The sequence below is a fragment of the Emydura macquarii genome, unplaced genomic scaffold (genome assembly GCF_026122565.2).
Source record: "Emydura macquarii macquarii isolate MOO-44397 ecotype Brisbane River unplaced genomic scaffold, CSIRO-AGI_Emac_v2 contig_1039, whole genome shotgun sequence".
Taxonomy (NCBI): domain Eukaryota; kingdom Metazoa; phylum Chordata; order Testudines; family Chelidae; genus Emydura; species Emydura macquarii.
In genome coordinates, this window is record NW_027131176.1 from 945047 (window position 1) to 2065431 (window position 1120385).

At 41.9% G+C, this 1120385-nt stretch overlaps 3 protein-coding genes, 1 long non-coding RNA gene and 1 pseudogene across 9 annotated transcripts; 2 read left to right on the top strand and 3 right to left on the bottom strand.

Moving 5' to 3' along the window:
• Window positions 1-149186: 149186 nt before the first annotated feature.
• Window positions 149187-339559, bottom strand: RUNX2 (RUNX family transcription factor 2). Of its 3 annotated transcripts, XM_067544938.1 has the most exons (11): window positions 339487-339559; window positions 255514-255791; window positions 247975-248131; window positions 242254-242358; window positions 196513-196686; window positions 186731-186892; window positions 179856-179876; window positions 175541-175552; window positions 170069-170074; window positions 163920-163946; window positions 149187-150373 (listed from the first exon to the last, which is right to left on the bottom strand). In XM_067544938.1, the coding sequence occupies exons 1-11, from the start codon at window positions 339542-339544 to the stop codon at window positions 149895-149897; spliced, it is 1479 nt and encodes a 492-aa protein (XP_067401039.1). In that variant the 5' UTR covers window positions 339545-339559; the 3' UTR covers window positions 149187-149894. The 3 variants fall into 3 exon arrangements, with proteins under 3 accessions (XP_067401039.1, XP_067401041.1, XP_067401042.1); XM_067544940.1 differs by lacking the exons at window positions 163920-163946; window positions 170069-170074; window positions 175541-175552; window positions 179856-179876 and having other exon boundaries at window positions 339487-339544; XM_067544941.1 differs by lacking the exons at window positions 163920-163946; window positions 170069-170074; window positions 175541-175552; window positions 179856-179876; window positions 339487-339559 and having other exon boundaries at window positions 255514-255807.
• SUPT3H (SPT3 homolog, SAGA and STAGA complex component) lies at window positions 281439-756744 on the top strand. 4 transcript variants are annotated; one of them, XM_067544944.1, is made up of 13 exons: window positions 281439-281813; window positions 282583-282622; window positions 299482-299585; window positions 545937-546021; window positions 618445-618531; window positions 623655-623745; window positions 626289-626425; window positions 663550-663625; window positions 666508-666620; window positions 671369-671476; window positions 671876-672064; window positions 674098-674208; window positions 754937-756744. In XM_067544944.1, exons 3-13 carry the CDS (start codon window positions 299482-299484, stop codon window positions 754976-754978), a joined length of 1143 nt encoding a protein of 380 aa, XP_067401045.1. In that variant the 5' UTR covers window positions 281439-281813; window positions 282583-282622; the 3' UTR covers window positions 754979-756744. The 4 variants fall into 4 exon arrangements, with proteins under 4 accessions (XP_067401045.1, XP_067401043.1, XP_067401044.1 ...); XM_067544942.1 differs by lacking the exon at window positions 754937-756744 and having other exon boundaries at window positions 281453-281813; window positions 674098-674889; XM_067544943.1 differs by lacking the exons at window positions 281439-281813; window positions 754937-756744 and adding an exon at window positions 281867-281902 and having other exon boundaries at window positions 674098-674889.
• A 168291-nt stretch (window positions 756745-925035) lies between these two features.
• On the top strand, window positions 925036-938474 carry LOC137150904 (uncharacterized). The gene is made up of 3 exons (XR_010919113.1): window positions 925036-925149; window positions 931979-932074; window positions 938215-938474. It is a non-coding gene; the product is annotated as an uncharacterized lncRNA (long non-coding RNA).
• Window positions 938475-1009225: 70751 nt separating this feature from the next.
• CDC5L (cell division cycle 5 like) lies at window positions 1009226-1053063 on the bottom strand. Its single transcript, XM_067544946.1, has 16 exons — window positions 1052811-1053063; window positions 1049850-1049953; window positions 1048733-1048894; window positions 1047907-1048034; window positions 1046908-1047007; window positions 1045715-1045933; window positions 1044156-1044300; window positions 1043495-1043683; window positions 1041703-1041851; window positions 1039818-1039980; window positions 1037678-1037842; window positions 1035536-1035616; window positions 1034866-1035111; window positions 1030955-1031152; window positions 1013408-1013620; window positions 1009226-1009792 (listed from the first exon to the last, which is right to left on the bottom strand). Exons 1-16 carry the CDS (start codon window positions 1052853-1052855, stop codon window positions 1009688-1009690), a joined length of 2412 nt encoding a protein of 803 aa, XP_067401047.1. The 5' UTR covers window positions 1052856-1053063; the 3' UTR covers window positions 1009226-1009687.
• Window positions 1053064-1057411: 4348 nt separating this feature from the next.
• Window positions 1057412-1073566, bottom strand: LOC137150895 (zinc finger protein 107-like; annotated as a pseudogene).
• Between the last annotated feature and the right edge of the window lie 46819 nt (window positions 1073567-1120385).

Consider the following 1120385-nt stretch of genomic DNA (forward strand, 5'->3'; position numbering starts at 1 on the left):
CCCTAAAAGTAGAGCAACTGAGACAAACACAGGGCCAAACTGGAGACACTCTGGAGTTGCACTAGTGTAATCAAGAGCAAAATCTGGCCCATAAGGGAAGATTTTTCAAAGCCAAAAATATCAATAAGATGGCTAATTCTCTTAGGAGCTAAGCACCTTACTGCCATTTATGCCTTTGAAAATCTACTCCAGAATCTTAGCTCATTGAGGTCCTGAGACAATGACCATAGAAGACAATGGAATCACTCTCACCAGTTTCAGTGTATGTTAGATCAGGCCATTGAATTGGATAACAGGAATATGCAAGGCAGTATTGTGGCAAATATTGTACTGAGATTAGAAACATGACATGTATGAAGAGGAATAGGATTTGCTGTTAAATTAGCTGGGCAAAAAATATGAGGGGTCATTTGAGGATATTCACTGAATAATATATAAAGCAGAAATTGACTCCTAAAGAGCTACTTAGAAGAAAGATCTATTTAAACTGGAGAGAGCGCAGCCTAGGATAATAAAGATGATAAATGCAACAGAATGACTCACATGTAGAAGGGGGTGACCAAAATAGGGATTATTTAGTCTTTAGAGAATATAATTAAAAAGTGGCATGGAACAAGAATTGAAACTAAATAAAGATTGATTTATATGCATTTAAATGAATGTCCTTTAGCTCATGTCTTACCATTTAAATTAAGAAGCAATATATTACATATGTGAGAGAAAGACTGTTTCTGTGGTTAGAACACAGGACTGGGAGCCAGGAAATTATGGTTCTGGGCACACATAAGTCTAAGATTTTACGGGAGACTTTGAGTACATCAGTTAAATGCTCTGTGCCTCAGTTTCCCACTCTATAAAATGGGGGAAATAATACTTCTGTATTTCCAAGGGCCATTGTGAAGCTTACTTAATTCATTTTTGGAAATGCATCCAGAGACATTTGGATGCTACATAATTGCAAAGTAGCTGTAAGAATTTGAGAAGGTAGTACTTTACAGAGAAAATAAATAGGCAGAATGAATGTCCATTCAAGGGAGTAGAGACATATAGCATGCATATATTTAGGCAAAAGTTGATGACTGGACTGGATGATTAGGGAGCATGAATCAGTTTTGCCCTTGAGAGCAGGCAACACCCCCCATTTTGGAGGATATGCAGGACCTTTTCAATCATCATGCTTTGTTCTCCCATATTAAGATGGGAAGTTGTTTCTCCATGTTTTGCAATAGAAAGTGTAGGTCCTTCTATGGAACAAAATGTTTTAAAGTATGTATTGTAGATATCACATTTGGCATCATCATAACCCAGACCCAAAGGGCTGGTAGCTCGCTTCTAGTCCTACATGACTACGTAGCTATCTTACATACACACTCGCAACACAGTATACAATGGGCAATATCCTTCAAATTCTTCTTACACTTCTTTCAGCTAATTGAGAATTTAATTTGCAGTGGCGCTTTTGTTAAAGCAGGGACCCCAGGGGGAGTAAAGTGCTTTCTATTAAAGGTAAACAGTTAATGCACAATAGTTCTGAGGTGGTATCCAAGAGTTATATCTTATTCTAAATATAGTAGAAATTGTGTTCTCATATACTTTGGACAAATATTGTCTTTTAATGGACGTTGCTATCCACTAATCTATCTAAACATAATCTACTTGCATCTGTTAAAATGTTAAACTGATTAAATTTTGAAATATTAATAAATTGGAAAATCCATCATGCCTTATGATAATTCAGAATCGGGAAGAAATTTTGCACCATGGTAAAATATCGCACAATTGGCCTAGTGAATTACAGAGAAGTTTCATCTTCCTCAGAAGCATTTGGTTTAACCCACTGTTGGAGATATGATAATGCTGGATGAGTCTCTGGTGCCACTTTGACATGGCAGTTTCTATGTTGCTGCATGGGGCGTTCGCAGCACTGGTATTAGCTAGCACTCCACACCCTGGATTGATTTTTATACAAAATGTCCAAGCCTACTGGATTAAGAGCAATTTTATAAACCTACAATATCTATCTATTCCTATGTGGCCTGATCCAATGCCTATGGAGGTAAACAGGAATATTTTTAACCAACCTAAATGGGCACTGGAACAAGGCCATTGTGCCTGCCACTAATTTCTAGGCACTAAGACCATCAAAGTGTGAACTTCAGAATGGATTGTGCTGTCCACTTCCTCCAGGTTCTACGAAGGTATTCTAGAGGCTTTCGGAGGTAGGTTACATTATGGGAGTTCTGGGGGAATTTTTCTTGGCATGTTCTTTGTCTTCTTTTATGTCACGAAGGCTATTGCAAATAAGTGGGTCTTGCCATGTGTTATGAACACAGCCAAACAAGGCTTTGCTTACTCCATTCTCTCCTGGTAACTCATTCTAAAGATGAGAGTCCTTGACCCACTTATGTAGAGTAGAAAGCAATCATACCAATATGGAAAGAATTGATTTTCTTCGTTATTCCGGAAGTGAGTTGTCATAACCTTTCTAGTTAAACTGTTCTCAAAGATCTGATAAAGGAAATATGCAATCTGAAGAATAAAAAAAAGAAGAAATTAGACATTTGCCTTTTAAGATGCATAATGAATAGTCAGAGCTAATTAGTTTCAAAATATATTCCATGTAAAACTCACCAGCTTTTCATCCAAACTGAAAAGAAACCAAGCAAAAAGGTCTGCAGAACAATGTGCTTGGCATTCACTCTGTTTCCTGGAGTCATTCTTCATAAATGTTCAGGGTAGGATTTCCTATGACATCCTTTTTGTTTGCACAGTAACCAGTTCCTCAAAAATTCAATCAGTCCTCATGAAAATAGGAATTGCAGTTATGCTGCTAACTCCAGATCACATGCAAGGGACCAAATTCATGAAGGAATGTGACTTGATACCATGACCAAGCTGGAGCATATACATTCAGCAAAACCAGCACTGATATCAGGTCTTGTTTCATACCACCACTACACACAGCACCTTTACACATTCTATTGATACCAAGCAGATCTTTGAAATGTTCAGGATACTATGTATAAGGACCATGTCTGTGCAGTTACAGATTCATACAGACTACAACCCTTATCAATGGTACTTAGATGGGGCCTGTTATCATAGTATCTCAGCACCTAATGACACATCTACACTGCATCTGGGACCGAACCTCCCAGTCCAGATTCATAGACTCATACTAATGCTCTAAAAGTAGCTGTGTAGACATGGTGACTTGGCCTGGAGCTTGGGCTCTGAAGCCTCGGGGGCTGGGCCTGACAACTTGAGCTGCAATACCAGCACAGCAGTTTTTAGAGCACTAGTGTGTCTAGGTAGAGAAGTTCACTCCCAGATGCAGTGTAGACATGCCCCATTAATCTTTGAACATATTTGTTAGGTCTTCACAGGAGTGTTATGTAATTAGTCCCATCTTTACAAATGGGAAATTGAGGCGTAGCTCTAGAAACTAAGCAACCTGTTCAAATTCACACAGGAAGTGTATGGTGGAGCAGGGAATTGTGCCTCAGTTTCCCAAGCTGGACTTCTCACTCTTGGACCATTCTTCTCCTGATCACTTAAATGAGTTTTTTAATTCACGGAAATATGTTTATTCAGGCTGAGCCAAATCCAAGAGTGCTTACTACTCAGGCAAAGCACTTACTGAAAGTAACTTTAATGCCCTTGTGGATAAGATGGAGTCTGTTTTGCAGGGAGCTCTGACCAAGAAAAGGCATGTATGAGAACACAGCAGGGAAAGTCCCTTCCATCCCAGGGGCATCTGTTCCAACCCCCCGGTGTGAACATGCACACACTGGAAGAGTGCAATGAATATAGGAAGGGGAAATATTTATTTACAGAGGGATAGCGGGACAGGTAAAACAGGGTTACATTCAGCACGAGCCCCCACAGGGCCAGTGGCACCACAGACTGAGAGTGGACTCTGAGCAATGCGTCTGCACTCAGAGTTCAGGAGTCCTGGGCATAGTTCCAGGCCAGTGGTGAGTCTTGGATGCTCCTGGTTATCTTCATTACTAATAAACTTTTCCCAACAAACCCCTGTGGTGCCCTCTTCTGCCGCTTTCTGCAAACCCACACAGAGCGAAAAGCTCCCCACTTAACTAGCTACAGCCTCCCTCCTTAGTCCTAGTGCAAAGTCACAGGCCCCAGTACTCACGGCCCCATACAGCTCTGGGCAGCAGTGATACTGGATCCAGCTCCAGTTTGTCCTTCTCGGGTGATTCCCACCTGGCACAGTGCTGCTCCTGGCTCCTGTCCTGGGATGTCCCCGGTTGGCTACTCTGTTCCTCCCGGGCTTTGACCAGGTTCTCGGCTGCTTCACTCTGTGACAAGGGCCTACTTGCTGTAGCCCTTCTGTCTGGAGCTCCAGACACACACACCCTGTTGCTCTCCCTCTCCCCAAAACAGCCCTTCCTCTTCCTGGAACAATCTGCACTTCCCCCCTCAGGGCAAAGATTTAAAGAGGCCGTGCTCGCTAAACCCCAAAGGGGTTAAAGACACCATAATGAGGCTCAATTTAAATCTATACCCCAAATTAAAAAACATAGTAAGAGGACCAAAAAAGTGCCATTGTGGCTAAACAACAATGTAAAAGAAGCAACAAAAAGCAAAAAGACATCCTTTAAAAAGTAGAAGTTAAATCCTATTGAGAAAAATAGAAAGGAGCATAAACTCTGGCAAGTGACATGTAAAAATATAATTAGGAAGGCCAAAAAAGAATTTGTGGAACAACTAGCCAAAGACTCAAAAATAAACATAAAAAAAATGTTTAAGTACGTCAGAAGCAGGAAGCCTGCTAAACAGGTAGTGGGGCCACTGGATGATGAAGATGCTAAAGGAGCAATCAAGGAAGATAAGGTTATTGTGGAGAAATTAAACAAATTCTTTGCATTGGTCCTCATGGCTGAGGATGTGAGGGAGATTCCCAAACCTGAGCCATTCTTTTTAGATGACAAATCTGAGGAACTGTCCAAGATTGAGGTGTCATGGAAAAAATTGATAAATGAAACAGTAACAAGTCACTAGGACCAGATTGTATTCTCCCAAGAGTTCTGAAGGAACTCAAATTTGAAATTGCAGAACTACTAACTGTGGTATGTAACCTATCACTTAAATCAGCTTCTGTACTAGATGACTGGAGGATAGCTAATGTGATGCCAATTTTTTTTAAAAAGGCTCTAGAGGCAATCCTGGAACTTACAGGCTGGTAAGCCTAACTTCCATATCAGGCAACTTGGTTGAAATTATAGTAAAGAACAGACTTATCAGACACATAGATGAATATGATTTGTTGGGGAAGGGACAACATGGCTTTTGTAAAGGGAAATCATGCCTCATCAATCTACTAGAATTCTTTGAGGGGGTCAACAAGCATGAGGACAAGGGTGATCTAGTGGATATGGTGTTGTAAAGGGTTCCCTGTTATGGGCGGTGCCGGTGGCTCTCCCTCGCCAACTATCTCTGAGGGAGGCCACACCTCCCGGCACCTGCGCCCTGTGGGGAGTCCCAAACAAAGGGGCTGTCTCCTGCCCTTAGCAGGGTAAGTCCCAGTTTCCAGCCCCGGCCCTTAGGAGGGCGGGCCAAACAAAGGGGGAAGTAGTTTCTGGCCCTTTAGTAGGGTGCGTACGCCATCCAAGGCTCAACTCTTAGGCAGGGAGGGCTGGCAAACGGGATCGGTCTGGAGCCCTTCAGAGGGCGAATAAGCGGCTCTGGGCCCCTATCCTTAGGCAGGGCAGGCGTAGCAACGGGTACAGTCTCTAACCCTTCGTAGGGCGAGTAAGTAGTTTGAGGCCTGACCCTTAGGCAGGGCGGGCCTGCCAATGGGAACCGTCTCTAGCCCTCACTGGGCGAGGAACTAGTCTAAGGCCTGGTCCTCAGCAGGGTGGGCAGGCAGTGAGGAAAGCAATCTCTAGCCCTTGGCAGGGCGAGGCAATGGTCCAAGGCCCAGCCCTCAAGCAGGATGGGCATGCAATGAGGAAAACTGCTTCCTCGACCTGCCAAGGGCTCGAGTCTGTCTATGGCCCAGCCCTCAGGCAGGGTGGGCAGGCAGCAGGGAACTGGCTCTCAGCAGGTGATCACCCCTAGGTCAGTGTTGGAAGGGGGCAGGAGGACGCAGGCCCACCCGTCTCCACTGTGTCCCAGCCCGGGGCCCTATCCCTGATGGGGTGTCCCATCACTGGGTCAGCGGGGCTCCAGGTGAAACATGCTGCCTTAGTGCAAGTGCAGGCTCAGCCGGACTGTAGTCAGCTACCACTGGGCTACTTCCTCCCACCCTCTCCCTGTAGCGCCTGGTCCCTTCCGTTGCACTCCGGTCCCTTGGGGTACTCTGCCTGAGGGGCATTCCAGAAGCCCTCAGCCTCATCATTCGACAGCAGGTCCGGGAACTCATTGGAATCGTCCGCGGAGGGCAGCTCCTCCAGGTCACAGGATCCAGGGGCCTCCTTTGGTCTGTAGGGGGATAGGAAGCTCAGATAGTTCCTTCAAGCCGCAGAGTCCCAGGGTCTCCTCTGGCTCACTGGGCTCAGGAAGCTCCTCCAGGGCCTCCGGTCCCAGGCATTGGGCAGCTCTAGCAGCTTTTCCTCCAGGTAACGGTCGGGCTCAGGTTCAGGCGCCGGCACAAGGGGAGAGATGTCCTTCTCCCTTGGTCACCTTCTCTGACTGAGCGGGAAGGCCTGCCTCTTATACTTCCTGCCCCACCCACCTGCTTCCAGTTAGGTGTCACTGCAGTGGGCTCCGCCCCCCAGAGGGGGTTTGGCTGTCCCTCCCCGTCTATCTCCGAGGGAGGCCACACCTCCCAGCTACAAGTGTACTTACATTTTCAGAAAGCCTTTGACAAGGCCTCTCAGCGAAGGCTTTTAAGCAAAGTAAGTGGTCATGGGTTAAGAGGGAAGGTCCTTTCCTAGATAAGTAACTGGTTAAAAGATAGGAAATAAAAGTTGGAATAAATGGTCAGTTTTCAGAATGGAAAGAGGTAAATAGTGGTGTCTCCCAGGAGTCTGTACTGGGACCAGTACTGTTCAACATATTCATAATGATCTGGAAAAAGGGGTAAATAGTGAGGTGGCAAAATTTGCAGATGACACAAAACTACTCAAGATAGTTAAGTCCAGCGCAGACAGCAGACTGACAAAGGGATCTTACAAAACTGAGTAACTGGACAACAAAATGGCAGATGAAATTAATTGTTGATAAATGAAAAGTAATGCACATCAGAAAACAAAATCCCAACTGCAGATATAAAATGATGGGGTCCAAATTTAGCTGTTACCACTCAAGAAAGAGATCTTGGAATCATTGTGAACAGTTCTCTGAAAACATCCACTCAATGTGCAGTGGCAGTCAAAAAAGCTAACAGAATGTTGGGAATCATTAGAAAAGGGATATATAATAAGACAGAAAATATCATATTGCCTCTTTATAAATCCGTAGTACACCCACATCTTGAATAGTGCATGCAGATCCGGTCGCCCCATCTCAAAAAAGATATATTAGAATTGGAAAAGGTACAGAAAGGGGCAACTAAAATGATTAGAGGTACGGAAAAGCTTCCATATGAGGAGAGATTAATAAGACTCGGACTTTTCAGACTGGAAAAAAGATGACTAAGAGGAGATATGACAGAGGTCTATAAAATCATGACGTGTGGAGAAAGTTAATAAGGAAGTGTTATTTACTCCTTCTCATAACACAAGAAATTGGTGTCACCAAATGAAATTAATAGGCAGCAGGTTCAAAATGAACAAAAGGAAGTATTTCTTCACACAGTGCATAATGAACCTGTAGAAATCCTTGCCAGAAGACGTTGTGAAGGCCAAGACTATAATGGGGTTAAAAAAAAACTAGATAAGTTCATGGAGGATAGGTCCATCAATGGCTATTAGCCAGGATAGGCAGGGAGGATAGGCAGGATATTGCTGTTTGCCAGAGGCTGGGAATGGCCAATGGGATGGATCACTTGATGATCACCTGTTCTATTTATTCCCCCTGAGGCACCTGGCATTAGCCATTGACAGAAGACAGGATACTGGACTAGATGGACCATTGGTCTGATCCACTATGGACGTTCTTACGTTTTTATGTACATGAAGACAGTCCGAGAAAAAACAAATAAGGACCAGATTCTGTTGCCTTTCTTTGTGTTTCATAGTACCATATTCCATGAGCAGTCCCATTACAGCAGTTATTCAGAATTTACCCCATTAAATGATGTAAAAAAATGTTTAACAAGTAGCCCTTAAACTTCTTGACAGCATTCTTTTAAATTTGCTATCTATTTCAGTTGTGATAGAAGATTAGAGATGTGCAGGTAATTAAATATTTGGTATCCAGATCTACCTGCCCATGCTTAAATAATTACTTACCAACCCTCTTTTTATGTGGTGTATGAAAATTCTGTGTCACTTCTGGGAGGCAATTCTGCTAAAGATGACATTAAGAAACATGGTGGTTTTATTACTAATAAGAAATGGCCTAAGTATAAGAATGCTGTACCTACCTACAGTACAGTATCTGCTCACAGAGTTAAAAATAAAGCTTGTCTGTGCAGGAGATAGAACTTTCTCCGAGGGCAGTGCTGAAACTGGGGTCCAGGGACACGCTATGGATCAGAACCATGGTTAGAGTCCGTAGGTTAGCCAAGTCAGCTGAAGTCCAGATGAAGGTCAAAGCTGGTTGGGAGTCAATCTGAGGATCTGGGAGTCAGGAGCAGATGCAGGGTTGGAGTGGGTCAGTAACAGGGATAAAGCAAGGTTGGAGGAGGGCACCAACAGGGCTGGGACAGTACTTTGACCAAAACAGGAACCAGATCAAGAGCAGGCTGGCAGCCTAGAGAATTCGTAGCCCTGTGAGAAAGCAGGAAGGTTCCTAGCTGGGTAGTGCTGTTGCACAGGCTATCTTGCCGCTCTGGTGGGGTTGGTGAAGTACCTGAGCCAGGGGGACATCTGAGCTGGGCTGTGCTCAGGGATAGGCTGCTGCAGTATGCCTGAGGGCTGAGTCACTACAGGCTCTATTGTAGGGGTGAGTCAGGGTACCTGACTGAGCACCCCTGGCCTGGCTGCAAGTTTGCCCCACAGATATGCCCTAAGAATTATTTTGGGGAAGTTCCATGACCTGTGTGATATGCAGGGTGGTCAGACTAGATGATTACAATGGTCCCTTCTGGCCTTGGAATCTATCAGTATATGTGTGTGGTCACATTGCTTAGTGAGCTTATGGATACTGCAAGGAGGAGAGTGGTATGAGAATTTACATGGACTGGAATAGAATTACTCACTTCTTCACAGAGAGTCCCACACTATTGTGTTTATCTCCTATCGTGGTTACAATAAAAGGGATGGACTCTAGCTCAAGATCAGTCAAAACATGGAGCACCAAAACCTCTCTGGCAGTGTGATCTAGTGGCAGGCAGCACAGTCCAGTGGGTAGGGCAATAAACTAGGTCTCAGGAGACTTGGTTTCTATTCCTCTCTGCCTTTTTCCTGCTTTGTATGCTTGGGCAAGTTACTATACCTCTGCGTGCCTGTTTCCCCTCCCCACCTTTTGTTTATCTTGTCTAGCTACACTGTAGGTTCTTCAGGACAGATACTGTCTCTTGCTATGTGTTTGTATAGCACCTAGCACAATGGGGCCTTGATCTCAGTGTGGGACCCCGGGGTGCTATTGTAGGGCAAATAATAATAATAACTGAAACCAGCGTTGCAACTGGCCAGAAATTGGTTCAGGAAGTAAGAGAAGGATGGAAAAAATCTGAATGAGGTGAGAAAATTTCTATGTTTGGTGGTGGTAGGACATGGGGGATGCAGTTCATAACCTACATGTTGGGAGGCTTGGATGACAGTGACAGCCGGGGGCCGGGGAGGAAATATCGGGAACACGTGCAGGAGGAAACCCACGAGTGAAGGGTACTAGCAAAAACAATCCAAGAAAAATAGAACAGACCTAGAATAGAACCTAATCCTGCATTAAAAATGTAGGCATGATATAATGGGAAATGAAGTAACTTAGAGGTGAAGTGCCTTGTTCAAAGTCACACAAGTCAGTGGCAGAGCTGAGTATATCCTTAACTCTCCTTTCGTTGCCTGTCTCTGTGCTCTAACCACTAAACAATAATTGGAATCATTAATCAGAAATTCACTTGATTTTGGGGTTCTGGTCAAAGTGAACATAGATCTGAACCACCTGATTTTGGTTTCACAAAAAACCAACAAACCCTGAAGTGCTGAAATTCTTGAAAACCAAAACCACCCTCCGTTTTGTCCATATTCAGTTGCAACAATGCAGGCAAAGAGGAGGCCCTGCTGCAGAATTCCACATCTGCCCAGCCATTATAATAATTAGCACTATTTGTATTCAAAGCACCAGACAAACGTTATTTTCTCATTCATTTCCCCCATAGTCCTGTGAGGTGAGTAGGTAAGTGTCATTCTTCCTGTTTTACAGATATGGAAATTGAGGCAGAGCATGTAAATGGTTTACCCAAGGTTACAAGAGTTAAATCTGTGATTGCTAGGCCTGTACTCAGGTCAGTAGGCCATGCCTCTCTCTACCTAAAGAGCACATCCAAAAATGGAATAAAAGAGACCCCAGATATTTTTTTCCCTGGCATAGAGGAATAACCCATGAGTGTGGGACAAAGAAAACTGCTTTGTGATTGTCCAATCATCATCTCTGAACTTACCTCAGAGTCTCTGCATTTCTAACGCTTGTGCTATAATTTGCTACTTCTGCTGTCACCAAAGCTCAGTAATATTTGCACAGGATAGCATACCCACCGACCCAAGCAGCTTGAGTACTACAGTCTGAAAAGTAATAGCTCAAGGAAAGGGCCTGCTTGGAACTCCCTTTTATTAACTATGAGACACCTTCTGTTTAATTATCCTAACATAAAGAACTGGGGAGATTTCTTTCTTGATGGTACACTTGCAAAAAGCTCAAGTTATACAAATAAGTGCCATGCGGCAAATGCAAGTAAGGGCAGATTCCAGAAAGAGGAAAAAATACCCTGATGCGTGTCAGCCTGTGGTTTTGTGTTAGATTAATGAAAGCACTACACAGCATAATTATATTTATAGTAAAGCTACAGGAGTTTTCCCACAAGGTAGAGCAGAGCCATAGAGAGATTATTTAACGTTCCCAGAGCTAAACCTGCAAGTGTTTCAGGGAGAGGAGATTTGTTAGACATGTAGGGCTATAGTTTTAAATAGTGGCAGATGCAATTTAGATGCCCATGAAGCAGAGTCTTGGGTGTCTAAATGACCTAGATTGTGCGTAATTAGCATAAGTTTACTTTTAATTGTGTTTAGTCCATTTTAAATGAACCTAGCCCACAAATTGCCAGAGATGCTCACAGATGAGAGGGCATGGTGACCATAGATTCATGGATTTTAAGACCAGAAGGACCCACTAGATCCTCTTGCCTGACCTGGAAGTGTTGTACTCACTAAAATCAATGCTTCCTTCTCTGGGACTCTGATCCTTCCAGGCCCTCACAGATGTTGTTTGAAACAAGGAGATGGAAGTAGAAAGTCATGATCTGAACACAGTGGAACACCTTTTCTCAGCACTTTCATTGTTAGCTTGCCATTGTTCTCCTTGCAAAAAACCCACGTTTCTTGACTCTCAAAATTCATTGAAGTCATGCTTTCTCTGATTTGAACCTTAGCACCAGGTTTTTTTCAGTTCCTATGGGCAAAAACCAAATGTGTTTGGCTAATCCAATAATTGGTCTACCTGCCTTTTTCCATAGAGTGTGACAAGGTATTTTAGGTAGAGCTGAGGGAAAGGTATGTATTTCATCCTTTGGGAAGAATTCTATTGGCCTGTATTATCAGACTAAATGATCAGAATGGTTCCTTCTAGCCTTAAAGTCTATGAACCCGTATTTTGATTAATGAATTGATTTTCCTCATTGCTGTCTAATCTGGGCAATGTAGCAAACAGCAGAACACTCATCTAAGGTCAACGCCTCCTCCCACTGAGTTATATAGGATCAGGCCCCAGAATAGGCTCTTAATCACAGACAATGAGCTTTAAAATGATTAAACTGGAAGGTGTGGTGTGATCTTTAATTAAAGGCCTCAGCAAGTAAATATTCCCTGCATTGACTATGGGAGCTTGTTGCTGCCAGCTTTCAGATCACTTAATGGGAGATGAGAATACTCAGATCAGAACCTTATGAGAACAGGACATAAAGCAGGTTAAACACAGGGTCAAGAGTTTCAGAAGATGGGAGATTTGGAGTGCTTCCATTTTTTATCCCCCTTGGGGAGGCTGATTTTGAGAAAGTGGGTGCTCAGGTCACTTTCTGACATTAAGATCTCTTTAATATTCCTCTGCTAAGCAGCAAAAAATCAATATAACCAAAATCACTCTACTACAACAATGAGGTAGAATCATAGAATCATAGAATCATAGAATATTAGAGTTGGAAGGGACCTCAGGAGGTCATCTAGTCCAACCCCCTGCTCAAAGCAGGACTAACCTCAGCTATATCATCCCAACCAGGGCTTTGTCAAGCCTCAGCTTAAAAACCTGTAAGGATGGAGATTCCACCACCTCCCTAGGTAACCCATTCCAATGCTTCACCACCCTCCTAGTAAAAAACTTTTTCCTAATGTCCAACCTAGACCTCCCCCCTGCAACTTGAGACCGTTGCTCCTTGTTCTGTCATCTGCCACCACCGAGAACAGCCTAGCCCCATCCTCCCTAGAACCCCCTTTCAGGTAGTTAAAAGCCGCTATCAAATCCCCCTCACTCTTCTCTTTTGCAGACTAAACAAGCCCAGTTCCCTCAGCCTCTCCTCATAAGTCCTGTGCTCCAGCCCCCTAATCATTTTGGTTGCCCTCCGCTGCACTCTCTCCAAATTGTCCACATCTTTTTTGTAGTGGGGGGCCCAAAACTGGACACAGTATTCTAAATGCGGCCTCACCAATGCCGAATAGAGGGGAATAATCACTTCCCGTGACCTGCTGGCAATGCCCCTCCTAATGCAGCCCAATATTCCATTAGCCTTCTTGACAACCAGGGCACACTGCTGACTCATATCCAGCTTTTTATCCACCGTTACCCCCAGGTCCTTTTCTGCAGAGCTGCTGCCCAGCTCGTCGGTCCCCAGTCTATAGCTGTACAGAGGTGTACAGAGAGAGGCAATCTTTCAGGCAGCTGGGTCTTAGACAATTCATTACTTTAAAAATTACAGCCAATTTTGCCTTGGTTTGCACCCAAAATATGAGTAGCTAATACATCTGTATGATGTACCCAGCGTGACCCGGATTTGGTCTCAACCATGATCTTAAACTCAGGGGTAAAGGTCGCTACAAGTTCTTGAAAGCCATGGCCTGAGTGGTGAGTGCCAAATCATCAGCGTATGCAAACTTCTGCACTATCGTTTCAGGTGTATCACTCATGCATACATTGAAGAGAAAGCACAGAGCCTGGTGGTAGCCCACAGTGTTCAGCAGTCTGAGAATCCATACACAGGCGATTACTTTGGCCAGTTTCAGTAGCATCCTTCCAGACTGTGTCATATGCTGCTGACAGATAAATGAAAGCAGTACCGGTCTTGAGTTTTCATTGGACTCCATCCTTGATGTTCATAGTGAGGTCTGAGATCTGGTTGCAGCAACTTCTGTGCAGTTAAAAAACAATTTGCTCTTTGGTAGGTTGGCATTCACAGTGGGCCCAATTCGGTTCATATGCTCCATCACCTTATAGGCAGTGCTCAAGACGGAGATTGGCACATAACTAGTAGAGTCATCTGCAGAGAAATTAAAAAGTATCCCGTGGGACATTGGGACAGCTGGTAAACTAATGTGTAGTAAAGAAAGGGAGCATTATCAAAGCCTGGCCCTAATGAGACTTTTCATGTCATGTTACTTCCAAGATCATCTACTGGTATCAAATGGGAGGAGAAAACAGATAAGAACACAAGAATGGTCATATTGGGTCAGACCAATGGTTCATCTAGTCAGTATCCTGTCTTCCAACAGTGACCAATGTCAGGTGTTTTAGAAGGAATGAAAAGAACGGGTAATCATCAAAAGATCCATCCCATTGGCCATTCTTAGCCTCTGGCAAACAGCAATTCCTGCCTATCCTAGCTAATAGCCACTGATGAACCTATCCTCCATGAACTTATCTAGTTTTTTTTTTAACCCCATTATAGTCTTGGCCTTCACAACATCCTCTGACAAGGAGTTCCACAGGTTGACTGCGTTGAGTGAAGAAATACTTCCTTTTGTTCATTTTAAACCTGCTGTCACTCATTTGGTGAGCCCTAGTTTTTGTGTTATGAGAAAGCGTAAATAACACTTTCCTATTTACTTTCTCCACACCAGTCATGATTACATATATCTCTATCATATCCCCTCCTACTCGTCTCTTTTCCAAGCTGAAAAGTCCCAGTCTTATTAATCTCATCTCATATGGAAGCTTTTCCATATCCTTAATCATTTTAGTTGCCCTTTTCTGTACCTTTTCCAATTCCAATATATCTTTTTTGAGATGGGGCAACCAGATCTGCATGCAGTATTCAAGATGTGGGTGTACCGTGGATTTATAATGAGGCAACACAATATCTTCTATCCCTTTTCTAATGATTCCCAACATTCTGTTACCTTTTTTAACTGCGGCTGCACGTTGAGTAGATGTTTTCAGAGAACTATTCACAATGATAAAATGATAAAAATTTCCCCTCTGTTATAGGCTGGCCTGTTAACACCACTATTATTAAGGTTCCCCAGCATCTCCCGTTATAAGACCCTGTTATCAGTAGTTTTTAACTTTGAGAAACTTTCACTATTTGTGCTGAAGTTTTCCATGCTGGGTGTCTGCCTCAGGATCTTTTTTAAAATTTCAGTCAAAATGGTCCAGCCATTTCCAAGAACTAGTCTAGGAAAAAATAAATTGTTTTGCCCATGTTAACAAATTCTGGTGACCTTTTTGTTGAACTGCTCTAGTGCTCCCATGGTATGGAGCAGAGACTTGACATTTGGCAGAGGGCTGGCCTTTGTGTCAGGGACATGTCTTTTGACATCGCTGTGAAAATCTGCCCAGATATGGCCAAGTTATAAACTTTGCAAATTTGCAGTTAACACATGCTGGGCCTAGAGGTTGGCAGGGGGTGGAGAGTGAAAGGAAGACTGGGAGTAGCAGGCAAAGAGACTGAAAAAGGAATCCAAGGAGGGCAAGAGGGATGGGGACAAGGAGCCAGTAGGTGGTTGATGAGGCTGAGATCAGATGAGAAGTGAGGGGAAGACCGGGACTGGCTGGGCAAGTAGACTGGGGCTGAAAACCAGTGAAGCAGAGGGAAGGGAGTTGAGGGCGAGAAGACATATCTGATGAGGAGCTGGAGTGTGGGGGGAAAACTCAGACTGACTGGACAAAGAGCCAGTGGGGGACCCTGAGAGTGGATGAGTAGCCTGGGAAGGGAGATTAGGGCTGGGAGGCAGTGGGGACAGGGATATAGGCTGGGGGGAATGCTTGAAGGTCAGGGTGAGGGAAAGAGACAGATTAGATAAAATGCCGATCCTGGAACTGAACCCCAAGATTCCTAAGTCTCACCATTCCTCTGCTGTCAGCAAATATCTGTGAAATCCACGGGCAACGTGTCTCATCCTTCCCTCATGTTGGTCATGGATGACAAGCTTCTTCTTCTTCGGCTGTCCATCGCAAACAATGATGACTGTAGAGAGGAACTAGCACTTTCCTGCACACTGATGAGATGCAAGTCTAGCTCTTGAACAGAAATATTGGCCACATCACGGGCAGGAGATGTTTCTCTGTTAGTTTCGAGCCATGTTGTGTCTTAGCTGATGTTGATGCTGATAAGTTGCTAATAGTTTTTCTTCGACCTTTTCAACAGCCTCAGATACAGCATTTCTCCACTGTACGCAGTTTTCTGCCAATGTCTCCCATGTGTCCACGTCGATGTCCACTGTCTTGAGAAATCTCTTAAGGACGTCTTTGTAGCGTAGCTTCTGACCAAGCCTAGCTCGATTACCTTCCTTCAGTTCACCATAAAAGAGGGTTTTCGGAAGCCGGTGTTCTGGCATATGGGTGACGTGTCCTGACCTCCTCAGCTGTGAGGAAGTAACTATTTTGCTTCTATTTTGCTTCTACGCAGGTCATTTCAGCTCTTGTTAGGAATTCAGTCTTGTCACATGAAGTTCATGATTTGCTGCAAATGTCTCAGTTGGAAGCTCATCAGCTTTTTCAGATGTCTTTAATACAGTGTCAGTGTCTCCACAGAGTAGAGCATAGACAGAATCACCATGACAAGCTACTACTGGTATCATTCACTGGAGCCCATGTCTGTGCAACCTTAATTTGACCCCTTTGTGTATATACATTATGATACAGTCTTTAATTACATGATCGCATACTATTTTCCCCACAGGATCTCTGCCTCATTCAGTGCAAAGGATGGCTCTACGCTGGGGATAAATCAGGGTTCTGTAGTGAAAGGGGTTGTTGTCTGTAGGATCCCTGTCAGTTTCATATATTGCAGATGCTGGAAGCTGTGTAATGAATGAGTCTGAGGATTGCAGAAAGAACAGATGCTCTCATGGTTAAGGCAGCTGAATGCTGCCCAGAGAAGTGGATACTGTCCCTGCCTCTGCAACGTAATTCCTGTGTGATGCTACTCAAGTCAGCTAAATCAAATGTTTCAGGGGTGTCACTAGTTTTGCATTTCTCATTTTCATGGTGCCTGATTTGGGACCCTGGAATCTGTTTTATAGAAGTGCTGAGTGCACACAGGTGAAACTGAAGTCAATGGGAGCTGTGCTCTGAGCATATAAAGTGCTATATAATGCTAAGTACTATGAAAAATTAGGTCCTAGTCATCTCATATTGGACACCCAAAATTAGTGGATGCTTAATGTCTCTGGGCTTCCGTTCCCCACTTATAAAATGGAGATAATCATACCCCCTCATCTCACAGGGGTTTTGTAAAGATAAACTAATTAATATTTTTGAAGCACTCAGATACTATAGCAGTGAGCCCATAGAAAAGCCCATTAGGAAATTAATAGTTCTGTCCCCAGAGCAGGATTTGTGCAGTTAATAAGGCATACGTTGAACAACAAGGAGAAAACAAAATATTGAATAGCTGCTCATTAAATGTCCACTGTCCAATTTCTGCCTCAAATGAGGCAGGGGTCCTATAGACAACATCTTGGTTAAGTGACATGACCAATATCACACAGGAACTCTGTGGCAGAAGCAGGGATGGAATCCAGTGCTCCAGGGCAACATTCGATTGCTTTAACCATGACACCATCCTCTCTTTTCCCACAATGCCCTGCCTCATCCACTACACACTCTCCAACTTCTGCAACAAATGAGGCTGGGGGGGGGGGTCTTACAGCCTCCTTGGCTACACAACCCTGATTCATCCGCAGAGCAGATCAATCCTAAGTAACGAAGGAGGCAGGGATCCTGTGGAAAAAATATCATGTGATCATTAAATTACAGACTGTATCATAATGCATAGGCACAAAGTAGGCGAGTGAAGGCTGCTCAGGCTACCTCAATTCTGGCATTGCCTGACTTTTGAGTGCTTGGCTTTTCAACCATAATAATGTTCTTTTAACATAGTTTTTGTGTGTGTGTGTTTGTGTGTGTGTGCACGTGCATGCATGTGTGCATGTGTGCACTATATATATATAATAACTAGCCAGCCAGATAATTCAGGGAAAGAAGGGAGCTTTGAGCAATTAACCCTATGTCGTTTCTTATAGATAATTCACTACCTGCACATCCTTCCAGGAAGCTGCTGCATACATGTTACTTCTGGTTTATTAAAAAAATATAGAAAGATGTAATGAAATGTTTATTTAAAATCCCTGTTTTGGGAAATCATTGAATCATGTCTGTCTTGAGGCATTGTGGTTCAGTTTCTAAATACTTCTTCCTGAAGATATTTCACTGTAAAACCACGATATCTCAAATGCCCTTTCCACAGCCTGGGAAGAAGGGTTTGCATACAACTAGTGGCCTAAAAATCAGAGATCCTTTTTTAAAAAAATATCCCCCTATCGTCTTCAAGGTTTAAGTGTAAAACGGCATTGAGAAAATTGAGATATAATGTCAGGGATTTTCAAGAACATACCTTGCATGCAGCAGCCTTTTCTTTTTTTTTTTCCAGGGAGGGATCTGGTGGGGTGACCTTGGGCACATGGAGTCTGTCAGGGCCTTTCTGCTGAATTAAATGCAATTCAAGGCTCATGAGCAAAAGCTCACTGATCCCACTTACAGTCTCAGATATAGGCAGACGCCGTGGAAACAGAAATTTCGTTGCTGCGCTGTGAAGCTGGCACACAATGAAAAGCTCCTCGCTGGAAATGGCAGGATACCAATAAGAGGAACCTTGTAGGGGGCTTGGAACCGTGATGCTGAGCAGAAGGCTGATAATTAAACCTGGGGGCCCTTTGGAAACAAAGCTGCGGCAAGTGGGGGAGGAAATATTGATTGAAGTGTTAACACTTCTCACATGCGCGTCAGCTACAGAGAAGGAAAAGTCGAGTTAGATAAGCACGTCTGGCAGAATACATAGTCAGAAATGGGGCCACTTAAAGTGAACAGATTGCCCAAGAGGTAGGAAGAGGAAGGGAAGTACTTTGAAAATACATTGACTTCAATGGGGTTTGGATCGTACCTCTGAGTCAGAAACTGACTTCCTCTTTGGGCATGCTTAGCCATTATAGTGGTACAGCGAGATGGGCAGCTGTGGTCTGGGGGTTGGAGCATGGTGCTGGAAGTGAGGAAAGTTGGGTTCTTGTTCCTCACCCTAATTACTAACATTCTGTGTAACCTTGGGCAAATCGTTTAGGAAATGGGCCAGATTCTCTGCTGATGTAATGGGGCCAAGTCAGTGGAAATGGGCCTATTTTCGCTACCAGAGAATTTGAACCAACATTTTTCAAACATTTGGTGCCTAACGTTAGGCATCTAGATCCCCATTTGAGTCCTGTGAGTAAAAGTTGCCTGATTGTGAAGGGTGCAGTGGAAATCAAGTCTGAAAATACTGACCTCTGATCCTAACATATCTGTGCCTCAGCTGCATAGTTTGAAAAGTGGGACTTACGCCCACCCCCAGGTAATCTACTTTGAGAACTCTGGCTGAAGAAATGCTCCATGATTATCAAGTATTATTATAAGTAGTTTGGAAAGACACTTTAACTGATATAATGGGCCAGATCCTCAGCTGGCGTAAAGCAGCAGCGTTCACTACCTGGGAATCCGAGCCCTATGTTTGTCTTACAAAGAAGGGGAGAAAAGCTCTTCATTTCTGTCTCTCTGTCTCTCTTTTCTGTAATTTCTCATTCCCCCTCTGTAAATAAAAAAACAAAGTGGCTTTTCTTGGCCTCCCAAGAGAGTTTTAAATAATCCTAAAAGCGTCAACAAAGGCATTGTAAACATATCTATCACTGGGGGTTAATTAGCAGAAAATGCTGCACAAGTTCCAAAACAGTACATAACGCAGACTGGTCTAGCACATCTAAACCCAGTGTGACTGTCTGTGCCATGGTGAAGTCAAACGTGTCAGTTCAGGGCTCAGGAAGGGTCTGGACAGCACCTTAGCTGTCAAATTAGATACCACCGAGGTCATCAAATAATGTTTCCTTCTGGTGCCAATTCATCAGTTCTTAATTAGCCAGCCAATGCATGGAACGCCAACAAAACTTTAATGCAAAAATGTATTACACTTCCACAGCCCACCACACTCCCTCTCTCTCTGGGATTGGATTATTTAAAAACTACATTTCTGCCGAGGCTTTCAAAAATGCAGAGAGCCTCAAGCAAACTGGTAGAATAAGCATGTTTCTCTACTGTTTCTTGGCAGGCTCTGCAGCCCGAGCCCTGCTTTAAATTAAAGCACATGTGGCTTGAGTTTAGCATTATCATGAAAATGAAATTACCACTTTAGAAAAGTCAAGTTATTTTGGAAGTGAAAACTGCAGGTCAGAGCCCACCAAAATTCCAAAAATCTTGCCCGAGAAACATCTTGTGGATGGTTCAGAGCTGCTGCAGCGCACAATGCATCCCTTCAGGTTCTGATTTATGGCGAGCTCTCCTGCACAGTTTCCTACATTTGTTACATCCTTTAAGGAAAACCTTAGAAACCTCAGCTCATTGTCACTTTGACTTTCTTTACAATTCCCCCACGGAAAGACAGAAATCCCTCAGACATCAGTTAAATTGACTGAGGCTCATCCTGTTGTTTTGGAGCCTTTTTGAAAATTGCCCTGGTGGCAGTAACTGAAAACCATGCAAGTGCTGGTGGTTTGCTCAGCTGAATACCCTTGCTACTATTACAAACAAGTTAATTGTCTTGCCAATAGACTAACATTGCCATTGTCTTTGGGTTTTGGAACCAGTTCTCGTGTGCTTTAGTTCATGCCCAGAGATTTAAGTGGGTGGGAAAACTCGTGTGTTGCAGGGACATGGTGGTTAGAACAGGATTTTTTTGTTTGTTTGTTCAGTTAATTCCTCCATAAACTGCTTTTTTTCCTCTAGATTTGTACAGTTTAAAACTGGAATCTACAGGTAAAAGTGAATCTGAATGGAAGCTGAGTCATATTGGTGTTGGCTAGAATGTGACAGCAGTTGATTTCCATTCATCACATAGTAGTAATAATAATAAATATACATATTAAGCCACTTGCTAATAGCTTAACGGACAATTGTTTGTCTGTATGGGAATTGTATCATCTGGGTCTGATTCATTGCTCCATTTACACCATCTTTATGCTGGTGACACTCCATTGACATCAACAGGGTTATACTTGTGTAATAGCGTGGGCAATTGGGCCCAGCATTCCCAGGAGTGCTACGGATGGGAACTGCCTGCTGAATTATATCGCCATTTCAAAGCCTGTAAAATTATTGTGCAGGTGGACTTAGCTCCCTCCTCTCTCTCACTGTTTTACATACACAGAGAGAGGGCAGAACACCTTGTAGAAAACAATTTTTCCTCTAGCAACCTCAGGGACTTTTGTGAGAACAGGGGAACAGTGGGTGCCAAGAAAATTTCCCCTAATCTAAGAATCACTGTTACTAATAACAATACTCTTCCCTTTTATAGAATCCGTTCCGGCTCCTCAGTAGAAAGACTGTAATTGATTTCAAATAGGAGACAGATCAAGCCCATATTGCCTTTCATTGGAGGATCTCAGAACTCTTTACTGGGTATATAATATTATTCTCTAACCCTAAGTTGCAGACAGCCAAACTGAGGCATAGAGACATCAGGATATAGTCAAAGTCCCACAACAAGTTGGGTGGCAGAATCAAAAGTAGAACCCATATCCCTAGTTCTTTCACTGTAGGATGTGGGTAACTCCCACTGAAGTTACACATCTGCAGAGGGAGAACTGGACTCCCAGTCTCCTGCTTCACAGTCTTCTGAGATAGCCACTACCATCCTACTACATCAGACAGTCCCAGCATTGTAATGTAACCTTGATACATCTCCTTGTGGAGGTCTAGCCACCAGCTCAACTGAAACATGGTGAAAACAGAGCTCCTAATCTCTCTCCCCTCCAAACCCTTGCTACCTCCTACCTCAATCACTGTGGACAACACCACCACCCTGCCTGTCCCTCAGGCCCATAACCTTGGCTTCATCTTCAACTTGGAGCTCTCTCTAGGTCCCCACATCCAAACTATGTCTAAACCTTGCCAATTCTTTCTGCATAACATCTCTACTACAGCCTTATCCTCTCCATCCACTCAGCTAAAACTCTCATCTAAGCTCCCTTCATCTCACGTCTTGACTACTGCAATGTCCTTCTCTCTAGCCTTCACAAATGCAGTTTTCCCTCTGTCCTATCCATTCAGGATGCTACTGCTAAGATCATGTTCTTAGCCCGTGACTTTGACCATGTTCACCCCTCTCTTTGAATCTCCCCTGTTCTCTAGCATATCAAGCATAAGCCACTTGCATTTGCTTCCAAGGCCCTTCACAGTCAATTCCCAGTTTACTTGTTTGCTATCAGGCTGTCAGTGCTTGCCTCCGATCAGCCCACGATGCCAGCCTCCAGCACCCCCACCTTAAATTTTCAAACAAACACCTTTGAGCTTTCTCCAACTCTGCCTCACATGCCTGGGAGGCACTCCAGGTAAACGTGCACGTGACGGAGTGTGCAAACCTCACACTGGGCCCGAAGCAGATAAAGCACAATACAGGGCCCAGGTGGCCTTACCCCTCCAAACTGAGCAGGCTCCAACTGGAGAGGAAGCTTAAAAGGGAGCAACTCTGCACAGAAGGGGGAGGCTGGGGAGGAAGTCAGACCCACCCTGAAGGCTTGTAGACAAGGGTGCTGAAGAAGCCTCCCTGCGAGGTGTAGGGCTGCCTGGCTTGAGTCCAGTGAGGGCTGAAGGTTTAGTTGGCTTCTCTTTTTATTTTGTTACCTTCTATTGGACTTGGATCCATGGGGGGAGATGAATAGCAGGAAGTAACCCAGGGAGGGTAACTCCGAGGGCATGCCAAGGTGCCGGACACTGTTGACTCTCATAGGGCCCTGGGTCAGAGCCCGGTGGAATGGGAAGGCCTGGGTTCCCCTACTAACTGCCTCTGCTGCAGGAAGGGCCTATGTCACATTCCAGTCTCACTCCCCTTTTAGTAAGAAACAGGCAAGGATATTGCAACCTGAGGTGAAGCTAAATCCCTTCTCAGGTGAGGAACTAGACTGCAAGGCCTTCCTGCTGAGAAGCGAACCTGGGTGTGCTACTCACTAGAGACTATGTGGCCCTCCGAGGGCTCTGGTACAATCCACAAAGCTACCTCATCACTCACCTTTTTCATCTCTCCTCAAAACTCTCCTTTGCCATGAGGCCTACAAAAAACTTGACAACGGTTAAGCTGCTGGTGTGCTAAGACCACAGCCTGCCATGCTGACCAATATTGTCTCATTGTTTACTTGTACTCCCCCATGTCTATGTCCATCTGTTGTCTCTTGTGGTATACTTAGATGATAAGGCAGGGATTGTCTTTTTGTTCTATGTTTGTACAGCACCTAGCACAATTGGGTCCTGGTCTAGGAGTAGGGCCCCTAAAAGCTATAATAATAATTAATATATATGCCTTTATAGAATAGTATTATGTGACCCCTTTTACGTCCTTGAACAGTGTTTTTCCCCAGAAAATATTGCAGACTCATAGCCCAGTCCAGGATATCAAAGGGGATCCAGTTAGATCAAAGATTTGCACCATTTTTAACAGTTTTGAGGAGTCACTTTTTTTAAAAAAAAGAATGTTTTGCAGAATTACTGCAGCCATTCCACCTTGCAAAATCATCCTCCCATAAGCTCAGTGGAGTCAGGGTAGGTCAGAATTTGGAGGGAAGTCTATCTAACAGCTGGCATAGCAGTGGTGCTAGTGAGTCAGCTGAAAGCACTCTTCCCTCTACGGATACGTCTACACTGATTCCGCTGCTTCAGGCTCCACGGATGAACGCGGAGGGATCGATTGAGCGGCCAGTGGAGACTGGCTCAATTGATCCCGGAAGTGCGCTCCGTTCGACGCAGTAAGTCCACCCCCCAGAAACGAGTAACGCTGCGTCGACCGGAGGGCATTTCCCATCAGTGCAGCGCTGTGAAGACGCCACATTAAGGGAGCGTAAGTAAGTCAATGGGAGATACGCGTTCTACTGTACGTAGCTTGCGTATCTCCTGTCGACCCAACGCGGCAGTGTGGACCAGGCCTAAGTTAGCGCTGAACCAATAGTATGATGTTAGGGGAGGCTGTGCTGCTGGAAGTTGGGTCTTTTAAATGAGTAAAAACAACCAAAGTTCCACACCAGATGACACTAGAAGTCCCATTGTAATTAGGGGACTTAATCTTGGTATCCTGCCCAAATTCCTCCCCTAGTTTCTATTTGATGCAATATTCTTCAATTTCTGTCCTTAGCTTGCATATAATATTCCTGTTATTTACCAGTTGCCACTTTTCGCCCCAGAGTGGAGGCTTTTAGGTGATGGATGAAGAGATTAGTATGTCAAGTGGCTTAGGTTCCTTCCAGGGTGAAAGATAATGTATCAATGTATGTCATTATAGTAATCTATTTATTTATAGAACACCATTGCCCAGACTAAAAATTGTCCTGTAGAAAATGGTCCTACCGTGGGGGGAGTCTTTTTTTTTTAAATGGCATAGTCCTGGTTTTAACCTTCCCATGTGCTCTTTAAACTCGGTTATCTCCTGTTTAAGCAGGAGCCAATTTGACCTGTGTTTAAAGATACTTTTCAAACACAAGTTCCCTTGCCAACAATGAAGGCAGCTAAGGCTAGATATTGCAAACCTTTAGTTTATCATTCATATTACAGTAGCACATAGAGGCACCAACCGAGATCAGGGCCACACTGTACTGGCTACTGTACAAACACAGAATGAGAGTCCCTGCTGTGGAGAGCTTGCAATCCATGCATGTGTTTAACTTTCAGTATGGGAGCGGGTCCATTGAAACCAGTGTGAATAAATGTTTGCAGGAGCAGGGCCTAATCATATAGATGGGGAACTGAAGTTCAAAGAGGTTGAGGGACTTGTCCCAGGTCACAAAGGAAATCTGTAGCAGACGTGGAAATTGAACCTAGATGGCCCGAGTTCCAGTCCAGCATCTCAAGCCCATCTTCCCTCTCATAACCTGCGGTTTGGAACCACTGAATTCTCAGGCACATTTTATGATGTAGAAAAGTTATTTAAAGATGTTTTGGACAATGTTTTCTGCTTTCACTGCTTTCTTTTCCCTTTAAACAAGTCACTCTACGGGGATGATCAGTTTGCAAGGCCTACATTTTTAGCTGCATGGGATGAAACTGTGCACGCAAAAAATTCCATGCATCCGTTTATTCATCCAGGCAGGGTTTTAGGTGCTGAAATCAGGTAACTGCTTGTCTGGCTACCCAGTTACCTTTTTCTAGGGGTGCTTACACATACAGCTGTAGCTTTTGGTCTCTCAGACGGACATGTGTGCAATTCCCTGAGCCACTTTTGAAGCTGAATATTTGTCCCTTAGTGTTCAGTTCCTTGGAGCTAGGCTGTGCTTGTGCCGCCATGTGAGAAGGCAGTAGGAGCCAAGGTCCAGAGTTGGAAAGCTGCTCCACTCAACATTGGAACTGGCAGCATGTTCTCTGGAGGGAGGGAGATACAAAAAGTGACAACAGCATCACTCTGTAATAGACACTTGCAACTACCTGAGCACCATCACAGTCAGCATCTCTGTAAATGGCCTATCCCATGCTCTCAGACAAACAGTAAGTCAGGGAAATGGGGAGGCATCCTGGGGTGGAAAATAAAACAATTACTTCAGACTGTTGGCAGATATTTACCATATATATGAATTACTAATACAAGACGAAGTAATTGTAATTAGTGACTACAAGCGCACTCATGCTACTGGGTGTCATTCAGTAGCCAACAGTGCAGCAGACATCAAGTCAAATACCAAAGGCCACTGCCATCTTTCCATTGTCTTTAATGGGCATTGGGTCAGGCTCGGACTTAGAAACTTTTTAGCACATCCCACATGCTGAGCTGTGGAACCCTAATGCACAGAAATAAGGAGCCTGATAGGATGCGGCTTTCTCAAGCTCCGTAATATGTGGTAACACCATCTCCTTATGGCGAGCAGGAGATGGAAAGGCAGCCACAGAAAGCAGAGTTTACTGTAGAGGTGTACGTGAGGGGTCTTGTATCAGGATATTGTCAACTGCCTTGAAGAACATGCTTTCTTCGCATCTTGCCCCTTCCCACTGAAGATTGGTCCCAAGTTGATTTTTTTTTCCAGATTCCAGTCAGTTTGATTTCAGTTCAGTGCAAACACAGAATGCTGGGAACAGCTTCTGTGGTCAAAGTGCTACAGTGGAACCAGCATGAGACAACCGTCTGTAGCTGAGAGCTCTCCCACTGCCTTGCCACCTAGTCTGCCTCTTCCAGGTCTATCTTTCTGCTCTCTCCTGCTGCTGGAAGACATCCACAATTGTGTGCAGCCTACTGGCCAATCTACAGCCTCTCTGGGTCTCCTAACTCCCATAATTCCTCTGCTCCTTCACCCACTGAGAATTCCAGTAGAGGCCATTAAAATCTTCCAGCTGGTCTGTGTTGGTTTCTCCTGCAGAAGCAGTCACGTTGGGAGCCAGTAGCTTTGTACAGAGCTGTAGAGAAGTGCCTAGTTAGGGCACTTGCCTTGGAACAGGGAGACCTACGTTCATTTCCCTGCAGACTTTCTATGTGACCTTGGGCAAATCACTTCGCCTCTCTGTGCCTCAGTTCCCCATCTGTAAAATGGGAATGATAGCACTTCCCTACATCACAGAAGTGGTGTGAGAATAAATACATTGTGAGGCTCTCACATGCTATGATCATGGGAGGTATATGTGCAGCTTAGTTAGAGAGTAAGCGAGAGAACCAGTCAGAGCCAGCTGAAAATTTTCAGCTGGAGTTTCCACTTACAGCACCAGCCTGCTTAATGGCTCTGGTTCTGACTAATCGGGTGAGCTTGGGTAAGTCACTTCATTTCATTTTCTTCACCTGTCAAAGGGTTAATCACCCACTTTTGCTTTGTCAATGGAGATTGCGGCCTGCTAATACGTCCAAGCCAATAAAATGTGATTAACCAACCTGAAGAAGAGTGGAATTTTCCACGTAGCTGCTCTCTGTCGCCATCACATCATCTTCAGGGGAAGTTCTAAAATTACAGCCAGTGAGCACTGATAGGATGAAATGAAAGAAAAAGTGTACACTGGTTTCCAGGATCAAGATTCATAACCATGAGAGCTGGCAAATTATAATCGCTGTTTCTGATTGGCTAACAATTACATACATTCTATTATTTTTTATTACCCTGCCTCCCCAACCTCCCACCCCAGCACAGTTATTCAGCTCATCCAGCTGCTATGTCTTGTCTTTTAGACTTGGGGCAGGGAATGTCATTTACTAGGTTTGTACAGAGGTTCACACAATAGAACATGACTGTTCTTTAACTGCTACCACAATACAAATGTTTATAAATTATTATTATTATTATTATTATTATTATTTTAATGATAATAATGAATAAATAATGCTGATCATGCGTGGAAATGTCTCCCAAGTGAAGAGGTAGAATCCCCATTGCACTATTCATGCAAAGATTCACAGGACAAAGCACTAAAACAAACTCTTGCACTGACAAGAGGAAGGACTGCATAACTTAATATTGGCTCTTTCCCATCTCTGTGGGGCTAGAAACAGAGAAAACAAGCAATTTTTATAATGTCTGTGGGCCTAATGCAAAGGTTCCCATTAAGTACAGTGGGCTGTTTATCAGACCCTATGCCTACAACTCCTGCCACTAATAAAAAATTATTTTTATGTGTAAATTCCCAACTTGTGTCTGTGTGTGGTTTAAATTGAGGGGTCCTGCTTTATCCTGTAAATAATCCTCCATTCATATCATCCTTTGTTTTTTACAGTAACAATAATATTCTTCTCCTTTTCATGATTGCTATTCCTTGTAATGCATATTGGCCGTAACTGCAACTACTTAGGTGAGAATATACATCAGACATGGCTATTCCTGTGCAGAGAGGTGGCCATTCCTAGCATGTTGTCGAAGGATGCCCAAACATGTTTTTGTGTGTTTTCTCTAGAGTCCAGATAGTTTACAAAGGACAATGGTGAGTGACCAGAGGGACTTATTTGGTTCCTTTTGAATAACCAATCCATCTGTCCACACTACCACTGCTGCCACCTCATAGGATGAAAACTGACTCCAGTTTGCTGTGGACCAAGGGTCCCCAAACTACGGCCCGCAGGCGGCATCCGGCCCACTGACACATTTTGACCGGCCCACTGAGTCCAGTGGCATTACAATTACATGCAGCCCTTCTTAACACAACGCAGGGGTCGGAAACCTTTCACAAGGAGCATGCAAAGTCTTCATTCCCCCCTTCTAGCCCTGCCCCTTCCCTCCAGCCCCACCCCTCTCCCATGTGACATGGGCCCAGCGCCCTGAGCAGGAGCCGTTCCCAGCCCCAAACAGTGCCACGGGTTGGCTGCTTCCCCCCATCCCACTCCCACGTGATGTGGGCCCAGTGCCCTGGCCAGGAGGAGCCACTCCGGCCCACCATAAGAGCAACAGTGAGTGATGTGGCCCTGGAAACTGACAGTTTGGGGACCCCTGCTGTGGACTAACAACGACTATTGGCCAAGAGGGCATGGAGATGCAGTCCAGCAGTTACCTTACTTTTTTATTTTAGAAGCAAAGAAACATAAAATGAAAAGATGGGGAGGACAAGCCCTGTAGTCCTTGGACATTACTTGTATGGGATACGCCCACCTATTCCTAACAGATTAATAACATCCAGTGTTCCAGAGGAAGGTGAACTTCTCAGCATCCGTGCCCTTGAAGTTCCCTGCCAATATGCCATGGCAGAAGAGTTCTTCCTGACCACATTTAGCCTATTGTGTTGGGATGTAGAATTTTCTGTTCACAGCCTGCCTGAGGCAAAGTTCATTGAAGACAGTGGGAGTCTTTCCATTGACTTTTGGCGAGTCTAAATCAGGCACTAAAAAAAAGTAATCCTAATGTCCACCTGAAAAGAAGCAAATCAAGGAAACGGAAAAAGTTGGTTTCATGCATCCATAAGGTTGGTCAGTAATAGCACATGCTTGAATGTCCTAGGGCCCTATCAAAATATCTTTTGGTACACAGTGAAACATGTTTTGCAGTTACTCAAGAGGCCAATGAAGAGACTTAGTGGAGATGGTCTTCTGTCGAAGGTGCAGCAGATTGAACTCAGCACATCTGGGGATGCTCTGGGTTGATTTATAAGACAGGAAGTTGCCTAAACAGTGTGGTCTTTTTCATTTGTCTTGCTGCATAGAACAGTAAGAAAAATAACTTATTGTGTGATTACTTTTTTTTTATTTATTTATACTTCAGACATCCACTGCCCTACATTCTCACTCTCTATAGCTAAAGAAAGAGAGAGAGACATGTATAGACTCTCTGGTAACTATTATTTGGCTAACGTCCTGTAAGTATTTAAATGAGCCATTTGGTGGCTCTCCACATCATGATTGGTTAAGCTATTTAACATACTTTATTACCTCCTTGATTTATTGCCTGATGAGGACACTCAAGCAGGGCTGAGAACCTCTCTGGGATTTACTGAGCTGGTACATATTTTATGCTGATTTCAAATAAATCAAAGTCTGTTACAGCCTGAAAAATAGGAGCATTGGAAAGAACATTGAAGAGAACTATTTCCGGAGCTTTGTGTTCTGCTTCATGCATACAGCATGAGGGCTTCATTAACATGGAAGTATGTGCATGTGAACCTTTAAGTCCTTATTAATCATCTTTGTGACTAATACATGGAGCCCAATGATTCCCATAAGCTTCCCTAAAATGAACCATAATGTACACACTGTGTGTGTGACGTTTCCTAAAGCAGTGTGAAAAAATAATGTACGGAACCCAGTGTGTGTGCAAGCGCGCAAAAAGTACTCTCTAGACACACAGATAGATAGATAGATACTCATTGTTTAACGTATCATTCCCCACCCCATTCTCCACATGCCAACCAACCCCAACAATGAATGAGGCAGGAATATCCCAGGCTGCAGCGCATTCACCACACAATCTTGCCTCATCCGCCACCTGTCCTGCTCACTCTGGGCCTAATCCTGCACTACTGAAGTTAGTGGGATCTTGGCTATTGACTTCTGCCGGGGCAGGATTGAGCCCAGGTGGACGCAGGAGTCCCGCAGAAGTGTAAGATGTGCTCAGACGATTAAAGGCTGGATTGTGGTGTGTGCACATGGAGGGTCAGAGTTAAGGTTGGGAGACTTTTGAGTGCTTCACTTCCCAACATTTGATCAATATTGTCACTTACCTTAGCCAGCCCTTACTAGAGGGGTAAGGGAGCATGAGCCCATCTCCATACTCACTTGCGTGGCCTGTCCAGATCACCACTCTGGGAATAGAAGGAAAGCAGGCGCCTTGAAGCTGCTAGTCCAACCACAACCAAGTGTTCAGGGAGTGAGTGGAGAGGGGTGACTCACTGCTTTACCAAGTCAGAGACAGTCCCTGCCCTGGAAAGATGACAGTCTCAATAGATAAAACAAACACAGGATGTCAGTATCAAGTGTCATTTTTCCCCAATTTACAGATGCGGAACTGAGGCACACGAGGAAGTCCAAGGTCACACAGGAAGTCGGTAACAGAACTGGGAATTCAATCCAGATCTCCCCACTCCTGATCTATTGCTGCATCCTTCCTCTCTTGACTGGGTCTGATTTCAATTATAAGTACCTTGGATCAGGGTTCATGTTTGTTCCTACAGCTCTGCAACACGCCAACCACACTTGGCACTCAGTGAGCAATAAATAACACGGCATGCATTCCAAGAGAGGAGAAGGCCGGAGCTATGCTCGCTTCCAAACACAGAAGATGCTCTCTTGTAGAGTGCACCATATGTATGTGTCAAAAAATGGAAGCATTTTTACAGCATAACTCACTGAACTACACACTCCACATGACTATAAAATGCCTGTGTAGCAGAAGTGCCATGGTGATGCAGCAGCTCTGCCTCAGGTTCCCCACGTGGTCTTCAGCCCACTTCCGCTGCAGATGTGGCTTAGTCCTCTGGCCAAGTCATTTCAGAGAGTTCAACCCCTTCCAGAGTAATGGAGTCCTTTAGTCAAAATCCAGCAGAGACACCAAACAAAAGAATCTCCTGCCGAGCCAGGCTCGGCTTTCAGCCCCCTTCCTGGCAGGCAGGCCCTCAGCTGCAATTCCTTGGTCTGGTGCCTAACAACAGGTTCTTGGGCTCCAATCAAACCAACAATTGGGTCCAGGCCCACTCTCCTACAAAGGGGCTCCGGCAGGCTGCAGGCTTCAGACACCATCCACCCCTCAGCCAGACTTCTTGGCCCACACAGGAACAGGCTTCCACATCAGCCACCAAGTACTGAGCCTCCCTCCTTTTAAGTCCCTCTCTCAGGCCTACCCCACAACACAGGGGTAGCTGGGTAGGGGTAATTTAGCCCTTTAACCTCTTCCTTTCTGGTATGGGGTTTAGACACCCCATCACAGTCTAATATACGTTTGCAGTGTTTGGTTGATACTTTAGTGCCACAGTAGGCAAATGAGATTAAATATCATGATGGCTTCCTACGGGATGCTGTGGCAATAATTTATTATAGTCTTTCTGTAATATTATTCCCAGGAGAGAATAATTCTCTGTTTCTGAGAATAATAATAATTCTGTTTCGCTGGAATTGCCGCTGTCCTGTGTAAAAAAGGAAATAGATCACTTGCCTGTACCAAAATCTGAACCCTTGATTACCCAGATCTTCAGGATCACTTGGAGAGAAATTAGAATGGCCAGTGAAGCAGAAGGTTCTGTTTCAAGAACAATATATTGTAGTAAATCAGGATGGACACGGATGAAATTTAGCAATTGATCTGGCCTGAGATTACAACTTCTACCTCTGACTCTACTGACTGGCGCATTACCACATGGAGTCATGGTATGTCTAGTATTCTACACCCCTGCTACCACCTGGGGTATCTCTAAAATGTGATGTAAAAGGAGTGTTGTGGGGTTTGGTTTTTTGTTTTTTTTCCACAAAAGTTGCTCTAAGGACACAAAGTTCTCATCCAGAATCAGGAGTCATGTCTTGAGTTATGACAGCACAGAAGAACTGGCAAGACACAAGGAGCCCATGTGAATAAACTAACAACACAATAGATTTGCAATATTTAATCAAATTCTCAGTGATCACAAATCTTGCAACACATTCCAAGACTACTAAAAAATGCTCTACAGAAACCAGCTGAGCCAATATTTAAAGCCTTTTTAATTTAACAGAACCCATTTTTTATAGTATCCAGGATATGTTTCTGGCTTTCCTACTTGTCACATGATCTCCTGTCCAGATGTGCTGGTGTATATCTAATAGTGGACCAGCCAAACCACAGCACTTTCCTCCTGCTTGTAGCTTGTTACTGTAATTCAACCATACTTCTCTCGGCTACAGAAGCATTACATTAATATGTGGTATAACAACAATAACGCAGGAGGGGATAAAGTTAACCATAACATTAATAAGTATCTAAAATAATAATAACAACAATGCTATGACCCCATTCAGACAGTTTTATTTTTCACTCCAGTGAAAAAAACACTGAATATAAAAACCCATGTATATGGTTGCTTAAAAACATCCCCTTTTTCTCACCTGCAACAGAAAAATTGTACCCAAGGAGAAGATTTCCTGTAGCTTTCTCCAGGAAATTAGCCAGCTCCTTTGATTAGATCTGCAGGTTGCACTGTGCATTCGTAAATAGTTTCACGGGCCAGGCAGCCTGTTCAACTCTAGAACATTTAAGTAGCAGCTATGTTACTCTTCATTTACACTAGTAGAAGAATGGAGGAGTATCAAATCTGCAATTGCTGTTTTGTGAATTGACTGGCCGGATCCTGTAAGGTGCTGAAACCTCACTGATGTCAATAGAAGTGGAGGGTACTGAGCACTTTGGAGGAATAAGCCTTAAAAGAGTTGGCGGGGGAGGGGGGGGTAGTATAGCCAGGACTTAGACGGTCTAGGTTTATGTCCTCATCTAACACCCAGGGGCATGTGCAGGAATAAAAATATGACTGCTTTTGGAGGGGCACGTTCTGTGTCCTTGCCATGGCTCCGGGGCCAGAGGAGCTTGCTACCCCCCACCCCACGGCCCCGTGGCCTTGGAGCTGGAGAAGCTCGCTCTCTCCGTCCCCATCCCGTGTCCAGAAGAACTGGCTCTTCCCCTGCAGCCCTGGGGCTGCAGAAACTGTCAGCTCCTGCCCCGAGCCCTGGGGCTGGAGGAGTTCTTTGCCCCTGCTGATTTGGGGGGGGGCGTGCTCCTGCTTGCCACCCCTTGTGCACGCCCCTCGCCCTAATCAAAGAGTCATCCTACTATATGTTGCGATGGTACAAACCATAAAGACCAGTGGACATTCAAGGCCCAGTCCTGCATTTTACGTATGCTGAGTGGGAACTTACTCTGTGAATCGTCCTCAGGACTACTACTCACTGTAGTATGGGAGGAATGTACCCAAAGTTCTTTGCTGCTTGGCATAAAGCTTCCCTGGTTTTGTTTTTGTCCTGGGCCGCCTCTTTTAGAGCTAGATGCTGTCTTAGATTACAATCCCCATGCAAGGGAGGAAGGAGGAATAAAAATATCTCCTTCCATGCCTGCACAGACTCCCCACGTCTTGGGTATGGACTCACAGGAGTAAGAGAGCTGTGTGTTTCTTTATTCCTTCCAATCCCATCAAGTAGGCTGGGAGGAGATATGGTTCTGCCTTCCCAATGCACCAGACAGCACAGCTGAGTTGGCATAAATTACTATTCAGCTCTGCCTAGCGAAGAAGTGTGCGGCAAGAAGAGAACCATCTCTCAGGGGGCTCTCTGAGGCGCAATGCCTCCCAGCGCTTCTTCTGGGATGCCAGACAGTCATTCCTCATTCGAGCATTAATATTATTTGAAATGGGCTGTGTCATTTCCCCGCTGAGAATACATGTACCCCAGAACAGCAAAACTACGGGCATTGAAGCCTATGCCCCAGAAACATTTCCCCAGGAATACGCACAACACTCTCCATGGCACTGAGCTATTTAATTTCATCAGATTTTTTTCTTTCTCCCCCCTCTTGCTCTTCATTTTTCATGATTTATTTCCTTTGAGCACCAATCCTCTGTACTCAAGTCCTGTTCAACTTCAGCTTGATCAGCGATAGTGAAAGATTTATTTCTCAAATTTTCTGCAGAGAGTGCTTCACAAAAAACGTATTGTTGCTAGCCGGGACTTACACCAAAGTGAAAAAAACCTGTGATATAAATCCCCATAGAAACAATACTGTGTTTCTTCTTTGAAATCAATGACTGAAAAGAATCCTCTTTATTCCTTTAATAAAAAAAATATCTTGAACTCACTGTACAGCGTTAACCTTCAGTCAGGGACTCTGCCTTTATTATTTTAAGTTTCAGCATTGATATATGACTATTTTGAAAGTCCTGTTTAGTTTTCCAAGGCTATTAGTGCTAATGGGATGTGTGTGTATGTATAAATATATATACATAACTTGTTTAATCAGTAAACTAAATGGATATGATTTGTAGGGACACAGGGTCAAGTTCTCCTCTGTTACATAGGTGCAACAGCAAAGTTGTAGATATGTTGACTATGAAAATGTCTGGTATGCACTAAAGTCAGCATCAACAGGTCTGTTGACTTCAGTAGTACAAGATCAGCGCTGCAATCATTTTTCTGATTACAAACATACTTTAGCCTGTTCTTGTTCTGTGTGGTAGTGATTTGCAACACGATTATGATACATATACATGTGATTATGATGCATATATACATATGTGTGGCATCAGAATCGTGTTGCAAATCACTACCATACAGAACAAGTGCAGGCTAAAGTATGTTTGTAATCAGAAGTGATAACAATGCTCATCGTGCAATACTGAAGTCAATGGGAGTGTTGATGCTAGTGCATAACAGGCATCTTCATAGTCAACATTGCTGCTGCTGTTGCAGTGCTGTAACAGAGAAGAACTTGACCTTAGATCTCTGCAAATCATACCCATTTAGTTTACTGACTGAGTGAGTTTCATTCCTGCAAGCATTACAGAATCAACACAGCTATGGGAGAGTAAGCCAGAGTCTATTCTGGCTTGTGCATCACCAGTGAAATAGTCAGATAAGTTATTGACTCAAAATCATCATTACTGTGAATGATGCAGCAGGAAAATATAAAAGAATCACATTATGAAAACCTTGTGGTGCATTTTCAAGGACAGGATTTTAAAGACATTTCAAGAAATTAGGTGAAAACCTATTCTTCCTATTTTTCTGTTCTTCACAACAGTTTCAGAATACTTACTCAGAGAAGAGAAGAGAGGCAGAGGGGGGAGGAGAGAAGAGGCTAGCTGGTTCCTGATGGTATAGCATTTCTGAAACTTAGGCACTGATGTCAACCATCTGAAGGGGCAATTGCAAACCCTTATCATTGAGCAAGAGAAGTCATGCAACCTAGAATATATCTGTGTCAGTTGGAGAAGCATGTAGGGCTGGGAAGGGAAGACTAAATGGAAGAGAAGCTTGAAAGAACAACAGATGTGAGGACTGAATGGCTGTCTATGAGCAAGGCAGGATAATCTCCAAACACATGAGGTGGGATTTTCAAAAGCACTTTAGTGATTTAGGAGCATAAGTCCCTTTGAAGATTAATGGGATTTGTGCTCTCCAAAATTCAGGAACTTTTGAAAATCTCTCCCACAGTGTTTATCAATTTTTATGCTGAGCAACGTATATGATGCCTGAGCCACTGGATCCAGTTAATGGAAATCGCAGTAGGATCAGAATGAGTGATTTGTAGCTGATGATATGGGATTGAAAGGAATTCCTCAGCTTTATGAAGTCCAGAACTTATACTCCTTAATCAATAGCCTGGCAGACATAGACTTGGACAGATTTCAGGAAAAATGTGGTAGTGGTGACCTGTCAGTGACTGGCAGTATATTAAGCACTGGTATTGGAATCGTGGCCTGATCTAAAGGCACTGGAATAAATAGGAGTCTTCCATTGATTGCAGGGGGCTTTGAATCTGGCCCTAACAGCACAGTCCTTTCAGAAAATGAGTCACAGAAAGGACTTAACCTATGTATCTCTCTGGAAAAGATAACTAATAGAATTAGAGGATCACCAAGAACACCCTTCAGGGTGTGAGATGCCAGCTCAGTCATCAGCTGGCATTGAATGATTTCTAACTACTGACTTATTCACAATATTCTGTAACAGCATGTGTATTAAATGGTATTTTTGTAGACTTTTATATTCAGAAGACCACACAATTCTTTTTAAAGGAGCAGAAAGTACAGAGGCCCAAATCATCCTTTTACCCTCTGTTGGAGGAAGGGATGAAAATTATCTTGCATTCCTGTGAAAGCCTCTGTGGCATCATTTCTCCCCATCCCTTGGACACCAGAGAAGATCTTTTGAGAATTGAGGAGCCACTCACAGGGATAGGATTGCCATGGGATACTGGGATATGATATAGAATCGATACTACATCCGTTGTCCCCTCTCTTTGGGCAGTTGATACTAATCCCTATCACCAGAGGGAAGTTCTGGAGCAAGGTACTGGTAGGAGAGCCAATGGGAGTATAGCTTCAATGTAACCATGTTACCATGGAGCCAAGAGAAAGCCAGATGCCCTGGCTAGAGTACATAACCTCAAACCCTCCAGTCTTTGAGGCTAGACTAAAGCCCTGGCTAGTTCCAGGAGAAAGCAAATCCCACCTTCATCCACCACAGTCCTTCCAGAAGCAACCCAGAATAAATGCTGCAAGAGGAGCCTTGTGAAGTTGATGGTGCCCTATATGGGTTTTTCCCATGCATGAGATGATCTAGGCCCTAGTTTAAGACACAGTCCTGCTCCTGATGCCGAATTTTACTGCAGCTTTTAATGGGAGTAGGATGTTGAATGTGCTGCTCTGAGAGTTAGAAAATGCATCTCTTTTTCTGTAACCTGAGCACTTCTGATATGGAACCACTGAGAGAGAGAACAAATATGGGACCCGCAGTATCATCTTCATCGTCTCTTTGCTGATATAGACACACTGGAAGATGAGACTAGAGCCATGCGTGAACCTAACTGCATTACACTATCTAGCCACTCTCATAGAATCATGACCTCAGGAGGTCATCTAGTCCAACCCCCTGCTCAAAGCACGATCAACCCAACTAAATTATCCCAGCCAGGGCTGTGTCAAGCACATCTTAAAAACCAAGGATGGAGATTCATAAGGTGCTTCAACTTTATAGCAGGTTCTGGCCACATGAGGAAACACAAGATGCTCATCAGTTATCACTGTTAAATCACTGCTCCTCACACAGGGAGAAACCTTGTAATCCACTGTACCATCCCTGCCATTTGCTAAATTTCACTCACCAAGGCATGGGGGGGAAATGCTCTTCAACGTCTATTCATGCATCCATTCATCCACCTCTGGCATTTCTACATCCTCTATCAGCTTAGTATCTAGGCATCATACAACAGTCCTGAAGAAAGCATACAAAGTATAAAAAGGCATTTTCCTTCCCATCTTTGGATGTTTCTCTAGGAGTCATTGGATGAAGAAAGACTTTAGCAAAAAGGCATGTTTTATATTTTGATCTGAGCAAAGGATCTGGGGTCACTCTGATTTCCTTCAGCAAAGGGATTCAGCAGCTCCCACTGCTAACAGCAGCTTTGTCTCTGCACCTAGAAACCTTATTCTGGGTCTCCCCAGTTGCAGCCTTGATACAAACCCCTGTAACATGATTAGAACAATAGCACTGAAGACCACTCCTCTGCTTAATGAAACTATAGCTGAACTGTAGTTTAGTACTTCTGAACCCACTACATTTTAAGTTACTTTGCAGTCTCATTACTTTATTATACAGTAACTAACACACATCAAGGTTCAGAGGGTGAGTGTTCCTGTGTGGATGTCTGTTGTTATTGGTATGATTAATAATAATTGTCCCAAAGTGTGCTGGGTACTTCATGGAAACAGGTACAAACACAATCCCTGCTCCAAAGAGTTGACTGTCTGAGTTCTCAGTCCTGAAAGGGTCTAAGTTTTGGTCCTGTGCGGACTGGCAACCAGAGAGTGATGGAGATTGTGGCTTCCTGGCCATGTCCCCCTTTCCCTGGCCATACCCTGAATTCTGGGATCTGGGAGAGGGTGGGGTAGAGCCATCTGGGAACTCCCAGGAAGCCTGTCAAGCTGGATTTAAAGCTGTTTTGCATGGCTGGAGTGACTGACAGCAGCCTTTGTAGGGATCAGAATCTGATTCTATGTTTCCAGGAAAGATCGGAATGAGGAGAGAGAGGTGGCTTGGCACAGAGCCTTCAGGAGAGCATTCCATACATGGGGGCAGCGTGGAAAATGGTGTAGAAGTAGGACTCGAAGTTGCTGCCGTCTGTTGTTGTTTTGTTCATATGAGGAGCAGAACAAGGGAAATTTTCTGAGTTTAATTCACAAAACTGCCCTTTAAAGCTCACAGATGATATCTTCAACTGTGATTTTATTTGGATACCAAACACCCATAAATCTAGATGAAGTATAAGAAATGTATAGAACTGAAACTGCAAAGCCACATCTCTCAAATGTAAACATAAAAATCAGCATTTTATTACCAGCCCCAGCTTTGTCCCCTCCTCCAGCACTCCAGTGACTGGTTTTACTCCTGCCAGCAGTTCTAGTATGTGAAATATTCAATTTATTTAAAAGAGATTCTATCTGGAGTATTGATCCCATGTGCTCACAGATACTGGCATCTTCTGCTGGCAAAAAGAACACATACCAACAATGCTCTTTCTGTTAAAAGCTTCTTTTGTTTCCTATGGCCTCATAGTCTAGAAAGGTATGGTGGGCCCTAAAGCTATTTGGAATACACCCACACTTTATTGATATTTACTTACACAGACTCACAGAGAGACTCAGTGAGGGTGTGAATATGTTTCTAAGGAACTGAAGCAAGGACTATGTAGTGAAAGAAAACAGATATTCAACGGGATCTCCAGTTATTCTTCAAAATAGCCATATGCTATGACCAAAGGAGGACATCCCACTAATAGTTTGCTTAACAGTTACAAAATCTGACTTTCCATTTTTGCACCCACAATTTAGATCATTTACACATCAGAGTGCCTGACTGTACCAGCAAACCAGCTATACGGGTGTGTCTAAATGACCTGCAAAATAGGCAGGTCTCAAAATCAGGCCCTTATTCATTAGTATGTTGACTACATGTGACTTGGTATTCACCCAAGAGTGCTGAAGGAACTCAAATGTGAAATTGCAGTATGTAACCTATCATTTAAATCAGCTTCTGTACCAGATGATTGGAGGATAGCTAATGTGACACCAATTTTTAAAAAAGACTCCAGAGGCAATCCCGGCAATTATAGGCCAGTAAACCTAATTTCAGTACCTGTCAAATTGGTTTAAATTATAGTAAAGAACAGAATTATTAGACACAATTTGTTGGGGAAGAGTCAACATGGATTTTGTAAAGGGAAATCATGCCTCACCAATCTATTAGAATTCTTTGAGGGGGTCAACAAACATGTGTGCAGGGATGATACAGTGGATATGGAGTACTTAAACTATCAGAAAGTCTTTGACAAGGTCCCTCACCAAAGGCTCTTAAGCAAAGTAAGCAGTCATGTGATAAGAGGGCAGGTCCTCTCCTGGATCAGAAACTGGTTAAAAGATAGGAAACGAAGGATAGGAATAAATGGTCAGTTCTCAGAATGAAGAGAGGTAAATAGTGGTGTCCCCCAGGGGTGTGTACTAGTACTGTTCAACATATTCATAAATGATCTGGAAAAAGGGGTAAACAGTGAGGTGGCAAATTTATAGATGATACAAAATTACTGAACATAATTAAGTCCAAAGCAGACTGCAAAGAGTTACAAAGGGATCTCACAAAATGGGATGACTGGGCAACAAAATGACATGAAATTCAATGCTAATAAATGCACATTGGAAAACATAATCCCAACTATGCACACAAAATGATGGGGTCTAGTTAGCTGTTATCACTCACGAAAGAGATCTCATAGTCATTGTGGATAGTTCTCTGAAAACATCCACTCAGTGTGCAGCTGCAGTCAAAAAACTAACAGAATGTTAGTCACCATTAGGAAGGAGATAGATAACAAGACAAAAAATATCATAATCTCACTATATAAATCCATAGTACACCCACATCTTGAATACTGAATGCAGATTTGGTCGCCCCATCTCAAAAAAGATATATTAGAACTGGAAAAGGTACAGAGAAGGGGAACAAAAATTATTAGGGGTATGGAACAGCTTCTGTAGGAGGAGAGGTTAAAAAAACTGGGACTTTTCAGCTTGGAAAAGAGACAACTAAAGGGGGATATGATAGAGGTCCATAAAATCATGACTGATATGGAGAAAGTGAATAAGTAAATGTTATTTACTACTTCACATAACACAAGAACTAGGGGTCACCCAATGAAATTAATAGGGAGCAGATTTAAAACAAACAAAAGGAAGTATTTCTTCTCACATCACACATTCAATATGTGGAACTCTTTGTCATGGGATGTTGTAAAGGCCACAACTATAATTGGATTAAAAAAAACTAGATAATTTCATGAAGGATAGCTCCATCTTTTAGCCAAGATGGACAGGAATGCAACGTCATACTCTGAGTGTTCCTACCCTCTGTTTGCCAGACACTGGGAATGGACGACAGGGGATGGATCACTTGATGATTGCCTGTTCTTTTCATTCTCTCTGAAGCACCTGGCATTGGCCACTGTTGGAAGACAAAATACTGGGTTAGATGGACCGTCGGTCTGAAACAGTACAGTCATTCTTATGCTCTTATAATGCAGGCCCACCTCAAGGAACATGAACTGACAGGGAGAACAAGATCAGGATCTTTGTCAACAATCTGAGCTTCCACAGCCCTTTACAATTCAAGCTGCAAGATACTGAATAATTTTATATACAGGAAACATGCTCCCTGTTACATATTCCAACACAGCAATTGATAGTGTTTACGGGGCTGCGGGGGCATTAAGTCTAACCATCTGAGCTTTGCAAAGTGTTTTCAGATTATTTTGACAAATGGCTCTTGGGTGGAGAACATTTTACATTTAACGAGCATCATCAGCCCAGTCACAGTTTATGCATGAGATCAAATATTTTTTCGGTTGTAAAATGTAACCATTATTCTAATTAATCCCTTTCACAGAATGACATCCCTTCTCTTCCTCCTCACCCCTTCTCACGACATTGCAAAGTCTGTTCTGGATAGTTTGCCTCCACTGCAAAGTGCCGTTGCCTTGTGATCTGTTGTCCTAACTAATTCGTTTGTCTGGTTCAAGTCTATTTGATAGTTCTAACAAAACCAACTTACATCTCTACATTTTTAAAGAACAGTTCTACTCTGAAAGGCAACTTTGTAAAAATAGCTCCATTTTACTCCACAGATCTGCTGCTGCTCACTTTGGTGACAACAATAAGTTTCTCACTCCTGCTAGTCTTGACACAGTTGACACAGTTAAGAGAGAGTGGGCTGAATTCTGCTCCCTCTTGTACATCAGCAATTGTTTAATATGTCCCAGTCCTACTGAAGGTGCTGGGACAGCCCAGCTGTGGTTGACAGTGAAACTTGGGCCAGCTCTAAGTGCTTGATCCTGCAAGTCAATGGGAGTTCTTGGGGAAAATGGGATATGGCTTTCATTTCCAATGAGGTCTGAGAAAAGGTGGAGTAGGGAGAAAGTGCAGAAAGTTCTAATTAAAAAATACAAGCAGTAGTTCTGTAGGAGTGCCCAGAGTCTCCATCAGGGATCAGGGCCTTATGATGCTAGGCACTTTACACACACACACAGTGAATTCAGGAACAGTAGCAGCTCCATAATTAAGGCTGCATGAGGCTTTTCCCTTTAACAGGATCTTTACCCATTTGCATGCAGAAAATGGTTGATTTTATGCAATTATATACTGTGAATAGGGCACCCACTTATTGCGATTGTATAGTCTCTCCTGTGTGTATATCACAGATTTCTCAGGAGCCAGAAACACATGTTAAAGAAACTGAATTCAAAATGGGAATAGGTTTAAATTACCAGGAGAAAACGGAGTCTACAAACTCAGATCTGTTCTGTAAAACTAGCAAGCCCCCAAAAAACAGTTAAAAAAGTTTCACTAGTCCAAGGCTCCACAAGGCTCACCCCTTCCTAGTCCCAACTGTTAAACACAGACTCCAGTTCTGTATATTGACAGTTTTCTGTAGACAGCTATCACAGACCCTTTGGTCATTATTTAGCCAAGCTACATAGTCTTCAGTCTTTTAATCCTTGGAAGATCAATGGAAACCAGCTAGCTTTTTTTGAATGTGCATAGAAACACATCTATTTCCAGTGCTGTCAGAAACCCACAGCCTTCTATTAATTGTCTTATCTATGCACTCAAATCCAGTAGAGGGAGGCATTACACAGACATGGCTCTGGAGCGGAGGAACTATCTTCAGATATTTAGAGTCAATGCTGTGAGGTAAGATCATAAACAACCATGTCTCTCCCTAATCCAATGGCCAGGTCGGGGGGGGGGAAGAAAGTTTTTAAAGGAAGGGAAAACTAGCTTCCGACAACAGAAAAATGAATCTCCCATTGCTAAAGGCATTTGTGAGGGAGAGTAAATTGTCATAAGTGAGAGCACTCAGGGGGAAAAAAACCCCTTAGATTTAGACATTTCAGAAAATGTGAGGAACAAAAGTTTTCCAGGAAATCCAGCTATGAAGCCCATGTTCTCTCATGTTGATTTAGCAGATGTGTCCCCACAATATTGTTTTCATATCCACTTAGTGGTTAGTTTTTTTAAGAAGCTTCTATTTACTGTGCCTGTTCATATTTCTGCTCTTACCAGTTTATTCCATATGGCATAGCTTTGGCAGCAGAGAAAGATTTTATAGTTAAGGCCCTGATCCTGCAACATATAGCACGTCCGCAGGCTGCTGCTCCTATGAGCAACCCAGGCTATCAGGGTCCGCTTAAAAGCCCTATTTTCAATGCCCCGCACCGTGAGCTTTGGAAGGGAAAAGGTCTTCTTGGCTTGCAAGTGTGCATGGTTTTTGTTGGGGAGAATAGAATATTTTTAATATTGTTGCAAGGCGATGAAGTAAATCCTTTTATTAGCAGGATTTATTATTATTATTATTGATTGGTATAAAATACCCAGACACCCCAACCCAGATCAGGCCACCGCTGTGCCAGCCGCTGTAGACACACACTGTGAGAATGCTTACAATCTGAGCAGACAAGATAGACAAAGGGTGGTCAAGGGGAATTATTCTTGCCCCCACTCTACAGATGGGAGCCGAAACACAGAGAAATTCAAGTGACTTGTCAAATTTCACACCGCCAGGAATAGCACCTTTGTCTGCTGAATCCCACCCCAAAGCCTTAATCACAAAACCAGCCTCCCTCTCATTTTAGTTAAGTATGACTATCTATTATGTACATGGCTGACTTGCAATTATATACCAACTCCTGAAGTCCAGTTTGCTAGCTTGCAATTTTTTTATTTTTTCCCAGGACCCTTCTTAAATATGAAGCCAAACTCTGCTCTCAGTTACACCCATTCAACATTGTTGCCTAAAAGGGATTTGCAATGGCCTAATGGTACTGAATTTAGCCCTGAAGAGTTATTGGGCCAAATTCTGCACTGGTTTGTGTTAATTTCAGCATGATTACCTGTGGTGTGTGTTAGTGCAGAAGCTGGCCCTACCTATACTGAGTCCCAGGTGCCTCCCTGTTTCCTAAAGGATTTTAAATGTCAAAGCTAAAAGTTTCTCCTTTCTCTTTAGCCATTTATTTCTGAGGTTGAGGATAGATTTTGCTTGGCCTGGCACTTTTTCAGCTAACAAGTTTTTAATTCTGTGCCTGTGCCTGTTCTGACACAATCCTAATTTCTTTCCAGATCCCTTTCTTCCTTATGAATCTTTATTGCTTGCCGTCTGGCCTTTCACCCACCCCTGTGGATACCAAGGGACAGAATTTTGTCAGGATGGAGGTTTTTTCCATCTACTTTCTTTTCGTTACAAGCAAAATTTAACTCTGAGATCTTCATACACGGACAGATTCAAAACCATTTGCAATTGATGGGAGTCTTGTCACTGATTTTAATGGGCTTTGAATCATGCCGAATGTCCTTCACTGTTTCTTCGCTAATCAAAAAATGCCTAACAATTTAATCTTAACTTCTGTCTTCCATTTTTCATTTATGCTTTATTGCTTTAATTGTCCCTTCCATGTGCTGAAGTCTCTTCTGTCATCTCTCCCACTGATTGGGAGTTTTCCAGAGTAATGAAGGCAGAATTCGACTCTAATTTTATCCAGATTCATCTCCTCTCCTACTTTATATTTGCTACCTTTCATCAGAAGATCAGATCTGGTGTACTCAGTCAGACCATTTGACCCCCAAGACTTGTGTCTAGGTCTAGCAACACAAAACAACCATCAACTCATTGTGCAATGTTCTTGAGAGGAAAAATTAGTTCTTGGTTCCCTGACACATGAGATTTGATCACCTTTATCCTTTACCATGTTGCTGATCATTAAATAAAACTGCCCTTTTTAACTCCAGCAAGAGTATTTGATTCCCTGACTTCCTACAGTGTGAATTCATGTCTCTCTCTTATCCCTTGATCACTTTTTGCACTTCATTGTGCCTCTGTCAGCCCCTGTTTAACCTTAGCCCATGCATTGCTGAGCAGCGTACATGGCACTCAGGCATACATTGATTGTTCTTTGGACATATTCTCTTTCCCCCATCTGCTCCATTGTTTTATTCCACCCAGTGCTTCCTGCATTGAATTTTTCCACAATTTCCTCTGCTGAAGCTCAGCATCCTTAGTTTTCTACTTTTGGGTCTCTCCATAGTTCTAATTACAAACCTGAAGGATTTAGCTGGAATTTTAATGGTAATATAATATGATGCCTAGAGCCAAAAAAAGTACTTGTTATTTTAAAATACTGTGAACTGAGCAACAGATTGGGGGGCTTAAAACTCAAATGTGCAAAAAGCATTTGTGGAGACCTTTATCCATAACTTAAATTAATTTTCTTTTCCCCACCAACTGATTTTATTAGGGAACATTTAATTTAAGAAACTGAAAGTTTCAGGCTTTCTAAAGAGAAGAGACTCCAAAAATTTAGAGCGTATCTCATGCCAAAATGTTATTCCAGAGCTTGCCACCCATTTGTGTTTCAGTAGAAATACTTGCCTCCCACTTCTTGGAACTGAACCAAAACCCTCTTTCTCAAAGGAGGTGCTGAAAAAGCATCTGAGTATTAATTTGTCTTTTGTGGGAGGTTTTAGTGCTGTTATAAATCACTCTAAATCACAAATCAGCCTTTAAACAGGAGGCTTCTTAAGCTGCTCTCACTGTGTAAGGCCGTGAAAATGAAAATCGTAAAGCAAATGTTATCTGGATGTGGTGTATTTTAATTGACTATAGCAGACTTAGTGGCCCGGATTCTCACTCAGCTGACCTTTTCATCCAGACAGTGAAGGGAAGTGTGTTGGGCATCTCTTGACATGGCGATGAATGTGATTTAAAGCTCCGTTTTTCAAAAGGGACCCAATGCAAATCTTGATTCCTAGTTTGCTAGGCTGACATTCTTGTGTGGATGCGTCTAATGAGAATTGGAGGCAATCATTATCTGTAGCTCATCCCATGCGTGATATGAGTTTAAAATTCTAAGCATTATAAGAATGTTGCTTATCGTAATATCAATTACATAGGTGTGATTTAATGGAAAGAATCCTACCTGCAGTTCTTAGAAACCCAAGTAGAGACCATATATATATATATATATAGAATTTTTCATCCCAAAACTTTTTTCTGAGCCTCAAATACAAGCTACACAGAGGCTTCACTTCCTCACTAATTATTATCATTACATTATCCACTTTGGTGATGTCTGAAATGAAATGCAACAGCAGTTTGACAGGGATCATCAAAATTACACACCATTTTAGGATAAGAATTGAAGGATACATTCATAAATAGAAACTGTATGGGGAGTTTAGCTAGACAAAGTGTTCCAAGTTGGAATTCGGCCAGGACACCAAAGCCATTGCAAAAAGTCATGGGATCTTTAATGACCACAAGCGTTCAGGACCTCCTCTGAGTTTTATGAGTTTAATATCTCATCCGAAGAACAACTCCACCAGCAGCACAGGGCCCCATTGTATCATGCTGGAGCACTGGATCAGTACTAATTCAGGGAGAAGACTACCACCCCTGCATCACTCATGCCGCTCCACCCAGCAGTCCAGATATTCCTTGTGTTTCTTCTATCCAAGTACCGTGCCTCTCCTTAGTTTGTGAGATATGGCAAAATCCCAAAGATAGATGGTATGGCTGCAGGCCCTCTGAGATAAAACCTTTTGGTCCAGATGGGATTTACTGAATTTGGGATATTGAGGTATAGTTTACATCTCCATGTTCCAACCTGAATCCTTGCATCCCAGTGGAAATTCAATCCAGCTAGTGCACGTGGCTCTTCCTTTGGGTTTCCACTGGGTGGGAGCAGCTTTCAAATCTTCCAGGAGCCCCACCACACAGTCTGCTGAGAGGCTGTACTGAATCAGCACATTGTTTGCCTTGGCCAAACCTCTCCATAGCAATATTTCAGGTGACAGTATCCTCCTAATCCTCTGCCCAACTCAGAAAAAGTTGAGGCTGTTGCAACTTCATTGCCACCCCAGCAGAAATGATATGGCTAGGAGTGTCTGCCAGGGTCTATAATCTAGCATGAATGTAGCCAATGAATACTGAATTGGCAAGTTTTATTTCACAGGACAAATATTGTGTGCAAACAAATGCCCACTGTAACACACTTACACTTACTTTTCACTTACTTCTGCTATATCAAACCAGCCTTAGTGTCCTCATGCATCTTTCTGCTGCTTTTGAACTGTTTCTTGCTAGCAGCTAAGTGGTGTTGCAGCTGCTCTCTGCAGAGAAGAGGAACTCAATGTGATTCACGACAAATATTTAGAATCAGCTGAGGATCTCATAGCCACCATGATGACCATGTGACTATTCCAGGGCTACCGTCTTAACTCACATAGCTGGCATATTCTCAAACTATTGGTGGGGCTGGGTTTGGAGTTTAAACATCTGAAAATTAGGCCACTGTTAAGGATCGACCATTATCTCCTATGTTTTGAAGTTGGAGCAAATCTACCCTGTTGGGGCAAAGGACGTGTTGGGATGGAACTCCCGTGAAGGTTGATGGAATCAGAATACTCATCAGATTGCTTCTGTCCTGTGGCTTCTTGACACCAGTAATCTATCTAACCATTTTCCAGTGTCTAATCTTCCATCTGTGTTCAGGATTATAGAGTATGTTCTCAGAGTACCTTGATTCCTGATGTCTCCCTGACCATTGTCAGCCCTGGGTATGCAGCAGACAGTGCACTGGTGATATTGGTAGATGATCTTCTCCTGGTGATGGGTGAATATTAGCTGCCCAGGCTGACACTGCTAGATCTACCTCATGCGGTTCAATTCCCTTCTGATTGTGTTTTCCCAGAATATGGCACTGGGCAATTGTTCTTTATTTCTAAAGGTGGTGTCGTGCAGAGTTCAAAAGGTTCCTTCTTGTCTCGCCCTGTATATGGAGCCATTGGGGCTGTGGTGCTTTCAGCGTGCCGATATAACCCACTCTGTATCTCTATTTTACCCTGCTCAGCCTGATCTACTCTTTGAGTGAGACTGGCACACTGATGAGAACCAGCAGGCTGAACCACAGTCTGGGTAAGACTGAGGTGATATTGATGGGTTTGGCAAAAGAAGGAGCGGATTAGACCTGTTCCTTTGATTGAGGGTGTGTGCATTCCATTTGTTACAAGATTCTGGGCGTGCTGTTGGAGCCTCATCTGCTATAAGACGACCATTTTGCCTCCGTGCAGGACTGCTTTCACTCCAGCTTTGTCTGGCTAGGAGGATGTAAGCTTTCAGCTGGGTTACAGAATTTGCCACTGCGACCCATGCCTTCGCAATAGACTGCTGCGGTGTGCTCTACCTGGGAGCTGCGCCTTAAACTTCCCAGAAACTGAAGTTGGTTCAGAACAAAGCAGAGAGTTTAAAAAGTGATGTATATCGGGAGGGGATAGGGAGCCCGGGACACCAGTGCTCTGGTTTCTGCACTGGCTGCCTATTGGCTTCCAGATGAAATTATTAGCATTGATCTTAACCTATAAAGTGGCAAATGGCCTGGGATCTACCCGCTGGAGACATCCCTGCTCCCCATTGGCACATTGCCTCAGCTGCAATTAACAGAAATGCTCAAGATAGACTCCCTCTCAGTATAAGGGAGAGGGGCTTGCCAGCAGTGCATTATCTATGAAGGGCCCTCAACCTAGTCTGAAATATCCTAAAGGTATTGATCTTCAGGCCACGCTATAAAGCCTCTCTATTTACTGGCCAACTGGTTGGAGGGGCTAATGTTCGGAAGAGGAGCGCTGTTGAGCTTGATTTTTACTGTGGTTGGCTAATTTTGGCATGTGGGTGGTGGAATAGTTCCTGGCTTTTCTTTTAGTGTAATTGCATGTTTAATGTTGGCAGAGGCAGCTGGGGCTGACAATAGGCCCTTTTCAATGGTGTACTGTGATGAATCTAAAAATAAAATAATGAAGCAAAACACAAAATTGGGCATGTGGTTATTTTAAGATGACACCCTGGGGCCGTATTGTTATGCTTTGAAACAGCAAGCACCTATCATCCTAGTGATATAGATGGAGGTATGACGAGCATAAACAGATAGAATCTGTTCTCTTTGATGAGGAAATGCTTCTTACAGAGGCAAGCAAACATATAGGACCAATTCCTTACTCAGATAAAAGTTCCATTGACTCTCATACAAGTTTTATCTGAGTAAAAAGTGAGGAACAGCTGCATAAAGGCTTCAGGATTTGGACAACAAAGAACAGTCCTGATTTTGCTCTTCCTTCAACCAGTGTAAATCAGAAGTAACTCCTGAATTAATTCTGAGATCAATGGAGTTACACTGATGTAAAATGGATGCAAGATAAGAAGGAGTTTGTGATAAGCAGTACTACTTGGTGAAATTGTAAGCTAATATTTTAACAGGATACACATTAGCAATATTTCAAATACACTATTTGCATGGAGATGTCAGTTGGCTTTAATTCCATAGAGGTGTAGTGATCCTGTGATAACCTCACCGCTTGCAGTTTCTTTAAATGTGGACACGCACAGGCCCATACACACAGAGAAAATGTTATTTCTCTGACATTAAAATGTTTTTGCTGAAGAATTTTCAGAGATGCATCTACTCCTGCCATTTAAGCCATCTATAGACTTTAATCTGATCGCAAATATTATGCAGGTTTATGTATTGATATGTTAAACCTATTGGCTCTCAGTTGGTTATTTCCTGGTAGTAACTCACATCATAAGACACAACAGAAGGCAGGGAATAGCACATGCTCTCTGATTTGGAGAACATCCTGTACTTAATGAATGTGAAAAATGAAAAGTTCTCTTTTGCCTGCTCTCACGTTATTACTTTCTGTAAGAGACAAATGATCCACTCTGCCATCCCAGTCCAGCCAGGGGTAGCTCAAAGATCTCTGTGCACACAGCAGCTTAATAGATCTGCTCTGCATAGCCTGTGGCAATGTGGAAGGATCCTCCATCTAATACTCTGCTTCCTGAATCTTCCTGAATTTTTAAAGCTACCTGTAATAAAGGTGAAAACATGCTACACAGTATTCTTGCCAACCTCTTTTCCCGCTACCTAGGCTACATGAATAGCATGGTTTCAATCATCATTTCAAGAAGTTCTTTGTGGTATGAACAAAGGGGTGGTCATTTCTTCTTTATGTCTAGCAGGGCAGTTAGAACAATATGAAAGCTGGAAGAGCTGTACCTGGAAGAAGAAATCAGTCATCCTGCAGAAAATACTGATAGTAGGGCATGCTTCCTTGCAGTCATCAGTTATTAAGAGGTGGCATTTGCCTTAAGACCTGTGGGGAGCGATTTAGCAGGTTTTTTCCTTGGAACAAGATAGGAGTGAGATTCTGTAGCAGTGCAAAGGGAAGGAACATGGCAGGCACCAATGGAAGCAGAGCCAGTGATTCCGTGGGTGGCATTCTTCCCAGCTGGAGTCAGTACTGATTCTGAAAACTATGCCCCAGCATGGTGGTAGGGGCACAGTGGTGCTCGTGGTGCCACCGGTGCCATCTTTCAGATGAGATGCACAGCTGATCTACCTACCTATTACAGGCAATTCTCTTAGGAGAAAGGGTTGTGCTGCCAAGTGCCCTAGTTAAAGTCTAGTTGGGCAATTAAATCTTACCCGCACCATAATAGTCTTCACTAACTGCATCAAAACCCCTCACACAGTGCTGCTGGTGCCATTAAATAGTCCTATTGGGAATACCAGAGGCAAATTTTCAACGGCATCTATTTGGCAACTGTGTCAGGGTTCCCATGTGAGCTAACATAAATCATTTAATTTCCCTATGCTTTAGTTCCTAGTCTTCTGCTTGTTTGTTGTATCCCTTTGTATGTCCTGTCTATACAGAGCATAACATTTTTAGAGCAGGGACTGTAACTTACTATGTGTAGGCCGAGCACACCTCACACAATGGGGCCCCTTATCTTGCTTTGAGCCTCTAGACACGAATGTAATAAAATAATAAATAATAATGTAACATAATGACCGCTAGTGTAGAAAGGGACATCTTTCTAGTGAACTCCATTAGAATTCTTTTGCTAATCTCTGTCTGTAGAGCAGTAATCCCACAAACCAGAGCACTAATAGACTCATTGCTCTTTTCTAAATGGGAGACATGAAACTAACCCAGAACTCCTGCTTCCCACTCTCTAAATAATAATTATCTGGCTCTTATGTAGCATTTTCCTCTGTAGATCTCCACCTCTTTTGCAAATGGACAAGGAGGTCAACATCATTATCTCTGTTTTACAGATGAAGCAATGAGAAGTGAAGTGATTTCCCTAAAGTCACCTGGTAGACTTGCTGGGAATAGAACCCAGGTCTTCTAGAAATCCCGTTGAAAGCCCTGTCCCTTGGGACACATTTCCTCAGTATGCTTCCCTTTTTTAGTGGTGGGTGGTGGATAGAGTGTTATGAAACCCTTTAGGCTGTAATGTGCTATGTGAATGTAAGCGTTATTATGACTACCAGCAGGAACACAATAGTCTGTCTTGTTCTAGGTGTGTACATTCAGGAGTATATTCTTCTCTCATTAATGTCAATGACAGTAATGTGCATGACCTAAACTGGAGAAATAATAACAAACCCCTCAGTGGCTCATGAAAAACTTCTTTCTAAGAGGGTGAGAAAGAAATTTGAATTTGACTTTTCTCCTGTTCTCTCATCCAAATGGTCTCTGTTAGTGATAGAAAATTAATCATTAATGGTGTGGGAAAAGTGAATAGAGAAGTATTATTTACCCTTACCCACAACACAAAGATCAGGTATCATTTGATGAAATTAATAGGTAGCGGGTTTAATACAAACAAGAGAAAATATTTTTTTACACAACACAAAATTAAACTGTGAAACTCTTTTGCCATAGGATGTTGTGATGGCCAAAAGTATAACTGGGTTCATAAAAGAACTAGATAAGTTCATGGAGGATAGGGCCATCAATGGCTATTAGCCAAGATAGTCAGAGATTCAACCCCATGCTCAGGGCAACCCTAACTTTTGACTCCCAGAAGGGGAAGACAGGGATAGAGCTCTCCAACATTGCCCTGCTGAAGCTCTGGTACAGGCCACTGCTGGAGACAGGTACAGAGCGAAATAAACCAGAGGTCTGATCCAGGGCTGTTCTTATGTTCTTAATTGCTGCTATCCTCTCTGTACATTGAGCTTCTCCATTCATGGTTGTGAGAAAGGAGAAAGGAACTATACAAAAAAGAAAGCAGAGCGGGGCGGGGAAGGATTTATCTTGTGGCTCCTAAGAAGACCAGAGAAAATATATCGTCTTCTCCAGAATCAAGGGGGAGGATCCACAGCTGGTCATTGTCATTGCTCCAAAGCAACCAATGAAGCCATGGTAATTTACACCCATCTGAGGATCTGTGCAAATAAACTTAGGTCCAGATCCTTATCTAGTGAAACCAGCGCAGGTACATTAACTTAAATGGTGCTAAGATGATTTACAACACCTGAGAATCTGGCCCCAAATTTTGATTGTTCCCTTGGCCTTTTAAGACACACTAGAAAGGGCCTTCTTCTAAAAATAGACATCTTTCCTCCAAGGGAACAGGAAGAATAAGAGATGCCCCGTGAGCGTGCTGGCCAAATGGCTTGAACTTTACATGATCATAATAAAAAAAAAAAAAAGAATTATCACGTGTAAGCTTTTTTTTTTTTTTTGCATTACCAGAATGACGATCTGGGCTATTTTAGGTCACAAATTCACATCTTGGTAGTTTTTTATTGGACAATAATTTATAGGCCATCTGATATCGGGCCAATCAGAGTTTAGAATGATTTTTTTCTCACTTATCGACTTGTTAAGCTCCATTTCAATAAGATGCCCCTGGAGCCAACGGAAAACAGCTTTTAAAGACTTCAGCAAGTGGCATTTCACTGTGCATGTTGTACTCCCCAGTTATATCCCTATAACGCAAAAGGGCTTATATTGTCATATTCTATTTAATATCCAATCTTTGTTCATAATAGTCCTTAGCAACAGGGATTTTTTTTAAACATTCCTGGCTCTCTCATTCCCCTGCCCTTTGGAAATGACAAGTTCAGGGACAAAGCCTGAGAGATTGATGTATATTAGACATTGCACAGCTACGGAGACACTGGAGAAGTCTTTGCAGAGTTCAGCAGGTTATCATTATTCCTGTGCCTGATATGTGGTGGTTCAATAACTGTAAAGAAATTAGCTCCTGATTAGACAGGAACTGGTAAGAAGACGTTGGTGATGACAGAAGTGTTGGTGACACTGAATTTTCTCTTCTTATAAGGGAAATTTGTCCTGTCTTTTCCTAATGTATTCGCCAGTCAGTCATTACTTACTAACTGCTGGCTAATTTCTTTCTGAACATTCACAGGTAATTTCTATTTTTGGAAGCTTTTTTCACTAATTTGCCCATTGAAAATGAGTATTTATTTTTTATGCTCTGCAGTCAGCCTCCATTGAATACAGAGCTGATAAACTGTGAATTCTACATTTACTTACCTCTCTGACCAAACTGATCTTTTGATTGCTATTTGTGAGTGTGTATGTATGTGTGTGTGCGATGTACACAAGAAATGGGTCTGAATCAAGCCCTCAGATTCAAGCTCCGCTCAACCTGGCTGAAAACCAAACATGAATCCCAAGTTTACAGGTAGCCCAAGTTCATACTCAGTGTAAAGTAATGCAGCTCCATTAACTTCAATGAAATTATACCCACTTAGCATAGACAAGCTCTGAATTTGTTCCCCTGCCTATATAATAGGCCAGTTATGTTTTCCAAAACATGCACTTTCAGGACCAGATCCTGTGCTGGTGTAAAACAGCTTGACTTCAATAGAGCCACAACAATTTACATCGTCTGCTAAGGATTTGGCCCTTTTTCTTGAAAGAAAAAAAGAGTATAGTATCTCCACCTGGGGAAAGGAGGGAAGGTCTTTCATTCTCTAGCTGCCATCCTGAATTGTCTCAGACTGGAAATAAGGTATAAAATGTCCACGGTGAGTGTAATTAACCAGTGGAACAATTTACCAATGGATTCTACATCACTGACAATTTTTCAATCAAGATTGGATGTTTTCTAAAAGATATTCTGTAGAAATCATTTGGGGGAAATTCTATGGCCTGGAGGAGGTCAGACTAGATAATCACAATCATCTAGCCTCGCCTTGGAATCTATCATTCTATCCTGTAGACAAGCAGAGAGTAGAGCTGAATGGGAAATGGTTCATCCATCCCATGAAAGGTTTTGAGATTTCAAAATTTTCTTGTCCCAAATTGGGACAAAAAGCTGAAATGTCAAACATTTTTGTGAACTGAACATTTGAAAAAAAAAATCAAATGTTTTGGGTGAATCAAAATGTTTTGTTTCGATTTTGACAATTTTTTTTTAAAAGGTAACTTCAGTTAGCTACAATTTTGAAACGAAAAATCATTTTGAACAGGAAAACCAGAACTTTTCATTCTGAAAATGTCAAAAGGGCATTTCAACAATTTCAAAACTTTTTTCAAAAAAATTTCCGGTTAAGAAGTTCATCAGAACTGATCCCTTCTCATGCAACACGCTGGTTTCAATGCATCAGCAATGTTTTTAACAAAAAAAGTTTTGTCAAAAAATTTCCAACCAGCTCTAGCTGATGGGCTTCTCATATTTAAAAGAGAGATACTCAGGAAATAGAAAGATAACCTCTCCTCATGATTAGTTAGCCACTAACATTATGGCTGAACTAAAACCACACATATAATGGGCTGCATTATTAGGAACATTGCCAGCAGGTCACGGGAAGTGATTATTCCCCTCTATTCAGCACTGGTGAGGCCACATTTGGAGCACTGTGTCCAGTTTTGGGCCTTGCATTGCAGGAGAGATGTGGACAAATTGGAGATAGTCCAGCAGAGGGCAACAAAAATGATTAAGGGGCTGTAGCAAATGACTTATGAGGAGAGATTGCGGGAAATGGGCTTGTTTAGTCTGCAGAGGAACAGAGAGGGGGGATTTGATAGCAGCCTTCAGTTACCTGAAGCGGGGGCGGGTTCCAGGGAGGATGGAGCTAGGCTGTTCTCAGTGGTGGCAGATGACAGAACAAGGAGCAATGGTCTCAAGTTGCAGTGGGGAGATCTAGGTTGGATATTAGGAAAAACTTTTTCACTAGGAAGGTGGTGAAGCACTGGAGTTGGGTGACCTAGGGAGGTGGTAAAATCTCCATCCTTAGAGGTTTTTCAAGGCCCACCTTGACAAAGCCTTGGCTGGGATGATTTAGTCAGGGTTGGTCCTGCTTTGAGCAGGGGGTTGGACTAGATGACCTCCTGAGGTCCCTTCCAACCCTAATCTTCTCTGATTCTATATGAATATAGCCCACTGATCAGTGAGTCACATGTCTCCAAGCCCCAGAGTATGTGGGTCTGTGACAGCAGTGAAACAGAATGGTTTGGCTCGTTAGTGCAAGCTGTAGCAGATCATGCTTTTATTTCTGGAGAGCTCTGGCTGACTCCCTGGCATCTGCCAAGATGGCAGCTATCACATGAACACTGCCAAACTCGGAGCCACTAGAAAGTCTGCAGCAGGCTCTGAATCTTGCAGCTTGCGCCTGTCTCTAATCTGTTGCCTGACAAACTCTCACAAATTCCCCCTGGAAAAATTGTAATCGAAACCAAGAGTTTCTAAGTGTGAAAAACTCTGTAAACAAATGCACAGAAAACCCAGGAAGGAAACACAAGAAAAGAATAGCACAAGGATGAAAAAGGTCACATTTGAAAGGTACGGAGTTATAGTACAATATGATGCACAGTCAAGACTGATGCAGAGTTACAGGCCCACCAAAAGCAGCCCACACATGGTAGAAATCTTTGAAGGTGTCTAGATGTTAGAGTACTGGGGCCTTTCCCATCCTGACAGCTGGCTTTGTGGAGCTCTGCCCAAAGCAGTAGTTGATGTGGCAGAGTACAGTAGTCATATACTGCACTCGTCTACTGGCTGAATCATAGAAATTAGAACTGGAAAATACCATTAGGTCATCTTGCCATTGCAGCCGTGCTCCCTCCAATATGTTCCTCATTGCTTTGTCTAGTCAGCTTCCCCCGTTTCCCTGGGGAGACCATTCCACAGACTAATAGACCTCATTGTTAGGAACATTTTTCTGATGTGCAGCCAAAAGTTTCCTTGGCTCATTTTCATCACACAATTTTTCGTAAAGCCTCCTGGACAGCCCCAAACAACTAATTCCACTCCACAGCCCCTGATCTCCAGCCACAGGATACCAGTAATTCACACTGACTCGAGCCCCTTGTGCTTAGTAAATAATAATAATATCTAGCTCCTCTGTCGCTGTAGTGATTGCGAATATAACATTTAGAGTAAAACACACACATTCTGCTCGTTCAGATGTAACTTAGAAAGTAAAGGTGCGGGTGGCATGGTATGGGCGGGGGGTTGTCACTTTTAGGGGTGGGGGCAGAGTTGGCAGCATGGGTGATGCGATGGTCAGAGGGGCACTGTGGTCACACACACACACACACCCCGCCACACACACACACAGCCAGCCCAAGGCCCCTTTAACTCTGAGAGCTGAGCCCAGAGCCAGGGAGGGGCAGGGCTGGGGGTGCCCTGACCAGGGACACCTACCACATACCAGGCTGCAACTGCTAGTCCGGCTGGGCTGATGAGGGATGAGACTGCTTCTTCCCCAGCAGCTCCCAAGGCCGGGTCGGACCCTCCTCAGGGAACCTCTCCTGGATGCAGGAACCTCTGTGGCTGATGGCTGGGAAGCTCTGAAGACAGTTTGGCCACTAGCAGCTGAAGAAGAAAGGGTGGCAATACCACTATCCCCCTACGATAGTCTTGTGACACCCTCCCCACAACCCCCTTTTGGGTTGGGAGCCCCATGGTTACAACACCGTAAAATTTCAGATTTAAATATCTGAAATCATGAAATTTACCTTTTTAAAAATCCTATGACCATAAAATTTACCAAAATGGACCATGAATTTGGTAGGGCCCCTAATGATTTGGCTGTGTGACAGGTTGTACCAGGCATTTAGTGTCCCCTACTGGAGGGCCTACTGTCTTGGCTCACCCCGTCCAATGCAGGTGTCCTTTTGTTGTTTAACAAAAAAGAAAGAAAAAAGCAGCAAGTTTAGACCTCCAGGAGCTGCCTAGAGAGGCTACCCGGAATCAACTGCTGATGTGACCAATAAGTATTGATCCTCCCATGGCTAGAAGGACCAGGAGAGGGCAGAAGCCAATCAGGGCCCAAAAGGCAAGGTAAAAAAACAGCTGGCTGCCACCTCCAACAGGGCATTTCTGGATGAAGGTGGACAGAGGGGAAAGGGTCTTTCTGTCTTAACCCCAAAGCCCCAGCTGGTGGGGGGCCTAATTCTGACTACACTGTTTTGATGAAGTCAGTGAAAGACTGCTTTGTTTTATTTTATGTAAAGCCCATGGGGCATCTCAAGTTGAATATTATTTAACTACTGTATAAATTAAAGGGAGCTTGCTTCGAGAGATGCTCCTCTGGTCCAGATCTACCTGCGTCAGGCAGGTAATGTACATCATTTCTATAGGACAGGAGACCTATCTTTACCAACAATATCAGGAAGTTTGCTTACTGATCCAGCAGAAGCTGGGAGAAGTTATGAGAACCAGGACCCCGGTTCAGAGGTACCCAACCTACAGTGATATTGCTGATGGCAGTAACTTAGTCCAAGTGATACTAGTTTAAGTTATCTTTCCAGGGCTATTTCAATGAGACCTATGTCAGAATAAGAAAAAAAGCAAGCCCAATGGAGCCTCACCAATTTATACCAGCTAAGGATCTGGCCAAGAGTGTCTTGCTCACCTTTGTTCTCCTTAGCCTAAGCACTGATTGCAATGTCTCAGGCCCTTTCCTCTTGTAGGGGGGATGGTGAAGTCATTGGTTTAAGTACAACACTGCCTAATCTTTCCTGGCCAAGTGAGGAGGAGAGTTGCATTATCAGGTGAACTGCATACATCATGAAGAGAGAGAATTACCCATAACAATTAGCCACCAAAGCCTGGACTCTGTATGGAACTCAATTCATTTCGAGAGCCTGAGGTGCACTGGAAGGACCTCAATGCCAGCAAAATATCCCTTTTTGCTCTTCACTGGAACTCACGCTCAGGGTGAGTCCACTCAGTCTAAGCCACAGAGCAGGAGACCTCCAACCTTTCGGATCATTTAGACTGTAGGTCTTTTGGAGTAGGGACTATAAGTTTATAAGGCCCTTAGCACAACAGGACCCTGAGCCTGACTGGGAAAACCTGTCACTTCTGTCACATAACTAGGACATTTTCTGTGGGATGTAATACAATGGAAGATTTCACAGGCAGTAGGATTGGCATGAGATGAGGAGACTCAGTCACTGGCAGGCTCAGTCGGGGGCAGTCCTCCACCCTGTTGGGCCCACAGCGCCTCCATAGTGACTTTCAGCTCTCTGGGGCAGAGGTTGGGGGCAGATTTACCCAGGGGATCAACACCACCAACCTGAAGCTGTGGTAGTGTGACCCTACTGGGGTTCTGCAGCAGGATCTTCTGTCCCCAGTTGCCCGCAGAGAAGTCCTTTGCAAAGTCTGTTGGCTGGGCTTGGGCTAGGAGTCAGGATTTGTCCCTGCGGATGTGGAGGCAGCCAATAGTCTGTCATGGGTGGCCTGGCCAACTGCTCACAGTCTGAACTAAATTAAACAGAAGCTCAAATAAATGTGAAAGACGCTGTGGTAAAAGCTCTAATGGGAGGCTGGAGGCATGCAGGCCATGTTACTTTGTGGGCTGAGACAGGGCTCCTGCAGACTGTACCTGCATTATGCTTCACATTATGCTATACATAGAGCTTCTGCAGACTGTACCTGCATTATACGTCACAGACAAAAACACACTGAATAACCATCTTATCCCTAGGAGTGAGCCCTCTTCCAGGCAGAGTGTGCTGCCAGCTTTTAGATGGGCTAATGCTAGAGGCATTCATAGCCAGCACTGGTTCTTGGTTTAATTATTTTTACTGGAGGATTTGAATGTAGCTACAGTGAAAATGTATACAAACATTAATAGAACAATATACACTGCCTAGAACAAAGTAAAAAACCATGCCTCCTCCAGTTCCTATTGAGTGAACCTGTGATTTCTCCCACCTTCTCGGGTTGCAGTCTAATATACTATGTACAGCCCTCTACCTGCTTGCAAGAACTCCCACGGGATTACTAGGAGCTGAGGGCATGAATCAGGAACAGCATAAAGTTGCTAAGCTTCCAGTTTTAGGAGATTAACCTCAGAAATAAGAGAAAGGAAAGGAAAGTTCCAGAGTCGCAGAATCATGAAAGGGACTGGATATTTGTTTTAGCATGAGTTTTTGGTTCTGCTTTTGATTCCATTCTTATGAGTTTTCAGTTCCACTACCCAAGCTACTGATAAATCAAGCAGTGGGCATAAGTGAATCTCACATTTAGATGTTGCACCAATCTAGAGTCAGCCCTGACACCAAATATCTCTGTGCAGTGTATGCGTGGAACATCTGATCTGAAGAGCCATTCTCAACAGAAATGTTCACACAGTATATTCATAGATTTTAAGATCATTATGCTCACCTAGTTTGACCTTCTGCATAACACAGGCCACAGAATTTCACCAAGTGATTCCTGCATCAAGTCTGTAATTTCTGGTTGAGCTAGGGTTTGTCTTTCAGAATGAGACAATCAGTCTTGTACACAGTGCAAAGAATATTAATAAATTGTAGAAGGTTCAGAGATGAGCCACAAGAATGATTAAAGGATTAGGAAACCTGCGTTATAGTGATATATTGAGCTCCTTGAGTCTATTTAGCATAACAAAGAGAAGGCTAAGGGGTGAGTTGACCACAGTTTATAAGTATCAACCTGGGGCAAAGGTATAACATGGTCCAATGGCTGGAAGCTGAAGCTAGACAAATTCAGACTAGAAACAAGGAGTATGTTTTTAACAGTGAGTGTAATTAACCACCAGAACAATTCACTGGAGTTTGCTGTGGATTCTCCATCACTGACAATTTTAAATCAAGATTGGATGTTTTCTAAAAGATATGTTCTAAGAATTATGTTGGGGAAGTTCAGTGACCTTTATTGTACAGGAGGTCAGGTTAGATGATCAGAGTGGCCCTTTCAGACCTTGGAATCTGTGAATCTTCAGGAAGTTCGCAAAAAGCCTCTGACTTTTTTAGTAGAAGTCCAAAGCAGCCTCATTAATTTCATTATAGATCGCTGCAACTATATGTACTGTTGGTTTTGTGCTTCACAACATGACAACTTGGAATGAAATTAGGCTGTGGGCTTTGTAGGAACTTCACTGGGGAAAGTCCACAAAAGATTTATAAGTAGTTTAGCAGGAATGGACTGAGACCTCAGTTCATTTTGCATATGCTGCTGACCACTCATCAAAGAGTAAAACTCTTTAGTCATTTGCAACTTGAGCTGGATTTAACTGGGTGACCTAGAAATGAAGGGACCTGTGTTTTATTGCCAATCCCTAAACTAGGGGTTATGATGCTTTATAGCAGTGGAATAGCAGTTATATTCCATACACTGGAAAAAGGCACATAGTCTTCACAGGTGCTGGGCCATTATACTATCTGCAGCCACATTGGGGTTTCTTTTCAGTCAGCAGCTCTGAGATGAGCTGCAGTCCACAGCTGCTTTAGTGTAGACCACTTTTATGTTCAGCTGATCTAGTGAAAGTACAGTAGATTCCACTAATAAGCAACCTCTTGGTTCCCAACAAAAAATTGCTATGATCTGGAAATTGACAAAAAGTGGAAGACCCTGTTTTCAGGGGGATACCTAGAAATGGGAGCAGGGAACAATGATACATTGTAAAGTGAATTTTTTTTAACTTTCAGGACAATACAATGAGCTAAAGAACTAGTCAAAATACTTATTTTCAGAGAGAAAAACAGAATCAACAGCCATCCATGCAGAAGTTTCATGAAACAGTTCACTTAGCATCTGCACCAGGTACCATCAACTGCATACACCTTCCTATAAGACCCCTGTTCAGGCAAACTACTCCAACTGTAAAGTAACCTATTGCATGGACACACAAACTAGGATGATACCAAATATAGGCTCTTAGAAGTGGTAACTAAATATCTGGGATTATATCATGACAAGAGCTGAGCAAAATCAGCTAGAACCCTGTACCTACTGGAAATTATGGTGCTTTTACATTCCAGGGAGATCTGCAAGCATCAGCAATGGCTCAACAGGCTTTCTGAATTAGTGGTGACAGAAAAGGGACCCTGAATCCTCCCAAATCAAGCAGGTTTTCATGGGTGGGGGCAGAAATAGACCTGCGTACCTCAATAGAGCAGCAGCAGGGGGAGCTTACACCTGTTCTTACTAACACAGCTTTTATAAATGATAGGGACATTAGTGGTTCTTAAATTGTAGTGTGGTAACTAGATTATTCCCTGGTTCTTCAGAAGGGAATTGTAATGAAACCCAAAGACTCACTAGATCATTCATTGTGAGAAAAATGTGGACTCTTAAGAATGTGCTTGAGACTCTGAGAAAACTGGAAGCACATTACTTGAACGTTTGCAAAATATCCCTTGTGTACTGTTATATCACAGCACTCGCATCAGACACAAATTCACTCTGAAGCAGAGATTCACATGGTAAAATGAACCAGTGCCACTTGGAACATGTTTATGTGCATGTGTCATTTGTCAGGTAATGAAAGAACTAGGGATGGTAGAAAAAAGATAAGTATTTCCCATGAAATCATTTTGAAATAAACTATAACATTTCATTTTGCTCTAATTTTTATGGATTTTTCCAGATTTTCATTGTGAATCAAACATTTTCATTTCATTTTGACTTTTCAAAAACTGAAATTTTTTCAGTTTCTAATTTTCAGAGTGTTTTTCCCTTGCTCCTTCCTGGCAGGATCACCAGGGCAGCTTGGAAGGGAAATTCTAACCCATTTACTTGCCACATAGTTGGAGACTCCCAAGAAGTAGCATGACCATATACACTATATTCAACAGAGTAATTACATTAAATAGGAGATAAATATAACGTAACAGGGTAAAACACTATTCTCAGCATCCCCCGGGCCCATGCTGATAAATATCCAGGCATTTCCCCAGTCATGTGTTCTGATATAGCAAAAGTACGTGGCATGTTGGTATGTTGGTACGTGTATTCCATAGCGGTCCTTGATACCCTGTAATGATGATCTCTTCTGTAGCAGCAATAAGCAACTTGGCTGACTTGGTTCAGTACAGCCTAAAAAGGTCACACATGGGATAAGATGGTAAGTCCCTCGACAGCTTTAATAGGAAGTAGGTAATATAATACCTAAACCCTAGGGTTGAGAATAGGGGCCTCCCAAAACACCTAACTAGTCTCCCCAACTATCTAACTAAAAGACAGTTGCATTCACGATGCCATGAATGACCCTCAGGTTCAGAGATGAATCTGGACTCCACAGCTTCTGCAGAGGGGCTGGCAATCCCCACTGGCAGGCATCCTCTTCATACAGGAATCACACTGCTTCTCTTCCCATAAGGGGATACGGGGATCAGGTGCAGATTACAATAGCTATACTCAGATTCTAACTTCTGATTTCCTACCCTCATGCTCAGACACACTCCCACTCACAGCGGGTGAGCAGCCCTGATCTAGCAATCAGAACAGAGCTCGCTACTTGGTGGCTGATTTTTATCTAGGGAGCTGAAGGATGAACTCACCCTGAGTGGGTAGGGAGTTTTCCCAACAAAATCCTATAGACTGGGACTCACCTTGCACAGTGGAAGGACCAAGCTGAGGGATATTGCTATGACGTCCCCAGAGGCCAGTGTTCAGGGGGAACCCTGCATGCAGGCCTGCAACTCACGAGCTCACGTTACAGCCAGCCCTTCCCGTTCAGTGGCTGGCTCCAGAATCCTCCAAAATGGCTTCTCCCCACTCACGGTGCTCCTGAGTGCAGGCATCTCACTGCGGACCACCCCTACAGGTCAGGCTCGGTCTTCTTCCCAGACTTTTCCTTGTCAATCATTTGACTGTAACTCCCTCCTTTCCCTCTGCTTTTCCTTTGGGCAGGTGCGCTGGCAGCTGTCCAAGCCCCCTGCTATCCTTCCCTGAGCCAACAGGGGCCCCTATTGCTCGAAATAGTATTTTTCCCTCTTGGTTGCCCTGCAGACTCTGAGTCTGCCCATAGCTTGCCTGCCTCCAAGGACAGTGTGCCTCTCCCTGAGTTACTAGCACACAGAGACCCAGAAACCAAGGTAAGCCCCCTGCAGGTTACACAGGGTACCGCCCTTAGATTCAGGAGATGTGGTGCTATTTCTGGTTCTGCCACTGGCTTGTTGGGTGATCTTAGGCAAGTCACTTGACCTCCCCGTGCCTCAATTTCCCCATCTGTGAAAAGGGGATCATTGTACTTGCCTCCTTTGTAAAGCATGTGGATATCTTTAGATGAAAATCACTGCATAGGAGCTAGGTATTATTATTATTTCCTGTGCACTTTGGTGGGACACGGGTGATAGATTGTAATATTGGGAGGAGAAACAAGAATGTTCATGGATGGGTTGTCAAAAAGGGTGAAAAGAGGGGAGTGATGACACTTGACAGGCATATAGAAAATATAAATAATTTTATTAACAATGTTCTATATGTAGCAATTTACAAGAAGGGGGGAAAAACCAACCAACAACCATGGAGACATGGTAGGTCTTGGGGCCTGGCAAACCATCACAGAACACCTGGGTATGTACAAGATATATTTACCATTCATCGTCTACATCACTGCGCTCCCTAGCCAACACATAGCTGAGAAACTGTTGTCAGTACAACGAACTGACCTATGGTTTGTCACTAACTGCACAGTTAACTCAGGTGATTGGTAAGCATTCCCCTAGCAAATCTCTATGCAAATTACTGTGTCCTCATTCTTTCTGCCCCCACCTGTGTGTGTCTGGATACATGCTCCATGGCTCTTTGTGCTGAAACACTCTAGGATTCTCTCCTGTGTCAGTTGTGGGAGAACTTGTCTGCCCTTCAAGGGGGGGTTGTCAGAAGACCATTGGAGGACTAGCAGGATCCAAGTGATTTTGCCTCCAAGTGATCCAAGTGGTTCCAGCCCGAGTTCAAGCAGAGATTGAACTATAACCCACCCCCCTGCCAGCCAGGTAAGCTAGCCCTGGCTGGAAGCACCTCCAAAGCCACTCAGAGGTTTTTCTATGTAGATGGTAATAGGGCTAGGCTAAAACCCAGGTAAGAGCTCGGATTAACTGTGCAGTGAAGATGCACCCTAAGGGGCTGGGGCATCTGTCGAATTCTGCTGGGGTGCAAAGGACGATGCTAACTGGGTGAGGGCTTGAGCTATGATGGAAAGGTGACTGTTCATTGTCCGCAACTCTGCCAGTATGTCCCCTACATTCATGGATGCCTGCTCGGAAGTGGAGGGTTTGCTGTGGGCAGCTTGAGGTGAGCAAACCCCCTCAGGAGGCAGCTCCTCCGTACATCCCGCCTGGTCATTTCCTGCCCCATAACCACACAGAGGCACGCTTCCACTCCTTTTCAGGGTCTCGGTGGGGCCCCTCCCTGTGTGTGGCTGTTCTTCCTCCTTCCCCCGGACTGTGGTGGATGCTCCTGAGGGAAAGTAGGGCAACCAGTCGATGAGGTGAGTGGCGCTGCCATGTGAGACAGCTGTTGGTGAGTAAATTCCAGGATGTAGAGATGATATAGAAGCAGATGGTGGTGGGACATGGTGCAGGGTGGCAGGGGAGGGAGATGCTGGCGGTGGTGGTGGAATAGGAGGCAGTTCGGGATGGAAGGTTGAGATGCGGGCTGATAATGGTGGTGAAAAAGATGAGGCCCCAGGCTCATAGGAGGAGGATGGTGACGATGGAGCTGTGAAAGGCCCATGTTCTTCACAGGATGACGGTGAGGCAGTGGCAGATGGGGTGTCAGGGGTGCAAGGCTCCGAGTCTGCAAGGGAGATAAGTCCTGAGTCACCAACTCTACAGTATGTGAAGCTAAAGATTACATTTACAAGCATGTGTGACTGCGTACATGGTGTATGTGAATTGCCAGAGTGTGTTCAACATGGGCAAATCCTTGCTGAGGAGGAACTGCCATTGATTTCAGTGGGACCAGAATCCTTGGCTCCAAAATCTTAGCTCTGAGATGAATGAGCTAAATGAGCTAAAGGAGAAAGTTCACTAGCTGTCAGGAGGAGGGCTTTTATTCTATTTAGGCCAGCCACTGGGGGGCAGTGTTATATAGACACACTAGTCAATGCATCATTGGCCCAGTTCGAACAGCTGCTGTATGTAGTTCAAGTATGTACAATGTAGTCTGATTTTGGGTGTTTTAGTAATTTGAATGGGGTTATAGGCTCGCCAATTGATCTGACCAGAAGATAATGAGGTTCCTGTCCCGGAACCAGGCTCCAGAAGAGTTTTATAGGGACCCCAGGGTGCATGGCAGGAAGGTTCACAGTGATAGCCAAATTTGTATAGTTTTATAAGCCTTTATTAAGATAATATAAAATGATAGACAAATGACTGATTAAAAGAAAATGAATAATCAAATGGATAATGGATAGGATTACAGTCTTATTTTAGAGACTCATGTGATATATATGTTTCTACGGTATGCTTTGGATTAATATACTCACACCCTTCCCTGATGACCTGGTTGAGAGAGATGTTCGGTACCTCAACTCTTGAGTAGTGGGATGGAGAGCTAGGTAATACTAGAGAGAGCTAAGAAGTATAAGGCAAAGACTAACACTACAAATAATACTACGTATAAACGAAGAACAAAATCTTAACACTAACTAAAAGACGTTTCAAGAAGGAGTAGCTGACGATCGCCCCAATTAACATGATTTGCCCCTTCTTATACCCTGGGCAATATGGGTCCTTCTAAGTCCAAACTTGGATTCTTCACCCCCAAATTACTAGGGTACACTTATTCTATAGGCTGGCAGGTTCGTGCGTATTAATGACATATCCACATCCTTTCCAGAAGGTTACAGACAGTTTGTTTATTTCACCTTTGTTATTTCTGGCCCTTTGTGGGTTCTGTGGTGTACCTGTGAAGTTTCCTCGGGGTATAACCTGTGACAGATCCCCCTGTTTTGATGCCTCCTGACTTATCTAGGGTAACGATTATAACCATATATGACTTATCCTTTAACTCATCATTACTTATCTGGGCCAAAGGTCCTGAACCTATGTATGCTAACTGCCTTAGCTTTCATACAGGATATGGCCTGTAAGGTACCTTGTATTACAGCTATAATACTTTAATATAAATCTATGACTCTAATCAAACAACCATACTGGAATCTATAAAGAAAGATATACGCAAGCAAGCAGGCTAGCCCTACAGGCTACAACAACACAGCCTAACATACAGAGAGTGACCACCCTTTATCAGCCTTTCTGAAGTCCACATTCTGGCCCTAATATTTCCTGGTAAACATCACCAAGGTATGTATTACCTGGCTTGAAATAATTAACACAATTGCCTGACGCACCATGAATCTCTAGCCAGGCTTGGAACAAATCCTAATGTCCTTCCTCATGCAAAGCTCCCATGGAAACTCAAGTGGTAAAGGGCTGTGTTTTTGGAGCTGCTATATTTAAACTTTTTTCCAGATTTTGGAGCCCTGGCTTGAATGCAGGAGCAGCAAAAAGTGGTTTCTGAATTAGCTGTTCAGTGACTTTCCTTTTTGCCTTGAGGCATGACAGATTGAAGGGTTTACTCTCTTGAAACTGGATGTAGACTCCCGCCTGCAGATAGTGGTTTCAGACATAAAATCAACAAAGAGGAGACTGAACAGGCAAGTATGCTGCTGTGCATCCTGGCTTGACACCTACCTCTGACCTGAAAGCAATAGACAAACCATGGGCCTGATCCAAAGCCCACTGAAATCATTAGAAAGACTATTGTATACAGTGTACTTTGATGCAGCAGCCTCTGGGGAAAATGCAAGAACCTGGAGAGCCAGGTTGTGGTTCCTGGCTCTGTATGCAGCGCTGTCCTCATCACTGAATATGGATGTTTGCTGCAGGATGGCCCTTTTTTTTAATACAAATTCTGAAACAAACTTACAAAAACCATCACCCTTTCAGCTGCCTCAGAGATTTGGAGAACTGGAATTAATCTGTCCCTTCTTCTAGCTCTTTATTTTAGCCTTGGGAACATATTACATGGTCGGTGCTGAGAAACTATAGTGAGAGGCAGCAATATATGAAACCCTAAGGTAGATCTGAAAACTACTTTAGCTGCAACTAAGTGCAAATTTTAAGGTATTGCCATGGATACAAAGTCCCAATTGAATAACAATTTGAGGAAAATCCAAATAATGAAGGAACACCATGCTGTTGTTATTTTTACCATAGTTGTTTGCAGTGCTGTTGTAGTCACGTTGGTCTCAAGATATTAGTGAGACCGGGAAGGGGAGGTAATATCTTGTATAGCACCAATTTTGGTTGGTAAAAGGTACAAGCTTTCGAGCTACACGGAGCTCTTCTTCAGATCTGAGGAGCTGTACCTCCACCAATTTGTACTGTTCCCCAACGGAAGCTGGTGCAATAAAAGGTATTTCCTCACCTACCTTGTCTCTTTCATTATTTCTGGCATCTGAAACATCTGATGTTGTGAAAAAACAGTTTCATTCTGGGCAGGTTTTGTATTCCAGATAGTTCAAATTCACACTGCAAGTCAAATGAAAGTCAAGGTTTTCAATATCATTTCTGTGGCACATTAACACCCAGTCGCTCAGCTCTTCACAAGTGCATTGTCATCCCACATGAAAATGCTTTTCTTTCCCTAAAGAAATGACGTGTGTGGATTGAAGATGGATATGACACTTCAACATGCCTTTAAGTCCCTTTGATTTGTATGGAAAGTTACTGCAATTTTCTTGAAAACTTTTCCTTCCTTTGCGTGTTGGCTTCGTTTATTACAGAAAGGCTCTGTCTATACTAGAGTTCAAACCATGTTAACTAGAGATGGGATAAGGAAGCTGGGTTTTGGTTTTACAAAATGAAAACAAAGATGAGAGGCATTTCAGATGCAATTTCCATTGCTTTCCAAACCACCAAAGTTTGTGGAGGTTCGGATAAAAAGCAGATTTTGGCTCCACTCTAGTGTCAACCAGAACAGTGTTGAAGGCCCGTATATAGCATAGCTAATCCCTGTCTACACTGGCCAAGGAAACCATGCTAAGTGTTATGTTTTTCTGTACACTGGGGAGCAGTGATTCAACAAACCGTGAGGAAATCTGGTTTAGACCTATGACAAGTAAGCATTAGCAAACGATCCTTAAAAGCTAACAGCTAAACTTTAACACACAGTAGCACAGACAAAAATCTGGTCACCCACTGTGCTTTTCATCACCATTAATCTTTTAAAAGTATCTACTCTTCCCCCAACGAAAGCCACAACCTTGTCTTCCTTCAAATACTTCTTTACGATTTATTTCTGCCGTGATGCCTGAAAAACCCTGCTACCTGACCATGACTAAGCAGGTGGCAAGCTGAGACTGGGTTTTTTATGCATAAAGGGGTCATCTCATCTTTCCCTCACTGATCTTTTGTCTGTGTTTTCCATCTTGTCATGACTCTAGATTGTGAGTTCCTTGGAGGGGGGAGGAGGGAGAGAGCCTGTCTTTTCCACCTGTTTGTACAGCACCAGTCACAGCTGGTCCATGATTCCTAATGGGACGCTCTGAGTGTCATTGTGATAAAAATAATAGTAATAACCTAGAGACATGCTCTTAGGGGATGCCGTAGCAGGGATAGGAGTTGGGTGGGATTTCCTTTTAGCAAGAAGGAAGACATCAGTGAAAAGATGCTCAGAATGAGTACATTGGCCTTCAATAATGATGCAACACGCTGGTCAGTGTGTGTTATGCGTCCTCCTCTGTGCCCAATCTACAGAGGATATGACTCGGTTAAGACTCTCAGCCACGGAGAGTGTCTCTTCAGCTATAGGTTTTGCCTCTGGAGGAAGGATAGTGCAGTGGTTAGGGCACTAGTTCTGGAAGTCTGAGTTCAATTCCCTGCTCTGCTACCGACTTCCTTGGGCATGTCACTTAACCTCTCTGAGCGTCTGTACCCCACCCATAAAATGGGAATTATAGCAGTGCCCTATCTCAAAAGGGTGTTGTGAGGATAAAGGCACAAAATACTGTGAGCTGCTTCTATGCTATGTAATGGGAGGGTGGGGCATACCTCCCAACATCTCAAGTGGCTAAAGACGGATGCAGTGGAGCCACCAAGAACAGAGTGGTTCCTGAGCGTAATGGCCACGAAATCCTGTGCATATGAGCTGGGCAGATCTCAGGTATTGCTGCCAAATCCTGTGGCGCCAGATCTGCTGCAGCCTCTGGCCCCTACACCTCACTCACGGAGCCTGCACCCACTCCGGACTCCCATTCTCTGAGCCGCTCTACAGCCACTGAGCACACCCAGGAGCAGCTGATGTTGCTGCCATCCCTAGCTCCGCTACTGGTGCGTAAGGTGTGTATGGCTGTGGGTGTAACCCAGGCCTGCTTGGGGTGGCTCTCTGTCCCCCACTAGTGGCAGCTGGAGACTGATGAGTCTGCTACAGCCGGGGCTAAGCAAGAGGTGTCTTTTAACTCATGTGGTAGCAGCTCATGCATGACGCTCCAAAGATCCCAGGTTTGATCCTGGGCAATGACAATTGGGGTCTATTGGTCTTACATGGGCACCACTGAATGCAGAAATGTTCTACATCAGCTAGGACAGTGGGATTTGAGGTCACAGCAGGACAGGCCTGTGAAACCCAGGACTGTTGGAAGGTCAGAGGCTAGATAGATAATTCCCTGGTACCGCAGACAAGATGGTAACTAAAAGTTAATAAGGTCGGGTGTGAGGAATGGTGAAAATATGGATGAGTTCTTCTGTCTGAACTAACTCATCCATCTTTAATCTAAGGGATGTTGTATAAGAGGAGAATACCACCTGCATTTAACCTTTCAAGAAGTCTTAGCTCATTTGGGTTTTTGATTTGTTTGTTTGCTTTGCTTGTTCACTGATTTTATCTAGCTTGCAGCCAAACTGAGTCAAGCTGTGATCTCTTTGCCTCTCAAAAACTAAACAGGGCTAGATCTGGGGAAGGGGAAACCTCTTGGGGAAAAAGCTAGGGCCTAATTTTTCCACTGACATGCACTTGTGGAGTCAGTTATAAATGTGCATAGTGGGTAAATGGCTTCCACATCAGAAGAGTAGCCTTTTACTCCTTTCTCACTCTCTTTGCATAGGAATTAATGATGGCAGAAGGCTTAAAGCAGTGGAAAATCAGACTCAAGGTACAGAGAGTGGAGAATCAGCCCCCTAGAGTGCTGTAAGAAGTGTGTTGGAGGTTCAGTAGGTGGTGTTCTTCCTGGTGAGTCAATACAGAACCAATGCCCCATTACAATGGCAAGGGGTGCTTTCCTGCTGGATGTGTCTCTGCAAGGTATTAGAATGAGTAATACAGCTCCCACAAATGCTATAGCAAGTTGCAGGATGTTCTTGTATGCTATGTTTTCTGTTTGTGTTTATAAAGTTTGTTTAAGACTGTGTGCGTATGTCTCACTCTGCAGCTGCTCCTTGAGAAAGCCTCATCTCTCTGAGGAGCAGTGAAACCAAAGTACTAACTTTATGGTAATTGAGAATCCCATTACAAGGATTCCAGTTCTGCTGTCATGGCCGCACCACAACATGGGAATCTACATGCTGCCTCTCCAAACCCATCCATTCCCATCCCCTGGCAGTTTCAGTTGAAATCCAATGTTCTGAAGTTGTGAGAAGTGTTGTCCCACTGTTCACCCGCTGCAGTGCTTCACCTTAGAAGTGGCTGTATCTTAGCCATGTGCAACATGATTCCTGTACATTAAAATATGTTTGAATTAAAACATGGATGTAAACATCTCTGGACTTATGTATGTGATTTCAAAACTTGGATCTAATTCCACACTTTGAATCTGGCTCCTTCCTCTACATTGGATCAAACTAAAACCCTGCATCTGAATATTCTCAAACGTTTGAGTGTGGGGGTTGGAAATGGGTATAAGCAATGCAATATCATTAGCATTAAGTAGCCTTGTATTAACGTTTGTTTTGATCAAGGCAGGCCCCCATTTATCCACATGGGGATCCATGTTCCTTTAAATAAGTGTTTCTATATTCCAATATACTGAGACATTTAATATAATAATTAATTGTATATATTCAGTGGCGTACCAGGCAGGGACGACAGGCCTGTTGGGTGGAAGGGGGGGGGGGTGTTCCAGGCCAGCCCTTCACCACACACAGGAGGCAGGGGATGCAGGAGGCTCTGAGGGGTGCCCCTTAGCACCTCCCACCCCCACATGTTGTGAAGAGACATCCTGACGCCCCCCACCCTCCAGGCCAGGAGGTGAGGCTGCTCCGTCCAGGCTGCGGGGCTGGAACGGCGACGTGCTGGGCCAGCCCTTCATGACAGGCAGGGGCCGGGGGGTGCAGGAGGCTCAGAAGGGTTAGCCCAGCCCCCTGCCCCATGCTGCCCCCATCCGAGCCATTGCCAGGCTGTGGGGCTGCAGCAGGATAGGTGGGCGCCATGCAGCAGATAAGGGCGGGGGGGACGGGGGGGGCGTCAGAGCCACGCCTGTATTTGCACCACCCCCAAGCCTCACATCTTCCCCCCCACAGGTACAGACACTGCCTCCCCGTGGCAGCTAGGGGGGCAGTGCTGGGACACCTGCTGCCCTGCCTGAGGCCTGGGGGAGGAGGGCGCAAATGTAGGCTTGGCCTCCGGGCGCCGGAGACCCTCAGTATGCCACTGTATATATTTAAAATGCACCCATTCAAAACCACAGGTGCACGTACAAAATATTAATTAGAAAATCTATACCAGATGGACAAATGTCAAAAACTAACACACACACACAGCCCATTTCTAAACTCAAACTCTCCCTTTTCCTCCACAAGAAAAAAATCTGAGAAAACAGATGACCTTTGTTGGGTTACACGAAGATCACCAGATCCATGCTATGGTGGACCAAGTGGTGAAGTGTGCTTCAGAGTCCAAGACCGCACACCAGACTTGCTCTGCCTCCATCTCTCTACTGTTTAAACTAGATTCGCTGAAGTACCTCAGCCAGGATCACTCTTCTTTGCTCTCACTTTTTCAAGCAGCCTTTTAACAATCTGGTCTGTTTTCAAACACAACCCATTGCTTGTTCATTTCTCCATGACAGCGTGGATTGTTTGAATTCCTGACGTACAAATTGTGGTCCACTGTCTGTTTTTCTCTCCTCAGGTACAGTACACCAGGCCTAACTGGGATGTATTTTATGTGACTAATCACATTATGACTGCCACAGAGTTGTGCTCTTTCAAAATCTCCTGAGTAATAGCCTGTTATGAGTAAATACTTATTCCCATTTCATGTGAACAAATTTGTTCTCACAGTTCGTCATAGGTAATCCACTGTTTCATCTTTGTGCCTGACTTAATTTCAATCAGATTTTATTCATTCGCTGACATATGTGAGCCTTTATCCATTTTGGGGCACATTTTCAAAAATACCTCAGCTCCCAATTCAGCAGCTTCAGGAAATGGCTAGATTCTGTAAAGTGCTCATCTCCTCCTGTTATTCGTAAGAAGAGAATTGTCCTGTAGGCAGATGGATGCCTTGGCCAGGCAATACTTACTCCCCTTTACACAATAAAACTTAACTGCATCCAAACTCCTGTGGCATCCTTCCATCTCTATACCCTCCCATCTCTATTACAGGCAGACCTTGGAGGGAGGGAAGGTGAAACCTTTCCTATAGTTCCTCCAGACAGTCCAAATATCAGGGCAGAGCACACACTCACTCTACACTTAGGGAAGACAAAGGCCTAGCTGTATGCTCAGAGCAGTGCAGGCCCTACACGTGCTGTTAATCTGTGTCTGGTCCTTTTTCTCCATATATTGCCAACATGGGTATGTTAGTGGCTGAAGACATTTTTCAGTTAACTCCAGACTAAGTTTGCTTATTATTTCCAGACAGCTATCAGCAGCAATAAAGAGTAAATCAACACCGACAGGAAATGTCAGACTGGATTAAACCAGTGGTCCATCGAGTCCAGTATCTTGTTTCTAACAATGGCTGGCGTGACACTAGCAGGCCATGGGCCAGCTCATTTCAAGGTCCTTAGGCCTCACTGAACACTGACAAACGCAGAGCTGGAAACCAGTCTGCCTCACCTGTGTGTTAGCATTGCTAAACTAGGTATTAGATTTATAGAGTTATGTTTAGTGTTTGGACTTTAGGAAATGTTTGTAAGATGCTGCCTGCATTCATCTCACTTATAATATCCGTATCCCATATTATAAGGTAATATTTAAGTGTGTGCTCTGTAACTATAAAAGTATTTACTCTGCGACTGGAAACCCGCTCCCCAATCAGGAGAGAAGCATTGCCAAGTGTCAAAATACTAGTTTATCACAAGATGTATCAACTCCTGGCCCAACAAAAGAAGACCCATAGACATCAGACAAACCACAGTGGAACATCAGTGGACAGAGGACTTTGTTGATTGTTTTCCTCACGCCCATGAAGAAGGGATGTGCACAAACACTCATCCCATCACAGCTTGAATTCTGGGGGAAGGGAATATAAATCCCTATCACGAAGAAATTGTCATCGCTATGCTGCTTGGAATTTGGAGAGGGCAATATTTCTAGGCATAAGCAAGGGATTCTGACGCTGCTTAGCGTGGGTTGTTCCCAAAAGTTTATTACAGGACTGGCTACAAGAGTTGTCTTTGGTGTGTGATCTGAGGTGCAATTGACCTGGGGTAAGTGACTGGTTCTTTGGGACTGGGAATAACCTGTGAGGCTATTATATCCTTTAGCCTGACCTCCTGTATAACGCAGAATTTTATCTAGTTACTCCAGTATTAAGTCCAATAGGTTGAGTTAGGCTCTGAAGTATGGAGTTTATATCCCTTCAAAAATTCTTGGGTTAGGGAGATTTTATGTTACTGTTTGTTTCAGAGGAACTTTGAAAGTTCTCATTATGCCTATTAATGTCCACTCCTTTTCTGAATCCCTCTAAGCTCTGGGGCCTCAATTAGATCTTGTGGAAATGACTTCCTCAAGATAACATTGCGTTGTGTGAAAAAGTATTTCCTTTTCAACACAGACTTTTAACCCCAATTAACCGGGTAGCAGCAGTTTCCCCATAACCAAAGTAAAGCCTCTATAAAATAGTCCTATTCTGCAGGGATAAACTGGCTTCAAGACAAACATGAATATAACCACAGAGTATAACTTTCACTTAAAGAATTCTCCTCTGTAGCTACAGAAAGGTCTGCTGAGAAAAATGGAGTTACTCAGCCTACCTCATTTGGTTGGAAACCAAACCAGGTTTCTTTTCCCCTCTGCTTTGGCTGAAGGCAAAATATTGTGATCATTGTGAGAATTTGCTGAGGGGAAAAATATCAAAAACAGCTCTTTCACTAGACATTTCAGGGCCCACTGGAAACAGAATGCAAGTGGAATATCCATTCCTCATGGGACAGGCTGAGCTACATCTTATTGTACATGTTCCTTTTTGCAGATGGTCTAGTTAGGCGAGGTTGCCATAATTACGACATCTACTACACCAGGATTCACGTGCAAAGTTGAAAAAGGACTGACTATTACCAAATGACAAAATTCTGCACGCCAGCATTCAGAAAATATTAACGTTTAAAGTGTGCCTATCAATAAGTAATCCCGAGAACAGACAAACCGTAGGTCATTCATGATTATTGTTATGTTTGCCATGGACAATGTGAAAGCATGTAATTTCAGCCTGGATGGTTTTTGGTTTGGATTAGTGAAAACAGGAAAGAAAGAAAGAACGAATATAAAGTCCCCATGAGAGATCACAGTATGTCTCAGGGAGTCACTCATTGGGATTAGATTATAAAGAGGCTAAAGGGCCTGAACTCAGAACACAGAAAACAATCTTACCTACACTGCACTTGAGGAGAAAAATATGGCTGATATTTCAACCAGATGTCCTCCTTAAAGCACATTGTTTCAAGCTTTTGACTGACACTAAAATAAAATACATAAGCCTCCAGTTACAATGCCCAACTTCAGTGTAATGGGTACTTTATTTGTAAGACAACTGATTGAACATGTATGTATTTAACATATAATCTTTAAATAATTTAAAGATCCAAGTTAAAGCCAGCTGTCATTAAATTTAAATGGGGCCCTGTAACTTAAGACCATCCCAGTGTCAGAGGGCAAGGAGCTCCCTGATATCTGATAGAGTGTTTCAGCTGGCCTGACTGGTTTGGAGTACTCCAATTCATTAATATCATGAACTGTATATAGTATGTGTCATGAAAGGAATCATTGGAAAACTAATAACACACTGATCATTAATACTCTTGCATGGTGTATGTGGGGTAAAAACCCAAGGGCCCATACAATCGTGAAGGAAATGTGGGACTAAAATGTGTTTACCATACAAGTCCGGGGAGCAGGTAAACAGATTTCTCCCAGGTAAGCCAATGCCTCCAGCCTGGTGTCATGAAAGTCGATTGGCAATCACAGGCCAAGTGGCCATTCATTTGCATCAAGGGCAGGGGGCAGGAACAGATCGGTTTGCATACAACGAACACCAGTGGGTGAAGAAAGCAATGTGGAACTTCCTCCACCACCAGACTCCATGTCTCCTTCCCCAGAGCTTGAATGAACTTTATTTTGGGGGGTAACTTTCAGAAGAATCAAGTTCAAAGATTTCCTGGACTATAAAAGAGAGGGGCAAAGAACCCGCAGTGATCCTTCACCTAAGAAGACAAAGGCACTGATCTCTTTGGACTTTGTAGGAGATGCTGACCAACGGGGTGGTCAGCCGTCTTGCTGGAAGGAAGTATGGTAAGAATCGTATCTTGACCCAAGTCAGTCGATTTGTTAAGCTGGAGCCACTAGGAAGCATATCTTTTACTTTTGTTTGTTTGTGACCATTTGTAACTTTATTCCTTCTGCTTGGTATCACTTCAAATCCTATCTCCTTTTGTTAATGCTTTCGTTAAAAGGCATTTTAACTCCATTAGGGTACCTAACCATAGTCTGTCCCTCCACTGTTCTTTCTGTAGTGGGCCACCCCAAGTTTGACCCCCTCCTACAACATTCATGCCTTGATTACGACACAGATGACATAACCAGCTGGAAGTTTTTTGGCTACTTTCTGACCAGGCACAGAGGGCTCTCATTGGGCTTCTGGACTGAGGGAATAATTTGGCCAAGTGTGTTAGGGTGTTCTATACGATGCCACAGCTCAGTGTCAGCTGAGGATAATCCTGTAGCTCTACCATCTGAGACCACAGGGAATCTTCCCTTACATGGGCCACTGTGCCAAGTTTACCTTCGGCAGGGGCCATTCCTTGTATCTGCTACAATAGTGTCAGAGATCCTCCTGAAGCACACCCCTGTTACCTGCCTACTGCCTCAGAATAATTCAGTGATCAACATGAATACAGCAGACACAAGAGACACGAAAAGCTGCACTGCCCTTTTCTACAGCACCTTAGACTGAGGCGGTAGGTTATAACATCTCTTCAATGTTTAGATAGGATTCTTTTGTTATTTGTTTGAGGTTCGTTTTCTTTCTTTACTTGTTCTCTTTGGAACTTTCAACAAAACAAGGAATATTAAGATTTTGATTAACTAAACCTAATAATATTCATATGCAATTTTTCCCCCAGGAAAACATGAGACACATGGTGCAGTCTTATGGTTTTAATAACCAGTGAGTCAAGTCTGGAAATACAGTACCTATGAGTCAATAAAATTCCAGGTTCTTACAAAGTGTCAAACAGGGACATTGCTCAATATATTGTATGCTTGCTTCTCCCTACCAACTCTTGCATTGATTATTGAAGCAAACTGCTATCTGGGCTCTGACGCCTTGAACCCAAGTTCTGTTATGACACTAAACCTCTCAATGGGCCTGTTGGTCCTCTGATCCCAGCTGGAATGCACTGGAGTTGAACCTTGTTTCCATTTATTTGAACCTTCCAAGTGCATGAGTGTAAGGTGTTCTTTGGTCCATATAGAAAGTACATCACAATTTTGCCACTACAGCAGACTAACAGTGCAGTGGTCCATCTTGCCCAGTAATGTGTCTCAAAATGCGGACACCAAAGCGTCAAAGAAAGATTCATAGATACCAAGGGCAGAGGAAACTATTGTGATCATCTAGCCAGCCCTCCTTTTGGGGGGTCATAGAACTGCCCCCAAATCTATTCCTTATTTGAGCTAGAGCATATCTTGTAAAATACATTCAGTCGTGATTTCAAAATTGCCAGTGATTTAATAAGTGCCACCACAACCTTTGGTCAATTGTGCCAATGGTCCATTATCCTCGCTGTTAAATGTAAGCTTTATTTCCAATCTGAATTTGTCTAGCTTCAGCTTCCAATCATTGGATCTTGTTTAATCTTTCTCTGCTGGAAATTCTTGGGTCCCAAGAGTCTGTTAGTGCTTTGCTTACGGGACCCAAGAAATTTGCATAATTTTCCCTGCATACTTCATTTCCAGAGGCACATTGCTGCTGTTATAAGAAAGGTTCTCCAAAATTGCACACCTGGGGAACGTCTTCCGATATTTATATAGTTTACAGTAACGATGAAGAACCAGTTAGAGTTTGCATCTTAACCTCCAGAATATGCCCATGCAACAACACAAGAGCCATGGGAATGCTCACAGCCCAGAGGCATGTGCACCCACTGACATTTTCGTTTCGCACCATGGCCTAGTCGGAGGTGAGTTCTTTTTTTAAATGATGATTCAGTTGCATTGAAACAATATGTTCTTATCCTGTAAGCTGGGTGAGCTACTGTTTTCTCTCACTCCCCAGAGGAACACACTCGGCCCACCACTAAGCTTTGATTTAAGAGCTTATGCACAATCGCAATGAGGCAGAATGAACCCTGGAGTTATTTCATCCCTGGAAAAATCCTGGTTATTTTCATGGCTGTGTTTGGGATGCATTTGTATTTGTACTGTGAAATTAAGAGGCAAAAAAAAAAAAAGACCAATTTTATAACAGATAAATATCGCATCCAATATAAAGGACACATACATAATAATACCATCTCACTCTTTTATAGCACTTTCCCTTTGAGGACCTCAAAGCAATTTTCAGACCTACATGAATTTAGTTTTACAGCATCCTGGTGAAATAGCTTGGGAACATAAAGGCAGAGAGACTCACCCAGGGAATTCTGCATCAGACAGGAAGATAGAAGCCGGGTCTCCTAATACCCAGACTTGTGCCTGAACCTTAAGACCATCATTTCTCTTTTCACAGTTAAGACTATAGTGGCCTATATCCACCAAGACTTTAGGCCATCCACCCGTAGATACAGCCATCAGCCATGGCTCCCAGCTGTTCCCCCTCCCCTCAGGATTGCATTACTGTCTGACCTGAGTAGATTAGGGTACATCACCTCATACCAGAGTCCTGAACTGGCAACAGACGGACAGCTGACCTCTACCACTTGTGTGCTGTGACTTCTGGTGCTCACTAATTCCCTGTCCTGTTGATGTACTTTGGGGCCCAGATCCCACTGATCCAAAGATCCTGCTTTGGTATAAACTAGGTCTTTCACAAGACACTTAACAAATACATGCCACTGGCAACTGAACTGAGGCGTGTATAGGGGGAAGGTCTGGAAAAGGGGCCATGCCAAAAGCCAATAATGTTGAGGGAGTAAGACATTTGGGACAAAAGGACTGTAGTCTCCCTAATTATATTTGTCCCCTACACCCTTGCTCTGCCAACTAACTGAGCAGGGGAAAGTGTTAACCTTCTTTTTTAAATGAACAGTAATGACAGAAGTACTGTCTGTCCATTAGACCCTGAGTAATTTTGTCATTACAACATCATGTGCTGTGACCCTAATTCCCCTCTGATTTTATGGCATAAGCTTGGTCACTCTGTGGGTAAGGGAAACATCCAAGTGCTAGGAAGTGGTGATTCATCAAGAGGCAGCACTTTCCTCTCTATGTCAATATTGAACCAGTGTCTCGTCATGGTTTGATGGAGGGCAGCTGGATGGAACTGCTGTTCAGGTGAGACATAAAAAAAAAAATCATCTTCCTGACAGTGGTGTATATAGCGTCGTAACTGAAATTATGTCGTTCAGTTTTCTGGGTACTCCACCTTTAAATATAAGGAGTGCAGCAGAGGCAGCAGCCATTTTGAGCTGCAGAACGTTACCGAGTGTCTCACTGTGTTCTCTCGCTCAATTGGGGCTAGACAGTTGCTCTTTTTGTTTGTTTCTAGTTTTCCTTAATCGGAAATAAAAGTTATCAAGGCTGAAAACACACCTTCTTCTCTTTGTTTATGGTAAAACACAACGCTGACCATATGTGGCTCTATTCCAGGCCATGTCATTTCATTCCACGCAACTAAAATTCTCACGCTCCACCTGTTTGACAGCTACCTCACAGGTGGGCTGTAAGTTCTCTGGCACAGAGAGTGCCCTCTTTGTTACTAGCCTAGCACATGGGCACCTCCTGATCCTTGACTGAGGTTCCTAGGCGCTGCCATAATACAAATAATAATAATTTCAATTGGACACTGTAGTCTTCACCTATGTAGTGTAGCTGTGCCTTGTTAACTATTTGCCATGTTTTTACCTCTGAGTTGGCTGCATATCATTGGATGGTTGAAGTGAATCAATTGTACAGCATTTTTGGATCTTTTGCTTTGAAAGATGGAAGGTACAAATCTGGACCTATTGTGCCCTGGTTTTGTAAAGGGGTACAACGTATCCCATCCCATGGCTAAGAGACAGGACCAAATTCTCTCTTACACTGTGGTAAACCAGGAGTAACTCCACTGAGGTCAATGAAGTAACAGTTGGGGTAATAATGGCATGAGGAGGAGGAGAAAGAGGCCTGCAGTCTTTTGGGGACGCAGACTATAAAACCACAGTAATATAATTTTTAAAGGAAAAAAATCCCTTTAAGTCCCTTTAAAGGAGACAAATGGAATGTTGGAACTCGCGAAGTTCTATGGTATATGAGACCTTGACAGTTTTCTCAGGCCGAAGGGGTGAAATTGCAAAAACTAGGGTTGTGAAGAGAGACTGCAGAGAGGAAAGACCTAGCAAAATGAAGCAGGTTCTGAACTATGCTATCAAAATCTGCCATAGCACATGAGGTGAGATTGTACAGACAGGTATAGGGTCGGTGAGTGCCTGAAGATCTCGCTCTCACTAGCATGAGAAAATTTAAACCTCAGAGAGAACCATGACTAAACCTGAGAAAAGAGAATGACTGCATGGAAATGTTTAAGGGATAATTTTTGTTGATTAATGAAACAAAAGGCCACAGTCTATCGTGTGGGACACTGGAGAGAGGCATTGAGATGAAGTCAGAAGGAAGGGAATTTTTTTAAAAATAAGCAGGATTTTAGAGAAGTTTGTGTGGAGTCTCATTTGAAATTGATGTTTTCTTTAATAAACTATAATAATTATTGGACAGAGAAAGTGTGCTCTGTGTAACATGGGTTGAAACCATAATTACGCATAGCTCCAGGTTCCAGTTTGCCTTTAGATTTGTGTGATTTATAGTGCAAGACTTTACCATTTGGATTCTTAGTCATGTCAGCAGCTTTTGTGACTGGAGCGCAATGCTGTTTGTGTGTTGAACCATGCAAATAAGCAACGAGCTTCAGCCAAAAAGGAGGTCTCCAGATCTCAATCTGGATTCTGAACAGCCCCAAAGTTTGTGTGTATTTAGATTCAGGGTCTTGGTTTGGACCCATCTCTAATACCAGAAATATATACATATGTCCAATAATGTTTTTAATGAAACGAGGATGCTTTATAAGGATGCAATGCATGCACCCCATTGGGGTTGACTCCTACACAAGTCAAGCAGCTTCTCTCCTGCCTTTGGGAGCTGCTCATTTTACTTACTAGACTGCCTTAAGAAGAGGGGGGTGATTCTGGCAGCAGGAGGAATCTTCAGCATGCCAAGAGGAAGACAGACCAAAGGGTCAGCTCCCTTGTAAAAAGAAGGCTGCATGATTAACTTTATGGAAAGAAACTGAGCCGTAAAAAGACGGCATTTTGTCTTTAACAAGGCCTGAGAGTCAGGAACTCAGCCAGCTGGGTAGTCTGTGCTAACCCAAGAATATTAGAACACCAAGGTCAGAAAAAGCCAGGACGCCACCAGGAATGTGAGGAGAGACAGTCTGACAATGTGGCTGTGTGGAAGAACTGAGGTGCAGCTGCTGAGGTCCATAAATGAGTCAACAGGCAAACTGACTCCAGATCCAATCTTAGAAGAGAGAGAATTAAGTCTTCTAAGACTAAAAAGAAAAGCCCTTGCTCTGGTTATACATCTGTACTACATACATTACCTCAACACAGAGACAACAAGACAGAGAGACAAGGAACATATAAAGACAACATTACCATTTATGTTGTCAACAAGAATTGTGGAAGAAGATACACATTAGCAAATGACTCAAAGACTCCAGAGAGTCCCTATACCTAATATTGCCAATATATGCTGAGGTTTGCAATAAAATGCTTACTCCGACACAGTGTATATCATCATACGCAAGCATTGCAGTGGGCCCGTCCTTTGACATTATAATTAGAGATGGGCCTGAATGAAAAATCCAGATGTGGACAAGCCCTCTGACTCAGTTCAGATCCAGACAGGAACTTTGTCATTAGTCCTCATATTTTTGTAATGAAATTGAAACACCTCATTCTTTGGGACACTTGAGCTCTGGATTGACAGCCAACTCCAAATCGGGTATTGACCCCAATTCTCTATGGTCCAAATTCAATAAAGAATTTAGACACATGCTTATGTCCCATCAAAGTCAAGTGAAGTGTGGGCTCAAGTGGGTTTCTGAATATGGATTGATTGCAGAATCAGGGCCTATAAGTGGCTGAACAAAAATCCTAGATCCAAACAGCCTCAACTTGAAGTTTGGGAAACTTTGAATCCAGGGCTAAACTTTATTTCTCAAATCCGTCTCTAATTACAATGGTTCTGATGAGGAAAGGAAGAGGGAATCTGTTGTCATTAAAACAAAAAATCTTGAACGAAACAGAAGAAAACGTTTAAAAGATCCATCTGTGACTTGAGCCAAGGAAATCCATAAGAACGGCCATACTGGATCAGACCAATGGTATCAATATCCTGTCTTCCAGCAGTGGGCAATGAACAGAACAGGGCAATTATCAAGTGATCCATCCCCAGTCGTCCAATCCCGGGTTCTAGCAGTCAGAAGTTTAGGGACACTGGTTTGCATCCCTGACCATCTTGGCTAACAGCCATTGATGGATCTATCCTCCATGAATTTATATAATTCTTTTTTTAAACCAATTCTATTTTGATCTTCACAACATCCCCTGGCAATGAATTCCTCTGGTTAACTCTGTTGTATGAAGAACTACTTCCTTTTGTTTGTTTTAAGCCTGCTGCCTATTAATTTCATTGGGTGCCCCCTGGCGCTTGTGTTATGTGAAGGGGTAAATAACACTTCCCTATTTGCTTTCTCTACACCATTCGTGATTTTATAGACCTCTATCATATCCCACCTTAGTTGTCCCTTTTCTAACCTGAACAGACCCAGCGCTTTTTGGGTTCAAGCAAATACTAATTTTCCATCAAATCTTGTTATGTGCAACACACACCATATTTGTCAGACCCCTGCAGTGCTGATGTACAGCAGGGTGAGTTAATAGAAGGGGGGGCGGAATAGAAACATTAATTTGGAATTTCCTGGCTCGTGCTGATTTGTCATTCCATATACATGTAATTTAGCATTCTGAGTGGGAAAGGTGAGTTAGGAACAGAAAACTGCGGGGAAGAGCCAAAAAGTATATTCACTTGGTCTATCAAGAGAGCCATAGCATGAACCAGGTTAGACTGCCAGGAGCTGAGGGTATGAAATAGGGAAATACTGGATCCCCTCTGGCTGGCAAAGAAAACTATAATGAGAAGCACTCTTTCAAGCATCAGCGCAAAGCCAGGGCTGCCTTGGAAAACCAAAATCTCCATGGAGTGCCAAGAACCAATCCAGAGCCAAACAATTCCATTGTTAAAGGACAGCACTTTCTCTATGTCATTTCTTTTCATTCCTAGGATTCTGGTGAACTGTACCAAGCATGCTGGGGAGAGTCACTGCTGAAATCCCCTCAGCAAAATGGGAAACCTTTACTCAGGATTTGTCAACGAATCGTTCCATTAAGGCCAGATTATCTTGAATAGATGAGGGAGATTTGTATTTGGTCTCAATCCACAGCTTTAGATCTTCTCCTATGTGCATGCTGCAGAAATACGGTATGAAAGGTGCCATTCTAGGAAGTTGTGGCCTGAATAAACATGTTCTAAATGGACCCCAAAACCAGTGTCTCATTTCCCCTCTTCCTTCCTTTCTCAGTAGGGACACGTTCAGGGGAAAAAGAGGAACAGATTTCTCACTTGCTCACTTCAAAATATCCGGGGTCAAATTCTTCATCTGGGGTAAATTTGGCCTGTCGCAGTTTTTATTCTTCTCTGGAGTCTCCTTCCCTCCTCCACTGCATGGTAACTCATGTCCAAATACTTTGCAATATAATTTGCTGGCATGGTTTAACTAAGCTTTACTGATGTAGCTTCTTCTGAACCAGAAATGAGGAATGTATGTATTCTTTCTTTAAATATTGGCCACTGTGTGACTCAGAGCCTCTTAGCAGACTTGGAGCTTAACCCAACTCTTTTTAAAGTCAGTGGAAAGATTTCAGTGGGAGTTGGATCGGACCCTACATTTCCAAATTTGAAGAAATGTGCATGTGATGTTTTGATCAGTCTTGTTCTTATGTTCTAAGAAGTTGCCTTTTTTCAACATGCATATAAATATTTATTATTTTTTTACAGTATTGTCCAGGGGCTGCAGTCAGGATCAGGGCTTTATTGTATTGCCCATTTGTACAGCACATGTCCTCCGGTAGCCCGCCTTTTCCTATCGTCCAGAGAATCCTGCCGTAATTCTCTAGAGCATTGTTTAAGCAACTATGCATTGGGCTTTAACGCCATTGAGCTAGTTTCTTCTTTTGTTATTAATGTTAATAGGCCTTGGAACACTGCCACGAGCTGCTGACAGAAATGTAGACTCTAGGCAAAATGTTGCTGTCAGTTATACACATGCAAGACCATAAATGAGTCAACAAATGTGATAGGTCAGCTCCAGTTAACAGTTAGTAGGGCTTCATGTATGCAATTGAGAACAAAATTTGGCTCTATAGCTTTAAAGAAAAAAGTTTCACTAATACAGATAGACCAGTGTGCCTCCTGGGAATCCTTCTTTTTTTGGAATTAATCTAGTGTTTTCCTTGACATAAGGACAAATGCTTATGGTGCTTACTTACAATGTAGAAATATACCCACTCTTGGTAAAAGCTGAGATGCTTGTGCGAAGTTCAAAGTTCTCCTGTGGTTCAGATAGTATGAAATCCTGCTTCTTATGTATTTTACAGAGATTACTCTGATTCAAATATGTTATAGGGCTTGATCTGAGCTGCAGAATTAATCTAATACCAGCTCTATTCTTTCCCAACTTAAATGGCATTCAGATCTGGTGTCCAGTTCAGGAAAAGTCACTCTAATTTACTTACTGTGTTTTCTATACAGTGAGAAAATCCATTTCCCATAAACATACTTACTTCATCTAGACATGCTTAGACATGAAATACCAGTGCCATGCATTTCACTGACTACATCACAAAATACCTAAGAGGAGTCAAAGTTATAGGGCCACTGATGCCACACGGATAGCAGCAGAAAACATTCTGTGTATAGCTCATATTTTCTGTACCCCTCTTCCTCTGTGTCTTTATTAAATGGACATTAGCATAAAGATGGAGCCTTTGTTGGTGGATTGGCTACTGTGCACTATTTCTCACTAGAAGTCAAAATAGTCTAGCTAAGACATTTGTTACTCTGGAGATGGTTCTTAAGATTACGGTTTAAAGTAAAGAATAAACATCAGCGGCAGGTGACTGTTCCTAAGTCTCAAAGTTCCTATTTCTATTTCATGCAGGGTGCCAACTAAGAAAGTGGGAAAGAATATATTATTATTAGTGTTTTATTATTATTAACCTCCACCTTATATTTATGTTATTATAGATTAAGACCCCACTGTGCTAGGTGCTGTACAAACATAGAACAAAAAGACAGTCCTGCCTCAAATAGTTTACAATCTAAAACATTCAGAAGTATTGCAGGGTCTTGCAACTAAAACATAGGGCTGATTGTCAGGAAATCTGGGTTCTAGTCTCAGCTGTTTTCCTAATTTGTGCTAGGAATTGAGCATGTTGCTTTACTTACTTAGAGCTGAATTCTTGAACTCCTTGGGAGTTTTGTGTAAATCAGGACTTGATGTATAACCCCTCTGTTACCCAGTTTTCCCCTCTGTAAAATGGTGATGATAATTTTTACCTCACTGGGGAGTGTGGTGCTTAATTCATTGTTTGTAAAACACATTGAAATGTTTGGATGGAAAATATTGTAGAACTGCAAAATACTATTGCCACCCTTATTATATAGAAAGCTTTTTGAATTTTACCACTCTACTTAGAATCTGTTCCACCTTGTACCAGAGAAGTTAAAGGTTGGTTGTGCAGGGTCCAGACTTAATACTCCCAAAACAAACTTCCCATTGAAATTATTTGTGACATCCATTTTAATGGGAAATGACAGACACAGAAGAGGAGTAGCATTAGCTCATAGGTCAAAAGGAGTTGTCGCCATAAGTAAGGAAGGGAGCACACTAGGAGTTTTATTAATTATAGCCTGAGGGGCTTTGGCAATACAAGATGTCTCTGAATCGACAACTCTGGAAACTGAAGTCCTTTTTTATTCCACTCCAGAGTGGACTGCCCCACACCATCCTTAATTCTAACCTAGAGAGACCAGCTCTAGAAGTGGGAGGGCTACTTCACTCCCCATAGCCCATTCAGTCCTTGACCTCTCTTCTGAGACCTCACCAGTGCCAGTTATGATGGTGGTTTTGTGGTGTAGACACCTGTCCACATGAAACTGGGCTGAGACCCATTTCCAGAACCATTTCCCGCAGGCCACTCAAAAGCCTTCATAAGGTAATGACTTGCAGCTGTTACCAACCTGGGGCTCGATTCATACTGGTGGAAGATGCTTTGATCTTGTTGTCATGCTAAGCTATGCACTATATGGATGGAAGAATATTAAGTAGTTGGTATAATTGCATTTCATCGCTGGGGTATATGTGTATGGGAAATGAATTCCGCTGGTCCCAAAGTACCTCCACACCCATTCCATGTGAAAAATCTAATTCTGACATTCTCATGTACTCTACCAGCCAACTGCATGCCACCTCAGAGGTGGCCGCTGGTCAGTGGTTGCACATCAGCCCAACTGATCAGTGTTTGCAAAGGGCTTTGATATCCCAGGATGAAAGGGCACTATATAAATGCCCCCATTCATTTAGGTTACATACTGTAGCAGCAAACAGAAAAATCATTTCCCACAGGTTTAGAAAGGAGTGTTCCTGTTTATTAATTGAAGACCACATAAAGAATGCTTGGTTAAAATGTTCCTTTCTGAGCCGGCATTTCAATGCAGGCCCAATGAATGAAAATAATTCTGAGAGTTTGCATGAGCAAAAGGTGCAAATGTAAATTTTGCACAGCTCTTGGGAACAAAATTTCCTTTAAAATTACAATGGAACCCTTTTATATGGGTCTATTCCTGTTCCATAGAAGGCCCTGGGAGTTAAGGGCACTCAGGCCTTTACAAGGACAGGTCCATGTTGAAATCAGTTCCCTAGAAGGAAAGGTTCCTTAAAAACAGAAATGTACAAGGATATACATTTTAAAGAGAGAGACAAATTAATGCCTTTTTTATCGTTAGCAGCTAGACTTTCTACTGCACATTGTTGGAAAATGTGCTGACTCCTCCTATGGAATTGTGGTATAGTAAAATATAGACTGCTCTTGTAACGGAAGTCCTTTCACACTAAGTACTTACACAAGAGACGCACCAAAAAGAGGCTAGGTCTTTAGAAATTTGGTCACCCTTTTTAGCATACTGAGAAGAGGAGGGCTCCCCAGACAGCAAGCCAGAATCTTTAGCCAGATTTTTTTTAATTTAACTTGATCCTGAATAAGTAAAAAGTAATGTAAAATGTAATATGCTCACGTTTTATTGTAACTCTGTCTTCATAAAGTTTCCAGACGAACGAACAAACAAACAACTAACCCAAAAAATTGTAATTTGTACATTACAGTGCTTTGAAAAAAACTGAGACTTTCAATATATTTCACAATAAACCATATGTCCAGGGTCACTGTACATAGGTTACCCTATTACATATGCACAATACATGACTACACTCGGAACTGAGTGTTATGGATCTGGTTTTGTAAACTGGGCCTATATAAAATTTCTTCCGATCTGCTCATGTACTTTTGAGCCATTTAGCTATCTAGCTCTCTTGGTTCATTTAAAGAGTTGTGTTAAAACCCTTCTGTCTGTTATCTAATGCAAGAATATTCAAGTGCTTGGGAGATGCCCAGGCAGCATGTGATGTTTTTCATATATCATAACCATAAAAAAAATTACAAAGCAAAATGGAGATAAGGAACAGGCTTAGGCTGCCTTTTGAAGATTTATTAAAACAAACTGATATTTCTTAAAATGTGCATGTAACCAGAATGCATAACTGACAATGATAATCATTAACAGGTACTAATGTTATTTCAGCACAGAGAATGAGCGAGACAGACTAAAGCTCCGTGCATACAGTAGAGGAAATCCAAACTGCGATAATTAAATGCAAATAAACCCTGGGGTGAAAATTCCTGCTCTCCCTAAGATAAGAGAAATGTATTTCTACCGTCTATACTTCATTTATTTCTCTTGAAGACTCTAATTTGTTTTTAAGCTAATAGATCAAACATTCTTGTAACAGTTCATACAACTGTCTCAAATATGTGCAAAGTACCCGCCAGGCTAGGACCACCAGCAATTTTTATGATTTCTTTACACTACAAATATTTGGCAGAACTGAAATCACCCAATAAAATAAACCTGTGGATTCATCTGCAGTTTTAGACTCCCTCCAAGTATTCTTTGGACTCTTTCCCAAAATAACTGATGCTCATCATATTCCAATATCAAATGAAAATATGTCCTAATTTTCATGTCTCACTACCACCATCTGTTATTAAAGAGAAAGTCTTCTTTTTCATAGCCAGCCAGGTGGCTTGGCGGCAGCCATGCGGCCATGAGCGAGGCTCCGGTCCGGCAGCACCTTCGGTTCTTCTCACCGCCAGACTGGCGGAGTTCAGACATGTTGCAAAAGCAGAACACCGAGGCTGCGGCGGTGGAAGAGCAATGCTTCCGGTATCCGCACCTTCTGCCAGCTGGTACCCAAAGAAATGCTAGCCTCAACACATAGATGCTGGAAGATTTGCATGTTGTTCATGTGCATCCACAGAAGAGGAAGTGTAGAGTTTAGTTTGGGATAATCGTGGCAATCTCTCTGCTTGAAGAAAAGATTTGGGGGTGCTCTCTGGAAATGCTTTTGGTCAGTTAGGCAAGACGAGAGAAGCTCCCATATGGGTGGAAATTAACACAGAAAAGAAGTCTGCTCTTCTGTAAATAAACTCTCTTAGTCAACCAGTAGAATTCATTTGGGACCCGATCCAAAGCCCATTGAACCCAATGAAAGTCTTTGCGCTGACTTCAGTGGATCAGGCCATTGATGGTTTAGAGTCCCCGTACTTTAGCTTCACAGTCTTTCAGCTCTTCCCAGAGTTATATCCACGAGAATGTGAACATAAAAGTTTCTCTCCCCACACCAGGTGTATTTATTTATAAACTTACTAATACCTGTGTCCTCCTGGCCATTGCCTTTGGCAACTCAGAACTGGCTTTGCTTTCCATGGAGCCCCAGGCAAAACATCCAATATTGCCGCCTTGCTGCCTTTGAAAAGAAGTAGGCTGCATTCAGGACAGGTGTGCCAGAGTTCATGAAAGCCTTTCCCATTGCCAAACATTCAGGCTGCGCATTTATACCAAGTGTTCCTTAAAGTGGGCCCTGCAAATCCCATAAAACACTGGAACACCTGCTAACTGGTGTCAATTTTACGCGTTTTCCAGCAGAAAGAAGCATGACTTTTCTTTCCATTGGCCACCCATGGGCCAATCACTTGTTTGTATTGCTTATTAGGTTTGACATCCATCCTGACTGTTGTAAGGGGCGCTCCTGATTTTACAAGGTTGTCTCACCCCCTGTTAGACTAGTTGGCAGGTTGGCTAATTCAGACTAGTTAGCAGAAGAAAATCCTCTGCTTGGTGGCTTTGTGACACTGAGTTAAAATATCATATCACGTGGGTCGCAATCTATGATGTTTTGACGCAGCAACACAACTTAATGACATCTCATAATATCAGGAAAGACAGCAACTAGTGCTGGTCAGGAACTTGCCATCCAAGGGTGTCTGACAAAAAATGCAGTTTCTGCAAAATTCGTATTTTCCATAGGAAAATGTCCATTTTGCTGCAACTTTTCAATGTTCCATTGGGAAAATTAAAGCAAAACATTTAGTTTTGAGCCAATCCAAACTGAAAACAGTTCAGGTTGAGTCTTCCCAAATTGAAAATGTTTCATTTTCTGTGAGTTCAACGTTAATTTGCGTCCTCCTAGACTATCACAATGCATCAGAGAAGTCCCATAACTGTTGTGCATCATGGGAGATGTTGTCTGGCCAGGGAGCCTGTCCATTGGGGTGAAATGGGGGCATACTGCATCCAAAATACAATTCCCACAAGCTGGGGCACCACATGCGTCTGCAGTTAAACGTTGAAGCAACTGGAAAATAAACATTTTGATTCAAGAATGTTGAAATATGTTGAGATTTCAAAAATCAGGTTTTTTTAGAACTTTTTATTCCATATAAAGTTTTCATATTTTGACTTTGGAGCCTAATTTAGGATGAAAACAAATGTCAAAATATCAGAATTTCCTGCAGGACAGAAATTCCAATTTTCAGTCAGCTCTAGTGACAAGTCTATTCTTATGCCTGAAACTAACTGTGTTGACTAGTAGGGAGTATTGGGCCATGCAGGGATTTCTTAAACTATACAATGTGAATGTTAGCTTAGATATTATTAAATATTATCAGCTTCATTTCCTAGATGGGCCTGACCTGACTTAGACCACATTTACATGATATCCTCCACATTAGGAGACTAGCTTAAAACATAGGAATGCAATAACTTTTTGGTTTTTGCAAAGAAAGGTTAAAGTGATTTTGGAAAAAAACAGGTTTGATACAGTTTTCTGCCATCCACACTAGCCTGCCTAACACTTTTTTAACTTGTATTTGTGGAAACAGGTTTTAAAAATAATTTCCTAACAAGGGTTGATTTTGGGCTGCATGTGTAAATGAAAGCTGTGGCTGCACTTCCATGGGTAATTACGGTGTAACTGACTAAGCAAACCATCCAAATCACCCAGTATTTTTTACCCTAGGAAAGTATAAACCCAGACTGGAGCTCTTTTGGGTGTGACCCTGTAGCCAAACATCCCTTCCCCTCTGCTCATCCCATTGTCTCCTCAGCAGCAGCAGCCGCAACAGTTCAAAAGGGTAGTGGGATCTCTGAGCTGATGCCTCTATCACTGAGGCTTGGGGAATTTGGAGAATAGTGCAAGAGGAAAGAAGATCTCTGTTGGTTGTACCTGAAAATAGGCACAAACTGTTTCTAAGGCAAATCCTGAATACATCTCTAGAGGAAAATGCCCCCTAGATAAGCTCTTATTGTCATGACACAAATAATGTAAAGTTCCCCCAAGGTCTGGCCAAGTACAGTGTTTATAGAATAGGCTACAAAAAGGCCTTCCTGCCTCTGACAGGCCCCAGCTGGATGTTGAGGGGCCCTCCTCACCAGCTGCTATTCTTCCCAGATGATTTGCCACCCTTTTATTCCCTCCCACACCTTCTACCTATACCAGCTGGCTTTCACGCAGTGTGCCCAGGCAAACGCGTCTCACGAGGGTGACCCAAAAGTGTTACACAGAGGCAAATAGGCTACATAGCAGGCAAAAATCTTGTGTGAAAAGGAAATACAGAGAAGGAAGCACGTAAAGGGACATAAGTCTCATGAGGTGATATCAGCTTTGGGAGAGACACAGAGGTTGGCATCGTTAGATGTTGCTACTGAGAGGGCTTTTTGTACAGCAGCTGTGCACATTAGATTAGAGCAGCCTCACAGCTCTTCTGCTTTTACACTGGAAGATTCTAAGGCCAGAAGGGACTTAGATCATCTAGTCTGATCATTGGGTCACTGTGATCACCTGGTCTGACCTCTGTATATTAGTCCCTCATGCCAACTTTTTTCCAGCCAGCCAGCCGGAGAATCAACACACTACAGAATTTTGCACTTCATGTTCCTTCTTAGCTAAGCCACTCCCATTTTAGAGGGGGAAGGACCACCTCAGAAGTGTACAGTGGGTGCACCTGTGACAGCCACCATCTTGACCAACACACTTGGGCTCTCCAGAGCTAGCTGGGGTTGTAACAGACCCTGATCCTCTGCGGATCGGCACAGAAGGGAACCTGTAACACGCATTCACGATGGCTCACACACTCACTGTACACAGCCCTAGCGGCTTACACATTGTGCAACACACTGGTAAACTGAGTCTATGACATAAATGTGGACAGGAGAGTTAAATGGTTTGCCAAGGCCACACCCAGTGAGGCAGTGGCTGGAATCTCATAATTCAGGAGTCCCCAGCTCCTCCTCACTTATTCAATCTATGCTGCCTTCTCTAAGGCAGAGCATATCGGGGTCATTGTATACAAATCAGATCCATTTTAAAGCAGAGTGTGTGGCAGAACCAGTCAAAATCATGATGATCATAAGGGTCTCTTCTGACCTTCACGTCTATGAGTCTATAATCAACTGTTGCTTTAGATTTTCTTTTTTGTTCAAAAAGTAACTGAATGGGTTTCACAAAGATACATTGCAAATTAATTTTGCACAATTTCATTAGAAAAACTCCCTCCCGGATTAAAAATCTAAATGCCAAGTTTCAGCCCATAAGGGTGTTTTTGTTCCCCTTTTTCTGGCAACACGGTTAACCCCTGAAAATAGAGGTTTATTATGGAAATGCGGACAGCTCCTTAAGCAGAGCATCGCATTTGCAACTCTGTAATTATGCCTCCTTCAAAATGCTCCAAAGAAAACATGATTTTCTTGTTCAAACAAATCTTGAATGGTTTTAGACCCAGATTTAAATCATTCAGACCAAGAAAGGACTGCCTTATATATTCTAAACCAGGGCTATACCGGGGAGATGTGCAAGGAGATAAATGCAGACTGACTTTACAACATTGCTCTAATTAGATCCACATCTCTGCAATTCGCTCTTGAACGAGTAAAGACCAGATTAACCTTATTATTAAATGTATTTGATTGATTTAGAAATTCAATCTAGATTAAAGAGAGTCTAGATGTCTTCCTCTATTCACACCCAATATGGAGTCAGTCAACGTCTCTGTAACGAACAAATTTTTGTATGTCATCTCTCAATGAGATACTGTAGTATTAGATATGTTTAGTTGAATCACTGAATGCCCCTTAAAGAAAATGGAACTTAGTAATTTCCATATTGCATTTTTATCTCCCCACAGAATACTACTTGTCAGATTTTCCATGGTCTTAAAGATGGTTACAAGTAAATGTGTGGTGCCTAAAGTGTGTGGCATATTTAAATTATAGAGCAACCAGCATTTCATTGCCACTTTCCTGGTAAAGGCAGACATGTGCCTATGCTGAAAGTTTTCCAGGATCTCATTTCTATAGCATGTAACCAGGGCATAGCAAGTTATGTGTGCACATACACACAGTACATACAAAGATCTTCAAGCTGCACGCAAAGGAGTAAAATAAAGGATAGAGGGACATTTCCCCTCCCCTCTCCCCAATCTGCAACTTGTGATTTTTGTTATTGCTGTTGTTTCTAATTCATGATTCTTTGCAGTTACTTTCATTATACACCAGCTTTACTGCAGATCGTTATAAGCCTCAAACTAAGGAGGAACTTAGTTTTGATGTGGTCCCGCTTGTTAAAAAAAATTATGTGGGGGGGGGGGGGATTACAAGTGACTCTTCATCCTCCTACTACCTTGTGGATCTAGCCAGAGCCCAATCCAGCTATTCAAACTGGGCGCTGGCATGAGGCTTTAGTTCATAAGGAACCAAGAGTCTTCACTGATTACACAACACTCGTAAATTTGCAAAATGTAGGTTGGAATTCTTGTACATCTTTCTTGCGAGGGGTTCATGGTACTTCCGCTTGGGCAGGACACCTATCATGAAGCGGCAACGTTTGGAGCTCTATTTTGGATGGCTTCATCTCTCCACCTCCTGTCCCTTTCCCCTTTGTGGGGCTTGCGGCTCTTGTGCCTCCACATTACAAACTCCTGAGAGGCTAGAGGAAACCCTACAAAAACATGAGTGGCAGGCCAAAGCCTGCGAGTCAGCAGGTAGATCCCTGCTACACCCTTTCAAACCACCTAGCCTGCACTAACCTAGCTGAGAGATTCAGAATATGGGGCAACCACAGGTCTTGAATTCAGGGTGTTCAAAGACTGAAATTATGTCTAGCCCCTACACAGGATTGCAACGGGAGACGTAGACTTGTGTCCTTGTACCTCCATTAGTCCTATGTGCAATAATCCAGTCTGGTATTGGTCTCTGTGTATGTGGTACAGGAAGCTATGCAATTAGTATGATTTTATTTGCTCTCTACCACACCCTTTAATTTCAAAGATAGCTACATGTCTTCAGGAGCAGCTGCCATTTGGGGATGCAGCAGGCCACAAAGGCGTCAAACCCCCAATGCTCTTTTCTTTTGTTTTTCCTGTTTCCTGTTGTGATTCCTTTAACCTATCATAAAAGTCATTCAGACTGAAAGTATGTGGTCTCTGTGCATGGAAAAACAAGACAATTTAGTTTTTGTATCAGTCAAATAAGTACAGGAAGGTGCTGCACCCGTACCAGCAGAGAAGCATAACAACAGTGAGGGCAGATGGTCCAGTGTTATGTGTGCTAACCTGGGGGTAGGGAAACCAGAGTTCAGGTCCTTGCCCTGCCACAGGCTGCCTATGTGACCCTGGATCAGTAGTTCAAGCTGAGACCTTTGAAAGGTATTCAGGCAGCGCTACTCTCAGCCCTGTAATGTCTAAGTCTCATTTTCAAAAGTTATTTGGGCACTTAGGAGCCTAAATCCCCTTGATTGCCAATGGGATTTTGGCTCCTAAGTGCCCAAATCCCTTTTGAAAATGATACAGGCTCTTAACTCCGTTAGACACTCATGACACTGCGCACAGCAACGCCTAAATACCTTTAAAAATCTGGTTCTTATCCTCTCTGTGCCTCAGTTCCCCATCTGTAAAATGGGATAATAGCACTTCCCTACCTCACAGGATTTAGTAAAGATAAGTACACCAAAGATTCTGAGGCACTCAGCTAATGGGGCACATATAAATAAGCACCTTATAAAGAATCTAGTGTCAAAAAAGACCTTTTTGTATGCACTAATTCAGCTAGTTTAGCATCCTTCCAAGTCTCCCTTCATGTTTTGTTCAGAGCTTTGTGTCATCCTAAAAGTAGCCCTGACTGAAATTTTCAATCCAACCTTTTTGCCAATGGAAAATTGGGCTTTTGACTAAACAAAACATTTTGTGGAAAGTGTTGCCTGAAAACAATCCCCCCAAAAATCAGTTGAAAATGGTCCCAAACCAACATTTTCTATGGATTCTTCCTCCTCCCAGCGCTTTCTAACCAGCTCTATTTAAAAGCCATGCCCATCACTTCCCTTGGCAGACTATGCCATAGGTTAATAGAACTCACTGTCAGGAGACTTTCCAGGACAGTCAACTGAATGTTCCAGAGAGGAAGGATAATTTTGTGTTTAATACATGGGCTGGAACTCAGGTGATTTGGGTTTAATGCCCATCTGTGCCATGGACTTCCTGTGTGACTCTGGGCAAGTGACTTAATCTATCTGTTCTTCAGTTCCCCATCTCTTACTTGAGGGTAAATATACTCCCTTTTTCCCATCCTTTATCTATCTTGTCTATTCAAAATGTAAGCGGTCTGGATAAGCACTGTCTCTTAGTGTGTGTATGTACATCCCCTAATACAACCAGGCCTCACATTCAGTTCAGTCCTCTGAGTGCTACTGTAATGTAGTATAAATAATAAACAAATTCAGGTAGGGATTCTAAAAACCCCAAACTTTCTTGAGCTGAAGATATGGGTTCATTCAACCCACTGGAAGGGGAGAGGCCAATTTGGATTCTGATCTGGGTTTAGCTCAGCAAATTTTGGAGCTGGTGATCCTTTGGACCCATTTCCAACCTGTCCTTAATTTCTTGTCTTTTATACCTAACTGTATTATTCCATTTCTTAGGCTCAATAACTACATTTTTAGAAAGGAGAAAGTTTGATCTAGGAAGGCACAGTGAGCAAAAAAGTTCTTGCTGGGCTCTTGGCTGCAGGAATAAAATGGGATGATGGGGCAGGGCCAAGTAGTGAAAGCAGTAAATAAATAAACTCCAAGTAAGAGGAAAATGTAGCAGTTACATCATCCATTTTTTGCAAAGAGTCACTCAGGTTTCATAGAATCATAGAATCATAGAATATTAGAGTTGGAAGGGACCTCAGGAGGTCATCTAGTCCAACCCCCTGCTCAAAGCAGGACTAACCTCAGCTATATCATCCCAACCAGGGCTTTGTCAAGCCTCAGCTTAAAAACCTGTAAGGATGGAGATTCCACCACCTCCCTAGGTAACCCATTCCAATGCTTCACCACCCTCCTAGTAAAAAACTTTTTTCTAATGTCCAACCTAGACCTCCCCCTGCAACTTGAGACCGTTGCTCCTTGTTCTGTCATCTGCCACCACCGAGAACAGCCTAGCCCCATCCTCCCTAGAACCCCCTTTCAGGTAGTTAAAAGCCGCTATCAAATCCCCCCTCACTCTTCTCTTTTGCAGACTAAACAAGCCCAGTTCCCTCAGCCTCTCCTCATAAGTCCTGTGCTCCAGCCCCCTAATCATTTTGGTTGCCCTCCGCTGCACTCTCTCCAAATTGTCCACATCTTTTTTGTAGTGGGGGGCCCAAAACTGGACACAGTATTCTAAATGCGGCCTCACCAATGCCGAATAGAGGGGAATAATCACTTCCCGTGACCTGCTGGCAATGCCCCTCCTAATGCAGCCCAATATGCCATTAGCCTTCTTGACAACCAGGGCACACTGCTGACTCATATCCAGCTTTTTATCCACCGTTACCCCCAGGTCCTTTTCTGCAGAGCTGCTGCCCAGCTCGTCGGTCCCCAGTCTATAGCTGTGCATGGGATTCTTCCTTCCTAAGTGGAGGACTCTGCACTTGTCCTTGTTGAACCTCATTAGATTTCTTTTGGCCCAATCCTCCAGTTTGTTTAGGTCACTCTGTATCCTATCCCTACCTTGCAGGGTATCTACCACTCCCCCCAGCTTAGTGTCATCCGCAAACTTGCTGAGGGTGCAATCTACCCCATCCTCCAGATCATTAATAAAGATGTTGAACAAAACCGGCCCCAGGACCGACCCCTGGGGAACTCCGCTTGTGACCGGTTGCCAGCTAGACATGGAGCCATTGATCACTACTCGTTGAGCCCTATGCTCTAGCCAGTTCACTATCCATTTTATAGTCCATTCATCCAACCCATACTTCTTTAACTTGCTGATAAGAATACTGTGAGAAACCGTATCAAAAGCTTTGCTAAAGTCAAGGTATATCACATCCACCGCCTTCCCCACATCCACAGAGCCAGTCACCTCATCATAGAAAGCAATCAGGTTGGTCAGGCATGACTTTCCCTTGGTGAATCCGTGTTGACTGTTCCTGATCACCTTCCTCTCTTCCAAGTGCCTTAAAATGGATTCCTTAAGGACCTGCTCCATGATCTTTCCAGGGATTGAGGTGAGGCTGACCGGTCTGTAGTTCCCCGGATCCTCTTTCCTCCCTTTTTTGAAGATGGGCACTATATTTGCTTTTTTCCAGTCGTCAGGGACCTCCCCCTGTTGCCACGAGCTTTCAAAGATAATAGCCAATGGCTCTGAAATCACCTCAGCCAACTCCCTCAGCACCCTCGGGTGCATTGCATCCGGCCCCATGGACTTGTGAATGTCCAATCCTTCTAAATAGTCTTGAACCTGTTCCTTCAGCACTGCGGGATGTTTGCCTCCTTCCCATTCTGTGCCACCCAGTACAGCAGTCTGGGAGCTGATCTTGTCTGTGAAGACAGAGGCAAAAAAGGCATTGAGTACCTCAGCTTTCTCCACATCCTCCGTCACTAGGTCGCCTCCCTCTTTCTTTAAGGGGCCTACACTTTCCCGAATCTTCCTCTTGTTGGCAACATGCCTGTAGAAACCCTTTTTGTTCCCCTTCACGTCCCTTGCTAGCTGCAACTCCAATTGTGCTTTGGCCTTCCTCATTTCATTCCTGCACGTTCGAGCAGTGTTTATATAATCCTCCCTAGTCATCTGACCAAGCTTCCACTGCTTGTAAGCTTCTTTTTTGCGTTTAAGTTCGCCAAAGACTTCTTTGTTAAGCCAAGCTGGACGCCTACCATATTTGCTATTCTTTCTGCACATCGGGATGGTTTGCTCTTGTGCCCTCAATAAGGTCTCCTTAAAATACAGCCAGCTCTCTTGGGTTCCTTTCCCCTCATATTAGCCTCCCAGGGAATCCTGCCCATCAGTTCCCTGAGGGAATCAAAGTCCGCTTTTCTGAAGTCCATGGTCCGTATCCTGCTGTTCCCCTTTCTTCCTTTCATCAGGATCCTGAACTCGACCATCTCATGGTCACTGCTGCCTAGGTTGCCACCCACTTCTACTTCCCCTACCAAATCTTCCCTGTTTGTGAGCAGCAGGTCAAGAGAAGCACGGCCCCTAGTTGGTTGCTCCAGCACTTGCACCAGGAAATTGTCAGCGACACTCTCCAAAAACTTCCTGGATTGTTTGTGCTCTGCTGTATTGCTCTTCCAGCAGATGTCAGGGTGATTGAAGTCTCCCATGAGAATCAGGCCCTGTGAACTGGAAACTTTCCCCAAAGTTTGTTTACTTTAAAAGCTAGTCACGGGAGCAAGAGCTTCCAGGATCAAGGTAACACCTGAGAGGGAATTTTGCTATTGACACAAGCTCTGCAGGACAAGTTTTAGGGATGGTCTACACTACAGAGTTTTGGTGACCAAAGTCAGCTTTTTGTGCTAGAACAGTGGTACAATCCTCCACCCTCCACCCCGCTGACCCAATTCTCCGGACTTTGCGACAGAATAAAACCACCTTTATGAGAGGCATAGCGCTTTTTGTGCCAAACTTTTAGCGACAAAGTGTCAGTGTGGACACTGCACTTGGTTATGTGGTGGTAAATGGCCTCCAGGAGGTGTCCCACAATGCCCATCCTGACTGCTCCACCCATCAGTTTGAACTCCGCTGCCCTTCAGCCATCCACCCTTCCCTCTTTAAAGTCCTGGGAATTTTTGAAATTCCACTTCCTGCTTGATTAGTGTGGAGAACTCATATCGCATCTTCCCAGCTGACCATGGCAGCTCCATGCACCAAACGCTCTCCTGCTTTGAACATACTGGAGCTTCTGATCTGATCAGCATTTGGGGAGAGGAGGCTGTGCAGTCCCAGCTCTGCTCCAGGTGAAGGAACTTCGATATCTACAGTCAGATTTTTCATGGCATGGCAGATAGAGGCTATGAACAGGACATGCTGCAGTGCTATGCGAAAATCAAGGAACTGTAGCAGGGGTACCAAAAGGCTAGGGAGTCAAACCATCGCTCTGGTGCAGAGCTAAAGACCTGTTGCTTCTATAAAGAGCTGGAAACTGTGCTCAGTGGCTGCCATGGGTCCGGAGACAGCAGACACCAGACTCAACCCCGACAAAGAAGTCGTGGACAAGGGGTCAATGTGGAGCAGAGGACTGGGTCGTTTGCTGACATGGGGAACCAGGACCTCTTCTTGACCCCGGAGGCTTCGAGACAGTCCCAGTCCTCCAGCTCTGGCGTGCAGGATGCAAGAGAGGGAAGCTCTGGTACATGATTTTTTCAGAGGATGCTGCTCGGTTATATGGAGTACAGCTATCCTTTGCTTTGTTGCATTATACAGCTGGTTGAAGGGATAAAAATGCACAAAAATGCTTCTCATTCCCTTATGTAGCTAGGCAGTATGGCAGAAAAGCATGTTAATGCACACCAAGATTTCATGAGAATCCTCCAGAGAGATCTCTAGGAAACTTCCCTGGAGATACTCGCCAAACCTCTGCCAGACATTCCTCGGCAGAGCTGCTTTGTTTCTTCTCCCATTGTAGGAAACTTTCCTATGCCAATCAGCAATCACTTGTGCATGGACCAAAGTGGCACACAGTTGAGCAGCATAGGGACCCAGTCTGAAGCTGTTCGCACAGAGGAGCTGTGCCCTAGCATCAGCTTCCTCTTAGCAGTGAGATATCGGCTTCTATGGCCTCTGCCTGTGGAAATGATGGCGCAATTTGATATTTTGTCCCTATCTGCTTGCATCATACCCTAAATAACCACCCAGAACCTTTTCCCCAGCTTGAGTGCTCCCTCCCCTCAGGACAACTCACCATGCCCTGGGCGATCGTTGAGCTGTGTGCGTGCCAGGGGACAGTGAGAAAGAGGTGTATTTTATAGTGATGCATCAGTGCTGTTATTGCATGCACAGTTATGCTTCTGTTCATTGTTTATTGTGTTCTACAGATGTGATCTTAAAGAGAAAGCCCTCCACATCTGCCAAGTGTCTGTGGCTGATAAGAAAACAACCATGGAGAAGCAAAGAGGAGATGTTCCAAAAACTCTTCCAGTCCTCTGAGGTGGAAAAAAAAGAAAAAAGTGCATGGAGACACAGTGTGACCGAAAATCAAAAAATTGGTAGGCAGGAGAAGAGGGAAGACCAGGAGCGAGTGGTGGCAGGTCACTTGTAGGAGAGTAAAGAGTTAAAAGCTGGACAAGTAGTTAGGCCTAAATTACAGGGAACGGGGTCATGGCAAGAGCAAACCTTGTTTCTGTTAATTGGTGTGAATTTTAGTTAGAGTCTGTTATCTCTCTTCTTCTCCTCCCTTTCTAGCCATCTGTGCTGGGAATGAGGCACTATCACCACTTCTAAGTAAGGCCTTGGTGGGAAAGAAGCATTATCTTCCTTGTCCCCCGGCATGCCTTTACTTCAAAGAATGTTAGTGTAAAATTTATAGGTGATGTGCCTGCCCTCTGTATGGTAATCCTGTAAACAACAGACAAGGGCGGGTATAGTTATATTCATTATGTAGTTGTTAATATTCATTTCATAGGTGTCAATGTAACCAAATAAGGGTCTATGGGGAGTTGCTGGAAATGTATACATTCACATACTGTTATAGATAAAAGAATTGTAAAGTAACCCCCTCGTTGCTCACTCCCGGCGTGGAGGTGGAACGAGCAGGCAATAAAGGGTTACGTCACCCCAAACTACCCCCTGGACAAGCTGTTTGATTATCTCTAATAGTCACAAGCGCATGATAAAAGCCATGGAGGAGCAAACGGAGCCGCTAAAGTAACTCAGAACACTGCAGACTGAATTCATGCATGCTCATTCCCCCTCTTGCAGCCAATACAGAACTGCTTTTCTTGCCTTCCCCAAACTCCATTCACATATTCCTACCAAACTCCCGGCCTGTCTCAGTACCCCGTTCACTCCATTCCTTCAGAGAGAATAACAGCTGGACTTACACCCAGCTGTCATAGCTCACACTGCCCCTCACTGCTTTCTCCCCTCCAGCCCAGCTTTTTGTGTATGTTGTGAATAATTGTTACTTAATAAAGACATACTCTGTGAAGGATAAGCACATCATGTTTGCACCTCACATTGATACGCAGTGCAAGCTGGCTAGCAGGCATAGCATGGCACAGTGCTGTTTACAAAGACACCTTATTGGTGCTCATTGTCAAAACGGTTCCTCAAGGCCTCCCTGATTCAAATGGCCCCCCATTGTGCCCCTCTAATAGCCCTGATATCTGGTTGTTCATAGTCAGCCACAAAGTGATCTGCCTCTGTGTTTCACACAGGAGGAAACGTTTCACCCTTAGCTTCACAAATATTATGGAGCACACAGCAGGTGGCTATAACCAGGGGAATATTTTCCTCATTTAGAGCTAACCTGCCATAAAGGCATCACCAGTGCATATTTACTCTGCCAAACGCTACTTGCTGCTGTCCAGGTTGCCTGTATAAGATTTCATGAGCCATGGCAGTAAAGGGTAGGCTGGGTCTCCCAGGATCACAACGGGCATATCAGTATCCCCCATTGGAATCTTTTGGTCTGGAAAGAAAATCCCTGCTTGCAGCTTTCTGTACAGGCTAATGTTCCTGAAGATGGTGCGTCATGCACCTTCCCTAACCACCCCACGTTGATATCAGTGAAACGCCCATGGTGATCCACAAGTACCTGTAGTACCATAGAGAAGTACCCCTTTCTATTGATGTACTCTGTTGCAAGATGATCTGGGACCAAAATTGGGATATGCGTGCCATCTATCGCCCCGCCACAGTCAGGGAATCCCATTGCTGCAAAGCCATCCACTATTTCAAGCACATTTCCAAGACTCACAGGCCTTCAGAGCTGAATGTAATTAGTGGCCCTGCACACACGCAATAACTCTGCACCAACAGTGGACTTCCCAACTTCAAACTAATTAGTGACCGACTGGTAGCAGTCTGGCGTTGCCCGCTTCCACACGGCAATCACCACACACTTCTACACTGAGAGGGCAGCTCTCATTCTGGTGTCCTTGCGCTGCAAGCTAGGGACGAGCACCACACAGAGGTCCATGAAGATGGCTTTGCGTATTCAAAAGTCCTGCATCCACTGCTCATCATCCCAGACCTGTATAACGATGCAATCCCACCACTCAGTGTTTGTTTCACACCTCCAAAAGCAGCGGTTCACTGTGTGCAGATGCTCCGTGAATGCAAACAGTAATCCAGCGTTGTTTGTTTTCATGGCACACAGCAGGTCAGGCACCTCGGATTCTTGTTCTTCTGGTAAGTATTCTTAACTCCTGTGATGTTTTCCCGTTCTTATTTTTGAACATGTGACACATTCTTAGAGGAATGCAGGATCTGGCCACTAGACTGCAGATTTAAAATTGTGTGTGTGTGTGAAACAACTTGAAGATATTGAGCTACTTTATGTGAGATTCTACCACTATCTGTTTCGTAGGCTCTTTTTAGTTTACTACACAGACTTTTTTTTATCTTAATCTAGTGTCTCATTCATCACAGGCTCCAATTTATCCACTTGGCTTTTCTCTTGGAGAGACATTCTGCAACTTTTGTATTTATGTAGCAAATCTGGCCTCCCACATCCCCCCAAAAAAGCCCAAAGTGAAACAAAAGCCCAGATACTCACAAAGCACAAACAGCATAGAAATTTGTAAACCCATAATAGTGTGCTTGGATTGCAGCTCTCCTTCAGGAAAACAACAAAACAAAAAAGCTCTCAATAAAATGGCTGGCTTAAGAGGCGATAACAGTTCCGCAATGATTCAGGCTCCATATGGAATTTATATGGAATGCAACATGCAATAAACAATAGCGCACACAGATGAGTCTGTGGATGTTCTCCAGCTGTCTGCCCATGTCTTTGATGGCAAGCTACAAAGTTCTTTCCCGACATAGTCATCTCTGCAGGAAGTATGAGGTGACTCCTGTATGCTCTTGTATTGAATTTAGCAGTGGAATAATAATAATAATAATAAGGGATCCTGAAAGTTTATGAAGCTCAATAATGCTGTACTGAGCTTTATTTTACATCTGTTCAAGACAGTATGCTTTTTATTATTTAAGTCCTATTAAAATGAGCAATGCAGTGAATGACAACAGTGAAATTCTATGTGAAGCATAGCCACGTTTTCCCAGTGGTATATGCTTTGAAGCAAGTACTGGTGCAGATGCTATTCTTGGCTGTCCTTGTTGGGGATAGCAGACAATCAGACCTGGGTTTCTACAACCTACCTGACCTGGGTGTGAATCATATTTGGGCTAGACATGTATCTTGATGCTTCTTGTGCCAGACAGTCTTGCAAAGACTCTAGTGAGGAGACTGACTAGGCTCTATTGAAAATGCTAATCCCTGTAGCAAGCAGCATCCACTTCATTCTTCCCCAGTTTACAGATAACCACAGTCCTGACTAGGTGCCAAATTCTCCTGTCCTAAATGGAAGTTTTGTTGAACTAAGGTCCACAGAATTTAGCCCAGAATTTTTCCCCTGCTTGGGAGGCAACCACAGACAGGCTTTTTAGGGTAAGGCCACTACTTTCATCAGGGCCACTGGATTTGTATTGTAGGATGCATGGGGAAAAAAGGACTTGCATTGGATTTAAGGCATTCAGGGGATTGCAGACCCTTAAAGACCGGGAAGACAGACTCTAGAAGTTCTACAGAAAAGGCTACTCTATCCTTCAGGATAGCCAGCTATATATGTGTTGCACCTATATATATTTAATGTTTCAAGTCATTTAATTGCCTGAGACACTGATCTCCTTGACTTAAGTGGTTTTACTCTGAATTTACAACCAGCAGAGATTCCGAATTGGAAGCCAGCTTTCTGCATCTCTTTCGAATCTGCATCTGCAATCTGGTGATAATAAGGCTAATTTGCTTATTCTTTACTGGAGTATCGAGAGGACAGATTAGTCTTTGTTTCTACAACAAGTTGAAGATGAAAGTATTCTGCCCAGAACTTTCAAAAGTGCGCAGCTCCCGGACTCAGGACCAGTGGCATACCATGGGTGTCCAGCACCCGGGGCCAATACTTCCATTTGTGCCCTCCACCCGCCCCACCTCACACACCCCCGCACAGAGCAGGAGAGGTCTCCGGCTCCCACCAGACAGCACCGCCCCCCCCAGCTGCCCTGGAAGAGGCGGGTCTGTACTTACAAGGTGGAGGAGGGACACACGCCACTTTCCTCCTCCTGTGCCCTGGGGACTCTCTGGCGCTCATGGAGGCAGCTCTCCCAGCTCTGGCTGGGTTCTGCTGCCGCCCCCCCACTTGCATTTACCTGCCACGCGACGCCCACCTCTCCATCCAGCTGCCCCTCAGAGCCTCCTGCGCCCCGCCACTCCCTGCATGTCATGAAGGGCCCTATTGAATGCTGCAGCCTTTAAAAATCTGTATCCCAGTAAGAGCAGCTGGGTGACGTGCACTTCTGAAAAATCTAGCCTTTGTTTAGAGGCTTAAATGGGAGCTGAGCTCTTTTGAAAATCTAGACCCCCCGTCGTTGGTGCTGAACGCCAGCAGGCCGACCCTGAGCTCTTCTGAAAATACGTGGTTCCTGCTCGTCTGGAGCTCCAAAACTTGAAGTCCTTATTCTCAGTCCCTCCTCAGACTGGGCTCGCATTGACTTCAGTAGAACTCTCCCCTCGGTATGGACTGAACGAGGACCTCAGAATTTGGCCCATTATTATAATTATTATGATTTTGGGACACTGGATGACGGAAGTGGAGGGTAATTGCGTACAAGGACTTTGACCTCAATGTCTCTTGTCTGAATCGAGCCCAGGTCGGTAGTGGGTGAAAGAGAGAAGTAGTTACTGTCTGGAATGATGCCTGTTCCTGAAAACCGAGGTGAACTGAGTTAACGTTCTCAGGCCACTTCTTAGCAGACCGATGTCCACATAATAATAAACACAGACTTGCTGGAAACCTCTAACTACCCCTGAAGCTAGTCCCATAGGGCATGCTGTTTGTAGGAATGCTTCCATTATTGCTACCCAGCCTTACAGCTGTTCTTTGGGGCTTTAGATTATAGGGCTGTGAAGCCACAATCCTCCAGGAACACACAAAATCAATACAGATGCTTGTTGTAAAGTCACAGCAACAGGTCCCTATAACCTGGTCCATGCCATGGCATCTGCTTGTCTTTCACTGCAAAGTGATTCTACACACACACACACAAAGCAGAATGTTTAATGGACGGGCATTAATTGATTTGTCTGGCGGGACTGTGGTCCAGGGGATAGAGCACTGCACGTAGATTGTTTCTGTCTCTGGACTGCCTTTGGACAAATTACCTCTCCCTCTGTGCCTCTCTGCCGTCCCATGCTTTGTCTGTCTTCTCTATTTAGATGGCAAGCTCTTCAGGGCAGGGACTGTCTCTTATTATGTGTTTGTACAATCCCGAGCATAACGGGGCTGCTAGATGCTATTTTAATGCCAATTATTATTAATAATAATTAGGAAATATGCCCAGTAGCTACAAAATTAGGCCCTGAATTTGCAACTGCTCACTCATTTTATGCATGTGAACATTCTCAATAGGACTCCCCCTGGGCTTCATCCGGCAAGGTGCTGAGGACTCATGAGAGCTGCTGATCACCCTCCCACTAGCTTCATGCTTAGCACTATGCATGATTGACCTGAATGTGCATAAATTTATTCACGTGCATAAGTGTTGGCAGGAATGGGCCCTCAGTCTTCTCAGGTAGCCATATTTTATATGGCTTCCTTTCCAGTAGTAAAAATGGACTTCTGGGGGAAAGGCATCCTGAAAATAGTATTTTATTAATTAATAGGATATGGCTCAAGATTTTCTTACACTGCAGCTTCCTGGTTACTGTATTTCCAGTCCGATGCTATTGACTTGTGTGATGTTGTGATGATTGGCTTCTTCTCAGGAGATTTAACAAGGATTAGTAGTTTCCATGTTACAAATATAAACATACCCCAGCCAATCACTTCATCTCCTGTTCTGATGCCAGCAGAATATTATGATATCCCGTTCACTTTCCTTACACTTTTCACTTTCTCGTACAGATTTTTTTCCTTTATAAAAGAACATACAGTGAAACCAGTGTAGGTGATCGTTTTAACTGGTGAGTTAAAGTACTTGTTTGCTTCTGACCAATCTTGTTTTCAGCAGATTGAAATGGTTCGATAAAAAGTGATTAAAGGTTAATATTATAAATCCAGTTGCTGAGTAGTATTGCTTACCCAGGTAGAGAAAAGTGAGAAATGATAACCTAATTCCAAATGGCATTAAAATGGTTAAATTTAGGAATGCAGTTTTACTAAAGGAAAATGTTCTAACAAAGGCTTTCCTGTACAGGCAATTGCATTCTCTTATTCCTACAGCTCCATATAGCTTAAGTGAGTTTTTTTAACAGTAGGTTAGTGAATTGATGTTATGAAAAGTTCTGACCTTGAGAGAATATTATGTAAGATTTCTGGCACAGGATGGCTGCTGTGTTCTATCCTAGAGGTAGCTACACTTCCACTGTGTTGCTACATGAGTGATTGCTATATATTTTGGGCCAGATTCTGATCTGCCTTGTATAAGTGTCATTCTGGAGTAATTCCACTTATTTCAAAGGAGTTATTCTGCGTTTGCATTAATATAATTGGCCCACAGCCTGTAAGGACTTTCAAGTTGACTGGAGGAACACAGTGTAGAAATATAGGACATTTATTTGTTATTATGGCATGGCCTTTTTTTTTTTTTAATTGGCTAAAATGCATTTGTATTCTATTTAACAACTGTGAGACGCTAGGACAAAGTTGGTTTTAAGCCAGCTTTTGCCTTTTCTTCTAGAGTCATTTTGCAGCATGCTTGGCTAGCAGTGTAAATTAGAGCAGCCTCAGAACTGTTCTAACCTCCTCTTGATTCCAACGGTCTCCTAGGGGCATTTGCGGAAGCTGAAAATAGCTGGAGTGCAGTGAGCTCTGGCCATGACCCTCCCGCTCTTGATAAGCCCCTACATCAGGAGGGGCTAAGAAGCTGTTTTGGAAGTTCTATACTACCTGAGGAACCATCTTAAACTGAGAATATTTCCTGTGGCCAGGAAGAAGACCTCTTTGTGCTACCTGATAGACAGGGTTACTGGCTTAGTAGATAGTGGGGAAGATGTATACATGATATATCTTTGTTTTAGTAAGGCTTTTGACACAGTCTCACATAAGCAAACTAGGGAACTGTGGTCTAGATAAATTACTATAAGGTATGTGTACAACTGGTTGAAAGACCAGAATCAAAGAGGAATTATCAACGGTTTGCTGCCAAATTGGGAGGGTGTATCTAATGGAGTCCCACCAGGTCAGTCCTGGGACCTGTACTATTCAATATTTTCATTGGTGACTCGGATAATGGAGTGGAGAGTATGCTTATAACATTTGCAGATGACACCAAGCTGGCAGGGCTTGAAAGCACTTTGGAGGGCAGAGTTAGAATTCCAAATGACTTTGATAAAGTGGGGCATTGTTCTGAATTCGTATGCAAAGTACTTCACTTAGTAAGGAAAAGTCAACTCCACAGCTACAAAGCTGGGGATAACTGGTAGGTGGTAGTACTACTGAAAAAGATCTGGGGGTGGTAGTGGACCCCAAATTGAATATGAGTCAACAATGTTCTAGAGTTGCAAAAAAGGCTAATACCATTCTGAGGTGTTGCAACAAGGAGTGCCTTCGCTCCTGGCTTCCTGCCCTGCGCAAATGGCACTGACTCCACTGGGTGTGAATTCCTAGTGCCATCTATTTGAGTTCCCTTCATCAACATCACTACAGTCCTCCATACAACAGTTTATACAATATCCTCTGTGCTTCCGGCCCTCTTCTCCATTTAGACGTTCAGGCTCAGGCCCTGGCTCTGGGACCCTCCCATCTTGCACTCCAGCCTGAGCCCAAATGTCTGCACCACAACTAAACAGCTCCTTGGCCTGAACGCCGCTAACCCGAGTCAGCTGGCATGGGCCAGCCACAGGTTTGTAATTGCAGTGGAGACATACCCTATGAGACTGGGCTCAGCTAACCCTGCTCCTACCCCCTGCAGTTCCTTCCTGTGTCTCTTTGTCCTTCTAGGCTGATGTTTTTTATCTCCCATAGCCTGCCAACCTGATTCTCTAATTACCTCAGGCAGCTTTCTGCAGGGAAACGAATTGGTGTCTGAGGAATCAGAGTGCAGGCTCACCTAGTCACTCCCTGCACTGGTGTATTACCAGGAGTGCTGCCTGTAAAACATGGGAGGTAATGTCTCTCTCGGCACTGGTGAGGTCTCAGCTGGCGTTCTGCGTCCAGTTCTGGGCACCACACTTCAGGAAAGTTGTGGACAAAGTGGAGAGAGTCCAGAGGAGGGCCACAAAAATGATGAAAGGTTTACAAAACCAGACCTATGAGGAATAGGTACAAAAAACTGGGCATGTTTAATTTTGAGGAAAGAAGGCTGCTGGGGAACCTGATAACAGTTCTCAAATATATTAAGGGCTGCTATAAAGAGGACTGTGATCAATTGTTCTCCATGTGCACTGAAGGGGACAAGAAGAAATGGGATTAATCTGCAGCAAGGGCGATTTAGGTTACATATTATGAAAAACTTTCTAACTATAAGGGTAGTTAAGCACTAGAATAGGTTTTCCAAGGGAAGTTGCAGAATCCCATCACTAGAGGCTAAGGACAGGTTGGACAAACACCTGTTAGAGAAGGTCTAGGTATGCTGGGTTGTGCCTCAGTGCAGGTGGCTGGACCTGACCTCTCAAGGTCCCTTCCAGCCCCACATTTCTATGACTCTATGATTCTCTAAAGACTCCAGAGCAGAACACAGGATCTGGCCGTGTGTTTTCCAGAAAATAAGACTTCGGAACTTCTAATACGTTACCAACCTCTGAAATTTTAAATTGATATAAAATTCCTGTGCTGTGTGGTATTAGCCCCATTTTATAGCTGGATAAACTGCCCGGTGTTGCACAGGCAGTCCCTCACATAGGTGAGGCTAGAACCCAGGAATCCTGATGCTCAGTCCTGTGTTTTAAGCAGATTACCCACCCTCCTCTAGAATAACAATCATTCCATCTTATTTTATTGGCCATGATGCCTTGTGACCTCTTGACACCTCAGCAATAAGATAATTGAAGGCAATATTTACTGAAGAGGTTAAGACGCAACAGATAAACAACAGAGCAGATCAAAGCAGAGAACCCAACATCTCTTCCCATGTACAATATATAACCTCCCAACAGATGTCCCTCTTAAAATTGATATGAACATTGTTGCCGTTTTTGAAGGCTTAAATCCCCATTTTCAGGGCAGTCTCTTGAGCTGTGAAGCATTAGTGCATGTAACTGTCTGTTACACCAGTGTGGAGAATATGCTACCCTTTGAGGTTAATGCTTTTTTCTGGAGCCATACCAAACTGGGCTGCAATTTTATCAGCTCTCACAAGCCCAACCAAGGTAGGTCTTGGGTGAGTACATGGAAGAGAGACTTCCCAGGATCAATTAGTTACTGCAGCAGGAATATAACACTGTAGTGAGATTTCATCACATATTTAAAGTTAACCACATGGCTCAGATTGCTGCTGAAGTGTTAGGACTTCCATCATCGGAAACTTTTCCTAATGTTCAGCACACATTTTCCTTCGCTTTGCTTCATCCCAACATTCCTAGCAATATTTTCATGGACCTTCTTAGGCAAATTTTCTCCTTTCTTGGTATTTACACTCTTTAAACGGTTATCGTTTCCCCTCCTAGTCATTATTTTTATTATAGAAATAAAAAAATTATTATATATATAAAAATAATTAAATCAGAATCTGGAGATATATATATATATGGCCAGAGTCTGGTTTCAGTTTAAGCAATGTAGTGGATTTACACTAGTATAAATGAGATGAGAATCCAGCCTATTAAATGTAATCTTGGTCCCAATTAAATCAGTGGCAAAACCCTATTGACTTGATTGGGACTAAGATTTGGTCCCTATGGTCTTTGAATCTTGCTCTATAAGTCACAGCATCAATTCATTTTATTCATCTTTTGTTGATCTTAACCGAGCTATCTTCTGCTTGTCAACCTATTTCTGCTCTCGACTTTGAAGTGTCAGAAGTAGATGCTGTATTCTAGCTGTGGTTTCAACAGATAAGGCCTTCAATGGGAAATGAGGGGTCTGAATACCTTGCAGGATCAGACCCACAGAGAAAATAAAATCACTCTGTACCATGACAAGATGCCATTGCCTGCACTATAGAACCAAAATTGCCTTTGCTGTTTTCTTCAGCCATGTCATGGTGTATGGACATCAGCTATTTACTCTCATCCACCATTCCTAGGTCTTTTTAAACATTACTGTTTTCCAAATCTCTCCCAGATTGGATTGTTGGTCCCAGATTTATTAGTTTGTATTTTTCCAAGCAGAATCTCATTCTGTTTCCTACTCATATTTCTAACTTCTGGTTTCTGTAATTTCTCTGCCTTCACAATACTTTCCAGTTTAGTATCATCTACATATTTAGTTACATACTTTTTACACCTCCTTTTAGGTCATTAATAAAAGAATAAAATAACGCTACCCTTAGCAACGATCCCTGTTCACCCCCACTGTTCACCTTTCCCCCATTCCAAAGTCCATGTACATTGCTGTGTATCACCAAGGAATAAATTTTACCTACTAAAGTTAAGTTGAAAACTCAGGGCAAGTTACAGAAGATGGAGCAATGTAAGAAGCTAGCAGAAGAAATGGGCGGGGCAAGGAAAGGACAATGAGGCCACCCCACACCTGCTTCATATCAATCATAGAATCATAGAATATTAGAGTTGGAAGGGACCTCAGGACCATCTAGTCCAACCCCCTGCTCAAAGCAGGACTGACCTCAGCTATATCATCCCAGCCAGGGCTTTGTCAAGCCTCAGCTTAAAAATATCTAATATCTAAATATCTAAAGATATCAATAGGAATGAGTTGCTATGATGAAGGGCAATCACATGGTGCATCCTGTCAAATGATATAGCTGGGACTCCTCTGGTGCATGCTGATCAGGAACTCCCAGAGATGGCATGCTTGAGTGAGGTATCATATATTATTCTATGAGTTCTTGAGTGAGGCAGTGTACAATGGGAACAGCAGGCACTGGCTGCAAAGAGACGATTTGTTCCAGTAGGATTATTTTCACTATGGAATATCACCACTCTTAGGTGTGAGCTAATATTGAAGAAGGAGAAGCTCAGTGCTATATATGGGCAAAGCTTTTCTACTCTGATTGCTACTGGGATATGTAATTGAGGCTATAAGTACTAAAGAATTCCAGGCTGGAATGGTTGATTATCTGGGGACTCATAGGATTTCCAAGCATATCTACTGAAAGGAAGGTTGGCAGTAAGACAGGAATAATTCTTTCCATTGAAAATTCCTCTCTAGGAAAACAATATACTCCTCATATATTTGTTTGGATATGTGGCACATGCAGCCTGATTTTTAGGAACATAAGACTCCTCAGACTGGATCAGGCTTGAGATCCATCTAGTCTAGTGTCCTGTTTCTGACAGAGGCTGGCAACAGATGCTTCAGAGGAAGTTATAAGAACCCCACAGTAGCCAGATTGAGATAAATTGCCCTGCCCCAACTCAGATCTCGTCCTGGTCTCTAACAGTTAAAGATGGCTTAATTCCTTAAACATTAGATTTAATATCCCCTCTAAAATTTTTGTTGTAATTAATTATGATAACTCTGCAAACTCTTTATCCATATAAATGTTCAACCCATTTTCAGAAGTGCTGAGCTACAAAAAGTCCAGTTGAATTAAATGGGAGCGGTGGGTGCTCTGCACTTCAAAAATCAGGCCCCAGGACTGTATGTGAAAAATAACATTTCCTCTTTGGCCCAAGCACTCAGTCAATTTTCAGTGCCTTGCAGGGTTATTTCCATTGGAAGGAGAAATTTGTTATATGAGTCAATATGTTCTTTGTTGCAATCATATTTATGTACAAAGAATATACACAGAGTCCTGTTTCCCTTCACACAGTAGAAACAAATAGCAGCAGGCAGCTTCCTTGCTCAGAAACCCCTAGGCCTGCCTCTCCAGAATGTTCTGTGCCTAGGAAGGTCTGCCTCTGCTTTTGCTCAAGCATGTGCTCACCATAGCATCTCTTGCTTTCTGCTGGCATTCCCTCTCTACACACACGGAGGCACCCCAACGCAAATCTCAGTCCCTGCCTTTGTTAAACCTGTGTTAGTCTAGCTGGTTAGATTTTGCTTAGGCCTCACCATTGTTCCAATTGCCATGGGTGGTAGCTTCTATTGTTTCCAGCTGTCTTGCTACTGGAAGGTGCTTCATTGCTTCTTCCATTTAGCCTAAAACAAGAGTACTTAGCACAACCATCAACTTCAACCCAGTTTATGATTGTATTTGGATCAAAAGACTCATTTGGTGGCAGCCATTAACAACCTCCTGCATAACAGTAGGGCAGTTCAAGTTTGGTCCAGTTTCATATCGCAAAGAATGAAGCATTGGACCAAAGTATTTGTATTAAGTATTTGAAATAATTTTATGTAAGTCACAGACTGATGTGTTTATGGGGAGACTTTCAGACACAAATGGCAATAAGTCCCCAAATCCCGCTGAAAGTCATCAAGGAATATCTTTTGTTTAGAAAGAGATGGGTCGCTCTTCAGCAAAGGCACAGTCTTCACCTCAGGTGCCTTGGATATAGGTATATTCTCATTTTCCTTGGGGGTGGAAGGACAGGGTTTGGTGTTTTCTCTTGAAAAATTTACATAGAGGATTGCTGATTTGTGGAAATTTGCCCTGTGTAAGTAAAGGGAAGGGGAGGCTGCTATATTAAAGAGCTGTGTCAGTCCCATTCATGCTGGCTCAGTATCTATCTTAGGTACTGAAGTGGCCACCAAAACCATGGTATATAAGCATCTCACAGTCTTTAATGTATTTTTCCTCAAAACAATCTTGTGAGGTAGGGCAGTGCTATTCTCTTCATTCTACTGACGAGGCATGGAAGCTCAGAGAAGCTAAGTGTCACTCAGGAAGTTTTCATCAGGGCGGGAGACTGAACCCAGGTCTCTCTACCCAGTGGACGCTTTTCCTCTTGCTGGCACAAGAACTTGTAAATTGCACCTCTCTGCACCAGCAAGATCCTCTGTCCTCAGTAGGAATTCTTCCACAGGGAAGCAAATGATCTTTCTACTTATGCCCACCATTGGGGATTTGTGTGGAGAGGACAGGTTTATTTTCCACTGGCAGCTCCGTAAAAGACCCACTAGTAAAAGTCACAGGAAGGATTTGCTTTAACACGTCTTTATCAGAATATTTAAGCTGTGGCATGGCGCGTATGCATTTCATGTTGGGCTGTGATATTCTCAGATTCCATAAACTGACAACTCTTGGGAGTGCAGATTTTCTTGGAGATTTTTATCCCTGTGTACTGGAAGTGGCACTCTTTCTTCTGAGCCGGAACTGATCCAATATGTCCTAGCATGGTGCAATTTGGGGCACTGTGCTTCCGGAATGACTAATTTTCAATTGAGATGTATTTAAGACGCTGAGAAAAATATTCCTGGGTAATTTCAAACAGCTATGGCCACAATGGTCACTTTCCATCCTGCGCTTGTGTTGTGCTGCTGATGTCCATTAATCAGGTGCTAATGTGCACCACACAGAAGCTAGTGAAGTGATCCTGCTGTTCCAGGGGGTCTCCAGCTTCTCCACGATGCAAGTCACCTTTTAAAACAGTACTTATGCCATGGACCCGCCTCCTGTCCCATAACATGCATATGGCAATGAAAGCAATTGCTTCCATGAAAAAGTCACATCAGGAACGCAGTTTTTCGTTGTCTTGTAATGCAGTGTTACAGCTAGAAAAGAGAAGAGGAAGCCAATACCACGTGAGTAGCCTACTCTCCTCGGATTGCTAGGTTAGAAGCTTGGAAGCTCTACAGATATAGGGCTTGATTCTGCCTTCAGGTACACTAGTTCCTGCTGTCATATCCCAGCACACAGGACCCTTAGTGGTGGAACACCCACTTCAAGAAGGTTTTGGTGCGGTAAAGTATCCATAAGACTACCTGCATCCAGCCTGAAACACGTGTGTTGCTGCCTTGGGAAAAAGTATGTTTGACGTTTCTGGAGGATTTGCTGGTTGAGTCCATCTCTTGGGACAGCCTCTCTACCTGCCTTTCTCTGGGATGAACACCCCTCTTGGTGTAGCGGTACCCGCTGGTGCAGAGGGGCAGGGTTTGCATCTCTCTGGCCCAACAGGAGTGAACTGAGTCCATTGTTTGTACAGCACGTCTTGATGAAAGATGCTTTATACATCGCAGTTAATATTACTGCATTATCCATAGAGTTGGTAGCCACATTTGCTTTGATGCCATCCAGTGATTCACTTCAAACCTGCACAATGGTATGAATGCAGTCTGTGCTGTGTTTTACTAACAGTCTTATGAATACTGGGATTTTTTTTCTCATAAACATGGAGGTGAGCTGCATATGCTTTGTGGACCTGATTCTCCTCACTAAAGCTAGCATAAACTAGAAGTAAATTCACCTTAACCAGTGGAGTAAAACCAGTATGAAAGTAGAATTTCTTGAGTCTTTCTTATACAGTTGTGAATACCATGTCGCCTTTCCATAAATGTCTAGGATTTAAGAAAGGTAATCTTAGATCAATTCATGTCTAAGGTCATGGTGATTAATGCCACAATATGATCTTACTGATTATCAATGACTTCCATTGTCTTCAGTGCTGTAACTCAGTGGCCCTCAACCTTTTCAGACTACAGTACCCCGTTCAGAAGTGCGATTTGTCTTGCAAACCCCCAAGTTTCACTTCACTTAAAAACTACTTGTTTACAAAACCAGATATAAAAATACAAAAATGTCCCAGCACACTATTACTGAAAAATTGCTGACGTTCTCATTTTTACCATATAATTATAAAATAAATCAACTGCAATATAAATATTGTACTTACATTTCAGTGTATAAAACAGGTAATTGTGTGAAATTTTAGTTTGTACTGACTTTGATAGTGCTTTTTATGTAGCCTGTTGTAAAACTAGGCAAATATCTAGATGAGTTGATGTATCTCCTGGAAGACCTCTGTGTATCCCTAGGGGTACGTGTAGCCCTAGTTGAGAACCACTTCTGTAACTGATATCAGAATCTGATCCCCTATATGCACAATTGGTGAATAATTGGTTACAATTTTCAAAGCTGACTAGGGGATTTAACCACACAGCTTCCACTGAAATAAATGAGAGTTGGGAGATGAAATCCACTAGTCAGCTCTGAAAATCACAGCTTGCTGCTAAGGTTTCTGTGGCTATTGCTGAAATACATGATGCTGTATTATTCAATAAATAATTCTCCAAATTTCAGGAGAGGAATCAACTCGAGCACCACTTTTCAAAAGATGGTTTTGTTTTGACAGATTGGTAGCATTGTACCTGCAAGTACTTCAGGTAAGTGAATAAATATTCCTGAACTCTTCACTTCCCTTATGCAAGCAAAATGTTTGCACAGAGTAGCAAATTATGAGAATTCTATGAAAGACTTAGCACAGGAGAGCCCAAACTTCGCAGTCACCCTCATCTTCAATACAGAATCACTGCTATTACAGTTATGAGGGCCGCGTAAGAAGATAGATAGACATGCATCCCATGGAGACATCAGATACCAGCTTGCAAGTCAGGGGCCGATCCTGCAAGGTGCTAAGGAACTCCTGGATGTGCTGATCGTCCTTCACTCCAAATGAAGTTAGGAGCTGCTCAGCACTTAGCAGAATCAAGATCTTTGCATGCAAGCCACATTTTGGCCACCCCATTTTAATACAATTATTGAAACCAGTGGCATTTATAGAGTAGCAGCAGGCTTGCAGAGTAACTGAAAATGCTGTATTTTCACTAGGGTGTTTTTATTATATTCTTTTCAACTGCAAAGACTATGCTGAGTGGGAACTGAAATTGCCCTGTGGTTCTCTCACCTCCCAATTGGTTGAAGTCAAAACAACATGTGACAGAGACCCAAAACAGGATAAAAAAATAGTACAAGAGCGTAAACTGATGGCGTTAGTACGATTAGTGTTAAATTGCCTCAGAAAGATAATTTACTGTGACTGGGTCGCTAAGATGAAATGACTAAGCATTTCCTGTGTCTCAAGTTGTTTTTCTCATTTCAAACAGTCCCAGGCTAAAGTGTAACAAACAACATCAGTTTTGCCACCAACAAAAAGGAAGTGTTTCCTGATACCAACCTCCCAGGGGTCTTGTGATGTTTCATGAATGAATATTTGTAAAGTGTTTTGGGAAGCTCTGTTGAAAGGAGCAAAACTAGTGCAAGTGATAATTTTATTATGATTTCTAGGAAATGTGTGAAATAAGCCCTTTATTTAAATTAAATCATGTGAAGCAGATTTAATGAAGAGGAAGGGACAGCTGCGTGAACAGAATAGAATGCACTCTAATACCAGGTGTTTCATAACAGATGGAACAATTTCCAGTAGTGAGTAATACAGCTCAGACCTTACAACTTAGGAACAAGATTTGCAAATATTCTCCATTCGATATAGATCTAGTCATAAACTTCCTGATAGGACAAACACACTACACAGACTGACAATTGTTGTCTTTGTTGAGAGTGGCGAAAACGGGCACGCCCTCATCCATCAAAAATGAAAAGAGTTCTAAGCCGAGCCAATTACATCCTGTTCCACCTGCAGAACAACAATGGGAAATTGGATCGTTTCTGCAGAAAGCTGTCTGCATCTTCTTTCACTATCAGGAAATACAAGGAAGGGTGTGAATCCGCAAACATCACAAGCCTGATTCACGGAAGCTGGCACAAGAAAGTGCACATTCCCTCCCACATCCAGCAACTGAGCCCCCGCTGTCCTGGGGGTGAGGATTCACCTAACCATCTTACTGCCACCACCTCTTACTCAGACTTACTGCCAGAAGACAGCAAGTTTAGTTCATGGCCAGAACTCCATTGGTCAATGTAAGGAATGTCTGAATCAGCCAGAAATCCGTCACAGCCAGCGCCACCTGCTTTTTGCTCTGGGTTGCCTCTTTGCCAGAGGAGAGACTGTGGCTGCTTCCCACTGCCATAGCCAAATCCTCTGCTGGACTTTCTGCTGCCAGTGTCATATGCCAGGGTTTCCAGTGGCACTGAAACCATGGTGAATCTGTCTTGAGGACTTAACTAACAAGCCTTGAGTAACAAAGCTGAAGATGTTGTAGTGATCCCCTTCATTGGATCCTCCTGGTGGAGAAGGAAGAGCATCATATGGCTTTCAGAGACCTAGGCCTCAAAGGACATGACTTCCATTCAATCTTAAGGAAGTGAGAGGCCTTGTGAGAGAGAGAGATGCGGGCAGCATATGTTAGCCAGCTGCACTTGGAAAATCTTCATCTTAAATGAAGGGCTGCACGAAAGGTAGATGAAGGGCTCAGTGAAAAAAAGTAACAGCTAGAAATAGAAATGGTGGGATCATTTACAGTGACATTCCTGATGACTCAGGAGACGAATCAACATTCTGTGAGGACTCTGAAATTTTGGAATGCCATCTTACGGACTGGAGAGGTGGTGCAAACCTTACCCATGAGTCCATCCCTTTAACTTGCAATTCCCTTTCATCCTTTTGGTAGTTAAGCTCCAGATTAATAGATGTTAAGGCCAGTAGGGGTCATCTAGTCTGACATTCTGAAAGATTATCCACTGCTTTGTCAAACTGATGAGTCCCACAATCACGCCCTGCCTGTTCTGCACCAACATCCTAACACTCTGAATTTCCAGTTCTTCCCTTGAGCCCAACACCTTCTGCCTAGAGACAAGAGCACTACACAGTGAGATGTCGCAGAACCCTACACCAGTGAGGGCAATACTCAACTTCAGTTGGCTGCCCACATTATGGGCATGAAGCTACAAACCCTTACTTACCTTCAGAGTCCCATTGTCTTAACTGTGACTGCGCGTGTGAGCAAGGCCCCATCCAGTGTGTAAGGACTGCAGGATCAGGCTAGGCATCTGTATCATGTGCGTGGCCAAGAAGCCATCACACAAACTCCTGTAGTTCCGAACCTACATTACAAACCTCAAACTGCAATGTACATGAACTTTAAACTGCACTTTTGGAAGTCACGACAACATTCATTCCACAATAATGAAGCGTCTGATCTTGCCGTCCTTAAGCAATCCCTCCTCTCAAGTAGTCCCACTGGCTTCTGTAGAAGCATGTAAGTGAGGAGGATTACTTTTGTGAGTAAGGGCTGCGGGACCTGCTAGTCCTTGGTACTCCAAAGGGTGATTAATGAAACAAACAAAATCAGTGGCGTAAGCCAAATATGCAATAGCCTGGGGTTCTATGAAGCTTCTGTTGCCATTAGTCTGGGAAGACTGTGTTGCTGATGCAGTTGTCCCAAATCAGTGGCGTTAAGATCTTTGTAACACCCACATGATCCCATATTCTACACACACTGTAGGTTTTTAATAGAGTTTCAACTTACAATGCACACAAAGCAAATAAACACACATATAATATTTTATTATCAGCCAGCAATTTATCTTCTTTACTAAAACAATACAGTTACAGTTACATTGGCCAAAACTATTTCCCAGAATGGTAGGATAGCATGTTGTTGAAACTAGCACTATCCATTTCTAGGTATTTCTTCACTAGACACCAGTATTCCTCCCTGGAATATTTGCTGATCTTTGAAAATAAGCGAACACATTAAGTAAACGAAACTAGCAAAGTTGAGCAGTTACAGAGGAAGATTTATTCCAGTCTCATGAATCAGTGATTGTTCAATAATTTCAGCCATAAATTAAGGTGCAGTGCAAAGGGGCAAGAAATTGTATGAGCAGAACAGGAAGGAGTTAAAGGCAATAAAAATATAGCAATTGTGTTTCCAAGTGCCTGGTTTATTTCTGGGTTTACTCTGGATTAGTTTAGCTTGAGGAACTACCATTGGAGGGAAATAAGAGCTTTGAATGGAAAGGGACTGCAGGATAATAATAATACTTACAATAAAAAGCACTTTTCATCTCCAGAGCAATCTATGGATATTGGCTAATACATAGATTTTTAGGGTTTTAATTAATCTTGGTAGCATGTCTGTAAGGGAGGTAAAAACTTATTTGCTTTACAGATGAAGAAATAGAGGCTGAGAGATTATTTGTCTGAGGCCACAGAAAGAACTGAGATTAGAACTCCTGGATAGATCAGAATGAAACTAGTGGAATTTTTTACACATAAAATTTTCACCATTTGAGGATATTTGACATCTCTCATATCTAACTTTTTTCTATGAAACTTCACAAAATGTCTATGTCTGGATGAAAAGCACGCAAGTGCATGAAATCTGATCATTGAATTCTGAGCCCCAAAGCTGTGTTTGGTTTGGGAAGGGATGGTCTCCACATAGGAAAATGGGTTCATGCTCAATGGAAAAGAGTCCCATCTTCATACAAAAACAAAATGGGGGGAAACTGAGGCAAAATAAGCCCTTTTTCTGGTTCACAACTAAGAGCAAATAAAACAAATCTCAAGTATCTATCTATCTACTGTACTTATATGGGCCCCATTACTACTGTAGTGCTGTAACAGCTGCCATTCTTTAATCTATTTATCCTCAAAACATCCCTGTGAGTTAGGGAAATGTGATTATCCCCATTTTACAGGTGGGAAACTGAGGCACTGAGTGATTTAGAGCTTGTGTTCACACAGTTTTTACATTGCTTTAAGTATTATCAATAATGTCCAAGTGTAGAGACAGCTACACTGGTAAAAAGGTGGTTGGGCCAGTATAGATTGCTTTGGTACAAACTATAAACATTTTTATGCCAGTATAGTTGTATCCGCAATAGAGGGAGCCAATTTAATTAAATCACCATTCTGTGGGAAGCATGGATTTGAACCCAAGTTTTTTAACTCCTAGTCAAATAGCGGAACCACTAGACCAGTTCTTCCTTTTGCCTGTTATTGCTATTATTTATCCTCCTGTGGTGCCTCTGATCAGCATCCCATTGTGTTAGCTACTTTGCAGATGCATAATAAGAGACAGTCCCTGTCCAAAGATCTTACAGTCTAAATAGATGAGACAGGTGAAGGGTAGGCGAGAGAAACAGACAGAGAGAGGTGAAGTGACTTCCCACACTTCCAGAGCAGGTCAGTGCTTAGAACCAGGAATAAAACTCAGATCTCACGAGTCTCAGGCTTTGTCTTCAGAGAAAGCAGCTCTTTAGGACTTGCACGGGGAAGTTCTGTGGCCTGTTTTATACAGGAGGTCAAACTAGATGATCACAATGGTCCCTTCTGGCCCGAGAATCTATGAAATCTAGGGTTTAATTTAACTACATAGTAAACCAGTGCAAACCTCAGCAATCACCTTTATTTTGGTTTGAGAATAGCTTGTTTCGGTTGAGCTTAAGTTGATTCTTAATCAACTTAAACTAAACTGAAATAAGTCTAGTTTAAACCAAATGTCTGCACATCCTTTACATGGGTTTAACGAAATCAATGTAAAAATCAGACCCTCAGTGAAAGCTGTGGGGTGAGGTGTATACCCGACACTGGCACCAAAAGAGTTAAGTAGAGCTGGAGAACACCATTAGGGCACATGGGTTGCACCTGAAGAGTGGGCCGGCCCAACTGAAGACAGGGGAGGAGCTGTGGTTAGTGTAGAGAGGAAGCCCAGAGTAAAAAGGGACTGCAGGGATGGTGTTGGCCTAGGGAGCCTTCCTGAGTAGAAAATTCTGGCAAGAGGCCGGGAGAGACATAGAGAAGCCCCTACAGTTGACAGGCAGCATCAGGCCTCCAGGGGAGGAAGCCCAGGGAGGTGTTCAACTGAGGAATGGTGTATGGGGGAAATTTAAGAGAGCAAAAGTGGTTTCATTTGTTATTTGTTGGGGGACATACAAGGCTACAAGAGGGGACGAGCCACCTGAGCCCCTGCCTTGAAAGAAGGGCAAATTGGAGAGGTCATGGAGCCTGTGAAGAGTATGGGTACCCTGTGTGCCCAAGGGGATGTGGGAAAGGCCTGCAGACAGGCTGAGGTAGGAAGAAGTCCAGGGATGAAGTGGGCTGGGGAGTCTGAATGGACAGACCTTGCCTGCTTATTACAGTATCACAGGGCTGGAACTCAGAGGGGAGGTGGTGCGAACGCCCTGGAGTCCAGGGGTGGAAGGACTGGTGAGTCTAGACTCGGATCAAAGACTTGGCATGAGGCCGTTTGACTGTTTGTTGGACTCTGTTACCGTGGAAGAAGGGAACTAGTGTGACCTGGCCAGAGGGCTAAGACATGAGAAGAAGCAGTTCACTGTAGAGCCAGAGTAGCTGTCAGCAGAGGGCCTCAGATAAAGAGACCACGCTATACTGTGTTCTGTCATGAGGGGCAACCAACTGGTGAGTCCACTCCTCCAGAGGCTGGTGCAACCTTGTTGTGTAGACAAGGCTTCATCCACGAGGCAACACTCATTTCAGTGCCTTATCCATGAGGCAACACTGCCGCTCCACTTTCATTCATTTTCTCTTTCAATGTGATTTTTTTCACACCTCTCTCTTTAGATGCAGACTCGTGCCCAGCCCTCTCCTTACAACAGACATTAAGACAGTCGGATGCAAACTATCACTTTTAACACAGGTTCACTGAGAAGAGAATGAATTGTCATTCCAGTTACAGGTTAACAGAGAATTCTTCCTATATCTTGCAAGTTCACTTGCCCCTGCTACAAAAACAATGAATCAGAAGCGAAGCCCAAGAGCAACAGCCTACTCTTGTTTACACAGGTGTAAACTTGGAGTAACTCTTCTGAAGTCTATGGAGTTATTTCAGACAGATGCTGGCATAGGTTAGCAGAATTTGGCCTTGGAGAAATGTTTTCTCTCTTTAAACACCTGTGAAAGCCAACATGATGCAATGGACTCCCAGAGATTCATCTTGGGTAAATGTAAGCATATGTTTCTACATGTTTTCTACATATTTCTTCATATTAATGGTATTTTATTGTAGATTTCATTTAAAATATTCAGAGGAATTTAGCTAACTGATAGTATCCTTTAAAATACTCCCAGGTGAATTGATTCTGGAGATGGTGAGATTATTTATTCATTTGCCTTTCTGGAAATAGAAGACAAACTATATTAAATCAATAGCTATGCGGTTTATTCATTCAAAATAATAATGACAAACAGATTAAACAAATCATGTTTTGTAATCCTGAAGTCTATTTTATGGGCTAGCCCAGGATATTAATCAAATGATGAGTCAAAGTGGACCATGAATTAAATTCTTTAAAAATATAGAACTATGGCATCAGATCCTCTGCTGATGTAAAGTGGAGAAGCCAATGGAGCTACCTTGATTTACGTCAGCTGAGTATCTGGCTTTAGAGAAACAGCAATTTGGCTGGATACGTATCCTGGTCAATGAAAAATTAAACTCTCCAATTTACATTATGGTAAAGTATTTAGAGAGTAAGGACTTCGGGGCAGACACCTTTGCACTTGTCAGGAATGGGCCTTTTTGTGCTAAATGAATAAGCTCAGTATCTAGAATAAATAATAGGCTTGCCAGTCCCAGGAATAATGATCTCTGTTGCTGAGTGTACAGTTTATTGAACCTATGTCCCAACTCTTAGTTGGAGATGGCATTCTGCTACTATTAGTGCTGCCTTTTCAATGAAATGTAAAACTAAGGTTCCGACCCCTTGTTGCTGTTAAAGGTCTGATGGCAATTTTCTCAAGATCTGGGATACTAATCCTGATGGCCCAGCGAAAGTTCCATTTGGGTAATGGCTACGTTCTGTCACCTATAGCCAACCTGCCCTTTCATTTAAAGACAGCATTGTTACATGATGGTGCTGTGCCCTGTTAAATAGCTAACACAGACCATTTCAAAGGTGGTGTCATTTCACTGATATGTGAATCAATTCCAGTATTTATCTTTCTGTAATCAGCTCCTCACCAAGGTAGCTCTCTATCTACCATACTTTGTGGTCTGTCAAATTGTAATCCTAAAGACAGCTTTGATGTGTCCGGAATATCAATCAATATTAGAGCTGAGTGAAATGTTACCACTGAAATTTCTTTTCAGTGAAAAATGCAGATTTAGCTGAACCAAAACATTTCACCAAATTGTTTGTCAATGAAACAAAAAACAAACAACAACAAAATCTGAAAACATCATCATGGTTTCTTTTGGCATTTTTGAAACAAAATGTTTCAACTTTTCATTTGAAATGGCTTTTGTGTTTTGGAATGTCATTTAATTTTATTTTTAAATAAACATGATAAAAAGAATAATTAAACATAATTATTCATTTCAGGTTCAACCAAATGTTTTTGTATGACCTGAAACAATTTTTTTCAACTTAATTTGCCAAAAAATATAATTTTGGTTTGACAGAAAACATTTTTTTTTCTGGAATTGCCAGTGAACCAAAAAACCCATTACTCAACCAGCACTAATCAATATATTAAACAAGAACAGGAGAAGGAAGATTTTGTGACTAATGAACAGCAGTGATAGTAACCAAGTGATAGTGACTTTGCCTAAATCACTTATCCTCTCTGTGCCTCAGTTTAAGAATGCACAAAATAGGAATAATTCCTTCTCACGGAGGTTTTGCCAGGATTAACCAATTAATGGCCCCAATTCAGAAGCACATGTCTAGCATAAAGCACATGACTAGTCCCACTGATTTCAACATGACTAGCACATGCCAAGTACCTGGCTGAATCAGAGCCAGTATCAGTAATGCCTTTTATAATACTTTCTATCTGAGGATTTCAACCTAAGGGTCGAGGACTAGCAGATTGATCGTGGGCTCGATATCAGGAGCCTGGGATTATATTCCTGAATCTTTCATGCTAACGCACTGTGTAACTTTGGCCAAGTCACTTCAGCTCTGTGTGTCTCTGTTAACTCATGTAAATAAAGGCTATATTAATGCTTACCCATCAACATTAAGTGCAATTTAAATACAAAGTAGGAGTGGTTGGTATTATATGTAAGTGAAGAACATTATTATTTCTATAGTCCTGTACTATAAAAACAAAGACTAGCATTTCATGTTAGCATGGTTCTGGATGTGTTTAGTGATATGCACACGGTGAATTCAATTACCAGCTCAAAGGTGTCCTGAATATAGTTTTGCATAAACCACTGCTTACTCATCTAGTATCTTGGTACAATAGAATATATTCAGCACAATAATTAGGAAGACAGAATCCCCTTATAAACATTTTGGGCTCTTGTGAATACTTTTTCCATTTTCTAGCCCTGTGGGATTGTTAGCAACAGCATAGTAAATCTTCAGGATCTATTCCCCATATGAGCGTGATTCTCTGTAGCTTGCCATGTTACAAGAAGTATAATTAAGACCCGTTCATCTGACAGATTAATGAGTGGAAGAGTAAAGGCCAGATAGCAATAAATTAAACACCTGCACCTAATATCATGATGAAATAGCACATCTTCTGTAACAGTTATGGTCATTTCAACATATATATTCTTTAATGTGTATCAGTTTTATGGTACTTTCTGTACTGTGCTTTGGTATAATATTTATACTTGTGGCCCGGCTCACCAGTAAATATTTAGCATTTTTGTTCTATATAGTGATAGCCTCAGATTAATACACCCCAAATCCTGCATAGAATTGTCATGTGAACCACTGAGAATGTGCATTTGGCAATAATCACCCCTTGGAAGGACTTAACAAATAGTCTTCAATCTGCTTCTTAAAATTACTGTGCATCAGAGAGACTCAAAGGATAGAGTTCCCTAGTGGTGATAACATACACAGCAATTTTAAGGGAGTATGTTAGATTAGGCTGTGTTAATATACACTTATGAGGGGAAAAAAGGTCTTTAATAATATCTTTAATCCCATTTAAAAAAGCGAATTGCTTGAAGTGCTGAATTATGCAATTTGAGGGTATTTTTCAATACTGGTCATATAATTCCATGTGTTCACAATGGGCCCAATACTGCTCCTATTGATGTGATTGCAAAACTCTTGTAGACTTTATCTGGGGTTAAGGATCGGCCCTTAATAAAATTCAGGACGGATAGGATTATTATTTATTTGTACAGTAGTAGCATTTAAAAACCCTAAACAGGGATCTAGACCTAACTACTGTAGGTACTTTAAACCACCCAAAGAGCTTACAGTCTGAAGTGAGAGTCAGACAAGCAGCTAGTTTTTATGAGGACAGTAACCAAACGTGTGTTCAGAACCATGCCATTTTTAGGAGATAATCTTATAAAAATATCACCCGCAAAACAGACTGGGATGGAAAAGCCCACAGAAAACACAAGTGATTCAGTAGGCAGCACTCTTCCCTTTGAGTCAGAACTGACCTTCTCCCCTGGGTAGGGGCCTTGTGCTGCACAACAGGAAGTACTAGCTTTGGGATACAACGTAAAACTGAAGTCTTGCTTGGAGATGGGGGGAAAAATGTTAAAAATTATTTGCAGAGAAAAATGCCTTTTCAACTAAACAGATGTTTGGCTTGAAAAATTCCATTTTAAATGAAGTTTTCAGACGTTTGTTGAAAAAAACTTGGTTTTGAAAACCAAAAAGTATTTCCAATTTTGTTTTTTGATGAAATCCTGAAAAATTGAAAAATCTTTGTTTTCGTCAACATTTTCACAGGTAATGATATATTTCCCTACCAACTATAGTCCTGATCAGCTGTAATCCTAACCTGCACTGTGTCTCTTTTTGCTATGATAAGGGTGTCAGCTGAGGTATCTGGCTTTGATGCATTTTAAGAAATTAAATTTTGTTTGTCTACATTTACATTGTTTTATAAGTATTGTGGTAGAACCTACAATTAATTCCCAGTCATAGATCACATGGTGCTAGATGTGTGGTACAAACACAAAACAGAAAGATTGTTCCTGCCCCAGTGCTATTTATATAATTGATTTCAGCTTAAAAAATCTGCAAATCAAAGATGCAGGAATATTGAACAAAATTATTCATGCATATTATTAGTTAACATAATATCTCTGCAACAAAATCTAATTTCAAAATAACCACAGTAAAACAAACAAAATAGAACCACCCCACACACAAACCCAATACATTTTTTAAAAATCCAACACACCAACGCACAAATACATTGCTGTCCAAAGCACTCAGTAATCTCCCTATCTGAATTATTCATTCAGTTTCAATTGTACATGGTATTCTTCACTTCCTCTCTGGAGCACCTGGTGTGGTGTCCTTGTGTACTCTTAAACTTTTGCTGTGTTCCACCCCAGAGATGGCTATATTTCAGTGTTTGGTGAACTTATTGCACCTGAACTGGCAAAGTTTATAAGGCACTTTGGGAGCTTACTGGATGAAAGTGGCAATTTAGAAGTTTGCATGCATATAGACTCATTCAGTTTTGGACAGGAACTTTCAAAACTCTAGATCAATATAGAGAAATTATCATTACAATTTTTTTGTATATCAGATCATCACAAACATACTTTATAGAAAGGGATAAGGTTAGAAAATGAATGCTTCAGAGTTTAATTTTCTTTTGATGGTACTTATTTGGCCCCTAGCACTGTAATATCTGCACATGTCACAATTTTTAATCTATTTAGTCTCCCAACACCTCTGTGAGGTAAGGTAGTGCTTTTATTTCCATTTTACAGATGGGGAACTCAGACGCACGGATGCTAAGAGGAAGATTGTAAAAGGTATTTTGGTGCCTAAAGAAGAAGTGGGATTTTCCAAAGTGCCTAACAGCCTTAGAAATCATCTGCATTTTTAAGTGTTTAAATACCTTTAAAATTTGACCTTAAGATGACAGAGGATGTCTATGACAAAGCAGGAACCGAACCCCTTTCTTCTACGGCCGAGGCTAGCAGTCTAATCACCGGGACCATCCTTCGTCTGCAGCTATCACATGCACAAAGAAAAGACCCTGCAACTCAAAAACAGTAAACTAGAGACCAGGATTCTTCCAGGCTATATACAGAGAGGTGAGACAGGAGGGTGTGACAGTAATGGAAGAATAAAAAGTGTGTGTGGAGTCAGAGGTTAAAGCAAACAAGATTATAAGGTAAGGTTTGAAAAAAAACAGCAACTCTGTGGGCTGGAGAGAGGGTTCCGGGTAGATGGGGCCGCCCAACTGTAAGAGTTCCATTCTGTGGCATCACTGGGAACTGGATAGAAGAGGGGAAGCCCAGGCTGAAGCAGCAAAGTGGATGAGTGGGTGAAATACGGGTAGGTGGATAGAAGGTCAGAGACGAAGGCTGCAGCGAGAACCACGAAGGCAATTTTGAATCAGATGGGCAAACAGCAGCCTTGGTTGCTCTATGTTACAGCAGCTGGCAGCAGATTCCAGTGAACTGTCTGCCAACTGGGGATAGCCAGAGTGCATTGTTCGCCAGTCACACCTCTTTATTAACTCTCCTTGCCCTGACATGCCTCGTACCTGGGCTGAGAGGCAGAAGGTGAAGGGCTGGCTGCACTGACTCCCTACATCCACGGGGACTCACCCACACTAGGGGTGTTCCCAGCTGGGCTATTACAGTCTCTGCCTGGAAGGCAGCTGGCCTGTGTTGTGTAACAAACAGAGAAGTGGAGTGGCCATTGTTTTACTTTTAAATAAAGGCAGTTCTCCTTAAAGTAAGTTTAGGGCTTGTGAAAAATTACATTAACAGCATAGGAAGATGAAGTCCCCTTTGTGTAGAACAGGCTCAGCAGGGGTAACATCTAAGTGAAAATGAGGTAGGATGAAAGGCTAAAATAGGAAGGAACAAGTTAAAAATTACTTAGACAAGTTAGATGTCTTGAAGTTACCAGGGCCTGATGAAATACATCATCCTAGAATATGCAAGATGCTGACTGAAGAGATATCTGAGCTATTAGCAATTATCTTCAAAAAGTCATGGAAGATGAGAGAGACTCCAGAGGACTGGAAAAGGGCAAATATAGTGCCCAGCTATAAAAAGGGGAATAAAGATAACCAGGGGAATTACAGACCAGTCAGCATAACTTCCGTACCCGGAAAGATAATGGAGCAAATAATCAAGCAATCAATTTGCAAACACCTAGAAGATAATAAGTCAGCATGGATTTGTCAAGAACAAATCATGTCAAACCAACCTAATAACTTTCTTTAACAGGTAACAAGCCTTGTGGATGGGGGGAAGTGGTAGATTTGGTATATCTTGACTTTAATAAGGCTTTTAATACTGTGTTGCATGACCTTCTCATTAACAAGCTAGGGAAATAAAACCTAGATGGAGCTACTATAAGATGGGTGCATAACTGGTTGGAAAACAGTTCCTGAGCGTAGTTATCAGTGGTTCAAAGTCAAGATGGAAGGGCATATCAAGAGGGGTCTCATAGGAATCAGTTCTGGGTCTGGGTCTGTTCAATATCTTCATCAGTGATTTAGGTAATGGCATAGAGAGTACACTTATGAAGTTTGTGGATGACACCAAGCTGGGAGGGGTTGCAAGTGCTTTGGAAGATAGGATCAAAATTCAAAATGAGGTGGACAAACTGGAGGAATGGTCTGAAGTAAATAGGATGAAATTCAATAAGGACAAATGCAAAGTACTCCACAAGGAAGGAACAATCAGATGCACAAATACAAAATGGGAAATGACTGCCTAGAAAGGAGTCCTGCAGAAAGAGATCTGAGGGCTGTAATGGATCACAAGCTAAATATGAGTCAGCAATGTAACATTGTTGCAAAAAAAGCAAACATCAGTCTGGGATCTATTAGCAGGAGTGTTGTAAGCAAGATAGGAGAAGTAATTCCTCTGTTCTACTCTGTGTGGATTAGACCTCAACTGGAGTATTGTGTCCAGTTCTGGGAGCTACATATCAGGAAATATGTGGACAAATTGGAGAAAGTCCAGAGGACAGCAACAAAAATGATTAAAGGTCTAGAAAACATGACCTCTGAGGGAAGATTGAAAAACTTGGGTTTGTTTAGTCTGGAGAAGAGAAGACTGAGGGGAGGAGATTATAACAGTTTTCAAGTACTTAAAAAGTTGTTAAAAAAGGAGGGAGAAAAATTGTTCTCTTTAACCTCTGAGGATAAGACAAGAAGCAGTGGGCTTAAATTGCAGCAAAGGAGGTTTAGGTTGGACATGGGGAAAAACTTCCTAACTGTCAGGGTAGTTAATATATTGCGTAGGGAGGTTGTGGAATCTCTGTCATTGGAGGTTTTTAAGAGCAGATTAGACAAACACCTGTCAGGGAGGGTCTAGATAATACTTAGTTCTGCTTTGGGAACTGGACTAGAAGATCTCTTGAGGTCCCTTCCAGTCCTATGATTCTATTGCAGCTTCACCCCACTGCCCTGCACAAGTGCCTCCACCCTGTCCCACAAGGTCATTTCTGTGTTTGATAGGGTGTCTTAGCCCGCCCACTTGCCTCACTCCTTGCCCTTCTGTGAAGAGTACTCACAATGCTGCCCATTGTGATGCAGACACCTGTTCACTAGGAACCGAGAACCTATCTCATTTCACAGAAACCACTGAACAGTAATAATCAGATTGTAACGACTTCTGGTAACCACCAACCTGAGTCACATTTGAGCTGGTGACGTAAGGATTAAAAAGAGCTCTGTATCCCACTGTCAACCCTGAGACCAGCAATATGTACAATACCAATGACTAGAAGATATTTTCTTTGGTGGGTAAGGATCTAGCTAATGCTTTATTGGTCTCTCCCAAAACTGAGCCAATGGACCCAATAATGCCCTGGTGTTAAGCAGCTGCTGCTCCCATGTATTTGACCCATTGTCTCTCCAGCAACCATAGATCTGAAAGTGGTTCAACTTATTTTTCATAATTGTGATGCAGGGATGCTGGCAGAACAGTAACTAAAAGGGGGTCTGGTTGTGGGTCTGTGTGTTTGTGTGGGTGTAGAGTACAGAATGTGGGTTTCAGTTTGCGTGAGCATTTACCTTGTTTATGAGCATGGGTGGCATAGCGCGTTGTGTGACAGACAATGTGGTTTGAGGCTGTGTGATTGTGAGATGTGTGAGTTTGTGCAAGAGCATGTCCAGTAAATGCTTCTACTGTTAAAGTGGATTCTTAAGCTGTTTCGTAACAAAAAAGATTCATATGTTCCAGTTACAAGACTCCATGCTGCTGTTCAGACAGTGCCCCAACTCGGCTTGTACTGTTCTCCTTCAAAACTTTAAATAGAATCGGAACATGCTCCTCCAAAACCAAAAGCTTGTGTTTAAAACAAAACAAAAGCTTTGTTGCATCATTTCAGCTTCTGACCTTTGACAGCTTTAAACACTGAATCAAAACCAAAACTTTTAGTGTATTTTTTGCTTTTTAAAAAAAACCAAAAACCTCATTGCTTCTATATATGTTGGGACAAATTCTTCTTTCCCCTACTGGTGTAAACCTCAAGTAACTCCATTGAAATCAATAGCATTATTGGATTTATACTGGTGCAACTAAATGGTGAAATCCATTTTGTCTTCCATGGGCCCTGTGCCAGCAGAACCACTGCTGTTCTGCTGTGCATGGGGGGAGGATTTGGGGAGGCTGCCCTAGGCTAGCTCCTTGGGACCTACATTTGCAGCAGCATTCTGCGGCAAGGTTGGGACAGAGAAGAGAACAGACTCTGTGGCTGAAAAGTGCTACTTGTTCTTAACTAGGATAGCCTGATTCAAACATAGGGCTGGTATATTGGACATCCTGCTTCCATTCCCAGTTCTGCCCCTGACATTGGGCTAGTTGTTCAACCTCTCTGTGCTTCCACCTGTACTGGGGATGAGGTAGATCATGGAGGCTGTAAGGCTCCTTGGAGCAGCTCCATATTGTTCTCTCTGCCTCATGGGAAAGATTATTCCCTACCTCCCATTTCCAACCCATTGACCTCCCCAGTGTCCCTCCACATTAGTGAGGTTGAGTGCTAGGCAATAGCTTTGTGCAAAGAAGCAGCATATGGTCCTTTATTTCTGGATTTTGAAATATATCTGGCTAATTTATCGACCCTTCTTTCTCTCTCTAATAGACAAACATGCATAATCTACTGAGAACCATTATGTCAGCCAGCGTGACCATGCCTAATAGCATCAAACCAGGCATTGTAGAGTGAAGTTCCAAGATCTGGTTTCATCCTGCGAATCCACAAATATCTGGGTTGGCCCCACAGGCAACGCAGGTAGGATCAAGGCATGCAACCCTTTGTGCATCGATAGAGAGATTGAGAGCACAATGTACGTTTTTGTCCATCTTGGTGACATGGCCAAAGAGCATGCAATGCTGTTTTTGAATTTAGTGAGTAACTGGAGGAAGTCAGATCTTAGCGAGATTATGGCATTTCGCACAAAGTCGAGCCACTTTATGCTATATATAATATAGATGAATATTAATTTTCTTCAAAGAAAATTGAAGCAGCCACATGTTTTACCTGGCAAATATATTCAGGGTGATTCATTCCAAGAACACTCTGAAAAATCCCCATCTCACTTTTACCTCTAGGAAATTCCCTTTTCATGGGAATGAAAATCACAGCTCCCACGCCCACAGATTTCAGGGCCTTGGCACTTCGAAAGGCTATAGAGACTAATCAGCTTTACAGCAAACGCAACACTTTCCCCTAACTGGGTCGTATTTTTCAATCTGAGCGTTTTTATGGTGGGTTTAAGCAACTTCCTGTGTTCCTGTTGTTGCTTTTAATTTTTTCCTACTTTGGGTGAAACCCCTGCAGGGGGAACTGCACCGGGAGAAAAAGAGAGAAAGAATAAATAAATAATGAAGAAAATGTTTCTCTTTCCCCTCCCAATGTAATGAATGTATGGAAAGCTTTAAGCTGCAGCAGTATTTTGACACTGTGCGCAGTACTGCTCTCCCCCCCACCCACTATTCCTTTGAGGTTCATCTTTCAGACCACAGCTCTGTTCCGCTGCCAACTTGTTGGAAGTGTTTAGTGACTGGAGAACTGTTGCCTGCTCTCTTCAGAACTTCACACTTCATTTTTCCAGATCCCTGCGAGCAGCAGCAAATATTTCACCAGCCTGGTTTGCTGGCTACTACCATAAATCAGACTTAGAACGCAAAAAAATATCCAGGCCTGTCAAGGCATTAAGCTTTTATTTTCAGGCTGAAGCCAGTGGTAAATGAGGGCTTGTATTTTCCTTTAAAACTGTAAAGGGATTTTAAGGATTGTCGTTGGACAATGGCCAGATCCAAAAGATACAATGCAGAATGTAACCGGTTAGAGGAGATTTGAAAAAGTCTTAAGTATGAAAAATGGCTTTTCTTAAAGATTTTTCAATGAAATGTGAAACTGGGCTTGAATTTCATAAAGGCTTTGGGCATAGACTGCTTATGAGGAAAGCAAGAGGAGAAGCACAAGAGGAAGATCTTTCTGGAAGTATGAGCGGCTATTTGTTCAGGCACATGGGCCACTTCATTAGCCTGCTATAATTATTGTAGCTGTGAACGTGAGGAAAAACTGAATAGACAGATTTATTTTCTTGACAGTAATTGCTTTAAGATTTAGATGTACAATAGGACACTTAGTGCAGAGCAACTGTGGAAATACACTTACGCAAGCTCGTAAGGTGCAATGATTCAGGTATTTTGTTTTCAATGTGGTTGCTGTAGAGAGACTAGGAGTAGACAGGCGGCTGGCATGTTTTTTCTTTTTTTTTAAATAAAAGCCTCTTGCGGCAAACAAGGAGAAACCCCCCACCTCTGCTATTCAGGACTGCAAACAAACAGCAGGTTGGCTTAGTGAATAGACACTAGCTGAGTAGTCTGGAAAACTGGGTTGCATTCCTCTGCCACTGGCTTGCTGCGTGACCTTGGTTGTTTAAGTTTTAGAAATCAAGTGGTTTTACGCAAAAGTCCCAATGCCCTAATTTGCATCTTTGATCAATTTACACAGTTTGGCTTATTTACATATATGATAACAAATGTGCTGATTACCAGAAGTGAAGCCTAGCGAGATTTCCTCCAGCATGGACTGAACTGTAGGAACACAAGAACTGCTGGGTTCCTGACAGGCTTCCTGGGTTAGTGTCCAGGTAACTCTGGGGGCTCCATAGGTTCTGCCCTGGATTATTCCTTGTCCCAGGCAGTGGATGGGGGGCTGTGGTTCGGTTGGTGGCCCATGGTACTGGCTGCTGCTTGCCCTGGGCTGGAAGCGGGATCCGGCTGGGTTCTTGGCCCTAGGTGGGCGACTAGCTCTGTCTGCTCCCTTGCTCACTGGTTGAGGTAGAAGAGCAGGCTCTGGCTGCCTTCAGGCCACTGCCTTCCAGCATCCTTGCACAACGACAGCTTCTTCACACATGGATCTTTATTCTCAGGACAAGGCCCCAGGCATCAGTTTTCCCATCTCTAAAATGGGGAGGAGAATATCTACCCTCCTTTGTGATGTGCTTTGAAAGCTAGGTATGAAAATGCTACAAACTGCTAATTCTACTTAATATTAACATCAAGGATGGCCTCGTGGTTCAGACATTGGTCTGGGAACCACAACTTCCAGTGTGAGACTTTGGACAAATCACCTCACTACTCTCTGCCTCAATTTCCCATCTGTGACATGGGAAGAATGATATCGACCATGCACAGGTGTAGTGAGGATAAATTGATTGATGTTTCGAGGTGCTCAGACATCATGGCTATAGAAAAGTGGCCAAATAAATAAAACCTTGCAAATATCCTGGAATCAATATTTCTTTAGTGGGGCAAATAGGCCTTTTCTAGTTTGCATGCTAGACAATTGTACCCCTACGAGCCATGTCAGTTTTGTAGCAGTCAGGCTATCTTCTTCAACAAGGCTGAAAGCAAAAATGACTACAGTTCAGATTAAACCAAGATGATGGGATATTGTTTATTCTCGCTTTGCTGCATGCTGCTTTTTCCTGACGCCCATAGCACTTTTAGAATGCTTCACAAACACTAACTGATCATCACACACACACACCTTGAGCAGCAGGGTTGTGTTAGCTTCTTTAGCCCCAATTTACAGATGTGGAGAAGCTGAGTGACTTGCTGGATGCCACACACACTCAGGCAAGTACAGGGACTGTCTTCCGATGTTTGTAAAGGATCGCATGCACTTAGGGTGTTCTGTCCATAGCAAATAATAACAGAAAATAAGGGAGCTGATTTTATTTGGAGAGACTGATTAGTGGTAAATAAAATTACTGAAGCCACAGGAGAAAAATGGTGATGACAGATACCTAACTGTTGTTCATTTTTATTACCAAAATGATTGCCAAGGGGCTTATTCCCAAACAGACGGCATGTCTGTGAACAAGCTACATAATTTAAGATTTTTTTACGTGGCAAGGATGCTGTGGATTTGCTCACTGGATTCACAGAGATAATCCTTGGTGTGTTCTTTGCATGCCCAGAGAGAGAAAAGGGGTATCTCCAGGCACACGTGTCCCCTAGTGAGCCAGAGGCATTCCTAGTTAAAGACATAATCAGCCTGCCTCCTCTTCTCCTAAAGAACACGAAATTCTCCTGAGGTCTCTGACTCGCCTTCCCTTGCTGTGTCTGATCTGAATGCTTTCCTTTTTATGTTTCCTCACTGCTGCCCATATTCCGCTCTGCTTATTGCTCGCTACATTGGTTGCAAAATTTCCCACCTCCTCTGACCTTGCTGCTGCTGCTGCTGCTGCGTCTTGGGTGTTCTGTACTTGAGGCTGCTTCAGCAGCAGGCTCTGAGTCAATTAATTTTCCAAATTATAGCTAACTCAGCAAGCCGTTCCAGAGCAGCAAAGTGGGTAGGCTAGCGTTGCTGGAGAAAAAGGAGTTTAATTTCTTGATTTTTAGCTTGGAGTGTGGTGAGGACCGGCAGGAATTGATAGGTGCTGCTAAGCATAACAACTTTCCAGATACATTTAGGGGTAACACCCCAGATTTGCAATCAGAAAAGGGACCGATTTTCCTCTGACAAGGAGAATCAGGCCCTGTGCAAAAAAATAAAATTCCTCTACCTTTAGAGCTGCTGCAAGGTTTTTTATTTGTGGGCAAACAGGCAGTTCTTGACTTCAGTGGATTTTGCTCTTGACTGACACGGTGCAGGGCAGAATTAGGGCTTATCTCTTCCTATATTTTTAACAGCACTGAGCACACTGATGGTGCTTAACAGATACATTAGTTAATAATCATACTAACTAGCTTGAGAAGGAAGGTCTGGTGGACAGGGTGCTAGCCTTGGATATGGGAGATCTCTACTCAGTACCCTGCTCCACCGCAAACTTCCTGCATGACCTGGGCAAGTCACTTAGGGTCAGATCTTTAGAAGTATTTCAACGGGAGTTGGATCCTAAAATCTGGCCCTTAGTCTTGCTGTGCCTCAGGTCCTCATCAGTAAAATGGAGATAAAAACAGTGCTTTTCCTTGCAGGGGTGTTGAAGGAATACATACATTAAAGATAATAAGGTGCTCGGATACTATAGCAATAAATATTTATTATGATATATAAATGATAAATAATAACAAAGTAAATACTCTTTCTAGTTGTCACTGTAAATTACGTTTATTTTTTTTAATGATCTTATTTGTTTATCGTTGCTGTGTAACAAGGAGACTTTCAAGAACAATGCATGTGTGTGTGTGTGTGTGTGTGTGTGTGATGAACAGCTTTGCATGTTCTCTCGATAAAACATATGGCCCATACTTATTCCCCCTCCTTCAATTTCACAAAAACAGTGGTTGCCAGAGAAGAATTTGCAAGCATATATGTCACCTTTGGGCCAGATTCATCAGTGCTCCATGTAGACATTTGTTCCAGGGCAAATTGGAGCCCCACGGTATGGGCTAACTTCTCTTGTGATGTGAAATGACAAAACTCCTCTGACGTCAATGCCACCACGCCCTCGTACTGCAGCAGAGTTTACCCCTCACATTCTGATTTGATAGCATTTTGCACTGCTTTGGACTGGCCAGCACACGGTACAGAGCCATAGTGAGTCTCTCCCCACCAAATGACATATATCACTGTAACAAAGGCTGGATGTGTAGCGTCTTTCTGGACCAAATCCCGACCTGACTTACATTGACTTCAGTGGAGTTCTATGGAGTGTGAATCATGGTTGAACTCTCTCTATATTTTTTCTTGATTTTATCATAATTTGGCTTATTTATTACAAACTGTTTCATTTCAATGCACGGATTTTCTTTGAAGAACACCATGCTAGTGTCTTCTTCACTTCAGTAAAATCTTCCTTGGTGCCATCTGTCTCTTTCTTCTCTAGCAGTTATCTTGGCTTTTTAGAAGTTGCCTCTGGGTTTGTCATCTGGTTAGACTGTGAAGTTGCGAGCCTGGGTAGTGAAATCCCTTAAGGCTGCGGCATCCTTATATTTCACCTTGGCTTCCTTCTGGACCATTGACACAATTGTATCCCTTTGGAAACATGATCTGGCACAAACCCCTTAAGAGATCTGGGAATGAAGTGTGCACTGCACTGTATGTAATATGCAAGTACTGTTGGTATGTCCATGCATCTTTTGCAGGAAACTCAGTGTCTGTCTCTCAAGATAATTTTATTTAGGGGGGTGCCATGCGTAAAACAGCACCTCCATCTAGGAAAAGAAAATATTCTTTTTAACCAGCGCATGTATTTCAATCTTATAATCTAGCCTCCACCTCCAAATGTGTCCGCAAAGGTTTGACGCATATAAGAGCTGGGGGTGGCATTTTCAGAAGTGTTTAGCATGGGCCTAGTTCTTCTCCCACTGATGTTAACAGTAAAATTCCCATCGACTTAATGGGGAGTAGAGTTGAAGCAAAACTGAGCACTTTCGGAAATGCCGCACTACCACCTTAGGCTAGATCCATGGCTGGTGTGAACGGGCACAGTTCCATTGATGTTGAGGCTGCTCATAACAGAGCCTACAGAATAAGAGTGATCTTCCCAAATACAGCGTACCTTCGAGTAGAATGTACAAGCCCCAGTCAGGGATCAAGACCTCCTTGTGCGAGGCAGCGTATGTATGTACACCCACTAAAAGAGTGGTCCCTGTCATGCTGAAGTGTAATCATTCGGGGGCGGGGGCTGCATGGGAAGGCATAATTAATTTCCTATTCTATTGAAAGAAAGAAAGAAAGAAAATAGTAGATTTTGTCTTTTCATCACTGAGTTCCTTTTTGCCTTTAGTGCCTCGGCTATTAATAGGAGGGCCTTTGTTCTGTACCCTTTGGATCATAGCTACAAACATGAACCGTGGAAGACTCTCTCAAGTCTTTCCATGTTCTATAGTTGTTCTCCTGTGAGGAGTCCATTACACAAACAAACAGGCTGCTTTGTTTGTTCTTTCTCTACAGTCACAATTTCTTCCACTAACTGTTTATGCATTCCAGAGTCAAGTAACTTGACTTGCTTCTTGGGAACCCGAAGGCTGGTGACACACACTACTTTCTTATGAGTCTGAAGATGTATACTTAACGGGTTTGGTTAATGATGTAATAAGCCTGTTTTTAGTTGAGGCTTAACCTTCTGCTGAAATCAAAACACAACTAGCATTTATTTTGGGGCTAATAGGGAAGTATTTTCTTAAATAGTAAATTCAGTGCTGTGGAAGGATCCAGACTTGGCAGCCTTTCAGGCTGACAGCCGGATCCAACGTCTCATTGAAGTTAATGGGAGTCATTCCATTCATTTCAAGGTACTTTCACTCAGGCTCTGTGCCATAGAACAGGTAAGGCAATGCAGGCTTCCCACATAACATTCCACCAGTGTCCTCAACCCTGACCTGGAGAAAATGCAAGAACTTAATCTTAATGGCCCAATAAGCCTCTGGGCTCTTTCTGGAACTTTCAACAAGGGATTCTAATTATAGTGCTGGTTTTTGTGTGGGTTAGGGACCAGATGAGAGCACCAAACAGCTTAGTCACTACTGACTTGGGCTAGATTTGATCCAGTAATCTAGAGGCATGGAATCCACTCCTGATGCACATTCAGTCACTGCTTGTCAGCCTTCTCAGTTACTCATTCATCTGTGAAGCTGTTTCTTTAGCCTTCTTTTTATCTCCCCTATTCAGTTCATGCTGATTTCCCCTCTGATTTTGTTTTGATACAAAATAACTAAATTCTATAAACTCCTCAGTATTGCTATCAGGCCTTTTTATTTTTAAACTTGGCATCATTTATGAAGTTTCCCTTTGTATACTTTCCTGTTCCTGTATTTCAGTCATTCAAATATCACATGCAATAACCATACTGTGGTTGTAATGCTTTTCCCATGGAAAGAATTGTATTTTATTGATGGCAAATGTTGTAATGCATTTTCATATCAGGATGAAATCTGAAAAAAAAAAAACTTTATAGTGTGCGGTCTGCGAAAATCTCTGTGCTACACCAGCTGGAACAGAGTGTATCTTTGTATATGTTGTAGACAGCAATCTTGTGTTGGACTGGGGAATGGACAAAGTGATCGAATAGTCTTTTGTCACCTGCAGTTTTGATGATCAATTATTACAATATAAGTGAGCACAGGACTGTAACTTCAGCAGTGATTTTGTGTGTGTGTGTGGTGTGTGTAGTTTAGTTCTGGAACAACTGAGCTCAAGGTTCAATACAGAATGCTATTTCCATCCCCAGTTCAGTGGCCCACTTGTTTCCACAAGGTTGGCCTTAGACACAAGTATGTACTTGTTGGCTGCAATCGTGCTCAGACTGCAGTCAGATCTGCCTTTTCTGCCGCGGAGAGCAGTGTATGGAAGTTAAGCTCCCCATCCTATCTTAGCTTCTGGCTACAGAACTTCTATTATTTGTAGAGAAGTAGGGCTTAGTGGCCTCAGTCAAGAACCAGGACAACATCGCGCTAGGCACTGTAGAAGACAAGTAAAACAAAGACAATCTACACTAAACAACCCATGACCCACCTTTCACCCTCTTTTGGTAGCAGATCAGAAGGAAAGGCAATTTGTGGACCAGTACCTTCTCCAACAGCTAGGGATGGTTAGTTCTCACAAATCTATGAGGCTGGCCCCTCTTTTCCTGCCTTTGTTTCAGCACTTGTCACCTCAGCTTAAGCATCTGAGTCAGCAGCGCCTCACATAATTGAGTACTGCCTGTGGAAATCTCTGTATGGAATGTGCATGCTCCGTCTTTGATTGTGGGAATCAGGGTATGCAACATGGCCTACTAATGCAGAATGCCATCTGGCACCAAGTGGTCTGCTACAAAGAATGGACTCAGTTTAACAACTGAGCCTGTAGTTTGTCATTTACTCCAAATCTGATGTGATTCTTTGGTTGGTTGGTTGATTTCTTCACCCCCTTCTGCTTCTGAAAATATGCAGTATGGAAATTGGCCTTTGTTTTAGGTGCCACCTGCTCCCATTATACGTCATCCTCTTTTGTCATTTCAGCGTCCACTTCTCATGTCTCAGGGACAGGGGATCAGAAGACTTCTAAGTTATCTTACAAGCTCTAAAAAAGACTTCTTGTGTGACCTTGGGTGAGTCACTTATCATCTTTGTGTCTCAGTTTTCTTAACTATATGTGTATAATATTTGTCTAACCCAACACAGCGGTGTCGTGAAGATTAACTGTCTAAAAGCTGTAAAGCACATGGAGATCTTATGTTGAGATGCTACAAAGAAGTGTTTTTCTCAGACAGTCTGTTTCCTAGGAGTTTGCTTTAGTTGTAGGCCCACATTTTCTAATATGTGTTTGCCTTTTGCCCAAAGATCAGGGTTGCTTGCGACCCAGACTTTGGTTCAAGCTTATCTCCAGTTCATAGAATCATAGAATCATAGAGTTGGAAGGGACCTCAGGAGGTCATCTAGTCCAACCCCCTGCTCAGAGCAGAACTAACCTCAGCTAAATAATCCCAGCGAGGGTTTTGTCAAGCCGCAGCTTAAAAACCTCTAAAGATGGAGATTCCACCACCTCCCTAGGTAACCCATTCCAGTGCTTCACCACCCTCTTAGTGAAAAACTTTTCCCTAATGTCCAACCTAGACCTCCCCCCCTGTAACTTGAGACCGTTGCTCCTTGTTCTGTCATCTGCCACCACTGAGAACCTCCCTGGAACCCCCTTTCAGGTAGTTAAAGGCTGGCAGCAACTCCCACCTCATTCTTCTCTTCTGTAGACTGAACAAGCCAATTCCTTGAGCCTCTCCTCATAAGTCTTGTGCTCCAGCCCCCTAATCATTTTTGTTGCCCTCCGCTGGACTCTCCCTAACTTCTCCACATCCTTGTTGTAGTGGGGGGCCCAAAACTGGACACAATACTCCAAATGCAGCCTCACCAATGCCGAATAGAGGGGAATGATCACTTCCCGTGATCTGCTGGCAATGCTCCTACTAATGCAGCCCAATATGCTATTAGCCTTCTTGGCAACCAGGGCACACTGCTGACTCATATCCAGCTTCTTATCCACTGTTACCCCCAGGTCCTTTTCTGCAGAACTGCTGCCTAGCTCGTCGGTCCCCAGTCTGTAGCTGTGCATGGGATTCTTCCATCCTAAGTGCAGGACTCTGCACTTGTCCTTGTTGAACCTCATCAGATTTCTTTTGGCCCAATCCTCCAGTTTGTTTAGGTCCTTCTGTATCCTATCACTATCTTCCAGGGTATCTACCACTCCCCCCAGCTTAGTGTCATCTGCAAACTTGCTGAGGGTGCAATCTACCCCATCCTCCAGATCATTGATGTTGAACAAAACCGGCCCCAGGACCGACCCCTGGGGCACTCCACTTGTGACCAGCTTCCAGCTAGACCTGGAGCCATTGATCACTACTCGTTGAGCCCTATGCTCTAGCCAGTTTTCTATCCATTTTATAGTCCATTCATCCAACCCATACTTCCTTAACTTCCTGATAAGAATAGTGTGAGATTTCAAGGACTAAACTAATAATTTGGCAGAGGTCATGATCAATGTGACAGTGTGCTTAGAACAAAATGATACATGGTTCATTCAATGGGTCCAAGTACTCGGCATTCCAGAGCATTTGAAAAGTTAGCTCTCTACTGTCTAAGCTTCCTTGAGAAGCTCAGGGTAGAATGAGCACATGCTTTTAAACCCATTTTTAAAAGACATAAAACTCACACACCAAGGCTTTGAAGATAAGTCAACGTTTGAAAGCTACATAGAGGACACCTTTTATTATCGCTAGCCATTTGAAAATAATTGGACTTATGAATGATTTATATTGAGAAAGACAGTGTGTGCTTTGGATCTTGCGGTGAGGTTACTATCTAAATGTAGCTAATCCTAAACTGTGCCCTTTTCCCAGTCCCGTAATTCAGTCTAGTGGCAATGTTGAGCACTAGTGCAAGTTGAAGCAATAAGATGCTTTCAAGAGAGACAGTGGGACAGAAATGCTAGCAGTGAATCACACAAGGTCCTTGTCACCTTAGTTTAGGCCCAGAATTTAGGTTTTGTAAAATATGGATGAGTAGCAATGTTCAATTAATTAAAAACAAAAGCCTTAAACATTCCCTTGCTCTGAACTCAAACCAAACAGCATTGGTTTTCTTTGTAAACCAAGCCACTTTATCTACATTTTGTGTTTGTGATGCACTAGTCTTACCTATGGCACTCTATAAATGAGTACCAATAACAGTAATTTTAGGAACCCATTCTAAACCAACATGAAACAAGGAGCGCAGAGCCACTGCCCAAGATGAGGAAATGCTAACAGGGAACGTAAAAGCAAATAAGGAGGCTGGACTCGCATGGCTCAGTCCTCTTTTCCCAGGCTATTTGACATCTACGTGAAGCTGTTTAGACAGCTGTGATATGGCAGGGGCTGCAATGCCAGCAGTAGGTAGATGGCATTCAGCAATACATCTCCTTTACATCCGAGGTAACGGCACAATCTCCTTAGACAAAATCAGCGGGCAAGTGACAAAAACTGAACCCTGACAAGACAGGAAATGTGCTACCTCTGTCACATTCCGAGTACTGATGACATCTGCTCTCTGATTCATAAGCTGGTTCACCACCTTGGGATCCTTCAGGACTCTGAGATGTTCAATTAGCTCCAGTGGCAAAAAAAAAAAAAAAAAGTCTGTATCCATCTGCACAGGGCAGAAGGTTATGCCCCCATACACATACACACACCTGGCCACAGTGATCCATGCATTTGTGATCTCTAGGTTTGCTTATTTCAAGTCATTTTATCTAGGATTGAAGCCGCACAGCTGCAGAAGCTCCCTCTTGTACAAAGTGCGGCAGCCAATGCATGAGGCAACAGCAGTTGTCGTGACCACATCCCCAGGTGCTCCACTCTGTGCACAGGTGAATCCAAAGTCTAGTTCAAGGCCTCTATCCTGATATTCAAAGCTCTCCATAGGATCAGCCCTAGCTACCAGTGAGATCGCCTCTCTCTCTCTGCCACTATGAGCTCCCACAGCAATGTTGCACTGGAACAATGGAACTGCTGAGCAATAGGGGGAAGTCTTATGCGCCTCCATCTCTTGAAGTCTCCAAACCAAGACTGGATGCCTTTCTTGGAAGATCTGCTTTAGCCAAACACAAGTTATTAAGCTCAATACAGGGGTAACTGGGTGAAATTCTATGGCCCACATTATACAGGAGGTCAGACTAAATGATCTAATGGGCTATTCTGGTCTATAACCTATTAATCTGAGTGCAAAATTGTTAGGAGATCTGTTCCTAGAGTAAGAAACTTACTCCTGCAAGAGAAAAGAATGGCATCTCTACATTCAGACCTAAATGCAAACCTCATTTCTTTACCATAGCTCTCCCACAAGTTTTTCACACTCTCACACAGCCCTACAACACACAGTTTCATATTCACACAGAAACATGAAGACCAAAAAAAAAAAAAACTAATCAACCTATGTCTTCTACAGGCTGGGAAGGAAACAAGAGTGAGAGAATATTTCTATTCTTAAATACTTGAGTGGCACTTGGATAATTCAGTAATGGGTGCTATATGAGTATCTACATACATATTTTTAAGATATGAGCCCTGATCCTTGGGTATGGCTGAATGGGGAGGCAAAGGTGACCTTACATCACCTGCATGTTCCCCTGATCCTGAGATGACTGAGAGAGTTTTAGAGCTGCCTTAGAACTGCACATGCAAAAAGTGTATGCTTATGGAGTCGATTTAAATGGGTGCACAAATTCTGCATGCACATTTGAATAGGTGCTGTTAAGAATCTGCGGTTCTAAAAATCAGATGCAATCTTTCCATCATGTCATTAATCTACCAGAGCTATCATCTGTGAATATCACTCAGTATTAGAGGTGAAACGTAACTCTGAGGCACAGAAATCTGGTCAGCTTTTTCTTCTGGTTAGGATGTCAAATCATAGTAGTACAAGATATGATGTAACCCTGCCACAGAAAAAAGTATGACTTTCCATTTGTGGAACAATACTCTGCACTTCTCTAGTATCTTCCATCCAAGCATCTGAAAGCACATTGCAAACATAAATGGTCCCACGTCATCTCCCCACACTGCTGCCAGGTAGATATTGTGGAATCAGTGATGCAGATGAAGGAACTGAGGCACAGCAAAGTTTAATGACATATAAGATCTTACAGAGAGTCTGTCGAAGAGCTGGGAATTGAACATGTCCCCTGACTTCCAATCCTCTTTCTTAACCACAAGACCATCTTTCCTCCATCTATTACAATTACTCTATCATGATAAAATAAGCAAATAAATAGAATAGCCTACGAAAAAGAAAGGGAGTGGTAGAGGGGAAATAAAAAGAATGGGTCAAAGATGCTGTTTTAAATCACTGGCTCCAGTTCAGGGTTTTACTATTTTCTATGGCAAGAAATAAGTCAAGTAAATTCCTTTTTAACTGGTATTTTCTACAGTCCCATAAAAGCCAAAGGGGCCATGGGTTTTTAAGACCTTTAAACTATAGGGGAAAATTCAAGCCAGTGACTCAATGTTATGAAAAAATCCTGAAAGGCATGGAGAGTTATGTCATGCACACAGCAACCAGTTTGAACAGGGATTGAAGCTGAAGTCCGATCTGGATTTTCAATCCTGATTCTGTGATCTTGCTGCCAAACAGGGGTTTATAAAGCAAAGACTCTGAAGATTTCTCATACTTCTTGGCTTATTCTCCTGTTGTTCATCTTAACAGAAATAAGCTGTTCTCCTTCTCACTTAGCCAGTATGTTGCAGGATAAAATTTAGCATCTCGTCTGGCTAGTGTTAAAAAATGAGAACATCCTGCTCTGTTAGGAGAATGCTACCACTGGCAATAAAAGGACAAAGCTCATTCAAGATTCCACAGACTCGCTTGAATTATTCTTTCTCTCTCTGCCCTTCTCTCTCGATGGATGGAACCCACTGCTTGCCTTTCATATTCCCTGACATTTCCTTAGCTTATGGTGCTGTGAAGGGCTCAGATACTACAGTAAATGGTGGCCATATAAGTACACAGATAGATAGTGGTGTTTTGGAGATAAATCCTGTTCAGATACTACAGCAATGGAGAGAGGTTTATAATGACAGTGTGCCAATGAGAGTGCATCTTGCATTCTATATATTTCTTTTGATACAGTTTTTCACTCTAAGCTCATAAGGTGCTAAGGGCTATTTCCTTCAAGGTGCTGAATAGAGCTGCTCAAACTATTCATGCAAACCCTTTATCTCCTGGATTCAGCCTCTATCCACAAATCATCAGTTAACAGCTTGTTTGCTATTTGAAATTGTCCAACATGCTTTTTTACAAACAAATTTCAGCCTCTGGGTTGTTCTCAAACTGTTCCCTACAAGAATTAGTTTAAGTATTTGCTCTGTGAGCAGTACGATTGGTTACTTGAGTGACATGGCATTGTTTCTATTTCCTGGTTGTATCAGTTCAGTCTTATGGTTTAAGCAGTGCCAACCCTCTGCCCGGGGGGTGAACTCCACCCAAAAACATTTGGATAATTTCCTCACTAATTGCTTAGGTCTAGTGCCCAGAGGCTTGCAGAATTTGACCAACCTCTAAATATCAATTGCTTGAATATAGGACTCTATTTTCTCTCCTCTTGTAAAAACATTTTATTATTTACTTTTTGTTTGGTGCTATCAATGAGTTCAGTGCTGAACAATAAAGACAGACCCTGTCCCAAAGACCTTGTTTTAGAGCACTGAGAAAGTAGATCTAGAGCTTCTGTTTTCCCTCTCACAACGAAAGAACAATGGGATAGATAGTCAATGAAATTGAAAGTTAGCAAATTCAAAAGTGATAAAAGGAAATACTTTTTCATTCAGTGCACAGACAGACTGTGGAACTTGCTGCCACAGGATGCTGTTGAGACCAAGTTGTTTATATGGATAACAAAAATATCCAGAGATCTAACAATTAATACAAAGAGTTTTGGCAGGGATAAAAACATCATGCTTCAGCATTTAAAATGGTCTCTAACTACTAGGGATTAGGATGAGATTTTCATTGAGCAGATTTTCTCACATCTGCCTCTTGTGGGGTTCTTGCAACTTTGGCCACTGTCAGAGACAGGATACTGGTCTACATGGATCACTGGTCTGATCCAGTCTGGTGATTCCTATGTTTTCTTCTAGTAAAGCACATGAGCTTTCAGTTCATCTATGAAGCCCACCTTCATTCTCACCACACAATTAGAAAGAAACCATTTCTGATGCAAAACAAACTGCTAACATGCTGCAGATCAGCTTGGCTGCAGATTCAGGAAAACAGCCTTATTTGGAGGGGATCACATCTGAAAGGTTTTCTTTGCAACCATATAGGCTGGAAATTTATCTTCATGTTTAAATGAAAGCTTAAATTCTTGGAAACTGAAGGAACACCCAATTAATTTTTAGTATAGTATCCCATGGCATATTAGCTAAATCCAGTCCTTGATTGTTCACGAGTGTGACTTTGGATAATTAAAGAGACAGCCGAGGATAAGAAGCAATGAAGAACATTAACAAAAAAGCCATTTTATTGAAAATGAAATTCAAACTTCAAATTAATATTACAATCATGAGAAAATGCCAAACAATTCAATTTACAGTTGCAACATACAATACAAATAGTCCCTTTGAACTTAAAGTAAACTCATCCACAATCGCTGTCTGTGGCACAAAGCAGAATGTGTTTGTACAATATGTGCATGAAAAGCAAATCTTGGGCAACGGCATTTGAAAAAATAAAAAATTAAAGCTTGTATTTACAAGAAATGCTACAAAAGTTTTGTTCCAGCAGAAATTCCAGACTGGTAAAACATATTTAACAACAACAACAAAAAGGAATGTCACTCATATTACCTAAAACAAAGTTACTGTAAAAGTATGGTTTTGGCTGATATACTTAAGTACTGCATTTTTTAAAAAAGCAAAGAGTTATCTGTAAACGTGGAAGTAAACAAACATCTAAAAAAGTTCTCAGAAAAATGTTTAAATGAAATGCATTATATTAAAAAACAGTAAGAAATTCGGGGATTCAGAGAATCTGGCTTCTTTGATCTTGTACTCATGGCTGATACAGGTTATAATTATTGCTTTAATTCATGGCTTGTTGTCTTTCTGAATCCCGGCACATCGTATCACCTGGATTCCATGGCAGGCTCCAGTAATCAAGGCAGAGCCATATTCCAATAAGTATGACAGTGCAAAAGTTTTCCCACTCAAAATGTTGAGACTGATAAATCTTTGCTTGGGGGACTGCTGGCAGGAAGTTCAACTAAGAAGTACACAGCAGCTGGTCTGGTAAAAGAATCTATAAATGCCACTCTAATGACGTGTTAAGTCAAAACCTATTTGCTTCATACATGTGGTCCCACTGATTTCAATAGGCCTACCTACATGAGTATGGAGAGCTGGATTTATCCTTCTATTTTGTATAAAGGACATCACACCTGTTCTGATGTGAATAAATCTTTGGTAGAATCTGAGAAACCTGGAGATTAACAAAGGCAATTCTTTTTAAATCTATGAACTGTGCCAACATTTCCACTCCCTAAAGGAAAAGGGCTCTTGTCCCTCTGAGGAAATACTCCTCCAAAGCATATCTCATAATGTAAATGACACTATAAAATTAACTCCATAACATACATTTTCCTGAAATCCTGAATCAAGGACATTTCCAAATGCATTTGTTTGTGCAGTTACCCCAATGGCCAGCACAAATATAGGGAGAGAGATTTCAAAAGCACCAAAGGGATTTAGGAGCACAAGTTCCATTAAAAGCTAATGGGACTTGTGCTCCAAAATCCTTAGGTGCTTTGAAAATCTCCTTCCTAGTATTGCTCACATGAGCAGAATTAGCCATTTGCGTGTATGATCTTGGTAGCTGAGGGCATATCTACCCAAACCATGGCCGCTAGCCTCCCAGATCTGGTCAACAGACTCAGGATCCCGGGAGCTCATGCTAATGTGCTTAAAATAGCTGTGTAGACAGTGCTTTGAAGTTGCAGCTTAGGCTGGCGCTCAGGATCAGAAGCCTAGAGAGAGGGAGATGCTTTAGAGTTCAACTGCAATAGCTATACATCTATTTTTAGCACAGAGGCATGAGCCCCACATGGGTGAATCTATCCACCTGCTGGGAGATGCACTGCAGCAAGTTGTATAGACACAGCCTAAATGCACAAATTAGGTATGCAATCTGCATTGCATAATTGTGTGCTTAAACTATTTGCAAGTCTGTCCCTAATGGTCCAGTTTAACAATGTGGTGACAAAAACAGTTATGTAGATACTGAGCAAAACAGAAATCAGATCTATGGTGGATTTATCCAGAAATAAAATGAAGTGCTTGAATTTTACAACAAAAATTTGTAAGGGAAAAACAATTTCTGGGTTGCTGCCTGCAGCCACTCTAACAAAATTTCAACACAAAAGCATCCCTAAAAATTATTTAATATGCATACAGTAAATCTTAAAAAAGCCCTTCTCAGCAATAACAAATAATGTACAAATATAGTACCTTTTATTAAATAGGAAACAGCTTGCACTGGCAGTACATTTTTTTTCTTTTGCTTACTAAACAAAACACAAAACTGAAATGTGTAACCAGACACTGGCTTTTTAAGTGCTGCTGAAACTAGCAAACGTATTTTACAGTTACAAATAAATGGACAGCGGTATGCTTCAAGCTACCACAAACAAACAATAAATAGAATCAATTACAGCTTCCATCTTGGAAGGAAAACTAAGTATCAGAAAAGTGTCTTACTTATTTAAGCATACTTAGTATACAACCTTTAGAAGGCAAAGACTTTTTTTGGGTTTTTTTTAAGAGCAAGTAATCACACCAAATTGTGAGGAATGTATCATGGTAATGTTAAATCTCTGTAGCCAACTGGCTGATGATGATAATGTCTATATTGTCCAGTAAATCATTATACTGGATGACTGTTCACCATTTATTTAGTGTGAGGGTTACAGCCCATGACCATCCTCATTTTAAAACAAAGAGTTGCAGCCCAAGAAGAATGTTGGTTACTGCATACAATTAAGGCTAGCTGGATCAACAGAGAGCACTGCATGCTGGGAGCATGAAGCCAAAGGAGGCTGCACCTCTTCTTAAAGGCCAGGACAACTGCAATCTGCTCTATTCTATGGCCTTGATTCAGCAAAACACTTAAGTATGGTCTCAAGTCCCATTGAAGACAATGGGAATTAAGTATGTATCCAAAGTTAAGCACATACTTAAGTGTTTAGCTGAATATGGATGGACTGCTGAATCAAAGTTTAAAATGTGTACAGTAGGAGCCTCCTCCAAAAGCCCACTGAAATCCATGGAATGTGTCCCACTGACTTTAGTGGCTTTTGGATCAGACTCAAACTCCTGAGAACTTGCCAATACAGCCCTTGGCTGGGCAAAATTTGGGCACTTCTGTTTACAGTTTGGTAGCAGACAGGTTGATTAAGGGTATAGGGTGTAATTTCATATCCCTGTATTAATGTACCATGCTTAATAGCCAGGAGTATGGCTTTAAGGTGACTTTCATCTTAAGTTTGAAGATCTGAGTATTGCTGAACACTGAACTGACAGAGTATTGGTCTACAGAACAGTGTTCTCTTGTGCTTGTCTCTTCAATATGAAAACTGCCGTATCTATTTAAAAGTAAACAAAAAAGAATTCTCATCACTCTAGCATTTGATGCTAATGAATGGTGAATCATGTCATAAGACTAGATACTTTTGGTTTTTTTCATAAACTTTATTATTATATAGAGCTGGTTGAAATTTCAATGAAAGAAACTTCAGTGGAATTATCACAAATTTCTCCCCTCCTCCCATTTCTGAGCAAATGCTGGTTGAAATTATTTTGAATTTTGAGACACTGACAAAATTTTGTCAACATTCCAAAATTGGAAATGCTTTGTCAAAATTGACATCTTTTGAATTTTGACATTTTTCTAATGTTGATGAAAAAACCAGGAAGGAAAAGCTAAAAAAAAATCACTCATTTTTCCTATCTGTTTTTCAACCAGCTCAGTTATTACTGATTAAAAGGCAAGACTGTGTAGAAGGCAACCAAATAGCTAATGAAACACAATATTTCCTTCATAGGTTATTTAAAAAAAAAAAAACTGCATCCAAAATCATTTGCTATGGATGCATTTTGGGTTAGGGAGGAGGGGGAGGGGTTAATCACACTGTAACCAGTTCACACTGGAACTGTTTTTCAGAGTTCAGGTACAGGTCTGAGGTTCACACCATTGAAGAAGTTTAATTAATTTTTGTAAAAACAACCCACTTTTAGAGACCGAAGTCAACATAGCATTACATTAAAAAACGTTTAAAGGGTCCAAATGTCATTAAATAATTATAAATATTTCTTTAAAGTTATATGAAGATTTATGTTAGCAAATAACCTCAAATTTCACACATTTATAATTTAAAAAGAAAAACAAAAAACAAACACAGCCAAACACAAGTGCTACCTATACCATTTTGGTTCTAGTAAAAATACATTGCCATTTTCATTTCTTTTTTTTTTTTTTTTTTTTGCATAAGTAATAAGATTTTGCTTTAATTTTGGAGGGTTGGAGGGTGTTTTTGGTTAATTGGACAAAGGCAAAAATAATTATAGAAAAACAAAAAAAGAAACCCCAAGATTTTCTGTTCAGATTGGTACCTTGAAGACTCATTCTTTTTAAGTACAAAAAAAACCCCAACAGTGAACCGAAAAGTTCAAACTTTTATGTGCAACAAGGCTTGGATAGAAATTTTAAACAGCTACCATGATCTGAATGTATTATAGCAAAATGGAAGCAACTTGATCTATGTTTCCTTTTCATGTGCACCAATACAAGCCAGTTGAATTGCACTATGTGAGTGAACAGAGTCCCATACATTGTATGATTGCAACTGTATCTGGAGTTCAAGGTTTTTAAAAAATAAAATGGAGCGCAGCCTTTGCCTTGCTTCGCCATGTTTCTCCTGATAACTGAGGAGTCTGTTTTCTCTTTATTGGCAAATGAACTCACTATTTATGACAACAGTCTAGACAAAAAAAAACTGGGTTATTTTTGTGTGTAAAAAGTACATTTTAAATATAAAACAAGGTAAAATGTTTCCAAGAAAAACATGTGCTTTGATCCACATAATCTGAAACGTGGATTGTGCTTGGTTGGTCACTCTTGTGTTATTTATGGGCATTGCCATCCCATCTAAACAGTTGCACATATCAGTAAAATCTAGTTAAAAATCAGGCACTTTGTAGTTTGTCGACCATTTGTTTTTGGCTCACGGAGATTGGGCTGCGCAGAGGAAATTTCAGTATGGCCTCCAAACGGACTCATCCATTCTGCCACTAGAATTCAAAACAGTAGGGGAGCTGCTGTGGCTTCCATCAGCCTCCACACCGTCATTCTGGTTAGGCAAGTTAGGATTTAATAGTGTGCTGCCGTTTGATGTGGTGGTGCAGGGAGGAAGCATTCTGGAAGGGGAGCGGTCTCCTCCCGGCACCATAGGGAATTGGTATGATCCTGATGAAGTGCCATAGTAGAGATATGGCGTGCTGCTGGTCTGGAATGGTCCACTTTGGTTTTGGGAAGAGCCTGGATAGGGCGGTGGTAAGTAGGTGTGGTAGTGAGTGGTTGCTGACATACCCAGTGACATGCCTGAGGTGACTGGCGGTGTATAGGTAAAGGTAGCTGGATAGTGCATTCGTGGGTTGGAGAAGCGGCTCTCAGTGAGGGATGAAATGCTTGTGAACTGCCTGGGATCTGAAAATGGGCCCAGCTCTGAAGCACCTAAAAATTATAACAAAAGATGGGGGGAAAATTCTGTAAATATAATTTTTTTTTTAAATGAAGTGATATTTTTTAAAGAAATATCAAATAATACATTGCAAGGAACCATAGACCTGTCTTATACAAATGCTGGACCAAAAGTATCCCTGGTGTAACTCCACTGATGGCAATGGAGTTAGCAGTATTGTCAATGCCAAGCATTGAAAAATCACTTGTCAACTCCCTGCTCCTCCCCCCCAAATCATCAGACTTTAAAAATAATAAATGCTGAATTATATTTTCTTTTGCCTTCTGGTTTTTAAGCATAGAGGGTGCACTTGGGTCACCTTTTCAGGCTTTCCTCTGCAACCATAAGGGCTAGAAATCTTTTATTTCAAATGAAAGCTGAGTCTCATGTGATCACTTGCCTTCAGGAGCTAGGGCTCTAAGAAAAATCAAAATTATCATGAGACTTACAATAAAATCACAAGTGCTGGCAATGCTGAGTTAGTTGTGTCAATGACATCAATAGAGTTAAACCAGGGATGATTATGCCCCCACTGCCTCTATTACTCAATATATCTCAGATCATGATCCAATGGACAAGTTTTTCATCTATGAAAAAGGTTATTGGCTGCATCTCAAGAGTTTTGCAACTGGGTGAGCCATCAAGCTGCTAGGAAGTCTGAGGATTTTAATTTTCAGCGCATGGCAAGTTGCAAGCTGAATACTCATTCTTGATGGAAGCTGCCTGCCTACAGTGTCTCCTCAATCTGATTGTCTACACACTCTATATCACATGTTTACTCTAATGCTCTTGGTGGTACCGCTCTACAATAAGCTGGTCTCGGACGCGAAGCAGGGACGGGTGAACTCATTTAGCCTCATTTCCAATCCCCTTCAAACATCCTAGGTTTGAATGTACCAGTGGAACTCCAACATTTGTTCTGCTTAGGAGACGGGGGGCGGGGAAGGAGCAGAAACAGGAATAGTGGAAGTTAGATTAGGGAGCTGGCAGAATGACAGTGGAGGGGAGGAAGGGGCAGAGAAAAAGCCTAATGAAAAAATACAATGCAGTCTAGGGGAACTCACTTGTGCCAGCCTACCTTTAGAGGTAGGAAGGATATCTTTCCCTAGCACACAACTCTTTTAGAGTGTGTACTCACTTTCTCCCTCTCGTATGAAATGTGCATATATATATATGGAGGGAGCAATGGTTTAAATTGAAGGGTAAGTGTTCATGAGCTAAAACTGGTTTGATCCTGTGCTCCTTTGTTTGAAAACTTAGCAGCTGTGCAAAACTTCATGATCCATGGGGTTCACCCATCTCTTCTCCCAACACCACCAAATCTGTTTTATTTAAAAGGGAATTTAGGGCTCCTGTCAGGTGCCAGATGAAGGCACTGAACACTAAATTTCTTTGCTTATCCACAGCACTAGTTGCATACAGATAGCAACAGGGCTTTCCCACACCATGGCAGCAACACACCTCAAACCTGACCTGCAAACATTCCCATCTAATGAGGGGGTAGGTTGGTCTCCCTGTCCATTCTGTCCTTGGCCTTGATGGTTAGAGACAACAGTGATGAATGAAAACCCAAAGGCCGAAGGATTCTGTTGAGAGTGCCATCAGCTGGCATAGTGGTTTTTATGATTTTGACACCTGACCGTTAGAAACTGGACCATGACCATTAACTCATTTGACATAAGCCAGTGAAATGCTGCCAGCTGGTGATCAGAAATGTGCCAAATGGCAATGTTCAGAACCAGATCAGGTGTAGGGCAAAATCACAAGGTCTGATTGAGAGTGAAGGATTCTAATCCAAACACTTCAGAAACTCAGAGAGCTGGGTTTAAAGTTTCAGTGTGGGGCTGTTTCTAGGAGTGATCATTATATGATTACTACTACCCTGATCTGGAGTTGAATCAGTGACCTAGAGGTGAATGGCTCCATATCCATCCTCAACCCACTAAACCTTTACACCATTGAATGTAGCATAGCTTATATCTTTATAGCAAACACTCCATCACTGCATGCAAATTCTTTGGTTCCTAACTACAAACAGCAGCCAGAGGCCACACCACCCAGAAACAAAGCTGTTATTTTGGAACACTATCATGTGGCTCCTTTTATACTGTGAAAAGAACTGATACTTATCTAGAAAAATAAGGTTACTGTACGGTGTTTCCAGCTGCTCCGGATACCGAGTCTGAATCTGTTAGCGCTTACGTTGCTCTTACATTAGTGTAACTCCACTGACTTGAATGGAATTGCTCCTAATTTACACTAGTGCAAGTTAAATTCAAAAGTAGATCAGGAATTTGTATAGTTTTAAGTATTTGTATTTTGTTTCTTTGCAATAAGTACCTTTTTTTTTAAAAAGCCCAAGACATGTTTGATATTTATTATTTTGTTTTCATGATTGCTTATAAAGCACAGAATCCTGTTTACCTAAACACTGAATAAATATAACTCCTTATCATAATGAGGGTTATGTCTGCACTGCTCCTACTTGCAATTCAGTCACTTGCCTAATTCGCTAAATTCCCTTTTAGCCACATATTTAACCTTTTGGATTAAATTGCAATGTGTTTCCTAACCAACATTTCTGTACTGCCCTTGTGCGAGCATATTATTCGCAGGGTTGATCAGAAAATTGCTGGATTGCAGGGAGTTTTTTGGGAAAACAAATGTCTGCTGTGCCTCGTTTTTCTTCTTAAAACCTACTTTTTCAAGCCTGGAAACTCTAACTCTCTTTGCATCAAATCACTGATATCATATCTTTTTTAAAATGTAACCCTGGAGACTCATGCTCTGGCTTCCCACGTACCCAGGTCATTTTATTGACCTCACTTTGTCCTAGGCCTTCTCCATTCCCTCCCTGTCTTATCTCCTTCTGCTACTTTAATTTTTAACTTAGGCCCTGATCCTGCAACCACTTTATGCATGTAAATTAAGCATGTGCATAATTGTTTTCATAACTGGGATCTTAGATGGTAAGTTCTTCTGGGCATGGCATCAATCTTTACTTGTACTTGTGCTGTGAAGTGCCATGCACATAGGTAATGATGATGATTGATAGTATAATAATCTGAAAGTGCAGTAAAGTATGTGTGTTGAAATACCCCCTGTCCCACTCCATAATTAAAGATTTACATTGATTTTTCTGATGTAACAGTGGTAAAAGTAGGCCTCTCAGTTTCAAGAAGTGTCACTTTTTATATGAGTGCAACATGCAACCTGCAGCTTATTTCAGGGCTGAATGCTTTGCCTAAGCAACACTTGTTTAGTGAAAACAGTGTTTCCTCCACTGCTGTTGCAAAGGCAGAAACGGAAATAGGCATCTAATGCGATTTATTTGTCTTCCATGATATGATCATTTTATGGTGTTTAATTAACAACACAAAAGAAAAATTAAGCCAGAGTTTACCTCTTTAACCACAGCATTTACCTCTGGAGAGTTTAGGTGAACTGTACTTAAATTTACTAGGTAAATTCTGCACAAATGTAGTTTAGCATACAAATCATCTGTGAGATATAAATTTAGAACAGAAATGAAGTAATGTTAAAACCTCAATCTCTATTCTAAAGCAGTAGGTTAGTACATACTTTCTTTCCTGCAGACCATACTGCTCTTGTGTGTGTTGTATTTAAAATAAGAACAATTAAAATTCCATGTGGTTTCATTTATTTTGAATCAGAAGCCTCATTAAAAACCCTAGACTTGGGAGCTTGCCAATAACAGTCTAGGATTGGTTTTGCTTTTTTTTTTTTTTTTACCTGTTGCAGCTTCACTGATATATTGTTTACAGCACAGTATGCTGTGGTCATTTCTCCATTTCAGTTTACAGATGCCAGCTAATGCCAGTTGACATTCATTTTTCAATTAATGAGCTCTGCTTGTGGTTTACAGAGAATAATGCAACAAATTTCCGTCTGGTTTCAGCACTTTGGCCAATCACTTTCAATTATTATAGACAGTAATGTACTGTGGGTAGATAAACTCCTTCTGGGTACAGCAAGCTGATGTGGACTTTAAAGGGATTATGGGATAATTTTATAATTTACAAACATTGCAATTTGCTGGAATGTGCTTAGTCATTTTTTGTTATTGGGACATTACTAAAGAAACATTCTTTAAACTTATTGCATACGTCTGCTGCGGAAGGGATTTTTAACAATCCACTTATAATCATTAAAAAGAATGTCTGAGAAAATACAATGGTGTTTGTATATTCTGTGCTATATTAGAAAACAATTGAACAGACAGATGCAAGGAAACTCAGCTTGGCATACTTATAATTATCACTAGAGTCTCTTTTAATTAATTATATTTTACCTCAATGTTGCACCGCTACTTTTAGACTGTGTTATGCCTTGCACTGTTTAAAGATTGCAATAGTTATTGTATGTTGGGTTCTGTATTCAGTAATTATTCTATCCTGAATAGGCAGGGGCTTGGGACTAATTGATCTATTAAGGCTTTTTTCTTCTTTAATGTCTATGATTTACTTGCACAGTTTAGCTTATTATAGGTGGGAATGGTAGCACCACCTATTATTAACGTAGCCTGACTCTTCCCATTATAAGATCCAGTTTTCAGTTGTTTATAACTCTGCCAAATTTTCAACCATTTGAGCTGAAATTTTCCATGTCAGGTGTCTGCCTCAGGCTCTCTCTCTCTCTCTCTTTTTTTAATTTCAGCCAAACCAGTTCTGTTGTTTCTGAGAACGAGGCTAGTGGAAAATAATTGTTTAGCCCTGTAGGGAATAGGGCTGAGTCCAGGACACCCTGGAAGGAACAGAGAAGATGTCATGCTTGGGGCACAACAGTCTGTGCCCAATGGAGCATACTCTCTCCAGAGCAGAGAATGGAACCCAAGATTCCTGAGTCTCCGCTGTCAGCAAATATCTGTGTTACCCACTGGCAAAATGTCCCATATCCCTTTATGCTGGTCCACAAAGAGGATGACAACCTACTATTCCTCCATTAGGTCAAGTGGCAGAGGTCTGTGTGGTATATCTAAAGGTTCCAACCTTGCTGAGGACCCATGTGGCTGTCAATAAGATGTAATTTTTATTTTTTTTTTCCAGTTTACTTTCTTAAAAACCTAGGAACTTGGACACAAAAACTATGCTAAAATAACATTAAGTCAAGAGTTCAAAAAGTCAGGATATCCCAGAATTAAGGTTGCCTGTACAATCTTAATTTGGACCCCTTGTGCATATGCATTATGATACAGTATTTCATTACATGATGACATACTATTTTTCCCCCACAGGATCTTGCCTCTTTCAATGCCCAAAATGCTCTGCATATGAATCAGGGCTGCATAGTGAAGGAGGGTGTCTGTAGGACCCTTATCTCATTTGTTGCAGACATTGGAAGGTATGTGGCGAATGAGGCAGAGGACTGCAGGAAGAGAAAGGATGATCTTGTGGTTAAGGCAGCTGAATGCTGCTCTGGAGAACTGAATTCTATCCCTTCTTCTGCCGCAGAGTTCCATTGTAATGCTGGGCATGTCACTTCAACTAGACTTCTCAGATAAGATCACTACTTATGTGTTTCTCATTTTCTGGGTACCTAACTTGATACTCTGGGGTCTGCTTTTCAAAAGTGCTGAGCAGTGTCAGGTGCAACTGAAGTCAATGGGAGCTTTGCTTTGAACATAAAAAGTGCTATATAATGTTAAGTACTCTGAAAAATCGGATCCCTAGGTATCTCAGATTTGGCACTCAAAATGAGTGGATACTTCTGACTTTTTTGTGCTTCAATTCCCCAATTGTAAAATTGGGATAATACCATCCCCTGCAACTCATTAGTGTTTGTGAAGCCCTCAGAGACTGTAGTGACGACCATCACAGAAATGCCCATGAGGGAATTAATAATTGTGTCTTCTGAGCAAAGTTTAAATAGTGTGCAGTAAATAAGGCCTGTGGCCACACATTGAACAGTGAGGGGAAGACAAAATATTGAATAAGCTGCCCATTCAGTGAGCATCGTCCATCCGGGGCACTCAGTGAGGCAGAGGTCCAGTGGGAAAAATAGTTATGTGATCACGTAATTAAATAATATATCATAATGCATACACACCAGGGGGTTGAATGAAGGTTGCACAGGAACCCATAAGTCTGGCATTTCCTAACTTCTGAATGCTTGATTTTACCACCTTAGTTTTTTTTAATACAGGCAGTTTTTGTGTGCAATTTATATCTGACTTTTTCCACAAACACACTTTTGCATTACTGTGTCATTTTATTTTATTGTCATCACTCTTCATTTTAATTTTTTAAATCCTTCTTCTCCTGCATCTGGTAGTGTTTACAGTACTAGACCCTGACGCTGCAGTTGTATTCCTACAGGTAGCTCCTTGGCTTCAAGGAGGCTGCATACAGGCACAAGGGGCTGATGATGTGTGGTCCCACTGCAGGATTGGGGCCTGAGATTATATTTTCCATGGAGCCCAGGCTGCCTCCTTTTATGTCTGTTAATTGGCATGCACACTTAGGCTCTGATCCTACATACATTTTTACACATAACCTTAACTTTCTGTATGAGCTCAGTGTGATTAGCATGCGTACAGTGGAGCATGTGTGTAAATGTTTGCAAGATTGGGGACTTTTGGTGCAATGGAAATAGTGATCATCATTTTGTTTTTTCTCAGTGCCTCAGATTCTCCATTTTGAAAGGAAAATAATAAAAATTTCCTACCTCTTGTGCTAATTCAAATGAAACCCCAGATCTACTTTTGTAAAGCACTCCATAGTTAACTAATGCTAGAGAAATGCAAATTATTAGTATTTATTATTAATGTCATTACTCAGACAAATAATCCTCATCATTTTTATTTAATGAAAGTAACATATTGTGAGGTTTAGGATTTTGTTTCTTAAAATAATGTAAAGCCTGTATAGCTATTACTTTCTATCACCAATCAAGTTCATCTTTAGTTAAGGACTTCTCATCAAGTTATGCTGTCACAAAACTATATATTCTGAGCAAGGCCAAAAGAAAATCAGGAACATCATTTTAAAAAGTGAATTGGGGAAAGATGCTCTCCACCATTTTTTTTTATGGCTGTGTTGCAACTTTTTCTATACTGCGATGCCCAACTTACAAAACTGTAAAGTTTTGGGATCCCACTTTCCATCTAGTCATAGAGAAAGGGAAGGTGGTTATGATCCCCTGAATCTGTCTGAAACCCTCATATTGAGAATCCATCCTTTATGGAACCAGAGATTTTTTAATTATATTTTTAGCCTTCTCCAATGTGGAGACAGTGTACACTGATGCATGCCTTGTTATAGGTGAGCTGAAAATATTTTAATAACAATACTAATGGGAACATTTATTTTTATTAGAGCTATACACACCTTTCACTACTGCAACTCACTTGGGGTTTGATCCAAATCCCGTTAAAGTCAATGGGAATGGGATCAAGACCTGGGTTTGGGGTTACCATCATTCTGTCTTCTGTGCTGCTCCCTATGTATGGAATGTGTTCATCAAAATAAAACCTAGGATTACCACCCTGTCCTCCTTAAGACACATGGTAAACTGATTACTGATAATGGTTAGGAAGGTGTCTGGCATGGAATACTGATTTCATTAAATATATTGTTTTATTTATATCCTAACAAAACCAAACCAACATATTAGTCTCAAATTATGCAAAACCAAGTGTATGTAACTCTTTGTTCTTGTCATTGCTAGCTTTTTCCTCCTTTCTGCAAGCCCTCTGTTTGTCACTCACTTGTTGTATCTTGTTTAAAAGAGGCCCCAATCCTGAAATCAGATCCCCACAAGTGAAATGGAATGGAGTGCCACTGAAGTGCAAAAGGTTCCATCCACATAGATTGGGATTACAAAACTGGGGCTTTAGGGTTAACCTCCTTAGGGTTTCACTGTCGTTATCCTGTGTGCATGAAAAGCTTAGTCTAATCAAACCGTGCTGAATGCCATTTTGCTCCTGTTGTTTGAGGCACTCGAAAAATAAATATATATTTTACTTAATTTTTGTTACATATTTTCAGGTTGCCTTTAAATCAGATGAGTACATCAACATGCTGTCTTCAGAAAAACAACAGCAGCAGCAGTGGTGTGAACTGCTCCACCATTCACCTCAATGAGGTGTTAACTTCAAAGCCTAGGTGAGACCATTTAAACTGTAACATTATTAAGCACAGCAGTCCAACAAAACTCAACTGAACATTTTAATTCCTTCACAGCTTTACCTCGACATACCATCTTCCTGGTCTTGCACTTCCTCTTTGTATGTGCATTTAGATGGTGATATTTCACTTTTTTTTTTAACACTGACTTGTGTGTTTTTGGTGCTTAGGCATGGTGCTTAGGCACATTAAAATACCATTTATTCATTAGTTATATAGACAGATTAGACAGAACTTTTCCTTGAATTTATTGTGTAGCCCCCAACCACTTTGGTTCATCTGCTTCATAAATAAAATAATTAATATCAGCTATTGAAGAACCAAGCATACAGCAAAGGAAAGTGATTTCCAGGCATATCTGTCAGGTTTAGGGTGACCAGATAGCAAGTGTGAAAAACCGGGACAGGGAGTGGGAGGTAATGGTGCCTATATAAGAAAAAGCCTCAAATATCAAGACTTCTGTATAAAATTGGAACATCTGGTCACCCTAGTTGCTTAGCAGGTAAAGTGGTGTCTCTTTTCACTTTCCCATTTAATCCAGCATGGGCTCTATCATTACCCACCCCACTCCCTTAACAAGACTTTTCTGCTACAATGGCTGCACAGGAAAAAGAAAGAGGGATCCCTGTCTCTTTCTTTATGTATTGTAACTATTTTTTTGGCCAATACTGCATATCTGTGCACTAGTTTTCACTGAGCTGTTCACAATGAGAGCAAGGTCTTTTTCCAGGGTGGTTAGTTAATTTAGAACCCAGCAACAGGAATGAGTAGAAATTCCTTCTAATGTGAAATTCCTTTGTAGCACAACACTCCTGGACAGACTGCTGACAGCAGGGATTGAACGAGGGATGTCTGGTTCTAAAAGTATAAGTGTCTACTGCCTGAGCTAATAAACTCAAGAATACCTTGGGGCAAAGACTCTAGAAGACTCCTAAGACTTTCTATATATATGACCCAGCCCCTAGAGGGGGACATGGTTTACACTTGCATTTGTCAAGAGTGAATTTCATCTGCCATCAAATGCTGCCCATTCAACTCTCTTGATTAGGCTCTTTGCTGTCTCCTCTAGTTTTCACTATCTCATCTTGGTAATCTTACCCACAATCCACATGCTGGCTCCTTGTGGTCATGGTGGAGAGGAGGACCTGGTTTTATTTTGGGGATGAGAGGAACTGGTTCTCAGCCAGCTCAACTTGTTAGAAATTTCAACCTTCTCTAATGGTGGGACAGAGCCGGTTGCTGAGACAATTCAATTTTAAAGCTTGACACTTTTATGCATAACAAAGCTCTTTGTTAGTCTTTTGTATATAATATAACCCCACAGATAACTATTCCCCACTATTTTTGCATACGATGATGTGATCTTATATACCTATAACATGGAGTCTGTCATATAAAGCACTTCTCCCACCATTGTAATAACATAGTACTTCACCATCTGCTGTGAAATGTGCCAACTCTTTAATAGTTAACTATGCACAACAACACTTAGCAGCTGAAGGCAGGAAGTGCAGAAGAACATCATACCCTGTTGAAACTAAAAAAGTAAGTATTTATATTAGGGCTTATCACTACCTGTACCTATCTAGTAAGGTAAGCAATCGGTGCAGTATGTTGGAAGCAGAACTTTTATAATATTTCTTGGAAATATAACAAAAAGTCTGGCAAATTTGCAATACTGTGTAAAAAAAAAAAAAAAAAAAAAAGGTTAATGCTTTGTGATGTAACTCACATATGAAACACACACACTCTGTTCAATTTCCCAAAATTTTCACCACTTGAATGTTAGTTATTGCAGTTTTTCACCAGCCCCAACTACAATGCACTACAGGGAACTTTTGAGGCTTTTCTTGGACAGCAATCTAAACTGAGCTGTATACAGTAGGAGAGTGAAACCACAGGGCTGAGATCTTTAATGTACAGTAATAGAGAGTCTCTGTACCAGAATTCTGTGGAACACCCATGAATGGGAAGATAATATACAATGGGGCTAGGAGTCTACTTTATTAATTATTATTATTATTATGGCAGACAAATGCGCATTAACTATCCAATATAAATATTTGTTTCCAATGTTGTCATTAATTCTACTTTTTCACTGCATGCTAGCAACTCTTAAATTCCATTTGATTCTCAAGCACAGGCAAAGAAACTCTGCTATGCCAGGGGGGAAATAAACCTTGGCATTTCACTGTAACTTCAGCCTTTAAAACCCTCTTTTTTTCTCTCTTGCCAAATTTTCTATTAGAATCCTGTTCAAATAATACACTTCCTTTTTGTGGAAAGAAAGACAGAAGATTCCTTGCTGGTTCCTGATTAAGAACTTTTAAGAAACCGGGAAGGAAGAGACTCTTTGAAACTGGATCTACTGTAGGACGGAAGCCAACACACGAGACACCGTGTCTTTTAGAAAAGGCCACACACAGTGCCACTGCAGTCATATGACTTTTCTGTCACATCCTGAAGCCATTTCCAGCTCGTGCGCAAGTTTGTACTCCCATTTAGAAGAGGATGGGATATATTGGGAACACACACATGGAAACACTTTCAGGGAATCAGTTTCCATGAAATCCATAATGAGCCAAGTGGCTTCAGATGTGGCAGCATGCCTCCAATTAGCCAAAAAAAAAAAAAAAGAACAAATCCACCCTTTCAGCCCTGATTTCAGTTTCAGAAAAAAAATTAAAACCCACTAATGACTTATGGCTACCAAAACATGAAGCCATCCAAAAAAAAAAGGACAACCTTCACCTCCTAAATATAGCCTTGTACTGATATTCTTATCAATCAGAAGGAACTGTTTCTGTCATGGCATTGGTTTGCAGTAGCTTAATTACCTCTTTCCAAAGTGCTGCTAAAAACACAGTGGAGGTGAGGGGTAGAGAAACAGTATATATGGGGTGGAGAGGCAGCCTCTGATTTGATAATGTGATCAATTAAGAGTTTTCAAAATTGTAGTTAAATGATAAATCGTTGGTTAAGTAAATCTCTCCAGAAAAGCTGTATTCAGATGAGACATCCTTACATTTTCTTTTGGCCCATATTGGGTTGTAACTGGGTCATATGAAAAGCAAGATTTATGAACTTATTCATATGTTGTATATTACACACTAGTGTCAGGCCAGAGTGCATATCATCAGAATAATGTGCTCCAGTGGCAGGAGACTTAAAGTTCAGGAGCAGACCTGAGCCTGCGTTTTTGAAGGCTACATGGGAAGGGGGATGGATAAACAGTGCTGGATCTAGCTTAGGAATGGACAACTTATTATGGACCCCAACACTGAGATGGAGGCTGCACTGCCGTTCAACCAACTGCACAGTAAGGACTAAAAGGCAGAATTATTGATGGAAGAACAGAGCAGCAACCCACATCCCAATCTGAATATTAAGTCAAATAATTGTCGAGATGGTCGAGGATGTAGGGAGCATGGGGGAATCAGCGGTGAACAAATAGGGAAATTTAAAATAGGAACAGAAGAGATGTTGAGGGCATTTTTTATTAAAGCTATTTTACACTTTTATCGCTAGACAATAAGCTTGGAATTTGGTAGTAGCTCTTAATTTGGGTCAGATCATGCCACCTTTACTCTCTCTGAGTAACAATCCCTCAGCTTTCAATAAGACTACTTGTGAAACAAGAGATCACCCCATGTAAGAGTGAGAGAATTAAGTCTCAAGTAGTCAAGCTGGAGCTTGCTTAGGTCTCCAAAAGTGAAACTGGAAAATAAAATCCCAATGAATTTTAAAGCTTGCTGCTGCTGCTACGGCTGCTAAGACTTAGCTTAGAAACTCTGAAAGGGTCTCGTATTCCATTAATACAATGCTCTTCTCAACTTCCGCCTCCAAAAGTAGATCTGAGATTTGTTTTTCAGACTGTTCTTTCCACTAGAGCTCAGCACAGTAAACTAACTCAAAACTTCTGCATCAAGGAAAAGGTCTCAAAGTTTTGTTTGGCTTTGCTATCAAAGAGTTGTCTGTATATTTTAGAATATGTAGAATTTTCCTTTGATTTAAACCTCCCTTTTAACAATGGACAAGAGATGATTTCTCTGCTGAGTGATTTAAACAAAAACAAACATATTTTAGTTACTCAGGGCCTTGTTCTTAAAGTGGTTTTTTTTTCCAGGGAAAAATCAATTTCGACAAATTGTTAAGCTTTTGGCAAAAGATTAAATTCACAACTCAGTACAAGTTTCTCTTTCTTATCCTAGCTGAACAATATTGTACAAAAGGGCAGAAAAAACACCTCCCTGTCCCACACATATATAAAAGAACTTCATGTCTAAAGTAAACAAATAAAAACATACTGTTCCAGTACTGAAATAATCTTTGTCTCTTAAACGTACATTTTCAACCTTCATCTCCGTCCATTTCCAATGCCTTCATGTTTTTTTCTTTCCCTCTGGTATGAAGTTCTCTGTCTCCTTAATATAAACAGACACACCCAATTCTGTACTAAGGTGTCTGAAAGCAATTCCTTGTTTTCAGAGAAAGAACTATGCGGAAGACAACAAGACTGAAGTTATAGAAGGGGTGGCAGCTCCTGTGCTGACTGGAGAGTTTAATATGTGGACTGTTTCTCAATTTAATGGAAAAATGTATGACTATCTTTGATCAAGCCATCTAGTGCAGGGCAAGATACATAGCTGTAGCTCAAACAATGGAAAGAAAACTCTTCTGGCAAAACAGAGGGAGCCGAGTGATTTTTCCCCCCCTTACTTAATGATGGTGAGCATACACTGCTTTCCTCTGATGCCCAAACCATCTCGTTATTGGCAGCAATGTCAGGCTTTGGGTAAAATTTTCAAAAGTGCCTAAGTGACTTGGGAGTCTAGATTCCATTTTCAAAATGGCTTAAATACTTAGGCCCAGATCTGCAAAGGCAGTCAGGCACCTAACTCCCAACGGGAGCTTAAATTACCTTTGAGGATCTGGCCCTCTGATATTCAATGAGACATGTCCTATCTACACACAAGTTGTATCACTTTAACTATATCAGTACAGTTAATTGTATCTATATCAATATAGTTAAAAGTAGTTCAACCTATCCATGTGTAGATGCAGTTATATCAGTATAAATGGGGTTATAATGGTATAGCTTATTCCAATATGGGAAGGGAAAGAACCTATACCAGCATAAAGTACCTTTAAATCAGTATAATCATGTCTACACTAGGGATTGTACCCTTATAACTATACTGGTAAAAAGTCACACCCCAAATCAACATACAAAAGTGTATGTAGACCAAGGCTGTAGTCTAAGTCACTTTTGAAAATGTTACCTCATATCTGTATTCAGAGTTGCACCAGTTTAATAAAAGCTGTGATTGTTCAACCAATTTACTTAAAAAAGCGATGCAAATCCCTGAATGGACACTCTTCATTTGATACAAACCTAAACTCTCTTCCTTGCAGAGTGAAGCTAAACCACTACTAGCCACATTTAAATTGATTGAAGAGTGTCCATGCATGGTTTTGCACCAGTTTCAAGAGATCAGTTTTTAAACTGATTTGAAGTTTAAACCAGTTTCAACTTTGAATATAGACAAAGCCTCAAAATAGTTTTTTCTGCTCCACAGTGACTATCAGCACCATGTGGCCCCTTTCTCCATCTCCTCAAACATAAGCTACATGTCTTCTTCCAGGCCCTTCATGGCCCATCCCCACCCTATCTATTGTCTCTTATTCACTACTGAAATGTTGACTCTCAACTCCAATAGATCAGTATATATCACCAGTTTCCATTGTCTACTGTTACATTTTCAAACAAGCACTTTTTTCCCCCTCTTATGCTGCCCGTCACTCTTGGGAAGATATAAACATTCACAGAGCTATGTCACTATCCTCCTTCAAATCCCTCCTTAAAGAGCTCCTTTGCCATAACACTTGCAAAAACTTGACAGTGGTCAGGCTTCTGGTGTGCTGCCTATCATACTGACTGATATTGCCTCATAATTTCCTTGTGTTCCCCCATCTATCTGTCTGTATCCATCTTTGGATGCAGTCGTGTTGTAGCCATGTCGGTCCCGGAACATTAGAGAGAAAAGGTGAGTGAGGTAATATCTTTTATTGGATCAACTTCTGTTGGTGAGAGTAACAAGCTTTCAAGCTTATACAGAGCTCTTCTTCAGCTCTGGGAAACGTACTCAGAGTGTTATAGCTAACCAATCAGTTCCACCTTGTATTTAGCTGTGACACTGAATAAATTTTGCAGAGCTGAAGAAGAGTACTGTGTAAACTCAAAAGCCTGTCTCGCTCACAACAGAAGTTGGTCAAATAAAAAATATTACCTCACCTACCTTGTATCCATCTTGTCTTGTATTTAGATTGTAAGTTCTCTGGGGCAGAGCATTCACTCATAGGAGGCCTCCCATGCACCAAGCACAATGGGATGCTGCTCTATGATGTGGATCCTAGGTGTTATCAATATACAAATAATAAGTGGATACAATACTGCAATGGCAAAAAGTTAGATGACAATTCCAAAGATGGCTTAGCAGCAACTCTCAACTGTAATCATTGTTTTGATCGTGAAGCCCCATGTCTAAAGTAAAGCTAACCAATGTACCCCCTCAGCTGGTCAAGGCAGTAGGCACTGCTCTGGAAAAGCCTTTTTCAAGAAAAACAAAACTGCAACTTGCAACTGCAAAGTTGTAACCATCATCAGCTCTCTGCTTCCACAACTGGAAAGGGCAACGTGTGCCAGAATTTCATCAGGCATAGAATTAAAATAGCCCTGGGCGGGGTCATGTGTTTTCTCAGTGCATCACGCTATCTTCTCCCAAGAGTCTCCTGGGTCCCATAACACACTTTTTCCTGGGGACTTTGCTGGAGCTGATGTTGATCTGTTTTCAGAACAACACAGGCATTTGGCCTCACAACCTGAATTCACACAAGGTGGGTTTCCCTCCACCCACACCATTCACAACATTCTGTCACCCAGGTCCAACTGTTAATAGGTGTTTGTTGTATTAAATGTGATGCTTGTACTGAGGGTGACATCAGAAAGCTGAGGTGCCCAGACATTTGAGAATGATATCCCAGTGAACCCACCAGTGACATACAGTCCAAATTGTTCAGGTGGTGTCATTAACAACTTCACACACAGTGACCCCTTTCTTTAGTCCCTGCCAGCTGAGAGACCTACTGTTGGTGCAGATGCTGATATTGACATTCCATGTTGCACCTCCTTCAATAACAAGCATGTGATGCCAACTGGCAAAGACAAGCAGGAGAGGGACCTTCCACACCACTCCCTCTTAATTACTGTGCACTATTTAAACATGGGCATTATTCCACTGACTTCACTGTAGATACTCCTGAGAGGAGAATTGGCTTCTGGCAGTCTCTCTGTTGCCAGTGGCAATATGCTGTACAGAAAGCAGGACTATTTCATGTATACCACAGTGCAATTAGGACAGTAAAGGAGGAGCTCCACATTTATAGCCACCCCAGTGCAAAGAATCAGGCTGTTCTTCCTCTTCCTAGTCTCAAAGATTTTGCTGACCCTGTGCATCAGTTTGGAGACCCCCCTCCAGTTCATCCCTCTCACCCACCCATCTCATCACTGTGATATCTAAGCATGGCATTCCCCCTCCCCAGCACCCTCAGTCATGGTTGCCATTTCAGCACCATCAATCTCCGTACCTGACAAAGCATCTTATGCTCTGCAATTGGCAACAGTGTCCACATTTTCTGCAGGGATGTGGACTTCAGCCTTCGGCTCTGACTAAAGAAAAGTTTTGAGCAAAAATACCAAAAGGTTTGCCGGTTGACGTGCCTGCCTGGAAGCAGGACAGTGTTGACGAAGTAATGCACACCCTGCTGTTGCTTCCTCTGTGTGCGGCTACAGCCACTTGATAACGCTGCAGAAATGGACTTTGGTGCAAAAGATGTCTCTGTTTGTGAAACCGAATTTCTTTGTGTGATCGGGACACTACCTTCTTCCCAGTGAGCAAGGCGTTAATTTCAGCTCAGCTACCCCTCTCCCCGGCCCCCAATGGCTAAAAGTATTGGCAGTATTTGAGAGACAGAGGAGGATGCTTTGGAGTGGCTTGGCTCTACACTCGAAGGCAGTAGGAGTGGATTGAACCCCAGCAACAATCTGCTTAGACAGCAAGGGTCCATAGTGCTGAATGTCCATGACCACATTGTGTCTGGCTTTATTCCACGTGTTTGAAAGCTCCATGGAGTTATTACTGATCTGATGCAGCCAGGTTAATCATGGATGATCCCATGGCTGCTGCTAGTCCATGGCCACGCAATGTCCACTCCTGACCTCAAGTCTAACCTTCAGGGTTTGATGTGCAGGGACTTTATTTCCAAGGTGGGCTATATGACCAAAAAGGGCCAGTCGGCGGTGACCAATGATTACATCAGTCCCCTCAAAGCCAATTCTCAATAATACATGCCTATTTATGATAAAAATCAAACCACCTTATGACCAGTAGTCACTGCTGGCAATGCATCTGAATTGCCTCCAGCCTTCTGATGTCTTGTTTAAGTAATGCCCATGTTTCAGATCTGTATAAGAGTGTTGGAAGTACACAGGTTTGATAAATCTGTATTTTGGATATAATTTCACCTTCTTTTCACTCTGGACCCAAAGCAGGTCCTTTATGGCTGAGGCTTCTAAACCAATTCTCCTTAGGATGTCTGGTTGGCTGCACCCATCTGATGACAATTTACTGCCTAAATAGATGAAATCATCCACTATTTCCACAGTTTGTCTGGCAGCACAGATGTCTTGTATCACAACTTTTGCGCTGACACTGAATTTTTGTTTTTGCCCAAGAAATTCCAGGCTAGAGAGTTTTCTTTTTGCTTTATGATGATGTCCCCTTACCCTACACTTTGAAGAAAAGACTTTGCTGACTGTGACTGTTTTTCAAAGGGAATGACCAAACACAGTGCAAAAAGCGCAGGAAAATGTGCACCTCTGTCCAGGAATAATATTCCTCCACCTCTGTCTGATGCAACAAGAGAGGTCTAATATCAGTGAAAAAAAATAAGTTTCTCTTTGTAAAAGTGAGTGATACTTAGATCAGGACAAGTATAAAAACATGATGGTTCCCAAAGTAATTTCAGAAGGTTATTACTGTATTAGCCTTACCACCTGCAAGACATAGGGCTTGGACCGGGTGAAAATGTTTTCTCAATGGAGTTTTACAGATGGACAAGAAATATAGCCTCTAACTGATAAATCAGATGTAAATAATTCCTGTTGAGCTAACCTTCTGAATGTCATCAGGCAGGCCTAGCCAATCAGGGACAGAGAAATGGCATGTGACCTTCACCATGTGATGCATACAAATGGAAGGCAGCTCAAACTGGAATGACATTTTGAACAGCAGCCTGAAAAAAAAACTGTGAGCAGCCAAGTAGAGAAAAATGAATACCCAAAAAGCTCCAGTGGGCACTTTGCATATACCCAGGAGCATGTGCAGAAATTTAACTTTGACCCCTTTTAGAGGGGCACATTCTGTATCCACCCATCCCCCAGCACTGGGAGGAGCTTTCTCTTCCCTCTGGCCCTGGAAGGAACTCACAGGGCCAGAAGGAACTCACTCTCTCCCACCCTGCCAACACAGCCCCAGTGCCAAAGGAGTTCTGTGCCCCAATGATTACTGGGGGGGAAGGGGGTCGTCCCTCTGCTTGCTCCCTCCCCCCTATGCACACCCTGAATATACCTCCAAGATAGTTCTGATGAAACACTGGGAGGGTGTGAGATGGAGTGGGGCTGAATCCAGGTACTGAGGTCTAAGTAGAATAGTTTTGCACAGCATTGCTCCAGCCTTATGGCAAGTTAAATTGTTGCACTCATCTCTCTCTAACCTGCACACTTTTTAAGCCTAATCTTTATTTTCTCTGTGGCTTCTGTTATATCCCTTCATCTTTACCCTCATTCTATCTTCCTCTCTGAGTAGATTCTGTCCTTTTTACTGCCAGAGGAAGTGTGAATCATTGTCTCTGCTCTTATCTTCCATTTCTATCACAAATATCAGTCATTCTTTTTAATCTCTCAGTGAACAGCCAACACCTTGCCAGTTTTACTCTTCAGCTGACAAGTTCTCCTCTGAATCAGGGGGTGGGGGAGTTTCTAGTCTCTCTAGTTCTCAGGCCTGCAGACAGCATTTGCAGGCCTAAGGGCAGGACAGTTCGTCCCACCTATTCCATTCATGGCCCCTCCCCCAGATCATCCCCATTCTGCCCAGGCCCCAATCCTCCCCGCCTGGCTACTCCCTGCTGTGTCCCTCCCTCTGCTCACGGGGGTGGGCACAGCAGGGAGGGGGAAGAAGCGAGGCAGCAAGCAGTGAGCAGCAGGGCTGGGCGGGGCCTGGGGTGGAGGGAGGATGGAGCATGGGTGGGGCCATGGGCAGAAGAGGCTCCGGCCCTTTTAAATTGCCCTTGCCCCTGAGCAATTTGCCCCTCTTATCCCCCCTGTCGGCAGCCCTGCTAGTTCTTCACTTGTCCCAATCTGTAAAAGGGGATAAAAATACTAACCCACCCACCCAAGAAAGGTGTTGGGATGATTTGTTAGACTCCAACTCTGCAACACTCACAATCTGCCCAATTTCGCATTGGTGTCAATGGGTGAAATTGCAAGGAAAGTCAATGGAGTTGCACCTGTTTACAACAGCAGATTTGGCCCATTGAGTTTGCATTACTGCATGTGAGTCAGGTTTGTAGAGTTGTTCCCTTTAGCGTGTAAAGCATTTGGAGGTAAGAGCACTGTCTTCAGTGTATTCCACACAGCACCAAGCATACTCATACATTCACAAAGGATTGATCCGCCACTGCCCTGCACCTTGCAGAACCATTTACACCAGTGCAAGGTGATGTAAAAGATTAAACAAGGTGCAGGCCCCATAGATTGTGTGGCCAACAAGAGACCATTATGATCATCTAGTCTGACTTTCTGCATAACAAAGCCAAGGGGATTTCATCTAGTGATTCCTGCACAGGAGGGAATAACTCTTCTTTACTAGAGATGTGTGTGCCCTCAAGCCCAGTAACTGTCAGTGCACAAATAATAGCAGCCTTTGTCAGTCTCTTGTGCGGTGCTGAGCTCTCTCCATGTCCCATTGATTTAAATGGAAGGAAGTGTCACTTAGTGTTGCTCAGTTCTGCACAAGATCAGGCCTGAAGTGTGTCAACCACTCCACAGATAAAAAGTGCATTATAAAAGCTTTTCACTCCTATTCATGTAAAATTCCTGTCGATGTTAATGGGACTGACATGGACACAAGCAGGGAAGGGATCCCTATGTAGCTCTGTATTTAATCACTCTTTGTCAGTTTCTATATGCTTTACCAGTGCTGGATGTGGTAGGAGCAAATAATTACTACAGATCATATAGGTGTGTGAACCAATCTAAAAAGTGAGCCATCTGCCTGACTAGAAAAGTCATAGAGGTCCAGCCAGAAGGACACACAAATGGACAAGAACCAAATACAAAAGATAAGAGGGCCCAATTCTAGAGCCCTCTCATGAGTACTTCATTGACTTTAGTGGTATTACTCTCATAACTAAGGGTTGCAGGACAGGGCCCTTTAAGTTTCTGGACTCTGCCTGCTCTATTTTCACTAAAAGCAGTTAGCATTCTGTTTACAAAAGCCAGTAGAGGCTGGTAAGACTAATTACTACAAAAATGTTCAAAATATGAGGCCTTATTCCGGTTTAAGTTCATATAATTTTAATTAGCTCTTCAGAAAAGGCCTGGCACTTATGGAAAATATCCTTAATTAATATCAGATGCTAAATTAGTAATAAAAAATTGAATATCATTTGGTCTCAAGCTGGAATTAAAGTATGTTTTGGCATCATTACTAACTGTTAGCTGCAAGTTCTGGAAACAGATGCAAATCTAGATATGCTTCCTAAATATAAAACACATTGCAAAGAAAACTCAGATAGAAATATATCTATACATACCCATATATCTGAGTGTGCTATTTCCTGTCTGTATCAGCAACAAATTCATTCCACTTAATGTTCCACTTGTTTCTTTCTTTTCTGTTGTTTTCAAATTCCATACTTCTGGAATAAAAACTCTTTCCCTCTGCCCCAATTTCTCATTTATTTCCTTTCTTAACAGTAATTTTAAATAAATGAAAGGGGGGTAATAGTAAAGACCAGGATTGTAATATTCAATTGGGTTCTGAAAATCAGACCATTTATTTCAAAGCCAAAATATGGATGTAGGTGCCTAATTTTCGGCCACCCACATTTGAAAAATTTGGCCTATATCCTAGAGGCAGGGATCATGCAACCCAGCTTCTGAACAATAGTTCCAATAAGAGATTCCAATCTAGAAAAAAGCTGATATTGATGTTCTACATGTCAGTGCCAAGGGGCTATGATGCCTAGGTGGGATTAAAAGGACAGGAGGCTAAAAATGGACAAACTCCGGTTTGCAAAATAAATAGTGCCATTTTTTAAAAAATATGATGAGTCACAGGTTTGGGTACAAACTGCAAATGACAGAGTTGTTTCTGAACAGCACTAAGACTTTTGAGACTGTCCCACATGATATTCTCGTAAGCAAACTAGGGAAATGTGGTCTGGAAAAATTACCATAAAGTGGGTGCACAATTGGTTGAAAGATCATACCCAAAGAGTAGTTATCAATGGTTTGCTTTCAAACTCGGAGGCATATCTAGTGGGGTCCTGCAGGGGTCAGACATGGGTCTGGTACTATTCAATATTTTCATTAATGTCTGGGATAATGGAGTGCAGAGTATGCTTATAAAATTTGCAGATAACACCAAGCTGGAGGGAGAGAGGGCTTGCAAGCACTTTGGAGGACAGGATTAGAATACAAAAATGACATTGACAAATTGGAGAATTGTTTTGAACTCAGTAAGATGAAATTCAGTAAAGACAAGTGCAAAGAACTTCACTTAGGAAGGAAAAGTCAAATGCACAACTACAAAATGGGGAATAATTGGCTAGATGGAAAGTACTGCTGAAAAGGATCTCGGAGTTATAGTGGATCACAAATTTTATTTGAGTAAACAAAGTGATTCAGCTGCAAAAAAGGCTATTATCATTCTGGGGTGTATTAACAGGAATATCATATGTAAGACATGGGAGGTAACTGTCCCGCTCTACTCATCACTGGTGAGACCTCAGCTAGAGTACTGTGTCCAACTCCGGACACCACACTTTAGGAAGGATGTTGACAAACTGGAGAGTCCAGAGGAGAGCAAACAAAACTGATAAAGGGTCTAGAAAACCTGACCTATGAGGAAAGATTTTCAAAACTGGGCATTTTTGGCTTGAGAAAAGATGACTATGGGGGAAACTAATAATAGTCTTCAAATATATTAAGGGCTGCTAAAAAGAGGACTGTGATCATTTGTTTTCCATGTCCACTAAAGGTAGGAGAAGAAGGAATGGGCTTAATCTGCAGCACAGATTTAGATTAGACATTAGAAAAAACTTTCTAACTACAAGGCAGTTAAGCTCTGGAATAAGTTTCCAAGTTAGGCTGTGGAATCCCTGGCACTGGAGGTTTTAAGAACAGGTTGGACAAACATCTTTCCAGGATGGTCTAGGTCAGTGGTTCTCAACCAGGGGTATCCATACCAAAGGAGGTAAGCAGAGATCTTTCAGGGGGTATGTCAACTCATCTAGATCAGTGTTTCTTAATTTAGGAATCATGGGACAGATTTAGAGGGTTTGCAAGTGCAGGGCCGACGTTACGGGGTGGCAAGCAGAGCAACTGCCCAGGGCCCCATGCCACAGGGGGCCCCACAAAGCTAAGTTACATGCTTCAGCCCCGGGCAGTGGGGCTCAGGCTTCAGGGGTACATTAAGGTTGAGAACCACTGGTCTAGGCTTGCTGGGTCCTGCCACATCACATGGGGCTGCGGCACTTCTCAAGATCCCAGACCTACTTTTCTACGATTCTATGATTCTAATGACAGAATCCCTTGAGCTTTCACAAGTTCCTTTCATCTGTTTAGCTCAGTGTTTCCCAAAGTGAGGTGTGCAAAAGAAGAGCCAGGAAAAATGTGGGAACAGACAAACCTCTCAGTCACTCTTGAGCCTCAGCTTTCATTTAAAAAAAAAGAGTAAAGCTTGGTCTACAGAAAAAAGTTAAGTTGCCCCAGTGACGTTGCTCAGGTGTGTGAAAAATCCACACCCCAGAGTGACATTATTAAGCCATCCTAACCCCTGGTGTAGACAGCACTATGTCGATGGAAGAATTCTTCTGTTGACCTAGCTACTGCCTCTTGGGGAGGTGGATTAACTATAGCGATAGGAGAACACCCAGTGTAACACTCAGTGGTACAGCTGCAGTCCTACATTGTGCCGATGTAATGGTTTAAGTTTAGACATAGCCTAAGGGCAGTTGCTGCAGCTGTGCCTCTGTAGCGCTTCAGTGAAGACATTAACTACACCAATGGGAGAGGTTCTCCCATCAGTGTAGGTACTCCACCTCCCCAATTCTCCCATCAACCTAGCATTGTCTACACTGTGGGTTAGGTTGGCTTAACAATGTCACTTTGGGGTGTGGATTTTTCACATTCCTAAGTGATATAGTTATACCAACCTAATTTCCTAATATGGACCAGGCCTAAGTCTCTAGCAGTTATGGCTACCCAGAAAAACTTCAAACAGCAGATGTAATAGATACAGCCATTTTGCCTGATTTTGCTGACAGCCAACGACAATAATTCTATAGTGTGAACTGCCCCATTTATTTCAATGGGTATTAACTCAGATGTGAATGATGGTACTACAAATGTTAATGTTACTTACTATTTCACTGCTCAAAACATGCAAGGAGAGGAAGAATCATATTATGATCAACACCAGTGTTTTCTCTTATCTCTGAATCCAATTTGAAAGGCGTTGAGCACTTGTAACCCCTAATGAAGTTAATGGTAATTAAGAGGTATGATAATAGCTACCTTACAGGACCACTGTGAGGCTTAATCAAGTAATGGTTGTAAAGTGCCCTGGGGTCACTTGTGAAAGGGGATACAGAAGTGCAGTTTTTCCTTCTTAAGCCTTATACTTTGCGAACAGCAAAACAAAAATGGGTAGAAAAGAAAAGAAAATTAGCTTAAAATAAACAAAAATCATGTCTGAGGAACATTCTGTCCAAAATATTCAAGGATATTCATATTTAATATTAAAATGCTAGGATGACACTCTTAGCTTTACAGTACATAATATATAACCTTGCAGCATCGTGAAACAATTTCTTGCCCAAACATATATCTTAAGACCAGAGCTTCACCTTGAGTTGTTGGCCTTCAGTATGATTTTTACTTTTGTTGTCTTAGGCTAGACAGGAATTAAAAATACAGTCCAATTTTGTAGGAGGATGGATTGTTCCATTACTGGCTATTGAGTCATCATCGATGGAGTTCAATACTTTGGTTTTATATTTTACAGCTGTACATTAATTGGATCACCAATAACATGTCTTAACTCCTGTTTCTCTGAAACGCCCAAAATGATGGGGCTGTGGAAAGGAGGGAAAGTTTAAGAACCTTTTTATCTCAGAAGGATGGTACTGCATGTTTATTTCATTTATGGCTTCAGCACAATGCGGCCCAGATCTTGTTTGGTCCCTAAGCACTACCGTAATAAAAATGATTAATAATAATTATAATGATTGTAATTGTTTTAACCTTATATTATAGACGCACTGGGCACAATTCCATAGTTAAGACTGTGTTCTGAAATGGGGCAACAGGCTGTGTTCCATCTAGATAGATACTCAGTCTTCAACAGATCATCAAAAAAGGTTCTGTTTGGCAAAAACCTAGCTAAATCAACTCGATCAACTATAAGAAAGTGTTTGATAGTGTCCACAGAGAGATACTGTGAAATATTGCTCTAAGTCAGTGGTACTAAACCTATTTACCATTGTGGGCCGCACATGCAGCTCTCTGTACGTTATGTGGGCCACATCCACATGATATATATATTGGGAATATTGACATGATATCACAGGATGTCACAAGGACTGCAGCTGTGTTCTGACTGGGCCATGAAGTCGCCTGTGGGTTGAGAACCACTGAAATAAGCTGATCAACAAATAAGGAGTTTATATGATGGAAGTAGACACGTAAAAGGTCAGATATAGGGCTAGGTGAGTAGTTTGTTATTTTTACTAGAGTTAGCCCTGGTCCACACTGACCTGCCGATTCGGCGGCAGTCGACGGGAGTTACACAAACCACGCAGAGTAGCCTGCGTAACTCACGTCAACTGCTATGCTTCCCTTCTGCGTACTGTCTACACTGTGCTGCGCTACTTGCGGGGGTGGTTTTACTCAGTCGATTTCCTGATTGATTGAGTGAGTTTACACTGACTGCTCAATTGATCCAGAAAGATGGATCTGGTGGCGGTGAATTTGCCGCCATCAATATAGACATAGCCTTAGACAAGGGTGTGTGTTATCACCAATTCTCTTTGTGTTGGTGGGCAACAAAGAGCACTGCGGATGGTGTAAATGCGTTGGTGGATATGTGGTAGACAACCTTGATTTTGCCGACCACATTGATTTACTAAGTATGATGTGGAATGGAAAGACTACCCTTACATCAGAGGAAGAACTGGAAGTGACAAAAATTGAATTGAAAGTAAATACAGAGAAAATCACAATTAGGAAGGTAGGAAACTGGACAACAGATGCAACGGTGTACAGGCATGGAAAAGAAATTGAACAGGCAGAAGACTTCTGCTATCTGGGGAGTGTGATGACATTTGAAGGTGGCTTCAATAAAATTATTCATATGAGATTAGTAAAAGTAAACACCACTTTTGGAAAAATGAACAACATTTGATCAAAATAAACAACTTTTGGTCTCCATACCACACGAAAGGTCAGATTATCCCATCTGATTGTACTGAGCACACCACTGTACAGAGCAGACCTGGCTGAGGTCAGTGGCTAACAAAAAGAAATCAGAGGCTGCCCATCAGATGGCTGAGGAAGACGCTACACATTTCATGGAAAGACAAAATAACAAATGTGAGAGTAAGTGATCTTACAGAGCAGGAAATCTTAGAAAATATCAAGGAAAGAAGGCTCAGGTGGTTGAGACGTGTACACCATATGGAAGATGAGAGACATGTTAAGCAAGCATTGAATTGGGTATCCAAGGGAGGAAAAAGAAAGTAAAGACGGCCAAGGAAGAACTGGCAGAAGACAGTGACAGAGCATATTAAATGCACTGGCATCACCTGGGAAGAAGTACCACAACTAGCAAATAAGTATCACTAGGGGAGGAACTGGACCGTCCAATGTGACAGTGGCACAGGAGGAACTAAGTTCTAAGTTCTGAAATGGGCTTAAAATGGGGCATGCATTTTCCCCCCTACATGCAGGTGACCCGTCAATGCAAAATTGCAGTGAGAGTTTTTGTGCACTTTCTAAGTAGTTTTTGTCTGACTTCTTTTCATATTTTTTAAATAGGGACTGTATGAAATTGGGCTCTAACTAAAATTTGTCCCTATTTTTAGTCGTCTGATATATTTTAAGAAAATCAGTGTGAACCTATCCAAAAACTGGCAGATGGAAGAATCTTGTGTAGATTTTGTATGATAGGTAGAATTTGAAAAGAAATATATAGGTTTTAAGAGTCTTTTTGCTACTCTTTTAAAAAAATGAAAGTTTATCTGTAAACTGTCAGCAGAGGCTGGCACGTAAAATCTTCTCATTCAGAGAAATTCAAAATGGATACCATCTTCCATCATTCTCTAGGTTGGGAAACTGAGGCCATACATCAAACTGCTACAAATCAGAATGCTAAGAGGGGTAGTGTGGTGAAAAAGGAAAGGTTGAGGCGTAGTCTGGTGTGTTGTAGGGGACACTTTGGTAAAAAGGGGTGCTGGAAGGCTGGCATTCTCTGACGGACAGAGTTAAGTTAATGCTCTATGATGTATGGTAGCTGAGGTAGTGGCAAAGTGTGGTGGAGGGAGGAGGGTGGAGAGGGAGATGGGTGTGCCTGTGGTTTGGTACTGTTAGGTGGCTTACCACTTTAATTCCTTGCCTTTGTGTCATGTACCATAAGTGTTTCATGCCTAAATTCTTGGTATTAATGTTACTACTCTTAACATTTATAGGCCAAAGCCTGCAGTTGTTGAAGGCCTTGATTCTGCAAGTTCTCGTGTGGTGTGCAGGATTGTACTCAGGCAGTTAGCCTGAGCCACGAACTGTGCCACTGTGGTCACACTGCTACTTTTAGGCATTAGCTCGAGCAGAGTGAGCAGAGTATGTCTACTTGTGCAGGGAATTACACTAACTGTTCCATAGACGTGCCCTTAAAATGTGTTCAGCTGGCATGTGGTACCTAACACTTTCTCACCAAGCATAAATATCTGTCTAGACAAAGCCATGGAGGGCAACAGCAGGGACTAGGGTGATATAACGTTGATATATACATGACATAACTGTGGGTGTGGCAATTGAGCAATTTTGGTACAGTGGGTGTGGCAAGTGAGGCCTGAATCTGAAGTATCACCATTTGTCTTCCCAGTTGTTGATACGCCATAGGCAATGAATGCTGCATTCATTAAAATGCCCTTGTATATTTTTAGCAAACATGACAGATAATCAGTTCTCTGCCACTGTACTGGGCAACAATTATTTTTCCCTTCAAAGCCTTGTAATGCTTTGGTTATAAATAAAGTAATTTCTCCCTCAAGCAGGAAGGTGCCTAGAGTTTTTTAATGCTCCCAAGAAATTCTTCCTCTCCAAAAAAAAAGGTTACTCACTTTCTGCAGTAACTGAGGTTCTTTGAGATGTGTGTCCCCATGGGTGCTCCACTGTGGTTGCTCCACTGGAGATGTGCTGGAGTTGGAGATCTTCAATAGCAGTTCCCGTCAGACTGCACATGCACTGCGCCCCTCCCCTGCCTCGCGCAGTGCGCAGGCAGTATTTATAGCGCTGTGTGGTGTGGTCCAGCTGCCCTCAGTTCCTTCTCTGCTGCAGAGCCCATATGTTGAGCGATGAAGCAGATGGGAGGAGGGTGCGTAGTGGAACATCCATGGGGCACACATCTCAAAGAACCTCAGTTACTGTACAAAGTGAGTAACCCTCTCTTCTTTTTCGAGTGATGTCCCAATGGGTACTCCACTGTAGGTGATTACAAAGTAGTGCCCCTTGTGGGATGGTTGGGGCTTCAGAGTGGCTTGTATAGCCGAGGAAAGGACTGTGCGTCTAAGGATAGTGTCTGCAGAGGAGTCTTACATAATGGCATAGTGCTGGGCAAAAGTATCTGAGGACGCCCATGTGGCCGCCTTACATATGTCAGTAACTGGAACATTGTTCAGGAATGTAATGTAGGTAGACAGTGCTCATGTGGAGTGTGTCCTTATTGAGGTAGGAACTTGTTCATTATGGAGTTCATATGAGAGACACGTGCACTGTGAAATCTTTTTAGAAAGACATTGTTTCAATATAGTGTCGTCCTTGGACCTCTCAGTGATGGAGATGAACAGACGTGATTTCCTGAATGGTCTTGTTCTATTAAGGTAGAAAGATAATGCACACCTTACGTCAAGTGTATGGAGAACTGCGTCTTGTTGACTACTATGCAGTTTGGGAAAAAAGTTGGGGAGGTGTATGGGTGGGTTCAAATGAAAAGATGTTATGACTTTGGATAGAAATTTGGGATGTGGACAAAGTGTGACTTTTCCTTATGAAACACAGTATCTGGTGGGTGAGCCATGAGGGCTGAGATTTCTCCCACCTGTTGGGCCAAGGTGATGGCAATGAGAAAGGCAGTTATCATAGCTAAATATAAATGTGAGCATATTACCATTGGTTAAAAAGGGGGTCTCATTAAAGATCGTAGCACTCATCAAAGATCGTGGGTCCCAGATAAGGGGTGGAAGCTCATATCTGTGGGTAGAAGTTTTGAATGCCCTTTATGAAACACTTAACAAGGGTGTGTGTGAATACGGAGCACTCTTCAATAGGATGGTGAAAAGTGGTAATAGCGGCCAAGTGTACTCTAATTTAGTTGTAAGCTAGTCCATTCTGTTTCAGTTAGAGAAAGTAATCCAGAATAAGTGGTAATGGGGCATGAACTGCCTCTATACACTTTGGGGTGCACCAGTGTTGGAATCTATTCCATTTATGAGTGTGCATGCATCTAATGGTGTCACATCTGCTATGTAGTAAGATGTGTTTTATTTGGTCACAGCAGTCTACTTCCAGACCCCTGAACCAAGAAGAAGCCATGTTTTCAGATGGAGTGTTTGTGGACTGGAATGACGAACACGGCCAGTATTCTGTGAAAGGAGTCAGAATGCTGGAGGGAGGTTGATAAGTCAACATAGTGACATCCGAAACAAGTAAGTGTAGCATACTTGTCAAAGCCAAGATGGGGCTATTAATATGATGTCAGATTGGTCCTCCTGTATTTTGCGTAAGACTCTGAACACGAAAAGGGGGAATGTATACAGTAGTGGACGATTCCAAGTCATGAAAAAGGCATCTCCCATTGATCCCCATCCCAGTCCTGCTCTGGAGCAAAACTGGGGGCAATGGGTGTTCCGTTGGGTGGCAAAAAGGTCTATGGTAGGATGGCCCCACTGGCAGAATATGGGTCATAATGTTCTCATGTCTAGTTCCCATTTGTGTTCTCAAGAAAAGGTCCTGCTCAATGTGTCTGCCGTAATGTTTTGATGTCCAGGGAGATGTTGTTTCAGATACAAAAGTTCCATAGCTTGATTGCTTCCAAACACAGAGAATGAGATCTTGCTCTTTCCTGCCTGTTGATATAATACATGCAGGCGAGATTGTCTGTCATCACTCTGACAGTCTGATATTTCAGAAGTGGTAAGAAGTGTCAGCAAGGTATTGCAAACCACTTTTAGTTCTAAAAGGTTGATGTGAAGAGTGGAACCAGTTGGTGTCCATCTCCCCTGTATCTTGTGTTCCAGCAGATACACTCCCCAGCTGATGAGGGAGGCAATTAGTGGTTAAAATCATGGTTGGTGAGGGTTGGAGGAAGGGGACCCAGGCACAAACACTGTTGGGATGCATTCACCAGAGCAGAGAGTCCTTGACTTGTCTTGGCATGGACAATAGTTTTTGGATGCTGTGTTTCATAGAATCATAGAAGATTAGGGTTGGAAGGGACCTCAGGAGATCATCTAGTCCAACCCCCTGCTCAAAGCAGGACCAACCCCAACTAAAGCATCCCAGCCAGGGCTTTGTCAAGCCGGGCCTTAAAAACCCCTATGGACAGAGATTCCACCACCTCCCTAGGGAACCCATTCCAGTGCCTCACCACCCTCCTAGTGATAATGTTTTTCCCAATGTCCAACCTAGACGTCTCCCACTGCAACTTGAGACCATTGCTCCTTGTTCTGTCATCTGCCACCACTGAGAACAGCCTAGCTCCATCCTCTTTGGAACATCCCTTCAGGTAGTTGAAGGCTGCTATCAAATCCCTCCTCACTCATCTGTAGACTAAATAAGCCCAGTTCCTTAGCCTCTCCTCATACGTCATGTTCCCCAGCTCCCTAATCATTTTTGTTGCCCTCCGCTGGACTCTCTCCAATTTGTCCACATCCTTTCTCTAGTGGGGGGGCCCAAAACTGGACACAATGCTCCAGATGTGGCCTCACCAGTGCCAAATAGAGGGGAATAATCACTTCCCTTGATCTGTTGGCAATGCTCCTACTAATGCATTATGTTTGTGTGGATGGTGCACAGTGCGGAAACAGCCCTGGAGACATTGCATATGTAATCTTGCATGTCTAACAATGAAAGTGGCTGCTGCCATATGTCTCTGGAGCTGGAGGCATGTGTGTTGAAATCCGGGGGTACACTCATGCATTTGAGATTAGATTTGTTATGGCTGTTAACCTGTGGAGTGGCAGAAATGCTCTTGCTTGTATGGCGTCAAGTTGAGCGTCGATGAATTCCAATGTTTGCACCCATCTCAAGGTGGATTTCTCTAGGTTGATAAGGAGCCCTAAGTTGTTGAAAACATTCCTGGTTGTGTGGACTGCTTGGAGCTCCTTGTGCTCAGTTGGAGCTTTGAGGAGGTAGTCGTCCAAGTACGGGAAGATCGTGATTCCTCTCTTTCTTAAGTAGGCCACAACCACTGCGAGTACCTTGGAAAAAACTTACAGCACTGTTGATAGGCCAAAAGGGAGTACTTTGAATTGGAGGTTGTTGTTGCTCACAGTGAATCATAGGAAGCTTCTGTAAGCGGTATGCATGGTGATGTGCAAGTATGCATCCTGTAGATTGAGGGCTGAGAACCAGTCCCCCCTGTTCCAGTGCTGGTATGATGGTGGATAGGGTGACCATCTTGAATCATTGCAGTTTGACAAACTTGTTTAGGTTGCAAAGGTATAGAATGGGCTGCCAACCGTCAAATTTCTTCTGAACCAGAAAGTAGTGGGAATAGAATCCTCATCCTCTGTGTTGTATGGGGACTGGTTCTTTGACTCCCAGTTGCAGAAGATGGTTTACTTCCTCTCTAAGGATGGTCCCGTGAGAGGGATCCTTGAAGAGGGACAGGGAGAGAGGTGGCGGGATGACATAGTTAGGAAGGGGATGGAATATCCTTCCTTGATTATTTCCAGGATCCATTTGTCTGAAGTGATAAGCATTGAAGATGGTAGAAATGGAGCTAATCGGTTGCCAAACTAGTGGTCAGTTTGTGAGGTCATAGATGGTGGGGAATAGAAGGATGGAATAGACAGGGTGATGGAACAGAGGGGGTATTCTTGGGCGATTGGCCACACCTTCAAAATTGTTATTTGTTGGAAGGTGCGCAAGACATTGCCTCTTGTACAGCGGGCTGTCTGCAATTACTGTGTTTATTGGGAGGGCATTGACAGCTGCGTTGGTTGTTGAAGTGCCACTATGGATATAATGTTGAAGCCAGAATTGTGGAGGAAGCTGACATTTCCCTGATCTCCTCTTTGGCTGTGGGTTGTATATACCCAGTGATCTCAGTGTAGCTCTGGATTCTGTTAGGGAGTGTAGTAAATTGTCAGTACACTCTGAGAAAAGTTTTTGTCTGTCAAATGGTAGGTCTTCAACCTCCTTGGGGAATCACAAATGGTGTAACCAAGATGCCCACCACATGACTATTAAGGTAGCAATAGATTGGGCTGCAATATCGGATGAGGTCAGTGAGACTTGGAGAGCTGTGTGGGCTATGAGATGGCCTTCTGCTATTTAGGGTAAGAATTGTTCTTTTTTACTCTCTGGGAGATCCTGGCATACCTCCTGTAATTTGGAGTAGTTAACGTAATTGTATTTCACCATGAGTACCTCATAGTTAGAAATTCTAAAATGGAGGGTGGCTGGCTTGAGTAGTGCACTATTCATTGGTAGTGCAATTTTTGTCACTGAGGAAGTATAGAGAATGTCAGTCAGCTCCTCTTATTGTTCTTTAACCTCCTCCAGTTGTGTATGTAGCTCGTCTGATACTCTGTGGAACAAGTTCTGAAAATGTCAAAAGTGATCAGCCACAGTAGGAGGCGGTGGCATGATGGCCTCATCAGGTGAGGATGATGAGAAGTGCAGGACCAGCGGTGCCTCTTTCTCCTGGTCATCCTCACATTCACCTTCATATTCATGCACTGGTTCTTCCTGCTGTGCTTGCAGAGGGTGTTCATCTACAGGTTGTGAGATTGTTGAGGATGGGATAGAGGGAGGGTGTTGTATTTGTCATTTCTGTTGGTTACTAAATTTAGCCCTGTACATGGCCCAAGGGTCCCAATATGGCCATTTAGGTGGAAGGAGAATGTGTGGTTGCATCCAAGGAGGACCTTGCCAGGATTGGATACCCTGGGATATTGAAGGGTACATTTGTAATGTAGGTGCTATTTGTCCTGATGTTGATGGGGCAATAGAGTCAGCATGTTCCTCCTCCTCTTCCTCTGCATTACTGGGGAAGGCGTGCGCTGTTCCTGTGGGAGAGAGTGAAGCATGTCTTTACACAGGTGACCATGAGACATGCAGTAAGTCTCCTTTGAGGAGTGGAGATTCTGGTGTATCAGATACTCTTTGTTCTGATATGTATCTGAACTCCTGTGGTGCATATGGCATCAATGCGCGCTACAGCACACAGTGCCGCCATTTGTTTTTCAGCATAGCCAGCAGGTGGCACCAGAGCACCAGTTGAGGGCAGTGCCGTGGTCTTAGTCAATGCCAAGGTCTTGGTTGGTGCTGAAGTCTTGGTCGGAGTCAACAGTTTTCTCAGTGTTGATATCAGTGCCATCGGCTGTTTCGAAGCCACAAAGGGTCTTGGAGCTATGGATAAAGCAGAGGGCTCTCTTCAATAATCACAAACAGAAGGTGGTGTGCCTGCGGAACTCAGTCTCTTTGAGGAGCTGTGACCATTGTAAGAAGGAGTTGACGCCATGGATCTGGTTGGGGATGGCTTTCTTGGGATTTGTGCCTCAGTGGTTGATGAGAGGGCTGCTCTTTTCTTACCCTTAGCCTGGTCAGAAAATGTTTTTTCTTTTACTTGGGTATAGAGAATGAGGGACGGTGGTCGATCTTGATGATTGTGAGGGTCTCTCCAGAGAGGAGGGAGAGCTGGGATTGGAAGCTGGGCGAAGGGACTTCTCCATCAGGAGCAATTTAAGTCTGATGTCCCTGTCCTTCCTTGCTCTCGACTTCAGATCCTGGCAATAAGAGCACTTCTGAGGAACATGTTCCTCTCCCAGACAGCGAATGAACTCTGCGTGACCATCCATTATGGGGAAGGTGGCCTCGCAGGAGATGCACCTCTTAAATCCAGGAGAACTGGCCATAAGGCCACTTCCCAGCCGGGAAGGGGAGGAAGCAGGGGAAAACAGAACACTATACTAAAGACTGTAGGGTCATAGAGGTTAAAATAAAGTGGTAGGAAAATAAACACAAATGACAGTAATGAAATATGTTTTGGGGGTTTTTTAGGGGAAAAAGAAATGGAGTTAACTAACTAGATATCTAAGGGAGAGTTTACTACAGAACTATCTGAGGAGAAGGTGGAAAAGAAATGGGCTCTGCTGAGGGTTCCATTCCAAAGTGCAGGTGACAGAGTTGAAACTGAGGGTGGCAGGACCACACCGTGCTATACATACTTCCCACACACTGCGTGAGGCAGGGGAGGTGTGCATGTGCGGTCTGACAGGCACTGCTACTGAAGATTTCCGACTCCAGACGCAAAGGCTCTGCCACACCTCCAGTGGAGCAGCCACAGTGAAGTACCCATAGGGACATCACACGAAAAGAAGCCTGGTTCTACTCTGAAAAATGACTCTGCAAAAATGGATGAGGATCAAGTTTTCTCAGTTTACAAGTGATGAATTGGCTGTTGTAAGTGCCAGCCCTATAAATTCTAGCTAGGTTCTTTCCTTCTGACATCCTATTGCCAGTAATGACGTGCAGCCCAGTTTTTGCACTCAGTTACACCTGTGCATCCCCATTGCATTCAGTGGTGTTGCATAAGTGTTTCTGTCTATCGGTACTTGTGCTGAGGGGAAAACCATAATATCTGAGTACCTTGCAATCATTAATGATTTTTACACCCCTATCTGATAGGGAAGCATTAGCCCCATTTTACAAATGGCAAAATGAGACACAGAGTAGATTAATTGACCTGCCCAAGGTCATATAGGTAATTTGTGGCTATGGCAGGAATTGAGGCCAATTCTCTTGAATCCCAGTCCAGTGCCCTAGCCACAAAACTATCCTTCCTTAGCTCACCCTTCAATGTGGTTGGACTAGTGTGATTCAGGCCCCAAGATTGGGACTTAGGGCTGGTCTACACTGGTGGCAGCGGTCGAAGGAAAATAAGCAAGCTATGTAATGTTGCTTGCGTATCTCCCATCGATGTATTTACATTCACATACTGCAACATCTTCATGGCACTACATTGATGGGGCACCCTCCCGTCAATGCAGCCTTACTCCTTTTTGGGAAGGTGGATTAATTCAGTCGACTGGAGAACGTGCTTCGATCGACTGAGTGCTAAATCGATGCTGCTGCATCGATACCTGCCACCGCGGCAATGAAGACATACCCTAACGATGGGGTTGACAATGTGTGAGGAGGACTAGAATCAAACTCCCTTCCCAGAGCTGTGTTGGTTCCGCTGGGCTAAGAGGAGTAAAAAACAATACATCTTTTTTTGTTCACTGAAGCCAAAGAGAAGAGCTGGAATACACACAAGGAAAGCACATCTGTTGGGTAAATAGGTGGCATTTTTACAGTCAAAGAACTCCACTTTAACTTTCCACTCCACACTTGATAAACAATATGGGCCAGATCCAGCCCTCGCTCATTTGCCTCAGTGCAGTGGAATTCGTTGCGTTGAAAGGCCATGCAAGCAGGGTGCCAGTGTTTTCAAAAATGTGCTAAGTGTCTCCTTGCTGTCTGAGAATCAGATCTTGACCTCAACCTAAGAACGCCATTGGCCATCACTCTAAATGGTAGTGAGTTCACATGCAGTACTATAGACGGTCTCAGATATTTGTGGCAGATCAAAATCCTCTTTGGTAGATTCCAAACTAAGTTACAAAGCCAGCTTCCTATGTTTGGAAAAGACAACAACAGAGAAGTGGGGATAGTTTGCTGTGGAGTAAAACAGAAAAGCACTGCATATGGCCCTATGATGTACATGGTGAGGTCTTTTAGCCATTATGCTTGCGCCCACAAGCGAGGCACTCATATTTGAATACACACTAACAAGCAAAGGCTGCAGGGCAAGTAACTTGTACAGATGCTATAGTCCCAGCCTGGGCCTTTCCCTGCAGGTATTGCTGGGGGCATAATTGCAAAAATAAGTGCTTTGACCATACAGGGCTATGCAGATCATCAGGAGACTCGAACTAAAGATAAATCAATCTAAAGCTGAACACATCACTTCCTCCAAATCAAGTTGATTTCATTTTAAACTAAATGAGCATCACAAGGAGAGGCCAAAAGAACCTGTCTGGCTTTGCCAGAACTGTTGACCCAGATGGATATGCTGCATTCTCTGAAAACCCAGAGAGCGCTAGGGCCAGAGAGATCTTTGCTGCTATTTGTTTGAGAAACAAAGCTTCCCTCCTCCAAGATTAAAGAAATAAAGGAGTCTAAACTAATCAAATCCTACACGCCTGTTGGCTGACGTTCAGCTTGTCCATGATGCAGCTCAGTGAAGTGAGTAACATTTACAGTGCTATGAGCTTTGTGGAAGAAAGAAAACAAGACAAAAAGAAATGCACCTGGCTGCGAGTCAAACAGGTGTATGGGGCTAGAATCTGAGACTATAATAATGTCTTACAAACATAGAAAAAATAGAATAAGACCAATTCTTCGTGCTTTATTAATGAATTGTAAAGGATTTCTTTATATTACACATGCTTTTGCCAGATACCTCACCAATATTTCCACACCTGTCTGTTTAGCGTTTTAATGCTCCAGCTAAAACACCTTCCTCTACAGTTCCCCAGACTGACAAAATACACAAAGCGATTGTCTGCCGTTGCATGCTTATGTTACAGTGGAGCAATCAGCTTACTTTACACAGCTGAATTTACCATTGTGACCTCTAGAACTGGATGGCTGCATGTGTATTTGTTTGATATAAAAAAGTGTCAGTGCTGTCTAGTGTGGGTGCCTAAAAAGATTTCCTCTCTCCTTTATCATTCCCAGGCACAATTTGTCCAGACTTCCCAGGACTGCTCTGTACCCTGAAGTGACTCAACCAGTTTCTGATAGGGATCTTAATTACACATTAAAGAAGGGAATTGGCCTTCTTGAGCTACTGGATTGAAAAAAGCAGAAGTGAGCCTTAGATGTAAATATTAAAGAAACAGAGGCCCTTGACAGTAAATTTAATCTAATTGATAGAAATAAAAAAAAATTAGAATATCAAAAGAATGGAGAAATTATCACAACTGATTTACAACAGATACACAAATGGTCCCCTGTTGAAAACAGTGTGATTCAGTAGTTGAATCAGCCAGACCACTAAAGACAACCTGATCTAAAATAGACCTTCAGACACTCAAACTACACGCTCAGAATAACACAGCAGCACTTTAACTTTTAAATCAAAGCCTTAAAAGAAAGGGATTTTGACCCCCTCACAGTTCAGAAACTCTGGTACCACAGACTGATCTTCATTTTTACTGCTAAACTGCATTTGACTGCATATAACTTCCACATAAGCAGCCTCAGCCTTTCCTGTTCCTGTCTGCGTATTTTATCTGAAGCATGGTCTTTACCTGAGAGGCGCCTGGGCACATCGGTGATGGCAGGAAGGCCTGTGCCTCGTGTAGAGGACAGGGGAGTTGTGGAATGAATGGATGGTGAAGTCATCTGGCTCAAGTAGGATGGGTAAGACTGGTCATATGACCATGGAGGGGATGATTGTGCCTGTCTGGGGTCTAAAAAACAAAACAAAAGAGAAAATTTAAAAAGAAATGAAAAGATTTAGGGACGCCAGCAGCTTTATCAATGATGGTGGCATTACAGAATCTAAGCACATTGATGTCATGAAGAATGAGAATGCATGACAAACAAAAACTCACAGCATCCCTCCCTTCTCCATGGCCCTGAGTTTTTCATCTTGGAAAATAATATGGTGCAGAACAAAGCACTTCCTCTGAATTTTTAAAGTAGTAGCAAGCAGAGTTTCAAATGATGTGGCCAATTGGTTTAATAAATTCCCCATCTCTCTTGTCCAGTCCTTATAAAGCATTCCACCAGCAGCTCAGAGCTCTGTTAACATACTCAGCCTTACTGGTCTCAGGCTTTTCTGTGTTTTTTTTTTGTTTTTTTTTTAAGACTGGAGCCGAACTTAAAACTGGTTTTCTGAGGAGGAAAGGAGAACTCAAAAGTTGATGGCTATGTCTGTCAAGTTATTATCCAGTTTCAACATTAAACAAAAGTGTTCTCAGCACTGAGAAAGTGATCCAAGAAGGAAAATGTTATTAATCCTATTAGCATCTGTCCAAAAAATGTCATGTTTGGATTCTAGCCCTATTACCTACAGTCACTATCAGTATAATATGAAACTGAATGGTTTGGGGTAACCACTGAAAGTTATTTATACCTTTTGATGCAATTTTACAGCTTGCCTTGGAGAGAGAATGATTCAAGGACATGCAGATTTTCTTTTGCACTGAAGTTCTGTTGGACTGCATTGGGCAAGAAAAGAGGTTGGGCAGTTTTATTTCCCTACCACAAGGTTTTGTAAACAATTTTGCTTTTAGTCAATATCCAGTGATTCACCACTGACAGGAGGAATTATTCATAAAGTCTTTTTTTCTTGTATGTTGGTGAAAAACCAACAGCATTTCTTAGCTAAGAGAGTTTGTTTAGTGAGCTAGGTGACACAAGAGAACTATATGCACTGATGCCTCTGGATTGCTTTATATATACTGCAACGCATCTTTTCAGATTCTCTCTACTGTTTCAAAAGTAGCAAATCAATCCCAGTTTGCCTCAAGAAGTTGCTGCATTTGAGAAGCATCTCAAGGCTCCATTTTGTTGACAGAAACACAAAATCTGAATAAACAATCTCCCCCAACCCATCTTTTTTCTTCTTCTTTAGGAAATTCATCTTTTTTTAAAAAAAAAAAAACAACCCACTCTCTCTGCTATTCCACATGGCAAAACCTTGTCACTTCAGCTATTTCTTGTTTGTTTTTTTCTGTTCAGACATGATTTGTCTGAAGAGATGTCTGGAAAGGAGATACTTCCTTCAAGCAAAATAACTACATAGATACTACCTAAAAAAAAAATTCCAATTTAATTTTAAAAGGATTTTCCTTCAGTTTGCAGTTTATATTAGGAGTGAGTAATCTAAATGGTTAACAGAAATGCTCCTCAGACATCTGAAGGATACCTGATCATTAAATGTAATGAACTTTGTTTTAACAATTTCAAGGCTAGGGCTGTATAAATTGGTTTGGAACAACTTCAAATGTATCTTACTGTTGTTCTATCTGATACTGACACTTTTCTCTGCCTTATACCAGTACTGTAATTCACTATTCAGTGACTGGTAATGATCTTCAACTGGGGGGGTAGGGTGGAAGGTGGGAATAAAAAGCTTACGCGCACTGGCAAAACAGTATTAAAATTAATGATGGGTTGGGACCAGAACCTCAAATCCAAATGCCTTCAAATTCCAGGAGGTTTTCAATCCCAGTCTTTGGATCTAAACTACCCTCCCTTATGGTTTTGATTCTAGGTCACATCTAATACTGGAAGCGGCCTAATTTCCATTTCAAATGTGGAAGAAATATCCTAAGAATGGATGTTCTCACAGGATTTGGGTTCAAGACAGTGAGAATCTCATGCACACAGTTGCTCTTGTGGGCTTTCTGGCACTCAGAATGGTGGCAGCCTCATGGGAACAGAAGTCCTTGTGACATTTATACACCAACATATCTTGAACTCATATCCTAGTCCTCATTTGGCTTTGGACCCTGAAATCTAGCTTAACCCTAGATCTAAATACTGCCTCCTTGGCTCATCCCACCTTAAAATACAAATAAAGGCTTTAGGGTCATGTAAACAGATTCTAATTTTTGATACTTGATTTCATCTATTCATGACTGTAATAGTAAGTGTTTTAAAAGCAAAAATTATTTCATAAGAAGAGAGGAGGGACTCTCTTTTGGTTAAGGCACTGGACTGGAACTCAGGAGATCTGGGTTCAATCACTGGCTCTGCCACAGTCTCCTGTTGGAATCTTAAGCAAGTCACTTAACCTTTCTGTGCCTCAGTTCCCCAGGATATTCTCTTTCTCTCACTCTTTGTCTTGTCTACTTAGTTGGTAAGCTCTTTGGAGCACAGACTGTTTCTTACTATATAGCTAGCACAATTGGACCCTGATCCTGGTTGGGGCCTCTCAGTCCTGATAGCTCAGTGGATACATATTCCAACCTGACCACTTCTGAAAGGAGAGTGAAAGTAAGTTCAGCGTGAGCTCTATAGAGAAATGAGGCCCCAGTTCATCACTGATCAGAAAAGGAAGCAATTGAAAAGAAAACACTGAAACCAAACCAAATCCAGGATAAGCTGTTAGAAAAGTCACTACTGCAGCTGAGAGTCACTGCTTGGGAGGAAATCAGCGCTGTGCCAAAATGAAGAGTAATAAGACTTCCTTGCCCTAAGTCAGGGCTGAGGTCACCATTGGGGCAGGGTGGAGAATCTTGCCCTGTGGCTGGCTGGCTTCGTGCACTGTGCTTGGCCTGTTAACAAACAGGAAACTGAAGTTTCTAGCGTATCTGAGCAGAAGCCTTCAAACCAACCCTACCTTATTAAGAACAGCAGGTGTTTGTATGTGCATGTGCGGAGGGCTGGGTGGGGGGAGCTGCAACTGTGCTGCCTGTCAGAGATTACTTTCAAAGCCAAATGGTGAATTGCACTCATCTCCCCAATCTGGGCTGAACGCCCTCACTAAGCAGGCTAAGCGGGAAATCCCTCACTAAGCAGGCTAAGTGGGAAATTCAGTGCACAAACTTCAAAAACAACTGTTAGTCCTGCAGACTGCTGGCCAGCTGGGGTCGCACAATACAACATTCTGGGACACTAACACACTGGCGCGGGAACTTAGGCCAGAGGAGATCAAGCTATCCTTTTAGTTTGGTTGTTTTTTGTTTTCACATATGCCACAGTCTGTATTGAAAACAGAGCCCCTCCAAAATGCACTGAGCCTGCTCATACCACAGATGAATTTGCTCCCAGATCAATGTTTTCTGGGACATGTGGGAAAGCTGGGAATTAGGACATAAGAGGGAATTGCCAGGAAGATTTTGAGAGTTTCTTTTTTGTTGCTTGTGTGCTGAGTTACCACTTAGCCTGGATACATGTGTATTTAGTATGTACTGGTGAAATACATACAATGGCCTGTGAGCATATTAGTGGGAAGGTTTTTCTGCCTTCTGTACAAGAAGCATATTCCCTTGTTAGCTCGAACCTGGGGACTTGTGAGATTTGCCAGCTGATCAGGCAGCTTCTGGGTGTCTGGAGGACCAGAAGCTTTGCATTATTGCATGAAAGATCATGGGTGCTGACAGGCACAGCATGTCTTTCCGATTGTTAAAAGCCTAGAACATATGAATAGTCCCAGAGCTGTTAGTCAGAGGGAGCATGACTCCGCCTAAAGGAATCCCCAGCATACAAGAAAATAAAAAAGCATATTGAACAGATTGGGGGGGGGGAGGAGGAGGAAACAACCCACCCACCTTTCTTGATGGCAATATGCAAACATTGAAGAAAGGCAAAAGAGCACAGTGAGAAGACCAAAGCCAGGAGTTCAGGGCTATCACATTTCTGCACTTCAAAATTTGGAGTGATTACTAATAGCAGTCCTCCTTCTGTAAACATTTTTGTTATGCCTGTGTGGGTGTGAAGAAAAGTTCTCTTTTTTAAGTCATTCACAACAAGGCATATCAGGCAAATGCTCCTAAACTTCATGCACAGATCGGCTGAAACAAGTCAGCAGGGGTGAGGTCTAAACTAATACACACACAGCTCCTTCCTGTTTGCACTGCCAGGTAAGCTTCTGTGAAACAGGAAATGTCAAATATTGCGTATTATTTCATTCCTAGGCTTTATTACCACGTTCATAGTTACAGTTGGTAGATTTACATACTATTTGACTCTTGCTTCTATGATCTACTGTATACATCTTAGTGGATTCTTGGGAAAACAAGGGTGTTTAGAAATTAGTCAAGTGTTGGATGGACTGTACAAAATTAAAAATCAGTGTCCCAATTCTCCTGTCAATTACACTGGCTTTACACTAGTGCAACTCCATTGACTTAATGGAAATATTATCATATAAGAGCAGTGCAAACGAGAGAGGAAATAGATCCTAAATATCTCAGTTAAGTAGCCTTTTGCAATGATTGGCACTAGGTTATGAGACATACAGTGATCTAGACTGGAGAGAAATCAATTTTCCATTCCCCAAACTGAAAGAGTACTGAAGAACATGATCACCAGATACGAAGGTTGACCATTTCTCACTATAGAGTCTAAAATCTAAACAAACACACACATGCACACCTTACACAATCATTCTCATTTAAGTCCCTATCATCCATTCAAATCTGATACCACATCTTTTTGTTGCTGACTATATTAGTGCTACGGCTCATGCTGAAAAATAAGTAGTCTGGAGCTATCTGTTGTAAATATTTAAAGTAAGATATCCTCAATTATGGTCCGAACAAAGCCAAGACTACTCTCTGCACGAGTAAATGGGCTACTGTAGAAAACTTGCTTCTCTGAGATTTTCAAGGACTCCTTTAAAAACTCTGAACCAGGTCCCGATCTCCATGGTCAATCAGGAGTAACTCCACTGAAGTCAAGTCTAATGATGTTACTCCTTGACTGCCACTGGTATAAGTGAGACCAGATTTTGGCTTTCCATCTCTAAAATCAATCCTCACAAACCTCTCAAGAGTCACATTTCTAAAGAAAAAAACCAAAAACAATTCTTGCTAACAGAGCAACTAGACAATAAAATGGAAAAAAATGATACTTTAAGGGTGCACAAACTTTACCCGAGAGAGGGTCACCATAACAACTTGCCAGGAGCTTGAAGGATGCAATGAAATAGCATAAAATGCAACAGACTGCTGTAACCCTTGTCCTCAATGCAGAGCTGCAGCCTACTGAATCCACAGCTCCCAATACTCTCCGTTGATACATACAGACAAGCAGGCTGGGTCCTGTAGTTTCTAGGGGCCACATCTCTGTATTAAAGTAGAATGCAGCTTGCTTCTTTGGATGAAGTTTTGGGGAAATTTTCTTTAAGGATAAAATTCAACCCCGTGCAGAGGGTCAGGCACTTAAATCCTCAACACTGGGTTTAAGTGATACACAGGGCCTTGTGCTAGGTGTAATCTCCCCTTTTGATAAGCCAGAACTGTTGCTGAGGGGCTAATGGAAGCAGTGCTCTCAACAAGCTAGTCCAAAAACCTTTACCCAGATTTTGTAGTAAATGCAACTCACTTTGCTCCAACAAATTCCTAACAACCTACAGCAAATTCCTATAAAACAATTATGCCGGGTCTAGAAAAGCATACTGCCCAGAAAAGAAGGCCCTCTTTCTTTCTCTGGGTGGAACTCATCCTTGTGCAGATGGTCAGTACAAGCCCTATCAACATTTAATACCTCAACACAGAGACTAAGGGGGACTTCACTGGTGGAGAAGCTTTGTGCTGCCCCTATGCATAAGGACGGATTTCTCTCTCTGCCCATAATCATGTTACTCTATTTGCCTTCTAACAACATTCCAACAAAGAACCTTCTTGGCCTGATAGAGCTGATGAGTTCTCCCACTGACCTCAATATAAGTAAGGCCTGTAGGATCCAGCCCTAATTGCATTAACTCTGCCTTCTGACACCCTAAATTGTCATGAGTTTCCCCAGTCTGAAAAATGAAGTTAAATGCTGCTGGGCATGGGGAAGTGGAGGGGGGGAGCATGTTTCACACAACCTGCCTTTGAGTGCTGTTATTTCAGTTACTGAAGTCACAGATTGCCTATAGATCAGATGGTGCCATAGTGGTGATGGAGCATGAAACCTCACTTAACTCCCACTTTACAGTTTCTTCTTGCAGCTGAGATTCCACTACTCACACTGACCGCATTCTTGCCATTATGCCTGTGGCTTTTCCCATCTGATAGAAGCTAATCCTCACTGGTTATATTTTAGAAAAACAACAGTTTTTCTTGTTTCATGTTTAAGAATTGATGCAACAGTTCGCTGTCTGAATGGGAGGGTAATTTGATATCCAAGCAAGTCATTTGAGTTCCACTTAAAAAAACCCCAAAAATAGCAAATATACCAAAATCTAAATGTGAGTGGACAGGAATCTTGATTTATGAGCAATATGCGGGGTTTAAATTGGATCTGCACTACCTCAGCAAAGGTATCTACTTATTGGATGATTTGTTTTTAAATGACCATTCGATGTTGCTTTTGCAGAATAATAGTTAAAATGCCATGTTGAATAAGGGCAACTCTGTGCTAAGCTGTGCTTGCACTGCAACAGTCTGGTCCTTTAGCAAGTTTAGGAAGGTGGCATATTTAAAAAAAACCCACAGTATTTAAACACTATAGGAAAACAAACACAACCCAGAAAAAAAAATAACTGTAAACCAGCAGAGTGTTAGAGCATATGCTTAATTCTTTACTACTTAGATGAAGATGGCTAGGTTCTAAATACTATTTATATTTAATCATGCAATAATTATGCAAAACCTAAATTGGAATTAAACAAAAGAAGTTAAACTATGTGTTTCCTATTAGCATACTGACTTTTATTGTAAGGAAACAATTGTGTACTGCTGCAGTTACTAGGAACTAATGGTTTTCTTTTATATTAATTACAGGTTAAAAAATTACCAAACTAAGGCATTTACAAAGCAACAGCTAGTTAATTTTATCAAATGTAATAAAAAGCCTTTCTTTCGGTACAAAGGTCACATCACTTTTTATCACACTCCCAAATACTATTAGCTCAAAGGACCATACCAAGGGAGCAAAGAATAGAAAAAGCCAAGTTGTTATTGATTCATTTTTGTGGACGTGCACCTATTGCATAGTATCAATGTTACATGGAGAAAATGCAGCACCCTAGTAATTTAATCGGGTGCTGTGGACAACACAAAGAGTTCTTTTCCCAGGTTGTACTACCTCAAATAAACACAAATTCTGCAATCTCCCATCGTCAAACTATTGATTGATCAAAGAGGGGTGCCTCACTCAGCGCTCTGAGCTTTAAACCTCGTCTTTCTCTGGTGTATGTACCACAGCAAAGGACTCCACTAAAAGTGCACTACTTGCAATCCTCAAAAGTGCACTGAGAGACTGTCAGCAAAAGCACCACCACATCATGCTAGAACATAGGGAGAGAAGTATCTTGAATAGCACCCAAAACAGAATGGAAAGACAGTGCAATTCACGGAGCACAGGTGTACCAGGCTCTCACTGCTGTTCTATTAAGCAGGTGGGCTACCATAATGCTAGCAAGTGGTCTTCAATGGCTGAGTGGATTGCATTTATACAACCAGAAGCAGATAAAGCGTGGAGGATTGTGGAAAGAGCTGTGTCAGCAAGAAAAGTCTACAGCCCCTTAATGAGCTGCAAACTTTTAAAAGCGGTAGGAGTCATTGCTTCTACCTGGGGAAATGACAGCAGTCAGGGATTCAAAAATACCCAACCACTGGGCATCTCTTTGGCAAGGAAAGGACAGACTCCACTGCTAGAAAGAGAAGTCACCCCTTCCCGATTCAAGTCGTTTCCCTCTGCCTTAGCAGCACCACCTCTGAGTTGTATAGACTGAGTCTCAGTCAGCATAATCTTCATAGTTTTTAACTAACTCTTTAACTGTGCCGTGAGTAGTAAAGACCAAGGCTTTGTCTACAGTCAGACTTATTTAAACATCTGAAGTTTTCACCTCCAGGATTTGTAAGTGCCGCTACTGATTCATAATGAGGCAAAAAAGTATATTATTAATCAAACCCAGAAGCACAATTTCTACAGGAGGCTTTTATGTGAAAGAGAACAGCATATAAAGTTACACTTAGCTAGGATTATAGTTACAAGAGGCTCTAGTCCTCCTGCTTCAGGCCATAAACTGATCACCAGATGCGGGTCAGGAAGAATTCCACCCCCTTTCATTAGTTCAGTATTGCACAATAGGTAAACTAGAGAGGCAGAAGAAAGAGGAAGATTTTGGTTATGCCTTTAAGGACCAGCCACTCTGAAGTGGGAAGTCTATTCATTGTCTTTTCTAGAGTTGAGTTGGGTCCTCATTTGCTGTCAGAGACAAGATATTAGACTGAAGACTCCACTGGTCTTTTGGTTTGGCAATTCTTAACTACTGCACTATATGCAGCAAAATCCAGATTTCGGATGCCTAATTAATCAAAGGGAAGCCTGGCAAATGAACCTGTTATGAGATATCAGTAGATGGCAGGTCCCATGATATTTATATATATTATATACATATTTCACAGGAGTTAGAGTTAAAGCTAGAGCTCTAGAGCTGTGGGAAACTTGGCAGTTTCCATTTGCCAAGGTTCATGAGAACAATTTTTTTTCAGTTTCGATTCTCATGGGATTTCACATTGAGTTTTGGGTTCAAACAAAAACCCACTTATTCTTTACTGCAAATTAATTAACTGGTTGAACTTTTTTAAAAAAAAAACCAAAGCCACAACATTTAGTCTAAACCACTGAGTTTCAGCTGGTATCATGTCAAAACCACTTGAAACATGAAACCATAAATCTTCCCAGGTTGACTCAAAATCAGGCACAGGTTGTCTGGAAAAAGTTTGCAAAACTTACTAAGTCTTCATGTTTTTAACAAAATACTGACCCCAATGAATTTTGTATACTTTAGGATTTTGTTGCAAGCCTTTGGCACAATTATAGTTAAAATCCCATTTCAGTTTTACAATTTGTTACACACAGTAATTTTTTAACTCTCTTTCAGCATAGTGAAATACCATCCCTCAGCGTGCAGTCAGAATTGCTGCCTACAATCCTCACTGGCAGCCCTGGGAGATTTTCACATACTCGTTTGTTTATTGCGACAGTTATAGAAACTGGCATTAGAGGGAAGCCACAGTGTGAGAAGGTTGCATAGGTATCCTGATAACAACAGTACAATGTTGGCCACTTTTCTCACCAGCAAAATAAAGAGCGCTGCTGAATAAATATATTCAGATATTCCATGCATTGAATCACTGCACATATGTTGGTTATTTCAGAGCATATGGTGCTTGAAATTTCACCAGATTCCTCACCTATTTGCTGGATTTTGATATTTTGATCTTTTAAAAATTAATTTAAGAAAAGAAAGACGTTTCCAGCTTTAAATGCTACAGAATAATCTGCTCCTCAACTAGCTTTGATTGGTGCACATCTCTCACTCTGTAACAGCCTCACTTCTTTACAGTTGACACAAATATATCCACAACCAATTACTACCATTGCCTGTGCAAGTCAAACCTATGGTTCTGTCTCTTACCTGTAATCTGACTCTGTCCTTGTGGATTAAAAGGACTTGGTGCAGAGTTCAGAGAGGGCCGTGGGCTCTGAGTCGGGACCCCTACTCTCATACTGGGATGAGGAATGCGCCCTAAATCACTGAGCCGTTCAGAGAACAAACTAGGTTTAGAGTCATCAAGCTTCTGTCTGTGCCCTGGAAACAGCAAATCATAAAATAAAAGCATTATTAGCACGACTGAACAATTTACCATACAAGCCCCCTCCCCAATTTATCTGTAAGGACCTATTAACTGCACTTCTTGAGGTGTAAGTAGATGTCGAAAAATTGTGTTTTTACGGGGCTTTCTCTTTACAGATACATGTACAGTACTGTTTCAAGCAGCTTTGTTAAAGAGTACGAAGGAACTAAGTGTGCAACAGCAAAGGTCTACACAGACCAGTTAATGTGCAACACATTAGTGCCTTGTAGTCCAGATTACTACTCCATGTAGACAAGCCCTTAGATACAAACCAGGGAGCAGGGACCTCACCTATATAAAAAAATCTGCACTGGAAAAAGAGTGAAGTCAATATGAATTGAGGAACCATTACTGGTATTTTTCCAGCGTTTATTGGATAAACACTGATTTCAGGTTTCATTTATTTTTATTTGTTTTTGTATTTGGGATGTTGTACTGGTATTTGTTGGTTAAAATCCTAAAATCAGAAGCTGTGTGTATGCCACATCCACCTCCCAAACCAGAATGAGATATACTGGTATAACTGTTCATACCAGGGTTTTTTTATTGCTTTAATGTCAGTGAGATAATTAAAGTAGCACAAGCTTCTAATATAGATAAACCTCATGTGTGAGTGAGAGATTATTCCAGGATCGGTATAGACATTTTCAGACACATAAGAAAATCAGACTTTTTTTAATGACTCCATTACAATTAATCCTTATGGTTCCCTCAGTATTCTGTAACTTTAGAACTTATTCAGAAATTAGAACTAAATAGCCAGTCTCCTTTAAGAAGACAAAAAAGTGGTGTAATAAGGAAAAAATGGCAAAGCTACATCTGATGAAACTAATACAGGTAGGTCCCATACTTCCCTTCACTTAATGGGCTATCCCTCATCGTTGCTCCCTCCCCAGCTTCTGCTAGCAGATGAGCTGCATGAATGCCACTTGGATTAACTGGGAATGCTCTTTACTGTTGTGCAGTTGTTAAAAGTTAAAAGGGAAAATGACATTAATAAAAAATATGCTGATACTATAGGTACTTTTACTTAAGATCTGCCAGTTGTGTTCTATTATAGAAATTATGCATCATCCATCACCGAATTTATATTCAGAGACTTAATTCATTTTAAGGTGTTTCCATGATGCTCATCACAAGAGTATCTGAGCACCTCACCAAGTTTAATGAATGGATTCTTAGAACAGCAGGCAGATAGGATTTATTTCCCCCATTTTACAGATGGGGAAGCTGAATCAGAGAGAGATTAAATGACTTGGTTAAGTTTATAGAGAGAGAATCCAGAAGCTAGAACCCAGATTCTATCACTACCACTCTTGTGCTGCAACCATCCTTCATTTATAGAAACAGCCATCATCCTAGTATCTGAGTGCCTGGCATATAACACACATTATCTAACTGGATCTCTGAGAACAAGTGATGGAAGCAGGCAAGCAATTTTGGTACTGGTACTAGTACAAGACTCAGAGAAAACCTATTTCTATACAGAAAACTGCGAGGCTGGAATGGGAGTATGCAGAGAAATGGATCTAATTTGAGATTAAAGAAGAGTCTCAAACAATTTTTAAGGTTCTTGAAACTAATTTGTTGACCCATTTTCCTGTAATTTTAAAGCATGTTTTTCCCCCAATCTACAGTATGGTTTTTCCCAAAAGTTAAAGGGAAACAGATGCTACATATTAGAATGACCCACCCAAAATTAGGCTGGCACAAGTGGGTCCCCTATATATATAGGAGTGATGTTGATAAGTATAGATATAGAATGATTTCTTGGCTGGTTCATGATAATGTAATCACAGGTTAATTAATATGATAATACCTTAACTGACTGTGTTTAGCATTGTCCCTGGAATCTACAAAAAGCATCTATGGTACAAATTAGGTGTTGTTAAATCTAAAGAAGTAATTTTCACACACACAATATTTTTTCCACAGAAGTTCTCCTTCCCAACCTCTCTCCTTTTTTCCACAAACTCTGTGTTTGTTTTTCCCTCTGCCTGTGCCATTTTCCACCCTGTTTTTTCCAATGGATTTTTTCCCCTTTCTCCTTTGTTCGCATTTGTTCCTAATCAGAATATAATCTCATTTCACTGAGTTCAAAATAAAATAAACTGAGTTAGTTTATCCCTAATCTCTCACACCAGGGCCGAGTTTATCTGAAAATGAATTTACCCCAAAATGGGCTTTTGCTTTGAATTTTCAGATAAAAATTCTATTGTATATTTATGTAATGTCCTTCCTTCTCAGAATCCCAAAGCACTTTATTAACAAAATGATACACAAACCTGAACTATATAATGTGTTAATTATATCAGTGATTATTTGTAAGTTATCACTGCTGCTCAGGTCTGTAAAAGTATGTATGTGATGCCCTTCAACTTGCTTTTGACCACGCTTTATTCTGCAGTGCATAGCTATATAAAAACAAAGGTTATATTTAACTACATACATGATTTACTCCAAACCTAATCCATCACTGAAATGCAGCCACTTCTGAGCAGATCCCAGCAACTGTCTGCTAGTGGAAAATAACTGCACACAGCAGTTTAGGCTAGGATGTGAAGAAGAAAGAACTCTGTATCTGGTTGAAACTGTAGGAATTTAGAGTAAATTTTTTTTTAAAAAAAAGGCGCAGGTGGGGTGGGGTTATCCAGGTCTGGAAGACCCAAAGCATCAAGGAAACTAAGGATACATTTACACTGCAATTAAAAATCCACGGCTGGCCCACGCTGGCTGATTCAGGCTAAGGGGCCATTTAATTGCAGTGCAGATGTTCCGGTTTGGACTGGAGTCTGGGTTCTAGGATCCTGCAAGGTGGGAGGGCCCTAGAACTCAGGCTACAGCCCAAGCCCAAATATCTACACTGCAATGAAACAGACTCTTAACCCGAGTCCCGAAAGCCTAAGTCAGCTAGCACGGACCAGCTACAAGTGTCTAATTGCAGTGTAGACATATCCTATGAGGCTCTAGAAACCAAAGAGGAGTCATAGGCACTCTTGGCTTGCCCCTCCTCTTGTAGACATTTTAAATTTAGGGCCAAGACACAAAGGAACATTGGAACAAAAGGGTCTCTTGATGCCAGATAGGACTCAGCTTACACACAGTAAGATCCCCTAAAGAGGTTTTGTTAAATTTTGTCTTCTCAAGTTTGTGTGATTGTTGAAGTATAATAAAAGCCATGGCTGAATAAGTCCCTGACCTATCTTTAATGACAAATAAAATAATTCTAACCAAACCTCCATTGTAATGAAACCTGTGTGCTGAGCTGTGACTCCTGAGATGTTTTTAAATCAAAGGCCTCCAGGCAGTCCTTGGAGAATAAAGCCTGAAAATAATACATTCAGAAGGTGCTTAAAATCATAGGAGTTAGGGTGTGATTCACAAAATTAGGCACCTAAATATCTGTGTGAATTCCCCCTAAGTGCCTTACATACCTATGGACCTGAGAACCCCTAATGATTGTAGAAGAGCTACACCATACAGTGAAACACCATAGAAAAATACTTTCCAAACAGCATCTAAGCAGGAATAATGACATACATGCTATACATTTGAAGTTCATGCACAAAGGCTGCTTTTCATCTTAGTAGTGACATATGCATCCGTTGACAGAGAAATTCCTGATCCCCAGGGAGCACGCTAAGAAAAGACGTTTTTCTCTGTCTTGAGTGTGAAGCATAATTTATTTCAGAAAATAAATCTGGGTATCATTGTGGACAGCTCAATGAAAACCTCTGATCTATATGTAACAGTGATTTAAAACATAAAAAAGCAATGTTATATATAGAACAGGATAAAATAATATTGGAAATATTCTAATAGCATTGTACAGCAGCTCAATAAGACTGACTCACCCAGAATACGGTGTTCCTTTCTGGTCACCCTCTCTCAAAGAAGTTATAGCAGAAACAAAGCAGGTTCAAAAGTAGGTTACAAAGATGGTTAGAGACAAGGTAAGTCTCTGATATGAAGTCAGAATGAAAAAATTGGGCATGTTTAGTGAGGCACTGAATCAGGGTGTAATCCAAAGCACTCTGAAAGACTGAGGTCAAAAAGACAGGACACACTGTAAGAAGAAGTTCAATAAAGTACTCCAGTGTATCTATTCTCAGAGTACAAGAACACAGAGTCAGAGCCTAGATTAGCATCCAGGAATTCTTATCCTCAAATCCCAACAACTTCTTCTGCCCACACAAGGCTAGATTTACAAAGGTACATAGGCACTGTAAAAATCACAGAACACACTGTGATTCACAAGCCTGAGTTAGGCACTAGGCTCCTATTCAATGAATGTGGAGAGACAGTCACTTGAGCCTGATTCACAAAAGTCAGCATGGTAGCCCGGGAGCCACTTAAGCTAGTCAATGGGAGATACCAATGAGAAGGGTATGTCCTAAGCCCCTCCCCTCTTTCAGACATAGGTGCCTAAATCCAAGCTGTGGGGAAGTGCCTATCTCTGCAGGCCATTCTCAGCTGTGAACCCTCTTTGGTGTTAGGAGTCAAAGACATTTTTTGCAAGCTGGGTGGGTGGTGGAGGAAGGAGAAGCTCCTTCATAATTTTTAGCCTAGTGATTAAGGTATTCATGTGGGAGATCCCAAGTTCAATTCTCCCTTTCCTCTCTCCGAGGAGGAAGGATCTGCCATGACTCAGGAGAGTGCCATTGGTCTATGGGATATTCTGATGTGAGAAGTTCCTTCAGTCTCCCCTGTTGAAGTTGTTCCACTGTGGCTAAATACTTAGTCATTTGAGCCAGAGAGTGTGTGAGAGAGAGACAGAGCACAAACATGAGAATGACTCAATAGCCTAGGTGTAGAGCACTTCCCTAGGATGTGGGAGACCCAGGGTCCTTCCCCCTGGTCCAATGACTACGTAAGTATTTATCCACAGTGGAGCAGCTTCAACAGGAGAGATGGCGGGACCCCCATATCAGTATGTCCCATAGCCCAGTGGTTTGGGCACTTATCTGCAAAGTGGCAGATCCCTGGTCAAATATCATCTCATCATAAAGAGGGGAGATTGAATGGGGGGGTCTCCCACATTTTTGGTGAGTATCCTAATCACTGGGTTAAAAGGTATGAGGGAGGTCCTCCTCCTTTCCCTCTCCTGGCTGCTTTGTGTGAAGTCACATGTAGGGCCCGAGCAGGCCTTTGGTATCAGGCCTCGCAAATGACTTAGGTAGCCAAACACCTATCCTTCCCCGGTTTGTGTATTGCTCTGGGATTGAGGTGGGGGATGAGTTCTCAGATGTTTATAGTGAGGCAGCAGTACACATGCTCAGAGGTAGAAACACAGGCACCTGGTGACCTTATTGCAAAAACTTAGGCAACCAGCGAGTTAAGGCACTTACAGGATTCCGAGGGAGTTTTGTGAATCACAGTGGCACTTAAAACTGAGACATAGGAGCCTAAACCCAGACTTAGGCCCCTAACTACTTTTGTGAATCTAGCCCATCATTGCAGTGAGCAATATCCTAGTCAATCAGCCCTACCCAGCTCTTTTAACCAAACCTATGTACCAAAGATTCTGGAAAGAGACTGCACTGTGGTTAACCTGCTGTAGGAGTTGTGGTACCAATTCGGAGTGAAAATAGATCTGACACAATTAACGCAGTAAAGCAAACCAAAATCCTGGCTAGACACATATGCCATAACTATGCATGGTACAATCATACCTGCCAATCAAAGCAGGAAAGCTTCAGTCAGGAAAATGTTAAAGGTGGTACATAAGAGCTATCACTATATTACCCATTCCATCCAGGGTAGACAACATGCTAAAGCTTTGACCCTAGATGGATCTGACTGTTTCCTGGTTTCCTGTTATCCCGGAAATGCTGTCCATGTCTGCTGGCGGGTTTCAGCTGGAAAGGCAGGTCACCTTTTCTCTGATCACCAGGCTCTTACCATTAGTTTAGTTGACACCCTCTAGCCACTTCAAATGGACATTTGAGAGGTCAATCTGGAGAACCCAAAGTAAATCTGATGCCCCAACATTTTTACCTCTTTATATTTTTTTATTCTGCAGCTTTGGGGTGTGGGGCTGAAAACTAATCAGACTATATTTAGTCTAGCCACATGCAGTGACATTGAAGAACTCTCTTTCTAGCACTAAGCAAACCACACATGAATTTTTTGTGGTACCAGGAAGCTCTGGTTATCAGATTGTCAACAGATGTTTTTATGAATGCTGAGTGGGCTGGGTATTTTCAATCTTCACCCATTTGCACCTCTTTCACTTTGATATACTTTTGTCACAACAACAACGGCAAATGATGGGGGAATCAAATATCTCTGCATAAAAGCCAAGCATAGGAAATTCATAAATGCAGCTGAAATTCAGATCCTACACACCCACCTATTGTGCATAGATTGTGTGGGTGATCCCAAATAAAACGGAGGCTCTGTCTGACATGCAATATTTGCCTCAAGATCTAGGCACAACTGTTATGTGTACTTATTACAGGGCTCGGCACTGTATAAACACAGAGGAAGTCATGGTCACTGTCCCATGCCAGTTATGGGCACTTGAAAGGGTAGACAAAGCAACACACCCAGATTGTTCTTTGTGGCCAAAGGGGTGTTCAGGCTTTCTGTACAATGTTTCCAAGTTATGTGAAATCAGAGTGGGGATTGTCAGAAGACGTGTTTAAAGGAGAGCTGTGAACCAAAAAGAGGTGGCCGCCTTGAGTAACATACATGGGAGCTCCAGGCTGGGGACAGCATAAAGAATAGTGGGAGAAGAATTAGATTGTGGACCACTGAAGTTTTTTCCATTGACTTCATGGGAGCAGGTTTAGGGCCTAAGGGTAGAATTTTTTATTATCTCCTCTCCCCAATAAAGGTAGGAAACTTGAAAAGGTAAGAGTTAGGTTAGATAATAGGGAAAGAAAATCCTATACTGGAATGGATTGGCCAGTGTAATGATCTGCAACAAGATGAGTATACTAATACACTTCAAGATCAATGAACTAGTAACCAATACTTTGGGATGCATTTTAGACAACATTGCTCAACTAGTAAAGGGGTTGAATTACATGTCTCAGCAGTTTCTTTCGAGCACCATTATCTCTGGACATCTTACTGCTCTTGATCCAATCAATATCAACAAGAATTGCACATGTGGATTTACAGCTGGCTATGTCTCTATGGGCCTGATTCTGATCTCAGTTACATTCTGGAGTCAGAGGAACTACTCTACATTTATGCTGGTGAAACAGCTCAAAATTGGGCCAAAGGACTTCTTGATAGCTGGTTGTGCTGGCAGTGAATGATGTCGTTGATTCAGGCAGTGATATTCATCTTTCTTATAATGTTCAGACAATACATCATGTTAGCAAGGTACAACTCCAAAACAACTATCTATCTGAGCTCTGGAGGTAACACAAGAGCGACAGAAATCAACCCCTATCCAGAAGGATCATGTTAGCTCTTTCAGGGTCCCTGAAAGGAGCAAAAAGGGATCTTGTTTACTAAATCCATATTCCTGTAAATATTTATTTGCAACAAACTGTTGTCCTCTCTGTTGATTTCCCTATGCAGTTCCCCTCACCATACGTGAGCCATACATACTGTATACAATTCAAAATTCATCAACAAGAATGAAAAAGAGAGCCAAACAATTTCTACCCATGAAAGCGGAAAGCTTGGAGCCCTTCCAGTCTCTTGGGTAAAGACATAATTATGAGAAGAAAAATATAATCTACCCAAGAGACATAATTAAATAATTAGGCCATAGGCTCTACATAGGAAAAGTTCTTATAATTCATAAAACAAGGCGCTACATAGGCGCAATAAACTGACTTTAATTCACTCAGCGGAGGGAAAAAGATGTTTGTTTTTTAAATAGCTAAAGGCACCAGTTTACATTAAAGACTAAAGGGCTTATTCTCCCAACCATGCACACAGGACTCCCATTAGCATTAATGAGGGTTACACACGCACATGGACAGAAATCAAGACCCCCAAAGGTTTTTGTTTTTAAAGGGGAGACATTTTTATACAGAGCAGGTCAAAAATACACCTGAAACTGACCGATAAATACATAAATTACATGAAATCTAACACTGCAAACAGGCTCAGCTGACTTGATTTATTATTCTTGGGGCCGAATTCACTCCACTGGTGGAATCCCAGCTGATCTCCTCTTCCCAACTCCTTCACTCCAGTGGTACAAGGATCTTGGATAGGTTAAAAGCAGGCCGGCACTGCCAACAAAGAGCTGATCGATCCCATGGAAATCAGTCATTTCATTGACTTCAATGGGCTTCAGATCACGACCAAAGTGGGTAGGGTCAGCCAGGGATGGAATTTGAGCCTTGGCACTTAACTGGTGCAAGATCAGACCCACAGTGTATCCTCCAATTCAGTGGGAATTTTCCCACTGTGGAGCAATATCAAGCCTAGTGCAGCTCGTCTCCCAGGTAGCCTGCTTAGATGGGACTCCTGTGAAGCCCAAAATGAAGTTTAAAAATTTCCTTAGATTGAGGGGTAATTTCACTTAGGGGCAAACTGCATCCCTCTGTGCCCATGGGAGTGAATCAAGCCCAGGATTTGTAAAACCGTTGAAAATATAAAATGGTAAGACTTCAATTATTTTAAAAATTAAGTCGTGGCCTAGGAAAAGCAAACACATATACACACACCACTGGGAAAACGTTCTAAGGCTTAGGTTTTTCAGTAAATCACAACAGCTGAGATATAACCTTCCTCCCTAAGAATATTATCTGTGGATGAGAAAATTGGCTGCTGCATCTCACCAACTCCAGTGGGGGCAGTGTTCCAAAAGCCCCCAACCTGCGCCCACTGAGGTCAGTGGGGCAGTGGTGGTGATTATGGGGGAGCTGTTATTTCCTCCTCTGGGCCCTATGTGTGCAGGAGCTTAGTGCTGCCACTACATTTGTGAGTGTTTCGCTTCTAGAACAAACCTTGAGCTATGAAAGAGAAAATGAAAAGGAGTCCCAAGAAAAGAGCAAGCACAGAAGCGAAGGAAGGGTTTCCCTTGTGCTCACCTTTACTCTGCCCTTCTGCCCTGCTCCTCAGCCCAACTTAGGGTTGCCACACTTCAGGAATTCCCCGCTTTCTCCTAGTGTCCCCTGTTCTCTGCCCCCAGCTTAGACATCTGCAGCACTGTTTCAGTGAACCACTGCTTTCCTATCTGCCCTGGTGCTCTGCTCAAAATTGCACTGCAGCATATCATAATAAGTGTATTCTCCTTCCCTGCCGCCCCCTCCCCCACAAAGAGATTCACACCTAGTTCACCACTGCAGGTGCTCAGTGCTTTGGCATCTACCCCACACCTCAAACCAATCCTCCTCTGCTCTGCAGCTCAGAATTGTGCATTAAAGGAGTTCCTATCTCCCGCTGGGAGATTCTCCTCAGCTCAGCCATGTGATTCATCATTTCCTCCAAGCTTTTTAATTCTCACTATGAGATGGCTATTTTAAAAAAACAAACCCACCACCACAAACACACAGGGAAGACAAAGGGCGTGTAGGAGCCCCCTGCATCTCAATGCTACTCTCATTCACTTTTAAACCTCATTAAAGAACATCATGCATCAGTATATGTGCCAGCAACCCAGCTAACTAAGGCTGGCATCTTTGTTCAAGGATTCTAAAGACAAATCATACAAACAGAGACTGTCACGCAATTCCCAGTCCCTGGCTTCATTCCCTCAGCATGCTAGTATCTGCTGCACTCTTTTTCCTTTTATTTATTTTTGTTTGTTTTTGTTTGGCTTTTTTGTTTTTTGTTTTTTGCTTTTTTTTTGAGCAAAGGACAATTTTAACAATTTTTTAAAAAGACAGCAGCATTTCAAAAGTGCAAGAGCTTCTCATCCTGACTCTATCATCCTCATTGTTATCAGATAATCTCTTTAAAGAATGGAAAGAAACGTGTTTTTTAAAAAAAGGTAACTACTTTATAAAGAGCCCGTCAAGTTCTTTAGCCTGGTCTTGCTACACTGAAGAGCAGTAAAGATCATACAAAGAAGGAGGGTGAGGGAGGAGTGAAAAAATCTCTTGCTTGAACTGGCCTCTCTCCAACAGGCAGGAGGGATTGGTTTTCTTAACGCTTGCAAAACCTGATTACTTTAAAGGAACCAAAAGGGATGTAACAGAGATGTAAATACAATCATTAAAACAGATTTAAGGTACTTAATTTTAATCTAGTCGAAGACCTCTCCAATTGTGTGCTGTTTTGCAATCCTCTGCTCTCTAGACATCAATAAGGTACACTTTAGAGTTTTTTTTCTCTTCAAAACTAAGGGCATATTACAGGCTGAATGCTGTGGTTAGAATGGGAGTTCAGGCATGGAAGATACAACAGTCAAGCAATAATGGATGGATATGTGCACGTGTATGCACTTGTGTCTTTCACAAAACTGTTTTGCTGTTTTAAAAGACTATTGTGTTTATATCCGTGCAACAGATTTTAAGAAGATTGTTTAAACTTGATTAAAGAAGGGATGTTTCTAAAATAATCCCGCTAATAAAATTCAGATGGCTAAAGGGAGCTGAGAATGTGATTGAAAATAAAAAGATGCAGTTTCAGTCTATGCTTGCAAGGGAAATATGATATAAACTCCAAAAGAAAACAGTCTTTACAAGTTAGACTTGAAGGATTATCTTGTGTATCAGCACCCGCTGTGGCAGAATAGCATTTATCCAAATATCCACCCATATTAATGCTGTTGCACAATTCACTACAGCCTTGATAGACAGATAATTGCTTTATCCACCCATGTGTAATAAATGGAGTCTAGTATGTTAATCCTCAAGTTCTTATTGTCTGTGAATGCCAAGTAAGGGAGAGACATTCACTGAATGCCCTACCCTTTCATTCCAGCACTAGTGGAGTTTACTCACACTCAGACCTGCTAAAGTGTTCTTATTACATTCCACTCTAGCGCTTAGGATGCCAAGTATTGTGAGCAGTATCAAATTATTGTTATATAAATGGCACCTAAAATCAGGCTAAAAGTAGACAGAAGTCAGGATACAGCAGTCTTTCTTTAAAATCAAACACAGCTTTTCAAACTTGCCTTAATAAGACAGACAGACAGTATTATTGGTTCTCAGTCATAATACAGAAACTAATTAACCTGAATTGTAAGACTGGACTTCTACCCAGCTCACGTGAAGTCTGTCAAAGCTTAGAGAAATGTGAAATATCCCTTGGCCCATTAATGTTTTCCATGAAAATCTATAAAGATTTTTTTTAAATGTCAAAAACAGGCGTAGCCTTTAAAAGGTTTACAGATTCCTGGCTGCTCCATGGGCTTAGGTTTGTGGCATCTAATCTGCAATGACAGTTTGATGGATGTCTCTCTTTCTTCCTTTCGAAAGGTATAAAGAATTGGTGGTTTCCCCCGTAAACATTATGCTTAACACCCTTCTTCTCTGCTCTTGGTTTTACAATCTAAAGCCTGGTTAAAAGGCCAGACTATGATGAAAGTCTTGTGCTGCTGGTAATATACGGGTTTAATGGGGCAGCAGACATGTGATAGAATCCATTCAGCTCTCTTGGTGAAATTCACCTCTGGGCAGAATGCCAGCACAAGCCTATGCAACACTTAAGTCTTACAGATGCCTAGCCTTAAGTGATGCATAACTAATGCTAGTTGGGATGGTGTCCTGGAGATTCCCCCAATCCTCATTCTGGTCAGTCACCATTTTGATCTCTTCTCTTTGTTATGTTCTATTCCCTTTCTGTTGATCTCACTAGTGGCACTCTTGTCCCACCTGGCAGATGGGGTGGACTGACTTCTTGTGTCAAGGCCTTCAGAGAGAAAGCACTGCCTGGTGGTTAGAGCATAGAGTTGTAGGGGGTAGAGAGGGGTTGAAAATTCTAGAATTTCCCGCTGTCTCACTGTGTAATCTAGAGCAAGTTGCTCAAGCAACCATTTTTAAATTTAAGCGCCATGAGTCAGGCTCTTAAACTAGCTTAGAGTCTGGTGTTCTTAACCATGCTGAGCAGCCGCAACTGCCACTGAAGTCAGTAGCTAAAATAAAGCTGCTTCTACTTAGGAGCCTAAATATGGACTTAAGTGCCTAAAACTTGAGGAAGCCACAGTTTTCTTCATCTATAAAAATATTTATCTGCCTCCCTCACTCCCAGGGGGCATTACTAGGCTAGATGAATTAGTGGTCCTGATTCACCACTATTACTCCATTGGTTTTAGCAGGTCTGAGTGTGTGACAACTCCAGTAGATTTCAGTGGAGTCATACTGGGGTAAAACTAGAATACCACTGTAATAAGTCAGACTCAATGTTTATGAGCTCCAAGATCCTTGGATGAAGCATACTCTGAAAGTGCAAAGGATTATTAATACTATTAAATAAATATTATTTTGTTGTATTTATTATTCTTGTGCCACACTGGCAATATCCTGCAATATCATGGACAAACTCTATGGAATTACAATAAACTTTACAGAATTAAGCTAAACTTTCTTGAATTAGGTTTAATACTTTGGGGTCCATTGTATTAAGAACATAAGAATGGCCATACTGGGTCAGACCAATGGTCCATCTAGCTGAGCATCCTGCCTTCCGACAGTGGCCAATGCTAGGTGCTTCAGAGGGAATGAATAGAACAGGTAATCATCAAGTGATCCATCCCGTTGGTCATTCCCAGCCTCTAGCAAACAGCAATCCCTTCCTATCCTGGATAATAGCCATTGATGGACCTATCCTCCATGAATTTATCTAGTTCTTTTTTGAACATTGTTATACTCTTGGCCTTCACAACATCCTCTGGCAAAGAGTTCCACAGGCTGTGTGTTATGTGAAGAAATACTTCTTTTTGTTCATTTTAAACCTGCAGCCTATGAATTTCATTTGGTGATCTCTAGTTCTTGTATTATGAGAAGGAGTAAATAACTCTTCCTTATTTACTTTCTCCACATCTGTCATGATTTTATAGACTTCTTTCATATCCCCTCTTAGTCGTCTCTTTTTCAAGCTGAAAAGTCCCAGCCTTAGTAATCTCTCCTCATATGGAAGCTGTTCCATAACCCTTTTCATTTTTGTTGCCCTTTTCTGTACCTTTTTCAATTGCAATATATCTTTTTTGAGATGGGGCAACCAGATCTGCACTCACTGTTCGACATGTGGACCATGGATTTATAAAGAGGCAATACGATATTTTCTGTCTTTTCGGCTATCCCTTTCCTAATGATTCCCAACATTCTGTTAGCTTTTTTTACTGCTGCTGCACATTGATTGGATGTTTTCAGAGAACTATCCACAATGACTCCAAGATCTCTTTCATGAGTGGTAACTGCTAATTTAGACTCCATCATTTTATATGTATAATTGGGATTCTGTTTTCCAATGTGCATTACTTTGCATTTATCAACACTGAATTTAATCTGCCCTTTTTTTGCCCAGTCTCCCAGTTTTGTGAGATCCCTTTGTAAATATTCACAGTCTGCTTTGAACTTAAATACCTTGAGTAGTTTTGTATCATCTGCAAATTTTGCCACTTCACTGTTTACCCCTTTTTCCAGATCGTTTATGAATATGTTGAACAGTACTGGTCCCAGTTCAGATCCCTGGGGCACACACAATTTACCTCTCTCCATTCTGAAAACTGACCTTTTATTCCTTCCCTTTGTTTCCTATCTTTTAACCAGTTTCTGATTCAAGAGAATTAGTGAGAATTAGAATTAGAGAATTCCCTCTTAACCCATGACAGCTTACTTTGCTTAAGAGCCTTTGGTGAGGGACCTTATCAAAGGCTTTCTGAAAATCCAAGTACACTATATCCACTAGATCACCCTTGTCCACATGCTTGTTGACCCCTTCAAAGAATTTTAGTAGATTGGTGATACATGATTTTCCTTTACAAAAGCCATATTGACTCGTCCCCAACAAAGTGTATTCATTTATGTGACTGACAATTCTGTTCTTTACTATAATTTCAACCAATTTGCCTGGAACTGAAGTTAGGCTTACTGGCTTGTAATTGCCAGGATCGCCCCTAAAGTCTTTTTTAAAAATTGGCATCACATTAGCTATCCTCCAGTCATCTGGTAGAGAAACTGATTCAAATGATATGTTACACACCGCAGTTAGTAGGTCTGCGATTTCACATTTGAGTTCTGTCAGAACTCTTGAATAGATATCATCTGGTCTTGGTGACTTGTTACTGTTTAATTTATCAATTTGTTCCAAAACCTCTTCTAATGACACCTTAATCTGGGACAGTTCCTCAGATTTGTCATCTAAAAAGAATGGCTCAGGTTAGGGAATCTCTCTCACATCCTTAGCTGTGAAGACCGATGCAAGGAATTAATTTAGTTTCTCTGCAATAGCCTTATCTTCCCTGAGTGCTCCCTTAGCATCTCAATTGTCCAGTGGCCCCACTGGTTGTTAGCAGGCTTCCTGCTGCTGATGTACTTAAAAAAAATTTTACTGTTACTTTCTGAGTCTTTGGCTAACTGTTCTTCAAATTCTTCCTAATTATATTTTTACACTTTACTTGCCATAGTTTATGATCCTTTTTATTTTCCTCAATAGGATTTAACTTCCACTTTTTAAAGGATGCCTTCTTGCTTCTAACTACTTCTTTTACTTACCTATTTAGCCTTGGTGCATATTTTAGTCCTCTTACTATGTTTTTTAATTTGGGGTATACATTTTAACTGAGCCTCTATTGTGGTGTCTTTAAAAATTTTCCATGCAGCTTGCAGGGATTTTACTTTTGGCACTATACCTTTTATTTTCTGTTTAACTAACTTCCTCATTTTTGTGTAGTTCCCCTTTCTGAAATTAAATGCTACCATGGTGGTCTGCTTGGTGTCCCATTCCCTCCCCCTCCCAGGGATGTTAAATTTTATTATGTTATGGTCACTATTATTAAGCGGTTCAGCTATATTCACCTCTTGGACCAGGTCCTGTGCTCCACTTAGGACTAAATCAAGAATTGCCTCTCTTCTTGCAGGATCCAGGACTAGCTGCTCCAAAAAGCAATCATTTAAGGGGTCAAGAAACTTTATCGCTGCATCCCAACTTGAGGTGACATGTACCCAGTCAATATGGGGATAGTTGAAATCCCCCATTTTTATTGGGTTTTTATTTTTATAGCCTCTCTATTCTCCCTGAGCATTTCAGAGTCACTATTACCATCCTGGTCAGGTGGTCAGTAGTATATCCCTATGATTATATTATTATTCAAGCATGGAATTACTATCCTCAGAGATTCTATGGTACAGTTTGGTTAATTTAAGATTTTTAATTCATTTGACTCTATTCTTTCTTTCACATATAGTGCCACTCCCCCACCAGTGTGACCCATTCTGTCCTTCCAATTTATTTTGTACCCTGGTATTACTGTGTCCCATTGATTATCCTCATTCCAACAAGTTTCTGTGATGCGTATTATATCAAAATCCTCATTTAATATGAGGCAATGAAGTTCACCCATCTAAATATTTAAACTTCTAGCATTTGTATATAAGCACTTTAAAAAATTGTCACTTTTTGGCTGGCTGTCATTATGTGATGTAATTGAATGAGACTCTTTTTCATTTGACTGTTTCTCATCAGATCCTATCCATATTTAATTCTCTTTCATCCTCTCCTTCTTGCTAGGATATAGAGAATTTCCATTAATAGATCCTCCTCAAGGGATGCCTCTGTCTGAACCATGTGTTCCTCTGCACCTATCAGCTTTCCACGAACCCTTAGTTTAAAAACTGCTCTACTACCTTTTTAATTTTATGTGCTAGCAATCCAGTTCCATTTTGGTTTAGGTGGAGCCAATCCTTCCTATGTAGGATTCCCTTTCCCAAAAGGTTCCCCAGTTCCTAATAAATCTAAATCCCTCCTCCCTACACCATCATCTCATCCACGCATTGAGACCCTGTAGTTCAGTCTGGCTAACTGGCCCTGCACATGGAACTGGAGGCATTTCAGAGAATGCTACCATGGAGGTCCTGGACTTCAATCTCTTACTTAGCAGTCTAAATTTGGCCTCCAGCACCTTTCTCCTATCCTTCCTTCTGTTACTGATACATACTTGTGCCACATCCAGCGGCTCCTCCCCAGCACTAAACATAAGTCTGTCTAGATGTCTTGAGAGATCTGCAACCTTCACATCCGGCAGGCAAGTCACCATGCGGTTCTCCCAGTCATCACAAACCCAGCTATCTGTTTCTACCTGTCTTTTCCTAATAACTGAAGTTCCCTTCCCTGGAGAGGTATCCTCAGTGTGAGAGGATACTATGACATCATCTGGAAGGAGGGTCCACACCATGGGTTCATTTCCCTCTGCTCCAGTTTGTTCTCTTTCCCTGAAACTTTTATCCTCCTCAACAGCACAGAGGCTGTCAGACCGTGGGTGGGTCCATTCTACTATGTCCCAGAAAGTCTCATCTATGTTCCTCTCTGTCTCCCTTAGCTCCTCCAGTTCAGCCACTCTAGTCTCCAAAGCCCATATGCAGTCCCTGAGGGCCAGGAGCACCTTGCATCAAATGCACACATACGCCACCTGTCCATAGGGCAGGTAATCATACATGTTGCATTCAGTGCAGTAAACCGGACAGTCCCCACTCTTTTGCTGGACTTCTGCCTGCATTCTCTTTTTAATTTTAAAAAAGCAGTTGTGTATGTGGTGTTGTGGCATTGTATGTACCTTCTCTAGGAGGAGGGGGATGCTAATGTATTTCTTCTGTTATCAGTCATTGGAAGCCACCCCCTGAGAGAGGTGTGTGTAGAATAGTTCAAACTGGATTCTCCAGGGACCAACAGACAAAGAGGATTTTTGGATAAAAAGCCTAGTTTTAAACTTGCTCAGGGGCCTCTTCCTGATGCAGCAAATGGGCAGTACCCCAGTCCACAGGGGACCCCAATCCTTAGGGTAGGGCTGGAAGGACTGGGTCTATTGAGGTCCTGTAAGGCTATGTGCTTGTTCTGAGGGGAGGCTGTGATAAACTTTTGATCAGACAAGAAATCCCTGGGGTGGGGTTTGGAAAGACTGATCCAGCCACAGCCCATGTTAGGGTTGGAGTGATCTCTGGTAGGTTTACTACTAGGCATGTGGGTTCTTTTATTGTTTTTAATATGTTTTCTCTGTGGTGCTTTTACCTTAAGAGTCAAATAGACTTTCACAGAAAGAACTATGTGGTAACTTATAACTGTTGATAATCACTGATGTCTCTGAGAGAGGTGTGTTTGGGCAGCTTGCCTCTGCTGGGAATAACACAGTGAAGAAAGGGAACTGTGCAGAAGGGAAGGGAGAGAGACATGGGTCTCCACCCAAGAAAGGCAGCAGCTGGGGAGCTGGAAGCCTGAGAGTTGGTGCCCTCACTGGATGATTGTGGGAAAATACAGGTGCAGTCGCCCTGACAATTCTATCCTATTAATTGCTCAGCAGGAGATGATTATGCATTGAGCAGCTATTACTATCCTCTAGAGATGGAACCTGTCCATCCCTTATACATGCCAATCTGGAGAATGAGAGATAATGGATCATTTCTCTGGCCACAAACCACCAGCTTAGTTAAGGCACAAGATTTCATTTGAAAACAATGTAGCAAATTGTAAAACTCTAATGCCCCCTGGAAGGGAAATATTTTTAAAAATACAAGACCATGAATACAATTTTTTTTTTTTTTTGGCTAATAGCAGTCTGTAGGGATAGTGTAGGGAAATCTCCCCAGTGCAGAGAAAGGCTTTAAAATTCTAGGATAGAACAACAAAACAGCATCATTATTTTATACATGATGAAGATAATGGCTGCTGCTCCTGAGAACACATCACTCAGAACAATCTCAGAACGGATAATTCACTTCTTTTCAGCCTTAGAAGGAAAACACAGAAGGCCAGATTCTGCTCTGAGCTACATGAATGTAAATCCATTGACTTTTGTAGAGTGATTCCAGATTTATATATGTGTAGCTGGGGGCACAATCTGGCCCCAAGCTTGGAGGGCTGACCTCATCTGCCACAGGTCAGCTGTATTAATAATTGCATTGTGGCCCCAGTTCAGCAAAGCATTTAAGCATATGACTTAATGAGAAATAAGTACATAGCTAAAGTTAAACGCATGCTTAAGGGCTTTGTTGAACAAACAATAATAGAATGGATCCTTGCTAAATCAGGGCCTAAGCCAATGCTAAAATATTTAACCTGCTAGTTAGATTGAAAGGTTAGGTGTAATGTCAATATCAAACAGGAGTTTGGGAGGGAGGGCAGAGGGATAGCTAGGCAATTAATGAGCTATGTTTGGCCACAATGAAATATCTTTAGAAAGGCTTTGTGGGAGGCTGATCCCCTTTGCCTTCAGTTGTAAAGTTTGTTTACTAACAGGGAGCCTCCCATGAACTTAAAAACAATAGGAAAACAGATTCATGCAGAATAAATATTTTCCCCCTCTCAGTTCTCTGTATGCTTGGCTACCAGTAGGCAACAAATCCCAAAGAATGTGGGCAGGGAGAAGGGGTGTAAGAAGAGGATCAGTCTGTGGAAAAAAGCTGGAGTGAGTCCAACACAAGCAGTATGTGATGTCATTTACAGCATTGCTAACTGAACTGATAAACACACGGTGAAGGCTTTTGAAGAGGGTCTGGGCTACCACAGAGGAAGATTCTTCATAGAATTTCCCTTTCACCTCTTCACTGAAGAAAGTCCTTGTAGTACAGCAACACTACAGTTCTGCTTGGAGTTTTCCAACTTAGATAACGATTGTAATAATAATAATAATAATAATAAATATTAAAGTACCTTTTACCACAACACCTACAAGAAATCAGTCAACTAATAATGCCAACAAACAGGGGCCATGGAAGACAATTCAATTACTTATTTAAAGTATGCACTGTATAAATTGGATCTATTTCACCTGCATGAATTGTCCTTCTCCTCCACACTTTATATATTGTTAATCTTCTAAGACTCCAGTCCTGCAAGGGGCTCTGCCTGTGTGTACCCCTCTCAAAGAACAGGGCCTTAGACTATAAGCTCCAGTGGGCAAGGGCTGTCTAAATGGAAAATGCCTACCATATACCAAGCACTACCAAAATATTCATAATACAGACTCTTTGGTGAATTTTGTGCTTGTGGAGTGACAATCCGAGAGACACAGTTTCTCTGTAGATACAGCATGGGCAGCAAGGTTCTTCATTATGCCCCAACCATGATTTGTGAGACCAACTTTAAAGTGGGATGGGGTAGTTGTCTCTATGCCCATTTCAATCTCAGACTGTTAACAAGGGTGCCAGTTACAATGGCAGTGTTGTGAAACTAGACACTTATAGTCTCAGACCTGGACTGAGATAACCAACTCATTTTACATAAACTATCATAAGCTATGATGGTATTAACTTTTGGTCACTACCAAGCTGGGTTGTAATAGATCCGGAAACCTAGAAATGAAAGTCGCTGTCTTGTTACCAATTCACTGAACCCTGCAATCCTTCATAAACCCCTTCCCTTTTTTTATTATAGTCTCTATAATACACACTTTGCTTTGACCATGCTATGGCTAGTGCCGTAATTCCATGGCTAAAAAGAAAACCACGTGCACATTACATCGTAGGTGTGATCCTCCAGAAAACGAAGATCAAAGAAATGGAAGCTGTAAATGTCCACTTATAAAAATCACAAGCTTTTCAAAAGTGCAGCTGTGAAATTAATGGCGTTCAAAGATGTATGCACATACAAATATGCCCCTCCTACCTATATATGTCGAAAATTTACACAGGCCTTAGAATGCAATGAATCATTACTGGCAGGTGTTTTGGATAGTCTTAACTTTTTTCTTTCTTTCTAATGAGTCATTAGGTTTGGTTGCCCACTAAAGTGCACCAATGGAAAACATTTCTCCAATACTGCAGTGGCAGGGATATTTTATGTGTCTCTCCTGAAGCTGGCAGGAATAGTATTAATGTACTTAAATGCTGGAAATACTAGTCATCCCCATCATTCTAATATAAATAATTAATATCATTCTAAATAGCTCATTCTGCTTAAAGCAAGTTTTTCTCCCAGGGTTTTGGTTTTTTGGTAGCAAGTCCTATTCTCATTGACAAAACAAAAGGTGTGATCCCAGAACAAGAAAAAGAGAATTTATATAGGATCTGATCCACCTACTCTTGAAATGAATAGGGGTTTTGCCACTGACTTCATTGGGCCTGAAGTCTTTCTGTCTAGAGTTAACAGAAAATGGACCCTGAAGTTTTGTTCCTCTTTTGCATCAGAAACTAAGGCTACATTTACACTGACGGTGGCAAAATTGCCACCGCCAGATCGATCTTTCAGGATCGATTGAGCAGTCAGTGAGACCCGCTCAATCGATCAGGAAGTCGACTGAGTAAGTCCACCCCCTCGAGTAGCATAGCGCTGAGCTGACGGGAATGCTGAGTCGATGGGCTCAACGCTGTGTAAATAGCGCGCAGAAGCAGTCGACAGGAGTTACGCAAACTACACAGAGTAGTTAGTGTAACTCCCGTCGACTGCCGCCGAATTTCCAGGTAAGTGTAAACCAGCCCTAAGCTGAAAAGCATTAACCAGAGAGTTATGCTAACACTATTGATGTATCATGAAATATATCTGAAATGGAGCAATGGACATGGATTAATTTTTTAAGGTATGAACTTCAGTGTGGTATAATCACCACAACCCAGATATAGTTCTTATGAAGAATTCATAAACAATGAAACTGTGGGGCCAACTCTGCATTCTGAATTCCTAGGTAAGGGGAGGTGCACTTGTGTATTGAAGGGTAAAGATTTGTATTGGAGGTAAGATGGTCATCAGAGTCTATGCAGGTTCTGATAATGTGCTCATTAGTGAGGGCTCTATCAGGGTCCAACTCAAGAGAAAATACCAAGCAAATAAGATGCAAGAGAATCTACTCTTGTGTGCAGTGTGGATATAATCATTTTATGCTCCTACAATAAATATAGATAAATCACTATGTGCATTTTTAAAAAATAGTTATAGCTATATGTACAAATCTCACTGGTTTAAAAACCCAGGTAGATAAGACTAAAGGGATACTGGTTTTAAAAACTGAATTCCAATAAAATAATATCTTCCTTATCTTTGTCATTGCCAACACCTTGGGTTACTAGAACTGAATAAATGTTAATGGGACATTTGCTTTTCACCCTTTATGCAGATTATTTACATTCTGCATGTCACTAAGTTTTGACAATGAAAACAATTTTACTTAATTTTGCTTTTGTTTGAGGCACTTTTACTTTCTGGGTCTTGTTTGCCAACTAGTACTGTGCTACTAGTGCACAAGAAGCCTGATTATCTTCTCACTTATTCTGGTGTAAATCTCCATTGAATTTAATGGAAATATACTTGTGTAAAACTGATGTGAGTGGAGAATTGAGCCCATTGAACTTAAAGAGGCAATCAAGTCATATTCAAATAATGGATAGGGCAGTTACGCCTGCTCTACCGAGTTTTGTGGTTGTCACACTTTTCTATCTCATTTTGGATGTTTCTCACATTAACAACATGGGAAACTGACTAGCTACGGGCCTGATACTGCAAATACTTATGCACATGGGTAACTTTACTTACGTGAGTACTCCAATTGGTATCAATAGGGCTACTCACATATGTACAATTTTATGAGGAAAGGTTTGCAGGATCGATCCCTCGAGCTTTGATTCCAGAAGCAGCTTTGTGCCGGACTCAAGTGTGTCAGAGTGGGAGCAGGGATCTGCCTGCCTGGATCCAGGTGCAAAAGTGGGACCTGGCTACTTACAGAAAATAGTGAAATTGACTATATACAAAGCGCTGTCAAATCTTTATTCTCTTAAAGATACAGTAATCTTGGGGTCACTTGTATGATATGTAAAGTTTTTACCTACTATTTTTACTTCTACCTGAACATTTAAATACCCCTTCCAAAAAAGGGAGTGGAAAGGGGGAGGGGGTTTAAATGCTTTTACAGAACCTAAACTTGGGTCCTAACTCAATCAGACAGACTTTTTTACTATATATTTTTGCTATGTATACATAACAATACATGCTCTCTGAGTTTCAGACATTTCACAGTTGCTATATCATTCATTCATTGCAATACATAAATTAAGTAAGTCACGGGAAGTGATTATTCCCCTCTATTCGGCATTGGTGAGGCCGCATTTAGAATATTGTGTCCAGTTTTGGGCCCCCCACTACAAAAAGGATGTGGACAAGTTGGAGAGAGTACAGCGGAGGGCAACCAAAATGATTAGGGGGCTGGAGCACAGGACTTATGAGGAGAGGCTAAGGGAACTGGGCTTGTTTAGTCTGCAAAAGAGAAGAATGAGGGGGGATTTGACAGCGGCCTTTAACTACCTGAAAGGGAGTTCCAGGGAGAATGGGGCTAGGCTGTTCTCGGTGGTGGCAGATGACAGAACAAGGAGCAACGGTCTCAAGTTACAGGGGGGGAGGTCTAGGTTGGACATTAGGAAAACGTTTTTCACTAGGAGGGTGGTGAAGCACTGGAATGGGTTACCTAGGGAGGTGGTGAAATCTCCATCCTTAGAGGTTTTTAAGCTGAGGCTTGACAAAGCCCTGGCTGGGATGATATAGCTGAGGTTAGTCCTGCTTTGAGCAGGGTGTTGGACTAGATGACCTCCTGAGGTCCCTTCCAACTCTAATATTCTATGATTCTATGATATCCACATGCACACACACATGCCAAAATGACACTTTCGTATTGTCCATAAAGAGAAAACAATTGCATTTATTGTGGTCCTCACATGCTTGCTGACACCTTTACGGAGACATTAAGCCATTTTTATACAAAATCCCCTTAACGGGTGGGATGTAGGATGAATTTCCTGAAAGATTGCATTGCATAAGGTATGTCGCATTGCACAAGGCATGCCTTCGATTGCTGCATTAACTCTCTAAGCTAGTAGACAGCAAAATGTAAGATTGAGGCCTTCAGAACTGGAAATAGTTAAGCTTCAACTAAGGTTAACAGGATTTCTATTTATAGAAGGTGAAGTTTATCTGAATGCTGATTCATGCAAAGTCACTTTACCCCACTTAGGCCCCAGTCAAGCAAAGCACTTAAGCACAAGCTTGTGCTGTAAGTCAATGGGACTTAAGTACAGTCTTCACTTTAAGCATGTGCTTCAGCACATTGCTGAATGAGGGCCCTATATGTTATGTTATGGGGTCAACACTAAGACTTGTGGAATACCTATCATCTCGTGCAGAACTGCACTGGGATGAATTTTGCCCTTAAGTTGCTGCTGTTCTCTCTAAACTAGACTCACATTCTGACTGTGAAACTTTGGCTCATTCTATCCACAATGGGTAAAAATCCAAGACAACACAACTTCTGACCTTGAATCAAAAGAAAGAAAATCATCTCTCCATCTAAACATTAGGAATACTGTAAAAACAGGAATTTAAACCAAGAAACACAATGATTAAAGAATACTTTACAGAAAGACCACCCTTTAAGCATGAAACTATCCCTTTTAGAATAAAATGCAATCTGGCACTTTTCCCCCCCTGCTACTGTCTGATTTAGTTAAGGTATCTAGTTTATGAAATTAGAAAACATACTACATTTCAGACTAATTAAGTAAGAAGAAAGCATACAAATATTTATTTATTGTGCCAATTTGCCTATGCTATTGTAAAGGTACCCTGCCCCACTTTCAGAAGGAAAAAAAAAAAGGCTGTCAAAGGTTCAGAGGATTTTCACAGGACTTTGCTGAATTCAAATTAAAACACAAATTGCTCCAGATCAAAAAGGAAAATTAAATAAAAACAGTATCCTGGAGCATGAGGTCAGATCAGAAACCAGATATGTACTAGCAGCAAGGGCATAACCACATGACAGACCAGAAGGATGCTCTAGGGCTGTCTTCACAACAGCTTGTGAATCTTGCCAAGGCACCAACTGATGCTACTGAATGAATATCTTCCATAGCTGGACATCTGAGTTCTGTGATTGTTAACTGTGCCCCTGTGTGTGTAGACTGAGGAGCAAAGACACCTAGAAGAATAGTGCTTCTAATATTTTCCAGTGGCAATTTCAAAACTATGCAACAAACAGATTATAGCAATGCAGACAGCAAAATCCACCCCTTAAATTCCTTAGATCTGCTACTAATAATTCTCTAGGTTTTTGAGGCAGGCTAATCTAGTGGCTAGAGCAGTGGATGGGGAGTCAGAAGACTTGGGTACTCTTCCTGGTTCTGCCAGACCTTGGGTAAGCAACTTTCCCTCTCTCTGTTTCTCCTCCCATGCTTGTCTATTTAGACTATAACCTCTCTGATCAGTGTTTGTACAATGCTTAGCACAATGGGAGCTCAATCTCAACTGTGACTTCTAGGTGCTACTGTAATACAAATAATTAATACAACTGAAATAAACTGTGGAAAGCTAATTTACTTTCCATCACTGATGTGCTTGTTTACTATTTACATTGCCCTTCCTCTATAGCTAGTCTGGTCAATACCATTTATAACCAGTTGCATTTTCTGGTTCTCATGCACTAACAAAATGTTGTTTTGGGCTTTCACTGCTGCACAGGAATATTTAATCCCCAAATACTCCATTTCTATGACACGCTAAAAAAGCTCTGAAAATATTTTTGTAGATAGGGGTTTAACAACCTTCTCCCCCCAAACCCACCCCCCCTTTTTTTTTAACAAAACCTAAATGTTGGGCCAACACTTCCAGTGGTGATAGCCATGGTAAGGAGCGTGTATATATTGTTCCTGTCTGATAAAGATCTCTCATGTAAGTTCCCTAAGAACTGAGGTGTGGTGAGATGATTGTGTAGGTTAAAGGGATGTTACACATATCATACATGACTACTTTTGTTACCTTTGAAGTCAATGGCAAAGTTCCCATTTATTTCAGTGGAATCAGGACCAGTGCCAATATTTCTATTTCCAGTTAGTGTTTCGCTTTGTGGGGAAGAGGGCAGTGGCTTGTCTTACTTTATTCCGTGAAACAGGAAGAAAATGCTCCAAATGGTAAGAATATCTGGTTTTGGCCAGCTTGCACTTACTTTTTGATGCTGCATGCCACAAATGTCTAAAGTGGATCTTGGGGAAATTACCCATAGTGGTTTTGAGGTTTTGAATAAGAAGGGAAAAAAAGACAAGGAAATTGCATATGAACACTGATTCACTCTATAAATTGATTTAACTTCTTGACTGGTGAACTGAAAGGCCAAAAAGGCAACTGTAGCATCTTTTTATTAAGTGTTTGAAATGCAAGACAAAAACTAGAGCAGTTACAAGCTGACAACACATTGTCAAAATGGCACCTTCTTGCTCAACAGATCTGCTCCCTTCCTGTGTGAATGCAGTCCTGTCTGCTAATTCTAGTGACAAAAATAAACTTCTATTACTACTTAGTCCTGTTCAGAGGGCAGAAGCAGTGCAGCTGCTATGCAAGTCTAAACTTTGCCCTCAGTTATGTGTGCAAACCCACTGAAGATAACTGGGTTTCATGGGTGTAACTGTGGTCAAAATTTGGCCTGAAGAGTCTTTATTATGGGTGACACAATGAGAAGGAAATAACCCAGCTTTCAGATTCCAAACTGAGTTCTTCTGATTGGTAATTATTAAAAAATATACATATTTTTTACTTGTAAAAGGACCAAATCACTGTGACGCACTAAGCATGGAACCTTCCAACACCATTTTCTGAAACCTTCCCCTAGAACAGACTGTGCTTTAAGCAACAAACTGCATGTACAACTCATACTATTATTAACCAGGTTTATGTGCCTGATTTCCTATGCATTTCTCTAAACATTTCCTCATCGAAATGGTTCTTATTTACAAGATATATAGCAGCAAAACGAAAGTCATGCTAGATGTGTGGCATTTTTTAAAAGCATGCTATTTATAAGCAATGCTAACACTCATTTATTTTGAAGGAAATGAAATGTGGTGAAAATTTAAAACGTGCCGGTACCCATGAGAAATTAATGAATTATTGGAATTGTGTCATTCCTTCTCCTTCCTACGCAGTTGTCCTATAAACAGGCTGTTACTGGGTGGCAGCATTTTGAACCCTGAAGTAGGTCTGACTCACCTCTTCAACCTTTTCCTCCTCCTTCATTCATTTGCATAATGCATCCCATTGGTTATAATATGATCCTCATTTCATTTGCATTCTGTAATTCACTTGATTGAAATGAATAATGGAGGATGAGCAGCATCTGGAGAGAATTTATGTCTATCTATGGCCTCTCATCCAGAAGAACCCCCAAGTGCTTTACAAATGATGAATAGGAATTGTTTTATTCACTAAGTGAATGACAGCGGCTTTGAAGACAATGCACACAGGAATTTAGGACAAGATGTTATGAAAAATGCAGTAGCCATCTGAAACTTCAGGGGAAATGGAGGTGGACAGGATGGGCTTGCCAACATTGCAATTGGCAAGCACTCGGGGGCCAACATTACTACCCTTGTGAAAAATGATAGGGGATCTTTGACCATAAATGGTTAACGTCCCAATTTTCCATCAGACCTGAGAGGCAACGCTTCTGGCACTGCAGCAGCCCCATAGTTCTCCCCCTCGCAGCATTTGCCTTATTCTTTGATATGGTGCTGGGGAAGAAAACAGTTAACTAAATGATTAATGGGAATCATCAAACTTAACAAGCTCATCTGACAATGCGTATGTGGTGCCATCAACCTCCACTTCTCCAGAGATGGAGCCCAGTTGCTTTGTGCTGGGGTCCACATGCAGTTGCCAACACTCACAAAAGCTTTTCAACGGTCACTTCCCAAAATAAGCTGAAAGCTATTGGGTTGATAGACATGCCGCTCGTCCCTCCTGCAATGGTCACTGTTAACTGTGTGCATTCTAACACACTGTAGGTTATCTTCTCTGTTCCTCCATGTATTTAACTACTGAATCTGAACTAGTCAGTAATATTAATATAATTGCTCAAAAATATTGACTCTTAGGGCTTACAGTAGGACAACTACCAAGGAAAGAAATAAAATCAAGCAGCACAAATAAATTACAATCACACACCTAACTTTCTTGTTTTTATCTCCCTTATTCCATTTTTGACTCCTCTTATGTTCTGTCTTTCTCTTTTCTTATCTCTCCCCTATTTCTGAAAAGAATTTCCTTTCCATTTTCATATTCTCCCCATTTTCTATTATCCCTCCCCTTGCTTACCTTCAAGATTCCCATAATTCCTTGAACACTCATCTTTGTCACCCTAGTACCTCCCTCTGTTCACTCACTTTCTATGATTCCACCTATAATAATTAAAACTAAATAGCACTTTATGAATATACTAATACTTATATTAGTATTACTCCTTACTTATATTACTTATATTAGTATATTACTTATATTAGTATTAGTATTGTCCCATACTCCTGTAAAGTGCATAAGTAAATACTGTCCCCAATTTACAGATGGGTATACTAAGGGAGAAAGGTTTTACATGACATCTTCTGGGGTGAGTTGAGACAACAGCAGGATTAATAGACAGGAAGAAGTCCCTTGTTTCCAATTATATGCTTAGCCTATTCATGTTGCCCCTCCACTCTCTGGCTGCTCATCATTAGAAAGCTGGCCATCCACGTACTGCTTCTGTTTAGCTATGGAGGTGTGACTGTCGTATCTCCAGGCTGAGACAGCATGGTTGCAATTAACCTAGCACCAGCAGAAGAGAATATACTGCTTCCAAAACCACACACAACTTTTCACTTTGTTATCCAAGCTCTGATTGGTGCTCTGACACCTGCTCTAGCATGAAATGGAAAACTCATTATGGGTATTAATATGCAAAAGAGCTCATCAAGCAGCCCACTTGGCTGCAAAATGCCCTGACCTGCAAGAAACAGTTTTGGAAGTAAGAACAGGTTTACAAGTCCCAGAAGATACAACATGTGGGCATATGACACAGGCTTTTCAGAAATATTTGAGGGACAATGTGAAGAAGAAACAGAGAAGCAAATTATTAACTATAAATGACCAAAACATGATAGTTTTGAAGTAATTATGGTGAGCAGAAGTAAGTGGTGAGGAAGAATAGTCCAGTGGGTAAGTGCTAGCCTAGGGACTTGGGAGACCTTGCTTCAAATTCCTGCTTGGTCATTGCCTTCAGGTGTTACCATAGGCAAGTCATATACCCCTCTGGGTAGGTCTACATATCCTGCTGCAGCAAGCCTCCCAGCCTGGGTTGACAGACTGGGGCTTGCACTAGCACTCTAAAAATCGCTGTGTAAAACAGCACTTTGAATTTGAGGTTTGGGCTGGAGCTACGGCTCTGAAACCCACCCTCCTCACTAGGCTTTGGAGCACTGCCTACAAAGTTATTTAACACATTATAGAACACTAGCACGAGCCCTGCAAACCCAAGTCTGTTAACCTGGGCTGGGAGGCTCGCTGCCACCAGCTATATAGACAGATCCTCTGTGTGACAGTTCCCCACCTCACAAGGGTGTTGTGAGAATCAATACACTGAAGATTGCTCAGATACTGTGGTGATGGGAGCCATATAAATACCTTAGATAGATAATCAGGAAGATAGATAGATGCTGTTTTAACCTTTAGATTGGCATCCTACACTCATGAACATGTCAAAGCACAACACTTCACAAAACACTAGCAATTACTACTGACTTATAGCAGTGGTTCTCAACCAGGACTATGCGTACCCTTGGAGGTACACAGAGGTCTTCCAGGGGGTACATCAATTCATTTAGATATTTGCCTAGTTTTACAACAGGCTATATAAAATATCACTAGTGAAGTCAGTACAAAGTAAAATTTCATACAGACAATGACTTGTTTATACTGCTCTACATACTATACACTGAAATGTAAGTACAATATTTATATTCCAATTGATTTATTTTATAATTATATGGTAAAAATGAGAAAGGAATCAATTTTTCAATAATAGTGTGCTGTGACACTTTCATATTTTTACGTCTGATTTTGTAAGCAAGTGGTTTTTAAGTGAGGTGAAACTTGGGATACGCAAGACAAATCAGACTCCTGAAAGGAGTACAGTAGTCTGGAAAGCTTGAGACTCTGACTTACAGTGTACAAATTAATGGAACTGGGGCAGATATATTGGCAAAAATCTCCTTTTGTCACTAACATCAGGCTGCAGAATTCCACGTAAAAAAAGAGTCATCTGTTTGTTTCTTTTTTCCTCTGCTCTGAATATCAAACTCCTCAGGTTTTTGGTTTGTTTATTTTTATCATTTTGGGGAGGAGCAGGAGACTAACCCAACCAGGTCTTATTGCAGTAGAGCTGCTTGCACTGATCTGGCTAACATTCTGTCATCATTTCCACTATCAGTCTCATTTTCAGAGCTTTATAATTCAGCAGTAAAAGCTCACTCAGGCTGGAACCTTCTTTGTTTAACAGACTCTTTACACTGCTATAAATTTTTAAAAGCTTCTTTTAAAAAAATATCTTTCCCAGGCTCTCAGTCATTAACGGGAACTGACTTTTTTGGTGCTTTCTTACTGTTCCAATAATAAAAAAAAACTCACTACAACATTTAACTTTGAAGCCTGGTTACTGCTCATTCTGCAGTAACTACGCTTCATCAAGAGCTTTGGAAGGATGATCAGTGTGCGGAGTAAACAAGCATAATACCACAGCTAGGTTCTCAAGGGCATATTGTGCCCTCCTGATTATTAACTTGATTGGCATAGACTGGGGGTGGGATTGGTGCTGAGAACCCAAAGAGCTCCCTAGTTCCACAGAGATATGCAGGAGGTCAAAGGCACTTGTGTGAAAAGCCCTCTGCCTCCAAGACTTTCTGCTCTCCAACTGGAATTGAAATGAATCCTGTTAGCCAGCTCCTCCACCTGACACTGCCCTTGGAATTCCTTTAAAGGGAATTTCACAGCACTGGGTAGGGTATACATCTTACTGCAGTGTCAGGATGTACTGACTTTTCCTTAGCTCCCCACTAGGTTTGTGTGAAGACAATGTACACATGGCACCTTCTTCACAGCCTACTTTTCCCCAAACCCCAGTCAACTACCTCCCATCGTGTACCCTGGCTCTCCATTGGCTCTGTGGACCAATGGGATAGTGTGACAGACGGGGCTGTCCACCCTCCTCTTTTTCCCATGCTCTTCTCTGTTGGTAGGGGGACCTGGGAAGTCCCCTCCTTGCATGAAACCCAAGGGAAATGATGGAGAGTCTTCCTTAAGGACACACTGATGTGGCACTACTAGAATTCACTGTGTCTCTCTGCAGAATGAAAACTTCCCATGCACACAAAGGATATGAATTCAACAATATTATGAAAGACATACAGAAAGCCACTTTGAGCTAGACTGGCACAGGGACGTAGACCATTGATGCCACTCCAAAAGTATCCCAGAGAAGGAATTGTGACTCAAGGAGCCACAATTCCCTCCTGTTCCTGAGGAGTAGTAATCACACTTCTCCCCCTCCCAGGCTCAGAGACTGTCTCAGCTCTGATAGTTGGTGAGTAGCTCCACCCGTTTCCTGCACACTCACTCCTGGGTACCTGGACTCAAATTCCAAGTAGCCTGTGTAAAGGGAGTTCTTACTTCCCAGTGTAGGCATGTAGTCCATGTGGACTTTAAACAGTGCATAGGTCTTGTGCTGGCTCTCTGCACAGGGGTGAATTCCACACATACATATCAATGTTTTAATGATTTCTGTAAGTTAAAATGCAAACAGCTTTGTTTGTGTTTGAAGATTTAAACATCTGTTTGAAATGTTTTGAGCCCAAATAACAGAATTGTGCTGCCATACAAGAATCAGAACATGAGAATGACTAAAAAACCAATCATGTGATTGGCTGAGTTCTGTTGTCTAATGGGAACAAAATGCAAAAACTAAATAAAGGCAGATAAAGAAAAGCAAGGTTTTTAAAGTTATTTCCACTGAATAAATGAAGGTGTGGTTGGTAACTGATAAAGACACTGTTGACACTGTCAACATTTCAACTTTCTTTGCAACATAAAAACAACAAATCAATCCTCTCCTAATGGAAAAGGGCAAAATCACAAGGGAAAGAATCCCCCGCCCATATATTAATTATTAATTTTATTTTAATACTAAAATGTATGGAGAATCCAAAATGCTATAAAAATCACTTCAACATGGACTGTATCCCCTTAATTCTGCATTTCTTTGCTTTTGTTGTTTCTTCCAACCGTTGGGGCATCATTTTTGAAGACCTTCCTTTATTTTTAAGTGCAGAAGGTATGTGTACCAACTAGGTAACTGTCTGTCTAGCAACTACTCTGCAAGAGCACAAAAAAGAGGCTGGTTAAAGGAAGTCCTAGGGACACATTTTTATTATATACTAAAGTTTATGGAATTTAGGCTTGAGCCAGAATTCCTTCCACCTCTGAATCTTGCACTGATTCAGTGGAGGTTTTGAATGTGCAAGAAGTGTCAGATTGGGCCTTCAATATAAATGCTTCCTTACTGGGCTCATATCTTTCCATTTCACTGTTATATCTGTTGGAAAACAATTATTTTAAATTTTGGTTTGAGTGTTTTTTTCAAATTAATTGTAAATCCAGATTGGTAAAAGGGATTTGCTCTGTCTTCTATCTCCTTCAGTTCAGATACAGAAGCTGTTTTGCCTCTGAAAAGCTACACTTGCCAAAGACCATATCCTTAATCAAGTTCCAGATGGTTATGACTTCAGTCTTACATTCTAGCCAGTCGTCTCAAGTCTCGGGTTAGACAAGCAGTTTGTTCCTTTCTTACATAAGCACCGAAAGACAATACTACACTCGAGTGCATACAAATATTTTAATTGGTGATGACTTCCAGACAACTATGTCAAAATTAACTTGCAGTTGATGCCCACTTGCTTAAATTTCATTCATCTGGGTTCAAATTATTTGCTTAAAAGGAGAAACATTTCCTTTTATACACACTTTGGTTTCAACCTCCAAAACCATTGCTAGAAATTAGTCTTAACCACCCAGTCGGCTGCCTCAGAGACCAAGCTCAAATCCATCACTTTAATGACATCAATAACAAATACACAGTTTTAAACCCTATTGTGAACAGTGGCATACCAAGGAGTATGTGTAGTTGTCATTTCATTAGCCACTGGAAAAACACCATTGAAACCAAAAGTGCCTAACCATGACAAATTATTCAAGAGTTAACCCGAGACATTAATGAGTGCTAAATAGCTTGTTTTCATGCTTGCGTAAGGAGATTTGTTTAAAATCCCACCAACCTCCAGTGAAAGTCACTTGGCTATGTGGCTTATTCTTGTCAAGCTGGTTTTCCTATTCCAGCTAAAATGGAGGGTTGTGAATGTTTGTTTAAGAATGACCTCTCTTCTCTCACACAGAGGCAAGACACACGTTTTGTTTTCTTGCATTGTTGCTGATTCAAACAATGTGCTGACATACCAATGAGGTGATTATACAGCTTCTTCTCCTTTCCCCCAACTAAAAGCTTTCTGGATCAGAGATGGATGAGGCCATTTCTCCCTCCCTCCTTGCCCCCCACTCCAAACATCAGACAATTGAGAATTGATTTCAGATGGAAACATATATGTGCCTGATTCTACTCACGCTTACACAGTAAGTAAATCAGGAGTAACTTCTCCAAACTCAGAGGAGTTACACCAGTATAAAATAATGTAGGAAGAAAATCAAGCTTTACATGTTAATTCCACCTCCCCCAATCCTTTTGTCTATTTTGTAGTTGAAAAACAGTTGCTGAAAAACAACAACCTTTTCTACTACTGCCTACAATAGATGGTGAAAAATATATTTTAAAACATGGCTTAACTGACTTGGCAGGTTTCTGTTTCCTTGAAAGTTGGACTCCTTGCTGACTGTTTGCTAAGCAAGACCCGATCTGACAAGATGTTCACCTCCTGCAAGTCACCTGTATTTTCTCTCCAAACTTCAGTGGGAGTTGAGGGTGTTCAGTCCACCCCCTTAGGCTTGGGCCTAAGCAAATAATATGATTGTGCAAACTGGCAGTAGGCCCCAGCTCTGGCCTCTTTCTTCTGAGGAAACTCAAACTCCGGAGCAAGAAAAAGGTAGCTAATTTCTTCTCTCCTGAAGGGTGAAGAGGGATGCTGGTCTCTCATATTCTTTAATCACCAAGGCTGTCTTAGTGTGCTGCTCATTTTAACTTATCTACGCGTTTTAACTTCTACCATTGTCAATCTTGGGTATCTATAAGGCTAAATAATTATTGTAGTATCTGAGCACCTCACAATCTTCAGTGCAGTTTCCCTCACAACCACCCATTTTACAGGTGGGGAACTGAGGCACAGAGAGACTAACAATGGGATTTACAGAAGCACTTGAGCACATTAGTGCCTAACTCCTACTGATTTCAGCTGGATTTAGGCACCTAAACTGCTTAGGTGCTTTTGAAAATCTCACTATAAAAGACCTGTCCAAGGTCACACAGGAAGCCTATGGCAGAGTACAGACTTGAAAGACCCACATTTAAATCCCAGATTAGTAGTATTATGGACTTTTGGGCAGGACATCCTGCAGCTTAAATTCTTGAAATGTGAATTATTTAAAAAAATACAAAAACTCAACAATAACAACAAAACTTGAAGTATTTTGTTCCCTTTAAGAAGAAACACTTAACTAGACAGCCCTACTATTATACTCCAACTGTGCTAACATTGCTTTTTGCTACACAAAGGGAAAAATGTCATTCAAACACGGCATGAGTAGAATTCCAAAACAGGAGCAGCCTCAGAAACATGCTCCAAAGAACTCCACTGAGTTCCAATAGAAAACTATTTTTCAATCCATATGGGCGATCTCAAACATTTGCTGGGCTTCACTTGAAGGGTCTGGCTTTTCTTTTAATGAAATTTATATAGGAAAAATCATCTTATTTTGACCTGATGGGTTCTTATGCCAAAGCTTGTCTTTTATCAAAACCTAAATTTTGGGCCAAATTTCACTCGACAGTATCCCTTTTAAAGAGAAAAACAGTAACTGTAAAATTGTTCCAAAATTGTACACTAAAATCCAATCACTCCCCATGCTCAAGTACTTATAAAAATGTGAAGCCCTCTAATATTTTTAAATTATTCTGCACAGTGAGCTTAAATTTTGTGAGTGTTTTGCAATTTTTAAAAAATAAATCGTACAGTTGGAAGTTTTTCAATTTGGATTCCAGGATGATGGTTCAGGACACAATGAACTAATTTTAAAATGTAAATGTAAAAAATATTACCAGTGAGTGACTAGTTAGAGAGAATAGAAATGATTTCAGAATACATTGCCTTCCACTGTTTATACAGTGAGCTTCTATGGGCCAGCCCTTTCTGGCAATGAAAGACAATAAAAATACATACTCTCAGCTCTCTTGGTAAAGCTACTGTATCTGACATAACATTAGGTCAGAGACACAGAGAGATTATTGAACCTTGGCTCCCAGCTATATTAATCCTTATTATAATCACTCTCATGACAACACTTTTTTAACCACTCAAACTCCCTGGCTCCCAAGAATGGTGACACAATGAGGGGAGAGAAGAGGAACAGGGAAGGGCTTCTTTTAAAACTGTAGGAGTGAGAAGAATAAAACCATCTCCAGAGGTGGCTTTAGACCAGCTCTTACCTGGTTCTCTCTTTCAAATAGTTTGTTAAACATAGAAAAGGCCTGAATTATAAATGACCAATATTTTTGTGAATGATAAAGCTTGCACTCTGCAATGTTGCACCATGAACTGATTTAATCCAACTCCTGTGGAGGATTCCTCATCTCCTTCTCTAACTAATATATGGGGACCCATGAAGGAGCATAAGAGGTATAAGACACACACACCTCCGTGCACATGTTTGGGCTACCTGCTCCGGGGTTTGAGCATGCATGGTTAGGTAATGGGTGCTGTGTGCCTGTTTACACATCTCACCCCCAAGCAGGTGGGAAGGGAATAGATGGAGCCTTGGCACCAGCCATCAGTGCTGAGATGTGGAAGGGGTAGTAATCTGTTGCTTGGCTTAGGCCAGCAATGAATTACTGCCCCACTGAAGCAAGAAGACAGCAGGGAGGGTCCTGTCCCTGAGACACAAAACTTGAATACCAAGTTTTTCCACCCCAAAGTCTGGAGCTCTTTGGATCTGGGATGTTGGCTCAATGTCATCCGAGATCAAGCTGTCCACGTCTGTCAGTTCACATCCAATGCTGAATGTTACTCAGCACAGGTTTTTTCTTCAGTGTTAATTTCCTGTGTTTGTTGTTTCTAAACCTAAGGGTTTTTTTTAAAAAAAATCCCTATTCAGAAGCGCACAAAAACCGACACCACTGCTCGCATGGGCCTTTTCAGAGATGCAACGGTGAACCATGACTCCAGGTCTGCTAGGAGTGTGAGTGGCTGACCCCACACTCCACATAATGGGGAGCTTTGGAACTGCTATGGTCTATGGAACAACTCTCTCTTGGCTTGAGCACTGCATACATTGTGGCCTGCAATTTCTGCATGGATTGTGCCAATGCAACTGAGGCGCGCACACACCAAATTATACCTCTGAAGAGACTGAAGAAAGGAAGGTGGAGCCCTGCTAAATGATGGTGCATACTTGCTCAATTATAATGCCTCCAGAGGCCCTGTTGGGTGCAACGGCCCTTGTTTAATCTCTTACAAAGGTTGTAGCCATGTCCTCTGTCCACCCTTGTGTGCCACAGTACGGCAACACTCCCTCCAGTCAGAGGTGCTAAAACTAAGGTACTGCCGCACCCCCTGGCTTGATGTAGTTTCCATCATACACAGGGTTTACAGTTTGGTTCAATGGCTCTCAGCACCCCCACTATACACATTGGTCTGGCACCTCTGTCTCTGGTGTGTGGGTGCACTGGGGAAAGAGGTCTCCCAGAGTCCCATTCAGTTGCAAACCAGAGGCCTGATCCGATCCCCAGTGAAGTCAGTGGCAGAAATCCTATAGACTACATGTAGAGCAAGCCTGAATCCATTTCCTATGTAGAATTCCCATTGAGGTCAATGGAGTATTTTAAGTGCAAATCAATAATAAGGCGAGTAGAATATTTTACCAGCGGGGTGGTAGCACAGGCTATTATTAAGGTTGCCAGACACTTTCCATTAGAAGACCTTGTTTTCAGTTGCTTACAACTTTGCCAAACCTCAACCATTTGGGTTTAAATTTTCCATGGTGAGCCTCTGCCTCAGGCTGAATTATTTATTTATGTGTTTGTTTTAATTTCAGCCAAAATGGTTCAGCCATTTCTGAGAACCAGGGTAGGGAAAAATGTTGTTTTGCCCATGTTAAATATTCGGTGATATTTTTGTTGAATGGCTGTAAGGTCCCCATGATTTGGAGCAGGGATTTGAAATTTGGCAGGGGGTGGCCTTAGTATCAGATATGTTCCTTTTACCATCCCCATGTAAATCCACACAAATCTGGCAAATTACAATTTGCACATGCTCAATGGAGACTCTTTAGATTTTAGCAGCTAACATCCCTGAAGATTCCATCCTCACTGAGTATGCTGCAGCCTGGACTGAGCCGGACTCTCCCAGCAATTCCCAATCTGAGCTTCTGCAGGCTGGGCTGGGTGCCAGCTCCAGACACCTGAACTGAGAGCAAGATGACTGTCGCTCCTGTGCTCTCAATGACATTCCTCTCTCCCTCCCCACACTCCACCCTCACCCCCTGCTGGTCCCGGACCACAAAGAGGAAGTTGCCTGATTTGAATTAAGAGAGGAGAAGAGCTAGATCTGCAGGAGTGTGGGGGGAGTAGATTGGGACAAGGAGCGCGAGAGGGAGGGGCTTGTACTTGGGAGCTGGGCAAGGAGACCAGGACAGGGATGAGATGCCTGAGCAGTGGAGACTGGGACTGGGATGAGAAGCCAGAGATGGGGAACACACAGAATTGGAGGGGACACGGCAGAATTTGGTCATGCTTGGGAGGAGTGGAGGAATTGGCAGAAGTCTGTTTCCACCAGAGCATACTCTCCTCTAAAGCTAGGGTTCCCAAGTCTCTCCATTCCTCTGCTACCAGCAAATAACTGAAACCAACTGGCTAGATGTCCCTTTTCCCTCTGGTGCTGGACCATAGAAAGGATGACAACCTACTACTCCTTTCAGTTACTCCATTAGCTCCACGGGCAGAGTTCTGTGTGATGGAACTAAAGGTCCCAACCCTGCTGATGGCCTATATGGATGTCAATATGATGCCACATGTTTGCTTTTTTAAAAAACCTAGGCAATTGCACACCAACATAAGGAAATACCATAATTAAGGTTGCCTGTGCAACCTAAATTTGCCCTGTATGTGTATATGCATTATGACACAATCTTTAGTGATATGATCACATACTATTTTTCCACAGGACCTTTGCCTCATTCAGTGAACAGGATGGATCTGCTCTGGAGATTGGGTAGAATTAGGATTGTACAGTAAAGGAGACAATTGTAAGATCCATGCTTTATTTGTTGCAGAAGTTGGAAGGTGTACAGTGAATGAGGCAGGGGATTGCAAGATGAGAAAGAATGGTCTCATTGTTAAAGCAGTTGAATGTTGCCCTGGAGAACTGGATTCTATCTCTACTTCTGGCACAAAGTTTCTCTCAGATGTTAGTCAAACTGCTTAAACCAAACTTTTCACAGGTGGACACTAACTGTGTTTCTCATTTTCTGGGTGTGTAACTTGAGATCCTGGGCTCTGATTTGCAGAAGTGCTGAGCAATCACAGCTGCAGCTGAAGTCAATGGCAGCTGTGCTTTGAACATATAAATGTTACATAATGTTAAGTACCCTCAAAAATCAAATCCTCAAGAACTCAAATTAGGCACCCAAAATTATGGATGTTTCGAACTGTAGTCTCTGTGCCTCAAATTCTCCATCTGTAAAATGATCATAATAATGTCCCCTCATCTCAGAAGGGTTTTATGAAAATTAATGTATTAATATTTGTGAAGCACTCAGATGTTATAGTGATGAGTGCCATAGAAAGCCCAGAGGGAAAGAAATAATTCTGTCTTCAAAGGAGGGTTTAAATAATATGCAGTAAATAAGGCATGGGGCCACAAATTGTTCAATGAAGATAAAACAAAATACTGAACTGCTTATCATTAAATAAGCATTATCCATTCTGTGTATTTAATGGGGGAAGGGGTCCTATAGAAAAAATAGCATGTGATCATGTAATTAAAGACTGTATCATCATGCGTATACACAATCAAGCATTATTGAAGCTGCTCAGGCAACCTTAATTCTGGCATTTCCTCACTTTTGAGTGTTTGACTTTGCAATCTGAATAATATTCTTTTAACATAGCTTTTTGTGTATAATATATATTTAAAGTATACATTCAAGCTAAATAAATCTGTCCACTTGCTCTGCAATATCTGTCACTTAGATATCCCAGACTTCCAAAAGGAGAGTATAACAGTTTTAAGCAAATACTCATGGAAAGGTAGAACACATGAGTGAGCTATTTGGAAGAAATTATACTCTTAATCAGGTGCAATGAAAAACCTCAGTGCATAATCATTAAGGGTAAAATTTTCAGTAAATGATTTAGGAACATAAGTCTCATTTTCATTTTGGTGCTTTTGAAAATGTTATCCTTGTCTTTTTAAGTGACTTTCGTTTTGATCGACAAGCTCAGGAGTTGAAACGTAGGATAACTTTACATTCATGAGTCTGCCTTTCAGCCCTCCTGTGTGTCCAACACATCCACTTGCAAAGGTGCCAATTTCATTACAGTGCTGGTTTTACAAGCAAGTGTTTGATAACACACACAAACAAACACACACACACAAATCCAAAAGGAAGCTGTCTCCTGAACACTACCCACAGAGCAAACACATGAGAGTCTGTCTAAAGCAATTAATATGAAAGCAGAAAGTACATTCCATATAGTCACTTTTACACCAATAAGAGATCCAAGGAGTGAAAATTATTTTAATTGATAAAGGAGGGTTTATTCAATATTCTAGGCATTATAAGAATTTCAATATTGAAGCAACGATATCCTTCTGGATTTCAAATGCCTAAAATATATTTTTTCCTTTATATAAACTTTTTTTTTTTAAATGCTATTGCCGCCAAGCCCCATTCAGGATCTAGGCCTCACTATTGCCAGATGCTGCACAAACACAAAGGTAGATAGTCTTTGCCAAGAGAAGCACTTCTCTTTCCCTCTACATCCCTCATTAATTGTACATACTAATAAGAGGGAGGTGTATTTTATCTCTTGTGCTCCATTTCTCAGTGACTTTTGCATCACTTAAAAATATAGGGCTAAATTTTCAAAAGTGACTATTTTGAATACTTTTTTTTTCTTTTTGTGCAATTTAAGACTTATTCAAGCGCTTTGATTTTAGAGGGGTCATCACTTTCTGAAAAATCAGCCTGCTTTTGAAAATTTAGGCCATAAATAGTACTATATTGGACCAGACAATTTGCCCATCAAGTTTGGTATCGTACACTTTACACTATCTCTGGCAGTGGCCTATTCAATGCATGATGCTTCCCAGGAAGACCCCCATTGGCTATATAATGTACATAAAGAAATAATTTTTTCCTGACCCTGGGGTTAATCAAGTGATATCCTGCTGCATGGGACTGGATTATCCCTGTATTTTAGCACCTTAAGTTACAAATGTTACTATGAAATTTATCCAGTCTTTTCTTAAATCCAACTATGCTATTTTATTTCAGGTTATTGTTCTGTGTAACTCAGAAGGACAATGTTACTAGCCTCTGAAGTAACTCACACTGGTGGTGGTATTCATAGGATCATTTCCACTACATTGGGGATACAAGGAGTTGGATAGGACACCAAGATAAAAAGAAGTAGCAAACTAATTAGTACTTGTTTACTGTGGCTGAGATACTGACAGTCCTACTCATACTGAATAAGACCTGAATAGAAATGTTCTTCAGTCCATCCGTTACATTATGTTTCATGGAAAGTGTATGCTTGCAGAAGGGAAACCAGATGCAGTGTGTGCTGAATGAAACAGATGTCCTCCAGTTTACATCACAGATGTATCTGAGAGAAACAAGGCCTGGCCTTGCACCACTGAAGTCAATGGGAGTTTCACCATCCCCTTCAGAGGGTGGAAGATTGAGGCTATGTTGCTTAAGAAACTCCAAGGCTGACCAGGGGAGGTTCTGAGCACCTGCAAATTGCAGAGCAATTAATGAGTGGTGTGGGTGCTTTAAATTTTCAGGATCAGGCCCTAAGGGGATTATGTTTTATGGCAGATAGTCATGGTGTACGAACTTGAACAGCGTAGCACAACAGTGCCGAACATTTCTAAGGCCATATAACAGGGGTGGCCAAACTGTGGCTCGTTAGCTGCATATGGCTCTTTTACAGATAAAGTGTGGCTCGCAGAGCACCCTATGCCCCCCCATTCTCTGCATACCAGACTGGGGTGGGGAGCTTGGAGCTTCTATCCTGCAGCAGAATGGTGGGGCTAGAGGATTCTGCCCAGCAGGGAGGGAAGCCTCAGGGGGTCAGTAAGTTTGGCCACCCCTGCCATATAATCACATTCCAGCTCACATCTTCTGGAATGGTGTTGCTCATAACACAAACATGTAGACCTACCAATGGCCATAGCAGCAGCTTTCAAACCATGTCCCTGCTGGTCTTTATCTTGTACTTATTTATAGTAGTAGAAATCCAAAGTGACCTATCTGATTTCAAGAGTGACAGAGATCAGAATCAGGCCCAATTTTTTTAACCTCCATTTGGATGGGAATCCAGCACTCTTTTTATAATATCGCAAGGACCTCAGGGTTGATTTTAATGAAAATTTCCTGACAGCCAAAACATTACCAAATTCATATGTAACCTGTGTTAAGCTTCTTGAATACATAATGCTTAAAACATTTTTAAACAATGTTTAATATAAAATACATATATAAAGTGGAATCTGTATGTGTGTATGTAAAATGTGCTCTTGTTCTGAAAACAGCACATCTCCCAGCCCTACACAAACTTACCACAGTGGAAAAACATATTTAAATCAGTACATACTGGGGTAAGAAAGGGGCTGCTGTAGCAGTTTTTGAAAGCAAACCAGGGAATATTCTAAATAGGGGACACACTGTATGTTTTAATAGCTGTGATAATTCTGCATAAAGAGATGTTAAGGATTCAGCTCCTTTCTGTAGCATGCCATGTAGCACTGAATAAAATTACTGCCATGCAGTCTGTTAGTGAAGGAATGCATAAACAGGCAATGTAGCCTTGCATCAGTTCCACAAAATGTTGCACAACACAAATGCCTCTCAATGTGTCATTTCCTGCTTGGCCAACAGCCCAGCTCCTGACAGTCCGTCAAAAAAACAAAACAAAACAAAAAACAAAACAAAACAAAACAAAAAAACCCCCAAAAACTCAAAAGAGATTTAAAGCTGTTCTACTCTAAAGCACATTCCACCAACCCCAGACTTACCCCTCCACCCCCACTCCTTGGAAGAAAAGAGAGAGAACTTCCTAAAAACTGTTATGGTTCTAAGTCTAAGAATCTCAAAAATCTCAATCACTGCTCTGCATTTTATAAGCCAGTTGGCCAAACAGTTATTACAAAGACTGACCAGCTCTTCTTACTAGGTTTTGCTTGTCATTTGTAGAGCACACAGACAAAAGGACAATGTTTGCTCATACCTTTCATCACATGTGTACCTCACAGTCTTTGGGCTGCAGATAAATATTCTGCAAGGAAGTGTAATGAAAGCAGAGTTTTTCTTCTACCAATTAATATATGCTGAAAGCAGGATCAGCATTAGGGGTTAGCAAGCAGGGCAACTGTCCGCGTCCCACACCCTTGGGGACTTGCGCAGCAGGATTCAGGCTTCAGCTTCAGAAATATTGCAGAAATCCAATGTGTGAACAGGTAAGGGTGGGGTGGGGTGGGGTGGGGTGGGGCCCCACTCCTTAGTTTCTGCCCTGGACCCCAGCAAGTCTAACGCTCTCCCTGGCTGAAAGCTCAAAACTTCACTTCCATGTGAATAGATCACAAAATGTAGTCAACCAGTTTCAAGACTACATTTTATAAAGCCAGTACATTCAAGATGGGGGAGATTACATAACAGGATATATAAGGTGTTTGAGAAAGCACAAATTTGTCCCCAAGTTCCCTACCACATCCACTCTCCAGATTGTATTACACTGCGTGCCATGCTTCTTCCCAATCCAACACAAAGATTGAGCAACAGTATAGCATTCCCTGAGCTACACTCTTGGTAACTCTGAGTTAACTAGTCAAAAAACATCTCTTTCCTATGAAAGGCACAGGAAAAGATCCACCTTTTCCCCCCATGTATAAATGTGCTGCTTTTGCCAGTTGACTTTCTAGACTCAATCTAACATGGCAACTTGACACCATTGTTTTAAAATATTTTAAAATAATAACGAAGCAGAGCAAGATGAAAGCAGCAAGCTTCTACAAGCAGATGTTTAATATAACTAAACAGAGTTAATATTAAGAGCTTGACTTTCCAAATTGCTGAGCCTCCAAAACTCCAACTGAAGTCACCGGGTGTCATAAGTGTTCAGCACCTCTCCGAGTCAGGCTTTAAATTATTGCAATATCTGTCATGGTATTGCTGCTGCTCCTACTGCTGCTGGAAAACATACAGTGTTTGTTCTCTCAAATCAACTTGCCAACATAAGGTCAAAGTGTCTTGCCTATAAACACGCCTTACAAATTCAGGATCTAAAGCATGAAGTCATGTCTTAAAATGATAAGCTGGCAACCAAAGTAAATGACATTCTGTAAAGATGTGCATAATTTTATGTTTACGCTACTTAGGATGAAGGTTCTAATAAGTCATCGGTTGTGTTCCTTTAAAGGGAAGTTTTATAACTGAGATGAATCACAACTGCAAAAGATCAAAGTTAAAAAACATCAATGATGCCATGGGGTACTTTTTAATCTTGTAATGAATGATGATCATGTGCTCTTATGAAGTTGGTCCAACTGCCAATGCCAGATGTGTATATTAAGAAAAGAAGTTGTTTGTGATGTGACAGCCCTGGTTTAGCCGCCAGAGAGAAGAAAAATAGGATAACATGCTTCAGACGTTTGAGTGAAATGCAGGTTCTGGCAAAGAGGGGCACTGTTTGCTGATGCATAACTCATTAAGAAAAATACATTTACCATCAGAGCCATTTGTTGAATAGAAGTCATTATTGCCCCCAACCACCTACCCTTTCCTCATGCATTGCAGATGCCAGCTGTATTAATGTATTACAATGATCAATAATGATTACTAAGGAGCAGAAATTAGTGCAGGGATTCTCAAAGGAAAAACACTTCAGTGAAGCTTCTGCAGAAGGGTCCATTTTCAGAGCTGCTCTCTCCCTAAAATTCATCAGTGACTCCCATTTGAAACAGCTAGTTAGTCTTTAGCTATTATGATCCCATATCTTACACCTCAGTCCAAAACAAAGAGCTTGCACAAATCAAACGACTCTGAAGATGAGTATCACAAATCAGCCATACAACCTTCTAAACTTAAAGGGGACCTTCTTGGCCACATCTGACTGACTGGAAACTACATACAAGTGGACTCCGTCAAAACTACAGGAACTGATTTTCAGAGATATTGAACATCCACACTTAAGAATAATAGATGCCCAGCACCTCTGAAGATCTGGCCCAAAGGTCTAGAGTAGAAAATTCAAGTTGGTCTTAATAGGATTTTTAAGATCTATTAACATAGCCTGAGGGTTTTTTTTCAATTGCTTATTGTGATGGTGCAGTCCCAGTCTAATTAGATTACTCCTTTCACAGTCTGTGCCATTCTAGTCTATTCAGATGCTATTCTCTATACACTCTTCTCACAGTTTCATGGATGCATCAACAGCAGCCCCCAAATGAGATTGGCCAAATTCATTCCTGATTTAACTAACTCCTTTGGCATTACCCCAGGACATACTTAGTTCAAAGTTTCCAAACAGGTTAGACAGAGCCAGCAGTCACAGGTGAACACAGCATCTTTTGCAAGAATAGCAAATTTACTAGAGGAGAGTGGACAAGACACAACACCCTCTGTGATAAAACCTGAAACCAGAAAACCTCCAACAAGAGCTGGCAGCACCAGAGGCATGTTTGGAATGAAATGCATCCATAAGAACAGAGCTGCTTGACTGTTCTCATTTGCTGATCAGGGAGAAACTACGCAGATGGGGCAAGTCTTATGTAAGGAGGAAGACATTTTAAGCCTTTTTTCCCAGTTTGAAGGGAAAGACCTACAGATTCATCTGTGTTGGCCTTGGAACCACTTCACTTGTGTACAACTCCACCTACCTGTACCTTTGTGGTATTTTAACTAAAACGTCTTAAAAGTTCCCAAAAGGCCTAGTCTGAATTTTCTGATCAAAGACAAAACAATGAACTGAAATGCTTCCATTAGAAGATTTTTAATGTGGTTATTCATCAAATAATCCTTAATCTCTAAATATAATTTAAATACAGATAGACCTTGTTAATCCCAACCAATTTGGAAACCCTGTTTCTAGCTAAATTAACAAAAAAACTAGGACTGGCTCATCAGTGGTACCTGCATGATGCAAGATTGATTACCGGTTAAATCTGCCAGCCAGCCAGATAAATCAAGATGGATTAACCAGGTCTGACTGTATCTATTAATTGGAACTATCTATAACAATTACTGGAACATGACCAAAAGCAACTGTCATAATCAGAACACCAGCAATCATTTCAAATAGATTTTTAATAATTAAGGAGTGTGCATGTTATAAAAGGAATGGGAGTGAGTGAAAGTCTGGTTTTTTAATTAAACATATTCGCTGTGCTTGGGAATTACACAAAGACAGTGCTGTCGACGTGCTAGGGCTTTTATGGTTAGTCATTTAGCTCCTTGGCTCCCAGGAGTCTGTGGTAAGTATATTGTTGAAAATGGACGTTGTGCTAGGAAAATCCAATTTCAGGTGTGATATGATTAACCAGCTGTCATTGGGCCAGATGCATTAATTGTCTGGTGGCAAAAGAACTCCTGAGCAAAGAAAGAGGCATTATTTTGCATTTTCCCGCCATCCACTAGGACTGATCCTGCAAGGTGTTGAGAGTCTATAAAGTTTTCAGTGTTCTCAGTTTGAAGCCAATTTAATTTGAGGGCACTCAGCACCTTGCTGGATTGGGTCCACTGTCCCTAAATCAAATGATATTTAGAAACAGTGGGCCTGATTCTCATTTACACCAAGACCCCTTTACACCATTCTGGCAGTACAAAGGGCACTAGTGTAAATAAGAATCAGCCCACTGTTTCTAAAGGCCCCTTATAATGCCAGAGTGGTGTAAAGGGGCCTGAGTGTACTTGACAATCAGGCACAATATTGCCCTAATTCAGCAAAGAATTTAAGTACATGCTTAACTTTAGCCATCTGAGTAGTCCCAGTGACTTCAATGGAACTACTTATATACTTTAGAGTTAAGCATGTGCTTAAGTATTTGGCTGAACTGGAATCTATGTGTGACAAAGATACATATTTCATCTATAAGACTATTAAACAAAATTAACCTGTTTTGCTTTTACAGACTCCCATCAGCAGATATCAGAGCATAAAGAGGGAATACAGTACTTACTCCTTGGCTCCCTTGGTCCATCCACTGTAACCTTTATCGCTCTGTGGTATGTAGCAACTTGTGGGGGGTTTGTAAGGACAGTTATTGTCAAGGTAAAACTCTTTCCTACAAAGAGGAAAAAAAAACAAATGAGGAATAACTATAATATGAAAACAGTCACATGCTCAGTAAAGAATAATAGGCATTTACAATTCTTCCCAGTCATTTCCACAATCATGAAAATTAAAAACACAAACTGATCATAGGAGTTTTCTTTCCCTTCAGTTATACTCTAATACCAGTAATACCATCCAAGTGTTGACAATTTAACATTTCTTATTTAATATTAGGTCATAATACAATGATAGAACAAGAGTAATTCACTACTGAAGATAAGCCAAATTCTGCTCTCATTTACATCAGTATAAATCCAAAGTAACTCAATTAACTTAAATAGAATTACTTCAGTTTTACTGTGAGGTGAGAGAGAGCAGAATTTGTTCCTAATGTTATTTATTTCACATAATGTCATCATTTTATTTGTTTGACTTCACTACAATAAAATGAGGAAAAAATGTATATTCTCCATGAGAGGCCTTTTAACATTTAATGTGTCCATCCTTAATATGACTATTGTGGTATGATGATATCTTCATTACTGGATCAGACTTTTTTTTCCTTACATATAATCCATTTATTAAATCTTTAAATAACTATCCACTGACAGTGAGAAATTGTTTTTGTATGTATAAAATATTTTCAATCACAAATCTACATTTTAACTTTTCAGTGTTACATTTCATATAGACATTGAACATGATGATCTGCAGCCTCCGGCACAATGAAGAACTTAATAAATAAATAAACCAAAGAGACTGGATCTCAGCAAACATTCTCCCAAGACACTGGCCTCTGTTCTGCAGACTCACTGACAGTTGTAATCAGTCAGATATGCAACCGTTAGTCATGTCAGATAGTCAAAACTGCAAACTGTTTCAAGACAGGAAAAGGTGGGCGTACAACAGTGACTCAATAAAACAGTCAGCAATCTCAGGCCTTATTGCTCATTTAAACTGCTATTTTACCAGAATCTTAAAACCCTTTTTTTTGGCCAGTGACTTTTTCCCCCCTTGTTGAACTCTGGAGGCATTCAATCAAAACACAAATCTTAAACAATATGTAAGAGTGCAAAACTTAATGCAGTCAATTCAAAGCCTAATATAGAACAGGTTATATATAAGGCCTAATACAGAACAGATCTTTGGCTGTCAAATCTAGTAATTGGTCTTTCTTTTCAAGCCAAGTCATACACTTTCAAAACCTGCCTGAGACACACACCATTTATTATCAAGCATAGGACTTCAGACCGTCTTGGTTTTCTTTTTCTAAGAGCAAGTAACAGATAATGTTTTAAGAGAATAGAACTGTCATTTAGAGTAAAATGACTTTCCAGGTGTAATTATGCTCCAGTGGTGCCCCTTTCTCAAAAAGACACAAGTGAGAGTGAAGTCTGGGCGTTCAAGACTCTGGCAGGGAGATGGAAAACCAAAAAGGTTAAATTCTGATAGCAAGCAGCAATAGGAGCACATGGAAGAAGTTGTCTGCCCTCACCCTCACTCCTCTAGAAAAAGGTAGAGAGAGACCCTTCTGCAGATCTCTCAAAACAGACATTGCAGAGAAGAGTGACTACAGAGTAATGGGTATTGTCCCCAAAAAAAGACATACCATTGCTCAATCCCCAGCATAAACCATTCCTTCTCTCTGCAGGAACAGAAGCTGAATATCATGGGTGTTCAGACAGATAATAATGTCCCTAACGCAGCATACTCTGTATGTGTGCCCGCACTAACAGAATTTATGCCCTTTTTTTTCCACCATAGCAGGAATTTAACTTATTTCTTACATAAAAATTCTCCCGTGACATTTCACTCATTTGTACAGTGGTGGCTGCTGCTGATATCCAGGGGAGTTTCCAAGTGTATCTGCTGACAGAATTTGGTCCTACCATATTATAGTTTTATTAATATGTCAAATGGCCACAAAAGCCTGTCCAGATTAAAAAACAACACAATAAAATATACTGCTTGTGGCAGTTTGAAAATTCATTCTACAACCAGAAAAGTACTGCAAGATTTTCTAACCCAAAAATATCTCCGCATTATACATTGGCCAAAAAATACACGCTTCATATAAAGGGCTTTATTTTGCCCTCTGCCAAAGCCTGTGCGCATGTCTAAATTATCATCCTGCCAAAGCCTAACGACGAGCTGTTGAGCACGTCCAACATCTAATTTGAAAGGGGGAGAGTTTTCTTTTCCCTACTTGACATTCTTAGCTAAACAGATGCAATAATATAGCAGCATTTAAGAAGTCCCAGCCCTCCAAGTAATCAATAAACTGCTTTTTGTAGTACAAGGGCCCAGTCCTCAAGGTACTGAATGCCCTCGACTTCCAGAGAAGTCAAAAGGGACTGAAGGCATTCAGCACTTTTTCAAGAGGTGCTCTACACATTATCAGATTGGGCCCAAAGTACATTTCATAAGATTAGGTATTTGTGTGGTCACTTACGCTTTCCACAGTTAGATTTAATTGATTTCCTGGATATCTTTCATCAGCTGCAAAGTCTTCCTATATACTTTTTTTTTAAAATAGCTTTCTCTGTGCCCTTAAAAATTTAAACTATTTACTTCTGGTAGCTAATGAATAATTTTAGTACTCTTTTATGGGTCTCACTGGGTAAGAAGTTATTTGGCACTGTTGCTTGACAGTGTCCCCAAACTGTGCATTCTTTGTCATTAACACATGTGAGTGCAGCTGACATAATAATACATAAGACTGACATATGCTGAAGCATAAGGCTAACAAGAGAAATTAGCTTGGAAGCAGATTTGGCAACCCTCTTGTGTTGCCTATTTTTTCATCCAGATGCTAATGTAATTAATTCTAAATATCAAGAGACAAAAAAATTAAGGTCCTGATCCAAAGCCTATTGAAGATGGGAGTCTTTCCATTGTCTTCAATGAGCTTTGGATCAGGCCCCCAAGGGCTATTTAATGCACTGAAACCTCACATAAACAACTCCCATTGAGACTAATGGGACTTCTGCATATACATTTGGGGCCTCATGTTGGGGTACTTATTTTTCTGGATCCCAAAATGTGTTTGTGTTGCCATGAGACAGAAAATAAATAAACAAAACTGTGAAGTTGAAGGCAATCACTTTTGTTGGATAACAACATTAAAAATGCAAACATCAGAGCATCCCCATCGGGTCATGGAAAAGAAGGGAAACGTGGGAGAGAAGGTAAAGAGGTAGGTTGATGAGTCAGACTTGATGATTAAATTTAGAGATACAAAGATCAAAGAGGGAGCTATTTAGAAAGATGTAAATTTAAAGTCAGAAACAGGTGTGGATTAGTTTCTCGTCAATGAAAAATTATTTCTTTACTATTTTATTTTTCCTATCCAACTCCATGCATCTACCAATATTCTTCTCTGCTCTATGTGTAGCTTTCTCACTTCTGTTTGCCACTACTGTTTGCTTTCCTGCTATTTTAAGTGGTGTTATAAAAATCTATTATTAATGATAACTCTCTCTCTCTCTCTCTGTTCTGTCTAAGTCTGGAAGACAAGTCTGGACCAATTTCTCCATCCTGCCTCTGGCAGCAGAATGTAGCATTTCAGATCTTCCACCAAGTCCCGGCTGCTTCAAAGGAAAATCCCTACTTTCTTCCGTTAAGATCATAAGAAATATGGGGGGGGGGGGTCAGCTCTGTTTGGACATAATTACACTTCATCAAAAGAAGCTTTCTTCATCTTCCATGCGTGAAAAGTCTGCAAGCAGTTAAGTCTGTCTTTTTTCTTTCTTTTTTTTTTAAATATAAAAATTGCTATTTGGGAAACCAGCCAAAACTCAGAAAGCCAATATAGTAAAACAGTGCACACCCTTTGTTTTTCTTTGAAGTTTCTTAAATAAATATGTTGAGGGTTTGTAAAGTACACTATCACTTTTCCATAGATTTTACCCAGATTGATCCGAGAAATCTTCTTAACCAAAAACTGAAGAACACAAAAGATAAATGAAACTATTTTAAGAAAATTTGAAAAGTTCATATATGTGTGTGTATGTGTGCGTGCATATGTATATAATGCCTGATCCTTTAGATACTCTACTTCATTTCCTATGTTTTAATAAAAAAGTATTTCATAGGTTTCAAATGAGATTCAGAGTGCACAGGTAGTACATCATATGTCAGTTCTTTTTCAACACTTGTTATGGGATATAACTACTGTAACTTTTATTGTAAGGCTGCACTGATGGTGGAGCCAGAGAACCTTCAAATTTAATCCGTCAATGGAAAGACAAAGCAGAGAATTTTTTTTTTAAAAGGAAGTAAGATAAATGGAATAGAAGAACTAGAGGGTAGTGAAGTCCATTTTTATATCGTATTACTTTTGCAGTAGAGTGGCCCTTCATTATACGTAAGTTTAAAAAAGTTAAAAGCTAAAAAGTACACATTATTGGCCACATTCCTAAAATACAGCCTACTCACTGGAAACAGTCCTTATTTAATCTCTTTTATCAAACACTTATAATTCTATCAATGTGCCATCTGATTTAAACTATAGAGGCAGTTGTCAGAAATTTGACTTTCTCTGATAATCGTTGCTCTGTCAAAACTGGACTGCAATTATTTTACATAGTGTATCATTATAAAATTAGCTTTTTTGTTAATTTTGCAATACAGTGTATGGCCTTTATTTCCAGAATGATTTTTAAACTAAATTTTATATTAAATAAATAAACAAAAATATTTAGGCTGAATCAGTGGCCTGATATAGCAAATCTCTCTGAGGATTCCTTCAGTAAAAACTGACGTCAGTTTCCATCAAGGCATCCTTTCAGTAATTAACTCAAATTTTAAAGCATCTGCAAGAATTTTAAAAGGAAATTCTTTTCAATTGTGCCTTAGTTATAAAAGCTTCTTATAACTTGAGTATAGATTTCAGATTAGAAGAAGTTCTTAAGCAGCAAAGAGACAACTTCAGGGCTCTAAATTTTTAGGAAACTAGAAAGTTATATTCTCTGCCATTCTGGTGTAAGCCATGTATTAGAGGTTAAATTTCATTCAAACCAAAAGCCTACAGCAAAGGTATATAAAGTTAAGCAAGCTACTCACAGAGAACATAAGATTGCATTTTGCAGCACATCTGGAGCCTGATCCAAAGCAAGCTGAAGTCAATGGAAGGCTTTCCACTGACTTCAGTGGGCTTCGGATTAGGTCCATAAAATGTATGGCTGATAGTACATGTGAGATGCAAAAACATAACTCTTCCTGCTACCAATTAAGAGGCAGTTTTGCGACTAAAGGAGCATATGAATTTTTCTTCTTTCATTACCATGGCCTGAAATCTGTTGTCTGACTTCATGTAACTCAGAACGTGAACCTCCTCACCTCATTCTGCCCCCCAATACGGGTAGAATAAAGAGCAAGGTCTGTAAAAAAATGTTCAAAATTCAGATGTCATAAAAACAACCAAAAAATGTCAGGAGTCAGAAAAACCTGGCAAGGCCCAAAGATAACAAACTTGGTTTGGACAAATGCTGAAGTCTGTGAATAAAACCTGCATTTATCCTTGTAAATGAAAGGCTGATGGGGATTTATTTACAGACTCAGAATCAGTTTGACTTCTTGACTTCATTTGTACTTCATTATAAAAATATAAAATGTAATAACCTACCTCTTCCACTCCTGCCCACAAATCTCAGGTCATTAAACCTGGCCACTTGGTTCTTCATCACAGCAGAGGCGTTCCTCAGCTCTGCAGAATAGTTTTCATCATTTCCAGCCATGACGGTGACCACGGTCCCATCAGGTACTTCTCCTAAAGCCACCACCTGTTACAATGGGGAGACAGCAACAATTCTTGAAATTAGGTTTGAAAATGTTTGTCTTTGTCACAAATTTACACATCTGCACCCTCAACATTAAACTCTGTGATGGTTATTGCTGCCAACTGTGGTGAACAGCTATAAGCTAGCTGAGTAAGGAACAAAGCGTGACATCAAACAGAGAAACATCTCATAACGTCTCCCTTTCTCATAGTCTAATAGAGAGTCCTACTTTGTTTTTACTCTTCTGAAACTTTCAACATCTTTATGGGGAATATATGATTTAATAAATCCTCAACTTCATTCTATGCAGCCCGTGTGCAGTGTGAAAACATGAATTATGGTGCATCTCCATAAATCACACACAAAAATGCATCTGAAATGGAAAGTTGGCTATTATTATCAGCAGCCATTTCACTTTGTGATTCTGTTCTATTTAAACTCTTACCCCACTCCCATCACTGTAGTATCTGAGCACCTGATCATGTCAGATTTCACAAGATAAGGTTGGTCAGGCCTAAAGAGTTGGATGGGAGACCTCCAAATAACATCTAGTTGCACTGGGCTTCAATAAATGGCACTCCTCCTTTGGAAGAGTTCCCCAGCATTCTCTTATGGAGCTTTGTAGTGCTGGAACTGCCATCTTTCAGATACAACATAAAACCACAGGCCTATCCACTTGTAGTGATTAAAGATCTCATAGTACTTTTCTCAAGAGTAGGGTGTGGTTAACCCTGGTATATTACTCTAATTCTAATTTGGGCGACAACATTATACCAACATAATTTGGCCTTGTATTTCAGATATATATGGCATTCTCACTTCTTGTCCTAAAAGTTGTGCACTGCTGGAGAGGGCTATTAAACAGATGCTGCATTCCAGTACAGCCAGAGATAAGAACAGATTATTATATTCTGTTTTGAAAATGCTTTGGGATGTAAAATAGTATAATTATATTTAAAATTAGAACAGGAACACTGATTCACTATGAGAGTTTATTTCAACACTATTTCATATAGGATGCAATGATTCTCCGTAACAATACCAACAAAATAATTTTCCTATGCCCATTTACTGTAACATCAATAACACTGAATATAAATATGTAACAGAGTCACAAATGTTGCGAGTTTTAAAACTTTTTATAAAAATACTTGCCCTGAGAAATTCTAACATGATTCTGCTGAACCCTGGCCCTTTACAGTTACTACCATTTGATGGTCAGATGTTACTTTTTCATATTATTCAGACTACTAAACCAGGTGACGAGTAACTCCTTTTTCCCCTGAAATATATGTTATTATATTTTGTCATAAATTCAACTTTTAATGTCTTTTCCAAAAATGATCATGTTTGAAACTAATAAATTCAGGTCAAATCATACCATTAATTAAGTAGAAATAATGAACAGCTCTGAATAAATATGGATGGCATGTTATAGCCCTGTGTGCTGAACAGCAACAAAAAATAGTGTCAAATGTATACCAAATTTGAAATATATATTAATTGATAGATTCCATTACTAAAAATTATTGTTCTGGTGATCTGATTAGTAGCAAGCATGGAGAAATGCTGATGCACTGTATATGATGGATTAAATTGATGCTTGTATAATTTTCCGAAGACCATTAGGTAACACAACCTAAAACACAGAGGGAATGTTGCCATTGACTTCAGTGAAGTCAGGATTTCACCCCCAAATATTACTGTAAAGTGATTTTATTGTCACTGTCTAGTCCACTATCCTATCTCTGATAGCAGCCAGCACCAGATGCTTCACAGCAAGGTGCAAGAAATCCCAAAACAGGCAGATGTGGGATAATCTGCCCACCTAACCTCTACTAGCCAGAGATTGGCTTAAACCCTGAAGCATGGGGTTTTATATCACTTTAAAAAAAAAAAGTTTTGAGTTTTTACTGTTACAGCTGTGGACATTCTTGTTATCCATATAGATATTCAATGTGAGTTACAATATATTTTTAAATATCTTAAAACAGACAACAAACAACAACAACAACAAAAAAACACATTACATCCCGAAAAGCAAAAGAAACTCAGAGGACAGGAGGAAGTACAAGTCTGTCAGGGGGCCTCAAGAAGAGGGAGTGAAATTACTCTATCCTCAACTCACCTCCTTGTGTCTATGTATACAGCAGATCAAATGTTACGTACGATTGATCACATCCTGTCTTGAACCCATTCTGATAACAAATAGCATAGCTTGCTATCTGGACAAAATGGAGTGAACATGAGTAAGACTAAAACTCTTCAAACTCTATCTTGAACTCTCAATATCTTTGTTTTCGGTGGGTTTCACTCTGACCTTTACAAGTGGTGATTTAAAAAAAATGTTGTCTATTTAAGTTCAATTTGTCATTTTAAACAGCAGTACAATTTGTGTATGACACTTCTCGGGTCATAGTGCAGGAGTGCTGCTCATACGTAATATGCAACTACATTATTTTTAATATTCAGCATTCTTTAACACAGTGTTATTTAATGCCACTGAATACTATTCTTACTAGGAAAAGACACTTGGAGTTCTGGGGGGCAAACATGAGACTTTTTCTAATAAAATAAAGTTCAATCATACTGCACAAAATGTTTCTCTACTATTGAGTATGAATAATACATTTACCACTGCCCTTTTACATTTTTTGTAATGAAATATTAATAGGCTATGACACATATGTAATGACACTGTTCTGGCCCAAAACTTTACAAAAAAGTCTGAAAGTTAGAAAAATGCATATTATTTATCGACTTTTTAACTTAAAAATAACTTTATGTATGGAAAGACTTTTTGTGTAAAGAAGAAAACTCGAGTTGGCAGTTTTTATGCCATGTATCAACCTTAATGATTTAAAATATCTTAGAAAATCAAGGATTATAATGCATTTTTTTAAAAATCAGGCAGTAGTACTAATCATTAAACATAAATAATTGAAAGTAGCTACTGTATAGACTGTTTAGCTATTTTTCAAAGATAAATATCTCAGCCATTTAAAAATATTTATTTTCCAAAAGACCCCAGTCCATACTAAAATATCTATAAATTCTGATGACTAAAAATTAAGCATTTGGGGTTTTTTTAGGTAGGTCTCAGCAAAAAGGCACATGAAGCCACAAAACACAAATCTTCTTACAACTTGAAAATGACTTTATCAATGCACATACTTTTTCAAATAACAATTCACATCTGGTCTGGCAACCTGTTTGCCCAGTTTTAGCCCGGTGGGATTTGAAATGGCCAGGGTATGTACTCTGAAGACTGAAGTTATAAATGTGAAGCAAAAATACCACATAATATTATTGTGAATAAAGACTCATTGCATAACAAAAAGATTGTGTCCAGAAAGAGCTAGTGTACATGATAGTAGCTGTTTTCAAAGACTACTATCTCTATCATTTAAATACTTTTGCTTGCAAAAATATTAAAAGGCATTATTTGCATAAATATATATAAGAATATAAAAGAATATAAAACCTCCTGTATTACAAATAATGTCTTTTCTTGCATAGATTTTGCCAAAAGAGCATCTGAAGCTATTAAAAATATTTTAATGGTCTATAACTTAAAACAGAATAACTGATTTGCACTACTTTTTGTTTAAAAAAATACATCTGGACTGACAATTTATACACCAACTTTCAGCTTGAAGCTATTTAAAACAGCTGAGTTATAAACTCTGGAAACTGGGGGTTAGAGTGAAAACGCTGACAGACCCTTAACTACTGGTGCTACTGGATATAGCTTGAATACTGTACATTGATTCTTTATCTTTGTTGTTATTATCTTATGTCAGCTAAGGCTTTTTGCTAGTATCAGCATCTTGCAGGACAACAAAGAACATACAAGCCTGGTATAATAACTCTGTCCTTGTGCATCTCACTAAAATACTCCCACAAGAACTGTTAACTAAGGGACAAATCCTGTTAGCCCTACTCAAGTAAGTAGTCCCATTGACTACTATGGAACTACTTGTGAATAAGGTGAACATGATTTGGTCCCAGTCCTATAGTCCCAATTTCCTTTACATCTTACCCACTTGAACATTATTAAGCAACTACAAAGCTATGTTAATAAGTGCATTGTTAACATTCTTCACTATAAAAATAGTTTGCACTAACTTAGTCTTACTACTCAGTACAGTAAACAAGAACTCCCTCCTCAGCCCATGTAAATATTAATACTCCAATTCAATTTAGCCAACATGATTTTAAAAAATTATAATCAAAATGAGCACTGTTTATAACATACTTCCTTTCCTACAATTGATTTTTTTTGTTAAAGGTAACTGCTACTGTGTTACATTAGTATATAGTGAAATGTTTTTATGTTATATATACACTTGGATTATTTCATCTTGAAATTCTGCAGTTACATGTAATTTCAATTTATACAGGGAAAAGAAAACTGATAAAATATGTGTTCCATGATAATTGTTAAGTAAATGGAAATAGGATTTACAGTACAATTTTTTCAGTAGTAAATAAAGTTTATATACAAAATGTATACAAAATACATACACATATAATCTGTGTGTAAAAATACAGATGCATGTAAATGTACACATGCTTTATAGCTGAGTGGTGATGTAAGTGGTCAAGGAACTGCTAGTAACCAACTCAATTATCCCTGACACCTCAATAAACTGGATAAATCAGTGTGGGTCTCTTAATAGGCACCTATATAACCCTTATTACTGTAGAATCTGAATATTGTGCAAACTGAATAATTCATCCAATTTAGCTAGTGTGGGCATAAATATATATAGATAGAGAGGGAGTCAGAAATGCTGTAAAGACATCTGCCTTTTATTGGGTTTAAATATGCTTTTCGTAAACATATTTTGTGTCATATTTGGTTCCTATTTTTCCAGTAAACTTTTTATTCCAGAAGATGTGATAGTATTCTTTACAGGTAAGTAAATAAGAAAGTAGAAGGAGATGACACCGGACATATCAAAAGAAGACAGACAGATATAACTCAAATGTGTAATGTTTACTTCTGTGGAATACAACTTTAATACTAATCTAATCTAACAATCTAAAACCACAATCAAAGTTACCTGAAGTCTCCTCCTCCTTCCCCTTAACCACCAGGGCCCTCTGAATCAGACATACTAAGGAGAAATGATCCACACCTATTATTTGCCATGGCCCTCTAAGGCTTGGCAAAATTACAGAAAGTTTCTAATGGCTCAGTTTAGCCTGTTATCTGCAATCTCTAACAAGTAGAGCCCACAAAGATTACTAATCATTTAACTCTAAGGCACAGAGGGTTCCTACACATCCTTTCTACCTCATATAAGTGAGCTTCAGACAAATGTAGTTTGTTTCTCTGATTGATATTAAAGCAAGCGATTCAGTCTCCATGTCAGCTTTATATACGGTTATTTTAACGTCAGTTTCCTTTACTGCTGCTATTAATTTTTCAATTACAAATATATTTCCCTTAGTAATGATTACATTTCTATCAGTCAGGAATTACAGCACTCGTAGATAGTTATACTTTGTTCTAGAAAATACTGATTTCACATTGTTCAGCCTTTCAATGATTTCCAGGCAGTATAACTATATTTTGCCATGGAGCTGGCAAGGAGGTTAGAGGGATTTCGATTTTACACAGGCAGTAAAATCCAAATTTGTGATTTTAGAATGCTAATTGCGGTGCTAGGTTTTGGACTGACGCGTGCTGATGGACAGGCACAGGTGCTTTGGGACAGCGGAGTTACAACTCATTTCACCACTGAATGAATTGAGAAAGAAATCTGCAGGGGAAAGTTGGTGGGAAGGGTAAGGGCTTGCTTAAAAGCCAGCACACAACCAACACAAAATAATCCTTTCCTAACATTAGCAGAGTATGCAGATATCGACTGAAAATGAAAAACAAAATTCCCGATTTAGATCTGGGTGGTATTTATTATTAAAACAGCGTGTGATGCTTCTGATAACTTATGCACTGTCCCCTGCCAAAATGAGTGTCTTCTGGACGTACACTTCCCAACTTGTCCAGCAGGAGAAGTGAAGGGGCGCCATCTCCCATTGGGAGGGCACGAGCTCTGTCCTCTCTCCTTATCCCCTTTGCAGATCCCAGCTTTAAAATCTGGATTTTTTTCTACCCCTAGTTTAGGAGGATCTGTACTCCAGAAGCAGCTGTAAAACGTTGAGTGTAACTCCGGGAGGCAGCAGCACCTCCTCCTACTTCCCCACACAATGAAATACAAATATCCTGACACTTCGCAAAAAGTATATTCAACCTGACCACTATAGAGAGCCACACACAAGTGAAAAAAGGAAAAAGTTCCATCAGGAACTTGGGTTCTTCCTCTGGTATCCTTCCTAAATCCACAGTAGAGCACGCACACACACACAACACCATCAAATCTTGCTTCGTACCATTAATACATACGTCTATGAAAAACGCCTTTAGAAATTGTGAGAGAGGAAGGGGGCAGACGAGATCTTTGGTGCTGAAACAGAGGAGAGGAAATATTGGGGAAAGCTAAAACCCAACCTTTCTCCTCTCCCTCTTCTTAAGACCCTGTAAATTGCTTCTGGGATGGGTAAATCCTCTCTCCTACTTGAACAATATTCTGCATCCAATCCCCCTGTTAATTAGAGGTTGAACTGCTCCGGTGTTAGGGGGTGCACGGAGTTAGAAGGTGCATTGTTCTTCTGGATAGCAGCACATTTGGGGGTAAACCCTGGGTGGTAAATGGAGAAGTGGCCACAGAGGGTACCAAGGAGCGTATGGTTGTTGGGCGGGAAGGGGGGGGCGTTAATGTTTATTGTCCTTATGTAAGGGGGGCACTGTTGCTAACAAGGAAGGATGGTTAGGAGTTGTGGATGTTAACTGGGGGTTAGATGATGCATCGCTGAGAGGATATTATGCTCGTTAAACGGACACATCAGTTTGTGCATTGACCGGTGGCTGGGGGTGCCTGGTTGTTATACGGGGTGGGTAGTGAGTTGCTACACAGCCTTTTGGGGAGGGCGTGGATGGTGGTTAGCGGCCACACGAAAATAACAAGAGTTCATTTCCCCTGTGGTTAGGGTGTACTGCTAGTAAGGGGGGCAGTTAGAAGGGTAAGGGGTCTATCTTGTCGCTAAGGGAAGGACAGGATACAGCGTCCACTGCCCTGGTGGCTAAGGAGCACAGTTATCTGCGAGGGATTACTCGGGGGAGGCACAGTTAAGGGGGTACAGTTGGAATGCACGGGTGTTAAAGGAGGGAAGAAAGAAGACATGCTGCCCTGGCTACAGGGGGTGTATAACTGTTAACGGGGATGAGCTGCCTGGCCCTAGGGCCAGTGGGTAGCGAGCAGAGAAGCAGCGGGAGGCTGCAGGGGACACTGGGCGTAGCGGGGCGGGGGGTGTCTTACCTTGAATGCCACCGGGAGGGTCTTGTTGCAGCGCCAGTGCGAGGGCAGCACGGAGCACAGGAAGTTGGGGCTGTCGGTTCGGACCAGCTCGGCTGGGTGATCGGCGATGATCTCCACCATGGTGCGGTTATCGTGGGGGCGCAGCCTGGGCACAGCCGCCGCCGCCGCCTCTTGCTGCTGTTGCTGCTGCTGGGCTGCGACTACCGGGCTCACTTCGCTCATCTTGCCGGGCTGCAGGCTGCTGGAGGGGGGGCTGAACCTCCGGCTGGTGCTGGGATCTACGGGAATACGCATCACAACAGCCACAAGTTAGCTCACTGAGGGGGCGGTGGGGGGGTCACTCGAGGAGGCGTGTAGTGAGGGGTTAAAAAAAGGGGTGAATGGAGAAGTGGAGGGGAGAGGACAAGGGGGGGGGGAGCAGGAGCAGGTTAAGTTCAGGAGAAAAAAATCAGCTAAAAAACGGGGGGTGATGCTGATTTGGGTCGAGTCTGCAGCACGGAGGAGTGGGGGAGACAGTGTCTGGCTGTGGGATCCTAGAGCTGCCCCGCTCTTAGCAAAGCCCGGCTGGAAACTGCATGGTCCCGGCTGCTGCACAGAGCTTCTCCTCCTCCTTTCTTCCTTCTTGGTCAGTCTTTCTGCTCTTTTCCTTTCCCTCCTTCCAGCCACCGCGTCTTCCCTCAGTACTCAGAATTTCCTTCTTTTCTGTCTTTCCTTTTGTCTGTCCTCTTCTCCTTGGATTTTTAAAGGTTGCCTGGGAGAGGTAAAGAGCAGCTGCTGATTTCAGCTTCCTGGGTTGCTGCTGTTTGCAAGGAGAAGCAGCAGCGAGGAGGGTAGGTTTCAAGTACTGAGTGGGGGTGCTAAAGGGAATGTCCCGTTTTCCTCCAAGGAAGTCTCCCCCCTCAAAAAAAAAAAAAAAAAATCTTGATCGGAGAAAGTTTAGATGCCAAGTGACTTCTCAGCTTTTCCGATTATTAGTTTTTGCTTCAGGAAGAAGAGAGGGCTGAGGGGGTCAGGAAGAGTTTTGAAAAGTATCTCTGCAAAGCTGTTTCCCTTCCCCCAAAACTACTTCAGCACAAAAAAGAAAGTTCTTCGGGTTTTAGCCAGAAAACAAATATAGTCAAAATATTAATAATTTAAAAGAGAAACATTAGCAGGCTGCCTAAGGAGGAGCAGAGCTTTTTTAAAAGAAAAAGTTCAGACTTCTGACTCCCAGAAAAATCAGAGGGGAGAATAGACAGAAACAATTGTCAGGCTGCTTCTAAAATATGCCCAAGTTAACTTGTTGCAAAAGGGAGCTTTGGTGCACGCCGGTTTCTTTTAATTAAGTCGCTGCGGGGTCCAAGTCCGTTGAGTTGAATAGCCTAACAAAAATCTTTTTTTCTTCCCTTGATTAACAACAACAGAAAAAAAAAATTAAATGGCTTTTTTTCCTCCTGAAAAACAGGTTTTAAAAAACTTCTTTTGGGTCCCAAAAAGTTGAGGTCGGGGAGGATGAAGGAGCCGAAAAAAAATGCCTGGGGTTTTTTGTTGGCTTTTTTTTTTTTTTTTTTGGTCCTAAATGTGGTTTTTTGGAGGCTGGGATTTCTAATGATTAGGCTTTTGTGGTTTATATATACAGGACTCTCTGGCTAAGGCGATCACTATGCTGATGAGAGTCAGCAGCACGTGGTGTCTCAACCCAGTCCTCATACTTCTGCAGCCTTCAAAATAAATAAAACAATGTGCATTTCCGACAGAAGAAAGAGCTTTGCTTGACGATCTCACCCACGGGGACAGGAATGGGGGGGTGGCAAGATTGACTCTGAGCTGAGCTTCTCTCCGGCTTTTTCCATTAACACATTTGTGTTTGTTTTTAAAAGCATGAAATATCTTGTTTGAAAATAATAATCTGGTGCAAAAGGGTTTCTCTAAATCTCTGGTATTCTGAAGCCTAAAACATTCCTTAAATGAATGAAAGCTAGAACCCTCCTCCCCCCCCCCCAAACTATTAAGGTAAAGAGAGTGAGGTTTGTTTTCTCCCTTAAAAAAAAGGCAGATCTTATTAAAAACAATTTACATATCCAATAGTAAAAAAGTGTAAACGCCTCCCAGAGTAGATAACAACCTATCAAAACTCTCCTTCCCTCTAATTTACTTAGACGTGCTACTTCCACCTTCTTGTAAAAAAGTAAGCGCCGTGGGTGGGGGTGTTAGCTGTGCAAAGTGTAAAGGGGGGCGCCCTGCTTGTGTTTATACGGCGTTTTCAAAGACAATCCTGGGAGTATTTTAAGCACCATACAAATAACGTTGTCCTTCCCCCGTACTTTACCCCCCTTCCATGAAAAAACAAACTGCAAGTACCCAGGTAAATCATCCGCAAACATATGTGCCTTGACTGAGATCTTAGGGATCCCAGACCACACTATAGCAAACACTCCTCTCTCTGCGCTTTATTCCAACCGTAGGTTCTGCTGCCGGCTCGTTTCCACAGTAGGGAAACCAACCAGCATTGCGACACAGAGCGCACACGTACAATTGTCCTCTGTCAATTAACACGGGACTGACTTATTCCCCCACCCCCACACTACAAAACCGCCATCATATGTGATCTGACATACATTAAAAAAGGGTAAAACTTCCGGAGCTTTGGTCGTTTATTTATTTATTTATTTATTTACTTGAAAAGGAAATGTTTCAAAATGATCTTTTTTTCGGTCACATGGGAGAGCTCTCGCTCTTTATACCGCTGACTGTGGTTTGCAGCTCGACGCTTTTGTCTGCAATAGCACACGTCCTTGAAGGAAATGCAGCGGATGACATGTATTTGTTTATTTTCATTCTACCCCCTTTTTTTCCCCATAGTCAATATGTTAAATAGTAATCCCTGCACACCACCTACCTGGCAGCGATGTCATTTTTTTTCTGTATACTTGTCAAATATGGAGTGGTGGTGGTGGGGAGTTTACTATCCCTATGTGGAAACATAAGTATTATGGCTAACTTCTCCAATACTTACCAATAAAATGGGCAAGATCGTGTCCAAAAGGAGAAGTGCGCACAGTTCCCTGAAAAGGGGAATTTAAAATAATCTGCAAGGAGCTGACTAATGTAAAGGTTTTCAGAGCTCTCCTTAAATAGAGTTGGAGTACAGTAAAATATTTTGAAATAATTATTTTTGGTACAATATTTATTATTGTGCATTTTAATGCCTTTTCTTTAGATGGAGGAATAACATTTTCCATTAGGCAGAGGGTACAGGTGTTGGGGCAGAGAGAGAAGGTTAACAGGAACCTTATGTTTCAAAGTACAGAATTAACTTGACAGTAGTGATTTCAGTATATTTTTTGAATAAGAAGATTCATTTCCTCTTTAATTAGTCACATCAGGATTTTTAGAGTTGCCTCTCTCCAGACTAAAATTTAAAATGTTAATTAGGATTAACCAAAAGAAGTTACAGGAAGCAACCAGTGTAAGGTCTCTTAAAATGGTCTACAGTTATAATTTTTCTACTGAAGACCCTAACAAAGTTTCAGGTATCTGGCACAGCTGATCTTTAGTCTCCTTGCAAAAATGTCTTATTGCTTAACATTTACAGGTTTAACAGGAACTTGCTAAACCTGGATAGATCACAACTTGGAGCACTAGACTTTTATTTAAATGGTTATGGACACCTTAATAAAACTACCAATAATGTTTATGGACCAGCATAAAGGCTGACTGGGATTCTTTTTATGTATTGTTTATGCTATGTTCTGAATTATCTGAAACTTTGGCTTGGATTTGGCTGAAAGACACTTGTGGTAACCCTCCCCTTCAGCTTTTTTCAGCTTCCTCTTCAGAAACGTACATAATTTTAGCATGAGTTGAAAAGTGGATCACATTTTAAGATGTCAGAGAGTCATAGGAGTTTAGAGAAAAAAGTGATTTTTTTAAAAATTATGTATTAAAAAAATCCTCCAGATCCACTTTATAAAATAAGATTTTAATGAGTGCGGTTGTGATTGCTGAAAAAGCAACTTTGATGGTCTTTTTGTTTTTTCCCTTTTAACTGTGTTAAAAATACAGCAGTACTATATGGAAGGATTTTGCTAGAAAACAACACATTTTAAATGGCTCAGTATCTATTTACTTTTAAATTGGTAAAATATGGACCCAGTAATCTCTGGACCCATCAATCTCTTGGTCTAAACATTATCTGATTAAGGCAGAAAATCATTGATAACTGTTGAAAGTTTCTGTACTGAATGGTTTCATAAAAAATATTTGTTTTGATGCTAGTTTGCTTGACTGGAATGTGCTGTAATCATGATACATACTGAACCTGTTATAACCTTCTTTGTGTGAGTGCATAGCCTTGATGTAAAATAGAATAAATTAATGTGTTTAACTGGTTTGTTATTGTATCAGATATTTTGTGAAAGTCATTATGGCAATGTCAGCAATTACTACTATAGTTAAGGACTTGCCAGTGTTTTCTTTCCAAATTCCACCTTCCAGGAGTTTCTAACTCACTCATGAAAAATATATATCAGGTTGAAATGTGGTGTGAAATTAGGGTAGTCCTGATCCCACTGAAGTAAATGCCCAAACTTGTATTGACTTCAGTGGGAGTATGATGAGGCCCAGTGTCTCATGGCAACACTTTGCTTTCATTTTGGTTACAAATTGACTACTTGTCCAGCTATTCTTTGCAATTAAAAGTTTCAGGTAGAGTGCCTCAGAAGTTACAGACTTCTGTTTGATAATTTGGTTGATTCACTGTTTACTGTGCTAATGAGCACAAAATTCAGAAGTACAAACAGTACTACAAGAATATGTAGACTCCTTCAGTCTCTTTATTTTAGCTACCATGTCCCTGACCCATTGATTTATGACTGAAATACATGAAGATTCTATGCTATCCGGAAATGAACTGTAAGCATTTAATATCTCAGCACCATACACTGTTATTATAGTGTTTACAGTTTCTGGCAGAACCATAGGCAGTCAAGTCTGAAAAACAGGATAGAAAATGACTATATAAAACAATAATTGATTGACATTTATAACATTATTGTTTCACATATTATTTTCTAATGGTAGGAAATGACGACTATTAGTTGGGATTCTTGGGTTCTATTCAGGGATTGCCACTTACTCACTGTGTGATCTTGGCAAGTCACTTAACACCTCTGTACTTCAGTTTATCCATGTGTAGAATGAGAATAACAATAGTAACTCATCTGGGTGTTGTGAGACTTAAAATAATGATTGTAAAGTGATTTGAAATCCAAAGATGAAAGGGTCTGCGTTAGTGCAAAGTATTGTTAATAAGTTTTCTTAGTTGTTAATAATAAACCAGCTGCAGCAACAATGAAAAATATTGTGATAATTTCTCCTATTGGCTTATTTCAATCAGTAGCTCACTGAAAGGTTGAACAGAATAGATGCTGGCTTCTCAACAGCATGCTCTAAAATGCACATAAACTGAACAACAAATGTAGATAACTGTCAAAGATTGGATTCCCCCCCCCCATGGTTTGTTTTTTGCTTGTCCAGAAAAGGCTTGTTGCAAACCTAGATCTCAATCCGCCTTCAGGATCCACTAGGTGCCCTTCTGGAGTTCCCTTTTTTTCAAAGAAGATAAAAGGTGAGACAGCCACATTAATGGATCTAGTGGATGACTGTGGCCCTAAATATTAACTGATAATATCATATCAAAGAAAAAGTGTGGACTGTGTTTTCTGTCTGAAGGACAAAATCTGAGCTCTGTATTTTGAATAGAGAAATTTTTATTTTGGTCTGTGTTAGGTAAATCATACTGTTGTTTTGTTTGGTCCAAAATAAACAAACAAACAAAAAAACCCAATATAATTACAGAGAGCTGGATTATCACAAGAGAGACAATTTTACTACTCCTTCTCCACATTGATGCTTCTTACAACTTCTCTGTGAATAAATAAATCCATCTGAAATTTTATATCCTGATCTTATTGCCAAGGTAGAACTTTTCTGGAAAACTTCAGACAAATTAGACAAATTATTTTAGTGATATTAAGATAAACAAAATTTGGGTTCACATTTTTATAACTTTTTTTGTTAATCATGTATTTAAAAACAAAAAACAAGAGCTTGAGCTAGATACTTCACAATCTGACCACAGTGAGAGGACTGGTGACTCAAATTAATTGTGGGAAGAGCTGGAGGTGTAATTGTTCGTAATTAAAAGAGGCTTATGTGTAACATTTGGAATCTTGCAGAGTTCCTAAATATTGCATGCTGATTTTTAAGAGTTTAATGAAGTACATTCCACTTAGATACAAGCTCCATAAAGCTCACAGAGGAGATACTGAGAGACTAAAGTCAATCAGACTGGAGGGGGTGGGATTGTTTTCAATATCACAACCACAAGCAATAAAAAATCATGAGATTTCCTAAAAAACATGAGATTTCAAAATAATAAACTTTGGATTCTTTTTATTTATCCTGTTATGTTGGAGCATTTTACTGTTTCAAAAATGTAGGATTACTGTTTTAAAACTACGAGAGTCCTGTAGCACTTTAAAGACTAACAAATTTCTGCGGGCATAAGCTTTCATGGGCTGCAACCCACTTCGTCAGATGTTTTAAAACTTTTCTCCAACACCAAGAGAACTGGAAATGTACTTGTTTTTGGAGAGGGAGGGAGGAGAGGGGGGAGAATTAAAACTGAGATTCTCAGTTAATAACATGATTCCAGCAGTTGCGGCTTTAGAAAAAACACCAAATAATGTGAGACTTGTGATAAAATCATGAGACTTGGAATTTTCCCAACCATTATGGTGATGAGCTTTAACACATCCATATGTTGGATAAGGAACTTGAAATTTTGCAGGGGTGCATCCTGCAGTCAGTGAAGTGCCTTTTGCTATCCCTATGAGAATTCGCTCAAGCTTGGCTCAATTACAAACTTCTGAAAATCAATTTTTGCACATACCCAGTAAGACTCAGTGACTGTCAACTAAATTATCCAAAAATTCCATAGGAATTGTTAGGCTATATCAAACCTGTGGTCCGTCTAGTCCAATATCCTGTCTCCAACACTGGTCAGCACCAGATGCTTCAGAATAAGGTACAAGAAACCCTTCAGTAGGCAGATGTAGGATAATTTATCCCCCTATGAAGGTCTCATCCTAATCCCTAATAGTTTGAAAAATATGATCAGAATGACTGTTTGTTAGCAGTTCAGTTTTCAACCTTGCTTTTAGAAGTTTATAATTCAACCATAAAAATTCCTTTCAGACTGAAATCTGATGTTTCAGTCCAGAAGCCAAATTTTTATACAGGTTTTTTTAAGTGGGCTGTTTTTAAATTAAAGAACTAGAAGAAAAATAGAAGTTTATTAATTTGGGACACTTTACTTCTTTAGCATTTTCGTAACTAGTAATAGATGTGTTTTTCAAAAAGATAATTTGCAAGCTATCTGCTTCAAATGTGGATCAGGTTCTTTAATTAAACTCAAGTACTTTATCCTCATGAATAGGATACAATATGGGTAGGATCTAATGAGAAACAGTCAAATGAAAAATAATCCTATTCAATTACATCAGAATATGGCAGACAGCTAAAAAGTGACAATTTTTAAATGCTTATATACAAATGCTAGAACTCTAAATACTAATATGGGTGAACTTGAGTATCCCATATTAAATGAGGATATTGATGTAATAGGCATCACAGAAACTTGGTGGAATGAGGGTAATCAATGGAATATAGTAATACCAGGGTACAAAATATATTGGAAAGACAGAATAGGTGATACTGGTGGAGGAGTGGAACTATATGTGAAAGCATAGAGTCAAATGAAATAAAAATCTTAAATGAACCAAACTGTACCATAAAACCTTTATGGATAGTAATTCCATGCTCAAATAATAATATAGCAGTAGGGATACACTATTGCCCACCTCACCAGGATGGTGATAGTGACTGTGAAATGCTCAGGGAGATTAGAGAGGCTATAAAAATTAAAAAAATCAATAATAATGGGGGATTTCAACTATCCCCATATTGACTGGGTAACATGTCACCTCAGGAAGGGATGCAAAGATAAAGTTTCTTGACACCTTAAATTACTACTTCTTGGAGCAGCTAGTTCTTGAACCCACAAGAGGATAGGCAGTTCTTGACTTAGTCTTAAGTGGAGCACAGGACCTGGTCCAAGAGGTGTATATAGCTAAACCACTTGGTAATAGTGACCATAACATAATAAAATTATGAAACATTAAAGCAGCCTGTCACGCTGGCTGGATTGCGGGAGAGGGGCATTTATTATATTATGTGACATCAGTATGTCAAAATCATAATAATCATGTAAGATATGCCATGTCAGGTACTGTTAGAAAGGCTATAATATGTTAAGTAAGATGATAATACTTATGTTCATGTGTTATATGTGTAATGGAAGTTATGGATATATTTGATATAGCTGTATTTCAAATTGTGCAGTCTGAGACACCCTAGATAGCAGAGTGGCAGAACAATAGCCAGCTTAATGGCCCACTGAGACATCCACAGATGCAAGAGGCCCAGGGGGAAAAGCCAGAGGTATACCTGATGAGTCACCAGGACTTGCTCATGTGATTCTGAACTCCATTTTGTTCCTGTAAAATTCCACAAACAGCATGGGAAGGGCCAGAGGGTATATAAGGCAGAAGCCTGGGACTCCATTTTGTTCTTCAGTTGGGATTCAGCTTCAGCTATCAACCTACCTCTGGATCAGCTCATCTACAACTGAACTGAAGCTGTGTAACAAAGGACTGAAACCCATCCAAGTAATGGATGTATATCAGAGGGACTATATAAGCCTGCAAACTCCACAATTCTTCTAGAAACCTGATGTATATGGACTTTCAAATCATTTGTATGTATCTGATTGCTTTAATCCTTTAACATTTCTCTTATGGTTTGTTTCTTTCTTTTTATAATAAACCTTTAGTTTTAGTTACTAAAGGATTGGCTGACAGCATGGTATTTTGGGTAAGATCCAAACTTATATTGATCTGGTACTGTGGTTCCCTCTGACCCCAAAGAGTCAACCTTTTTAGTAAAGAGCATAGAGTTTAAATAACTGGTCTCTTTACTGGACCTAGTGGCTGATTGGGAGCCGGAGACTGGAATGCAGTAAAGGGGGCTGTGTGTATTTTGTATACTAGCTTCTTGATAACCAGTGTGGGGAATCAAAAGCACAGTTTGTGGCTAGTTGGGAAGTCTGACTTCAGTGCCATCCACCAGTGCTGGGAGAATCTACTCTCCATTTACAGCCTGCCCGACCTTGGCATTCTCAGATGGCTGCCCTAGGCATGGAAGGGTCACACAGCCCACCATCGAAGCATTTAACTTCAGAAAGGGGAACCACATAAAAATGAGGAAGTTAGTTAAACAGAAATTAGAAAGTACAGTGCCAAAAGTGAAATCCCTGCAATCTGCATGGAATCTTTTTAAAGACACCATAATAGAGGCTCAGTTTAAATGTATACCTCAAATTAAAAAACATAGTAAGAGGACCAAAAAAGAGCCACCGTGGCTAAACAAAGAGTGTGTGTGTGTGTGTGTGTGTGTGTGTGTGTGTGTGTGTGTGTGTGTGTGTGTGTGTGTGTGTGTGTATATATATTAAAAAAAAAAAAAAAAAAAAAAGGCAGTTAGAGGCAAAAAGGCATCCTTTACAAAGTGGAAGTTAAATCCTAATGAGGAAAAAAGAAAGGAGCATAAACTCTGGCAATGAAGTGTAAAAATATAATTAGGAAGGCCAAAAAAGAATTTGAACAGCTAGCCAAAGACTCAAAAAGTAACATCAATTTTTTTTTTCAGAACATCAGAAGCAGGAAGCCTGCTGAACAACCAATGAGGCCACTGGACAATTGAGATGCTAAGGGAGCACTCAAAGAAGATAAGGCTATTGTGGAGAAACCAAACGAATTCTTGCATCAGTCTTCACGGCTAAGGATGTGAGGGAGATTCCCAAACCTGAGCAAGTCTTTTTAGATGACAAATCTGAGGAACTGTCCCAGATTGAGGTGTCATTAGAGGAGGTTTTGCAAAAAATTGACAAATTAAACAGTAATAAGTCACCAGGACCAGATGGTATTCATCACATGTGAAATTGGAGACTACTAACTGTGGAATGTAACCTATCATTTAAATCAGCTTCTGTACTGGATGACTGGAGGATAGCTAATGTGACACAGTTTTTAAAAAAAAGACTCCAGAGGCGATCCCGGCAATTACAGGCCAGTAAGCCAAACCAGGCAAATTGGTTGAAACTATAGTAAAGAACCGAATTATCAGACACATAGATGAATACGATTTATTGGGAAAGAGTCAACATGGTTTTTGTAAAGGGAAATCATGCCTCACCAATCTACTAGAATTCTTTGAGGGGTCAACAAGCATGGGGACAAGGGTGATGCAGTAGATATAGAATACTTAGATTTTCAGAAAGCCTTTGACATGGTCCCTTAAGAAAGGCTCTTAAGCAAAGTAAGCAGTCATGGGGTAAGAGGGAAAGTCCTCTTCTGGATCAGTAACTCTTTAAAAGATAGGAAACAAAGGGTAGGAATTAATGGTCAATTTTCAGAATGGAGAGATGTAAATAGTGGTGTCCCTCAGGGGTCTGCACTGGGACCAGTACTGTTCAACGTATTCACATATAATGGTCTGGAAAAAGGGGTAAACAGTGAGGTGGCAAAATTTGCAGCTGATACAAAACTATTCAGGATAGTTAAGTCCAAAGCAGACTGCAAAGAGTTACAAAGAAATCTCACAAAACGGGCTGACTGGGTGACAAAATGCCAGATGAAATTCAGTGTTGATAAATGCAAAGTAATGCACATTAGAAAACAATCCCAATTGTACATATAAAATGATGGTTTCTAAATTAACTGTTACCACTCATGAAATAGATCTTGGAGTCTTTGTGAATAGTTCTTTGAAAACATCCACTCAATGTGCAGCGGCAGTCAAAAAAGCTAGCAGAATGTTGGGAGTCATTAGGAAAGGGATAGATAATAAAACTGAAAATATCGTATTGCCTCTTTATAAATCCATGATACACGCACATCTTGCATATTGTGTGCAGATCTAGTAGCCCCATCTCAAAAAAAGATATATTGAAATTGAAAAAGGTACAGAAAAGGGCAACAAAAATGACTAAGGGTATGGAAAAGCTTCCATATGAGGACAGATTAATAAGACTGGGACTTTTCAACTTGGAAAAGAGACGACTAAGGGGCGACATGATAGAGATCTGTAAAATCATGACTGGTGTGGAGAAAGTAAAAAGGAAGTGTTATTTACTCCTCATAACACAAAAAGTAGAGGTCAGAAGCAGATTTAAAACACATTCACATTTAATATATTATCTAAATGTATGTATTTTTTAAAAGACCATGGACTAAATCCTTCAGTCATTATTTGGCAAAACTCACACTGTAGTCAAGGGGCCAAATATTGGTTCTACCATAGAGTATGAGTAAAAGAGTTACACACTGGAGATATCTATGAAAATAAGTGACTCTTAGGTTGTGGAGCAGAAGCAAACCCACCTTCAGCTGCCCTTGTAGGACCATGATAGCCCCCATTGCTACTATTTGAGTAGTACCTTACTCTGTGAGTAGTCCCATTGATTTAAATAGGAGTCTTGACAGAATTACATACCACTCGCTGTAAGAATGACAGTCAAGCCTTTAAGCATTTGGCACTTGTGGTTATTCTGTGTTATATACTCATACTTCTGTACCTAGACTGTTGCAGAGCATTTGTGTATTTTTGTTGCTGTACATATTTGCTTCAATTTAAAAAGCTGTAATTCCTGGGTCATTTTACTTGTGAGTAAACTGTGTTCCAACTCTTCTTTGACAATTGAAGAAGATGACAATAAAAAACTCTACTTGTTAAACACCACATGCATATCACCATTTATATTTTAGCTAAGGAAATTTGTGTGAGCTGCAGGAAGTAAACAAACTCCCTTCCTGGTAAGAAATCCATATGGTCTTTGAGTCATGCTTGTTTGGTCATTAGCTGAAGTCCACTAGAGTCTTTACTATTGCTATTGATTTTATATAGAAGGCATTTAGATATTGCAATGATGGATGGTAGTATAAAATCCTGCTACATGACAGACAGTTGAGAGATCTGAAAAACCAAAGCCATTTTTGACATCTGCTTATCACGAGCTTCTTGATGGGTTAAGACACATCCATATTGATTCAGAAAGGGAAAAAAAGATGTTCAATGGCTAACAAGACAGATGATAATTGCAATAATAATCCTTTTCAGTAATATGTTGTCTTCATACAAAAACCTGAGTGCTAGTCACAGCTAAATGCTACAGTGATTAAGGCCTTTCATATACCTGAGTTAGATACATTGATATTTCTCATAATGAACATTAATTAAGCCTCCAAACACCCTTGTTAGGTAGGTAAATATAATCAATACCAATTACATATGGGGAAACTGATGGATACAGAAGTTAAGTTTCTCGCTTATGGTCACAATGAGCTAGTTAGATCTGGGGACAATTTTCTGTTCTCCTAGTTTCTAGACTTGTGTTCTGATCATTAAGTATTCTCCTTCCTGAATTTTATTATAAGGATGCAATGAAATGTAATTGCTCAATGAAATCACGTGATTAAATATTTCTCATATTAGTTATTTTAATATGTATTTGCCTCACACTTTTCAGATAAAAGATAGCATCTCCTCTTACTTCCATCCATTTTACACCAGGATAACTTTGTTGAATTCAGTGACGTTATTTGTAATATACAGTAGTGTGAGAGAAGAATCAGGCCCTTAGCATCTATCTATCAATTCTTGCATAAAACATGTAGGTAAGCTTAAAACTAGCATAATGAAATACTACTTCAAATAATGCACAGTCAGCCTGTGGAACTTGCCAGGAGATGCTGTAAAGACCAAAAGTATAAGTGGATTAAAAAAAGAATTAGAGATGTTCATGGAGGATAGCTCCATCAATAGCTATTAGCCAAGATGGTCAGGGATGCAACCCCATGCTCTGCGTGTCCCTAAACCTCTGAGTGCTGGAAGCTGGGACTGGACAACAGGCGATGGATCACTTGAGAAACTGCCCTGTTCTGTTCACTCCCTCTGAAGCATCAGGCTCCAGCCACTGTTGGAAGACATGATACTGGGTTAGATGGACCATTGGTCTGACCCAGCATGGATGTTCTGATGTTCATTTTCTTCATACTGTCATTAGAATATGTGAAATTGCCAATGCAGTTAACCAGAAAAATCTACTTGACAATCAGGGCTTTTGAGTGCCAAACAAGAAAATTCAGATTTAAGGCTAGAATTTTGGATGATGATCCTCTATCCTTAATTCACCCTATTGTATTTCAGCACATATGCTATATAATGTCACTGAGGCTTTGTCTAATCTTGGAAAATGAGCCATGTTTGATAAAGAAGTGTCAAAAAGTTTCCCACCGCAGGCCCACTTCAAGTAGTATTGAAAATGGTTGCCTTGCTAGTGTCGACAATGTCAACTGAGTCATCCCTTTGCTGTAGCAAATCATGCTTGATGATAGCTTTTGGGACCACTTGCTGGAAATAAGGCAAGTAAGATTTGGCTTAAGGTGTACAGAACAGCTTGTTACAATGGGTGTCGAAGTCAGATGATCTTGTCCATATCAGCAGCACAATTGCTTTCAACACCCTTTGAATAAGAGTGGAAAGAGCGCAGGTTTTAACATCAGTTGTGAAAAACAGCTTATTTTCCCAGGATAGAAACAGCCTTGCAATTCCAGAATATGAGCAATACCAAAGGCACAATGGAGTGAAACTGCAACAGTAATAAGTCTGCAATGTTAGCATTGACTGTGAATTGCTATACTTTTGTATATTTAGAGTATATGAGACGCTTAACAATTATTAGGGGTTTTTAGTATATTATGATCTAGTTAGTATATATATAAATATTGTATGCAAGGAAACAAGTTAAGTAGAAGACTGCAACACTTGAATCTTTAAATCAAGACTCGATGTTTTTCTAAATGATATCATCTAGTTCAGCGGTTTTCAACCTGTGGTCTGCAATTTTACAATTTACAATTTTCAAAGGGGTCCACAGCCCCATTCGAAAATTTTTAGGGGTCTGCAAATCAAAAAGGTCAAAAACCACTGACCTAGTTTAACCAAATGTTATCAGGCTCAATGCAGGGATTACTGGATCAAATCCTATTACCTATGTTATACTGGAGATCAGATAAAATGATCATCAATGTAATTTACTATTTAGCATATAAAGGTAACATTCATAATTTATATTTAATCCTGAAGTCCTTTCATGTGTTAACTTCTCCTGAAAGCACTGCGAGTTCTTGGTATGAAAACTCTGAAGAAGCAGATGATTTGCCATATCATATTAGACCACTGATCTCTTCCACTGATCCATTTATCTCCTCCTTGATCCCTTAATCACCATATTATTCACCTAGGTCGGGAATTCTCAAACTTTTTTAGCTGGGACCCCCTTTGAAAATATTTCAGGCTGTGACGACCCTCCCCCCAGCATGTGCAGGGGTTGATAGCTCACAAGCCCCAGATAATAACCTCGCGACCCTTTGAGGAGCCACAACCCCCAGTTTGAGAACCTCTGAGCTAGGTTTTTGTACTTGCACTCATCATTGTAGTCTCTTGAGCTCTTTCCACTAAGAACCAAAGCACACTAAGTGCCCATTTCAAAGTCTAGCATGATTTTCTTCCACCGTTCCAACAGGTCATCAGATTTTCCCCCCTTAATCTTCCCACTAGCGTTTCTTTCTTTTCTTTCTACTTCTCTATCCTACTCTTTTTATATCCTGCCCCTTCACCCACACCTGGTTTTGTATATTATTTATTGTTTGCAATCTAGTAGTGGCCACAATGTGCTAGGCTATGTTCACACATACACTGGAGGACAATCCCGGCCTCCAAGAGCTTATGATTTAAGGCAGGCAATATACAAAGTGTGGGGGAGTGGGTTACAATCTCAGTATGTACAGTTTTGATACTTATCATATACATTTTTGTATATACATTGGGATTTGTTTTTGTTTTTATTCACTAAATAAATACATATCAACCAGACCGCACTGCCTCTCAGCCTGTTCATTATTAGTTGGCTAGTTTCTTGAAAGCCTCCTGGAAGCAGTGGATCATGATAAGAGTTTTCCTTTTTGTATTTGGTGTTGCTAGTGTGGCAAAGCTAAACTAACACAAGGACAAGGGGATAGTCAATGAAACTGAAAGACAACATTTTAAAAACTAATACAAAATAATTTTTTCTATTAGATGTAACACATAATCAACCTGTGGAACTCATTGATACCAAATATCCTAGAAGCCAGGAGCTGAGTAATATTTTAAAAATGATTAGACATTTGTATTTTATTCATGTATTTATTTAGGCTGGGACTTTTAAAGGAAACTAAGGGAATTAGGATCCCCAACTTCCACTAAAAATTCCATCTGTAGAAGTCTAAACATATACAAAGTATCTATTTAGCAGTCTAGATGGTTTTGCCACAAATTACTACCATGAAGAAATAAAGAAAGATCTAGAACAAGCAGCTAACCTCATGAACAATCCCCCCAAATCTTTCCACCAACTTTAGTCACCATCAAGACCCTCATACTTCCAAATCTCTAACCTGCAGTATGCCATGAAAGTCAATGTTTAAGATAATGAGACAAGATTAAAACATTTTGAAGCCTATGTAAACCCTTATGCTTCACAGCATAAGTCAACCAGCAACTGATGAATATAAGGAAGAAATTTTCAGTGCAGTAGTTTATTGCAGAATTATCCTCTATGGGATTTTTTCCACCTTCCTCTGTAGCATCTGGTACCTGCTCCTGTCAGAGACAGGACAGCCCACTAGATGGACTACGGTTCTTACACCTGTCACACTGGATGGATGGGGGGTGAGAGGCGGGGGTGGGGTGGAGCATTTATGATATTGTTTGACATCAGTATGTCAAAATCATAATAATTCATGTGAGATATGCCATGTCAGGTACTGTTAGAAGGCTATAATGTGCTAAGTAAGATGATAATGTTTATGTTCATGTGTTATATGTGTAATGGAAGTTATGGATATGTTTGAGATATCTGTATTTCAAATTGTGCTGTCTGGGACACAGCACTGACAGGATGGCTGCAGAACAACAGCCTGCTTAATGGCCCATTAAGACATTCACAGGTGCAAGGGGCCCAGGGGGAGAAGCCAGGGATATACCTGATGAGTCACCAGGACTTGCTCAGGTGACTCTGAACTCCATTTTGGTTCCTGTAAAATTCCACAAGCAGCATGGCAGGGGCCAGAGGATATATAAGGCAGAAGCCTTGGAATCCATTTTGTCTTCAATCCTGTTCAGCTTCAGCCACCTATCTACTTTTGGATCAACTCATCTGCAACTGAAGCTGTGAAACAAAGGACTGAGGCCCATTCAGTTATTGGATGTATACCAGAGGGACTATACAAGCCTGCAAACTCCACAATTCTTCTAGAAACCTGATGTATATGGACTTTCAAATCATTTGTATGTATCTGATTGCTTTAATCCTTTAACATTTCTCTTATGGTTTGTTTCTTTCTTTTATAATAAGCATTTAGTTTTAGTTACTAAAGGATTGGCTGGCAGCGTGATATTTTGGATAAGATCCAAACTTATATTGATCTGGTACTGTGGTTGACCCTTTGGGGTCAGGAGGAAACTTTTTAATAAAGAGCATAGAGTTTAAATAACTGGTCTCTTTACTGGACCTAGTGGCTGATTGGGAGCCAGAGACTGAAATGCAGTAAAGGGGACTGCGTGTATTTGTATACTGGCTTCTTGATGACTAGTTTGGGGAATCAGAAGCACACTTTGTGGCTGGTTGGGAAGTCTGACTTTAGTGTCACCCACCAGTGTTGAGAGAATCTGCTCTCCTTTTGCAGCCTGCCCTGATCTTGGCATTTTCAGGTGGCTATCCTAGGTACGGACGGGTAACACCACCAACATAGCCTCATAAGCTCCTTGCATTCATTCTTCACTTTCTCAGCCCCAAATGCCTAGGCAAATAGGCGAGCCTTACACCATGCCCTGAAGACCAGAAGAATTGGTCTCTGAGGAACCACAGGCCCATAACTAGTCAATGATGAGTATGATGTAAATACCTTGATAATTTAGAGCTGATGGAGGGACACGGGAGAAAATATTCCAGAATCTATTGTTCTCAACTAGCTATCATAGAATCATAGAATATTAGAGTTGGAAGGGACCTCAGGAGGTCATCTAGTCCAACCCCCTGCTCAAAGCAGGACTAACCTCAGCTATATCATCCCAACCAGGGCTTTGTCAAGCCTCAGCTTAAAAACCTCTAAGGATGGAGATTCCACCACCTCCCTAGGTAACCCATTCCAGTGCTTCACCACCCTCCTAGTAAAAAACTTTTTCCTAATGTCCAACCTAGACCTCCCGCCCTGCAACTTGAGACCGTTACTCCTTGTTCTGTCATCTGCCACCACTGAGAACAGCCTAGCCCCATCCTCCCTGGAACCCCCTTTCAGGTAGTTAAAGGCCGCTATCAAATCCCCCCTCACTCTTCTCTTTTGTAGACTAAACAAGCCCAGTTCCCTCAGCCTCTCCTCATAAGTCCTGTGCTCCAGCCCCCTAATCATTTTGGTTGCCCTCCGCTGCACTCTCTCTAACTTGTCCACATCCTTTTTGTAGTGGGGGGCCCAAAACTGGACACAATATTCTAAATGCGGCCTCACCAATGCTGAATAGAGGGGAATAATCACTTCCCGTGACCTGCTGGCAATGCCCCTCCTAATGCAGCCCAATATGCCATTAGCCTTCTTGACAACCAGGGCACACTGCTGACTCATATCCAGCTTCTTATCCACTGTTACCCCCAGGTCCTTTTCTGCAGAGCTGCTGCCCAGTTCGTCGGTCCCCAGTCTATAGCTGTGCATGGGATTCTTCCTTCCTAAGTGGAGGACTCTGCACTTGTCCTTGTTGAACCTCATTAGATTTCTTTTGTCCCAATCCTCCAGTTTGTTTAGGTCACTCTGTATCCTATCCCTACCCTCCAGGGTATCTACCACTCCCCCCAGCTTAGTGTCGTCCAGAAACTTGCTGAGGGTGCAATCTACCCCATCCTCCAGATCATTAATAAAGATGTATGCCCTGCCTCAAGTCCCAGACACTTAAATCTAGAGACTAGCAGTAAAAATGCCTCAACTGATCTCAGCTACTACACTGGTTCATGAGAGAGGAGATGGGGGCGTCTGATATAGTCAATCCCAAACAATATAGGGTTTGATAGATTAAAATCAACACTTTGACCTGTTCATAATTTTAAAATGATACTTTATCTAATCTGTCCATCTAATCTGTCCAACAGCATTTCTAAAGTGCCTGTTACCATTGTGCCATGGTGCTGAATTGAAACTGGCAGAATGGAAATGGAGGATGAGCAGCACAGAAATAAAAAACATATCCTACTCTTTCCCAGTCACATTAATGATCAAAGTTCTATATGTGCGGCGCACCTTGTAAACAAAAGGAAGACTGTTTAGAAGAGAGAATTCTTAGGAGCTTTGTTAAAGACAATGTTTTATACCCAAAAGAAAGGCAGAAATGTATAATTGTTCCCCTTATATTATAGTCCACAGGTTACTTTACACTGGAAGCTTAGTGCTGAAATTTAAAACATAAGGGACAAGTTATGCCCTTAGATACACATGCACAACTCTCAGTGAAGTCAAAGACTTCTGTGTTCATATATTTAATGGTGGAATTTGGCCCTAAATATTTAAACATTTATCAAGGAAAAAATTGCTTCTCACCATCAAAGATAATCAATGCATTTTTATCTGAAATGTAATGGGCACTGAACACCATCTGACACCAGAATTAAAGAAATAAATTGTTTTGGGAAGATGAGACTGTAGACTCAGCGTTCTGTCTGCACTGCATGGTCAAGTAACATTAATTTGTTTCAGGACGCTGAGGAAATTTAAACCTTAGCAACTTGTGGCTGATGTTATTTACTCTGCAGCCCAGGAGTAATTTGATGCAACTTCTCGGCACTGTTCCTGTAGTTCCAAAAATTACTGTTTTGAATGTGCTTAATTCTAAAAATGTTAATTATACTAACTACAGGCCAGAAAGAAGTAATAGGGCTTTATGTGCCTCTGCTTCTGTGAGCAGAGGAGAGCAGAGTCCTCTGGCTTATTCTCCATACCCGTTACAAGGCCAGGGCCAGGGTCTATAGCATGCCAGATGCATTGGGAATGGAAATGGCTCAGAGTCCAGCTGCTCTCTGGGGCAAAGTCCGTCCCCAATCCCATATTTATTAAGGGTGAAAGTTCTGAAATCTGGAAGTTTTGTTCAATCTTATGTTATGTTCTAATTTGTAGATTCAATTAATATATTTTACTTCACTTATGTAAATGACAGAAAATGTCCTGATTACCAGAACTTAAATTGTTATTATAGTAATTGCTATGCTTCTGGCTGACTTTGGCACATCTCCTAGTAAGGCGCCTATCTTGGGCTGCTCTGTGTTTTGTGGCTGGAAGGAACTCTGGCTGGCTATGCTTACTCCTCCCTAGCTAGGGAGCCTGGGGTGCTGCTGCCTGATTGCACATTTTAGCTACAGCACTGCACTTTTGCTTTAGTCATAACTCCAACTGTATGGGCAAGTACGGGGACTATGCAGCAGGTTTTATTCCTCAAAGTTTGGGTCCTCGTGGTGGGGCTCTTTAATCAAAGAGATCCTTCTAGAGTAGCTCTAGCCCCAGAGATACAATCTAGAGCAGTGGTTCTTAACCTTTCCAAACTACTGTACCCCTGAAGCCTGAGTCCCACCCCCACGGGGCTGAGGCATGTAATTTAGTTTCATGGCGCCCCTGTGGCTCCAGGCAATTGCCTTTCTTGCCACCCCCAATACCAGCTCTGCACTTGCGACCCCTCTAAACCCCCAGGTTGAGAAACACTGATCTAGAGTGTCTTCTTGGCTCTCCAAGTCAGGAAATTGCTGCACTTTGGTAAGACTAATTCAGGAAGCAGTTAGAATCAGGAGTTGAGCAGGTTTGTAAATCTTTGGGGCAAATCAGAGCAAGTTAGGCTTTGTTTGTATTTAGGGTTCAGCTGCTGGTACAGCTGCACCAGTGCAGACAAAGAAAGCAACAATTTGCTTGAAACCACTGTATGCTCAGGTTGTGCAAATCCTGATTTTTGTTTGCAGTGCTGCACTATATTGGTTGTTGGCCACTGTTAACTGAATTGTGGCTAACCCCAAGTTGTAGAAGAGGCCTTACTTCAAACTAAATATGCACTAATGTGTACAAGTTCCCCACTTTGAACTGTCTGTGGAGACCATTGCACTACATCTTGTGCAATCAGTTGGTCTGAGCTGAGGAGTGGCAGGGAGCTAGGTGAGGGAAAGGGGCAGGTAGCAGTGCATAAGCAAGAGGTCTGGATATGCATAGCCCTTGCCTTCAGTGGATTCCCTGAGGTCTACACAGTCAGTCTGGACTACAACTGCAACTGGAGTTTTTGTTATTTGTTTCTATTGCAGTAGTATGTTGCTTGTGTATGTATTTGGCATGTGGGCCGATAGAAGGGAGGGTGTTGGCATGTTTGTAACTTAATTATTACAATTTGAGGCTCTAGGCCATAACTAGATCACACAACATAACCAATCTGTCATAAAAACACGTTATGCTACCTAATGCTGTGCCTCCAAATCTTTAGTTTCCTCCAAATTGCTCCAGATCTTTAGTTTCCATCCTTTATTCCCTTTTGGCACAAAATACACCATTATTTTCACATCACTCTGGTCTGCTCTCGTGATTTTATCCATATGAACCAGGAGCAAATAAGAGTTGGCAACTACATGCCTATTATAGAGTACACTTTAATCAGCACCCTGATAAACAGCAGGCCCAGTTAATTGGGACAATTGCCAGGGAACAGATTTAGCTCATTGCACTTCAGTGACTGTAAATGATGGATAAGCAGCATGCTTGCTGTTGTCTGCAAACCTATTTGCAGTAGTTAGCAGGTGTGAATTGGTGTTTGCTGGCATATGTTTCTCTTTTGCAGCTCTGTTCAGTTTATCTAAGTTCTCTGCTCTACTGTGTCTGTTAAAGACAATTTTCTTTTACTGCAGCTGTTTAAAAATGGTTTGTCTGTCATTCTTTTCAAAACAATTAGTGAAACAGAAGTGGCTTCCACTGAAACAAATTCCTATCAGGTTTTGATAATCAGGACGATGTCTTAGTTAGCATGTTTCCCTTTCCACCAGACTGTCAATTAAGAGGACCTTACTGTGGAACTGCTCACCTATAAAGGGACACATACATGTACATTTCTGCTGCAGCTTCCAGCGGTACCTTTGGTATTATACACTGAATGTTGGCCATTCTTATTTTAAAGTAGTGTTCCTATGATGAGAAAAATCTGTATTTAAAAGTAAAACCTAGCACCTGAAACTGATATATGCTACAATTGACTGCAAACACATGACATTTTTCTGTAATTTGGACACCCTTTGCCAGAAAATTAAATAAAATTGAATACAGCAAACCTCTCTAATCCCCACATTCCTCCCAGATTGTTTCTACGGAGACTGTAAAGCATTAGTGAAAGCAAAGTAAGTTACAAAAAAGGAGGGGAAAAAGAACCACTCAACAAGGCAAATCTAAAATGAGGACAGTCATGGTTCAGCAAAGGGTAGAAACAGTGGTATAATCAAAGGAGGACATCATTTATGGGTCATCTGAAAAGAATTGTCCATCTTGGCTTTTGGTTTGACTTGTTGGCAGGAGGAAAAGAGATCGCTCTGTCCTACTGTAGATAGTTCCTTATGAGTTCTGACTTCTGCAGAGACTCCAGCTCCTCTTTGGAGCATGGAGGATTTCTTTTATTACATATTCTAGACACTAACTTTTTAAAAAAAATTATTTTAAAAAAAGATTTTTTTCTCCAATGTGTGCAAATTTTCCTTGCACCATTGCTTCTGCACTGAAGTTAGTGTGCCAAAGGAATGCAAACGTCTAGAGTAACAATGGTTCATTTTCCTTTAATGACTTTGTCGACAGGATGGAGACATTTTTGTGGTGTGATGAATTCACTCCGTCTCCCGTTGTGTTTTCCCCACATGCTTTGGAAACTCACTCCTTCTCTAAGAAGTTATGTCCATCCACTCCAGCAACAGCTTCATTACTTTATATTCATTGTACTGAAATGACACCCCAGTGATACTGACCTTCTGGGATGACTGATGTAAATTATATGCTATGTAGGGGAAAATAAAATCTTTTTCTTAGATTTTGTGTTCTGCAGAACAAGAAAAGTGAAAACAAATGAGGGAGAAAATCTGGTCTATTCAAAAGTAAAACTGTGTGTGCTTTATAGTTTCAGCAGACTCCAGTTTGTGAAAGTAATGAGACATTTCATAATGACCTATGTATCTTAAAGGTGACCTGCCAATGGAAAAGATGTTTGTGCCCTTTTTTGGTTCTTCATGATGCATAAAGAAAGCCTGAACTTATATTAAGTCCCTATGAAGTTTAGTAAGAACCCAGGAGACTTGTCAGTCAGCAGGCATAATACTTTTAAATGCACAAGCACTCAAGTGACACTGAGACTGCTGAGGCTTCTGGAAACATGTAGTTCACATTGGGCATGCGCATTCATTCCAATATATTTTGCTTGATTTATATATTAGAATAATTAGGAATATTAATTCTTGCCTTCCCTGTATATTTCCCAAAGGATTCAACTGAGGACTACAGAACTGAACCTTCTAATGGAAGGCCAGAATCAGGGAAGACTGCTAAATCTTTTTCAACTTGAAAGAGTTTTTTTTCTTTCTCAGGAGAATACTTGACAAAAATGCCAATAATCCTGATTTGGCAGGGGTTGTCCAGATACTTGTAAACCTATCATGGGTGGAAACAGTCCCAGTCAATGATTTAGCTTTGCTGTAACTCTGTTGCTCTAAAACCAACCACCACCAACACTGGCCTTTTGCTACTGGGGTACTGTCAGTGCCTGGACTGTTCTCAACTCTTCCTCTACAAGTGTAGGTCCTAGCAGGAGGGAAAAGATATTGAGATCATTCAGCTGGTTAGCTATGAGTGGTAACATCTTGCAGTCTCCCCAAGATGTGGGTGAAGGAGGTGGAAATGGGACAGAAAGAAGGAAAGACATAGGAAGGAGGCAAACAGAAGATAGGGGCAGATAGGGCATTGATAGGAGGGGACAGGAAGAGAGGAAGACTTTGGGACATGCCATTGGTAGCAGATGGGAACAAGGAGAGGGAAATAGAGACCTATGGAAAAAAGATGAAACATTTCTTCAAGATGAATTTCAAATAAATCAGGATTCGGGGAGGAGCCCTGAAGGATTAACGTGGTGACTGTTAGCCCTGGCCCCCTTCAAAGAAAATAACCTAAAATCTACTGTAATGCGCACACAGTTGTGCAGCCTCCAGACAGCTGGATTCTGAGACTTGTTCCTGGTAACATTTTTAGATGACTGCCAACTGTGCAGGAGTTTGAGTTAAATAGGTGTTGACAAAAGCAAATTTACACACACACACAGTTTGAGTAACAATCTTGTGAAGTCTCAATCCCAAACAAGCCTTTAAACAAAATTTCATGACTTTTTTTTTTACACATCCTAACAAAAAAGCATAAACATAATTACTTTCTTATTTCACAATTGCTGGTCATCTTTGTTAATTTAATTTTATAAACTCTGCATAGGATTGTGGAATGACAGAATTAACTCTGTGCACTTAGCCATGTCAGTAGCAGTGTCACAAATCACATTATTTGGGATAGTAGGTAGGCAGCTTCCAAATAAATCAGGTTCTAGTAATCTGTAAAAAGATCAGCTTCTCTTTTAGGAACCTGTACCCTATACCAAAAAGTTGTTGAGACACTGAAGGGAGCTCACAGAAGAGCAACAAAAATTATTTGGAGGTGAAGAGAACAGAAAGATGGAATTATGAGGAAAGATTAAAAGAGCTAATTATGTACATCTTGCTAATTTACTTCTGGGAAAGACAATAGTCATGATGCAATATGCAAGTATTTGAAAAGGGCAGATGTCAAGGATGGAGTGGAATTGTTTAGGATGTAACAAGAGGGTACAATTAGGAATCATGGGATGAAATTGGAGGGAAAATTTATGCCTTGGCTATACACACAAGTTGTACTGCTTCAACTGTACTAGGATAAAGTGGTATAATTCCATATTGTGGCTGTATACCACTACAGCTTATCCTGTACAGGAAGGAATAAGGTATACTGGTATAAGGCACCTTTATGCCATAATAACTGTGTCCAAACTAGGGGTTTTACATTTTACTGGTATAACTAACTATACCAATAAATCATTCCCCAATCAAAATAGTTGTACTGATACAAAATCCAAGTCTAAACCAGACCTTAGGCTGAATATCCCCCAAAACCTTCCTGACAGGGACAGCTATTAAGCTGTGGAACAGTTTTCCTGTGAGAATCATCAGAAGACCCACTTTTGAGGATATTTAAACTTGCCCAGAAGGGAAGACCTTGCATCAAATCCTAATGAGGTGAAGTATCACTTCAAGAGGGAGCTGTGGCTTTGGCAATCCTTTGCAGGCCCCTGGGTGCTTGTTATTTCTGGATTCATTTTTGTTTCATGGTCATTGGGACCCTTCCTTAAAGCCTCACATCACATACACTACCTCCAGTACAGCCTTGTTGCTCTAGGCAGTGGTTCTCAACCTGTGGCCCAATGAGCACACAGCTGTGGCCTGTCTGACATCCTCAAGGCCATACAGGTAGTATTGGAGGTGGCCCACAATGATAAATCGGTTGAGAACTACTGCTATAGGGTCTAATCCTCAAATACATCACCTACAGTAGTGCCTTGGTATAGGGCAGTGTTTTTTTTTCATTTCTGGACTCCTAAATAATTGGTGTGTGGACCCTTTGGGAAATCTTAGGCATAGTCTGCAGACACTCAGGGATCCACAGGCTGAAAACCACTGCTATAGGGTCTAAGCCTCAGAAACCTCAACTGCAGTAGTGCCTGGTTGCTATCTCGGGGCCCTCCTGGCTCCTGTATTTAGGGCAAGAGGTCTAGCGTGTTGGATCAGTGCCCCTTTTAATCGCTAATGTCAAAACAACATATGGGACTTCCTAACTAGGTGCTGCTAGGGGATCGTATGGATGTCTTGAGCAATGGTTCTCAACCTTCCCAGCCTGCTGTACCCCTTCCAGGCATCTGATTTGTCTTGCATATGTATCCCCCCAGATTTAATCTTACTTCAAAACCACTTGCTTATAAAATCAGACCTAAAAATACAAGCATCACAGCAGGCTATTACTGAAAAATTACTCCCTTTCTCATTTTTACCGTATAATTATAAAATAAACCCATTGGAACATAAATATGGTACTTACATTTCAGTGTATAGTACACAGAGCAGTATGAACACGTCATTGTCTGCATGAAATTTTAGTTTCTACTCACTTCACTAGTGCTTTTTAATGTAGCCCGTTGTAAAAGTAGGCAACTCTCTGAACGAGTTGATGTGCCCCCTGGGAGACCCGTGCGTACCCCCAGGGGTACCTGTACCCCTGGTGGAGAACCCCTGCTCTAGAGGGCATCTCATGATGGCTCCAGGGTCTCCTCAGAAGACTATTGGGGGGACATCTGAGCACCTACAGCGTGCCTCCCACAAACAGGGGCAGCCTCGGGGGGATTCCCTAGCGCTCCTCTCCCATACGGGCTGCTCCTACGCGCCCCGCCCCCACGCGGGGGACATGCCCTTTCTGAGGGAAACGACGGCGGCGGCAGTTGCCGAGCCAGGGGTGTGCACGGCGCACGCGGCGAGCCTCTGCTTCCCCGAGCTCCCTTCTAACCGCCGCCGGCGCGCGCTCGCCCGCCCGCCCGCCGGCTCAGGAAAAGGCGCGAGCCGCCACACAGATGATGGAGGCTGGGGTGGGCTGTAGCCGGTGTGTGGCGGAACCAAGCTGGCTCCTCCCCTGGCGGGCGGCGCCATTTTCCCCCACTCGGCCCGGGGGTCGGGCTAGCGTTATTATTACCTCAGAGCCTAGCAGCGGCTGAGAGGCCTCACCTCGGTTCTTCCCTCCGTGTCTGGTGGTGGGGGAAGAAGGAGGAGGAGGGTGCAGCTCCCCGCCCAACCATCCCCCTGCCTGTGGCCGCCACCAGGCCAGGCTGCGCCCGTTCCTTCCTTGCACACCTCTGCATCCAGCCCGGTGTGCCTGAGCCTTTGAGTGAGTCACCAGCAAGGGCGGGCGAGCGAGCGAACAGCGTGTTGCTATTGCCTAACTAACTTAGCAGGGGAGTTCACGGGGCCGTGGAGGTATTAACCCAGGGAATGTATTGCCTGCCTAGGAATCATTTTTGGGGGGAGAGACGGGGGTGGGCAAAGGGAAGGGTTATGTGAGTTTCTGAGTCTTGCACCCTGTTGCAGGAATGTCTGTTAATGTACCTCGGCCAGCCTCGGATATCATTGTTGTAAGACATCTCCCACTGGGCCTGGGCTAGATTCCAGTCAGCGCTGTGCCAATTGCACCCCCTTGTTGGGTGAAAGCCCTGTGAAACCCGCCTCTGTAGCACGCAGCTCCCTTCCTTTGCAAGGTTACCTGTTCCCTGGTTGCAGACACTAAAACCAAGAGGTTTTTTTTCCCCAGAAGTGGCCACCTGTTGCAGGTGCCTGGGTGTTTGGGGTGCCCAACTGGAGACACTAGGATCATCTACATTTCAGAGGTGCTGAGTATCCACAATTTCACTTGACCTTGGTGGCAACAAGTCTGAAATTCAGGCCCAAAGTACCCTAATAACTGAGGCACCCAAAATAGGTGACTATTTTTGCAAGTATGGTTCCAAGTAACTCCTCAACCTGGTGATCTGTGCCCTGTTTTTTCTCCTCTTACAAATTTTCCTGGGTGTTCCACTATACTAGCCTACTAAATATTTTGCTATGCACTGTTTATGTTAATATTTGTAAACAACTTTGAATTTTTTTTATAATTTACATAGAAGCAGTTGCAGACATCCAGTTACACCAAAAGTGTGCCAGGTACGGTTGAGTGTTGTTTTGTGGTGGTATATTTCTGCAGTTTTGAGGGGTTGGTGGTTTCTCTCCCACACCTTTCTTGCGGGATGATGGATTTGATTTATATAGCAGCACAAACATGCGTGATGCTTTACAGATGAAGGGCCCAGACTTTGCAATGAATAAAAAACTATTTGTTCCTAGGTTCTAAGCATTTAATGAATACTCAAGTCCAAGAGAATGTATTTTTTCTGCTGAACTCTTATACATTTGCAGTGGTTGTCATTATCATTTACTAAATGTATTAAAATATGCTTTATATATTGGTCAGCATCTTCAGCTCTAGAAATTACACAAATAAATCACTGAAACACTTTGTGACCTATGAATGAAAAGAACTATATACATGCAGAGTATTTATTAGGTATGCATTCCAGGAGAAAATGATGTTTTGGGCAATATATTTAGCTTCAGTTTATATCTATACTTAAAATGCTACTGCAGAATAGGTGCAGTGCTTCAATGTAGCTGCTACCTACACGACAGGAGGGTTCTTCCATCAGTGTAGGTAATCCAGGTCGCTGAGAGACTGTAGCTAGGTCAAAGGAAGAATTCTATTGACCTAGCGCTGTCTACAATGGAGGTTAAGTCGGTATAGTTACATCTCTCAGGGCTGTGGATTTTTTGCATCCCTGAGAGATTTAATTATACCAATGTGTAAATTCCTAGTGTAGAGCAAGCTGTATTGTTGCAACATTAAGGGTGTGTTGTGAGGAACTTCAAGTACGATCAGTTCTATGAAATCTTCTGAAGGTTTATAATTTGAACCAAATGGAAATTGGAAACAAATTTTGTTGATGAGGTATTTAGAGAATGTCTTCCTTTTGAAACATTCAGCTGAACTCCTATGTTTTTCTACCTGCTATGAGTCTTCTGCTTTTAAGCTTTCTCCCCACAGAAGATGTTTTTGAAAACTACATCTTCTCCCTTCCCCTTCCTTTATTGTTTTAAGCTTATTATTCTTTACCATGGGCCAGATCCCAAAGCCCGTTGAAGCCAGTGGAAAGATTCCCATTAGCGTCAATGGGCTTTGGCTCAGACCTCATGTTTGTAGGTTGGTAACATACAAATCAGAACAGAGTCTCATATAAATTACTTTTCATCCTGTTTGTCGCTGCTGCTTTAACAGCGAGGATGGTGGTTTAAGTAGTTTTGCCAACTTTATATTTGGTAGTTTTCTTAAAGCCCCAGCTCCTGGGGTCATGTGAATACATAAGAATCTCAGCTTTCATTTAAAAAAAAAAAAAAAGTAATTTCTAAATCTTGACCAGATGACCAGAATACACTTGAAAGCTTGAAAACTAGAAGGTGAATAAAAAGAACCTCTCAAATTTTTTTATTTTGAGGGTCTGACTCATGGTTTTTGATAGAACATAGGGTTGACGATAACACTCAAGGTTTAATAGGATTCATCAAGCTCTTCAATTCACACACTTATTTGTTGAGCCTGACAGTGTCACAACCAACTACATTGCTCTTATGGACTTAATTTTGAATAACATAAAATATGACTGTCTGAAATTTGATTAGGCAGTTAGTAACTTGTTAGCATAAGCAAACTATAATTTAAGAAACTGCATGTGTTTTAGAAATTACATATGCATAATAATCATTTTAGGTAATGTTGAACACCCCTCTCGGTTGTTAATACCATCCCTGCATGATACCTGTAAATAATAAGACATACTAGACTGCATTTCTGGGTGATGATAGCATGCATCAAGGGGTGTTGATGACACCAGGCCAAATCCAAGAAGTGTGATAATCCCAGAGAAATTGTGTGGACTGTTTTGTTGCTATCATACAGTGTACAAAAGAAAATAGGGAAGCCAGTTAGACCTGTGCTTTTTCTGTTCTAGGCATTATTTAGCTGATTATGAGATCCTTGGTAGCTAGTTAGAAATCTGTGTTCCCAAAGTATTGGAACTTAAATTGATGCCTTTGTGGATAAGTATATTTGGCTAGACCAATTTACATTTTGTATTTCATAAAATGATCTACAGCAGTAATGCTAAAAATCATGATCAGTTTCTATGTTACTGTTAAACATACAGAATAATACAATAAAAATGTTCTCAACGCTAAAAAAATATTTGTAATCAAAACAGCGCCTTAAAACTTTCTCCAGGAAAATAAAGAAGGAATAATGGGAGGTAGTAAACAAGAGGTTAATCAGTGGTGGTGGAAAACACTTGGGGCAAGGAAAACAATCAAGGTGGATATTTTCAAAAGCACCCAGTGTTTGCTTAACTTAATGGTGGTAAAACTTCCATTGGCTTGGATGGGAGCTATTAGCCCAACAGAGAGCTTTTGAAAATCGCACTCTAAATGTTTAAAAGTGAGGAAAAGGATGTTTGCTTCCATTGTCAAACACTGAGACAGATGTCAAAGCAGAACAAATTTCATGTGTTAGGATCTGCTGCTACAAAGACCTAATAGCTCACAGGCCTTATGTCAGGTGTGTCAAACTCATTTGCTATGGTGGGCCAGATTTGAATTAAATGTACGTCAAGTGGGCCATACATACCATAAATTGAAATACGAGGCACTTTTGGAGCGCTTGTCTCGTGTATACAGATCTTGTGGCAGCACGCACCGCCGCGAGATTTCATGGCGTCATACCCTCTTGCGGCAGTGTGTGACGTTGCCACCAGAGAGTACAATGCCGCAAGATGTTGCAGCAGCGCGCGCTGCTGCCGGGGGCCGGACCAGAAAGGTTGGCGGGCCGTATATGGCCCGCGGTGGATGTTTGACACCCCTGCCTTATGTGTTAAGTGGGATCCCTAAAAGGAGAGGGTGTATTGACTACCAATAAAGTATGACTAAATTACATTTTTTAGTTACTCTTATTTATTATTATAGAATCATAGAAATGATTGAGAGGTCATCTAGTCCAGCCCTCTATACTGAGGCAGAACCAAGGATACCTAGGTCATCCCTGAGAGGTGTTTGTCTAACCTGTTATTAAAACCTCCAATGATGATAATTCCACCACCTCCTTAATTATCTGTATAGTTAGAAAGTTTTTTCTGGTATCTAACCAGAATCTCTTTCAGTGACTGAAATATAGTTGCAGCAAAATGCCTCCTTATTTAAAAAGAAAAAAAAAAAAAAAGAGCATAACATAATACTCGAGTGTTTATATTGTTCCAGCAAATTTTTCTTAAACAAATAGGTCTTCTCTGGCTTTTCCAAATTATTGCAATTTTTTTCAATTTTTTCTTTTCTGCAGTTTTTCTATGTCTTGTCTGCAACTCAACTGAAATTATTTGACAATCATCCCGCAATTCAAGGAGGGCTTTGTAAATAGTATCAGATCCAAGACAGACCTGTATAGGTTCCCACTTGGTGTGTCCTCCCAATTTGACAGTAAACCATTAACAACTAGTCTTTGAGTACTATCTTCCAAACAGTTATGCACAATGATTTTTCATCAATTTTATTTTATATTCACCAATCCAAACTGAGGCTTTAGACCTCTGTTAGACAGAAGCAGCAAATTACTTACAGGAATTTTGCAGCCTTGGATTTCGGACTTGAGTTCTTTACTAAATATTTAGTCTTTAGTTAGTTAAAATCATCAATGGGAAGCATTAAATGGTTGTTGGTGCTCAGATTCCACTGCCAGTGGCAGCTTGGTATGGCAGGTTTGTCTGCAAAAAGCACAGTATATTCTGTGAAGAGAGATGGGCAGGAGTCTGAGATTAATTTCTGACTCCACTCAGCACGAGCACCTCCAGGAAAAGAAAGACCTCCAACCATAGAGATTCTAATTTAATTCAAAATAAAAAATGCCTGTGACTCAATATCTCCTATACAGAATCCTGCATCCTTAGCATGATTTTTCAGCTGGAGGTCTCTATATCCCATTAATCAATCAAATTAATCAACATTTTGTCTTTCAGTGGCTGTGCCCAAAATATTTCCAAAATTCCTGGCAAAGTGGTTTAAAGAACTCTCATTACATTCATGTTTGGACAAACTGTAGCTATCAAAATATGTTGCATTTGGAGTAAGAAGATAGAGACCTAAGTCTGGTCTACACTGAAAAGTTAGGTTGACCATCACTCAGGTGTGAAAAATCCACACCCCTGAGTAGTGGAGTTAAGCCAACTTAACTCCTGTTTTAGACAGGGTTAGGTTGACAGAAGAATTTTTCCATCGAGCTAACTAACGCCTTTTGGGGAGGTGGATTGCCGATAGCAATGGGAGAATTCCTCCTGTTGGTAGGTAGTGTCTCTGCAGAAGCACTAAAATGGTGCAGCAGTAGCATATCAAGTGTAGACAAGCCCCTTGTATTATATGGTATGTAACAGAACCAGTGGTTTACTGTATAAACTCGGTCAGGTCAAGCAGAATTATTTTTATCTAGTAAAACTGGTTTAAAAAAACTGATTAAGAAAGAAAACTTTGCTTATTTATAGATTTGAGATAATCTCTTTTAAGGAAAATAAATTAATATGTGCAAAGGGGCATTCCTGTCAGGTACAGATGTGAACTTTTGGGACTGATTATCTGTCCTGAGATGGAGAGGAGTTTTGAAGAAAGTCAGTGGGCTTAAGTTTATTTTTGCATGTACATGCATTGCTCCCACTGAAATTTATGAGAACCACATCTGAGGACAGAATTTTTCCGGTGTTTATACATAGTAGATGTTCTAGAGTTGAAAACAGTTTGTTGTGCTCGCCTGGTTTTCAGACCGGAATTATAGAGGCAATGTGCATTAGTCAGAACAGATGATTGGGTTGTCAAGGTTTATCTCATCAAGTGGAAAGAAGGAAAATAACTGTTATAGAATCAATGTTTCTCATGTCTAGCTAGCGAACATGAGCAGCAAACGGGAGTTCTGTGAGGGAGTTCGCTAGGTGAAAGAGAAGTGCCTACGTGACCCCTGAGGTGAGTTTGTTGTCTATTTATTTTGTGGGTGCTTGCTGTATGTCTGCTTCATTGAAGTTTATAGTGTGGTCTATTTGGTGGACAGTATGCTGAGCCTAGTAGCATGCTAGGCAAATCTGAGAGCTTCCTAACGAAGCTGTAATCTGCCATCCTTTGAGCCTTAGTTCTTTTAGGATCCCTTGACGAGGTGTGAGGGCTAAATCAGGGAGAACACAGGTTTAAAAAGCCAGTTGGTAAGTGACCAGAGAAACTAGCAAACAGGAATTTTGCAAAGAAGTTTAGAGAGGGAGCATGAGAACCACATACACCTAATAAATATTCAATAAAGTGAGGCCAATAACCCTGCCCACTTGCCCTCCCCCCTCCAAAACACACAAACAAAGAACAAACAACCAAAAAGCCCCCAGCTAGAGTAAAAAATAATGCAGGCTGAAGTCCAGCAGCAGCATGGGGGCTATTCAGTTTATTGCACTGAATGTACCATGTATGATTACCTGCCTTGTGGGCAGGTGGCATGTGTGCGCATTTGGTGCAAGCGTCTCATGGCCTTCAAAAACAGAGTGTGGTTCTTGAGATCAGAGTGGCTGAACTGGAAAAGCTAAGGGAGACAGATACATAGACAAGACTTTTTGGAACACAATGGAGCATTCCCACCTCTGCTCTGACAACCTCTGTGCTGAGCCCCGTCCCCTTTCTGATGGTCTCTGTGTTTAGGTGGATGAAGGTCTTGGGGAAAGAGAACGTCAAGCGGGAGCGGAGGGAAACAATCCCATGGTTGGGACTCTCCTTCCAGAAGATGTAATGGTATCCTTTCGTGCTGAGGATACCTCTTAAGCAGAGGGGACGCCTGTTACTAGGAAGAGGCAGGTAATAGTAATGGGGGATCTGATAATTAGAAATATAGATGGTTGGGTTTGTGATGATCAGGAGAACTGCATGGTGAATTGCCTGCCAGGTGCAAAGTTTGTGTATCTATCGAGACATCTAGACAGACTGGGGAGGAGCTGGTGGTCGTGTTACATGTAGGTACCGGTGATATAGGGGAAGGCATCACAGAAACTTGGTGGAACAATGATAATCAATGGGACACAGTAATACCAGGTTATAAAATATGTAGGAAAGACAGATTATGTTGTGCTGGTGAGGGAGTGTCACTGTATGTGAAAGAAAGCATAAAGTCAAATATAATGAAAATCTTAAATGAATCAAACTGTACCATGCATCTTTATGGATAGACATTCTAGATTTGAATAATAAGAATATAGCAATTGGAATGTGCTACCAATCATCTGACCAGGATGATGACAGTGATTGTGAAATACTTGGGGAGATTAGAGAGGCAACAAAAAACAATAATAATGGTGGGATTTCAACTATCCCCATATTGACTGGGAACATATCCTCCCCAGATGGAATGCAGAAATAACATTTCTAGACACCGTTAATGATTGCTTCTTGGAGCAGCCAGTCCTGGAATCCACAAGGGAGAGGCAATTCTTGATTTAGTCCTAAATGGCGCATAGGATCTGGTCCAAGAGGTGAATATAGCTGAACCGCTCGGTAATAGCAACCATATTGTAATTAAATTTAACATCCTTGTAGGGAGGAAAATATCAAAGAAATCCCCTGCAGCATCATTTAACTTCAAAACCGAGAATTGCACAAAAATGAGGAGGCTAGTTAGATGAAAATTAAAAGGAACAGTAACAAGTGAAATGCCTGCAAGCTGCATGGAAACTTTAAAAAAACACCATAATAGAGACTCAAATTAAATGTATACCTCACGTAAAAATAAAAACATTGCAAGAGGACCAAAAAAGCCACAGTGGCTAAACAGAGTAAAAGAGGTGGCTAGAGACAAAAAGACATCTTTTAAAAATTGGAAGTCCAATCCTACTGAAGAAAATAAAAAGGAACATAAACTTTTGCAAGTCAAGTGTAAAAGTATAATTAGGCAGGCCAAAAAAGAATTTGCAGAACAACTAGCAAAATACACAGAAACTACCGTCTTTCCCCATGTATAAGATGCTCCCATGTATAAGACGCACCTTAATTTTGGGGCCTGAAATTTGAAAATAAATGTATTACGGTACATCACCGGTAAGTACCACTGTATAAGACGCACCCAGTTTTTAGACCCCAAATTTTTCTAAAAAAGGTGCATCTTATACATGGGGAAATACGGTAATAGCAGTTTTTTAAAGTACATCAGAAGCAGAAATTCTGCCAAACAATCAGTGGGGCCACTGGATGATTGAGGTACTAAAAGTCAAGAAAGACAAGGCCATTGCAGAGAAGCAAAATGAATTATTTGCATCAGTCTTCACTGCAGGGAGTGAGAGAGAGATTCCTACACCTGAGCCATTCTTTTTAAGTGACAGATCTGAGGAGCTGTCCCCAGATTGAGGTGTCAACAAGGGGGTTTTGGAAAAAATTGATAAATTGAGCAATAAAAACTTCCTAGGACCAGATGGTATTCACTGAAGTCCTGAAGGCACTTAAATCTGAAATTGCCAAACTACTAATTGTGTTATGTAACCTGTCACTTAAATCAACTTCTGTACCAGATGACTGGAGGATAGCTAATGTGCTGATTTTTAAACAAGGCAACAGGCAATCCTGGCAATTACAGACTAGTAAGCCTAACTTCAATATCTGGCAAATTGGTTGAAATTGTAGAAAAGAACAGAATTATAAGACACACAGATGAACATAGTATTTTGGGGTAGAGTTAACACAGTTATTGTAAAGGGAACTCATGCCTCACCCATCTATTAGAATTCTTTGAGGGTGTCAACAAACATGTGGACAAGGGTGATCCAGTGGATATAGTGTACTTGGACTTTTCTGAAAGTCTTTGACAAGGTCTCTCACCAAAGGTTCTTAAGCAAAGTATGGCATGACAGAGAAGGTCCTCTCATGGATCAGTAACTGGTTAAAGGACAGGAAACCAAGGGTAGAAATAAATGGTCAGTTTTCAGAGTGGGGGGGGATGAATAGAGGACTCTCCCCCAGGATTTGTATTGGGACCAGTGCTGTTGAACATTCATAAATTATCTTGAAAAAGGAGTCAAGTGAGGTAACAAAGTTTGCAGATAGTTAAGTCCAAAGCTGACTGCAATAAGTTATAAAGGGATCTCACAAACCGGGGTGACTGGGCAACAAAATCGCAAATGAAATTCAATATTGATAAATGTAAGGTAGTGCACATTGAAAAACATAATTTCAACTGTACATACAAAATGATGGGGTCTAAATTAGCTGTTACCACTGAAGAAGGAGATCTTGGAATCCTTGTGGATAGTTGTCTGAAAACATCTGTGTGCAGCAACAGTTAAAAAAAATAAAATAAAATAAAAAAAAAGGCTAACAGAATGTTAGAAACCATTAGGAAAGGGATAGATAGTTTCTGTATTACCATCATGCCTAGAAATCTGTTTGGCATGGAAAAACACAAAATATGAGTTTTTACAGAAAATCTTTAGTTTTTACATTTTGTGGGAAAATAAAAAAACCCCCCAAAAACCATATACAGTGGAACTCTGATTATCTGATCTAACTGGGACTGGCAAGGCTTTGGCTGTCAGCCCTGGGTGGTGGGGCTTGGGTTGTCAGCTTAAAAATTGGATATAAATCACTAAAACGTGCTCAACTGATACCTTTATATGTTGTGGCTAGGGAAACTAAAGTTCAACGATTCATTTTAATCATGGAAAAACAAGGATTATTTTTATCAGAGAATTTTGGTTTTTTATCAGGGGAAACTAGGATCCTTGAAATGCCACTATATAAATGTGTGGTATGCCCATGTCTTGAATACTCTATGCAATACTCTATGCAGGTCACTTCATCTCAGAAAAGATGTTAGAATTGGAAAAAGTACAGAGAAGAGTAACAAAAATGATTATGGGTATAGAACAGCTTCCATATGAAAAGAGATTAAAAAGACTGGGACTATTCATTTTAGAAAATGGATGACTAAGGGGAGGGATATGATCGAGGTCTATAAAACCATGAATGGTGTGGAGAAAGAGAATAAAGAAGTGTTGTTTACCCCTTCACATAACACAAGAACCAGGGGTCACACAAGGAAATTAATAGGCAACAAGTATAAAACAAAAAAAAAGGAAGGACTTCTTTACACAATGTACTGCAAACCTGTGGAACTTGTCAGGGGGTGCTGTAAAGGCCAGAAGTATAAATGGGTTGAAAAAAGGATTAGATATGATCATGGAAACTTGGTCCATTAATGGCTACTAACCAAAATGGTCAGGGAGGCAACCCGGTTGTCCCTAAACCTCTTGTCTGCCAGAAGCTAGACCTGGACAATGGGGTGGATCACTCTATAAATTGCCCTGTTCTGTTCATTTCCTTTGCAGCATCTTGCACTGTTGAAAACAAGATACTGTGCTAGATTGACCACTGGTCTGAACCAACCATTGGTCTGTTTTTATGTCACAAAGCTGAATAGAAGTTGGGCTATGCAAATACTTCCTATCCCAAGACAAAATGTCATGGCTGAAGATTGGCTATACAGGACATTGATAAATCCAGGGTTGTGGGTGTGAAGTTGGAAGGTGGTGGTGAACTGCTAATAGTAAGGTGAATTTTATTTTTTCCGCTTTAAATAGAATGGTAAAGTAAGAATTTAGTGCAGCAAGTAATCAGAGAAAACGGCAAGAGCAGCAGACATAATAATTTACTAGCAAGAATTTTGCCACCAGCATATGCATTTAACTTAATGTTGCTTCATAAATTTTTCAAAAAGAAGACGACTAAGATTACTTTGATACCATCCCCTGATTTGAACAACATGATTGTATAAAGATCTGATGCAACCTGCTTCTAATCCCAAATCCTCTGTGTCAAGGACTAGTCCATCTTGAATACTTATCCTCTTGCGTTGTCTGCCTGGCTCTTACCAGGCCAGGTGTAGAGAAGTTAGGTGTGTTGCTACAACTCCTACATGCTATGACATTTTTCATGTATTATAGAAATAGTTCAGTAATCTCCATATGTGTGACTGGGGTAATTTAAACCTAAATACTGGTGAAGGAGTGTTACATTCATAGTGTAGATGGTCAAACTATGCATCAAAACTTGTAACTCTATAATTTGGGGAATACTTTCATTGTGCATAGCTAGGCCAGTTCACTCTAAATGCTGCTTAGTTCAAACCTGCTAGAGTAGCTCCAGGACAATATCAGTGAAGTTGTCAGTATCTAGAGTTTCAGGTTTCAGACCGTTACTGGAAGAAGTAGTAGGTTAATGAAACACTACATGGTCCAGTGTACAATTCTTTTCATTGTCCATTCTCTAATATTTTTTAGAAGCTAGATAATATACTTCTGAAACTAGTTTTTCTCATGTTTGTTTTTATTATTTGTATTATCATGCAAAAGCCCTAATCATGCACAAGGACTCCATTGTGGAGCTGACTTAACATTTTTTTTGTATAAAGTAAACCAAAGACCTGAATACATGTGGTTTATTCAACCCTTACTTCCTAAACTCCAAAGAAGCAGGGACTGTTTCTTTTACAACACCTTGCACAGTGCTGAGCATTTGCACATAATACAATACTTGATAGTGACATTTCTGGTTTTGTTGCAAGTATAAGTTTAAGTATAAGTTGCAATAAAGACTGGAATGTTTAAAACAAAAACACTGATTTTAATGCAGTATTTGCTCAGAAGCATCTTAGCATTCAGTGGTTTCCTTCCTTCCTGTTTTGTATGAGTTTTATTTAAGTAAAAATGTATCCCAGTTTGCATTATTTCAGATCATATGCAAAATGTAGTATGGAAGAAGTGAAATGAGGGCCTGATGCAGAACCAAAAACTAGATGCAAGTCTGCAGAAAGAATTATTGTATCAATAATTTATTTTTGCATCTTTAAAGTAGGAAAGGTAGTAAATACATATTCCTTATCTCATGCTGAATGGGAACATCTAATTTTCTCGGAACTTTGTAAAGTTTTATGTGATTTGACTCTTTACTTTTCACAGAAGTATATAACCTGGTTCTCCTATCGCTTTACGTAAATCATAGTTAATGGCACTGACTTCAGAGGTGTTGTGTAGATGTAAATCAAGTGTAAATGGGAGGGGAGTCGGGACTCCTAGAACAAAAACAACCCAGTTGAAGACTTTCTGTTAGAAAACACAGCTGAATTTTTGCATAGTCCAGTGGCAGATTTTTTTTAAACCCTTCGTTGTATGTTATATATGAGCCTTTTCTGATTCAGGTTCCTCCCATTCTGAAGCGACTTTTTAGATAAAGCAGACTGGATTCAGACCTCACTGTGGTTGCAGAAATTCTTTGGATTCCGGAGTAGACAAATGTTAAGTTTTCTGTGGTGGTGTTTGTCAGTAACTTTTAATTGAGTTAATGGAAGTTTTTGTGGGCCTTTTGTTCTGTAACCTATCCTTTGTTTCTTGAGAAGCCCTTGTGATGCTGCTGGAACAGTGGTTGATGAAAGCACTTGAGTACCTATCTGTAAAATATAGGGAGATGCTGATCATGTTTTCTGTGAGAATCCCCTGATTTTAGAACATAATCCCTTCCCATGCTTGATCCAAAATAGCCCAAATTTGTTGATAGTCAGGGCACCATGCATAGCTCATCTATTTATACAAACTTATGAGGAAATGCAAAATACCAGCCCTTATGTGCCTTTACCAAAAGCTTGAGTAAATATCACATGGGAATTACACAGGAAGGACATAGGCTCAACAGACAAGTTACGAAACAGCAGGCACTCAACCTTAGTGAAAATCGCTGGTCTAAACTCAACCATATGAGATTTAGCGTTTGTCCACTCCAGGTTGTTTGGGATATGAGGGAGTTACTTGCCTTGTTTCTTATGTGATTGTATATTTAATTTATGTCAAAGGTGTTGAGAAGTCAGGATTGGGATTTTTGCGTGTGTTTTCATTGATAAAATTATTTATATACATTTATTTTATTTACTTTTTAATTTTAAAATTGAATGCCAGATTTTCTTTAGAGGAAAATAATTTGCTAGTATAGCATAGATTTAGATAGGGCCTCATAATTACTAGTTTTAAATAGTGTTAATCAAAAGTAATCTTTTCTTTGCTATAGTTCATGATAAAACTATGGCATGTTGAAATAATCTCTGACCCGATCTGAACATCTGAATTCACTTTGTGGAATATGGCAAACAGCTGTATTTCAATTCAAAGCTAAAACAACTGTAGTACACTGACCCGTTGACGATTACAGTAGGTTTTCAGTTCCATGTTAGCTATATTTATTGGAGAAAATTGATTTGAGAGTGCTTCTGCCTTTGACTTATTTTAATGTCCGGAAGAAGGAAATAGAACATGCAGATGATGGGACTTTGATGTGTAAAGAAGTTAATTATCTAAACCATCAAACAAAATGTGGGCTGGGGAAGTAATTATTTTAAAGGCTATGACAGGGCCTCATGAGCTGTTGGTTCATCATGTCAAGAAAGTGCTGTACACCTGCTTGATTTGAAAGTTAAATATTTTGGTTTTGGTAGGAAGACAGTGGTTTAATGAATGGGTAGAGCTGGTATGATCCTGGTACCCGATCCTGCGAACACTTATGCAGGTAAGTAATCCCATTGGGTATAATGGAACTGCTCATGTGTAAGTGTTTGCAGGACTGGAGCCTTAGCAAGTAATTGTGCTGACATTAAACACATGAGCATAAATGGCACTCTAAAAGTTACACTTCTGGGTCGAACCCTTTGCAGGATTGTGGCCTGGGTGCACAATTATTTTTCAAAAAGTCCCATTAAAGTCAGTAGGATTACTTATATGTAGTGCAGCACAAAAAATCATGGGGTGTAATTTTTTTCCGAGTCTTTATTTGCTTTTTAATTTCTGAGCTTTAGGGTGCATGAGTCATACTTTCAAGCTTTTCACTGCAGCCCCAAGGGCAAGAAACTTTATTTAAAAAAAAAAAAAAAAAGCTGAGATTATCATATAATCACTTGTCTGCAATGTGTGGAGCTTTAACTAAAGCACCAAGTATCTTGAGAGGTGGCAACACTGGGATACCCATGTCTGTAACAATTATTAATGTGAATAAGGGTTGTATGATTGGTCCTTACTTGGTGAGTGGGAAGGAGGGAAGACGAGGGAAATAAAACTGCATGCCATGTACTTAATTTTTTTTTGACAAGCCCAAATAATGTTACAATCTAAGATCCCAGTCCTGCGGACACTTACATACATGTGTAACTTTACTCAGGCAAGTGGTTCCAATGAAGTTAATGGGATTCATGTTTAAAGTTAAGCATGTGTGTTTTCAGGATTGGGGCCTTAGTTTATCTTATTAATTATTAACTTTAATCATAGTTTCTTTAAAAATTTGTAAGGGCAAGAAAATTCTAGCCAAAAACTAGTGTTAATGCCTTGCACAGCTTTACTGAAATGTATTTCTACTTCTCTATAACCTTTTGATTTAAGAATATTGACATTACCAAGACTGGATATACATATTTTGAGTTATTAAAAATTAGACATTAACTGTTATATAAATTATAAATAAAATAAATAGAGTAGTAAGTGTAAAACAAAAGTAAGGCTAAATATATTATTGATTTAAATTTCCAAGTCTGTGTTTCGGTGCATAATCCAATTGCACCTTCAGTGTTTAGAAGCACTGAGCTAGAAGTAGCACATAATCTTTCTTTATAGTTATAGACATCTTTACTGAATTTTTTTAAACTCACTGATTTCACTGTTTAGGTTTATGAGACTATATGGTAACTCCTGACCAAGGCTCTGATCCTGTGATCACTTAAAATTGCGTGTGTACCTAGTCGTATGACTAAAGTCAAACTTCAGTGGGACTAAACGTGTGAGTAAAGTTCCCATGGGCTTGTGTTTGTAGGGTGGTGGCTTAAATTACAATTTCTGGAGAATAAGCGAAAGTCTCTTATACTATAACATGAAAGCATTAATATAAAACAACTTACTCCATCTAGGTATTTTAGATACAAGTGTATATTACTAGTTTTTTTCTCTCTTTGATGCATGTCTGTGCTATTTATCCTTAACCTTTTAAAAGTAACCATAATTAAAAAAACCCATTGAAAATATCTTACATTTTGTATCTTTCTTAAAAAACCCAAAAACTAAAACATTACATAATTAACCATATCTCGTGTGTGTGTGTTAATGTCGGAAAGATGTCTTGGTATACACTTTGTATTGTTATGTTTAAAAAAAAAAAGCAGCTTAGGTTAAAGGTAAAATTATAACTGGGATCTATATGACTGAAAACAAATAATAATATCTGCTTTTTATTATCACAACTACTAGTAATAACAACAACATAAGAAATGAACAGATCTTGGATAAGTGAGGGTTTACCATTTCTTAGAAAACCAGACGGGAGGAAAAAATATACTGTGCCTGCAATGTTTTAGTGTTGCTAAATGTTTACTGTTTTTTGGAGGTAAAAACAAGACAGCCAAGAGTATTTGACTATATTTTTGCATATAGAAATATACTTGGATAAGATTTGACTCTTTATATTGCTTCTAATGAGTGATATTTAAAACATAAATATGTGTGTTTATTTTTAATTATATTGACTGTTCATTAAGTTAATTTTATTATTTGGTGGTCTTCAAGAAATATTCGTGTTACACATTGTCTGATAGTTCTTTTGTTAGTTTTCAGAAAATTAAGATTATAGATGACATGATTTAAAGATATTTTGACTTGCATTTTATTAGAGAGAGAAAATACCTGAGCTAAATTCAGAATATGTGATCTGGTTAGAGTAAAACTGTGTGTTCAGGTTTCAGGTTGGAATAAACTGTTTTAATTTTACAGGAATTCTCCCAGGAAAATCATTAAATATTATTTTAAAATTTTCTTGTTCATTTTGTGTTCCTGCCTTTTATAGATAGTGCCATTTTCATCTAAAAGTCCTAAGTGGGTAAATCAGATTTAAAGTTGAATATCTCACTGTTGAAGTCATACACATTTATTACCCAGCTTTTTATTTTTTTTAAAAGCAGTGTTTTTCAACCTTTTCAGTAGCAGGTACCCCCTAACTTCTGACAATTTTAATAAGTACCCAAACACTCAATTTTCCACGGGATTTTATATTTACAGACTAATGTGAGCCATATGTTGGAAGAAGAGCTGAGTATATAAGGCCATGATATGATAGATGTCAGATCTAGTGTGGGTAGGGTTACTACCTTTACACCAGGGGTGCACAACTCAAGTATGTACCTGGGCTAGAGGTGATGTTGGCCAAAGCTAGGAGGCTTTGAGGGGCATGCCAATGCTGGGGAATATAAAGCACAGTGCCAAATTTTTTGCCGTAGATTTGAGAGGCGGAAGGGGTGAGAGAGAGACAGGGGGACGGAGGGGTGAGAGAGAGAGAGAGAGAGAGAGAGAGAGACAGGAAAAGAGGTTAATTGGTGAAATCTGGGGCTGTCATAGTTGTGAATTTCACTGCTCAGCTAGAGCAGTGAAATTGACAAGTTTTTTGGGCACTGGGCTTTGAGCCAGAGAGGGGGGGTTGCCACCTGGGCAAGTTGCAAGCGGCTGCTACCTGTCTGCCAGCTCAGGCGGTGGGCGACTGCCACTCAATCTGAGCTGGGGCAGAGGAAGCTTCTGTGCTGGCTGGGACCTGGGGATGTGGGCAAGCAGCTGCTGCCCATCTTCAAGCCGGGATGCTGGAGGCTGTCCCTTGGCTTGGAGCTGGGGCGCGGGTGGCTGCCAGCCATTTGCGAGCCCAGCTCACAAGACGCAGAAGGCTGCCACCAGGCTCCCACCTGGGAGCTGGGACCCGGGACCCAACAGGAAGCGGGGGGCTGCTCTCTGCCTCCCCCAGAAGCTAGTGGCTGCCGCCTGCCTTCCAGTTGGGAGCTGTGACCGGGTGGGAAGTGGGCTGCTGCCGCCCGCCTCCCTTTCACTCTGTTTTTCCCCGGGTACCCTCTGCCTGTGTCTCGCATACCCGCAGGGGTACATGTACCACAGGTTGAGAAACTATGTTTTAAATAATTCAGTATTTGGTTGCAGTATTTTAAGGGCCTTAGTCACTCGTAGGAGGATTAAACTATAGTGAACTAAGGCCACTCTCCTTCTGAATGAAAACTTGGTTTAATGCACTTCAGCTTGTTATGCACATTAACTGCTCATCTCTGTTTAATTCATCGTCTCCCTGTGTAGACAAACCCTATATGAATAAGGTCCCTATGGGATTTGGTTGCTGCGTGAGCCTAAGATTATGTGTTCTGTTGCAAGACTGGACCTATGAAAGCCACACGTACGGCCCATAATAATGTGAGCTCCTGAACAGAGATTGAGATAATCTTGCATTGATGCTTCCTGGATTATTTGAGAACCCAATGGTTCCCTGAGATAATTAAAAAAAATAAAAAATAAAGCCAGTGGAGAAGTGTGAACACAAATACAAACCCAGCACACATTTTGAATGACTGCTAGTTGCAGTGGTTGCTGACCGCATTTTCTGTTTTGTGGATAATACAGGTGACAACTCAAATAGGCTTCTATTCTATATTGAAAGGCTTTTATAAGTATTGTATTTTTCACTCAGGTCTTTCCTGAATTGCTTTTTTCCTTCTGAATCCCTAATGTAAAGCAAGCATACATAGCAGTCACTGAGGTGGAACTATTACAGCTCTTACTGATTCCTCTTTATATCTATTTACTAAAATGAACGGTGTGGTTTTCTCAATTTGTCCTGTAATAGAGAAGAAAATAATTTTCTTGCAGTGCTGGGTAAAAGACATCAACTTCAACATGAAACATAGTATAGGAAGCTGGATATTTTAAACCACATACACTTTGTGAAGTGGTTTATAATGGCTGCCATTTCCCATATCCTCGGTTTATTAAATTAAATACATTTGCAAGCTCTGTTTCTTTTTGTTTACTCAGATGAGCAATATTGCAGCTAGCCCGATGTCAAATATTGCCTCTTCAAGCAGCGGAAGAGGGACAGGGAAATCAACAAGCTTTACTCCTGAACTGCAAAGTATGATGTAAGTAAGCTATCCAAATATCTTGGACTGTTTATATTGTGAATGTTTTTTGTCATTCTCTAAGAAAATAGGGTGATAGAAGAACAGATACATATGATGGCTATCCCACTGTTTACATTTTTAAGACACTCTAGGTAAATAAAATATTACCCACTTCTGTTACACTAAAACAGATATAAAAATCTTGCAAAGTAAAGAATATATTTCATGTTCTGTATGTGAAAATAAATTGAGACCTACTTTTCTTAATTCATCATCAAATAAGATAAGATATTGTTGACATAAACTTATTTTAAGAGTAACTTTTCATTATAGCTTTACAATAACTTTTGGTGCTAATACAGAAAGATATGTTATCTGGTGAGATAATGCTATTTATTATGGAATTAACATGTGTGGATCAGTTGGAACTGATTACATTTTAGTCTTGGTGGTGAGCAAAATAGTTATAAAGAGAAATGATTTATTACTTTAAAATGCCACTGGAATCTTAGAAACTTGATTAACCAGAGTTCTAAGATGTGATATTAGAAGGTTTTGTAGCTGAGAATTTCTAAAATCTCACAAGACATTTAGATAGACGTTCACTCAATTTTTAAGACACTGCATAATCAGGAAGATTCCTTACCTAAGGCTCTGTTCTACCTGATTAGTGGCCTATTACACTGGGCCAGGCTGCAAATCTTGATTTGGTGGAAGGCAACCTATCCATCAGAGAGCTTCACCTGCCAGCACATACCATTTTTTTTCTTTTATATGGGTCCATGACACATTGATCTGTAGAGAGGAGGCGAACTCAGGCTAATGAGCTCTTCTTTCCCTATGGATCATTATTCCTGATTTTTATCAGGCTGTTTAAATAAAATTTCAGCCCAAGGCTGGAGTATATCTCCTTTAAATCTGCAGATGGAGAACTGGGCTGGTGGCCCAGATCCAAATTATGTGCAATTCTTTTATATATTATTATGACTATATCTTATTGTGTGTGTGTGGGAGGATTGGGGGTGGAAATTAGGGTATACATGTATGAGTTGCTGAGTTCAGCTATACTTAAAGGAAGATGTGCTGTATGAAATCTTGTTGGAGTATCTAGAAGGATTTTTTTTCTCCACTGATTTCTAAGATAAAATGTAGCAGAGAAAGCCAGTGCCAGAGTGCCAATAAGTGAACCTGTTCTGTTAAAAGATAATATCGGCCATTTTTGGCTCCCTTCACTAGTTAAAATTGCTGAAATTAAAGTCACAGCTCTGGAAAATAGTCAGTGTAACACTTCAATAGAAAATAAGATGAGGCAAGGTGAGTTGGATTTAACAGGGAATACATTTTGGGCTATTAATCTTTGTTGGCAGGATCCTTGAAAACTCTGAAGTAGGGGAGACTTGAAAACTTCTTTTTACTATGTGGTTTCATATACATCTACAGATTTTGTACGTCTAATTTCAGTCAAAAAGGATAATAGCTGAAAAGTCAACCTTATGGCTGGTGTATTGTTTACAGTGTAGCTCTCAGAGTAATATTTTTAAAATAATATCCTGGAAGTATATTGGGTGTCAGCTCTGATCCTGATACTCTCTCTTTGAGCCTTTTGCTTTAAATTGGAATCAAGGATGATTAAGTCTCTCTCTCTCTCTCTCTGTATATGTGTGTGTACATATATAGGTTTTAATAAACTATATTGCAGAGAATTACAAAGTTTTGGATATTGGTAAATTAGACCTTTTGTATCTTGTCCTTCTCTATCATACAGTAGGTACTGAGGATCAGCTTCATAAAAACTGTTGAAACTTTAACTTGTATTATTTCTGTAGTGTCCTCTGTAGAACATATTGTGTATCTGAAAGCCTCCAAAGCTGAATGTTGCTCATCTGGGTAAACATTGCACTTGGCTTCTTAATGTTACTGAAATTGATCAGTTCTTAGTAGTAATATACTATATTAGAAGAAAATCACCCCATTTTTTGCTCTTAGTTTTCCCCTTCCTCCTGTTTCTTCTATTCATTGAGGGGCTCTATCAGAGTTTAAAAAACTTATTTTGTGATGTGTTTAACTTTAAATGTTAGCTTGACTGACTATTTAGCTATGTTTGCATTTTACTGTAGAAGAGCAGGTTCCCAGATAAGGGCGTGACAGGACTCCCCAACAATAGTTAGTTTTATGCCATTCCCTGAAGTCTCTTTTCCATACTTGGTAATTTAGATGGGAAGAGTTACTCCCCTTTTTAGAGTATATTTAGTGGTAACTGACAAAAAGTGGAAGGTCTAAATCTGTTTTCAGTTAGAGTCAATAGGGATGGAAGTATTAGCATCTTCTAGGTAGATGGACCATATCATGTATTTCAGTATATAATTGAAATGGAATGTTCTATTTTCTACATGCTGCCCCTTTTGAGCTAGAGGAATCCTGACTGCCAGCTAGCACAATTGTGAGGCATCTCCTGTTTTGTGTATCTTTAGTGATGTAGAATGTTGGTGACTCTGTGTGTTCTCTTTGATGGAGACTTTTTTTTATATATATAATTTTTTTTTGTTTAACCTATGATAGCAGTTATCTGCAAAGAAAATGCAAGTTTTCTCCCCACAGAAAGAACAAACGTAATTGATCACCTTTTGGGTTCTAGAATCAAGGACAGATCATGAGTCTAGGGAGTTGAAGAAGTCTGTGCAGCTTCTTTGGGTCAGTGTCTGAGGAGCTTATGTTTTATTTAATTGGTCACTTCCTGATTAAGTGCTTTTGAAATTTCCCTCCCCGCCAGCATACACACGATTTCTGTCAGAATGTAGAAGTTATTGTTGGCCATATAAGTGGATGAAACAGACGTTTTCCTTCTGTTTCAGACTTTGTTCAGTTGCTACTTTAAAAACTGTATAAACAAATCTTCTGTGTTCTGAGATATTTTTCATAAACAGTTTCACTGACATGGTAGAAACCATTCCAACATAATCAGTTTATTCAAATTAAATTTTATTGTTTTCATATTAATCTTTTTTTCTGCTAAAATTTTGCCAGGGATGGACCATACATAGACAGAAAAATTACAGCTGTTTCTCTTGGCTTGTGTATTATGATGAAGTTACCACTTTAAAAGAACCTTTCTGGGCTCTGACAAAATTTGACATTTTTCATAAACTACGTAATTTAGGAGGTTACAGATTCTCCCCATTAAGCAATTTATAACAGTCACACTGATATCTTAAGATCTTGGGAACTGTAGGATGTGAGAGAAATACAGTGTGAAAGACAAGGAACTTTTAAAAAATGGCACTTGATTAAAAAAAAAAATCAAAACCGAAAAACCCCATCCAATAAGATAGTTGTAAGAGTATCCACACAGGACGTTACAGAGCGGCAAGCTGGTGCATTATAAATTCATACCCTGGCTTCTGGGCAGTAGTTTGTTGTGTAGACAAGCCCAGAATAGTGTATGTTAACTGCAGGATCACCACCTCTGTTGGGCAATCCATAGGGTATCCCTTCAGCTAGAAAGGGAACTATCTCTGAAGAGTGGAACAATCTCTGGCCTTTGTGGGGTTTGACATTATTGTTAACTCTCAAAGAACACAAAAAATATCCATAAGGCCATAGAAGTACTGCTTCTCTGGATATGAATCAAACATTCATAGAGCACAAGAGAGTTAACCTGGTCAAATGTTTTCCAGTTTTTTGTTGATTTAAAATGTTAAAACATTTGCTTATATGAGACAAAATTGTAATATCAGTCACAACTAATTTTGTACAGTATGTGAATTGTTATATCTGTGTAAATGTTTTTTTGGGGTGTAATTAGTTACACTGATTGACTTGTGGCGGCATATGGAGGTAAATAAAAATAGTGCAGTGAGCTCTCTAGGCCACACACAAACGTATACATAAAAATATTGAACTGTAACTTGACATTGATAAGTTAGCTTTTAATGTGAGGCTTTTGTAATTATTGGATATTTTATCTTGTAAACATTTAAAAGATCTTAATGCTATATAGATCTTGCTTTGACCCAAACATCCTTTATTCACATCTGATATGTGACTAATAACTTTAGAGCTTTTAGTATAGTAGTAGGTGTTAAAAATAATATAAAAGTTACAGCAGATCCAGTGATCAGTGCTTGTTTGTCTTACTGTATATAATGTCATTTGTTTGATCTACATCCTATTTCCAAACTGTTAAAGCTCTGAGTTCTGTTTCAGTTAAATTATAGCTGCAGCCCAGGAAGAGACGATGATGATGTTTTTATAATTGCAGTTTAAAATTCCAATTTACACTTGTAATTTGTCTAAGTCATCTATGATTTAAAATAAGTTGCATATAGTTTGACTTTCAGGCACCTGTAATATTATTCTAAATATAGAACAACTACAGAACATTAAAGTGTTTTTTTTTTTTCTGTGAAAGGTCTTGATGAATTACATTTTGTTTGTAAGTAAGCCCAAATCGATTTAAAAGATTAATCATTTGGGCACAATCATTGAAATTAATTGTGATTTTAAACCACAAAAGCTATGAAGAATCTGATCCTGTGTTCCTTGCACACACCCAACTCTCCAGTGAGACTTTTGGTGCATCAGGAATGTTGGCTTGAAGGGCTCCAGATTAGTTTAACTGTCAACAAACTAACTTTTCAAAATTTACTTGTCTATAAATGTATTCCAGTGGCAAAAATTATATATTTAAAATTGGTATTTATATACTGTAATATTAATGGTGCACAAATTAATGAGCTGATCCTACAAGGCCTTATTTGTTCACATGCTTAAGAGAACATGTGAATAGTCCCATTGATGTTTGTTGGAGAGGCATTTAGTTGATGATAGTTTTGTTGAATTAATCTGTATAAAATGCAAATACTTTGGGGTTGTGTGCATGTGTGTGTGCGCGCGTGGTGTATTTTGAGTACCACAACCTGGAGGTTGATAGGCAATGGTAAGATGTTTGATGACAGTGACTAGAACTGGTTGGGGAATATTTTATTTTGATGAACATTTTTGACAAAAACCAAAAAGGTTTTCATTTTCTTCAATTTTTTTTCCAAAAAAGTTTTTTTTTTTTTTTTTTTTTTTTTAAATCACAAAGGTGAAAACCCAATTTTCCCCTCTGTTTGCTGCAGCCAAATATGTTAGCCTGCAAACCAATTTTTAAAAAAATTTGATCACCAAAAACCAAAACACCTTTGTTTTTATAACAAAAACTAAGAAATGTAGTTGAAAATGGACAAACCCCATGGAAAATTATTTGGAAAAGAAAAAGACAGGTTTTTATTTTATTTTATTTTTTTTTAAAAGTTTCAAATGAAAAAAATTGACCAACTGTACTAGTGACATCTACATGTGGATTAACTTGTGAAGACTCGCTGCTTCCAGTATATGTTGAGTAACTTTGAACTGCCCTCAATGTATGTTTAAGCAAAGACCGTTTGATTTAAAACTGTCTTTCTTGTTTTGTATTGTTTGACTCTGTTGCTCCTCATCGTCCTTCTGGGAAAGTTCTGAATGCAGTTTTCTATTAAACCACAACTCTTCTGCTCCTTTTTGCTTGTGTAGTCATTTAGCTTTATTTCGAAGGAACTACATGAGCAATTGATGCACTTCTTGCTTGTCTCTTATTTTAGCTCCCATCTTGCAAAGACTCCTTATGGAGTAAACCTGTATTCATGCAGAGCTGCTCTGGAGTCAGAGCAGCTCTGCAGGTACAGAGATCTCTCTGCATGAATCTCTCTGCAGGATCAAGGCCTTAAATATTACTTCTTACTCATATATTTCTGATTTCAAAAGATGTAGTAAGACTGCAAAGTACACACTGAGACTAAAACTTTCCTAAAATATATATAATAGAAGTTGGAAAAGGAGAAGAAAATTTGTAAGAAAAAGTTTTAAACACATCTAGAAGGTTTCAGTGGCACCGCAGTATTGTAGCAACTTTAGAGCTACTGCGGATTGTAGGAAGTTTATAGTTTTTCTAACTAAACACTAGGAAATCTGCTGTAGAGAACAATCCCTTGTTGACAAGAAGATGGCCAGGATGATTTAATTTTCCATTTTTTATGATTCCATTAATCACAGTGAAAAAAATTAAAAATGTGGCCAGATTTTTACATTTGCATGGAGAGTGAGCACTTAGAATATTTTCTCTGTCCACTAATTACAATTTTAACTAACTCCCAAAATGTACATAAATTAAGGTGGTAATTCCATTTTAGGTTTCTGGTGACGTGAACAAACAACTTGGGTTATACTGTTGTGGTCTATGATATCAGAAACGCTTCATGAAATTACTGCTTAATTACATGCAGTTGGCTGTATATTAGTCCTTACACTAGTTATTTCATAGTTTTCATTATGTATTGGCCCTAAATCAGTACATTAGAGGTTCCTTTATTTTCACATATTGATTTAAATTCAAGAAATATAACAATCTGCAACTAATATAATCTAAGAACAGCTTCATACTCTTGTTAATGGTAAATTTTGTATCACAATGGAATTGGTTTAATATAATCATATTAGAAACATAACATTCTGATGATATATCTAACATGCTTTTATTTATTTTACTTCTGTAGTTGCTGACAAAATATTCATTGACTTAATATTGAATTTAGAACTATTGCCCAGTAGAAACTGTTCTTCCTCAAAGTGTGTGAAAGTGTAGCAGTTCCATAATTCTTATTTTCAACTATTCCCACGTTTCTGTTCATAAAAACCTATATTCATCTCTAATTTAGTTTAAGATTATGCCAGTGGGAAACATTACAGATTTACTATTTAAATGCTCACATTTCTTTTACTTTTGGAGAACATATTGAAATCATTTGATAGTTTAGCTTCTACTTGTTCCTCACTTCCTGAAAATTTTCTGGGGGAGCTCTTAGTCTGAAATGGGATTATTTGTGAACCCATATTTCATTGTAAATGGGACTCAGAGAACAGATAGCTCTGTTCTAAAGGTACTTACTTCAGAAATAGGAGCCTGTATATCAGAGCACCTCTCCAGTATTTAAAAATAGAAATAACATTTTTATCTTTCCTTCAAAGCCTGTAGGAGAAATAGATTAGTTTACAGGTTGTCATATATGTCAGTCTTTCCCATCCCCACCTCCAAACACACTTTATGGTGTATGAGAATTTATGTAGGAAAAGGTTAAAAAAAAAAAAAAAAAAAGAAATGAGTTTTGCTGAACATAGTCACTGTTTCAATCTGTAGAATTCTCAGATTAATTGTGAATAAAGCAAAAGTTACAGTGAAACTACTGCCTAGATGTCAAGAGTTTAGTTTGTTCTACCCCATCTCTCCAGCAAGTAATGATGGAGACTGGAGACTGATTGGAACAAACAATCAATAGTCAGGATGGTCACATTCAGGGTATAGTAGAAGAGAAGTTTGATAAATAAGGAATGAAAAACCAAAGCCTGGAATTCCTAACCTTGGAACAAAGTCCTATACCATGCTTTAAAAACACACACAAACAGAGAAAAAGTGTTTATGTATCTATAGTTATATGAATCTAAAACAGATTAAGAGTTCATGAATCTGTGATATTTTTAGTCTATATTTGTGCATGCACGTTAAACTACTATGGCAATGGGGACTATCGAAATGTCTAAAGTTGACAGGTATATTAAATTGCATGGGTAGGCAACACATGCAATAGTTAAGATTTAGTTTAAATTTCCTGCCTAACAAACTCTTTTTTTCAGTTGCTTGTAACTGTCTTTGAAAAACGTCTTTTGGGCAAAAATTATTTCTTAGTAGTTCTGGCTCAAACTTTTTTTTCCCCAAGTTTTATTTGTGCAAAATTGTTTCAGCTATTTTTGAGTTATCTGAGCATGAAAAACATGTTCTTACATGTTGTGTTTTAGAAAAATGTGCTGAAATAATTTAGAAGTGGTTAAAGGTAGAAATCTCAAACTTGTTTTGACTTATTTTGTAGATCGTATTGTGATATAAAGCTTTGGATTAGGTATGGATTTTTTTTTTTAATTTTGTCATCTTCCTCTGAATGATCAGAGTTGGCCACAGCTGGAGATGGGACACTGGACTGGCTGGGCCAGTGCTCTGAGGTGGTACTGTGCATACTCTGTCTCAGATAGTTGGCTGGCTGGTTCTTGCTCACATGCTCAGTGTCTAACTGATTGCCATATGTGGGTCAGAAAGGAATTTTCCTCAGGTCAGATTGGCAATGACCTTGAGGTATTTTTACCTTCCTCTGTAGTGTGTGAGTGTAGGTCACTTGCCAGGATTATCTGGATATATCTCACTAAATCATTTCGCTGCCATTGCAGGAACCTTGGGCATTGGTGCATCTCGGTCCCTCCTATTCCCTCCCTGTGGCACATAATTGTCTAGTCTCCTGTAGTGTTGTAATACTTTGGTCTAATTTTGGTTGTTGGGTTTAGTGTGTGAGTGCTGGGTAGTGTTGGTGGAGGTCAAACTAGATGTGGTCTCTTGTTGCCTTAGACTCTAAGACTCTGAAAAGTTGCCCTGGTATAACTAAATAGAAATTGATCTAGTAAATTAAATCTAGCAATTTTTCTAGAAATTGATCTAGCAATTAAAATTGATCTAGTTACACTGGTGCAAACCTCTAATCTAATGTAGCAGCACTTAAAACCCATTTAAGGGCATGTTTATGAGGGATTTTTTTAAACTGGAGTTAATAGGTTGATCTTTAGTCACATCAATGCAGCTTCCCTAATCTATATCCTATATCATTCCGTTAGATTCAAGTTAAATTTGAGAAAATTGGTGCTGTACATTTTAAAGATAAGATTGTTTGAAGTTTTAAGCACAGTTACAAAGCAGGCTGACTATGCTAATTAGCAGTTCAGATTAAAAGCACTCATGGATAATAATAGACAATTGATCATTACTATAAATTAGATAGCAATTATCTTTAGGAAAAACAATGTATGCAAGTATATTCTACCATAAATTAACATGAGTAATTCCATTTAAGATAGCAAGCCTAAATGTTGAAGGGTCAGAGTAAAGAGTATGTTTAGATACCATGGAAGCTATTCCAGTGGATGCGTTCTGAAAACAGGCCTTAATCAAAGCCTCCAAATCGGAGGCCTGCTACTTTACATGGAATTGCTCATGTTAATTTATGATACAGCAGAGCTGTGCACATTGAATTTTACAAGTTCTAGAAGGCCCTGTGGATAGGTATTCTCAGGCACAAAAGCTGTACAGCCAAGTTTTTTTTCCCCTTTTCTTGCATCCATGCCCTCCCCCACACTCTTTAAAACCAATTCTATGGAAAAAAACCTAGCAGTTGTGCAATGTTAAAGCTGAGAAATCAATCATTTAAGAGTCAGGAAATTTCCGAAGTTAATATCTAGAATTTGTCATACCCCTTCTCTTAGGGAAGCCGAGTGTCTCCTTGCACCCAAAGGGAAATACAGAGGTAGTGAGGTCAGTGGGCCTGTGTTTGTTTGCCCCATCGCTAGCCAGTAGGGCTATTACATGAACGCACATCACACACTCTAAATTTTATTTATTTGGCATATGCAATTCGATCAAGCCAAGCCACAGCATTCTTATCAACAATGTTGAAGGCACAAAGATCTCTGGGAAATTAAGTCATTTTGCCACAACATGTGTCAAGGTTTGTGGCTGCCCACATTGACATAGTGGACTGTCTCTAAAATGCCACCAAAATTCCACTGCAGCACAAATTCCATGTCCGGTACGAAACCGGTTCAGAAGATGGTGCATATGTTATAGTCCCTTGGATCTCCAGGAGTCTGTGTCTACCTGAGGCCTCATATGTCTGGGAGCTCTCATTGGGCCAGTTTCCTTCCACATTGCTCCCAAATCAGGGTAGTAGCTAAAAGGCACAATAAAGTTCTAAGGTTGAGCCTTCTACTCTAACAATGCCAATATCATGTTATTTGTTAGGTAATATAGCACAAACAGGATTTTTAAAAGTCCATTTGTAGTGTATTGCATTGTGAGAAGAACTATGCAAACACAGTTTCTGTTCCATTGTCCCCAATGAAATTCTGCCAGTTTACTCTGTTTATGTTCCTAAATAATATTCCTATGTTAGAAGTACATTCCCCAAGATTTTAGTATACTGGAAAAAGTTCTAAACATCAATAATTGTCTGTCATCTATTTTTAATCCATTATAAGATTTTTGTCAAAGGAGAAAAAATGAACCTAGCCAAGTTAGCTTAATTTCATACTGTGAAGGTTAATTGTTGATTATGAGTGGATGAACCTGATGCTTTCAGGAGTTGTGCATCATAAAAATATCTTCAAGTAAGGAGATGGAAAAAATATCAGTAGTATCCAAGCACAGCATACGACAATGTTTTAATTGAACTAAATACAATTTTTCATTTTTAAGAAAAGTAGATAACTCCCTTGAGTGGATTGCATATAATGACCAAGCTGGATAGAGTTTGGGTAGTTTATAGCATGGCTTAAATTTAAAGAATTATCCCAAAGAAATAACTAATTGGAGCCTGCAAACTTTGATACTAGAGAAGTTCAACCTGGAGGCCTGTTTGAGCTGAAGGTTTAGTAATTGACCAAAAAAAAGTTCTTTATTAGAATATATATAATTTTTGACTTTTTTTTAAACTTCTGCATCAAAATACTGCAGGAAATATGAACTAGAAACATCTCAAAGAATAATTCCCATATTGCAAATCTCCAAGGTTTTAAACTGAATAAATTGAAAATATTCTCATGCCTTTTTGTGGTTTCATCAGCAAACACCTGTCATGATCAGTCCCACTTTAGTGTGCCCAGTAGTGTTTGCGGGATCAGAACTTTGGTCAATAGATAACTATTTACTGAATGACTAGACATAAAACTGTTACGTTATCAATGGTTTTACTTGAGAATAATAGACACTGTATACTATAAATAATGATTTTATTTGTGGTTTGTATTATTGTAAAAGACTGAAGTTCCAGATGTAAGGTATTGCATTTTATTGTCATTATAAAACTATGAAGTAAGTACTGTAAATCAAAAGTAATTAAAGAGCTGGACATGGCAGAGACTTAAGTTTTACAACCTGTATAGAATTAATATTTCTAAAGTATTTGGATCTGTAGCCTCTTTTCAGATGATTTAAAAAAAATCCTCATGTAAAATATTTACATATGTAGAGATTGCTAGCCAAAGAAGTTCCTTGTTCTGTCAAAAAACCACAGATGGGACTTCCAAAATGAGTTTCTTCAGTTTCAGTAGCCTTTGCTGGTTGAGTAATTGAAAAGGGGTAATAGAATCCTAAAAGAGGAAATACTATCAACTGTTAGAACAGTTTTGAATGCCAAAGTATGCAAAAACATGGGAGTGAGTATTGTATTATCAAATCCATGACTCCAGATAAACTGAAAAAAGTAAGTTGGGTTGCAAGCTAAATAACAATGAAGGCTCATTTTAAAGACTAGGAATTTGTCTGTTCTACTAATAGCTATTTTACTTTTGAGTGGTGGTAGAAAATTCCTCTGTTTTCTGTTAACTACTTTGTTTGCAGCTCCCTGCTGCCTACAGTGGCTTTTTAGTGCTTTAACTCTTGCTGTCTTTTTAAGTTCCTATTTAGTGTATTCTGCTATTTTGAGAGCGTGATGAAAAGTTTAAAGCATTCTGATCTCCTCTCTTTTTGGAATGAGAGTTTGTGGTGGTGTTGGCTATTTATTTTTCCTTTTTCCATATAATTCAATTGCGTAAAAATCTATTTTTTTTTCTTTTTAAGCTTTATTATGACAAACCTGCAAGTGGAAAGGAATCTGTTTTAAAAAAGGGAGGTCCTGAGAGCCCACAATGGCGTTATGGGTACTCATTTCTTTTCAGGGAACACTCAGTATCTTAAAGGACTGAGCCCTAAATTACTAATTTATGACTTTTCAACTCCCATTTACTTCAGTGTTAGCAGCGTTAGATCAACCCTGAATGCTTGTGAACATCCCACACTTACCATCTTTGGAATCTGATTTTCATTGCTGCTGAGCACCTGCTACTCCCATTAAAATCATGAACACTGTGGACCTTAGCACCTTTTGAAAATCAGGCCTTGAGTGATTTTATATAAAAATCTGTTTTCTCTTGTTTTTCAGCTTATTTAACAATATTAAAGTAGTAATATTGGAATCAGAGTTAGGAAGTTCAGTTAACCTGGAGCTCACACTGTTTAAGAAATGTAAGCCAAATATATTAAATGTGCAGTTCCTGCGACATGGACAATAATACAATACCAGGTTGGGTTATTTTTGTGTGTTAATTTAATTATATGATAGACTATTTTGATGCTCACTTAAAGATGGCTAATTAATTATTCAATCTCTGAATCACATTTTATATCACATGTTAATTATAAAAATATCCAGTACACATTCCGTTCTGCCTGCAAAAATAATTTAATGGTAAAAAGTTTACGTTTTTAGAACACAAACAATACTGTTTAATAAGACGTGTTTTTATATTTTCTTTAGCTGATTTGTAATTGCATATTATTAATGTTGCTCTGGGACACTGCTATATCCCAATCTCTTTTCCAGGTACTTGGTTTCTATGAAACATTTGTAATCCTTGCTATTTAGAACACACAGACTGTTTTTAGTAGCTCTGTTATGTTATCAGCTCTGCTATGGGATTTGCCTTTTCCATGATATGGACCATGTTGTTGATATTGTGTTTATTCTTTGTTGTGACTTGGCGGCCTTGAGAGTCCATTCCAGTGGTTGTTAGTGTATTTCCTTGTTATACCAAGATCCATTAAGAGGGTTGCGTGTGATCATGTGAATCAAGCTAGGCAGGTTTTAAGCATGGATTTAAGACCTTGTTTTTCCCTTACACTCTCATGCACAGTCTCAATTCTTCAGCTAATAAAAGGACCATTTTGAGACTATTGGCGTTGGGGAATGCAGAGTCCAGAGCTTTTTGAGGCCTCCATTCCACTGAAACAAGTGAACAGATGCAGGAACTGAGAAATTCTGCTGGATAGGCAGACAGATTGAAGGATGGATTTAAGAGTGGTGCAGGATTTAGATAATTCTTACATATAACAAATAAGAAATGGCAGCACTTCAGTTTGCTGAATATTAATAGTTCTGTGTTTGCTCTTATAGTTATGTTCCTAAAATTTCAGTCATTTTCAGGAGACTTGCTTATTTTTTGTTTTTGAAGCCCATCAGTAAAATCATCTTTGACTTTGGAGAGGTTATTTGGGATGATATTGGAAGGAAACAGCAGTAATGATCTGGCCTAGAAGTGTGCTGGTTAACCAAACTGTAATTTGGGGTTGTAAAGAATTTCTGTATTCCATTCTATACTTGTTTACCATATTTGAACCCAGAATTTTGCTGAGACTGCATTGTACAAAAATAACCAGTTTAACTAATTGAGCTGAAATCTTGCTTTCATGCAGGATGCTTTTAAAAGCATAAAGGGACAGTTAAGGAAGCTGACAAAAAGATTTGATGCTAATTTAAACTTTGTTTTATAAGTGGCTAATTTGCCTTATAAATCTTTAAAAGGATAGGTGTAGGAGAGATTTAAGAAACAGCACTGCATACAAAAGGCCATATGAATTTCCCTTCGGTGCGTAGCATCCCTAACAGATAGGACACTGTTGGGGAGGAACAAGGAGCAGAGAGAAATTATCTTAACTCTCCATGATGTTTGTTTCTGGATCAAGCACAATATTGTGGGGAAATTGTCCACAAATTTAATAGATTTTAGTCCAAGGTAATTTTATAACTATTTAATTGCTTCATTTTGGTTAATTCAGATCTGCCATTTTTAATATTGTTGAGAGATCTTATTTTGAGTCGGCAGTGATCTTCCCCAGTAAGAATATATGAGAGTGTGGGCTTTTATTGGACAGAAAATGTATCTTCCCTTTTATGTCAGACACAGGGCAATTTCCTTCTGCCTCTCTGGTGATATATGTTGTTAAACCTTCTGTATCTGATTCAATGCTCTGTTCCTGGTAGGGAGAAGTGAAGAAAGGAGGTGGAATATTGTAATTAGATAGAGGCTATACTTGAACACACGTCCAGACAGAACAAAAACTAAATTGCTGAGTGTAACCAAATTGATCTGGGAACTTTTCCTGTATAGTTCACTTTGAAATCATACTTTTATGTCTTGAGCTCTTTCAGAGTACATGCAGAAAGATGATTTTGTCTTGGGAGTTGTGAGGGTTAATATGGGAAAACATTCATTAGCGTTGTAAAGGCGCGTGCACGCGCGCACATGGGAATGTCTCCCTGGGGGAAAGGTATTGAGGTGAGAAGGAAAACTAATAGTGAGGTTCCATATATTTAGTCTTTGTAATACTGTTGTACCATATCCTCTTCTCAAGTCTTTTTAGTGTTGATATGAGCTTTACCATTTTGGATAGTTGCTGGAATTGTCAATTTCTCTGTCAACCATTAACATTTAATTTAAAAATATATAGATGTTCTAGTATGTCTTTTGATGTACTCACAATGTAGTATGCTGGATATTGTAATGGATGTAGGAATTGTTGCTTATTCTGCTTGCTTTCAGTGCTCAAATTAGGTGGGGAGGAAGTCGACTGAAATTTCCCAGACCCTAAATTCCAGACATGTAATTGTTTTGTGGGGTAAAATTAAGACCAATGCAGATTATGGAATTAACAGCCCACAACTATGAAAGGATAGGTAGTTGATACCAGTGAATTCAAAGGAACTCCTTAGTGCAGTGGTTCCCAACCTTTTTGGCTCGAGAGCCACAGATATCATTTTTACAACCCTGAAGGGCCGCCAGTCTCTGCCAGCAGCCCGCAACCCCCACTGCAGCCAGACGGAAGGAGTTTAGCCTCATTGCTGATCTCCCATCCTCCTGGCTGCAGCAGGGGAACGGTACACATCCTGTAGCCCCATATGCTACACCTGGGTCCCTAGGCAGTGGCTCCCTTCTGCAGCCAAGGGGATAGAAGATCAGTGCTCCCCTTCCCTGTGGCTCCAGCAGGGACCCCAGTGCATAGGAACCTAGGTGGAGCGCTTTGCCGTGCTCCCTGCTACAGTCAGAGGGAGGGAAGTGCTGATCTCCCATCTCCTTGGCTGCAGCAAAGAGCCTGCACTTGTCTTGTAGCCCTGCGGCAACACACTCTGCTGGGGTCCTTAGGTAGTAGCTTCTTTCCGCAGCCAGTGGGAGGGCCACTTTGAAAGACCACATGGGCCACAATGCCTATCCTGGCAGCTGTTGTGTGCTGTGGGTCTTATAACAGTATAACCCTCTATTGTTTCAGGCTGGCTGAGTCAAAATCTCATCAGTAAACATTGCCTTTATAGGGTCAGGCTGTTAGATTGTGCAAGTAACTTGATTGATTTAGAGTAACTTCTGATGTAGTTTCTATGATTGTAAAAACACACAGTTTAAATATTAATACAAACTTCTGTGCTTGATAATAGCTTTTTAATTTAGGCTCTTTTAGAACAAACTGTTTAATGTATTGTGCAAAAGTGTGGCAGTCAAAATATTCTAAATAATATTTAGAATGAATGAATATTCCCAATAACTTTTCTGTTTAAGTGAAAATGTGTACACATTGTTAATTGAAACAGGTCTTTCTACAGATTAAACCACAGACTAATAGATTAATTATATGTCTGTAAAATATGCAACTTTTTTCCACTGTAATACTTTGCAATAAATTAGTACCAGCAGACTGAATCTGAAAATCCAACTTAATTAGACCTATGACCGTGACTGGTGGATTTACCTACTCTCATATTGCTTAAATCTTCAAGCTGCGTCTCCTTGCCATCACTGTTATGGCAATCTGATAATTTTGGTAACGTCTGACTTGACAGTACAGATCATACTGTTAATATTTGATATTGTTGTAGAACATTATTCGTATGGAGTAGTAAGGACAAAGATTGTAATTAGCCAGTGCTTGCTTTTATGCACTCCTGATGCATTATAAAATTTAATTATTTACAATTAAATTTGATCACAACTTTAGAAATTTAGGGCCAGATTATGACCTGCCCCTGTGTAGGAGAGCAAGTTGGGGGAATTACAAGGAATATTCTCTCTTGATCACATTTGGGCCTGTAGATAGAGAAAAGACAGAATTGGACTATTTGTAGTCCCCTGAATGGAAGTACTGCTCAGTCCAACTAGGTACTCTGAAGTGTTCAGGGAGGTGTTTGCACACACTCTAGTCAACTGTGCTGAACAGCCCCAGGGGAGAAGAGGCTGTACTCTATGGTGTTTCCCTGAGGATTTACTCAGGTGATGCACAAGTGTGCTTATCAGTCAGAAAAATGTTCTGCTCTATCATTTTACACTCAGTATAGTAATTTAGATTGTAACGTCCTCCTTGAATCAGTCCATAATTTTGCTGTCCTCTCCTCAATACCCCCAGCTGCTGAGACACCTACAAGAACTCAGCCATCTGATGACGGCTAGGTTAAACATCTGTCTTAAATAATAATACCAGCTGCTTACCCAACCCTTCCTCCCACCCCCAAATATTCTAAAATTACTAGGAACTATCAAGTTTTTCACATGGTTAACTATGTAAGTGTGTGATCCTAAAGTAACTTCATTAGTACTCTACTCTCTTCTCTCCTCCCCCCCCCCCTCCCCCCCCCCCATTTCCCTTGTACTGTATGTTAGGCTTTGTTGTTTGCAGCTGGGAGATCTGATTCCCAGCTCAGGTAGTCATAAATGCACTAGCTCTACTTGAGCTCAAGTGCTAAAAATAGCCGTGTGGCTGTGGTGGTACAGGTGGTGACCCTTGCTAGCTGCAAGAGCCCAACTCTGTCTGAGATCTTAGGGATGTGCTTGGGTGGCCTGAGCTACTGCCTGCCTGTACCACTGCAGCCACACTATTTTTTAATGCACTAGTTCAAGCATAACTAGCAGGTGTATGTCTGTCCAAGCTGGGAATCACACCTCCCAGCTGCAATGTAGACATACCCTCATACTCACTTGAGTCTTGTATCAGGTTAGATTATAATTTCTTTAGTGACCTTGTCTTCCTGTATATTCATACAGTACCTAACACAATGGGACCCTGGTCTGGGCACTACCACAGTACAAATTAACATACAACAGGGAGGACAGTGATATTCCCGTTACCTTGCTGCTAAAGTGGTTAATAATCAGCTAGCAGTTGGGCTGCTGCTGAATGTCAGAAAGCTCACGGAAGCCTATTCTGCCCAAGAGCAGGAAACATCAATTTTAGGTTTCCCACACCTTTGCTGGCTCTTGGAGACCAACTTCAGAATTTGACCCCGGCTTTGCTGCTTGAATCAACATCTCATTTGCCGTGATGTCACTAAGCCTTTCATTTATTTAATCATTTCCCCCTCTACCCTGATTTCCCCCCCAAAAGGAACATGAATTAGCATGTCTAATGACATATTGTCTGTTTATTCTACAAAGTAATACTGGCAGCATTTCTTATTTTATATTTAACACGTTAGCAGTCATGTGCTTTTGTAGCTAAAAACCAACAACTCTCAAAATATATACTCTGTGTTTAAAGGTATATTTTTCTTTCAAAACATGCTGAACAAACAACTTGTTTGCGCTACTGATTTAGTGGTGGTGGTTGTAACTTTTTTCTTGGTTTGGTTTTCAAACAGAAGTTTATGGTGTTAAGCTGCAGTAGCTCCTGACCTAATGTTCCCTTCTCTGTTTCTTTGTAATTTATTTTTAGTTTAGATTGTTTTTTCTCTCCCACCAAGTAACATGATTTGTACAACCTTTAGAAATGGAGGATGATTCAAAACCACAACTACTCAGTTTTCTAGTTTGAATGAGTATTTCTGAAGAATCACTGGCTCACTTATTTTTTTTAAAAAATAGACAGTCCCAATAAGAGAAAACATTGAAGACCCTTAACAGATTATGTGGTGTCTGTGGAGGGGACGGTATGTTAAATAATCATTCATTCTGTTGAGCCATTCTTGTATTGTTAACAGATGTCCCGTTGTTTCCTCTGACTATGATTCAGAGTCATTTTTGGATAAAATATTTTGAAGTGCTGTACTTTTTAGTACTGAAACAATTCTTGAGTGTTAAATGTGAAACTATGGTAATACGTAGCTATGAATCAGTCTGTATTTGTCATCTTGTTTTGCATATCAAGCCTGAAACTTGTCTAATGCGATCCTGAATATTTGTAGACAGCAAGATGACTTAGGCATCATGGTCTCATGCAATGACAATTTTAAAAAAGTGCAGTATAGCACTGAATTATTATTCTACAAAATTCTAAAGTAAAACTTTACATTCCTATTGGCCATTATAATAAATATGTGGGTACACATGAAACACCATAATAGGTTTAATGGCAAATAATTTATTCAATATTTCTATTAAAAATAAAATCATTCTGTATAAAATATGGTCCTTATTTGTAACTGCTCAAAAAACTAGCCAATAATTGTAACTGTCAAGCTAATTCTCTAATCTATTCATCAAATTAGCTAATTAATCCATATCAAGTATTTTCTAAGCGGGCAATAATCTGAGGGCAAATCTACACTAAACTTCCTCCACTATAGCGAGGTAAGGAGTGTGCTGTGCATATAAATATATATATATATATAAAATATATATTTCTGAATCAGCATAAGCCCTAGTGTAGACAGTTACATCAGCATAAAAGCACTTTTTGTTTTTGTTCACTGTACCAGAATAAGTTATATTGGCAAAAGTATGGTTTTGCTGATAGAAACTGCATCTATACTAGGAGGCTTTTGGCAGTGGCTATACTAGTATAGCTACACTGGCAAAACTGTTAAGTTTAGACTGGTCTTAGTAACTAGTTTCCATCTAAAATTACTAAAGAATATTTAATTTTCTTCTATGGAAATTCCTTCTCACTAGCCAAGCTAAGAGAGGAGGAAATATGTAGTCCCTGTGGAAGGTATGCCTCAGTGTGGTTGATTATGTGGCCCCCTAACCTATGACTTCTTTTTCTGCTAGACCACAAAGCTAATGCAGATCTATATTTTAAACTGTAGACGTCAAAGTAGTTCTGTGTATTACCATAAAAGAACATTGCAGAGTAAAAAATGCATTTTTCATTATCTGATTAAAATGTATGCGGAGTTTACATGTTAAAATTATCACAGGTAATATTTGATTGGCCTCATTCTCATACACTGAGAACACTTGATGCCACAGTTTAGGCTGCAGACCAGTTTTCTGGTAACTCTTTGTTTTCATGAATTTCTAACTCTCAGAAACATTCACCATTTAGAACTGAAATATGCCATGCCTGTATATGACTAAAAGCAAATTTTTGTGGTGGAAAATTTGTGCAAAATTTCTTTAGCCAACTGAGTTACGAAAGGGGTTATGAAAAATGTTTTCCCCTTTTTAAAATTATAGTTATAGAGAACAAGTTTTTAATGGGGAAAATTCAGAAGTTCCAGGAGCTTTTCAACTTGATATTTTGCACTTATATGACCTTTAATTTAATCATACTTGCTTTGGGAAGTTTGAATATATTTGTTTGCACATATGCAGTTTTATACATCATTTAAAAATTAATGTTCCTCTTAAATGCAGCGTCTATGCATGTTTAATTGTCTATTGAAAAGGCTAGTCATCTGATCTGGACATTCAAAGATCCTTAAGTAGCATTCCTTGCCTGCCTTTCTCCTCCTCCTCCTCCTTTTGTTGTATGCCTCTTGAGTGTTTGAGATTAGGTGGCATTGAGGAATGAGTACAGGTTTTACTCTCATGTCTGCCATTAACTCGCTGGTCTAGATAATACTCTAAACTTATAAAGCACTTCACAAACATTAAGTTCTCCCTTGAGAAGTAAGTACTATAGTTATACCCATTGTACACATGTGGAAACTAGGTTTTTGGAGCAGTTGAGAGATTTGCCTTAAAGTAACCGTGAAAGTTGATGTCAGAACCACCTAGATCTCCTGTCTGTCAGGATCATGCCTAATTCATTAGACCATATTGTCCTACAAACAAATTACTTCATTCTTTGTTTTTTTTGTCATCTGTAAAGTGGCAATAATGTTCACCTATTTCACAAAGGCATCCCCCTCTTGCTTAATGCTAAACTGTTATTTCATCTATTGACATTTACTTCATCTTAAAAAAGCATTGATCCAGTGGCAGTGGAAATTATCCTCTTGAGAGCCCCAGTAAATTAACTCCTCTCTTTATCTGCAGGGCAACACTGGGGCAGGCTTCCTCTACAGACTGTCCTGCCAGCTTGTTCTTCCTCTGGTCAAAGGGTGATTTCATCTAGGGGTTACAGAGTTGGTTCAATGTCCATGCCCCAGGCATTTCTAGGCCTCTCTGCTGAATCTGCCAATTAGTGAGTTTGTGATGTAGAAATTGAAACACAGTTAACTCACCCCATGTAGGGACCACCAATCTTATCTATTAGATAAGGCAGGCTTTTAATCCCTGATTAACTGGGATATATTCAAACTGGTGACCTACAGGTAAAAGGCTCTGTGGCTTATTATCAGTGTTCTCAGGTATCCAATCCCTTAGTAAATGCTAATGTTACACCTTGAGAATGAGGATTGCTTTCTGGAAAGATACATTTATTCAATCAAGCTCTGACCTTTTTGGAGCTTACACAGGCAACATCTCTAACACACTACTGTGTCTTTTAAGAAAAGTCTGCAATTAAGAGTCCACACCATCTCAAAGTGACAGCTGCTATTAACTAGAATCAAACACTAAAAATAAACATTAAAAATATTAACACAACATGCATTGTCACTTCTAAGAACAATGTTTTACAATATAAAATAACTTTTACTTTATTCTAGGGAGCTCACACTAACTTGAAGGGTTATATATTGTCTCACCACATGGGTTCAAACTCACAACCTTAAAGATCCCCCATACAGAGCTTTTCCACATGAACTATAGGAGTAACTAGTGATGGAAAGGAAAGAGGCTATGATCTACGTAGATCAGCCTGTTGAGGGAGACATGACACACCCTTTGCCAGTGGTTTACCCAACTGTGTTTGACACAGCACTTGACTGTTGAGCATCTGGATTCCTGTGTTATCTTCCTGACTCTGGAAACAGAAAGGCTATGTCTCATCTATGGGTTCTTAACATAACACTGTGTCCCTTTCCTCTCTCTTCCTTTTCAAGCAAATCCAACCCAAAATAAAAAATCCCATCATTTATATTGTCAGAACTCCAAAAATACAGGCCAGTTTTTTCAAAATCGAGTTCCTAAACTTTTTAGGCACCTCATTTTGAAAGTCTTGTCTCTACATGTCACCATAGTGTCTGAATATCTGACAAATGGTGATGTATTTATCCTCCCGATTTTCCTGTGGGTTAGGGAAGTAGTAACACCATTTTTATGATGGAGAATTCAGCCCTTGCTCAGGCAGATTTCAATGGAAATTTTGACTGAGTTAACACAGAATTTATCCGTATTTCCTTTGGTGGTCTTCTACAACTTTTCAGCACTTTACACACAGTTTGCTGTACTCTAGATCATATGAGTTGTCTCAACCAACTGGGTTGTGGTTGGCAATCCATAGGTGTGTTTATATCTCACTATAGGAAAAAATATTTCCTCAGTTCATCACATAGCCCAACTAAAAAGCCAATTATGTTAGTGGATGTAAATGAGGGCACAATTTAATTCCATATGTTTCTGTGAACTGTGTGTATGTGTACATTTGCACATGCACTCCACATATACACATTTATGGTACTACAGACAAGTATTCATTGTTAATACTAATAGCAGCAGTTTGTAAGTAATGTGGTACATGTAATATAGAGTACTTAAACAACTTTGGCAGCCTTATGCCAATAAATCTGTAATAAACACCAATATCGTATATAGTACACACATGCATGTTTGGGTTTCTAGAAAACCAAACACACACTGACCACCCTGCCAGTGTCTTGCATCTTGTGCAGTACTCACAAATGAATCCTTCTGTATCACTGTTTCCCACATCTCAGGAAAAAGTTGCATGTTTTTTGAGAGAGAGACAAAGCTTTCTTAATGTAGTATTTTGTAGTCTAAGGGAACATGCATTGAGCTGCAAGCCAGGAAACCATGAGATCTAGTCCTAAGTGTCTGTGTGTGTTCTTCTCAGACCTTATTATCGAAGCCGTCATACCTCTACCTTAGGGGAGGCAACTACTACAGATAAAATACCTGAGAGGTTGTACAGAGTCACTTCATGGAGATCTAGGGAATAGAATCCCAGTGTCTGATAGAGAGACATATTTTATCTACTTGGCCACACTGTCTTTCAGAAGCAATATACCAATGTGTGTGATTTTTTTTTTCTATGTTGACTTTAAAGAGTCTTAAAATGTAAAGTTTAGGCTTATTTATTCTTGGGACATCAGCAGAAAACAAAGACCTCAGCTGAAAACCTAAACTCTTTTCCTCAGCAATGTGCATCACTAGATAAAAGCGACACGAAACACGCATTCAGTTTTCTCACCCCTGCTGTACATTGTATATGTAGTATAATCATGAACATTTATATAAATATATACACATGTACTGCACTCCTCCCAAGATAGTTTATGTACCAAATGCAGACAGTTCAGTTCCTTCTTGCTTCTGGGTTTCATTTAAAATACTGAAGAGCATGTTAGATTTTGGACTAGTACATGCATGTATTTTGAAACACTTAATTACTCCCTTCCTTAGAGACTTGCACATAATTTCTCTGTATTTGCTACAGCCCACATAAAGCAATTGCAACCAAATAATGCTTTCACATGCTACCAATCTAGGTTCATTTATACTTTATTTCAGACTCTTGTCTTATACGTATATAACTGTAGGTAGGTGTCAGAGATTTCAAGGACAGAAGGGACAATTGTGATCATCTATTCTGACCTCCTGTATTATAACATAGGCCATAGAACTTTCCCAAAATAATTCCTAGAGTATATCTTTTAGAAGAACATCCACATCTTGATTTAAAAGTTGTCAGGGATAAAGAATCCACTACAACTCTTGATGAATTGTTCCAATGGTTAATTACTCTCACCAGTTAAAATATATGCCTTATTTCCAGTCTGAATTGGTCTAGCTTCAACTTCTAGCCACTAGAACACGTTACAGATTTCTCTACTAAATTGAAGAACCCATTATTAAATATTTGTTCCCCATGTAGATACATATAGACTTCAATCAAGTCACTCCTAAGCTAAAATACATTGAGCTCTTTGAGTCTGTCTTAAGGCATGTCTTCTAAACCTTTAATCATTCTTGTGACTCTTTTCTGAGCCTTCTCCAATTTATCAACATTTTTCTTGAGTTGTGGACACCAGAACTGGACACAGTATTTGAGCAGTGGTCGCACCAGTGCCAAATGCAGAAGTAAAATAACCTCTGTATTCCTACTTGAGATTCCCGTGTTTAGGCATCAAAGGCCTGCATTGACCCCTTTGGCTACAGTGTCATACTGGGAGCTCGTGTTCGGCTGATTATCCACTTCTACACCAAATCTTTTTCAGAGTTACTGATTCCCAGGATAGAGTCCCCCACCCTACAAGTATAGTCTACATTTTTTCTTCCTAGATATATACATTTATATTTAGCTGTCTCAAAACCTATATTGTTTGCTTGTGCCCAGCTTACCAAGCGATCCAGATCACTCAGTGTCAGTGACCTCTATCTTCATTATTTTCCCCTCCCTCAGTTTTTGATAGCTTTCAGTGATGATTTTGTCCTCTTCCAGATCATTAATAAAACATGAGCCTTGTGGGACTAAGACATGAGCCTTGTGGGACCCCACTAGGAATGCATCTGCTCAGTGATAATTCACTGTTTACAGTTATATTTTGAGACCTCTCGGCTTTTAATCAACTTGATGTGTCATGTTAATTTTTTATCTTTCTAGTTTTTTTAATCAAAATATCCTGCGGTACAAAGTCAAATATCTTACAGAAGTCCAAGTATATTACATCAACTCTGTTACCTTTTTTCAACCAAATTTGTAATCTCATTAAAAAATCAAGTTAGTTTGACTAATTCTCAATAAATCCATGTTGATTGGCATTAATTATATTGTTCTCTTTAATTTTTTATTAATCCAGTCTTGTTTCAGCTGCTCCATTTTCTTGTCTGGGAATGATGCCTGAGTGACAGGCCTATAATAACCTGGTCATCCCATTTACCTTTTTTAAATATTGGCACAACATTAGCTTTCTTTCAGTCATCTGAAACATCCTTTGTGTTCCAAAACTTATTTAAAATCTCCATGAATGATCCAGCAAGCTCCTCAGTCAGTTCTTTAAAAACTCTTGAATGCAAGTTACCCAGACCTGCTGATTTTAAAATGTCCAACTTTAGTAGCTGCTCTTTAATATTCTCCTGAGGTACTAGTGAAATGGAAAGATATGGCTATAGCATCTGTGATATTTCCCCAAATACACAACAAAAATATTTATCAAACATTTATGCCTTTTCTGTATTATTGATAATTCTACCATTTCCATTTCAGTAATGGCACTGATATATCAAGATGAGATTCCAGGAGGAGACACTGCATGTAGGCAAGACATATAGTATTAGGGGCTTTAAAACAGCAATGGCAGATTAAAATCAATTTCTCATTTTATAGGCAGCTGAACATGATCATGGTTATGCAAAATGGTGATCAAACGTTATATTCTGAATAAGCAGCAAAACTTTGAGATTGCTGTCTTTTCTTATCAGGGTTTCAATCAGCACACCAAGTCTTGTGGTCACAATGTCATATATTGCTGTTGGGGACAGAATAAGTCCATGTGGTAACATTTTCAAAAGCACTTAAGTGATTTAAGCGCTTTAGGAAATTTTACTCAGTCTACATAAATTGTAGACTGGAAAAAACATTTAATACTGCATTCAAAATAAGGAAAAGGTGTGGTAGAAAGTGACATCAAGATTCTTAACCTTGCTATTTTCAGATACATCCCCTCAAGAAACAGACCTGAAGGAGGATAAAACATTGCCCTTGTCCCATTATGAACACTTTTGTTTTGTTTGGGTTAAGCATATATCCTCTAGGCATTTTTCCAGAGCAGAGACAAATTGCAAAGTCCTTGAGTTGTGTATCATCAGCCTAATGATATTTTTACCCTGTGTTTAGACATCTTTTCATGTATGCCTAAAACAGAATGGGAAATAAGAGCCTGGAGAAGTGCTGCATATTAAACCCCTAAATGAAGGTACCTAGAGGTGTTGTGAGGCTTAGAGCACTTTGTAACCATTGATCAACTAAGTATCTCTAATTTAAGATGCTATGGAAGTGAAAAGTATTATTACAGTTGCCAGGACCACCAGTTGACTATCTTCTAGGTAGGAATGAAACCACTTGAAGGGCACATCAAGCAACAATGATTTCCTGTCACCGCAACAACATGAGAACATAAGAATGGCCATACTGTGTCAGACTAATGGTTCATCTATCCCAGTATCTTGTCTTTTGCCAGTGGCCAATGCCAGATGTTTCAAAGGGAATGAACAGAACAGGGCATTTGAGTGATCTATCCCCTGTCGTCCAGTCCCGGCAGCTGGCAGTCAGAGGCTTAGGGACACTCAGAGCATGGGGATGCATCCTTCACCATCTTGACTAATAGCCATTGATGGACCTATCCTCCATGAAGTTATCTAATTCTTTTTTTAAGTCCTGTTATATTTTTGTCCTTGACCACATCCCTTGGCAATAAGTGCCACAGTTTGATTATGTATTGTGTGAATTACTTCTTCCTTTTGTTTGTTTAACCCTGCTGCCTGTTGGTTTCATTGGGTGACCCCTGGTTCTTGTGTTATGTGACGGCATAAATAACACTTCCTTATTCACTTTCTTCACACCATTCATAATTTTATAGACCGCTATCACATCCCTCCTCCACCACCCCTCCTTCCTTAGTCATATCTTTTCCAAGATGAACAATCCCAGTCTTTTTAATCTCGCCTTGTATGGAAGCTGTTTCATACCCTAATCATTTTTGTTGCCTTTCTCTGTACCTTTTTCAATTCTAATATACCCTTTTGGAGATGGGTCAACCAGAAGTGCATGCAGTATTCAGGTTGTGGGTGTACCCTGGCTTTGTATAGTGTTGTTATGATAGATTCTGTCTTCCTACTAACCCTTTCCTAACGGTTCCTAACGTTGTTAGCTTTTTTTAACTGCTGCTGCACATTGAGCAGATGTTTTCAGAGAACTATCCACAATGACTCCAAGATCTCTGAGTGGTGACAGCTAATTAGATCCCATCATTTTGTATGCATAGTTGGTATTATGTTTTCTAGTATGCATTTCTTTGCATTGATCAATACTGAATTTTATCTGCCATTTTGTTGCCAGTTTTGTGAGCTCTCTTTGTAACACTTTGCAGTCTGCTTTGGACTTACTTAACTTGAGTCATTTTATATCATCTGCAGACTTTGCCACCTTAATGTTGACCTGTTTTTTAGATCATTTATGAGTATGTTGAACAGCACTGGTCCCAGGGCAGATCCCTGGGGGGGGGGGAGGACCCCACTGTTTATCTTTCTCTACTGTGAAAACAGACCATTTATTCCTGCCATTTGTCTCATGTCTTTTAACCAGTTACTGGTCCATGAGAAGACCTTCCCTTTTATTCCATGATTGCTAATTTTGCTTAAGAGCCTTTGGTGAGGGACCTTGTCAAAGGCTTTCTGAAAGTCTAAGTATGCTACTGTATATCTACTGGATCACCCTTTTCCGCATGTTTGTTGGTCTCCTCAAAAGGCATGATGTCCCTTTACAAAAGTAAGCAAGCAAATTCAGTTAATCTGTGTGTGGCAAGATCAGAATGGCCAACTGTGTCTAGTTTAAAATTAGCAGGAGATAATTCGTGACCTCAACTTCAAATGAAAGCTGGAGCCCACATGGGATGACAGTGGTTTCCAAGTTCACTTGAAATTGATTGAATGCCATTTTTTTAAATACTTTACCAAAAGAGAGAAGAAACTAGATGGTAACTAACAATTATTACAGGATTTGGAAATATTTTTGGAGGAGACCCAAACTGAAGATTGATTGGCATCTACCCCTCCATGCAGTGAGGCATTATAAATGAAACCATAGCCACGTCACTTATATAAAGGAACCAAGATGGAAAAGGGGCAGCACTGGGAGACTGTTTTGCTGGTAGCCGTATCTAATCCAGTAAGGAGCAAGCAGCCCTGGAGACTGTAGCTTTTGCAGTTAAAAGATTAGCGACAGCATCATTAAACTAATCAGTTTAAACTTGTAAGGAAACTCTGGAAGCCTGTCAGAGTGATCAGGAACTATAAACCAGGGAAGGCAATCTGGATTATTCATAATGTACACTATCATCATAGTAAATATTTCATTAGGAACTTCTAGCAAATACTCAGATTCTTTTGCAAAAGCAAATTAGTAAATTGTCTCAGGATCCTCTGATATAGACAAGTATTATCCCTATTTTATTGCTGGGGAAACTGAGATATAGACAGTTTGTCGCTTGGTTTAAGTCATTGGCAGAGCAATGAATAGAACACAGTTTTCTTGTCTTTCAGTCACATGCTTTAACCGTCTGGCCATCTTTCTTTTCTCCTGCCTTGGATTCAGGGCCCTGAAAGGAAGTCATAATTCATGGGTGGTTATGAATCCCTCTTAATGGTAAAAGTTCTCCTTTTTAATTTTAAATAACTGAAAGTCCTGTGCAGGGTTTACAGATAGTCTTGCCCATATTGCTGGAATAGTTTTACTCAGAATTCCTTAAATTTTCCTAGTTCATCTGGAACCATGGTTGCACTTGACCAAGATATGGATCATTTCAATTACTATTGTAACATCTCAAGCATACAAGCTGAATTTGCTGTTTGAAGATTCCCCAAAGGAAGAAAAAATAAGTTTGTCTTCTTTCTTTTTTGGCTACTTGTACTGTAGGCAAGTAGTTTCCAAATGCCCTAGTAAAACACACATTTCTAGAGGTTTGTATCACCTCACCTTTTATTCTCTGTCAGTGAAATTTAAGTTAAAAGTTTCAGGGGTTTCCAACATATCTCCCATAAACGTTTTCTAATAGGGTGAACTCTGCATAGTCAAGTATATTAACACTTTCATTTCTGGGGTAATTTACAGAACTCCTCCCTGGCATGAAAACAGGGAGGCAACCGTTTCAGTGGCAGATCCCTAGTAGACACACCCTTTGACCAGTTCTAATGGAGGCGTAGCTCTTTTGGGATTGGGAATGTAAATTGTTCACTGTAAGATCACTTCAAAATGCTGTAGACTTAAGCCCGGTCTACACTAAGAGGGTTTTGCTGGCATAGTTATTTTGTCAAAATAATTTAGTGTGGATACAGTTATGTTCATATATAAAAGAGCTTATACTTTTGTAGCTGTCTGTAAAAAAATATTACACCCCCAACTGACTTAGATGTGCTGGTAACATTTTTAAGCATAGAGGAGACCCAAATTTACAATGCACCACACACATGGAGAGAGATGATAGGTATTTTATACTATAATGGTAGCCTTGGAGGAGAAGGGGCTGAAAATAAAACTTAATTTAGATCAAGTCACTGAGATGTAAGTGAGGTACTGTCTCACAAGGAATATGGTACCTCCTTTTCTAAACCATGGTTGGCACAGTGGGATGCTTTGTCTATTAGTCTGGCAAGGTGAGCTCAAAACAGGTTGCTCTATTGTATATTACAGTGCCCATCTAAAATGTTTTCAGTGTACCCTTCTCTGCAGTATGGAAGAATATACTATGTAGTTCTGCTGTTCTCTTTGTTGGTAATTACTTGAAACAAGCATCACTTCAGTGTCCACATTTCTCCATTCATTTGAATGGTATTACTATTTTGCTTAACTTTCTTTGACAATAATTGTACTAGGCACTATTTTCACACTTGTTTTATTATATTAAACTTTAAAAACAATACAAAATTCCAGCAAGTGAGAGTAGTTTACTTTATTTTCTGAAAAACAAGTCACACCTGGGAATGCTGAAGTATGGTTCATAATATTGAAGAGGAGAATAAATACAAAAGTATATAACCTCTTCAAAGCTGAATTCCAAAATATTAATGATGAACCATTATATCATGAAGTTATTGTTTGGAAATGTAGGTAAAAATGAAACTTTGCTATTGAAGGAATTTCAGAATTGCTACTCTTGGAATTCTTGAGAGAGATACAAACCTCTCTCTGTAAGCCCTCTGAATATGACTAGCATGCAGCTTAGTTTGTTTAATAAGGGCTGTAAATTCTGAAAGATTTAACTTGATATGTTTGCAGGTAACATGATTGATGTGTAATTTTAGTATGAAAGGAGTATTTAGAATCTTGGCTAACTTGTATGAGTTCACAAGTTTTTATTTCTTAAACAAAGATAGGCTAGATATTCTTAATTTTGTGAATATACTTTAACTCTTAATTTATCCCACCAATTCAGACAAATGCAAATTGACAAAATAATTTAACTTGTGAATGCTTGCTGATCAATAGATTGGAAGAAAAAATAATGGGGAGAGGGTTAGTCTATCTGTCTTAATTTTTTTCATAACTTCTCAGAGGTGTATCATATTATAAATGCATTAGAAATGTTTTGCTCTGAGGATATGTGGCATTCCTATAAAGGTTAAATCAATAAAAATGATTTGGCCACATTCCTAAGCATGGCTAGAACAGGTAGCCCGTTGTTTAAGGTACCCTTGAATTTCTGGATCAGATCATTATGGTGCAGCAAAAAGGGCTTACTCAAAAGGCTTCTTACTGTATGCAGACTTCTGTGTTTCTTCTAGAAGATATCATCAGCCTAAAAAAAAGTCTGGTTTTCTGAGCTACTGAAAAATAAGAGTATTTTCAAAGTCTTTATTTATATATGTCTCAAATATTATACTGTGTATGCTGTAAGTTTTAAAGGACTCTTTTGCAACAAGAAGGGTGAAGATACTTCAGTAATTGATAAGAACCAGGTATGTAAGGACAAAATGCAGCACAAAATGCTAGAGAAGTCTTTTAAATCAATTTTGAGACAAATGAGTATCTTAAGCTGTCCAACAATTATAAGTTAATTTAAATTCTTCTCATTTTATAATAAAATTATAAAATGAAGCAGCCATTAAATAATGTTTATTCTATACATCTGGGCAGTTCAGTAGGCAATCTTGCATTTTGACAGTAGTGTATTTTGTTAGATTAATCACATTTTAAAAGCCTTCACATTGACAAGCTACTGTATTTTACTATTGCAAAATAGAGCGATGTCTTATTCTGGGTATCTGTTATGCTGCTAGACTAGTGACATGTCTAATATAGATGTATATCAAATGATTTCAAGATTGTCACCAGGATTAGTTCTCAGATTTTATGCATATTTTAAATTTGCTGTCCTCATCCTTTAAGAATATTTTAGATGCAAACTCATTTCTTTTTTAAGAGTGTGAGATGAGGGTCTGTTTAGATTTTTAGAAACATCTTAAAATAACTGTGGGGGAAAATCACTGATTGTAGGGTAAAAAGCCCACACTCTAGTAACTGGATTTTTTTATCTTTCAAGATGTTTTTCAGTAGTGGAAAATATGGTCAGTGAATTAACTCGTATCTGGCTATGCACATTTTCAATCAGAATTGGAACATTCCATTTCATGTGTATGTATATGTAAGTTAGTTGCATCAAGTAGGTTTTATACATGTGCCTTAACATTCATTTACTAAATAATTTTATCCCTCAGAGTGCATAACAAAATAAAAACAAAAAATACTTTCAGTCCTGGATATTGTACCTACATAATATCATTTATATAGCGATATAATGTATTATGTAGTACTAAACATACAGAAAAGATTTGTCTCTATCTAGACAAGTTATGTGAATGCTATGAATTTTTTAAGACTTGCAAAACATTTTTATCCATATTAAAACATATTCCTGATGGGATTGCAGTTATGTCTCTGATTTTTACTTTAAAAGATGCTGTATTTTAAAAAGTGCATGCGTTCGTGTGTATTGATAGATGAAAATTCCAGTTCATAACAGGGATGGCCTGATGAGTTAATCAGCATATAGAATAACATCAGACTATGAACTTAAATCCTCCTCCTAATGTAGTGTAAAATTAAAAAATCACTCTAGACCTTACATATGCATTATGTGGTCACATTGTTGTATTGGAATTGTATTTATTCTTGCTACAGTCTGAAATTGTCTAAGTGAAAAAATTACACAGGCTCCTTCCTGTTTGGTGCTAAATTAAATTTTTTGATACTAACTAGACTGTGTGAATTATTTCATTATCAACATGTGCTTGGATTTCTTTTTTGAATGCTGTTGGTTTCCTGTAATAAAATGTCAGTAAAAATATCAGCTTGTGTCTTTGAATTTTTTAATGTTTCTGCAGACTTTCAACTTATGCCTCATAAGCAGATGGAGGGGGTACTGAATAACAACAAAAAATACAGTACATAGTCTTGAATGTAGAAAGTTGGGATGAGATTGTGATGGAAAGGAAGTGAAGTGAATGCCCTTTATGCACAAAATCCTTTTGGGAAAAGAGAACATTTTTACTGGTGTATACTAAGGTACACTGCCTATGTAAATAGTCGCTGCTTTCTGCTCCTGTCAATTTTTAAATAAACCGTTCATTGTTATAGCTTAGTTACTTCACATTTTAAAAGAATATTTGAGTTAAACTTTGATACTCCTGATCGGAAAGCTAAGAAGACAAACTCTGTTGTAAATTTGTTGGTGGCCATTACCTATGGGAAGCAAGATGCAGAGATTATATTAGAACACACATACAGTGCAGATTTATTAGAAGTGTTCCCATTACAAAGCTGCTTCTGTACTTGGGCATTGTACTTCAATTAATAACTTTTAGCCCACATAAACTCTCATTAATAATGCTTGCCATGGTGTATTGTACAAATACTTTGATATCTTAGTGACCGTGACTTTTGTTATCTAATGTTTTCTATTTAAGAATTAATTATGTGGAATGTGATATTTACAGAGAATAATTACAATTAATATATAAATGTGCAATCAGCACTATATAGTATGTTTCACTGTTGTCTCAGAATAAACAGTTTGTTGGTCGTGTCTGAGCAGTTTACATGTAAACTTTAGTTTAGCTAGAGCTATTTTCTTCTCTGCTTAAGCTGACTTTTGCTTTTTCTGCAATAAAGCTGATATTGACATTAATAAAAATACTGATTTAGGGAAATCATGTTTTCATGGTTGAAGAGAGCCTTATGTGTCATAATAGAATATTTAAAAACTAAATACAGTATGATTAAATAAATTCATCACTTACAGAAATAATGCATTGCGTGTTGTCATAGAGAGCAGCTATATAGCAAAGAAGACTACCTTGGTTAAAAAAATGTGGTGTCACTTTATTTTTAACTCTTGATTGAGTTCAACTTGGCCAACTGTGATATCCACAAATGCATTTTCTTGGGTATCTATTAGAAAAGGTTAAGGTATCATGATAGACCTGTTCCCTTACTTACACATTTTCCCAGAGGTATTGCCAAAAAATTTTTAAATGTAGTAGTTGAACCATCACTTACTATGGTACTATAAAAGTTATTTATATAGTGCTATCAGTAGACATTACACTTTACAGATAAAAAGACAAGATCTCTGCCAAAAAAAGCATATATTGAGATATATCCTAATAGGTTAGCAGAATAAGCTGAGCATTGTGAAGATTTGTAAACAGTTTTTTGAAACTGACTGTTAACAAACTTGAATGCGGTAGTACATCCCATCCCTGTATAGTTACAGTCGTAAGCTACTGGATGCTAATTTAGATATTTTGCTTAGAGAAAAACAGGTATTTAGAAGTAGAAATGGGAAAACAGAGTTAAAATAAGCAATCAGAGTATTTTAATTTCTGTGTGGTACTAGACCGAGTAATCTTTCTGTTTAAAAGTGTAAATTTAACAACTGTATATATGCCTTCACATTTGTGCATGTGTGTTTACACATACACAGGTGATAAATTAACATTTTTCAAAGGAAATATTACCATTTGTTGTACCACACATAAACTAAAATACTGTTTCCTTTAACTCTGTAATTTCTGATCCTTATTTAAGCGATATACAGATATTGAAAAAAATATGGCTTCCAGAAGTAAATAGGCATGTATATATACATATATATATAAATACAAACAGGTATCTGTATATTGTTTCTCATAAAAAGCCTCTGTCTTGTTAAATTGTTTTGTGGCAATCATGTTAATTGAGTTCATTTGGCAAAAAAATGTTAATTCACCCTCTATAATAACTGGTGGTGTTAACTGTAAAATTTAACATTTTATACAATAACTCCAGTTTCAGAAAGAACCGTGTTTGTGTTCATGCACATACACATTGCTAATGTTATCATTGATTTTCATTGTGATATAGGTTAGGTGTTTTGTTCTGAACAATAAAATATTATGAAACTGGCAGCCTCTGTCTTTCTCTCTCACTAAACCACAAAGTGGATTTAGATGTAAGATATCTGACCAAAAGGGATAAGTAAACAGTGGTTTGGCACACTTATGGTTCAGATAAATTCAGGGGGGGGGGGTGTAAATGTATGTCAGGTCCCTGAGTTTTAACTTTCTATTGTAAGAAAATGAATATTAAATTATAATTTAGTCGCAGAAACTAACAATTCTAATGAAATATAGTATGTGAATAAAAAAAATCACTGTCTATCAGGGAAATACTGTAACAAACCCTGTTGGATTGACTTCCTGCCAAAAGTTCTTTGCCACAGGGTTTTTAGCTAGAACATGTTACAAGTTAAAACTATTGTTAATTCCGGGACTGCCTGACTTTAATGAATGTAACATTTCTCGAAAACCAGACAGCAGAGGAAATAATGGTTTTAACCTTCACTGTTATAGTAAAGGTTCTTTTATTAAAAAAGATGAGAAAATACTCCTGCAATAAACCGCTGAGAATATAGTAAATGTTGTGTGAAAATGTCTGAATTTCTAAAGTACCATTCTTATTTAAAGAAAAGAGACCAGCGTACTTAGACTTGCTGTTTTACTGTAATAAAATTAAACAAATATTTTTGGTAAATTAGAATAGTTTAAAGAAATACTGAATAATTCACTCAGAGTGACTTAATTGGACCAATGTAAAATGATTTTAGCAGTCAATGAATAAAAATAAAACCTTCTCCTCCTCCTCTTCCCCCCCCCCCCCAAAAAAAAAAACAAGTTTATACATTAAATAGGAAACTTATAGCTATATGAGGAAGGCTAGATCAGTATACTATGTGCTAACAAGCAGAATAAAAAAATATACAGGAAACAGATGCATGAATAATGGATTTTTTTTAATTGGAAGTGTTGGATTGTTTTATGATACATTAACTCAAGTTTAAAGGGATATTTTGTCCCTGTGCTCATCTTTAAAATATTCTCTTGGGGGGAGGGGAGTGTTTTTTCCCCAACATTTTAAGTGACAAATCTTCATTTATTTGTAGAAGAGAGCATGTTTATGAAAGGAAACATGCTCTTAGATTTAAACTTTATTAACTTAAAAACAGACACCTGAGAGCAAAGATGCACATCCCCTCCCCAACTCTGTTCCTCTTTAGAGAGGATTTTGAAGGAGAGAGAGACCATAAAAACTGAAGCTATTGTGAATAATATAAGCAAAATGCAATTGGCTTGTTGATAACAGTAGTTTCTTGTTGGGGTCCTCTGGTGGCAAGGGTGGACGTTTGGTGCACTTTGTGGATCTCTGCTGTCCATGGACAAAAACCTGTGGTCAACCCTTAAGCATGGCAAAATTTACAAGGAAACCCCTTTGAAGAGAGTGTAAGATTTCTTAATTTATTTTTTGAGATTGAAATACATATATTAACATAATTTAAATCTGCTTGGTGTTTATTTCTCTTGGGTAATCTAAATTAATCTTTTTTTTTTTTTAAATTACAATTAAATACTTTTACACTGCAGTTGAACTATGAAAATTTGATTCTTTTAGTACTTCAAGTTTAAATTTAAATGCTTCCAAGTTTTTGTTATATTTTGTTTTTAAAATACTTCAGGTTAAGTGTGCTGCTTATTTTGAGGCCCCCTTTAATTAAAATATTTTATACTCCAGGGAATATTAAATGTGGGAGTTAATTGTAACTCTTATTAATGGAATTGATTTAATGAGTTTTCAGAGACTACTCCATCACACAGTGTTGAATTTTATTAGGGACATAGAGTAAAACCTACATATGAACTAGTTTTCAGAAGTGCTGAGCATCCACAGCTCCTGTTGACGTCCATGGTAGCTGAAGGAGAGAACTGTGGGTGCTCAGTACTGCTGGAAGCCGACTAGTGTGGCCTACTTCTGGCCTGCCTTGTATTCTTTAACTTCCACTGAAGTCCGTTGGACATAGGTGTGTTACATAACATATTACAGGTCATTAAACACAATTATATTGTAGCTTTCACTTGAATGTAGGAACCAGCTGCAGTGTATAGTTTCAGCCCTCTTTGCAAGAGTAATTTGCATATTGATTTCTTTTCCATGTACACCTGAAAGCATAAATGTTTGTCTCCATTACTGATTTAGACTGTTTTGAACATATATTAGCCATAAAAAGTACTAAACTGGATGATGTTCTAAAAGCTAAATAAAAATAAAAGCTAGAAAAATAAATAAAAAATAAGGAATGGTATTTTTATACTATTAAACACATTTTAAGATTAGTATTAGTCGGACCACCACCAAGAAGTCGCACAGTTTGGGAGAACTTTCAGTATTATTGTTATACTATTAATGTGGGGTGGTAAAGTCTTTAAATATTTCTGGTAGAGTAGTTAATACAGCATGGAAGTTTGATATTTGTACAGTTTGTAAAAGAATTTGAGGTGTTACCCTATTTTGACTTGAGTTTTCAAGTATGCACTGGTGCATCATTAATCATAGGAAATGCAAAAATAAATAATATAGTCCCTTTGGATTTTTCATGTGAATACTTACCTTTTCCTTTTTTTGTATATACAGTTGAGGTATTTAGGTAACCCCTAACCTTCTGCTTCAACAAGGAGGTACAGTATAAAAATATTACCACAGTCTTCATATGAGCAGTTCTCTCTAAGAAAACCTCTAGATGAATATTTATTGAAAAAAGCAAAGTTGCAATACAGAATGACTTAGCTCGGCCTCAGTACTATATTTTAGACCACCAGTGTATAAAATTAAAAGCACATGGATTTTGAATTACTAGAAAAGGTTTGTAATTGATTAGCGCTCTATGAAAGTATTGAAGTAGAGTAAGGTTTGATTTGTGAATGGTTCTATTGAATAAAGATTAATCCTGTATGCTTGATAAAATCTTAGTGCTTCTAATGAGTTAGGGTGTTTTTTCCTCCTTAGTTTATTTAACCATCAGATAATTCAGTGTTCTTTTAACAAACTGGAACATTTTTATCTTAGTGAATTTTACATCAGCATGGCTGATTAACAGTCCAGACTGTCAATGGGTAGTTCAAAGTAAGTAATTAAATGAATAAATATATTTTGTTCCTTACAAACCATTAAAAATATAGTTAGTCATGTATATTTCTTGTGTGTAATATGCTTACAAGCTGTAGTGATGGGAATCCATTCTTATTAATCTAAATGAGAATAGTCCTATTCATGGTATTTCATGTTATACTTTCTGTTCTGATCACTTTGCATTATATTTTAATACAAACAAAAGTGGTGATTAAAATTGGTTGTTAATATTTTTGATTGGTATCTAGAGGTGGAATTTATAGATGCTTTCTTCTTTTAGTCCACAGAAATATATACCTTTCTGAATTTCTGTATTTTGGATCCTGTTCTAAATTGTCTATTTTTTTTATATAAATGCTAAGTTTAAATGTGTTACAAAGTGTTAGAGCAGCTCATAATCAGTTCTCAAAGTTTTTAAATAGTATACATGTCATTGAGTAGTATCATGATATAAATGGTACAACTTTTTGTTATAGGCTTGTTAAATTTCATTTTCACTTCCTCTATCTATCATGGTCAATTACAAAAGGTTAGATTAGAGTATTGGCCAAATTCTTGTCTGATTTACACTCTGGGCAATGTCTCTGAAGCCAGTGAGGATGCACTTAACATACATCAGTGCAGAATGTGGTTCCTTTTATATATAACTGATATGGTATGTATTTCAGAAGTACTACATGAGCTGGAAGATCCCATGTAAATCATGTCTACCGGATATTTTTCAACAATGTGGTGTTTGTTAGCTGTGTAGGATTTATTCTGAGCAGTTTATTGTTGTTCTTTTAACTATAGGTACAAAAATATAACTGTCTTGGCAAACTCAAAATTAATAGGCTTAAATGTAAAAGATTCAACACATAAGTATACACAAGCAGAACACAGAACTTGGATTTAGCTCTGAGTGTACCTGTGCTATAGAAAAGTAATTTGAATCTATAACACAGTTTCTGGATAATTCAGAATTTATTAGATTAAGTAGGAACATAGGTTTTTGAAATTACAAAAGATCCCCTACATCAGGTGAAATAATAATTTGTAGAGATTCAGCTAAACTTATTGATGAACTGATCAGAAGTGTGATGCACTCCACTTTCATGGCACTATCATTAGTTTCACAGATCAGTTCTTAAGAAAAACCTTATCAAATTTAACAGGTCCAATAGGAATATATTAGAGAACAGAACTGGAGGAGACTAAATGCAGATATGACTATAATGAAAATGTTAGTTGGATTATGCATTCTGATACACAGCCACACCATTTTGTTAGTTTGGAAACAATGGATGAGTAACATGGATCTTGTAGCTTCTATTCTTATATTATAATTTAGCAAAGACATAGCAATCAGTATTTTTCTCAGATTAAATATTAAGGTAGAGACATTCCGCTTTTACTTTAGAAATTCATTGTAGTTTGTCAAAGGACACATTTATTTGTCCAACCTTACACACACACACACACACACACACACAGAATTTGGAAGCATGTTGCAACAGTGTTCAGTAGCTTAAAGGATGACCAAAAGTAGATGAATTAAGCAGTCAGCACTGCATGTTATGATAATTTTAGCCAACTAAATTTCTCTTAATCTCTTTTGGAAGTAAAAGCAAAAGAAAGTCCCTATACATGTAAACTGTATTTCCTGTTGTAAACACTGGGATAATGTGGTCTGGCTACACTTCGGCTGTGCTTCATTAAGACAGCAGTTTTAGTAGAAATGCTGTCTACCATTTAAAACTTTTTTTTTGTGTGTGTCCACATTTTATCTCAATACTATGCGTAGCATACCTCAGCGTGACCACTTTTGGACAGCTAGTACTGAGAAATAGCACTATGTAGTAGTATCAATGCCTTTGTATATCTTAAATGAAACTGTCTCTCTCTTCCTTAAATATGAACTTTCTTCTTGTCTGAATGTACTCATAGACTTACAGTACATTCACGTGTTTAACTACTAGCTAGTTAAAATGTGTGAAGTAGGAGGGGTAAAGAGAACTCAAACTATCAGCTAGTTACAATATAAGTTTAATCTATGAGTATGTGCTGAAAACATTTCTAGCATCGTTTTTATTTTTTAAAGTGGGGGTGGGGTAAAGGAGGTAAAGGTTCAGCTGCAATCCCAACATAGTTTCAGCATGATGGACAGCATTAAGAAAATCTTGTAAGTTTTCATATGCTTTTCTTGTGATGTTCTTTCAAATAATTCAGATAGTTTTACTGACTAGTCTCAATAAATGTTTCAGTGAAAAAATCTTCCACATATATATGACCACTGATCATATATTAACATGGTTTGGCTTTTTGCAGTCTGTTCTTTCAACTAAAGCTCAGTTGCATTGTGAATTTTATAGAAATCAGAAAAAGTTATTCAGTTTCATTCAGTTTTATTTAATGATCATTTATTTCACAGAGGATTAAAATGAATTAATTTATATTGATTTTAAAAATAGGTTTGGGGGGAAGGTTTAAAATTAAAGTGATAGTGTAGTTTTACAGTGTATGTGTACTCTATATGGACATGAATGTAAATATAAATAATACATACATATATAATTATATGATTTCATCAAGACGTTTTAAGACCTATTTACAGTTCGGAATATCTAAGCTGATATTTGGCAACATAGTGTTAAACAGAGCCGCTATAAAAATGCTACTACAAATCAAGTTGAATTTCATGCATATTTTTAAATTCCATTTTACTTTATTTTCACAGATGCATAATTTTTATGGAAAAATGATCTCTGCTTATTCATGACTCAAATGTAGGTAGAAAAACTGTTTCTAAAGAGCTGATGCATTTTAAAGCATGCTTGCTGTGAAAGAGGAAACGAACAGATTTTTGGGGGTGGCTGTGGATTAACACTGAATACTTTGGTGTATACATTAAATGAAGATTCTTAGTTTATAAAACATCTATTACATTGGTAAGGCAATCGTGTAGGAGAGATTGCTACTTCCTGTAGTTTACTAATTTTCTTCAGATACAGAGAACTAACAGGGTTAAGTTAGTAATTCATTTGTCTGTTGAAAAGATTTGAATATCCGGTGATGCTGGAGCTCTGTAAAATGTCACATTTTCCTCCCAGGTTCTTCACCTGGTGGTCTTCTGTGATATTGTTGATTGTACTCATTTAATACTTTAACTTTAGTAAGCTTTTTACCTAGTGGAGAGCAGCATCTGACTCTTCTAAATATACATAACTGGAAACATTGAATTACATAAGTGACAGCACACCTGCTGTCAAACCCTAGAATACAGTGTAGCAACTTCACTTTACCTAGCTTGTCAGTTAACAAAATTAGTTCTTAAATCTGCATACGTTATTTATGGTAACCTCTTTTTTCAGGAGTATACCCAAGTATTGTATTTTAAACACAAAAAACTATTTAACAGGTTTTTGTTTTGATGACTATCAAAGATCATTCATAGAATTAAATAAACATTGTAACACTTACCCCAAAAGAAGTTTTGCTGACATGGTGTCACTGAGCTGAACAGACTGTTTGATGCCATAGTCCCTCTCTGTTTTCACACGCAACTTGTATCTTCTGGTGTAAATACTGCTTGAAGCCTTAAACTGAAAATACAAACCATACCCAAACCTAGTTTTAGTATTAGTGTGTCCTGAGTGCATAAACTCTATTTCTTTTTTTCTGTCAAAAAATTGTGTATGTAGCACTGGTAACATGTGAAAAACAAGGAAACAAAACAAAAAGAGAGCAAATATTTGAAGGACCTACTATTACTGCATAGACTGTGGTTAGAGAGTACTTACTGACTTTGTTGGTCTCAGTGGCTGGTAGTGACCTGCGGAGATTAACCATTTAAAAACCAGAGGCTTCTTGCTGTCCTCCTGGAGAAAGTTTGCACCGCACTTGTGGTTCTGTGGTTGTTTGTGAGGCGAATGAAGCATTCACATAATCCAAAAAAGCAAAAGCTTTAAAACTCCTTTTTTTGCAAGCACTGTTACTGGAGAGACAGAATCATGTGGTTTGTGACCTCACAGTCCTCAAAGTAAAGTGGGACTGCCTACCACTGTGGCTTTTTCTTTCTCTCTCTCTCTTTTTTTTTTTTTTTTTTTTTTTTTTTAATTTTATTTTTACAAAAGACTATGGCAAGGCCCTTCCTGGCATCCAGAAGGATATAGCCTTTTAATTTTTGTGACTCATGAGGATTTGGAGAGAGTACAAAATGCTGAAAGAGTCCAAACTCCTGTACAGCTAAAGCATATGGACAGCAGAACTTTATTTGTACTCTCAGTGCAGGCTCCCCCTCTTTTTTTTCTCCTCCTGCCTCCCCCCCATTCTTTCTCTTGTTCATTATTGTGTCTGTGGAGAAGTAAGCAAAATTGGCGCAAGTGGCTGTGCGAAATTCTAAACAACAGTGATGATTTAAAATAATTTACATCTTTGGATTGTATCACGATCTTGGGTCTGCTTCATATTTGCTGGGTGGCTGGATTCCTTCTGTTTTTCTTTTTCTTGTCTTCCTATACTTGTGAATCTGTAACTCATTGTAAGAAACTTTACCTTTCCTAAGGTCTGGTAGCAGACTGCTTGTTGGGCTGTTTTGTATTGTAATTGGCTGTCATAGAAGCGTTAGTCTAGGGGTTCCTTTACAAATCTTAAATCATGTCTGTCTTGCTTACGTACCTTCAAGATTAGCTGGCAGCCTTATATAATGAAAATTAAGTTCAATTATATATCAGTCTTAGCTTTTTTACTGAATCTATCATTTGTATATTGTAACTACTTTCAGTACTGTATTATAAATTATGCTTTCTTAATAAAAAAAAACTTTCAAGAATTTAATATGAATGTTACCAAACAGTATGGCTTATACTGCTTGTAGAATTTTGATTGCTTACATCAATTGCTTATTATAATTCTGTTTCAGAGAAGCAGTACCGTATGAGTCTTTGAGTGATACTGTTAAGTTTTATTCAGCACTTAAATGCAAAACTTACTTTGAAAATGAAACATAATTTTGATGTATATGTAAAGATTAAACAATATCATAGGTAATATCTACTTTTTATATACTTAACATACTATAACTTTGACATTGATTGTGTAATATAAGCTTTTACTATATCAGGACAGTGTGTTAACAAAAGCAGTATTTTTCTTTATAATAGAAACTTTGAAATAAATTGCAAAATGCTGTGTGTAATAGGGAATAATGTGTACAGACAGTGTGTATTAGTAGCCTTGATTTGCTCACTCAGATTCACAACAAAATTGGAAACATCTTTAAACTATCTTATATTTGCTCTTTTTGGACATGTAATTGTGTAGAACTCATTTTCTTGTTACCATGATTGTATAGTATGGGCACTGTATTTTATAATTCCATCTTTTTTGGGGTGTGGGGCGAGGCAGAAGAATGGCAGAAAAGAAATATAGACCTAACATTTTCCAAACATTTTTCATCATTTATTTGTACCACTCCTCATAAGCATGTCTGTGGCAATTGGCTTCCCTCACTTCTTTCCCTATTTATCTCTTCCCATGCTTCTGCAATAAGAAATTGTTTAGAAGTGGTGTGAAACTAATCACTTGAAATGGGTGGAGATCAGGTTCTCCTTTTTTTTGTGTGGGTGGGTGGAGTGGGGGAGAGGAGATGGGAAAGGAGTATTTCAGTAAAACTATTATTTATACATTTTGCTTTTCTTTGGCAGATACTTATCAGAGAAACATAAAACCAATCATGTTTCTGAACATCTCAACATAATGTATATTAGAATGTAAACTGTATTGTATTCAGTTCAACACTTTCCCTGTTCTATAGCGATTGCCAAATTTCTAGAACTGTTCCTTAAAATGAGACCTTATTTACCGAATAAACTGATATATGTAGAAGTTTTTTGAAAGTGTAACCTAAACTAACCCAACCAAACGAAAAAATTCACCTGTTTCTTTAGAGATGGGTTTCTTGTACCCTATATATATATATATATATATATATTGTGTGATAGTGCCATCACTGAGAAAGCAGTTAAAGGCATACAAATGATGAAATAGAACACTAATTCTGTTATATAAACAAAATACACTTGTGTGAATTAGAATTCTAATAAACTTTTAGTGTATTAAAAGCATTTGGAGGTTTTTACCCCTATAATTTGTGGAATTTCAAATTGTAAGTACAAACGTCTCTGAAAATATGTTTACACATCAAAAAAGTTCAGATGTTATAAGTATATTCAGTTACCTTATATAATAGATCACTTGACTGTTGGAGGCAAATTCTTATATTTTTACATATTTAAACCAATCTTTATATTTCTAAAATGGCAGAAGCCCTAACATTCATTACTCTTCATTTCTTTAACAACTGAAAATCATACTCACCATGGAGAATTGGATCTCTAAATTGTAAATTGAAATAATACTGACCCAAGATGAAGTTTTTTTATTGCCTTGACTTGTATAGCTGCAATGTATTCCACTAACTTTCCCTTTCACTACATTACCTAAATAAGATGCTCTTTTGAACAGCAACAGGCTACTTTATTCATTTCTGATATCAAGATTAAGATCACTACAATAAATTCTCCATTTAACAGCGTGAAGTTAGTCAAACTAGAAAAATATTTGTACTAATGTGTGATTGAAGTATAGTTTTAGATATTTTCTATATTCATTTAGAACTTAAATTTGTATTCTCGGTGTTAGAAATGTTTCTTTTATTATTTGAGTAATCTTTTTAATTATGGTGAGAATTTTCTCAAGTAAAAACATGTACAGATGTAATACCTGCCAACTTGTTTCTTCAAAAATAGCTTAGGTTAATGTGATGAAGATATATTAATTCTGAGAAGTCAGTGTGTGTTGTTTGCAGACATGTATTTAAGCCTTTTGTTTAAAAGGCAGAACTGTAGAAAGCAAAGTTAAATTAAAAAAAATTTGATGGGGGTTATTTTAAGCCACTGATATAATTAGTGTATTAGTGTAGTGATAAAAAGTATCAAGCTAAAGAATTTGCTCTGTAAATTATGGACTTGTTCTTCAATGACAAATTAAGAGTCATTTTGATATTAAAATAAGTTGCAACACAAAACTAATGCCATCATATTCTTTATCTTTTCGGAAATTTGTTTTGAAAACCTGTAAGCCTTGCGTTATCTTATTTCCAAACGTTTTGTTTTTTGTCACTCATACTTTATACAGCATATAAACTATATGATACACTGTAGGGAGTATTTATGTACTAAAATAGTTTGTTTTTATGCTGTGGTCAACTTGCTATGAGAGAAGAATGGGGGACTTCTGTAATATGGCATATCCTTATGCTACTTCTTTAGATGCTTCAAACCCACAGATATTGCTGCTTAAGGTTTATCTCAAACACTGCTGCATTTTCCTGTTTCTGACAGCATGAAGCCACTCTGCTTGGCGTCTACGTTTCACAAATCCACAGAGAAGTCATTCTCATTTTGATTATAGCTTTCTCAGTGGTGCTGTATTTTACGTTATGGTAGTTCCTACCTAATATATTTACTGTTTTATTACAATGTAGGGTGTGTTTGCACATTTTAGGAAAACTTCATTGTATAGACTAGTGTATACTTCCAACATTGTTACAGTTGCCTGAAGTAGATTCAGTATCACATATATTAACCTATTATAACAAGCCTTACCTTGTATTTAGCAAAAGATCAAAAAACCTATTTAATATAAAGATATTCAGTAAAAATAGTTCTTTATGCCAACTTGTATTGCTTTTTATAGTCATTCCTGCTAAAATACTATTGGGGTGTTGAACAAATTAAATGCCTGTTTTTTCACCATGTTTTTATGATGATCTTCCTGTGTATACATTGTTAACCCCAACCCTTTTCTCCTGATTATTAATTTTACTATGAATGGTATGAAGCTGATAATTTTTTACACAGAAGCACAGACTATCTTTTCTTCTAGTGTAAGCAGATACTGGTTGTATGATTTTTTCTCTTTGGACTCTAAAGATCTGTTTAAACCTAAAACAGAAATCCGTGCTATAGATTGAGATGAGAGTAATTCTCTGTTAATCAGTGATTAATTTAATAGTAATTAACATAATTGTTTCATATTGCCTTGAGTTAATAACCCTCATTTGTCATTATGTGGTTAAAAAAGGTCACATAATGCCCACTTCAACCACAATAATAAAAAACTCTGGCTGCTATCCAGGGCAAGGTTGTGCATCTTAGAAGCCAAATATATCTTCTTCACTGTTGCTTTTGTACATTATTGCTCAGTTATTTTGATTATCATTGGTGTTCTTCTGTTCTCTATACATTTATTTCTTAATCTGTACAGCAGGTAAGAATGCCTTTCTAGTTAAATATAGTCCAATAAGCTGTCAATAGTTGCTGTTTAAAATCATAATGTTTTTGCGTTTTCTCTGGTCTGTTTTTCTTTTACAAAAAAAAAAAGTCAGCTTGCAGAAAATATGGGAAACTTGTCTCATATAACAGCTGAGGATGTGGCTAGGTTAAGGCAGGAAACTGCTACCCACAATGCAATGTTACATACACTACCACTTAATAAAATTTATTTCAAACATGCTACTGACAAAACCAAAGAAAAATAATATCCTAACTATGCTAGTTAGTACACGAAATATATCTAGGGAAAAGTGAAAGTAATCTGTCTAGAGCCTTTTCTGCTTATAGGATACAATACTACCACTAATTAAACTATGGGAGATCTCAGTAGTTAAAGCAGTGAATTATTTTTAGAAAATATTCATATCTCTCTGGAAATTAATGCTAGTATTTTGCTAATAGTTGTTGAAGTTGCTTTTTTTATATGCATAGTTTTGATAGGTTCCTTTTGGTAGCTTTTGGGGATATTCATTCTATATTTTCATGGAATGAGTGTGGCGACTTTTTTTTTTTCTGGTTGGTCTTACTTGTACCTTGAGTTTACCTACCTTTACCATATCCAAGCAACCTAAACCTTCCCCCTCCCAAAAGAAGAGATGACGATAAATAATTAACCTGCATGTGGTTTGACAGGAAGATGCTGTTCATGCAGTACTTAAGAACAAGAAAGAACTGTTTGTTTGTTTATTTTTACTTTTTCATGTAATATAGGAAGACAGACTAACTTCATGAGCTTTTATTTGACTGCTGACAATTTTAATAAAATTATCTAATAAAATATCTAATAGTATCTTTAGTATGCTTTGGCTAATTTATAAAGTACATAAATATTTTACACTTACTATTTAAATTAAATATTTGTAATAATTTATTAAAACAGTATTTTTTAAAATTGATAGTGATACCTGTTTGGACATTCATGTCATTTCAGCATAAATGTCCAGAGAGTTTTATTTTAGAAATGACAGTGTCCTTGTTTCTCATTGTTTTTAAATACGTGTATTAAGGGTGATCCTCTTATGGAAGAACTTTTTTTTTTGGAAGTATTTTCCCCTATAGTTACACTTATCAAGAACAGCTGCTGTAGTGCCATGGATCCTATCCATGGACTCATGGTGGTCTGCTGAACAACGTTCTTCAACTTTGACAGGTGAGACAGAGACTCTCCAGTGCCACTGCTTTTGGATGAATCTAGCTGTGGTTGGAGAAAGTGCATCTTGCCAAAATATATGGGTAAGACCACACACAGCCTTTAAAATAGTTATTGTAAGCTTATTTTTAGGCAATATATGTCTTGACAGTTCCTTTATTTGCATGCCAATTTCATTGCTGCATATAGATTTTTCATTTATTTTAGTAATGTCAATTGCAGATTTAAATCTGTATTTGTAAAGTTTTTGCACAACATTTACACTGGAAAACTACAGGATTGCTCCTTAAACCTTGATCAAGATTAGGAGACAGGTTTTTAAAATAACGTTATAGCAGAGCATTCATGCTGCTCAGAGCTGGTGTCAGTGTTTTCTTGTTAAGCCACTGTTTTCTGGGGCATAGTTCAGCGATTAAATTTTGCTTCTGGATTTAAAATTATACCCGTTTCAGATGCATCTATGCTTGTATAAGTTTGAAAGGATATATATTTGAGACATGAAATTTGTTCAGTAAACCTAATAAAAGTTGAATGATTTTTTAAATTGCTAAGATATTAAACATTGAAGTTAAAATCTCCACTTGATTTATACAGTAACTATTGCACAGTATTTTTCATATATAAAGTATTATATATTCTAAATGTCTACCTAGACAATTAGCTGGATAATACATATTTAAAATATATATTTAATTGACAATCTAGAAGACCCTGTAGGAATTTTGGATAAACAGTACTTATTTGGTATCTTTCAGAACAGATGTTTTAAAAATACTCCAGAGAAATTTAAATACAATACTGAGATGGAATAAGATAAACTGTTCAGAAGTTGTTCATATGTACTTGTACAGTTTATTCCAGTTCTGCAGTTCCCAAAATAACTGGCATAATCTTGTGTGACTGGTTCTCTGCCATAGGTTATTTATTATTCTTTATTAGTTAATTTTGCATACCACTATTGTTGTGCCAGGGGATTTTACAAACAAATAAGACAGCAAAGTTAGTGCTCTGAGGAGCTAATAATAAAAAAACCACCACCACCACCAAAAAACCTAAAACAAAAATTGAAATAGGGGGCAGGATAGTATGCAATAAAAAGCAAGTGATTTGAGCAATTAGGGATAGTCACCATGTACCTTTTGGTTTTGCTTTCTGGATTTGTTTTGTGTGTGTGTGTGTGTGTGTGTGTGTGTGTGAGTGAGACAGAGAGCTTTCTTTTAAGGTGTGGGGAGAAACAGTGGTTTCTAGACCATTGTATATGAATCGCTATTCTGATTGGGTGATGGTCATCCAATCAAAGTGCAAGGAGAGGCAATAATCACTGTGTGTGGGGTGGGTGGGGGCGGGGGGGGAGGAGAACTTACACACACAAAGATTCCAGGACTGTCACTTTAAAGCCTAGACTGTCTGAGTCATTGTGAAGCAATGGAAACAGCTACATACAAGCATAGCTGAGAGCTCTTTTTGTTCTTAATATTACCAGGTTCGATCGTCATTGGGATTCATGGTCTTAACCATCTAATTTTTAAGTTTCAGCCATTTTAACTTTACAGATTACACCCTTGCCACAGCAAGGCATCTATCTATGCCATGCCAAGAGTCCTAGGCCATTGTGATAGTAGAGATAACAGCCAATCATCACACTAACTGGCATGCAGCAATTTCATGGGGACAGACTGTGCAGGTGGTGGATTACTTGGCCCAAGAGCCAAGGCTTTCAGCTACTCGTTCCTCAATATTTCTGTGAATATACATAACTCTGCATTCTGGTTCCTTGTAGTACTTTTGCTGTATTCACATATTTCAAGCTGTTTGGTAGCAACAAAGATGTTATACTCAGTCCCTTCAGTAGAAGCAGAAAACTAAAATTTGTATGAAAGAGAAGGAAGAAGTATGAAAAAGCAGCGAAAATGGAGCTGTCAAACTACTGAAAGGGGAAATTATTTTTTGCATTTCTTTCCATCCTTCCTCCCATTTCTTTCCCTGGATTCCTCCCAATAGATCATCAAGGCTCTTGTCCCCAGAATTTGCTTTTATTGCACAACTCCATATCTGGGGAAAATCCTACCCATTCCCTCCTAGTTCAAAAAATTTATTGCAGGTATGTGGAGAATAGCTTTGTAGGTTTGTAAAGAGGGAAATGTGCTGTGGAAAGGAGATAGTCGTGGGACTAGAAGGAGTAAAATTGATGGTATGACAAGAGAAGGAAGAGGAGGGGATAAGGAAGGATTTTTTAATTCTTGAATGAGTTTGCCTTTCAGTAAAATGGCAGTTTTTTGGTGAGGGTGATTCAGACAGTAGGAGGAGCTAAGGAACAAAAATTGAATGAACCACAAAGAAAGGAACTACCACAGACCCCTTACAAGTTGACACAATGGATAGGATTCCCACAGAAGGCTAAGAAAGTAATGGAAGATTGTGGCAACTATAACTGAGGACAAACATCGATGGAGCTATGAAGAACATGAGAACTGTTTTTTTTTACTGAATGTAACATATGCCTCTGTCAGTTAGATTACTAGTATGTGTGGTCTGTGCCTCTTTCAGTTAGGCTGTTTACTTGGCCCCACAGTTTGGACTACAAGGATGTGAATTGCAGCAAGCAAGCTGCACTGTAGTGTCTCTGTGTGGATGCTACGGGTGTGATCTAAAAGGTTCCTAGTTCATTGGTTGTCGGAAGAACAGGGATACCAGGGGGAAGTCAGACCTATCTAAGTCTGGATGGAAATGCGAAGCTTAGATAAGACAATATACATGTAGAACTTTTATTATTTAATCTAGTCTCTGATAGAGTACTATATGTTCATGGATAAATATTATGTTTCGAAGAAATTGGTATCACTGTGTCTGCCTACTGTTCATAGCTCAAGAAGGGACATCTGTAATAGGGAACCAACCCAATTGGATCTACTGAGGAAACGTGGTTGTTAAGCAGGAGTGCTCTAATCTGGAGAACCAGTCCGTAAGTGGGGTGAATCGCTGGATTCCGCTATGAGAGAAGTGCAGGTGCTGGGTCTATCACTTGGAAGGGGCCTCATGGAAAGATTGAGTGAGAGATCAAAGTACATCTTACCCAGCAACCATGACAAGAACCTTTCATTCTAGGCAGGTGTTCTTTATTTGTGGAAAGGGCTGATAAAGGACATGAACATAGAAAATACCCCATCCAATGATCCAGCAGAAAGGCATGAAATGGAACCATCAGCAAAGAAGAGAAAGCTCATAATCATAGTGACTGTAGTGAGGAGCCTGGGTTGATTTCCCTTGATACAACAGAATAGTTTTGATGCCTTCTGGGCACCAAAGCCAATGATGGTATGACAAGAGTACTGGATATCTTAAAGAATTTTGAGCATTTCCTACTGGTTACAATTCATGTGAGAGCAAACCACACCGATGAATTACAATTTGTTATCACAAATCACAACGGGAAGCTTGGAAGAGAACTTATAACACAAGTCATCTTTCAAGAAAATCCCTCTGAAGCCAAGTGCAAATGAAGAAATAGAAAGGATCTTGGCTACCAGCAATGGTTATGAGTTGCTGGAAGGCTACAGGGTACAGGGATGCTTTTTGTGATCCTAGATGGATTAAATGGGCTCCAATCCTAAGGCAGAAAGTAGGGTACAGACATCTTGGCTCAAAACCAGCCAGAGAGCTTTAAATTAGATATCAAAGGCAAAGCTTTCACTTAACTCATGTGGTCTGCTCTACTTCGTACATTAGAAATCTGTGTAAAAGATGGAGTTGTGCTGAAATATAAGATGAAGAATAAGAAGAACATTAACCTGTATAAATGCAAGGAATCTGAGAGACAAGCAAGAACAACATGAATTATATGAAATCAAGGAAATTATGATCTTATGGGCATAGATGAAAACGGAGTTGGGATACTTCTAATAACTGGGATGTCAATATAGATATAACCTACAGTGATGAGATGAGAAGTGAAAGTGGAGCATCAGTGGCCATGGATAGAAGGTGGGTATAGTGTCTGACCAGGTCATGAACAATTTAGTTCAGTGGCTGAGAATTACCTTCAGAGAATTATGAAACCCAATAAGACTATTAAAACAGATCCACCATCTTGACAGGAATAAGTAAATGCCTGACTGATCAAAGTCTTGAAAAAAGAACCCAACAATATCAGTTTTCAAACTCAAGACATAGATGTTGTGTCTACCTGTTGGAGTGTACTAAAAAGCACTTTTGTTGCCAGTTTCAGCAGAGGGGTCAAAGACTAACTAAAGCGGCATGGAGAATAAACCACATTCTTGACCACTTCTAGGGTTCCTTTAGGTCATAGTTTGAAGCATTTTTTTTGCAAGAAAATGGTAGACCTTGCATGCTAATGTTGTACCTATTCTGTGGATTTGGAGAACTTCAGACTCAAGTTCAGCACTTGGGATAACAATAAATAAATTAGAGAGCCAAACAAAGAAATGTCTACTTTGCATATTTAACTGTATATAAAAAATCAATTTGATAATTTATCTAAACGAATATTTTATGGAGTAGTTCAGTTATTTTGTGTTTTATCTACCGTTTATTGTTTTGTGACCAGAGTAACTGAAATTAAATATTCTTTTTCTTTATTAATATTTTTTAAAAACCCAGAAAATTAAAATTTACATTATATTTTAGTTCAGGGGAATGATGGATTTGCTGATATTTATATGTACATTAAACTAATTTGTGTTGTAACAGTAGAATTACACAGCCACTGGATGGGATTGGTTGTAATGTTTATATACTCTTCATGATGTCCATTTCCTCATATATAGGAGACTCTGATCGTACAACAGGATCCCATACCTCTTATGACAATTACATGCCATGGAGTACCACTTCAGAGGTACTCTTTGTGTGTGTAAAGGTTTGCACTGGCAGATTCTGTTGCAGTATCAGGGTCTTGAAGTACTTTACTCTGTGCTGTTAGAACCTTTGTACCTACCCCTGTGCTGAAGGAAGTAGGGCTTTGCATGAGCATGAGTCTGGCTCCTGGAATACATTGTAAGGCTGGCATCTTGGGAAGTGACTGTGCTCATTGGAACAGAGTAAGCAAATAAAAACCTAATCCCTGTCTTTCACATTCTATATCATTACAGCTATTATAGGTAAATCTTTTCACTTCCAGAAAGAATACAATAATGAACCTTTATAGCCATTTTCATTGACATGGGTCAAAGTATAACATGCAGTGTTAATACAGTAATAGGCTTTAGTCTTGTCACGTGACAAATTGCATTTTGTCATTTTTATTTTGTTTTTCTATGAAATTTATCATTTTTCTTATTGGGTTACGGAAGCTTTTACTTTTGAAGAAAAAATTAGATATGATTTTCTTGCTTTGTGAGGTCCAGGTTTGCCTTGTGTGGGTTTGAAACAGCTCTGCAGCAGTCTGTTTATATTTCAGTTTCAGGAAAAATGATACCAGTCTTCTGAAAAATGGAATATTTGCAATAATAAGTGGCATCTTTACAAGTTAAACATCATAATCAAAGAGCTAAAAAATAACATTAGGTTGTCTTTCAGACAAAAGTTACAGTGAAGTAGCTCCTGTTTTACCACTGAATTGGTGTAATTTATTTTTCTTTAACTGGAGAAAAAATCCAATTGGTTACTGCATAAAATTGAATCCCTATGTTTTATGGTGTGGGTAGATGAAGGTAGTTATCTGTTGACTTCTGTATGTGGCAGCTACAGTAATTTAAACTATTTTTCCTTCTTGGTAATTGGATCAAATTGGACTCCCAAATATATGACGCTGTTGTGCTATTAACTATGCTTAGAATGATGCATCTTTTACTAGAAAAATTCATGCTTTTATACTTCATGAAATACTTTTCTTTTCCCAGAGGTGCACTCGTGGCTTCCTTGCATTAGACAAGAGGGAGCTAGGCAACCCAAACTAGCAGTTAGATGAGAGGCCTGTCCTACGTTCTGCTAAATGTGTGTGTTAATTAACAAACAAAATCTGAACAATTGGTAGATAGAAGATGAACTATTACCACAAGCGTCTTTCAATCTGTATCACACACACAAAACCTACAGCAAAAGAATGTTAAATTTGTGAAGTCAAGCTTCAGCATTTAAGAAATGCAAGAATTAAGGTTGCCTGTGCCTCTTTAAATCAACCCCCTTGTGTGTATGCATTATAATAGTCTTTTTAATTACAGGATCACATATTTTTCCACAGGACTACTGCCTCATTCAGTACACAAAATGGATAATGCACACTGTATGAACAGCTATTCAATGTTTTGTTTTATCCTCATTTGTTCAATGTGTGTCCACATGCCTCATTTATAGCACACTAGTCAAACTTTGCTTTGAAGACAGAATATTTTATTTCCTCTTGTGCTTTTCTGTGGCATTCATTGCTATATCAGAGTGGTTAAGAAACATTAATTTATCTTCAGAAGATACCTGTGAGGTGAGGGTGTTGTATTATCTCCATTTCAAAGACTGGGTACTATGGCACAGAGATTGAGATAAAAAATATTCACTAATGTTGGGCGCCCAATTTGAGATGCTTAGGACCTTATTTTTCAGAGTACTTGGCAATATATAGTACTTTATATGTTCAAAGCTTGTGAATGTTCAGCACTTCTGCAAATCAGATCCCAGGATCTTTACACCTTCCGACTTCTGCAACAAATGAGGCAGGGATTCTAAAAACAGCCTCCTTTATTTACACAACCCTGATTCATCCCCAGATCAGGTCTATCTTGTGCACTGAATGAAGCTGGGGTCCTGTGGAACCCATTGCCACAGGATATCTATAAAGCTAAGGTTTTACTAGGAATAAAAAAAAGTAGGCATTTCTATAAATAATGAGAAATTCCACCGTTACCTTTGATGGCAAAGGATAAATGGGATAACCTGGGTAATTATGGGGCTATTAATCTGACATCCATCCTGGAAAGATAATGGTGCGGCTGATACCGAACTCAATTAATACAGAATTAAAGGAGGATATTATAATTAATGCCAATCAACATGGATTTATGGAGAATAGATTCTGTTAAACTAACTTTTTTTGATAAGATTGCTAATTTGCTTGATAGAGATAATAATGTTGATATAATATACTTCTCTATAGTATTTGACTTGGTACTGAATAATATTTTGATTAAAATACTAGAAAGATACAGATTTCCATGTGCCATGTTTATTGTGTATCTGTTTTTAGGATTAAGAGCTGAAGTAATCATGCCTAGATTTAAATCTGTGGCTTCACGAAGACTAAATATTTTGAATTTGCTGTATAAAGGAAGGGATGGTTGGTTTGTTAGACTGCTAACTGGATTCAATTCCTTGCTTTTTCATGGTAGTATGACCATAAGTGAGTCACCTGTTCTTTTGGGTCTGAGTTGCCCATCTGTCAAATGGGGATAACAATACTTTGCTACCTGATAGATGTGTTGTGAGGATAAATACATTAAAGATTGTGAGGTGCTCAGAAACTATAGTAATGGCGGCAATATAAGTACCTAAGATAAATAGATAAATAAAGCACCAAGCTATTCCTTCCAGCAGAAGTGTAAAAGTTTATTTGCAAGAGTGTCTACCTTTGCTCTCTCTGTTTCTTTATCTACAGAAAATGTTTCTCAGATCACTGTGGAAGAAGTGAAATGTTTCTTTCTGCATTGCTGCTCTCTGCTTTATTCAGCTAAACAGGACATCCAATAATGGTACTCAGAATGCTTAATATATTCAAATATTAACTAGTCAGTAGTTGCAAACTTGAGCTCCTTTTTGGAAAATAAGCAGGTAAATGTTTCTCAGGTGACAACTGAGAAGTTATGGAGTCCGGTTTTCAGAGTTGCTAAGAACCTGTACTTAAATTGCACTTAAAAGTGTGAGTTTTGGGTGCTCAGCACTTGTGAAAATCAGACCTTTAGTGACTTGCCAAAGTTCTTGTAGTAAATTAGTATTAGAAACAGGATTAGAATAGAGCTGTCATGATGCCTAAAACAATATCTAATGCACTACATCACAATGCCTTTGGTTTCGGAAAACGACAGAAATTCATGAGGAATATTAAAGATGTTCATTAACATTGAGATTATTTAAAAATAAAAATAAAGTCCTAATACAGCATTAACATTTAAGAAATTGTGTCTGTACAGGACCTGGAATTGGGAACACAGGAGTTTGACCAGTAATTTATTGGCTTCCATGTAGTCACTTGCCCTTTGTGTATATTCCTGTAGGCCTTACTCCTTTCACTCTACTTTGATGTAATTCAGGAGTAACTCAGTTGAAATAAATGCAGTTTCATTGTGAAGAAACAGCTGTGAGAAGACCATGAAGGATGGTTTAGTGCAGTGGTCCCCAGACTTTTGGGTTGTGACCACCCCCCCCCCCCCCCCCCCCCACCTAGTCCGCTCCCCTCCGCCTCCCAGAGCTGCAGTCTGGAGCCGGGGCTGAGAAAGGGGCCAAAGCCAGGGGCCGAGCTGAGGCTGGGGCTGGGACTGGAGCTGCAGCCAGGGGCCCGTGAACAGGGCTGTGGCTGCATCTGGGGGGGCAGAACTGGAGCAGAGATGGGGGCAGAGCAGGGCTGGGTGTTAGTTCCTTTCCAGCCTGTGGGGGCTGGCCCAGTCCCTCCCGAAGGTTCCTTCACACGCCACTGGGGCCGTGCCCCATAGATTAGTGAATAGGCTCTGGACTGGGACTTGTGATCTGGGTTTGGTGATAGATTCAGCTACAAATTATTTATGGCAGATCACTTAATCTACCCTACTGATGATTCTCAGGTTGCTGTGATGGACTATGGTGAAATCTATATAATTACCTAGACAAAGATTGAATCAGTGCCTATGTGTATTTAATGGAGCCATTTAGTGCTTATGTAATTGAAAGTGCTATAGTGAGCATTGGCTAATATTTGTGCAATAAAACTCTTTGAAGTACAGTGTTTATACAGTTGAAGTACCAATTGTTATATTTGTTACTGAATCCACAAAGTATTTAGTTAAATAGTGTACAAAAGGGAAGCACTTATGTTTCCGAATTTAACGGGCTTTTCTTTCGGAGGGAATATATATTGGTCCTTTCTGGAAACCTGGAAGGGTTTTTTCTGTTACTTTTCTTGGCACTATCAAAGGCCCTGCATTTGAGCTAATCTCCTGGCCATTGCTTGAGTCAACCAGTGGAATTGTTAGTGACCATGCTGCTTCCATGTTCCTGGCCCTATGTTGCTACTGATCTTTTAGTTCCACAGATTTTTTTAACTAAAGGATTAATATAAAATGTAAGCAAGTGTCTTTCTTAATCCTGTTTTACACATCACCCATAAAGTCATCAGAGTATAGTCAGACTTCTTTTTTGTGATGTAATCAGTGTAACTTATGCTCTGTAAAAGACAGTGCTTTGAAGAGCACTTACAAATCTTTTGAAAAACAAGACATTTCAACTGAGATCAACATTTTGTTGTTAGAAATAGGATAACAGCTGTGACTTGGTAAGCTACTGTTAGTGGTTTTTAGAAGCTAATTTGTCAGCTAGCTGGCACGCTGAGCTCATTTGCCAAAAGAAGTTGATGTCATCTCCCATGTAGCTCTTTGTCAAAGAGCAGAATCTTTTTTTATCATTGATTGTCAAATTAAACATTGCAAGAAAGGCTATATGCCAATGACATTAGTTTTCTGTTTACGTAGTCTAATTTTAGATCATTCATGAGTGAAGACAAAACTGTATTGGTCTGTTGAAAGGTGATTAATCTTTTTTTCTCTCTTCAGTTCATGATGTGTGTATCTGTTTTGTATGCACTGGATAGAAAGTCTTCTGGAGAACAGAAACTTTGAACAATTATTTTAAATTATTGCCACTTAAATCATTCTTACTGCCTACAAGTCCACAGTTTAGGTTTGGTAATCTTATATGCCTGCACATTCCAAGTGCCATATAGATCCATGCGTTATTACTTTGTGCTTTAGTCATCACTTTAAAAGGAAAACTTTTTTCCTGGAAGATAAAGAAATATAAATGGTTCAAAACTGACTTACAATACTGCATATTCTTTTTTAATGGCAATTTTAAAATAACTTTGCAGAATAACCTATCTCAAAAGAAGCTATAGAACTGTAGTTACTGTGTGCGTGTTTGTATGCGCTTGTAAGTGTAAGAGATACTTCAGTGGTTAGCCTAGGATTTATGAAACCTGGGTTCAAGTCCTTTTTACAGATGTCTGATCTTTGGCAAGTCACAAAGGGTATGTCTGCTCTGCAGCTGGCAGCGAGCCTTCCAGTCCAGGTAGACAGGCTTGAGCTATCATTAAAAATAGTAGTGTGGATATACATTCTGTACCAGCAGAAGTTTGTGCTAGCCACCTGAGCATGGCCACATGGGATTGGCTTGGTCTGACCTTGGGTGACTAGACTGAGCCTTTTTGCCAGTGCAGGAACATCCACGGTTGCACAGTAGCTTGAGCCCCACTAGTGAGAGAGTCTGTCTGCCTGGGCTGGGAGTCTCACATCCAGTTGCAGTATGGACATGCCCTTAGTGTCTCTGTGCCTTAATTCTCCATCTACTCGTCCCTTTCTCAGAAAGGTGTTCTGAGGCGAAATATATAAAAGATAGTGAGGGGTGCAGATACTACAGTAATGGGGGCTGTATAAGTACCGGAGATGGCTATAGCGCCATCTGTGTTACAGACCCACATACTGTTTAAAAATTGTATTATTGCTGGGTAAAAACACTGGATCATTTGAAGTACTTTAGTTATGTGTAGTGCGTGGAGTAGCTAAGAAGCATGAATGTACCATAATTCTACTTTAGTGTTTTAAAACATGAATATATACACAGCATTTATTGCAATATATGGGCTTAGTTATAACTATCTTAGTTATCCAAATTTAGTTTTCAATTTTGTTTTGTTTTTAACAAAAAAAATACTGTTCATGTTACTGTTTTGCTTTCATCCTGTAACCAGTTTCATGTGTACCAACGGTCACAGGTTATAATAGTCTGACATTTTTCAAATGTAATTTAAATGTTGAGGCTTTTTAAATCTTTGTAAACCTTCTTAGTGTTTTAACCATGAAACACTCTTTCTTTCTAAATTTTTAACAATTCATTACAAATAATTTTACAATAAAAACTGAGTTCGTGGACTTTACATAGTGCACTAATGGAAGTTATTTTGGGTTGAATTGGATTCTGGAGAGAGTGTTAAAGTTCTTATTTTTTAAATGACTATTAAGAAAATGAAGATGAGTCATCAGACTTTTCTTTAAAAATATATTTGGTTTATATGGTGCATGTCTCACATAGTGTTTCAATTGTAATTCACTATTTGATGACTGGACATATTTTAAAGTAAATTACTTTAAATGCTAATATGTTGTATGATGAATTAAAGAAAAAACAAAGAAATTGTTAGTCATGTTCTGACAGGTTTTTTGTAATAATCAGAATAGAAACGTTTGTTCTAAATTATTAGCTAATAAAATTAGTAGTCTCTCTCTAATGGATCAGTTTTGTTTTATATGGACTATTACAACTTTCCTTTGGAATGGAATAGTACCTTCTAAGTTTTTTTTAACAAATGTGTAAACACAGATTTTTGCTTGTCACAGATCTTTTTTTCTTTGTTTCAAATGTTATGTCTAATACATTTTCGAACATTTTTTATAAGAAAGCCCTTTCTAATCTTGCCCCAAAGCCAACTTGCCTTGCTTAAGGAGGTAGTATCATTGAAACAACGTGACTACCTATGAGAATAAGGCAACCAGGATCCTGTTTGTGGGACTACAGCCATGAGTAAAATGAGCAACATTTGGGCCAGGATTACTTAATTTAAAAAAAAAAAGTTTCCAGACACATCCTACTGTATAACTTTAATTCCTAACCATGTGCTGTAATAAAACCTGTTGGGACCAAATCCTAGTCCCATTGACTTCAATGGGACCAAGAGCTGGCTATTAAAGAATGTGTTTAGGAATGAACAATGCAGCAAAGGAAACAGTCTTTAGTATTATAGTAAGGAATAACTATTAATTTAAATTCGTTAATATGATGGGTAAACAATATAGATTGAAACCTTCATGTGTGCATCCCCACTATTAAAGTTGCAGCACATAATTTTTGATGTCTTATTACATTTTGGGCTTTAAACTTGTATCATCTTAAATTTCAACCACACTTCAACACACTCCTGAGGATGAAGTTAATATATCTCTTTATAGATTAGAAACACAAAATGTTATCACATTTCCATCTGGACTGATTTATCCATGTATCGTCACAGATTTATGATGATTATAGTCAAACATTTAATGTTTTCTTTTTCAAACATTTCAACACAGTGGCATAGTAAATCAAAACTTCCTTTTGAAAGATTGATGGCTACAAATGCATCTAATCACATCCATAGTACATTCAGAACCCTATTCAAAGCATTGATATCGTTTTTTGGATTACTGAAGGACCACACAATTGTATGTCTTTCTTTCATGGCTGCGTAAAACTCAATACTATTTTTCTGAATACTGATTATTTCCAGAGGCATGAGATAAAAATGCCTAACCTCCCATTCTTCATTTAAGAATTTTCTGGGGTGCCTCTTGGCCTAGTTGTGGAATTTGCGCAATGTCACATGATTGTTTGAGATAGGCGCACCGTTATCCGTGTGATATTGTGGCAGTTGAGAACATGTGAAGCTCTAAAACTGCATCTCCTACCCACCTTCCCCCAGTTTAAAATGGAGAGTGCTAGAACCAGGCATTCACAATTTGGATTCCTCGACTCTGGAATTTGTTTCCCTTCTGGGTTTGCCAAAGCTCAGATTTGGTGACTTTCAGGACATGCTGCAGGGGTCAGCTGTTCAAGTATTTTTTCCTAAGAATGAAGTTAGTTGGGGTGGATGTTGGGAAGGAATTTGTTTTATGGTGGAGAGAGATTTTGAGGGATAGTCTAGGTGTATTATATATTGTGAGGGCTGACTGGGGTTCAGTGTTACGTTGACGGTAAGAGCCTTTTAAATTGTCTTTTTGACACATTTGATTAATGTACAAATTTTCAGGGTTTTTTGTGCCTAGAGCTTTTTGATGGAAACAATAAATCTAAATAAAAGTATTTTCGATGTACCAAGTTCATTTATATGTTTCGGTTTTTTTATTTAATTGCTCTACGTGGTTCAGATGTGGTGCAAGAATAGAAATAATTTGTCAGAAAAACAAATACACTGAAGCCTGTGTATCCTCATTAACCTTGCCACTAACCTAAAAAACAGATTGAAACAGGAGAGGTGATGGATAAAATATGTATATGGATAACATTATTGGCAATTTGCAACTAAAATTGGGTACTGGACAAATAAAACTACTCAATTTTACACAAATATGATGAGAAAATATTTTAGCATTGCTAAAGTTCAAGTGGAGAGAGAGATTAAATAATCAGTACAAATCTAAACATAGTTACTGGTTAACATAAAAATGTAATTGCTATAGTAGGTCAGATCTATTGTCCATCTACTCCAGTATTCTGTCTCTGATAGTGGCGAGTACTAGATGCTTCGAAGGAAGGGGGAAAAATTCTGTAGAGGACAGTTATGCAGTAGTCTACCCATAAGGGAAATCTCTTCTTATTGATTATTAGTTATGATGGATTCATGCTCTGAAACATGAGTCTCTTTCTTAAAAATATGTAATAGGAACATAGACATTTTTCTTTGAGTGACGTCCCTACGGGAGTTCCACTTGTAGGTTCAGCAGTGCCCCCTGCTCCTGGGATCGGATATCTTCCTCGGCAGCGCCTTTCAGACTGCACATGCATGTCTCCCCCTTCTCGCGCTGTGAGCGGCATGTATATATAGTGCTGTGTGGTCCAACTGCCCCCAATTCCTTCTCTGTTGCCTTTGGTCTGAGATGGAAACCGCAGCAGAGCCTACTTCTCCTGTTCCCTCAGTAGATAGTGCCTTACCTGTTGTTTGAGGTGTAGTTAGCTCTTCTCCTTTTTTCTTCTGTCTATAAGTAAATTTTGTTTTAACTTTACATTTACAGTTATTTCATAGCTTAAGTTTTTGTTTCTTTCCTGACTGGGAAACTTTGTTCCCTCATCCTTATGCCCAGATCCCCTGGGTTTAAAGGGTGCGTCTCCTGTGGGGCCTCCTTCCTGGTAACTGACAGCCACCCTCAATGTATTTGCTATTGGGGACAGGGACATATCCCCCATAAATGCTCCCACTGCCACAGCCTGATCACCAGACTCAGAAAAGACCAGGACATTGAGTTAAAATTTCTCCTCATGGAGAAATCACTGCAACCTGCATTGGACCAGAGCCTGGACTCCCCTTCTGAGAGGCTCACATACTCTGCCAGATTGTCTGCCTATCCTCATTCCTTGAAGAGAAAGTAGTGTCTTTCTCACTCTGATGAGAAGAAATGGACTTCCTCCTCACGGTCTGAGGCACAGCCCACAAGAACATTATCTCCTGCACCTCCCTTCCCAAGCATCGAGGAAGAAGAGGAGGGCTCCATCACACCCTCTTCTACCAAACAAGTTCCACCTACTCATCCTCACTATGCACAATCTACATCTGGTCCACAATCTTGGTATGTACCACTATGGATGAAACCACATGTTCCACTCTCTCCACACTGGCCATATTGGGACCTTTGGGCCACGTACAGGGCACAGTTCAGGAAATCTCCCATGGAACAAAGCTGGGGACCTAAACCTTTCCCTTCTTCATCGGTTTCTCGCCCTCTGGAGAATGAACCTCTGATAGTACCGACTGAGGAGGAAGAATAGGAGGAGGAGCAGAAAAAGGAAGCTCCATCAATGTTACACTTCTTTTCCTTTTCCCCTGAAAAGGCTATCATGCCTCCACCCCCTAGAACTGCCGACAACTTCAGACATTTTAAAGAGTTATTCCGCAGGATTGCAGACTCCCTGCGGATTACTTTGGAGAAAGGCAAGGACCAGCAGCATAAACTGCATACATTCTCTTGTTTTAAGATCATATTACTGATCAATGAGGCTCTTCTTGACCTCGTGAAAATGCTCTGGCAGACCCTGGCATCCATCCCTCCAACTCGCAAATGCACCAACAAAAAAACAAACAAAACAACTCAATTACTAACCTTCCATAAGTTTTGTTCTTCGAGATATGTTGCTCATGCGCATTCCAAGGTAGGTGTATGCTCACCCTGATTACTGCTGCCAGAAAGTGGCCATACTGGGGGCCTTGGGGTACCCAGGTGGGACAGGGCACCACCCCTCGGATGAGAGTTCAGACCCGGAGGAAGGTCCCTCCACGGGGCTCCTTCCGCAGTCATCCTCCTCGTCCCCGGTCGATGTGGCTGCTAGGGACCACAGGGCTCCCCTTTATGACTTCAAGGCTCACCAGGACCTACTTAGAAGGGTGGTGAGCAACCTTAACCTGGAGCTTAAGGAAATGTCGGAGAAAGAGGACCCCCTATTTGGGGTGTCAGGATCGGCAGGACCATCGAGTCGCCCTGCCAGTGCATGACAGGGTCATGAAGTTGGCTAAGGCACTGTGGCAGACCTCTTCCTCGGTGGCCCCCACCTCCAAGGGCACCGAGCGAAAATACTGTGTCCCCAGGGAGGGTTTTGATTTTTTTATATACTCACCCTGCTCCAGGGACTTTGGTGGTCGATGCCGCTAACCAGTGGGATTGGCAGGGCAGCCAGGGCAACACCCCCAAAGACAAAGAGAGCAAAAAACTGGACCTGTTTGGCCGCAAAATGTATTCTACTTGTGGTCCTCGCTGCAGAGGTTTGCTCCGGTGTTGCCCCCAGACCAAGCGGTGGATTTCGCCACTGTCACCCAAGAGGGCGCTGCGGTGGCGGCAACTGCCTTACAGACTGCCAGTGATGCGGCGGACTCCGCTAGCAGGGCCATGGCTCTGGCCATCGTCATGCAACGCTGCTCCTGGCTCCAGGCGGCAGGACTATCCCAGGAGGTCCAGCAAGCCATCCAAGACTTACCGTTTGATGGCGCTGGCCTCTTTTCGGATAAAACAGACGGAAAGCTTCATGCCCTAAAAGACTCCCGGGCTACACTGAGGTCCCTAGGGCTTTATACTCCTCAGGCCTCGAGGCGTCAGTCTCGGCCTCAGCCCCAGAGGCAGCCTCAGCCCCCTCCTAGGGTGCCCCCCAGACCTGTCCAACCCAGGAGACGTCGGGACCGGTACCGGGCGCCCAACCGCCATGACCGTCAAGGGTCCTCGGCAGGATCGCAGCAAGGCCCAAGCAAGGGCCAGGGTAGCAATAAACGCCAATTTTTACAGGGCTCACGAGGGTGGCACTCCTCATTTTCCCCTGGATCTCTCCCGGCCTTTTGCCCACAGGCTCCAGCCACACTATGCTGAGTGGAAAGCTGTCACTACGGACCGTTGGGTCCTTGGGACAGTTCTGCGGGGCTATGCCCTGCAGCTTACGGCCTTCCCCCCCGGACTCTCACCCTACCCCGTCCCTCTTCAGGGACCCCTCTCACGAGCAATGCCTCACACAGGAGGTCAACTCCCTCCTCCTACTCGGGGCTGTGGAAGAGGTTCCTCCACAGGAAAGGGGAAAAGGGTTTTACTCACGGTACTTCCTAATCCCCAAGGCCAAGGGGGGCCTGAGGCTGATACTAGACCTCCGCCGTCTGAACAAATTCATCAGACGCCTCAGGTTCTGCATGGTTTCCCTAGCCTCCATCATTCCTACCCTAGATCCAGGGGACTGGTATGCTGCCCTCGATTTAAATGATGCATATTTTCATATGTCTATCCTACCCGATCACAGAAGGTTTCTCAGGTTCATGGTAGCTGGCTGCCACTACCAGTTCTCGGCCCTGCCCTTTGGCCTCTCGTCAGCCCCCGGGGTCTTTACAAAGTGTATGGCAGGGGTGGCGGCCCACCTACACCGCAAGAGGGTCCAGATCTTTCCATACCTGGATGATTGGCTGATCCGGGGCAGGTCCAGGGCCCATGTGAGGAACAGCCTAGCACTCACCTGTGCGATGTGCACCAGACTGGGGCTGCTCATCAACGAGCAGAAGTCCACGCTCACCCCGGTGCAGCGCATAGACTTCATTGGGGCCACCCTCGATGCCCCCCAGGCCAGAGCCTTCCTCCCACGGCCTCGATTCGAGACCATGGCCGCCATAATCACCAAGCTACACAGATTCCCCCATGACAACAGCCAGGCACTGCCTCCAGCTGTTGGGACATATGGCGGCATGTACGTATGTGGTGAGGCTGGCTCGCCTCAAGCTCAGGCCTCTCCAAGGGTGGTTGGCTTCGGTATATGTACCAGCGAGGCATTCGTTGAACAGGGTGGTCACTGTTCCCACCCCGGTACTGTCCTCCCTAAATTGGTGGAGGGACCCGGGGGAAGTTCTGAGGGGCGTCCCCTTCAGAAACTTAGCCCCATCAGTAACACTGATTACGGATGCCTCAGATGTGGGATGGGGGGCCCACATCACCAGTGACATGAGCACCCAGGGTCTCTGGTCGGCAGATGAGGTGTCTTCACATCAACGTCAGGGAGCTCAGAGCAGTCCACTTGGCCTGCAAGGTCTTCCTCAGATTTCTGAGGGGCAGAATGGTTCAGGTCCTCATGGACAACACAGCAGCCATGTTCTACATGAACAGGCGGGGGGGGCGCTCCTCGGCCTTGTGCCAGGAGGCCGTCCACCTTTGGGACTTAGCAGTGTGGCACGACTTTCATATATCAGCCTCTCACCTCCCGGGGGTCAGGAACGACGAGGCGGATCGCCTCAGCAGGTCGTTCTTACCCCGCCAACTCTGGTCACTGCACCCAGAGTTGGTGACTTCAATCTTCCAGAAGTGGGGGGTTCCCCAAATGGACCTGTTCGCGTCGTCCTGGAACAGGAAGTGCCCGAGGTTCTGCTCGCTCCGGAGTCACGAGCCGGGCTCCCTCTCCGACGCGTTCCTTCTACACTGGACGGGGACCCTCATGTATGCGTTTCCCCCCATTCCGCTCCTGCCCCAAGTCCTCTTGAAAATCAAGAGAGACAGAGCGGACATCATACTGATTGCACCTGCTTGGCCGAGGCAGCTGTGGTACAGCATGCTTCTTGACCTGTCTATCGACACGCCACTCCCGCTCCCGAGGCGCTACGACCTGCTCTCACAGGACCAGGGTCGCCTGCTGCACCCGGACCTGGACTCCCTCCACCTGACGGCGTGGAGACTCTGTGGCTGACGGAGGGAGAGAGAGCCTGCTCCGTACAGGTCCAGCAGGTTCTGCTGGGCAGCAGGAAACCTTCCACTCAGGTGGTGTACCGGGCCAAGTGGAAACGATTTACCTGTTGGGTGGAGTCCTGGGGTATCCCACTGAGCGGTTCGCCCATACAGGCGATTTTGGAGTACTTGCTCCAGCTGAAGCTCCAGGGTCTAGCACTGGCCTCCCTGAAGGTGCACCTGGCGGCTATTTCCGCCTTCCACCAGCCAATGGAAGGGCGATCCCTGTTCTCCCACCCCATGTAAGTCAGGTTCCTCAAAGGGGTGGAGAGGCTATACCCGCAGGTCCGTGACCCGGTGCCTCCCTGAGATTTGAACGTGGTCCTCACCATGTTGACAGGACCCCCCTTTGAGCCCTTGGCTACATGCCCGCTGCTCATCCTTTCGTGGAAGGTAGCCTTCCTGGTGGCCATTACATGGGCTAGGAGGGTCTCCGAGTTAAAAACTTTGACCTCGGAGCCCCCCTACACAGTCTTTTACAAAGATAAAGTCCGACTGAGACCCCACCCGGCCTTCCTGCCTAAGATGGTGTCTCAGTTTCATTATAACCAGGATATCTTCTTCCCCATGTTTTTTCCTAAACCACACGGTTCGGAGGAGGAGTGGGGATGGCACTCCCTGGATGTCAGACGAGCCCTGGCCTACTACATTGAGTGGACCAGGCCATTCCGGAAGTCAACACAGCTGTTCGTGGCAGTGGCGGACCGGATGAAAGGCTCACCTGTCTCCACCCAGTGCATCTCCACCTGGATCACCACCTGTATCAGGACCTGCTACGAGCGGGCTAAGGTGCTGCTTCCAGGAGCTGTGACAGCGCACTCAACCAGAGCCCAGGCCTCATCCGCGGCCTTCCTGGAGAGGGTGCCCCTGCAGCACATCTGCAGAGCAGCGACCTGGTAGTCGGTCCACACATTCACGTCCCACTATGCCATCGTACAACAGGCGAGAGAGGATGTGGGCTTCGGCAGAGCTGTGCTGGCAACGGTAGCTCAACGCTGACTGCTACCCACCTCCAAGGTATGGCTATTTAATCACCTATAATGGAATGGATATGAGCTATCATTCGAAGAGAGAAAACAGGGTTACTTACCAGTAACTGTTGTTCTTCGAGATGTGTTGCTCATATACATTCCAAACCCACCCTCCATCCCCACTGTTGGAGTCGGCAGAAAGAAGGGACTGAGGGCCTGCAGGGTCAGCGGTGCCCTATGTACCGCGGCATGAGCGCGGTACTCCAGGGGGTGCCTGAGCCGACCCTACGGGGTTCGCTAAGGGGAAAAAAGTTCTGGGAATCTGTGCATGGGGCACGCATACACCTATAATGGAATGGATATGAGCAACACATCTCGAAGAACAACAGTTACTGGTAAGTAACCCTGTTTTCAGTGCTGTGCTCGGTACTGGTTTGTGGTCCCTGTGCCAAGGGAGATGGGGGAGCTCTACATTCTGATACAACGGAGTATGATCGCCTGGACTGCGATCCTTGGACTGATTGAAACGTCCAGGGATTCCAGAAGCACCATTGCATGGGCATCTGCCCATGTGCTGGTGACCAGGCCATTGGTGGGAAACCCTGCTTCGTGTCAGCTGTTGGGTAATGCTGGTCAGATCAATGTTGGCTCCTGCAGGAGGTGTAAGACTCCACCTCTTAGTCCAACTGTGAGGAGTCGCGTATTGGCGACCACGGTGGAGAAGTACCTATTAGTGTTGGAGAGAAGTGCCTGAAGAGAGACCAGGTCTGCACCATCATTGCAGGCTTTCCTTCTGATGGCAGCTGGGGTCTCGTTGCCATAGTTGCTCTCGCCTCCATTGCCAGTTCCTGCATGGTGGGTGATGGCGGTATTCTGATGGGTCTGGGTGGAGAGTCAAACGGTACTGGACTCGACGGATCCTTTCCCGGGGCCAGAGTCAATGGTCCCAAGCTGGTAGCAGGCATGTCTGAGTGGCCTGGCATGGGTCGCACTCTGCTTGTATCACTCTGTCCAGTGGACCTCAGGCAAACGCCCCTGCTCCATCTGACTCTGTTTCTTTCTCAGCACCGGTGATTGGGAGCAGTGCTGAGAGTACCATTGGGGTGTTTTTCTCCTTTGCACTGACAGTCCTGGGATATGGAAGAAGAGTCCTTCCTCAGTGTTGGAGAGGCTAAGCTACGCTGCCTATCTCTGAGAGGCCGGAGTACTTCTCACTGAGGCTGAAGTGCTCGGGACCAAGTCGGTATGGCTTGGCTCGAAGGTGGGGATGGAGAGCTGCCTTCATGAGGAGGAACTTGTCTTTGAATACCTATCATTCTTGGTATGGGGTTTAAACCCCTCATAGATCCTTCAGTGCTCTCACATGGGGGGACTCGCCCGAACACTTAAAGCAGCTAGAATGGGGGTCACTGATAGGTATAGGCTTATGGCATTCTGTACATGGCTTAAACCCTGGGTACTGAGGCATGTCCCGGAGCCAGGGAAGGGTTAACTCTGCTAAGTGAGGTTCTCTAATCTAACCAACTACTAAACTAAAGCTAAAATCTAACTACTACAAATAACTATATATAGGTAGAGAAAAGAGGTCCACTGAGAGAAATACTTGCATAAATGCAAGGAAGAGCTGAAGTTCCAGTTATCATCCTGGATGGTAAGAAGGAACTGAGGGGTTGGCGGGTTGGCAGGGCCCTCTATGCTGGCGTGATGAGGGCGCAGCTCCAGAGGGCACCAGAGCTGACCTGACAGATACCACTGAGGGGAAAAACTTTCTGGCAGCTGTGCTCAAGTGCAGCCACACACCTACCTTGGAATGAACATGAGTAAGCACTCAAAGTAGTTCCAGCAAAAGATGCAGAATTTCTATTCCTGCACCCCACCACAAATTCTTTGGTTGTCAATGAGGTGCGAGAGAGAGGCCATCAATACCAATCCCGTTATAGCCATCCAGAGAGAGATTGGAAATGTTTAGACTTATTTGGATGAAAGGCATATTCATCAGCATCCTCAAATTTTGAACTGTGAGGATCTGATGGCTATATATACAAATAATTAAACTCCTCCAAATTGGAGGAGCTCTGTCATGACCTTCTGTAGGCCAAAAAAGAACAATTTCAGACCCTAATATATGCTTATATATAATATATACGCTTCTATTATATATTGATATATAATAGAAGCTTAGTGATTAGTGTGAATATTAGTGAGATACGTTATGCCCGATTTGCAGATTAATAAGATTTGATGTGCAAGATTTTTATAGATATACTAGTTGAATACAAAGCTTAAAATTAATTATAATATATTATTAAGTTTGGAGAGCTAAGCAGTTACTTAGAAGGATGTATACAGGAACAGCTCCTTTTAGGGACCCCCCAGGAAGTTCGTGGATTTTTTGGTCTGACCGCCAGCACTTTTTGCGTAGTTAGGTGTTGATGGAGCATGCTTTTTTGTTTGTGCTAATTTTTAATATTTTTTTATAAATAGTTTTTATTTAATAATTTTTTGTTTTTATTGTATATGTTAATTATTTATATTGGGTTTTATTTTTTATTATATTTAATTTTTATTATGGTAATTGGGGTTGTTAAAACAACATCTGGTGATAGGAGGGCGGTGTAAAAATATGCCCCTTGGCAGTTAAATAGTGTACCCCCAGACATTCAAGGATAACTCGTTGATTTTATTACGGTTATTTATGTGCAGCTGCAAGCATATATGTTGTATATTTCGTCTTATGTGTCATGGTATGCAGGAACTGAAACATCTGCAAGGTTACTCAGTAGTCCTATTAATTTTTGCCAACCGGAAGATGTCATGCTACAGGGGTCAGAATAGCAAAATAAGTAACTAAAGCTATGCTAGGCCTGTAGGACACTAGTCAGGCAACTCAAAATTGTCCTGGGCCTCCAACTTTCCCCTTGTTGGTGGCCGCCATAACTTAATAGGCCACCACAATGTCTTGTTGATATACACCTCCAACTACAGCTTAAAGCAATTTAGCTGGGGTTTGAGCGATTAGGGTTTTTTTGCTGGCAGGGTATATTGCAGTGCGCCGCCTTACTTGTATGCAGGGTTTTTTTACTTCTTTGAGTTGCTTTAGGGATTTTTTAGTTTACTAAAACAGTTTTACTGCAGTTGTTATTATAGAAACTATTTGCAACACACACGAGCACAATGGGATGCAGGGCTAGATTTAAAATCCCAGTGGCAGTGGGGGACTATTTTAGTAGGGTTTTTTATTAATTGTGCTTTGTGGCAGCTTTTGTAGCATTTAGGATTTTGATTATTTTAGTTTTATTATGTTTGATTATTAAATTTATGTTTTTTAATTGTTGAATGTGTGTAAGCAGGCTATTATGTTTGAGCTTTTAGTATGGGTTGTATTAGATTAGTATTGATTTTTAACATGGGTTGAATGTATTTTATAATATTTGCTATTCATAATTGAAATTTTTTAAGTATTTTATAAATTATATAATTTTAATATAGCAACATTGCAATAATTGTTTTGGGCAGAATTAATATTTTTTTTATAAATTGTATTAATTATAATTTGGGTACATTGCTTGCATACAAACACAACTTTGTTTAATGTACACAACGGTAGAATTCATGCTATTATTGGGTAACAACATATTGACAATTTTATGTATTTAATTTATTTTTTTAATAAGGATATGTAAATTGTACTAGTGATTTTTTTATAAATATATTTTAATTTTGATTTTAATATGGCTTTGTGTGTAGTTTTGTAAACTATTTTTTAAAAAATTTTTGTTAGGTGTTTAGTAGGCTATAATTTAGTTTTTATACTGAGGCTTAGGGGGGTTATTTTGTGTATGTTTATGATACAAACATTAGATATTGTTATTCTATATGCTATAATTACTTGAGCCCCAACATTTATTGTGAAATTTAATGTTTAGTAATGATTTAAGGCTTTTTTTTTTCCAGAGGTGACATTATTTAAAATTAGGTAGGACTTTACTAAGTCCTTGTTGGATAATACTTTGGCTTATTTTTTTAGCTTAAAGCTGTGCTTGTATGCAACCTAAAGTTTTGGAGGTAGCATTTATTATGGTTTTTGTGAGGTTTAATAGGGTTAGATATATTTTTTTTAATTATTTTTTTAGGGTATTAATATATTTTTAAGTAGTAATAGCTAAAATTGGCTTTGTAAATTACTTTATACCAATTTTGACTCTAAAACTGTGTTGCTTTGGGTTTTCTTGGTTTAATTTATGTAAATAAATTTATTTGCGCTGCCTTTTAGGGGAGGGTACTTACTTATTTTGGTGACGTTAATTGTGCATTGTCTTTTAAAATTACAGAAAGTTATTATTTTAAGGTTTAAAGCATTTTTTTTTTGCCACACAGTAGTGGGCAGCGTAGTATTTTGCAACATTTGTTTGAGATTGCATGATTTTTTTTGTTTACACTAGCGCAAACACACAAAGTAAAACCACAATAGCAAGAACACTATACAACTTCCTTTTATATTGCATGTTTTTATTTTGTGCTTCCGTGTGCCGTTGTGGATTTGTGTGATAACTATTTATTAAAAAACCGCACAAAACAAAAGCAGGATTTATAGACTTTATTATTTTTAATTATTTATATATATTTAATTTTTATATTTGCTGTTATCCAGTGGCCTTCAAAATTATATGGCATGATAAAAAATTGTACAGTGGTATTTTATAATATTTTTTTGCTTATAAACTTTATTGGTTTTGTATTGGGAAGGATTGGCTTTATTGGAGGGAGAGGGCAATTATGCTCAGCATCGTTAATTATTAGGGCATATGGTGCTTGGTTGGAAGCCGTAGGTGGTTAGACGTTTACATTTTATTTATTAAAATGGTTTATTTAGCTGTGGCTTATTTAGCTAATTTATGGATGGACATACGCTTTTTAAAAATGTTTTTGGACATTATATATTTAAGAGGGGTGTTGGCTATTTGCAAAATAATTGGGGCAGAACCAGTAAGGTAATGCTAGTGCACCAAGGCCCATAGCAATGCCAACTTTTTTTTTTCCCCAAGGAGTAAAGATGGTTTTTGGCCCTTTTAATACTTGTGAGGCAAATGCCACTGGCTTTTTACCAGAGGGCCCTTTTTGGCTTAAAATAGCTTTTATTTTTTGTGGGGAGTGAGTGAGCTGCAACACAGATCTCTGCCAGAATGTGCCTCCAACTTCTAGGCCACATGGCAGCGGCCACTTTTGTGGTCAGACACGCAAGGTCAAACATGATGTCTTCGTGTATGGGGCTTCCTACAGTGTATCTCCCCCACAAACACAGCCTTCACAAACTTCTATCCATGCCAATGAGAGTCAAGGACTCACTACTTGGGTGGACACAGCCCAGGCACATCTGTGTGTTGGAGTTCCTTTCATCCAACCACCTTCAATGATTATCCTAACAACTGATGCCTTCCTAATCAGTTGGGGTGCCCATCTTCACGATCATACAGTTTAGGGCAGATGGTCATTATCCAAATCCACCCTACAACACATCAACTTTCTAGAACTACGAGCGATCCTCAATGCCTGCAGACATTTCCTCCCTTTACTTAAACATCGTGCTATCAGAGTCATGATGGACAAAACTTGCCTGCATGTTTTACGTCAACAGGCAAGGCGGAGTTAGGTCCCACTCTTTATGCCCAGAGGCACTGAAATTATGGAACTGGTGTATCCTTCACAATATCACCATCTCAGACACATACCTCGCTGAACACCATCACGGACGCATTGAGCAGGAGAATTTCCCATGATCATGAGTGGGAACTGGATATATGAGTCCTTCAGCTCATCTGCAATCGTTGGGGATGCCCCACCATAGATATTTTTGCCACACTGCAAAACATCCACTGCCCTTGATTCTGTTCCAGAGGGGACTGGGACATGGATTGCTGGGAAACACATTCCTCATCACATGAGATGCACCACTTCTCTATACCTTTCCTCCCTCTCCCCTCCTATTCCGTGTACTTCTCAAGGTACAGGAGGACCGAGTTCACGTCATCCTTATAGCCCCAGCACGGCCACAACAGATCTGGTATACTTATCTCCTTCACATGATGGTATGCCGACCGATTTCTCTCCATCCAACACCGCAGCTCCTTTCACAGGACACAGGTCCATGCTGCATGAAACGCCTTTGGTGTCGACAGGTGCAGAGATGTCCTCCCACTCCCAGGAGTCGGGGGCTCTCTGGTTGGAGACACAGACTCTGGTGGTAGCAAGTGAGTCTCCACTGTCTGACCTCGGTGAGGCCCCGTGCTTGACCCTATTTTCTTGGACTGTGCAGGGGATCGGTTTCGCTCTGTGTGGTGTTTTAGCTGCTTTTTCCTCGACAGAGAGGAAAAAGACCAATGCCGAGGTGGGCTGGGGCCGACAACGCGCTCTGCACCAATGCCACGCTCGGTACCAAGATAAAATGGATTGGTTCAGAGGCCGCTCTGAGTGCTGCTTCCATTAGTAAGGTTTCAAGTGGATCTCTCTGTCTTTTTGGGTTCAGTGTCTGAAATCCTTACAAATCTTGCATTTTTCCTTACGATGAGCTTCTATCATGGGGGTCGCTCAATGGAAAGGCCTTTCCACAGGAGGCACAAGGTTTGAAGTCAGGTGACCATGTCATGCCCCGCTCCTGGCAAAGTCCTAGGTCATGTTGGAGTCTACCATCAGATTCAGGTGTAAAAGAACCATAGAAGTGGCAGGGTATCTCTGGCCTTTAATCCCTTGCTTAGGAGCATAAGGAGGTTGGCAATGGGCACAGACCCCCTGTGAGTAAGGAAAACTCTGATACCAGAGCGCGCACATCTACAGTGTAATGGATACATTCAACGCATCTCGAAGGACAGTAGTCATGAAAGACAAAGAATAATCTTTTGTTCCTAAATCCCTTCCATTTCTCTGACAGTTGACACAATCACCATATTCCCCATTCCTCAAGCTTGCAACATAGGTGTCATCTTTAGTTACCCTCTCTGTCCTTTCAAAATGACTTTTTGAAATTGTATTGCTTAACAATATTGTCTCCTGTCACTTGAAACTAAATCTACCAGTGCTACCAAAATTTCAAACTAACTTTGAACTTGTTACATATTTTACAATAGAATGTAAACTCATTAGGACTAGCACAATTGGGCTACAGTCTTGATTGGAGTATCTAATTAGTACTGTGATATTTTATTATTTATGCATCTTATTTTTGTATTCTGTGCTTATCACAGAGGTATCTGAGTGGCACTTAAGACACCTTTTGAATAACCTGATACATAGTGGATAACTACTTTTAAAACTTCACATGCTGATAGTACTTGAAAAGAAAACCACAAAACTTGCTTTCAGTGTGGTGCTTGGAGTGAACTAGTATTATTTAGCCCAGGCTGTTTATTACTGTGTGATATTTTTCTTAATGAAGTAGAGGTTCATATACATCATATGTATATAGAATGAATTTGAAACAATAAATCATAAATTTCTTGTAGCCTCTCCATCCAAAAGTTTATTGGTCTACAGAAATTTTTATTTCATCTGCAGTAACAAAGGAAATACTAGATGTTAAACATTGGGTCATTCCAGGTTACACTAAAATAATAAAGAACGTCAACTAATGCTGGTTTGCATCTTTAAAGAAATATGGTGAACACTTGGAAATTCATACATCAATTAAATTTACAATAAAACTCATGAATTGAGTTACATTCTACTTAGTGAAAGAGCTCGGTACAATCATTCTTGTTCCAACTAAAGCTGGGAGCAGTCACTGGAATCTGTGCAGCATACAAGGATTAATTTTTTAAAAAGAGGAGGTTCATGTGGACTGAATTCCCCCTCACAAAACGGGCATGTTTCCCAGAGAAAACATGATACTACTTTACTAATCAGGATGGAGCCTTATCCTGCAATGGGACCTAAATTTTGGTATTTTTACCACATCATTGCTGTTTTCTACATGGACAAAAATAGATATAGAGTAAACCAACCCAAAAAGTCAATTACAGGGTTTTATAGTGATGTACTGTGAAAAATTTGGTAGTGTTTTTCATTATACAGAATGTTCTTTCCGAAGACATAAACAGAAAAAGCACATATGTTTGATTTTAAAAATAACTTTGCTTAGCTGTTTAAAAATGCTGGAGACGTTTTGGATAGTTCTAAATGATCAGCATTTTAATTATATGATAAAACGTCTGTGTAAAGACAGATCTGGTTTATAATTATTTAAATTTTGGTGCACCTAAGTAAAAGTGGACTGATTTTCAGAAATTCTGAGCACTTGCAGCTTCCACTGAGTAGGAATTGAATTCAGTAGGAGTCGAGTGCTCATCTCCTTGAAAATTGGTTCACTTTTATTAAGGTGCCTAAATATATATTGAGATTTCCAGGTTTAGGCACCTACATTTGAAGATTATGTAAACTTGTAAAATGCTTTTTTAAATATATGCCTCAATATGCCAGACTTTAAATAAGGAAATTAAGTGTTTCTAAAATGAAGCTTACTTGTTTGTTTAATTTAAAGGGAGACCATCAATCTTAAAAATCATATTTATCTTTAACCTTATTTTATTTAGCTTTGGGTCTGATCCAGTGCTCACTGAATTTAGTGGGAAACTCTACATTGATTTGATTGGGCATTGGATCATGCTCTTATTACTAATGCCATGTTTTCAAACTGAATTTGTCTTTCTCCCCTTACACAACTTGCTATTTATTTTGCTAGACACTGAAAATAGATGCCGTTTGTTTACCTACTGGTTTGTATGTACTTGCACAATGGAACCACGCTGTGCTGTCACCTGTACTCATTAAAGGAACATTGATACATTTAATTGCTATTTCTTGAAATTATTGTAATAATTATATTTAATGTTATGAAATATATTATGTGAATATTAATGAATGGATTATTAAGTCTGAATATTTCTTCTTCTTTTATTACTGATTTTTTGTATCGGTTTTCGTACCTCTGTTACCCATCATCAACCACACTACCTTACTAGCACCCTGACATCAACCTGAACAGAATCCTGGATCTTTAGCAGGACTTCCGAGCTTCTCTTTAGCTTATGTGCTCTCCTCCTCCTTTACATTGTCAGTTACTCTTCATTCAGATTTTTCTCCTTCATACAAGCCGGATTTTACCACCTCCTTTCCCGTCAGCTATTAATTATGAGGTCACTCCCAGATATTCTGTGCCCTTTACATTTTCCTCCTAGGCAACCCCCTACATATTAGCAGTAGTGTTGTAAAAAAGACACAAGTAGTAGTAATTCTGCTCTACTCCACACTGATTAGGCCTCAACTAGAGTATTGTGTCCAGTTCTGGACACCACATTTCAGGAAAGATGTGGACAAATTGGTGAAAAGCCAGAGAAGAGCAACAAAAATGATTAAAGGTCTAGAAAACATGACCTCTGAGGCAAGACTGAAAGAACTGGGTTTGTTTAGCCTGGAGAAGAGAAGACTGAGGGGGGACATAACAGCTTTCAAGTACATAAAAGGTTGTTGCAAGGAGGAGGGAGAAAAATTGTTGTTCTTAACCTCTGAGGATAGGACAAAAAGCAGTGGGCTTAAACTGTAGCAAGGGAGGTTTAGGTTGGACATTAGGAAAAACTTCCTAACTGTCAGGGTGATTAATTACTGGAATAAATTGCCTAAGGAGGTCATGAAATCTCCATCATTGTCTAACCTGCTCTTAAAAATCTCCAAACACCTGTCAGGGATGGTCTAGATATTATTTAGTCCTGCCATGAGTGCAGGGGACTGGACTAGATGACTTCTCGAGGTCCATTCCAGCCCTATGATTCTATATTTCATCCTTATTCCCTTTTTACAGACTAGTTCTATCTTCAAGTGATTGCTCATATCCATTCCCATTTAGGTGTGTGCGCGCTCCGTGCACAGTTTCCCGGAACTTTTTTGCCCTTAGCAGTCCCGGTAGGGTCAGCTCAGGCGCCCCCTGGAGTCCCGCGCCCATGCCGCGGTACATAGGGCACTGCCGACCCCACCAGCCCCCAGTTCCTTCTTTCCGCCCGTTGACGGTTGTTGGAACTTTGCTTCTTGCTTGCAAGTCGCAAACCCTTATCTCTTTTGTTATTCAACATCGTTATACCAGTTAGTAGATAGTTTGGAAAACCCTCAGGGATTCTTTCTCTCTGTTGGGCCATGCCTTGCTCAACAGGTTTCGAACAGTGCACTGAATGTGCTAAGCCGATCCCTGTGAGTGACCCTCACTCACGCTGCCTCGGATGCCTCAGGGAGCAGCACCGCAGGGACAGATGTAAAATCTGCAGGGCCTTCAAGCCGTGGACCCAGAAGGAGAGAGAGAGGTGCGGCTGAAGGCGATATTGATGGAGTCCGCTCTACGTCCGGACCCCGAGCCAGTGCGGTCATCTGCGGAACCGAGCGTCTCCTCGGTGCGGAGCGCTCCGCCGGCACCGACATCATCCAAGGGGCCGGCACCGAAGCGCTGCAAAGAGACAGCGCGCCGGGACTCCTCCGCACCGCCGTCCCGGCACCGGGGGAGTCCGGAGATGCCCCAGCCACGTGCCGTAGAGGTTTCTCCGGCACCAGCATCTCCACGCAAGGAGCCCTCCCCAACTCCTCGGAGTGGGGCTGAGCCCTTGCAGGGGCCGTTGACGCCGGAGGCGTTCGCCGCGGCACGCGTCCTCATGGGCCCGCCCACGCCTCTGCCCCTCCCTCGTCCGAGGTTGGGGCTTGCGTCTCGGGGTAAGCCCGTAATGGGTGGACCCGGTGGGTGGAGACAGGAGTCGAAGTCTCCCCCCAGACGGTCGCGGAGGGTGGAGAGTGCGGGCTCCCCTCCTAGCTCCGGCACCGAGTCCAGCTCCTCGTCGCCACGGGACCGTGGATGGTCGAGGAGCTCTCGAGGGACGACGACACCATCATCCCTCGACAGCCCGGCTTGGCGCCGCAGCACCCGGCACCGGTCCAGATCCCCGACACCCAGTCCGGTGCGGATCCCGGAGCCTCCCACGACGGCACAGCCTGAGTCACCGGCACCGCTGCCGTGGCAGACCCCCTCATCGCCGTCTGCGGCAAAGCCAGCTACACCGCTACTTGCAGCACCGGCGCCATTGGCACCGACTTGCCGGGCACAGATGCATAGTCCATCCCGCGCTCGGTCCCGCTCTACAGGTCGGCACCGATCCAGATCCCGGTCCCGATCTTCTCGCCGGCACCGACGGCACCGCTCCCGGTCACCTAAAGGGCCCAAACGTCGTCGGAAATCCTCAAGAGGCGTCAAAATCGCCCTCAGTGCCAGCGGCAGCCTCAACAACCACTGAGGCAGCCCCCTAGACCCGCCCAGTCCAGAAGGGGTCGGGAGAGGTTTAGAGGCCCTAACCGCCGTAATCGTTCGGGGTCTTCGGCGGGGACCCGTGGCTCGTATAAGGGCCAGAATAATAAAAAGCCTTTTTGATGGTGCGCAAGGGGGTGGTACTCTTACTTACCCCCTGCCTCGCGACCGACCCTTTGCCCACAGGTTACGGCCGTACTACGCCCACTGGCAAAGTGTCACATTGGACCAATGGGTCCTTGGTATAGTCCGCAGAGGCTATGCACTACAACTTACGGCCTTCCCCCCGGACTTCCTTCCGGTCCAATCTCCCGTCAGGGATCCACTGCACGAGCTACTCCTCACTCAGGAAGTCTGCTCCCTCCTCCAGCTGGGGGCGGTGGAGGAGGTCCCACCAGGGGAAGGGGGACAAGGGTTTTACTCCCGATACTTCTGGATCCCCAAGGCCAAAGGGGGCCTGAGACCCATTCTGGACCACCGCCATCTGAACAAGTTTATCAGACGCCAAAAATTCCGGATGGTCTCCCTGGCCTCTATCATTCCTACCCTAGATCCAGGGGATTGGTATGCGGCCCTCGATCTCAAGGACGCATATTTTCACATTTCTATTCTCCCAGGACACAGAAGGTTCCTAAGATTTATGGTAGCGGGTTCCCACTACCAATTTACAGCCCTGCCATTTGGCCTTTCGTCTGCCCCCAGAGTTTTTACGAAGTGTATGGCGGTAGTGGCAGCGCACCTGTGCCGCAGAGGGGTTCAAATATTCCCCTACCTGGATGACTGGCTGATCCGGGGCAGGTCCAGGGCCCATGTCAGGAACAGCCTGGAACTCACGTGCACAGCTTGCACCGAGCTGGGTCTGCTCATCAACGAGCAGAAGTCCATTCTTACCCCGGTGCAACGCATAGAGTTCATTGGGGCCACGCTAGACGCCACTCAGGCCAGAGCCTTCCTTCCAAGACCCCGCTTCGAGGCGATGGCGGCCTTGATAGACCACCTTCACAGGTCCCCCACGACGACAGCCAGGCGGTGCCTGCAGCTGTTGGGACACATGGCAGCTTGGACGTACGTGGTGCGGTTAGCTCGCCTCAGACTCAGACCCCTTCAAAGGTGGCTAGCCTCTGTGTACGCCCCAATCAGACATCCTCTCAACAGGATAGTCACCTTACGTACCCCGCTACTGACTTCCCTACTCTGGTGGAAGGACCCGAGGGAAGTGTTGAAGGGAGTTCCCTTCAGGGAGAGGGTTCCGTCGGTAACTCTAATCACCGATGCCTCCGATGTGGGGTGGGGAGCGCACATCACGGGCAACCTCAGTACCCAAGGGCGCTGGTCACCAAACGATATATCCCTGCAAATCAACGTCAGGGAACTCAGGGCAGTCCGCCTTGCTTGCAAGGTGTTCCTCCGGTTCCTACGGGGCAGGATAGTACAGGTCCTAACGGACAACACGGCAGCCATGTTCTATATGAACAGGCAGGGGGGAGCACACTCCTCGGCCCTGTGCCAGGAAGACGAGTTGCTCTGGGAATTGGCGGTAAGACACGACTTCCACATAGCTGCCTCTCACCTCCCGGGGGTCAGGAACGACGAGGCGGACTGCCTCAGCAGGTCGTTTCTTCTCCGACACGATTGGTCGTTACAGCAGGAGGTGGTGGATTCTGTCTTCCACAGGTGGGGAGTTCCCCATCTGGACCTGTTCGCATCGGCCTGGAACAGGAAATGCCCGAGGTTCTGCTCGCTCCGAGGGCGCGAACCGGGCTCTGTTTCCGATGCGTTCCTGATAGAATGGACGGGGGCCCTCATGTATGCATTTCCTCCCGTCCCCTTGCTATCCAGAGTCCTCTTGAAAATCAAGAGAGACAGGGCAGACAGCATACTGATTGCCCCAGCCTGGCCGAGACAGCACCGGTTCAGCATATTGCTGGACCTGTCCATAGCCATGCCCTTACCGCTCCCGAGGCGGCACGACCTACTCTCCCAGGACCAGGGTTTCCTGCTCCACCCGGACCTGGACTCCCTCCACCTGACAGCGTGGAGAGACTGTGGCTGACAGAGGGAGAGAGATCCTGCTCCATACAAGTGCAGCAGGTTTTACTTAACAGCAGGAAACCTTCCACACAGTTGGTATACAGGGCCAAGTGGAAGCGTTTTACAGTTTGGGCTCAGTCCCGGGGCGTCTTACCGAGCTCCTCGCCAATTCAGGCGATTTTGGAGTACCTCCTTCACCTGAAAGTACAGGGCTTAGCCCTGGCCTCTCTCAGGGTACACCTCGCGGCCATCTCAGCCTTCCACCAGCCATTGGAAGGCAGATCCCTGTTCTCACATTCCATGTCATCTAGGTTCCTCAAAGGTGTGGAGAGGCTATATCCCCAGGTCCGTGACCCGGTGCCCCCCTGGGATTTGAACCTGGTCCTCGCCATGTTGACAGGACCCCCCTTCGAGCCCTTGGCTACATGCCCGCTGCTCATCCTCTCATGGAAGGTGTCCTTCCTGGTGGCCATTACATCGGCCAGAAGGGTCTCTGAGATAAGGGCCTTAACCTCAGAACCTCCCTATACGGTTTTTTACAAAGATAAGGTCCGACTGAGACCCCACCCGGCCTTCCTGCCGAAGGTGGTGTCCCAGTTTCATTATAACCAGGATATCTTCCTCCCTGTGTTCTTTCCTAAACCACACGCTTCGGAGGAGGAGCGGAGATGGCACTCCCTGGATGTCAGACAAGCCTTGGCCTTTTACCTCGAAAGGACCAAGCCCTTCCGGAAGTCAACGCAGCTGTTCGTGGCAGTGGCGGACCGGATGAAAGGCTCACCTGTCTCCACCCAGTGCATCTCCACCTGGATCACCGCCTGCATCAGGACCTGTTACGAGCAGGCAAAGGTACCGCTTCCAGGGGCTGTAACGGCACACTCGACCAGGGCCCAGGCCTCATCTGCGGCCTTCCTGGGGAGAGTGCCCCTGCAGGACATCTGCAGAGCAGCGACCTGGTCGACGGTGCATACCTTCACGTCCCACTACGCCATTGTCCAACAGGTGAGAGAGGACGCGGGGTTTGGCAGAGCCGTCCTTGCCAGGGCGGCGCAACGCTAACTCCTACCCACCTCCAGGTATGGCTATGTAGTCACCTAAATGGGAATGGATATGAGCAATCACTCGAAGATAGAAAACAGGGTTACTTACCAGTAACTGTTGTTCTTCGAGATGTGTTGCTCATATCCATTCCGCACCCACCATCCGTCCCCACTGTCGGAGTCGGCAGAAAGAAGAGACTGGGGGCCGGAGGGGTCGGCAGTGCCCTATGTACCGCGACATGGGCGCGGGACTCCAGGGGGCGCCTGAGCCGACCCTACCGGGACTGCTAAGGGCAAAAAAGTTCCGGGAAACTGTGCACAGAGCGTGCACACACCTAAATGGGAATGGATATGAGCAACACATCTCGAAGAACAACAGTTACTGGTAAGTAACCCTGTTTTTCCCCAAGCAATATCATATCTCTTCAATTTCAGTTTGTTTTGCATCTATCCTAAACATCTGCTAATAAAATCCTGAGATCTCTCAGCCTTCTTTGCATTTATTAGTCCTGTCTGGATGTGAACAATCCCAAGAGATGGAGAATCCACAACTTCTCTAAGTGGTTTGTTCCAGTAATTAATGAACCTCACTGTTCCAATTTTGTTTAAAAGTTGTCAGTGATGGAGACTCCACCTCAATCCTTGGTAAGTTGTTCCAGCCGTTAATAACCCTCACTGTTAAAAATTTGTACCTTATTTCTAATTTGAATTTGTCTAGCTTCACTTCCAGCTATGGAATCTTTATTAAATCTGCTAGACTGAAGAACCCATTATCAAAGTTTTGTTTCTTATGTAGAGACTTCATAGATTGTGATTAAGTCACCCTTAACCTTCTCTTGGTGAAGATAAACAGATTGAATTTCTGGAGTTTAGCATTAAGTTCAAACTACTGATTCCTGTTATGCCTTTCTCCACTAGATTAAAGAGCCCTTTAGTGGTCTCTTCTCCTTGGGAAAGTTCTCCCTTATACACTGTAATCAGGTCATCAATCTGTTTTCTTTTTGAACAAATAAAAGTTATTTGAAAGATAAACAAATTGAGATCTCTAAGTCTCACACTGTAGTTAGAATTCCAGAGGGGTAGCCGTGTTAGTCTGTATACAGCAAAAACAACGAGAGTTCTGTAGCACTTTAAAGACTAACAAATTTAATTTCAGCAGGCATAAGCTTTCGTGGGCTTCAGCCCACTTCCTCAGATGCATTTGGTAGAAATAATACAGCAAATATTGGCAACATATATAGGAGGCAACATATATGTATCCAAAGGCATAGACAACAATGCGGTAGGTGGATGAAAGCCGGGTACTTGAGGCCTAATGACAACCATTGAGTAGGAGGTGAGAATGGGTGAGCAGAGAGAGAGCCATTCCAAATCCCTGTTTAAACCCAGTTTGAATGTGTCAAGTTTGCAGATAATTTCTAACTCAGCAGTTTCTCTTTGAAGTCTGTTTGTTTTTGAAGTTTTTTTTTGTAGAAGTATAGCAACTTTCAGGTCAGAGACAGTGTGTCCTGGGAGATTGAAGTGTTTTCCGACTGGTTTATGGATGTTGTTATTTTTTATGTCTGATTTGTGTCCATTTATCCTTTTGCGAAGTGATAGTCCAGTTTGGCCAATGTACATGGCAGAGGAGCATTGCTGGCACATGATGTCATATATAACATTAGTGGATGTGCAGGTGAATGAGCCCCTTATGGTGTGATTGATGTGGTTAGGACCAGTGATGCTGTCACTAGAGTCAGTGTGTGGGCAGAGCTGGCAACGGGGTTTGTTGCAGGGATAGGTTCCTGGATTGGACTTCTTGTAGGGTGTCTGGTTGCTGGTGAGTATTTGCTTCAGGTTGTGGGGGCTGTCTAAGCCAGGATGGGTCTTTCGCCAACTGCCTGAGCGAGAGACGGATCATCTGCTAGAATAGGTTGTAGATCTTTAATGATGTGTTGGAGAGATTTTAACTGGGGACTGTAGGTGATGACCAGTGGTGTTCTGTTATTTTTGTTGGGTCTGTCCTGTAGTAGGTGACTTCTGGGTACCCATCTGGCTCTGTCAATTTATTTCTTCACTTCTGCAGGTGGGTATTGTAGTTTTAAAAATGTTTCATAGAGATCCTGTAGGTGTTTCTCTGTCTGAGGGATCGGAGAAAATCCGGTTGTATCTTAAGGCTTGGCTGTAGACAATAGATCATGTAATGTGTCCAGGGTGAAAGCTGGAGGCATGAAGATACATATTGCGGTCAGTTGGTTTTCGGTATAGGGTGGTATTAATGTGACCATCCTTTATTTGTATTGTAGTGTCCAGGAAGTGGATTTCTTGTGTGGACTGGTCAAGGCTGAGGTTGATAGTGGGATGGAAATTATTGAAATCCCAGTGAAGACAGACATCATCTTCCTATCCAAGTGCAAACAAATGGACATCATACCAAATGGACTGAAAGTGAAATATCCCTTACGATCGACATATTATACAGAGTATGGTGACAAATTGTGTTACACCCACTCTAAGGAACCACCTGATCAGCATTCTGTACAGCAAACACAAGAAATCCACTTCCTGGACACTACAATAAAATTCAGATAAAATGCTAGATTCCTGTATGTGGCAAAGATCCCTTTAGGCAGCAGAGGGGAAGGTTCATGAGAATCAGTTATTGCTCCCTGATTCTTTGCCTGTCTATGGCCTAGCCAGTACCAGTGTAAATTAGAGGAGTCTCCAATATACTGTAATTAATACCAGCGAATGATGTTTCCAAAGGGACTATCTGTCAGCTAGAGATAGCCAGAACTCAACATACTGCAGCCATGCCTCATCATTGCTTCTGACATATTCCCTTTAGTGTGCTGAGAGGAGGGTGAAGATGGAGGGAAGACCAGTTAAAAGAAGGTATCACCAGCAGAAGCACAGAAGTAAGGGGGACAATCACCATACCATGTCTCCCTTACTTCTGCACTCTCATACTTCTCCCTTACTTCCGCTGATGGCGATCACCCGGTTAGCAGCCACCGCTCTCCAGCCACCCAGCTCCAAAGGCAGTGCAGAAGTAAGGGTGACAATACCGCAATCACCTTACAATACCCTCGCAGTCCCTTTTGGGTCAGGATCCCCACTTTGAGAAACACTGTGTACTTTTGTATATTTATACCCTATAGTATAGTATAGAGTAAAAATACACAAAAGACCAGATTTCATGGTCCATAACACATTTTTCATGGCCATGAATTTGGTAGGTCCCTATCAATTAGGCAAAGTTTCTATACAGCAACACACATACGTGCATGCACACAACTAGCTTTCAAAATAATTAATATGGTCAGAGTCCATAAGGTTAGGTTACCTCTTGACTAGTCTCAGAAAGTTGCCATTTCATTAAAGTATTGTGACAGGGCCAGACCTGATGGCTATAGGAGAGTGTTGGAGGGTATATATATTAGCCCCAGGATCAACAAATCCTTGTTTCCTGGGTGATTCAGCTGAGGTTACTCTAGGGTGGTTAGGCCAGCTGAGGCCAATTAAGGGGCTTGCCCCCAGCAGTTAAAAGCCTCCCTGTGAGGCAGATAGAGGCAGCTGAAAGGGAGTTGAGAGGAGGAGCAGAGCGGAGCTGCTCTGCTACAGAACTTGGAGCAATTGCTGTTGCTACCATAACACAAGGTATAGGAACTCAGGAGAAGCCTGAGGCAGGGCCAAGCGTCATAGGCACAGAGGCCTGAAGGAGGACCCGGCCGCCCAGACAACTGAATAATGGAGTTGAGGTGGGGTGACCTCACCCAAACGGGAGGATCACAGAGACAGAGACCCATGGCGGGAGGGAAACCCTCGTCCCGGTTTCAGGAAACAGATCTCGAGCAGTGGGGCCAAAGATGGGCGACCCAGGGAAGGTAGTAGCTGTCACAGACTAAGCAGTTTTGAGGCTACTCCTCACAGGGTCCCTGGGTCAGGGCCTGGGGTAGAGGGCGGGATTGGGTGCCCCCACCCCCTCTCCCACCCAGGCATACTATCAGCATAGCTGAAAATGGCGCAGGACCTGCAGAGGGGCAGAACAGGCATCCCTCGCCACAGTATCCACTGAGGGGGTTCTCCATTCGGAGATGCCATAATGTGCACGAGACCTTTCCTTGAGAGAAATCAAATCTTGTGAGGAGGATGGCACCTAGTGTGCAATGAAATCTGAGACTCCGCTTTGGCTGGGTAAAATGAATGTAAATGCTAGTGTAGAAGTAATACAGATTCAGAGATGCTATTAAAATTGCTGGTCCCTGGAACCAGTGACATCATCCTGCAAAGTATGAGTATACCATGGGTTGGAGGAGAAGGCATCTGTTGTGAAACAGATAACTGTTAAAAAAAACCCTTTAAGATGAGAAAGCATCAAAAAAGGCAGTATCCAGAGGAAGTAACCTGGGTCTTTCTGAGAGCTGGGAGATGAAGTGATCCTGGATATGAATGATTTTTTTCCCACTGAGATGGACTGGAAAGGGAGCAGAACAGGAGATATGTGGGGGAGTGGAGAACAAGTATGAGGATAGAGAAGTAGAGATGATGGTGAGGGGTGCAATTGCCATTCTTGGCTCTCCCCACATCTCTCTTCACCAACTTTTCATCCCCCCTCCTTCCTTCCTCCCTCTATTGATACCTTCACCCTTTCCTTCTCCTCTAACCTCCCTCTGCTCTTGCCACTTGTCTTCCACTTTTATTGTCCTATAGCCTCTTCTACCCCCCAACCCCAAGTACACAAGTCTCATACCACCTCTGTGTCTCCCTCTGCCACCTTCTCTTCTTTAGCCTGGATAGCTGCTCTCCAACCACCCAGCTCTGAAGGTAGTGCAGAAGTAAGGGTGGCAATACATGACTTTGCTCCCCAGAAAGCCTTGTGACCCCCTCGGGTTGGAACCCGCAGTTTGAGAAATGCTTACTTAAGGGCTTTACATGTTTATATTTTGCTGTTTTTAAATACATATTTATGCTTTGTTACAACACCATGAAATTGAAGATTTTAAAAATGATAAGACTGTAAAATTTATGAAAATGGACCGTGAATTTGGGAGGGCCCTACTATTTGGTAGTGGGCCTCTAAAGTAAACTTGCTTGTATCATTTAGTGGTAAGCTATGTTAGGAAAAAGCCAGAGGTGGTAGTTTGGGAGGTCTCAATACTAGCTTTCCTCTGGATTCTAATAAGAGAAGAGACTTTCTCTATTCCATTGTTAAACTGTCTTAGTAGCAAAAGTATATTAGAGGTCTATGATATAAGGGTGGCATCTGGACTCCAAAAGCAAAATAAATTATTCTAATGGGTGTCCAAAGATACAGCCCCTGATTCTGTGGAATCAAATTTTGGTTACGATAAAAGAAACTGTTTACATTCTCTGGATCCATTTTATTTAGTTTTATCTAAGTGATGTTACTTATATTATATTATGATCATCACATGCTCTAAGCCAGGGCCCAACAATGGAATGCAACCCTCTTCCCCATTTCCTCCCCCCCAAAAAAAACAAAAAACAAAAAACAAAACCTAAAATATTTAGAAAACTTCCCTGTTAAGTCTATGCTAAAGTCTACTATATTTCCATAAAACTTGCAGTTTTTTTCACAGTGGCATTCACTAATACCTTTGATGTAGTCTGGCCACCTGCCTTGATAGGCAGAAATGTCATCAAAATTTCCTCCAGAAAAAAATTAACTGATTTCTGCTTGCTGGTTGGGATCCAATAAATCTTTGCTTTTTATTCATATGAATAAATATTTTTCTCAATGGGCAGGTATCTAACATTAAGGATATGTCTTTACTAGACAGTTAACATGTTACTATACTCAAGTTTCTCCATTCAAGCTAGGCTAGCTCATTTGAGAGAAACTACACTGCAAAGGGTTACTTGAGCCATATTCTGTGCTGGCACTGTACTGAACCTAGTGAGGCTTTGGACCTTCTGGAGCATAATCTTTGGTTCTTAGAACTGCGGTAATGTGAGCTGCTTTTTGAACTCTTCTTTGGGGTATTGTGGGCAATGTTTTCCAAATTCTCTAGGTACATGGTCAGAAGTGGTGTTCGTCCAGAAACACATTACAGTACATCACTTCTGGTTTTGCGTTCACAACATGCACTCCTGTGCAAAAGCATTTATTCCACTCAGAATGATGTGCAATACCAAATGTTAGCATGAATGGAATTACCATTTTGGGAACAGAAGACAGATAGAGACCATGAGATGATATGGAGGGCCTTTTGGAAATAGATCTTTACTCTTAGACAGCAGTGATGTGCTTTGCTAACCATAGAATAATAGAGTTGAAAGGGACCTCAGGAGGTCATCTAGGCCTAACTGCTGCTCAAAGGAGGACTAACCTCCGCTAAATCATCCCAGCCAGGGCTTTGTCAAGCTGCAGCTTAAAAACCTCTAAAGATGGAGATTCCACCATCTCCCTAGGGAACCCATTCCAGACCCTCCTAGTTAAAAACTTTTTCCTAATGTCCAACCTAGACCTCCCCCCCTGCAACTTGAGACCATTGCTCCTTGTTCTGTAATCTACTACCATTGGGAACAGCCTAGCTCCATCTTCCCTGGAACCCCCTTTCAGGTAGTTAAAGGCTGCTATCAAATCCCCCCTCATTCTTCTCTTTGCAGACTAAACAAGCCTAGTTCCCTCAGCCTCTCTTCATAAGTCTTGTGCTCCAGCCCCCTAATCATTTTTGTTGCCCTCCGCTGTACTCTCTCCAACTTGTCCACATCGTTTTTGTAGTGGGGAGCCCAAAACTGGATACAATACTCCAAATGTGGCCTCACCAATGCCGACTAGAGGGGAATAATCACTTCCCTCGATCTGCTGGCAGTGCTCTTAATAATGCAGCCCAATATGCTGTTAGCCTTCTTGCAAAAATGGCACACTGCTGACTCATATCCAGCTTCGTAGCCACTGTAACCCTCAGGTCCTTTTCTGCAGAACTGCTGCCTAGCCTTTCGGTCCCCAGTCTGTAACTGTGCATGGCATTCTTCTGTCCAAAGTGCAGGACTCTGCACTTTTCCTTGTTGAACCTCATCAGATTTCTTTTGGCCAATCCTCTAATTTTCTAGGTCACTCTGTATCTTATCCCTACCTTCCAGGGTGGGTATCCACCACTCCCCCTAGCTTAGTGTCATCTGCAAACTTGCTGAGGGTGTAATCTACCCCATCTTCCAGATCCTTAATGAAGATGTTGAAGAAAACTGGCCCCAGGACCGATCCCTGGGGCACTCCGCTTGTGACCGGTTGCTAGCTAGACATTGAGCCATCGATCACTCCCCTTTGAGCCCGATGATCTACCCAGCTATCTATCCATTTTATTGTCCATTCATCCAACTCATACTTCTTTAACTTGCTGATAAGGATACTGTGGGAGACTGTATCAAAAGCTTTGCTAAAGTCAAGGTATATCACATCCACCACTTTCCCCACATCCACAGAGCCATTCACTTCTTCATAGAAGGCATTCAGGTTGGTCAGGCATGACTTGCCCTTGGTGAAACTATGTTGACTGTTCCTGATCACGTTCCTCTCTTCCAGGCGCCTTAAAATGGATTCCTTGAGGACCTGCTCCATGATTTTTCCAGGGATTGAGGTAAGGCTGGCTGGTCTGTAGTTCCCCGGATTCTCTTTCCTCCCTTTCTTGAAGATGGGCACTGTATTTTCCTTTTTCCAATCATCAGGGACCTCCCCCAATTGTCACAAGCTTTCAAAGAAAATAGCCAATGGCTCTGAAATCACATCAGTCAACTCCCTCAGCACCCTCGGATTCATTGAGTCTGGCCCCATGGACTTGTGTATGTCCAATCTTTCTAAATAGTCCTGAACCTGTTCGTTCAGCACTGTGGGATGTTCACCTCCTCCCCATTCTGTGCTGCCCAGTGCAGTAGTCTGGGAGCTGACCTTGTCTGTGAAAAAAGAGGCAAAAAAGGCATTGAGTACCTCAGCTTTCTCCACATCCTCTGTCACTAGGTTGCCTTTCCCCATTCTGTAAGGGGCCCACACTTTCCCTAATCTTCCTCTTGTTGGTAACATACCTGTAGAAACCCTTCTTGTTCCCTTTCACATCCCATGTTATCGGCAACTCCATTTGCGCTTTGGCCTTCCTGATTTCATTCCTGCACGTTCGAGCAGTATTTTTATAATCCTCCCTAATCCACTTCTTGTAAGTTTCTTTTGTTTAAGTTCACCAAAGACGACTTTGTTAAGCCAAGCTGGGCGCCTACCATATATGCTATTCTTTCTGCACATTGGGATGGTTTGTTCCTGCGCCCTTAGTAAGGTTTCTTTAAAATACAGCCAGCTCTCTTGGATTCCTTTCCCCCTCATGTTAGCCTCTCAGGGGATCCTGCCCATCTGCTCCCTGAGGGAGTCAGTCTGCTTTTCTGAAGTCCATGGTCCATATCCTGGTTTTCTCCTTTCTTCCTTTTGTCAGGATCCTGAACTCTACCATCTCATGGTCACTGCTGCATAGGTTGCCACCCACTTCTACTTCCCCTACCAAATCTTCCCTGTTTGTGAGCAGCAAGTCAAGAGGAGCACGGCCCCTAGTTGGTTACTCTAGCACCTGCACCAGGAAGTTGTCTGCAACACTCTCCAAAAACTTCCTGGATTGTCTGTGGTCTGCTGTATTGCTCTTCCAGCAGATGTTAAGGTGATTGAAGTCCCTCATGAGAACCAGGTTCTATGAACTGCAAACTATCCCTAGTTGACTGAAGAAAGCCTCATCTACCTTATTCTCCTGGTCTGGTGGTCTATAACAGACACCCAGCACGACATCACCCTAATGATGATTATGCAAACTGGTTGCAGATATGTTGGAGATATGAAGATCGCTCATGTATGTTTTCATAGTGAGGAATCACCCTGTGCTAACTGGTGGTTATGGAGCAGGCCCACAAGCACTGAGTGGTGGGACTACATTGACATGATGACCTAGGATGACCAGCAGTGGGCTCAGGACTTTCAAATGAGAAAGATAGCGTCTTCAATGTGCTGGCGGCGCCTGCCCCAGCGAGAGTGGCCCTACCAGTCCACGAAAGGGTTCTCGAAATTGTAAAGGTCCTGTGGCAAACCCCTTTCTCAGTCGCCCCAATGTCAGTGGTGGCCAACAAAAAGTATTATGTCCCGGTCGAAGGGTTTGTTTATCTGTTCACTCGCCCAGCCCTGGGAACCCTGGTGATAGATGCTGCCAAGCAGCGGGACTGGCAAGGTCAGCCAGTTTCCACTCCCAAGAACATGGACAACAAAAAGCTGGATTTGTTTGGGAGAAAGATTTATTCCATGGCAGCCCTGCAGTTCAGGATTGCCAACCATCAGGACCTCGTGGGCAGGTACAATTTTAACTTGTGGGATTCCCTCAGGCAGTTCGCTGAGGCCGTGCCCCAGGATCAGGCTGCGGACTTTACCACCATCTTGGACGAAGGAATCACGGTGGCTAGGGCAGCGCTCCAGACGTCCAGTGACGCTGCTGACTCTGCAGGTAGAGCCATAGCCTCCGCCATTTCCATGAGAAGGTGCTCATGGCTGCAATCCTCGGGCCTGTCGCAGGAGGTGCATCAATCAATTTAGGACCTCCCCTTTGATAGGTTGGCCCTATTCTCTGACCAGACCTATGCGAAGTTGCATGGCCTGAAGAACTACAGGGCCACACTTCGCTCCCTCGGCCTGTATATGCCCCAGGATTCCAGGCAGCAGTCATGGCCCCAGGCGCAGCAGCAGCCAAGTCCTCTGCCTAGGCCCTTTTAACCTTTATAGAAATAGGGACAGAAATAAGGGGTTGAGAAGGAGGAATCAGCCCTCCAGCTCTTCCTCACCTCCCCAGCAGGGGCCCCCCATGGGGTTGGGCAATCAGAGGAGGCAGTTTTGATGGTGTGCCCGAGGGTGGCACACCTACTGCTCTCCTGGATCTGCCCTGCCGCTTCCTAAACAGGTTAAAGCCCTTCTATCCCAACTAGGCAAAAATCACTTCAGACCGTTGGGTCATAGAATCATAGAATATTAGAGTTGGAAGGGACCTCAGGAGGTCATCTAGTCCAACCCCCTGCTCAAAGCAGGACTAACCTCAGCTATATTATCCCAACCAGGGCTTTGTCAAGCCTCAGCTTAAAAACCTCTAAGGATGGAGATTCCACCACCTCCCTAGGTAACCCATTCCAGTGCTTCACCACCCTCCTAGTAAAAAACTTTTTCCTAATGTCCAACCTAGACCTCCCGCCCTGCAACTTGAGACCGTTGCTCCTTGTTCGGTCATCTGCCACCACCGAGAACAGCCTAGCCCCATCCTCCCTGGAACCCCCTTTCAGGTAGTTAAAGGCTGCTATCAAATCCCCCCTCACTCTTCTCTTTTGCAGACTAAACAAGCCCAGTTCCCTCAGCCTCTCCTCATAAGTCCTGTGCTCCAGCCCCCTAATCATTTTGGTTGCCCTCCGCTGCACTCTCTCTAACTTGTCCACATCCTTTTTGTAGTGGGGGGCCCAAAACTGGACACAATATTCTAAATGCGGCCTCACCAATGCCGAATAGAGGGGAATAATCACTTCCCGTGACCTGCTGGCAATGCCCCTCCTAATGCAGCCCAATATGCCATTAGCCTTCTTGACAACCAGGGCACACTGCTGACTCATAGCCAGCTTTTTATCCACTGTTACCCCCAGGTCCTTTTCTGCAGAGCTGCTGCCCAGCTCGTCGGTCCCCAGTCTATAGCTGTGCATGGGATTCTTCCTTCCTAAGTGGAGGACTCTGCACTTGTCCTTGTTGAACCTCATTAGATTTCTTTTGTCCCAATCCTCCAGTTTGTTTAGGTCACTCTGTATCCTATCCCTACCTTGCAGGGTATCTACCACTCCCCCCAGCTTAGTGTCGCCCGCAAACTTGCTGAGGGTGCAATCTACCCCATCCTCTACGATCTTCCAGAAGTGGGGTGTTCCCCAATTGGACCTATTCACGTCGGCCTGGAACAGGAAGTGTCCAAGGTTCTACTCGCTCCGGGGTCGCGAGACTGGGTCAATTTCCGACGTGTTCCTCATCAACTGGACGGGGGCTCTAATGTACGTGTTTTCTCCCATTCCGCTCTTCCCCAAGGTCCTGCTGAAAATCAAGAGGGACAGGGCAGATGTTATACTCATTGCCCCGGCCTGGCCGAGACAGCACTGGTTCAACATGCTGCTGGATCTTTCGATTGCCCCGCCCATGGAGCTCCCGAGACGGCACGACCTTCTCTCCCACGACCCTGGTCACCTGTTGCACCCGGATGTTGGCTCCCTGCACCTCACGGCCTGGAAGCTCTATGGCTGATGGAGGGAGAGCGACCCTGCTCGATGCAGGTCCAGAAAGTCCTGCTTGGCAGCAGGAAGCCTTCCACACAGGTCGTGTATTGGGCCAAGTGGAGGCGATTTACCTGTTGGGTGGAATCCTGGGGTATTCTGCCCGGTCTCTCGCCTATACAGGTGATCCTGGAGTACCTACTCCAGCTAAAGCTCCAGGGTCTGTCACTCGCCTCATTGAAGGTTCACCTGGTGGGCATTTCAGCCTTCTATAAGCCACTAGAGAGGAGATTGCTGTTCTCCCATCCCATGTCGGTCAGGTTCCTCAAGGGGGTGGAGAGGCTTTATCCTTAGGTCCGTGACCCGTTGCCTCCCTAGGATTTCAATCTGGTCCTCTCGAGACTCATGGCGCCCCTCTTTGAACCCATGGCTACATGCCCCCTGCTCATGCTTTCATGGAAGGTAGCCTTCCTGGTGGTCATTTCTTCAGCTAGGAGGGTCTCTGAAATTAGGGCCTTGACTTCGGAGCCCATTTATACAGTATTTTATAAGGATAAGGTGCAGTTGAGGCCGCATCCAGCCTTTCTGCCCAAGGTGGTTTCCCAATTTCATTGTAATCAAGATATTTTTCTCCCTGTGTTTTTTCCCATTCCTCACGGTTCGGAGGAGGAGAGGAGATTGCATTTGCTGGAAGTGAGACGAGCCCTGGACTTCTACATCGAGCGTACAAAGCAGTTCTGGAAATGGATGCAGCTCTTTGTCGCAGTGGCTTACCGGATGAAAGGCTCACCTTTCTCCACCCAGTTCATCTCCTCGTGGATTACATCATGCATCAGGTTCTGCTACGAGCAGGCGAGGATGCCGCTTCTGGGAACCATGACAGCGCACTCAAACAGAGCTCAAGCCTCTTCTGCGGCCTTCCTGGAGAGAGTGCCCTTGCAGGACATCTGCAATGCTGCCACCTGGTCGTCGGTGCATACCTTCACGTCCCACTACGCCATCGTCCAGCAGGCGAGAGAGGGCGCGGGATTCGGCAGAGTGGTGCTGAGAGTAGCTCACTGGTAACTCCTACCCACCTCCAACGTATTGCTTGTTAGTCACCTGTAGTGGAATGGACATGAGCAATCACTCGAAAAATAAAACAAGGTTACTTACCAGTAACTGATGTTCTTCCAGATGTGTTGCTCATGTCCATTCCACAACCCACCCCCCATCCCTGCTGCCGGAGTTGGCAGAAAGAAGGGACTGAGGGGGCCGGCAGTGCCTCATTTACCGCGGCATGTGCGCGGGACTCCAGGGGGCACCAGAGCTGGACTTACGGGATCTGCTAAGGGGAAAAAGGTTCCGGGAACCGTGCAAGGAGGCGTGCACTCACCTATAGTGGAATGGACATAAGCAAGACATCTCGAAGAACATAAGTTACTGGTAAGTAACCTTGTCTTTTAGAAATATTAGTGCATTAATGATTGTCTGGCAATGATTGTGGTGAGAATCCACCGGTTCATAATACCATACCCTCATTTTGCATGCCTTGGTCAACCACATAGGGAGGTTATGGATGTTTTTGTGGGCTGTATGGGAGAGTGCGTGATTCCAGGTTATTTTGGAGATCCAGTCTTTTTCAGTTTGGATAAACTGTGACTTAATTCCCACCCAGTGATATGGATATCTATAGGGTAACTATTCCCACTATTAGTTTGGAAGACGCATACTGTTCTCTACTCTTCTATCTCATGAAGTCCTACTCTGATGTGAGAGTTGCTGGCAGAAGGTTTAATTACATATTGAATAGGTACAGGATGGTGGTGGAATGTGCGTGTGACTGACTGAAGGCAAGATGCTGCTGCCTACAAAATCGTTTGAACTGCAGCCTCTAGAATGCCATTCATTTTATTGAGGCATGGTGCACACTGTCTATGCGTGAGGATAATGGGGAATACTTTGGGCAGGATTGAGGTGGTGATTGTGCTGCTTTATGGACCCGGTGTAGACAGGCAGTATGTACACTGTCTGGGACCAGGAGAGCTAAGTAAGTAAGGGATGGCTGTTAGAGGTGAAAATGAGATTGTATCAATGTTATTGTTATGCTCTTCATCAGTGTACCTATATGAGATAATCATGTGTATATGTTGCAGTGTTGCTGTATTAAAATATCAAGGTTTCGAAGTTCCCAAAGTACTCTTACACGAGGAGATTGAACAGAAAATATTGTATTGATAAAGAATGACACTGGAATTTTAGCTGCCCCAAGATAGTTACATGTGGAAGAGGTGCAGTGTCATGTCACATGTAATTCACATCATCAGAGTATTTGTCCCTCTGTCGGGCCTGTATGAGTGGAGTGCATTGGGTACAGCTGACCATGTGTTTTATCCGTGGACGAGCTAACCCTTTCCCTAGATGTCCTCAGCTGTAGCATGTGGTATTATGGAGGACGAGGCCATAGCAGGAGGCTCTACCTGTACCTGTATTGCTACTGTGACCTGGGTTGGGGCCAGTCATATTGTGAGACCTAGTGTCTCTCAATCCCAGTGTGTACACAAACAGATCCCTCTCCTGCAAGTACTTTTCTCGCTGCTCCTGGTGACTGATGGGCAGATTAGTGACTGGTGGGGAATAGTGAGGTACAAGGTAGAGCATGTAAAATTTGTCTGCCGAGAAACTCGACAGACTGTTTGGAGTTCCTGCTGCATAAGAAGTTCTTCTGTGTCATTACATAGTGGACTAAAATTTAGGCCAATATAAACAGGATGCTGAAGTAGGATGCAGCAGCATAGAACCACTACAAGTGGTGCCTAAGATGTGCCTTCTTAAACTTTCCTCTCTGCCCCTTTTCCACCTGCTCTGGAAACCAGATGCCAGACCCTACATTTCTGAGACACTTGGCAAGTGCTCTTAACTTTAAGGATAATAATAATGAGTTTTTAAAATATATTAGGACAAAATGAATTCTGACAATGTTATTGGTCCATTGCTAGATGGAAGTGGTAGAATTATCAGTAATAATGCTGAAAAGGCAGAAGTATTGAATAAATATTTCTGTGCTGTATTTGGGAGAAAAAGATATCACCATATGATGAGAATATAAAATTCTTTCCATTCCACTAGTTCAGGAGGATGTTAAACAGTAGCTACTGAAGTTAAATATTTTTAAATCATTATATCCAGATAACTTGCGTTCAAGAGTTTTAAAAGAGCTGGCTGAAGAACTCGCTGGACTGTTAATGTTAATTTTCAATAAAGCTTGGAGTTTTTCGGAAATTCTGGAAGAAAGATCATGTCTTGCCAATTTTTAAAAAGGGTAAATGGGATGACCTGGGTAATTATAGGCCTGTCAGTCTGACACAGATTCTAGAGGGAGGTAATAGAGCAGCTGACATTAGATTTGATTAATAAAGAATTAAGGAGGCTAATGTAACTGATGCAAATCAACATGGTTTATGGAAAATAGATCCTGTCAAAATAACTTGATAGCTTTTTTTGATGAGACTAAAAGTTTGGTTGATAAAGGTAATAGACTTGACATAATATACTTACACTTTTGTAAGCAATTTGACTTGTACTGTAGGACATTTTAATGAAAAAAAAACAAAAACAAACAAACAAAAAAACCCTAGAAAGATGTAAAATTAAGACCATATAAATTAAATGAATTTTAGGCTGGCTAACTGATACGTCTTAAAATGTAATTGTAAATGGGAAATCATCATCTACAGGGTTTTTTCCCAGTGGAGTCTCTTGGCCCTATTCTATTTAACAATTTTTATCAGTGATCTAGTGGAAAACATGAAATCATCACTAATAACGTTTGCAGATGGCATAAAAACTGGGGGAGTGGTAAATAATGAGGATGGGACAGATCAGTGATTTGGATCACGGTAAATTGAGTGCAAGCAAGCAATGTGTGTTTTACTATGGCTAAATATAAATGTATACTTCTAGGAACAAAGAATGTAGGCCATACTTACAGGATGGCAGACTCAGCCCTAGGAAGACTGAAAGGATGTGGATGGGATTGATACGTAGATGGACATGGACTCCCCATGTGATGCCATGGTCAAAAGAGCTGATATGATGCTGAGATGCATAAATGGGAATCTTGAGTTGGAGCTTTTGTAGATGTATACGTTTACACTGAGCCATATTAAAATGCATAGTTTGTTTGCACCCAGTTTACCACATGATACAGATTGCTCTGAATCAATGACTCATACTCTTCATTGTTCACCATTCCCCCAGTTTTTCTTTCATCTGCAGATTTATCAGTGATTTTATGTCTTTCTTCCAGGCCATTAATGAAAATGTTAAATGGTATAGGGATCCCCATGATCCCATTAGACCCCACTAGAAACATCCATTCGATGAGGATTCCCTGTATGCAGTGTTATTTTGAGACCTATCAATAGCCAGCTTTTAATCCATTTAATGTGTGCCATGTTAATGTATCTTTTTGGTATTTTAATCAAAATGTTCTTCGATACCAAGTGAAATAACACAGAAATCTAAGGATATAGGATCTGTTTCCTATAAATCCATGTTGATTGGCATTAATTACGTTACCCTCCTTTAATTCTTTATTAATAGAGTCCCATATCGACCGTTCCATAAGAGTGAAAGGCCCATTTACCCTTCTTAAATATTGGCACTACTGGCTTTTCTTTCAGTCAAAACCTTGAGTTCCACCTTTTTCCAATTATCTTTTTTTCCCCTTTTGAGTAAAATGACCAGCACTGATATTAATCTAAAATACCAGTTATAACTTAAAATATCCTTTTTAAAATTATCAAACATCCCATTTTGTACATGGTGAGAAATACTTTTTGCCTTTGTAATTTTCCAACTGCTAGGCTGAGTGAAATATGTGTAGTTTTCCTGTTAAAGCAAGGATATCTTTGCATGCTGCCTGTCCCAGTCAGATCCTCTTAATTGATGTATTTTACTGTTGGCTCTGTCAATTTACAATTTAAAGCTGGAACGTCTTTCTTTAACTGTGGCCCCAAGACCTTCAGAGAGTTTATGGTGGTAGTGGTTACTAATTTAAGGAAGGTGGTGTATAATATTTATATTTATCCTGAAGATCTTCTGGTCATAGCTCCATCCCATTCCATCTCAGAAGCCAGCATTTTTTCCGGTCTGTATCAACAATCTCTACTTTTTAGAAGTTGGAAATTGTAAATAAGAATTTACAAGGTGTCTAAATGCCATTTAGATTCACAGATTCCCTTCCCTTCCCGTCCCCCCAACCCCCTGCCACATAGGCAGAGCCTGGTGGCCCCATAAAAACTCAGTATTGACCTTAAGGCCCTCTGAAAATCTACTTTGAAATCTTGGGTTTCTTTTCCTTCTACTTTTTAATGGTTAAAGTTAACATTTTACTAGCTATTTAAAAGGTGTGGATCAGCACCTTATTTGAAGTTTTATTTAAAGTTGTTGATGTTCTCAAATCTGCCCGGAATTTTCTTCCTTAGATAATTTTTTTTTTAAATCAAAAGGTATTTTGTGTTCTTTTTGCCCAAATCTTAAAAATTCCCAGGGGAGGAATTTTCACTTTCTGGAGTTTAGGACAGAGTTTTGCAAGACGCCTACTCTGTTTGGCTATTTCCATCTTAATAAGAAGGGCTTTATGTCTACTAAACCACTATTTCTAGGTTTTTATGGAATTGGGCAGTGCCCAGTTCCATAAGAAACCATTGTACCATAGCTGTAGCAACAGCCAGTCTTCAAAGCAGCTACTTGGAGCACTCTGCAGCCACTCATAAAATGAGAGAGAGAGAGAGATTTCAGAAGCAGCAGCTTTGTTAGTGGTTTGTCCCTGAGATTTTGTTGGGACATTTTTGATAGTCATTGAAGCCTTCTAGCCTTACAATAATGTATTGGTGGCTATAGGGTGGATAAGAAAAAATTAATATATCACCAGAAACTGTATCATTGCTGGAATCACGGCTTGAACATTTTGCAATTTAATTTGTATCAACTTGACTATAAGAACATTGTTAAGGAACACTTATTGAGCATAATTTTATTTTTGTTTTTTGTTTAGAATAACCCCTTGAAAGCTTGAAATGATTTGTACATATACTAGTTTACTGTAGGTTGCTGCTCATAGCTTCTCCTGCAGTGCTGACATTTTATAATAATTGGGGTGCGTATGCATCCTGAAGGTTCACAAAAGGCTCCAGTCCAAGCTTGAAGATCTATGCTGCTATTTTTAGCCACGTAGTGTAAGCCTGAGTCAGGCTGCTGCGTGTTGGCTTTTGCTGTGTAGAGGTACCTCATGGGCTTCGCTGCTTCTTGTCTGATCCTGCTTCGTTAATGAGATCTGACAAGTCTATAGAACAAGGTAATACAAAAATAAATGGTCAACTTTCAGGCCCTACCAACTTTGACAGTATTACTTTGGAAATATTCAAGAATGCTTAAGGACGGAATTTTCAGAAGATTCGTCTTTGGCCCAGCTCTCTTTCATTGAAGTCAATGGAAGAACTCTTGGTTTTGGTAGTAATGGGCCCAATCCTCTTCCACAGCTCAAGCAAAACTTTCACCTATGGAAGCTTTGCCTGATTTATGGAGGGCACTTTATGTGTGAATGTTATCGCTATATTTATCATTATGATCAAGGTTGATGCCTCAGTTGAGTATACCAACTTACTATTAAGGTATTCCCATTTTTTTTATGAAGTTTGTGTGTATAAATTCAGGACAGTGGCTTCCTGACAACTGAATGACAGTCACTACTAATTCTTAATATTCTCATTTGTAGTGTGTCAGGTTTATTAAGGTCTCTCAACAACATGCAGAAGAACTAATAGCAGAATTTTTAGGTGTTAGAATTTTTTACTTGGGCTGTATTCATCTTACTTAGGCTGGATCTACACTACAGACCTATACTGGTATAACTACATTGCTCAGGGGTGAGAAAAATCCACACCACCTGAGTGATGTAGTTATAATGACCTAAGCCCCCATGTAGAGAGTGTTATGTCATCAGGAGAGCTTCTCCAACCAACATAGCTACTGCCTCTTTGGAAGGTGGATTAACTACACCGAGGGAGAAGCTCTGACATCGGCGTAGGAGCATCTTCACTAAAGTGCTACTGTATCTGTGCTGCTGTAGCACTGTACATGAAGACAGGCTCTTAGTTTTACTAAGTTTCCTTCTCATAACCTACTAATTTTGCCTTATTCTTGTCTGGGTTGATTCTCCTGTATCTAGTCCTCTTCTACACCCCAGTATCATTGAATTTTTTTCTAAAAGATATGCTCTATGAATTATTTTGTGGAAGATCTATGACATGCGTTATATAGGAGGTCAGACTAGATAATCTCAGTGGCCTTTTCTGGTCTTGGAATCTATGAATCATTTGGGGATATTAATAGAATTCTTAGAACTTCCCAAAGTAGTGTAGAGAATCCCTCTTCACAAGCCCAACTGAGATTTTTTTTTTTTTTCAGTCATGAGGAGGGGCTATTTTTGTGGTCTGTGGTTTAAATCAGAGGTACCTAATAAAACAGTTAAGTACTGTAAGTATACTAAGAAAAATGGAAAGATGTGAACACTGTTAGACTCCTTCTTCCAAGGTTTCTTACTCATGTTCCAGTGGGTAGAAAACCAGTGGACAAAAGCCATCCCATAGGTTTACACATTGATTTTTGAAAAGTAAATAAACAAATTTTGTTAATCCTAACTTACTTTCCTTTGTTATATATATTTTCTGCTCCTATTTCCAATCTTAGCGTTAGTGTCCTGTGTTATATATTGTGCAAAATAAGTGCTACATCTGCAGTATAATATGTAGAACACTACATTGTGTTTCAAGAGAATTTACTCTTGGTGTGCTTTTTTGAATGTTGTTGGTTAGTTAGTCTGCTGCTCATTAGTCAGAATCAACAGGAGAGTTTGTAGATCTGTTTGTCTGTTTTATTTATTAGTTTTTTTCACAATATCTGAATGCCAATTTATGGAATTATAACCTGGCTGATTGATCAAGGATCAGTCCAAACATATTAAGGTGTGGAAATGAGTATTTGTTTGGTTGTTATTTTGGGATGTGGCAACAGAGGTATTTAGCTGGTAGGTTTAGTCTTTGGGCTATTAGGTAATGAATACATTTTTAAGCCCTGCTTAGAAACTAAAATTACTAATTATACTATAACCAATGAGCGTTTCCTGGTTTATGATTTAAATGGATATACTTAGGTGAGTTGTCCTTTTGTTTCATTGTCTGTTTATCCATACTTTATTTGAACTTAGTCTGCTCTGACTTTGTGCCTCTCCCATAAGATCAGAAAAACACTAGTTTGTTGGCCATAAATGCCGCCAATAAACGTAACTAATTAAAATACTCTAGAAACTTAGGATTTGTTATATTGGGTCAGATCATTGATCATTCAAGTGTTGGAATAAGAATGTGTGTGAAAATGAACTTGTTTCTAAAGAAAATACAGTCATAATTAGGAGAAAACACTTCAACTGAAAACATATTTATAAGTCTAAGCCTCTGCTCTCATTTTTTCCTATTTACAGTGATAGCTGATTCCCACCCTTCGTCCTTGGGTTGCTGTGTACTTGCTGGGTCAAAGGTCCCTCAGCAGAACTACCCAGAACACCCTCATCTGCTGGCAGCTTTCTTTCTCCACCAGCCAAAAGACTTTGCCAACAGGCAGCAGAGTCCCCTGCTGCTGGGTAACAGAGTGCCTCAAGCATGTCCTTCCCAACCTGCCTGTAGATCACTGCAAAGCCCCCTGTATGGCTGTAGAATCTCCAAGAGCTTCTCCGCCCATGCCAATCAGAAGAGCCCTTTCTTCCCACCAGGCCTACTTGCTGCCTTTGTTCTTCAGATTTGAAGGATGGTGCTGGCAAGTTTGTCTGCTGCGTTGTATCCCATACAGCTTCCTTGCGCAGGTCTAGAACTGGAGCTGTGTACTGAAGCAGCTCAGGCTCTTGGAGGCAAATCTTTCATATCCTCAAGAAGAGTTAGAAAACTACCTGGGATCAAGCTCTGATCTCAGCCCTGCCCCACTTTTTTTTTTTTTGGAGTGGAGAGAGGAGCAAGATTTTTTTTAGGGGTTGTAAATTACCAGTTCCTCCCTTCTCGGACTGCAATCCATGATGATGTGTCTACATCATCATTGGTTAGATGTTAGATGTTGCCAGCTAGTCCCAGGCTGCATTGTCTGCCACACCAGTCGACCATTCCCTTCTTTCCTGCACCACCGCCCCCAAACCCAGCCCGAGTGCACAAGCAGTGATTGTATTTAGCAGAAGTATTTTTTTTTTTACTTTAAAGGAAACAAGGAGATTTAACTGGTGGGTTTTAGCCCCATTAGCCCCTAATTACCCCCTACTGCTACCTGCTCCCTGCCATGTTCCCTGTCAACCCCTTTGTAGTGTTCTTGTGTTCTCATCTTCGTGCCATTTTTTGATCCTCCCTTTATGGTTGAGACTTACTCCATCTCTTCCTGGGTCAAATGGCCTTGATTTCTTCTTTCAGCTCTTTTTAAAGCATGCTTCTTCCATAAAGCGTTTCAACTTGCACTACTTCTGGCAATATATCTATGCTGATGTGAGAGTGAGACTTCATTGGATGTATTGTATATGTTTAAACTGTGTTTTCTGTGTCATACAGAAATGGTAGAATGGGATAGCATTTTCCTTTGTTTCTTTTTGCAAACGATGCACACTAATTGTGCTCAGCAAAAAAGAATATAAGAATGGCTATGCTGGGTGAGACCAATGGTCCATCTAGCCCGGTATCCTGTCTCTGATGGTGGCCAATGCCAAAGGATTCAGAAATAATGAACAGAACAGGACAATTAAGGGTTGTTCAGTTCCATATTCTGGCAGTTGGAGGTTTAGGGACACCCAGAGTATGGGGTTGTGTACCTGACCATCTTGGCTAATGACCACTGATGGATCTATCCTTCATGAATTTATCTAATTCATTTTTTAACCCAGTTATACTTTTGGCCTTTACATCATCCCATAGCAGTGAATTTCACAGGTTGATTGCATTGTGTGAAGTACTTCATTTGTTTTAAACCTGCTGCCTATTAATTTCTTTGAGTGACCTTTGGTTTATGTGTTATGTGAAGGAATAAATAACGTTTCCCTATTCACTTTCTCCATACCATTCATGATTTTATTAGATGTCTATTCTATCCTCCCTTATTTGTCTCTTTTGTAAGATGAATAGTGCCAGTCTTTTTAATCTCTCCTTGTATGGAAGCTCGTAAGGGGGTTCCATTTCCCTAATAATTTTTATTGACCTTATCTGCATCTTTTCTAATTCTAATATATCTTTTTTGAGATGAGGAAATCAGAACCTCATGCAGTATTTAAGGTGTGAGAGTACCATCAATTTATATAGTGTCATTATGATATTTTATGTCTTCTTATCTATCCTTTTCCTAATGGTTCCTAACATTGTTAGCTTTTTTATTGCTGCTGCTGCACACTGATCAGATGTTTTCAGGGAACTATCCACGAAGACTCCAAGATCTTTCTTGAGTGGTAAGAGCTAATTTAGACCATATCATTTTGTTCATGTTGTTGGGATTATTTTTTCCAGTGTGCATTACCTTGCACTTATCAACATTGAATTTCAACTTCCATTTTGTCGCCCACTCCGTTTTGAGAGATCCCTTTGTAACTCTTCACAGACTGCTTTGAAGTTAAGTAAGTTAAATAAATTACATTCTACTTTGTTGACCATGTCAATTCATTTTAATTAAGATATTAAAATCACATTGCATTGCTCGTTGATCTTTCACTACTAGTGGTAAATATGCTCAATGGTCTGCGGTGGGATGTTAGATGTAGTGGGTTCTCAGTTACTACAGAGAACTCTTTCCTGGTTGTCTGGCTGGTGAGTCTTGTCTACACACTCAGCGTTTAGCTGATCACCATATTTGGGGTCTGGAAGGAATTTTTTCCCAGGGCAGATTGGCAGAGGCCCTGGGGGTTTTTTACCTCACTCTGAAGCATGGGGCACGGGCTCACTTGGTGGTGGATTTTCTGTACCTTGAAGTCTTTAAACATGATTTGAGGTCTTCAATCTCTCAATCATAGGTTAGGGGTCTATTGTAGGAGTGGGTGGGTGACATCTGTGGTGGACATTGTGCAGGAGGTCAGACTAGATGATCATAAGGGTCTTTTCTGACCTTAAAGTCTGAGTCTGCTATAATTTGTGACAATTTTGATCAATAAATCAATAATGATAATAGTTTTAAGATTGTTTTGCATATGTAAAGTATAAGTATATTGAAGTAAAAATTCAAATACTTTTTTTAGTTTCTCAACTTGACTTATTGGAATTTCAGTGCACAGAAAGACTGTTTTCACCCTGTTGAGTAAGATTGAGATGCCCTGTGGTCTTCACCCTTTGAAAAAAGTTTTTTGTGCACTGCTGGCAATTTATATAACATTTTTCCAACAGAATTTTAGTTTTCCTGTTATAATTGGCAGGGTTTAAGCTTTCGTTGAAAAGATTTTTCAATCATATACGTTTCAGCTTGTTAAATTCATATTGTAAAACTAATGCTGTTTCCTAAGCCTTGGGGATATCCTGCGTGTTTAATTACAGGTTTATGCATCAACTGTGCAGATGTGATTATTACCAATAGTATGAATCAATTGCACCACTTGGCTGGGCTGTGGTCAGGCAGTGTCTAGTACCTAGATGTGAAGCAGTTAAAATTAAAACCAAACACACAAACAAAGAAAAAAGGGGAGAAGAAGTTGCTGAAACATTACATTGTTGCTTCTGAGGGACAGTTTTTTCTGTGGATGTGCAGTTATGATGAGACTTAATTGATAATAAATCCTGTAAGATTAAAACTCCTGGAGTTTTTCCCAGTTACTCGAAAAAGATAATGTTGCAGAAGGTAAAACACAATTCTATTGTTAATTTAAAAGTGTTTCTTTCCCACCCTGTCTAGAAATGTTAATTCATTTACAGAGAACGGAAATAATGTGCACTGTATATACCTTGGAAAATTGTTTTAATCAAAGAGCCATTGTTTAGTAGAACTGGCTGGTAAATAAACTTGAATATAAGTGTTAATCTCTTTGTTTTACAGGGTAATGTTGGATGTATTGCAGTGTTGTTCAGGTGAATGGGTATGCAAGTTATAGTAAGAACTGACCTAACCCTTTGCTCATCCCTCAGACTGAATCAAACTTTTGAGCTTTTCGAAAAATATGCTTAAGTCTTTGCTACTCCTTTTTTTCCATGCACCTTATACTTTTTGTGGCAGGATGTTGATTCACTACTGGTACTACTTTTGTACTTGGGTACCAAGGTGTGCAGGATGTCTGAAGAGCTTTAAACCTCATATATTCTTCAGCTTCCAAGGAGCACTGTGTATTCTGGGATATTAGTTATAGGAAGCTCCAGAGAATATGTGAAATTTAAAGTAATCAGCAGTGGTTTCTATACCTCTTTGGTGAGATGTCTATGATTAATACCTAAATACAGTGATTTTCACCATTAAAATGCTTTATAAATATAAAGTAGACCCATTTCAAGAGGCACTTCTGTTGTGATGTTTATAAGAAATTATGCAACTAATTATGGCTAGGTAGGAGGACAGTTGGGGACAAATATATATTTCCAGATAAGCCACATGTTAAATTGAAGTTAATGTTCAATATGTCAGTAATTTAAGGATTAAAAATATACAGGTTTTTACCAGGTAGTTACTCCCAAAACAGGCATTACCCACCCTGGAAATCCAGAGTTAAGATTAAATTGAAAAGAAATCCAAGCATGTTAAGGTATGGAAATACACAGTTAGGGTACTTAATACTGTTGAGCTGCACTCTGGGAAGATAGTGACCCCTCTCACTCCTCATTAGGAGGTGGATGCCACTTTGGAAGAGGGTGTTTCTTCTAAGAGTACCTGTGGTCTCAGTCCCATTGAGAACAATAGTAGAGGGAAGTTCTTTATGGAATTCTGTAGAGAATGTTTTTGGTCAGCCTCTACTTGATGAATAAATTATGAAGAATAACATAAAAGACCATTAACTTGAAAACAAAGCCCAGTGTTGTCGATACATAAGATTTCAGTGTGTTTTATCTATAAGGGAAGTATCTTTTATACATAACAGATGTTGAATTCATGGGTTAAGTGTAAAGCAGAGCTTAAAAAAAAATTAGGTTGTTTGTCATCAATTTGACCATTTCATGTTTGTTGTTGCTACTGTTGTTAAAGTAGTCTCTAAGGCCCTGATGGAAATTGGTACCCAATTGTGAGAGACAGTTCTTATCCCAAAGAGCTTACAATTACACTGACAAAAAGGCAAAGACAGAAAGGGAAATATTGTATCAATTTTTCTCACCCTTTTTTTCTGTTTGTCTTTTCACATTGTTGCTCTTTGGGGAAGAGACTGCTTTTTGATATACTTGTACCATGCCTAGAACAAAGATGGTACTATAATATACGTCAGTGGTTCTCAACCAGGGGTGCGCAAAGGTCTTCTGGGGGGTACATCAACTCATCTAGATAGTTGCCTAGTTTTACAACAGGCTATGTAAAGAGCACTTGCAAAGTCAGTACAAACTAAAATTTCATACAGACAATGACTTGTTTATATTGCTCTATATACTATACACAGAAATGTAAGTACAATATTTATATTCAAATCGGTTTATTTTATAATTATATGGTAAAAATGAGAAAGTAAGCCATTTTTCAGTAATTGTGTGCTGACACTTTTTTGTATTTTTATGTGTGATTTTGTAAGTAAATAGATTTTAAGTGATGTGAAACTTGGGGTACTCAAGACAAATCAGACTCCAGAAAGGGGTACAGTAGTCTGGAAAGGTTAAGAACCACTGATATATGTAACTGATCATCATAATATACCTGCAAGGTAAGTAAGTATAATTAGCCTAATTTCTGGGGGAAACTAAGGTGGCGGGGATATGACTTGCCAAAAAACTTCATCAGGAGGATACCAAAAATGAAAATTTCAGCCCGAAATGTGATAGCTATGTTCCTGTGAAAATAGAAATGCAATAATGAAAAACATGGATTTTTTTTTTTTCTTGCTTTAGTATCATTCATTTTATTAGCAAGAGTGTGAACATCTCTGGCACTAGTATATATTTAATTGTTGCTATAGAACTGACATCTGATCTAATACTTTATTTTGTGGTTTGTCGTACAGAAGACAGGCTTTGGGTTTTTTTTGGTTCCTCTGTAACAGAGTGCCAAATCATTTAAATATATCTGTATACTGTACTTAGATGTACTTCAGCAGTTCATAATTATGCCACTTAAATTTTGAGCTTAAGTTTAGACTAATTCCCTTTCACATTGGTGTTATTTTCTTGTCCCTGATGTAGGTACCATTACAATGATTTCTGTTTAGGGCTTATTATTTTTGGGCTGATATTTTTTAGTGTCTCAGATACATTTTTTGTTCTCTTGAAAAATATTTCTTTGAGTGCTTTCTAATGTCCAGTCAGAATTAGGTGTATGTGAGCCGCATGCACTGGTGCCAGAAATTTTTCCCCTACTGGTATCCATGGGGCCGGCTCTAGTGCCCTCTGCAATGGCGCGTGTATGTGCTCGTATATAGAGCCCTGCCAATCTCCCCTCCCTCTCCGTTCCTTCTTACCACCCGTGACGGTCCTGGAGCACACTCTTGCTCCTGCAAGTCCTCGTATTTCTAGTGGTTCTTGTATTTTCTAGTGTATATAGTTGTTCTTTAAGAGTTTGTTATCCGATAGTTAGTTAGTTACTTGTTTACCCAGGGTCTGGGCATGCCACGGTGCCCGGGTTTTAAACCCTGTGCTTTGTGCAAGAAGCCTATGCTGTTGAGCAACCCGCATCAGAGCTGTTTGAAGTGTCTTGAAGAAGCTCACCTTCGTGAAAAGTTTAAGATCTGCAAAGGGTTTCGCCCTCAAACCAAGAAAGACTGGGACATTAGACTAAAGGCCCTTCTCATGGAATTGGCACTTAGACTGGTGTTGGAGCCGCGATGTCGGTGCCCAGTATGGCAGCATTGACCAGTAGTGCTCCCCCGGTATTGGTGCCCTTATGGCACCATTTGACATCGCCGGAAAAAAGAGGTAGAAAGCACATGCAGAGAAGGACTAGAAGTCGGCTAAGAAGAGCTTGGGTACCGCAGGGAAAACCGATTCGGCCCAGAGAATGCCTCTGTCCACGAGGGCATCGAGCCTGACTTCCATGCCGCCGCCAACTCCGGGGAGTGCCAGAGGCCCACACTGTTTGGTGGTCCCTTCTATGCCTGGGACATTCCAGGCGATGAAGGACCTGTTGGTCTTGCTGGTGCTGCCTACACTGTAGGACGGTGGAGCGGGTAACTGAGGCGCTGACACCGAAGTCGGGGGCCAGTTGAAAGGAAAGCCAGCATTGGTTCCACCATCCCCACGTATGGGACCCCATTCGCCGGTTCCGCAATGGTTGCCGGAATCCTGGCACCTCAGAACCGCACCGGCCTAGGTCGGGGTTGAGTCTTTCGTTGCTGGACCTCACATGCCGGTCACCAGAACACCAGTACCAGTCTGAAGAGCGCTGGTGCCAATCTTTTGAATGCTGGCACTCCCCGAGACCCCAGCACCGCTTTGCAACCTTCAACAGCAGGACTCCGGAACCCTGGCACCTTGAAAATCCTTATAAAAAGTCTAAGGACAAGACACGGTCAAGGCACAGACAGCGTTCTGGTTCTCTATACCATTCCTCGTTGCCAGAGCCCAGACTTTTAAGAAGCGGCACGCAGAAGCATGTGGCATCGGGGTCCCCGTGATTTCCAACGATAAGCTCCTTGAACTTGTGGAAAGAAGTAGTTATTCCCCCAAAGGGACAAGCCCTCAAGCAGCCCACTAGATTCCCCATGCTGCCGCAGATGGGAGGATGGCTGCAGGAACAATGGCCTACCCCTTGGCAATTTTGGAATTTCAGGGCATGGTGCCGTACCCTCAGTAGTCTGTGAGCACTTCGGTACTGCAATCTTCAAAGGGCCCGGCTGCGGCACCGGTCATGGACATTGAGTCGGATGGGGAATACTCTCTCCAGTAGCCCTTCAGTAACCACCCAGATCAGGGAGGGAGTTCCAGCTTCCCCTCAGATTCCTGCCTCCTTGCCAGACAAGGCAATAGCGGGCCCTTCCTATGCCGCCCCTCTGGATAACTACAGCGCACACCAGGACCTGCTGAAGCAGGTAGCAGCTAACCTGAGCCTCAAAATAAAGGAACTTTTGGAGCCAGTGGATGAACTCTTTGGCGTCCTGGCTTCTGCAGCTTCTACCAGTGACCCTACCAGTGCATGAAGGGGTGCTAAAACTCGCAAAGGCTCTATAGTAAACCCCAGCCTCCCTGCCTCCCACATCCAAGCTAGCTGAAAAGAAATATTATGTGCCCACCAAAGGGTTAGAATATTTGTATACACTCCCATCCCTGGGTTCACTAGTGGTGGCGGCAGCTAACAAGCATGACAGGCAGGGGCAAATGAGCTTAACACCAAAGAACAAGGAGGCCAAAAAATAAGATGTATTTGGTTGTAAGATATATTCAACAGTGAGACTACAGTTGAGAGTGTCTAATCAGGAAGTGCTTTTAGGATGCTATCATTATAATATCTGACAGTCGCTGGAAAAGTTTGCCGGCTCCCTCCTACAGTCCTCCAAGCAGGAGCTGGAAGCAGTCCTGGAGGAGGGGAAAGCAATGGCCAGAGCCTCCCTGCAGGTGGCATCAGATGCAGTGAATTCAATGGCCTCCTCTGTGTTGATGGGGAGAGTGTCCTGGCTCCATTTGTCAGGTATTTCAGCGGAGGCCCAGCAATCCATCCAGTTTGGTGTTCTCTGTTTGGTGGCTTAGCCCTCTTTGTGAACCAGACTGACTCCAGGCTGCATGGGCTGAAGGATTCCAGGGCTTCTTTGAGATTGTTGGGTCTCTATGTCCCGTCCTTTTCCAGAAGGCATTTCAGGCCCTCCTAGCAGCAGCACTTCGGGGGCCAGACCCGAGGGGAGCCCTAAAGTAAAAAACATAAGAAATAAAAGTGCCGGCAGGGTAATTCGCCAGCTTCTGCCTCGAGATCAGGGCTGAGCCGCCATCCCTTGGGGGGTGGGAAGCGAGGCTTTTGAAGGTGTGCTTGAGAGCGACCTACCAGGCTTTCCTCCGGATTCAGATTCCCAGTTGCTTTCTTCCCACCTAGCCTTTTTCCTTCTGTCTTGGAGGGCCATAACAATGGACCACTGAGTTCTAAGCACAGTGGCCTTTGACTATATCCTCCAGTTTATTTCGCTCCCACCTCTCCACACTCCCTCCTTGTCCCTTTTCATGGACCACTTTCACAAGCAGCTCCTCGTTCAGGAGGTGCAGGCCCTGCTGTAGGTGGGCATGGTGGAAGAGGTCCCTCAAGGATTGAGGGGAAGAGTTTTCTACTCCCATTACTTTCTGATTTCAAAGGCCAAAGGAGGACTGAGGCCCATTCTAGACCTACGTGCCTTGAACAAATTCCTCAAAAAAATTGAAATTCTCTATGATCACCCTGGCAGATATCATCCCTTCCCTGGGTCCGGGCAACTGGTATGCTGCTCTTGATTTGAAAGATGTTTATTTTCATTTTGCGGGCCACAGGAAGTTCCTATGGTGTATGGTGGGCACTCAGTATTCCCATTTTGCAGTCCTACTGTTTGGCCTCTCCACCAAACGGTGTGTGTTCACCAAGTGTATGGCGGTAGTGGTGGCCCACCTCAGGTGCAGAGGAGTGCAGGTTTTTCTTTACCTGGAAGACTGGCTGATCCGGGGTCGGTCAAAGATGCAGGTCCAGCACAGCATCGAGATTATGCTGGACACCTGTTGGTTGCTGGGCCTGCTCATAAATGAGCAAAAATCAATACTTACACTGGTTCAAAAGATAGAGTTCATGGGTGCGGTCCTGGACTCCACTCAAGCAAAAGCGCTTTTGCCTTAGAGACAGGTTCCTAGCAATGTCAGAGCACATAGCCCAACTAACAGCTCACTCCCACAGCACAGCGAGTGTGTGTCTCAGCCTCCTGGGAGCCTGTACGTAGGAGATTCGACACACCAGGAGGTGACTTTGACCACTCCAGCTGTGGCTTGCCACAGTTTACTCCCTGTTCAGACACTCCTTGGACAGAATAGTTATGATCCCGTCCCCGTCCCCCCTCTCCCGGTACTTACCGCCCTGTCATGGTGGAAGGAACCTCGCAACATGCTGTCAGGAGTACCTTTCATGGCCCCAAGCCTGACCCTGTTGCTAGTATCAGACACTTCGGATACGGGTTGGGGTGCCCACCTTGGTGCCCTAAGGACTCAAGATCTTTGGTCCAGGGAGGAGTCGTCTCTCCACATCAACCTCAGGGAACTCTCAGCAGTTTGCCTAGCCTGCAGGGTGTTCCTGCCACACCTTTCCAGTGAAGTGGTGAAGCCAACACAACTACCATGTACTACATCAATAGACAAGGGGGAGCCAGGTCTTTAGTCCTCTGTTATGAGGCCTTGCATCTGTGGGACCTTTGCATAAGCCACAACATCTGCCTGGAGGCAGTTCACCTACCGGGGTTGAAGAATACAATAGCGGGTTGTCTGAGTAGATCCTTTTGGCCTCACCACAAGTGGTCTCTTCACCAGAAGGTGGCCAACCGCATTTTCCGAAGGTGGGGAACTCTCCAAGTAGACCATTTTTTACGACCAGGGAGAAGAAGAAGTGTGCTCAATACTGCTCCCTCCTAGGGTCGGAAGATACCGCTCTGGCAGATGCCTTTCTTCTGTTATGGTCGGGGGGCCTCATGTATGCTTTTCCCTTGATACCTTTCATACACAGATTCCTCGTGAAGGTCAAGAGGGACGGAGCTTGGGTCATCCTGATAGCTCTTCATGGCCCGGACAGCATTGGTTTGGCATGCTGTTGGAGCTCTCAGTGGCCCGGCCAGGGTTGCTTCTGCTGAGACCAGACCTCCTCTCTTAAAAACCAGGGCCAACTGCTCCACCCGGATTTGGGCACTCTATATCTGAAGGCGTGGATGCTTCATGGTTGAGCTGGGATGAGCGTCGTTGCTCAGCCCAAATTCAGAGGATTGTGTTGGAGAGTAGGAAGCCTTCTACTAGGGCGTCTTATTTAGCCAAATGGAAACACTTCGCCTGCTGAGTGACAAGTAAAAGCCGACAAAAGCTCCTATTCAAGTGATCACGGACTATTTGCTTCATCTGAAGCAGGAGGGCCTGGCCTTCTCGTCAATCAAGGTACACCTGGCGGCGATTTCTGCTTTTCACCCTCCAATCCAAGGCGGGTTGATTTTCTCCCACGAGAAAACCAGATTCTTTAAGCATCTTGAGTGACTTTTTCCGCCATTAAGGGACCCAGTCCTGCAGTGGGATCTGAACCTCGTACTCTCAAGGCTGACGGCTCCGCCGTTTCAACCATTGGCTTCTTGCTCCCTTGCACGTCTGTCCTGAAAGATAGCATTCCTGGTGGCGATTACCTAGGTGCAGAGTGTCTGAGCTAAAAGCCCTGGCCTCAGAGCCACCATATACAGTTTTCTTCAAGGACAAGGTGCAGCTTTGTCCTCACCCAGCATTTCTGCCAAAGGTCATTTTCCATTTCCATGTTAACCAGGACATATTTCTGCCAGTGTTCTAGCTGAAGCCTAATGAATCTAATGAAGAGAGGCATCTCCACTCTCTCGATGTGAGGAGGGCATTGGCTTTCTACATCGACAGGACCAAACGTTTCCATCGCTCCACGCAGCTCTTTGTAGCGATCGCTGACCAGATGAAGAGACACCCAGTTTCATCCCAATGGGTCTAGTCCTGGATTACGGCCTATTACGAGGCTTCCCTGTCCCTTTCCGCCCACTCCACAAAGGCACAGGCGTCCTCTGCGGTCTTCTTGGTGCATGTACCCATTCAGGACATATGTAGATCCACAACATGATCCTCGATTCATATGTTTACGTCCCACTATGCCATCACATAGGAAGCGCAAGGTGATGCTGGGTTTGGCAGAGCGGTGCTCCAGTCATCAGGTCTATGAACTCCTGTCTGCCTCCTCTGCTGGTAAGTCACCTAATTCTGAATGGACCTGAGCAAACACTCGAAGAAGAAGGAACGGTTACTTACCTCATAACTGTGGTTCTTCGAGGTGTGTTGCTCATGTCCATTCCACAGCCCACCTTCCGTCCCTCTGGAACTGAAAGGGCAGAGGCCCGGCAGCATCCTATATACGAGCGCATATACACGCCACTGCAGAGAGTGCTGGACCTGGCCCTAGTAATACCACTAGGGGAAAGATTTCCAGCAGCGATGCCTACAGCGTGCACACACCTAATTCTGAATGGACATGAGCAAACATCTTGAAGAACAACAGTTAGGAGGTAAGTAACCGTTCTTAAGATTGCATGCAAGGGGTTCAGGTGCGAGGATCATGCTGGGAAAGACTGCTGTTCTGCTGACTCATTTTAGTGCATGCAGTAGGCCAAATGGATTTCATCAGCTCCAATTCCTGCTCTTATAAAAGGGTTTTCATGTCCTTCTCCAGAAAAAGGAAGGCCAGGGAAATAATGTAAACTAATTTAAAAAGGAACCTTCGTTTGGAATTAATTTCCAAACTCCACCCCATAAAACTCGTGCTGAAAGGGTTTGTTGGTTTATCTTCTGTGTATATTACCACTGTTCCCTAAAATCTTGAGGAAACCATGTGTTCACTATGAAAAATAGTGAGTTTTTTTTAATTGACAGGTAAATAATGTTTCAGTGGTGAGGGGGAAACAAAATGTATTGTGGTATGTAATCATGTCACTTTGCAAGATAACACTTAATGAGGGAAGGAGGCCATACTGCTGACTAGGCCCATGTGTATGGGAACAAAAGCATGAGTTCAATTTTTGTTGTAACCTTTTTTCTGCATTTGTTTATAACTTCCTCAAATATTTTTTGTTTTGGAATGAAATATTTAGTGCTTAACTTCACTCTCAGTGATAATTTTCTGGAATACTTTGAGCTGAATGAAAGTAAAGTCATATCTGAATTGTATGCATTGTCAAAAAAAAGTGTATGTTGGGGAAGGTAATTTTGCCTTATGCGCTGCTTGAAATTTTTTGCTTCAAAAATTAAAGGCAGCTTGACTGTTAAAGGCCACCATTAGCGTCACCTTTTTCTATTAACATTTTATTTAAAAAACAAACAAACAAATCTAGAGACAAATGAAGTGCAACAAGTGTTAATTAACCAAGTATTTCGGAAAACCAATCACAAAGTTAAGAAATTCAGAAAGTTAGGGTTAGAATCATAAAAGATTATGGTTGGAAGGGACCTCAGGAGGTCATCTAGTCCAAACACCTGCTCAAGCAGGACCAACCCATTTTAATGCCAGAATTAAGGTTACATGTGCAATCTTCACAGCCTTTTATGCATATGTATTATGATAGTCTTCAATTATATTATTGTTTCATGTAGTGTTTTTGGATGTAGTGCAGATGTATATTAATGGAGTAGAATATGTATTTATATATAAACATTGTAAGACTCGCATACTGCTGTTCCTATTTTAAAAAACGACTCAACAAAGAGTGGTTGGCCTGCCCCATCAGTGCTGGCGGACGATGTCAGGGCCCACGAAGAGCTACTTAAAAGGGTGGCATCCAGCTTAGATTTGGAGGCTGAGGAGATTGCAGAGCCCATAGACGGCCTTTTTGATATCCTGGCCATCATGGCTCTGACTAGAATTGCATTGCTGGTCCACGAAGGTGCTAAAGGTGGCGAGAACCCTCTGGCACACCCCATCCTCCTTGCCACCTATTTTGAAAAGAGCTGAGAAAAAATATTATGTTCCAGCTAAGGGCTACAAATACCTGTTCTCCCATCCTCCTCTGGGATCTCTAGTGGTGGCTGCGGCTAACGAACGGGATAGGCAAGTGCAGGCGAGCTCATCGCTGAAAAATAAGGAGGCCAAGAAGCTGCATTTGTTTGGAAGGAAAGCCTCCAGATCAGAATCTCCAATCAGCAAGTGTTGCTGGGGAGATATAACTATAATGTCTGGGACTCTGTAGCCAAGTTGAAGGACTCCATGCCCCAGGACATTAGGCAGGAGTTCGCATCCATCCTGTAGAAGAAGGGCAAGTCAGTGGCTAGAGCCTCCCTTCCCTCCGCTGGTCGCTGCTGATTCCACGGCTAGATCAATGGCTTCTGCAGTTTCCATGTGACAGTGTTCATGGCTGCAATCCTCAGGGCTCTCACAGGAGATGCTGCAGTCCATACCAGACCTCCCGTTCGAGGGGAATGCTCTGTTTTCAGAGCTAACTGATACTAGGCTTCACAGCCTGAGACTCAAGGGGCACACTGCATTCCCTTGGCTTGAACATACCACAGAGATTCAGGTGTGACTTTCAACTCTGCAATCTGGACTGGTATATTGCTGTATCACCCCAATCCCTCACTCCTGGAGTCCATCTTGCACTTGCACTGCTGTGTGAACCACCCATTCCTGGATCAGCTCACTCACAGTCTCCTGCAAGCAAGCTGCTCCTATCTTAGTGAGTGCCTTTGCCCAGCCACTCGTGGGATTCTGCAATAGAATGACCCCAGGCTAATATCCCGAGTCCCAGATGCAACCCTAGGAACTACAGTCTTACAGAGTTCAGTGCCACTCACTGGACTTTGCAAGCTCATTGGTTAGTCAATTTATCAAAGAAATTGATATGCACTAGCTCTGTCACACTAAATGAGGTCTTTAAACACACTCAAACCACATGCAGTGCTTTAGATAAAAGAAACAAATAAAACCTTTCTGTACTTACTAAATGTAAGTGATTCGAAACCAGAATAATATGTCAGATTTGATCAGGAAGAAATAAAAGCAAGTTAAACTAAGCTTAACATTTTCAGTAGCCTTACAGTCTTTGATGTTATCTTACCACAGGTTGGTTGGTAGGCCCTCAACCAGGTTCCCCCTGTGGACAGTCTGTCTTGATGTTGTCTTGTAGATGGATTGCAGGAGAGCGCTCCAGAGACCAAAATGCCTCTCATTTTAACAGATTCCCTGCGGTCAGGTGCTTGGCAATGTCCAGCATGGCTTCCCCCATTTGAGTCAAATGGGCCTCACCTTATCATAGAATCATAGAAGATTAGGGTTAGAAGGGAACTCAGGTGGTCATCTAGTTGAACACCCTACTCAAAGCACGACCAACCCCAACTAAATCATCCCTGCCAGGACTTTGTCAAGCTGCACCTTAAAACCTCTAAGGATGGAGATTCCACCTCCTCCCTAGGTAATCCATTCCACTGTTTCACCACCCTCCTAGTGAGATAGCTTTTCCTAATATCCAACCCAGACGTCCCCCACTGCAACTTGAGACCATTGCTCCTAGTTCTGTCATCTACTACCACTGAAAACAGCCTAGTTCCATCCTCCCTGGAACTGCGTTTCAGGTAGTTAAAGATCGCTTTCAAATCCCCCCTCATTCTTCTGCTGTCAATGGGGCAGGGGAGCTGCAAATGTTAGTAATTGGCCTCTGAGCACCGGAGACCCACAGTACGCCACTGCCTTCATCTTCTCTTGATAAGTTATGTGCTCCAGCCCCCTAATTATTTTTGTTGCCCCTGCTGGACTCTTTCCAATTTGTCCACATCCTTTCTGTAGTGGGGGGCCCAAAATTGAACACAGTACTCGAAATGAGGCCTCGCCAGTACTGAATAGTGGGGAATAATCACTTCCCTCCATCTGCTGGCAATGCTCCTAATAATGCAGCCCAATATGCTGTTAGCCTTCTTGCAAAAATGGCACACTGTTGACTCATATCCAGCTTCTTCTCCACTGTAATCCCCAGATCCTTTTCTGCAGAATTGCTGCCTAGCTAGTCAGTCCCCAGTCTGTAGCTTTGCATGGGATTCTTTCATCCTAAGTGCAGGACTCCGCATTTGTCCTTTTTGAACCTCATCAGATTTCTTTTGGCCCAATCTTCTAATTTTTCTAGGTCACTCTGTATCCTATCCCTGCTCTCCAGTGTATCTACCACTCCTCCCATCTTAGTGTCATCTGCAAACTTGCTGAGGGTGCAATCCACCCCATCCTCCAGATCATTAATGAAGATGTTGAACAAAACTGGTCCCAGCACCTGACAGTATGGCTGCTACATGGCGGAATGTGGAGGAGCGAGCTTGCTCAGTGCAAGTCCAACAGGTCCTCTTAGGCAGCAGAAAAACTTCTACTACAGCTACATATTTAGCCAAGTGGAAGAGGTTTTCCTGTTGGGTCTTGGACCGGAATCTTGATCCTCACCAAACCTCAATACAGTTAATAGTGGACTATCTGCTACATCTCAGACATCAAGGCCTACCTCTTTCATCGCTTAAGGTACGTTTGGCAGCCATCTTCGCCTTCCATCCTTCGATCCAGAATAAGTCAGTGTTGGCCTACGTTATCACAGTCAGATTCCTAAAGGGCCTGGAGGGGCTCTACCACAAGTCAGGGATCCTACCCCTCTCTGGGACCTGAATCTAGTTCTTGCAAGATTTAAGGGCCCTCCTTTCAAGCCACTAGCGAGCTGCTCCCTACGGCGTCTCTCATGGAATGTTTCCATCCTGGTGGTGATCATCTCAGCACAAAGGGTTTCTGAGACTTTATCTCTCACCTCGGAATCACCTTATACAGGTGTTTTATAAAGACAAGGTTCGGCTGCAGCCCCAACCAACTTTCTTACCAAACGTAGTGTTACAGTTCCACAATAACCAAGATATATTCCTACCGGTGTTCCTTCCCAAGCCACACAGATCTAGTGAGGCTTAGAGATTGCATACTCTAGATCAGTGGTTCCCAGCCTTTTTGGCTTGGGGGCCACAGATATCATTTTTATAACCCTCAAGAGCCACCAGTCTCCACCAGCAGGCACCCCCTGGCCCAGACAGAAGGAGTTCAGCAAGGAGGCTGCAGCAGGGAAACCGTACACGTTCTGTAGCCCCATGTTCTTCATCTGGGTCCCTGGGCATTGGCTTCCTTTTGTAGCCAGGGGGATGGGAGATCAATGCTCCCCTCCCTCTGGTTCTATCAGGGACCCCAGGTGGAGTGCTTTACTGTGCTCCCTGCTACAGCCAGGGGGAGGGAAGTGCTAATCTCTCCCTTGCCTGTGGCCGCAGCAAGGAGTCTGCACCTGTCTTGTAGCCCCATGCAACACTTTCCACCTGGGTCGTTAGGCAACAGCTTCCTGCTTCAGCCACTGGGAAACTTTGAAAGACCCTGCGGGCCATGGGTTGGGAACCACTGCTTTAGAGGTTAGATGGTCTTTGGCCTTCTACAGTCATAGCTCTAAGGCCTTCCAAAGGTCGACGCAGCTATTCGTTGCAGTGGCTGAGGGATGAAAGGCCTACTGATCTCCTCATGGATAACTCCATACATTAAGTTCTGTTATGAACAAGCAAAAGTGAGTCCGCCAGCGATTGTAACAGCTGACTCGACCAGGGCACAAGCCTCATCAGCGGTCTTCCTGATGTAGTGCCTCTCCAACATATCTGTACGGCTGCCATACTTTCACATCCCATTATGCTATCACCCAGCAGGTCCAGGATGACGGTGGCTTCGGTAGAAAGGTATTACATGAGGCACTTCCATAAACTCCGAGCCCAACTCCATGGATACTGATTGAATCATAGAATCATAGAATATTAGAGTTGGAAGGGACCTCAGGAGGTCATCTAGTCCAACCCCCTGCTCAAAGCAGGACTAACCTCAGCTATATCATCCCAACCAGGGCTTTGTCAAGCCTCAGCTTAAAAACCTCTAAGGATGGAGATTCCACCACCTCCCTAGGTAACCCATTCCAGTGCTTCACCACCCTCCTAGTAAAAAACTTTTTCCTAATGTCCAACCTAGACCTCCCCCCCTGTAACTTGAGACCGTTGCTCCTTGTTCTGTCATCTGCCACCACTGAGAACAGCCTAGCCCCATCCTCCCTGGAACCCCCTTTCAGGTAGTTAAAGGCCGCTATCAAATCCTCCCTCATTCTTCTCTTTTGCAGACTAAACAAGCCCAGTTCCCTCAGCCTCTCCTCATAAGTCCTGTGCTCCAGCCCCCTAATCATTTTGGTTGCCCTCCACTGCACTCTCTCTAACTTGTCCACATCCTTTTTGTAGTGGGGGGCCCAAAACTGGACACAATATTCTAAATGCAGCCTCACCAGTGCCGAATAGAGAGGAATAATCACTTCCCGTGACCTGCTGGCAATGCCCCTCCTAATGCAGCCCAATATGCCATTAGCCTTCTTGACGACCAGGGCACACTGCTGATTCATATCCAGCTTTTTATCCATTGTTACCCCCAGGTCCTTTTCTGCAGAGCTGCTGCCCAGCTCGTCGGTCCCCAGTCTATAGCTGTGCATGGGATTCTTCCTTCCTAAGTGGAGGACTCTGCACTTGTCCTTGTTGAACCTCATTAGATTTCTTTTGTCCCAATCCTCCAGTTTGTTTAGGTCACTCTGTATCCTATCCCTACCCTCCAGGGTATCTACCACTCCCCCCACCTTAGTGTCGTCCGCAAACTTGCTGAGGGTGCAATCTACCCCATCCTCCAGATCATTAATAAAGATGTTGAACAAAACCGGCCCCAGGACCGACCCCTGGGGAACTCCGCTTGTGACTGGTTGCCAGCTAGACATGGAGCCATTGATCACTACTTGTTGAGCCCTATGCTCTAGCCAGTTCTCTATCCATTTTATAGTCCATTCATCCAACCCATACTTCTTTAACTGAGTCACCAAGCACTTGAAGAAAAGACGGGTACTAATGTTCTGCAACTGTTTTTCTTTGAGAGGTGTGCTCATGTCCATTCCATCCCTGCAGCCGGAGTTGACAACAAGAAGGAACAGAGGGGCGTAGTTTCGGCAGCGCCTCTTATACTGCGGCATGAGCTTGGGGCTCCAGAGGGTGGATAACACTAAGGCAAAAACATCTTCGACAGCCATGCATGTGAGTGCGCACACACCTAACGTAATGGACATGAGCATCACATTTTGAAGAATGACAGTTACAAAAGGTTAGTAACAGTCTTTTCCTGTGGCACTTTTTAAAAAACTTAAGGTTTGTCTTTGTTTTCTTGATGAAAATCTTCAATCCCTCTTCTCCATACTTCTGTGCTCCAGTTATCCACCTAATGGTTATCTTTCACAGAAGACTGCCAGCATTTCAGAGAGAGGTTAAATGATTTCTCTATAATAGATAAGGCATAAAAAGATGCTCTTCTTTGGCATTAAATAAAGTTTTAACTAACCTGATGATGATCACCATTAGGATATTTGGAAATCATGAAGATGTTTTGAGTGTTGTGCTCTTTTCTTTAAATTGAGATTATAAAGATTGCTATGTTTAGTTTTATTATGCTGTTTCATGTTTCAAAAATGACATTTATTTTAAATGGTTAATAGAAAACCACTGGTTTTTTCCCCTTAGATGCTAAAGAGTTGGTCAATCATTGATGGAAATTAGTGTGTCTTACTGAATATGTGATGAATATCAATACATTTTTTTATGTCTCAAAATGTGAGATTTTGCTTAATCATTAAGATGTCCCCTTCAGGCATGTATCCATTCTTTTAAATTATTTTTATGTTAGTGTTTGTTTCTTGAATGTGCAATTTTATGTAATAGAAAAAGTATGTGACATTGAGAAAATTTTGTAAAAGGAAAAATTTCATTGGCCAATTCAGAAAGAGGAATTTTCTTATTAGATACATAATCAAGCATTACATTTTGATGATATAATGTAGGAATCGTAATGAGCTACATAATATAATTCTATACCATGTTTAAAATATATTTTCATATTGTTACTTCAGAATCTCTTAAAAAGAACATATGATTATTTATCTGATCAGAAGAGGGTTTGTTTTATTTTTTTAAATTTTCATCTTGAAATGTGTGTGTGTATAGTAATAGGTTTGTGTGAAAACTAACACTGACTTGTCTTGAGCTGTAGGTGTCTGTAACCAATGAAACAAACTTTACTTCAGAAGGGTTAGAGACTATTACAAGCTGAGTGACGTATTCTGAAACATTCCTTTTTGTGTCAGACATTATTAAGAAGGAAATGGAGGTGAAGAGGGGCGCACACAGTGTTCTGTACTTACACATTAAATATTTTATCTACTTCTGCAAGCTTTGGGAACCTTTTTCTTGGTTGTCAAATTTCCAGTGTTTCATTTATGTATTAATGACATTTTTCCCTATAATAAATTAAGGGCCATTTCACTGCAACTTGACTAACTCTCTTTCAGTGCTTGTGAATGTACAGCACTCTTTGAAAGAAAGGGAGCATCTTTGCATGTCCTCTGTGGACTATAGCATAACCCAGGAAATGGTGTATGAGGGGGAGTGGCAGAATTTTACTGCTGGTGTTAATGGCATTCTTTATGCGTATAGGTGGATTATCAGGGTTACAAACTGTTAAACGATTTTAATTATCAAAACTAATTTATTTTTGTTAATTGTTCTGAAAACAAAAGGAGAGTGGATTTTCTACATGTAACTATCGTTCTACCAATCTTCATGCCTCAGACTTTTCAAATAAAACCTTTTTGAATGCTGTCTGTCAGGAAATGGTTTTTTCAAAACACTCACATTTATATACTGTTCTTTAAATTGTTAGGCTATTTTCTGTAATATTTTTCTCTTTCGCCCCACAGCCTGTGTGTGGTCAGAAAGTTTTCTGAGATTGTTGTAGGAAGCACTGTTGCTTGCTTCTAAAGTTCTCTATACTTGGGTGGTCATTGAATAGCTTGATACTGTAGCAGTGAGCCATGCTTGCTCATTTATACATAACTTTATTGTTTAAAATCTCTTCCTGCAGTTAATTGCTCTCATTATATTGACATTTTTTCAGGTTTATAAAGTTCAGTTTTCAGGTTTATAAAGTTATCTGACTGTTGCTGTTGACAGTTCTTGCTAGATTTTATTATGTAGACAGCAACATTTAACTGAATGTATTATGTTAATTTAAGTAAATGTTAGATATTTTGATTAACCATTGTTTTGAACACTGTTTCAGAATTTTGAACATTCCTGCCCCTCCTTTCAGCAGAATCTCTTGCTTAGCTATTTTTTAGTTCTGTTTTCAAAATGTCATGTCTCATGAAAACTTGTACAGACACTCAATGCTGACATAAATTCAGGTTAGTGTCTTCCCCCTTTTGTTTATTTTAGGTCTTAAATTTGCTAATGGTAAAACATGCTGGGTTGAAAGCCCTGGAGAGTGAAACAGTGGTGGAGAAAGCTTTTCACATCCTACCTTGCTAACGTGCCTCAACCTTGATCTGTTTCTGTGGTTAAAGCCGGAGTATTAATTGCAGCAGTGTAGTCCATTGGATAAGAGTCGAGAGATCTCTATTTTTGTTCCTGGCACTGCCCCTGATGTTGGGTGTGACTTTGGGTATCACATTTTTTCTCTGTGACTCAGTTTCCCCATCTGTAGAGTGGTGATATTTTATTTGAAAAGCTCTTCAGATCTGTGAATGTAAGTCCTGTATAGAAACAAATAATAATTATTTGGCTTCTCAAAAGACTATTCTTGTCGGTGCCACTTGTTAGGGAATGTTTTGATGTATATGCCTCTTACCTAAGAACAGCCATTAATTAAATACAGGTCAAAGAATTTTCAGTCATTATCAACCAAGGGTTGATTTGAAATGGGAATCAGAAGGTGAAAGGCCTAATATCCCATCACCACTCCACTGAGTCATCCTGTCTTATAGAATTTCTATTTTTAATTTAATTTAATTTTTAGTGATTTAATATTTAGTCTATTTAACTTATATTGAACTTAAAATTGGAGTATGACTTTTCATCATGAAAGAAGTACCTAACAGAAAAGAATGCCATGTAGATGAATGATAGTGGACCATTGGGTTCCCTTCAGGCAAAAAATTAATCCTGAAGTGTTTTGAAGAATTGAGATGTTGTTCTATTTATTAAAAGCAGAACTCTTCTTGCCAGTTCAGAGACTGCAGTCAAAGCTGGGTTCTCAGTTCTCACTTATATTCCCTTTGTGATCAGCCAGAGAGAACCAATTATTTAAGTTTATTTTTTGTATTGCACTATTGGTGTGCATGGCATTTACAAAAGCGTGTAGGACATGGCCCCTGTTTTGACGTACTTACTATTTAAATAAATTCAACTAGACAACAAAATAACCAACTAGTAGAGGAAGTAGCAGAGAGATGATGCTGCTCACAGAGAATACAGTTTCTTTGTGAAGAGCAGATTATGTGCATTGTGTTACTTTAATATATTTAAATAGTGATATTGCTGGATCAGCTATGAAAGACCTCAGAAAAGAATGATGTATTATGAAGGTTTTTAAAGGAGAAGTGGTTAACTGGAGCCAACAATTTTTTTTCCCTATATGTAAGAGGTTTCATAAAAGAAAGTGGCAAGATAAGAATGGGAGAAAGATACAAAAGGGGGAGTACTTACGAGAGTGGCCTGTGCAGAAGTTAAGCAGGGTGTAGGAGGAAATGAAAACAGTAATTTAAGCAGGAGAAAAGTTATGCAGGACCTTGAAAATAAATACAAATAATTCAAATTTGACTTGGAAGGTGAGAGGAAGCCAGTGAAGAGATCAGTAGATGGGTTGACACACGGAGTGATGGGATATGAAGATGGGTTTAGAAGCAGAATGTTTCATAGGACTGGAAGAATTTGAGGTGCAAAGCAGACTCACCAGAGGAGAAGGCGGTTGTGGTGGTTAAACTGGGAGTTCAATGGTCCAGGGTTTTGGATAGAAAAAAACGTATTTTGGAAAAGCAATTGATGTCCAGCTTGTTGTCATTTCCTGTTGGAAGGTAATGGGGAAAGAAGAATTAAAAATAGTCCAAAAGCTACAGATCTTAGAATTCATGGTGATTAACGTATTAGGAATTCCTTAGAGAGACATACAGACAGCCCTGAGTCTGTATGTCATCATGGGAATGATAGTGATAGTGGAGTTACAATACAGATGAAGAACTGATGCAAAAATCACAGTTTAGAGGAGAAGATTAGGAGTTCTTTTAGAACACATGTTCAGCTGGCAGTTCTTAGGCTCAGTGTAGGGACGTACTAAGGGAAATTTTATGGCCTGTCTTGGGCAGGAGATCAAACTAGATTATTGTGATGGTTCCTTCTGTCCATAAAATCTATTAATCTAAATTGAGCTGTCATTTTCACTTTGTTACCTAATAGAAGAACACTGTTTGGGGGAGTGACTGTCTTTGTTCTTATATGCCTTCTGCAATGAAGCCCATGTGATACTACAATATAAATAATAATAATAATAAAATAAAATAAACAAAAAATTGGTCATTCAGTCCATCTCCCAAAGAAGGACTTTCAAGGAATGAAAGATGGGAGGCATTATTTGCACCTAGAAATCGATCCCAAAATATTTTATCTTAATAGTGATTCTCAGTACTTTGCTGTCATAGCAGGTAAACAAGAACTTCTAGTCTCCCAAGTCTGCAGTCTGACACAGGTATTGCTTGTGATTTCATAGCATCTGCACTGTTGGCTTGAGAGGTGTTGAGTGCTATCAAATCCTGTTGAATTCAGTAAAAGTATTTGTCAGGTTTTTATTAAACTGAAGTCAATGAGGGTTGGAGGCATTCAGTGTATTTCAGGATTAAGCCCTACAGTATGGCTTTGCTGCAGGAACAAATTATCAGTACAGAACAGATAATACAGACAATACAGGTCCTTGTGTAAAGACAGATAACATTTCGTGAGCAAATGTGGCACAGGAGTCTATGAAGAATACATGAGGAATAAACATATGTTTAAGTACAATATTTTATGCTCTGTAAAGTAATGGCCCCTCTCAAGATTGTTATGTTATTCTTAACTCAGTCTTGCTCTAAGAAGCTAACATTTAAGGTTCCCCAGGCATATTAAATCATAGTTCAGGATGCTTAATTAATAATTTGTCAGCATAAATTTTAATGCTGTGCATTTTTTTGCATATGATTTTCAAGTTTCTTATGTATATGTTTCTTTTTCTTTTAGTTGTTTTTGTTACAGATCTTGATTTTCTTTTTTAAATATAGCATGTACAGGTTTTGCTTTAGTGCTGTTTACGTGGAATCTTATTTGCTATGAGTTGAACTGTGGCATCATAAATTAAAATACTGAGGGATCACCAGTGTAGTTTTCCTGCCTGGGGAACATAGTGCCGAGAAAGCAAAACATATATAACAAATACAGAAATTTAAAATGGATAGATATCTTTACTGTTAACATACATTTTGAATGTGAATATTGAAGGTGAGACCTCCTTCTCTTTAGTATATTGATATTGAAAAATGAGTCTGTGTGGTGACTGAATTTCCTTTGACAGTTTTTTGCCATTTCTAGCAGTATATACTTGGTGTTTCAACTGTTCCTTGAAAAATGGCTATTTAAAATCAGTATGAAAGCTGCTTGTCATGTGATACTGTCATTTATTCTTGACTTGTAAAATTGCTGATCAAAGAGAAGGCTATCTTTAAATACATTTATTTTTAGCTATTTTAATATATCTGTAGATATTTATAGCTTAAAGTCTCTTAGAGATATTTTAAAGAAGAGATTTCAATTTTTCAAATAATGTTTTTGTGCTTATATTCATTTAGCAAACACAGAGTGATTACATATATTTTGTTCAGAAATGCTATTTAATTTAGCATATTTTATTCAAAATGAATTTAAAATAGGCTTCATCTTAAAAAATTTCTTTTCATGATCGGAGCATAACTACATAAATCAAAAATATTTTAGGAATTAGAGCCATGTATCAGTAGTAAATTTTGATCATATATCAATTTCAAATCTGTCTTGATATTAGGTATTCATTAAGGTAAGACTGAAAACTATTTAATTTTACTGTTAGCAATAGCTTTTTACTATAATACAAGTTTAATTAAAGGCCTACTCTCTTTTTAAAAATATGTATTCAATTGTGAGTATGTCTTGGTTGCTTTATCATTTTTGTAAATACATTTCATATTTTAGAAAATTCTGGAGAGAGAACTGAAACTTAAAACTTTGCAAAAATATTTTGTCTTTATTGAAAGTGTTCTAAACTCATATTTTCCAGTAATGCTGCATTGTAGAGCACCATTTGTGCTCCAGAAATGGAAACATGCTCATTTTGGCTCTCTCTTTTAAATGTCATGAAGAAATTACATCACAGTTGCTTTCAGCTCCTGGAACTATTATTTTTGCATTTTTGTTGTGGTTGTTTTTGTTTAACCTCTTCATAATTTACTCCATCTTAACTCTTTTGGAAATTCCGTACTAAGGCTTATGGCGAATCGCCTACATTTCACTTATCTCAGTGGGTATCCTAAGTAGCTGAACTAGTAAATTGAATTCTAATGTGCTTGGAACATAGCTCCAAATATCAGAGCATAGTAATGGCTACTGCTGCATTTAATGTTAGTGAAATATTCTAAAAGCATATTCTATACAATTTTTTTACAAAGTAAAGCGAAATATTTGGGGGAAAATAATACAGAAGAAACAGTCTACATTAAGTCTTCTGTAAGGCTTTTATCATAAGGAGACATCTTGTAAACTCTGCACCATTCATGAGCTATTAGTCTTCCAACTCATGAAGATAGATATCGCTTCCCCTAATTATTACTGAATTTATTTTGCTAAACTTTTAAACATTAATTCCTAACCATTTATATGCTATATATGACCAAAGTTATTTAATTTTGTATATTTCTCAATGAGTAAAATTATTGTTTTGTTTCCTCAGATACGTAGTGTCAATCATTTACAGCTATTTTCTGTGTTTAATTACTAAAATATATTACTATAGAAAGATGCATGTTGGGACTGATCTTGCAAGGTGCTGATTCCTTTCAACTCCCATTTTTGAAGTCAGTGACTCTGAAGGCACTTTGTATCTGGTAGAATCAGACAGATTATCAGTGCTGGATAACGTTCTTTTAGTACCTGACTGAACAAGGCTTCAAGCTTATTTTATGTAAAAATTGTCATGTCAAAAGTGATATGGTGCATTGTTTTATAAACAAAACACGGAAATAGTATACAAACCTTAATGCTTACATATGTAATCCCACACCCCCTTGAGATCTGCAAACTAGAGAAAATTGATTCTGGGATTTCAAATATATGGATCTGCTTTGTGCATTTTTAAATCCCAGTTATGCAATCAAAGGTGTCACTAGATCTAGCATAAAAAATGATGATTGTCCTGACTGAGCCTTTCTTTTTTAGATCACCAATCAAGAGACTGAAGTGATTTCAGTTGGAGTTCTGGATGCTTACGACCTCTCATGATGAAATAATAATACAGAACCTGATTCTGCCTGAAATAGTTACAGAATCAGGCCCCATAAGCATGCTATTTTTAAAATTAGTATTTGTGATGATTCTTTATAAACCAAAGATGCAGAACATGTAGAATATTAGAACTAAATCAGACCTTATTTTTAATCTGAAATCAGTAAAACTTAACTCACCATTTCACATATCTGAGATCCAGGAATTTATGAACAAGCATCATAAGAAACATAGGACTGTGCCATACTAAACTCAGATAGCTTATATAGTAAACTCTGTGTACTGATGTGTACGATGTATAATTAGTTTTCCATGATCAAATGCCAGACAATTCAACAAGTGAGTCAAGTTCTGAAAGTACAGTGTAATTAGTTATACATAATTTTATACAACTTTGAAAGGAACAAGCACATTTACATTTTGTAGATGTGAAAATAGCTTTGAGCAATGTCCTTTTATGAACAAATGCCGCTAAATTAAAACAAGAAACTATAATCTGCTGGAAATTCAGCTGAAGGCAGTTTGCTAAAAGTTTAAGAACTTTAATGTTTTGGTTGGAACTGATGTAGAAGAGGTATTATTTTAAACGAAAATGAAGTCTACAGCTATCTGGTTGTGAATGTCTCACAATTACAGTGGCGTCCGTGGATCTTGGATCTGAATGAAGATTTGGCTAGAAATTCTCCACATCCTATTCTGTATTTCCCTCTGAATAAGAAACAGCATGTGTGAATTACATTTACTATAATCCACTCCATACTGGGTAATAAAAATTCTGTGAAAAATTACTATTCATGGTTTAAAATTACACTGATTATACTGCATGTATTTCCAGTTTTAGCTAGCTATATATAAAATGATTTTCAAAATGTAATGCTCAGTTGCTAACATTTTAATATTTTGCAAAACACATGGTTATGAATAAGAACTAACTATAGTTACAGACAATCACATTCCAATGGTCATGTAACTTCCTGCATTTAACCTAACATGAAACATTATTCACTGAAAAGGAAAAATACTTTTTCCTGAGTTTGCCACCCAAGCAATTAGAATGAATTGCTACTACTGTAAAGTGGGGAGTTACTGAATGAGATAATCTGTATTTAACCTTCCCATAATACAAAACTAAGGAATAAAACATGTTCTTATGCATCAACTTAAAATATTTTTACAGTTTACTAAGTTTATAAAGATGTTTCTTCTGTTTTATTAGAAAAACCAAACGTGTCTATTTTAGAAATCATTTTGAACTTAACTGCTGAAGTTGCTACAACACATGCAAAATTTTTAAAATAATTTTTAGCTATGACGTTAAATCAATACTTTCCAGTTTTAATCGAAACAAAAAGGGGTTTTACTCCTAACGATGGACACACATGATTAAAATGATTAATCATAGCTATGTTTGAATTTTGAAGGGAGACTATAACCCTAAACTAGAGTTGACTAGAAATTTTTATTTCTAAAAGTTTTTCATAATGTGTATTTGTTAAAATGTTGCATGATTAACTTCCTTCTAATATTAAATTTAGTTTAGAATTAAATAATTAAATTAATCTTTATTCAGCTTTAAATTTAATAAATTAAATGATAAACTAATAAAATGTTTCTTATTTCATGGAATATGTTACAGCTTTCATGTGGAAGTGCAAAACTATTATAGATGGAAACCCAATACCATGCTCTCCCCTTTTTTTTACATTCCCAAAATGTGAGAGAATTTACTGAATATATGTAATAAAGAATAATTTTCTACCTACAGAAAACTTAAACTAGTCTAATAATACTAAAAGGATGAATCTCTCAGAATAAACTGGTGCTAAAATTGTAGTGCAGTACATAGTCACTGATGATTCTTTCCCCAAGAAGATTTTTAACTAATTTGCTTTTAAATTGAGCTATTTAGATAAAGGTACAGTCCAGCTTCCATATGGTACTTCCAGTTGTTTCATTGGGGTTTGAGGAGAAAGGTGAGCTAAAACTTAAGGAGATTCAAAACAGTGTTATATAACGTTAATCTAAATTCTATTTTAAGCACAAGTATTCTAACAAGTTACTTTTGTGTAAAAATGCTAAATCACAGCTTTAACCATGATTATCTACACATCTTGGCTTCTATATCAGGGAAGTTTGTTATATGAGAGGAACCACTATATCAGAATTGGAAAATATCTCATGAATAGCTACCACATAAACTAATATCAGAGAAATGCAGAGAACAAGTCTTCAAATAAACTGAAAAATATAATTTTCTAGATGCTGTTTTCATGTCTCCTAGCAAATTAGAGGTCGTACTCCTAGCAGCTTGTAAAACAGAAGCAGTTAGCCCATGGCCTCACATAAAAATGTAGCAATCTGTTCCTTGTATGCCACCTTCATATTTAACCAAGAAATAGCTGCTAGCTATATTTTTAAAAATAGAAGTCTTTACTTTCCTTAATCAGTCTTGCAATTTGCAAATATTTCTGACCCTCCACCCTTCTCCCATATTTTTCTTTTGTCTTTGATATGAGTAATGAATCTTATAGATTGGTTTGGACTGTCAGAAGGATATAATATAATGTAGTTTACTGACTGGTTCCCTTCCAGATGTCTACATGGGTTGAAAACTAGATTATGGTATTTAAGATACAAACTCTGTGCCCTTGCTTGTTGCAGAAGAATACTCCTTAGTTAAGCCACAAACTCATAAATAAGGTTCTTGTCTTAAAGCAACATATTTTTCAACTGATCTTTGAAAATATGAGTTCAAAAGCTCTAATATTGCAAAAAATGTTTTCTAAATTATGTATGTTTATATATGACTGACGGAAAAGTTATTTTGTTATTGCATTAAAATAGGACAAATGGGCAAGGGAAATGGAAGATGGGCTACAAGTTTCACAATCACATTTGAAAAACCCAATCTAGACAGAGTAAACCACAGAAGTAACTATATAACGGTGTTATTTAAAGATACGGATCTCTAATATTTATGACTGCTGGTCTTGTGTAACCACAAAGTCAAAAGAAGAAAAAACTGAATTATGTTTTGTGCAACTGTGTTAAACATGCATGCTTTAGCTACACTTTTGCCTTCTGAGTGATAAATACAAATTCAATTAAATAAACTTAATGTAATTTATAAAAAATCCAGTTCAATTAAGAGATGTTATGGCAACAGTATCTGTTATGCAAACTTTCACTTAATTGCAATTGATCCATATTTTCTCAATATATTACACAGTCTGCTTTATAACTTCTAGGCAGTCTCAGGAAAGCCAAAACAAACGTCTTTAACCTGCCAAAAATGAGAGAATTTTTGATAGTTTTATTATATACTCATGTTTGCAAGGTTGCCCTGTATGGTAAGAAACTATGCTTTTGATTACATTTTGACAAAAAGTACTATTTTTTGCCTCATCCTGTTAGCAGTTTTTCTAAATATGCAAGGTCGCTTATTCTATTTAATTTTTAATTTTAATCAATATTTTGGTATTCATTAATAAGATAACTGCTCTCAAAGCACTATACTCCTCAGCAAAATAAAAAAAAAATTATTTAAATCTTTTTCTTAATTCAATAGCATAGCAATATCATTATACAAGGGACTGGTAGCACTGCCTATTATTAAGGTTGCCACACACTTCCCATTATATGACCATTTCAATTACTGTATTTATAACTATGCTAAACTTTAACATTTACACTGAAAATTTCCATGCTGAGTGCCTCCCTCATGCTGAATTTTTTTTTAGAAAATTTCAACCAAATGGTTCATCCATTTCCAAGAACAAGGCTAGGGAAAATACGTTGTTTTGCCCATGTTACAAACAATTTCTTGACACATTTTATTTAAAAAGCTCTAGCATGCTCATGTTTTGGAGCAGGGTCTTGACATTTGGCAGTAAGAGTCACCCTAGTTTGAGGCATCTGCTCTTTGCTCTCCCCATGTAAATCCACCCATATTTTACCCGAGTTATGTCTGACAGTTTGGCAGTTCACATATGCTTCTCCTGTGCGCTCCATGTTCCTGGTGCCCAGGCAGCAAGGAGGAATCTGCTTGACTGAAATGCGAATCAGTGAAAAGCAGAGAGAGGGGGCAGATACCAGAGTGTGGGGAAAGTGGGAGGAAAGGGACAGACAGGCTGCTGGATTGGGGAATGGGCCGAGAGGAGAAATAAGATCTGGCTACGAGGAATACATGCTACGGGTGGGGCATAAAGGGTTGTCACCACTAGAGGTCGCTCCCCTCCATAACCTGGAATAGAACCCAGGATTCCTGAGTGTCATCATCTCTCTGATTTCAGCAAATATCTGTGGCAGTGGGGCTGAAGACTAGGGGGCAGGAGGCGAGAGACCGGGACTAGCTGGGCAAGGACACTGGGATATGGATGAGAAGCCTAAGGAGTGGAGATAAGGACAGGTTAGGTGAGAAGGGTACTTGGACAGGGAGTTGGGGTGGGAAAGAGACAGGATGGTGATAAGGACAAGTTAGAGGGGGCAGGGCAGAAGGGGTCATGCTTTGGGAAAGTGGGTAGAAAAGTCTGTCCCCACTAGTGTACACTTCCCTCCAGAGCCTGGAATGGAAACCAGGATTCCTAATTCTCACCATTTCTCCACTGTCAGCAATACCTGTGAAATCCACTAGCAAAATGTCCCATCCCCATCTTGTGCCCGTTGGCACAGAGGGTGCAACTTACTATTGCAATCAAGTGGCAGAGGTCTCTGTGGTGGATCTAAAGGATCCAACCGTGTTGATGAATCGTGTGTGTCAGTATGTCACATGATGGAATTTCTGTTTTTTCAGGTTTTTTTTAAAACTAGGAAATTACACTCCAAAAAATACCTTAGAACATTATAAAGACTGCAAAGTCAAGCATGGAAAAGTTAGGAAATGCCAGAATTAAGGGTGCTTGGGTGAACTGAATTAGGCCCCTTTGCACATATGTAACAGGAGGTTACACATGTGCATTATGATACTCTTTAATTCCATGAGCAAACACTATTTTTTCCACATTCAAATTCTGTTCTAAAGACAGAATTATTAATTTTCTCATGAGTCCTTCTTTGGTTCTCTCTTCACTATAGTTACTTAATAAGTATTAATGATTTCATTTTCACGAGACCCCTGTGAAATGATGCGGGTTGATGATGATATCCTCTTTTCATAGATGGGGAGCTGAAGCACTGTGTGTTCAAAAGTATCTACTAATTTTGCATGCCCGATCTGAAACACCTAGGATCTGATTTTTGGGAGCATGTTGCATTATATTACATTTTGTATGTTAAAATACACAGCTTTCATTGACTTCAGCTGAAGCTGAGAGTGCTCAGCACTTCTTGAAATCAGACCCTGGGGTCCCAAATTGTGCACCTAGAAAAAGAGGAACATACAATTAGTTAGCACCTGTGAAGAGTTTGGTTTAAGTGACTTGCCTAGTGTCACATAGGAACTGTGGGAGAAGTTCTTCAAGGCAGCATTCAACTGCTTTTGTCATGAGATCACTGTTTCATTTTCTGGAATCCCCTGGCCCTTCACACCTTCCAACTCCTGCAACAAATGAAGTTGGAGTCCTACAGATAACTCTCTCTTTTACTACAGTGCCCTGATTCATCCCCAAACAGGTCCATTCTATGCATTGAATGGGGCAATGGTCCTGTGGAAAAAATAGTATGTGGTCATGTAATTAAAGATATTATCATAATGCATATGCACAAGAAAGAGTGAATAAAGGTTGCACTGGGAACCTGAATGGAGGCATTTCCTAACTTTTGAGTGCTTGACTTTGCAATTTTAATAAGGTTCTTTTAATGTACTTTTGTGTGTGTAATTTATTATTTGCTTTGTTTTAGTGTTTTGAGGTCTGTCAGAGCTGTGGCTCCTCTATTATAGGAAGACATTCTCTGCACTGGAGTATTTGTAGTCCAAGGCCCTGATCCAGCAAATGTTATTCACTTGATTCTCTCTAAGCACATAAGTAGTCCCTTTTAAAAAAATGTCTCCCCTCATGTGTTTAAAGTTAAGCATGTTTGTGTTTGCAGGATTTGGGCACTGCTTCTGTAAAGATTTAGGGTTTGTCTTTACGTATAGCGCTACAGCAGCGCAGCTGGCTGCAGTGCTTTAGTGTAGATGCTGCTACTCTGATGGGAGAGCTTTTCCCGTTCGTGTGAGTTAATCCATCTCCCTGAGAGGTGGTAGCTATGTCGACCGGAGATGCTCTCCCATTGACATAGCACTATCTATGTGGGGGGTTTTGTCAGTAGAACTACGTTGCTCAGGGATGTGAAAAATCCATACCCCTGAGCGATGTAGTTATACCAGTATAAGTTTGTAGTGTAGATCTGGCTTCAAGTACATACTTAATTTTACACACTTGGACTAGTTTCGGTGAAGTCAGTAAGACCTCTCATGTGTAAAGTTAAGCAAATATCTTTGCAGGGCTGGAGCCAGTATGCGTCCTTCTGCTCCTGGCTTTTTCTAGAAAAGAAGTCCTTTATTTACCATATATTTTTAAAGAAGCTTTAGTATAAATACAAATTTAACATTTGTTAAATACAAATTTACAAATTTTTGTATTTTTGTTAAATACAAATTTAAATTTGTTAAATACATTTGTTAAAAATACCAAATTAATGTATAACTAAAATAAATAATTTGAAAGTCAGGAGTCATCATAGTGTTCCTGATCTCAAATAAAGTCCTCCCAATCATTTAATTGTCCAGTCATTTTGAATTTGTATAAAATTGGAGTGAAATTCCAGATGTAACATTTACACAGATGTAAATTCAGAGCGACCTCAGTGGAGTCGGTATAATTGGGAGCAGAATTTTTCCTTTAAATTTATGCAAATAATTCAGTACGTTAAAATTTCACCTTAACACCATCTATATATCTCATTCAAGTTATTCAGTCTGCTGTAGTTTATCTAGATTCTGACATACCAGGCAGGGATAATATGTAATTTATTATTTTAATTCATTATTAAAAAGATTGCTGAGAGATGATATTCATTATACTTGGCGTAAGTATCAATTTCTAATAATGCACATTTAATTTAGACAAGTAATTATTTATTAACTATCTATCTGACTATTCAGTTATGACTAAAGTATTACCAGAGTGTTTCTTACATTCAGGATGTATTGAGGAACGTCAGTGGGTTAAATCATCCCTCCCTGTGGAAAGCCTCCCAGCAAAAATAATGCCTCAAAAACTAAACATCTTTACACTTGTGAAGTTTTGCTGACCCCTTTTGCTGTCATTGGAGAGTGTTGGTTCCGAGAGCTGCTATTGGCTCTACATTTATCTGTACTTCCCGGGGAGAGATAAAGCAGCCTTAACACTACTCCTTTTTTTTCTGATGTTTTTAATGGTAAACCAATGGCTATTTCTGCACTTAATACCATGTAATGTAGCTGCTCTTTGATTCTGTCTGTCTGAACTTTAAAGGCCCATACCATCTCCTGTTGTTGTAGAGCAGTTTGTGATTAAGGCAGGGAACAGGGACTTGGGAGATCTGATTTCTGTTTCCAGCTCTGTTCTATGATCTAGGACAAGTCACTTTATTACTCTGAGCCTCCATGTCCCATCAATAGATAATACCTCCTTATCTCACAGGAGTTCCTGAGAATAAATGTGTCAATGTATGTCAGGGCAGGAATATACCAGGATGAGTACCACCAAAGAAAATCCTATTATAGCAATTTCTTGATTCTGATCCTTGGGTTTGGTCTCTCCTGTTTCTTGTATTTGTTTTTGAGGAATAAGAAAGACGCTTTGATTGTCTGAATCAGGTGTTCACTTTAAATCAGTTCTTTCTTTAAATACTAATTTTTCAAGAAAAAAAGAGTTGATATGAAATTCCTTTCATTTTTTGAATATTCTTTTAGTCCTGAGGATAACTGACATAAAAGTTGTGTATTTAATAATACCTATTATGCTAATACAAAAGTATGTACTTAAATTTTATGTGTAAATATTAGTAAACTGCATTGTCTTTTTTTAAAGTAGGTAAAATGATGCCCTTAAATAAATTTCTAGTATAGTTGCTCATGTTGCATAATATTTCTTTTTAAGGTCTGTCCATAGTACTGCAAATGCTAGTAGGTGGCAGGTGCAGTTAACCACAACACAGAGCTTCAGTTCTATATTTAGAACGAGATATTTCCTACTTAAAATTATATTTAGCAAACAGTTTAAATTTCAAACTAATATTTTGCTTTTAATGAGCAGTTGGGAAAGGTTTTCTGTCACAAAGCATAATGTCAAATGAAAACAATCTACATATAGTGTTAAGTTTGTGAGGCAAATCAAGCAGCAAGAAAATTCAGTGTTAATGATAATCCTGTATTAATGCATAGCAAAAATGTTTAAAGGAAAGCCATAGAACTATAGCCTTAGTTCAAGAATGTCAGTCTTCAGTTTTCTTTTCCTAACATGTCTACTTATACTAGAACTATAACATTAATTTTATTCTCAAATTTTCATGGCAGTTTTACCTAAAATGACATTCTCTAAATACATGTCCAGTAGCATCTAAAGACACTTAAGCAAGCATGTGTGTTGGATGGGAGACAGCAGATAAATCCTATTTCTGATTTTTTAATTGACTTTTTTCATATATCATAGATAAAATAATCTAACAGTTTGAAAGTGTCACATGGTGCATTCTGCAAGTGAATGTCAGCATGCATATACAAATTTTAATTAGGGTGACCAATGTCCAGATTATGACTTGAGGTCATGAGTCAAGAGGTAGGAAAATACAGTGCAAGAGTATTGTGTTGTATCTTCTTAGAACCACTCTCCCATTTCCATGTATGCAAAAATAAACCATTTTAAAATCAGCATGCTAACCAATTTGCTTGTACTTATTGTGAGCAGCATACAGTATCTTAAAAACAGGTGGCCAGAAATAAAAAACTAGTTCTGAATGTCTCTACCAGCTTGAAAACTCAATAACAAAAATTTGCTGCAGATTTAACATGTGCAACCTTTATGCAACAAAGCTATGGCCTACATTGACTTAGACATTGATAGCTTAATCTTCTGTCCGTGTGGCCAATTGCATCCACTTTATTATATATTTTGCATAGCTAGGTCCTATGTAGGGGTCTATAATCCACACAAGATAGTAGAAAATATTTTTTTTCCCCACCCAGGGATAAAATGGCTCTTATGACAAAGCATATAAAAAGAATGTATTAAATTATTTTTAATGAATAAATAGCTGTAGTCACTGTATATAAATATTCTCCAAACTGAAGAATTTTTTTGTTACTTGCCAACAATGAGCTCTTTTCTTCAGATAACTTAAAATAAATTTGACCAGCACATTTAATTCTGTATTGTGCTCAGTGTAGCAAATTTGAGATCCTTTTCCAGCAATCTAATCCTCCCCCAAACATTGTTTTTAAAGAATTAGAAATTATGTGTGCTATTGTGTAATTGTATATTGTGTATGTATTTTGGGAATTTGAAAGATATGTTTGGTATGCTAGTAAAACTTGTAAAAAGTAGTAATTGTACACTAGCCACTTTTATGAAAAAATACTATCTTTTAATTTTAATTTTCCCTTCAGAATATCTAAAGTTATTTGACCATATTATGGACTAATTGCTTGTTAAGCTTTATTTTTAATCAAAGCCATTTTTGTGTTTTATATGGCAGAAGGGAAACAAATATAACTGTTAAGCTTGTTTCCTTCCCCTCCACTCAAAACATTCAAATTTTAATAGAGAAATATATTGTGCTGCTTTGCTTGTGATCACATATAACACATTTTGGGCTACAGTAATTAGAAATTCTATTAGAAATAATAGTTCAGAAGATTGGAATTTTATAGTAGTATTGCTCTGTCAGAAATTTATTACAGAAATGTAAAAATCTGTTTAACAAAAGGGACTATTGGCTATCAGCACCTCAGAGGTGACCATGAAGGACACAATATATCCTTGCATTGCATAGAGATGTTTCCTATTTATTTATTTTGGCTCTAACACGTAAGGGTGAAATCGTGGCCCCATTGAAGATGGACTACTATTGACTTCGTTGGGACCTGGACTTCACTCCAAGAAGGTGTAATTCCCAAGAGTCTTTGTAAATGAATATGTTGTTAAGACATTTGTGCAGTCTTTTATATTTTTTTAAATTTAGAAAAGTTGTGTAATCACTTTTGGTAATTTTCCTTCCTTCCATATTTAAACTACATCACTACATACATACTATGTATGTTCATCTCTCATCTTTGTCGGTAAAGAGATCCCAGTAAAAAATACACAGTATTATTTCACTAGTATAATTTTTAATGAAAATATGACTCTAAAACTAGACATTTAAAAATGCATTAATTATCTTTTGGGTAAGTGTCTGTGGAATCAGGGAACTATAAAATAATTTGTACTTTCATTAACCAATATGTAATAAGAATAATTTTGTATAAAAGAATGTGCCTCAGAGTATTTCAAATTAAACACAGTAATGCAAGAGGATATCTAAGGTGAAAGATGTTTGTGTAATGCTAAACATAACCAAAGAAACTGTGGTTTTAGCAAAGGTACCATTGCTTTATTTTATCAAGTGCCAGAAGTTGCATAATGAAAGTCTTTCATTTGGGGGGGAGGGGAATTAGGGGGAAAAAGAAACACAAAAATGCCACCCAGCTGGTAGAGATCTTCCTAATTTTTACCTGATTGTATTTCTGAAGAAATATGGCAGGGCCCTCATAAATTTTCAACATGAACTGCATTTTTGTTGCCAATTTCCATATCCTTTTAAAAGTGCTGAAGCGTGCATTTGCTATTTATGTTTGCAGTAGACTGAGTACACTTTTACTATTTGTGGTTTTAGAAATTGGAAACAACCAAACAGTGGTGCTATGGTCTAAAAAAATAAATTTTAAACAGCTGTGGGACAGTATTTTTAGAATGGTAAAAGTCCTTCTAAAGACAGTTGTAAGTGTGTCTTTCTGGAATATTACAAATAAAAAGTATGAATTCAATTGTGTTTACACCTTTATTCATTTTGTTCTGGAATAATTTAATTAACATTAGACAGGTTTTTTGCAAATAAAACTAGTCATGTAAATACTATTGTGCCAAATCCTTTCAGAATGTCCATTTAGGTATTTGAATTAGCTGCTATTTATTTTTACATAGAGCTTTACATATTCTCATATCACTTCAGCTAACTACTGCTTACAATACTCTTCTGGGATAGGTAAGTACATATATACTCCTTATAGATTGGATAACTGAGGTAAAGAGATGAAGAGATTTGCCCAAGGCCATGCAGTGAGTTAGTGATAAATCCAGGATTAGAATTCTGAACCATCTGGCTTCCCATCTAATACTCATTCCTCCAGAAATTGCACTATTTAGCTCACTGTTTCTCTGGATACACTAGTGTTTGGGGTTTATTAATAAAATAATCAGATACAAAGGAATTAGCGATTTATATTGTCTCAACAGATGTCTGATAATATAGCCACATATGACATAATAGTGATCTTGGATTTGTGCTCGTCTTCTGTTAGCATATTTCAGCATGCTTATTTCCAGATGTTTACAGTATATTGTAGAAAATGTAAGAACTTTGAAAATGATTCTTTAGGTCATGAAAATATGAACCTAAAAAACCTCCAGTTTAAATCTGCTTTAATTGGGCCCAGATTGTTAGTTGAATGTTATAACTATTCATATGATCATAAATTTTAAGGGCAGAAAGGGATCATTATAGTCTTTTAATTTTATCTCCTGCATAACACAGACCATTGCGTTTTTACCCAGTAATTCTTATGTAGATCTCAATAACTAGTTGAACTAGATCATGTCTTTTTAGGAAGACATTCGGTCTTGAATTAAAAACTTCAGTTTACTAGCTCTTGATATACTAGTCCAATAGTTAATTGCCCTGAGAGAGAGCGTGGAGTGTGTGCATACATGCATGCATGCGCGCTCCTGCTTTCCAGATTTCTAGTTTGCAGACCTCTGGTATCAAATATTGTCTCCCTGTGTAGATACATGCATTTTGCAATCTATTTCTCTCTTAACCTTTTTTTAAATTAACCTAAATAAAGAGTTAAATCTAAGTCCCTGTTATAAGACGTATTCTTCTTCGAGTGCTTGCTCATGTAGTGTGGACATCAGCCACTACAGTAATTAATATGATGGTCAATTAATAAGTTGACCTAACATAGGTTGACTTATCTTTGTAATGTAGTCAAGGTCTATCTCTAGAGTTGTTCAGAAGTAGACTAGTAAAGGTCCACTTTGAAATCAATATGATTTATAGCACTTGGTGGTGTGAAATTTATGAGACTCTCTAGAAGTCCTAGGCTGCTGGGATAAGTTTAATCCTTTCAGTTATCTCTGTAAGTTTCTAATATAGTCTATCTGAATTTCCGGTAGAAATAAGAAAAAATTCCAAACCCTGAGCTCAGCCTCTGTACTGCTGCTTTACTCAGTGATTGAAGGATTATCCTTTCTTCCTTTAGTGCAGATAAAGGTTGCTGTTGCAGTTGACAATTAACTCTACCCTTCCTAGTGGTGTTTAGCTCTCTCTATATGTTAGAATGGAAGATTTTTCAAGGCTCTGCTCTGTCCTAGGATTTCTAGTTAGTTGCTTCTCATTTTAGGGAGTCTTATAAATCTCACACCAGCAAGCCCTATAAATCATTTTGGTCTCAAAGTGGATCTTGTTTGTGCTTATGTTCCCATGATTTACAGATTTTTATTCTTCATATATCAAAAAGGCAAGGTTTTTAGATCTGTTTAACTTGGCCACTGTCAAATGTATGGTAATTTGTAGGTCAGTTAACCATAATTTCCAATTTCTTAAAAGGGATTACAGTACCTTGATCCCTATTTACCACATTTTAGGTGTTCTAGGATGTTAACTATCTTTTACCTCTTAATTCAAAAAGGTAATGAAGCCATTTATCTGAAGAAATTGCTCACTAAGTTAATTAATTTAGACTGTTCTCTCTCAGAACAGTCTCAATTCTAAGGACCTTAGCTAAATTTGCCCCACACATAGTTTTTTCTGGATCAGGTGCTGTTTTCTTTGGGCCAGAGAATTTCCTCTTTGGATTTCTGAGCTTTGACCATTTAAAATGTTGTGTGGTCTGTGGCCTGAGGGTTTGAAAAAAGGACCTTGCCCCTACTTTTTTCTGAGAAATAGCAACTGCAGACTTCCTTTTTCAAATCCCATCTTTTTGGTTTTCATCTAAGCTTTAGCCAAATGCTTGGATTGGGTCGTGGTTCTGTGTCTGAAGATCACCTTTTAAAATTACTAAATCTGCTTAAATTAACACATAGCTTGATGATACCTTCAAAATGACACATTGTTCAAAAGATAATGATCCTTTGGCAATTTTATTATAAGCCTATTGTGAGATCTGCCTTATAAAAGATCTTGCTGTAAACACAAGTGTTATTGCCTTGAAATCAAATTATGATTTTCCAAAAGCTCATAGAATTATATTTATGAAACTGGATGAGTAAGCATCTCAAATAGGTTATTAAGAGAAAGGAGAAAGCCTACAGGAATGAATGAAGTATGGATCAGCAAGGAAAGCTACCTCTTGGAGGTCAGAAAGAGTAGGGAAAAAGTGAGAACTGCCAAAACCCAAGTACAATTGGACCTTGCAAAGGAAAATAAAACCAACATTAAAAGGTTCTTTAGCCATATAAATAAAAAGAAAACAAGGAAAGAGGTGGTACCACTAAGCATTGAGGATGGGGAAGATTAAAGGTAATCTAGGTATGGCCCAACACTTAAATGAATATTTTGTCTCAGTTTTTAATAAGGATAATGAGGATCTTAAGGGCAGTAGCAGGGTGGCTAATGGCAAGGATATAGAAATAGAAATTACCACATCTGAGGTTAGAAGTGAAACTCAAACTTCTTAATGGGACCAAATTGGGAGGCCTGGATAATCTCCATCCAAGAATATTAAAGAAACTGGCACATGAAATTGCAAGCCCAATAGAAAGGATTTCTAATGAATCCACGAACTTAGGGGGTCATATCCTATGACTGGAGAATTGCTAATACATACCTATATTTAAGAAATGGGGGGGAAAGTGTTCTAGGAAACTACAGGCCAGTTAGTTTGACTTCAGTTATTTGCAAGTTCTTAGAACCAATTTTGAAAGAGAGTAGTTGAGGACATAGATGTAAACAATAATTGGGATAAAATACAACATGGTTTTATGAAAAGTGCCAGGCCAACCTGATCTTTCTTTGAGAAGATAACCAATTTTTTGGGCAAAGGAAATACAATAGAGCTAATATACCTGCATCTCACATGGGACATTAACTGAATTAGAGAAGATGGAAATTAATATGAGAATTGAAAGGTGAATAAGGAATTGGTCAAAGGGGAGACTACAATGGGTTATGGTGAAAGGTTAACTTTCAGGCTAGAGGGAGGTTACTAGTGGAGTTCCTCAAAGATCAGTCTTGGAAACAATCTGATTTAATATTTTCATTACTGCCCTTGGCAAAAAAGTGGGAGTGTCGTAATAAAATTTGCAGATGACACACATTGGGAGATATTGTCAATGTGGAGGAGGACTGGAATATAATACAAGAAGATTTGAAAACTGGAATAATAGAAAGGGGATTAAATTTAATAGTGCAAAATGCAAGGACATGCACTGAAGGTATAACAACAAGAATTTTTGCTATAAGCTGGGGACATACTATATGGAAGTGACAGAAGAGGAGAAAGAGCTCAGTGTATTGGTCAATCACAGGATGACTATGAGCTGCCAAAGTGATGCGGCCATGAAAAATGCTAATGTGATCCTAGGATGAATCAGGTGGGATTTCCATTAGAGGTGGGGAAGTGGTGTTCATCATTATACAAGGCACTGATGAAACCTCATCTAGAATACTAGGTGCAGTTCTGGTCTCCCAAGTTTAAGAAGAAAAGAGAGTTCTGTAGCACTTTAAAGACTAACATTTAATTTGTTAGTCTTTAAAGTGCTACGGAACTCTTGTTGTTTTTGCTGTATACAGACTAACATGGCTACCCCTCTGGAGGTTTAAGAAAGATGAACTCAAACTGAAAGAGGTGCAGAGAAGGGCTACTAGGATGATCCAAGGAATCGAGGACCTACATTATGAGAGGAGATTTAAGGAGCTTGGCTTGTTAGGTCTAACAAAACGAAGGCTATGGGGAGATAAGATTGCTTTCTATAAATACATCAGAGGGATAAGCACCACGGCGGAGAGACGTTCTTCTTTGAGTGCTTGCTCATATCCATTCCACTATGGGTGTGTGCACACCTCTGTGCATGGTTACCTGGAACTTTTTTCTCCTTAGCAGATCTCGTAGGGCCGGCTCCGATGGCCCTAGAGCCCCACGCACATGACACAGTATATGAGGTGCTGCCGGCCCTACGCCCCCTCAGTTCCTTCTTTCCGCCCGTGACAGTTGCTGGAACTAGCCTTGCTCTCAGCAAGTACTATTTCCCTTGTTTGGACTTGTTTGATGTTCTAAATTAGTTCTAGTTAGTTAAGTAGTTAAGTGTTGTTAAGAGTAGTTAGAGATAAGGCAAGTCCCTGTGGGGAATTAGAGCGGCTGGGCTATGCCCCGGTCGCCAGGATTCAAGCTGTGTGCCTCCTGCAGGAAGGCCTTCCCGCTCAGCGACCCCCACGACCGCTGCCTTAAGTGCTTGGGGGAAGCCCACAGAAAGGAGAAGTGCAAGATCTGCAGGGCTTTCAAACCGAGGACTCCAAAAGGACTGAAAAATCCTGTTGAAAGTCCTGTTGATGGAGGCAGCGCTCCACCCGGTGTCTGAGTCAACCCGCTCCACCTCGATACCGAGGGTGACCTCGGGACAGAGCACGCTGCTGGCACCGCCCTCGGCTTGGCACTGTGCAACATCGCCGGCACTGAAGAGGAAGAAGCAGTGTGTGGAGCGCTGACGTTCCTCTGCGTTATCGGTACGGACAGGGTTGAGTATGGAGATGCACCGGACTCTGCCTGTTGAGTCTTCTCTGGTGCCTGCATCTCCGTGCAGGGAGCCTCCCCCAACTCCTGGGAGTAGAAGAATGCCCCTGCCGACACCGTCGACACCGGAGGCTTTTCAGGCGGGAAGAGCCTTCTTAGCCTTGCTTACGCCACCTCCGAGGGTCCATCAAGGGAGAAGGGGCCAGTATCACGGGTGAACCCACATTGGGTTCCCCTGAATGGCAGTGGAGATCCCCGGTATGGAGAGGAAGATCTCCCACCAGGCGGTCTCCAACAGTAGAGCAGAACTGCTCCCCCAGTAGTTGCTCTAGGTCGGCATTGTCGAGCTGACCTGCTCTGGCACAGGACGTCGATCCCCGGCACTGGAAGCAGCGCATGCCAGGAGGCAGCACTGGTCAAGGTCTGCCAGGCGGTGCTCAGACAGCCCCCGTTCCAGATCCCTGGCACCGAGGAGTTTGCCTGTACCTAGACGGCGCAGAACCTGGTTGCTGGAGGGAGACCCGGCACCGCGCAGTCTACGACACAGAACCAGGTCGCCAGAGTCCGGCTTGGCACGGAGGAGTTTGGAGCGGTGCCGACCTCGGTTACCGAAGGTGTCTGCAGGACCGCAAGGCAAGTGTCAGTGGAAATAATTGGTATCGAGATGACGCTCTAGTTCTTCGGAGCGCACCCCCATTTGTCGGCACCGCTCATGGCGACAGAGGCAGTCCTCATTGTCCTCCGACAATGCTTGGCAGCAGGAAGCCTTCCACACAGGTTGTGTATTGGGCAAAGTGGAGGCGGTTTACCTGTTGGACGGAGTCTCGAGGTATTCCGCCCAGTTTCTCACCTATACAGGCGATCCCGGAGTACCTGCTCCAGCTAAAGCTCCAGGGTCTAGCACTAACCTTGTTGAAGGTTCACCTGGCGGGCATTTCGGCCTTCCATCACCTGCTAGAGGAGAGATCGCTGTTCTCCCATCCCATGTCAGTCAGGTTCCTCAAGTGGATGGAGAGGCTTTATCCACAAATCCGTGAACCGGTGCCTCCCTGGGATCTCTACCTGGTCCTCTCGAGTCTCCCGGGGCCCCCCTTTGAACCCATGGCTTCATGCTCTCTGCTCAACCTTTCATGGAAGGTAGCTTTCCTGGTGGCCATTACCTCAGCCAGGAAGGTCTCTGAGGTTAGGGCTTTGACCTCGGAGCCCCCTTATGCAGTATTCTATAAGGACAAGTTTCAACTGAGACCGCATCCGGCCTTCCTACCCAAGGTGGTTTCTCAATTTCATTGTAATCAAGATATCTTTCTCCCTGTGTTTTTTCCCAAACTGCACGGTTCGGAGGAGGAGAGGAGATGGCATTCGCTGGACCTGAGACGAGCCCTGGTCGTTGACATCGAGCGCACAAATCTGTCCTGGAAATTGACACAGCTCTTCGTCGCAGTGGCCAACCGGATGAAAGGTTCACCTGTCTCCACCCAGCGCATCTCCTCATGGATTACATCATGCTTCAAGTTCTGCTACAAGGAGGTGAAGGTGTTCTTCCGGGAACCATCACAGTGCACTCGAAGAAGAAAACAAGGTTACTTACCAGTAACTGATGTTCTTCGAGATGTGATGCTTGTGTCCATTCCACAACCCCCCATCTCCGCTGCCAGAGTTGGCAGAAAGAAGGGACTTGAGGGGGCGTAGGGCCTGCAGCGCCTCATATACCGCAGCATGTGCGCAGTGCTCCAGGGGGCACTGGAGCCGGCCGTATGGAATCTGCTAAGGTGAAAAAGTTCTTGGTAACCATGCACGGAGGCGTGCACACACCTATTGTGGAATGGACATGAGCAACACATCTCGAAGAACATCAGTTACTGGTAAGTAACCTTGTTTTATTGGGGGTAATGTTGGCATAACAACAGATGGGTCTAAACTGGCCATGAATTAATTTAGTCTTGAAATTAGATGATGGTTTCTAACCATCAGAGGAGTGAAGTTCTGGAACAGCCTTCCATGGGGAATAATCATGGCAAAAAATATAACTTGTTTTAAGACTGAGCTTGATAAGTTTATGGAGGTAATGATACAATGAGAGATCCTACAATGGGATATGGCCCATCCACAACTGCTATTAGTAAACATCTCCAGTGGCTAACGATGGCACACTAAATGGGAAGGTCTCTGAGTTACTACAGAGAATTATTTCCCAGGTATCTGTCTGGTGAGTCTTGTCCACATGCTTAGGGTTTTACTGGTTTGAGAAGAATTTTTCATGCAGGCCAGATTGGCAGAGACTCCAGCAGTATTTGACCTTCCTCTGCAGCAGGGGTGCGAGTCACTTGCTGGTTTGAACTAGGGTAAATGGTGGGGTCTCTGTAACTTGAAGTCTTTTAAATAAAGATTTGAGAACTTTAGTAACTCAGCCAAAAGTTATGGGTCTACTACTAGAGTGAGTGGGTGAGATGAGTCGAGATGATCATGATGGTCTCTTCTGCATTAATGTCTATGAGCAGGATGAAAGACTGTCATACCTTGCTTTTTAAGCGCTTTTGTTTTTGCATATTTTGTTAAGATACAGGACTTTGTGTCAGATGCTTGGGTTCACTTTTTTCCTCTGCCACAGATTTCCTCTTTTATCTTGGACAAATCTTTGCCTTCTTTTACTCAGTTTCCCTATGGATAAAATTATTTTTAACGTAGTGTCAGCTGTAGGAGCTTTACAGTTATGACGACCAAGTCCCAGCCTCAAAGAATCCAGTTATGCAATATAGTGAGATAACCTACAGCCAGAGCGGGAAGAATGGGTTGAGAAAAACAATGTGATTGAGTGATGAAATTTAGCATATTTTGGTAGTTCCACATTTCTTTTTATTGTAAATATCTACAGCCTAGCCATATTACAATTGGAGATAATTATATATTATGAAACGTCATACATTTTTAAAGTGCATTGAGGTCATCAAATGGAAGCTTTTTATGAGAGAGGTAACCAGGAACAATGGATAGGGCACTGGTATTGGATCCAGGGGGCCTGATTTTTATTCCCAGTTCTGCCACTGACCTGCTTTGTGATCTTGGGTAAATCATTTCACTGTCTTTGCTACGGTTTACCCTATCTCTAAAATAGCTTTGTGATCTAGGCACAAAATATATATGATAAATGATAAAAGGATTAGAAAACATGATCTATGAGAGAAGGTTAAAAATGGGCATGTTTATTTTTGAGGATAAGATATGTTAAGGGCATTGTAAAGAGGACTGTGATCAATTGTTCTCTATGTTCACTTAAGATAGGACAAGAAATGGGTTTAATCTGCAGTAAGAGGTATTTAGTTATTAGAAAATCCTTTCTAACTATAAGGATAGTTAAGTACTGGAATATTATGCTGGAAGGAGATTGTGGAATCCTAATCATTGGAAATTTTAAAGAACAAATTAGACAAATCTGTCAGGGATGGTCTACATATACTTGGTTCTGCCTCAGTGCAGAGGGCTGGAATAGATGACATCTTGAGATTCCTACCAGGCTTACATTTCTGTGATATAGAAAGGGCTATGGTTATTTATTATCATTATTATTAAAGTGCAAAGTATAATTATAAAGCTATTATTTTTTTTATCTTCATTACTCACAGTGTGCTCACTTGTATTTTATAAACCTTTGTAATTATTATATAGCTTTGTAACTTATTTTTTTTATGATGCAGTGAAGAGATGTTTTAAAATACTCAGTTTAAACTATCAGTGTGCTGAGTTTAGAAACCACAGTGTAGTAGCACATCAGTAGTCGCTGAATCGCATGGTGCCTGTGTGAATTGTGCTCATTTTTGTCTGCTTAGGCAAATGTTTTTATTTTTTGCCACCAGTGAAGTTTTAAAGATGGTGAAATTATAATGCCCAATTTTCATGTAGGCTATAGTCTTGTAAGATCTGTTTCAGAAATGCATTTGACTCTATGTAGCCATGGAAAAACAAGAAAGTTAATTAAATTGTATACTTTTTGTGCAGTATGGCACATTTACAGACTGCACACAAAAAAATCTTAATATAAAAAAAGTGAAATTTGTAGATTGTGTTGGTTTCTGAAAAATCAAGTCTCAAAAATCAAATGACCAAAATTAATTTTTTGGGATACATACTGTGGCAAGCAGCCAACTCCCCTCTAGTGGGTCTCACGCTTGTACTGTTTGTAGTGGGCCAGGGCATCTCCAGTCACCCCATCTTCCCCGAGGAGGAGGTAGGGACCTGGGCCCACCCACTCCTCCGGGTCCCAGCCCAGGGGTCCTATGAGAAGCAGCTATGGGCTGCTGGCACCGTGTTTCCAACTGTACTGTCTTCCTCTGGGCTAATTTTCCCCCTCCTTCAGTCCTTCTGGCTTCTTGAGCCTGGTACCTTCCTCCAGTCTGCTCCTCCGCACAAGTCAGCACTCCAGTCTGCTCCTCCGCACAAGTCAGCACTCCAGTCTGCTCCTCCGCACAAGTCAGCACTCCTATACACAACACAGCACTCCAACTCCTCCAGCTTGTGCCCTGACTGTTTGGAGCAGAGGGCTTTTATGAAGCACCTGGCTGGTCCTTAATTGGCCTCAGCTGCTCCTAATTGCCCCCTAATGGCTCTTAGCTAGTCAGCAGGGAACAGAGCCCTGAGCATTCTGGGACTCACATACCTCCCTTCCACCACTCTCCTTCTGCCCTCGCTATATCACAATACACATACAATCCAGTTTGAAATTAAATGTAAAGGTAAATTTTCTAGATAATGGTATAGATAGAATTTGGGGGTAAAATTTAATCTAAAACAACTGCATGTAATCATAAAGTAGTAATCAAGTCAAGATACTTTATTGTTTTAAAAGGAGTACAGGTTGGGTATTTAGGTTGGATATTAGGAAAAACTTTTTCACTAGAAAGGTGGTGAAGCACTGGAATGGGTTACCTAGGGAGGTGGTGGACTCTCCATCCTTAGGGGTTTTTAAGGGCTGGCTTGACAAAGCCCTGGCTGGGATGATTTAGTTGGGGTTGATCCTGCTTTAAGTAGGGGGTTGGACTAGATGACCTCCTGAGGTCCCATCCATCCCTAAACTTCTACGATTCTGTGAATATTTGGCATATTTGGAAGAACATTCATTATTTAAATATCTTACATTAGAGGAAGGGAAGAAGAGACAAAAGGGTAGATAAAACAGCTGGGATGATTCTGTTGCACATGCCATTAATAGCAGTCGTCCTTTGTTGGGGAGCTTCTATTGACCAATTCACAACATCTGAAAGAGATACTGGGATTAGACAGTGAGACATGGTACTGCTCAGTAAAAAGAACGCTGTGCAAAAATAACCATCTTTTTGCCCTGCCCTCACAAATATCTCATCCTACCTCTCTTATAGGCTAATGGTTATCGTAATGGTAGCATGTTCAGGGGATTTCAGGTAACTGCAAGGTTTTTGTGCCTCATCAGGTAATATCAGGGACAAGTTGGATTTGGAAGTGATTTCATGATTACCCACTACTCAACATACCAACTGAGTGTGGTAGTTAAATTAATTTATAGCTTGCTTGTTTGTTTTTTCCACAGGATCTCTTTTGTATCCTTGCAGCAGGGTTAAACTCCCCTTGAAAAGGTAGAGGTTATTCAGGTGTGACTGCTGGCATTCCAGCATCCACAGAAGTTTTTTTTTTTAATTAGGTATCAACACATCTTTTATGTTTGAGGCTGTTGGATTTGCAGATACCCAGGCTCAGCTGGTGAAGTTTGGCATTTCCTTACACAGCAGCCTGCATGGGGCAGCAGATCTTGGTGAAGCCTTTGGATTGTGTAGGCCATGTGCTTCAAGACACTGGAAGAGTTATCTGTAAGTCCCATTACCACCATAACTAGTGTTGACAACCTGGAAGTGGCATATATAATCTTTTAAAATTTTCAAACAAAAGTCAGTATTAAACTGGAGACAAGGTTGAATGTTGGTATCACTAATTTAAGGAAAAATATTACAATAATTTTGTGATTAGCCCAACAGCATGCATTACAGGCCCAGGAAATTCAGAGTTAAGGTTAAACTTAAAAGAAATTCAAATATTTGAAGTATGAAAATGCACAGCTAAAGCACCCAACAACGTTAACAGTACCTGTAGTGATATTATTCAGGGGGAAATAAGAAAGCTTAATTAACTTTCAAAAACAATGTATTTTTTTAAGTCTGGCACCACAAACACTAAAATACCTTAATCATGAATATATTTATATATTGAAATTGCATGGTGTCCATTTCTTGGGTTTGTAATGCTTGCTTCTGGGATAATTACAACATTGGGAGGAATTTTACTCTTACATTTGTAAAACGTACATTCAACCTTAACTCAGTTTAATGTAGGATTTTTTCAGTCTAGGAATTTCCTTTTTTTAGTTATTAGAAATATTACACACAAACACTGAAGAGAATGAGACCATGTGATAACTCTAATGAATTGAAGATTATTCCGTAAATTGTTACACAAAAACAAACCAAACTTTTAAGGCCAGATTTACCAGTACACTTTGACTGCTTTGCACTAAAGTGCAGCACAAACTAGCCAGAGCGTACTAGTGAATCTTGTCCTTAATTTCATGGCATGCAGCCACAGAACACTTACGAACAGTGATAATTTGTGCCAGTCCAGTGACATTTGAGGGCCAAGTAATTTGTCAGTGTGAGCACATTTTCAGTCCCCTCATGCCAGTGATTAATTTAACCAATACCTTTGCATCATACAAATTAACTGGAGAGAAAGGGTGGTGAATGGATGAGCTGCTGACCTTGACTGTGTCCTGTTTTAGTAGTCTATAACCATAATAATTAGACATAACACTGACTAATGATGTAATTTAATTATATCCTAATTTCCAACCTTGGATTGAAATAAACTAGTTGGGCCTATGATATCGCTGAAAATGTGTGGTGATGAATTTATACTTTCTCCCCTTCTTTCTAACCTTCTATCAACAGACCTGAGTGTCCTGCCTTAGCTCCCCTAAGTGAGGCATCCAAAAGGCAAAGAGGCTATTCACTGATGCATTCATATGGGTGGTGCAGATGTCCTGCTGAGAATTTGGGCCCTCCTGCAATCAAATCTCCATTCTTTTCTAGTAGTCAACTTGTTTTAGTCAAGGGGGGGGGGGGTTCCTGCTTCCCAGTAGTTTGCAGATTTTATTATGATGCCCCTTATCCCTAGTAGTTGCCTAAATTGTGATGAAGCTTATTACATAATTTGAACTTCAGTCTTTAATTCAAGACATTGTGTGTGCACAAATGGGCATGAACAGATTCCTCAAAAGTATGGCTCTGATCTTCCAACATCTACTGACGTCAATGGGAGTCAAAGGGTACTCAACAGTTTTCAGGGTTGAGTCCCATGGTAGCTGAACTGAATGTGTGGTTCCAGGCCGGTAACAGCTCTCTACTACATTCCTTATGACCCTTCCTCAACAGTGCTGCTTTGGTTCCTAGTATGCCACTGTTTCAATCCCTGGTACGTTCACTGCTCCATATTAGTTCTGCCTTTATGCAAGTTATTTTCTGCAGACCTAGGAACTGGACTGAATCAGCTATGGTAAATTTAAAAAACAAAAGCAAGTACATCAGGCCTATAGCAAAGTGATCAAATCCACGCTGTGGCTCAAAACAGTCAAAGTCAATAAGGGTCAGAATGGAAATGATCAAGTTTTAGAAATGTGTATTTAGAAATCCATGGGCTATCCAAGCAGGATAAACACATTTTACACATATTTTCTAGTCAAGGGAACAAACTGTTCTTCTATACCTCTACTTTCAGAAAGCAATTGGAATTTTCTGTTCTGTATCCAGTGCTTTAATAGGTGGTGAGGTTTTACACCTCTGAGGGATACCCTCAACACATTTAAAAATTAAATCTTTGGAAACATTGTGAGGACCACTGAAATAAACTTTACATTATTGGGAAAACTAGGGACCTTAGAAGCTGTCACCTTAGAATCTGGGAGTCCAGAGAAAAACTTAGTAATTAGCTCAAAACTATGTGGATAGTTAACAATCTGGTCTTTATAAGGATTTTGTTTCCCAGATAAACTTTATTACTATAAACATGGCCACTTGAAAATTTGGAACTGTCACACTAATCTGGAAAAAACAGATTCATTTTCAGACAACCAGTCTACCAAGAAGAGTACAAACAGCATTTCTTCTCTAAGCATAGGTTTACTTAGGGAATTGACTGAGTAACTCTTTAGGCCAGTTTGCTCAGACAACAAAACAAAAATCTTGGACAAATCTGAACCTGTCATGTTGTATCTTCAGGTTGAGATACAAAATGCACAATTATGATAGATCCATCTACAGGTCAGGCAGTCATTAAGACGGTGTCATTTTTTAATTAAAAATATCTAGACTGAGCCTAAATAAAAGGATATATAGTATACTTAAGATAGAGGGTGTAGTAAATCAAAACCCCTGATACACATTCTGAACACTGTTGCGAACAGTTAATGTTTGTTTTTCTTTCATCTGTTTACCAAAATGTATCCTGGCTATTGATTGATTTATAGAAACGTAATAGCTTTACGTGTGTAGTAAAGGAACATTTTCATCTGCAAGGGAAATTAAATTATGAGATTCATTAAACCTTTTTCCTGATGCTCACATGTCTCAGCTTTTCTTCCCAGGGATGCAGAATTCCAAAAGAGGGGTCACAGTCAGCTAAACCTGTTATTTAGAGCTCTTTCTCTCATATACGTTTTCTATAATTAAGCAGAAGAGAGAGCTGAAAAACTAGTCTAAAAGATTTACTCTGAGTAACAGTAACATGATATTTTAGTAGTTTTCACCATTATGTTTATTTAAAAATTTATACTTGCAGAATATTTCACTTTTGAGGTATATGTGTCTTCATTGTGTAAGAATTTAGAGTTTTTGAATGTGAGGTTCAGTTAGCATTCTCTAGAAGCATATATTGCGAAGGGTAGTGTTCTGTGTTTCTGTACATGGTCTGCCAATACACCTCACGAGTGACTAGTCAAACCTTTCCTGTTCCAATACTGGGCATCTGTTGAGCAAAGACAGCCATTTGGATAGGACTATATGGTAGTCTACGATATGGATAGGTGTCTACAAGTAACCTGGATTTGATCACGGAGTCCGCTGTTACTGTAGAAGTAAATGGGGCAGTGCATTAAAACCATATTGTGCTTTCTATCCTCCCAGAATGTCATTTTTAGAGTTCTATTTAACACTTTCTGCTTCAGCAGAACTCCCATTATTTTCACTGGGAGTTTTGCTGGAGAAGGGAGTGCCAAAGAGAGCCCTCACAGCAACAGCTTACAATAAGTCATACTATAACATAATTTACATTTTGGCAAAGGAATTCTTTGTTTTAGAAAACTGGTGGTTTTAACTCTCCTTATTTAGCTTGTTGAGTGACCTTAGGCAAGTCATTTAACTTCTGTGCACTTCACTTACTCATTTTAAAATAGGGATAATGCTAAGCACCTTTGAAATTTTAAATCTACATATTAAAAGTTATATAAATGTTAGATACTTTCATTATTATTTCCTACTGTTATAAAAAAGGATGAAGCAAAATACTTTATGTAATTTTATAAGATGATATTTTTCAGCATCTGAGTTCTGTTCACTTACACACTGTCTGTGTGATGAAGATGGTGAGAAGGTAAGGTCTGTACTTTGTTTCGCTAAATGTAGTATTGGGCTTTTTTTTTTTTTTTTTTTTTTTTTTTTTTTTATTCATTGTTAATAGAATCTACATTGCATCTTGAGGTTCAAAAACTGTAGGAAGAATATAAGCAATATAGGTGAGTGCGTGCCCCATGCACTGGTTCCCAGAACTTTTTTTTGCCCTTTGCGAGCCCCATAGGGCTGGCTCCGGCGCCCCCTGCAGTGCCCCGCTTATGCCGCGGTATATCAGGCGCCGCCGGCCCTGAGAGCCCCCAGTTCCTTCTTTCCGCCCATTGACAGTTGCTGGAACGTCTGCCCCTTGTTGAACAGGAAGTAGCAATCCCTGTTTCATCGTTGTTTGTTGTTAGAGATAGTGTTAACTATAGTAGTTTAGTTGAATAGTTAGCCCTCAGGGGCCTACGGTTGGGCCATGCCTGGCTCAACCGGTTTTAAGGCCTGCGCCGCTTGCGGCAAGGCTTTCCCTGTGAGCGATCCTCACGACCGCTGCCTCTGTTGTCTCAGGGAGCAGCACAGAAAGGACAAATGTAAAATTTGCAAGGCCTTCAAGCCGTGGACCCACGAGGAGAGAGACGCCCGCTTAAAAGCCATCCTGATGGAGTCCGTGCTCCAACCGGACTCCAAACCGATGCGATCCCCTGCGGCATCGAGTGTCTCCTCAATGCGGAGTGCACTGCCGGCACCGGAGTCATCTGGTTAGCAACCTTCGACGCCGAGGAAGAAGAAGCGGCAGGAGGCCGCCCACAAGGACTCCCCAGCGGCGCCAGTCCGGACGGGGGCTACTCAGGAGATGCCCCAGCCACATGCCGTGGAGAGTACTCCGGCACCGGCATCTCCTCGCAGGAAGCATCCCCTGACTCCTGGGGATGGGGGAGTGCCCCTGCAAGGGTCGTCAACACCGGAGGCGTTTGCTGCCGCACGGGCCCTGATGGGCATGCCCACATCTCCTTCCCCCTTCGGCCGAGGGCGCAGAGACCGGTGTCTTGGGGTAAACCCGTGCTGGGTTGCCCCAGTGGGTGGTCGAGGCAGGAGTCCAGGTCTCCCCCCAGACGGTCGCAGAGGGTAGAGAATGCGGGCTCCCTTCCCAGCTCCGACTCTGAGTCGTTGAGCTCCTCGACACCGCGGCACTGCGGGCGTTCTAGAGGCTCACATGTGAGACGACGTTGCTACAGTTCCGCCTCCTGTGGGGATCGCACTTTGGGATCTCGCACCCCGGCACCGAGCCCAGCGCGGCACCGGTCTCGATCCCCAGCGCGTAGCCCTGCGCGGATCCCGGTGCCTGATGAGGCCTGTCACATTCGGCACTGGTTCAGATCGCCGGCACGCGGCCTGCCGCAGATCCAGGTGCCTGACCAGACCCGATGTGCTCGGCACCGGTCTCGATCCCTGGCGCGGATCCAGGCTCCTGACCAGACCCGACGCACTCGGCACCGGTCTCAATTTCCAGCACGCAGCCCAGCGTGAATCCCGGTGCCGGAAGACACTCGGCACCGATCATGATACCAGTCCCGCAGCCCAGTGTGGGTCCTGTCACCGAGGGAGACCAAAGGTGCGCAGCACCGGTTCAGATCTCCGGCTTACAGCCCAGCACAGATCCCAGTGCTGGGTGATGCGGTCATCCCGATCCCCAGCACAACTACCGGCACCGGCGGAGACTCAGCGGCACTGGTTCTGATCCCCGGGCCGTAGCCCGGCAAGGATTCCGGTACCGAGGGCCTCGGCACCGCGCCACTGATTGGAGCCAGTGCAGGAGCGTACACATCACAGCTGGCACCCTCCCGATTGCCTCTGGGCAAGCGCCTTCGTAAGACCTCAGCGCCAAGGCAGAGATCACATTCCAGCTTCTCCAGCTGCACGCCCCCCCGTCGGCACCGCAGACGTCGGCACTGACGTTCCTCCTCCTCTTGGAGCAGGTTGTTGTCAAGGGCTGGCCGGGGCCATAAGTACCGTTGGCACCACTCCAGCGGCTCGGGGTCCCGCCCCCCTCCAGACGCTTCCGAGTCAGCACCATGGCAGGCACCGGCATGGCCTCAAGGTCCATGGTAGTGGCCTTATTGGAGGCCTTGGGGTGCCCAGATGGGCCAGGGCACAGTGTCGATCCAGTCCTCAGGTGCACAACCAGCGCCTCCCCCTCTGAGCCAGCCAGACAAGGGCCATTCCTCAGAGAAGGAATCGGACGCTCAGGAGGGCCCCTCCATGGGACCCCTCCCTCAGTCCTCCTCTTCTTCCCCTGACGATGCGGCTGCCAGGGACCGTGGAGCACCCCTTCCTGACTTTAAGGCTTATCAGGAACTACTTAGGAGGGTGGCTAGCAACTTGAACTTTGGAGCTCAAGGAGCTTTCTGAGGAGGAGGACCCCCTCTTTGGTGTGTCGGGGTCAGTGGGGCCATCCAGAGTCGCCCTGCCGGTTCATGAGAGGGTTTTGAAGCTGACTAAGACCCTTTGGCAAACCCCTGCCTCTGTGGCCCCTATGTTCAAGAGCGCCGAAAGGAAATATTATGTTCCCGCGGAGGGGTTTGATTTCCTCTACAATCACCCAGCTCCCGGGACTCTCGTGGTTGATGCCGCCAACCAGTGAGACAGGCAGGGGGCCCAGGGCAATACCCCCAAAAAATAAGGATAGAAAAAGTTAGACCTTTTCGGCCGCAAGGTCTACTCCACAGGGGCCCTGCAGCTGAGGATTGCCAATCGCCAGGCGCTCCTCGGCCGCTACAATCTGAACCTCTGGTCCTCCTTGCAGAGGTTTGCGCATGGGGTGCCACAAGACCAGGCAGTGGACTTCAATACAGTTATTGAAGAGGGCGCCGCAGTGGCGGGGGCGGCCCTACAAACAGCCAGCGACGTGGCAGACGTCGCTAGCAGAGTCATGGTGTCGGGCATTGTGATGCGGCAGTGTGCATGGCTACAATCATCGGGACTTTCACAAGAGGTCCAGCAGTCCATTCAGGACTTGCCTTTCGATGGCACTGGCCTCGTCTCCGAAAGGATCGATGACAAACTGCACACCCTGAAGGACTCCAGGGCTACATTGAGATCTTTAGGGCTATACACCCCTCAGGCCTCGAGGCATCAGTCTCAGCTGCAAGGTCAACGCCAGCCTCAGCCTGCCCCTCGGCCACCTCCCAGACCTGCTCAACCCTGGAGGGATCAGGATAGATACAGGCCACCTCACCGCCGCGACCTCCAGGGGCCCTCGGTGGGTCCCCAGCAAGTCCTAGCCAAGGGGAACAATTCCAAGCAGCAATTTTGGTGGTGTGCCCAAGAGTGGCACTTTCCCCGTCCCCACGGATCTGACCCTACCATTTGCCCACAGGCTCAGGCCGTACTACACCGAGTGGCAAAACATCACCACAGACCGCTGGGTCCTCGGTGTAGTCCGCAGGGGCTACGCCCTCCAACTCACAGCCTTCCCCCAGGACTTTCCCCCCACTCCGGTCCCTCTTCAGGGACCCCTCTCACGAGCAACTCCTCACGTAGGAGGTAGACTCTCTCCTCCGCCTGGGAACCATGGAGGATGTTCCTCCACGGGAAAGAGGAAAAGGGTTCTACTCAAGATATTTCCTCATTCCCAAACAAAGGGGGGCCAGAGGCCCATTTTAGACCTCTGCCATCTGAACAAATTCATCAGACACCTCAGGTTCTGTATGGTTTCCCTAGCCTCCGTCATTCCCGCTCTAAATCCAGGGGACTGGTTCGCTGCCCTCGACTTGAAGGATGCTTATTTTCATTTTACTATCCTTTGTGGTCACAGAAGGTTTCTTCAGTTTGTGTGAGCTGGCTGCCACTACTAGTTCTTGGCCCCCCCCTTCGGCCTCTCGTCCATCCCCAGGGTATTCACGAAGTGTAAGGCAGTGGTGGCAGCACATCTACGCCGCAGAGGGGTCAAGATCTTCCCCTACCTGGACGACTGGCTGATTCGGGGCAAGTCTAGGGCCCACATGAGAAACAGCCTGGCGCTCACCTATGCAACATGCACCAGACTGGGGCTGCTCATCAACGAGCAGAAGTCTACTCTCACCCCGGTGCAGCGCATAGACTTCATCAGGGCCACCCTGGATGCCACTCAGGCCAGGGCCTTCCTCCCACAGCCTCGCTTCGAGGCAATGGCCGTCATGATCGATGATCTCCAGAGGTCCCCCACGACAACAGTCAGGCACTGCCTGCAGCTGTTGGGACACATGGCGGCCTGCATGTACGTGGTGAGGCTGGCTCGCCTCAAGCTCAGGCCTCTCCAGGTGTGGTTAGCCTCGGTGTATGCACCGTCCAGACACTTCCTGAACACGGTGGTCACGGTTCCCACACAGGTCCTGACCTCCCTAAACTGGTGGCGGACTCCCGGGCAGGTATTGCGGGGAGTCCCTTTCAGAGACTTGGTCCCTTCGGTCACCCTTATCACAGACGCCTCGGATGTGAGATGGGGGGGCCCACATCAGCAGCAATCAGAGCACCCAGGGGCTCTGGTCGGTGGATGAGAGGGGTCTTCACATCAATGTCCGGGAGCTCAGGGCAGTGCGCCTGTCCTGCAAGGTGTTCCTCAGATTCCTGAGGGGCAGGATGGGGCAGGTCCTCATGGACCACACAGTGGCCATGTTTTATATGAGTAGGCTGGGGGGAGCGCGCTCTTCGGCCCTTTTCCAAGAGGCCATTCGACTATGGGACTTTGCGGTGAGGCACGACTTCCACATATCTGCCTCTCACCTCCCGGGGGTCAGGAATGACAAGGCGGACCGCCTCAGCAGGTCATTTCTACCCCATCACGACTGGTCATTGCACCCGGAGCTGGCGACTTTTATTTTCCGCAAGTGGGGTGTTCCCCAACTGGACCTTTTCACGTCGTCCTGGAACAGGAAGTGCCCGAGGTTCTGCTCACTCCGGGGTTGTGAGCCGGGCTCCATCTCTGACGCGTTCCTCATAGATTGGAAGGGGACCTCATGTATGCGTTTCCCCCCATTCCGCTACTGCCCAAAGTCCTCTTGAAAACCAAGAGGAACAAAGCGGATGTGATACTGATCGCCCCAGCCTGGCCGAGGCAACATTGGTTCAGTATGCTGCTGGACCTGTCAATCGCCCCGCCGCTGCCATTCCCGAGGCAGTTCGACCTGCTCTCCCAGGACCAGAGTCACCTGCTGCCCCCGGACCTGGACTCCCTCCACCTGACAGCATGGAGACTCTGTGGCTGACAGAGGGAGAGAGGGCCTGCTGGGCACAGATCCAGCAGGTTCTGCTGGGCAGCAGGAAACCTTCCACTCAGGTGGTGTACAGGGCCAAGTGGAAGCGGTTTACCTGTTGGGCGGAGACCCAGGGCATCCCGCCAAGCTGCTCACCTATACAGGCGATCCTGGAGTACCTGCTCCACCTTAAGCTCTGGCGGCCATCTCGGCCTTCCACCAGCCAATGGAAGGGAGGTCACTATTCTCGCACCCCATGTCGATGAGGTTCTGCAAGGGGGTGGAGAGACTGTACCCACAGGTCTGTGACCCGGTGCCTCCCTGGGACTTGAACCTGGTCCTCGCCAGACTGATGGGACCGCCCTTCGAGCCCATGGCTACATGCCCGCTGCTTATCCTGTCATGGAAGTTAGCCTTGCTGATGGCCATGGCATCGGCTCGGAGGGTCTCCGAGTTAAGGGCTTTGACCTCGGAGCCCCCCTACACTGTCTTTTACAAAGATAAGGTGGGGCTGAGACCCCACCCGGCCTTCCTGCCTAAGCTGGTGTCCCAGTTCCACTATAACCAAATTTGGGCAGATTTTCACGTGATGCCAGAAGTCACATCATTGACAACCATTTTTTAACATGGGCAGAACATATTATTTCCTAACCACTTTCTAGAAAACCACTGAATTATTTTTCCTGAAACTTGGAAGAAAAAAAATCAGTGATTGCAGATATGCATTATGTAAAATTTGAGCCTGAATGATTGAAATTTGGTAAAGCTACAAGCAACTGAAAACAGGGTTTTGTAATGTAATGTGTTGGGCAACCTCAATTATTGGTCCATTGCAGCCTGTAATAAATTACAAATGTAAAACTATTAATTAAAAATTATTAAAAAACAGATAAAGTTTCTCCCACTACTTATTTTCTCAAAGATTGTGTTTTTGACACCACCAGCATTTTCACAGCTTTTGTTTGATTTCCTGATTTTGGTCTTATTTCCTAGCTATACTAATTTTATCTTCCATAGTACCTCTTACTCTTCTGTTGCCTTTAAAAAAACAAAACAAAAAAACCCAAAGCCCTTCATCCCCTTAAAAAAATTATACACAACCGGAAAACCCACCATAATTCACTTACATATGCAAAAAGATTTGTTTTTACCAGCTAAAACAATATTTTTGGTTTCCAGTTCTGCTATGCTAGCAAAACCTACCAATGTACTTCTCATTCCTTTTTATGGAAAATCTTTACATCTAGACTATCATTTTTTAAATAATTTGATTTTAGACAAAAATTAAAAATAGATATTTGTTAAAACTTCTTTGTCTTGTTCCAGAAAATCTAGGATAGGATAGGTATATCCAGAAGTCAGTTCATGCTAACAGGTTTGCTGTTCTTGTGAGAGAGAATGCCTCTAGCATTTATATATATGATTGACATAATGACTTTCTGTTTTTGATTCAATGGTCATGTTCACTTAGATAAAATATCAAAACTGAGCTTGATAAGTTTATGGAGGTGTGGTATGATGAGACTGCCTACAGTGGCATGTAACTGATACGTGACTGCTAGTAGTAAATATCTCCAGTGGCCAATCAGATTGGCAGAGACCCTGGGGCTTTTTGCCTTCCGTAGAGGCAAGCGCAGTTTATTTAAATGAGTGTAAATGGGGGATTATCTGTAACTTGAAGCCATTATTTGAGGACTTCAGTAACTCAGCCAGAGGTTATTGGTCTGTTACAGGAGTGGGTGGGTGAGGTTCTATAGCCTGCAATGTGCAGGAGGTCAGGCTTGTCCGTAAAGTGTATGAGTAAATATGTGGGTAATGATGACTTGATTAACATGAACCATGAAAAGTAGTTTGATAAATAATCTCATAAGTGATGATGTAATCTATTTTAAACAATATTGGTTTTTATTAACAGGGTTTAGAGAGGAAAAAAGACTTGGATGCGAGAGATGAGCTCAAGTTATGAACTTTGGAACTGAATTTAGGTCTGAATGCAAACTTCCCGAAACATTTGGGGATGAGAGATGGTTGAACTTAGTGTTCCTGCTTAGGTCCATCTCTAGTGGAAACCTTGGTCCATTGTTCCAAAAGTGTGATAACACAATTGGCTCAACATTTCTGTTGGTTGCAGAGATAATTGTTTGTGTAACAAAAAGGCCTTTTTCTTAATTTCAGAGAATGCCTTTCTACATTTTGAGTCACTCATTACAGTGGGCCAGATACAACAAATGTTAGTTCTGTACAAGTAGTAGGTATAGTGTAAGTCCTTTTGTCCACACTGATTGCCAGTATACAGATAGCACATCATTTTTCATGCCAGCAGAATTTATGCTAACATCACAAATCAGTTTGGAAACAACTTTATTTGACTTTATTATGCATCTCTGAACATAAGAATGTATGGAGATTTTAGACCAGGCCATGCTATGTTGGTACAGTGCCATCTAGATGTTCATAGTGATTAACTTCGTAGAAATGGTTACAAATACACTACAAGTTACTTTACACAATAATACAAAATGTAGTTCAGATTCTTGCCCAAATTCCTGATTAGCAGAGTATCTATTTAGGAATACTTCAGTTAAGATTGATATGGCGTTTCCATTGTATAACTGTTTTCAGTTTTGTATAACCTGAATCTGATGTTGTCTTTGGGCTTGTCTACACTGCGCTGCAGTGCTCTCTACAGGTGTATGAATTGTAGGGGTATGAATTGTAGAGTGCTTTAACATGTTACACTACAACTGTCCTGTGTAGATCCTGCTGATGTGAATGAAAAGGTAGCTAATTTGCGATGATGTAGTCCTATGTCAAAATAAAAAAAAACACTTTTATATTGTGCTCTGAGATACTTAGATGAAAATTTCCATAAAAGTACAAATTATTACATGTAATAATGGAGCCATGTTACATGTAAGTTATGGTGGTTGCTTTGGGGGCCATAATTTTGAATTTCATGCCTCTTCTGAGTGCATAATTGTAACTCTAATGTTTTTTGTGTGTGTTTTTATTTTTGTTTTTAACATACGTTCAAAATACTAGGTATAGGTAAGACTCCTAGCCGCAGCACTTAACACAAATAGTAATCTTATGTAGGGAGCCTATACAATAAAGCACCAAAATTTGTAGTCTAGACATTCCTAAAGCCTGGATTGCCTTCTCAGTGGTATGCTTCAATAATAGGGGCCAGAATCTGGAGATATTTCTTATATGTTAGAAGGGTGATTTAAACAGATGTTGCATACTGTTCAAAAGACAGAAGACCAAAGAGACATTTTTTTAAAATCCCAAATTATTTAATGGACCCATTTTTAAGGAGGAACCAACACTCTTGGCACCACTTGCCCATATTAGTATAAAATGTCTTTGAAATTTTGAGATTTCATTTTTGATAATTGAAGTTAATTGTGTACATGTGATAGCAGAATAGCAGCACTTGGACATCAGGTACAGTTTATTAGTAAACAAAACCTTTATGATGGCAATAACTCAGTTAATACTGAAAAACAGAAGATGTTTTAAAAAGCAGGGTAACCTGAGCAGACACGAACACATTGTAACCAGTGTCATAAATAGGAATATAAGGAACTACACACTGATCTAAAAGACTATTCAAAGTAAGACCAACATAGAGGCTATGTCTTCACTACCACTTTTGTATTATGTCACTCAGGGGTCTGAAAAAAATACCCCCCACAAGCAACAGAAGTTACACCAATAGAACTGCCACAGTGGACAGCGCTGTGTCAGCAGGAGACACTCATAGCTACCGCTGCTCAATGGGGATGGTTTAGCTATGTTGACGGGAGAGCTCTCTCCCATCAACATAGAGTAGCTACACAAGAGATCTGACAGCGGTAAAGCTGCATTGGTACAGCTGTGCCGCTGTAAGATCTCTAGTGTAGAGATGGCCAGAAAATGTATACCTTTAATCTCAGGGCAGTAGTGGGAACCTGGGAATACACCTGATATTTGTAGTACTTCCTTCATTTCTTTAAATGAAATTGCATAATTGCTTGTAAATCATTGAGATAAAAAGAATGCTTTCAGAGTAACCAGACCTTCATGAGGCTGACTGAAATTTGAAATTGAATTATTTGAAATTTTACCTGGGGTCATATGCTTTCATGTTCTTTGTGAAAAGGGGTGATGAACAACTAAAGATGCTGGATAAGGTACTCCACAGAAAACATGCCAGATGTCATTGGGAAAAAATAATCCAAACCCTTAAATGGAGAGACCCTAATAGCTGGATATTTTCCACGTTTGCAAAAAGGCGGATGTCTGTAGCAAGGTAGGGAGTTTCAAGTACAGAGATGTTTATTGTACTGTTATCCCCCAAAAGAAGTAGATATTATGTTTGAACTGTGTAACAAAGGATTTTATTGTGCTGGGAACTCAGATAGCATCTCATAGTTTCTAGATGTTTTACCTTTCTTCTGGTTACAGATGTCCAATATCATATAGAAATCCAGGGCCCAAACATAATTTTTTCTGGCCCAGTACAAACTTGTAACACGGGCCCCATCCCACACACATACCCATGGGGGTTGCAGCCTGGGCCAGGCCTCCCAGGGTCTCCGGGCCCTGGTAAAGTGTACCCTTTTTCCTCCCACGTAGGGGCCCTCTAAAAACCTCACTAGTTGTGTTAGTCAATGAACTTGTCTTATATTTAGATAGTCAGGTTTCTACAGCGTGAATCTAATCTAGATGATCTAATTTTGATGCTGTTGATGATGAAATGCAGACTTGTCTGTACTTGCGAAGAAATGGATATGGTTTCCCTTGAGTTTGCCCCATTCTTTCCTAACTGAAATTGCTAATTGACCCTGAGTGTGCTATCATGTGGGATATCAGAGTTCCATCTTGTTCCCTTGGTAGGGGACTAGTTAGGAGATAACGATCGTGGTATCTTCAGCATGCTGGTGACAATGCTGTGTCTTCAACTTGACTGAGCTATCTGATGCAGCTACTCAGTCAAGATCAGATACTATGCACCGATAGCACAATGACTGAATGCTGAGGGTTACCAACCTTTTGAAAAACAGGTTGATTTATAAAAACATCAAACCGTAATATATTGCCCTTCACAGAAATGGTTTCAGTGCACTTTACAATTCAAGAAACAGTAAAAACAGCAACAAACATTAATTTTTCTCTGCTTGGATTTAAAAGCAGATTCAGTCTTTTGATTATCAACAGGGAGTTGTTTTGGCATAGCATAGTGTGTGCCATGTAAAGCTCCCTCCGATCCTCCCCTGTGATGGGGTGTATTCCCCATACTGGCCCTGAGAGGATTGAATTAGGATGGGTGGGCCCAATCAGCCAATTAAGCAGTGAGTCACAAGGAGGAGGTTGTGGTCCCTGTAGTGAGAAGGAAATGTGGGGTGAGAAAGCACAATGGGTAGGTACACCTCTAGAGGAGGGCAGCACCTGGCAGAGCTACTCCCCAGGGCAGCCAGGAAGAGGTGCCATTAGAGGTGAGTGGACCCCCTGATTTAGGTGGAGAATGCAGGCTCATGATTGCCCCTGATACAAGGGGAGTTTGAGAGACTGTGTTGGAGATTAACCCCTGGGCCGGGGGATAAGGAAAGAGTAATGTGGTAGCCCCTGATACTAGAAGAGAGTGAGGCACTGTGCTAACATGAATACTTTAAATTTGAAGGCAGAGACTATGAAGTTGCCTTGTGCAGAAGCCCCTTCTTTGCTGAGAACAGCTATACCCTCCCAGGCTGAACCCTGGAGTTGCTGCTCCCATCAAAGGGGACTGACAAAAAGTAAGGGCAGATCCAGGCCCTGTTAAAACAGGTTCTGCAAAATCAACAAAGACAATGGAAGACCTATTTATACCTGCAGGAGTACTTGCTGAAGATGGTGGAGCAGCTGCAGTACTTTAGCTGCCTGAGGGAGGAGAATAAGAAAGGCTGTATAGACTGGGAACAGGAGAGGCATTTCAGGACCAAGAGACCAGAGGCCTGGCTAAGATAATGTTATGTCTGTGGACAGAGGGGACACCTGAAAAGGGGATGCCGCATGGGCATTGTGGAAAAGGACATGAGAGCCAAAAGGAGACCCGAAAGTGTCCCAACTGCTAGGAGGATGGCAAGAGGAAGAGCTTGTTTTTGTGTGGGGAGCTGGGACATATCAAGAGGCACTGCCCCCACAGGAGGAGGGAGAGCAGCCTAGAGAAGGGTAAGATTCCAAAGAAGGAATCGCAGGCCCATGGTGAAAGCCTAGAAATGGCAGTAGAGATGGGCGGAATTACAGGTGTAACACCTATGCACCTAATGGGTGGTAGGGAAGAAAAGTATAAAACGATTGGGACAGAGATGGCCCAGATGGACACAGGAGCAAACTCAGAGGTGCAGCAGGCTACTGTGGGTACTCAGACCCTGAACGAAAGAGTTGGAGGAGTCCAAGGAGCAAGTGAGGGAGCTCCAGGGGAAGCTAGTAGCTGCAGAGCAGGCCCTGCAAATAGCTGAAGAGGACCTGGAGTTCCAGTTAGGGTTGCCATGGAGGGCCAGGGTAATCTATGTCTCCTGGTGGGTGAAGTGGAAAGAGAGAGTGCTGGCCTATGAGCCCAGCTTGAGCAGATGCAGGTTAGGAGGCTTCCCTACTTCCAAGGGTTAAAGGCTTGAGGTGGGAGAATGTGTGATGGGGTGTATTCCCCATACTGGTCCCGAGAGGGTCGAATTAAGCCAGATAGGTCCAAGCAACCAATTAAGTAGTGAGTCAAAAAAGGAAGTTGCGGTTCCTGGAGTGAGAGGGGCTGGCTGTGTGAGAAAGCATGACGGGTGCAGAAGAGTGCTAGGGCTAATCACCAGGACAGCCAGAAGGAGGCGCCACTAGCGGTGAGTGGACCCCGTGACACACCTCCACAAAAAATCAATTGATTTCGTTTTTATATAATGGCAATGCGTTGTCATTTTAAATTTTGCTTTTCATTTTGTGTACCTCGTTTTAGATGCTCAACTTTAGATATTTAAGGCCTTTTCTTCAGTTGGACCTGATCAAAAGCTCATTTAAAGCAAATGAGATCAGACCATTGGAGTTTTGGGTTGGTGCTCAGTATCTCTGAGAATTGGAGACTAGGCATCTAAATCTGTGAAACCAAAAATTGGGGAACACAAAATGAGAGAGACCTCTTTGAGTCTTTGAGAATAGAAATAATAATAATAGTTATTAGCACTTTTGTAACACCTTCCTTTCAAGGATCCAATAGTGCTTTCCAAGAGCTAGTAGATACAGCTTCACAATATCCCAGCTTGGTAGGTATGGTAAATATTAGTGCTAAATTAGATATGTGGAAACTTAGTCATGAAGAAGTTGATTGACTAGTTCTGTTTCTCCCAAATCATGGTACCTGCCCTACTGGGGATGTGAAATACTAGTCTGGAGGGGATGAGGAGGGGAGAAGAGAAAGGGGGTGGGGGAAGGGAAGTCTCTAGCTGTTTTGGTTATGAAGAAACTCCATATTCTGGAGGTTGTATAACCAATGCAGAGAGAGATGTTTGATTTTGTGGAGAGCTTGAAACTATGGTTCAGAGGTGAGAACTGTCCTAATAATTATTTCAGTGGGTACTAACTTAGATGTCAGTTATGATGCTTTAAATGTCAACATGATTAACTATTTCACTGCTTTCTTCTCACAACCATGTAAGAAAGAAGAAGTAGTAATGAGTTATAAAGATGTACACTAGCATGTCTCAAGATGTGTATGTACCCCTTGAGGGTGTATGTGTGAAAGCCTCACTAATGACAGTGCATAAAGTTAAATGGGTATACCTTTAATAACTCAGAATTATATATCTTGCCTGTAATGCCTAAAAGTAAACATAATGCCTAAAAAAAGAAATTTAAAAAGAAATGCCTAAAAGTAAACATAAAATGTCACTTATAACTAGAGTTGGGTTCAGTGTGTTTTATTGCCAGATAATTGGTTTGAAAAAGTGTGCAATTATTCAAATAATTTTTAAATTAATATTGAGTTTTGCGCTAGTAATCAATGGATTAAAAACCAGATTATTATGCTAAAAAATCTTGTTCCTTTGAGAAATGTCATGACAACATTTGTATAAGCTGCAGTCTCTTAATGGTTCAAGCCTGAAAAACCCAAGAGAGTGATTTACAAAATCAATCCTTGAAATGAAAAAGGAATAATCAGCAACAATACATGTTTTCAGTGATGGAGAGCTCATGCTTGAAATTTTGCATAGTCTGCTTTAGCACAAGAATAGAGATGACAGGCCCAACAAGGGGAAGCAGAAGATTCACTCATGAATGTGGAAAAAATCAGCAGGCTCACACTGCAGGTTAATGCTACAACAAAGTGAGAACACTGAAGTCAAAAGCCTCCCATTGAATTCCATGGGATATGGAAGAGATCCTTTGCCTTAACGAGACATAAAAGGCCCAATCCTGCCTTTATTTTTGCAAGAAATTTAATAAACACCATGAATTTAATAGTAGGCAATATGAGGGTTGATTAAACTTATCTCACTTAAAAGTCTGTCTGTGTATGTTTTCATAGTAGAAGTTTAAAAAAAAAAAAGTAATTATTTTTATTTGCTAAAGTTCTGTAGGCAAATGAGTTATAAAATCAAATCATCTTATATTTTGCATGCATGCATTTTTGAAATGATATCATAATGTTACATGCTTATTCATCTCAGTTGTTGTTAAGTCATGGGATTGCTAGTTATTTATATCTTTTGCCCAGAAATAGGTGTCTGTAGAATTTGAATAATAAACCTAAAAAATTAATTAATGTGATGAGCAACAAAACACTTTTGATCACATTTGAAAATTGCTGTATACAAAGAACAATTTCACAGTATTTTTCAAACCATAACCCAATGTGAGGAATACATAATCATTCTTGAGAACTTCAAATTGAAGTAAGTTTCATTAGTGTTCCCTCTATTCCCCCCACTCCACCTTCAACACACACTATTTTAAATGTGTGTGCACACATACACAATTTTTTTTTTGGTAAATATTAGGGAATAAAGGATGGGTCTTATTGATTTTTTTAAAGAAGAAAAATCATTTAATGCCTATATTTTGAAGACTCTAGATCACAAAGTAATCATAGATTTTTTTCAACAGATGTACAAATTAAAAATGTAGATATATTTTGGGGCCTGCCAGCTTTAACAGTTCCCCTTTAAATGTGATAGCATAGAAGTTATCAAAAGAATCATGCAATTTTTGCATTTAGCTTCTGACAATAGAGCTAGGAAGGATGTAACAATTTTGTTAGTTAAAAACACTATACAAATGTTGAGGATGTCTACATGACGTTAGTGAATTGAAAGCACTTTGTCATCCTGTGTGAAGAGCAAGCCCAGGTGCCTACAGTCTGTGGCTTAGGATGTGGGTTTCTTTGGTCCTGCTAGTTCCAGACACAGGGGAAGCAAGCAGAGTATGCAAAACAAGCAATATTTCTGAGCTTTCCATAGTTATGCTCTGATCTCTCAAGTTCTAGACATGTGACTTCTATGACTTGCCTTTTCGTGACAAGACAACGTAACTCCCTTCCGGTGTCTAGGTTGATGACATTACTGACCAAGAGTGAACCCTCTAGATGGTGAGAAAAGGGGTAATGCTTCACTTTTTTATTTTTATCATATGAGCGAGTGTCTGATTAGTGGTTAAGTGCCTTATATACTGTCTGAGGTTCAAGATACCTAACCACCCATGTCTCTCTCCTCAATATAATTACATTAGTTGTTAATTAAGTATTAGCTATTGCACTTGGTTAAAACTGCAGTGTATTTATTAAAATGTTGTGCTTTGCCTAAAAATTCAAAGAAATAGATTATCTGCTAAAGTATAAGTTATGGAGCACACAGTAGTGCGGCGTTTCGTGCAGGGTGCAAAGGGGGCTTAAAGACACCTTTACTGCCTTCATTCCTACCTTATGAGCTGAGTCCTGTGCTGCACTTGTTGGAGGTGCAGCACAGAATCTCTTCCCTGGTTCTCCAGTGCCTTGTTCTCTGGAGTATTTGCTAAGGATCATATTAAAGCACATTCAGTTGACAATGGTGAGAATCCTCGAACAGGTCTATACACAAACTCAAGTGAATTTATATGATGATCATTGCATTGCAAATGTTTGATTCCTTTCACCAAATACCCTTGCCTTTAGACTATTATGATGTCATGAGGAGAAAACAAAATATGAAAGGAATCAAATGGCTTTAAAAATCAGTTTAATATAATCTGAGTGTGTGAGGATGTTACACACACACACACAAGTAGGGGCTCTTTGTGTTCCTGCATGCCACCGCCCCCATGCCACTTTCCCATCTCCCTCTATTTCAGGGACTCTGTGACCCTCCTACTTCCTCCTTCATGCCAGGGATGGCTGTGAGCAGCCATTTCCCCCCCCTTATCAGGGACTCTGTGCCCCCCATTTTCCCCTTCCATACCATGGCTCCCCTTTCAGTGTGCCAGGGGCTCTGTGTGCTCTCCATGTCTAGAGTTCTCTATGTGCTTCCCATACTAGGGTTCCTCCTTTTCCCCCTTGAAAGGAGCTCTGTATACAACCCCTCTCCTTCCGTGTCCCCCATGTCAGGGGCTTTCTGTGCCCCTCTTTCTCCCATGGCCCCCATTCTCCCATCCCTCATCATTATTTTTCTGTTGTCTGGAAGATAAGTCACTCAAGGTATCAACATGTTAAAATCTATTGGGAGGATGGGCAGAAATGAGATTGGGGGCGGGTATTGTTATGTTCTATAGTGTTAATGGCTGTCAGCAATCTGGTTCTTTGAGCTGTAGACAGAGAGGTTGTTGAAGATGTTGGGTCTGCTAACCAAATGCTTGAGTCTCCACATGTACCCATTTTCTGATTTTCCCAAAGATCAGAAGGATTCTGCCCATTGAGTCCCAGAACAGTTCCTGAAATTTTGGAACTGATTGGTTTTGGAGTTGCAGGGTTATTACATTACACAACATTACACACACACACACACACACACTTTCCATCAAGTTGAGTGGCTTCATTTGGCCAAATATGTTTGTAAGCCCCTGCTCTATTATTATTTGATTTATATTAATCTATACCATTCATATGTCATACATTACTAATCAGCATTATTTTCTGAGCTGATATGTTGTACCATCACATGTAACAACATCGGTATCATTATTTACTTTATAAATCAAAAAGGACTTTATTTAATCAAAAAGGAGTTTAAAAAAAACTTCCCATTAACTGGTAACAGCTCATAATTTTCAGCATTTCTATATAATTACATATAAGGTATAACATATATACATAGATAGATGTGTGTGTTTCTTTGTGTCTATTGATATAAAATGTATAATATATACATACGCACACTTTTATAAAAACTTCAATAATGCCTATTAGCTGTGGTCGGGGTGGGGGACTGGCTGCCACATCCCCTGGAATGCGAGGAGATAGAACCACTATTTCATATTAGAGTATTGTAATCATAGCATTTCTACTTGTTAGTTTTTAACAACTTTATTACTACTGGGGTGGTCAAATATTAGTTAGACACATATGACACAGCAGTGAATCTGGTGATGCCTGCAGTGTTAGGAAAGTATTCTATCAGATACTTAGGACACAATTGATGGATTAATTTTGCCGTCTTAAGGGTTAGACATTTTTTCCTTTTTTGTTTTTTAGATTAAACTTTTAAATTCTGCAGAAGTGGCTGGTGCTTGCATGGAGAGAGTCCTACTTACCCTAGGTCTTTGCATTTGATTTTTAAGCCCATAATTGAACACTGGTATGAAATAGTATATACTTAGATAGATCTTCATAGGAAGATAAAGAAAAGTAGCCACTAACATTTGCAACTGAGGTTTTGAGGTACGTGACTCATGACAGATATCTTGTAGTTTCACATTGTGGGAAAGAATGAATTGAGGAAGGACACCAGTCTTTTGTTCTCTATGTGCAGTAACTGGTTTGTTGTTATCAGTGCAGAATAGGCTTTTTTAAAAAAATGATAGTGTCTGACAGCCCCAGCTCCTTTTTGCATTTTCATTTCCCCATTTGTTTGAAAAGCATTTTTCCAGATAACACTGTCTTGCTCTGTTCTACACAAATTTATGTTTCAACAAAACATTACACCAACTACAGAGACTCAGTCTCTAACTTGATGAGTTTTTTGCTTACACTGCACTTCGGGAGGTATAATCAACCAGTGTAATTGAAGACTGTGTTGGGGGAACAAACCAAGTGATTGATCTAAACTCATAGACTTTATGGTCAGAAGGGACCATAATGATCATCTTGTCTGACCTTCTGCACTTTGCAGGCCACAGAACATCACCCACTCACTACTGTAATAGACCCATAACCTCTGGCTGAGTTACTGGAGTCCTCAAATCATGATTTAAAACTTCAAGTTACAGAGAATCCACCATTCACTCTAGTTTTTACCAGCAAGTGATCCAACTACAGAGGAAGATGGAAAAACCCTTAGGTCTGTGCCAATCTGACCTGGAGCAAAATTCCTTCTCACACCAAACATGGTTAAGACCCATCAGGCAGATATCTGGGAAAGAATTTTCTATAGTAACTCAGAGTCCTCCCAGTCTAGTGTTCCATCACCAGCCATTGAAGTTATTTGCTGCTAGCAGTCGAAGTTTGGCTACATGCCATTGTAGGCAGTCTCATCATACCATCCCCTCCATAAACTTATCAAGCTCAGTCTTGAAGTGAGTTAGGATTCTATCTTCGAGTGATTGCTCATATGCATTCCAATGTAGGTGTGTGCGCGCCCCGTGCACAGATTCCCGGAACTTTTTCCCTAGCAAGCCCCGCATGGCCAGCTCAGGCGCCCCCTGGAGTGCCGCGCTCATATCGCGGTATAAAGGGCGCTGCTGGCACCGCGGGTCCCCAGTTCCTTCTTTCCGCCTGTGACGGTTGCTGGAACTATCGCCTCTTGCTGCGTGCAAGTAGCTCATTCCCTAGTGTTTTCTTACTGTTTCAGAGTTGTTGTTCATTAGTTGTTATATAGTTAGTTAGTTATAGTGATAAGGTTAGAACCCCGGACGGGGTTCCTTCTACGAGGAAGTCATGCCGGGTTCCACAGGCTTTAAGAACTGTGACTTGTGTGGTAAAGCCTTCCCGATCAGTGACCCGCATGACCGCTGTCTCCGGTGCCTTGGCGAAGAACACCGTCGAGACAAGTGCAAAATTTGTAAGTCCTTTAAGCCTCGGACTCAGAAAGAAAGGGACGCGAGGCTAAAGGCAATTCTAATGGAGTCGGCGCTCCGTCCAGCTTCCGAGCCGTCCCGGTCTCCGTCGGCACCGAGTGTGTTGTCGGTGCGGAGCGCCCCCCCACCGGCACCGCTTTCGGCACCGCCGCGGGCCTCGAAGGTGCCCAAGAAGACGGCACGGCCCCTGGCCGCACCTAAGGACTCCCCCCGGCCCGTGCAGGGCGGAGGGAGTACGGAGACGCCCCAGCCAAGGGCCGTAGAGATTACTCCGGCACTGGGGCCTCCGCGCGGGCTGCCTCCCCCAACTCCTGGGGGTGGGGGAGTGCACCTGCAAGGGCCGTCGACGCCGGAGGCGTTTACTGCGGCACGAGCCCTCATGGCCTTGCCCACGCCTCCGTTCCCCCCTCGGCCGAGGGACAAGGGACCTGTGTCTCGGGGCAAACCCGCGCTGGGTGGTCCCGGTGGTTGGAGACGCTCCCAATCCAAGTCTCCTTCCAGACGGTCACGGAGGGTGGAGAGCGTCGGCTCCCCTCCGAGCTCCGACTCTAGGTCGTCGAGCGACTCGGCACCGCGGCACCGTGGGCGGTCCCGAGTCCATCGCCGGAGCCGCAGGTCCAGCTCCGATCTGAGCAGGGACCGGAATTCGGGCTCGCAATCTTCGGTGCAGAGCCCGTCCCGGCACCGATCCAGGTCACTGTCGGCCATCTCGAGAGGCAGCGACTCACATCTGGCGGCACTCCCAGGTGCGGTAAGAGCACACTCCACTAGGGCCCAGGCCTCTTCCGCAGCCTTTTTGGAGCGGGTTCCCCTGCAGGACATCTGCAGGGCAGTGACCTGGTCATCAGTCCATACGTTCACGTCGCATTACGCCATCGTGGAACAAGCAAGGGAGGACGCAGGGTTCGGCAGAGCCGTGCTGTCAAGAGCAGGTCACCGATAACTCCTACCCTCCTCCAAGGTACGGCTACGCAATCACCTACATTGGAATGCATATGAGCAATCACTTGAAGATAGAAAACAAGGTTACTTACCAGTAACTGTTGTTCTTCGAGATGTGTTGCTCATATCCATTCCAAACCCACTCCTCGTCCCCACTGTCGGAGTTGGCAGAAAGAAGGGACTGGGGACCCGCGGTGCCAGCAGCGCCCTTTATACCGCGATATGAGCGCGGCACTCCAGGGGGCGCCTGAGCTGGCCATGCGGGGCTTGCTAGGGAAAAAGTTCCGGGAATCTGTGCACGGGGCACGCACACACCTACATTGGAATGGATATGAGCAACACATCTCGAAGAACAACAGTTACTGGTAAGTAACCTTGTTTTTTTGCTCCACACTGCTCCCCTTGAAAGGCTGTTCCAGAATTTCACTCCTCTGATGGTTAGAAACCTTCATCCAATTTCAAGCCTAAATTTGACAATGGCCAGTTTATATCCACTTGTTCTTGTGTCCACTTTGGTGCTTAATTTAAATAATTCCTCTCTCTCCCTGGTATTTATCCCTCTGATGTATTTATAGAAAGCGATCATATCTCCCCCTGAGCCTTCTTTCGGTTAGGCTAAACAAGCCAAGCTCTGTGAGTCTCCTCTCATAAGGTAGGTTTTCCATTCCTCGCATCATCCTTGATGGCAAAGTCAGGATTAACGTTTAGGAATGAGTGACCTTTCTCTCTCTCCCCTTCCACCCTGACTACTTTTTCCCACTAGCATAAGAGTATAAAAATACTGCTTGAGCATGCAGGAGTGAAATCAGGAAGGCCAAAGCACAATTGGAGTTGTAACTAGCAAGGGACATGAAGGGTAACAAGAAGGGTTTCTACAGGTATGTTAGCAACAAGAAAGTCAGCAAAAGTGTGGGCCCCTTACTGAATGGGGGAGGCAACTTAGTGGATGATGTGGAAAAAGCTGAAGTCCTCAATGTTTTTTTGCCTCTGTCTTCACAGACCAGGTCAGCTCCCACACTATTGCATGGAACAGCACAGCATGGGGAGGATGTGAGCAGCCCGCAGTGGTGAAAGAATAGGTTCAGGACTATTGAGAAAAGCTGGACATGCAGAAGTCCATGGGCCCGGATGCAATGCATCTGAGGGTGCTGAGTGTTGGAGGCTTAGTGTAATTTAAGTTGCTTGACTACTGTTTTACAGGCATAGCATAGCTTTAGTTGCTTGCTTGGTTATTCTGACTCCTGTAGCATGACATTTTTTGTTTGGCAAAAATGAATAGGACTACTAAGTAACCTTGCAGATGTTTCAGTTTCTACATACCCGGGCACATAACAAAACAAAATACACAACATGTATGCTTGCAGCTGCACATAGATAACTTGTTCTTATTACTGTTCTCTTTGAATGTCTGGGGATACACATTTTCACTGCCAAGGGACATAATTTGACACTGCCCCTCCTATCACCAAATGTTATTTTAGCAACCCCAATTACCATAATAAAAATAAAATATAATAAAAAATAAAAACCCAATATAAATAATTAACCTATATAATATATAAAATAATTAAATAAAAATGATTTATAAAAAAAAAAATTAAAAATTACCACTTAAACAAAAAAGTATGCTCCATCAACACCTAAGTCCGCAAAAGGTGCTGCCAGTCAGACCAAAAAATCCACCGACTGGTAGGGCTCCTAAAAAAAAAAAAAAAAAAAAAAAAAAAAAAAAAGTGTTTCTGTATACAGCCTTCTGAGTAACAGCTTAACTCTCCAGGCTTAATAAGGATAATATATTAAAATTAATTTTAAGCTTTGTATTCAACTAATGTATCTATAAAAAACTTTTACATTAAACCTTCTTGATGTGCATATCGGGCATACTGTGTCTCACTAATATTCACGTTAATCACTAAGCGTCCAGTATCAACAATTGGCGTCCCTGGGTGGGCATGATCAGCTGTGGGTGAGACAATCTTTGAGGAGTACGGCACAAGAGTTTCTCTCACTGCATGTCAGCAGGGTAGCAATCTTTTTGGCATGGTTCTCCACAAACTTGTATTGTGCTTTAAAAAAAAAAAAGGGCATTATGTCCTCTACAAAAATGTGTTGTAAGTCAGGCAGTCGAGGGGTTTCACTAAAACCAGTCTCGAATATAAAAGCTTTTATAAATAACCTGGAAAAAACTCCATGGTCTAAAAAAGCATTTAAGGGTAAAACGGCATATGCAGACAATGCTACAGTGGGAATAATTCATAAAAACAAAGCCTAATCATTTAAAAAAAAAAAACCAAAAAAAAAACCCACCCTGCTTGGCTGCTTTATATGAGTTCAGTTTAGTATCTAAAACCCTTGATAAAAAATTAAAAAAGTTAACCAAAAAAACCCCAAGGAGCTGAATAAACAGTTAACAACATGACAAAGTAAAAAAAAAGCTCGTATCTAAAAAACAAAATATAAAATCCCAGCTGCTTTTGCTCAATAAAATAATTTCTCTAATTAAGCCTGCAAGCTTCCAAATTAATTTTTAAAAAGCCCCATTGTCATAAAAAAATCCAATACCTATATTAAATAAAAAAAACCTACCCCTAACCAGTCAAAAATAAAACTAATTTGTAAACTAATTTGTAAACTGCCAGCACCCACTGATGTATCTGCATTGCAATCCTTGTTAAGTCTCACAAAATAGTTCCGCAACCATGTGAAAAAGTTTGCTTTAAAAACACAGCCACTCTACCAACTACTAAAAAAAAGTACCCTAAAAATAGGGCCCAAAACAAAATCAGACCCTATTAAAACTAAAGCAAACAGTAACCTCCGCCCCTGCACTAGCATATTCAAATAACACTAAACCATTCATGTTGCAGCTAGCTCACTCCCCCCCCCAAAATAAAAACTGTTGTAAGCAAAAAAAAAAAAAAAAAAACAAAAAAAAAAACCCAGCTCCTCCGGTCAAATGCCAGTGGCATTTGCCTCCCAAATGCTAAAAAAGCCAAAAATTACCTTTACCCCCCCTTATTAAAAAAAATGTTAGCATTAATATAAGTCTTGAAGTATTAGCAATACCTTACAAGTTCTGCCCCAATTATTTTGCAAACGGCCCACACTCCTCTTAAATACATAGTGTCCAAATTTAAAAAAAAAAAATGTATCCAGCCCTAAATTAACTAAATAAACCATCGCTTTAATAAATAAAAATATAAAAGTCCAACCACCTACAACTTCCAGCCAAACCCCATATACCCTAATAATTAAAAATGCTAAGCATAATTGCCCTCTCCCTCCAATAAAGCCAGCTCTTCCCAATGCAGGACCAATAGAGTTTATAAACAAAAACAAAATAAAAAAATTATAAAATACCACTGTACAATTCCTCTATCATGCCATATAATTTCGCAGGCTGCTGGATAACAGCAAATATATAAATTAAATATATATAAATAATTAATACAAATAAAATCTATAAATCCTGCTTTTGTTTGTGGGTTTTTTTTGTAAATAGTTATCACACAAATTCACAACAGCACACAAAAGCAAAAAATCTAAACAGACAAAAAAAACAAAAAACCCCAAATTACATAGTATTCTTGCTATTATAGTTTTACTTTATGTATTTACTATACTGTGCTAATATAAACAAAAAAAATAGTGCAATCTCAAACAAATCTTGCAAAATAGAACCCCTGCCCACAACCGTGTGGCTAAAAAAAAAAAATGCTTTAAAGCTTAAAATAATAGCTTTCTGTAATTTTAAAAGGCAACCCACAATTAATGTCACCAAAATAAGAACCTCTCCCCCCCCCCCCGAAAAGCTGGCCCAAATAATTAATTTTTTTACACAAAGTAAATTAAACCAAAAAACCCCAAAGCAACACACTGTTAAAGCTTCAAAATCGGTCTAAAATAATTTATAACAAAGCGGATTTTAGCTATTACTATTTAAAAATATTAGTATCCTAAAAAATAAACAATAAAAAAACACGCCTAAGCCAATTAAACCTTACAAAAACCATAATAAATACTACCTCCTAAGGTTTAAATTGCATAAAAGCACAGTTTAAAACAAAAAATGAACAAAAATATTATTAAGATCCTACCCAATAAAATTTAAAAAAAATTTAAAATAATGCCACCACGCACAAAAAGGCTTAAATCATTAATAAAAATATTAAATTTCACAATAAATGCCCAGGCTCAAGGAATTACAGCATATGTAATAACAATATCTAATATTCACATCATACACAAAATAATCCCCCTAAACCCCAATATAAAAACTAAAATATTTTTTTAAAAAAATCAGTTAATTATTTTACAAAGCTACACAAGTTAAACCATATTCAAATTGAAATTAAAATATATTTATAGAAAACTACTAACAAAATTTACATACCCTTATAAAAATTAATTAAATATATAAAAATTTCAATATACTTTATTACCCAATAACAGCATTAATTCTACCATTATGTACATTAAACAAAATTGTGTTTATGTATGCAAGCAATGTACCCAAATTATAATTAACAAAATGTATAAAAATATTAATCCTATCCAAAACAAATATTATTGCAATATTACTATATTAAAATTATGTAATATAATCTATAAAATACCAAAATATATTTCAATTATTAACGAATATTAATACTATAAAATACATTCAACCCATAATATTAAAAATCAATATAAATCTAATACAACGCATATTAATGCACTCAAACATTATAGCCTGTTTACACACATTAAAAAAACAATTAAAAACCGTAAATTTAATAGGCAAACACACAAAGCACAATTAATAAAAAACACTACTAAAATAATCACCCATTGCCACTAAAATTTGAAATCTAGCCCTGCATCCCATTGTGCTCATGTTTTGTGTTACAAGTAATTTCCATAATAGATGCAATAAAACTCTTTGATTAAACTAAAAAATCCCTAAAGCAATTCAAGAAACTGGAAAATTCCTGCATACAAGTAAAGTGGCACTCTACAATATACCATGCCAGCAAAAAAAACCCTAATCACTCGAACCCCAGCTAAATTGACTTGAGCAGTAGTTGGAGGTGTATATCAATAAGTCATTATGGTGGCCTATTAAGATATGGCGGCCACCAAGGAGAGGAATGTTTGAGGCCCAGTGTAATTTAAGTTGCCTGACCCCTGTCCTACAGGCCTAGCATAGTTTTAATTGCTTGCTTGGCTATTCTGACTCGTGTAGCATGACATCTTCCGGTTGGCAAAAATGAATAGACTACTAAGTACCCGTGAAGATGTCTCAGTTTTTGCATACCACGGCACATAACAAAACAAAGTACACAACATGTACACATAGATAACAGTAATAAGAACAAGTTATCCTTGAACGTCTGGAGGTACACTTTTCACTGCCAAGGGACATAATTTGACACTGCCCCTCCTATCACCAAATGTTATTTTAGCAACCCCAATTACCATAATAAAAATAAAATATAATCAAAAATAAAAACCCAATATAAATGATTAACCTATATAATAAATACAAATAATTAAATAAAAACAATTTTAAAAAAAGTTTAAAAATTACCACTTAACAAAAAAGTGTGCTTCATCAACACCTAAGTCCGCAAAAGGTGCTGACAGTCAGACCAAAAAATCCACTGACTCCCAGGTGGGGCCCATAAAAAAAGGTGTTCTTGTATACAGCCTTCTAAATAAATAAGCATGTTACTGTATACAGCCTTCTAAATAAGCTCTCCAAGCTTAATAAATATATTATAATTAATTTTAAGCTTTATATTCAACTAATATATCTATAAAAAACCTTACACGTTTAATCTTATTAATCTGCAAATCAAGTGTACCATGTCTTTCTTATATTCACACTAGTCAGTAAGCATCCAATATCAACACTGAGGTAGTTGGCTGATGTGATTGCTGAGCCATTGGCCATTGTCTTAGAAAACTTGTGGTGATTGTGGGAGGTCCCGGGCGATTGGAAAAAGGCGAATATAGTGCCTATCTTTAAAAAAGAGAAGAAAGAGGACCAAGAGAACTATTGTCACCAAGGGCATGTCATGCCTGACCAGCATGATTGCTTTCTATGATGAGATGATTGGCTCTGTGGATGTGGGGAAAGCAGTGAATGTGATGTACCTTGACTTTAGCAAAGCTTTTGATACGGTATCCCACAATATTCTTGCCAGTAAGTTACTGAAGTATGGGTTGGATGAATGGACTATAAGGTGGAGAGAAAACTGGCTAGGTCATTGGCTCAATGGGTAGTGATCAATGGCTCGATGTCTAGTTTGCAGTTGGTATCAAGCAGAGCGGCCCAGGGGTCAGTTCTGGGGCCAGTTTTGTTCAACATCTTCATTAATGATCTGGAGGATGGAGTGGATTGCACCCTAATCAAGTTTGCAGATGACACTAAGCTGGGGGGAGTGGCATTGTGGAGGTAAATGCATGGTTACACAGGTGATGTCGGAGAGAGGGCTTTGGGTTCTTCGATCATGGGATGTTGTTCCAGAAAGAAGGATTACTAGGAAGAGACGGGATTCACCTAACAAAGAGAGGCAAGAGTATCTTCACAGACAGGCTGGCTAACCTAGTGAGGAGGGCTTTAAACTAGGTTCGATGGGGGACGGACACCTAAGCCCGAAGGCAAGTGGGGGAAGTGGGACACCACAAGGAAGCAGAAAGAGGAGGGGGCAATAGGGGGGGCCTCCTGATTCATACTAAAAAAGTAGGACAATCAGCTAGTTACCTCAAGTGCCTATACACAAATGCAAGAAGTCTGGGAAACAAGCAGGAGGAATTGGAAGTCCTGGCACAGTCAAGAAACTATGACATGATTGGAATAACTGAGACTTGGTGGAGTAACTCGCACAACTGGAGCACTGTCATGGCTGGGTATAAACTGTTCAGGAAGGACAGGCAGGGGCGAAAGGGTGGAGGAGTTGCACTGTATGTAAGAGAGCACTATGATTGCTCTGAGCTCCAGTATGAAACTGGAGATAAGCCAGTTGAGACTCTCTGGGTTAAGCTTAGAAGCAAGAACAATAGGGGTGATGTCATGGTGGGTGTCTGTTATAGACCACCAGACCAGGAGGACGAGGTAGATGAGGCTTTCTTCAGTCAACTAGGGAAAGTTTCCAGTTCAAAGGACCTGGTTCTCATGGGGGACTTCAATCACCCTGACATCTGCTGGAAGAGCAATACAGAAGAGCATAGACAATCCAGGAAGTTTTTGGATCGTGTTGCAGACAGCTTCCTGGTGCAAGTGCTGGAGCAACCAACTAGGGGCCGTGCTTCTCTGGACCTGCTGCTCACAAACAGGGAAGATTTGGTAGGGGAAGTAGAAGTGGGTGGCAACCTAGGCAGCAGTGGCCATGAGATGGTCGAGTTCAGGATCCTGGCAAAAGGAAGAAAGGAGAACAGCAGGATACGGACCATGGACTTCAGAAAAGCAGACTTTGACTCTCTCAGAGAGCTGATGGGCAGGATCCCCTGGGAGGCTAATATGAGGGAGAAAGGAATCCAAGAGAGCTGGCTGTCCTTTAAAGAAACCTTATTGAGGGCACAGGAACAAACCATCCCGATGTGCAGAAAGAATAGCAAATATGGTGGGCATTCAGCTTGGCTTAACAAAGAAGTCTTTGGTGAACTTAAACACAAAAAAGAAGCTTACAAGAAGTGGAAGCTTGGTCACATGACTATGGAGGATTATAAAAATACTGCTCGAACATGCAGGAATGAAATCAGGAAGGCCAAAGCACAATTAGAGTTTCAGCTAGCAAGAGATGTGAAGGGGAATAAGGGTTTCTACAGATATGTTACCAATAAGAGGAAGATTAGGAAAAGTGTGGGCCCCTTACAGAATGGGAGAGGCAACCTAGTGACAGAGGATGTGGAGAAAACTGAGGTACTCTATGCCTTTTTTGCCTCTGTCTTCACAGACGAGGTCAGCTCCCAGACGACTGCACTGGGCGGCACAGAATGGGAAGGCGGTGAACATCCCGCAGTGCTGAAGGAACAGGTCCAAGACTATTTAGAAAGATTGGACATACCCAAGTCCATGGGGCCGGATGCAATGCAGCCAAGGGTGCTGAAGGGAGTTGGCTGATGTGATTTCAGAGCCATTGGATATTTTCTTTGAAAGCTCGTGGAAATTGGGGGAGGTCCCTGATGATTGGAAAAAAGTAAATATAGTGCCCATCTTCAAGAAAGGGAGGAAAGAGAATCCGGGGAACTACAGACCAGTCAGCCTCACCTCAATCCTTGGAAAAATCATGGAGCAGGTCCTCAAGGAATCCATTTTAAGGCACTTGGAAAAGAGGAAGGTGATCAGGAACAGTCAACACACATTCACCAAGGGAAAGTCATGCCTGACCAACCTGATTGCTTTCTATGAAGAGGTGACTGGCTCTATGGATGTGGGGAAAGCGGTGGACGTGATATACCTTGACTTTAGCAAAGCTTTTGATACGGTCTCTCATAGTATTCTTATTAGCAAATTAAAGAAGTATGGGTTGGATGAATGGACTATAAAATGGATAGAGAACTGGCTAGCGCATAGGGCTCAATGAGTAGTGATCAATGGCTCCATGTCTAGCTGGCAGCCGGTCACAAGTGGAGTGGGGGTCGGTCCTGGGGCCGGTTTTGTTCAACATCTTCATTAATGATCTGGAGGATGGGGTAGATTGCACCCTCAGCAAGATTGCAGATGACACTAAGCTAGGGGGAGTGGCAGATACCCTGGAAGGTAGGGAAAGGATACAGAAGGACCTAAACAAACTGGAGGATTGGGCCAAAAGAAATCTGATGAGGTTCAACAAGGACAGTGCAGAGTCCTGCACTTAGGACGGAAGAATCCCATGCACAGCTACAGATTGGGGACCAATGAGCTAGTCAGCAGTTTTGCAGAAAAGGACCTGGGGGTAACCGTGGATAAGAAGCTGGATATGAGTCAGCAGTGTGCCCTGGTTGCCAAGAAGGCTAATAGTATATTGGGCTGCATTAGGAGGAGCATTGCCAGCAGATCGAAGGAAGTGATTATTCCCCTCTATTCGGCATTGGTGAGGCCGCATATGGAGTGTTGTATCCAGTTTTGGGCCCTCGACTACAAAAAGGATGTGGAGAAGTTGGAGAGAGTCCAGCGGAGGGCAACAAAAATGATTAGGGGGCTGGAGCACAAGACTTATGAGGAGAGGCTGAGGGAACTAAGCTTGTTTAGTCTGCAGAAGAGAAGAATGGGGGGGGATTTGATAAGTTGTCCAATAAAATATATTACCTCACCCACCTTGTCTCTCTAATATCTGATTTTAGGCCTATATATAGCACCTGTCACAGTGACATCTAAATGCCAGCCGTACCAGCTTCCTTTATTTAATTGAAGCTTAATATTTGATAATCTACACTTTAGAATGATTGGTAATAACTTTATCTGGTCATTTAAAAAATCTTCCTGCTGTATCTGATATTGTACTCTATCTGACCTCATGGGTCCTCCCTCAGTCCACCAAAGTAATTAATAAAAATCTTCTGCGTGGGCATTCAGACCTCTCTCCAGGTGTGTAATCCCTCTACCCTAAATATATAGAAATAAATATGCCATTATATAAAATGTCTGTCACATTTGTAATGTCCTCAGCTGGGAAACAGGAGTCCCAAGTTTGCTGCTACACAAGCATTTCCCTTAGGGTAGTTTCCCTGGTGGTACTCGTGACTGTTCACCCCAAATATAGGCATTCCAAAGGATGTATCTTCTTTTCCTACAGTGTAGTTCTGTTTACAATGGCTAGTGTTTGCTCTCTCCTTCTAAATTTGAGTAATTTGTGTTGAAATGAAAATAATAGATGTCATGTTCTTTACACCTCTTATAGTTTCTAAGACTTCTTCTTCTTTGATTATATTTCAATATTTTGAGCTGGTTGACACTGGTTCAAAACTCAGGGGCAGTGTTTGTTATTTTAGAAACAATTTATCTTATTTGTATATGCAGTTGGTGGTGTATTTTATTCTGTTAAGCGGAAATGGTAGCTTAAACCAGTTTGTAAGCAAAACAAGTAGAAGTGACATACAGGTAAAATCGGGAAAGCACAGTAGAAGACATCTGAAAATTACTTGGTATATTGAAATTTCATTAATATGCATGGAGATTTGATATAAATGACATCTTTTGGTTTATTTCTTGTGTTTCTTTGTCACTCATTATGTAATGCTTGTCATTTGTTCTGAATACAATAATTTGCATTGTGATGGCCAGATATTAATCCATAGCATTATGAAATCACATTACTTGGGCTACATTTTAAGTGTTTCAGATCTTCAGATACTATTCTGTATTCCTTTTTGGCATTTTTCTATGGTTAGGACAAGTATTGTTTGTCAGACAAAGTATTACTAATAGACAAAGAATTTACAGTCATTCTGAGATTTTGGAAGAGTTGCTCACTATGCTATTATTCATTCAGAATGCCTTTTCTATCTTAGCATAAACTATATACAATGTTTTCAAAAGGGCTCATATAAACTTGCTTTAATCAATCTTAACAAACCCTCCCTAAGAACATTTTTAAAATATTTATTTAAAAATTATTCTGTGCATATGTAAACGTGTGTGTGTGTGTGTATGTATATAAATATGTATGTGTATTTTGTGAGTGCAGTTAGAGTGAAATGCACCCATGTGAACAGGATCAACACAAGGCCTATGCACCATTTGTATCCCCAAAAGAAAGCTCTAGTGGAACTTAAGATGTGTATAGGGCTTGTGCTGGCCCTCTGTTCAGCGATGATTTTTTTCCTCCTTCTGACGAGCAAAAAGTAATATTTCTGCCATGGTGCGTGGTAGAATGATTTTAAATGATTGATTTAAATCAAGTTGAGGCTTTGTGAAACTAAGTTGAAAATGTGTGTTGTTGCAACTTGTGATTAAAATTTATAATGAACTAAATTATATATAATATAATGCTACTTCTGGTAGAGTATCTTATCTGAATTTTACAAAACCGCTAAAGACAAAAACCAAACAAATTATTGACAATTAAGGCCTTGAACCTGCAAACACTTAAGCAAGCATGTAACTTTACTCACATGAATATTCCCATTGACTTCTTTGGGATTCCTCACTGGGACTCCAGGTATATGGTCTTAAGATAAGTTTAAGTGTTTGCAGCATTTAGGGGCTAAAAGTGTATTTTTATTTTAAAACCCCTTTTTAATGGCATAAAATATTTTTATTTGAGAATGTTGCTTTAGCATTAACAATGTTATGTAGGCCCCCCCCACACACACCTGATTGTTTAACTTCTGGTTTCACAGGGTGTTCGGTTGACTGGTCTGTTCGTAACTCTGGTGTTCGTATCTTTGAGGTTCTTCTACATCTATATCTATATCTCTGTACTTTAAAAAGACTGAAAATGATCATGACCAAAATTGAGGAGGAGGGAAATTTAAACATAAATGTGAACAATAATGTGAAATTAACATTGCTTTATTAGATACCCCCAAAAGTCCCACAGTTTCACAATCATAAAAGAAGGGTTCTTTGATTAAATAACCACACTGGTTAAGTTTAAAAATGAAAACAGAAATAAAAAAAATTATATAAAAGAAATGAGAAAATGGGGAAGCTGACAGCAGTGAGAAAAAAAAATCCTGAAACTAGCTTAGAAACTAGACACACTTGAATGTTAAGTAATTTTCTTAAAATCCCTGAGGCATGGAGAGAGAACCCCCAGGTAAGAAGGACAAATTTGAACCTAAATGCACAAAGTGTGGAAAAAGTCATATCCCAAGAGATGTTGCTTATCCAGTCAGAGACTGGAGTTATGAATGTATGAAATATGGACATTTACAGCTGCTTGCCACACCAAAGCAGTCAGGGAGTTGACTCATATTAAAGACAATGAGGAGGCATTGTTTCTGGGATCTGACACTTGTGATGACACAGAACCTGCCTGGAAAGTGAAACTGAGTATTTATGGCAAGACTATTAACTTCAAAATTGACTCAGAAGCTGATGTTACAGTCATATCAGAAGAGAATTATAATCACCTTCAGCCCCTCCCAGAGCTGAAGTCACTGGACACAGCTCTGACTAGCCCTGGAGGTATTCTGAAATTCATGGTCCAGTTCACCAAAGAAACAACTTACAAACACAAAAGCTATGCATTCAAAGTGCATGTGAACAGACCAACAACCTTCCCAGTAGCAGTGTGGTAGCCGAGACGTGCCTAATGAGAAAGGTGGAACATTTGATGATATTGGACTTCTGAAAGGAGATCCAGTACAAATAAACTTAAGGGACAATGCTAGACCATACGTTGTACAAACATCTTTACCAGAGAGACTTTAGAAGAGACTAGTTGCGGATTTATGTACATTCAGAGGACATTATTACCTGGTCTTTGCAGACTATTTTTCCAGGTATATAGAAATAATATATGTGAAAGACAACATTTTGCAGTGTTACTGAGAAACTGAAGTCCACTTTTGCTCATTTTGGTATTTCAGAACAACTAGTGATGGACAACAGATCATAATTCACTGCAGCAAAATTTCATTCCAAACAAAGTATGATCATGAGTCTTCTAGTATCAGCCCTCATTACCCACAAGTGAAGGGAGAGGCAGACAGCTGTACAGACAGCTAAAAAAATCCTACTGTAAGTAGGAAGATCTATTCCTTCCTCTTCTGAGTTACCGATCAACACCAGTAGCAGCTACTAGATATAGTCCAGCACAACTTTTGATGGAAGACAACTCTGTTGTTGTTCCAACTTTTGAAAATAATCTATTTCCAAATTGGCCAGACATGAAGAGAGTCAGATAAAGCTAAAAGAGCATATGAATGCTTTTACAACAGACATCACTCAGAAAACTGCTGGGTCTAGGATCTGGGTGACCCATGTTCATGCTCAAGTAGATGGAGGGAAAAAATGGACAACTCCAGCTGTTATAAAGGAAAAGAATTCAGCTCCCAGATTTTGTGGTGGAGACTGATGCTAGAGATTTCAACAGAAACTGTCAACATCTAGTTCGTTCCTCAGAAGGAATAATAAAAAAGAGGAAACTCTCTCCAGATGGCAGATGCAGAACAAGAAGTAGACAACTCAAGTACTCCAAACCAAGCATAGCCAGTCATTGCAACTAATGGACAGCCTAATGACCAGGCTGCTATGCGTTTGAATGGTGTAATTAGAAAATTAGTATGAGTCTGACACACTCAACAGTGAACATCAAAGATAGCGTGATAGTTTAAATATTGTAAATGGTAGAAAAGTAGAACTTAAAGGGGGAAATGTAATGGAATGTTAAACTGTATTATACTGTTCTGCCACTAGTTGGCACTCTGTGCAAATAGTTTTTAAGCTAACCTGAGCCATATCTGGTAGAGAAGTAAAGGATCTTATGATGAATACATCTGGTGTCTATAAGCAAGCTCTTTGACCAATCTATATCTGTTACAGAAGAACATGGCAATGTTGATTTTTAACTGGGAAAAAAACTCATGTCTTGTTAATAATTTTAAAGGGTAAACAGGATGACCAAGGTAGCCATAGGGCGCTTAGCTTGCCATTGATCCTTGGTAAAGCCATAGCAAGGTTGAAGTTAGATGTAATCAGTAAAGAATTAGAGAATAGTAGCATAATTTAATGCCAGCCAACATGGTTTTATGGATAGTTTGTCGAATAAACTATCATTTTTTTATAAGAATAAAGATTTTGTTGATAAAGGTGACTGTATTGACATAATATATTTATACTTTTGTAAAGCATTTGACTTAGTTCTGCATGACATTCTGATTAAAAAAGAAATAGTTACAAACTCAATGTAGCCCCTATTAAATAGCTTCAAATATGGTTAACTGATAGATTGCAAAAATTAATTGCATATGGGAAATCATATGAACATTTCTAGAGGGATCCTGCAGGGATCTGTTGTACCAATGCTATTCAGGATCTTTATCAATTATTTATAAGAAAATGAAAAACGGTTAGTGGTAAAATTTGGAGATGACACAGAAGTTTAGTGGAGTATTAAATAGTGATGGTGACCGGTCAGCTGTCTATTTAACAACATGTATTTTTAATACAGTCAAATGCAAAGTTGTACGTCCAGGAACAAAGAATGTGGCCACACTTACAAAAATGGGATCTGTATCCTGGAACGTAGCAACACTGAATGGGACATAAAGGGGTCATGGTAAATCAGTGTTTCTCAACCCTAGGTCACAACCCCTGGTGGGGAGGGGGGCAAATTTTATTAGTCTAAAACAAAGAACATTTTACTCTCCCACTCCCTGCACACTCTTTTACCTTTCAAGGTCATGTCAGCCTCTCAAAATGAATAATATAGGCTCATTGTTATCATTAATATAGTTTTTTACTTTTATAGTAAATGTGTACAGGGTTTGTGAAAATTTTTGACTTTGAACAATAGTCACTAATCTGAAAAGGCTGAGAAATGCTGCAGCAGATAACCAATTGAAATGAGCTTCCAATGTGAAATTGCTCCTAAAATGGTGAACATGATCCTTGGATGTATAAGCAGGAGGCTATAAGTAGGAGTGGGGTGATGGTATTGCCTCTATATATGGCATTAGTCAGACCATTGCTGGAATATTGTGCACAGTTTTGGTTTCTACACTTCAGAAAGGATAGTGAAATATTGGAAAGAGCTGCAAGAAAGAATCCATGTGTGGAAAACATGCCTCATAGTGACACGCTAAAGAGCTCCATCTGTTCATATAAGAGAAACTCAGACATGACTTGATCACATTCTACAACAGAGGTCCCCAAACTTTCAGCTGCCAGGGCCACATCACTCAGTCTTGCTCTTATGGTGGGCTGGAGCGGCTCCTCCTGGCCAGGGCACTGGGCCCACGTCACGTGGGAGAGGGGTGGGGCTGGGGGAAGGGGCGGGGCCAGGAGGGGGAAATGAAGACTTGTCATGCAACTTGTGAAAGGTTGCCGACCCCTGCATTACATTATGAAGGGCCGCAAATATTTGTAATGCCACTGGACAGCAGGCTGGTCAAAATGTGTCGGCAGGCTGGATGCCAACAGCTACCTACATGTATGTTGAAGAGAAACTTTTTAATCTAGTTTAAAAAAAAAAAAAAGGCATAATGAAATCAAGTGGTTGGAAGCTGAAGCTAGACAAATTCAGGTTAGAAATAGGGAACACATTTTTAGAGACTAATTAACCTTTGGGATAATTTTTCTAAGTACGGATGTGGTAGATTCTCCATCACTTGTGTCTTTAAATCAAAACTGAATATCTTCTAAATACAGCTCAAGCAGAAGTTGGTGTTGATGTAGAGATTACTGGGTGAAGTTCTTTGGCCTCTATTATGTAAGAAGTCAGACTCGAGAATCATAATGCCTATGTATGGCCTTAAAATCTGTGACTAAGTCCCTTTAACTTAGAACTACAAACCCTGTTGAAGATCCTGGTAGACACATTTCAGCTTGACTTATGGAAGTTTAGTACTGGAAGGTGGTTTTGGTTGAAAATATAGCAAAGACCTATTTACTTAGTGTTTGGGTTTGTTATTCTCACTATAAGGCTGTTAATAAGGCTAGTCTTTTCAGCATAGATTAGCGTTTTAAGTGTGAAACTTCCTAGAAAAATCTCTGAAAAATTTTAAATTCTAATAACAGGAAACAAATTAAAGACTCAAGAAAACATCCACTTAAGCAATTTGAGTCTATAAAATAGGAAGAAAGTAAAGAATTAGTAACATGTAATAAAAAAAATTAATTTATTTTTTTAGATCATGATTCTTTTAAAGAACCATTTTTATCCACTGACATATCAACAAATCAAAGATAGGGTTCAAAAGTAAGAAAAGTATTCTGTCCTTACAAAGGCCATGAAAATACTTTGCACTTATCTAGTTATTTGACTCTAAGGATTTCATACCATTTTGTAAACATTAATTGAGCTCAGAACACTTCTGTGAAGTTGGTAATTATTGTATCTATTATATAGATAGGTAAATCAAGGCAAAAAGAGGTTGAATTTTGCCCAAAGTCACATAGTGAATCAATGATATAACTGGGAATAGAACACAAGAGTTCTGATGTTTAGTCTCTTTTTCTAACCACTGGAATAGTAGATAAAATAAGGTTTCAACCTGTTGTGATAAATTTGCTATAAGTCTCTAAAACTGTGACAGAATTTGAAAACTTCTCACTTGCATGCATTTACCAGCTACATTTGCATACAAATATGGGATTTTGTGCATTCATATAACATTTGAGCAAAATTGCAGGCACAACTATAGTGGCCTATAAAGTACTGTGTTTTAGAAATTAAGTCCTACACATTTTAAGGTATGAGGGAGAACTCCAGTTGTTTTCCTGTTGTTGGCCATATCCTGCTGGCTCTTGTGAAAAAGCTGGATTACCTGTGCCACTGTCACTGAAAGAATTGTAGGTCAGCTCCTGAATCAGAATGCTCCCAGGCTTTTACAGGAGGAGATAGGAACAGTATTTCAGCTACATTTTGCAATACTGTCTTTTCCATTCCCCTGTCATGCAAATACAGATATGGGGATGTTCTTCTTTGAGTGCTTGCTCATGTCCATTCCCATGTAGGTGGGTGTGCGCTACGTGCACCGTCACCGGAAGCTTTTTCCTAGTGGTACGTGACGGGTTGGCTTTGGTGCTCCCTGGAGTGGCGCCCTCATGGCGTGGTATATAGGTAACTGCCACCCCCTCAGTTCCTTCTTTCCGTCGGTGACGGACGTGGGAACACTGTTCTCCTCTTGTTCTGCAGCCTTTAGTGGTTGTGCCTGTAATCAATTGTAAATAGTTAGTATTGTAGTGTAAATAGTTAAGAACTTAAGCTTTTAACCCGCCCGGGACACCAGAGTATGCCTCAATCCCAGGGCTTCAAGCAGTGTGCAACCTGCCCAAAGAACTTATCAGTGAGCGATCCACACAATAGCTACCTGAAGTGCCTGGGAGAGGGGCGCATTCCAGTGAAGTACAGAATTTGGAAAAACTTCAGACCAAGGACCAAAGTAGACAGGGACAGCATGCTGAAGTTCCTTCTAATGGAGGCTGCACTTTGCCCAGCCGCAGAGTGCCAGCCGGACCCAGTGCTGAGCACTGGCCTCAATCTTGGAATAGCAAAGAGTCAGGGTGTCTCTGGCATCAACACCTCAGCACTGTGACTCTTCCTCAACAGCTGGAACATTGACACCTCCAGCACGGCACTGTTCCACATCACCGGTGACAAGGAAGAGGTCGAAAAAATCGGACCATGGATGCTTCCCGATGAGGAAGAGCATGGAAAGGGCAAGGCCATCAGTGGTCCCCTCCCAGGCAGCAAGTGGCAGTCAGCCAGCTGGCATAGTCGACTCTGGCCCAGCAAGGGGAACCATTGAGTCCGGCGCACATGGACTCTCCACTGATGGTGAGCCAGGAAGGAGATTTGACCCTGGCAGCGCCATCAGTGCCAGAGGCTTATGAGGCAGCAAAGAGTCTCTTGACCCTCCTGGTGCTTCTCCTTCCCAGGGTTGGGGCCCACAAGGCATGACTCAACAGCATGAGACCACCCTGCGCAGGCCAGCCCCCACTCTGGGCAAGCTGACGATGGTGAGGCACCGTCCCCCATCTCACCCGGACTCGCGTGTCTAAACACAATGACAGTATTCATTGGCATGGGGTAGGTCACGATCCCGCCACTGGCCAGAGACCCAGCACTGATCACGGTCACCATGACACTCCAGGTCACGTTCACAATGCTGCTCCTGGTTGAGATGCGGCTCACCATTCTGGTGCCACTCACCAGCTAGGTGCTGGTCACGGTCTTGACACCACTCCACATCACAGCGCCGCTTACCATCATGGCACTGGTATACAGCATCTAGGGGCTCGGCACCACCATGATCACCTAGAAGTGACTCCTGGGGCTCAGTATCCCAGGCTGATTCGAAGGGATCATGGTGGAGCGGGCTAGAGATATGAGGCAGCCATCTCAGGGACCTGCTGTCCCAACATGGACGCCATGGTGGCAGATGCCTGCCCAGTGGCCAGTGTGGGCTCTGTGGATGTCCCAAGCATTCCAAAGCTCCCCTCAGAGGGGACAGTGCATCCGCCTCCTCCTTCCCCCCCATTGGAGTGGGGCTTGGTACTAGGAGTAAGTCGACTTCACTCTGCAGTGTAGACATACCCTAGGAAACAGCTTCCAGCTACAGTGCACGAGGTGCGTGCACACCTGCATGGGAATGGACATCAGCAATACATCTCAAAGAACAACAGTTACGGGAAGGTTAGTAGCAGTCTTTTTGTTTGTAATACTTCGCTCTCTGTGACTTACTTTTTCAGATTTTAAATAAGATAACTTCCAAGGTAAATTTCCACTATTCCTCTTCCATACTGTTGCTGCTGACGTCTGTCCCAATAATAAATGGGAATAGTATTGATATCTATTCTTGGAAACTACTAGGGAGATTTTCTTGGTTTGTTTTTATTTTAATTTAATTTTATGTTTTAAAAAGTCATGTTTAGATTAAATTTTATACTTGTGCACAGAGGTTTCAGTAATGTGTATATTTTATACATTGAAAAGATATGATTTAATAAATACTGTTTGTTCCTTTTCTCCCTGAATAACCAATGATGGGGAAAGTCACTGGTAAAACTGTATGAACTTTGGATGAGTTTTTCCATTTTCTCAGTTTCAGTCCATATACGTCAGTGGTCCACCTTTTTCTTTCTTAGAAGATCTCCATGCATAGTCCATCAGCAAGTCTTCCACAGGTCCATGACTAGGGAACCATTGATACAGATGAAAATACAGTAGAATCCTTTTCTTTCAGAGTCCCAGACCAACCTCAGTTGTTTATTATCCTCAACTCTTTTTATGTAGCTGACATGGGCTCTTCTTGATGTGCACAGATTATTCATATTTTGGGGCATTTAAAGTGCATTAGACACACCATCGGAGTTGAAAGCAGCAGTTGTGGTAACCAGAAGTCAGAACTGGCAAAATTGCCAAAATAACCCTGGTATCTAGCAATTTCATGACATTGCTGGCTGGCACTGTTGGCACTACTCAAATAACAACAACAATGAATTTTATTTGAGAAAGAAATTCCTTTAAGGATGCTACCATACATATCTGTTTAGTTCCTTTGCCAAAACTGGCACTAGAGTCCTGTGTATGTTGAACAGGACCAAATCTGGTATTCATTATACAAATAATCTTAATCCTCTAATATTGTTTACACGGATTGTCTCCAAGACTAGTAACCTGTGTCTAAACAGTTTGTCACTGTGATGGAATTGTCCATGGATGGAATCTTTTGCAAATAATATCTTCTATTATTTTTTGTCAACTCTCAATTGAATTTCAATTTTGTTTTAGGATTATAGATTGCAGGGTTGACAAACATTAAATATTAGGATCTGTGACTTTTTTCCTAGTTAAATCTATAAAAAAAAATTCCACTCTCTTTACAAATACATTACGGAAAAAAGTATAAACTGTGCAGGAATGAGTAAATGCAGAGGATTTTTACCTCTGGAGAGATGGGTTCAAATCAGATTTAGACTGCAATATAAATAAATTTGGTGGTTTCAGTCTAATCCATAGTGGATAGACATTCTTCGATCACAAAACCACCACATTTCACCCAACTTGCAAACTCTGTTTAGGAGAAGCACATACAAAAGTATGTTGTTAGCAGAGCTGAGTGTGGGAGCTATCCTGTTTTCTGATAATATTAAGCTGGCATCTTTGACAGAGACCTGTTTATTTTCATGAATACCTAATTTACCTTAAAAGTGAAAAGAATATATATTGTGTTGGAGAGCTTCAAAGCACACAGTACTTAAAGTCCAGCTCCATCAGGATACTCTAATAAAAAAATTCTATATTAATTTGGTGAAATAGCTGTAAATGTCTAGGGGTCAAATCCTGTGTGTATTTTTCAGATAACACAGAGATGAAGGGCTATATAAGTACTTAGTTTGATTAAAAACAAAGAGGTAATCAGCCCCTACTTATGCAAACTCCTATTAACTTAAGTGGGCGTGTAGCTGAGTAAAAAATAAGTAAGGATCCCGGGATTTGTGTCTGACTATTTTTGTTAAACTTTGAGTTGTGGTGAATTTTTTTCCCCTTTATTCTAAAACTTATGACAAAATTAATGTTAAATTAACATCATCCAAAGTTAGTCTGAGAGTGTTTGTACTCAGTAGAAGCCCAAGCAAAATTGCCCATATATGCCAGTTGAAGAGGATGACTTACTGGTGTTATGTGAAAATCTTTTTGCCCCATAAAAATTGACTTTGTGAGCAATGGTTTGCATGCCCAAGTCATTCATTCACATGCAGGAACTTTTCTTGACTTTTGCTAACTACAGTAAAGTAAATGAAATTACAGAATAAATGATTCGTTGTAAATATTTAGTGAACTGTGACTAAGCACCTTTTAATAGAAAGTGTCAGTGTTTTAATTCCAGAGGCTTGACTGTTTATGAATGGTTATATTTTATAAGGTACTTTGTCATGGCTCACAAGATATTTACAGCAAATCTTTTTTTAGCTACTTTTTCATTAAGAAAACTCATGAGAATTTCCTGAGCATACAAAGCAGGCTCATGATTGCACAGTATAATCACCCTATGGTTTGTATTTCCTTCTGTCTGAGGTACTAGGGATTCCACTAGAATTATATTACTGTACCTCCCTTTTTGGACTAAATTATGAGTGTAAGGGGAAAGGGGCAAAAAAGAGGAGAAAACTTATCAGTTTAATAGTAGTTCCCAAGAACACACTTAGGCCTGGTTTGCACATAAAACATATGTCAACAAAGCTACAGCACTTAGTGGTATGAAAAGTCCAGACCCCTGAGTACCATAGCTATGCTGCCCTAACCCCCAGTGTAGATGCAGCTAGCTTGATGGAAGAATGCTTCAACCTAGCTACAGTCTCTCGGGGAGGTGGAGTTCCTACAGTGATGAAAAAACCTTTTCCAATGCTCTAGGTTACATCTACACTATGGGATTATGCTGGGATAGCTACAGCACTCTAGTTATGCAGCGATAGCACCTCTGATGTAGACATGGTCTTAATCTGTCTGTGATCTGCCATACCAGTTTATCCCAGTCAGACTATAGAGATGGGTCACTGTTTTATTACTATTATTATTTTATTTTAATGTTTTCTACTGTATACAGGAGCCTACTGCCCCTTAGGTCTGTTGCCAGCAGGTTGACTGAGCCTTGGAGAAAGAGCAGTAGGTCCCAGAGGTCTAGAAGAGAGAATCTTTCACCTAGTTGTGTGCAGCTCTCTTTCCAGCTGCACATGCACTGAAAGTATATGGGTCTTTGTTGTAGCAGTGGTTCCAAGGTCAAGAGAAGAGGGTGCTGGTGCTACCAAGCCCCAAGCAGCCAAACTTAGCAGAGCCCTTCAGCTTGATCTAGGGAGAAGTTCGCTCAGATGCCAGAAGAGACCATGGAATAGGGACCATCCTCAGTGCATCAAGATATAAGGCAAATAGGATTATCTTGTTGTGACCATCCCAAAAAACACCTCACACATCTGTGGATCCCCTCAAGGGCTGGTTCCTGTGGGGCTCCTAATCTTGGAGAAGTGGGAAAGAGAGGAAAACAGGTGTAGACCTAGCCTTGCTTTGTCTCTGAGAGTGTCCCAGAAAGGAGCAGTCTACTGGGCCTGTCCCTCCCTTCTAGTTAGAGAGAGGATGAGGGATGACACACCACAATCCAGCCTTTGATGCCTCAGGATGGCATACAACATACTGTCCTGGCACTTGCTCCGGCTTTATCACTAAAAACAGCTCTCCTGCTAGACTTTCCATAAGGTGCAAATCACCCCATACAAGTGTGACCCATCCATGCCTAAGGTAGCCACCTGAAAATGCCGAAGTCAGGGCAGTCTGCAAAAGGAGAGCAGATTCTCCATGCACTGGTGGGTGACGCTGAAGTCAGACCTCCCAGCCAGCCACAAACAATGCTTCTGATTCCCCACACTGGTTATCAAGAATCTAAAACAAAATATACACAGTCCCCCTTTACTGCATTTCAGTCTCTGACTCGCAATCAGCCACTAGGTCCAGAAATGAGAGAAATTATTTGAAACTCTATGCTCTTTACCAAAAAGGTTCTCCTGTCCCCAAAGAGTCAGACACATTACCAGATCAATATAAGTAACTGGATGAGTCTCAGTTCTTTGATTCACAGCCGAGTTGTAGATGAGTTGATTGATCCAGAGGTAGGTGAAGACTGAAGACAAAATGGATGTGGTGCAGCTGCCTTTTATGTTCTTTGGTCTTTGCCATGCTGCTTGTGGAAATTTCCACAAATAAGATGGAGTCCATGATCACATGAGTAAGTCTTGGGGACTCATGAGGTGCAGCCTCAGCTTCTCTCCCCAGGCCCATTGTACCTGTGAATTTCCTTAATGAGCCATTAAGCAGCTTATTGCTGTTGCCATCGTCTGGGGAGTTGCCCAGAAACACAGCACAAGTTGAAATACAGATACATCAAACATATCCATAACCTCCAATACAAATATTACACATACACATAAACAATATCATCATTCTTAGCAAACTATAACCTTTCTAACGGTACCTGACATGGAATATCTCATATGAACAATTTTAATTTTGAAATATTGATGTTAAATAGTATCATAAATGGCCCTCCAATCCAGCCAGTGTCACAAACAGAAAAAATACTTACTGTAACTGAGAACCATAGGGGAATGGAGAAGAGGTGGTACATATGAAGGGAAGAGAGACCCCAAATAGGGTAAAGGATAGGCTGGGAAAGAAATGAGACTTAGAACATGCCCTAAAAACAGCCAACAAGGAACTTTTCTTAGATGAGAGAGTCTTGCTTCTTGCAAAGTCTAAACTGAAACTAGTGTCTGAGAACAGACACATTCCAGCCATCTAACTACTGCATAGGGCCTAGACTATAAAGGGATTTATTGTAAGCAGGGTTTGTAGCACCACTATCTATCAAAGTTTCCTAACACTTCCCATTATAAAACTCAGTTTTCAGTTGCTTATAACTTTGTCATAGTGTTTTGGCTGAAATTTGCCATGGTAAGGTGTCTGTCTGAGCCTGAATTTAGGAAAATTTCAGCCAAAATGGTTCAGCTGTTTCCAAGAATGAGGCTAGGGAAAAATACATTGCTTTGCCCATGTTAAAACATTCTAATGAACTTTTCTTTTAGAAGAATTAATGCCTTCGTGTTCTGGAGCAGGGACTTGAAACTTTCCAAAAGGGTGGCAATTTTATCAGGGATGTGCCGTTTGCCATCCTTGTGAAAATCCACCTAAATTAGGTCAAGGTATATGCCTTTAAAAATCACTGCTAGCACATGCTGAATAGAGGCCTTGGTAGAGTTTAAGAACTAAATTCTGTCTGTACTGGTTGTTTTCCGGCCCAGGGCTGAATAGGACTTTTCCCCTGCAATCGCAGCTCTGAGCTGCTTCTGGTCAGGCACTGGAACTACAAGCAGGAAGCCTGTCTCTCCTGTGCTCTTAATAACTCCACTGCTGGGCCCAGGCAGCATGGAGGTGAAGGTGCCTGATTCAAGCCAGGAGGGGACAGGATCTGAACCTGTAGGTGAGGGAGAAGTAGACTGTAACAAGGAGTCTGGGAGTGGGGAATGAGACGAGGATAGTGTGATGAGGGAGTGTGGAGCAGGGACAGGGAGTTGGGGTGAAGGAGAGACGGAAATTGACTAGACAAAAGGACTGGGACTCAGAGACAGTGGGTGGGGAGGAGACTAAGATTTGAATGAGCAACCAGAGGTAAGTGCGAGACTGGGACTGGCTGCTGCACAGAGACTGAGACAAGGAACCTGGTGGGTTGGGGTGTGTGTGAGAGAGAGAGAGGGAAGGTGGATGGGGTCAACTGGAGTCCAGGGTGGGGAGACATCAGATGAGAAGACAGTGGGGGGTAGGGTGGGACTCTCTAGACAAAGAGTCTGGGAGCAGGGATTGGGATGTAGAGGCTGTTAGAACTTGAAGGAGAAGGAAACTGGGACTGGGCTGAGAAGCCTGAGGAGTGCAGACTGAGACTTGATTAAATGAGGAGAATGGGACAGGTGCAAGGAGATGGGACTGGAAGAGAGGTATTGTGGAGGAGATAGGGCAGAAAAGTACGAGTCTGAGGTCAATGGGTCAATTAGAGCACACACCCCTCCAGAGACTGGAATGAAACCCATCCTGCATCTCACCATCTGTGATGTCAGCTGATATCTGTGAAACCCTCTGGCAAAGTGCCCACATTCTCCTCTAGTGTTGGTCCACATAGGGGATGACAACTCGTTGTTTCAGGTAACAGAGGTCTGTGTGGTGGATCTAAAGGTTCCAGCCCTGCTGATTGCCAATTATGAACACACTATGTTAAATGAACATTATTAATGTTTCAAAGTCAAGCATTCAGAAATGTACAACCTTAAATTGTCCCCTTTATGCACATACCTTATTTTATAGTCTTTACACTATTTTTCCACTGGCCCCTTGCCCCTTGCAGGATGGACCTGCTCTGGCAATGAATCAGGGTTGTGTAGTGAAGGAGATTGTGGACCTTTGCCTCCTCTGTTGCAGAAGTTGGAAGGTGTGTAGTGAATGAGGCAGGAAATTGTAGGAAGAGAAAGGATGGTGTCATGGTTAAGGCAATTGAATGCTGCCCTACAGAATTAGATTTTGTCCCTGCCTCTGCTCTAAAGGTCTTGTGTGATGCTGGGCAAGTCACTTAAACCAAACTTTTCAAATGTCACTAGTTGTGTGTTCCTTTTTTTCTGGGGTGCCTGATTTGAGATGCTGAGGTCTGAAATGCAGAAATGGTAAACACTTACAGCTACTGCTGAAGTCAGTGCGAGCTGTGCTTTGAATATATAAAGTGCTATATAATGCTAACTACTTTGAAAAAATCGGGTCCCAGATGTCTCAAATTGGGACTAGAATTACTGTAGATTTTGAAATTAATTTCTGTGACCTTAGTTTCCAATCTGTAAAAATGGGTTAATGAGCACCATAGAAACACTCATGAGGAAATTAATCCTTCTTTCTTCAGAGCAGGGTTTGAATAGTGTCCACCAGATAAATCCAGGGTCCACAGTTCATTCTGTGCCCTCAGGGAGGCAAGAGTCCTCTGGAAAAAATGTGATTATATAAATGAAAAATGCATCAAAATGCAGGGAGCTGAACTAGGTTTGCCCAGGTAGCCTTAATTCTGCCATTTCCTGTGTTTTAAGTTCTTGTTTGCAGCCTTAATATTCTTTTACTGTATGTTTTTTTTAAGGTGTAAAACGTAGAGCGTACATGTATGTATACCTGGTGGACAGAATTCTTCTCTTGGTTATATCTTTGCACCCATGTTTAAGTCAGTGTAGTTTCATGGGTGTAAGTAAGTGCAGAATTTGATTGTGTTGGCTCAAATAGTTTGGCAAAGGAACAATGCCATACAAAAAGAGGTTCAAATGTTTCTATAGGCTCCCAATCCATTTCTGCTGCTTGCCTTCCTTCCATTGGCTTGATGTACCTTCTCAGATTCATTTTGGGCAACATGAGGGTAGGCAAATATGCAGTAATTTGATATAGAATCAAAGAAATGTAGGACTGGAAGGGGCCTCAAGAAGTCAAGTCCAGCCGCCTGTGCTGAGGCAGGACCAAGTAAACCTGACAGATATTTGTCCAACCTATTCTTAAAAACCTGTAATGACAGGGGTTCCACAACCTCCTGTGGAATGCTATTCCAGAGTTTAACTGCACTTAGAATTAGAAAGTTTTTCCTAATATCTAACCTAAATCTGCTTTGTTGCAATGTAAGTCTATTCCTTCTCCTACCTTCAGTGGACATGGAGAACAATTGATCGCATTCCTCTTTGTATCAGCCCTCAACATATTGAAAACTTCTTTTCTAAAGAAGTGCCCAGTTTTTAAAACCTTGCATTGTAGGTCAGGTTTTCTAAATGGTTTATCATTTTTGTTGCTCTCCTTTGGACTCTCTTCAGTTTATAGTGGTCATAGTGCTCCAGCTGAGGCCCCACCAGTGCTGAGTAGAGTGGGACAGTTATGTCCCAAGTGTTATATATGACACTCCTCTTAATACATCCCAGAACAATATTAGCCTTTTTTTGCAGTTGCATCACATTGTTGACTTATATTCAGTTTGTGATCCACTATAGTTCCCAGATCCTTTTCAGCAATACTATAGCTGGTTATTTCCCATTTTGTAGTTGGGAATTTGATTTTTCTTTCCTAAGTGTAGCACTTTGCACTTGTCTTTACTGAATTTCACCTTGCTGATTTCAGACCAATTTATCAAGGTCATTTTGAATTCTAATCCTGTCATCCCAAGTGCTTGCAACCCCTCCCAGCTTGGTGTCATCCACCGATTTTAAAAGCATACTCTCCATTCCATTATCCAAGTCATTAATGAAAATATTGACTAGTATTGGACCCAGAACTGACCCCTTTTGGGACCCCACTAGATAGACCCTTCCTGTTTGACAATATGGTCTTTCACCTACCTTATAGTAATTTCATCTAGACCACATTTCCTGATTTGCTTATGAGAATGCCATGTCGTGTTGGGCATTGTCAAAACCTTATTAGAACTTTCAAGTTATGAACATCAAAGTTATGAACTGACCAGTCAGCCACACACCTCATTTGAACCAGGAAGTATGCAATCAGGCAGCAGCAGAGACCCAAAAAAAGCAAAAATGATACAATATTGTGTTAAATGTAAACTACTAAAAACATAAAGGGAAAATTTAAATAAAAAAGATTTACAAGGTAAGGAAACTATTTCTGTGCTTGTTTCATTTAAATTAAGATGGTTAAAAGCAGCATTTTTCTTCGGCATAGTAAAGTTTCAGAGCTGTATTAAGTCTCAGTGTTCAGTTGTAAACTTCTGAAAGAGCAATAGTAACATTTTGTTCAGAGTTATGAACAACCTCCATTCCTGAGATGTTTAACTCTGAGGTTCTACTGTAGATTGTCTGAAGAAACTCAATGTCCATATTAAGAGAACTTGGATCTTATAAACTGTTGAGTTGAAACCTGAAAGAAATGCTCAAGTAGCAAGCATATTGTGAGTTGTGACAATTTTGTAGATGCTGCTGTTATAAAATTAAGTTGTCATATAACATTCAATCACTTAAGAATATAGCTTTCCTCTGTTGTTGAATGTCTGTGATTCTGTTCATTCCAGCTCTGTAGGCATCAGCTCTGCAAGTATCAGCTGTGTCCTTCTGTCTCTTTTATCGTTAGCGATCTTGATTTTCACTTGTAAATGTATGATCTACTAATATTTTATAAACCTAGGAAAGAACTGAGCCAATATCATGCCCAGATATTTGATCCCAATTAATATGTATCTCTCCTTTGTGTCCAGTTACTGACATGGACCTAGACAGGAAAGAATACGACTTGGCGCTTTTCCCTGCCTTTTATGTTATGGCAGTAGGTCAAGAAATGTAATTCTTGTTGCCTTTTATTTTACTATATTTTCCTTTGTGTTCAGTAATGATGGTCAACATGTCAGCAGATCTTTCAATGAAAAAACGAAGAACATAATTACATTGCAGGAGGAATAAATAGAAGTGCTAAGGAAAGAGTTGTCAAACTTTTTTACATGATCATAATGAAGAGGTTGTCTTGTGCATTCCCTCTTTTCGCATTCACCTTGTAAGAACTACCTCCCCTCCCACTGGCAACTGAATAACCTCCTTGTAACAAGCATAGTAATACATGGAAAAGTAATATTAGGAAAATATTAAGTAAAGCTAAAATACATTAAATATGACTTATCAGCTGAAAACAAGGAGAGTGAGCACCATGTTACCATTCATCTCTCTAGACTACCAGCAAAGTGCTCCAGAAATCATTGGTGTCCATGAACCATTGCACTAGGGGAATCTGTATTTACATCCATCCAAACAACCCATGTGGGTCTTATTACCTGCTTTGGAAAATGTTGTAAATTGTCACCCACTTGCTTTTACCTTTACCCCAGAAGGCTATCCAAGCAAATAATAAAGAATACACTTACATAGTATATCCAAGAAAATTAGGTCTAAATAAACTCTGGTATGATGCCACACATTTTTAAGGAAGCAGAACTGAAAGTAGACCACACAAATCACTCAGTTATGAGCACCGTTGCCTGTGTGCTCATTGATGCCAGGTTGGAGTTCTAAGAAGTAATGGCTGTGACTGAATAAGAAATGGAGCGAGCCTTTTAAAAAACAAACAAAAAAAAAAAACACTAAACTGACTCCTAGACTACTTCATGAAGCTGTTTTCTGACAACCTTAGTGGCAATAGGAGAAATTAAGAGTGCCTCTGTATTGCCTCCAACCAAAAGCACCTCTGGCTTCAGATGTGGAGGTGGAAAGTAAAGGTGGAAGATATTCCATTCATGCTACAGCCACTGGAAACAATAATTACTTTCTGTAACAAATAACTCTGATACTTCAATCACTTTTATTTTTGCATATTTACTATGGTATTTCTTCAGTGAATGGAAACCCCTTTTTCTGGGTAATTCAGTTCAGCCCATGAAGCCAAGTGTTGCTTGTCTGGGCCGATGAGAGGAGAGGGAGAGAAAACTCTGTGGCCTTTCTCCTCCACCTCCCTGACTTGTGACAGTGAGTGATTTGGTACAGCATACAGTGGCAGTACTACCTTGATTAGCCCTAACTAGGATGAATAACATGCAGACCAATGCATTTCCTTGCAGGTTTTGGTGTGGAAAATCTATCTGATGAGCTTGTCCATGGTGGTGATGTCACTGATTAATACCCGTTGATAGGAAATCTGCTATCGTGAACAAATAGGAACGCTTCCTGATTGTCCTGAACCTGACCTTATGGCAATGGCCCTGCCTCTTGCCCATGCTGGTTGGTTGTCAGCTTTTCCATGTGTGGTGCTCTGGGTTCTGTGATTGTGTTTTGTGTATGCTTAGACATGATCTGGCGGTCATAGTGGGTCATAAGCTAGATATGAATCAACAGTGTAATACTGTTACAAAAAAACCAAAGACCATTCTGGATTGTATTAGCAGTGGTGTTAAAGGGAGACACAAGAAATAATTGTTCCATTCTACTCCACGCTGTTCAGGCCTCAACTGGAGTGTCCAGTTCTGGGCGCCACACTGGAGAAAGTCCAGAGAAGAGCAACAAAAATGATAAAACATCTAGAAAACATGACCTATGAGGGAAAATTGGGGGGAAAAAAAAAAGGGTTTGTTTAGTCTGGAGAAGAGAAGACGGTGAGGGGGAGGGGATAATACTTCTCAAGTACATAAAAGGTTAATACTAGGAGATGGGGGAAAAATTGTTCTCTTTAATCCCTGAGAATAGGACAAGAAGTAATGGGTTTAAATTGCAGTAAGGGTGATTTAGGTTGGACATTAGGAAAAGCTTCCTAACTGTCAGGATAGTTAAGCACTAAATAAATTACCTACGGAGGTTGTGGAATCTCCATCACTGGAGATTTTTAAGAGCAGGTTGGACAGAAACCTATCAGAAATGGTTTAAATAATGCTTGATCCTGCCTTGAGTGCAGTAGATTGGACTAGAAGACCTCTCGAGGTCCCTTCCAGTCCTATGAGTTTGCTAATTTTGTTTCTTCTACTCATGAATTCTAGTCTTTTATCCTTTCTGATATTACATCATCACAACCCGTCGGTCTGCATGGTCTGACGGGTTAGTTCTTGCCAAGGAGTCAGTTAAAGACCACTGAGCATCCTCTCAAACCTGTTGTGTTTGGGAGGATGTGAGTAATTACTCCCATGAATTACAAAAGATCTGACCATTAGGGGCTGATAGTTGGCTACAGGTAGACCAGAATACTCAGTATGAGATTAGCGGTGGAGGGTGTTGTGGGACTACTGTGCATAGCTATATTAGGCCTTTGGACTGAGTGGTCATTATGGTGGTCTGGTCTGTGTGTCAGGACAGGACCAAGGATTAGATATGGAGTCAAAGGGACTAGCAGAGTTTATGTATGTGGATCCTATCTCAACAGTGCAATAACTTGCAAGACTACTTCTTACTGGGCATGTGTTGATGTTGGTTTGGCTGCATCACATGTAGGCAAATTCTTGACAAATTGTGCATACATCTTCCTTGTGCTGTGACCATGAAAATATTTATTTTAATAATAGTAATAAAGATTAAATTAAAACTTCTGGGGATGATTTATTTACTTCTACATATAAAAGAAACTCGACAGTGTATACAATTGTTGAGAGAAAGTACTTAAGTGCAGGAGATATTTGACCCTCCGCCATGTGCCTAGTAATGCACTTCACATACTATGCACTAACATACGTCACGTATTGTAGACATATCATAGCTATGAAAACAGAGCTCATGTGTTCCCCAAAATGTTGTAACATACACATGATTTTGTTGTACTGTTAAATAAGATTCAGACAGCAATGCAAAATGGACTCAGTAAGAAAAAATAAACATTCTAAATGCAGACATTTGATGCATTGATTTCGGCCAAGCTTTTACAACTGAAAATTTGTAAGCTTGAAGTCAAGTCCAAATTCAAATATGCATTAAATGCTATTTAAACTTTGACTTTATACTAATCCATTTAACAAAATGCAAATAAGATTGGTTTAAGGGAGTCTGTTTTTGTTTCTTTGAGTTGAAATTGTTAGGAACTTTTGGCCTGAATTCTCTGCAAAGTTCTCTTGAGCATTTTATTGTTGTGGAGAGTAGGGTGCAAATATAAAGCCTGAATTCTGCAATTGCCAGCACACAGGCAAATTGTTGCACTTGCAGAGCTCGCTGTTGACTTTGGCTGGGCTGTGTGTGGGATCCAACAGTCCATCCATACAATGTCATTGCTGAATTGAGGCCCATATTTGGCCCTACTAATGGTATGTGAACTCTATCTTGCTCCTTACAATGACATCTGTCTTCTTTGTCACTTTTTCTTTTTCTCCTTCAGAACAAAACAGAAAATTAAATACAAAGAACTATTGCTGTTACATTGTTATGGCTACAATATAAAGCACAGAAATTAGGAAATTACAAAAATCAAAGATTCTTAGATATATTGTGCATATATAGCATTTTCTACACTTCCTTCTGTTTTTAAATGGCAACTAGCACATTTTTTTTTTTAGATTATTGTATACCATGAAATATACAAAGCTTATAATTGTCCCTACATGAGTGCATGCAACTCCTTTAAAAGTTAATAGTAATTACACTTAATTGAAGTTTGCTGGGATGATTAGGCAGTTGGGGATAAGATTTTCAAAGGCATTTGTTGGCGTTAACTACCCAACTCCTCCTTACTTTCTAAAGGTGCTTGGTGCTTAGCTTCCTTGGGTGCTTTTACAAATTCTGGTTTTTGCTGTACAGTTTGCTGGAGCTGGTTGAAAAAATTCTGATGGAAGAGTTTTCTGTTAGAAATGCTGATTTGACAGAATAGAAAGGTACCTGTGAAACCTATCTATTGCTTCAAAATGTTTGAAAAATGATCAGAACATTTTGTTTCAGTAAGGTCAAAGCACTTTATTTCAACTTTATTTTGATTATTATATTAAGAAAAGATGAAGCAATTAAGTCAGAACCAAGCTTTGATAAGGTCACTTTGATATTCTGAAATAAAATAAATGTAGTTGTGTGGGAGACTTTCTGTAATTTTGGCTTTTTGTCCTGATTTGGGACAAAAGGAAACTTTTAAATGCCAGAATTTCCCATGGAAGGTAAATTCTGATTTTAACCAATTCTGCAATGTGCTTGAATTAATGTTAGTGGATGAATGCTAGTGCTGTGAATTGCGTAATTTTTGAGTGTTTGATCTTGCAACCTTAATGTTGCCTTAGACCTAGATTTTTACACTTAATAAGATTACTGTTTGTTTCCATCTTTTAAGCATTATAATATGCTTAAAATAATAAAATAATCCTACTTTTTTCAAGAGGATTTTATTCTCTTCATGATGATACAGTGTTAAAACTGAATATAGCAGCTGGAATATTCTCTGGGACAAAGTCAGAAACCAAATTATAATTAATGAACACAGTTATGGTCATCTTCCAAACTCCCTGCTTTTGTTTTCATAGCAAATAGATCAAAACTAGGGTGACTTTAAAACATCAATATTTTATAAAATTCTTCTTTTCTTGTTCCAAAAATCCTGCCAAATTGTACTTAAATGAAGTCTTTTAAGGAAAAAGCATGTAAGAGTTCTTAAGTATAAATACATTTTTGTGATTTTAAGAAGAATGGGGTATTTATAATGGATTGAACCAGGGCTTTTCTGCTCTGTGTTATCTTTATAATGTTTGCCATAAAGTGCTTCCAGGCGACATCTTGACTTCTGTAATTTTTTTTCTTCCTTTTCATTGGTGCCTGGAACAGATTATCGTGGGTTATAACATTTTTAAACATTTAAGTATTCTGTTTGAAAGCAGGAAAAAGAGCACAGCATTGATATGACAGTATACGGCTTTCCTGAAAAGATATTATCACAGGATTTCTAGTTTCTTACTCTAGGGGAGCAAGTTGCATAGATTGTATTAATAAAATAATATTTTTAAACAAAGCTTTATGTTTCTATTGATAACATACTTGATATTGGGAAATGGTGCATCAGAGTGCAGAATTTGGCCCTCAGAAGTGAGTATCTAGCATATAAATGCAATCTGAAGTTAAAGCTAATTATTCTAAGCAAATATGCTATATTTGGGCTATGTTCCCGCTATTTGGACTGATGTATTTTATGTGTCTGCTTATGAATAATGTTCTTTTACTCTCACAAAAAAAGTAATGGTGACATGGAGTAATTGGTGATTAATCCTGAAGGCTATTTCATTATTTGATTTAGGAGGCTGTGTGGTATATTTAACTGAGGAGAGTCTGATTCACAGCTCTGCCAGTAGCTTGCTGTGTGTAGCCTTAGCACATTACTTAACCGCTCTGTCTATTACCTTGTTCATTTTAGTTAGGGGGGAATAACTATCTGTGAGAGCTGTAGGAAGGATTGATAAATGAAACAACTGCTATCTACATGCGTAGCCTGCCTTTTAAAAGTGCTGAGCACCCAGAAGTTCCCATTGACGTTTTGGGGAACTGCTGAGTTTCAGCATGTTTAAAAAATTGTGTCTTTTTGTTAGATGCTAGAAGATGAGCTTAGAAGCCTACCTGTAGGCATGTGTTTTTATTTAAAAATGTTGCCACTAGGTGGTATTTATTATTAGGAACTTCTAAAATCACAATTGCTTTTGTCAATAAAGAGTTTAGCCTAGCATAAAATCTGCTTCATTTAACATATAACTCTGAAACTGACGTTTAAAGAAATTAATATACAAGAATACTCCTACAGAAATATGAATAGAATATTTCAAATAATTTAAAAGTAATAAATTCAAGATTTACATAAAATATTTATATTAGCTTGTAATTTGTAATTGTCTTGTGGTTTTAATTTAGATTGAAAATAGCTAGGGATTTCACACTCAGTTAACACTTACAATGTATATATACAGTGGAATTATGTTTTGACTTCCTCCTCTCCTCATCACTTTTTCATCTTATCCTCTTGAGAGCAAACTGAGCATTCATCTCTTTTGGCCTTGTTAAATTTCCTTTGTATTTTGGGATATTGTTGAGACTGGAGATGAACTTTTTCCTTGCTTTACAGAGAACAGAAATGACTGATCACAATCCAGTCTGCATACTGTAGAAAGACAATTGTCTCATTTATTTCCTGATCCAAACTGAAGCCCTTTGTGAATGAGCAAATGGAACATATTATACTATACAACTGGAGTAAATTATATATTTTTCCTTTTGGCAGTCATAGAGATTTATACAATTAATCTATGTTTCAAATGCTTAACTGGAAATGTAACAATTTTGTATACCAAGGTTCTGATTCTCATCTCTTTTCCCCAGCTTCACATTGGTGTAGCAGTAGATATGATATATTTCAACTTTAGTAAGGGTTTTGATACCATCGCACATGACCTTCTCATAAGCAAACTGGGGAAATACAGCTTTGATGAAACTACTGTAAGGTGGGTGCACAACTGGTTGGAAAACTACTCAGTGATTCACAGTCAAACTGAAGGGGCATATTGAGTGCGGCCCACAAGCATCTGTCTTGGGTTGGATTCTATTCAGTATCTTCATAAATGATTTGGATAATGGCTTATAAAAGGTACACTTACAAAGTTTGTAGGTGATGCCACGCTGGGAGGGGTTGCAATCATTTTGGAGGCCAGGACTAGAATTCAAAAGGATCTTGACAAACTGGAAATAAATAGGATTAAATTCAATAAGGACAAATGCAAAAAACTACTTTTAGGAAGGAATAGCCTTATGAACAAATATAAAATTGGAAATGACTGCCTAGGAAGAACTGCAGAAATGGATCTGGTAGATATAATGCATCTCAATGTAATACTGTCATAGAGGATTGGTCCATCAACGGCTATTAGCCAAGATGGTCAGGAAAGCAACCCCATGCTCTGAGTGTCCCTATCCTCTGTTTGCCAGAAACTGCAGGCGGATGATGGGATGGATCACTCAATAATTGCCTTTTCTGTTCACTCCCTCTGAAGCATCTGGCATTGACCATTGTCAGAAAAGTGAATACTGGGCTAGATGGACCATTGCTCTCACCCAACATTGCCATTCTTATGCAAAAAAAAAGAGTGAACATCACTCTAGGGTGTATTAGCAGGATTGTTGTCAGCAAGACACAAGAAGTAATTCTTCCATTTTTCTCAGCACCGAGAAGGCCTCGACTGGAGTAGTGTGTTCAGTTTTGAGCACCACACTTTGGGAGGGGTGTGACAAAGTCCAGAGGAGAGCAACAAAAATGAGTGAAGGTCTAGAAAACAGGACCTATGAGGAAAGATTGGAAAAAATTGTTTGTTTAGTCTGGAGAAGAGAAGATTGAAGCGGACAAGATAAGTCTTCCAAGTATGTGAAAGGTGGTTATAAAGAGGATGGTGATAAATTGTTTTCCTTATACACTGAGGACAGGACAAGAAGTGATGGGCTTAAATTGCAGCAAGGGAGATTTAGGTTAGTCTGTGATGTGGTTGGGGTGTCCCCATCCTATGCAGGATGAGTACACCCCACCCTCTTAGCTATCCTTTACATCAAGACCATGAGGTCTCTAGTCTAAAGTCGGCAGGTCTGTCCTGTTTCACAGGGCAGTAAGGCCCAGTGGCCAGGATCAATAGGATGGCTTATAGCCTCAGGGCAGTCAGGCCTACTGACTGAGTCAATAGGTTGGCCCTTAGCCACAGGACGGTAAGTCCCAGTGGCCAAACGGGGTAGGCCGCCACCTAAAAATATGTGGTGGCTGGGTAGGGGGACTCAACCCCTCTCTACTCCCTGGATCCTCACGTAGGAGCACATGTCCCAAGACTCAGGTACTTTATCAAACCCATGATGAACAAGTAAAGGTTGTAAACATGCAGTCCTTACATTAATAACCCAATAGAATTCAGTGGGACCACTTGCTGTTAAGATTATTTGGGAGAGATTTTAAAATCACCTAAAGAATGTAGAGACTTTAAACAATTTACTTCCACTGGGACTTGTGCTCCAAGTTCCCTTCAGTACTTTGAAAAATTTCCCCCATTACATATATATAGACTAAATGTAAAATACACGTACATGCATAGATTCATTTGCCAGAGAGAGGGCCCTAATTATGTCTTAGTATTTTTTGTGGAAATTAAAGGCCTTTTTCAACACAGTAATACATAGAGCATACTGAACGTGGGGATAATTGTAAAAATGTAATAAAGAGATAGCATTAGTTTACACAGGAATATTATAAAATATTGACATTTTTTGAAATTGCATATTTTTGTTTGTGGTTCATTTTGATGTGTTTATATTTATGTGCAATTGAATTAAATTTGTCATGAAAGCAAATTTCAATACTGATTTCCAGTTCTCTAAGGAAGCTGAAGATATTACTATAATATGCACTCCAGTCGCTCTCACTACATGAAGATAAAATGATATTTCCAGAGGGATTTTTGTCCTCAAGAAAGGAGTGTTTTCCTTTTAGAAATTCTGGAAGCAGTGGCAGCAGGATTTTAGCTATAGGAATGCCTGTGGCTTATGACTGTTTATGCCAGCAATATCTTGTTCTCTTCTCCCTCCTGTCCCAGAACATACTTTTCCTGGTACAAGTATGAATTTTAGTAAGTAGACATGCAAATTAATTTTATGAATGTATACTCTTGTATTTAAAGTAACATTGACTAAAAATGCCCTCCTTCGCTAGTAAAATACAGTTCAGTTTGGTTTTTGGTCCTTTAATCCAGCAAAACACTAAGTACCAGTTTAAGTGCATTACTTTGTTGGGACTACTCACATGCTGAAAGTTAAATGCTTTGCTGGATCAAGACCACAGTGACCTCCCCTGGAGCATCTATCCCTACAGCATCTCTGAAAATCATTTCCCTAGGTGCTTTAAATTATTCCTGATTACACAGGTGTAATTTAGAGCAGAATTTACCTTTGTGTGGGAGTAGCTTGACTACTGATTTTGTCAAACTACTGAAAACTGCTAAGCCTATTGGCAGGCAAATTTTACTATTCCTTTTTACAACTTATGGTGCAAACAAAATTGCTTTCATTTTCAGGGAAACAAAGTTGTATATTACAGAAGCTTAAAAAGACAATGTTTGGTGGAAGATGGTTTGAGGTATTGTAGAGATACTGGTTTTTTGTGGTTGATTAATTTCATTTGAGGGGGTAATTTTAGCAGTGTTTGAGTTCTGTGTAAATGTCCAAAAAATTGGGAGTTTTCTCTTTGTATATACATGTAGTAACATTACATACAGCACTATGTTAAAGTGCACTAGAGAACCTTTAATGCATACCACCAGGGTCTATATGGATCAATTCATGTGCAATATGTTAGTGCACTTCAGAAATTACACTTCCATGTAGACAAGTCTTTAGATACAAGCTAGGGAGTCAGAACATTGCCTGTATAAACAAACTGCACTGGGAAAGGAGTAAAGTCAACACAAATTGAATACCCATTTCCAGTGTTTTTCAGTATTTGCTGGATAAACACCATTTTTTTGCATTGGTAATGTTTTATTGGTGTTTATTGGTTAAAACCTAAAATCAGAAGCCCCAGATATTGGCAATAGGAGAATGAGGCTTCTACCAATAGGTTTACATGTTTATATCAAGCTCATGTCGATTTTGAGTGAAAGGCATTATGTCTGAAGCCTGTTTGGACTGTGTGAAATAAGTGCATTCCTAATGGACATTTATCCACTTAATCAAAACCACCACCACAATTAGTACCTTTGTTGGTACTATCAGCCAAAAGGCTTTGAGTTAAATGGTCATAGAGACTGAACTTGTCTTTCATCTGTCTGCCTGGATCAGGGTGAGGCATACTGGTGAGATTATAAAGGAAAGTTGGCATTTTCATTACTTGTGCTTGTACTTATCCTGTAGAGTGCCCAGCTCAGTGGAACGCTGAACCTGGCTGGTGCACTTAGATGGTACTTTATGGAAAGCACTTATTTAACAGTCCTTCAGATATAGGTCTCTTATAAAATTTATTACTACCTGCAGTGTTAGACACTAAATTCACCATAGGAGGAAAAATATTTTTTTGATAGTGGGTTCAAAATACGGTATACTGTAGTTAGCTTAATATTAATTATGATCCATCCTTTGTTTTTAGAATATTAATGCATATATACCATTGTTGCTGTTTTCAGAACAAAGATAATTATTCTTAGTATCGTTTAAGCAGTTCCACCTTATGGACTTTAGTTTCTGATAATTCACAAGTTTAGAGAATGGCATTGTCTAAATATCTGGAGTTATGTGATCAAGATCAAAATATCACAAGTGCACATCTGTTTCTTTTAATGAGTGATGACAATTTACTGTATCTCATCTAGACTACAATAGACTAACTTTTTAATGTTGCTTTCAAGTACTTTACTATTATTTCTAGGCAACAGTTTTTCACAGTTTTAATCTTAAGGACTAACTTGATTAAAATGCTATGATCCTGTCATTCCTGCATATATAGCTTGAATGCATAACTATTGCCACTCCCAACTCCATCTTTTAAAATGGATTCAGGAAGCATGATAAACTTTAGAAATGCTGCTCAAAATGCTGAGCATCCCATAAGCATCGTGTTAGCAAAATAAAAACAGAATTAATCACAATCAAAGGAGCATTTAGAAGGCAGTCAAAATCAGTTTTGTAAACTCTCATGATTTTATTAAGACTTTGGTTATTTGGTCTTTTCTATAAGCCCTGCTTTAGTTGTTCAGTGCTGATGCCTGTGAGTGACCCATGCTCAAGCTGCTTGAAGCGTTTGGGGGAATCACATATTTGGAATAATTGCCAGATTTACAAAGACTTCAAGTAGAGCACTAAAAAAGATAAAGAAGCCAGGCCGAAGTTTCTGTTGATGAAGACTACTTTCAGAGCCTAGTTGCTCTGGCTTGGCCCTGAGTGCACCTCCTATTCTGCCCAAGATATGGCACCCCCTCCCTCTCCGATGCCTAAGAACAGACATAGTACCTTTAGTCAGACCACGGAGGGAGGAAGTTCATTGGCACCTAAATCTGCTAAGCACATGGATAAGAGTAAAATGCAGTCAAAGTCCAAGCACTCCTCTTCTCAGGCAGCAGCTAAACCTCTCTCCATTGGGAGAGGCCCCTCCTACGCCTACAGAGGGTGATTCTTCTGCCTCTGAATCAGAGGTTGGCTTCTATGTTTCCTAGTCTTGGAGCCAGTCATGGTGCTCCTCGCCTAGGCATTTGTACCTGGGGTTGTTTTCACATCCTCCTCATGGATCAGGCATGTGGCCAGGGGGTCACTGGTGTCCTCCACGTGTCCTGTAGTCCCTTTGGAACCTGTGGGTTTTCTCCCAGTTTCCAGGTCCTACATGAAATGTTCCTGCTCTGTGTCCTGGGAAGGTGGAGGGAAGATTGCCCATCAGGCACCGCCTGTTCCTGAGTCTGGTACTGGGCTCAGTGCTGAATGGTGGGAGGTAGTTCAGGAAGAGCCTCCTGAACTCCTGTCTGAAGAGGGGCAGCCTCAACTGGTGTTGGCTTCATCGTCATCCTCTCCTGATTAGGCAATCTCCTTGGGAGGTCTCTCACCCTCTCCTGATGACTTCAGTGCATACCAAAAGCTATTGAAAAGGGTTGCGTCAGGTTTGCGGAACCAGATAGAGGATGTTGAGTCCTCCCATTGCCTCATTGGCATTTTGGCTACAACACAGCCATTGTTGGTGGCCTTACCTATCAATAAGGCAATTTGAGTCGACTAAGTTCTTAAGGCAGACTTTCTCATCCCTCCCTCACTCTGCAGAAAAGGCTGAGCATAAATACTGTGTTCACCCCCAGGGGGTTGTTTCTCTACTCCCATTCCTCTCCTGCTCCCAGGAGTTCTGGTTGTGTCAGCTGCCAATGAAAGGGAATGGCAGGGACAGCAGACTGCAACCTCCAAATCAAAAGACACACACAAAATTTGTTTGGTAGAAAAGTTTATTCTGCTGTGGGGTTGAAACTCAGAATTGCCAGCCTACAAGCGTTATTGGGCCACTGTGATTTTAACATATGGGAATCTGTGTTAAATTTCAAGGACATGAATCTTCTCTAGTTGAGAAGGGGAAGTTAGTAGCAAGAACTTTTCTACAAGCTGGGCTCGATGCTGCAGGCTTGGCTGCGAGGACCATGGTCTCTGCTGTTTTCATGGACAGGAGCTCTTGGCTGTGGTCCTTGGGACTTCTGCATGAAGTCCAGCAAACAATTCAAGACTTTCACATTGAAAGGCCATCACTTTTTTCAGAGCAAACACACCCTAGGCTCCCTGGGTTGAAAGATTCTAGGGTGACTTTTAAGTATTTGGGGTTGTATACACCTGCCCCATCCAGGAAGCATGTTTGCTACGGCAGACCCACCGATACTCTGCTCCTGCTCTGCGTCAGGACCTGCAAAGAGAGAAGAGTAGGAGTTACAAGAGCAGCCCATCACCTCTTCCTGCTTTTTTAATCAATGCCTGCTCCATCAATTTATCTCCTAGGGGGTGCTACACAGATGCGGTCAAGGATGCCATACTTTTCCCTTGATGCCAGCTTCTTCCTTTTGATGGTTCTCAAACCATCTTTCCCACTTCCTCAGAGCTTGGTCCCAAATTACTTCAGACCAATGGGTCCTAAATACTGTGGACGTGGGATACACCCTCCAGTTTGTTTCTGTCCTTCTTTCCCACCCTCCCTCTGTCGCTCTTCAGGACCATTCTTACAAGCAGCTCTTCTTCCAGGAGATACAGTCTCTCCTTTGGGTGGGAGCCATAGTGGAAGTTCCACAGTGTCTCAGAGGGCTGGGGTTTTATTCCTGCAATTTTCTAATCCCAAAAGCAAAGATTTTAAACCCTCACCAACTCAACCGGTTTTGTGACGGGGTGCTCTACTCACCAAAGGTATGGAGCCTCCTCTTGGCCATTTTGTGGAATAGCTCACTAGGTTGACACCTCTCCCCCTGGTTTCAAGCTCTCTCTCCACCTCTTTGTTTGCAGCCCCTCTCCTGCTCCAGGAGCTGCATTGTGGCCTCTTTGTGACTTTGCCCTCTGGCTAGATCACTATTGTCATTTTCCCTTGCTGAAGGGGGGAGAAGTATCTTCTCCCAAACAGGCTCAGGCAGTCTTACTATGCCACTACCCCACTGGTGCCACTTCTCCAGTGGCTGGTTGGGGAACCTGGGCCCACCCTCTATGCCAGGTTCCAACTCAGGGACTCTCTAGTCAGCAGCTAAGGTCTCTTCCATCCCATACCTTGCTGCATTTCTCAGAGCCCCTTCTTAACTTGCTGGCTCTCCCTTCCTTCTCTGGGTCTTCTAGTTTTACTCTCCTCCTAGGGAGCAACTACAGCTTACATGTCTTTGTAGCCTCCAAACACTCTTCCCTCTTCTCAGGGAGTGATGGTAGCCTTTTCCATCAGCCCCTCTATTGCCAGCTTCCTGGCTTATATAGGCCCTGCCTGTTCCTGCACAGGTGAGCATCTTCTAATTAAGGCTTCTCTTGCAATCTTAATTCCCCTCTGGCCTGCCATAACCTTTCAGGCAAGTAGGGGGAGGACACCCCATCAGAGATATCTAAAAAGGATAGTTTTGCATAGTTATCCTGGCTTTTATTGTTTTCTCCCTGGATCCAGTAGAGTGGTATGCTGCTGTCAACTTATAAGATGTCAGCTTTCATTAGTTGATTTTTCAGGGTCCCAGAAAGTATTTTAGATTCATCATGAAGCACTCTCATTACCAGTTCACTGTGTTGCCTTGTCAGGCTTGTCACAGCTTGTCAGCAGCTCCTTGGGTTTTCACAAAATGTATGTGTGATGGACTCTCAGCACTCCTCGCTGGATTGGCGCCTTCTGCTGGTGATCTGGGGAATTGCTAAAGCAGACGCCAACATCCGTGGGTGTGGTCCGTCACACTTCCTTGTGGTTCACCGGTAGTCCTCCTCGCTGCCGTCAGGACCCACCGTGCCCTCTTCCTGACCCAGCCCTCTGGCCAAGCCACAATCTGTGTCCCCGCCCCCGCTTCCGGGAGATTCTGTGGTTCTGGTTCTTCCACTTACTTCAGTGGTTGCCACAGTCTACCACCATTGCAATGGCGGTCTGGGGGAGGTAAGGAGGGACCCAAGCCCGCCTACTACTCAGGGTCCCAGCCCAGGGATCCTGTGTGCAGCCAGCTTTCACCGCCTCTCCCTCAACTTCTCAACAGACTTCCCTGGGCCACTTCCCCTCAGCCCCAGTGCCTCTTCCACCCGTGTATCAGGGCATCTGCTCTGCTGAGCTCCCACAGTCAGCCACTGCTCTGTCCTGGATGCTGACCTTCTGTCTGCAGGGCAGCCAGCCTTCCCTCCCCGAGCTCCTGGGATTGACTGCCTCTGCTCTGCTTGAAACGCCCTCTTATATCGGGCTCCTGGGCTCTGATTGTTTATCCTGCAGCTCCTTCCCATTGGCTGCTTCTCCAAGGGCCCTCTTAACTCCTTCCAGACCAGTGCGAGGCAGAGGCCCTGCCACAGTATGGCAGTGGTAGTTGCTACTGAGGAGACTTATCCGGACAACTGGCTAGTCAGAGGCTGGTTCAGGGCTCAGGTATTAACCAGTGTATATTTCATCCTGTCAACCTTTAGAGCACTAAGTCTGGTAGTCAACTCAGAGAAATCCATCCTCTGTCCAGTCCAGAGAATAGAATTTATAGGAGCAACACTGGACTCTATTTGAGCCAAAGGGTTCCCTCTGAAATCCAGGTTTCAAATTATTTGATCTATCATTTTAGATCTCAGAGCTCACCTGGGCACAACAGCTCAGAATTATTTAAGAGTCCTGGGGCATATGGCCTCATGCACATTTATGTTCCAGCATGCCAGGCTCCAACTCAGGATTCTTCAAAGTTGGCTGGCCTCAATTTGCTCACCAAGTCATCACCATCTGAGTACTGTGTTTGATGGTATCTTTTCATGTTCTGACTTCTTTGGAGTGGACATACTCTGTTAGTGTATGTGCAGGTGTTCTCTTTGTCTGTCCTCAACCATCACTGACATTAATGACAGAAGCATCTGCCTTGGGTTGGGTCCTATTCAGACTCAGAGATTTTGGTCAAAACAGGACTTGTCACTACCTTTCAGTGTTAGGGAGTTAAAAGCTATTCAGCTGGCCTGTCAGGGAAAAAGCCTGTATGTTCTCACAGACAACGCAGTGGAAATGTTTTATCTCAACAAACAGGGAGGAGCCCACTCCACTTTGCCAAGAGGAAATTCATCCCTGGAACTTTTGCATTGCCAGTTCAATCAGTCTTGAAGCCTCTTAAGTTCCGGGGTGAAAACAAGCTTGCAGACCACCTAAACAGATCATTTATGAGTCACGATGAGTGATCTCTCCACTCCGATGTAACCAAGAACATTTTCCAATGTGTGTGTGTGTGGGGGGGGAATCCCCAGATTGACCTATTTGCAACAAAAAACAATAGAAAATATCATTAGCTTTGTTACTTAGAAGGTAGCATTTAAAAGCCTGAAGGCTGAATTGCTAGACTATAGAGATGAATCTTATTGCAAACAGGTTTGGGATGTGTCGTTAAATAGTAGAAAGCATTCTTGTACTACAGCAGCTTGCATCTCAAAGTGTAAGTGATTTTTTATCTGGTTTCATCAGTCTGGGGTTTTGCCAACCAATTTTTTAATCTACCATACCCTGGATGATCTATTGTACTTGACACATCCAGGGTTGACAGTTAGTTCTATCAATATTCATCTAGCAGCCATATTACCTTTCTGCCCTTAGGTGGATAACAATTCTGTTTTTTCTAATATGTTATCTTCTATGTTTTCTACTATGTTATCAAGGCTTTTAAAGTTGTTGCACAGATATGAGATCCAATTCCTCTGTGGGACTTAAATTTAGTTTTATCAATGTTTTTTGGTTCCCCATTTGAGATCTTAGCAGAGTGCTCCCTACTACACATGTCAATGAAGATGACTTTTTTGATAGCCATCACTTCGGCCAGCCAGTGGCTGAGCTGCATGCATTGATGTCTGAGCCTCCATATACAGTTTTCTTGAAGGACAAATTGTATCTATGGTCTCGTGAGATTTCTCTCTGAAGTGGATTTTAACTTTCATATTAACCAGGCGATTTACTTAGCTACATTGTATCCAAAGCCATGATCCAGTAGGGAGGAGGAATGTCTGCATACCTTAGATGTGAGAAGTGTTTTAGCATTTTACATTGACCAGGCTAACCAGTTTGGTTTGTCAACCCAGCTTTTTATTGTGGCAGCTTGGTTTTCAGTTCATGCTTCCACCCCATTATGCCATCTCTCAGCAGTCTAGAGATATTGCCAGATTTGAGCGAGTTGTTCTCCAGTCCATATTCAGATACACTCAAATCCCACTTCCTTATTTCATCGCTTATGAGTCATATAGAGTGGAGTGCACATGTACAATCACTCAAAGAAGAAAAAAAACTAGCCCATTCTATAACTCTTGTTTTGTGAGATATGTTGCATGTCTTCATTCCACGACCTGCCCTCCTACCCCTCAGTATTGGAGTCGTTAGTCAAGAAGGAACTGGGGGGAGGGTCAGGGTTGCTCTGCTCTTTATATTGGCATGCAGTGGTGCACAATGGCAGAGGTGCTCAAGCCGCCCCAACAGGTATCAGTGAGAAAAAATGTTGAGACTGTGCCCAGGGTGGACACACACCAAGAGTGGAATGTGCATGTGAAACACATCTCAAAGAGCAACAGTTTCAGAAACAGGTTAATAAACATTTTTCTAGTCCTCTTGGTGCACAGAAAAGCTTAAAATCGTGACCTGAGTGAACCGTAAAGGATCAAAAAGCAGAAAGTAAACAAAAACAATCCAAAATGTATTGTTTTTAACAATCTCATGATTTTTAAGATAGTCTAATGATTTTTGAAGATTTGAGATTGACAATACTGGAAAATGCTTAATGTCATTGTGATCAGGTGTATTCAGCCTTTGCGGCTCCCTGCTGGGGCTTGCTATCCTCCTGTACCCCACTCCACAAAGCAACAAGCTGACAGGAAAAGAAAAGGTGGATCCTTCAGGCTTGCTTAGAAAGGATTCTCTTGGGCAGCCATTTCAGAAACCACAGAGACCTGGTCCTCCAAGGGCTAGAGGGGTAGCAACAGCCAATCACGGCGCAGCTGGCCCAGAAAAAAGGAGCTGCCTGGCCTTAGCAGTTCAATTTCTGGCTGGACCAGAGGACGGTAGAAGGCTGCTCCTCTCTGGCCAAAGGAGCATAACAATTAAACAGTTTGACTGGCTAAACTTATGTAGCTGGAATTGCAAAGAGAGAACCACCTCAGGACATTGGCCCTGAGATAGGGCTAGAAGTAAGAGAGTCCCAGAGAAATAGCAGCAAAGCATTGAAGTAAGCAGTGGTGGCTGCTTACTGTCTCTGAGTTGGAGCCTGAAGTAGTGGGTGGGCTCAGGTTCCCCTGCTAGCTGTGGATAAAATGGCATAAATCCCAAAAAGGGAAGAGGATTTACTTTGAAGCCTGAACAAAGGGCTGAATTTACAGGGTTCAGAGGTGGGGCTGAAGACCATCACAAGTGCAAATAGATCGTTGATTTATTGGACTCTTTAATACCCCATAAGGGGTTCATTTGGACTGTGATTTGATCAGAGGGCCAAGCCACTGAAGACCCTCCAAGTTGGGCCTGCAGGGAGCAGCTAGGGCACAAGAAAAGGACCATGGTACCGCATTCAGCCACTTGAATTCATTCAAGATGTGAGTGCCACCTTACAGCTAAACTCAGCTATTAAAGCTTTTACTTATAAAAACCACACTGAGACACAAGGTGAAGGATCAGGATTGGCAGAGTATAATGAGTGGGTAGCAACAAGCTTTCAAAAGTGCTAATGAGCATATGCACCTGGTTATTTTCAGTTTTATAACTCAGCCAAATCTAGGTGGATTTTCATAAGGATAGCAAAAGGACATCTCACCGACTCCCCAAGTAATACCCTCTTGCCAAATTTCTGCTTGCTTCTTCAAGCTCTGCAGCCACCAGAGCTCTGGAAAGGAATTATTGGAACCATTTTTTTAAGATTGGCAAAACTACGTATTTTCCCCCAAAATCATTCTTGAAAATAGCCAAACTGTTTTTCCTGAAAAGTTCCAAAAATGAATATTCAGTAAGAGGCATGGAAAATTTTAACCAGAACAGTTAAAGTTTAGCAAGCTCTATAAGCAATTGAAAAAGGCTTACAATGGAAAGTGTTATCTGTAGGCATTGCTACCAGTTCTGCTTTAAGTGTGTGTGTGTGTGTGTGTGTGTGTGTGTGTGTGTGTGTGTAAAATATTATGCATATGTAGTATATGTTATAGACATATTGATAGTAACTATATAGGTAAAGTTGAACTGAGATTTGCACTTAAAGCAAAACTAAAATTGCTTCACACTTGTTTTAATTTTAATTTCCACGTCCTGGTCTTCAGTGGGGCTCTGTGCAAATGCAAAGCATAGGTTTGGGACTCAAATGTGTTACAGTAATGTTCCACAGGACAATTTTCTGCATAATATTTTGGTATGTATTTACTAACTTTGGCAATGTTGATACATAAATGTTGATACTCTGAATTTGATACATACTGACCGTTAAAAATAAATGTAGTAGGAAAATAAGGGAGGGTGGTATTCAGTGAGGATTTGCGTGGTGGAAAATGTTGTAGTGGGAAGCCGAGATACATAAGGGAGAACATGGGCAGAGATAGGTCTCTATAGAGGCTGGGGAGAACATTAAATGCAGCTCTGTGCGGGGGTCAGCAGTGGACCTAGGCGATTTGAGGACATCAAGGGAGGTGTTGTGGCTCTAAAGACTGACATATTGGCAAAAACATACATTAACATTGATTCCTATCTGTATAAATAACTATAACCACTGATACATATTTAATAGAACCCTGGAAATTCCCACACAAAGCTTTAACTTTGAATTAATGCTAGACTACATAGTCTGAACAACTAGCATGCAGTTTTATCTCCAACTATATCTATAGTGTACCATTATATCAATGCAGTTTTTAATTCTGTAACTCCCACATTACTCATTTTGAACAGTTAATTTCAACATGGATCACACATTAACACACATTTCTTAAAAAATTACAGAAAAAATGTACCTCACAACCACCACTTATAATCTGACTCTGTGCCTCACATACTTTCACCATCTCCATATCAAGTATTATGTGCAATGTAACTTTTGAAAGCCATGTCAACCCTATATTAATCAACAGAACACATGAATGTATAATGAAGGAATATGGAACAGGTTGGGTGTTCAGGATGAGAGGGAAGATGCATAGCCTATGGGTGGTGGAAGTGATCTGATAAGTAAAGTATGATATCTACTGAATGACCTGACTGGATATACCTTGCTTTTTCTAGTTGATGTTGGTGTAATATGTGGGTTTGTGAGCATAATTTAAAGCCATCTGAGAGAAAGAGTGTGAGAGAGTAGATTGAAACTGTCCCTTTGTCTCAGACTAAGGAACTGAAACTCAGAAAGCAGGCATTTATTTTGAAATACATTCCCCCTTTACTGAGTAACACATCCAACAATCATAATATGAATGCCCACAGCAGTAACACTCTGGCATATCCTGTTCCTCTTTATGGGGCAGTGTGATATCTGCCTGGAAAATACAGTTGTATGTACGTGCAATAAATAAAATTCCCAACTTAAAAGTTGTGTGCCTTTTTCTTCTATCTTCGAGTGATTGCTCATATGCATTCCAATATAGGTGTGTGCGCACCCAGTGCACAAATTCCCGGAACCTTTTTCCCTAGCAAGCCCCGCAAGGCCAGCTCAGGCGCCCCCTAGAGTGCTGCGCTCATATCGCGGTATAAAGGGCACTGCTGGCCCCGCGGGTCCCCAGTTCCTTCTTTCCGCCTGTGACGGTTACTGGAACTATCGCCTCTTGCTGTGTGCAAGTAGCTCATACCCTAGCTGTTGTTACTGTTCTTTAGAGTTTAGTGTTGAGTAGTTGTGTTAGTGTTAGACTTAGTTAGTTAGAAATAAGTACCCCTGACGGGGTCCTTTATTGGAGTCATGCCGGGCTCTTCAGGCTTTAAAAACTGTGACCTGTGTGCTAAAGCCTTCCCGGTCAGCGACCCACACAACCGTTGCCTCCGGTGCCTTGGTGAACAACATCGACGAGACAAGTGCCGGATTTGTAAGTCCTTTAAGCCTCGGACTCAAAAAGAAAGAGACGCGAGGCTGAAGGCGATTTTGATGGAGTCAGCGCTCCAACCAGTGTCCGAGCCTTCTCGGTCACCGTCGGCACCGAGTGTGTCGTCGGTGCGGAGCGCCCCCCCACCGGCACCGTCCTCGGCACCGGCGCAGGCTCCAAAGGGGCCAAAGAAGACGGCACGGCCCCTGGCCTCACCTAAAGACTCCTCCCTGCTACCGCAGCGCGGAGGGAGTAAGGAGACACCCCAGCCACGGGCCGTGAAGATCACTCCGGCCCCGGTGTCTCCACGCGGGCTGCCTCCCCCGACTCCTGGGGGTGGGGGAGTGCACCTGCAAGGGCCGTCGACGCCGGAGGCATTTACCGCGGCACGAGCCCTCATGGCCATGCCTACGCCTCCGTCCCCCCCTCGGCCGAGGGACAAGGGACCTGCGTCTCGGGGCAAACCCGCGCTGGGTGGTCCCGGTGGTTGGAGACGTTCTCAATCCAGGTCTCCATCCAGACGGTCACGGAGGGTGGAGAGCGTCGGCTCCCCTCCGAGCTCCGACTCTGTCGTCGAGCGACTCGGCACCGCGGCACCGTGGGCGGTCCCGAGTCCATCGCCGGAGTCGCCGTCGGTCCAGCTCCGACCCCGGCAAGGGCCGTACTTCGGGCTCGCGAACTCCGGTACGGAGCCCGTCCCGGCACCGATCCCGGTCCCTGTCCGCTACATCAAGGGACAGTAGCCCACGACCAGCGGCACCGCTAACCCGGGAGCCTCTGTCCGTGCTGGCCCCGGACATTACATCGACGCCTATGGGCCCGGCACCGATGGCTGGGAGGACTGAGTCTCCTCAGCATCGCCACCGTCGGCACCACTCACGCTCTCGAGGAGGTAAGCGGCACCACAAATCTTCTCGCCGTAGGGGCAGGTCCTCCTTGTCGTCGTCTTCCCCGGTCTCCTCCTATCGCCGGCACTGCAGACGTCGGCACCGGTCAACATCATCATCATCCGGCCGTTCACGTCAAAGGAGCAAGCGACGCATGGGAGGCTCGGGAGACAAAAGGGCCGCGAGGCAGCAGCCGCCCCCCTTGTAAGCCCCTGGTTGGAACCAGGTGCCATGGCAGTGGCCATATTGGGGACCCTGGAATGCTCCTGTGCCCCAGGGGTCAGTATCTATCCAGTCGGCAGTGGCCCCCCCACTGCCTTCACTCCCTAAGGCTCAAGAGCAGGTCTCGGAGGAGGATTCTGACCCAGGGGAGGGACCCTCCACTGGACCCTTACCTCCATCCTCCTCCTCATCACCTGATGATGCGGCGGCCAGAGACCACAGGGCTCCCCTGTTCGATTTCCATGCCCACCAGGACCTCTTGAAAAGGGCAGCTGAGAACTTGGGCATGGAGTTTAAACTCATGTCCGAGGAGGAGGACCCCCTCTTTGGACCTTCGAGTTCCGTTGGGCCATCACGGGCAACCCTGCTAGTTCATGACAGGGTCATGAAGATCGCCAGGAACCTCTGGCAGACCCCTTCCTCTCTACCTTCCACTTCCAAGGGGGTGGAGAGGAAATACTACGTTCCCAAAGAACCTTTTGAGTTCCTATATAACCACCCTGCACCAAGCTCTTTGGTGGTCGATGCGGCCAATCAAAGAGACCGCCAGGGGAACACTCCCAAGGACAAGGAAGGGCGGAAGCTAGACTTGTTTGGGAGGAAGATCTACTCTACTGCAGCATTGCAGTTTAGAGTAGCAAACCACCAGGCCCTCTTGGGCAAGTACAATCTAAATCTATGGGCCTCTATGCAAAGGTTTGCAACCACACTACCTCCTGACCAAGCGGCGGACTTCGCCACGGTACTGCAGGAGGGGGACGCGGTGGCAACCGCTGCACTGCAGTCTGCTAGCGATGCGGCGGACACCGCTAGCAGGGCGATGGCCTCTGCGGTTGTCATGCGCCGCTGCTGTTGGCTGCAGGCGTCTGGCCTATCCCAGGAGGTTCAACAGGCCATACAAGACCTGCCTTTCGACGGCTTAGGGCTCTTTTCAGGAAAGACAGACAAAAAGTTGCATGCACTTAAGGACTCTCGGGCTACCCTGAAGTCCCTTGGGCTGTATACCCCCCAGGCCTCAAGACGGCAGTCCAGGCCGCAAGCCCAGAGACAACCGCCGCCACCGCCTAGGCAGGCTCCCCGACCCGCCCAGCAGAGGAGAGGTCGCAAGCGCTACCGTGGTCCTAACAGAGGAGGCCGGCAAGGGTCCTCTGCGGGGGGCCAACAAGGGCCTTTTAAAGGGGGTAATATTAATAAACATTTTTGACCCTGTGCAGGAGGGTAGTACTCTTCCTTCTCCCCGGGATCTCGACCGACCATTTGCAGACAGGCTCCGTCCCTTCCTTACGGAATGGGAAGCCATTACTACGGACCGGTGGGTCCTAGAGGTGATTGCCAAGGGTTATACCCTCCAACTCACGGCCTTCCCCCCCGACGCTCTCCCTAGGATCTTCCCCATTGGGAACCCCGCCCACGTTCAGCTCCTGGTGCAGGAGATTGAGTCACTCCTGACGTTGGGGGCGGTGGAGGAAGTCCCAGTGGCCGAAGAAGGTCGGGGATTTTATTCTAGATATTTTTTGATCCCCAAGGCGAAAGGAGGCCTTAGACCCATTCTGGACCTACGTCATCTGAATAAGTATATCAGACGTATTAAGTTCCGTATGGTTTCCCTCGCCACGATTATTCCGGTCCTGGACCCGGGGGATTGGTATGCTGCCCTAGACTTGAAGGACGCATACTTCCACATCTCCATATTACCTGCCCATAGGAGGTTCTTACGGTTTATGGTAGCTGGGCGACACTACCAGTTTCGGTCCTTACCTTTTGGGCTCTCCTCAGCACCCAGAGTTTTTACTAAATGCATGGCTGTGGTAGTAGCCCACCTGCGTCGCAGCGGAGTTCAAATCTTCCCTTGCTTAGATGATTGGCTAATCAGGGGGAAGTCGAGAACTCATGTGAGAAATAGTCTGCTCCTCACCCGCGAGATATGTACCAGACTTGGGTTACTTATTAATGAGCAAAAATCCACACTCACTCCAGTACAATGTATAGAGTTTATTGGAGCTACGTTGGAAGCGGTACAGGCCAGAGCCTTCCTCCCTCAGACGAGGTTCGAGGCAATGGCGGCTATTATATCCAATCTCCACCGGTTCCCTACGACGACAGCCAGGCACTGCCTGCAGCTGTTGGGACATATGGCAGCTTCTACGTATGTAGTGAGGCTGGCCCGCCTGAGGCTTAGACCTCTCCAGGCGTGGTTAGCTTCGGTGTATGTACCGAACAAGCATTCTCTAACTAGAGTGGTCATGGTTCCCCCACAGGTGCTGTCATCTCTCAATTGGTGGAGGGACCCAAGGGAAGTGATGATGGGCGTTCCATTCAGAGAATTTACCCCATCTGTGACGCTCATCACAGACGCATACGATATGGGATGGGGAGCCCACATCTGTCACAACCGGGGTACCCAGGGGCTTTTGTCACCGGAGGAGAGAGCTCTGCACATCAATGTACACGAGCTCAGAGCGATCCGGTTGGCCTGCAAGGCCTTCCTTCAGTTCCTGAAGGACAGGGTGGTCCAAGTCCTCATGGACAATACGGCGGCTATGTTCTACGTGAACAGGCAGGGGGGGGCACGTTCCTCGGCTCTCTGCCAGGAAGCTATTCGGCTGTGGGATTTCGCGGTGAGGCACGATTTTCACTTATCTGCCTCTCACCTCCCTGGGGTCTGGAACAGCGAGGCGGACCGTCTCAGCAGATCATTCTCACCCCGCCATGAATGGTCCTTACACCAGGACATAGTGACTTTAATCTTCCAAAGGTGGGGTGTTCCCCGTCTAGACCTGTTCGCTTCAGCCTGGAACAGGAAATGCCCGAGGTTTTGCTCGCTCAAGGGTCGCGAGCCGGGCTCGCTGTCCGATACCTTCCTGATAGACTGGACAGAGGACCTGATGTACGCATTCCTCCCCATCCCGCTCCTGCCCCAAGTCCTTCTCAAGATCAAGAGGGACAGGGAGAACATCATCCTGATCGCCCCAGCGTGGCTGAGACAGCATTGGTACACCTCTCCATCACCGAGCCGATTCCGCTACCCAGATGATGCGACCTGATCTTCCAGGACCACGGGAGATTGTTGCACCCTGACCTGGACTCCCTCCACCTCACTGCCTGGAGACTCTGTGGCTGATGGAGGGAGAGAGGGCCTGTTCCATGCAGGTTCAGCAGGTTCTTCTGGGTAGCAGGAAACCATCCACGCAAGTAACGTATAAAGCTAAGTGGAGGAGGTTTTCGGGGTGGGCAGAATCGAGAGGGTTACATCCGAGCTTCTCACCCATACAGGCTATCTTAGAGTACCTCCTGCAGCTTAAGCTGCAAGGCCTGGCCCTGGCTTCCCTCAAGGTACACCTGGCAGCCATTTCGGCTTTCCAACAGCCGATGGAAGGGCGGTCCCTGTTCTCTCACCCCATGTCAGTTAGGTTCCTTAAGGGGGTGAAGAGGACTTTCCCTCAGGTACGGGACCCGGTGCCACCCTGGGACCTCAACTTGGTCCTTAACATGCTGATGGGACACCCCTTTGAGCCCATGGCCACATGCTCCCTTCTCCTTTTATCTTGGAAGGTAGCCTTCCTGGTGGCCATCACCTCGGCCAGGAGGGTCTCCGAACTAAGGGCATTGACCTCGGAGACAGTTTTTTACAAGGATAAGGTCCGGCTGAGACCTCACCCGGCTTTTATGCCTAAGGTGGTGTCTCAGTTCCACTGTAATCAGGATATTTTCCTTCCTGTGTTCTTTCCAAAACCCCACGGTTCGGAGGAGGAAAGGAGAGGACATTCGCTGGATGTCAGGCGAGCCTTGGCCCACTATATCGAGCGGACCAAACCCTTCCGGAAGTTGACACAGCTGTTCGTGGCTGTGGCAGACAGGATGAAAGGCTCTCCTGTCTCCACCCAGCGAATCTCCAACTGGATTACTGCCTGCATCAGAGCATGTTACGAGCAGGCGGGGGTTGCCCCTTCCAGGTGCGGTAAGAGCACACTCTACTAGGGCCCAGGCCTCTTCCGCAGCCTTCCTGGAGCGGGTTCCCCTGCAGGACATCTGCAGAGCAGCGACCTGGTCATCGGTCCATACGTTCACGTCGCACTATGCCATCGTGGAGCAGGCAAGGGAAGATGCGGGGTTCGGCAGAGCCGTGCTGTCAAGAGCAGGTCACCGATAACTCCTACCCACCTCCAAGGTATGGCTAATTAATCACCTATATTGGAATGCATATGAGCAATCACTCGAAGATAGAAAACAAGGTTACTTACCAGTAACTGTTGTTCTTCGAGATGTGTTGCTCATATCCATTCCAAACCCACCCCCCGCCCCCACTGTCGGAATCGGCAGAAAGAAGGGACTGGGGACCCGCGGGGCCAGCAGCGCCCTTTATACCGCGATATGAGCACGGCACTCCAGGGGGCGCCTGAGCTGGCCCTGCGGGGCTTGCTAGGGAAAAAGGTTCCGGGAATCTGTGCACTGGGCGCGCACACACCTATATTGGAATGGATATGAGCAACACATCTCGAAGAACAACAGTTACTGGTAAGTAACCTTGTTTTTCCTCTTTTCCCAGTTTATTGCTCAGATCAATTATTCTCCTTCCATCTCTCTCAACCATTCTCTTCCTCTAATTCCATTTCATCTTGTTGGCACTTTTGTCTTTTATTTATTCTTTGTTCTGTCTCTCTTTACTGATACTGCATCAGGCAATTTATGCATTATCTTCTTTTCTGTTTGTGTGTCTCTTTGAATCTCCAACTCTCATTCTTTTTATTTGCCCTACCAATTTTCCCATAAGTTTGGGTCCCATCTCTCTTTCTGCGTTACTGCAGCACTGGAGGAAGTGGATGGAGGGTTCCAGTTTCCCCAGTGAATTCAGGGCTGAGTCCAAAGTTGTCTTTCCTTCCCTTCCATACAGCTTTGAGGAAATGTTTCTCTCCACCACCTCTACACGCGCACACCCCCCCCACACCAAGCAACAACCTATATGGAACGTGCATCCTTGCCATACTGTCTCTTCCTTGGAGCAGGAAGATGGTGAGAGGTCTTTTTCAAACCTGCCAGCTGGTCTTTTTCTCTACTTGTGAAGGCAAAACAAAGAAAATGAAGAGATAATTTTTGGTTTTAGTTTGTGAGACTTAGGGAGAGTAATCCACTTCACCCCTTTGATCACTCCTGCAGCCTCACTTCCATTACAGTCCAGGAGGAAACCTGAGGTCTTCCAACTCTTCATGCCTTATGTGGTAAGTAAAATTGAAGGGTAGAGGGGAATAAATTTTCAGAGCTCTCTAGATCTCTCCCCCTATAAATCACCAAACTAAATTACTTCAAAATATTGTTTAGTTGGATGTGTAGAAGCTTTTATTTTTTTCCAGAAAACATTATGGACGTTCCCATGCCTAGTGCTTAAAACCAAATTTCCTTGTTACAGGGGGGCACCTTTCAGCTCTAATGTTTGGTTCATTTCATGTGAAATTTATACATGATATGAAAACATTCCAATTTTGAAAATTAGTATGCTGAGCTTTCCACATGCACTCATACCAAACAGCTGCAAGAGAATAGACAGGTCATTTGCCATGTATTGCTGTAATATGGGGTGAAATTGCATAGTCCAGTCTAACTATAATGTAGTGTTAGTTATTTGTTTGATTACATAGCATCTTTGGCTATTTCAGCCTGAAGTGTGAATTATAACTATAACTGTGAATTAACCTCTATATGGTGAGTGCCACATCTTAGTTTCTTTGAACTTGGTTATGCTCTATTCAGGTTGGTTAAGAAGGTTGTTGACCAGTAATCTAGGGTATGTGTCATGTTGAAATGCCTCACTTCCCTTTTTGAGATGCAGAGCCATTTCTGTAGCTCATTAACTATTCATCTGTGTAGCAGAGACAATATTTCAGCTTACTCCCCTTTGCAAATCTCTGATATCCATAATAAAGTAATACCCAAGTGTGTGTTGCTTTTTTTGTTTTTTAGCTCTGTGTAAGGACACTTTATGATTTTGCTTGCCAATTCACCAGTTGCTCTCCTTGTATCCAAACTAGTTGATGGCATTCCCTTTCTGATGTGCTACATGCTGAACAGAATGTCAGCACATGCAGACTCTTTTCCCTTTCAGACATACTCTTTGCATCCACTCCTTCTCCTTGTGTGTCTTTCTTAATAACAAAGGACCATATGATTGCTTAATTGCTTGTAATACCCACATTTTGGCCACCCACTTACATCTCAGTTCTCTTGCTATCCACCAAGCCACAATAACTTTTGTGGCCACACCATATGTTAAAAGGGAGGATGCCATATAGCGGGAATGGGGAAAAAACTATCACGTGGTGTTCATATCTTGGGAATGAGTGTTTAGCTAGGTATATTGGATATATCACTGAAGCTGCCCTTCATAGCTAGTGTGGCCTTGAATGATGATCTGTATATCTACTCCAAGATGAAGATACTCTGACATTTACTGTTCATCTACAGTTCCACTGTCTTCCTTGGTCCATGGGAATTTCTTAGTCGTAGTTAACTTATTCTCTGCCTTTCTGAGTGATCATTTGTAGTAGTACTTCTTTCAGTGGTTGCAGATGTATATTCTACTCAAGTGTGCAAGCATCCAGTGCACCATCAGAGTAGTCTCATTCCCGTCAGCCCCAAAGCCCCTCTCATGGCTATATAAGGGTGGTGCCGTCCTGACCTCCTTCCTTTCTTGGCCCTACACTATTTAACATCTTTATCAATGACATAGAATAAAACACAAAGATGGCAAATGACACAAAAATTGGGGGAGGGTAAATAACACAGAGGACAGGTCATTGATTCAGAATGACCTAGATTACTTGATAAATTGAGAGCTAACAAACAATATACATTTTAATACAGCTGTATGTAAATGTATACATTAGGAAAAAAGAATGTAGGCTACACTCACAGGATGGGGATCTATCTTGGGAAGCAGTGACTCTGAAAAAGATTTGAGGGTTATGGTGGATGATCAACTAAAAATGAGCTCCCAGTGTGACATTATGCCCAAAGAGCTACTGCAATCTGAGGATTAGGGGAATCTTGAGTAGGAGTAGAGAGGTTATTTTACTTCTGTATTTTGCACTGGTTTGATTGCTGCTGGAATGCTCTGTCCAGGTCTTGTGCCCACAATTCAAGAAAGATGCTGATAAATTGGAGAGATTCAGAGAAAGCCACAAGAATGATTAAAGGATTAGAAAATGTGCTTTATGGTGATAGATTCAATCTATTTAGTTTAACAAAGAGAAGGGGAAGGGGTGACTTGTTTTACAGCACCTACACGGGGAACAAATATTTAACTAATGGGCTCTTTAATCTAACAGAGAAAAGTGTAATATGATCCAATGGCTGGAAGTTAAAGCAACACAAATTCAGACTGAAAATAATGTATACATTTTTAACAGGGAGAGTAACTAACTGGTGGAATGATCTACCAAGGATTGCAGTGGATTCTCCATCACTGACAATATTTCAGTCAAGATTGAATCAAAAAGATTAAATCAATAAGATATTCCGTAGGAATTATTTTGGGGAAGTTCTGTGACCTGTGCTATATGGGATGTTAGACTAGATGGTCACAATGACCCCTTCTTCTGGTCTTAAAATCTATGAAGTTCCTTCTCTCCATCCACAACTTGAGTCAGTGTTCAGTGTGGTGGTTTATCTCACTTTTCTCTATCACAGTGTTTCTCTGTTTTTCTTATGTAAATAGTTAGTTACTTTGGTAGTACCTTGGGGTTTAGTTTAATTAGTGTAGTTAGTAGAGTTTTTTTACCCGATGTAATGCCTTCACCAGATTTTAAGCATTGTCTGTCATTGGAGTAGCTATCCCTGCTAGTTACCCTGTCATTTAATGTTTATTGTGCCTTGGGGAAGGGCACATTAAGGAAAGGTGCTCCATCTGCAAGTCATTCAAGAAGAGAATGCAGGTGGCCAGTGACTTGAGCTTGAAGTAGCACCATATGGAGCAGGCCATGAGGCTTGCTGATGCACCAGGGACTACCACAGATCGTTAGGCGCCCCAGAAAGCACCTGAGCTTCCATGGGCAGGGGCCACATGACCAGATTCGGATTTGGAGAGATTTCTCCTCATCACCTAAAAAGAGAGCAGACTGGCACCATGTGTCTTCTGAGATGTGGGACAGAGCTGGACCATGTATGCACTATCTGGTACCAAAGTGAGACCAGATAGACACCTTACCATCGATTCTGAGTCCAGTGGAGAATCCATTGAGTCCAGTACCAATGACAGTGGTGGTGGTACTGATGGTTTTCACACCAGCAGTGTATCAGGCAGAAGATGACTTACTGTGTGTTTCTGTTCCTTGCTGTCCACCTACCCACGAACATTTGACTGTGGTGGCTGCTGCTTTGGTGTCACCTCATTGCCTCGTCTGGTTCAAGACTTCTTCTTGTTGGTACCATTATCCACATTGCCTCATACAAGGGGGCAGGTTTGAAATTGCCTTCCTGTTCAGTATTAAGGGATTTGCCAGTGCAGATACTATCATGTGGTACAATCTACATCTGTGGGTCTGGTACCAATTTCATCCTCGACACCGGTGCCTGCTTCAGTACCTAGAGTATGTGCAATGCCCATACTCATACTCAAAGTACCAATGCTGCAAAATCATCTGTACTGATGAGACTGGTGTGTTGGGCTGTGGCAGATGCAGGGTGTTGACTGGCTCCTCCATTATTATCCAACTGCTTGGCAGGATCTTCAGAATCATGTTTGGAGACATCACCCTGTCCTTCATCTTTGCAGTCCTACTTTCAAAGCTCATCAAGACTTTCTGGGGATCACTGTCAGTACCAGGATTGGTACCGCTTTTGCAATAGGGATAAAGGTTTCTGGCCTAGCTCCTACTGACCACCTATCAACAGTGGTCTCCTTGGGATCCATGGGAAGTTCTTTGTTTGGTGAGTCCCCAATCTTCTGCTCAGTCCAGGGGGAGATCATGCATTCCTCTGGCAGTCTCTTCTCCTGAGCACCAGTGCTGCATCCACAAACTGAGGTGGCTCCCTCTGAGTTGGTGCAACCTGACCACTTGTTCACACATGTGTTACCACAGGAGATTCCATTGGTCCCACTTCCCTCTTCTTCCTCATCACCAGATGCTGCTATGGTGCTGGATTCTTCATCTTCAGTGCCTGAGAATTTTAAATCATATCAAGATCTGAAATTAATGGCATTGACCTTGGCTATTCAAGCTGAGTTTGTTGAGGAGCACCTCCATAAATTAATGGATATTCTTCAGTCCTCATCTCCTGACAGAATTTCTCTCCCTATAATGAAGTGATATTAGAGACTGCCAACTCTCTGTAGAACATGCCAGCATCTTTAATGCTCCTGGCAAAGCATACTGATAATAGGTATTGTATCCCTGTGGAAGGTTTTGAGTATTTTGTCTCATATCCACCTCCTAATTCTCTTGTTGTGATGGTAGCAAAAGAGATTACAACAAGGGAGATATAAATCCACACATAAAGACAGAGTCTAAGAGATTAGACTTGAAGGGGAAAAAAGTATATTCAACCTCTTCATTACAAATGTGCATTGTGAACCAGCATGCTCTGTTATCTAAGTATGGCTTTGTGAATTAGGATGCTGTGCAAGTTTATGGATAAATTGCCAGAATCCTCTAGGGAACAGTTTAAGGCATTAATTGCAGAAGGCCATTTGGTGGCCAAAACATCTTTGCACTCAGCAGTGATCAGGGCAGATGCTTTATCCAGACCTATGGCCTCATCTCATCATTCTCAGAAGGGACTCATGGTTATAGAACATTCCCAGGTCACTAGAAATTTCTGAGATTTGTAGTGGCAGATGAGCATTATCAGTGTACAGTGTTCCCTTTGGCATGTCCTCAGCCCCATGCATGTGTGCATGACTGTAGTAGTGGCCTATCTCAAGAACATGGAAGTTCTCCTCTTTTCTTACCTGGCTGATTGGTTACTGAATGGCAAGTCCAAAGACCATATTCTTTGCCACATCCAGTTCACACTTTGTCTTTTCTATCTGCTGTGTGTAATTTTGAACAAAGTATGAAGTCAACTCTAGTACCAATTCAAAAATAGATTTCATTGGGGCCCCACTAGACTCTATGAGTTTAAGGGCTTTCCTGCTCATAGAGAGATTTCGGGCAGTTCATCTTCTAGATCTGCCTGTCTAGTCTCACTCGTCAACGACAATCCATGTATGCCTGAGGTTACTAGAGCATATGGCAGCATGCATTTATGCAGTTCATCACACAAGACTGCATTTGTGTTGATTGAAACTAGTCTACCTTCTGAATCGTCAGTTGATGGACAGCTTAGTATGGGTACCACCAAAGATCCTGGACTTCCTGCAGTGATGGACAAATCAGATCAGTGTTTGTCAGGATGTTCCCTTTGTCTGACCTTCTCCAGCCAGGACTATTGTTAATGATTCATCTGCAGAGAGCTAGTGAGTGCCTCTAGGGTCACTGCAAGTTCAGGGTTTGTGGATACAACAGGAAGCTTCCCTCCATATCAATGGTCCGGAGCTTCAAGCCATTTAGAATGCATCCCAGGCCTTTTGATCTCACTGAGATCTGGAGTACAGTGGTTCACATACTTACCGACAATACCGCCGTAATATACTATGTGAACAAGTAGAGAGACTTCATTCCAACCAACTTTGCCAACAAGCAATAAAATTTTGGCATATTTGCTTCAAGGATGACGTTAGCCCATATGGCGGCACATTACTTGGTGCTCAGCGTCAGCAGACCGCCTCAACAGTTTTTTTTTTCCCCAGAGTTTTCACTGAAGAACAGTGTGTTGAGGTCCATCTTCAGAGATTGGGATATTCTGATGATTGATTCTTTGCAACAAAAGACAACAGGGAATGCCATCAGTTTGCTCTCAAGCAGGGCTCAGTCCAAATTCTTTATCCGATACCTTCCTTTTGAATTGGAGGGGAGACTGGAACTGATGTATGCTTTCCCTACTTTCCACTAATTCCTCATGTTATCCTCAAAGTGAAGTTGGATCATGCCAAGCTGATCCTCCCTGTGCCAGCTTGGCCAAGACAGTGTTGTTTCTTGGATCTTTTTGACCTGTTTCCCAGACCTTCTGATTCAATATTATGGTCCTATTTGGCATCCAGCACTGAGCAGTCTGCATCTCTTGGCATGGATGCTGCATGATTAGATGAGGAGGAAAACATTGCTTGGAAGTGATGCAATGAGTCTTGCTTAACAGTAGAAAGTTTTCAACTAGGACTACATATTGAGTCAAATGGAAGTATTTTTCTATTTCGTCTCTAGCTCGGGGAATCCAGCTGAAGCCAGCATGCATTAAGGACATTTTGGATTATCTGTTGCATCTTAAGTCTTCAGGTCTGTCTCTTGGCTCCTTGAGGGTTTGCTTAGTGGTGATATAGGCGTTCTAATCGCAGTTTGAAGGGAAGTCAGTTTTTTCTAACTCTCTGGTGGGTAGATTTTAAAAAAGGATTGTCCATCTTGTCCCTCCTTTTAAAGTAACAGCAACACTGTGGGACCTTAATACACCACTAGCCGCCTTCCCGGTCCTCTCTTGAGCCCTTGGCAACCTGCTCTCAGTCCTTCTTTGCCAAAAGATAGCTTTTCTTGTAGCCATAACTTACGCAAGGAGGGTGAGTGGGCAAGCAGGCTCTCATGGCAAGACCTCCATATATGCAGTTTTTCAAGGATAAGATGGCTCTAAGGTTGCATCCAAAATTTTGATCTGAAGTAGTTTCACAATTTCACCTTAACCAAACTATATATATATATTCTTTCCTAAGTCATAATTGAATACAGAGGAACAGTGCCTTCATACCTTAGAGGTGAGATGATGTTTGGCATTCTACGTGGGAAGGACTAAACCATTTCATCGTTCAGCTCAACTTTGTCTTTTATGCATATCAAATGAAGAGTCAGGAGGTTTCCGTGCAGACGATTCCAGGTGGATTACTTCGTGTATTACAGCAGCATATGGAGTAACATAGTCTACACCTCTAAAAAGACTGGTGACTCATTCAACAAGGGCCCACACATTTTTGATCATATTCCACAATGATGTTGCTATATTAGACATTTCATGAGAAGCTATCTGGTCTTCAGTGCATACTTTTACCAAGCATTAAGCTATTATGACTGTGTCTAGATCAGATGCTAACTTTGGGAAGGCAGTTTTGCACTCATTCTTTACGTAGACTCCAAGCCCCATTTCCTTCCATTACTGCTTGTGAATGACCTAAGTTGAATACGTCTCCCACCCTCAAAAAAACCAAACAACCCAGTTACTTACCTGTACTTTAAGTATTGTTCCTTGAGATGTGGGTGCAAGCATGTATTGCATGACCCATCCTCTGTCTCCTCGGTACTGGAATCAACCTTGGAATCAACCTTGAATTCCAGTGCGAAGGAACTGGGGGACTTCGGAGTTGCACCACTCTTTTATAGCTATCGGAGGGGCTATGTGGCAGAATGGTGCAAGCAACTCTTAGATGGGTATAGCTAAGCAAAGTTCTCCAATTTTGGTGCACTGGGCACATGCAAACCTGAGCAGAATACACATCTGTACCCACATATCAAAGAACAATAATTACTATACAGGCAAGTAACCATTATTTTTCCTGGTGTTGAAGCTGCTTGCAGATGACTTTGCAGGGCTACATACACCTCATCCCTCTCTTTCCACTGGCTTGATTTTTGGTTTCTCATCACTTTCCAGATGGCTTCAGAATCTACATGTTGGGTAACATGTTGGGATAAATTGGGTACAATGAGTACAACTGGGAGGAGATCCTCTCCTGTCACTCTCATCATGCTTTCTCCTGCTATCAACCCAGGCCTATACAGTCAAACCCTCTGTCTGAACAACCCCCAGGGTATGACAAACCATGGGCTGAACCACTCAATGCCAGTGGCCCTATTGGGATCCCTGGGCAGCCTAAAGGTACCATGCCTCCCGGGCATCTATCATGACCCACCTAGAGACTGCGAGGCATTCCTCCTCAGCCACCATCTCTAGAGCCTCAGAACCCCCTAAAGAGATCTTGGAGGAGCTAGAGGTCGGACTAGAGGAGGAAGTTACACCACTTACTAATATCTCTGTCTCCTCTTCAGATGAGGCAGTAATGTTCCCTCCACTGTCTATGGTAGATGATTTTAAAGTCTTCCAAGACCTGACTAATAGGGTGGCAGACACCTTACAGATAACTCTTGAGGAGATAAGAGACTCAGCATAATCTTCTGGATATTCTACATACATCCTCCTTGAGGATAGCTCTTGCCATCAACAAGGCACTGTGATGGGGTGGCCTCCGTGCTCCCCTGGGCCGAGCGCTTTTTACTGGGGCAGGACACAAAATGGCCGCCCGGGGCTCCCACCAGCCTCAAGATGGCGGCCGTCTCTCTACGGACCGGCCTTCCTACAGGTCTTCGCAGGCCGAGTATTGTCCTTGGGACCTTGGGGTCTAGGGTTTGGGGGGTAGGGGGTGTCCGAGCCCGCCCTCTCCTTCGGACACCAGCCCAGAGTCCCTGGCTGACAGCAGTGGGTGGCTGCTGCTCTAAGGAAACTGTAAGTCTTTTCTCTGGGCTGCTTCCCTACCCGGGACCCCGTCGGGGCTAAGTGGCCCCTCTGCTTTCTTCTGGCTTCTGCCACTCACGGTTCTCCTTCTCCTTCCCCAAAGCTCCTTCTCCAAATTCCAAAACTCCTTCTCCTTCTCCAAAGCTCCTTCTCCTTCTCCTTCTCCTTCTCCAAACTCCAAAAACTCCTTCTCCTTCTCCTTCTCCAAACTCCAAAGTTCCTGCTCCTTCTCCAAACTCCAAACTCCCAGAGCACCCTGCCTGGCTGGCAGGGACCTCATATCTGCTCCCTGGCAGTGCTTAATGGGAACCAGCTGGCTCTGGCCTCAGCTGACCCTAATTGATCCCAGCTGGCTCTGGCCTCAGCTGACCCTGATTAGCCTGGAGGGAGCCTTGGGCAGCTGCTAGGGGAACAGGGCTTTGATCATTCTTGGGCTAACGTAGCGCCCTTCTACCACCCTCCGGTAGCCCCTGTCACATATCCCCCCCCTGCTCAACACCCAGGGGTTGGGCTACTTGGGTCGTGAGGCAGTGGACCCTCGAAAGGCCGTCTGCATTGCCGTGCCGGTGGCCCGCTCGGTGCTGAATCGTGAACCGAAACGGTTGTAGGGACAGGAACCAGCGGGTTACCCTGGCATTCTTTTCTTTGTTCCGGTGCATCCACAGCAATGGAGCATGGTCGGTGACAAGGGAGAACTCGCGCCCCAGAAGGTAGTATCGTAGGGTCTCCACGGCCCACTTTACGGCGAGGCACTCCCTCTCAACCACCGCGTACTTCTGTTCCCGGGGGAGGAGTTTCCGGCTTAGATATAGGATCGGGTGTTCTTCACCCTGGACCATCTGGGAGAGGACTGCCCCTAACCCGACTTCTGAGGCATCAGTCTGTAAAATGAATTGTTCTTGAAAATCTGGGGCGATCAACACTGGGTCGCTGCAGAGGGCCAGACGCAGGTCCTTGAAGGCTGCTTCTGCCGCCTCGCTCCACTTTATCATATCGGGCCCGCGAGCCTTGATCAGTTCTGTCAGGGGGCTCGCCCTGGTGGCGAAGTGTGGGATGAAACGCCGGTAGTAGCCAACCACGCCCAGGAATGCCCGTACCTGCTTTTTCCGATTCGGTCGGGGCCAGGACTGAATTGCCTCTATTTTACTGACCTGGGGTCTCACTACACCCCTCCCCACGATGTGTCCCAGGTATTTAGCCTCCGCTAGCCCAATAGCGCACTTGGCGGGGTTCGCGGTGAGGCCGGCTCGCCTTAAGGTTTCTAGCACCGCCTCCACTTTTCTAAGGTGGGTCTCCCAGTCGGGGGAGTGGATGATTATATCGTCGAGATAGGCGGCGGCATAGCGGCCATGGGGTCGCAATAACTTGTCCATGAGCCGCTGGAAGGTGGCGGGCGCCCCGTGTAGCCCAAATGGGAGGACCGTATACTGAAACAGCCCGTCTGGGGTCGAAAAGGCGGTCTTTTCTTTCGCCTCGTCCGCCAGGGGGATTTGCCAATAGCCCTTCGTTAGGTCCAATGTGGTCAAGAACCTGGCCTTGCCCAGCCGGTCCACCAGTTCGTCTATTCGGGGGATGGGGTATGCGTCGAACTGGGAAACCTCATTCAATCGTCGAAAGTCGTTGCAAAATCGTGTGGAGCCGTCCGGCTTTGGCACGAGCACGATTGGACTCGACCACTGACTGTGAGACTCCTCGATTACTCCCAGTTCCAGCATCTTTTTTACTTCGGCCCGGATTTCCTCCCTCTTAGCCTCCGGGATTCGGTAGGGTCGCATTGTGACCTTGGCGCCGGGGCTCGTGCGGATGTGGTGGTATGTCTCGGTCGTGCGGCCCGGCCTGGTCGAGAATACATCCCTATTTCGGCTTACCATGTCCCGTGCTTCGGCTTTTTGCGCCGGCGACAGATCGGAGGACATTGTCACCTGGTCCCGGGGGTCGTCTCCCTGAGGCGGGACGTTGAGGGCGACCATGCCTGCTTCCGGGTCCTGCCAGGCTTTCAGGAGGTTAATATGGTAGATCTGCTCCCCCTTTCGTCGATCTGGCTGCCGCACCTTGTAGTTCACCTCTCCTACTGGCTCGAGTACTTCATAAGGGCCCTGCCACTGGGCCAGAAGCTTGCTCTCCGCCGTGGGGACTAGGACCATCACCCGCTCGCCGGGCTGGAATCGCCTAACCCTCGCTAGCCGGTTGTAAGAGGTGCGCTGAGCCTCTTGGGCCTTCTCCAAATGCTCCCGGACAATAGGGGTGACGCGGGCTATCCGGTCCCTCATCTGGAGCACGTGGGTTATTATGTTCCTCCCAGGGGTTCGCTCTGCCTCCCAGACCTCTCGGGCTATATCTAGGATCCCCCGGGGGTGCCTTCCGTATAGCAGTTCAAAAGGGGAGAATCCAGTTGAGGCCTGGGGCACTTCCCGGATTGCGAACATAAGGTATGGTAGTAGGTCGTCCCAGTCCCTCCCATCGTGACTCACCACCTTCCGGATCATTGACTTAAGGGTCCGGTTGAATCTTTCCACCAGGCCGTCAGTTTGGGGGTGATACACCGAGGTCCGTAGGGTCCGCACATGAAGGAGATCACACAGGTCCTTCATTAACCTCGACATGAACGGGGTCCCTTGGTCCGTCAGTATCTCCTTAGGAATTCCCACTCGGGCAAATACCTCCAGTAACTTGGTGGCAATCACCTTGGAGGTTGCACTCCGCGGGGGAATGGCTTCTGGGTAGCGGGTGGCGTAGTCCAGGATTACGAGTACGTGCTGGTGTCCTCGGGTCGACTTCTCGAGGGGCCCCACCAGGTCCATCGCTATACGTTCGAATGGGACCTCGATGATTGGTAATGGCACTAAGGGTGCCCTCAGCCGGGGTCGGGGGCTGTGTAGCTGGCATTCAGGACACGAGGCGCAGTAGCGCCGGACAGACTCGTGTACACCTGGCCAGAAAAACCTCCGCAGGATTCGGGCGAGGGTTTTCTCTGCTCCCAGGTGTCCCCCAAAAAGGTGGCTGTGGGCCAGGCTTAACACGGCCTTCTGGTGCTTTGCGGGGACTAGGAGTTGGCGCACTTCCTGGTCCCGGTCAGGCGCTACCCGATAGAGAAGATCTTTCTCTATTATGAAATAGGGTCCAGGCCCGGCCGTCTTCCCTTCTACGGGTACCCCTTCTACCCTTGCTACCTCCTTTCTGGCGGTCTCGTACCGCGGATCCTCGGCTTGGTCTCGCCCAAAGTTCTCCCGTTGCTGCCCGAGGGGCCCTATTTCAAGGGGTTCGGATATCCCCTCCGGGTCCCGCTCGGTGACCACCTGACGGGGACCCGCCTCGGCCGGGTTTTCTCTGGGGCGGGGGTCAGCGGTGGCCGCTTGGGTCCTTTTCCCCACGAGTGTGGCCCTCAGGCCCTGGCATAGGATTTGAGTCCCCAGGGCCTTGGCTGCTCTCCTTTCCTGCTTTGACTTCCGTCCTTTCCCTGGCTCGGAGAACAGGTCGGGGGTGAGTTCCGGGAATATTGGCGCTGACCCCCCATCCTCGGATGGCGCTTCTCCTCTTGGGGCCTCGGGCTCCTCCAGTCCCTCTGCCGGGAGTAAGGCCCCGAACTGGGGGAAGTCTCGGCCAATGACCACGGGGTATGGGAGTTTCGGGACCACCCCTGCCGTCACCTTGGTAAGGGCCCCCTGCACCTCAATTTCCACTGGGATGGTGGGGTAGTAGGCAACTTCGCCATGGACGCAAGTTACACCGGTGCGGTGGGGCTGAGCCTGGTGGGTCGGGTCCACCAGGTGGCCAGAAACGAGCGTGACGGCGCTCCCGGAGTCAATGAGCGCCTGGGTGTCGAGCCCATTCAGTCTTACTGGACGCAGGTATCGGTGCGGGGTATCTGCAAGCCCCGCTAGGTAGACCAGGGCACAGGGATCCGTCCAATTCCCCAGGTTGCACTGCATGGGTTCCTCAGCGTTCGGACATTGGGCCGCTAGGTGTCCCCACTCCCCACAGGCGTAGCATCGATATGCGGTCCTGGTTGCAGATGGGGTTTTGGGGCTTGCGGGCCACAAAGGGGCTCCCCTTGGCTCCCTTGGAGTCCCTGTCGGGCCCTCAGGTTCCCTTTTCCTTCTCTCCGTTCTACCGGGTGTCCCCGTCATGGGCGCCGCTGGGAGGGACCCGGGTCGGGGACGGGAGAGCTCTCGGGCCGTCAACCTTCTCTCTACCAAGGTGACCGCTTCGTCGTACGAGGCAGGGTCATGTTGTCCTACCCACGTGCGAAGATCGGGGGTAGCCCCCTCGTATACCGGTCCAGGACCAGGAGTTCTAGGATTGCCTCCGAGCTGTTGGCCTCTGGGCATAGCCACTTCCGGGCAAGGTGGACGAGGTCGAACAATTGCGCTCGGGGTGCCTTGTCCTCCCGGTATCGCCATGCGTGGTACCTCTGGGCCCGGACAGCCTGCGTCACCCCCGCCCGAGCCAATATTTCTGCTTTTAGCTGGGGGTAATCGGCTGCCGCGGCAGAGGACATGTCAGAATAGGCCTTCTGAGCCTCCCCACTCAGGAAGGGGGCCAGGATTCCAGCCCACTGGTCCCGGGGCCAGGCTTCTCGCTCCGCGGTCCTCTCGAAGGTGAGGAGATAAGCCTCAATGTCGTCCCCCGCAGTCATCTTCTGCAGCCAATGGGTGGCCTTCCGCATCTGGGGGGCGCCTCCTCCTTGCCCGGGGCTTGGGAGGGCCCTTAGTTGGGTCACCACCTCCCGCAGGAGGGCTCGGTCCTGGGCCGCCTGGCTAATCAGCAGTTGGTTGGTTTCCTGCTGGACCCTGAGCGACTCTTGCTGGGCCGCAGTGGCCTGCACTAGTGCACGGACAACGTCATCCATCTTGGCAGGGCCGGGGTACAAGGGCCTTGTGCCCAGTGCGCTCTCACCTCGGCAGGAGGAAAGAGGTGAATCCCACTTCTGACACCAGTTGTGATGGGGTGGCCTCCGTGCTCCCCTGGGCCGAGCGCTTTTTACTGGGGCAGGACACAAAATGGCCGCCCGGGGCTCCCACCAGCCTCAAGATGGCGGCCGTCTCTCTACGGACCGGCCTTCCTACAGGTCTTCGCAGGCCGAGTATTGTCCTTGGGACCTTGGGGTCTAGGGTTTGGGGGGTAGGGGGTGTCCGAGCCCGCCCTCTCCTTCGGACACCAGCCCAGAGTCCCTGGCTGACAGCAGTGGGTGGCTGCTGCTCTAAGGAAACTGTAAGTCTTTTCTCTGGGCTGCTTCCCCTACCCGGGACCCCGTCGGGGCTAAGTGGCCCCTCTGCTTTCTTCTGGCTTCTGCCACTCACGGTTCTCCTTCTCCTTCCCCAAAGCTCCTTCTCCAAATTCCAAAACTCCTTCTCCTTCTCCAAAGCTCCTTCTCCTTCTCCTTCTCCTTCTCCAAACTCCAAAACTCCTTCTCCTTCTCCTTCTCCAAACTCCAAAGTTCCTGCTCCTTCTCCAAACTCCAAACTCCCAGAGCACCCTGCCTGGCTGGCAGGGACCTCATATCTGCTCCCTGGCAGTGCTTAATGGGAACCAGCTGGCTCTGGCCTCAGCTGACCCTAATTGATCCCAGCTGGCTCTGGCCTCAGCTGACCCTGATTAGCCTGGAGGGAGCCTTGGGCAGCTGCTAGGGGAACAGGGCTTTGATCATTCTTGGGCTAACGTAGCGCCCTTCTACCACCCTCCGGTAGCCCCTGTCACAGCACTTTTGGATACATATAAGCTTATATGGCAAACGCCAGTATCTGCCACACCAACGTGCAAACTGGCTGATAAATAATATTAGGTACCTCCGAGGACTACAGAATTCCTTTTTTCTCATCCTCTGCCTAATTCCATGGTGATAGATACAGTGAACTCCCATGCCTGGCAACATCATTCCAAGTCCAACACGTATGATAGGGATTGGAAGTGCCTTGACTTACTTGGATGAAAGGTCTACTCTTCTGCTACTTTGCAGTTTAGAAGTACAAACTACCATGCCTTAACAGCAAAGTATAACTACATGAACTATACCAAATTTAACAGCTTTATTGATCATCTCTCATAATCACAACTGGAACACTTTCGAGCCATCATTAACGAAGGGCAGTTAGTGGCCAAAACATTACTCCAGGCAGAGCTTGATGCAGCTGATACAGTGGCCCGGTCCATCTCAACAGCGGTTGTGTTGTGGCGAACTTCCTGGCTCCATCTTTCAGACTTCCCAAAGGAGGTGCAAACAAATGTTGAGGACCTCCCCTTTGAAGGCCGTAAGTTGTTTGCTAATAAGACCAATGGGTCACTTCACACACTCAAGGACTCCAGAGCCACCCTTTGGTCACTGGGGATCTGTACAGGACAATAGAGAAAATTAAGTCCTCAGTCTTCTGACAGACTGCATACACCACAGTTCCTGTCACAAAGCTACTATGAGTCACAGAGAGAGAAATCCAAATTTCAGAGGCACAAACCATCATGTCCTCAATCTTCAACATCACAATCTGCCACTTCAAAACATCAGTTTTGACATCTTGATTGAGACCCCGAGGGACTGCTCCTTTTGACATCAGCTGCCACTTCCTGATCTTTCGCATCCCTTTGGATGCTGTCTTGCTCTGTTCCGCCACAACTGGGAAAACACAACATCCAAAAGATGGGTTTTGGAAATTATCTCCAATGGGTATTCGATCCACTTCACATCCCTCTTCCCCCATTTCCCCATTCCTCTTCAGGGACTGTTTTCATGAGAGACTCTTGCAACAGAAATATAATTACCTCCTCCATCTAGAAGCCATAGAACCCATTCCTCTGCATCTCCATGACAAAGGTTTTTACTCTTAATATTCCCTGAACCCCAAGAAAAAGGGAGATTGGAGACCCATACTGGACCTCAGGGCACTGAACAAATACATCAAGGCCCAAAAGTTCAAGATGGTCATACTAGCAGCGATTTATTCCATTTCTGTAACAGGGAGATTGGTTCTCAGTCCTCAGCCTCCAAGAGGCTTATTTCCACATATCGATCCTACCGTCTCACAGACAATTCCTCAGATTTAGTCTAGGTCAGGACCGTAACCAGTACAGAGTACTCCATTTGGGCTTCTCATCGGCTCCCAGATATTCTCCAAGGTCCTCCCTATGGTGGCAGTTCACCTGCATACCTGGTGACTGTCTCCTCAGGGCCCGCTCCTTCCGCCCCCCCACGGAACTATGGATGTATTCATGAACTGGGGCCTGCAAATCAATGTGCAAAATTCGACCTTAACTCCGGTACAACATTTGAAGTTTATGGGGGCCAGTTTCAACTCACTGCAAACGAGGGGAGCTCCTTCCACAACACAGATTTCCCAATCTGTCCTCTTTTATGGAGACAGTTCAAGCCAGGTCTCAAACTTCAGCCAGACATTGCCTCCAGGTTCTGGGGCACATGGTGACAGCTATGTCTGTAATATCTCATGCTAGCTACATATGAGATGTCTGCAGACATCATTCAGCTCGGTTCACAGGCCAACCAGAGACCAATTAGACAATCTTCTCTTGATGCCTTCCAGGGTCAAACACACCCTGGATTGGTGAAAAGACCTAGTAAATGTTTGCACGGGAGTCCCGTTCACTCACCCCCAACATTACTTTTTACTATGGCTGCTTCCCTGATCGGTTGGGGTGCACACCTCAATAACCTCATGACTCAGGATAAATGGTCTCCTGCAGAGGCGATTCTCCACATCAACCTCCTTGAACTCAGGGCACTTGAATTCTTGCACTCACTTTCTCCCACTGATCAGAGGTACAGACACACAATGGTCCTGATGGACAACATCTCATGCATGTACTACTTAAATCATCAAGGAGATGCCAGACAGTTCTCCCTCTGCACAGAAGTGCTAAAGCTCTGGAACTGGTGCATTTGCCACAGTGTTCTAATATCAGCTGCTTAATTACTAGTAGTGCAGAACACAACAGCGGACAATCTTAGTCGCAAGTTCTCACAGGATCACAAGTGAGAACCGAACCCCAGCAGTACTTCACAGCATATTCTGTGAATAGGGGACACTGACAATAGACTTGTTCTCCATTTATCTGAACAGGAAATGCTCAAACTACTGTTCCAAGGCTGGGCTCGGACAGCACTTGTTAGGGGACTCTCTTCTTCTTCTTCCCTACTAATTCTCATGGGAGAATTTGAACAAACTCTGCACGTGAACTGCTTAGTCTTCATTCCTCTGGATCAACTCATCTACAACTGGATGTACACCAGAGGGACTATACTAGCCTGCTAATGCCACAATTCTTGTGGAAACTTGATACATATGGACTTTCCAATCATCTGTATGTATGTGATTGCTTTAATCATTTAACATTTCTCTTATAGTTTGTTTCTTTCCTTTTATAATAAACCTTTAGTTTTAGTTACTAAAGTATTAGCTGGCAGCTTGGTATTTTGGGTAAGATCCAAACTTATATTAATCTGGTAATGTAGCTGACCCTTTGGGGTTAGGAAAACCTTTTTAGTAAAGAGCATAGAGTTTTAAATAACTTATCTCTTTATTGGACCTAGCGCCTGATTGGGAGCCAGAGACTGAAATGCAGTAAAGGGAGCTATGTATACTTTTCTGTTAGCTTATTGATAACCAGTGCGAGGAATCAGAAGCACAGTTTGTGGCTGGTTGGGAAGTCTGACTTCAGTGTCAGCTACCAGTGCATGGAGAGTCTGCTCTCCTTTTACAGCCTGCCCTGACCTTGGTATTTTCAGGTGGTCTACTCTAGGACAGACAGGTCACATCCCCTTCGGGCTATCAATGGATCCCAGAGTATTCTCCAAGGTCCTCTCTGTAGTGGCAACTCATCTTCATTCCCAGGGAAACATGATCTACCCCAATTTAGATGATTGCCTGCTCAGAGTTCGTTCTTTCAGTGAAGCTCCGTGGATTACCCACGTGACTATGGACTTATTCAGAAGCCTGGGGCTACAGATGAAGATCCAAAAATTGATGTTAACCCCAGAACAGAGATTAGAGTTCATAGGAGTCGATCTTGTCTCTCTCCAAGCAAGAATGCTCCTCCCACAACACAGATTCCTCAGTCTGTTCACGCTCATAGAGACAGTGCAAACCAGCCCTCAAATATCAGCCAGACACTGTCTTCAACTTCTGGGGCACATGGCTATTGGCATATTTGTGATAGTTCATGCCAGGCTTTGCATGAGTTGTCTCTAGTCATAGTTCAGCTTGGTTTACAGGCTGAAGAGAGACAGCCTAGACAATCTCCTATCATTACCCACCGAGGTTAAACAGTCTTTGAACTGGTGGAAGGACCCAGCAAACGTCTGCACAGGCATCCCATTTGCATAGCCCCACCCTTCCATCACTACTCCTCACCATCCCTCGTAGGATGGGGAGCATAGCTCAACAACCTCATGACACAAGACAAGTAGTCACCCATGGAGGTGTATCTTCATATCAACCTCCTCAAACTCAGGGCAGTCACGAACACGTGTGCTCCCTTCCTTCCACTGATAAGAGGTAATGTCATGACAAGGGTCATGACAGGTAACAGCATGTATATACTACATAAATTGTCGGGGGTGACAGATCACCCTCCCTTTGTGCAGAAGCACTAAAGCTATGGAACTCGTGCGTTTTCCACAATGTTACAATATCAGTGGACTACCAGTGGCAGGAGTGCGGAAAACAACAGCGTACAGTCTGAGCCAGAAGTTCCCACATGACCAGTAGTACTTCACAACAGCTTCAGACAGCGGGGGACACCGATCATAGACTTCTTCACCACTTACTTGAACAAGAAATGCCCACTACTGTTCCAGGGCAGGCCTCGGACAGCACTTCTAAAGGGACGCTCTCCTGTCATGGGACCGGGGTCTTCTATACACCTTTGCCCCATTTCCTGTATTGCTGAAAGTCCTTGTAGCAAGACGTTGTGGCCTTCCTCAGAGCCTGGGCCCGAGGAAGGGTCGCTCTGCCCCCACTGGACAGAACCAGGCCCTGCAGGCCTAGCCACCCAGAAGCAGAGGGGTGGAGCCAGGCCCAGGACTGGCAGTATAAAAGACAGGCCCAGCAGCTCAGTTGGGGGAAGGCTGCCATGGGAGGCAGACGTATTTTCCCGGAGGCTGCAGCCTAGGCCTAATCCAGGCCCCACGGCTGTTTGGCAGAGATGCCCTGCCAACCGGAGCCTCAAATCCTGGCCGGACCTGCCAGGCCCGAGTGACTGGAGGGGGCTACCCAACCCAATTGACTGGGTAGGGCCGCCCGGCCCGGAGGACTGGAGAGGGCCGCCAGACCCTCGTAGCTGGGAAAATCTACCCCCGCCTGCTGGATGGGAGAAGCCCCCTGAGGCCAGCCCTGACCTGGAGGAGCTGCCTGGCGTGGAGGACCCACTGGCGTGGACTGGCCCTAGCAGACCAGAGGAACCCCTGGGCCCTTGTGACCTGGAAGAGCTACCGCTCGCCGATGACCCCCAGGTGTTTCCAGACCTGCCACCAGTCGATGGTGAGGGACTCGCCAGATGCCCGCTCACCACCTTCCCCAGCGACCCGGAAGGAAGTACATGGGCACAGGTACCGGGGCACCAGGGCGAGGAAGTGGCCCAGGGACAGCCATAGACAGTGGGAGGCATGACCCACTCATGAGAACTTGTAAAGAATAATGATTTTAACACCTGGATTCTCAGGAAAACACAGAAGTCCTGGGTATTCATTATTTTGCAAGTGTTGTTGGTTGTCTCAACTTCTGCTTTCTGCTCCCTGTCTATCCAGTCTTTGACTAGATTTTTTAGGAAGTTATATCTCTTCATCCCAATATGCTTCCAACAGGGTGATTGTTGCTTAGATATGTCAAAACCACATAATACCAGATCCATGTCAAAACAAAGAAGCCATTTCATTGCAGACATGAAAGAAGACTTAGCACATTTTCTCATCTTCCTTTAGATTGTTTCTTATGGACCAAATTCTGCCTCCCTTGTTCACATTGAGTTTTTACAGTAGGGCTATTCAAGGAATAAGACACTATTCACTGTGACATGAGTCAAAGTGGTAGAAGAGGAAGTTACTCACCTTGCGCAGTAATGATGGATCTTCGAAGTGTGTCCCCCTAAGGGTGCAGCAGTGTAGGTTTGTGTGTGTCCCACGCTTCTGATCAGAGATCTTTGGTAGCAGTGTATGTTCGTTCAACCCGCACATGTGCTTTTCCCCTCCTTATGCTCTGCCTCAAACCACCCTCTGCACAGGCGAACCACCCTCAATCACTTCTCCACCGCAGAGTCCCCTTCAAGAACGCCGAAGTAGAGAGCAGGAGGGCGGATTGTGGAGCACCCATAGGGGGACACATCTCAAAGAGGAGAAAGTTATTCACCTTTTCAGTAACGATAATCCTTTGAGATGCATCCCCCAATGGCTGCTCCACTGTAGGTGTGCTTGTGTCCCTGTACTACTCGGCCTGCACATGCGCTTTCCCTCATCATGCCCTGCCGCGATGCTAACTAGCATTGCGCAGGCTAGCCCTCCTAAGCTTTTTCCCTATCGCAGAATCCCTGATGAGAAGTCGAACTCTGAAGGGAAGGAGGGTGAGTCATGTAGTACACATAGGGACACATAGGTCGAAGAACTGCACAAAGTGAGTAACTTCCTCTTGTTCTTCAAGTAGTATCCCTGTGAATGCGCCATTGTAGGCAACTCCTGAGCAGCATTCGTAACAGGAGGCTGGGGCTTCAGAGTCGAGTCTGTTATGGATGACAATACTGCGGAGCCAAAGCTAGCATCGGAAGCAGAGTCCCCAGTAATTGCATGGAGTTTTGCGAAGGTACACAGATGCCCAGGTTGCTGCCCTGCAGATTTCCAAAATAGGGAAATTCTTGAGGAAGGCAATAGAGGAAGAAACCAACCTTGTGGAGTCCACGTGGATTCCGGATGGAGGTACTATGTTGCAAACCTGACAGTGTTAATACAGTTCAAGACCCACTTGGGGAATCTCCGGGCCAATATCGCTGCGCCTTTAGACAATTCCAAAATGGAAAGGAAAAGCTTAGGAGATTTCCTAAAGGCCTTTGATCTGTCCAGGTAAAAGACCAGGGCTCTCCTAACATTTAGCATGTGCAGTATGTACCTGTTGTCACAGTCAGGCTTAGGGTCATGACTCCCAGTTGAGAACCAATGGTCTAGCCTGTGATTTGCAGATAATGCTATTAAAAGTAAGGTTAGTTGGGTATTAGACTTGCAAAATCCATAATGTTTTGCCCCTGACTTGGCATTTATTACAGATACCTGATTCAGGGTGTGAGACAGCAGGAAGGTCATAGAAGGGAGATATAAATGCCCCAGAATGTTCCGGGCCTTGTTCCCTGCAGACTAAGCAGGGGTTACTACAGGTTAATTAGGAGCACCTGAGGCCAGTTAAGGCCCAGCTAGAGTCCTGATAAAAACCCCTGCTCCAACCGAAGGGGAAAAAGTAAGGAGAGCTGGCAGTAGTGTGGGAGGAGTGTTGCGATCAAGTAGAGGAACCAGACAAAGAGCCACGAGAAAGGTACAAAAGAACAGAGAGGGGGAAATAGCCCAGGGAAAGAAGTTCAGCTGCGAGCAGTGCCAGCAGCACATAGCTGCTGTTCATAGAGCCCCTGGGCTGGAGCCCGGAGTAGAGGGTGGGCCCAGGTCCCTTCCCTCTCTCCCCTCACTGTGCACTATAGAAGCACTGACATCCAGAGATTGGGCAACAGGTGGTGCCCTGACCCACCACATGAGAGCAAAGCACAGGACCCACCATAGCAAATCGGGCAATTTGTCACAAGGGACACATCTGGCCTGGTCCTAGGAACTGGACTCTTACGTTTTGCCATCTCCATTAGAGAGAGTAAGAGAGAGGATGCTGCATCTTCAGTTCCTCCAATACATTGAAGTTCTTCCCTTGAAGCAGTTTAATCACATGAGTGCTGTGAGCAATTTCTATCTTTACCAAAAAGTTCTATTGAACCAAAGGTATTTTCCTTTTATACTGACATAGAGTAACAGCTTTAAAATGAAAGGACTTAATATATTTGCTATCTCTTTGGTTTTAACAGTAATTTCATCTGAATCTTTCATTTTCTACTTGTGTCTTTTTCTTTTCAAACCTACACCACGACTGCTTCTGTAATTATTCCTGTTGTAAATACCATGCATTTTGAGAGAGGTTTATGAACTACACATTGTAAGACTGAATTATAGATGTCATATAAAGATAATACACTTTAAAAGGCATCTGTAACGTATGATATGCAATATGCATAAACATTCCTTTCTTTTAATCCATAACAGTTCCTTCTGAAAGCATGTGTTAACTAGCATTTATCTTTGGGCAAAGAAGACACTAACAAACATTTAATACAAATATTCTGAAGAGTAAAAACTTAAAAGGTTGTATGTCAGTTTCTAAACAGGATGGAAACTATATCCTTACTGTTAAATACTATATTAAGATGTAGCAGTTTCATGGAACTGAAAGGTGGTTAAGACCTATTAAGGCCATCCTCCTAACACAGGATTGATCTCAACGGTATATTTACTACAACTTGGAGTATTCTAGTTTTGTCCCTAGTAGTTGGGCTTTCACGTCTTCTCTTCAGTGACATTCCACGCTCTGATATATCTAGCTGTGCTAGGATTTGTTTTTCTGATATTCATTCTCATTCATCCTCTTTCTTAATGTAATCCAATTATTCTTATGTTTACCTCCTGGTACCACACTAAACAATTCATCTTCAATTCACAAGACGTTTAAACAGAGGTGCTTCATTTATTTATTTTGCTTGGTTTCATGTAAGGTTTTTGTTTTTCTTCCAGTTTGATAGCCTTATGTGAAAAAATTTTTCTTTCAGGTTTTCCTTAGGGGATGCTCGGAGGCCCCTTCATGAAACGGCGGTATTAGTGGAAGATATCATCCACACACAGCTAATTAATTTGGTAAGAATATCTTTAGCCTTTTGATTACAATGTGTTCCTTGTGGGTACAATCCAATCTTTTCTGTAAGAATATTGACAGTGTTCTACCTATCATTCTCAATGCTATATATTACCATATAGTGATTGTCCTTCGTTAGAAAAAAGGAGAGCTCTCTTCAGAATCTGTGAACGACATTCCATCCATGATAGTCTAGAGAAATCACCGCTGAGAAACACAAAGGCACTACCTTTGTCCATGCATTCAATGCTAAGTTTCCTGATATGAAGAGTGTCAGATCCAAGCGAGCACCCCTTTCTGGCTACCCATTAGGACTGCTGTGAGGGGAATCCAAGTCTTTGTGCTCTGGATCCCCTGGGGTGTTTTAAGCTTCTGGAGCCCGAACAATGTCCAACCACTGCCCCAAACTTGTGTCCCTCAGCACACTCTTGGGGTGCAGATCTTCTGTATGGCACACCACCCCCAGTGTTGGAACCTGCTGTCCAGCCTGCTAGCCTATCTAGACACAGTGCAGGCCCCTTTCCCAGAACTTCACCCAAAAGGTATGAAACTTCTGGTTTACAGTTTAACTTTTACAGAGGCACATGCAGTTGATATGCATATATATACATACACTCTCTATAGGTCTTAACACATTAATGCTCTTTCATCCTTACTCATGTAAAACCCAGGAGAGTACAGTTCATACAAAACAATAGACACTACATGTATGTCCTTGCATTAGTTTCCTCACCACCCCAGGGCATTCTTTGGGCTGGGATCTGAGTCCATTGGGTTGTGCAAACTCCAGAGTCCTTGGTACCATCTGGGCTCAGGAAAGTGTGTAGGCCCCCCTACATGACAAAGCTGCTACCTGCTGAGTGACCTCTCCTTCTGGAGTTCCTTACCCATGTCTATGACCATGCTTTCTCCTGTTCCACACTTCCTCTTCCTGTCTGATTCCCTTGTTACTGTGTGGCTCACTATTTAATACTACCTGGCTTTCTTTCTTCTGTCATTTGGGTAATTTTCCATTGTTCCTGCTTTTTCCCTTCCCTTCAGCTAACTTGGATTTTCAAGGTCTGAGCTGCTTCTTTAACGTAATCTTTTCTCAGGTTTAGGTACCTTCGTATACCTCTATTTCCCATTGTGTTTGTCTGGAGTCTGTGTGCTACCAGAGTTGTCAGCAGTGGTGGATCCACATACATATAGGCATTTATCATGCAGCACTTTGTCATAATACGACTTTATAATATCAATCTCATAAATTGCACAGCCATAGCCCTAGTTCATCACACAGGGCATATGGTTTGTTTCTGGTTCTGTGTAACTATTTGTGTAATTCCAGACCCAGCTAAACTGGAGGTAAAGCTGGTTGAAATTTTTAATAGCCTTTTCCTTTTCAAAATTAAAAAGATTTCTCAAAGCATTGACATTTTTAATTTTTGTGTGATGTTTTAAAACAATTATCAAAAACATTATCAAAATGGTTGACATTTTTGCTTACTGGATACTTAATGAAAAATTTATATTTTCAGTAACGAAAACCCCTGATTATATTAATAACAGTGGCCAAAAGTTGTGTAAAACCAAAATGGGCCTGTTTTGTACCCTGTGAAATTCAAGCTACTTTGACGTTTTGTTTTGTTTTGTTTTGTTAATTAAAAATGAATCAACCATCTCTACTGTGGACTTTATACTGAAAAATTGTCTCAGATCAGAAAGAGAACCTCTTGTTCCCTGTATTATGACTTAGTATTATTGCAAATCCACCAGACCATCCAAATGATAATTTTGAAATGTTACTTAGTTTACATTTTACAAAACATTTAGGTATATTATGCTAGTATGTATCCCCAATGATTGTGTGAAGATAGCAGGACATTTTTTTTAGTCTTGTAAACATGCATCTGAACAATAGTGAACCTCACTATAACTTAATCATTTATGCTTTTTATAATTCATTTTAAAAAAACTTCAATATTGGAGTTACTGAGATTTTCTTTGAACCATATAATAAATAAGATGAAATTTCCAATTTCAATCTCATACCTATTAAGAAAAATCATTTGTCTTCTTGACCCTAACCATCTATATAATTATAAGATTTTTTTTTCACAGTTGCCTCGTTAGGCATAAGTAATTATGTCCAGAGTTTTACTCTTCCTCTAGTGGCAATGAAATGAGGATTATTTGTTTTATTGCATCATTGATGCTTAGCTGAACTGATGCTTAGCTGAACTTTAGAGTAAAATTTGTGTTTGACAAAAACTGTCAAACTGTGGCTTTGCAGTCTTGTCATTTGAATAAATAAATAATGAATTCCTATAGCTAGGTACTTAGTCAATGGCCATGACCCTATGTTAACCTTAAATGGTGTGTAGGAGCATGTATGATTTCCTGTCAGGAGGAAGAATGGGAATAGGCCAGCAGACAAACTGCTTTTCTAACCTCTCACCTTTTGGCCCACGACAGCACTTTATTTCAGGGGAAGTGAAAGTACCTTTAATAGCTCATTGTTTTGACCTTTGACACCTACAGGACTGAACTCTTAAATCATGGCCTTTATATATGCCATGGGCTCCTGTGAAGGATTTTTGTACATTTGTTATCTTATAATATTTCACATTCTCACTGAGCTGATGTTAAATATTCATACGGTCTTCTCATTTTTAGATAACTAAATAATATGAGAGTATTAAAAACCCATACTAACTTTGTAATAAATGCTTGTTGTAAACTTGCGTATGTTGCACAGTACCTGTTTTAATCATGCTGCTCAAAATACTGTGCTTCATAAATCTTATTATGTAATTGATTATTTTCCTCCTGAAAAGTGTAATACATATTTGTCTCCTATTACATTTAAGTTCTTCATATATATGATGCAAAGTCAACATGTTCTGTACATCTTTCTTAGGAGGCATTTGTAGGAAGAGAATACTTGTTGATTAAGTCCAGATTTGAGTTTCTGAATTCCAAAATTAGTTGCCTTCTTGATTAGCACTGATGGATTGACTTTTGATATCTCTGAAGTTTATAGTTCTGACTTCCTATTTTTAAAATTTATCTGAACCCTATTTAAGAGGGGGGCCAATTTGGACAGATTTATATGGTAGCTACTTTGAACCACAGACCATGAAGTCTGGCTGCCCTGGGGGATAATGACACAAAACAAGACAAATCCTTGGAAAGCACGCTGCTTTGAGATTAATGCATCATGATTACTATCACAGAGAGCCTCTTTGGTATACGGAATATTGCACTGCAAGTAGAAATGGCCAAATTTTCACCACTATTATGTAATTCTAGTAGGTGCTAAGTTGTAGTAGGCACAAAAATGTCAGCTCACTATAATACTACATGAAAACTGCATAAATTACTATAATAATACTAGGAAATTAACCATGCTAACAATTTTAAATATACTTCTATATTTTAATTATAGTACATTTTCTGATATTTGCATAGCACTCAATATAAAGCAAAAAACAAACAAGGATAGAATGAAAATAGCATGTGGAACTTTGCCTAGGCATATTCTCAATATATCAAAATAATTATATTTAAAAAAATATAGTTCAGTTCAGAACAATAGTTCAGAACAATTATTACATTCCCTCTCCCACAGAGCAAAGTAGCAAAGTTTTTATTCCAAAATCATATTCATTAGGATTCTGGAGTACGTTTCCAGAACAGAACTTGGTTGAATGACATTTTTTGTTCAAATGTATAAAAACTGATTTGAATTTATGTATACATGATTTAATAATAATTCTTAGATTTTATTTATTTATTTGTATTGCAGTAGCATTTAGATGCTCCATTAAAGCCTCTGTTGTGCTGGGTGTTTTACACACACAAATAGAAGCCATTGCCCCAAAGAACTTAAAATCTAAACTAAAGAAATGGGAAGCTTCATAAAAGGTTATTGCAGAGAGTTCAAACAGATATTTTCAGTAGTAGATACTCCTAAAAAGGAGACCAAATATGTTAAAAAGGACAATAGGAAAGTTAAATAACGTAGAGAGACTATTAATGATGTTGCTTTGCAAAGCTACTCAGAAACATTAAATAATGAATGAAATCTGGCAAGGCTGTTCTTATTCCTGGTTTATAGACAGAGAAACTGAAATAGAGAAGTTTTAACTTTCCCACAGCCATGGAGGGCTTCCATCAGAGGCTTCCACATGATAGACTCTGAGTTTAAGGTCAGAAAGGACCAGTATGATCATCACACTGCTTCTGTCTTGATGTGGTGTTATCCTTGTCATGTGAGCATGGCCCTTAGCGACCCCCACAACCGCTGCCTTAAGTGCTTTGGAGAAGCCCACAAAAAAGAGAAGTGCAAGATCTGCAGGGCTTTCGAACCGAGGACTCAAAAGGACCGGGAAATCTGGTTGAAAGCCCTGCTGGTGGAGGCAGCGCTCCTCCCAGCGTCCGAGCCGACCCGCTCCACATTGGTACCGAGCTTAACCTCGGTACAGCGCGCACCATTGGCACCACCCTCGACTCGGCACCGCACAACATTGCCGGCACCGAAGAGGAAAAAGCAGCATGCGGAGCACGGATGCTCCCCTGCGCCGTCGGTACAGGCAGGGTCGAGTACGGAGATGCACTGGACCTGGCCCATCGAGACTTCCCCGGTGCCTGTATCTCCGATCAGGGAGCCTCCCCCGACTCCTGGGAGTGGAAGTGTGCCCCTGCCGACACCGGAGGCTTTTCTCAAGCGGCAAGAGCCTTGTTGGCCTTGCCTACGCCACCTCCGCCTCCCCTCCCCCGCTGAGGGAGAAGGGGCCGGTGTCATGGGGGAAACCTGTGTTGGGTCCCCCTGAATGGCAGTGGAGATCCCCGGTACAGGGAGGAAGCTCTCCCACCGGACAGTCTCCGAGGGTAGAGCAGAGCCACTCCCCCAGTAGTCGCTCAAGCCGACCTGCTCAGGCACAGGACGCGGAGTCTCCCTCTTGGCACCAACGTCGATGCCTGGCACTGGAGGCAGTGCATGCCAGGAGGCGGCACCGGTCAAGGTCTGCCAGGCAGCGCTCGGACAGCTCCCGTTCCAGATTCCTGGCATCGAGGAGTTCGCCCTCACCGGGATGGTGCGGAACCCGGTCACTGGAGGAAGACCCAGCACCGCGCAGTCCGCGATGCGGAACCAGGTCGCTAGAGTCCGGCTCGGCACCAAGGAGTTCGGAGCAGCGCCGACCTCACTCGCTGAAGATGTCTGTGGGGCTGCAAGGTAAGTGGCAGTGGAAATCATTGGTATTGAGACGATACTACAGTACCTCTAGCTCTTTAGAGCGCACCCCCATTCGTTGGCACTGCTCGCAGCAACAGAGACAGTCCTCCTCATCCTCCAGGTCAGAGGCATCGAGACGGCTGTTCCCAGAATGGAAGGGTGCCACGGCACCACTGATCCAGGGCCTCTGACTATGAGGATGACTCGGGGTCTCCAAGGGGGCACAGTCATTGGGCGAGCTGACGCCCCCACAAATTGTCACAGCCTGTGGCACAGTCACCCCCGGGTTGGCCCTAGGGACAATGGCCTCAACAATGGCCCTATTGGGCCCCACGGGGTATCCAGGTGGGCCTGCGTCCCCAATCCATTGTCATCGGGGGTGCAGTCCATGCCTCTGCACAGGAGAAGGCCCATAGACACCACTCCTCGGACAAGGAGTCGGACCCCATGGAGGGACCCTCAGCGGGTGCAACCCTTCACCAGGAGGGGGCGCACTTCAGCAGTCTTCTTCCTCCTCACCTGACGAGGCAGTCTCCTGGGACCGCTTGGCACCACTGGAGGATTTCAGAGCGCACCAGGAGCTGCTCAGGAGGGTGGCCTCCACTTGGAGCTGGAGGTGAAGAAGTTAAGAGGTCGAAGATAGCCTCTTTAATGTGCTGGCGGCGGCTGTCCCAGCGAGAGTGGCCCTCCCAGTCCATGAAAGGGTCCTTAAAATTGTAAAGGCCCTGTGGCAAACCGCTTCCTCGGTTGTCCCTATGTCAAAGGTGGCTGAGAAAAAATATTATGTCCTGGCAGAGGGGTTTGAGTATTTGTTTACTCACCCTGCCCCGGGAACCCTGGTAAAAGATGTGGCTAACGAGCAAGACAGGCAAGGTCAGGCAGGGTCCACTCCCAAGAACAAGGACAATAAGAAGCTGGACTTGTTTGGGAGAAAGGTTTATTCCACAGCAATCCTGCAGTTCAGGATTGCCAACCATCAGGCCCTCCTGGGCAGATATAATTTCAATCTGTGGGACTGGGCCCCAGGACCAGGCTGTAGACTTTAGCATTATTGTAGAGGAAGGAACCGTGGTAGCTAGGACAGTGCCCCAGACATCCTGTGACGCTGCTGACTCGGCAGGCAGTGACATAGCATCTGCCATGTGTATGAGAAGGTGCTCATGGCTGCAATCCTCGGGCCTGTCCTAGGAGGTGCAGCAGTCTATTCAGGATCTCCACTTTGATGGGTCAGTCCTATTCTCCGACCAGACTGGTGCAGGTGCTGAGAGACAACACTACAACCATGTTTTACATAAACAGGTAGGGGAGAGGGTGCTCCACAGCTCTCTGCGAGGAAGCTATCTTTCTGTGGGACTTTGCCGTGAGGCACGATTTCCACGTGACGGCCTCTCACCTCACGGGAGTGAGGAACGATGAGGCGGATCGTCTCAGCAGGTCGTTTCTACCCTGCCACGGTTGGTCATTGCACCCAACAGTGGTGGCTATGACCTTCCAAAAGTGGGACGTTCCCCAACTGGACCTATGAACGTCGTCTTGGAACACGAAGGGTCCGAGGTTCTGCTCACTTCCGGGGTCGCGAGACTGGGTCAGTTTCCAATCCGTTCCTCATGGACTGGACAGGGACTCTTATATATGCGTTTTTGCCCATTCCGCTCCTATCCAAGGTCCTGCTGAAAATAAAGAGGGACAAGGCGAACGTTATACTCATCGCTCTGGCCTGGCTGAGACAGCACTGGTTCAGCATGCTGCTGAACCTTTCGATCGACCCACCTCTGGAGCTCCCGAGGCGACAAGACCTACAATCCCAGGACCACGGTCGCCTGTTGAATCCGGACCTGGACTCACTGCACCTCACGACCTGGAGGCTCTGTGGCTGATGGAGGGGGAGAGAGCCTGCTCTGTGCAGGTCTAGCAAGTCCTGGTTGGCAGCAAGAAGTCTTCTACACAGGTCGTGTATCGGGCTAAGTGGAGGTGGTTTACTTGTTGGGTGGAGTCCTGGGGCATTCCGCCCAGCCTCTTACCTATAGTCGATCCTGGAGTGCCTGCTCCAGCTAAAGCTCCAGGGTCTGGCGCTGGCCTCATTGAAGGTTCACCTCGCGGCCATTTCGGCCTTCCATCAGAGGGGAGATCGCTGTTTTCCCATCCCATGTCAGTCAGGTTCTTCAAGGTGATGGAGAGGCTTTATCCACAGGTCCGTGACGCGGTGCCTCGCTGGGATCTCAACCTGGTCTTCTCGAGACTCACGGGGCCCCTCTTTGAACCCATGACTGCATGCCCTCTGCTCATCCTTTCATGGAAGGTAGCCTTCCTGGTGGCCATTACCTCAGTCAGGAGGGTCTCCAAGATTAGGGCCTTGACCTCGGAGCCCCCTTATATAGTATTCTATAAGGACAAGGTTCAGCTGAGGCTGCATCCGGCCTTCCTACCCAAGGTGGTTTCCCAATTTCATTGTAATCAAGGTATGTTTCTCCCCGTGTTTTTTCCCAAACTGCACGGTTCGGAGAAGGAGAGGAGATGACATTCGCTGGAGATGAGATGAGTGAGCTGAGAGTGAGATGAGCTGGAGTGAGATGAGCCCTGGTCTTCTACATCGAGTGCACAAAGCCATTCTGGAAATCGACACAGCTCTTCGTTGCAGTGGCTGACCGGATGAAAGGCTCACCTGTCTCCACCCAGCGCATCTCCTCGTGGATTACATCATGCATCAAGTTCTGCTATGGCCAGACGAAGGTGCCGCTTCCGGGAACCATCACAGTGAACTCAACCAGAGCGCAAACCTCATCTACAGCCTTCCTGGAGAGTGCCCCTGCAGGACATGTGCAAAGCTGCTACCTGGTCATCGGTGCATACCCTCACCTCCCACTACGCCGTCGTCCACCAGGCAAGAGAAGACGTGGGATTTGGCAGAGTGGTGCTGAGGGCAGCTCACCGGTAACTCTGACCCACCTCCAAAGGTATTGCTTGTTAGTCACCTATAGTGGAATGGACATGAGCAAGCACTCAAAGAAGAAAACAAGGTTACTTACCAGTAACTGATGTTCTTCGAGATGTGTTGCTCATGTCCATTCCACAACCCACCCCCTGTCCCCGCTGCTGGAGTTGGCAGAAAGAAGGGACTGAGGGGGCGTAGGGCCAGCAGCGCCTCATGTACTGCGTCATGTGCATGAGGCTCCAGGGGGTGCCGGAGCCGGCCTTATGGGATCTGCTAAAGGGAAAAAAGTTCCAGGTAACCATGCACGGAGGCATGCACACACTTATTGTGGAATGGACATGAGCAACACATAGAATCATAGAGTTGGAAGGGACCTCAAGAGGTCATCTAGTCCAACCCCCTGCTCAGAGCAGGACTAACCTCAGCTAAATAATCCCAGTGAGGGTTTTGTCAAGCCGCAGCTTAAAAACCTCTAAAGATGGAGATTCCACCACCTCCCTAGGTAATCCATTCCAGTGCTTCACCACCCTCCTAGTGAAAAACTTTTTCCTAATGTCCAACCTAGACCTCCCCCCCTGCAACTTGAGACCATTGCTCCTTGTTCTGTCATCTGCCACCACTGAGAACAGCCTAGCTCCATCCTCCCTGGATTCCCCTTTCAGGTAGTTAAAGGCTGCTATCAAATCCCCCCTCATTCGTCTCTTCTGTAGACTGAACAAGCCTAATTCCTTCAGCCTCTCCTCATAAGTCTTGTTCTCCAGCCCCCTAATCATTTTTGTTGCCCTCCGCTGGATTCTCTCTAACTTCTCCACATCCTTGTTGTAGTGGGGGGCCCAAAACTGGACACAGTACTCCAAATGCGGCCTCACCAGTGCTGAATAGAGGGGAATGATCACTTCCCGTTATCTGCTGGCAGTGCTCCTACTAATGCAGCCCAATATGCTATTAGACTTTTTGGCAACCAGGGCACACTGCTGACTCATATCCAGCTTCTTATCCACTGTTACCCCCAGGTCCTTTTGTGCAGAACTGCTGTCTAACTCGTCGGTCCCCAGTCTATAGCTGTGCATGGGATTCTTCCGTCTTAGGTGCAGGACTCTGCACTTGTCCTTGTTGAACCTCATCAGATTTCTTTTGGTCCAATACTCCAGTTTGTTTAGGTCCTTCTGTATCCTATCCCTACCTTCTGGGGTATCTACCACTCCCCCTAGCTTAGTGTCATCTGCAAACTTGCTGAGGGTGCAATCTACCCCATCCTCCATATCATTGGTGAAGATGTTGAACAAAATCGGCCCCAGGACTCCTGGGGCTCTCTTCTTGTGACCGGCTTCCAGCTAGACCTGGAGCCATTGATCACTACTCGTTGAGCCCTATGCTCTAGCCAGTTCTCTATCCATTTTATAGTCCATTCATCCAACCCATACTTTTTTTGACTTGCTGATAAGAATACTGTGAGAGACCGTATCAAAAGCTTTGCTAAAGTCAAGGTATATCACATCCACCGCTTTCCCCACATCCACAGAGCCAGTCACCTCTTCCTAGAAAGCAATCAGGTTGGTCAGGCATGAGTTTCCCTTGGTGAATGCGTGTTGGCTGTTCCTGATCACTTTCCTCTCTTCCAATTGCCTTAAAATGGATTCCTTGAAGACCTGCTCCATGATTTTTCCAAGGATTGAGGTGAGGCTGACCGGTCTGTAGTTCCCTGGATCCTCTTTCCTCCCTTTCTTGAAGATGGGCACTATATTTGCTTTTTTCCAGTCATCAGGGACCTCCCACATCTCGAGGAACATCAGTTACTGGTAAGTAATCTTGTTCTTTTAGTTCTTCTGATACTCTCAAGGAGCACTCCATGGCCTGTGTTGTATCCTGCGTCCTCCGTCTGGAGGAGAGAGCTGCATTCTCACAGGGTAATTCCTCTATCTGGTTGTAGTAAACGCTGCTTTCTCTTAAGTGATCAGGAGATTGAAACTTCAGCTCATGGGGTGAAAAGTGTCTCCATTTATTCAGCAGTGCAACACCTACTGTCTCTGGCTATATTTTTTCATTAATCCTGCACTGCCCGTACACACCTGTTGCAATTGATAGTCAATGGCATTCTGAGCCCAAGAGATTTAGTATGCAACTCTTACTACAGGAGCAGAAGCTGTTGGAGTAACATAAACTCTCTCAAAGAGAACTCTTCTCTTCTCGTAATCTTCACATGATCATGACAGAACAGGTGACTAAGGGGTCTAAATATTTCATTGGTACACAATTTGGGCTACCTTCAGAGCCTCATGCAAGGATAAAGTTAAATCATAATTGGATATGAGTTTCTGAATATTCTTGGATGTGTGAAGGCCTGGGTATCCGCTTTCTGAGGGTATGTCTTCACAGCATAACAATCTCAAGCTAACCTATCTCGGGTAAGAGTGACCACACTTCAGAGCACTTGAGTTACACAGATATATTTGGTTATCAGCATAAAGTGATTGCATTAGAGGCTGATGAGTTGTTGTAATTCAAGCTGTTGCATCCACACTGCGTTACTAGCTCTGTAGGAGGTAAAATTCCTGTTTTGTATTTTGTTCAATCGTCTTGTTGAAACAGTATCAGAGAAGCTTTTACAAGAAACCCAATGTGGATTTAGATCAGATCAGAACACCAAAGTCATTATTTTTGTTGCATGTAGTGTTGTTGTAGCCGTGTCAATTCCAGGATATTAGAGAGACAAGGTGGGTAAGACAGTATCTTTTATTGGACCAACTTCTGTTGGTGAGAGAGACAAGGTTTTGAGCTTACACAGAGCTCTTCTTCAAGTCTGGGAAATGTACTCAGAGTGTCACTGCTAAATACAAGGTGGAACAGATTATTTAGCATAAGTAGTTAATCCATATTTCAAGGAACCATTCAAGGTGAAGTGGCCTGTTAACACCCCTCCTGTCAAAAGGGGGAAAGGAAGAAATGGAGAAAGGCAATTGGTGGGGCAGTAGGTGAGTGGGTTTTTATAGATTGGTGTAATAAGCCATAAATCCAGTATCTCTATTCAGTCCATGATTTTTACTGTCTAGCAAAATTATGAGTTTAAGCTCCCAGGTTAGTCTTTTGAAAATGTTGTGCAGGTTTCTTTGGAGGATGAGGACTGATAGCTCAGGTACAGAGTGGTCATTTTGTGAAAAGGGTTCACACATAGGTGATATGGGGATTTTGTCTTTTATCATTTTCTTGTGTGAGTTCTTTTTGTCGTGAGACAGATTCAGGAAAAATGCATTGAACAAAACATGGAATTATATTCTGTCTTCATTGATCTAAAATTGAATTTGACACTGTGAGCATAAATAGCCTATGGTAAATTCTGGAAATGTTTTGCCTCATCAAGTTAATTATCATACATCAGTTCCATGAAGACATGACTGGTCAAATACTCTCAGATGGTGGCCTCTTTAAACCAGTCCCTATATCTAATGGGGTAAAACAGGAATGCATGCTGGCACTAGTCCTCTTTGATCTCTTTTTCGCAGCCTTTCTGAATTACACACTGACAACTTTCATAATGACATCTACATAAGGTACAGAACTGATGGGAAACTCTTCAATCTCTGAAGCATACTGCAAAGACAAAAGTTCTTAAGAAACTCATATATGAAGCTCTTTTTGCTGATGATAGTGCTCTGCTTTGTTATGGTGAAAGTGACCTACAATTTATCCTTGGCAGGTTCTTAGAGGCAACTAAACAGTTGGGATTCACCATCAGCCTGGAAAAAACTGAAGTCTACTTCCAATCAGCCCCATCAACCATTACCACTGAGACAAACATCACCACTGATGGTACAAAACTACATAAAGTCAATCACTTTACATACCTTGGCAGCACCATCTCAAGTGACAGTTCCCTGAATCAAGAAGCATCAAACAAAATATGACAAACGAGGCATTCGGAAAACTTCGCTATAGGATACTCAACCAGCATGCCATCAAACTGTCAACAAAACCAATGATATACAGTGCAGCAGTAATAGCATCAGTTTTATATGAGTGTAAAACATGGACAGTTTACTGCAGACACACCAAGCAGGTTGAAAAATTTCACATGCACGGTCTTCACTCTCTTCTAAAGGTACGCTGGCAAGGCAAAGTGTCAAACATTAACATCGTTGAAAAAGGAAAAACAACTAGCATTGAGGAAATGGTGTTCAAAGCTCAGCTTAGATGGACAGGTCATGTAATCAGAATGGGGGGTGATAGATTCCCCCAAAAAGTCCTTTATGATGAGCTGAAACTCAAAGTGCAGAAGGAGCAGTCAACATAAATGCTTCACAGATACTCTTCAGCAGAATCTCAACTCGTGGCACAAATATTGATGGCTTTGACGTTGCAGCCAAGGACAGACCTGAATGGAAAGCAACTCTCAATAAAGGTTGTAAACATTTTGAGAAAGAAAGAAAGAAATGCAAAAAACTGATTGAAAAATGGGCCAGCATCATGCCAAGTTTTCAATGGGATCCTACACATTCCTATGTGACATCTTTTTGTGACCTTGCTCCTTGCAGATCAGACTATGCAGCCACAAGAGAACACACAAGATGTCATGACATTCCTATCTGATATATTAACATGAATATCAGTAGCACTCAAGCTTCAACCCATCTGTACTGACGGACTAGCTAGCTAGCTCCACTGAAAGCTACACTGAACTCAAGCTGGTGTGCACGTACTTTGTGCTGGGGATGTTGAAGAGACTTGTACTAGCTCTGAGCTAGCACTCTAAAAATAGACTGCACCCACAACTGTGAGAAGAATTAAGTGTTAGCCACCCCAAGAACGTTCCTTGTGTCTCTGATGGGCACACATTTGGGCCAGGAAGCCCCTCCAGCTGCTTGTGATGCTGCAGCTATAGAGCTAGTATAGGGATGTCTCCTCAAGCTTGGAATCACCCACAACTCAAATTGTGGACAAACACCTAGAGAATTTTGTGTGTGGACAGGAGTCAGGTTAGAGGTAGCACTCACGTTATAACTCACACTAACTGTGCTATGAAGATGCATCCTGAGAATTCAGTTGGGGACCCTAAAAGTCCTTTTTGGAATTATCTGTGAATTCCTGACTAGGGGTAGTTTTTTGCCTCTTTTTCCCCAGAGAAGCTGATATGCTAAAGATTCTGAGCCTCTGTCCCTCAACTCATATTGGTTCTGTGGCACCTTCATTTGGTTCAAACTGCTTGCACGATTGCTCTTTTCAAACCTCTGAGAGAGGTCATTTCTTGGTTTTTGAGCTGCTTTTCTATTTTGTTATCCTTATATGTAGAAAAGGGTTTTGACTGAGTGGAGTGGAATTACTTATAAGAAGTTTTAGGGAGCTTAAATTAGTGGGAAAAGATTGAAGGGTTAGATCAAGACACTCTGTGGTGGTGTTTTCCTTTGCTCCATCCCCGCTTCATTCTGAAATGAGAAATAGAGAGCTATAACAATTTACCTAAGTGCTCAAATTTCTGCTCCAGAGGGTTTGTGAATGTGGAATTGTTGCTGGACCTTTTTTCTTCAATTGTTTCAAAGACTCCTCTGTGCTTTTCCACCAATTCCCCCCATCTCCAGGATAGTGTCCAAGATCAAGAAGGATAAGACTGGTAATCCTGATAGCCTCTTAGCCAAGGCAGTTTTAGTTGTTGGACTCACTGCAAATGTCCACGTGATCTCTCATGTTCTTTCCAAGTTGCTAGGGCATACTATCCCAGAACCGAGTTCAGGTCTTGCACCCAGACCAGTGGTCACTGAACCTGTTGGCTTGAATGGTTGTTCATTGAACATCTTTTGACAGAGATTGTTCCCATCAAGTTTAACAAATTCACATATAATGAAGGAAGTCCTCTACCAGGAAGATTTATACCTTAAAGAAAATTTTTTTTCAATATGGGCAGTCCACAATAGTTTAGATCCAGTTGAAGCACTTATATCAAAGATCTGCTTATAGCACTTATATCAAAGACTATACGCTGCTCCTGAAACATGTGGGACTGGCATTCAGTTATCTCATGATCCACTTGGCAGCCATATTGGTATTTAATGCTCTTGTTTAGTCATATTTGATCTTCTCACACCTGCCAGTGTTGAAATTCCTTAAGGGCCTCCTTTAATATTCAGCCTCTAGTTAGAGATCAACTCCCTTGTGGAAGCTGTCATTCTCCTGGAGCTCACAAACCCTTTCTTTGAATCATTGTTAGAATGCTCCGTAAATCACTTTACCATCAAGACTGTCTTTCTGGTGACGATCACCTTACCTCCGAGAGTCAATGAACTTAAGCCTTCACGGTTGGACAGCGAACACATGCATCCATAAGGACATAGTAGTGTTAAGACCACACTTCAAGTTTATCCCGAAGGTGGTCTCAGATTTTCACCTGAACTAATTGATTACCCTGACAGTCTTCTTCCTGAATTTGCACTCAATGCAGGAAGAGAAGAAACTATGCACCCTGGATGTAGCCAGAGTATTACTGTGTTACCTTAATAGGAACAAGCCATTTCAACTGTCTCCCCGAAGTTAAGAGCTTGATGGAGGAATTTGCTAGATGAAATTCTGTGGTTTGTGTTGTACTGAAAGTTAAAGTAGATGATCATACATGATTTAGTTTTTCAATTGTATTTTTTCTATAGTGGAATGACAGTGAAAGGCCTTCAGGAATTGTGAATTATTGTTTTCAGAAGCCTGAGTGTTTTCTGACTGATCTGAGTGAAATTCTTAAAAGTGCAGTATCTTCTCCTCGTCCAGACTTGATTCCTGCACTTACTAAACATTTCAGTGCAGAGTAAAAGAAGGCACAAGGTCAGGAGAGGAAGAAACCTATGTGTTCACACAAAAAAGAAGCATAGATGTAGCAGACAGTAGTGGAATTGGTAGGGAAATATGAGAAAATGAGAACTGAGATGTAGGCAGGGGTTGTGCAGTTGTATTGGACCTTGACCATGTATTCTTATGATTTTTCTGAAACCAAATTACACTAATTCCTCACAAACTGAATTAGTCCTATTATAATCCATATAGTCCTCTGTTGTAATTAAACGAAAAGTATGATCTAAAGTTCCTCTTCTCGCATTTTTAATGTTAGCTGTAACGTTAGACACTTAATTTGAGAATGTCTGACATTCTTAACAAAGGAGGGGATTTAAATTGAAAACAGTGCATTCATTTACATAAATTACCCAGTCTCATAAACAATCACTGTAAAGCACCATTCAGTCTTCGTCACTAAGTTATTTGCAACTGTCACTTATGCCACCCCAGTAAAGGGAAAAGTCCTTGTTTTATGAGTCTGTTTTAAAACAGTAATAAAGTTTCCTGTGCAGAACATTAGTTGGAGGGGTTATCAAAATAAGACAAACTAATATAATTTGTGATTGTATAAAATAAAGGAAGTGGAGGTACCATAGGGACCTAATGAATCACAGGATGGAAACAATCTTCTGGCTAACTAAACATTCAGACTTTGTACTAAGTCATAGAGTGTATATACAACTCAGCAAACCGGAACACACTGTGTGTTTACATGAATAGGATAAAGGAGTTCACAAAAAACATCTGGGAAAAATTCTCAAGTAGTCAGTCTGTTCATACTGTAGGGCAAATTAAACAACATATATGCAGTTACAGAAGACTCATGACACACCTGCCTTGGAGTAAAACGAAGTAGAAAATAATCGTATGGTACAAATATTTCCTTGAGTATCAATAATATGCATGTTATTGTATTTCATTTGTGTGAGGAGAGAGAGAGGGGATGCTGTCTCTAAAAACAGTTATGATTGTCTTATAATTGATCACCTATCTTTAATTACTAGGAGTGCACTTTAATAAGATGTGGTCATTTGTGTTGTGTTACTTGTCCCACCAGCACTAAAGCTATTTTTTCTTTACTTTAGAAAATTACAGCTTGTTTGAAATACATTGCTGTGGTCTCTATACCTTGGTGTTGCAACAAGGTTTTGGGAGTATTTCTTGGTATTTCTGTTGTTTCAAAGATTTTCAATCTGTTTCAGTCAATGGTTTCAAGTGAGCAAAAATGTTATGAAAGCAGGGTGTTTTTCGTAGACTGAAGGAAGGTACTCAATTTGCAGAAGACTAAATTGGGCTTTCTATTATACCATTTATCTTAGATGAAGAACCAAAATAGCTTCAACTCTCTCCTTACCTTCCTGGAAGTCAGGTATTCTTATTCCCATGGCAACTAAACCTCAGAAGAGGATGTCCTGGCACTTAAGTCTTCTACTAAGTATATAGGCTACCTGTAATTAAGAATTTATGTGGGGGGTTCTCCTTTTAGGAATTGGACCTAGATTTGTAAAGTTTAAGACCAGAATGGGTTGATTAGATCATCTAGTCTGACCTCCTGTATATAACAAGCCATTAAATTTCACCCAATTACCCCTGTATTGAGCTCAATAACTTGGGATTGGCTGAAGCGCATCTTCCAGAAGACCATCCTATCTTGATCTAAAGACATCAAGAGGTGGAGAATCCATTACTTCTCTTGGAAGTTTATTCCAATGGTTAATCACCCTCACTGTTAAAAATTTGTGTCTATTTATAATTTGAATTCACCTGGCTCCAGCTTCTAGCCATTGGTTCTTTTTATACCTTTCTCTACTAGATTAAAGAGCCCTTGAGTACCCAGTATTTTCTACTCATGAAGGTCTTTATATGCAGCAACCAAGTCACCTTTCTGTCTTCTTTTTGCTAAAATAAACAGATTGAGCTCTTTTTTTGCTCACTGTTAAGCATTTTTATAGGACTCATATTTTTTGTGGCTCTTTTTAGGCACCTTGTCCAGTTTTTCAACATCCATTCTTCTAAAAAACGTGGACACTAGCACTGTACGCAGTATTTCAATACGGGTCTCAGTAATACAATCTACAGAGGTAAATTCATCTCTTTACTCATTCTCACCACTCCTCTGTTTATACCTCAAAGGATCGCATTAGCCCTTCCTTATTACAGCATTGCACTGGGTGCTTATGTTGAGTTGCTTGTCCACTATGACCCCTAAGTCCTTTTCAAAGTCACTGCTTTCCAGGATTCAGTCCCCCATTCTGTATCTGTGTCCTGCATTCCTTATTCCTAGAAATATAACTTATCATAAGCCTGTATTATAAGTTAAACACATTTTGTTTGAACGAACCCAGTTTACCAAACAATCCAGATGCTTTACATGAGTGCCCTGCCCTCATTTTTTACCATTCTGCCAATCTTTGTACCATTCACAAATTTTATTACCAGTGATTTTGTATTTATTTCCAGATCATTGATGAAAATACTGGAATAGTGTCGGACCTAGTACCAGTTGCAGTGTAACCCTTCTAGAAACACACTCATTCAGTGATGATTCCCCACTGACACCATATTTTTAGATCTTCCAGCACGTCAGTTCTTAATCCATTTATTGTGTGCTTTATTGATATCCTTTGTTTCATTCAGTGCACAGGATGGACCTGCTCTGGGGACAAGTCAGGGTTGTATAATGAGAGGCTCTTTGTAGGACCCTTGCTTCATTTGTTGCACTACAAGGTGTGATGAATGAGGCAGAAGACTGCAGGAAGAGAAAGATGATCTCATGGTTAAGGCAGTTGAATGCATTGAGATATTGACTCCTCTTTTGCAGAAATACTGAGCACTTACAGCTGCAGCTGAAATTAGTAAGAGCTGTGCTTTGAACATAGGAAGTGCTATATAATGCTAAGTACTCTGAACTACTCAGGTCCGAGTCTGTCAAATTTATTTGTACTCAAAATATGTGGAAGTTTTTTTACCTTGATCTCTCTGTCTCTCATTCCCTGTCTGTAAAATAGGGAAAATAATAGCCCATTATTTCACAGGGGTGTTGTAAAGTAAATTAATTAATGTTTGAGAAGCACTCAGACTCTGTAGTGATGAGTGTCATACAGACGCTCCTAAGGAAATTAATAATTCCATCTTCAGAGCAGGATATGAATAGTGTGCAGTAAAGGAGGTCTGTGGCCACACATTGAATAATAAGGGGAACTCAAAATATGTAATAGATCTTCATTAAGTGAGCACCCATCCATACTGTACACCGTATGAGGTGAGAGGGGTCCTACAGAAATACATGCCATTAAAGACGGTATCATAATGCATACACACAAAGGGGCTGAATTAAAGTTGCACAGGCAACTGTAGTTCTGGAATTTCCTAACTTTTGAGTGCTTGACTTTGCAATCTTAATAATGTTCTTTTAATTTATTTAGGGTGCAGTTTAACAAAGAAATAAAGTAGTATATATGTAACTTCAAACAATGAAGTCAATGGGACTGTGCTTAAAGCTACACGTGTTTAAGTACCTTGAGGATTTAATGGAGCCTTTAAATAAACATCTTTTATTTTATTTTTAATATATACTGTGGTAATTGTAAATAGATTAATAATTATTAATTCTTGGATAAATTATGATTAGCTGTGATATTCGGTTGTTTAGTGTGCAGATTGCTTTGATGAATGATATTGATACAACTAATTATTGCACACTAATAATCCAATCCTTCCTCATTAGTATAGTGATGAGAATCCTTTTCTGTCATGTAGGAGATCAGGGTCTGATTACGTGACAGGGAGGCTGTACTATCAAGATTGGATGTTCTTTTTAAAATATATGCTCTAGGAATTATTTGGGGGAAGTTCTGTGGCCTGTGTTATACAGGAGATCAGACTAGGTGATCACAATGGTCTCTTTTGGCCTTGGACTCTGTGAATTTTCCTAATGTATTGTGGAATACTAGGAGAATACCTTTGAAAATATGATGCATATGAGATAGGGAGTAATCTATATCTTACGTTGTTACATATGACTATATTACATTATGGGTGAGGCAATATCTTTTGTTGGACCAACTTCTGTTGAGGGACATTGGTGTACACAGAGGTAACATCTGTGCTGGCAAGATTATTACCTCACCCATCTTCTCCCTCTAAAATCCTGGGTCTGACACTCCTCCAACAATACTAAATATATTATATTATATTATATATAATATGTATGTTACACATATGACTAAACTAAATCAATCTTTTGCACGTGTTTCTACTTTATGGTGTCCTTTATTTAAAGCTAATGTTATTAATACATAAACTCTTGTCCATTTTATTTTTGCTGTAATTTAAAACTACTGACATCAAAAACTTTTTACTTTACTTGTTTAATTTTTGAAAGGCGATATTGAATTTTATGATCACTAATTTATAATATCTGTAAAAGATGATGATCAAATCTCAAGCTTCAGGAGCTTAAGTAATAATCTCTGGGTTTCAGGATCAATTTCTTTCTCTGTCTATATACATATGCTCTTATATTAGGGGGATTTTTGTCTTCCTTTGAAATTATGTTGACTAGTCACTGTTAGAGTCAGGGTACAAGACTAGATGGATGAATGGAGTGATGCAATAGCGCAAATGCCATTTCCCTGACTGCTTTATTATTTTTTAAATAGCTTGGAATAAAAAACTCTCCTTTAGCTCAGCAGTCACAATCTCATGAGTTCAAGTATAACATACACACCCACTTGGATATCATTCCTGTAAGCACTGTATGGCTCAACTTTTTTGAGGCTGTTGTCAAAATACCATCTGATTAGGGTATCTGAGTCAGCAACTTCACGTAAAATTTTCAAAAGCATGTAAGTGACTAGGCACCTTGAAATTTGTCCCCTTGTCTTCTGAACTTCCAAGAATAACATAAATACATTGATCTGTCAGTGATGGATAAATGGTAATATATGCTTTTGTCCGCACACCTTCAGGTTCTCGAACTACTTTATCTTCTTCTGTTTTGTTATTCCTTAATTGTGTTCTATAGAATTGTAACCTGCAGTCATGGATAACTTGAACAATTTTATGGATATCCATGACTGATCAGATTAATATGTAATATTGCAAGGTATTTAAATGTACTGGCAAACTGTAAAGGTCATCTTTTATGTTTTATAGAGCAAACTCATTGTCGTTTCACACAGCCACTTTATCTGATGGTTTTGGAATAATTTTTTTAGGAAGATTGGCTTGTTAACAGTATTATGCAGTTACAAGTAAATGTGGTCACAGCTGGTTCTGGTTTCTTAGCTAATCCACCTGATTGAAAACAACAGTTTTTTTTAATATTTTTCCATTTCTTACACTGACACCTAGTGTTCACTGTTCTTGAGTTTTCTAATACTGCACTTTGTTGTTAATAAATAGTTGGCAAGGCTAAGACTATATACTTCTGTCCAAACAAGTCCTTCATTCTCCCCTTTTCAAAACCTCCCCCCCCACATATTTTCAGACGCATGCAATGACATAATTTTCAAAATCTTACTTTAACAGCACTATTGGAAAACATTGCTAAAGTTTCTCTACCTCTTAAAACTAACATAATGTTTTCTAAATATTGAAATTGCTTGGTTTTGACAAATATAACTAATTTGTGCCCATGAGAATCACTGACAAAAAAACCCAACAAAGATTTAGATATGTCAGTGTTTGTTTAATTGTGGGGAAAATCTCATTCTTTTTATTTCTGATTTCTTTATCTTCAAGTCACGAGTCCCACCCGATGAAATTGTTGATGTTAGCACAGTCCTTGAGTGGACAGAAGATAACTTAGTCACAAAATCCAGCACAAAACAACCTGTCCTTAACAGAGGGGCAGAAATAAGGCAACACTCAGATCGTGAATTGCTCATAGTTCTGACAAGAATGGTACTTTGCTATAGAAAAGTCTGCAGTTTATACTATCCCCTTTCTATATGTTCACTGAGGTTCACTTAGTACTACTAAACTATATATTTGCCATATTAATTTTAAGCTAATGTTACTTTAGGAATTGCATATGGGTGTATCTTAAAATATCACTGATTTTGGGACTCCTAAGTTTTACAGAAGGATGAAAAATAAGCAAAAAAATGTGCAAGTACATAGAAACCTTTATCTATTTTTGTCAGATCTTTGAACAGACTATAAGCTTGCATCAGAAGGTATTTGCTTTGTGCACATCTCATGGTCATCTATTTTGTTCTTGTGGCATTCTCTGGCTGTAGGTAAAGGTGCATTTTGTTTTTATTACTAAATTATTACGTCCTTGATTTGATTTACCTCCCCCTGGTCTCTTCCTGGTGCTGTAACCAGGTGCACCAAGGGAGTGGAGTTTCTGCACGAAGGCATTGGTGTTTCAACCATTCCCACAGCACTGCTGCCTTGGCTTCTCAGCAAACCAGGCAGCAGTTCTGTGGGAAACCCTTGAAGCTTCAGTGCTTTGCTACATAGATAATGGTCTCTTTCCCAGAAGTCCTCTGGTTGTCACACCATCCAAGCTCCCCATTTTATAACCCATCCTGTCCCCTCACCCCCAGAGCCGACAGACCTCAAGAGGGAGAAATGGGGCCAGACATACTTTCTGCTTATGCAAAATTTTGAAGCTCATCAGAGAGGTGCTATTCTCTGGATTCTCTTCTCCAATCTCCAGCCCTCCAACTGAAGATATACTTCTCCACTGACCCCATATTCCACGCTCCTCCTCCCCGGACTTCCCCCTGCTCAGTCCCTTCTCACCCGAGACCCTTGCCTATTTAATTTTTAAAATGTTGATATTTATCATTGTTTAAAAGGGGAGTGAAATAGGTGATTGGAAGATATGGGTGGAGTATCAGACTGTTCAGAGGAGATGGGGGCAATCCATGCTGTTTGGGTGAGCAGGGTGGCTATGCAGGAACCTATAGGAATAATAGATACAAATGTGACTATCTACATTGATAGATACTTATTTGTTACTAACTGAGAAACTCCCCCAGATTAAAAAGTACATCATTTACAGTTAATCTTGTTTAATTGCTTTTCCTATCCCCACAATCACCACATTTCCAGGAATACACCAATTACATCCACATTCACAACCATGTGCTTACCTCAGCTGATATAGCTTATCACACAAATATCCTCACAGATGGCTCTGGTCCACAACAGACTCCTTTTCAGTCAAAAACATAATCAGCCATGGTACATCCTCCGTTTTCTCTCACACTGGACTCTGACTTCTTTATGTGCAAATCACATTTTAGAGAGTTTACCACATGTTTCTCTATATGCAGTTTATCTTGACCTAGCTAAGGTCCGAATTCAAGTTATGTGACTGAGTGTCATCATAGAATATTAGAGTTGGAAGTCGAACTCCCTGCTCAAAGCAGGACTAACCTCAGCTAAATCATCCCAGCCAGGACTTTGTCAAGCCGCAAATTAAAAACCTCTAAAGATGGAGATTCCACCACCTCTCTAGGTAACCCATTCCAGTGCTTCACCACCTTCCTAGTGAAAAACTTTTTCCTAATATCCAACCTAGACCTCACCCACTGCAATTTGAGACCATTGCTCCCTGTTCTGTCATCTACTACCACTGAGAACAGCCTAGTTCCATCCTCCTTGGAACCCCCTTTCAAGTGGTTAAAGGCTCCTATCAAATCCCCCTCTCATTCTTCTCTTTTGCAGACTAAACAAACCTAGTTCCATCAGCTTCTCCTCATAAGTCTTGTTCTCCAGCCCCCTAATCATTTTTGTTGCCCTCCGCTGGACTCTCCAACTTGTCCACATCCTTTTTGTAGTGGGGGGCCCAAAACTGGACACACTGCTCCAAATGTGGCCTCACCAATGCCAAATAGAGGGGAATAATCACTTCCCTCAGTCTGCTGGCAGTGCTCCTGCTAATGCAGCCCAATATGCTATTAGCTTTCTTGACAAGCAGGGCACACTGCTGACTCATATCCAGCTTCTTGTCCACTGTAACCCCCAGGTCCTTTTCTGCAGAACTGCTGCCTAGCCCTTCGATCCTCAGTCTGTAGCAGTGCATGGGATTCTTCCGTCCTAAGTGGAGGACACTGCACTTGTCCTTGTTGAACCTCATCAGATTTCTTTTGGCCCAATCCTCCAATTTGTCTAGGTCACTCTGTATCCTATTCCTACCTTCCAGGGTATCTACCACTCACCCCATCTTAGTGTCATCTACACATTTGCTGAGGGTGCAATCTACCCCATCCTCCAGATCATTCATGAAGATGTTGAGCAAAACTGACCCCTGGGGCACTCCGCTTGTGACCGGCTACCAGCTAGACATGGAGGCATTGATCACTACTCGTTGAGCCCTATGCTGTAGCCAGTTCTCTATCCATTTTATAGTCCATTCATCCAACCCATACTTTTTTAACTTGCTGATAAGAATACTGTGGGAGACTGTATCAAAAGCTTTGCTAAAGTCAAAGTATATCACGTCTACCGCTTTCCCCACATCCACAGAGTCAGCGATAATGAGGTATTGGACGTATACATTTTGCTTGGTTATATGACATTCTGCGTTTTTGGGGTACAGAAGGAAAAATTTCGTAAACGTTGTTTTGAAAAATAGAATGGCAGCTATTGAAACTGCTTAAAAGTTCGGAATGTTGGGAAGTAATCATGGTGAAAATGGATTAGTGGGCAAAGTGCAGGTGATCTGGTCAAAGTTTGTTTATGGTACTGGACATTTTCCGAGCATGTAAGAAGGATGGTCTCTGCTTTAGGAGCTTACAGTGTATGGACAGACAAGTTGACAGCAATTAGGAGAAGGGGAGCAAGAACAGGCAACTTGTATACAAACTGTAGATAAATTAATTCAAATCACTGAGAGCAGAGTGGCAGAAGTGGATTTTTAGGAACTACATAGCTGTTGATGGGATGCTTCGGGGCCAGTGGATGAGGTAAGGGAGGTGGTACAATGCAAAGGAGGCTGTCTTTAAGAAGGTAAAGAGTGATTGCATGAGAAGCTGACAGATGGGTATAGAAGGCTGAAAACAGTGGCAGAATTAAGGGGTTGGAATGCAACATTAAACTTGATAAGGGGGGATAAGTAGGGAGGGGCAGAGTTTATATAGAGCTTTGAAGGGGATGACAAGGAGCTTAAATCTGATGTATTAGCAGATTGGGAATCAATGGAGGGATTCAAAGATGGGACTGACATGATCAGATCAGTCACGGAAATTGAGTTTAGTGGATTGAAATGGAGGAATGTATGTTTTTGGGAGTCCAGAGAAGAGGATGTTGTCATTGAGTCAGGATATATAATAAAGGCCTGAACAAGAGATTTATTTGACTATGTGAATGAAGAGAAAAGGATAGATGATGGAGATGTTGAGGAGGAAGAAGCAGCAGGGTTTGGACACAACCTGGATGTGTGGGACAAAGAAGAGAGGAGACAAAAAGTGACTTTAACCTAGTCTGAGCAATAAAGAGGTTGGTGGTGTTAACCGTAATAGAAGTGAAGGGAAGTGGAAATAGTTTGGGAAGAGCAATAGAGAGTTCTGTTTTGGTCATGTTGACTTTTAAATGATTAAAGGACTTCCAAGAATAGACTTAATAACGGATGGCTAACATATGGGACAGAATGGAAGAAGACAAGTAAATAATGGAGAAATAGGTTTGCATGTTTTCCATGTAGCGACCATAACTACCATGTGAGCAAAGGTTGAAGGACAGTGCCACAGACAGTAAGGGAGGAGAACTGATCAAAAGAGACACTGAAGCAAAGGTCAGAGAAGTAGAAAGAGAAACAGGAGTGAACAGTATCTCAGAAGTCCAGTGGGAATATGATATTAAGAAGGAGAAAATGACACAGTGTCAAAAGCAGCAGAGAGATTGGCTAGAGAAGTGACTAGCTGTGGATAAGTTTGTTGTGCAGAAAGAGGTTAGGTGATGGTCAGAGATGAGAGCCAGGAGGCTGGCAGCTACTGAGTCAAATGAGACATTTATATGGAAATTGAAGTCACCAGAAATTAGAGTGAGAGGTTGACCGGAAAAGGGAGATAGAGCATTTAAAAACAAAAGTTGCATGATAAAATGGAGAATGATGTGATAAATTTATTATCACCACATACAGGTGTGTTTGTATGCATATCCACATATAAATAAATGTACAATATTTTAGAGATGAGATTAGTAGTAGAAAACTGCTTGATTATATGATATAGGGACTGATGTTAAGATACACATTTTTCTTACAATGTCAAGTTCTTCTTCGAGTGCTTGCTCATTTCGATTCCAAGCAGGTGTGCACGCACTGCATTCACAGTCGGAAGGTTTTTTCCCCAGCGATATCCATCGCGTTGGTGCAGGCGCCCCTTGGAGTGGTGCCTCCTCTGTGGCGCTGTATATAGGGGCCCACCGCCCCGCCGCCTTTCCAGTTCCTTCTTACCACCCGTGACGGTCATTGGAGCTTTGGTGGTCTTGCTTTTGCAAGTTTTCCCCATTGTCCTTAGCGGTTCCTGTAAATAGTTAGAAAGTTAGTCTGTTGTTATAGTTATATAGCTATAGATACGTGTTAAGTAACAATAAGGGGTCTCCCTGTTTCTGGGACTCCCATACCTGGGGATCAGGGGTATGCCTCGGGCCCAAGGCTTCAAACCCTGCATATCCTGCCAGAAATCTATGCCAAAAGGCGACCCTCATGACTCTTGCTTGAAGTGTTTGGGAGAGTCGCACCAAACAGACCGTTGCAAGATCTGTAAAGGATTTTGCCTGAGGAGCCGTAAGGAGAGGAGTGCATGACTAAAGCAGATCCTTATGGAGGCATCTCTTCGGTCACAACCCCCAGACCCAGCACTAGGCCCGTCGGTGTGTAGTGCCCTGGTGTCAGTAAGAAGCCCAGCGCCAAAGAAGTCCTCGGCGCAGAGGAAGCCTTGGCACTGACACTCACGGCTAGCAAAGGCTGTTCGGCACCGATCCCATTCACTGGTGTCCTGTAAGAAGCACAGGTCGGACAAGGGGCACTCGCCTTTGGTGCAGTCCAAGGATGAGAGCCCTGACCCATCGGATCCACAGGCATCTTTGGCACAAGGGTCCCCAGGACCGGTGCTGGTAGCACCGCAGTGAGCACCTATGAGCCCAGTGCGCGCAGGTTCCCTCATGAAGGAGAGTGAGGTGGAAGAGCTGGACCGTCTGTCCATACTGGATAAATTTCAGGCAGTGCGGGACTTGATTGCCATGACAGCGCAGCAGTCCTCTGTCTTGGGAGCGAAGGTGCCAGATCAAAGACCTCCAGCACCGCTAGCTGTGGCACCGTCTAGAGGCAAGCCTCCGATGATGAGGTGCAGGTCACCTTTGCCTAGGCATTGGTCACCATCTCCTAGGCACCGATCACCATCGCTCCAGCACCAATCACTAACATGTCACCCTTTGCCTTCTCTGCGGCACCAGTGCCGGTCAGCCGCATCTCCTTGCCAGCACTGCGACACCTCTCGAAGGCTACAGTTACTTCAGCACCACCTTGGTCCCCACGGTCAGAGTCCAGGTCATTGGACTCAGAGGTTGACTCCAGTGTCTCAGAGACACAGATCGGAGGGACGATATCATAAGGTGGATAGATGGCAAGCACCTTCACTGGACCTTGGCCTATGCAGTGGCAAGCGCCTCAGCAATGGCCCTTTTCAACCCTGTGGGCACCACCAAGCCGAAGGGTCCCAGCCCAGGGGGTCTTATTCAATTGCCTCAGAGAGCCATGTGGCTGGCACCCCGGAACGCAGCTCCATGCCACGCAGCACTGAAGTCAGTGGGTGCAGGGAGGCGGTGCCGCCGAGGACAGTTTGTGCGGCACATGGTGCTGAAAAGAAGGTGGATCCGAGTACCAAGGTGGCACCCTACACCTGTAGGGAAGTCCCGGGTACAGAAGACCCGATAGGCCAGGACATTCCTGAGGCAGAGGGGGGGGACCCAGGGCCTCATTGTCTTCCTCCCCTGATGAAGTGATAGCGGGGACTTGAACCACCATGCTACCCATGGACAATAGGGCTCACCAGGAGCTCTTGAGAAGGGTGGCCCAAAACCTGGGTCTACAGGCGGAGGAAGTTTGAGAGTCCATAGACCCTATGGTGGACATTTTGGCTCTGGGGGGTCCCTTGAGAGAAGCCCTGCCACTGATTAAAACGGTGCAGTCCACGACGAAGATGCTGTGGCAGATGCCGGCCTCTATCCCACCTACAGCAAAAGGGATAGAGAGGAAATATTTTTCCCCTTTCAAGGGATATGAGTATTTCTTTACCCACCCTCAGCCTGGTTCGCTCGTCGTGTCTGCAGCAAACAAAAAAGAGAGGCAGGGGCAGCAGGGACCGACACCAAAGGCGAAGGAGCCTAAAAAACTAGACCTGTTTGGGATGAAGGTCTACTCCACTGGCGGCCTGCAGCTGAGAATCACCAACCAACAGGTGATCCTCAGCAGATATAACTTCAACTCGTGGGACACAGTGGTGAAGTTTAAAGACCACCTTCCATCCGAGTCCAAAACAGAGTTTAGAGCCATGGTGGAGGAGGGAAAGTTGTAGCCAAGACATCATTACAGACTCAGTAGCAAGGACTATGGCTTCAGGACTGGCCATGAGAAGAAGTTCTTGGCTGCAGGTATATCCTTATCTGGATTATTGGCTAGTCAAGGGCTGCTCCAAGAAGCAGGTGGAAGCACATGTCCCTCTAATATGGGTGATGTTCCTCAACCTCGGTCTGCAGCTGAACGTGAACAAGTCGACTCTAGTTCCCACGCAAAAAATAGAATTTATAAGGGTGGTCCTGGATTTAATTCAGGCCAGAGCTCTGCTGCCAGACTTTCGTTTCCGGACTATGGGCTCCATAATACAGACCCTCAGCAACTTTCCTACTATCACAGCTCCAAGCTGCTTGATGCTTCTAGGCCACATGGCCTCCTGCACATATGTGGGCAGCATGCGAGGCTACAACTCAGACCTCTCCAGTTGTGCTAGCATTGGTCTACTGACCCCACAGAGGCAGTCTGGACAGAGTGGTCTCCCTCCCACCTCAGATAGCAGAGTCACATCAGTGGTGGCTCAACCCCTGTTGTGTGCCAAGGGGTCCCATTTGCCAGGCTGCAACTGTCACTGGTGCTGGACGCTTTGGCCTTGGGATGGGGAGCATACCTCAGTGAATGGAGGACCCAAGGCCTTTGATCCCCAGAGGAACTGTCATTCCACATAAATGTCAGAGCTACAGGTGCTCAGGTTGGCCTGCCAGGCGTTCCAGTCTTGCCTGATAGGCAAAGAGGTGTCAGTATTGACGGAAAACACCATGGCAATGTTCTATATGAACAGACGGTGGGGAGCACGTTCCCCTCCCCTGTGCAGAGAGGCTATCAAACTCTGGGACCTTTGCATCTTTTGCTCCATAAATTTGGGACCGTTCTACCTTCCCAGAGCCCAGAATGAGCTGGTGAAAGGGCCACCAGTTCTGCTCCTACCGGAGGCACAACCTGGGTTCCATGGCAGATGCATTCCTCCTTCCCCGGGTTCATCACCTGCTTTATGCGTTCCCGGCATTTCCTCTTGTCCACAAAGTCCTCCTGAAAATCAGGAGAGACAAGGCATCGGTTATTCTTATAGCCCCAGCATGGCCAACATTGGTACACAATGCTGCTGCAGCTCTCTCTAGACACCCCGATCACCCTGCCGCTGGTTCCAGACCTGATCACACAGAACCATGGTCGGTTGTCACCCCAGCCTAATGTTGTTTCACCTCATGGCATGGAAGCTGCATGGTTGAACCCGAGGGAAGCAGAGTGCTCGGAGCAGATGCAGGAGGTTCTCCTTGGTAGTAGGAAGCCATCCACCAGAGCGGTGTACTTGGCTAAATGGAAGAGGTTCTCGGTATGGTCACTACAAAAGGGCACTCCTCCAGTGCAGGCCTCTTGTACTGGATTACCTACTTCACCTAATGCAGTCAGGTTTGGCGGTTGCATCTGTGAAGGTGCACTTGGCAGCTATCTCCGTCTTCCACCCAGGAGAAAGGGGCCATTCAATATTTGCCAACCCTGTGGTGTCCCGTTTCCTCAAAGGCTTAGTAAGACTTTACCCTCCAGGACATCTCCCAATTCCAGCATGGGACCTTAACCTCGTGCTCAATAAGTTGATGAGTCCCCCTTTTAAGCCCCTAGCTTCATGTTCTCTGTTGTACCTCTCATGGAAGGTAGGCTTCCTTGTTGCTATCACCTCAGCAATGAGAGTGTCTGAACTCAAAGCATTAACCTCAGAGCCCCCATATACAAGGTGCAGTTGTGCCCATACCCGGCTTTCCTGTCCAAAGTGATCTCTGTTTCACGCTAGTCAGGAGATTTTCCTGCCAGTGTTCTTTCCAAAGCCACATGCCAATAGCAGGGAACGTAGTCTCCACTCCTTGGATGTCAGACGGGCACTGGCTTTTTACATAGAGAGAACTAAACCCTTTTGTAAATCAAATCAGCTCTGTAGTAGAAAGGATGAAAGGACTTCTAGTGTCCTCTCAGAGGATTTCATCCTGGATTACCTCGTGTATAAGGGCATGTTACGAGCTAGCCAAAGTGCCAGCTCTGGTTCTCATGGCGCACTCCACGAGAGCTCAGGCATCGTCAGCGGTGTTCCTGGCCCACATCCTCACCCAGAAGATCTGTAGGGCCTCAACCTGGTCCTCTATACACACATTTACTTAGCATTATGCTATTACCCAGCATTCCAGGGACGATGTGGCATTTGATAGAGCAGTGCTTCAGTCAGTAGTCTCGTGAGCTCTCACCCCTCCTTCTTTGGTCTGCTTGGAAATCACCTTCTTCAAATCGACATGAGCAAGCACTCGAAGAAGAAAAAATAGTTACTTACCTTCTGTAACTGTTGTTCTTTGAGATGTGTTGCTCATGTCCATTCCAAGATCCACCCGCCTCCCCTTCTTGCCGTAGCTGATCAGCAAGAAGGAACTGGAGAGGCAGTGGGTCAGTGGGCCCCTATATACAGTGCCACTCTAGGGGGCGCCTGCACCAACCCGACGGGTACCGCTGGGGGAAAAGCCTTCCGACGACTGTGCAGATGGCACCCGCACACCTGCTTGGAATGGACATGAGCAACGCATCTCGAAGAACAACACTTACAGAAGGTAAGTAACCATTTTTTTACCATCTCGGCTGCAAGCAGCCGTCTTGGATATATATCCAATAAGTATATTTTTTCTTAATTTCTAATTATTGGATATATCTTTGTCCCCCATTTCATCCATGTAGTTTTTGAAAACCTACTTCTGGAAGAGTTACAAATGCTTACCAGTGTAAACATTATGCCATCACCATACCAATTAAAAAAAATATGGGTTATTTTACAAGTAGGGAAGCTGAGGCACTGAGAAGGATAAATAGATTTTCCCAAGATCACACAATGAGTTAGTAGCAATTGACCAGCTGCACCTGATAGGGAAAACAGTGTAAAGCTCTTTAATATTGATGGCCTGTGTCTCAGCCATTTGGATTTTTATTTGACAATCCAAAGGTGTAATAATGTTTATAGGAGAGTAAGAAAAATATACTAGGAGTAATAAATAGCGGAGGACCTGTTAGGGATATGCATAATTGTGTATCCTGTTCCTGTGTATATATAAGCTTAATTGTGTCCCTTTTAATTTTGCCAGTTGGTTCAACTGGCTTGTCAGGTGATCGTCCTATTGAAAGAACAGAGGAGGATAAAATTTCAAATAACTTTGTTAATCTCTTCTGGCTGTTAAAAGAAAAGATTTATTGGTATCAAATTTTATTGCATTCTTAGAATTTATGAATTGATTGGCTGCTAGTTTAGCTTAGTTGTCTCTTCCAGTTAGAAACCCAAACACAACAGAAGAAAGACATCACATTGAAGCTGACATGCAACAAGTGAGTGAAAGTTCACTTGGCTTTTTCTCTCAGCACCAGGTGCAAAAGTTGGCTAAAACTGCTGTGGCAGGCAGTTATTTTAAAGCAGTTTCTGGTTTAGTGTTTTATCAAGCCCAGGAGTAAAATATTCTGCAACTACTGCAGTTTCACAAAGCTACTTTTTAAGGTAGAACTCTGAATTATTTAACTAATTAAAATGGCCCAGTACAAACATTAGATGTACAATACTAATTGTTCAGAGAGTTCACAGGATTTGTGGAGAGCAATATAAAATATTTTTAAATTCTCTGTCCTTTCTTTGTTTAGCATGCTTGTATTCTCTGCATAGTTTTAAAAGTACTTGAAATCTTGTGGGAATATATGTGATTATATGTGTCCCTGTTTATAAATGGAGTGTGTATATTTATTGGGAGAAAAAGGGCACTATAATGCCCTGTGTCAGGGGGATGGACTCAGTCTAGTACAATTTTTCCATCCCTAACTAATATAGAGAGCCTTACATTTTGCATTAAAAATAGTTCTCTACAATGTAATTTTACCAAGGTGGGAGATTGGTGGTTTGATGATGACATAAACTGCAGAAGTGTAGCTCTCAAGTGATTTACCTCTGGGCCTTGTGGGTTTGCCATATATCACATTTTTTGTGTGTTTTCATTCAGACTTCTTGGCTTCCTGGTGTAGCTGCCTTTGCCTTCTTTCATTTTTACCTTTTCTAACTAACTAGTTTATTAATCATACCTGTATATTTAGCATTCACATAGTACTTTTCATCTTCAAAGCATTTTACACTCATTAACTAGTTAATTCTCACAACACTCTTATTAGGAAGTTACGTATCACCTCCATGTACAGAAGCGGAAATCGAGGCAGAAAGGTTAAGTAACTTGCTTAAGACCATATACAAGTGTTAGCATCTGTTTTAAAACTCGGACAGTGTGTCTTGTGATTGCACTACTAGGCTATGCTTCCCCCCATCATTCTAATAAATGAGTATACAGATGATGAATTGTCAGTTAAATTCCATTTGGAATATTTTATTTTTTATCAAAACATATTTAATTAATTGCACATCAATTGTAATATGAATTCATCATGTCATTTCAGCAATGGGGCATTTTAATCTTGATTGTTCTGCAGTATAAATAACCCAATTTATGTCACATTTCAGGAAAGCTCTTGAGTATCTGTTTCATTACATTTCTGAATCAGGGCCCTTCTTTGGAAGAATTAAGGTACTGACAAAGAAAGAGGGTATGTGCCTACCCAAAAGTTGAATATTATGTGCTATAAACTATTTTAGAATAATTGTACAGCACACTTTGTCATAATAAGCACAGGTGTCATAATAAGACACTATAGAAAGTACTGCCCCGAAAAACGGGCACTGCAAGCAGTATTTCATTGTGAAAGGCAACGCTGCTAAATGTAATGATGCGACTTGTGGAACTGTTGCTTTCAAGAATGTTTTTTTAACAGGCACTTAATTTGAGATACTAAACATCATTATCCAATGTACCTAAGTAGGTTGGATATCTTCCAGAGTGTTCATCTCTATCCTGCAGCTGTATGGAAAAATTATGAAACAAAGTATCCTCTAATCTGTCACAATTCAGAGTTAAAACTGGAAATCCGTGCTGACACTGTGGTCTTGATTTGTATAATTTGCCTAAGTTTTTATTTTTTTTTTCTTCTTCTCTGTTTGTGTGAAGGCTGGAGTTTCAGCCAGGATTTTCAGCCTGAACTGTGAATTTCCTTCCTTTCATGGGTTTAATGCAGGCCCTTAACATTGCTTCAGCCCAGGGTTTAGTACTTAAATTCCTTGTGTGTTCTTTTTTAATACCTCTCCAATATTTATGTATGTAGTTTGTAAAGCCCTTTGGGATCTTTATGTATGAAAGGTGTTGCATATATGGTGGTGGCATTTATATTATATTAACGTTAGGATTGATTAAACTGATACCTAAATTTGAACCCACTCAAACACTGCGGGTTCAAAATTTAGACTCCAGTTCAAACATTGTATATCTGATTTGAGACACACTCAAAACTTTGAACATCTTTGGATTATTCGTATTTATACTGGAGTGTATAATGAATTCTAATAGTTTTAAATTATTTATTTACCTGTTAGACCATAAGTTGGTCCTGACCTGTTGCAGACTATTTGATAAATATTGTAAGAGTTAGGAATGTTTTAGATAGACATAAGCTATAATTAGAAGCAAGTGCAGCACAGTATTGTCTTTGATCATGGTTAGACAACACATTAGTAAAAATGCCTGTGGCTAATCTGCTCTAGTACTCCCATTATTACTAGTATCAATATAGGTGCATTGATGCTATGGTAACAATAGGAGATTTTAAGAGAACACTTCAATGCACAAGAAGGAGTATGTATTCTCTTCCCATATTGTTGTCCATAGTCCCATGTTAGGGCTATTTAAAAAAACCAAAAGCCTGAAAAACTAAAGACTTTCCAGGGGGGAAAAAAATTCATTTAGATGGTTTTAAGGCTGAGAGTAGATATTGGTACTTTTTAAGGGTAAAAACCTTTACAAGAACGTGGAACTTACTGCCTCTTATCTTAGATTTAGGTTGTAAGCTCTTCAAGGCAGGAACCATCTCTGTTATTTGATAGTACAGTGCCTAACACTGTAAGACAGGGGCCTCTAGGTTCTACCACAATACAAATAATAATAAAAGAAATAGAAGAACAATAATTAAAAAATCAAGAAATTTCAGATTTAAGATTAAACATACAAGGAATCCACACCTTTAAAATTATGAGAATTCACAGTTGAGGTAGCCAAATGATCTTAACTCTGCTCTTGTCATAATCACCTGACATATACCAAATATTTTATGGTGCAATGTAAAGATGATCTGCATAAGACACTTGTATATCATGCACGGCAAAGCAATATGAGTATAGCTGAGTGAATGGAGGATTTTTTGATTGGAAGATGAACTGGAAAAAAAATCTGTTCATTTCTAACAGAAACTGAATGTTTTAGTTTTTCTCACCTAACGAAAAACCAGAAAACATTTGTTTAGTATTCAACAAAGCATGTTTTGGTATTTCATTTTGTTTGGGTCATTTTCAGGTGTTTTCCAATCTTTTTATTAGCTAAATTTCAAGATTAAATGTCATTTTGAAATGATAAGTCAATGTGTCAACATTTTCTTTTGGCCTAAACTATTCATTGAATTTGACATGCATTTGTAAATAGCTTTGGTGCCCTAAAAATGCATTTTTTTGCAAATTTACTATTTGCCAAAAACATTTCACCCAGCTCTATTCATGAGTAATGAATCCGTTCAAATTCACAGTGATAAAACTTTCACACCAAACCATCATAGAATATTAGGGTTGGAAGGGACTTCAGAAGGTCATCTAGTCCAACCCGCTGCTCAAAGCAGAACCAAACTCAACTGAATCATCCCAGCCAGGACTTTATCAAGCCACACCTTGAAAACCTCTAAGGATGGAGATTCCACCACCTCCCTAGTAACCCATTCCAGTGCTTCACCACCCTCCTAGAGAAAACAATTTTCCAAATATCCAACCTAAACCTTTCCCATTGCAACTTGAGACCATTGTTCCTAGTTCTGTCATCTACTACCACTGTGAACAGCCTATCTCCATCCTCCCTGGAACCCCCTTTCAGGTAGTTAAAGGCTGCTATCAAATCCCCCCTTATTCTTCTCTTCTGCAGACTAAACAAGCCTAGTTCCCTCAGCCTGTCCTCATTAGCCATGTGCCCAGCCCCCTAATCATTTTTGTTGCCCTCTGCTTGACTTCTTCAGTTTGTCCACATCTTTCCTGTACTGGGGGACCCAAAACTGGACACAGTACTCCAAATGTGGCCTCACCAATGCCAAATAGGGGAGAATAATCACTTCCCTCAGTCTGCTGGCAGTGCTCCCACTAATGCAGCCCAATATGCTGTTAGCCGCCTTGGCAATAAGGGCACATTGTTGACTCATGTCCAGCTTCTTGTCCACTGTAACCCCCAGGTCCTTTTCTGCAGAACTGCTGCCTACCCAGTCAATCCCCAGTCTGTAGCTGTGTATGGGATTCTTCCATCCTAAGTGCAGGACTCTGCACTTGTCCTTGTTGAACCCCATCAGATTTCTTTTGGCCCAATCCTCCCATTTGTGTAGGTCACTCTGTATCCTATCCGTACCCTCCAGTGTATGTACCACTCCCCCCATCTTATTGTCATCTGTAAACTTGCTGAGGGTGCAATCCACCCCATCCTCCAGATCATTAATGAAGATGTTGAATGTCATGCGCTCCCATATGCTGTATATACATTACATATTAATTGGTGCGTGCGTGCGTGCGTGCGTGCGTGCGCAGTCCCTATGACGCTGCCTGATTCAATTGCTTCACACCCTTTTAGAAACCTTCTTTATTTAGCCCTCTGGCAACAGGGATGCCCTGCTCCAGTTTCTGCTACTTCATTATACCTGCCCCCCCGGAAAGATGCTTCTTTGCACCCATGTTTAATCTACCAGGTCATCCTTATGCCAGATATCTTCCCTCTGACCTTTTAGCTTGGCTTTCTGTCCAAAACCTGTGATTTAGGATCACAACCTGCCTAGTTTGGGTGTGGAACAGTGTGGATTCTGAGTACCACAAGTTATTCACATGCTTATTTGGCAGAGCAGGATGTGTTGCTTTTGGCTGTGCTGGAGTTCATAACAGAGAGAGTACTCCCTATCAAACATCCTTTGGCCTATGGGAGATGCCTTGAATTGGGAAGCCAAATCTCATCTCGTATGTTCACTGTTCATAATGTCCAGCACATCACTGCTGTCATTATTGAATAAGGCGTTTTACTTCAATCTTACAAGGCAGTCAAATATCATTCCTTCATTTGATAAATAAGTTAAGTTAGAGGTTGCACAGTGTTACTTCTGGCACTATTTGGAATAGAACCATGATCTCTAATATATCAAACCCAAGTCTTGTCCTCTCCACCAGATTGCCTCTCAGACTGAATGGGTAGAATTTGTGAGCTGACTACTAGACAAAACTACACTCCTAGAACCATGACCAGAGACCAGTAATCCTGGTCCCTCAGCATTGTGTATCTTCTTGCAAAATATGTCTTGACCCCCCTCTAATGGCTGGTCCAGATAACAGTTGCTCCTTTTGCTCAAGTGGTAGATGTCTATGCATCGGTGCCAAAAATCCAGGATTCACTACGAGACCTGCTGGCAATCCAGGTGGGTGGGCCCTTATGGTTGCACATGATGGAATTTGTTTCTCCAGTTTTCTTTTTAAAAATATGATTTATTTAATTCACACAGTGTTTATAGATAAGCTGGTTTTATAGTTAGAAATCATTATAAAATCTAATCTATAGCAAGTCATGCAGCAAAATACAAGTGTTGCATGTTTTTGCCATTTTTCATATGCATTTATTGCTTGTGTCACACATTGGCAAATTTTAAGCTTAAGAGATCAGTTGTGATGGCATTTGTGAAATGGTGGCCATCTTCCCTGATGGTAGCCTGTGCTTTCAATTAAATTGAAAACAATGGGAAATTGCAGCCATCTTTACATGGGGCAGTCTGACTTTGAAATGGCATTGCATTAGTGAATTTGTGACTATCTTCCCTGAAGGCAGCGTAAAACTGAAATCCTATTGGAAACAGTGGGACATGGCAGACATCTTTACAAGGGATAGAACGCTCCCACCACACCCAGTGAAATAGTGGCCATCTTTACTGAAGGCCTTGAGCCATGCACTCTCCTGCATCTTTCCTTATTTATTTCTGTATATACTGATATGTGCTAGCTGTTTTATAGAGAAAAATGTGGACAGTCTCTGTCCTGAACAGATTATAGTCTAGGAGCCAGATTTTCACTAGCCCTGCATGAAGGTAGAGGGACTCAAGGGTCATATTTTTTTTGTCCCATCTTCCTTGCACTCTGCATAAGAGCCGATGACAAAGGGAGGGAAGGAAAGATGCCCTTTTGCATAGGTTGTGTAATTTTGCATGTGGAGTTGGCTGGGCATGCTGTGTGGAGCAGGCTGTATTTCCTTCCTTTCCTGTGCTCCTGGTGAGGCAATACCTGATTGGCTAAATGACCTGGGCATCCAGACAAGGATAGTCACTAAAATAGCTCTCTTATATCTATCGTTAATGACGGTTCCTCCCATTCCTGCCTGGTGACCTAGCTACAGTGGTTTATATATTTTTCACCTGCATGCTGGACTATTTTAACTCTGTACTTGGAACAGAATATGAAATTCATGAAGAAGCTGTATCTTTTGTCACGTGACAGTGAGCTCCAAGATGATGAGAACGTATTACATTGGTGTCCCACAGTATGTAGTTGCTTCCCACTCAAGTACTGCATCAACTAGAAGACTTTGATACTGAAGACCCATAATGGAGCAGTGTCACAGGCCCACAATATTAACAGAATATTTGCTCTTAAAGCTGAGCTAAAGTGAACAGTTTACAGAGTAAGGCATTAATAATTAAAGGTATCACTTCTCTATTTAGTTGCTGCTACAGCCAAGGAATCAGCTTAAAACTTTGTCTGACTTCAGGGCATTTTTGGGCTGCAGATTTTTGGAAGATTTCCAGAATTGTGTTGCAAGTTGGGAAAAAGCTATGGTGTAACCAAAACCAAAATGACATCAGAATTTATGCCAAGGTGCTTTTTTCACAGCATATTCTTTGTTTTACCAAGTATGATGTTCAGGGAGAGTATCCCATCTGGATACAATTACCTGTAGGATGTGCAGCTTGTATGCATCTTCTGGAGGTTAGCTCCTAATGTTAAACAAAGGAAGCTGATCAAAACCAGCTGTAAAACATTTTCATAGTTCATATTTTATACAGTGGGTATTGAATTACCTTGCACATGACTTCATGTCTGAACGAAAAATAAGGTAAATCTTTTCCTTTTATTAAAATTAGTATAATATTGATTTTATAATAAAATTAAGTTTAACTGTTTCCCCACTTGGCACTAGAATTTAATGCTGCTGACATCACTATGTATTTTACATGCCACTGAGAAATAATTGTTCATTTATTGATGCAATGTGCTTCAATAAGCACATTTTAGGTGCAGTCAAAATATAAACATTAGATTGAAATACAATTTCTTATTTAAAAGTGTGGCATTTATTAAATGCAAAAAGAGAGACTTGCCAGCTAAATGTGTAATGTTACTGACGATTAAATATACGATGTGAAATAGTTATATAAAATAATTGTAGTACTGCCCACTTAGGTATTAGGTTGAGTTATGAATTAAGTTTGACTCTCTAGTAAAAACCAAAATTGCTGATTCTAGGCCAGTATTTATTAGTATGAGGGGAAAATGGCCTGATAAATTTCATAGAAAAGAAGTATTTGTGTATCCCCATAATGACAGAGAAAGGTGTTATTTATGTAGTCTCAGTGAGAATGCAATTGTAACTAGTGCTGTGAGTTGATGAGGGTGATATAGTTTCCTCCATTGGGGACCTTGCAGAGTAGTTATTACCATAGTGATTTTAAATTATTTTCTAAAATAACCTATAAAGCCATATGTATTTACAATAGTAAATATTATTTAAAGACCTAAGACACTAACATTCAAGATTTACCATTTAGTATCATAAGCAGGAACGTCATACCTTTATAAAGTTACAAATAACGTGACTCAAACACACATATCAAAACAGAAAGTAGCAAACATTATTCTCTGAGAAAATATTTTGAAATTCAACGAGTGTTTTGAGAATGATTAGCATTATTGTTTATTCTAAGTGTTCTCAGCTGGTGAAAACGAAGTGTTGTTCATAAATACCATGCAGGCCGAATGGCCAAGGGCACTTCTCATCTTTGGTATTCAGTCCCGTGTCTATCCAAAGCAGTTCTATCCACTATAAATGCTTGGCTTTATTATATTCCCTTCCCCACTCTCCCCCCATGCTCCCATTTTGTAAAAATAGCAAGTGCAAGTGAAACAAACAGTCTGGTATGTGTACAAAATTATTATTTTTATTAGAAGAGTGTGGATCAGTATAAAAATAATTTTCAAAACAGTAGAACAAGAGGAGTTTTCATTTCGCCCAATTAGTAGCCTGTTCCATACAGAGAGATATCTAGTATCTTATCCACATGCTGAAAAGGCAATGAGCTGTTTTATCATTTGAAAATTAAGACGACATTTCGTACCATAGGAGTCAGATTTACAAAGTTTATCTTGCTATACTCCTTGGGACTGTATGTTTCAGCTGATAATCAGGCTCATTAAGTGGTTGAGTTACATGAAGTACACAGTAATGCTCCTTTCTAACATTCTAGCTCAAAACAAACTTTAGGGTATATTTTCTTTTGGTCACTGATGAAGAGTACTTCAATAGTGTTGCCTGTATGATTGTATGTTACTGTATTAAACTGAAGTTTTGAAGAGGTGAAGAATTGGAATCCCTTGAAAATGAAAGATTAATAAAACTGAGCAGATAATACTATTCATAAATACACAAACGGCGAAATTCTCATCAGATGCACATTGTAGATCTTGCATCTTAAATTCTGTCTTATGACAGCTGCCACTAAAAACACAGCATTTGCAAACAGTTACCTTTATTTGGTTGATAAAAGTAATAGTGTTGATGAAACAGACTTCTGTAAAGCATTGAACTAAGTCCCACATAACATTTTGATTAAGAAATTACAATAATACAAAATTAACATGTTACACATTAAATGGATTAAAACTGGCTAACTGACAAGCCTAATGAAATCCTTGGATGCATGAATAGGGGAATCTTGAGTAGGGGTAGAGTGGTTTCTTACCTCTGTATTTGGCACTGGTGCAACAGCTGCTGAAATACTGTTGAGTTCTGGTGTCCACAATTCAACAAGGAAGCTAATAAATAGCAGAAGAGCTACGAGAATGATTAAGGGATTGGAAAATGTGCCATATAGTGATAGACTCAAAGCACTCAATCTATTTAGTTTAACAAAAAGAAGTTTAAGAAGCGACTTGAATTATAGTCTATAAATACCTACATAGGGAATAAATATTTGATAATGTGCTTGTCAATCTAGCAGGCAAAGGTAAAACAGGATCCAGTGATTGGAAGTTGAAGCTTGACAATTTCGGAATGGAAATTCGGATTTAGAACAGAAGTCTGTGCTGTTTGCCAGACTAGGCTCCAAGCTAAATGCTAGATGAGAAATTGCTGTTACTTAGTTTGCTTACTTTGTAATTGCAAGTGTATTGGGGATACTGGCAGAACTGTTTGTTTAAGAATGTTGGAACAACTGTATATGGCACAGCACCTCTATTTAACAACCCTATAGGTGCTCATACAGCAAATTATCACCCCAATGAATCCCCTTCATTTTAAGTTGAGTCCTTGCCAAACAAAAGATTTAGCTGATAGAAAGCTGGCTGAGGTACAATTGATTTTGGATTATAACTCTGAATTTAACAACTCAGGTCAATGGATGCTTTTTTCAAAGAAGCAATGGTTATAAACTCATTAAAGGTGAATTCAGCTAAACAGATTAGCCTAGAATTACTAAAATTGGATTTGAATAAATACTTGATGCATTCTAAAATAACTAAAATAGTTATCATGGGTTAAATTATGTTTACGTTATATATGTATTAATGTTAATTTCTTTTTTATGGATTTCATACATTTCTTAATCTATTGGGCAGGTTTCCCTTCTTTGCTGGTTTCTGTAAGAGGTGTTTCAATCAGGTTGTTTCTCTGAGACATATGTTGGCTACACCCCTGATAAATGATGCCAAACGTGATCTTCAATCCAGACATCATATGCAAACAATCATATATTAAATCCAGTGAATGAATACTTCTATCTAAAAAATTAAATAAAATTCATATAGAAACTAACAAGCTGCGTAGATACAATTAAGTACATCTCATGAGCTTTCACTGGTGAAATCCTTCTCCTCCTGTATCTCCTCTCATCCCTGTCCATTGCACTCCCACCCTGCTGTACATGCTCTGCTTGTCTATTTTTACCATTCCCTGTTTTGAGTTTTAATTTAGGGTCTGATTCTTCAAGGTGCTGAGTGAATCCCACTTGAAGAAGGTCAATGGAAGTTTAGGATTCTCAGTTCCTTATCTTAAAGTACTTGGAATCTTACAAGATCGAACTCTGAGACTCTAAATTCTTCAGGGCAGGGACTTGTCATTTTAGTTGTCTTTACAGCATGCATGCCTCTGTCATGATCTAATTCTAATAACAGATATATGCAGAAAAATTGTCTGACCATGAGACCATTTAGGTGAGCGAAACTTACCTGTTAATTACAGTGTCTCCTTCATAATGGAATGATGACAGATCCCTTTCCCCTGGCTGCTGATCAATCAATTAATTAGCAGTGGTCCTGAAGAAGAACCTACAGCCTTCTGCTGTACTCTGGTAATCCATCAACATGTGCATGATGTCTCAAAAAGTAGATTTTGGTAACAGATAAAATATTGTGTATTCTGCCAGACTGCCCATCATTCAGGATGAACATGACAAGTCTCTGGTGTTTCTACACTAGGAAACTCAGTACTCAGATTTCAGTAACAGTGCAGACAAGTCTATGCTAAACAAGTCTCATATAGATTAAGCCCTTGACTAGGACACTGGACCTGCATTCTGTGTTGGCCTTTGCTATTGACTAACGGCATGAGGTCATGCAAATCACCTAGCCCCTCTGTGCTTCAGATTTCCTGTCTGTAAAATGGGAATAATGATACTTACTGCTTTGAGAACTATGGAAAAATAAGTACTATATAAATGTTAACTATTAATTATTCTTTTTCAAGTAAATCGAATAGGACAAAGATTTAGGACTTTCAAAGAGGCATAAAGGTTAAACCTTAACATTTTTTTAAAGGTAATTTTTTGTATGTAATTTCCTAAGTTGTTAAAGAAGCAAACTGAAAAGACAAATTCCATCTTGTGGAACCATGTATCCCACTTGATTCATCACAGGGTTAGAATCTTAGATCCACACTACAGTCCTCTGTTATGTGACAGAATAACTGATAGCAGTAGTAGGTTTTATCTGCGATGTGAACTAGACAGTAGAGGAAGATGAGACTCACATTTTGCCAGTGGGTTTCACAGATATTTGCTGACAGCACAGGAATGGTGAGACTCAGGAATTTGGGCTTCCATTTCAGACCTTGCAGAAGTATGTGCTATAGTGTGCACACTCTTTATCCCTCCCCACCCCGAAGCCTTACCCCTTCTGCTTCTGGCCTTTCCAGCATGTTCTTGTGCCATTCCTCCTTGTCTGCTCCCGCTGCTACTTCTCATCCTAGCCCCTACCTCATCAACAATCACAGTCCCTATCCCACACCGATGCCCGCTCCCACAAGTTCCACATCCTAGTCCCAGTTCTTCAGCCTCACAGCCCAGTCCCCATCTCACCGCTATCCCAGCTGCTCAGCCCAGTCTCCCTTTCTATATCATCCCCAACCCTTGTGTCACAGTTCAGGGCAACTGCCCCTTATTCCTCCTATACGGTCCAGCAAGAACACCCTTTCTTAGGCTTCTGACTTCCGAGCTGTCACCTCTCTTGGATGGAGACCTGCATGTGTCTCCCTCCTCAGTGGGGTGTTTCTAAGCTGCACAGTTCTCTGACTACACTGTGAATTCCTCAGTAAAGACAGACTAGACAGGTCTGTTTGTCTTCTATGCAGACACTGCAAACAGTGTAATTGCTGCTGTTAAGTTCCCACACAGCTCTTTCTAAGCAAGCACATTTATTCTCAAGGTAAAAGCATTACAGAGAAAACATATTAAAATCAATAAAAAACCTACACAGATGCTAGTAAGCTTACCAGAAATGACTCCCTATCTCCAGTGGGACTTGGCTGGTGAACAGTCCTTTACCCAAATTCATAACAGCTGCTAGCTGAGAACAAGCACACCCCTGAATCTGAAAGTCACTCTTTTATCAAGTTTGGGCCTCTGGTCTGGTCCTCATGTAACGGAATCATCAGACAATTTTTGAGGCAACCATTTTGAGGCACTGGGAAGAGAGGAAGGTGATCAGGAATAGTGAACATGCATTCACCAAGGGCAAGTCATGCCTGACCAACCTGATTGCCTTCTATGATGAGATGACTGGCTCTGTGGATGCGGGGAAAGCAGTGGACTGATATACCTTGACTTTAGTAAAGCTTTTGATACGATCTCCTACAGCAAGTTAAAGTAGTATGGGTTGGATGGACTATAGGATAGCTAGGAAGCTGGTTAGATCATCGGGCTCAACGGGTAGTGATCAACGGCTTGATGTCTAGTTGGCAGCTTGTAACAAGCAGAGTACAACCATGCGTTGGTGCTGGGGCCAGTTTTGTTCAACATCTTCATTAATATCTGGATGATGGGGTGGATTGCACCCATAGCAAGTTTCCAGATGACACTGTGGTAGATACCCTGGAGGGTAGAGATATGATACAGAGTGACCTAGATAAATTGGAGGATTGGGCCAAAAGAAATCTGATGAGGTTCAACAAGGACAAGTGCAGAGTCTTGCACTTAGGACAGAAGAATCCCATGCACTGCTACAGACTGAGGATCGAAGGGCTAGGCAGCAGTTCTGCAGAAAAGGACCAGGGGGTTACAGTGGATACAAGTCAACAGTGTGCCCTTATTGCCAAGAAGGCTAATGGCATATTGGGCTGCATTATTAGGAACATTGCCCACAGATTGAGGGAAGTGATTATTCCCCTCTATTCGGCACTGGTGAGGCCACATTTGGAGTGTTGTGTCCAATTTTGGGCCTCCCACTACAGAAAGGATGTGGACAAATTGGAGAGAGTTCAGCAGAGGGCAACAAAAATGATTAGGGGGTTGGAGCACATGACTTAGGAGAGGCTGAGGGAACTAGGCTTGTTGAGTCTGCAGAAGAGAAGAATAAGGGGGGATTTGATAGCAGCCTTTAACTACCTGAAAGGGAGGATGGAGCTAGGCTGCTCTCAGTGGTAGTAGATGACAAAACTAGGAACAATGTTCTCAAGTTATAATGGGAAGGTCTACGTCGGATATTAGGAAAAAAAACGTTTTCCACTAGGAGGGTGGTGAAGCACTGGAATGGGTTACCTAGGGAGGTGGTGTAATCTCCATCCTTAGAAGTTTTTAAGGTGTAGCTTGACAAAGCCCTGGCTGGGATGATTCAGTTGGGGTTGGTCCTGCTTTGAGCAGGGGGTTGGACTAGATGACCACCTGAAGTCCCTTCCAACCATAATCTTCAATGATTCTATGACAATGGCTTTCCCATCAGGGACCAGTTTCAAAAGGATGGTTCCTCAGATGAGGCATTGCCAACCCCTTCTTCCAAGTATTTTCTAGGAGTCCTGCTTAACTTTATTTGTCTAGCACATTGTTTCAAAGAGTTATTTGGTATTCATAATGGTTTCCAAGGTTTATATTCGGCAGATCTCATTCCTAAAAACATTACATATATTTCCACAATGATATATAACCATTTGCATTTTTAATGTAATGAACTCCAAAGATACTTAAACTTTATTGAATTAAGTTAAACTTAATTCAATAAGGTTAGTCCAGAATATAGCAGGAAATTGCCATATCTGTCACACCTTGTCCCAGTCTTCCTCACTGGTGCCCACTCCCTCCCCCCACGGCCTGGCTCCCCATTCTTCTGCATTCCAGTTAGGTGGCCTGAGTGCCAGCAAGAGGAACATTGAGAGTATTGGAAAGTCAGTCTCCCTGCTCTCCATTCCTATGCCTAGCACTACAACAGCCCCTGGCTTTCAAGAGAAGCAGTTACAGGGGAAGTGCTGCTCATCTCCTGTAGCCATGGGCTGACACATGCTCAGTGCAAATGGACTCTTTGGAGAATTTGGCTGCCAAACTCATAACAAGTCTCTTAGAAGCACACACAAACTAATTTTTCAGAGGCTTGTAATTTAGTCAAATTTTGGCAAATTTTCACTTGGAGGGCAAAAGCCTTTAAACCAAGCCCTGCCAAATTTCAAATACCTGCTGGAAAGCATGGAGTTTCTAGAGCAGGGGTGGGGAACCTTTTTGCTGTCAAGGGCCTGATGGTGGCCCTGGCGGCGGGGGGAGATTCGGCGGCGGGGGGAGAATTCGGCGGCGGCGCGGTTCCCTGGGGGGCAGTGTCCGCTGCCGAAACCCTGCCGCCGTTTCCACCTTTTCCCTGTTCTAGAGTTTCTCAAAAAAATAATTGTAAGAGTTTTTTTAATATGGGTAAATAACATTTTTCCCTCTGAATTTGTCCTGAGAAATGGCTAACCCATTTTTGCTGAAATTTGGAAAATGTCATCCCAAACATTTAAAGTTTGTCAAAATGATAAGCTCCTGAAACAGGGCAACCTTAATTGTAGGTGTCCCTAACTATGCTACCTACAATTTTAGGACATGGTAGATGATCCTATCGCGGCTATTAATATGAAAGGATCTTCTAATGAAATGATGATTTTAGTATGATCTATTGCTAGTGGTGACAGATATTCAAAGGAAAACAAGGTTTCAAAAGCCAAACATAGTAAAGGGCACAAAAAAGGCTTTAAGAAAACTTCTCCAGCTCACATTAGTGGAGACAGGGATTGGGGAGACCAAGTGGACTACTAATTTTGGGAGCAGCATTGCAGAGCATACGAGTGATTACTATTAGTGCTGCAGGAGTTAATCGGAGGAGGACATCAAGTGCGATTAGACGTGTGCCACACTGAGTTAGCAGCAAAAAATTCCATTGTTCATTTCCCACTACTATTGGCTCTTTAAGCACTTCACTTAGGGCTTGTCTACATGAGCACTTTGTTTATGGCAAGCTGGGGTGTAACTTTACCCTGCACTAGCCTGCCGCATACTAAATCTCCATGTGGACCCTGTTACTGAGCTGCAAAAGTTCCCTACTGTGCTTTAATCTACTCTTATTTCAAAGCAGGGTAGATCAAAGTGCGCTAAGGAACTTTAGTGCTTGGCAACACAGTCCACCCGGACACTTATTCTTGGTTTACACTAGCAATTTATGTCAGCATAATTACATCGCTCGGGTGTATGGAAAATCCACACCATTGAGCGATATAGTTCTAAACTCCAGTTTAGACGCTCTGTTCATGAGGAGTCTTTTCCCATCAACATAGCTACCACCGCTCGGGGAGGTGGAGTACTTTATGCTGACGGGAGAAGCTCTGCTGTCAGCATAGGTAGTGTCTTCACTAAGCACTACATCCGTGCAGCTGTGCCGCTTCAGCACTGTAAATGTAGACAAGCCCTTAGTGCATGGTAGGCTAGTGCAGAGTAGACATAAACCCCAGGTTGTGGCAAACTAAGCATTCTTGTAACAAGACCCTAGAGCAGTGTTTCTCAATTAAATTTGGCCACGGAACCCTTTTGAACTGGATCAATAATTGCAGAACCCCCCAAACCCTTAACAGTATTTTTACATATGGGGCCAAAAAAAATGTCAAACTAAGCAAATTATATACAAACAACTAGGTCAGCGTTTCTCAATTAAATTACACTTACACTCGATACCCTCCGCTGAAAAATCCGGGACATCTTCCCTTTTTTGGCAGCGGCGGCGAACATCTGCTCTTGGTGGCGGAGAACAGCTGATCGGCGGCACAACCCTAACAGTGTTCCCGCGGAACCCCAGGGACACCAATTGAGAAACACTGCCCTAGAGTATCAGTTTGACAGGTGCTGATGTTATGGGCTATAGAGCATAGGCATATTGCTCACATTTGTTTCTAAATAATTAGAGATAAATATACAACACTGTATCACAAACTTACTTGCTTGTTCTCTCTCCTACACTCCCTGATTGTCTGCTCCCTCTATTTTTAGAATGTGAGCTCTTTGGGAGATGAAATGTGCTGCCTTTGTGTTTGTTCAGCACCTAACACTTTACATGGGCACAACTGAAAACAAATAAATGATACAAATTGCTACTGATCTCTTAAGGATAACAACATATCAGCAGCCATCTCATTGTTTGCATACACAATTTCTCAACAGGCTTGCATTTAGCTTTATATCCCTTCTCCTTCACTTGCAGTGAAGGCTTTTCTTTAGAGAAAGATAGAAAAAAATTGCAGATTGAAAGTAGTAGATAAGGAGGAGAATCCACAGGGTTCCAGAACTAAAGAAGAATCTCCAGACCAGTAGTTTGTAATGGTCTGAAGGAGTCTGAGGAAGATGTATAGAAACATGGACATGTGGGTAAAATTTGCTCACTGCATATATAAAACTGTTTCCTGGATTGTTTTCTTCAATCTACCTAATTAAGAGGTAGTGAGATTTCTCTGATGGCGTCCATTCGTATGTGTCACTCTGCGTATTTACTTTTTGAAAATCCCAAACTGTAGTGAATGTTTTTGAAAGCTCAAAATGGGACAACCTTATGCTTTTTCCTTTATCCCCTCCATAAATGAGCCAAAAGTGGGATATGTAATCAAAAACAGGCCATTTTTCAAAGTGCCCTATTTCACTCAGCAGTTTAATTTGGCTGATAATGATTTGTTAAGCAAGTGTAAGTATGTAGGACACATGCTGGGTATTACACATAAAGCATACAGTCACTTTAGCAGTTCCTTTAAAATCCTGCTCATACCTTATAAAAAGCTGGAGGTGCAAAACAGCTTGTCTCCGTACCAGCTCAGATAGGAGAAAAAGGCAATGTAGAATTCCACTCTCAATGTAACTGAACAATTATTTGAGCAACACAGTCACTGAGGCCTTTGCAGTGATATAGGAGGAAGATTGAGTGCTTTGTGCTCGTCAGAGATACGAATCTGAACTAATATTGTTATTGTTTGTCCATAAATTAGCAGGTAGAGAAGCCAGTGACGCACAGGTTCCGCCACATCTAGTCCATCTAATACACTTTACAAACAGAACTTGTGATTCTTTTTATTCCCACTTTTGTGAGTTTCATTTGAAGGGAAGAGCGATTCATCTCTTGAATAACCTCTAGTTCGTTTATAAAGTGCTCAATACTCTTCTCATATCCAGATAGCCCTGTCACTTCTAAAACCTATTATGAAGTGTATGGTCAGTTTTGTTTTGTTTTTGTTTTTCCTTCAGTGCTTTTTTTTCTCAGAGGAAATGCTGTATCTTGTTTCTTTTCTGGCCTGCCTGGTCACTCCTTCAATGTCTCTTTTAGTGGATCTTTGCTCCACCTCTCACTTTCTGTGGGCATCCCACATAGCTGTTCTTAGTCCATTCCTCCTCTTTTATAGGTGGCCCAGTTTCTGGGTGTCTTCATCTGCTCACACAACTTCAACTACCATGTTTAGTCCAATGACTCTGCTATGTGTGTCTCCACTCCTGACCAGTCTGTCTCCATTCATTCCTGCATTTGTGCCTGTCTCTCTGACATCTCCTTCTGGATGTCTTCCCATCAACTTAAACTCAACAAGGCCAAAACCAAGATCCTCATTTTAACTCCCTTCTCAGTCAGCATAGATGACACCAGCATCCTCCCAGCTACTCAGACCCTTCATCTGCGTGGTTTTGGCTCCTTCTCTAGACTTTTGTTCTAGGCCATGCCCAAATCTTGCCAATGTTTCCTATGTAACATTTCAAAGACTGTGTGTCCTTTCTGTCCTGCTACCAAAATTTTCATCCAGGTTCATATCTTTACTAATGGAATCTTTTCCTTCTTGGCTTTCTAAGGTGGTCTTGCCCTCTTCAATGGGACCATTTATGGAATAAGGTGCTACTCAGTATGAGTAAGTGTATCAGAATTTAGCACATTGGCTGTTAAATAATTGCCTTTATTTTTAGTAAGTACAGCAAGGCTAAGTGAAACTTGCAATGATATCTTAAATTTTTCATTTCCTGACTTTTGTAACTTTATATTTGCAGACTTAATATTGCGTTAGCTTTTTGCATTTAACGTTCTAGTTTTTTAAAGAAAATGGTGAAATAGATAAAAATAATTGAAAAGAAACGTTTTAAAGTGCATTAAAGAAGTCTTTAGTTTAGTCACTAGTAACATACTAAATTTAACATTTTTTCAAACTTATCTGATGACTTCTTACTGGGGACTAGAGATAAAATTAGAATTTCGGTGTCAAACATTTGTGAGTTTGTCTGTACCTCAAACATTTTTAAAATGTGAAGTGTTTTTTTCCCCATCTTGGATAACTTGAAAATAGCTGAGTGAATTTTCCTCAATTTTTCAAAACCAAATCCATCTTTTAAGTACAGGCAGGCATAGAACATTTCAGTACAAAATATGATATTTTCAGAAAGGTAAAAGCAAGTGAAAACAGGATTTATAATTAAAGTTGCTTAAAAACTTCTGTACAGTATTCACAGTAATCTATTTGAGAAGGTAAACAAACTATTTTAGAATCAGTTGCAATATAAACATAAAGTAAATGTTTCTAGTAACTCTGGCAAGGGCATCTAAACCTAATTGCCATATGAACTGAGTGAAATATTGTTTTTTGTTGTTGTTGTGTTGTGTTTTAAACCATGGGTTTGGGATGATTTTGAATGTTTCATGTTTTATTAACCAATGTTTGTACCAATGGCATGGAATATATTGTGTATAAATATTTTTGTAAAATTGTACAAAGAATGTGAAACACTTTTGGGATCGAATATCTGTGCTTGTGAAAAAAGAAAGAGTAGCTATAACTAGAAAGCTGAAGAACTATATTTATCCAAAGGTGAGGTACAAATGTGTTTGGCTAAAATATGAAATTTTCTCCACTTCCTCACCAATGACCTCATTCCTGATTGGATTTTAGAGATAATTAAAGCTGTTCTAGTGTTTTCCTGAACCAGTCTGCCAATGATATCAGATTGCAGTGACTTATGTATCGGGGAGGAGGGTTATGATGTGGATGGCAGCTAAACATCAGAAGCTAATTTAATTTAGTTCTTCAGATCAGATTAGAATTGTGGACCCAGAGGTGAAAGAGAAGTGTGTTACTCAGAGTGGCTTTAATTTGACTCATTATTTGAACAGCTACTAGTGTAGGAGGTTAGAACAAGGTTGACGATAGATGATAAATTAGAAAAACATAAAAATAGTTGGAAATATGAGTATTTTGTTTGAATGCCTTCCCATTAAAGTAAGTACACTGTTTTCCTGAATAGAGAGGCAAACTGTATAAAACATCACAAGCCTTGCTTAGATGAGTTAAGTACCTGCACCTGGTATTAGCATAGTTTCATTAAAATGAGGGAATGTAATTAAAATGTAGAAATAGTTTTCAAACACTTTGCTTGTAACACTAGGAACACAAAAATTGTACTGGGAGTAAAACAAAGTACATTTGCACCAGAAATAATACCCACATGCATTAATTATATCAAGATTACCTATATCAAATGGGAATCTTTGAGTCTCATTCTAGCAAAGCACTTCAGCACATGCCTAGTTATAACACATGGGTAGTTCTGTTGAAATCAAAGGGATTGCTCATGCGCTAAATGTTAAGCATGTGCTGAAGTACTTTGATAGGTTGAACCCTTAATCCTTTATGGCATGACTAAAAAGTTGGAAAAGAAAGCAGTATCTAAAAATGTACTGAACATAGAGTCCTCTTATAGTATTCTATAGTTACTTTATCCAGTGCCATGGTAAAAGGAAACAATGACAATGAATAAATACCTAATTCTGTTAAGGCTAAATTCTTGTCCTCCTATTCACAAAAAGAGCTATACTGAAGTCAGTGATGCCAGAACGTTGCACATGCATATTTAATGGCAGAATTTGGTACTAAATTTCTAATTATAATGAACACCGTTGTGGCTGTAAATTACTAATTTTATAAACTAGTCGGTAGTCTGTGGAGTACACCATCATTTTCACATTATAGGAAAAACCGTTGAAAATTATGGGAATAGGGAGATTCAGGGTGGTACGTAGATCCTTTAAGGGCATAAATCCATTGATGGCAAAATAAATTAATAAATTTTAATGCCAGAAAGAACTGTTATATCAGTGGTTCCCCAAAACTTTCTAGTAAGGCAACTTACCAACTGCATTTTGTCTATTTTTGTGACCAACTCACAGTCCAAATTCAGGGGTGCTGGGAGGGGAAAAATTATAGGCCAGTGTCGTCGTCCTCCTCCTCCTCCATTGTCTCCTTGCCCTCTGCAACACCTTCTGCCCTGACACTGCAACTCTAATCCCAGCCTGTTGTGGAGGGAGATTAGGGGGTGGGTTGGAGAGCAAACCTGCCCTCCACTCACCCCACAGTGGAGGCATTGTTCTGCAGGACTAAGCCTAGCTCCTCTCACCGGGCATTGTGAGCTGGTGCAAGTATCACAACACCTCTCAGGTTTGGTTCGGCCATCTCGCCATCATGACACAAATTTGAGTGAGTGGCATTGTGACTGATGGATGGGTGGGCAGGCTGAACCTGAATGGCAAGGTGAATCAGTGCACCCAGTTGCAACATCTGGAGTGGGGAGCCAGGCCCAGCCCCACAGGACAGGTGCTGCTACTGCAGGGTGAGTATGGAGTAGGCTACCTAACTCCAACCTTCCTTTCGTAGAATCTTCCTGTGACCTAGTGGTGGGTCACGACTTACAGTTTGGGAAACCTATATTTTGGGCACCTGTATTTGTCCCTCTATAGTCCAGCAAGGGCACCCACTCTAGGCTTCTAATTCCTCAGCCATCACTTCTCGTGTGTGGAGACACACGTGTCTCTACCTTCTGACTGGGGTTTTTCGAGGTTGCACAGTTCCCTGCCTACATTGTGATATACTCAGCAAGCCAGACGGCCTAACCATGCTAGCATCTGTGCTTTGTTTACTGCATACTCTACATGCAGTTATGAGTTACCACACAGCTCTTTCTAAGCAAGCACATTTATTTTCATGGTGAAAGCATTACAGAAAAAAGAATAAAACAATAAAAGAACCTACATGCATGCTGGAGATCGTCCTGCCCCAAATCCAGCAGGGCTCTGGTAGGAGTAAGTCCTTCAAACCTCACCGAGGGTTTTCTTCTATAGTTACAAGTTCATAACACTCTCACTTCAGAACAAGCACACAAATTGCAAAGATCAGCCTGTTTCTTTATACAGCGTGGGCTTTGATTCCAACTTCAGGGACAGGTAATCAGCTAACCATGGTTCCCTCCTTAAGGAATAGCTTCAGAGGTTGGGTTTTTGAATAAGCGGCAGAGGACACTTCTGTTCACCTCTTCCTAGTATTTCCTAGTACTTCCATTTCATGCATATTGTCCCAAAATGTCTGCCATGTTGTTCAATAGAGTCCTTTGATCAGCCAGGTGAGCTGTAATGCATAGCCTTTGCGTTTAACACAAAAACATTGGATTCCAAAGATATTTAAACTTAATTCAATAAGGTGTTTCAAGGGTACTGCGGGAAATTGCCATATCTGTTGCACATTGCATTAGCTTACCAAGTCTGACCTCCTGTATAACTCAAGTCACAAATTTTTTAAAGTTTGTTATCCCAGTAATTAAACATATCTTCCAGAAAGACATCCACTCTTGATTAAAGGACATCAAGCGATGGAGACTCTACCACTTTCCTTGGTGCTTATGTTCTTAAAAGCATTAAAAGCATGGCTTCACTAAACATCAGGATGTATTGTTGAATCTGATGATATTGAGCAGTGTGGTTGGTGCACTGGACTGGGACTTAGGAGACCTGAGTTCTATTCCTGACTCTGCCTCCAATCCCTTGCATGATCTTAGACAAGTTATTTCACTGTTCTGTGCCTTGGTTTTCCCATCTGTAAAATGGGCATAATGATACTGCCCTACTGACCTCCTTTGTAAAATGCTTTGAGATCTACTGAAAAAAAGCAATGTATAAGAGCATTGTCATTATTCATAGTCTCATCAGCTTTGCCATTAATCCAACCCCAGGGTTTTTGTAATAAATAGCAGGCCAATCCCCAGAAAGGGGGCAGAAAGAATGCCTGCATTGCTACTTTTCATGAGACAAATATGTCCTTTTAAAAAAAAAAACTGGTATAAGAATTATATAATGACTTATTTCAAATGGAATTCTGAAAATCCTAGAACCTACTTTAGATCAGTAGATGTATAAAATTACCTCTGGTCTGCAAAAAACATTGTTTACACTATTTTGAAATTATGAAGTCCATACTCTGTCAAAATTCCAGTTATATTAGAAAGGCAACGAGGATGAAGTAATATCTGTTATTGGACCAACTTCTGTTGGTGAGAGAGAGAAGCTTTTGAGCCACACACAGCTCTTCTTCAGATCACACTGCATAAAAGTCCAGTTAGGCCTTTAGGTTATAGCCCACAGAGTTTTAAGGAGGAGGGAAATACTTAACTTGCTGAAAATGTAACAGCAAACTAGAAACTGAACCACTTTGCATTATGTTATTAGCTGCAGCATGTGGCTAAGTATACAAATCAGAGATACTCACATCTGTAATGAATAATTTTTTTTTCTAAATGAAGCTTGAACATACATTTATCTGAATGAACCAAGACTGCAAATAATTAAGGATTCTATTCTGGGAGTACTTACACCCTCATAGAAAGCTGATTTTTCATTCAAGTTCTTTCAAAAGAAACCCCAATCCCAATACTCCTACTCAACTTATTTTACACACAACTGCCATTCATCAACCTGGATTACTTGCTGCAAATGAACCAGTTATTATTTACTGAAGGAGTAAGCAAAATCCATCTTGTCGTCATCCTCTTTGTTCAGTGTACATATGGGACCATTGGGAGGCTTAGTAAGGCGGTATGGACTCTGTTTCTCTAAGTGATTTCCAACTGTGGTCCATGGACCCCTAAGTGTCCACAGTCTGTCTGTCAGATTTCCAAAGGGGTCTACGCCTCCATTTGAAATTTTTTAGGCGTTCACAAATGAAAAAAGGATGAAAACCACTGCTTATCTTATCCATCCTAGGCTGTGGTATTGCATACTGCACACAGTGATTGATAGAGACTGGGGCCTGAGTAGCGCTGGCTGATTGAGATGATGAAGGTAGGTTGGGGCAGTAACCCCAAGATGTGGTGAGTTTTATCTGCCTTTGACTGAGAAAATGTGCTCACTGTTGGTTATAAGGCTACTAGAATGTTTTGGCTAATGGGAATGTTTTGGACTCCCAGCGGCTGTCGAATGACTTGTTACTATTATTAATAACCATGGAATTACAGAAACCTGGGGCTGGAAGGAACCTTGAGATGTCATCAGTCCAGCCCGCTGCGCTGAGACAGGACCAAGTATACCTAGACTATCCCTGACAGACGTTTGTCTAACTTATTCTTAAAAACCTCCAGTGAAAGCTATTCCACAACCAATGTTGGTAACCTGTTTCAGAGCTTAACTATCCTTATCATTAAAAAGTTTTTCCTAATATCTTACCTAAAACTCCCTTACTTCTTGCTTTACTTTCATTGGATATGGAGAACAACTGATCACTGTTCTCTTTCTAACAGCTCTTAACATATTTGAAGACTGTTATCAGTTCCCCCCTTGTTCTTATTTTCTCAAGACTAAACATACCCAGGTTTTTAACCTTCCCTCATATGTCAGGTTTTTTAAACCATCCATCATTTTTATTGCTTTCCTCTGTATTCTCTCCAGATTGTCCACATCTTACTTGTAGTATGGTGTCCAGAATTGGACACACTGCATCTGAGGCCTCACCAGTGCTGAGTAGAATGGGCAGTTATCTCCCATGTTTTCATAAGAATCAATGACTGGAACTTAAAAGCAGACATTCAAATAAGAAATGAGACACATACTTTTAACAGGGAGGGTGATTAACCATTGGAACCAACTACCCAGGGAATTGGTGGATTCTTTATCTTTTGATGTTGTCAGATCAAGGCCGGATACTTTTCTGGAAGATACACTTTAGTCAAACTCAAGTTTTTTGGCTCAGTGCAAGGGTTGTGGGTTACATTCTACGGCCTGTGTTATACAGGAGGTCAGACTAGATGACCTGATGGTCCTTTTTGGCCTTAAAATCTAAAAATCTATGAGTCATTCCCTCCCAAAATAAAATACATATATCTCTGTTAAAAGAATGCTAAGTTTACAAGTCAAGCACTCAGAATTAAGTTTTCACTAATGGAGCTCTTATAAATAATCCTTTTTATGTACATTTGTCATATTCTAATTATTTTTTAATTGCATAAATAAATATCAGCTTTGCCCATTTGCCCCTAAGCCTGGCCACATTACGTTGGTTGATTTCTTACGGGAACAAGTGGCTCTCCAGACTGGATCTGAAGGGGGAGAAGTTAGTAGCCTTAGGAAACATCATTTTTGGCATAAGGGTTGGCACAGAAGAAAGCTCAAAGACATTTGTGGGAGGAACAGACAAGTGGGTGGTCATGGCTAGCGTCAGCAGTGTTGGAGAAGGGGCAGAGTGATGTGATAAGAGACAAGAGTATGAACGCAAACGGGCATGGTTGTGATCGATTGCATAAAATGATAGCAATAGTGTTGTTGTTAATATTCAGTTAACCTTCACAGTGTTTACAGGTTTTTTTATGAATATATTAGTCTGCAACTCACAAATTGAAGCCCCAACATGTCTGTGTGTGCAGGTGGACCCCTATGCCTGCTCAGCATCCTACTGAATTAAAAGTACTTCCTTGTGGTTGTAAGGGTCTGCTTGTGCAAATCTCTTTCCAGGACCAGGTCTGAAGCTGGCAATTAGTGAGTATGTGGACATTGTTTACTCCATAGCCTCTTAGTCTTTTGTCATAATAACTGATATATAATATATATAATAATTATTATTTATAACACTTTATGAAGGTTTGCAGGTTGCTGTTGGTTTTATTTATATGTTACCAGAAATATGTGATGTTATATGATGCAATAAGCAGGCCAATCTACTAAATTAGAAGAGAAATACATTGGGCACAGTTTTTATAGTTGTGTGTGGTAAATCACTTCTGTGTTTCTTAGTTCTAAGTACTGGAAAAGATTTCTGGTCTTTGATCAAGAGTACATAATTGTTTAGATACTGAAGGCTGAGGCAAAGCTTAGAAGTGGTACTTTTTTCTTATTTCTGCATTGTCCTATAAATCTCTCTTATTACCTTAGAGAAGAGTTGCTAGTAGTGAGAGAGAGATGTGGAATGGTTTAAGCACAGGGCTGGGAGTTTGGATTCTTTGATTCTATTCCTGATTTTGGCAATGGGTTGCTGTTTATAATTTGTAAATCTCTACCTCGTTTTGCCCGTCAGTAAAATAGATGTTCAGCAGATCTCACTATCTGACTTAGCTTTTCCACAATAAGTAAATGAATCTTAAAATAACTTGAGACCCAAAACTTACCCCAAACTCCGCAACGCTATGCTTAAGGGGTGTTGGTGGGAGATAACATTTAATTTGTGTGGCACGCAAATGCTAAGGTGATGCAAAGGGTATAAATAGATTGTGACTAACTCCTGTTTTACAGGATAATATGAGATTTATTATCATCTGTAAAATGTTGTAACTCCTTGTGGTTTAGGGAGCATGGCCCCTTTAAAACCTCATCCTGAAGGAAGGGAAGTTCTGGTTGTTCCAGGGCAGGGGTGTTGAGAGTGTGAGTAACGGACAGGTGTGTGTGTAGCTGCAGACAAGGAGGCCTACTGCGAGCAGGCCCTCATGTAGTGAAGCAGTCAAGAATGAACCCAAAGCCCTGCAGGGACAGAGCAGCTGACTGGGGATGTCCCAGGGTGGAAGTCAGGAGGAACACTGTGCCAGGAAGGAATCTCTTAAGAAGGACAAATCGGAACCAGCCCTAGTTTCAGTGGAGCCCAGAACTGCATGCGACTGTGAGTACTGAGGTTTGTGACTTTGCATTGGGAATAAGGAGGGAGGTTTTAGCAAGTTAAGTGGGGAGGTTGTCATTCTGTGGGTTTGCGAAGAATGGCAGGAAAAAAACATCAAAAACCAGGAAAGTTTACTGGTGCTGAAAACAACCAGGAGCATTGAAGACTCACTTCCAGACTGGAAATCTGCCCAGGTTTCCTGACCTTTGAGTCTAGAAGCATTGCCCAGCACCTATCCTTTTATATTGTGGTATCACTGAGCCCGTAGTTCCTCGTGTTGGAAGTCATCATGTTTTACCCCTCCCCCTGTATTTTCCCCGTTTTTTTCTCCATTTTCTTTCCTCTGTAAATAAATATTTCCTTTTCTTATATTCGTTGTACTATTCCAATGCATGTATGTGTTTACTCTGGGGTGGTTTGGAACAGCTGCCCCTGGAGTGGAAGAGTTTCCCTATTATGTTCCTGCATGTGCCTTTTCTTGGCTAGAGCTGCCCCATAGAACAGATTCCATCTTGGCCATGGGCACTATAGTTACAATGTTTTGAAATCCTCAGATGAAAGACACAAGTGCAAAGTATGATTATTATTATAATAGTACAGGATATAAACATTTATCACACAGGGACTTGAAACATACATGCAATTGCTTTTAAGTAATTCATTACTATGTTTTGCTTAAACTAAAGGAAGATTATCTGAAGTGCAATTACACTTTAATATATTTTTCAGTTTGGGGCAATCTTACCAGTCCAGAATATTCCTCCTTTCCAATATCGGGAATGTCTCTGAAACCACTAAAATCTTTCAGAATGTAGGCAACTTTTTAAGTGCAGCCACTGTATGGAGTATTATTTATTTCTTATTGTAGAAATCACTGGAGGCAAAGTTTTATCCTTTAGTAGATTAAATGCTTTTAATAACTAAATACTACATGGTGTATTTAAAGAGAAAAAAAGATTTTAGTGGGAAATTCTGTGCTCGTATTCCAGAGTAACTCCACTCAAGTCAACGGGAATATGTATGATATATGGGACCACAACATTTAACTGATGATTTCTCAGTTGCAGGACCTATGCCAGATGCAAAGTGATCTATCCCAATATCATAGAATGCCACTTATCTTTTCATTATTGTTTAAAAATTCCATATTTTCCTTCTGCCAAGCATATAATCCAAAGAAAGAAAAAGTTAAAGTAATTTATTTCCTAACAGTTGTATTCAATTTGGAAGATCTAGTAAACGTTACTCAAGCATAGCTAAGGCACATCCCACGTGGCTAATAAAATTTTGGTTGTAATAGCCAGACAAATTTTGGAGGCTTCATAGTTAACAAACTAAAACAGTCTTCAGCACAGACAATTAAAAAGGCAAACCAAGCTTAGAAGCTGTTGTACAGTTGTGAAACTCTCTTCAGGTTGCAGGAGAATATTGAATGAAGGTAGTTTTTTCCAAATATTGAAAGAGTGTTACAGCAGAAATGTTGGTTTTTATTTTCCACTTTCAGCAGATATTTTGGTTGTCATTTTTAGAGTGCATTTGCAGTCTTCCATGCCTCCATAAAGAGGTTCCCCTCACCTCAGTAGTTGTTTTATTTGAACTGTTTGGATAATTTGAATCCATACATTTAAACTGTCTTCTACCAAAAAGGAAGTGTAGTAATTTATTCTTATAGGTATGTTGTGACTTGAACACTCCCTTCTCTTCCTGTTGCTTGATCCAATGTAATTAAATAATAGATTTCATTTCATAACTTTGCAGTAGCAATAAAGAGGAAATTATGTTCAGCAGGCTTGTTTATTTTTTTTCTGTGCCCTTTCACGGCTTAAAAGTGATCCTTTCTCTCTATGCTAAGTTGATGTGAAACAGGCCATTCAAATCAATGTCCTTGGGAAATGAATGCTAATTAAAGAATGCACATTAAATAAGACTTGGGATTCAATGCCGTTTTTCATGTACAAATATCTGTTGTTCAAAGTTGATGGTGTGCTGCTTTGCATTTCTTTCTACTCTCTTCATTTGGCCTGCATGTCTCTCCTATCTTCTCCTTTACTGTTCTTCATCCACCCATGAAAAATCCTATTCTTACCTTCACACCTTCTTCCATACTCTTATATTCCTACAACACAGTTCTTTCACAAACATTTTTAAAAAATCATTTCATTAAGACGCCTGTATTATTGTTGGTCAGATGGTCGGAAAACAAAACAAAATTTCTTGGGTAATTTCCCATTTTGCATTTTAAAAAATTCTGGGACTGGTGGGAGAACAAATATTTTCCAGAAATTTTCATCAACTTATTTTTCTGATTTTCATCAGAATTTCACCTTGATGGAAATTTTCTGACCAACAATTGTCCTACCCCACATTACATTTATATGGGCACTCATCCATGTATTTGGGCTGTTGGGTCTCCATCTGAGTTAATTGGTAAGACACTTAGATACTTCTGAGAGGAATCTTCTTGCCTTCTCTTTTTGAAGTGTCGTGTGCTGTTGACAGTTTATTAATTTTTTAAATATTTATCCAAAATATTAAAATTATGTTCATGATTTGTCTATTGCAGTAATATATACAGGCCTCACTGCAACTCGGGGCCAAATTGTGATAGGTATTATGTACATCCTGCCCCAGAGAGCTCACAATCAACAGTGTGTTGTTGTTGCTCACAATTCAGCTTTTGTTTGGTAAACATTACTCATGCTCAATATAACTGGAGGTTTCATGATTTAGGAGAAAATTTCTTTAAATATTTGCAGTGGGGAGGAATCTATTTTCCCTAAATCATGTTTGTATCCTGTACATATTCTGATCATGTCCTCTTTACAAATTGAGAAGTAGTTTCCCTTAATATTATGAATAAAGATTGAAGGACAGATTGAAGGGCTTTTTGGTAACTGACTAGCAAATTATATGTTAGTTTAAGTCTATGTTATATTGCTAAAAACAGAAAACTGGAACTAAATTTTTTTGTGCATTCCTTGTTCTAACTTTGTTTGCATGCTGTTTATATTGATATTCTAATGGAATTTCATTTTTTATGTCTTTTGTAACTATATTTACCATGAAAATGTATTGTTCATTTCTATTAGTTATTATAGTTACTACACAATACTCTTTATTGCCATTTTTTAAAAAAGTCTCCAGAAGTATTGAGCAGTTGGTGAACTTCAGTATTTGTATGACTGTCAAACACTGTAGAATTTACATTTGTTCCGGTTAGTGCTGCCACAATAAATTTGAATCAGACTTTGGTAAGTAGCAGATACTCAGCTCACATAAACTGACCAGTTGTTTGCTTTCATTTCTGTTTTATTGTTTGCTGGTGTTATGAAAACAATCGGTAGTACTCAGCTACACAAATCAGATGTGTGCTCCAAAACTTGCATTCCTCCTGTTTATTGAAGAATTGGTGTGAGCAATCTCTAATGAATATGGTGTAATTTGGGAGCACAAATACAAAACTAGCCAGTTGAAACTTAGTCTCCAATAACAGATGATGTTGCTCAAAAAGCCTATTTCTTTTTGTTTGAATAATTAGACTGGTCAAGGAGCCAATTATTGTATCCAGAGATAAAAAAATTGTTTTATGCTAGATTCATATCTAAAATGTTTTAGATAAATTCAGTTTGGAGATAATTATCAAAAAAGCTGGGTGGTTGTTTCCCCCCTATTCTTAGTCCTTCCTTAGCTTCCTTTTAAAAAATATATATTAATTGCTGTAAAAAATTGGGTATGAACTTCACACTCATGAAATATATGATACTGATGTTTAGTTTCCTTTTGGCTGTTGGATAAAATTTTCAAAAGCACCTAAGTCACTTAAGGAGTAAGTTCCATTGAAACTCAAACCCAGCCTTTCTATCTCTTCATTTTTTATCTTCCCTATTAAAGAAGAGAACAATCATCATAAAAAACATATGCGTAAGAGGGAGCCCCCGAATCTCCAGTTCTGGGTGATGGATAACAAAAAGATTCTTCAAGTTTGGCGTCTTTATCATGATCACAGGGCACAGTTCTCTTTGAAGGCCACAAGGTTCTTCATCCAATCCACCTTTCTGTATTCAACTCTAATTAGATTCTTATACCTAATTAGAAATTAAAGCTCTTTCTTCCCAGGAAGCGAAGATAATTTTCTTTTGAGGCTGGCGGTGGGAGAACTTTTGTTCATGCCCCTTAAGTTGGATCAGGCTATTAAGTCATTGACCCAGTTCTTTCTACTCCAAGTGTGGTGCCTCAGGACTAGACAGCTTGCCTGATGTCCAGTTTCCTCTCTTTTATGTATCTTCATATTGCAAATGAGGTTTTGAAAATCCATATCCTCAATGTGACAGGCAGAAAGAAGATCCCCTTTGTGCAATAGTGGTTTCCAATAATTCTAACTCTCAGACATGAAATTAGGTGACTAGAGAGGGAGGAGAATAATTTTGAGTGTCTGAGTAGAGACTAAAAAGGGGGAATTTCAAGCTTTAGGGGGCGAGGTATGGAGCAGGTCTTATTGAAATATTTTAATTCTCATTTATATCTTGTTTAAATTTCATTCTCTTGGACATTTTAATTCTGGAGTACTACAGAAATATTACTATCTACTTGGCTATGTGATGGTGCACCAATGACAACAAATAATTCTTAACTGTCACCCTTTTTGGCTAAGGATATAAAATATCAATTTTCATTCAAAACCCAAGTTTGCTCTCTTGTTGTTATGGATGATAAATTGTTTTGCAGTAATCTTGAAATTCATTAGCAAGGAATTTTCAGAGTCATACTGATGACCTCTTTGACTTTTGTGCCTTCCAATCATCTTGGTGTAAGGGTTCCTTTCTTTCGCAAGAATCAGAAATTGGCCTTTCAATCTTAAAACTGCAACTCAACGAGAATCTTTACAAATTCAGCTCTTCACTTGGAAGATCATCTGAAAGTTCAGAAGTCTTGCTCCTCCTCAGCCACTAGCCCAGACCTACCAGGGGGGACGTGCAATGGCATATTTCAGCAGTGCTTTGAATGATTCTTGAGCACCTCCTTGGAATCCATCTTGCCACTGTTTTATGTTTTTGACTTCTTACTGCAGTTCCGTCTTGTCCACCTCATACATACATACACTTACTGTATGTTCTGTTTTGTCCACCTCATAGTAAAACCCTTTCTAAACCATTTGTTGCATATGTTTCCTCTAGTCAAAGCCCTGGTTCTTCACAGGATTTAATTTTTATCTTAAGTATTTGGTCTTCTTTTTATGGCTCTCTAGGAGAGTCTTTTTTGTTTTTCATATCTGTTAAGCTGGAAGAGTCAAAGTCCCTGTCAGTTCTCCTTTCATCACATTCCATAAGAACGTGGCTGAACATTGCTTTGATTTTTCATTAGAAATTTTTTTTTTCTTCCTGATAATCTTTTGTCAGCCTCAGGCCTACCAAAAATGTGTTTAATCTTCATTTTGGAATAGTTAAATGTTTATTAATTTTCTGGCTTATGACAAAAAGGGAAACCAGGAAAGTGTTGCTTAGTTTTGTATTACATCGCAAACATTTTCAGGTAACACTGCTTATGTATCTTCAAGGTTTGCTATATCCACAATTTTACACGCGCTAACGCCTCCCCAGGGTAACCCTGCTGAAGGCCATTGGCTAGCACCAGCATAAGAGAGAATAATATTTATTTAGTATCTTGCATCTAATTTGATAAAACAAATATAGAATAAATATTATTTTTCTATATAATCAATTTAATCCTACAAGATTAAATAAATGCTACTTTCTGTAACACCACAAGAAGGGAGGAAACTTATTAATATGCTCACGATGCACATAATTAGAATGTTAGGATGGCATGTAAGCCAACAAAGAACAATTTATTTTACTTTGCAAAATTAATAACTGCATCACAATAATCCTAAATGGTGCCTGGCTTTGGCTGTCAAGTGCATTTGAAACCACAGGAGAGGACATTCTGATATAATGTAAACCTTACATGCTGGTGTGCATACGGTAATAAAGACAGTGGAAATAATAAATACAGAAGAAATGATTTAAACTAATAGCTCAAATATCAGAAAACATAATTTATTCAGTGTTTAAGAGAGTTAACTGGTTATTTAAAAATTCAAAAAGAATAGTTCAGTTATTTATGGCTAATAACTTTATAAATTAATTTGTTTGGAAAATCAGCCTTATGGAATCATGAAGAGAAGTCAGACATATTTATTTAGAAGGAATGTGCCCCTTATATACACAGCTTGGAACTAGCTGCATACATACTGATGCAAAAATGACACAATTGCTTATGAAAGTGAGAAGTCAAAGATTAGGTGATTTCAGTATTATTTCTTTTAATACTTTCCTTACTTATTTAGGCTGGGATTTCAGAGGAGCTAAAGGGAGTTAGGCACCCAACTCCCATTGCCTTTCAGTGGGACCCCAGTTTCTAGAATGTATCTGACGGGTGGGATAGGTGCTGTGGGCCCGTGCAGTCTTCTCTTCTTGCCACAAAGTTCTGTTGAGGGAGAGGTGGCCACCCAGAGCAATTGGTCTTGGAGTTCACATCTTTCTGAACTACTCTTTTAAGCTGTCTGTAGACTTATGTAGACACCACTGCACCATTTACATTCAGATCACATTTTTCAAACTTCAGGACTTGGGCTCCTAGCCATACGTTTGTAATGCTTTTGCCTTAATCCAGCCCTGCCTGTAAGAGGCATCTGGTCTGGGTTCCCGGAGGAGTCAGCATAAGAGTTTGCATTTTCCTGCAGGCTCCTAGAACTTGACACCCTCTCACAACCTTGCAACATCCTGGGATGTTACCTGAGGTGGGTAAATACTACACATGTGAGAGGAGAACTGGGTTCATTATTCCCATTTTACAGATAGAGAAATGGAGAGGCTCAGTAACTTCCCTGAGGCCATTTAGTGAGCTACTTGACGACAGTGAAATTAGAATTCAGGAGTTCCTGAATCCTGGTCTATGATTCACTTCAGTAGAGGTCCTGGTTTCACCATTGCTAGTATAATAGGTTTCTCTCTTCAAATTTTGATCAGTATTGGCTTTTAGACAGTACCAAGAACGCTAAAGACTTTCTTTCTATGTAGATTGCAAAGATTATGGACATGAAAATATTAGACCTCCAGCTTTAATTCAGGAATTTAAATGAAAAAAAAGGAAAATGACCATTTAACTTGTTGAAGCTTAAATTAAAATTGAGAATTGTTCATACTAAAAGTTCTTCTCTTTGTTTTAATATTTTAAAATTGCAATAGTAGGATTTCATTTTAGAAATGTGCGGGTCATATATGCAGTTGAAATAGTTATATAAAAATAGACTTAAGAAATATTACAGCAGATTCTTTGATTTCAGGCTTAACTTCTATTGAAATAGCAATATGTGTACAGGAATGATGGAAGTAATTTTAATAAAGTAGTGTATATGTGCTTCCATTAGTTAATTTGTTTAATGTAGTAACAAATCACTAATTGCTGATAGATCCAAACAAGTAAGTTTGATAGTATGGAAAGGAGAAGGTCCTTAAGGAATCCATTTTAAGGCACTTGGAAGAGAAGAAGATGATCAGGAACAGTCAACACGCATTCACCAAGGGAAAGTCATGCCTGACCAACCTGATTGTTTTCTATGATGAGGTGACTTGCTCTGTCGATGTAGGGTAGGCAGTGGATGTGATATACCTTGACTTTAGCAAACCTTTTGATACTGTCCCTCACAGTATTCTTATCAGGAAGTTAAAGAAGTATGGGTTGGATGAATGGACTATAAAATGGATAGAGAACTGGCTAGAGCATAGGGCTCAACAAGTAGTGATCAGTGGCTCCATGTCTAGCTGGCAACCGGTCACAAGCGGAGTTCCCCAGGGGTTGGTCCTGGGGCCTTTTTTGTTCAACATCTTCATTAATGATCTGGAAGAGGGGATTGATTGCACCCTCAGCAAGTTTGCGGATGACACTATGCTGAGGGGAGTGGTAGATACTCTGGAAGGTAGGGATAGGATACAGTAGGACCTAAACAAACTGGAGGATTGAGCCAAAAGAAATCTAATGAGGTTCAACAAAAAAAAGTGCAGAGTCCTGCACTTAGGAAGGAAGAATCCCATGCACAGCTATAGACTGGGGACCGAAGAGCTAGGCAGCAGTTCTGCAGAAAAGGACCTGGGGGTAACAGTGGATAAAAAGCTCGATATGAGTCAGCAGTGTGCGCTGGTTGTCAAGAAGGCTAATAGCATATTGGGCTGCATTAGGAGGAGTATTGCCAGCAGGTCATGGGAAGTGATTATTCCCCTCTGTTTGGCATTGGTGAGGCTGCATTTAGAATATTGTGTCCAGTTTTGGGCCCCCCACTACAAAAAGGATGTAGACAAGTTGGAGAGAGTACAGCGGAGGGCCACAAAAATGGTTAGGGGGCTGGAGCACAGGACTTATGAGGAGAGGCTAAGGAAACTGGGCTTGTTTAGTCTGCAGAAGAGAAGAATGAGGGGGGATTTGATAGCAGCCTTTAATTACCTGAAAGGGGGTTCCAGGGAGGATGGGGCTAGGCTGTTCTCGGTGGTGGCAGATGACAGAACAAGGAGCAACAGTCTCAAGTTGCAGTTGGGGAGCTCTAGCTTGGACATTAGGAAAAAAATTTTCACTAGGAGGGTGGTGAAACACTGGAATGGGTTACCTAGGGAGGTGATGGAATCTCTATCTTTAGAGGTTTTTAAGATGAGGCTTGACAAAGCCCTGGCTGGGACGATATAGCTGAGGTTAGTCCTGCTTTGAGCAGGGGGTTGGACTAGATGACCTCCTGAGGTCCCTTCCGACTCTAATATTCTATGATTCTATGAAAGGCTTAGGAAATGGAGATTTTTAAAAGTGTTTTGCCAATTTCTGTATGTGACTGTAGTTTAACGTAAACTTGTTATATACAGCTAAAATGGGGACCAACTGTGAGCCTGGCTGCGCATTCATACAGAGAAAAGGGGGCTGTAAGGATCCCCCCATCACTCTCAGCTATAGGCTATCAGCATCCCTAGACCCTGCATGGCAAGGGAGAGCAGCTACTCCCTCCTCCTACTAAAGTGGACAGGGAAGTGGGCAGGCAGTAGTGAGAAGCAGGGAGGAGAACTCTCATTACCTCCTCATCACCAAATTGGCTGAGATGGCAGAGAGGGGGGAAGTAATCGACACCAGAAAAAGGTTGTCACAGTTTACTTTCCCATGGAGCAAGAGTAACACACGGACTGAAATGAGATTGTTTTGTCCCTTGCTCTACTCCTGTGGGCTGGATTGCAGGGTGCTAATCTAGCACATTCTGAGTGAAATGTGGCTTGTAATATTCATCATGCCTTAGGGTAAATATAGCAAATCCTTTTAGCTACCCATATAGATGTTTAGTAAGTAGCATTCAATTATATTGCTTCATTTTCTTTTCATGTCCTCCATGGACGAAATTCACTCCTCCCAACCCCCAGAACAGTATTTGGGCTTTGTGCAGGGATGTCCATTGGCATGAAATTCACTCCACACCATGGGTAAATTATTGCTCCACTTGATCCATCTAGTTTAAAAAAAAAAACGGTTGGCTGGATTTTTCTGCTCTGTTTATGTTTAGAATGGTGTTTTGCAACATGCTGAAGGCCACTTCTCCCCTGCCCCTTTTTCTTCCTGTACATGCATGCCTGCTGACTTTTCCATTTCAGGTTTATTGATGCTGTTACTAGTTAATGCCCTCTTAGGGTTACAAGGTCTGAGAAAGGATGTGTACAATCAGCAAAATGGTGTATTTATTTATGCCCAAAATTTTGTCAAGTGCACAGTGCAAACAGCCTGGCAGTTTGTCACTATTCTCTCTCCATTACAGTCATTTTTAGGATTTATTTTTATAGCAATAGTGGATTTAAAAAATTTCAGATGGAAATGTGAGGCCAGTTTCTGGAATCCAGCTAATGTGTACGCAGTACTGTTCAGGGGAGTGGGGTGCAAAGGTACCTCAAAGCACACTGCAATATAAAGGCCACTGTGTACAAGGTTGGCCCTCCCCAACATATATTAGAACAGTCTGAAGATTGCTCTAATTTATGCAAGCTGCTAATAACCCCAATGTGCTGAAATCACAGATGTGGATTAGACAAATGTAGGGGTATGCCCTGTCACTAATAGGAGGGAAAAGTCTCTGTAGCATCTCTATGCCACTCTTTGGGATGATTCCCCCAGTGCCAGATAGGTAGGGCTGATGAAACAACACAACTTGGGCATGCTGCACTGGAGGGTCAAACCAGTGATTTTCAAATTGATGGCTTCTCTTTCGCTAGAATAACTGAAGAATTCCTTTTTGTTTTTTGTTCTTTTACAAATACTTGTCTGTATTAAGTATTTTCAAGGCTACTTCTAGGTCTTCCCTGTTTTCCATTGATGGTAAGTTTGGTAATTCATGATAGGGTCCTTTGGGAGCTACTGTAATACAAACAATGTTAATAACAAGGAAGTCAAGTGAATTGCCAAAGTTCCTGAGTGAGTGGCTCACTCAGATTTAAAGCCCAAACTCTGTTCAGATTCCTAGTCCTTTACTTTAACCGTGCTATCAAACAGCTTTCTATTTTCTTGTTACTGTCCTCTTTGCACCTTAAACTGGCTGCTGATTTTTAGTACAGAACAGAGTGATAGATCCTGAAACGTGTAGAAAGGAAAAAGGAAGCTGGAAAGCACAAAGATTGATAATTAGCTGCTGCGCTTTTCTGTTCTACACTCCTGCTCTGAATATTGCCCGAGTTGTGGCAGCTGAAATTTGTTACCATCTGATAGATATTGAGACAATAGTGAAATAACTTGGTGGTTTCTGTCTAAATGCTAGTGAACAAAATATCCACATTTAAAAAAAAACACAAAAAACACAAATGATACCCTTCAAAGCAGTGTCTCATCTCAGTGTCCAAGGACTGAATGACCATGAAGGCTGAACTAACCTCCCCTCGTCCAGATTAGGGTTGAGAAACATGTCACTACCTCTACTTATTGTGCTGAAATTCAGCCTATGAGGAGGGCTAGCAAAGGTCTGTGCACCACTAAAGACCTCAGAACAGAATACCAGGGCTGAAAAATTAATTGAAATCCATCAACCTGCAACATGAAGCTTACTTTTTCAAAACACAAAGCAGGGATTTAGTCATGCAGTTAAAACACTGTGCCCCTCCTAAATTTTTACCTACTAGAGTGCTACGATAATAGACCACATAATGTAGTCGTTCTCTTAGTGCGCTGTGTCTCTTTAGAGCATATACAGTGCTGACTTATAAAAACACTTTTTAATATCTTTCCCTACTACATTAAAACTAGAATTTCTGGAGAAGGCTTTAGTTGCTCATAAAAATGGTAAATGAAAAAGCCTAAAATTAAAAACGGTGTTTACGTCTAACACTTATGTGCCTTCAAAGTGTACTGGTGTAGTAAGTACAGAATATATTAAAATATACGTATAGTCTGTACCTGAGTTCATAATAAGCTATTGTTGCATTTTTTGGCACAGTGTAAGATGAAAAATATATTATTTCTGATACATGCATAAAAAACCTCAAAGTTGTAACCAGATGAACTATGATCTAATTTACCTTCATAATGAAAGCAAAAACAGTTTCCTAAAGCATTATTTTTGGCTCGCTCCACTTTAAAGGTATGCAGACATTAGCACTTAGCTTTTCTCAGCACCCTCTTTTAACGTAGTTTAAGAACTGTAATAATTGTATCACAAATACAGCCTTTTATCTGTTTTGTTAAAATATTTTTTTAAATGTTTGGTGCAATTGTTCATCGTGAAAAAACAGACAGTATTGACTGAAGTAACTGTTACTGTTATGGCAGAGTGAGTACTCCTTTAATCTAATTTATAATTTGCAGAAGTTGCAAAGAAAGAGAGAAAAATAAATAGCCCTAAGGTGACTGTTAACATACTCTAGTGTGTTCTGCCAAGAAAGTTAACTTCATAAAGTCATTAAACCAGTGATTAGGTTTTCAAATATTATTCCCCAGTATTTCTTCTTAGATTATAAAATATAGTTACAATATATACTACTTTCTTTGTAATGTGCAAAATTGTAAAATACACTTATTTTTCATCAACTCTTAATTATTAACAGAGCCATTTGCATTGCTGTAGTTAAGGTTATTTCAACACTTTCATTATGAAACCCTCATTTTCAGGGATTCATAATTTGGCTAATACAAATATATTCACTCTACAAGGTTTCAATTTTTTTTCTAATTATGAGAAAATTGAGCTTGAAATTTTTTTTTTTAAGAAGCTAAATATATTTGTGTGCTTCCTATGCTTTAAGATAGCTCAAAGATGTTTTCAAATATAGACTAAACATTTTAAATAATTTAAAGATTTAAAAAACTGTTCATACACCACAGCTTGGCACTCAGACTACAGGAAATTCTATTCCTAGTGCCCAATCTGAGTGCTCTAGTTAGATAGAGAGCAGGGAAGTCCATGGGACCATGGTGGGAAACAATCATACATCTTCACCATGGTTTCAGAGCAGCGCTGATGCCACTCCACAATTGTTACTGCAGCCTTAGAACGGGAATATTCTTGGTAGCCCCTAACATAGTCCCTTCAAAAAACCATATGGGGTCTGTGTCAGTAGATCCACTTGTCCCATCACAGGCTGTTCCACTTTAAAAAGTCATTGCTTTTGAGGTTGACTCTGCTTCCATTGAAGTCAATGGCAAAAATCCTATTGACCACAGCGGTGCATAGCTGAACATGAAATTCCTAGGGAGCTGAGCTCTATAGAGCTTGATGGAAGTATATATTCTCAGTGCCATTTCCTGAAATCCTCTATGCAACATGATCACAGGAGTTCTGCTGCAGACAACCCAGGCCCTCAGACCCTAGGAAGGGAAGGAATTGAAACATGTTGCATATTAATAGTAACTCTGTGACAGTCATATATGACAGTTCATTACAATGCTAATTATAACTTTGCACTCAGATATTATGGTTTGTATGAGTCAATTATATGTAAGTTAAAATATAAATACATATTTTGCCCCAACCTGGACTATGTGGTATATACTTTGTTTAAAAAAAAAAAAAATGCCTAGATACATATTTACCTGAATGAATTCCAGTTACTCAGGTAAATATGTACGTACCAGTTCAGAAGTAGTTATGGTCTCTTGAATAAAGAATTCATATTTTATAATCTTGCATGAAAGAATTATTCTCCTGTTTTGTCTTTTTTTTAAACTGAAGTAATTAAATGCAGAGCTTCATTATGCTTTCAGTAATTTAAGGAGGTGCACCAACGAACAAAAATGAGAAAACTCCTATTGTATCCATCTGAACTAAGGACATTAAGCCAGATTTTGATCTTGCTTGCACCAGTGTAAACTCAGAATAACTCTGTCGAACTCAGTGTGTTTATTTTAGATTTCCTTGGATGTAAATAAGACCTGAATTTGGCCCAGTGTGATTAGTTTATACCATTATTTCATTGGAACGGAAGTATAATCAACTTGTACATAAGCCTTCACTTTAAATGATATTTTTGTCACAGTTTCATATCATCATTATCTTTTGAACGATGATTTGTTTGTAGCTGACAAACAAAAGTAAATTAAGATGTCTTTTTTGTGATTAGAAGAAGAATGTTGTAAGGATAATGCAAGTGTCTTAAATTATGGTACTTCCTGCACTCAGAAGAGTTACATTCGGATATATTTTCAGTTTCAGTAGTTTTCCGGTTGTTTTTTATGGTATTTGAAAAAGCTGTGCTGCATTATTGTCCATGTCAAGGTCAGTTTTTGAAACACTTATAAACTTATTGGCCGAAATTCACCCATAGGGTAACTCCATTGATTTGACTTGAGTTACACCCGGGATAAATGCAACCCATTCTTTTTATATTTTCATCCAGCCTCTTTATATTTTATGTTGGAAATATAAGTACCTTGTGCGCCCTCAGACTAATCAGAATAAGAAGCAGTTTTGCCTCTGCCAAAAAATAGAACTATCATTTTTCACATTCTTACATTTGCCAGTTCAGTTTCAAGTAAGATTATGTTACTGTGACTTCTGAATTCCTGAAAACTCTCTGGTCTCTGTAGCTGTAAAGGCCCAAGTGAGCATTTCAAGGAAAAATCTGAAGCTTTTCATGCAGTATGTTTTGTGTTGTGCATACCAGATACAGTTAACGTTTTGTGTGCATGTGATTAGTGTGGAAAAAAATTAATGCAGTCCAGTATTATGATTTATGGACTGAATCCTTTGCCTACTGAACACTTGCCAAAACAAAAAGCTTTTTTTTTTTTCTCCTTTGGATATTAGAAACAGCTACTGTTTTTGTTGATCTTTTTAACTTCTGAATAGGCCTATTTCAAGACATAGCAGCATGGGAGCTCAGATTAATAATATACTTATTCAGCCAGTGATGCTGAGTGAAACCATTGCTAGTATGAGTATGAAGGATAGAATTTCTTCAAATTATTTTCAGGTGCATTAATGTATTTCTGAAAATGGAGTATGAAGGCATTTTTGCATGAAAAGAAATGAGATTTATATTTTTTGTATCATATTGCAGGTATACACGTAAGTTTTAATGTAATTGTATTCCTCCTACCAGCTGATAGAGACCAGGATGAAAGCAAACCTCTAGTGATGAAATCCTCCTTACTGGACAAATGTTTTCCAACGTTGGGGTAAAAAAGCAACTAGTCCAATGAGAACTCCACATCACCCCTCTGGCATTCAAAGTCCTCATGAACATGATTCAAAGCCCACTAAATTCAGTGGATTGAATCCCACTGACTTCATTGGTTTTGGATCAGGTTCCATTAGCCCAGCAACTTGTTCTTTATCAGTTTGCTGTAGGCTTGGTGTCAACTAGTGTTATGCTGTCTTTGAAGTGGACTCTTTTGGAACTTTGAAGTGAACTCATCCAATTTTCTTGAAGCCACCCACTCTGCCCTTAGTACAAAGAGGGTTGTTTATTATATGTTGTGTTAGAGGCTCTTCTCAGGAGACCTTTGATCCATGGACAGAAGACTGAATGGACTTGGAGATCTTACTGGCCTGTAGAGGCACAGGTCTTTACACCACAGTTATTACAATGCAATGAAGGTAGTTCTGTCCCTTCGCACTCCCTTGGCCGCCATGATTTAAGCCTATGAAATTGCTCAATTCTTTCTTTGTGTCCTTCAAGTCTAAGTGAAATCCTGCCCCCCAAGTCAGTAGTTTTGTTGCTGACTTCAGTGGGGCCAGGACTTTACCCTAATTCTTCTAAATCCCTCAAATGGAAAAAGAATATTCCTGTTAGGGATAAGGTTGGTACTGTTGAAAGTGAAGGACTTCTCCTAAAAAAATTCTTTATGTAAATTTATAGAATTAGTATTTGCTAATTTTGCTCAGAAATTCTGAGCAGAATCAGCCAGCCAGTCTGACACATTTATAGGAGAAGCTTTGTTTTTTACTTGTCTGTGTTAGAGGACTCATGTCTGTTCTCTAGACTGCTTAGAAAATGAGTTGAAGAAAAGAAACGGTAAAAATTACAATGGTGTATGCTTAGACACAAGAGGTTTTACTTTTAAATGCAGCATTATGATTACTGAAATATGCCAAAACTTTTCCAGTCTTTATATAATTTATGGCTGGAATTTTGGTTAATGGGAGTTGGATGACTGATTCCCTTAGGCACTTTTGAAAGTCCCAGCCTATATTTTTAAGATGATATATATTTTGTAACATGTTACCACACAGTGTATTTATCTGAACTTATTTTGAAACCTAGTAAGTACAACGTATATTACAGAAGCAGTAGTTTTACATTTCTTTGTTTTTATTAGTTGCAGCAAGCAGCTGAAGTTTCTCAGCTGAGAGGAGCTCGAGTCATCTCTGCTGAAGATCTTCTGTTTTTGATGCGCAAAGACAAGGTACCATAATAAGCTAGTCAATTTGCGTTATAAATTCTAAGTTAGACAGTGTTTGTTAGCTTAATGTGTTTGTTTAGTTTAAACCAAGGAAGGCATCCTTATGAATAGCAATTTATAAAAAGAATATTTTCACCATAATTTAGTTTATTTTTATTTTCTGGAATAACTTCAATTTATCAATAGATTTTTCACTTCATTGTTTTCACCTGCACTGGCAGAATGACGACTAGTTGACCTAGTAGGTTGTTTTCATCTGAAATAATAGTTTAGACTATTATAAGCCTTAAACTATCTCTACCTTCCACTTCTATTACTGTCAGTCATTCTAACAGTCTTCCACTTACCAGAACTCTGGATCCTGATGTGATATTTGGCACAGCTCTGTCCTTTCCCCTATCCTATATCTAGGATGTCAATAAATCATGTCTGTTCTTTTATAATATTTCCCCAAACCATCTCTGTTTCCTCTCCATCTCTCCCAAGCAAGCTTTCAAAACTCTGGTTTATGTCCTAGTTCTCTTTTGTCTTGAGTGCTACCAGCCTCAAACTGTACACTCCAGTCAATCCTGAATGCTGCAACTAAAATTATTTTCAACTCTCATTATTATGAATGTTTCCTTCTTACTTGAATCCCTCTGCAGGCCTCAGATTGCATTCTACATCAAATTTATATTTTCATCAATCAGCATGTCTTATTGTAATTCTGGTGTCCATCTTCCACAACCAACTGTTGTTTGCACTATCCCCAAACATGAAGTATCCTCCCTGATCCTGCTTGCCACTTCTCCTTCAAATCCCTTTCTTGATTAGTCTTCTATTACTGACCTCAAAATAAGAACATATCTTATAAAAATAAACTACAATATCTAAGAGACTCCTAGCCAATTTAACATTTATCCTAAAGTATTTTAAGGCCAGGAACAAACAAACATGGTGTATATATATATACATGACCTTTTCTCTCTTCACAGTCATGTCTGATTGTCTTGTCTCAATGTATAGATTGTAAGCTCTTTCGAACAAGGATCATCATTTCATTATTGTACATGAGGTACATTGTACCAGCACCCTCTGTTGTTAAGGTTGCCTTTTACAAAACCTCATTTTCAGTTGTTTATAACTTTGGAAAACTTTAGCTATTTGGACTGACAATTTCTTGCCAACTGTCTGCCTCAAGTTGAAATTTTCCACGAAATTTTAACCAAAATGATTCAGCCATTTCTATGAATGAAGCTAGAGACAAATACACTGTTTTGGACATGTTAATAAATTCTGGTGACCTTTGCTTTGAGAAGCTGTAGTCCCTCCATGCTGTGGAATATGGACTTGAAATTTGGCAGGAGTGTAGTCTGTGTCAGGAATGTGCCTTTTGCCGTCCCCAGGAGAATGCACCCAAATTAGGTCAAGTGATAAGACTTTGAAAAATAACAGTTTGCACATGGTCAGTAGAGACTTACTAGAGATGAACAGATAAAAATTCCAAGGATTCCAACTATAACAGGCATGCTCCAGCCCACATGACTGAGCATGGCTTTCATTGCAATGGCAGCTCTAGTGCAGGCCATGTTGGGCTGGGTACAAGAATTGAGAGCAGGGAGCCTCTCTTTCCTGTGCTTGCAGTGCCCCCCGCTGCTGGTGCCAAACATGGAGGAGGAAGCTGCCTGACTTAAATACAGAGGTGACAAAAGCCAAAGCTGGCGTGGTAGTAGATTAGGACAAGGAGTTTGGGGGACTGCATGACTGGGACTGGAAGATGGGGCTGGAGGGAACTGGGACTATCTGGGCAAGGAGACTTGTACTGGGAGTAGGGGGTAGGGAATAAGACTGGCTGGGCAAGAATATGGGAAATGGGAAGCAGTGTGGCAGTGGGAAGGAGATGGTGGGGGGAGGGGAGACAAATATGATGAGGACGGGGATAGGTGGGACTGTCGGAGCAAAGAGATTGGTGCAAAGAATGGGGTGGAGGGTGGAGCTTGGATGAGGAGGCTGAGAAGGAGACAGGGAAGGGAATAACATAGTGAGGGGAGAGGCATTTAGAGATCGTGGGGAGGGAGAGAGACAGATCAGCATTTCAGCCAGAATGGGGGAACTAGAACTGACTGGCAAGGAGACTGAAGACAAGGAACTGTGGGGACAGGAAGGAACTGGAATGGTTGGGCAAGGAGACCAGGACTGGGAGCAAAAGTTAGAGAGACAGCTTAGCAAAGAAGTGGTAGAACACGTTCTCCTTGAGAGCCTGAAATGGAACCCAAGATTCCAGAGTCTCATCATTCCTGTGCTGTCAGCAAATATCTATGAAACCCACTGGCAAAGTGTCTCATTCCTCTTGAGAGGATGGCAAATTACTGCTGTTGTCAGTTACTCCATTGGCTCAAATGTCAGAGGTCTGTGTGGTGGATCTATAGGTTCCAACCCTGTTAATTACCCATGTGGTGTCAATATAATGCCACATGATGGATTTTCCATTTTTCAATTTGCTTTTTAAAAACCTAGAAAGTTACACACAAAAACTGTACTAAAAGAACATTATTAAGGTTGCAAAGTTAAGCACTTAGAAGTAAGGAAATTGAACAATGAGAAGAATAGAAAATATTGAGTAGCTTCTGTTTAACTAGTATTGTCCATCCTGTGCACTGAATGAGGAGGTATCGTGAAAAAATAGTATTTCATCATATAATTAAAGATGTAATGCATATACTGCAGGGCAAAATTCAGTGCATGACAACTGTACATATGGCATTTCCTAACTTTCAAGTGCTTGACGTTTCAACCTAAATAATGTTGTTTTAATGTTGGATTTTTTAATATAATTTCCTGCCTGTCTGTCTCTCTCTTCTCTCCCCACTCCTTTGCTGTGAGGTGGAGGACTCCTAGCCTGTTTGATATCCCCCTGACCTGAGGATGGGCTACTGAGGCTATGTGAAAGGTCTGGGTGGGGTAGTACGTGTTGTGGTCAAAGGAGCCCTAGAATGGGGTTTCTGCTGCTGCTGTGATAGGGACTGGTCTTAAAATGTTCATCTTCCATTATTGTTCTGGTATGTTGCCAAAATTTTCCTGAGGAATGCAAGCAAGAGAAGGGAAATGGTGATTTTAAACCGTTTAATTTCACAGCCAAACCTGACTGGAATTTTATGGGACAAATGAATGGCACATTTCTAGCCTTAGTGTTTTGTCCCTCGTGCATTTCATTGGCTTGCTCCAAACAGAGGTGCTGCTAGAGCGTCTCAGAAAAAGTCTACAAGAATACTTTGTAATGGAAAGTGTTAGGCAACTAAAATATGGGCCTGCCTCTTGGTTTTTCTACAATAATAAGCATACAGATTCAGACTAGAAATAAGGTGTACATTTTTGACAATGAGGGTAATTAACCACTGAAATAATTTACCAGGGATTGTGGTGGATTCTCCCTTATTGACAATTTATCAATTGAGATTGGATGTTTTTTTCTAAAAGATACACTCTAGGAATTATTTTGGGGAAGTTCTATGGCCTGTGTTATACAGAAGGTCAAATTAGATGATCACAATGGTCCCTTCTGGCCTTGGAATCTATGAATAAGCACTCTCGTTAACAAATGACAGAATTATGACTAAAAATTTTGCAATCATTTTCATTCTCCAGGTTTACCAAAGGAACAAATTTTCATATATTCAAAATTTTCTTTGATTTTTTTTTCAAAATGTTTAATTTTTTTTTTTTTTTTTTTACATTTTCCTTCCCCCTCCCCTTTTTTCTCTACCCCACTTTTTCCTTGTTTAATTTCCATTTCTTTTTCTTTTGTCACTAAACAGGGGAGGAAAGGAGAAGGAAAGAAAACACAATAAACCAAAGAAACCTGAAAAGCTGAGAAACAGCTACAATTTGTGTTTTCTGATTTTGTCAAAACACAAATTATTGAAAATTTTTCATTTTGAAAAAAGGGCTTTTTTGACATATTTGAAAATTTTCATCTCTAATAAAGTGTTTGAGGAGATTGATTAATGTGCATTCAGAGCTCCTGGAACTGTGTGTTTATAGATCTAAATTTTCAGAAGTGAATAATGATTTTGGGTGACCAACTTGAGATACCTTAAGCAGGCCTGATTTTCAGAAAGTGCTGAGCATACACCTTCTGAAAACCAGACCTAGGGATGTAAAAATTCGTTTAAAAAAATCTGTTTACACGTTCTAAAAATAGAACGTTTACACGGTTAAACGAGGAGGGGGAGCTTTGCTGGGCTCTGCTCCTCTCTGCCAAGCGAGAGCTGCCTTGCTGTGGCTTCTCTGCTGCAGAGCCGTAGCTGGGCAACTCTCGCTGGTAGGGAGCTGAGCTGACTCCCTACCCCATTCTGCACTTGTGGGGGGAACTGCGCTGGGCTCTGCGCCTCCCATAAGCCAGAATTGCCCAGCTGCTCTGGCTCAAACCCAGCTGTGGCTACCCCTCCGCAGGGCTCCATGCCTCCGCTCCCCCTCCACTGGGCTCTGTGCCTCCCTTATCCTCCACCCCTCAACTGAGAGCTGCCCAGTTTAAATGGTAATCAGCTATTTTTCAAACATTAAACAGCTGATTACCATTTAAACGTTTAACAGGCTTTTACATTCCTAATCAGACCCCTGATGCTTTCACATATTTGGCACCAAAAATCACCTCTCACTTTTGAAAATGTAGGCCCAAGTCAATAACATTTTTATCATTGCACTACAGTAGACGCTCATTAGTAGCAATGTTACAGTGCCCCTTTGCTATGTTGCTCCTAAATCGCTGTTGTCATTATGGGGACTGTCGACAATTCATAGTAAGGAAAGTGTTCCCAGGGGAAATGTTGCTTGTAAGCGGCAGTTGCTCTCACAAAGTGTTGCTGCAAACAAGTGTCTACTGTGTAATAAATCTGTAGAGGGACCAAATTAGCAAGTGTTCGCGTGGATGATTCATTAAGGTCAATGGGAGTTTCAATGTGCTGAGCTGACTGCAAAAATCAGAGATTCTGGATATATTTAATAAATATTACATATTAACTGAATAATATACTTACTTTTTCTCTCTACACACACATGCAGTGTGTTCTATAAGGCTCCCTATTCTGTAAAGCAACATTTTGTATACATTTTAGTAATTGTCAATGTACTTTTTTTTCCTCCCTTAGAAAAAGCTTAGAAGGCTGCTGAAATATATGTTTTTCCGAGACTACAAATCTAAAATTGTCAAAGGCATTGAAGAAGATGATCTTCTTGAAGGTAGAAAAACTTTGAGATAATTTTGCCTTGTTAAGGGAATTATCGAACTGTGAACTGTGTATCCTGACAGAAAATATATGCTCCATCTAGATAGTTTTAGACACCCAAAATATTGACTTAGTTAGCAAGCCCATTTAACCTTGTGCCTTTCCATTCCGGTTACTTCATAAAAGTGCAATATTTCCGTTCACCATCCAAATGATAAGTGGGACTGTTTAATGTCAGAGCTGTGTTGAACTAAGAAACTGGTGCTGATTAAAAGGCTAATTGATTTCAGCATGTGTAATTTAAATGTGGCAGCTACAGTGTACAAGGGGGAGGTGCATGGCTTTGAAATTCATTTGAATGGACATTTTAAAATTTATTATCAAGGGTTTTTGACATATTTTACAAAGCAACCATAATCTAAAGTCACTTAATACTGATATATGACCAGGACTTTCTTCCTGTGTTGTTTGAAGTTTTAAGGAACCAATGTATAGTTTAAAGAATTGGAAACACTTTTCCTTCTCCATTTCATAAGCAAGTCACAGAATTTATAACAAATGGGCATAACTTTTAATCTGAGTAGATTTTGGTTTTATCTTGGGTCAGATCCTCAATTGGTAAATCTATTTAACTCCACTGAAGTCAGGGAAGCTATGCTGATTTACACCAGCTTGCCTTTCATTTGCAAATACTAAGATTAGACTCTATCAGAGGTAAATCTTATTTACTTCTAAAAGATATTTGAGGAGGGGTTTCTCATTATTTTACAATTTGACAACACTTGAATAGCTTGTCATGCCAATAAAGTCGCATTGAATTGATTTGAATTAAGAAGTAAATTGCAATTTTCATATATAATCATTCATTTGTATTTCTAGTTAATTTCCTTTTTAAATTATTTCCTCTTTTTCTTGAGTTTATTTCTGACTCTTGCTCCTCTGATTATTTGTCTACGTTGATCTACTGCTTTTCTTTTTAAGTGACTGATATGTAGATGCATCTTTTATCAACCCCATTAGATTTTACTTCCCATCTCTATCAGTTATATCTTATTCTCAGAGCTCAAAGGAGTAACATTTGAGTTCTACACAAACTTAAACCTGACAACACAATCCCATCACCATACAACTTTGTTTTTCTTAAAGATCAGCTCTGTCATATTTTTCAAAAATGAAATAATTAAACAGTCTTCTGTAAGTCAGGAGCTTTCGAAAATGCCACCTAAAAAGTAAGAAAATTAAGGGTCAAATTTTCAAATGGGGCTTCACAGGTGCAGCCATGAATTCTACGCACACTGTATTTTACACATGCAGTGTCTGTTGTACAAAATGTATGTGCAGATTTTCCTGCTGAAACTATAGAAACCTCATTTGAAAATTTGACCCTCATTTTTTGTGGCCTCATGTACTTGCTGAATTTTCAGTTATTTATAGCAAAATGAGATTCCCAGCCTTCATAGAGATATAACTTCCTGTGCCAGGAAATCTTCATGGGCTACTTAGCAACAGGCTTGTCATCTTCCCTCCCCTTTTTCTTGTTTGTTTCTTTACTGGGAAGGGATTGTCCTCTTGGTAAATAGGCTGTGTCTCCAACTATCTCAGCAATTGGCAGTGGGATAAAACAGGCTGTCTGTGGATCCACTCCTGCTCTAATGCCAACATCTTAGTTAACTCTTCACCCATGGTCTTCTGGAGTTTGGCTGAGGTGTGACCTATCTATCTCCTGTGTTAGCAGCAAAGTTGCATTTTGAGGTTTGTTGATGATTGCTTATAGGATATAAGGTCATTAAGATTGACTGATTGTCATGTATGCATTTAGGAAGGAATTTTCTTCCCTGTTACAGTGGCTGAGTGTATACATGAACATGAAAGAGGAGTCACCTCCTAAGGAAAATTCTGTGCAGATCAGCTGATAGAAAGAGTGTTTGCTTGTGAGTGGCAGGCTGGGGGCATACCAGTTATAGTTGGGCAAAAATTTTTTGGCTCAGATGATTAGCTGGTAGTGCCCTCTTTGATATAGTTCACTTTTATAGTGCACTCTGATTATGAAAGCCTGTGATGTTATCAAAATGCAAGCTTAATTACTAAGTGGTTGTCATGGCCTTATTTTCCAAACTCAGACACATGTTTGGGGTCAGGAGTTGCTAAGGATGGTGTGAGCATATAAGTAAAAGCAGGCCCTCACAACTGTACACTGGTACAGAGCCTTCTGTGAGCAAAAATGTTCTCTGATGTTGGTTCTGGTATGGAGTTACAGCTTGAGGTCTTGTTTGAAGTTGAAGAGATTGACAAAATGAAATAAGAGAAAATGGAGCTAATTTTTTCCTCTCTCTGTCTTGCTTTTCAGACCAGATCTGGCTCTTATTTTTTCCAAAGGAGGGTTTAAAATTAGTGACTAATAGAACTTTTAGAATATTTGTCATCAGAATGGGAAGCATTGTATTGTTCAAACAAGTCCTCACTTTTAATCTTATTAAAATATCTCTTGCAGATGTAAAGAGTCACAGATGAACCAGAATAACAGACTTGTTTTTAATTTTGTTAACCTCCCTGTAGACAAATTCAACAGCAGTAGTGTCAACAAACGTCAGAAGCTTGCTCAAGACTTTCTTAACTCTATTGATCAGACTGGGGAGCTCTTGGCTATGTTTGAAGATGATGAGATTGATGATGTTAAACAAGAGCGGATGGAGGTAATTTTTGTCCTTATCCCCACTCACACCCAATCCCAGAACAGAATAGAAAAATGCAAATAGATTTTATACATCATGCTGTTCTGATGCATTTTTTCTCACCACTTTTTAAATCATTGATACCTTTCTATGTAGATGGTTTAAAGAGAATCTTACATCCATATTTCTTCCCAGAATCGAATGTTTATTGATATTGTAGGTACATATGCTGAGAAGCAGGGGGATGGACTTGATGTAATCATAGATCTTTCAATCCATCTCAGTTCTGTTTCCCTTGGATAGACAGCAAATTCTGTTTCAAAATATTGCAGTTGAAATAGTGGGAGTTGTGAGGAAATCTTTCTGATTACTCCTTTTATATGGGAAAATGTTTTTAAAGCATATATAATCAGCTTTCTTTTCCATGTTAACCTAGTTTAGAAATCTGCTCCCACACCACAGAGTGTTCAGTTTAACTTTCCCTCTTTAAGATCTGCTTCCTTTTCTATGCATATATTTAAAGATTGTCTTCATTATTATTTCAGAGATCTGCCTTGAATGTCTTTACTTTGTACTATTTATAAAATCTATAAAGTGTCTTGTTTGCTTTTTAAAAAGAATTTACGTATTTTCAGTAGTAGAGAGGTGGTAAGGTTTTTTCTTTGCGCTGAGCTGTCTGACATATTCAGCCATATTTGCCAACTATACCTTTTCAGTTCCCCTATATGTTGGTGGATTTCCTAAGAAGTCTGAATAAGAAATAACTTAACTTTCCTCCTGCGCTAGAGTAGTGGTTTTCAGCCTTTCCTGTACTATACCCTTTTCCGTACAGGGCCCTCCCATTCCAGTTAACCATAATCTAACCAGGGTGTCCTCCCATTTAATAATATGGGGAGGTCAGGGTGGTTATGATCCCCAGATTGAGAAACCATGCCACAGAGCAATGGTTTCCAGCCTCTGTATCAGTAGTGGTAATTCAGACAAGTCATTTAGGATCTTCCCTCACCTGCCACTCAACCTACATTTTAAGTTTCATGAAGGAAGGACATTTCCTCTGATTGGTTCTATACAGCTTTTGGCTCAATATACAAGTGGTAAGTAGTACAGTAGTACCTCAGCATTACACCAGTTACGAACTGACCAGTCACCCACACACTTCATTTGAAACCGGAAGCACACAATCAAGCAACAGCAGACAAAAAATTTAAAAAAGCAAATACAGCACCGTACTGTGTTAAACGTGAACTACTAAAAAATAAAAGGAAAGCAGTATTTTTCTTCTGCATAGTAATGTTTCAAAGCTGTACTAAGTCAATGTAAACTTTTGAAAGAGCAAACAACATTTTGTTCAGAGTTACGAACAACCTTCATTCCCAAGGTGCTCGTAACTCTGAGGTTCTACTGTAATACTATATTAATGAGAAAGCAACTTGTTCTGAACCCTGGCCCACAGCTATGTTCTGCTTTTCATTCAGTTGTGCTAGTATTTCTGAGTCTGGTAAACTATAGGAGTTGCTTGAAAAGTGTGAAGACGCTTATCCTGGAAGAGCCCCTGCCTACTTTCTGGTTAACTCTTTTCTCTCGAGCTCCCAGGAAATCTCCCATGCCATAGGCTTAGCTTTAGCATGACTGCATTTACACTTTTCCCCCTCCGTAAAAGTTCAGTTCATGAATCGTAGGGGATGCAAGTAAATTCATAATAGGATTGAGTCTCCTCTCTGGTTTTACAGTGGACTATTTCCATTAGTTTCAATGAATTTACTCGTGATTTCCACCAGTGTGAGAAAAGAGCCATGCCCAACATTTACACTAGTTGAAACACCATGAAGTGTATAGTCAGTGTTTAAATATCCTGTACAGTTTGTAATAGAACCAGAAATCTACTTGTAATACATTACTTCAAAGCACTCGCAATTCCCTCCGTTCCCGCACCCCACTTTTTTATTTTATTTTTTGGAGTATATAGGGAGGAATCAGCAATTGTGGGGAATGTATTCCGTTCCTAAAAGGAAGAGTTGTTAACATGTTAAGTAGTCTAGTGTATCACATTTTCTGTGTGCAGTAGATTATGATTAACCCATGCTAAGTTTTGGAGGAAGTCCAATAGACATACATACTTAAAAACTTTAACAACCTTCTTTAAGGAATTAGTGTACTTAAATCGTGAACTGTGATCTAAAGGCAGTGTTCCTTTTAGGTATCAATTACCTCAGAAATGTGTGGTTATCTTGGTTTGGACAACTGCAAATGGTTTCAGTTCCACTTTGCCCTGGGCCAAAAACATGCTAAGTTGTCCAGAGCAGATGATAAACATATATTTCTGATGTCATTATGGGCTAAACAGGATATGATTGTTTAGTGGTATGGTTTCACTTATGATACCAAAAGCAAATATTGTCTATGCTTTTTTTCTTTAAAAACATTTGATAAAATTATAGCTGAAACTATATGAAATGTCTTGCTCTTCTATGATGTCCATCACATATTTCCATCACTGAAGATTAAGGAAAGCTCCAACCCACTTTCAAACACTAATGAGGTAGAACAAGTAGCTTTTCAGCTTTGATTGAAAAATATCAGCTAACCCTGTTGATTTACCTAGAAGGAGCTTTCAACAATCCGAGTATCTTGCAGCTAGAGACAGGTTTCTATAGCATTAATCTGACACAAGCATGCTAGCTCTAGCAATGATAGGAATCATAAAGTTACAAGTGAAAGTTGAATACTCTTAAAATTCGGGGCTTTAAAAGTAATTGACAGTAGATGAATCATTCTCTGTTCATTTAAGTATGTGACTACATTGCAATTGTGTTATATATTACAGTCAGTGTAATCAATATAAGAAAGTATCAAAAGCAGTAATAAATAGTTGCAGCAGTAATCAGCTGCATTGGCAGTAAAGCTGAATTAGTGATTCTGTATCACTGAATCATTATGAATCTTGGTGTCCCAAGCTAATAGTAAACAACCCATGTTATGCTACTCAAAGTAACAAAACTGTTGCTGGAATAAAATATTCCGCCTCATAATCATAACTTGACTATAGACAGTAGAAGGTGGAACTGTCAGGAGCATAGAAATTGCCTGTTTCTGATTTAATAGGGTACAGTTTCTCAAGAGTAAACCACAGCTGTGGTAGTCTGTTTGAAAGCACGTTTGACTCATGGATTGCAGCCTCCTGCCTTTAAAGAGCAGTAGAATAATCAGCACTGGCATCACTCTGTGATTGAATTTTCCTTTTGCTGCCTCTAGTGTACCATACAGTCCATGAGCACAATGAAATATTACAAATAGATTGCAATTTTGCTTACCTCTGTGTCTTAAAAGTTTCACTTGAATAGAGAAAATTGGTTGGAATTAGAATTTGTGTATGACATGACTTGGCCAAAGGGGTGAACAAGCACGTGCTAGTCTGTCAAAGCTCTTTGCATTTGCCTTCTATTTTACTGATCTTTCACATGCATGCGCTGATACTTTGAACTTCTCAAGTGGTCTATTTTCATAAATATTAGATTATCCACTTACTTCATTCTCCTGTGGATGACATCCCTTCAGGTTTTGAGATGTGCTGCAGGAGCTTCAGGCTGCTGTAGTCTTGGATTATATGCCTTTTTGAGGCAAGAACTCTCCCTCTCTCTCTGGTTGGTGCCATCATATGCCACCTAATAAATAATAAGATATTAATGCCTGTGAGTTGTACCCTTAAAAAAACCCTAGCAGTAATGTCACATTAAGATTACAAAATCAAGCTCTCAACAATCAGGAAAGGCACTGTTAAGGTTAAGAGGAGGAACACTCTACTGTCAGGAAACAGAGTAAAAGTAGATTTACTCTTGTACTTGGGGGCAGATTCCTTCCTATGCTCAGGTGAGTGACAATGTTCTGATTCGCTGCCCTGCACAACCTCAGCACAGCGTGAGTTAGAACAGGCAAGAGTCTATACCAATCTGTTCCAGCTGGTAACAGTCCTCAAGGGACCATCCACTGATGAGTATTTCTGAACTCCAGTCATGCCCCTTGTGGCCTATCTCTTATACCTAACCGAAAGGTGTGGCATAGAAGTGAATTATGCTGGCTTCATGACAGCTGAGACTTCCCCCATGTCAGGGGAATTCACAGCTGGATTCATTAATATCTGGTCCCTCTGCACCTCCTCAGTGGTGGATATGGCCTGGATCAGTTAAGAGAATCTGGTCTCCAGTTTTAGTACATGTTGCATAAGTACAGTTTATCTGTAGTCTTCATAGAAATGGCTTTTATGTACTTTGTTTATCTGTCATGCACACAGTAGACCACAGCATTATAAAATGATTAATACATGTATCTGGCTACAACAATTGTATATTTTATTGTATTATTTGTGAAATAGTACCTGATCATGAAATTAATCACTGAATCATAATGTGAAGTAAGCATGCCTGTGGTCTTTTCTTCTGAGATTTTCTTCAGGAGATTTTCAGAAGTGTCTAAAGCATTAGGCGCACAAGGCCCATTGAAAATCAGTGGGATTTGTGCTCTGAACTCCCTTAGCTGCTTTTGAGAATACGCCTGTAAAGTTCTCCTAATGTTGTTTTTTCACATAAAAATTTGTCAAAATTACTGTTATATGCTGATTATTAAAATATTTGTTTCTGGTTTTTAGTCAGAACTCTTGTTTATTTTCAGCGACAGTAATTGCAGAAATGACCTGTTTTAAATGTAATTTAGTGTAGAAGGTCTTTTTTCATTTTAAAAAAAGTCATTTGCCATCATTTGTTTTATAATGGTGATATCTCCCCCACAGGGAAAAAGCCTTCCCATCAGAAATCTGAACTGACATGCAAAGGAATGCGAACAGCATCACACTGTGAATGCTGTATTTCAGTTGTTGTTCCCTTAGGATTAAAAGGAACACCATTCATCTGTCACTCTGTCTGCTAGTTTAGGGATATATTTCCAACACTCAGATTTTATATAGCAATAATTCAGCAGCAATAGCCACCATAATGCTTTCATAGTACATTGCATTTTTGAATAAACAGTGGAGGGAAAATAACTTCAATAGACGAATACAGTACCTTTAGAAAGTAGGCTTGAATCCAAGGAAAAGTTAAAGTTTGGTTACATTTGGAAAGGAGTAGGCAAAATGTGTGGCTTGTTAGAAGATATTGTTCTATAAAATTACACACAAGGCATATTTAAGAATGAAGTATGCCAATATACCACCTGTTCTAAAATCCATAGATTCATATTCAGTTTAGACCTGATTCTCTCCATACACTCCCAATGAAACTAATGGAAATACTTCCACTGATTGAAAAAGCCTATGGTGAGCTTTGCATAGTTCATGGAAAAGGAACTAGTTTCACCCTCTCTTTTCCAAAATAGAGTAAGTTGCAAGGAATTCTTCTTTACACCCACTATGAAGAGAGGTGTGTGTGGAATGTATATGGCTTGTTCATTTCTTGTGTGTTCTGTAGAAACAGTGTGTGTGGAGTTTCAGAAGGGTGTGGTGGTGCCCAAATACCTTATTCATTATACTCATGTAGAGAAGCAGCACAAATTGCTTCCCCCAGCTGTTCTGCATCTGTTTGGGGGCTGGGCACTGGAAGTGAGAGCAGAGAGCCTGTCTCTTATGTGCTCTCAATGACTCCCTCCTCCCCCCATCACCCTCCTCTCCCCAGACTGCCTGGAGGAGGAAGCCATCCCATTAAAATGCAGAGGGAAAAAAAGCCTGACCAGAAGGGGGAGAGAGGAGTAGATTGGGATAGGTAGTCTAGTGAGATTAGGACTGGCAGAAGGGATGGAAACTGTCACTGGGAACTGGAGGGGCAAGACAAGAAGTGATTGGGCAAGGAGACAGACTGAGAACTGTGGGAAAGAGAGGGATTGGCTGGGCAAGAAAATTGGGAACTGGTGGGGAGGGGACTGGGATCCACTGAAGGAAACTGGGGAGGAGGTGGTGGTTATGGGAGCAAGGTGATTTGGAGGGAAACACGGCTCAGATGGGGAGCTGGGGAGAAGGGGGCAATACAAGGACTGGATGGACAAAGGGAGACTGGAATTAGGAACCAAATGGGTGGGAACAGGGGCAGCAAGAAGGGAGACAGATCTAACAAGGAGCTGGAGTGTGGGTGGAGAACTTGGACTTGCTGGGAACAGAGATTGGGATGAGGAGCCAAAGCGAAAGTGTTGGGGAAGACTGAAATTGTATAAGGAGCTTAGGGAGGGAGCCTGGAACTAGAAGCCAGTGGAGTGGGAAAGGAGAGACAGATTGGACAAGGAGCTAGGAGGGAGGGAACTGGCTTGGCATGAAGACAAGGACGGGATGTGAGGAGGGGAAGAGACTGGGAGTTGGAATTCCAACAGAGAGTCTCTAGGGCAGTGGTTCTTAACCTTTCCAAACTACTGTACCCCTGAAGCCTGAGTCCCACCCCCATGGGGCTGAGGCATGTAACTTAGTTTCATGGCGCCCCTGTGGCTCCAGGCAATTGCCTTTCTTGCCACCCCCAATATCAGCTCTGCACTTGCGACCACTCTAAACCCCCAGGTTGAGAAACACTGCTCTAGGGAGAGACTAGGACTGGCTGTGACAATAGAATAGTACTGGGACAGGGAGCCAGGCATGGGAAGAGACAGGATTGGAACAGGAATAAGGCAGAAGGGCTCCAGCTTAAGAAAAACAGGCAGAAGAGTTTGTTTCCACTAGAGCACACTCCCATCCAGAGCCTGGAATGGAGCCCAGGATTCCTGAATCTCTCCGCTCCTCTGCTGTCAGCAAATATGTTTGAAACTCTTTGACAGTGTCTCATCCCCTTCTAGGGCTGGTCCATTGTCAAAATTCAACCTGCTCCTGCTATCAGTTGCTCATTAGCCTAAGTAGTAGAGGTCTGTCTGGTGAATATAAAAGTTGCAATGCTGTTGATTGCCCATGTGAGTGTCAATATAATGCCACATGATGGAATTTATTTTTTCAGTTTATTTTTTCTTAAAACCTAGAAAATTACACCCAAAACTATGTTAAAAGAACATGATTAAGATTGCAAAGTCAAGCACCCAAGAGTTAGGAAATATCAGAATTAAGGTTCCTTAGATAGCCTTTTTTTGCATATGCATTATGGTGCTACTTTTTCCGCCGGACTCTAGTATCATTCAGTATTCAAGATGGACATGCTATGGCAATGAATAAGGGTTGTGGAGTGAAGGAGACTGTTGCTTGTTGGCCCCTGCCTCATTTGTTACAGAAGTTGGAAGGTGCATAGTGGATGAGACAGGGGGATTGCAAGAAGAGAAGGGATGGTTTCATGGTTAAGGCATGAATACCATGCTGGTGAATTGGATTCTATCCCTACCTCTGTTACAGTGTCATGCTGGGCAAATCACTTACATCAAAAATTGCTGTGCCTGACTTCAGACGTTTGTTTCCGATTTGCAGAAGTGCCAAGCACTCTCAGCTGCAACTAAAGTCAGTGGGAACTGTGCTTTGAGCATACCAAATGCTATATAATGCTAAGTACCTTCAAAAATCAGGTCCAAGGTGTCTCAAACTGTTTGAAACTATGGCTACTTTTGACCTTAATCTCTCTGTGCCTCAGAAATAATAGCACCTTCTCACCTCAGAAGGTTTTGTGAAAATAAATTAACAGTTGTGAAGCATTTGGATACTACAGCAATGAGCACCATAGAAAAAGTCCATGAGGAAAGAAATAATTGTGTCTTCAGAGCAAAGTTTGAATAGTGTGCAGTAAATAAGACATTGGGCCACAAGTATAATTGAACAACAAGGATAAAGCGACATATTGAATAGCTGCTCAGGAAGTGACTCATAGACTCTAAGGTCAGAAGGGACCAATATGATCATCTAGTCTGACCTCCTGCACAATGCAGGCCACAGAACCTCACCCACCCGCTCCTGTAATAAACCTCTAACCTATGACTGAGTTATTAAAGTCCTCAAATCATGGTTTAAAGACTTTAAGGTACAGAGAATCCACCAGCAAGTGAACCATGCCCTATGCTTCAGAGGAAGGGGAAAACCCCCAGAGCCTTTGTCAGTTTGTCCTGGGGGAAAATTCCTTCCCGACCCCAAATATGGCGATCAGTTAAACCCTGAGCATGTGGGCAAGACCCACCGGTCAGACACCCAAGAAAGAATTCTCTGTAATAACTCAGAACCCACCCCAGCTAACATCCCTTCACAAGCCATTGGATAGTGAGCACTATCCATTCTGTGCACTGAATGAGAAGGGGATCCTGTGGAAAAAATAGTATCTTATCATATGATTAAAGACTGCATCCTAATTCGTAACACGCAGGCAACTTGAATTCTAGCATTTCCTCACTTTCGAGTGCTTGACTTTTCAGCATTACTAATGCTATTTTAATGTGATTTTTGTGTGTAAAAGATATATGCACACAAATTAAACTAAATAAAAACAAAAGAAATGTTAGTAGGCTGCAGAGTCATGCTCTCAGAAATTGGGAAATACCAGATTTAGGGTTGCCCATGCAACCTTCTTAATTCAGTGTCCTTTGTGCACTGAACGAGGCTGGGGTCTCCTGGAAAAATGTGTGCTCATGATCACATCACATGATTATGTAACTGAAGTCATATGCACAACAGGATCAAGCAAAGGTTGCACAGTCAACCATAAAACTTGGCATTGCAACCTTAATAACATTCCTTTGAAGCCATTTTTGTATGTAATTTCCAAGGTTTCTTTTAAAAATGGTAAAAAGAAATTCTGTTTTGTACAGCTGTCACAAAGTCACCCCATTTGCATCATTAGCAAGGCCTTAGCCTTGAGCTTCAACACTCCAAAACAGACTTATCTGACCTGAGCTGCAGAGCTCACTGTATTAACTGGCAGCAGTGAAGACTCATATTCCAGAGTCGGGGGATGAGTTGCTGGTACCAGGTGGTGGTGGGATGCAGCCAGGCTCCACTCAGTTCAGCTCTTCCGCTTCCCAACTCTGGGAGGTGGGGTTTCTGCCCCATATAGTGCTCCTAGAAGCGGGGATGGGCTGCCAGGAGTTGCGGGAGTTCCTTTCCAATGTTATGCCCTACAGGGGTGTGGGGAAGGAGAGGGAAGAATGATATGCTGGGACCATGTGATGGAGGAAGGTTTACAGGGAGCCTGGCTTGTCTCTTTCCATTTCCCACCCTCCAGGGTGTTGGGGTGATCCTGTCCCATATTGTACTTCCAGGGCATATGGATTGCTGGAGCCATGTGTGGAGGGGGAAGCCCAGCCTGGCTCTCTCTCTCTCTTCCCCTTAGAGCTGCTCTAGCAGCTCCTATGCATTTCCAGCGCAATGTCCACTTCTACTGCTTTGATGGCAGTCTGAGCGGGACTCTTTAGATGGCTCAGTGATTTTGGCATGCTATCAGAATTTTTCTGTGGAACTCAAATGAGAGAATGGAAATGGTGATTTTTAACACTTTAGTACTCAGCTAAACATGAATGGAATATCACAGAACAGAATAAAGGCACTTCTACTTCCTGAGAGGTGTCTTCCTCCTGAATAGCAAAGGCCTGCTGCAAACAATGGAAATGTTAATGCTTCTCAAACTAAAGGTCAGAAGAATTCTTTATAATGGAAAGTACTAGGCAACCTAAACATAGGGGACAATGCTCACATAGTGTGTTCTTCTGTTAATACAGGTGAGTACAGGAAATAAAACTGATCCAAAAAGAAAATGTAAATAGTATCTTATCCTCCCAGCAAAACCATGGGAGTTTATTCTGTGAGCAGTGATTGCTCAAATACTAAAACAACCACATTTACTTTACCAGCCCTGGAGATCCAAACAAAGAACATTTTACCCTTATCCATAGCACCCCCCGCACATGCTAATCACAGATTCAGCGCAAGACTCTACTAGTTTTACAGGCTATGATGGAAACCAGTTTTGCTTGAGCATTGGTGTACTGGCGTTATGGGTATTACCTGTCATGGAGCAGGACATGGAGAGTCAGGCCTACTGGTTGGAGCAGCAACAGTCAGAAACTGAGCAGAGCTAACAGAACTGATTGCATTTGCAGGTGTAAGTGTTGAGCAGCCACCGGCCAAGTGCTACTGCAGGACTTAAGCATAACCCTGGCAACACCACTCAGCCAATCAGGTGATTTGGCCAATTAGGAATTTCAGCAGTGATAATGTAGCTGATCTCAGGTACAGCTACAGGCCCTCATTACTGGCATTACCTTATACCAGCTCTCTGGACATTACAGTACTTTTATACTAATTATTCTAAGAAACTAGTCTACTGGTATGAATGGCTTCACTGATAAATTGACATTATTACTAGTGCTGTAGTACTGGTTATGCTGGGTAACTGGTATGTTACTGAACAGTATGCAGAAAAAGTTCTCCATTATTATCCATATATCTGTAAATAGCATGTCATTTGCCAGTTTTTCAGTGGAACCAGTAAATCCAGTATAATAGATTTGAAATGGAACAATTTTCCCATTATAACCAGTGAAATGAATAGCATCTTACTCAACTACTGGGCTTAGATTGTTAGGGCTTTCTACCGTGGCTTACTGCTATGGTTACATGTAGTCTGGTAGTTGTCTGGATCTCCAGTCATAGTAAATGATGATTTTAGAGCATGTGGGTAAACATAGCTCACACAGCAAACTGTATACTTTTGCTGGGAAGGGAGGGTACTATTTGCTTTACTATATTTTGAACCAGTTTTTGAGGTATGAGTATCTTTTTCTGCTATTTGCTTTTTCTGATGGAAGGGTAGAATCTGGCCCATTGTGTTCTCCATTTCTGACACCTACATATTTTTAAATGTGGTTTAACTTTTGGAAGGAGACCTGGTTTCCTGGCAAACAATTTTCCCATGAAGGTGATTAGCAGTCAAACATTAAGTGAAATGTTTTCCTAATGTCTGCCTATTTTTAACTATTTTTATTGATATATCATATACTGAATTGTGAACATAGTATTGATAGATTATAGATGGATACATAAATACAGGAATTAGACTGGGGAGGAAGCATAATAAAATCTGTAGAGGGACACTACTATGCATGGGCTCTGGCAACTCAGAGAATTGCTTTGTCTGTGAAATGTGCAGAATTGGAAAACAGGAAATGGTGTAAAAATCTAAGAAAGTTCCCACTGGTACAAATTTATGCAAACTGTTGTCATGCCAAGATGAATTTGTTTAATTCTGCTTTCATTTCTCTGGGGGAATGGAGATGGGATAAGTGTAAGTATTCTGCACAAGGATATTTTCATTATTACTGTATTGTGGACAAAAAAGAATGCTATGCTAAAAGGCCCTGATCCTTCTGCAAACACTTATACAAGTGAGAGATATGTGAGTAGTCTTATTGACTATATGGTGGAGAGCTTAAATACTTGTCTCTTTTGTTATGATTTGCCATTTTAAATGAATGTTAGAGGTACCTGGCATAGGTGCCATTTTTGTGTGTCTTTTAGATTCCTTTTTTTTTTTTTAGTAAATCTGAATAAATAAATAAGCATAACTAAATCATTGTGTCCATCAGTCCCCAAGGGCACATCAATCTATCACCATGATAGGAGCTAGGATCAAAGCCAAGAGGAGATGCTAACACTTTGACAGTGGTATATTTTTAACAGCCCTATTTCCAATTCCATCTTAAAACTCAGAGCCAGCATGTGCCCATCATAATGAATTTGTTCATAAGTTACCAGGGATAAGGTGGATATAGCTCATAGAGGCCATGAGATCCTAGCACACTGTTCTTCATTGGCGTGGAAACTGAAGCTGCTCTATGAGGGCCTTTGTGCATTCCTGCTCATGGGATTTGGCACCTCTAGCATCAAGCTGAAGGACTAGATACCAAAGCTATGTATGCTAGGGGTGTGAGGGGCAAGAGAGCTGTCACATTAGGATGATGTCATTAACTACATTTATATAAGGGAGCGCACTAACCCAACAATCTCAGTTCCTTTTCCCTAGTCCAGGGAGTCTTTAAGTTCAAAGGACTCCAAGGGTGAGGAAAAGACAGATGGGTACTGTGAGCGTTAAACAGAACTATCTCTGTCTGCAACTCAGTTAGCCTGTCTTCTTATAATTAGTTTCTTAGGGTATCTCTTAATTTAATTATAGTAGTTGGAGCTGCTTGCCTCAGATTATCCCGAAGGCTCTCTGAAGACCAATACAGAGTTCAAAAGGTTTGACTTTTGCTCAGCCCTATTTCCTTAGACTGTTGCACACATTCGGTGCCTAGTGTGGCTGGGAGAAGTTCACCTATGTCACAGAGCACAATTTGCTACGCCTTCACTCCTTGCATGAGGAAGGACAGACAGCTAAGATTGCAGGTACATTTGACTTCAGTGAGCCTCCATGCAGACCATCTTAGTTCTTCAGAAGTTTCTAGTTCCACCTCTTTGCCAAGGTCTTCTGTAAAGTTATCTGAGATGCATCCTGCCACTCCATCCTTGACGCCTTTGCACACCTTAGAAATGATTACTCAATCCAATTTCACACTGGGACTGGGATCCTTCACTTTCATTTCCACACAGTCTTCACGGATCCCTCTCATGAGGGAAGAAGTTCTCTCCTACAAAAGGTTCCTCTACAACACCAAGTAAAGGGATTTTACTCTAGATATTTCCCAATACCCAGGAAGAGATACTGATTGAGACCCATCCTGAATCCCAGAAACCTCAACAAATTTTTAAATACTTTCAAGTTCATGATGTTAACACTAGGGGACTGAAGGTAACTGAAGTCCAGGTGTCAATTTAAAGAATGCATACTTCCTTGAGGTGAGAATCCCATCCACCTCAAGTATCTTTGGTTTTGGGGAACAAATAAATTTCCAATTTCAGCCCTGTCTTCACAGAATGATTCTTCAGAGTTGCAGCACACCTCATATCTCAGACAAAAGGATATATGCATTTATCTCTATCTAGGTGACTGGCTCCTAAGGGCCTGCTCTCAACAGGATCTCTCCTCCAAAGTTCAGTATACATGGGACGTCCTGCAGTCACTTGGGTTGCTGATCAACTGGGAGAACTCCTTACAGCTCACTCAGAGGATCACCTTTATCAGGGCTGTCCTTAGACTCCACTGAAGCCAGGGCTTTTCTCCCAGAAGAGAGATTCCTAAAGATAAGTGTCCCTGATAACTCACAGGGATCAGTCTGTGCAGACAACACAATTCTTCCTATGAGTCTTAAGTTTTATGTCCTCGTCAACCAAAGTTATATCTTTTGTGCATCTGCAAATGAAGAGGTCCCTACAACACTGAGTAACGTCTCATCACAAACCCAATGTACGCAATCTGAAAAGAAAGCTAGCCATAATCCCCCAAAGTGCTTCAACAGTGGTTTTTGGTTGGAGATCGGCAACAATGCACTTCAAGGGGTGTCATTCGTTCCTGCATCCCCTACTGTTATACCCACCACAGATGCCTAGATTGGGATTCTTATTGTCAGGACCTCTGTGCGTGACCACAGGAACACCTGGGAGTCCAACTCCACATCAGTGTTCTGGAACTCAGGGCTATAAGATGTGCTCTGAAGGCCTTCTGCCAGTCTATACATCAGTGTAATATAGGTCCTTGCAGACAATACCATGGCCATATATTTAATCAACAAAGAGTAGGGTGCACGCTCCCAGGCCCTCTCCATAGAGGCAGGTAAACTGTGGCTCTGGTGTACTCACCATCACATTCAGCTGCTAGCAGTATACCTAGCACGAGAGGAGAATATACAGACAGATTCATTCAGCAGGACTGTGACATTCTCTTCTGCAATCTGGACTGGTGTATTGCTGTGTCACCCCAAACCCTCACTCTTGCAGCCCATCTTCTCTGCTTCACTGTGTGACTCTCACTCCTGGGTTAGCCCATGCACAGCCTACAGCAAACAAGCTGCTCCCAACTAAGTGAGTGAGTGCTTCTGGCTCTTACAATTTTCTTGGCAGTCTGGGATCAATATGGTAGGTACTACATTTGAGTCTTAGCCAGTTATTCTTTTTAATTCTAAAAATGATTTCATTACAAGATATGGCAAGAAAAGGAGATAAATTATGAAAGTGAAATCATGTTAATATCAAAAACATATGAAGATACATGCTGTAGTGTGTTCAAATGGTTCTTAAAGTTAGCATCTTTCTAAAATATTCTTTTGAATGGCATATTTAAAGGGCAAAACTGAAAGCTCCTTGGCAGTCCAGTTAAATGCTCTTGAAACATTGCCTCTGGATCTTAGAAAGGAATCATTACATTTGGATTTTCATCTGATCAAACAAAAAAAGGATGAGTAGTCTTTGTCAGTGGGCTGGATTTTATTTCCCAAGGCTAACAGCCATCTCCAGGACTTTGTCAGACCTTCTAACAAATTTTTCTTCCATTGTCAGATGGTATTATTTAAAATCAGTTCATCCACTTGTGTGGGATTCATATCCTGTAACATACAGCAACAGTGACAAGAAGACTCTTATGCTGGAGATGTTATTCAAAGCCCTGTTGATTCTCTCAGGCTGCAGACATCTGCAGGAAAAGAGTGTACTAAGCACAGCATCTGGCGTTAGGTCCCAACTCCTTATGAAGACCAAATCAAATGATTTAGAAAAAGGGGGACACACACTACATCCGCTTGGAAAAAATGTATATCATAGATGTTTGAGCTGTCAACTCAAATCAGAAGCTAATTATTTTATATGTGATAATTGTAATAGCGTCGTCAGATATACTCAAGTCAGGCTGTTTTCCCATACATGTAACCACACACATCTCAAAATGAAAGAGTTTTCACTTGCTAAACTGGAGTAAAGTTCTCAGGGAGATGATATAGCAATATGCCTCATAATCTTGATATCTTTAATTTTTTTAAGTTAATGAGATATTCTTTTGATTGACAGATCCCAAATATGACCTTTAAGAAGTCATGAAAAACCCTAAACATGCAATAGAAGTCATCATGAAGGAGTCAGCATTTACCCACATTACCATTCCATAGTATAGCATATAGGATATTGTAGTTGTTCAGATAATGTAGTGTGGTAACTGTGGCTATAGCGTGACTTTGAATGGTGACTACTATAAGTTCGTAATATTCAACAGACTCTTAGTTTTTTTTTTAAACCAAGGCTCAAAATATTGTCATTAAAGTTGTTGTTCTTTACAGCCTAAATGCAATATGCCTAAGATTCTGAATTTCAAATGCACTGTATTGAAAGAACAGAAAAGTGTTGTGAACATTTTGATAGACTGTATAAGATTTTTTTTATCTACTCACAAAGAGAATATATATATAACATGCATGCACTCTCATTTAATGTTTCATGCATATATATAGAAATATTACAGATTTGTCCTTTCTCTTCACTGGCATGTGGCTGGAGATTTGGCATATGTAGTTTAACCACCCTAAGATATCTGGAAGCCATTCTTTTCATTGGAGGTGTCTGGCTCTGTGGATGTGCGGAAAGCGGTGGGCGTGATATACCTTGACTTTAGCAAAGCTTTTGATACGGTCTCCCACAGTATTCTTATCAGCAAGTTAAAGAAGTATGGGTTGTATGAATGGACTATAAGATGGATAGAAAGCTGGCTAGATCATCGGACTCAACGGGTAGTGATCAATGGCTCTATGTCTAGCTGACAGCTGGTAACAAGCAGTCAGTCCTGGGGTCAGTTTTGTTCAACATCTTCATTAATGATCTAGAGGATGGGGTAGATTGCACCCTCAGCAAGTTTGCAGATGACACTAAGCTAGGGGGAGTGATAGATACCCATTGTAAGAGAATTTGCAGAGAATAGACTCTTGTTCTGTTGACTTCCTCAATCGGTGTTTATGTGTATGAATATTTTAAGCCAAAACTACTGTTAATGCAATGTAAGTGTTGACATACCAAGCCACTGAAAGTTAGGAATTAATTGATAATTGGTAAAATTGAACTTTCACTACTGTCCCTTTATGTTTATGCCTTGAAATATCATCTTTTTGTACATTGTTTTAAATTACTAGTGTCAGCAGAGGTGTAGTTTCTTCAGTGATGAAGTCAGGGGAGCTCTGCTGATTTACTCCAGCTGAATATCTGACCTATTATCTTTAGAATTTGCTTAATATTTAAATCTGAGAGAGATCTGGAAATGTTGTCAGAACAAATTATTTTTAAGTATGATTTAAAATTATGTATGTCCAAAATATATAACTAAAATATAGATTAAAATTGCTATTTTTAATGTTTATTATTTTAACTTTTACACACACACAGTTCAGAAATGGCTGAACAAATTTTGCTACATATTTTCCCAAACTTCTCCTAGGAGCTGAGAAAAAACATGGAAAATTTCTTACCCAAACGAAATTGTTTCAGAAAATGATGAGTAATTTGGCATATGACACTAATAGAGGCTTATAATGGATATTGAACTTCACCTTTACTTACAGCTTCTGCTAGCATGAATGAATGGCCCTGCATGTGTATGTGTGTATATAGGGTGTCAAATATAGATGCATACACATTGGGAGGCTGAATTTTCAAACATGTAAACAGGACTTCCAGATCCAAATTTTGGACACTCAAACCCATGCCCGAATACCTAAGAGCCCACTTGAGTGTGCAAAATATGGAGGTTTGGGGTGTCCTCTTGAAACAGCCCTATTTATGAACTGGGCCCACAGTACGCAGTATGGCTGATATCTGTAGGTGACTCTGAAAATCTCAGCCTATATATATTATTACATTTTGATTCAGAGTTAGAAAGTTTTAAAGTATGTGTGTGTTTTAAATGTCTAAAGCCACATGACATCTGAGTTCATGGACAGCCAGCGTTAACTGATTATATCTACATTTGTAATATTATGATTCTCAAGGACTGGTTCCTTGGAAAGTTGCACATATTCATTATCAATTTAAATCATTACTATAAAATAGCCTTTGTTTTGGAAATATAAACAAAGACTTGGAGGTAAAAGAGGATGAAGACACTTACCATGGGGAAAGTAAATTGAATTATAACAGATAGCAAAAGTACATGATTTCAGATAAACTTATTACCTTTATGTAGTATCATTCAATAAAAAGAAATGTTTCTTCTGTGTTGTTTTAATTACTATACTCCTAAAATAAATATTTAAATATTATATTAGCTTTTCTGCATACTTGACATGAATATAATTCTACCTGCCTGCCAAATATGTCAAAACCCAAATCCACTTTCATTTGCCAGGGTAAATGTTTATTTTGTTTTCCCACATAATGTGCCCTTTTAAGTGTCACCAGCATACCAAATCTGATTGCTTTTTAATAGAGACATGGTGGGTTTTTTTGCTTTCATTAGGAAACAGGATAACTATCAGTAAAGCTTATGCTAATGAATCCACATACAGTAGATGCTCTTTGCTCTCCCTTAACCCCATCCCAGGAAAAATACCCTTCAAAACTATTGTACTAGCATTTTATTTTGATAAATACATGAAGCATAAATATTAGTATGTTTATTTATGTTGCACAAAGCAGGGACCCAGTCCTGAGAAGTATTCCGGCCCTGCTCCTTCCATTGAAGTCAATGGAAATTATGGATGCTTTGTACCTCTCTCCAAAAATATAAATACTCTACGTCCCATGAAACGGGAGAAATGATTTAAGACCTGATTCATTGGAGAGCCATTATTAGGGAAATCTGATTTCTGCAGTGTGGAACATCCACATTTTGGGCAGTAAAAGGAACTGTGCGAAAGACAGCAGTTTCCATGTTATAGAAGTTTTGCAAACTTTTTCTTTGGTTTTTTTGTTTGTTTGTTTGTTTGGGGTTTTTTTTTTGTATGCATGAGTTTACATCTCATCGTGTTTCACTTTGGCTTTCATGTGTGAACAAACCCCCAAACTTAAAGTGATTTTTTAATCTCAGCCAAAATAACCGAGTCTCACCAGTTTTGTTTTGGAAGCCACAAATTTTAATGCAGTTTCCACCCTTAATCATAAATCAGTCCAGGTTCACTAAAAAGTTCAAGCTGGTAAACCTTTAGGTAAACCAACCTCAAGTTTTGGGTTTGCAATGAAACAAAATCAGGCAAAACTCATTGGTTTGGGGGTTTGTTATGAACATTTTTCACAACTCGAAAATGTCTTGTGTGGGATTTTGCAGGGGAAAATATTTTTGGATATTTCTGTTTGTTTGTTTTTTACAGAAATGGTCCCAGAGTGTTTTTATTTATTGTAGTTTTTTAATCATGCGTCTGGTTTTTGGTTTTATGTGAACACTTCGTAATTTTATGGGATACTCATTCTTGGGCATAAGAAACAAGACAAATTAAAGCAAGATTGATGGTCCAGATTTGCATCATTTTCCAGTCGTGTTTACTGAGGCAAGGTCAAGAGCTAATGCTGAATCATTTAATTCATGCCAGGGGCTTGCTTCCGTCCTTTTCTGTGACCATTGGGAAAGAGAGAGAATAGTTTTATGATTAAAGCATTGTGCTTTGGGAAAGTAGCAGGATCTCTATGCCTCTGGTCCCCATTTTTATAATGGGGATAATCTCTGCGTCATAAGGGTGCTGTGATGGTAAATTCCTAAATGTTTGTAAGGTGTTTGGAAACAGTGGTAATGAGCACCATGGAAAATCCTACCCAATTAGTTAAATAAGTAAACAACAAAAATCAGATTACTAGTTGATTCATGAAATACATACAGTGAGCCAAATCCTGCTCTTGGTTACACATGTGCATTCCCGATGAGAACAAAGCTGCTATCATTCTGGTTTAGGAGTATTATGGACACTCCTCTGCACTCACTTTGCTCTGATGTAAATGACTACAGAAGGTCCAGAGCAACGGAGAATCAAGCCCTAAAATTTGCCTTACTTTAAAAGTCTGTAATAACAATGCAGGGATCTGCACTTGCCTAACAAATACTAGCTTAAATCGACTTCACCCACTAGTGTTGCCAGGTGCCCAGTTTTCAACTGGAAAGTCACAGGGAATGGGGGCAGCCTGTAGCATCTGGTTTTAAGAAATTGGAAAGTTGGCAAACCTATCACTCACTCCCTTTCTAAAGTCATACAGCAATTTGGTGGCAGCACCACAATTGGGACTTGGCAATGTTGGTGCCCAATTCCTTGTTCTAACAAGACAACATGCTCAGAGATGTATTTCTGTTTCAAATGATGCATCGCTTGTGCACTGACTTCACACTGCAATTTCCCAGGAAGTATTTGCACATAATTTTGTAGCTTGCTAATCACATGCAGTTGACCTCACGGAAGTCGAGGCTAGTTTTACTATTGGTTTCAATGAGAGCAAGATCTGGCCCACATTGCTTACATGGTAGTCTTTAGTATATTAAACAATCCTTTTAATACTACTTTACTGAATGCTTGTTGAATGTAGATTCTTTGTGCAGTAAATAGCTATAACTTCAGTATCATGCAAATTTGTTGAAACTATAATAAAGAACAGAACTATAAGACATGTAGATGAACACAGTAAGTTGGGGAACAGTGAGTCAACCCAACTTTTGTAAAGGGAAATTATGCCTCACCAATATATTTGAGTTCTTTGAGAGGATCAGTAAACGTGGACAAGGGTAAGCCAGTGGATATAATGTACTTGGGCATTCAGAAAGCCTTTGACAAGCTCCCACACAAAGGCTTTTAAGCAAAGTAAGCAGTCATAAGATAAGAGGGAAGGTCCTCTCATAGCTCAGTAATTTGGAGTGTTGTGTCCAGTTTTGGGCTTCCCACTACAGAAAGGATGTGGACAAATTGGAGAGTGTCCCGAAGAGGTCAATGAAAATGATTAGGGACCTGGAGCACATGACTTATGAGGAGAGGTTGTGGGAACTGGGCTTGTTTAGTCTCCAAAAGTGAAAAGTAAGGGGGGATTTAATAGCAGCCTTCCACTATCTGAAGGGAAGTTCCAGGGAGGATGGAGCTAGGTTGTTCTCAGTAGTGGGAAATGACAGAACAAGGAGCAAAGGTCTCAAGTTGCAGTGGCAGAGGTCTAGGTTGGATATTAGGAAAAACTTTTTCACTAGGAAGGTGGTAAAGCACTGGAATGGATTACCTAGGGATGTGGTGGAATCTCCATCTTGAGGTTTTTAAGCTGCGGCTTGACAGAACCCTCGCTGGGATTATTTAATTGAGGTTAGTCCTGCTTTGAGCAGGGGGTTGGACTAGATGACCTCCTGTGGTCCCTTCCAACCCTAATCTTCTGTGATTCTAGTAACAGGTTAATATAGGAAACAAGGGTAGGAATAAATAGTCAATATTCACTGAGAGGTTAATAGCAGGGTTTCCCAAGGATCTTTACTTTTCATAAATGATCTGGAAAAAGGGGGCAAAGTGAGGTGGCAAAATATGCAGATTATACAAAATTGCTCAAAATAGTTATATCCAAAGCAGACTGTGAAGAGTTACCAAGGGATCTCATAAAACTGGGTGATTGGGAACAAAATGGCTGATGAAATTCAGTGTTGATAAGTGCAAAGAAATGTACACTGGAAAACATAATCCCAACTATACAGACCAAAAGATGGGGTCTAAATTAGCTGTTACTATGTGCATGAAAGAGATCTTGAAGTCATTGTGGATCGTTCTCTGAAAACGTCTTTTCAGTGTACAGCAGCAATCAGAAAAACTAACAGAATGCTAGTAGCCATTAGGAAAGGAATAAGTAATAAGACAGAAAATATAGCACCAATATATAAATCCATGATATGCCTACATCTTGAATACTGCATGCAGTTCTGGTTCACCCCCTCTCAAAAAAGATATATTTGAATTGGAAAAAGTACAGAGAAGGGCAACAAAAATGATTAGTGTAATGGAACAACTAGGAACCACTCAATGAATTTAATAAGCATCAGGTTTAAAGCAAACATAAGGAAGTATTTCTGCACACAACACACAGTAAAGCTGTGGAACTCATTGCCAGGGAATGTTGTGAAGGCCAAAACAATAAGTAGGTTCAAAAAAGAATTAGATAAATTCATGAAGGATAGGTCCATTAGTGGCGATTAGCCAAGATTGTCAGGGACACAACCCCAGGCTCTGGGTGTCCCTAAAGTTCTGACTGCAGAAGCTGGGACTGGACAACAGGGATGGATCTCTCAAAAATTGCCTTGTTCTGTCCATTCTCTGTGAAGCTGCTGGAAGATGGGTACTGGGCTAGAAGAGCCATTGATCTGACCCAGTATGGCCATTCATACGTTCTTATGCGTTCTCATACATTCAACATCATATGCACTAATAGAAATAATTTAGGTCTTCATAAATACTTTAATATTTTTTCTAGATTGTGTACCGAATGATCTGGCTCTTCAGCAATATACTTATACATGATCATGGGGTGCGATTACAGCATATATAGACATACCAGAGCTAGCTTTAATCTAGCTAGCTTGGGTGCTGGAGCAGTGGAAGCTGTGGCATCATGAGCTTCAGTGTGGGAGCCCTAGATAATTACTTGGGAAGCTAGCCCATGCTGAAGCCCACACTTGCTGTAATTTCCCCGCCCCAGTCCCTGAAATAGCTTAATTAAAGTTATACGAGCTTCTCTCACCTCCTGTGATTGCAGCATAGACATATACCTTTTGATTGCTGGATGATTGCATCTAAACTATGATGTTATTTACATTATTTATTCACTTATTGTGTTGTTATTTGTAAGTCATTAACTGTTTTTTAACCCAGTTTTATTTTTCATTGTGAGTTAACTTCCAAATTGCAACACCTGATGAGACCATTGGTCTCTCTCTCTCTAGCCTGTTATCCTGATTATCAGATGCTTTGTAATTAACCTCTACATACAAACACAAAGCACAACCGTTTAGTGTTCTGCTGGGCAGTAAACATTTCCCTTCTATCTCTACAGGTGATTAGCTTGCTCCAGGAAGTATATGATTTTATTATTTTTATCTTTCCTTACATATCTTAACATTTAGAAATGTAAAAAGTCTAACCACAGTATTTGACTCAATGTCCTAAATTCCATAAATTGAATCCTAACAGGAATATCCACACACACACTTTTTGTATCAAGATAACGAGAATGCATTCTCGGATACGACTGCATAGTCTCTTTCAGTCACTACTGATCCCTACAGAAACAGTGAGTTCAAAGGCTTTTTTGGACTGGTTCAGCTTAATATCCAAAATGTCCAGCCATATGCCACAGAAGAGACAAAACAAATCCATAACACTTCTATGTAAAATGTCTTCTTATATACATGTATATCCTAGATTATCAATTAAAAAGATACTAAATTTGGATCCTTCCTGGAAAATGACTAGCTAAAATTGCTTTGTAACCTTTCACTTTGTTTCTCTGGTTTTTGTTCCTTAGTGAGTGAAACTTGGAATAGCTAGAGAGACGTTTTCTTTTTTTCATTGTTAACTAAGACTTTAGCTAGATATGCCTGTGTGGCAGATTTCTGTTGATGAACATACTTCGTGAAAACAATTCACCACAAGCTTAATAAAAAAACTCCATCTTTTAAAATGATTAGGAACATTCACTTTAGACGACAACCTTAAGTCAAGAATATTTTATAATCTTAATTCCGGTGTCACCCCATTGCAAGAGATCTCTCCTGTAATATAATCTTTCAAAGCTTCCATGTGCTTCCATATATTACTGCCATTGATATTTAAAGTGATCCTATAATATAATTAATATTTTCATCCAACTTGTCTCTGAATATATTTTGTTACATAGTTCTTATAAAAAGAAAACTATTCTTCTTTCAGAATTTGTTGACTGTTTCATTGTGCTAATTTTGAATACAGATTTGTTCATGGATAATAAGTCTTCAAATTCTTCACTGTGCCTTTATATGGAGAAACAGCTTGACTTATCTCAGATGTTAAAGTAAAAACAGCAGGCAGCTCGTCTTTGTTAAATTGTACTGAGATGCATGTGCACATAGCTCCTCGTGACTACACATCCCAAGTGCATGCATCTAAGAACAGAATTTGTTACTAAGATATTGGTGTCGGTGCTAGAAATAGTGTGGTTATGTTCTGTGAAACTCATGGAGTTCAATATTCTGATGACTTTCACGTTCTTTAGAGGAATTTTTCTGTCTGTGAGAACCGTGTATTCAGATGGCTATCTAAAAGTCATGATGCTTTCTTCCTACACTATACATCAAACACAAATCCTGAAGATAGATGACATGCATGTTAATAATGCATGAGGCAGAATAAAATGTGGATTGCTGTTCTGAAGCTAGTTTGGTTCTGCAGTGCTGAAACATATCTTTAAAAAAAATCTTACTTCTTTCACCAAATTAAAAATATGTGAGACACATAGAATGAAATCTTGTCTTCACAGAAGTTAATGGAAGTTTTGCTACTGACTTTAGTGAAACCAGGATTTAATCCATAATCATACAACCCAATTCAGATTTCAGATTAATAAAATGTATGGAATTGCACTTAATTTCACTGGTTTGAATGTGGCTCATTGTGAGCAAATAAATGTGATCATATTTGCCAGTCTTAGTTACTGTTGTTACTTTAACCCTACTTCATTTAGATGAAAAAAAATCCCCAAACCTCAACTTTTAAAAATTACCTTCTAAAATTGCACAGTGATCAGTATAATACTCACGGTCACTTGCATGGATGTGTGTGGTTTGAATTCCTTGACTTTGAACACACATATTTTGCCATTATATTTTGGAATTACTATTTTGTTTAAGGCAGTTCTTCAAATGTCTGCCTACTCTCTAGAGTGCTAAATTATTTCTCCTGGTAGCAAGGGATTCAACCCAAAATTGGGATCTAAAACAAAACTTCTGCAAATGATAGAATGAAGAAAATAATATCAGGGGAACGAGGGAAGCTGTAGGATTCCAAAAAGAAACCGTTGGCATCACACAGTGTAATTTACATTATAATTTTGCATAGAATCAGGTTCCTATGAACAAAATGAAATATATGGCAGGACTTATTAACAAACTTCAGCCCTTAAATGATTTTATTTTAGTTACATCTTTCATAGTGCAGTCAAAAATAAATGTGTATTAAATGTCTCCAGGTTTAATCATGTTTTCTGTTCAGTTGCTTACAGAGTCTGTCTCTCCAGTTGATGTGTTAATGTTAAACAGCAAGAATACAAGGAACAGTTTTAGTCCCTAATATAGAAAACCCCATTATGCAGAAAAGAGCTTTTGTGTGCTGTGTGCATCTCCCGGGCAATGCTTTGAAGTTTACCCTAAATGACCAAAAGATTTAACTGTAGCCATATTTTTACTGGTGAGATTTTAAAATTGTTTATGTTCATCTGATCTGGAAACTGATGTAAAGCTAGAAGAAGATTTAAGAAGAATGCTACTCAGCAAACATAAAGGTCTCTTGCATATTAACCTGGTATGTAGAGTTTTTGATGTACAGCCAGTTGAAAACCACAGAAAAAGGTTACAGCATCCTCAATCAGAAAGGTCAGTCTTCTTAATTTATTAGTCTGGTAATAAGCCCCACATAATTTTTATGTTGTTTGGTAGTATGGTTTATCCAATATTATTTAACAGCTTTTGGAAAACACTGATAGAAAATAGTCATAAATTTAACACATGATTTACAACACACATTGAGATGTATTTAGGAACAGAGAAAAATATTTTCCTAGGGAAATCAAAGGTATCCCATGAACAGGAAATGTTTCATTTACAGGTTCCAGCTCCATGTTTCACACTAGCAGTAATAAATTTAAACAAGGAAATTTGAATCTAATATGGACCTATATTCAAATAAATACAATATTTAGAAATTATATATGTGTATAAGGAAAACCCAGTACAGAAGGAACAATGAGCATGTAACATAAGAGCAGTGCTGTATATTCTTTAAACATTGAGATTATACTTGCATAGGAAGTATTTTTTGTTGTTTACAGGATTGTTTCTGCGCTGTGATTTTCTTTATTACTTTAAAATTTCCTCAAAATTATCTGAACTTTGCTCCTCCCCCATAAACATTGTTAAAATTAAAGCTGAGTGAAAATTTTCTACTGAAACTATTTCTTGATAAACAATGTAGAATCAGTGATACAGAAACATTTCAGAAACTCATGTTGATTTTGCTGGATTGTTTTTGGTATGGAAAAAAACTAAACTAGACTAAACTAAAAAAGAAAAATAAATTCTGAAAAATCAAAATATTTTGTTTGTATTTTCAATATGAAATGTTTTGATTTTTCAATTCAAAATGACATTTTGTTTTGAAATTTTCTTTAATTTTATTTTTGAAAATGTTTTTAAAATACTCAAAATAAAACCTTTTTTCAACTTCTAATTAAGTTTTTTTACTTTTCAATTTCCCAAAAATTTCAAAACATTTCATTTTCTGTTCAACCCAAAACAATTTTTAATTTTTTTTTCCAGAATTGACAGTGAACCAAAAATCTGCCATTTGCAGAGCTCTCGTTAGAATTTTAAGCATCTTGAGCTAGATAATGTTGTTTTACCTCAAGTCCTGACTATGGGACAGCACATGGTTGTGCTGTCACAGTAACAGAGCAGGAACTAAATTGTTTCTCAGAGTCACCCTTGGGTCCCAGCTCCCCTTTGAAAAAGAGGGAACAATCAGTGCTCTTCCACTCCCTGTCCACTGTATGTAGGGGAAAGTAGTGGCCATGTAGCAACTGCTGTTCTTCCCCAATCTAGAGAGGTGGATAGCTCATGAAGGGGCTTATGCCCCCTTACTCCTTCCTTCAGCTAGTTTCTTGTATCGTATGTGCTGCATTTATGTACAAAATACATACAGTTGTGTAATGCTAGAGCATTTAGATAAAATATTAGCACATAAGAACTCCCATACTGGGTCAAACCAGTGATCCATCTAGCCCAGTATCCTATCTCTGACAGTGGCCAGAACCAGAGCTTCAGGAGGAGTGTACAGAACGGGGCAATTCTGGAAAGATCCACCCCGTCTTCACCTCCCAGCTTCTGGTAGTCAGAGGTTTAAGGTCACCCTGAGCATGAGGTTACGTTCCTTAGCTAATAGCCATTGATGGACCTATTCTCCATAAACTCTGGGTTTTATATTGTGGGAAATGATACATAGCACTTCTCCATTCACTTTTTCCACACCATTCATGATTTTATAGACCTCTGTCATATCACCCCTTAATCCCCCCTCTTTGCCTAAAATGAACGGCCCTAATTTTTTTACTCTCTCAGATACACAAGTCTCTCTCTATAAAGAAAATGCAGATACAGTACTTGAATTATCCTGTGGTAACTCACAAAGAGTTACAGATTCAGCACTCAACCATGACTCATATCAGATAAAGTTTAGAGACATAAACATCATGGCATTTACATATATAGCAGCTTTTTTCTTAAGGAACTTCACATACTCCAAACACTCAGGCTTCACAACCATTTCTACAAGTTGGAACAAGACAAAAACGTACCCTTTCCAATCTATCTTCTTGATGTTGCTAAGAGTCCACCCGCTTAGTTGTCACAGTATTCTACATAATAGTCTCTTTCTTGATATAAAATCTTATACTCTGTAATGTGAAGAACTCCGATCTTTCACAATAATGTATGCATTTTAAGGGTGTGATTTTCCTTTAACGAGCACCCATAGTTCCCAGTCATTTCAGCTGGAACTGTAGGCACTCAAATCCTCTGAAAATCAGCCCTTAAACATTTAAATTCTGTAAATCTGTTTTATTTTGTTGACAATTCATGTTTATAAACTGAAAAGCAGGGTTTGATTAGATTGTGACTGTACAAATTCCGGTATACTGAGATAATCCCAATTTGAATGAAAGTGACTCAGGCTATTTGTTGTTCTAATAAGTGAAGATATTCAAGCAAAGCACTATGTAAGCTAACCATACAAGAAGGCCACACCAAAACTGCATGACATCAAAAGTCTCAAGCTGGTTGTATGGACTCACTCAGACTAATGGATACCACAGAATGTACAGTATGTTCTATAAGGCAAGGCTAAGGATGATAACAAAGAATTGCCTGTATATTTGAACTTTATGGCCAAATCTGCAGTACGTTTTATCACAACATCCATCAATCTATCTCAAAGTGACATTGTTATTTTCCATATGAAAGCCAGAGAGTGTTTAATCTTTAAGAAGGCTTACTCCTTAATACCCCTTTTTCTTTTGCTTACCACTTAAATTAAAAGTGGTTTTAAGAAGAGCAAGTCCATTTTTCTTTAAAATTTAAATAATGAAAATCCTCAGATAACAGTTTCAAGACATTTAGGATTTAAAATATATTTTCAACATATTTCTGCTAACTTTACACTGTTGAGCTACCTTACAGTACCTTTTTTGCATTTGAAGCTGAGTCATTCAGATCTGTTATTCGAGCACTGACAAGTACAGGAGATGTAACTTCACTGTTCTAGTACCCTAAAGGAAAACCACTCTCTTAGGCATATAGAATGTTACTGGTAAATGGTACACGTTTCCAGACACCAGAGTCTGAGGCTATGACACATTTGTCCTTTTAAAATAAATGTTCACTTTCTCCTTTTACTTCATAGCAATTCCACTAATTACAAGACAATGCTTTTTTTTTTTTCTTCTTTAGTAGATTCCTAGCTGCTTTGAAGCTATGATACCTACACAGTGAAGAAATCTTTAGAAATAGGAAATCATGGCACAATATGAATATGCAAGTAATTTGTGAGGCCAACAACTTAATCCACTAGCATTGTTGCCAAAGATTGGGGATCCAGCCACAGTGCATACATTTTTCAGATGTTCCACCGTAGCAGCTACTCAGCACATTTCTTCCAAACACTAAATAGTTGGTAAGTAAGTTAACGTTTGGCCTTTTGCCTTCAGACACAAAAAGCTTCATATGTCAACTGTGAAAGCTTTAAAAAGAAATCAAAATAAGATTATTTTTCATCCTAGGTGGTAGGTGACAACAAGTAATGTTTTACCTCCCCCTCCCCCCAGTCTGAAAGAAAGATATAATGCAACACATTTTTGGAAGACTAAACATATATTTACAGTGCCAACTCGTATCTGCTGCATCCTTCAACATGTTCCAAGGAAAGCCTGCAGAGTGTTTTAACTGTACAGTATGCCACATAATTCAGCTTCTTAACTGCTTAGAATGACTACTAGCACTGCCAAGGGGACTGGCACTATATTAAGAAGTTTTTTTCTTCAGATAAACCATTAGGAAAGTGTCACTCTTGTCATTTATTGTACCTGGGTTCAGAGATGAAACAAAATGCATCAACCTGCAATTGTTGCTAGCATATCCCTTATGGTTCATACCTTCCACACTTCAGTTAAGGCCCCCAGCAGATGTATTTTTATACTGGAGCAAGAAGTTTTGTTGGAGTTACTTGCTTACCTGTCCCTTGGAAGAGAGTGAGATTTTCCCTTTGGTGCACTGTATTTCTTAGTTAGAAAATTCCTGAGCCAGTGCATAGATTGTGATGTGTTGCAACGACTGTAGCCACACAAAAAAAAAAAAAAAAGTGGGAGGAAAAAGCAAGTATGTGTATGCACTGCTATATATAAACATTGTTTATGAAAAATAACACTTAACAATCTTTCTACAACTTCTGCTATCTCAAATTTTGTTTTCTTCAAATGTTCTACCCTAAGATAAGATCCAGATGTTGTGGAACTGAACAGAACACACTAGTTCTTTTTTTTTTTCTCGCTATTTTTGTCTTCTCATGTTAGTGATTAGGCTTAGCAAATACAACATATTTAGGTAAACATGGAGGTGCTGGATGGATTGACAGTGGAGTACTGATAATAGATTATTTTAAAAGAAAAATATTTTGCATCTCATTTATTTATAGATGTTTAGAAGAGTGGTATGAAAGGTGGAATCGCTACCTATATCCTGTGAGATGTGGACTGGAATAACCACTCAGATTTGCACTAATGTGAAATAAGATCTGTTACAAAAGATACAGGCCTAATTTGCTTATCCATTCCAGTGATATGGTATAACATTAACTTTTATATGAGGGAAGAATATTGTACATTAAATAATATATGGCATATGAATTTAGGGTGGTTTTAAGGGGACTATCAATAATACCAGAAGGTCCTTCAATTATGCAGACTTCTTATAGGGAGGAGAAAAAATGGAAGGAAGTTATTTCATTGTCTCAGAAGTAGTAGGTACTGTACTTTTATCATGAACCAAGTATTAACAAAGGAAAAAATAAGTATAACTATCCAGTTAGATGAGAGCTGAAAATGGAGTGCGGTATAAGGAACTTTCATGCAACTTACTTATGGAAAGTTAAAAGAAAACAAAACAAAATTGAAACCAGTCTCTTCTTTTGTATATTTTCGGTATAAACATTTCAATGTATAGGGAAACTTCCATTCCCTCCAATAGTAGCACTTTTCTGGGACTTGTGTCATGCCCATTGGATTCACTTCAGAGAACTGCATTTTTAACTTAGTCCCTGACCTTTCTAAGGAAATACAATCTGAAAGAGTATCAACCATTTGTCTGTTGTTTGATTACCATTGGTCATTGCTGTCCCATTCAATTTAATATAATTGCTCTGAGGTTCAGTTTGTGAGATTGGTACAGAACTTGCAGTTATCATATTGCTGTATGTTACAGGAGCTGTGGGATGGTAGATGCCATTGTGTGTTAGTGTCACTGTTGTGTACCCGAGGGTGATGTGATTATCCTAGATTTCTTTTTTCTTTGTGAGTTCAGTGGGGACTCAAAGGAATTGTAACCTCCAGTTGTAACCTCTCATATTAATCTGTCTTTCCTTGTCTAGTTGTTTCCCTATGTGTGCAAGGATGCTGCCAATGGTTATTCATATGAAGATACTAGTTTACCTCTTGGTGCCTGAATAACAGTTCTTTGTTACCATCCTTGCTCTGGACTACATTGCAAGGACTGTCCATTTATTACATATTCAAGATTCCCTCTAACTGTCTCGTGTTGAATGCGTGCTTGATCTTGGTACATGATTTGGCCTTAAATAGATTAAACAAAAGTAAATAAAGCCTGAAAACATGTGAACTATTAGGTATAAAGAAGCTAATGGAGAATTACTGTTAGTTCATACTAAGGGATGTATTAATGTAAAATTCTCGGGAAAAACTTCACACAGAAGGAGATTTTCAAAATTATCTAAGGGACTTAGGAGCACAGATCCTAATTAGGAGCATGAGTGCCACTGGAACATCTTAGGCTCTTTTGAAAATCTTCCCTTAAATGTTGTACATGCAGTTCTTGGGAGTAGTTCTGATACACAAGCTGCTATTTATACTAATAGTTCAAGAAGATTGATTCCCTTCTGTAGCATCTAGTATCTATGAACTGAAGGCTGGAAAAACCTGTCTTACAGCATGAAATTAAAGAAGCTCACTCTATTTAGTTTATCCAACAGACAGTTAAAAGATTACATAGGAAGAAGATGTCTGATAGAGGACAGCTTCTTATTGTGGCAAAACGAGGCATAACAGGATCCAGTGGCAGCTAGGTTTCACAAAAGAGAATAAATATGAGGCTTTAGACGTTAACACTAAAGCTTCCCTACAAGTCAAAGCAACTGAAGAACTAAGAGGGGGAGAACACCTGGATACTTTTCTAAACATTTAGGTGGTTAAAATATTAAAATTAATGTCTAATGTTGAACATGTTTTATAATGAGAGAGTCTTACAATGTACAGGTAGGAAAATGATACATAATCTCTCCAATCAACTTGGTAAGGAGAGTATCTTGAAAGAAGAAGGAGAATGGGAAGGAATTAATGTATTTCAGAGAATGTTTTTCTTCAGTGATTTGAGCCTGACTACTCAGGCCAAGTGGTGGTGGTAAGCCAAGAGAATGCTTTTCTCACCAAAGCAGAAATGACCATTTTATTGCTCATCAAATTAGATTAAGCAAACCTACATTGTAAATTTCACCAGATGGTGAATCAACCATGGACTCTGCCTGAAGAAGTTATTTTGCCCATAAAATATCTGTTTTTGCCTTTATCTTTGCTATTTTATAGAATCATAGAACTGTAACACTGGAAGGGGCCTCAGTAGGTCACATAGTCCAGTCCCTGGCACTCAAAGCAGGACTAAATAATAACTAGACATTCCTGACAGGTGTTTGACTAACCCAGTGGTTCTCAAACTTCATTGCACTGTGACCCCCTTCTGACACCAAAATTACTACAGGACCCTAGTGCCCTGAGTCTCTCTAGAATGGTTATTATTTTAAATAGAAAATGCATTACAAGGCTGTATCTACAAAAAGTAGCTGCTAAATATTTAAATTCACAATACAATCAAAAAACAATCTTTATATCCATCAGTAAAAAATAAAAACAAATATGCATGTAGTGGGAGGGGTGAGCTTGTATTAATGGACACAAATCCTTGAAGCGGGGCTCTGTATGGCTGAGGTAAAGACGGATGTCATCTTCAACAGTGAGATAGGCCCTGCTTTTTCTTTTTCAGTCAAGTCAGTGCTGAAAAGCCAGCTTCACACAGTTAGGTGGATGAAAACAGCATGAGCACTTTCAATGCTGCAGATGACTGCTCTGGATATTCTTCTTGCACAGAAATCCAGAAATTAACAAGACGTGGTTCTCATCACAGGAAAGGTCCATTAATGTTTCTTTCACTGTAAGTGACATAACAGCATGTGCAGTCACTTCTGCATTAAAGGGAGTTCTAATCCACACCTCTATTTTCTGATCCTTTTCAGGGAAGTACTCCCAAAACTGCTGGGGGTTGCAAGCCATACTTTGGCAAGGCATTTTGAACCAAAAAATCATCCAATAAAAAAAAACGCTTCAAAACTGCCACTGTCCACACAAGCATACCAGCTTGAGCCAATTTTTGATTTTGTCAGTGAGAGAAAAGATGGAAGCATCTCGCCCTTGACGTGAGATATTTAACACATTTAGGTATTCAAAGATGTCTGCCAGGTAAGCTAGCAAAGCAAGCCACTTGGGATCTGCAAACGTTTTGGCCAGCGGGGAATCTTCATCTGAAAGAAAAATTTTCATTTCCTCTCTGAGCCCAAACAAATGATTGAGAGCCTGTCCCTGAGACAACCACCAAACTTCTGTGTGGTAAAATAACGGATGGTGCTCAGTTCCCATCTCATCACACAAAACTCCACACAGATGTGCACTTATTGAGCTACTCTTGATGAAGTTGACTGTGCAAATAGCTTCACTGAAAACTTGTTTTAGAACAGGCCGTATTTTTTTTGCAATTAGGGCTTGCCTGTGTATAATGATGAGTAATGATGAATAATATAGTCAGTCCTAATTCCAGTATATGGAGCAGGCTAGTCACCCGAGTGCAGGCTGGAGGCAGGAAGAGGTGGTTAGATGATACTAAAATGGTTGTCCTTTTCAGTAGCAGATAGTAGTTCACTCAACCTCCCAAATAAGAAAAGTATGTTACCCTTATCTTAGAGAAGGGAGTGCCACCTCCTTCCAAACACTAATTTAATGAATAAAAGAAACCCATTCAACCTAACAAAGGCAAAATTTTGGCACCAATGGTACAGTCTTGGAATAAGAGTGGCAAACTGACCACAATAATTACGCCAAATTATCTGAGTTTATTGAACACGTACTAGAAAATAAAACAGAACTATTTCACTCAATCAGAAAAGGACAGTTGGTCGCTAGGACAGCACTCCAAGCCTCCAGTAATGTGGCCAACACTGCGTCCCGAAGCAACTGCTGTGGTCATGTGGAGATTTTCGTGGCTACATTCAGCTGATCTTCCTAAACAGCTACAGATTACAATTGAGGACATTCCCTTAGACAAAAAGAAGCTTTTTGTCGAGAAAACTGATGAAGTTATGCACACGGTAAAGGACTCTTGTGCCACTCTCCACACACTTGGCATTTACACACCTGCCACGAGAAGAAAACCATTCAGATACCAGCCTTACAACTCCAGGTATCAATACTATCCACAACACAGAAGACAGGACCCACCACACAACAGACAATGATCACAGTGCCGCAGACAATCCAACCAGCAGTCTTCAACATCTCAGGCTGAATTTTGGTCCAGGGCCTGCTTGACCTCCTTCAAACACAGACAGATACCACCATCTACAACCATTGGCTACACCCTTTCTATCATTTTTGGGTGAACATTACAACAGACAAGTGGGTCTTAGAAATTATCAAATTGGAGTACACCATCCCCTTCATATCCACACCCACCTTCCAGACCCCTTTCCCGTCCCTCTTCAGGGACCTATCGAAAACCAACACTTTTTGCGACAAGAAATCGAACATCTGCTACAGATAGGGGCTATAGAACATGTTCCCCCTCAACACAAGGGCAGAGGATTTTATTCCCCGTATTTCTTGACCTGGAAGAGAACAGGGGGTTGGAGGTCAATCCTAGACCTCAGACAGCTGAACAAATTCATCAGAGCTCAAAAATTCAGAATCATCACTTTGACTACTATAATTCCGACTCTGGAACAGGGCGACTGGTTTGCAGCACTTGATCTCCAGGATGCATATTTCCATGTTTCCATTCATCCCACCCACAAGAGGTTCCTCAGATTTACCCCGGAAACCAGTCATTATCAGTACACGATGTTACCCTTCGGCCTTTCCATTGCCTAAGCTTCTTGTTGTCGTTGCGGCACACCTACACAGAAAGGGAATCACTATATTCCCGTACCTGGATGACTGCTTAATAAAGGCACGCAGCCATTTGGAGTCCAGTCAAGCAGTGAGATTCAGAACCATGTTATTCAGAAACCTAGGGCTCATAATAAACATAAAAAAATCTACCCTAGAACCGGTTCAAGAAATAGCGTTTATAAGGGCAAACCTAGACTCCTGCTTAGCCAGAGCACTCCTACTGAGGCATAGGTTTGAGACCATAGTAGAACTGCTAACCACAGCACAGAACAGCCCAACCACAACTGTCCGTACATGCCTCCAGATACTAGGACATATGGCAGCAACCATCTTTGTAGTGCGACATGCATGACTACACATGTGGGCCCTATGACTCTGGCTCTCGACAGTATACAGATCTCACAGACACTCACTACACAAAATAGTATCAATGCCGAACAGGATCAAACAATCATTTAATTGGTGGAAACAGCCCCAAAATCTAATAGCGGGTATCCCTTTCGCTCAAGAAACACTCTCGATCATGATGACCACCGATGCATTCCTTATAGGTTGGGGAGCTCACCTACAGGAACATACGACCCAAGGGAAATGGTCAGTACACGAAATGATGCTGTACATGAACCTATTAGAGCTACATGCAGTCTGCAACGCCTGTTTTTACTTTCAATCTCTCATAGTGAACAAACATGTAAAGATCATGACAAACAACCCTGCATGCATGTTTTACATCAACCGCCAAGGGGGAGCGAAATCCAACTCCCTTTGCATGGAAGCCATAAAATTATGGAACTAGTGTATAAGGCACAATATCAACATCTCAGCGGCATACTTACCTGGGATCCAAAACACAACGGCAGACTTCCTCAACAGGACGTTCACCAGTGACCACGAATGGGAACTACACTATGGTCTTCGGGAAAACATTTTCCAACAATGGGGTTATCCCACTTTAGATCTCTTTGCCACAACCTACAATCACAAATGTCTCCTCTTTTGCTCAAGAGCAGGTATAGGCAAGGGGTCAAAACGGGACACATTTCTCCACACTTGGAGCTCGAACCTCCACTATGCATTCCCACCAATTCCCCCAAAACCTTACTCAAAATATGACAGGACAAAGCGACTGTGATAATGATAGCCGCAGCATGGCCCAGACAACCCTAGTTCATTTACCTGATGCAGATGTCAACCCGAACACCAATTCCTGTCCCACTCCTACAGGATCTCCTATCCCAGTACAGGGGACACATCATTCACCCAGATCCGAGCAAATTACACCTAACAGCCTAATTCCTAATTGGTACCAACAGGTGAAACTACAATGTTCAGAACCAGTAAAACAGGTACTAGTAAACAGCAGAAAACCTTCCACAAGGAAGACTTACTACAAAAATGGCACAGATTTACTTCCTGGTGCCAACAGAAGCATATCTCTCCAACATCTGCACCAATCCCAGCCATACTTGAATACCTTCTTAACCTAAAGGAAATAGGGCTGTCAGCTAGTTCCATAAAAGTGCACTTAGCTTCTATTGCATCCTTCCACAACCACATAGATGACAATACCTTTTTTACACATCCAATTGTGAAACAGTTTATGACAGGTATACAAAACTTATATCCAAAGATTCATTCCCCTATACCACCATGGGACCTGAATCTTATTCTAAAAACCATCACCAAACCACCATTTGAACCACAAGTGACTTGCTTCTTAACACATGTCTATGAAAGTATCGTTCCTGGTTGCTATAACATCAGCAAGATGTGTGGGTGAACTCAGAGCTTTTATGACACATCCACCCTACACAAAATTTAATAAGGATAAAGTGACTTTGAGGCCCCAACCCAAATTTATCCCCAAGGTCACAACATCCTTTACTTGAATAACATATCCTTTACTTATCTTTTGTCCAAAACCACATACTAATGCACAGAATGCATTCCTCCATACTCTGGATGTGAGATGTGCTTTAGCTTTTTACCTTGATAGAATTAAATCATTTAGATCATCTCCTATACTGTTTGTATCCACTGCAAATAGATGCAAAGGAATGGCCATATCCACACACAGGCTCTCAAAGTGGATCTCAGGCTGCATCCATGCATGTTACAAACAGTCAGGCATTCCACCACTGCAGAAGATCAGAACACATTCCACAAGAGCAACATCTACATCCACAGCCTTTCTAAAGAACCTACCGATTACAGAAATCTGCAAGGCAGCTACCTGGACCTCGACCCACACTTTTATCAAACATTATGCTATTGACCAAGGTCCTGGGCAGATGCGGTGGTTGGTCTCTCAGTACTCTCCTCCATACAGCCTATCAACTCCCAAGTCCTCCAACCAGCTAACGGTACTGCTTGAGAGTCACCTAAAGTGAAGCACCCACAGAGACGCTACTCGAAGAAGAGAAGATTACTCACCTTGTGCGGTAACTGAGGTTCTTCGAAATGTGTGTCCCTGTGGGTGCTGCACTACCCACCCTCCTCCCCTCTACTTTGGAGTCAAATCCATGGACTTCACAGTAGAGAAGGAACAGAAGAGGTTGGGTCGTGTGCGTGCGTTTGCCTAAAAGAGCACCAGCGGTGTCATGAGACAGTCATGGTGCATGCACGACCCAGATGAGCACTGCTAGCAAAAATCTCCGATCAATGACGCAAGGATGCACCGACAGCTAAAGTGGAGCACCCACAGGAGGACACATCTTAAAGAACCTCATTTACTGCAAAAGGTGAGTAACCCTCTCTTCCTTTGCACTCCTGCTGACCTGGTGCATCCCCGCAGCAGTGCAGTTTTCCATTCATTACAATATCAGTAGTGTCCATTTTTAAAGGATTTAGGGCTCAGACTATGTCTATGCTACCACTTATGTCAGTACAAGTTATGTTGTTCAAGGGTGTAAATAAGCCACCCCCTTGAGCTCCATAAGTTACACTGACCTAAGCTCCGGTGTAGACAGTGCTATGTGGGTGGGAGAGCTTCTCCCACCAACATGGCTACCGCCCACTTGTTGGGGGTGGATTAATTAAGTCAATGAGAGAGCGTTCTACCATTGGCTTAAAGCGGGCTACACTAGAGAACTTACAGTGGTGGAGCTGCATCAGTGCAACTGCACTGCTGTAAGCTCTTTAGTGTAGCCATAGCATAAGTTCTGCAAGGTGCTGAGCACTTTGACCTTGATTCAGGAAACATTAAGCACACAGTGGGACTACTCACTGACTTAAATTTAAATGTGTATTTAAGTATTTTCTTGGATCAGGGCCAGAGTACTCAGCACCTTGCAGGCTTGAGCCCTAACTGTTGTGCTACATAAAGAACATATATAAGCAAACTTCTGGAATCAAATTTCTGAATCTTACCATTGTCAAATATTACACATGAGAAAATAACCCAGCTGTGTGGTGTTTTTGTGCATCTTAATCCTGTGAAAACTACTTTTAATTTTTGGGTTAACTACAGAGTTATGCCTGAAAGAGTTATGCCGAAAAAAGTTTTGTGGATGGCATTTATTTTGCAGTATGATGTCCTTGTTTGAATAAGGTTCATTATTTAAATCTACCCTTTGTTTTTCAGAGAGCAGAAAGACAAACACGAATGATGGACTCAGCCCAGTATGCAGAATTTTGTGAAAGTCGTCAGTTAAGCTTTTGTAAGTACGATCTCATAACTCCTGTATGGTATTTAGATGTGCATTTATTTTATATACACTGTAGAACCAAATTGATACATTTTTTGGAAATGCGTTTATTTAGTGCATGAAGGAGGACGTTTGGTTCTCTGTCCTCATAACTGCTAAGTGATGTTTGTTTATTACACTGTATTGAGATTTTTATTTAATTTATTTATTTGAATATTTACAATTTACAATATGTATTTGAATATATGCAATACAAATACTCTGGTGCTGTGTGCTAGTATAAAAGTCATAAATAGATAAAACTTCTAACCAGTTTGTGTATTAAAACAACCATGTCTGTATGCAGCTTACTTCAGTATTGTTATACACATCTGATTAATGAAGTACACCCTCAAGGTTCTGATTACTTCTGAAAGCATCTAAAATTAACTAATGGTAGCAAGTTTTCCTTTTTATTTCTGCATCCACAGACATACAAAGAACTTACTAAAGAGTCGTTTGTATTTTAAGCCGTAACCTCGTGCTGTGGAATTTATTCAACATTAGCCAAATTCATCAGTACACGCCATTCCAACACTAATAACATGATGACAGAATTAGAGCTTTACTAGCTGAAAACCAGCTTACTAGAAGTGCTTGTGGGCCACAACTATAATGGGTTGTAAAATAATGAGCTTGATCATGTAGCAAAACATCATTACAGAAGCAGTTAAGTGATGACTAAGGCTTCAGGTTAAAGGTCAAAGAGTAAGTGAGGTGAAAGAGCCAGTAAAAAGCATGACAAAATAGCACATGACTCTACAATACAAAATTGAACAAAGTGGTGTCTTTAACTGAGAGACACTTATCTTATTCTTTATAACAAGGCATTTGATTTGGATACAAGAGTGATTCATTTATGTATCATTAAGTGCAAATAAATGACACATCCAAAATAGCCCACTGTGTAAATGTCAGCAAATATAGGAAAACATGTTTTGTAAGCATTTATTCTTTTCTTAATTCAGTATGTTTTGAAAGCTGTGTTGTAATTTGGCATCACACATCTGTGAGTCATTAGGTAAATGGTACTTCAGATTGGGTGATTTAGCCAATGAGAGGTTTGTGATAATGCCATTTTTAAATCTAAAAATGATAATCAGAACTGAGCACAAAATATAAATCTGCAGTTCATAAAATAACACTGAATGTTGCTGAACTGGAGATCATGATTATATTTAAATGATCAGATGGATAATTTAGCTATATTTTTGAATAAGCATGGTCTCATTTTCCCCTCACATTTAATATCAATCTAGTTGTTAGTTGATATCAATGGGGTTTTACTGGTGTAAAACCAGTGAGGAGAATCATACTCACAATTCCATTACCTAGTATAAAGCAAACCAGATAATATGGTAATATGCCAAAGGACACATGGCTGTTTATTAAAAATTAAGACAAAAGGCTATTTTTCAGTGTTTCCTTTCATTGTAGTAGAAATTGAATTTAAAACTGCAGCGTGTTTTAAATCATAAAGCCATATTACTGTAAGGTAAAGCCATGTATTAGCTCCTGACGAGTCATCCAACATTACAAATAGTATTATAATTACTTACTTATATAGCACCACAAATCTGTATGGCATGTTAAAGACTGGTGGAAGAAAAGCTCCCTGCCCCAAGTACCAAACAATCTAAGACAGCATGTGTAAATATTCAAGCCAATGCTTTTGATCCTGCCGCCTCTCTTTTCATCATCCTCAAACTCTCCTCCTACGTTGGCTTCTTTTCCTCAACCAACCGGTATATCCTTGTTTCCCTGTCCTAAAAATGACTCTTGCCTCTCCAACAACACCCAATCTCTCTTCTCCTCTTTACCTCCAAATTGATTGAACAGGCTGTTTACAACTACTATATTAAATGACTCTCCCACCCTAGATTCCCTCCAGTTGATTTCTGCCCTCTTCACACAGCTCTCACCAAAGGCCCTAAGGATTTCTTCCTGGCCAAGTTTTCTTCATCTTTCTCTAGTCATTGATACCATTGATCACTCTCTCCTTAGCAACATTTTATCCTCTCTGACTTTTCCTGGTTCTTCTCTTAATTTTCCTACCACTCCTTCAGTATCATCTTGGCCTTTCCAACTCCTCCTCTCTTTGTGAAAGCCCCACACGGCTCTCTATCTTTGCCCCTTTCTTCTTTTTTTTCTCCACCTTATTCCTGAGGCATCCTGAGAGATGTGAGATAAAACTGTTATTTCTGTGTTGATGATTTACAGATCTACATAGCGGCACTTTTTTTATTTCCCTCTGCCTAATACCGCATTTCAGACATATCCAGCAAATCATCCTGGATAGCTCGTCATCATCTAAGACTCTAACATAGTTACATCTGAGCTCCGTAGTTTTCCTTCTAAATCACTTCTTCCTTTCTTCATTGCTGTTAATAACACCATTATCCTCCTCACTCAGGCTTGCAGCCTCAGAGTCATCTTGGGTTCCTCGTATCTTTATCACCATTCATCCCAGGGGTGACATAATCCTGTTTTTTCTTCCACCATAATATATTATAAATCCAGCCCTTCCTGTCTGTCCCCACAGTTAAATGTTTGTCCATACTGTAATGTCCTGGCTTGATAACTGCATCTTTTTCTCCCTATTTCTTTCATGATGATCCTAGCCTTCCCTTATAGGCTATCTAAAATGCTGCATGTGAAATTATCTTCTTTATCCATTAATCTCACTGTCTCACTCTACCCCCTCTTTGAATTCCTCCACTGGTTCTTCCTTGCCCTTCACATCGAGTTCAATTTTTTCTGTTTGACTTTTACCCTGTTAGATATATAATAAAGCAAATAAGAATGTAGGTCTATTGTTAATATTAACTTTTGTTTACTTTGATTTGAACTGACAGCCAAGAAAGCTTCCAAGTTTCGTGATTGGTTAGACTGTAGCAGCATGGAAATAAAACCAAATGCAGTTGCCATGGAGATTTTGGCATATTTAGCATATGAAACTGTGGCACAGGTAAGGGAATGTACTATACCTACTGTGATGAAACAGAACAAACGTAACTAGTAATCTTAAACATCTTTCAAGTAATCTCAGCAGACACTTTAGACTGTGTGTTAATTGAGCTTTTCTAGTGTACCGTGCTCATTGCTCTGGTGTATAAGTGGCCCTTTTGACTAATAGGTACAACAAAAGATTGCAGTGAGGAGGCCACTGAAACCACTCACTTTGCTATGTGAGTTCTGGCAATTCACTTGGATTCAGTCTTCCCAACTGTAAAACTGGATAAAAGGTAGGCTATTTGGAAAACCAAATGTTTCCTCAGCACCAAGCCTTTGTAGGTAGATAAATTACGCAGTAAATTAATAAAAGGTGATGAGAAAGGTGGTTCTTCGAGTGCTGGTCCCTATGCTATGTGTATTCCACATGTGGGTACACATGCACCGGAGTCCAGAAGTTCATGAAAAGCCGTATCTATTGGCCCACACATGTGCAACTGCTGTCCTTGTGATCCAGACCCAGGACAGAAAAGGGAGTGTGGGCCGATGCCTCTCCAGTTCCTTCTTACCACCTGATGGCCTGAGTTGGAATCCTTTGTGTACATAGACTTCTCCAGCTTCTTTCTTATATCCTGTAAATAAATATTGTAAATAGTTTTTTTATTAGCATAGTTAGAGTTTTATATATTATAGTTAGTATAGCATTGTCTTTTCCTCTTTTGAGTAGTCTTTCTCTGTAGTCTCCAGACCTTCTAAGCCCAGAGTCAAGAGGTTCAAAAACTGCTTCTCTTGCCCTCATGCCTTCTCTGTGAGCGAATTGTATCTCTGCAGCTCACTTCCCCCACAAGCACATAATGGAGACGGTCATGAGACCTCACTTGGATCTATGCCAGGGAGACCCCCCCAGAATACTAGTTTTAATTGACAAGCAACACTCCTCCAAGCATGAGTTTGGGAACAGAGCCTAGAGTTGCTAAATCCAACGACTTGTCATCCAGAGCTTCTATGAGAGTAAGAGGCACTCTCATGGATATTTGGACAGAACCCCATCCAGGTCTGTTCCTAAGAGAAGAGATCCCTCCCCAACCAGGTTGGGTGAGCCTTCACACACAGATCCTAAGGGCTCAGGACTATTTAAGGTCCCCTGGTAGGCACGTAAAACATGGAAGTAAAAGGATCTATTGGTTCTGTTGGTCACTCTGACGCCTAAGCCACATGGCCTCAAGTGGTTATGTGACACCATTCAGCAGACTTCATCTGCGCTACCTATAAGCCTGGTTCTGTCAATCTAAATACCAGACAAGGAACCTGTAAACACCAGAGTGACTGTTCCCACCAGGGTCATTACCTCCCTCACATAATGGCTGAACCCAGAACAAGTGCGAGTAGGAGTCCCTTTCCACACTCCCACCCTCAGTGCCACCATCATAAAAGATGCATCCCTTCTAGGATGGGGGCACTCACCTGAATGACCACATCATACAGATTACTTGCACCAAACTGCACATCACCCTGCTGGAAGCAAAAGCAGTCCGCCTGGCCTAGCCTGCCAGGCCTTCCTCCCACCCATGCATTCACTCCATATCCAAATAATGTCGGACAACATCACTATGGTCTTTTATATAAACAAGCAGGATTAAGCAAGACCCCTACCCTTCTTCCTGGAAGCAGTCAGGCTTTGGAATTTTCAGAAACCTCATCACTATCCAAGCCACATATCTACCAGGTGTTCAGAATTCTCTAGCGGACAACCTCAGCAGACACTTCTTTGCAGACCACAGGTGGGAAATACACAGCTCCGTCCTGAGTGAGAGATTCACTCCACCCCACGCTTCATGTCCTAAATGAAAAGGAAACTTCCCCTGTATTGCAGCTATGGGCCACGACTCCCAAGGTGATGCTTTTCTGTTATCATGGTCAGACCAACTCAGATGTGCCTTTCTGCACATTCCCCTGCTAGTACAGATCTTAAGAAAGATCTGTCGTGACAGAGCCAGATTCATTCTTATAACACCCAACTGGTTCAGACAGTTCTGATTCCCCGAACTTCTGTGAATGTCAGCTTGACCTCCTATCAGGAGCCATCCCTTCCCAGATCCTTTAACTAAAGAAAACAGCAAAATCAGACATCCCAGTCCAGACCCACTTCATCTCACAGACTGGTTTGTGGATGAGCATCAGAACTAGAACGCTCATGTTCAGAAGCCATCCAAGCCATTCTTACTCAAAGTAGTAAAGATTCAATTAGGAACTGCTACCTAGCTATATGGAAATGTTTCTCTACCTGGACACAATGCAACCAGTCTTACTCAGACTCTGCAGATATTCCAGTCATTTTAGGTTATCTCTTGTCATTGAAGAACTTGGGTCTTTTCCTTAGGTCCATCTCACAGCAATCAGTGTATTCCTTCCTCCAATAGAAGGGTATTCCATTTTTACTTATCCAACAATGGCACTTTTATACCTGTACCCTTTGAGGAAGACTTGGAAAGTCTGATAACAGCAAACATAAGATTTATTCCCTTCACTCTTTCAATGATCTCACATTCTTTCTTTCCCTCTCCTCTTTCTCGTAGCTCTTCTCCTCCTCCCTCTCTCCCCTGCTGCATCCTGGAATTGTAGTTACTGGACTCAGAGCTATAGGAACCACCTAGGAACAAACTTACAAGCACAAACTGGGGTATCTGTCTGTACCTAGCTAGATACAACAAGTGGTCAAGTCTATATCAATGGGATCTCAATCTCATCCTGTCAATACTACCCAGACCATCATTTGAACCTTTTGCCAAATGCTTTCTATCCCACCTTTCCATGAAGGTCACATATTTAGTTTCTATTACTTCATCCAGAGGGATACACAAGATGGGAGCACTCATGGCTGATCCACCATATGCCTTTTCCATGAGGAGAAGGTCTCCCTTCACCTTCGTCCTAAATTGCTCCCTGAAGTAATTTCTGAATTCCATGTCAATCAACTTATCCACTTTTTTGTTTCCTTCACAAAACCCAATGCTTCCTTTGAAGAGAAAAGACTTCGTTCCATGGATGTCAGATGTGCCCTGGAATTCTACCTGCCAAAGACCAAACCAATCAGAAAATCACCAAGACTATTGTTCACTATAGCAAAAAGGTCACAAGGACAAGAAATACCTCCTCAAATAATCTCTAAATGAATTTTTGTTTACATCAACCACATACTACTACACATACTCCTCCAGATGGGACAAGGGCACATTCCATGAGAGCTACCTGGAGTTCCAGTCACATGTTCACAAAACATTAGACATCAGTTCAGTCCTCTGCAGCAGTTCTTCAAGCATCTTTACTATTGGCATCCTTGTACTGCCCTTTATTTACTCATAATTGAAAATTCTTTGAGATGTGTGAACCCTGTCTGTATTCTACTACCCCCCCCCTGTCTACTTTAGATCATTTGGATTTATGGTAAGAGAGGCGTCGGCCAGCACTGCCTCTTATGCCCTTATTCTGGAGCATGAGGAGAGCAACTGTGTGTGTGCAGGCCAACAGACACGACTTGTTAAGAATCTTTGGACTCAGGTGCATGTCTTGTATGCATACCTATTTGTGGAGTACAGATAGGGACCACATATCTTGAAGAACTTCCGGTTACAGATAAGTAACCTCCAGTTCTTTAAGTTAAAGTAACTGTGCAATTCAAACTCTATTAAAGAGGCATTTATAGTTTCATAGAGAAGAGGCCCAGAAGGGGCCATTAGATCATCTAGTCTAGCATCCTGTATAACACAGACCATTACATTTCATCCAGTTACCCCTATATTGAGCCCAATAACTTGGGATAGACCAAAGCATTTAATTTTTCAGAAGGCTAAACTGTCTGCTACGTGCAGAGAACAGGAGAGATGGAGTTGCCATCAATGCCCAGGGCCCCTGCAATGGCAGGGAATTGATGAGATATAATGTTGATGAGATATGATATTGATGAATTGGTGATATATGTGTAATGATCCTAGCGGATGATTCATACTGCAGAGGAAGATGAAAAAAAAATCCACGGTCCCTGTCAACCTGACCTGAAGTAAAATTCCTTCCTAATTTCAGATCTGGTGATCAGTCTGTCCCTGAGCACATGAGCAAGATGCACTAGCCAGGCATCTGAGAGAGAGGATTCTCTCTGCCGCCTCAGAGCACTGGTCCACCCCATCTGGTGTCTCTTCTCCCGCTGTGGCCAGTCCCTGATGCTTCAGAGGAAGGTGGAGGGGGGAAAACCACAGAATACATCTGATCAATTTTACTTCAGGGGGAAAAAATCCTTCCTCACTGCTGCAAACTGAGTTGCAAGCAGAGTTGGGTGAGCATATGTGGAGCAATGCAGAATTTCCTGTTCTCTCCATAGCCCGTGAAGGAAGGCAATGAATAGAGGGATTCATACATTCACAGACTCCAAGGCCAGAAGGGACTGACCCCTCATGCACACAGACTTCAGAATTTCTTCTAGAAGCTGACTAAAGCTTATCTTTTAGAAAGCTATCTAATCTCGCCTTAAATTCTCTAAGTAATAATGAATCTCTCCTCTTGTGGTAAACTGTTCCAGCATGTAATTACTGTTACTGCTAGAATACTGCATCTTATTTCAAGACTGAATTTCTCTAGTTAGCATTAGACTTAGCATCATCTGTGTCAACACACATAGTGTCTTCCCTCACTTTTGAGAGATAGTTCATAACCAGTTAATTGCATCTCAGTGAACCTTGTCTTTAATTGTTGATTTTGTTGCTCTTTTAGTTGGTGGACTTGGCTCTTTTGGTCAAACAGGATATGGCTCCCAAAGCAGGTGATCCATTCAGTCATGCAATATCTGCTACTTTCATACAGTATCACAATTCTGCTGAGGTAAATACTTGTTTTTATTTAATATTGTCAGTATATCTATCTTTGCATAAGAATAGAAATAAATATCATAGGTAGGGGGTACTTATTTTATTAGTACATGCTTTTTTTGGATTTGTTGAATTCCTTGTACATATTTGTCTGACAGCTGTTGATATGCTGATGCTGGGACGGGGAATATCACTATATGTTTATAACTATTCAAAAAAACTATTCATATTCATGCATATCGGCAATAACTGATAAAATAGTTGCTGTAGTTACCTGGGCCAGCAAACAAAGTGACTTCCAGAATGTGCAAACTGAATGATTTATTACTTCCTGTAATAGTAAGTCCAGAAAACAATAGAACAGTTTTTAAGTCTCATTTTACAATGACTGCTTGACTTTTTGTTTTGGTAGCCACACCTTTTAGGCCAGGCTACAAGTATGAAGAGCAGTCTTGACTCCCCTGAAAACACACCACCTCCTACGCCCACTGCCCCAACGTCAACAGGGCCACAACATCTTGGGAAAACCCAGTCGGGAGCCCTAGGCAATGGAGGCATTGGACAAGACTCCACCAAAGTCAAACAAAGAAAAAGAAAAAAGGTTCGTGGGGAATGAGGCTATAGTAGATAGGCACTCAAAATATCTGCTGATGGTCTTGATCTTTCTCTTGGTTTTGAAATCTTAATACTCAATTGTAATATATGGTACATACTTTAAAGATCAAAATTGCTGAAAAGGTTTACATGCACTTCAGTATCCTTATTTTATCTCAATAAGTTGAGCTTAGATATTTGGATACTTTGAATGAAATGTGGATATCTTTTATCTCACATTCAAGATACTCTGTGTCAGTATTACCATTCCTAGTTTTCACTATAATCTCAGGTGCTTCAAGTGGAAAGGATAGACATATCAAAACTGAAGTGGGGGAAAAATTGAGTAAATGAAGAGGTTATCTATCTTTTTGCTAAACTCTTCAGATATTTTGGGAAATCTTGGGAAAATATGATACTATAACTCAGCCTACCCAAAACAAGGTCAACATGTATGAATTGAATCACTAGTGGTTCTTTCATGTTCATTATTTTTTTGCCGCCAAACATCCACATTTCACTATTAATTGTTACACTGAAATTATCAAACAATGTATATGCTTCTTATAGAATCAGCTTTCTCTCACTAATACATTAACTATCTGCATTTGCTTTGTTATATTCCAGTAAGGAACTCTCTGATGAACTGTAAAAATATTTTTCTTAGGAGCTCTGAATGTTGCTTTTCCCCTTTCCTTTTTTATATTGGGATGTTGGTGGTGTTCATATGAGTGATTTGCACTGCAATTCTTAGGCACAGAATATTAGCTGAAGATGCAATTTTAGGTACAGTTTTGAATTTTGTTGTTTTTGTGAATTTAATATAAACTCATAAACGTCAATGTCATTTTTTAAAAATGTAATATTTATAAACCACTCTAGAATTTTACTGAAATGTTCCCAGTAGTTTTGCAACATATCCAGTTTTGACAGGCATCTACTAGGCATAGCTAAGGTGTTGAGATAGACCAGCTGTTTAGTGAAGAATGCTATTCATATTACATCAGGGCCCAGATCAACACAAAGCATTGGGTTTCACATTCCCTTTATGAATGTAATTTAGAAAGGACCCACCAACACATTATGGAGCATGTGATGTACACGCACTGATACCAACTGGGATCTGTTGGTGGTCAGCAGTTCTGAAAATCAGGCACTTTATTTAGATACTTAGCTTTCCCATCCAAATCTGAAAATTTTGGCCCATGGTATAGGTTCATAGTATGTTTGTGTACATAGTGTACATTGTATGTTAGTCATGCTTACTGGATTCACCAGTGGCATTCCCATGATTTTATTATCACGGGGCAATCAACCGGATGCAATCTCTGAATTTTGGCAAGCAGCAGTCCTGGGTAGCCAGATGAGTCCTACACCAACATTACAGTGTGCCTACTAAAAAATAAAGAACTTCTCCTCCTGCATAGCCACGAAGACCCTTGTAGCAACCATGGAGCAGCAGGCATGGAATCTGCTATTTCTTGCACCAGGGCCCTTAGTTCAAAAATCTATTTAAAATCTGAATTTTTTCCAGTTTGAATCTATTAATATATTTCTTTATCTTTGTAACTTTATAATTGTGTTACAGGTTTCATTTTCAAATTTAAGTTTCACATCAGATGACTGTGATCTTGGTGTCTGCTTTGAAATACTGTCAGAATTGTTTTGCCACCCCTTTATATTATAATGAAAGCTTGAAATGTTTCAGAAACAATTTTCTGTGGTTATTGCAGCATGACTTATAGGACTTTAATTTGAATTTGAGCATTTGCTGCTATTTTCCATTGCTACATACAGCAGCACTGGAAAGATTTAAGAGGACAAATGTATTGTTCTTTGTGTCTATTAAATATAGAGGTCATGTAAAAGTCCTCTTGGATTTGTTAATAGCTTCTTTAAGATGTAGTGTGTGGCAACAATGATATGCATCCTCAGGAAAAAATCAGTCCCTTTAATAAAGGTTTATTTTCATATTTTATGCATTGCAGGTCTCTTGTGTGTTTTTGATTTAGTAACAATTTATATGTTTTTCTGTTGCAGAGCACTGCAGCCTGTGGTATAGAGGCTCAAAGCGATGCCATCCAGCCCTGCCACATCAGAGAGGCCATTCGGCGCTACGGCCACAAGATTGGCCCCCTTTCCCCATTCACAGTATGTAATAACAGAGTTATAAAAAGTTATATTTATAATCTTAAAGAACTTTGATTTTCAAGTGGTCAAATGAAGAAGCCTTGGAATTGTTGAGAGCAATTTGTGGTGACTGTAATTTTCTTTATAAAAGTGGCATAATTCTCTTGGGAAATAAAACTTAGTAATTTCTGTCTCTTTTTGGAAGGACAAAAATGTTATTTTTCTTTTAAATATTATTTTCTTTCAATTACAAATTATGCTTTTTTTTGTTAGCACTCGAATTTTCTGTTTTTGCAAAATTTAGGTTTACTGTTATTTTAAATTATAGGTACTACAATATGTTGAAGAGCATTTTGTATTCTAAAATTAGTTACATGTCAGATAGTGCTCCTATTGGAAGTTCAAATCTCAAGTGACACATTTAAGGTTGGAGAAAGAGCAGACTGGTTTCTTTAAACAACTTTGAGCCTCCACTAAAACATAATAGAATTAAACTTGCAGTAAAATGTTGATGGATTGTGAAGTTTTCCCATCAGATTTTCTAAAGAAATTGAAAATCATTGTTCAAAGCAATCAAACAAATTATTTATTTAAATTTTGAGCTGGTGAAAACTTCAAAATTGCCAGATGTCTGTGATCATAAATTAGGACCATCTCCTTATGACTAGTTACTGTATATGGCCTATATTCCTGTCGATCTCATAATATCTCACAATTTAGAAGAGAGTGCATCTCAAATAAATATATAATCCAATAAAACTTAGACCCAATGCTGTGTTCACATCTTAGTAAAGAAATGATGACTTTGAGGGATTTAAGAAAACAACAACAGAAACGATTAAGGAATTAGAGGAAATAGCTTATACGGAAAACTTAAAACAAATAAAAAGGATAGCCATGTTCAATATGCTCCTATGTAAGATAGCCATCTACAAGTATCTGAAGATTGCCAGCATCAAGTAAGGAAAAGGTTTGTTTAGAGTGATCCAAAGAGACTATACTAGCAGTAATGGGATAAAATTAAGGAAAAGTAAGCTAACTTATTATTTTCATAATGCTATAGTGTGCCTGGTGCTTTTAATATGTATGCCTATCTGGTAGTACATACATACTTGATTCGTGATAAAGTATGTTAAAGTATGGTAGTTGTAGATACATGTTTTAATGAATCTCTGTATATAATCTCAACTATATTATTTGCCACCCACAACTACTAGATAGACATCATGTGACAATTTAGCATAGAAATTGTATTCCAAAGTGGTGCATAGCCTTTAGTAATAGGTTAGGTGATATTCTGCTAAAACCGTTCAGGTAGATTCTGAAAGCAGAGAATGTAATGAAATGTAAAGAAGGGAAGGGCTGCTTGCATCCAATTATAGTGAAGCAACTTTAAAAAAAAAAAAAAAAACTTTTTATAGGTAGAGATTTGAAATTCCGGAGTACATGATCAGTGTCACAGGAGAGGATGGTATTCTATAACCACGGGGCACAGTGGACATGCAGAGTACTATTTGAATAATGTGATTTTTTTTTTTTGTATAGCCTGATATCTCATGAATCACCAAAACTGTGCTTCACTGGCCATTATATACTATATTCTTGGCATTAGCTTCATCCCTGGTGATTGATGAGATAAAAAGTACAACCAGGCCAAGAAACAGGGAATCTCAGGCCATCTACTAGATAGGTTAGGTTGCTTTTGAACAGATACTACGGTTATCTTTAGGTTATCTTTATAATGAGAAGGATGAGGAATATCTTGTGTCAAAGGTATTAGAGCACATGTATTTAAAATAATTTATCTATATTTTGCTTCAAGAATTTTCCACTCTTGGGATAAGTGTAACTATTGGGACCTCTCACTGAGTTCCAAGAGCATAAAAGGGGGAGTTGCCCAAAATGCCCTTTATTTCCTTTATGCTGCAAAAGTGGAGTGATCACAAAAGGCATGTGATGCTTCCTTTGTCATTCCCATTCTTTTTCTACCCTATAGAAGTCATTTTATGTAGTCCGTTAGCCATGTTGTCATTTAAAAAATGTTGTGCCTGAGCCATTGCAGCCACTGTCTGGGATCAGCTCTCTGGGTGATTCCCTTTCGCTTATCAGCCGTATGAGTTATTTTCTTCATAGGTATTCTCCTTGTCTTGAGTCTGCTTGAGACCACAGACAACATGGCTGTGTGGGTAAGAGCCCTGTGCTTCATGCAATGCTGTAATGACCTTTACCAAGCCCCATGTTCAGTGTCATCAGCAACTGGAAGAAGATCACAAGCCAGACGGGTGTTCGATCTGCCTTGTGTGTTCGCCAACTGAACCTACAGAGATCAGGATGGCTGCCTCAGATGCCTATTATTTGCAAAATTCATCAAGCAGAGTCAACTTAGTCTGGTAATGTCTTGCACAGCGGACTATGAGAAATATTTTGACTTCACAGATCCACTTCCAAAACAATTTTACACCTGGCATGAGTGTCATTAGAGTTCCCAGTCTTCCATCAATCAAATGAATACAGTACTGAACACCAGGCATCTCAGCTCTGAACACTCACTTGCAGAAAAGTAGCTTTAAGTCCAATAAATGTTTCATTGTGGCCTCTGACCTCGCCTGAGTTAGCCAATGTCTGTCCTGATTACCTGGCGCTTCTGATAATAATGGACATCTCAGCTCTGAAGATCTGCTAGTCAGAAGTGGTGGTTGCCCCAGCATAGCAGCATCCAAGTCCCCAAATTTGACTGAGGTGAAGAAGCACATGAAGGTTAGTTTCTGAACTTTCTCAGCACCAGCCCTGCTAAGCAGGCTGAAAGCTACAACTTGCCATCAGTTTCTCAGCATCAGGATTCTTTGCTCCCTATCTGGAGTTAAAAGAGCAAGGAGAGGAGGCAGAGTGACTGCTCTCACCACTGCCATCATCATCCCACTCAACATACACACCAAGACTGTCTTCCTTCAGCAGCTCTTCAGGGTTGAGGGAAGTTGGATCTGGTGATGCCTTGATGTCAATCTCTTATTTTTTCCCTGCCTCATTCATCACAGAAATTGGAAGGTGTGTAGAAAATGAGACAGGAGACTGCAGTAAAAGAGAGAATGTTTTTATGGGTAAGGCAATACACTGGGAATCAGGAGAATGAGATTTTATCCCAGACTCTGTCCCATACTTCTTGTGTGGCATTGACCAAGTCACTTAGATCAAAATTTTCAGAGTAGGCCACTAATTGTGCTTTCCTCATTTCTGGGCACCTGAGTTTTCAGTCTCTCAGACCTGACTTTCAGACATGCTAAGCAGTGATATTGGCAGTTGCAGTCAGTAGACGCTGCAGGTGCTCAGTGCCTCTGAAAAATTAGGCCTTAGCTATCTTAAGTTGAGCATTCAAAATTGGAAATTTGGGCCCTTAATATTTTCTGTCTCAGTTTGTCATGTCTCCTGTGAGCTGTAATACTTGAGTCTAATTTTGGTTGTTGGTCTAGCGTGCGGGTGCTGGGTATGTTGGTGGCCTGTAGTATATATGAGGTCAGACCAGATGATCTGGCGGTCTCTTCTGGCCTGAAACTTTGACTCTCTGATTCATCTACTTATGGGGATAAATATAGTCCTCTACCTCAATTCATTAGTGTCTGTGAGAGGCTCAGATACTCTGATGATGAACCCAACAGAAAATTCCTTGAAACAAATTCTGTACTTGGTGCAGCATTTGGATGGTGTGCAGTAAAGAAGACTTGGCGTTGTACATTGAATGATGAGGATAAAAAGAAATATTGGACAGCTGCCTCAGTGTAGGCCAGATTATGGCTATCTTATTCCTTGAGCAGTGCCACTGATTTCAATGAGACTACTTGAGGAGCCATTTACTAATCAGCATGAGAAATGGTATCGCAATCTAGCCCTCACTGAGCACCATCCATCTGGTGCATTGCATGACCAGGGAGCTTGTGGAAAAGACAGAGGGTGGCCATGTAGTTAAAGAAGGTATTGTAATACACGTACTCTAGTGTCCAAATTAAAGTTGCATTGGCAACTTTAATTCTGACGATTGCTTACTTTTGAGTGCTGGGCTTTGCAACCTTAACAATATTCTTTTTACACCTTTTTTAAAAAATAAAAAAGGAATATAGCTATAGAATAAATTAATTAACTAACAGGATGAAAGGAAAACCATTTATTCAACAACCTGGAATTCTCCATTATTGTTGTTATTTCTTTATTAGAGCAGCATCCAGAGGCACCATCAGGACCTCATTGTGTTCCATTGACTCCATGAATCCAGGATTTTACCCATAGTCCGCCTCACAAAGTTAGCCTGAAATACAAGTGATATACCAAGGGTTGGGGAAAACAGACACAAGGAAGTCCATGAGTTTGTTACCAATACATTTGCATACCAGCTGTCCAACTCCTCTTTAATCTGCTTCCCACTCTCCCACATCAGGATTTTGTTTTATAATTAATACGTCCTTTCACATAATTTGCTGTGAGCAGGAAGGGGAAGGGTTTTCTCTGCATCCTGCCATTTTCCACCAGCTTCCCTGATGGCAACTTGCCATTCATGCCACAGTAAACATAAAAAAAGAGTCAGCATGGAGTGGTAGAAAAAAGTGCTGATCTTTCTTACCAGCTCAGTTCAATCAAGTAGAAGAATTAGAATGTAATATACTTAGAGGCATAATTCTCCACTCTGTTATACAAGCCAAAAATGATGTAACTCCATTGAAGCCAATATACTGTTTTACCGAAGTGTAACTTCATTATATCAGCATAAAATTGAATCATGCTAGAAAATTAATTGTGTAAATAGCTGTTCTGAGTAACATAGCACGGTTTGGAAAAGTGCTAGAAATCTCATACCAAGAATTATGGGATGAATAGGTTGATTCCTGCAATGTGACTAACCAAAGTACCAAGCATCAATTATCTAGAAATTCTTGGTTCAAGCACTGATGACATAAGTATAATATGTAAAGTACTGACTATGAAGAGAAGTTGGGAAACTGTTTTAATGTATTATTTAAAATAATGTTTTTATCTGTTCTTATAGGAGCCATAATGACGTTAGCACAGAATATTTTTGGGGATTTAATGAACGTCTCAGGTTTTTTAGGCTATACGCTCATTGGGAATGCTCTGGACTTTAATTAGTACAGCATAATTATGAATAGTCTTTATAAATCTGGAGACCAGCAAAGATTTCCCATCTTCTGTTAATGGTGTCATGCCTGTGTCTATAGTAGTGAAAGATAGTAAAGAACTAAATCCATCTCCTTCCAATGGCAGGTTTCCGTTCCCTTTATTAAAATGATACTAAACTTGGCTTAGTTAAAACATCAATAATAAAAAACCCCAGAAAATGGACGGTATCTTTCCATTTCATAGCAACAAGTCACTTCAGGCAGAGAATGGATAGATTATTTTTCATTTGGCAGATTACTTTTCATTTAGTTAAGTCATTTTTTGGCTTCCTGCCATGCTACCTCACCTGCGGTGTTCAATAATTTTGCAATAATTCACTGCCTGTCATGTTTTAGCACTTAAGAATAGAACAACACCATCTTTTGAAAGACTATATTGTCTACACAAATGGATTGAGTTTAAATCAGTGACACATCTGGGGAGAAACTGACAAAATCCTGATGCTGCAAATTATCTGATGATACTCCCAGTTTTTAAATTGAATGAGACTAAAACCCGTGTCCTCTGTAAGAAGAATTCTGTGACTGTAAATATTATTATGTATTAATTCAAAAAATACAGGAGAAAATTCTAACTGCCTGTGACAGAGTCCTGAGAGCTAGTGGGTGAGCCAGCAATCTGATCACTCTGGCACTAATTAGTTTCCCAGGGAGGTCTGATTAGTTAATTACAGTGCATTCCCCAGTCAGTCTGGTGGCCTGGGTGAGCTAAAGGATTAATTAGCCCATCAGCTGAGGACTGATAAAAAGCACAGGAAGCCAGTGCAGGTGATGAAGGCTAGCAGAGCCCAGAGGAAGAAAGGTCTCGAGGTGGTGAGATCTTTCTCTTCCTCTTCTTGGGGAAAGGGCTGAGGATTAGAAAAAGCTGTAAGTAGACTTGCTGCACAGGATTGTGATGATGATTTGGTGGAGAAGATAAATAAAACTCATAAAGGTGGTAACCAGCGAAAAGGTGTCCAAGGCTGGTCATGAGGGATCTCGGGACAGGAGAAGAATCTACCCTGTGGCACTGCCATTGAGATAAAAACCAGAAAAATCGAACTTTGAAAAAATCTAATGTCTTTGTTGAACTTTTCCATAAAAGCCACTTACATTAAGACTGAGTGCCATAAAATTAAATATCAGGGTAACAGATTTTCTCCCTAGAGGATAGGAACTTGTTCTTAAGGCACTGGACTGCGATGCAGGAGAACTGGGTATATTTCTGGTTTTGCCGCAGATTTCCTGTGTAATTTTAGGCAAATCACTTATGTTCCTCAGTTAGATTTTAAGCTTGTTAGGGCAGGACCCGTATTTTTGTTGTGTTTCTATAGTGCCTATCACAAGGGAATCCTAGTCCATGACTGGGGATCCTTGGAGCTTTTGCAATACAAATAAGAAATAATAAGAGGAATATAGGACATTTGACTAGAAGTGACCACATGGGTGATCAGATTCAGTCCCCTGCTACTGAAGGCAACTCTGTCATATAATCTTGTTTATTAATTTATCAAGTTCCATTTTAAAACTAGTTAGATTGTTTGCCTCCATTACACCTATTGGGACACTCACTCTGGTTGCAAACCTTCTTCTAATTTCCAGCCTCAGTTTATTCATGGCCCGTTTATATCCAGTTTTTGTCGGGCCAGCATTGTCCTTTAGCTTAAGTAGCTTTTCTGCTTCTTTGGAGGAAGAATTAGATGATCTTGAGGACCGAAGTAATTAAAGACACAAGAAGTAGGAGTGTACTGATGGAATCTGCTGATGACACAAAGCTGGGAATTCATCTTTCATGAACACAAATGACCAGAATTGTATACAGTATTCCCAAAGAGGTCTTACTAGTGCTTTGAACAATGGCATTAATACTTTCCCATATCTACTGGCAATACCATTGATTCCCATTAGTCATCCTGACTTTGCTCTCATGTTTTCCAATATCATCCTACTGAAAACCGAGGCAAAGTATTCATTTAGTTTTTGGACCATATGCTTAATCCCTGCCCTATCCACACTTCATAAAGCCACATTTCTTTTCTTGTTTTCTTTTTATTTATATAGCTAATTTGTAAATGGGAAAAATACAACTTCCTTTTGCCCACCCTTTTGTATGTCTTGTCTATTTATATTGTAAATTCTTTTTGGCAGGGACTGTCACTCACTAGGCACTCCTAGCAAATTGGGGCCCTGATCTCAGTTGTGGCCTCTGAGTGCAAGTGTAATATCAATAAATAATGATAATTACACACACAGGATATGAATCATCTTCAGGTAGTTGCACACATGTATTCCACTCAGGTCTGTGCATGCCTAGCTCACTGGAGCTGGAGAGTTTTTTGGAAGACTCCCCATTAAGTGGCATATGCGCCCGGCACGTCCTTGTGGCCCTCATTGAAGGTGTATCAGGGTGGCACTACTCAGACCCGTCCTCAGTTCCTTCTCGCTACCAGTGGCCTATATCTGAGCTCCCCGTTCAGTTTACCTTATGGGTTTTCTCTCCTGTGTAGCTAACTAGTTTAGTTTTTCCTTTATCTGTAAATAGTTCACCTGCAGTTTAGTGCCTTTAAGGGTTTTGTTTATTTTATTATAGTTTGGTTTATTTTTTAGTTAGTCTTGGTGCTAGGCACCATTGGTATGCAGTGTTCTCCAGGGTTTAAACTCTGCCTGTTGTGTGGGGCGTCTATTAAAAATCCATATTGCCTTTTTTGTCTGGGTAAGGGGCACATTAAAGAAAGGTGCAGTATCTGCTATTCTCTCAAAAAGAGAATGCAGATTTCCAGAAACCTGTACCTGAGACACTACCTGATGGAGTAGGCATTGAGGCCCACCTCAGATCTGGAGCATTTGACACCCCTTACACCAGCTAAGAGTATGTCTTTGATTGTCTCAGATTCCTGGGCCCTTACTCTTCTCCGTGGAGGAAGAAGGGTCGTTCTTCTCCAGGACCTTCCCACAAAAAGGTGCACAAGTCAAGGCTGGATGTCAGTTAAGAGCTCTTCTTTGGGGGGAGGAGAAAAAGACTCTAGATGTCATAATATCTTTTGGAGACTCATCTAGTACCAAAGGTAGAGCAAGGTCATGAACCCGTGAGCTACCCAGTACTGAATTTGGAGGATCTTAGTACCATACCATCAACTCCAGTACAGTCTGTGAGATGGCCGTTGAGTCCGGTACCAAAGAAAACTGTTTTGACACTGGCCTTTTTGGAACTGACAGCTTCAGAAGCTTATGAGACACCAAAGGATTTGCTGTGCTTCTCTTTTCCAAACTCTCCTGTTGTTCAGGAGATGGTTGCCTTGGTACCCACTTGAATACCGATGCTGTACTCTTCACAGTGGGCTTGCGATCATTCAGGTTGCCTATTGGCCTCCTATGTCCTGTGCTCTTCCCCAGTGACCATTTTGGAAGCCTAGAATGTCTCTCTTTCCCACAGACCTTTAGCACCGACCCGTGCTAAGAAGAGATATCCAGAGAGCTCAGTGACAAAGTTACCAGAGACACCCATTTTACAGGAAAAAGACACTGTTCCTCCAGAGCAGCTTGTGAATCACAGGAAACCATTTCATGAGGAGACTATTTTATCACAGGAGGATCCATCAGCTCCTGTTAACCTTGTCTCCCTTCACCAGATGATTCTAAGATCCTGGACAGATCTTCTACAGTTCCTGAATAGTTTAAATCTCATCAGGAGTGTTCAGGAAGAATGGCTACATCTTTGGGTATTCAAGCAGAGCTTGTACAAGAAAACACACACTATCTCTTCAAACTTCTCCAAGTATCCCTTTCTATTTGAGGCACTACTAGATCTAGCAAAGATTTTATGGCAAACCCTAGCCTCTGGCTCCTACAGCAAAGTTCATGGACAAGCACTATCAGGTCCCAATGTAAGGTTTTGAGAAGTTTTTTTCATTCTCTGTCGAACTCTCTAGTAGTTAGGGCCACCAATAAGAAATCATGATACAGAATATTTAAGTCAGCTCCCAAATTCAATGAACCCAAGAGATTTATTTGGGAGAAAAATTCACCTGTCTGCAAACGTGGGAGCAGATGCTTTTACCTAAATTTGACTTTGTAAGTTGGGATGCAATGACAAAATTTATTGAAAAGAAATTGCCTGAGAACTTGCAGGAGGAATATAAGGCTTTCCTTGCAGAAGGTTGCAGATCTGAAGGTTGTGGGCAATTTGAGTGAAAATGATCATTAAATGATACATTTCATGATTCTAAGGAATGTAAGGAGTGAGGGCAACAGAATAAGAACAATGGACATCAAATAAGTAGACTTTAACAGATTAAGAGAACTGGTAGATAAAATCCCATTAGAAAAAAAATTAAGAGAAAAAGGACTTCAGGAGGCCTGGAAGGTTCTCAGAGACAATACCAAAGGTGCAATAGCCAACTATCCTGATGTGAAGGAAAGATAGGAAGAATAGAAAGTGGCCATTGTGGCTCAATCAGGAGCTTTATAAAGACCTGAAAATCAAAAAAGGAATCCTATAAAAAGTGTAAACATGGACAAATTGCTAAAGATGAGTACAAAACAATAGCTTAAACATGTAGGTACAGTATTAGAAAGACTAAGGCACAAAATGATTTTCATTGAACAAAAGCATAAAAGCAATAAGAAGGAGTTCTATACATCCATTAGGAGCAACAGAAAGATGAAAGAAAATGTAAGTCCTCTACTAAGCGGGAAAGAAGAGCTAATAATAGAACATATCAAGAGGGCTGAGGTATTACCTATTTTGCTTCACTCTTCACTAAAGAAAGGTTAATGGTGCCAGATACTTACAATTCATATTAACAACATGGGGGGAAAGAATGCAAGCCAAAATAAGAGAGCAGATTAAGGAATATTTATAAGTATTCATGTCAGCAATGCTTGAAAAAATTCAACCTTTGAGAACTCATGGAAGACAGGTGAGGTCCCAGAAAACTGGAGAAGGGCACACATAATACCTGTCTTTAAAAAGAGGAACAAAGAGGAACCAAGGATTTATTGACCCGTCAGCCTAACTTCAATACCTGGTAAAATAGAGGAACAGTTTTTTAAATAATTAATATGTAAACATCTAGTGGATAGTATGGCTCTGTTATTGGATGTGTCAAGAACAAATCATGCCAAACCAATCTAATTTCCTTCTTTGACAGGGTTACTTACCTATTGGATGGGGGGAAGGTATAGATATGATATATCTTGACTTTAGTAAGGCTTTTGACACAGTTTGGTCTGACATTCTCTTAAGCAAAGTAAGGAAATGTGGTCTAGATGAAATTACTGTAAGGTGGGTGCACAACTGGTTAAAGAAGTGTACTCAAAGAGTAGTTATCAGTGGTTCTCTGTCAAACTGGGAGGTCGTATCTTGTGGATGACACCAAGCTGGGAGGGGTTTGAGTGCACTTTGGAGGACAAGATTAGAATTCAAAATGACCTTGACAAATTGGAAAATTGGTCTGAAATCACAAGTAGAAATTTTAAAGATACGCAAAGTACTACACTTAGGAAGGAAAAATCAAATGCACAACTACAAAATGGGGAATAACTGGTTAAGCAGTAATACTGCTGAAAAGGATCTGGGGGTTATAGTGGATCACAAATTAAATATGAGTCAACAATGTGATGCAGCTGCAAAAAAGGCTATCATAATTCTGGGGTATATTAACATGAATGCTGTATGTAAAACATGGGAGGTAATTATCTGGTTTTCTCAGCACTAGGGCTCAGCTGGAGTACTGTGTCCAGTTCTGGGCACCACACTTTAATAAAGATGTAGACAAATTGGAGGGAGTCCAGAGGAGAGCAACAAAAATTATAGAAGTTTTAAAAAACTTGACCTATAAGGAAAGGTTAAAAAAACTGGACATGTTTAATCTTGAGAAAAGAAGATAGGGGGTATCTGATAACAGTCTTAAAATATATGAAGTGCTATTATAAAGGGGATAATGATTAATTGTTCCCCATGTCCTCTGAAGGTAAAACAAGAATGAACTCAAGAGACCTGATTTATTTGGAAGAAAAATTAGTTCACCTTCTCTCTGCAAATGTACATAGTAAATCAGCTTAATCTGCAGCAAGGGAGATTTAGGTTAGATATTAGGAAAAACTTTCAAACTATAAGAATAGTTGATCTCTGGAATATCCTTTCAAGGGGGATTGTGAAATCCCCATCATTGGAGTTTTTTTAAGAACAGATTTGATAGGCAACTGTCAGAGACGATCTAGGTATACTTTGTCCTGCTCAGCACAGGGGGCTGGAGTAGACAATGTCTTGACATCTCTTCCATCTCTACATTGCTGTGATGTGCAGTGGCCAAGATCTCTCTCCAGTGCTCTTGATGTAGGAGACTCTTCTTCCAGAGTGATGGCACCCAAAGAAGAGAATTTCAAAGCAGGATAGTCCTCAGTGATGTACCCTACATCTCCCATCCCCCCATTTGTGGACAGATCATCCCATTTCATCAGTGTTTGGGAGTCTATAATGATGAACAAATTGGTCCTAATCACTGTGTGACTGGAATATTCTATTTGTTTTTATTCAATCCTGCATCATGCCATTCCCCGTCCCTCTTCAGGGACCTCTCTTATGTGTCTTCAACAGTTACAGACTCTACTCCATCTAGGGGCTGTAGAAGAAGTTCCCCCTCAACATCGGGGCCGGAGAAGAGGTTATTTACAATACATTCTCATTCTCAAACTGAAGGTTGTGGTTGTCTGAGACTCATTCTAGATCGTTGAAATCTCAACAAGTCCCTCAGTCCCTCAGAACTGATTATTCCTTCCGTAGAACACTACCGTTTTGCTGCCCTCAATCTGCAGGACACCTACTTCTATGTGATAGTTTTTCTGAGTAACAGGAAATTTCTAAGATTGATGATAAACATTATCGGTACACAATACTTCCCTTTGACCTGTTGTCAGCCCTGCTATTATTCACTGAATGCATGGCAATAGTGGCAGCCTCGCAGAGACAAAACAGGATCCATGTCTTCCCTTACCTGGACAGTTGGTTAGTTCAGGGTAGATCAGAACAACCAGTTCTCCATGACATCCAGTACATTCTTCACCCTTTCAATCATCTGGGTCTCTCAGAAAACAAAGGGAAATCTGTGTTTGTCCCAGCACAGAAAATTTAATTAATTGGGGGCCCTTCTGAGCTCTATGAATTCGATTACCTATCTTCCCCAGAAAAAAATATTGGACCATTCATCAGCTGTGCACTTCACTTGACTCACACTTCACCAGCACAGTCCAGGCCTGTCTTATACAGCCTTGGTAGGGGTTGTGAGGCCGTGCAGGGCACAAGTGGGTAGTGCTGCAGAAAACTCTCTAGCTTCTGCACTGTGGGTGTGTGCACATCTAAGTAGAATATACTTATGCAACACAGCTCAAAGAACAGTAGTTGAACACAGTTAAGTAACCATTTTTGTGTTTTTGAAAAAGCTTTTGTCCCAAATCAGAACAAAATGTCAAACGTTACATTTTTCACAAAAAGGATTTTAAAGAAAAATTCTGTTTCAAGAGAAGCAAAGTGGAATTTTTCAGCTTTACGGCTACTTCAGGGAAGGATCTTCTCAATTTCACAAGTGAAATTGTGAAACTTGCAGTCCAGCTGCCAAAGAGGCAGAGAGCCCAGGCACTCTGCTTCCCCTCCAAACCTCGCAGATCCAGAAGATGCTGCCTGTCCCCTGGAGCTTGGGGCAGGGGGAAGATAGAGAAGCAGAGCAACTTGCCATTGTGCCTTGCCATCCACTGGAGCTGCGGAGGTGGGGAGGCAGAGCACCTGGGCACTGTTCTCCAGGAGCTACAAAGGAGGCAGAGGACTATGGATCTCTCCAGTTCCCAGAGCTATGGCAGGTGGGATGGCACAGCACCCCCAGCTCTGTGCCTCTTTGTCCTCCAGAGCCAATGGGGAGGTGGGAGGTAGAGCACCTTGGCCTCCAAAGCCCTCTGGGAAAGCTTTAGTCAATTTCACTGAGAAAAAGTGAAATTGACTAGAGATTTCCAGGGTTGAGGCACAGCTAGGGAGCCATCATTTCAATTTTCCAGACAGAAAATTGAAATTTTTTTGCAGAAGATACCGGTTTTGTGAAAAGGGCATCTTTTATCATAAAATCATTCTGACCAGTTCTTGTACTGACTACAAGTTCCTTGCACTAGCCAGTATGAAACTTTGAATCCCATGTATACTGTCACAAAAACGGACTATAATGTTTGATTCTACTTCTGTTTAAAAGAAAACTGAGAGCTAACATAAGAAACATAACTTATTTTGTCAAGAAATGTAAGTTCTAATGGGAATATGCTTTCCAGCGTAGCTATGATTATTTGTTAAGCATTAACAGTGTACTTGGCAGTGTACACAAGATTTAAAAAATGGAAATATTCTCTGTCATCTGATCTTTCTCCTTATTTCACCATTTTTCCCATCTCTTTCATCTGATGATTGTGATGTGTGCTATTAATAAGGCAGTTTTGGAGGAAGAGTTGACTTGTGTAATTTACTCTCTAGCAGAATTTGATAGATGTTGGTTTGGACCTAAAGAGAACTTTAAAAGTTTCATAATCATATGGTAACAGAGTGCTAACATTAAAGTAGTGAAAATGATCCGTTTGCATTTATTCTAACCTTAATAGTTATGTCAAAATGACTAACATAATTAGAGCATTTAGGTTTTTGCCTCAGTATAAGCCATAATGGAAAGCCAGCAAGTGTATGCTAGATTCTTCTGCACTCTATCATGTCTAGACATATATTTTATCCATGTATTCTGTATTGACAGCTTATGGGTGGTGCCCACTATTACCTAGTTTATAGCATGATCCAGGCTTTCAACCAGCAGAGATGTAAATGACTGATTTAAAACACAGTGCCATATAATTTTGCAAGACAGGAATGGGAAATATGTAACTCTTCATCATGTGGGATGATGTAATTCCACATATTGTAACAGAATCTATTTTTTTCTTTGCCACATACATATTAGCTAAAACAGTAAGACATTTCTGCATTATTTCATTGTGGGCTAAATCTTACTTCCTTATTCAGGCAAAAATCAATGGGAGATTTGCCAGAATAGGATTATCAGAATTTCTTAAACTGAGAAGTGAATTTATATTTGAGCAGAAAATTAAAGTAATGCATTTGAATTTAATGCTTTTATGAACTATTAAATTAAATGACACTTTTCTTCACATTTTTACTTAAAATGTTTAAGAGCTGGAAAGATAGAAGGGAAAAAACTTGAATGCCCGTTTCTTAAATGTCTGTTCAGTCCAATTCAAGGTTCTAATTAGAATGAGTTTGGTGGTTATAGGCCACCACCCACATAATTAGATCACTTCATCATTCATCTGATGAGAGGTCTTGGCTTCAGACAAACTCAAGTCATAGCTGCAGTGAAGAGCATGAGTGAATTACCTCTTTTGCTCAAAATAATGTCTTGCCTTTTGAGTTAATTCAAAAGTCACTGGAAGGCCTTTTTGAAAGAAAGCAAAATACATTAGTTTGTAGCCTGGTTAGTGTATGCTTCACTTCAAGGCCCTGATTGTAGGCTTTGCTGTGTTATTGACTAGCTTATGTAGTTTTGCACCAGTATAATGCCATTAATTTCAATGGCATTTCTCCTGATTTATTTGGGTGAAAGATCAGAATTACTTTTTCACATCTATGAAGATAGAGTAATCCAGAAACTGTAGTAAATATGGTGCTTGTGTGAATTTGAAAAATCTGAAGGTACTTTACAAACTTATTAATCAAGCCTACATAAAATCTAAAAATTATAAGTTACAAAATTGTCAACAGTTGGTTAAGATAGAGCAATTCAGCTTTAATGTCCATTGTAATGAGCCCTTTTCATATCATTTGTTTTTCAAAGGAGCTTCATTCAAAGAACATTACAAAACTGGAGTTGATAATTTATAGACTAGAATATCTAAATATGACTATAAATAGTGCATTCAAACCATAAATATTTAAAACCGGAAACTGTCTAGGGCATTGTGTCCATTACTCAAGTTTAGCAATTTGAATTTAGAGTGCAGATCCCAGTGGTGAGTCATTCTAATATAATCTGATATGCCCATTAATTTATTCAGTGTTAAATGTTTCCAATGAGACCTTAAAAACTGAGGTTCTGTCTGCTGTGCGTGGACATTGGCATTTTTCATAAGAGTATGGTTTTCCCTCTTATCTTTGGCCAAAGCTTCCCTTCATCTCCCTCCTCCCCACAATCTGTCATACAGCATGTGCTGCAGAACTTAGATGCTCTCCCCTACCCCAGCATTGGCAGCACTTCAGTGATGCTGCATGCATCTTGCTGACACAGCCCTGTTCTTCCATCTCTTTATTGCACCTGCTTGTGTCTCATTTTAATTAGACAGTGAGCACTTCAGAGAGCTCTATTTGGGCTTCCAATCTAATGTGATGAGACCCTAACCTTGATGGGGCCTTTAGGTGCTACCATAATAAATAGTATGGTTTGGTAAATGTTCATTGTTTAATGATTCCCATAGCCTAGAAGAGTTATGTCCAATCCTCAAGTGCAGTCTGATTGGAACTGAAATACAGCAAGTGTTTAATAGTGTACAATGACACTAATAAAAGATTGTTTAGGACACAAAGTGAAGGATACTGTATGTAACTGAAATTACTTGGAGCCAGAAGGAGTATTCTCCTGAAAATAAACACACACACACACACACAGTACATTCCACGTGTATCTATCTTACACAAGATTGCGTTTTATTCTATTTACTAATGCACATTTCTCTTAAAGAGTCTGCGTTTTATTCTATTTACTAATGCACATTTCTCTTAAAGAGTCTGATCAGTAGTATATCTTATTTTATTATCTCAAATTCTCCTTCCCTAGAGAGAGCTTAGCTTTTGTTTTGACCTACAATAATTCAGGCTAGAATTAGCATGTATTGGAGGGGTCTGGAAATCTGTTTTAGAAACATTTTCAAATTCCTTCAGCCTATGCCCTTATATGTTTGCAATAGACTATTTCTCCTTTTAAAATCATGGTATTGAGTTTTGGAATTTCCTGATGAGAGAAATATCAGGATGCTGACAATCCTCTTGTTCTGGTTGTCCTGCACTCCACTCCTGTACTCGTAGGTAATACTTACATGCCTATATTATTTATTACTGTCCGCATCAGTCAGATTGTGTACTGAAGTAACTGATTGTGAGATAAGACACTAGGAGTTTCAGAAGGACTTAGTTTCAGACAATCACAGATTATAGACCCCAGTGTAAATACATCTGTAAAAGGATTTACGCTGTGGCTCAAAGTGTTAAAGATAAGAACAAGTAAAAGATAATTCAAAGAGCTAAATACAGTTTCTTTGCAGTTAAAGACTTTTTTGTTGATTAATATTTCTAGTTATAAATATCTTTTTTTAACTTACAGAACTGAATACTAATTGATCCCTCTTTATAGGAAGTACCACAGAAAATTTGGGGCAAGGACTGATTTTATTTGTGCCTTGTACAGTGCTAACCACATTGTATGTACATAACAAATAATGAATGTAATCACTTCAAGTAGTTTTTAATGGCACCTACTGTGCATGCAAGCATATATATGCATGTGTAATATACAATACAATCAAATAGTAAAGTTAATAAAGAACTTCCACTTCTTCTTCGAGTAGTATGCCTATGGCTGCTCCACTGTTGTTGTGTTTGCGTCCCTAGGCTGCTGATTGGAGAACGTTGGTAGCAGCCTGTCCAGCATGCGCTGCTCCCTGCCTGCCATGAGGCAATTCACTCCTTAGTTCCTTCTCAACTGCCCCTGGCTTGAGACGGAGCTAGAGCTGTCCATTCGTGGATCGTTAACGCTCTTAGAATTGCTCATTTTAGATTATTTTGAAGTCCTTTTTCTTTCTTTGCTTCATTTACATTTTATTTTAGCAGTTGCCTTTAAAATAAAAAAAGACGAAGAAGAAAAGAAAATAACTTTGTATTCCGTCAACTCCCTGTGGGGGGAGGCCCCCCTGAACAAGGGTATGCCCGGCTCCCCAGGCTTCAAAAAGTGTCTCAGGTGCAAGTAATCTATCCCCAGTGACTGATGGTCACTTAGTGTGTTCGCTGTCTGGGAGAGAAACACATTTCACAGAAGTGTGGTTTGTGTCTATGTTGTGCCCAGATCCAGGAAGGACAGAGAACTGAGACTCAAACTCCTACTCATGGAGTCATCTCTTCAACCTCTGGAGTCCCAGTGGGATCCCCCACCACAACCCTTCTCTTCAAAGGGAAATGAACTCAGAGAGATGCCTGTAAGCCAACCACGTAAGGCCTCTAAGAAAGGTCGATGAGTCCCCATAGCAAGCCCCAATCGAGCTGGAAATGATCCCCACTTCAGTCAGAATCATCAGTACCAACAGCACCAAAGCGGTCTATATCCAGTACCCAGGGCACGTGCAATACTGAACTGGCAGAACAGATCAGAATGCCTGGTACTGCGGGGGCGTGAGGAACATAAGTCTCTGTTGGTATGGTCATCAACATCGGTACTGCCGAAGATATGCCAGGCACGGACGGACCCTGCTAACAGGTCCGTGTGTCTGACTCCGTCGGTACAAGTCTCTCAGCACCGACAGCCTCTGCCAGTACTGACACCTTCTGCTCCGACAGATTTCTGCTGTGAAACAGATCTCTCTTCTCTGCTCAGTACCGACATCCCAGTACCGAATTCACCCAGAGCCCTTGCTCGCTGATGACCTCTTTGCCACACACCTTTTCGTCGTCAAAATCAGAAAGTGAGCAAGAGGACCTTGCTTCCCAATACTCTTCTCACCAACCATACAGAACTCAGTTCCATTATGGTCACTGGCCATCTCTTTGACCCACAGTCTCCCTGATGTGGGCAACTCTGGTACCAACCACTGGCCCTTTCCCACCACTATGGCCATCCATACTTGGACCCCAGGCTGGCCCAAATGCAACAAGTCTCCATCACCTCTAGTGTGGCCTATCAACAGCCGAAGAAGTACGCCACTTAGGCCGCTGCCTCAAGGGCATCTGAGCTCCCCGAGCAGGCAAGGGTGGAACCAGAGGCCAAAGTTGAGGAGGAACCCTCCAATCTGCTTCTCGTCATCAGATGAGATGATGATGTGTCCCCCTCAGCCCACCATCTATAGCAGATGACTTTAAACTGTTCCAGGACTTGGCTCAGAGGGTGGCAGAGGCACTCCAAATACCTTTACAAGAGGAGTCTGAGTCACACCACAAGCTGGTGGACATTCTACATGCCTCCACTTTTCCAGAGTGGCCTTCCATATTAATGAGGCTATACTGGACCCTGGTAAGGGGATATGACAGACCCCTGTGTCCATCCTACCAACTTGTAAGAGGGTGGACAAGAAATACTATGTGCCAGCAAAGGACACAGAATTCCTTTTCTCACATCCGCCTACCAGTTGGCAGTCAATTCTAAAGGCCAACAACATCAGTTCAAGTCCACTGGAAGCACCTGGACCTGTTTGGCAGGAAGGCCTGCTCTTTGGCTACCCTTCAATTCAGAGTGGCAAACTATCAAACCCTGTGGGCGAACTATGACTACCAGAACTATATGAAGCTTAGTTCTTTTATTAAACACTTCTCCAATTCTCACAAGGACCAATTTAAAGCCTTGGTTAACAAGGGCCAGCTGGTGGCAAAAAAGGCTCTCCAGTCTGTACTTAATGCAGTTGACATGGCAGCACATTCTATTTTGACTGCCATGGTGATGAGACAGGCCTCGTGGCTTCATCTCTCTGGTGGTGCAAGTGACAGTAGAGGACTGACACATTGAGGATAAAATTATTTATGCAAAGACTGATACCGCTCTCCACACGTTAAAAGATTCAAGGGCCACTCTTTGATCCTTTGGGATCTTTATACCCGGCTATAAAAGAAAATACAGCCCTTAGCAGCCATTCAAGCCTCAGTCACAATACTCATCCCAGTATCCATCTCAATACTCTCAGAGTTCATATGAACCCCAGAGGAAGAATCCCAAGTTCCCCAGGCAAAAGACACTGGGGATCTCAGCAAACTTCCTCTCAGCCCTCAGAGACCATTTTGACTGGTTGGCCCATAGAAAACTCTCCTCACTTCATGCTGGAAAACCCTACCCATCCCTTCAGAGACCATCTCTCCCCATTCCACAGCACTGTGAATGGATAACCTCTGACAGATAGGTGCTGGAGATCATCCGAGGTGGATACTCTATTCATTTCTTCACACCCCACCCCCAAATACCCTTCCCCATCCACTCTTCAGGAACCTGTCTCACGAGAGCCTGCTACATCAGGCGATATACCACCTCCTCAGCATAGGAGCCATAGAGCCAGTGCCCACACATCTAAGGATTAAAGGATTCTACTCTTATTTCCTCAAATTGAAGAAAGAAGGGGGTTGGAGATCTATATTGGACCTCGGAGCGCTCAACAATTTTATCAAGGCGCAGAAGTTGAAGATGCTCACATTACCAACATCATTCCAGCATTAGAAAAAGGAGACTAGTTCTCGGCTCTCGACCTCCAAGATGCATATTTTTACATCTCAATCGTACCAAGCCACAGACGTTACTTCAGGTTCACACTAGGCTAAGACCACTACCAATACAGAGTATTCCCTTTTGTCCTCTCATTTGCCCCCTGAGTATTCTCCACAGTCCTCTCACTAGTGGTGATCCATTTATGAGCTCAAGGCATCATGATTTATCCTTACCTGGACGATTGCCTTCTCAGGGCACGGTCCTTCACAGAGGCCTATCGAATCTCACAGACCGCACTGGACCTGTTTCGGAATCTGGGCCTACAGATCAATGAACAAAGTGGTCTTTAACACTGGCCCAGAAGTGGGAATTCATAGGAGCTGACCTCGACTCCATTCAGGTGAAGGCGCTCCTCCCATATCACAGTTTTCTCAGTCTCTTCTCGTTGATAGAGACAGTACAATCCAGCCCCCAAATTTCAGCTCCTGGGGCATATGGCCATAGGCACATCAGTTATTGCTCATGCAAGACTACGCATGAAATGCATCCAAGCATGGTTCGTTTTGATTTTCAGGCTGCACAGAGAAAATATAATTACTATCGATGCCCACCAAGGTCAAACAATCCTTGAGCTGGTGGAAGGACGCAGTAAATGTCTGTATGGGAATCTTGTTTGTTCAGTCTTCTCCATGTCTACTCCTGACCACCGATGCATCCCTCATAGGATGGGGTGCGCATCTCTATGGTCACACAATATGGGGCAAATGGTATCCGGTTGAGACATATGTCCACATCAGTATGCTCAAACTCAGGGCGGTCAGAAACATGTGCACTCACTTCCTTCTGCTGATCAAAGACATGCACACAAGGGTCATAATGAACAATTTGGCCTGCATCTATTACATAAACTGTCAGGGAGGTGCCAGGTCTCACTCCCTGTGCATAGAAGCACTAAAACTATGGAACTGGTGCATCTCCCACAGTATCTTAATATCAGTGGCCCACTTACCAGGAGTACACAAGACTGCAGACAGGCTCAGCCACAAATTCCCACAAGACCACAAATGGGAGATTCAGTGATACCCTATAATGTATTCCAGAAATGGGGGACACCAATAATAGACCTATTCGCTACATACCAGAACAAGAAATGTTGACAATACTGCTCCATAGCAGGGATCGGACGATACTCTATGGGAGACATTCTGCTCTCTCCATGGGACAAGGACCTTCTTTATGCCTGGCCCCCATTCCTTCTGATACTGAAGGTCCTGTTAAAAGTGAAAAGAAAAAGAGAAAATATTCTGATTGCTCCCACCTAGCCCAGACTGACATGGTACCCTTACCTGTCACAGCTGGCTCTATGTCCACCGATGACTCTTCCAATCATTCTTTACCTTCTTTGATAGGTGCACTCTCCATCCCAACCTGCAGATTCTATGGCTCAAAGTCTAGCTCCTTCATGGGTCCAGCACATCCAGACATCTTGCTCAGAGGAAGTACAGGAGGTGCTATTGCACAGTAGGAAAGAAGCTACTTGCCATACCTATCCACAGAAATGGAAGAGATTCCAGATCTGGTGTCAGCCCAAAGGTGTAATTCCTGATACTTCCATCCTACCAGTGATCCTAGACTACCTGTTGACTCCCAGGAAATCGGGTGTCTCTATCAGGTCACTGAAAGTTCATCTATCAGCGATTGCATCTTTCCATGAACAGGTAGAAGGATACTTGATCTTTTCACATCTGACTATGAAGAGGTTTCTCAAAGGCACAGCGAACCTCTTCCCACAACCCAGATTTCCCACTCCTTCATGGGATCTCAATCTAGTATGAATGGTCTGAGTAGGCCACCATTTGAACCCACGGCCACTTGTTCATTAACTTACCTTTCCATGAAGACAGCATTCCTCATCGCCATCACCTGTGCAAAAAGGATTGAGGAAATAATGGCTCTGATGGTGCATCCCCTTTTCGCTGTGTTCTTCCCTGACAAAATCATGCTTAGATCACATCCGAAGTTCACTCCCAAGGTGACTTCCACATTTCACATAATCAGCTTATTCAACTTCCAGCCTTTTATCCCAAACCTCATCAAGATAATAGGAAGGGTCTTCCTCCATGCACTTGATGTGAGGTGAGTCTTGGCCTTCTATTCGGACAGGACGAGAGCCTTCAGAAAATCTCAGAGATTCTTCCTCTCTGTTGCAGATAGGTCAAAAGGTACAGCGATTTCAACTCAGAGATTCTCTAAGTGGGTCTCAGGCTGTATTATATTCTTTTACCAATTGCATAACGTAACACCCCCATCTTCAATTACGTACATATTCTGTGAGCTCACTCTCCTCGTCTGTCACTTTCTCCAAGGGTATCCCTATATCATAAAATTGCAAAACAGCTACTTGGGCATCTGCACACACCTTTACAGACCACTATGCCATCCTGCGGGATTCGGCTGCTGAGACCAAATTGTGTGCCACAGTACTGTCATTCATATCAGACTCGACTCCAAAGTTCCAGGCTCCAGTGGTGGGCACTGTTCAGGAGTCACCTACAGTGGAGCGCCCATGGGGACACTACTTGAAGAAGTTACTCAGGAACGATGTAGTAACAATGGTTGTGCAGTGACGATGGTTCTTCGAGATGTGTTCCCATCTGGGTGCTCCACAACCCACCCACCTCTCCTTTACTACGGAGTTCTAGCATTTGACTCTTTGGTAGAGAAGGAACGGACAAGGATTGCCCATGCACACTGGCTAGCATTGAGGCATGCAGGGAGCACCGCGTGTGCGGGCAGGATGGACTGCTACCAAAGTTCTCTGATCAGCAGTGCAGCAGCTCAGACACACCTACAGTGGAGCATCCACAGGGGGACACATCTCTAAGAACCATTGTTACTGCACAAGGAGAGTAACATCATCTTCACAGTGGATGAAAGATGCTATAAAAATATAAAATCATTAACATCAATGGCCCCAATTAAGCAAACCACTTAAGCAGATGCTTAAACCTATTCCATTCAGCAAAGCACTGAAGCAAATTGCCATATCTTTTTAAAAACTTTGATAAAGCTGGTCCTGGGACTACTGGTTTCCAGTGCTCACTGATGAAAAAGAAAAGAAAATGTATGGAACATTACTGGCATGCCAGTGCTTGGCCGTAGCTTGAGACTAAAACACTGAAATAGTGGCAAGTAGATTTTTTTTGGGTGGCGAAGAGAGATGAAACTTTTAAAAATACTATACAAAGAGTAGCAGTACAGATGAATAAATTAATATGATTCAAAGGTCCCCATAAAAATGTATTGTTGCATATGCTATAGGAGATTACTAAGATAAATTGTACAGGAAATATAGAAAAGCAAGGGTGCTTCAGGCATCCCACATCAAATGTATAAAGATTTTTCTTTGTTCTGCAAGCCATCTTTCTTAATTGGGAAGGTACCTGGAAGTTTAGTCTTGATTATTGTCAACATTTTCTGCATATTCCAACCCAAAATAGTAGAAGTGTCTACATTAGTAAACTGGTTGGGAATAAATGCTACAAAATTTAGTTCCAGATACATAATTTGCATGCATTACAGGTAAAAATTTCAAAAACACCTCAGTGACTTAGAAGCCTTTTTTAAAGAGATTAGGCACTTGAGAGATAAAGTCTCAATGAAAATCAGGCTTCTGTGAATGAAATCCTGGACCCATAAAAGTAAATGTGATTTTTGGCATTGATTTCATTTTGGCCAGGATTTCACCCTTAGTGCAGAAGTTACTTCTCAAAATGAAATTTAGGCTTTTAAGTCGCTTAAGTGCTTTTGAAAATTGTATCCAAGATGTTTATCATCAGTTACAGATGAGTTAAATATATAGTTTAATCACACAGAAAAAAATCTAATTAAACCATTTTGGTTTTTTCTTTTTCACTTATAAAATATGAATATTACTCTTGTGTGTTAAACAGTTATACGGTTACTTTTTCTTCTTCTGATGTATTTTTGGGTATTGTTATCTATTACTTCTTATTCTATAATATAAACACTTTGTATTCAGAAAATATGAATGATTATTCTATAAAAACACTAGGAAGTCAGGTCTCAGTTTGAAAATCTTGTTCCCTTCCCCTCACCCCAAAGTTCCTCCTTTCAGATTTATGAAAGAAAACATTTCTTTCTGTAAAAGGTTTTTGTATGCCAGCATCTGGAAGTGTTTATTTCAGTGGCGTGTAATCTATCTGTGGATTTAGTTAGCACCAGACCCCCTTTTGTGTACTTCTGACTTAAAATTTTTATAAATGATCTTGTTGAATTTGTGCCAGCATGCACATGGTTTGGCTGATTGCTGCATATATCCTTTACCTGCCAGTCACCTTTGATTTATATTTCTTCCCCTCTGCTTTTGCCTTCCAAAAATGGTGCCACTGAACTGTCCTCTAAATCATCTTATTGGATAAATTACTCCAAGATTAGATGGTACATTTTTGGCTGCTGTAGGGACAGAATGCAGTCCTATACTCCATCCTTACCCACTTTCTGTAGAACCATTTAGGAAGGCGTATTGGACAAGGGAAACTCAAGCTGTCGGTACTTCTTTGTTACTAACAATTTTTAAAATACTGTGCAAAATGCTGTGGATTCGTGCAGTATTTTATTGGAATAAATAAATAGTAGAGATCCCTTGTTCAGTATTCCTCTCTAAATGGGACTATTCCTGAGAATAAGATCTATATGATTGGCCTCTAGGATTAATATTCAGAAGAACTGCATATACAGGCTTTGAATTTATGACCATTTTAAAGCATTTAATTTGAAAAGGATTTAAAAGTCTATTTAGTACACATGACAGTATTTTTGATATTTCGAAGCCCCATTGCCCTCTCTATATTCAACAGCTAAACGCTTTCAGGATGACAAAGGTTTTGTAAGCTTTACATAATGACATTACTAATTTGGAGGGTTTTATGACGTTTCCTGGAGAAAAGCAGGTGGCTTGGCAGTAATTTAAAAGTTTCACTATTTGTGGTAGCAGTTTCAAGGGGTTTCATATTTCTAAAGAGACCAAACAGCATATTGCTTAAGAGTATCTGACACAATGATGTATCATTCTGGACTAAGTTTCCAGGAGTTCAATGGTCATTAAACATGTTGTTTGACTTTACATTACAGTTTCCCAGCTGTCTCTTCTGGGGATAGTCTTAACACTCAAAGAGAATGTAGTAATGAAAGAGTTAGCACGTAGTGCTGATGAAACAGTAAGTTGCCTAGATAATTTTATTAAACAGGAACATAGATTTTTAGATAACACAAAAATGTCATTTAAGTACATTTGAAAAGAACTGGTTCATTTTCTGTGGAGCACTGGGAAAGTATTTACAAATGATCTGGATAACATTTGATATCCTGTGGGGACATTTAAAATTCTTGGATTGCACATACATCAGTGTCTGAACACACAACACAGTACAGGAATTGTTGCAAGCAGCATATGGCTTCTAGGCAGCATAGATGTGGTCCTGTTCAGGCAGGAGATATTGGCATAAAGTGACTCTGCACATGAAGTTTGCACTACAGGAATGCAAAAATCACATTGTACTGTCTTTTCACACACATAGTGCTGGCAGTGCAAGTGCTTGTTTAGTTACATGTGTGCAGCTTGCTCTTTCACGTGAATGCAGGATCTCATCATTCATTATTTTAGAGTCATATCTCACAGTAAAAGAACTTCTGGTTTGGCTGTTTGAGAAATTTTACTGAATACATTAGTGAGGAAAGAAGCACAGACAAGATATCTATAAAGTGCACATTAGCTGCAACTCTCCTAGGAAACAAAACAGCTCTTAATGTTGTAAACCATTTATAACATTTAAATGTTCAGAATAGCCCTGTTTAAATACGTATAAATATATATATATATGGCCAGATTTTCATTATCACCAAAGTCTCAGTCTGATAGTGTAAAAGGACCTTAATATGGGAGTATGTTACACTTACTCTCACTTTAAGTTCCTTTACACTGTTGGAATGATGTAGAAGATCATAATATAAATGAAACAGAAATTCTGTGGTACTAGCCCAAAATACACTACAGCAACACAGATGAACACTTCATGACTATTTGTAGACTAGTATTGTACTAATGCAAATACAGTCAGATATCCGAAGGAAATAGTAACTCAATATACACTTTAGACATTTCAGGAAGTTATATTAAAGTTAGGTACCTACAATCTATGCATAGAATGTGCATGTTGAACTTAAATTAATTTTTAAAAGATAGTGCAGATGCATCCATAAAATGTGTATATTCTGGTTATGCACTGTCAGAACAATAAATAAATAGTAAATAACTGCTAAGCAATTTGAGATTCTGATAAAGAATGGAAATCATTCTTTTCTTGCCTTTAGTTAAGAAAATAGTCTAGCTTCCCAGTTATTTTTATATTTTGGTGAGTCTGTTAGTCCCTGTTAGTCTTAGGATAAAAACATTATGTACTTGGACATCAATGGCTATTAGGCAAGATGACTGGGGACACAACCCCATCTTTTGCGTGTTCCTTAACCTCTGACTGCCAAAAGCTAGGACTGGATGACAGGGGATGGATGACTGGATAATTGCCCTCTCCTGTTCATTCTATCTAAAGCATCTGGCACTAGTCACTGTCTGGAGATGGGATGCTGGGCTAGATGGACCTTTGTTCTGACATAGTATGGCCGTTCTTATGGACTGTTATGCAATATAATATATGTTGACATAGTTACAAGTCTGTACATTTCCTTCAGCTTCTCCTTGATATAATGATCATTCATTTATGTCTTTGTCTTTCTTCTTGAAAGATCCCAAAGCACTTTACAAATTTAAACAACACATAGCAGTCAATTAGTCCTTCACTGAGATCAAGCCAAGTCTAAGATGAAATGCAGCAGCAATGTAATGGTACACAGAAATGCCACAGATGTGTTTAGGACAGGAAGTGAACAATCTAGCTGAAACAGCAGGGGAATTTCAGAAACCTAGAATATAATTGCCTGAGTTGGAATTAATGTCCCTGTTTTAAGAAAATTCCCATGGAACCTTTAGTTTCTACAGGTGGTCAGGAATTTGGTTTTACATCTCATCTTATTTCTAGGACTAGAAAGACATGTACTTTTGTGTTCAGCTTGGATACACCAACTCTCCTCAGAATCCCCAAAGGAGGAATACCAGAAAGTTTAGCACTGTCTAGTAGTTTTAAAACAAATCTGGGAGACAGAAGTTGTATTTTATACTCTGAATTCTGTCACAAATTGCTTTTCTTTCTGTGACTGTTTCTTCAGCTGTAAAATAGGGATGATAGTGCCCACTTCAGAGAGTTGAAGGCTCAAAACAACTCTCTGAAGTGGGCATTATCATCCCTATTTTACAGCTGAAGAAACAGTCACAGAAAGAAAAGCAACTTGTGACAGAATTGAGAGTATAAAATACAACTTCTATATGTAAAATTTAATCCTACAAAGGGATTAAGAGACTCTTACACCATGCAAGTTCTGCTGAAAATTCCAACTACATACATCACTTGCAGGATCAGGTGCTGAATTTGGATATGGCTTTAGCGTTGCTTTATTTCACAAGACACACATGAGCTGTAATCATACTTCCCATTTGGGGCACTTGCCACTGAGAGATTCCTGAAAGGTGCTAAAGTGCCCTCAACTATGATCAAAGTAAGTGGGATTCAGGTGCTCGTCCCTTTGCAATACTGGGCCCTTTTATTGTAACTGTATTCCATGGGCAAAATTCTGCCCCAAGAAGCACATGAAACCAATAGAGCTGCATGCTTCAGCACAACTACAGCTAGAAATGTGTCACTTTGCAAGTAGTATACACATAATGCTCAAATAAGTAAAACTCCTAGAAGGATATGGGTGAGCTGGAAAGCAGCAGACAGGATGATCTGGTAAAGTAGGTTTGGAGCCTTTGAGAGCCAAGTTTTAGATTTTAATCTTTTACCGATGGCTTTTACGAATGTTTTATATCGTGACCTTAAGATAATCGATTCTAAATCTAGCTTTTATGACAAATATTTAGATTCTTTTGATAATCCATATTTAATAGAATTTAATAATATTAATAATAATAATACCAATTTTAATAATTTACAACATGATTTTATGGAAAATAGAAAAATATTTTAGGAGATAATTTTAATACAAATTTTATGAATACAGCTAGTTTTAAAGAGAGTAGTTCATTTAAAGAGGGAATATTTTATTTAGAATATCCCGTAGATTGTTTTAATTGTCCTATATGTTCACAAATTTTAGCTAGTTTCGGTAAATGGGTGAAGCATATAAATAATGTACATAAAAGCACTTCAATAAGAGTTATTTGCAAAAAATGTGGTAAACATTCGCAGTTCCATAACATAGCTTGCCACTACCCCAAGTGCAGGCCCAAGGAGGTGGATAACTCAGAGAAGAAGTATGCCTGCACGGTCTGTGGGTGTGCCTTCTACACTCGCTCGGGGCGGAGTCAACACATCAGACATAGGCATCCCGCGGTGAGGAATGAGGAAAGAAAGGAAGCTAGAGTGGTTGGGAAAACAATTCGCTCTCGGGTATGGACAGAAGAGGAAATTGAATTATTGATTCAGCTTGAAATAAAATATGCGGGGACTAGAAATATTAATAAGTGTATAGAAAGTGAATTAAAAACAAAAACAAATAAGCAAATATCAGATAAGAGGAGGGACCTGGCCAAGAATAAGGTTAAAAAGGATGAAGATTCTATGGTTTTATGGGAAGAGGGCGGAATGGGAGATATTTTAGAAGATATTCCTCCACGTGAGAAAATTAAATCCTTAAAAGATAAAATTTTAATTGATAGGATTTTAACAGGAGTTAGGTGTAATGGGGCTCGTATTTTAGAGAAATTGGATTTTATTGAACAGCAATTAAATGCTTCTGCCACTGTAGCAGAAGGTTGGGGATTATTTGAGGAATTATGTAAATTATTGATGAACTCTCCTCATGAAGATGTAGAGAATTTGGAAAATAATAAAGAAAATAATATACAGAATGATAATGGGAAACAAGGAAGAAAAGTGGGTAAGCCTCCTGATAAATATAATAGAAATAGAAAATATGCTGGGAGAAAAGCTAAATTTAGATTCTATCAAACCCTCTTTGAAAAAGATGAGAAAAGGTTGGCTAGGATCATTATGGGAGAACCTGATAAAGCGACGTGTAAGATAGCAGTTAAGGAGATTGAAACCTATTATAAAGAAATTTTGGGTAGAGAAGGACATGGGAATACCAGAGGATGGCCAAAAGTAAAAGAAATGGTAGATAATGAAATTTTAAATTGGCCTTTATCAATTGATGAAATTAGAGAAGCCTTAAGAGAGATTGATAATAGTAGTGCTCCTGGACCAGATGGAATTAAGGTTAAGGATTTATGGGATATTTATAATTTAGACAGTAGGATTTTAGTAAGGATTTTTAATATTTGGTTTTTAAATAGACAGATTCCAGAGTGTTTTAAAGGCAATCGTACGATCCTAATTCCTAAAGTCAAGGATCCACCAGAGTTGAAGAAAATATCATCTTGGAGGCCATTGACTATTGGTTCGATTTGGATTAGGTTGTATACAAAAATTTTAGCTAAAAGGTTATCAAGTGCTGTTAAATTATGCCCCAGACAAAAAGGTTTTATCGCAGCCTCTGGCTGTGAGGAAAATATATCGATTTTAGAAAAGTTAATTAAAGGGGCCAAGAAAAATAAAGATGAAATAGCTGTTGTTTTTATTGATCTTGCTAAGGCATTTGATTCGGTTGGCCATGGTCACATTTTAAAGGGGTTAAAGAGATTTGGGATATCAGAGAGTTTTATTGATATTGTAAAGGATTTGTATACAGATTGCTACACTGAAATTAGTGTTGGTGAGGATAAGACAGAACCTATTTTAATTAAGAGTGGGGTTAAGCAAGGTGATCCGCTCTCCCCTATTTTATTTAATATAGCCATAGACCCTCTTTTATATAAATTGGAAGATGAAGGAGATGGTTTTATAGTGCAGGGTAGAAAGATAACTTAATTGGCCTTTGCCGACGATATCGCTATATTAAGTAGGTCCTATAAGGGGATGGTTAAGAATTTAAAAATTCTTAATCAGTTTTGTAAAAATTCAAGTTTAAAAGTAAATGTTAAAAAGACAAAGGCCTTTCATATTTTCCCAAGCATGGGAACATATGTTATCAACCCAAAAGATAAATGGGGATTAGGTGATGAATTAATTGATTATATTCAACCTGGTGAGTCTGAAAGATATCTAGGTGCAAGAATAGATCCATGGGTGGGAGTGGCTAATAATTCCCCTAAGGAAAAATTAGTTGATTGGTGTGAAAGTTTATGTAAGGCTCCGTTAAAACCTGCGCAGAAATTGATAATTTTAAAAGTTTACATTTTAACGAGAGTTTTTTATGAATTACTTTTAATCGAGCTGCCACTTTATATGTTAAATGAATTAGATGTTTTAGTTAGGAACACTCTTAAAAAGATTTTACATCTCCCCCAGTGTACAACTGACGGGCTATTCTATGCTAGAACTAGAGATGGGGGTTTAGCAGTTACAAAATTTAGTACCCAAATTCCAAACATGTTAATTCGTAAATGGAGGAGACATATTGTCTCCAAAGGATGATTGGATAGATTTCTCGTTTTTATATGCTGGGGAAAATTTAGTGGAGAAAATTGTAATATATAGTGCTAAAACAGCTAATCCTAAAACGTGGAGAGATGAAGAGTTTTTAAAATGGAGTAATTTAAGATGTCAGGGAATTGGTATTAAATATTTTTAAAATGATTGTATTAGTAATTCGTTTTTAAAATATCCTTGCTTGGCCAGGTCCTCCTCTCTGATTGCGGCATTGCAAACGAGAGTGAATGTTTTTCCCACCAGGGAAGCTCTAGCAAGAGGATGGAAGATGGAGGAAGGGTTATGTAGATCGTGTGGTAAGGTCAAAGAGACAATTCCTCATATCTCTGGTCAGTGCATAAAAACGAAAGAAGCAAGAATTAAAAGACATAATAGAATAATTAAAGCACTAATTGATAAAGTAGGAAATAAAGGATGTAAAATTTGGATTGAACCTTACCTTCATAATAAAGAAGGGAAGTTGAGAAAACCCAACCTCATTATTGAAAAGGAAGGAGTGGTAGCCGTTGTGGATGTCACAGTTAGATGGGAAGACAACGCTGACAGTGTGGAGGCAGCCCACAGTGAGAAGGAGGCATACTACTCTGAGTTGGAGGAGGAGGTGCTGCAGCTCACTGGTGGGAAGATCATCCACTTCCTTGGATTTGTGGTTGGGGCGAGAGGTAAATGGAGTGAAAGAAATGATGAAATTTTTAAAATTTTAGGTATTGATAAATTTAGAAGTTTTAAAGAAAGTGTGTGCAGACTTGCTATGTATGCTACGACGGATATGTTGGCTCTTTTTAGCGATAAACAGTGAACCCGAACATTCATGTCATGTATCCTGTGGATTTTAGATATATTTTAGATATAGATATATTTATTCTCCATATTTTAAATTTTATCAATGGGCTTTAGTTTTCATACTATTGACCTGTTGGCTATGTTTAACTGTTCTTTCATGTAATTTAATTTAATTAATTGAATAATAAATATTACTTATAGGTTAGATCTTGATTTTAGATTATCTTAGTTACTGAATACTAGATTGGATGGCAGACTGGCCGCATAGTAACCAGGAAAGGGCAGGTATTTACGCCTGTACAACTAGTGGTATATTGATATGACAGCACTCCCTTTGGTCAGTTGGAGTGTTGCACAGAGATCACTCAATCTGGCAGGGCACTCTGTCAGCTTCTTTTGCCCATTCTGGGCTATGGTGGGTGTTAGTTTCAGTCCCACTGGGGAGTGTGGGTGTGACATTTCCCAGGGTGCAATCTGGACTGTGGAACCTCTGTGTCTCCTTTAACTCTTGCTCAGGCTGTCTCCTACACTGCTGTGCAAGTGAACAGCAAACCCCTCCAGACTCTGTTCACTTAGCCATCAGAATGCAGAGGCACACCCAGCAAAGTAACATGAAGGCTCTCACAGCCACTTATGAACTGTATACAGGGAGACACCAGCAAATTCCCCTAAAGCCCCAGCCTTGCATCCCAGAAATGTGCATCTGACACTGCTCAAGACCTTCTTGATCAATGCAAGCTCATTAATTAGTTTGCCACTCTATCAAGAGATAGTGGACATGCACCAGCCTCTGTAATCTGAGCAAATCCCCAAGCACTTTGAACAAGCTCACTGGTTTAGATTAAACATCCATGTAATTTGAATGATTAGAGAAAGATAGATTTAAAGTAATTATAAGTGGTAACTTTATCAGGCTAAGCAAGATTTGAATCTGTTTTTCTCACCTTACAGGATGTTGCAGGCAGTTCATAGAATCATAGAAGATTAAGCTTGCAAGGGACCTCGGGAGCTCATCTAGTCCAACCCACTGCTCAAAGCAGGACCAACCGCAACTAAATCATCCCAGCCAGGGCTTTGTCAAGCCGGGCCTTAAAAACCTCCAGGGATAGAGATTCCACCACCTCCCTAGGTAACCCATTCCAGTGCTTCACCATCCTCCTAGTGAAAAAGCGTTTCCTAATATTCAACCTAGACCTCCCCTACTTCAGCTTGAGACCATTGCTCCTTGTTCTGTCATCTGCCACCACTGAGAACAACCTAGTTCCATCCTCCCTGGAACCCCCTTTCAGATAGTTGAAGGACACTATCAAATTCCCCCTCACTCTTCTCTTCTGAAGACTAAAGTCCAGTTCCTTCATCCTCGCCCCATAAGTCATGTGCCGCAGCCTCCTAATCATTTTTGTTGCCCTCCGCTGGACTCTCCAATTTGTCCGCATCCTTCCTGTAGTGGGGGTCCCCAAAACTGGACACACTACTCCAGATGTGGCCTCACCGATGCCAAAAAGAGGGGAATAATCAGTTCCCTTGATCTGCTGGCAGTGCTTCTTCTAATGCAGCCCAATATGCCATTAGCCTTCTTGGCAACAAGGGCACACTGCTGACTCATATCCAGCTTCTTGTCCACTGTAACCCGCAGGTCCTTTTCTGCAGAACTATTGCCTAGCCATTTGGTCCCCAGGCTTATAGTAGTGCATGGGATTCTTCCGTCCTAAGTGCAGGACTGTGCACTTGTCCTAGTTGAAGCTCATCAGATTTCTTTTGGTCCAATCCTCCCAAGTTTTCAGATCACAATTCATACTAACGAGAAAGCCTTCTAGTTAGGACCATCTTTTCCCCCCAGTTCAAGGAGACGTCTCTTTTGTTTGTCTTTCATGAGATTTTGCTTCCAGGTGTCAAGATGGGGGAGGAGAGGGAGGGCCTTGGTGATGTCACTCATTTATACTTTTCTCCAGTGCTGGAAAAGTCCATGCTGTGCCATGAGGTTAGATGGCCTTCATGGTATTAATGAGCTGCTGACCAGCCTCCCTTAGGAATTGCAAATATTTGCTTGCACCTTTAGTTTACACAAGGTGTGGCATGCAAGGATTCTGTGTTTGCAGTTTCTGTGCCCTCGCTGAGGGGCTACTCTATGGGCATTTCCCAGACTCTCAACGTTTTTCAGTAATAAACATATAGCAAAATCACACAGCTTCACATACAGTGATGATACTGACATTTCAACAGGATAATGAGTTTCATCAAATCAAGACTTTTCAAATGATACCTCGCAAGGCATACATTGTACAAAATGTATCAATCATATAATGATGGTGAATATGAGGATACAGGGAGTAACATGGGGTACAGTATGTCACAGTGGATTTTCTCCTTATACTTGCTTGGTCAGCTTGTCTTGCTACTGGGGGGTCTGGTTACCCCTTTGGTTCTTAAGCCTCTGAGCGGCCAGTATGGGAACCCAGGCCCATCCACTCCACTGCATTCCAGCTCAGGGCCCTTAAACCAGACAGGCAGAATCAGGCCTCAACAACTCTTCCTGCTATGCCCAGAGCTTCTTCCTACCTCCCTTGGTTTCTCCAGCCTGTAGATCCGGTTGTCCCCTCTCTGGGGTGTTGTCTCTGGGTGACTTCTCGGCAGCTTGTTGGTGGTCCCCTTCTCCAGGTTGTTTGCTGCTTTAGTAGCCACCCTCTTCTTCTCAGCTCTTTTATCCTTCAGACTGCTGTGGGGCTGCCAGTCGGTATTGGCCAGCAGTTCCTGAATTAACCCCTTTGTTGCCAAGCCAGCATGGGGTATATACACCCAAGGATAGAGCCCTACAGAGCTAGTCTTATGAAACCGTCATATCTTTTCCTTCCTGTTTGCATTCCCTTTCTTTCAACTCAATCCTATGATACTATCCAAAGGATTCAGTTAGGATTGGGACCCCATTGTGCTACGTGCTAGGAAGATATGGCTCCTGCAACAAAGAGGTTGCAACATAAAGAGACATGCTCGTTAGCTCATCAGGGTAGGGACCACGTCTGCCCAAGTTTTTGTATAATATTGAACACAATGAGGCCTCAATACTAAGTGGAGCCTTTCATGTTGCATGTCAACATACATAGTAAAAGAATTCTGACCCACCAGGTTAGATACATTTAGATTTTGTCCTTCAATGTAAACGTCTGAAAATGTTGTACTGCAATGTATTCTAAGGGTGAGCATCTCTCATGTTTCTGTTGTTTTCAAATTATCAGCTGTGTAAAAAAAAAAAAACCCCACAAAACCCCAACATTATCTTAGACCTGCAGTTTCATTTTACTGTAGAGCCTAATACTTCTATCTGCAGCATATTTTTTTATACATTTCAGACAAGCCCAATAGCACATTGGTTTTTCTCTTCTTCAGAATGGGGCTAATTCAGGGAGCCAAATTGCACACTTGGCAGTAGTTGTAAATGTTCCCTCCCTTCACCAGTGTAAAATACCAGACTTTTGGCAGCTAAACAATAGTTGTGAACTGCAAAGGAGTGGGTTCCCCCCACTCTGAACATGGGAAACCAGTGACCTAGATCTACCTTTATGAAATTAAAGATAATTTGCTTTTTATTTAGTTAGGTCTCAATTCAGCAAATCTATTAAGAATACACTTAACTTTAAACCTGTAGCTATGCCTCACTTCCATGGAACTTAGACACATGCTGGAGCCTTAGAGATGATTATGGTAAGAATATTTTGCAAGAATCTCAAAAGTTTTTTTGAAAGTTATTTTTTAATTTCATCGCACAACAAGTAAACATATATTATGCCCTTTAATTATTTACTCGCAAGTCCATGCTCTCATTAGTTAAAATGTTCTGCCTACAAGATATATCAACATGAAATATATTTGACCTTTAGGTGGTGATAAGGTCTTTGGCATTGGTATTTAATACGATTTTACCATTACAGCATCAGGAGGCTGATTTCTTGGTTTTCTAGAACAAAGGTGTCATTGCAATTAAGATACTGAGCCTCATTTTTTTTTTTAAAAAAAGGGCAATATAAGATGTTTTCAGCACTTTTCTCTGATTTATATTTCTCTCATACATACAGTTGCAAAAATGCTTGCTTTAGGCAACTATTGTATAGCTGAATATGAGTAGCTTACATAACTGTCAGAGTAGTGTGTCATGCAGAAAACTGAAGTAACTATTTTATTTATGGACTAATAAAGTGAAATTAGCATTTAAAAAACAACAAAAATATCAAATAAACTGGAAAGAGTAAACTTAAAATAAATCAACATTATAATTCCATCCTCTGCTTCAACCATCATCGTCTAAAGTTTCATAGTCAATAATAGCTAGACTTATAACTGGATCTCTGTGAATGCGTGGAAGTAGCTGTGTGCCAGACTTTGCACTGGCTACATGGTGGAACTCCTTTTGATGTAAGCAGCAGTTTAATGTGTGAATCAAGTATAGTAAAAGCCCTTGTTTATATAAAGTAGGCTTAGAATTCCCTTATGTCCCCATTTTTTTGAAGTATAACATTGAAATTATGAACATGCAAGAAGTCAAGAGTTAAATATTAATATTTAGATATTCAGTGACCCTTGCTGGCATCTTGATTTCTGTTTGTGATATAAGGAAGGAGAAAGTCAATTTTCTGAGCCATTAAGAAAATGGTTATGGATACAACACATCTTATATTTAGTTTATAGTAGATCTTTTCAGCTTAGAAGGATTTCTGTTCTCCTTATATAATTAATGAAAGAGTTAAAGGCACAGTAATAGGTTAGATTGGAGAAGAAAAGATACTAACATTCCTACTGTAGGAGAAAAGGGAAAACATTTCAGAAATATCTTTAAGGGGAACAGATATAAGGCTAAGCAAGAAGAGGGTGGTGATGCGAGTAAGATAGCTAAACGGAGTTCAAGAATTTTTCCATCTCACTTTCCTCCATTTCTGGTAGTAAAAGTATTGAAAGACCAAAATATGCATAACATAACTTGGCTGTGGGAAATAAGATGGGACATAATTGTCTACAAGTACTTTAAAGGTGTAAAAATATGAGAATGAAAGGAACTATTTAAGGTGGTACGAAGGGTTGAAATGAGGAGTATAAAATGGGATGAAAGGGACATTTTCTAACTCTGCAGTCTATAAGACATTGAAATAATTTTCCAAAGGGACATTTTGGAAATTCGACTGGCTGATTTAGACGTTTAGACATTTAAGCTGTTAGGACAGAGGACTAGATCATGTACTGTAGACAATATTGGGCATTAGCTGAAATGAAAGCGGGGCCCTAATAGGAATAACAGAATTCACATACAAAAGAGTTATCAAGTCACCTAGTCCATCTGATTACCAGTGCTGCATTGTTCCATATTATATATTTACTAATGTTATGTCCAGTCTAGTATTAAAAGTCTAAAATGAAGGCGTTTCCAGTACATTCCTTAAAGTTTCCCTTCATTAATTTCATCCCATTTCTCCTAGTTATACCTCCAGAATCATGGTGTAATAGTTCCTCTCCCTCCTTGGTGTTTACACTCTTCAGGTATTTATTGACTGCAATGGGGTCCTCACTTACTTATTTGTCACTTAATCACACAAGAGAGAACATTTGTTTGTGAGATGCTCCTCTTACAGTCCCTGCAAATATTTACATCAGTTAACTACACGAATTAAAACAAAACTTACTAGTCACTCAGGAGGACTCTGAGGTACTCTTTAAAGCAGGGGTGTCAAACTCATTTGCTATGGCTGGCCAGATTTGAATTAAATGTACTTCAAGTGGGCGGGCCATACATACCATAAGTCAAAATACTAGGCACTTTTGAAGCGCTGTGTCTTGTGCACACAACGCTCCATGCACTGCCACCAGAGTACACAGATCTCGTGGCATTGCACGACGACGCGAGATCTCATGGAGTCGTACTCTCTGGCAGCAGCACACACTGCTGCCAGGGACCAAACCAAAAAGGTTAATGGGCTGTATCCGACCTGCGGGCCGGATGTTTGACAACCCTGCTTTAAAGCACAGAAGAAATTTCACACACACACACACACACCCACCCACCCCACCCCCCCGCTTTAGGCAGAATCCGAATTAATAGATTCTGCACAGCTTGGAATGTGCCATAAACACTCATCCTCCCCAGCACTAAATTCACAAATAGGCCTACATTTTCAAAAATGACAAATGTTCTGAGTGCATCTGGTATTGATCGCCCAGCTTAAGACTCCTGAAAGAGGTCTTGGTGGTCAGCAAGCTTGTGTTCTCTCGTACCAATAGAAAATGGGTTCCACTGAGACCTTCCTGCCTCCAACTTCAGAGTTTCAGTCTTGGTGCCACAGAAAAGGATGGATCAGTAAGAGGGATGTTAAATTTAACTTTTGGCATGGTGCAGGCATAAAAGAAATCTACGCACAATAAATGTCTACATACAACTGCTTCTATCAGCTTATTAACATCTCTATAGCTAAAAGAGGAAGATACCTGTAACTTGCTGGAAGAAGCCATATCATAGCAAGTGTAATCTATATAAAGTAGAGTGCTGACACAGGCCTGGTAGTGCGCTGAATGTGATGATGTGCTGACAGGATTGCCCTTATAGAAAATAAAGGATTTGGACAACAGAAGAATAAAAAGCCTCCAGAGATCTATATGTGTTTGTTTTATAGGAAAAGGTTATAAAACTGCCAGAAGCAAGCAATATCCATGTGGAATTATTCCAGTATGAGTAGCCTAGAAATGAAATGTGTAGAACTTTCTAGCCTTTTTATTTTCCTCCAGTAGAAAAAGCCCCATTCTAAATGTTTCAGGTGCAAGAAGAATATTTAACACTGACTGGTCCTTAGGAATGTTTCTTAAATTGGCACAAGAAGCAGACATGATTAGTATGGAAGTAGGGTATGAGCTTTTGAGAAAATGTATTTAGTCTTAAATTCAATACCCTATTCTCAAAATAGCTGTGTTGCTCAGGAAGTTTGAATGCTTTTGCTGTTGAGCATATAGCAAAATACAAATGCAGTGGAAAGATAATGCTTGCTGCCATTTTAAGAAGTTTCACGTCTGGTAGTTTACTAGATTGTTGAGGAAAAGATCCATCTGTCCATAGGCATCTGTACAGGTCTTACCACCATAGTATTTAGGTGTTTACAAGTATTAGCATAATAAGGACTTTCTAGGAAGTAACTTCTCTGTGCAGCTAGCTATAAGTGTGACTAGATCCGCTGCAATGATCACTGTAGGAACAGAACAGAGAAACTGGATGTCTTAACAGATTGGTAATGAGCTGTGAATCCCTGTACTCCTAGACCACTTGTTCAAATTCTCCCACACTGGAGGTGAATGCTAAATTTTCTATAACTAAACAAGGATTAATTTTACTAGGAATTTCAATTGTCCGGTCACGCCAGAAGAAAGACAGGAGGCAATGGATGTGGTTTAATTAGGCCACAACTTTATTCACTTAAAATATCTGAGAGTACCCAGCAATAAATGCATTGTACAGTTATTCATCATTTCCGCATAATCCCCAATCCGATCCCAGCTGTCCTGTTGCTGGGCCCCTGCCACTCTTTCCTCATAAAAGGGAACACAGCTAGAAAAGGAAAGGACTTGGCTCCCTGATTTCCCAGACACAGAATCCTTTAATTCTCTTCCTCAGCTCCCTTAAAGGATGCTTTCCTTTAAATCCTTCCCATATAATCCCCAGCCTGCTCACTGCCTTCCCCTCTGAGGGCTAAGGGGGCTAGAAAAGGAGGGGGGTTGACTCCCCATTGTATGAGACATAGCCCTGAACACCCATTGCTCAGTTCCCATAAGGAATGTTTTCCTTTAAAACATTTTCCAGTTAATTTTATCCTATAACCATATTCCTCCCATAACGAGCACCTGCAGTGGACACAAGGAGAGGCCAGCAGTTTAGCTTGGCTGCCTGCTCCCCACCACGCATCAGGCTCCCAGATATTACCAATTCCTTCCATACTATTGGACAAAAATATATCTGCTCCTCAGTTGGATAGGTGAACCCTGTCCTCTGAATAACTTGGGTGCCCAATAAGATATGTCCAGGTGAGTAATTACATAGGTGGTTACCTATGGATTTGGCCACCTCCTTATTCATTTGCCCTCAGCCTTATACACCTGCAGAGATTTCATGGCTCCCCACTATACCGTTTACTGAAAACTCGGTTCAGACTAAATAATTATCACCCCAGAGAAAAATCCTGGATATGCCCTAAATCCCTCTTAGCCTTGGTCATCAAGTTGACACTTGTAAATATTCCTACATCTTTTTGCCAATATGAAAAAGAATCACATCCTGGGCTGCCAAAGAGTGTACAAGGGGAATCATCTGTTTCCAGAGCACTGCCCTCCTTTACCTGGTCCCTTGCTCCCTGTAGAGTGCTCCTCCAACCATGCCAACTCAGAGCTGCCTCACTGCAATATGTGTTCTTTGGCATTGCCATGAACTGATATTTCCTTCTCCAAGGTAACTCACTTTCCCGTAAAGAAAAAGTGGCATCTTTGCTAAGCAAGTCTGTGCTGTTTTGACTGGACAAATCACAGCCTCCCCAATGCTCTTGTAGTATTATGGGCCATCTGTGTCCAGCTCTTCCCTGCTCTTTACAGGTGAACTTTCCATCTTTCTCCACCTATGCTACTAGTTGCAAGTTGGGAGAACCCTTAAAGGTGCAGCAACCCCTTTTCTTCTAGCCAGCTAGACAAGGACCCACCACGTATAGTTGTGATGGGCATATTCTACACCTTTCACCAGCACCGAATTCACACAAAGACCTAAATTATCCAAAAATGACTAGTGATTTTGAGTGTGTCCACTTTTGGGTACCCAGCTTAAGACACTTGAAAGAGGCTTGATTTTCAGAGGACAGGTGCTAAGAGCTTTCTGATGATAAGTCATCTTTCAATTATCTCAGGTTAGGCACCCAAAAACAGAGGTAACTTTTGAAAATGTATGTACTTTTTAAAAAAAAAAAATAGGATACTCATAGTGTAAAAGGTAAATATTCTCTCCTGTTCAGGTTTGTTCAGACAAGAAACTTTATCTGTTATATTATAGCTTGCAGGCAACATTTAGTGCCACATATAGGAGCAAAGGGTACAAAATTATTTGTTTCCCACGGTTTACTACACACTCATCCGAATCCTCAGTGCACAATTTCCTTTTGCTGGCTGAAGTGAAGCTTTATATTTATTATTTCTCATTAAAAAAATTAGTTCCCAACTTTATAAACTTTATTTTAAAAAATCAGATTTTAAATATATTTTCCAAAACAAAAAAGTATTTGAGCTTCAGAGTAATGGATCAGCACTCAATCCTCCGCAGTCAGTATTAAACTCTTAGCTTCAGCAGTTTTGAAATGTACACCAAGAATAACATTGACTTTTGGGAAATTCTGACTTACATCATCAAAGCTGAGACTCTGTCATAGTCTCATTGCAGGATCAGAGCGTTTATAACTTCACCTTTCAAGTTGCACAAGCTTATTTTAGTGATAGTTTTATGTACCTCCTGAAATATTTTTGTTAAGGAACATTAATTAGAGAGTGGAAAATAATGAAGAGGACAGATCTCTAATAAAAAGCAATCTGAATCATTTGGTAAACTGGGCCCAAGCAAACAGATATGTGTTTCAGTACAGCCAAATGTACGGTCATACATCTAGGAATAAAGAATATGGGCTGTATATACAGGATTGTGTCTTGGAAGGCAGTGACTCTGAAAAAGACTTTGGGGATCATGAATGATTATCAGCTGAACATGAGCGCTCAGCATGATGCTGTGGCCACAAGAGCTAATGTGATTCATGGATGTATAAACGGGAATCTCAGGTAGGAATAGGGAGATTATTCAGAGAAGAGCCAGGAGAATAATTAAAGGTTTGGATCACATGCCTTATAGCAATAGACTCAAGATGCTCAATCTATTTAACTTAAAAGAGAGAAGATAAAGGTGTGACTTGCTTACAGTCTATAAGTACCTACATAGGGAACAAAAAATGATAATATGCTCTTCAAACTAGCAGACAAAGATATAACCAAGTCCAATGGCTAGAATTTGAAACTAGACAAATTTAGATTAGAAAGGTGCAGCTTTTTAATAGTGAGGGCAATTAACATTGGAACAACCTAGTGATGGATTATCCTTCACTGACAATTTTTAAATCAAGATTGGATGCTTTTCTAAAAGATATGTTTAAGTTCAACCACAACTATTAGACGTGAGGCAATAATTAATTTAAGGACATCCTATAGTTTATGTTATACAGGAGGTCGGTCCGACTAGACAATCTGTCTAGATTGTCCCTTCTGACCTTAACATCTATTAATCTTTTAGTTATAGTTTATGAAGTAATGCAATAGAACTTTCACTGCTCTGAGCTCCATAAACTGTCAGTATGCATTTCCACATAAAGTGCAGGTTTATGGCTTACCAAATGTGAATTTGAGAGGTTCTGATGCACGGCTTTCATGTGACATAATTTACAAAATTTGCAATAATAAATATGGGGGGGTTAGTTTTAGAAGAATCATCTATTTATTCCTGCTGGGTTACGTGGCAAATTTTGATCTTGTTTACTTCTGACCTTGCATTACTTGCATAAGATCAGCAATTGTCTCTGTATAGCTAGTAATTATTAATAAATTAGATGTTGGGCCAAATGCACAGTTAGTATAAATCAGTATAACTCTGAAGTTGATGGAACTATGTCAATTTATACCAGCTGAAGATGTGGCCTGTTGTTTTCATTTAGTGCAGTGTTCAGTATATCTGCACATACTTACACATGTACACGCTTTTCACGCATTGAGAACAAAACATGCTCAAACACCACCTTAATTGCAGTAGTGGAAATAGCAAGTAATTTCCATTCTTTGGATGTCATTGGCACATTTCCATTGTGTCAGCATAATTAAGATACATTCATATTAATCTGGTAAGTACCATAACTTTACATAGTGGAAAAATAAAATAAAAAGGGACCCTGAGAACATTTTTCAATATCTGTTTCAATTTTAATACTTTATATTGTTGTGAAATGTTATAAAAATGTGTCATTATGTTATTAGCCCATTAAAAAAAACAACGCAGCAACAGATGCTTGTTACCCTGATTTTTCTCAGTCTATTTATGGAGGTGTTTTATCAAAATGGCTCTTTTAAAAGTTATAAAGGTGTAATACTCTCCTAAATTAGGTCATAAATGCTTAATTTGGAAAACATATACATTTTATTATTTTTCAAGTATGGGATTATGTATATTAAAATATGCAGCTGTTAGAAAGTCTGGCTTCAGTATAACAGAACATATTGCATTATAAGACCTGCTAGTGTCTCTGTCTGTGTATATATACACTCTGTACACATACACCCACACAAGATTTCTGCATGGAAATGAGTAGTGAACATTTGTCCAATATTACTTTGAAATAACATGGCTTAATTAAAAAAAAAAAATGAATATATACAAAAGATTGCATATACAGCTAAACGTTGTAGCCTTATGATGCATGCATGTTCTTTATGTGCCTGTTTGGTTATTGCCATTGTATGCACAGATTAGGTAGGAAGATACAAAACTGGCCATATACTAGATTTGTGCTCACAGTATCAGCAGTTGCGTGTGCAGACTAAGGCATGTAATTGCATGCTTACATTTTTGAAAATCCATCCTTATGTAACACAGAAATACTACCTTTAAATCACTTCTTACTTAAATTCACAATGTAAATATGGATGCCACATCTAGCAGTGTTCCTTCATGCTTAAAGTTGACGGTGGGAGCTGAATAAGGATGGACTGAAGTACGTGCCCAAGTGCTTTGCTGAATCAAGTCCTTTAACATCCAGAATTGAAATCCTCCACAGAGTAAATAAAAGGCATGCAGTCCAAACACAAGCTCCCCCACACTACTTCCAATGTGTCTGAAACATGTTTCCTAGTTGCTACTATACTATTACTAAGTTTAAGCTTTGTGACCATCTAGTTACTGGCTTTTCTGCTAAGATTGTGCATGAGGAATGGTACTGTGACCTCCTAAAGCTACTAAACAACCATCAAATGGGAACAGTTTTCAAAAAGACCTCAGTTAGACTTCAAACCAATAATCTCAGAACAATTCCATGAACCATTCAGCCCCCCCCGTGCTTCACTGTAAAATTAATTGAGTTAATTTATAAAAGAAAAGTACAGAAAATCCTAAAAATTCACCCTTTGGTTATAGTCCTTTGAAAATCAGTGGCAATCTTCCCAATTTATATATTTAGGTAAAGGACCAAAAATTAGTATTCATAGTGAGGAAACAAAAGATACGGTCCTACGCTGGTAGGAAATCCGGTCTGTTAGAGCACATTGTGTTTCCTTGTTTTATAGAAAAATATTGTAGATATTTTCTTTGAAAATTAAAGTAATATGAAGAGTCTATAGTAAACCAACAAAATCAAAAAAAATCAGTGTCAAAATTGTCAGTCCATCATAAGCACATCTTGTCAGGCTCAATATGTAATAATAACTATTGCCCTGATCCTGGTGGGTACAGAGAAACCCCTGTTGATTGATTTTTTATTTTTTTTAATAGATGTTCCATGTGAACTCATGGGTCCATCTGCCTATATCAGCTTCTAGAATCAGAGCCTATGTGAGACAGTCTTCAGGGCATTTTCTATGATACACTAAATTGATTGATTAGGATTCTGATTAAGTTTCTTTCCCCACATAGTCTGACAATATGGTCCTGATCTGGCTGCAGAAGCTTTCCTGCCTGTGACAGTTTATTGCCCAAAAATGTGTGAGGTGCTTTACAGAAACATATAAAAAGGTGAGGGTTCTGCCCCAAAGAGTTTACTGTCAACTTGTCTTGTCTTTTTTAGGTAGACTGTGTATAATTTCATTTGATTTTAATTTTTGTAAATAGCATCTAGATGTTAACATGATAGGAACTCAACAAAAAATAAATAAATAAATAGAATTGTAACAGTTCCTTCATATATGCAGTCTCAGTATGTATATCAATAAGTATCCATATAATGGCTTATTTAGAGGGAAAATGTAATTAGTTATGTTTATATAGAGTATGAATTGTTAAAATATCATGAACAAAACGAATGGTGTTTGTAATGACATTGGAATTGATTTGATATCCATGTTTGAGATGAAAGAGTGATAAAAATGAGGGGGGAATCAGTAATTCGTAAAATCCTTCCATGTACCTAGCAGTGGGCTTCTTATGACATTAATCTAATGTCAATAATTTCACTTCATATTTCAGGAGATACTTCTGTTGATTTCAGATAGATAGATATAGGGTTTGTGGAATTTATCCTTTCAAATCTTTAATGCATTCAAGAAGTTTGAGACTCTTACACCCAAAAGTTAACTGGTCTGAATTTTCTTTTGAGACAATAAAACATCATGGAAGGTTTCTTTACATCAAAGGGAGCTGTATCCACACACATACATTTCCAGCGGCACTCTTTTCTCCATACGTAGTCATCTTAAACCTTAGCTTTTAAGTTATTTATGTTTAGAAATAGATCTGAGCTGCCTTGTTTGGATCCAATGTTCCACTATGTTGTGAGTGTGTTTTGGAATTGGGTTTTCACATTCATAACCAAACTTGCATCGAATTTTGGAGTGTTATGTTCCAGTTAAAATGTTTGCAAAAATAAAGCAGAACCCTGGTCCACATATCTCTGAGCTTTGGGACTGTTTGGAGCTAGTCTTGAATTAAATGTTTTGGGCCTAAATTTCCATAATGAACTTTCATTTCAATCGTCATTTACTTTTGGTATGCTCATCAGGAGGATTGGATGGCTTTGCACTCTTCCCTTACAATCCTGGTAAAACTGACCATGTCCACAGTCTGGTTATGGTTAAAACCATGATCTAGTGCAGTTTTCCTGATCAGTGTGAACAGTTTTTTGTTTTGTTTTTCCCTGACAACCATGCTAGAGACTACTCATGAAGCTAGTCTGTAGCATGGTTTATAATTAACCTAGTGGGTCATAGTAGCTGTCTTGTCAATCCATCCGAGTATAGATAGGGCTTTTGTCAGGAATCTCAGTTATTTGATTTCAGTATACAGTTAGGATAAAAATGTTATAAAAATAAGCTATTTCGCCTATGAAACCGTATTCTTTGGTTGATCTGCCTTTTAAAGGTCATGCTTTTTCTGGCTTTCACATTGTACAAATGCTTAGTAAATTGTGAGTCAGTGGTAAATCTAGGGCCTCTCTCAAACTGATCAGATTCTATGAATAATTCTATGCATAAAATATACTGTGTGTAGTGGCTTCAGTTCCAAACATCAGCAGTCAGTTGTGAATATCAGACAGTGCTCAAATCAGGAATTTGTGTGTCTGAAAAGATCAATATGATGTAAAACTCTGATCAGTTGAAAGCCTCTCCTGTGTTTTTCTGAGGGAATTTCATAACAGACTATTGCTTTCAGTGAGTGGATGTGCTTGTTGCTTCACTACAGCCTGATAACATATCTTATGGCCCACCCCTTGTTGAGGCTCATTTCTTAATTTAGCTTAGCGTTAAAGTGTCCATAACAAAATGTAGGCAGAGTGAAACTTGGTAAACAGTTTTTTTTATGGCACCAAGGTCATTTTTTTCAGATGGCTTCTCATGACAAATGATTCAAATCCAAATTGCTTGTTATGTACATTTTGCTTCTCTTTCATCCAAACATTGACTTTCAGGCTGTGGATATTTTTCTAGGCCTAAATTTGGTAGATTGAATTTTTCCTCCCTGATGAAGATAGAAGGAGTGATTCAAGAGCTGTCTGTAATCCCACCGCAACCTTTGCTATGTGGCAACCCCTGCAGCAAAAGAGAGCTAGTTAGGTTTTAGAAGGAGCCACATCAATGACCTTCTAGGACTGTCAGAGGAGAATGCTTAAGAGAAAATTGAGGCAGTCCCTGGTGCCCAGGTCAGAATATATTGCTGCCATGGAGCAGAAGGTCAGACCTTTAATCCCCAGCATTCTGAATATACCCCCAGAAATGTAATTTACCAAGTTTTTTGTCACTCTACAAAGTGAATAACTGTTCTTACACTTGCATCTGACAAAGTGGGTTTCTGCCCACGCAAGCTTATGCTCGAATAAATTTTAGTCTTTAAGGTGCCACAGAACTCTCAGGTTCTTACACACTTTTTTGAACAATGTGTTTTCCAATTTGTATGATGTATAAGAGCATTTTGGTTATAGTTCAGGAGCTTATTTTCGTTTGTTGCTTTCAATCGGAGATTTATCACCCCATTATTCAATAATGGGAATTTTTGTCTTTTAAGTACAGTATTGTGGGAAGGGGTTGTATGACAAGATTTACAAGATATATTCCACATTTGAAGTTATTTATGAATAATTGCCCTAAAATATTTTTTTAGTCTGACTTGTTTGACAACTGGAATGATAATTAAGGGAGGTCAGTAGTAATTCAGTTTGAAGAGGATATGTGTAATTAACCACAATTTTTCAGAAAGTACCAGTTAGTGCATTTTACATAGAGGAGGTGTTATGATAGTGGTTTAAAATAAAGAAGTTGGCATTTTCTAAGTGACCAAACAATAGCATCTGAGATTTCTTTTTGTTATTTTTTAACCTACGTATAGGATGATATGTGTGGTATCACTTTGATGACATAGCCATGGCTATCGTTGATGGCAATTCTAATAAAGCATGTAATTACCATAATCAGCTTGATGTGTTCAGGTTCTTATACTGTGACATACATCTGAGTGCCTATTTAAGGAACCCCATCAATTTGACATCTATGTGGTTTTAAAAATGTAGATAAAGTGCCACTAAGTCCCTTTGTCAATTTTACAGTCATATTTTCCTATTTTTTAAAAATATTTCTTTTCCCTTTTGCCATATGAAAGACCTACAGAAAGCACAAAGTGGAAACTGACTGTAATAGGGAAACTGTGAATTTTACTATGCAAAAACTTCTGTCAAATGAACCAAGTACACAACTGAGAAAAAAAGATAAATATTTTTCCTTTATTTTTAAACTGCAGTTATTTTAGGTGTCCACTTATAACAATAGGTGGTAAAAGGTTTTTAATCTAGACATCTGATATTTAAATTGATTTTTTCCTTGTTATATAAATAATAAATATATTGAAAATTGTATTCCACGTGGATGGAATGCATATTGTATTTTTCTGAATAAATAATATGCATTTTTAAAAGGATTTAAAACTATGTAGCCAGAACACACACACAAGAGAATACTTCATTATGTCTTTTCCCTTTAAATAGTGCACGTGCCAAAAAAGGCATACCATAATTGGTGCGCTAAAATACACCTTTAACAGGGTTAAAAATTATTGTTATAAAAACAAAGGGCCTAAATACAAATGTACACAATCCTTAATATGTATTTACCTGAGAAACACCCACTCAAAGGTAGATTTACATAGAAAAAAGTAGCTCTGTAGTGTGTCAGGTGAATAATTGGCATCAGGAAATGGCTTCAGAACTCTGGACACCACTGGAGATTTCTGATTTGGTTTTTATAATTTCTGTTGTAATAGTGTCCAAATGACCCCGTCAGGACTGGGAACCCATTAACATAACCAATGTACCAACACACAGAGCTCTTCCAAAGCCTATCATCAATGGGCCTTGAATCAAACCCATAATGAGAAGGTCCCTACCTTGAGGAGTTTACAATATAATTTAAGATATGGCGTAACAAAAAATGGAGATGAAAGGAAAAGACAAGTGGAAAATGCAGATAGGTGGTAAGATCATGCAGTTACACAGGCTAGCTATGTGCATAACTTCATGATTCCAAACAAATGAATTATATGCCTCTCCCCTGTCCTGATACCTTGCCATTGGCAGTTGGCAGTTTCCTAGTAGGAGAAGTGGGTCTTAAAGATTTGAAGAAGGGCCAGATAGTGGCTTCACAGACTAATTCTGAGTGTGTGTTCCAGGATTAAGGGATAAGATGGAGGAAGGTGCAAAGTGATCAAATGAAAGGAATGGAGTGAGGGGAGAAACACACTCAGCTACAGAGGTAGATAAGTAGGGGAGTGGCAGAGTCAGGTAGGGCCATAACTGATGAGGGGAAGAAGCTCGGATTTGATGCACTGGGGAAAGGGAGACCATGGAAGATTTCAAAGCATGGGGAGACATTGTGACAGGATCAGAATGACAGGCAAGGGAAATGATCTCAGCAGCTTCATTTTTTGGAATGGATTAGCTCCTAATTAGGAGAAGGAGGATGCAGTGGTCATGCAGGAGAGGTTGTGTTAGGGTTTCAGCAATATGGATAGAGGAAAAGACTGGATTTTAGAATTTTTATAGAGGAAGGTGTAGCAATATTTGGACAAGGCAGGAGAGAGGGAGGAGTCAAAGATGTCATGCAAGCCACAGGCCTGGTAGCAATCTGGATGTTGGTCTTGTCAACAGTAATAATATTCACAGGGTGGTTTGGGGAGGGAAGATTGAGAGTTCAGTTTTAGCCAAATTGAGTTCAATATAAAAGAAGTAATGTGTGTGTTTAAAAAACCAAAATCCATCCATATGAAACTGTAAGCCTAAGAGAGAATGTACCTGGCTGCTCTCGAAAGAGCTCTTTGGGATATTTCAGATACTGCCGTGTAATGCATTTAACTGTTAATGGAATTTGTATTTATGAAAAGGCAATTAACATTTTAAAAAAACTATTCTAACCCTAAAGTTTCAGGCACAAACTATTCAAAGCTAGGAAAGCCTGTCTTTTTCCTCACAGGATTGAGAATTAAAGATGGGGCAGAGAGAAACACAAACCCTCATTTTAAGTTGCAGTAGTGCCTACAAGACGCAGGTGCTGTACAAACATATAGAAAATGACAGTGCCTCCTCAAAGACCTTGCAGTCTAACAACCAAGACATGACAGGTGAGTGAGACAAACTAAGTGAGGGTGGAGGGATATGGGGCAACAAAATAATAGAATGTTCACATATTTGATTCAGTTTCAAGTTATCATCTACTGAGTAATTGCATGATCTTCTTATTATCACCTTTTCTTTCCTCTACCTTCCCGCTCATTTTTTGGCTGTTTAAGTCCGTTGGTGGTTCAGTCACATCTGACTTTAAACCATGAGTTCTTTGGGATAGGGACCGGATTGTTACTTGTTTCTTTGAAGTGTCTCATGCACTTTTAAGCATTCAGAGATAATAAATAATTGATAGTGAATGGAGCGTCCTGAACAAAATCCCTGTTTGATGAGAGAGAAGTGAGGGAGAAGAAATGATGAAACGATATCCAGCACATTATCTGCTGTGGCCAAATATTTGTCAATTAAATCCTTCAAGAAAAAAACTAGCCTGTCTAATGAAACTGTAGATAGTCTGTTATCCACATAAATGGCTAATCTTTTTTGTATCCTGTTACACTCTTTGCCTCAATGATCTGCAGTAGCAATGAGTTTGCCAGGTTAATTATTGATTGAATTAAAAAGTTTCCTTTTGCCAATTTAAATGTGTTGCCCTTCAATTTCATTGACTGTCCTTTAGTTATTCTATTATTTTACCTTCCTATGCTAGTCATTATTTTGTATACTTCTGTTGTGCATCTGTTCTCTACAATGAACAGTCCTGACCTTTTCTCTCTTCATGTGGATGCCTTCCCAGGCTTCTTTTTCTTTTCATCACCTATTTCTTAATACCTTCTATTTCTGCTATATTATTTTTTATGGTGATTTAACTGAACAAAGTATTCCAGGCAAGAAATGGTTAGTGAGTCAAGTGACAGACACATGGGTGGGTGTATGTTTTTTAAGTCTTTTAACTTGCTTGTTTTCATCAATTCGATTCATAAACAAAAGGCAAATTAGAACAGTGCCAGATATTAAATTCAATATTATGTCTGCATCCCTGTATGCAGTTTGGCTCAAAATAGCAGTCAGACTATTCTGATATACAAGGACAGGAGGCAGAGTTTAATGTTTCATTGCTTTTCTAAGGGTTTGCATCAGAGGAAATAGTTTTTCAGGGAGTGAAGGCCTTTTCTCCTCATTAGTAGAGCAAGACCTTATCAGCATATAAACACAGCCTCACTTGCATCACATAGATACCTTTTTGCCTCTTATCTCACTCCCCTGACAAAGAAAAAGTTCACATGTGGACAGAATGATAATTGATTCTGCACTGGTAATTAAAGTGTACACATTTTGATTGCTGTTATTTTCCAAATTAAATAAGACACTCAAGTAGGAAATTGTTTTTTCCATTATTTGGGCTGAAATTTTCAAAGGAGCCTATGGAATTTGGACACCTAATTTTCTTTGACTCCTTTGAAAATCAGACTCCAAGATTGGGATTTTCAGAGCTGCATGGCACCAGCAGCTGCCCTTATGTTCATGTGCATTTATGTGTGCTCAGCCCTTCTGACAGTCAGATACCTTAATGTTTAACTGTGTTTTGTTACAATGTGATGCTATGCTGATGCCTTGTATGTGGAAAGGAAATGCTTTTCTGTGACCAGAAGGATTCTTTTCTGTTCTATGTATGTTCTTATACTATGCTTATCCCTGTGGTATCTGAGTGCATTCCAGAAGTTCATTAAGCAGTGACTACACATTTGTCACATATTGTTTATTCTTGCCTTCCTCGTCTCAGGATAGAAGTGTGTTCAGTGGAGTGGCTTGTTTTGGTAGATTTTGTTGTTTTTTTAAAAAAAATATGTAGTCTGTAATGTATTTATGTTAGAAAACACAAGGTCAAAGAAATGCACATTGATCTTGAAGTGGAAGGTGATGGACCTTAGGTTCCTGGTGGATATCATTCCACAGTCTCATACCAGTCCCAGAGGAAGTACTGTCTCCTGCACAGATGAGTTTTACTTTTATTATGGAGAATTCCATTGTGTCAGAGGAGTGAAGTTTTCAACCAAAGTCTTCGTCTCAGAGTGGTCTTTTACTTACCCTGGGCCCAGGCTTGGAGCACCTTGAAAAAAGGACTGAATCTTTGAACTTGATTCAAAATCCTATGGAAAGTCAGAATAGGAAGTGGAGGACAGGCTTGATGTGCTCATGATAGCCCAAGTGGCTAAGGAGACATGCTGCAGCATTCTGCATTAGTCTAGCTGAGAAGAGATGAAGGCATAAATAACTGAGGCCAGGTTATCATCGGCCAGCTTATTCTGAAAACAGATGAAGCTGTATGGGTAGGTTATTACTTTAGATTATCCTAAATCTCACTCTTCTCCCATTCTCATCTTTTTGCCTTCTTCCATGTTAATTCTGTACTTGGAACTCCATCTCCACACTGAAATTCATCTTTAAAATACACTGTTCTTCTTTGAGTGCTTGCTCATGTCCATTCCCAAAGTAGGTGTGTGTGAACATCACATGTACCAGTGTCGGACAACTTTTTCCCTCAGTAGTACATGTAGGAGCCAACTCTAGCGCCCCTGCAGCAGCGCACATATGCGCCTGCATATAGGTGCTGTTGGCACCCCTTCCCCTCAGTTCCTTCTTGCCGCCAGTGATGGTGCTGGAATGTCTCTTGCCTTTGCAAGTTCCCTCGCTAAACCTAGTGGTTTTTTCATTGTTCTAGTTGTTAGTTAATAGTTAATACTTTAGTTTAGTTGATTGTGGTTGTTAGTTGTTAGAAGCCCAGGATCGGGCCAAGCCCCGTTCCCCAGGTTTTAAACTCTGCGCTTCATGTATGAAGCCTATGCCGAGGAGCAACCCACATCAAAGTTGCTTAAAGTGTCGGAGAAGCGCACATCAGTGACAAGTGCAAAATCTGTATACGTTTTCGCCCTCGCACTAAGAAAGAATGAGATGTCCGTCTTAAGGCCATCCTGATGGAGTTGTCACTTAGACCGGTGTCAGAGCCTGGTATATCTGACTCAGCACCGAGCACAATGGCCTTGGCGCACAGCGCTCCATTGGTGCCCTCTGCCTCATCTCAGCACCAATCACCATCTCCGGTACCGAAGAAGAGGCAGAAGAAGACTCACACGGAGTGGGGATGCGAAAGGGGACCAGGCGAGACCTGGGTCGGGCCACCAATCCTCCCCGCCTCAGAGGGATCCCTTGCTGTTGAGAGCATTGACCCCAGTACCAGGCCTTCCACTGACTCCGGCTAGCAGTAGAGGCCTTCACCGCCTGGTGTTGCCATCGACCCTAGAGGCTTTGCAGGCTATGAAAGATCGGCACCAACGGGCAACGTATCAAGGGACAGATCTGCCCGACAATCCCCTTCTTTGAGGCACCATTTACCGGTGTGCAGGCGGTTCCCAGAGTCGAGGCCACGCTCTCTGGGTCAGGACAGCGTAAGACTGGGTTCCCGCCATCGGTCTCCTGAGGTCCGGTACCGGGTGGAACACCACCATGGACCCCCAGAGCAACACAGGTCACCCACCTCACAGCATGTCTCCACAGCACCGCGGCACCGCTCACCTCGTCCATACAGGAAGCCAAAGAACAAGAGCAGGTCCCAGCATGCCCACCGCTCAAACTCCCCATACACTCTCCAGTGCTGAAGCAGCGTGCCGCATATGGCACTATTCGATATTTGGACTCAGCGCCACCATGGCCATCGAGTAGCTGCACATCCTCAGACAGTGAGGAGGTTACTCATGTCAGGCAGACCGCAGCACCGATGTCCAGCTTCCGTATGGCACCGCCAGTGGGAGCATGGCCACAAGGTCAATGGCCCAGACCGTGGCCCTACTGGTAGGGGTTTCACTCGGGGATTCTGCAGCCCAGTTCTGGGTGAACAACTTCGGTGCCACAGTCCTCCATCCATCAAGGTTCAGCCCCTCATTTGGACTCGGAGTCCGACAGTGATGGCTCACACTCCTCAACCCTGGGGGATTCTATCCCTCCCAGAGCAGAGGTACTTCCCCCACCTCAGCTACTGGTCTCCTCATCATTGTCGCTGGATGAGACTGTTGCGGGCTCTTCATCAGCAATACCATTGGACATTTCAGGGCTCACCAGGACTTCCTGAAAAGGGTAGCTTCTAACCTGGGCCTTAAGATAGAGGAGTTGGATGAGCTCTTTGGGATACTGGCCTCAGCAGCTCCGAGCAGAGTGGCCCTACTAGTCCATGAAGGAGTGGTTAAGCTAGCTAAAGCATTGTGGCAAACCCCGGCCTCCCTGCCCCCCACGTCAAAAAAGGGCAGAGAAAAAATACTATGTTCTGGTGAAGGGGTTCAAATACCTCTATATCCACCCCACGCCGGGTTCCCTGGTGGTCACTGCCACTAACGGGAGGGACAGGCAGGGGAAGGTGAGCTCGACCCCTAAGAACAAATCAGCGAAAAGACTAGAACTCTTTGGTCGAAAAAATTATCCACAGCTATCTTACAGCTACGGATGGCAAATCAACATGCGCCACTAGGAAGATATCACTTGAATATCTGTCAGTCGCTAGACAGATTTGCGCACTCTTTGTCTCCCTCCTCCAATCAGGAGTTTGAGGCTGTCATAGAAGAGGAGAGAGTGGTAGTCAGGGCATCCTTGAAGGCGGCTTCCGATGCGGTAGACTCGTCAGCTAGGTCAACGGCCTCAGTGGTGACGATGAGACGAGCATCGTGGCTGCAGTCCTTGGGTCTCCCGTCAGAGGTCCAGCAGTCGAGACAGGACCTCCCTTTCGATGGCACAGCCCTCTTTGCTGAGCAGACAGATGCCACATTGCATGGCATGATAGAGTTCATCAGGGCAATGCTGGACTCGTCCAAAGCCAGAGCATTCCTTCCAGAGGAAAGGTTTCTGGCAATGACAGACCTTATAACCCACATTTCGTCCCACCCCCTCACAATGGTGCGGGTCTGTCTCAGCTTCCTAGACCACATGATACCTGCACCTATGTGGTCCCCCATGCCAGACTGCACCTCAGACCCCTCCAGATGTGGGTGGTGTCAGTGTATTCTCCAGTCCGGCACCACCTGGACAGGGTACTTATGGTTCCTCTGGAAATACTTACTCTCTGGTGTGGTGGACAGATCCATGTCGAGTGTTCTTAGGAATGCCTTTCGAGACACCCCAGCCGTCGGTAACACTGATTTCCGACACTTTGGACAGGTGATGGGGAGCTCACTTGGTTTCCTTAAGGACCCAGGGCGTGTGGACCTCAGGTGAACTGTGGCTACATATCAATATCAGGGAGCTCAGGGCAATTTGTCTAGCTTGTACGATCTTCCTGTCACATCTTGCCAACAAGGTGGTGCAGATACTCATAGACAATATGGCCTCCGTGTAGTATATCAAGGAAAGGGGTGGGGGCGATCCCCAGCCCTGTGCAAGGAGGCCGTGAGTTTCTGGGATTTTTGTGTCACTCACAACATTCACCCAATCACAATACATCTCCTGGGGGGTCAACAACTCTTTGGCAGACTGACTCGGCAGGTCCTTCTGCTCTCGCCATGAGTGATCTCTCCATCCAGTGGTAGCGTCCTGCATCTTCTGAAAGTGGGACTCTCTCGAAGTGGACTTCTTTGCCACCAAGGACAACAAGAAGTGCCCTCACTTTTGCTCCTATCAAGGTTTCAATGTGGGCTCTATCACAGATGCCTTTCTCCTCTCCTGGGCGAGGGACCTCTTCTGCACCTTCCTGCCAATACCTTGATCCAGAAAGTTCTCCTGAAGGTGAAGAGGGACATCTTCGGGTCAACTTCATAGCTCCAGCGTGGCCCCGGCAACATTGGTTCGGGATGCTTCTGCAGTTGGCGGGACTCAGGCGTTGGACCCTGCCATTGTGGCCGGATTTCCTGTCTCAGGATCAGAGTCGCCTGCTCCACCCGGAACTGAGCTCCCTGCATCTGAAGGCATGGATGCTCCATGACTGAGTCAGGAGGAGCAGGTCTGCTCAGATCAAGTCCAGCTCTTACTCCTAGAAAGCAGGAAGCCATTGACCAAATCGGCCTATAGGGCTAAGTGGAAGTTCTTTACCTGCTGGACGACCGAACGTGGTGTGTCCCCAATGGAGGTGTCGGTCCCAACAATTTTAGAGTATCTGCTCCACCTAAAGCAGGGGGATTGGCCTTCCCATCCGTTAAGGTCCACGTAGCGGCCATATCCACTTTCTACCCCTTAGTGGAAGGTAGAACAGTCTTTTCACACGAAATGATGGCCAGGGTTTCTTAAGGGATTAGAAAGGCTGTTCCCATCAATAAGGGAGTCTTCTCCCCAGTGGGAGAACTTGGTCCTTTCTAGACTCACCGGTCCTACGAACCTATGGCCTCATGCTTCCTTTCGCATTTGTCCTGGAAGGTTGCCTTCCTGGTGGCTGTTACATCCACCAGACAAGTTTCAAAGATCAGGGCATTGACGTCAGAGCCACCCTACACGGTGTTCTATAAGGACGAGGTTCAGCTACACCCGCATCCGGCCTTTTTGCCTAAGGTAGTTTCTCACTTTCACCTCAACCAGGATATATTTCTACCTGTCTTTTGTCCTAAACCTCACAGCTCCAATGAAGAGAGACGCCTGCATGCTCTTGATGTGAGACAGACCCTGGTGTTTTACCTTGACAGGACCAAACTTTTTCATTGTTCGACGCAACTCTTCATTGCTGTTGCAGATCAGATGAAGGGACTGCTGATTTCTTCGCAGCATATCTCGAAATGGATTACAGCCTGCATCCAAACTTGTTATGAGCAGGTCGGCATCACACCTCCGGGTCCTTCACAGCCCATTCCGTTAGAGCGCAAGCCTTGTCTGCAGCCTTCCAAGCTCATGTGCCCATCCAGGATATCTACAGGGCAGCTACCTGGTCATCAGTACATACCTGCACATCCCACTATGCCTTAACGCAGCAAGCTCGGGATGATGCTGGCTTCGGTAGACTGGTGCTCCAAGTGTCACGTCCATGAATTCCTGCCCGTCTATGGAGATACTGCTGGTGAGTCACCTACTTTGGGAATGGACATGAGCAAGCACTCGAAGAAGAAAGAACGGTTACTTATAACTGTTGTTCTTCGAGATATGTTGCTCATGTCCATTCCACACCTGCCCACCTTCCCCTCAGTCGGAGTTCCAGCAAGAAGGAACTGAGAGGGAGCCGATGGCGCCTATATGCAGGCACTTATGCACGCCACTGCAGAGGGCGCTAGAGTTGGCTCCTACTGGTATTTCTGAGGGAAAAAGTTGTCCGGCACCAGTGCATGTGGCACGTGCACACACCTATTTTGGGAATGGACATGAGCAACACATCTCGAAGAGCAACAGTTACAAGTAAGTAACCATTCTTTACACAGGCTTTCAGTGAGAACTCTCCAACACTTAGCATGTTCATGAATATAGTACTTTCTGTCTATTCAAATATTAGCCAGTGAATCCAAATGTGGAAGGTAGTGGCAAGAATTATTATCCTATTTTACAGATCAGTCCCTAACCAGAGTAGCTGGCTCTCCTATTGACCTAGATAGAATCACAAGCATAGCTTGGACTAGAACCTAAGAGTTTCTGTCCCCAGGCCTATTTTTACACTACTAGATAAAATCTCTTCCCATATTGAAATAGTAAAGGGAGTCTGAGAGGTTGTGCACTTTCATTGGCATCTACAGCATATTGATATTTTACTTATTTAAATTACTGTATGATATTTAAACAGCCTCACATGGCATTAAAATCAGTAATGCTCTAAAACATGAGGAGTTGGCACAATTTTAAATACAAAGCCTTTGACTTTTTCCTCCAGGTTATAATACTGGAGGAAGAATGAGCACAAGGAATACATAAATTAATAATATAAAAATTTGAAATTCATTGAATGTGAACCTGCATCCCCTTCCTCTAGAACCATCCAGTACATTTAATAATTGTCATAATGCACTCTCATTGCGAAGATTGTGTCCCACTGATTCACAAGTAGTCACTTTGAAAACATTAGGCCTTCAGCTGTGTGTTTAATACCACAGTAAGTTTGAATTAATTTCCCCCAGTTTCCCCATTGCCATGTCGTATTGCTTGCTGCATTTTTTTAGAGTTAGGATGGGCCCCTCAGCCATTAGCTTCTTGATTCTCCACTACTGTCAAATGACCTTATGCAAGTCACATCCCTTTTCAGTGGGAATATTATTTATCTTTTTCAAAGGACATTAGAAGGATTAATATTTATAAATTACTTTGAGATTCTCTGATGAAAAGCACTTTACAACTACAAGTAGTATTAGAAAATACTTAACCTCATTGGTGTATTTTAGTATGGTCTGTTTCCTTGCCTTATACTCATAATAATGAATAAATAAGATCCAAAACTTCCAAAAATGTTCCCTCCTAGAAAACAAGTCCGATTCCCCCTTGTGAGCATTATCCGTGTGTAGCATTACATTGGTGGGTAAGGCATTTCTATCGTAGATACCTTTACTAATAGAGAGACACAGTACCACACTCATCTGGAGTGAAACAATCAAAACATTCTGACTGCATACTGGGTACCTTGAGAACAGACTGTCAGTTGTATTGAATTATGTGGAATATTTTTGTGTCTGTTACCAAGTCCACTTTTTAGGCTACAGCAGGTTAAAGTTAGAGCTGTGCAAACTTTGAAATGCCCAAATCCAAATTAAGCCTGGCAAGCTTCCAGAAAAGGTTGGAGCTGGCAAATTTAAATCATTTTCAACTCAGAGCTGTTTTTTCTGGGTTTTATGTCATCATATATGAGTTAAAACCAAGGAAAAATCTGTTTTTAACTGATTTAACCTCTTTTTGCCCCCTGCCTTGGTCCTGTATCTTTTGTCTTTTATGTGTGATTGTTCTCTAAGGACTAGCTACGTGAACAGTCCTTATGGAATTATACAGTATGTAGAATATATGGAAAGGTACGTTTTGCCTATTTAATAAAAGACAGCTTTTAAAAACGTCTAAGGTAAGTATTTATAGAACGCCAAACATCAGTGTCTAAGTACTAATAGTAAAAAAATAGTTTGATGAAACATGTTAAACTGATTTTGTGAGCTCTGCCACTTTTTTGTTTTTAAGTTGAGCTATTTATACATTCAGGCTCTCAATACAAATTTAAACAACTCACATACTAAAATATTCGGTGTGTTATAGTTGTGACATGAGAATAATAATTATCAGTTACTCAACCAAATGGTTTCTAATACCTGTCCATCCTGTATTAATGGTGTGGTATGGAAGTAGTCTTACATATGTGATGTTTACAGCAAAAATTACACTTAAGCCCCTAACCAGAAAAACACTTAAGCACATGCTTAATGCCTGCAGAAAATCTTCAGAATCCATTGGAAACAGTTTCTTGCACCATCAGAAATTCTAAGTAGAGCAAAGCAATCTAAAGCATTAAATATGATAAGAATATCTAGAACAAGCTTTAAGGATGCCACCAACACGACTTTTATGGCAAGTGATAAAATGGACACCACCTGGAAGTGAAAAAGAGGGCGACCTAGAGAAACATTACACAGACCAATAGAGAGAGGAGCCAAATCCATCAACATGACACTCAGAAGACTGAGCCACACCATCATGAGGCCAAAATAAATGGCAGAAACTGGTGGATGCCCTATGCACTTGAGGATGTGGAGGATAAAGAAGATGACAGATGCATTCTTAGGGGACTGGGGCCATTGTCACACAATGGAAATCCCAGGAAGCAACTTACTTAAATAAAAGGCAGGGGCATACTTAGAATGTTGTATGTGTTAAGAGCTGTACAGTCTCACACCACCTTTGTGAAGTAATTAGGAGGTATTATCGCCATGTTGCAAACAGTGAAAATGGGCTGTGGGAGAATCAGGGTTAGACCTCGGGAATTTGTGGCACTCAATTGCTTGCTTAATCCACTAGACCATGCTGCCTCTTACCTACGAGCTTAAATACTCCTTTGTTTTATAAGCCAAATAAAAGTTGGAAGTAACTATTAGTTTGGATAGGGATAGGTTAGATAGTTGGAAGTAAGGGGTTATTTTTGTTTTCCTCATTAAGACAAAGCTGAATCCATTTTAGATCTAATATGGTCATTGTAAACCAAACTTGCTGGTGAATTCTTTCCACATTCATATTAAACTAACAGTTGCTGTAGGGGATAACAGTGTATTAAACCCTCTCTTCTGGACTGAAGCAAATTTGGAAAGGACAATGTTATTTCCTTTTGGAATGGCTTCTCTCCCCCAAAAAGTGTCTGAGTGGCCAGCATGCTGTTCATGTAGTGTGATGAATAATGGTTTGGCAATGACAGCAGAAGGCTTGCTTGCTAGTAGCAGTGCTGCCCATATGGACTGGACACCAGCAAGGGATATGATCTAGAGTCAAGAAAGATTAAGCGCAATGTATAAAACAAGGAAAAACAACGATTTGCAAATTTACATCCTGATGAGATTTGGTTAAGACAGTACGGGGATAGTCCCATTTCTACCTACTAAGCTGTTTATAGTCCCTACTGAAATATTTTTCTTTGGCTTTATGATATAGTGAACCAAAAGACTTTTTCCTTGTAACAACAAGAGGCTTATATAAATAGTGGTATAAGTAATAGATCTCCCATAAGTTATTGCAGACTTTATAAGAGTTTATATACTTAACTGTTAAATGAACTAGATGATCATTTTAGCCTTAAATTAGTATAGCACATTGTTAGGGAAAGGAGTGCTGTACACCTAAGTATTTTAGTGAAGGGTTTATCATGTATGTGTGCCCCACATTTACATTCATGCCATACTAAATGTAATTTATAAAGAGTTTGTTTAATTTACAAGTCCTTGTGCTGCTTCCTATCGCTCACGAGCTGAAACAATGAGCGAGCTGAAACAAGGCTGAAATGTTCTGCAGTGAACGTCCATGACTACCACCATCCTCAGCTCCAAACTACAGTGAAACTGAAATGATATAGGACAAGAGGGCAAATGTTGAGAACTGGAAAAATAGAAAAACAGAGCAGCCTGAAATGTCAAACCACATTTTTAGGGTGCTTTTTACTGTATTTCCATAAATGCATGAGGGAATTATGTTGCAAATACTTGAAACTGTTTATTTTCATTATTGGCTTGATTTTCTAGCATTGAAAAAGCCATGTCTAATGATCTCGAGCATTTTTAAAGAAAAAAAATTATATTTAACATAATGGTTTGCATGTGTGAGTTCCCTCTGGCAGAAGCACTATAATTAGCCTGTCGTCTCTCAGAGAAGAGACTATCTGTCTTAAAAATGCAATAGCGAGTTTTGGCTGCTAGGACTGAGAGCAGAACATTGTGATTTTGTTAAAAGATAAACATATTATCCCTTTTCACTTATTCATCTTTCTCCTCTTCCTGTTTCTTTGGCTCAGAGCTAGGCTGGAGAAGTAAAGGACAGCTGAGCACAAACAGTTTTCTTCCTTCCTCATGCAGCAAACCATGGCAAAAGACCTTGGCTCCTTGACATCAATAACTTTGCCTCAGCCCAACTTGGAACTGTTTGGGCAGCCTTTCCAAAAAAAAAAAAAAGGTACAATAAAAGAGGACCCGACTTCCTGTTTTAATCATAAAGTAGCAGATTCAGCTAAGTCCCGCTTTCCTTTGGGATTATCCATATTCTGCTCTGGAGAGTCAGGGAGGTGGAATATTATTTCCTTGCACAACTTTATTGTAGCTATTAAAAGACAATCAAGTAGAATAGGGTCGTGGCAGACAGTGTTGTGTTCTTCAGTCTTTTGCGGTCTTGGTACTAAAGGGGAGAGTATTTTTGGTAGAAATGCTTTGCTGCTTTTGGGCAGCCATGTGTGTCCCTGATTGGGGGGAGGGCAAGAAAACTTAAACCACCACAGAGCCAGAAAAAAATAACTGGTTTGAGCTGGCACAGCAGCACTGGGGTGTGTTAACTCTTGTTATTGTTATGACTGAGGTTTGATTCCCAGCATTGACAATGAGATTTGGAACCAATGCTCACAGCTGGTATCTTTCCAGGAGGGATTGTAAGAAGGTGAGGCTTTCATTGAGGGAAAGAGTGCAATTAAATTCCGTTTTGAATATTGGCTTCTGTGCACCAGTCCATGAGGACACTTGGAGAAGTGTTAGTGAAAGGCTAACTACAATGTCAGGGTCCTTAATCTATGGGCAGTGATCATAGACTATAGACCTTACGGAAAGTAGTTGGTAGCTACTCTGACCTGTGCAGTTACAATATGTCACCTTAGTCTTATGTTTTACTTGTGGGCACCAATTCTTCTACTGTTACTTTATCACCCTGCATGTTTAGCTCCCTTTACATGTCACATCTTTTGCCCAGAACCCAGTAGGATTATTTTTTCTACCTCTCCCTTTCCTAACGTTTCTTTTGCCAAAAAAGTGGAGACTTCCTCAATTATGGGTTCTTTAGTAAAGTTGTAATTCTATTTATTTTAATTCTGTATTGCAAGGGAGTGGGGGGTACAACATTGAAGAAAAAAAACGGAGAGGAGAGAAATATGGTAAAACTGAGTTATCTGAGCACTTATATGTGCTGCTGCATGTCTGTGAAGGCCTGGGACTGAAAGCTGGCCACCTGCACCTTATGTCTAGCGCTAGCACTTTACTGATATTTCAAAGGCCAACAGCCTTTGTCCGATAGTCATGGGAGATCTTCAGAATTGCAGATTTCCCATTTCATTTCCCCCTTAGTTGTGTCAGGAACCCGATGACAGCACGCAAAATTTGGCAAAAAGTTCATGCAAATATCAGTTGATCTTGCTATGGGCCTAAAACCCAAAGTAGGATTGAATGTGTCTTGTTTCAAGTTTTATTTCCAAACTTTCTCCTAGATCTAGTGATGTGCAACCCCAAAAGGTTCGTCAGTTTGATCTGGATAAGTTCCCTATCACTGGAGTTTACCTGAAACTTTTGGGTCTGCAGAATTGATCTGTGTATCCTATGAGAACAAATTTTGGAATTTGTGATGGCATTTGCTTCTGATAGGCTATTCTCAGGGAATGTTACTCTGTCTCATAATATTTCAGCATTTTCACTGTTGCTCTCAGGCAGACATGCGCAAAAGTGAAAAATAATGGAAAAAAGTAACTATACTTTTTCAAAGTTCAAAAAGGTTTGGGTCAGAGGTGGGAGATTTACAAAATGTGATCTTCAGTTGAAAGAAGGTGGAAACCAATAGTGTAACAAACTGAAAAGCTAAAGGATGCGTTGATTTGATAAGAAAGGAGCTGAGGCGTTCAGTGGATGTAACTTTAGTAGCAAGTTTTCTCTCCTTTTGTGAAAGATTTTTGATGGACTTTTTTGTTGGCTCTCAATGGAAGGGATTGCCGGGAGGAATATTCAAGCGCAGAAACACTGAGTGAGAGGCTGCACAGAATTTTACTGCAATAAGATTGAAACAATCTAATGATACATTCTCCTGGTGCATCCTTAATTTCCCTGGCAGGGGCTGTCTTTTTGTTACAGAGCTCTTCTGAACCTTGGTTTGCCCTGAAAATCCTATGGACTGAGCTCTGTGACTGTCAAACAGTTTGTCCAATAAAGGGGAAAAGTACTCCAATCTGAAGGGCCCATTAATTTGCCCACATCTTCACTAGCCCTTGCTTCTCACTTCCTTCTGTTTCAATTCCTTTCTCTTTCAGCTTTTCTGCTTCCACCTACTCTCCTCCTTCCTAGAGTGGTGCTGCTGATCTGGCAGAGATGGGAGCCATAATGAACATCTCCCTTCAGTGGTCCAGTTTGGAATTATGCCTCCCATTTTAACTTCTCCTTTGAATAAAACACTCAATTTACCACTATTTTAAGGACTCTTCAAGGATATGAATATCATTAAATGCTGAATAAATAAACATCAGTTCTGAAGATATGGCTTCATTCTTCCTCAGCTTGTACAAATATTGAAAAGGCATTAGTAGGAAACCAGTAATGAATTTGACCCATTATCCTGTTTGTTTTTAAAATATATTTGTAGTGCAGTGAACTGCTTCCTGAATGTTTTTCTCTTGCAGAATGACATTGTTTAGAGTAACACCAGGTATTTGCCTCTTCTTCTACCAGTCCTTTCCCTGATCTTTGCTGGCAACTGTCACATCAGCCCATCATTTCTGAGTAGGAAATGGGATCTGTGATTCTCTTGAAATTTCTGGCATTCAGCAGATGAGGTGGAACGGAGACTTATGTTAGACTTATAGCATGTGTCACTCCCCAGAGATGAGCATATCACTAACACTTCTGAATCAGCTTCTGTATAAATGTATCAACTTGTGATATTTTCTATTGCCCTTTAGGTCATGCAGCTGGCAAATCTATACCCATCTTTTATGCCACTACAAATGAATTCTCTTTGATTTTCTTTTATTTAAAATTTCTCTCATGTCAACTTGGTTTTCCCAATGTGTTCTCACATTCATATTCACTTGCTCCCAGAGATCATTCGTCTATCTCTTTGTCTTCCAGTCACCTTCTTGTAGGAAGCGAGAGCACATTCTCTGTCCAGGATTACATCACAGGAAGGCAGAACACATCCTCTGCAATGTGCTCAGATGCTGCTGACACTCAGCCTGCAGAACTGGTTCTTGAAAATCAATGGGAGTTAGGTGCCTAATTCACTTAGGTGCTTTTGTAAGTCTGACTAAATGCCTGTCTGCATCTTTAGGCATATAAATGGCTTTGTAAATCTTGCCCAAAGTGTTTTTAACCACCATGACATCTAAACTCGTTCTTTCTGCACTATTGCTGCCATCCCTATGGTATCAGCAAAGGGCCAATAGTTCAGTCAAAAAAGCCGGCACAGAAACAAGCGTAGGCCCTGTTCCTACAGCTGTTACTTATGTGGAAATGAAAGCCAGAGAAATTCAAATTAGAAATAAGGCACAGATTTGTAACAGTGAGGATGATTAACACTAAAACAAATTCAAAACAAAAGTGGTGGATTCTCCATTTCTCGCAGTCTTCAAATCAAGACTGTTTGCTTTTCTGAAATAGATGCTTTAGCCATACCTAGGTTATTGGGCTCCATGCAGGAGTGACTGGGTGAAATTTTGTGGGCTGTTTTATACAGGAGGTCAGATTAGATGGTCTAATTATTTCTTCTGGCCTTAAAATCCATATATCTATGAAATGTGAGTACTGCCAATGGTACAAAGAGACTACACATCAGTCAGAACTGCAGGATCGAGCTCTTAGTTACCAACATGGAAAAGTGCTGCTCTGCTTCCTAATTTATTTTTAAGGTATGGTATAAATAACGTATGTAAACAGCATTTCTAGATTCTGGTTTATAATGCAAAAGGAGAACCCTGAATAAACGCAGAGAAAACTACCTCACAAAGTGATTTACCATAGTAGTGAACCAATGACTTGTTGCAGACTTCAGTTTAGTTTTAGTTTCACAACCCAAATTCAAAATCACAGTCTACATTGGACTTTTTGTCAGTATCAGGCTTATGGGTCATTGACAGTTTTCTAAATGAAATGACAGGGAGGAAAGTAGAGCACACGTGCATCATGAGCCAGCGCACAGCATGGCTGCTTTTAATAGACGCAGCAGATCTTCTGTAGTAACGCCTTCATTAATAGTTCACTTATCAGTGTTTCCAGATGGTGTGATCACGAACACAGAGAGCTTGTGCAGGGAGATATGATATAGCCTTGCCTTTTCCTTTCCTGGATTCATCCAGACGGAAAGCAAGTGGTGCTACCGCCAAGCCCACCCTAGCTGTTTTTTGCCAGGAAGTGGAGGATGGAGCAGGAATGCAGTTCTGTTACATGTGGGGTTCCATAAAGCCCACCAACAGAGACTGCTTTGGGGATGTACTGAATGAGAACATCCGCTGGCTGCCCTAGCCACGCCCACTCCCTTTTTGGCTTGAGCTGGGCTGGTCCTCTCCAGTGAAAGGGAGGTTGCAGATACCCGCACCAACATAGCCCCTGAATCTAGTTCATGTGTCAGTTTTTTAAATTATCAATATTAATATTGATAATTCAGTATTAATTCTCACCAAATTGTGGAAACTCAGTCCCTGCAATATCTTCATTAGAACTGGTCAAAACCCCCAAAATTGAGGGGATATTTTTAATCAAATTTTCAACAACAATGAGTAATTTTCATTTTCATTTCATTTTCATTTTCATATTTTTAATCAAATTTTCAGCAAACAGTGAACAATTTTCTTCATGCATCCAGGAAGGAATGTTTACTATGAAAGTCTATTCAACTTGCAATTTTTTGAATATCTCCATATTATAAATGCATTCTGTCAGTGTTTGAATTTCAAGCCAATGTCCTCCCCTCATTTTCACAAGTAAATCAAAAGTAGCTCCATATCAGTCATAGGGTTTCCCAGGTGTAAAACAATGGTGTATGAAGAAACATGCCTTCTGCCTTCTAATTATACAAAAGTTTACTTCCATGCATTTAGTTGGAGCATCTGGCTTAGGTTTTTTTGTGTAGAGAGTGGGAAAACAAAACAAAAACAAAAAAAAATGCAACTTTTATTAAGGAATATTTGGATTTGTACTGAACTATCTGAACCTTTGAGAAAGCCATGAATTAATTGTATAGTACTTAATGGCATATTTTGCATAAAGCTGGGTACTATGCATCCTCCTTTCATCTAGGAGATATTCACTTATTTAGGCCATTGTAGCAACAAATTATATCTGAATCTCTAATTATTTTTATAGTAAACATGTATGTTTGGATATTTTATTTCTACTATCAGTTGACTTTACCACTCCTCTCTCTCTGACCTATAAAATATGAGGTGCTTTATCTGGGGACCTGTTAAGGAAATCATTATGTGGCACTTTGGGAAAAAAATGAGTATGTGGCATATTGTAAGGAATATTGATGTGATTTGTTTATAGCAGATGTTGCTCAAAAAATCTGTTCTGAGAAAGTTACTTGGTATCTGAGAAACAAAGTCTCAGAACTGGATTGGGTAATGAACAATGGAGGCTTTTTCATCTGTTGCCTATTCAAATCCAGCCTAAATCAGTAGAGATTGCAGAGTAGCCTATGAGTAATGAGTTGATTATCTCAGTCTAATGCTTTGCTGAAAAATATCCACAACACAAAACCACCACGCCATTTGGCACCCTGGTTGGCAGACTCAGCAGAGAGGCCAAGGACTGAATCAGTAATGGAGACTGGAATACTTTCTCCTCGTTCCCTCTGGGACTGAGACATTTCATTGGGACAGCATGTAGAATTTTGTACTGAGCTGTTCTGTGGATAAAAAATGGACTTGGTTCTCTGTCAGTCTGGCACTTCTTATGAGCACTAAATCAAACGTCGTGACTGATTGATTGCCCGGTGGGTGAAATTCATCCCTGGGCAGAGGGCCAGTGGAAGGCTTTGCACCACTTAACCCCTATTTGGAGGGGTGAATTTCACCCAGAGAGAATACCCTGGTACATGACATCTCTGCATTTTCAAAGAGCTGCATAAGATTTAATAATACAGTTCTCATTGACTCATATCCAGTGAGAGCTGAAGACAAAGGAAAAGGGAAATGGTGCAGACAACCAAGTAACACTGATTCATGAAAAACAAATAGAAACTTGCTGTAAAGTGCAGTTTGTGAATTAGTCTAGTCCATAGCAGGGCCAAGCTATGGGATCAGCAGCTCTGTGGTGGAAGCCCCAATTTTTCACTGCCTTCAGACACATTTACAGGGAGAATATTTTCAGGAAAATGAAATGTTCTTGAGCAATTTCTCCAGTGGATTAGGCACGAACATGCTTTCCCTGGACATCACGTGTGCATCTTCTTGTCACTGTTTTCCTCCTTAAGCAAAGGGTCCAATAAAAAGAAAACTGCATTCTCCACTGATGTTTGGGTTCTAAGGCTGAATGTAGGTAGGTGGGGAATGTGCAAATGCCTTGTGCTTTTGGGGGCTCTCTCCTCTGGAACCCTATCCCTGTAGCAGAAGGAGAAAGCTAGTGAGCCAACCTGAAAGGTCCCAAAGACCCCATCCTCAGAGCACAGAGAAGAGGAGAGGACTGGCTGCTTCTGTGTATCAACAATCCTAGAAAATCCTGCACCCCACCTGTCCCAGCTGCCAATTCCCTCCCCAGTTGCTGGCTCCCCATAAACAATGTGACTTGCTCCAGATTGCAAAATTCACCAAATCCCCATAAGAAGTGCCCTTATTCCTCCACTTCCAAACTCTGTCTAGTTCCCCCCGGAAAAACATCTAGACCCTTCCCCTCCCCCCCCCCACTCCAGAAATGTTCCTTTTATCATCATCTTGACCCTTTACTAGATGGTTAAACTCTCCTCCATTCTCAGTGCTCCTTTTTCTGCTGCCATAACCCTCCTGCTCCACATGATAAGCAATACGTCCAATTTCCCATAGCTCTAGCAACATGGCACTACAGTAGAATTAGAACTGCCTGCTGGAGATAATGAAGTAAGTGTTGCCTAGCATCTAGACACAGTGCTACCCCATTCTTGGATGATGCCATTAAGATCCAGAAACTACAGGAGAAGAGACCTGGAAGAAATGGAGAGAGAATATGGGAGAAGCAGGAGATAATGATGACTCACTGAGACAATAATAATAATAATAATGGTGGCGTCAGAAAGGGAAGGAGAGGCTGAGACAGTGTGGGGGCTTATACGAAGGGTTGGGCTGGCTGAAGTAAGATGGAAAGACAAGAGACAAATAGAGGGAGAGATTTAACTAAGGTGAGGGAGAGGCAAACGGATAAAAGATTCAAAAAGTAACTAGAGAGACATGGGGCGGGGTTGAAGCAGGAGGAAGAGCTGAATAAGTAAAGAAAATATCCTGAAGAAAGATGAATGAGAGAAGATTTCAGATAAATTGAATGTTACATATTCTAGAAAATTAGTCTGAGGGGGGCAAACAGATACGAAACAATAGACTGGTGAAAAAGTGCAACAAGATCTAAAAGAAAAAAGTGACAAGAAAAGAGAAGAGAAAGAAGGCAGAATAAAATTCAAAGGAGATATTGTTTGAGAATTTCAAAGCTGACTTGGGGATTTAACCACACCGTTCCCATTTAATTGAATGAGAGTAGCATGGCTAAAACCTCTAGTCTGCTATGAGAATCTCAAGCATAGTTTTAAATTTTATAGAAATGTTGGTGCCAATTATTATATGGTAAAATATATACATTACTAATTATGTCTGGCTTTATAATTTATTGCCGAGCCTGGAGGGCACTAATAGTACATTACAGCCTCAGGCTAAAAATAGTTCCTCAGATTCTTCAGCGTTGACTGAAGCAGAAGGCTTATGTCAATAAATTGTTTTTACCTGAAGCGTTTTTGGTGGTGTTTAGTTTTTCTTTCCTCTGAGCCAAGACAATTGTATATTTTTGTGTAGTTGTGGACGTAGAGACCCAAAATAGATACGCCATAGACAGGATTTTCAAAACCATTCAGCATCTACATTCAAAGCCAGATTTTCAGAAGAGCTCAGCTCCCACTTTGGTACTAAAATAACTGGTCAGATTTGCAGAAGAGTGCAGTACCTGGGTGCACTTTGGATGCTGTGCTCTTTTGAAAATCTGGCCGTGTGCATCACAAATGGGAGGTGTTGGTCACTGAACGATTTTGAAAATCTGGTCCTTATTTTGATTCCTAAGTGGGAGCTGAGCTATTTTGAAAATCATGCCCCAGTTGTGGGTATTGTGCTCTTGAAGATATAACTCTGATCTCATCTCTTTTGAAAATCTGGCTCTGTACTGAAATACCTCTTAATTGTGTATGTGGCATGCATTGGCACTGATGACATGGAATGTCTGGGTGTAACCACTGACTGCACCCCACCCAAAAATGTATGTGTTGTGGAAGCCTACCTGAGGCCCTCCATATCTGACTTTTCACTATTTTGCCTGAATTCCCTTAAGTCCTCCTTGCTGTAGTCTCAGCAATTCATGCAGCACAAGATTTTGCTCCATATTCATGAGCACTTTTTTGTAGGGCTCTTGTTGAACACCAGCAGCTGGTTTGCAGCATTGAAACCTTGAAGTAATCTCTTTCAACAGTTAACCCATCTCCAGAGTAAGATGATTTTGTCATTTTAGCCTCAGAAGGTCAGGCTGACCTCCCTTGACCCATTACCTGACAAGCAAAATAGGAGGTTGAAAATGTTAGAATTGTCACAATAAACAGACTGCACTGATGCATTTTCCTATCTTGTACAATGAAAATCGACTTGTTTCTCTGCACTACATGGTAATGGAGGCTGCTGCTGAATATCACTTACAGCAGTGTTGTCTGTGGATGTGTTCTACGACGTGAGAACACTGATGAGTGGGGGTCTGCGATCTTCGATGTTCCATATGGAAAACATCTGTAGCTGGCAATGTATCTTCCTGAAAAGTAATGTGCTGCTGTTTCATGGTTGCTTTAGCGTTATGTAGGTCCAGTGTATCAACTTGACTTTGCAGAGATGTTGATTATCACCAGACTCCAGACCCAGGTCATTTGCAGAATTGCCAAAATAATCTTTTCAGCAAGACAGACACTAACGTTTTATACTGCATTATGCAAAATGAATGTAACAGCAACTGGAAAAGTATATGGTAGTTAAAATGTTTCCAAAAATAAAACAAAAGAAACAATGTCTTACCCTTTATTGTGGCCCCTTAACTCCAGTCTTTGGAGAAGCTTGCTGATTGTTGCCAGTGATGCAACCTGAAAATTAATGTCAATTACCCAAAACAAATGCATAAAAGTAATGTAAAGGGTCTGATTTAAACCCACAAAAGCCAGGAAATTCAGAGCTACTGTAGGGCTGAAAGCCTGGACCTGACACTCCAGTCTTACCACAAGTCATTGTGCAGAGAAAAAGAGCAAGGGAAAAGGGAGCTGCACCATCACGGGAAATAATGCAGCCGAGGCACTGCTCTCTTTCTGTGCCATAAGTCTGGATCCACAGAGCCTCTGTATGCTTTGCTGTTAAAGTAGAACATTCTACGTGGCTCAAGATTTAATAGTCCCCTCCCCTTTTTTTAATTAAACAAAACCTACGTTTTGGGATTCACCTTAGTTAAGTGTTCTTTATTCAGACTAAAATAAGTGATCATGCTTACAATGCTTGCTTACGGTTTTTGCTTATCCAAGAATCTGAAATGAAGTAATTGCTGTCAGTTTAATTAGTGTACGTGAAATATACTTGCTGCAATAATCCCACATCCTAATGAGATCAACTTTGCACTCGTGATAAATGAACACACACAGTAATCGAGCTGTTCTGGTGTCAGCATGCACACAAATCAAAATGTTCTTACATCAAAGAAGTACTTATTAAAAAAAACTTTCCTGCAGGATTTAAATATTTTTCAATATATGATTTTAAAAAATGGGTTGTGATATCACGAAAAGCCCTAATGGAGTTAAAAGTGGGTAATCCATCTCTCCCCATTCATAAGCCTATATTTAAATGATTGAACAATGGCAGTCAGCCAGGGGAATCTCACAGCCCAGCCAGTTTATTGCTAGAAAAATACTAGTTGTAGATTTAAATTTATGCATTTCTGCTGTAATATCTTATACAAAAGAAATATAAGATGGCTAGTTTTGTTTGGACTAGATGGACTAATTGCCCACTACCCTGTCCCTGACATTGGTGATGACTAACATAGCAAGTTCTGTAAATGAGAGAGGGATGTTGAAGTGATCATTACCTCAGCAGAACAACTTAGATATGTTACTAAGTTAATGGATAAATTAGAAATGGTAGAAAGGCAGGCAGTCACTTGGAAAGCTTACGGATAACCTGAGCCAAACATCAGGGGGAGAAGATGGCATCTTTCCCCCATCTTTTCATGCAACTTCACTAGTCTATGAATGGGGATGGTCCTTCACCAATTTATGATACAAGGAGCCTGGCCTTTCTCACATGAGAGCTCATCAACCTTCCTCCCTTTCATTCATGAGTGACTAATTTTCCTGGATTGTGAGAGGTGTGGTTAAACCTAGGAAGACTTCTGAGTCCTTTTTTGATCTTCCTTTTTGGATTGGGTACAATAAGGTTCTTTTGTTTCCCTATGTTGTTCTGTTGATGCTGCCTTCTGTAGCAACCTTCCAGGTTTTCAGGTCCCAGGTACACATTGAGGAGTACTCCTGCACTACAGCTAGCCAGCTCCACTTGCTAATGTTGGGTTGTGGGGGGAGCCATTACACCTCCCCTTTGAGAATGGCTTGCAAACCAAGGGGAAGTAGCAGGGAAAAGTCACTGCACCTCAGTGAGCATAGAGACTGTAACTGTGATCCACTGCATGATCTGGTTCTTAGATATTGTGTTTGCACAACTATATATTTTTCCATACTTTGACATGTAAGACTGTCTAGTCTGGTGTGTGAACAGAAAAGATGCTTGAGCCTAGCTAAATTAATTTGGGTTGTTATATAAGGGAGAGAGATTTTGTTGTGGTTATCAGTGAGCAGAAACAAAGCTTGCAGAATAGATTAGTTAATGTCCCACCAATGCTTAATTGTCATCCTTCACATTTTTAATTGGCATATTGTTTTGTGCACATAGTAGGTAAAATACTATGCATATAGTAAATAAAAAGTAACTCTCAGTATTTACTTAGAAGTGCCAAGTATAATTGAAGATCAAATAATTATAATAGTATATAGTATATAGAATTCAATTTAGAGATGGGTCTTAGCTGTAAAGGCTGCAGATATTTGGATGTGGTATTCTAGTTTTGGTCCATTAGATAGCAACGACAAAGTTTTTGAAGTTCAGAACTGGATCCAGACTCTCCCAAAGTTCAGGGGGAGTCAGGTGTCATGTTTAGGCTTGGGTCCACCTCAAATTTAAATGTCACAAATTAACATATACTGCTGGTAAAAGATTACAGGATAAATTACATCAGCACTTAGTCGACAGCTATGGGTGGTATAGAAAGACTTATGAAAGATAGATTTGGTTCCATTTTATAAACTAATCCTGAAATCTTACTCAAAACCAAATACCACAGTCTTTACGCGGGTAAAATTCCTTCCTGTTAATGTCAAAGGGAGTTTTCCTGAGTAAGGACTGCAGAATGTATGTTCCTCTGTTTTTAATCAGTCTAACTGCAGCCTATGCAAGTTTTGCCTGAGAAATAAATGAATAAAAACCGAGTAAAGGTCCTTAGGAATTGGCTCTTAATTCTTAACCTAAGGGCAGACTTCATTCTGTATGATTTTTTAAGCTATTAAAATGTTGGTTGGCTTCCATTTGAGTTCAAATCCTAATATTACCAAATAATTATGTGTAGATGATGAAATTGAAAAAGCAGGCATGTAGTCTCCAAATGCACATTTCAGTCTGGGTGGCTGAAATAGCTCGTAACATTCAATGCATGAAAATGGGGTGGAATTGAATAAATTAGCAGAATCACAAAAGGAAACCACTATAGGAAATAGTTTTACACGTGTAATCATTGAAATACTCTAGTGTGTGTGTCAATCTGTACTAAATAAATATATTTGTTTATAGACTTGCTCTGTATTAGCTTCCACTCTTTTACAGCACTTTGCCAAATAAAATCCCACTCGAAGTAGGATGTTCGCACCCGAGTAGGAGTTTCTTAGATAAATATTTTTTCTATATTTGAGACCAAAACCACTTCTACAAATTTTAGACTTTGATTGAAATAGTATATTTCTTTTGCTTTTTTCTTCCCATCTCCTCCACTGGCAACCACTGATGCATTACCTTAACTCCTCTTACCTCCCACTGCTATGGTGAACAAGAACCCCACTGGAAACAGAGTGCATCAGTCAGTAATGAGTGCTGACCAGTAATAGAACTGGTCGCACCCAAATGCCTCTACGAGCAACGGCACTGGAACCTGAGAAAATTTTTCTGTTTGCAGAACAACTTTCTGCACTATGCTATTGGAAAGGGTCTTATTTTCCCAGTTAAAATGATTCATTGGATTAAAGAAAGAATACAAAATTATATATAGTGAATGCACCATTCATAGCATACATTGGGGGGAGGAGGGAGGAAGAAATATGTTGCGAGATGTCTGTGGATGCTGTGTTTCAGTTTAACATTTAAAAAGAAGTTAATCAAATCCCAAGAAATGAATGTTCAAAGGTAAAGGCCTTTTATAAGCTATTGTTTCCTCAAACCAATTAGTTCGTTTCAAATGAAGTTCCATTCCTCTAATTCAGTAGCTGCTGATTTCAACATCTGCCTCCATAAATGTAGTATTTTAAACATAAGAACTGGTGGGAAGAAAGAATTTAATACAAATAATAATTATATAGCATGCAGTACTTTCAGTGCTGTGCAAACATTAGTTCTGCAATCAATCAGTCCTCAGAACTGGCCTCAGTGAGCGGTAGTATTCCCATTTCAAAGGTGGGGGAAATAGAAACACAGAAAAATTAAGTGGTTTATCTGAGGACACACAACAAGTAAGCATCAGAGCTGGGATTAGAGCCCAGCACTTCCTGGTTCATAGCCCTGTGCTCAAGCCACTGGACCACACTATGTTGTGGCCAAGCAACTTATTTTCAATACACAAGCAGGGATTGTGAGGAATAGTGACATTTAGATGAATTAAACTCTTTTCTGATGCTGGCCAAAGCAACACCCTGAGCCCCTCCAACAACTAAAATGAAACCTTGAAAGGTCAAAAGTATCTGTCCTTGGACAACAGTCCAGTCAGGCCATTTCATGTTGCATTAATTCTGTGTCATAAGACCAAAGAGATCCTAAAGTTTGTGGTACATTTTCACAGGGGAGTTCTGTGATTAAATCTCTGCATGGCCCTCTGAGTTATAAACAGTAGTTTTCAGAATTCAACCCTATATTAAAGTTCTTTTCCCCATGTGTCTCAAAACTTTAACCTCATTCTCAGACATAATAAACTTGCCGTGCATATATTATGGTTGCAGTTCCTTTAAAGCCAACAAGTTGAGAAATAGCAAAAGAGGACACTCCAGTATATCACTTCAGCACTCTTTATAAAGCCAGTTTGATGTAAATAGGTAAAATTGTTAAGGGGCAAAATTCAGCCCTACACCCTTATGGGTACAGAGAGTCCCTAATGTTGTGAATTGTTGCAGTTCCACTGTGATGGGCAAGCCAACCTTTTGATAGCACACACAGGGGTGCATACCACTTTCATACCAGAAGCTGGGACTGGACAACGGGACGGATCACTCAATGATTGCCTGTTCTGTTCATTCCCTCTGAAGCACCTGGCACTGCCACTGTCAGAAGACATGATACTGGGCTAGATGGACCATTGGTCCGACCAAGTACGGCCATTCTTATGTTCTTCTACAGTAGGGTTCAGTTCCCCTGGGGGATCTTTGTGTGTTCTTGTGGACGGAGACTTTTGGGCAGTGGATAGGCCCACTACTGGATCTGCTGCTGTACTGTTGTGGTGGTTATTGCCCCGCAGGGGAAAGTGCTCTAAGCTTGGAGAAACAGTGGTGGAGAAACTCAGTAGCCACTCTGAACCCTGGGGGACAGGGTTTTTTCTCTCTCACCCCTGAAGAGGACTGTGTGCTGGGAAAAAGATTTGGGGCTGCATGAAATAAGAGTCAGAGCAGGATTTTTTTTCCAGTATACTAAGCAACGTCTCCTTTTCTTTAACAATGCAAAATAATTTCTCTTTCTCAGACAAAGAAGTATATTAAAGTTGGTGGCAATGATGGAAAGAACTTTGAAAAAGTATGTGTGTTTTGTAAAGTGCGTTGCCAAGTATTTCTTTATAGTTCAATTTTTTCCTTCACTCACCATTGTTTACAGTACCCTCTGAGAAACTTAAAATGATGCTTCTCTCCCTACCAATCTTATATTTTTGGCAAACATTGATACCCTACTTCTACACCCCAGTTTTTACTGAAGCAGAAGCCATCGTACCTTTGCTATAATTTTCTTCATTATGATATCAGCACAGCCCTGAAAACAACATTTGGTAGTTAACTGCTGTGTTCCAAGCTGGTAAAACGAGCTGAATGACAGTACACAAGCCAAATTCAACTGTTTTCACTGTGTAGAGTCAATGAGTAACTGAGATCAGAAATTGGTCCTCGTTTTTCATAGGCCCTACATGTAAACAGAGACTATTATTGGGGATTTTTTGTTATTCTCAGCAACAGCCTTGATGCAAACGAGTAATCTTGGTGTAAATAAGAATCTGGCCAAACTTTATGTCACGTCATAGTTTGTCTCCTGTTTAAAAAAAAGAAAATGTTTTCATAATTGTTATTCTCAGCAACAGAAAATACGGGTTTTTTTTAAGTTACTTTGAATTTGGGCTGTAGGCCATTTTCTTTAATACACCTGGGTAGGGTATGTGTGTATCTGGATAAAGCAACACTGTTCTGTGTGATTATTAAAAAATTGACACCATTGACAGGTAAACAGTAAGTGGAAGCCCAGAACTGATTTCAGTGAAAAGCATTTTGTTATAGATTGTTGAAGGGGTGATTTATCAGGGCAGTACTGCACTTTTATCAGTGTTTGATGCTTATGCTTGCCTTCATAAAATGTGTTGATGATCTCGGTCCAATCCTAGCAGGCAGATGTCCACATCACAGAAGCCGCCGTTGTAAATGGACCCTTATTAGTAGTCTCAACAGTCAAGGAATAAATAGGCATGAATACTAAAGATTTTGCCTACCCCGAGATGTATCTAGGACTAGGGTGAAGCACATAGGTGGGTTGCTTCTGATAAGATCACTATTTTGTGGATAAATAGATACTGCAATTTCCAGCACTGTCAATCTGGTGCTAACATAAATTAAATCAGTAAGGATGCATGAATGCAGCAGAGAACAGAATTTAGATGGCCCAACATTGCCATGCATGGATACTTATGTGGTATTTATTACTCACTTTTTGTATAATGCCAGCAGTATATACTAGGCACTTTTTTATATATATATATATATATATATAAAATACACACACACACTTGGAATAATATCAAACATCTGTGCTATGACTACTGATTTAACATGGGGTAGTTGAAGTAGAGCTTTAGCTGCTATTGTCATAAATTAAAGAAGAGGAATACAGTATTATACTTCTTTTGTTATCTGTATGTATTTTTCATAGGGATAGTTCAGATAGGTTTAGTTGGACCTAAACAGAAGCAACTCATTCTAAATGACATGGATATTCTTTTTTATACAATGCTGTTTATACTTAGCCCCTTAAGTTAGTTATTATTGTAATCTCTAAATAACCTGACACTTCTTAGTATGTGATTTGATGAAGCAGGCTGGAGAAATTAGAAGAGTAACCTTTTAATCATTGGGTTTTTAATGTAAACATTTTTATGTTCAAAGAGTTATGAATGTGTCCAAAATGACTTGTTTGATATTATGGGGGCTTATGAAGTTTCAGAGTTAACATTCCACCAATGAAATGGGAAGAAGAAATGGTGGGAAAGAGTATATTTAAAAATTAGAGTATCTTTATGTTTTATGGGTTCCAGGTTATTTAGAATGGAATGAAAGTTAATGATACATCCTTTTTTCCATCCTGCCAGCCAGTATCTGACCCAGGAATGTCTCTTATTTAAAGGACAGGGCTCCCTCCGCTGTTCTTAAATAAAGGCTTCCACTGTCTGAGATGTAATCCTCCCTCATTTTCACAGTAAAATTGTAAAAATGCAGGAGAAATATTTAATGAAAAAGATTTCCATACAAGTCCCATATCAGAGATGAATTAAACTCATATGGTTCAATTTACATGTATGCAAATATCAGAGGATAGAACAAAATTATCAAAAGGAGGAAAGGCCCCTGGTATGTCAAAAACAAGATGTGGTGCCTATTTGTATTTATGTTTGCTAATGAAACTCAGCCAAGGCTTGCTCTTTGATTTTGGTGTCTCAGTTTGCCATTCGCTTTATACATTGTAATTAAATCACTTGGCCACACACATACACAAGGACAATAAGGAAGGAAGCCTTCTAGTTTTTATAAACTTGTTGCATAACTTGGAAAGAAAGGGCCATTAATTCAGAAATGTTCAATTTTTCACTGACACAGGTTCTCTGCTGGTGTAAATTGGTGCATGTCCATTGATGTGAATGGAACTGCAGAGTTACACTAGGAGAGAATTTGCCCCAATATACTTTAGCACTTAGGATGTACACCAGGGATGTGCTACTCCTAAACTTTTCAATTTTTACCCAGTGAAGGATTTAACCCAAGCTAACCAATTCAAAAATCATGGCACAGCTGTTTCTTTTTCAACCTGGTATCAATCTCTCTCATCATGTTGCAGCAGTGAAATAATTCATGCAGTAACATAAGTTAACTAGAGATGGGTCTGTCCAGGGTCTGGAGATGGGTCTGTTAGGATTCTGACCTGGAATTTTTACAAATTCAGGAGTTTTTATAAATTCTTGGGTTTAGTTCAGGCCAATAAACTGCTTCAGTACGTCTGTGTTAAAAAACTCAGTGACCCCAATCCAATAAACTGACATCCTGATGGCCCTTGGAAGTACAGTAAGTTGTGCTCCATTCTGTATGACCCTGGGCACTTAATATGCGATAGGAGTGGTGTTCTTCCCTTTGTTTCATTGTACATCTCTCAGTACTGTGAATAACAGAAACACATGTTGGGTAAAGAAATGAGAGGCCCTTTTTTGTAGCAGTCAAGGAGTCAGTTGGTGAGTAACTGTTTTTCAGGCTTCGTTTCCAAATCTGCATTCATAATGCGTGCAGCTTCCATTTTGTAGCTAGAGAAACAATTAGCAATTCTGTCTTCTCATCCAAACAAAGGGAAAGGAATAGAGCAGCTTTCACATGACTAAGAGAGAACTCAACAGTGATCTTCCCTTTCCCCTCCTGACAACACACAGAATTATCGCCAGTGATTTCATACTGTTTATAAAAACTCAGTTTGTTAGATGACTTACATTTATTAATAAACAGTAAGAGCTCTACAGAAGGACATTTTTGCTATCAACAAATATAAATCTGCTTAAATAAGTCAAGGGCTTTAACTGTTCCTGAGAGATTGGTGATGTAACTCTTTTGAAAGATATTCATACAGAGGGTATATGAGGCTACTAGTATGGTGTAAAGGTTTTATTGGCCTGAGTTTGGGATTGCCATGTTACTCAGAAGTGGAAAACCAGGAGATGGCTCTGCAAGTCATCTCAAACAAGTGAAGAAGAAGGGCCAGAGTCTTGTTTACACCCAGGCCCCTGTATGCTGCCAGAGTGAGATAAAATAGCCTTGTTGTAAATAAGAATCTGCCCAAATTCTTTATTTTATGTCACACCGTAATTTATGTCTTCTGTTTAAAAAAAAAGATGTTTTTAGAATTATTATAAAGAATTTTGTATAATACAATATTAGCATTGTTTTTCACCTATCTTGGCCTGGAAACCATTCCCTTTAGTACTGTAAATCTGTGATAGACCTTAGAGATAAATAATATAACTAATACATTTTAGATACTTGTAAAATAGCTTTCCTATACATAACAGTGTATAGATGTTAATGACTGATGTCTTGATATATCAGGGCTAGGGTGAAGTGCTCTCTTCCTATGGAAAGGGGTGATTCAAGCTTTCTGCTACTATAAAAGACCCATTCCTGAAATATTCACTTTTGGCATGAGGTTGGAGGTACTGCCAGCATTTAGGTAAATCACTTTGAGACCACTGAGGATGAGAAGCACTCGTTTAGAAATAAGTTATTCAATAAAATGTGCATAGATGAAAATCACTTTGGCAGGCACTGGAAGGGGAGAAGTGTTTTGTTTTCGTTCTCTCTGGACTCCAAAACGGCTGAAGGGATTTTGTTCAGACATACCAATAAAAATCAACTTCAGGCAGAGATTAGAGGATGGAAAATTTCAGCCCAATGGTGGATGAGTGAAAACAGAGAGTTAGGTAGGAAACTCATTTGCAGCCCTAACTGTAGCAGACACTAAGTATAATATATTGCTAAATATAGTCTGGTGGAGTGGCCTGCTTTGTGAAGGTGTTGTCCTCTCTGCTCTGAAATTTGCTTCTAAAATGACCTCTTCAGGGGTATAAGGAACCATACAATATTGCCTATGCTGGAAAATTTTTAAGCTTGAAAATTGCCTATGTTGGAACATTTTAAGCTTGATTATTTCCCAGGTGAGCTCAGCCAAGCCTGAGTTTGCCTTTCAGCCAAAAATCCTTTCCTCAACAGGGCAGAATATTACCATTTATCTTTAATGTGAATCCAACCTTAGGCTCAGGTTCATTTATCTCAATGTAAACTGCACAGTAGCCCTAAATGTTATATTTTATGTGTTAAAGGTTGTCACTGCGGTTATAAACGCTGTAAAATACTGGGTCAAGGAGCGAACGCATTATTTTTGCATGGATTTCAAAATGCCAGCCATAATGGTTTGGGCAAACCATAGACCCAAACTCCCTCAGAGGTTATGCTTGTAGTGGTGGGGATATATTGTATCCTTGTACTAAAGTGATTGTCTGGCCTATTTTTGTATATTTCATATTTGAGTATTGGGTTTTTTTTATTGTTTTGTGGTGGTTTTGGCTTGTTTGATGCCTGGTTGTGTCTCCTGTGGACTAATGTTCTTCTTTTATTTTAATACTGTTCAATCTATATATTGTAGTATGACTTGTATGATAGAGGGTGCTACAGCAAATAGCTTTATGGATTTCAGTGAAAACAGTTCTATGTGGGGATAAATATATTCCTCAACAGAGTTGGTCATGGTCCTCACACACGGTGCAGCGTTGTACTTGATATGGCATAATTATTCACTGTGGTTATTTTAGCCTTCCTTGTGAAGCGGCTGATAATAACCACTGCCAGAAGTAGGAACTGTCATATATGATCAAACCACCTAGTACAACATCTTATGTGGCTCTACACAAGAGGCAGAAAGTGAACCCGACCAGGAGCTAGAGTATAAACAGAGTGAAACAGACTAATCTGTTTTCATTTTCCAAGCTGAGTGACGAACAGAAAGTAAACTAACAGTATACATGGGGAAAGACATTTAAAATTCTTTCATTTTGAAGATGTTATTAATATCACAAGTAAAGAAATATATTTCAGCAATATGTGTTTTAACTTGACAATATCCCCTTAAAACTTGTGATGTCGAGTTTCTGTGTTAAGGAGGTAGAACTTCCTGCATTAATTCAGAAGGAGATGTTTGAAGTATGCAGAAGATGTAACATTATATCTTATTAAAATTCTCTTTCTCAACTACTGTTTAATTCTCCCATTTCTTTATCAGTGGAAAGACTTGATCCAAGGCTACACTATATGGGAGATCAAAGTTTTCCGTACTGCGCAGAACTCCTTTAACTTTGATTTGGGTTTGGGAGGATATACTAGTGTCTGTTTATATAGCTTTTGGCCCAGACTATAAATTAAATCTGGAAAAGCTGTAATGAGTCAGTAATTTATAGACTATTAAGATATTTAGGATAGAAGTGATTCTTGAGCAAAGTGAATAGAGAACACATGGTTATAAAGAACAAACAGATTCAGCATAATAGTATATTTTTGTCCCCATATATTTTGTAGGCAATTATCAAAATAGGATGTCATATTTTTGCATATCTGTTGCTCTCCTGAAATAGAATCACTAACCACTTGTTAACCACACTGATTTTTTAATAGACAAAGTGGTTGCTTATAGCTTTCCGACCAGAAATGTTCAGATTAAGCACACTATTAGATTGCAGCCAGAATAGTCTACAAAACAGGAAGAAAGCCTTGCCTTTCTCTGCCTCCTTCCCTTGTTTATGTTGATGTGATAATTCATTACAGATTTTCTCTTTCTTTGACAGAGTGCCTACCGCAGAAATGGGATGACTTTTCTAGCCTGCTAATATGGATGTGGCTGTAGCGACAGGAAAGGCAATGTTATATTAAGGTGATTTTTTTCCCCCTCCATAGAAGAAAAAAATACACGCTCTAATGTGTTTGTGTACCAGTGAGTGGGCTGGTTTGTTGTGACTATCTACTGGCTGACTCAGTCTCTTTTTCCAGCCCCCTCAATCGTTATTCTTGTTTACTAGCTGGAATGTTAAGCTAATTAATGGCAGGATGTTTGGGATTGTGTGTAGGTGGACAAGAATGCAGATCACACAATTTTGAAATTTGCAATGGACTTATTGCTGTCAACCCCCATAACTAAAGTGCAGTGTCATTTTCTTTTCTATTTTTATGTTTGAAATCTGTGTGTTTTAATAGATATGTTGTTTTGTAAAGCAGGTTTGAGGCAGAGTGAGACCAAGGATTTGGATGATTATTTATGCTTTCCTTGTGTTTTCAGAAGTAAAACTGCATTGTTTTAAATTTAATTCCTCTCAAATCATTTTTTTAGACAATGCTAAAAGAGCAATACCCTATCTAGCCAAACAAGGGATTTTTCAGTGAGAGTGATGCATAGGAGTGGAAATGAGCTAAATTCAGATAAAGAGGCTTCAGGTAAATGACTTCAAGTGTTACTGTTTCAGTTAAATATTAATATTTTTAGAGTCAGAAGGAGAAACTATACTGAAATCTGTAAATTCTTAGTATTAAAATCTCTCTTCTTATCCTCTTCTCTCCCCTGAAACCAGTGGGAATCTTTCTATTAACTAAATGATAATTGGATCATGACCTGGACCCCAGTTCAGTAAGGTACTTAAGCATGTGTAACTTCAAGCATATTGTTCTATTGACTTCAATAAGATTACTCAAGTACTTAAAGTTACACCCCTCCTTAAGTGTTCTGCTGTACAGACCTGCTTCTGCTGTTGTTGACATTAATGGGAGAAAAACCAGGCCCTTATTTCTTTTTAATTCCTGTTGCTCCACTTTGTTGGGTTTTTGTTTTGTTTCTATTTTTATTTTTTGTTTGTTTGTTTTGAGGGTTTGTTTCGTTTTGTTTGTTCAATCTCTGGCTCTTCTTTACCCCTCTTCCCTTCTCTGCTGTCTTTGATTTCCTCACAAGGACATTCATTTCTTCCCATGAAAAACATACATATATGGAATTAACCAAAGGTCACCCCAGAGCAGACAAAAAGGCTTAGGTACCGATTCTGCATCAGGATCTGCTGTTATATACCACTTGTGCCCTTGTGGCATCCCATTGGCACAGAACTCTGTGCTAGTGTATCCCAAAGCAGAGTCAGGGCCTTAAAAACTAAAATAAACCTTCAAGAAAGATAGAGCACTCGAGAGATCTAGGAGATCAACTGACTACATTACTTCTGTACAGTGTAAGCCATCTCCTCCTTTGTGCTTTGAATGTGAGGTTTCAATTCCTACCACTCCTCTGATACACTGTTATAATTTATAAATGTTTTCATAGGACAGTACCTGGACCCACTTGTGAAAAAAAAAATTAAACTGAAAACATGTGTCTCTTCCTTGTGATCAAAAAATTGTGAAGCATTGTAAATGTAGTCACAGTGCATCCAATATTACTGCCATCCATAAACTGCCTCCTTTTTTTTACCTACTGCATGCCAGTCCTTCTGGAATTAATCTGTATGTAAAGGACTAAAAATAATGTGTACAATACAGTATATTAAAAAAGAAAAAAACTTTTCTGATGTTCCATCTGTGCCTGTTGAAATGTATGATTAAACTTTTCTTTTTATCATCATTCTTATTTTTCTTGGCGTCCCTAATCATGGAAAATTATATGCTTGCTGTAAACATCCAGACTTTTTAAAAGGACACCAGCATTTATTGTATTTAGTTTCGATCTTCAGGCATATAGACAGAAGAAACCATTTCAGGCACTGGGTACTGGATTCCAAATTCCTTCCTTAGCTGTATCTCTCCCACATTTTACATTTTAAAATATGCATAAGAAGGAAAAATACTGGCGCTTATATTTTACTGGTCTACTTAAAGTCCCAGAGAATGAAGACTCAACATACATTTCTCTCAGAAATATGACAGATCATGTTTTTGTTGGTCTGCTGTATGTTTGTCTATCTTGAACAGTTTGACAGGCAATTATTTATAAAATCTGGGTTTTCGCTTCTCTCCAGAAGCCAGCAAGCTGAATTTAGAATAAAACAAGGTAGGTTATGTCTCCCTATCTTGGACTAGGCTAGATATTCACATAATTGGGGAATATTCATTTTTTATTTTTTTCTTGTCGCTACACAGTCCTTTCTCTGATTCCCTCCCTAACATAAATGAGGCAATGTTAGTGAGTGTCACTGATGCAATTTTCTGTAACAGCACGCTCTGCAACATGGAAGAAAAGATTAACATTAAACAAAAATTAAGAAGGTAATGTATAGTTTGATTTTGTATCACTTATGAAAAATTGTTAGCGTAGGATCAAATTAAATGCCATATATGAACAGCTTTGTTTTTTCATAATTTTAATTGGTAAACAATGTTGATTCTTGTAACAGATTTTATAATATTAGAATCAGTATTTGTCAGGTCAATCATCATGCTATAAATTACCTGAAGAAGGGGGAGATGGTGGGTGAAAGCCTGTCAATGAAAGTTTTGCCATTGACTTCCCTGGGGCCAGGATTATACCCAGTGTATCTAATGAGTAAAGAACAGGGCTGAGAGTGAGAAAAAATTGGTTTTATTCACAGCTCTATTTCTGTGCGGGTGTCCACCTACCTGTGAAACAGGAAAAAATATGCCATATTTGTAAATCAGCTTGAAATCTTTAGATGGAAAAAAGCTATTTAAGAGCAAATTGCATGTCTAATTAGAGATCATCTGGTCTCCACATACAGTATGAATTGTCACTTGTCATTCTTCTTTCTGTAGTTTGGAAAGGCCCTCACCCTGTTCCCATTGAAGTCAATGTGAGCTGACTGATGATGCTCCGTATTTCTCAGGAGGTGCTTAGCACTTTGCAGGATCGGACACAAGTAGTGCCTTTGTAAAACGGTACCACTGGTCAAACGAAGATCACTCTGGAAAGAATTATTTTCCAGCACTCTTTGAATTTAAAGTGGGACCTTACTGTTGTATTGACATTCTGCCATCAGTCATGTGCAGATCTCATAAAATATTTTATAGCTTCCTGTCTAGCTCACACAGAATGTTTCATAAACACTTCTACAAATAATTTAAGAATAAATAGAGAATGACATATGTCACAGGTCTAGCCCCTAGTTGAAGCCTATTCTATTACAGTTGCATAAGTGAATCTTCTTGTTTTGGAGTCCAAGGTTTAGGCTTTTTATACCCTTACTTTACATCTGTACTGAACAGCAAGACAGCTAGTGAAATGTGGTGGCATGCATTAAATCCTGGGCTTTATTCAAAGGGCACCAAGCCAGCATTAAGCAACAAAACCATCCCTGAAGGAATTGAATGTAAATTTGATGGTTTAAATAAGGCCAGATGCCCCTTTAAAAAAAAAAAAGATACTATGATTTTAAAAGCTGAATCTTCTAATGCAGCTCGTTATTTATTGTGCTGAAGACAATGACATTGCTTTAAAAAAATCCCATCCATTGTGGAGGAGTAAGAATAAGATACTTAAACTTTCATAAATAATTGAAACATTGGCAAGTGAAGCAAACTTTATAAAGGCAGATGACTGCAAATTTAAAAGAAACCTTCATACTTTATTGTTAGGAACCATTTTAACTCCCCAGAGAGCACTTGGGGCCAATACAGTAATAACCTTTCTCAGTAATCAAGCCTCATGCTTGTTCACCAATTTTATTGAACAAAATGGATTAGTAGCTGAACAGGACCAGAAAGATAAATAGGAAAAGTCAAGAGATGAGATTATATAGTTTTCTTTTTCATTTCATAGCTTTGGTCTGAATTTATTGATAATTCATCCTAACTCCTGTTGGACAGAAATATAGGCAAAAAACCTCGATACTGATGCTAATCTTGCATATCTATAGCACTTCTCATCCAGAGGCTTCAGACTTTCTTACTGACAATATGAAGATGTGTTCTATCAATCGTAGACCTTGTCTACACTGATGGTGGCATGTAGGGTGTATTTAGCTACCCCGCAGCAGGGAAAAGCAGGCTACGTCCACACTGTGGTGTGTAGCTACCTGTGGCAGTGAAAGGCTCTGACAGGAGGATGATAGCAGGGAAAGGCTCCAGCAGCTCCCTGTAGATAGGAACTCCTTGCTGCAGGAGCCTGTCCCTGCTATCACTCTCCTCTCCCCACCGGAGCCTCTCAATGCAGTGGGGAAATTCTCTTGGCAGCTCCCAATTGCTGGAGCATTTCCCCACTGAAATCAATGGGAGTTAAGCACCTAAGCACTTTTGAATCCCACTAGGTCCTATCTGCATCTTTAGGCAACTAAATACCTGTAAAAATCTGGCCCTAAGTTACTTGCCGAAGACCACAGAGGAAACCTAGGGTGAAGCAGGGAATTTAACCTGGATCTTCCAAGTCCCAGGCTAGAGACCTGATCTTTGGGTCCTCCTTCTTGTCCACATAGTTGAAATACTACAACTCTGTACGAGTGAATAACTTAACCCAGTGGCTTAGGACAGGAGGTGGCAAATACAATATCCAGCTGGAACTGCAAGGAGAATTGGGGAGGAGGAATGTAATTACTCAGTTTGGAAATTATCCAGGACACAGTAGGTGAAACTCTTACTCTCCTGATAAGTACCGTGGGCTCTGTAAAGATCCCATCTTGTAAGAACAGAGGCATTATACATCATCCAAAAGATGGCAGCTCCTGCATTACTCTGTCCCTTAAAATCATGCTGGGGCATTGGCTTCATAGCATCTCTGAGGGAAAATTGCAAACTATTTAATCATCGACACCACTCCCTGGAGTACCTGAGTGTTCTGCCCAAGACTGCTCATCCAAATACCAACACAACCTGCCTATGCTTAGTTTATGAGAGCTGGAAAGGGTCTGGCTGCAGGCAATGATAGTACAAGTACAATTTTTAAAACCTCCTCTGTTCTTGACAAGGCAATAAGCACAATGGGCTAGTAGGTCTAGAAGAAACGAAAAACTGGGTGAGTCCACAGGGTGATTAGTTTACAAAAATAAATGTGTTTGGTGGTTTCACCCTATTCCTATGTTCACGTTGCAGAATTACCATGGAGCTTTGTGTAGTTCCACTGAATTTGACAATCTTTGCTCGAGAGAACCCGGGGACTGTAACAACAAAGGTGTTGCAGATGAGGACTAAAGCCCCAATTTCAGCACAAGCAATAAAGCACAAGCAGAACTGTCAGCACAGGAGTAAGTTCTCAAAGAATTCTAAATTTTGCTCTGCAAACTTAAACTAACATTAACTTTATAGAGGAATCACTTCACCTGCCTAAGAAATGCAGCCACCTCTGAGGTGAAATGCGATTACTGTTCACCACCACACAGCAGCACCTAACACAGCAGGGTAGGGAATGAAAGACACCTGAGTGGTAGGGAAAAGTTAGGGTGGTGTAATTATCCAAGTTGATTAAAGTCAGTGCTATTAACCCTCGTTTCCATAAGTATTTAATTAATCCACAAAATAAAAACCCATAGAGACCGTTACATTTCTTGTGCTGACATGATTTCTTCAGAACCGTGAATCAAATGATGTCAACTGTGTGTTGAACACGGGTGAGTAAAAATATTAAAATGCTCTGCAGGAGAAACAGCAACCATAAGGCTGCCACATGTACATCAGAAACCAGGCTCACCTGAAGCATGGCATGTTGGATACCCTTACTAGGGTCCCGTGAATACTGCAGAAAGACATCCTGGTTTCTGCAGGTCAGAAAGGCTGTGGCACTTGGACACCTCTTGCTACAGCTTCAAGTGAATAGAGGTTTCATTGAATTAGGCATGATCAGTCTAGTGTTCTTTGTGTCACCCTACTTGTATTTGAGTGTTAAACTCAATACGAATCTCAGTTTTGGAATGTTTTTAATGTTATGCTGCTCCTATATTTTCAGTATGCCACCGATTTTTTTCTGGACAACACACAAATGCATTGTAGCAGTTTTCAAGAGATGATTTTGGCACCCAGGAAGGAACAGGAGGTGGTTTAGGTTGGGGGCTCCATTGAAGATGCTGAGGCTTTTTGGCTCTTGGGAAGAGGGTGCTTCTCTTCTTTACCTGTCCCCTTCAGGGCACTGGTGGAAATGGCTTCATGCTTCTATTGAACTTAACTCCCTTTAGTTTCCCACCTGTACAGCTTTTGACAACTGCCCTTCAGCCCCCTTTGCAACATCCGGCACTTTGTCCCATACTGGTGGATAATAGCTATTGTTTGCAGTTATAGGGGTTATAAACTTATTAAACCATAAAGGAAAACTTTGATTCTGCAGCGGATTCCACATTTCATTGTTCTTATGCTAGCGGAGCAGGAGCAGTGATCTAAGCTTGTTAGACCTGCTCAGCTGACAGGTCCTGAACAAAGCCACCATGAGCCTTTCCTCTGTCGAACCCACCTAAGAACAGGAAGAAGGCAGAGGCCTCCTGAATGCTCAGACTAAGGGGAGCAAATGGAGAGGTATCCTCTTCCTCTGGAGAAGAATGAGTAAAGATGATCGACAGAGATCCCAAAAGGAGAAATGGGCCTGTTTTATTCTCAACCCTCCCTTCCTCCAAAGACATCCAAAGAAGAATGGGCTCACCAGCTATCCCCTGAAAAGAATTATAGGTAAGAACATGTCAGGGTCTCTTTGGCAGAAAGAGGGAGCTATGTGGAAGATCTGTGGTTAAGGCACTGGACTGGGACTCAGTTCAGTTCCTGGCTCTGCCACAAACTTCCTGTGTAACCTGGGCAAATCACTTAATCTCTCTGTGCTTCAATTCACCATTGGTAAAAGTGGGATGACAAGGCTTCCTAGAGTGTTCAGGTGGTAAGCTTTATGGAGCAGGGGTACTCTCTTACTATGTTTATGTACAGTGCCTACCTTAAAGTGCCCCTGATATCTTTATTGGGACCAATGTGTACTACCATAATGCAAATACTAAATAAGAAAGAGGAGAGAGTTAGCTGTTCATCATGGTGGGGGGAGGAAGGGAGACATGGCTCTCTGGAAACTAAAGGTAGTAAGGCAAGTTGTAATCCTCCAAATGTTATGGTAGAATAGAATTTGGGTAAACAGCCAAACTTTTGGGTACTTGTCCAAATTTCACACCTTTTCCATTTTTGCCATCACAGTTTTTACATGCATGTTTGCAATGTTCAGATTGTGCTTGTGCATGATATTGTATGAGTCATTACTTTGGTGAGATTTGTTTTGTGCATGCTCTGGTATTGATTAGCCGCATGATGTCTGAGTTTCTTGCATCTTACTGTATTTCTCTGGTAGTCCTATAGGCAAGGCAAGAATAGGTTGAAGAGTAAAGAAGAATATGATTGCTATTTGATTCACAAGTAAGCAGGGGAGACTTAGAAAATTAAAAAGAAATACTGCATATTCCTGGAGGACTGAATCCAAAACACACAAACTAGCCCTGATTTTGCAAAAAACAAAACTATCCAGTTTTGGCAAAAACCATTTTGATTTATTCCATCTCTGGAATACATGGAGTATAGTTAATGAAATCTCTATTTGCAGAAGTAAATTTGACAGTGAAATATTGACTTATTAATTTACTCCTTTTCTTTTGCATTTACATTGAGCTTATTACCACTGATTAGAGTATTAAAAAGAGCCCACTTCTGGAATGGGAAAAATCAAATACCGTCTAAGTGGTATGAAAGGTATATTTTAATATGTAAATACATTTTATTGTTTTTTAAACGATCTAATAAAATGTTGTTTGAAAAGCAAAGATATCAAACAGCTGAGAATAAGTTCCCGGTTTGTGCACTGAAGTAGGTATTTTTACAACACTCATATTTCGAAAGAAGTTGTCAGATTTGGACACTACAGAAATACCTCATTGCTTACTGAAATTGTATTTGAAATTTCCTTATATTTTATTATACAAGAATTGTGCACTTGGCTGCCATTTGTTTCCTTCAGACTCCCAAAGGTAAGTCGATTGTGCCCTCTGGGGGCTTTATACTGCTTTAACTTAGATTTAAGTTTTTTTCTTTCTTGCTTTCACATAAAATATCACATTGATTTTTTCCCCCTTCTTGTGTCTTATGAAAGGAGAAATTTATAGCCTTTTTTACATCAGGAAGTCTAGCTTTTCCTGACGTTTTATTGCTTTGAATATTTGAAACATTTCAATCCCAGACAATAAATATTACATGATTATTGTTTTCATATGGATAGGCTATTTCCCCTGTTTTTCCTAGCAAGTGACACCCAAAAATTTATGGAGACTAAAAACATTACTATTAGACTTCCCTTGAAAGGTCAGAGATAGTCCCCACAATTTGTATGCAGTTTATGGGGGGGGGGGAGCAGTTTAAATAATCTCTTATCTATTGAATCTCAAAACTGTGTAAAGTTACATTGAAGTAGAAGATTTCCTTTTTTTAAATGGGTATTGTAAGTCTTGATTCTATCCCACTCACGTCAATGGGAACTCTTGTATGGACTCCGTAGAAGCAGGATTGAGCCCCTGCTGATCGATCCTGTCTAAGAACCCAATTCTGCAGTGGCTGACATGCAGGTGTAGAGGCTGTTGTTTCAGATGAGTTTGGGGTGGCAGATTATAAAGAACATTAACTAATATGTTATTTTCTACTAAGTCAAAACAATATTGCTTCAGCTGCATTCTCTGATGGCGGAAGGCTTTTCATCCCATATGTGAACTCTGGGTGGACTCTGAGGGTGCATTTTGCAATCAGCTCACTTTTTGGTGGAAGCAGCTAGCTTCTTGCTGGACGGAGCCCTAGTTTTGTGACGCTCACCATACATGAGCCCGTTGGAAGGATCAATCCACCTTTCTGTCCCTGTTCTGCTGTGACAATCAACAGACAAAAATGTGAAGTGGAATCTGTAGTTAAAATAATACAGATTAAGCTTCTGGTGAACAGACATGATTAAGGTTCTTCAAAAAACGGCTTGGATTCAGGTCAAAAGCACTAGTTTATTCAGGGCACATGAACATAGCAAATGCTGTGCGCAAGCTGCTTACCTGACCTAGCATTGATCCAGTTAGCATGGGTAACAACAGCAGCAAAGACAACTCACTGCAGGCTTCAGTGTGGGTGATACAAGTCTAGCATGGACTCTGGGTATACTGATATCTGCACTAGCTGGATTCCAGCTAGCCAGGCGCAGCATTTGCTGTGTAGACTTACCCCCTAGTCTTTGTACAGTAACCACCTCGAATTGAAAGGAGGAAGGACCCTGCCACCATTACTCCAATGAGTAGGCCCTACTGAAGCCCATGGATTTGCTCATGTCAATAATTACTGGTTCACACTGATAAGGGTTGTAGGCCCTAGATTACTCCATAAATCTTCATCTCCGTGTCAGCTCCTGCTTTAACACATCATCTGCATCAAATGAATATATTTATAATTATTAAAAGATAATAACTTCCTACTATGTCTTGGGAAAAATTCAAGCTAGATATCTCAGCTAACAGAGAGAGTCAGTAAAATGAAGCATGAGCCAGAGCTGCAGTGTTCAACTTTGGAGGTGAATCCAAACGTCCTATATGTGGGGCGGAGGTTTGGATCCAGGGGTTTTTCAGGCCTAGGAAAAAGTTTCCAGGGCTTTTAAAAGATGTCAAACCAAAGAGAAGTTTATGGATCCACTCATGCTTCCTGTCCTTGACTGGTGTGAACAACAGGATGAGACTCTACATCCATTTTAGTAGAGACACTAATAAGTACTTCTGGAAAGTGGTTTTTAAACGTTGTTGTGTCTTTCCTCTCCATTCTGTCTCATTCCCTTTCGCAATAACATTCAGTTCTGTACCTGCTTTGTCCTTTGCCATTTAGTAAACACACAGTTTTTTCCTCCCTGTTTCTTATGGCTCTTGAGCCAACTCAGCTTTTCCTGTTTACTTCCTTGTCAGAAGTGTCATCGATGGTATCATTCCAGCTGTAGAAATAAGGTTTGTGTTGTCTTCTCTGGCTGAATGGCTGCCTCTGCATTACTTCTGGGTTTCAAGGTAATGCACTAACAGGAGCTATTGACTTAAGTTTTGGCAACAAAGTGGTGATATTAAAAATAAAACCTTGAAGGTAAAGGCACTGGACTAGGGCTCAGGATATCTGGATTTGACTGTGGGGACATCACATAGGGCCAAATTTTTAAAGGTATTTTGGCACTTTGTGGGATTTTCAAAAGCATCTTGGCATGTAACAGCCATTGCAATCAATGAAAGATCCCACGAGGCACCTGAGTACTTTTTAAAATCTGTTCCTTAATCTCTCTGTGACTCAGTTCTCCATCTGTAAAATGGGGATATCATTCTTCCTTTCTCCCACCTTTTGTCTAATAAGATGATAAGCTTTTTAACTGTCTCTTTTTCAGGTGTGCTTTCCCCTAAACTCTGGAAGGTTTGAAATCCAAACCCAAAACTGAATTAATCTAATCAGCTGCCTTTTAATAGTGAAGTGATGAGCTGAATGGTACACAAAGTGCAGAGAGGGAGGGAGATTGTGGACCCCTGTCTTTTATAAATAATATGAATAATAAAACGGCCTATGGAAAAAATCAAATGAAAGGCAACGATGTGTAAATCACAAAGGTTTGAAGGCTAAAATTACTGACAGAGCAATAATCTAGTGAAGTTTTGCAAAACTACTTCCGTTCCTCTTGTTACAAAGAGAGGGAATAACAGCACCAGAGCAGCTGCTACATGACATGCTGCATGTGTTTCCTTTGATGAACGGGAAGATGGGTATTTCAGTCACTCAGGAGGAAATGATATTCTAATGAGTTGAGCTACTTGTTCAAAACTCTCTACAGAACCTGAGAGCTTCTGCAACTTTTTTAGTGATTATTTTTCTTCTGTACAATAAAAGCAAAAACTGAAATGGGGAAGCTATGACTGCTGCATGTGCAACCACAATAGGCTTCGGTTTTACCTATCCACATATTTGACTGGCACACTGAACTCTGAATTTGCCAGACCTCAGCCCACGTCTGTCTGAGCCTGATTCTCTGATCATGCTGGCATAAAGCAAGAGAAACTCCATTAGAATCAAAGGAGTTACATCAGTGATGTATCGAATCAGAATCAGACCCATTGATTGTCTTCTCAGAGTCTGAAACCATAAAGTGCTGAATACCCTCGATTCCTGTTAAAATCAATAGACAATGACTGGTGTCAGCATATCTCAATTAAGGTCTTACCATCAGGTGGTGGTGTGTGCACATTCCAAGGAACCAGCATTCATCAGATGGACTTTAAGGGCCAGATTCAGAAGAAAACTTCATCACTTGCTTTAAACACTTTAAATATGTGCTTAAGGTTCTCTGATTTCAGTCAGGGCTGGATTAAAACATAGGCACGCTAGGTTTTTGGGCACCAGCTCCTGGAATCAGATGATTACATTTGAAACTCGGCTTTCATTTAACAAAAGAAGTAATTTTCTAGCCTTCATGGTTACAAAAAAAGCTTGAAAATGTGAACCAAGTGTAACCAATGCAGAGTGACGTCTGCCTGAGTCTGCAGACAGCCTGAAACAATACCTCTGAGAGGGGTGAATTGTCCCATTCTGCTCAATCTCCTGAATAGGGATGTTTCCTAAATCTGAGCCTGAAGCAAGGAACTAGAGAAAAGGAGAGAGGGAAAAGGAGAAATACAATAAAAAGAAAGGAAAAACATAGTCTTCGAGGAAGTAGACAGGATAATTAACCAATAGTCGGTTGTGATTTTGGAGGTATTCAGATGAGTGGTAGTGTAAGCGTTTCGGGTTCCGTGGGAGGCCACAGTGGCTTCCTACAGGGGAATAGCTCGCTCTTTGCGAGAGATCAGTCTAGGCAATTCGCCCTCAGGCAGGGCGAGCGGGCAAGGAGTCTATCGCTCCAACCCCTAGGCAGGGTGAGCAGAGGCGGCAACGGCTTCAGGCGGGGTCAGGAGAGCAATTCTCCTGGGGTGGCTAGGGACAAGGGGAAGGGGAGGGGGACGCAGGCCCACCCGTCTCCACTGCGTCCCAGCCCAGGGCCCTAGCAGTGGCAGAAGCGGCTGCCACTGGGCCGGCGGGGCTCCCGCCGCAACACACCGGTTATAAGGCGGTTTCAGCCACAGGCCGTGGCTGTCCCTGGGCTACTTCCTCCCCACTGACCCTGGTACCTGTCTCCTCTGTGTCCCCAGGATAGTCCACCTTTGTTAGCGCTGCTAGTCCTTCCTCGTCGACCGGGGGTAAGGCAGGAAACTCCTCTTCAGGGGGCAGCTCCTCCAGGTCGTTGTAGGTTGGTGCAAGCGGCTCGGCCTCGGGCAGCTCCTCCAAGTCTTGCCCCGCTGTGGGGAGGGGCTCGGCGGCCGGCAGTTCCTCCAAATCCGGTCCGGCCTCCGGGGGTGCCCGCCACTCGGGCGGCTCTGGGGTCTCGGCCCAGTCTGGCAATTCCCGAGCACGGCCCCGGGCTCAAGGTCGGGGTAACTCGGCCCAGTCGTCCTGGCCGGGTTGCCTAGTCCAGCTCCTTGAGGGCCCTATCCAATCCCCGGGCCCAGGTGGGGCCGGGGTTTGTCAGCGGCGGTTAGGCTCTGGCCTAGGCCTCTGCTGGTGGGGCAGCACATCTGCCTCTGGCAGCACTCTGGGCCCTACTGAGCTCAGGGGCCAGGCTTTTATCCTTCCCCTTCCTGTTGGGGCTCCGCCCCGCGGCTGCCAATTGGCCTGGCCGGGTGGCCCTATCACGGCCCGGGTCTCCTGTTGCCGGGCAGACTCTGGGGCCGGGTGTGAGTTGGGCCAATCAGAGCTCTCGGGTCCTTCCCCAGGCTCTGGCTCCGTGGGAGGCCACAGTGGCTTCCTACAGGTAGTCTTTAAACCTAGATCATAGAATTGGAAGGGACCTCAGGAGATCATCTAGTCTAACCCCCTGCTCAAGGAAGGACCAACCCCAGTTAAATCATGAATTAAGATAGCAAGCATTTCCCAACATTTTAGTATTGCTGTGTAATGAGATGTGCATGTTCTATGCATTAATACATTATTATAGATCGGATAGTGTAAACTCCACATGTTGAGAACATGATTTATTCTATCGGTATACAAAGGTGTCCTCTACGACCACAGTAAACAAAAAATTATGCTAATTCTTGGGTTTGCCACTGTTCTCTGTGTGGCACATGCCAATTTAAATCTGCCATTTCCTCTGATTAAGTAATAACAGTGAAGGTAAAGGATATGTCCACTGAATTTATGACCTTGTGGGAGGAGTTGATTATTGTAGCGCTGCTGTGAACTAACAACTCCAACTGGCCATTAATCTCTAAGAAATATTTTACCCAAAGATGGTGTTTACTATATTATAAAGTGGCCAGAGGCAAAGACTAGAGAGATTATATTTTTAGAGTGAATTGTGACTTTAATGTGATGTCTGACTCCTGTCACTGGTATTGATCAGTACCTCTCTGTGGACTGGTTATTCCTAGAGTATTAGGATCTTATCCAAAGTCTATTAAAGTTCATAGAAAAATTCCTACTGACTTTGAGGGGGTGTGGATCAAACCCTTAACATCCAGTACACTCGGGAATCAGATTCCAGATCTTCACTCCATTCAGCTTCTACTTGTGTGAAACATACAAAAACATTTCCTTCCGCTTCACAAGTTGCTCAATCTTTTCCCATGTTTATCCCAAAGCCATGCATGCCCCTGTAAGCAAAAAGCCCGACCTTTGTGGTTTCTTTTTAATAGGCTCCCCATCACTGGCTGCTTGTGCAGATTTCAGGAGCACTGCCTCCTCTGTGGCCTGAACAGCCACAGACAAGTGTATTACACCTGCCCTGAATTCTTTATGCCTTTCACTTGCAAGTGGGTGAATCGACTTTAATCTGGCCCCAGTGACTTTCAAAACCCAGAGTTCTGGTTTCCAACCTGTGGCCCGCAGGCCAAAAGTGACCCACCGGGTCTTTCAAAGTGGCCCACGGCTCCCCTCCCTCTGGCTGCAAAAGGGAGCTGCTGCCTAAGGACCCAGGTGGAGTGTGTTGCCGTGGAGCTACAAGACCCGTGCAGGCTCCTTGCTGCAGTCAAGGTGATGGGAGATCAGCGCTCCCCTCCCCCAGGGAGCACGGCAGAGCACTCCGCCTGGGTCCATAGGTGCTGGGGACTCCGCCAGGGCCAAAGGGAGAGGAGCACTTATCTCCCGTCCCCCTGGCTGCAGAAGGGAGCCACTGCCTAGGGACACAGGTGGAGCACATGGGGCTACAGGACATGCAGTTTCCCTGCTGCAGCCAGGAGGACGGAGATCAGCGAGGAGGCAGCCTCCTTCCTCATCTCCTTCCATCTGGCGGCAGTAGGGAGGGGAGGCTGCTAGTGGAGCCTGCTGGACCTTCAGGGTTGTAAAAATGATACCTGTGGCCCTTGAGCCAAAAAGGTTGGGAACGACTGCTTTAAAGCGTGTATTGAGAGTCCACCAAGTGTCTGTGCTCTTTGTAGGTGTTCTGCCATCATGCCTTTTCACGGTCCTGTGTTGCCGACCTCAGTGGTCTTCGGACATGGACCTCAAGAGGCTGGAGACAAAGTTTGCTGTGCAGCCTAGAGGGGGCGGACATTGCTCTCCTGGGGGAATCCACTTCAACTCATCTCCCAACACAACCAGCTGAAAGAGGGGTGATGTGGGGAGTCGAGTCAGAAGTGTGTATAACTGTCACTTCCATTGCACCCTCGCCTGCTGTTTGGCTTTTCAATAGTTTGTGTGCCTCTTCTCTGATTTCTAATCTTATATTTTCAGTGCAGCACCATGCATGTGGGGAGGTTTCACAAACTATGTTTTATCAATTTTATCAATGTCCTTATGATTAGGCAAACAATTGAATGTAGGGCCCCATTGTGGAAGATGCTGTGCATAGCTCTAAAGCCATCTATGACCTTCCTGACAGGTGTCTGAGTGCCTCACAATCCTTAATGTGTTTATCTTCACATTGCCTCTAGGACAGGAGTGTCAAACATCCAGCCCGCGGGCCAGAGACGGCCCACCGACCTTTTTGGTCCGGCCCCTGGTGACAGCACGCGCTGCCGCAACATCTCACGGCGTTGTACTCTTTGGTGGAGTTGCGTGCTGCCGGGAGATCTCGCGGCGTCACACGCCGCCGCCAGAGAGTACAAAGTCATGAGGTGTCGCGGTAGCGCGTGCTGCCGACAGGAAGTACAACGCCACGAGATCTCGCGGCGTGATGCGCTGCCACGAGATCCGTGTACTCTGGCGGCAGCGCGTGGAGCCCTGTGTGCACGAGACACAGCGCTCCAAAAGGCAGGAGAGGGACAGTGCGGTCTTGGGGCATCGCGCAGTGCTATAATTCTTAATCATTGATCGATTCTTTTAATCGTAAAGTAGTGGTAGTTGTAGAAGTGAATTTACTGCAGTTTTTTTATCGCTGATATCTAGCAAATAAAATATACTACTACATAAAAATGGTTGTGCCTAGTATTTCGATGTATGGTATGTATGGCCCACTTGAAGTACGTTTAATTCAAATCTGGCCCGCCATAGCAAATGAGTTTGACACCCCTGCCCTAGGAGGTAGGGAGGTTCTACTGTCCCCATTTTACAGATAAGGAACTGAGACACAGAAATAAGTGACTTACCCAAGATCACATGGGGAGTCTGTGGCAGAGTTGGGAATTGAATTGAGTTGGGATGGGGGAATTGGCACAGCGAAGACAAGCAAAGCCTAGAACCAGGTCTCCTGACTCATTGCCCCGTGTCTCAATCGGTGGACCAGACTGCCTCTCAAAGTGGAAATAAATATTCCAACTACTGGCCGTGGTCTGCATGTGCTGAGGGATCAGGAATGAAAATGTTCACACAAAGCCTGCAGGCAGAAACCACAGAGTTCCCCCACAGCTCTACTTCGCTTTATTAAAATTCACTGTTTCTGTGAAAAATGGGGTTTATAAAGTTAGCTGCCTTAATTATAAAGTTATGTGCATTTGAATGACTTGTTTCCTGTTAACTGTTCATGACAGCCTACAAATGTGAAAAGTATTACCAAGCCTATTTTTAACAGGGCTTTGGCAGGGCCGTAGTTGTGGAAAATCAAATCCTATAGAATCCTAATGAGAAAGTCCAATAATGCTTTGAAGTATGGTTACTGTTCTTTGAGTTATTAACCAGTGATGTCATTGCTATATGAGAAACAGGAAACAGAAAGGGCTCTCTTTAACAGTATGCGTTCGATAGCAATAGGAACTGATCTAGAGCAGGATTTGGGCTGCAGGATTGTCGGTATGTGGATGTCCCAGTGGGGTGGGAGGGTTTATAAGCACTGGTACAGTGTATTAACATACTCCTGATCAGTTCTGGGGGGCTGATTCCTGCAGAATTTACATTTGTTTTCTGCAGTGCTTAATCTCTCAGAAAGCTTTTCCTCCCTTTTACCTTCTGGATGAAAAAGTACTGCTTTATGTTGTATAAAATCAAGCATGTTGCAGAAGTGCTTTGCTTGAAGCGGGACCTTAACACCGATTCTTTTATCCCCATGGGCTCTGTGTGACTGCTGTGAATCTTTGGCCTTCTTACCCCCTCTCCTCTCAAAACAGCCAGTGAAGATAAAACGTGCAATAAGACCTGTCTCCCCCTCACCCCCCGCCCTCGTGGTGTATTCAGTGAGAACAAGAGGTTGAAGGATGCATCACACCTAATGGGCCCAGGAACAACGGAGCCCACTTACTAGTGAAGGGGTAGTGCCCCAAGGGTAACATGCTACTACTGCCAGATGAATCTCTCTTGTAAACCCCGTGGAGGGCAGGATAAACAGAAGACTGGATGAGGTAGGAGTAGAAATTGAAATTGATCTTCGGGAAGGACAAAGAGAGAGACCAGAGGGACTGAAAACTAGGGAAGGGGGATAGACAGAATGGGAGGGAGGAGAGAGAGAGAGAATGCCTTTTGGTAAATAGAGAAGACTGAAGGGACAAGTGTGGGATGAACTCAGGAGTGTAATGTGAACATCGCAAACTCATGCTGATAAAACCTTCATACTGCACGTTCATACATTTTTTTAAGGCCAACAGAGGCTATTATGATCATCTAATCTGGTCTCCTGCATAATACAGGCCTTAGAATTTCACCCAGCGATTCCAGTATCAAGCCCCTATTTTCTGGTTGAGCTAAAGCATCTCTTTTAGAAAAAGACACCCAATCTTGATTGAAAGACTCCAAGTAATGCTGAAACCCCACAGTTCCTAGGTAAGTTGTTTCAATGGTAAACCCTTCTACTATCAGAAATCTTTTCCCCATGTGAGTACTTATAGACTGTGATCAAGTCGCCTCCTAACCTTCTGTCAGATAAACTTAACAGATTGAGTTTCTTTGGTCTCTGATTGTACAGCAGATTTTCCAGACTTCAAATCATTCGTGTAGTTCTTCTCAGAATTCTTTCCAATTTAACATCTTTGTTAAAGCATGGACACAGTATTCCAGTAATGGTCTCACTAATGGCCCTATGCAATAGTAATATCATTTCCCTTGCACTTGATATTCCCCTGCTCATGCAGCCAAGGCTTGGATTTACTCTTTTAGCTGCCGCATCACACACCTGTTCAGCTGGTTATCCATCATGACACCTAAGTCCTTTTCTGAGCCACTATATTCCAAAGTATAGTCCCCTATCTCCTAAATGAGGCCTACATTCTTAGTTTTTGAATGTATGACCTTGCATTTGCCAAGGTATGGTGATATAGCGAGGGCAGAAAGCTGTAGGAAAGTGATTTACGGCAGATACCTAAGCCTCAGAATGCTCAGAGCTCTGTTCCCTGCAGATTAGCTGAGTCTCGTTAGGGGGCAATTAGGAGCAGCTGAGCCAATTAGGGACCAGCCAGGTGCTCCATAAAAGCCCTCCGCCCCAAATAGACAGTGCATGAGCTGGGAGGAGTAGGAGTGTCGTGTCGTGTCGTGTCGTGTCGTGTCGTGTCGTGTCGTGTCGTGTCGTGTCGTGTCGTGTCGTGTGTAGGAGTGCTGAGTTGCAAGGAGGAACAGACCAAAGTGCAGAGATTCTGTGGAGGAACAGGCTGGAGAAAGATACCAGGCTCAAGAAGCCAGAAGGAGGGGGAAAATTAGCCCAGGGGAAGAGAAATGCAGTTGGGAACACGGTGCCAGCAGCACCTAGCTGCTTCTCATAGGGCCCCTGCGCTGGGACCCGGAGGAGCGGGTGGGCCCGGGTCCCTACCCCCTCCTTGGGGAAGACGGGGTGACTAGAGATGCCCTGACCCACTACAAGCAACCAAAGCGTGAGACCCGCTAGGGGGAAGTCGGCTGCCTGCCACAGTATGCATGTATGTTTGTGTATTCCCACACACTATATATGCACACACAGGTGCATACAGTTATATATCAATATATGCATGTGCACACATATATACAGAAGCACCTATACATGCATTATATACACACGCACAGGCACACAGATACATGCATACACATATATAAATATACATGCACATACATACACATATGTACTATTCAGATCATTTACTAGAAACATTTGTGTAAATATATATAACTATTATGTGATTAAAACAAGGTTAAGTTAGTAACATTTCTAATAAATAGTAGCCCTTCATCTAAAACAACTTTGGAAGTGTGTTGGGGCGTAGGTTACTGGAAGCTTAATAAAAGCCTGGAGACTCAGTATTGATAGCTCAAGACTATGAGCACTTAATTGACTATGTCTACACTATGGCTGAAATTCACCCCTATGTACAGGGCCAGTACAAAGTCTGTGCGCCCTCTTACCTAATTTAAGATATTGACTAATATAACCCCTTGCATTCACTGAAGTAAGTTTTGGCTTCAGCGAATAGGGAAGCCGTCGAGATCAGGACAGATAAATGCTTTGTCATAACAACAGAAAGGGAGTTACTCTTGCAGGCCTGTATCGGTATGTCCCAAAGGAAGAGGACAAGAAATAGGATTGTTCTACCCTAGTACAGACCTAGGAACTGCCTTCACGCCCTTTGGTGAGATGGTGTAACCATGGCTGCCTTAGACCAAATGGTGCCCCGGTGAGATGCGTCTTTGGGCACACCTCCCCCCTTATTTGTTAATTTTTTGAATACCTTATTTTTATCACTTTTGTGGTCCATTTCATGACTTTGATTCACAATTTTCATGCATGATTTATCCCTGTCAATTAAGATGATAAATTTGCACACTAGGATCTGTACATCTGTATTTATTCATGCCATCTATAAGCAAATAAAAAAAAATTCACCCCCTAAACGCAGTACCCCAGGCAGTCCCCTTGGTCACCTGCCCCTAAATCTGGCACTGGATGTAACTTTGGGAGCACACCTTTTGCATAAGGTGACTGTAAGAACAATGCATGAGATGGCGTCTCAGAGACTGGTATCATATAGACCCTCTTCCTGTACTATCGTATTACTGGCTTATAGCAATAAACCTGAATTACATTGGTTATTTGGTCTCTTGAGTATATTTCATAATGAACCAAAGTGCGGTCAAGCAATTGACTATGCAATTTATCAGTGAAGAACTTACTGGGACGTGTGTTGTATAGCCTTATGTTGGCCTTCTATACAGGGGGATGAATTTCGCCTTTAGGCGTATTTTACTCATCCAAGATGAGATCTCTGAGTTGGAGGGGCTTTTCCTTTCTTTGGTTATTCCAAAGTCCTTGTCAGGAATGCGTTCAAATGGAAAGTGGTACTTCCTTTGTCACAAAGTAAATTGGCAGTGTGGGAGGCCTACTTATAGAACGCAAAGAGAGACAGTATCCTGTTTCACTGTTAATTCTTCATTTTGCACTTAGGAAAATTCTGTGGCCATCATACCGGTGTTTGTTTCATATACAACCATATGCAGAATCCCTTCCTACTTTTCTCACAGTATGTTTGTCTTGGTAAGGGGCTTTCTAGCAATGCATACGGGTTCAGGGAATGTCATTCTTAAGTGCAAATTTGTTGGTCTCTTTTTTTTTTTTTTTTTAAGTCCTTAGAATGTTATAAAGCTCTGTGCTAAAGTTATATGTTGCTTTAAACTCTTTAAGCAACAAAATGAGCACTGGGAGTTGTAAGACCTTTCACTCTGAAGCAATCTTAAGATATATGTCCAAGATTATGTTGCTTGTTTTAAGGCCAGCTTTTATTCCTTTAGTTGAGTACCACTGGCATGCTTCTGAAAAGAGCTTTCGTCCTTTGTAGCATAGTCTGTGGCTGAGGCATATCTAATCAGTTTAAACAGTCATATGTCCCAAGATATCAACTTTCAGAAATGAGAACAATATCTGCAACCACATAGAGCTAAAATATAAGATTGGTACTTCATCTCGGATCCTAAACTTGTGGTTGACCTTTCTGTGGTAGGCCTCTCTGACTTTCTCTTTGTGTGTGTGTGTGAGCATTATTACTAATTGTCATAGAATTCACAGGTTAAACATCACTTGCTCCTCCCTGTGATATGGGTTTCTTTTAATGCTAGTCACTTCACAGTGTATCATGTAGCAATACCCCCATCCAGCAGAGCTACTGTCTGTAGGAATCTGATACTATGCAGTAAGCATTAGTTGCTCCATAGTTAAGATTGCAACAGAATTTCTGATTAAAGCTGAATTTTCAAGCCTTTCCAAAATCCATGTACATAATTGTGGTCATAGGTTTTATCCCATGATTATGGATAAAAATATAAATAGTAAAATTATTAGAATATGTTGGAAATGTCAAATTTGGAGGTGAAGAACAGCATAGAGGTTTGGATATCTAGAATAAAATTTCAGGATTGTCACTCTGAAGCCTAAACTATCAGTTGAGTCAGTGTGAAGCGATGGAAACAGCAACAAGCATCGCTGAGAACTCTTTGTTTAGCATATCAACAGATTCAATCATCACTGGGATTCATGGTCTGTTGTCATAGCGTTTGGAAGTTCTCAGCCATTTGACTTTACAAATTATACTCTGCGTGTACAACTACAGTAAGCCATGTATCTACTCCATGCCAAGAGTCCTAGACCATTGTGATATCAGTCGTAACTCAACCAATCACCACCCTTAATCTACAGCTAATTTGCATGCAACAGTTTCATTGGTTGTATGAGGGAAATTGCACAGATGGTGGATTACTTGGCCCAACTGCCACATCTGTGCGACAACGCAGGCTTTCAGCTTCAGTACTAGTTTTACTATAATTGTCTGAGCTAGTAAATTCATTTTGATGTATAGCTGGGGATATAAAATGCTCACATTGAGACAATAAATCTAGAGAGAGTAAATTAGCTAACTGACTGCAAATGTATGTGTTATCCATCCCACTTGGGCTATCAGTGCGGGTTGAATCTGCAACCTACAGCACTAAAGATACTAACCTCGACTATTTGAACTAAAGGAGAAATGCCATTATCTTCTAGCTATAGTAGACTAGAAAGCGGGAACAGATCTACACATGTACAGATTACGTATACAAACAGTTACTTTTTGAAAATGTCCACAGAGTTTGGTCCTCATTCTCCACCAACCTACTGTAAGGAGTGAGAATAAGGATGGTCCAATGGGTACAGTGCTAGCAGGGGACTCGGGAGATCTGTGTTCAGTTCCCAGTTCTGCCACACACTTCCAGTGTAACCTTGGGCAAATCACTTAGCTTGTGCTGTACTTCCCCATTTGCAAAATGGGGATGAAAGTACTTGCCTACCTCATAGGGGTGTTGTGAGAAAAAAGTATGTAAGAAGTTTGTGAAGTACTCAGATACTGTGGTAAAAGGGGGGCAATATAACTATCAGAGTCCCAGTTCCTGTGGGTGATCTAAGGAAACTCTCACTGCAACCCTGCTCCACGTCCCCCACAGCATGGTTCTTCCACAGTCTGAGATCTGTCATTTGGACACAAATCCAGGAGTTCAGATGTAACTCTTAACTTTATCCAAACTATCTGGACCTCAGGAGCTTCCAAACTGGGCTGGAAATGGAATGGAAGCATATCTTCTTATGCAATATATGGCAGTCTGCTTCTGGCTGGAATGACCTTTCACAACGCAACCACCACTACCTGGTATTTTTGGTCGTGTGTCAACGGAAAAAAGATGAGGGGGACGGGCCTGAATCTGCAATGGACTGAGCATCTCATGAGAGTTGCTAAGTGTCCTCCACTACCAATGAAGCTGGCTGATCAAAAGGCTCTCAGCACTAGAGGAAGTCCATTTCCATGTGACAAATCCTGTCCTCTGCAGCGATTTCCGTGCAGGGACATGGTGGCCACAATCGTACCTAAAACAGAGAGGGAGAGAAGGCTGATAAATAAACTCCTTGGGTGGTAAAGTCAGTCCTGGAGCTGTAATCATTACCATTTTGCTCTTTCCTTCATGTCCACATAGGCTTGGGCAGCATAAACCAGGGATAGCACTTTCCTGTGTGCATCAGCATTTGGCTTAACAGACATACTTACTTGTGAGGGGGCCATCACCCCTGCTGCCCTGACCTGGAACAACAATGCAAAGATTGGGTGGAACGTTAAAGAGAGAAACCAAACAATAATAAATAATTTTTTTTTTTTTAAAAAGCAATGTCAACTTTGTAACTCAGACCTGGTCTATGGAAATTCTTCCTCTGTACAGCTCACCTTTGGAACTCATTGGCACAGAATATCACTGAGGCCAAAAGCTTAGTAGGATTTGACATTTATATGGAGAAGAAGAATGCCCGAATAAATATTTTAAAAATAATCAAGTGTCTGGGAAGGGATATAAACCCTCTTGCTTCAAGACATAACCCAACCAAGAGTTAAGGATCAGGAGAAAAATGTTTGTGTGGGAAGTGTATCCCAAAACAGTCTATTTGCCAGGTTTCTTGCACCTTCCCCTGAAGCAGCCAGTGCTGGCCACTGTTGGAATATTGTGGGACAGAACTCCCAGCGATCCTCCCAAATTCTCTCATCTGGCACACTGAGCACAAATAAGAGGCGGCCTTTACTCCTCCCAATAGTCCTCCTTTGGTAAGAGCTGTGAGAGATCTTTGCAATGAAAGCACTGAAGTCTGGTTTGGGGTTTTTGTGACAATCCCAACATTATGGGCCAGTTGTGCTGAAAAGTCTTCTAGATTTTCGCACCCTTCGGCAAAGCTTTGAGTGCACCTGGGTCAGCTTATAGTTACTGACGAACCCCCTGTGAAAGAGAGTGATTTCAACCTGAAACCAGGCACAACACATTGGTTTTGGCTGGGTTTCATTTTGAGTTATTGAGTTCATAGGAAACCAAAACTCAGAGGGGGATAAGCCCACACAAACCAGAGCAGGAGAAGAGATTTGCATGAGCTCTTGCGAACTGAAACTGCACAGTTCTATGAATTGCACCGTTCCTCAGCTTGCAATGATTTGAATACTCAAATGCTAAGGTTTGGGTGTAGGGTTGATGGTGTGGAAGCAGCGATTCTAGCCTTTCTCCAATATTTCCCTCTCTGGGACAGAAGGAGCTGACAACTTTTTCCCAGAGTTATAATAAAGTTTTGATCTCCAGTTTCTTGCACCCCACATCTATGCTCTTGCTCTGACCTTTCATTGCCCTTGTCCCAACCTTCCTACTGCTCCCACAGTTGACCGCAGACACAATGAGCCTCAGAAACCACGTGCCGTGGTATTTTTTCCATGTCATCCTAGTGCCAGCACACATACTCTGATGCTGTGAGGTGCAGCCAGTTAGCCAAGGTGTGTTTGCATATGAACTTTCAAGCAAGGACCACACCACAGAAACCCAAATTCAGCTGCTTAAGAGAAGCAAAACCTGTTTACTTTTTAGTCACAAGTCAAAAAACCTCTTAACAATCTGGTTCACGTGGAAGAGCCACAAAAATTCTTCACAACTTAAAGTACTTCTGGATTCATGCGCTGTCCCAACCACTCTGCTTGTGCATGAATTCGGAAGTGTCTGTTTCCTAATTCAATCTCACAGCAAAAGTTTTGCTTTTTTTTCTTTGCAGCATCTGGATGGAAAACATTCAGCTAATTTGTGTATTTGTCACATAATCACAATCTTTTAAAGAAATGTTTAATCTGTGCTTTCAGCCATGATAAATTAAATGATGAGTAAATATGGAATGGAGGAATTTCTCATGAATGTTACATATTAAACCATAATTTAATTATAATAAGTAGAGCTAAGTGAATGATTCACCACAAATAATTTATTCAAGTGTAACCTCTTTTCTTGCTCAAGGAATATCTTTGAGCCAGCTGCAGTTTATGACAGAGTATTTTCTTTGACAGATATTATGAATTTGTCTGACTCCTGATTGTTTGTGAATAACAGCTGTTGAGCAGTGTTGCTTAGTTGTGTTGGTAAGATAAGTCACGTGGTATGATTTTTTGTTACCTTCATTGAAAGAATGCAGCAAACACGTCCAGCACAAATGCTTGTATGTGTTCCTGGTTGTATTCTGCTCCTGTGAATACTCTTCCATTCATCCTTGCAATTCACTTTCCTGGTCTATTTGTGTCTGTAAGACCCAGTCACTAGAATATACAAGTGGCAGCTGAAGCCAATTCATTGAAAAGTAAATGTGAACAAATATTCATTTAATGGGTGAAAATTGCATTATCCTCTCAGCAATAATAATAATAAGGTGGAAGGCAGCTTATCTGATACTTGTCATTGATCCACACAATATAGATATGTGATGTCCGGTCAATTACTGACAAGCAAATTACACTTCTTCCTTTCACCAGACTTGCAGTAAGCCCTATTCTTAAACCTCATCTCACTATGTAGTTTGGACAGGTAATACATTTTTTGGACAGGTAATACATTTGCTGAAAAAAGCATTTTTGTAGTATTTTCTGAAAAATGCATTTTGACCACTTTTTTAAAAAGTGTTTCAACTTTTTGTTTCAAAATGTTGTATTTAGAAATTTAGCTATATTTATTTTAACAAAACAAAGAGGATGAAAGCCACCCAAAAATGAAACAGAAAAAATTAATTTCATTTTGGGTTTTTGTTTTGTTTTGTTTTGTTTCAGGTGTTTTTGGATTTTATTTCGTTTTTTCTTTTTGGTGAGAGAAACTGAAAAAAATGTGTTTCAATTAAAAAATACCCCCAAAATTGGTGTGTGTGTGTGTGTCGGGGGATTTTTTGGTTCAGTCCCTTAGCCAAATTCACGCAGCTCTATTGTGTATTGGTATAGTTAGGGTCCTCGCCCTCCACAGGTGGTGTCAGGGTGGGTTTCCTTGCTCAGTCTTGCTTGAGCAAGCGTTCCCCCTCCTGGGCCCAGTACCTTTCTCCAAACTCCCCTCTGCTCCTCCACACAACACTGCACTCCTCCACCTCCAGCTCGTGTCCCGTCTGTCTGGAGCAGAGGCCTTAATTGGGCTCAGATGCTCCTAATTGCCCTCTGCTAACTCCGGCTAGTCTGCAGCGAATAGAGTCCTGAGCATTCTGGGGCTTCCCTACTTCTTCGCCACTCTCCTACTGCTGGAGGTGCTGTTGGAGTGGAGTTGCTGCTGCCGCTGTTTGGGGGCCCTGCTGGCCTGCCTCCCTCCCTCATGCCCTGTGAGGAGGGAATGGGTGAGTGGCCCTGCGAGCTCCCCCCGTCGCTCTCTTCCCACGCACCAGGCCAGCTGCATGACTTGCTGCCGGTCCGTTTTCAAATTGTGCCGAGGGACCATCTGCACACGCTTGTGCTCCACACCCTCCATTTCCTCGCCCTCGTGTCCCACACTGACACCACCTGTGGAGGGCGAGGACCCCCTGGTGGGCCAGTCTCCATTCCACCTTGACCCCACAGCCCGCCGAGGACATCGGTTGGCAGCTCCTTAACGGAGCCGTGAGCACGGGTGTGTGCTTGTCACGGTTCACCCCTCCCCCCTACACCTGCCCCTTCTGCGGCCTGAGGGAGACCCTGGTGCACGTGTACCTTGAGTGCGCCAGGCTGCAGCTCCTGTTCCAGCTCCTTCAGAACCTCCTGCTGAGGTTCTGGCTGCACTTTTCCCCACACCTGTTCATCTACACACACCCCATCCGTGGCCCCACAAAATCACGGGACTTCCTCGTCAACCTCCTCCTTGCCCTGGCCAAAGTGACCATCTACAAGATCAGGGAGAGGAGGTTGGCGGGGTGGAGGGGGAACTCTGTGACTGTGGGGCCTACTTCTATTCCTCTGTGTGCTCATGTATCTGGGCCGAGTTCTTCTGGGCCGTGTCCGCTGACACCTAGGCTACCTTCGAGGAGCAGTGGGAACTGTCCGGGGTTCTCTGCTCGCTGTCCCCATCAGGTTCCCTCCATTTGACCCTGTGATCCCCACGCCCCTTCCTGTTTATCATTAGCTGTCCCACGGAATCAGTTGCGTCCCGGGTCCAGTGACTCCTCCCCTTAGGCTGGAACAACAAATAGGACCACGCTCCTACTGCCCTCGCTATATCACAGAGGCTAGTGAATACTACATTGTTTTCCCAGATTAAAAAATTCTGGCAACCTTTTCTAGCACCCTCGTGCTTTGGCACAGAGACTTGAAATTTGGTAAGGGGTGGCCATGATATCCTAGATGTGTCTTTTGCCATGCTGGTGAAAACCCATCCAAATTAGGCCACATTATACGTTTTTGAGAATAATCACAGTCTGCACATACTCAGTAGAGACTTAGATTTTAGCAGCTACATTCCCTGAAAATTCCATTCTCGCTGAGCATGCTCCAGCCTCAGACTGAGCAGAGCTTTCCCTGCAATTGGAGCTCTGGATTGGTGCAAGATGGGCTTGATCTGGATCTGGGCAGTCGACTAAGAGCAGGCAGCCTGTCTCTCCAGTGCTCCCAATAACCCCCCTCTCCCTTCTGGGCATAGGCAGCATGGAGAAGGAAGCTGCCTGATTTCATAGATTTATTGATTCCATGGCCAGCGGGACCATTATGATAATCTTGTGCAGTGGTTCTCAAACCGCGGTCCACAGGCCACTTCCAGCCCTCTCAGCACACAGCTGCAGCCAATATAACAGCCTCAAGGCCATACACATTGAGAGCTGCATCTATGTTCCACAATGGTAAATAGGTAAAGAACCACTGATCCAGTCTGACCTCCTGTATAACACAGGTCATAGAACTTCCCCCAAATAATTCCTATTTGAATTAGAGCAGATCTTTGAGAAAAACAGCCAAACTTGGTTTTAAAATTGCCAGTGATGGAGAATCCACCTCAACCCTTGGTAAATTGTTCCAATCGTTAAAATGTTGTGCTTTATTTCCAGTCTGAATTTATCTAGCTTCAACTTCCAACCATTGAATCTTGTTATCCCTTTGTCTGCTAGACTGAAGAGCCCATTATCAAATACTTGTTCCCCATATAAGCACTTACAGATTGTGATCAAGTTAACTCTTAACTTTATCTAAATAGATAGAGCTCCTTGGGTCTATCGCTATAAGGCATAGCTTTCAATCCTTTAATCATTCTCTTGGCTCTTCTCTGAACCCTCTTCAATGTATCAACATCCTCCTTGAATTGTAGACAGCAGAACTAGACACAGTCTTCCAGTGGCAGTTGCACCAGTGTCAAATACAGAGGTAATATTACCTCCCTACTCCTACTCTATATTCCTCTCTTTACACATCCAAAGATCGCATTATCCTTTTTGACCACAGCGTCGCACTGGGAGCTCATATTCAGCAGATTATTCACCATGACCTCAAAATCTCTGTGTCACTGCTTCTCAGAATAGAGTCCCCCATTGTATAAGTATGGCCTACGTTCATTGTTCCTAGGTACATGGCTTTATATTTGGCCATTTATTGTATGCTTACACCCAGCTTGCAAAGCAATCAAGTATCAGTGACCTGTCCTCTTCATTATTTACTGCTTCCTCAATCTTTGCGTCACCTGCAAACTTCCAGTGATGATTTTATGCTTTCATCCACATCATTGATAAAAAGGTTAAAACAGCGTAGGGCCGAGAACCAATCCCTGCTGGTGAAGGATGTAAGTGTGTGTATTTCAAATGTAAGACTGCTGTGCAATAGCATGCTCCCAAGTTAAGTTAATAGATTTGTAGATTTGAAGCCCAGAAGAGCCTATTATGATCATCTAGTCTAACCTCTTGCATAATCCAGGGCTGTAGAATTTCACCCAGTGATTCTTGCACCTAGATTGTTGAACTAGAGTGTGTCTTTTAGACACACATCCAGTCCTGATATAAAGACTGCAAGTGACGGAGAATATACCACATCTCTTGGTGATTTGTTCCAATGGCTAATCACACGCATTACTAAACATTTGCATCTATAGTTATTTTTAAGAAGTTCATTGCCTGTGTCTGTCGTAATAATGGGGACCCAAGTGATCAGTGGGAGGTTTGGGTTAGCAGGAGACAGATCTCCTCCAATGGAAGAGAAGACTGTTGTGAGTCTTCTGCATGCCAAACTCCCTGGTTTTCATTTCCTCCTACTCTCCCCTACCCCGTCTTACTCTAATCTGTATCTTCTCTCCAATTTCCTTCTTTCTCTCTCTGGCTTCATGCCTGATTTTAGGGAGCCCCACAATGCTTTCAGCACCTTGCCAAACATGCCCACCAAACATCGCCCTTTTTCTTAACAGTCACCCCTTTAAAGCACGCCTCTCTTGCAAAGGCATCCAGAATTAACATTATTCCCGTGACACTTTATGTCTGTGTGTACTCTCTTCCAGCTTCTCATATTTCTCTGCCTGAATTATATTTTGTAGCTGTAATGATCCTACAGATGGTTTGCCAGCGGTTTCAACCTGGGACCTTCAGCACCAAAGTACAAATCTCTTGACTTAAAGGTGTACCTCCATTAGATGGTAGCAGTAGCAGGTCATTGTCCTCTAGCGGATCAACCACTAGAAAGAGACACAACATGTATTTTATGAATGTGTTACAGTGGCTTCTCAGGGCAAAGTTGATGGGCCAAATTCAGTCCTAGCAATGCAATTCCATTGCTTTGCATGGATTTGCACCCACGATGCTAGCTGTGCACTAAAGTCATTCATGTATTCATAAAGTGTCATTTACACATATAGCCCTGCATACATAAAAGGAGAAGAGATGAAGGACTAGATATGGGACTGGTAAATTATTTGCCTTGTCTACTTACAGCTCCATTTGTGTGGGGTCATCGCAGCTCCATTGATGTCTTTCATGCTCCCTCTTGCTCCAGACCTGTGATCTCAGAGATGCTCTCCATTTTCCAGAGAGCACACTTCACTTGCATATAAATCTTGACCTGTAATTCAGCTCCTTCATGTAACACTCTGAGCTGGGCAGTGTGTAAACCATGTAAAACTAGAAGCTCTTAACAATTGGCTGTGAGGGGGAGGTGGTTATAACTGGGATTCCTAATGTATGAGAGAACTGTCCTCAGACCAGCCACAGCTTGAAACATTTTTTAAATATCAAGAATGATCTTTATGCAAATCTCAGGGCACGTCTATTTGTTCTGCTGCAAAAGCCATCCGAGCTATGACACAAAAGGAAATGTAGTGAGACAGGGTAATAGACACGGAAGGCTGCTAATAGAAAGATTAGGTCTCTAGGCTGTCAGACTTGTCTCCCTTAAGCACATGTTTGTGCTTCAAGTCAAACAATGTAGCTTGTATAACCCTTCTCCACTGCCTCTTTATTCCAGAGAACAATATTTTACCATTCATGTATTCAGCACGTAAGTGCTTATTTGGGATTTTTAGAGGGTTACAGATGACAAGTCATTGTGGGTGTTTCTAGAATTTCCATGTGCTGACAATTGTATTCCTAGGTAGGAGCACCCAAAACAAAATGCCCCTTTCATTGTGATGCCTGCGCTGGTGCTGTACCGAGGCCTGGTCATGAGAGTCAGTAACACAGCAGGGACCATATCTCAAGAGTCTTGATTTCTCTCATTCTGTCTATTTAAGCATTTATACCTCACTTATCACTGTGGTGTCAAATTCCCAGTTCTCTACTGTAACCATTAGGCAATACTTCCTGCGTTTTAACATTCAAGCATCTCGTTAACTCTGTCACCCTGCACCTCCTCCCACACCTAACCCCAGCCCTCCCTACTGTCTGTAATCACCACTCATTCAGTTAGATTGTTAACTCCAGGGCAGAGACCATGTCTATCTGTTTGTACTTGTTACGTGGTGGACACCACCCAGTGCCCTATCTTGGCCAAGGGTGCCTCTGCAGTGTCATGCACTTATTTTCCTCTTCCTCAGGGCACCTTGAACAAAACTCCACACTGTCTTGCTCATCCAATCACAGACCCTCTTCCAAAACTAAATCTTCCACTCAGTTGTAAGCTGGGCACGGCCCCTTTTCTCTGAGGTTACTGTCATAGAATCATAGAAGTGCAGGACTGGAAGGGATCTCGAGAGATCATCTAGTCAAGTTCCCTGCACTCAAGGCAGGACTAAGTATTTTCTAGACCATCTCTGACTGGGTGTTTGTCAAATCTGCTCTTAAAAATCTTCAATGATAGAGATTCCACAACCTCCCTAGGCAATTTATTCCAGTGCTTAACTACCCTGACAGTTAGGTAGTTATTCCTGATGTTCGCCCTAAACCTCCCTGGCTGCTATTTAAGCCTCTTGTCCTATCCTCAGAGGTTAAGGAGAACAATTTTCCACCCTCCTTCTTGTAACAACCATTTATATACTTGAAAACTGTTCTCATGTCCCCTCTCAATCTTCTCTTCTCCTGACTAAACAAACCCAGTTTTTTCAATCTGGCTCTGTGGATGTAGGGAAGGTGGTGGATGTGATATACCTTGACTTTAGCAAAGCTTTTGATACTGTCTCTCACAGTATTCTTATCAGCAAGTTAAAGAAGTATGGGTTGGATGAATGGACTATAAAATGGATAGAGAACTGGCTAGAGCATAGGGCTCAACGAGTAGTGATCAATGGCTCTATGTCTAGCTGGCAACCGGTCACAAAGTGGAGTTCCCCAGGGGTCGGTCCTGGGGCCGGTTTTGTTCAACATCTTCATTAATGATCTGGAAGATGGGGTAGATTGCACCCTCAGCAAGTTTGCGGACGACACTAAGCTGGGGGGAGTGGTAGATACCCTGCAAGGTAGGGATAGGATACAGAGTGACCTAAACAAACTGGAGGATTGGGCCAAAAGAAATCTAATGAGGTTCAACAAAGATAAGTGCAGAGTCCTCCACTTAGGAAGGAAGAATCCCATGCACAGCTATAGACTGGGGACCGACGAGCTGGGCAGCAGCTCTGCAGAAAAGGACCTGGGGGTAACAGTGGATAAAAATCTGGATATGGGTCAGCAGTGTGCCCTGGTTGCCAAGAAGGCTAATAGCATATTGGGCTGCATTAGGAGGGGCATTGCCAGCAGGTCACGGGAAGTGATTATTCCCCTTTATTCGGCATTGGTGAGGCCGCATTTAGAATATTGTGTCCAGTTTTGGGCCCCCCACTACAAAAAGGATGTGGACAAGTTGGAGAGAGTCCAGCGGAGGGCAACAAAAATGATTAGGGGGCTGGAGCACAAGACTTATGAGGAGAGGCTGAGGGAACTGGGCTTGTTTAGTCTGCAAAAGAGAAGAATGAGGGGGGATTTGATAGCAGCCTTTAACTACCTGAAAGGGGGTTCCAGGGAGGATGGGGCTAGGCTGTTCTCAGTGGTGGCAGATGACAGAACAAGGAGCAACGGTCTCAAGTTGCAGGGGGGGAGGTCTAGGTTGGACATTAGGAAAAAGTTTTTCACTAGGAGGGTGGTGAAGCACTGGAATGGGTTACCTAGGGAGGTGGTGAAATCTCCATCCTTGGAGGTTTTTAAGCTGAGGCTTGACAAAGCCCTGGCTGGGATGATATAGCTGAGGTTAGTCCTGCTTTGAGCAGGGGGTTGGACTAGATGACCTCCTGAGGTCCCTTCCAACTCTAATATTCTATGATTCTATGATAATCTTCCCTCACAGGTCATGTTTTCTAGACCTTGAATCATTTTTATTGCTGTTCTCTGGACATTCTCCAATTTGTCCACATCTTTCATGAAATGTGGCTCCCAGAATTGGACATGATATTCCCACGGAGGCCTGAGCAGTGTAGAATAGGGAGAAAGAATTACTTCTTGTGCCCTGCTTACAACACTCCTGCTAACACGTCCCAGAAAGACGTTTGCTTTTTGCAACAGTGTTGACTCATGTTTAGCTTGTGATCTGTTGTAACCTCCAGATCCCTTTCTGCAGTACTCCTTCCTAGGCCGTCATTTCCCATTTTGTACATGTGCAACTGATTGTCCCTTCCTGCTGTCAGAGCAGCCAGAGAAGAGGCAGGGTCTGGCTGCCTTCTCCCAAAGGAAAAACAAAACTTTCAGCTAGATCTTCTTACCAAGCCCCTACTCCCTTCTTCAGGGGCACTGAAGGAGACCCTCCTTCCCTGCAGCTTCACACTGCAGTTCCCTTCTAGCTCTGCCCTCAGTGAACTTCCTCTGGCCCTTTATAACCCACGTGCAGCCACAGCCCATTAATTTGCGTAACTGGGAGCACCTGTTCTGGGCTGGGGTGCAGGGCGAATTTTAATCTCAGGGGCCAGCTGCCCTGTGATAGTAGTTGTAAATTGCCTGGCACATTTATAAAGAAGTAATAGTAGTCCCTCCCAGGAGACAATAATTGGTGTAAAGTTATTAGCCAGGCCAGTGCTGGGAAGCTGGTGTGTCTAGCTGCGCTGAGTTTATTCCATATCCTTTGATCTGCTAATAAGTTTTGAAATAGAAATCCCTCTGTGCACCCTTGTCAAGCTTAACTCCTTGAACGTTTATCCTCCACTTTGCAGGACAGTCCCATAGGCTTGTAGGAGCTTTCACAGGTACGTGCGGTGAGCCCAAGGCAGATTCAAAAAATGAATCACATAACCTAGCTCTGGGAAAGCTGTTGGGAAATATTTTATTGTTCTTGAACCTAACAAAGAAAAAACTCACAAGCCCTGTGTTGCTTGCAGCCTCAATGCCCTTTTCATTTATTTTCGGGTTCCTTTCTCCTGCACTGAACAAAAAGAGAAACTAAATCACCGGTGCCTTCATTTGACATGAGCAGTCCTACTGAAGTCAATGGGAGCTGTGTGCAGGGACTGAGCGACCAAGGTTGCAGGCCCGAGAGATGGAGCTGAGTGCTCTAAGCATCTGCTTTGGAATAGCTATGTTATCTGGTGTCATAGATTCACATCCTTATAGGAATGACCCATCCCTTTATCCTTATCATGCAGTTCACTGCATACAAGTTTCAGATGAGACCTTACAAACCAAAGTGCTGTCCACTCTCGTGAGTATCGGTAAAGATCCTCAGGCCCATTTCAGAAGAGCAAGGGTTTGTTGATGAAAGGGAAAATTCAGCAGCAAGGTGTCCCCTCTGTGTTCAGCTCTCCTGGCTGTGTATTTGTGCATCCCAGCTCCTGAGAGAAGCGGGATCACTTGCACTGAGGCCGTGCTCTTTTTCTCTACAAAGGGCGCTAAACTGGGGAGAGTCAAATAACACTGCAGTAAGTTGCCTGGTGGGGATCAGAGTTCTCTTCTTGAATGCTTAGATCAGCAGGGGGTAGCACTACTGGAAAGAGAACAAGCCTGGCACCTGCTGCTGAATCAGGTGGGATCTGGGAACATCTCAGGTCACTCAACAGTGACAGAGGAGACTCAGGCCCAAGATTTTTCAGCTCACTTTTATGGCATGTTTAAAAGTGTGTGTGTGTGTGTGTGTGTGTGTGTGTGTGTGTGTGTGTGTGTGTGTGTTTCTCACAGTGGATGAATGTTCAAACCTCAGAGCTCACGTGTCTTAGGATAGAAACAGCTGAGTTTGAAACCAAAATGAAACTTCAAGTGTATACGTGATGAAAAAATGGGTTTCCTGCATTTGTAGAAAGACTTTTAAAAAGTCTTAATAGAGGGTATAATTGCCTCCAGCTTGCAGTCTGGTGTCTTATCCACTAGTCTATGCTGCCTTCTAATTTTAAAGTAGCATAGATTTATAGTAAACGTGTTATTGGCGAAACTTTATTTTGAGCTCCAGTGCTGTTTAAAAAAAAAAAAGGCGTATATCAGGTATTTGCAAACTTCATTTGGATGTTGCCATGTTCATAAACCAGTGTGGGTTCTCAGATGAACAGAGGCTATTAGGGGGAGGGGGATGGGGAATCAAACTCTTCCTACGCTTCAGAAATAAACATTTGTCTGCTCGAAAAATATACAGCAAACATCCCAGTAGGGATCTGCTACTCTCCTTGTGCACACAGTAGGTAAAATACTACGCATATAGTAAATAAAAAGTAACTCTCAGTGTTTACTTAGAAGTGCCAAGTATAACTGAAGATCAAATAATTCTGATAGTGTATAGCCGGATTAGAATTCAATTTAGAGATGGGCCTTAACTGAAAAGGCAGCAGAAATTTGGATATGGTGTTCTAGTTTTGGTCCATTACATAGCAACAACAAAGTTTTTGAAGTTCAGAACTGGATCCAGACTCTCCCGGACTCCGAGGGTCCTTGCCAAATGACTCCTTGACTGCTACAAAAGAGGGGCCTCTAATCTCTTTACCCTGCATGTGTTTCTGCTATTCACAGCAGTAGCCACCGGTGGGCCAATTTGTTTATCTTGCCACCCCTTGTGGCCTTACCTTGGGTTATACCAGTTTATGTTCCATCCCACCCCCTAACTGCCTACTTGGAGGTTGGCTTTCACAGCCCACCTAGCTCCATCTCCTTATTACTGCTGCTGGAGAAGCTATTTGTAACTGGAAACACAATGAAATTGATATTAACCTCACCAGGTAGGAACTGCAAACTGAAATAAATGGAACAAACCTTCTGAAACCAGCCCAGAAGAGAACGCATTGCATTGCAACTAAGATAAACTCAGGCTTTGGGTCTAAAGTTGTATTGGGAACATGGTCAATGCTTGGCACAGGAGACCTGAGCCGTCCGATGGGTAAATGCTACTACACCAGAACACTTGATGCTCCTTTAGCACCTTTGATTTGAAGCTCTCCCGGCATTTTGCAAACAGTAAGTCTCATTACACCTCTGCAAGGTAGGTAACGACTGTCGTCCCTATTCAGCAGGTGCGGAAACCGAGAAAGGTCCCACAAGAAGTCTGGTCCAGCGGGACTAGAACCTGACTCTCTGTCCTGTGCTTTAACCACAAAACTCTTATCTTCAAGGTGACGGAAGCACAATATCTTCTACTCTCTTCCCAACCTTGGCCCTTTTCTTTCCTTTATTGTCTCCCTGCTTGATCCATGTCCTCCTTGGTTTTCATCTTTGTATTTTCCTTTTTCTGTGAACATATCTTCACTTAACAACCTTCCTCTCTCCTTGACCATATGACATCCTGGGAAAATACCGGTACAAGATGAAAGGATTACTAATGGCAATGTGTTGGAAATGTAACCCTAGTCAAGCTGCCGGCTCTGGAGAAAGGCTACTTTCTCTTTATATGTTGTGTACTTTGGGAGCTGTGCAGAGTCAGACACTTAGACAACTATGACAATAAGTTCGCTCCAAATAGATAAGGAACTAGAGGGGAGAAAAAGGAAGCAGGGCAGAGGGGAAGAAGAGAAAAGCGCCCCTGAAACTGCTCAGTTTCTCAGAGATTCATGGAGTTTAAGGCCAGAAGGGACAATTATGAGCATCTAATCTGATTTCCTGTCTAACACCGGCCATAGAATTCGCCCATTGATTCCTGCATCAAGCTCACAACTTCTGGCTGTGCTAGGGTACATCATTTAGAAAGGCCTACAGGCTTGATTTAAAATGTTCTAGTGAAGAAGAATCCACAGCACACTTTGATAACTTGTTCCAAAGGTTAATTACCCTCACTGTGTGGGTGCATCACATCCTGGAAAATCCAGTGAAAATGTTTCCCAGCTGACTGACATCTACTAGTTGTCAACTCAGCCAGAGGGTCAAGAACCAGCAGTTGGGAAGAAGCTCAGGTAGGCAGAACAATCAAGATGAAAAGTTTGGGGTGGCCTTTCAGTGCTGAAGAGAGCAGAAGAGGTTGGCAAACTCTGTGGAAGGGGGAAAGGAGGGAACTAGTGTGCTTTAATCATTGCAAGTGTTACCCCGTTGGTCAGGGAGGTCAGAGTATAAGGGCACTCTGGAGATAGGAACAGAGGAAAGAGTATATTTTTCTTCAGTTCCTCAATGTGATCTAAGAAGTAAATATTCAAAAACAACTTCCAAACTGTGCAGGCAATTTTTATGCCTGTGGCCAGGACTCTACACACACACAATAGTGAGCTTTGTACATGAAAACAGTCGCACACATCTGCAGAATGCTGAGAAATGCAACTTCAGAAGCCAGCTGAGAATGTGGGCCTAAGTCCTATTTACACTGATGACAGCTTCCTTCAGCCCCAAGGTTTCCAAAGTGCTTTACAAATCATCTGCAAACAGCACCGCAGCGCTGCTGCCACCCATGAAGAGGAGGACGGCAACCCCGTGGGGACATGGCACGCTGCCCAGCAGCAGGGGAGTGGAGGAAAGTTAGCCAAGGAAACTGGAGCAAATCCCTGCACTTACGTGAAGCACCATGGGATGCTCGATGGACACATTCAGCATAATATTGCTTCTAAGGTCCTGTGGATGAATCCCCCTTCCCTGAGCTGAGCAATTCCATGCTGACGAGTGTATTTACCTTAGAAGGATAAAGGGGTGGTTTCATTGTTAAGATGGAACGAGTGGCCCGAGGAAGCCATTTACTGTGCACAAAAGCAAGTCGTATTGGTCCTGCAAACCCAGGAACTATGCTGTATATTCTTTAGCATCACCTACTGCCATTTTCTGTATTATATACAGCTCTCTCATGACAGCCACCTTGCTGTGATTTGACTCTCTGGTTCCAGAGCGGCAGTTTGAGTATACCAAACCTTATGAGCTTGTGAAACTATCCGCTCTTCTAAGAGATGAATAACTGATAAGAGCCAGATTCTCCACTGGTGTAAATTGGCATAGCTCCATTGAAGTCACATTAGTTTACACCAGCCCAGGGTCTGCTTAGAGCCTCGAAGTAGAAGGAAGGGGTAGCATTCATCTATTATTCTTTGAATTGTTGCCCGAATATGTACAGAATTTCCCAGTAGAAATTGTGACTATTTAAAAGCAGGGAGGTGTAGGGTTGAGCTGGTGTTTTCTTCGTTACGATTGTTAAGGGGCTCATTAAAATCCTGCTCTCCTTGGGATGCACGAGGTCATTGCACTGTCCAAGCTTATTTTTCCCAGACGTGAAGCTTTCTGCAGTTTCAGCGATCCAATTTTTAATCAGTGATATATTTTCGAAGGTGTCTATGCTCTTTTTGGCTTCTGGACAGCTGTATCACAAGGATTTCCCTCTGGTATAAAACACAGAGCTCTTCTGTATCAGTGTGGAATGCAGTAGCAAATCAGTGTACAGTGGTCCATAAGGATACCAGCTACCCTTATAAACTTTTTATAGCTTAGGAAAATAAACATGTGGTTTCAAGGCTCGGCATAGCCAGTGCTCGCTGAGTTTGCAGAACTAAGAAAGAAAATATTGGTTAAAGCTAATAAATTTCTGAGGCAGCCAAGGGACGCTATTCTGAAATCCCTTGGAGCATTGGATGGCTTTATAGATAACTTTGTATTTTATCTCCATAATCATCAACCAAGTTCAGCACTAACGTGCACTGTTTTACATAATGATTACTGTGAGCTTGGAGCACCTATGGGATACTACGTGTGGATAATGGCTAAAGATTTAAAGAAGAGGGCATTCCACCTAGGCTAGAGAGTAAAGAACTGGTCATAGCAATGGCAAGAAAGCATCCAGCTCTATGTCGATGTTTGACTCACGTGTATTCTTCATTTTAAACCATCTTCCTATGCTTTAAAAAACTAAACGCAGATATTGAGAGTTACTAGTTATCAGGTGTGTTTAGATCTGAGGGTTACAGTATGTATTGTACCATGGCTGTAGAGGTGTTTCTGATCATCCTGTCCACTCCCATTTCTCTCAAATTACCATGTAGGCTAATTCTTCCCTAAGGGAAAACTGTGCTCATGGCTAATTTTTGAGAACCAATGAGAAAAAAGGGGGAAGATAACAGGAAAATAGGAGACCCTTGCCCCACGTCTGTGCTATGCTGCCTTCCACCAAACTTGCAAATTATCAGATCAAAAGTAACCAGAGTAAATTAAACCAGGCAGGTCAGTGTCCTGGAAAACCTGAAATGTGGGTGATTACATTTGTCAGCATTTGTCTCCCTGCAGTTTCATCTGGGTACGAAGAACTACCTTCTTCATGCACACTTCAAGCGCTATCCCCTATGTATCAGGAGACAAATTCTAATACGTGCATGTTCATGTGACAGAACTTACATGTGATGACTGTACTGGAGGTTTTGCATGTTAAACACCTGCTGTCAGCCTGGGTGTGGAAGTGTCCATGCTCAAAGTGTGCATTGCCAGTGCTAGCAGGCATGCAATTGATAGGCCCTGTTGAGGCCCATTAAAAAGCTTTTCCTGGCATCTTCTTTACTCTCTGCCTTAAACTGTTGGCCCTGTGTGCTCTTCAACAGCTGCCTATGTAGGCGAACTGATCTCTCGCTATAGTTGTTAGATCAGTGTGAGGCCCCGATCCTGAAATTTGTTCTGAGTGAATGAACTGCTGCATCCATGAGCCGTATGTTGACGTCCTCCCGTGTAGAATTAATTGCAGGATTGAGGCCCCGGTTTGTAAAGGATTTTGGGATTCTTCAGGGTGGAGGATGCTACATAGATATGTGGTTGCTGTTATTCATTTCTGCTTTAATGCCGGGGGGTAAGTCTAAACCTTCTTCCTTTGCTGCTGTTACTGATCAGTCTGTGTCCATCGCTTTAGGGGCAAAGCAAGTTACAAATTCTGGAACAGTATATGTACCTCTTCCATCCACTTTCATCAGACTGTCATGCCTTTCTCCCCCAGTGGCCTGAATATTCAAATCCACTTGCTTCGCTCCCAGATGTGACCTTTTTAAAATGATTATTCAGTAATTAAATTGTCTAATATTTATCATGCAGTGATTGTGAGGCAATCAACAGAAGCCAAAAAAGATTCTCCCCAGTTTCCAGGATATGTAAATATAGGCATTGAGTGGTAGTTCTCACCCCCAAAGAGTTTATATTGTCACTAGACACAAGAGAAAAAGTATTGGAGAAGGAAAGTATGATTATCTTCAATTCACAGCTGGCAAACTGAGGCACAGAGAGAGATTGAGTGAGTTGCCCAAGATCACACAGGAAGACTGTGGCATAGCCAAGAATTAAACCCAGATCTTCGAGTCCCAGTTCAGTGCCTTAACCACAAAAACATCCTTCCTTTCAATAGAACATCCTTTCTTCCAACAAGCTGAATAATAGTGACTGATGGGAGAATGAAGGGCAAGAGGCTACTGTAATAAGAACATGTGTTTACTCAGTTTAGGTCTAGGCACTTCCTTTTGCTTCCATTAAATGTATAAACCTTTTCACTCAGAGGGGAAAGGCTTTGCATTCTCATTGCCAATCCCCTGAGTCCTTGTAGATTTCTTTTTGAAAAGCTACAGCAGGACATTTACAAGAAAAAAATGACTTTTATATGTAAAAAAAAATAATAGAACTACTGTACAGCTTGGAGGTGAAATGAAATTTGGATTTGCAGATGGCAAACTTGCTGCATAAAGGCTGAAACATTAACACCGATGTTTAGCTCAGATAAAATTATTTTGGTGCCAGAAGAAAATATCTTTCTTCAGGAAGATCTTCTAGGTTCTAATTTGGACATTCCAAATATCTTGAATGTACGCAGTCATGCACTTGTAAAGAGGTGAGAGACCTGCCAATAAGTGATTTACAGAATGTTTTCCCATGTTTTGCATTTTGGTAATTTCGTATTGCAACTGAATACCTAGTAATGTCAAATCCCGCTTCTCCAGCTAAGCCAGGAATGAGCTTGTGGAAGAGAGTCCCTCAGTGAAGGGCATAGGCAACGTTTTGTCTCTATTCACCAGCGTTAGAGATGCAAATACAACTCTGCTGAGATTAGTCCTTCAAGGTCAGCCTCCAAACCTGAAAGGACTGGCTGAACCCATCTCTTTGGAGTTACAGACAGGTAGAAGCAGTCCTTGCTGCAAAATCTGTGGAGGTGCTGCTGCTGCTGAATTCTAGGGCTGGGTGGGCTTTTGCTTCAGTGTTCCCATTTGAATTAAGCAAGGCCTGAAACAAATACGGAGAAAACCAGGTCTCCACTAGAGTCTGTCCTGTTCAGATGCCCAGGAACTTTCCAGGGCCTGATCCCAGACATTCAGGAACTTTCAAGAAGTGCCGATCCACATCGGAACCAGCTCAGGTCCATCTCTATACTGGGATGAACCAAAACCCCAGAGCAGAACATCCCTGAAGCTTGAGTCTGGAGCTGAACTTAACACTGTGGGCCTAGCTGTAACTTCCAAGGCAGAAAGAAGCCTTTTACCCTTGAATTTCTTGTGTATCCTCTTTAAGACCCATGAAGAGTTCTCTAGACAGGAAGGCCCAGGCCAAAAATTTAATTTTAAAAACTATGAGGGGTGATACCTCCCCATCCCCTCAGACTCTTTGAAATTCAGAGGTTCCCCCAAATTCTCTGGCTACTCAGAACTTGTATCTTCTTGGCATCTATCTCGCCAGACTTCGGCCCAAGGGCCACTGGAGCGAACGTCAGTATCGATAACTGAAGTGAAGTTCGGTAGAGTCTGGGCCATCGGTTAAGGCCTCTAATTTTTAAAGGATATGAAATGTCTTTTTGAAATGATATTTGAAATGTTTCATTTCACCTGAATGAAATATTTTCATCTTTTTGTTTTGGAGTGAAAAAACAACCAAAAAAAATCAGTTGTGGTTTGAAATAAACCAGTTTGTCCTTCCTGGGACTTTTTTGTTTGGCCAAAAACTGAAAATGAAAACAACTGACCAAACTGACAAATCAGTTATTCACTCAGCTCTGTTGTTAACCTTCCCCTTTCTATCCGAAATGCACACTAGCATCATATATATCTTTAAACAAACCCTAATATTTTCTTACTAACTAATAGAATCCCATCATGGGGTAATGGTGGCCCTGGTACTACTACTAATTTGAGCACAGGCTCAGAGTTACAACATGCTTTAAGGGTAAATGTGGCTGGAAGAAGAGGGAGCCATGAAGAGATTTTACATTCTGAACTGCAGCAATGATGCCAGGGAGCTGGGAATTTGAGTTCATTTTGGGAATAAAGAATGATGAGGATGGTCTTCAGAGTAAGGTTGGTCTTGTGCTTAAGGATCTGTGGTGGGGGGCAGGAGACCTGGCTCCAATTCTCTTTTCTATCACAGACTTTGTGAGACTCTGGGTCAATCACTTAGTTTCTCTCTACCTCAGTTTCCCATCTCTAAAATATAATGCTTCATTTATCTGCCTTTTCTGTTTAGATGGTAAACTCTTTGGGGCAGAGCTTGTCTCTTCCTATGTGGTTGTACAGCACCTAGCACATAGAGCCCCTGATCTTGGTTGGGTCCTCTAGCAGGTGCTACTGTAGCAGCAATTATTATGACACTTTGGCATGCGAGGCTGGGGGACCAAGCAATGCCATCTGAGAAGTCAAGAACTCTTACAGCAGTTCAGCTTTGCTCACCTTGGGAATGTTTAAAATTGCTTTTCGGCTAAGAGAGCAAATCCTTCAGCATCAATCGGAAAATTGTATTTCTGATTTATTTTGTTTAGATAAGGGTTAAGACGACCAAGTCAGAGCCCCTTTGTGCTGTGATGTGGGTGGAAGTTTATTCAGCCACTAAGATAGACCTGTTCCCCCACCACAGCTTTCCCCCCAACTTGCACTCACCACATTTAACTAAAACATATAGGCCTAATTCAGGTTGAAGCCTGAAATCATTGCACAGCTCTGGTTAAAAATTATGGCTTTGTATAATGAAATCTTTGTCGATGGAAACTTGAAATAGCAGCTCAGCCTGTGACTTATGGGGAGCATGATGATGGAAATCAATTCATCATTCCACTTCCCAAAATCTGAACGGGAGGACAAACTTGAATCAAAACTGGGCTCAAGTTCACAAGCTTCTTGGAAGGCTTCAAAGATTTCATTCAAAGCTCTAGGAGTATGAAGGGGAGGAAATTTAGTGAGACGGGGAGGGATTTTTCTTTAGGAAGAAGAGCGATGCTAGTGGATAAGAGATCCTGCTATATAGAATTGTTTGGTGTTGTCCCGAAGGGCTTACATCACATTTAGTGTGAGAGCGTTCCCATCTATGGGCTAGGACTATACAGTCGCACATCTGTTTATAAAAAGAAACCCTACCATAACTCTTTAAAATGAGGGGGAAAACATCTCCTAAAATATAAGTTCCAAGTAGAGTTGAGTGAGTAACTGATTTTTCGGTTTGGTGCCAGCTAGAAAAATATCTGTTTCTGTTGAACCAAATCTAATTTTTTTTTTTTTTTTGAACTTTCGGTGAATTGAAAAAGTCCGTTCTGGGTCTCATCCTGAGCGTGGATTGTAAACTGGGTCTCCCGTATCCTGAGTGACCGAATGACCAGGCTAAAGTATATAAAAGGGGGAAAAGGGGGGAAGAAACAGCGGCAACCCTGTCCCTTCCCACTCTTTCTCTGGCCATTTTGTGAATGGTCAGAACTACTCATGTCAAATTTCTGAATTGTTTCAGGCCAACAAAAATTGCATTTTTGTTGAATAAACAATTCTTCTGAAAAATTTCACTTGTTCCAAGAGTATGAGTTAGCAGGTCTAATGTATTTTGATGATTATTACCCCTAGTTCAGGAAGGGACAGATCACATTCATGATTAAGCTGCTTCATTGCTTCAAACTAATGTGAAAGTGCTCTATGCTGTTTTCTTCCAGACCATTTGATGTCTTGGCGCTGCCTCACAGTAGCTCTTGCAACCAGACTCTGTTATATAATAGAGCAACTGCCTTGAAGCCTCTGTGCATTTGAAATTAACGTCGGGTATGCCTGAGGGGTGGGGGGAAGGGAAGCAGGGGGACTGGATGAGTGTGGGAGCACAGGAGCTCAATCAAAGCTGATTATTTGGCCCAGGGATGATTTCCTTTGCTGTCCCTCTCGCTTCCTGCCAGTGGGTCGACTTGAAGGAATATTGGGAGGTGAACAATAATTTTGGTTTCTGCCTGGAGCGGGAACAGCTGACAAAGTGTTTAATGGAAGCTGACAGTTAAGTACCCCCGCCACAGCAGTCAAGTGGCAGACAAAGCGTATGAAAATAAACAGGCCAAATGAAAGCTATTTCTGCACAGATTGTTGGCACGCTTTCCCAACCCCAGGCAGGTTATCTGAGATGGTAATTGCTGCCAAAGAATTCCTTTTCTTTTCTTTTCTTTTCTTTTTTTTAAAAAAAAAATATCTCTTATGAGACTTACCTCAAGGGAGCGTAGAACGTATTTATGGATATGCTTAACTTCAAAATAAGCAAAATCAATACCAGAAAAAGCAGCGCTGTTTTATGGGGTTTATCCGACATTGGTTTGTGTGTTTTCAAAAGCTGGCTTCTTAATAAAGTTTTATATATAATATGTAAGATATAAGTGAGAAGTAAAGGGTGAAGTTAACAGAGGGCCCAAAAGGAGAGGGGTGCCTAACTCTCATTGGCTTTCAATAGAAATCCCAGCCCAAATCATTCTGGGCACAATGGACTGTCCATCTAAATTACAGAGCCAAGACACCATCCAGACGTGGTGTACAGCAAACCTTCCCATTGTCAGCTCTGCATCTCCATTCCTCTGGCACGTGCTGCCCATTTGTTCTGGTTGTGTTGTTTGTAATCGTGCAGAATTTTTAATCAAAGACAGTGAATGTTGTTGAAAGCTGCCTTACATTTCAAACATAGGTTCATGGATTCTAAGGCCAGACGGGACAGGTAAGATAGTTTAGTGTGACCTGCTGAATAACACAGGCCGAAGAATAAAATTGGGTTAGGGCACTCATTTATTAGCTTTCTACCTTGATAATAAGTGATCATAGTGGTTAGAACAGATGACGAGGAGTCAGAATTCTGGATTCTCCTCCTCATCTTGGCTTAGCCTCCCTGCCCCTGGGCTGTGACATGGTTATAATCATATTTCTCTGTCTCACTGAGGCGTAGTGATGCTTAATTAATTCTTCCCCCCCAAAAAAACCATAAAAAGTTAACCTAAACAAATGAACAAATGATTGAATCCCAAGACACTTTAAATTCAAGTTTTAAAAACCTAAATATTTGAAAGCATTGAAAGGTTTAAGTTTCTGTTACCAGCTTTAACCCTGACCCCATATCCTTCTGAACCACTGGCATGATTTGCTTATAGGTACAAGTAGGTGATATTTCATCACAGGCCATTACTATAGATATAGTAGTAGTTATCCCCAGAGGTGTTAGAGCAGTACGGGTGTCATCATAAATCCCTTGTGTTGTTTTGTGTAAAGCCAACCAGGCAGTGCATACAAGCAGCACTGTGTGATGTTATTACCCCACTGCAGTTTGAAAGGTGGCAGGTGTGTGTCGTGTTGTCCAGCTTGCCCTGGAAAGGCTCCTGTGAAGGCTGTGTGGTGGAATGCGTACGGAGACAGAGAGCAGGTGTGGTGGTGTTTGTTTGTGCAGGCACATGGATTGGTTAGTAGCCTATGTGCAAAAGGTGGGACAGGGCTTTGCATTGCTGTCTGCTCAGTCTGGGTATTTTCCTTCTGGAAGAAGAGCTCTGTAGCGCTTGACAAATTCTCTCTTTCACCAGAAGTTGATCCAATGCAAATTTTATCTCACCCACCTTGTCTCTCTCCTTTCCTGCTGGCAATTAATATCATGTATTTTTTGCAGTACAGTGGTTTGTTGTGAAGGGGTTGGTGGTGGCTAGATGGGAGCAGAGTGCAGGTTGTTAGCAGGACCGTACCTGTGCCTTTCTACATTATCAAAGAGTTTTCTAACTGGCATGTTTTATTTTTTTATCATTAGTAGTTAATTGAGCAATCTTTGGAACATGAATTGTATCTTCATTTATATTTGGTGGGTGATTATTATCATGAGGCCATGACTCTGCCTACTCCCTTCCCTTTGGGGCACAGTGCATCCCTGGGAGAGTAGATAGATTAATAGAATTTAAGCCAGTAGGAATGATTAGCTCAGCTAGTCTGATGTCCTGTATAACAGAGGCCATTCAGTTTCACCCAGCTACCTCTGTATTGAGCCCAAGAGCTTGCGTTTGGCTAAATCACACCTTTCAGAAAGGCATTTCATCTTGATTGAGGACATCAAGAGATGGAAAACCCACACTACTCTTGGTCGTTTGTTCCAAAGTTTTATTACCCTCCCTGTTAAAAATACGTGCCTTGTTTCTATTTGAATTTGTCTGGCTTCAGCTTTCGGACATTAGTTCTTGTTATGCCTTTCTCCCCATAATTAAAGAACCCATTGGTAGCTGGTCTTTTCTCCCCGTAAAGGTACTTGTACAAAATAATCACGTTACCTCTCAATCTTCTTTCTGATAGACTCAAAGAGCTGAGAGTATTCAGCTTATCACTAATAAGGCATATTTTACTATCCTTTAATCATTCTCTTGGCTCTTTGCTGAACTCTTTATCAACATCTTTATCAACAACAGAGTATTCCAGTCTGAGTCTCACAGGGGCCCTCCCTGTTCTTACCCACTGCTCCCCACTTTATACATTCAAAGATTTCATTAACTGTTTTTGCCACAGCATTGCACTGGGAGTGCATGTTGAGTTGCTTGTCTGCTGTTGTTAGGTGGAAATAATGGTTATGTTTGTGCCCTTCTTTTGGTTGTAAATAGGATAAATAATAAGGGAAAACTCCATCTTGGATTTAGAATCCATTTTGGAATTGGCCTCAGACAGGCAGGATGCTAACACTTGGCAGGCTGCCAGCAGGTGAAGTCCACCCGGCGACAGCGAAAGACGGGAAACCTAAGAATCGGTGCCGTGTGCAAAGCCCGAGAGAAGCGGGAAAATGCCAGCAGTGGACTGGCTAAGATCAGCCCCTGGGAAGTTATTTAAGGCTGTGAGTGCCAGGGGAAGGGGCTGCCCGTCTGAGTGGTAGCGTGGCTAGGCACCGGTACTTTGCGCGGCTACGGACCAAGGATGAGAAGCGGACGGGGCTAGGAGGAGAAGCAGACGAAGCAGACTTACCTGGAGAGACCCAGTTCCAGCGAAGGAGATCGTGACCAGCACTCCCTAGGAGGAAGAGAAAAGAAACTGTAATTAGCATCGCAGACTGAGGGGACCAAAGGGGTTGTGTTCTAAGGTATTGGGTCTGGGGTTCACTCCCCCATCCTGTCTCGACACCAGTGTTTCCTGTATCTGTGTTAAGTGGGAATCGTGTTTCTGACATGTCCCAGAATAAAAGCTGTTTGGTTGCACCTTAGTGGGTATCACTGTCAGTCAATTCACCCGGTGACAGATCCGGTAATCGGGTAAAAAGAATCCGAAACATTTTGACTAACACTATGACCCCCAAATCCTTTTCAAGGTCACTCCTTTTCCAGAGCATATTCTCCTATTCTCGGTATGGTCTGAGTTCTTTGTTCTTAAATGCATAACTTTGCATTTGGCCGTATTACAACATACTTCGTTTGAATGGGCCCAGCTGACCAAGCGATCCAGTTTGATCTATATCACGGCCCTGGCCTCACCTTTATTTACTATGCTGCCAGTCTTCGTATCATCCACCAGTTTTATCAGCAGTGATTTTATATTCACTTCAAGATCCCTGGTTAAAATGTTGATTAGCATCAGCTTAGTACCGAGTCCTGTCAACCTCCCTCCTACCAATCCGCCCCATCCCGGGAAACGCCACCAGTCAGTGATGGTTCCCTGTTGGCAATGACTTTTTGAAATCAGTGAGTTAGCCAGTTCTCAGTTCACTTAACTGTGCTCTGTTGATATGGTGTACGTAGTACAGATTTTTTAATCAGCATGTCAGCCCGTCCGCTCCCCTGAGTACAGGCACTCAAATTCTCCCAGGTTATTATGTGGGCTGTACAATGGGGAGTGATGCTCTTTACTGTCTTTTCCCCCAGCCACGCACCCCTGTAAGGGCCAGGCACAGTTTCACCATATGTGAATATTTTCTCTAATAATAACCTACAAACCAGTGGGCCTGGTTCTCATTGATATTAAGGCCCCTTTACACTGCTCTGGCAGTGTATTTGGGGGGTACTGAAGGGTGTATCGGAGCGGTGTGTTTACTGGGAGGAGGTGCTGGGGGGGCTTCTGAAGGAGATACTTGGGGGATGCTGGAAGGGGTGTGTGTGTGTGTACTGGGAGGAGGTGTTGGAGGGGTTATTTGGAGGATACTGGAGTGGGGGTACCTGTGGCCTCACCCTTGAGGTGCGAGGCAGTGTCATGCTCTCTGTCACGGGGTCAGGGTGGCTGGTGCAGGCCAGGAACTCAGCGCCAGCCTGTGCCTCCCTGTGAACCCTCCCCAGCTGAGAAGTGCTTGGAAGCTGTGCTTACCTAGCTGGCCAGGATGGGTGGGATCCAGCAGCTGCGGATGCAGGGGTGGGACCAATCAGGGCACAGAGAAGGCTCTTTCTGCGCTGCTATGTCTGCTCCAAAAGGAAAAATCCTGAACATTTCCTCTTATTTAAAAAACCTACCCAGACGGAGATGGGTGGACCAAAAAAGAGGTGTTGTTCGGGAAAACCCGGAGGTATGGTAACCCTATACAAGAAGCCAAAAAGCTGCAATTACTCAGACCGAAAACAACCCCTCTGCTACTCACTTCTCCAAACTATGCCATGTGCTTCCCACGGCCACGGGAGAGTGTCAGTGCTGACATATGTCGACTGAATCACTTGTTCTTCATCTGCACATTCCTGACTTGGTTTGCAGAGCTCAGTGACGCAACCAGAAACCTGACTCAAGGGAAGGAAAGATCGGTGACGAAGTGAAAGGGGGGAGAAAAATTACCAAGTAGAGACAAAAATCACACAGTCTGGCTGTTGAAGGGGAACTGGTGCCCCCTCATTAGTTCTGATTATGAACTGTATGCACTGCCACATCAGAACAGATCACTGGTTTATTATTCATGTTACGGTTACACCTAGTTGTCCCGAATGAGAGCACAACCCCATAGTGCTAGGTGCTGTACAGACACATGGTAAGATACAGCCTTTACCCCAAGCAGCTAACAGTCTAAATAAATGAGACTGGGAAAGGGTGGGCAGGGAAACAGAGGCAGTGACTTGCTGAAGGTCATTATGCAGGTCAGTGGCAGAGCCTGGGGTTAGAGCCCAAGTCTCCTGAATCCTTAGTCTCATGCCTTGGCTACTGAACTGTGTTACCCCTCAGAGTGTTACCCAATCCACAGTGGACAGGACATGTTAGACCTTCCCTTTTCTCCACCTCCCACCTAGGGAGTCTTTCTGGATGGGGGAAGGCTGGGGTGGGGGTGGAGAATGTTGTTTGTCCCTCAAGTGAAATGATAGATTTTCTATCTCAGGTACTTACATGACTCCCAGTTACCATGGTATGTGGGCACCTCACGGTCCTTATTCTCACAAGATCCCTGTGAGCTAGGGGAAGTGCTATTCTGCTCATTTTACAGATGGCAAACTGAAGCACAGGGAGACGGAGGGTGTGTACACCTGAACACATTCTGTACAGTGAGCTGGGGTGTCAATCTTCAGTGCTCCTGTATGCTATGCACCAACTGGCCGTGTGGACCTGCTGCGGTGCATTGCACTTTCCACGAGTGTGCACCGATGTACTGCGTGCTGCAGAGTAAGTGTTCATGTAGACATGCCCTGAGTGTCTAAGGTCACGTAAATAGTCTGTGTCAGAGCAGGGGGCTGAAACCCAATTTCCCAAATCACCAGCTAGTGTCAGAACCATTGGAGCACCCTTCCTCTTTAAATCTCCTGGGCTAATAAGGAGTCAGCACTCCCTTTCTATGATGTCCTGGCACGGCCATTCGTCACAAAAGCTCTTACAGCAATTATCACTGGCCACAGCAATACTCCTGCTGGTTGGCCCTTGCTTTGATTTGCCCTGTCTCTTATGTTCCTCTTCCCTTCCCCAGTACATGTAATGCTATCAGGCATTTTTGTCCTCTTTCCTGCCACTCCAGAGGTTAACATTTTTTAGAAACATGCCTGGTTTTGGCAGAAATCTTTGCTTCTGGATTCCAACACTGTCCTGATGGTATTTATCATAAATCTTTGGAAATGTAGCAAATCCTGCGTGGAAGTTATTGGCAATAAGATTTCCCTCAATGCACTGTCTTCCTGGTCTAGGCACGAGGGCTTTCTGAACAGCTCAGCTGAGAGAAATGTTCCTTTTATACAGTGTCAGTGAAGTTCTTGATCAGAAGTGCTGGTGCGCGCAGGACTGGCACACTTAGAAACCACTATCAAGAAGAGGAGGTGGCGATGGCTCGGTTGTGTCAGGAGAATGGGAGGAGACCATATCCCCAAAAATATTTTGTATAGCGAGATTCAGGACAGCTCTAGAAAGCGGGGTCGCCCTTTATGGCGGTACCACGATGTGTGCAAAAAGGATATGAAGTTGTTCAACACCAATGTAGAAAGCTGGGAGGAGCGTGGAGGATCCCGTCCAATTTGGAGGGAATATCTGGCACTGGGTGCAGCTCAGCATGAAGTTGCTTTGATTCGGAGAATGGAAGAAGCAAAGCGAGACGGAAGGGAGCAGCGGGCTGTAATCTTGGACTCCAGCTCAGACAACACATGGATCTGTGAAACTTGTAACAAGCTGTGTCGCTCTCGAATTGGGCTTGTCAGCCATCAGCAGAATCATCGGGCACCTGATTAGACAGATTACACATATACCATGATCCAATTTGGAGCGATGGTTGCCAGTGATGATGAATCTATGATCTTTGGAGCGGCTGGGAGGGTGAATTGGCTTCCATAGGGGCATCTGGAAAAATGGTGAATATTTGTTGTCAACATTTTTTGTCAGAAGTTTGCCTATTCAGCAAATTGCCACCAGTTCTGTCTGCTGTGTGTTTCTTAGGAACTCTCCCCAGTATTAATTTCCTCTTTAAATATCACATTTCCCCTTTCTAAAGCTCTGCATGCTGGCTCGCAAATCATATTTCTAAATACTCCTTAACATGCACCTCCTTGTGTAAAATGTTCTGCTCTCTTGACGAGGCTCCCTGAGGAAGGGGAACATCTTAGTAGAGTTACATGGGTGTCACTGAAACTGGCAGCCTCATGGACAATAGTGTTAATCAACCATAATATAAGAACTTATGTTGCTGCTCCATTGTGCTATGATCTGTACAAACACATAGTAAGAGACAATCCAGTGGCATAACCGGGAACAGAATCCCGATCTCCTGAGTTCCGGTCTAGCACCTTATCCACTGAACCATGTTGCTTCTGTAATCTTGGCCCCAATCCATGCTGGGGAGGAGGTGTCAGGTAGGAGATAAAGGATAGGCCAGTGGTTACAGCGCTAGCTTGGCTGTGGGAAACATGGATTCAAGTCCCTGCTCTGCCATAAACTCCTGTGTGACCCTGGGCAAGTCACTTAGCCTGTCTGTCCCTCGGTCCCTCCTATGTAAAATGGGAATAATAGTGCTTCTATACCTCACAGGAATGTTGTGAGGATAAATCCATTAAAAGGTTGTGAGACACTCACACACTCTGGTGATGTAAGCCAGGGAGTCTTTCTGAACAGAAAAAGAATGCTGTTTCTCTCTCACATGGCATCATCACAATTTATGTGGCGAAGACCAGAAAGGAAGTACTAACTCTATATGTCCTGTCAGAGCCATTTGTTACAAAAGCACTTGCAGGACTTCATTCTCATACCAGTCCACCAGAGCGCAATGCTCCGCAGCTTCGTACTGAGGGTAAATCTACATATTAACTACTAGCTAATTTCAGAATGACACAGGAGCAGATTATTTACAGATCCAGCTGTCTTGACTGAAAATGCAGCAGCTACGGGAGAAATGGTTGCATTTTCATGAACAGCCTTCTTGTCTACTGACATTATCTTTGCTGAGAGACAGCTGGAGCATGGGAATCCCCTTTTCTTGTCAGCCTCAATGCTGAAGCTCCAGCACAGTAAGAACATATACTACATTGATGGCTCACCGTCAGCAGATTGCTGTAGTGTTCTGTTGCTAGGGAATACTGTAGTGTTTTGTAAGGGTTTTACGGAATCAGGGGGCTGAAGAAACCAGATAATTTAATCCCGAGCCTCAGATCTCCAGTAATCCTTAAAAAATTAAGTGACTTTAGTGCTGATGAAAGGTGCTATCTTAGATAGTCCTTGGAGCCCAAAGTTGTCAGTATATCCACAGAGTCCGGCTGTGCATGGGAAATAACAGAGCAAGCTGCCCAGAGCCAACCCATGTCCATGCCCCAGCCATGACAGAGTGAACATATCTCAGGATAGTTCAGTTACTATCCCCATTCAGTGCTTGACATTTCTGCTAAAACCAGACCAAGACACAACACACTAATGCTAGCTGTAGTCATAAGAACCGTCATACTGGATCAGACCAATGGTCCATCTTGCCCAGGATCCTTTCTTTTGACAGTGGTCAATGCCGAGTGCTTCAGAAGGAACGAACAGAACAGGTAATCATCAAGTGATACATCCTGTTGCCCAATCCTTGCCCATCCTAGCTAATAGCCATCGATGGACCTATCCTCCAGGAATTTATCAAGTTCTTTTTTGGTCGTGGATTCTGTGATGTGAACACCTTTACCCTAAGAACTGGACTCAGTCCCCTTGAATATTTCACATAGACTATTGAATGTTCATCAGCTGCTACTGACTGTGAGTTGGAGAACTGACCTGGGCCGGATGGGAACCAGTGACCTAGAGATGAAAGACTCTCTGTGTCCCATTGCCAGACTCAGGACCAATTCAGTTCCCAGTTGATTCTAATTTTGTTTACAGGGACTATATTAAGTCTGTTGGGCCCAAAAATGGGACTTACTTTTTCATTTTTTCATTATCCATTTCTCAGTGTCCATACAGTTGGGGGAGTGGTGACTTTGGTGACTGAGGACAGCGTTTTGGAGCCATTTACTTACACTGATTTGAATCCAGTTTAGAACTGTAGTGCTCAACGGTGACTGATGGCTGGTCAGAGGCCTATGTGAAATGAATATAGTGAGATGGGTTTTCATGGCCATGAATCCAAGTGTCTTTCACTAGTACTAAATTCACACCAAATCTCCCCAGTTAAATTGTTTTTTAAAAAATGAGGAAAACTGTCTGGGGAAAAAAAACAAGTGACGAAATCTTGGGCTAAATAAAAACGTGAAAGGAAATCCATCTTCCCTGCCTTATTTCTCGTACATGTGACTTTTCTAAGATCCATGGCAGCCTCTCACCTTCCAAAGGAGGTCCTGGCTAGCAAAACCATGTAGATCCATTACCTAAATATGGTGCAGTGTGGGCCCTGGCAATTATGAAGAAATAATTTCTTTCTAGAGTAAAAACACCCTTTGAAAAGGGAAGCCAGTCAGAATAAACAGGCACTGTCCCGACACACAGGTGTAATTCTTCAATGGAATGCATGAGTTAGTTTCACACAGAGTACAATGAAGGGCAGACCTTGGCTATTATTTCAGAGGGATCCATGAACAGATGTTATGCCTACAAGGTTTTATCCTGGTTAGACTCTCTTGTTACAAAGAAGGTTTTCATCAGAGTAGCACCACCAGTAATTGAACAGGCAGACAAAGCATGGAGAAGGCGTACTTAGATTTTTTTTTTTTTTTGAAAACATCATTGGAATTCCCAAAGAAAAGATTTTGGTTGTTTTTGTTCCTTTTTCTCCTTTCTTTCTAGGAACTCTAATTATGAAGCACCCTGGTGGGGAGAAAAGTCTGTTAAACTTAGTCTGTATTGGAAACTATATTTGGGGCTCTTCCTTTTTTCAGTAACACTATAGGAGTTTGTAATCTCTCTTGTGCAGTCAGTGAATTCTCCACGGGGGGCTCCATCTATCTGGCAGGTCACATTACAGCCCTGCACTTGTAACTGATCTGTCCATTGTTTTCCACAGAAGAAGTGCTATTGATAAATTACTACACATGGCAGTGAGAGTTATGTTGCAAAGTTGTTACTTTTCATCTAGGGAGCTTTCCTGGGAACTTTCCATGATGTGCTGGACAGCTAAAGTGCTTTGGACAAGATGTAACGTACAGCAGACATAACTCATTCTGACCAATAAACAGAGGGAGCAAAATGGATAGAAAGGTAGAAGATCAAAGGCATTGGTAGGCCATGCATGTCTGTGATTATCATGCTTTTTCCTGTGTGTGAGGAATTTTGCTACATTACATAAACACCAGCAAAAGATGTAGCTGGCTGGTCTCAGAATATCATAGACCTCCCTGAAAGGAATGGGTATGAGACCCCAATAGTCATTGTGCCATGACATTTGCATCATCATGGAATGGTGCAGCCGTCACCCCATAGCAATACATCACTAATTATAATGGCCATGCTGTCAAATGACACAGTTGTGTTTCATTTTCACCTAGATCCTTTTTCAATTGAACCCCCTCTGCTTATTCCCCAGGGCTGCACTTTTAGATGGTAATGGTAACATCTGCTCTGAAAGTGGGTAAATATTTGAACTGGGTGGAAAAAAATTCCAAGCCCGAATCAGGACAAAACCTCAAAATATGCAGAATTTTCACTAATCAGAAATCTAAAATCAGTTCAGGTCAATTGAAATATTTAATATGAATAATTTTGGGGAAAAAAATCAGTTTTGACCACTTTTTATTCTAAAATTATTTGTACTATAATTAGCTTATATTTCTAAATAAAAAATCATTTTGAACTAGAAAACCAGAACTTTTTACTGGGAAAACCAGAACTTTTTATGTTGAAAATGTTAAAAATGGGCTTTTTCAACAATTCTGAAACTTTTTTGTTCAACACTTTTTTGAGTCAAGAAATTCATCAAAACCAACTTTCCCATAAAAATTTCATTTTGACAAATCACTATTTTCTGATTTAAATAATTTTGTCAAAAAATTCCTGATAAGCTTCTGTAAGCATGCTAAAATGATTCACACTGATGTGCTTTGGGGTCATACATCAGAGATTCCCAAGAGTTCCAAAGAGTTCTGAAGGAATGCAGATATGAAATTGCAGAACTACTATCTGGGTTATGTAACCTATAACTTAAATCAGCCTCTGTACCAGATTACTGGTGGGTAGCTAATGTAACACCGATTTTTTAAAAAGGCTCCAAGGGCAATCCTGGCAATTGCAGGCTGGTAAGCCTAATTCCAGTACCAAGCAAATTGGTTGAAACTATAGTGAAGAACAAAATTATCAGACACATAGACAAACACAATGTGTTGGGGAAGAGTCAACGCTGCTTTTGTAAAGGAAAATCATGCCTCTCCAATCTATTAGAATTTTCTGGGGGAGTCAGTAAGCATGTGGACAGCAGTATAGTAAATTCGGACTTTCAGAAAGCCTTTGACAAGGTTCTTGACCAAAGGATTTTAAGCAAACTAATCAGTCATGGGATAAGAGGAAAGGTCCTCTCATGGATCCATAACTGGTTAAAATATAGGAAACAAAGGGTAGGAATAAATGGTCAGTTTACACAAAGAAAAGAGGTAAACAGTGGGGTCCCCCAAGGGTCTCTACTAGGACCAGTGCTGTTCAACATATTCAGAAATGATGTGGAAACAGGGGAAAACCATAAGGTGGCAAATTTTACAGATAATACACAATTACTCAAGACAGTTAAATCCAAACTTGACTGCAAAGAGTTACAAAGGGATCTCACAAAAGCAAATGGCAGATAAAATTCAATGTTGATAAGTACAAAGTAATGCACACTGGAAAAATAATCCGAGTTATACATACAAAATGACGGGGTCTAAATGAACTGTTATCATTCAAGAAAGAGATCTTAAAGTCATTATGGATAGTTCTCTGAAAACATCCCCTCAATGTGCAGCGGCAGTCAAAAAAGCTAACAGAATGTTAGGCACCATTAGGTAAGGGATAGATAAAACGGAAAATATCAAAATGCCACTATATAAATCCATATATGCCCTCACTTTGAATATTGTGTGCAGTTCTGGTTACTTCATCTCAAAAAAGATATATTAGAAATGGAAAAGGTGCAGCGAAGGGTAACAAAAATGATTAGGGGGATGGAACAGCTTCCATACAATGAGAGATTAAAGGGAGACTGGGACTGTTCATTTTAGAAAAGAGATGACTAAAGGGGGTTATGATATAGAGGCCTATACCATCATGAATGGTATGGAGAAAGTGAATAGGGAAGTTCTAGTTTCCCCTTCAGATAACACATGAACCAGGAATCACCCAATGAAATCATTAGGCAGTAGGCTTAAAACAAACATAAAGAAGTACTTCACACACCACAGACAACCTGTGGAACTTGTTACCAAGGCATGTGCATGCCAAAAGTATAACTAGGTTCAAAAAAGAATTAGACAAATTCATGGAAGATAGGTCCATGAATGGCTACTAGCTGAATTGGTCAGGGATGCAACCCCGTGCTCCAGGTGTCCCTAAACCTCTGATGGCCAGAAGCTGGGACTGGATGACAGGGAATAGATGACTTGAAATTGCCTTGTTCTATTCATTCTTTCTGAAGCACCTAGCACTGGCCACTGTCAGAGACAGGATACTGGGCTAGGTGGACCATTGCTTTGACGCAATATGGCTGTTCTTATGATAGTGCTGGTATCATGAATGCTTTGAGCTGGGGGTTGGACTAGACGACCTCCTGAGGTGTCTTCCAACCCTAATCTTCTATGATTCTATGAATGTAGCAATACTCAAAAGCATCAAATGACGGAAGGAGATGCAATCATTACGTAGCAGCCATATTCCACCTACTTGTACAAATCACCCTTAAAAAAATGGGACCATCTGACACGATGGTCACTAACTCTACCTTTTCAGAAGTCCAACGAATGGAAAAGAACTGTAGTGCTGATGAGAATGTGTACAGTCCCACCTATCTTTTGGGAATCTTAGAGATGCTGTAGGTGGCCATTTGACTTTCCTTATCAGAAAAAAATAGCAGCAGCCCAGTGGCACATTGTGGTGCAATGTAAAGTAAATCCAGGTTTGTAGGCAGCCCTGGCAGCTCTACTAGATGATGCCCTTGGCCTCCAATGTGCAGCGGGTAGATGATGAACACACTGTTCTCTGAGCTCCCTGTTACTTTTAGGTTGGTCCTTTTGGCGCTCTTGGACTGAGGTACTGTTCTCGTCTGGAGAGTAAATGCCATTGTGATGTTTGACAACCAAGGACAGGTGAAATGAAAAGGACAAAGACCTCACGCAGAAGGGACTGTTCACTGAATAAACAAGTGAAGAAAATTTGCTGCGTTCTAGTGAAGTGACCTAGGAGCTGTATTAAAAAGGTGATTCAGAGCAGCAAAGTTTCATTCTGGATCCAAACTTCAGGTGGCTTTAGTTCAGCTTATTAATAGAGAAACCAGCCAACTACACACTGTAGTAGTTCAGATACGAACATGGCTCCAAACTTCCCTAATATTTGGGATCTGAAATTTTGCTTGTGCCCATTACAAATCTTGGGTCCATTTGTACCATTCATTTCTGGCTGTAGGTTTGGACTGTGAAAACCCAAAAAGCTTTGGGGTGAGAGGAGGGCTGGATCTGGGGTTTTGATTCAGTCCCATCTCTTTTTCAGATGTGAAGTGTATAAGGAGGACGGGTGATCTTTTAATCTTAGATTTATTAATAATCTTCTCACACACAGGAACTGAAAGTTGCAAGGCTTGCTTTGAATCTGGGGCTCTCCCAAGTGCAACCAAATGCCTTTCCAGCAAGCTGCAGGTGCATGCCATATGAGCAGAGGAAAAGCTAGGATTGTGAGTGAGCAATTTGATGACTGTTCTGTGTTCTGTGCTCAGAATATATTCATGTCAAAGTGACATTTCTCTGGCTCATTCTCTCTCCCTGTCTCATATTGAGGAGCTGTAAATCTTTTTTCCTGCCGGTTCCTTTTCATTTTTATTGCTTAATAGATGCAATTCCTAAACGCTTTCACAGCTGATTACTGTGGGAAGTGGGCCAGCTTCCTAATCACACCTTTACATCTAACCCCTCTCTACTTCAATAAGCAAAAGGAAAGCAAATGACCACATGAACAATGCTGGTGCAAACAGCTTTGTCCAGTCCTGGAAGAGTTTGTAATGATCATTATGGGAAATGCTTGTATGGATGTTCATAATTTTGACTTCTCCTCCCTTTACTCGATAGGACCCTTATCAATCAAGTTGTGCCATTTAGCTGATTTCCATTGTTTACTTTAGGGAAGCAGCGTTTTGAAGCCCAAACATTAATTCATTGTTCTTGGGGTATATCTAGCTGAGCTGAAAAATTACACCTCCAGGTCCAATGTAGACGTACTCTTACAGTACCTTGATGGGAAATGGTAGGCATTTAGGCCCCAATCCTGCAAATGTTTACACCCCTGAATAGCCCCAAAGAAGTCAGTGGAACTGTTCTTGTTTGTAAAGTTAAGCATGTAGGTGACTACAGAGTTGGAGACTTAATGTGTTGCCTGGTCCAACCACCTCCTTGCTTTTAGACCTACTAGGTCTTTTTCATGTCTAGCATATCTCCGTGAGGCAGACATCAGTACCTTCACTGCTTGAGCAAAGTTCTGATATCTCCAGCATGCATGAAGGTGCAAAGGTTTCTGAATAAATTAGACTGATCTAGCGACAATCCCATCAAATTGTAACCTCAGACTTTTGCGGTTCTTTTCCCATCTTTGCCATTGACTTTTTAGGCAGAGTGCAGCCTTGATACTTTAGTTTACCCATGGAAACGAGAGAGAGATGGTTTGCACTATTTGTTTACAAGAATATTTGTTATGAATTTATATAACAAGTTGTTCACAAACGGATCCTGATTTTCTTTGATTGGATCTATTTTGCATAAGCATTTGCTGAATAGCCTCAGCAAATAACCGTCAGCTGCTGGGCCATTCGCAACTCTTCTCTTTCTTTGTTCATTTCATTTCATTCGTTCATTCTTTGAGGTGCTACTAGCCACTTGAGTCACATACCTTTATTTTCACTTCCCTGCTTGGGGGGCTTAAACATTTTAAATAGGAGAGTAATATGTGGAAGAATGGTCATTCGAATACTCCTAAATAACAAATAAGGTAATTGTTGGTCCCCACTTCACTTCTCTCCTGAAAAAGAATGAACCTCAACTCAATCCTGCACATTTATCCACAAGTACATTCACAAACCAGGGGTCTTTTACTATCCAGTCAGCTTACCTCTACTTACCTACTTCAGAGGTTTGCTTAATGTCTGTAAATTCCATTATTCAGAAGAAAGCCATGAGGCTGTTTAAGGGCCTGATCCAAAAGCCTTCTGGAGTCAAGGGGAGTTCTTCCACTGCCATACGCCAGTGAAAAAGATAAGGATTGTGTCTGTGCTGATTATGCCCCCATACTGTTAGTTATAATTGAGGCTGTATGTCAATGGGTGGAGGGTGTTGCCATGAGGTGAATGTTCAGTGTTTCTAAAGGACAATTTCCCAGATGGGAATGTCCCGAAGAGAGATGGAAGGCTGGGTGCCTGAATCCCAAGTGTGGCTTCTTAATTTGCTTCTCTGTGGTTTTGTTTCCACTCGCTTGTTTCCTTAGACAAATTCCTCTGTCTGCTTATTTGCATTAGGAAAATTATCATTCTTTGGTTTCCGTCTGTGTTGTTTCCTCTGCTCTCACTTTATTTTTACACAGAGAGATCTCTTTAATAAATAGGGGGTCAGGAGGCTATTTATACCCTGTATGTAGGAAGGCAGCAACAACAGGGAAAAGAAAGACCAGAAGGTCCTCAGAGCATTTCCATCCCACAGACTGAGAGACAGAAATCCCCACAGAACTGATGAAAATGTTCCATAGATTCCCTGTGAGTCGGCTAAGGAGAGTTTTTTTCCCCCCTCAAAGTTACTTCTGTTGTTTGTTTTAAAAGTGAAAACTGAGCATTGTTTCCTGCCGCAGAGATGGGGCTAAATGCCCTGTAGTTTCTAGGATCCAATCTTATGTTATGAATTAATTAAGCTTCATAGCATTTCAATAAATAAAAATATAATAATGTATTTGTATCACAGCAGCACCTCAAGCCCCCTACTAGGATTGGGTCCCCATTGTGCTCGGCACCGTATGGACACAGTGAGAGACAGTCCTGCTGCAAAGTGCTTACAATCTAAGTAAGAAAGACAGACAAAGGGTATGAAGGGGAAACTGAGGCATGGAGTTGTGATGTATCTTGCCTGAAGCAGAGGCTGGAATAGAATCCCGGCCTCCTGATTCGCAATCCCATGTCCTATCCACTGGACCATGCTGACACTCTAAATATACTTGAGGAAACTAAGGCATCGAGGTTTAGTGACTTACATGTGACCAGCAGATGCACCAGGAGCCCAAGGACCCTCCCTCCATTAGCCAGGGTCAAAGGCAAACAGAATTCCTTCATGGGAGGCACAATTTGGCATCTGTAATAGAGTCAGTTCTCCCGACTCCTAGTCATGTGGCTTAACTCCAAGACGGCCTCACTTCCCCTGTTTCTAGGGCAGCCCTTTTTCCATGAAGACTCTCCCTGTCTGGTTTCTTTCACACTGACAGAGCTGCCTGCATCCCTAATTAACATCCGGCTCTTCAGCTCCGCGTTCTTGCTTGCTGATATTTTGACACAGCCATGCTGCAAAATAGGATGCTGCTCTCCCATGTGCTTCAAAGAGAAACCAGGAGTCGCAGAACAATTACACCCACTCATAAGACCAAGGGAAATCCTCTTCCAAAGCAGAATCATCCTGTTAAAATAAGGATGTCTGGCAATTTATTACTTGCTACTTAATGAAACCATGGCAGACCACAAAGCAGGAGGAGATTCCAATGGGGGATGTGGAAATGCCCATAGTGACCCTTGGAGACCCCGCCTACCCCTTGCTCCCATAGCTCATGAAGCCTTACACTAGGAACCTGGACATCAGCAAGGAGTGCTTCAAAAACAGGCTCAGCAGGTACTGAATGACCATTGAATGTGTCTTTGGTCGATCAAAAGGGAGTTGGCCATGTCTTTTTGGCCGGTTAGACCTCAATGAGGAAATTATTCCCATGGTCATTGCCGCACTCGCCATAATATTTGCAAATTGAAGGGGGGAAAATTTCCCCAGGGATGGACCACTGAGGCTCATCAGCTGGCTGCTGATTTTGAACAGCCAGATACAAGGGCAATTAGAGGGGCGCAGCGGGAGGCTATTTGAATCAGGAAGGCTTTTAAGGGGCATTTTGACAATGATTCCCGGTAATGTGTCTTTCTGTGATAAAGGCAATGTTTACTTTCTGCCTTGAATTACCCGTGTAGTGCTTGCTTCCTGAGAGTTAACTGCAAGGAGCAGATATTCCTACCTATAGCCACTGTGTTTCGATGTTAGCACTGAGTGATGTATATATGTATGTATTTCACAATTAAAGACTCATTTACTGTCAAAGACTCAAGTTTAGTAACAGCATCAAACATAAACTTTTGGTTAAGCAGGGGACATGACAAAGAAGAACGGTCTCACGATTAGGGCTTTAACAGCTGGGTGTAATTCCAGCTTTCATTGGGAAACCACTCCCTTGGCATGGAGTGCATGGGATACTGTGAGGGACCAGGACACATGAGGAATGCAGCGAGAGAGTTTGGGGAGGGCATGGACCAGAGTTCTGTAGTGGCTGGAGTGGCAGTCTGAAATGGATGTGCTCAGATTGAAGGTTAATGAGGGACTTTACCATCTGATCCTGCCACTGAGTCCTTTCCAGCCTGAGTCTCTTGTTGGTTGTCTCCCTCCATGCTCTTGTTTCGCTATGTGTTGCATCTTTTGACTGCAGCGCTTTGCCAAACATATCCTCCTTATTCCTCCTGGGTCTGCACCTTATCTGACAGAGGCGCTCCACCAGTGTGGAGGAGTGGGTCCTCAAGGGCACATCTGCCAAAGGCAAAGTAAAACAATGAACAGAGACAATATTGTGAGTGAACTCACAGCTATGAATCACAAAAGTTACACACTTCTATTTCTCATTATTCCTTGGCCAGCATACAGGTCAGCATGAGTCCCAAATATGGTGAGTTCGCAAGGAGGGGGAGTTGATTATGGGAGAATGGGCAAGAAGGGACAGAGGGTGGTTTGCGAAGTGGGTTACTATAAGCCGCTAGGGAGTCTATTCCGAATATTGGTCCCCTTTTCCATAGGCTAGGGCAATCAAACCCGATATCTCACTCCTAAGGGTAAGCCAGGCTGCAATTGTGTGTCTCCTTCATGTGTGTAGTTTGATTGGTTCCATATGCTGCTCTCCTGTGTGCCGCCCCAGTCCCTGCAGAAATAATTGCTGTGTGACACGGCAAAGTTCCCTACAGTGGGGGGAGAAACGAGGCAGCTCTCCGAAGGAACCTTCGGCAGAGGATTACAGAATACCTACAGGAACGTTTCCTAGAGATCTCTATCAAGGATTCCCAGGACATCCACATGTACAGTCACAAACTTATCCGCCATAGCCTCACCGCGTAGATGGACAGACTCTGTTTTTAATTTCTGTCCCTTATCCCTCCTGTACAATAGAACAACATACATAAGCGCTCAATTTCCTCCTACCATGCAATACCAAAGCAAAATGAGCACTTCCTGGAGCTCCCCTTTCCTGCATCCTGTGCTCCAGAGCTGGAGTGCTGGGACTGGCTAGACCCCCTCCAGAATGAAAAAGAGGTCCTGACTCACTCCGCCTCTGGATGACACTGTCATGTGCGCCATCGTCCTCCAGTTCCACTTCCTCGTCCACCATGTCCTCGTCTGGGTTCCCTCCAGTCCCTGATGTATCCACGGGGCTCTGGGCGATGGAGGTGGGATTGCCACAAGGATGGCGTGCAGCTCCTTGTAGAAGCGGCATGTCTTTGGTGCTGCACCAGAGTAATGGTTGGCCTACGTGGCCTTCTGATACGCCTGCCTCAGCTCCTTGATTTAAGCACGACACTGCTGAGTGTCCCTCTTGTGCCCCTTCTCCTGCATGCCATTTGCAATCAGCCCGTAGGTATCAAAATTCCTATGGCCTGGTGTGAAGCTGTGACTGCACAATTGCCTCTCCCCACAGACTCAGCAGATCCAACATTTCTGGTGTGCTCCATGTGAGAGAGCACCTGTTGGGTAAAGCTAGCATGGCTGGCTGGGAAGATGCTGTGTGAACTATACACACTGAGCAAACAGGAAGAGGAATTTCAAAAATTCCTGGGCCTTTAAATGGGAGAGGGGGCACATACCTGCATACCTTCAGGACAGCAGAGTTCAAACTGCTAACCAGAGTGGTCATGATGAGCATTGTGGCACACCTCCTGGAGGCCACTTACGACGACATAAGCAAGCGCAGGGTCTACACCAGTGTTTCTCAATTAAATTTGGCCACGGAACCCTTTTGAACTCGATAAATAATTGCAGAACCCCCCCAAACTCTTAACAGTTTTTTTACATATGGGGCCAAAAAAAAAATATCAAAATAAGCAAATTATATACAAACAACTAGGTCAGCGTTTCTCAATTAAATATAAATTAAATTACACTTACACTCGATACCCTCCGCCGAAAAATCCGGGACATCTTCCCTTTTTCGGCAGCGCGGAGAACAGCTGCTCGTGGCGGCGCAGAGAACAGCTGCTCATGGAACCCTAACAGTGTTCCTGCGGAACCCCGGGGTTCCACAGAACACTAATTGAGAAACACTGGTCTACACTGCTGCTGCATTGCTCTAACTACATAGCAAAAAGCTCTATGCTGCTCATCGAGGTGGTTTTATTTTGTTAGCGTACTATTTGAGCACCAGGACGTGGGCAGGCGCAAGCACACCCACAACTAAAAGCCCCTCCCCCAGCCTAAGGGGAGGAGCTACTGGACCTGGACTCAACTAATTACGGGGGACAATGAATGAAAAAACAGGGATGGGTGTGGACGTCAAAGAGCTAAATGGAGGGAACATGAAGGGGACACCAAGCAGAGAAGCCCGGACAGTGCCCACTGCTCCTCGAAGGTAGCCAAGGAGTCAGCGGACGTGGCCCAGAGGAGCTCTGCTCGGAGACATGATCGGACGGAGGAATGGAAGGAGGCCCCACAGTCTTAGAGCACCTCCTCAGCCAACCTCTTCTCCCTGGTATTGTAGATGGCCACCTTGGCCAAGGCAAGGAGGAGGTTGACGAGGAGGTCCCGCGACTTTGTGGGGCCGCTGATGAGGTGCGCGGAGGAGATGCATGTAGGAGATGCGGGAGAAGTTATGGAGGAGCCAGAATAGGGGCTGCAGCCTGGCAGACTCCAGGTAGATGTACACCAGGGTTTCCCTCACGCCACAAAAGGGACAGGCTTCAGGACGGGGGTGAATCACGCCAGGTACATGCCCGTGCTCACGGCTCCATGAAGGAGCTGCCAGCTTGTATCTCCGGTGGGCCGTGGAACCAAGATGGAATATTGACTGGCCCACTGGGGTCTCTCGTCCTGTACAGGTGGTAAGAGGTCTCACCACTTGGTGTCAGGGCAGGACACGAGGGTGAGGAAATGAAAAGTGTGGCGCACAAGCATGTGGAGGTGTGCCTGTGGCGCAGTTTGGAAGTGCGCCGGCAGCAGATTCTGCAGTCAGCTTCAGGTGTGTGGAGGAGGCGGGGGGCTCGTGGGGCAGGGGGCTGATGAAGATGTCCAGAGGACTCGTGGTGAGGGGCGAGTGTGGAGCATCCTCCCTCAAGACCGGCTCGAGGTAGTCTCGAGCAGCGGTGGGTAAGGCTGCCCTCACTTCCTGGAGTACGCACCAGGGGGTTTGAAGGGTGGAGAGCCCATGCGCCGATCCAGTGCTTGGGGATCCACCCAGTCCTCCTGGTCATAGTCCAGGAGGTCTCTGATCTTTCTGATGCCTGCCAGGACCAGCCTCTGGTACACGGAGTAGGACTCTGCCACCTGCACACTGATGGTAAGGGATCTGAAACTTTCCCATCCTTCTCCTCGTCCAGCCTCGAGAATTGCTGACTGCAGGAGCAGGGAATGGCACACGTGAGTCTCAGGCTCATTTGGATAAGGTCAGATATTCAAAGACCTGTTGGAACAGATCTTGAAAGGCAGCAAAAAGGCCATTTTACCTTTCTGTTGCTGTAGTTTCTCACTGAAGCCTTTCACCCTGGCTGCAGCACAGGAACTAGCTATGTAGTTAAATAAACCTTCCAGAAAACCTGATTTCTAAAGTATAAAAATAAAGATTATCAAAATGTAGGGCCAAATCCCCAACTGGTGTAAGCGGTGACACTCCATTATCGCAGGGCCAGATACTCAGCTGGTTGAGGTCAGAAGGCCGGATCCTCGGATGGTGTAAATCAGTGTAGCTCTGCTAATCTTCTATGAAATTACACCGAATTACACCATCAGAGGACCTGTATAGGCTGCAGACACTAAAATCAGAATGTCCCAGCTTCTGCTCTCAATTAGACTGGTTTAAATCCAGAATAATTCCATCAGCTTCAGTGGAGCTACTTGGGTTTTACACCAGTGTAACTGAGTTTAGAGCTTGAACTGGGATGTTTAGCACAGGGCATTAGCAGGCCAGGACTTTCCCCATGCTTAAAAGAGAAACCGTGATTGTGAATTATGAAGCCACATCCTCACTCGTGGTAATAAATTTGTATAAGTCTCCCCCCCCCTGTGCTCTGGATTCTTGCATGCTGTCTCCCCCTGTCTGTTTATCTCTCACTTGTGAAATATATTACAGTAGCCACGTTTCTGGGGGATGAAAGGCCGAAGAAAATTCACTTTTTCTGCTGTGAGCAGATAGCATGCTGTGGAAAGCCACACTGAGAATACATACATGTTAAAAATGGCCATTATTCCTGCTTTTGTCAATTTCACAGGTTTAAGTGCTTTTTTACACTGGCCCCAATGCCAAGTTTTTCTGTCTTCCTCCACTCCAAGCATATTTTTCAATGACTGTATTTGTTTCATATATCAGCAAAATGTGTATTAACACACAGACACGAATGTGTAGGGGCAGATCTTCGGATGGTATAAATGGCGTGGCTCCATTGGCTTCAGTGGTCCTATGCTGATTTGCACGCACCAGCAGTGGAGCTGTGCTGCAGAGTTTTGCTAGTTTAGGTTCCATGCCATGCTTAGTACAATTCTACTGTATTTTTCAAACATTTGCTGAGTGTGTTACATATGGGGGAAGAAAAGAAATATGATTATGAAAATGACTGAATTTATCTCTCTTTTCCTTTCATTGTTTCTGTTTAGTGCAGAGCACACTATTAACTATATATCCCACCATGCAGGTATAGCAAATCATCCATCCTTAGTTCTGGGGGGGCAGGAAGGGAAGGTGTTTATTATCCAGTTTCGTATTGTTAGCCCATCTTCATCTAAAGTTTAGCAGAAGTCCAGGGGCCAGCTTTCCCTACGTCAGTAAATTGGCTTAGCACTGCCGGAAGCAAAAAATTCAGCAGCAATAACATCCACATTGTCTCCCAAAAGCACCAAGAGAAGTTCAAATCTCACAGGGCAAAATGTCCTAGACTCCCTGAGGAAAGTTTCAGAGCCATAGGATGAGCAGAAATTATCTGAAAAGTTCTCTCTGGTTTTCTCAAAATCCTGTGAATATTTATGCAGATTCCATTCTCCCAGACAGAGAAGAAAAGCAAAAGAGTGTAGCTTTTGATATGCATCGTGCAGAAACATCCAAGCATTGTGAAGTATCAGATGCATAAACCTTATGGGAGGGGAACAAAGAGCAAAGATTAAAAGAAAGACCAAACCTAGTTCTTGTAAAACCAGTTCCCAGGATAACCCAATAAAATGTAAACAACATAAATAAGGAATCAACACTATTCTGAGCCCATCACCATGCTATTTGAGTGTCTTAATACCATGGTTCATATCAGGTGAAGACAAGGAAACTCTTCCATTTCTTTTGTGTAATTATCTCCCCTTATCCTGTGCCATTTTTACTCTGCAGCATGGAATGGCATATCTAACCAAGGTAATATAAGCCTGTCAGAATATGATAGTATCCCTTTAAATAATTTGTTAACCCTCCAGTAGCACTCACTATGTGCTGTGTTTTAAAAACCAGAAACTAATCAAAGCTGCAGTATGTACGTACCTAGGCCCTGTAGGTTTGTATACATTCAGTGAACAGGGTTATATGGGGCTCAGTGTGCTTGTGTGATTGTTGTATAAAAAGCAAAAGACACAACAAAGCCCAATCCTAAAAGCCGAGCGCCAGACGCTTTCCTGGTGAAATTCCATTAAAGTCAATGGTGCTGCACCAGAGGAAGATCTGGCCATAGTACTTATCACCGTGACTAGTCATGTGCGGATTAGAACTGGGAGTCAATTCCACTCCATCTCCCAGCAGCATTTTCTCTGGTGTATGTGATAGACGTGGAAGGTCTGTTCTGGAAAGGGCAGTGTATCAGAAACAGCTAGAGGAGGACATAGTTTCCCTGAGAGTCTGATCATGTGGAATGCCCTAGGCTGCATATCTGCTACCCTCTCTTCTTTGCAATCCTCCTGAAGAGAGGGAGTTAGCTCAGTGCCTCTCTACAATTACTTATCTGAGTGAACTGCTCATGTAGATGGAGGGAGGTGGTTGAATGATGTGAGGGAAGGGCAGAAAGCCATACAATTTCCCCCTACTTTCTTTGGTTTCTGGGGCTCCCTGCTGCTGTCTCCAGCTTTGATGGCCAGTCTCCAACTTTTAAACAGTTATCACCTCCCTCAGCTTTTGTGTACTGGTTGAAATGGGCAGGAGATTTTCTTCTGAAGCTAGCTTGGAACTGTTAGCAATTATCTTCAAGAACTCATGGAGGATGGGTGAGGTCCTCATGGACTGAAGAAGGACAAACAGACTTATCTTTAAAAAAGGGAACAAAGAGGACCCAGGAAATTATAGACCAGTCAGCCTAACCTGGAAAGATACTGAAACAAATTATTAAACAATCAATTGGTAAGAACCTAGAGGATAATAAGATTATAATGAAAAGCCAGCATGGATTTGTCTAGAACACATCATGCTAAACCAACCTAATTTCCTTCTTTGACATGGTTACTGGCCCAGTGAATGGGGGGGAAGCAGTAGATGTGCTGTATCTTGAGTTCTGTAAGGCTTTTGACTACAGTCTTACATGACATTTTCATAAGCAAACTAGGGAAATGTACTCTAGATGAAATTATTATAAGGTGGGTGCACGAGCGATTGAAAGACTGCACTCAAAGGGTTGATTGTCAAACTGGGAAGAGGTATCTAGTGGGGTGCCAAAGGGGTCACTCCTGGGTCAGGTACTGTTCAATATTTTCATTAATGACTTGGATAATGGACTGCAGAGTGTGCTTATAAAATTTGCATATGACCATGAAAAATTGGTGTGAAATCAACAAGATGAAATTCAATAAAGACAGTGCAAAGTACTACATTTAGGAAGGAAAAATCAAATGCACATCTACAAAATGGGGAACAACTGGCTAGTACTGCTGAAAAGGATCTTGGGGTTATAGTGGATCACAAATTGAATATGAGTCAACAAGGTGATGCAGTTGCTAAAAAGGCCAATATCATTCGGGGGTGTATTAACAGGAATGCTGTATGTAAGACACAGATGGTACTTGTACCAATCCACCTGGCACTGGTGAGGTCTCAGCTGGAGTACTGTGTCCTAGTCTGGGCATCAAACTTTAGGAAAGATGTGGACAAACTAGAGAAAGTCTAGAGAACAGCAACAAAACCGATGAGAGGTTTAGAAAAACCTGACCCATGAGCAAACATTAAAAAAACTGGGCATGTTTAGTCTTGAGAGAAGACTGAGGGGGGATTTGATAACAGTCTTCATATATGTTAAGGACTATTATGAAGAGGATGGGGACCAATTGTTCTGCATATCTACTGGGGGACGTAGGACAAGAAGTAATGGAATTAATCTTCAGCAAGGGAGATTTAGGTTGGATATTAGGAAAAAAAATTTGAACTATATCAATAGTTAAGCCCTGGGACTACAACTACACTGCAAGCTCTGGAACACACTTTCAATGGAGGTTGTGGAATCCCCATCATAGTTGGTTTTGAAGACCAGGTTGCACAAACACCTGTCAGGGATGGTCTAGGTTTACTTGCTCCTGCCTCAGTGCAGGTGGCTGGAGATGATGACTTCTTGAGATCCATTGACTTCTTGAGATTGACTTCCATTGACTTCTTGAGATCCATTCCATTCGTACCTTTCTATGAGTCTCTGGGTAAGTCTTCACTGCAATAAAAGACCTGTGGGCCAGTGCAGGCAGGCCAGGTCAGCTGACTCGAACTTGCAGGGTGGCTAATGTGTAGTTTGTGCTCAGGTGGAAGCATGGGCTCTGAGACCTTCCCGTCCCCCCCCACACAGAGTCTCAGAGCCTGAACATCTACACTGCAAGTTTTACTCCTGCAGCCTGACCCCCATGAATCCGAGTCAATTGACCCAGGCTCTGAAACTCTGTGCTGTGGGTTTTTTATTGCAGTGTAGATGTACTCTAAGATCCTCTCAATATCCTGGCCCTGCTGCCTGCAGCATGTGCCTCAGTTCTATATGTCGTCTTGTGGGGTAAGACCCAAAGTGAATGAGCATGTTCAGTGACCAGGCTAGAGAAGAGTTTCAGCTAATCTCCTGTACAAAGCAGCAGCGACTCTACTCCAGTAACACCAACCCTGGAACTCACACCTACACATGAGGAAAATGAGGCACTAGAGAGGTGGGGAAGAAGATGAAGACCCTGCAACAGGCAATGAAGTTGCTGTCTGCCTATGCAAGTGCAAACTTCATGCAAGCTGGATCTCAAGCTTTTGGAGACCAGATTTTTAAGAACTGAGTTCCCGTTTAGGCATCTAAATAAAGGCCAAATGTGATTGGCTCTTGCCCAGTGTTTTGGTGCCTAACTGGGAGCTGAGTAGAGTTAATTGAAATTTCTGCAGCAAAACACTCTTTTGATTAAAAAATGGCTTTTCACATTTCAAAAAAAAAAAAAAAATTGTGGAAAAATTTCCATTTTAGAACAACTGAAATTTTGTATCAACCCCCCAAATTTTTAAGAAAACCTGAAAAGAATTCTGGGTTTGGTTTCACTGTTCTGTTGTAAAACCAGAAAGCCTTTGCAGGAAATTCTGAAAATTAACTAGCAAACAAAAATCTAAGTTTCATAAACATTTCCAGTGAAAAATAACCGACACTTTTTGAACAGTTCTAGAGCTGTACTCTTTTGAACATCTGGCTCTGACTGAGGTCACTGAATACTTTTGAAAATTATACCCTGGCTGGCTAAATATAGGCAGTTCTAGGGACAGCAATGCACTACGCATGGGGGGGGGGGGAATTACACCCTCAGCAAAACTAACCGAAAGCTGATAATTTCCTCCATCTCTGTATGTTGGGCCCATTAATGAAACATCTGATTCACAAATGTGGACATAAAAACTGAGCGTCCATAAACTGGTCAGGGGCTCGTGTTTGAAAAGTGGGTTGTCTCAAGTCCACTATGTGATAGATAACAAATCTCAGACCTATTCCCACAAAAAAGTCTTGTGTTCTGTGCATTCACTTTGAATTGCAAAGGGGGAAGCTGCGAATCCAGCTGAAGGCTGAAAGATTTCCACTGTCAATGCTAGAGCTTCACAGAGTCGGAGCCCTTCTGTGCCAAGAACAAACACATCATCGCCACCACATAATGCAAACATGATGCTCTGGTAATCTGCTGCGGGACATTGGGAATCCGCCTCCCGGGAGAAGAGGCAGGCCGGGAAATCCCGTGAAATCTTTTTGGTGACTAAAACCATATTTTATTCAAAGTGTGTAAAAGGCCATCTCTCCTTTCCAGCTTGACTTTCCCACCTGCAGCGTGCTACTGATTTAATAAGGGCTGAAAGGGATTATCAAGTTGTGAACTTGTTTGCATCCAACCGGGCTGTAATGAATGAGGGGCTTTGTTCAGCTCAGCCTAGCTGAATGTTTCTTGGAGAGAGCAGACTGGGGGGAAAGGCAGTAAGTGACCAGCTTTTTGGTACATGGTTCATATTTGAGTATTACATGAGGAAATGGTGGGCAGCACAAGCTCCCTGTGAATTTTGTAGCATGCTTCTTCCCACCCGCCCTGCTACACTTGCTTGGGGCTAAAAAGTCCTGTTTTCTCAGGCTGCTTTGGTAACTCAGCATTAAGTGATTCATTAGGTCTTTTAACTGAAACAGAAAATAGCAGTTTCTTCGAATCCCATGATTGATGATCAGTGGGAAATATTGCTTTCTGTTGTGGGAGCATGCGCACGTCTGTGTGAGCTTTCCCCTCAAAACGCTGCCTCGTGCTGGAAGCTTGGTTTGGTTTAAATGACTAAATCTTTGTAGAAGAATAATAAACGTAAGGATGCTTATCCCCATGATGAGGCCTCTCCTCCCAAACGGATCAGACTTTATTCTTCCAACCCCCCCTCTTCCTCTCTCTCGCTTCCAGTAGTTCCTGATGCATATCATTCTCCCCATCCGCAACAGGCCCTCTACGTTCTCTGATAGCGGAGATCTCCGCTCTGGTTCTCTCCCTGCTATGCTCTGGGCGGCTGCTCTTAGTAAAAGGGTGTGCAGGCCAGAGCTTTCCTGAGTGAAAAGAACATTGCAGAGCCCAGATTGCGTTCTCCTCCCTGACCCTCACCCACAAGGGAAACCCTAAAAACTGTGGGATGTCAGTTGTCTCCTAGCGCTTCAGTTAGTCTCTGAAATTTCCTCAAGATGGTTCATCACATTTCAAGCTCAGTGTGGCTACGGAATGAACTACTTATTTCTTCCTAAACTTTCTCTGTTTTCCTCATTCTCCATTAGTGCTGGCAACACCACCATTGGCCCCCTCCACGTTCTTTTCCTTATCTCTAAGGTGCTACACAATTCATACCCAACCTGCAGCTCATATCCTGTCCCTTATGATATCACCCCACCCCCTCCATTCCACCAGTGAGTTTAGCTTAGACAATCATTCATTTTCTTTTCCCACTTCTGCCTCTGTGCATTCTTCTTCTGGGCCCAGGCATGACCTCTTGGTCCCAGTTCACCAAGTCAACACCTATCATAGCCTTCCTCAATGTTCACTTCTTTCATGATGTTCATAAGAAATGTTTGTAATAATTACGCTGGGGAAAAAAAGCTAAAACAAAAAAATCCCTCTGTTATTCCCACCTCTGTATTTTATGATGGGTCTGGGCCCTGGATTCTATAGCAGCAATAAACTACCACCCCTACACTCTCAACGCTAGTTCAGCTACTCTAGGCAGTGAGACATCGCTCCACCCATTATCTGAACACTCCCCACCTACCTACTGTCAGGTAGGTGAGTGGCCCCATGCACTCCTACATACCACAACCAAAGGTCCAGTGCCCAAGTATGGAAAGAAGGGTGGGGTTCTTACGCCCTGGAATGCCATCCAAGTCATTAGTGTCTACAAAGGGCTTTGAGGTCCTCAGATGGAAGGAGCTGCAGATCATTGTCAACTGTTTTACTCGATTACTGCTGAAGAAGTCCTCGTGGTGCCTATATGTTACTCTGTGACTGACCCCAGTGACAGAGCCAGCGTATTTGCAGCTAACATCAAATAACATTAATCAAGCTCTTAACATCACTGGGTTTTGGAGAGGTCTTTAGTTTAGAGAGTAGTTGTTGCTGTGCAGTCAGATTTGCACCCCAGCCCACAAATCCCAGGCTGTCAGAGCATTGTTCCTGACTCATGTTTATCAGCTGGAGGAAACATGGCAAAACAGTGCAAAAAAAAAAAAAATCTGCTTTGAACTGTACACTTTATTGGTGACAGACTAGAAACTACTGTTTGGCCTGCCAAAGGTTTAATTGTCAACTTATGTAAGAAAGTCTCTTATTTAGCTTCTGTTTGCGTTCATCAGGGGTTCGTAAACCAATTATTAGAATCCAGCGATCATCTTTATTTTCATCTTTCAGTTGTTGTTCCCCAGGCTGTCCCCCATGTCACTTAGAGCGCACGCTTTCTCCTGCATGAAGCTGGCTGCGGCACTCCCTTGCTGTATGACGCTGTGACTGTTCTTATTACTTCGTTGTATTATTTGGATCAAAGTTGGAGTTTGTTGTTCAGCTTTCATGTTGTCTTCAAAGTCATCTTTGGGTGGATTAAAAAAAACTCTCAAAAGGAACTTTGAATTTGAAACAAAAATCGACAGCTCCACATTTTTCATAGCTGTGTGATTAAAATCGAATGGTCTTTGTGTCATCGCGTGAATGTTCTACGGCAGGCGTGAGAGAACCACAAAGCATGGCCAAATACAAGACAGTATTCTCTAGTGTTTAAATCAGAGAGCTGGGAATCTGGAGATTTATGGATTCTGATATTTCAGGTTAGCTTAGACACATTGCATATCCTATAGATTAAGTTATATGTTTCACAGGCTAACCAGTTATTGAAAATACTCTCTCTCTCTCAATTTTTATATACATATATATTGCAGAATACAATGGAAAGGAGTTAAGAACCTTAACATTTTTATTCACAGACTATTTCACATTCAAATTAGCAAATTTAGTATTGCATAAATGTAGCTTTTCTGGGTTTTTTTTGGTTTTTTTTGGTGTTTTAAACACAGTTCACTAGAGCATTGGTTCTCAACCAGGGGTACATGTATCCCTGGGGGTACATCAACTCATCTAGATATTTGCCTGGTTTTACAACAAGCTTCATAAAACGTTCTAGCGTAGTCAGTACAAACTAAAATTTCATAGAGACAATGGTTTGTTTATACTGCTCTACATACTATACAGTGAAATGTAAGTACAATATTTATATTCCAATTGATTTATAATTATGTGGTAAAATTGAGAACGTAAGCGATTTTTCAGTACTAGTGTGCTGTGACATGTTTGTATTTTTATGTCTGATTTTGCAAGCAAGTAGTTTTTAAGTGAGGTGAAACTTGGGGGGTACGCAAGACAAATCAGACTCCTGAAAGGGGTACAGTTGTGTGGAAGGTTGAGAGACACTGCACTAGATATCAAGACTGAATCTAGAAAGTTCCAGTTCTCAAACCAATGTAATTTTTCAGTCCCTTATTTTACCTGCTATAGTCTGTCGCATAAGTCGGGGAAGAAGAAAACATTTTCTGTATGTGGCATGCTGTGCCATTTATGGCCCCAAATCAGCAGTCCATCCCTGCTCAGCAAAACACTGAATCATGTGCTTAAGTCCCATTGAAGTTAAGCGCATGTTTGTGTGTTTTGTTGAATATGGTTGGCTTAACGTTCGCATACACATAGCCATTTTGTTGACCTGGAGCCTATATGAAATTTTTACTTAAGAGAGGTCAGAGTCAAAATACCAGCTCCCTATGGATTTCTGCCCACGATGCCTAGGCAGATTGATAACCAAAGATGAGATGGGATTGAGCATTTCTGCTTCATTGCTATCCAGCTGCCCTGCCATAGCAAAAAGGGGAAAAATTCAATAGACGAAACTGAGCAACAGTGGGCGGAAACAGAGATGGGTTTTTATTGTCTGTGCTGTGGATTGTCTCCTTGATAGATCTATGGATTTCCTCCACCGAATGTGAGCCTCTCATAGGACTTGCAATTATCCCCCAGTAGACATAAAACTTTCTCTGTGATAAATAGTCATCTGGCAGATAGAAATGTGTCTGAAAAGGCAAATCTTGAAATTAAGGTTCTGTGTTTCAAAAGGGAAAGTGGCCAGGAAAACAGAGTGATTTTCATATCAAGTAGCAGTCAGAAGACTCCAACACTGCTTGCTTTCTAGGGTCATTCTTCCTCAGCTGCAGGGTAAGAGGAATTCCCATTGGTTATGTATTGACTGGTTGTACAGAAGACGTGTTGTTAAAAACTTGTAAATAGAGGCCAGAAATGTAAAGATACTCGGAATGTGCATTTTATTGTAAATATTGAAAATGGGCCCATGTTTGGTGAAGAATTTTGCTACAGATGCACAAATATCTTAAGCAGAAAGGACTCACTTGTTAGTTGAAGCAAACCCTGCCCCTTTTCCAAGATAAAATGATGGCCAGTTTCCTGAATGAAGCTGGCTTTTTGCATCAAAACCCATACAGAAATGTGGAAACAATCGTTTTGTCAAATTTGCAAATAAAGCAAAATTTGGGGCAGGGAGTTTAGATAGTGGAAGGAGCATGATATGAAACAGTGAAAATAAGTGTGTAAAATGCAGTGAAACAAGAACGCGGAATTTTGCAAATCTCTGCTTACTTCTGAATGAACGCCGGGCTGACTCTGCTGTTGATTACTGATAGTTCATCAAAAATATTCTGAAGACTTAGGCAGTTCAGAAGTACTGGCATCTGGGGGCCAGATAGGGTATGTTTTGAAAGGGTGTTTTATTGCAGTGTAGACATACCCTTAGGGTTCAATTCTATTGAGTTAAGATTCCTTCAACCTCTAGGTTGTCCATTCGAGTACTATTCCAGCTGGCATGACAGTAAGTTATCTCCATCTCATGGTTGTTTGGTGATCTATATGAAATGAATTAGAGGTCTCGCAGTACTTCCAGCTGGGTAGGTGTCCTCATCATAGAAGTTACCACTTCAGATGGCAAAACTTGACATTCTTGCTGGTCGTCTCACCAAAGAACGAATGGGCCTGGAAACTGAACTAAGTAAGATCTAAACTTACAGTTTCACGGGATTCGAACAAAGGAGCTCTAATGTGTCATCTTTTGTTACTGATTTGGAGGTGCCAAAGTTATGGGAAGAGGTTTTCATAAATATCAGTGAATGAGGCCATTAACACAGCCTTTAAACACTGTAGCTCACAGATCAATTTTAGCATTTGGCTTTGCCTAGAATACCTCTGAACAATTGATTTAAAAACTGCAAGAATGAACTGTCTTTTTCCTTCCTATGGGGCAATCGCGTTTTGCCACTGTGGTTCCTAAATGATCACAAATTATTTCATATGCTAAATATGAAGAAAAGGGGAGGTGGAAAAAAGGATAGCACTTCTCCCACCCCCCACGTTTTAATAAATTTCTTATAAATGTACAAACATGTCATCATATCAAGCCACATCAAATCACTTCTAAAATTTGTATTTTAGAAACTGGAATATGTATAATATGAGTGGTTTATGGAATAACAAGCAAAAAAGATGTTGATGACACTGGATTACTGAACAGCTGGAGAATTTAAAAAAAGAGAAGGTGAGTGAGGCAGGAACAAAAGGTGCAGGATGCCTTGACCAGTTTCAGAGCAATTTCATAGCCCCTCATAATGGAGAAGGGTATTCAAGTCACCGCATAATCTGAGTTAATTGTTTTGAAGGAATCAGATTGTGGATAAACCATGCTGCAGTACAGAATCCATGAATAGGAACATCTGGACACCAAACTACTGGGGACTGCCGTGTTTTGTGGAGAGATGCCCCTGAGGAAGAAATGGAATGAAGTGCAACAAACATGGGATTTTGCTGGCAGCTTTAATATATTTAAATGCATCCACAGCTTTTGGGCAGTTTCTTTGATTTGGATGATATTTAAACATGTCAAAAATCCTATCTCTTGCCTGGCCTTCATTACACATGAGAAGGAAGAGATTTCTCTGGCCATCTGTGAAGAAGGAATGAATAGGAATAGATCTGAGCATGCTGAGCTGCACAGTAAGTACCCACAAGAAGCAATGAAGAGTTAATTTCCAAATTGGCCTTTCTGTAAATTAACTGGGACAGCCTAATTTCTTTTGCCATTGCAAAACAGGGTTGCATAAAGCAGAGCTTTGTATCGAAGCATGTTTAGAGTGTGTTTGGAGTCTAAGATGGAAGCCATAGTTAAAGTTAGGGACTTCTGTCAGTCTTCAGTGTATGTGTATGAGTTCTATTTTAATAATTATACTAATCTTTTATTATGTAATACCTTAAGATTACAGAGCCTTTCACAAGCATTTACAGTAGGACCTATTGTATGTATAAGTAGGAGGAAACAGAGTTGTGAAGAACCAGAAACTTGAACATTTTGTGTTTTAAAAGGGAGGAGCCAGTAAATGAGCACTGGGTAAGTAACGGCAATGGTGGATGGTAGCAAAGCAATTGTAATTTGTTGCTGCTATTATCCTCTTCCCATATACTACGCACACCCAGTCTCTGCCCTTTATCTCTGGCATATGAAAAAAACCAACCAAAAACCTCATCACTGCAACCAGATAGTTACATAGTAGACTTTCTATTCTTGACTTAACTTGCTATCAGCAATCTAATTCCCTCATTTCCTTAATTTGCAGGCATGTGGAAGAACCATTTTACATCCTGTTGTCTTAAGAGAAAATGCAGCATGCAGTACAGACACCTATCTCCAAAAAGATGTCTCTTACAAGCGCCAGGGTGGGAAGTGGTCTGAGATGCTCCCATCACTGCATGAACTTCCTTATTTGGTTGGTTTTCTTTCCTTTAGCTTTAGGGTTGAGTGCTTGTGTGAGTAGCTGGACTGAAAGACTGACCTGGGCTAAAGTGACCCACCTTCTAGGATAGAGAAAGTAGCTCTGTTGTCATGGCTGCTTACTCAGGCCTTGGCCTATCTGGTAAGACAGCCAACAAGAGTGCTGATTAGTCATGAATGCTGGAATTTGTGATGGGAACACGACTCCTTTTGGGAGTTGGTTGAGGCCACCAATTCATAGTATATCACACAAATCAAACAGCTATAAGATGGCAACAATTTTCCATCATTCTCCATTTAGGCTGGATCTGAACCAGTGGCTGAGGTGAAAGGCTTTGTATCCCATTGCCAGTCACATGAATCAGTTACACCTTGCTCAAGAGAGAGCTCCAAGTATCTTTGGGATCATAGAGACTAAATATGTTGCTCACCATCCTTCAGATCTCAGACAAATAATATTCATAAGGCAAAAAGGACCCAAGGAGATAATAAGCCAAAACTATGGCAATTGCAGAACCAAAAGATACATTAAGAATCACTTCCTTACAGCAGAAAAGAGTGTAGTCAGACCACTCTGGCTTCGTTAAGAGGGGGAAGGTCATCTGTTGTGGCAGAGTCTCCAACTTTGGAAAGACTACAAGGTCTGAATTATCAGTTACACTAAGGCCCCTTTACACCACAATAAATTATTTCCACTTTAAGATACCCTTACACTGCCAGAATTTGGTGTAAAAGAGGACCCAAGAACCTAAATTCAACTCCTGACTGTACAGGATAAACAAAGAGTAATGGTAGCCATTCCAACTGGGTAGATCAACTTTGTCAAGGTTGTTATATTGGTGTCCATCACCATAGTATTTTACCACCCTGTAGACACCAATTGGCAGGGACAATATGGATTATCCTGTCAGGAAAATTATGTATGCAAATATTACACCCTACAGAGCTTCGGAATTGAAAGAGAAAAACGGAAGGTCTCCCTTTGTTGAGGCCAAAAACAATTTCTAAAAACAATTTTTTTAAAGAATCTGTGTTTGAAAAGATTAACAGAGTTATGTTTCACCCCCCCCCCCCCTTTCCCTCCTCTGGACAAGAGTTGAAGGGATTTCCGCAAAATAGGGTTGAAGGAGCCAAGAGCTTCAATGCCCTATGTCTTCGGTCAGAACATTGGAATGATCAATACATCGGCATGACTGATCTCAGCGTCTGAGGATGTCTACGAGGCACAAGCAGCCCCTTTAGGTAAGATGGAGCAAGTGAGTAAATCCGGTAGCTCTGGAGCCAAACCCTAAAGTGGATGCGAAATCACATGGAGAGCCAATGCTGGGATTTTCAGTTCAAGAATGATGTCATGATTGACTGCCGTTCAAGTAAGTAATCTAGTCATCTGTTCACAATTTTGAATTACGACTGATGCACAATCTCTGCCAGCAAGCCAGTAAAAAGAGGGTGAGAATTACAGGAGCTGAATCATGCCAAAGACAGGGATCAGCATCTTGGCATCAGCCTCAGGGGACACTGATTTCTTGAAAGGGCGGTTCAAAGTTTAACACGACCTTGAGATTTTAAGGCACATTATTGGACTCTGGACAAAATATTCTTGAGGCCATTGCAGAGAGAGAGAGAGAGAGACACACACACACACACACACACCATGTCTAGTTATTGTCCCTAATAATAAGGGAAGAAACAATCCTGAGGACAAATAACCAAATCTGAATCCATACCACCCAAACAACTGCTTTGAACATGTACTCTTCTGTGGTGTTTGAATTCCACTTAAGAAAATGTAGAGTCATCCAGGGCCTGACCTTTAGTAAACCACAAAGGCAACCCATAAACCACGAGGCTGGAATCAGCCAGAGAGGAGAAGTCAAACCAGCATACTAGCACAGACTTACAACTGCAGCTAGTAATCAGGGATATTGCAAACAAGACACACCGATAGCATCTATTTAAGATCATTGGGTGTAAAACTGGATTCACTGTGGACTCTATTGAGATTAACCCCCAAAAAGGGAATAACGCAGCGTGACATTTAATAATGGTAAATGGCTGACTTCACTGCTCAGTGGAAACAAAATATTTTAAGTGTCATTCTCTGTAAAAACTTGAAATGATTCATCTTAAAACAAATAATTGTTCATGTGAATCTTAGAGAGTAGGACACACAAAAAGTCCCTGGATGATTACATCTTCTGATTGCCTGCCCCAGACTGCAATTGCTTCTGACAAACTAAGAAATTGTACTGGTAATTTAGTAAGTAAATCTCCCTCCAACTCAGTACTTGAACTAACACCCTAGAGTGGTGTTAAGGGAGCATGATGCCATCTCTCCAAGAAGATGTAAAATTCAGATCTTGTACACTCGTGGTCATGGAAGATCTTTGGGCGTGCTCACGTGCGGTTTCAGCTAGACGTATTTGCAGCTAAACGTGTTTTTCACTAGTCTGTGTTCTAAACGGGGTTGATTTTAAAAAAAGGAAAAATACTTTTGCTGGAAATGCGTGTAAAAAAGAATTTCTAAATTTTGAAAAAATTTCATCCAGCTGCAATGTACTGCTGTAGTTCATTGTTAAAGCCAGAGATAGCTGCATTTCTCTGTTGGGCGAAATGATTCAGTGTACCTATATCTCTATTACCCAGGTGAGGGAGAGAGATTGCGTTACATTGTGGGTTTTTTGCAGTGTTGTTGTAGCCAAGTTGGTCCCTGGATATTAAAGAAACCTAAAGAGCTCTGAGTTGCTCAAAAGTTTGACTTTTTCACCAACAGAGTTGGTCCAATAAAAAGTATTACCTCACCCCACCTTATTTCTCTATATGTTGTGAAGCATTTATAATGATTTTATTGGCGTGGGCTTACGATGGCTGCATGTGAAGCCACAAGAGAATTAGGCAGGTTAGCTCAAAGAAGAGCCTAGTAAAAAATCTTCTTTTTCCCCGCCCCAGACCATCATGTACTCTCTCTAGGCATGATCAAAGACCATCAAAGCCAATGAAAATATTCCCATTAACTTCAGTGGGGTTTAGATGAGGTTTTAGATAGATACATAGATTTTGAAGGCCAGCAGGGCCCATTAGACCATCTCATCTGGCCTCCTGTATAACACAGGCCATAGAATCCCATCCAGTATTGAGCCCAATAGCTAGCACATATCTTTCAGACAGGCATCCAGGCTTGATTTGAAGATGGTTATGGATATGCTATATACTGAACAGTTCAAAAATAAATTTGTTGTATGAGAATCTCCTGATGACTGTAGTTTTAAACCCCTTCACCTGTACAGGTTGGTTCCGTCTGTACCATTAGTTCAATTGGAAAGAACTCAGAGGGGGAGGGAGGAGTTAAATACATTAAAAATAAAACTAAAGTAAGTTTTCTACATGTAAAACGTGTCAGAACATTAATGTCTGACATTTTGTAAATTGCTGGGGTTAGAAGCAAAGGATGTGCAGTGTGTTGCAGAGCTGGAAATTTCCAATAGTTGCTAAAAGACTCTTTCTGGGATCCTGTTCATAAAACATGGTATAGAAACATAGGTACCAGCTCAAACCGCTCAAACCATGGTCCACTATGTATCTTGCCTCTGCCAGCAGTTGCTCCCAGCAGCTTCCAAGAAATGTGTGAGACCCCTGCAGTAGGCCGTTACCGTATAATGTGCCCAGGAGGAAAACTTCTTCCAGTGATGTTATTGATTTATTTACATTAGTCAGAGATTGCCCTATGATTTCAAGCAGGAAGGTTTATATCCCTTTGAAAGACGCCTTGTTTTTAATCCTTACTGTTATAAATCTGGGTTTCCTTGTTATCCATATAACTGTCCAATCTTTTATTATAAAGAAAATCCTGTTAAGCTCTTGGCCTCAGTATCTAAATCCCTTTGGCTGGTGGCTAACCCAAACAAGTTTAATAACAACATAAGAACTTGCTAAGGCCTGATTCTGTCTCACTCTGGTGAAAACCAGGAGTAACTCAGTTGAAGTCTGAAGTTCGATGGATATAAGCAAGAGGGGAATCAGATCCTGAAAGAGAGGCTTTATTGGATCATTGCAACTTGCTAAGTAAATACTGCCTGCAAATACCAGCGCCCTTTTGACTGTCTTTATTCAATTTGGTTCTGTAAAAATCAAGGCGGTGCTTAACAATTAAGCTGAGCAATAACACACAACTGTTAGACTTGGGGGCCTGAGACACCATCTCTGCCACTAATTCCTTATTTGACCATGGGCAGATCAGTTTACTTGAGTTGAATTTACTACGGGTGCCCTCATCTATCTAACCTAAATATTTATACCAAGCTCATCACCATGTTAACTGAGTGCCTATTGGCTTCAGCTGAGTCACAGCCACTAACACAGACCATTGGTTTGGCACCTATTCTGTCAGCTCCAAAATGAGGACAATGATGCCTACCTACCTTCCTCACAAGGATGTGGTAAAACTATATCATTATTGTTGGTACAGGGCTTTAAAAATGTAAAGTACAGTGAGAATTAATACGCTGTGTGTGTTGAAGTCAAGTATTTTAATCTAACCCAGAAACCAGCTGTGGCTGTTGAAGGAACAATGGTGATAAAATGCCTGTATCTATACCACTGTCTACGGACCAGATCCTCAGTGCCTGCAGATCAGTACTACTTCACCCATTTCCGTGGAGTTACACTGATTTACACTAACTAGGATCTGGTCCATATGTCTTTATTCTCCTGGAAAGAAAGAAAGAGAGAGGGGGAGAGCAAATAAGAGTTGAGCCTTAAACATCACTGCTGTGTCATAGAGACTGGATATTTCTGGCTATCTAGATTTTTATACTATGTCCATCCCAGTGGTATCTGAGTGCCTATTTCACTGAGAGGTGGTATTTGCCACATTTTCATTGATAACTCTTACCTTTCCCCTTCACCCAGCCTATTCAAAAGGCATCTTATTTTTCCCATGAAAAATCTCACCCAGCTTTCAATGTGTTACACAGGGTTCTGGTTGGAGATGACCAAACATGTGGTAGAAGCGCAGTTGAAACATCTTTGAAATAGTGAGAGCAATGAGAAATATCGTTGGGGTTTGAAGTTGCGTTGTACGCACTGCTCTGCTCAGGGCCAACCATGGTTTTTGACATACTGTATAGATACCCAGAGGTATTGGCACAGTTGCTACTGCCATTTGTATCACTGCCTGTAGTATTTGTTTTGACCCAAAGGACTTGGAGTTCCTTCTTTTCCCATTGTTTTCAGATCTACTGTGTTTGGGACATTCCAATACAGTTGGAAATTGGTTCCGTTCTTTTCCAGCATATCATTCACAAAATGGTCAGTGAGTATTTCTCTAATACTGCCCAAATGAGCTGTGGATTTCAAGACGACTCTATTTTTGGTCTGATGCTTCTACCTATAAGCTACTGTTGGGCATTCAGAGAAATCACTTGGGGTGGTATGCAGATTTATTTCTCTGCTGCTTGTGACTCTAAGCTGGGGCTATTCACTTTTGCTAACTGCTGTTCCTGTTAGTGCATCAGGGTATAATTTCACTGGTATCCTCTGCTCCAGCACCTCCTGCAGGTCATCTGCCTCTCACCAGGTGTTCCATGGCTCAGCCCGCCATCCAAGCCACATAGTTCAAAACACCTTCTGGGGTAACAGAAAGGGCTAACAAAGTCCAAACACGCTAAATTAGTCTTCCATCCCACTCGTGCTCCATAGAAGTGCTCTTACTGGCATTATCTCAGGCTCCATGCAGGAGACAAACCTGGTCTTGAAGAATTCCTCTTTATTGATTCTTGTGTACTATTTGGGTTCCAAGACATGGGTGGGCACAAGCGCACCCACGATTGAAAGCTCCTGCCCTAGCCTAATGGGAGGAGCTACTGAGCCCAGCACTCAACTGATTATGGGGGACCACAAATGAAAAAAACAGGAACAGGTGTGAAGGTCAAAGGGCTAAATGGAGGGAACCTGAGGAAGACACTGAGCAGAGAACCCTGGACGGTGCCCACTGCTCCTCAAAAGTAGCTAAGGAGTCAGCAGATGCGGCCCAGAGGAACTCCGCCCGGATACATGATTGAATGGAGATAGGTCCCACAGTCGCAGAGCACCTTCTCAGCCAACATCCTCTCCCTGGTGTTGTAGATGGTCACCTTGGCTAACGCAAGGAGGAGGTTGATGAGGAGGTCCCACGACTTTGTGGGGCCAAGGAGGGGGTGTGAATATATTAAGGTGTGGGGAGAAGTGCAGCCAGAACCTCAGGAAGAGGTTCTGGAGGAGCCGGAATAGGGTCTGCAACCTGCTGCACTCCAGATATACATGTGCCAGGGTCTCCCTCATGTCGCAAAAGGGATGGGTATCGGGACAAGGGGTGAACCGCATGAGGTACACGCCCGTGCTCATAGCTCCATGAAGAAGCTTCCAGGCTGTGGAACCAAGGTGGAATACAGACTGGCCCACCAGGGTTTCCTCACCCTTGATAGGTGGTAAAAGGTCCCACCACTTGGTATCAGGGTGGGACACGAGTGCGAGGAAATAGAGAGTCTGGAGCACAAGCATGTATAGATGTGCCTGTGGCGCTGTTCAGACACATACCAGCTGCACATCCTGCCGCCGGCTTGGAGTGAGCTTTTTCCCCACTACCTTCCTTCTCCAGGCACTCCAGCATCTTCCCCTAGGGATCTACGTGCTCTTTCTAGGACCTGGCTCAGGGCTTCCCTTCAGAGACACTTATCCTGCTTCTTGAGGGTTCGTTCCTTTAGGAGAGTCCTGCCTTCTCTACTGTCTTCACCCTACTGAGCTCCCTCTGTCTATTTATAAGGCCCAGGTGACAAGCAGCTCATCGCCTAGTTTTGTCCCTTCTGGCCAGGAGGCAAGTCATCCTCACCCACAGCTGTGGAGCACATCACCCATTGAGGGCTTTTTTTCCAGTTGCTTATTTTAACCATTTGGAGTGACCTTATCCATTCTGAGTGTCTGCTTGAGTCTGGATTTTATCTGAAAATTTTGGCCAAAATAGACCAGTTGTTTTTTGGAACAAGGTAAGGAGCGGGGAAGGTGGGAGTGACTCACACCACATCATTTCACCCATGTTAAAAAATTCTTATGTCTGTCTTGTTGAGAAGCTCTAGGGCCCCCATATTTTAAAGCAAGGACCTGAAATGTGGGGAGGGGAAGGTCGCATATGTCTTGGTGCCCTTTGCCATCCCAGTGAAAACCCATCCAAATCTAGCCACGTTAAATCTTAGTGTGCACATGCTCTGTAGAGACACATGGGAGCTTGGCAGCTGAATTCTCCAAAGAGTCCATGTGCACTGAGCACATGCTAGCCCAGGGATGCAGGGGCAGAGCAAGGCTTTCCCAGCCATCGTTCCTCCCAGGGTGGTGCTGGGCACGGGAACTGAGAGTAGGGGAACAGTTTCTTGTGGGCTGTCATGTACTGCTCCAGACAGCGTGGAGGAGAAGGAAATGACAGCCTGACTCAGATGTAAATGGGTAAATGTCAGTGGGTGAGGAGTTGGCCTGTAGTGGTAAGGAAGAAGACTGGGACAAGAGTTTGAGGAGCTGAGAGGGATTCTGGTACAAAAAACCTAGGGTAGACGTGGAGGACTGAGATGAGAAGGTGGAGAGGGGATAGGACAAGCAGTCAGGGGGGGTTGGGAGGGCTTGGATTGGGATGCGGAGGTGGGTGACTGGGACATGGAGCTGAGGAGGGGAGACTGAGACTGGGACAAGGACAGGCTGGAGCCGAAGGGGCCAGTCTTGGAAGGGCAGGGAGACATAGGAGCTCAAGGGTTTGTAACCACTAGAGAACACTCCCCTGAGAGTCTGGAATAGAACCCAGCATTCCTCTATCTTTTGAAAACCTAGGAAATTACGTACAAAAAACTACATTAAAAGAACATTATTAAGGTTGCAAAGTCAAGCACTCAGAAGTTGGGAAATGCCAGAACCTAGGCTGCCAGTCGAACTTTAATTTGGCCCCCTTTTATGTGTTATGACTGTATGTGAGCATATAATTAGACTATTTTTGTACAGGCCCCCTGCATCATCCATTGTACAGACTGGATGGTGCTCACTTAGTGAGCAGCTATTCAATATTTTGTTTTATTATTAACAGTGGGCGGCCCTAAGCCTCGCTTTCTGCACACTATTCCAACCCTGCTCTGCATACCACACAGTTAATTCTCTCCTGGCCCATATTCTGGTGCTCTTCACTAATGTTTCTGAGTGTTTCACAGACATTAATGAATTTGCTTTCACCACACTTCTGTGGGAGTGAGGGGGGTGGTATTATCCCCATTTTATAGATGGGAGACTGAGGCACAGAGACCTTAGACTCAAAAGCATCCACTAATTTTGGGGTCCAATCTGGGATGTCTATGGCCTGCTTTTTCAGAGATAGAGAGATTAATTTAAATTGGAACTGGATGTCAACATCCCTTAGGCAGCTTTGAAGAGCTCAGCCTTAAAGTTTTGAATTGTTCCTTTTTGGTGAACGACAGAGATTTTCCAATGTGCACATGCTGTACCAATATAAACCAAGGGCTAGAACAAATTACAGCCCTTCTCCCTTCTGACTTTAGAGTTGAAGAAGTAAGGATGAAAATCCCAGCACATGCTGGATACTTTTTCACTGATGAGTCAGATTTAGTAAAAGGTAGGAGAAAAGAGAAAGAGGGCAGATGGCCCAGACCTACCTCAATCCCCCATGACTCTGATGTAATTTCAAGGTGTTCCAGGCGAGAGAGGAAAGGAGGTTTTTTTTTTTTCCATTCTAGCAATAGTTTTAAGACCAAATAAATATTTTACATATGCTGTTCTTTGTTACAACTGGGAAAACCTAGTCAGGGGCTGATCTCAATGGACAAGAATGTGAATTAGGCAGAGGTTTGAGTATGTTGTTAGGAACTGGGAGGCAACATGGACTAGCAGATGGGACATGGTGTCAGGAGACCCCGATTCTCTTCTTGGCTCTGTCATTGCTGCATGCTAGGTGACTTTGTGCAAAACCGTTCTCTTCACTATGCCACAGTTTGTCCTCCCACTGTGGGTCTGTCTTGTCTGCTTAGATTGTAAACTCCTTGGGGTAGGGGCTGTTTGTAGAACACCTAGTGCAAGTGGGCCCTGCTCGTGTTAGTACCCAAAAACGTCAGTAGTACTGTAATATTACTACTACGTCTATTTGCTTCTGCCCATTGATAATGCTGCCTGTTTCTTTGCATTCTTTCAGAGTCAGCGTTCTACCTCAGCCAGCGAGAATTCATGTCTGGGTAGCTGGTGGAATGACTCAGCAGAAAAGAAAATGCGTAATTGCAGTCAACAAGGTCACTTCCTTCTGGGTCAGTGTTGACAATACTCCTAAGCCTGGGAGTGGAGTCCTACCTGCTGGTAGACACTATCCCCGATAATTGCTTCCCCACGCAGCCCGTCTTGTCATATTTCCCCTGAGCACCAGTGCAAAGGGAGGAGGAAGCTGAGCTGCAGTTAACTCTTCATTAACCAGGGCTAGGTAGTACTCCTGAACCTGTCACATGAACATCTTAAACAGATGTTCTAATCTAATGTGACCATGGTACAATGGAGTTCCAATGTGGTTGACCTTTGATGCGCTATTAGTATTAGTGCTGCAGCATTAATGTTAAACAATAAAAATAGTTTGGGTGGAGATGGGCAAAACCCATCGGTGGGTGTTTTGTTTTCAGAATCAGGAGTATTGATATCAGGGACCTATTTTATCTGAATCTCCTTAACTTGTGTGTTGGGAGGGAAGGGATTGGAGAATGGCTGCAGTTTTGCCCTTCTCTCCAATTTTGAGCAATTATTGCAGAATCAGACAGTGATCTCTTCACACTCAGAGCCACTGTATATTTGGAGACAGTTACAATGGGGGGTATTTTCCTATCAGAAACACAAAAATGAGCAAATATGGAAACTTACGCCAACACACCTGTTCAAAATAACCAAGCAAGTTGTCCCGGGGGTGGATTATTGTTTACAGGATTACCATACAGAGGGCAGGCACATCACCTGAAAACCTACAAATTTTACACCAACATTCTTTGAAGTAAAGGCATGCCAGGGGGAGAAGGAAGATAATGCTTTCTTCCCACCAAAAGGGCTTGCACAGAAATGGCAATAGACTCATCCCCTGTGCAGATGGCCAGGAAGGGAGGAGAAGAAGAGAGATAACAGACTCTAACTAAAATTCACACCAATAAACATGAACGAGGTTTGCCCTTGCCTTGACCCCGTTCCCTGTAATTTAGGCCTGACCACTTGTCCAGCTTTTAACTCTTTACTCCCCTACAACACCCACATGCCTCTAGTGACGTGCCCCTAGAGGAACCATCCCTGGGATCCTCTGCATGGGATGATGTTAGTCGTCACCATCAGCAGTTTCTGTTCCTCATTGTTCAATTATAGAAACAAGTCTGTAACTTCTTTGGTTTGGTTTTCTTTCAGGGAAAAATGATTAAGTTAGAGGCACGTGGCCCATAAAATGAAATGACGACATGCAAATGGAAAGGAGCATTTAGGAAAAAATACAGCTTGAACTGCTCTACAAGACCATCCTGAACAGTGATTAGGATCCATTTGGACTAGCAGAGGAATCTGTAAATGCATTCAGACCACTCTAATGTACCCTAGTGGGCCAGCTTCAGAGGAGTGCAAAGGTGAGAGTTACACAGACATTTCAGCCCCCGCTTCCTTCTCCAGAGTGCACAATGAGCTCTGAAGCTACAACTATGTACCTAGCCTAGAATATTGTCTAAAAACCACAGCCAAAATGATAGTATTTTCACAACCACATCAGTAACACCGGTGACTCTAGGAGTGACAAGAACCACATGGTGGTTCTCAGCACAGAGGACATGCAGGATCATGTCCAATGCTGTAGGAGAGGCTGAGCAGTGTCTGTCATCCCCACGGATCATCTTAAGATTTGAGTGCTACGTAAACTTACCGAGACTCCCAGAACCCCTGTGTGAGAGGTACATTACATCACATCTATTTGTTTAACCAATACACAAATGAGGGGCTTGCCCAGTCAGGCAGTGCCAGTGCGTTGCTTGAAGAACTGTGAATAGCCAGTAAATCATCTCTCCTGACCATTTTTTCTAACCAGCAGACCGAGCTGTGTGATGTGTGTGTGTGTGCTCATGCACGTATTTCGGGAGGAAGTATGGTTGCGATGCTAGCAAGGGACTCAGGAAACCAGTTTCAACACCCTGCTCCACTGCAGGCTTCCTCTGTCACCTTGGCTCAGATTGTTAAAGATATTTAGGTGCTGATGTTGCAACACCCAACCGATTAAGGAGCCTAAATTGTATTTTCAGAATGGATTTAGCCACTTAAGAGCCAAAATCCCATGGGCAGGTGATGAGATTTAGGTTACATGACTAAATAACTTTTGAAAATGAAATGTAGGCTCCTAAATCAGTTAGGCATTGCAACGTTGAGTGCAACCATGCCTCTAAATATCTTAAAAAATCCCGGCCTTAATCCCTCTGTGCCTCCATTTCCCAGCTGTAACAATGGAGATGATAGTATTTTCCTCTCACAGGATATTGTGGGGACAAAAAACATATTAAAGACTGTGAGGTGCTCAGATACTACAGATGTATCTGGGTTACTTAAGTTATCGCATGACTTTGTAGGTCTTATGAGTTGGTGACCACTCACCTCTCGTGGGCGCCTCCTGTCAGGGGGGGTGCAAACCCGCGTTCTTTTTGTGGTGTCCTCTGTTGCCCTCATTCGTTAGGTCTTCAGTGGCTCAGCCTTCTGGCTAAATCACACAGAATCTAAAAATGGTTGAACCCTTTCCAGGCTAGGGAAGTCCAACAAAGGGTTAGCCCTTTCCAGGATCTTCAGCCCCATCTCTGGGCCAGTTTAAATTCTAACCCATTTTCTGGGCTTTTAGTACTGAGTCTTATGACCTTCTTGGGGCTTGGGCCTCTTCCCCCGCGGGGGGCCAGGCCTGCCCACTCTTCTGGGTCCCAACAAATAGCAGCCACACGCTGCTTCCTTTAATAGTTTTCATTGCAGCTGCTGCTGCTATTCCCTGGGCTGCATCCTCCTCGCTCCTGTCACCTTCACCCGTTGCCTTAGGGCTACAGGCCTTGGGTTCTTTGTGTGTTCCCTGTTTGCACTGGGTCTCGCCCAGGCCTCCTTGCCTGGAGAGTGCCTCTGTCTTATCCCTTCGGTCCCCGCCAGGAACTGATCTACTCAGGCCCTGCAGCGCCTTTTAGCTGAACCTGCTGTGCTCTGATTGGCTGCTTCCCTGCAGCCTTTCTAGGGAGACCTGAAGGACCCATTTTTCGCTGCTCCTTTTTTAGGGCAGGGTGTGGTAGGCCTGCAAGGTCTCCAGCAGGGGGCCTCAGACGGCCTAGTACACCCCATCACGGTTTATAAATAAATAGTTGGATTGGAACTGATCCTAAACTAGAAGGGTGTGCCATACATCACTTGAAAGGTAATTAGTGCCTAGATAGCTAATAAAGTCTCCTGAAGTTACACCAGTTTACACCAGCTGAGGATCTGGTCCCCTGATTTTACCTTTAATCCTCTATTTTTAACCTTCAGTACTCTTTAATGTAATAATTTCTTAATATTTAATAATGTCAGACACACACACAATATATATATATATATATATGTTGGGGAGTTATCCTTTCAAGGAATGAGTGTATTCAGAATGGCTTAGATCAGCAAAGCTTTAAGAGACTAGACAATAATTATCATTCAAATGGCACGAATCCAAGATGAGTTCAAGTCCAGCTATTCATGCACAAAATGCAAAGTCCCCACATGTTATCTCCGAGTAATCTCAGATGAAAATGGGTAGTTCATAGGCTCTAAGGAAAAAGCTGTGCTAAATGGCTGACTGCTCTCTGTTCTTGCTCCAGTGGACTTGTGTGGGTCACAAATAACTATTTAAGTCCTGAGGCAGACTCCGGTGCTTCAGAGCTTGACAAGTTCTGGTTAGGGAGCATTCAGCATCCACGCTTTGACAAGGGAGCAGACTACTGCATATATCAGGGGTGGCAGGAATGTGGTGGACTTCTGCCCCGTGGGATGTGCCTGCCATGCCCTGAGCCCCACCACCACCACCCCACAGGGCTTAAGCCCGGAGGCCCAGCAGCTGTGCCCTGGCTCTCGAACTTCTGAAAATTGTTGCATGCGGGTCAGTAAGTCTGGCCATCCCCGACATATATCATGACTCTTCACTGCTTCCAGCGAGTGCTGCTATTGGCGTGGAAGTCCCTGGATTTCAGATATGGTTGTGGGGGGACCTTAAGGCTGACTGACCTTGCTTCCCGGCTGAAGGAAATGGCCTGATTACTTCTGCAAGAACAAGGAGGGATGAGTAAGTGAAATAAAATAAATAAAGCAGTCCAACAATATCATTAAAAAAAAAGGATGTATCATGTTGACTATGAGAACATGCGACTCAGACAGCCAGACGTGAAAATTCCTGTAAACCTTGAAGCGCACACTTGAAACAGAATTCTTTTGGCTTCCCAGCATGGCTTAATTTTATGATTCCATGAGTCACTGGAAAGACAAGTCCTTAGATCTAGTGCACTCAGACCCAGTAAACACTGGTTATCGATGCACACACACAGAGGAAAAAGAAGAAGGTGGTGGTGGGGAGACTACCAGGTTCGGTTGTTTGTTTGGTTTTTTTCATTTTTTTTTCTTTTTCGCGGTTTTGTAAACATGTTTCTCTCTTAAAAAAAAAAAAACAAACCGATTGGAGTGGAAGGGTTAACAGAGGTCATGTTAGTTTAAAAAATTATGGTTAACCTTACAAGTTGGGTTGCCTTAGGTCATGGTGATACAATTCCCTGCCCTTGTCCTGTGAACTAGTGGTTCACAAAAATTCCACTAACGTGGGGAAGGAAAGGGGCCTGCCAAGTCCCTGAGCAATGCAGAACAGACTTACCTGTTTTTATACACTGCTTAACTAATTATTTTAAAAAGAAACAGCCAAGTTGGAACAACTACCTTTTTCTTCTCGAAGGAACATTTTCCCCAACCCCTCTCTTCCTTCCCTGCCCCCACTTCTTCTTTTTTTTTAAACTTCATTGCTTGGCTTGGCATTTGGAACAGGTTCTCGATACCTGACACCTCTTGAAAGTGTAGTTTGGCAAACAGGAATTGAGATCGGCTCCAAAAGGTCCCTGTGCTGCTGGGGTTGCTGTGAAAACACCTGGGCGTCTCTTGTGCCGACAAGAACCAGACCCCGTTCTACAGAAATAACTACCCTCTTTTCCCTTCTGTGCCCCACCCCCTGCAATCTCCTCAAAAAATAAAATACCAGCACTGTTCCTTTAAAAAACAGGGGGCTTTAGAGGGCAGTGAGGGGGATGAAGGCCACTTCAAAAAATCTTGGGGAAAGGGGATTTCCCTTGCAGCACTTACATTTGCAGTTAGTTTTCCTGAGCTTAGAAGGAATTAAGAAGCTCCCAGCAATTAGAACAGAAAGCTTTAAAGTGCAATCAATAGTTCTTAACAGAATATGGGCTCCGCTTTTTCCTAATCCTGCTGCCTTTTCTGGGTTCGTCTCTGCAGTGTGCATTTTCCACAGCCGAAATCTTGGGCTGCTTTTCAACGGCACCATATAAAATAACAAACACGCAGTCTAAGGAAAACAATTTTTAAGACACCGTGGAACCCACTTTAATGAAGAAAATTGTTAGAGGCCTAAAAGCCCCATGTGCCAATGGCTAAACGTGCTGGAAGTGTGAACTGTTAAACCACCAAAATTGTTAACACATCATACTGCTGGGCAAAAAAATAAAAAGGGAACCAAACAGTTTTCTAACATGCGACCCACATTGCCTTTATTGTTCACATTCCTGCTGACATAAAGTTTCCTGATTGGTCTCTTGAGTCCAGAAATATAGCTAAGGTGGGAACATTAATTGTATCTGCCCCAATAAATTGCCCTCCCTTCTCATAGTGCTAAGCAAGCAACCAAAAATAGTGCCGTGGAATGGGGAGAAAAGTTGATCTTTTAGATTCAAGATAAAGAGTAAACAAGTTTAAGGAAAAACTGATCTAAAACAAATTGCATTGGAATCTTTTTTGGAACTTTGAAAAAAAATCTTTTTTTGGGGGGGAATTACTGGGGAGGGAGGCGTGGGGGGGGGGAGGGGGTGCTTGTATTTTCAAATCCCTCTGCCCTTTGTAGTTTTACCTGGGGCTGATGTCGATATGCTCCAAGAGAGGCTGCTCTTGTGGTGTTTCTGGTTCCTCCAAAGGACAGGATCTCTCGCAGAGAAAAGCTTGTTCTCGTGAGATCTCCGAAAGGAACAAGTTTGATAAGCTTCCAGACCTGCGGCTGTGCTGGCATCGTGGCACCTGGATCACTGCCTCACTTTGAAATACGAGAAACTAAAAATAAGTCCACTGAATTTAGCCTAGTCCTAACTTACCTGCTGTTTGCAGTTTTTGCTTCCACAGTTGGTTGACATTTTTCTATTGAAACGTAATAAAATGTGGCTTTTTGCTGAAATTGAAAATTTTTGCAAAAAAACTTCATTCTAGATGAAATTTTCTGCCATTTGGAAGAAGCCAAAACCTGAACATTTTTACCAAAAAATCTGCATGTTTTTACCAAAAAAAGTTTCTGAAAACCAAAAATGTTAACAAACATGGTTTTAGAAAATTGAAAATGTTTTTTTTTTTTTTTTTTTTTTTTAAATTAAAAGACACTAAAAAATTCAGGGGAAATTTCAATGAAACAAACAAAATATATTTTAAAATTTCCCAAGAAAAATATTTTTGACTATCCCGATTAGTTTCACAGACTTGCTCTTAAAATCGAAGCATCTCTATGGGGCAGCTACTCTGTTATAAACATGTGGAAATTTCAGTGGGGGCTCTTAAGCAGCACCAGAGTGACCTTGGGAAGTCACTTCACCCCTCCATGCCTCAGTTTCCCCATATGTAAACAGGAGATAATCTCCTCTTTGGGGTAGGTCTACACAGTAGCTGGGAGCAAGTTTTCCAACATGAGTAGACAGATGCGTGCTAGCTGTGCGTGTAGACGTAAGCTTTGTAAAGCACTTTGAGATCTCTGGATGAAAAATGCTATGTAAAAACTAGGTGGTGTATTATTTTTATTATTATTCCTAGAACAGCTGAGCTGCCACAGCACAGTACTGAGTATCACAGGCTGGCTGGCTGGCCCTTCAAGGCAAGCTGGGTTTATCTTTGGCTGGGACCAGCCAGCTGGCTATCCCCCAGCTGAGTGTGATGGAGATTTAATTAATGTGACTGACCTCAGCTGCAGAGGATCAGAGAAAGGCCAGTTTAAACAGAGCTGAGTGCAGTCAGAGGCTGGAGTCTGAGGTGAGAGAAGCAAGGAGGAGGTCCCTGTCTGGAAGGTGACTGGAGGAGACTAACGGGAGGGGGGGCTTCGGCTTCGATGAGGATAAGTTTTGCAGTAGGGCCTGTAAAGAGTAGGGAGATCTCTGAGGTAAACTGCTGGAATCTCTGGGGAGGGGAGGCAGTGGGAAAAACCTGATGGGGCAGAAGCAACAAAGGAGAAACTCTGCAGGGCCCAGGGGTGAAAGCGGAGGACTTTAGGGTAGCCCAAGAAGGGCAGAAGAATTATTAGATTAGATATTTATTTGGACTCAAAGTTGGACCTCTTGTTACCCTGGAAGGGCACTGGACTTTTAAATGACCTGAGTGGAGGGCCAGGCCATGGAAGAATTAGATAGAAACAGGCCATCACGGGGCCAAGAAGGTAGCCACTAGGTGGGTGCTAGAGGAGAAATCCCCTGTAACACGCTGATCTGACGCCAGTGGGTGCGAGGGCAGTAAGAGCAACCGCTTATGGTAGCATTCAGAAGTGTCATGATGAGTTGTGCTAACTCCAACTAAAATGCGGACACAGAGCTGCCAATGCTCCCAAATGCTGGCTGCTTATCGGGAGATGAAACTCCACAACTTTTGAGTTTGCTCACCTTTAAAATCAACACTCTATGGGCCAAATACTGCTGTCAATTACAAGGCAGTGAATTTGGGGAATGACTCTCCTGAAGGCCTTGGAGTTACTTCGGATTAGGGTGACCAGATAGCAAGTGTGAAAAATTGGGATATGGGGTTATAGGTGCCTATATAAGAAAAAGCCCTGAATATTGGGACTGTCCTTAGACACCTGGTCACCCTCCTCCAGATTTACACCATCATTGAAGAAGGCATAACTTGTCTAATTGTGGATATTTTGTCATATACAAAAATAACTGTATTAGAAAGGGATACCACAAATTCAATTTTGAAGGATGTGCTGAAACAATGTACTGCATAGGGCACTCACTTCAGTTGTTTATGTGGCTGGAAAAGCTGGCGAATGAAAGGACTGATAGATTTTTCACAGTCCTTGGGACTTTTTTACAGTATGCCTAGGTCTTCTACCCTGAAAGCTGCAGAGCATCCTCAACTCCCATTGACTTTCACCTCAGCCCTACTCAATGAAGTTAATGGGAGTTCTTAGGAGCAACTCAGTGCCTTGATATTTCCTCTTTCTGTCACAGAAAATAATATGTATGTTCATGTGAATGGGCCAACTCTGATTTCACTGGGACCAGGATTAAGTCCTAATTGCTCCTGTGTTTGAGTTCAAAGCTTTGGGATTTTGCAAGAAGAGCATTTTATTACTAACATCATAACTGAGGGGCAACATATCTTTCTTGATAATCTAAACACCCTGTGATAATGTATCCAGATTGTGCCATTATAGATAAGCCCTATAGACTTATATCCCTGTTTCTAGAATTCTATAGGTTGGTTCAAAAAAACCTCTAGAAAGGAGCTCATTCACTATAAAATGGTATAGTGTTTCATAGTGATTTTAGTGAAATCCTATTGTATTAACCCCTTATCAAATTCTAGGACTTTTCATTAAGGAAAACCCTAAATTAATCCATATCTAGGCACCTAAATCAAAATAGCTTTGTTTTCAGAGATGCTCACTGAATCACAAAGTTAAGAACTTCCGCAGGTGGGTGATACCAGGCCACTTCTGAGAGACTATCCGTCTTTCAAATAGAAGCATCCATTAGTGCTAACCCCAAAAGTTTAAAAAAAAAACAAAAACATGAGACTGGCTTAAAAATTGTAAGATTATTTTTAAAAATATAGTAAGTGTTGGGTTTTTTATCTGCCTTCTGGCTTCTGACCCTTTGGGTCACACTTGTTTCACTTTTTTTTTTTTTTTTTTTTTTTAAAAAAGCTTTTCTCTACAATCATATGGGCTACAAACTTGCTCTATTTTTTTTAAAATGAAAGCTGAGATTCTCATGCAGTATCATGATTCCAGCACATGGGGTTTTAAGGAAAGTCATAAAAAACACAAGGCCTGTGATAAAACTCACAAGAGTTGGTGGATGCCAAAGTCTTATCTTCCCTTTGTAGACATTAGAGCTTCCATGGCTCTATTTCTAAGAAGCGTTCCCTGCTTGCCTTAGCCAACATCTTGATAATTTGCTATGGTTCCTGTGAGCTTGTTGGATACTGTGCTTTACTGAAGAGGTGGTTGCATTTCACTTAGACTATATATAAGTGGTGTTAGCCATTTTAGGGTGAAAGGCAGTATATAGAAGTAATACAATAGTCTTATTAAAATGACAATTGCTCCTGACATCATATTACAGTAGTTGGAAAATCAATCAGTTAGAGGGCTAGAAGAGACCCTCATAATAGCCGGTTATCTATCCCAGGTAACTATCTGTTTTCCTTTATCTGCAGATTCTTCTACCTCAGCTACCAGTCTTGGAGAGGAGAAAAAATTCTGAACTTAATTCCTCTCTGGCTTAAACCTTTGTAAGTTTTTGGCTGTAATTCACTTTCCAGGCACTTGGATTTACATAAAGGCATATCTATTTGCAGCTTATTTGTGAGGGTTCCTTTTAGCCTGTAATTGTGCTAACGACGGTTGTGGAGGCCACAGCATAGCTAAGTGATTACCGTATGGATTTTTAAGCATAATTGTTTGTGAAATGTGCTAAAGGGAAAACAAAATTGGAGAGGAAAGATGACCTTATGGGTAAAGTACTGGCCTTAAATTCAGGAAATCTGGGTTTAGTTCCCAGCTCTGCCACTGACTTCCTCTGTGACCTTTGACAAGTGATTTAATCTCATGCATGTAAAAGGGGAATAATAATAATTCTTTCTTGTCTTCTTAGATCATGAGTTCTTTGGGGTGGGGATTGTCGGTCTATTATTGTGTTTGTACAGCACCTATTGCAATCTCAGATGGCTCTTCCTGCTTCTTACTACTGTACTGCAAATAAGAATTGCCCCCAAAATTAGCTACTGAAAGAACAGGACAGATGGTATAAATGGGCATTTTTAAATTAAGGTCCTGCCAGCAGCAGCCTGTGACAGTGAGTCTGAGTAGCTGTGTCGATGTTGCGGGTTGGGCTGGAGCTCAGGCTCTGAGCCTAGAATGGGGGGTGGACTTCAGAGCTGAGTTCCAGCCAGAGCTACAATGTCCATGCAGCTATTTTTAGCATGGTAGCCGGACCCAGACTTGTTGCTGCAGGCATCCGCTCACCGTGTAGATATACCCTTAGTAGGGTCGTATGGATTTGACTGAACGATCAGGGCTTCCATGATCATTGTCTGGGCAAGGAAATTACCATCTTTTAGTATAGACACTGTGGGTCAACTCCATTGGTGTCACAAATGTTGACCACTCCACTGAAGTCAAGAACCAAACCACGGGAGACTGATGTTAGTCAGGTCATTTAATGTGGGAGTTGTGATGAAGCTGGTATAAATATATATGTAGAATAGAAGAAAATGGAGTTGAGACCACTTACGCCAACTGTGAGCTAGGCCCTGTATATTTAAATGAGAGCAGCGCTGTCTTTCTATTGTTTGTCCCCTTAATATGAGCTCCCAGCAAAAGCAGCCCAAGTAACTGACCCCAAAAATAAGCTACACTATGGATAAAAATAGCTATTTAGTATAGAGCCCCTTGAATGTGACTGGTTAAGATTTGTGATGCCAAATTATGTGATCAGTGCTGCAAATTTAGATCTCTGGTTGATTAGTCTAAGAATAATTTAAATTCCTGAAACTGGTCCGCTGACCTGTTTCTGGAGTAAGTGTCAAATTTCTGGTAATAACCTTAAAATAATAAACAAAACCCTCATTTAAAGAAAACATGAACTGTGCGTCCTGATGACTTGTCTTTTGTCCAGCCAGCGTCACTAGGAAGAAGGAGATTCACAGAGGTTAAGGCCAGTCTGACTCCTGTGTCCTGACTCCAGTTACCCCCGTATTGAGCTTAATGACTTGTCTTTGACTAAAGCAAATCAATGACTAAGATAAGTCAAAGACTTTATGCAGAGACTATTATGTGAAAAATACCAAAGTGTGTGCAATCTCTGGCAACTCTTGGGAGCTACCTCTCTCACACTCTAGCGAAGGTAACAAAATGGAGGCTGAGATTTTATCAAAAGCAAACTAGTGATTTTTGGGTGCCCCATTTGAGACACCGTAAAGTGGGGGGCTGACTTTCAAAGATGTATGTTCAGCACTTCCTGAAAATTGGGGCCTCTTTAAGGTGTCTCAAACTGGCACCCAAAAATCACTAGTCACTTTTGAAAATCCGCAGTGATTAAATTGTCATATGTTGTTTGTTCTTCTGTCTTTTTCTTTCCCATCATTGCTTACGGCCAAGATATTCCTTTGCAAAAAGAAGCTGGCTTCCCTCTTGTCCACTTACTCCTCCTTCTGGTGCCTCCTATGGCCCTGTTCTGTGGAGTGCTGGGCACCCCCAACTCTTGTTGACGTCCACGAGAGTTGAGGCTGGCCACCACTTGGGCTGGTTGGGGAATAATTGTTTATTTCCCATGAAAAGTTTAGAGTAAAACCTGAAAAATTTTGATTTTTTTTTTTTAAATTTAAAAACAAACAAACAAAACCCCTCCCCAAAACTAAAACATTTTGACCAATCAGGCAACATTTTTTTTGTTTTTACTGAATTTTTTCAAATTTTTTTGCTTCTCAATGAAAAATGTTGTTGAAACTCCATCATAATTTCTGTTTTGACCAAATAAAAAAAGACTTTTTAATTAAAAACAAATATTTTGACGGAAAAAATCTCAGCTAGCTCCACCCAGCACCTTGCAAGATTGGACCCTGAGTTCCATAAGAGTGGTTTCACAATCACTTCCATGATGTTGAATGGTGATGTCAAAATTACATCTTTTGTGATGAACTGTAATGTCACAGGAACCACAGCACTGATTTCTTCTGCTACGAAATGAGACAAACTGGGCAAATACATCCCCAAGTTTCTCATGAAGTTGGTGGACATACCCCAGGAATGAATTTGGCCCAGTGTCTTTACACAACCTTTCTTAATCACATTTTCCTATTTTTCTCTCCCTGTTGCTGTGTGAAAGACCACGCAAACAACAGGAGAAACTGACACTATATGGTAAAGGAGGAAAGTGAGTAGGCATGAAGTGCACAAAGAAAACAAGTTTTTCTCCAGTCTTTTTCCATTATAGTAATGTTGGGTGTCACCACTAACAATAGTAGGTGGAAAAATCTGTCAGGCGGATGTGTGAGGTTTTTAAACTGATGCTGTCCTATTAAATCGAAAAAGTAAGAATGCAAAGCTTAGCTACTCTTTCACTGCAAAGAAATCACTTTTAGGATTATACAGAGTTTTTTTTTTTCTTGGGTTATTTTTTTTTTTAAATAATTTCCATTTCCAAACCATACACAAACTCTCTGATTAGACTTTAGTCCTTTCACAGATAGGAGGGTGGGGGGAAGTGGGAGGAGAATCATACTCAGGAGTTCTCATTAATAACATTAGCTTTATAACTCATGCAGTTTGGGGACATAAAAAGTCTCTCACCTAGGGTTTTTGTTTGTTGTTTCAAATTTACTGCCAGAAACTTGACACTTGCTCCAGAAACCAAGTTAGCCGAGATGGGTTCCAGAGATGAAAAAACTGATTTTAGTTGAACTGTTTAAATTTAAGATCTGGAAGCTGCTTTCTATTTTTTTAAATGTAATTTACTTATGTTTGTGCATATGATTTAAATAAGGATTTTGTTGGTCATCAAATGTGGAATGTAGAAAACATCAATATGTTTATCTCTTGGTTTAGAGACATTTAGGACCTAATAGTGATCTCCCTGGACAAATTAGAGGACTGGGCCAAAAGAAGTCTGAGGTTCAACAAGGACAAGTCCAGTGTCCTCCACTTAGGACGGAAGAATCTCATGCACAGCTACAGACTGGGGACCGATTGCCTAGGCAGCAGTTCTGTAGAAAAGGACCTGGGGGTTACAGTGGAAAAGAAGCTGGATATGGGTCAACAGTGTGCCCTTGTTGCCAAGAAGCCTAATAGCATATCGGGCTGCATTAGTAGGAGCATTGCCAGCAGATCGAGGGAAGTGATTATTCCCCTCTATTTGGCATTGGTGAGGCCTCATTTGGAGTACTGTGTTCAGTTTTGGGCCACCCACTACAGAAAGGATGTGGACAAACTGGAAAGAGTCAACAAAAGTGGAGGGCAACAAAAATAATTAGGGGGCTGTCGCACATGACTTAGAAAGAGAGGCTGAGGGAACTAGGCTTGTTTAGCCTGCAGAAGAGAAGAATGAGGGAAGATTTGATAGCAGCCTTTAACTACCTGAAAGAGGGTTCCAGGGTGGATGGAGTGAGGCGGTTTTCAGTGGTAGAAAATGACAGAACTAGGAGCAATGCAGTGTGGGAAGTCTAGGTTGGATATTAGGAAAAACTTTTTCACTAGGAGGGTGGTGAAGCACTGGAATGGGTTACTTAGGGCGGTTGTGGAATCTCCATCCTTGGAGGATTTTGAGGCCCAGCTTGACAAAGCCCTGGCTGGGATGATTTAGTTGGGGTTGGTCCTGCTTTGAGCAGGGGTTGGACTAAATGACCTCCTGAGGTCCCTTCCAACCCTCATCTTCTATGAGTCTTACACTGGTGTCTATCAGGTCGAATTCCACTACGGTTTCATCGGTGTAAAATTGGAATCAGCCCAGGTGCTTCCCACTAACAATAATCTTGCTCTTAATCAGAAAAGGCAAGAGGCAGTGTTGTGTATAGTTGTTAGAACAAGGGCACTTGGTATCAGAACTGAACAGCGTAGGAATTTCTCAATTGCATGGTTTTTTTAATAAAATGCCAATTAGTCAAAACTATTCACAGGAAAGGGTCATTTTGAACAAAATTCCAGTTTAAAAAAAACTGGAAACACTCTTGAAACATCCAGTGTTGACATTTTTTAACTGAAAAAGTTGCGGGGTTTTGAGGTTGAAACTGAAATTACAAAACAAGGTTAACTTACAGTAAAAAAAAACAATTACAGAGTTGAAATCAGAACATATTCAAGTTATCAAAACAAAAGGTTTTTGACTCTTCGTTCCAGTTCAGGATGGGAAATTTTTTCGAAATCTTTGACATTCTCTCTGGGTGGCCAACCCATTTCCCATGCAGCTCTAATTCCCAGCTATGCTATGGAGTTGCTGGACACTCTTACGACAGTTTCTAAGATTGAAACATTTCAAACGTGGCACCTGATTTTGGGTGCCTCAAATTTTCTGGGTGCCCAGTTTGTGACATCTTGAAAATTGAGGCACTCAAAGCCAGTGTTAATTTTGCTAACCTCTCTGCTTCATTTCACATGGATAATAATACTCTGTCTCACTGGGATAAAACTGCTCACGTACGAGCAACGGGTGGGGAGGCCTAACTCAGCTCTGGGCATTGTGGGCATGCAGTGAATTATCAGCCTCATTGTAAATATCTCCCCAAGAGCGGGAGGATTTCTCCAAATTGACTGCAATAGCTGTTCCAAATCCCCTTTTTCCGAATAAGGAAGAGTTATGTCTGGAATATTTCGCTTTGGCTTTGAGAGAATAACTTTGTGTATTCCTCCATGTGCAAGAGTCGGATGAATGGCAATAGCAGTTCAAACTGTTTATTCCTTTCTTAGCAATAATGTTTAGGTTCATGAAAACCTTCCAAGAAATATAGAGTTCCTCATGCTGAGTCAGGGCTCCTTCACTTATTGCTGCTGCTGCACACTATGGGCCATTATTATTATACCTCCCTCCCATTCATACCACTAGAGTTAGGGGACGCAGTGCTGTCACTGTAAGCCCCTTATTTTTCAAGGTGTATAATTCAGCTGTAAAAAATGTGCCTTGAGCTGAAACTTGGCATGTGAATACCAGAGAGGGGAGTTTTGAGTTTGGTTATTTTTTTAAAGCAAGTTTTGAAAATAAAATAATAACAATAATAAAAAAATTAGTTCAGCCATATTATGTTGTAAAAAAAGCAGGGGAAAAATAGAAGTTAGTGGTTTCAGATGCTTTTTTTTTTTTTTTTTTCCAGGCTTCTCCTGTATAACTCAAAGCCAGCTCTGTTTTTTAAACTAAAATTTTCCAGGCGATTAGTTCATAACATGAACTTGGGCCTTTCAGCTTTTCTGTTTAAACACATGCAAAAGAAGAGCTGAGTTATTTCAGTTAGGAACGTGGGTTGCTGTAATTTATTTTACATTAAGTTTTTCACAAGTTTTTTTTTTTTTTTTTTAAAGGACCCTGGAATTAGTGAGTGTCTGCAACACCTGAATAATCTTTGGGTTGACCTCACAGTTCCCTCTCCATGCTTAATGGTGATTGGAGCTCTGCCTAGGTCTGCTAGTTGTTCCACTGACTTACCAAATAGGGATTCTTTAGCAAGCAAGTCTAAAGTGCAGTTTATTAATAAATCCAAAATTAGGGATTTAAATCTCCAGTTTGGGCTCTGTCTCTGTTCTGATTGAGTGATACACTATGTAGTAATCCTCAGAATACCTCTGAAGTACCCTCATTTAACAGATGGGGAATTGAGGCACAGAGGGATCAAATGACTTCCCGAGATAGCACAGGAAGTCTGTGACAGAACCAGAATTGAGGTCAGGTCTTATGGATCGCAGTTCAATGTCTTAACCATCGATTCATATTCCTTCTCTTGATGGGGGTAGATGATGCATAGGCTAGGTTCCTATTGGTCAAGTGCATGAATGGTGTCAAGCGCAGGGGAAGTTGAGGGTACTCAGAATTTCCAAGGGCCTTTTCAGCTTGGTGGGCATGACTTTAAATCCTGCCTTAAATTACAACTTAAAATATGTTTGGTGGCTTCTGTCTACTCCCCAGTTTGTTCACATGCATAATGGCAGCCTCTTTAAGGGTGGTCTGGGATTGGACTAGCCGTGGATGAGCGTAGTGCTGTACGGAGAAAGCTTTCACAACATATGCCTGCTCCAGGCCTGGCTTACCAAATGCTATTAGATACTCACTTTCACTAGAACTGAACTCCTTCAGAAATTTAAAAAAGGAAAAATTGCTCCAAAGACATGCTAGATAGAGCTGGTCAAAAACTGGTCTTTATTTCTTTCATGAAAATTATTTTTTTTTAAATAGAATCTCATTTTTAGTCAAATGTTTTTAATTTTGTTTTTGTTTTTTGATGAAAATTCAGAAATGATTTTAAAAAAAATCATTGTTTTGGAAGGGATAGAAGAGGAGCTGGGAAATAAAACAATGAAAAAGGAGAGGAATAATTATGTCTTTCATTTCTTTTTCCTTTGGGGGGAAAAAAGTGTTTGTGTAACTTCTGCCACTTAAAGAGACCGTTAAAACATCTTACTTCTAAAAGTGTTACTTCTTCTTCGAGTGCTTGCTCATCTCCATTCCACTCTAGGTGTGTGCATGCCACCGTGCATGGTTCCCGGAACATTTTCCCCCTTAGCAGATCCCGTAGGGCCGGCTCCGGCGCCCCCTGGAGTCCTGTGCACAGGCTGTGGTATATGAAGCACTGCCGGCCTTGTGCCCCCTCAGTTCCTTCTTTCCGCCTGTGGTGGTTACTGGAACTGCCTGCTCTTCCATTGCAAGTGCTTTATTCCCTGTATTTAAACCTTAAAACTTGGATTTTTTGGGTTGATTAGTTAGTTAGATGAGTAACTGCTGTATTGGTAGTTAGACACTTGAAGATAGTCTAGCTTAGTTTCTTATCGGGAGCAGGTATGCTCCGGTGTCATGGCTTCAAGCCGTGTGCTCCGGCGGGAAGGCTTTCCTGCTAACTGACCCCCACTGCCTGAAGCGTGGGGGGGAAGCTCTTCGTAAGTAAGAGAATGGATCGTAAGGCTTTCAGACCTCCGGAAAATCTGCCTGAAATCCCGGTTCACGGAGCCCTGAGCTGGCTCCGAGCCAACTGCTTTGCTGCAGTATCCAGCGTGCTGCCGGTGCAGAGAGCACCATCGGCACCGACCCAACTCAGCACTGCAGAGATGGAAGCACTCGGATCCCCCGCACCGTCGGAGCAGGCGGGGTGGAACACCGATCCGCACTGAGGTCAGATCACGGAGACCCACTGCCAGAGCCAGCGTCTCCAGACAGGGAGCCTCCCTGACTTGAGGAATGGGGGAACGCCTCAGCACCTATTGGCTTCGGTGGCTGAAGGGCAGCAAGAGCCTTGTTGGCCTTGCATACGCCATCGCCCCCCCATATCTCCGCGAGAGAGAAGGGGCTGACGTTAAGGGGAAGCCCACGTTGGAACCCCCTGAATGTCTCAGGAGATCCCTGGTACGGGGAGGAAGATCTCCTGAAGACCGGTTTTATAGGGTAGAACAGGAACTCTTCCCTAGAAGTCATCCCAGGTCACGGTCGCCGGACCGACCTGCATCGAGGCGGAGAGTGAAGTTGCCCGCTGACACTGGTCTCGATCCCCTGGCACTGGGTGAGGTCCATCCCACCGCGCCGGCTCTGAAGAGTTTGCCAACAAGTACACGGTGCTGATCCCGGTCACCGGAGACCGTCTCGGTACCGAGGAGCTGGGTGGTGCAGAACCCGGATGCCGGAGACAGACTCGGCAACGAGGTGTTTGCCAGGCGGTGCAGAACCCGGCAGCCGGAGACAGGCTCGGCATAGACCAGTTCGCCCCCTGCGCCAAGGCAACGAGGAACCCCGGATGCTGGAGACGGACTCGGCACCGAGGAGTTCAACCTCGCACTGTGGCAAAGCCTGGATACTGGAGACAGCCTTGGCACCGAGATCTTGCTCCCCATACCGAGGCTGCACCAACCTGGATGCTGGAGACGGACTCGGCACTGAGAAGTTTGCCTGACACCGAGGCAAACCCAGATGCTGGAGTCAGCCTCGGCACTGAGGTTTCGCCCCGGTACCAAGGCTGCACCAAACTTGGTGGCCGGAGACAGACTCTGCACCAGGCAGAGCTGGTCACTGGAGCTTGACTCAGCACCGAGAAAAGTCCTCGGTGCAGGGATGATGCTCAGGTCACCCAGCTTGCTGGAGCGTTGTCTGTATGCCTGCTCCGGCCACGGCACCCACGACGACCCTGGTTGTCGAGGTGGTTGTCGCTGAGGGGTCGCTCTCTTACTGTGCAGTACTGTCACTCCAGAGGCTTTGAACAGCACCAGCAGTGGTCTGTCAACAGTGCCTCAGTGTCCTTTGGGGATGCAGTACCTGGGGGAGCATCCATCAATGAAAGTGCCAGAACCGCAGGCAGATGGCCTCAAAGGCAATGGTCACCCCCAATGGCTGTATGGGGGCCTAAGAGGTTTCCCAATGGGGGATGGGACCACGGTCCGTCAACCCCTCAGGGATGCAGTCAGTGCAACAAGTACAAGAAAAAGGCCACCATGTGCTCTCGGATGATGACTTGGCCCCACAGGCAATGACTTCTGTGGGGACCGTCATTTGGTTGGAAGAGGGGCTGTGGCCTGCAGCCCCCTCCCTCCACCAAATGAAGCTCATTCTCTAGCCCTGGTTGTTTCTAGGGCACACCAGGATCTGCTCAGGAGGTGGCCTCTACTTGGGGGCTGGAGGTGAAAGAGCATAAGGGGAATCAGACAACCTTTAATATGCCACCGAGGGGCTCCACAGAGTGGTAGCCGTCCTGGCCTACAGAGGGGTGCCCAACATAGTGAGGGTCTTGTGGCAAAACCCCCTCCTCTGTAGCCCGATGCCTAAATGAGCCAAGAAAAGTATTACGCCCAGCCAAGGGATTTGAATACTGTTCACTAACCCGCCCCGGGTCCCTGGTGGTGGCTGCCGCTAGCCACAGGGATAGGCGGGGCAGACGGGCTGTACTCCAGACAACAAGGGCGACAGCAAACCAGACTTGTTTGGGAAAACTTTATTCAATAGCACTACCAGCAAGTGGAAGGTGAGCCCCTCGGGGGACTCAGGGAGCCGCTTTGCTGAGGCTCTGCCCAGCAGCAGACGCCTAGCCTGTAGGCCATTGCAGAGCAGGGTACTGCGGGAGGTAGAGCAGCGCTCTTGCCACCCTCAGTGGCTGCCTATTCGGTGGGCAGAGCCATTCCCTCTGCCATCGGCATGCCCGGAGTTTAGTGGCTGCAATCCCAGGCTATCCCGAAAAGGTCCAGCAGCCCATCAGGGGCTCTTCCGTGGAGGGTCAGCCTTCTCTTCGTCCGTATAGAGGTGGAGCTGCATGGTCTCAGGGACTTCCAGACCATGGTCCGTTCCCTGGGCCACGACGCGCCACAGACCTTCAGGTGTCAGGCAGGTCTCCAGGGACAGCAGCAGCAGAGGTGCCAGCCACGGCCATCTCACGACCTACGGGCAAGGGGACAGAGTCAGGGGGTCTACGAGATACCATCCACCCTCACTGGCTCCTTCGGCCCTCAGTAAAGGTCCTCTCAGCTATGGGGCAATCAGAAAGGCCCTTCTGCTGGTGAACGTGAGGGCAGCGCCCTAGCCTATACCCTCCTTTAGGCTTGAGTGATCCAGAATGCCTTCGGCCCATGGGGCCCCTGAGATAGCCTAGCGAGCTAGGGCCTCCAGTCGTCTCCTCCCCCGCCGGCCCTCGACACATCCCTTTTCCTCCCTCTCAGTGGCTATTCCGCATCCAAGAGGTCGAGGCCGCCTCAGCCAGGAGCAGCGGGACAGGTCCTGCAGGCGATGGTGGAAGAGGTCCTACTCGAGGTACTTCCTTGTCCCTGCAAAAAAACCAAAACAAAACAGGGGGATCTGAGGACAGTGACAGACCTATGTCAAGGGGCTCAAGTCTCTCATAGTCTCCCCAGCTCCAATAGTGGGAACAGGGGGCCCTGTATGCCGCCCAGGATATCAGGGACACACATCCTCAAGGTTCCTCCACTTCATAAGGGTGACTGCCTCTAATGCTTTATGGCTTACAGGCTCTATCTGTAGACCCGCGACCCAGTGTTTCCATGGGATGGACTCGGTATCTAGGCTTGCCTCGGGGCCGGGCAAACTTCTCGGTGCCCTCCACTCTAGCCTTCCGGGGAGGTGGCCTCCTTGGGGGTATTTACCTCGGCAAGAAAGGTCTCCAGGATCAGGACTCTGACCCCAGAGCTACTCCCTCATACTGTGGTCTATAAGATCAGGTTCACAGAGACCGCACCCAGCCCAAGGTGGTTGCCCAGTCTCATTGGACCAATTATATATTCTCCCCAGGTTTCCCCTAACCACACGGTCTGGAGGAGAGGAGAAGACAGCACTCGTTAAAACACAAGTGGGACCCTGGCTTCTACATCACATGTACGAGGCCGTTCCGGAGAGCGACGCAGCTCTTCCTCGCAGCTTCCGACCAGATGAAAGCTTCACCGGTCTCCGCCCGGCGCATTTTCCTTGTGGATAATTTCCTGCATCGCGTTCAGCCATGAGCAGGTGAAGCAGAAGTGCGAGGGCAGGGCATCTGCGAAGCAGCTGCCAGGCTGGCGGCACAGACCTTCACGTCCCACCACGCCTCTGTCCAACGGGCATGGGAAGTAGTGGGCTTCAGCAGGGCTGGGCTGCAGGCAGCTCACCGCTAACTCCGGCCCACCTCCAAGGTCCTGCTTGTTAGTCACCCACAGTGGAATGGACGTGAGCAAGCACTCGAAGAAGAAAACAAGGTTACTTACCAGTAACTGCTGCTCTTCGAGATGTGTTGCTCATGTCCATTCCACAACCCACCCCACATCCCTGCTGCCGGAGTTGGTGGAAAGAAGGGACTGAGGGGGCGTAGGGCCAGCAGTGCCTCATATATCACGGCATGTGCGCAGGACTCCAGGGGGCACCGGAGCCGGCCCTACTCAAGAGCTCTGAAAGTCAGAGATTAATCTGACGTTTGCTCAGCCATGAGTAAGGCCAATGATGAAGTTACCCATGTGAATCAAAAGAAGAAAAGGTTCCTAAATCCTTATTTTTGCCTGCTTGTGCTTACTGTACTTGGGGTTATCTATTCACAGTTTTTAGCAGTCTTAAATATCATATGCCTGAGCACATCAGCACAGTGAATTTTAATGGTGGAGTTCCCAGTGGTAGAATTTCCGTGCCTTTGAATTTACTGGCTTGTGTTTAAATCAATTAACATGGGCTTCAGGCAGGTTTTTCTCCAAGGCCCTATTGGAACCTTGAACTCAGGCATGGGTCATATTCCATGTTCCAGGCAGTATTCCTTCAGACAAGGAAGCTTGGACGAGGCTCTCCTGAGAGCCATCATGCTATTCCCTAACTAACTGGAAGGGATCCTGCAGAGCAACTGGAAGCACGACTCCTCCACAAGATCTGCCCCGTGGGCAAAGAGGAGGTCACGGGGAGAACCTGAAGGTGGTTTTTGGTGTGTGACTATGGTTAGAACTTAAACCATAACAGCAGCCCTCTTCAAAGAAAAGAAACCGAAGGGTCTAATACGGGGTCAAGCCAACGTCTATAAATCAACGTCTGAATTTATAAACTGTTCATGAACGTAAGTGCTTTTTGAGAGCTGTTTGTTATTATGGGAGGGCTGGGGGAGGCAAGGGGGTGTACTTATTCTCACTCACTGTCTTCTGCTCCTGACTCATTCTTACATTGTTCAAGTGAGCAATAAAGAACAGAAAACATGGAGCAGCAGATTCAAGTAAAACATCTGCAGGCTGATTTCTCTGTTCTGCCCGAGAAGCCTCAGTATGAGATCTCATGTGTGGGTTGGGGGTGAGGGAGTACAAGTGGCCATAAGCCGTTTTTGTGCCTCCTGTATTCTAGGTCTGTTCAGTGTCTTCCCCAGTCTCCAGAAAGCTAGAGCAGTTCCAATCTTCTTGTCGTGTCTTCATACTGCTTCCTGCCACATCCGTGCGCATGCGATTGCCTGATCATTGCGCTCCACTAGGTCACTGGAAGAACATTCATGCTCAAGCAGCTGGCATCACAAGAGATGCTTCATATTTTGAGGCTTTCCGCCACAGTCACAGGTATTGGGGCCAATGATCTACCCCATTGGATCGTTGCATCCCAAGAACAGCTAGCTACAGTGCAAACAGGGCTCCCACATGGGGGGAGGGGGAAGGGTGCACTTTACTGGGGCACGGAGGCCCTGGGGGGCCCAGCCCAGGCTACAACTCCCATTCCCATGAGGAAAAAATTGAGGCTAGATTATAGATCATGCCTGAGGATATTTATAGAAACTTATTTTCCTTTGTCTATGTATCTATTGTGGAGATCTAGTGAAATTTGCTGGAGCCAGTCAGAAGCAGTGCTAGAGCAGTCCCAAGCAACATTCTGAACAGTGAGTTGCTGGCCCAGCCCAGGCCCTTCTCTAGACTAGAGTGTGTGCGCTTGTGCAGATAAAGTAGGACTTGTCGTTTGAGACAGAGATTTGTACTCCTCTCTGTGACGTGGTCTATCATATCAAGATCAAGAACTACCAGTCCCAGAGTTCCTTGTGCACAGGACAGCTGGTGGGAGGGGCAAAGCAAAGTACCATAAGGCAGTGGGAGCCAGTGCCACTGCCACTTCTTCTGGTAGGATTTGCAGGCCCAAAATATATGTGACTAAGTGTCTAATTCACTCACAGTCACACACACACCCCATACTGCCATGTCTGGTGGTGGCTATAAATACAAATCAGGCAGCCAGAAACGTGAGGAGGTGAAAGAAAGGGAACTAAAAGGAGCTAAAGGACACCAATCTATCCTCCAGTTTTTCAAATCAGACAAGGCCGTTCTGCAGTCAGGCAATGTGGTTATAACCCTCAGGGACTATTTCTTCAGGGTTTACTGCCTCTTTTCAGTGCTGGAGTGGTGTAAAGGGACATGAGCAAGGGGAGAATCAGCCCAACATTTGTGACTAGGAACAGGTAAACTTACCATCTGCACCTCTGCTCCAAATTCAGTTGAAACCTTTCCGGAGGTTCAAAGATATTTGGATAATTTTCATTCCCGACTCTATTCCTTGTGTTGTGCCTTTCAGCACCTCTTGTTTTCGCAGCCGGGATAGGCAGTAAAAGTGCCACAAAGTGAAGTTTTTCCAGCGTGGGCAGAAACAGGAAGTAGGGGAAAAGTTTGGAAACTTTGTTCAGGAAATATGTTGTTCTTGTGTGATGCCTTCCATTTGAGGATCTCAGAATGCTTTACAAGTATGTATGAATTAAGTCTGACAACATCCCTGTAAGCAAATATTATCCTCTATTTTATAGATGTGGAAACTGAGGTAGAAAGGTTATGACCACGATTTTCAAAATGGAATTCTTAAAGTTGGGCTTCTAAGTCCAAATTTATCCATCTAAATAAATAGCCCGGTTTTAAAAAATGCTGAGCACTGTGCAGTTCCCGTTATTTCATTGTGAGCTGCTCGATCTTATGCATTTTGAAAATCAAGCTACTTATTTAGAAGCCTAAATGTGCCCACTTCGTTTTGAAAATCCTGGCTGAAGTTACTTGACCAAGGTCATGGAGCCAGCATGTGGTAGATACAAGTAGAGAGCCCAGAGCTTGCAAAAATTCAGGTGCTTATTTTGCTTTTATTCAATTCATCTGAGCCCCTTAAGACTGTAAAACTACCCTGGAAATCCACCTTGCTTCCGATCCATCTAAAATTACCACGAGAAGAACTTTCTTCTTGGAGACCGGAAGCTCAAAGGTGGCTGCAATGCAAATCCATGTATTATATGGGGTCAAAGGACAACTTATCAAACATTTCCAAATCTCAAAAAAAAAAAAAAAAAAAAGAAAGGTTTTTGGGCAAAGGTTTAGGTTATTTCCCACTTCCCACCCACTTCATATGAGGATAAGATTCTCAGTTCTGCATTTCATCTCTTGGGTTGACCCTTCCCCACTTAGTACATTTCCAAACTTAACATCCTTTCGATCCATTTTTTGTCGATGCATGTTGTGGAATTGACTTGCTAAGAGCTGTCTGCAGGAGTTTACAACGTTTCTCTTTGTTACAGTGTTTGTGTGATGTGATTCTACATTTCCATTAGATATTTTGTAATTTGTGAGCCCCTTTGTCAAAGTCACCAATCCACATGCGAAAGACATCTTGTCTCAATTCAATAAAGGTTTTATTAATGTCATCACAGTATTTATGGTGGCTCTTTCACCAGGTGCATTTGCTATAGGCAGTCTTGTCTTCACTGCTTGGATTAGTTTTAATCCAGTGCCTGGTACCTGGATCTCAAAACAAGCGTTCACATCAAAAGATCTACCACCATGACTGACCATAACTGGAACCATTGTTGGCCCATTCACCAGAAAGGCCAAGAACTTGAATGACTATGTAGCTGGACCCACTCTTTCATCCCAGAGGAGATCTCTCCAGGCTATTACAAAAGCATGTGGGTGGAACAGTGTGGAGAAGAGTTGTCCCAGCTACATCTGTTCATATAATGCACAACTCCCCTTTTCACCTGTCTCTGTCCTGTAGATAAAGGGAAGACCTTGCTGCTCTGTAACATGCTTGATTATTATACGCTATAGCGGTGGATGCACTTGTAAACAAAAGACGGATAGGAAAGGATACATCCCATTTGCTTATGTGGGCTTCATCCACCACCCTAGCACATAACCAGAGTTTCTATGCCCCCTCTCCATGTACCCTTAGCCATGACCCTGCTCTGTTACCTTATCCAGTGCCATGGCCTTGCCCCTGATGGGAGTGGGAACGGTGTGGGCTAGTCAGACAACACAAGCCAGCCGCTTCCCTCTGTGGACAGGCCGGGGTCTCCCCCCATCCCCAGATCACTATTTTCGCTCTTGAGAAGAACTGTGTGTGGCAGGGGGACAGAGACTCCACACACAGTCCTTTGATGGGGTGATATGGGTGAGGACAGTGGAGACAACTGGGCTATAATTTTTGCTTCCTTGGCAATTAATGATGCAAGTGCAAGTTGTTTTCAGTAATGAACGTTATAAAGAGGTGCAAGAGGACGAGATCGAGAGATTGAATCCCCCAAAGAAAGGCCTACGGACATGGCTCACAGACTGTGTTAGGGTTGGATTTAAGAAATAAGAAAATGTGGGAATGAAGTCACCTACGCTAAGTTTGGCCTTATGGACATGGGTTTAATTGGTGGACAAAATAATAAGAGGATGGGCTATTCCACTCATCATTTCCTTTGTGAGTCCTTAAAGAAAGAGACTTTCAAGGGAAAAGATGAAAGAACAGACGGCAGCTACTGGAGCAAGCTTTGCCATCACTGCTGCCACCCCACAGGATCCTGGGTCTTTGTCCTGACCAGATGAGTCCAGAGAGAGGGACCCAGATGACATCAACCCCCACCCCACCCCCCAGCTCCAGCTGAATCTCAAACACCATGTGAGATGAAACGGAATCAGACTTTAACAGCGGTGGCAACAACAGGAGCTCCAACCCATCTCAGCTAACTTCTTCTCTTTTATCCAAAAGGACACTTATTGCCATGTTTGATACCATCTAAAAAACTATCAAAGAGAGGATTTTTTCCTTCTAAAACTCTATCCAGGTAAAGTGAACAAGGGATGTTGTTAAAATGAGTCTTATTTCGTATTTTACATATCAAATGCTTTAACTATTTCCCTTTTATGTATTTTTATAAAAGGTTAAAAATGATGTTTAATGATGTTGTTAAGCACCTAAGGTCTCTGTATACCAAATCTTGGACCCTCTTTAATATTGGACAGTGACTGGATTATATGAACATCTTTGGCCCATTTATCCATCTAAATTAATACAACAGGACGCTCCCAGAGCAGTGAGTTTCCAGAGTTAAGTGGGTTTCCACTGAGATGAATGGGACAATTCACTCCTCTCAAAACTATTGTTTCATGCTGTCTGCAGCCTCAGGCAGACATCACGGCCTCAGTCACTCCCGAGTCTTGTTTTCAAACTTCTTTTAACCAGGAGGGCTATAAACAAAATTTTCATTTAAATGAAAAGGGAGATTCTGGTTTTATGACAGGAATTCTGGAGCCAGGGCACTAGGTCTGTGCTTATAATATCTGTGCTAGTGCTATCATCACAGTTTAAGATGCAATGGCAGATACTGATTTCATGTCATTTAAACGGTCCCATTATACTGGGAGTCGGAGAAATGCAGTATCACAGTCCGGGTGGAATTAGGCCCTTCTGATAGACACTTAACAGCTTCTGCTGCTGGCTTAATTAGTAACACATGACAGTGCATGATTTTTCATTAAATAGCTGCCTGTAAACTAAGTAGAAAGTGGCTTAAGGCAAAGAGAGAGAGACAGCTGTTTGCAGGGATTGCCTAGTGACAACAACAGCTAGTGAATATATCCCAAAGAGCGAATATGATTTTAAAAAGTATAAAACTCCTGGCCACAAAGTGCATTAACGTGCAATCCTGTTCGCTAGGCACAGTCGCTACTAACTTCCACTGAAATAAAAGGTGAGTCAAGAGAAAATGGTGTCCAGAAGTTTGAAGCAACCAGACAGCCTTAACCACATGACAGACCCAGAGGGAAGTCTTAAGCCACCCACCCAACGGCTTCAGGAGCTTGCCAAGAAGTCGGATCCCTTGGCTGGGGAAAAATAGCTTTCATCTGGATCTTGCGTTTGAAGCCCATTGTAGAGGAAGAGGAGAATGAGGAGGAGGAGTGGGAAATGTGTTCTCCACAGACCAGATTGCATTTTGATTTGAAGCATAAAAGGAAGGAGTTTATTATTATAAGAGTAATAAGTTATTTCTCCTTACAAATGCCGTACAACCTTCTGGCACTGGCAGATCAGCCAAAAACAGAACGAGGGCCGGTTCTACTTCTGTCTCAGTCCAGCCCGCCTTTTATTTTTAAAAGAAACAAATACAGTTTCTGTGTTTATTTGAATGGACAGAGAATAGAAGGAGAAGAAGTTCATCAACTCCTAATCATTGGGGATAAAAGAACAGAATCCTTGGAAACCCAGACTGATGCTGAGGGCAGTTGGTGAAATGAATTAGTATTCTTAATGCAAGGGACAGGTGTCTGCATAGGATGTGGAGCCAGGGAGGGCCAGCCGGGCCAAAGACAGACCACTTTTTGGCCCATCTTGGGGCAGCTGATCTAGCAGTGCTAGGGCCAGGAGGGATGAGGTAGGGTGTGGTGTTGTGGGTTGAGAGCCCCACCTGCACACTGTGATGAGAGCCAACGAGTCAGAATGGGGTGCTGGGATTGATCTGTGGGGATGAAGCTGCTATGCAATGTGTGCACACTGGATTCGCTTGTTAGCCCTGCCTTCTCCTCCTCCCTGGTCCTTCCACTTGCTAGGGGCAGGACCCCCTCAGTTTAAGTGGTGCTTTACAGCACCTGGAAGTCTAATATGTAGGGCTCTGAACTGTCTAGTGTGTAGGGCCCTGAACTGTTATTCAGGAGTTCTGGATTCTGTTCCTGGCCCTGCCACTGGCCTGCTGTGTGACCTGGTGCAAGTTACAACCCTTGGCTTTGCTTCAGGTCTCCCATCTGTAAAATTAGGGCTGCTCATACTTACCTGCCTTACTTACTTACTTATCTTATGACCCAAGGATGAAAAGCTGTGTCTAAACCAGCTCAGTATCGCAATCCCATCTGGCATTTTTAATGTGAGTACAATAGTCACCATTTTTATACAGGATCTGTCATGCACACCGTTCCTAACAGAGAGGCCAAAGACTGAATGGGAATGCAAAGCAAGCCATCATTTTTACCTCTCTTATACCTATACCATGCTCATGTAAAGAAAATAAATACATGTTTGGAATTTGCACAGCTTTGTTCACCCAATCATAGCACGGGCATAGGAAGAGGCGTGGCCTCGCAGAGGACTATGAGGCTACGGCTACACTGACGACGGCAAATTCGCCGCTGTCAGATCGATTTCTCTGGATTGACTGAGCGGTCAGTGCAGACCCGCTCAGTCGATCCAGAAATCGGCATACTAAGACCAGCCACCCAAGTAGCGCAGTGCAGACGGAGCGCAGAAGAGAAGCTCAGCTGGCGACGGGAGTTACGCACGTTTTTTGCGTACTTTGCTAACTCCCGTCGACTGCCGCCGAATCTCACAGGTAAGTCTAGACAGGGCCTGAGTTCTGCTTGTGGATTTGACCCCATCTCCTGTGACTGTGTGCAAATTTCTTAACCTCTCTGCTTCAATTTCCCTATCGGCAGCATGGGGATAATAATGCAGCCATAGGAGCGCTGTGAGGATTAATTAGTGAATGTAAAGCACTTTGAAGATGGAAAAACTCTCAACTGATGGCGATTATTAAAGGGGGTCACATTTAGTAAGAGTTATTGCAAAGAAACCAAATTGGAATGTTCTGTGCTGAACCTCATCAGGTCCTGGGGCTTGTATACTTGCAGACTGGTGGAATGAGGCCTATACCACACTGTGTAATTCCTCAGTAAATTGCCCAGGGGCTGAATTTATCACTGGAAACCACAATCCTGAGAGCTCGCCAGGAGAGTGGAGCATCACTGCCATGACTCACTCCACCTTCTTGAGAAAAGACCTCTGTGCAATTGCATTTGGGCTCCGAATTAACTGTTACTTACAGCGAAACTCTCTTTATAAAGCTTGTAAAATCATGTAGTAGATCAGGTTCCCGCCCCCCCGTGCCCCAGCTGATTATTCTGACACCTCTTCTGTATATTTCTACGGAGGCTGTTCAAGTGAGAGGTGGCTCATCCTCCTGGGGAGAGGATGAGAGAGAGAATAAACTCTATGTGACAGATATTACTCGTGTCACTCAATGCATTGTTGGAAGGCACGCAGAGACTATGATGGTGGCAGCAGTATACAAAGAATAAAATAGAAAGGCCTATAAAAGGTTCTTGGAATTGTCCAAACATAAGTGAAAGCCTATTAGCATACAAGAAAGAAACAGGAAAAAGATCTCCTATAACTATGTGGTAAGATTTTGAAACCCACACAGCCATGTTAATGGAATGGACAGGGGGGAAAAGAATAACAAACTCAATCTTTCTACACTTACTTTCACTGATGAAGTAGCCGAGCTGAACAGCTGTGTTTTGCTTTTGGTGTCTCTTTAAATATGGAAATAGTGTTTTGCTCAAGGAAGGATGGTTATGTGACTATGCCTCAGGAATGGGAGGGTGGAGGTCTGGGTTCGCCTCCTAGATCTGTCCCGTACTCCCTGTGTGACTGTGGATATAACACTTAACCTCCCTGGGCCTCAGTTCTCACTTCTGTAAAATGAGGACAAAATGTACTAACTATACAGTATATAGCTTCCTCTGCCTTTCTTCTTCTGGTGTGCCAAAATGCTTCCATGTTTTGGGTGGGTGATGCCAAGAGCGGCTCACCTGTTTTGCATGGTCAATTAATAAAGGTCAGATTTGGATACCCATACTCAGACTGAGTAGTACCTGACTCCAGGAGTTAGTCCCATTGCAGGTTTGGTTTTCAGTAATTTTTTTCAGTTTTTGAAAATCAAAATATGTTTTTTTTTTTTTTTAAGACTGAAAACTACAAAGATTTGGGTTTCGGTTTCCATCTTTGCATTGATTAACCAAAACATGTCGACCAAGATGAAATTTTCCCCCTTGGTTGAAAAAAGTGTTTTTTGATGAAAAAGTGTTGGCCTGCTGTATTGTGGTTAGAAGGGCAGATTGAAGCAAGTCCCTGGAGAACTTTGAAAGCCAGGAATTTCCAGCTTTGAGTTGAACAAGGAGGTGGATCAGGAGTTGTTTGGACTGGTATGGTCCCATTTCCTGGAAAGGGAGTGTGATCCCCTGGTAGTGGTTATATGAAACCATGTTCTGTAATGAAATAGGGGGTTTGTTCTCTTTGTTTTCCTCTCAGGGAATCTTCCAAATCCTTAAAAACAAAACAAAAAGCCCACACCAAGAATCCCTCATTTAATCCCCAAGACCCACTTGGTAGAGGCCATCTGTCTATTTTATGGCCACAGGATTGGATTCTCCTTCAAAGCCCACCTGTGTCATTTCTGGTTGGCAGGGCTGCAAATTGGGAAGTGAATTCAGGTCTTGTATGTCGACACAGCAAAGAAAAATCCATGGCTGCCCCATGCCAGCTGACTCAGGCTTGCAGGGCTCAGGTTGTGAGACTGTTTCACTGCTGTGTAGACTTCTGGGCTTGGGCTCAAACCTGAGCTCTGGGACCCTTCCACCCCACAGGATCCCAGAGCCCGGGGTCCATCCCGACCTCAGAAGTCTACACAGCAGTGAAACAGTCCCTCAGCCCAAGCCCCAGGAGGCCAAGTTGCCTGACACGGACCAGCCGCAGATTTTTCTTTGCTGTGTTCTTTACCCTCGCATGACAATGCTGAGTTGGTCCAATAAAAAATGTTACTTCACCCACCTTCTCTTTCTAGGGTTTAAATGTGTAGCTTTAGTGTTACATTGATGGAAACACAAAACTTCATCCACCACTGAAAAGCAGCCACCTCTGTGATAGAACACAGCTGCTGTTTAATAGAGCAGAGCCATACTATACAACAGTTTAGAGCAGGAAACAGTAGTAAAGAATATAAAGAAGAAACAGTATTAAAGCATCTCCTGTGGGGGAAACTGTTTGGCTTCTCTTATTAATTTCATAAAAATAAAGTTGGGTCCTAGACAAAAACTGAATCCAGATTTGGATTTTTGTTTGGTCCCATTTCGCCTTATAGTCACTCCGTTATGGGTGTGATCAAGACCTGTAGTTGGAAAACAGTGGCTATTAAACCAATCTTCTTGTATGTTTAAAATGCTTTGGAAAAGCTGCAGAAAATGGGATTATATATGTAATATAGATAATAAAATATGCAAAAGGCAGAAACTTCTCTTTTAAATCACATGTTTAGAAAACATAACGAGAATGTTGTTGTTTTTTTAATAGCATGTTTGAAACAGTTAAAAGGTACAAAGTTTGTAACTTAACTGGTGTGGCTTTTTGCAATATGCAGTGAGATCTGACGCTATGTTGCCACCTTGTGGTTTAAAAGCTGATGAAGCTACATTTTAAAATTTGTAGCCTGTGTCCTTTGCACCAAACTATAATGAGAAATGACTGTGTGTTTAGGTCAGACAGCACAAAGCAAGCCCCAGGAACTTGCAGGATTATGGAAAGAGTTTGTGATTAATATATTAAAATCTGTATGTTAATACTTTCACCACTTTGAATATAGTAAATTCACCATTGTGTTGATTTTCCATTTCTCTTCCTTCCCGTATTTAATCTTTCCTCTTCAGGGATTGGTAATTGGGAAGATACCTATTACCCAGAAGGTAAAATCTGCTTCTTTCCTGTCCCCACCCCCCCAAACATGTACAGGTTATCTTTAAAACAGACCCATCTAAACTTAGTGTATCTGGAGTCTGAGGTCCCTGCATAGACGAAACTCCCATTAACTAAGTGTAGATTACTTTCTTTCCTTGTTTCTTGCGCCATGCGCAATGAGAGAGTTCAAAGAAAAACAAAATCTTCACAGCCCTGTGGGCAATGTCTAGTATGTAGGGGGCAAAGTTTAGTGCATTATATGTACACATGGGAAATCGAAGCCGGGCGTAGGGAAATGATCACTTCAGCTTTTAAAAGGACTGAGTGCTTGACCTGGAATTTGCAGTATTTCATTTCAGCTCAATTCTAGATGTGGGAGGTTTTTTTATTGCGTTCAACCGAAGGAACAAAATGGTATGTACAATACAACTGTTGTGTCATGCACACAGTCCCAGATAACACACCCTTGCCCTCTTGTTTTCTGATAACATCAAAGTCTAATTTGCAGAGTGGGGATATAATAAAGATGCCCAGAAGATGCTTTACAGAGAGAGGAAGGTGGAGGCACATGCCACCCAAAATGTCTGGACTCCAAGTCTGATCCCTCACACTGGTTTTACGCTGGTCTCACTCTTTTGACGTTACTCAAGTTGTTTCTGATTTTTGCTGGGGTGAGGCCAGAATATAACCTGGAATGACACACGAGAGGGCACCATAATGATTATCACGATTGTTTAAAACAAATGCTGAGGAGCACCTGGGCACCTAGCTAGGAGCAGCCACTTACATAAGGAGTGGTACAAGTTTTCTTTTTCATACAGAAATAGGTTTTTTCCCCCAAAATGGAAATTTTCATGAAAACAAATTCTTTGTTTGTTTGTTTGTGTTTTCAACAAAATCCAAAAATGGTGAGGGTTTTATCTTGTTTTTGGTTTTCAGTCTTTCCTTCTCCTCCCCCCTTCTTTCTTTCACTCTTTCAGTGGCAAAAAGGAAAAGAAGGTAGAAAAAGAAAGGAGAGAAAAAAAGGAAATTTTTATTTAAAAAAAAAGTCCACCATTTTTTTCAAAACCTTTTTTTCAAAACTTGCCAAAACAAAAATGGTTTTAGAAATGTGTAGTGAAAACGGCCATTCATTTTTCTACCCACGTGATCAGACCTGGATCTTTCAGCCTGTGGCAACTGCAGGAGCTGGCCCTCAGTGAGTAAACGGTTACTGCCATTATATTATGTGAATAACCAATACTTTCATTTAAAAAAAAGTGTTTACTCCACTGTGTGCTTGGGCTATGAATATGACCTCTTTTTTTAGGTCCTAACGCTATCCTTTATAGAGGAGTTTTCTTCCTCAAGGTAGTTGACTGTGAGGTGTTTGTTTATGGGCTTAAATAATTACCAATGTGCATGTGTGAGTGCTTTCTCTCTCACACACATGCTCTCTCTCTCTGACCAGAAAGAAGTTCGGAGTTGGCGTGCCTTCTGCTTTCTCTCCCTTGGATACCCTTTAAATACTTATAGAAAGTGACACGCGCTCTGAGGAACAAGGCCTGACCAATGTGAAAAACAGACTTTGTTGTACTAACACTGTCCAAGTCTAAGGAATACATCTCAAATAGCTTTCTCATCAGGGCCCCGAGGTGCGGAGTGCTAGGTTTTGAGAGGTTTTTTTTGACCACAGGCAGAGTTCTGGGAGATGCTCTCCCTGTTCCAGCTGAGATAGATAACAAAACTCCCATTGACTTCAATGCAGTGGAATCAAACTCGTTTTACACATTTCCAGGGGGTTTTCACTGCTGAGCTCTTAGAGTTTTCAACCAACTTGCTTTCTTCCTGCCTGAAACGTCATTGTGTCTCTTGCAATATTGCACCCGATCAAGAGTACAGAAGGTACCTATTGAAGAGGCCAGCACTCAGTATACCAGCTATTCTGAGGTACACCTCTAAGATGCTGCTAATGTTTCCAGCAGTGTTTAAGCTGGGCTTCAGTCCATTCCCATTTAGCATTAGGATAAATATATCCCGTGAAGTCAGACTAGTCTAGAAAAGAAAATGTGCTTTACCTTGCATGTTCCATGTACCACATGATTTTTATAGGTCCTCTAATTCTGGAACACAGTGGGACAAATTCTTCTCTGATGTAGCTCCACTGAACTCAGTAGTTACACCACTGGTGACCTGGGGTACTTTTTAATAATGGCAATTTATTGCAAAGCCACACTTTTAATTGAAACCAAGTACAAATGTCAGTGGCTATAAAATGCTCTCATCTACTAATACTCGTAGATTTCCCGCTCCCTTCCCACACACTTTTTCTATTACATTTCACACATGGGGCCAAATTGTGTTCTCCTATGTGAGTGCAGCTCCTGTTGACTCCCTACCCCTGAATCGAAGGGCATGATTAACCTTTGCAATCAGCCTCATGCATCAGTAACATGCTTTCATTTGAAAATCAAGGTGGAATGAGGAGAAAACTATTTGAGCAACATTTTCAGGTTACTGTAAAAATACTTCTTGTGAGTTGAAGAGGCCCGAAATGAAACTCATGCTGTGGGGATTTGATGCAAGTTATTTCTTTGTAATTCCCCAGCAGGTGCGATAGGGAGTAATAGGGTGAACTATAATATCACGCAAAGCAAGATGTTCGTTCTAGCACCCCCAAATACTGTTTTATAGGGGCCTGCTGGGTGCAATTGAAAATCTCAGCACTGCCTAAGTGTTAAATACTTTGGTTTGGAACGGCCATTTCTGAGTTTTATAGTCTTTTCTCTCTTCCACCGCCAGTCCCAGTCCTCCTTTAAAAACATGACATGAACGAAATTGCTAACCCCCTGAAAATGCTTAAATTTGCACTATCAGATTTTCCTTTGGATTACTGAAGTGTAAGAAAAAATACCATCTACTATTAGATGAGGAAAATTTCAATCATCAGAATGAAATAAAACAGAAGCAGAGCAGAGCTGTTTTTAATGAAGACCATTTCAGTGTGAGATGGCTTTTTTTCCTCTGTCTCTCTGTCTCTCTCTCTCTGTGTATGCACCAAACCCCTTTCCATCCAGTCACAATCAAGGAGTTGAAAAATCTGTATTTAATTGCAGATGTTGTAAAAATAATCACATAGAAGACTAAACTAGCATTAAAAATGTGGATTCTTGACTTGTTGCCTGAGTGTGGGGACATCTTCCTACTGAAATGCTTATAAAGCAGTAAACTATGAGTCAAAATTTCTTCAAGAAGATGTCTTTTCTTGTTATGGTTATTTTACTTCTGAGGGTGTTTCCTGGCTTTGCCAGGAAAAGGAGATGGGGGAGAGCATTGCTGTGTCTTAAAAGACGGCTTTGTTTTTAATTATCCTTGCTATGGCACACAGTGAGATCTTTCTGCTTTAGGATTTTTTTTCCAGCTCAGATAAAATTCCCTGCATTTCAGCTCCCTCACCCCAGCAGCTTTTTCCCATTTGAACTGTTACTTATTGCTTCTTTACTAGCTTTCACTACCATGCTTAATGTTAAAAGCACCCCAAAGAAATTGAATTTTATCTTGTTTAACACTGTCTTCACAAACCAGCTACCTCTAAACAATGAGAAATGTTCTCCACGGCTGTCCCCTGTCCTTGACGCTTCCGTCAGGTTTCAGTCCCACCAGGGGAAATGAGTATGTTTGTTTGTTTGAAATGGGATTGCCGCTGCCTTTTTATTACCTTTATAAATCCAGGAACATTAGCCGAAATAGTCTAGTGCAAAATGTTTCCTTTCTGTGGGCCCTAACTCACGGGAAGGTGCCAGTCGGTGGTCATCATTCATAGACTTTAAAATGCAGATTAAGCCCAGTTGAGCTGTGCCAAAACCTTTTTCAACCCTGGCCAAGTCCAAAATAAATTCACACCTCCTCATTTCTGTCTTATTAATCAATCAATTCAAGAAACTGCAGTCTGTGGTGGGTATCAGTCAGAGACCTGTCTGTTCACTTGGGCTGATGCACAGAATAAATGTTTTCATATATTTTAAAATTAATTTTATTTCCTGTGTCTATATTTTTAATTTTGTTTTCTTTTGCAAGAATGCAACTGTGACTACCTGTTGTAAGGAAGACCATAAATTTCAAAGTTAAAATAACTCTATATTCCACTGTTTGTTTAAAAAAAATCAAAATAGCAATCTAATAAAAATAAAGAGGAAACTGTGAACCTACCTTGGTATAAATGTACAATAATAAGATTTATTTTTCATTTGGCTGTTTGGAACTTCTCTAAATTTATGCCAACAAACATAGCTAGAATCCTAAAATGATCATGGTCCATCCCCACCAAGCACAAAGAAGGGTTTCTGTTTTATGGAGCCCTTTCCAAAGTTGAATTGTGCAGGGTGAGAGCAGCATTAGATAATAATAAAATCTAATTCTTTGCATCTTTAAGCTGCAGATCTCTAAGTGTTTGACAAATAGTAATTAATAAAGCCTTCCAACATGCCTCTGAAAGAACGATGGGTTTTTATCCACAGTCTACAGGCAGGGAAACTGAGGCACAGAGCTGTTTAAGTGATTTTGCCCAAAAATCAAACTGTGAGGTTGTGGCAGGCAAGAAATAGAATTCCAAAGTCCTGACTCCCAGCCACTTTGCTCTAACCATTAGACAACACTCCCTCCCTCTGTAGCGCTGTAATGTGGCATTTTTCGTTACTGAGAGTACATATATTGCTAATCGGTAGAGATGGACTGAAGAGGTGTTTGGAACTGAATCAGGTTCAAGATTTGGGCTTTTGTCTGAAAAGTAGCTGGGGTTAGGTTATGACAGCAGTAGAATCTCACAAGCTGCTCTTGTGAAGTGTTGGCAGGATCTGATAGAAAGCTCATGAGATTTCGCCTGCATCTGAACGGTATTAAAAACAAGCCCTTTCCAGTTTTGGACCTGATCCAGTTTCAAAACCTGGGGGCAGAGTTGGATCTGGGGGAATCAATCTGTGTACTTAGCCAATGCTTCTACATCACCGTAGTACATAGGTGCCAGATTAGAATTTTAATTACTGATACTCATGCCCTTAAAAATACATTTTTTTCAGAGTTGAAATTCAGGGTTCAGATTTGAGCTTATCTTTGATACTCAGTGGCCTCTTCACTCTTCCCGAATGGATAGTGAAGGACTCTGTAACAGTGTGCTGGCCCATTAAAGGAGACTACAGGCCCGGCAAACCTGTTGCCGACTTCAGCTCAGATGGAGGGCAGGGATAGCAAGGAATGCTGGGAAAGGCATAAAGGCACAAATGCTTCTTTTCCACCCTTAGAGAGTTACCAAGGACCGGTGCGAACTGAAGTCGGACTTTCTGTAAAGCCATTGAGACCTGAAGAGGCAGGACCCCTGGGGCTGTGCAAATTGTTCAGTGGCAGAAAAGACGAGTTGTGCTGTACTAAGGGGTGAAGATTTAGGTGTGTGGGGAAAGTGGAAGGAAATGGCTTGGCATGAGAGAAGTGGTATGGGCTTCAGGCCTGGCGTGTGCACCAACATTTATTTAGGTATGCAGGCTGGGACCTCCAGAGATGGTGGGAGAAAGACCCACATTTGCTCCACTCTTCTCAAGGGAGAAGATTTGGGTGGACCTTGAGCCAATGGCTTGTCCAGCTTAGGCTGAAGGATTAGGTTATATGTTTTGCTTGGATGCATTTGTCACCGTGGAAGAGGAGGACTCTGGGGGTCTGACTGTAAGGCTAAACCATACCAAAGTGGCTACCCACCCAGAGGAGAAATTGAGGCACCAACTACACGACCATACTGGCTGTGGACCAGAGGTGAAACTGAGGCATAACTACCTCATGATACCAGAAAGGTAAGAGATCTATTGCAGAGTGATGTATAAGTAATATGCACAAAAGACAACAGCCTAATTTTTCTTTTTGCTCAATAGTGGCAATCTCCCAGGTGAGGCATTTTGTCCGGACAATATGAGGAAGCTGGTGCTGCTACTTCCTTCCAGGTAACAGCCATGCAGGACGGACGGCCTTTTGTATATTTTGCTAGGCCTACAAAACATTTTGCCATTGATCCCTCCACACCCAGGAAAAAATCCCCCCAAAAGCCTAACTCTTGTCCATGGGATACACACTGCTGTGATTCCCTGTGAATGAGCAACACGGTATCAGCTGTTGCAAGCTATTTTTCATTTCAAACGAAAGCAGCATCTCAGACTATTCAACTGTTGTACACTTGGCAACAACTCAAACTCCGGCAACTCAAAGTTTTAGATTTATGTCTGGAAACACATTCAACTATCAAACTGCCATAGGGAAGGCTTTTGACAATTCATGTTCTGCTGCTATCATTGCAAATCCTGAGAGCCTTTCTCAACTGTCTAAAGACCTCCACTGGGTCTTCAATAGAATTGGTCAAAAGATGTGTGATAAATGGCCAAAATGTGGAACACCTGTGTTTTGTTGTGCATCGTAACTGACACACTAGAAGGCTTTATTCACGATAAAAGTTAAGGATGTTTTCTAAATGTGTGGATTAGATAAACCAGTTGTTTAAAAAGAAAACGTGGAACATAGAAAATCAATTACATGTGTCCATAAGGACTGACCCTGCATCAGCACCGGCTTTGTAAGGAAAAGGGCTTGTTTTAAATGAAAGCTGAGATGCTCCTTTGCATTTCCAGGTGTACCAAATCAGCAGAGGCCCACAGTCAAAAGGCCTGTTTTGCTGTTTCATGGCTAAGCCTTATCTTCACGGGCAAAAAGCCTGGAGTAGATAATGTGCACTAGCTACTCTCCATTAACTCCCCATGTGGACACACTTACTCCACACCGAGTGCCTTTATGCGTTTTAGCTTAATATGCTTTGGAAGTGTATTAAGCTGAACTGCCTAAAGACATTCTTAGTGAGAAGTAGGAGTGTCCACATGGAGAGTTAGTGCAGAGTAACTAGTGTGCTTTACATTCACACCCTAGATTACTGCACACTAACTTCACCATGTAGATGAGCCCCACGTTTCATACTTAGTCTCCTGTGCCGCCACTGTAGCAAAATAAATTAGTATCACATTCACTTTAAAAAAACTAAACAAACAAAAAGGGAGGCAGAGTATGAGTTGGTGTAAGTGGCTGCAAATTTATTTACAGCATTTTAATATTAAAGTGGGCATCCGCAAGGACTCTTTTACGTTAAAGGAGTAACTCAACTAGCTGGCAACTGTAACTAGACTCTTATCTTATGTGGGCCAGCCTCCACAGGGAAACAAAGACCCACACTCATCCAACATGGCTTACATTGGGTTTTGTGAATCTTTATATGTATATTTTTTCTTGTTTAAAAAATATAGTGGGGAATACACTGCAGAACCTTCACTGGTATTTAAGGGCTGACCTTGACCTGAATGAATTCACGGCATAGTATTCATACTATCTCTGGTCAGTGTTGCTCGTGGGTTAATTGCTACCCTACCACAAAGAAAGCAGTTACTTTCACTTGGATTTTTTTTAAATTTTATTTTAAACTAGCCTGCATGTGAGGCATGAACACTGTGAGAGTGTGGGTGTGGAGGGAGGGAAGGGAGATTTTATCCTTAAATATTCCTTTCGCTGAAAAATGTAGAAGAAAAATTGTGAAAATTTTCATTTCTTTGGAAAAGCTATTTTTGACTAAAGGTTTCACACAGTTCCGGCCATGCAGGGCTCTTCCATTGATTTTTATGACTATCCAGCAGCTCATCAAAATCCCCATGCCTTTCAAAGCAGTGGGATTAGCTGTAAATAGTTAGTTAATAATCCCCAAGGGCCGTGATTAATTGTTTAATACAGTTTGCTCTTGCTGATCTGAGTTAATTTACCACAATCTCTCTTAATTGCCCTTCAGATGTAACCTCAAAGGCTTGAACATGGTGAGCTAATTACTCCTTTTAGAGCACAGCTCTATAAAGCTGATGAAAGGATCACAGAGGAAACTCTTTAGGGAAGAAACATTCACACACACAAACGTGGGCCAATGTTGTTCATTGTGACCCTGCTAAGTCTCACCCTCCACCCCGCTTTTAGAATGAAAACTCAGACACAGACCCACCCAGGGAGTTTAAAGGACGGAGATTGGCATCTAGCCTGTAAAGGGTACTGTGTGTTGCAGCATGACCTAGGAAAGGAAGTGATCTGTAGAGGAGAGAAGGGATGAGGCAAATGAATTGGGATCAGAGGACGCATGTGTGTGAGTGGCACACTGTACAGGCAGCTGGCTGCAGAAAGATGGGCAGTTAAAAGGGCTGATGAGTGTAGAACCGCAGGCAAGCTGGGGCCACGAGTTGAAGCTCTTGTTGGATTAATGGAAGACGTTGGCCAGTGTCAGGGCTAAGGACGGGAGAGCAGTCCACCAGGGAGGTGGCTATATGTACAGCTATATGGTGGGGCTGGAACGGGCAAAGGGAAGCTAGTATAATTCATGCTGATACAGTGGGTACATCTACACTGCAATGAAAAGCTTGCGGCACCCGAGTCTCTGAGCCTGGCATGGTTGACTTGGCCTCAGGCTCTGGGGCTTGGGCTGCAGCCCAGGCTCTGAGATCCACCTCCAGAAGAGGATGTGGTCAATGGCACAGCAAGGTAGCAAGGGGATTATCTGAAGGGCAGAATGAGCACTGGTGTCACCCAGGCCCCCAGTGGTAGAGCAAGACCATGCCTGCGAGGCCAAGGTTTTCAAAAATGGGTGCCAAAAGTTAGACTCCTAGATCCGCATTTAGGCATCTGAATAAGTGACCTGTTGATTTTCGAACATGCTTGGTTGCGATAGAACAAAAAATCCTCAGGAAGGATTTGTACAGAACTGAACGTGGTGCAACGTTACCAACCATTTATCTACCTCTGTTGGTGAGCATGCATACTGCTCTACAGACATAAGAACACCTGGTCCCAGGAATCCATGATCCAATCCTTCTCCCATTGTAATCAATGAAAGTTTTACCAATGACTTCAAGAGAAGAAGAATCATGCCCTCAGCTAGGGAAATAACAAAATAATGGGTGGGTACAAGGATCCTGCAATTCATCAAAACTAACTAGCATCGAAGGTGCTTCTATGGACGCTATTATTGTAGTGTTTGAGCACCTCACAATCTTTAATGTATTTATCTTCACAATGCCCCTGAGAGATCGGGAAGTGCTATTATCCCCATTTTACAGTTGGGGAACTGAGGCATAGAAAGAGTGCTAGGCACTATCCAAACCCATAGAAGTAGATGGTCACTGCCCTGAAGAGCTCACAATCTAAATAGACAAGACAGACACAGGTGGGGGAAGGGGTAGCACACATAAGCAGAGTGAACAATGTGATGGCACAAACATCGTGTTCCATGGTTTTTGGGGAGTGAGTTTGCTTCAGAGAAGATACGTCAAATGGAAAGAAAAGGGAAAGGAAGGGAAGTGTGGTGAAAAGGGGCACGTTCAGGGAGAAAAGGGTAAGAGGGGGTTAGTGTGGAGTGAAGCTGAGGGGAAGATACTGTGAGGGAGAGGGATGATTGGAGGAAGCAGCCAATCAGCACAGGGCAGAGAAAGTCCAGTCAAAACTAAACTAATGCAAATTGTTGTCCAGCCATTTGGTGCTAAAGCTGGAGATAACCCCTTATGGAAAAGTCTTGTAGGGAAGAATTTGATAAGAGAAGCTAACCTATATATTTATTAACCACCCCATAGAACTTAATGGAGAATTGTTTCCTGGCCATAGAATTCTATGGGGTGCTTTACAAACCCTGTAGAATGGATCTCATTCTCTGTTAAATGATATGGGTTTCCAGGGCGATAATATAGAACTCTGTTGATTTCATTGCTGTTAAACTCTCTCAGACATTTCCATAATGGGCAAAATGAGCTTGTTTCCAAGCATAAATTCTTTCTTAGTGACCATGGCCATTGAACTCTTGGACACTACTGAAGCTGTCTTTCATGATGAGGTTTTTAATAACATAGACACCTGTTCACTGAAATGAGATCACAATTCGCTTCAAAGAAGCCAATGCAGCTTGGTCTGGTTATGAATAACTGGCCTAAAAGTGAAGGGCTTTGTAAACCATTGCCATGCTCACAAGTCATGTTAGACAACCTATCACCATTACCTCACTCTTGTCTGGTCTGAGTCTCACTCATCTAACACTCATCCAAGCACCAATGATAAGTAGGTCTCATGGAACTACTCAGAAAAAGCTCAAATACTCTGCCAGAAATTAAAACAAAGGACATTGAAAGCCAGAACAATTTGGGGATCATAAAAAAAAAACACTGAAGAGAGAGACAGCTTTAGGACTTGACTGGTTACACCCCAGTCTCATGAAAGAGATGATGGAAAAGGATACTGCTCCAATAAAGGAGACTTAATAGCTTCTTGGAAATAGAGGCGGTACTAAGGGACTGAAACAAAGCAAATGTAACCCCATTCCATAAGAAGAGGACTAAGGTGAAGTCAGAGAATTACAGATTTGCAGTAAAGTTTCATTTTGACAGTAGGCAAGATCGTGGAGACATTAGTAAGGGATGAGATCACAAAACATCTGGAAAAATATGAGCTGATAGAAAGTCGCCGGCATGGTTTCTGGAAAGGAAAATCTTGTCTGACAAATCTGGTGGAATTTTTTGAGAATGTAAAGTAGAGAGCAGACAAAGGGTGACATAGTGAGTGGAATCTCCTTGGGTTTCACAAAGGCCTTTAACACTCCACTAGACAGTACACGGGGATGTATATTTATGTGTTTGGCAAATCCTGTACGTAGTGAACAGCTTCACTGAATGAATAAGGGTCTTAGCCAGTGGTCAATAGCAGATCATAACAGGAACAGGTGATAGGTCAGAAAGGAGGGAGTTGATGCATGAAGTACCACCAGGACTGCTGTAGAGAACAATGATGTTCATCATGTGTATGAATTAAACAGTGTCACCTCTGCTATTCCATATTCTTGACTTACATTAATGTAGTAGGGCTAATGGACTAAACCTAGGGATCTGTAGACAGCTATTTAGGCTTTGATACTGCAACTTGCATTATTAATCCTTTGAGTATCCAGTCCACTTCTTTAAAATTGCTAGCAGATGTAAGCATGATTTCCTTGTAACTGTCCTGTGATAACCCACTTCACCAAACAAAGGCTTAAGGGTAATCTTGTATTTTGGAGTACAATGACTCCTAGACTCTGAGCAGTTTATTATTTGCTGTACCAGTTCCCTACATTAATTAAGTGGAGATAAATTATGCATTCACAGACTAATGAAGATGTTCAGGAGAACAGAATGAACAGTGAAACCTAGATATTTGAGTCTCTAACCATATTTGAGTCTCTAACGTTCTTATTGCCAGGGGGCTCAGTTTCATTTAATCTATGCCATCCAAGCAGTTCAGAATGCCATCTGAGGGTTGAATGAAGAAGATTCAAGATGGTTCTAACTTTTCCAAACTGGTTTGTCTATCTCTAATGAAACAACTCCTGGCTTGTTCCCACCACACCTCCCTCGACTTACTATTCAGTTCCATGTACCTGATCTGGAGGTTTTATTAACCTAATGAAAGTGAATTGCTGCCACGATTCTCTTCTCTCCAACCTCCATTAAGTTCTGTTTAAGGCTTTTTTGGTTTGATCTGACTGTAGTATCAATGATATTTAGCTGATGTACTAGAGATGGGCCAAAGTGGCAAAATGCAGATCTGGATATGAATTTTCTAAGAATTGGGGTTGTGCTGGATCTGCAGTGTTGATTAAGGGTCATCTCTACTAATAACCTTTTAAATATACATAAAATATTGGTTGGGTTCAAAAGATTTTTTTTTTAAATAACCAAAGGTCTTCCAACATATTTTTAGCAGATGTGGGAGGAATGCAGGAGGCATTATTTTCTTTAATTCCCCCACTGTCCCCCAATAACTCTTGTACTTTTACCCTAGCTCATTGGAGTGTTCCTTAAATCAAAGCTGAGAGTCAATAGAGTGCTGGATAAAAGCAGAGCTTTATGGATCATGTCTGCACTGTGGGTGAAATTCATTTTAGGGTGTAACTGGAATTTCAGGGGTACTCAGGCCTTGCACTGGCCCTCTGCACAAGGGTAATTTTCACCGTTCGTGAGTATTCAGATGACACCATGGTCTAGTGGATGGTGCACTGGATTTGGGCTCAGGAGAGTTGGGTTCTGTCTCTGAAGAATTGTGATTTGGGCAAATTGTTTCACCTCTGTATGTGAGTGATTCCCCTCCCGCCCTTTGTCTGTCTTGTCTATTTAAAGTGTAAGCTTTATGGGGCAGGGCCTCTCTCTCACTATGTGTGTGTACAGGGCCTTGCACAACAGAGCCCTGATCTTAGCTGGGCCCACTCGGTGCTGCTGTAATGGGGATGAGGGAGAGAATCCACTTCCCAAGCACTGGCTTTAGTGTGAAACCTAGGAAGGATTTTTTTGGGCGGTGGCCTCATCTTTGGTTGTCCTAAGATCCTGGTAGCAATTGTCTCCCAACAGATACCCGCCATTTCCTCTTCCTCGCACTTGAGAGTCCTACTGTTTGCTCTCTGTCCCAGAATCACCCGCCCTTCTCAACCCTTCCATTTCTTTTTGACATTAAAAAAAGGAGAAGTGAACTGATGGTCGCTACCCCTCCTAGCCCCATGCTTCAGCCTCGGAACAGGTGCCATGGCCAAGAGAGCACCTCATGCAACCTGGGTCCTTGCATTCCTTTGACTGGCTCTGCCAAAGGCAACAATCCAGGTTTAGATCTGAGCGTTTGCCAGAGTGGGAGATTGCACTCTCCACAGTATTTCCCCTCAAGGGCTGTAAATAAAAAAGGATCAGAAACCACATGCCCAACTCCGCTTCCTAACCCCCTCTTCCCTCCCCTCCAACTCCTCTCCCTGTTTTTATTCTTGTCTTTAAAAATGGTTTGATTTGATTTTCTTCAAATATTGCAACACCGAAGGAAAAAAAATTGCTCCCCAGCTGAGACCCTTGCTATCAAGTTTCAGCCCTTATGCTATTGGGTTTTTTCAGCAAAAGTTACAAAACTCTGAAAACAGGAGGGTTTATAATGAAAGTGCTGGCAGGGCCTTTGCTGTAGCATTTCCAGATGTGCTGTTGCAATTAGGGATGGGCAAATTGGTTTGGATAAAATTAGAAGTGACCCAAACTCTTTGTCCAAACCTTGAACAGAACCTGAAACTCTCCGGGATGGGGGAGGTTGAAAATGTTTGATCCCTTTTCTCTCTGTTTATTTTGGGCCATATTCCATCTTTGGATACAGGCGCCAGGGTCCCATTGAACTCAGAAAGCTTTTTTGTGGTGTGGCATTTCTGCTTCCAGTCCCAGCTGAAAACAGGAAGTGCAGAGGCATGCAAAAAATGGTGTTCTCCACGGAGCTGAATCAAGCAATCCCTAGATCTGAACTCCCCATATTTGGAGAACTTTTCAGGGACTTCGTATTTCTGTAATGGGCCAAAACAAAACTGTGAAGCCAAATGTCCCAGCAGTTTGGATCTGAATTTGGCTTTGGATCGAAGCCCTGCAATTCAAGCCCATCATTTACAATAATTAAAGGACCCTGTTATGACTTCAGATATGCACAGGCAGAAATCCCACTCAAGCCAATGGGAGCCCTGTGTGTGTATCCAAAGCAAAATTATGGGTCTTGAACTATTTTCTTGTGTCTGCACTTCCTGGTTTCAGTCTAGAGGGAAAGGATATGATTTAAATAAAAAAAAAAGATTCCGTAGTAGGTGCTTTGGCTTGTGCTCTGGATTTACATGTGTTGTGACAGACACAGCCGGGTAGTGTGGGTCCATGAGTCCAGCAGCAATGATTGTGTGGAACGGAGACAGCATTTTCCCAGGCTGGAGGAAGGTATTCTCACTGAATGAGGCTTTCATGTACCAAGCTCTACAGGAAGCAAGAAAAACAAACCAACCAGTCCTGGAAAACAACAACAGATATTGTAAAATGGCCCATGGAGGCTTCTAAATTTCCCAAGCTTTCAACTGAAAAGTCGAGGCGTTTTGTCGCTTTGCTCCTTTTCACAGCTGTTTTGATTTTCTGCAATGTACCAGAATTAAAATCTTTATTGGAATTAAAATCTCCATTTTAGCTTTCAAAAGGGATTTTCACTCTCTAATTAGGGGACTGCGTCTCATCATCCGCTCGGTGGAAAAACACCTGGTTTCCCCTTTCCAGGTCTTGCAGAGGCGTGGAGAAGACCCTATTTGTAACTGCAAATGCTCACACCTTTCTTTCCAGCCTCCACTCGGTGACACGTAATACAGAACTCAAGTCAGCCCTTCTAACAGCCAGTGGTCCTATACCACCCTTGTAGAACAGCTGTATATATTAAAGGCAAAGTAGTAGGTACTTGGATTGGAGTGCTCCAAGAAACACCCAGGTGCTGAGGAGATGGTGTTGGGGTCTCAGTGGGTGGCCTTTTCCTCACAGACTCGATACTCAGCATGGAGTTAAGTGAGTACTGTGCTGCTGGAGAAACCACCATTCAGAGGAGACTGAAGTCTGAGGTCCTGCCCATTTGGGGTCAGTGCTTGAATTCGGTGCGGTGCTGGGAGTGAGGGATATGGGAGGTATGGCGAGGGACATGGAGTTCTCTTACTGTGTGCTGTCCTCCACTTAGGCTACAATTCACCTTTTCCATTCTTTTTTACAGCTGATCCAAAGATTCTGACCAACTTCTTTGCTCAAATCCTGCCCTAGATTTAAAGTGGACTCCTTGTCTCTCTTCAGCATCTCCCACTTCTATCAGGGAATATTCAAGTTCCTTTGTGTGTGCTTGTGTGTGTGTGTGTGCGCGCACCTGTGTTTATGTGTATACTCCCTTTATCCTTTCCTCTACTTCCGTCTTCACGACATTTGCTTTTCTCTCTTATGTTACTTTTTCGTCCATCCTTATTACTCTCCTCCTTCCCCAGGTCTTCCAGTTTCTCGGGTTGCCCCTTAACACTCTGTCCCTCCAAGTTTTCCTGGTTTACCCCAGTCTCTGATTTCTCCTCATTCCTCCATCTCTCCTCCCAACTTTTCCTACATTTTTCCAGGGCCTGAAGAAGGGGCTGTCCCTGTTCCAGCTTAGATATGGGGTGCCCTTAAGCAGTTCGAGTCCATTGGAGCCAGTATGGGTGGCTCGTCGAGCTGCAGGAGCATGACCATTCTTTGTGTGGTCTCCCCCCACCCAAGAAAACTTGGAAGTCAGCCCAGCTACACAACCTTTCTCTCCCTGCCACCCCACCACCGTAGCTACTCTCTCCCTTTCTGACCCCCTCACGGTTCTTCCCCACTTTTCTCCCCTCTGCACAAGTCCCCGTGTCTCCTGAAGGTGGCTCTTCGAAGCTGTCCCATGCCTCAGTTTGACAGATCAGCTCCCTCCTCTGATTCTCCAAAGGGGCTCTGAGTCTGAGCCAGCACCTCAGCTCCCTGTCGCGGGCCAGGGCTCTTTTTTCCCCAATGGCAGCTCAACTTCCAGAGCTGTGCAGTGCCCTCAAGCACTGAAAGGGCAGGATTTACCCCCATATCTTACAACAACCTCCAAACCTGGAAGACAGTTGAGTCTTCATCTGGATTATGACCATATTACATCTCTGGTGATTGCTCCCCACTTACTCAAAGTTCCCCTCTGCATTCTGAGTTGGAGAGAGTACTTCCTGTCCTACACCATTGTGTAGTGCTTCTGAGCACTTTCAAGCTGTTGCTATGTTTTCCCCCCAGAGGTGGCTGCCTGTCAATGATGACTGTAATCCGGACAGTGATGACTGCATGGCTCAGGGAATTGGAAATGAGGCAAGGACACTTTCACTTCTAGGGCAGCGTTCTCCCCTAGGACTGCAGTGGATACATAATTCCCTACTAATTGCTGCTCAGTAGCCTGGCTGAAGAGAGTTTGAGGTCCAGTTCTACGGCCATTGTTATACAGGAGATCAGACCTGATGATCACAATGGTCCCTTCTGGCCGTGAAAATCTATGAAGCGTTTGCAAAAATTACTTATGTTTGTCTGGGATCCTTCAGAAAGAAAGATGCTATAGAAATGCAGAACATCCTTATGCTATTATTTATTCATTATTTTATTAAGGAATAGTATTAATGATTGATGGCTAACTGTGGTGGGAGGAACCCAGAAAACTGAACTCATGTATCAACAGGAAAAAGCTATTAATAGTTCTATTTATAATAGATAAACTTCATTTACAACTCATAAATAAGGCTGGCAGAGCTCAATTTTTATTTTTTAAATAATTTTCATGGATATCAATTTTGATTTTTAAGCACTTTAAAACATTTTATTGATGTAAATTTTCATAGTTGTGCATAATTATGGGTTTTAAGGATTTTTTTTTCAATTTTAATCTCTTTAGATTTTTATAGTTGTGGGACATTATGCAGGAGATGTCAGACAATAATTATTTAATGACAGTAGCTGCTGAGATTCTAAAAGTTAAAGGTTTATAACTGTTAAAACACAAATTGCCAACATTACATGTCAAAATGTACAAAGTAAATAGCCTTAAATCAAGCTTTCATAAACTCTCAAGCAACGTTTTTCTTACTTTGCCTGTCTGTAATTGAGATTATTATCAATGGAAATATTTTTTCATTGGTTTACATATGCACGGTGTATTTTCCAACATTTACCAATTAAAAATCTAATCCTTCCAGTCCTATTCAGAAATACGATATGAGTGAAGGCAAGTAATAAAAAGACTTTAAAAAAAGATGGGGCGGGGGTGGGGGGGAGGATGGAGGCAGATTGTTTGAGGAGGAGAAACCACAAATAAAATCTCATTTTCATACCACCAACCTAGAATCTGACTGTGTATGCTAACACTTCTAGTGGCCTTTTTTTCCAGAGGTGCTGAGTACTCCCAACTCCCATTGATTTCAGTGGATGCTAAGGGTGCTTGACACTTCAGAAGATCAGGTTATAGTTTTTCCATTGCAAGGCGCTTCTCTATTCTGCTGCTCTTGAACGTATTTGGACAAGTTGCCCTTTTTCTGAGCAAGATGTTTCTAATTATATTTTTCTAATTATATTTCTGTGTTTCCTAATCATAGTTAGCTCAAGCTAAAATCTATGTCTAAATAATCATTGGTAGCAGTCACGTAGTGCTTTCTGTCTTCAATGCTCTTAATACACATTAGCGAAGTAATTAATCATAACGCTTGTGAGGTAGCTGAGTAGCATTAGCTCCATTTTACTGGTGGGAAAACTGAGGCACAGAGCAGTGAAGTGACCGGTCCATTGTCACAGAATGATCTGCAACTAGACTTCAGATGTTCTTGGCTCCTGTTTCTATCCTCAGACTGCTGATCCTATCCTGGGCCCTCCTGTGCCCTCTGGGGTATATTATTAACTGCAGAGACACCACTCAGACACTGCAGAGGGTGACCTGGTCCCCTGGCCCGGAAATACTTCAAGAACCAACTTTCTTCTGCTATTTCCAGTTTCAGAGTCGGGGGAGGGGAATTATTGCCACTCACCAGAACGAGAGATGGGAGCAAACCAAAACTCTGGATCCAAAGGCCTTTGAGAGGGTTCAGATCCTGATCCACATCCCAGCTTCACGAGATACTGAACTTATCTCTGTAAACTGGCCAGGTCAAACCCTGCACCTGAACGGCCCCCACACTCAGCACAAGTTTGAATATGAATCATAGTCCAGTCCTGGGCTTGTAGCTGTGGCCTATATTTTCTCAGACCCATTCCCTCCTCCCTTCCCCATAAAACCCAACATATTGGATGGGAATCTGGTTACAAAAATACATTGTTTGTTGTCTCTTTTGGGGGTGGGGGTTGGAGGGGTGTCCTTATTTGGTTCCTTTTCTCAAGCCTGGAGAATAACTCATCACAAATGTAATTTTAAGGCCAGAAGAGACCATTCTGACCTTCTAGTCTAACTTCCTGCATAAGACCCAGAACTTGGCCCAGTGATTTTTGAACTGAGCCCAATTTCTTGTGGTTTGGTTTCACCTGCTTCTTGGAGGGAGAGAATTCTGCTTCTTGGGGGGTGGGGGTGGCGGGGGGAGATTCAATTTACAGAAGAAAAGACTTTATTAACCATAGTTCAATAAAAAACTAACCAAGAAACAACCAGGGCTCTTTCTCTCTGCTCCTGCCTGCAGTATTCTTCCCTGAAGCTGAGATGACTTGATATATTTTGCAGATTTTAATGGCTTCCAGGGCATATGGTAACAGGAACTAGGCTCTGAGCAGTAAAGGTCTCCAGTGTAAGGTTATATTAAAAACTTGGCTGTTTGTCTTGTTAATCATTTTTTTTATTTAAGTGAAAAATTGAATACTTGTGAATGGAGTGACAGCACAGAAGATTTAGAGGTAAGGAGACTAGAATTTCAGTGGAAATCTTATTTTATATCATTTTGAAACCTGCCTATTTTGATATTTAAGTAGTTTCTCATATATCCTGCCATGCTATTCAGACTGGCTGTAAACTTGTCCATTAATTCAGCAACAACTCGATCAAAAAGGAAACATGACATGGGCAGAATTTCAATGCTTTCATGGTGCTTGTGACTTTTACAAACTGTACAGGCAATTCTTGGTGGTTTAAAAATGTGTTTACTTCTTGCACTACTTTTTTGACTAAAGCAGTTCCTCTTGCAGTGTTTGAAAGGCATTTTTTAAGTGGCGACTGGACACCGGGAATTTTCGATCCAGTTACATGGTTGTTTTCATCTTTCTTTTATAAGTCTGGCATGCAAAGGTGCTGTGGGCTAGATCCATAAAGGGGACCTAAACTCAGCATTGCAATTAGAGTTACCACCTTTGAAATGCAAAAAACTGGCATCCCCCTCCACAAGGCAAGCCCCCGCAATCCCAACCACGAGACAACTCCGCAAACCCCCCTTCAACAGCCACTTACAGCATTTAGTGCAATAACACATATAGATAAGATTAATAACATAATTTCCTTATTTAAACTGCAGAAGTGGGAATGCTGCAGCATCTTTAGCTGGACACAGAAATGTTTAACATTAGATATCCCAGGGTACTGTGATAATAATGCAAATCTTTAGACCACATACAAAAAACCTGGCAGATGAAATTTTTTTTTTTTGGCAACTGGCAAATCCATTAAAAAAAAGAAAAAACCAGCCAGGCTGGTCAAATAGCAGACAGGTGGTAATCCTAAATGCAGCATCTAACTAGGCATCCTACCACATACTGTAATCCAGCAGTACACCGAGAGGGAGTGCAGGTCTCACACCCTGGATTGAAGGTCCCAGGTTCCTGCTCAGACCATGGACACCACCCAGCAGCTTACCTGACCCATTGGAGAAGAAGGCCAGTGAAGATCTAGCTTGCAAAAAGCTCTGCCTACAATGCTCCTGATTGAGGAAGACGTCCAGTCCCACTGATTGGCTGGATATACTACTTACACCAGAAAGAGGCACAGGAAGTTCTATGAGCAACTAGCTGAATCTGTGGCTGGGTGTTGTTATGGACTCTCTCTACTTGCCTGTCTCCAGAGCTGCCTTCCAGCCTGTTTCTGTCCTCCTTATTCCACCCCTTGTCTGTTCCCGGTTTCAGCTTTCCTGCAACACTCCAGGTCCTTGCTCCTGAGCTCTACCCCTGACTCTGTCTCCAGGTCTGACCTTTGGCTTGGCACCTGGATCTGACTCCAGTTCCAGTCTCCCGACTCTAACCACTAGGCATGACCACCCATGCCCCGGTCCTTACATGCACGGGATGGTCCTGTTTTGGGAATGAATCAGGGTTGGGTAGGGTTACTTGTTGCCAATGCTGGAAGGTGTGTAGTGAATGAGGCAGGGGCTCTGATTTGAAGAAGTGCCAAGCATTCACCACAGCAACTGAAGTTGGTAACAGCTGCCCTTTGAGCAGATGAAGTGCTATATAATGCTACATTGCCTGAAAAATCAGGTGCTAGTAATCTCAAATGGTGCATCCAAAAGTAATGGATATTTTTTACCTTAATCGTTCTGTGCATTCGTTTCCTTTCTGTAAAATGGGGATAATACCACCGCTCACCTCACACAGATATTGTGAAAATAAATGTATTAGTATTTGCTAAGCTCTCAGGTACTGCATCGATGAACGCCATAGAAAAGCCCCTGAGGAAATGAATAATTCTGTTTTCAAAGCAGGGTTTGCAGTAAATAAGGTGCAGGGCCCTACATCGCACAATGAGACTAAAACAAAATATTGAATGGCTGCTTATTAAGTGAGCACCATCCACGCTGGGCGCTGACTGAAGCAGTGGTCCTGTGAAAAAAATAGTATGTGGCTGTGTAATTAAAGACTAATTCATGATACAACAAAAAGATAGGCAGAGCACAAGTGTGCATATATCTTGTCCACAAAATTATATACTATTGACCAGTGGTTCTCAGCCTGCAGCCCATGTGATCAGCACACAGCTGCAGCCCATGTGACGTCCTCAGGGCCGTACAGCTAGTATCGAATGCAGCCCACATAACACATTGTGGGTCGCATATGTGGCCCACAGTTGTAAATAGGCTGAGAACCACTGCTGTAGACACTCTGTATATAGTAATTTTGTTCATAATACTGCATATGTACCAGGCCAATGGGTTTGGCTGAGTGTAAGAGTGCAGAATTTGGCTCATCCATCTCCAGTAACTGACTATAAGGGTCCGTTCTGCCATCAAGACGCTCCAGGATATACTCACTGCGGTGTTAGTGGGAGTTACAGGAGTTTGACAGCAGAACTGATGCCTACATTTTTTATTGCTTCAGGTCCAGGGTATTAAAATTAAGGGGGCCAGACCCTGTGCTGGTGGGAATCAGTGTCGATCCACCGCAGGCAGTGCGGCTATGTGGATTTACACAGGTAGATCTGGCCCCATCTGTTTAAACATTTGCCAAAGGCACCTAGGCCTGAGATGGTTCTTTCAATTTGTACCAGATGATTGAGGGCCTAAGTATTTAAAATGGATCGTTAATGCTTCTCTGTGTTTCTAATGAGGCACTTTCAAACAATGGCTCATGTTTGGTGGATCAGGTGGGCTATGGCCATGTTCTGGAGCATAGTCTGCGGTTGGTAATCGATCTGTACAGCCTAAGCTGTAATATTGCTATCCAACTTATTAATTATTGTATCTTTTCCACCATCCCATCAAATTTGGCCCTTACTATGAACAGCTGTTTTAGTTCACCAGCATTTGAAACACAAAGGAAAAGCTGTTGACTTAGGGAAAAAATAATTTCCGCCATAAATCAGGTGCTTAGTAACAACATCAGGAAATTAGACTAATTTTAATTGTTTCATTTAATTAATCTAGCGCTAGTAATGATAACCAGAGCTGGTTGAAATTTTTGAAATGTTGATGCCCATTTTAGAGAGTGGGAAAGTGAGGCATAGCCAGGAGAAGTTAAGCTGTGTCTCCCTGGCAAAATTGTTCAAATCACAGAAAATCTGGTCACACTTTCTATTAACGTTGCATTTATAAATAGTGTATGGAGGATGAGTAAATGATTAATAAATGTTAAACTGTTCACATCTGTAACGTGGCTTATGTGTAATAGGTGATTATGAGCAGAGTACCAGAAAATGTTCTGGAGGATTATAAGCAACCCATTGCCCTATTGGACGCTATAACAATTGATTAACCATTTATTAAAACACCTAGTAATCATTTATTAACCCTTTATAAACAGACTCCGACTGTAAAGTGTGATGTAAAGCCCAGAGTCCACATGCTACTGTGTGCAGAGCAAGTCAATGGGGCATTGGGTGGGTTCAGGTGTGTTTTCATATGGAACGGCTTTTAGAATGAGGGCCTAAATGTATCAGAATAGACTCTCCAGTGGAGATCCTCAAAGTCATTTAGGCATCTAACTCCCATTGATTCTCAGTACCTTTGAGGATCTAGACCAGAGCTTCTGTTCTGATACATTTTGGCCTCCATCCTGCAAGCTGTTTTTGCTAAGCTTAGCTGCATGGGATGCATAGAGAAGATTGATGAAAAAATATTTAAAGACCCCCCTTTCCCTTCAATTAACATCTGGAAAATCTCAGATTACACATCTGAGACACTTATACCCATGGGCCCATATGTTTGGTGGAGTTTAGCACAGAATCCACCCCTTACCAAGAGCCCGTGCTCTAGAACTGAAGCCTTTTTTGAAAATGTACATTTTTAGCCCTAATGGCTGAGAACATCTTTCAAACCCGGACAGAGTGTCAACTGTGGCAATGCTGTTAACCTGAAATAATAGCTCTGGGAGGTGTGAATTCCTCCGTTGACTTCAGTGATCTTAACTCTGAAACCAAATGATAGTTAATGGTGCATTTAAATTGCTATTTCACTGTGATCATTTTGTCCAAGACATCAAACCGATGTGCTTGGTCATCACTACAAAACTGTGTCCCACACCTTTCCCTTTGCTGAAATGCCCAGTTTTCCTCTCTCCATCTGCCAAAATCTCCAGTTTCTCGCATGGTAACCTGTCCATTGTCAGAACAGAAATCTGTGGCACGCTGCAAACTGATAATGTGGGGACAACATGCAGCGGCCTTCACATCAAAATTGAAGAACACAAGGGATACTGTGCTGATGCGTTATTTATTTTTGGATTTAATTTAAAAAACTTTCCGTTTTAAAGTTTACTGGAGGCTGCCTAAAATTGCTAGTCTGTTGCAGACAACAGAAGGCGTTAATTAATTATTTGTATTAAAGTAGGGCCTAGGGGCCATAGCAATGGGTCCTTGCTTACACCAGGAAAAATTGGTTCACTCCTAATCTTTTCTCCTCTTTGCTTTTGTAGACAGTGGCTATCCTACAAATCACTTGGCCAAACAACCTACTGGATTACTTCCAGGAAGCACTGAGACACATCCACCAAATTATCAATCTAAATAATACTTTCACCACATATTCATATGGGTTGGAGCGCAGTCAAAAGGCAATAGAGATTTTCTTTGATGCTGATTTCTACTTCCCTAATGCTTGACTTTGCCTCACAGGAATCACCATAATTATCAACATGCTTCCTTGTCTTCAGCCTCTGCAGAGAAACTGATTTGGCTAAATCACAAAAAACAAAGGGGTGGGATGGAAGTAATTGCTACAAATTCAACAATACCCCTACCATCTATGCTGAGACCACTCCAAAGGACCTCTAATTTTTGGAAGTAACTCCTGTTGCTTTGTGCTTGTGCTAACTGCTAGAAAAAAATAGGTCCCTATTCTTATGGCTCGAGATGGCTGTCCTGTGGGTTCCTGAATGTTAGATTTATTTTGCTTATTTTTTTCTTTCGGGGTCCTCTAGTTTAGTAAGTGAAATTACATTTGGGCAGAGTGAGATGCTGCTAAAAGACAAACTGAGCAGACACTGTGCATATCTATATATTTAGATAGTTGTATTTATGTGCAACTGTAAAAAGAAAAAGATATTGGATTCCAGCATACGAATTATATACTAACTGCAATATATATATATATATATATATATATATATATATAAAATGAGGTCTTATAACAGAAACTTATTCCACCAGAATCAGTTTTTCAATAAACACTTGGTCTGGCATGTGTCACCTGCTGTACTGAAGTGATCGAAGCTTGACTGTGGTTTCATATCTGGCATTCCTGAGTGAATGGAGAACTGCAGTTCTTATTCATAATATTTGCGGGTGGGATGGCAGAGACGACACTGCTGTGCAGAATGGGTCTTGAAGTTGCAAGAGCAATAATAAGCGTGAGCAATGGTGAGTGCCGCTTTTCTTTACTTTAGGCCTGTGGATCTCTTCCAAGTTACATGAAATGCCAAAAGAAACTGAGACGTTTCTCTTTCTAAATTATATCCAGTCAATTAATAATTAATTAAACAATTGTAAACAAATATTATAGGTGAGGACAGTCTCTTCAGTTTCAATGGCTTGGTTGGGTTTTACTTGGAGAAAGTAGGAGTTGAGCTTGAAACCCACCTCGGGCCAGGTTTGCAGGTCTTATACTCACCTTACTTTCACTGAAGTCACTGGGGGCTTTGTGTGTGCAATGACTGTAAGACTGGGTCCCTGCTGAGTGACCTTGGCTTCTCCATCACCACTAGAGCTGGTCAGGAACTTTTTGACCACTAATGCTGATTTCTCAAACACAAAACGTTTTGCAGAAATGTTTCAGGTTTGACAAACTTTCATCAAATCATAGATTCATACGTTCCAAGGCCAGAAGGGACCATTGTGATCATCTGGTCTGATCTCCTGTATACCATAGGCCATAGAACTCCCTTAAAATAATTCCTCTAGCATAGCTTTTAGAAAAACATCCAATCTTGACTGAAAAAGCGTCAGTGATGAAGAATCCACCATGACCCTGGGGAAATTGTTCCAATGGTTAATTACCCTCTCCGTCAAACATTTATGCCTCATTTACAGTCTGGATATGTCTAGCTTCAACTTCCAGCCATTGGGTTGTGTTATACTTTTCTCTGCTAGATTGAAGAGCCCATCATTAAATATTCGTTTGCCATGTAGGTACTTACAGACTGCAATCAACTCACTTCCTTATCTTCTCTTTGTGAAGCTAAATAGACGGAGCTCTTGGAGTCTGTCACGGTAGGACATGTTTTCTAATCTTTTAATCATTCTCAGGTCTGTTCTCTGCACCCGGGCTCTTCAGTGTGTCAACAGGCAAATCACAGCCAGGTTACCCAGCAGCTTCCTTGATAGGCTATTGGGTAGCCCAGGCTTCTGAGGGCAGCCCTACCAGGAGGACTGCTCAAAGGGTGGAGCTCTCAAGCGTCCAAGGTCTGCCACTCCAGGGCAGTCTGTATGAGTAGCTCTTGCAAAACTGCTGCTGACGGATTGACGTGATTGTCAGAGCTGGTTTCTGAAATGGTTTGCTGAATTTTTTTTTTTTTTTTAAATTCAACAACAACAAAAAAGGTGGGGGAGGGAGGTCTAGTCTGAATTGGAACCGAACCAAACCAAAATCTGAAATGCCAAAAATTTCCCATAAACCAGAAATTCCTAGTTCTAGCCACCACCCCTTCCTTTTGTTTTTCTTAATCACTGCTCCCTACCCCTGTTTATGCCAAACCCTGTTAATCTGCATGCTTTATTTTGGCTGTTATTTATTTTACAGTATTGTACAGTCTTGGGCCGTTTACAGAACACAAAAAAGACAATGTGCATGCCTTGAAGAGCTTATATTTATGAACTTCCCCACAATACTTTGGATAAGTAGGGTTGGACTGTATTTACTTTCTAACAACATGAATGAAAACAAACAAAGCGATACGAATAGCAAGCATTTTATTTTAAAGTAATATTAATTTTAGTAAGCCTTCAGTGCGGTCCAGGGTAAATGCATATTTAATATTCCACACCTTTATATTACCTTGTAAGATCAGTGCTGTAAAAAGTCACTCAGATCGGTTATATTTCTCATTCACATACAAATCAAGCATGTATTTTTAATCTGAATGATTTTGATTTTGGCTTAAGAAAACAAAACAAGAACGAACGAATGTAAAGTCTCCACCATGACCTGAATTTTCAAGAGTCCAACTCTCTTTAAGCTCCTGAAATAAGTTGGCAGGGGAACATTTTCAAAAGGGAGTTAGAATCATAGAGTTGGAAGGGACCTCAGGAGGTCATCTAGTCCAACCCCCTGCTCAGAGCAGGACTAACCTCAGCTAAATTTAGTTAGGAGCATATATCCTGTCCCTTAGGCCCTTTTGACAATCTGGTTGAGAGTGTCACAAAGGGAGCTGCTGGGTGCTGAGTACTTTTGAAAATCAGACACTTATTTAGGTGTCTAAATGAGAGCTGAGCTCTTTTGAAAATGTGTCCTCAGTTGTGGGTGCTGAGCACGTGAAAATCTGGCCCTGAGATTTTTGGAAAAGTTGACCCTATTAGAGAACATAAACTCATAGAAGATTAGGGTTGGAAGGGACCTCAGGAGGTCATCTAATCCAACCCCCTGCTCAAAGCAGGACCAACTCTAACTAAATCATCCCAGCCAGAGCTTTGTCAAGCCAGGCCTCAAAAACCTCTAAGGATGGAGATTCCATCACACATTCTGTTGTCCAGATTTACCAGCATACTCCAAAAGACTTGTGCTGTTCCAGTGGTGCAAAGCCAGCCATACACCTGGTTTAAACAGCCAGTAGATTGAGTTTACAGAGGCTTTGCATGGTGCTGCTCCACCCAAACAGCCAGAGCATAACAGTAAATTTGGCCCAAAAGTTTGCTGCCTTGTTCAAGATCAGTTTCACAATCACTAAATGTGATTCTAGTGGCAGAGATTTTGGAATATGTTGCACCATGCAAGCCAAAAATGGATTAATCTTGGATCAAACCATATTAGCATCCACAGAGTGAAAGATTTATACAGGGAATAGCACAGTTTCTTTGGGAAGTGGCTCAAAATTGCATGCAAAAATCTAGGTTGCTGATAGATCTACTGATGGATGTGTAGCTGAGAAAGAATTGGTGTGTGTTTCATATTTATGCTGGATGTGAAACTCTCTTGGCTAACACGGCCTATATTAAACCATAGTGGAGGCATCTTCAGGAAATGTGGGGAACCAGGCAGAAGAGCTCAAAGCAAAACTGGTTGGCCTGAGTTCTGATGGTGCAGCTCTGAATACGGTCTGTTCAGAAGGTGTGCAGGACAGGATTCGATAAGATACACTTCTTATTGTAATGTTGTGTGTTATCCACAGACTTATGCTTCCTATTCTGGATCTTGATGAAAAAATACCCCTTCAAGCTATTGCTGTTTCTTCTTGGGTAACTGAACATTTCAAGGATGCTTCAAGTACCCTGTATGTATTGCTAGTCAGGCCAGAGTAAATGTTAATGTTATAGTTTAGCTGTTGTCAGTTATTTGATACCCATTGCAGAAACTGAGTCAGGTGCGGATTTAACCCAAGTTCGGGTCTTTTTTCAAGAGATCAAGACATAAACATTTGGGGGCATATTTCATGACGGACTTGATCATTGTGAATGACGTCTCTTACTGTTCAAAGTGAGTGTCTCTTGTTGGTTGAGCTTTTTCAAACACTAGAAAGTGCTGTGCTGGAACTTCATCCTCTGGCTTGTATGTACAAAAATGCAGGGATGACAGATGTGAAGGGGCAAACATTCCTGAGTCTGTAGAGAGAAAATTTCAGAAAAATGAGATCGGTATGCTTGAGGCTGGCACAGAACATGTGGGTGCCAGACTGCAACGGCAGTCACCATTTGCATGGTTCAGATGCTTTGACTCTGCACAGTGGCCTGGTGGTGGCTAAGAAATGGCCCATTACAACCAGGTACAAATTGATAATTAGCTACTTTGCAGAAGAACTGCGTGAGGAGGAAAAGGAGTATGCCCTGCAAGGGGACTGGAGCAATGTGTATAGTTGAGGTGTTGAGAGCCACTGAACCAAACTATAAACCCTGTATATAACGGAAAAACAAGGTTACTTACCAGTAACTGATGTTCTTCGAGATGTGTTGCTCATGTCCATTCCACTATAGGTGAGTGCACGCCTCCGGGCATGGTTCCCAGAACTTTTTTCCCCTTAGCAGATCCCGTAGGGATGGTTCCAGCGCCCCCTGGAGCCCCGCATGCATGCCGCAGTATATGAGGTGTCGCTGGCCATACGCCCCCTCAGTCCCTTCTTTCTGCCAACTCCGGCGGTGGGGACAGGGGGTGGGTTGTGGAATGGACATGAGCAACACATCTCAAAGAACATCAGTTATTGGTAAGTAACCTTGTTTTCTTCTTCGAGTGTTTGCTCATGTCCATTCCACTATAGGTGACTAAAAAGCAGTACCTTGGAGGTGGGTCGGAGTTACCGGTGAGCTGCCCTCAGCACCACTCTGCCGAATCCCGCATCCTCTCTCGCCTGCTGGACGATGGTGTAGTGGGACGTGAAGGTATGCACCGACGACCAGGTGACAGCTTTGCAGATGTCCTGCAGGGGCACTCTCTCCAGGAAGGGCGCAGACGAGGTTTGAGCTCTGGTTGAGTGCGCTGTGATGGTTCCCAGAAGCGGCACCTTCGCCTGCTCGTAGCAGAACTTGATGCATGATGTAATCCACAAGGAGATGAACTGGGTGGAGACAGGTGAACCTTTCATCCGGTCAGCCACTGCGATGAAGAGCTGCGTTGATTTCCGTAATGGCTTTGTGTGCTCGATGTAGAAGGCCAGGGCTCGTCTCACGTCCAATGAATATCATCTCCTCCCCTCCTCTCCTCCTCCAAATCATGCGGTTTGGGAAAAAACACGGGGAGAAAAATATCTTGATTACAATGAAATTGGGAAACCACCTTGGGCAGGAAAGCTGGATGTGGCCTCAACTGTACCTTATCCTTATAGAATACTGTATAATGGGGGCTCTGAGGTCAAAGTCCTAATCTCAGAGACCCTCCTAGCTGAGGTAATGGCCACCAGGAAGGCTACCTTCCATGAAGCATGAGTAGTAGGCATGAAGCCATGGGTTCAAAGGGGGGCCCCGTGAGTCTCGAGAGGACCAGGCTAAGATCTCAGGGAGTCACCAGGTCACGGACATGTGGATAAAGCCTCTCCACCCCCTTGAGGAACCTGACCGACATGGGGTGGGAGAACAGCGATCTCCCCTCTACTGGCTGATGGAAGACCGAAATGGTCACCACGTGAACCTTCAGCGAAGCCAGTGCCAGACCCTGGAGCTTTAGCTGGAGCAGGTACTCCAGGATTGCCTCTACAGGTGAGAGGCTTGGCGGAATGCCCTGGGACTCCACCCAAGAGGTAAACCATTTCCACTTAGCCCAATACATGACCTGTGTAGAAGGCTTCCTGCTGCCAAGAAGGACTTGTTGGACCTGCACCGAGCAGGCTCTCTCCCTCCGTCAGCCACAGAGCCTCCAGGCCGTGAGGTACAGGGAGTCCAGGTCCGGGTGCAACAGGTAACCATGGTCCTGGGATAAAAGATCGTGTTGCCTTGGGAGCTCCAGGGGTGGGGCAATCGAAAGGTCCAGCAGCATGCTGCACCAGTGCTGTCTCGGCCAGGCTGGAGCGATGAGTATAACGTCATCCTGTCCCTCTTTATTTTCAGCAGGACCTTGGACAAGAGCGGAATGGGCGGAAACATGAACATGAGGGTCCCCATCCAGTCCATGACGAACGTGTTGGAAATCGACTGAGTCTCGCGACCCTGGAGCAAGCAGAACCTCAAACACTTTGTGTTCCAGGCCGACATGAATAGGTCCAGATGGGGAACGCCCCACTTCTGGAAGATCATAGCTATCATATCTGGGTGCAACGACCAGTCGTGGCGGGGTAGAAACGACCTGCTGTGGCGATCCACCTCATCGTTCCTCACTCCTGGGAGGTGAGAGGCAGTCAAGTGGAAATCGTGCCTCATGGCAAAGTCCCACAGCTGGATAGCTTCCTCGCAGAGGGCTGTGGAGCGCGCTCCCCCCTGCCTGTTTATGTAAAACATGGCTGCGGTGTTCTCCGTCAGCACCTGCACCGCTCTGCTTGTCAGGAATCGGAGGAACACTTTGCACACTAGGTGAATGGCCCTCAGCTCCTTCACGTTCATGTGCAGGCGCCTTTCTTCCCTCGACCATAGCCCCTGAGTGCCTAGGTTGGCGCTGATGTGGGCTCCCCCTCCTATGTCCGACGCGTCAGAAATTAGGGTGACCGACAGGACCAGTTCTTTGAATGGAACGCCCTTCATCACTGCCCTGGGAGTCTGCCACCAGTTTAGGGAGGCTAAGACGGGTGGGGGAACTGTGACCACCCGGTCCAATGGGTGTCTGCTCGGCATATATACCAAGGCCAACCATGCCTGAAGTGGTCTGAGCCTCAGGCGAGCTAGTCTCACTATGTACGTGCAGGCCACCATATGGCCTAACAGCTGTAGGCAGTGCCTAGCTGTTGTCGTGGGGCATCGGTGCAGCTGTGAGATGATAGAGACCACCGCCTCAAAACGTGGTTGAGGCAGGAAGGCTCTGGCCTGGGAGGCATCCAGGGTGGCCCCAATGAATTCTATGCATTACACTGGGGTTAGTGTGGACTTTTGCTCTTTTATGAGCAGTCCCAGCCTGCTGCATGTGGAGCAAGTGAGGGTCACGCTTTCCTGCACTTGAGACCTGGACCTGCCCCTGATCAACCAATCATCCAGGTAAGGAAAAATTTGCACACCCTTTCGTCTCAGGTGGGCAGCCACTACTACCATGCACTTGGTGAACACCTTTGGAGCCGAGGATAGGCCAAAGGGTAGGGCTGTAAACTGGTAGTGGGAGCCAGCCACCGTGAACGGAGAAAGTGCCCGTGGCTGGGGAAGATAGACACATGAAAGTATGTATCCTTGAGATTGAGATTGGCATACCAGTCTCCTGGATCCAGGGAAGGGATTATGGAGGCTAGGGAGACCATGCAGAACCTGAGTTGTTTGACATATTTGTTTAGACAATGCAGGTCTAATATGGGTCTCAGACCCCCCTTCGCCTTGGGGATGAGGAAGTACCTCAAATAGAACCCCTTCCCCCTTCTGCTTTGGGGGACCATTTCCACCACTCCTATGTTGAGGAGGGTGTTCACCTCCTGCAGGAGTTGCTCAAAAGAGGGGTCCCCGAAGAGGGATGGAGGAGGAGGGTTGTTGGGGGGGGGGGCGTAGATGTAAACTGTAGGGCATAGCCCCCTGAGACTATCCCAAGGACCCAACAGTCCGAAGTGATCTTTGCCCATTTGGGATAGAAAGGCCTTAACCTGTTCAGGAAGGGGTCGGGCAGATCCAGGAGAGCAGTTGGGGCGCCACCCTCAGGCGCACCATCAAAATTGTCTCCTCTGGTTGCCCGGCCTCCCAGGTAGGCCCCTGCTGGGGAGCTGAGGACGAGCTGGGGGGCTGATTTCTCCTTCTAGCCGCTCAAAGTCCCCGCACGGCCTTGCCTTATCTTTAACTACTCAAAACAACACTTAACTACTTGACTAACTAGAACTAACTTAGAATATCAAACATGTTCAAACAAGGGGAATAGTACTCACTGAGAGCAAGGCTAGTTCCAGCAACCGTCATGGGCGGAAAGTAGGAACTGAGGGGGCGTAGGGCCGGTGGCGCCCCATCTTCCGCAGCATGTGCACGGGGCTCCAGGGGGCGCCAGAGCTGGCCCTCCGGGATCTGCTAAGGGGAAAAAAGTTCTGGGAACCGTGCACGGAGGCGTGCACACACCTATAGTAGAATGGACATGAGCAAGCATTCGAAGAAGAACCACTGTTACCAGATTTGCCTGTCACCTTGGGGTATGCTCATTTATTAGGGTTACTTTCCTGGAAGGGTGTGTGTGATTCTACTAATGTACTGCTTGTGTTACTTGTGTTTATATGGCTACAAGTCCCCTCCCAATGGAGCTATCCTGCAGGACCTAAGGTTTTCAGGGCTGGGTTCCTCCAGCACCAGATTCAAATAAACCCCCCACAGATACACACACATATACACAGTTCAGCTCAACTTAGTGCGTCTGAGCAGACCGGGTTATCAGCACTCTCAGCTGACCCCTTATATGTCCCTGAACTCAGCAGGATGGGTGACACAGCACTTTCAGTGGCCACCCTTATATGCCCCTTTACACCGCATCAGAGTAGAGCACACTTCTGAGCAGGCTGGGTCCAAACAGCACTTTCAGCTGCCCCCCTTATATGCCCCTGGACTTCGCAGGCAAGGCAGAGCAGGATTTCTCAGCTGCCCCCCCTCCTTATCTGCCACAGGTTCAGCCCATCGCTATTCCCACTGTCACTCTACAATTGTTCTAGTAGTAACCCACCTTGATGAGCAAACCCCACAGGATTTTTGGGCACTCCAGGGATCTTTGGCTTAGGTAAAAGAAGCGTTGCTGCAGAGCAAGATAGGGAAGCCAAGAACACAAAGGAGTAAATGAAGTTTGGAGAGAGAGACTGGCAACCAGCGTGATTATAAGAGTTATTTTTTGCCAGGGATATAAAAATTATGATACTAATAGTAATACCAGGCAAGGAGAGAAAAACAATCAAACGCTTACAATGTTACACAATTACAGTTGGGGTATTGGAGAAAGCTAGCCCAGGTTTGATTACAAAAGTAGAAAGTTGTACCTGGACTAAAAGAGAGAGAGATTAAATTAGGTCTAAGGGAAATAAGTAGGTTTAATCAAAGAGAAAGAGCGAGAGAGAGGTGGGAGAAGATGGGGGTCTCACCACTCCGTGCGGCTCAAAGGTTCCCAGGAGACGGGCTGTTCAGCTCAGGGTCCGGAGTGCTTGAGACAGGCAGATCCCCCAACACCATCAGTCAGGAAAAGGGGAAGTCCCAGTGGAGTTCATGCAGCATTTGGATCCAGGCATCAGAACCGGGGTTTGAACTTGGCTAGGGGTTTTTGTAGGGAAGAAACAATGGTTCAAGGGAGAACACTAGGTTTGTTTATGGGTAAACAATGACTCAAGGGAGTATCCCAGAGTGGTTTTGTTTATGCTGGACAGTAGGAGCTGATCACTCCTGGCTATGGGCAGTGTTTCTTCGAGGGAGCTCACAATGCAACCAGGCAGATTCAGTGCTTTGGATATCAATAACTAGAATGGTCTGATAACTGCAGAGCTGGGTGTGTGCAGGTGTGGGTACATTAACATCAGGAGCAGAGATCTCCCATCATGCAGTGCATCCCTGCTTTGCCAATCCCAGAGTTCAGTGCGGTTCCTGCTTTGGAGCTTGGTTCTCCATTTGCTAATTCTTGTTCCATCTTCGATGTAGATGAGGCTTCTGTTCTCCATTTGATGTGCTAATTGAGATGCCTCCTTTTTACATCTTCGATATAGATGAGGCAAGGGGAGTTGCCTTAATCCTACCGCCCTTGTTTGGAGGGTTTAGGTGTGTGTCTGTCACGGCCTTTTCATTGCTTTTGGTTTCTGGTTCAAGCAGAGGCTGGGGGGGATTCAGGTGAGCCAGAGAGAGTCAGGGTTTTGCGCCCTGGTTCCCCAAGAACACAGAGATGACAGGTAACACCACTTCAAGCCAGGGGGTGCGACAGCAACCGCAGCAACCCTAGTTCCAATCCCTATGATGCCCCATTTTAGTTGCTGCATCCACAATAAAGAATATGTTTTTGAGCACCAGGCCACCTTCTTTTCAACACCTATCGCTATTGGTGGAAATACCATTGTCCTTGGTTGCTGCTGTGAAATAACACAACTTTTCCATAGTGAACTTAATCACAATAAGCTAGATCCATAAAAGGACCTATATATTGCAATGCTCAGTGTAGCAGCCTCTAGCTTTTAAATATCTTGGACTAGATCCACAAAGGAACTTAAGGCCTTTGTAGCATGGGGTCTAGTCCGACCCCGCGGTTGTGGCCCTTCCTCGGGCCCAGGCTCAGAGGAAGGCCACTGCACTTTCTTTCAAGGGGATCAAAAGCATCTGCATTGAGTCTGGTGCCCCGGCCCTTGGCAGGGTGGGTGAGCAAGGAGCGTCCTCTAGTCAGGAGAGCAGGGGATGGTAATCACTCCCTGGGTGGTGAGGGGGACGCAGGCCCACCCAACTCCACTGCATCCCAGCCCAGGGCCCTAGGACTGGCAAAGGCGTTGCCACTGAGTCGGTGGAGCTACCGCCACAACACGCTGACGGGGCTTGCCCCTGTCTCAGCCACGGCTATGGCTGTTCCTGGGCTACTTCCTCCCCGTATCCCCAGATACCTGTGTCCACCGGGTCCTCTGGGTCGCTGGGGTACACGGCCTGGGGTAGACCCACCAGTCCCTCCTCATCCACGGGTGGCAAGGCGGGGAGCTCCTCTGCGAGGGGCAGCTCCTCCAGGTCACAGGGGTCGGGGAATGGCTCAGCCTCAGGCAGCTCCTCCAGGTCCTGTCCCGTCTCTGAGGGCTCGGCATCAGGCAGCTCTTCCAGATCGGGTCCGGCCGCGGGGGGGGATCTCCCAGCCCTCAGGCTCAGGGGAGTCGGTCCAGTCTCTGTGGCCTAGGGGCCTGGCCCAGTCCTTGGGACCTGTAGGCCTAGGCCAGTCTAGGGGACCCAGGGACCCTATCCGACCCTTAGGGGTTGGTTGCTTGGGCCACTCCCGGGGTCCTCGTTCCAGGAGGCGCTTGTTGGGGTAGCAACCCGGCCCGGTTCAGGCCTTTGCTGCAGACAGCAGGACGGCATGTCTGCCTCCAGCAGCAGCTTGTCTCTCTCTGAGCTGTGGGGCCTGCTTTTTATACTCTCAGCCCTAGCTGAGGCTCCGCCCCTCTGTTGCCGGATTGGTCGGCCGGCAGGACCTATTGCCAGCCGGCCTCCCAGTTGTCGTGCAGACTGGGCTGCTGGCCCTTTTACTGTCTGGCCCTGCGGTTGCGACCCTTCCTCGGGCCCAGGCTCCCAAGAAGGCCACTGCACCTTCCTACAGCCTTACTGAGAGGCAGCAGCGAAGTGGAGGGTTTTGAAGGTCTCACTGGTGCCTAAATCCTTTTGTGGATCTATCCTAACCAGCCTACTTACATATACCCCACAAGATTTGATAAAGCTATGAGCGAATGATCCAAGTGCAGGCGTTTTCTAGCTCCATCTGGCTATTTTCTACTCAAATGGATAAGTAGGCTTGTTGGGATGTGCCTTTGGGGAAAAACAACTTAAGAAAGGAAGAATTTGTTGCTGATCTGCACCTTGTGTGGCCTGGTCGTAATTATGAGTCATAAATTCCAGTTTCTTTCCCCTTTAAAATATAATCGACAAGACTGTTGCCCACCCACACAGCACCAACCACAGCGGAGTTAAATAGTTTTTTATTCTGCTTTTAGTCAAACCAAGTTATAAAATGGTTTGGTTGAGGTCAGAGACCAAGAGGCACAGCTTACCTGGACACCCCTTGATTTAATAAATGGGAGTGCCTGGGAAGAGATCAGAATAAACCAGAGTAGCTGAAGGTCAGCAGAGGTGATCTCATAGATGAAGGCCTGGAATAGCCAAGGTAGAGCTCTGACAGGACTGGAGATCAGAGGACTGAAACAAGCAGTGATCACAGAAGCTAAGAATGTCCAACTACCTGCGGGGTGTAGGTGAGGTGAAGGGGTGAGGCATTTACCCATCTGATAGGGCGGGCATTTTTCAGGAGAAGTGGGATGGGGCCCACCATAAAGGTTCAGCTGGAGTTGAATATGAGAATACCTGTATACTCATGGTCTGATGAGTACTTCTCTCTCTCTCTGTTTAGCCTCGGGATCTGAACATTTTGGGCACCACCTTTGTGTGCTGAATTCCAAGCATTTGGCTTCTATCATTGGGCCTAAAAAACTGGCTTTGCTTTGTGGCTCTGTACATTCAGCTTCATCACCTAGTGCTGAGCATTTGGTGCCAAGTACTTGGCTTTGAATGCTCCACTCTGAACTGCTAGGTCTCTGCACTGGGCCTATTTCATGAAGCTCTCTCCTCAGCTTTGATCACATGATGAGGACAGCAGGGATAGGTAGATTACTACATTTGTGCCTGAGCAGGCAGCTAGCTCTATGTTCTCCATTCATAAGAGCTACTTCTTTGTAGCCAGCTCTGAAACGGGAGCACTGTACTATAGTTGTCGAGCAGCTGATTCCAAGTGCTCAGCTCAGGATAGCTGGCCTGATGCATAAGGCTAAAGCAACTGGCTCCATACATTTTGCTTTCTGCCTCGGCTCCCTGAGCTCCTAGAACCTCTCTGCAGCTGGCCCACAGCGGTTGATTCTGCTCCCTCAACACCAATGTTCACCCTAAGCAGCCAGCTTCAAGCAGCCTATCCCAGAGTGATCAGCTCTGCATAGCTGTCTGTCTCCAGCAGCTGACTTTCATACTTTCAGCCCCCAAATGACCAGCTGTATGCATTTGACTTTAAGCATCTCCCTCTGTATGTTCCGGACAGCTTGCTCTTTACTGCTTAACTCGCAACTCCATTTCAGCTGTGCTTCTTAAATACCTCCCAAGAGCCACTGCTGAAATGGAGTTGGAGTAGGCTTGACTTCTTATATGAAACTCCATCCTCCACTGAACCCCCCTATCCTGGCATGTGTCTGTCAAAAATCAATTAAATCCGGTTCTCCCCAATGAAATATGCATATAAATACGCCCTCTGAACTGTGCCCAACAAAACGTGTAGTGCCTGACCACATTATCGGAATGAGCACAGTAAAACCCAGCAATCTAAAAGACGCTTTCAGCGACCCTGACAGAGATGGTACCCCGCTCGGGAAATTAGTATGCGGAATAAGTCTAAAGAGATATAGACAAGATTCATGTGTGCTTTTTGTTAAGGGTGTTTGGAAAGCGTGCTACAGCTCTACTCCTTTAAAATATGTAGTATGCTTGGTAAGTAGTTGCAGTTCATAGATAGTGTGTGTTTAGATATACTCACACTATTCCAATCAATTACTGGAAATTACAGTTTGCAACTGAAGAAGAATGGTCTGTGGTTAAGGCAGTGGACTCAGAAGAGTGGGGTTCACTTCTGAGCTCGGCCACTGATTTCTGTGTGACTCTGGGAAAGTCACTTAACCTCCCAATGCCTCAGTTACCATCTCTAACACTTCCTTTCTGCACTGAAGTTGATGGGAACGCTCATAATTCTTTCAGGATCAGGCCCTTACTTCTTTTAAACTTTCCCTGTACATCCCTCACTCCTGTCTCTGAATATTACAATAAAATAGCTTTTTGAGACAATTTGGGCGTAAATGCCTGATGCTTAAGTGGAACGGGCATGCAAGTAGAGACAACTAATTATTATTATTATTATTACTTATGTTACAGTAACATCTAAGAAACCTTACTGAGATTGGGACCTGTTGTGCTAGGCACTGTACATACATATAATAAGATTTATTATTGTTACAATAACACCTAGGATCCCTAGTGATGGACCAGGCCCCCATGTGCTAAGTGCTATACAAACACAGAACAAAAAGACAGCCCCTGTTCCAAATATTTTTTAATCCAAATAGACCAGACAGAAAAAGGAAATATTATTATTATTTTATAAAGAACTGAGGCACAGCGTAGTAAGATGAAAACATAAAATACTCTTGCTGGAAAGGTTGCAACAGAAGACTGCTTTATTTCTTAAAATCCAGAACCTTAACACACAAGACCCAAACACAGAGAGAAAGAAAGCAGGCTGTTCTCTAAGGCAGAGAGCCATAGCTCACCCCACCTTGCTCTAGGATAGTTCTTTTCAGACTGGCTCTGTCTGATCACATACTTCCCTGAATCCCTACTGTGCTCTTTAGCCTGCTAGCAGGGCCAGGAAACCCCTTACACTTAAAGTGATAGCTTGTAATTTTCACACCGTTTTCAGTACACCACACAGGCAACTTGGTCAAGATCACAGAGGAAATTTGAAGCAGACCAAGGATCTAAATCCAGATCTCCTGCAGCTGAGTATGTTGCCTTAACAAGATTATCCTTCCTTTCTCTAGGTGAAGATGATTTTCCATTTAAAGATGTATTGGTTTGTGATATCTGATCTCCATTAAAGAGGAGAAAAGACTTTTGTCAGCATAAGATAAAGGGTGCATTGGCAGAGCAATGTCTGGGGGAAAAAAGGGAATGCCTTCACTATATCTGGCACTAGCCACTGTTATTACTTCTTCATTTTCAAGTGAATTAGATTTACCAGATTTACACAAACTCGGCAGGACTAAACTCTCTATCTTGAAGCACTTTAGCAGCCTACACCATGCTGCATCTGCACACCTATGATGCTGTATAATTGAATATGACCATTTATGTCCTTGATATTACCACTATTATACAATTGCAACAAATCTTGTACAAAGTATCTTATGTAAGGTGTCAATGGAAAAGGTCTGATTTGCTATGTATGACTAGCCTGTTTATATGCATGTATCATCTTTGTATCTGAAGTTTTAAATAGTGGCCATGGACCTTTATCTTATGCATGTGATTGTATTTCTGGGTAACACCCACCAGATAAGATTTACATCAAGGTTAGACAGCTATGTGTTGATGGCCCATTAAGGACACTTCACTCTAAAAATGGGCCACAGAAGAAACTCATTCTGCCCTGACAGCTCTTCCTGTGAACACCTCAGCAAAAATATGGGCAATGGCTGCCCCGTGAGTCATCAAAGCAGGTAAGGACATGTGATATGTTCATGCGACCCTGAACTCCATCTTGGGCCAGTAACTTTCCATGCATCTGGGCTGTGTAATTATTTGTATGTATTTGATCTATTAAGCATTTTAAAATCTCTTCTTTTCTTTTCTTATTAAACTTTTAGTTTTTCGTTACTAAAGGATTGGCATCAGCATGATTATTGGGAATGATTTGAATTATGTATTGACCTGGCTATGTTGCTGATCTTTTTGGATTAGAAGGATCTTATATTTGTGTAAGCCAGGTCTGAGTGTCTCAGTGACACTCTCCCTGCTCAGCAGCTGAAAGGGGGGCACTTTATTTGCATGGGTTTTGTATCTGCATGAGTACAATTAAGTATTTAGCATAACTTACCTAGATGCTGAGCATAATGGGAAATGGTTAGCAGGGCTGGTTTTGGGCTACAAACCACTTTTGTGTTAACTACTGGGGTAATGAAATGTTGTCCTTCAATTGTATAAACAGATGTCAGCAAAACTGTGCTTAGTCTGTTATGATAGAATCTGCACCCTAAACTAAACAGAGCTCCACAAGGGTGGCAGACAGATGTTTCAGTCTGGAAACAGTGGGAGAGGTGGAGCAGTCTCCTATTGGGATTGCAGTGGCTATGGCAAAGGGCTGCCCCCAGACGTGCAGCGATTCTCTCTCCCCATTGTTAAAAGGTAGAATTAATGACTCATCTTGGAGTCTTTCGTTTCTTGAAAGCAGAGACATTGCCTGTATGTCAGCAGAAGGTTTACCCATGAGCTGAAATCACTAAGAGCTGAACCAGTAGAGGATCTGGGAAACCTTGCCTGACAACTAACTGAGCTGAGTGAGCACCAGGCAACTCTGGTGAGAGGCTGGGACAGTTGGTGCCAGCCTGGTGCGGTCAGGGTCGACAGAGAGGCCGGCACAGTCGGTGCCAGCCGGGTCAGCGGTTGGCAGAAGGGCCGGCACAGTCGGTGCCAGCTGGGTCAGTGGTTGGCAGAGGGGCCGGCACGGTCGGTGCCAGCCTGGTGCAGTCAGCGGGAGCCAGGTGCGGTCGGAGCCAGCGGTTGGTGGGAAACAGGTGTGGTTGCTGCCAGCGGTCGGGGACTCAGTGAGGCCTGAAGGCGGTAGGAGACAGCAGCAGAGGGGGCCTGGTCAAGCCTGTGTTGGACAGGAGTGACATAGGGGGTGGAGCCACACCCAAGAGGTGGACATTGCAACTACGCCGGACAGTACAGGGGGAAGAAGGAAGGGAGAGGCGAAGGACACGCCCCGTACTCTGAGAGGGGTTTGGTTCATTGAGTTCATGAACTCTGTTTGCACTGTTTCCCAAACCAGTGCTGTGTTACCTCTTTTGCTATTAAAAGGAAACCTTTTCTACACTCAGACTCTGTGCTTGCGAGAGGGGAAGTTTTGCCCTTTGGGGACCCCCAGGGAATAGTGTGTAATTTCCCAGGTGACTGGGTGGGGGCTCGAGCCAGTTTGGTGTTGTATCATTGAGAGGGACCCCTAGATATAGAACCCGGCCTTTGCTGCTGCCGACTCAGTCTGGCAGAAAGGTTACATTTGATTAAATTGGTTTTCAATAGCTACTCATCATAGAGTCCAGCGTCTGGGTGGTAAGACAAGGGCAGGAATGTCTAAGGAAACTGCATTTTTGACCTCTTGTTACCCAGTGTGGTGAGACAGAAGTTTAGTTTTGTTACTGGGTTGGTGTATTCTAATAAGAGAATAACCATCAGCTTGGGGTGAGTCTGCCCTATTTCTCAGCAGTTTGTCCTGAATTTGGTATCTTCAGATGTGAGGCACGGTGACAACTACAATGCTTCAGACTTAATAAAATCAGGGGAGAGAGTGTGAACATAGCCACTTAATAACAGATCTGTAGATAAGTGGATAAACACTTGACTCTGTGTGTGTTTGTGTGTGTGTGTGTGTGTGTTAGAGTTCAATGGATACCATTCCAAAAAGCATCTGTGTCATCTATTGGCAGTGACTTCAGAAAACGAACAGCATGCTGCATCTCTGACATTCAGAACCATTGCACAGCTGCCAGCTTGCTATCAAAGAGAGAAAATCATTGCATTACATGGCTTATCACCCAATTTTATTACTGCTGACTAGAGCTGTTTGGATAGCATTTTTCATATAAATTTGAATGTTGTGATTGTTTAAATTATTATTTTTTAAATATAACTTTGTTCCAACTATGGAACCAAGCTGATCATTCAATGAATATGTTTGCGAATAATTTAATTGATGCATTTGCGATATTTCTTGAATAATCTTTTTTTTAAATCTACTAGCTGTACTGAAGTCAATGGAGCAGCACTCATTTCCACTGACAGAGACATCAGCCCAGTGAATCAGTCCAGTGAGTCACTAGAACAGTTTATCCATCTGTTAATTGGGGTTCGTCTAGCCTAGGAAAAAAAGGTGCAATTCAGGACCAAGTTAACTAACAAGTTTTGAAACTCTGCTTAGCACTCAGCATAGACACAATGTCACACCTTTAAAATCATGATCATGGTTATGTTGTAACCTAGACTTCCTTCTGAACATACTTTTACTAGCTAAATCCAAGTAGAAGGTGCTAAGCTGTAGCTACACTAGGGGAGAGGTCATGGGTTGGTGAGAGTTTGCTAATGTGCGGTAGTGAAACCTGATCTAATCTAGACCTCTTTTCCTAACCTAGATCAGTGGTTCTCAACCTTTTCGAGTGAAAGCCCCACTAGTTAACATTAGGTAAAACACTCCCCCTGCCCCCCCGACTCCCCAACCTGGCCATAAACACACATAACTCCTATAAACACATATAATGATAATAATGCCACTAAATTACATACATAATAACTAAGAATAATAATAAATGACTCTTACCTGAGTAAGAAGCTAAACCTTCCCTGGCACAGCAGTTACCGCATGTGGCCCAGGCTCTTCCCATCTCTCATGGACTGAGGGAAATGGAGGTGGTGGGCGCTGATGGGCTGTCCGGGGCTGCTCCAGGCCCCCACCGATGAAGGGCAGGGCTGCTCCACTCCGGTCAGATGCCCGGTCTGCTTGGGGCTGTTCCTCTGCTCCAGCTGGCATGGGGCTTGAGGCTGCTGTGCCTGGCTGGCGTGGTACTCGGGGCACTTAATGACCTCAATATTACTGAAGCCTTATGAACCCCCTGTAATCTTTGCCCCCCCCAGGGGGTCTTGCACCCCAGGTTGGGAACCGTTGAACTAGACAAACTCTAAGGCTTACTTAATGTTATAAAATCACTCTGAGGTCTTCAGATGAAAGGTATTATATAGGGCTGCTCAAAAATTACCATCAAAACTGTTTTATGATAGAAAATTGGGGTTTTGACAAATCTGAATTCTTCATGAAAAGAAGGCTTTGCCACAGAACATTTTGATTTTTCGTCAGGAAACTGAACCTCTGAAAAGCAAAATACTTTGTCTGCAAAATGAAATATTTTGATTCGACTATGTTGCTTGGGTGCCTGAGAGTTGTAGTTTAGGTACCTCATATTCTCATTCTCCTCTATGGGCTGGTCTCCACAGTTGGACTTCATCTCCCACAAAACACCATGGCTAAGGGACTCCCATGATGCATCACCTCACCTCAACTAGAGGGAGGACCAGGGTGCATCATGGAAGATGTAGTGTGACGGGATCTCAGCCTATTTAGGAGAATGGAAGTATGAGGCACCGAAACTACAACTCCCAGGAAGCACACAACAGCATTGCCAAATTGAAATATTTCTGATTTTGTGCGGCCACCCATCACAGTAGAATCTTAGCACCTTCTGTGCAAACTAGATTGACAACAGCAAAGCCACAATGGACTTCATGGGGACTCTGGCTCTTCACTCTTGTTGGTTTGGGAAAGTTCTGCTACAGAGCTCTCATCAATTTCAGCTGCATTCTGCAAAAATGTGCAAATTCTAAGATTTCATTTAAAACTATGTAAATTTCTATCTCCCTTTTTCTCTTAGGACGATAAACCCATCACCATGTAAACAGAGTAGCAGCTCAGCTTTTAACCTGACTCACAGAAAATTGTCTCTAGCCAAAAAAAGAAAAAATAGCAACAGCAAATTTGAGAACTCACCCCTTCCCCCACCCCATTCGCTTCAGCAACGGGTGAACTTCAAAGGCTAATTGTGACCACTTAAGTTGATCAAGGTAGGTATTTTATAGAGTGCTCTGTGTCCAAGTATTAATTTAAATTATATTAAACACACACAAATTCTCCCTTTTCACCCCCCTTTTAAAAAAACCTAGGAAATGAAATGCAAACAATTTGCATCAATACAACATACAATGACATAGTTTAAATCACAGCAAAGGCAAGAAATGTAAACGCTAATGATCCACCAGCACTGTAAAGGCACCACTATTGCAAATATACAGTACTCCCAACTCCTGTTTTTCTGGGTAACTCTGTAGCAGCACTTTGTGATTCAAAGCCCTGCACAGACATTAGTTAAGTAATCCTCACAACACCCCTTGCAGGTAGGTGGAAATATATTGTTATCCCCAGTTTGCTGATGGGAACAGGGAGATAGGAGGGTGAAAAAAAAATTCCTCATGCTCACCCATGAAGTAATTGGCAGGACCAATATTAGTGCTCAGGACCGGCTGATTCCCAAGCATGTGCACATTCCATCAGACAACAATGCACACTATCCAATATAGAGGAGCTGGCTGAATTAAATGTTGTTGTTGGAATTAATATTAACTTTGCGTTCCTGGCTTTTTGTGATTTTTAACTTTGTTGCATTAACATGGCGCTGGAGCTCCCCCTCCCTTTTTTTGCCTTTCTCTGGGATAAGTGGTTTATCGGATAGGCACAAAAGTGTCCTCAGTTCAGGGGGTGACATTTGGCAAGTCTGAGTTATGCAGCTTTCCTGGAGAAAGCTGTTCTGGAAAAAACAAAATCCCTGCTGCTGGAAGGCAGGGCTGCTGCTTCTGTAAAATAGGGGGTTGTTTTCTGGTTTTGACAGTGACATAAGAATTTCCCAGATGAAGGAACCCTCTCAGTCCTGCCAACCTACCAGGACTTCACAATAACATTCCAGCCGCCTTTCCTACGATGCCAGCCTGGAAAATCTGAAGGGAGTGCTGGATGGATGGAGCTGCTAGTTCAGTGCCCCGTAAATCACAATGCGGTGAGGAAACACGGGAGGGAACAGCCAATACAAACCATCCTTGTTCTATTTCCTCAGCAGCCTCTCCTCTAAAGCATGACTCGGAGGTGAGCATGATGGAAATGCTATTATTACCAGATTCCAGCAAGACAGGCCTGCGAGTGTGACTCTGCCAGCTATTCGTGCAGCAGCCGCCAACTTAAATGACAATAAAATAAAATACTTGGCAGCCCTGAGTCTTTTTCCTTTTGCCCATTGGTTTCTGAAAACAAAAAGCAAGGCCTGAGTGCTGGAATTGGAATCTTCTTTGGAATCTTAAAGCTTCTTTGGAATCTTAAAGCTATCCTTAAGGAGCTGTCTGTTTCGAAGGCATTTTCACATCAGCTGGGAATATTGTCCTTAGCTCTGATAAATGAGTCTCAGCTACGGTGTGGATGGAGAAACAGGGGGTCTGCTCTTTTGTCTGATAAAATCCGTATTCACAATGAAGTATAGAATCTTGGAGTACAATAAACTCAATGGAGCTTATTCTGATCTTCCATTGGTGTAACGCCAGAGACTTCGTTGGAGTAGTACCTGTTTTACATTTGCATAAATCAGATCAGAATCAGACCCAGTGTGTCATATGGGGGAGGGAAGGCTGGTCTTGTGCTTAAGGCACGGGAATGGGATTTGAGAGATGTGAGTTCATCTCCAAGCTTCTTCTACAGACCTTCAATGTGACCTTGTGAAAGCCATTTAATCTCTCTGTGCCTCAGTTTCCCATCTGTAAAATGTGGATAACAATGCTCCCTTCACCTTTTGTGTCTGTTTTTAACGTGCGCTCTTCAGGACAGGAACTGTCTCTTACTGTTTGTATGTAAAGCGCAATGGGGCCCTGATCAATGTTGCACCACTAGGTGCTCCTGTAATATAAATATAACAATACTAAAATGGGCCAGATCCTGAGCAGGGCCGAGCACCTGCAACACCTACTGATCTCAGGGGAAGTTTTGCCCAAGTAAAGCCAGAAGCTGGGCCTGGACGGCAGGAGATGGATCACTCAGTAATTGCCTTGTTCTTTTCATTCCCACTGAGGTGGCTGGCATTGGCCACTGCTGTTAGACAGGATATTGAGCTAGATGGACCCAGTATGGCCATTCTTATGTAAAGACGGCAGGATTTTGGCTTGCAGAGTGTCCCCATAGTTAGAACTGAGCAAGCATATCAGGGTTTGGCTCCAGGTTATTAGTGTCACATGCCGTTCCAGCTGTTTATAAATGCATGGCACCGTACCCTGCAGCCTGTACTCAGAGGAGTTTTGCGCTGAGCACCCTGATCCTGCAGAATCTTTACTGATGGCAGTACAGAGACTGGGACTGTGTCTGGTCCAGGGTGCACAAGAAGGTGTTTCCTTATACTCTTACCCACCCTCCTATACCAGTTCAGGAGCTGGTTAGGGTCTAGCCTCTAGGATCTGACCTGGCGAGATGATGAGCATCAGCAATTCAATGGGAGGTGTGGGTGCTCTTCATCTGTCTGGAAGATGCCCTGAGGGTCTGATCCAATGCTCAGTGAACTCAGTGTGAGTCTTTCTGCTGATTTCAGATGCTGTTGGACTGGCCCCTTTATTGCATATGCTGGTGTCCCTGTTATTTCATACCTCATTTCCTTCAGTCTGCTTGGATGAAGACCATCCAGTTCTAGTGATTTATTGCACTTGAGCGTCTCCGTTTACTCCATAGATTTTTCTTTAGAAACATCAATTTCTCTCAAGGCCCCATTCTGATTCAGTCATAAAAATTCCATTGGAACAGGAATTCCCCCGTCATCGTCTACGTTAAAGAACATTGCAAAAAAAACAAAACAAAACAAAACCCAAAACATCTTTGCTACTTTGCTACCTTCTTTAACAGCCCCACTCCCTTCTCCTTGCCTCTCCCATTTTCCTGTAGATGATTCACACTTACATGAGCAGCCTTGTTTTCCCCTACTTGTTCCATGTGTGGCCACAGGCCTTATTTACTGCACACAATTCAAACCCTGCTGTGAAGACAGAATTATTAATTTTGTCCTGGCCTTTTCCATGATGCTCATCACTATAGTAGCTGCATGCTTCACAAACATTAACACATTTATGTTCACAAAACCCTTGTGAGATGAGGGGCATTTTAACGCTGGGGAGCTAAGGCACAGCGAGAAAAGCATCCATTAATTTTGGGTGCCCAATGTGAGATGACTAGGACCAGATTTTTCAAAGTAGTCAGTACCATACAGCACTTTCATGTTCAAAGCGCAGTTCCCACTGATTTCAGCTGCAGCTGTCAGAGCTCAGCGCTTCTGCAAATCGGACTCAAGTCAGGCACCCAGCCAATAAAGCACACACAACTAGTGACACTTCTTAGAGGTTTGGTTTTAAGTGATTTGTCTAGCCTCGTACAGGAACTGTGTGGCAGGGATAGAGTCAAGTTCGCTGGCACAGCATTCAACTGCCTCAGTTGTGAGATCATCCTTTCCCTTCCTGCCTCATTCACTATACGCCCTCCAGCGGCTGGAGCAAGCGAGGCGGGGGTCCCGCAGATGACAGAAGGAAGATCGGGGACTTTCTTTTGCTTGTTCTTGTAGGTTTCTTTGTGGCAGTTCCATTGCCAATATCCTTTTAAAGTGCTGAATAGATGTTACTCCTCATGCAGTAGCTCCCAAATAACAACACTTCACTAACTTTCCCCTACATGTTACTGAAAACATGTGGCTGGTCACATTCTCTCCCCAAAGTCGGGTTTCACTGTGCGGCTAACAAAGAGATGAAGATAGCGGCCAGGAAGAAGCGGCTGCGTTTTAGTCACTCTCCTCCACCCCAACCCCCGGGTGAGTGGTGTCACTCCAGGCGACATATTGCAATGGCTTAGGCAAAGGAGTTTAAAGGCTGAGCATTTGCAATGATAGATGAAGCCAGGTGTCTTTGCAGAGTCCAAAATCTAGGGTTTAGAAGGATGGGGCACGGGAGTGGAAATGTGCATGCCATTTCTCAGGGGAAATGGCATCTAAACTAGAGATTGGCCTGATCCAGAAACCTAGATCTGAATCCTCGCAAGCCTTCCCAGTGGTGCTTCGCTCTAACCCAAAGCCTTGGCTATTGGACCATCCTCTGCAGGAAGTAAGATCTGGATGTGAATTTTGACTGCAGCCATAGCGCACGCTTTGGGGAAGTTTTAGCTATGGCTCCAAACGTTGAGGCTCAGCCCTGCTTTCATTTGTAACACAGCTCAACTGCTCAGCTGCAGAGCAGAAGTGCTCCATGGCCAGTGTACATGCAAAATGGGATGTGTTAACAGCTGCTAATGTGCCGCAGTTCTGATTTTGATTTCAGAGCACTGTGTGTAAAAATCTAGGCACATATGACATTAGCAGTTGATAACAAGGGAATATTTCACCATTTTCTCATCTGACATAATGGAACAGGAGGTCTGGTGAACTGGGAAGGGCTCCATACAGTGACATCATTATGCTGATACGGAGCAGAGCCCAGATGCATTAATTTATAGCACATTTTATTAAGTGGAACAGATTTACTAAGTGAAAATATAACTATCAAGGTTACAATTACAAAAGCACTTAACTCAGAAAACCAGATGCAGGACTCATGTTTAAGTTGTGAGGACGGAGATTGCATCCAGAACTTCCTGTTTCCATGGTCTGCTCCTTTCCATGTTTTCAAGGCATTCAGCTCGCTGTGTCTCTGTGGGTGGGTGGCAAGGCAGGGAACGCTTATAAAGGCTTTGTAGCACTGTCCTTCGGAGAGGTGAACCTCTACAGAGATCGGACTGGGGAAGCACTTACCACTTTTGCATGCTGATGGTTGGTGTAAAGGAGATCAATAAACTTTCAACACCAGGCAAAGAGCTATCAGTGATAGCCACAATATATCTGATTTGACTGCTAAACCCGCATGGGAGTATAAGGCTGTGGAGCTCAGACCATGTATGTTCAAACCTCCAAAAGACAAGGGGTATGGAGGACAGGCACAATGCCAGCTAATAGTCAGGCTGTCCAACTTGGGCTCTGATCTTTGGTCCCGAAAAGGGACTGGGTCTGTTTTGAATAGGGAGCCTCCAAGGAAAATGTAGGTGCTCCAGAATGTAGGTTTGGTGATTCTGTAGGTGGCAGTTCCCCCGGAGTCAGTCAGTCTAATGCTAGAGATGCTTTGGGAGGAGCATTTCTGTGCAAGTGAGGTCCTGTCCACTTGTAACCATTGATGATAGTCAGGGCACAGGCAGTAATACATGCAGAAAAGGGGACTTGCCAGCAGCTATGGAACTGGAAGTTGGGTCCACAGCGGGCTGCACAGGGGAAATGAAGTCAAGCATGATGGTGGGTGCCCCTCTGGTGGGGAACCTATGTAATGGGGGGGGGGTGTCTATGGCAGTCTTAGCTCTATAGCAGTTGTTGGAACCCTGCAGGGAGATATTGATTCATTGTGGCAGGTGAAAATGAGTGTTTGATCCCAGGAACTCTGGGCATAGCCAAACCTGGGGGGAAGGGTTGGCCGGAATGTATATTGTGCTCCTGTTATTTACCCCTGTTAACCAAGACAGGCTCCAGGAAGGGCAAAAATCTGACATATACAGTGGAGGCTTTGTTTGGAGCTGGCTGGGAATATCAGCTGGTTACAGGAGGCTAACCCCTCTCTCTCGCACCTGCGCACTAACAGCATTGTCCTTTGTCCCCGGTCTTCTTTTACTTTCCTATGAAAAGAAGATAATGATTTCTATTACATTTTCTCTCCACACCCATCCCTGATAAAGGGCCAATGGGCCGCTCCTTAGTCATATGAGTTTCCCCTGGGGAATTGGCTCCATGTCTCAATTCTCTTCTTTTTTCTTTCCTTTCCCCCCGCCCTCCCTTTATGTTCTAATTCCTTCCCCCACTTTTATTTTCAGTCTTTCCCTCCTCTTCCTCAGCGAAGATGGAAGACAGAATCCTGGAATGCAGTGACAACGAAAAGGACCAGAAGTCAGGGTAGGTAACCAGGGAACCATGGGCTCCCAGTGTGATGCTGTCGGGTGAATGTGATTCTTGGATCCATAAGCAAGGGAATACCGAGTAAGAGTAAGGGAGTATTATTATCTCTGTAAATAGCTAGTGAGACCATTATTGGAATAGTGTGTCCCTTTCTGGTGTCCATATTTGAAGAGTGGACTCAGAAAAGAGCTATGTGAATGATTCTAGGCTCGGAAAACATGTCTTACAATGGGAGGCTTAAGAAGTTATTTAGTTTACCCAAGAGAAAGTTAAGAAGAGACTTAATCATGGTCTACAAGTACTTGCCTAGGGCGATTTCTGATAGTAGAGAGCTCTTTAATTTACAAGACAAAGGCATAACAAGATCTAATGCTGGACACTGAAGCAAGACAACTTCTGAGGTAGATAAGGCACAAATTTTAACTCATGTTAATTATCCATTGGAACAGCTTACTTAGGGATGTGACGGATTCTCTGTCACTTAAGGCCTTTAAATCAAGTCTAGATGTCTTTCTAAAAAGTGGGCTGTAGCTCATGCACAAAACTCAAGCAGAAAACTTTGGGTGAAACTCTATGACCTGTGTTATGCGGGACGTCAGACTAGATGGCCATAATGGTTCCTTCTAGCCTTAAAAAAACTATGAGCTTCTCTTCTTTCACATTTCTGGTGAATCTCGATGAACACGTGGAAGGGGCAGAAGGCTGGATCTGATTTGGATCCACGGGACAGGTTAAAATGGAATGATAAAAGCATAAAAAAGAAAGCAAGAGTTGCCAGATCACTGCGTTCTGAAGGAAAAACAAACCTCTGCTGCTTGGACCAGCTCCTGCTCCAAACCACCTATCACATCTCATTAGAACAATGTGGAGCGCTTGGGAAAAGAGGTGCCAGCCTGGTATCTGTTTTCAAAGAAAACCGCTGGGAGTTTACTTAGAGATTGAAAAAAAAAAATTAGAGCTTTTTATAAAAACCAGAGAGGAGAATTCCTCACTCCAGAGCAATTGTTTTATTTTAAATATTCTTTGAAAGAATCCATTTTCCTCCCTTTCCTTACATGGCTAGGGATTCGTTACAGTGTACATCTTGAACCAGGCTTCGCAGCGTTAGGATTTCCAGTGGCATTTGGTTTTGATAAAGCCCTTTCACTCTTTCCCCCGCCCTTCGCCTTGAAGCAGTTTGTTCTCTTGGCAGGCGTACAGAGACTGGCAATTGTAGCTCGCTTGTTGTTGCCAGCAATGAGGAAGGCTTGAGGTTCTCTCTTTCAGCTGTGGCACGTTTGGAACCAGAGCAGTGAAAAGAGGAGGGAGAAGGAAGTGGGGGGGGGGGGGGGGGGCAAATCTGTTCTCTTCTCTACTGTAAATTACAACCCTGCTTTTTTAATTTCCTTTCCCAGCACAATGTTATTCATTCGCTTCCAAAATAAACAGGGAGCTTAGAGACTGAACAGCTTGGGAGAACAAACTGTCCTCTTTTTCACAGTCTTTACCTGTCAAGAGCCTGATTAAACACATATATCCTGATGGCAAGTATCAAAAGGTATGGTGGCCCACAAGGAGCTCGGCTGTCCCGAGGGGGGACGTGACACAGCGTTGATCCTTCAACCACGTCTTTGGAGAACTGGGGGGTTCTTGTTTGGTTCAGATCCTGAAAGGGGCTAAAAATATTGATTTTTCTAAGGGGTCTGGACTTTAAACACAAAATCTTAAGGGCTTGATTGGAAGAGATTCTGTAAAGAAAGACTTCCCAGTCACATAAGCCTTTTGAGGGCTCTGTTTTGGGATGATAGATGTGTTCCTTCAAGGAAGGTGACTTTTTGGAGATTTAAGGCCTTTATTGTGAACCAGACCATCTGAATCCAGTGCTAAGAATATACAAGAGTGTTTCCCTTCTTCTTTGGTGCTGGGGGGCCAGATTAGTTCCAGATGTAAATTGACTGGACCAGGAAGGACTTGGACCCTATGTTTCTTGATTAGGGAGTCTGATGTCCCTCTCCTATATTTCACACTCTCCCAGTAGTTTTTAATATTTTTTAAGGAGGCAGCGTGGTCTAGACTGGAAGCTAAAAGTGGGACATTTATTTTGCACACCTCACCTATTGTTCAGCTCCTTGACGGAGTGCACCAGTGGTCCTATAAAAATAATAATACAATTAATAAGCCAGGGCTTATGGAAGCAGATTGGGAGATGGGAGTTTTAGATTCTGTTCATGGCTCTGCTCCCAACCTCTGGCTAACCTAAGGCAAGTTGCTTAATCTCTCCATGCCTCAGTTTGCCCATCTGTAAAAAGGAGGGGCATTGCGCCCGTTTTTTAACAATGGATAGCAAGGAGAAGAGAATAATAAGAAGTGGAGGTGGTCTTGAGAGGGACAATCTCAACCTGGCTATGCCCAGCCTAACTTGGAGTCTAGGGAACCTTAGTGACCTCAAGGGTCAGGGCCTCAGCTTTATGGTCTTGATTCTCCGCAACCCGTGTGGTCATCCCCATCTGTGCTAATTGGGTACCATTCTATTTCGGTAGCATTTTACACTCACTTTGCAGAGCTGGAGATGGCTACCTGAAGCACAAGGCAGAGGCCAAAACACATTCTAGAAGGCACACAAGGAGCTGTGGGAATGTCTGTGTATAACGTGGTTCTAAGCAGACTATCCTTCTCCCCTCAGCTTGGGAGGAGGCCATGAAGCAGGGACTCGGGCTGGCAGCGGTATCACTTTTCACTGTGGTCCGTTCAGATCTCACAAGCTAGGCAACATACTGGGCCAGGACAGAAGCTAATGTTAGATCCAAATCCCTCTTCAAGACCCACTTATACCATGACACATCCAAGATGTTAGTCAGCTAATAAGGGCTCCGTACTAGGACAATCGGGGATAGTTGACACTGATTTAATATTTTTTTTAAAACAACCTCACAATACATGTAAAGCTACATAGCTAGCTTGTATCCCTCCCTGTTCCTTCCTACAGCATATTGCTTGTCTTGGTAGATGATAAACCCTTTGTTATTTGAAAGGGCTAAGTATTTTAGACTATGCATGGAGGAAGGATGGTCCAATAATCAGGATGCTAGTCTGAGACTGGGAGATCAAGGTTCAATTCCTTCCTCTGCCAAAGACTTCCTGTGTGACCTTTAGCCTCTCGAACCTCAATTCCCAATTTGTAAAATGTGGATAATAGCACTTCCCTACCTAACATGGGAGTTGGGAAGATAAATACTTTACGATTTGTGAGGTGCTCAGGTACTATATATTGGGGGCCATACCTTAGATAGATTTAACGTGAGCTGGGCTTTATGATAATCTTATGATTAACGTCAACAGGCTTTTGGATTAGACCAATGGTAGACAAAAAGGAGTCTTCTGCTAGTTCTCTTATTGAAGAATATGGATTCCTAGTAGAATCAATTTTAATTCTGAAAGTAAGAAGACGAGGAAATGGCCATCTTAGTTTTTCCATTTGCTGTTTCCACTGGGCGCAGCTGACTTTGTAAGATCGTTTTGTTGATGACTAGGATTCTGGAAAACCTTTTAGATTTTCCTGTTTACGTAAGTGGGGTTTTGTTTTGTTTTTTTATAATGCTGGAATACAAAATAATGACTGGTTTGCAGAAAACCATCCGGACGCTCCTCTTTATCCAATCCCATAAGGCAAGAACTAACGGGGGATGCTCAGTTAATTTGACAGGCAGCAAATTTAAAATGGATGCAAGGAAATACTTCTGTTTAAAGCATATAATCAACCTGAGGAATTCCCTGCCACAGGAAATCATTGAGGCAAAGAGTTTAAGGAGTTCAGGGAGATATTTTTAAAGGCTTGACTGTTTAGATGAACAAGTACTAAAAATCATGTGCAACTTCGCACTGGCTAAGAAGCTGGGTCAAAAGTTACAAGGATTCCAAGACAAAAAAAATTAAGATAGAATTAAGGCTGAGACTGTAAATTAATTTATGGTAAAAATCCTTACAGGGATGTTGTAAAACAAAACGAGCATTATAAACCCAGTAAATTCAAAATTTATATAAAATATATAAATTCAAAAAGATATAAAAGAAATCCAAACATGTTGAATTATGAAAATGCACAGTTCAGGCACCAAACAACCTTAACTCTTCCCTGTAGTGACACCATGCAATGACTGCACAATTATGATTTAATGCATAATACCATGTGCAGTCTACAATTAGATTAAACTGATTTTTAAAGACATGTTACATGTTTTCATTTTTTTTCCTCATGGTGTCGTACTCTGTTCTTCATACACAGCAAAGAGGTTGAATCCTGCTTTTAATGCAAAACTCATCTCATCCTTAACTATGGCATTGTGACCTGTAGCTGATGTAGAATGGAGCTAAGGTTAAGTGCATGTTGATAATATAAGGGGTGGGGAGGCAGGAATCCTTATTAGACCAGAAATAGTTTTACAAATTTAAAATTACAAATTTAAAAATTAAAAATTAGGAAATTTTAAATTAGGATTATACTTAAGGAAAAAGGAACATTTAAATGTAAGTAATTACATAGTTAAGGTTTCCCAAATAACCTTAACTCTGCTCCTGTATCCCATCACTATGTTTTTTAAAAAATCAACTTTTATGTAATACATTAATTCTTAGCCTTTTACATGCTTTGGCAACTGTTGTATTTCTAGGTTTACACTGAGCAGCTGTATCTAGTATTTGTAGAATAGATAGTGTTTGTGTAACAAGTTAGTCTTCCCCTTTAAGGACCAGGGGCCCTGTGGCCAGCCAGCCCTTACTGAGGCAAAGCCCATTGAAGAACTAGTGTGTGGGCCTAGTAGAGGGGATTATCAGACCTAGCTGGGAAGGGGTCAGGTGATTGCCTGATGAGCACCTGATTCCTATAATGGCTGGAAGAGCTCATTTGTGGGGTGAAGTTTCAGGAAGCAAGTTAGCTCTTGTGGCAGGCCCAGGGGGGAGTGGAGGGATTCCCTGGCAGATGGTCTGAAGGAAGACTGGGGAAGAGCTACAGCGACAGGGATGCTTTGTCAAGGAAGCTCCTGCTTCAGGGGAAAGGTAACTGTTGGATTTCTGATGAACTGTTTTAATTTGGGGATTTGCTAAAACTTGCTGGTGCAAATAGTACATGGTGCCCAAAGAAGGGGCTGGAGCAGACTCTAGGTGTGGTGTCTAATCCTTCCTGGCCTGGGGGAGGCCTGCAGTTGGGGCAGACAGTTTGTTGTGTGTGGCCAGGATTGTCAAAAGTGACTGATGACTTTGGGTGCCCAGCCTGAGCTACCGAAGGGTTTGATTTTCAGAAAGTGCTAGGCACCTGCTCCCTGAAAATCAAGCCCCTCAGCGTGATCTTAAATTGAGCCCCCAAAAACCGATACCCTAAAGATCACTTTTCACCCTTGAAAATCTGTGGCCGGGGCTCCTTACTCAAACTGAGGTTGTTTAAGCATGTGACTTACACTTGCTTTAAGTCTAATAGCTCAGGCACAGCTCGGCTGAGTCACCTCCGAAATAAGAGAATGTCTCCATTAGCCATGCAGCAGGCAGTTCATAACCACCATTTGAAAGGAGTTAGGTGGTGAACAAAATCCAGCTCTCAACAGAGAGCTGGTCCCAAAGTTCTCTAGCTAGGGCCTGCTGTCATTCAGAAATATCAGTGGGGTAAGGGTGGGAGGGACAAGTATGGAGGTAAGAACTTTACTCTGAACCTTTCCTCAAATCCTTATATTTCATTACTTTTCAATTCTGCTCATCACCTCATTTCCTTTATTATTATTATTATTATTTATTAACATCGCATGTTGGAGCCCTGGACATACACCAGATCCCCACTGTGCTAGGTGCTGTACAATCACAAAACAAAAAATGATTCCTGCCACCAAAGAGCTTACAATGGTCTCAGTCTTGTTAGCAGTCCAAGTGGAAAGGCCCAAGGATCAACTGGGCCTTCGGCATAGGGGCTGACTTTTAGTTTGGCTGGTGGGTGCCCCGCCCAGCTACTGCTGGGGCCAGTGGTCAAATCTGGCTCCCCACCCACTGTTTTTCCCCCACCTGCCTGCCTGGCTTCTGCCAGGGGCTGAGGCTTAGTCCACCCCACCTGACATCTGTTGGGGCTCGGGTGTTGCATCCAGCTCCCCCACCAAACCCCCACGGCTTGCTCAGGCAGCGGCGGTTGGTGGGGCTCTTTTTTCCCCCACCCTCCTAGCTTCTGCCAGGGTCTCTGGGGGCTGGGGCTTAGTTCTCCCCACCCATCCCTAGACATCTGCCACTGGGGGTACCAGCTGGTGCCCAATTCCCCAGGGGTCCCACATTGGCCACAACTGTGCACTTGCCTTCCTAGCCCTAGCCTGGTAGTCGGGTTCCCTCTGCTGGGACTTGCCTGCTGCCTGGCTGGGAGCCTGGGAGGGGAGATGCAGGCTGCAGCCACACACGCATCTGTCCACGGGGCACATTCATGCAGGTATGGTGGCTGGAGAGAGGCGCGGGGTGGCTGGCCCAGCGTGCTGATGATTTAGGACAACCACACCGAACCCTGGCTCTCAGCCTATTTTTGTTACACAGTGCTGAGGGGATGGGGCATGACTTGGGAGCTGGCCCCCCTCAGTGTCCCCGGCTGGAACAGCAGCCCCAGGGGGCTGTGCTGTGATTCAGTGACTCAGCCCCTGCTGGAGCAGGGAGGCGCCTATAAAACAGATTAAACCAATTAACAGCTAATGGGCGCAATCAACAGCTGAGGGACAGGCGGGGCCTGCCAACCGGCAGCTGCCTGTGTGAAAGAGCTGCCGGCTGTCTGCCAACAGCTATCATCCCAACCCCGGGCAGATAGGTCACACGCTGGGTGCTGATCACCCACTATTTTTTTCCCCATGGGTGCCTCAGCACCCATGAAGTTGGCGCTGATAGCCTCAGTAATGATTTACCTTCTGTCTATGTGAGGTGGCCTGTCCAGACAACAGCAGGCTGTGTGGGGAAGACCACACTGGCATTGTGCGGACCATTCTGTGGGTACATGGAGGACTTTGGTCTTCCGTGCTTGCCAATCTGGTACCATTTGCAAGCACTAAAAAGAACTGGAAAGAGAAATCTACCAGAGAAAAGAACTCTTGTTACATACACTCTGCACTCTGTGCTAGGACGTGGTAGTCAGTTCTGGGCAGATAACGTAGTTCACTGGGCTCAACTAAGACTGTGCCTGCATTCGATTTTTTTTTTTTTTTCCATTTTCTTCCCACCCCTGTTGGAACTCCACTGGTGGGAACAGTGCTCAGAGTGCTAGTGTAGACCGGCTGCCAGCGTTTTAACCACAGTATTATAGGACCCTCTTCTGAGCAGGTCTAAACGTGGTGGTTGCTGGTCACTTGTCTCTATATAGACTGGTAGCGAAAGAGGATATTTTAAGAAAAGAGAGTCTAGCATCAACGAGCCCATACACTGGAGGCAATCAGAGTCTTCAGTGGACTGGAGCTGCTTACATTCTCTTCTGTTGGTATTTCAGGAATTAATTTAGAAAACCCAAACCAAGTGTATTCTCTCCTTTTTAAGAGTAAGTTGGCTGCACCCCTGCTGATCTGAAAGCATCATCTAGAGGCCACGGAAAGGCTCATCTTCCTGATCTGACATTGAAACAACTTCCCAACATCAAAGAGTTTGCAAAGGAGATTAAAGAATGTGAAGTTCAGCATAGTAAAATCCCTCCAGCTTCACTGGGCTCTGTGCTGTTGGCTTTAAGGTGGGAGGGATCCTGAGAAGCAACAGAAAAAATTCAGTGTTTAAGCCTGATAAATGGCTGGCCCAGCAGTGAAGAAACCATAAATGAAGTATAGAATGAACCAGACTATAATCACTGGACATGAAAACACCACTGCTTCATCTGGTCTGATGTCCTGTCTCCAGTGCAGTGGAGAGTAGCTGATGCTTCAGAAGAAGGCACAAACTCCACCTAATTCGCTATGCAATAACTTATAGGGGGAGAAATTCCTTCCTGACACCTGCCAACGTTGACCAATTCCCTCCATCCTGGGATTAGAATATGCAACTACAGCTGTTAGACATAAAATTATCCTGCCCCTTTTATACACTGAGCTATGGTACAGTATTTGGGCAAAATGCTGAGCTCTCATTCACTGGCAGGTTGCCATTCACATCAGTGGGAGTCTAGTTTGACTAAAGGTTCCAGCGTTTGGTTTTTTCATTCTATGATTTCCTGTGGCAATGAGTTCCCCAGGCTGACTCTGTGAAGAAATATTTCTCTTGATCTGTTCTAAATTTACCTGTAGCTAATTTCTTTCTCACATACTCATTAAACTCCTTCCAGCTGGAGATGGGCCAATCCCAGACTGGGGTGGAGAAGTAAAGAGGGAGCTGAGGTATTTTAGGGATGAGCCAAAAATAAAACCTTGGCTCTGATCAGCAATGAAAGGGAGTTGCATTTGTGCAACTCAGAGCAGAATGTGGCCTTGAGGCTTTAATTTCAGCAGCACTAAGCAGCCTGGCTCTGGGAGAGTTAAACAAGAGATTGTATAAACTGACACTACATCAGGCCCCCTTTTTTTTTTAGCCATTAGGAACAGTAAATTGACCTCAAAATAAAACAATACCAAATGCTGATTATTTCTGTGGAAAAACCAATAAACTGTGATACCTAAACAACTGAAAGAGGTCAGCCCGTGTTGTTAGAAATGGTGGGTTTTCTCTCTTTATTGCGTTAGAGATATTCTGTATTTAAGGCTATTGAAGTTTAAGGTTAGCTAAGAAATGAACATAAAAGTGGACCCACTTGGATTTGGTCAGTGAGAGTCGGCCACAGGCAGTAAGGGTGGCCAAGTGCAATTTAATGAGCTGTATAGCAAAAACTTGCCACATCTGTGGAAATCTCCCCCAAATGGTCTAATATTGTTTGAGAACAACTGCTAAATAAATTAAACACAAATAGCCCTTCCTGGCCAGTTAATCAGATGGGTTTAGTTGTGGACTGTATCCAATGCACTGTCTCACTGTGGAAAAACACTTGACTAATCAGAGAGGGAGAATGACTGACTCTGTGTGGTCCAGTGGTTATGGTGCCCACCTGGGAGGTGGGAGACCTGAGTCCAGTCCCCCTGCTCCAATCACTCGTTCGTTATTTATCCAGAGTGGAACAGCTTCAGCAGGAGAGGCTGACGGAGCCTCACAGGAGAATATTCCATAGTCAGTGGCTAGCAAGCTGAGAGGTGGGAGACTCCTGGTCAAATCCTTTCTTCCCCTCTGGCCAACAGGGTGGAATTGAATGTCTGATCTCCCACATCCCAGGCAAGTGCTCTGACCCCGGAGCTGTGAGGTGAGCACTACCTCCTCCTCCTCCGCTTTCTCATTCCCTCAAAAAGCAGCTGTATGCTGCTTGACTTCGGGCAGCGGGTTCTCGTCCCTGCAGTGGTTATCTCCAAGAGGGGTGAGACTTAGCACACCCCCCTCTCATCAGTGTCTCTCATTGGCTGTCTTAGGCAGCTCCCACCTAGCCTGCTGGCTTTTGTGGATCCCATTCTTCGGCGCCTCTCTCTGCCCGCGAATTGTCTAGGGAGCTTAGGCACCTAACGGGGCCTTGTGGGTTGTAGTGTTTTCCTGTGATTTGCTAGGTGCCTACGGTGCTGTAGTGCTCAGCACTGCAGCACCCAGGTCCCTTTGTGGATCCCACCCCCTGCCTCCTGTCAGTCCTCTCTTTAGCTGGTTTAGATCTTGCAGACCAGCTTGAGGTAGGCTATTGTGCGGATAGTCACAAGGGGTGGATTATTTCCTCCGTTACAGCTAAGAGAAGGGTGATGTTACTAATGATTTCATATCCTGTATGTGCTTTCTAATATTATATTAAGGATGAATGTTCCAGAAGCAAGTCATAAGAAAAGCCCATTTACCTGTCAACATTGTCCAATGCTCAGATCGGCGACATGACTTGTGGCTCATTCTGTCAGATTTCATGCTGCTTGACTGCAGCTAAAGGTGCTTGAGTCTTGGCTTTGCAGCATAATATAACCATTCATTCTGTCCTTCCATGCCATTGAACACACAGAGTTGCCATTAACCCCAGTAATCTGCACCCTGTGACAAGCGGTACCTCAGGCAAAAATACATGGATCATTATTAGAGTCGGGTAAAGTTATCAAGTGGGTCCCCCACCCTCAAAAAAAATAATCATTGGTCTAGTTTTGGGGTCACTGGATCAAATCAAGGGATGTTTCAGATCCATTTCTATTGTATCCAAAGTTCAGGGTGGGTTGGAGGAAAGCTGGATAAATTGGCTTGATCCTCTCTTTCATGTACCAACTGGGACAGCTGCAGTTTTCCAAAATCAGCACGTGGTTCAGTTCCACATAATATCTACCTAGATTCCCAACTTTTAAGACGGTTGGTGTCAGTTGCTCCAGTTTTGGCCCATGTCTAATCGTTATCATTATCATATACAAGAAATGGAAGAGTTACTATTGGTATCTGGCACAATGCTAGTTATGCAAATATTGTTTTGTTTTTAGCAGAGCCCGCTAGGGAGATATTAAGTTTGGGAGAGGTCTAAAATAAAAATACATAATCTTAAAAAAGAGAAGATAATTTTCAGAAACAACCCATTTGTTAAAGGACTTGCACTGGTGTTACCCAGCCACAAGAGGGAGCTGTGTCCTGTTTAATGAGCTGTCAACCCAATTTTCAATGGGATTTATGTGATCTGTGAAATGACTTGTTCTAAAACTCTGTCTAAGTTAATAAATGTAATGTTAATAAATTTCTTATCCAAATAATTTGCAGCAGTATCTGAATTACAGTCCTATGATCCTTAGACATTTAAAACCTAGAAAGCAAGAGGGAAATAAGCAGTCTATTGTGCTAAAATAGAACTAGGCTCTTTTCTAGACATAGTGTTGAAGTCAGCCTTCTGGATTGTTCCATTTTCCAATGAACTGCAGATTGTATTACAGTATATTCTGTTTTTAAGGCAATTATGATGAAATATACTAGTCTTTTAGTTTTCATTTTCCCTCTGAAAGCTCCAGCAGTCATCTTCTCTCTACAAATCCACTCCAGAATGTTTTCAGTAGCAACTGTTACTAGACTAAGATCCTCTTCATCCAAAGCTGTAGCTTTGAGAGCTATAATGTGCTCTCAGGTTCAGCTAGTGGCCTTTTCCAGTAGCTGAAGACATGTCTGATAAAATACTCTGCTTTTTGGTGTTTTTTAAAATGAAAAGGGCCATTGTAGATGTAGGACCTGATTCTCATCTCACTTACTTCTGATTTACATGAATATATCTCCAGTACATGTACTGTACATGTCCCATACCTGTACAGTGACGTGCTGGTCATAATAGTTCCTTTTGACCTTTACAGTCTATGAACTGGTTGTAAGTCACAGGAGAATCAGGCCCTTAAAATAGGATTCTTTTCTGATTTGTAGCTATATTTGTAGTAATTAAGGGCCCGAGCCCATAAACTTGTATACATGCAAGTAACCCTTACTAGTGATCGTTTCATTGATATTAATATGGGAGTAAAGAGTGCACAAGTGACACAGGGTTTCAGACTAAGCCCTAGATATTAACGATCATTTAGGGCCTGGTCCAAAGTCCAATGAAGTCATTAAATGCCTTTCTATTGCTTTGGATCAAGCCATTTAACTGCTTTTCTCATCACTGGAGAACAGCTGGTTTTTGGAGATCATAGTCCTATTTTGGTGGATCGGGTATAATAAATATATTTGCTTATATGCAGAGGTTTTGTGCTCATCACCTGAGAGAAAAATGAGACTGATATAATCTTTAGGGCTACACACGTCTCTGCTTATTATTTTTGAAATGATGATGTCTTTATTAACCTTTTTGGACAACCCTTTTCTCAGTCTGCATGCACGTCCTTTTGTGTGCTTTTAGAAATGCTTTTGAGCTTCACTCCAAGTTCCATTTCTGGTGATTCTGATGTTATCTGCAGCAGAAGAAATGCAGGTCTTTGAATTGAGATGTCGGCAGGTAAGTGAAGGAGGGAATTATGTGAAAAAATCTTTTTTTATTTTACAACATTTATCCTATTAAAGTCTAAACATATTGATTTATGTTACTGATTTGGTATCCTAAGTGGTTGAGTTTATTATAAATCTTGCTATTCCTTTTTCCTTTCTAAACTGCACCTTTAACAAACTGTTCAATTACACACACGCATTCTCTGTCTCTTGCTTGACTGAATCCGCCTTGCCTCATTCATGCACACAGGGCCTAGGTGTATGTGGGTTCATGGGAATGTTGTGCAGTACACAGCTGTGCATGCAAATCAGAAAGCAGAAATTCAGGCCCCAAGTGACTTGCTCAAGAGCATGCATAGAGACAGTGCCAGAGTGGAAGCCAACCCTCCTGACTCAGAAGCCCATGAGTTAAGTAATTGTATTATATTAATAAGAATCTATTTTGAAAAATAATAGAAGAGAGTGAGAAACAAAGCATGCAAAGAAACAAAACTGAGCCCTGCTAGTTCAGATTTCTTTAGTGCCTTACTACTCTGTTATAGACCACCAGACCAGGAGGACGAGGTAGATGAGGCTTTCTTCAGTCAACTAGGGAAAGTTTCCAGTTCACAGGACCTGATTCTCATGGGGGACTTCGATCACCCTGACATCTGCTGGAAGAGCAATACAGCAGAGCACAAACAATCCAGGAAGTTTTTGGAGAGTGTTGCAGACAACTTCCTGGTGCAAGTGCTGGAGCAACCAGCTAGGGGCCGGGCTTCGCTTGACCTGCTGCTTACAAGATTTGGTAGGGGAAGTAGAAGTGTGTGGCCAACCTAGGCAGCAGTGACCATGAGATGGTCGAGTTCAGGATCCTGACAAAAGGAAGAAAGGAGAACACAAGATACGGACCATGGACTTCAGAAAAGCAGACTTTGACTCTCTCAGGGAGCTGATGGCCAGGGAGGCTAACATGAGGGGGAAAGGAATCCAAGAGAGCTGGCTGTATTTTAAAGAAACCTTATTGAGGGCACAGGAACAAACCATCCCGATGTGCAGAAAGAATAGCAAATATGGTAGGTGTCCAGCTTGACTTAACAAAGAAGTCTTTGGTGAACTTAAACACAAAAAAGAAGCTTACAAGAAGTGGAAGCAAGGTCAGATGACTGGGAAGGATTATAAAAATACTGCTCGAACATGCAGGAATGAAATCAGGAAGGCCAAAGCACAATTAGAGTTGCAACTAGCAAGGGACGTGAATGGGAACAAGAAGGATATCTACAGGTATCTTACCAACAAGAGGAAGATTAGGAAAAGTGTGGGCCCCTTACAGAATGGGGGAGGCAACCTAGTGACAGAGGATGTGGAGAAAGCTGATGTACTCAATGCCTTTTTTGCCTCTGTCTTCACGGACAAGGTCAGCTCCCAGACTACTGCACTGGGCGGCACAGAATGGGAAGGAGGTGAACATCCCTCAGTACTGAAGGAACAGGTCCAAAACTATTTAGAAATATTGGACATACACAAGGCCATGTGACCAGATGGAATGCACCCGAGGGTGCTGAGGGAGTTGGCTGAGGTGATTTCAGAGCCATTGGCTATTATCTTTGAAAGCTTGTGGCAATTGGGGGAGGTCCCTGATGACTGGAAAAAAGCAAATATAGTGCCTATCTTCAAGAAAGGGAGGAAAGAGGATTCAGGGAACTACAGACCAGTCAGCCTCACCTCAATCCCTGGAAAAATCATAGAGGAGGTCCTCAAGGAATCCATTTTAAGGCACCTGGAAGAGAGGAAGGTAATCAGGAACAGTCAACATGGATTGACCAAGGGCAAGTCATGCCTGACCAACCTGATTGCTTTCTATGAAGAGGTGACTGGCTCTGTGGATCTTGGGAAAGCGGTGGACGTGATATAACTTGATTTTAGCAAAGCTTTTGATACGGTCTCTCACAGTATTCTTATCAGTAAGTTAAAGAAGTATGGCTTGGATGAATGGACTATGAAATGGATAGAGAACTAGCTAGAGCATAGGGCTCAACGAGTAGTGATCAATGGCTCCATGTCTAGCTGGCAGCCGGTCACAAGCGGAGTGGGGGTCGGTCCTGGGGCCGGTTTTGTTCAACATCTTCATTAATGATCTGGAAGATGGGGTAGATTGCACCCTCAGCAAGTTTGCAGATGACACTAAGATGGGAGGAGTGGTAGATACCCTGGAAGGTAGGGATAGGATACAGAAGGACCTAAACAAACTGGAGGATTGGGCCAAAAAAATCTGATGAGGACAAGTGCAGAGTCCTGCACTTAGGACAGAAGAATCCCATGCACAGCTATAGACTGGGGACCGACGAGCTAGGCAGAGTTCTGCAGAAAAGGACCTGGGGGTAACAGTGGATAAGAAGCTGGATATGAGTCAGCAGTGTGCCCTGGTTGCCAAGAAGGCTAATAGCATATTGGGCTGCATTAGGAGGAGCATTGCCAGCAGATCACGGGAAGTGATTATTCCCCTCTATTCGACATTGGTGAGGCTGCATTTGGAGTATTTTGTCCAGTTTTGGGCCCCCCACTACAAAAAGGATGTGGACAAGTTGGAGAGAGTGCAGCGGAGGGCAACAAAAATGATTAGGGGGCTGGAGCACAAGACTTATGAGGAGAGGCTGAGGGAACTAGGCTTGTTTAGTCTGCAGAAAAGAAGAATGAGGGGGGATTTGATAGGAGCCTTAACTACCTGAAAGGGGGTTCCAGGGAGGATGGAGCTGGATGACAGAACAAGGAGCAATGGTCTCAAGTTGCAGTTGGGGAGGTCTAGGTTGGACATTAGGAAAAAGTTTTTCACTAGGAGGGTGATGAAGCACTGGAATGGGTTACTTAGGGAGGTGGTGGAATCTCCATCTTTAGAGGTTTTTAAGCTGCGGCTTGACAAATCCCTTGCTGGAATTATTTAACTGAGGTTAGTCCTGCTTTGAGCAGGAGGTGGGACTAGATGACCTCCTGAGGTCTCTTCCAACTCTGATTCTATTTATGACGTTGTATAACTTCTGAAGTTCTCAAACAATGTTCGTAAGAGAATCCTAAATCTTATTAATACAGAGCCCATTCTGCAACTTTTACTCATGTTGATTAATCCTGTTTTCTTCAGCAACAGCAGAATAGGACCCCATAGCATTCTGCCTTGAGGATACAGCAAATCCCCTGTTATGGTAGTAACCGTCCAAACCACTCAACTGACCCTAATTTATGTTTTGTTTAAAAAAATTAAAAGGACAAAAGTTAATATAAATGTAGCTACAATATTTCAAAGTACTTGTGAAATTAATTTACTAGTGGGATATAAACATTCTCCTGAAGTGCTCCATACCTAGTTCCTTCAACATTACAGTAGTAGTACAGAAAGTAAAACTGACTAGCAAGTAGAACTGGTTTCAGACTCTCCAGATGAACTTTCTTTCTTTTGGAGAACACAGATTCATCCAAATGGGAGAAATGTTTTATGAAGTTGGTTTGGTTTTGATAAACTTGTGACTGGTTTCCTGCCAGCTCACACACCTGGCTTCTCGTCAGCTTGCCATGCTGACTTCCCTGGACCAGGGGTCCTCAGGGTTTCCAGCATCCATGGCTCCATTCCCTTTCACAGAGAATTTTGGGGATTTGTTTCAAATTGGAATTTCAAAATACCAAAATCCTCTGCAAAGCGGAATTGCCTGGCTCTGCATGGCTCTATGGGTAAAGCTAGGGGAAAAAAATTGTGTAGGAAGTTTTCGTGGCAAAATTTTTTTTTTTTTTTTTTTTTTTTTTTTTTTTTTTTTGTGGCAAAACCAGCATTTTTCCTGGGGAAATGTCTGAGTCGTTTCTGATGAAAAATTTTGGTTTTCTTGTGGGAAATTTAAAAAAAAAAATTTTCATCTCAGATTAATTTTTTGAAAAGGAACAAAATGTTTGCAGTTCAGTTTAAAAAAACAAAAAACCCTGAAATGACATTTTAATCCAAATGTCATAGAAACAAAAATAGGAGTTCAAAACTTTAGGCAGGGAAAATGAATTATTTTTAACTGGAAAACTTTGAACAAAGAATTTTCATTTGATATTTCTCACAGGAAGAATTTGTTTGCCAGCTAGCTCTGGCTTTTTGATTGATCCTGTAACTTCTAGGTACATGTGATTCCCACTGAATTGTTCCATGTGACAAAAACTGGTCCACTCTCCCCAGTTCTTCAAACACTTATGCACATGCTTTGCTTTATGCACGTAATTAGTCCCATTTAATTCAATGAGGTTACTCACATGAGCAGATGTACTCCCATCTGTGTGACTGGGGTCAGGCAGAGGATAATTGGGTGGCTTAAGCATCCTAGGCTTCCTGGAATCACAAGGCTCAAACGAATTTTGATGCAGAGAGCTGTTTGCTGTTCTCTGCCTATTTGCTGTTGAAATCTAGCAGTCATGTGGCCAAGATCTTCAAAAGTAAACACTAAATTAGGGTTCCCAGTTCTTTATCTGCCCACTTTGAGACATTGCACCCCAAACATGAAGCACTCTAAAACAATGTCTGATCTTGAAAGTTTGTCTGTGTAGTTCAATCCAGCCACCATGCCTAGTACTTAGTATTTCAAGTAGTTCCATTCGCATCAATGGGTTTGAACAGGTAAAAAATGTTGTCCTTTGTATGTTCTGTCCCTTTCCCCAGCCAGCATCTGTTTCGTCTATTTAGATGGTCCCTGCATCAAAGAGCTTACAATCTACTATTCTGTTTGTACAGCACCTAGCACAATTGGACCTCCTTCTTAATTTGCATCTGAGCACTGTCATCATAAACATGGTGAATAATAATAAATAGATAGCAAGGTAGTAAGTATGTGGAAGATAGGATCAATATTTTGTGATGTGCTTTGAGATGAAAACAAATAAGTTAATTGAATTTTACCTTTTTAAAAAAATACACTAAAGTAATTTCCAAAGCAATTGCTACAATTCCAGTGTAAACATTCTTTAAACCCTCATAAACAGCCATCAGTGTTATTTCGGGGAGGGGAGGGGAGTAGAAGATAAATAAGTAAATGAATAAAATCAACAATGATGGAAGAGAAGCAGCTTTCTGGCTTCAGATCAGCTGAAAAAGCGACTGCTGTATTGCACACAGGAGGGGAAAAGGCCAGTCAAGACAAAACAGGTTTAACTGGAAGCAGGACACAGCCAGCACTAATGGATGAAAGGAAAATGGAGAGAATAGGACAGGTGGAGAGAAGACAACTTAAAAACCAAACGAAGCCCAAAGGGAATTGAATTAAAAACAACAGTCTGCTTACAAAAGTAAACAAAGGGGAAGGGGAGGAGAGACAAAGGAGAACCAGAGGCACAGCTAGACAATCTATGAGAGCGCGAGAGATGAAAGCCAAATAGACCAAGAGGAAACTTAGAGTAAAAGAGAGAAAACTCTGGCTCCAATCCCTCCAATGAGCTTCATGCGCCAGAACTTTTCACCTTCAGAGCCCCAGAGATATGCTGGGGGCTCCCAGTCTTGATTTTTGATGAACAAGTTTGGCACAGAAAAAATGCAGAGCCACTGTTTCCGACTGGTTGACTTTAAAGGTCTTTTTCCTGCTTTTGTCTGTTCTCTTCTTACATGGTAATAGATTTGAGGCTGAGAAACCAGGGGAATTGGGGATTTTACAGAATGATTCAGGTCCTATTTCTGGAATCGGTGTGTGTTAAGTTTTGCTGCAAACTTTATCGGCGCACCGGGGGAGTGCCTGAGCCCAGGAGGAGTGAGCGCCTGCAACTCCCACGGTAGCTGCTCAGCACTGCTTAGGATTGGGCCATGATTCCACCAGACTGAAGTCAATATGCCCTCAGGTGCAAAAGGCCCTGTATGCAAAAGGCCCTGCAAACTCCATTTAGACAGCATGTTTGGAAATCTGCCCTTTACAGATATAAAAAACCCAGCTTCTTGGAAGCTGACAAAAACAACTTCTTGGAAACTGACAATGACTAAGAATACAGCAAAGGGACACAGATGGTTTTCTGATCACGTGCAGAAGTAGAACACAGTAGTTTGCACTCTGAGAAAACAGGCAGCTTTTTTCCTTTTAGAATCTCTGGCTTGCAGCTGAGTTGTCTTGACAGCTTTCGGGCCTGATTCTGCAAATATTTACATGTCAATTCTTTACTCACCTGCAGAGCTCTCATGTGGCCTGGGTTGTGTTGGCATGTCCTGCAGATGGGCTGAATCACGCTGCCTGCTTCACTGCATCCTCAAGTCTGGTGATGTTGAGAGAGAGATTATTCGAAAAGGGAATCTCTAGCTCAGGGGAAAATGTCCTGAATTGGGACTTAGGAGATTGAGACACGTATCCCCTCTTCCACAGACTGTGGTTAATATTGCTGTGTCCTTTACAAACCTTATTACTGAGTAAGGCTTCATCCTACTATAGAAGTACCATCCCTGCCATTTTACAAATAAAAGGTAACGAGAGGCAGTATAACCAAGCACATCAATGTGGCACATGAATTCTGAAAGTCTCTAGCCAACCCCTGCTCTAACCACTAGATCATACTCCCAGAGACAAGAACCAAAACCAGGAGTCATGATTCCCAACTTTCTACTGCTGTCTAGCGAATAGTTGTGTAACACACAGTCACAATGTGCATGTCATGTCCCCTTACAGTGGGAGGTCCACAGAGATGCTAATAATTATCCGTTAGTTCAAGGGGTAGAAGTCTGTAGTAGGAAATTAAAAGTTTGAAGTTCAGATCTTGTTGATGACCCATATAGGGATGTCTTTATAGCTGTGAGAAGCTGATGGGTGGGTGGGTGGATATGTTCGGGAACGATGGCAGAACAGATGGGATGGAGCAACATGAGGCTTGACGAGGGAGGAGAAGTAGGGATGGGCAGAGTTTCATAGAGGTTTGAAGGTGCTGATGAGGAGCTTAAATCTGGTGTGATAGCAGATTGGGAGCCGAAGGCAGGATTCAACCATCAAATCAACGGGCAAGGAAGGTGAGTTTAGTGGCTGCATTTGGTATGGATAGAAGGACGGCAATGTGTGTCTTTGGAAGACCAGAGAGGGGGATGTTGCAGTAGTCATGGAAGGGTATAATGGGGCCCTGAATGAGCGCTTGAGTGCATGGTTGGAAAGTGAAGGATGGACCCCAGAGATTTTGAGGAGGAAGAAGCAGAGGGGTTTGGTTACAGCCTGGATGCATGGGGCAAAGGAGAGAGAGAGGAGTCAAAAATCACCACCAGATTATGGACCTACGCAGCTGTGGTGGGGATAGCGATAGGGAAGGAATCCACTGGAGAAGGAGTAGGAGGGAAGAGAAGTTCTATTTGGCAATGTCAGTTCACTTGAGCCTGTGCTGTCTGGTGATGGAGGTCAGGTGCTGATGGCCCCATACAACTGTGAGCAGCTGCCTTCTCCCCTGGGCATGGGGTCCTGACGCGTGGTGTGGTTTGGTCTGTTCCGTATGCCTTTAGCGCTATCCTGCCCCTGTGCCCTGAGGAAGGAGTCTGAAGGTGTGGCCTCCTCTGGACTCAGGTCAGCCTGATAAAACGGTGTCTGGACACAAAAAGCCGCACACGGCAATGCTCGGCCATCCAAACTCAGACCTCCAAACCTTGGGCTTGGCTTGGCCAGTGTTGAGTTCCCAGCTTCTGACACGTTTCTTTGGTTCAGAAAATTCATCACGCAGCCTTTGCCTCGTTGGCTGCCTTCTTCCATACAGCTGCCTTTCCTCTTTTGCTACAGGTTAGTTCCAGAAGATCAGAGAGGCTCATTGCAGTGATTGTCACTTGAACAATAAAGTTAGAGATGGGTGAATGGTCCTGGAAAAAATGGTCCAGCCCCAACGCTGACCCTTTGCATGCATTTCATTCCTGGTTTCCACCTGAGACCAGAGCTGGAAATGCTCATGTGCAAGAAAAGAGACTCTTCTTTTTATATTTCCAGCCAGGAAATGAAGCAGGAAGTTCTATGTTTAATGAAGGTCATAGGGGCTAGAGTTCAGAGTGGTAGACATGAATTTTAGCCCTGCAACTGCATCAGCATCTGATCTTGGGCAAGCCTTTGTCTGTTTCCTAATCTGCAAAATGGGCATAACAATATTAACCAAACTTGGTGAAGTGCAGTGGGATCCTTGGCTGAAAGTACGTAATTATCCAGGAAGGCAGAGCATAAACTGGGTCTCTCAGGATAATCTGAGTAACCTTCACAACGTTAATGTCCATAATGATCCTTTCTTCATTTAGGTAAGAATAGCTGCGTTCTGAAAGAACCTAATAGCAGGAATCTTTTTAGACCACTCGATGTTTGTAAACCTGCCGTGGTGATCAACCAGCCCTTGGAGAGTCATAGAAAAACACTCCTTTCTGTTTATAAATTATGAGCACCAGGGAGGGGGTAAATAATAAGCATATGGGTCCCTTCAGTTGCCCCGGTACAGTTTGAGGGGACCTCATGCATGTAAAACCATCATCTTCCAAGCATTGCCATTGCCAGTGGTGTAACGACACTTTCTGCCTGGCATTGCTCACCCGCACGACAATGTCCCCAACAGCTGATTTCTCTCTGCTGAGTTATGGGAGTGGCCCCCTTCCAGATGGCGCTGGCGATCTGCTTCTCAGTGGATATGGGCCAACGTATGTTGGGCTGCTGCAGCTCCGGGGCGAGTTCAGCACATATGTCGACAAGAGTTGCCTTCGCCATCCTGAAATTCTCTCACCAGTGCTGGTCCTCCCAGCTCTGCAGAACTGTCCTTTCCCACCACCAGCCTCGGTCTCCTGCGCCCACAAAGGGCGCTGCACGGTGTGAAGCTGCTCCAGGAGCAGCTCCTGTCGTAACAGTTGCTTGATGTCATCCTCTCCTTCCTCATCCTTGTCCCGCTTCCTCCTCGGCTGCTGGCACATCAGCGGCTTGGTGAGGCAGTGGGCAAAGTCCAAAACCCAGGCCACCCAGCTTTGAGAGCTGAAATGCGAGTCAAGCAGCCTCTGCCTCTTTGGGGCTTGTCAGCCTCGGGGCACGGAGCGTTGTTGGGACCACGTTGGCCGACAGCGAGTCGAAAATGGCGCTAGCCCGCCCAGAAAGGGGGCGGAGACGGCGGAACCGTGGTGTCGCTATGACACGTGATGTAAAGTTGGCTGACTGAAATGATCCCTCACGGGGAAGTGACACAAACCCCCTGGGCAGGCAGCAGGCCGGAAGTGATTCTTGCCTGAGGAGCCCTGCTTCCCTCTCCAGGAAACAAAGCATCTTCTGTGTTTCCTTCCAATAAGAGCCCGGGCCTGAAATAAATCTTCCCCGTGACCGAGCCGGTCCCTTCTTTTATTACAGACAGCTGGAGTGCCGTTGAAAATGGTCACTAATGCTAGCCCAACAGCCTCGTTCCTTTTTTAAAAATGTGCTTCTCCCATGGCACCCGGGGTTTTATTGCTGCTTTATTTTCCTTCTAGCAGCCAGAAACCCGAGCAATGCCCGCCCTCCCCATGATTTATAAAAGAAGGTTGTGGCCAATCATCAATCACCGGCCATGCACGTGAGCGTAGTAAATAACAAGACGATTTAGTCAATTCAGCTGGGTAGAAACCAAACTGACTTTATTGTACTTTGAGGCAGAACAAGCAACCAGAGGCGGTTAAATACTTTCCATTTGAGATTAAGGGGGAGATTTTCAAAGGCACAAATGCCTAATTCGCATCGAGAGTTGGATGCCTAACTGCATTTAAACATCTCCATCTAAAGTCCCTCCCTACAGTAAACCCAGACTATTAGCTGGTTCTAGATACCCTGGGCAGTTTTTATTTTACTATTACTTACAGTGCAGCCTCCCCCAACCACGTTCATAGCCCAGTTGTGATGTACAGTGTAAGAAAGTCTCTGCCCTGAGGAGCTTACAATTGACATAAACAAAGGAAGTATCGTCATCCTTATTTTACGGGTAGGGAACAGGGAAGTTAAGTGGTTTGCTCAAGGTTATATAGCAGCTCTCTGACCGAGCCTGGTATAGAAAGTGCATGTTTCTAATTTTCTGGGCCCTGCCTTTACCCCTAGACAATCTTGCCTCTCTTAAATTCTAGTTTTTATAATACTCTTATGAAGTGGGATGTCTGAAAGCCATCATACGCTAATGGCAGTTGGCACTCTTCTAGCGCCGGTCATTGGAGGATCTCAAAGAATTTCACAGCTACCAGGAGTCCTTAGCCTGCAAGATGAAGAACGTGTCCAGCAAAGCTCCCAACACATCCCAACTCTGACTGCCATCAGAGGCAGTTGGGGAGGGCTTCCGATCTGGCCCGTAGTTAAACAAGCATTGCAGCTTCCCTTGTGAGACAGGAATTTATCCCCACTTTACAGATGGGGAAACTGAGGCCCAGAGGCGTCAAAGACCAACATTTGCAAAGGTACATGCCTGGAGATGGGCACCAGAATCAATATTTAGAACCCAGATAAGTGGCCTGATTTTTAGAAGGCACGAGCACCTATGAAGCTCATCAGTCAGTGCGAAATCGGGACGCTTACTTATAGATCAAGCTGCTGTGCCTGAGCCAGCCACGTTTGATAGCATTGGCTGAAGTGACCTTCCCAAGGCTGGGCAGTGAGTTGATGGCAGAGCCCGGCACAGAACTCCTAGCCCATTGCTCTCCCTGCTAAACCACGCTCCTCCCCCCCGCCTTCCCGTTCTGTGCCAGCCCTGTAATGTGCAGAAGCTGCTGCTGTGCACGGGGCTTTGTTTCCTAGCCTGGACCACAGCCCCCGTGCGCTGTAAGTAGCTGGGTTTGCAGTGGCTGTGCAGGGGCTCCTGCCTCTTTCCCGGGAGTGGGGCAAGGGAGGACTGAAAGGAAAACCAGCAGGAAAGTGCCTGAGCAATTTCACAGCAAGGGCAGTGTCTGAAGTTGCTTGGGTTCGCGGTCTGCACTCTGGGATTTGTCTGTGGGAAGCCTGCAGGGGTGTCGCAACCTGCCACTGCCAATAAACATCACCACAAGAGCGCTGGAGCTTGGGCCCAGGGATCTGAAAGAGAAGAGAGGATAATTAGAGGCACAATATGAAGTTAATAAAAAGACTTTATCCAATCAGGCTCCAGAGGGAGCGCAGCCATCGCCGGGGAGCAGCCGCCGATTGCTCGGCTTTTTCACTCCCGTTAATTACCTAATGGTTTGCAGAGCCCCTTTGGCTTTATGACTTGCACATTTATTCCTCCCATGTGCAGCTGTGCTGCCTTGGCTCCAGCAGTGCGAGCTGGTGGGGGCACATCGCTGTCAAAACCCCACGGCCTTACGGAGACGGGGCCAAAAGGAGACTCCAGGCCCAGCGCTCCTAGTGTACGGGGAGGCTTTGATAGAGCAGTAAAAGGGCCAGGGACCACGTGCTAGTGTAACATTGATTATCATATTTGTTGCTAACGGCAGCCAAAGTTGGTAGGCCTCTCTGACAGGCCTGTGCAGCCTTTGGTGTGATTGAGCCAGGAGGGGAGGGGAGCCTCTTGCTCAACCGGTGCCTGACCCTGCACCCCTCCCTGATGCTCTGGTGGATGTGCTGGGATTTGTGTTTCAGGAGAAGACCAATAAGCTTACTTATGCATGCTCTCTGGGAGGTGATTCTCCGGGCCTCTAGATATACAGATTCTGTAGGAACCCATCTAGTTCAATAAGTACACTGGTGACCTTAGGTCTTGCTTGAAACTGTCAGCCCAACAAGTCACATTTTCTTGACACATTATTGTCTACTAACGAGGATAAATGGAGGTGGGGGAGGCTTGGACTCTTCGGGATCTCTTCTTGGACACAGCTTTGGGATCCTCCAACGACAGCCGGAAGACCAGGCCAATCGGAAAGCCGTCGCTGTTTCCACTCGAAAGCCGCCCCAGACTTCGGTGATTACTGAGGGTCGGGTGTTTTACTAACCTGCAGATGTGTGTAAGTGCTTGACCCCAAGTAAAGTATGGCTGTAAAGTAAGAGCACACTTGAGTTATACCATTCCTATGAGTCCATCTATCGGCTGGATGGCCGTGTCTCCATTTGGCTTATTTCCTGACACCACCTCGCACAAAGTGAAGTTACCATGAGCTTTGGGTCGGCAGAACCCCGGGTAACACTAGGACCCGACCTTTGGGTTAGGCGCATCTGTGTGTGAATTATAAATCTTAACAAGCTTCTGGGCTCGACTGTTAAGGAACAAAATCTCGCCTTTCCATACTCCAGCAGCCTTGGCATTACCAGCCGAGGCCTCTGGTGTGCCAATACAATGGTCCCTGGTGTTTTGGTTGAATCCTTAAGCCCAGAGAAAGGGCGGGTGCTTTTAAGGAGGTAACATTTTGCCTGGGGCTAGTTTAAAGAGTAAGCAACTATGTGACTGCTTGGTCCTGTGCTTCACCTGCCCTGCAGAGGGTAGACTTGTTCCTGATGGAGGGCACTCTCCACGTTCCCCTCTTGCCTGGGACTGCAGGGAAAGCAACTCTGCTGGAACTCATCCCTCCTGTGAGGAGCTGAACTGACGGCACAGGCAATTCAGAACTTTTCCTCTCCCTTCCTCTAGCTTTTTGGGACCCTGCTCTTGAGTGGCGCTCTGTAGATGTTTCAAGCCCCTCCTGAAAATACACCCCTTTCCCTCAACTCCTCCTCCCTGGTGCTGAGATCTGCAATAGCAGAGTGCAGGGTGAGGCACCACTTAGTGTCCAAGCTTCAGTTGAAGGACTTTGTTGGAGGGAAAGATTGTCCAGCAACGGCTGCTGGGGCCTGTCTCGCTTCTCGTTTCATTTGAAAACCAAAAATAGTAAAGGTCAGAAATTCAGCTGGAGTCGCCTTAGACACAGAGCCTGGAGTGACCTGCCCGTCCACCTCGTGGAGTATAAATAATGCTATGAATGCAGCCACCAGCATTCACAAGCCGCCAGATAAAGAGCAGTTGGTGAGAGACGTTACGCCAAGTTACCCATAAAGGCACTGCTGCTCTAGCCCAAGTGGGTGAGGGTAAAGTTGTGACTTTGTGGTGTGCTAGGGAACAGTGTAATGTTCACAACATTGCCCAGGGCACATGGGTTTGATGCTTGCGGCTACCGTACTGAACCTAGTTTTGCCCTGTTCAGCCAGGGATGATCATCTGCAGCTCTCACTCAGCCAGAAGAAATCATTCTATCTGTTAATTTTGGGGTGCCCATCATGAGCCTTTCATTAATGGGTCACTGAGGCAGTCAAATCTTAAAGGCACAGTAGCAATGTACTTTAATAGTTACCTAGCACGCGCCAGTGAGCACCCCTATCGGAACCTAGGGGAATAAATCCTGACTCTGTTGCTGGATTTCTTTGTCAATTACTCTTCCTGCAGGGCATGTGAGTTTGTCCATTTATGGAAGACTGTGGTGGCTTTTTTTCAGGGCTTCCTCCCTCTCAGACCTTTCTCCTGTATTATTAAAAAACTCAGCAGTAATGCCTGAGATGCAGTGATAAAGGCTGACTGCCTGGGAGGAGCTGAAGGCTCCGATTGCAGCTGAAGATCATTAACCCCATCTGGTCATTAATCCCCAGGAAATGCTCTGTGCCAAGGTCATTATGGATGTTACAAGTTGAAAAATGGCAAAAGAAGGGGTGGGGGAAAAGAGATGATTTTCTTAAATGGGTGATGCTGTTACAATCGGGATGTATTTCTCTCTCTCTCGCCGTAGTAGCTGGATCAGGTTGTTGCTTAAGGGGGAGATTTTCAAAGGTACAAAGGGCAGGTAGGTGCCTAAATCTCATTGACATCACATCTGCACGAGGCACTTAACTGTTGTCTGTGCGTTTTGAAAAGTCTCTCCCTAAAAATATGAAGCCCCGAAGCCCAAAAAAACACTAGGAAACCTCACAAAAGGGAATGCAGCCCCAGCCTGGAGTCCAATGCAAGTTCGTTCAATTGCACGCAGTGTTGTGATTTCAATGAGTCACCATTCTGAAGGAGAGACGCTCCCTCAGAGAATTTCTGACCAGCTCTGCTAATAACCCTTCCTTTCCCCTACCCCTTTTTCTTCTGGCCTTTTTATGTTGTAAGTTTTTCTGGGCAGGCGCCATCTCTACAGTTTGTCTGTACAATGGGGCCTTCATCTTAGCTGATGCCACTAGGTGTTACCCTAATGTAAACAGTTAATAATAACCATAATTCCTTTCCTGAGTACCTGTGAGAGAGGATGCAGATTTCAGAAATAAATAGGGTTCAATCTTAACCATTGGCCTAATTTGCCCCCTTCCCGTCTGCCCCTTGCTTACTTTGGGTAACACTCAGTGATAGTAGTGGAGACTACTTATGGAGTCAGGTAGTAAAAGGGACTGCATCAGGTCTAGAAAAGGTTTACATTCAGAGGCCTAAATGAGATTGAATTCAACTTTAACCCTAAGAGCATTGACTTCAGTGGCGCTACACCACTTTACACCCATTGAGGAACTGGCCCATGTCCCTAGGCCATAGTTTCTCAACCTGTGGTAGATGTACCCATGGGTGTACGCAAGACACAGGCAGGGGGTATGCGGCAAAAAACCCAGTGAAGGGAGGCGGGCGGCAGCCGCCAACTTCTGGGGAAGCCAGGTGGCAGCCGCCTACTTCCCGCCCAGTCCCAGCTCCCAGCTGGAAGGCAGGCAGCAGCCGCCGGCTTTTGGGGGAGACAGGTGGCAGCTACCAGTTTCCCACCCAGTCCCACCTCCTATCTGGGAGGTAGACAGCAGCAGTCCCAGTCCTGGGAAGCTGTGCGACAGCTGCTGGCTTTTTGGGAAGCAGGGCAGCAGCTGCCTGCATCCCACCTGGTCCCAGCTCCCAGGTGGGAGCCCGGCAGCAGCCTTCTGCACCTTACGAGCTGGGCTCTCGAGAGACAGCCACCCGCGCCCTGGCTTGAAGATGGGCAGCAGCCGCCTGTCCGCATCCCTGGGTCCCAGCCTGCGTGGAAGCCTCCTCTGCCCCAGCTCAGATTGAGTGGCAGTCGCCCACCTCCTGGGCTGGCAGCCAGGCTGCGGCCGCCTGCAACTTGCCCAGGTGGTAGCTCCCTGTCCCAGCTCAAAACCCAGTGCCCAGAAAGCCAGGCAGAGAGCCCAGCGGCTTGCCCAGTCCTGGAGCGGGCTCTACAGGCAGGTTTACTTGTCAATTTCACTGCTCTAGCTGAGCAGTGAAACTGACAATTGTGACAGCCCCAGATTTTACCAGTATAAAAATGTTAAGGGGGCCCACACAGTGTGACATGCCCCAGGCCCGCACCCCCCTAGAGATGGCCATGGGGACCACTGCTATCCACTCTGGTGGCCTGCTCATACCTCAAAAGTTCCCGCCTGTGTGAGGAGAACAGCACGTGACCCCGCCATCAAGCCATAGTGATTGGCTGATGTTGACCTTTGCTCCTAAGAGGAGGAGGAAGAAGGGGAGAAACAGCAGGGGGTTTTGTGATCTGCCACAGCCACACAGCATTGCAGAACTCAGAACTCTCCTGCTTTACGAGAAATACAGTCGTCCAGCAGTAAAGGGGGAAAAGATTGTATTTCTCAGAGTGGAAAATTGCGTGTTGGGGTACCTATGAACATTTTCAGAAGTTAGGGGGTACTTGCTACTTAAAAGGTTGAGAAACACGGCGTTAGGCCCTCAAACCAGAGCAGGCAGTGGAATGATATAGTGAGTGCAGCGTTTACCTCTTTTATGAGCTCATCAAGTGCAAGGCTTTTGCTCGACACAGAAGATTTGTGGGCTCCCAACATCTCCAAGTCACTGAATGAAGATCGTCCATCTGCCATGCGGTGTACACTTACATATATTCCATAGTGCAGGCTGCCAACTCTTAACAGACAGATCAAACCAGCATAAAACTAGATTAGTATCTGAAGATCGGATGAAATTCCCTGAAGTTACCCCTTAAAAGTTTCAGGTGGGGGATAAAGAAAAACTTGTAACTCTAAACCTTCTGATGTCCAAATTGTTATGTTGCATAGGAAATCTCCTCCTTTCTTACAGCCCCTGGTGGACTTTCACTGATGAGTGAATGGGCCATCTGTTTAATTTCATGATTAACATATGTGTTGTACAGTTACAAGCACTTCTTGGAGCTGTCCGGGTGCCCATATCTAACGTGTGGCTGATTTCAGTCCAAAAACCCCAGCAGGACGTGTAATTAATAAGGGTAATGTTGTTATATGATAAGTGCTGCAGTTTAGTGTGTGGTTGGGCCTATTGTTAACCTCAGAGCTGTTAATTTCAGACTCAAGTTTTACACTGATTTACATGAGATAAGCAAACTTATCTGTATATTAGTAATAATAATACTTAGCACATATCCAGCTGCAGATATTAAAGCACTTTATAAGCATTAATGAATTAAACCTCAAGTTATACCCAGGCTACAAAAAGATAAAGGATTATAGCCCCACTGTTAAAAACAAAATCCAGAACAGCAGGGGAGATAAATCTCATTCTGAAGTCTAGTGACACAAACCGAAAACAACTCCTTACTGGTCTCAATGGCTATTTCTCCTTTGGGACTCAACAATTTTGGCTTTAGCTGGCATGCAGATTGGGCAATCATTAAATTAGGGGAGCTGTAGTTGGGTGCTCCTTAGTATGTTTTAGTCTGTGTTGGTAGAATGTCCTCATTTCTTCATTATCTGCTACCACTTTTCTGTCATGCCCTCAATGTGCCATTGTTTCCTTCTTTAGCTCTGCACAAGGTGCAAACAACTGTTTAGAAAATGTCTCCATGCTAAATCACCGAAGCCCTGAGACAAAGCTCATTGAAATCAATTGAAAGAGCAGATTTTAAAAGGGATGTAGGCTCCTAACTCCCTTCAAAGATAGTTAGGCACCTCATGCCCTTTAAAAATCTGGCTCTAGGAATCTTTCCATGGATTCCCAGGACCGTTGCATCAGGACCTTAATGAACAGTGCAATCAAAGGGAGCTAAGTGCCTAAATCACTTGACTAATACGAACCTTTCCACCTGAAGGTCTCAAAGTGCTTTACAACCATTGACTAAACCTCACCACAACACCCCTGTGAGATGTGATGGGAGCGAAAACTGTAGCTAAAGCTCAGCCACTAGGTGGTGCTGTGTGTAACGTCTCTTACCTGAGCTGGTGACAGAGGTACCTGGCAATGCGTTAAAGCGGCTGAGAGAGAACACATCTCTCCTATCTCTCTCCATGACGGCAGCTCCGTCCAATCCAGATCGGTGCAGAAACCCTTCAACCTACCATGTACAAGGAGCACATGACAGTGGTAAGAGATTCTTCCATTGAAATCCATCTGGACCCTAGTGTCTTCAGCTAACTTTGGATCAGGCCCCAAGGACAAAGGCCCCTATTCTGCAATGAGATGACTCACATGCTGAAAGTCAGGCATATGAATAAGTACTTTGCTGAATTGAGGCCCAAGAGCTGATCTCATTGAGGTCAATGGAAAAGCACCTGATAACGTCACTAGGGCAAGATTTGGCTGCTGTATTTAAAAAATAAAAAATCCCGTAGCTGAAACAGGACTGAAAGCAATAGGGTTCTAGAGAAAGGTAATGGGGTTCTATAGAAACAGGTCCTGTAGAACTCAATGGCAAGCGAGAGGCTTTGCATAGGTTCTACCGCAGGGATATAAACTTCTGTTAAACTCTGTAGGAATTTTCCATGCAGTTTCACCCCCAAATTAAAAAAAATCCCAGGCAAAAACCACCACTTCCTCTGACCTTCTGTCCCCACTACGCTTGGCTGCTAAGGAGAAGTTGTTTATTATGTTTTATGTAATGCTCTGGAGCGTAGGGGTCCCAAGGTGCTAGGCAATGATCATGCACATAGCAAGAGACAGGCCCTGCCCCGAAGAGCTTACATTCAAAATAGGCAAGACAGAAAAAGGCAGTAGGAAAGAGCTATTACTATCCCTGTTTTATAGCTGGGGAAACTGAGCTGGCGAGCGATCAAGGGACACATGCTAGAAAGAGCTCAACGTCTGTTTTATGGACCAAAACAAGCCACCGCAGTTTCAAGCTGCATGCATTGGGGGAATGGTGGGTGCTGAACTCTTTCACAACTCTGGCCCCCTGTGACTTGACTACGGTCACACATGAACATAGGCCATGGCTAAACCACCACTTCTGGTTTCAAAACGTATGTCGCTCAGGGGTGTGAAAAGGACACCTCCCCCCTCCCCTGGACGACAAAAGTTCCGCTGGCGTAAATGGCAGTGTGCACAGCGCTATGGTGGCAGGAGAAGCTACCCAGGGGTGCTGGAACTGGGGGTACAGCTGCACCCCCTGGCTTGACGTGGGTTCCATCATAAACAGGGTTTACAGGTTGGTTCAATGGCTCTCAGCACCCTCACTCTACACATTGTTCCAGCCCCCCTGTAGCTACTGTCGCTGGTTGAGGTGGTTTTACTATGTTGACGGGAGAGCTCTCTCCCGTCAGCATAGAGCGGCTCTGCCGCTGTGAGCTCGCTTACACATGGCCATGGATCTCCTGTGTCCCTCTTTGGTGCCGCTAGACCATCCTCCCTCCTCTGCTGCTGCCTCTTTTTTCTGTGGTCGCTCTAGCTGCATCCCACAGTAAACTGAGTATTCAGCCAGCCCCAGGGGCTCCGAGTAACGCCATGCTCAGTGTACGCTGAGTTCACAAAGGGTTAGTTACCGCAGCGATGGCTCGTAACACCACAGCTTACAGGGGCATCACTGCAGCGTTTGGCACCGTTACGCCTGCATTTCGTAGGATATAATAGCATCTTCAAGGAATAAAAATATATGCGAATCGGTGTTATTGTCAGCTGACCTCCGGTACTTTCCATTAAAGTGCTTTGTGAGCTGAAGTAGAAGGTGCTGCTGGCTTGCAAAATTGCTAATCTCTCACTAAGCTGGGTTCTTTGTAGGTCTTGGCAGGCCATGCTGAAGACAGATTCTGTGCAGACCCTTCTGTGCATTCGAAAGAGCGCCCCAATACGTGAGCTGTGGACAGACATCAGAAGCATTTGTGCACAGACAGACAATAATCATCTGCAGAAAGAACCCCCAGTTCATCGGGAAAGCAAGCGTGCCAAGAAAACTCACAGCCAGGGCTTCATAGACACTTCCCCGGTGCCAGAGGATGAGCTTTAAACATCTGCTACAGCTCCGCACAGGAAAGAATCATAAGCACATTAACTTGCATGTTCAGTCATCCTATCTCCGAGGGGAACGCGCTCATCAACTGACAGAGCTATCTGCAGGATGTAATCATCTGCGCTGCAGCCAGGTACTTGGCAAGCGCTTTGGTGACGTTGTTCTTGGCATCGCACCCGTCTTGTGCAATCAGTCCAGGGAAGGGATTTCCATGTTGCTCTCTCTTGCTGCAAGGAGACAGAGCACTGTGCTTGGCTCAAGAAACCCCCAGCGTTGCACAGAGGAGGAGAGAGGAATTAAGGGCCCGTCAGGGTTGTGAAGTCACTTGTAATGATCATAACTTGCCCTGCTCCACATCTGAGGATCTCAAAATGCCTTTTACTCTTGTTAATTAATTACAGCCTCAGAAACCCCTTTGAGAGAGAGAGAGAGCACCATGGCGCAGATAGGGGAAACTGAGGCACAGAGGGGTCAGGTGACTTGCTCAAGGATGAAATTGGCTTCAGTGGAGTAAGGACTTCATCCTAAACTGGGTCAGGAGGAGAACGTTGGATTCATAACTCCCCATTGTCCTGCCCAGAGTATTAGACCCAACTCCACACACGGTGGCATCCTGGAAGGTAAGCAGCCCAAGTCCCGGCACCTGCCAAAGGGTAACAAGACGCACAGCAACATAAAAGGAGGCTGCTCCACTTTCAGGTGCGTGTCTGGGAATGGCGTCATTCCTGGTGCTGTTATGCACTAGCCACACAGGTCATAGTTCAGGCACTTCCAAGCCCAACCTTTCAGTCGCTAGACCTTGAATCCAGGCAGAAGCTTCACTCATTAGTTAGGATCCTCATTCAGGGTCTTATTCCCTCCCTGCCAAGTGTTAGCAGTTTAGTATGCCATGTGCCCTCTGTATGTGACTCTTTATGGTAGTGAGGAGTAATTGCAGGCAGGTCCGATCTGGATGTTTATGGTGCTGGAAATCGCCCTGGAAGAGCTGTCTTGTGAGATTTCTGCTTCTTCCTTACTTTCACTGGGCCAGAAATGCTGCATCGCGCAGCAATTCTCACACTCCTTTGGCACATTTACTTCAAGACCCAGCCAAACCCCCTTATATAAATAACTCAATTCTTTCTAGGGTCCAAGGTGGCAGGTACCCTAGAAATAATGGAGGGCGGAGGCTGCCAGAAAATCCCTCTTATCCCAACATTTCTGAACTGGTTGTGGGTCTGTGTTGCATGGAAGTTTGAGCGCAGGCTTATCTTGTTCAAACCTCTAGGTTCTTTTAACCTGGTCACTATCTGGTATCTCGTCTGGATTTCATTCTAATAGTGAGTGATGGATTGAGAGGCTAGGAGACCAAAGTCCCCCTCTGTAGGTCAGCGTCCCTGTCCATAGCTCCCCTTCTGCAAATTGCAACCATATTGATAATCACTGCTAGATTTCATGGTTTTTTATGTGGTCTGGACAATTGGGAATTGGGACCCGGAGAGAAAATGCCACCTCATTTCACGCAGACCACCAAACAGATGTTAGACAATAACAACTTTTGGTCACTACTAACCTGGTTTGGATTTGAGCTGGTAGACTTGGGTGAAAGGAGCTGTTTTACTACCAATCCCCTGTGTCAGCCAGTCTCTCTGCTGGCTGATGGGGCCACGCTCTGATATGGGTTACCCTGTGCAACATACCAAGGTGGCAGAGACCCTAGAAATAACAGAAGGTACGTTGACACTGTGTTTTTAATCCCTCAGCAGCAATTCCCAGAGCCCAAGTCTGTAGACCCAGCGCTATAGCACTAAAATCAGCTGTGTAGATGTTCAGGTGGGAGCTGGAGCTCCGGTTCTGAAGCTAGGAGACTTGGGGGGAGGGAGCCCAAGTTGCAGCATCTACACTGCTGTTTTTTTAGTGCCATAGCAGGAGCCCTGCCAGCTCAAGTCTGTAGACCTGGGCTCCGAGACTTACTGATGCGGTTTTTTAAAAGGCAGTGTCCTCATAGCCAGAGAAAGAGAGAGAGAGTCAGAGCAGAATTTAGTCCTAACATTTTATTAGCGGTCCAACTCTTTTGCCCATTCTTTCTCGCTCACCCTGGCTAATGAAACTCTTGCTTTCCAAATGTGCATTAGTGGGTTATTTTATATGTGGGGACCAAACAGACTGGGCCAAATCCAAACCCGGATTCCACTGAAGTTGGTGGCAAAAATCCCATTAACTTCAGCTGAACCAGGATTTGGCTCTTGGTGGGAATGCAGCGCGTACTGGTGTGTCACAGATCTGACTGCCATCAAGGATTCAGACACCCATAAATCCAGGTCAATGAGTATTCCCATCTGCCACCAAGCATTTGTGATCAGTGTGTTAACAATATGAGCCTCAAAGCGGAAGTTACCAGCTAATGCATTCCTTCAGCCATTCTTCTCTTGTTAATATGAGAAGTATTGGAGATGCCAGTTTCCGGTATTTCACTGACAGCGAGAAAAAAATCATGGACTCCAGAAGCGCAACATTTGACATTTTTAAACTCAGACAGGGTTCTTGGGTTAGATGCCTGGATACCAAGGAGGTGGGCACATTAAATATATAGTGGACAGTTATATTAGCTAGAGGAAGAATAATCTTGTCATTAAGGCACTAGATTGGGATTCAGGAGATCAATGCCCAGCTCTGCCACTGACTTCCTGTGTGACCTTAGGCAAATCATTTGATCTTGCTGTGTGTCAGTTCCCCATCTGTAATGCCCCTCACTTCCACCCTTTGTTTTGCCCATTTAGTTTGTAAACTCTTTGGGGGCAGGGACTGTCTGTGCACAGCACCTTGCATAGTGGGGCCTTGATCTTGGTTGGCTCCTCTAGCTGCTACTTTAATACAAATAAGAATGATAACAATGGAATGGAACATACACTGCATCGACTTCAGGCCACCCACCTCTGGTAGTCTGCATTTTGGCAGGGTTCTTCTAGCCTTGTTTCATACACAGGCTCCTTTTAGCTAAAAAAAACCCCTGTTTCCTTTCCTGGTGAGTAATTTAAGGACTAGACTGTTAGCGAAGCCAGAGTGAAGCTGGAGGCGATTTTGCTGGCATTCTAAAAATGAGTTTTATTTTAAGTCCATGAATGTTTCTGGAAAGTCTATTTTAATGTAGGCCCAAGTGTCTGGGGGTAAATGTTTTAAAATGCTTGGGTTTTTTTTTAATGGTGATTTTTAAATGCTGCCTCTCGGAAGTGTTGCTGTCACCATCTTGGAAAAGTCTTCGTCTGGGAAGCCCGGGGATCTGTGTTGCTCACGTGTTCCTTATTTTTTCCTTTCAGTTACACTTATTAACACTGTTAGTCTATCGCACCACTAATGCCTCGAGGGAGTGAGGCTCTGTTTCAGAGCAAAAATGCTTGAATCTAAATCGGGAATATGGCCATTGAAGCTGCTGGAGTTAACTCAGTGTGAGGGAGAGCAGAATCAGGCCCTGTCTGTTTGCTTCATTGCAAATGAATGAGGTCGTTTTCAAGGGATCCTAATAGCTTATATTTCTCAGACCGTAGAGCAGTTAGCAGTACAATCTGTGACTGTCTGAGCCAGGGAGACGCTTGGTAGCGATATTAAGCAGTAAGAGCTGAGAACCCGGGAGAACTACCAGCTCCTGTCTGCGCTCAGAATCTTCAATAAAGAATCCCCCTTTATGTTCATGACAGTCTCTTCTCCACCCTGAGACACCCCACAGGCCTAATACTGAAAGGTATGGAGCATTTTAAGGTGCTCGGCACCTATCAGAATAATAAAAATACCAGGCTACTATGTATGGGCTTTTCATCCGGAGGCCTCAATGTGCTTTACAATCCTTACCTCAGATTGTGATCCCCCTTGTTTACCGTACACCATGATCGCCTCATTGAAGTAGATGGTATGTATGGTGCTGCTGACTGTGAATAAGGGTCCAGCCTGGCCCATAGTGTTTGAACGCAAAGGAGCCCAAATTGAATAACTACACTTCAGGATGGAGTGTGGCAGGTAGGGAGCTACACAGTGAACACAGTGTGAGGGCAGGTAATGGCAACAGGCACTAATGCACTGCCTTTGTTTATGATGGGAGAGAGAGAGAAGGAAAGAGAGCAAATGTGTGTGTGTTTGTGTATATAAAGTATACATTCATTGTCCGTGGGATTTGTGCACGTAACGGTATGTCCATATAGGAGCTGGAAGTGTCATTTCCAGCTTGGGTAGATATACCTGTGCTAGCTCTGATGGAGCTAGTGTGCTAAAAATAGAAGGGTAATCATGACAGTGCAAGTGGCAGCAGGAGCTTTAGTACCTCTAGGGCCACAGGCAGAACTGTACTCAGGTGGCTACCTTGTCTTGCCACCCGTACCAACAAGGCTACACTTCTGTTTTTAGGGCGCTGGCTCGATCACAGCTAAGATGGCTGTGTCTACCCAGACAGGAAGTTGCACCTCCAGCTCCAATGCAGACATCCCCTAAGTCACTCAGGTGCTTTAAAATTTGTTTATCTGCTTTAAATATTTACTAAAGTATCCAATATATTATAACATAATCACTGCTATTGTCTTTAGGGTCTGGAATTTATTGTGAATGCATGCAACATTTCAAGCCTGTGGCTCCCTTTGGAGAATCCAGCTTCATCTTTTATTTGAATCTTGATATATCCCATTCCTACAGCTACAAAGGTAAGAAATAGTAAAGATCTATTAGATCAGGGGTCCCCAAACTTTCAGCTGCCAGGGCCACAGCACTCAGTCTTGCTTTTACGGTGGGCCAGAGCGGGTCAATTATAGAAACTAATATATACATTTTGTACATAATGCTAAGAATTTTCACAATAGGAAAAAAATATTTTCAAGCGTGTTATTAATATAATAATATTTTTATTACAGTTTGCACAAGAACAATTAGCTTGCCTTTGCATGATGAGTAACACCTTCTTAATTAGTGTGAACTGTAGGCTTGCTTCTAGCTGGCAAGAAATTCAATGTCAGGCTCCATGGTGGACACACACCGTCTCAATGACTGATGCAGATGTTCATCAGTGATTCTTGATCTCATCCGAGATTTCAGTAATTTCAGTTTCGAGAAGGTTTGCTCACATATATAGGTGCTGCCAAAGATGGTGGACATTTTAAGAGCAATTTTTGTAATGTTTGGATAAGTCTCATGTGGAAGGGTGGCACAGAAGTCAAGAAGATTGTTTGACTTGAACAAGTCTTTCAGGGCATCACTGGCTTGTAATTCGGCCAACTCAAGCTAATAAGAAGGCAGGGCTTCATCTGTATCAGCCTCAAATGGATTTTGAAGAAGGCGAATGTCTTTGGCATGGCCATGTAGTTCACAGAATCTCTCCTGAAACTCAGTCTGCAACATTTCCAGTGCATCAGCACACTTTTCTACTGAAAATGGGATTCCTGCTGCTTCAGCGGACATCTGTTGAGAAGTAGGAAAATGAGCCAAGTTTCCTGCCTTCACGTGTTTTACAAGCAGCCTTAGTTTAACTTCGAATCCCTTTACATGTGAATACATGTCGCATATGAGTTTCCCCTTGCCTTGCAGCTGTAGATTAAGGGAGTTAAAAAGTTCTGTTACATCACTAAAAAAAGCGAGGCACCATTTCCATTCTGGATTGGTCAGCTCTGGGAAAGTTTTGTCCTTTGTCAAGAGAAATGTGTTAATTTCAGGAAGCAGTTCGTAAAAATGATTCAAAATTCTGCCCCGACTCAGCCATCGCACTTCCTTTGGTACAGCACATCTCCATGCACTGAGTCAAGATCAGAAAGAAGTTCCTGGAACTGTCTGTGGTAAAGGCTGTTTGCTCGGATTAAATTTACACATGACATAACAACCTTCATGACGGAATCCCACTGCCTATTTTGCAGCATAATGCTTGCTGATGAATTATGCAGTGGATTTGTACTGGACGGGTGAGACCACGTTAATCCATTTTCCTGTTTATGTGGCCAATTGGTCCCTTTGTTTTACTCACCATGCATGGAGCTCCACCAGTTGTCGCGCTTGTTAACTTTGCCCAATCTAATTCCAAAACAGCCATTGTTTCGCAAAGTTTTACAAAAATATCCTCACCTGTCGTTGTACCCTTGAGGCTTTGGAGATCAGCAAGCTCCTCAGAGAGGTCGAAATGAGAGTCAGCTCCATGGATAAAAATGAGAAGTTGTGCCCTGTTACTTACATCATTACTTTCATCAAATGCAAGCGAAAAACAGTCACCATTTTTAGATTTTTTTTTTTTTTGCAGCTGGATAAAGAAGTTACCCCCCATTTCTTCAATTCTTCGCGTAATTGTACTTTAAGAGAGACTTACAGAACTGAAGGCGTTTTTCTTCTCTGGGCACACCCCTTCAGTGACTGTAGTCATGCACCGTTGAACGAGTTCTCCATCTGTGAAGGGTCTCCCGCTGTTCACAATCCGTTTAGCAACATAAAAACTGGCACAAAGGGATGACAGATTCTCTTCCGATTTCAGTTTAAAAATGTTTTGCTGCATTGGTAGTCCATTTTTAAATCTTGCAATTTTGTCAAATTGCACCTTTCCTTGCAGACTATCATCCTTTTCTTTGTGACAAGACTCAATATGTCAGTGAACGTATTCCTTGAATATAGACACAGACTCCTGGCAAATTAAACAAACTGCCTTTCCCTGAACTGTAAAAAAAAAAATCCTTTGTCCACTCTTGGTTAAACACCCTGTACTCAGAATCAGTTTTTCTCTTCTCCTTCTTAGACATATTGCAAGTAAATTGAAGGCTTCAAATTTAATTTGTTCTCTTTTGATTCTCTTTTTTTCTTTTCTCTTCCTTCCCTCCTCACCACTCTTTCTCCACTCGTAACTCCCACACCAGAGCTCAATGTACCCCCTTTTTATATGCTTGGGCTCGGCTTCCCGCTGAACTCATAATTCTGCCTATGATAGGGTCACCGAGCCCAGGAAGAATTATGAAGCCACCAACTGTACAGCAGATTTTTTTTTTTAACAAAACCGGCTGCCTGCTGTTAAAAGGGTATTATTAAATAATAAAACCTGACGATATATAAATGTTCACAGTTATATTACAAAAGAAAAACAGATTCCTGTTTAGAAAACAAGCATGAATGCACGATTTGACCCATTTGCTGGTGATTTTACTGACTTACGTTATGTTATGAAGGGGTGCATGTAATTGTAATGCCACTGGACTCAGTGGGCTGGTCAAAATTTGTCGGTGGGCCAGATGCAGCCCGCAGACCGTAGTTTGGGAACCCCCGTATTAGATCATATATTGTATTTGCATGCAATATATATAATATACATCATTTATATTATATAGATACCTCCAGGTTTTGAAGCTTCGTTTGGAACACAGTAGTTACCTTAAGGTACTGTGGGATACAAGTATATATCACATCATTCTGGAGACTTACTTGTCATGGGTGAGGTTAATTTTGGTATCACAGCAGGACACTATTTTATTATTGCTTTTGAACTCAATGTGTGGATAACCTATGGAATTCACTGCCACAGGATATCATTAAAGCAGACAACTTTGTAAGTTTCAAAAACTGGAAAAGTCATTTACGTGATGTAGAAGAGCAGGATAGATTTTCAAAGGCAAAAATGGCTCCTAATTCCCATTGGTTTTCTATGCCATTTGTGTCTTTGAAAACCTACCCCAGCATCTTTAATTACATTAGTCATGATAAAATTACAAAGACCATCAATCTGGTCCTCATACTTCAAAGCATAAACTGATAGCGGACAGGAACAGGAAACAATTTTCCCCAACTACATTATTGTGCTTTATGGAGCTTGTGTTTTTTTCTGTTTGGCTTACTTGTACCCACCAGGCATTGGCCACTATCAAGATACCAGACTGGATGGACTGTTGGTCTCTCCATGTATGTAGCTATTTGCATGTTAACTCTTTTTGGTAGGTTTGTGATGCTTTCTTCCTTAGTTGAGATATTGGCAGATTCACATTCTTTAAATGGTACAGCACCTAGCACAATGGGGCCTTTACCAGGTTGGCATCTAAGTTGGCCTCTATTAATAACAATAATTAAATGCTTTTTTGGATTAGGGGCATGCAGTTCCTGGAATACAAAAGAAAATGCCAATATCAACAATACTAAGAAGTCATGTTCATCTATTCAGAAGTGATTGTGCATTTAAAATTTTGAATGGAGGAGGAAAAAAGATCTTTATTAATTATTGTGCTTGAACCTGAGTGAAATGGCAAACGTTGCTGTTTTTAAAACTTCCCAGCTGTTCTTTTCTTTGTTCTGGGGCCACTGGAAAGTTTGAGCTGTGATAAAAGCAAGGATTCCTAAAGCAGTTTGCAGAGTTGTAGGAGACTTTTAACAGCTGGCATGATAAAACATCCACATTTCCCCTGACAAATGTAAGCTTAACTGGTAGCTTTTAGGAAAGAGATTCATACTGAAGTCATAAAATAAAGAAAATAGTTAAGAGCACAGGTGACTTTCCATGTTTCTTCCAGCTCAGTAAAATTATATCTCTCCAGCTGCTATCACACAGGTGCATGTCATTCAACATCAGACATTTAGGAAAATAATCACCTCGAACGTGAGAGTAAAGTTAGCGAAAATGTAAAGGCATTACATCAGCACTACTGGAAGTACAACCAGCACAGTTTTTTGTTGTTAAGTAACCCCATGCTTTTGTTCTGTTGATGTGCCTTGGTTTCTGGCTCTATCAGATGAGATCATAAACAAATCTATCTTCATTAGACTTCTACTAAAAACAAATGTGCATTTCCTGGAAGCTAATTAACAGAGGAACTTGGCCAAATTCTTGCTCATTATGGTCCTGATTCAGTAAAATACTTAAACATGTGCTTAACTTCAAGCATATGCTCAAGGCTCATTGATTTATAATGGGGTGGGTGGGGAGAGGAAGTTACCCAAACTTTTTCTAAATAGCAGACAATGCTTAGGTTACGTTAGCGTTGAGTTTGGTGTGAAGGTTCCATTCTTATTGAATCTCCATTATATCTTGAATCAGCTGAAAATATGTAGGTATCTTAAAGCCGCATTACATTTCAGAAACCCGTTGGTGCCTCCCTCACATACATATTCATCTACACGCCTCTAAACCACGTGGTTTAACTATGCCGTTCTTGTCAACCACAGCCTAGGAGAATACCTCTAATTCCACTTCCAACCTAAATGGCACCAACAGTTACATGCTGCGGTAAAAGACATATTCGTCCTTCCAGACATGTGGCTTGTTACCTGTTCAAAAAATTCTGCTAATGAAACAGTTTAGTTGATTCTTGTTACTGGCATCTTTTTACACCAGCAGTTTCTATTATCCCCAGTTTCTTTTCTCTTATTACTCCTCTTCCAGTAGCCATAACAGTCTGTGTCGAACAACCAGCCACTCGTTGTCCCATTCGCTACTTAAAACACACTTCCCAGAGGCATTTAAGAGATAATAGACCACGTACTGTAGTGGCAGTGGTACACCTCGCTGTTTTTAAAAGGAATCTGTGAATTTGATCTTTTTGAAAGCATCCGTATTTTATAGTATGTTCTGATATAGGTGATTTAAAATTCCTTAAAAGAAAGGTTTTATATGGGCAGGTTCTAATCCCCTGTGTGACATTGAAGGCTTAGTCAAACTCTAGGCCTGTGTATCAACTGACAATCGGTCAGGCTTAATGTGGGGAGAACATTATTAAACATGGTTAAAATTGTAGTAAAATATGTAATTTTTGGACTTTCCTAAATGCTAGTCAACAGATGACTGCAATATTCATATGCTAATCTCTGTATTTCTCGTGTTAGGAATAATATCTTTACATGTGTGTTACATAAGTCTCGCATGGCTGGGACAGATGCCATGATAACAAAAGCTATTAATCATTGCTGAGTTTCACCCATAGGAACAACTATATCTCTTAGGGGGGAGAGTGGTCAGTTGATACCTTGAAAATCAAGGAGTTTCCTCTGAGGGTGTTGCTTTTTACAATACAGTAGGTAGAACCCAGTTTAAAGGACAATGGAGAAGCAGAAACTCCCACCCCGGGAGGAGTCACACAGGATGACTTCACTGAAGAATTACCTCATGGACTTCCCTGCCATCACCTTTTGCATCTGTGAGCCCTGGGGTCGGAACACTCACATTGCTGGATTTTCAGATGATGCCTAATGGAAGGAAATAGGGTTCTTTTTACCAGACTGGATCCTAAGAAGCTAGGACTTTTTGTCTGCCCGGTAAAAGACATCTAGCTGCCACAGTTGGGATAAGCCTCAGAAGCTGAACCTATAAGACTTTGTTACTTTGAACAGAAATTTTATAAGGTAATAATCTAAGTTTTGTCTGTCTGTGTCTTTAAAATTCTTAGCATTGTGCAAATATCTCTTGATTCCTTTTCATTTAATTAATAAAGCCCAAACAAATGTATTCCAGGATCAGACTGAGCATGGCCTTATTGGATAAAGGAGGGAGATCTAAGGAGGAACTGACCTGTGGTATGTATCTGGTCCTTTATGAACAGAGGAACCAGGATTTTCTGTGATATTACGGTTGTTTTATGCTTCGTTGTATCTGGATCTTCTGCCATATACAATCTCACTCTGACACAGGTTTAATTAACAAAGTCCAGCTTTATTGTGGCTGCCTACAATATGGCTTCTTCAGATTCATGGCTTCTCAGACAGTTCCCCAGGTGGTAGCGCTTCCAACAGTATGCTGCCTGAAAGTGTCTGCTAGCACTTCCATATTGTTACATCCCTTCTCTCTAAAGAGAATTGTCAAACACCTGAGCAATAACTGATAACATACTCAAACGTGTTCCTTTCAGATACTGACCGTTTTTGTGGTGACTGCATTCATCACCTTATCAGTTTGTCTAGCTACGAGTCTGAACAACATGGAAGTCCATCGCACAAAATCCCTCAGATGAGCAGATCTTTTAACAATGCGCCTTCTCCTAGTACAGTATAGTTTAACTGGTGCCTCCCTACTACTGTCTTCCTCCAGTCTGGCCAAGCAGAGTTTCTAGGCTTGGTGTTGCTGACATATACTTTAAAACACCCTCTTCCTCCTGTCTTTCCTCTGATATGCCCCAGACATTTTCCACTTCTAACAACTCTGGCTCGGGAGTCTCCTGCTGTAGAACTCTAAGACATGTGTTGTCTGTACTGTCCTTAGAGGTTTCCTTTATGTTCCTGAAGTGCCGATGATTTTGCCTCACTATATGTCCGTTGTACATTTGCACTTCATGTGATCTTTGGTTTCTGGTTGCACCACTGTAGCTTTTTGCCAGAATTTATCTTGTTTTATTAATGGTTGTATATGCATTTTGTCACCCGGCTCCAGATCTGGCAGATCACTTGTGGATCTGTTGTAGTAAAACGCTTGTCTTTTTTGTTTGTTTTTTCCCCTGTAGTTCACCAAGTGAAGAACCTGAGTACACAGGCTCTAACAACCTTCTGCTTGTTGGCAAGAGTGCCTTCATTTTCCGGCTCATCAATCGTTGGGCTGGACTAGACTTTTGGCCTTGTGAGGGAGTATTCCTATGATCTAGTAGTGCTAAATATGGATCAGCTGCTGCAATTTTAGTTTTTTAGCAGTTTCTTAGCAGATTTTACTGCTAATTCCACTTTGCCATTGCTTTGAGGATACCCCGGTGAAGATGTTATGTGATCATAATCCCAGTCCTTATTGAACTTCTGGAATTCTCCTGAAACAAACTGTGGTCCGTTATTAAAACACATAATATCCAGTACCCCATCCCATGCAAAGTTTGGTTTTATCTTCTATATGACTGCATCTGGTAAATTATCTGTCTCCCAGAAATTGGAAAAATACAATGATCATGTATCCTTTGTCTCCAAAGGTAAACAAATCCACTTCCAACCTTCGCCTATGGTTTGTCTGGAACATCATGTTGCCACAGGGTCTCTTTCAGTTGACAGTCTTCTTAGGATCTGCATACATCACATTTTTCCATGAATGTTTGTAATTGTTCCTTCATTTGTGGCCAATACATAGTCTCTCTGGTTCACATTAAGCAACCCTCAATTCCCAGATATGATGAATGAACTTTTTGCATAATCTCATTTCTAAAAGATGCTGGAATAACTGCTCTTTCTCCCAGAAATATAATGCCATTATGTACACACAACTCACCGTTTATCTGAAAGAATGGTGTTCTCTCTTTAGGTGCTTGGTCTTTTGTGGCTGGCCATTCTTGCAGGATCATGAGATTGAATGTCTGTGGCATTCTGTCTTGCTCTGTATCTCTCTCAGCCTTTCTTCTAAGATCGGTAAGTATTGTACCATATTTATTGTCTCCACCTCAGCCTCTATGGATCCCTCCTTGTTGGGTTCTGGCAGGTATGCATGGCTCAAGGTATCTGCCAATACCAAGTCTCTGCCTGGTCAACACTTGATCTGTACATCGTACCTCTGCAGTTACATCATCATCTGCTGTAAGTGCTTTGGTGCACTGAGTGATGACTTTCTTTAAATGCTTTTGAGTGTATGGTCAGATAATTGTATGTCCATGGTGCGACTGTTAGTGTATTGGCAAAAATTTTCCATTCCAAAGAATATTGCTAAGAACGCTTTTTCAATTTGAGCATATCCCTTCTCTGTCACGGACAATGCTCTGCTTGCAAACTTAATAGGTTGTTCCTCTTGCATCATGATAGCTCCTAGACCCGACTCAGATGCGTCACATTGCAGCATCAGGGGCTCCTCTGCATTGTAATATTTCAAAATGGGAGATTTCCCAATGATCTCTTTTACATTCCGGAATGCTTGCTCGTGTTGGTCCGTCCACTCCCATAAGGTGTCTCGATGTGTCGCCTGTCTCAGCAGTCCCTTGCAGCTCTCAGACAGATGGCTGCAAAATTTTGCTAAATAATTGACCATTCGCAGGAATCTTTGGACTCCTTTGACGTCGCTGGGTCTTGGCATTTCTCTAATTGCCTTCACTTTCTCTGTGTCTACTTTCAGGCTTTTGGAAGTCAGCAAATGTCCAATGTGTAGCACCTTGATTACTCTCAACCTGAGCTCGTCTTAAGTTCAGTTTAATATTCTTTTCTCTGCATCTTTGTAAAACTTGTAGTAATTCATAGTCATGATCTTGTTATGCTTGTTCTGGATTGTAATCCTCCCGCACTATCAGCACATCATCTGCTATTGTCCGTCATTCTGGTCAGTTCCTCCAGTGCTTAGGTCAATCTGCTCTGGAATACCTTTGGTGCTGCACTGACTCCCAGTGGCATCCTAAACCATCAGCATCTCCCAAATGGAGCTGTGAAGATTGTCACATAACTGGATTCTTCACCCAGTTAGACATGCCAGAATGCATTTTTTTACACTGCATGCTGTAAAAAGTCTCACTTTAGACAGCTCTGGTAATATGTCCTCAGTTGTAGGCAGAGGGAAATGGCTCCATTTCAAAGCCTTATTTGAAGTCTTCAGCTCAAGGCATATTCTCAGTTTTCCGGATAGCTTTCTTACCACTACAAGACTGCTTATGTCTGTACTCTTCTCTACAGGCTGTATGATTCTGTGATTCTCTAGGCTCTGCAGTTCATCTTTCAGTGGGTGTAGTAATGCATTGGGTACTTTTCTTTTTGTCAGTTTAACTGGCTTCACACTGGCATCAATCTCTATTTTATAAACATTGTCTAGCCATCTGTCTTCCGGAAACATATTCCTAAACTTCTTCTGTATCATCGTTTGATCCCAGTTAATATCATCCAAGGTATCTCCGGTCACCCTGCTATCCACTTGCATTGTGTTCTGGATCTGTCCTTTTATCGGGTCCATGGCTTGGATGGTCTTGCTGCCCAGAAGTGGCACTGCTGTCTCATCGTCTATAACCCCAAAGTCCAGTTTGTATTTTTTTTTCCTCTTTAGCTTTCTTAATTTAATTGTATATTTCCCCACTGGCTTTAAAGTGGTATGGTTGTACATTGTTAACAGCTGGTTAGTCTCTTCTGACCGTATGTCTGGGTTCACCAGACTGATTGGGATAATGTTACAAACTGTGCCACAATCTAATTGAAATCGTATCATTTTCTTCCCAAGTAACATGGCTGCATACAACTGTTTCTGGTGCTTACCAGGGTCGTCTTGCACTGTGTTTACCCACTGTTCGGTCACCCACATAATGTCCTCATACTTACTGTTGTTCTCTTCAGATACTTTGTGTACCTTGGATTTGTTTTTCTTCTTTCTGGACAAACACTTGACTGCAAAATTATTAAATTTGTCACAGATATGGCATTTCCCCCCATAAACCAGATAATTCTCTTTCTCTCTTACATGTTTTCTCCCACAGTACTTGCATGTTTCTGTACCATTGTCATCTCCTACGGCTGTATCTGGTTTTGATTATTGTTTCTTATGTATTGCATAGACAGTTTTTGCTGGCTGCCCTTCTAGGGTTCTAATCCTCTCTTTAAAAAGCACTGCAGCCTTGCATATCTCCAAGTTTTTCCTCTAAGTTAGGTTAGCTTCTCTCAGCAACCACTCTTATACCTGTGAGATTCATATCTAGTCACACCATCCGGTCTTTTATCAATGAATCTTTAATATTCCCAAAACTGCAAGTGGGTGCTAGCATGTTTAAAATCGGTGCTGTACTCAGCTATAACCTTCCCAGCTGCTTGATCCTGAGTAAAGAAATTATATTGTGCCACTGTTTCATTTTTTCCAGGGGTACAGGAAGGATCAAAATAGCTTGTTATTGCTTCTAAGCATTATGTTGTGCTTGGGGGCATTTCTGCACAGAGTCTCACTTATCTCTCTCCTTCTTTTTCCAATCAGGTAACAGTTTTATTTTCATAGAATCCTCTTTATCTGCCATAGTAATATCTACATAGAGGTAGATATTCCTCCTTCCAGCTTTTCCATGCCTGAGCGAAAGTCTTAGCTTGCAGATTTAATGTCCCGGACGCTTCAGCCCCTCTATGTTCTGTTATCGGCCTTGTCTTGTAAAGCACACTGTGTACACACAGAGGTATTCTGCTCTCAATGGTTGCTCCTGTTGTCTAGGCCTCAAACACTGCCACTGTGTTTTATGCTTCATTGTGGTGTGGATTGTCTGCCATATATGATCTCCCTCTGACACAGGCTTAATTCACAGACTCCAGCTTCACTGTGGCTGCCTACAACAAAGCTTCTTCAGCCTCCAGGCAGTCTCGGGGAGTTCCCCAGGTGTTGTTGCTTCCAAACAGTTCCCCGCAGGAAACAGTATGCTGCCTGAAAGTGGGTGCTAGCTCTTTCCTATTGGTATGTGGATGAAAGGGGCCTAATAACACAGGGGTCTGCTTACTCAGTGTCCAGAGGGACTGGCGTTTCCATGGGGATTGTTTACATTTTATATTAAGACTGGCAAAAGCGTAGAGGGGTAGTAAGCAGTGCGGTTAGCTCGTGTGCCTAAGGCGTTAGTCACAGTTGGCACTGGGTTAACTTCCCTGTTACTGAACAATCTGCCCTAACGTGGTACCCATAGTCTTGGGATACCAAGGGGCATGACCCCAGGTATTATCAGACTCTTCCTGGCTCGAGAGAAATATTGCCCGGACAGTGGGAGTTGAGATCAAAGGATGGAAGCCTGTATCCAGCGGTTGATAGAATGAGGTTTGCAATGATGCTTTTCAACTAGCTACTGTGCTGGGGGGCTACATACGCAATCATTGATTTTAGAGCTATTAAAGACGTGTTAGATTCTCCTGCTCGGCAGGATCTCAGCCGAGAACAGAACCCTGGAGCTTACCCTCTAAAAGCAGGTGCCCCTGACCTTTAGTTAAAGAATGACCTTTTACTGTAATGGTATTGCGAATTAAATCTTCTGTGAGCCAGCCAACAGAGAGACGTACACACTAGGCGCATGGTCTACATGGCACCCAGTAGAGCTCGTAAACAGAAACACACAGGCCCCTACATAACATATTTCCCCATCCAGTTCCATAGTGGAATTCATCTTCAAACATCTGAGGTTCACAAGGCTTCAAATCCAGCTTGCCCAGCCACCTACCGGTGAAGTATAGTTCCCAGCAGTGTGTTCTCCAGAGCTCCAGTGACTCATGGAATGTCTCTTCCCTCACTGCCCTGAGGGAGATTATTATGACGTCTAGTAATAGAGCTGAGCTCACTTTGAGCCAACACAGATCTCACCATTAAAAAATGTTTAGAAAACTGCGTGGGGGAGCTCCTGATTTAGGGCTATCAAGCAAAACAGGCTCCTAGAGGGTCAGCTAGGAGAATGTCTCATAGACTGTAAGTTTTTGGGGGCAAGGACCGTTGCTTTGTTCTGTGTTTGTACAGCACCTAGCACAAGGGGGTCCGGGTCCACCACTGGGGCTCCTGGATGTTACCACAATGCAATAATAATAAGTTAACATTTTCAATAGGATTTTAAAAGGAACCACCGGTGGAGATTTTTATGGATTCCTGGCCTCTCTCAAGGTCTAATGCAGTCTATATCTTATCTTACTGGGTCATGCTGATTAGAAAAATACTTGCTATTCCCAGCTGAGCTTTGATCCAAGTCCAGCTGAGAGGAAGAGAGATGTGGGCTGGAGAGTACAGAACATGACAGCTTAGAATGAGAAGACCTTACCCCAATAAATTCCAGAATGGCTGTGTCCATTATTTCTATTACCTTGCTTGTTTGTACTTTGTTATTATTTGTGTTACTGTAGCTCCTAGAGGCCCCAGCCAAGACTAGGTCCCCATTGCGCTAGGGGCTGTACAAACACCATAGTAAGGGACAGGCTTTACCCCAGAAAGCTTATCTCTAGATAGAGAAGGGAGAGAGGTGAAATGACTTCACTAGGGTCATGCAGAAGAACCAGAAATAGAATCCCCGTCTTTCGATTTCCACTCCAGCATCTTCTCTTCTAGACCATGCTGCCTCTCAGCAGCTAATTATTAATCCCTAATTGCTCTAGGAAGCACGTGTTATCTACCAGCGATCCTTAGCTGGAAGGCATTCCAGCTGCAAATTTCCTTTTGTAATTCGGCAGGAAACAAATTGCTTCTGTGTGGTTTATGGAATTTTAAGAAGCCTCATTACAGAGGATTTTTTTATGCTGTTGATCTTTCAAGTGTCATCACTGGCAGTAAGTCTCCAACCTTAGAATGCATGGAGCATGCTTTCAGGATCTAATTAACATTATTAGCAGGATTCTCAGATCAGTTGCCAGCATCTCTTCTTCATCACACTAACCATATATTCCCTCTAGTCTGCATGGGCCTATTTAAGCAGTGTTCTGAAGTTTATTATAAGGCTCTTTTTATAATTCATGGATACTTTAGAGTGAATAAGGGAACACATCTTAATGTGATTATACATACCCTGATAAGCAATCAAACCCCAAAGGGCAAGTGAGCGAGAGCCTGTTTTGTGTGTTAGAGGTGCTTGGTGTTCACTGTTAGGTTAAGACCTGGAGCATTTGCCAAATCTAATAAAGTGAAATATCTTTACACCTTGTTACAAACGATGGCTGCTGACTTAAGAGAGCAATGGCCTGGGACACTCTGCCAGACTGGGTGGAGGAGGACAGGAGAATTCTGGATCAGAGTGCAACCAAAGGACAGCATCATTGGTTGGGATTTTATGTATACCCTGGATTCTCCCACAAGTGATCCCTTTTGTTCCCATCAAGATAGACATTAGTCATGTAACTGTACTAATGTAATTGGGTGAACACCTCAAAACTGTAAACAAATTTGCTTTGACTGTGTTCACACCCATTCTGTGTTTGCTCGCTGAGAATATTCTAGAGACTGAGTTTACTGGTGGCCAAACCAGAGAGTTTGAGTCAAACAGCAGAGAATTTGTGTAGAAAGGCAATTTTCATAGATTCTAAGGCAGAAGGGACTGTTGTGATTGTCTTGTCTGACCTCCTGTATGACACAGGCCATAGAACTTCCCCAACATAATTCCTAGAGCAGATCTTTTAGAAAAACATCCAATCTTGATTTAAAAATTGCCAGTGAAGGAGAATCCACTGTGATCCTTGGTAAACTGTTCCAGAGATTAATTACCTCACTGTTAAAAACGTACCCCTTATTTCTAGTCCAAATTTATCTAGCTTCAATTTCCAGCCACTGGATCATGTTATACCTTTCTCTACTAGATTGAAGCACCTATTATTAAATATTTGTTCTGCATACAGGTACTTATAGATTGTAGTCAAATCACCTCTTAACCTTCTCTTTTTTAAGTTAAAGAGATTGAGGTCCTTGAGCCTGTCACCATAAGGCAAGTTTTCTAATCCGTAAATCATTCTCGTGGCTCTTCTTTGAACCCTCTCCAAGTTTTGGACATCCTTCTTGAATTGTGTAGACCAGAACTAGACACAGTATTCCAGCAGCAGTCACACTAGTACCAAATACAGAGGTAAAATAACCGCTCTACTCTTATTCAAGATTCCCCTGTTCATCCAAGGATCACATTACCCCTTTTGGCCATAACATTGCACTGGGAGCTCATGTTCAGCTGATTATCCACTTCCCCACCAAATCTTTTTCAGAGTCACTGCTGCCCAGGATAGAGTCCACCATCCTGTAAGTATGGCCTACATTTGTTGCATACATTAGCACTTAGCCATAGCAAAACACATATAGTGTGCTTGCTCACGGCTTACCAAGGGATCCAGTGTGCTGTATCAGCGACCTGTCCTCTTCATTATTTACCAATCCCCAAATTTTGGTGTCATCTGAAAATGTTATCAGTGATGATTTTATGTTTTCTTCTAGGTCGTTAATAAAAATGCATAGGGCCAAGAACTGATCCCTGCATGTCCCCACTAGCAACACACCCATTTGATGATGGTTCCCCATTTATAGTTACATTTGGATACCTATCAGTTAGCTAGAGTTTAATCCGCTTAGTGTGTGCCATATTAATTTGAATCAAAATGTCATGCTGTACCAAGTCACATGCTTTACAAAAGTCTGTTACATCAATGCCATTACCTTTATCAACCAAATTTATAATCTCATCAAAAGAAAAATAATCAAGTTAGTTTGACAAGATCTATTTTCCATAAACCCATGTCGATTGACATTAATTACATTACCCTCCTTTAATTCTTTATTAATCAAGTCCTGTATCAGCTGCTCCATTATCTTGCCTAAGATCAATGTCAGACTGACACACTTGTAATTACTCAGGTCTGCCTGTTTACCCTTTTTAAGTATTGGCACAACATCACCTTTTTTCCGATCTTCAGAAATTTCCCTGTTGGTCCAAGAATTATTGAACATCAGTATTAATGGTCCAGTGAGCAACTCAGCCAGCTCTTTTAAAACTCTTGGATGCAAGTTATTTGGACCTGTTGATTTTAAAATGTCTAACTTCCATAGCTGCTGTTTCATTGTCCTGAAATACTAGCAGAATGGAAAGAGTGTATCTTATTATATAACTATATAACCTACTTTTTAAAAATTTTGATTTAATAATTATGAGAATTTGCACTGGAAACATTATTCTAATCATTAAGTTCATCTAGTGGTGAAACAAGAACAATACCATGTGACCTTTGTGACCAGCCAAAAGAGCTTGACTTGTGAATGGTGCATACTCATACAGACCACTTGCCAATGAGTTGCAGAACCAGAACTGCTCACAGAAGTGATTTAGTGAATGAAGATGAATAACAGACAAGGTGATAGACTCATGATCTATTCATCAACCAGTTGCAAACAGGTAAGCGAAATTCACCAGGCACATTAAATGTTATTTATTATTGCCTCCACCAGATTTTAAAACTGAGCTCCTGTGTGTTCTATATGACCACTAGCAACTTCATGTCATTTTTCATAATGCAAAGGGTTTACCCAACTGTCCACAACCAAATTTTCCCTTCCCCCACACTCTTGTCGATTTGGCTTTTGTGTTCTAGAGGTGGCTCCTTTTCAGTGCTGGGGAAGCAATTGCTTTTCATGCATGAATATTTCTATGGCACCAAATCCCGAGAGTCTCATTCAACTTCGACTCAGTCAAAGGAATGAACATGCAAATTGAAAGTGGGCAAATTCAAATCCATTAAAAGGCAATACCTTTTCACACAACGCACATATAGCCTGCAGGTCTTAATGCTGCAGGCTATTATGGAGGCCAAGAACTCAGCAGGAATCAAAGAAAAGGATTAGATATTGATATGTATGACTAGAACGTCCAGCATTATAATACTAAGTATGAGATAATAAAGGAGAGCTTTGGAAGGAATATAGACCCTCAAGGTTATGGGTAGAAGCCAACCTCCAACTGTTGGGGTTGGAGGACATTTTCCATGGGGTCATGTTATGTCATAGCTACCTGCTGCAGGGTTTCTTCCTCTGAAGCAGCTGGCATTCACCATGATCAGAAACAGGACCCTAAGCTAGATCAGTGTTTCCCAACCCATGTGCCCACAGCACACTGATGCACTGTCAAGCCCAAACAGGTGTGCCATGGAATTTTCTGAAAAAGTACATGTGAGTAAGGGGGAGGGGAAGGGGGGGGTGCCTTCTGATTGGCCATCTGCCTCACTGCCCCACCTCCTCCAGGGGCGGAGCAACCAATCAGAGTTCATTCTCCCTCTTTTCCCTCCTCCCCTCCTGTGTGGACAATGGGTTGGCTCCTCTGCCCCCCTCCTGCAGCTGCCGGCGGGGAGAAGAGCAACTGGAGCTTGAGGTGTGCTGCGGCAAAGAAAAGGTTGGGAACCACTGAGCCAGATGGCCTACTGTTCTGATCCAGTCTGGGAATTCCTGTGTGCAGAACTACCACTGAACTCAGTCGGAATGTGAGTGAACAACGACTGCATCCAAACCGAGCAAGAACCTGGTATTTGGCCCTTGGATTGTAAAGTGCTTTGGGATCATTTGGTAGGAAAAAGCTGTGTCTAAAGCTAAGATGGTTCAATACTTCAGGACAGAATTGATTAGGCAGGGGCCACATTTACCAGATTATGTGTTAGAGGTGCTCCTCCCCATCGTTCAGAGCTCTACTAGGCAAAGAAGATTAAGGAACGGCAGCAGCATGTCTAATGTTCTACAACGCTATTATTTGTCCAGTTCAGCTGGTCAGCTATCATGAAAGAAAATGATGTCTGTTTCAGTGAGTCACTTTGGTAAAAGACATTGAGGTTAACCAAGAATCAGAGAGAAACACCTTCCCCCCCACCCCCCCCACTTCCCGTCTCCGATGTTCTCACTTTCTTTAGGGCAGGGTGCCCAAACTTTGCTTGACAAGGGCTGTGGTGTAACCACTTTCCAGGAGGCGATGGGCTAATGTGCCTATTCCAAAGTAAGCGGAGAAGAGTTCTGTAACCCCCTGAGCTTTAATAGCGGGGATGGCCCTGGAGACTTCCTGTGCCGTCATGCAACGCTACGTCACCTGAGCAGAAAGCCACTCAGTTTACAAAGGAGCATTGTGGGGTGGGCCTTGGAGTCTCTGCAGACTGAAAGGTTGCACCTGTAATGCAGATGACTGGCGACTGCAGGCAACATTTTAGAGTTCTGTGGGCTGCATTTGAACCACCCCTGTTTTTCTTAAAATTTTCAAATTAGCCACTGTAAATGTTTAGTGAGCACATGGGAGTCCAGGCAGCAGGCAATACTGCCAACCCCAAACGCTCAAAAATCATGAGTCAGGCCTCAAAGATCATAAAATTGGCTTTAAAATCATGAGGTTTTTTTTAACAGTAATATGTTTCAGGTTCTTTTGCTTCACCTTCTGGTTTCTGAGCCTTTAGGATAGACTTGGGTCATGTTCGCAAGCTTTTCTCTACAAGCATGAGGGTTAGAAGCTTCCCTTTTTTTAAAATGAAAGCTTAGATTCTCATCAAATAGCACAGATCCAGAAGCCTGATGCCTTAACACCTGAGATCGGGTGTTAAAATTCTGAGACTTGGCAACACGCAATTTTATTGACTTCATGAGTACTCAGCTCAGTCAGAGTCTGCTCAGGTTCCTGGAACTATCTAGTTCACATTGGGCGTGCTCGGAAACCTGACAGACTCATTAGCTTGACCACTACCATACTTGGTAAATATACTCAAGCCACCAAACAACTGGTTGCATTAATAGCCAGCTCGGCAGTGTTAATGGATGGAAGTTAAATCCAAGTAAATTCATTAATTCATCGTGAAAAAAATACAGTAGCTCTGTGCATTGTTCGTTTAGTGGTGGACTGTTTTCACAAGTTTTACAGCTTTTTTGTAGCAGGAAGTTCCCTTCAAGTGAACATGAGACCATTTGATGTTACAATAAACCGTTCTGCTGGCTCAGATTAAAGATGAGGCACAAACCTGTTGTAAAAATCTTTGAGTCAATGAAAGACAGCTGGTTGAATCATTTCCCAGTTTTTCATATGACTCATAAATTTGTTACATGGTGAGGAAATTCCCTGAAAGCTTTTTGGCAAGCGCTACCAGCCTGACCAGTAGCTAAGAAACACATAACCCTCCAGTCGGAGGAGGGGGGAAAAAAAGAACACAAAAACTCTGCCTTTGGGCTTAAATGTGGGGGGTCACTTTAAAATGCATTCCTGCCACTGAGGCCAGAGCAGCTCAGCTTGAGGGGGCCAGAATATTTAAAGGCTAGTTTTGTAGCTGTAAAATATACGCTGAACAGTCTCTGTGTCTTCACACTTATACACATGCACAAACATACATTCAACACGTAGGGCTAGATCCTCAGCCGGTGGGAGTCAGTGGAACTATGTGGATTTACTCCAGCTGACAATTTGGCCCATATAACACATATATAAGCAGTCTATGAGCTTGATCACCCCTCACTTTAATCAAGTGCATCATGAGGACGAGGACACACTGAGCTCAGCAGGACAGGATTTTTTCCCACCCTTCACAGCCCGCTTTGGGGAAAGAACTGTTTCTTATGTTGATCTGGTTGAAATTTTTGGAATAAAAACTTTGTTGCTTTTTTTAAAATAAGAAATTTTCATACATTTTTTTTTCTGAGTTTATTTATTTTTGAATGAACCTAGAAAGCAAAAAAGTGGTGTTTTTTTGTTTTGTTTTTTATCTTTTCCCATTTATCATTTTTCACTTTCCCCCTCCTCTTTCTCTCATACCTCAACGTCTTTGCCAAGTGGAAGGAGGAAAAAAAGAGAGAGTGGGAATGGGGAAAAAAAGAGGGGAGAAAAGGAGCTTGTCTACCCAGCTTTGCCAGAATAGTTATACCGGCAGAGCCCCATTAGTGTAGTTGCAACATATACCCACAGAAGGAGATTTTTCTGTCAGAATAGTAACACTGAACACCATTAACTATGCTGACAGAAGCACTCTTCTGTCACCATAGCTGTTCTACACTGGGGGTTTTGCTGGTATAGCTATGTCAGCTAAGGAAGTGGGGGGGTTTCACACTCCTGACTGACAGAGCTATGCCAACAAAATTTTATCATGTAGCCCTGGCGAGGAAAAATGAAAAAGCCTAAACTGTGCAAACAAAACAGCATTTAAATGAAAATATGTATAAGCAAAAAATTGTGATTAAAAAATATTTGCAAAGGTTTTTGAGTGACTCAAACCCCTGGAATGAAAACGACTGCAGACTTTCTGAAAATGTTCACAATGTGTTTTCTATTTATTGACTGGCTCCAGTTATGTTTGTAAAAAATGCATAGCGCAATTACACTGGGGGGCCCGTGGGTGCTCCCACAATACAAATTAAAATAACAAAAGACTGATTCAAACGAACAGGTACAAGCCATAAAATTATAGAAATGTTGGACTGGAAGGGAATTCAATAGGTCACCTAGTCCAGTCCGCCGCACTGAGACAGGACTAGGTATTAACCAGCCTATTGAGTCATTTCCTATTCTAAGCACAGAGGAAGATCACAAAAGTACAACAAAATATCCCAGATGCTAGAATGTTGAATTTTCAGCGGCAGCCACTGTCTCGTGCCTTGATTGCTAGTGACAGTTAAAGTTAAATGGTGCCTGAGCATTCTGTTCTAAAGCCCTGCTCTGAGTTGCTCGTGACTATCCCAAAATTTCCCTTACTGGGCTGACGGGTTCCGCACCTAAGCCAAAGGGTTCAAAACCAGGAGAAAAAAGTTCTTGCTCCACTTTTTGAAACGTGGCAGAACTGAAATGGATGGATGTCGGAAGCTGTTGTTTGACAGAGAAGTAGCCCTAGCTGCGAAGTGCCTTTGAACGTGCCAGTGAAAAGCATGTGATGATTTGGCTTAGCAGACTTTGAAAACCACACTTTATACATGCTCTGTCAATGTTGACAATAACAGCCCCACTTTTAAAGCAGTGCGCTGAAGGGAGGTGGACAGGTATTATGCACGAGTGGGGTTGGCTGGAGAGCTCTCACAAGGAGCACGCTTGCCTCCACAGAAGCCCTGGTTTCATTTATTATGGATATTTCCTGGTGCTCAGTAATCCTTTGCCTCATTTATAGAATCATAGAATCATAGAGTTGGAAGGGACCTCAGGAGGTCATCTAGTCCAACCCCCTGCTCAAAGCAGGACTAACCTCAGCTAAATCATCCCAGCCAGGGCTTGGTCAAGCCGCAGCTTAAAAACCTCTAAGGATGGAGATTCCACCACCTCTCTAGGTAGCCCATTCCAGTGCTTCACCACCCTCCTGGTGAAAAACTTTTTCCTAATGTCCAACCTAGACCTCCTCCACTGCAACTTGAGACCATTGCTCCTTGTTCTGTCATCTGCCACCACCGAGAACAGCCTAGCTCCATCCTCCCTGGAACCCCCTTTCAGGTAGTTAAAGGCTGCTATCAAATCCCCCCTCATTCTTCTCTTCTGCAGACTAAACAAGCCTAGTTCCTTCAGCCTCTCCTCATAAGTTCTCCAGCCCCCTATTCATTTTTGTTGCCCTCCGCTGTACTCTCTCCAACTTCTCCACATCCTTTTTGTAGTGGGGGGGCCCAAAACTGGACACAATGTTCTAAATGCGGCCTCACCAATGCTGAATAGAGGGGAATAATCACTTCCTTCGATCTGCTGGCAATGCTCCTACTAATGCAGCCCAGTATGCTATTAGCCTTCTTGGCAACCACGACACACTGCTGACTCATATCCAGCTTCTTATCCACTGTTACCCCCAGGGCCTTTTCTGCAGAACTGCTGCCTAGCTCGTCGGTCCCCAGTCTGTAGCTGTGCATGGGATTCTTCCTTCCTAAGTGGAGGACTCTGCACTTGTCCTTGTTGAACCTCATCAGATTTCTTTTGGCCCAATCCTCCAGTTTGTTTAGGTCCTTCTGTATCCTATCCCTACCTTCCATGGTATCTACCACTCCCCCTAGCAACTGCAAACTTGCTGAGGGTGCAATCTACCCCATCCTCCAGATCATTAATGAAGATGTTGAACAAAACTGGCCCCAGGACCGATCCCTGGCCACGCCGCTTGTGACCGGCTGCCAGCGAGACCTGGAGCCATTGATCACTACTCGTTGAGCCCTATGCTCTAGCCAGTTCTCTATCCATTTTATAGTCCATTCATCCAACCCATACTTCTTTATCTTGCTGATAAGAATACTGTGAGAGACTGTATCAAAAGCTTTGCTAAAGTCAAGGTATATCACATCCACCGCCTTCCCTACATCCACAGAGCCAGTCACCTCTTCATAGAAAGCAATCAGGTTGGTCAGGCATGACTTTCCCTTGGTGAATCCGTGTTGACTGTTGCTGATCACCTTCCTCTCTTCCAAGTGCCTTAAAATGGATTCCGTGAGGACCTGCTCCATGTCTTTTCCAGGTATTGAAGTGAGGCTGACCGGTCTGTAGTTCCCTGGATCCTCTTTCCTCCCTTTCTTGAAGATAGGCACTATATTTGCTTTTTTCCCAGTCATCAGGGACCTCCCCCAATTGCCACGAGCTTTCAAAGATAATAGCCAATGGCTCTGAAATCACCTCAGCCAACTCCCTCAGCACCCTCGGGCACATTGCATCTGGCCCCATGGACTTGTGTATGTCAAATCTTTCTAAATAGTCTTGGACCTGTTCCTTCAGCACTGCGGGATGTTCACCTCCTTCCCATTCTGTGCCACCCAGTGCAGTAGTCTGGGCGCTGACCTCGTCTGTGAAGACAGAGGCAAAAAAGGCATTGAGTACCTCAGCTTTCTCCACATCCTCTGTCACTAGGTTGCCTCCCCCATTCTGTAAGGGGCCCACACGTTCCCTAATCTTCCTCTTGTTGGTAACATACCTGTAGAAACCCTTGTACACAATAGAAGTGATGCTTTCTGCACATCTTGTTTAACATAAATGAATTTCCTCTGCATGTTGTCATTAATGACAGGTCTATCTGGCATAAACATAATAGTACATGACACTACGACACATCCATACCATAGTGAAAGGTGTAGCTATATTTTGTAACATATATTGTTTTATTTAAGGTCTAGTATGTGATCGTGTCATTAATAACTCTACCATGAGGTATGCACACTGGAAGGAATGGAATTAAGGCTGCACGTGTAACTTTAACATTGTCACTTCCTGGCTTTTCTGTGCAAAAAGTAAACGCTCACTGAACATTAACATTCTGTAATCGTTTAGATTAATTTAGCTTGAGCTACACCATTTACACCAGTGGAGGATCTGGCCCCATCTAGTTTGCATCCATGCACTTAGGCAACTATAGACACCCACATATAAAAACATATTCACACGTAATACTCACAGTCACTGCTCAGTTTATATTCATACACAATCAGGAACACACACACACATGCACAAATTTAATGGAACCCTTTTTCCCCTTGATAAGTTAAAAAAGTCCAAAAGAAGCATAAATGATGTTGTTTTCTCACTTTGAAAAATACTTGAAAATGGTCAACAGCAAAGAAGGATTGCATGTCAATGACTTGGACTTGTTTATTCATACGAAAGTCAAAAGACTTAGAGTTTAAATAAAGAGTCTGAATGAAACTCCATGTTCTTGTGCCTATGAAATGCAGCTCTTTTTAAGATATAGACATTTAATGCCTTGAAGAAACTCATCAATGGAAGGGAAAATTTTAATGACACCCAGGGATATGCATACAATTAAAGTGGATCAGGAATTTGGTCTGGTTGACAACAACAATTCCAGCTTGATGCAGCCCCTAAAAAAACTTCCCCATCTCATCACAGATTTGGCTTCAAATTGCAGCATGAAAATATGTCCAATCAACTGATTTAGTAGAAAATGAAAAATGCCAGGAATTCAAAAACCTTACCAAGCCATTATTATGACTGCTTTCCAGAGTTTCTGTTTTGTTTTGTTTTAATTTAGTAAAGGAAGTGAAGGCAAATAGTTTAATCACAACCATCCCCAGGGGCAATTTAGAATAATTTTCTCATTAGGCAATATAATGTGCAGTATAACTAATGTTTAATCAGATGGCAGCTAGAAAGGCCTATGCAGCCACTACAGTGAAATACACTCTCTCTTGCCAAGAACAGTTGCATGGGAATAATCTTGTCTCCTTGCATTTCGCTCTTTTGTCGGAGGGTGCTTGGAAAATGCTGCTTTGTGGTCAAGCTGTCTTCTAAAAATGAGTGAAATAAAATTATATATACGGGAACTCAGAGATTGCAAGGCCTCAGGGAGCCTGCTTACACAGAGCAGAGGGTGTGAAAGACAGGAAGTTTTTCAGGAAGGAGGAGAAAATAAAAATACAAGAACGAGGAAATATGAGATATACAAAGCTAGTGACTTTAGTGGCAGAAATGCATCCAGGTACCACCACGATGGGCCAACCGATGGATAGGCAGTTGGCTAGATAGTCAGTTAGCTAAATGAACAGGTGCGGGGTTGATAGCCATGTGACTTCCCTCAAGTGGAAGATCTATGTGGGGTGTTACTACTCCGACTGCCATTTACAGTGCCAGCTGTGGCGTGGGAATCAGATGTCTGTCCTTCCATTGTCTTTGTTTTCAGGCACATGGGGCATTAACAGTAAGGGACCCATGGACTTTGATGGATCTCTGGCACTAGATAGGGAACATACCAGGCAGATGGGGCAGCACTGGAGGAGACTTTTGCCCTAAGTACTTGGTACAATTGACAGAACCCACATGATTGATGGAATTGTATGTGACCTCTTAAACAAAGCAAGACCTCAGAAGTCATACAGTTCACTACATGCAAACTGTGTTTTCACTCTGGCCTGTTCATAGAATCATAGAAGATTAAGGATGGAAGGGACCTCAGGAGGTCATCTAGTTCAACCCCCTGTTTAGAGCAGGACCAACCTCACCTAAATCATCCCAGCCAGGGCTTTGTCAAGCCCCAGCTTAAAAACATGTAATGATGGAGATTCTGCCACCTCCCTAGGTAACCCATTCCAGTGCTTCACCACCTGCCTAATGAAAAAGATTTTCCTAATATCCAACCTAGACTTTCCCCACTGCAACTGTTCATTTACAGCCTGGAAGAGAGATGGGTACAAATGACTGTAACAGGTTGGATCAGATGGAGCTAGTAACTAGGGCTACTTCACAGGGGCTCATGAAGATCCTTTTTCAGATTCAATGATGGGTTGAACCTCCTCTGTTTCATTTTACTTTTCAGGGTTGGAATAAACCAACAATTCAAGGTGAAACTCATTCCAGATCTCCAAGTTTGGTTTCGTTTTGGCTGGAAACTAAGCAAAATCATTTAATCCTTACATGGTTTCCTCCAGAAGCTGTATACTGGTCCTGGTTTGGTTGAAATGCAGCTATGGCTTTTATCCATTCTACAGGTCATGTAAACTCTAGGAAGAAACAGAAATGCTGAGCTTATGTATGAATCCTCCTAGCAGTGGTTTTTAAAAAAAGCCTTTCACTTCATTTGTGCGTGTGTGATGGACGATGTGCCAGAATCAGTCTCACTGAATTTGAAATGCTTGATAAATTAGAAGTAGGAGAAATGCTCTGGTCACCTTTAGCACCATAATTGGTATTTTCCCCCGGACCTGCCAGGGGCTGATTTGGGGAGGCAAGAGAATCCCAATGGCTCCTCCTCCTAAGGACGAAGATAGCATGTGTGTAGTGGGGTAAAATTTCAACCTGGCTCTTATGCTTCTTGAGTTTTGTTTTCTGTTTCTGATCTCACAGATGTAGGAAATATTACAGCTCTAGGAGGAAACAGAGACAGGGGAATAAAACCTTTTGGCTGAAGCTACAGGGCTCCTATCTACTCCTGAGTGTCATAATGTGACTCTAATATGCCCTGAGGCAGAATGAAACCCAGTGGCTAAAAAGTGAGGGTAGATCTATTCACATGGGGAATAGGAGGGCAATTAATTATCCACTAGAACAGTTTACCGAAGTAGGCAGTAAAGTCATCCTCACTTGGAGGTTGTTAATTGTGACTGGCTGGCTTTCTGAAACAGGCTCTACTTAAACCACAAGTTATTGGTCTTGATAGTATTCACTTAGCTAGTCCGGAAGAATAATAACCCACACTGCAGGAATCACTGGGTGAAATTCTATGGCTATGTTATGTGAGACGTCAGACTAGGTAATCATAATGTCCCCTCTGGTCTTAAACATCTATGAATTTCATACTCCAGCAGCATAATCACTAGTCATCACTAATCTCCGAACTGTCACTCATCAGCTTATCTTCCCCAGCGGCCTAATAGATAGAGCACTGGCCTGTGACCACTGCCTGTCATGCTGACCAACATTGTGTCATTGGTCTCTTGTTCTCCATCTGTCTACATCATAGAATCATAGAATATTAGAGTTGGAAGGGACCTCAGGAGGTCATCTAATCCAACCCCCTGCTCAAAACAGGACTAACCTCAGCTATATCATCCCAGCCAGGGCTTGGTCAAGCCTCAGCTTAAAAACCTCTAAGGATGGAGATTCCATCACCTCCCTAGGTAACCCATTCCAGTGCTTCACCACCCTCCTAGTGAAAAACTTTTTCCTAATGTCCAACATAGACCTCCCCCCGTGCAACTTGAGACCATTTCTCCTTGTTCTGTCATCTGCCACCACCGAGAACAGCCTAGCTCCATCCTCCCTGGAACCCCCTTTCAGGTAGTTAAAGGCTCCTATCAAATCTCCCCTCATTCTTCTCTTCTGCAGACTAAACAAGCCTAGTTCCCTCAGCCTCTCCTCATAAGTCTTGTGCTCCAGCCCCCTAATCATTTTTGTTGCCCTCCACTGGACTCTCTCCAACTTGTCCACATCCTTTTTGTAGTGGGGGGCCCAAAACTGGACACAATACTCTAAATGCGGCCTCACCAATGTCGAATAGAGGGGAATAATCACTTCCCGCGTCCTATTGGCAATGCCCCTCCTAATGCAGCCCAATATGCTATTAGCCTTCTTGACAAGCAGGGCACATTGCTGACTCATATCCAGCTTCTTATCCACTGTTACCCCCAGGGCCTTTTCTGCAGAACTGCTGCCTAGGCACTATATTTGCTTTTTTTCCAGTCCTCAGGGACCTCTTGGTGAATCCCCTGTTGCCATGAGCTTTCAAAGATGATAGCCAATGGCTCTGAAATCACCTCAGCCAAGTCCCTCAGCACCCTCGGGTGTATTGCATCTGGCCCCATGGACTTGTGTATGTCCATCCTTCTAAATAGTCTTGGACCTGTTCCTTCAGCACTGCGGGATGTTCACCTCCTTCCCATTCTGTGCCACCCAGTGCAGTAGTCTGGGCGCTGACCTCATCTGTGAAGACAGAGGCAAAAAAGGCATTGAGTACCTCAGCTTTCTCCACATCCTCTGTCACTAGGTTGCCTCCCCCATTCTGTAAGGGGCCCACACTTTCCCTAATCTTCCTCTTGTTGGTAACATACCTGTAGAAACCCTTCTTGTTCCCCTTCACGTCCCTTGCCAGCTGCAACTTCAATTGTGTTTTGGCCTTCCTGATTTCATTCCTGCATGTTCAAGCAGTATTTTTATAATCCTTCCCAGTCATCTGACCTTGCTTCCACTTCTTGTAAGCTTCTTTTTTGTGTTTAAGTTCACCAAAGACTTCTTTGTTAAGTCAAGCTGGACGCCTACCATATTTGCTATTCTTTCTGCACATCGGGATGGTTTGTTCCTGTGCCCTCAATAAGGTTTCTTTAAAATACAGCCAGCTCTCTTGGATTCCTTTCCCCCTCATGTTAGCCTCCCTGGCCATCAGCTCCCTGAGAGAGTCAAAGTCTGCTTTTCTGAAGTCCATGGTCCGTATCCTGCTGTTCTCCTTTCTTCCTTTTGTCAGGATCCTGAACTCGACCATCTCATGGTCACTACTGCCTAGGTTGCCACCCACTTCTACTTCCCCTACCAAATCTTCCCTGTTTGTGAGCAGCAGGTCAAGAGAAGCATGACCCCTAGTTGGTTGCTCCAGCACTTGCACCAGGTAATTGTCTGAGACACTATACAAAATCTTCCTGGATTGTTTGTGCTCTGCTGTATTGCTCTTCCAGCAGATATCAGGGTGATTGAAGTCCTCCATGAGAACCAGATCCTGTGAACTGGAAACTTTCCCTAGTTGAGTAAAGAAAGCCTCACTGAGATGAGAACCCAGCTGAAAATGTTAGGTTGTGCTTCACAATTTTAAGCTATTTTTCAATCATGAAGGAGATTTCTGAAAGCCTCTAAGGGATTGCAGAGCTCAGTTCCACTGGCTTTCGATGGCACTTGTGCACCTCATTACCTTGGCTGACTTTGCAAATCTCTCCCTAAACAATTTATAGCAAGATTTTCAACAGTGGGTGCCTAGACGCCAACAGGCACTGATGGGTTTTCCATCCGTGTGAAAATCAGGCCAGACCTCTCAATATTGACGTAGGCCTTGTCTACACTAGGACAATAAGTTGACATAAAGTATGTTGCCTTTCAGACACCGCTATAATTACAGTGGTGGCTGATGTCCACACTGCCCTCCTTGGGACGGTGGCATGTGTCCTCACAAGGAGCTCTTCCACCGACGTAAGGGACAGCAGGGAGGAGGGCAGCAGCAACCTGGTGTCTCAGGAAGCCAGCGAGCAGGGAGTAGCCTCCTATACTCTGGCTGGGAGCCCAGCAGCAGCCTCCCATGCCCGGGTTCCCAGTGGGACAGCAGCCTCCTGAGCCCCGGCTTGGAGCCAGGCAGCAGCCTCTCACCCTCCCATACCCCTGGAGCCTGCTCAGTGCCCGCTTGTCAGTTTCACTGCTCTGAAATTGACAAGTATGCTAGCCCCTCCACCGCTCTAAGGGAACACCCTGCCTACACTGACACTGTGTCGCCCTGCCGACAAAAGCCCTCCTCCTCTTGTAGAAGTGGTTTTATTTTGTCACAAAAACGGCAGTTTTGTCAGTGGGGAGGTGACTGTAGTGTGCACACCAGCACTGTCTGGTCTACAAAAGCTGACTTTCGCCGACAAAACTCTCTAGTGTAGACCAGGCCTTAGAAGCCTAATTGTAGGCACCTGCTTTTCAAAATCTTAGCTTTAACCCGCACAACAACCCTTCAGGCGTAGGCAAGTACTAGCAACCTCATTCTGCGACTAGGGAAGTTGAGTCACAGAGAGGTAAAGTGGCTTTCATGGCCACCCAGCAAGTCATCAGGTGTTCTGGGCTCCCAGTTCTATACTCAAGTTTCTAGACCACGCTGCCTCTAAAACAAAAAGCAGCAGTTTAAATTTAATGTGGAAAATGTCTCATTCACTTGCCATTTCTGGAATAAGCAGCCTTCTTACCCAAGCAGCAGAAGGTCCCAATTCATCAAAGCACTTAAGCAGTTGCTGAAGTTTCCAATGAAGTCAATAGGACTATTCACATACTCAAAGCAAAGCATGTGCTTAAGTGCTTTGCTCATTCAGAGCCACAGGTTTTCCCTTAGTTTTGAGTTCTGATATATTTAAGGGTTACATAGTTGCAGTCGAGTCATATACCAGGATGTACACAGAACCTCCCTCCACTGTCTCTCTGCCATGTTGAGTAACACTCCATTTCCTTTGCCTTAAATCTGAGATCCTTCATGTGAACCACGTCTGCATGTCATTAAAGGAAATGCCAGATAATTATTTTCTTTGCTGTATAAACAGAGCAAAGATACTAAAGATAGCAGCAGACAATTTTTCAAAATCACATCTTTTATTCTAGGCTGTGGCTAGAAAGTGGCAAACAGGATACAATCTCTGCCTCTACAATGGTCATTGGTGTCCTGACTCATAAGTTATTTTTATTTTCCTTCTAATGGAACATCTGGCTGTGGTAATTAATTGTATTTGGTTTTGCCAAACGCCTGACCAAAATATATTGCTTGCCATGTTGTTGTAACCATTTTGGTCCCAGGATATGAATGAGACAAGGTGGGTGAGGTAATATCTTTTATTGGCCCAACTTCCGTTGGCGAAACAGACACGCTTTTGAGCTAAACAGAGCTCTTCTTCAGAAATGGAAACGGTAACCCAAGCATCACAGTTAAATCCAAGGTGGAACAGATGGTTAGGCATACAGGGGTTCGTTCACTCACACATGTTGCAGGAGACCACTTAAAATGAAGTGGGCAATTAACATCTCTGCTTCTAGGACAAAGGAGGGTTAGTAGGTTACAAATTGTTGTAGCAAGCGATAAAACCAGCGTCTCTATTGAGTCCATGATTTTTAAAGTCTTGGCGAGCCAAAATATGTTATGGGCTGAAAAAACAAGTCATGTAAGGCGAGAACTGGAACAATAGTGTGTGTGTGTGTAATATTGTTCTAGTCCTCACCTTACTTTTACTATTTTAAAGACCATCTATGTATTTAAATATAGTCAGGAGGAAGAGCAATTGAACTGGGAATAAACTTTGGTTTCAAGTTCAGCCACTTTAAAGCAAAACAAATCAAATGATGGCAAGCTTTAGTCTGGGCTTTTCATGAGAGTTCAATGGGCTTTGGGGGCCTAATTCCATTGGGATTTAGGGTGCCAAACTCCTTTAGATGCCTTAGAAAATTCCAGGCTCATTTGCTAATGAATATCTTCAAAGAAAAAAATTTGCAAACAAATATGTGCCAAATAATCACCTGGCCATTTACAGAGCTGGTTGAATGATTAAGACGTTTGTTTGTGGAGAATCATCTGACGAGAAAAGGCCAAAAGGCACAGTGGGTGGGATTATCAGTAGCACTTAAAAAAGTCAACTGCACTCTTGCTCCTAAATTGGGTAGATGCTACTGAAACAAACCCACTCAAGGTGTTATTTGCAATACAGTATTTCTAACGACTTGGTTTTGGTAGGGCACAGAGAATAGGAGGCATTTTCCAGACAGAAATGAAGGCAGGGTGTCTCCCCTAGGAGCTCACAGTCTGAGAGATGGACATGTTAGGAGAATGGCCATGTGCTGCTAACTGCCCAGTTATTGATTTAATCATGGTTTTCATTTAGTGATTTAAATGACTTCAATGGCTTACAGTTACACATCTAGTGAAGTGCTTTGCTGAATCAGGGGCTCAGTGAATGACTGAATTTACAAGTGTAGTTATGAGAAAAAAATGCATTCACATAATAATAACCCAATTTAGCATTTCAGTTCCATTTCGAAACTGGCGAGTTGATATTTTGCCAAGCTTTGCAATTGTTTAACACTCAGTGCCTGGTAATGATGCCTGAAGGGTAGAAGAAAGTTCATGGTATAGCCTGCATAAACTGCTTCAGTCTTACCCAGAGTTCCTTGGTTTGTTGCATGCAGAGTTGAATTTTCACAGCCCTAAGGGGCATGACTTTTGCTGTCCTCTGTCTCAGCAGCAGCAGCTCAGATGGCTGAAACAAACTATGAAGAGTTTAGGTCTGCCTCCCGGTGCTGAAGTTGTCCTGCACTGACTGCTCTCTCTTCAGAGGTTTCCAGCAGTCTGCATTTACATGGGAGAACAAGAACATCCACCGTTATGGTTACTGTCTTTATTTGCCATGGCCCCATCTCAGGTTTAATCTTGTTGTCTGGCAGATCTCCCAGCTTTTCCACCACCAGGTAAGGTATTGCCTTCCATCTATCAGCTAGTTGTGTGTGCCAGCAACACCCATATTTTGCAGCAGAACTCTGTTCCCTGTCTGGAGCTCCTGCAAACGCACCCTAACATCATACCGCTGTTTGTTACTCTCTGAGTTCTTGCAGGCAGAAGCTGTAGCTAAGTGATAAGCATCCTGCAGCTTTTCTCTTAGTAGTAAAAGAGATTGCTGATGTGTCTCATAGCTATCTCCATCCTCTGATATGCTGAAGCACAAGTCTATGGGTAATCTTGGTTCTCATCCAAAGATAAAGAGATACAGGGTAACTCCGGTCTCATCGTTTTTCGTGGAATTGTAGGCATGCACCAAAAACACAACATGCTGCCTCCAGGTTGCCTTTGCTGGATGTAAAGGCCCCAGAATATCCAAAAGAGTTTGATTAAACCACTCTGGCAGAGCGTCCCCTTGCAGGTGATAAGGTGTTGTCCTGGACTTCTTAATTCCTGCCATCCTCAGCACCTCCTTCCTCAGCACCACTCTGCCTAGGTGACTCTCAAAGTCCCGTCCCTGATCAGAGTGTAGTCGAGCTGGGAATCCATACACTGAAAAATATTTCTCCCACAACACTTGAGCGACGGTGGTGACCTTCTGGTCATGTGAGAGATATGCCTGCGCATACCACGTATAATGGTCAGTCACTACCAAAATGTTCCCAACATTCCTCTTGTCCACTTCTAAAGACCAGAAATCAATGAATACAAGCTCCAGAGGTTTGTTGCTGGTGATATTCTTCAGATACGCTCGTGAGCAGCATTTTCCTTTGAACACACCGAGTGCATGTCTCACATTTCTTGCAAACATCCTCGGCCATCCGGGGCCACTGGAACCTACTACGAATAAGTTCCAGGGGTCTCTCCATTCCCAAATGGCTAAAGTCATCATGCAGGCCCTCGTGGCCAGGGCTCTGAACTCTTTTGGTAGCTTTAGTTGTGTTCATTGATGTTGTAAAGGATCAACAGTGATTCGGTGCAGCACTCCCCGTATCAGTGTTAGTTTGCTCCATTCCCTCAATAGTAGTTTACCCTCAGGGGTAGATGGAAAAATTGCAGCAGGGTTTTGCCCCTCCCTTTTTGCAAATAGTATGTCACGACTCTCACTATCTTGCAGTTGGGTTTTTTTGCCAATTGGCAGTATTGAGCATGGGCAATGGAGATTAGTCCAACACAACATAGCTCACTGAGACAAGTGGCACGTTTTCAGGAGACAGGCCCAGAGTTTCTGAGACACAACCATGAAGGCTCTCGTGGACCTCTAACTCTTGACAACTCCCACTGAAAATAGCTCTCACTTCATCCATAGGAATCACAACAATGTCCGATGCCTGGTGGACACTGGGACAATGCATCTGCTGCATCTACATTGCTTCTCCCTGATCGGTACTGAATGCGGAACTCATAACTAGCCAAGGTAGCCACCCATCTCTGCCCTGTAGTATCCAGCTTAGCACTTGTTAACCCGTAAATCAGCAGATTATTGTCTGTCCACATGTGAAACTGAGCACCATACAAGTAATCACGAAACTTCTCAGTGATGGCCCATTTCAAGGCCAAGCACTCCAGCTTGTGGATGGGCCAGTGAGTCTCACTATCAGACAGACCACTGCTGGCAAAGGCCACAAGTTTATATTTGCCTTCAATTTCCTGGTATAGGACGGCTCCTAAACCCTCCAAACTGGCATCTGTATGTAGGATAAATGGCTTGCTTGTATCAGCAAAGACTAAGACTGGCGCATGAATTAGGCAACAAACGATTTTTTGAAAAGCCCTTTCACATCTTTCTTCCTATTGTGGTCCAAAGGGCCATAGTGTCTCTACTCAGGAGGCTTTGAGGACCTCCCCTTATTCTTGGTCTTAGATTTGTTCTTGCTGGATGGGTATCCCCTGGTAAGATCATTCAGAGGCTTTACAATGGCAGCATAATTTTTCACAAACCTGCAATAGCAGCCACTAAATCCGAGCATGGTCTTAAACTCTCTGTAATTACTCAATTGTGGCCATGTAATGAGTGCTTCTTTTTTGTCCAGATCAGTACTCACACCCTCTTGAGACACAATGTGACCCACGTACATCACTGATGTTCTGCAGAACTGGCATTTATCAGTTGAAAACTTCAATACATAGGCCTCCAACCTGTCAAGTACTTTAATAAGTCTTTCTTCATGTTCCTCCAAGGTTCTTCCAAATACAATCAGGTTATCCAGATAAACTAAGACTTGCAGCAAATTCATGTCTTCCAAAACTTTCTCCATAGGCCATTTGAATGTGGCAGTTGCTCCAGAAATCCCTTGAGGCATATATTCAAAGTGATAAAAACCTAATGGGCAGATGAAGGCTATCTTCTCCTTATCTTCTGCTCCCAGAGGGATCTGGTAGTATCCACTTCGGAGATCCAATACCGAGAACCCCAACAACCAGTCCAAGGTATCTTGTAATCGAGGCATGGTGTACTTGTCAACTACAGTGCACCTGTTTAGCGTGTGGTAGTCAATACACATCTGGATTTTCCCATTCTTTTTTCAGACCACCCCAATGGGTGAGGTATACGGGCTGCGGGGATCTGTAATGATGCTAGTCACAATCAGCTCCTGAAGATGAAGTCACACATCTCCCATCTCTGAGAGAGAAATCATCCTAGATCTTTTCCTGCAGGGTTGTGAGGTTTGTAGTCTGATGTTGTGTTCCACTCCTTTTGCACATCCTACGTCCCAGGCATGCAGTCAGAATACCTTGGATCTTTCACGAAGTTTCTTCCTCGGGCGATCCTTCTACTCCTCAGACAACGGCGAATATCCGAAATCAAACTTTGCAGGATCTATTGCCAGAACTTCAGTTTCACACTGGAGTCTCACAATGGTTTCAGGCTCAAAGAGGTTTGCTATCTTCTGCCTTTGCTTCACAAAACATCACGGCTTTCATTAGTAATCAGTATAATCATCTTTTCCTGGGCATCAGCAGGTAGAGTTATGATTCCACTGGGGACTAGCACTCCTTCAGGGAGTCTTCTGTCAGCCGGCTGTTCTATCATTGCTAACAATCCTTTACTGTCTTTTAGGCAGGTAGTCATGACAATCACCTCCTTTTCCGTCACTGCAGGCACCACTAAGTGCCCGCACACCTCAGTGCTCTCATTTGTGAATCAGACATCACCTTTCTGGTGTTCTCAAATTTTCTGTAGGCTGCAACACAGAATGTATGTATCACCAATGTATTTAGATATTGATCCCCTGCTTGCTGTCTGCAGTAATCAGTGAGTACCTTGAAGAGACTGGAGTTGGTCCCTATCAGCATGGACACACTGATGGCTCCTTTAGGGTCAGGGCATATTAAGGCAGGGGTGTCCACCTCTTGTCTCACCCCAGTGATCTCCTCTGGACATTCCAGGTGTACTATGACATGCCCTTGGTTGAGGTATTCATCCATGCTGAGGCCACACAGGCTAAGTCCTGTCAGTGGCTATATAGGCAGGCGCCTAAGCTTCCATTGGTAGAATGACTGAAATATAATAGTCACTTGAGATCCGGTGTCAAGCACTGCTCTGCATTCTGTCCTTTCAGTCCTCACCGTGATCTCCGCTCGAGGCCCTATCAGTTGAGATCCCAACTGGACAGTCTTTTCCAGGGGAGCCTTCAAGTCCTGTGGCCCTGGGTGGCCCCCTTCCCAAGCCACTTTGGCAGTTCCTTGACCCCTCTCCAACGGGTTCTCAGCTTTTCATTCACTAAGGAGGGATTTTCTTCATTACGACACTTGGTCGCACTGTGTCCATCCTGGCTACACCGGTAGCAGAAGGATTGTCTTTTCTCCCTTCACTCGGGTGGGATGGTGGCTCTAAATGCTGACTTCTCCCTCACCGCACCCAGAGGCTCCTTATGCCTGACAGTCTTAGCTTGGTCAATGGTACTATAAAACTCAGCTGTCTGTGCTGTCAGGACCCGCACTTGTTGGGCAAGTGCCTCTCTGGTGTTCAACATCAGCACGCTGGCTGTTCGCAGGGGTGCTGTGCTGGCTGGCTCAGATGGTTGGGCTTCCCACCACTCGCTGGAGGCCTGCCTTTCTTCCTCCTCTCTGCCCTCTTTTATCAGCTGGGAGTAACCCAGGGACCTTTCCTGTCATCCCCTTCACCAGAGATGAAGTAGAATTGGGTTCTGATATTGAGTTCCTCTTACAATCTGAGCCAGTCTGGTCTGATGAATCTGCTCGGCAGTCACTGCTCCCGTCTTGACAGCGCTCTGAAGCAGTTTCTCCAGGCTCTGTAGATAAGCTGAAACCTTCTCGCCCCTTTGCTGACGGGAGTTAAGGAACTGACCATAAATGGCCTCAGAGCCCTCTGCGCTCCCAATGGTGTGACTGAGGGCCTCTAGGCAGCCCTAGTGAGCTTCAGGGTGCGAATCACGTCTAACGCTGGGCCCCTCAGCCTCTGTAGTAGACACCTTCACTGCTCTGCACCTGGAACTGCCCACTCCTGCAGCATTTCAGTGGTGTGTTCCAACCTGGGTTCAAACTCCTCTTGCCCAGGTATTGGGACGTGACCCCCATCAAATAACCTTAACTTACGACAGGAGATTGATGTAGAATGGGACAGCACAACCTTTTCCAATGCTTGCCCCAGGGCCTCTGACCACTCATCAACCGAGGCTGCAGCCCCCAAGCAAAAAACCTATTGGCTTCAAGACTGAGCTTGATAAGTTTATGGAGGGGATGGTATAATGGGACAGCCTGATTTGGCATTTAACTGATCTATGACTACTAGCAGTAAATATGCCCAATGGCCTGTGATGGGATGTTAGATGGGGTGGGTTCTAAGTTATTACAGGGAATTCTTTCTGGGTGTCTGGCTGGTGAGTCTTGCCCACATGCTCAGGGTTTAACTGGTCGCCATATTTGGAGTCAGGAAGGAATTTTCCCACAGGGCAGATTGGCAAAGGCTCTGGAGGTTTTCCCCTTCCTCTGAAGTATGGGGCATGGTTCACTTGCTGGTGGATTCTCTGTACCCTGAAGTCTTTAAACCATGATTTGAGGATTTCAATAACTCATTCAAAGGTTAGAGGTTTATTACAGGAGTGGGTGGTGAGGTTCTGTGTCCTGCGTTGTGCAGGAGGTCAGACTGGATGATCATATTGGTCCCTTCTGACCTTAAAGTCTATGAGTCTGTAACAAACCTGGCATATAAGCCATCATACAAACCGTGAGGTTGTCAAAATCTAACAGAATGGTTTTCTCAATTTCATTGATTTGTAACCCAGCACCAGCCAAAGGGCTCACTTGGGCAAAGCAGTGCCAACATGCTGAGCACATAGGCAGAGTGAGTGTGCTCATGCAAATACAGTCTGATCCTAAAGCCTTTTGCCTTCCCTCCCCGCTAGCTCATCAGGGGAGAGCTCATTCAGACCCTGCTTACATCTACAAATACTTAATAGTCCAAGCGTTTTGGAAGGATGATAAACCCTCAGGGTGAAATCTTGTCCCCATTAAACTCACATCGCCCTGTGTCTTTAATGGAGCCAAGAATTGGTCACTGTCTGATTGCTGAAACATCTCTGGGGGTAGGTTATCCTACAACTGCCTGCTGCAGTTTATAGTTTCCACCTGTGCTGGCTGTTGTGAGAGACAAGCTGCTGAGCGAGGCGGACAACGATCCTGATCCATTTTGGCACCTCCTACGTGACAAGCTCATCACCACACAGGGAAACTCCACGTGGGACAAAAAATTACATCCCTCACTGTGGCGTCTATGGCCCCTGTCACCAGAGCATCTGAGCACCTCACAATCTTTAACATATTCATCCTGTCAATGCCCTGCTGCAGTGTGGCAATGCTAGTATCCCTTTCACAGGAGAGGAACTGAGGCACATCAAGGCTAACCAGCCTGCTCAAGGTCACACAGGAAGTTTGTGGCAGAATGAACACAGGCCTCCTAAGTCTTCGGCTAGGGCTCTAACCACTGGACCAGCCATCCCTTTTAGCAGCCAAGGTGCATTTCAGTTGGGTACCGGCCTGTGAACCTTATGAGACCTACTGAGGCAGGCAGGCGAGGGGCTTCTAGGCCTGCTGTAATATCTTGACTAGAAAGTTGCAGCTTCAGCGGCGGAGAGGGAAGATGGTTGAGCAAGTTGCTTAGGCATTTCCTTTACAATAGACTGCTGCTGCACTTTGAAGATGTTAATTGTCTCCCTCTGCCTATGGAAAATGTTTGCAGGCAACATACAGCAGTATCAGAACACTTCCCGTGTAGGTGATATGTACGTTCCCTCCCTTCTCCCCAAGTCTGCCCACCAACTCAGGGCGCGTCTACACGGTGCTACAGTGTAGACTACAGGGGGTGTGAATTGCAGAGAGCACCCAAGTATTGTGCTCAAACTACCCTGTGAGGGCCCTGCTGGCATGACTGAAAGGTACCTAGTTTGCATTAACATAGTCCTTTTGAAAACAGTCGTAGGTTAATGTCAGCGAGGTGTCTTTGAGTTCGCACCAGCAGCATCCACACGGGACCATTAGATCGCGACACTTCGGTGATCTCTGCAACTCACAGCCACACTGCGATGCAGCATAGACATCGCCCCAGCAGTGTTCAATAGGAGTTTCAGTAAGACCTTGACCATGCTGGGGCAGGAGCGTTGAGTGCTGTGACAGTGTTTAAATATGGTTGTTTCCTAGGAGACACTAGCATCCTTTTCTGTGCGGGGTGCACAGGGACTTCCTCAGCAGAGAACCAGGAGCTCCCTCCAGCTTGCTAGAAACTAGTTTTATATGTAAAGTCTCTCTCCCCCCACCCAGGAACGTGATGTTGCAACAGCCATGTTAAAATGCCATTAGAGTGAGCACAGCTTTGCTTTCAGTGTGGGCACGATCTAAACAAAAGGAATCCCTCCTTGACAGGCCTTCAGGCTTCAGCATGGCCAAGGGCACATTACAGGTAGCTGCATTGTAAGCCCCAGGGAACCCTGGGGTGTTCTTTACTGCATGCCCAAAGTGTGCAGTTGTCTCATATCAATAATTAGATACCCTATCTTGTGTTCCTCTTTACAAATAGGCCAGTGGGATAAACCAGGCTCATCCACTGGCCATAGGAGGCCTCTTCTATAGGCATAGCTTGTATGGTATGGCTTATCAAAGGGCCAGCCAGTTCCTTGTTTTGTGTAGGCTAGGTTTGCCCTTCTGTCTTGCAGGCCAGAGGATGTAGTTCACTCATCATTTCAGTGTGCAGTGAAAATGGAGGCTTTCCCAGCCACATGAATAGTTCATCATATGGCACAGAGGCTTTCCAAGTACTCGGTGTCATGAACTGGTTTGGAAGAGAGAGAGCTTCACTTGGAACTTCTAAAGTGCATCTAAACATACTGGGTGGGATTTTTAATGGCACCGCCTCAAAGGTCTTAAGGCACCTAGCTCCCAAGGCCTGATGGCAGTTGTGCTCCTCAGTCACTTGGGTGCTGCTGAAAATCTCATCCACTGTCTGTGCTAGACAAATAAACAGCACGCCTCTAAGTGTAATGCCGACAGACCCCAGTCGTAGGCGGGTGGGATAGAATCGGGGCCCTCAAAAGCTTCGTGTATGAGCCTTTACTTCATGAGTGAAATGCCACATGGTATTAGCTAAGGCTGTAGCAGACTCATTAATCTCTAGGTGGTCCAGGTGCCACTGGGGGGGGGGGGTTGGGTTAGACAGAGCATCACACCTAAGGGTTACATAAGCACCTCCCCTCTCAACATCCTGGTCTTCTGGTTTTTTCAAAATGGGTCATGGTGCCACCATTAAAAAAAGCCCTCCCCCTCTCCCCCCCCCAGCTGCAGCGTTGCACCACATTATATTCCTTCTCCACAGAAGCAGGGAATTCTGAAATTCTGGGGCTCCTGGCTAAGTTGTCTCAGTGTCAGAAAAACAGAGAGGAAGGCTGCAACACTCGTGACTGGAATGTAGCTAGAAGATGCAAAGGGGCTGCTACTCCTTCAGTGCACACAGGTGACTCTCCTAGGAAGCTGTGACTCCCCTGAGCCAAGAAAGGTGGGTCTAGTGGTTAGGGCATTAATGTGGAAGTTGGGATACCCAGGTTACAGCTCTGGCTTTACCACAGACGCTCTGTGTGACCGTGGGCCAGTCAGTTAACCTAGCTCCTCAAAGATATTTAGACACCTAACCCATTGATTAGCGTTAGGTGCCTAAATACCTTTAAGGAACTAGGCCTTAGACTCATAATAAAATTGGGATGAGTCCAAGGGCCAGAAGGGATCCTTGTGATCCTCTAGGCCGACCTCCTGTGTAACACAGGCCATGGAACGTCCCCAAATTAATTCCTAGAGCAGATCTTTTAATAAAACATTCAATCTTTACAAAATTGCCAAGGACATTGATGGCGCATCCCCCACACCCCTTAGTAAATTGTTCCCATGGTTAATTACACTCACCATGTATGCCTACCTCACTTCCCTACCTCACAGATTTGTTGTGAGGCTACAGTAAAGGTTGTGACGTGCCCATATATCACAGTGATGGCAGCCATGTTTAAAGGACCATAGTGCAACACTATTCTTTTCACGTTTCTTATGGATGATACACGCTGTACATTGGTGCAGCATGGGACGATGAAGAAGCAGCATTATTGCAGCTCAGCCTGCCAGGCGCACTCTACAAACACTGGGTGCTCAGAAAATCACTACTGAGTGACTCTGGGGCTGGCCTCCCACCCGCTTCTCCCCACCACGCCTGCATGAATTTCTTTAATCAACTCCAAGTCCTGGAACATTTTATGAACAAGAATTCTGGGGCGCGCTCAATCAAAGGCTCAGGGTAGGGCATAGGCTGAGCAAATATGCTGATAATGTTGGCAGCAGAACTAACATTTGAAATGCAAAGTATACATGTTTGAAACCTTTAAGCTGTATTATAAAAATAAATCACCGTAGTAGGTGGGTTCAACAGTTCTAGCCACCTTGCTGCAGTAAAAGGCTATCTTTTGTGAGAGGAGGTATCATGAATTAATCATGCTGTTCTACAGCCTAGCACTGTACTGTGGCCATACCATCTTCCACTGTGATCAGCTTAGATCTCACAGGGCCCAGCCTGGTCAATATTTTGATGGCAGACCGCAAAGGAAAACCGGGTTAGACACCGCAGACAGTTATTCACTAGGGGGTGCTTTTCTCTCTGTCCCAATGCACTGTGTTACTGGAGTTTTTCAGCTGAGACATAAAACTTAGGTCCCCGACCCCGTCACTTACACGTGTGTAGGAGAGTGATTTCCACCACAACGTGGCCACAGCCTAACCAGGCTTTTTACAGTCTGCCCACCCAACTTGCCCAGTGGTTCCAGTTGAGCCAAAGGGGCATAATAGCTGGTGTAAAATGGCATAGCTCTACTGAAGCCAATGGAGTTATGCCAATTTACACCAGCTCAGAATCCGGCCCAGTAGTCTTCTTGCCCCGTGTTGCTGTGCATTCTCCCACACCTGTAGTCTACCAATGAAGTGGCTGGATGAAAAGCTGATCCTCACATGTAGCTCGTATATCCGTGTGTATAGTGAAGCACCTTGGGCTCCTTTCCAGCTAAGCTTAAGCACAGTTGACATGTAATATGTGAGGGCCCCTCTAACAGAAGACTGTATCCTGAAGTCAAAAAAAAACTAGGTAAGTTCATAGAGGTTAGGTCCATCAATGGCGATTAGCCAAGATGGTCAGGGATGCAGCCCCACGTTCTGAGTGTCCCTTGCTTCTGATTGCCAGAAGCAGGGAATGGCCAACACTAAAAAATTGCCTGTTTTGAAGCAGTTGTCATTTGCCACTGTTGGAAGCCAGGATACTGGACTAGATGGACCATGGGTCTGACCCAGTAAGGCCCGTCTTATGTTCTGTTCTGCTCTTGAGGGTAAACGTAGCATTACTATTATTTTAGTAGGGCAAAAATTATGTTGGCTACCAATAGAAGAGGCCCCTGCCCGGAACTAGTTACACTGTAAAAATCAGGCCTGCTTCAACAGACAAGGTGGGAGTTAGCAAAGAGGTTGAGATGGCTTGGTAGAGGCAGGTCAGCGGTAATGAGAGTTGGCTGATCACACAATCACTCAGCAATGATGAGCGTGCCACATGGCGGAATAAATTTAACCGTCGTAAATGCTCTTGTTGGCACGTTTCTTCTTGGCTTTGTGGAGGAAGTGGGGATTTGAATGTGGAGCGGGTCTGACTTCACGGCTCAGCGCTGGAAAAGGCGTGCGGGGGGGAGGTGAGCGTCATGGGTGAAGCAGGAAGTGGGCGAGCAATTCAGTAAGACGACAGCACGTGGGGAAGGCTGTCAGTAACATCACTGCTAAGAGCCACCGCAAACTTTAATAAACTCACTGCTCTAATCAAATACATGCCAGCTGGGGAAGCCTGACTTTGTCTTCTAGTCCCTGGTTGTCGGATTGCCCAGGGTCTCCGCGATTCTTTCCACTGCTGCTAGGTGAGTTTTTCACCAATACGGAGTTTGATCACCTATTGACAGCGTCAGACAGAAGACGCCCATATGAAGCTGGTTGGGTGTGACACCAGGGCTGACGTCGGAGCTCATTGGCAGCCTTACGTTACGGTTTCCTTCCTTTGGCCGGATTGCCTCGCACCTGTCAGGTTATTTTTTCACACGTACGTGTGTTTCATTCCAGAGCCCGCTTCGCTTACTTTCCTTGAACATCCTCCTAGGACACTTGGCCTCATGATGCCAAGCTGCACTCAGAGTATCTGAGCAAACTGCTTCCAGCTGTGAGCAGCAACAGGCTCCACGCTGCTTGAGCAGTTGTTGGGGCTTTCGCTCCCAAAGCCATAGAAAATTCGAAGGATGGCAGGAGACGGGAGGAGGCGGCAGGGTCAAGCCGTAATGCTAGTTTCCATAATAAGCACTTATTTGAGCATCACTGCAGGTTGCCTTTGGAAATTGCAACAGCCAGGGTTCATAGTGCCCTTCCAACAGGTTAGAAGAGTTTGTGAGCAACACGATTGATCAGGCTCTGCCTTTCACACCATCACTGCATAAGGTGTAATAGCTCCTCGGCTGCGTGGCTCGCTGACCTAAGTAGCAGAAAGGCCAGCCAGCCTATGCAATCCATTTTTATCTTGTGTAGCAGATCTGGCAGAAGCAGCCCTCCCTTTTCTATACCAGCTCCAGGTGCAGAACTTCTTTCCCACTCAGTTACTTTTCAGCCCTGTTACTGACTAGCTTTGACTGACTGTCAGACAGTATTAGGCTCTATAGGATTCAGTTCAAAACTACCCTCTTTTTTTTTAAAGATCTTCTCTGGATTTGCTCCAGCCAACTGCATGAACGTTGTGCCACTACCCCTCCTTGTCTGGCACTGCCCTTTGTGTCATGTTGCCCTAGTTGGCAAACCGTGGAGGACGGGCCTGATGTAGACCAAGTACTGACTTGGGATAGCTCAGTTCAATTCTTAGCTCAACCCTGTCTCTCCCCTTCTTTGGAAATCTGACCCCAAGTGCCTCACCATGGATTTCACCTTTGAGACAGGGAATCTTTACACCTATTTTATAGATGGCAAACTAAGGCACAAGGCACAAGGTAGATGAGGTGGTTTGTCCAAAGGTATTTCGATATCTAAAGATGCAGAGAGGTGCCTAGTGGTTTTCTTCTGAGTTACCTAAATAAGTGAGGGGTCCAACACCCATTGAAATCACAGGGAGTTAGGTGCTAAGCTGTTGGAAAATCTGGCCAGTCAAATACTACACTGAAGAGGACCTTATATTATTAGCGTGATACGTCCTGCCATCCGGCTCCACCTTCGTGTGTCTCTTGTATCGACAAGTCTCACCCTCCAGCTGCTGTTATCATTTATTTCAGATTTCAGTGGACGTCAGTGTTTGTCTGGATCAAGTGTTGACAATGAACCATGGTGCTTCTGGCTGATTCCACAGTTTCTTCAATTACTGCCACAACCGCCTCTGGCTCACCCACGGGGGCTCGGCTGCTGGTTTGTGACCACTCATTAGGGCAATCTACTGTTTGATCAAGGGAAGGAAGACAGACAGTTGTGCATTTTCTGGTGGTGACTGGGTGACTGCAAAATTAAAACAGCTCCTTGTTATTAACCAAACAGTCCTTGCACTAAAGAGGAGAGGAAACGCAACACAGTAAGGTTGGCTTGTTGTGTTTGGTTTTGTTTCTAGTCAGACATGATGTGACCTGGTAGAAAGCCAGACCCACTGGTCCTGTCCACAACCTCACATTTAAACTGTTAATGAGCCCAGCCCAGTTTAGGTTATGTATCCACAACAGGATTCATGGCTGGCCTCTGCTTGCTTCTCAGAGTAACATAGTGGAATCTGCGTAATGTAGCCATCCCAGAGGCGAGCTTTTCAGCCTAATTAAGTACGAGGCCTGGACCTCCTGTATAGACCTTTGGAGTCTGATTCAGGAGACCTGGATTCGATTCCTGGCTGTGCCACTGGCTTGCTGGAGTAGGTGTGTGTGTGTGTGTGGGGTGAGCTTGAGCAAGTTACTTCACTGCCCTGTGCCTCAGTTTCCCCACCTGTAAAATGGGTATAATGATACATGTATTCTTTGTGAAGTGTTTTGGGCACTATGGTTGACAAATGCTGTGTAAATGCTAGGTACGGTTAACAGATGGTTCTGTTTCATGCAGGAGTTGCAGTAAGCCTGGATACTGCATCTCTCTCTTCAGCACTTATCTGTCCCACATCACTGTAGTATCTACAGGCCTCAGACTTTAGCGCCTTGACTCTCACAACCCTCTGTGAAGTAGGGAAGTGTTATTGTCCATTTTACTTATGGGGAACGGAGGCGGGGGCTAGATTCACAAAGGGGCTTAGATGTTGCAACCCTCAACGCCTAACATTTTTGGCACCAAGAAAATAACTGGAACATCTGTGGGAGCCACAAAGCCTGGGTTAGGCATGTAGGCTCCCTATACAATGAATGGGGAGAGAAAGGCACCTACTATCGGCATCCACAAAAGCTGGCATGCTAGATGGGGAGCTGCCTAACCTTGCCAATGATAGGACACACTCCTCTCATTGGCAGTTAAGCCCCACCTCTCGTGAGGCCTTTTTCTACTTGGGATGCACCGTCAGGACCCCCTCTCTTGCCATCGGGTGGCTCAGGAACCTACGTCATTTCCTGGGAGAATAAGGCAGCCAACTCGTTCCACCCAAAATGAGGTGTGGGTGGGCAGAAGCAGAGCCTCAGCCTAACTTTCAGCCCAGTGGTTAGCGCAGACACCTGGGATGTGGGAGACCCACGTTCAATTCCCCCTTTGCCTGAGGGGAAGAAAGGCTTTAGAACAGGGGTCTCCCGGCCTCTTCGGGGAGTGCTCTGCCCTGCCCTGAGCTATGAGATATTCCAGGTGGGACTCCCTCAATTTCTCCTATTGAAGCTGTTGCCCATCGGGCAAATAATTAACGAGTGACAGGGCCAGCGAATGAGACCATAGCCTGGTGGTGAGGGCACTCTCTGGCGTCCCCGGGCTCTAATGACTCTCTAACTCAGTACACAGAGTGGAAGAGCGCTGCTGGAGTTGGGTGTCTACAGCAGCTTAGCCCCTTTCTCCTGAAATACCAGACAGAGAGGACCCCCTCCCCTCATGATAGGCAAGAGCCCACTGGTTAGGACACTCACCTATTACGGAGAGACCCACATTCAATTGTTCTGCTGCTTTGCAGCAGAGCCTGGTATCCAGCACCTCCAGCTGAGTGTCCTAACCACCAGTGCATTGGGTATTCAGAGATGGGTCAGCCACAGTTTGTCCTATTGAAGCTGTTCCACTTTGTGTTCCATGCTCTTTGGGCCAACAAAAGTGATAGATTGGGTCTAGAGCCTGCCAGGTAGGTACTTCCCATCCCTGGGCCCTGGGAAAGGCAGGTTCAGGGCCTTACACCAATAAATATTAATTATTTACACGAACTAGAACAGTTCCAACAGGAGAGACCCGACCCCAAACACCCACTAGCCTGGTGGTTGCAGTGCTCCTCTGAGAGGTAGGAGACTTGGGTCCAACTCCCTGCCCTGAATCAGGCAGTTTCCCACATCATCTCCATGCCGCTCAATAGCCAGGTGGTGCAGCAGGACTAAGGCAGGTTTGCACCTGCTGGCAGAAACTTAGGCATCTAGAGAGTGAGGTCACAGCCACATGGTGGTTTGGAGAACGTCAGTGGCCCCCTGCACATTGGGCTGAGGCTCCGAAGTATTTTTGTGAATTTGGTTCTAAGCAACTTACGTAAGTTCAGGCACCTAGGGCAGAGCAGGGAACTGAACCTGGGCCTACATGAGCCCCAGGCTACCAACTTAAGCACTGGGCTATCCTACATGTAACAGAGGCCAGCATCTGCACTGGAACTGGGACAAAGCACAGTGAACTCAGCAGCATCTTGCATGGTGGCGATGCTAGCAAGTGGGGGAAGCACTTGCTCCACTTTACAACCGTATATCAGCAAAGGAGGGACTGAAAGCTGCTGTTGGAAGAGCCAACATGACAGTCAGACACAGGCAGTAAACTACCCCTCAGCAACTCACCTGAAGGCATCCCCAGGGAGATGGAATGATCATTCTCCAGGATTTCCCTCACTTAAATCTATTTGACAATATCAGTTTGTGTAGCAGATGTGCTAGAAGTGTTGTGCTGGAAGCGTTGACCATATATGCTCCCACATTAACACTATGCATTGTTTGCAGTACAGTTTTGGGAAAACTGCTTTCCAGCTCTGGTGAGCTCATTCTTCTAGCTCCTGTATGTGGCAGAAGCAAAAGAGGCTGGTGTTGGCTTCAGTTTCCTCCAGGAGCTGGACAGTAGCAGCGTATAGTTGTGCCGGTCCTGGAGCAAACATGCTCTAAGTAAGCAATTATACCAGGTGCTCATCAGCAAGCTAAGTGCGTCACAAGAAAATAGACAGGTGTTGTGATTCTCTGTGGTTTGCTGCGCACTCCTCCTCTTCACCTAATCTCTCCCCATGGGCCACCGCCTAATCTGATGTAAATCAGAACAGCTCCACAGGAGTCAATGGAGCTAGGCTGGTTTACACCAGATGAAGATGCAGCACCACGTGTTTATTTGGGCCTAACTGCAAAGCAGTGGGAATGGAAACCTTGCTTAAGATTCTCTCTGTGTATTTTTTAGTCCTCATTGTTCTTTCCTTTCTTAATTCTCTCTGCAAGGGTGAGCACAGCAATGAAAGAACACATGAAACATTTAGGCGGCTGCCACACTCCGATGGTTTGCTCTATTAAGAATTCTGAAGCACAGCAGGATCAATCGATTTTCTAGAGGTTGGGATATTAAATATGAATCTCTCTCCTCCTTCACCACTGTACAAACTGCTCCCGGCTTGGCTCAGTCTCCTCCTCAACCTAAAAAATAAAAATCTGGCATCTTCTCTTTTCAGCTAAAGTGCCAGGCAAAGGGTAATGAAAATCTTGATGTTTAGACTTTTGATGCTCACTACGCATATTTCTATACAGCAAAAAAAAAAAAAAAAAAAAACCAAAAAGCCCCACACCCAGCAACCCTCACAGCCCAGGGCAACTGACTTGAGCACACGCTGCACAACTAAAAGTAGCAGTGTAGACATTTGGGCGTGGGCTGGAGTCTGGGCTCTAAAGGCGGTGACGGGGGACGGTCTTGGAGTACAGGCTCTAGCCCGAGCCCAAAATGCTATTTTTCAGCCTGCTGCAGAAGCCCGAGTCAGGTGAGCTGGGCTCTGAGACTTGCTGCAGTGGGTTTTTGTTTTGCTGTGTAAATGTAGCCTAAGGCTCTACATACCTGGTCTTCATTTTTATATGCTGGTTTGGATGTGTTAGATTTAGGGAAGCTGGTAGGGGACAGGGATACCTTCCGGGCTCTGCCTGCAGTCTTTATATGCCCTTTGGTATGAGATCAGTCTTCACAAACATAGCTATAAAGATGATTGGATACAAATTTATCTAGTCTTTCTAAAGATGCAGCAATGGTGGTGGCCTTGCCACCATCCCATGACAATTACACTATGTTAATCAGGTTACATATATAGTGCTTGCACGGAGTGTCGAAATTATAGTGCTGCATTACTAAGACCCTTATGCATCAGTGGAAGAGTCAGCTAAATATTAAGTTAGTGAAACAAACCATTCAGTTGGTGCCTTTGCACCTGATGTGCAAGCAATGGATTTATTCCCCTCAATCAGAGTTAATTCTGGAACAAGATCTTGCAGCAGATAAAGTTAAAAGAATTCCTTTTAATCTGGTGAGCTGTCAGCCCGGCTTATGAAACTATTAAATGTAGCGACTATCCCTCAAAAAATTTATCTTTTTCCTCTCTTCACCGAAAGACTAATCCAATATAGACAAGGTGAAATCTTGGTTCCATTGAAATCAATGGCAAAGCTGCCACGCTCACAATGGTTTAAAATGTTTCAGGCACAATGATTACACAAAATGGACCCCACATGTTTTTTTTTTAAAAGAGCATTTTTTGTTAGATCCCAAGCAAAATTCACCTGTAGCATATACTTGGCAGAGAATCTGATATATGAACTGACTAAATGAGAAATATAGCCTCCATTCACATGCATCACAATTCATAAATGTTCTCAATGTACATAAATGATCTTAAGAGAGGTACTTGTGCTTCCTTTGAGAAATCTTTAAGTAATTTGAATACATCAGAGCCACTGTTACAACCTGTCAATGTTAAAATGATCTAATGAGGTAAATCCCATCTAATCCGATATGCGGAAAACCTTTGACTTTAACTTTAAAGGGAGATTTCTTGAGAAGCCCAGCCCTGGCCCAATGACAGCCCCTAACAAATCCTGAGTCAAATAAAGGAAAGAAAGACAAAAGGCAACCTTGAGTTCAAAATATGAAGCTTGAGATTCAAGTGATTCATTTCTCACACCTGTTCTGCATTTCACTATCATAGATGAGGCACTGGTATGTATTATGAGTCACCTCACTTAAACCATCCTCAGAATTAATGACAAGAATATGGGCCTAGAGGAAAGACTACCTTGGCATTAATGTAACATGACTGCCCCAAAATGCGGCTATGCACTGCTACTCATCTTTCATTGAACGTTTTCAAGTCACTAAGGCCTCAGCTCAATAAAGCACTTGAGCACATGCTTAACTTTCACCACACAGAGTTGCCCCTTCAACTTCAACAGGACTTAAGCATTGCTTCAGTGCATTACTGAATCAGACCCTGCTGAAGAGGGATTGATTTACTCATGTGCTTAATTTTAAGCACATGCTTCAGTGCTTTCTTAAATCAGAGTCTTACACTCTCCTTACAGTCCATTTCAGCTGTGCCACTGACTTCACAGACAGCACGATCAGTCGCAAAGTTGCTAATAAGTAGCTTTGCAATGCACAACATTAGAAGGAGGGAAGGGGGAATCTTGAATCGTTTACGGGAACCATTAACTGCTTTTGCTTTTAGAATTAACACCTGGCTATTTTTCAGCCGGCATTTCACAAAGCTAAGACAATGGGGAAAATGCTATTCGATACTGCACTTTTAAATCCGACTTGCTCTACAGGTGCTGCTTTGAACTCATAGCATGGGGGATTAGTCCAAGCACTGGATTTTGGAGAGGAGTGTGAGGGAGAGTATGTCAAGGCCGCAAGAATGCCATCCTCCCCAGCAACTGTGCTGCGTTGGGGAGTAAAAATCAAGCCAAAATTTGCACACTCAAGTAATTTATTGCTGTAGGATTTGCAGCCAAAAATGTTCAGATTTGGGTTTCTAAATGGAAAGCATAAAAGTCCAGGTTTAGATCACATTTTAAGGCACCTCTGAAAAGTGGCCACGTTTTCAAAGGTGTTGAATTTCCCCAACAGCCACCATCTAGCCAAATAGGTGACAAAATATTGATCACGGTGCCGAAGATTGGAACACAAATTTGCCCAGTGTGTTCTCGGCTTCACTTATAGCTGCTAGATTGGCTAAGAACTTGTAATATGTCAAAACGATGGAAACTGTGTGACTAAACGCAATGTTCGTTTTGGGGGAGATAGATTTTCCCAGACACAGATGGGAGTTAGGGGCCCAGTCCCTTTTGATTTTCAGTGGCAGCCCAACTGCCTTTTGTGGTCTGGAAAATGCCCCCCATCGCCTTGTTTCTGGAGTATGTTTATCATCTGCAGGATGTGAGCATGATCCTCAGCTCGTGTGAAGCAACACAGTTCCCCGTTATCTTCACCAGGTGCCTGATCCAAAGCCCAGTGAAGTGAATGGCCGTCGCTCAATAAACTTCAATGGGCTTTAGAGCAGGCCTCAGCTGAGGACTGATCCTATATCTAAATAACACGTGTGATTCCAAGGAGTGAAAAGAAAATCACTATGCTATTGAATGTTCTGATATGGGGCTCCCTCACTCTCTCCTATTGAAGTTGTTCCACTTTAATTTCACTGGCCCAATTAAATTATTTCACCAGAGAGGTGGCAGGTCCCTGGTCAAACCCCTTCTCCTCCTGAGAAAGAGGGGGGATTTTGACCAGGAGTTCTCCCATAACACTATCCACTGGGCTAAAAGTTATAAGGAAGGTCCTCCTCTCCTGCCCCAGCTGTTTTGTTTCAGGCTCTGCATGTAACTTAGGTGGCTGAACATCTATCTTCCCTGGTTCACGAACCACAAGCAGAGACAGGTGTCTCCCTGCAGCCTGGACTTAGGCATCTATTTCACAGAGCAATGTATGAAACACTGATTTTTCCAATACTGGGAGGATGAAGGGATGATCAGTAAAAACCAGCATGGATTTACTAAGAACAAATCAGGCCAAACCAGCTTGATTTCCTTCTTTAACAGGATAACTGGCTTGGTGGATAAGAGGAAATGTGGTGCCATAATATATCTGGACTTCAGCAAGGCTTTTGACACGGGCCCACATGACATTCTGATAAGTAAGATGGAGAAAGTTAGGCCTGGCAGAACTATCATTAAGTGGATACATAATTGATTGAACAACTGCAAATAAAGAGTAACTATTAATGGAATGATATAAGATTGGAGAGCAGTCTCAACTGGGGATCATAGGGAACTCTTCTGGGTCCGGTGTTATTTAACATCTTTATTAATGACCTGGATGTAGGAATAGAGAGCATACTGATCAAATTTGTACACGAATGACACAAAGCTAAGGGGGGTTGCAAACACTTTGGGGGATAGAACTAAAATTCAAAGAACTGGGCTATAGACAACAAAATGAAATTCAACAAAGACAAATATAAGCCATTACACTTAGGGAAGAAAAACCAAATGCACAAATTCAGAATAGGGGATAATTGCCTTGGCAGCAGCAATGCTGAGAAGAATTTGGGAGCTGCGGTGGCTCACAACCTCAACATGAGTCAACAATGCGATGGCATTGCAAAAAAAGCAAATGCCATTTTGGGTTGCATTTACGGAGTCACAGCATGCAAGTCATGGGAGCTGATAGTACTTCTGTACTTGGCGCTGGTTAGTTCTCAGCTGGAGTTCTGTGTCTAATTTTGGTCACCAATGTACAGAAAGGATGTTGAGAAACTGGAAAGGAACCAGAGGCGAGCGACAAAGATGATCAGAGGGCTGGAATGCAAGCCACATAAGCAAATGCGGAAGGAACTGGTTATGGTTAGTTTGAAAAAGAGATTAAGGTGAGACATGACAGCAGTTTTCAAATACTTAAAAGACTGCCATAAAAAAGATGGAGAAAAGTTGTTCTCTCTTGACACAGAGGGCAGGACAAGTGGCAATGAGTTCAAACTCCAGCATAGCAGATTTAGATTAAATCTCAAGAATAACTTCCAAACTGTAAAAACAGTGGGACAATGGAACAGACTGCCTTGGGAAGTTGTGGAATCTCCTTTGCTGGAGGCTTTCAAAAAAAGGCTGGATAGACATCTGTCTTGGGTGGTTTAGACACAACAAATCCTGCATCTTAGCAGCAGGTTAGACTAGATGGCCCTTGTGGTCCCTTCTAACTCCGTGGTTCTATGATTCTGAGAGAGAAGTGGGGTTTAGCACACACCCCTCTGAGCTGCATCTGCCATTGGCTAGCTTAAGCAGCTCCCTGCCCAGCATGCTGGCTTTTGGGATCACAGTCTAAGGCACCTCAATTTCCCAGTCCAGTGCCTAGGCACCTAACTCAGGCTTTCTGGATCAGTCATGTTCGTGTGATTTTCTTGGTGCCCCAAAAATCAGATGCCATGACACTCAGTGATGCAACATCCAAGTGGTGCATTATTTATCTTCAAAGTCTGCTATCAACTTCCTTTCTCTTTTAAAACGCTTTCATTTTTTAAATTCCAGTTTGTTGTTCCCTTTAAGGTCAAACACCAAACTAAGGGTCAAATTCTCTTGAATGCACAGCCCAGAACTCAGCACAGGGGGACACGGACCTATGGTGGCTTTAAGACAACTCTGAACCTTCTGGATCCTGGACTGCTCTGGGGACTAAAGAGACCACTGGGGCCTGACTGAGGGCATGTCTACACATGAAAATTAATCTGGAAGGAGGTAGGGTATGAATTGAAAGCAAATAAACTATTCCTGATTAATTCCCTGTGTAGACATTCTTATTCCAGAATTCCAGGATTATGCTAATTCAGAGTAAGGCATTCTTCTCCAGTGTAAGAGCATTCACACAGAGTTAATGAGGAATAACGATTCCAAAATAACTCCTACTGGAGACAAGGTCTAAATAACAGCAGTCTTCACTGGCTGCCCTATGGACCACAGCACTGTCCAGAATCTCCTCACATGCTACATGCAGGAGTCCTGCCCCAGATACTCCCCTCTCATCTCCAGCACACCCTCCACAACAGGGCTTGCGAGAATGTTCTCAAGGAAGCATCTTCTGCAGTGCCTGTGCTGGGGAAATCCTCCCCTGGATGGATATGAGGCTTTCTGGGTCCCTTTGCACTGGTTAGAAGGGCTGGAGCAGTGTAAAGAGACAAGAGCTCGGGTTAGGAAATTGTCTTAAGTATTCTTCTGCTTCCTTATTGATGTTTAATAAGAGTCTTTTCTACAAGGCAGAAACTGACTAAAGACATGGAAAAGAATGAAACTGACTATACACGAAGAGCTGTCAAAGGCAGGAAGAAAACAACTGAGAACACAGAATAAAGATTTCTGTAAACGTCTCTCAAATGCAGTAACCTCAGATATCAATACCTACAGCAGGTACACATATTTCAGAGAGAAATGTGATTTTTCATGACGATTCTGTCCCTTCAGCTTCCCATCATAGAGCATACTGTCAGAGGCAGAAGGTTTGAGTACCTGCTTGGCGCTGGAACCATCAAGAAGAAATACAGGAAACCTCAAAGACTCTGTTGCTTTCCTCAACAAGAAAGAGAAGAATCCCAATTATGGTCGTGGTAAACCTAAAAGGGGTTTTGTTAAAATCTCCAGCTACTATACAACCACAAGCACTGCTGCATGACTCACATGAAACCCATTACAAGATTTTCCTTTTATGGATTCCCCAAGGCTAAAATAACCAAAATGCAAGACTGATCAGTATTTTCTTTATCCTTTAAAGACGTTTTCTCTGATTTAGTTAAAAACAAAAACACTTACAAAAAAAAAATTTGAGCTGTGTTGACACTTGTGAAGAGATAACCCTTCCAATTAATCTGTTATTGAAGAAGGGGAGATTCTGAAGGACTGATAACCCTCCCTTCAATAATCAGTGGTGTCAGACACTAACTATTGCTGCCTTTGAAAATTGCCCATTCCACCAATGAAAATGATGGCCATTGCTGATCCTTTTAACAGAAATCTGCACACCTAAGATCTTCATGCTGCCCTCCAATGTTCTGCAGATAAGGACTGCAATGTAATGGACATGTTGTACAATTTAGGATTTAAAATTATATGCATTAACACAGAGACCCTGCATGGTCAAACATCAGCCTGATGGGTTTCTCAGTGCTATCAATTAAATTTAAAAAGTCAGCTGTTTGTGGAGTACATGAATAAAAAAAAGCAAACAGTTTTTAAATCAGGAGGTCCAGATAATTTGCATTCAAGAGTTTTAAAAGAGCTGGCTGAGGAGCTCACTGGACCGTTAATGTTGATGTTCACTAGGGAACACTAGGGAAGTTCCAGAAGACTGGAAGAAAGGTAATATTCTGTCAATATTTGAAAAGGGTAAACAGGAGGACTTAAGTAATTATAGGCCTCTCACTCCTACATCGATCTCAGGTAAGATAATGGAGTAGCTGATATAGGAAATTGATTAATAAAGAATTAAAGAAGGATAATGTAATTAATGCCAATCAACATCGGTTTCCAGAAAATAGGCCCTGTCTAAACTACTTTTCTCTATGTGATTTACCTCCACTGGGGGGGGGGGGGAGGGGGAGGGAGAGGAGGAGGAGGAGGAAAGGGAAACAAGGGATGCAGTTAAAAAAAATGTTAAAATATAACATGAAAGGAAGGCTTTCACGTGCCCATGGGCACATACATAATAGTAAAACCCAAATCTTTATTGTCTCAGATTAGAAAGAACAAGAAGAAAAGATTTGGGGTAGGATTCTAAAAAGTGCTTTGGTGTCTTAGGAACACAAGTCCTACCCTTATAATTTAGAGGAGGAGGGTCAAAGTCAGAAGGTTAGTAGTCCAAAAACAGTGGGTGTGATTCTATGCTGAGCCTCTAAGAAGTACAGTAAAAACTCACAGTCCAAAGGAAGGAGGGCCATAGTGGTTTCAGGCCACCATTGCATCCTCCTAGTTCTGGGCTGCCCCAGGATCCGAAGCAATCCCATTTATACTTAGCTCTGTGTCTGGCTGTCTATAGTCAGTAGTACTGCTCAGGATCTCCACAGCATAGTCACGGCCCAGTTATACTCTCCTGCCCTCAACCTGCCATTTATACCAAGGCTTGTGAGGGGGTCCTTGTCAGGCAGCTGCGGCTGCCTTTTTCAGGTTCTCCCCTAAGTGGATCAAATGCCTTTAGAACCCCTTTATGCTGCTCCAGCCTTTTCATTCAGTTTATGGGGTTAAGACATAGGTTAGGATCTCATCCAATAAATGTAGTTGTCAGCTAAACTAAGAGGAAAGGTACTATTACAGTCTTTAGTTTTATATGGCTTGCCTGCAATAGCAGGGGACTGGACTGGATGACCCAGGAGGTCCCTTCCAATTCTTTGCATATGTACCATGGTTATATTATACATATCATGCCCTTACAGATAACATAGCCCTTAATTACGTGACAATAAAGTAACAGAAAGGCTTTCCCATTAGCATGAAACAAACATTTCCTTTCTCAACACCTTTTCTTTACTTTTCAAGATTCCATTCCAAGTGGCAGACAAACACATTTCTTTTTATATATTTCTTTACATTCCAGATTTATTCAAGAGACATTATTCACAAACACATATACTGCAGGTATATGTTTGGTAGATCTTAAGAACGGTTAGACACTAGGAGCATGAATCAGCAATAACCCTAGCAAACAACAACAAGGCTAAAAAAATCCCAGTGTGATTTCCTCTTTTAATATCAAAGCCCTGGACTTTCAAATCCAAATCTCTAATATTGAACGAAGCTGTTCACACCTAGAACATTTGGTACAATGACAGTCCATTTACAAAAAACACAAGATGCAAAGAGTTGCAATTTTACCTAGGCTTGATTTCTCATGGATGGCAAGATGCAGGAGACGTATCCGTGCATTTGAAAAACATTACATCAAACCAGCAAGTAATTTTGTGCTTCAATATTTTGATTGAAAAGTCTCCTTATCCAGCATAAAATCGGCAAATCTCTGCTGGAGCTCCTTCTCTCGCTCTTGCTGCCGCTGCACGTCTTCTTTTAGACACTAATAGGAAAACAAAAAGTACCAACTGGTCAGTTCTCCCACTATTACACACTGAGTTAGCATGAGCTGTATTTTAATTTGAGACCAAAGGGAGATATCTGAGATAGAAATGCTATCTGATTTGTTCAGAAACACAGGAACTTGAATACTGCGTCAGAGTCAAGGTCCATCTAGTCCTGTGTCCTATCTCAGTGTCCAGCCCCAGATGCTGCAGATGAAGTGCAAGGGCCTTATGCAGGTACGGGAAGCTGTGCCACCCCACATTAGGTCTCCTCTTAATCCCTAATTCAATTAGTTTAAAATCCCATGTATAAGATTTAATATCTCTGCCAAAATCTGTCTGCATTAACCATTAGCTATTTTTAGCTTTTTGACTCTTGTGAAGTTTTTGGCTTCAATGATAAAGGAGTTCTGCCGTTCAATTACACTGTGTGAGAAAGGATTGCCTTTTATTGTTTTAACAGGTATTAACTAGAGCTGACTGGAGGACAACAATTTTGTTTTATGGCAACTTTCAAGGTTTCAAAATTTGTTTTCACTGGGCAATGGAGCAAGGTCAGAGTGATCAGGCTATGTCCAGACTTAAAATGCTAGAGCTAAGCTGCTGTGCCGTGATAGCGCTTCAGTGTAGAAACTCACTAGTGACAGGAGGGCTTCTCCCATTGCTGTAGTAAATCCATCTCACCAAAAGGCAGTAGTTAGGTGGACAGAAGAAGTCTTCCACTGACCTTGCACTGTCTACAGCAGGGGTTATGTCAGCATAGCTATGTCTCTTAGGGCATGGATTTTTCATACACCTGAGTGACGTATCTGTGCTGACGTAAGTCTTTAGTGTAGACCAGCCCTGGGATGAAAAACTGCTCTAAATCAGGCACAGTAAGGTCTCCCACATCCCAGGCCTGTGCCAGAACCACTAAGCCATAGAGACTGCCTCTCTCTCTCTAAAATTTCATCAAAACTGATATGTCTCCACCAAACATTTTGGCTTTGACAAAATAGCAGAATTCTGACTGACTAGCTATTGTATTAACTTAATGACATGATTTTAAAGACTAGCAGTTCTTATTCTGATTAATAAAACTCTTCCAATTTTTCCCGTGTGCACTATTAATTATAGTTTCCAACTCAAATGAGGGCTCCCAACCTATTGGCATACTTCATCCATTTACCCGACTAAGATCATGGCTGTAATTCCTCCTGGCTTCCATCTCCCATTCGGTTGTGTACACTGCAGTCCACAATGAGAGTGGAGCTGTTCCAAACTCTAGCACATGCCACTGACTAGAGTGTGCACAACTGAATGACTAGGAACACCTCTGGGTTCAGAGCAGATTCATTCAAGGAGGGGCACACAGAGCACTAGTCACCTGAGATACTAATATATATAACAATGTCTCTTTTAGAAATCAAAATCTGGCCATTTAAGTGCAGCAGAAAAATAAGGGATACTTCTGAACTACAGGACATACACTGTTCAACAAAACAGTGATGCATTTAGGACTGCAAGACAATGTGCTCCAAAGATTTTGGATAAAACAATATGGGAAAAAGTGCAGAGTTTGCAATGTGAAATTCCCTATTTAAGTGTGTAAATACATCCAGCTCTCATAAACTGCCTTAAATGTGACTGCTGCTGATACTTAACAAAACAGGGACAATTAGTGAGCAATCAGCACCAGCTGTTTAAAGCAGACTACAAAAAAGTAACTGCATAGAAGAGAGACGTATTGGTGATGTTCTACCTTTCCTCCCACGAATGACTTCCGGATCGTTTGCTTTATTGTAAAATCAAAACAAGGTCTTTCTAATTGCTGACACTGCACGCACAACTTGTTATCTGAAAATGAAACTGGGTTCTTCCCGCTTCATACATCAGTGGCTCTCAACCTTTCCAGACTATGGTGTCCCTTTCAGGACTCTGATTTATCTCGCATACCCCCAAGTTTCATCATACGTAAAAACCACTTACTTACAAAAACAGACACAAAAATACAAAGCGTCACAGCACACTAGTACTGAAAAATTGCTTACTTTCTCATTTTTACCATAAAATTATAAAATAAATCAATTGGAATATAAATATTGTACTTACATTTCAGCATACAGTATATTGAGCAGTATAAACAAGTCATTGTCTATATGAAATTTTAGTTTGAACTGACTTTGCTAGTGCTTTTTAAGTAGCCTATTGTAAAACTAGGCAAATACCTAGATGAGTTGCTGTACCCCCTGGAAAACCTCTGCATACCTCTAGGGGTACATGTACCCCTGGTTGAGACCACTGTATATATTATCTCCTACACTGAGCATTTGAAATTAAACTTTAGCTGTAATTTTTTTTTTTAAATACAAGAGGGAGAAGAGAATACAGCACTCTTCTGTGACCACTTTGACCAGCTCAGATCCTATATGAATCCCATGTCTTCTTATCCCTATTTCCCACTTCTCCAGTTTTCTGCATAAGAAATCAGATATTAATCTGAAAACAATGCATTAGATACACTATCAATTTAAGCCATTCAATAATTTTGCTTTTGAAACAGACCATTGATGTTGGATGTCAATGTTGAAAAAAATCCAAATGCAGAGTTATCATGCTCATTCAGAGAGGCAAATTAATGTATCTGCAATTCAGATATCTACATAGTATTGGTGCTTTTACATGACACACAAATGTGAAGGTCAAGTGCCTTCAACCTGGGACAAAAATATCTTCTCTTTTCAAACTGCTAAAGTTATGCTGCTTGTAGTAGGCATTCCTTTCCCCGTGAAACAATCTTATCCAAACTGGGCCTTTTTCATTGTGCAGGAATAGATAAAGAAAGCAGGCACTGAATTTCCAATGCTAAGTTATACTACACAGTAATATGCCCTCTCTGATATGGCTCCTCTACAGATTTTTCTTTTTAGTTTTTATTTAAATCTGACCATAACCTTAACAGAGAGTAATAAGGTTAACACCTGAAGAGATAACAGGCCTATCTACAACTGGAGTAAACTGTCATAGATCCACTGACTTCAGCTGTGGATATGCCCCAATATATTATAATGGTCAACTAAAAATAAAGAGGTAACAGAGAACTTCCGCTAAAACAGACAGTATGTGTTGTCTGAGATTAAAAAGCCAACATAAATAAAACAAACCAGGGTGGGAGAAGAAGCACAATAAAAAGGTCAGCCTTAGCTTTTCACGTCATAGGATCTCAGATACTACGGTGATAAGAAACAATGTAAGCACCTGGATAATTATGAAGAAAAGAACCTGACATTATTGAAAACATTCATGTAGCCAAGGAGCAGCAGCAGCCCATGCACATTTCACACTGTTAAAGAAACAACGAGAGTCCTGTAGCACCTTAAAGACTAACAAATTTCTGCAGGCATAAGCTTTCGTGGGCTGCAACCCACTTGCATGCATCTGACGAAGTGGGTTGCAGCTCATGAAAGCTTATGCCCGCAGAAATTTGTTAGTCTTTAAGGTGCTACAGGACTCTCGTTTTTGCTGTATACAGACTAACACGGCTACCCCTCTGGAACTTTTCACCATGTTAAAGAAGCACTTCTCTATTTCTGTGCTTCCAAATGACCCATTAAAGTGGTGTTTAGGAATTGTACCTCCAGTCTCCTGGGAATAGCAGCGTCTTCGTGTTTCTTTAACTCCTCAAAAGTACGTAATTCCAGGTGAGCTTGTTCAATCTGGTCCCACAAATCATTTAACTGTTTGATGAGCCCCATTGCCCGAGACTGGTAACCACCAAGCAAAATCTTCATCTTCTTTTCCATCTTGGCAGCCCTCTTAGCTTCTGTTGTCATGTGACCTCTATTTATCTGTAGAGAAGAATCCAATGTGTGTATTACTCAGACAGAACAATGCTAAATGTTTCTATTTCTGAAGTGCACTGTAGGATAAGCATCTTCTACAGTCCAATAACCCAAGACAGACAAGATATTATTGTACTAAAACCTCAAAGCAAGGAGCAGATATCCCACTGTAACAAGCCCTAGAGAAAACAAGCATCATTACGTTCTATCAGAGTACAGCTTTAGACAAACAATGGTGAAAACATTCTGCTGAGTGGACAGCAAGGCCACGCTACGCGCGTATCATGGCTACGTACAAACTCCCAAGTGTACGACTGGGAGAGAAATCCCTACCCCACCTACAGAAAATGAAATAAAAGGAGATTAATATTTTCCTTTTTTAAAATATTACATACTTTACCTGCAACGGCAGACAAAACCTTATCTCCTTATCCCCACTATGCCGCATTTAGCTTGCTCTTTTGCATTAAAAAAAACCGAATAAGGAGTCTTAAAACGACTCTCAATTCATATTCCTGTAATAAAAGCTAAGTTAAAAAACCACAGTTGCCTCTGCTGCAACAACAAACCACCACCACCCCTATGCAGTGCTTTTCCACGGTGGATATCAAAGCACTGTAGACAAGTAACATCAGCCTCTATTTACAGATAAGGAAGGAGAGGCAGAGAATGGTGAAATGATTTGTCCGAGGTCACACAGCAGGTGAGTGGCAGAACAGGAATAGGACCTACCTCTCCTGACTTGCAGTCCACGACCAAGCGCACCAAATAGGGCGGGGGAAGAAGTAAAAGGGGGTACCAACATACTGGTGCAATTGGAAAGAAGTGGTGATCTCTCTCTGAAGCATCATTTTGGTGAGTGTCAACAGTGGGGCTCTGGGCTTAAAACCAGGATCATGAGATGTGGAAATGGGGAGAAAGGGTTAAAAACATTAACCCTAAATATACCAAAGAAGCAGAGAAGAAGTTGTTTATACGTATTTTCCCCACACTTTCATTTAATCTTTGCATTTTGTTTAGTGGAAAGATATCCTGCCTCATCCCCTGCCAAAACTGGACTTTAAAGCTATTCTAATGACATTTCATATGCTAACAACATGCACAGCACCACCACCTGCTCTAGTTGTGGCTCAAGGATTCATTAAAATGAGAGAAACAAATTTGCACCGTGGTAGAGGCCTGCTGGTTACCAGAATTTGATTCTTATTCTTGGCGTCTTGCTCAGAAAGGGGCTTGAATCCCTTGTAATAAGCACTCTGCACTGCTCCAGGATGACACCTTGTCCCAAGAGAGTCCTGCCCAGGCCTCTATGCTATTCGGATGGTAGCCACAGTCCAGAATTAGGGTTTTCAAATGACAAATGGTAATGAAAACTATGAAATCCAAATACCTGCCACCCAGGACATTATACATGCAGAGGAACAAGCACATTAATGACACCATTTACCATTGGATATGAAAGGTGTCATAACCCGCTATGTATGGTGAGATATAAGTCTGCCAGCCACAGATAGTGCAAGATATCTTGGCAATATTAATTGGACTGTCAAAGTTTTGAAGGATTTTTAATAGTTATTCCTAGTCTAACTCCAACTGATGGGACCAAAGAAATCCTCTGTGTTGAATCAGCAATCTATTAGCATTCTGAAATATCACTGAACAGAGTCTGGGATACAGGTAGCATTTCTCATCTCTATTTATAGACATATGGATTTACTTGTTTCAGGCTGTTTTCATGGAAAATGTCTTTTTGCACAGAGTATTGTGCAAATGATTCCAAATTTAATAAAGGGTAAAAGTTCAGCTTCTTTACATTTGGCTTTCCAGTACTAAAGGTATATTAGGTAGTACAGGATGTGGGAATAAATGCTTCTTTTAAGCTAGCAATGCAACTCAGAAGTGCTAAATTACAAGTTTCCAACTCAAGCAGCAGTAGTCAGTGAGTTCTATTTTCTTTTAGAAATCAAATGCTGCATTGGTAAACACCACATCCATCAGACACAAAGTCACTGTTAACCCCGATTAACAAAAATACAGAATACTGCATTGCTTTGTGCGAAGTCTACCCTCTGGTCTCCCAGTGCACGATGCAATTTATTGTCTATGAGGATTGTAAGCACATTGGGCAAGGACCATTTTTCTCAAGTGTTCTGTAGTGTGTCAAATATACTCAGACACCTACATGCACACCAATCAATCACAACCATTATAGTCACATGATCTGTGTTAGGACAAAGCAGCTATGTCTGCCAGTTCCTGCAGAACTCAACTTATTAATGAATTTTACTCTAGAACTCAACCTGCGACTGAATTAAGAGTGTTTTACATACCAGTATTTTAATATGCAAAATACAGAAAAACAAGGGGATTATAAGGGAGGGAAACTGTTAATGGGACAAAGGAGAGAGATTTGAGCTAATCTGAACTAGCAGGCTTGCTGATGGTTGGGGCGTGAAGCGGGGGAGTTCACTGAACAGGACTGCTGCCCTTTTCAATGTATTTTATGTTCAGGGTATCTACAGTATATAAAGAGGTGCCCCTTTCTCAACATTTCTATAGCTCTAAAGAAATTTCACATAAATAAATAAATAAATAAATACAAGTCCCTAATCTTCCTGAGGTAACTTTATGACTAAAAAACTATGAAAACTTTAACATGCAGATGGTTAAATGTATTGTCATTCCACCCACAAATACAGCAGTGTAGTTAGTAAATGGACCATTTTTCTGATTACTACTACTAAAAAACAAGTCTTTGGAATGATTTATGCTCAGTTGCCACAGAGTGGATAGATGTATAAATAGGCAGAGAACTCTGATATAATGAAACTCTGCGTATAGCAAAGGAGAACAGAGTACCACATTGTTTCATTGTGTTGCAGTGCAGAAAAGCCAACCTCCACTTACAATGAAGTTGCTCACAGGAAGAGTCTGGAAATGACTTCGCTGTAAGAGGGTTCTGCTAAACAGTCCTCCTAAGTGTATAATCTATGAATGACATAACTTTCCATTAAAATGTTGAAGACATAACACTTGTATAGTGCTTAGTATGCTCAGGCGATATCCCCATTTTACAAATAAGAAACTGAGGCAAAGAGGTTACAAAGCAACATGGTGAGTCAGTGGCAGTTCTTGGTATGTTACGACAGTCCCCGCAATGGAAGCCATAAACTGGCCCACGCAAACACACAAATTCTCTTAATTCTAACACTGGAGGCAGGCTGAAATTGAAAATGGCCAATCTTGAAGTACAAAGTAAAAAAGGAATTACAAATTAGATCTCAATCATTCATAATCCAATACTTTCTGATCTTCAGATGGTCAGAATTGAGCTCAAAGTCTCCACTTTCTTCTGGATACAGATTCTCATTCTCAACTACATGCATATTCTCAAGCTGCCATTCACGCCATGCTTTTCTGCACTGCTCTCTGCTTACCTAGGTAATCACAGATCCCCCCCACTGTAATATCTGATGACTCCTAAGTATTTAAAAACAAACATCTAGTCCTTCCTTCCTAACCTGTAAGAGAGAAACTGGGGCATTCCTCACCTTTTCCTCTTCCACCCAGACTAGAAGACTTTAGGATGCTGTGAAAGGGTCAAAAAACGGGGATGGGGACTCAATATTTGTGACAAATTCTATGAATTAAAAATTGCTGACTGCTGCATTAATGCCAACAACTGCATATAATTTAGTTCAAGCTTCATAACATGTTAAGGCTCAGATACCAGACTAAAATTCCAAGCTGTTATGGAGAGGTGTGTTTAAATGCATTCTTTACTTAAAACTGAGAAATGGATTTCAGGAAAATCTGACAACTGTTTTCCTCATGAAAATAACAGGAAAATTAAAAACATATGAAGGATTTCTCTGCCTATTTATTTCCTACTGCTTCTGGGGCAATTTTGGTCATCTCGCTTGATGCACCCACCATCTTGGACTGGAACAATGTGCACAGACATGGGCAAAGTGATGTAATATCACTGGATCAGGGCAAAACCTTTGTGCATCTTAAAAATACAAGGAACTTTCCCTTTCCAGTCCCTATGTACTATATTTATCTCTTCAGATGTGCAGTGGATCCTTTTGTAGCAAACCTGGATGGAGCCACCTACAAAAGCTGTTATCAGGGAGGCCTTCAGCTGCAATCACTAAATATCAATATGCAACCTTTCCCTCTACCCCAAACTCCTGGCCCATGGTCCAGGGGAAGGAGGGACCAGGAGTCAGTTCTGTGGGATGAAGGGAGGGAATGGGAAGATATCTAGAATTAGTATGTGTTAGGGGAATATTCAATGGAGAATTCTTGTTAAGTAGGAGGAAGGAAAACTGATGTGTCCCCCAGACAGGGCTGCAAACACAGATTCCTAGATTAAAGATTCCAAGGCCAGAAGAGATCATTGTGATCATCTAATCTGACCTTCTGTGCAACACAGGCCACAGAATTTCCCCCAAATAATTCTTAGAGCAGATCTTTTAGAAAAACCTCCAATCTTGATTTAAAAATTGTCAACGCCAAAGACAACCTGCTCGATAATTCTGGAGAATCGGGGTATCACCACAAAACTCTACCAGCATGAAGCAGTTTATACCCAATACCACGTGACACTGGAACTTTTAAATTACACTTATATTTCAAACCAACCCATGTGGACTAAGACCTCCAGCATCCCACGGTCTTCTGTTGCTAGAGATTCTTTCCAGGCCAATATCAGCTGTCAGTCACTTCAGCTGTAGACCAGTTCAAATAAAAGGTCACAAGAATTTATTTTTTAAAATAAAGTGTTTGTTCTTCCTTCCATGCTCCTCATACTCACAAATGACTGTGCCACTTTTTGCTCCAAGTATTAAAAGACTAAATCAGTTTTGAGCAAAGGCCAAGTATGCAAAGTTTCAGCCTGATATTGTGCCATTCCCACTTTAACAAATCAAAGCAGCGCTCGAAGATTTCTTGACTGGATGAACACTCTGCGAGGATGAGAGGAAGGATAGTCTTGCGGTTAAGGTACTGGACTTGGGAGTCAGGAGTTCTGGATTAATTTCCCACCTCTTCCACACACTCCATGTGTGACCTTAGGCAACTCATCTAATAGCTCCAGGCCTCAGTTCCTCATCTTCTTTCCTTCAAGCATCTTTTTATCTATTTTGCCTATTCAGACTGCAAGTTCTTGGGGTACAGCTCATTTATCACTACCTTGCTATCATAATGGGGTCCTAATCTCAGCTGGAGACTCTAGGGTCTAGTGTAATAAAACAACAATAGTATTAAAAAGCCTTCCAGGTCAGAACAGTGAAGTCTACCATCTTCAAAAGTTAACTGATGTCACCTTTAGCACAAGCTCAACTAATCAACACTATCACTCCATGTGATTTAACGCACTATAAGCTTAGCACGTCACTATTACGCTACAGAGGAGAATTTCTTAATGTAGTTTGGATGCAAGAATCAGGGTAATACCAGTGTATTCAATAAGGGCATTAAGTTTGACTTCTGTTAAAAATTATGTAAAGTGAGATTTAAGCCTGATTTACTTAGGCATCTTGATTTTTCATAGAAAAACTCAATTTTCTATTTCATAGAAAAATCACTCAATAAATATCCCCTGAAGTGAGGTATTACTGTATATAATTGCATCCCAGAACTGAAAATAGACCAGATGTGCATAAATCGAATGAGAAAAGGCCAGCTAACATTGTATGTTCCTATTTAATCCAACAATCAGGAGGCCTAAGGGTGAACTACTATTTAGCACTTTATTATGTGGATTACATGCCACTACCGTTTATTAACACTCGTGGCAGACTGTCTCCTGAACAATTTGGCCAAGATCACAACTAATAACTCAACAGCACTCTAAGAATGAATATGTTGCTGGAGGTGGAGATTGTCATGAGCCACCTTCAAGTTTCATAATACATTTTGATAGGATTTTTTTTAATAGAGCCAATACAAGGTTTATATAATGTTACACCCTTAACAATACGGTGTGAATGGTCCCCCGGCTGTTACCAACACATAAGCTCATAACTTTCTCTGAAAATGGTGATCCAATTAGCTACACCCTGTATTTATTTTATAAATAGAAAAAATTGGTAGGAGCCAGATCTGACCAAGTTCATTAGCAATCTTTATAAACATTAGATTAATTTAGATCACATCTCCTTTTAACATCCTTATATGGAAATTACTTGCTACAATTGCAGTACACTGAATATTCCTGCCTATCATGATGATTGATCCCAATAAAGATAAGCCTAGAAAAGTGTGCTTTTAATATTTAAAATATTAATAAAGAGATGTTGCCTTCAGTTCTCTCTTTAATTTTAACTTTCTAGAAGTCTTTTCTCTCTTCAGCATTTAAGTTCTCTTATTTTCTCCCCAGCTCAATACCATGCAGTAGGCAACATCTGTTTATGAGCTTTTCACGCCAAACAAAATGTGTCTGGGAACTCCAAGCGTTGCCATTCAAGTTCACAGTCAATGCTCCTCTAGAGACCAGCATTACTCTGACCAGAAAGAGAGATGTCACTGCTCTGCCAGAACACAGTACACAGGCTGCAGCGCATCAGTCTGCCATTTGAATAACAGGCACCAAAACATTCTTTCTGATCGTGTATTCATAATAAGTGTTTGGAAGTTAATTGTCCCAACAGCATTTGAGCTTGTATGGCCTATGTGTTTTGACCCCCAATGGCTGAAGAGATATTACCCATAAAATAACCCCAAACAAACAAACAAAGCACTTCATGCTGCTTGTCATCGTGATACTTTACTCCCATAGAATCAGGATCATAGCAACCATTATCGCAAAATGACAGTTTAGATTAATAATATATATGTATTTATTTATGGTCTGCACAATCAGATACTATTGGTGATGAGTGCTACAGAATTACCTTTTTTAAAAGATGGGTTTCCATTCTTTCAAACTGTGAAGTATTGGTTTCTATGTCTTTGACATAAAGGATGCTAAAATCACGTGGAAATTCAAGCAGAGAAAAAAGCTACATGGTAAATCAGGAGAACAAAAAGTAATCCATCTGACTGCTTTGTACACAGTACAATGCTAACCACATGAAGTAACTGAGAGCCTAGGAGCTTTCAGGAAACACTAGTACTGGGGTCTATAAGGCTGTGACCAGATTAACAGGAGCAATGCAGCAGACCAGCAAATCGCTGCCTGCACGACATGCGTAAAGGATCACCCTAGAGCCAATCAGTTAAGCTCTGACAGCGTTTTACACTACAGGCACTATTTTGCATAGGCAAATCAATGGTCATTCTGATTCTTGACAGACCAGAAAATAAGTTAATGTTTAATGGTTACTGTTTGTAAAATTCTTTGATGAGAGAGAACTATGTCAATGCTAGGAAGGATTATCTTAATTCCTAACCACACAGATGCCTATTATGAATCACCTCTTCAAATGTTTTGGTAAACTGATCTTACTTAAAAGGCCAACTGCAATGGTTTTAGTCCAAAAGAGTCCCCACCTGACTAATGGCAGCTGACTAAACAAACTGTAACTGCCAGCCAGTTTAGCTCATTTTTTAGATTTTTCCCCCCCCAACTTCTAACCTCCAGTTCTATTTAGATTCTTGGCACGTCTTAAAGGATTCCCGAGCAATGCCACTGCTGAGCACTGACACAAATGACTTCACCAACTAGCTAAAAACCTGATGCCACACAGAGCAGTTCTCAAACCACTCACACATTATAGCCTCTCAGAACATTATCCCTTCGATGAATGACAGGCAGCATGGCTATGGCCTAGTAGACTAATTAGGAGACTGGGATTCAGGACATCTATATTTCTTGCTCTGCCAGTGATCCACTACATGACCTCCTCTGAAAGACCACCTCTCTGTGACCTCATTTGCCCCTTCATAATATATTAGGTAATAACATCCTCACAAAGATGCTGAAGATTAATTAAAGTTCATGGAGTGCATGAAATGTGTAAAAGCACTTTGCAGGGGCTATCATAAGTCATTCTCCCTCAAGGGGCAATATTCTTAGCTAGTTTCCAACAAACTCATTTGACTAGCACCAGTGTCCCAAAGGTTAAAGAACTGCTCACTTCTGAGGCCTTGTGTACACTAGAAAAATAAGTCGACCTAACATACTAACTGCGGTGGCTGAAGTCCACACTGACCTTCTTGGGTCGGAGGAGTGCGTCCTCACCAGGAGTACTTCTACTGACCTAAGGGTCAGTGTGGGGAGCTGGGAGCCCAGTCTCTCTGGTCCCTGCCAGGAGTCCCACACGCTCTCGGGTTCTTGGTGGGCTGCCTTCCCACCCCACTCCCTGTTCTCTACCAAGAACCAGCCCCGGGCTTCTCCCCTTTCCTTGCTCGGAGCTGGAAGGAGCTGCCTGAGGCTTCTTGCCCCTGAGGAGTGGGGTCCTGCTGTCCTGGCTTCTGTCCCCCTGCCTGCTCTCCGCAACCAGGTCAGGCTTATCAATTTCATGGCTCAGCATGAAACTGAGAAGGCTGCCATAGCTCCTGGCAGGGAAGAGGTGGAGCCAGGAGCAGAGACCAGCTGCTCAGCTCTCAGGGGGACTTTGGAGTGGTGAAATTGACAAGAGTGACAGCACCACAACTGATGTAGGGGATACAGTGTCCATATTGACACTCCATTGCCCTAATTAAGCTGACATAAACCCTACACCTCTCGTTGAGGTGGTTTCATTACGTTGGTATAGCAGAGGAGTTACATCGGTGGGAGGAGCATTTCAGTCTGTACACCTCCACTGTTTTGTCAACTTTTGTTGAAAAAAATCTCTAGGGTAGACCAGCCCTGAATAAAACCAGATTTACTTTCTCTCTCAGAGGCAAACTCCACGGTCCAGTGTTGATCAGTTCTGTAACAGATATCCCAACCCAGGGCATGCTTGTGGAGTGGGGACCTTGTGTCTGCCAGGCGGAAACTTTGGAAGATGGAAAAACAAAACCAAGTTTGAAATCCGTGACTTTATCTGAACATGAGAGTCACCTGATTTTATACCAGACCCCTGTGAAAGATTCCGATAGATTCTAAATCCAGAAGGACCACGGTGATAATCTAATCTGACCTCCTGCAAAACACAGACCATACAACTTCCCTGAAATAATTCTTGTGTGAACTAGAATAGATCTTTAGAAAAACATCCAATCTTTATTTTAAAATTGCCAGTGATGGACAATCCACAACCACCTTTGATACATTGTTCCAATTGTTAGCTAGCCTCTCTGTTAAAATGTACATCTTATTTCCAGTCTGAATTTATCTAGCTTCAACTTCCAGTCATCGGATTGTGTTATACCTTTGTCTGCTAGATTAAAGAGCCCATTAAAGTTTCCCAGTAGGTACTTACAGACTGATCAAGTCATTCCTTAATCTTCTCTTTGTTAAAATAACTAGTTTGTGCTTCTTGAGTACCGAAGGCACGTTTTCCAATCCTTTAATCGTTCTTGCGGTTCTTCTCTCAACCCTCTAAATTTATCAATATCCTTGCTTGTAGCATGAAAGAAAACAGAGTTCCAGAACTACTCAGTCCTCCAGGTTTCAGATGTTCAAATACAGAATGGAAAGGATGTTACATTGAACGTATTATAAACAGGAGTAATAAAACTTGGCTGTTCCATAGCAACTTCCAGCCAGAGCTCTGCAAATACTTTGCAAACATGAAGTTGCCCAATACCCCTGCAAGGTAGGTGTTATGCCAATTTTAAAGACTGAAGAACTGAGGCACAGAGAGGTTAAGTGACTTGCTCAAAGCCACACAGTGAATATTTGGCAGCACTGGGCCCAGAGCCCAGGACTCCTGCCTCTAACCATGAGGGTCTCCTCCCTTCTGAGAGATAGTATCTTCTTATTGTGGGGTATCTGCTTCTAAGAAACATTATCACTTCTTCTGATCCCTTTATTGCCTCCCCTCCACCTATGTTACTGGTGGCTGCTTTATTCTGTTCCTGGAAAGGCAAGAGAAAGAGGGGGTAGGCTCCTATCCAGCCTATATAGCAAACATTTCAGATTTATTAGTAAAACATGTTTGCCCATTCAGCAGTAGTTCCCTTTTCCTGAAAATGTGTTTATATTAGAGACATAGATGATACCTCCGGGGTTAGTCTAACCATTTGGGATGCCCATGATTGGCATATTCCTTCAGCGGCTATCATGTTCATTGTTATTGACATCTGATTATGGTTATACATTAACATGGAAAATGTGCCAGTTCCTCCTTACCGGGCCTAATAGGTAGCTGGGTGTGTAGGCAAGATATCTGGAGACTCCCTTTAGCAAACCTGTGGCTGAAGAGGTGTGTGATTTTCTGCCCTCAACTATACCTTAGTAGATTTTGTTTTCTACAGATATGCAGACACTCTGTCCCACCTATCCTATACCTGTCACAGTGATACCCAAAATAGACAGACATTTGAATACAAGCGTTTATGGCTGTTACCACACAACCAGCTACTTCTGAGCCTTTCCCCCTTTGGGTATCATCATATTTCAGCCATCTGATAAACTAGATGAAACTGAAAGATCTTGTAATTGTTCTCCATTTGTATTTGGACAATGAAGGGTCATTTCTATTTAAAGTGTCCTTTCTCCCTTTCTATAGGTAGTGACCCTAACCAACAGAACAGCAGATCTGAAAACTCACTTGAAGTTTTAAGCTTTAGAGAAGACAAACCACAGATAGTATTTTGTGTATGTCCAATAAAATAACTGAAACATCCACTAGCACAGATCATAGCACGCAATCCATAAAGTCAAACGAGGGCGGACAACCACTCATTGGTTTTCCAGTGAAACTTAATTTACTCAGATTTGGCTATGTAGAGGAGCAAAAATGGCCGCTTTGGTCTGGAAAGTTACCATCTTGCTCATTCCTACCAAGTTCAAAGTAGCAACCAACAGAGAGCACCAGCTAATGTAGCCTCAGTGCATTGTGCTTACTCAGCAAGAGATACATTTGTAAATCCAATTTTGTAGAAAGTATAACTTACTGTGTTTTGTGTATACAATGTAACTACAGTTTCCTCCCCCAAAGACTTTGACTAACATTTATAATTTAGCAATCAACTGCAATGACAATATAACTACCACAATGGAAACAGAAATGTATGTGCTGCAAGCCAGCATTATAAACTCTCTTTCTTCAAAGACAAAGTAATGCTGGCAGAAAGAGTAACTGAGTTCTGAATTAAGAAGGGAAGAATCTAACTTGCTAAAAAGATGCTCCTGCCATCTCTTTGCACCTGAAGCGGTATACTTTTCACCAGGAAGTTACAATTGGAGATGCATTAAATCCAAAAATACTCCGCTCGAAAAAGGAGGGGAACAAAGGGTAGTGACATTATTTTGTCGGTAGAGCATGCCAACCACGAGTGTCACATCAGAAAATTCCAGTTCCTGGTACCACTAGCCTTACAGCTGCACCTCAAACAAATATATCAATCTTTTAGAAAGAAGGGAGGGAGGGTGGGTAACCTTGTGGTGAAAAAGAACAGACTGTGGATCAGGAGACTCAACGCTGTGCTGCCGACTTCCTGTGACACCTTGATCTATTAATGTATGAGTGCCTCAGTTTCCCCATTTATAACATGAGAATACTACTTATTTACCTCAAAGGGATGTTGAGAGGCTTTATTTCTTAATGTTTGTCAAAGGCTCTAAAATCCACCCACTAAAGTTTACGCTACTGAAATGCAAAGTATTACTGAACCAAACATTCAAACATTAAAACTACCATCATCATTATGCGGTTTTTCTTATTTCTCATTATTGCTGAAGTGCAAGGTATCTTATCCAGGCATAAGGAGAAGGCTTTCCATAATTAGCCTGCTCCTCCTGCTGAGTTCAATCACTAACAGCACAATCTACTGCTTTTAATTGCATAATCAATTTCAAAGAGGTAAACGTCACATCAAAATATACTTGACTATCATCACTCAATCATGCAGGCAGTGGAACCAGGCCAATTATAAGATTATGACTATTTATCCACACCATAAATCTAACTGATAAATTCTGTGCAGTGAAGCCAGATTTAGGAATAACTAGGCTTTGTTGTATTTGAACTATGGTGCATTAACAGGCCCATGTGGAAATGTTGCACAGTCATCACCCAACGTACAGCTGCCAGTACTGCTAAACCTACATTTTCTTTGCATGAGATTTTAGTTCAGTTTGAGGGTTGAAAGGCAGCCCCCAAAACTGGCCATCTACAGTTTGTGTTGCTGGCAAACTCAAACAACATGCAATTTTTACTCATTTCTCAGAGAAGAGGAAAGTACTAGCAAATATCTTGGTGTATTAAAAGCAAGGCTGGTAGCTCCACCACAGGTCTCCTGACACTTCCCATTATAAAACTCTGTGTTCAGCTGATTATATCTTTTGCAAAATGTAAACTGTTCAGGCTGAAACTTTCCATCCTGGGTCTCTGCCTCAGGCTGAATTTTTGTTTTCAAATTTCTGCCATTTCAGAAAACGAGTCAAGGGAAAAATATGTTGCCCCTGTTAAAAATTCTGGTAATGTTTTCTTCGAAAAGCTCTAGCACCTCTATGCTTTGGAGATAGGGCTTGAGATTTGGCTGGGAGGTGGCCTTTGTGGTCAGGGATGTGTCTTTTGCCTTACCTGTAAAAATCCATCCAAATTTGGCCAAGTTATAAACCTTTGAAAAAACCTGCAGTTCCTACATTATCTAGAGCCTTCCATCTACACAGAACCTGGGGATGAGTAAGACTCTCTCTGCAATTGCTGATCTGGGCTATTGCAGGCTATGATGGATCTGCAAATGGGTTCAGGAACCCTTAACTAAGAGCAGGAAACCTGTCTCTCCTGCGCTGTCAATGCTCCCCTCCTCTGGACTCAGGCAGACTGGAGGAAGCTGGCTAATATGAATACAGAAGAGAAAAGAGCCGGACCTGCATAGGAGTGGAAGGAAATAGATTGGGACAAGAAACTGAGGGGTTGGAGACCGGGACTGACTGGGCAGGGATACTGGGAGCCAGGGAGAGAAACACGGGGACAGGGGGAAGGTAGGATCCAGAAAGTTTTGGAGAAGTTGCAGGATGGGGGTAGGGGACTGAGATTTGATGAGGTGGGAGAAGACTGGCTCTGGTTGTACAAGGATCTGCAAGGGAGAGGTGGTGTCACAGACTGGACAAGGAGCCCAGGGACTGACACTGTGCCTGAGAACCAGAGTGAGATTGTGACTGGAAGCTGGTGGAGATGGGAAACAAACAAGGAGATGGGAAACAAGCAACAGAAGACAAACAGATCAGATGAAGAACAAGAAGGGGGGATCTGTGATGGTAGAGAGACTGGAGACAACAAAGTGGCTGCACAGGGGACAACTGGGAATGGCTGAGCATGGAGAATGAGACTGGGGGAAGACAAGGCCTTGCTGGGCAAGGAGTCTGGGATGAGAAGCCTGAGGAGTGAAGCTAGACTGGCAAGGAGAATGGAACTCAGAGAAGGAGATATGGGTGAGGAAAAGACAGGACTCGGCCAGGGAGAGGTTGGAGATAATGGGGCAGAAGAGTGTGCCGACTAGAGTACACTTCTCTCCAGAGCCTGGAATGGAACCCAACATGCCTGAGTCTCACCAATAATCTGTGAAACTCACTGGCAAAGTGTCCCATCCCCCTCTAGTGCTGGTTCACAAAGAATAACCACCCACTACTGCTTTGAGTTACTAGGTACAAGTGGTAGAGGTCAGTGAGGTGGATGTAAAGGTTCTAACCCTGCTGACAACACAACAGGAGGTCAATATAATGCCACATGATGGAATTTCTGAGTGGTTTTTTTGTTTTCTTTTTTGAAAGCTAGGAAATTACAAACACAAAACTATGTTAAAAGGTTGCACAGTCAAACACTCAAAAGTCTGGAAATGCCAGAACTAAGGTTGTGTATGCAGCCTTAATTCAACCTCCTTGTGCATATGCATGATGGTAGAGTTCTTAATTACATGATCATACACTATTTTTTTCCACAGGACCCTGCCTCATTCAGTGCACAGGATGAACCTGCTCTGGGGATGCATCATGGTTGGATAGTGAAGGAGGCTGTTGTCTATAGGGCCCCAGCCTCATTTGTTATTGCAGAATTCAGAATTGTGAATGAGACAGGGGATTGCAGGAATGGAAAGGATGGTCTTATGGTTAAGGCAGTCGACTACTGTCCTGGAGAACTGGATTTTAATCCTGCCTGAGTAACACAGGATTACTGTGTGACAGTAGGTAAGTCATTTAAATCATACTTTTCACAAGTGGTCACTAGTTGTGTGTTCCTCATTTTCTGGGTGCCTGACTTCAGACTTGGGGTCTGATTTGCAGAAGTGCTGAACACTCATAGCTGCAAGTGAAGCAATGAGAGCTGTGTGAAGTGCTATATAAAAGTATGCAAAAGATAAAATAAAATAAAAATCAGGTCCTAGTCATTTCAAACTGGGCCCCAAAATTAGCGGATACTTTTGACCTTAATCTCTGTACTTCAGTTCTCCATCTGTAAAATGGGGATAATAATGGTTGCTCAGTTCACAGGCATTGTGAACATAAATTAATAAATATTTGTATAGCACTCAGATACTACAGTGATAAGCACTTCAGAAAAGCCCATGAGGAAACAGTAAATCCATCTTTAGAGCAGGGTTTGAATAGTGTGCAGTAAAGAAGGCATGGGGCCACACATTGAACAACACAGAGAAAAAATATTTAATAGTGCTCATTAAATAAGCACCATCCATCCGGTGCACTGAATGCACATGCAGAAAAAGAAATAAGTAATCATGTAAAGACTATATTGCAATGCATGCATAGGCACAAGTGAAGCCAAAGTAAGGTTGACCAGGTAATCTTAAATTTAGCACTTCCTAACTTTTCAGTGCTTGACTTTACCTTAAAACATTAAAGATTGTAGTTTTGTGTGTGCAATATTTAATTTTAAATTCCAAAGATTGTGTGTATTTATACATAAATTACAGTCCTCGGGCTCCTGGCAAGATGCCAACACTGTTCTTGTCGCCACGAAGGCTGGGTGCCCCTGAACTAAGACATACCTTTTATAAAAAAAAAAAAAATTCTTTACAGCAGTTTATAAATTAGCGCATTAACAAGTCATCTTTTACTGTCATTGCAACATAGCCTAATGCATTATGTAGAGCAATAGTGCACTCTGCTGGAAGACAGTGAACATAACCAACATTCATGTATTATGAAACACTACTGCAGCACAGCTGCAGCATTTCAGTGTAGACACTATCTATGTCAACGGAAGTGATTCTCTCTCACTGGCATAGGTAATCTACCTCCCCAAGAAACTGTAGGTTAGGTTGAAAGAATTTTTCAGTTGACCTAGCGCTGCCTATACTGGGGGTTAGGTTGGCTTAACTACATTGCTCAGAGGCGTGGATTTTTCACATCCTTGAGCAATATAGCTAAGTTGATCTAACATTTTAGTGGAGACCAAGCCTACATAGTTTTAGAGTTATCTGAAGATGAAGAACTTGTGGCCCAAAAATCTAGCTCTTACTCAGTTAGAACTGTCCTTGGGATTAGCTTCTTGGTTTGCACAATACACACAGACACAAGATACATTTACTTAAATTCCCTGATTCAATCTTGCAAAGTACAAATCCAGCCTTCTGGCCTACCTTCCATGCTACTTTCTTGGTACCAGTAGTTTGAGGGCATTCACTACCAGCAACAATAGATGAGCTGATGCTAAACACTGAAGAATTTACACTAAAAAAAAATCTCCCTTTTATCATGGAAAAATAAGGTGCCCGAATTATTTAAAGGGACACTCTTAAAACTGTAATCATATTATATTTTGAAATAAATCAGATTTCCTTAAGTGTTACTGATACTACATGTTCTTTTGAAAGAATATGTAGTAAGCAAGTTTTACTTTACACGTTTTGCTCTTATTATTTGTATGCATCAGTGTGTTTTGTACAGCAACAAGAGTAAGGAACAGTCATTGTCTAATGGCTCTAAATAGAAAAAAAAGCAATTTAAACAATATACCCCTGAGCCAGGGGCTGATTGTACCAGGGTGTTGGGAGTTTGCGATCTCTTTCACAAGAGTGCAACAGCATCTCTTACTTAGCTGGGTTAATATTGGTTTACTTCATAGAAGAAAAGAGACTAAAAGAGGGACTGGAATGAAAGGAAGGTTATAGGCTTGCATATCAGGGGAAGAAGGAACTGGCAGGAGAACATGGTAGCAGGAAAGAGGGCATGAAGACAAAAGAAAAAAATACCAAGGGGCTGATGAGATAGAAATAGGAATAGCTGAGAACAGAGAAGAGATGGAGATGAGAGAGGGAGAGGAGTTGTGCACAATCTTGAAGTGGAGGTCAAGAAGCTTGCATTTGATGCTGAATGTAACAGTAAACCACAGAAGGGATTCAAGGAGAGAATAACATAGTCTAGCAGGTAAGCAATGCAGAAGATTTTGGTCCTATGTGCTTACCTTTAAGTCTGTGCTTACGTGTTTTGCTGGATTTGAACTGGAGGAAAGAGGGATGACAACAGGGAAGCCACTTTGCATAACTCTGACAACTGCAGAGAGAGTAATTTCACTTTCTGCTTCCCAGGCCCTAGTGCAATGCTGCAATATTCAGGCTGCAGACACCCCGGTGAAATATTGAAATCCAAATAAAATATTTTCATTGGACTGTTTCTCTCTCTCATGTTCCTTTTTTATTCTGAACTTGCTGAAAAGATGTTTAATTTTAATTTTTTTTACACTTGCACACAAAACCTAACCTACGTTCTAGCCAGGTCTAAAGGACCCAAAAGGTAGAAGGAAGTCAGAAATTTCCTGTTTAAATGGACTGGAGTCATTGGATTCCACTCTCTTCCTACTTTCCTGGGTTACAGGAACCCATTGCCCCAGGTTATCACTGAATTCTGTGAAGCTGTTGGCCTCAAAGAGATGTTTATATGGATAACAAGAATACTAGAATCTGGGCTTGGGAGCACAATGTACAACTACATTCAGATAGGTGTTTTTGTACATCACTACACTTGCAGAGGGATTAACTAAAACCCATTGTGGATAGTATAACAGTTAATGCTAAAAAAGGTGTGGGAGGGAATCTGAAGCATGAGGTTTTATAAATCCATCCCCTACTATGAGGGGAGAAAAGAGGACAGCAGGCAATTTAAACTGCAGATACTTTTGATACTCCAGGACAGCTCTTTTCTCTGCAATCCCTTCTGTGATAACTAGATCAATGATTCAACTATCTGTAAATCAGTCTAAACAATGAAAGCTGGTATTAAAAATAGCATCAAGTGAAAAAGCAAAAAAAAAAAAAAAAAAAAAAAAATATACTCACCTCAAGCCTTTTTTCAAGTGATTCTATTCTGTCTTTTTTGCTGGCCAAGTTAGCTCGTGTGTAGCGGTTCTGTCCTGGTAGGTATAACACCTGGCTATAACATTCTTCCCACACCTGGTTATAAGCCTCACTTGAGAGCTCTCCATGACTCATTCCTTGCTTTACCACTTCCATCTCTTGTGCCAGTAGATCTTGGGCCTGTTAAATATGATGAGAGAGAAATTATAATCACAAAGTACAGACCATGAGAAAACTCCTCTTGTTGTTTTCAATCTTTCAGAAGTAATTTCTCTCTCCATACAAAAAGCTCGCTTAGGTTAAGCTAAATACGAAATTCAACACAAATGAGCTAGATTATAAATGAAACCTGGGCAATGGGGATACTTACACTGCAGCTATTCCTCATTTCATGCAATTTGACCAATCCCAATCATATGCTGTACTTAATAAAAACAGAGACAGAACCTCAATCTGATACAAGAGAAAAAAAGAAATAAAAACAAATATCTTAAGGAGAGAGAGAGAAAGAAGAGCTGCTTCAGTACATACTTAAGGAAGGGAAAACATCATCACGTTCTATTTTCTTTTGCTTGCCCTCCTTAGCACAGCTTAGAAAATCTATTCTAGCAGGAATGGATGAGTCCATGCAATATGGACTATAATGCAGGAAAGAACTCTGATTACAGCTAAAGAAAATATAGATTGACCTTGTAGAAGGACTTGAATGTTCTACCATTTCCAATTCAGCTTATGAAGCAGCTTAATAATGAGGAAGGAACAGAGAAGAGGGAAGGACTCATGCTACTCCCCCACAAGCAAAAAGCATGACACAATCCATCAGAAGTGCATATACCGCCAAAGAGACCTACTGCATGAGTCCCGGTCTGTTGAAATGACACCAACAGAAGACATTTAGACATTAAGATGAAACTGACAAGAAGATCTGGAGAGCTCCTCTCATGCCCACAGAGTGGTGCCATTATTCTTGTGACAAATGAAGTTTGAGAAATAAAAGATTACAGCCAAGGTTTTTAGGAGTGACTAGTGAACTGGGGTACTTAATTTTGAGGTGTGCACTTTCACACATCGTACAAGGGCCCGATTTTCAGAAAGCGCCAAACACCCATCTTCTGACACGCCAAAACTGAGGCACTAAACTCACGTCATTTTTGAAAATCTTGGCCTATTTCAAAGTAAATACTGAAACACAACAACATTAACAAGAAAGAAAGAAATCCAGAGCTCCAGCACTCCATCTTCAGAAAAAGCTTTCAACATGTAACTCAACATCATTTGATGGCATCTACTGTGGGACAGGAATCCCCCACACACAAGACAGAATGTTAAGGCTCCAAGAGTATCAAAGATCTGGAGCACAATTCATTGCTCTGTTATCCCAGTGTAATTCCATGAACTTCAAATGCAATTACACTGATAAAAAGCTGGTGTAACAGTGGTGAAACTGACACTGGCATTAGCATCAGGTATGGTGTACATAACAGATACACCAGAGAAACAAAAAAATGCCATGTGACAATTGAGAGAGTCACAACTTTACCTTCTTTCTTACAATGTCATACACAGGTGTAAAAGGCAAACTCTGAGTTTTCAAATGTAGTGATTCACTAGATATATCACTAAACTCCAACTATATTTTATGGCAACACACCATCAAGAAGGCTGCTTGGGTATCTCTGGAATCATCTCACCTGGTGAATCTAACGAATGGCTAATTAACCATGAAAGCCTGTAGCTCAGAAGGAAAGAAAAGGAGTAATCCTAGTGTTATTAATACAGTTAAACCCCACAAAAGGTAATTTTTTTTATTGGTCTCAATTTTTACCCCTTGAAGAATTGGATTACGTTGTTGTGAAAGCTACATGGCTTTCACAGGTTTATTAGCTCAGATGTCACAGTGAGTATCATTGGAGCACTTTCCATATAAGGGTAATCACTCAGGAAATGCAGTACCTTCTGGAGGAGGAAGTGGTGGGGGGAAGCTATCAGTGTCCTGGGGATTACCACTTCATAAGGGACCATTCTTCTTATCTACCATATATCCATGAGAAAGTGTAGTTTGGATGTACAGAGGATGCTATTCACATGTGCTAAGAGATGAAGCCAGACAGAATGGAAAACAAATTCTGTCTGAAAGTTAAGAAAATTTCCAGTGAATATATGGAAAAGTTCCAGACCAGGAGATCTACTGAACTCTAAGGGAAGTGATAGCAGCCCCAACTCTTGTTACACTTAAAAAGAATCTGAACAAAACACTAATGAAACATACCCTATGAAACAATCTGATACTTGGCAGAGTGGCGAACGACATGATCTAACTATAGTTTCCATCTCTAATTTCTACTACAAAGAAATCTTCAAGTGTAATTTTTAATTTAATAACAAATTGAAAGTACATTCTGTTCAGCATTACTGGACTTGGACAAAGTATAGCTCTTAAATGATGGATCAGATATTGGCAGGGACAGATATTTAACACTTAGACATCTTTAAAAATGTTTCAGTGTAACTAGGGCTCTAGGAATTAAGATACCACAGTGATGGGTAAGGTCTAAGAACCTTGATAGTTTTTGTACAGAATCCACCTATGAAAAAGGCTAATACTCAGTAGTACGGGGTTTGTCCTTTTCATCCATTTTAATTGCCATAAACTTTTAGTTAAAGGTTACTGATACATTCACAGTGGAGACCCTCTCAAGGAACCAGCTACACTGCTTTAGTTCTGACCTGTCAGTCAGTCACTTGGCTGTAAAGTGAAATATCTGTAGCTACTTAATAAATGAACTCCCAGAACCAGAGCTTTTGATACATCACTTTGGAGATACAATGCAAGTGAGGATGGAGCTCAGAGGCTTGCTGTTTTGTTCCAGTTAGAGTCAATTCTGTCTACATCGCACTCCCCATTTCCAGCCGGCTATGATTTAACTTCAGTTGCTGTACCTGAGGATCATATTGATGTACAGCAGCAGACTTGGCAATGGCCTAAATCAAACGCTGTAGGCCTATAGCTGGATATAGCTATAATCTGTTTAGAAGCTGATAGCGACTAGATGGGAGAGGGGATCTGAAATGCTTTATTATTATTATTTTCTACATGATAGTTCACCCTCGTATAGCATCTCTTATTGGAGGATCTCAAAGCACTTTCTAAATGTTACAAAACAAGCCTAAACACCCCATGACATAGGCAATGGATACTGAAAGACATTGAGGTCAGAAGGCCCCAAATTCTGATCCTGGCTCTGCCACGGACTCACTGCATGGCTTGGGAAACTCACTTCATCTTTCAGTCTCAGGTTTTTCCATGTGCAAAATGGGTAATATTCCCAGGAATATTGGGAGCTTTAGTTCGTGCCTGTACTGTGCTTTGAATATGTAAAGTGTTATATAAAGTGTTATGATTTATTATTATTTTTTATAATATATGGATTTACTTTAATCTCAGCAATGACGAAAAGAAACACACAGTTATCTAACAGTGCACAAGAGCACTACATAGCCAGTAGCAGATGGGAAGTGAATAATACATTGAATTCAAACTTTGGGGTCGTTTAATTTCATGGAACAGGCTGTTACCAAGGTGGAACATGGCAAGAGCATTGGCTATAGAGCTCCTCCTCTTACTAACAGTCAGGTAATCAGGACTACAGTTCTACGTTTAAATCCAAAGGACAGCACCTCCACACAGTACCTCCCAACACCAAGTTGGAGCAATGGCTTAGCTATAACCCACAAGAGAGAGAGCCACCTACTGAAACACTTCCTGCAGCACCTACATGTTGCTTGGAGGTCTCCCGTTAAGTTTCAGCCAGGCTTGAGCTTGTTTTGCAAGATGACAGGATCATAGTACATGGAACCCATACGTTGGTAATCATGTGCAACACCGTTCTTACCTTCTTGAAGTCCTCTTTGGAGTGCTTCTCATAAGGATTTTGTTCGAGGTAAGTAATATGCTCTGCGCTATTGGTTCCAAATCCTGGGCCTTTCCCCTTTTTAGCCCCCGGCTGCTCTCCATAAGGATGATGCAGAAGATCAAAATGAAGCATGGTGATCATCTCTTTTTTTATCAGCTCTTCACTTTTCTGCAAGTCTGTTAGTGGAGGCTCTACATTCAAAGGTCTCAGAATTGTTTCATTTACCTAGCCAGAAAAAAAAAAAAGTTCAGAAACATTATGCATTAGTAATGTCATGCTAGCCAAAATATAGTTGTACACCACACGCACTATAAAGCTGGTATTTAAAACTGAACTATGCATAACAGATATTTGAAGAACTTTGTAACAGCAAAACACTCCAAAAACCAAATTTTGCTTTTGGTTGTATGTATGCATCACCCATTGATTATATCCATATGAAGGCAGAAATTGGCCACAAGAGGATGAAATTAGCATACTAAAGGAATGATTTTATTCTTTCATGATCCAGCTTCGTTGTATTATGCCTCACAGTAGCGATTGTTTAAAAGAGAGCCAAACAACTGTTCTCAATGTCTCCTTTATTCCTCTTTTTCCTTTAAATGACATTTTGATCTTACACCATCATGCAGAATTTTTTCTTACTTACTTCTGCAGGCCTTGGTAGATCCTTCTGAACGGCTTTGTGCATCCGCTTTAGCTCCTTTACACGCTCCGCATCTCTAATAGCCTAAACAGATATTTCAAATGTTAGTCCAACCACCACAACACAGTCTGATGCTTCCGCATAATACACAAAAGATGTGTGCCACTAGACTATTGCAGTAGAGATTGTATTATTATTATTTTGGTAGAAATAAAGGCAACAGCCAGAGACTGTAAGAGAATGGGGGAGAGCATATGATGGCCAATTGATAGCTTAATCCCATCCACAGTACTAGACAGAATTGATGTCCTCAGCGAAAGCTCATTGAATTCAATAGAAAGACTCATTCACTGGGCTTTGGGTCAGCCTTTAGAGAAGCATCACCCAACCTTAATACTTTCCCATGGGGTTATCCTCTTCCATACTCATTGTTCTTTGGAAATTCCTCCTGCCTTTTGGTTTCAACCTCATGAGACACCTGCTCCACAATCCATTTGGTCCTGGCTTATCCAGCCTAAGCTCTTTACCACTTCCTTTCATTCTGCTGTCAGGCCCCAACTTCTCCCTTCTATGAAATCAGGGGACTAAGCCTCCACCTGAATTACAATAATGGAAGTTTAAGAGAAGAGTAAAGGAATTCTCACACTTTCCAACACACAGGGTACAAATAAAGTGGAGAGGCAGCACCATCTAAAGCTCGGGGGTGACAGCCAGGATCTCCCGAGTTTTAACCCCAGCTCTGCCACTACCTTGCCTCTTAAAACAGGACACTGGCTGGCCCTGCATGGGTCTGCAAGAGGGGAAAAAGACAACCAAGTGACTTTGCCCAATGTATTTGCATGGATGGCGGCAGGATACTGGAAAGACTGGGGAAGATAGTTGGTTTTGCCTGCTGCTTTAGGAGTAACTAGTCATTTATTTATTATTATTAAATAATAACGTCCCCTTCCCCTCTAGACACTAGCCAGAGGAGGGATGTATGTGCATGCTGGCAGAGAGTGTTAGCTACAACTTTCCAAAGGCGTAAGAGCCGTCTCTTCCGAGCACCTTCCCCCACTTTCTTTAAAAGCATAATGCCTCCAAGCACCAGGTCTTAGGCAGTGCACCTGGCGCCGCACCGTTTCCCTTACCTACAAAACAGACATAGTACTATTTATCCAAGCATTTACACCATATCCGCCACCATAGGATCCGAACACTTGCTTTCCCTCGCTGGGATGATTTAGCTGAGGTTAGTCCTGCTCTGAGCAGGGGGTTGGACTAGATGACCTCCTGAGGTCCCTTCCAACTCTATGATTCTCACAGAGAGTTGTGACAATTATTTGTGTAGCTTTTTGAAGTTGTAAAACACTAGGCAAGTAGGAATTTTGCACCCAACTATATTTTGAATAGCAATCCTCATTTCCTTGTGATCATATCTACACTAACGAGGAGTATACAGCATGAAATATTAATAGGCTATAGAACCTCACAATTCATAATGCTTTCCACATACACTTGCTTCCAATTGGACAGCCTAGAAGCATTAATAAAAATGGAAAATGTTTGTCACACATGAATAAGGATTCAGATTTTGTTTCCATCTTTTTGTTCACTTGCCAACGTATAGTCAAAGGCAAAGAGAATTATTAAAATATTGTTTTAAAGGTACCACCGAAATTAAATTTCTAATTATGTTCCTAAAATTAATGTCCCAAAGAACTTTAAAAAAGCATCATATAAAAACAGAGTCCCAATAAATGAATAGAACATGAAATCTGATTTGGTGCACATCTTTACTATATTTCATGTGATATTCTTTGGTTGCCATATTAAATTCTGAAAGAAAACCTGAATAGATATTTTCAATTTAATTCATTTGCATAAAGTTAAGCACATTTAAGCATTTGAAGAATCAGGACCTAAAATTGTGACTAGGGAAAACAGTATTTTTCAAGAAAACTAGTAAATTAAAAAAATAATTCAAACAGAAGTGTGATTTTTACTTGAGCGTGTTCCTTTAAATGTTCTAATGTTACCCTAAGACAGGTACACGTAAGTTTTATTGATTTTCCTCATACAACCTATTATTTCATTAAATATGTATCTTGAGCTACAGGAAACAACATACACAGAGCTTTCACTAATTTCACAATATCCTCCCACCTGTTTGCGAGCATCCACATCAGCAGCATCTTCTATATAGGTATCATCCGTTTCATGTTCCTCAAGTTCCTTCTCTGCATTTTCCGGTAAAACAATCTCAAAGTCATTCTTTGGGGAAGGAAGGCCCATAAGCCCTAGACGCAGATGCTCACGAGACTCTCTTTCCTATTGAAAGTTAATCAAGTTTAAATCATTCGGAAGGAACAGAGGTTTAATATTATTTGGTAGATTTCCATTTCCCTAAGGTACTAATAAATACAGAGAAAAAGACACAGATTCCATCTGGTGATTTTAGCTAGCTATGCTATCAACTTAACAGAAAACATAAATAAAAATGTAAAAGAAATTTTAATGAATGAAGACTAACATTATTCATCCATGTTATACAAAAGACAATGACCCCAGAATTCATGCTCTATGAAATACAGGATATCTCCTGAGGCCTGTGGAAGGAAGATGTGTATCTTTCCTGAAAACAAGCTATGAAAGGTGCAAGGAAAGGCATTCAGAAAAACAGCCATTTAGTGTAGGAGTGGCTCTCCTTTTTTCTCACAGTAATTTCAACATGACACTAGGAGTTCAAGATGACATGCACCTCATGAAGTTAGCAGTCAAGAGAATTGTTATATAGCCTGGATATAGGACTATTTGTGGAGACTTGTCTGTTTGGAACATTTCTCTTCAGATATCACTACTCTAGAATTTCAGTGCAATGGCTCACAGATCTAGCAATTATGCCAGTAGGGTAATGGCAAAAGCACAAACACCCCTGGAAATTGTTAGGAAGCTGAAACCTTTTGTTGAACTTCCGAAGTCGAGAGCCAAGCTTACCCTTGAAAAGGATGAGATGGCATTGAGACATTCTCAAGGACCTCCAAATAGATCTTGTCCTTTAAGCTAAGAGAAAATGTCAAATTCTGGAATCAAAGAGCTACAGGAGAACCTCAGGGTTATGAACACCAGAGTTACGAACTGACCAGTCAACCACACACCTCATTTGGAACTGGTAGTACACAATCAGGCAGCAGCAGAGACCAAAAAAAAAAGAAGCAAATATAGTACAGCACTGTGTTAAACGTAAACTACTAAAAAAACTGAAGGGAAAGCTTTAAAAAAATACTTGACAAGGTAAGGAAACTGTTTCTGTGTTTGTTTCATTTAAACTAAGATGGTGAAAAGCAGCATTTTTCTTCTGCACGGTGAAGTTTCAAAGCTGGATTAAGTCAATGTTCTGTTATAAACTTTTGAAAGAACCACCACCACGTTTTGTTCAGAATTTCAAACGTTTCAGAGTTATGAACAACCTCCATTCCCAACGTGTTCATAACTCGGAGGTTCTAGTGTATTTCCTTTAAAAGAACATGCCAAGCACTTTGGATTGGAAATCCTTTGCTAGCCCAAAGAGAAACACCAGTGCCTCTGGTGGGAGACATCCAAAACCACAGCACAGGCTGCAGAGTTCACCACATAAAAGGAACTCCTAAGGCAATTCCTATATAGTTCTGTGCCCTCTTACACCACATCTATTTGGCAAGATTCAACTGGCAAGTTTTATCTGGCAGAATATCCAGGAATGGAAACGTCTGTTGACAAAGGTGATGAAAGAATCTGGACAAGACTGCTACATTACCGGGCATCTCAAGGGCTAGAGCTGCTAATGGGTAAACTTTAAAACTCCTCTATCTCTATTTTGTCAACAAGGTACATTGATGAAGTCCTGTATCTAGAACAGGAAGCCAAGACATGAGGGATCCGAGCATGGAGTGGGATTACAGGATTAATCAATTTTTTTTTTTTGGGGGGGGGGGGGGGGGACTGAGTATTTCCAATTCCACTTCAAAGATACAAGTGGGACTGAGGCCTAGTTATAGCCAAATGTCTTTACTTGATAGACAGTGTTGTAGCTCTTTGACTGGGCATACTCAAAGCTGTTTTTCTTTTTTGTTTTCATATGTGGTGAGATTTTTGCTTTTAAAGCGTATTCCTGATGTGATGAAAATACAAAGATGTAATTTGATTAGGTCTTGAGCAAATATTTATATGCATCTGATAATTTAAGTTCTGTACAGGAGATGAAAATGAATTTTAAATCCCAGGAAGTCAATAGAACATTCTTCTCTTCCTCACATGTACTACTTACCAGTTGTTTTACGTAAGATGGATCATTGTAATCTGCCATTCCCTCTTCTGGATTGATGTTCAATTTATCTCGCAGTGGAGTCCTACCTGGAGTTGCTCCAACCACTGGTTTAGGAGTTATTCCACCACGAGGAGTCAAACCTTCTGCTCCATGAGATGGAGTCCTAAAGAATTAAGTAAAGACACATTAGATCTTTTACCAAAGGGCAACAGTTCTGAAAGAGTTAGAATAATTTTTATATAGTAAGATACAGCTAAATTGATACAAAAAGTTCTGAAAATTGGAAGACAATGCAATCTCTGATGATTGCTTAACAAAACTGGTTTCTTTCACAGAGTGAACAATAACAGGACACACCCACACATGGAGAAAACCTATTACTCTTCCAAAGCACCGTATTGAAGATACGAAGTTAAAAATGTTACAGCCTTGCATGAAGGTATATATAGAAAGATAGTGCAATTCTCTTTGGCTCAAAAGGATGGGGATTTCATAAAAAACATGTCAGAATGGAAAAGCCCATTTAAATTAGCCTATTGATTTTTTTTTTTAGCCCTGAGCAAGCTTTGTTCTGGTTGCACAGATGAAAAAGACAGTTTTCAACGAGTGCCAAAAAATATTATTACAAGCTTGAATGTATTAAAGTAACATATTTTTTAACTTAGATTTTTCAGAAGTATTGTTACAGCTAAAGCCCCCATATATTCTGCATGGGTTAGTCACAGCAAAACGTTACAAATTTCAGATTGCCACAGAGTAACATTGAAGTACAGGACATTTAAGTTAAAAGGACTCTCAGATGTTTAAAATTGCTCTGTTGAAAGAATAAATAATAAAAAAATCTAACCCATCTTAAAACTGTTAACATGAAGGTTCTGCTTTGTTACACAGCTTCCTTTAAAAAGAGACATTCTGTAACACTATTTCTAATATAACAAGCACACATTTTTCCATTCAAGATTTTGGATTTGCACACCCACAGTGCATTTGTGCATGAAAGTTAGGTGGGCAGAAAACTACCTGATTTGCATGCACAAATCTGATGTTTAGTGAATGGAAATGCTTGAATGCACAATTAGATTACACACACACACACGCCAGCAATTGAATCAGCCACAGGCTGATCTTTGCTCTTCTGTTGACCTCTGCTGATTTCAACAGGACTGCATAAAATAAAGATCTGCTTGCGTGGATCCAATTGCAGAATTGGGGCCCCTGGATAAAATTTTTTAGGGGACAGGCTGAGATTATTTTTGAAAAGCTTCCCCGCTCTTCCCAAGTACAACAAACAGAAGTAGAATTAAAACTGGAGTTGAAAAAAACGTCACCCACAAAATATACCAAGTCTAATATTGCCCAGTTCTATGGACTATGACATTTGTGGGATATATGTTTATTCAGGACCTACTGTAAGAGTCAAACTAACAATTCCGTAATATTTGGATTGGCTGTACAAGAATTATGTATACATAAATATGGCCCATAAAATATTCACCTCGGCTTTTCAAAGGTTCATAGAAGTTTTTATCAAGTGTCCCTCCACAGTTGAAACTCAGATGTGATACTCTGGAAATATTAGGATCAATTGCTACAGAGAATGCTATTGTCCATTTTAAATATACCAGTATATTATTATTATTTTTTTTTTGGTAATACCATAGCGCCTGGGAGCCCTAGTCATGGATCAGTATCCCACTGTGGTAGGCACTGTACTGAACTACATGAGGCTCAACTTGACAAAGATATGATAAGGAGAAAAAGAAAGTGGTATAATAAGGGCTAAAAATCAAGCTAGCATTTGCTGTAGGACAATAATCAAATCCTGTTATTTAAAGTATTTTAAGAACATCCACCCATCCCACCATCTCTGAATAGTTTGCTTTACCTGAAAGGTGTGGAAAGCACTGTATTTGGAGTCTGAACAACTTGTCTCTGGGGTGTTACCCCAGAGAAGTCACTCTCATGGAGGGGAGTATTAAGACCACCTTTCAGGGGGGTGTCTACATTCGTCAGAGCCATCAAGTTCTGGGCTTCCTGTGTGACAGACAAAATACAGAGGATGTTACCAAGATTTCCGAAGTCAAACTCTGTTATGCAAGTTTAATAGATTTAGTGTTAAAAACTAAGTATGAATGCTGAAGTCATTTAAATGTCAAAGCATTTTTTTGAAAATGTTAAAATTTTCCTAATTTTAAGAAGTATACCCTAGCTACTTACATGTCTTATAACACAGCAGAGTATTTTAATCTTCCTTACCAATTAATACCCAACACAGAGTAAAGTTGCCAAAATGAAGGGGTTACTTAATATTTCAGTTTCCTTCAGTCTGGTAGATACAACAGCTAAGATTTTCAAAAGCGATCAGTGATTTCTGACATGCAATTAAAGACACTTTAAGGGCCCTGATTTTCAGAAGGTGCTGTTCACCCGACCTCTGGGTCCTTTAAGGTATTTTAAGTTCATCCAAAAGGATTCAAGATCATTAGACCACGTCTAACTGTAGTAAATCCACTTCTCCAAGAGGCGGTAGCTACGTTGAAGGACGAATTCTCCCGTCAATCTAGAAGTGTCTACACCAGGACTTAGTTCGGCCTAACTATGATACAAGGGTTAAAATTTTTCACAGTCCTATGTGACACAGTAGGTCGATTTAACTTCGCAGGGTACACCAGGCCTCAGTCACTTTTGAAAATCTTGACACATGACTGAAATGAGACTTTTAAGAACACTTTCTCCTCATAAAGATTTTATTCTTTTGTCTTAAGAAATCAGATAACCCTAAAGGTTAATGCAGTGGATTAAACAAATCCATACAAGAACTGTAATTGTACAACACAATAATGATCCCTCTGTTCTAGTATCTTGCCTCCAAAAGTGGATTATATATGATGTTCAGGGCAAGTGGTCACTTCCACCGCATGATGAAGTACACATAATCACTTGGGGAGGAGCTGCTGCAGGAACGGGTGGCTGGTCAGCTCGGTTCCTGGGAGAAGCAGGGACCTAGTGGGTTCCTGCCTGGGGTGATGCAACTGGAGAGTAACCTGCTGGTCCCAGCTGACAGTGACACTACGTTGGCCCCAGCCTCAGCTACTGCCTCTGCAACCTCATTGATTTCCTGCTGCAGTAGACCTACATAGAGCTTATGGTTCTGGTGGACCAGGGAGTGCCATGCTTTGCCTCCCAAGTCTGAACCCCTGCCTGGGGCCCCCGCTGCCTCTGCCCTCACTAAGAGAGGACCCCACTCCCTGCTTGTGAGCCCAGAACCAATGAGCCCTGCTATCTTCATTCCACGGCCCCTCAGAATTGGGGAAGTCATGATGGCGAATGTTGCAGTGTCGATGGGTGTTACAGTTCTCTAATATGTTTGCAAGTTTTATTTTAGCTGCTGCAATTTGGACTCTTTTCGAGCAGATCTGTGAGATAGCACGAAAGGTGCTCTATGACATCAAATTAGTACTTTGACACTCTTGCCATAACTATATTGATCAAAGCCCTTTTATTTTATTATTTGTAGTCTTGCAATCTAGAGGATTTCACTTCTTTGTGTTCTCTTACTAAATGATGGGGTGGCACAATTGTTTTTTCCCTTCGCTTAGGGAAGCTCAGTATGGTAAAGTCTGAGAGCCCCTGCTCTAGTGATAACACAGAGCTTGCTCTGTACATTTATACTTTACCTGCAGGATCCTGTCCTGTGCTGCTGGAGTTTTGGGTGTTCTAAGTGCGATGCTATTGTTGGTGACATTGTATTCAGACAAAAGGGTGCTGGAAGCAGAGTTTGTAATTCCAGATTCCTCAGCTGTTTGACGTGCAATCTCACTCGCCTGGCCTACTTTCACGACTTCCTCGAGTTCCGTATCTGAAATCTTTAAAAGGAAACCCATATCAAAGAGCGAGTTACGTTTGGAAGAATAAAGTTCTTACTTGCAGGTATCAAGAATTACATATCAAAGGAAAAGGTAATACGGAAAAATACTCTTCTCTCACCCAGCCCAAGTACATACTCTATTCCTACTTAAAGCACTGGCTTATTCAATGCATTTTAAAAAATAAACAACCTGTGTGAAATATGTGATCATAAAAAGGTCAGACTGAGAAGTAGGAAGGTACAGTAAGTGCAAATCAGTGTAAGCTTCCCCACACTGCCAACATGTGTCAGCTCTAACTAGGAAAAGCATGTCTATGGTTGAGACAAAAGTTCTGTCTATGCCTGTTTGAACCTTGCTGTCCGCGACAACTCTGGTACACTGGCTACAGAACTGTGACCATTAGACTCATTTCACACAGGACACCAAATAGCCAACAGACGATAACAGTTTGCATCTGATCAAAATTTACCTGAGGTGCTGGAAGCACCAGTTTGCTTCTTTTTTTAGTAAACTCGGACACTCCACTGGTCTGAAGAATAGCTGAAGGCAAGTCAGATTCTTTCTTCCGTTTCATATGCTGTTTGTCTTTTTTGCGCTCTCTTCCTTCCTTCTCCCTGTCACAATGGATAAGAGAGTCATTTCAAATACTGATCAGAAAAGCAAACTGGTTAGCAAAGCAAGATGGGCAATTGAGAAAGAGAGAGAAAATTCTATGCTTTAGCTGGCGAAGGTGGGACATGCTGCAACAAAATATGTTTCAGGAAGAGGTAGCAGCCTTGTGGGTCAGAAGTCAAGTCACAACAAATGGACTGAAAACCATGCAACAAGAAAAGTAACGTCACATCTGTGAATAATTGGATTTAGGAAACTGCCACTTGCAGTTAGTATAGATACACTGGTGCTAGAAAGCATGTTATTGACTATAGGGAGAGGGAGGAGCACTGAAAAAGGTCTAAGAAGCACCAAGAATTTAAGTAACAGGCACAAGCTGCCCTTCCTCGCACAAGTGGTAGGAGGAAGCAAGGGAGCCATGGTTGCTTAGGAAACAAGGCTTTGCCTTTGGAGGAGTAGTAAGAGAAGCAGCAGATGAAATCTTGTGTGGGACATTGGGGGAAGAGTTAGTAAGGCACGGATCCAGGTTTGAATCCCTACAGTACACACACTTTTTAAAACAACATTTGAATTAGGGGCTATAATTCCAACAAGAGTTTCTGGTGAAGCCACTTGAGCTTCCTTCTCATGGTTCACAATCACATGAACCTCTTGCTGGCATTGCAGCACTGTAATTCACAGTTGTCTGCTATTTATGCTGTATACAATGGATTGCCCAAACTAGGAATTGTTACAAGAAATATTAATTGGATTAGAGTTAGTAAATCAAGTTGGATGGATTGTTGGCTCTGCCCATTCAATAGAGAACACTTGGCAGAAGTAACTGGAAGTGAATTGTGGAAGTAAAAACACCAATATGCTGGCTAGCTCTGCTGTTACATTTGACAACACGTATGTAACTTCTCAAGTGTACATTTTCAGAGACAATTTTGTTAAATAAAGAAAATACTTCAGAAGATTCTAAGAATAATCACTCACATGTGGCAAAAAGACAATAAAACAACTAACAAAGTACTGTCATCATACATCAAAGCTGCTCTTACAAGCAATTTAATAAATCTATGTTTTGTCGGAAGAAAAATCAGTCATTCCTCTGATGAAAGCTAAAATGCCAATTATCTTACAGATATAATAATATGACAGCTAGGTGATGCAATAGTTTAAATTCTTTAAAATCTGAAAATTCTTAGGTTCAAATGAGTGTTTAAAAAAAAAGTTTGGGAGTTTCATTCTTGTGTCCAGTTGACATTTTTCCACATTACTAAACTGACACAAAATTCACCAAGACAAACAATCATAAGAAACCTAGAACTGAAGTCAGAATCTAGGTGCACTGGCACATACCTGATGAGGAACATAACACTTGCCCATAAAAGGCCTATGTTACATGAACACTATGTCACAAAACAAACTTACGATCTTAATTCTCCATCCAGGTCTTGCTGACGTAGCTTCCTGAAGTCTGCATCCAGGGCCTGATAGTTCTCCTCCAATGTATCATAGAAGCCTGGAGCAGGCTTCTTTTCAAATGGGATTTCAGCATTATAATCCACTCCTCTCTTCTTTTTCCTTTTCTTTTGGATCTCTATTCCCGCAGCTCTAAGTTCCCTCCTCTTCTGGAGAGCAGCAAGACGTCTGAGGGAACACAGTAAACGCTACTTAATTCAAAGATAAATCCTCCTGTAGAAGTCACCTGCTAAAATCAGATACTACTCATGGATGAGATATTATTTATAAAATGTGATGGACCATAAAAGCACTTACAATATTATCATATGTTTATATTCCATGAGAACCTGAATGCCCCAGGGTATATCTTCACTGACGGTGGCAAATTCGGCGGGATCGACTGAGCGGAAGTGGAGACCCGCTCAATTAATCCGGAAATCGACTTAATAAATCCACCCCTGGAAAAAGAGTAACGTTGCATCGACGGGAGGGCATTTCCCATTGGCGCAACATATTGGGGAAGCCACGCTCCTTAGAATTTAGGAAATCAACGGGAGATACACAGCTCTATGTAGCTTGCGTAATCTCCTGTCGACTGCTGCCGAATTTCACAGTAAGTGTAGACCAGGCCCTAGTCAGGCTGCAGACTCATTGCGCTAGGTGCAGTGCAAACACATACAAACATACAATGACACAACCCCTTCCCTGAAATGATTACAATCTAAAGCCCTGACCCTGCAAAGACTTAAGCATGTGCTTCACTTAACAGTGAAGTCACTGTGAGTAGTTCCATTATGTCAGTAAAAGCAGATGCAAGTCTTTGCAGGACTGGGACCTAAGACGAGTGGCATATGAAGGTTGGGGAGAAGGGGACACTGTATACTGTTGTTATATACAGATTTGCACGTTTTAATTTTTTAAAAATAATTCTAACAAGATACAGCAAAGTGACAACTAATCCCATCTTTCCTTCAAGCATGATCAACTTGCTCATTTCTTTTTGCATCTCAGTGGAGGTAGGTCTTGATGAGAAGCTGAAAGAGGAGAGAGCAGTGACTACACAGATCAGTTCAGTGTAGGGATTCCATGTGAGAGGGACGGAGGGAGAAAAACTCCAGAGACATCAGAGCAGACAAGTGGAGGGGATGGGTGGTGCCTACCTAGCTTCTTCCAGCTGCTTCTCTCTTGCTTTCCTCTTGGCCTTCTTTCCCTGAGTGTTAGCCAGACGTGCTCTAGCTTCAGACAGCATTTCAAGTTCATCTGCAGAAGTACAGAGAAGGAAGGTTACCAATTTTTCATTTTATATTGGGAAACGGGGGGGTAATATTAAGATCAGAAGAAAACCTTTAGAAAGATGTAAGAATTGATGTGCTTGTATGGATTCCCCATGCCCCCTAAACTCTCTCTTTACAAGGAGCACAACCAATGAGATGAACGCAAGACATCAAGCCACCAACCAGATGAACCAACCAGATCACAAGAACAATCATATTGTTGGATATATTTAACTGATGTGCAAGGCTGTTTATACTGAAATCAGAATATTCCTAGTAAAAGGTAACACTGAGCACCATAGTAGAAAATAATTTTATTTATATTTAGGCCTACACAACAATGCTGATGGGAATATGGCACTTGAGAAACAATTACTATACAAGAACAGTTCTTATTCAGTATTCATCCTGAGCAGCTTCATGGAATCCTACCCCTCCTAACAGACAGCCTCAAATATCATTGGTGTAACATACAGAAGAATTTGTACTGGTACATTTCAGTAATGATTTATCTAGGAGATATTAGCTGGTATGAAAAGAATCACCAGTGGAAGGGCAGCAAAAGGCAGAAAGCCAGGCAGTGAAAAGAAACAACCATCCCAGGAAAAAGAGGTGACAGAGAGACACAAGAGAAGGGGGGGAGCAGATCCAAAGGAGAAAGGGACCACATGAAATTGTAGAAAAGAAAGAGGAACCTTGAAAGATGAGAGTGAAAGAGAGGGCCTAAGGCAGAATGTAACATAAAGATTGTAGGAGGAGCAGAGATAGGAGCCTGAAAAAACAGAGCACAGAAGAGACAGGATGAAGTGAACAAAGACCAAAAGAACTGCAAGAGATTTAATTGTTAAAAAAAATACTGATACATGTAACATATTCTTAATTTACCTTCATCCATATCAATAGGATCTGGCCTGGCTGGTTTGGTTTCTGGATTTGGATCAATTTCTCCAGGTTTAAGTTTTCGAGGATCATCTGCAGTTTCTTCCTCATTGTCTCGCTGAGCAGCTTTATCCCTGCAAAGATGTACCAGCACATTCAGGTGAAATGACCCACTTGATGAATCTGGGGAAAATGAGTAACTATCTCCTGAAATCCTAACCCCAAAACTGCCCAAGAAATGTAAGCCAGTAACTCACAGTAAATATTACAGACACTTAACTGCACAGAAGAATTATGAATCACTGAACACTAATATTTAAGATACTAAAACAAAAGCATCCCAAATTAATAAAACTCACCGAGAGAAAAGTAATGAAGCATGCCAAGTGGACAAATCAGTACTAATAAGAGTGACACAAATGAGCTCACCTATTGTGTGCATCAGCTGTACATGGAAAGATACTGAAGATGGAGAACTGCTGCAAGATGAACCCTACATCTCACTTGTTGATTCTAACCAACAGCAGCAGCTTGGAGGAGAGGAGAGAACTAGGCCTGCAAGTAACCCGTGCCAGCAGAGAAAATGGGCCAGTCATTTTTCTCTCAACCTCCTGTCAGGCCACCAGGGACCAGGAGCCTTTCCCATCTAGTTAGGTAGCCCACTCTAGCAGAAAGCAGCCTTTGGGGTAGCCTACAGAAGGCCCAAGCTGACTGGAAGCCCTTCCAGCTGCAGCAGAAGGGAGAATAGACTAGCCAGCAATCCCCTGACATCTCTGTAACAAATTGCAAACATTTTCATGCTATTTATCTTTAGCAAAACAGAGTCACTTACAGCAGAAATTCATAATGTTCCAAGCACTGCGCAGCTGTTCTTCCAATGATTGGAGCAATAGTCCTCCACTGGGTTGGCATTAGCTTAGCCAAATGTAATAGTTTCTCCTCTTCTTCCCGTGACCATTCTGTCTTTTTGATACTTGGGTCCAGCCACTCATACCTATTACACAGTGGTGAAATTAAAGCAGGGCATTTCTAAGACAGTTTATGACAATTCAATTGTAAGCAAATCATAGTGCTTCCACACACCATTATGATGGGATTTCAGAATCTCATCATGGATATATCTGATCTGTGGTTATATAAAAAATGTGTATTATACATTGCACTTTTATACCTATAAAGCTTTATAAGTTTGTCCTCATTTCTCATACATCTCTTCATCCTCTTTTTCTTTTTTTTTTTTTTTTTTGTGCCAAAAGACAGGATTCACTAAACTAGTCTTTACTATTAATGTGTTTTTACATACAATTTTCAAAAGGTTACAAGAAATGGTGGAGAACAATTCAGGCCCCGATATTGCAAATATTTAAGCACGCATTTAACTTTAAGTGTGCAAGTAGTTCTGTTAGGTTATGCTTCCATTAAATTTAGCATGTGCGCTCAATGTCTGCAGGATTGGGGTCTAATTGTTATATGGATTTGTTGGTACATGTGTTAATTTTAAATTTCTCTCTTTTGGTACACTTTCAAATATAGTACTGGAAAATAAAAAAAAAGTGGAGGCTAAACTAAGTGTTCTGAAAGCCTCCTTATCTTATTACAAAGAGCTTATTTAAAGTTAATTTTCTTTGTGATATCTGACATATCTCATGTATCATGTGTAAATCTCAGACTACAAAGTGATTATTTTGAACTGAATGATTTTCACAATGATCCTGTATCTTCAGTTTATGTGATGTCTCTGATTTCATTTGTAAAGTGAATGGCTTTCTATTACTGCTCACTTTACTTTCAAGGAATATGAGTTTGTGATATCTGCAGAAGATAAAATCAAATAAGAATCATGCAACTCTTCTTCCCTTCCCTAGATCTGCACCGACAAACTCTGTAGTAACCTTTAAATTCACATTAACTATGGATCTCATTTCCCACTCACTGTGTTCTCTACTTACCATCTGGCTTTGCATTGTTTTGCTGATTTTCTGTGCAACAAGGAAGCAATACGAGACCACTGGTTTTTGCCATATTTCATCACAGCTGCTTTAAGAATTTCATCCTTAAAACAGAAAGAATTCCTATTACTATGGGTCATTAGAAAGCTATCAGAGATGAATGCTTGCTTTGAGCTCTGTGAGGAGACATGGAGGAATGGGTTTGACAAGAGTGGTGGCCTAGTGGGAAGGGCAAAGGAACCCTCTTCGTCTCAAAATTTTGCTCATTAACAATGTCATTAATGTTACAGCTAACACTTAAAGTTACTATAGCAGAAAGAGGTTAGCAAAAGAAAATTATTGCCATTTACTTGGGGTATTTGACAGCACTCAGTGAATGGCCATTTTCATTGTTTCTCCTGTACAGTAGGTTTCCAGGGTTGTGTGGATCCTTCACACAATAAGGGAGGTGATAAAATATTTTTTTAAAATAGGACATTGTAAAAGCATAAAAATTGGGGCATGTGTGGCACATAAAACCACTTTCAACTTTTTTTTAAATTTAAGTAGATTTCAAGTTGGTGAAGTCCCTTTAATTGGAAATTTCAGATCTGCAATGGAAATTGAGTCAACTGGATAAAGAACAAGTTTTGAGGGTCCTAAAAAGAAGACGTCAATATTAAGACATGCACTCTGTTGCAGATCAGTCACAGCCAGAACTGTTTATATTTTGATATCTGCATCCTAAACCTAAGTAAGTTTCTGTTCTAGTATAATTCATTTAATACAATACATGGCAGATTAACAGCCATTTCCTAGTCTCAACTTTGTTTGGAGACAGTGCACATGATGATATACATGTGTAGTATGAACAGAGTGCTGTTAGGAAGACTTGTTTTATGACAAGGCAACTGTAGGCACACAATTTTACAGTTTAATGGCAACCCATTACTTTGGAGTGCTAAAGGCTCTTGTACCAAACCTGAACAACCAATGGTCATATAAAATTTATTTATGAAATGTCCCATGTATGGAGAGCAATAGCTAAGAAAAATAATCCAATTTTGCAGGTGTTTCAACTGAAACAGCTGCAGACCCAGAGAAGACTTCAAACAAAGGAAAGAGGATATGATCTCCAAGTGTCATGAAATCTTCACTACAAGAATACAGTAAACATCAGCTCCAATTTTCACAGGGTTATCTCACATTAAAAGTGTCAATCAGGGCTGACCCTACATCACAAGACAAGGTATGCACCATGACTTCCTAATGGCAGGTGACATAGTGAAGATAACTTCAAGACACTGGAATGGAAACCAGTGTTGAGATAGAATAGTTTTGTCTCAAAAGAGAAAGTTATAGAGGAATCAATACCATGGAAAAGAAAGAGCTTCATACCCCCAAACCCAAACTTCCCCTCTTCCCCAGAAGCCTTAAGTTTCACTTTTAATATGCTACAAGTTAGCAGCCCAGTAATAACATTGATATGATGTGCAAATAGTCACTAGCGATTTTTCCCATGACCATCATCTAGCTACATGTGTTTATTTGGTGCATCAATCACCACAGTATGGCACCAAATACAAGCACTTTAAGCTTTGGTGTCATCCTGGTATGGTATAGGACTCTAATCTCTGTACAGCCCTCAGAGGAGATGCCTTCATGAGGTCATCATCACCCTTTCAGGGTAAGGAAAAAGGGGAGAGAATATCTCTGGAAGTCTGAGAAGGTGGGAGAATACAGGACTTGTCAGACATAGGGAAATGCTCATGCTTGTTAGGTCAGAGTATGGCCAAACTTTAGTCAACTGAAGGGCCACATGATTGCTTTGTCAGAAATGCTAACCCTAGGACAGCAGCCTAGATCTATCCCCACCCTTCTTCATGGGGAGAAGTAAACTAAAGCAGGCTGCAGAAAGGAACACTTTCCAGCACACAGGGGTCTGTGTGGCTCTGACCCCCTGCCCATGCTGCATGCTGGGGATCCGAGCCTGCAGAGGGAACAGCACCCAGCACACAGGGCACTGCACGAGTCCCTTGCCCATGCTGCACGCTGGGGATCCGAGCCTGCAGAGGGAACAGCGCCCAGCACACAGGACACTGCACGAATCCCCTGCCCATGCTGCACGCTGGGGATCCGAGCCTGCAGAGGGAACAGCGCCCAGCACACAGGGCACTGCACGAGTCCCCTGCCCATACTGCACGCTGGGGATCCGAGCCTGCAGAGGGAACAGCGCCCAGCACACAGGGCACTGCACGAGTCCCCTGCCCATGCTGCACGCTGGGGATCCGAGCCTGCAGAGGGAACAGCGCCCAGCACACAGGGCACTGCACGAGTCCCCTGCCCATGCTGCACGCTGGGGATCCGAGCCTGCAGGGAACAGCGCCCAGCACACAGGGCACTGCACGAGTCCCCTGCCCATGCTGCACGCTGGGGATCCGAGCCTGCAGAGGGAACAGCGCCCAGCGCACAGGGCACTGCACGAGTCCCCTGCCCATGCTGCACGCTGGGGATCCGAGCCCGCAGAGGGAACAGCTCCCAGCACACTGCACGAGTCCCCTGCCCATGCTGCACGCTGGGGATCCGAGCCTGCAGAGGGAACAGCGCCCAGCACACAGGGCACTGCACGAGTCTCCTGCCCATGCTGCACGCTGGGGATCCGAGCCTGCAGAGGGAACAGCTCCCAGCGCACAAGAGGCCCCTGCCCATTTCTGCACACTGGGAACCGCTCCCAGCAGGTAGCTGCTAACGGGGATCTAGGCTCCCCGTCCATGCCACACACAGGAGCGGCCCTTGCGGCTCTGAGCCCTGCGCTGCACACTGGGACCCTCAAGTATTAAGGGAGGGACCGTGCTGTACCACCCTCTGCGCCTGCGCGCTCTCTGGCGCCTGCGCGCCACTACCCTTTCTGGCTCCCGAGCAGCAGCTCAGCGGGCCCTGCGGCTGGGCCCCGGAGGTGCCAGGAAGTGAAGCGGCCCCTACCTCGGTGTTTCGCCACACGCCCCCTTTGATCATAATCCGCGGCATCTTGGCGGCGAAGGCGAGCGGGCTCCGGATGAAAAGAGACGATGGCGGCGCAGGAGAGACACCACTCTCCGCGCAGCAGGCAGTTGAGATCCTGCGCAGGCGCACTTCGAACAGAGGCGCGAGGAATGTGTCAAGACTCCGAGCCGACGCACAGTTAGGCCGTCCGTCGTAGCTGCACGCATGCGCATTGAGAGGGGACCGGGCAGGAGCACCGCTAGTGAGCGGGTTACAAAAGCTGCGCGTGCGCAGGTCTGCGAAGGGGGCGGAAAGGGACGAAGCGGGCTGTTGTGCAGGGCCGTGCAGGGGTAGGGAAGCATTGTCATAGCGCCACCTGGCGCCCGGAGGTGCTGCGGGCACAGAACCCGGGGAAGGGGGGCGGGTGTCTGTGTAGGAGGAGGGAGTGAGGGTCTGGGTCTGTCTGACCCTGCAGGTGAGCCAGCCTCGTGGAATGGGCGGGTGCCTGGGGAGAAGGGTGTCTGTCTGTCTGTAATCAAACCGAGGCCGTGCTTTGGGGACGTGGGAGTGGGGAGCTGTCCGTCTGTCTGTGAAGGTGGGCGTGTCCTGGTATAGGGTGGTGGGGAGCTGTCTGTCTGTCTGTCTGTGAAGGTGGGACTGTTTTGGGATCGGGGGTGGAGGGAGGTGTCTGTGTGTGTGTGACGACGGAGCGTTCCTTGTTTTGACGTCGGAGGCAGGTGTGCGTAACCGGGATCGCCCTGGGCTGGTGTTCCCATTCAACACTGGCTTTGCAGGAGTGGGATTCAGGAAAGCCTCCGACAATCGCTTCCATAGAGGAGAGCCACATCCGAAATCCGAACCGCCGTGTTCTGGGGAGGTGTCACAGGACATCTGGGAGCCTGGGATAAGCTGATACTCCGTGATTGCAAAATACAGATCCTCTTCTCCCAGACTCTGCTGCATTCGCCACTAATTGTGGCTCATTCAGCAGCCAGCGCGAAAAGCCAGGGGGCATACCACAATCTGAATCAACTCAGGACAAGAATGCTCCCTGTACATTTTTACCAGTTTAAAGATGTTTTCTTCTCCCTTGTTGCTGTATGAAAGACCCACACAAACAGAGGAAACAGACTGGCTGTACCCAAGTGCTGTGAAATACACCATTAAAATAAACAGGAAAAAGTAGAGGAAATATTTTTCTCTTACACTTACATTAATTAACCTTGTGTTATTTGTAATAGTAGGTTTAACAAAAAGTGTTATTTTTAAGTTGACGGTGCCTCTTTACATTTACAGTACAGTTGTGCAGTAGAGTTGGAGTGATACAGTAACATCCAGGCTCACCAGAAGACAGCTTTAATGTGTATTTGGGTTTTTATATTTTAGATATCCAGATCTTTTTCTAAAACCTTCTCCTCTCTGCTTATAACATGAATATGGCCCTTTCATCACAACATGCATATGTATAATAGTGGTTAAACTCTACGAAGGCTACACCTAGAAAAATTGTTTATCACAACTCAGCCAGCAGCAGTAGAGAAAAACAAACAGCTGAAGCAGGTACAACAGTAGCACTAAGGGAAGCAGGAACTGAAATCCATCTCTAAACCTGGAATTGTGCAGGGGAGACCTCCTCTCTGGGGGCACCAGAGCCCATGCAGTCTCACCCTTCTCAGCTTTGTGAGTTCCTGGACAAAAGGAACTGCTGGCAGGAGCCAGCCAGAAACTCAACCAGCAACAGCAGAGAAAAGCAGCAGTGACCTATGGAGTTTGATGATGTCAGCAGCCTTTCACTGGTTTTTACAGCCTTTACACTGGAGTTCTCTCGTCTCTCGCCAGTAGTTATTACTCTACCTATCTTCTGAGCTTCCCTTTTTCCTTCCCTTCTTTTTAATGCCCATGCTACTATGTTCCTTGATTTTTTATTTATCTATTTTTTTGGGTAGCTAATCTGCTTCCAACACAACCCCATACAACACTTTTAAAAAAAGAAAAAAGTAGCTAACATACCCATTGCTGACCAGTACATTGTTACTCAGATTGTACCTTATCCTTTGTCTGTCTTGCTTATTTAGATTGTAAACGCTTTGCAGCAGGAACTGACTCCTGTGTGTACAGTGCCTAGCACGGTGGTATCCTTCTCTTAGTTGTCCCTTGGTGCTGCCATAACAAATAATTATTCTGATTAAGGTGTATTTAAAACTGTAAACTGCACCTGCTGTATCTGTCACCTCTCCTCAGACTGCACGTTTACACGTGAGCATGTGTACTGTGGAAGCAAAGGAACACCCAGCTCATGCAGAAGACTGTTTTAGTGAAGAAGGTGCTGTTCTTTTCTCAGTTATGATCAAAACAACATTCATGCATAGTAGTAGGTGGCACTCTGGTACTGTCTTTCCACTGAAAAATGAAACTGAGCAGTAGTGGCTCATCAATAGTTTTGTTAAGAATAAGGGTACTGGCAACATCCTGGACAAATTAAAAATGTGGGTAATTAAACTTGGCCTACCCATGATTGCCTCTATAATTTCATCAGGACATGATCAACCTTTTCTTACTGTTAAACAATTAGCACATTACACATGCTGGCTTTCATTGATGGATGAAGTATCCTTGTGTATATAATTTAAAGTTATTTGCTATCCCTATTCTACCGAAGAAATTGTTGTGATTGAACATCAGATATATTTGCTCTTCAAATTGTAAACTCACACGATTACAGATTAGCCTAAGAGTTATAGCCATCTGGAAGCAGCAGAGATTTCAGATATTCTTGCTTTCCAGTGTTCTCATAGGCAGGTCACCTAATAATGCTTTGCCTCAGTTTCCCATCAGTAAAAAGAAACATATTACATACTATATATGATCGGCTGAATAAATGTCTGTTTGTAATGGATTATAAGAGATGACAGTTCTCCCCACTAACTCTCCATGCTTTCCCCTTTCCAATCTGTATTGTTTCTTGTCTGAATAGAGGCCTGCACAGATACAAAAATGTGGATCTGCATCCAATCCATATCTGCAAGCATCAATGTCTATCTGACTTGCAATCCACACTCCCTGCTTTACATCTACCTGCATCTGCACCACTAACCCTGGGCCACCAATCAGCTGTTTGGCAATCCACCTCCACTGCCACCAGCTGTGTGCAGCCAGCCCCAAGGCCCCACCAATCATTGGCACCCGAGACCCTGTGGAACAGCTGATCAGGCTGCCTGGGGGATGAGGGGAGGGGAGCAGAACCAGTGGAAGAGGGCCAGGCTGCCAGGGAGTTGAGGAGAAAGGTGAAAGAGAGGGATAAGGGGAGCCAGAGGCAGGATCTCCACTGGGGAAACCATCTGGTGGGGGTGGGGGGAGGGCTCTCTTCTCAGTCTCCTGTGGTCTCAGAGCCAGGCTCATGCCTGTTGTTGCCCCTGCTAAGGGGGAGCCAGCTCTGGGCCCCGGCACTTGCTCTCCATTCTCTGGGAGTGGCCCCTTTGTGAAGTCATCCCCCGCCAGCATTGGGGTGGCCTACCTGGTGGAATCCTGGCTCCTCCTGCAGGGATATAGAGTCCAGTCTCCAGGGAACTGTCTTCCCCCAAGGCTGTAGGCTGGGGTAGGCACCCTGTGATCACCACCAGCCCAGGGACCCCTGCCAAACAGCTGATGGGGGCCAGCCCCATTTCCGATCTCGAAGACAGGAAAGCAGACTCAAAGGCTGAGCTGTAGGCAGCTTTCCGGCCTTTGAGATCTGCATCCGATCCACAATCCACAAAAAATGGTCCACGGATATCTGTGGACTTGCAGGGCTCTTACGTGTGAGGGCACCCTGCTCCCAGCTGCTGAGCACCCTGTATTCTCTGAGGGCACTCACTACTTCACAAGAGCAGGCCCAGAGATTGCAAGAACTTCAGAATAAGGCATTTCTTCCTATGGTACCAATTTGGGCACACACCATTTTACATGTGCATTTGTTTAATGTTTGTAAAGCACTGCAAACTCCTTGAATGACAGACACTGTAAATGCTAAGTATTATTTCCTTTGCATATTTACTTTAAAACAGTGGTCCCCAAACGTTTTCTGTTGTACCCCCCCTTACCTGTAATGGAATCTGTCCATGCCCTCCCCCCCAGGAACCAGTCGGGAGGCAGAACCAGGAGCAGGGCCAGAACTGTGGCTCGGGCCATAGTTAGAGCTGCACCCAAGGCCATGGCTGGGAGGCAAGGCTGGAGTGGAGCAGGAAGCAAGGCAGGGCTGGGTGGTACTACCTCCCTGCCCCCTGTGGGGGCTGCCACCGCACCGCCTAGGGGGCACGCCCTACAGTTTGGGGACCACTGCTTTAAAGCAACAGGTCCCGTGGTTCCACTCACATTAAGATATAAACCATTCAGCATGTAGCAATATTGAGGAATTGTTAGTGAGGCCCTTTACTCTTTGAGTTTTATTGTCTTTTATAATGTCATAAAGGACACACCTACATTTATAAAGGCCGTTGCAGTGGTGTACTGCATGCTGCACAAAAGCCCTAAGACTCTTTGAAAGCCTGTTGATTCCAGCAGGGAGCTGTATTACCTCTTTCTTTGCTTCCCCCCAGGGAGATTCAGCCTAAAAATGAATCAGGAAATTGGCAGCTCTCTCTGAGATACATTTACAGTTATGGAGATGATAGGAATTTCTATAAGCTTTTGTACTGCAATGCTGGCTCTTTAATTGCAGTGAGACAGTGTAGGTAAAGCTTTCTTTTTCTTAACCAGTGTTTTAGTGCTGTGCCCAAGTGGTTTTCCTGTTATTCCTTGATTTACACTCCCTTGCACTGTACACACCATACACAGCTTTCTTTAGCTAAAACTAAATAGCTATCCAAAAATATAGCCATTCACTGTAATTAAACTTTAAATGAAGTTAGCAGATCTTACCAGTTGCTTACCAGAATGGTCATTCAGTGGATGTAAACAGAGCAGTTGTAAAGGTCCCTCTTTCTTCTTCACCGTGGAGTGTGCAATATTCTTTCATTATTTGACACGGTGTCTTATTATTTAAAACAAATAGTAATCATTGCTGCTAATACAGACCACAGTATTTTTACCTAATTCTTGCTTGTCTGAATCATGAGTAGTCTAGTGAAGTCAGTAGGACTATTTGCTTAAATGAGGCAAAGATTTTTCTAGTTGATTCTGTACTAGAATCAATTGTTAAACAGACCATACAATTTAAATGCAGGTTATTAATACTTGTTTACAAAAGGACATCTTTATTGATAAGAAACATGATACAGATCAGGGAGATTCTCTTCATATACATTGACATTCATGTATCCTGAAGGCCTTTTATATGCAAGAAAATGTAAAGGAATGTACTTAACTTGTTCCACACAGGCCTTCAAGTGAATTTTTATTCCAAAAAGGGACTTTCATTTTTATATACATTCACAATCTGTTGCTCTTACTACGAAGCACACTAAACTTCCAAATAATGTGTATTAATATTCCTCTTCCACATTAACACTGAACTCAGATACCAACAAACAACATAGAACAGCCTTCACCTTCTTGTCATTTTTTAAAATATAATTTAATTTTTTTATCCAAATTTGCTTTCATTAGTAGATAAATGTAGTGGCCTAACTTATTAAGGGAAATTATGTAAGTCACCTACACCCATTTATTTTTCACAAAGATGAATTTTATAATACTCTACACCCTGGAAAAGGCTCAACGCAAAGTAATAAGACTTGTGATGCACTGCATACAAACAGGACTTAAGTGTAAAAATCACCTGTCATTACATTTTTCCCAGTGATAAGGCTATTCTGTTTCCCTACGTTTGAACATGTTTTTTTAGATGGTAAGATCAAAAGCAGATGGGCAGTTACACCTATCGAGCACTAGAGAGCCCCACTGGTATAGTGGATAACGTGCCATTTTAGACTGACTGATTTTTGCTTTCTTCAGAATTTGTTGCTTCAATTATAAGTAAAATTAAGAAAGGTTTTATGTTTCAAACGTAGACTCTACAGCATAACAGGCACTTCTGCGCTATATGAAATATCAGGAAAGGTGTGAGATGGACCATCTCAGTCCATCTCAATGAGGTTTTCAAAGCCTAGTAATAGCTAAAGTGCTATATCAAACACTGGCAACAAGCAAAACAGAAAACCAGGCACTTGTTGAAAGAAAAGCAAGTAAAGATGTCTTTCAGGCCAAACTTTACCCAACTGAGAGGCTATGTAAGTAGCTGATGAGAGCCTGAGGGCTGCTTTTAATTCTTATGAAACACACTGCAACCACCCTCTTTAGTAAAATGGAGATGCAGCTGAGATCACACCACCCTCTTCTCAGATCGAGAGCAGTTGGTGCTGGAACCTAGCCTCTGTATGCTATATCTCCCTATTAATGAGAAAGACCACAAGTAGATTTGGTCCATAGATCTCATCCTAAGTACCCATCTTCATGCTCTCTTGTTTTCTGAAATTAGCTTTGTTTACTTGTTCTGCGGTGTAACTTTCTTGTTTTGTGGCTTCAATGGGAGGTATGAGGATTCTTGGTATCCCCTTCTTTAGGGTTTTTCTTTTACTTTCCCAATCTACTCCTTTGCAGTAATCGTAACAGATGCTGGGCACAAAGTTCTGCCATTACAAATCCCCTGGTGCAAATCGTGTTGGGGAAATCTTAGCACCATACATCTCAGACACTTAAGTAACACCCAGTCTTAGATACGGTGTGAAAGAAAAAGTCCAGTTCCATGCTTGGGTCTCCCACTCTCTGTATTTCTACTAAGGTTTAGCTAAATACTTTGTTCAGCTAGCTCTTTGCTTGAGTGGATCTTGCATATGCAAGTTTAAAGAAACCATATAATATGCTTTAATGAAATTGCTTTAAGGCAGTACATCATCAATGTATGCCAAAAACATTTAGAAAAAGTTATCACCACTGTTTCTTATATTTGAAGGAACCATAGTAATGTTATATTCTTACAAGGGCAAAACTAAATATGTTAATGGCAAACACTGAATTTTACCCATCTTCAGCATAAGGGAAATTATTATTTTAGCACATTTCTGAGACTAATTCTAGGACATGCATCAAAACCATGAAAACATTTTACAAATATTAACTAAACAGTTTAATACAAATTGATGAAATATGCATATGTTTCCTGTTTGTCCTTTGTGTAGGACAAAGAGAGGAATCTTCAGAAGATATAGGCAGCACAGAACTGAAAAGCAAACTTGAACGTTTCTGAAAAATATACCAGCATTTTGCCAAATGTATTTAAAAATCAACTTAGTTGTGTCCTTCCATCCAAAATAAAGAAAAGAGTTTGACCCACAATCAGACAGACATTTGGAATAAACACTTCATGGATTATGACCTGTATTAACAAACACGAGGAAACAAGCAGCTGTAGTAAAGTCTCCTTGAAGGAGCTATTAGTTGAAACTATAGGAATCTTAATGGACCCACAGCGTTGCCATCAAATCCTCTTAATGAAGATTTTTTGATACACAACAGAAGACGTGGAAAGCAGGCATCAAATGGTAGGTTGGAGGTATCCATTATTCTTTGTATCTTGTGCTTCCTACTTCATTTCTTGCAAACAGTTTGGAACTTATCTTGTAAAGTGCTTTGAGGGGGCACAGGGTCTTCTTACAGGGTTAGGCCCTTGAAGGGCAGCACTACAAATTTCATGAACATTGCTACTCAGCGTACAAATCAAAAGTTAAGACTCCTAAGCTACTGATGCAGCAGCACTCAATGCTGCATCCACATTAATAACTAGTCTTCTGGAGTGTGTTTATATATGAACATATATTAACATGTCCACTCCCCATTTCTATAATCAGTAATCGCAACTAGTTGTTTTTAAGTCACCCTCTTGATTCAGTTCTCTTGCAGTTTTAGGTAGATGGGGCAATACCAGTAGTTGCAGGAGAACTTCAAAGCAGTGAGTGCAGGTTGTAGCAAACCCGAGGGACTAATTTAACTACATTTGTGATCTGCAGATTACTGATGTTTGATAGAAAAGAATTTGATTTAAAAACATTCCTTTCAGAAAGGCATAGCATATTTTGGTTGTAAAAGCCAAGTAAGTGGGCCAGGGAAAATCTTAGTGTAAGGGTAACCCAGCAGTGAAGTACAGACAATGTAGGAGCTCTGACATCTCCTTGCTGACAGGATAGTGGTATAAATTGTGCTTACTCAATAGGTGAGCATTAACAGAAGTTGTCTGAACATTCCAATCCTGCGCTAGCGTAACAGCCCTTTGTGGCTTTTATAGGCCAGCATAATTTAGAAACAGCTCTGAGGCTTCTTTAGCACAGCAATGGAAGTAATGATCACAGCAGTAGTAACAGCAGGACAGTATTTTATATCAGCATTCCACATCATGCCTTGACTTTCACTCTATACGCTGTGGAAGGACCCAAGAGTCTAGCCTATAATCTTTACCATATCAATTTTACCTAGTGTCAGTTGAAGACATTTCATATAGGTGGGATACAGGGCAAAGACAGGAAGAAATTGTGCTTTTCTGCCAAGATGCAAATTCAGACTACTATAAACTTTCTAGATCCAAGGTTATAACTCAGGGATTTTAACAAATCCGTTTTATTTTCCAGTTTTCAAATGCTGTTTCTTATGTTTCTCTAAGTCAAGAGATGTAGGGTAGAAAGTATTACACTGCACTTTCGGCAATTGTACTTTTTTTATTCTTGTCTGTTTTTACATGCTTCTCCAGAGCACATTTATCCAAGGTGGAAAACTCACTTCTTGTAACGTAACTTTAAATGAGTTAGTGAGTGACGCTTTAGGTGGCTAGATGTGCGGAAAGCAAGAGCACATTGCTCACATTTGTATGGCTTTTCACCTGTATGAATTCTCAAATGCTGCTTAAAGTTTCCATTATGGGCAGTAGCATAGCCACACTCTTCACATTTGTATATTTTGACAGACAGTGGTGACTGCTCTTGGACCTTGTTATCAGCCAGGTTTTTTTCATTTGAGTGTGAAGCCAAATGCTGCTTAAGGGATTGCCATTTGTCTGTTGAGTAGTCACAGTTCCTACATTTGAGGCATTTAATTTTTAAATGCACAAGCTTGTGTCGATTTAGATGACTTGAAGTACGAAACTTCTTCTGACAAGTGTCACAGCTGTGGGGTTTTTCACCTGTATGAATCCTTGTGTGTAGCTTGAGGTTGCTTAAAACATAAGTGATGTAACTACACTGTTCACACTTGTAAAGTTGTGAAAGACGCTGTGATGGTGGTGGAACATTTTCATTTTCTTTGCTCTCATGAACATCCAGCTGGTTCTCAAGGTCTTCTGAGCTGACAATGGAACCGACACTCTTTAAGTCTTTTGAGGAACTAAGATCTTCCCTTTTAGGACAGGTGCCCTTATACATTTCACAGTGCAGTCTAAGATCGCCTGCAGTGCTGCCCACATAAAAGCAATGGTCACATTCATGACGTTTCTTTACATGCATAAGATTATGTCTCTGCAAATGGCTGGAGGTTCGAAACATCTTATTGCACTCTTTGCACTCAAATGGTTTTTCACCAGTGTGTATTCTAAAATGCAGCTTAAGGTTGCTAGAAATGTAAGTGGCATAATCGCATTGTTGACACTTGAACAGTTTGAGAGAAGACCTAATAGGAGGCTGTGCGTCAATACACTTAGCATTTTCCTCAGGCTCGGGAGCATTTGTAACAATCTCATTACATTCTTGAACTTGTGAATCAGTAACCTTATGAAAGAACAGCTGCTTCTCTTTGTGAATCACTAAATGACACGGATCACTCTTGTAAATACTGAGAAGAGTTTCTGATCCAGTCCTCACAACAGGCAAATTGTTGGTTCGTTGGCTGCTTTGGCACATTTTTATGCCACAGAATATATTCATATCCCTCTCTAATTCATTCTCTTGTTCAAGTTCTGCTCCTGAACCCAGCATTTCATGTGTCTCATTAAGCAGGTGATCATCCCATTTATTGTCAGAATCAGAAGAAACCCAATCCTTTTGGTAATCATTGTCATCTTCACATGCTTTGCTTTTATTGGATTCATTACTCTCATTTGCATAATCTTTTGTAAACATCTCATCACAGCTTTCAACTTGGGTATGAAATTTCTTATGAAAATAGAGCAGTCCTTTAGCGTAAAATACTATGTTACACTGATCACACGTATAACTCTTTGGAGGACTTTTAATTTTCTTCTCCTCAACAGGAAAATCAAGGTGTTGCTGCCGTTGGCACAATTCTTTGCCAGCATGTATATTTATGTGTCTCTTTAAACCACTTGTGCTTGTGAATGATGACTGGCAGAATTCACAGGAATAGGGCTTAGCCCCTGTATGAATGTAACTGTGTTTTACCATGCTTGCAAAATACAGTGAAAAAAATGTACAGAACCTGCATTTGTATAGTCCATAGCCAGCATGCCAGTACATGTGATTTAGCATATAGGACAAGCTAACACAAGAATAGTCACACTGGGGACACTGATAAGGCCATCTGCCTTTATGTCCTTTCATATGATAAACAAAAAGCTTAGGATCTGGTGAAGCAAAGAGACAAACTTTGCAAGAAAAAATAACTGGAGCATCTGCAGTTTTATAGGCCCTTTCAATTTTGATGAAGAATTTATCATACTTACTTTCCTTTTTCTTATTCACAGATTGTGTTTTTTCTGGGCTCTCTCTTCTGGCTTTTTCAGTGTTCATAATTCTACTTTTTCTTGTATTTTTCAACATGGTCATTTTCTTATGAAATTTAAGATGACGTTTAATGTTGACAGAAAAGAAAAAACTTTTTTGGCAAAAGCAGCATTTGTGTATTTTTTTATCTTGATGTGCTGAATAAACGTGTTTCTTTAGAAGATTTTTACTTTTATACACAGAGCTACAAAACCTGCATTTCACATTCAGTTTCTTCTTGTGCTTGTACATAGAACAAGATCCCATAGAAACAGCTTTGCTGTTACGCGCCTTACCTAGTAGGAATGTTTCTTCTTGATGCTTTACATTTGGGTGTTTTATAATCACATGAGAAAAATCACACTCTTCTTGCTTATCCATCACCCTGGGAGAATGAATTACTGACTGATGAATAAACTCTTCAGAAATATTCAATCCAGGATTATCACAAGCATTCATTGCCAAGTCCTTTACATCTTCTAGCAACTCTCCTGCTTTAGAAAAGTTGCTATTAATACAAGTTAAAAAAATACTTTGGACTTGCTCTATTTCTTTTACAGCATTCAGATCTTCGAAGTTGCTATCCATTCCAGAATTCAGAGTTTCATCTTTAGAACCGCTTCTCTTTCTTGTTCTGTCATCAGTTTTATTCTTTCCAGTATCTGAAGGGACAATACCTAAAAATGTAAAAAAATATATATACACATGACATGTCATCCAATAATCTTCTGCAGCCTGGCACAATCTCAGTAACTCCCATTTAAGTTTGATAGGATAAATGGGGAAAACAAGGAAACCTTTTGGGAAACGGGGAGCCTATGCAGGAAGGATAGGCTCCACCTAAATCAAAACTGGAACCAGATTGCTGGCATATAGAATTAAAAAGGTCGTAGAGCAGTTTTTAAACTAAGGGCTGGGGGAAAGCCAGTAGGTGTGGAGGAGCACATGGTTTGGACAGACACATCCCTTAGGGGATTCTCTTAATACAGATTCTCTATATCTTAGTAAGGATGAGAGGATGGAAGATTATAAAATATGGATAAGATCTGATGAGAAACTGTCAAATGAAAAATAATCCCATTCATTTACTTCACATAATGGCAGATAGTTAAAAAGTGAAACATTTTTAAAGTGCTTATATACAAATGCTAGAAGTCTAAATACTAAGATGGGCAAACTTGAGTGCCTCATATTAAATGAGGATATTGATATAATAGCCATCACAGAAACTTGGTGGAATGAGGATGATCAATGGTACACAGTAATACCGAGGTACAAAATATATCAGAAGGACAGAATAGGTCATACTGGTGGGGGAGAGGCACTATATGTGAGAGAAAGCATAGTCAAAGAAGTAAATATCTTAAATGAACCAAACTGTATCATAGAATCTCTATGCATAGTAATTTCATGCTTGAATAATAAGAATATAGCAGTAGGGATATACTACCAACCATCTGACCAGGATGGTGACCATGACTGTGAAATGCTCAGGGAGATTAAAGAGGCTATAAAAATAAAAAAAATCAATAATAATGGGAGATTTCAACTATTCCCACATTGACTAGGTACATGTCACCTCAGGATGAGATGCAGAGAGAAAGTTTCTGGACACCTTAAATGGCTGCTTCTTGGAGCAGCTAGTCCTGGAACCCACAACAGGAGAGGCAATTCTTGATTTAGTCCTAAGTGGAACACAGGATCTGGTCCAAGAAATGAATATAGCTGAACCACTTGGTAATAGTGACCATAACATAATACAATTTAACACCCAGGGAGGGGCGGGTGGAGAGGGCTCCAAAGCAGCCACTACGGTAATATTTAATTTCAGAAAGGGGAACAACACAAAAACAAGGAAGTTAGTTAAACAGAAATGAATAATTTACATTAGAAGTGAGGGACATTATCACACCAGAGCCATTCTTTTTAGGTGACAAATCTGAGGAACTGTCCCAGATTAAGGAGGTTTTGGAACAAATTGATAAATTAAACAGTAATAAGTCATCAGGACCTGATGGTATTGACCCAAGAGTTCTGAAGGAACTCAAAAGTGAAATTGCAGAATTACTAATTGTAGTATGTGACCTACCATTTAAATCAGCTTCTGTACCAAATGACTGGAGGATAGCTAATGTGACACCATTTTTGAAAAAAGGCTCCAGAGGCGATCCTGGCAATTACAGACTGTTAAGCTTAACTTCAATACCAGGCAAATTGGTTGAAACTATAGTAAAGAACAGAATTATCAGACACAGACGAACATGATTTTTACGGAAAGGGGTCAACATTTTGTAAAAGGAAATCTTGCCTCACTAATCTACTAGAATTCTTTGAAGGGGTCAACAAGCATGTGGACATGAGTGATCAAATGGATAGTGTCCTTAGATGTTCAGAAAGTCTTTGACAAGGTCCCTCACCAAAGGCTCTTAAGCAAAGTAAGCTGTCATGGGATAAGAGGGAAGGTCCTCTAATGGATCAGTAATGGGTTAAAAGATAGGAAACAAAGGGTAGGAATAAATGGTAGGTTTTCAGAATGGAGAGAGGTAAATAGTGGTGTCCCCCAGAGGTCTGTACTGGAACTAGTACTGTTCAACATATTCTTAAATGATCTGGAAAAAGGAGTAAACAGTGAGGTGGCAAAATTTGCAGATGATACAAAACTACTCAAGATAGTTAAGTCCAAAGCAGACTGTGAAGAGTTACAAAGGGATCTTACAGAACTGAGTAACTGGGCAGACAAATGGCAGATGAAATTCAATGTTGGTAAATGCAAAGTAATGCACATCAGAAAACATAATCCCAACTATATATATAAAAAGATTGGGTCTAAATTAGCTGTTTCCACTCAAGAAAGGGATCTTGGAGTCATTGTGGATAGTTCTCTGAAAACATCCACTCAGTGTGCAGCGGCTGTCAAAAAAGCTAACAGAATGTTAGGAATCGGATAGATAAGACAGAAGATATAATATTGCCTCTTCATAAATCCATGGTACACCCAAATCTTGAATACTGCGTGCAGATCTGGTCACCCCATCTCAAAAAAGATGCATCGGAATTGGAAAAGGTACAGAAAAAGGCAATAAAAATTATTAGGAGTATGAAAAAGCTTCCATATGAGGACACATTAATAAGACTGGGACTTTTCAGTTTGGAAAAGAGATGAGTAAGGGGGGATATGACAGAGGTCTATAAAATTATGACTGGTGTGGAAAGAGTAAATGAAGTGTTATTTACTCCTTCTCATAATACAAGAGCTACAGGTCACCAAATGAAATTAATAGGCAATAGATTTTAAAAAAAAAAGGAAGTATTCTTCACACAACACCTAGGCCATGTCTATACTGACGGCGGCAAATTCGCCAACGCCAGATCGATCTTTCTGGATCAATTGAGCGGTCAGTGTAGACCCGCTCAATCGTTCAGGAAGTTGACTGAGTAAAACCACCCCTTTAAGTAGCGCAATGCAGTGTAGACAGCGCGCAGAAGGGAAGCAGAGCAGTAGACATGAGTTACACAACCTACTCTGCGTAGTTTGCTTAACTCTCGTCGACTGCCGCCGAATCGCCAGGTGAGTATGGACCAGACCCTAGTCAACCTATGGAACTCCTTGCCAGAGGATGTTGTGATGGCCAAGACTATAACAGACTAGAACTAGAAAAAGAACTAGATAAGTTCATAGAGGATAGGTCCATCAATGGCTATTAGCCCGATGGCAGGAACTGCTGTTTGCCAGAAGCTGGGAATGGGTGATGGGATGGATCACTTGATGATTATCTGTTCTGTTCATTCCCTCTGAAGCATCTGGCATTGGCCTCTGTCGAAGACAGGGTACTGAGCTAGATGGAGCATTGGCTTGACCCAGTATGACCATTCTTATGTTCTTCTTATGTTCTTATGAATGTGACTACTAGGGCTTGGTCAAATAGCAGAAAAGAGACATTGAGTATATCAAATTCCACCAGTATTAGTCTAATAATATATTTGCTGAATAGGACTTGATCAGCTGTAGTACTGGATGAATGCCACAAAAGTGTATTGAATTATTTAAAAAATACTGGTATTAACTATTGTATCGTCAGTGTACTACTCGATTCATCCCACTTACTAAGTCTCTTGCTTTTGCTATACTTCCTTTCTCTTCCTGCCTTCACTTTTTCTTTCCTATAGTTTATTGTAACTTTATCCTGAGTTGTCTTCAGTGTGTTTCATTTGTCTTCCCCCTTTCCCGCTACTGCGCTGGTCCCCAAACTTTTTAAGTTGCACCCTCCTTACCCCAATATAATTTGTCCATACACCCCCCAGGAGTCATGTTTGGAAGTCATGGCTGGAAGCGGGGCCACAGTTGTGGCCAGAGCTACAGCTGTGACCTGGAGTGGAGCTGGGGCTCGGAGCAGAGCCACAGCTGGGAAGGGAGCCGGCCTATCATCAGGAGTGGAGGTGGGACAGAGTCGGGGGGGTGCTTTCTCCCCGCCCCCTGTGGGAGCTGGCCTAGGTCCCGCCGAACCCCACTGAATGTTCCTCCCCATCCCTCTGCAGGGGCACGCACCACAGTTTGGGGACCACTGCTCTACTATGTTTTGTATCTCTTTCTTTTCTCAGTTCTTCCCCAACTCTCTCTTGATACCATACTTGTTTTTTTAACCTTAGCTCATGACTCTCTCTCTCCCCCCACTCACACAGGGTTTACAATTTCACCAAACACCAACTAGCTAGAGAACTACTCCTACTGGCTGCAGACAGCTACAGAGGTTTGGGGCAAGTGCTGTCAGGGGCAACATCAAGATAAGAACCCAACACTTACAGCCCTTTCCCTGCAACTGGAGGAGGTATGCCAGAATTCCTATCAAAGTGTTGTGTCTCAACTCTGCTCAGGGTTCCATCTTTCATACCAGCATCTGGCTAGTATGTCTGATCAATTTGAGCTCCACACTTCTCTAGCTGATGAACAGTAGAGCATTCTCTCATTTTATTCTCCCTTTTTTTGTTAGATTCTCCTGGCTAGTATGAGTAAAAGGTTCTCCACTACTTTTCACCACTCCCAGCCTCCTGCTGTGGTGAAGGTGTCTCTCTTTGCTACTCGACCTCTCCTTCAGATTTCCAACTGCTGCAACGAGGGGTATTTCAGCTACTTTACCCTTATCCCAGCATTCATTTTTTAGCCCATCTCCCCAGGAAATATTCCCAACTTTCACAAACTGCAGCAAAACAAACAGATTCTTTTCACTTTCACTGCTTCCCACATTATTCTGAAAATAAGGAATGACAACTGGCTAGATTCTGGTCAGTATTCACTCTGCTGCAGCTTGTGGAATCTTTGAGCATCAGCCTAGGCACATAGTTGAAAGAAGGTTGAAAGAACTGGGCCTGTTTAGTCTAGAGAAGAAGGCTGAAGGGGGGTAAATGATAAGTCTTCAAATATACGAAAGGTTGTTCTAAAGAGAACAGTGATCTCTTGTTCTCCATGTTCACAAGATAAGAAGTAATCTGCTATGACTGCAGGAAGGGAGATATCAATTGGATATTAGTTAAAAACATTTTAACTGCAAGGATACTTAAACACTGGAACAGTTTACATAAGGAGGTTATAGAATTCCCATCATTGGAGGTTTTTAAGAACAGATTAGACAAACATCTGTCAGGGATGACCTAGGTATACTTAATCCTGTCTTGGAGGGCAGGGGGAGGATGGGGGATGGACTAGATGACCTCAAGTCCCTTCAGCCCTACATTTCTATGATTCTATGCCATCCATGCACTCAGGAGTACAACAGTGCATCAGCTCAATCTTGGTTCACATTTGAAAGGTTATCAACACAAACATAAGGGCTATAAGCTTACATAAAAAAAAAAAGTAAATATGTAATGATTCTTCCTGGAATTTTTCCTATTTGCTCCAAGCATCAGGCCAAGTGGATTTTTCAAGCCCTGATCTGCTAGTCTATTACTAAGAACAAGTTACCTTTAGTCTCAAGACATATCTGCGCTTCTTTGCAATGGGGTGCTGGCTGGCGCTCTTCTTTGCTGTCAGAGGAACTGATTGCAGAAGTCCCAGGTTCCTTTCCATCTTTAAATATTGCTCCTGAAATCAATTGCCTATTTGTCTCAATAGTCAGACCATATCCATCCTTATTGTCACTACATGAGAGAGGAACATGAACCTTTTGGCAACTGATGTCATCCTTGCCTTCTTTGCTTGTGACAAATCCATTTACCTCCTCAAGGTCCATCCTGGGAGCCAACGGACATGGCACATAATTTTGGCTGGGTTTGCTATTGGCCAGAGCATATTGATCACTTAAAGAAACTTGGGCTGAATTTGGTTTCTCAAACACACTCAGAGTAACCTGCTTTTCTTTTGGACATTTTAGAACATTGCCGTCATTCAAAATAGACTGTATTTGACTCCTTAGAACATCACCATTTGAAGGTAGCTGCTCTTCCTCTTTGCTTTTTAGGAGATAATCATCAGCTGAAATGGCCAACTCTTCTTCCTCACTCTTCAAAATATCATCATTACTCAAGATTGCCTGCTCTTCATCTTCATGTTCAAGAAAATCATCATCATCATCATCACTCAGCACAAAAATAGTAATGGGAAGGTCAATTTCAAAGACATCAGACTCTGAAAACAGACAAAAACAGTATTAGCACTACTTCCAAAAAACTGAGGCAACTAATTCTCTTTAATTTAGGAGTAAGACAGAAGCCCAGCTACATAACCAAAATTACACTGCTACTTGGCAGTTGCACGATCTAGCACCCACAACATTTCTAAGACACCTTCTTTCCATACAAATGCTTTACAGGCATTACAACCACTGGCAGACAAATACAAATCTCCGAGCACATCTCAGCCCAGGCTGCAGCTGCGTCAACACAGTCTACACCTGTAATCTACATATTCTGCATGTGCAATATTACAGCTATGTCTCCCAGCTCCATCCCACAATGCAATCCCGATCAGCAGGCATGAGAACCATTACTATTATTTGTATTACAATAGTGTCTAGAGGCCACAACTGAGAGCAGGGGTCCATTGTACTAGGCACTGTACATGTACACTCATGTACGTGCACACAAAATGAACAGCTAACCCTAGGTTAATTTATAATCTAAATATACAACACAGGGAAAGGGTGGGAAGGGAAGCTGGCACAGAGAGGGAAAGTGACTTGCTCAAGGTCACACAAGAGGCAGGAATAAAATCCAGGTTTCCAGTGCCCTATCCACTAGATCACACTGCCTCAAGCCAGCAGGGCACTCACTGGTCTTGGCTCTGCTGGAGAAATGTCTGGAGAGAACATGAAAAATAAACTTTATTATTAAACATAAGCTTTAATAAACATAAAAACAAAACATTTTTCTGCTTTTCTTGTAAAGTAAAATGTTTCCTCATTTCTAAGCCTCTACATGAAGTGAGAGCTCTCTGTCCTACGTGCTTATAAAAATGTATAACCAAATCTAAAAAATCCCAATTACACAATTCTGCATTTCCTCACACATTTTTCCTCCTCTTTTGGGAGGAATAGGAAGTGGGGGGGGGGGGGAGGGGAGAAAGGTGAGAAGAGGGATTGGAGTGATCTTATCTAATTTGAAGTCTTAACTTTTCAGGGGCAGAAACTGTGTGTTCCTATTTCTCTGCAGAGCACCATGCTCATCTATGATGCTGTATAAATCAGTCACAACATAAGAATGGCCACACCAATGGTCCATTTAGCCCAATATCCTGTGTTCCGACAGTGGCCAATGCCAGGTGCTTCAGAGGGAATGAACAGACCAAGTCAATTATTGAGTGATCCATCCCCTGTTGCCAAGTCCCAGCATATGGCAGTCAGAGGCTTAGGGACAGCCAGAGCATGGGGTTGCATCCTTTACCATCTCATAGACTTTAAGGTCACAAGGGACCACTGTGATCACCTAGTCTGACCTCCTGCACATTGCAGGCCACAGAAACTCACCCAGCCACTCCTGTAATAGAACCCTAACGTGTGTCTAAGTTACTGAAGTCCTCAAATCATGGTTTAAAGACTTCAAGTTACAGAGATACCACCATTTACACATGTTTAAATCTGCAAGTGACCCCTTCCCTATGCTGCAGAGGAAGGTGAAAAAATCCCAGGTTCTCTGCCAATCTGGCTGGTGGGGAGAGGAGGCGGGAGAATTCCTTCTTGAACTCAAATATGGCAATCAGTTAGACCCTGAGCACATGGGCAAGACCCACCAGACACACACCTGGGAATTATCTGTAGTAAGTCACAACCCTCCCCATCTCGTGTCCTTAAGAGCCATTGATGGACCTGTCCTCTATGAAATTATCTACTTCTTTTTTGAATCCTGTTTTACTTTTGACCTTCACAACATTCCCCGGCAACGAGTTCCACAGATTGAGTGTGCATAGTGTGAAATACTTCCTGATGCTTGTTTTAAACTTATGGGCCATTAATTTCATAAGGTGACCCCGGATTCTCCAGTTATGTGAAGGGGCAAATAATACTTCCTTATTCATTTTCTCCCCACCATTCAAGATTTTATAGACCTCTGTCCTATCCCTTCTTATTCATCTCTTTTCCATGCTGAACATGCCCCATCTTTTTAATTGCTCATCCTATGGAAGCTGTTCCATATCCCTTATCATTTTTATTGCCCTTCTCTGAATCTTTTTGAATTCCAGTATATCTTTTTTGAGATGGGGTGACCAAAACTGCATGCAGTATTCAAGGTGTGGGCACACCATGAATTTACATAGAGGCATTAGGATATCTTCTGTTTTATTATCTATCCTGTTCCTAACATTCTGTTAGCTTTTTTTGACTGCTGCTGTGCATTGAACTGATGTTTTCAGACAACTATCCACAATGACTCCACGATCTTTTTCTTGAATGGTAACAGCTAATTTAGACCCCATCATTTTGTATATATAGTTGCAATTATGTTTTCCAATGCGCATTATTTTGTACTTATCAATATTGAATTTCTAATTGATCTTTGAGCTGAGGCTATGTTCAGACTGACGGTGGCAAAATCGCCGCCACCAGATCGATCTTTCTTGATCGATCGAGCGGTCAGTGAGACCTGCTCAATCGATCAGAAAGTCGACTGAGTAAGTCCACCCCCTCAAGTAGCGTAGCGCTGAGCCAACGGGAACAGCACAGCGCAGTGAAGACACCGCGCAGAAGGGAAGCACAGCAGTTGACACTGCATAGTTTGCGTAACTCCCGTCGACTGCCGCCGAATCGCGCGGACAGCGTGAACCAGCCCGAAGACGACTTACTGCAAACGTATCTGGACGTAGTAATTAGCCCTACGAAAACTTCAGTGGATCCCTCACAAGAGGTAAAAGCTTGCAAGACCAAGTCCTCAGGTCATAACAGTTTCAGCTGGAGTGTTCGCCCGGTCGCTCCTGTGGGACTTTGTGACTCCTTTGGCCGAACTCACCTACGCTTTGGGACAGGTTTAGTGCTTCCGAATTCGGGCGAAACGAACCCCGCAACTTAACGCGCCAGGGCCACTTTGGGTTTGGTGCCAAGTTACAAACCTGACTTTTTTTTTTCCCCCCAGGTGCAAGGGTCGGGATTTGGGGTACAGACGCTGATAGCCTCGCAGAAGCAGCAGAGCTCGCTGGGCCAAGGAGCTCAGGCAGGCAGGTAGGCGCCTGGCACCCCAAGGAGCCCGGAGGCACCAGCTACCGCAGCACTCAATGGGCTCGCGGCAGAGCCACGCGCCGGAGGGGGGGGCGGGGAGGAGGGGCGGAGCTCGCGGGCCAGTGGAGCTCGCGGGCTGACGGCGGATCGAGACGCCCCCGGCTGGCAGACGCCGGGAAGATCCCTGAGGGGGTGGGGACACCCTAATCCTGCACGTGCCCCTCCCCCCCCGGCCCGGGCTCTCACCAGGCCGTGCCCCGCCGCCTAAGGGTCGGGGAGCCCCCCCGCACCTCGCCCGCCGCAGCTGGGGCCAGCCGGCCAGCCTACCGCAACTCCCCGCCGGCTCCGGCCCGCGCAGTCCCGCCGCCATGGCTCAGTCAGCCTCGGCATGGGCCGGGAGACCCCCACCAGCGCCCCGGCTATTTACTCTCGGGGAAACGTGCGACTGGGCATGCGCCGGCCCGCCCGGGCGCGCGCGCGTTGTAGGCGCGCGCGGGGCTCGGGGGCGACCGGGCGAGCCTCTCGTGCGCAGGCGCGGGGGAGTGAGGTTTCACGGCGCGGTGCTCGCGAGCTCCGGGTGGGAGCTTGGTCCTCAGATGCCTGCTGCCCGCGTGGGGGGAGGGGCCCAGGCTGGGCAGTCGGGAACCTCTCCCCCCCGGGCCTGGCCCGCTGCAGAGCGCAGCAGCTGCTCCATCCAGAGACTTTGCTGCCCTGCGCGCGTGCAACATAGACGCCGGCTGTGTCCAAAGTGGGGGAGGGGCCAAAGCCCCCTAAATTGGGGTCTGGAGAGCGAGGCACCCCCGGCCAAGCAGGAGTGAAGCTGGCAAATAAGGGCTTTCCTGGAAGGACTCCCCGTTGGGGTCCCCTGCCCCGAGGAGCGTGCAGCCTTGCCCAGCCCTGCATTAGAATTCTGTCTGTGTCAAAGAGCACCAGGTGCTGGCACTGGGAGTGGGTCTTTCTGCCCTCCTGACGTGAGCAAACCACTCTGGCTGGTGATCCAAAGGGCACCCTAGAGTGTAGGGGCACCTGCACCAGTGTCAGTGGGTCCTTAACCTGATGGGGTGGACCGACTATGCCATGCATGGGTGGAGCAGTGGGAGAGATAATACAAAGAGACTGGCGTCTGGATGAGGTGGGCACATAGTGGGCTAGGACCCCTGGGAGAGACCAGGACATGGGACAGATGGGGTGAGTTCAGGACACAGCAAGGGACGAAGGAGTGGGGAGGGACTAGGGCACAGGGAGCAGATGGAGGGCTAGGAAAATGGGGATATGGGGCAGGACACTGGAGAAAGGGGGTGGACACAGTGGGGTAGGACCCTGGGGAATAGGAGGACTGGGAAAGGGGGCAGCTTCTTTCTTCACTATTTTGGTAAAAAAGTACTAACCCTATCATTTTGCACAGCATTGCCCACGATGTGTCCAGCACTTGTTTCTCCATATAGATGCAGACCTGGCTTTGACCAACAGAATCATGATTAGATGATTTAGGATTCTAAGAAGCTGGAACCTAAGTGAGCTATGCCTAGCATATCTGTAAATGCCTTGGGGATTTTTGCTTGCTTTGCTGGTAGTCTCAGCCAAAAGCAATTTGTATTTATTGATCTGGAAAGTATAAGCAAATATTAATTATCTGCATTGGTTGTTGAAATATTTGTAAATTCATATACCAATAAGCTTCAACCTTGAACTCTTGGGAAGTTGTTATTGTGGCTCCTAGGCCATAATTTTCAAAAATCAAGCACAAGACTAGGCCTAATTTGCATCCACTGTTCCTGTGATTGTGCCTGCAAATGGATATTTGCATGTAGAAACAGCCACTTAGCTGTGTTGCTGGAGCTGTTAGATTCTAAAAGTAACAAGAATTGACCTTTCTGACAATTTATTTTAAATAGAAATAACATCTAAATGTTCAGAGTCACAAAAAGTACATTTCTTGTCTGAAAAATGAAATTTCTGTATGGTTGCAGAGGCAACCAGCCTTAAAAAAAACAATTAGGTCCCTTAGTTGGGGGTGAAATCAGTACGCCAGTGGCTTGCTCTGGAAATATCACTACCTGCCTTTACAGGTACCTTCTGCTTTTGATTGTAGCTTAAAAAAAATCAAAATGACTTTTATAGGTAGGTGGTATTATTCCAGAATGTTTTGGTTCTTAAGAATTGGGAGGAAGCTGATCAAGAACAAGCAATCTGTAAGAGATTTAGCAAGTGGCCTGGATGTAAACAGCATTTGGTATCATCTACTGAAAGTAGCAATACACAGAAACTGACTGATAGACGCATCAGGTATCACTAAATTACTTATTACGTATTTGGCCGAGTTGAATTAATTCACCTTCAAGCTGCTGCTATTGAGCAACTGTTAAGAATATTTTTAAAACTGTTTTTCATATGATTTCAGTGTTCCGGAAGAAAACACTCATAATAAAGAAAAAAAAAATAACAACACTTTGAGATCACTGATACTATTATTCTTTCCATTTTACCTAAGAGGAAACTATAGCAGAGATAGATTGTGACTTGCCCAAGGTCCCAGAGGAGGTCTATAAGAGGCAGAACTAGGACCTAGTTTCCTGAATCAGGTTCCTTGGTAGTGAAATCCCGAATTTGCCTTAACCATAAGATCATCCTTCATGGAACCATTTAGAATGTAGTCCTTTAATTATTACAAAACCGGTCCAGCACAAGTTTTCCTGTACTGATCTTGGACTGTCAGGTAAACCTGGTGATGTTTCTGGGTCAACTACTGGTGCTGAAACAAAGTTGGAGGTGGTATGGGGTGAATGCCTGAAAAAGGAAAATAAATAGTGTGAGAGATTCAATAAATAATATACAAAGAATTATACTTGTAGCCCAGAAGAGAGAGAAATTTCATTAGCAGAAAAAGCAAATAGAGTTTAAAGCCAGGTAGGACCACCATATCATCTACTCTGACCTCCAGTATATTACAGGCCACCAATGCCAGCCACACACTAAACCCAGCAACTGAAATTAGACCAGAGTCTTACAGCCAACAGGAGACTAAACAAACCACAAGGGGAAAATAAGCAGCTATGCTAAAATCATGCCATTTATATATTTTACTTAAATGATCAATGAAGCCCACCCTCCAGAAAAGTACAAAATCCATTGTTTTAAACTCTATTAAAGCACATTTTCTACAAATCATTTTTATGACAACTAAATGTGATGTTGTTATGAACATTTTAATTTCATTTAACAAATATCACATGGGTACTGTGATAATAATTGGGGCCCAGTAGGCCTATGTCAGTTGCATTCCTTAACTCTGAGCCTAATTGTGGGAAAGTGGATGGCAGTTTGTAAAATGGTTTCATCACCTGTAATAACAAATGTTAGCAAATGTTGATGGGGGAAAAGGTCACAAAAGTCCAACTCAGACTGTTACATAAGGTTGTTTATAAAAATCAGTAAAAGTGAAAAACAGAGCTAGTTAGTCTAAACAAAAGGGCTTTTACCAACATAACTCAAGGAATGTGTTAAAAATCATGCTTTACAGATAAGAAAAGCGTGGAGCTGGAAATCAATGAACCAGAATTTGCATGCTGGAGTTTAGGCCTACTTGGTGAACAAAGTAATGAAATGATGGATTATTCCACCCATTTCCCCTCTCTTGGGGCCCCTGAAAAGAGACTTTTGGGGGCAGAGACTGACAAACTGACTGGAGGGATTCTTGGCAGAGGGAGAAGGCTTTCAGGCCTCTGCCTCACTCCAGGGACTTCATCCTTCACGTGGGGATCCCAAAGATCACCACATCATCGTGTCCAGACCTTGACACACCGTCAGGGAAACCTGGTCATCACCAGCAGAGATTCCAGTTGGGAACGTGAGATCCTGCCATGTTTCCCCTTTCCTTGTGTCCTCCTTTCTGCCCCACTACTTTCCCGTCTGTTCTCTCTCAGCTTTCCGTCTGAGCTGATCCTGAGGTCAACTGTACGGCACAGTGCCAGCACAATGAGACAAGGCAGTCCATCAGCTCTACCCAGTTCTGCCCAGTCTAAGAGAGACTGGTAAAGGAGAGAGACCAGAGCAATCAGATGATGTTGCAGACCTGGACATGAGCCAGAGCACTGGGTTGGCAGGTTAGCCATGATGGCAGAGTATCTATCTGTGACTGACCTGATGCCCAGAATCTCAAGAACATCAACAAAAGCCATATTTCTTCTATCCTTACTATCTTCTCTCTTCACCCCCTTGTGTCTGTCTGTTGGTAAAAGCAGGAAAAGTAACCATTCTTCTTAACATCTTGGAGACTAACCCTTTCCTCCCCACTAAGAAGGGTTGTCCAACTAAATAAGGGACTCTGATAGCCCTTCTTTGAAAGGGACTTTGATGGGTGTTGGTTAAGTTTGTCTCATGTAATCTTTTAATTTCAATTTTAAACAATAACTTGTTTTAGCTCCTCCCTCTCTCTCCCCCGTATTTTAGTTAATAAATTTCTAAACTACTTTGGTATGAGTTTTAGTGTGTTTGCCGTGCAACTAACAAACGGAGATCTCTGTATACCAAATCTTGTTTAATGTTGGACAGTGGTAGGGTCAGGTTAACACCTTTAAATCTTTGGACCTACATATTCCATCTAAATTAATACAGCAGCATTGCATGTGGTGTCAGTGGCTTCAACTCAGGGCTTGTCTACCCTTACCTCAGAGATTCGGCGGCAGTTGACCGGAGTTACGCGAACTACGCAAAAAACGTGCGTAACTCCTGCGGCTTCTGTGCTTCTGTTCTGCGCTCCATCTTCAATGCACTGCGCCGACGGGAACTGTGTTCCCCTCGACGCAGCGCTACGCCACTTGAGGAGGTGGTCTTAATATGTCGATTTCTGGATCGACTGAGCGGGTCTTCACTGACCGCTCAGTCAATCCAGATAAGTTGATCTGAGGGCAGCGAATTTGGTGCTGTCAGTGAAGATATAGCCTTAGAGAATGTGGCGTAGAAATGAACATGGAAAACTTTGGACTTCAGAGGAAGCCTCTGTTGAAAGCAGTTGAAATCCTTAGATCTATGTATCGGTCAATATTTATAACACAATGATCTCTGTGATATCCTTTTCCAGAGACCATGCCCTGCACTGAGTTGATGACACACCTCATCTGTCAGCAGTGTTCAGAACCTAACTAACTTTTGCTGTCAGCTGCAAAGTTCTTGGAATATGCATCCCTGGTTCCCTTGTGTATCACTCTGAATATTCTAAGGCACTTCCATCGAAAGAATCAATCAAGAAAGAGGAATGAATCTGGATAAAGGGCTCCTGTTTCTGTCTAATATGGATGTGATTAGTTGCACAAAAGAGTCGGATTTTTTTTTTTAATGGATGCTCTTCAAACAACTGGTCCAAATCCTGAGAATCATGCAGCACCCCTGCTCTTATTCTTTGGAGGGGAGCTCTGCATCTCCCTGCTGGATGGCTCAGCTGCTCCATGGTCAAGTTCCCCATAGGGCCAGAAGAGCAGTTCTGCCAACTCCACTACTGCCTCCCTCTCTGCACCGGAAATGATAAGGCTAATAAATGGCAGACAAGATAGATAGTGATAAGATAGGAGGAGGTCATACTGAAAATGTCAGTGGTTTGTGTCGTCAATGGTTTGGTACATTACAGGGGCTGCAATATTTCCTGTGAAGCTGTTTGAACAGTGTACCATAGTCAGGTCTTTGGTCTTGTGAAATTAACAAAACAAGTCTATGACTTTATATATATTGGTTAAGAAAAAAGTAGTCATATACAATAGTATTTCCATTGCGCCTTCCTTTATTTATATAAAGGGCTGTATCCCTACCAGCTGCAGAGGAATCAGGATATGAAGAGGGCTGTGAACCTGAAGTGCTAGAAAGAAGAGAAAACAGAATATAAAATACTGGTTGATACAGATGTTAGGACCATGTTTATAGGAATCCTCCTGCCCACTAGGTAATTCAGCTCAGGCAGAATGGTGACATTCCAAACTTGTTTACATTGTATAATCCTGGAATTCATTAGACACAGACACAAGATTGGAGGAGGTGATGTCAATAACTTAACTGGTTTGTGTTGTCTGCTGCTCTGTACATTATTAGATATCTGACATGCTGGCACGGGCATACACAAGGGGGGCGGCAGGGTCATGGGCCGCAGCAGAGGCACAGAACTCCTCTGGCGCTGGGGCCATGGCAGGAGCTGGCAACTCCTGCGGCCCTGGGATCATGGGGGCTGGGGCACAGAACGTGCCCCTCCAAAAGGGGTCAAATTTGTATTCCTGCATGTGCCCCTGCATGTTGGTGTAACTCGTAAATACTTAGAGCCTCAGTCATGGTTGGCCCTGCATGGGGAAAAAAAGGAAACTGTGCAAAGAGTCTTGCACCTTGCACAGTGGACTGTCAGTGTGTGGCTGGGTAGTGAAGGCAATGCCCTACACTCGCATGGTGGTAATGCTAGGAGAAGAGGGACAGGGTCAGGGCAGGGCTGTGATATTTAACCCCTCAGTACTGGGAGTATGCATGAGGGTGTAGAGCTTCCACTGCAGATCTGTGTTTAGGTACTATGGTATTTGGTACAGTATAAATGCAGTAGGTGGGGCAGGCTGTCTGGGAGCCCTAAAATGCATTTTGGCCAAATCAGCTAGAATTATTCTTCTGTTGCAGTGTGGCCCCACTGAACTGCTACAGATACAACCCATTGCTGTTATTGTATGGCACAATCAAACCCTTGATGCACATACTTAAAAAAATATTTTCCAAATCATGAAAAATCTGATTGTTGTCCTTTTTAAAGTATTCATGTGAATTTAGTTCTCATGACATGCATAAGACAAACAAGCCTGGAAACCTGAATTCCTCTGTTGGCAGAACAGGTAGAGCAGACAGTGTCAAGGCACTCCCTTCTTCACAGTGTCCTTTCTTCTGACCCATGTCTTCTCTCTGTGACCTGGAGATAAATTTCCAGAACCACTAGACATTGCAATGGGTGCAGTAGAATTGCATACACAGATAGATAGGGAGTAGTAGTTCATTCTCTTTACATCTTCAGTATTTGGCTTTTCTATTAAGACTAACAAGAGTGCCAATAAATGCCAATTGCAGTGATGGTTTTTGAGATGCAGAACTGTTCCTCTATTAAATGGTCAGAGTCCATCAGATTCAGATTCATTTCACATATGCCATCAACAAACAAAGTTACAGCCACTATCAGCCTGGGCTGAATTTGAGCTGATGACCGGAATGTGAAAGGATCTACCATTACCAACCTCCCAGTCCTTCTCAAAAGTTATTTTGAGTCACCCTTCAGGTGAAAGATATATTTTTGCTCTTACTAGTTGTAGATGCTGCCAAGGAAGAGATGCCAGCTGGGAAGGAGTGTGGAGTTCTTGGCAGTTTTCCCTGGGGTTATGGGGAAAGGTTTAAATACATATTAATAGCCACTAGTTTATGAATCCAATAAAAGTTTTCATAGGTGTATAGCAGTGATACTCAATTAGATCTACCCATAGGCCGATTTGAGAATTTTGTGAGAAGAGGTGGGCTATTTACACAGCCCGCATGACACACCCTTCAGGTGAAAGATATATTTTTGCTCTTACTAGTTGTAAGGCTGATGAATCCAATAAAAGTTTTCATAGGTGTATAGCAGTGATATAAAAATAAAAAAAGCTGCCAATAAATAAAGACCTTGATTGCAACATAAGTATTAGTGTTTCTATCTTTTACAAACTTTATACATCAAAATTATTACCCGTGTTTGTGGCAATCTCTAGTGGGAGAGGTGAGAGCGACGATCTCTGCAAGCTTTGTGAAATGTGATTTGTAGGAAGTCAGGGCAAGGTGAAGATGCTCAGCTGTAGGGCGATTGTGGTGTTGGTTTTTTATAAATGTTCATGGTAGAAAATCTAGATTCACAGAGGTACGTTGATCCAAACGTCATTAAAATATAGAGGGCTAGATTGTAGCTGTTCTGAAACTGGTCAGCATATTGAGTTCAGAAATCACAAAGTCTTACTCTGAATTTTGCCTTCAAGATATCTGAGCTCTGCCTTACAATTTCTAATTGAAAGGCATCTTCATCAACTGAATCAAGAGTGTTCTTTGCTTCAGAAGGACAAGGTCTATCAGCAGAGGCTACAAATTGATCACGAATGAATAAAAGCAAATCCTTTGGAATTTTAAAATTCTCAAATTTCATTTTAAAATTTTCGATCAGATTGGTTAGGAATTCTTGCATCATTTTCATCAAGATTTCATCTGTAGCAACAACACACAATGTGGGAAAGTGCAACATCTTTCCTGTTAAATCTGCCTGAAAGATTTCAAGATTCCTCCAAAAGGCAACCACTTTTTCAAACAGATCCCTGACACTGCTTGCACGGCCTTGGAGTTGTGAGTTGAGGGAATTCAAGTGACCAGTAATATCACACAGAGAAGCTACCTGTGACAGAGCGGGGACATCATTCATCAATTCCAGGAACTCACAAGCCTTGTTGGTCTTGTGGGCTGAAAGAAATGCTATTTGTTTTTGAGGAGCACAAAACCTCTCTAACGCACGCTCCCAACTTAACCAGCAAACGTTGTGCTGCAACAGGTCATTGTATTTAGCTGAAACTTCTTGTAAAAGAGCTTTGAAAAGACCATGTTGCAAGCTAGAAATTGAGCATATGTACTTCACTAATCTCATAACTATATCCATTGGGTTTTTTTTGAGTTCCCAGACAACTTACTGCACTGGACAGGCTGGTGAATGATGCAGTGAAGTGTATTTAATGAAGGGTGTATCACTGCCAAACATGAAGCAAAGCCCTTCTCTTTCCCTGTCATGGAGGGACCTTCATTTTACCTTTAAAAAAATGATCTCTCCTGTGGTGTAGGTTTCTAATGGTATTAAGCACAAAAATTCTTCCTTGAAAATTTCACCATCATAAAATCTAACTAACAGCAATAGCTGGGCAGTGTCAGTTAAATTGTTTGATTCATCCACTGCAAGAGACATGTACTAGGCATTTTTTAAATTGGAAGGCAGTGTTGACAGACAATCCTAGTAAATTACCTCCAGTCTTTGGACTGCTGTGGAATCAGACAGGAGAACTTGCTTCACATGGTTCACAATGTTATCTTTGTTTTTATCTCTGGCAAAAAGCTCCTCCAGCATTTCCCATCTGCACTCCTTCACAAGCTCTGCATCCATGAAAGGCTTTTTCTTTTTAGGTAGTACCCACGTTATCCGGGAAAAAAAAGCAGCTGTTGCTTTTTCATGTATAGTTGTTGATGTGAGATTGACACGTGAAGTGTGATACAAAGACTTCAGATTTTTCAATTTTGTCATATCTTGCAACACTGCCAGGAGGATAGGCAGCGTTGAAATTACTGTGCTATGATTCAAAGTGACGCTTCATATTGATGACCTCACAGATGGATACAGAGGTTTGGCATATTAAACACAAAGATTTTGCGTTTAAATGAGGTGGCATAATAAACAAAAAATCTTCTGTCCAGTTTGGGTTAAAAGCTTAGTTTTTGCTGTCAACTTTGCGACATTTACTCCCACTCACATTCATTTTTTGCTCCATTTCCATCACTAATGGAAAAAATGGGCGGCATCCTAGTTCAATGATAGCTGATCTGTTGTGAGAACTTAAGATCCAGTAAGTTACTTACTAAGGAAATCATAGACAAATGATAGGCAGCGCATCACTGTTCATGAATTTAATTATAACCATTTTTAAGGTGAGCTGGCAGGTCATGGCAAGCCTTGGGTGGGCTACATTTGGTCCATGGGCCTTGTCATGGTGTGTGGCATGTTCCTGTTCCACCCATAAATAGGAATCTTTCCTTTGCTACTGAAGTTGCTATGTGCGTAGTCAATTGTCCTGAGGAGCATCAGTGTGACAAATTTGCAAGTCATTTTAGAGACTGTTCGGAACAGGCAGAAAATGTGTAAGTGGAGGGCATCTTATAAGTAGCACAGGTAGTAACATCTCTAATTAAGGTTGCCTAATATTTTCCATTATAAGACCTTGTTTTCAGTTGCTTATAGATTTGCTAAACTTTAACTCCTTGGACTAAGATTTCCCATGCTGGGTGTCTGCTTCAGACTGAATTCTTTTTGAAAATTTCCAAGAAACAGTTCAGCTGCTTCTCAGAACGAGGTGAGGGAAAAATGTTGTTTTGCCCATGTTAAAAAATTCTTACCACTGTTTTGTTGAAAAGCTCAAGCGCATCTATGCTTTGGAGCAGAGACTTGCAATTGGCAAGCGGGAGGGCATGGGGGAGATATGGGGTTACCAACATGTCATGGATGTGCCTTTTGCCATCCCCACGAACTTTTGCCCAAGTTACTAGTAACTCTGTAAATCTCATCTTGCACATGTTCAATAAAGATTTCTTAGAGTGCAGCAGATAAATTCATCAGAGATTTCATACGGTACTGGGCATACTCCATCCGCCCACAACTCCTCTGTGTCAACAGGTGTGCACATGTCATCCCCACAGAGTATGCTCCAGCCTAGGGCTGAGGAGGAATGTCCCTATAATTGTCCCTCCCTGCAGCCAGAGGCCACAGGACCTTCCAACAGGGAGACTGTCTCTCTTGTGCTCTTAATTCCTCTCCTGCAGATGCTGAGACAGTGAAGGAGGAGGAGGAAGCAGAGAGGTGAGAGGTCAGAACTAGAGGTGATGAAGAGAGAAACTAAAATAAGGGCTGGTGGGGTGGATATTCAGATATAGAGCCAAAAGGAGTAAATGGAGACTGGAAATAGGACATGGAGCCAAAGTCATGGGGATTCAGACAGGCATTGAGCCAAGGGAAGACAGGAGGGAGAAACAGGCTGGAGGGGCGAAGGGCAGAAGGGTCTGTAACCACTAGAAAACATGGAACCCCCATCCCAGGATTTCTGAGTCTGAATATTACAGATTGCTTTGCCAGTGGATTTCACAGCTAATGTCTCATCTCCCTTCTAGTGGCTGTCCCACAGAGGATGTCAATCCACTGCTATCAGTTAACATAGCAGAGATTTATGCTGTGAATATAAAGGTTCTAACCCTGCTGATGAAACATGGTTCCACGTGATGGAACTGCTGATATTTTCTATTTTCTTTTTCTTTTTTTAATTTAATCTATCACATACAAAAAACCCCCAAAACAAACAATCAAAAAAACCCAAAAAACCCTTTGTTAACAGACCATTACGGTTGCAATGCCAAGTATTGAAAAGTTAGTGAATTCCAGAATTAACTTTACCCATGTATATGCATTATGATACAGTGTTTAATTACAGCATCACATACTGTTTTTTCTACGGGCCTTCTGACTCCTTCAGGGCACAGAGTGGATGATGCTTGTTGAAAGAGCAATTATTCAGTATTTTGTTTTCTTCTCATCAGTCATTGTGTGGTCCCATATTTCACTTAATGCATACTATATAAGTGTTGCTGTGAACACGGAATTATTAGCTTCGTTGTGGGGTGTTTTATTCCTGGTGATTTTGGGCCTGATCCTGCATTCACTGAGGTCTGGCAAAATCTCCACCATATTAAATGAGAGCAGAACCAAACCCTTTGTGCAATAGTGACACTGCATTCACAGAACTTTCTGCATTTCATTTCTTAGGGTGTTTTCAGCAAGAATACCAAATGTGTTTATGGAGTTGATGTAAAGTAAAAAAGTACCTAGAGCCATTCACGTTATACAGGTTACAAACTTCACAATCTCTGCAGCTGGTGCTTAAACCAGCCACAGTTCAGAACAAGATTTAAATCTCCTTCCTAACAGTGAAATCCTTAACAACAATTTGAGCCCAATTTCAATCCAGCTTCTATATTTGCTCAAACAGATGCGTGTGTAGGATGTGGCCTACTTCCACAATGGTAAAGAGGAAGCAATGATACAGATGCAAAATTACCCTGACCCAGAAAATGTATTACACTGCCTGGCTACAGTGAGTAATTTGTAATGAAAGGGGGGCTGGGGCTCCAGCAATTTTTTTACTTTCATAACTGATGCGGCGAGTCTATATGTCAGGGCTATGAGCTGCCAACCCTATTGGTGCCAAGGCTCAGCCTGATAAGACCGGACACAAATTAAGGACTGCCTGGCTAGCTACTCAAGGGAACAGTGTTTCATGCAGTGACTCAAACTTATTCACTAATTCACAAAGGGCCTGTTGGTGTGAATTAGTAAGGCATTACTGTTAGTGATGGAAGACATATGCTGTATGAAAGACTGTATAAACTTATCTACTGATGTGGATGGAGGTTCCTTGTCCCAAGAAGGCATTTGTGAATCTGGATTAAGATGAGCAACACAACTTGCTAAATACACACGTTACATTTAATAGAGGATGCAGTGTGTTTCAGTAAAAAAAAATGACTGTGTTAGAGCATTGGCGACTTTACTGGATGACATGTATATCTGTAGCTGGACTGCCGTGATATACTCCATGTCAGGCTGCACGATGAGACCAGACAGAAACTGAAGCTTGTGCAGAATGTAACTCCCTACAATCCGTCAATGCTAGTCTGTAGTCTACACTGGCTGTCAGTACATTTCCAGGTGAAGTTCAAAGCATTGATTTGGATCTAAAAAACCCTAAATGGTAAGGGACCTGGTTAACTAACCGACGTGCACGCCTCCCTCCGTGTGTCCTGCTGCTGCACTTGTGGTCATAGAATTTAGCTTGGTTTAAAACATTGGTTCTCAAACGGTGGGATCGTGATCCCTCGGGGAGTCGTGACGTGCTTATGTCGGGGTCTCGAGCTGTGACCAGGTGTGGGGCTGTGAGCTCAGAGCACAACCACCTGTGGGACTGTGAACCCTGCTCCTGGCCAGGCGTGGGCCTGTGAGCTTGGAGAACTGTCACTGGCAGAGCTGTGAGCCTCAAGACTGTGAGCCTCCCTGCTTCCTCCCGACAGAGAAACATAGAGGGGGGTGGAGGGAAGCAGTGTCGCACAGATACTGCTCACCCCGCCCCCCCCCAACGTTCCTCCTTCACACACCCCTAGGGACTGTGTGTGTGGGGGGGGTGAGGAACAATGCCAGGGCTTTCCACATCCAGGTCACTTTCCCCACCTGGGCTGTGCTGTGAGGCAAACATCAGGAGCTGCTGCTCTCCTGCCCTCCCCCTACGCAGCACAGGTGGGGAAAGTGACCTGGATGCAGGGAACCCTGATGTTGCCCACCCACCCCACCCCCGGCCTCCTGGGGATATGTGGAGGAGCAACATTCAAGGGGTGAGTGAGCAGCAATACCAGCTGCTCTGTGCATGCAGGTCAGTTTCCTCAGATGGGCACAGGAGGGGGGTACAGGGGCTGGGGGCAAAAGGGGACTGGGGAGCCCATAGGGGCCAGGGGCAATGGGGGGCATCCACAGGGGCCAGGAGGTCACACTCAGAGGCTTGCTGTGTGAAAGGGGTCACGAATACCAAAAGTTCGAGAACCACTGGTTAAAAAGTCAGAGCACACTTTGTGAGGAGTTCTCAACTTTTGAGTGTGCCTCGACCCATAAGAGAGAGGATTGATAAACCCGCTATTTGGGGAAGGAGGTGTGTTGGGTAAGAAAGCATTTGACTTGGAGTTACTCATTGTATTCTCTGTCCACTGGTGGAGGCAGGAAATCTATTGCCCACTTCAAATAATAAAATACATTAATAATATTGATACTAATATGAATAGCAAAAATTTACAATAATATTCTAGCTCTGTTCCTTATTTCCTGAGGATCAGTTTCAACAGCAACATTCTATCAGACCAACACAAGTCACAAATTGGTCTCCATAAGCTTTGAAGAGACTTACAAAATCAAAATGTATTCTTTGGTTATGAAGTAATAGCCATCAATCATCCAGCAAAGCAAAACTGTTCATACACAAATGTACAATTAGCGGGATACCCGAATATCTTACACAGCAGGAAATAAACAACAATCTCAGTCACACCACAACATCAGACTCCACTATGTTAAATCACTAACATACAAGGGGCATCTCAGCACCATATAAAATTAAAAGTCTCAAATAATAATAATAAATAATACCTACCTCTTCTATTGCATTTTTCATCCAGAGATCACAACACACTTTACAAAGGAGTTAAATATCATTATTCCTGTTTTACAGATTGGGTAACTGAAGTACAGAGGTAAAGCAACTTGTCCAGTAGACACCTTAGTTAAAAGCCTGGCTAATCAAACGTGTCTTGCATTTTGGCCCACATGTATTTGGGCTTTGAAAAATTTCCAGAAGGAGCAATTTCCACCAGCAAGATCCTTTAGCCCTTGAAAAAACTCTGCTGGTCCTATAGACCCTAGGAACCAACATGGCAGAGCTGATCCAGTCAATCTTACTAGTAACAGTAGAGTATGGGAAAGAGAGAGCTTGTAATACACTGGATTACACCTGAAGATCACCCAAAAGCTCCAATGGTTTCAGAAAATAGCTGCCTGTGTTCCTGGAGTTACACCAGTTCACTGACACCTGCATTGGTTTTCTGTTTCCTTCCAGCTGACATTTGAGGTGTTTAGTGATATGGGAATGGGATTCCACCTACCAAAAGGACAACCTCTGTCCCCAAATGCTGACACAGTTGTTAAAGTCATCTGATGCACTTGAGATGTCTGACGGGGCAGGGTGTTTTCAGGGGAGATTCTACTTTGGAACTCGCTTTCCAGCAGAAGTCCATTGACATTAAGAACACAATGAAAAGCCCAGTGAAGTAGGAATCATGGCCTCGTGACTAGATATGCTAAGTGTCTGTATGTACTTCCCTTGTGATTTGTGTGTAGGACGGACTGTGTATTTGGCCTAACTGGAAGAATGGGAGTATTTGGCAGCTCTTACCGTGTTCATCAGATCAACTGAGGATTTCTGAGGTTATGAGAATCTATTCATACTGGCCTTTGCCAACATGAGGCTGCAGTTTGATGTGTTGCCTGTGTGCTCAGAAACTGGATATTTCCCTCTATTACCTCTTCCCATCCCCCAAAGAAGGGATCATAGCAATGACTCAAAAGTAGGCAAAAATGTTCCATCTACTCTCATGGTCCTCGTCACCTTAGCATCTGAGCATCTCAATCATTGATGGCTTTTAAATTTCACAACAGGTTATTGACCCGCAGGTGTGGGGGAGTCACTCCTCAGATGGAGTCGGGGTATTTAGGGGATCACTGAAGAAGTGGGGTGGGGTGAGGTTCTCCGGGGATGCATGAAGCAAGGGATGAGGGCAGGTAACTAATCTCAGAAGGTCATGTGGGTCTGCTGGGAGAGCTGATCTCTGGGGAACATTGAAGGGTGGCTGGAGGAGCCTCACTCCCTCTGAGTTCTTGGGGGGTTATTGCAGCAGAGTGGCTCCTCTCTACTCATCGTCAGGGGTGCTTGGCAATCATTGCAGGGCCCTCCTCCCTGACAGGGAAGACATTAGGGGGTCATGGATGCAACGGTATCACAAATGCCTGTTCACTATCTTGATGTAAAATCCTAGTGGATACAAGGAACAATAGTATTTTACTGTGAGGTAGCTAGGCGAGCTCGACACTATATCCCTTGCCCATGATGGACCTTGTGGTAAGAACAACGGTGCCTTGTCTCCACTGGGATTTTACAGCGGGATAACTAGCATATGTTACCCTCTAGCAACGCCCCCCAACCTTTTTTAAAAACTTTTTTATTTTTATTTTTTTTGCAGTGAAGGCCCTAGACTAAATATGTGCTCTGACAAAAACAACCCAGCAACCCACAACTTTACATATGCAAGAGGCTACACAAGGCTCTGTCTGCAATACAAGACTACATAAGTCCCTGTCTATATATGCGTAACATGGCTGAGGAAACAAGATTTAAAACCAGCTGAACTGCCTCACTTCCTGCATGAAGTGGACTGTAACATTGCAACTAGACAGAACATTAAGTCAGTGCACACTTAGGCCTTGATCCCGCAGTCCAATCCATGTGGATTATCCAATGTCCAGATTCCCATTAGCCTTAATAGGTGTTGACCTGGGCTCATAAAAAGCTGCATAGGAACTGCTAGCACAGGTTGCTCCCTCTAAGCCGTACAATTGGCTGCTAGTCAGGTTCAATGATGCTGGGAAGTTCTTCCCAGCTGATGGTCTCAATAGGCTGCTGGCTTGGCTCTGCCTGTGCAGATTCTATTGCAGGCTTGGGGTCTCTGTTTTTTAAAATGCCTTGCATACAATATGTATAATAGCTGTACACAAATTTATCTTGCACAAGGGATGAAAAACCACACCTTTAAAATCTGAAAGGCTTGTTTTATTGACAGTACCAAGGACATTTCTACTGATTTTCCAACAGCAACAGTTTGTCTCTCTCCAGCCTTTAAATACTAACTCCTCCTTACTTCCAGAATCAGAGTGCTAAAGTACTAGCACAGTTTTCATAACAAGTTGTGCATGTGAAGGGGGAGGGCAGTGGTGGTGGTGGAGTTGTCTTTACTATCCTATTACACAAATTGCCTTGTTATGAAAATTATAACTTGCCATTGAATCATCAAAATCAGACTAGCCATGGATGCACCTACATCATGGGGTGGTGGAATTGAAAGGGGTATGAACAGCAGGATTTCTGAAGAAACTCTTGAATTCCCACTGCTCCCCGCTCAAACCAGATGACCTATAATTCATCTATGAAAGAAAGAAGAGTCCAAAAATTGCACTAGCAGCTGAAGGAGGACTAGTCACTGCATATCATTGTGTGTGTCATGGCGAGTGTGAAGATGAGCGTTTCCTTGATTTTCCAGCCAGCCAGCCATGACAAAGCAATAAAAAGTGTAGGAGATATTTCATTTTTGAAAAATGTGCTCTGACAAAAAGCCACCCAACAACTCACAGCTTTACATATGGAAGAGACTCTCAGGCCCTGTCTGCAAGGAGGTGGGGGAGGAACTCCCCAACATTAATTCATAGTGAAGTGTTGTCTGCTCTCATTAACGGCTCAACATTTATCTTATAAATAGGGAAACGAATACAATCTGTAAAACAATACAGAAGGGGGCTGTACAGTATGAGAAATCTAGTTATCACCAAAGAAAAGAGGCTATTCATAGTGCAGATTCATGGCATCTGTAGGACAGAAACCATTTCTTCCTATGCATTTGTACAGCACCTAGCACAATGGGGCCTAATCCTGACTGAAGCATGTGTGTGTTGTTGCAATTTAAATATAAAACAACAAAGGGAAAGTACTGCCCCTCGTATTCTTCAGCCTGCATCACTATGAACAGTAGCATGCACTACCATTCCACACACCCCAAGTAGATCAAGGACTTCTCTTGTGCAAATGTTGACAGCATAGCTCTAGCCTATCAGGAAAGAGAACATACCATGCTCCAGCAAAGCATGGAAATGTGGTCTAGATGAAATTCTTATAAGGTGGAGTGCACAACTGAATGAAAGACCTTACTCGAGGAGTAATTATCAACGGTTCATAGTCAAACGGTAGCCATATCCAGTGAGGTCTCACAGGGGCCAGTCCTGGGTCTGGTACTGTTCAATATTTTTATTAATGACTTGAATAATGAAGTTGAGAGTATGCTTATAAAATCTGCAGATGACAGCAAGCTGGGAAGGGTTGCAAGAATGTTGGAGGAGAGGATTAAAATTCAATACAAACGTTGATAAATTGGAGAATTGGTCTCAAATCAACAAGATGAAATTCAGTAAAGATAAGTGTAGTGCTTTGCACGTAGGAAGGAAAAAATAAAATGCCCAACTATGAAGTAGGAAATAGCCAGGTAGGTGGTAGTATTGCTCAAAAAGATCTGGGGGTTATAGTGGATCACTAATTGAATATGAATCAACAATATGATTCAGTTTCAAAAACTAATCTCATTGTGGAGTTGATTAACAGGAGTGTTCTATGTAAGATATGGGAGGTAATGTCCCACTACTTTATTTGGCACTAGTGAGGCCTCAGATGGAGTATTATGTCCAATTCTAGGCATCACACTTTAGGAAAGATGTGGACAAATTGAAAAGAGTTCAGAAAAGAGCTAGAAAAATGATAAAAGGTTTACAAAACCTGACCTAAAACAGAAAGTTAAAAAAAAACTAGGTATGTTTAGTCCTGAGAAACGATGACCAAGGTCGGTGGTGGAATCTCATAAGTCTTCAAATATGCTGTTTGTGTGACATTTCACACTGCAATCTGGGCTGGTGTGTAGCTGTGTCACCCCAATCCCTCACTCCTGGGCCCCGATTTACTCTGCTTTGCTGTGTGAACCATCCACTCCCGGGTTGGCCCACACCCAGCCTTCTGCGAGTAATCGGTCCCTGACCTAATGAAGGAGCACTTCTGACCAGCTGCTCATGGGATTGACCCCCAGTCCCAGATGCAACCCCAGGAACTGCCGTCTGACAGAGTTCAGTGTTGCTCACTGCACACTGCAAGCTCATTACCTTTGTCCGTCAATTTATCAAAGAAATTGATATGCACCAGCTCTGTCACTCGAAGTGAAGTCTCTATACACACTCAATCCACATGCACTGCTTTGGATAAAACAAACAAGTTTATTAAGTACAGAAAGATTTTAAGTGATTATAAATCAGATTAATATGAGTCAGTTTGATCAGGAAGATATAAAACAAATCATGTACTAAAGTAAACTTAACCTTTCGGTAGCCTTTCAGTCTTTGGCATTACCTTACCACACAGGCTGGCTGAGATGACTCTGGAAGCCAGGTCCCCCACCTCCTGTGGGCAGTCTGTTAGTGTCCTTGATGTTGCTTTGTAGATGGATTCGAAGGGAGAACTCCAGAGACAAAGACGCCTCTGCCTTTAACATGTTTCCTCATCACTCCCTAGAGTCAGGTGATTGGCCATGTCCAGCAGTGGGCATGCTTTCTGCCACTTCAGTCAAATGAGCATCGCCTTATCAGGCCAGTCCATTCTTCCTGAATGCATGCCTCAGGGAGACATGAATCCTCACTCTGCTTGGTGTTTGCCTGGATCTATTCAAGCCATGTGAGACACACATTTGGGAATATGACATAGCAGAGTTTCATAACTATGTATGTGTGACATTGCAGGAAACATGCTACCATAACAGTAATGTTCAGTGTCATGAGCATTCCAAAAACACTTTACATGACATACTTTGCATTAGACAACACAGTTACACTATAACGGTGATCATGAATGATACACAAATCACACCATGAGGGTGTACATGGGGTGCAGCGTGTCACACTATTATAATGCAGATAATGATTCTCCATGTCCACTGAAGGTAGTAGAAGGCGGAATGGAGTTAATCTTCAGCAAAGAAAAGCTTTCTAACGACAAGGGTAGTTAAGCACTAAAGAAAATTGTGGAATCCCCATCAATGAAGGATTTTAAGAACAGGTTGGACAAACACCTGTCAGGAATGGTCTAGGTATACTTGGTCCTGTCTCAGCACAGGGCGCTGGACTTGGTGACTTCATAAGGTCCTTCTATCCCTACATTTCCATGACCTAAAAGCCTAATAATCACATTTTGCAGAAGTAGTCAACTTTAGACAACTTGGGCTTGATGTCCAGACAGTGCTGAGCGCCCACTACTCCCGTCAACTTCCATTTGAGTTTTGGATGCTCAGTACTTTCTGAAAATCAGACCCAAAGCATCTCAAATTGGGCAAAATCTGAGGTACCCAGAACCGGTGACCTTTCTAAGACAGAAATTTGGGCTAATTTTAGACCACGCAGCGTTAGAGATTTGTCATTCATACTGATCAAAATAACAAGAGACACAGTAGGATCTAGAGAGATTTGGGCATGGATTAGGAAATCCTGAGTGCTAATCCAAACCATCAGTAATTTGAATAGTATAAAAATAGCTTGGATGACTTGTTAATGAAATCATGACTCACTCTATTTAGAGTAAAATGGAAAATTGAAGAGGGGGAAAATAATCTTCCTAAACCTAATATTGAGTAGCACATCATTAGGCTTTTCAAGAGACAAAGGCTGAAACCCTTTAAGAAATCCTCTGATGCTATTCAGCTGTACTTTACACTAAAAACCCCTGGGCTTGTTGAGTAAGTGACTTTTTCACATTTTAAATCTTGCTGGTGTGGGATTCTCTTTTCACTCTGCCCCTCTTCTCCCAAGCTTCACCAGAGCCCCAGTCCACAGGGAAGCAGAGATACACACAGACTTGAGAAGCTAGAAGAAATGAGCAGCACACACTCTGAGTGCCTTATGACACCAAAACCCACTGATGTGGATTTGTGTTGCTTGCAGGACAACGCTTAATGTTATAGCAAGCAGCAGCTACCGATAGCAACAACAACAGCAGATTCCCTTGTGTCCTCTTTTTTTTCATTACTTTAATGTGAACCAAGTTCAAGGTTAATTTAATGTGACTAAGGAGGAAATTTGGTCGGGTGGTTAAGACACAGAATTGAGAGTTGGGAGATTTGGCTTCTGTTCCTGATTTTTATATGAATTTCTTGTCTGACCATTTTTAGTTTGCAAAGCACTATCAGATCTTTGTATGGAAGTTGCTCTAGAAGGGCAGAGTATTATTATATAAATGAATGATTATGCTTGTTAATCAGGAACGTGGTTTGCTTCACTTCCATATACAGAAATGAGCATTTGATGCAAAATCAATAGTCAAATCAGCAGCCTAGCGAACAAAGTGTGGGTCCTTTATATGATAATATATCAGGATCCATTCTTCTGAATTTATACTTAAATCTCTGTCTTCCTGCAGTTCTTCTGTGCATATTCCACGTGGCACTGTGTCCTTCTGATATCAGACATGTAGTGTCTCTCTGCTGGCCAGGAGGCAGAGCTGAAGAATGCTTAGTTAAAGAAGGAATTTCAAGATCTGAGGATTCCCTTTTACAAGCAACTTTATCTAGTTTTACATCATGGGCAGATATGTGAAGAGAAACAGGGATATACTAAAACAAAGTATTGAAAATTGCACTTCACAAACACTAATGAAATAAGCCTCAGACCACTCTTAGCTAGGTAACTAGTATTCCTACAGTAACAAAAAAGGAGAAAAATAGCATATGCTCATATAACTAAGTGTATCGTAATGCATATGTACAAGGGGGCCAAATTAAAATTACATGGGCAACCTTAATTTTTGGCATTTCCTAGCTTTTGAGTGCATGACTTTGCTCTCTTAATATTCTTTCAGTGTCGTTATTTTTAATGTAATCTCTTAAGATTTAGTGGGGTGAAGCTAATCGCTAGAGACACAACCGAGAGTGAACATCCCATAGATATGAAGGGGAGAAGGCACAACTCTTGGGGCCAAACCTGTCGCCTTCCTTTGTGGCAACAAAGCACTGTGCAGAGGATGGGCAAGATTTAAGGAGCCTACACAAGAGAGATGCATCTCTTCCACACCACATGGACCAGTGGGAGCCTCCTGCCATCCACCAGCCATTCACCCAGTATGCAAGGATGCAAGCAACACAAATGATTCTTCAGCTTTGAGACTGGAATAGCAGTTCTGCTGCTGTTTAGCTGTGTGGAGCAAGGGGAGATTTCTTCTGTCCCAGCTCCAGAGGAACTCCTTAGCAGCACACAGTCCAGCTGCTCAGACTGTGCATTGAGGCCTTAGGCAGTTCTCACCTCTGTTGTTTTAGGCTGTGTGCAGACTCAGGAAGACAAAACTGCCTGGGTTGACATTTGGTTCAGACATGGATGGGCTTCTTCACAACCATAAGGACTAATTTTTTTTTACACTAAATGGAAAGCTTAGATTAATCAAAAGCTGATGGAGAAGCCCCTTACTTTCAGTGGAAATTTGAGAGACAAGATGGGCGAGGTAATGTCTTTTAATGGACCAACTTCTCTTGGTTACCTCATCCGCCTCGTCTCTAATATCCTGGGATTGACACAGCTACAACACCACAACATATACAACAATGGAAAGTTTCACATTCGCAAGTGGATTTGGTTATCCCCAACATATTGGGCCTGATTCTCATTTACACTGAAGCCTCTTACACAACTCTGGTAGCGTAAAGGGGCCATTTTATATCCCGGTTACGATTCTTTTACACTAAGTGCTGTAAAGAAGCTTAAGTGTAAATGAGGAATCAGGCCCCGTCTATGCAAGCCAGCTGAGTCATAATCATGCATTTACAGCATAATGTTGCATTAAGTAGTTCCTTATGCTGAATGCATTAAAGCACTACCGACAGACCTGTATGTTTACTACAAGCAGATTTTGCCCAGAGTCATCAACAGAAAAAAAGATGGACTCAGCTGGAGACAGCAAAGAAGCTTTTTGTTTCCTTCCTTTAAAAACTTTTTTAAAAATGTTACAGGCTTTATTTTCTTCTCAGAAATGAATAAGGCAGAAATTCTTTACTAATTTCTGTAACATGGTTAATGCAGCATAAAGATGGACTCCAATTTACAAACCTTTTGCCTTAATGAGACATGCTGATGTGCAGCCTGGTGTTGGACTGCATGCCTAATGCAGAAAGCTGCTTATTTCTGTGTAGGGAAACACATGACGTGGCCTTTACTCAGTTTATTTACTGTAAGCTGACCATGTAAGGAATTTTAGGATTAACATAGGATGGGAGGGAAATTAATAGAGCTAATAAATAAAAGAAGAGAGTAGTTACATGAAAAGTCTGCTGTACTGACTCTATATTTAATGTATTGTTATTATTACAAGCATTTCTATATCGCTCTTTGTCAAGGTTGCTAGCTGCATGGCGACCCCTCTCTGGTCTCTGAGTGCACCCCTCAGATGTACCTTTACTTTTCCAGGGATGGAATCATGATTCTCCCACTCTGGGAGACTGGCCCCTGGGCTACAGTACTTTGTGTGTTAACAGATCATATTCAGCAAGTCCAACGAGGTGTGGTACCTGCAGTTCTTACCTTCCCCACTGCCCCAGTCTCCTGAATATGGTAACCAAAGTATTGTTTAACCTTAACAATAGGCACAAAACCTAACACCATAGAAAAAGGATTTTAAAACAACAGTCGACATACATTTTGTTCCCAAGGAGACCCAGCTAGGTGATATTTGTAAAGCCTTGTAAAGGTGGGAAAAAGTGCTACATGTTGTTAACTAAAGATGCAAATAGGCTCAACAAATGCAGTGTAAATTTGAATGCCAGGTTTTTGTTTGTTCTCTGTCTAGCATGCACACAGGGGATGCGTCTCTAAAGTGACTCCAGGCATAGAGACATTTAACATGCTTACCCAAAATACGTAATCTACTCCTTCCATATTTCCAAATTGCTATTCAGCAGCATATACAGACTAGCCTGAGGCTTGTCCTTAAAACAGCCTTGATTCATCAATGGCTGTGAAGAGAACAACAATTGACATTTACATAACATCGTCCACTTAGCATTCAAAGCACTTAAATTCCGCAAACTCTACTGTGTATATAAACAGGGTTGATGTCATCCATCACTGAAATGCACCACTTCTGGGGTAAGCAACACGCAGCAACTCTATGCGGCAAATTCCAGCAAAAATTGAAAAGTATGTTCTCTAAACCAAGCTACACTGGGACTTTCAGGTAGACAAAATATAAGTTTAGCAACCGGAATGTAGTCCAGGATTAATATCCCACTCTTAGAGTGCTGTGAAATTTTTAATTAGCAGAAGAGATCAGGAAATCAGTTTTATGTTATACAAAACTCCCGAATCAAATCACCCAAAACCATGCAGGGGCTCCGACACAATGGAACCAGAAGGTGCCATCTACTGACTCGTCACCATAATCAGCAACTAGCATTGGCACATTCTTGGTGGTCTAGTGGCTAGAGCACTGGACTGGGACTCAGCGTTTATTTCTGGCTCTGCCACTGGCTTGCTTATTTTACCTCTTCTTTGCCTCAGTTTCCCCATCTGCAAAATGGGACAATTATACTTATGTCCTTTGTAAAGTATTTTGAGATATCCTGGATGAAGAGTGCAATATAAGAGCTATGTATTATGGTCTCACCTGGAATGACTGAAGGCTTCACACTAACTGAATCTAGACAGAAATCCATCAGTGTGAACCTTGCAGTTTCTAGAATATGTGCTAAAAATGTGTGCAAAACAAAAATTATTCTAGAGAGTTCCCCTGAGCTCTGTTCACATCTGTAGAAGAAAAGCAATAGTGTCTCAGAGCGTGTGACAGTCAGTCCTCCTGGGAAGAAGTACAAGTAGTGGCTTGAGACTGTTCAGACAAAGGCCACACAGGCTAAATAAATGTCCTACCAGCTTCTGTCCTTAGCAAACCCCCTCATCTCAGCAAGATTTTTAATGTCTTTCTCAAAGCAATTTATGTCTGCGTGGCTGTTTCTCTGCAAAGCCACCATTAATCTGTGCTTAATTGCTAAATAGCCTTTGCAAATGTAATTTCTTCTGATCGAACAAGTCACCTCAGTAATAGTCCTATGTAACATGAAGTCCTCCCTACTCAGTAAAAGCTTCAATCACTTCTATTATGCTGCCCAGCAGTCATTTTCACAAGGCAAAAAATGATGGACGAAAGGAGGTGTTGCACTTATATTAATGAAATCTGCGTAAAGCATTCGAGGACAGGCGGCAAAACACAAGCTCAGAACATTTTTTTAATGTCAAATCAAATGTCCCTTATGTATTTTTCCTGTATTAAAAAAATAAAAAGAGAATCACATATACTAAAATTAGGATGGAATCATTTAAGCTTGAAGGGAAATGTGCAGACAAACACAGTTAGGAGCAACCTTGTGTTTATTTGGTGCAAATGGTTCCATGTTTGCAAAGCTTTAGCTTTACCCCTTTCCAGTATTTCTGCTGCTTTCAGCAGTGTTTTGGCAATGATTCTGGAGCAGCAGTGGTCAGTCTGCAGTTAAGGGCTGAAGCTTAGCTTCTACTTATGAGCCCTGTTTTCAACCTTGCTGTCCACCCAAGTTTCTGAAAAAGAGCCAATCCCAGTAAAATAGAGACAGGGGAAATTATAAAGCTACGTAATAAACAGTTTGTGAATGGGGAGTAGAGGGGAAAGGAGGTTGGATACATAGTTCCAGTATTGGTGTTCCTGATTTCATTTTCTTTTTCAATAACCCTGCTCCCAGGCCAAGTCACTATTTATAGATTCTTCCTTCTGCCACATCACATCTGAATGCTATTTCACAGGGAGGCAGAGATACACCCAGCCATAAGATTCTATTTGCCCAGGAAGACAGATCCAATGTAGGGTGCCTAACAGTCCTGCACTCCCAAGGACATGGATTCATGCTGTTAGCAAGAAGCTGCTGAACATAGAGAGGCTGGTGAATATGTAGCTACAGGAGAATTGGGCATTGAAGATCTCAGAACTAATGTGTATCAGTGCCCAGACATACATCTGTGCCCATACAGATGAGGAACTGATGTGTAGGGAACTTAAGGAGTAGATTCTCAAAGGTATTTAGGTGCCTACAGGTTGAAATAGTGACTAGTGGGACTTTCAAAAGTGTCCAAGTAGTTTAGGTGTCTAGCTTTCATTGAAATCAATGGGAAATAGGCAACTAAACTGCTCTGGCACATCTGAAAATCCCACTAGGTGTCTATCGGCATCTTTAGGTGCCTAAATATGTTCTGAAGAACCTGATCCCAAGCAACTTGCCCAGGGTCATCCAGGAAGTCTGTGGCAGAGCAGTGCACTGAACCCTGGTCTCCTGCATCCGAAGGAGGATGACAGGAACTCCTCTCAAATAACATGGTGATGGGTGTGATAGACATGCAGCAGCTCCGTAATAATTTATCAATACTGTATGTTAACCTGCTTATTGGGATATTTACTGTAAGTACATGTTTTAGTTTAATGCATGCTGTTGGAAAAACAAGTAGGAAGGGAAACAATGGCTCAAGCCAGCCACTTAAGGGCCAACGCAGGCGGGATTTACTATTCTTCCATGTCCCAGCCCCCTGCTGAGCTCAATGGACTAGTTTGTTGAGGGGGTGCCTAAGCTTCTGAACACAAGAGAACAAAAAGAGACCCTGCTCTGATTTAAAGGGATACTCCCTCGAACAGTGGGAGAGAAAGTTAAGGGAAACAGACCGACACGCAGAACAGAGAGGTTAGGGGTGACTGGGAAAAGAAGGCTTGCCTAGGGTCTCGGCTAAAAGATGGCAGGATGCTAGATAAGACACAATCATGTAGACAGTTTGCAGTGTTTTTGTATCTGTGTTTGTCCTGGGATATAAGAGAGACAATATCTTTTATTGGACCCACTTCTGTGGGTGGAAGGTACAAGCTTTCAAGCTACTCAGAGCTCTTCTTCATGTCTGGGTAAAGAAAGTAAGCAGAGTGCCTGAGCTAAATATGAGTTGGGACAGGTTGTTAAGCAAAAGGCCTGTTGGAGGCGGTCGCTTGAAATGAAGTGGGCAATGAGGAGTTAGATTGCTATACATAAAGGGTTTGAAAATAGGGAATTAATGCTAGCAGGTAGCGTGGTGTGTTACAAATCGTTGTAATGAGCCATAAAACCAACGTTTCTATTAAGTCCATGGTTTTTGGTGTCTAGCAGCAGAGTTATGAATTTATGTTCATAACATGCTGCCTGTTAAAGGTGTTGTGCAAGTTTCCTTTGACGACAAATATTGAAAGACCAGATATGAAGTGATCACTGTATGAAAGGTGCTTGCCTATGGGTGACATGGTGTTTTTCCATCTTATTTTTCTGTGAGAGCTCTTTTGGGAGTGCAACAATTGTCTGGTTTCACCCACCTAGTTGTTATTGGGGCACTTGATGCATTGGATGAAGTGCACTGGGTGTTGTGGCAAACACGTGTAGGACCAATGAATCTTGAAAGGTGTATTTTTGGGGGTATGGATTACCATGCACTAACCTAAGACTCAGCGCTAGAGTCAGCTCTGTGCTCTGCCCCAGACTTTCTATATGACCTAGGGCAAGTCACTTGACATTGCTCCTCATCTACTTCACTTTCAGTGTGAGAATAACCACATTAAAAATTGTGAAGGACTTGGTTACTGTGGGGGGCCTTATAAGTGTGTGAGACAGAAATATATTCAGCTGCATTTTTAACAAGGAAGTCTCAAAATCAGGAGTCTGACCAAAAAAACAAAAAACAAAACAAAAAAAAAAACCCAAAACCACATGATATCAGCTTTACAATCATGAAATTTGAAAATCTAATACGCTGGGAAAACAACGAGAGTTCTGTGTCACGTTAAAGACTAACAAACTTATTTGGGCATAAGCTTTCGCGGGCAGAAACCCACTTCGTCAGATGCATGAACAATACACTAGGGGTTCTTTATTTGCCTTCTGGTTCTTGAGCATTTAAGGCTCAGACTTTCAAGCTTTTCTCCAGAACAAGGACTAGAAATTTATGTTCAAAACAAAAACCACAAAATCTGAGGTTCTCCTGTAATCCCAGAACTTTAGGAACTGGGGCTATAAGAAAGAAACTCACCAAATATGAGAGTTGGCAACAGTGAAAGAAAATACTCCATGGGCCTGATTTTCAGAGCATCCACAGCTCCAGCTGAAGTCATGGAGAGTTGTGGATGCTCAGCCTATCTGAACAGAGTCCCCCCCATGTGAAAGGAGGCTCAGTTCAAATTGCTATAGGGATCCAATTTATGGTGGAGCCTGGAGCCCTCAGCTGAGATCACGGGCCTGTTGTGCAGACCCATAGTGAGAGAAAGTCCCTGTCCTAAAGAGTTTACCATCTAAGTAGACAAGGAGAGAAGTAGGGTGGATGAAAGTAGTTTTTATCATCCCATCTGAAACATGGGAAATTGAGGCACAGAGATTCAATGACTTGCCCAAGGCAACACAATAAATTTGTGCCAGAGCAGGACATAAAAGACTCTGAATCCAGATCTCCTAAGCAAGAGACTATCTTCCTCATTAGGCTAAATTCTGCTAAATTCACTGTAACAGAGTAGAGAATATGCAAGCAATTGTCAGGGTTTTTGTGGTTGTTTTTTAAAAGAATGATCTCCTGAGCACTAGTCTGAAACATTTAAAACCCTAGAGAAGGTCTAAGTGGTTGGAGGGCATTATTTGCATCTCTCTTCCTTTACTAAGCAAACAACACATCTATCTAGCATGAGATAGCCTGAAGTTACACTTGGCATTTCTAAAGCCAGATGACTCTTTGTATTTCACAGTAAGTCCTTTTCTATTGAAAGACCCTAGGGTTGCAAACAAAGGCATATATCTATACCAGTAAACAATATCAGAGCATTGTATGAACACAGAAAAGGAGGATTAGAAGATATTGTGTGCATGTAAATGTATTAAATATTGAAATTAACTCCCAGTCCCACCAACCAAGTACAAAGTGTGATGGAACATATCAATTAGTTGCAGGTTAATGCTGCTGACGGCAGAGGGTCTGATCCTCCCATTGTCTCGCATCTCGTGTAATCATTTACAGCCATGAAAATGGAGAATAAAATGCTACCATATCCAAATGCAGCACTTGTCGCCAATTGGTTCATTTTATCATTCATTTATTGTGTGATGTTATGTTTAGCTAACATGTCATGTCATATATAATCAATGTATACTGAATAGATCTAAGTTGTAGGATTATAGAAGTCCAAATGTGATAAGTATTTAGGAGTGATAAGTATGTATTGAGTATCCAAGTACGTAGGGCTGAAATGCAAGGCCTCCTAGAGGCTGAGGCCTGAAAGATGTCAGCTTAACTAGACTATGCCAGAGGCTTAAGAAATGCTTGACATAAGTGACCAAAGAATGACCTGATGCCACAAGATTACTGGAAAAGACGTGCCATTGGGTGGTATTGTGAAAAATTAACAGTAAGTTTTTAGGTTACAAGATACCTGGTAGTCACATTTTTCTAACACATGCCCTAACCAGAAGGTACACTATGTGCAATAAATGTTAATGAAATTCAGTAAAAACATCTCATCCGATTGAGAAAATTGAGTTCCCTATGGGAAAACACCAGCAGGAACCATTCCTCTAATGATCATCAATTGACAAGGCAACCATCAGACCTTAAGAATATCATTAAGGGTGTGTGTAGGACTCTATTTGTAAATTGTGCATTGGTCTTTATCCAAGTATATACAAATTTTATAATCACAACTTTGCTGGGAACATTAATAAAAACTTGTAAAACAGACCAGACCTTGTACTTGTGAATGTGTGTGGTCACTCTCCTTGATCTTTGTGTGATCCGAGAGACTCTAAATTTGAAGCAAGTGGCAGAGGTGACTTTCACTCTGTTGAACCTGAAACCGTAGCCAGTGTAGTGCCGAACCCAGGGTGGTGTAAAACAACAGCATTACAAAATTCACTTTAAATAAAATAAAAGGCTACACACTTTACATGCATGGTGCACAGGTGGAAGTGCTAGGATGTGACATTCAGACTGAGTCTATCTTTCAAAATAGAGGTGTGGGAATAGATATGTAAAGTAAGCGAGCACTCGCAGCTCCCATTAACTCCAGGAGAACAACTCAAAATTAATAAGGGTGGCAAAACCAGTGGTCTAAATAGCTGCTATTTTAAAAGGTTGAGATCTAGCCTCCTCCTTTTGTGTCCAATGCCTTGAAAGAGACAGGAGGTGGTCACTCCCTTGGGGGTTATTCAGTGTTTCTGCAGCATTTCTAAGTCCTGTCATGCCTGGGATCAATAATTGGTTCTCTATTTTGGGACACAGGTACACCTCCAGGCTAGCTCTGCAGCATTCTTAGCCCTTACTGTGACTGGCATCCAAACTTGTGCTTTTGGGGCAGGCATGTGCCTCCAGGCTAGCCCCACCATCACCCTGACCCCTGCCCCTTCTGTGGCGTGAGGGAGACCTTGGTGCATGTCTACTTAGAGTGCGCCAGGCTGCAGCCCCTGTTCCGGCTCCGCTTGCTGAGGTTCTGGCTGCACCTTTTCCCCGCACTTGTTCTTCTATGCACACCTCATCCGTGGCCCCACAAAGTTGCGGGACCTCCTCATCAACCTCCTCCTAGCGCAGGCCAAAGTGGCCATCTATAACACTAGGGAGAGGAGGTTGGCCTGGGGTGGGGGATTGCTCTCCAACTGTGGAGCCTATTTCCGTTCCTCTATCCATTCACGCATCCAGGCAGAGTTCCTCTGGGCAGCGTCCGCTGGCTCCCTAGACACCTTCAAGGAGCAGTGGTGCTGTCTGGGGTTCTCTGCTCGGTGTCCCCTTCCAGTTTCCTCCGTTTGACCCTTTGACCCCCACACCTGTTCCTGTTTTTTCATTAGTTGTTCCCCGAAATCAGTTGAGTCCCGGGTCCAGTGACTCCTCCCTTTAGGCTGGGGGAGGGGCCTTTAGTACTTCCCGGAACACAAATAGGAGCTCCATCATGCTCTTTAATGAATGTTTCTGCCAGAAAAAGCCACTTGTTGCATGAAACATTCCAGCTGTGATGACTGTGTGTGTATCCATCTGTCCCCTGCTTTTCAACAGGCCACGCATGCTTTGTGACACGGAGATTTTTTTTGTTGGACACTGTGGTGGGGTGGCTGCCCCACACTAGCCTGGAAAGGGTTAATAAAGCCTTAGGGAGGCTGCGCTAGGAACAGCCAATCAGAGCTGAGGAGGCCCTATATAGATAGCCAGTAGAGAGCAGGAGGGGCAGTCACTCACAGGACCTCTGGGAGGAAAGGCTGGCTGCCCTGCAGGCTGAGGGAGGTCAGTGCCTCAGACAAAGCAGTGGCTGGCTCTGGAGAAGGAGCAGTTGAGATCCCTGATGTAAGGGCCGGACAGCGGACTGCAGCTGCCATTGGAGGAAGTGGCTAGACTGGCACTGCAGAACCTCCCGGAAGTGAGGAGAGCACAGATTGTGTCATGAAGCAGACACCGCGGGCTTGGGAGAGACATGGATTCTAAGGCGGAGAAGTAACAGTGGATGAGACACAACCGCGTGGGAGTGCTGGGACCAGCGAAGCTATTCCCCAGATTAACCAGCAGGAGGCGCAAGAGCGGTGAGTGCAACGCTGGTTACAGACACCTTGTTCAGTCACGTGGATGTCTATAGTACCTATAAGGAGCTGGTTTCTACACAAGAGTGTAAGAGCAGAGTAGTAGTGCCCCATAGTAGGTGATTTGTAACCATGAAGTAGTTGCAAGATTTTTTTTGTTTCTGTGTTTACTGGCTTTTAATTACTGTGTAAAAGGGCTAACTCCTCAGCTGTGCCAGGGGATTGCTCAATGCAGCTACAGGTGGGAAGGGAAATTTACATCACCTTTGCTGTCCACCCAATACTAGGCCAGTTTGACTCAGCACAAGTTAGAGTGGAGTGGGGGGGAAGAGGAGACGCACAGAAGCAAAGACAGGGATAGCTAGCGTGCATCAGCACACCAAAAAACACACCTCTTACACAGGGGAGAGTGAGAGGGTTGGTTTTGCTAGAGCAGTGGTCCCCAGACTGTGGGGTGTGCCTGTAGAGGGGCACAGAGGAACATTTGGGGGCGCACCTTGGGCCAGGGCCCACAGGAGTAGGGAGGGAGCACCATCCAGCCCCGCTCTGCTGCCAGCTCTGCTCCAACCCTGCCCCCAGTCCTAGCCCCAGCTCATGGCCCCGGCCGCAGACATAGGCCCCAGCTTCCCGACTGCGGCCCCTGGCTGCAGGACTGGCCCCGCTCCCAGCCCCAGTTCTTGACTGCAGCTCCTGGGGAGGAATGGACTGGGTGGGTTGGGGGGGGGTGACCAAAAAAGTTTGGGGACCACCGTTCTAGAGAAATCCCCATGTGGCCAGTTAGGCTACCTGATTTAACAAGGTCACAAGCTGAACCTATACCTCTCGAAACAAATTCAATCTCAGCATCACAGCAGAGACTTGGTGCAATAAAGAATTGTAAATAATGACCAAATCGCATCCTAAAAAGGAATTTAATTTTCTTTCTTGCTTTGTCTCCTCCCATGTCAAAAATCCAACCCGGTTATTTTGTCTATTTTACAACCAGCAGGGAATGCTTTGTAAACTCCTCTCTCATTTTCCTACTTCTCAGTCAGGTGGGGAAAAAAAATCAGGCTGCCTGGTTTATTTTTGTGCTAATGAAGACAACAAAATGGGCCCGAGGATCGAGGAAACATTGGAAAGTTATAATAATGTTTTCTGGAGCCTGATTATTCTTGGATCCTCTTCTAATTTTCCCAGCCTCAGATAGTTTGAGAGGTTATGCCTGAATGGGTGAAAAAAGCAAAAACAAGATGACCACGAACACATTTTTGTAAGTCTGATGAAGGTCACTGGAGGGATGAAGGGTCTCAAAGCAGCAGATGGGCCATGCTGCTGCTAGAATCTCTAGAGCCCCTTAGGCCCATGTAGCTTTTAACACGTTCTCATTGGGGGTGGAAGGTAGGGAAGCTGTTTCCTTGAAACTTACAACGAAGTGGAAATTTAGAGAGCCAGAATTAGTTCAGGAATTAATATTTCCATGAGAAGAAACTGGCCAGTCAGGGAATATAGATTGATCCACTACCAATACAAGCCATTGATAATTATTGCTTACCCAACAGATAAAGGAGGAATTACACAAATTTTGGAGTATGGTTAGTTTTGTAGAAAAATACATACCTAACCTAGCAGAAACAGAAATGTAAGGACTGTACTTTGTAAAAATAAATCTAAGTGGGACCGTCAACAATAAATACAACTCCAGTATTGAAAATATTTGATAGTAACTGACTTATAAAATTGGCTTCAGATGCATCCAAACGAGGCCTAGGAACAGTTCTATTATAAGATTTTAAAGGTTTTGTCATAGCATATGATTTCAAACATATTACAATCAAGTCCAGGGTACCCACAATCTAATGGGCTAATTGAAAATGGTGTTAAGAATAAGAACAATCAGAATAACAATAAGAATAATAACAAATGAATACTGATTTATATTTGCCATTAATTTATAGTACATCACCATTACAAGAAGTTTTTGTCACCTGCACAGTTATTTAACAGAGAAGGTCAAACAGTTTGCCTATGTTTTCTCAAGAAGAATAAGGAACATATACATATCAGTGAAGTTCCTATAAAAAGAATTGATAGAGGATTGCATAAACTACCATATTTGAAATCAAATGATGGAGTACGTTTCTATAATGATGGAAACTTGGCTCAGAAATCCACTGTAACAAAAACACGTAGCCCCTCAATCTTATGTTGTCATGACTAATAATGGTCAAGTGTATAGATGAAAGAAGAAATTATGTAGTACAACAAGAGCAAAAAGAAAATTAAAGTAACATCATTCCTCTAAGTAGTAATTTAAATAATACAGCAGATATAGAGGTTAGATCGTCTTGTATCAAAGGAGACCTGTTAAGACTTCTAGAAAGCTGTTAAAATAATTCTGGTATAAAATATAAATAAGATTTTGTTAAAAATATTAGAAGACAGGAGGTGAGCTGTTACTATAGCACTGAGAATGAACAGACTCCCCCTCCCGGTTGTAGGAGCTGACAGTTTGAGAAGGTAGTTGGTTTTTAGGTTAGACTGACACATACAGAGCATTTTAATACAGATATATGTTAACTATGTATCTAATAAAAGACCCTTGTTACGTTACTAGCAATGTATTCAGATTCTCCACTAATCTGGATTCAGACTGGATTATCTGAATATAAAATACATTTCCTCCCCAGCCCCGCACAGCAAAGGCTCCCTCCAGGGGCGGTTGCAATACCCTCAAAGGTGGGTGCCTGTGCACCAGACTGAGATAAGGAATGAGAACTACCACTTCCACCACTGCTCTGAACCTGCCCAGTCCCCAACCAGAACTCCATCGGGGTGCATTTGTGCCCCCTCGAAAGCCTCTCCCCCTCCTCCACAAACACCCTCCCCCACCAGCTGGGTGGCAACATAGAGGCTGTTATTCTCCAGCAAATGTTGTGACCTCTGAGTGCTGCGATATTATATTAGCACTGGGCTTTGCAAACCTCATGCTTTGAGGTTTTTCTGAACCTCTTACACCCGTGTTTCCCAACCTGCCTGCCGCGGCACCCGGCTGTGCCATCAGGCCTGAGCAGGTGTGCATTGGAAATCTTTGAAAAACCACTTGAAGAGTTCAGAATTGGCTCATGAATATTCATGAGTTCATTTGGAGACTATATGGTGGTGTGCCTCAAAATAATTAAAGGTATCGAGATGTGCCACGGCAGAGAAAAGTTTGGGAACCGCTGTCTTACATTACTGTTGTACACAGCATTCACAAAACAGCTTTCAGCTGGCAATATTTCCTAGAATTTTAAAACTTCCTTTTTAAAGAAGGGAATTCATTTCCTATTTCTCAAGGACAAAAAGTGTTTTCCCAGTTAAAGGGAAGCCTCTGTACAAACTTAAATTAACTTCAGTATATAGCAAAACCAACGAGAGTCCTGTAGCACTTTAAAGACTAACAAATTTAATTTCTGCAGGCATTGGGTTACACTTGGGTTACAGTCCACAAAAGCTTATGCCTGCAGAAATTAAATGTGTTAGTCTTTAAAGTGCTACAGAACTCTCGTTGTTTGTGCTGTATACAGACTAACACGGCTACCCTTCTGGAGCTTTTCAGTATATAGTGTTAGCAGAAGTACCAGACTCCCATAATCCTTTGGTTCATCAACAAAGTCCCATAATGCTTTGTATTTATCATCCTTTGTAAACAGGCTAAATTTCAGTGTGTCATCAAATGATGGATTGTGTGTGTCCTCTGGCTCTGACCTTAGAAAATGGAAACCAAGGAAGGGAATATTTGTTGGTACTGGTGTTTTTTTTCGATAAGATGACTTACTAACAGATGGCTTTAGCTTAACACTATTTGTCAATGGGCCCTGACAATGGAATTTTGTCTTATTTTTCATAAACACCGGTGATACATAGAAGAGTCGTTTCTGAAGAAAGTGAGAACCAACTGGGCTGCAGGACCACTTCCCCCACCTGCTGATGTATTAACCCTTACCTTTCTGTACAGTGCAGATTAATCTTTGACTAATAAATTGATCGAGCCTAGGTATCTGACCTCTTAGGAAGAGAATCAAACCTTTAGATAAACAATAGTATTTCATTAGATTTGAAATCCCTGCTCCTTCCCTACCCTGCTACCCCATACATTTTACTTTAGAGGAAAGTTAAACTGTTTTGAGTTTCACTTGTAGTCTGTGATATTTTGGAAGTCCATGGATGGTTTAGTTTTCAAGTGAGTCAGAAATTAGGCAAAAATGAACCTATCCCTAAAACAGAACATAACAGCTACACTGGGTCACACATGTAGCCCAGTATCCTGTCTTCTGACAGTGGCCAATGCCGGATGCTTCAAAGGGAATGAACAGAACAGGTAAGTGACTAAGTGATCCATCCTGTTGGCCATTCCCAGCTTCCGGCAAACAGGGTAACAGATATGCCCTTCATTATGAAAGTTATTTGTATTACAGCACCTAACACCATGGAGGCCTCTCCAATTGCTGTCTGAGATTTCTAGGCACCACCATGATACAAATAATCTGGGGGGCAACCTGCTCCCATTTAAATATCAGAAATACTATCACCTCACCAGTTTAAATTGAGCAGGTTCATGTTGCTAAACTCCATGTCATGGATGATACTAATATATTTTATTCTCTTTCATAGCAAAATGGCAGTTTTGATACCATGTTAGCACCTTTTGTTCTGGTTCATCCTCCATCCTGTAGTATTAGCATCTGTCTTTTCACACCATTGAAATAAGTAGCTGTAATATGCTTTGTACTTGCAGAGTGAATTAACCTTTTCATATTGCATTACCATTTTTCCCACCCTGCTTCATGCTACATTACTGCTTTGGGTTGTAAGCACATTCCAATTAATATTAGTGCCTATCATATCTGTGATATGTGCAAATGCGATTTGCATGCAATATGTACTGAGGGTGTTATTTGCTACCTAGAATAGACCAAATTTAGACCTGTCAGTGGTGTTGCATTGGCTTACACTAGGTTTGAATTTGGCCCAGTTTCTCATTGGTTTGCACCTTGTACTGTCAAGTATTCCAGTGCAAAATGGGTGTAAAATGTTAGTCAGTCACAATGTCATATCATCACTCAACCTCAGTTTTCCCTTTTGTAAAAGGAAAATAGTGTAGTTGTGAGGTTTACTCCATTAACATTTTTAAACCCCTTCCAGATCATTGGATGGAAGATACTATAGAACAGTACAGTGCAAGTGTCATAAGTCTTTACCGTTTAACTGATGGTGACATGAGGGTGACAATTAATAGAAGGAATAACATAAGCTGAATGCAAGTCAAAGTTCGCTGTGGAGGGGAGTGAAAGAATAGCCCCGAAATCATCTTGCTGTACAGCACACACTTAATCGGCATGGTTGTTAGCAGAACAGTTCCTTAATTTGCATATGAGATTCATGCAGTGAACATATTTACAGGTACTCTATAGGCAGAGTGGTTATAACTTCTGATTCATTGAAAGTGACTTTGGTTGAGCTTTCGAGCATATCAGTTCAAAGGCATTTGTCTTAGGGCTGCTAATGATGAAAGAAGAGTCGTGGAAAAAATTCCTTTGATTCAGCTTCCCCTTGATAAATTCTTTACACACACAAATCCAGCCACTACCTTCTCCCAGTGGAACTAATCAAGCTATTTCTCCTATAGGATGAAACGAAAGGTTTTGTCTCAATTTTTAAATACTAGACAGGTGCTCAGACAGTACAAGGATATGGGGCAAAATTTGCCTATGTGCTAGAGTGACCTAAGTGAACTTAAGTTATACTGAAAGTTAGGCCACACCTGTGTGATTTAGGAGCCCATGATATACAGGTCAGACTAGATGAGCACAGTGATCCTTTCTGGCCTCAGAATCTATGAATATGAATCTATTAAAATTTACCTGTGTCTGTGTAAGTTTGGAGATTGATTTCTTCAGATATCAGAGGGAGCTTAATCAGAGCGTGGTTACCGATTGGTACCAGAAACAAACCCAAACCTGTACTCCACCTAAATAGCTCTAAACTTTGAGACAATTTGTCTCTGGTTTGTTGGACTGACACAAATTGTAAGTAGGACAGCTGAGTATCTGAGCTATTATTAGGAAGCTTTTCTTGATGTTGAACTTAAATTCTGTTTTTTTAAAAACAAATTTCCTCATTAGTCCTGGTTACATCCTTTTGTGCTACTCTAACCAAATTCTCCTCCTTCCTTGGTGTTTACACATATATAGTGGGGGAATCTGCTTGATGTCTTGGATTTCTATACACAAATGTGAGGAATATGGGGAACAAAACAAATGACTGGAAGTATTGTTCAGGAAGGAGAAAAAGGTATTATATTATTGATATATAATGCATACACTTGTACTGAAGTCCAGAAGTAGACAAGTTGAAAGTCTCTGTGTAAGATAGAAGAGGAAAAACACGGTGGGGCAGGGGGGAAGGTGCTGGTTGCTAGAGTCATTGCAGCCAGCCTCTGTGATAAGCTGACACGACAGACTGATAAACTACTGAAATATTAATCTTAGTTTAGGATGCGAGTTACCTTTTAGTTGATTGTGACCAACTCCTTGACTCATTATAAATCAGAATAATATAAATCAAGAGATTAATAATCACTTAAAATCTTGCTGTAGTCAAACTTGTTTTTATCTAAAACTGCATGTGGATTGTGTGTGCAGAGACCTCACTTAGAACGAGGGAGCTGGGGCATATCAATTTCTTTGTTCAATTGATGGACAAAGGTAAATGAGCTTGCAGAGCACAATGTACAACAGCAAACTATCCTGATGCAACGGAAAGACTAGTAAGAGGCCAACATGGCTCCACCAGGAGCTCTTTAATGAACTGAAAATCAAAAAGGAATCCTACAAAAAGTGGAAACATGGAAAAATTGCTGAGGAGGAGCATAAAAGAATAGTACAAGCTTATAGGGACAAAATCAGAAAGGCTAAGGCAGAAAATGAATTACAACTAGCAAGGGGCATAAAAGGCAGTAAGATATTTTAAAATACATTAGGAGCAAGAAAAAAAACAGGAACGTGCAGGTCCTCTGCTTAGTAGGCAAAGTGAGCTATCAACTGATGACGTCAAGAAGGGAGAGGTATTTAATGCCTATTTTCCTTCTGTCTTCAATAAAATAGTTGGTGCTGACCAGATACTCAACACAATTATCAAGAACATGGATGCAGGAATGCAATCCAGGGGAATTCATCTAGGATATTTAGGAACTAGTGGAAGCAGTCTCAGAACCTTTAGCAAATATATTTGAAGACTCATAGAAAACAAATGAGGTTCCAGAGGAGTGGGGAAGGGGAAACATTTTACTTCCCTTTATGAAGGGAAACAAAGAGGACACATGGAATTATAACCCAGTCAGCCTAACTTCAATACCTAGAAAGATATTAGAACAAATTATTAGGCAATTAATGTGTGAGCACCTAGAAGATAATAGTCCTATAAGGAATAGCCATCATAGAGTTGTCAAGAATAAATCAAGCCAAACCAACCTAATTCTTTTCTTGGACAGGGTTACTAGCCTCATGGATGGTTGGAGGAGCAGACTTGATATATCTTGATTTTAAAAAGGCTTTTGACATGGTCCCACATGACATTCTCAAAAGCAAACCAGAGAACTGTGGTCTAGATGAAATTACTATGAGATGGGTACACAACTGGTTGAAAGGCTGTCCTCAAAGAGTAGTTATCAGTGGTTTACTCTCAAACTGGGAGGGTGTATCTAATGGGGTCCTGCAGGTGTCTGTCCTGGATCTGGTACTATTCTTGCAGTACAATACACTGTAAAGAGCCTCAATTAGCCTCACCCCTTAACAAAGCCAGAGTGAAATAATTAGCCAATCCATAGCACAGTCTATCATAGGCCATAAGCATTTGTTATCTATAGACCTGGAATGACTAGATTTTTATAGGTAAATGTCAATTTCATGATACACACACACAGACTGACAAAAATAGATTACCACAGATAATCAAAGTGCACAGACAGGCAAAATAAGCAAAAAGGCTGCTTCAGAATTTAGCATTTGATTTAAGGCTATTTACCTTGTCTATTTTGAAATGTAATGTCTTAACAGTTAATGCTTTTTAAACGTCCTGAATCTCAACATCTGATGCAATTAAATAATTACCATCTCCGCACACACCCCCATAACTTCCTACAACTGTGAAAACTGGGATTGATAAAAAATGCTTAAAACCAAACACTGATATATGGATGTATATCAATGACTAATAAATGAAAAAATCTGCCGAGCCTAGTTACATACAAGGCTATACAATGGGCTTTTTATTGGATGAAGCACAAAATTTCACAGAATATTTTAAAAAGTGGACCGATGGCCACCTGTCATAGACTCACCATCCTGGAGCACCTTCTCAAGGCAAGGCCTGACATTGCAGCCCCTCTGCCTCACCCTCCTTCTCCAGATGTCAGTGGCCTGTGCAGAGACGTGGCCCTCGGGCAGGGTCACACTGAAAGTCTTACCCCTTCCAGGGTAACAATGTCCCAACTCAAAGGAACAAAAACTCTGTCACCCTTCCGGGGCTCAATCCTCCACAGACGCTTCTGCCCCCTCTAGGCTCTGCAGACTTCTTCCTCACTCTCTTACAAAGTGCCACCTCCCCAGCTGCTCTTTTCCTGCAGGGACAGTCCCAGGGTACGTGCTCCTTCCTATAAGCCCTTCTGTGGTTCCTCACTCACTCCATTCTTCCCTGGCATCCTACAACCATGGCCCTGCAGCCCTTCCTTTATAGCAGGGGTGGGCAAAATTTGGCCCGCGGGCCTCATATGGCCTGTCTGAGCTTTTCATCAGGCTCTCTAGCTCAACCAGCAGTCCGCAAGCTCCATTCAGGCGCTCCCCGAAAAGGTTGCGGAACAAGCTGTGAGGCGCAGCAGCGGCCGCTCCCCCTCCCAGCCCCGCACCTTCCCCCTGCCCTTCTCCCACCATGTGGGCCCATCAGGGCCCTGACTGGAGCCGCTCTCAGAGCATTAATGGCCCACAATACAATTTCTACATCCAGAGGTGGCCCTCAGGCCAAAAAGTTTGCCCACCCCTGCTTTATAGGAACCACCAGTCTGGTTCTTCCAACTGGGTCGAATCCTTAATTACCTGTCTCCCCTACAGGTGCCACAGAATAGGCTAATTGGGCTCTCTGGCTGCCCTGAACCCCGTTCTTTCCAGTCTGGGGCTTAGATGCCCCATCAATTCACTTTATTCCTCCACACATCACACGTGTAACCATTTCATTTATATATTTGTACACATCCCTAAATTAAATAGACCTTCTACCAAGAAATTCTGAAATGTAATCACACTCAGGTAGGGCTGTCCAGAAGCGTAATCCTTGACGGTGCCCTTTGCTGTCAACAGATAATCTAGATTAGTCCGTAAATGCACAACAACATTAAACTGTAGATAAAGCGCTATTGCTGAAAGACCACATGAATATTGCGTAGTATTGTGGCTCAGTCAACTCTCCTATTTTTAATGATATTTTTACATTTCAGAACTGAGCTGCTCTCCTGCCTCCTAAAAATGCTGCATTTGGGATTTCACAATAAATGAAATGCTGTCTGTGAAACACAGTGTTAAATATTTCAGTCCCTTCATTGGCCTCCCCTTACCTACCCAAACAAGATCAAGATGCTCATTTCATGAGAGGCAGCATGGTCTAGTGGATAAGGTACTGGACTGGGTGTCAGGAGAGATGGGCTCTTTTCTTAGCTCAGCCATGGATATGTTGAGTGACCACAAGCAAGTCACTTCACCTTGCTGAATTGGGCCCTATATTAGGTTTTTTCCCTTTCACAGATTTTCAAGGCCAGAAGGAACCATCACAGTCATCTAGTCTGACCTCCTGCATAACACAGGCCAAACAACCTGCTCATCAGCCTCCTAACTTCTGTTTGAGCAATAGCATAAGATATTTACTCTTGTTTTTAAAAACTTCAACTCATGCTGGAGAATCCACCACATCCCCAGTAAGTTGTTCCAATGAATAACATTTTGCGTATTATTTCTAAGCTGAATTTGTTTAGTTTCAGCTTCCAATCATTGGATCTTATTTTGCCTTTTTTCTGCTAGATTACAGAGCTGTCTACTATCAGAAATCTCTTCCCCTTAGGTTCCTATAGACTATGATCAAGTTACCTCCTCTTAAGCTTTTCTTGGATAAACTAAATAGATTGAGCTTCTTTAGTCTCTCCCTGTATACAGAGGTAATACCACCTCCCTACTCTTACTTGATATTCCCCTGCTTATACATCCAGGATCACATTTGCCTTCCTAACTACAGCATTGCACTGGTAGATCATATGTGACTGGTTATCTCCCATGACCCCTAAGTCCTTGTCACAGTCTTTGCTTTGTAGGATACAGTCTCCCAGCTTATAAATGTGACATATTCACCTTGCATTTGGCTGCAGTAAAATGCATACTGTTTACCTGAGCCAACTTAACAAGCTGTCCTTAGAACTACCTTGTTCCCATTATTATCTACTACCCCACCACGTTAGTGTCATCTGCAAATTTTAACAGCAATGATTATTTTTTTCCAGATCATTGATATTGATATAGAATAACACTGGGCTTAGAACAGATCCCTATAGGACCCTACTAGAAATACCCCCTTGGATGATGATACCCCATTTACAATTACTTTTGGAGATCTGTTAACCAGTTTTTAATCCATTTAGTATGGACTACATTGATTTTATATAGCTGGCGGACTACATCAAATGACTTACAGAAGTTTAAGTGTATTATATCAATATAGTTCTCTGTTGACCAAACTTGTGATCACATCCAAAGCAATACGTTTGTTTGACAAGCTCTATCTTCCTTAAATGGCATGTCGACTGGCATTACCATCTTTAATTCTTTACTGGGCCTGTCCCACATCAGCCTTTTTGGCTGGGGGAGGACAGTTTTCCCCCACAATTGATAGGCTTGGGCTATGTGCTTTTTTCCTGCCCTTAATCCATCTGCTGCAGTTCCTTTCACCTTTGTACATTTTGAGTGAGACTTTGCCAAAGGGCTTGTTTGGCAGCTCTTCTAGGCCCATCCCATTATGCTGCTGAAATCACAGAATGATAATGACTTTTGAGGAATTTAGTCATCCATCACATGCTGAATATGATTGGTACACAAGGTTTACCTATGTGCTTGTGAATGGAAGAGCACAGTGAATATTGACTTCGACCGAGTTATTTGCCAATTAACAGCTTAATGCACTGTCTAAGCATTTGTTATACATGTGTCTGCATGACGTAAGGCATCTGATGGGACATTCAGTCCCTGGCACATACATTTCTTGGTGGTTGGGAGGGAGATGAGACCTTGCAGTGTGCTCTAAAGGCTAGTCAGGATAGGAGGGTGTTCTTCCCAGCTCTGCCACTGACTTGCTGTGTAACGTTGGGCACATCACTTCACCTCTCTGTGCCTTTGATTCCCCTCCCACTCTTTGTTGGCCATGTCTATTTAGATGATCAACTTTTCAGGATTGTCTCTCACTACATGTTTGTACAATGCCTTGCACAATGGAGCTCTGAGCTCAACCAAGACCTTTAAGTGCTACCTTAACACACATAGATAATAGGGCAGTACTATCACTCCTCTCTTACAGATAAGGAAACTGAGGCACAGCAGTTGAGCAACTGACACAAAGGCAGCTCATGGTGGAGAACCAGAACCCAGATTTCCTGACCAACAAGTCCAGTGCCTTAGCAACTCTTTCCTCTGAGTGTAAACCTCAGACTGTAACTGGGGCACATGACTACAGCGTGCATAGTCATACCCAAGCGAGCATTAATTTCACTAGCACAGCTACCAATAGCAGTGAAGCTCTGGCAGCATGGGCTGTACAAGCCCACCCTGGGACCCAGGGTACTTACTTGGGTGGCTAGCCCAGGCTGAAGTCCACGTTGCTGCATCTTCATTGTTATCGGTAGCCATGCCAGCTAGATTAAAGCGAGCTTGGATACATCTACACATACTGCAGTCATGCCCTGTGATTGCAGTGCAGACACTGCCTGAGTCATGAAATGCTCCACTCGCTGTTTTTTGGGTTGCATCGTGAGGAGCAGGATATTGAATCATTTCCCCCTAAAATATGTAGCTACAGAAACCAGCCAACAAAATGCTGTAATGAAATGAAGCCAATCACGCTTAGCCCCTTTGAGTCTATACCCAGGAGAGGTTTTCTGCTTTACATTCCTATTGCAAACATTAGCTCTGGGAATACCAGTTTCTGTCTGTCCGTGCTTTGCATCAAGCATTGTGATATTTTTTCACCCACGGTGAGGTTATTCTTTGATTATCTGTTCTGTGTGTTTTTTTGCAACTTGCCCAATTCACTGATACCAATTTCTCATTATTTCCTTAGTAACCAGTGTTACTTTCGGCATGCTGTCATTTCTGATTTATTTAGCTTCTCATCTGGTACAAGAATTGCCTCTCCTTGACTTTCTGAGGTGCTGGCACCACGTTTCTGCTGTGGTTTTTCTTACCAAAGGTTCCCATTCCTGAGCTGAATGCCATTTACCCTCCGCTGACAATAGCGTTTGCCCCTCCCCAAATCCGGTAGCTCAATGAGGTCCACATGACCCTTTTTTAAGTCCTTTCTTAAAATGGCACATATGCATGCACCACTCTCGTGCAGCCATTTGGTCCAGCTTTTGCTTTTATATCAATTTCTCAGATGCTGAAGGCAGATGTCATAGCTGATATAACTACAGCATCTTTATTATTCATAGTATAAAAGGAAGGATGGGGCAGTGGTGAGAGTGCTAGCGAGCGGCATAGGAGACCTGCCTTCAATTCCCTGTTCTGCCACAGGCTCTTCTGTTTGATGCTGGCCAAGTCATTTAATCTGTCTAGACCTCAATAGCACTTCCCTACTTCACACTTGTGAGGATAAACACACTGATTGTGAGGTGCTCAGATACGACAGTGATGGGTCCATGAGGTAGATTATTTGTAGGACAATAGCATCTAGAGGTACCAAATTTGCAAGAATCATAGAAGATGAGGGTTGGAAGGGACCTTAGGAGGTCATCTAGTCCAACCCCCTGCTCAAAACAGGACCAACCCCAACTAAACCATCCCAGCCAGGCCTTAAAAACCTCTAAGAATGGAGACTCCACCACTTCCCTAAGTAACCCATTCCAATGCTTCACCACCCTTCTCGTGAATTTTTTTCCCCTAATATCCAATCTAGACCTCTCCCACTGCAACTTGAGACAATTGCTCCTAGTTCTGTCATCTACTACCACTGAGAACAGCCTAGCTCCATCCTCCCTGGAGCCCTCTTTCAGGTGGTTAAAGGTTGTTATCAAATCCCCCCTCACTCTTCTCTTCTGTAGACTAAACAAGCCTGGTTCCCTCAGCCTCTCCTCATAAGTCTTGTGCTCCAGCCTCAATCATTTTGTTGCCCTCCACTGGACTCTCTCCAATTTGTCCACATCCTTTCTGCAAGGACACTGAATACACACACAAAAAGATAGTCCCTCCTGTAAATAATTTGCAGTCTCAATAAACAACAGATTAGAGAAAGGATAACAAAGTACAAGCAGAAGATAATGTATCTGTGCTTTGGTTACCTAAGTAACTTGACCAAGGTTACAGAGGAAGACACTGGTACAGCCAGCCAATTTGTTTAAGTTGCAGATTAGTACCATGTGGTTAACATCTGGAGACAGCAGAAAACCACAAGAAGAATTTGCAAACATTCAGTAGAGCACAAAATACAAATTGACTTTGGTGGTATCTGCCACCCTTTTCCAATTCATTTTCCACAGATATCTGACTGAATTTATTTGTTCAGAGGAACGTCCATGGAAAAACGAAAGTCTTGTGATTACTCATGTGAATACGCGTTTGTGCAGCTATTTTGAAAACAACTTCCACTTTGGTGATTTTTAAAGCCCTCTTCTGTTTATAAAAGCTCTTTCTGAAATGTTACACTATGACTTTGGCAGCCAATCAAACTGAGTGAAGATCAAATATTGAAAGGCACAAAGCACTAAGAATTGTATCTGTAGCAGCTGAGCACCTTCCATGTAAAATAACTTGCAATAGCAAATTCCCTAGTGGACTTCATGGAGTTTCTGGCACTTCTCTCTTTATTGGGTCAAAACCCTGGTTGGCGTAGGGTTTTATTTGGGGGGTGGGTGGAAATAAAAGGGTTTTTGAATTGTGAGAGTCACTTATGGTAGAAAGGCTTTCTCAAAGAGGAAGGTTTTGCAACATTTCCTGAAGATGGGCAGCCTCTGGATTTGCCTGATCTCTTCTGGAAGATTGTTCCTGTCATAGGGCAGCTCTGCCTGGAGCATCCCCCAGCATCAGGTCGAGCATAATAGGAGCATCTCCCCCAGTTTCCCTTCTTTAGAGTTCCCAGCAACCTCATGCAAGCTTTCTTGACTCACTAATACCCTCCTCAGAGCCAGTTTATTACCAAAACATAGTACAAATAATCCATAACAAAAATCCCAAACATGGTCTAATTTCTTACACCCCATGACTATAATCCTTATAAAATAGGGATATAATCCCTATAAAATCCCATATCCTGTAGTCCATCAACATAGCACATACCATGCTCCAGCATCTTTCAGCACACCAGGCTCTTCTTGCGTCTTCTCCTGTCCTTTTTTCAGGAGCCCCAGCCCTGACAGTTGGAGTGCAACCCCACTCTTCCCCGTGGGAACCCCACAGCCTGTCTGCTGGGTGTTCACCCTTATATGGGGCACATCCACCTCAGTCCACACCAGCCCTCTGGCTCCAGCATGGCAGAGACCTGTGTCTCTCTCCATCCCGACTGGGGTTTTTCCAGGCTGCCCATAGTTATAAGTTCCCACACAGCCTTTTCTAAACAACCACATTTATTCTTAAAGGGAAAGCATTACCGAGATTAAAACAGATTAAAACAATAAAAGAACCTTCATGTTTGTGAAAAGCTAACCAGAGATCACCCCAACTCCGACCTCAGGCTCTGACAGAGATCAGTCCTTCATATCCTTCCCTCAGGTTTGGGCCCCCTCTCCCTGGGCTAAAAGGTCCTGCCCATTTGCTGGATCACAAAGAAGGCCCTAGTCAATTTAAACTCAGGTTATTTATTCAAAATTCCTGTCTTTATTCAAAAATCCTATCGGTCTCTGGAGAATCCAACTGAAATCAGTATATATGAGCTTCTCCCAGTGGTGGTACCTCTCTGGAGGTGTTACAACCAGAGTGAATTTGTCTAATCGCCCCCCCCACACACACACTGTTCGTAGTTCCTAGAAGGCTGTGGTCACCCTCCTCCATGTAATTACACACCATCCCTGGCCCACAAGGATACACACACTTAATGCAGTAAGATCTCCCAAAGATATTGTAGGAAATTGCCACATCTGTCACACCTGCCTTTAGCCCTCTCTGGCCCACAGCTTCAACTCTTCAGCTTTGAAGTCGGCAGGCAACTCCTGCTGCTGCTCTCTGGCCTTCAGCCCTCTGGCCCTGACTCGGGGATGTCAGCCTGCAAAGCACTCTGGCTGCTTTCCAGCCTTCAGCCTTCCCCCAGGAACCAACTACAGCTTCCTTCCGGCACCTCCTGCAGGCTTTTAGTCTCTGGCAGCTCCTTCTGCCCCTTTCTCATTCCCAGGAAGCTCCCACCTGCCCCTTTTCCTGACTGAACCCTGGACTGTCTTTGTCTCCCCCTGTTTATATGGCCCAGGTGATTGGAGGCCATCTGATGAGTCACAGGTGCACTGACCTCTTCCTTCTTCAAAGGCCAGGGTCACCCTGTGAAAGTTGCATAGCCAAATCCCCTCGACAGAGAATGCTTTGTCCCCGGCTCTCACATGCTTCATCCTGAGCTTTGGGATCCACCTCGTGCCTGAGGAACACAGCTGTTGGGTGGGTGGGGGGTTCACAGATCGAAATGCAGTCTTTGGTATAGTTGGGGCTTGACCCCGTTACTTGTTTTGAAAATTAGGACCAAGGCCTTGAACTGGTATCAGACTGGGCCTGAGGAGGCACTTGAGCACAGATCATGGAGAAGGCAAACCGCTGCACTCTTCATATAGAAGTGACTAGACAGGAACTCATGCTATGATTTTTGGATCCAAACTTCTGCCATATTTATGCTGATTTGGGGGATCTGGAGTCGAGGTGGGGACTAGTATAAAGAGGAAACAGCTGCAAAATCTGGAGATGATGCTAAACCCCTCGCAGATTGGGGTAGTAGGATCTGGGATTTTAGTGTGGGCCCCTCCTGAGTAATCAAACACCGATCCAGAGTGATTTAGAACAGTCAGTTCTGTGCTGGAGCCCTGCTGTTATGTGCACTGACTGGTCCTTGAATTGTGCTCACATGTGCTAGGACCAGCTTCTGGAAGC

Coding starts and splice junctions, on each gene's coding strand:
- SUPT3H (XM_067544942.1), top strand. CDS start 299,482: ATGAGCAATATTGCAGCTAGCCCGATGTCAAATATTGCCTCTTCAAGC. Junction 546,022..618,444: donor ACACACAGCTAATTAATTTG/GTAAGAATATCT, acceptor TGTTTTTATTAG/TTGCAGCAAGCAGCTGAAGT. Junction 663,626..666,507: donor AAGTCGTCAGTTAAGCTTTT/GTAAGTACGATC, acceptor TTGAACTGACAG/CCAAGAAAGCTTCCAAGTTT.
- RUNX2 (XM_067544938.1), bottom strand. CDS start 339,544: ATGGCATCAAACAGTCTGTTCAGCTCAGTGACACCATGTCAGCAAAAC. Junction 196,687..242,253: donor TGGACCAAGGGAGCCAAGGA/GTAAGTACTGTA, acceptor TGCTGTTTCCAG/GGCACAGACAGAAGCTTGAT. Junction 179,877..186,730: donor TGTGCCCAGGCGCCTCTCAG/GTAAAGACCATG, acceptor CAGTGGTGGCAG/ATGACAGAACAAGGAGCAAT.
- CDC5L (XM_067544946.1), bottom strand. CDS start 1,052,855: ATGCCGCGGATTATGATCAAAGGGGGCGTGTGGCGAAACACCGAG. Junction 1,041,852..1,043,494: donor CACAGGACAGGATCCTGCAG/GTAAAGTATAAA, acceptor TCTGTCACACAG/GAAGCCCAGAACTTGATGGC. Junction 1,009,793..1,013,407: donor CTATTCCCAGGAGACTGGAG/GTACAATTCCTA, acceptor TTTTCCTATTAG/TGTCTAAAAGAAGACGTGCA.